A 1153433-nucleotide genomic window follows, 5' to 3' on the forward strand; every position below is an offset into this window, starting at 1 on the left:
GGGAAAGTGAGTGTCCACACTGAGGGTGGATGGGCGAAGCAGGTAGGAAGCCCCCTTATGGGTACTAGACCCATGAGACAGTAACTCCTTTGTGGACAACAGCTGACCCTGTGGCAAAGGTTATTCCATTTACAAAAGGGGGAAATTGATATAGAAGGGTTAATGGTTTGCCTTTAAATGCCTTTAATTATTCAATTGCCTTTTGCCTTTAATTGCTAGAATTTATTCTTATGACACAGCAGTTTTGCCTGTCTCCTCTTCAAGGAAAATATGCTTCTTATCATATATGTTCTCAATAGTCAGCCACAACATGTTCTGGGTACATGGTAAACAAGGTATGACCCCGGGTAAACGGTGGGGACCACATGAGCGCCATAGAATTACATATTATTGTAAATGGTATAAAAGATTGCCTTGTGTTTCATTACGTCAGATAAAGTGACTTGCTCACAATTCAGTGTGCAGATTTCTATTTCTCCAAGCGCTTGTAAATTAAGGGTGTAAACTCCTAATTTGGCCTCACTGGTGATCTAGCATATCTGACTCAGGGTCAGAACGAAAACAGCTACAACAAACCTGTGACCCTGAACACGCTCAGGAGCCCTTCGCCGTGACCGATCCCAGTGTACCTAGTCCCCCTGAGTGGACTTTGTCACTGTCGCAGCCCCTGACTTCCTTAGCCTAAGCAATTGAGTCCCTTCAGGATCCCTCCAGGGGTAGGGGCATTAGTCTGACTGTTTGTGGTTCTGAAGAAAGATGGAACAGTGAGGCCCATCCTGGACCTAAAGTTCCTAAACAAATTTATCAAGGTCCAGCACTTCAGGAAGGAGTCCCTCCGTTCTGTCATCTCCTTAATGGAGAAGGGGGAATTCTTAGCTTCCATCGACATCTGGATTGCTTACCTTCATATCCCAATTTTTCCTCCTCACCAGAGGTTCCTACACTTCATTATTCATGAGGAATATTTCCAGTTCACATCCTTGCCCTGTGGCCTGGCTACCACCCCCTGGGTAATCACAAAGGTCATGGCAGCTATCATGTCCATTCTTCACTCTCGGTGCATGATAGTTTTGCCTTACCTAGACGACCTCCTGATCAAAGGATCATCCTTCCAGGCCTGCACGGAGTGCGTCCGCATTACGTTGGATACACTTTCTCGCCTGGGCTGGCTAATAAACTTGAACAAGTTTTCCCCTGTCCCAGCTCAGCAGATTTTCTTCATAGGGATGACCCTGGACACCTCCCAAGAGTTGGTGATTCTCCCCTGAGACAAGGTCTTAGCCCTTCTACAGGGAACCCGGGCAATTTGTTGCCCATTTCCTCATTCCATTCGATTCGGCATGGGGGTCCTGGGAAAAATGGTGTCAGCGATGGAAGCTGTTCCCTTTGCCCAGCTACACCTCCGTCCTCTACAGCATGCACTTTTAGAAGCCTGAGAAAAGAGCCCGTTCTCCCTTGACTGACTGTGCCATTTGTCCCCACGGATCAAGCAGACGCTCAGGTGGTGGACGTTCTTGTCTTCCCTCCTTCATGGGAAATCCTTTCTCCCAGTCCATTGGCTGGTGGTTACTACCGATGCCAACCTACTCGGCTGGGGAGCTGTATTTCGTCACTACACTGCTCAGGGGCATTGGTCACCCCGGGAGTCACGCCTTCCATTCAATGCCCCTTAGATTCGGGTGTTTCAGTTGTACCTACGATGGTTCCATCATCTCCTGGCGGGTCGTCCCATCCGCATTCAATCAGACAATGCCACGGCCTTGCATATATCAATCATCAGGAGGGCACCCGCAGCAGGGCGGCAATGTGCGAGGTGGAACACATCCCCCGCTGGGTCGAGAGGAACCACTCAGTCATCTCATAGACTGTAAGCTTGCGAGCAGGGCCCTCATTCCTCTTGGTATCTGTTATGATCTATGTGTTTATTGTTATGCTGCAATGTCTATTGTCTGTACAAATCCCTCTGAAATCTAAAGTGCTGCGGAATATGTCAGCGCTATAGAAATAAAATTTATTATTATTATTATTATCTCGGCTGTTCACATCCCGGGCATGGAGAACTGGGCTGCAGACTTCCTCAGCCGTCAAGGTCTTGTATCGGGAGAGTGGTCTCTCCATCCAGAGGTCTTCCACCATCGCTGGGGGACACTGGACGTGGACCTGATGGCGTCAAGGTTAAACGCCAAGGTGCCCGAAGTTATAGCCATCGGGGTGGACGCATTGGTTCTTCCTTGGACTCAGTTTCATCTTCTGTACGTGTATCCCCCATTGCGCTGCTTCCGAGGGTTATCAAGAAGGAAGGAGTCCCAGTGATCCTGGTCACTCTGAACTGGCCACGCCGGGCGTGCTACGCAAAGTTAGTGCAACTAGTCGGCGATGTCTCCTGGCGACAACTGGATCGACCGGACTTGCTCTCCGAGGGTCCGATTTGCCACCAGAACTCAGGGGCCCTGTGTTTAACGGCCTTTCCATTGAATTCTGGGTTTTAACCCAGGCTGTTTTCTCCAAAGAGGTGATTACCACAATGATTAATGCTCAGAAGCCTGTATCGGTACGCATCTATCACGGCACCTGGAAAGCCTTCTTTGCTTGGTGCAGAGACCGTGGTCGTCCTCCACTGGTCTTTTCCATTCCCACCATTTTGGAATTCTTTCAATCCAGCCTGGACTTGGGCCTAACGTTGAGCTCCCTCAAGGGTCAGATATCCGCCTTGTCCATGTTTCAGCGCAGGATCGCTTCCAAGCCGCAGGTGAGAACTTTCATTTAGAGGGTCTCGCTATAGAGCGCCTTTGGACGCCTGGGACCTGAACCTTGTCCTAGGTATTCTACAGGAGTCTCCCTTTGAACTGCTACAGGATGTCTTGCGAACGCACCTTTCATGGAAGGTCACCCTTCCCATCACGGTAACGTCAATCAGGTTGTTTTTGGAGTTGGCTGCTCTATCCTGCTGGCTCCTTTTCTAATTTTTCACCGGGACAAGGTGGTTCTCAGGCCGTCACTGCCCTTCTTGCCAATAGTCATTTCCTCCTTTCACCTTAATGAGGAAATTGTCCTATCCTCATTTTGCCCGGCACCAGTACACCATGTGGAGAAGGCTCTTCACACTCTGGATCTCATGAGAGCTCTCAGAAGGTATGTCTTTTCGTCAGACAGATGCATTGTTCGTGCTCCCCAAGTGCCACAGGAAGGAAATAACCGCTTTAAAGTCAACAATAGCCATGTGGATTCGCTCGGCTATTCAGGAATCTTACCGTGTCAGAGGCAAGCGTATCCCAGTGGGGATCAAGGCACACTCCACTTGATCAGTTTCTTGGGCCATTCGGCACCAGGTGTTGGCAGAACAGGTTTGCAAAGCTGCAACCTGGTCCAGCCTGCACACATTCTCTAAGCACTACAATGTCTACACTCAGGCCTCAGCAGATACGGGTCTGGGCAGGCGGATTCTGCAGACAATGCTAGTGCATCTTTAGACAGTTGGAATGTGGGGTTTAATCTGTTGTGTCCTTTTTTTCCCACCCAGGGACTGCTTTAGGAAGTCCCATTGTCCTGTGTCCCCCCATGAGGCGAAGGAGAAACAGGGATTTTTGTGTACTCACCGTAAAATCCTTTTCTCTGGGCCACTCATTGGGGGACAAAGCTCCCACCCTGTTGGCCTGATGGCTATGCTTTTTCTTTGGTTTGACATGTTGTACCTGTATTTGATGGTTATAATCTCCTACTGCTTTGTCACTGAACTAGTTAAGGCTGGAGCCAGTGGTAGGTGTATACTGCAGAGTAGAAGCTAACTTTTTTTTGTATTCACTTAGTGTCAGCCTCCTAGTGGCAGCAGCATACACCCATGGTCCTGTGTCCCCCAATGAGTGACTCGGAGAAAAGGATTTTACAGTGAGTACACAAAAATCCCTGAATTTTTTGTGATCGCTGTTATACCATTAATAACGACGATCGCAACACTGGGGTCGGTAAAAACCGACCCGAATCATGTTTTCGGGGGTCTCGGCTAACCCCGGTAGCCGAGGCCCCAGAGAAATTCTGACTCTGGGGGCGCTATCCACTTATTCTTCAGTGCCGTTAAAAAGCTTATTGGCGGTCGTTAAGGGGTTAAATGTGCTCATCTGTTTTGTTGTTTTTTCCTTTGTGGGCAAAGTTTAGCAGTTCCAGTAGTTTTTGCCTGATTGATCAATTGCGACTTTTTAAAAAGTCACAAAATGTGGTGCAACCTCACTCGATTTTCCCACACACCCAGTTTATTTTTGAGTAGGTAAGTATTTTGGAACAGTTTTTGCAACAAAAACTCATGAAAACACAAACACTTCAAGACAGAAAAAGATAATAGTACTTTGTTTTGAAGAATTTGACACCAAAAACATCAAGTAATAACACAAGGCTAAAAAAAGGACTTAAAAAAATCCACATTGATGTATCGGTGCCATTCTTGTGGAAACTGATACTAGAAAGATATAGGAGAAACAGCGACTAGCACATGAATAAATAGTCAGTGTGAATAAATCGAGGAAAGCTATAATCAAGACTAGAGTTGAGCGAATTTGTTCAGGTCTCTGCTTATTCGGCAAGCTATAGCGCTTACCGAATAAGCTACAGCGGGAACCTGGATACATGGAGCGCTCTGGTTGATCAGCTGTTCGGTGCCGCAGCTGCACGTGTCACGGCTGTGTGAGTCACAGCACATGCATGGAGAGTCTGTGTGTTGGCCTCTCCATGCATGTACTGTGACACAACCGCAACACAAGCAGCTGTGGCGACGATCACCTGATCAGCCGGCACACTCCATGTATCCAGGTTCCCGCTGTAGCTTATTCGGTATGCACTATAGCTTGCTGAATAAGCAGGGCCCCAAACAAATTCGCTCAGCTCTAATCACGATGTCATAAGCAAATGGTAAAGCTAGATACACCAAAATTCCTCATATACATAAGCCCAATGTGTGTTTCGCCATTGCTTCATCAGGTAGCAGATACCATGTACGAGGGTGTTTGTAAGTAACTGATTAGCCAATGAGAATACTGTTACACATGACTGGCATAGAAGGGCTTCTGGATCCAGGAGAGGCACGTTCAAAGTCCAAAGACCCAGTTGGACATCATAGAATCCAAAATAATGAAGAGGAACAGCATCTCATCTGGGTGAAAAAACACGTAGAAATTTATTTAGCCATGACAAAAATGCGACGTTTTGACCATCACATGCTTGAAAAAGACCATGTGTTGGTCGAAACGTCGCATTTTTGTCATGGCTAAATAAATTTCTACGTGTTTTTTCACCCGGATGAGATGCTGTTCCTCTTCATTATTTTGAACACATGACTGGCATGTCTGGACACGTGTGGAGCAGGGATAACATCTATCACTTGTGACCAGAGTTCTGACCAGATTTCCTGCCACAGGTCCTTGAAATGCTGCATAACTGTGGTTGCAAAATCAGTAGCACCAGCATGATATCAGAATACATGTGACTCTGGCAATGCAGGGAAAAAATTATAATTATAGCTATTTATGGACCGCATTGGATGATAATAGAGACTCAATAAAATCAGCACTATGACATGTATATGATGTGGTGTGACTGGTGGTCTCGTGGTTAATGGGAGGTAAATGTCACAGGGATGGATGCTCCCTGTGATGCAACCCGGAGTATTTTGTCTCTAGTGCACATGAGCACTAATATGTGGGTTGCTGGTAGCTATGAGAGATGGGAGGTTATGGCTAGCCATATTACCACACCTCTGGGTGAAGGTGCTGACTGTACCCCTTTTTCTCTGTGTGTGTTCTTGAGTTTCAGGAAATGCAGTGAGGTCATGACCATGTGACCAGCCCATGTGATCCATACCTCACCTGTGGGTGTGGTTACAGGCTATGTAATCGAGGTGTGTTTAGCACATGGGAGTGAGTGTTTGGGAGTCTGCCAGTGTGGACAGACTTCCATGTGTCCAGGCTGGACATTACAGAGTGGTCTGTGTCTTGAGAGGGAGAAGCCTTCCTGTGTCTGTGGCTCCAGACAGAGCCTGAGTGCTGGACATTGCACAGCCTGTGTACCCACAGGCCTGAGAGAGCAGAGCTCTGCTATGGACATTGATGGTGTGTCTGTGTAGTGACCAGCAGATTCTCAGGATGCAGTGACGAGACACGAGACAGGGTATAACTTGTATAATCAACTTTTATAAATTGGAGCCCCTAGGGCTATGCTGAACAGGCAGAAAGGGGTAAACACAAATCTATCCTCGCAGGGACTCAATAAAATAAACAATACTTTGCTAAGGAAACTGGGAGTACGCCACCTAGTCCGGGTGTAGAAAGCCGGAACGTGGCCAAACTATAGTACTTATGGCTATAGTGCACTTATCCTTCCTTTGTTCACTCGGGATCGCAGATGCGGCCGCTAAGAGATCGTTGATGCCGCTGTCTTGACGCCTCGATATCCCAGGAAGATTTGGGCTCGACAGGCCCTGAAGAAACGATGGCGGTGGGGCGCAACAGGCCCTGAAGAAACGATGGCGGTGGGGCTCAACAGGCCCTGAAGAAACGATGACGGTGGGGCGCAACAGGCCCTGAAGGAACGATGCCGGTGGGGCGCTGCAGGCCCTGAAAAAAATGATGTCGGTGGGGTGCAACAGGCCCTGAAGAAACGCTGACGGTGGGGCGCAACAGGCCCTGAAGGAACGATGCCGATGGGGCGCAGCAGGCCCTGAAGAAACGATGTCGGTGGGGCGCAACAGGCCCTGAAGATACTATGTCGGTGGGGCGCGGTAATGACGCAGTTCCCCAAATGACCAGTAGCTGTCCTTTGATAAGGGTCCCTCCACAGCCGGGAAATGGGCCTCTAATGTAGCCTAGGACGAGGCGGTGTCCCCTGAGGCTGGTGATGACAGGGTCACCGCGGTGGGAGAAGGCCCGGGGGGCAGTGTCCAGGCCTCTGTGGCCATTTTATGTCTAGTCACAGCCGCAACCTGAGGTAAGGGATCTGTCTCACAAAGGCGGGGGGCGTCGGACGTGTCTCTCTGCGAACGGGGGCAGGAAGTGGCCTCCGGTAAAAGTCTCTCACATCTCCCTTGTCGGTGAGTGCACAGTATTCTCCTCACAGGCTCCTGTCGTGGCCCTCCAAGTCACCCGGCTTCCTGCCTCCTGTCACACTCTCTCCCAACTGCCACTTCAGCGTGCCCCCTGCTCCTTTTATCCTTGCCCCGCCCCCTGTTTCCCTGACAACTTCAGTCAAGTCTCTCCCTTTACTGTCCTCCCAGTATCGTTCCCTCAGGAACCCTGATGGCGGTCCTCTGGGTACCTGCCCGGTCACTGCCTGGGAGTCCTCCTCCCCACACTCCCCAACCCTGTAAGCTCGCTAGTCCTCGGGCAAGGGCCTTAGTCTATTGAGATCGGTCTGTAGGGGTTTCAATGTTCGTTGCCATATGAATTGATCTTGCTCATATCGTTCAGGGGGTTTGCCGGCTGTTGACCACTCGGAGCATCTAAGTTCAACTGGGGTAGAGTCGTCTGGGGTGGTGGACATTGGTGGGCTGATTGGTGTGAGCGGGCTATTTGTGTCAGATGATTCATTACTGAGTGGAGGGAGACAATCTTCGTCGTCCGGGTCCCAACATACGGAAGACGGTACGGATGTCGACGGGGTAGGCTCCGGTTGCTTCGGGTCGGAGGAAGTACATGGGCGTAACATATTACGATGCACAATACGAGTGGGCAGTGTTTCATCCTCCTCAGGTCGTATTTCGTACACCGGTCCGTCTGTATGGATACGGCGTAAGACCCGATAAGGACTTTCTTCCCAACGCGGCTCCAGTTTGTTCTGGGGGCGTTGATCTAGTACAAGCACCCGGTCCCCGCTTTGGAGGTGAGGAGGTGGGGTTGCATTCTTCCCTGGGTGCTCCCAGTCTCGGAGCTTGGTGTGTACAATTCGGTGAAGAGTGCAGCCGGTGATGATGATTTCGGACTCAATACGACACTCCAGTCCAGGGCTGAGGCTCTTCGGGGTCTAACTCCACCTCCGTGATCCCTTTACCTTCTCGTCCGAACAACAGGGAATAGGGGGTATAGCCAGTCACTCGATGTACCCTATTGTTATAGACCCAAACTAATTCAGAAACATATTCGGGCCAACGGGCCTTCTTGTCACTCTCCAGAGTGCGCAACATCTGAATCAATGTCCGATTAAATTGTTCACAAGCCCCATTCCCTTGCGTGTGATACGGTGTGGTCCGGGATTTGTCATTTCCATAGAGGTGATGTAGTTCTTCCATGACTTTTCCCAAAAAACATGCTGCCTGATCATAATGTATTCGCTGAGGACAGCCGTATACTTGTATAAAGTTTCTACAGATTGTGGAGGCAGCTGACTCTGCGGTCTAATCCTGAGTGGTGGTGACCACAGCGAACTTGGTGAAATGATCTACCAAAGCGAGACAGTGTTCGTATCCCTGAAATGCGGGCCCAATGGTCAGATAATCTACCGTCAGGAGCTCAAGGGGCGCTGAGGTCACAATAGTCTGTGTTGTGGCTCGCCGAGCGGGTTGTTTGGCTAATTCACACAAGTGGTAGGTCCGGCAAATTTCGTCCACAACAGCCGGCAAGCACGGGTGGTAAGCTTTCTGGTGCAGCCATTGCAAATTTTTTTTTGTTCCGAAATGGGCCCCTTTTTCGTGAGCCTTCCGAGCCAGAACTTCAAGTTGGGCTCCTGGCGTAACCACCTGCCAAACTGTCATCGAGGCTGTTTGTGACGTTATTTTGCGATACAATAATCCCTTTCGGATAACCAACCTCTCCCATTGTCGCAGCATAAGCAACAGGTCTTGAGTCAAATTTTGCCGTTGAGAGACAGTGGGTAATTGCCCAGCGGCGACCCATGTCCTGAGAAGGCCAACCTCTTCGTCTTCTTGTTGCTGTTGTATCCACTTATCTCGGGATTGTTCCAATATGCCCCTTGGGGTCTCAGAGGAAGATATTTTTTTATTGTCAGTTGTGAGCACGGCAGCAGTGAGATCGAACGGTATTTCCTCTCCTTCTAATTCTTTGTCTCGATCCTGTCCTGGAGTTGTATGTCGAGTCCTGGAGAGGGCGTCTGCATGGACATTCTCGGCCCCTCTTTTGTAGATAATCTTATAATTGTACTTCGCCATCCGGGCCACCCATCGCTGTTCCAGAGCCCCCAATTTGGCGTTTTCCAAATGAGCCAGCGGGTTGTTGTCAGTTCGCACTACCACCTCGGAGCCCGCTAGGTACTCTGCGAATCTCTCCGTCATAGCCCACACCACTGCGAGGAGCTTGAGCTTAAAGGAGCTGTAATTGTCAGGGTTATGCTCGGAGTCATGGAGTGAGCGACTTCCATATGCGATCACCCTCTCCCGGCCATCCTGAACCTGTGACAACACATCTCCTAGTCCGTGAAGACTCCCGTCAGTGTGCAAGATGAACGGTTGAGAGAAATCCGCATAAGCCAACACTGGGGCATCCAAGAGCGCAGCCTTGAGGTCTCGGAAGGCCTCTTCCTGAGGGTGTTGCCACTGGATTTTTCGCCCATTGGTCCCAGCGGGAGCCCCCTTCAGCAGGTCGTGCAGGGCTCGAGCTCGACATGCAAAATCCTTTACAAAGCGACGGTAATATCTGGCTAACCCCAGAAAAGCCAGCACATCTTTCACCATCTCGGGGGTAGGCCATTCCTGGATAGCAGCAACCTTCTCCCGGGATGGCCTCACACCCTCTGCCGAAACGACATGACCCAGATACTCAATCTGAGAGTGAAATAGGTGGCATTTCTGAGGCTTCACCTTCAACCCGTACTTTTGCAACCGGCTGAGTACCTGACCCAACCGCTTCAGGTGGTCCTCAAAGGTGGTGACATAGACGATGATGTCGTCCAGATAGATCAACGTAGCCTCAAAATTGAGATCTCCCAGACACCGCTCCATCAATCGCTGAAAGGTCCCGGGGGCGTTGGCCAGCCCAAACGGCATCCGATTTAACTCAAACAGTCCCATGGGCAATATGAACGCCGTCTTGGCTCTATCTTCTTCTGACATGGGCACCTGCCAGTACCCACTGGCCAAGTCCAGGGTTGAAAAATATGTAGCTTTTCCCAAGGCGGACAGGGATTCTTCTATGCGGGGCAGTGGATATGAGTCTTTAATAGTGCAAGCATTCAGTTTATGATAATCCACACAGAATCGTAGTGTACCATCTTTCCAACACGATTGGGGCCGCCCAGGGGCTTTGACTTTCCCGTATCACCCCTTTTCGCAGCATTTGGGCCAGCAAAGTTTTCAACTCCTGATAGAGTTGTGGCGGAATCTGTCGATATCGTTCCCGGATAGGTGCCGCTCCTGCTGTGGGGATTTCATGAGTGATGGCGGTGGTACACCCAAAATCGTCCTCATGACTAGCAAATACGTCATGGTACTGTCCAAGCAATGTTTTTATCTCTGAGAGTTGGGCTGCAGTTAATCCAGAAAGCTCGGCCCGCATTGCTCCAAAATATTTCGGCCCTTCTCTTGTGCCGAGACTTCGTGGACCTGTAAGGTTCGTATTGTTACTTCCCAAGGATCCTCAGGGTGTACTCGTAATTGAACCGCAGGAGCTGGCAGCACTTCTTCTAAAGGCCTTACTAGTTTGGCCAGTACAGTCCGTGCTTTCAGAATGGTGTCTCGGTCTTCAAGGTTATCGCAGCGTACCAGGACGGTTCCTTTTTGCACCGTAGCCAGGGAACAGGCCACCAGTATGCCAGGAGGTAAGCACTCTGAGTGACACGGCTCCACCTGCACCTCCACGCCCTCGGGGCTCGTATCGGGGCTCGAATTGGCAGGGCCACCACTGTCTGTCCAGGAGGTAGCACAAGCAGGGGAGCTGCTGACGCGATGACTTTGCCCAGAGCCTCGCCCTCCTGGCAGTCCTGATGCACCCGCGCACCTCACACCAGCTGCTGGAATACCTGTCCCTGAGATGTGCGAGAACCCCACTGCTTCAGAATCTTCTGTGTGGGATCATTTAGTAGCAAGTTGCCGAACTCGCGTAAAATATTCATGCCTAGGGTGACGGGGTGCCGTTGATCAGCTTCTCCTTGAGTAAGCACCACCCCTCTGCGACCAAGGGATTTACCGCACAATGTCACCTGCACCCACACTACGCCAGCAACCGGGACCAGCAATTGGTTGGCGGCTATTAGTCTAATAATGGGCCCCCACTGGGGTCTTGCTGCCTCCGGGAAGTTTTGTTGAAAGTACGTTGCAGGCATGGTGGTTACTTGTGATCCCGTGTCTACCAGACACCGGACGGCCCGGCCCTCCACTTCTGCCCAAACCACCGTACACTTTGCTACCAAATCTTCTGGACTTCTACCACCCCTAGTTGTGGTTTTCGGCTTCGAGCGGCGTCCCCCCAGCCCGGAGCCCTTTAGTTTAATGGCCGCCGGGGGTGGGTATCTCCCACGCCGTGGATGCTCTCGGGTGAAGTAGCCTGGTTCTCCACACTCAAAACACCGGGCCTGTGTAGGCTGACCACCCCGCGGGGAGCGTGATCCCCAAGAGCCGGGATTAAAGCTAGGTTGTCCAGTCCCGGTCTTGGTTCTTCTCTTTACTTCGGCCAACTCGCCCTTTATATTTTTCAGATCTTGCTTCATCTCCCCCACCCACTGAGGCTTCTCGACTGCATTCGCGGAGGCCTCCACACCTCGGACTTTCCCCACGGGGACCGCCATCCCCTGCTCCTGCTCTCGAGCACGTGCCTGACTTCCCACCTCTGAAAAGTCTATTCGGGGATTCTTTCTGATCTGCTTCCGCAGTGCCTGTTTGACTAATGGATCACGCAAACCAGTCACCAGTAGGTCACATAGGGTAATGTCAACAGGTCCTACCCCTACCCCATCCTTTCTTTCTATAGCCGTATGCAATTCCTGGAGGACATTCATATACTCTGTGATCATCTTCCCCTCTACCTGCATCCGACTAAACAAACGGGTTCTGAACTCTCCCACATTAGTAGGGTCCCTATGGGTCTGTTCTACTATCTGTAACACTTTTTCAAAAGTGTTGCGGTGCCCCGGAGGTTTCAACATCACTGACCTCCGTACCTCCCCGTCCAGTGCCATGAGTGCCACCTCGGCTTCCAGATCAGGGGTCATTGGGTGCATCCGAAAGAGCCCCCACATCCGCTCTGTCCATCTCCATAACATAGTATTGGAGCCGGAATATCTAGGCAGGTTGTTCAGCATGGCTCCCAATGAAATGCTGGAGCGGGGACCCTCATTATTTATAGAGTTGACAGCTCCGCCCTGATCGGGGGCACCACTGTCTGCACTCAGAGACTGCATTCTGCCGACTACGCCAAGTGTAGTGACTAACAGATTCTCAGGATGCAGTGACGAGACACGAAACAGGGTATAACTTGTATAATCAACTTTTATAAATTGGAGCCCCTAGGGCTATGCTGAACAGGCAGAAAGTGGTAAACACAAATTTGTCCTCGCAGGGACTCAATAAAATAAACAATACTTTGCTAAGGAAACTGGGAGTACCCCGGCTAGTCCGGGTGTAGAAAGCCGGAACGTGGCCAAACTATAGTACTTATGACTATAGTGCACTTATCCTTCCTTGCGTCACTCGGGATCGCAGATGTGGCCGCTAAGAGATCGTTGATGCGGCTGTCTTGACGCCTCGATATCCCGGGAAGATTTGGGCTCGACAGGCCCTGAAGAAACGATGGCGGTGGGGCGCAACAGGCCCTGAAGAAACGATGCCGGTGGGGCGCAACAGGCCCTGAAGAAACGATGATGGTGGGGCGCAACAGGCCCTGAAGGAACGATGCCGGTGGGGCGCTGCAGGCCCTGAAGAAATGATGTCGGTGGGGTGCAACAGGCCCTGAAGAAACGCTGATGGTGGGGCGCAACAGGCCCTGAAGGATCATGACGGGTATACACATTGATTTTCCTTCCTTGTTCATTGTTGCTTATTTCTATGTGTGGTCATTGATCCCCTTCGATGTTCTGTAGTGCCCTCAAGTCTCTTTTTTCAAACCAGGGAACTTAGATTAGTTGCACCACTTCTGCCCTGAATTAAAAAGTTAAAGAAAATGCAGGAGAGGTGCTCTAAAACATCAGTTATTTATTTGGATCAGTGAAATATATGTGTCTGCCCAATTTGCTGCCAGCATTTATGGCCAAAACCCATTTAGGCTGGCCTCGTTTCAATTTAATTTGACGTATGGCATCCTTATCTTTGATGCCTGTTTATGTGCCAGTTGTAAAGTTTTTGTAGCTGCTTTCAGTTGTATTCGCCTCAGGGCACCTCTCTCCATTGTGATTTATTAAAGCAATTTTTGCTCACGTTTGACCCTACACCAGCCTGATGTACAGCTGTTTTCCTGCATTTTTGCTACCAATGTAGCCTCAGCAATGCCTTTTGCTTCCAATATACACCCTTGTAAAGCCTTTTCTGTATATTGTTAGAATAATTAATGCCTTGTAAAGGAGCATGGTACACTGCACACAACCGTTCAGCTGCCGCCTCATCTGGGTGCAATTCTACTGACGCACAGACTGGATGATAGGGATGCGAACGGATGTTCTTTAGCATTCTGCACCTTAGCAACCTCTCCACATAATATTGTGCCTTATCCATATCCTTCTGAAATGGTAGCGCCTACATCACTAGATGGCATTGTTGTTTAAAAAATTATCTAGATAGAATTGTCTCTATACAAGGTATCTCACTTGGTATCTATGAAGGACGCATTATGTTTTTAATGACCCTTTGAAGTTCTTGGCTGCAGAATAAACAAAATACAAAACCCACTTCATGTTTGAAATCTAGGTCAAAAAAAGAATCATATGATATCCATCTGCTTAATGTTGTGTAGTCCACCTTTAGCAGCTAAACAACTGTCACTGCTTGGACCATGAAGTATATAAAGCTCTCTGAAGGGCCTGTAAAATCTGTCACAATAAAAACTGATTTTTTAAAAGGGTTGACCACTACTTTGATAAACCCTTCATAAATGCTTATAGTCACCTCAAACACATGTACCCTTCTAGCGATGTTGGAGCCAGGTGTCACAGCTTTCGCTTGACATTGTTATATCAGAAGTCACCGTTTTGGCTGCTCATGCAACATAACAATGTTATATAGAGCTGGGACACCTAGCTCCGATATGAGAATAAACTTTTCTTACTTTACCCAGGGAATCTGGACATTTCAGAGGGAGTTGACCCAGTAGTAGATAATCCCTTTAGGTTCTGTAAGTTGCTGGGTAAGATTGTCCTAGATCAAAATTTGCAGAACATTTCACAAGATCTGAAGAATTTGGAGGCCAAGTCAACACCTTGACCTCTTAGTAATACTTTAATTTTTCTTAAGCAATTTTAACAGTATGGCAGGATGCATTATCCTGCTGAAAGAGGCCAGAGGAATACCATTAACATGAAAAATTGTACATGATCTGCAGCAATGTTTATGTAGAGTACATATAAAATGTCTACACAAACTTTAAAATATCAGGTTTATGTCATGCAAAAATATTGTGAAGAACCATTGCAGAACTTTTTCCACTTTAGTGTCACTTATAATTTGTACAATTCCACTGAAAAATACACTGAAATCATTTTGGGTGGAAAAAGAACTACTATAATGTGGTTGCATAAATATGCACACCCTTAACCCCTTCATGACCAAGCCTATTTTGACCTCAATGACCAGGCTGTTTTTTGCAATTCTGACCAGTGTCCCTTTATGAGGTAATAACTCTAGAACGCTTCAACGCATCCTAGCAATTCTGAGATTGTTTTTTCGTGACATATTTGGCTTCATGTTAGTGGTAAATTTAGGTCGATAATTTTTGCATTTATTTGTGAAAAAATCAGAAATTTGGCGAAAATTTTGAAAATTTCACAATTTTCAAATTTTGAATTTTTATTCTGTTAAACCAGAGTTATGTGACACAACATAGTTACTAAATAACATTTCCCACATGTCTACTTTACATCAGCACAATTTTGGAAACAAAATTTTTTTGTTAAGAAGTTATAAGGGTTAAAAGTTGACCAGCGATTTCTCATTTTTACAACAAAATTTACAAAACCATTTTTTTTAGGGACCACCTCACATTTGAAGTCACTTTGAGGGGTCTATATGGCAGAAAATACCCAAAAGTGACACCATTCTAAAAACTGCACCCCTCAAGGTGCTCAAAACTACATTCAAGAAGATTATTAACCCTTCAGGTGCTTCACAGAAACTAAAGCAACGTGGAAGGAAAAAATGGACATTTTAATTTTTCCAAGAAAAATTTTCTTTTATCATCAATTTTTTCATTTTCACATGGGCAACAGGATAAAATGGATTCTAAAATTTGTTGGGCAATTTCTCCTGAGTACACTGATACCTCATATTTGGTCATAAACCACTGTTTGGGTGCACGGCAGGGCTCGGAAGGGAAGGAGCACCATTTGACTTTTTGAATGGAAAATATGCTGGAATATTTAGCAGTTGCCATGTCGCGTTTGGAGAGTCCCTGCGTGCCTAAACATTGGTGCTCCCCCACAAGTGACCCCATTTTGGAAACTAGATCCCCCAAGGAACTTATCTAGATGCAGAATGATCACTTTGAACCCCCGTAAATGGGCAACAAGATAAAGTGGATCCTAAAATCTGCGGGGCAATTTCTCCTGAGTACACCGATACCTCCTATGTGGTCATAAACAACTGTTTGGGTGCATGGCAGGGTCCGGAAGGGAAAGAGCGCCATTTGACTTTTTGAATGGAAAATTAGCTCCAATTGTTATCGGACACCATGTCGCGTTTGGAGAGCCCCTTTGTGCCTAAACAGTGAAAACCCAACACAAGTGACACCATTTTCGAAATTAGACCCCTTAAGGAACTTATCTAGTTGTGTAATGAGCACTTTGAACCTCCAAGTGCTTCACAAAAGTTTATAACGCAAAGCAGTGAAAATAAAAAAATCATTTTTTTCCCTCAAAAATGATTTTTTAGCACGCTATTATTTATTTTCACATAGCTAACATGAGAAATTGGACCACAAAAGTTGTTGTCCAGTTTGCCCTGAGTATGCTGGTACTCCATATGTGGGGAGGAACCACTGTTTGGGCGCACGGCAGGGCTTAGAAGGGAAGGAGCATTATTTGACTTTTTGAAAGGAAAATTAGCTCCAATCGTTAGCGGACACCATGTCGTGTTTGGAGAGCCCCTGTGTGCCTAAACTTTGGATCTCCCCCACAAATGACCCCATTTTGGAAACTAGACCCCCTAAGGAACTTATCTAGATGCATAGTGAGCACTTTGAACCCCCAGGTGCTTCACAGAAGTTTATAAAGCAGAGCCGTGAAAATAAAAAATCATTTTTTTCCTCCAAAAAATGATTTTTAGCTTGCAATTTTTTTTTTCCACAAGGGTAACAGGATAAATTAGACCCCAAATGTTGTTGTCCAGTTTGTCCTGAGTACGCTGGCACCCCATATGTGGGAGAGGACCAGTGTTTGGGCACACATCGAGGCTTGGAAGGTAAGTAGTGAGGTTTTGAAATGCCGACTTGATGGAATGGTCTGCGGGCGTCATGTTGCCTTTGCAGAGCCCCTGATGTGACTCAACTGTGGAAACCCCCCACAAGTGACCCCATTTTGGAAACTAGACCCCCCCAAGGAACTTATCTAGATGTGTGGTGAGCACTTTGAACCCCTAAATGCTTCACAGAAGTTTATAACGCAAAGCTGTGAAAATAAAAAATCTTTTTTTTCTTAAAAAATGATTTTTTAGCTCGCAATTTTTTATTTTCACAAGGGTAAGAGGAGAAATTGGACCCCAAAAGTTGTCCAATTTGCTCTGAGTATGTTAGTACCCTATATGTGGGGGGGAACCATTGTTTGGGCACACGTCAGGGCTCGGAATGGAAGTAGTGACATTTTGAAATGCAGACTTTGATGGAATGGTCTGCGGTCGTCGTTACGTTTGCAGAGCTCCTGATGTGCCTAAACAGTAGAAACCCCCCACAAGTGACCCCATTTTGGAAACTAGACCTTCCAAGGAACTTATCTAGATGTCTGGTGAGCACTTTGAACCCCCAAGTGCTTCACAGAAGTTTATAACGCAGAGACGTGAAAATAAAAAAATCATTTTTTTTCCACAAAAATAATTTTTTAGCCCCCAATGTTTTATTTTTTCAAGGGTAACAGGAGAAATTAGACCCCCAAAGTTGTTGTGCAATTATTCCTGAGTGCACTGACACCCCATATGTTGGGGTAAATCACTGTTTGGGCACACGTCTGGGCTTGGAAGGGAAGGAGCACCGTTTGAATTTTTGAATGCAAAATTGGCTGGAATCAATGGTGGCACCATGTCGCATTTGGAGACCCCCTGATGTGCCTAAACAGTGGAAACCCCTCAATTCTAACCACAACACACCCCTAACCACAACCCTAACTCCAACACACCCCTAACCCTAATCCCAACCCTAACTATAACCCTAACCACAAGCCTAAGCCTAATCTTTACCCTAATTCCAGCTCTAACCCTAATTCTAACCCTAATTCCAACCCTAACCCTAATTCCACACAAACCCTAAATCTAATTCCAACCCTAACCCTAATTCCAACCCTAGCCCTAACCCTAGCCCTAACCCTAGCCCTAACCCTTACCCTAGCCCTAACCCTAGCTCTAACCCTAGCCCTAGCCCTAACCCTAATGGAAAAATAAAAATATTTTCTTTATTTTATTATATGTGCCTACCTATGGGGGTGATAAACGGGTGGCTTATTTACTTTTTATTTCATTTTGATCACTGTGAGAGTGATCAAAATGAATTAATCAAATCTGCAGCCGGCAGATTCGGGCGGGCGCACTGCGCATGCGCCCGCCAGTTTCCAGGATGGCGGCGCCCATGATCCGGGACCGCGGGACACCGGGAGCGACAGCGGCACTCGGTGAGCACCGAGAGGAGGTTGGGGGGTGTCATCGGACTGCGGGGGGGTGGAGGGAAGGCGGGGGGAAGATGATGACAGCGGCATCACATCGCCGCTGTCATTCAGTGGCGGGGGCCGATCACCCCTGCCAGCTGGTGTGTGTGGGGGGGTCAGGTAACTTTCTCCAGCCATGTCCGATGCTACTGCAGCATCGGCCATGGCTGGATTGTAATATTTCATCAATTTTCATTGATGAAATATTACTATCGCTCTGATTGGCTGTTTCACTTTTAACAGCTAATCAGAGCGATCGTAGCCATGTGGGGGCGAAGCCACACCCCCTGTGGTGAAGTATAAAGCACCCTGTATCTGCGGGTCAGGTGACCTTTCAGTGACCCCGGTCACCCGACCCGCAGGGGGGCTTTAAAGTCATGACGCCACATAGGCGTCACTGGTCTTAATGGCACAGGTTTTCATGACGCCTATGTGGCGTCATTGGTCGGGAAGGGGTTAAACTAATACTTTGCTGAAGCACCCTCTGAAATTACGACAGTATTCTGTCTTTTTGGGTAGGAGTCTATCAGCATGGCACATCTATTATTGGCATTCTTTGCTCACTCTTCCTTGCAGTAGCACTTTAATTTTGTCACATTGCAAGCGCATCTCCTGTGTACAACAACATCTTCAGGTCAAACCATAGATTTCAATTGGATTCACGTCTGGGCTCTAGCTGTCTCATTTCAAAACTTCAATCTTCTTCTGGCAATTCTCTTGATGATTCAGTGGTATGCTTAGGGTTGTTATCGTGGTGTAAGGTGAAATTCCTATACATCTTCACATTTTTAGACTGAATGTTTTATTGCAAAATTTACTGATATTTTGAACCAGTAATAATTTCTTCCACCATTACTAATGCCCCAGTTTCATCTCCTGAAAAACAGCCCCAAAGCATAATGCTGCCTCCACCATGCTGACAACTTTATATTCCAAAAGGTAGGGGAGAAAACAAGGGGACCAGCTACCTTGGATCTAATCCTTACAAACAGGGAGGAAATGGTTGAGGAGGCAAGAGTGGCTGGGACCCTAGGAGGTAGCAACCATGCTATTTTAGAATTTTGGATAACTAGAGGGGGAAGACCTGTGAAGACTTAAACTTCAAGGTTAGATTTCAGAAAGGCAGATTTTAAGGGACTCAGAAAGAGAATCGGAGGGATCCAATGGTTGGATAACCTTAAAATGTCCAGGAAGGATGGGAAATGAGATTCTCAAAGCACAATCGTTATCAATTTTGAAAAGAGGGAAGAATAGGAAGTACTTAAGTAAACCAGGATGGATGAACACAGAATTTAAGCACATGCTAAAAAAGAAGAAAGAAATGTTTATCAAATGGAAATAGGGAGGCATATCTAAAGAAGATTAGATTGCAGTTTACAGAACCTGCAGGGCACGAATCAGATTACTAAAGCTGACAATGAATTAAGGCTTGCAAGAGACGTCAAAAGCAATAAAAAAGGATTTTGTGGATATGTAAAAAGTAAAAGAAAAGTCAAAGATGCTATAAGATTTTTTACAAGATGAAAATGATGAAATGGTAAGAAAGGATGTTGAGAAGGCCAAACTTTAAAATTCCTATTTTGCATCTGGTTTCTCTCAGAAAGGAAATGTAACATCAATTGATCTTCATTGTCCTATTAAAGGAATAGAAGAATCCAGGATATGTATAAATAGTAAGATAGTGATGAAACACTTAGCTAACATAAATTAATTCTAGTCTCCAGGTCCAAATGAATTACACCCAAGAGTAGTGAAGGAGATAGCAGAAGAAATGTTTGAACCACTCTCCATAATCTTTGAAAATTCATGGAGAACAGAAGTGCCAGAAGACAGGAGAAGAGCAAATGTTGTATCTATCTTCAAAAAGGTGAAGAAGGTGGACCCAGGGAACTATAGGCCGGTGAGTCTAACTTCTATGCCAGGAAATATCTTTGAACAAATTATTAAACAACATGTATGTAAATACTTGGATAAGAATGGAATGATTACCCAGAGTCAGCATGGATTTGTAACTAATAAGTCATGTCAGAATAACTTAATTTCCTTCTATGACAGAATCACTGACTGGGTAGATCAGGGAAATGCTGTAGATATAGTGTATCTTGACTTCAGCAAAGCATTTGACAAAGTATATCACACAATCCTTATTGAAAAAATGACTAAGTATGGAAAGTATGGAATGAACAAGGCAACTGTTAGGTGGATTCATACCTGGCTTAGTGATTGGACCCAAAGATTGGTCGTAAATGGCTGCACATCCAGTTGGAAGAATGTCTCAAGTGGGGTACCACAGAGCTCTATCCTGGGCCCTGTATTGTCAAACATCTTTATCAATGATTTAGATGAAGGAATTGAGGGTACACTGATTAAATTTGCTGATCACACAAAGCAAGGAGGGATAGCTAATACTAGAGAATTGAGAGAGAGGATTCAAAAAGATATAAATAATCTGGAGAGTGGGCAGCAACTAACAGAATAGTTTTTAGCAGGGAAATATGCAAAGTACTACATCTGGGCAATAAAAATGATAAACAAACGTATACAGAATGGGAGGAATAATGCTAAGAAACAGCACATGTGAAAAAGACTTGGGTATACTAATAGATCACAGACTGAACATGAGTCAACAGTGTGATGCAGCAGCAAAAAAGGCAACTCAATTCTGGGATGTATTAACAGAAGCATACAGTCTAGATCACGTGAAGTCATTATTGCCCTCTACTCCTCTTTTGTCAGACCTCATCTGGAATACTGTGTCCAGTTTTGGGCACCAGATTTTAAAAAATACATCAACAAACTGGAGCAAGTTCAGAGAAGAGTGACCAGAATGGTGACCGATCTACAAAACATGTCCTATAAGGAATGGTTACAGGATTTGAGAATGTTTAGCTTGCAAAAAAGAAGACTGAAAGGAGACTTAATAGCTGTCTACAAATATCTCAAGGGCTGTCACATTGTAGAAGGATCATCTTTATTCTCATTTGCACAAGGAAAGACTAGAAGCAATGGGATGAAACTGAATGGGTGGAGGCACAGATTAGTGATCAATGAGTGGAACAGGCTGCCATGAGAGGTGGTGAGTTTTCCTTCAATGGAAGTCTTCAAGCAGAGGCTGGACAGACATCTGTCTGGGATGATTTAGTGAATCCTGCTTTGAACAGGGGGTTGGACCAGATGACCCAGGAGGTCCCTTACAACTCTACCATTCTATGATTCTGTGCTTCACTGTGGGTACGGTATTCTTCTGGTGATGCGCAGTATTGGTTTTGTGCCAAACATACCTTTTGGAATTATGGTCAGAAAGTGTAACTTATTCTCATCAGACCATAACACATTTTCCCACTTTCCCACTTTCTTTTGGAAGGCTTGATGTAGGTTTTGGCAAAACATAGCCAGTGTTGAAGGTTTTTCTTTATAAGAGAAAGCTTACAACCATACTCTGAAGGCCAAACATATGGAAAATATGGGTGATTGTTGTCACATGCAGTACACAACCAATACTTGCCAGAAATACCTGAAAGACCTAATGTTGTTGTAGGCCTCTTGCTAATATTCTTCTTGTATTTTCATTATTGAGGAACATTCACTTCTAGTTAATGTCACTAGTTAGTGCCAAATTTAAGCCACTTCTTGATGATTGTCTTCTCAGTGTACCCTTTTCCTGACTGATAACTTGCTGTGTTGTAAGCTGTTTAGAGACCATGGCCTTTGCTGTTAAATGCAAATAAGAAAATTTCAGGAAAAGCCTACTAGAACAACTAAACTTTATATGGAATTAATCAGAATCAATGTAAATGATGGCAGCTGTGTACTGACTACCATTTAAAATGAGTCTACACGTGATTGGCTAAGGCTGGTTTCTCACTTGCAGTGGTCAGAGCTGCGGAGGGCTGCGTATTTCCTCCATTAACCCCGCCCGCTGCCCCACCTCTTCCATTCAGCTCCGCCTACGTCTGCCTGCGTACCTATCTTTAACATTGGGTTGGGTACACAGGCCATGCGGGTGTATGCGGATACCTCCGATTGCGTCGTTTTGATGCTGCACCGACCGCAACAAAATACAACATGTTGCGTTCGACGCAGTTTGGTGCAGCGTCAAAACGATGCAATCGGAGCCATCTGCATACACCCGCATGGCATGCGTACCCAGCCCAATGTTAAAGATAGGTACGCAGGACGCAGGCAGACGTAGATGGAGCTGAATGGAAGAGGTGCGGCAGTGGGCGGGTCTTAACGAAGGAAGTACGCCACCCTCTGCAGCTCTGCCCAATGCAAGTGTGAAACCAGCCTAATTCTGAACACAAACACATCCCTAATTATAAGAGAGTGCTCACCCTTATGTAGCCACATTAATTTAGTTTTGTTCTTTTATTTGTCTGACTTCAATTTGTTTTTCAGTAGATTTGTCGTGATTAATTATGGCTATATTAAAGGTTGAGAAATGTTCTTTTTGGTATGATTTTTCTTATTTGACAAAAAACAGACATTAACAGGGTTGTGTAGACTTTGTGTTCTGATGCTATTCTGTCATGCAGTTGTGCTCAAAAGTTTATATACCCTGGTAGAATTTTTGATTTCTTGGCCTTTTTTCAGAGAATATGTATGATAACAGCAAAACTTTTTCTCCACTCATGGTTACTGGTTGGGTGAAGACATTTATTGTCAAACTACTATGTTTTCTCTTTTTAAATCATAATGACAACCCAAAACATCCAAATGACCCTGATCAAAAGTTCGGCGAAATTGAAAAAAATGGTGCTTTGGCATGAGCTATTCCCAGATTGGGAGAAAGCTGAGCTAATTTTTATAGGCTTCAGCAACGTTTTTTTATGTGCCTGAGTTCAGAGGTCAGGGCTGCTGTTCGATTCAGAACTTGGCTTCCGTTATGGTTCATAAAAATGTTACCAGAGAAAAGATTGCCAGAGTTAGAACGTTCATCACCCTTCCATTTCAAAATTTTAGGTTGTCTCATCTAGGTATTGTCCCTAAAAATGATAAAAAGCATCAGTTAAATATGCTTCCTTCACCAAGCAGTAGACTGTATGGGCGAGGTGCCTAAAGCAGATATAAAATCAGCCTTCAGATTGCTTCTAGTCTGACTGTAAAGACCTGTGTGTTGTAAGCAGTGCCTTCCCGCCTCCCACTAATCCCGTAATAACAAAACACCGACAAGCATGGATAGGTTGAACAGGTCGGTCACAGTTTATTAATAAGCAGAGAGAGGCAAGTACAATTCACAACGGACTCAAAGCTCTAAGCCCGCGACCGCTGGGCACGTCAGCTGATGACAGGTTACGAACCTTGACCCCTCTACACTACCGCTGTGACATAATAACTGTTATGGTCGGCGGAACGCACCAGATATAAAATAATAAGAGGTGCGTTCGCCGCCCGGGGTCCACCGTGCGGTAGTTGGTAAGACCGCTGCTGGGTAATGGCAGGTGCACCAGAAGGTGACGTAGTGCGCACGGGTTAACGTCACCCGAACGCTAAGAGCGGCTCTGTTCAGACACAGAGTCGCTTGCCAGAAATATAAGCAAAGGCGCTGGCCCTGTTAACATCACAGGAGTCAGTGTGTGGTGTCGCAGCCGCGAACACCAATAGCTGCTGTTAATGCAGCGCAGCGGTAACTAAAGCCGCAAGCGTCGGCGCCAAGACCGGGCACCGACGGACGCTAGTGTAGGCGAGGGAGCACTGTGGAGTAGCTTGCCACTACCTGGTGCTGACCTAAGAACACACTCTGTCACCAATCGTATTATCCGAGGGAAGGAGTTTCATAGTCAGCCACCAGTCCATGCATCCGTCACCATTCACACACATAGCAAGATAAGTCTACACTAGCGCATCGCCGAGCCGCCCTGCGGGCTTTTTATAGCGATGCGCTTCCGGAACCTTCCATTAGCTTGGGAAGGACCAATCAGATCCGATGCAGGACCTAAGCATGTGACCCCTGCTCTCCAGTGAGAGGTCAAGTTGCGGGCATGCCCAGTAGCACGGCATGAGGACTTAGCCTCAGGAGCGGTTCCCTGCAAAGCAGGTTGCGCTGCATTGCTGCACCAGAGGTGGCAGCAACATCCAGGCTGTCAGAGCAAGTCTGAGCAGCAAGCCTGGCTCGCCGTGTTTGCTGAGCAACACCCGGAACGGTTGAGGAAGAATGGGAGACCGCAGGATGTCTGGCTCTGGATTCCCGCTGTGCAGTGCCAGGAATCTGACGCCTAACATTACCCCCTCACTGCGCTCAAAAGCTGTGATCAGGAGCGGTGCATGAATGTTCCCCACCGGCTCCCAGGTCCGAGCCTTGGGACCATGACCCTTCCAGTCCACCAAATAAAACTTTTTGCCACGGACAAACCTGCGCCCCACGATGGCGTTAACCTCAAACTCGTCAGACGATAAGTCTGATGACCCGGTGGATGGCTCAGAAAACCGGACCATGTTAACTGGTTTGAGGAGGGACACATGAAACACGTCCGATATGGCCAAATGTGGAGGAAGAGCCAGGCGGTAGACCACTGAGCTAAGTCGCTCGAGGACCTTGAACGGTCCAATGTAACGTGGTGCGAATTTGGGAGACTCGACCCGCAGTTTGATATTCCGGGTGGAGAGCCACACCATGTCGCCAGAGGAGAAGCTTGGTGCGGGTCGCCGATGCGTGTCGGCAGACGCCCTCATCCTTTCTTTAGATGCCTGGATAGCATCCTGCGTGCGATCCCAAATGTCCCGGGCCTCCACTGCCCAGTCTGCCACCCTGGAGTCAGTGGAGGACACCGGCATTGGGACACGGACGCGAGGGTGTTGACCATAATTTAGGAGAAAAGGCGTCTGACCAGTGGAATCGGCCACCACATTGTTTAGGGCAAACTCAGCCCAAGGCAGCAAGGATGCCCAGTCATCCTGCCTGGCAGAGACAAAGTGTCGTATATAGGTGACCAATGTCTGATTGGCCCTTTCGACCAAGCCATTCGTCTCGGGATGGTAGGCGGAAGACAGATTTAGCTCGATGCTGAGTAAGCTGCAGAGCTCCCTCCAAAAACGAGACGCAAACTGGGGACCTCGGTCACTTACGATTTTGTCCGGCATACCATGTAAACGGAATACATGCTTAATGAACAGGACGGCAAGACCTCGGGCGGAGGGTAGGCGTGCGAGTGGCACCAGAGGTTCCATTTTGGAAAAATGGTCGGTAACCACTCAGATGACCGTACTGCCACTGGACTTGGGCAGGCCAACTATAAAGTCCATGCCCACCATTTCCCGTGGTCTATCCGCTACTGGCAGGGGAAACAAGAGCCCTGCCGGCCTCTGTCTAGAGGGCCTGTTCCGGGCACACGAGACACATGCTTTTACGTATGCCTTGACATCTCGAGCCATATGTGGCCACCAATATGACCTTGCCAGGAGTTCGGTGGTCCGTTTATTACCAAAATGGCCACCTAGCCTGGAGGCATGTGCCCAGGCAAGAACCTCCGGCCGTAGCCGAGGGGGCACCAAGGTCTTGCCTGGCGGTACCGACTCGAGAGCGATAGGAGCCACGGTCGTAAAACTCTCCGGAGGGAGAATTAACCGAGGCTCCGCTTTTTCCTCCTCCGCTGAGACCACCAAGCGTGAGAGGGCATCTGCTCGGACGTTCTTCTCCCCGGAGAGGTAGTGTAGGGTGAAGCGGAAGCAAGAAAAGAAGAGCGACCACCTGGCCTGACGGGAATTCAGGCTTTGGGCCGTCTGAAGATAGACCAGGTTTTTATGGTCCGTGAAGACCTGAAAGGGGAACCGGGCTCCCTCCAGGAGATGTCTCCACTCGGAAAAAGCCAATTTCATGGCCAGCAGCTCCCTGTCGCCAATGGAGTAATTTTTCTCCGCCGGTGAGAAGGTCTTAGAATAGAAGAAGCAGGGATGCTTCCGACCTTGAGCATCCTTTTGGTAAAGGACTGCTCCTGCACCGACGGAAGAAGCGTCTACCTCAAGGATAAACGGCTTATCCACACCGGGACGGTGTAAAATGGGAGCGCCTGCAAAGTGGGACTTTATGGAGGAAAAGGCCTTAGAAACCTGTTCGGTCCACGCCTTAGGATTAGCTCCTTTTTTTCGTGAGAGCAACCAAAGGAGCCACCAGGGTGGAGAAGTGGGGTATAAACTGGCGGTAATAGTTAACGAACCCTAAAAAGCGCTGCACCGCTTTAAGAGAATGGGGTTCCTGCCAGTCCATAACCGCTTGCAGTTTGGCCGGATCCATAGCCAACCCCTGGGCTGAGATGACGTAGCCCAGAAATGGCAAGGACTCCTGCTCGAACTGACACTTCTCCAGCTTGGCGAACAGGGAATTCGCCCGTAGGCGGTCAAATACCCTGCAGACATCTTTCCGGTGGGTGGGCAAATCTGGTGAAAAGATGAGGATGTCATCCAGATAGACCACCACCGAGGTAGAAAGCATGTCACGGAAGACGTCGTTGACGAAGTCCTGGAAGACAGCGGGCGCATTACAAAGGCCGAAGGGCATGACCAGGTATTCATAATGGCCATCCCGAGTATTAAAAGCTGTCTTCCACTTGTCTCCCTCGCGAATACGGATCAGGTTGTATGCCCCTCGTAGATCTAGCTTAGTAAAGAGTCGCACCCCACGCAACCTGTCGAACAACTCGGAGATCAACGGGAGAGGGTACTTATTCTTTACCGTGATGGCATTGAGACCCCGGTAGTCGATGCAAGGGCGTAACTCTCCGCTCTTCTTCTGAACGAAGAAGAAGCCTGCCCCGGCCAGTGACACCGACTTCCTGATAAAGCCCCGTGCCAGGTTCTCCCGGATGTATTGGGACATTGCCTCCGTCTCCGGAAGAGATAATGGGTAAACACAACCTCGAGGAGGTTCTGTGCCTGGCAGGAGGTCAATCGGGCAGTCATAGGGACGGTGCGGCGGGAGTGTCTCCGCGGACTTCTTAGAGAAGACGTCCGCACATTGATGGTAAGGTTCAGGGAGCGTGGAGAGATCTGTAGGCAGCTCCGTAGACGCTACCTGAAGACTGTCCCTGTGACACCTACCCTCGCAGTCCTTGCTCCAGCTCAATATTCTCCCCGAAGCCCAATCAATGTGAGGGGAGTGACAACGAAGCTAGGAAACCCCAAGGAGTACCTGATCGATGCCATGAGGCATAATAAGCAAGGACAGGGTCTCCCGATGTGAGGGGGACATGGCAAGACCGAGTGGGACCGTCTGATGGGTCACTTGAGACGGCAATGGTGCCCCATCCACCACCCTGATGGTCAGAGGTTGTGGGAGTAATACCAGAGGGATAGTGTGACTCTGGGCAAAACTCGAGGACATAAAGTTCCCCTCGGCCCCGGAATCCAGAGTGACCTCTGCCTCCCAGGTGGAGGAACCGTTATCTAGGGTACCCCGGAATACCGGCTTAGGCGAAAAGGACTCCATCTGGGACTGGCCACCACCTACAACCATGGAACGGGGTCATCCCTTCGGCCGCTGAGGACATGTGCCAGCCGAGTGGCCAAAGTGTTGGCAGTGATAACAGCGCACGGATCCCCGCACCTGACGTGGCTTAGTGCCAGTGCGAGATACCTCCATGGGCTCGGTGGAGGGAGACTCCTGTGCAGAATGGCTCAGCGGTTCGGTAAAGGTGGGAGCCAGGTTAATTTTACGTCTGGATTGAGTCCTCTCCAACCCGCGCTCCGTGAACCGGAGATCAATACGGGTGGAGACGGCGATCAATTCCTCCAGAGTTGTGGGAATATCTCGGGTAGCTAGCGCATCCTTGACGTGCTCAGCTAGGCTTCTCCAGAACACTGGGACTAATACTGTGTCCGGCCACTCCAGTTCGGAAGCCAATGTCCGAAACCGGACAGCATAATGGCTAACCGAGAGTGACCCTTGTGTTAACGACAACAGTTGGAGAGCCGTATCGTGCGTGACCCGTGGTCCTAAGAAGACCTGCTTCAGAGCCGTGAGGAACTGAGCAGGCCCCTGAACCACGGGATCATCAAGTTCCCACAATGGCGTGGCCCACTGCAATGCCCGGCCAGACAATATGGAGACAATGAAGCCCACCTTAGCCAGCTCTGTAGGAAACCGTGCAGCCAGCAACTCCAGGTGAATGGAGCACTGACTGACGAATCCTCTACAGGTGGCGCTTTCACCCGAAAACTTATCGGGGAGCGGGAGGGAAGAGATTGTCGGTGAGGGCAAGCATGTGGGCACACGTGAGACGGCCTCAGCGACAGTCTGGGCAGCAGCTAGCGCAGCATTCGCAGCTGAGTTGGTGCTCTCGATAGCCGCCAACCTGCTCTCCAGCCGCCGAATGTAGCGCTGCAGCACGTCTGCCATTGTCAGCCAGACCCTGGCGCTAGTGTAATGCTATGGTCGGCGGAATGCACCAGATATAAAATAATAAGAGGTGCGTTCGCCGCCCGGGGTCCACCTTGCGGTAGTTGGTAAGACCGCTGCTGGGTAATGGCAGATGCACCAGAAGGTGACGTAGTGCGCACGGGTTAACGTCACCCGAACGCTAGGAGGGGCTCTGTTCAGACACAGAGTCGCTTGCCAGAAATATAAGCAAAGGCACTGGCCTTGTTAACGTCACAGGAGTCAGTGTGTGGCGTCGCAGCCGCGAACACCAATAGCTGCTGTTAATGCAGCGCAGCGGCAACTAAAGCCGCAAGCGTCGGTGCCGAGAACCGGGCACCGACAGACGCTAGTGTAGGCGAGGGAGCACTGTGGCGTAGCTTGCCACTACCTGGTGCTGTCCTAAGAACACACTCTGTCACCAATCGTATTATCCGAGGGAAGGGGTTTCATAATGAGTCAGCCACCAGTCCATGCATCTGTCACCATTCACACACATAGCAAGATAAGTCTACACTAGCGCATCGCCGAGCCGCCCTGTGGGCTTTTTATAGCAATGCACTTCCGGAACCTTCCATTAGTTGGGAAGGACCAATCAGATCCGACGCAGGACCTGAGCATGTGACCCCTGCTCTCCAGTGAGAGGTCAAGTTGCGGGCATGCCCAGTAGCATGGCATGAGGACTTAGCCTCAGGAGCGGTTCCCTGCAAAGCAGGTTGCGCTGCCATTGCTGCATCAGAGGTGGCAGCAACATCCAGGCTGTCAGAGTGAATCTGAGCAGCAAGTCTGGCTTGCCGTGTTTGCTGAGCAAGACCTGGAGCGGTCGAGGAAGAATGGGAGACCGCAGGATGTCTGCCTCTGGGTTCCCGCTGTGCAGTGCCAGGAGTCCGACGCCTAACAAGATAATGTGAATAATACATTTGCACAAAACCAGATATGTATATATATTTTTTTAAAAACAACAGTCACACCGCACTTCTGCTAATCTATAAGGAAGGAAGGGAGGGACAAAGGCTTCTAGGTATCAACCGGGGAGGAAAGAGAAAGACCCCCCACCCCAGCACCTGAATTTAACCCCTGAGGGTGTTGCCGGACGCCCCTTCCTCTCGCTTCCCGTTGGTCAGTGGGGCGTCCTAATTATGGCATCACCTGGGTGGGAGTAGTGGGATGGGGAGGCACTGCACGGAGTTCGCTTATCATCAAATCCATGGGGGCTCTACAGTCAGAGACACGATCCTTAAGCAGTACCATGCCTGCCAGACTGCAGAGACCTGTGTATCGTAAGCAGTGCCTTCCCACCTCCCACCAATCCCGTAATAACAAAACACCGACAAGCATGGATGGGTTGACAGGTCGGTCACAGTTTATTGATAAGCAGAGAGAGGCAAGTACAATTCGCAATGGACTCAAAGCTGTAAGCCCGCAACCGCTGGGCACGTCGGCTGATGAGAGGTTACGAACCTTGCCCCCCTCTACACTACCGCCACAGAGGATCATGTGTATGACCTACACAGGACTCCAACCCCCACACAACATCATTAAGGCCTGTTCAACCCCGTCCTGCAAATTAGTTAACAACATATCTAGGCCGATATCTGTTAGATGAACGCCGTCCGGTCTCAGGAAGAGTGAGATGTCTTTCTCCAGATTGTGGTGGTGCACCACGATGCCGTAGTTCTCTTTGACAAACTTTGCCATCTTCGAGTTTATCTTTCTTCTTGACTTGTCGATGGCCTTAAGGTCTTTAGCTCCATGCCAGACTGCTCGTGATATTATCTCGGACCACACAACCACCATATCTGGTATAAGACATACAGCCCGCTTTATGTCCGTTTTCATTGTCGTGAAGATCTCCGCACCTGTTGTCTTGCACAAATCATTACCACCAGTATGTAACACCAATATCAGAGGCCCTTCTGCCATTTTAGAAATTTTAACCAACTCCGGGAAGATCTGATCTCACTGGAGCCCTCTGATGCCTCTCCAGTTGACCTGTATTTGTGGGAAGTAAAAATTCTTTCCGCCAGGGCGTATCTTGGCTCTTTTGCACGCCCAATAAATAAAAGAGTATCCTAAAACCCATACTGTGAGCTTATGACCTTCTGTAAGAAACAAGATGTGTTATAGCAGGTCTGGTCTTATGTATCTTGCAAAGCATGCCGATTTCCAACGGCCCAATCTCTGTACTTCAGCTTCAGCTACACCGGCCCTAGCTGCTTCAGTGGCCGCACCGATTCTAAAAGAATGCGTCCCGTATTCTTTAGGGTCTACACCGACAGCTTGTATACATTTCTTAAAGATTGTGTAAAATTGATATTTAGTAAGTGGGGACCCGTCGGTGTGAGAGAGAAAAAAATCTATTTTCGTGCCTTATAGCCGCGTGATATCTGACTATTTTGACAGGGCATATGGGGCCGCCAAGGGCCTTGACCAGGACCCACGACCCTCTACCCATCGGGTCACATTTGGATTTCCGCATCCGCACTCTAATGCGCAGAGCGTCGCTGCATATTACTAGATCCTCATTAATTAACCCGCCTACTGATGCTGTTTCAGAATGCGGCACAAGTTCACTAACCCGCAGCACCCCGAAGAATGCAATTTTAAATGCTGCAGATATTAGGGCTGACTCGTATTGTGACTTGCACACCGTTTTAGATATTGTTATAATATCATGCAACAGACTTAAAGAAACGGGGCGACGACATTCCTGACTAGGTTGGAGCCTTTTCCAGCCTTTAACGGCTTACTTTATGAAGAAATATTTAGTTACGTCGGCCCATCCCGTTAGCTGAAAGAAAAAGGCTATTCCTGATAAATTACGCTGCGCTAATGTGCCCGACGTGCCTCTACGCCTGAGCTGAATCAGGAGTTCTACCACCACGTCGCATCTCACCCAATCACACGTCTTGACTGGTCTCCCTTTAATTAGCGAGCACCACTCTTCCCCATGCCTTACCATAAACCTTCCAGGTAGCCGGTGTCACTGAGGCGCGGCTCAAGAGCATCAGTGATTGGCCACGAGGACACAGTAGGCCCGTTGATTCTTCGCTGGGAAGGAAGACTTTGAAGGCCTGCCAATCGGAAGACAACAAAGAGTTAACCATCTTATCATCCACAGTAGACGTCACTCTGGCTCGGCACCAGATGTTGTGTCTAAGGCATAATAGTGCAAAGCGGCGTAACAGCGCAAGAATCCGTGGTGATGAGGATGACATACTGTTTAAGCATTTAGCGCTTCCTGGGTTTTTGATTAGAAATCTGATATTTGCATTTTTCAGTTTATCACCCCATAGTTCGACAGATGCAACTATGACAAATATCTCCAACAAAAACGGGGTTGCGGCCCCAGTTGGCAGAGGTCCATAGGACTGGCCAGCTGCTTTTGCACCATTGGTTGCTGTAGATTGCGACAAAACCATTAGTGAGATCCGCACCCACCAGTAGACCTAGGGCGCTATTTAGCGTTTCCTGAGACATGACACATGTATGCACATTGTAGGATTCCAAGAATGATTTCCAGACGGACAAATCCGCTTTCATTGAGCGATTAATACTGATTCTGTAGCCCGGCTGGGCAATGCCCTTTGTCGCTAATGATAACCTGCGTGAGAAAGCCCTGCCAACCGGCATAACTCGACAAGCAAAGTGACTTTCTTTTCAACGAGGAAACTTTTAACCGTTTGGAGTGTTTTTTCCGATTTATCCGCCGGTAAACGAAAAATCATCTCATTGATGTCTATTTCAAAAGTGAGGAAAGGGAGAACGTTACACGGACCGAGCGTTTTCTCTGGCGATAGTGGGACACCGAAACGCCTGGAAATAAATTTAAACTTAAGAAGAAAAGAACAGAGTTTAGATTCCCTAGGTCCGACGAACAAAAAATCATCGAGGTAGTGGATTGTTGAATTGCTTCCTGTTTCGTGACGTACTACCCAGTCTAAGAAGGTGCTGAAAAGCTCGAAATAGTGACAGGAAATGGAACAGCCCATTAGTAGGCACATGGCGGAATAAAAAAAGCTGGTCCACCTTACAACCCAACAAATGGAAGCATTCAGGGTTTAGGTTTTCTGCCGATGTTGGTGTTCGGTTAAATTTAAAGGGGATGAAAAAAACGTACTTAAACCGTCGTATAATTGCTGAGCAGCTTCTTTATTTGAATAAAGGCTTAGCCAAGGGCCCATTGCGGCTATGCTCACCGGCGTTTTGCCTCGTAGCAGTTCCACTTGCGAGGCGTGTACACCTTGATGCAGGGTGTCCGCCTCCGCAGGCTGAGCAATCGAGTCTATATCTGCATGCCGCCTGGAAGCGACAGTTTCCATCATTGTATAACCAGCAGGCCTCTGGTCTCCGTACGACCACTGAGTTCTGGCCTGTGGCTGCTGAAAAACTAGTGGCCGTCGATGAAAAGGGGGGCCTCGTAAATGCTCCGTTTGCTTTGAGGCTACCTTGATGCAGGAGCTGCGCAATTGATTTTGCTTCAGTAATAGATGTGTCGTTTGACATAGTTTTTTTTTTAAGTAGATGTCTTTCTTAGTATTGATTCATTATCGATTTATCAACATTCACCAATATGTGTCAAAGGAGAAGAGATACCTGAACTGGTGTACTCCGACTCCTGGATCCGTATTTCACTTTTACATGTGAGATACATAGTCCGCCAACTCCGCTCCAGGGACTCTTACACATACTCCGCCGACTCCACTCCAGGGACTCTTACAAATACTTCGCCGACTCCTCTCCAGGGACTCTTACACACTTAATTTAACGTGGGTAAAACCTGTAATCAAATCCATAATTTCTCCGCAGAGCAGCTCGTAAGTGTCTCATTTGCTTGGCGGGTACACCATGATGTAGGGTGTCCGTGTCCACAGGATGAGCATCCATGTTTATATTTACCAGACACATTAAATCAGCAGTATCCTTTGTAAGTGCGCCCCTCCTTAGTAAGTGCGCCCCTGGTCCACGTCCCCTGGTGCGACCGTTGAGTCTTTGAGTAATTAGTGGTCGCGTATGAAAAGGGGGGGGACTGCTTGTGAGTCATCATCAATCATAGCCAAACATCTGTTCCCAGCCTAATTTGGGCTGTAGGGTCAGGCGCCTGCGGAACTGTACATTGTACTACCGCCAGGCGGAAACATCATCATTATTTTGAGTGATTTATAAAACGGAGATCGCTGGGGTGAGATCACTCACTGCTATTTGACTCCGGCCGAGTGACTCCAGGTGATGGAGGTACTCAGGCTCCCGCAGTATCGTAGTTTGAGGTTAGGTGTCTGCTGTGTCCAGAAGCCCATGTGTTGTGAGTTCATTTTCCCCTTCACCATTGAGGTCTGATGAACTCCCTCTTCTGGTGAAGGAAGGTAGTGAGGCTGATTGCCAAGCACCTGGGCAGGATGATGATGACTGGGTGACGGGAATTACTGACTGGATATAAGGCAGCCGACGCCCTTCTGCCTTGCTGGTGATCTCTCTGAGGGATTCTAGGAGACCAGTCTGATTCCTGCTCCTCAAAAGCTAAGTTTTCTGCTCTACTTTTTGCATTTGTGTTTTGGTTTTGTTTTTGCATTGTTTTCCTTGATTTCTGCCATTCCCTGCTGGGGTGAGCTGAATTCCTTTTTGCTCTGTCTTCAGAAAATACCTGAGTACTGATATAGTCTTTTGAAGCCTAGCGTGTTCAGGGCTTTTTTCAGCTGTTGGCTCTTGTTTTGATAGGGTTTTGGCGGATTACAGACAGCAGCTTTTCTATCCTGTCCTATCTAGTTAGCTTGGGCCCCATCATTTGCTCAGCCTATCTTTCTATCTGTGTGAGTGTTTTTGCAGTGGGGTCTGCTCTGGGGCAGTTTAGATTTCCCTTTCTGTCTTTAGGCTATGTAGTTCTCCGGCTGTGATCGAGGGGTCTAGGGCACCGTAGGAACCCCCCACGGCTACTGCTAGTTGTTGTTGATAGGTTCAGGGGTCTGCAATCCGATAGCTGCCAACTTCTCTGGTTTTCTGGACTTAGCTAGCATTTCTGTTTTTACCTCCTACGGTGACTCATTCATAACAGAATCACCAGCCATACCGCAGATCCTAGGGTACTCAATAGCAGGAAAGAATTGTAAAAAAAAAAATAAAAAAGTGTGTATATTTTTTCCTCTATCTCTGAGGCCGTAGGGGGAATTTTTTTTCTCTCAATGGAGATAAAGCACTTGTCTGATCGTGTGGAGCAGCTCGCTGCGGAAGTGCAGGGAATTTCCGCCTACCTTGCTCATTCATATGCTGCTGAACCAAAGATCCCTACTCCTGATGTGTTTTTTGGGGATCGGTCTAAATTTTTGAATTTCAAAAATAATTGTAAATTATTTTTTGCCTTGAAGTCTAACTCGTCAGGGAGCTCCGCGCAGCAGGTTAAAATTGTCATCTCTTTGCTGCGTGGCGATCCCCAGGATTGGGCGTTTTCTTTGAAACCAGATGATCCTATTCTGACTAATGTGAACGCATTTTTTCAAGCCTTGGGGTTGTTGTATGACGAACCTAATGCTATTGATCAGGCTGAAAAGACCCTGTTGGCATTGAGCCAGGGTCGAAATTCTGCAGAATTGTACTGTCAAAAATTCCGAAAGTGGGCGGTCCTTACTACCTGGAATGATAATGCCTTGGCAGGTCTCTTTCGGAAGGGTTTGTCAGAAGCCGTAAAGGATACTATGGTGGGATTTCCTGTTCCCTCTGGTCTTGACGATTCTATGTCATTAGCCATTCAGGTTGATTGGCGTTTACGTGAACGCAGGACTGCACGAGAGGTGTTGCCACCTGTTGAACAAATGTCTGAACCTATGCAATGTGATAGAGTTTTGTCCAGGGAGCAACGTCAGGAGTTCAGAAGGCGTAAAAAGCTGTGTTTTTTTGTGGAGATGCCTCGCATATTATTTCTGTCTGTCCTAAATGAGAGAAACGTTTTGCACACACGTTTTCTGTGGGTGGTGTTCAACCTAAGTTTCTTCTGGCAATTACTCTGATCTGCTCCCTGTCCACATTTTCCGCCAAGGCTTTTGTGGATTCGGGAGCAGCCCTAAACCTAATGGATTTGGATTTTGCTAAACATTGTGGATTTCCTTTGACACCTCTGCGGACGCCTATCCCTTGGAGGGGGATTGATGCTACTCCTTTGGCGAAAAATAAACCTCAGTTTTGGACCCAGGTGGTAATGCGGGTCGCCCCAGACCATCAAGAAAATTGCAGATTTTTGGTGTTGCATAATTTGCATGATACCATTGTTCTGGGGTTTCCCTGGTTGCAAATTCATAATCCAGTTTTGGATTGGAAATCTGTGTCTGTGGTGAGTTGGGGTTGTCGGTGTGCCCTTAGTGAGGCTCCGTTTTTTTCCACCTCTCCTCAGTCGCATGATGTTCCTGACTATTTGGTGGATTTTTATGATGTATTTAGTGAGAATGAGTCTGCGTCTTTGCCTCCTCATAGGAGTTATGACTGTGCAATTGAACTGAGCCCGGGGTGTAAATTTCCCAAGGGTCGGCTCTTCAATTTATCTGTACCTGAGCACGAGGCTATGCGATCCTATATTAAGGAGGCGTTGGAGAAGGGTCATATTAGACCATCCTCTTCACCCTTAGGTGCTGGGTTTTTTTTCGTGGCCAAAAAGGATGGTTCATTAAGGCCTTGTATTGATTATCGTGCCCTCAACAAAATTACTATTAAATATCAGTATCTGTTACCCCTGATTTCGGATCTATTCTCCAGAGTTAAAGGTGTTTGCTGGTTTACCAAGCTTGACCTCAGGGGGGCATATAATCTTATCCGCATTAAGCATGGGGATGAATGGAAGACGGCGTTTAATACTCCAGAGGGACATTTTAAGTACCTGGTGATGCCTTTTGGGCTCACTAATGCCCCTTCTGTCTTCCAGTGCTTCATGAACGATATTTTCCGAGACTTTGTGGATAAATTTTTGATTATCTATCTGGTTGATATTTTGATCTTCTCCAAGGGTTGGGATTCTCATGTGGAACATGTTCGGACTGTGTTCCGGATCTTGAGGAAGAATTCCCTGTATGTCAAAGGATCGAAATGCCTTTTTGGGGTACAGAGGATTTCTTTTTTGGGATTTATTTTGTCTCCGTCAAGTATTGAAATGGACCCGGCCAAGGTACAGGCCATTTATGATTGGGTTCAGCCCACTTCTTTGAAGGCCCTCCAGAAGTTTTTGGGTTTTGCTAATTTTTATCGGAAATTTATAGCAAAATTTTCTAGTATTGCCAAGCCATTGACTGATCTGACTAAGAAGGGTGCTGATGTGTTGAATTGGTCTCCGGGGGCTGTTTCTTCCTTTCAGGAGCTGAAGCGAAGATTCACCTCTGCCCCGGTTTTGCGGCAACCTGATGTCTCACTCCCGTTCCAGATAGAGGTGGACGCTTCTGAGACTGGTGCAGGAGCTGTTTTGTCCCAAAAGGATCCTGTAACATCTAAAATGAATCCCTGTGCTTTCTTTTCCCGAAAGTTCTCTCCATCTGAACATAACTATGATGTGGGGAATTGGGAACTGTTAGCCATGAAATGGGCATTTGAGTGGAGACATTGGTTGGAGGGAGCTAAACATCAAGTCGTGGTCCTCACTGACCACAAGAATTTGATTTACCTGGAGTCGGCCAAATGCTTGAACCCTAGACAGGCTAGGTGGGCCTTGTTTTTTACACGTTTTGATTTTGTGGTCTCTTTTCTTCCTGGCACTAAGAATGTCAAGGCTGACGCTCTCTCTAGGAGCTTCTTTGCTGATTCTCCTGTGGTGACCAAGCCTGCTACCATCTTAGGCGAAGGGGTAGTTCTTTCTGCCATCTCGCCCGATTTGAGACGTGCTCTGGAAGAGTTCCAGGAGGACAAACCTGAGCGTTGTCCCAGTGGAAAGTTGTATGTTCCTGACCAGTGGAAGAAGAGAGTGATGTCTGAAGTTCATTGCTCTGCATTGGCTGGTCATCCAGGTATTTTTGGTACTAGAGATCTGGTGAGTCGGTCTTTTTGGTGGCCCGCCTTGTCTCGTGATGTCAGGAATTTTGTGCAGTCCTGTGGGACTTGCTCCCGGTCTAAACCTTGTTCTCGCTCTAGTGGGTTGTTGATGCCTTTGCAGGTTCCCAGGAGGCCATGGACCCATATTTCAATGGATTTCATCTCTGATATGCCTGTCTCTCAGAGAATGACTTTTATTTGGGTGATTTGTGATAGGTTCTCTAAGATGGTTCATCTTGTACCACTCCCTAAGTTGCCATCTTCCTCTGAGTTGGTGCCCCTGTTTTTGCAACAGGTGGTTCGCTTGCACGGGATTCCTGAGAACATTGTATCTGACAGAGGAGTTCAGTTTGTGTCCAGATTTTGGAGGACTTTCTATTCCAAGCTGGGAATTCAGTTGTCCTTCTCCTCTGCTTTTCACCCACAGACCAATGGGCAGACGGAGAGAGCAAACCAGACCTTGGAGTCGTATTTGAGATGTTTTATTTCCGCTGATCAGATGATTGGGTTTCATTTTTGCCCTTGGCCGAATTTGCTTTAAATAATAGAGCTAGTTCTGCCACTTTGATGTCACAGTGTGTGAGTGTTTTTTTCATCTTGCTTCACCATCATTATATGTTGGGGGCTGCCTATTGCTTTGGGGTCTGCTCTGGGGCAGTTTAGATTTCCCTTTCTGTCTTTAGGCTATGTAGTTCTCCGGCTGTGATCGAGGGGTCTAGGGCACCATAGGAACCCCCCACGGCTACTGCTAGTTGTTGTTGATAGGTTCAGGGGTCTGCAATCCGATAGCTGCCAACTTCTCTGGTTTTCTGGACTTAGCTAGTATTTCTGTTTTTGCCTGCTATGGTGACTCATTCATAACACCCATGGAAGTGTGGGATTGATCCGTGGCGGCTTCTATGTGGTCCGTGTCTGCGGTGTTAGCTTCTATGTCCTTATAAAATCTTCAGAGTTACATGGTGAACTTGACTGATGGAGCGCCGGAAGCGAAATGACCCTGGCCGGAAGTCGCATGTAGCGGTGGGCGGGGCCAGGGTATGACACGCCAGGTAGTGGGCGGTGACAGTCGGGGCTTGGGCCCTGCATGTTAGCCTGTGCCCGCTCAGCCTGGGGAAGGAGAAAAAGGAAGGAGGAAAGTGACATGGTTGTGGGGGTATAAAAGACTTGGGGGTGGGCACAACGTCGTTTCATCTGGCTCCCCCTCCAGAGTCAGCAGCGCTGCGCTCTGCACTCATGCTCAGGGGGAAGTGGGCGGAGCCTCGCGGGGATGTGGCCGGAGCCTCGCGCATCATGACCTGCACCACTATAACTCATAAAAAGGGGGCGGAGGTACCATAGGCAGCATGGAATAGGCCCAAGCCGGGGCCTAAATTTTAAGGCCGGCCGCCCCAGGGAGAAGGGAGATGAACCAACACCGCTGCAGAGCCGGGCCCGCCCGGTGGAGCCACTTCCTAGGGGATGAAAACTGGCCTGCCGTACGGGAGGCCAGCGAAAGTGGGATAAATGGGCAGGGGGCTGGAGAATGTGCTGCAGGAGGGGGAGGAGAGGACAGTGGCCCAGGAATGAGGAAGAAGCTAGGGGTACGGTTAGGGGTACTGAGAGGGCACAGGGAGGAGAGCTCCGAGGCCAGTCATTAGGGATCGTAACCATGGCTCACCTCCCTGTGCTGCTCTATGGAAGGCCTCCATGGTCCAACATGGCTGCAGGAGGCTCCGGGGGTCCTCAGGACACAAAAGCTTCTAGGTATCTGCCGGGGAGGAAAGAGAAAGACCCCCACCCCAGCACCTGAATTTAACCCCTGAGGTTGTGGCCGGACGCCCCTTCCTCTCTCTTCCCTTTGGTCAGTGGGGCGTCCCAATTATGGCATCACCTGGGTGGGAGTAGTGGGAGGGGGAGGCACTGCACGGAGTTCGCTTATCATCAAATCCATGGGGCTCTACAGTCAGAGGCACGATCCTTAAGCAGTACCGTGCCAGCCAATCCTAGTGGATTCAATTCCCTAGGTTTCAAGTTCGACCAAATATAATATTTTGATACAAATTTACCCATGGATTTCTCCTTATCTTGTTACTATTTTGAAGCCTTCTCATATCTCATATTTTCTTCAATGGCTATTAAAGTACGAATCAAAAGACGGAGGGGTAATGCACTACCTCGATGATTTTATTCATAAGCGGGACTGATTCTAACTCATGTGCAATGCTATCGTCTACTTTTATGGATTTGATGGATCTGGTTGGTGTTTCTCTAGCTGAGGAAAATATGGTTCCCCTGCAATAGTCCTGAATTTTTAGGTATTGTTATTGACTCTATTAGAATGGAATGTAGACTCCCAGTTCTGAGGATAAATATACCAAAATTGATGCTGTTAGTCATGTTAGCAAAAGAAAAACTACTTTGAAAGATTTCCAATCTTTGCTGGGTCTCCTAAATTTTGCTTTGTGTATAATCCCAATGGGTAGAGTGTTCTCGAGATGCCTATATGACGCAACTAGTGGAGTTCTCTCGCCTAGAACTCATATTAGACTGAATAGTAACATGAAGGAGGATTTATTCATGTTGCTAAATTTTTTAAATAATTTTAATGGTCGCAGTTGTTGGCAGAATCATCAGATTCTCTGCAAATTTTTACAGATCCTGCTGGAGCTCCGGCTATGGTGCTTTTTGTAATGGTCATTGGTCGGCGGAGTTGTGGCCTGGTCATGGATCAGGAATAATGTAGTTGGAATTATTCCCAGTTCATGGATGCTAAAAATTCGTATTTATTTATTATGTGTTGTTTATATAGCGCCATCATGTTCTGTGTCAAAGGAGTTTTGTGGATATCTCCCTCCCTGCTGATTTATTGAAGACATCAATTCAACACATTTCAAAGTGACAAGCACTACTTCTTCAGGTTGTGCCCTTAATTCATTATTAATATCCACAAATCAACTTTGACACAGATATTATTTACTTATTTTATAACTCGTGGATCTGCAGCATACTACTATGGATAAAGTTAGCACAATGTGATATAAATACCTATAATGTTTTTTGGATAAGACCCTATTTTGTGCTATTTTCTCCCTAGTGTTTTATTATATTACATAGCGCTTTTCAAACATTATTATCACTGTCCCCATTGGGGCTCACAATCTAAATTCCCTATCAGTATGCCTTTGGAGTGTGGGAGGAAAACGGAGAACCCAGAGGAAACCCACACAAACACGGATAGAACATATTAACTCCTTGCAGATGTTTGTCCTTGATGATGTGAACCCAGGACCCCAGCGCTGCAATGCAACAGTGCTAACCACTGAGCCTCCATTTAGTTCTCTGTTGTTTCAGATGAAATATATGCTTGAAAGCTTGATATATAGAAGGAAAGAAGAACTGTATAGCTGATGCTCTTTCTCAACACCAGTGGGAAAAATTCCAAAGTTTAGCTCCAGATGTCGACCTAGAGGGAATGCCATGCTCACAACACCTTTGGGACTTAATTTTGGATTGGTTCCACTCTCTATAAAAAGATCTGTCGCTAGCAGAGCATTGACCGATTTTTCAGCTGCATGGAAAGATTGGACAAATTTTTGCAATTCCATTAATGTAGATTATAAATGGAAGGGGCTTTGCAATTTGTTGAATATACAGTATGTTGGCTATATCCAGGATTTTGGCTGGAGTATATTTCTGTTTGAAACTGACTAAGTAGCATTTTTTCCCATAAAGCAGTTGCTAAAAGGTAATAAGAGGGCTGCTATGAGGGCAGATGACCGATGCCCTATTTCAGTTGTTATTTTGCAAATGCTTTGGTTTATCTTGCCAAATGTATGTTTTTAATGATGCATTTGAAGCATGTTTATTTAGGACAGCCTTTGTCCTTGCATGTTTGCTGCTGTAAGGTTAGGGGAGTGGGTATCAAGAAATAATACTTTGGTTTCTGGTTTATTGTTTGAGGTTGTGTATTTAGAAGACTCATCTGTATTGATCTACATAAAGAGATCCAAGATGATCAGTTGGGTAAGGGCTGCTTCATTAAGCTCCAATCTATGTCAGGTTGGTCAATTTGCCCTGTAGTTAATGTACAAAGTTGAATTAAATTTGTAAGTTTAGAGGAGCCTTAGGAGCGGGGGCGCCAATCTCGCATTTGTCTAGGGTGCCAACCTCCGCTGGTAGGTAGTCATTATCAGGGCCCCAGTGTAGGGCCACAATAGGTGACACAGTTAGTTGTTGGAATTTCTGTGTGATTGTTTCGTTTTTAGATCAATTTCAATAAAGGTTAATTTTATTTAATTCAATGATTGGTATTAGTAAGGCTCCTCCTAAACTTACAAATTGAATTTTTGAGCTTACGCTTCCATTTAATTCTAAAACACAAAGTTGGATTAATATGTGGCCACCGTTTCTGATTCATAATAACAGTTTGCCAGCTATGATTTTTCAATATAATGCAATTTTGAAAAAAATACTTGGTCAAAGTGAACATTAGTGACCTGAAGATTTCTTCGCATTCTTTCAGAATAGGGGCAGCAACTGAAGCAGCTAGATTGGGAGTTACAGACAAAAAAAATTATGAAAATAGGAAGATGTGAGTCTAAGGCTATGTGCACATGGTGCAGATTCTGCTGCGGATCCGCAGTGTTTCAGGCTCTGCGGGTCCGCAGCAGATTTAGGTGCATTGTACAGTACCATTGTTTTCAATGGTAAACTGAAAAACGCTGTGCACATGCTGCGGATTTTTCCGCGCGGATTTGCTGCGGGTTCAGATCCGCAGCATGTCAATTCTTTGTGCGGATTCCGCAGCAGTTTCACACCTTCTCCATTGTAGAGGTGTGAAACCGCAGGGCTAAACCACAGGCTAATCTGCAGGTAAACCACAGGTCTTTCGACCTGAGAATTTACTTGCGGATTTTTCCAAATCTGCGCTGAAAAATCCGCAGGACCAAAATCTACGTGTGCATATAGCCTTAAAGATATAAATTATACGTTAGGCCAGAAATGCTGTTAAAAAATTATATTACTTTCCCAGATCCTCTAGTCATATGGATAGTGGGCCATTCTTTTGTTTATTGGACCTAGAAGAGGGCAGGAAGGAAAAGCTATTCTGAAAATCTGTCCTTCAATCCATCAACCTTAATTTTTTTTTTGTGGTATGGTATCAGGGGTCTTAGATGGTAAAACCTATGCAAAAAGTTAAAAAGGTTTTAATCTGTTTGCTCTAACCCAAATTAGGTTTTGCAGCATGTGACTACCAATGATATAGGAGAAACCAGGACCCTTGATCTTCTCAGGTCAATGTGCAGAGATCTTGCCCTGTTGTTCCCAAATACTTGCTTTGCCATTTCTGAAGTCATACCAAGGCTGGCCAGGAATGATAAAGATTTAACTTTTATGAAAAAGATAAGAAAAAGAGTGAACCATTCATTACAAAAAATTATGGCTATATTGGGTGGTTTTCATACAGGCATACTAATCTTGAGGGTTTCACCCCAGCTATATAAGGGGTGACTTAGTCCATTTGTCAGATATTGGAAATAACATTTTCAATCCTGTTTTACAGAATGTAATTGAAAAATGGCTGTAGTGTTTTGGAGGGGAGGGGGTGCACAACTCTTTCTATTATTCGTATATGGCTATTTATACTGTTGTTTATAGTTTTATGTTTTAACTGGTTTATTTATGGATATTTATTTAATTATGGTAGCTTTTAATAATCACTGTAGTGGGGTAAGCCGAACAGGGGGGTGGTCCCTCATTTACCGCGCACAGACGTCACAGACACAAGATGGAGGTAGATTTCGGGTGCAACAGGTCCAAGTTTATTTAGTCGTCGGCCTGACGCTCAGCAATACACCGCAATTCTTCCACGGCCTTCCGTTTCCAGGCCCGGGTACATACACTGTACTTTTAGCGTAGTGACGTTCCTCCCAGCTCGGTCACTGTGGCCGCCTTAGGCCTGTTCACCAACAGCAATTTACTGGTCAGAGGTCGTCGTCAATTTGGTATATCTCCCCTGGGGCCTCATCTGTTCTGCGGTTCTTCGTTTTGGGGCCACCCCCCTGACTTCCTTTCTCCTCAGTCCCCTAGTTGAGCTCCCCTCACAGCACGTACTCCTTCACTGACTCCTCTCCTCAAAGCTCCTCCCGGGACTGGAACTTTTCTGGAACCCTCCTGTCCTATTTACAACTTTCCCGGTTCCCTGTAACTCCGCCCCCCATGACACCATGACAAACGGTTTCTAAAGCCCTAAGCTGCTGTCAAGTCCTGAACTCACGCTCTCCCCTGCCATCTTGTGGTCAACCCAAGGTACTGCACTCAATCTATACTTTTCCCAGCTGCTTCCCTACTGTCATAACTAACATCTGTCTAAAGTGCACAAACCATCCTTTCTTCTTGCTGACAAGTCCGTCCGTCCGGTCACCTTCCCAACAACACCATAGCCTATTTTTCACCAAATTTAGTAGTCCTAGTGTCTTATTCATTTATGCAAATTTATGGGTCTTGTTCTACCATGACTTTTCAAACCAAGTACAGGTGATCGATGCACCATGGCAGGGCCAAACATTTTAAGTACACCTTACTATCTACTTTTTTGTTTTTTAACCATCACCACGCTTCTCTAGCTCTATGAAGCCAGAGCTGTCAATCAAAGAAGAAGTGAGTTGGAGATTGAGAGTAAACAAGCAGGTGGAAATGTGTATTTAAATGACTGGCCATACCTTTGTGCAGGGCCGGCGTCAGCACCCGGCGCACCCGGGCAAGTGCCGGGGCCCTGGCGAGATGAGAGGGCCCACTCACGCTGTCTGGGATACCCGCCGGCCGCCGCCACGCCCCCCATGTACTGACCCCATCCTGCGCCCTCCGCGAGGGACCCACGCAGTGACGCAGCCCCTACAGCCAGCAATGATCATCACTTCCTTCGGCTGTAATCTTGCGTGCGGTGCCAGCACAGGACCTGTGATGAGGTCACAGGAGGGGAGGAGTCAGGTCACATGATCAGGGTGGCTGCAGGACTCTGCTGTGCTGGTCGCTTGTCATTATGGTGCTGGTCTGGATGGATGAGGTAACGTTTATGTGTGGGACAGTGGGGTCAGGGAGGGGTTTAACAAGGTGGATGTAGCAGAGCCGTGTGTGTACTTGTGTGGGGTCAGGGAGAGGTTTAGCAAGGTGGATGTAGCAGAGCCGTGTGTACTTGTGTGGGGTCAGGGAGGGGTTTATATGGTGGATGTAGCAGAGCCGTGTATGTACTTGTTTGGGCTCAGGGAGGGGTTTAACAAGGTGGATGTAGCAGAGCCGTGTGTGTACTTGTGTGGGGTCAGGAGGGGTTTACAAGGTGGATGTAGCAGAGCCGTGTGTGTACTTGTGTGGGCTCAGGGAGGGGTTTAACAAGGTGGATGTAGCAGAGCCGTGTGTGTACTTGTGTGGGGTCAGGAGGGGTTTACAAGGTGGATGTAGCAGAGCCTTGTGTGCACTTGTGTGGGGTCAGGGAGGGGTTTAACAAGGTGGATGTAGCAGAGCCGTGTGTGTACTTGTGTGGGATCAGGGAGGGGTTTAACAAGGTGGATGTAGCAGAGCCGTGTGTGTACTTGTGTGGGGTCAGGGAGGGGTTTAACAAGGTGGATGTAGCAGAGCCGTGTGTGTACTTTGTGTGGGGTCAGGAGGGGTTTAACAAGGTGGATGTAGCAGAGCCGTGTGTGTACTTGTGTGGGGTCAGGAGGGGTTTACAAGGTGGATGTAGCAGAGCCGTGTGTGTACTTGTGTGGGGTCAGGAGGGGTTTACAAGGTGGATGTAGCAGAGCCGTGTGTGTACTTGTGTGGGGTCAGGGAGGGGTTTAACAAGGTGGATGTAGCAGAGCCGTGTGTGTACTTGTGTGGGGTCAGGGAGGGGTTTAACAAGGTGGATGTAGCAGAGCCATGTGTGTACTTGTGTGGGGTCAGGGAGGGGTTTACAAGGTGGATGTAGCAGAGCCGTGTGTGTACTTGTGTGGGGTCAGGGAGAGGTTTTACAAGGTGGATGTAGCAGAGCCGTGTGTGTACTTGTGTGGGGTCAGGAGGGGTTTACAAGGTGGATGTAGCAGAGCTGTGTGTGTACTTGTGTGGGGTCAGGAGGGGTTTTACAAGGTGGATGTAGCAGAGCCGTGTGTGTACTTGTGTGGGGTCAGGGAGGGGTTTTACAAGGTGGATGTAGCAGAGCCGTGTGTGTACTTGTGTGGGGTCAGGAAGGGGTTTAACAAGGTGGATGTAGCAGAGCCGTGTGTGTTCTTGGGTGGGGTCAGGAGGGGTTTACAAGTTGTACGGAGCAGAGCCGCATGTACGAGGTGTACGGAGCAGAGCCGTGTGTGTACGAGGTGTACGGAGCGAAGCCGTGTGTGTACGAGGTGTATGGAGCAGAGCCGTGTGTGTACGAGATGTACGGAACGGAGCCCTGTGTGTACGGAGCTGAGCTGTGTGTTTATGGAGCGGAGCAGAGCCGGGGGTGTACGGAGTGAAGCTGCATGTGTACAAGGTGTACGGAGCGGAGCCGTGTGTGTACGAGGCATACAAAGCGGAGCCGTGCGTGTACGAGGTGTATGGTGGGGAGCATTTATACCTCCCGAGTCCCAACTGTCCCGGACCCAGCGAGACAGTCCCGATTTTGAGAGAGAGACTGCCCCAGCCGGGAGCTTACTTTCCCCGCGGGACACAGGAGTACACAGCAGAGCCCCAAGGAGCAATTTAAAACTTGCACGTAACGTTCTACCGGAAGTGACGTGCTGGAAGCTGACCAGAAATTAGGTCATTTCAGTAGGAGATTGTGACGGAACCATGGAGGCACTTCAGGGAATGCTTCAGATCCATCACCGTGTCCTCCTCTGACAGCGGACAGCGAGATCGCCTTGGAATCGGGGATGTCGGCCATGTGAGCGGATCATGATATGTCCTGCACCAGGAGGCTCAGGTAGGCACTACAATGGGAGCTGGGCTGCTATAGTATCTTTATAGAATTTTTCTTTCTCTGTTTCTTTCTCTCTCTGTTCTTTCTCTCTAATCTTTTTTTTCTCTCTCTCTGTTCTTTCGCTCTCTGTTCTCTTTCTTTCTTTCTCTGTTCTTTCTCTCTGTCTGTTCTCTCTTTCCTCTCTTTCTTTCTCTCTCTGTTCTTTCTTTCCCCTCTTCCTCTCTGTTCTTTCCCCTCTTTCTTTTTCTCTCTACCTCTCTGTTCTTTCTTTCCCCTCCTTCTTTTTCTCTCTCTCCCTGTTCTTTTTTTCTGTCAACTCTTTTTCTCTCTCCGTTCTTTCTTTCCCCTTTTTTCTCTCCCTCTCTGTTCTTTATTCCCCTCTTTCTTTCTTTCTTTCTTTCTTTCTTTCTTTCTTTCTTTCTCTCTTTTCTTTTTTTCTGTCCACTCTTTCGTTCTCTTTGTTCTTTTTCTTTCTTTCTTCTTTCTCTCTGTTCTTTCTTTCCCCTCTTTCTTTCTTTATCTGTTCTTTCTTTCTTTACCCTCTTTCTTTCTCTTTCTCTCTGTTCTTTTCTTTCTCTCTCTGTTCTTCCTTTCTTTCTCTCTGTTCTTTATTTTCTTTCTTTCTTTCTTTCTTTCTTTCTTTCTTTCTTTCTTTCTTTCTTTCTCTGTTCGTTCTTTCTATGTTCTTTCTTTCTCTCTCTGTATCTTTCTCTGTTCTTCCTTCCATTCTCTCTTTCTTTCTCTGTTCTTTATTTCCCCTCTCTTCTTTTTTTCATGCGTACACTACTAATCAGTAGCCTCCATCACATGAACGTGTTTTGCCACAGAGCGAGTGTCCGTGTGGATCACATGCGTGTCCGTGTGATCGACACAGAGAGAAGTCCGTTTTTGGCCGTCACCACGGATGTCACACAGCATGAGTCGTGGTATGTGTTAAGGGGGGGCCAACTGAGACTTTTTCGCCCGGGGCCCTCAAAAACCTGAAGCCGGCCCTGCCTTTGTGCAATGAGCAGTGGAACTTAGTTAGAATAGTCATTCTGTGCTGACAGAATCCCTTAAAGCACCACTGTTAGAGATTGACAACAGCATTTAAATGGTTAAACAGCAGTGTTCAGAGCTAGGTTTTGTCGCTACTAATAGAGGTATATTACACAGTTGGTACCTTTCTCTTTTTTCTCCTTCTCTTAATCACTGGAGACATCTCTCCAAACCCTTGCCCTCCTTCCACCAGAATATATAACTCTCATCCTGCAGCACTTAGAAACCCTGCCAATCTTATAAACAATCTTTGCTCACCTTCTCATGTCTCTTTTAATTGTGCTTTCTGGAACTCATGGTCAGCATGGAGCAAACTCCTCTAATCCAAGATTTCTTCCTTTTCAATTCCCTTGACCTTCTGGCTCTCACTGAAACTTGGATCCAGCAGTCTGCCACTACCACTTCTCTATTGCATGGTGGGCTACAGTTCTCACATATCCCAAACAAGGTAGAGGTGTTGGTCTGCTCCTTTCAACTCAATGTGCTTTTCAGGTTATTGCCTTGGTGCCCTTACTTACATTTCCTTCTTTTGAAGTCCACACCTCATTGATGATCTGCTCTCCCCATCTGCCACTCATCTTCTTTCTCTATGTTCCACCTTCAGCTTTTCACAGCTGGCTAGCTTTCTTACATATGAAGATGTGAATTTTAAGGACCTGATCTTCCCTTATCTCTGCTCAGTGCATGACTTTACTAACTGCCCTCTTCTGCTTTCTGACCACAACCTTCTTTTCTACTCTGTCAAGAACTGTCTACAAATCCAGGACACCTCTACTTATCACACATGCAGAAATATATGTGCCGTCAATACCCAGCAGCTTATGAACAATATACAGTCATTTTTAGCTCCCATCTCCTGTCCAGACTCAGCATTGTCACATTATAATAATACATTGCATACTGCCCTGGATGAATCAGCAACAGCTACATGCAGAAAGACCCGATACAGACAGCAACAACTCTAGCACATACGGCAAGCACTTTTTCTCCAGCGCTGCTCAAGGTGTGTTGAGAGTCTGTGGAGAAAATCACTTTGAACAGAAAACGTATCCGCTATAAGTTCATGTTCAAAACTTATAATTCTGCTCTCCATCTGAACAAGTCTAGTTTGCCATGCTCATCACATCACTAGCCAACAATCCAAAATGATTCTTCAAAAACTTCCACTCCCTCCTGGCCACTTATTTGCTACAGAAAATCAACCATATCCATCAGGGCATTTTTGCACAATCTTCTCAGAGCCTGGATCCCCTCCCTCCTACATCTCAAGCTCACTTTCCATCTTCAAGCCTGTCACAGAAGAAGAAGTGATTCAAACAGGCCATCATAACGCCATCACCCAAAAGACATCCCTTGACCAGAATTCTGCTGCTAACGATAGACCTGTCTCTAATCTTTTCTTTATCGCTAAAAACTCCTCTAACACTTGGTTGTCTAATCCGCTATCTCTTGGATGACTCTATTCTAGAAACCACTGGAGCCATAGGCGGAGGAGGACATGACTTGGGGATGGGTGGACCTTTACTCCTGCAGCTTTTTTGGTATAGTGGTGTAGATTTTATGCAAGAGTGATGTTGCTTTCAGAGTAAGAAGCACAGTATGTCTGTGCCCGGTGGGTTACTGTGAGGAGAGTGGGGCTTATATAGAGCAGGAAATCTGTCTCTCTCCCTCTTTCTTGCACTGGATGAACAGGAGGAAGCATGTCTGCAGTTTCAGTATAATACTGGGGTTATCACCTCACATTACAGATGATAGGAGCACATTCACCTCAGACATCATGTACTAGTGTAGTATCAGGTCCTACATTATGTATGGGATCAATATTACCTCAGCAATTCATGTAGCTGCCATGTCCCTCATGTGCATGCTACATTTTCCTCACAGACTGTGAGACAACTTCTGGGTGACCTCCCTGCAGACATGTTTGATATACGACTCTGCATTCACCTCAGACATTGTGTAGTGTGTACTAGTGTAGTATCAGCTCCTACATCATATCTGGGATCAAGATTACCTCAGAAATATATTTAGCTGCCATGTTCCCTCACTTATTGCAGAGGCAGCTTTTGTGTGACCTCCCTGCAGACATGTTTGATATACTACTCTGCACTCACCTCAGACATTGTGTAGTGTGTACTAGTGTAGTATATCAGCTCCTACATCATATCTGGGATCAAGATTACCTCAGAAATTCATGTAGCTGCCATGTTCCCTCACTTATTGCAGAGGCAGCTTTTGTGTGACCTTCCTGCAGACATTTCTGATATACCACATTACTGCTGTATTATACAGAGTCTTCATGAGTTCTGGGTTTATGTATGATAGGACAGAGCAGGGACACATACAGTGTCTGCCATTACTATGGTGGAGCTGGGCAGTCACATGTATTAGAGACACTGGTGAGAGGAGCAGTCGGGGGATGGTATATGTATGATGGTGAGAGGAGCAGTCGGGGGGATGGTATGTGTATGATGATGAGAGACTGCATTTCATGTCAGTGCACTGTATACTGACCCTGCAGTGTGCTGATTATACCCCCTTCCCAGGTATGGAGTCTGATGATCTGTATGTGACCTCACCTCTGTTACATACTTTGATGCTGGGTGTACAGATCCAGTGTAACCAGGTTACTCACTATATGTGGTGTATATGTAAAGGCTCTATTCCTGTGCTGTATACTTCACCTGTACCACAGGTCTGTATACATGATATCACTCCTCACTCTGCTATACACGGATCATGCTGGGTATAGACATCCTGTGTCTCCAGGTTATTTTCCTGGCTGTACATATAATCTGGATATGACTTCCAGCTTAGTGCTTTATTTCTGTAGCTATTGCTGCCTTTAGTCCTCTTATGTTACATGCTGTCCTGCCGGATATATCCATCCTGTTTCTGTATACTGTCTCCCTCGTATGTTGCATGATCAGAGTATACCCACCAAGAGCTTATTTTATATTACCTAAGATGGTGGATAGCACAGGCCTGAATGGATTATGTTTTATCATGTGTAAAATAAATAATCGGGGAGTAACTCGGCACATTTGAGTGGGCACTAATAACTCAGCACATGGCGGGCAGTGAGGGGGCAGTAATAACTCAGCACATGGGGGGCAGTGAGTGGGCACTCCTAGTGTGATGCACATTGCTCTGGAGGACACATCATGGGCCCAGTTTTCAGCCCTGTCTCCTGTCTATTGTATGTAGTAGAGTGACTGACTGGGATACAGAACTTGCAGTTTTCTGCACACACACCTATGGCTGCAGGCAGCTTATATTAGACCTACATATTTCTTCCCATTTATGTGCAGCTGGTGATTAGAGTCTGTCTGTAACTGCTGTAGAGGAGCAGGCGGCTTCTCATTTATTGTTACAGCATATATTACAGCAGTGCCCATCTCTGTCTATTTCTGGACCTTACGATGGGATATTTTCCATTATTAACCTGTTGTATAACTTGGTTGTAAACCTGCATGGTTTTCACCCTCACTTATCCCATATCTTGTGCGGTTGGAGGGGTCCTTGAAGTTGGTTAAATATGGTCTTGGGGATCGAATGGGATATGGTTTCCTCCTTTTGGAATTTAATATGGTTCTGGATCTGGTGAAAGGTGGAGGGGAGTTTCAGCAACGGTTTGTTGGATCCCCAGGGAATTCAAGTGAACATTAGAACCTTTGTGGTTATGGTGCTCCCGAGATAGTGGGTTAATGGATGGGAGCAATTGTTGGTACATTTTATGTTCACTTTATGTTTGGTAATCAACAGATTTTGGGAGCTTCAAGGACTCCTACCAGCATGTTAATATTATTTTTTAAAAAAAGGGATCGGTGTATACCCACCAAGTGCTTATTTTATATTACTTAAAATGGCAGATAGCACAGGCCTGAGTGGATTACCTGTAGCCTGGTGGTTGGGGGGGGTCCTTGAAGTTGGTTAGAAATAGGTCTGGGGAATCCATTGGGATATGGATTCATCTTTTTGGAAGTTAATATGGTTCTGGACCTGGTGAAATGTGGAGGGGAGTTTCGGCAAGGGTTTGTCGGATCCCCAGAAAATTCAAGTGAAAATTGGAACCCTTGTGGTTATGGTGCTCCCGAGCTAGTGGGGTAACGGCTGGGAGCAATTGTTGGTACATTTTATGTTCACTTTATGTTTGGTAATCAACAGATTTTGGGAGCTTCAAGGACTCCTGCCAGCATGTTAATATTATTAATGCTTTGATGTTTTATTGTATGTTTGTTTTAATAAAGGCGTGAATAATAATTAAAAGAAAAAAAAAAGGGATCGGTGTATACCCACCAAGTGCTTATTTTATATTACTTAAGATGGCAGATACCACAGGCCTGAGTGGATTACCTGTAGCCTGGTGGTTGGGGGGGTCCTTGAAGTTGGTTAGAAATTGGTCTGGGGCATCCATTGGAATATGGATTCATCTTTTTGGAAGTTAATATGGTTCTGGACCTGGTGAAATGTGGAGGGGAGTTTCGGCAAGGGTTTGTCGGATCCCCAGGAAATTCAAGTGAACATTGGAACCCTTGTGGCTATGGTGATCCCGAGCTAGTGGGGGTAACGGCTGGGAGTAATTGTTGGTACATTTTATGTTTGGTAATCACCAGATTTGGGAGCTTCAAGGACTCCCCCCAGCGTGTTAATGTTATTTATGCTTTGATGTTTATTTTATGTTTATTTTAATAAGAACATGAATTAAAAAATGTGAAAAAACCCCAACAGTTTTGTTTTCCTTTTAGTGTGTCCTTGATGTTATTTATAAATTGGTCAGTAGGGTTAACCATATCAAGTATGGACCTCTGGTTTGGGGGGGTGTTCATCACAGTATGACCCCCCCTGGTTTTGAGGGGTAATCATCTCAGGTATGGCCCCCTGGTGTGGAGGGTGACCATCTCATGTATGACACCCTGGTGTGGAGGGGTAACCATCTCGGGTATGGCCCCCTGGTATGGAGGGGTGACCATCACGGTATGGCCCCCTGGTCTCCAGAAGCATTTATATTTTATAGGACCCTGTTAGGGTAAAGTCCCTGGGGTCATGGCAATCATATTTTGCATGCCTACAGAATAAATTGGCTCCTCTGAGCCAGGAACAGCAGCTGGAGGGGAGAAGAGAACAAGGTAGGCATGCTTTTCAATACAATCTATAGCTTCAAGGATCCTCTCTTTTTTTCATGTGACTTGAGAATGCCGAGGCATGGTTTTTGACTGTTTATATTGACCAAACCATGTTTCTTTCAAGGTTGTCATCTGGACAATGCAGTTATCTAGTGCATGAAACTGAAGAGCAATGTACCTCATCTGTGTGCCCTTGAGTCAGTGGGAGTGACTAAGGGTAAAGTAATCAAGTGCATTAACATGGAGGGCAATATGCCTATTCCTGATGCCCTTGAGCCAATGGAAGCGGCTAAGGGTATAATCAAGTGCATTAACACAAAGGGCAGTATGCCTACTCCCGGTGCCCTTGAGCCAGTGGGAGCGGCTAAGGGTAATGTAATCAAGTGCATTAACATGAAGGGCAATATGCCTATTCCCAACGCCTTTGACCCAGTTGGAGAGGTCAACAGTAAATGTTATCAAGTGCATGAAAAACAATTAACAATGGCGTGGCAGGGTTATTAATAATGTATTTGTAGACTTTTTCTGCTTTAGGCTTATTTAAATTACTACTTCCAGATATTCTGAGCGTTATTTTATGGTCGGTTATAATGTTGATGTTATATTGTGTATAGTTTTTAATTACTCCCTATTTATAATATCTTTCTATTGATATGTTCATCACTTTTCGGGTAGTGATAGTAAGTGGGATTAAGAAATTTTACTGCACAGCTACTGTAAATAATGGTGGTTTCTAGAACTAAAATCTGTGAATTGGTGAATTATTAGAGCTGGCTACAATACATGCGGTATAATAGTTTTTTGAGGCATGGCAGATGTATTCAGATTGTAGCTACGACTTTTTTTATGGTTTACTTTCCACATTCCCCATTATGGGATCCTCATTGCAGGATGTTTAGCAACTGTTATTTTGCTGTAGTTACCGTATTATCGATCATAACTTGGTAGCATGGCATTGATAAAATTAATCTGTCGGAGCTCTGGAATTTTATTTATTTATTTTTTACTTGTGTGCACAGTCTTTCTTTCAGAAATGGTTGATGGCTTTATTAGGCATGGTTGATGGGGGTCGAGTCCATTTAAGGTGTCAAATGGCCTCTCTGTTGGCGGTTTAGGAGTCAGGTGGAAGTTGCAGACAAGTTAAGGTGGACTCATTTTAACTAATAGTTTGCACACATTATCATCACTGTCCCCGATGGGGCTCACAATCTAAATTCCTTATCAGTATGTCTTTGGAATGTAGGACGAAACCGGAGTACCCGGAGGAAACCCACGCAAACACGGGGAGAACATACAAATCATACATCACTGTCCCCGATGGGGCTCACAATCTAAATTCCTTATCAGTATGTCTTTGGAATGTGGGAGGAAACCGGAGAAAACCCACGCAAACACGGGGAGAACATTCAAATCATACATACATACAAATCATACATCACTGTCCCCGATGGAGCTCACAATCTAAATTCCTTATCAGTATGTCTTTGGAATGTGGGAGGAAACCGGAGTACCCGGAGGAAACCCACGCAAACACGGGGAGAACATACAAACTCCTTGCAGATGTTGTCCTTGGTGGGATTCAAACCCAGGACTCCAGGGCTGCAAGGCTGCAGTGCTATTCACTGAGCCACCGTGCTGCCCACAGGAGTGAAGATAATAGAGTCATTGGTGCCCTGAAAGTTTACTGGCTCTGCTTGAATGGCAAGCCAATGCGTGAGGCCCCTTATGGCTGTCTGTCCTGGTTCTGTATGTCAGACAGCTGGGGATATCACAGTACTTGTGAATCCCAATGTACTAGCACTTCACCTGACTCCTACTGTTTTAATCCTGTGATTTAAATAAAGCTATGACCATTTTGACAACCAAAATAATGTGTTGTGTATTTATTCTAGTGCCTAGGTTTACTGTAGTTATGGTGGTTTTAAGATGGAGTAGGGGTCTGTCCCATATCCATAAGTCATGATCCTCTACAATCTGTTTTCCATTCTTCACACGCTACTGATACTGCCCTTACGAAAGTTTCTAATGACCTATTAACAGCAAAATCCAGTGGGCACTACTCCCTGCTGCTTCTCCTGGATCTCTCTGCCACATTGACACTGTGGATCACCAGATACTCCTCACTATGCTCAGCTCTATCAGCCTCATGGATACTGCTCACTTCTGATTCTCCTCCTACCTCTCTGACGACTCTTTCACTGTATCTTATGCTGGCTCTTACTCCTCTCTCTTCCCCTTACGTTCGGAATTCCTCATGAATCAGCCCTAGAGTGTCATTTCTGTCCGCTCGCTTCACCTATTCCTCCACCTTTTGCCAGTCATTACACTGGTTGCCCATCCTCTACAGAATACAATGCAAACTTATCTCTAACACCCACAAAGCTCTTCACAGTTCTGCACCATTGTATATCTAATTCCTCATCTCTACCACCTTACCCATGCCCTCCATTCTGTAATTGACCTAAGACTAACATCCTCCATAATCTGAACCTCGCACCTGCATCTACAAGACTTCTTTCATGCTGTGCCAGTGTTCTGGAATGCACTACCCCTATCAGTCTGACCAATATCTAGCCCCAATGCTTTTATCATGCTTTAAAAACAAATTCTCCTTAGATAAGCCTATAACCTCAACTCACTAACCTAACTTTCCACTGTTCTCTCTTTCTAAAAGTTAGTCATAATCTGCTCCCTCCTATTCATGTATCTCCACATCTTCCATGCACCTAATAACTTCACTTAGACAGATGGCTGATGACCGGATCATGCAGCTTTTTATCAAAACCCTTATGTATGTTCCATTCATCATTATAATAAATAACAGCATGTTCTACCTATTGGGTCCCCCCAATTTCCTTATACTGCAGATTGTAAGCTTACAAAAAGGGTCCTCACTCCTCCTGTAACTGGTGAGCTATGTGTTACTTTGTATTGTATTGGTTATCTGTACATGTCCCTCGCTTAATTTTAAAGTGTTGCGTTATATGTTGGTGCTATAGAAATAAAAGTATTATTATTATTACTACCTGATCTATATGGAGTGAATTCAGCTCCTGATCCTATGCCACACACTTGGACCTGTTCCATGACGGAAATATACTTCTTAGAGCGTGGAATATACACTACTTCTTAGTTCCTTGTGAGCTCATGTCTGCAAGAAGCTTGTTCTGAAATTTGAAGAATGTCATCCTTACACCAGATACTGTGCAACAATCTGAACCTATAAATGTGTGCTATACAACTTTACTAATTATAAAAAAAATTGAAATCTGTGTTCTGATTATAATGAGTTGAAAAAGTTTGGACACTTTTTTGTTCATAAAGCTCAAAAGTGTTTTGCATGGAAAATAATATAAAGCCTTGGGAGAAGCTCTATAAGATATACTAAAGATAATACATTTATCATCTATAAAATGTAGGCACATAGTAATAAAGCGAAGCGCAACAATGATACTGGAGTCTGAAAGCCTCATAAACAGATATGGTAAAAACACCAAAAAAGTTATGAAGATGGAAAGAGCTTCACAGTAAACTCATATCCTGGCAGTGGGAATAGTAAATCATTACAAAGTGCTGTATAAAAATGCTGCCACATAATAATAGTGATAGAGAGATTGTAGTAAAGGGATTACATAATGAAATGAATACCTGTATGAAATATATAAAAGCAATTGCGGGAGGCTATGTTTATTTTGCTTACTTAAAGGATTATTCCTATCTCTACCATTCACGGCTGAGGCGGGAATAACTGTCCTTAGACGTGGCCACCAGAAGTGGGGTTGAAATTATTAGGATTTATGACAACAGTGTAGTTCAATTTTTTATGACACATTCACATGACACATTAATTTTATGTGTTGCTGTCAAACAACCCTGAGACATGCAGCCATGGGGACTCAAACATATTATTCGAGCACGCCCAAAGTCACTTGGGTTAGCACACGAGCGTGCTTGGATCACACCTTATTCCGGAATGTTCGCTCATCACTACTGACTTTACAGTATCCGGTAAGTGGGCTATGAATAGCTGATCAGCAAGGGCTGAACTGATGCAACATCACCAATCAAGAAAGATGCCCAATACCTGCCTGGGCAATGTTATAGCCACTGTACCTCCATCTTATTGTTCTTGGTTATAGCCATTGTACATCTTGAAATTGTTAAACTGCTAGTCCGTATTCAAGTACTATTGTGATCCTATTACTAACACAACTATCAAAAATTTAAAACATATCAATGTCATCAGAGGTAGATCTACGCTTTTTGGTTTGTGGGGCAAAAACTCAGTTTGGCACCCCCCTCTAATACACAGCTTAAGCAGTTTGAGTAGTTGTCATGTGACCGCTGATATATAATTTGCCCACTTACAGTCACGTGCATTTTCATTGAAATACTATGCCCCTGCTTGATTAAGAGAAGAAGGAAGGGAAGCTTCTTGCTAATCAGCATGTGACCGTGAGTATGAAAATTGTCTATGAGTGGTTGTGTGATGACTGCTTGAACAGGCAAGCTGAGCTAAATCCTGACAGTGAGTATATTACATGCTGTTAGGATTGGTTATGCTTAAGTGCTTCATTTTATGATTAAAGGGGTGTCCAGACTGCAGACTTATGAATCCTTACAGCGTGCACACTGCACACTATCAGTATTCTCCTGTGTTGGCGGCAAGAGCGGACAACCATATTCCAAGACTTTGCGGAATCACTCAATTTACACGTATTGAGCGAGAAAGCAAACACCTAGTCGAAATGTGATCAGAAGTATGCAGCGGTGCGCACGCTGTGAGGATTCAGAAGTCTGCAGTAACATAGAGTGATTGCAGATTTTCATCACAAAACTGGAGAACCCCTTTAATTCTCCTTACATAAATACAAATGTAGTAATCGTTAACTTGTCAGACTGCACAATACTTTAACATGGCTGTGTATCACATAATCCGGCAAGTTATGAATTGTTAAATGTGTACAGGATCAAAACCAATAGCAGCACATGAATACATCAACAGAACCACGAACAGTACAGGAATACATCACTAGAACTACCAACCTTACATGAATACATCACCATAATCACCATCAGCACATGAATGCATCATCAAGCTTAGATCAGCGATCAATTGTGATGCCTGGTCAGCCCCATATACAATTGTATCACATGAGCTTACAATTCCAAATATGCCCTTAACAATGGTAAGGAGAAACTAGGAGTTGTTAGTAACCATCGTCAGACTGCGGTCTATATAAGAACCATGGTGCTGATGAGACGCAGGCATCTTATAGGTGACATCTCTGATTGCTGTCATTCTCTTTCTTTTCTCCACCATCTGGTCCAGATGCCATGATGACTTTTCACATCCACAGCTAGTCTCTGCAGACTTCTCTTTTCTCCGATCTTTTGCAACACAATCTGACACGGTCCCCTTAAAAATAACAGCGTGATTATAATGTTGTGAGAGAAAAAAAAGTGATCCAGCTGGAGACGGAGGCGGCTGCAACTTTACAAAGCTTTATTGGACAACTTAAAAATATGTTAGTTCTTTAAAAAAGTCTCCATAGAAAACACCAAGCACACCAGTGAGGAGGATCAACGCGTTTCAACTAAAAAGTCTTAGACAGATAATGACTAAGACTTATTAGTTGAAACGCGTTGATTCTCCTCACTGGTGTGCTTGGTGTTTGCTATGGAGACATTTTTAAAGAACTAACATATTTTTAAGTTGTCCAGTAAAGCTTTGTAAAGTTGCAGCCGCCTCCGTCTCAAGCTGGATCACTTTTTTTTTCTCTTGTTCCTAATTGATGTGGATGCTCACCACAATCCGTGCTGGGCATCGGCAGGCTTGGGGATTTCACTGCAGACCGGTAAGCTGACTACACTTTCTTTACTTATTATAATGCTGTGGAATAAAAGTGTCTATGCATGCTGTTTCACTGAATAAATGATTGCCTCTCACTGTTCTACCTGCACAAAATATGACTCCCACTATATCTGTCTTATGGTACATGACCTCCACACTGTTCCCTTCTTTCCATACTGGGTCCCCTTTTTACAGTCTACTCACATTGTGGCTCCTCTATACTGCACTCAATGTTGGGCTCCCCTCTGCATACTCCTAATGTGTCTGTCTCCAATGCTTCTCCCTTTCTACTCTTCTTCCACAATACCCTTTGTCTATACTATGTCCACTCACATTTTTCTCCCACACACATTTGTCCCTGATACTGTTCCCCCACACTCCTCCCATTGACCCCTCACACACACCTCTCACTCTTTCCATACTGTCTCTTCACACTTTTCTCCACCCTCTCTTCATACTATCTCTTCACACATTTCTCCATCTCCTCACTAGAGGGACCGAATCGCTTGGTGTAAACCCGGTCCTCGTTTCAGGTCAGTGATCTCTGGCCATGGATAGGAGCTTTAGGAAGTTTCTGACCTACCAAGTTCCTCATTAAGGTGTTTGATTTGTCAGCCTGGTGTGACCTCATCTGTGTGCCATGTGGCCCACTGGTAACAATGCATTAGCACAGCAAATGATAAGACAATTCACGCAGCTAATGTCCATGGCCAGAGAGAGCACTGACTTTGGACCGGGTTTACGCAAAATGATCCACTCATCTTTATTGCTCACACATTCCCCTACCGCATCACTTCCCATACTTTCTCATCACACATTCCCCTACCCTCGTGCCTCATAATGTCTTCCCAAACTCCTCCTCACCGTATTCTGTTCACTTACAGGATTCCGTATAACAATAAAACTTCAGTTTCTTCGGCTCCATTAAAGCGCTTACCAAAGTTAACCACCCATGTAGCGCAGGAGCATAGCATAAGCAGCATAATCATATGACCTGATCATGCTGTTGATGTCATCTTGACCCGGAAGTACTGGCGGTCAGGGCTTTAATTGTGCTTTTGTCTGGAAGAAGCGAGTACAATTGAATTCAGGGACCAGCATATTACAACTTCTCTGAGCTTGCTGTTAGTTTGACACTGGGAGACACTAAAGCCCCCGTTACACATAACGATGTCCCAGCGATCCCACCAATGATCCAACATGATGGGATCGCTGGGACATCGTTACGTTGATCGTTGGTGAGCTGTCACATAGACAGCCCCAGCGATCAGGACCAGCAACGCTGGACGCTGGTTTCTAATGTAAACGTTGGGTATCCAGGAGCCGCGGCTCCTGGATACCCGATGTTTACATTAGAAACCAGCGTTGCTGATCGCTGGTCTCTCACTGCTACACACAGCGATGCGCACTGGCCAGCGGGAGACCAGCGATCGAAAAACGGCCCTGGCCACTCGAGCACGATCAGCGATAACCGGCAGGGGGGCCGGTCACTGATCCCCGTCACAGCGATCTCGCTGGCGAGATCGCTGATGTGTCACGAAATCAGCGATCTCGCTAGCGATATCACTGTGTGTGACAGGGCCTTTAGAATGCTACCTGCATCAGTGCAACAACTCCAGCTTGCTGAATCCTAATGGCTTGTGTATTACATTATTTTGCTCTGCTTGCCAGAGCCTCAGTCGTGTCTTGCAATCTTCTATTACAGTCACGTGATGACAGTTGGAATTGGTAAGGAGAGGTAAATGTTTCACACAATTAAGTTGAAATTCTTTTGTCTTTTCCACTTTCAGGGATGTAAATACTTATGTCCCCCCAAAAATTGAGAAAAGTATTCAAGGAGTGATGCCTTTATTGGCTAACCAGAGAAATTATATTTGCAAGCTTTCAGAGCTCAAAAGGCCCCTTCATAAGGATATTTACAAGTGAATTACTGAGAAATGACGGCAACATTTAAATAGGAATTACACAAGGACATGAGGTGATGCTTGCTAGAGATAGGGCTAGATAATAAAATTAAGGTTTTTGTTATACATGCAGATGAGGTCCAAGTGTTCTATTCGAGATCTGAAGACCTTCTTGTGGAGGTGTGAACTGTGTCCATGTAATGAGTCATGAATCCAGGTGTCAAATTGAGTCCTATCATTAAGAGATTGAAACATATTTGTAAACTTAAACTCACAGATTTTTCTTTCTCTGTCACTATTAAAATGACCTTTCAATATTAGGACTTTTAGATCTGCCATACTGTGCCCAGGTCTAGCATTGCACCTTGTACATTGTATCATGTACACGACATTGGAGGATGTACATGAAAAAGAGTCCATGATCTTTTAGACCTGATTTGTGTTGGTTATGGGGACTTTATCTGTGGGTGATACGTGGGTACAGGTCTTGCATTTCTTACTGTTACAGTGGACTATGGCCATCTCTGGTGATGTGAGGACACATCTGACAAGAATATTCCTTAGGTTGGGAGGCTGTTTGTAGGAGCGCAGTGGCAGTTCTGGGAATATTGCTTTCAGTCTGCAGTCTCTATGGAATATGGGTTGGAGGTCAGCGCCAATTTTCCTTAAGATGCTCATGTGAAGGTTATATGTGACCAAAAGCGGCACTCTGTTGTTGTCCCCCTTTCAGGGAAACTTTCTAATTTTACAAAAATAGTATGTGACTTTCTCCTAAGTATTCCATTACTATTTATATTGTTCATTTATACAAAGCTAACCTTTTCTGCAGATCTCTACAGAGTACAATGTTGGCATCACTTACATTGTTTCCTGTTTCATTTCAGAATCAACATTTTTTGTGTGTTACCTGGAATAGTATACTACAAAATACAATTGATTGCAAACTAGATTTGTTATTTTGCACAGCTCAAAAAAGTAATAATCCTAATTAATTCATTCAAGACCAGGTTGCAAAAATGAGTACACCCCAATTAAATTCTTAAGCGCAAAGCTACATTTAGACTACAAAATTCAAATTAACAGGAATTCAACCACAGATAATTCTTATTCTTCATTAAAGAGGTGTCCAACAGACAGTTGACTATAATAGAGCATTACTTAGCAAATAAACTTCTTCCCATTTTACTCTGTCAGCAATGGCACACCATGGAAGAGAAATGTCACAAGACCCCAGGAAAAAAATTATTTCTCTACCCAAAAATGGTTAAGGCTATAAGAAGATCAGCAAAGCTTTATTCATAAGAAAGAACACTGCTGCAAAAGTGATTGAAAAATTTAATAAAGATCCAACTACAACCATTTCACAGAGACATCCATGCCGACCACGGAAGTTAACACGCAAATAGGACCATCTTCTGATGAGAAGGGTTGAAGAAAATCAACATGCAAGTTCACTGCAGCTAGCTAAAGAAGTAGAAAGCCAAATAAGGATGAGTTTTTCCCATGATAAAATATGACGTATACTGCAAAGGAATAGCATGCATGGGTGTAATCTATGAAGGAAGCCTCTCCTAAAGCCAATGCACAAACAACCCATCTACAGTTTGCCAGGGTCCATACTGAAAAATATAATTTTTGGATAGATTCAAAACAGTATGGCATCTCAAAGGTGAAGAGTACAATGAAAAATGCATAGTGCCTGCAGTGAAACATGGTGGTGGCAGTGTCCTTTTGTTTGACTGCATGAATGCTGCTGGTGTAAGGGGGCTACATTTCATTCATGGTATCATGAATGCACAGATGTACTGCTCTATATTGAAAGAGAAGATGCTACCTTCCCTCTGTGCGCTTAGTAGTCATGCACTTTTCTAGAATGATATTGATCCAAAACACAAATCTAAGGCCACTGTTGCATTTCTGGAGAAGAATAGGGTGAAAGTAATTCAGTGCCCAAGTATTTTTCGGACTATAAGATGCACTTTTCCCCTCAAAAAATTGGGATGAAAATGGAGGATGCGTCTTATAGTCCGAACGCAGGCTTACCAGTGGGTTGCGGCAGTGGTGTAGCAGAAGAACTGGCGGTGGCAGAGGTGTGGCGATGCTGTGGTGATGCTGAGGCTCGGTGTCAGTGGTAGGCAGTGCGGAGTGCACTTAAGCAGAGTCCCTTCCTCAGGATGCCGGCAGCAGAAATATGGCGATGCCGCGGACCGGTGTCCACGGCGAGCAGAGCTGAATGCATCACTGGTTTCCCTGGTTTCCCTTGGGCTATCTTCCTGAAGCCGTGGGCCGAGGCGGTGCACACGCAGATTGAGATCTCTGCGGCCCTTGGCTTTAGGAAAATGGCCGCCGGAGGCCGCGCGTACGTAGATTGAGATCTTGGCGGCCATTTTCCTGAGGCCGAGGGAGCCCTAGATCTCAATCTGCACACGCACGGCCTCAGGAAAATGGCCACTGAGACCAGTGTTGCCCTCGGCTCTGCTCGCCATGGACACTGAGCTGTGGTGTCACCACATTTCTGCCGCTGGCATCCTGAGGAAGGGACTCTGTTCCATGCTCTGCCTCACAGCTGACACTGGACCCCCAGCATCACACCCCGGGACTGCAGTATTGCCCCACTTCTGCCGACGCTGGCTTTCTGAGGAAGGGACCATGCCTCCTGCCACCCCGCTCTTCCACCACCGGCCCTCAGGTAAGACACCTTAAATTTGGACAATAAGACGGACCCCATCTTATAAAAAGCTTTTTTTCTGCTATTTTCCAACCAAAAATTTGGGGTGCATCTTATGATCTGGTGCGCCTTATAGTACGAAAAATATGTCTTTTTTTCTGAACCCAGTCAAACACCGGGAAATTCTAAAGAGTCATCACTCTCTATCCAGCATACAGGCTCTAAAAGATGTAATTTTATAGAAATGAAAAAGATTGATGTTGCAATACATCGCCATCTTGTTCACTCCTCGTCAAGAACACTTGGTGCTGTCCTTAAAAACCCGGTGAGGTCATACCAGTTGTTTTTGATATGGGGTGTATTCATTTTTGCATAAAGTAATTTGCGTAAAACTGAAGATTTTGTAATGAAAGTTATTCTATATTTTATTAACCTTTCTTTCATGGTATGGGTAAAAAAATGATCTAAGAAACTTAGTCATGTCACAATATTGGAAATTGTTCTTGTGTTTATTGATATATTGATGATGTAATTCTTATTTTTCATTTCTGCTGAACACTGTGTGTATGTGTATATATCTACAGGTCTGGCAAAAATTAAGAGATCACTGCACCGTTTTATAAAAATCAGCTTCCCTACATGTCTGACAGCCATTCCATTCCAGTGTCAGTTGAATTCCAACCAGAGTACACCTCATTCTACTTAATGAGCTTCTGATTAGGTGATCACCTGAACAAAATCTTATTTAACAAAGGAAAGTATAAAAAACCCTGCTGTGGTGTTCACAATCCTCTTCCGATAGGTCAAGCTGGATGGCAAAACAAGTGCTAGTAATATCCCAAAAGTAATATGAATGAAAAAGTAACTTTTAACCATGTCAAAGGAGTTGAAAAGAAAAGTCTTGAGTGAGGAAAAGAAGGGCTCAATTCTGGCTATACTAGCAGAGGGATACAGTGAGAGTCATGTTGCCTCCATCCTTAAAATTTCTAAGATGGCAGTCCATTACAACAAGGTCAAGCAACAGACATTGGGGACAACAAAACTACAGATCGGCAGAGGGCGAAAACCACTCTCCACTGACCAGGATGACTGTCATCTTATTCGAATGTCACTCAGCAACCGCAGGATGACATCAAGTGACCTACAAAAGGAATGGCAAATGGCAGCTGGGGTGAAGTGCATGGCAAGAAAAGTTCATAACAGGCTCCTAGAGGCAGGGCTCAAGTCATGTAAAGCAAAAAAAAAGCCTTTCATCAATGAGAAACAAAGGAGAGCCAGGCTGAAATTTGCCAAAGACCATAAAGATTGGACCATAGAAGACTGGAGTAAGGTAATCTTCTCTGATGAGTCTAATTTTCAGCTTTGCCCAACACCTGGTCATCTAATGGTTAGACTGAGACCTGGAGAGGTGTACAAGCCACAGTGTCTTGCACCCACTGTGAAATTTGGTGGAGGATCAGTGATGATCTGGGGATGCTTCAGCAAGGCTGGAATTGGGCAGTTTAATCTTTGTGAAGGACATATGAATCAAGCCGCATACAAGGTTATCCTGGAAAAACAGTTGATTCCTTCTGCTCAGGCAATGTTCCCCAACTCTGAGGACTGGTTTTTCCAGCAGGACAATGCGCCATGCCACACAGCTAGGTCAATCAATGTGTGGATGAAGGACCCCCACATCAAATCCCTGTTATGGCCAGCCCAATCTCCAGACCTGAACCTCATTGAAAACCTCTGGAATGTAATCAAGAGGAAGATGGATAGTCACAAGCCATCAAACAAAGAACTGCTTAAATTATTGTACCAGGAGTGGCATAAGGTCACCCAAAAGCAGTATAAAAGACTGGTGGAAAGCATGCCAAGATGCATGAAAGCTGTGATTAAAAATCATGGTTATTCCACAAAATATTGATTTCTGAACTCTTCCTGAGTTAAAACATTAGAATTGTTGTTTCTAAATGATTATGAACTTGTTTTCTTAGCATTATTTGAGGTCTGCAAACACTGCATTTTTTTGTTATTTGACCATTTTTCATTTTGTACAAAATTTAGTGCTTGGAAATTCGAAGACATGTTGTCAGTAGTTTATAGAATAAAACAGTAATCTACATTTTTCTCAAAAAAATACCTATAAGGAGATGAATCAGACAAAATGAAAATTTTGCTGTGGTCTCTTAATTTTTGCCAGAGCTGTAGGCTGTATGTAGCTGTATGGAGACCTCCAGTGTGTGTTGTTAAAGACACTGACCTGGGAAGACCCACGGGGCTATATGGACTATTTTCCTGCAGTTCATTTTCACCTTCAGTGTGTGTTTCTAAAGGCACTGGCACAATATGGACTATTTGTTATCAGTTTGTTTTCACATTGTACCAGAAATAGCTCTGTTTTGTTTTGCCATCCGGAGCGGTTTATGAAGTGAAATAAACTTGCCTGAACTATTGCATGAAAACCGCCTCCTGTGCCTGCCTCAAGAGCAGCTAAGTGAGTACAGACCTCTGCAATCTATATAGTTATATACATGCACACATAGATATAGATACATAGTGGCTGGATGAAAGATGCAAGAGTCTGTCTGGATCCCAGAATCTCACTCAGCTTTTATGCACACACACTGGTTACAGGCAAGGATGTAACCTTTAGTAGCCATTCAAACCCATTTGTGTCAACTTCTGTGCATGTTATTGGGCCAAAATCACCAGGGTATGTGAACTTTTGATCAGGCTCATTTGGATGTTTTGTCATTATGATTTAAAAAGATAAAACACAGTAGTTTGACAATAAATGGCTTCACCCAACCACTAACCATGAGTGAAGAAAAAGTTTTGGTGTTATCATTCATATTCCCTAAAAAAAGGCCAAGAGGGCAAAAATTCTGCTGGGGTATGTAAACTTTTGAGCACAACTGTATATGTAAATATATATAGATATAGATACATAGAAGATATATATATACATATATATATACATACACACACATACAGTATATACATACAGTTAGGTCCATATATATTTGGACAGAGACAACATTTTTCTAATTTTGGTTCTAGACATTACCACAATGAATTTTAAAGAAAACAATTCAGGTGCAGTTGAAGTTCAGACTTTCAGCTTTCATTTGAGGGTATCCACATTAAAATTGGATGAAGGGTTTAGGAGTTTCAGCGCCTTAACATGTGCCACCCTGTTTTTAAAGGGACCAAAAGTAATTGGACAGATAAATAATTGTAAATCAAATGTTAATTTCTAGTACTTGGTTGGAAACCCTTTGTTGGCAATGACTGCCTGAAGTCTTGAACTCATGGACATCACCAGACGCTGTGTTTCCTCCTTTTTGATGCTCTGCCAGGCCTTCACTGTGGTGGTTTTCAGTTGCTGTTTGTTTGTGGGCCTTTCTGTCTGAAGTTTAGTCTTTAACAAGTGAAATGCATGCTCAATTTGGTTGAGATCAGGTGACTGATTTGGCCATTCAAGAATATTCTACTTCTTTGCTTTAATAAACTCCTGGGTTGCTTTGGCTTTATGTTTTGGGTCATTGTCCATCAGTAGTATGAAACGACGACCAATCAGTTTGGCTGCATTTGGCTGGATCTGAGCACACAGTATGGCTCTGAATACCTCAGAATTCATTCGGCTGCTTCTGTCCTGTGTCACATCATCAATAAACACTAGTGACCCAGTGCCACTGACAGCCATGCATGCCCAAGCCATCACACTGCCTCCGCCGTGTTTTACAGATGATGTGGTATGCTTTGGATCATGAGCTGTACCACGCCTTCGCCATACTGGCGTGGTTGATCTTGGTTTTATCTGTCCAAAGAATGTTCTTCCAGATCTGTGCTGGCTTTTTTAGATGTTTTTTAGCAAAGTCCAGTCTAGCCTTTTGATTCTTGATGCTTATGAGTGGCTTGCACCTTGCAGTGAGCCCTCTGTATTTACTTTCATGCAGTCTTCTCTTTATGGTAGATTTGGATATTGATACGCCTACCTCCTGGAGAGTGTTGTTCACTTGGTTGGCTGTTGTGAAGGGGTTTCTCTTCACCATGGAGACTATTCTGCAATCATCCACCACTGTTGTCTTCCGTGGGCGCCCAGGTCTTTTTGCATTGATGAGTTCACCAGTGCTTGCTTTCTTTCTCAGGATGTACCAAACTGTAGATTTTGCCACTCCTAATGTTGTAGCAATTTCTCGGATGTTTTTTTTCTCTTTTTGCAGCGTAAGGATGGCTTGTTTCACCTGCATGGAGAGCTCCTTTGACCGCATGTTTCCTTCACAGCAAAACCTTCCAAATGCAAGCACCACACCTCAAATCAACTGCAGGCCTTTTATCTGCTTAATTGAGAATTACATAGTGAAGGGATTGCCCACACCTGTCCATGAAATAGCCTTGGAGTCAATTGTCCAATTACTTTTGGTCCCTTTAAAAACAGGGTGGCGCATGTTAAGGAGCTGAAACTTCTAAACCCTTCATCCAATTTTAATGTGGATACCCTCAAATGAAAGCTGAACTTCAACTGCATCTGAATTGTTTTGCTTAAAATTCATTGTGGTAATGTCTAGAACCAAAATTAGAAAAATGTTGTCTCTGTCCAAATATATATGGACCTAACTATATAGATATAGCTATATATACATACACATACAGATATTATACACACATATAGATTTATATACTGTACATAGACGATATATATACATATAGATATATGCATACATATATCTATCTGAATTGCAATATGCTGTACAATATGGTAGTATTATATGAATAAAGATCATTACTATCTTGATGTCTCTGGGTAAAACACCCAGCCCATTGCATGCAGCGTGGGATTTCCTTTTACAGTCTGCACTCAGCAAGCTCAGTATAATAAGAGTTGTTAGCTTTGTATTTATATATAGGTGATCTTTGGTGCTTCAGGCATTCATGTGAAATAAAACCATTTTTATAATTTATACAATATTTTATTAACATTTATTGAGATGCTGACAGTAACCAAACACAATTAATGAGTAGTCTTAGAAAAAGTAAAGATCAATTTTACTCAAATTAAATGAAAAGAAAAAGGAACAGGGAACAGGGACCTAGCCTGGAAATTTTAATTCATTGTGCAGTTTAAACTGAAGCTTTGTTCAATTGAGTAAGTTAGATATGACGTTTGGGAAGATGGGTGAACTGGTAGAGGAGACAGTCGTAAAAGTATAAAGAATGTCTAAAAAGGTAGCATAAAATAATAATAAAAGGATGATGTAACACTTACAGAATCAACAGAAAGCATGAAACTTTCAGCTGAATAACAAAATCTGTTTTTGTTTTGGGAACTATTGGAGAAGAAATAATTTAATGTATTTATACTCTTTAATAATATATATTTATATATTATACATATATCGCTCAACATCTTGATTCATTATGGAATAAACAGAACGACAGCAGCCTTGAAATCTATTTTTTTTTTCTTTCATGTTCTTCTTTGCTTGGATTTTCCAGTATGCATGTATGATAAAGCAGTACAAAGGGACTCCCAATAGTCATGGAATGGGCTTATGGATCCACTCTGAAATTGTTCAAAGCAACTTTATAGAAAGAAAGCAGTATATATACAAAGGCCAACAAGTCTTCCACTGTGTAGCCTGTAAATTCACAGATACTGTAATAGATGTGTCTCATATTTCGAGACAAGTTTATGGATGTTTTGTTAGTTTCTTACATTGTCCTCATTTTCTTTTTTTTTGTTTTTTCTTTTTTTGTGCTGCCATACTTTCACGCATGATGAATAAAGTTAATGAGTCCAAGATAGTGAATGGGGCTTTGAGCAAGTTACTGTATGTCTGTCCTGGGTAGCAGGCTTTCTACCTACAATCCTTGGGACCTTGACTATTTTCTTTACTTGAGAAGCCATTCATTCACTATAAGAAAAATAAAACACAAAATATTAAAAAAGTTAAATTATATCAAATTATTCATATACAAGCGCTTTTCACTAAATTAGAATCTCATCAAAAAATTAATTTATTTCAGTTCTTCAATACAAAGAGTGAAACTCATATTATATAGAGTTATTACAAACAGAATGATCTAATTCAAGTGTTATTCCTGTTAATGTTGATGAGTATGGCTTACAGCCAATGAAAACCCCAAAGTCATTATCTCAGTAAATTAGAATACTTTATAACACCAACTTGAAAAATGATGACGCGATCATATGATGTTGATGTGAGGTCATTGTTGCAATCATATCAGTAAAGACGAGAGGCGAGAGTTAATGATGGGGCTACAGTGCTTAGGTACTGCTGAACTTGTTATTTTTATGTAGAAGACATAACTGAATAAGAAAAAATAAACAAGACAATCCCTTAAAAAATTAAAGGGAATCTGTCACCCCATTTTCACCCTATGAGCTGCGGGCACCGCCATCAGGGGCTTATCTACAGCATTCTGTAATGCTGTAGATAAGCCCCCGATGAAACCTGAAAGATAAGAAAAACACGTTAGATTATACTCACCAGGGGCGGAGTCGGGTGCGGTGGGTGTCGCGGTCCTGTCCGGCGCCTCCCATCTTTATACGATGATGTCCTCCTCCTTGCTTCTCCCTTGGCTCCTGCACAGGCATACTTTATCTGCCCTGTTGAAGGCAGAGTAAAGTACTGCAGTGCGGAGGCGCCGAGAAAGGTCAGAGAGGTCCGGCGCCTGCGCACTGCAGCACTCTGCTCTGTCCTCAACAGGGCCGATAAATTATGCCTGCACCAGAGCCGAGGGAGAAGTAAGGAGGAGGACATCATTGTATGAAGATGGGAGGTGCCGGAGAGGACGGCGACATCCATCGGACCAGACCGATCGCCAGGGTGAGTATAATTTAACTCTTTTTTCTTATCATTCAGGTTACATCGGGTGCTTACCTACAGCATTACAGAATGCTGTAGATAAGCCCCTGATGACGGTGCCAGCAGCTGGTAGGGCTAAAATGGGGTGACTGACTCTCTTTAATCTGATCACTTTTCCTACTTAATTACAGAGACTTTATGACATGATAAAATATCATAATGTTACATATTAATATGGTAATAAAGGAAGTTATGTATTTATCCATCTACAAAGATAGATCTATATTTATCTACTTTCTTTTGCCTTTTACGTTATCATTTCATTACATGTCTAAAGTTTGACTCCACTACTCTTACATAAATGTCCTATCCGTAGGATAAGTTATTAATATCAGATCAGTGGAGTTCCGACACCCACACCGATCAACTGTTCTCATTGCTGGCATCAGACATAGCCGTAGAGGAATTGAGCAGCACAGCTCATCACATGTAAAAGCTGCTACTGGACATTAAAAATTCACCTTTATTTATTTGTATAGGAGAGGATCTGCAGTATCCAATGGTTGCCACTAGAGAGCTGATGGAACTGAGCTATTCAGCTTCCCCACTGCTAACATCTGGCCTTCATCGGCAGTGAGAACAGCTGATTGGTGTTCAGGTGTCGAATGCCCACTGATCTGCAGAACAGATATTGATGACCTATCTGTTGTGGCATGTTGTTCTTTTCATACAACTATGTCTTTGGTTCCCTGGTCATACTTGTCACTTTGTGCAGTTTTTTATACTTTCCCATGCTCTTCTTCTCATTTTTTGATTGTCATTATGTTTGTTACTTGTTATAGTCCTTTACCATGATGTTCTTTACCATTGACCACACTGCCTCTTTGGAAGGTTTTATTGGATGTTTTTTTGTCTTAAAGGGGTATTCATATCTCCAAACTTCCAAGTAGAAATAATAATAATAATAATGATATTAGCAAATAGCTCCAATTAGCAATGTAGTATAGTTTTTCTGATTCGCTATGTCTCTTTCTTCATGTGCAGGCATTGCAGGACCTTATCCATGGTTAGGACCACTGATAAAGTGACAGTTAGATAGCTAGTCAGTGGACGTAACCATGGATACCTAAGGTCTTGCAATGCCTGCACATAAAGAGACATAGCGAATCTGAATAACTATACTACATTTCTAATTGGAGGTATTTGCTAATATTATTATTATTACACTTAATACATATTGGCATAGGATTTTGGAGATGGGAATGCCCCTTTAAGTTTTTGAGCATTGTAAATATTATAATTATATTTATGTCCTTCTTTTGGTTATTTTCCACTAGTAAAAGTTTTATTGAGTTGTTTATAGGTTTAAAAAACTTATGACATTGAGGCAATTGTTACCTAAATCTACACTCACTGGCCACTTTATTAGGTACACCTGTCCAACTGTGTGTTAAGACTTAATTTCTAATCAGCCAATCACATGGCGGCAACTCAGTGCATTTAGGCATGTAGACATGGTCAAGACAATCTCCTGCAGTTCAAACCGAGCATCAGTATGGGGAAGAAAGGTGATTTGAGTGCCTTTGAACGTGGCATGATTGTTGGTGCCAGAAGGGCTGGTCTGAGAATTTCAGAAACTGCTGATCTACTGGGATTTTCACGCACAACCATCTCTAGGGTTTACAGAGAATGGTCCGAAAAAGAAAAAAAATCCAGTGAGCGGCAGTTCTGTGGCCGGAAATGCCATGTTGATGCCAGAGGTCAGAGGAGAATGGGCAGACTGGTTCGAGCTGATAGAAAGGCAACAGTGACTCAAATTGCCACCCGTTACAACCAAGGTAGGCAGAAGAGCATCTCTGAACGCACAGTGCGTCGAACTTTGAGGCAGATGGGCTACAGCAGCAGAAGACCACACTGGGTACCACTCCTCTCAGCTAAGAACAGGAAACTGAGGCTACAATTTGCACAAGCTCATCGAAATTGGACAGTAGAAGATTGGAAAAACGTTGCCTGGTCTGATGAGTCTCGATTTCTGCTGCGACATTCGGATGGTAGGGTCAGAATTTGGCGTAAACAACATGAAAGCATGGATCCATCCTGCCTTGTATCAACGGTTCAGGCTGGTGGTGGTGGTGTCATGGTGTGGGGAATTTTTTCTGGGCACTCTTTGGGCCCCTTGGTACCAATTGAGCATCGTTGCAACGCCACAGCCTACCTGAGTATTGTTGCTGACCATGTCCATCCCTTTATGACCACAATGTACCCAACATCTGATGGCTACTTTCAGCAGGATAATGCGCCATGTCATAAAGCTCGAATCATCTCAGATTGGTTTCTTGAACATGACAATGAGTTTACTGTACTCAAATGGCCTCCTCAGTCACCAGATCTCAATCCAATAGAGCATCTTTGGAATGTGGTGGAACGGGAGATTCGCATCAGGGATGTGCAGCCGACAAATCTGCGCCAACTGTGTGATGCCATCATGTCAATATGGTCCAAAATCTCTGAGGAATGCTTCCAGCACCTTGTTGAATCTCTGCCACGAAGAATTGAGGCAGTTCTGAAGGCAAAAGGGGGTCCAACCCCTTACTAGCATGGTGTACCTAATAAAGTGGCCAGTGAGTGTATATAACCAATGAAATATGAATGAGTGATTGTTAACTAATGATACATTGAGATAAGATCTTCAGAACAGATGACATTATTATAGCAGATCATATTGCCTCAAGGCTGGATAAACATTACATGAATCATGTGTTGGTTTTAAATGGGTGATAATTCCATTGACCTCTGTGAAAGAGGCTTTAGCTAAAAAGTTTATTTTTAGTAATGTCTCCTGAGTACAAAAACATGTTGTCTATTTGGAAATATGCCCAATAATGATCATCAATTGTTTTCTATACATATATTGCATCAAGGTGTGTTTGTCAGCTTGTTTTGGGCATCCGCCCACAAGTTCTTTATTCCTATTGCCAGTAGTGATCACTGAATGATGAAAGGAGGAAATGAGTTTTCAATTTATTTATCAGAATGTGGAAATCTCTCACTTTATTTGGGTGTATGCTTTCTTTCAGAACAATGAAATAATGTACTCACATTTCTACCATACTTTTTATGTAATGTTTCTGTGGAAACCAAGATCAGACCTTTTATAATGAAAACTGTCATTTAACAGCATAACCTTATAATGCATAATGCTAGAAACATAAACCCACTTGTATAACAATATTATATAAATTCCCAATAGTTTGGCTTTCATATCTGGAAAATGAGACTATGATACAAAACTATAAATTATGTACCTCCATTATGTTCTATTCGAAAGCCTTTGGGAATTACATTTGCTGAGCCCCCAGTAATATCTGCTGAGAACCTAACACATTATATCAATAGCACTTCGCAATAATAAAAGAAAGCAAAACAGCATAATACAGTAAGAATAGAATACAATCAGACCCATTTGCAACGAAAACCACAACACAAAACAAAATCCCTTAATATTGCACGAATGAAAAGAAATGTGGGTCATCGAGAGTCTTATAATGAATGTCTTCATCATCACTATTGATACAAATGCATTTATTATTCCATTATCTGTAATTTTAAATCCCCTGAAAACTATCAAAGCTATATGGATGTAAGAAACTACACATAACAAAGAGGATTCAGCTGGCTTTTGGATTTGAAGACCACTTGAAATTGTAATACTCTTCCATTTACCGGGTCTTTGTGTAATGTTTTGTAAGTCAGGACCCTGTAATGTGGGAAATTCTAATAGGAAAACTATGCTAAAGAAAAAATATTTAAAGCAGATTTATCATACATAGTTTTCCATAATTTGATTCAGTATTTTCTTGTACAGTATTATTAAAATTCTGCTAGGTTTCATCTGAAAAGTTTATATATGGTGAGATTTTTCCACAGTGGATCTTGAAACAAATTTGAGGCAAATCCAAGATAATTCCTCGGCAAAATTCTGTATATAGTCATGGCAGGAAGTGTTGGTACTTTTGAAGTTGTTTCAGAAAGTGAAGTATTTCTCCCAGAAAATTATTGCAATTACATGTTTTGCTATACATATGTTTATTTCTTTTGTGTGCATTGCAACAGAACAAAAAAAAAAACAGATTAAAAATGGCAAATTGGCCATAATTTCACATAAAACCCCAAAAATGGGCAGGGCAAAATTGTTAGCACCTTTCTAAAATTGTGGGTAAGCAACCTTGTTTCAAGCACGTGATGCAAGTACCGGAGACTAGTGTAGTGAGCACAGGACCTGGCAATAAGCGATCACAGGACCAGATTAAAAATGGCAAATTGGCCATAATTTCACATAAAACCCCAAAAATGGGCAGGGCAAAATTGTTAGCACCTTTCTAAAATTGTGGGTAAGCAACCTTGTTTCAAGCACGTGATGCAAGTACCGGAGACTAGTGTAGTGAGCACAGGACCTGGCAATAAGCGATCACAGGACCAGGGGGTGGAGCCACTGCACGTGAGTGCGGGGGAAAGACACTGAGTATGCAGAACACAGGGCAAAGACAGTAATCGTGGTCAAGGAGAGCCAAGAGTTAGAAGTCAGATGAACGCGTAGTACCTAGGGATGACAAAGAGTAAACGGGGACAAGCCAAGCCATCCTGTCCAGAGTCATGACAATAATCAAGAGATTTACAACCCAAGGCACTGTAGCTAATCTCCCTGAACGTGGATGGCAGAGAAAAGTTGATAAAAGGTTGCAATACAGGATGGTCTAGATGGTGGATAATCACCCCCAATCAAGTTCCAAAGAAATTCAAGCTGTTCTGCAGGCTAAAAGTGCATCATTGTCAGCGTGAACTATCCGACATTTGAACAAAAATGAAACACTATGGCAGGAGACCCAGAATAACCCCCAAGTGACACAGATACATAAAAAACATAGCCTGCAGTTTGCCAAAAATGTAGGTGACTAAGCCAAAATCCTTCTGAGAAAGCATCTTGTGGTCAGATGAGAACCAAGTTAGAGCTTTTTGGTAAAGCACCTCATTCTACTGTTTACCAAAAACAGAATGATGCCTACAAAGAAAAGAACACAGTACCTACAGTCAAATATGGTGGAGGTTCAAAGATATTTTGGGGTTGTTTTGCTGTCTCTGGCATTGAGTACCTTGACTGTGTGCAATGTATCATGAAATCTGAAGATTACCAAAGGATTTGGGGTTGCAATGTAGTGCCCAGTGTCAGATAACTGGGTTTGTGTCCTAGTTCATGGATTTCCAGACGGATAATAACCCAAAACATACTTCATGAAGCACCCAAAAATGAATGGAAACAAAGCGCTGGAGAGTTCTGAAGTGGTCAGCAATGAGTCAGTCTAAATTTCTTTGAACACCTGTGGTGAGATCTTAAAATTGCTGTTGGAAGAAGTCTCCCTTCAAATATGAGAGACCTGAAACAGTTTGCAAGAGAAGAGTGGTCCAAAATTCCAATTGAAAGGTGTAATAAATTTGTTGATGGTTATAGGAACAGGAATTGATTGAGTGCAGTTATTTACTGTATTTCAAAGGGTGTGCAACCAAATATTAAGTTGAGGATGCTAACAATTTTGTCTGTCTCACTTTTTTAGGTTATACGAAATTATGTCCAATCTTCCTTTTTAGTTCTGTTCCAATACACGCAAAGGAAATAAACATGTGTATAACAAAACATGTGTAACTGCAATAATTTTCTGGAAAAATTTCAGAGGTGCCAACACTTTCAGTCATGACTGTGTATATGTTGTATGTAAAGCCTGTTTTACACATCCGTTTTCCTGGTCAGTCTAAATCCGCCAAAATAGCGGAAAACGGATCCGCAGGTGAACTGACAGGAACGTGTGTCATCAGATCAGCGGATGGACGGATCCGGCGAAGGTGAAAATTTAAAGGAACCGCGCCTGGGAAAAAAGAAAAAAAAATACCGGCGATGTAGTGTTCTTCGGGAGCGGGCATGCTGACGTGGGAGCTGTCATCGGGATGTCGCGGGCACGGCGGGAACTCGTGGGAGCAGGAGTGATGTCACGGGCGTGATCTCGCGGGAGCAGGAGTGATGTCGCGGGCGTGATCTCGCGGGAGCAGCTGTCATGTCGCGGGCGTGATCTCGCGGGAGCAGCTGTCATGTCGTCGGCGTGATCTCGCGGGAGCAGCTGTCATGTCGCGGGCGTGATCTCGTGGGAGCAGCTGTCATGTCGCAGGCGGGATCTCGCGGGAGCAGCTATCATGTCGCGGGCGTGATCTCGCGGAAGCAGCTGTCATGTCGCGGGCGTGATCTCGCGGGAGCAGCTGTCATGTCGCAGGCGGGATCTCGCGGGAGCAGCTATCATGTCGCGGGCGGGATCTCGCGGGAGCAGCTGTCATGTCGCGGGCGGGATCTCGCTGGAGCGGTAAGGAGAGATAGAGAGAATGAATTTTCATCCGACTCTTGATTCAGGGTTAAAAGGGGAAAATGCGGATCCGGACAGCAAAAAAAGTTGCATGGTCTGTTCTGTGATATCAGCGGACGCCACAATTTTGGCGGATCCGCACAAATACGGACGCAACAGACAATCATCAGTCAAAATCCGCCGATAATGAAAGTCAATGGGGAAAAAAACAGATCCGCAAATAAAAATGTAAAAATAGCGGATCCGTTTTTTTGGCAAATCGGCGGATCTTGACTGATTGTGAAAAACTGAAGTGTGAAACAGGCCTAAGGGTGGGGAAACAGGATTCCAAGCTTTCACTGTCAAAATTACAAATACTATCTACATTAAAATACTAAACCAAATAACTGAAAATGGCTTAGCTTAGTATTTCCCTCTGTAGTGTATGCTCTTCTTGGATATAACAACATGAAAGAGCCACATACAGGTCTATATAGTGAATGGGGTAATGATTATGAAAAGCCTACATGTGCTTTCAAATACTGTAGAAAAAGCTTGCCATCAACTTTTTTTTATAGGAAATCATCTTCAGCTTCATTTTACAAGTTTCCCTCAGTTCCCAGCATGCATTGCTCCTGGCAGACAGGAGATCAGGAGCAGAGAGAAATAGACACTTGGTGATTTTATATGGGGTAAGACAACATACAGTGGGGAAAAAAAGTATTTAGTCAGTCAGCAATAGTGCAAGTTCCACCACTTAAAAAGATGAGTGGCGTCTGTAGTTTACATCATAGGTAGACCTCAACTATGGGAGACAAACTGAGAAAAAAAAATCCAGAAAATCACATTGTCTGTTTTTTTTTCATTTTATTTGCATATTATGGTGGAAAATAAGTATTTGGTCAGAAACGAGCAATCAAGATTTCTGGCTCTCACAGACCTGTAACTTCTTCTTTAAGAGTCTCCTCTTTCCTCCACTCATTACCTGTAGTAATGGCACCTGTTTAAACTTGTTATCAGTATAAAAAGACACCTGTGCACACCCTCAAACAGTCTGACTCCAAACTCCACTATGGTGAAGACCAAAGAGCTGTCAAAGGACACCAGAAACAAAATTGTAGCCCTGCACCAGGCTGGGAAGACTGAATCTGCAATAGCCAACCAGCTTGGAGTGAAGAAATCAACTGTGGGAGCAATAATTAGAAAATGGAAGACATACAAGACCACTGATAATCTCCCTCGATCTGGTGCTCCACGCAAAATCCCACCCCGTGGGGTCAGAATGATCACAAGAACGGTGAGCAAAAATCCCAGAACCACGCGGGGGGACCTAGTGAATGAACTGCAGAGAGCTGGGACCAATGTAACAAGGCCTACCATAAGTAACACACTACGCCACCATGGACTCAGATCCTGCAGTGCCAGACGTGTCCCACTGCTTAAGCCTGTACATGTCCGGGCCTGTCTGAAGTTTGCTAGAGAGCATTTGGATGATCCAGAGGAGTTTTGGGAGAATGTCCTATGGTCTGATGAAACCAAACTGGAACTGTTTGGTAGAAACACAACTTGTCGTGTTTGGAGGAAAAAGAATACTGAGTTGCATCCATCAAACACCATACCTACTGTAAAGCATGGTGGTGGAAACATCATGCTTTGGGGCTGTTTCTCTGCAAAGGGGCCAGGACGACTGATCCGGGTACATGAAAGAATGAATGGGGCCATGTATCGTGAGATTTTGAGTACAAACCTCCTTCCATCAGCAAGGGCATTGAAGATGAAACGTGGCTGGGTCTTTCAACATGACAATGATCCAAAGCCCACCGCCAGGGCAACAAAGGAGTGGCTTCGTAAGAAGCATTTCAAGGTCCTGGAGTGGCCTAGCCAGTCTCCAGATCTCAACCCTATAGAAAACCTTTGGAGGGAGTTGAAAGTCCGTGTTGCCAAGCGAAAAGCCAAAAACATCACTGCTCTAGAGGAGATCTGCATGGAGGAATGGGCCAACATACCAACAACAGTGTGTGGCAACCTTGTGAAGACTTTCAGAAAACGTTTGACCTCTGTCATTGCCAACAAAGGATATATCACAAAGTATTGAGATGAAATTTTGTTTCTGACCAAATACTTATTTTCCACCATAATATGCAAATAAAATGAAAAAAAAAACAGACAGTGTGATTTTCTGGATTTTTTTTTCTCAGTTTGTCTCCCATAGTTGAGGTCTACCTATGATGTAAATTGCAGACGCCTCTCATCTTTTTAAGTGGTGGAACTTGCACTATTGCTGACTGACTAAATACTTTTTTTCCCCACTGTAATTGTTGAAATAAAGTGATTATTAGATTGTTTATGTAGCTATTTATCTATTGAATAAGATCCAGTTGCATGCAGTTAAAATTACATTTTAGGATCATTCAGGTTTTCATTTTTCTCACTGGGTAAAAAAAAATTAAATTCACTGGTTGAAAGACATTGGTTGGATTATATTAGTTAGAGGTGAGAGATCTTACTGATGTTCAGTACTTACCCATCATCTTGCTGGAAACAGAACAAATAGTGAATAAACCTTGGTTTTTGTGTAATGCTGCTACATGGTTAAATACAATTTGGCAGAAGTAAGAGAAATAACTTGGCTCACCAAATAAATTCAATTTTAGTTGGTTGATCCCATTGACTTTGATAAAATTTACTCTAATCAAAGTGATCTTGATCATCATTCCTGTGATGTCTGTTATATAGAAATACAAGGATCTCACATAACAGGATGGAGTTTTCCTTGTTGACCCTTTGCCTTAACACTAGAGGGATATAATACCTAGTTATGTCCAGTGTCAAAGATCAAATGTCTGTGACTAGCAACAGTCATGTGGTGAGATAAAGCTCCTGAAAATCACAAAATATAGAAAACTAAACTTTATATACCACAAGGATAAACCTTCATGAAGGGCACAACACACAAAGAGACCCATTTATCAAAGATTGCTAGAGACACTGAGATTCGTTCTGTATTTAGTTACTTTCTGTTTTTCAATAAATATCTTACATCTGTAAAATATCATATTTTTCAGGTTATAAGATGCATTTTTTCCCCCAAATTTGGGAGGAAAATGGTGGCGAATCTGATAATCCAAAATTAGCCTACCGAGGGGGGCGGCTGTGGTGGAGTGGGGTCAGAGAAGGCAAGGTCGCTGCTTCAGGAGGTTGGCGGTGGCAGGAGTGAGGCGATGCTGTGGGCCCTGGGCTGGAAGAGGGGGTGTCCCGACAGTGTGAAGCTATGGGCCCTGGGCTCTAAAAAGATGTTGGCGGTGAGAGATGTAGATCTCACTCAATATGCGCATGCGCTGCCTCCAGCGGCCATTTTCCTGGAGCTCACCACAGGGAAATCAATGGGAAGGGGACTTCGCTCACCGCCGACATCTTATGAGAGCCCAGAGCCAGTAGACTTGCACTTCTGGGACACCTCCTCCTTCCAGCCAGGGCCCACAGCATCACCACAACCCTGCCGCTGGCCTCCTGTGACACTGGTCCTCTGCTGCCCCCCTCCCGGTAAGCAGCACCTATCATCTATTTTGGTGAGCTGGCTTTTTTTCTCTTTTTCATTCAATATGCTGGTTGCCCTGCACACTTGAAATAATTTATTTCATCAGGATTTTAAACAATTTTTTGTGACAGGTTTGTTCATTATCCCTGTTTTTGAATTGCGTTAAACATGACCTTGGATTTTACTAAAGAGCACCACAAAAAGGCTGCATATGTTTTCTCAGATTCTTCTGAACAGACTGCTTGTTCGTCTGATATGAATGACATGTTGATTAAATTAGAGAAACTTATGACCCAGGAGACTAAGGTCTGGTGAGATCATACCACCTTGCAAAACTACGTATCTAAGGAAATGATACCTAGGGGTCTTAGATTGAAGAAAAAGCCAACTTTCATATATTCGCCTGAATTTTCACAGGAATGGGACCAAATTCTAAGTACCGAACATGTTCACTCAGTCTCATGCGACTTATTATCAAACATGAAGAGATCAAATTGTCTAAGGGTCCAGTTTCACTTAGCGACGCACCAGCGATCCGACAACGACGCGACATGGCAGGGATTGCTGGTGCGTCGCTAAATGATTGCTAGTAAGCTGCCAAACAGGCAGATCTCTTCAGCGACGCAGCAACGATCCAGCGATCAAACACAGAGATGCGCGCTGGCCAGCGGGACGCCTACGATGAAAAAATGGCCCAGGACATTCCTGCACGATCAGCGATATCCAGCAGGGGGGCCGGTCGCTGCTGCGTGTCACATGTAGCGAGATCGCAGGTGAGATCGCTGTTGCGTCACAAAATCGGTGATGCATTAGCGATTTCGCTAGCGATCTCGCTATGTGAGACGGGGCCTTAACATACCAATAAAATCAATGATGTTAAAATTACTCTGGAACAATTAAAAATGATTCTGGTTTTGAATTAGTGCTGAAAAAAAGCAAGATATCTCAAAATTACAAGATGATATCATGGAAAGAAAAAAGCGTAAGGTTCAGCGAGATCTGCATGATCATACATCTAATAAAGTTTATGATTGGGGTGCATGGGATAATATTCATAGAACCCTTAAATCAATTCTAAAACGTAGTAAAAAAATGAGGAATACAAAACCGCATGTGAATTTTACCTCATCTGATCCTGACTCATCGGACACAAATGTCAGTGTTTCGGATGTACCCTTGACTGACTCGAGTTATTCTATCAAGACACGCTCTTTTCGACCGTCAAAAAACGCAAGAGGCGGGCGGCAGGAAACACAGGAAGCGTTTCAACTCATTACAAGAAGGTACCTGCGGTTTAAATACATCCAATAATGTTTTGAATTTGTCCTCCAGAGAATTTACTCAAGTTCAATTGGATGTTTTATCATATGGTCTTAAATTTTGTTTCAGATCAGGATTTTGATTTATTTTCAACAATTCTTGATGTAAATAAGTTTGTGCGAAATTTGACTATAAATTTTTTTTAGTCATATCAGGAGCAACCAAGCAATATGAATGAAAATTGTGTTTCTAATGAATTTCAACACAAAGATTTCCAAGAACAATTTGCTCTTCTTATGTTACAAGAATTAAACACAACTGATGAAGTCTCTGAGGATTTAATCACTCAATCTCGGACATTACAAGTGAAAAACCCTTTTTTCATCCTGTACATTCAAGATCAAGTTGCATGGATAAATTCCACGAACTGATAGAAAAGGATTTGAAGGCTTTGAAAAATAATAATTCTGTGCATTGTTACAAATCAAATCTGTCACCAAAGAAACGCACTGCCCTACAAGAAATAAAAAATATGTCTGATATAATTGTCAAAATGTTGGACAAAGGAGGAGTAGTGGTTATTATGAATTCCATAGATTATCGTGATAAAATGTTAGAATTATTGTCTGATATAAATACATATGAAAAGCTATCAACCAATCCTACACAGGCATTTCAAGCAGAAATTAATAATTTAATTGCGGATGGTCTTTCCTTGAATGTGTTGACTAAAAACAGGCAGACTTTTTGGAGGTAAAGCATCCTGTCTTACCTATCATGCACGGTTTACCTAAGATTCACAAGCAGGATGTTTTTTCTCCAATGAGACCTATTGTATCTGGCATCGGATCAACTAATGAACACGTGTGAGTGGTTGGATTCACCATTGGAACCCTTGGTACAGAGGGATCCAGGGTATATTAAAGATTTGAGGGTACTATTGCAAGTTTTTTCTCATAAAAAGTGGTCTTCACGCTTCACATGGCTTATTTGTGATGTAATATGACTATACACGTGCATTCCTCATTCTGTGGCCATGGAAGCATTGAATTTTAGTGGATTCTTTCAAGATTTAATTAATTATACATTCCAAGTTACATCATATTTATTGACTCATAAATTTTTTTCCTTTGATCGACAATTTTTTTACAATGGTCAGGTACAATGGTCAGGTGTGGCCATGGGAGCTAAATTTTCACCTTCTTTGGCTAATTTAGTTTTGGCCTTTTGGGAATATAATTTTTTGTATTCAGTTTCAAATGTTTTTATGTCGCAGATCGTCTGTTATGGAAGATACATCGATGACACACTCATTAATTGTAGGGATTTCTTCAAATGTGGGAGGACTGGATGTACAACTTGTAAGCGCAGTAAAAATACTAAAATGTTTAATGATCACAATGATACAAAAACATTTTTTCTCAAAAAATTTATTAACTGTAATTCTGTGAATGTGGTCTATAAAATTGACTGGGTTATGTGCTCACAATCATATATAGGATGCACAACTAGGAAATTAAAACGGCGAGTTTCAGAACATTTGCATGATATATCAGATGCAGCTAATGAGAATCGAAACATTTCTTCTGTAGCCAAACACTTTATAGACTGTCTTGTGTTGTGTCTTTTCGAGTCTATGGAATTGAAAAAATTGATTTCTCACCGCGAGGTGGTGATTTACAACACCGGCTTTTAACACATGAAGACTTTGGACAGTAGCATAGCTACCGGTGGTCAGAGGGCCCCGCGCTCTGCGGGGGCCCACCCAGAGCTACACTACTGTAACTGTATCGGCGTGGGCAGCACGCCCATACAGTTACATTCTGCGGCAGAGCAGGGAGAATTGATCTCCCTGCACTGCCGCCTGGCTGCTATAGGGTCCCTGAGCAGGCATGGAAGCCCGTGCCAGCAGTGGGCCCCCCGCCTGTCATCGGCTACATACCGATACAGCTGACCGCATTGATGAGAGAAGGAGTGAGTGCTCCTTCTCCCATCATCCCCCTCTCAACATCTGATGCAGACACTGACAGCAGGCGCAATGCTGTCACTGCCCGGCGCCCGCTGTCAGGAGATAAGCGGGAGCTCAGAGCAGCACAGGAGCCAGGAGGAAGGGAGGTGAGTATTGGATTTTTTGTTTATGGGGGTGCATTACATTACCATCTGCCTATGGTGGGGTGGTGGTACTGCCTTACATTACAGTCTGTCTATGGGGGACTTACATTACACTCTGCCTATGGGGGGAGCAGCCTTACATTACAGTCTGCCTATGGAGGTGCTGCCTTACATTACAGTCTGCCTATGGAGGGGTGCTGCCTAACATTACAGTCTGCCTATGGGGGGCGCTGCCTTACCTTACAGTCTGCCTATGGGGGTGCTGCCTTACATTACAGTCTGCCTATGGGGGTGCTGTCTTATATTACATTCTGCCTACGGGGGTTGCTGCCTTACTTTACAGTGTGCCTATGGGGAGTGCTGCCTTACATTACAGTCTGCCTATTGGGGGTGCTGCCTTACCTTTCAGTCTGCCTATGGGGGTGCAGCCTTACATTACAGTCTGCCTATGGGGGGTGCTGCCTTACATTACAGTCTGCCTATGGGGGGCTGCCTTATACTATACAGTCTGCCTATGGGGGCTGCCATATATTACAGTCTGCCTATGGGGGATGCCTTATATTACAGTCTTCTTATGGGGGGCTGCATTATACTATATAGAGTCTGCCTATGGGTGGGCTGCATTATACTATATAGAGTCTGCCTATGGGGGCTGCATTATTCTGGTGCATTATACTATATGTAGGCTATGTAGGGGGTCATCATACAGTGGAGATTACAGTGAGGTGGCCATCATACAGTGTTGGAGCCATCAAACAGTTTGGGGGATACTAAGGTGTCAGTATACTGTGTAGATGGTACTATATAGTGAGGAGGCATTATACTGTGTATAGGGGAGCAGTACATGGGGGAGATTCAGGACATTATTCAATGTAAAGTGGGCACTTATTATTATAGGGGATCTTAGGTTACTGTGACTGTCAAAGGGGCACACAGAGGGCATTATTACATTCTAGGGGACAAAATGTGGGCACTGTTTTCTAGGACACTTGCACCCGGCATTACTATACTGTAGAGTGTTGCTTTATTATTTAAAGGGCACAAAGAACCACACAGCGGGTGCAGTAATGGGACACATACGGCAGCAGTGGCTCAGCATTGGGGTATCAGCAGGATGAGGCGTTTGTGCAGGTTGGGGATAGATGGTGATGGGGCTGGAATATGAGAAGTGAAACATGTCTTTTTTGTATTCTCTGCAGCCGAGTCCTGGCTGGAAGAAGTTGTCATGTCGGTCTGGGCCAGATGGAAAAGACGTGAAAAGTGAACGAAAGATCATCAGTAGTAAGTCACCAAGTATAACTGTGCACTAATCACTTATATGTTTTGTAGGACTGGTATTTACCACTGACTATATGGTGGTAATATCCATGTTGGTCTTTATATAGAGATTATTTTCAGTAACCACGCAGTCATCTCCTATATCCAATATTAATGTGCGTCACCAAGTTGTAACCAAGGTCACCTGGTTAGGGGCCCACTAAGAAGTTTCGCCCCCCCGAACCAAAACCCTAGCTATGCGTCTGCTTTTGAATATATTATCTGGGCACAAGGTCTCCTGACGGACTTAACAAACGCAATTAAGTAATGTTTCATTATTAGATTGTGACTGCTTCAATAGAATTTTTGTGTTTTTTTTTTCTTTTGAGGGACTTAATTTATGTATATACTTGTTGTTTACCATCTCATACATGATTTTGTGTTTTAATTGTTATGGTTTCATTTAGAAATGTACTGGTTTAGGACCTTTTCTCAAATCATGTGATCTTATCATTATTCATGATTGGTGGCCATTGATTTAAATAGCTGTGTTAGAGTTGGTGGCACCATGAGCTTTGATCACTGCTGTGATCGAAACGCGTCGCTCTGCTTGCCTGTTATGAAAAATTCCCGGAGAATTTATTTGTTTTTATAATGAATTTTCAATAAAATGAATTTTAAATGATTTTCATCAAAGGAGCTGGAAGAGTTTTTCCTTTTTTTCTCAAAAAAATGTTTTGCCTAATTTCCTCCCCAAAATTTGGGGTGCGCCATATGGTTTTGTGCATCTTATAGTCTGCAAAATATGGTATGTAATTTCCTGGGCATGCTACATGTGAAGTTCTGAGGTTGTGGGTTAGAAAAATCACCTAGGCAGGTTAACAATGCAACTATTTTTATTCCATACATCCATGGCTGTACAACAAATCCATGTAGATGGCCAACATACAATGTCCTCAGTCCACAAGTTCCCAATCTGAGATTGGTAGTTCCACTGGCCCCATGTTAGGAACGGCGGAACGCACTAAAAAAAAAAAATAATAAAGTGCGTTCGCCGCTCGGGGTCCACCGTGCAGTAGGTGATATAACCACTGCAAAGTGGTGGCAGGAGCAATATGGCGGAAATGCGCACCACTGATTCCCAATCTCCAATGAGAGATCGTCCCATGAGCATGCTCAGTAGGAGGACAGAAGGACTTAGCCTCAGGAGAGATTTGCTGCAAGGCAATCTCCTCTGCAATCTCCTCTGCAGCAGATAAACAGCAGGAGACTGCAGAATGTGAGGGTCTGGATCCCTGCGGAGTAAACGCAGAAATCCGACGCCTAACACACCATACCAGACGATACCCACTGTCTCCCAACTTTTAGTTGGCCCACAGCTTTTGGTATCTCCAGCTGGTAAAGTGTGCAGTCACAGCCTATGTTCCTCCAGATGATGGATATCATGACCGTAGCTCATTGATACCCCTCCAGCCAACAATTAAACTCCAAAACTCCATAGATCATCCATCCATCCCAGCTTGGATCCTCTCACATCCACCAACTGCCTGATTCAACCCATGTGTCTTTTTTTCTCCCTCCCCCTTAAACAATTTTCTTTAGCTCACAGAAGAAAGCATATTCTATCACATGGGGCTGTATGCGAGACCCACTGTGGTGCCGGCTCCCCTGGGTCTATTATCTCCATCTACACAATGGGCCTAGGCTGGAAGAACAATGGATTGATAGGATGATTGCTCTACATTTAACGCTTGCACTCTACTGTGTGGCCTTAGGTTTATATACGATCTAGCCAGTTTGTCTTCCTCTGCTTACTGTCACTGAATGGAAACATTGATTCCTGAGGATGAACTGACGAACAAGCAAATCACTAATAAAACAAAGCAAGAAAATATCTAATAAAACGCAACAATATCGACGCAACCCCCATAAAAGTCTCTATCTCGTAGAGCAGTGGACTCCGCCCTCATTTGTCCTATAGTCTTTAGCAAGTGGCCATATCCTCAAACTACAAAACAAAGAACTGGACATTATATATGTTTGTTACCATCACCTATTCTTTTTGTATACAGAATATTGCTAAGACAACACATGAAGGTGAAAGGGTCTTACCTTTATATTGTAGCTTCTGGGCCCTGTTGTTTGGACAGTCTTTCCCTTGTAAACTGAAATTAATATTAGTTCTGATGCAGCGGTTGTTCAGGGGTTGGACTGGTCTGAAGTTATCACTCATGCTTGAAAATATCTGGGATGGCTGGTTTTGGCTTAGTAGTCTTAATGAATGCATCTTAAAGAAAAAAAAATATGATTTTTTTAGTTTTGCATAATGAACTCTTTATTAAATGTGATTTTACCTATTAAAAGTGTAAGATATAAGTGATGGTATAAAAACACTGTAAACAAAGTAAAGTTATTGATTGTATGAAAACATCGTCTATAACGGTCTGTCAAACTAAAGGTTTTATTACACGAACAGATAATGAACGATGCGATCATAACTCACGACTGGCAAATTATGTGAGACAAGTTTTTATATAGGATGAGAATCCTGAATAAATAGTTGAATAGCGATCATTATATTGTAACATTGTGCACTGTGTTCACACAGATAATCTCAAGTGTAAGGCTATGTGCACACGATGCGGATTTGTTGCATTTCAGCAGCGCTTTTTTCCTGCTCTGAAATGCACCAAAAACACAAAGGATTACTAAAGCAAGGTTAGTCAATGAGAATCCTGAATTGTTGTGCACATGATGCGGAAAATTCCGTCCTTATTCACAGCATTTTATTTTCCACAGCATGTCAATTCTTTTTGCGGATCTGCAGCGCTTCTGCACCGACTTACTTCCATTTAGTCACTCAAATCTGTGGCAAAAATGCAGGTGTAAAAAGGTTTGCAAGTTTGCTGCAGATTTTTTGTGGATTTGGTGCCAAAAACGCTGCAGAATTGTCAAAGGAAATGATGTCAGAAGGAGGAAGAGTGTGTGGGCGGAGAATCTAGAATAGAGCCTGTCTTGGTTGAAGCACATCAACAATGGAGTTTGGACTTGAAAATTATATCTTTTTTTTAAATAATATATCTTTATTTAGCTAACAAATTCGCAAACAATTCCACATACAAATCCGCATGTATTGTAAATCCACATCACAAATGCATGAAATCCACATTAAAAAAGTGTGGAATTTCCACTATGTTTTCTGCCAAGAGATGCAGAAACCATGCAGAAATTTCCGCAAGCAAAATCTGCAACGTGTGCACATAGCTTTAGGCTGGTTTCAGACTTGTGTTTGGCAGGGCTGCGGACGGCAGCCCTCTTCCTCTGTTAAGCTCCGCCCACTACCGCACCTCCTCCGTTCAGCTCTGCCTACGTCTGCATGCGTCCTGCGTACCCTATCTTTAACATTGGGTATGCAGGCCATGCGGATGTATGTGGATGCCTCCACATGCGTCTTTATGACGCTGCACTGAACTGCGTCCAACGCAGCATGTTGCATTTTGTTGCGGTCGGCGCAGCGTCAAAACGACACATGTGAAGGCATCCGCATACATCCGCATGGCCTGCATTCCCAATGTTAAAGATAGGGTTCGCAGGACGCATGCAGATGTAGGTGGAGCTTAAGGAAGAGGTGTGGCAGTGGGCGGAGCTTAACGGAGGAAGAGGGCTGCCGTCCGCAACCCTGCCAAACGCTAGTGTGAAACTAGCCTTAGTGTGTTCAACATTCAAATCCCATAAGTGATACTATTTATTTTGTTATATGAATTCATAAACTATTGTACAAACTTTCCCATTGATGTTGTGCAAAGAAAATGTATTAAAAATAGTGATAAAATGTTTGTTTGCAACGCTGCTGATGGAGCCCCTACATGGTGTCCCCTTCCACGTCCATGCAGGGACGCTAGCTTACTCACCATTCCAGCCACATTTGACTTTCTCCCGGCATGTCCCTCCTGCTACTTCCTGCTTTCAGTATGTGCGCGCTACAGTCCAGCGGCATGCCTAGTATGCGCATGCCTATTGCTGAGAGGTATTTAGCATAAGTAGTACAGCTGCCTGATGGCTCACAGCAAATAGCTGGGAGGCATCTTGTATAGAAGACTCCCTCTTTCCTAGGGAGTCACCAAGCAACATTGTGAATCATTAGTTAGTAAGGTGTATTGCTAATGAATTGAGAAGTACCCTGGTTCCAGTGTGGCCAGAGCCTGAACATTATTCCCTGGTCATGGTTTGGCCAGTTGTGTGTCTGTAGTTCCCAGGTCCCGGAGCAGCCAGTGCCTGAACCTCATCCACTGATCCTGGAGCAGCCAGTGCCTCAACCTTGTCCCCTTGGTCATTAGCTTTAAAATCTGACAGATAAATGGCCAATGTAAATGACCCTTAAATTTAGTCCAGTCCTCTACTGGATTGTTCACAGGAGCGTAAGGAAGTATTTAGATGTAATCTGTCAAAGACCTGTGTGCCTCTAACTTTGTATCAGTTCTAAGTCTCGTGAAGGAAAACTTGACTTTCTGACCACATTTTACAACATTTCTCGATTCGGTTCTGTGTAAAAGTGAAAGTATTTTCCAGTCTATCAAAGTTATTGATTGAATGACCATTTCTGATGTGTTGAGGTCAGAACTAGGAAGCGTAGACAAGCAAGGGCAGGGTAAGCATGATAACAGAGGTAGATTAGTAAGAGTCAGTAAAGGCCCCGTCACACATAGCGATCTCGCTAGCGAGATCGCTGCTGAGTCACAAGTTTTGTGACACAACAGCGATCTCACCAGTGAGATCGCTGTATGTGACAGCGATAAGCGACCGGCCCCCCTGCCGGTATCGCTGATCGCTCTGGGAAACCTCTGGACTTTTCTTTGGTCGCTGGTCTTCCACTGGCCAGCACGCATCTGCTGGTAACTAACGTACATATCGGGTATCCAAGGGACGGGCGTCCCTTAGATACCCGATGTGTTCGTTAGTTACCAGCGCGCTGATGCAGGAAGCTGGTAACTAACGTACACATTGGGTATCTAAGGGACGCACGTAACCAGCGAACACAGCGACGCCGCGCGCTCAGTGTCGCTGTGCTGATCGCTGGTGAAGCTGTCTGTTTGACAGCTCACCAGCGATCATGTAGCGACTCACCAGCGATCCTGACACGTTGATATCGTTGTCGGGATCGCTGGTGAGTCGCTATGTGTGACGGGTCCTTAAGAGTCATTTCTTATATTGTTAAGTGGTCTGAGCTCTTTTAAATATAATTTTGTTCTGTTGGAAAACTTCTTTATAGTTTGGGAACAAATACAGTAAATTGAACAGAATAAGGACTTTTTAAATAGGTTGTCCACTTTGGGTAACCCTTATTGTTATAAGTATATTCTGACAAGCTGTCGGCCATGCGGTGTCCCTCTTCTCAAACTCTAAGTTATCATCTGTAATCAGTGGTGGAACCCAGCAGAATGTGTTCCATATCCTAATAGCATAACTCCAAAGGGCAAAAAAAATTATATTATGACCAGTGTAGAAATTTTGGCTTCAAAATTCAGATTCAGTTCTTTCAAAGATATACTCTACCAATTCTACAATAGTAGCTTTGGTTATAACTCCAATATGCAATGGTATCCAAAATGATAAAAAAAATAGGTAGACATACAACATCAAACATATAATATCATACATTAGTTTCATGGGCCATGACACCACACTCCCAGGTGTATAGACAAAATAGTGAAAAATCAAAATAATTAGTACCAAATCAACCCAAAATAAGAAATGCTTTCAGGTAGTATCAATATTAAAGGAGGGGATGACCCATAAATGAAGTACAAACACAGTGGCATCAATAAGACCTCTCCTGTAAAGGATGCACCTCATGAAACGCGTTTCACATCAAACTTATTCTTCCTAATTAGACTTTTAATAAATATTTTGATTTGTTTGCTTTCTGATTACTAATTGTGACTGTAGGGCTTTTTCTGTAGGCAAAGATATAGGCCAGTATGTCTAGCGTTTTAAATCCTCACAGCTCCTCCTGAAACATTACATTCTCATGCACCATATAACACTGAACAGTACATAATGTCCTTGCAGGTAATTACACTAAATCTATAACAACCTACATAACAACAGTTCCCTTGGCAATATCCATGTTTGGTGGATCTAAAAGCAGACATTTATGCTGCTCTGGATGATTACACAGGTAAAGTATATATTGAGGGTTCAGTAGCTTGATAGTCCACTTGTCAGCACTATGGTGCTTTATGTACATATTATGCCTCCATAGAAAGATACATAGCCTTATAAAAGGATTCCAATTTGCAGTTAATTAAATTTTATGTAAGTCAGTTGATGTTTATGGGCCCCAAATGACCAGTTAGGCTCTGTGACAATACTACTCATCCAGCCAGCAATTTCCACAACGTTACCATTCCTCATCGCTTCCCTAAAGATTTTTTTCATTTGCTGGTAAACAATTTTCAGCAGATTCCTTTAAATGTGTCAGCCATTTTGTGATTATTAGTCAAAAATTGGATGACTCAAGTTAGCTTTTCATTAGTAAAAAAACAATACCCTCTTATCTTCAACTGTTATAATTAGTACTTTATTCTTCTTTCTCTGTTAAAATAGGCCTTTCATTGGATTTGTGTAATTTAAATTGAATATTTCCTCCAATTGACGTTGCTCCATTGATTCTGTAAGTGTATTTCTATGTCTTTTGTGCAGCTCCAATTTAAAGGTATGCCCCCTGAAAATAAAGATGAAAATTGACCCTTTGACAAGTGGGCATGTACCACAAAACTTCTCTGTGGGCGTGTGCTTTGCCTCCTCTGATTCTGGCCAATCAATATGCTGCTGCGCCCACAGAGAGGTTCTGTAATACACGTCCAATTGGTGGAAGAATAAATTTGTATTTTATTACCATGGGGTATAACTTTGGAATGGACGAGAACAGAAGAAAAAGACCTTATATACATATAGACATTATATATACAGAGCCTGGTGTGGGCGGGGTTAGCTTTATCAGCCCTGCTGTTTTGCTGAATCTAAAAACGCTTATTGTGTGAGAACTGGCGCACCCAGTAATCTAAGTGATACATCATTGGATTCGGCTTCTCTTTGCCTACAGCATGCTGATAAGGTAGCAAAAACCTGCCTACAAATTCCCTTTAATGTTCTGGGGGAATGTATCTTGCCAGTTATTGTTCTAAAAAAATTTTGTCAATTGGAAACTCACCATTCAGAATATAAATAGCCCATTGATTACCCATATTTTTTTAGCAAATTAGGCTGGTTTCACATTTGCGCTTTTGTGCGCAGCGCACCGTGCGTATGCGCACTGCGCACCTATGTTTAACATGAAGTGCGCATGGTCTTGCGCACACTTGCGTTTTCATGCGCATGCGTTTTTTTGTCTTTCGCGCCAGGCGCGCCAGACGCAGCATGTTGCATTTTTTGGTGCTCCCTGTCTCGGCAAAAAAACGCATGCGCACGCTTGCGCACGGAATGCGCAAAAACAACACACTGAAGTCTATGGGAACGCATGCGTGCGCATGGTCTTGCGCACGCTTGCGTTTTTTTGCGCATGCGTTTTTGAGTTAAACAAGTCTAGAATGTTCTCTAGACAATGGAAAAAATGTCACACCTAAAAAACGCATGTGCATAAAAAACACAAACGCATGCAAAAACGCATGTAAAACGCAAGCAACGCTGCATTTTTTTGACGCATCAGCGTGTGCATGACGTTAAAAAAACGCGCGCTTGTTTTGCGTTTTTCTTTGCGTTTTTTATGCGCCCGATGCGCTGCGCAAAAAAACGCTAATGTGAAACTAGCCTTAGGTGACAGAAACTCTACTAATCAACCATGATTGCTAGGTTATAATGTGAACACATTAAAGGGGCTGTGAAGCGCATACATTGTGTGTGAGAGACTGTAACATGCAGAATCTTAATAGTGTAATGTACTCACTGTTAGGATTTTACTGTTTACACATTCTTGGCAATTGTCACATGACCGTTCATATGTGATTCACATACTTTCAGCCAAGTGCTGACTGCTTTCGCTTCTATCATTAGTCTTAAAGAAATATGTCCGTCAAATTTTTTATCCTCTTAACATATTGCAGTCATCATGTTACATAGCACTGTGTACTTACAGTGGGGAAAAAAAGTATTTAGTCAGTCAGCAATAGTGCAAGTTCCACCACTTAAAAAGATGAGAGGCGTCTGTAATTTACATCATAGGTAGACCTCAACTATGGGAGACAAACTGAGAAAAAAAAATCCAGAAAATCACATTGTCTGTTTTTTTTTTCATTTTATTTGCATATTATGGTGGAAAATAAGTATTTGGTCAGAAACAAAATTTCATCTCAATACTTTGTGATATATCCTTTGTTGGCAATGACAGAGGTCAAACGTTTTCTGTAAGTCTTCACAAGGTTGCCACACACTGTTGTTGGTATGTTGGCCCATTCCTCCATGCAGATCTCCTCTAGAGCAGTGATGTTTTTGGCTTTTCGCTTGGCAACACGGACTTTCAACTCCCTCCAAAGGTTTTCTATAGGGTTGAGATCTGGAGACTGGCTAGGCCACTCCAGGACCTTGAAATGCTTCTTACGAAGCCACTCCTTCGTTGCCCTGGCGGTGTGCTTTGGATCATTGTCATGTTGAAAGACCCAGCCACGTTTCATCTTCAATGCCCTTGCTGATGGAAGGAGGTTTGCACTCAAAATCTCACGATACATGGCCCCATTCATTCTTTCATGTACCCGGATCAGTCGTCCTGGCCCCTTTGCAGAGAAACAGCCCCAAAGCATGATGTTTCCACCACCATGCTTTACAGTAGGTATGATGTTTGATGGATGCAACTCAGTATTCTTTTTCCTCCAAACACGACAAGTTGTGTTTCTACCAAACAGTTCCAGTTTGGTTTCATCAGACCATAGGACATTCTCCCAAAACTCCTCTGGATCATCCAAATGCTCTCTAGCAAACTTCAGAATGGCCCGGACATGTACAGGCTTAAGCAGTGGGACACGTCTGGCACTGCAGGATCTGAGTCCATGGTGGCGTAGTGTGTTACTTATGGTAGGCCTTGTTACATTGGTCCCAGCTCTCTGCAGTTCATTCACTAGGTCCCCCCGCGTGGTTCTGGGATTTTTGCTCACCGTATTTGTGATCATTCTGACCCCACGGGGTGGGATTTTGCGTGGAGCACCAGATCGAGGGAGATTATCAGTGGTCTTGTATGTCTTCCATTTTCTAATTATTGCTCCCACAGTTGATTTCTTCACTCCAAGCTGGTTGGCTATTGCAGATTCAGTCTTCCCAGCCTGGTGCAGGGCTACAATTTTGTTTCTGGTGTCCTTTGACAGCTCTTTGGTCTTCACCATAGTGGAGTTTGGAGTCAGACTGTTTGAGGGTGTGCACAGGTGTTTTTTTATCCTGATAACAAGTTTAAACAGGTGCCATTACTACAGGTAATGAGTGGAGGAAAGAGGAGACTCTTAAAGAAGAAGTTACAGGTCTGTGAGAGCCAGAAATCTTGATTGCTTGTTTCTGACCAAATACTTATTTTCCACCATAATATGCAAATAAAATGAAAAAAAAACAGACAATGTGATTTTCTGGATTTTTTTTTCTCAGTTTGTCTCCCATAGTTGAGGTCTACCTATGATGTAAATTACAGACGCCTCTCATCTTTTTAAGTGGTGGAACTTGCACTATTGCTGACTGACTAAATACTTTTTTTCCCCACTGTACAATTGCTCATTTTGCCTTTCTGCTCTTTCACTTGATGTCTAGTCATTAGGTCTATGACATCACGTGATTAAAAACTGATTAGAAGAATCCTACTAAGCTCCATGTAGAGACTGGAAGTCTGTTTTCCCTGTATGAGTCATGAGTCTCTGCAAAAGTCCCTGGCAGGGGGAGAAAGGAGTTGAAGAGGGAAATGATAAATGCAGGAGAAAAGTGACTTAATGTTTCTACATAGAGAAGAGAAAAGAGAAGAATTAGCTGGGTAGAAAGGCAGAATGAGCAATTGTAAGTTCACAGTGCTATATAATATGACTACAGTATATTAAGGGGATAAACACTTTGATGAGATGAGTGCTTCTTTAAATGAGAGAAGTGGAAGAAAAAGCAATTTGCACCCAATCACAAATGAGCTGTAAAGATATGAGATTATAGAGAGTCTGCTATTATTTTATTTCCTTTGCTCCCTTGAGTATTCCATTTTTTAAATGTTGAATTCCCTATATGGTTCCAGCGATATGAGCCTCACAAAAGTAACAAGCAAGAGCAGCCCAAAGACATACAGTGGGGAAAAAAAAAGTATTTAGTCAGCCACCAACTGTACAAGTTCTCCCACTTAAAAAGATGAGAGAGGCCTGTAATTGACATCATAGGTAGACCACAACTATGAGAGTCAAAATAAGAAAACAAATCCAGAAAATCACCTTGTCTAATTTGGCAAGATTTGTTTTTCAAATTATGGTGGAAAATAAGTATTTGGTCACCTAAAAACATGCAAGATTTCTGGTTCTCACAGACCTGTAACCTCTTCTTTAAAGGAAATCTGTCACCACTTTTTTTTGAATATGAGCTGCCAACACCGCCATTAGGGGCTTATCTACAGCATTCTGTAATGCTGTAGATAAGCCCCCGATGTAACCTGAAAGAGAAGAAAAAGGAGTTAGATTATACTCACCGGGGGGCGGTCCGGTCTTTGTCCAATGGGTGTTGTGGTCCAGCGCCTCCCATCTTGTAGTGCTGACGTCCTCTTCTTTCCTTCCTGTCGTGGCTCTGGCGCAGGTGCACTGCTCTGCCCTGTTGAGGGCAGAGCAGAATACTGCAGTGCGCAGGCGCCGATCCTCTCCCCGGCATGGGATGCCGGGGTGAGTATAATCTAACTCCTTTTTCTTATCTTTCAGGTTACATCGGGGTCTTATCTACAGCATTACAGAATGCTGTAGATAAGCCCCTGATGTCGGTGCCAGCAGCTCATATTGGAAAAAGGGTGACATATTCCCTTTAAGAGGTTCCTCTGTCCTCCACTCATTACCTGTTGTAATGGCACCTGTTTGAACTTGTTATCAGTATAAAAGACACCTGTCCACAACCTCAATCATTCATACTCCAAACTCCACTATGGTGAAGACCAAAGAGCTGTCAAAGAACACCAGAAACAAAATTGTAGCCCTGCACCAGGCTGGGAAGACTAAATCTGTAGAGGCAAGCAGCTTGGTGTGATGAAATTAACTATGGGAGCAATAATAAGAAAATGAAAGACATACAAGACCACTGATAATCTTCCTTGATCTGGGGCTCCATGCAATATCTCTCTCCATGGTGTCAAAATGATCACAAGAATGGTGAGCAAATATCCCAAACCCACACGGGGGGACCTAGTGAATGACCTGCAAAGAGCTGGGACCACCATAACAAAGGCTACCATCAGTAACACACTATGCCGCCAGGGACTCAGATCCTACAGTGTCAGATGTGTCCCTTTGCTTAAGCCAGTACATGTCAGGGCCCATCTGAAGTTTGCTAGAGAGTATTTGGATTATCCAGAAAAGTATTGGGAGAATGTCATATGGTCGGATGAAACCAAAGTAGAACTGTTTGGTAAAAACAAAACTCGCCGTGTTTAGAGGAGACAGAATGCTGAGTTGCATCCAAAGAACACCATACCTACTGTGAAGCATGGGGGCGGCAACATCATGCTTTGGGGCTGTTTCTCTGTAAAGTGACCAGGATGATTGATCTGTGTACATGAAAGAATGAATGGGGCCATGTATCGTGAGATTTTGAGTGCAAATCTCCTTCCATCAGCAAGGTCATTGAAGATGAAACATGGATGGGTCTTTCAGCATGATAATGATCCCAAGTACACTGCCAGGGCAATAAAGGAGTGTCTTCGTAAGAAGCCTATGAAGGTCCTGGAGTAGCCTAGCCAGTCTCCAGATCTCAACCCCATAGAAAACCTTTGGAGGGATTTGAAAGTCCGTGTGGCCCAGCCCCCAGCGACAAGACCAAAACATCACTGCTTTAGAGGATATATGCATGGAGGAATGGGTCAATATACCACCAACAGTGTGTGCCAACCTTGTGAAGAATTACAGAAAATGTTTGACCTCTGTCATTGCCAACAAAGGATATATACCGTATATACTCGTGTATAAGCCGACCCCCCTAATTTTGCCACAAAAAACTGGGAAAACTTATTGACTTGTGTATAAGCCGAGGGTGGAATCCATAGACTATGCCCCCATATGCTGCTCCATAGTTTATGCCCCCATATGCTGCTCCATAGAATATGCTCCCATATGCTGCTCCATAGATTATGCCCCCATATGCTGCTCCATAGAATATGCCCCCATATGCTGCCCCATAGAATATGCCCCCATATGCTGCTCCATAGAATATGCCCCCATATGCTACTCCATAGATTATGTCCCCATATGCTTCTCCATAGTTTATGCCCCCATATGCTGCTCCATAGAATATGCCCCATATGCTGCTCCATAGATTATGTCCCCATATGCTTCTCCATAGTTTATGCCCCCATATGATGCAAAAAAAAGCCATACTCACCTCTCCTGGGTCCATCGCTGCTGTCTGATGCTTCTTGTGTCAGTGACTGTTCAGCCAGCAGAGGGGCTGGCGCGCACTAACCACATCACCGCGCCCCCTGCTGCCTAAACATCACTGACACAGGATGCAGCAGAGACAGCGGTGTGCAGCGATGGACCGGGGGACAGGTGAATATCGCTATATTCACCCATCCTGCCGTGGTCTCTGCAGCCTCGCTTCTCCACTGTCTCCCTTCCTGTCTTCAGCGGTCATGTGATACCGCTCATTTCCCTCATGAATATGCGCATATTCATGTGTAATGAGGGGTACCACGTGACCGCTGAAGACAGGAAGGGAGACAGTGGAGAAGCAAGGCTGCAGAGACCGTGGCAGGACAGGTAAGTATGATCTCTGACACCCCCGCTCCCCCTCCCCCGCCGACCCCCAGGTATATGACCCGTGTATAAGCCGAGAGGGGGATTTTCAGCCCAAAAAAATGAGCTGAAAATTTCAGCTTATACACGAGTATATACGGTAACAAAATATTGAGATTAACTTTTGTTAATGACCAAATACTTATTTTCCACCTTAATTTGAAAAATAAATCTTGCCAAATTAGACAAGGTGATTTTCTGGATTTGTTTTCTTATTTGATTCTCATAGTTGTGGTCTACCTATGATGTAAATTACAGGCCTCTCTCATCTTTTTAAGTGGGAGAACTTGCACAATTGGTGGCTGACTAAATACTATTTTTCCCCACTGTATCCCTAAAGGACCCTGTGATCTACTCCCTCTTTATACTTTATATAGACCATAAAAATTAGCACTAAATAAAAGGCCCATATCTCAGGAACCATATGGTGGATATAACAACAACACAATACTGAAGAAATAAATAATTAAAATTTGCGCTTAACCCCTTAGCGACAGAGCCAGTTTGCAGCTTATTGACCAGGCCAATTTTTGCAATTCTGACCACTGTCCCTTTATGAGGTTATAACTCTGGAACGCTTTAATGGATCCCACTGATTCTGAGATTTTTTTTATCATGACATATTGTACTTCATGACAGTGATAAAATTTCTTCGATAAGTCTTGTGTTTATTTATGAAAAAAATGGAAATATGGCGAAAATTTTGAAAATTTTGCAATTTTAAAACTTTACATTTTTATGCCCTTAAATCAGAGAGATGTGTCACAAAAATTGCTTAATAAATAACATTTCCCACATGTCTACTTTACATCAGCACAATTTTGGAAGCAACATTTTTTTTTGTTAGGAAGTTATAAGGGTTAAAAGTTGACCAGCGATTTCTCATTTTTACAACAAAATTTACAAAACCATTTTTTTAGTGACCACATCCTATTTAAAGTCATTTTGAGGGGTGTACATGACAGAAAATACCCAAAGTGGCACCATTCTAAAAACTAGACCCCTCAAAGTGCTCAAAACCACATTCAAGAAGTTTATTAACCCTTTAAGTACTTCACAGGAACTAAAGCAATGTGGAAGGAAAAAAATTAACATTTAACCTTTTTTTGCAAAAATTTTTCTTCAGAACCAATTTTTTTTATTTTCACAAGGGTTAAAAGAGAAAATCAACCACAAAATTTGTTGTACAATTTCTCCTGAATACGCTGATACCCCATATGTGGGGGTAAACCACTTTTTCAGCACAAGGCAGAGCTCGCAAGGGATGGAGCGCCGTTTGACTTTTTCAACACAGAATTGGCTGGAATTGAGATCGGATGCCATGTTGCGTTCGGAGAGTCCTTAATGTGCCTAAACAGTGGAAAACTCCAACAAGTGACCCCATTTTGGAAACTAGACCCATTAAGGAACTTATCTAGATGTGTGGTGAGCACTTTGAACCTTCAAGTGCTTCACAGAAGTTTATAACGTAGAGCCGTGAAAATAAGAAATCCATTTTTTTTCCACAAAAATGATCTTTTTGCCCCCAAATTTTTATTTTTACAAGGGTAACAGGAGAAATCATACCCCCACAGTTATTGTGCAATTTGTCCTGAGTACGCTGATACCACTAGACCCATTAAGGAACTTATCTAGATGTGTGGTGAGCACTTTGAACCCTACAAGTGCTTCACAGAAGTTTATAACGTAGAGCCGTGAAAATAAAAAGTCTTTTTTATTTCCACAAAAGTGATTTTTTAGACCCCAATGTTTAGACCCCCAAAGTTGGTAAATAGTGGAAACCCCTCAAACTTGCTCCAACCCTAACCCCAACACACCCCTAACCCTAATCCCAACCCTAATCCCTAATCCTAATTCTAACCCCAATCCTAGTTCGCCCTAACCCTAATTCTAACCCTAACCCTAGTCCAACCCTAACCCTAGCCCAACCCTAACCCTAGCCCAACCCTAACCCTAACCCTAGCCCAATCCTAACCCTAGCCCAACCCTAACCCTAGCCCTAGCCCTAACCCTAATGGAAAACTGAAAAATTTTTTTTCTTTATTTCATTATGTTTGCCTATATAAGGGGGTGATAAACGGGGGGGTTATGTACTATTTTTTTTATTTTGATCACTATGATCGCTTATCATAGTGATCAAAATAATGAATGGAATCTGCCAGCCAGAGCCGGCAGATTCCCAGCGGGCGCACTGCGCATGCGCCCGCCATTTTCAAGATGGCGGCGCCCATCGGAGGACGCCGGCGGGACCACCGGGAGGGAAGTGAGGACCACGGAGAGGTACCAAGGGGGGATCGGGGGGATCGGGGACCCTATTTCTCTCTCCTCTGATGTGCGATCACATCAGAGGAAAGAGAAATTTAATGCATAATGGCGCTTTTTTTGCGGTCGCTGTTATAGGGTTAATAACGGCGATCGCAAAAGCGGGGTCGGTAAAAACCGACCGATTCATGTTCTCTGGGGTCTCGGCTACCCCTGGCAGCCGGGACCCCGGAGAAAATCTGACACTGGGGGGCGCTATGTACTTTCTCCACAGCGCCGTGAATTAACGGCGCTGTGGTGTTAGTACACTCAATTACCGCCGTTAAAAGGCGTATCGGCGGTCGTTAAGGGGTTAATAATAAACCCCTTTAGCTTGTAGTGAACTAAAAAATACACACAAATGAATCGGATTGCTCCAAGTTAGGTAGTTGTTACCTTAAGGTGTAATCTGAGTGGATGTCTGGACTTCAGAGGACCAGTAAAGAGTGCTGTATATCTTGATGTGAAGTCAGATTGAATGATATTTGCCAGATAGGGTACCGTTACACCTAGCGACTCACCAGCGATCCCGACCAGCGATATGACGCGGTCAGGATCGCTGGTGAATCGCTGGGTGGTCGCTAGTGAGCTGCCACTCAGGCAGATCTCACCAGTGACATCGCTGGGGACGGGGATCGTTACTTACCTGTCAGATGAGGCGATCCTGCGTCCTCCCGCCCGGCTCCACGCGTCGCTCTTCGTCACAGCAGGAAGCGCCGCAAGAAGCTGACGACCAGAAATGGTCCAGGAGCTTCTCGCGCGATCAGCGATAACCAGCGGGGGAGCGGGTCGGAGGTAAGTATCACATGCAGCGATATCGCTAGCAATATCGCTGTAACGTCACAAAATTGGTGACTTTACAGCGATATTGCTAGCGATATCGCAGTGTGTAACGGGGGCTATAAACGTGGGTTAATACCACGGCTCTTCAGGAGTGCTGTCCCGGCCGGTGACAGACACTCCACGCTCCCCTCTTCCAGTGGCATGCAGTGTGCACGATGTGAAGCTGTGACGTGAGATGAGCCAACAGGACCTTCGTGATGTCACCGGTCACGTGATAGATTACGGGGAGCGCAGTGGACCAATTCCTCTCCGACTAGTTTTGGAAAAAACATGGTTTCCTTCATCAGGGATGGTCCAATGGAGGAATTGGTCACCTTAAATATCTTCTAGTTCAACCCTTAATTGAATCCAAATAATTCAGCCTCACAGTTTAACCCCTTATGTGCAAGACTGTCCATATTAAAAATCCACTGACTCTCTGCTTAATATAGTCTCCTTTTCTCCAACTTTTGCGCACAACTTGGAGACCTGTGATTGTCGCTCCCTTAGGGCATCCCCCATGATATTCGCAATAGTGTTTAGACAAGGGATGTCCTAGGAATTTTTTATTTATATTCCTAAGGTGCTCATTCACCCTTACTAGTAATGGACGTATATATAGTTTAATTTGGGGAATCTAGTGGCACCAACAGTACCTATAGCCAATCCAAGAAAAGTACCCCAATCTGGTCCCTTTGGTCAGAGACCCAGCTATTACCCATGCCACGGTTGCAGAATTTGTAAAACATTAGAAACAGAAAAACAGTTTATCATATCCAACGGAAATGAAATATTTAAAATCTGGGATTTCATTACGTGTAACACAGCAGGGGTTATTGTTATGATTGAGTCACCGTAGGAGGCAAAAACAGAAATGCTAGCTAAGTCCAGAAAACCAGAGAGGTTGGCAGCTATCGGATTGCAGACCCCTGATCCTATCACAACTAACAGTAGCCGTGGGGGGTTCCTACGATGCCCTAGACCCCTCGATCACAGCCGGAGAATTAAATAGGCCTAAAGAAAGAAAGGGGAAATCTAAACTGCCCCAGAGCAGACCCCAAAGCAATAGGCAGCCCCCAACATATAATGACGGTGAAGCAAGATGAAAACACTAACACAGACAGAAAGATAGACTGAGCAAAGACGGGGCCCAAACTACCTAGATAGGAAAGGACAGGAAGGCTGCTGTCTGTAATCCGTGAAAAACCCTATGAAAATAAGAGCCAACAGACTGACAGTGAAAAAGGCCCTGAAGACGCTAGGCTTCAAAAAAGCTATGTCAGTACTCAGGAATATTCTGAAGACAGAGCAACCGGCAAAAGGAGATTCAGCTCATCCCAGCAGGGAATGGCAGAATCCAGAAAAGCAAGGAAAACAAAAACAAAACATAAATGCAAACAGGCAAAGCAGAAAACTTAGCTTTAGGGAAGCAGGAATCAGACTGGTGTCCTAGAAGTCCACAGAGAAATCACCCACAGGGCAGAAGGGCGTCGGCAGCCTTATATCCAGTCAGTGACTCCACTCAGCCAGTCATCCTCATTAGGCTCAGGTGCCTGATAATCAGGCTCATTACCTTCCTTTACCAGAATAGGGAGTTCACCAGACCTCAGTGATGAAGGGGAAAATGAACTCACAACAGTACCTCCCCCTTGAGGAGGGGTCACCGAACCCTCAACCACGCCACCAGGGCGATCAGGGTGAGCCCGATGAAAGGCACGCACCAATCTTTTGGCATGAATATCAGAGGCAGAGACCAAAGAATTATCCTCCTGACCATAACCCTTCCACTTAACCAAATACTGGAGTCTCCGTCTAGCCAGACGGGAATCCAGTATTTTCTCTACCTCATATTCCATGTTACCTTCAACCAATACAGGGTCTGGAGGTGCCACCCCAGGAACAACTGGTTCAACAAACCTCTTCAACAAGGACTTATGGAACACATTATGGATTTTAAATGTGATAGGAAGAGCCAAACGAAAAGAGACCGGATTAATAATCTCCAAAATCTTGTAAGGTCCAATAAATCTAGGCTTAAACTTAGGAGAAGCCACCTTCATAGCAATATTTTTTGATGATAACCACACCATATCACCAATCTTAAACTGGGGACCAATGGTCCTATGTCGATTGGAAAACCGCTGGGCCTTTTCCTGGGAGAGAGATAACTTATCCACCACTTGGTCCCAGATCTGGTGCATTCTCTCCACCACAGTGTCAACACCTGGGCAGGCAGAAGGCTCCACCTGCCCTGAAGAAAATCGAGGATGAAACCCAAAGTTACAAAAAAAAGGTGACATCAAAGTGGCAGAACTAGCTCTATTATTTAAAGCAAATTCAGCCAAGGGCAAAAATGAAACCCAATCATCCTGATCAGCGGAAATAAAACATCTCAAATACGACTCCAAGGTCTGGTTTGTTCTCTCTGTCTGTCCATTGGTCTGAGGGTGAAAAGCAGAGGAGAAGGACAACTGAATTCCCAGCTTGGAACAGAAAGTCCTCCAAAATCTAGACACAAACTGAACTCCTCTGTCAGATACAATGTTCTCAGGAATCCCGTGCAAGCGAACCACCTGTTGCAAAAACAGGGGCACCAACTCAGAGGAAGATGGCAACTTAGGGAGTGGTACAAGATGAACCATCTTAGAGAACCTATCACAAATCACCCAAATAACAGTCATTCTTTGAGAGACCGGCATATCAGAGATGAAATCCATTGAAATATGGGTCCATGGCCTCCTGGGGACCGGCAAAGTGTTATGCGAGGCTTAGGTCGAAGGAGGCTGACAAAACCCGGGCCCCTGCGGAGTCCCTCAAACTAGGGAAAACCCTGTCTGACCCTCAACCCAGGGTTTTTGCTAAAGGTGCAAATGCCTGAGCCTCCAGCCTATCCTTATCTCCTGTTCAGCCCTAAGCTGAACCCTCCACCCTCCACCCAGTGAGTTGTCAAACCACCCAAACCCACACAGTAATGACGGACAGGCAGAACTCAAACCACACCGCGCCGCAAACACACAGGACAATACTATAATGTGAACAGGGCAAAACAAAGCACAAATATAGGAAGGCGAAAAGGTAACAACGGATCATACGACACCAGATATGAATTTCTCTCTCCAGCACCTCCACTCCAGACCGGAACCACTTGGCACAAAACACAAGCTATAATCGGCGACGCCCACAGGCCAGCACGACTATTTAAAGACCGTGGGCGTGACCAAACATGCTACCTGATTTCCAGCTAAATTAACCCCAGATAACCTGAGTAAAATCAAGCCAGCGCCACTGAGGCTATAGTGGACGGAGATGGAACTACCGCTGCCTGCCGGACGCTGTGGTGTGAACAGCGTCCGACATGACAGTACCCCGTCTTCTACGAGGGACCCCAGGGCCCTCAAGACTCATAGGACCCGGCTTGTCCGGATGACGGCGGTGAAAGGAACTGACCAGCCGATCCGCATGTATGTCCGAGGCTGGTACCCAAGACCTCTCCTCCGGACCATACCCCCGCCAGTGCACCAAATACTGAAGAGTACGGCGCAGTACTCGAGAGTCCACCACCTTGGAGACTTCAAACTCTAAATCGCCATCCACCATGACTGGAGGTGGCATCGGCGTCGTGTCCACAGAGCCTACCACCTTTTTCAATAAAGACCTGTGAAACACGTTGTGTATCTTGTATACCGCAGGAAGCTCCAACCGATAAGCCACCGGGTTTATGATGGCAGCAATCTTAAAAGGGCCAATAAACCTTGGACCCAATTTCAATGATGGAATTTTGAGTTTTATGTTTTTAGTAGCTAACCACACCCAATCACCCACACACAGGTCCGGACCTGGCACGCGTCTAGAGTCAGCCACACGTTTGTATCTTGCACTGATGCTCAGCAATCGCTGTTTCACACTCCTCCAGACCGATGATAGTTGAACTCCTAACCGGTCCTCCTCTGGGACGCCCCCAGAGCCCCCCTGACGCAAGGTACAAAATTGAGGATGGTGCCCATAAACACAAAAGAACGGAGACTCTCCCGATGATTCTTGGCGGTGATTATTTAATGCGAACTCGGCCAAGGGAAGGAACGTCGACCACTCCTCTTGGTTGTCAGACACAAAACATCGCAAATACTGCTCCAGATTTTGGTTCATGCGCTCAGTTTGACCATTTGACTGCGGATGAAACGCCGATGAATGAGACAACTTGATCCCCAATCGTGAGCAAAAAGCTTTCCAAAACTTCGCCACAAACTGGGTACCCCTATCAGACACTATGTCCGACGGAACTCCGTGCAGTCTGACCACCTCCTGCACAAAGACCTGAGCCAACGTCTTCACGTTGGGCAAGGAAGGCAACGACACAAAATGCGCCATCTTCGAAAATCGATCAACCACCACCAGGATGACCGTGTTCCCCGCCGAGGCAGGCAAGTCTGTGATAAAGTCCATGGAGATTTCTGTCCATGGCCTACTAGGTATCCCCAGAGGCTGTAGAGTGCCAGCAGGACGGGTTCTGGGCGACTTGGCCCTGGCGCACGTGATGCAAGCTGTCACATAGGAAACCACATCCTGCCGGATTTTTGGCCTCCAGAAGCGGCGCGATACCAGTTCCAAGGTGCCCCTAACCCCTGGATGACCGGCCAGGACCGAGTCGTGGGGTTCCCCCAACACTTTAAGACGAAGATGAAGGGGTACGAACGACTTATTAGCGGGAAGTCCTGGGGGTACCTCCTCCTGGGCCTCGGCAATCTCCGCCTCTACCTCAGTCGTGAGAGCCGAAACCACTACACCTTCCTGGAGGATGGGTACCGGCTCTTCCCGAGGTTCTCCCCCCGGAAAACACCTGGACAAGGCATCCGCCTTGGTGTTTTTCGCCCCAGGACGGTAAGTCACCAGAAAGTTAAAACGTGTAAAAAACAATGCCCAGCGAGCCTGCCTGGGAGACAGACGCTTGGCCGACTCCAGATAGAGCAGGTTTTTATGGTCGGTGATGACTGTGACCTGGTGGGCCGCCCCCTCCAAGAAGTGTCGCCATTCCTCAAAAGCCAATTTGATGGCCAACAACTCCCTGTTGCCGATGTCGTAATTCCGTTCGGCCGGCGACAGCTTCTTGGAGAAGTAGGCGCATGGACGCAAATTGCTCAAGGACGAGCCCTGTGACAGTACTGCCCCCACTCCCACCTCAGACGCATCGACCTCCACCGTAAAAGGTTTAGATACGTCCGGTTGCACCAGAATGGGGGCTGAAGCAAAACGGTTCTTCAGAAGCTCAAATGCACGCACCGCATCCTCAGACCAGATAGCGAGATTGGTACCTTTTTTCGTCATGTCCGTGAGCGGTTTGGCTATAGTAGAGAAATTCTTAATAAACTTCCTATAATAGTTGGCAAACCCAAGGAACCGCTGGAGCGCTTTTAGATTACCAGGCCGTTCCCATCGCAGCACCGCTTGCACCTTCGCGGCATCCATTTTAAACCCTGCGGCGGACACAATATATCCCAAAAAAGGCAACTCTTGAACAAAAAACACGCATTTTTCAAGCTTAGCATAGAGCTTATTCTCACGGAGCAGCTGTAACACCTGCCTGACATGCTCTAAATGAGTGTCCTGGTCGCTCGAATAAATAAGGATATCATCCAGGTACACAATCACAAATTTCCCCAGCACATGAGCAAATACATCATTTATGAAATGTTGGAACACAGCAGGTGCGGTTGTCAACCCAAATGGCATAACTAGGCTTTCAAAATGACCCTCAGGGGTATTAAATGCCGTCTTCCACTCATCTCCCTGACGGACCCTTATGAGGTTATATGCCCCCCTGAGGTCAAGTTTGGAAAACCACTTCGCACCCGCCACCTGGTTGAACAAATCAGGGATCAGAGGCATCGGGTAGGGATCACGGACCGTAATCTGGTTTAACTCCCGGAAATCCAGACACGGGCGTAACCCCCCATCTTTTTTCTTAATGAAGAAAAACCCCGCTGCTACAGGTGAGGATGAAGGCCGGATGTGCCCTTTACTTAAACTCTCCGTAATGTAGTCCTTAAGAGCTTGTCTCTCCGGACCAGAAATACTAAACATCCTCGCCTTTGGCAATTTAGCCCCGGGTTTTAACCTAATTTGACAGTCATAGGCACGATGTGGAGGTAGTTCTGAGCAACCCCTCTCAGAGAATACGTCCGCAAAATCCAGCAATGCCTCCGGAAGGCTGGGCTTCACGGCGGACACACATGTGGCCAAGCAATTTTCCTGGCAGAAACTGCTTCACTGGACTATGTCCTGGGTTCTCCAGTCAATCACCGGGTTGTGCTTATACAACCATGGGAAACCCAGGACTATTCGTGCTGGGAGATTATTGAGTACCTTACATGTAACCCACTCAGAATGTAGGACCCCAATGTGGAGTTTAACCTCAGCTACAAACTCAGTAATCTCCCCCTGTGGGAGGGGAGCGGCATTAATGGTAGGATGAGGGAGTTTTTCGATCTTGAAACCTGCCATGCGTGCAAACTCCTCATCCATGAGATTGGTGGCAGAACCGCTATCCACAAACACTGATATTGGTAGCTCTCTGCCCGCAATAATAACCCTGGCAGGGAGCATACATTGAGATACCATCATGGAGGATATGCATACGCTCAGTTGGGCCTCCTCCATACCCTCTGAGCTTACCAGTTTTCCGCCGGTGCGACTTTCTTTGGTAGCACAGGACAAGCATTTACATAATGATCTCTTTTACCACAGTAAAAACATGCTCCATGCTTCCTGAACCCAGGAACGCGACGCTGCACATGTGATACCCCAGCGATTTGCATAGGTTCCGTGGGCTCATCTGCAGCAACCACACTGGCACCCCTGCTTTCCCCAGGCAGCGTCTCCTGCGCCCCTTGACGCAAACGGCGATCAATACGAATAACCAAACTCATGGCAGATTCTAACGATGCAGGAGTCTCATACATCAGGAGGGCCTGTTTAACTCTTTCTGAGACCCCATGAATAAACTGACTCCGCAGCGCTGGGTCGTTCCACTGTGTGTCTACTGCCCAACGGCGAAATTCTGAACAATAGTCTTCCGCCATACATTCCCCCTGACGGAGGGCGTGGATTTTAGATTCTGCTAAAGCCAATCTGTCGGGGTCATCATAAATGAGCCCGAGTGCTGAAAAAACATTCTCAACTGAATGAAACGTAGCAGAGTCGGCTGGTAAGGAAAACGCCCATGCTTGGGGGTCCCCACTCAGTAATGATAACACCAGACCCACCCGCTGAGCCTCATTACCTGAGGAGACCGGACGCATGCGAAAGTATAACTTGCAGGCCTCCCGAAAGATGACAAATTTGCTGCGTTCCCCAGAAAATCGTTCAGGCAGCGGAATCTTAGGCTCTGCACCTGCACCAGCAGAAGCCGCTTGTACATTAGCTACAACCAGGCCCTGCTGCTGAACTGCCCCCTTCAACTCGGTGACCTGTACGGACAGCGCCGCCAACTGGTGGTTTATGGAAGTCATGGAATCCATGGAAAAATGTTGGGCCGATTATAATGTTATGCGAGGCTTAGGTCGAAGGAGGCTGACAAAACCCGGGCCCCTGCGGAGTCCCTCAAACTAGGGAAAACCCTGTCTGACCCTCAACCCAGGGTTTTTGCTAAAGGTGCAAATGCCTGAGCCTCCAGCCTCTCCTTATCTCCTGTTCAGCCCTAAGTGAGTTGTCAAACCACCCAAACCCACACAGTAATGACGGACAGGGAGAACTCAAACCACACCGCGCCGCAAACACACAGGACAATACTATAATGTGAACAGGGCAAAACAAAGCACAAATATAGGAAGGCGAAAAGGTAACAACGGATCATACGACACCAGATATGAATTTCTCTCTCCAACACCTCCACTCCAGACCGGAACCACTTGGCACAAAACACAAGCTATAATCGGCGACGCCCACAGGCCAGCACGACTATTTAAAGACCGTGGGCGTGACCAAACATGCTACCTGATTTCCAGCTAGATTAACCCCAGATAACCTGAGTAAAATCAAGCCAGCGCCACTGAGGCTATAGTGGACGGAGATGGAACTACCGCTGCCTGCCGGACGCTGTGGTGTGAACAGCGTCCGACATGACACAAAGGCATCAACAACCCACTAGAGCGAGAACAAGATTTAGACCGGGAGCAAGTCCCACAGAACTGCACAAAATTCCTGACATCATGAGACAAGGTGGGCCACCAAAAAGAGCGACTCACCTGATCTCTAGTACCAAAAATACCTGGATGACCAGCCAATGCAGAGCAATGAACTTCAGACATCACTCTCTTCTTCCACTGGTCAGGAACATACAACTTTCCACTGGGACAATGCTCAGGTTTGTCCTCCTGGAACTCTTGCAGAGCAAGTCTCAAATCGGGCGAAATGGCAGAAAGAACTACCCCTTCGCCTAAGATGGTAGCAGGCTTGGTCACCACAGGAGAATCAGCAAAGAAACTCCTAGAGAGGGCATCTGCCTTGACATTCTTAGTTCCAGGAAGAAAAGAGACCACAAAATCAAAACGTGTAAAAAACAAGGCCCACCTAGCCTGTCTAGGGTTCAAGCGTTTAGCCGACTCTAGGTAAATCAAATTCTTGTGGTCAGTGAGGACCACAACTTGATGTTTAGCTCCCTCCAACCAATGTCTCCACTCCTCAAATGCCCATTTCATGGCCAACAGTTCCTGATTCCCCACATCATAGTTACGTTCAGATGGAGAGAACTTTCGGGAAAAGAAAGCACAGGGATTCATTTTAGATGTTACAGGATCCTTTTGGGACAAAACAGCTCCTGCACCAATCTCAGAAGCATCCACCTCTACCTGGAACGGGAGTGAGACATCAGGTTGCCGGTAAATCTTCGCTTCAGCTCCTGAAAGGAAGCAACAGCCTCCGGAGACCAATTCAACACATCAGCACCCTTCTTAGTCATATCAGTCAATGGCTTGGCAATACTAGAAAATTTTGCTATAAATTTCCGATAAAAATTAGCAAAACCCAAAAACTTCTGGAGGGCCTTCAAAGAAGTGGGCTGAACCCAATCATAAATGGCCTGTACCTTGGCCGGGTCCATTTCCAAAGTTGACAGAGACAAAATAAATCCCAAAAATGAAATCCTCTGTACTCCAAAAAGGCATTTCGATCCTTTGACATATAGGGAATTCTCCCTCAAGATCCGGAACACAGTCCGAATATGTTCCACATGAGAATCCCAATCCTTGGAGAAGATCAAAATATCATCCAGATAGATAATCAAAAATTTATCGACAAAGTCTCAGAAAATATCGTTCATGAAGCACTGGAAGACAGAAGGGGCATTAGTGAGCCCAAAAGGCATCACCAGGTACTCAAAATGTCCCTCCGGAGTATTAAACGCCGTCTTCCATTCATCCCCCTGCTTAATGCGGATAAGATTATACGCCCCCCTGAGGTCAAGCTTGGTAAACCAGCAAGCACCTCTAACTCTAGAGAATAGATCCGAAATCAGGGGTAACGGATACTGATATTTAATAGTAATTTTATTGAGGGCACGATAATCAATACAAGGCCTTAAAGAACCATCCTTCTTGGCCCCAAAAAAATACCCGGCACCTAAGGGTGAAGAGGATGGTCTAATATGACCCTTCTCCAACGCCTCCTTAATATAGGACCGCATAGCCTCGTGCTCGGCTCCAGATAAATTGGAGAGCCGACCCTTGGGAAATTTACACCCCGGGCTTAGTTCAATTGCACAGTCATATCTCCTATGAGGAGGCAAGGACGCAGACTCATTCTCACTAAATACATCATAAAAGTCCGCCAAATAGTCAGGAACATCATGCGACTGAGGAGAGGTGGAAAAAAACGGAGCCTCACTAAAGGCACACCGACAACCCCAACTCACCACAGACACAGACTTCCAATCCAAAACTGGATTATGAATTTGCAACCAGGGAAACCCCAGAACAACGGCATCATGCAGACCATGCAACACCAAAAATCTGCAATTTTCTTGATGGTCTGGGGCGACCCACATGACCACCTGGGTCCAAAACTGAGGTTTATTTTTAGCCAAAGGAGTAGCATCAATCCCCCTCAAAGGGATAGGCGTCTGCAGAGGTGTCATCGGAAATCCACAACGTTTAGCAAAATCCAAGTCCATTAGGTTTAGCGCTGCTCCCGAATCCACAAAAGCCTTGGCGGAAAATGTGGACAGGGAGCAGATCAGAGTAATTGCCAGAAGAAACTTAGGTTGAACACCACCAACAGAAAACGTGTGTGCAAAGCGTTTCTCTCGTTTAGGACAAACAGAAATAATATGCGAGGCATCTCCACAGAAAAAACACAGCTTATTACGTCTTCTGAACTCCTGACGTTGCGCCTTAGACAAAACTCTATCACATTGCATAGGTTCAGACGTCTGTTCAACCGGTGGCAACACCTCTCGTGCAATCCTGCGTTCACATAAACGCCGATCAACCTGAATGGCTAATGACATAGAATCGTCCAGACCAGAGGGAACAGGAAATCCCACCATAGTATCTTTTACGGCTTCTGACAAAACCTTCCGAAAGAGAGCAGCCAAGGCATTATCATTCCAGGTAGTAAGGACCGCCCACTTTCGGAACTTTTGACAGTACAACTCTGCAGAATCTCGACCCTGGTTTAATGCCAACAGGGTCTTTTCAGCCTGATCAATAGCATTATGTTCGTCATACAACAACCCCAAAGCTTGAAAGAATGCGTTCACATTAGTCAGAATAGGATCATCTGGTTTCAAAGAAAACGCCCAATCCTGGGGATTGCCACGCAGCAAAGAGATGACAATTTTAACCTGCTGCGCGGAGCTCCCTGACGAGTTAGGCTTCAAGGCAAAAAATAATTTACAATTATTTTTGAAACTCAAAAATTTAGATCGATCCCCAAAAAATACATCAGGTGTAGGGATCTTTGGTTCAACAGCATGCGAACGAGCAAGGTAGGCGGAAATTCCCCGCACTTCCGCAGCGAGCTGCTCCACACGATCAGACAATTGCTTTATCTCCATTGAGAGAAAAAAAAAATTCCCCCTACGGCCTCAGAGATATAGAGGAAAGAATATACACACACTTTTTTTTTTTTTTTTTTAAACACAATTCTTTCCTGCTATTGAGTACCCTAGGATCTGCGGTATGGTGGGTGATTCTGTTATAATTGAGTCACCGTAGGAGGCAAAAACAGAAATGCTAGCTAAGTCCAGAAAACCAGAGAGGTTGGCAGCTATCGGATAGCAGACCCCTGATCCTATCACAACAACTAACAGTAGCCATGGGGGGTTCCTACGATGCCCTAGACCCCTCGATCACAGCCGGAGAATTAAATAGGCCTAAAGAAAGAAAGTGGAAATCTAAACTGCCCCAGAGCAGACCCCAAAGCAATAGGCAGCCCCCAACTTATAATGACGGTGAAGCAAGATGAAAACACTAACACAGACAGAAAGATAGACTGAGCAAAGACGGGGTCCAAACTACCTAGATAGGAAAGGACAGGAAGGCTGCTGTCTGCAATCCGTGAAAAACCCTATGAAAATAAGAGCCAACAGACTGACAGTGAAAAAGGCCCTGAAGACGCTAGGCTTCAAAAAAGCTATGTCAGTACTCAGGAATATTCTGAAGACAGAGCAACCGGCAAAAGGAGATTCAGCTCATCCCAGCAGGGAATGGACAGTCTTGCACCTAAGGGGTTAAACTGTGAGGTTGAATTATTTGGATTCAATTAAGGGTTGTACCAGAAGATATTTAAGGTGACCAATCCCTCTATTGGACCATCCCTGATGAAGGAAACCGTGTTTTTTCTGAAACTAGTCGGAGAGGAATTGGTCCACTGCGCTCCCCGTAATCTACCACGTGACCGGTGACATCACGAAGGTCCTGTTGGCTCATCTCACGGCACAGCTTCACATCGTGCACACTGCACGCCGGCACGCTGCTGGAAGAAGGGAGCGTGGAGAGTCTGTCACCGGCAGGGACAGCATTCCTGAAGAGCCGTGGTATTAACCCCTTCACCCCCAAGGGTGGTTTGCACGTTAATGGTTAATGACCGGGCCAATTTTTACAATTCTGACCACTGTACCTTTATGAGGTCATAACTCTGGAACGCTTCCATGGATCCCGGTGATTCTGACATTGTTTTCTCGTGACATATCGTACTTCATGTTAGTGGTCAAATTTCATTCAAATAACTTGCGTTTATTTGTGAGAAAAACGGAAATTTGGCGAAAATTTTGAAAATTTCGCAATTTTCCAACTTTGAATTTTTATGCCCTTAAATCACAGAGATATGGCACCCAAAAAACTTGATAACTAACATTTCCCACATGTTTACTTTACATCAGCACAATTTTGGAACCAAAATTTTTTTTTGTTAGGAAGTTATAAGGGTTAAAAGTTGACCAGCGATTTCTCATTTTTACAACACCATTTTATTTTTACGGACCACATCACATTTGAAGCCACTTTGAGGGGTCTATATGATAGAAAATACCCAAAAGTGACACCATTCTAAAAACTGCACCCCTTAAGGTGCTCAAAACCACATTCAAGAAGTTTATTAACCCTTTAGGTGCGTCACAGGAATTTTTTTGAATATTTAAAAAAAAATGAACATCTAATTTTTTTTCACAAAAAAAATAATTCAGGTTCAATTTTTTTTATTTTACCAAGGGTAACAGGAGAAATTGGACTGCAAAAGTTATTGTGCAATTTGTCCTGAGTACGCTGATACCTGATATGTGGGGGGGAACGACTGTTTCGGCGCATGGCAGAGCTCAGAATGGAAGGAGCGCCGTTTGACTTTTTCAATGCAAAATTGTCTGGAATTCAGATCGGACGCCATGTCACATTTGGAGAGTCCCTGATGTACCTAAACAGTGGAAACCCCCTACAAGTGACCCCATTTTGGAAACTAGAACCCCCAAGGAACTTATCTTGATATGTGGTGAGATCTTTGAACCCACAAGGGCTTTGCAGAAGTTTATAACGTACAGCGGTACAATTAAAAAATCATATTTTTTCCACAAAAATGATCTTTTCACCCCAATTTTCATTTTCCCAAGGGTAACAGGACCCTAAGAGTTATTGTGAAATTTGTCCTGAGTACGCTGATACCCCACATGTGGGAGTAAACCACTATTTGGGCGCATGGCAGAGCTCGGAAGGGAAGCAGCGCCATTTGACGTTTTGGGCTGGAATTGAGATCGGACACCATGTCGCGATTGGAAAACCCCTGATGTACCAAAACAGTGGAAACCCCCCACAAATGACACCATTTTGGAAACTAGACCCCCTAAGGAACTTATCTAGATGTGTGGTGAGAACTTTGAACCCCCAAGGGCTTCACAGAAGTTTAGAACATAAAGCTGTACAATTAAAAAATCATATTTTTTCCACAAAAATGATCGTTTCACCCTCAATTCTTATTTTTCCAAGCGTAACAGGACCCTAAAAGTTATTGTGCAATTTGTCCTGAGTACGCTGATACCCCACATGTGGGGGTAAACCACTATTTGGGCGCATGGCAGAGCTCAGAAGGGAAGCAGCGCCATTTGACGTTTTTGGCTGGAATTGAGATCGGACACCATGTCGCGATTGGATAACCCTTGATGTACCAAAACAGTGGAAACCCCCCACAAATGACACCATTTTGTAAACTAGACCCCCCAAGGAACTTATCTAGATGTGTGGTGAGCACTTTGAACCCCCCAGTGCTTCACAGAAGTTTATAACGCCCGGGCGTGAAAATAAAAAAATCGTATTTTTTCCACAAACATGATCAATTAGTCCCCAATTTTTTTATTTTCCCAAGGGTAACAGGAGAAATTGAACCCCAAAAGTTGTTGTCCAATTTGTCCTGAGTACGCTGACGCCCCATATGTGGGAGAAAACTACTGTATGGACACACGTCGGGGCTCGGAAGGGAAGTAGTGACGTTTTGGAATGCAGACTTTGAGGGAATGTTCTGCGGGTGTCATGTTGCCTTTGGAGAGCCCCTAATGTACCTAAACAGTGGAAACCCCCCACAAATGACCCCATTTTGGAAACGAGACCCCCTAAGGAACTTATCTAGATGTGTGGTGAGCACTTTGAACCCCCAAGGGCTTCACAGAAGTTTATAATGCCCAGGCATGAAAATAAAAAAATCGTATTTTTTCACAAACATGATCAATTAGTCCCCAATTTTTTCATTTTCCCAAGGGTAACAGGAGAAATTGGACCCCAAAAGTTGTTGTCCAATTTGTCATGAGTACGCTGACACCCCATATGTGGGAGAAAACTACTGTATGGACACACGTCGGGGCTCGGAAGGGAAGCAGTGACGTTTTGGAATGCAGACTTTAATGGAATGGTCTGCGGGTGTCATGTGCGTTTGGAGAGCCCCTGATGTACCTAAACTATTGAAACTTCCCACAAGTGACCCCATTTTGGACACTAGACCCCCCACGGAACTTATCTAGATGTGTGGTGAGCACTTTGAACCCCCAAGTGCTTCACAGAAGTTTATAACGCTCGGACATGAAAATAAAAAAATCATTTTTTTCCACAAAAATGATATTTTTGCCCCCAATTTTTTATTTTCCTAAGGGTAACAGGAGAAATTGGACCCCAAAAATTGTTTTGCAATTTGTCCTGAGTGGTAGTCACCGGAAATGGTCTTCCAACAGTCTTGAAGGAGTTCCCAGAGATGCTTAGCACTTGTTGGCCCTTTTGCCTTCACTCTGCGGTCCAGCTAACCCCAAACCATCTCGATTGGGTTCAGCTCTGGTGACTGTGGAGGCCAGGTCATCTGGCGTAGCACCCCATCACGCTCCTTCTTGGTCAGATAGGACTTACACAACCTGGAGGTGTGTTTGGGGTCATTGTCCTGTTGAAAAATAAATGATGGTCCAACTAAACACAAACCAGATGGAATAGCATGCCGCTGCAAGATGTCGTGGTTGCCATGCTGGATCAGTATGCCTTCAATTTTGAATAAATCCCCAACAGTGTCACCAGCAAAGCACCCCCACACCATCACACCTCCTCCATGCTTCACGGTGGGAACCAGGCATGTAGAGTCCATCCGTTCACCTTTTCTGCGTCGTACAAAGACACGGTGGTTGGAACCAAAGATCTCAAATTTGGACTCATCAGACCAAAGCACAGATTTCCACTGGTCTAATGTCCATTCCTTGTGTTCTTTAGCCCAAACAAGTCTCTTCTGCTTGTTGCCTGTCCTTAGCAGTGGTTTCCTAGCAGCTATTTTACCTTGAAGGCCTGCTGCACAAAGTCTCCTCTTAACAGTTGTTGTAGAGATGTGTCTGCTGCTAGAACTCTATGTGGCATTGACCTGGTCTCTAATCTGAGCTGCTGTTAACCTGCGATTTCTGAGGCTGGTGACTCAGATGAACTTATCCTCCGCAGCAGAGGTGACTCTTGGTCTCCCTTTCCTGGGGCGGTCCTCGTGTGAGCCAGTTTCTTTGTAGCGCTTGATGGTTTTTACCACTGCACTTGGGGACACTTTCACAGTTTTCCCAATTTTTCGGACTGACTGACATTCATTTCTTAAAGTAATGAAGGCCACTCGTTTTTCTTTACTTAGCTGCTTTTTTCTTGCCATAGTACAAATTTTAACAGTCTATTCAGTAGGACTATCAGCTGTATATCCAACAGTCTTCTGCACAACACAACTGATGGTCCCAACCCAATTTATAAGGCAAGAAATCCCACTTATTAAACCTGACAGCGCACACCTGTGAAGTGAAAACCATTTCCGGTGACTACCTCTTGAAGCTCATCAACAGAATGCCAAGAATGTGCAAAGAAGTAATCAAAGCAAAAGGTGGCTACTTTGAAGAACCTAGATTATAAGACATATTTTCAGTTGTTTCACACTTTTTTGTTAATTATATAATTCCACATGTGTTAATTCATAGTTTTGATGCCTTCACAGTGAATCTACAATTTTCATTGTCATGAAAATAATAAAAGTTCTTTGAAAGAGAAGGTGTGTCCAAACTTTTGGTCTGTACTGTACAGTGCTCTTTACTGATCCTCTGGAGTCCAGACATCCACTCAGATTACACCTGAAGGTGATAACTACCTAACTTGGAGCAATCCAATTCATTTGTGTGTATTTTTTAGTTCACTACAAGCTAAAGGGGGTCATTATTAAGCGCAAATTTTAATTATTTATTTATATTTTATTGATCACATTGGTGGTGTGTGTTCCTAAATTGCAGCAAGTGTTCCTCTCTTTTTTCTACAGTTACTAGCGCCACCTACAGTCTATACAATACTGAAGAAAGCATGCAGGAATAAAATAGGAGAAAAATGGCAGCAAATTACCTGCTGACAGGTCCTTTTTACGCGAATTACAGTCTTTCACAAATTTCATACATATCCTGGATAAACCCTGTGCAGGGATAATGTAATATTACATGACTCATTTAAATGACTATCCAAGTTCTCCAGAGCAGAACCTTGTTCCAGAAGCTCTCTCCACCCAGTTTATTTCCATTAAAAAGGTGGTCCGATACCTGAAATGTCCATTATAAATATATTTTTTTACTTCCTACGCATTTTTGTCCTTTGCTTTACTAGAAAATACTGTTCTCTCTATTCTGCTAATTCATATTTGTTGGATTACAATGCATTACAGATGGAATAAAATGGGATTACACTTACATGCATGTACTAGAGTATTTTATAAATATGGGCTAGGGCACCAGTATTGTTTTTACATTTAATAAATCTGTCCTAAAGCACCACGCCAGCATTTTTTTATTGCACATCTGGAGGAGTGGTGCTTTAAATGTAAGTCCCTTGCCCCCTGTCTGATACTCACCTGTCATCCCTTTCATTCTTGTCCAATGTGACCTTTGTCATTCTCTGGTGAAAAGTGACCTGCCAGTGTGCTCCAGTATTTGCTGAAGTGCGTTGGGGGTCACTTTTCAATATATTCTGGCTTCGTTCTTATAGACTTGCATTGAGAGCTGGCTATGTAACTTCTGACTTCCGGACAGTCAGAAGCTACGCTCACAAGATGGTGCCGTGGGAGCGGCGCGGCATCGGTAAAAGGTGAAGCCGCCGGAAGGTGAGTAAAAGAACAAAGGCAGGTGGCTTACATTTAAAACGCCACTCCAGTGGTGAAAAAAAAAATAACAAAACGCTGGAGTGGTGCTTTAAACATTCGGACTTATGACAATTGCAAATAGAAAACACTGAGATTACATTTGAAAGAAGCTGAAGATATAAAGTGTAGATTTTTTGCACAATTTTCTTATCTAGAGTCAAGACCACCTGCTGTTATTTTATAAGCTGTAACGCTCCACTTTTTATGTTTTTTTTTTTTTTTTTTTTACTTCTTTAATGTTATTTTGCCTTCTGATGTTGGTAAAACTAAATGCAGATGTTTACACAGAATTACATTCACACAATAAAGCTGCTAGCAATTATTTCACCCTGACAACATAGACGCCTTTGTGCATAAAATTATGTCTGTACACTGTGTATAGAGCCAGGTGCAATCTAGATGTATTCATCACATCTGATTATTTGCCTTGCTCTAAGTCACTTCTGTTTTAGCTGCCGTTCTCCAGACAGCTGTGTTGAATTCTGCTGCTTTCTGTTGTATATAAATGTTTACGTGGGCAATGGAATATGGATTTCTAATTCCTGTACATCATACAGCCAGGTTGGCTTTAATTAATTTGTCGTACTTTATTAATTGCATTATTTTTCGGCATGATCGAGCCCGCTTAATTGACTTGTTTTTATTTGATTATGCAATTTGTAAAGTTGGCTAATTCTTACTGTTATTATAATTCAGGTTCACTTTAGGAGGGCTGTATAATTTAGTAGAAAACTGAAGCCAAGTTGTATATCGGTTAAAATTTAACGCGTAAGCTCTACTTTATAGCAAATTTTCCGGCTCGAATTTACAACATACAGTAAAAAAGAAAGGTTTGTTCAACAATCTGTTACATCATTTAATCAACTTTAGATTAACAAGCAAACAAAAACTGAAAATTTCTCATTACACAATACTTCCAAAAATTCCAAAATTTACTGTCCTCATTAATGTCACCATGAGCCTGAAGTAAATCTTGCAGCGTATTTTATGATTTCTTTTTTTTTTTAGAAAGTTTTCCTTTTAGTTATAAACTTTAAAAAAGAAATCTATAGATTGGTATATTTTCACTTCCTTATAATTTTACATTATTAATGCGAGCCATGGGCTGGCTTCACAACTTATCGGTGCCCTGCAATCATGTCATAGGTGCGCTGCTGGAAGAGTGGAACGATGTGCCTCCCCCTCCCCCGTCGGCACATTTTAAATGCAGCTGTCAGAGATTGGCAGCGGGAATCAATAGGTTAACAGCACTTGAAGGCTGAATAAATCAGCAGTCATGTGTTGGTAAAGATGTGGGCTCGGTGTGCGAGCCCGCATCAGAGGCAGGGACACGGCATATGACGTAAGTTTAGGTTATACTGTATGTCGTGAAGGGGTTAAATCTGCAGCATGTCAATTCTTTTAACGCTTTTCTGCAGCCTTTTTGCAACATTCGCTCGCTCATAGAAAACAATGAGAAAGAGTGAAAATGCCAGCGAAGAGGTTTTTCGGTGTTTTTTGCAGCATTTTTTATTAAACATTTAGTGCAGAAAAATGACACGTACTCTGCACCAAAAAAAAAACGCATCTGAAAAACGCCACTAAAAAGTAGTAGAAATGCAGCAAAAACATCTTTTGAATGCATTTTTACTACCAAGAGAACAGGCTTTAGCTGCAGCAAAAATGCGTGTGAACATAGCCTATCATAGTAGCGTATGCAACACGCGAAGATAACAATGAAACGGGAAAGATCAAGACAACCTTCTTGTATGCTTTCAGGATTGAACTAGCAGAAAACGATAGAACTTATCGTTCACTTCTACTTCTAAATTTAAAAAAATACTTATTAGATTTTATCACTATAATTTATGTATGTAGAATAATAAAACAGATAAATGTAATAAAAGCGGATGTCCATGTATGAAAGGTGGAAACTCAGAATAATTTCTTCTGTTGGGCACAGGAAGCTTTTAGTCAAATACTGGGTGAATCAGGACCTGAGCCAAAATACTAAGCAGTAATGACATGGATAAAATAGTATGTAAGGGATACCTCGAAACTTAGTGACATGGACACCTTTGTAAGGCTGGTTTCACATTAGCGCTTTTTAAGCGCACGCACGGCCGGGGGTAGCTCCGCCCCCGAGCCGTCTCTCTGCCCGGCGTGCCCGCCCCTTGCTTGTAGCGCCGCCTCCTAGCGCACAGCGGCGCCTGTGATCGGCGCACCCTATCTTTAGCATAGGGTGCGCAGATCGTGCGCAGGCCGTGCGCTAGTTGCGCTTTGACCTGCGCTGCGCACTTTTGACGGTGCGCCGTGCGCGCCAAAATCAAACTTTTCGGATTTTGGCGCTCACGGCGCACCGTCAAAAGTGTGCAGCGCAGGTCAAAGCGCAACTAGCGCACGGCCTGCGCACGATCTGCACACCCTATGCTAAAGATAGGGTGCGCCGATCGCAGGCGCCGCTGTGCGCTAGGAGGAGGCGCTACAAGCAAGGGGCGGGCACGCCGGGCAGAGAGCCGGCTCGGGGGCGGAGCTACCCCCGGCCGTGCGTGCGCTTAAAAAGCGCTAATGTGAAACCACCCTTCGGCCCGTAAACCAACAGTACTTTTCCTGATCTGCCGTCTCTCTTAATACGGTATGCTTTACCTCAGTGCCTCGTCTATACTGCGGTACTTTTGTGTCAGGACCACCCCCCTGACTTTCTCTCTCCTCAGTCCCCCTGGTTTAGTTTTCCTCACAGTGCACAAACTGTCGTAGTCCTCCTGTCACTGGAGCTCCCCCTGGGGACTGGAACTTTCTGGAACCCTCCTGTCAAATTTATATCATTCCCGGTTCCCTGTAACTCCGCCCCCCATGACCAACGGTTTCCTAAGCCCTATGCAGATGTCAAGTCCTTTGCTCACACTCCTCCCTGCCCTCTAATGGTCAACCCAAGGTACTGCACGTCCACTACACTTTCTCAGCTGTTTCCCCACTGTAGTAATTGACACCTGTCTAAACTGTGCAAACCTTCCTTTCTCTATTCTGACAAGTCCTTCCGTCCATCAGGTCACCTTCCCTACACTCCCCCTTCCTTTGTCTATTGTCGTCCTCGACAATCGTAATCCCTGCCTTCGTCGTTCTGAAGCTTCACCTACACTTTGTTGTCGGACCAGTTGTTGGGCCAAACCCACTACCCACGGGGGCCGAACCATACTGGGAGCACCATGCTCTGAGCAGCCTACTGCTACTCACCAGCGCGCATGCCACATGACAACGTCTTTCAAATTGGGCTAGGTACACCCATATTCCCTCTATGGCGTGTACCTTCCCCTAGTCTCCCCTTCTGTCACCTTCCACTGTCCTGTACACCATGATCGAGGCCTCACACCTACCAGATCATTGCCGGCATCCATCTTTCTCCTTCAGGGGTGTCCGTGGTGTCGGGGACCTGACCTTGGACGGCTGTCTTTCTCACGTCTTCCATCTCTTTTACCTTTCTTTCAGTTACATGTCATGGTCGGCGTCTCGGTCTCCCAGACCTCCGCTCATAGACCCCTTTCGGATCTCACACTTCCCTTTGGTCCCTCAGACCTTCTCTTACCCGGACCTGTTGCATTTACTTGTGCATATTATACATCAAAATAACTTTGCAATATCACAAGTACCCCATTTTTTATATTTTTTTTCATTTTCCTTTGCTTTTAAAACCAACATATAACAGCATAACATTGCATATCTCCTTCCCCCCCTTCCTTGGACATGGACACTCCCTCTCTTCTTCACATCCCCGCTCTGTCAGGCAAACATATTTACGAATACTTTCCTTTAAAAGGAACATAAACCAAAAGAAAGAAAGAAAAAGGAAATAGAAACAACAGCTAAACGACAACAACAAAATATATATTTTTTCTTAACCATAACTGTCCATATGACCTGCACAACGGTGCATCGAACTCCCGACAGTCTAACCCACTTTTAGTGGTCAGAAGTGAGGGGCTCCACAGCCATGGAGCTCCTGGGATACCGAGGGTGTCCACACAAGTCCTCTTTACGGGGGTTCACATCCTTCGGGCTCTGCAAGTACGGCCACCGCATAATAACCGCAGGGGCAGTACTCTTTGTAGTACGACACTAAGTCTCCTTGTTCCAAAGCCCGACCGTGACGAGTGGAAGTCACGTTTACATAAACTTTCTGGCCAGTCTCATCCCGAATAAAGCCGTATCCTTTGGCGATGTTGGTATACACCAGCCGTCCCATAGATCTCTTAGCCGCCATACCTGCCTCTCCCTTTTCATGGAGCAGGCTCCATATCTCCTGCTCCCGGGCCTTCTTTTTCTTAATAACCTCTGCGACCCAGACAGAGGGTACAGCACAGGCTCTGGAGTCCGGTGGGCGGGGCTTCACCGAAGAAGAGATCGGGGCAGAGGCGACCGATGATGCGATGATGTCAGCGGCCCAGCAGCCGCTGGGGCCGGGTGGCGGATGGGAGCGGCCGTGTTCTTAGGAGATTGGGCCACAAGGCCTGTCACACAGGCCGCAGTCGATTCCAGTGCCGGCACAGCTGCCGCGGCCGCAGGGTAGGCCGCACCTGCAATTTCATCTGGAGCCGGGGCAGCAGCCGCCTTTGAAGGTGTGGTTGCTAGCGGCAGAGGGGATGCAACAGCGTCTTCTACGGTCAGACTCCGCACCGGCGCCACCGGGCGTGGTGCCACCGGGTGGAGTGGTTCGGGACCAGGAGCAGAGGCCCTGCTCAGTTCTGCGCATATAGTAGGGCCCTCCTTGGCAAGGCTCTTGGGGACACAGGATGCCGCGCGCTGTGGCCGAATGGTAGGCGCCACTTGCGGAGCCACTGTCGGGGCCGGGGGAACTCTCACCTTCTCCGGCGCCCGTGGCCTCCATCTCCTCATCACGCGGCTCCTCCCGCAGTCTCCGCTCTTCATTCCGCCTTCCAGCGGGGCTAGCCTCCAGGCTCAGGGGCTCCGCAGGGAGGCTCTCCGCTGGTAACTTAGGTGGCCGCTCCCGGTGGTTCCACACAGGCTCCGCTCCTTCACTCCACATCCAGCTGCCTGGCCGTGGCCCTGAGGGGAACGTTTCCTGGCGTGACTCGACCACCCGGCGCCACCGCCACTCTAGGCGCCCGATGCCCGGACATCCACAGCGTCTCATATCGTCCGATGGGCAGCATTCGAATGGCGCCAGACAGCCGCAGCCAAACTTTTTCCTTGTGTCACTTCCTCTGCTGGGTGGGGCGATGGCAGACCTTTCCACCCACTTGTCAGGGTCCAGTACATGGGAGCGCCGGCCTCCTGGTACATATCGCTGGCTCCAGGGGTACGTAGGAGGGGGCCCCAGTCCATTGGGAACAACAGCAAACACCTGGAACTCTCCTCTGCGCTGAAGCAGCACCGCCATCTTGCACCAGTCCCGGTACCTTCCCGGATCTTCTGCTGGCAACGCAGATACGCCACAGCGTTCCTAATTTGTAATCCACAGGTGGGTAATTTGTATTCCACAGGTGTTTGTAATCCAAGCAGTGTAGTCCAAGTCTTTCTCCTTTCTTTAGGGCAGGCCTGCCGCAGAAGATGACGTATTAGCGGCGGTGATCCTGCCTACTACGGGAAGTGTAGGGTCAGTGGGCCGGACTGGGGGGTGGTCCCTCTCTTACTGCGCAGAGACGTAACAAAGACACGATGGAGGCAAGTGTCGGGTACAACAGGTTCAAGTTTATTCTCGTGCCGTCCGCCTGACGGCCTCCGAAGTACACCGCACTTCAATTCACTTCACTTATCGGCCCTCCGTTTCCAGGGCCGCTTCACGCACACTGTACTTTACACTCGGGATGTACATATACACACCATCCCCTCTTCACTCTTCGACGCTCCTGTCAGATCCATCACTGTGGCCGCCTTAGGCCCGTAAACCAACAGTACTTTTCCTGATCAGTCGTCTCTCTCAATACAGTATGCTTTACTTCAGTGCCTCGTCTATACTGCGGTACTTTTGTGTCAGGACCCCCCCGACTTTCTCTCTCCTCAGTCCCCCTGGTTTAGTTTTCCTCACAGTGCACAAACTGTCGTAGTCCTCCTGTCACTGGAGCTCTCCCTGGGGACTGGAACTTTGTGGAACCCTCCTGTCAAATTTATATCATTCCCGGTTCCCTGTAACTCCGCCCCCCATGACCAACGGTTTCCTAAGCCCTAAGCAGATGTCAAGTCCTTTGCTCACACTCCTTCCTGCCCTTTAATGGTCAACCCAAGGTACTGCACGTCCACTACACTTTCTCAGCTGTTTCCCCACTGTAGTAACTGACACCTGTCTAAACTGTGCAAACCTTCCTTTCTCTATTCTGACAAGTCCGTCCATCCGTCAGGTCACCTTCCCTACAATAACATCCCAGAATTTCTGTATTAAGGTCTGGTTTGATAGGCAACAATTGTAAAAGTTGTTTCACAAAATCCGAAATCTGCTAAAAGTTGGTTTCTTAATATGTTACATTTTGTACTTAATCCAATTTATGTCACCAGTGTGGGCTATTAAATGTGAGCCAGCAGGAGTTTCTGTATATCTAGATTCAGAACATAATAAAAGACTTACGATAATATCCACTGCCGCAGATTCCGAACAGCTTTTACAGAAATCATTATTAAGCATATTACAATGTAGCTTTTAACCCAAAAAACTTGACACGGCACATCCTTCTATATGGCTCAAATTTCAAACATTTCTTTGATTCAGACCTAAATTAAAGCGTTGGTTTACTTTTTTTTTGCTGAACGCCATTGGAAAGAATGAAAGATTTGAATAAATTATAATCTAAATTTTAATTAAAAGAAGGAATGTCATATTAAAATTTAATTAATACATGACAAAAGAATAACTGGAATGAGAAAATTGATCCAATAGGTTAGAGTCCGTGCAATAGATTATAAAATATAACATTTTATAGTATACCTTGATAGCACAAAGCAATAACATAACAATCCACCAATCCAAATCCAGGATGCAGAAGGCAAATATACAAGAAAAAAAACAAAAGAAGACTTGAGTATAAAAACAGGAAAAGGAAATGAAGACTTATCCATTCAATGATAAATTTACAATATTAAAGTTGTTGTGACAGCTCAGCTGGCGCTGATTGGCCACAGGGATCACATGACATAAGAATGTCATGCAATGCCTGAGAGAGGCAGTCTCAACACCGTTGGAACGCCGCTGGCACCTGAAGTGGGTATAGGTATTATTATTCTACTGAGGGGAAACAGAGATTCAGAAGGGGTTGTCCTCGTAGTGCACAACCCCTTCAAAAACTATAGTGCTTGTGCTCACATGGGTCATTCCAGAGTAACCTATAGATTTTTATAAAAGTGCAGATATATTAAAAACTTTCTTTAAAGAAAACATGTTGTGTCCTTAAAGGGTAAATCCTGCATATATAGGTTTAATGTATAGGTAAATAACATTTACATCTTGCTTAGATGGCTTATTGGAGCAGCAGCTACAGGGAGAACATGAACTTTTATTCTCCCTGCAGCCACTTACTTAAGTCACTAGGATAGTGGAGAGTGAAGATACAGTTATCACTCACTACACAGTGAGTGTGACTGTAATTACTCCCCTGCACTTTGATTGACAGCCTGCTCTGAACATACACTTCTCACACACACTGCAGAGCAGGCTAACAATCAATAAGCTGGGGGAGTGATTACAGCACACTCACTATGCGGTAAATGTAAGAGAAATCTAAGGCAGAGTGAAGTAAAAGCTACAGGCACAAACAGTAATAAATGTAAATACTAACATCTACATATCAATAGTATATGAGAGTGCATATTATGAAACTGCATATAGACACTGGGCCATAATGGGAGAAAGACCACTTGGCTATATATCAGAAAACCAATAACGGAAAAAAACGAAAAAAGGTCAAAAAATTATATGATAATTTTTTTATACTTTATTGAAAAACAATTAGTGTTCAATGGACAGACAACTGGATAAAAGAAGGCACATATAAAATACAAAGTCATAAAATTAAAATGTTGTGTGGCTATGTAACAAAGATATATATGGGGACAGAGCTGCTGGATATCAATGATAAATATGTCCAATAAAATCAGTCATAAATAATATATGATACCATATGTATGACCAATATATAGTGCCAGCTGAATATTCTCAAACCCACAAAGGCAATTGGCTAGATAATAGGATTGATAAGTGCATTTTCTCTGTGGACATACATCAATAGGTTAGGTAATAGTGCTAGTCTAAGAAACAGTCATGTAAGCATATGCCTGATGTGATCAAACAGTTAGGGTGTGTGCACAAGCTACGGATTCTGCTGCGGATCTGCAGCGGTTTTGGTCCCGCGGATCGGCAGCAGAATTAGCTGCGTTGTACAGTACCCTTATAGCCTATAGGAATTGAAAACCGCTGTGCAGACGCTGCGGAATTTTCCGCGCAGATTTGCTGCGGTTTTCAATCCGCAGAAAGAAATGACATGTCAATTCTTTCTGTTGATTCCGCTGCGGTTTATCATCTCCTCCATTGTAGAGGTGATTAACCGCAGGGCAAAACCACAGGCTAATCCGCAGATTTACCTGTGGATTTTGCAAAATCCGCGCGGATCAATCCGTAGCAGAATACGCAGCGTGTGCACGTACCCTTAGTCAATTAATACATCAATTGGGCATGAGGAAAAGTACGGTACATACCTGGCATAACACACAGGCAGCAGATCCCTAGAAATGTGCTCACCCCAATGGACAGCTCTAGTATCATTTCACATTTTGTCTTTTTAGTAGCATTTTATTTTATTTTTTTTGTAATTTGTAATCCATTTCACATTGAAAACTATCTCACATTGATACCCTATACGTTAGAGCAAGACTTCTCAAAAGTTTCATTTTTTTCAACTGAGGCCCCAGTATCATACAGACCAGAGTGATGCCAGAACTCACTCTCTGGAGTTCACTTCCATACTAAAATTAAAAAATTCTCTTATACTTTTTGTCTCCTAAAATCTATATAAAGTAAAGTACAAAATGAGTTATTTATCATGCTGCAGCCCAAAAAAGCACCGTGCAGGCTAAAATCACTTTTGTGAAATTGGCCTCCCCAGCTTCATCTCACCAACAACTCGGGGGCACTCCACTAATGAGTCCAGCTCACAGTTTGAGACACAATGGCAAGTTTTAAAATGTTAAGTTATGTTGTATTATGGCAGGGATGAACAACCTGTATATGAATACAGACTAAAGTAGACCTATTTCCAGGTCTGAAGACATCAATGAAGACCATGACTTGGTTGGTGGACCAACGTTATTAGCTCTAATCTTACACTATGTTAAAATGTTTGGGATATAGTTCACAGAAACAAAGCAAAGCCTAGATCATTTGCTACATTTAGAAATAATGATACCAAATAATTATTCTACTTGTGTATTTTCCCCAGAGCCTTGCATTTTGTCTGGTTGCTTGTGTTTTGTTGAGGCTATATATGTTTATCGGCTTATTATTCACATAATAATAATGTATTGTCCTAGAATAATGAATATAGGATTAAGAAAAAGAAAAAAGAAAAAGGACATAGCTGTAAATAATAGATGATTTGGTAAAACATTTGCAATGTAAATTCTATTCTCAATAACTGATAGACAAGAGCCCTAGGCAAGAGCCTTCAGTGCCAGAAGGAATCTACTCGGCATCTGCAGTATTTATCTAATTTAATTTTTAAACTGTAGTTCATTTTTTTTCAAAGCTAAGATATTTCTGAATATTTCTTCAAATTTCTAAGACAAATTGAACTGTTTCTATAGGAAAAAGTGCCACGTAACATGGTCGTAATGACTATTGCAGCTATAATCAGGGTCCTTCTTTAGCTTTGGCATTGATGCCCAGGGCCGGTTTTAGGCAAAGTGGGGCCCTAGCCAAAAGTTTAAAATGGGGCCCCAAATGCTAACATATTGCACATCACACAGAAGCATTTCTGTTGTATTTACATGCGCTGAGTTCAGGCCACTAAACGAGTGTGGTTGACAATACTGAAGTCGTTCAACACTTGTTTCCCGGCCTCTTTCCACCGGCTGAGGAACAATGATGGGGACAGAACAATCACTAATGGATCAATCTGTCCCCATACAGTATCATGTAATCAGCAGCACTTCTACCAGGGGAAGAGTCTTGAGGAGATCATTTGCATATTCCCAGTGCCTTCTGGGATAAGTGAAGAGTCTCCGCGAGCTCAACGATCACTGGGTTTTGGCCGTTGCAGCTGAAAAGAGGAAATTGGAAAACCAGGGGAAGAGTCTTGAGGAGATCATTTGCATATTCCCAGTGCCTTCTGGGATAAGTGAAGAGTCTCCGCGAGCTCAACGATCACTGGGTTTTGGCCGTTGCAGCTGAAAAGAGGAAATCGGAAAACCAGGGGAAGAGTCTTGAGGAGTGCCTTCTGGGATAAGTGAAGAGTCTCCGCGAGCTCAACGAATTTTGGCTCATCTTTCATCGTTTTTAAGAAATCTCAACATGGAAGAGGCCAGGAGCCATTTGGTGAGCTGCATTTCTTGCTACATGTTCACAGACTTACCAGTGGAAAAGCCAAACTTCACATGCCACAAATGCAAGCTTGTGTCCCTGTTGGAGGAAAAGTTGCAAAATCTCGAAGAGAGGTTAGCTACGTTGAAGATCATTAAGGAAGGTGAAGAGTTCTTGGACAGAGCAGAATTATCTCTTCATGTTACAGAAAGAGAAGAAATTCGAAGTACACCTGAAGAAACAGAGGAATGGAGACATGTGACCCAGAGAAGCAGAAGGATCAGGAGGCAGTCAGCACCCATACTGCTCAGGAACCAGTACCAGGCTCTCACGCAGGAAAACGATGAAGAAATACATCAGGATAAGACTTTGCCAACAAACAGCAACCTTGTACGCCTTCAGAGTCCTCCTGGATGGAGAAAGAAAAATGTTGTGAAGAAGAAACGGAGAGTGGTGGTCATGGGGGATTCCCTGTTGAGAGGAACAGAGGCCGCTATCTGCAGACCGGATATAACTTCAAGAGAAATGTGCTGTCTTCCAGGTGCAAAAATTAAAGATGTGTCTGACAGGATATCAGGACTCTTCAGACCTACAGATGACTACCCATTCCTGCTACTACATGTGGGGACAAATGACACCGCAAGAAATGACCTGGAAACCATCTGCAGAGACTTTGAAGACTTAGGCAAGAAAGTGAAAGAACTGGGAGCGCAGGTGGTCTTCTCTTCCATCCTCCCAGTGGATGGCCATGGAACAAGGAGGTGGAATAAGATTCTGCAGGTGAACAACTGGCTACGTCGATGGTGCCGTCAGCAAAGATTTGGATTTCTGGATCACGGAGTGAATTACTTATACGATGGACTACTTGCTAGAGATGGGGTGCACCTTACGAAGACTGGAAAACATGCATTTGGAAGTCGCCTTGCTACACTTGTAAGGAGAGCTTTAAACTAGAACAACATGGGAAGGGAAGCAAAAGACCAGAAAAAGCCATACACCTGACAAATGCTATTGAGAGCTCTGCTATTAGAAGTGAAAAGGAAGAACAAAGACAAAAGAATCTAATTAATAAAAATATTGGAGAAAGAGAAACCTATCACAAACTAAAATGCTTCTATACTAATGCACAAAGCATGGGCAACAAACAAGGAGAATTGGAACTACTAACACAGGAAAAGAAATATGATGTCATTGGAATCACTGAAACTTGGTGGGACAATACACATGATTGGAATACAAGACTAGAAGGATACAACTTATTTGCAAGAAACAGACTTGATAAGCGAGGAGGAGGTGTCGCATTGTATGTTAGAAACGCGTATATCTGCACAGAGATTGAAGCTTCAGAGACTGGGAGTTCTGTGGAAACTGTTTGGGTAAGAATACAAGGACAGAACAATGGAAAGGACACCATTGTAGGCATTTACTACAGGCCGCCTGTGCAAGCTGAAGATATGGATGAACTCTTTATGCATCAAATGGCCAAGTTCTCCCAAAAATATGACATAGTTGTAATGGGAGATTTCAACTATCCAGACATTTGTTGGGAATCTCTCTCAGGCAAAACTAACAGGTCAAGGAAATTCTTATCCTCTCTTGCTGACAACTTTATCTTCCAGAAGGTAGGGGAGAAAACAAGGGGAACTTCTACCTTGGATCTAATCCTTATAAACAGGGAGGAAATGGTTGAGGAGGTAAAAGTGGCTGGGAGCCTAGGAGGTAGCGACCATGCTATTTTAGAATTTTGGATAACTAGAGGCGGAAGACCTGTGAAGACTCAGACGTCAAGGTTAGATTTCAGAAAGGCAGATTTTAAGGGATTCAGAAAGAGAATTGGAGGGATCAAATGGCTGGATATCCTTAAAGACAAAAATGTCCAGGAAGGATGGGAAATCTTGAAAAATGAAATTCTCAAAGCACAGTTGTTAACAATTCCGAAAAGAGGGAAGAATAGGAAGCATTTAAGGAAACCAGGATGGATGAACACAGAACTTAAGCACATGCTAAAAAGGAAGAAAAATATGTTTATAAAATGGAAAGAGGGAGGCATATCTAAAGAAGAATATAATGCTGTCTGCAGAACCTGCAGGGCACAAATCAGATTATCTAAAGCTGAAAATGAATTGAGGCTTGCAAGAGATATCAAAAGCAATAAAAAAGGATTTTGGGGATATGTCAAAAGTAAAAGAAAAGTCAAAGATGCTATAGGATTTTTACAGGATGAAAATGATGAAATGGTAAGACAGGATGTTGAGAAGGCCGAACTTTTAAATTCCTATTTTGCATCTGTTTTCTCTCAGAAAGGAAATGTAACATCAACTGTTCTTCACTGTCCTATTAAGGGAATAGAAGAATCCAGGATATCTATAAACAGAAAGATAGTGAGGAAACACTTAGCTAACCTAAATGAATTCAAGTCTCCAGGTCCAGATGAATTACACCCCAGAGTACTGAAGGAGATAGCAGAAGAAATTTTTGAACCCCTCTCCATAATCTTTGAAAATTCTTGGAGAACAGGAGAAGTGCCAGAAGACTGGAGAAGAGCAAATGTTGTTCCTAGTCTAGATCACGTGAAGTCATTATTTCCCTCTACTCCTCTTTGGTCAGACCTCATCTGGAATATTGTGTCCAGTTTTGGGCACCACATTTTAAAAAAGACATCAACAAACTGGAGCAAGTTCAGAAAAGAGCGACCAGAATGGTGACCGGTCTGCAAACCCTGTCTTATGAGGAAAGGCTGCAGGATTTGGGAATGTTTAGTTTGCAAAAGAGAAGACTGAGAGGAGACTTAATAGCTGTCTACAAATATCTAAAGGGCTGTCACATTGTAGAAGGATCAACTTTATTCTCATTTGCACAAGGAAAGACTAGAAGCAATGGGATGAAACTGAATGGGAGGAGACACAGATTAGATATTAGAAAAAACTTTTTGACAGTTAGAGTGATCAATGAGTGGAACAGGCTGCCACGAGAAGTGGTGAGTTCTCCTTCAATGGAAGTCTTCAAACAGAGGCTGGACAGACATCTGACTGGGATGATTTAGCGAATCCTGCTTTGAGCAGGGGGTTGGACCAGATGGCCCAGGAGGTCCCTTCCAACTCTACGATTCTATGATTCTATGATTTTACACTGGGCGACGTGCTACTGAGAACAATGATTTTTATTCCAGCATAAACAATGCAATCACTGGATGAATATGCAGCATTTTGCTTGTTTAGTATGAAACTCCATAGTCCTCCATATATTATAATGTGCACCGCAGTCCTCCATATTGTAAAATGCACACCCCATAGTCCTCCATATAATATAATGTGCCCCATAGTCCTCCATATAGTATAATACACTCCCCATAGTCCTCCATATTGTATAGTACACTCCCCATAGTCCTCCATATATTGAAATACACTCCTCAGTCCTCTTTATAGTATACTACACTCCTCATAGTCCTCCATATAGTATAATACACTCATCAGTCCTCCATATAGTATAATACACTCCTCATAATCCTCCATATATTAAAATACACTGCTCAGTACTCAATATACCAGAAGATAAACGCCATAAAGTGAACAAACTTTATTACGACACATCATGAATAAAAACTGTATTAAAAGAAGATACATTCCAATAACCTGGTCTACATGTCCAAAAAATCCAGGGAATAAGGGTTAATGTAGCGTGCATGTGGACATTTCTGTAGACAATGATCCCTGCTAGTCTCCACTTTGGCATAAGTGGGCACCAATATAACAGAAAGTGCAAGCAGTGCAAAAAAGCTAAATAAGAAAAGGACATATGACCTGAATGTGGCAGTGTAGATCCCCAACGCATGTTTCCCAGGGGTTGTATAGAACACTTTTTGTTATATTGGTGCCCATGACTTATGCCATAGTGGAGACTAGCAGGGATTAATGTCTACAGAAATGTGCACATGCAGTTCACATTAACCCTTATTCCCTGCAGTAAACACAGCAACACTGGCTTGGGCATCCATCAGATCTATTATTCATGCATGCTTTTGTTAGGAAATACAAGTTTTGGTATGTTGTTACAATTAGTGCTAGCATTTTTAAACTTAGAGTGATATTCTTCTTAAGCAACTGTGCTTTACAATCTTAGAGTTCTTATCTCATTTTGGGATTTAACCATATATAGGAGGATTCTATATGAAACTATGTCTCTTCATTGTGGATATATATGTTTTCAGCCAGCATATGGAATAGCACATTAGTGTGATGTCCGTCTGCGAGTCTGGGCTTCAGTAAGACAGCACCCCGAGCAACCCCGATACCCATTACCCCTATACATCGATCTGGATTTACAGCAGAGCCCAGGAGGACGGCCGCCAGAAAGGGGTTAAAAAATGGGACCAAAAGCGTAGTCAGGAATCCAAGTCTAAACCTGGCAGGCAGCAGAGGTACAAAAACGGCAGACAGTAGCAGAGTCAAATCCAGGCCAAGGTCAGAGTCATAAACCGGGAGGGAGGCAGAGGTACAAAATTGTCAGGCAGGAGCAGAGTCAAATCCAGGCCAAGGTCAGAGTCATAAACCAGGAGGGAGGCAGAGGTACAAAATCGTCAGGCAGGAGCAGAGTCAGAAATCCAAGCAAAGGTCAGAATCGAAGATAGCAAATAACAAACTAGCACACTGAGGAAACCAAGACTATATCTGGCGGCCTGCAAGCCCAGCCCCAAGGTGTTTGAGGGATCAGATCATCCCTCACAGGTTCACGGTCTGATGACGTCATTAGGACCGCCCCCAGGACCAGGCCAGATGGTGATGCACCAACCTCTTCATGACCAACAGAGGAGCGCAGCCTGCGGCCGCCAGATGCCTGTGGAGGAGGCTCCTCCCTGTTAGCAGTACCCACGGGTTGACCACGGCGCCTCCCAGTGGTCGAAGCAGGAACAGCCATCCCCGAGTTTGACCGTGACATGACAGTCCGGCGTCTCCCAGAGGCCAAGACCGGAATAGCAGAGCTCGGGTCTGACGCCGACGTGCCAGTCTGGTGCCTCCTACTGGCCGAAGCAGGAACAGCAGTCCCTGTATCCGATGACGACGTGACAGTACCCCCTTCTAAGAGGGGCCTCCGGACCCTCAAAACCAGGTTTGTTAGGGTGAAGGAGGTGAAATTTTCTAATCAAACCTTTGGCATGGATGTCACTAGCGGGAACCCAGAACCTCTCCTCCTGGCCGTAGCCCTTCCAGTGCACCAGGTACTGCACGGAACCTCTCACTAAGCGGGAGTCAAGAACACCCTGGACTTCGTATTCCAAGGTGCCCCTGACCAAAACTGGAGTAGGAGGGGACTGGACAGGATGGATTGGGGAGCGGTGCAACTTGAGGAGAGATTTGTGGAAAACATTGGGCAATTTAAAAGACTGAGGGGGTTTTAAACGAAAAGCTACCGGGTTAATCACTTCCATTATTTCATATGGACCAATGAATCTGGGACCCAGTTTGGCAGACGGCACTTTAAGCTTGATATTCTTGGTGGAAAGCCAGACCTTGTCCCCAGCTCACAGGTGCGGTCCCTTGGATCGCCGTCTATTTGCAGCCAAAGCTTGTCTAACCTGGGACCCCTTCAAGTTTGTGTTTACTTCCGACCAGATAGTCTTTAACCGATGTATAGATTTTTCTACCCCCGGGAGCTCCGACAACCTGGCCGAAAATGAACCAAAGCGTGGGTGCAGTCCGTGATTGCAGTAGAAAGGGGTAGTTTCGATGGACTCCTGGTATTGGTTGTTCAGGGCAAACTCAGCTAATGGCAGATGTTCCACCCAATCGGATTGATGCTCCGATACGTAACAGCGGCGATACTGCTCCAGAGCCTGGTTGGTGCGTTCAGTTTGACCATTGGTCTCAGGGTGATAGGCAGAGGAGAAGGACAATTCAACGCCCATGCGTTTGCAGAACGCCCTCCAGAACTTGGAAACGAACTGGGTACCCCTGTCAGATACAATATTCACCGGAGCGACGTGCAATCGTATAACATGAACAATGAAGAGCTTACTCAAAGTTTCAGAATTAAGTATACCAGACAGGGGAACAAGATTACATTGCTTACTGAACCTATCCACCACCACCCAGATACACATCTTGCCTTCTGAGGGTGGCAGGTCAGTAATGAAGTCCATGGAGATGTGGGTCCATGGACTCTCAGGGGTGGGCAAGGACTGGAGCCAACCGGCAGGGCGATTATGGGGGGACTTGGCGCGGGCACAGATTTCACAAGCTAACACATAATCTTTACAATCCTTAACCACCGTCGGCCTCCAAAAATTCCTAGTCACCAGTCTGGTGGTATTACTGACACCAGGATGGCCTGCCAGTACAGAGTTGTGTGACTCCTTCAGAACTTGCAGGCAAAACGTGGCCGGAACGAACAATTTTGGGGGGGGGCGACATGTCAGGGGCTTGTTCTGGGGACCTATGGATCGCCTCCAGAAGGTCCAAAGACACAGCTGAAACAACAATCCCATTGGCCAATATTGGAACTGGTTCAGAGTCCTCGGCTTGTGAGGAGCAAAAACTGCAAGAGAGGGCATCAGCCCTTACGTTTTTAGTACCTGGACAAAAGGTGATTACAAAGTCAAATCTCAAGAAAAACAAGGCCCACCTTGCCTGTCTAGAATTCAGTCTTTTGGCTGACTCCAGGTAGGTCAAGTTCTTGTGATCTGTGATCACTGTAATTTTATGTTTAGCACCTTCGAGGAAGTGACGCCATTCCCCGAAGGCCCATTTTATGGCCAACAATTCCCGATTCCCTATATCATAATTCTCCGTCGGAGAGAACTTTCGGGAAAAGAAAGCACATGGACGAAGTTGCGTAAGGGATGCCGTGCCTAGTGAAAGCACTGCCCCTACTCCAACCTCAGAGGCATCCTCTTCTACCACAAACGGCCGGTCTAGGTCAGGCTGGATTAGTACCGGGTTAGTCAAAAAACACTCCTTTAAAGTAGAAAATGCCTGAAGTGCCTCAGGTTTCCAATTAGCCACGTCTGCCCCCTTCCGGGTCAAATCCGTGAGTGGTTTTGCAATCTCTGAGAAACCCTTGATAAATTTGCGGTAGTAATTGGCAAACCCTAAGAATTGCTGCAGCGCTTTCAGCGATTTGGGTTGTACCCATGCTTTAATGGGTTGGATCTTGGCAGGATCCATGCGGAAACCTTTGCCTGAGACCATGTACCCCAGAAACTGTACCTCCTCAACAAAAAAAACATTTCTCTAGTTTAGCAAATAAAGAATGTTCTCGCAGTCTTTGGAGCACAGAACAGACATGTTGAGCGTGTGTCACAGGGTCAGCAGAGTAAATCAGGATGTCATCCAAATACACGACTACATACACCCCACAAATGTCTCTGAAAATATCATTCACAAAATTTTGAAACACGGCAGGTGCGTTACTGAGTCCGAACGGCATTACGAGGTACTCAAAGTGGCCAAGGGGTTGTTAAATGCAGTTTTCCACTCATCTCCCTCTCTTATGCGGACCAGATTATATGCCCCCGGAGGTCAAGTTTAGTAAACCAACGGGCTCCCATAAGCTGATTAAAAAGATCAGGGATGAGTGGAAGTGGATACTGGTTCTTTACAGTGATTGCGTTTTATTCCCGGTAATCAATGCAAGGTCTGAGACCCCCATCTTTCTTTTCCACAAAGAAGAACCCGGCCCCAACTGGTGAAGTGGACTGTCTAATAAACCCTTTTCGTAAACTGTCTGCAATGTAGTCATTCATGGCCTGACGCTCTGGACTGGAGAGATTAAATATTCTCCCCTTTGGTAGACGGGCATCCGGAATCAAGTCCATAGGGCAATCATATTCTCTATGAGGGGGTAATTTCTCAGATTCCACTTCAGAAAAGACATCCTCATAGTCCCTGAAAGCATAAGGTATGAAGGGGGTTTTAACATTATCCTGGTTCACTGCTAGCGATATGCAGTTATCCTGACACTGTGGACTCCAGCGCACAATATCACCAAGGTGCCAGTCAATGACAGGATTGTGCTTGTGTAACCATGGCATACCCAAAACAACTGCGGCTGATAAATCATCAATCACAAAAAATGACATATGTTCAGTATGTAATGTCCCCACTGACATTGCAATTCCTGGAGTAACAAATTCCACTCCACCCTGGACAATAGATGTGCCATTGATAGCAGTGGTTTTAATAGGGATATTAAGCATCAGTGGCGGTACACCAAGATTCCAGGCAACCAAAGAATCCATGAAATGAAATTTCCCTCAGAGCCACTATCCACATAAGCCTTCAAGCACAGAGATTTCTTACAAAATGAGAGAGAGACGGGTAACAAAACTTTAGCTGCATTTGTGGACAATACCTGAGCCCCCAGGCAGGTTTGACCAGAGCTGCCCAGGGGCCGATGTCCCAGGACTTTGGATCTCTGACGCCTGGCGTTTTCACTGCAGACAGCAGCATACTTGTGTAGGAGGATGGGAGTGCTCCTCCAGGCTGTGCGCTGAAGCAGGTAACAGGTGTTAGGTCAAAGAATCAACTCAGGCAGGAGACGGGAGAAGGAAAAAAAAAAAGTTCAGGGACACTGCTTTTTTATATGTTGTATATATATATAAAAACGTTTTTTTGGGCCAGATATAATGTGACGTCCGTCTGCGAGTCTGGGCTGCAGTAAGACAGCACCCTGAACAACCCCGATACCCTTTACCCCTATACAGGGATCTGGATTTACAGCAGAGCCCAGGAGGTAGCTGTCTGAATAAGAGCAGTGGACCAGAGCAGGACGGTCGCCAGAAAGGGGTTAAAAAACGGGACCTAAAGCGTAGTCAGGAATCCAAGTCTAAACCAGGTGGGCAGCAGAGGCACAAAAACGGCAGACAGTAGCAGAGTCAAATCCAGGCTAAGGTCAGAGTCATAAACCGGGAGGGAGGCAGAGGTACAAAATCGTCAGGCAGGAGCAGAGTCAAATCCAGGCCAAGGTCACAGTCATAAACCGGGAGGGAGGCAGAGGTACAAAATCGTCAGGCAGGAGCAGAGTCAGAAATCCAGGCAAAGGTCAGAATCCAAGATAGCAAATAACATAGCACACTGGGGAAACCAAGACTATATCTGGCGGCCTGCAAGCCCAGCCCCAAGGTATTTGAGGGATCAGATCATCCCTCACAGGTTCATGGTCTGATGACGCCATTAGGACCGCCCCCAGGACCAGGCCAGATGGTGATGCACCAACCCCTTCATGACCGACAGAGGAGCGCAGCCTGCGGCCACCAGATGCCTGCGGAGGAGGCTCCTCCCTGTTAGCAGTACCCATGGGCGGACGACGGCGCCTCCCAATGGCCGAGGCAGGAACAGCCGTCCCCGAGTTTGACTGTGACATGACAGTCCAGCACCTCCCAGAGGCCGAGACCGGAATATCAGAGCTCGGGTCTGACGGCAACGTGCCAGTCTGGTGCCTCCTAGTGGCCGAAGCAAGAACAGCAGTCCCTGTATCCGATGGCGATGTGACAATTAGCATATACTATATTGTATGCTCATATGGGTCATTCTTGTGTTGTACATACCTATTATCTATATAGTCTCAGGCTATATATACCTACTGACTTCATTATGGGCTTAATGTTATTTCCATTTTTGGATACTCATAACCTGGATGTTTTGGACATATAGACCAGGTTGGCAGTTTTCTTTTAATACAGTTTTTATTCATGATGTGTCCTAATAAAGTTTGTTCACTTTATGGCATTTAGATTCCGGTATCTTTTCTGAAGTGTTATCTAATTTTGAAGTGCCATTTTCTTAGGCCTTATATTTTTTGATTTGTCAGTCCTCAATATAGCATAATACACTCCTCATAATCCTCCATATACTCTTCAGTCCTCCATATAGTATAATACACTTCTCATAGTCCTCCATATATTAAAATACGCTGCTCAGTCCTCCATATAATATAATACACTCCTCATAGTCCTCCATATAGTATAATACACTCAGTCCTCCATATAGTGTAATACACTCCTCATAGTCCTCCATATAATAAAACACACTGCTCAGTCCTCAATATAGTATAATACACTCCTCATAGTCCTCCATATAGTATAATACACTCCTCAGTCCTTCATGTAGTATAATACACTCCTCATAGTCCTCCATATATTAAAATTCACTGCTCTTTCCTCCATATAGTATAATACACTCCTCATAGTGCTCCATATAGTTTAATCACCCCCATAGAATACAATAAATATAGTACAGCCCCCATAGAATATAATGTAGCCCCCCCATAGAATATAATACAACCCACCTCCCCATAGAATATATTGTAGCCCTCCAAAGAATATAATAAAGTCCAAAGAATACCTTTAGTGGGACAACCTCAACAAATGATAAGAAAAAAAAATAATTCACAACGAAATGACATTATATTAGCACAGGAGATGGTACAAACATGAAACCCTTGCAAGGTGGAGGGCAACACAGGGGCAGTGAGAAAGACACGGGCAAATGGTGACTAGGGGGGTAGGGGAGAAGGACACAAGGAGCTAGGGGAGACAGGCACAAGGGTGACACAGAGGGGCTAGGGAGCAAGGGAGACAGGCACAAGGGGACACACGGGGGCTAGGAGGCAGGGAGAAGGGCACAAGGGGACACACGGTGACTAGTGGGCAAGGGAGACTGTCACAAGGGAACACACGGGGACTAGAGGGCAAGGGAGACTGACACAAGGGGACACATGGGAGCAAGGGACACAAGCACAAGGGGACTCGTGGGGACTAGGAGGAAGGGGAGAAGGGCACAAGGGAACACAAGGGGACTAGGGGGCAAGGGAGACAGGCACAAGAGGACACAAGGGGACTCCGAGGGCACTGTGAGAAAGGGTCGTAAGGGGACAAGAGAGATGGGGGAAAAAAGGGATGCAGGGGAGACTTGAGAGCAGGGCAGACGGGTCACATGGGAACAAGGGGCAGGGAATGCATGGGGGGGTGCAGAAAGACTCAGGGCATGTGAGATGGGAAGCATCTGGGGGGGACCAGGGGAGGAGGGACAAGGTGCGTACGGAGCCCCGGAGGAGCACAATGACCTGGGGACCTACAAGGACATGGTGCACAGGAGAGAAGGGAGCAAGGGCAGAGCATAGAGGAAACAGAGCTGGTGTCACAGGGGGCCGAGGACACTGAGGGCCGAGGACGGTGACACATAGGCAGCAGACACAACTCACTGGAACAGAACACCAATCATTATGGAAAAGGCAGCTGGAGACAAATGGAGAGTGAATATAGTCACTTTTTAGTTCTAGAGTGGAGGGTCACTTTAAACACAGAATACTAAAATGCAACAGTATTATATAAATTGCCAAAGCAAGCAATAACAATAATTAGTTTACATTTATCAAAGTTACAGTATATGTTGATATTACCAGGCCTCCTTCAAGGACAGCAAAATTTACCTATATGGGGGGCACATTTACAACTGTTACAATCTGTTAAAGCGCATAAATAAAAACGTAAATAATGTCAATTTTAGTATAAAACATACAAACATATCTGTGTGAAGAATTACTAACTCCGATAAAATGGATTTTTCCAGGATTAGGCCCACTTCTTTGTCAAGCATCTTTGAACAAACAGGGTCATGGTATTTATTATCAACTCAATCCATTGCATCAGAGTGAAGAGTCTGATTTCTCCTACAAAAATTAACAACTTGTAACAAAATCAGTTGTATAAGCATAAATGAGGGCTCATTCTCATCTCCTGAATGTGAACACAAGTATTTCTTTTCACTTAGACCACTTAAATAGGTTAACTGTGACACTAGTCACTACTCACGCATAAACCATGAGGCTGGGTAAACAAGAGGTCTGAAGTCAAAAGTCAAGAGAGTAAAGCCCCCGTTACACACTGCGATATCGCTAGCAATATCGCTGTAAAGTCACCGATTTTGTGACGTTGCAGCGATATTGCTAGCGATATTGCTGCATATGATACTTACCTCTGACCGGCTCCCCCGCTGGTTATCGCTGATCGCGCGAGAAGCTCCTGGATCATTTCTCGTCGGTCACTTCCTGCTGGGCTTCCTGTGGCGCCGACGAGCGACGCGTGGAGCCGGGCGGGAGGATGCAGGATCGCCGCGTCTGACAGGTAAGTAGCGATCCCCGTCCCCAGCGATGTCGCTGGTGAGATCTGCCTGTGTGGCAGCTCACTAGCGACCACTTAGCGATGCACCAGCGATCCTGACCGCGTCATATCGCTGGTCGGGATCGCTGGTGCATTGCTAGGTGTAACGGTACCCTAAGTGATAGACATTGGGGTGAGGCAAAGGCTTAATCAGGAAACAGTCTGAGGCCAATATTTCAAGAAGCTAGTGGATTACAATAAAAGGACTAGGCAAACAGATGGTCAAGACAAATCCTAGGTTGAGCAGAAGAGATCAGAATACCAGACAAGGAGCACAGAGCAAGCACACTCATTATCAGCAAAGCTACAACTGGCAGCAATCAAAGGCAGAGAGGTGGTTAAATAGCCATGTAATTACTCTGGGCAAGAGACACATGGATGAAACACCGGCACACCCTGGTCCTGATTGTATGGCTAAACTGTTACTCCAGATACTGACAGCTAAGCATGCCCCAGCATTCAATTGGACAGCTGAGTTGTCCATCACCATACCGGCAGCTCAGCATGCCCCATTCCTAGACTGGACGTCTTGACACTCAGGAGAAATCGAGACATTAACAATTTTAGTCGATTCACTATGATTTACAATTGATCATTGAGATTAATACTAGATGAGTTTATTACTTACCTGCATTCTAGTAATGTAGATGGGTTTGTTCATAATGATCCAACTTGCTGTTTCATAACAGGGTGGGATAGTCATTGACCCATCGTATGTAATAAAACTAGAGGTCTCGGGATAAAGCTCTTCAATGTTTAGCCCCTGTAGTAAATAGGCATCATCTAAGGATATATTGTAAAGAAAACACATTCAGTAAAATAATGTTAGACTGTGAAGGATGAAGCATGAAAGATACAAAACATTTCACTGTTATCTGAATTTACTATTACTACCTTTGATGGCAACTATAATGTGCAAATAAATCTGATTTACCGAGTCATATACACCGGGGGGGGCGGGGGTGTCAGGTCATACTTACCCGTCCTGACACTGTCGCTTGAGCCCCCAGCTTCTCCGCGCTCTCTCTTCCTGCCTTCAGCGGTCACGTGGTACCGCTCATTAAAACTCATGAATATGCGCATATTCATGAGTTTTAATGAGCGGTATCACAAGATCGCTGAATGCAGGAAGAGAGAGCGCGGAGAAGCTGGGGACTCAAGCGACAGCGTCAGGACGGGTAAGTATAGCGATACTCACCTGTCCTGCGTCCATGGCTGCTTGCTGCTGTCTGTCATCGGTCAGTGACTTCAGACAGCAGAGGGCGCGGTGACGTGATTAGTGCGCGCCGCGCCCCCTGCAGTCTGAACGTCACTGACCGATGACGTGGCAGATAGTGGTGAGCAGCCATGGACGCAGGACAGGTGAGTATCTGACACCCAGCGACGGAGAGGTGAGTATGTCATTTTTTTTATTTTTACATGCAGCAGCAGCACATGGGGGAATAATCTAAGGAGCTTCTTATGGGGGCAGTATATGGGGGAACAATCTATGGAGCTTCTTATGGGGGCAGCATATGGGGGAACAATATGGAGCTTCTTATGGGGGCAGAATATGGGAGAACAATATGGAGCTTCTTATGGGGTAGTATATGGGGGAACAATCTATGGAGCTTCTTATGGGGGCAGCATATGGGGGAATAATCTATGGAGCTTCTTATGGGGGCAGTATATGGGGGGAACAATCTATGGAGCTTCTTCTGGGGACACCATATGGGGGAATAATCTCTGGAGCATTTCCCACCCTAGGCTTTTACTCGAGTCAATACGTTTTCCCAGTTTTTTGTGGCAAAATTAGGGGGGTCGGCTTATACTCGGGTCAGCTTATACTCGAGTATATACGGTATATGATATTACGATATCACAATTCTATCCAATTGCAAAATGCATTGTATTAGCATGCCCACGATATAAACTTCACAGCACTCTTCTATAAGAATCTATGTAGAACATCTCTGTGAAGCACTTCCCTACAAAGCTCAGCCATTTCTTCTTCCATATCATTAACAGGTTTTCATTGTCTTGGGTTTTCCGGATACGGTGAAGCAACAATGCGATTATCGGTTATCGCTTGCTAGTGCTACAGTCCTATTATCTCTTACACCAGACTTGTCATTCTATTCCCTTTCCTGATAGAACACTACAAGCTACTACTGCAATCAGCGCAGAGTCTGCTGTAATCACAGGACTCCAATAAGTGGAAGGTTCCTTCTATAGATTCTGAAAGACTTGTAACTCCTTGTTTGGGGGAGAGATGATATTTTATCTGCTATACTGTATGCACAGTATCTCTCCAGTTGTGATCTATACAATTTTAAAGCAGTTATTAAGCTCTCTTCCCATTCTAACTCATTTTATAATGAAAGAAGCATTTAGCCTGCAACTTAATAAACCTTGTTGCCTTCATTTTATAAATTTAGACTGGAAACATTAAATTGAACACACACTTTTTCCATTCACTTTGTGACTTCTGAAAATTATTGCGCATGCATATCCTGATTATATGCCATAAATACAGGGTGGGCCATTTATATGGATACACCTGGCTGCGCCATTTATATGGATACACCTGGGTGGTCCGACTTCAAAATGGCCGCCATGGTCACCGCCCATCTTGAAAAGTTTCCCCCCTGCCAGATACTAATGTGCCACAAATAGGTTGATATCACCAACCATTTCCAGTTTATTTAGGTGTATCCATATAAGTGGCCCACCCAGGTCTAACCTTATAAATGCCCCACCCTGTATCTGAGATGGGAGTACCTGGCTAAAGGGGTCAACCAGAACTTTTGTAAGAATGAAACTGAAAGGGAGGAGACACAGATTAGATATTAGAAAAAACTTTTTGGCAGTGTGGGTGATCAATGAGTGGAACAGGCTGCCAGGAGAGGTGGTGAGTTTAAAACAGAGGCTGGACAGACATCTGTCTGGGATGATTTAGTGAATTCTGCTTTGAGCAGGGGGTTGGACCAGATGACCCAGGAGGTCCCTTCCAACTCTACCATTCTATGATTTATCCTTGAGAAATCATTATTCATCAATGCCAGATCAGTGGACGTCCGACACCTGGCACCCCACCAATCAGATGTCTACAGCTCGTGCTGTGGCGTGATGTGCCGTAACAGTACTGCGCTGTACACTGTGTAGAGCTCATTAACGAGTACTGCAGCTTAGCTCCTATTGAACTAAATGGAAGCCTATCTCCAGTACCTGAGAACTTCTACTACATAGTGTAGAAAGCTATGCTGTTTCTGCTCTGTAAACTGTGTACATTTGGCTGTAATGGGAGCTGACTGGTTAGTGTGGAATTTGTCAGACCAACTATTGATCTGATCAGAGGTGAGCACTAAATGTGTAGGGTCCCTGTGCAGGGAAAAGGCCTCTGTGCGCTAAAAGGGAAGGACCCCTCCATCATACACGCTATACATATGCATACTCGCATTAGGCACATATATTTCTATGAAAAAAAACACACGCATTTACACATTACAGAATAATATACATTACACAAAAATATACATTGGACACACATAAAAATGGCATAAGTACAGGTATCTTCCGACTCTACGATTCTATGATTCTATAAGTATATTTCCTTGTGAACATACAAAGCATATGTGATTATACGCAAAAATAACAAGGCAACTATATGCCCTAACGTTTTCAAAAATGTTTGGCCCCTTGAGACAACTAGAAGAATTTTTGCTTTTCCCCATTCCCAAGTAAACTTCATTATATGAGGTCTTGTTCTTTCAAAAATGAGCTGTTGCTTTTTATTTTAGTTATGTAAGCATTACTTTTAAATTACCTGTTATTGCTGGTTAAATACATAAAAAAGATACAATTGTATTATTTTTAATATACCACTTATCAATCACCATAAATGTATTGTAGAAAAGTATCACAATAGTTAGACAGTCGTGTATTGCTTGGCTATAAAAATAAAACGCTGGTCTGCTAGATACTTACTTTTGTATGTTATTCTGGTTATGGTGTCCCTGTTGAGCATTCGATTAAGGAAAGGATTGGATGAATCTGTTACCTTAAGGATAGAAAGACAAGTTATATTAAAATATATAAAATAAACGTCATTATTGTGTTAATTATTAACGTTGTTTGTATGAGATTCAAAAAAGGGTCTGCTTTGTCTTTGAAACACCATCACACTTGTTTTCAGGTTTATTCTTACTGCAGCTCAGCCTTACGTATTTGTAGGACCAGGAGAAAACGTAAAGGCAAAAATGTGCTGTTTCTGGAAAAATTAAAACTTTTTGTATTTTACAGCTCTTCAAATACTGCATGGCATCATAGATCACTTTAACTATTAGTCATTAATTGGAAAGTTTCATTGTTTGGGCTTAATATTTGCTGCAGTGCGTGTAAATATATACAACATCTGCAATTACTATGATTTTGTTCTTGTTTTCTTGTTCTAGGGTGCTAAGAAAAATGTTGGCCCTAATGGTTGCTATCTAGTGATGGGCGCACCCATGGATGTACAGGTCCGTCAGGTTTGGCCAAACTTTAAAAAAAAGCTTGGCTCGGGTACCAGAATGGTACCTGTTGTGAGCTCATCTCTTCATTCATCTTTTGTGTCCGAGGATCTCCCTCTTCTGGTGAAGGAAGGTAGTGAGGCTGATTTGGATGAAAGAAACCAAACACCTGATCAGGTGAATTGTGACTGGGTAACGGGAACTTCAGACTGGAGTTCCTTCTGAGTCGCTGGTGATTTCTGGTGATTTCTCTGCTGGATTCTTGGAGACCAGTCTGATTCCTGCTTTGCAAAGATAAGTTTTTGCTCTGCTATTGAACTTATTAGTTTTGGTTTTGTTTACCTTGTTTTTGAGTTCAGCCATCCCCGGCCGGGGGTGTGCTGGATTCTTTTTCCTTGATCAGTGTTCTTTTTTGCTTGGCTTCCAGAATATTCTGAGTGCTGATATAGGGTTTGAAGTCTAGTGACTTCAGGGTCCTTTTTGCTTATCAGTTGTGTTGGTAATATTTTTAGCAGGGTTTTCTCGGATTTCAGACAGCAGCTTTTCTGTCCTGTCCTTTATAGTTAGCTTGGGCCCCATCATTTGCTCAACCTATCTTTCTATCTGTGTTAGTGTTTTCATCTTGCTTCACCGTCATTATATGTTGGGGGCTGCCTATTGCTTTGGGGTCTGCTCTGGGGCAGTCAGTTTTTCCCTTTTTGTCTCCTTAGGCTTATTTAGATCTCCGGCTGTGACGAGGTGTCTAGGATCACCGTAGGAACACTCCACGGCTACTGCTAGTTGTGTGATAGGATTAGGGGTCTGCAATCTGCTAGTTTCCAACCTCTCTGATTTTCTGGGCTGAGCTTGTGCTTTGTTTTTTCCTCCTCGGTGACTCAATTATAACAGGTACCTAAACTTGAACCTGGACCCCTTTCAAATGAATTGGGGGTCCACATATCTGGCGTTTCCCATGCTGTCATCTGTGTGATAGTGCGAGAAACGCCAGCTCTTATCGGTGGTAACCTTTCATGTTACCGCCAGTCAAATATTTTTGTTTTTGTTGAATAAATGGGTAAAAGAGGGTTGGGGAGTTTTTATTTCAAATAAAGGACTCTGTGTGTTTATTTCGATTAAAGACATTACTCCTGAGTTTGTCTTTATTACATTTGACTATGGGGTTAGTAATGCGGGCGTCTTATAGACGCCTCTCCATTACTAACCCATGGGCTTTATGTCGACGAACATAAAACAGCTAACATAAACCCCAAAACTTTTACCCTACTAGCCACCACACCAGGACAAGTGGGAAGAGCTGGGCAAAGCACCAAAATTGGTGCATCTATTAGATGTGACTTTTCTGGGGCAGCTACTTTTATGCTGGTGAAGGCAAATATCCATGGCCCCTTTCTACTCTGAGAACACCAATGTGGGACCCCTCTATTTTTGATAACCAGCCATGATAAAGCTAAGAGCTGAGGGCTGCTGCCCACAATTGTCTGTTTTACCTGTGCTGGTTATCAAAAATATCCTTTCAACAAGCTTTGTTCAGGCTGCCAAACCCGATCAATAGGAGTCCTAGGTGTCTGGCATGGACCATGAACTTTACATAGATAATGTCATTAATACTGATGCAGTTTTATATGCACTATATAACAATGCTCTGTTAAAGGGCCCAACTGTATTGCATTTTCTATATATACTGCCCCTTTCCTTCATATGTGAGTGCCAAAGATGAACCGAGTGCAGTGCTTGGCTTTCTCCAGTTGTCCCGCTAAGACTTAAAGGTGTGGCAATGCGCATTATCGACCACTGCTCCATTCACACAAGGCTCTGAAGAGCCCCAGTTCTCAGGATCACAAAGGCAAGACCCCGAGTGATCAGGACGTTATCCCCTATGACATAGATAGGGGGTAACTTTCAAATATGAAAATACCCCCTGTAGCATACTTTCTTCCAGGTACCATGAAGGCAGCTGCCTGGGATTGCGAACATTAGTAAGCGCACCACCATATTTCTATTCCAATAAGATACTCTTTTATATTACTTTTATATTACTTTTTTTAATATTGGTTATTTGAAAATGCTAAAATGCAACACAACAATTTCATCAAACTATTAAACACTTCTCGTCTCAATAAATCACAAAACCTTGTGTTTCTATATATTTAGACATATGCCATTTTGTACAGATGACAAGATACCTTGAAATACATTTTCTTTGCTGGGAACATTTTGATTATGTTTTTCTGCATATCTGACCTTCAGTGAATGAAATTCCAATTATGCTAATGAAAAAGCACAGCGAAGAAATGTACTCACTTTTATAAATATGGATATAACCACTAGACCATTTGGGCTTTTTGCTGCTTCTGTTACATTTGTGTACAGCTCATGGTTGTAGTGTATTAGCTGTACCTGCAAGAAAAAAATACAAAAAACACAATTGATGATTAGATTTTTAAAGACTATGTACACCTTTTGGAAATATTTTTTTAGATTGTCAATTTGCTTCTAAATACAACGTTAAGCAACGTTCTAAATAACAATCATTTAAAACGATCTACCATTTTGCTGCTATAGATGTTTTCAAGTCCTTTTTCTAGCTGAGTTCTTTTGTAAAACGGAGACCTCTCTGATTGCCCTCCCTTCTCTAAGTGTTAGAGATAGCAGCAGGGTAGGGGAGAGCCGATTGTGCACAAATCTGCAGAAATCTGCCACGGACAGGGTTGAAATGATCTAAAACCTTATGGAGAGTAGAGAAAATTGACTGTAGACAAGGAGGAAAGCACATGTAGGGGAAATAGGTGCATTTCTGAAGCTGTGCTGATCCATAAAAGTAAGTGAAGAAAGCAGCACCTTGAATACACACAGATCTCCTATCCAACCTATATTACAGTGAGAGAAACTCTCACAAGAGAAAAATATGAAACATTGATGATGTTGCAAACTGAAAATCAGGGGAGACTGAAAATGGATGATGTCATGTAGATTACAGTAAACTTGATTAACTAAATGTGTCCATTTTACATGCAAAAGTATTTTATTTTTACATAAGGTGTGCACAAAGATAAATTGTTAAAATAGCAAACAAGATGGAAACATACGTATATTATTATATGTGCAAAATATGATAGATGCTGTAGCTTTAAGCTAATTATACTAAACCAGTGGTGGACACAAACAGAAGAGGGCCCTTGTGCAATAACAGTACATAGGGTTAAAGGGGGTCCCATTACACCCTAGGCCCCTGTACACAAATTATACGCCCATCACTGCATTGCACATGAAATTTAGATTGATAATTCTAAATGATCCAATAAGGTGGCAATAAAGGTATAATTGTGCATTAAATAGCATACAGCAGGAGGCAAACAAAGGAAAAGGAAGGCTGCAATCACTCATGGAGTCCACCCTGTAGCCGATAACTGCAGCAGTTTTGAGGCACTGCAATATTTCAACGCACCCCCCAATCACAATCAGTCAATTTTGCAGAGGAACAACAAAATTAATTGAATGCATCAGTATCAGGAGCAATTTAAAAGTTTTCTGCTGCAAAGTGGCAACTGCATGTGAACACAGGCTAAGATATGGTCATACTGGCTACAAGTAGACTACCGTAGGCAGGTGCACACTAGGTCAAACAGCTGCTACTAAAGCAAGCATAACATTCAGGTTTACAGAAAAAAGAGAAATAGAAAATCTGTAAGTCAGACGTAATATTGCATCGATCTATAACTTCCCTGTAAGACTAAGTCCTTTATATCTGTGATCCGATCAGTTTTGAGCTTTAACCTGTTAACAGGATAAATTAGATCTAAGGCTGGTTTCACATTTGCGTTTTTTAGCGCTGGAAAAAAACGCATATGTGCGCATGCGTTTTTTCCCCTATATTTAACATGGGTGCGCATACCTGCGCGCTTGTAAGCGCATGTATGCGATTTTCATGCGCTGCGTTTTTTTGGGGTGTGCGTTTGTATTTTCCAGACGCAGCATGTTGCATTTTTTGGCCCTGCAAAAAAGCGCATGCGCACATATGCGCACGTTTTGCGCTAAAAATGGCCATTATAGCCTATGGATGCGCATATGTGCGCACTGGCATGCTCATGTATGCGTTTTTTTGCATATGCGGTTTTTTTTTTTAACCATGGAATTTAGGGGTTTGGGTTAGAGTTAGGGTTAGTTAAGGGGGTTTAGGGTTAGGGTTAGGGTCAGGGTCAGGGTTAGGGTTGGGGTTTGGGTCAGGGTTAGGGTTAAGTATGGTTTGGTTAAGGGTTAGGGTCAGGGTTAGGGTCAGGATTAGGGTTAAGTATGGTTTGGTTAAGGGTTAGGGTCAGGGTTAGGGTTAGGGTCAGGGTTAGGGTTAGGGTTAGGGTCAGGGTTAGGGTTAAGTATGGTTTTGTTAAGGGTTAGGGTCAGGGTTAGGGTCAGGATTAGGGTTAAGTATGGTTTGGTTAAGGGTTAGGGTCAGGGTTAGGGTTAGGGTTAGGGTCAGGGTTAGGGTTAGGGTTAGGGTCAGGGTTAAGTATGGTTTGGTTAAGGGTTAGGGTCAGGGTTAGGGTTAGGGTTAGGGTTAGGGTCAGGGTTAGGGTTAGGGTCAGGGTTAGGGTTAGGGTTATGGTCAGGGTTAGGGTTAGGGTCAGGGTTAGGGTTAAGTATGGTTTTGTTAAGGGTTAGGGTCAGGGTTAGGGTTAGGGTCAGGGTTAGGGTTATGGTCAGGGTTAGGGTTAGGGTTAGGGTTAAGTATGGTTTTGTTAAGGGTTAGGGTCAGGGTTAGGGTTAGGGTCAGGGTTAGGGTTAGGGTTAGGGTCAGGGTTAGGGTTAGGGTTAGTTAGGGTTTAGGGTTTGGGTTAGGGTTAAGTATGATTTGGTTAAGGGTTAGGGTCAGGGTTAGGGTTAGGGTTAGGGTTAGGGTCAGGGTTAGGGTTAGTAAAGTCATGGTTTGGGTTAGTGTGAGGGGCCACCTAATGTTGGAAAAAAACGCAAATGCGGTAAAAACGCACTAAAAACGCATACAAACGCATAAAAACGCTGCGTTTTTTTCATGCATGCTCATAAAAATGCTTGAAAAAAACGCAGCAGTTGTATGCTTTTGTATGCGTTTTTTCAATGCGTTTTTTTGCGGGAAAAACGTGCTGCAAAAAAAAGCAAGTGTGAAACTAGCCTTAAAAGGGTTCAATGGCACCAACTAGGTTAATGAATGGGATGGAAAGATTCTGGTCAATACGAGACTAGAAATATTAGGCTTATCCCCCTTTGGAAATAGATCAATACAAAGTCAGTACAAGAGAATGGTCTATAATAAAATTATAATCACTGGCAGTCTGATTGCTGGGACCCCCATATACAGTAACTAGAATAAGATTAATGAGTATAAGTGACCATCTTCACTGTCTATGGCAAGGGTGGTCACTACTGCTTGAAAAGAGGATCAAAATGAATGAAATGTTGGTTCTAAATGCATTCTGCTGCTCCATTCTTGTGATTCTTGGGTCCCAGCTGAAAAGGCAGGTGCGAGAAAGATGACCTACAATCCTGGATTAGTTACACCAGTTTTGTCAAGAGGAATGAGCTCAAATTCCGGCCAACTATTGTGAGAAGCTTGTGGAAGGATATCCCAAATGTTTGACCCAAGTCATTCAGTTTAAGGGCAATGGTACCAAAAACTAATGAAATGTATGTAAACTTTGGACTTTGCAGCAAGCAATTAAAATGCTTTAAAACATTCTCTCTCTTAGTATTCTGGAATTTGGCAAATATTAATAATTATGGTAATACTAATTGACCTAAAACGGGAAAGGTTTTGTAACGGGGTCTTCTGTGCTGTAATACCTCTTAGATTACCACCCCGTGTTTCATGAGGTCCACTCTGCTTTTCCTCACTTATGGATAAAGGATGCTGGCTCGAAAGGCTTTGTAACATGGGAACATATAAAAGATCACTGCTTCTCCACGTATTTCCAGTGTGACAACATTTTACTCACCAGTCTCAGAATATATATACATGCAGAGGACAGGACAATCAATATGTGGCAGGCCAGTAGATAACAGGCTCCAATTAAGACGCCAGACGTACATTACAATAGCCGCAGGTGGCCGACGACCCCCGATCATTTACCGTGGGATTTGCAAAGGTGGGGGGAGGTCAGAAGTGGGATATCTCATTTACCTCTGCCCAGGGGTCGCAGCCGGTCGGTTGCTGCATTAGGGGTATGCATCTCACATTGCACCTATCATACATACATCTCCTATTCGGGTTGCTGGGGGGTTCTGTAACACGGCTCCCCCTTTTCAGCGACGCGATCGGCATACACAGTCTGATCCTTAAAGGATCGGCTTGGGGATGACCGAAGTCTATGGGGTTGGTACAAGTTCCGTTTGTTGACTTAGCCCATCGGCGTTACCATTTTGTTTGCCGGGTTTGTAGTGGATGGTGAAGTCTAGAGGTTGTAGGGCTAAACTCCACCGCAGTAATCTGGCGTTGGCTCCAGATACCCGATTAAGCCACACTAGGGGATTATGGTCTGTTAGGAGGGAAAACTGTCATCCATACAAATATGGTTGTAACTTCTTGAGTGCCCATACTACTGCCAGGCACTCCTTCTCGATGGCCGCATAGCTTACTTTGTGGGGCAGTAGTTTCCGACTCAGGTAAGCTACCGGGTGGTCTTGACCATCCGGCCTGACTTGGCTCAGCACTGCCCCCAGTCCAAACATAGAAGCGTCTGTGTGCACAAGGAAACGTTTAGTTGGATCGGGTGCGGCCAATACCGGGGTATTTGTGAGGGCGTCCTTTAGCTGGCGGAAGGCTTCCTCACACTCGGGGGTCCAGGTTACCTGGCGGGGAAGGTTCTTACGGGTCAGATCAGTGAGGGGCTTGGCTATGCTGCTGTAATTGGGGACAAATTTCCTATATTACCCTGCTGTCCCTAGAAACGCCATGACCTGGGTTTTAGTGCGTGGGGTGAGCCATTTGGCTATGGCCTCAATCTTGGCTGGATCTGGTCGCTGTTTCCCACTTCCCACCCAATGTCCTAAATACTGAACCTCTGCTTTGCCCACGTGACACTTGTTGGGGTTCAAGGTGATTCCGGCCTTGTGGATCCTGTCCAATACTGTCTCTAGGTGATTTAGATTCTCATCCCATGTTGCGCTGTAGATGGCGATGTCATCCAGGTAGGCACAAGCATAGTCCTGGAGACCATTCAGAAGCCGGTCAGCCAGCCTCTGGAAGGTCGCAGGGGCATTCTTCATCCCGAATGGCATAACTCGAAACTGGAATAAGCCGAACAGGGTGACAAATGCTGACTTGGAAATAGCGTCAGGACTTAGGGGGATCTGCCAATAGCCTTTGCATAGATCGATGGTGGTCAAATACTTTGCCCCCGCCAGCCGGTCTAGCAACTCATCCACACGCGGCATGGGATACGCATCCGTCACCGTTTTCTCATTTAGCTTGCGATAGTCTGCACAAAACCGGGTAGTCCCATCCTTCTTGGGTACTAACACTACGGGGAATGCCCAGGGACTATCTGACTCTTCAATGACCCCTAAACGCAACATCTCTTGTATCTCTTCTCGGCTTCACTTGATGAAGGGCACACTGCCGCTCAAAGTCCTGCAGAAAGACATCAATGTCTTCCTCTGCCTCCCCCAACTGTCGGAAGACATTATACTGGATTTTTTTGTGGCTTACCTGGGTACCTGGGAGGAGGCCAGAGCTCCCCCTGCTCGCTGACTCTCCTCTCTCCGCTCTGCCATCTCCATCTTGGCTAGCTCTATTTTGGTCCGCTCTGCCATCTCCATCTTGGCTAGCTCTATCCTGGTCTGCGCTGCCATCTTTTCCTTCAGATCAGTACGCACATCAGCCATCACCTCTCGTACGATCTCTACTGCAGGATTTGGGCCATAGAACGCCAGTCTACTCTTTACCTCCCTCTGGAATTCAGTCTCTTCCACGTTCACTTTGGGAGTCACTGCACTGTCGTGTTCCATGATGGCTGCTATCAAATCCGCTTTTGTTTTGTTACTGGCGATTAACCCTCGAGCTTCCACCAGGTCTTTTAATGTATTCCTCTTTAACTTCAGGTAGTTGTTTTCCTTTCAGTCCTTTACTCCTATAGACGGGGTATCATATCCCACTGCTGCCACTAGTGTAACGGGGTCTTCTGTGCTGTAATACCTCTTACATTACAACCCATGTTTCAGGAGGTCCACTCTGCTTTTCCACACTTCTGGATGAAGGACGCTGGCTCGAAATGCTTTGTAACATGGGAACATATAAAAGATCACTGCTTCTACACATATTTCCAGTGTGACAACATTTTACTCACCGGTCTCAGAATATATATACTTACAGAGGGTAAGACAATCAATCTGTGGCAGGCCAGTAGATAACAGGCTCCAATTAAGACGCCAGATGTACATTACAATAGCCGCAAGTGGCCGGCGACCCCTGATCATTTACCGTAGGCTTTACAAAGGTGGGGGGAGGTCAGAAGTGGGATATCTCGCTTACCTCTGCCCAGGGGTCGCAGCCGGTTGGTTGCTGCATTAGGGGTATGCATCTCACATTGCACCTATCATGCATGCATCTTCTATTCGGGGTGCTGGGGGGTTCTGTAACAGGTTTATTCTGATTTCATGTCAGATATTGAGAAAAACATGCTTATGTGTCTTTTTATATAGTGTATGGAAACTTCTGGTTTCAACTGTATCTATTCTGTGGAAAGGTGAAAAAAGTTGAGCAAAGGATATCCCTTTAAATCACATTTTTGTCTTGTTGCTATTAAATATAAAATTCAGTTATGCAGTGAGCTCCCTCTAATGGCAGGTTCAGGAAAACAGAATTTGTTCATTGGCATTTTGAAACACTGAGTTCGGACTTCTATACAAATTTAGTATCTATTTAGATTAAATAAAATTCATATGTGAATACTCCTGCAGCAGTCTAGCCCTTTCGCGTAGACCATAAAATATTATGTTATAGCTTTAAAGGTGTTGTCCACTACTGTACAACCTTAGTTTAATCAATTCAGGACATCATGTAAAAGATAAAATAACTCACCTCCAGCAGCAATGTCATTCCAGTGATGTCAGTACCACTGTGATGACGTGATATTATTGTGTCACGTGATTTCTGCAGCCAGCGAGTGACCGCTAGTCAGCTGCGGTCTATATTATTTCATCAGAACAGCCATCTGTGATGAAGGAATAATGATGACCTGACGCTCATTGGCTGCATCCTGCATGTGACACAATAGTGTCAGGTCACCACTGGGACCAGTTGATTAAATTGGTGTTTTCACGTAATTCCAGAAGACGTTACAGGTGAGATGTTTTGATTTTTCTCTGAAATTTCAGCAGTTGTTGGTAGTAACAGAGGTGCTAAGGCTAAATAGCAATGTGTCGCCGCTGCTTTCTACTTCCTGCTCCCACGTCTCTTTGCGTCTGACGTATGGTCATGTGACTGGAGTTACATATCAGCTGTTTTCTTTTTACATGTGATTGGAGTAGAGATACGATTGGCAAAAAGAGATATATGAACTGTTCTCTGTTGGGATGGCACAACCTCCTGACCAAGTCTTTGGCCAAAATGGCCATTCCATTCTAGCAGTGGAGGACACAATACTGTAAGTATATGTTCTTCTATGTACACTAGTATTTTGTTACTCTAGTTTTTCAGTTTTACTTTATATTACAACCTTGTTTGTCTCTTATTCCACATACTTGTGGGCACTGATAATTTACTTACCATATGACCTCTCATGATGTGCAAGTTGTCTCCTCTACTGAGCCACACGATTTTTAAATAATGTTTTTACATTTTACTAATAAAGGTTATATTTTTAAACTATATATACATATATATATATATATATGGGTCGCCCTCACACGTACTCGGTACCGGGCCGGTGTCAAGGCGGGAATGTGTCACAGCAGCGGTGACCAGGTCCGTGGCCCCGGGCGCCCAATATCAATGGCGGTGATGTTGTTAATGGTGTTAAAGTTTATTAGAATAGTTTGTGATGCCACCCGTGGTGTTTGGCAAGTAAGGCGTTGAGCCAACGCTGCATGCAGATCCGCTGGGACTGATGGTGTGGTGCAGCAAAGATGGTGTAGCTCCCCACAGGTGGAGCTGTAGTCCCAGGGCAGTGTAGGTGCAATGGATGAGGAGAGGCGCAGAATGGTATGGATGCTGGTACTCAGGTGTAACGGTGCGGGAATAACTGGAGGACACCAGAATATGCGGTTCCAAAGCTTTACTCACTGTTTGCAGTTCACACAACTGCCTGCCTCCGTACTGTGTTCTCCAGGTCAGGGCTCCAGCCAACCTCCAGGCAGACTAGGATTCTCCCACACTCCGCCAACATGTACCTTACTGAACGACTCCTCCAATGCGCCTTTAGGTGCGAAGCACTCCAGTACTTAGCTACCCTGGAATGCCTCTCTCTAGGTGTTCCTAGTCTTTACTTGTATGACAGACAGCTGTAGCCTGCTTCGGGGACTCCACTCTGCATCCCGGCTCTCTATTCAGTTGCTGTTGTGTCCCAAGTCTATGATGGGAGCAAGGCGTTAGCGGCTCACTACTCCTCCAGTGTCTGTTGCCGGACATAAAGATCCAATCAACCTCGGGGACCGGGCCCCGGCCTTTGTGCTCTCTGGACTGGAAGAGTTCTCTACAGTCATATGTTAAAGTTTGGGCACCCCTATTAATGTTAACCTTTTTTCTTTATAACAATTTTGGTTTTTGCAACAGCTATTTCAGTTTCATATATCTAATAACTGATGGACTCAGTTATATTTCTGGATTCAAATGAGGTTTATTGTACTAACAGAAAATGTGCAATCTGCATTTTAACAAAATTTGACCGGTGCAAAAGTATGGGCACCTCAACATAAAAGTGACATTAATATTTCGTAGATCCTCCTTTTGCAAAAATAACAGCCTCTAGTCGCTTCCTGTAGCTATTAATGAGTTCCTGGATCCTGGATGAAGGTATTTGTGACCATTCCTGTTTACAAAACAATTCCAGTTCAGTTTAGTTTGATGGTCGCCGAGCATGGACAGCCCGCTTCAAATCATCCCACAGATGTTCAATGATATTCAGGTCTGGGGACTGGGATGGCCTGTCCAGAACATTGTAATTGTTCCTCTGCATGAATGCCTGAGTAGATTTGGAGTGGTGTTTTGGATCATTGTCTTGCTGAAATATCCATCCCATGTGTAACTTCAACTTCGTCACTGATTCTTGCACATTATTGTCAAGAATCTGCTGATACTGAGCTGAATCCATGTGACCCTCAACGTTAACAAGATTCCCGGTGCCGGCATTGGCCACACAGCCCCAAAACATGATGGAACATCCACCAAACTTTACTGTGGGTAGCAAGTGTTTTTCTTGGAATGCTGTGTTTTTTTGCCTCCATGCCTTTTTGTATGACCAAACAACTCAATCTTTGTTTCATCACAGTCCACAGGACCTTCTTCCAAAATGTAACTGGCTTGTCCAAATGTGCTTTTGCATACCTCAGGCGACTCTGTTTGTGGAGTGCTTGTAGAAACGGCTTCTTTCGCATCACTCTCCCATACAGCTTCTCCTTGTGCAAAGTACGCTGTATTGTTGACCGATGCACAGTGACACCATCTGCAGCAAGATGATGCTGCAGGTCTTTGGAGGTGGTCTGTGGATTGTCCTTGACTGTTCTCACCATTCTTCTTCTCTGCCTTTCTGATAATTTCTTGGCCTGCCACTTCTGGGCTTAACAAGAACTGTAGCTGTGTTCTTCCATTTCCTTACTATGTTCCTCACAGTGGAAACTGACAGGTTATATCTCTGAGACAACTTTTTGTATCCTTCCCCTGAAAAGCTATGTTGAATAATCTTTGTTTTCAGATCATTTGAGAGTTGTTTTGAAGAGCCCATGATACCACTCTTCATAGGAGAATCAAGTAAGAGAACTACTTGCAAGTGGCCACCTTAAATACCTTTTCTCATGATTTGATACACCTGGCTATGAAGTTCAAAGCTCAATGAGGTTACAAAACCAATTTAGTGCTTCAGGAAGTCAGTAAAAAGTAGTTAGGAGTGTTCAAATCAAGAAAATGATAAGGGTGCCCATACTTTTGCACCGGTCAAATTTTGTTTAAATGCAGATTGCACATTTTCTGTTAGTACAATAAACCTCATTTGAATCCAGAAATATAACTGAGTCCATCAGTTATTAGATATATGAAACTGAAATAGCTGTTGCAAAAACCAAAATTGTTATAATGAAAAAAGGTTAACATTAATAGGGGTGCCAAACTTTAACATATGACTGTATCTTTCTTCAACCAGCTTCCCACCGTCCTTCTATTCTCCTTCGTTCCGATCTGTTCTCTCTCTCTTATGGAAGGTTAGGTTATCAATCTTATCAGTCTCTTTCTCTGGTCTTTCTCGTGCCAGCAGCCCAGATCACTGGGACCTGCTGCAGCACGTCCCTCAGACACCCATCTTCTCTTCTCTCCTCTCTAACCAACTAACCACTCTCTACTCCCTTAACTTTCACTCTTCCCACTCTTTTATATCATCTCACTCCACCCGCCTCCCAGCACATCTTGTGTTACGAAGCAGGGTTCCACGAGGGGTGCTCTGCTAACCCCCAGCCTGAAGCTGTTAGGTGGTCCCACTGAACTATCCTGTGTGTGGAATGCAGGTGTGGAGCGTGGTCAGGAGTTCCCACCTTACCTGGATGGTGGGGCACTACACCTTATGAGAAGGTGCAGTACCTCTGTGGCGACTGAAGCCTCAGGGGAGCCACATATATATAATGTTTATTTGTTTTTTTTTCAGTGTATTGGAACTGAGTTTGTAGTACTGGGCTGCACCATAGATTACATGGCCTACATATAGGTACTCCTCTAGTATAGCTGCATCAGAGTGTATATCAAAGGCGGAATTTGAGTTTTTATTGACTCCTCTTTGTGAAATTACTCCTGGTAGGTTTTAAATCGAATGTAAAGCAGTGCTTGACGTACCGCATCCTGAGGTCGGGATCACGCATGTGAGAAACTCGGATGAGTCTCTCATCTTAATACCCGGCACTGCCACCGGCACACGGGAGCGGAGCGTGCAGCGGCAGTGCGGGTATTAAGATGCGAGACTCATCCGAGTTTCTCTCATGTGTTATCCCGGCCTTAGGGTGAAGATCTAGAAAAATCATGATGGACATGGCATTTTTAAAATGCAGTGGGAGACAGCCTAGTTATGCATCAGGAGAGAGAATACTTTTTCTCTTAGCCAGTTTTGATACATTAAACCCATTATATCTATCTTGTAACTCCGAGGTCTAGGTAAATTGAAAATTGTGTATGTTGCTCTTGATGTCAAGGTTTTTTTTAAAGTAATAGTCAATCAATCAAGGAACCTGAAAACTCACCTCTTCAAGAAAGTTTACAGCCTGCAATACCTCCTCACCAACACCGGAGCTGCTGCAACCCCCCAACCTACTGTCTCCTTTCCCACCATCCTGTAGAATGTAAGCCCACAAGGACAGGGTCATCTCCCCCCTGTATCAGTCTGTGATTGTTAGTTTGTTTACTGTAAGTGATATCTGTAACTTGTATGTAATCTCTTCTTATGTACAGCACCTTGGCATCAATCCTGCTATATAAGTAAATAATTGCCTTGTAATGTTTTCATTTCCGGTTCTGTCCAGATGTCACCATATCCCAGAATTCCAAGCGGATGAAGTTCACTGACCACCGTATTGGGACACCCAATTTATTGGTGTCTCAATATGGAAACTGCTGCTGGTACCAAACTATGCACGGTACCACCAGCGGAACACCGTCGCACCACACACACACTCTATATACCGTACGCACCACACACACACACTCACACACTCACACTCTCTCACTCACACACTCACATTCACACACTCACATTCACACACTCAGACTCACACTCACTCACACTCATATAGTCACACTCGCACTCACACATACAGGGTGAAAAAGTAGAAACTGCGGACGGCACCGCTATTACCATATATCAGATGATGGTATGCGTCTGGCAGCAAGCTGTCATCCAATGCTCCTGGGTGCTTGACCTCGCAGTGATCAAATCATTGAATCCATGTGTAGGAAAGGTCGCACTCAGCAGGATAAAATATAGCTCCTTTATTGACACATATTTACATGTCAGGTCAGAGTGGAGTGGCAAGAGTGTTCACAAGCTGACAACGGCCGTTTCGCGCTGTTCTAGCGCTTCCATGGGTCAAAGAGCAGGAGGAAATGACGGACTCATATGCTACTCGCCTCATCTCGTCTGCCCTCCTGCTACAGCTGATACATTAGTGATAAGTGAATTAAAACCATGTGCACAATACAATTCACAAAATACACATTTCATTAACCGCTAAGCTGCGGGATAAAAATTCCTCATATAGATAAACAACAAGATTACAATACCGTTACTTTATACTATTTTTTCTATATATACTGGCCTGTAATTTATTATAGTTTCTTATCCTTTTTCTGTGGAACAATCAAACAGAAATTTATGCCCATAGACATTAACAACTATAACACATATACATGAATAAAATTCTGCCCAATAATATTCTCATTAATGCAACTAATCTGCGGGATAAAAGTTCCTCATATAGATAAACAACAAAATTGCAATGCCGTTTCTATATACTATTTTTTCTATATATACTGGACTGTAATTTATTATAATTTCTTGTCCTTCTTTTCTGTGGAACAATTAAGCAGAAATTTATATCTATTGATATCAACAACTGTACCGCATATACCTGAAAAAATTCTGCCCAATAATACTCCCATTGATGCAACTAATCAAACAATGCAAAAAGTCACCAGAATGAATGGCTACAAAATATCAAGTATTTATAACAAACATATATACAACTTTTGATTATCTGAATAAATATTTCAACATACTAATTAATTTGTAATCTCTACTGGCTGTTACATACTAATCATATAAGTGACATTACTATGTATATGTGACTCAGTGAGAATACATATACTCCCCTCACATATATGGCAATAAGATCAGATCTATATATTACTTCTGATCAAAATTATTTACTCAGGGCCCTCTATTTGTGGATATCTATTATCAAAGGAAAATAGCCATATCGACTCTATCATTAAAGACCGCTGGACCCGTTGCTCATGTATTAAGGATCCATTTAGATTCCCTTCTTAATAATAATTTATTAAGATTCCCCCCTTGTGGGGGTAATACTACTTTTTCAATCCCCGCAAAAGAAAGGACACTAGGATCCATTCCATGTACACTCCTAACGTGGTCAAACGCGGAACACCTTTTCCTGTTGTAAACGATTTAAAGTGTTCACGAAATCGAACATATAGGGGCCTTATTGTTTTACCTATATAATAAAAACGGCACGTACAAAAAATTACACAGATTACATGATCCGTCTTACATGTGATAAAATCCATCACACTGTGTTTAACTGGGCCCATCTGTAATGTGCAATCAATACAATGATATTTACAATATGAGCAATGCCCACATTTAAAATTTCCCTTAGGGATACCTCGCTCCAACCAAGTGTCTCGTCTTGTTACAATTCGATTATGGACCAATATATCCCTAATTCTAGTACTGCGTTTACATGAAATTAACGGTCCTCTTGACACTACATCACTTAGTTCTCTATCCTGTTCCAAAATATGCCAATTCTTTCTGATTGCAGATCTAATTTGTTGGTCCATAGGACCATACTGAAAACAGAAAGTAAATCTTTTTTCTTTCTTAGTGGATTTGTGTTGCGAATACATCATACCTCTCTTTTTATCTGCCCATTGTGATTTCACTATTTTAAGTGTAGCATCTAACAAAGTATCAGGATATCCTCATTGTTTTAGTCTGTCGTATAATTCCTTAGATTGCAATTCCGCCCCTTCTGGTGTATTATTTAAACAAAATATACTCAGGAATTGACTATATGGCAAAGAATTAACTGTATGTGGAGGATGAAAACTATCATATCGTTATAGTGAATTAGTTGCTAACGGTTTTCTGAAAACCGAAGTGCAAATATTTTCCTCTTTTATTTCCACCAAAACATCCAAAAATTCCAACTGTGAACCCCCAAAATTGTATGTAAATAACATGTTCATTTGATTCTCCTCATTTAAATATTTAACAAACTCTTCAAAGGTATTCTCAGTACCATCCCAGATTATAAACACGTCATCCACATATCTAAGATATAATCTAATCTGTCCAAAAATGTTTTTTGTATTATAGACATACTTCTCTTCGAATGCCCCCCAAAACAAATTAGCAAACGTACACGATACTGGAGTACCCATCGCAGTTCCCACATTTTGACAATTCCACAACTGATCAAATGTAAAAGCATTATGGGTTAATATGAAGCTCAACGCTTCACATACAAAATTCACAAAATCCCCTCCTTTTTCTGTGGTATCTAATATCTCTCTAATAACTTCTACTCCCAATTTTTGGGGAATTCTTGTATAGAGACTCTCTATGTCTATCGATACTAAATTAAACCCCGGTTGCCAAGCAAAATCATGTATTACTTGATAGAGTCGATATGGCTATTTTCCTTTGATAATAGATATCCACAAATAGAGGGCCCTGAGTAAATAATTTTGATCAGAAGTAATATATAGATCTGATCTTATTTCCATATATGTGAGGGGAGTATATGTATTCTCACTGAGTCACATATACATAGTAATGTCACTTATATGATTAGTATGTAACAGCCAGTAGAGATTACAAATTATTTAGTATGTTGAAATATTCATTCAGATAATCAAAAGTTGTATATATGTTTGTTATAAATACTTGATATTTTGTAGCCATTCATTCTGGTGACTTTTTGCATTGTTTGATTAGTTGCATCAATGGGAGTATTATTGGGCAGAATTTTTTCAGGTACATGTGGTACAGTTGTTGATATCAATAGAGATAAATTTCTGCTTAAATGTTCCACAGAAAAGAAGGACAAGAAATTATAATAAATTACAGTCCAGTATATATAGAAAAAATAGTATATAGAAACGGCATTGCAATTTTGTTGTTTATCTATATGAGGAACTTTTATCCCGCAGATTAGTTGCATTAATGAGAATATTATTGGGCAGAATTTTATTCATGTATATGTGTTATAGTTGTTAATATCTATGGGCATAAATTTCTGTTTAACTGTTCCACAGAAAAAGGATAAGAAACTATAATAAATTACAGGCCAGTATATATAGAAAAAATAGTATAAAGTAACGGTATTGTAATCTTGTTGTTTATCTATATGAGGAATTTTTATCCCGCAGCTTAGCGGTTAATGAAATGTGTATTTCATGGGGTATTTTGTGAATTGTATTGTGCACATGGTTTTAATTCACTTATCACTTATGTATCAGCTGTAGCAGGAGGGCAGACGAGATGAGGCGAGTAGCATATGAGCCCGTCATTTCCTCCTGCTCTTTGACCCGTGGAAGCGCTAGAACAGTGCGAAACGGCCGTTGTCAGCTTGTGAACACTCTTGCCACTCCACTCTGACCTGACATGTAAATATGTGTCAATAAAGGAGCTATATTTTATCCTGCTGAGTGCGACCTTTCCTACACATGGATTCACACATACAGGGTCCCGTTACATTTAGCAATGCACCAGCGATCCCGACAATGATACGACCTGGTCAGGATCGCTGGTGCATCGCTAAAGGGTCGCTAGTGAGCTGCCAAACAGGCAGTTCTCACCAGCGACGCTGCAGCGATAAGCGATCCGCCGGCGGTCGCTCTTACCTGTCACACTGCAGTGATGATGACGACTTCCGCCTGCGTCCATGCATCGGTAGTCGGCGCCAGCGGGACACCAACGATGAAAAAATGGGCCAGGACATTCAAGCACAATCAGTGATATCCAGCGGGGTGCCGGTCGCAGGTACGTGTCACACAAAGCGAGATCGCTAGCGATATCGCTGTTGCGTCACAAAATCGGTGACGCTTTAGAGATATCGCTAGCGATCTTGCTATGTGTAAAAGAACCTTTACACACTAACACACGCGCGCACTCCCACTCACACAATCACTCACACACTCACACACACTCTCAAACTGCCTCTTGTGCGGTACCACCAGCAGAACAATGTCACACTGCGCCTGCACGAATTCCACGCAGCCGCAGTGAATCATTTGGCTGATCCCAGCGGCAGATGCACGACGTGTCTAAAGGCAGAGGAAGCCGGTCACATTAAAGGGGTTTTCCCTCGAACGAAAGTTCATTTTAAAAATTGTCTGTGTCTGACAGTGTACGGAGCATACCACATCTCCTGTGCAGGGAGGAAGCAAAAGAAAATACTGACATTATAGCAGGGGAACACAGAGGATTCATATTGTGAGGCAAAATATTTCACTGATTTCATCTCACAAAATGTATCCTCTGCGATCTCCTGCTGTAATGTCAGTATTGTCTTTTGCTTCCTCCCCTGCCCAGGAGCTGTGGTATGTTCTGTACAGGTCAGACACAGGGGTGAGAGAGACAGAGCACAGGGGGAGACAGCTCAAATGGGACAGCACATGAAGGGAGAACACAGCACAGGAAGGAGAGAGACAAAGGGGCATAGCACATGGGTAGATAGGTCAAAGAAGAGAGCACAGACGGGAGAAGTCAGCACATGGGGAAAGAGAGAGTGGATAGGTGGATGAGCACATGGGAGGAGAGATTCTCAACGCTGAGAATGCGATAGCATCGGGCCTCCATCTAGTAATAAATAATAATCACCAAATGATATCAATAAATATGTACAAAAAAAGAACAAATACAATATATATTTTTTAGCAAAAAATTAGCGGTGAAATTTAATTACATTTATACAAACCCTACACATAATATTTCTCCACCTAAGGTCAGCGTATTCTCCTTTCCCTTCACAGACATTTCATTTTTGTTCTCCCACTTTGGTATTATTGGTTTGATGTTTAATTATGATGACACATTTCATTAGAAATTGTAAAATAGCAGCAAATTCATGGAATACGTGAATAATATATTGTTATTTAATATAATATTTTTTCCTAATTTTTATTTATTATTGGATATTCTAGTAAATCTTTTCCTTCCTTTTCGTATTCATCACTAATCTACTTTTTCACATGCACAATTCATTTACCTACCTTTTGAGTAATAATTTTCCAGTTTCTATTAGAACAAAAAAAGTGGACAGGCAAACTTGTATCACAGCAATCGCAGAAAAACTCTGGGATCTCACCAAGGTCAATACAGTTCATCCCGGCAGGGAACGGAGCCTCAGTGACCAGATGTAACCTCAGCGACGCCACCACCGGTCACTGAGGGCCGCTCAGTCACCAGTCGTCGTCAGCCTGGACGTTCGCATCTTGGCACCGTCCAGGTTTAAAACCGTTTATCCCCCAGACATGGATTACGGCGTGGGACAGAACGATGGACAGGTATGGTATATTGTTGTTTTTTTATTCTTGGTTTATTTACAGGAGATCTAGGGCTTCGCTGGAATTAGGCGAGGTTGTAAGTATGGTTTAATTAAAATTATTAAAGGAGTCTGTGTCTTTCTTTCAATTAAAGGACTTTCTTCTGGGTGTCTGTGTTTTCTTACAATATGACTATGGGATTAGTAATGGATAGGTGTCTTATAGACGCCTCTCCATTACTAATCCGTGGCTTGATGTCACGTGACAATACAAAGGTGATATCAATCCCCCCAACTATCAACCCCACTTGCCACCGCTACAGAGCAAGTGGGAAGAGCCAGGCAAAGCGCCAGAATTGGCGCATTTAATAGATGCACCTTTTCTGGGCAGCTGCGGCCTGCTATTTTTAGACTGGGGAGGCAATATCCATGGCCCCTTACCAGCCTGAGAATACCAGCTCCCAGCTGTGAGCTTCAGCAAGGCTGGTTGTCAAAAATCGGAGGGACCACATGCCGTTTTTTAAATTATTTATTTAAATAATTAAAAAAACAGCATGGGGACCCCTCTGTTCTTGATTATCGGCCTTGGTGAAGCCAAGAGCTGAGGGTTGCAGCCCCCAGCTGTAAGTTTTGCCTGGCTGGTTAGCAAAAATACAGGGGGACACATGGTATTTTTTTTTAAAAATTATTATTTTACTGTGCAGGAGGGCGGCTGATGAATATGTGGCGCCCCTGAGGGTTCAGTCGCCACAGAGGTACTGCACCTCCTCCTGAGGTGTGGTACCGCACCATTCAGGTAAGGTGGAGACTCCTGACCACGCTCCAACACCTGCATCTCACACAACATAGTAGTGTAGCAAAGCACCCTTTGGTGGCTCCCTGCTTGGAACACGAAGCGTGCTGGGAGGCGGGTGGAGTTTAGTCTGCACCAAAAGAGCGGGAAGAGTTTAGGATTTGGTCAGTCTGACAGAGTCAGTGGAAGAGTGAAGATCCCCTGAGTGGGATGGATGAAGGAAGTGCTGCAGCCGACCTCAGTGACCTGGGTCCGCTGGCACAGGAAAGAGACATTGATGGGAAGCTTGACTCTCTCCATAAGAAGGAAGGATTAGTACAGAACGTAAGGAGAGGCGGACTAAGGATCAGGGTTAGAGCAGAACCCTTCCCAAGTTTACAGCGCAAGGCTGGGGTCCGGTCCCCGAGGTTGTATGGATACTAATGGTCCTACAGCAGACACCAGAGGAATAGAAGTTGTCACCACTTTATTCCCACACAAGACTTGGGGGCACAACAGCAACGATAGTGAGCCGGGACTTGGTAGCAAGGAGTCCCTGAAGCAGGCTACAGCTGTCTGCCATACAAGTAGAGTTCATAGGAACATCTGACAGGAGGAACTCCAGTGTAACTCAGTACTGAGAGTACTTCACTATAGGCGCAAAACAGAGACGTTCAGAAAAGGCACTTATGTTGGCGGAGTGTTGGAACGGAGTACTTCATCTTGCCTGGTGGCTGGCTGGGCCCCTGACCCGGAGGACACGGCACGGATGCGGGCACCTGTATGCTCAACAGACTGAGTAAAGCTTTGGAACTACATGCCCTGGTGTCCTCCACTTATTCCTGCACCAACACACTCAGCACTGCTACATCGCTGTGCCTGACACCGCACCATCTACGTCTCCTCCCTATCTCTTCACCTACACTGCCCTGGGACTACAGCCCTACCTGTGGAGGGCTACACCATCATTGCTGCACCACACCATATGTCACAGAGGATCTGTCTGCAGCGTCGGCTAAACATCTTCATTGCCGAACACCACAGGTGGCATCACGAATCATTCACTCATAAACTTTAATCAGCATTTGCACACTCAACATTTCCCCATTTTACAATGGATGCCCAGGGCCACGGACCGGGTTACAGGTACAGTGACAACTCCTACTGAAATCCACCGGGCACGGCTCCGAGTACCCCGCCGACCTGGCAAGACCCTGGGGGCGCTCCAAATACTCCCATCCGCCTCTCCTGCTTTCACTGTTATTAGAGGCAGCAGGTGTTAGATGAAGTGAATAGGGTCCGTGTTCGAGTCCAGGTATTGTTCTGGTACCCAAACTTTTTGTAACTGCAAAACCCTCCGGACCTGAACATCCAGGTGTCCGCTCATCTCTAATCACATATAGCTTGTATCCAGGGGTGTACATACAGTTGTGGCCAAAAGTATTGACACCCCTGCAATTCTGTCAGATAATACTCAGTTTCTTCCTGAAAATGATTGCAAACACAAATTCTTTGGTATTATTATCTTAATTTAATTTGTCTTAAATGAAAAAACACAAAAGAGAATGAAGCAAAAAGCAAAACATTGATCATTTCACACAAAACTCCAAAAATGGGCCAGACAAAAGTATTGGCACCCTCAGCCAAATACTTGGTTGCACAACCTTTAGCCAAAATAACTGCGACCAACCGCTTCCGGTAACCATCAATGAGTTTCTTACAATGCTCTGCTGGAATTTTAGACCATTCTTCTTTGGCAAACTGCTCCAGGTCCCTGATATTTGAAGGGTGCCTTCTCCAACTGCCATTTTTAGATCTCTCCACAGGTGTTCTATGGGATTCAGGGCTGGACTCATTGCTGGCCACCTTAGAAGTCTCCAGTGCTTTCTCTCAAACCATTTTCTAGTGCTTTTTGAAGTGTGTTTTGGGTCATTGTCCTGCTGGAAGACCCATGACCTCTGAGGGAGACCCAGCTTTCTCACACTGGGCCCTACATTATGCTGCAAAATTTGTTGGTAGTCTTCAGACTTCATAATGCCATGCACACGGTCAAGCAGTCCAGTGCCAGAGACAGCAAAGCAACCCCAAAACATCAGGGAACCTCCGCCATGTTTTACTGTAGGGACCATGTTCTTTTCTTTGAATGCCTCTTTTTTCTCCTGTAAACTCTATGTTGATGCCTTTGCCCAAAAAGCTCTACTTTTGTCTCATCTGACCAGAGAATATTCTTCCAAAACGTTTTAGACTTTTTCAGGTAAGTTTTGGCAAACTCCAGCCTTGCTTTTTTATGTCTCGGGGTAAGAAGTGGGGTCTTCCTGGGTCTCCTACCATACAGTCCCTTTTCATTCAGATGCCGACAGATAGTACGGGTTGACACTGTTGTACCCTCGGACTGCAGGGCAGCTTGAACTTGTTTGGATGTTAGTCGAGGTTCTTTATCCAACATCCGCACAATCTTGCGTTGAAATCTCTTGTCAATTTTTCTTTTCCGTCCACATCTAGGGAGGTTAGCCACAGTGCCATGGGCTTTAAACTTCTTGATGACACTGCGCACGGTAGACACAGGAACATTTAGGTCTTTGGAGCTGGACTTGTAGCCTTGAGCTTGCTCATGCTTCCTCACTATTTGGTTTCTCAAGTCCTCAGACAGTTCTTTGGTCTTCTTTCTTTTCTCCATGCTCAATGTGGTACACACAAGGACACAGGACAGAGGTTGAGTCAACTTTAATCCATGTCAACTGGCTGCAAGTGTGATTTATTTATTGCCAACATCTGTTAGGTGCCACAGGTAAGTTACAGGTGCTGTTAATTACACAAATTAGAGAAGCATCACATGATTTTTTGAACAGTGCCAATACTATTGTCCACCCTCTTTTTTATGTTTGGTGTGGAATTATATCCAATTTGGCTTTAAGACAATCCTTTGTGTGTTTTTTCATTTAAGACAAACTAAATGAAGATAATAATAACAAAGAATTTGTGTTTGCAATCATTTTCAGGAAGAAACTGAGTATTATCTGACAGAATTGCAGGGGTGTCAATACTTTTGGCCACAACTGTAGAAATCATTGGGCCCTATATCAGAAGATCTAACTGGGTACCCCATTCCAAAAAAAATTCAACTGGGACACAGAAGAGGATATCTCACAACTTTGCAGTCCTTACAAATAATTTTCCTCCTGCTAAAGCCCTAAATTCCCCTTTTAATGCACCCCATAGTCCTCCATATAGTATAATGCACCCCATAGTCCATCATATAGCATAATGCACTCCCCATAGTCCTCCATATAGTATAATGCACGCCTTATAGTCCTCGATACTGTATAATGGACTACTTAGTCTTCTATACAGTATACAGTCTTCTATACAGTATAATGCATCCCTCAGTCCTCCATAGAGTATAATGCACTTCACAATCATCCATACAGTATAATGCACTCCATAATCATCCATATAGTATAATGCACCCCATAGCCCTCCATACATTATAATGCAGCACATAGTCCTTCCTATAGTACAATACACTCCCCATAGTCCTCCATATAGTATATTGATCCCCATAGTCCTCCATACCATATAATGCACCGCCATAGTGCTCCATATAGTATAGGGCACTGCCCATAGTCCTCCATATAGTTTAATACACTACCCATAGTCCTCTATACAGCATAATACACTTTATAATCCTCCATAGAGTACAATGCTTTCCCCAAAGTCCTCTATACAGTGTAATGCACCCAATAGTCCTACATAAAGTATAATGCACACCCCATAGTCCTCCAATTAGTATAATTCACTCACCATAGCCCTACATACAGAATAATGCACACCATAGTCCTCCATATAGTATGTCATCATTTTGTCCTCCATATGATATAATACACTCCCCATAGTCCTCCATATAGTATATTGAACCCCACAGTCCTCCACACCATATAATGCAAACCTTATAGTTCTCCATATAGTATACTGAACCCCATGGTCCTCCACACAGTATAATGCACCCCCATAGTCCTCCATATAGTATAATTCACTCCCCCAGTCCACCATATAGTATAATGCACCCCATAGTCCTCCATATAATATAATGCACTCCCAATAGTCCTCCATATAGCATAATACACTGCCCATTGTCCTCCATATAGCATAATTCACTCCCCATAGTCCTCCATATAGTATAAAGCACCCCACAGTCCTCCATATAATATAATGCACTTCTCCATTTCATACAATGCACTCCCCATACTCTTCCATACAGTATAATGCACTCCACATAGTCCTCCATATAGTATAGTACACCCCATAGTCATCCAAGCAACACAGAATAATGCAACTCGTAGTCCTCCATACAGTATAATGCTCTCCACAGTCCTTGATATAGTATAACACACCAAATAGTCCTCCATAAAGCATATGGTATGAGTCACTCCCCATAATCCTCCATGTAGTAGAAAACACTCCCCATAATCCTCCATATAGTATAATGTACTCCCCATAGTCCTCCATACAGTATAATGAACTCCCCATAGTATGATCCACTCCCCATAGTCGTCCATACAGTATAATGCATCCCATAATTCTCTATATTGTATATTGCACTTCCCATAGACCTCCATACAGTATAATGCACCACATAGTCCTCCATATAGTATAATACACTCCCTATAGTCCTCCATACAGCATAATGCACTTCCAATAGTCCTCCATATAGTATAATACAGTATTATGGTCAGGACAAAATAGCCACTAAGGTAAAAGAAATAAAATACAACACTCACCTCTCCTCATTCCCCCACTTCTCCGGGTTCTGCAGTGAGTGTTCTGAAGTGCAGCCCTTCTCAGTGCAGCGGGTGACATATAGGGATGTCATCAACCCGCTGAGATGCCAGACTCTGATTGAGAATGATGAAGGAGTAAGCGTCAGCTGACACTCCCTCTTTCATCATTACTTTCAACTGCATCTGCATCCAGGATGCAATGATGGGGGACGCCCAATGCCACTGGGACCCCTTCACATGGGACCCATGGGAACTGCTTGGCCTGCCGCCATTGTATACAGTGGGGCAAAAAAGTATTTAGTCAGTCAGCAATAGTGCAAGTTCCACCACTTAAAAAGATGAGAGGCGTCTGTAATTTACATCATAGGTAGACCTCAACTATGGGAGACAAACTGAGAAAAAAAAATCCAGAAAATCACATTGTCTGTTTTTTTTTCATTTTATTTGCATATTATGGTGGAAAATAAGTATTTGGTCAGAAACAAAATTTCATCTCAATACTTTGTGATACATCCTTTGTTGGCAATGACAGAGGTCAAACGTTTTCTGTAAGTCTTCACAAGGTTGCCACACACTGTTGTTGGTATGTTGGCCCATTCCTCCATGCAGATCTCCTCTAGAGCAGTGATGTTTTTGGCTTTTTGCTTGGCAACACGGACTTTCAACTCCCTCCAAAGGTTTTCTATAGGGTTGAAATCTGGAGACTGGCTAGGCCACTCCAGGACCTTGAAATGCTTCTTACGAAGCCACTCCTTCGTTGCCCTGGCGGTGTGCTTTGGATCATTGTCATGTTGAAAGACCCAGCCACGTTTCATCTTCAATGCCCTTGCTGATGGAAGGAGGTTTTCATTCAAAATCTCACGATACATGGCCCCATTCATTCTTTCATGTACCCGGATCAGTCGTCCTGGCCCCTTTGCAGAGAAACAGCCCCAAAGCATGATGTTTCCACCACCATGCTTTACAGTAGGTATGGTGTTTGATGGATGCAACTCAGTATTCTTTTTCCTTCAAACACGACAAGTTGTGTTTCTACCAAACAGTTCCAGTTTGGTTTCATCAGACCATAGGACATTCTCCCAAAACTCCTCTGGATCATCCAAATGCTCTCTAGCAAACTTCAGACGGGCCCGGACATGTACAGGCTTAAGCAGTGGGACACATCTGGCACTGCAGGATCTGAGTCCATGGTGGCGTAGTGTGTTACTTATGGTAGGCCTTGTTACATTGGTCCCAGCTCTCTGCAGTTCATTCACTAGGTCCCCCCGCGTGGTTCTGGGATTTTTGCTCACCGTTCTTGTGATCATTCTGACCCCACGGGGTGGGATTTTGCGTGGAGCACCAGATCGAGGGAGATTATCAGTGGTCTTGTATGTCTTCCATTTTCTAATTATTGCTCCCACAGTTGATTTCTTCACTCCAAGCTGGTTGGCTATTGCAGATTCAGTCTTCCCAGCCTGGTGCAGGGCTACAATTTTGTTTCTGGTGTCCTTTGACAGCTCTTTGGTCTTCACCATAGTGGAGTTTGGAGTCAGACTGTTTGAGGGTGTGCACAGGTGTCTTTTTATACTGATAACAAGTTTAAACAGGTGCCATTACTACAGGTAATGAGTGGAGGAAAGAGGAGACTCTTAAAGAAGAAGTTACAGATCTGTGAGAGCCAGAAATCTTGATTGCTTGTTTCTGACCAAATACTTATTTTCCACCATAATATGCAAATAAAATGAAAAAAAAACAGACAATGTGATTTTCTGGATTTTTTTTTCTCAGTTTGTCTCCCATAGTTGAGGTCTACCTATGATGTAAATTACAGACGCCTCTCATCTTTTTAAGTGGTGGAACTTGCACTATTGCTGACTGACTAAATACTTTTTTGCCCAACTGTATATCCATGCTCATGGTTTGTTTAACAAAGATAGATCCTTGTTGAAACAAAGCAGGACTGGTGTCCTCTACAGGAAAAGCGACTGTTAAAGAGAAAGAAAAGCTGAGAAGAATGATATATAGGTTTGAGGGAAAAGATTCAGTATAACTTGCAATCGATTCATTACAATTTCTGTTGTTTGTAGCATATGAAGCCATTAGTCAGTTCTACTAGTGATTGACAGCTATCTCATCATGCACAGTGATACAGGAAAGACTATCATTCACTAGTAAGACTGCCCACTGAACTCATATGTGGGTGGTCCTACAATGAATACATTCAATAAATAAAATGCAAGGGTTACTGAAAATTTTCCCACAAATTTTTGCACAAAAATGTAAAACCATATGATCAGCTCCTCCTGCCTACAGATCACATTCCATTTTAAACATGGCAGGTTCCCTTTAATACTGTAATATTCCCTTCAATGGAAGGGCCACTACACAGTAAATGGAGCTCTGCTGTTAAGATCTGTTCACTATTTACATGCGGCTGCTGCCAGAGGCGAAAACAACATGTCGATGGGGTGTCAGACCCCACCAATCTGAAATTGATAATTTATTCTAAGGAAACGACAAATTGAAGTAATCATCAACATTTTATTGTTGGTATTCTATATTGCAGCAATTTTGTTATATACATTTATTCATTTTACTCACTTATAGCACTATTAATTCCACAGCGCTTTACATACATCAGCATCACTTTGCCCATTGGGGCTCACAATCCATATTCCCTACTAGTATATCTTTTGGAGTGTGCAAAAAATGGGAAAGCATATAAACGCCTTAAGATGTTATCCTTGGCAGGACCCAGTAGCCCAGCACTGCAAAACAACAGTGCTACCCACTAAGCCACCATGCAACTCCCAAATACATAGAGCAATCCTAAACTACATAACATTAAAGGCAATGAGAAAGCATAACTGATTTCCGAGGTTTCGTGATTTCTATTATGTATAGGCAGCAAATCAAGGAAGGACCGGACTCTTAAATCTTTTTTTATTTTGGAAAAAATAAAAAGAACGAAGCCTTACCTCCCCAGAAAAAGCTTGCCCATTAAGGAGATGTTCTGAGCCTTGACCATCCTCGCTGCCAAAATGTAACCGAATTTCTTCTAAACGATGACTGTATGTTAGGGGTCCACCAGATATATTTACTAGATGTTCCTTGTCCAGTCGTAGTGATACATGCCTTCCAGTATTGTACATTGTGCCGCTCACCTACAGGAAAAATAAGGCAAGTTTTATACAAACAATATTATCTTATGACATAAGAGACAACATACAATGTTTTATTATAACAAACAAAAATTCTACAATAAAACTACAAAGAAGTAAAAAAAGGGAAATGAGTAGAGTTGAGCGAAACGGGTCGAAAAAATTCAAAAGTCGCCGACTTTTGGCAAAGTCGGGTTTCATGAAACGAAACCCGACCCTAGGATGAGGTCGGCCACGAGGTCGGCGACTTACGCGCCAAAGTCGCGTTTCAAAAGTTTGTTTTGCGCTCTTTTTCAGCCAACCAGGATCCACGGACACTGTGGGCAACGTGATGACCTAGGCACGGGTCACCACCATCTTTCAGAAGGGCATGCAAGTGATTGGCTTGCTTTGGTGGGCGTCACAGGGGGTATAAAAGGGCGTGCACGCCGACTGCCATCTTACTTCTGCCGATCTTAGTATAGGGAGAGGTTGCTGCTGATTCTGTAGGGAGAGCGTTAGGCAGGGAAGAAGACAAAAAAACTGCTTCTGCTGCTAGCGATTTGGCCTGCACAACACACAAGTCACTGTGTGTGCAGTGCAAGGGGAGGCTATATTGTGGTGTATCAGTGGTGTTGGTTGTTGGGCTGCCTTTTAAGGCTTCCTGACACGCTGGCATTGCTGTTTACCCACTGCTCCGCAAACTGCTTTTTTAAAAGCAATCCAATCTCCCTTATCCTCTAGTCACTTTTGTCACAGCTGTGCCATCGAGCGTGTCACATAGCGCTCAGATATCAGTGGGCCTCACACAATCCACAAGTGTCCAGTGTCCAAAAGTGTATGCAGAGATTCAAAATCTCCATTATCCTCTCATCACTTTGGTCACAGGCAGCTGTGCCATCGAGCGTGTCACATAGCGCTCAGATATCAGTGGGCCTCACACAATCCACAAGTGTCCAGTGTCCAAAAGTGTACGCAGAGATTCAAAATCTCCATTATCCTCTCGTCACTTTGGTCACAGGCAGCTGTGCCATCGAGCGTGTCACATAGCGCTCAGATATCAGTGGGCCTAACACAATCCACAAGTGTCCAGTGTCCAAAAGTGTACGCAGAGATTCAAAATCTCCATTATCCTCTCGTCACTTTGGTCACAGGCAGCTGTGCCATCGAGCGTGTCACATAGCGCTCAGATATCAGTGGGTCTCACACAATCCACAAGTGTCCAGTGTCCAAAAGTGTACGCAGAGATTCAAAATCTCCATTATCCTCTCGTCACTTTGGTCACAGGCAGCTGTGCCATCGAGCGTGTCACATAGCGCTCAGATATCAGTGGGCCTCACACAATCTACAAGTGTCCACAGTCCACAAGTGTACGCAGAGATTCAAAATCTCCATTATCCTCTCGTCACTTTGGTCACAGGCAGCTGTGCCATCGAGCGTGTCACATAGCGCTCAGATATCAGTGGGCCTCACACAATCCACAAGTGTCCAGTGTCCAAAAGTGCGCGCAGAGATTCAAAATCTCCATTATCCTCTCGTCACTTTGGTCACAGGCAGCTGTGCCATCGAGCGTGTCACATAGCGCTCAGATATCAGTGGGCCTCACACAATCTACAAGTGTCCAGTGTCCAAAAGTGTACGCAGAGATTCAAAATCTCCATTATCCTCTCGTCACTTTGGTCACAGGCAGCTGTGCCATCGAGCGTGTCACATAGCGCTCAGATATCAGTGGGCCTCACACAATCCACAAGTGTCCAGTGTCCAAAAGTGTACGCAGAGATTCAAAATCTCCATTATCCTCTCGTCACTTTGGTCACAGGCAGCTGTGCCATCGAGCGTGTCACATAGCGCTCAGATATCAGTGGGCCTCACACAATCCACAAGTGTCCAGTGTCCAAAAGTGTACGCAGAGATTCAAAATCTCCATTATCCTCTCGTCACTTTGGTCACAGGCAGCTGTGCCATCGAGCGTGTCACATAGCGCTCAGATATCAGTGGGCCTAACACAATCCACAAGTGTCCAGTGTCCAAAAGTGTACGCAGAGATTCAAAATCTCCATTATCCTCTCGTCACTTTGGTCACAGGCAGCTGTGCCATCGAGCGTGTCACATAACGCTCAGATATCAGTGGGCCTCACACAATCCACAAGTGTCCAGTGTCCAAAAGTGTACGCAGAGATTCAAAATCTCCATTATCCTCTCGTCACTTTGGTCACAGGCAGCTGTGCCATCGAGCGTGTCACATAGCGCTCAGATATCAGTGGGCCTCACACAATCCACAAGTGTCCAGTGTCCAAAAGTGTACGCAGAGATTCAAAATCTCCATTATCCTCTCGTCACTTTGGTCACAGGCAGCTGTGCCATCGAGCGTGTCACATAGCGCTCAGATATCAGTGGGCCTAACACAATCCACAAGTGTCCAGTGTCCAAAAGTGTATGCAGAGATTCAAAATCTCCATTATCCTCTCGTCACTTTGGTCACAGGCAGCTGTGCCATCGAGCGTGTCACATAGCGCTCAGATATCAGTGGGCCTAACACAATCCACAAGTGTCCAGTGTCCAAAAGTGTACGCAGAGATTCAAAATCTCCATTATCCTCTCGTCACTTTGGTCACAGGCAGCTGTGCCATCGAGCGTGTCACATAGCGCTCAGATATCAGTGGGCCTCACACAATCCACAAGTGTGTGCAGAAATTCTAAATCTCCCCTGTCCTATAGACACCTTGTACCTTGTTTTACATTACTATATAGTTTGTTGGACTTTGTCTACATTTCTATCAAAAATGAGGAAGGCTGGTGGAAGAGGCCGTGGAATTGGGCGGGGGTTGGCAGCTGGTAATGATGGTGTTGGTGGTGGATCTGATGGTAGTGGCAAGAGCAAAATAGGACCGAATGCAGGAGGTGCTGACCCTGCGTCATCGTCTGGCTACATAAGGCCTCGAACGCTTAGTTTTCTAGGAGTTGGCAAACCGCTTTTAAAGGCAGAGCATCAGGAAAAAGTTTTGTCTTACATTGCTGACTCAGCCTCCAGCTCTATCGCCTCCTCTTCTTCAGTTGTAAAAAGTAAAAGCACTGAGTCGTCATTGGAGGCTCATGTTCATGAACCACACCTTTCCTTGTGTCCTTCACCCCAACCAAGATTGAAGGATGACGCAGGCCATACTACTGATTACTCCATGGAGCTGTTTTCACATACCATGCCTGGATTATCAAGTCAAATGGTGAATTACCCAGGCCAAGATGAATCTGACATGGAGTGTACTGATGCACAGCCGCTGATGGATGATTCTGCTGGTACATTCACTCAGAGCACTACATTGTCCTCGCAGTGTACAGAGCCAGATTTGACCTTGATGAGACTCAGGTGCCCCTTCCCGCACACTATACCACCATACACGGTGACACAGAGAAAGGTGCACATGACATAGAAGAGGAGGTGATGGATGACCCAGTTGTTGACCCAGATTGGCATCCATTGGGGGAAGAGGGTGCTGCTTCCAATAGCTCAGATGAGGAGCATCCACAGCAGACATCAACATCGCAACAGCTGTTATCTGGCAGGCCCGGAGCACTCCAAAGACAGGTTCCAAACATCAAAAGAGTTGCTGGACAGCTTGTCCAGAGGGTCAAAAGATCACAGCGTGCTAGGCCGCAAAATGTCTGCCAAAGTAGGAAGAGTGCAGTGTGGCACTTTTTTGAACAAAATCCTCATGATCAGGCCAAGGTTATCTGTAAGAAGTGCGCAAAGACCTTTAGCCGAGGGAAAAATCTGAAAAATTTGAATACCAGTTGCATGCTTAGACATTTAACCAGCATGCACTTGCAAGCGTGGACACAACACCAAACCTCAAGTGCCACATGTGCAACTGATCACAACGAAGGTAGTCAGCAACGCTACATTGTTTCCCCCACTGTAAGCCCACCGGTTAGCACAGCAGCAAATGTTGAGGTGTCGTTGCAAGGCCACAGCAGTCAGGGAATCTCACTGTTATATCAACGAAAGACTGATTCTAGGCCATCAGAAAGAACACCAACTCCATCACCATCATCAACTCTCTCTCAGTCCGCCCTGTCCACCGCTACTTCCACCATATGCAGCTCTCAAGTCCAGCTCACCCTCCCAGACACTATGAGTAGGTCAAGAAAGTACTCAGTCTCTCATCCGCGTACACTGGGTTTGAACGCCCACATTGCCAAACTAATCTCGTTTGAGATGATGCCCTTTCGGTTGGTGGAAAGCACAGCTTTCCGCGAACTCATGGCCTATGCAGTACCACGCTATGACCTACCCAGTCGCCACTTCTTCTCTCGCAAAGCCATCCCAGCCCTCCACCATCATGTGAAAGACCGCATTGTCCATGCACTCAAGCAGTCAGTGAGCGGAAAGGTGCACCTCACAACTGATGCATGGTCCAGTCGGCATGGCCAGGGCCGTTACGTGTCCATCACTGCGCACTGGGTTAATGTGGTGGATGCAGGGTCCACAGGGGACAGCGGTGGTGGGACAGTGCTGCCTAGCCCACGGTATAGGAAACAGTTGGCTGTAGGCGTTCGACCCTCCTCCTCCTCCTCCTCCTCCTCCAGAAGCGAAAGCTCGTCCACAGAGCGCAGTCGTACGAGCACTCCATCTGCAGCTGCCACTGTTGCACACGATGTGTCCCCCTATCGAGCAGCTAGTGGAAAGCGTCAGCAGGCTGTGTTGCAGATGATGTGTTTGGGCGACAGACACACCGCCGAGGTGCTGGCCGAGTACTTGAAGCGACAAACTGAGTCATGGCTGGGCAGTGTACATCTTGAGGCAGGCAAGGTAGTTAGTGATAACGGCCGTAATTTTGTGGCAGCCATAGCCCTTTCAAAACTCAGCCACATACCTTGCTTGGCTCACACCTTGAACCTGGTGGTGCAGTGCTTCCTCAAAAATTATCCGGAGTTAACAGCCCTGCTCCAGAAGGTGCGAAGACTGTGCGCGCACATCCGCCGGTCGCCTGTACACTCCGTTCGTATGCAGAAGCTGCAGCGATTGCTCCACCTTCCCAACCACCGCCTCATTATCGACATTGCAACAAGGTGGAACTCCACCCTGCACATGGTGGAGCGGCTGTGCGAGCAGAGGCAGGCCATAATGCATTTGTGGGAGGATACACGGCCAGGCACTTTGAGAGCAGACATGGAGTTGACAGGCGTGCAGTGGTCGAAGCTGAAAGACCTTTGTAAAGTCCTTCAGTGTTTTGAGGAATGCACACGGCTGGTAAGCGCAGACGACGCCATCCTAAGCATGAGCATCCCACTTATGCGTCTGCTCATGCAAACTTTGACGCACCTTAAGGAGCAGGCGTCTGCAGCCAATGTTGATGAGGAGGAAGAAGAGGAGGGAATCCTTGATGACATTCAGCCATTGTCTGCTCAGGGACCTCTCCTGGACGAGGTGGAGGAAGAAGAGGAGGAGGAGGAGGATGATGGGGATGATTACTTAGGGGAGGAGGATGCATCTAGTGGGGCAAGTGAAAATGTTGGCGTGGCAAGGTCTGGTACAGGGTTTGTGCGTGACTGGAGGGATGTGGATTTGCCAGAAAGTGCTCCTCCACCCAGCACTCGCAGTGCATCATTGACACCGGGAACATTGGCCCACATGTCAGATTATGCCTTGCGGATCCTAAAAAGGGACCCCCGCATTGCCAAAATGATGAACGATGACGACTACTGGTTGGCCAGCATCCTGGATCCACGCTATAAAGGCAAATTACAAAACATCATGCCACAGGAGAACCTTGACCTAATATTGGCTAATAAACAAGCAACTCTGGTAAATCGGTTGCTTGAGGCATTCCCAGCACACAGCAGCGGTGATGGTTCTCACACGAGCCGTACGGGCCGGGGGCAGCTTGGCAGAGGTGTTCGTGGTGCACACAGCAGAAGTGGCGTTGGAGACAGGGGTTTCATGACAATGTTGTGGACTGATTTTTCAAATACCGCTCACACAACTGGTAATACTGCATCGATGGAAAGTGACAGGAGACAGCAGTTGTCAACTATGGTTACAAACTACTTTTCCTCCCATATCGATGTTCTCCCACACAGGTCATTCCCCTTTGACTATTGGGCCGCTAAACTGGACACCTGGCCTGAATTGGCACAATATGCCTTACAGGAGCTCGCTTGCCCAGCTGCAAGTGTGCCATCGGAAAGAGTCTTCAGTGCAGCTGGATCAATCCTGACAGAAAAAAGGACCCGTCTGTCAACCCAAAATGTGGATGATCTAACCTTCATTAAAATGAACCAAAAATGGGTTTCCAAGGATTTTGTCCCACCTTCCCCTGATGACACATAGGGTGACAGAAAAATGGCTTGCTTTGGTCCACCTCTTCCTGGTACTTCACCTATTTCGCCTTTTGCATCAGCTGAATGTCCAACATCAACATATGCCACTTTCTAAAACTCCCTAACTGTGCTGCCTCCCCCCCCATGGCCGGGGTAACCACCTAGCGCACGACACCGTGCGAGTGCCGTTGCCCTGGACAGGTGGGTAGGCCGACTCTTGGGCGCGGGCACTGGCACAGGGTCCCTCATAGTGCAATCAAGTGTCTCTGACGGTGGTGGTGCACACCCGCCGTCAGACACACCGCTGTACTATGAGGGGCCCAGTGCCAGTACCGACGCCCAAGAGTGGGCCCCCCTTGCTTGGGCAGGGCCCCAGCATTTGCAATCTTTACCTCTCCCTGCTCCTCCGCTGTGTAATCTGGGCCGTCAAATCCATACTGTGCCTGACACCGTCTGAGCCTGCCTCCTGAGACATATATTTTGAATGTGTACGCTATCCATACATGTTATCCGGGGATACGGTACCCTTTCTAACCTTTGTGCAATGACGTCCAATCCATACTGGGCCTAACAACGTCTGAGCCTGCCTCATGCTGTATAGACATATATTTTGAATGTGTACGCTATCCATACATGTTATCCGGGGATACGGTACCCTTTCTAACCTTTGTGCAATGACGTGCAATCCATACTGGGCCTAACAACGTCTGAGCTTGCCTCATGCTGTATAGACATATATTTTGAATGTGTACGCTATCCATACATGTTATCCGGGGATACGGTACCCTTTCTAACCTTTGTGCAATGACGTGCAATCCATACTGGGCCTAACACCGTCTGAGCCTGCCTCATGCTGTATAGACATATATTTTGAATGTGTACGCTATCCATACATGTTATCCGGGGATACGGTACCCTTTCTAACCTTTGTGCAATGACGTGCAATCCATACTGGGCCTAACACCGTCTGAGCCTGCCTCATGCTGTATAGACATATATTTTGAATGTGTACGCTATCCATACATGTCATCCGGGGATACGGTACCCTTTCTAACCTTTGTGCAATGACGTGCAATCCATACTGGGCCTAACAACGTCTGAGCCTGCCTCATGCTGTATAGACATATATTTTGAATGTGTACGCTATCCATACATGTTATCCGGGGATACGGTACCCTTTCTAACCTTTGTGCAATGACGTGCAATCCATACTGGGCCTAACACCGTCTGAGCCTGCCTCATGCTGTATAGACATATATTTTGAATGTGTACGCTATCCATACATGTTATCCGGGGATACGGTACCCTTTCTAACCTTTGTGCAATTACGTGCAATCCATACTGGGCCTAACAATGTCTGAGCCTGCCTCATGCTGTATAGACATATATTTTGAATGTGTACGCTATCCATACATGTTATCCGGGGATACGGTACCCTTTCTAACCTTTGTGCAATGACGTGCAATCCATACTGGGCCTAACACCGTCTGAGCCTGCCTCATGCTGTATAGACATATATTTTGAATGTGTACGCTATCCATACATGTTATCCGGGGATACGGTACCCTTTCTAACCTTTGTGCAATGACGTGCAATCCATACTGGGCCTAACACCGTCTGAGCCTGCCTCATGCTGTATAGACATATATTTTGAATGTGTACGCTATCCATACATGTTATCCAGGGATACGGTACCCTTTCTAACCTTTGTGCAATGACGTGCAATCCATACTGGGCCTAACACCGTCTGAGCCTGCCTCATGCTGTATAGACATATATTTTGAATGTGTACGCTATCCATACATGTTATCCGGGGATACGGTACCCTTTCTAACCTTTGTGCAATGACGTGCAATCCATACTGGGCCTAACACCGTCTGAGCCTGCCTCATGCTGTATAGACATATATTTTGAATGTGTACGCTATCCATACATGTTATCCGGGGATACGGTACCCTTTCTAACCTTTGTGCAATGACGTGCAATCCATACTGGGCCTAACACCGTCTGAGCCTGCCTCATGCTGTATAGACATATATTTTGAATGTGTACGCTATCCATACATGTTATCCAGGGATACGGTACCCTTTCTAACCTTTGTGCAATGACGTGCAATCCATACTGGGCCTAACACCGTCTGAGCCTGCCTCATGCTGTATAGACATATATTTTGAATGTGTACGCTATCCATACATGTTATCCGGGGATACGGTACCCTTTCTAACCTTTGTGCAATGACGTGCAATCCACACTGGGCCTAACAACGTCTGAGCCTGCCTCATGCTGTATAGACATATATTTTGAATGTGTACGCTATCCATACATGTTATCCGGGGATACGGTACCCTTTCTAACCTTTGTGCAATGACGTGCAATCCATACTGGGCCTAACAACGTCTGAGCCTGCCTCATGCTGTATAGACATATATTTTGAATGTGTACGCTATCCATACATGTTATCCGGGGATACGGTACCCTTTCTAACCTTTGTGCAATGACGTGCAATCCATACTGGGCCTAACACCGTCTGAGCCTGCCTCATGCTGTATAGACATATATTTTGAATGTGTACGCTATCCATACATGTTATCCAGGGATACGGTACCCTTTCTAACCTTTGTGCAATGACGTGCAATCCATACTGGGCCTAACACCGTCTGAGCCTGCCTCATGCTGTATAGACATACATTTTGAATGTGTACGCTATCCATACATGTTATCCGGGGATACGGTACCCTTTCTAACCTTTGTGCAATGACGTGCAATCCATACTGGGCCTAACAACATCTGAGCCTGCCTCATGCTGTATAGACATATATTTTGAATGTGTACGCTATCCATACATGTTATCCGGGGATACGGTACCCTTTCTAACCTTTGTGCAATGACGTGCAATCCATACTGGGCCTAACACCGTCTGAGCCTGCCTCATGCTGTATAGACATATATTTTGAATGTGTACACTATCCATACATGTTATCCAGGGATACGGTACCCTTTCTAACCTTTGTGCAATCACGTGCAATCCATACTGGGCGTGAGAACGGCTGGCGAGCTGTTAAGCAAGCTACAGCACCTGTCCAGACAAGTACAGGGATTCCCTAGCGAGGAGACTTATTTGATTGTTTTCAATGTTGGGACAGCAATTTTTGGGGAGCACTATACTCTGGAGAATGATAGATGGGGCCCACCATACACTGGAACATTCCAAAGGTGGACATCAGACACTGGAGCAGCATTTACAGGGCCCATTATACACTAGAGCATTAGAAATGGGGCCCATTATGTTTGGAGCATTATTTGGGCCCATAAGACAGTGGAGCTTCATCCATGGGGACCAACATATACTGTAGCATTATGTGGAGCTCATCATATACTGTTTCAAACATTATATGGGACCAATGATTCTGTATGGAGAAATAGATGGGCCTCGTCATGAGATGTAAAAAGTGAGGTATTTTTCATTGTACTATACCGCTATTTATCTGCCGTATCGGAGCATGATGAGTTGTGGTATGTGTTAAAGGGGCGCTCTTTCGCCCAGGGCACATGAAAACCTGCAGCCAGCCCTCCCCCCCACAACTTTAGCCAAATAACACCCATTTTTCAGTGCGTAACTAGTATTATGAAGTTAATTAAGGTTGACAAGCTTAAGTAAGAAGAATTGATGCTTTTGGCATTCAAATGGGCACTGTTGGTGTGTTTCCTGTCCTCCTCTCACTGCCGACTTTTATTCCCCATTGACTTACATTGGGTTTCGTGTTTCGGGACGACCCCGACTTTTCCCTATAATCGGACGATCTTGCTCGACCCGACTTTTGGAAAAGTCGGGTTTCACGAAACGAAACGCGACCCTAAAAAACCAAAAGTCGCTCAACTCTAGAAATGAGCCATGAAAGGGACAGTGTGTATGGTAAAAATACCATATTCTGGGATTGCCATAAATTATTAGAAGCTCAAAATTCTATAATAGTATGGGGCATTTTTCAATCCGAGTCATGTAATTTATTTTACTTTGCTTTCTTTCATTCATTAAAATATATTCTAAATCATTCTTTATTTTTCACTTGCTGCATTTTTAATATCTTAATATTTATATATAGATAATAAAATGTATACTTAAAGGACACTAGACTTTAATCCCTCCACGACCTTGAAGTTTTTCTTTTTTGCGTTTCCAATTTTTGCTTCCTGTCTTTCCAGAACGATATTTTTTTATTTTTCATATTTTTCAGTTAATACGGCCACGTGAGGACTTGTTTTCAACGGGTCAACTTGTATTTTTGAACAATTGGTTTTGTCATATAGTATACCGGAAAACGGGAAAAAAATTCAAAGTGTGGTGAAATTGCAAAAATAGAGCAATTCCACAATTTCTTTTTCTACATGTCCACTTAATGCTAAAACTGACCTGCCATTATGATTTACTGAGTCATTATGATTTCATAGACACCAAATATGTCTAGGTTCCTTTTTATTTAAGTAGCGAAACTAAATTCCAAAGTTTGCAAAAAAACCCCCTCAAAAAAGCAAAAAAGGGTGCCATATTCCGAGACTTGCTGCATCTCCATTTTTCAGGATCTGGAGCTGAGCGAGGGCTTATTTTTTCCGCATCGAGCTGATGCTTTCATTGATACAATTTTGGGGTAGATACGAACTTTTGAATGCCTGTTATTGCAATCTTGTGGCTACAAAAAAAAAATGTAATTCTGGAATTTTTACTTTTTTTCTCGTTACGCCATCTGATCACATTCATTCTTTTTATATTTTAATTGGCGATATAAAATATGTGTATTTTTAATTGCTTTATTTTGAATGGGGTAAGAGGGAAGTGATTTGAACTTCTATATTTTTTAACATTTTTAAAAACATTTTTAACTTTTTACTCTATTCAGTAGTCTCTATGGGAAACTAGAAACTGTGATCATCTGATTGCCTGTGCTACACATAGCAGGGTTTCTGCTATGTGTAGCTAAAATGATCATCTGCTATGGGTGCCGGCCACAGGGCGGCACTCATAGCAGATTGGCAATGACAGACACAGGGGTCTCCTGCAGTCCCAGGGTTGTCGTGCCAACCCATTGGCACCCCGCGGTCATGTGACACAGGCGCCGATTGGCGGGATTAGTGACGTACTTCCTGTACGGCCATGTTAAAGATTGACAGCGGACATGTCAGAGATTGACAGCAGCATATAACATGTTTACAGCTGCTGGTGAATCACGATTCCACCCACGACTGGCACTGGTCAGGGATAAAATCAGCTGACGTGTGCTAGAAAACATGCAGGCTCAGCGCCAGAGCCCGCATTGAGTGCAGGGAAACGACCTATGACGTATATATACATCATAGATTGTGAAGCGGTATATCTCCCCATGCACATTAGACTAACTATGGCCGAGCCTGCCAATATTGCCAGGTTTTGCTGAAAGTCTAATGATTGCTGAGCGAGTTTAGCTTCTGGCAGTGTAATGTGTCTGGAGGCCTCAAACAGATGATTGCTGAGGGAGTTTAGGTTCTGGCAGGCTAATGTGTATGGAGGCCCCAAACAGATGATTGCTGAGGGAGTTTAGGTTCTGGCAGGCTAATGTGTATGGAGGCCCCAAACAGCTGATTGCTCAGGGAGTTTAGGTTCTGGCAGGCTAATGTGTATGGAGGCCCCACACAGATGATTGCTGAAGGAGTTTAGGCTCTGGCAGGCTAATGTGTGTGGAGGCCCCAAACAGATGATTGCTGAGGGAGTTTAGGTTCTGGCAGGCTAATGTGTATGGAGGCCCCAAACAGATGACTGCTCAGGCAGATTAGCTTCTGGCAATCTAATGTGTATGGAGGTCCCAAACAGATGATTGCTGAGGGAGTTTAGGTTCTGGCAGGCTAATGTATATGGAAGCCCCAAACAAATGATTGCTGAGGGAGTTTAGGTTCTGGCAGGCTAATGTGTATGGAGGCCCCAAACAGATGATTGCTGAGGGAGTTTAGGTTCTGGCAGGCTAATGTGTATGGAGGCCCCAAACAGATGATTGCTGAGGGAGTTTAGGTTCTGGCAGGCTAATGTGTATGGAGGCTCCAAACAGATGATTGCTCAGGGAGATTAGCTTCTGGCAATCTAATGTGTATGGAAGCCCCAAACAGATGACTGCTATAGGAGTTTAGGTTCTGGCAGTCTAATGTGTATAGAGTCTCCAAACAGATGATTGCTGAGGGAGTTTAGGTTCTGGCAGGCTAATGTGTATGGAGGCCCCAAACAGATGATTGCTCAGGGAGTTTAGGTTCTGACAGGCTAATGTGTATGGAGGCCCCAAACAGATGATTGCTCAGGCAGATTAGCTTCTGGCAATCTAATGTGTATGGAGGCCTCAAACAGATGATTGCTGAAGGAGTTTAGGTTCTGGCAGGCTAATGTGTATGGAGGCCCCAAAAAGATGATTGCTGAGGGAGTTTAGGTTCTGGCAGGCTAATGTCTATGGAGGCCCCAAACAGATGATTGCTGAGGGAGTTTAGGTTCTGGCAGGCTAATGTGTATGGAGGCTCCAAACAGATGATTGCTCAGGGAGATTAGCTTCTGGCAATCTAATGTGTATGGAAGCCCCAAACAGATGATTGCTATGGGAGTATAGGTTCTGGCAGTCTAATGTGTATAGAGTCTCCAAACAGATGATTACTGAGGGAGTTTAGGTTCTGGCAGTCTAATGTGTATGGAGGCCCCAAACAGATGATTGCTTGGGGAGATTAGGTTCTGGCAGGCTAATGTGTATGGAGGCCCCAAACAGATGATTGCTGAGGGAGATTAGGTTCTGGCAGTCTAATGTGTGTGGAGGCCCCAAACAGATGATTGCTGAGGGAGATTATGTTCTGGCAGTCTAATGTGTATGGAGACCCCAGATGATTGCTGAGGGAGATAAGGTTCTGGCAGTCTAATGTGTATGGAGGCCCCAAACAAATGATTGCTGAGGGAGTTTAGGTTCTGGCAGTCAAATGTGTATAGATGTAGGGAAGTGGACTGACCTATGGACCTGTCTGAAGAGGAACAGTAAATCTAAGAGGTGCAGTAAATATACTTGATGTGAATTGGTGCATATGTATGGGGAAAGAGCTGGAATTAGGAACAGATGGTGTAGGACCGGGTTTTGGCCATTAGGGGGAGATAAGGAACAGCAGAAAAAAAGGAGTCAGTGTAGTACTAAGGTTTGGCCACTAGAGGGAGACAGAAGAAGGCAGGAAAAGGACTTAATAGCAGCTAATGCTAAAGAAACTGCAAAATCATGGTGGGCAGAGTTATGGGGGCTAGAGAGGGGAATTCCCAGGCAGGGGAATAAAAAGGGAGAGAGCCCCAGGGAAGCCAGTCCAGGAGGAGGAGTTCAGCGCAGGAGCAGACTGAAGAAGGACGAGCTCCAGAAGGGACTGGAAGGAGAGATAGTCAGGGGGGTGGCCCTGACAGGATAGCTGCAGGACAAAGGACGCCCAGGGTACCAGACGGAAGGACTCAGCCAGGAGAAGTGCTGTGATGGTGGGCCTAAGGCAAACACAGTGAAAGAACCGCGAGGGATGTCGCTTTAAGGGAAAGCAGGAGGTGAAAGGTAGCCAGGCCTGTGCGTAGAAGCTGTCGTGTTGCTGTGGTCATCGGGAGGACGGCCAATAAAGAGCATCCTGTTTGAACACACGTCGGTCTCTGTCTCCAGTCTGTCCGCGGTTGAAAAGGGACCACCTCCAGTCGGCACACGATCCTACATAGAGTCCCCAAACAAATACTGAGGGAGTTTAGGTTCTGGCAGGCTAATGTGTATGGAGGCTCCAAACAGATGATTGCTCAGGCAGATTAGCTTCTGGCAATCTAATGTGTATGGAAACCCCAAACAGATGATTGCTCAGAGAGATTAGGTTCTGGCAGGCTAATGTGTATGGATTACTGAGGGAGTTTACAGTGCTGTGCAAATTAATTGGGACAAAGCATTTCTTAAGTAAAATCTTAAGTTGGTTACCAGTCAGTGATTCAAACCAGTTTTAATTGCTTTGAACAGGCACTCACACCTGTTCAAAGCAGTTAAAACTGGTTTGAATCACTGAGTGGTAACCAACTTAAGATTTTACTTAAGAAATGCTTTGTCCCAATTAATTTGCACAGCACTGTAGGTTCTGGCAATGTAATGTTTATGGAGGCCCCAAACAGATGATTGCTTAGGGAGATTAGTAGTGATGTGTCATTCGCGAACGATCCGACACAAAGAGCCGGCTCCTTGCTGTGAACGATGGGAGCCGGCACCCCAGTGACAGCCACAAAAATCCCTGAATGGCTCTCACTGGGCATAAAATCCCGGTGTTCGGCAGACGTAACTCTGCTCACCCGAACAAAACTCCGCCCACTCAGCAATTTAATTGGCTCATAGAAAGTGAGCGGGGTTTGCGGTAGGTGGGCGGAGTTTCGGACGCCTGAACATGTATGCAATAGGGATCCATTTAGGATCCAAAAAGAGCTGGCTCTTTTTGGTGAGCGGAGCCGTGAGAGCTAGATCACCAAAAAGAGCCGGACTGCCCATCACTAGAGATTAGGTTCTGGCAGGCTAATGTGTATGGAGGCCCCAAGCAGATGATTGCTCAGGGAGATTAGGTTCTGGCAGGCTAATGTGTATGGAGGCCCCAAACAGCTGATTGCTGAGGGAGTTTAGGTTCTGGCAGGCGAATGTGTAGGGAGGCCCCAAACATATGATTGCCCGGGGGAGTTTAGGTTCTGGCATATTTGATTTTGGACTTCTGATCCTTCTGTTCTCACTCATGTAAGCTGCTGCCACAGATGTCTGACAATTGCTCTCTCATAGAGAACATGGGTGCATTCAGCAGAATAAGTACTCCATTATCTCAGCACAGGAACATTTTATTTAAACACATCCAATTGTGGAAATTATTATTATTCCAAGATCTATTGATTAAAATGAACTTTTGTTCGTGGGAAAACCCCTTTAAACACAGTTTACACAAATAAATTAGTTCAATAAATTAATTAGAAAATGTCATACACATTTGCAAAAACAAATCATAGACATGTTAGATAAATTTGACAATAAAGTAAAGCCAAGCTACTTTTGTGAATTTTGCTTAGCAACAACATCGCTAATCATTATAAAAAAAATATGCATTTTATGCATTAATACAATTACTTAGTCTAAACTATAAACCAGCATGGAAAACCAGTAATGGCAGTCATATTGTGGGACTCGCTATTGCTGATTGCTCTTTATGTTCATATAAAAGCCACAGATTGGGAGGCTATATTCCAGTATTAGACATATCCTATGGTACATACACCAGACCCCCATGAAATAAGCAAAGAAATGTATTATGAATCAGACACTAATAGCTTATAAAATGACTGTATAGTTACTCATTAAGACAGGAATAAGTGCATTGAGTGCATTACTGGTGCAATTTCATCATGTCCAGAAACACATTCACCAATGGCTCCATGTAAGTTTCTCTGAAAAAGTTTCATGTTGGTTTATGTAAGATTTCAATCATCATCTCATGGCTAGCAGTTGTAAGTCTAAACCAGCTGGACATTGGCCATTTTGTGTTCTCGAAGGCAAAATAATATCTAAGGGTTCTTTTACACTTTCCGTGTTTTTTGCGGCCCGTTTTTGCTGGCCTTTTTTGCGGGCCGTATTGCCGTGATTTTCATGATCTCCCTCACGGCCATATGGCGCACGGCGCTCCGAAGAATTTTTGCGAGCCGCTTTTGCGGCCCCAAGGAAGACTATTGGGGCCGCAAAAACGGCCCGTAAAAACACGGCAAGTGGAAAAGAACCCTTAGTCTGCACCAATGTTTTTGCCCATAGAAAAACAAAACAACCCCCCCAAAACGTATACAAGGGCACCACTGGTGTCAGTTTGGTCCACTTGAGAAACAAACCTATAGCAACATCATGGCTTTCGTTATAAGCCATGATTCTTGTGCGATCAGTTCCTTCATTAATTCAATTCAAAATGTGAAATGAGTAAGAATAATCATATAATGAGAAGAATCTGCTGAGTATTAGATGTCTCCTACAGTATAATGAAGAAGACTACCGGTCACACAAATGCTGGCTAAACTTATCAGCAGGAAATGTCATACATTGTTTAGGCAAACAAAATAATTAAAACCCAAAGCTGAGAAATTGTATTATAAGATATTGGAATTTTAATAGGATTGTCCATCCCTAAAATATATAAAAAAAATATTAAAAATGCTTAAAAGTTATAAAATAAAAATAAAAGTATACTAATCTCACTATTCCTCTTCCAACACTTCCCTCCATCAGTCTCTGTATTTCCTCCTCTTGCTGGATGGGCATATGAATGCTGCAGCCAATCACTGTCTTTTGTGGTGACCGATGCCTCACCCTTGCGGCCACTGATTGGCTAAGGTGGTCACATGTTAGTCTGGACTGGGCTCAAAAGAAAGTTTACAGCTGGAACAGGAAGTACAAAGACTGGGATGACCACTCTTATTTTTAATAATTCGGGACATTTTGTTTAATTCAAGGGTAGACAGCTACTAGAACATTGCATTAAGGGATTTTTCCCACTAAATACTTTTTCAGCCATTCATAGAATTGGTGAAAAAGTATACTGACTGACAGTGCTTTTGTTAATCCCATAGAGATTAATGGAGTAGTGGTAACGCATGCACACTAACCACACTAACTAGTCATTTGCACAAAGGCCTTTAGAATCCCCATTACAGGATTGGGGTGGTGTCACTGTGGTCATAACTCAGGCAATATGCATTTATCACCTATCCTACATCCTGGTCCTTACAATCTAGAGGTAAAAAGACTTAATAGAAATAGAATGTTAGGCTTCTCATATTGTTGTATCACTCAGTTTCATTTCAATGTGATTTATATAAAGGAATTCGTTAGCAGGTATTTTTCTACATAACATGAGAACAAGTTAAAGAACAAGGGGATATATAACAGCAAATTAATATTAATATAATAATAATAATAAATTTTATTTCTGTAGCGCCGACATATTCCGCAGCACTTTACATTTCAGAGAGGATTTGTACAGACGATAGACATTACAGCATAACAATAATCACATAGATTATAACAGATACCAAGAGGAATGAGGGCCCTGATCGCAAGCTTACAGTCTGTGAGGAAAGAGGTAGACACGAAAGGTGGGTGGTAACAGTTGCCCTGATTGTATGGACCAGCCATAATGTTAAGTGTGTAACAGTACAGACACAGAGGGCTAATAGATGCATAAAGCATGTGGGAACATGTATACAGCAAAGTAATATAATAATCAAAAATAACTGAAAAATATATACACCACTTGAGAAAAATGGATGGCAGGCCATCCGGATAAAATGACCAAGAAAAGCCGGTACGAATGGAAGGAAACACAATTGCAAAGGGCAGAAAAAAATGTAAAAGCACAAAAATATGTAATTAAAGTGCCTTTATTCAATATGGCAAATAGATATACTGTACATGTCATAAAAAATACATATATATGAATAATCACACACAATTAATAAAGGAAAAAAATAAAAATATCAACACAACCGCTAATCATAATGTATAAATAAGGCTCAATAATGTGCCACTAAAGATGCTGTGTAAATACCACCAGCTAACCATAGATATAGCCGATGTGGCACAAATATAAAAATATATGAGTTATATGCAAGATAATAAATAAACCCCACCAGGTAACACCTAAAATTGTAGCTTACAAAAAAAGAAATGAATCCACAATGAGCCTGAATGGGTTAACTATGGCAACTATGGCATGTTAACAATGTGTTAAAATTTGACCTAATATTCAGCTCCGTGCCATAGAAAATAAATCAGGGATAACAATAGATCATAGGGGGAGCTGTACCGCACATAATCTATGGAGTGCAGGACACTAACAGTTAGGTATACCTGGAAGTGGATGGCAGTGTGCATAGAACGCGCCCCGACGCACGTTTCGGAAAAATGATCCTTTGTCTGGGGGTGGAGAAATGATAGAATAATGGGGTATTTATAGTGTGCTCAGTTCAGTGTGAGCGTCGCATGACGTATGCGCAGCCTGATAAGGCAGAAGCAGTCGCGCGGCTGGCATCATGTGACACAGCACATCCGGGTCAAAAGACCCGGCGTGTCGTATCCATAGAGACGCTGCCACGCCACCAACTCCTGGACCGCAAACCGTGCATGCGTACCGGCTTCACGCCAGAATGAATGCATAAAAGAAGTTATTAACCCCTAGCTGTCAACTTAGACCATAATGCCATGCAAGTAGATGGGGAGCGCTAGTAATAGGGGATACCAGAACAATAAATAAATAAATAAATAAATAGGCCAATACACAGTGGATACAAACCATTGATATTGGCACAAAAAAAAATGAATAATAAAGAATAAATAATGAATAGACAATACTACAACAATTACCCAATGTATGTATAAATATAAAGAAACTGTATATGAAAAATATATATCTATAAATATATATATATATATTAATAAATAAATACATAACATAATAAATAGATTAAATAAATAAATATAATCCCATACATGAATAGACAACACCCCAAAATACCTATATATGCTCAAAACAGAAATAAAAATAAAAAATAAATAAATAAAAAATAAAAATATAATAATTGATAATTAGTATGATAATTTATGTACATACGTAAGACACATCTAAAATGTATCTAAAGATGTGTGAAGTGAAAGTGACAAATAGATATAAAATATGAAAAATATATATGTAAACACCATAAAAAATATAGAAAAATTCTATATATGAACAATGATGTGAAGTGCATATGATTAAAGTGAAAAAATAAATATATCTAAGAATATCATATTACATTACCAATAACCGTGATAAAAAGAAAACTTAAATATATATATATATATTATCATACTATGAGCGCATAATTATAATAAATATGGGAGCATATTATACTGTATTGTAATACATGCATGGATATATAAAATATTACATAAAATATAATCAAAAATAAATAATGATGGTAATAATTATAATAAACAAAGATACATAATCTACAATAACAATTACAAAAGTAATGTGTATATTCACAAGAGAAAGTCCATAATAATAAATAAACAAATTAATAATTAATTAATGGCAAGACCAATTTTCCTAGATGTAAACTTCCTGGTGGGGTTAATTTATTATCTTGCATATAGCTCATATGTTTTTATATTTGTGCCACTTCGGCTATATCTATGGTTAGCTGGTGGTATTTACACAGCATCTTTAGTGGCACATTATTGAGCCTTATTTATACATTATGATTAGCGGTTGTGTTGATATTTTTATTTTTTTCTTTTATGAATTGTGTGTGATTATTCAAATATATGTATTTTTTATGACATGTATATCTATTTGCCATATTGAATAAACGCACTTTTAATACACATTTTTGTGCTTTTACATTTTTTTCTGCCCCTTGCAATTGTGTTCCCTCCCATTCCTACCGGCTTTTCTTGCTCATAAAATGAGAACAGCCTGATGTTGTGTCAGAGAGCCTGATTCCAATGATGTTTCACTTACTGGACTGCTTGATACAGTTTTGATAAAATCCCTATTTTCTCTGATGTTGATGTAGCAGTGGTCAAATACTGAACTGTGTATAACCCCGCCCACACCCCTGATTGGTGGCCTTCTCTATAATCTAAAACATTGTGTCAAACAGTGGTAGGGGTGGAGTTTTTCAGATTATCCTGACTGGTCTGCATGTGAGACTTAGTCCTCTAGTGATAATCTCCTGCTGATAAAGTTCTGATTGTATTGAAACTAAAGCACACATCCTAATAAGTGACACACTTGGAAACAGGGGCTCTGGCCCTACATCATGGTACGCCCACATTAAATAGCAAAAACCTGCTGACAGATTCCCTTTAAGAGCACTTTGAAGTTAAGCGGTTACATAATTTCTGTTTGACTTTTGGTTTCACACATTGTTTATATCATTACTAAGAAAAGATCTTGTCTTTTGATTTTACCCTACTCCTACATTCTAAGTGGATTACAGTTATTTGATACAACTTAACTGATCTTAGCCATTCATCTTTCATAAGACTAAAAAGAAAAACAACAAATGATTAAAAAAGATTGGTAGCCGAGAGAATGTTCAATCAGGCCTTTGTTTCGACTGAATTTCTAATCTGATTTTTAGTCTGATTTTATTCTGGGATGGCTGCCCAGTAATTACAGATTTTTACGTGTAAATCAGTTATTTCAGTTGTCTTTTGAAGTTTTATTGTCAACCCTAACTCATACGAAATGAATATAGGAAGTATAAAACAACGTAGCACATTAGATCTATCATTTAGTGTAAATTGCTAGAGATGAGTGAATCGATATGATGTGAATCGAGTTTGTGTTGAATTTTATAAAGTTCGCAGGATCAGACAAATTTCCAAAATTTTCAATTTGATACATGTATGAGTATTATACAATGTAGAAGAGTGCATCAGCCTGAGAAGGCTCACATGCTGCATGACCGGGAGGGTTTCTTATAATGCCTGGCAGCTATAGAATAGCACAGCCATCACACAGTATAGCACATCATCCAGTACAGTCTATTACAGCCTGTATAAAAGCTGATGCAGGGAATTCAGCACAGCAACCATTTTGAAGTCAATATGTATAACGAGACAATGTCACAGCTCACAGCTTAATATTAGAAATAGGTACAAAAAACTTTGAATATACTGCAGGGATAGAGAGTGTGACAAAACAGCAGTGAAGAATGGTTACCATTTCTTTATCCATAGCCATACAGGATGTTTCTAAGGCTGTGATTTCATTATGGAGCTTGGCGGCAGTTGAATACAGTCCTAAGGAGATCTCTGAATGTTGCTAATATTTGGGAAAAATTCACTAAAGTTAGCGAATTGTAAGTGCAAAAGATTTGAGCCTCTCTATAAATTACATACATTCAGTATAACATGTACCATTTCCATGACAACACTATGTCTGCCAGAAATTAGAGGGGAATATGGTTTGATGAGTAGTGCAATCTCAGAATTTGGACCTATCAAATTAAAGAGGTCGCTTGGGACTTTAATATTGATGGCTTATCCATAGGGTAGGTCATCAATGTCTGATTGATGGAGGTGAGGCACCTAGCATCCCGCCAATCAGCTGCTCTCAGAGTTGACCGAAACTGCTCAGTTATGGAGCTGCACAACACAGATCCATCGACTGTATAGTGGCCGCAGCCGAGTACTGCACATCTGCCACCTATTCGAATCAATATGGGGAGGATGCGCCACCTGGTCATGGCTACTATTCAGTCGACAGAGATGTGCTATGCAGCTCTGTAACTGAGCAGTTGTCGCAACTGAACACCAGGAACAGCTGATAACTGGGGTTCTGGGTGTTGCACCCCTGATCAGACATTGATGACCCATCCAAATGATAGGCCATCAATGCTAAAGTCCCAGACAACCCCTTTTAGCAACCATATTTTTATACTGAAATATACAGTGAAATCTTTGAACCACAAAAATCTGATTTTATACTTTAATTGTAATTACCCATATAAAACCCAGTATTCATATTATGAACACTTACTGTATATGGATGTATAATGGTTAATATAGTCATAACCTGAACAACCCCCTCACCCTTCCCCCCATCCATCTGCTCTGCAGCCTATCAAGCCTTCAGAATCGCTCTACATATTCTGTTAGTTCTATTTTTGGAAGACAATGTATTCAGAATAGGATAACACATTTTTAATAAATCCCTTTATTCTTTTTTGCCCCCCCAAAACACCTCCCCAAGACATCTAGAAAGACACCAAATCTTCCATAACTAGGGAAGAATTATTCTCAGCTATACAAATCATAAAAATAAACAGTGCACCAAGCCTGCACGATATATATATATATACATACATACATACACACACAGTGTATATAGATACAGTTAAAACCAGAAGTTTACATACACTATATAAAAAGATGCATATGCATGTTTTTCTCAATATCTGACATGAAATCAGAATCAACCTTTCCCGTTTTAGGTCAATTAGGATTGCCATAATTATTAATATTTGCCAAATGCCAGAATAATGAGAGAGAGAATGTTTTAAGGCATTTTTATTACTTACTGCAAAGTCAAAAGTTTACATACATTTTAATTAGTATTTGGTACCATTGCCCTTTAACTGAATGACTTGGGTCAAACGTTTGGGATATCCTTTCACAAGCTTTTCACAGTAGTTGGTCGGAATTTGGGCCCATTCCTCCAGACAAAACTGGTGTAACTGAACCAGGTTTGTAGGTCGCCTTGCTCGCACCTGCCTTTTCAGCTTTGCCCATAAATTTTGAATAGGATTGAAATCAGAGCTTTTTGATGGCCACTCCAAAACATTGACTTTGTTATCCTTAAACCACTTTGTTACCATTTTGGCAGTATGCTTTGAGTCATTGTCCATTTGGAAATGAGGATGAGTGACCTCGTGGAGATCAAACATCCAACACTGCGGAGACACCATCACATGTTTCTCAACGCAGTGATCTAGAGCAATGCCCCCATCCACTGATGAGGGGCAATACCCCGAAACAGCTGTCTGTGGATGGATACCATGTTTTGGCATAGGTGGTTTCCTTCATTGGAGACTGCCCTTCCCGTGGTTGTTCCTTCCCGGAGAAAGACCTGGCTAGTCATTGCTTGCGTTGAGAAACACGTGATGGTGTCTCCGCTGCTTGTGTTTTGCATGTTTTTGCATATTTCCCATAAGGGATGGGGGCATTGCTCTAGATCACTGCGTTGAGAAACATGTGATGGTGTCTCCGCAGTGTTGGATGTTTGATCTCCACGAGGTCACTCATCCTCATTTTCACAGTCTTTTACTAGGCATTGCTCCTACTAGCCAGTTTCCTACTCCACACTGATGAGGGGCAATACCCCGAAACAGCTGTCTGTGGATGGATACCATGTTTTGGCATAGGTGGTTTCCTTCATTGGAGACTGCCCTTCCCGTGGTTGTTCCTTCCCGGGGAAAGACCTGGCTAGTCATTGCTTGCGTTGAGAAACACGTGATGGTGTCTCCGCGGCTTGTGTTTTGCATTGTCCATTTGGAAGACCCAGTTCTGCCCAAGCTTTAACTTCCTGGCTGATGTCTTGAGATGTTGCTTCAGTTTTGCCACATAATCTTCTTTTCTCATGATGCCATCTATTTTGTGAAGTGCACCAGTCCCTCCTGCAGCAAAACAACCCCATAATATGATGCTACCTCCCCCGTGTTTCACAGTTGGGATGGTGTTCTTAGGCTTCCAAGCTTCTCCCTTTTTACTCCAAACGTAACGATGGTCATTATGCCCAAAAATTTCAATTTTAGTTTCATCAGACCACAGGACATGTCTCCAAAAATTAAGGTCTTTGTTCTTGTGTGCATTTGCAAACATTAATCGGGCTTTTTAATGTTTCTTTTGGAGTAATGGCTTCTTCCTCGCAGAGTGGCCTTTCAGCCCATGTTGATACAGTAGTTTCACTGTGAATATTGACACAATCTTACCAACTTCTGCCATCATCTTCACAAAGTCTTTTGCTTTTGTCCTTGGGATTATATGCAAAAGTTGGACCAAAGCACATTCTTCCCTGGGACACAGAACCTGTCTCCTTCCTGAGTAATATGTAGTAGTTCTTGTTTGAACTTGCATATGATTGTTTATACAGTTAAACAAGGCACCTTCAGATATCTTGAAATTGTGCACAAGGTTGAGCCAGACTTGTGCAAGTCCACAATTCTCTTCCTGATATCTTGGCTGATTTCTTTTAGACTTTCCCATGATGCTTCACAAAGAAGCAGTGTGTTTCAGGTGTGCATTAAAATACATCCACAGGTGTGTCTCTAATTAACTCAGATGTTGCCAAAAAGCAGAAGCTTCCAAACACATGACCTCATCATATGGGCAGTCCAGAATTGTTAAAAGGCATAGTAATTTTAGTGTATATAAACTTTTGACTTTGCAGTAAGTAATAAAAATGCCTTAAACCATTCTCTCTCTCTCAGTATTCTGGCATCTGGCAAATATTAATAATTATAGTAAACCTAATTGACCTAAAACAGGAAAGGTTTATTCTGATTTCATGTCAGATATTGAGAAAAACATGCATATGTGTCTGTTTTCAACTGTATATATATATATATACACACACTGTATATATATATAAATGTATATATCAGTGTGTGAGTGTATATATACACTCACTGGCCACTTTATTAGGTACACCTGTCCAACTGTGTGTTAAGACTTAATTTCTAATCAGCCAATCACATGGCGGCAACTCAGTGCATTTAGGCATGTAGACATGGTCAAGACAATCTCCTGCAGTTCAAACCGAGCATCAGTATGGGGAAGAAAGGTGATTTGAGTGCCTTTGAACGTGGCATGATTGTTGGTGCCAGAAGGGCTGGTCTGAGAATTTCAGAAACTGCTGATCTACTGGGATTTTCACGCACAACCATCTCTAGGGTTTACAGAGAATGGTCCGAAAAAGAAAAAAAATCCAGTGAGCGGCAGTTCTGTGGCCGGAAATGCCATGTTGATGCCAGAGGTCAGAGGAGAATGGGCAGACTGGTTCGAGCTGATAGAAAGGCAACAGTGACTCAAATTGCCACCCGTTACAACCAAGGTAGGCAGAAGAGCATCTCTGAATGCACAGTGCGTCGAACTTTGAGGCAGATGGGCTACAGCAGCAGAAGACCACACTGGGTACCACTCCTCTCAGCTAAGAACAGGAAACTGAGGCTACAATTTGCACAAGCTCATCGAAATTGGACAGTAGAAGATTGGAAAAACGTTGCCTGGTCTGATGAGTCTCGATTTCTGCTGCGACATTCGGATGGTAGGGTCAGAATTTGGCGTAAACAACATGAAAGCATGGATCCATCCTGCCTTGTATCAACGGTTCAGGCTGGTGGTGGTGGTGTCATGGTGTGGGGAATTTTTTCTCGGCACTCTTTGGGCCCCTTGGTACCAATTGAGCATCGTTGCAACGCCACAGCCTACCTGAGTATTGTTGCTGACCATGTCCATCCCTTTATGACCACAATGTACCCAACATCTGATGGCTACTTTCAGCAGGATAATGCGCCATGTCATAAAGCTCGAATCATCTCAGATTGGTTTCTTGAACATGACAATGAGTTTACTGTACTCAAATGGCCTCCTCAGTCACCAGATCTCAATCCAATAGAGCATCTTTGGGATGTGGTGGAACGGGAGATTCGCATCAGGGATGTGCAGCCGACAAATCTGCGCCAACTGTGTGATGCCATCATGTCAATATGGTACAAAATCTCTGAGGAATGCTTCCAGCACCTTGTTGAATCTCTGCCACGAAGAATTGAGGCAGTTCTGAAGGCAAAAGGGGTCCAACCCCTTACTAGCATGGTGTACCTAATAAAGTGGCCAGTGAGTGTATATATATGCTGATATATTCAAATAAATGCAGATCTAATCAGCAGGGCCGGCCCGAACGTATAGGCGAACTAGGCGGCCGCCTAGGGCGCCGACCCAAAGGGGGCGCCAGAGAAAAAATAGAAAAAATTATAAAAAATCTTTTCAAAAGGCAAAAAGTTTTAGGGATGGAAAGAAAAGTGTACATATTTAAGGGCAAATATGACGCAAGAGAGGTTGGTTGGGTTGGCAACAATTTCGATAGAATCTGAAGTTGCTAAACAAATTAATCTCGGTGACTTAGTGTCATCCTTTTAAAAAAAAAAAGGCAAGGAAACAAAAATTTTAATTACCTATGGTCGTTTTTGTTTTGTGTTATTGATTACTTTGTATATATTTGTCCTATACAACTTCTCAGAAGATTAAAGAGTTAGGAGAGAGTTAATTAATCATTGTTGTTGTGGTTTATTTTGCTCCTAAATTTATATCCCAAGTTTTCATCCACTGCCAAGAATAGTAGGGGTGCAACAAAATAGTTTCGCCTAGGGCGCCGTAATCTCTCGGGCCGGCCCTGCTAATCAGTACATGTCTATATACATGACTTTGTGTATATAAAGTTCTGAAAGTGCACAGATATTTATTAATGCAACATAGCAGAGGTGGTAACTTCTGAATTGTTCAGCTCCAGTCACTGTTCATCGTGCAGGGACTGCAGCCTCCTTCATAAAAATAAAAGTCCTGCTCCTACATGACTCATACTGCACCTGTACAGCACATCCTCCTCTTCTGCATTTACACCAGATACCTGCGGTTTCTGGCTTTCTGTAGACTGTATCGGTTCAGTGGAGGAGGGGAGGAGGCAGCAGCAGCACACAAACACTGTGTAGAACAGACCTGTGCAGAGGTCCTCTCTTCTGTGTCCTCACTACTTATCAGCTGACTGCTCATTACACTTCTTACTCCGCTGGTTACAGACCAGGACTAGGAGCTGAGATTCAGACTCTTAGCACCTTACTGGGGTAGATAACAGTCCTTATGGCATATAACTACTTTTCTCGATGCAACGCATCATGGGAGAATGACGCCAGCAGAGCAGAGGAACTTGGGGAACACCTTGGAGGAGATTTCAACTGAAGTCAGCTCATCTGACTCAGAAGCTCCTGCCATGAAGAGTTTCTCAGGTTTGGTATACCATTTGCTTATGAGTAGAGTTGAGCGACTTTTGGTTTTTTAGGGTCGCGTTTCGTTTCGTGAAACCCGACTTTTCCAAAAGTCGGGTCGAGCAAGATCGTCCGATTATAGGGAAAAGTTGGGGTCGTCCCGAAACACGAAACCCAATGTAAGTCAATGGGGAATAAAAGTCGGCAGTGAGAGGAGGACAGGAAACACACCTACAGTGCCCATTTGAATGCCAAAAGCATCAATTCTTCTTACTTAAGCTTGTCAACCTTAATTAACTTCATAATACAAGTTACGCACTGAAAAATGGGGGTTATTTGGCTAAAGTTGTGGGGGGGGAGGGCTGGCTGCAGGTTTTCATGTGCCCTGGGCGAAAGAGCGCCCCTTTAACACATACCACAACTCATCATGCTCCGATACGGCAGAGAAATAGCGGTATAGTACAATGAAAAATACCTCACTTTTTACATCTCATGACGAGGCCCATCTATTTCTCCATACAGAATCATTGGTCCCATATAATGTTTGAAACAGTATATGATGAGCTCCACATAATGCTACAGTATATGTTGGTCCCCATGGATGAAGCTCTACTGTCTTATGGGCCCAAATAATGCTCCAAACATAATGGGCCCCATTTCTAATGCTCTAGTGTATAATGGGCCCTGTAAATGCTGCTCCAGTGTCTGATGTCCACCTTTGGAATGTTCCAGTGTATGGTGGGCCCCATCTATCATTCTCCAGAGTATAGTGCTCCCCAAAAATTGCTGTCCCAACATTGAAAACAATCAAATAAGTCTCCTCGCTAGGGAATCCCTGTACTTGTCTGGACTCCTCGTCGTCCCCATCTTCCATCTCACTGCACAGTATTTCAACTTTGCAAATGCTGTGATCCTGGGCAAGCAGGGGGGGCCCACTCGTTGGCGACGGCACTGGCACAGGGCCCCTGATAGTACGGTGGTGTGTCTGATGGCGGGTGGGCCGAACCTGCACTTTCATCTGCAGCTTCCTCTTTGTCACCGTGTAAGATGGAACTGTATATGGGAAGGGTAACCTGAGTTTCATCAGGGTCAGATTCAGGTCGTGTAGCGTGCGAGGGGAATGTAGTGGTCTGGGTCAATGTACCAGCAGATTCATCGAGCAGTGGCTGGGCATCAGTGCACTTGTGTCGCCCCTAGGAGTACGGTCGCCACAGTGGCATTACCTTCTTCCTAGGGAGTGTGATGTCATGCTTGGGAGCAACGAAGGATCTCTCTAGCAGGTTAACTGATTGGGCGGCGTTATTCCCACGAGTCATGACCCTCCAAACAGCGTTCATGAAGGCAAAGTGTTTGTTTTACGTGGGCAGTATGGTTGCAAAGCTGAACCTTAAAGGAATGTCCAGAAGGGCACCACCAGGAGTGGAGCCTACGGTTAAATTCGACTCCACCTGGAAAACCTCAACCATGCCAGCTACAGAACAGATGCACACATTGCAAGCTTAATTCCGTTAACGAACGAGACTCCGTCATGCCCCGCGGTCCGAGTCCGGCTTACTAGAGGGACACGTGAGGCTCTGGCACATGAGATTGGCCAATAACTGGTGTATCATGCCCTTACATGTCCGTGGCTGCATGTGCGCTACACTGAAAAGGCCAGCGTTTGTCGCTTACAGGTGCAGATAACCCGCTGAACAACGTTAGTGATGGGGATCACTGATTACAATTATTACCCGCGAACAATGATTTCCCAGTAAGTGCAGGTCAACCGCAGTTCTGGAATTAGGCCTAACCGTCATTCCTGAAAAAATGAAAAACTTACGTGTGCAAACCACAGGTGCTGTAGCTTGCTTAACAGCTCGCCAGCCGTTCTCACGCCCAGTATGGATTGCACGTGATTGCACAAAGGTGAGAAAGGGTACCGTATGGATAGCGTACACATTCAAAATATATGTCTATACATCAGGAGGCAGGCTCAGACTGTGTTAGGCCCAGTATGGATTGCACGTGATTGCACAAAGGTTAGAAAGGGTACCGTTTCCCCGGATAACATGTATGGATAGCGTACACATTCAAAATATATGTCTCAGGAGGCAGGCTCAGACGGTGTTAGGCCCAGTATGGATTGCACGTGATTGCACAAAGGTTAGAAAGGGTACCGTTTCCCCGGATAACATGTATGGATAGCGTACACATTCAAAATATATGTCTCAGGAGGCAGGCTCAGACGGTGTTAGGCCCAGTATGGTTTGCACGTGATTGCACAAAGGTTAGAAAGGGTACCGTATCCCCGGATAACATGTATGGATAGCGTACACATTCAAAATATATGTCTATACATCAGGAGGCAGGCTCAGACGGTGTCAGGCACAGTATGGATTTGACGGCCCAGACTACACAGCGGAGGAGCAGGGAGAGGTAAAGATTGCAAATGCTGGGGCCCTGCCCAAGCAAGGGGGGCCCACTCGTGGGCGTCGGTACTGGCACTGGGCCCCTCATAGTACGGCGGTGTGTCTGACGGCGGGTGTGCACCACCACCGTCAGAGACACTTGATTGCACTATGAAGGACCCTGTACCAGTGCCCACGCCCAAGAGTCGGCCTACCCACCTGTCCAGGGCAACGGCACTCGCACGGTGTCGTGCGCTAGGTGGTGACCCCGGCCATGGGGGGGGAGGCAGCACAGTTAGGGAGTTTTAGAAAGTGGCATATGTTGATGTTGGACATTCAGCTGATGCAAAAGGTGAAATAGGTCAAGTCCCAGGAAGAGGTGGACCAAAGCAAGCCATTTTTCTGTCACCCTATGTGTCATCAGAGGAAGGTGGGACAAAATCCTTGGAAACCCATGCGTGGTTCATTTTAATGAAGGTTAGATCATCCACATTTTGGGTTGACAGACGGGTCCTTTTTTCTGTCAGGATTGATCCAGCTGCACTGAAGACTCTTTCCGATAGCACACTTGCAGCTGGGCAAGCGAGCTCCTGTAAGGCATATTGTGCCAATTCAGGCCAGGTGTCCAGTTTAGCGGCCCAATAGTCAAAGGGGAATGACCTGTGTGGGAGAACATCGATATGGGAGGAAAAGTAGTTTGTAACCATAGTTGACAACTGCTGTCTCCTGTCACTTTCCATCGATGCAGTATTACCAGTTGTGTGAGCGGTACTTGAAAAATCAGTCCACAACATTGTCATGAAACCCCTGTCTCCAACGCCACTTCTGCTGTGTGCACCACGAACACCTCTGCCAAGCTGCCCCCGGCCCGTACGGCTCGTGTGAGAACCATCACCGCTGCTGTGTGCTGGGAATGCCTCAAGCAACCGATTTACCAGAGTTGCTTGTTTATTAGCCAATATTATGTCAAGGTTCTCCTGTGGCATGATGTTTTGTAATTTGCCTTTATAGCGTGGATCCAGGATGCTGGCCAACCAGTAGTCGTCATCGTTCATCATTTTGGCAATGCGTGGGTCCCTTTTTAGGATCTGCAAGGCATAATCTGACATGTGGGCCAATGTTCCCGGTGTCAATGATGCACTGCGAGTGCTTGTTGGAGGAGCACTTTCTGGCAAATCCACATCCCTCCAGTCACGCACAAACCCTGTACCAGACCTTGCCACGCCAACATTTTCACTTGCCCCACGAGATGCATCCTCCTCCCCTAAGTAATCATCCCCATCATCCTCCTCCTCCTCCTCTTCTTCCTCCACCTCGTCCAGGAGAGGTCCCTGAGCAGACAATGGCTGAATGTCATCAAGGATTCCCTCCTCCTCTTCCTCCTCATCAACATTGGCTGCAGACGCCTGCTCCTTAAGGTGCGTCAAAGTTTGCATGAGCAGACGCATAAGTGGGATGCTCATGCTTAGGAAGGCGTCGTCTGCGCTTACCAGCCGTGTGCATTCCTCAAAACACTGAAGGACTTTACAGAGGTCTTTCAGCTTCGACCACTGCACACCTGTCAACTCCATGTCTGCTCTCAAAGTGCCTGGCCGTGTATCCTCCCACAAATGCATTATGGCCTGCCTCTGCTCACACAGCCGCTCCACCATGTGCAGGGTGGAGTTCCACCTTGTTGCAATGTCGATAATGAGGCGGTGGTTGGGAAGGTGGAGCAATCGCTGCAGCTTCTGCATACGAACGGAGTGTACAGGCGACCGGCGGATGTGCGCGCACAGTCTTCGCACCTTCTGGAGCAGGGCTGTTAACTCCGGATAATTTTTGAGGAAGCACTGCACCACCAGGTTCAAGGTGTGAGCCAAGCAAGGTATATGGCTGAGTTTTGAAAGGGCTATGGCTGCCACAAAATTACGGCCGTTATCACTAACTACCTTGCCTGCCTCAAGATGTACACTGCCCAGCCATGACTCAGTTTGTCGCTTCAAGTACTCGGCCAGCACCTCGGCGGTGTGTCTGTTGCCCAAACACATCATCTGCAACACAGCCTGCTGACGCTTTCCACTAGCTGCTCGATAGGGGGACACATCGTGTGCAACAGTGGCAGCTGCAGATGGAGTGCTCGTACGACTGCGCTCTGTGGACGAGCTTTCGCTTCTGGAGGAGGAGGAGGAGGGTCGAACGCCTACAGCCAACTGTTTCCTATACCGTGGGCTAGGCAGCACTGTCCCACCACCGCTGTCCCCTGTGGACCCTGCATCCACCACATTAACCCAGTGCGCAGTGATGGACACGTAACGGCCCTGGCCATGCCGACTGGACCATGCATCAGTTGTGAGGTGCACCTTTCCGCTCACTGACTGCTTGAGTGCATGGACAATGCGGTCTTTCACATGATGGTGGAGGGCTGGGATGGCTTTGCGAGAGAAGAAGTGGCGACTGGGTAGGTCATAGCGTGGTACTGCATAGGCCATGAGTTCGCGGAAAGCTGTGCTTTCCACCAACCGAAAGGGCATCATCTCAAACGAGATTAGTTTGGCAATGTGGGCGTTCAAACCCAGTGTACGCGGATGAGAGACTGAGTACTTTCTTGACCTACTCATAGTGTCTGGGAGGGTGAGCTGGACTTGAGAGCTGCATATGGTGGAAGTAGCGGTGGACAGGGCGGACTGAGAGAGGGTTGATGATGGTGATGGAGTTGGTGTTCTTTCTGCTGCTGCTGTGCTAACCGGTGGGCTTACAGTGGGGGAAACAATGTAGCGTTGCTGACTACCTTCGTTGTGATCAGTTGCACATGTGGCACTTGAGGTTTGGTGTTGTGTCCACGCTTGCAAGTGCATGCTGGTTAAATGTCTAAGCATGCAACTGGTATTCAAATTTTTCAGATTTTTCCCTCGGCTAAAGGTCTTTGCGCACTTCTTACAGATAACCTTGGCCTGATCATGAGGATTTTGGTCAAAAAAGTGCCACACTGCACTCTTCCTACTTTGGCAGACATTTTGCGGCCTAGCACGCAGTGATCTTTTGACCCTCTGGACAAGCTGTCCAGCAACTCTTTTGATGTTTGGAACCTGTCTTTGGAGTGCTCCGGGCCTGCCAGATAACAGCTGTTGCGATGTCGATGTCTGCTGTGGATGCTCCTCATCTGAGCTATTGGAAGCAGCACCCTCTTCCCCCAATGGATGCCAATCTGGGTCAACAACTGGGTCATCCATCACCTCCTCTTCTATGTCATGTGCACCTTCCTCTGTGTCACCGTGTATGGTGGTATAGTGTGCGGGAAGGGGCACCTGAGTCTCATCAGGGTCAGAATCTGGCTCTGTACACTGCGAGGACAATGTAGTGCTCTTAGTGAATGTACCAGCAGAATCATCCATCAGTGGCTGTGCATCAGTGCACTCCATGTCAGATTCATCTTGGCCTGGGTAATTCACCATTTCACTTGATAATCCAGGCATGGTATGTGAAAACAGCTCCATGGAGTAATCAGTAGTATGGCCTGCGTCATCCTTCAATCTTGGTTGGGGTGAAGGACACAAGGAAAGGTGTGGTTCATGAACTTGAGCCTCCAATGACGACTCAGTGTTTTTACTTTTTACAACTGAAGAAGAGGAGGCGATAGAGCTGGAGGCTGTCAGCAATGTAAGACAAAACTTTTTCCTGATGCTCTGGCTTTAAAAGCGGTTTGCCAACTCCTAGAAAACTAAGCGTTCGAGGCCTTATGTAGCCAGACGATGACGCAGGCTCAACACCTCCTGCATTCGGTCCTATTTTGCTCTTGCCACTACCATCAGATCCACCATCAACACCATCATTACCAGCTGCCAACCCCCGCCCAATTCCACGGCCTCTTCCACCAGCCTTCCTCATTTTTGGAAGAAATGTAGACAAAATCCAACAAACTATATAGTAATGTAAAACAAGGTACAAGGTGTCTATAGGACAGGGGAGATTTTGAATTTCTGCAGACACTTGTGGACACTGGACACTTTTGTATTGTGTGAGGCCCAATGAATATCTGAGCGCTATGTGACAGGCTCGATGGCACAGCTGTGACCAAAGTGACTAGAGGATAAGGGAGATTTTGAATCTCTGCACACACTTTTGGACACTGGACACTTTTGGATTGTGTGAGGCCCAATGAATATCTGAGCGCTATGTGACAGGCTCAATGGCACAGCTGTGACCAAAGTGACTAGAGGATAAGGGAGATTTTGAATCTCTGCACACACTTTTGGACACTGGACACTTTTGGATTGTGTGAGGCCCACTGATATCTGAGCGCTATGTCACAGGCTCGATGGCACAGCTGTGACAAAAGTGACTAGAGGATAAGGGAGATTGGATTGCTTTTAAAAAAGCAGTTTGCAGAGCAGTGGGTAAACAGCAATGCCAGCCTGTCAGGAAGCCTTAAAAGGCAGCCCAACAACCAACACCACTGATACACCACAATATAGCCTCCCCTTGCACTGCACACACAGTGACTGGTGTGTTGTGCAGGCCAAATTGCTAGCAGCAGAAGCAGTTTTTTTTTCTTCTCAGCAGGACAAAAAAAAAAAATTGGGATTGCTTTTAAAAAAGCAGTTTGTGGAGCAGTGGGTAAACAGCAATGCAGGAATGTCAGGAAGCCTTAGAAGGCAGCCCAACAACCAACACCACTGATACACCACTATATAGCCTCCCCTTGCACTGCACACACAGTGACTGGTGTGTTGTGCAGGCCAAATCGCTAGCAGCAGAAGCAGTTTTTTTGTCTTCTTCCCTGCCTAACGCTCTCCCTACAGAATCAGCAGCAACCTCTCCCTATACTGAGATCGGCAGAAGTAAGATGGCGGTCGGCGTGCACGCCCTTTTATACCCCCTGTGACGCCCACCAAAGCAAGCCAATCACTTGCATGCCCTTCTGAAAGATGGTGGTGACCCCTGCCTATGTCATCACGTTGCCCACAGTGTCCGTGGATCCTGATTGGTGAAAAAGAGCGCAAAACAAACTTTTGAAACGCGACTTTGGCGCGTAAGTCGCCGACCTCGTGGCCGACCTCATCCTAGGGTCGGGTTTCGTTTCATGAAACCCGACTTTGCCAAAAGTCGGCGACTTTGCCAAAAGTCGGCGACTTTTGAAATTTTTCGACCCGTTTCGCTCAACTCTACTTATGAGGTTTTTGTGAAATCATTAATATTACACCTGCTTTTAATATTAATAATTTTAGTGCTAGGTTCTCTTTAAATTTATTCTTAACTGTTTTTTTTTTTTGTATACAAACTTGCGTGCTTTGAGTCGTCTCTTTCTCTTGAGATTGAACACATGGAAAGATATCCTGACATTTTCCTATGGAAATTGCTGCTATAATTCAGAATTCACTGTTCCATCAAAGATGGCAAGCTATCATCATTATTTTTCACAGATTTTACTAACTGAATCCAAAAAGCTCTATCTTAGGCTGGTTTCACATTAGCGAATCTGTGCGCAGCATATGATCCACATAGATCCGCATGCATCATGCGTACATATCTTCAACATGCTATACGCAGGGACATGCATTCACATGCGGATGCGTACGCATGCGTCACTTCGTGGTGTGCGGCGAACACAGCATGTTGCATTTTTTGAGGCGTCAAGTGTGCATAGCCATGCGCATGTGGATGATTGCGGATTGAGTGCGTTAAAACAACGCATTACTGTCTATGGGAGCGCATTGTTACGCAAGGACATGCATACGCATGCGTTCGGTACGCATGTGTATTTCATACAGAACATGTCCAGAAACTGGTTTCAGCCACTCCTGAAACAAAGGGGTATAAAAGGGAGTGAGGACACAGAAAGTTCATTACTCTCAAGACTATGGATACAAGCACAAGACTTTGGATGTAAGTATAGAAGCTTTAACAATGTCTGTCTTTGTAGTCTGTGCTCTGTACTAATTTTTTTTTCTGTTCCTTGTGGACTGTTTGGTGCTCTGGTCCCGGACTGCCGTCCTGGTGCTGCCTTCCTGGTGCTGCCTTCCTGGTGCTGCCTTCCTGGTGCTGTCGTCCTGGTGCTGTCGTCCTGGTGCTGTCGTCCTGGTGCTGCCGTCTTGGTGCTGCCTTCCTGTTGCTGCCTTCCTCATGCTGCCATCCTGGTGTTGCTTTCTTGGTGCTGCCGTCCTGGTGCTGCTTTCCTGGTGCTGTCTTCCTGGTGCTGTGCTGCTGTCCCTGCTCTGTGCTACCTGACTGCTGTGCTGTTGGACTACTGTCTGTAATGTAAGTATTGGTGTCCATTGTGGTTTTCTTGGCTTCATTGTGTTTGGCTCTTAACAAGATTAATTTTTCTTCTCTGTCCTTTTCTCTATACTATACATGTGGTAAATCATGTATTTCTTTACAGGTACCTTCCAGTTTGGAACAGGAAAGACAAGGTATAAATAGTCTTTTTATTATCAGAGTTGTAATTGAATTTGTTTTCAGCTTAACTTACCAATTCTTTTTTTCAATTAGATCTATAGGTTCCACAACATGAGGAATGCAAACCAGAGATTGAATGAGTTGGTCATTATCAATCTGTGCAAGAGCAAGCAGCATTGTGGGAACCCCGGGATCGTAATCATTCTGACTCAGCAGTGATTTGACAACTCTGGGAAGAAGTGGCAAGATCGCTGCTGGCTGACTGGGACCGTGCCATGCCACATGCCAGAAAGGAATTTTGTAAGTATTGCAGTGTGGTCTGACAGGGCAGTGAACCTGTTAATGTTGGTGCATTGTTTTACAATTATTTTCTTTTCCTTTTTTTCTCCCTTCACAGTGAAGAGAATAAAAGTCCATTGGCGTTCGATGAAGGATCTCTTCAATAAGGACATGAGAGAGGAGATTCGGGATCAAAGTGGTTTTGCGCCAACAATCTGAAAATATAAGTACCATCGTCAGCTTTCGTTTCTAGGGCCTGTTGTTGCTCAGCGAACGTGAGTATCTTTTATGTTGTCTTACTATTGTTTAAACTTTTTATTTTTTTTCTAATGTTTTTCATTTATTATCCACACAGAACCTGGAGCAGCACCACACAACCTGGATCGTCCCCTGTTAGAGTGGCCCCTCATCGACCAGCCAACGAACAGGCCCAGGCCCAATCCCAATCATCCACCAGTGATGAAGCAAGCAGGCAGGCTTCACAGACTGGGGAACATGCAGCCAGTCCATCTGGTTTTCCCCTCTCCCAGTCCTCTGCCACTACTTTACTTGGGTCTGCTCACCAGCGGCAGAGGGCCTGAGAGAGGGCAGTCATGCCCGAGTTTGTTCACTTAGGCTTGATCTTCTATCCTGTAGAAAGACTGAATAGTGGGTTCACTGAACACACTTTTCCAGGAAGTCCACAGATGCCTTGACTGCCTGAAAGCCAACCTTAATAGACCGGCGCATCATTATTTTTATATATTTTATTTTCAGAACAGGGTGTGTCGGAAAACCTTAGTCCTGAACTCCAGCTGTATGTGATGAAGGCCTGTCAGGCTGCTTACACCGAGGCCATGCAGCGGTCCCGATATCAGCAGTAGGCACAAACTTTTTTCCCTACAGGTCAACAAGCTCCAGCACAGCATCAATGGCAGAATCCACCATCGCCTTTCCAAACATCGCAAGGACTTGTATACCTATCCACCACTACCATCAACGCTGGACATTAGGAATGTTCCTACAATACCCAGCTACACCATGCAGTCGAGTTTAGCAGCACAGCCTTCAACTTCCACCATGCAGCTGAGTTCAGCAGCCCAATCTTCAACTTACACCATGCATCTGAGTGCAGTAGCCCAGCCTTCAACTTACACCATGCATCTGAGTGCAGCAGCCCAGCCTTCAACTTCCACCATGCAGCCGAGTTCAGCAGCCCAACCTTCAACTTACAACATGCATCTCAGTGTGGCAGCCCAGCTTTCAACTTCCACCACACAGCCGAGTTCAGCAGCCCAGCCTTCAACTTACACCACACATCTGAGTGTAGCAGCCCAGCCTTCAACTTCCACCACGCAGCGGAGTTCAGCACCCCAGGAACAGGAAAAAAAATGCAGAGGAACCAGCAAAATGAAGGTCAGGAAAAGAAAAGTAGCGAAGAAACATTAACCATCCCCTCCACCCTCACCTCCGAATGTGTCTTCCTTTCCAAATCTCTCGTCACCTTCCCTTGGTTCTCTCCTATTCAATGTGTCAATCCCTTCCAACTTGTATTCCACTCCTAATGTGTCCTCTTCCCCAATGTGTCCTCTGCCAATGTTTCTGACCCAATCTTTCAATTGACTGCCACTTCCCCTGTAACAACTTCCCCAACCACTCCTAGCCTTCCATCACAGCCTGACACCCCCCATGTCCACAATGTAACTCCCTCCCAAAGACGCCAAAATTAAATCCCATTATTTTTCTTTGTTTTTTTATTTATTTGTTAAATTTCAAGTTGTTTTTATTTTTGTTATTAAAAATTCTTCTGTTTCACAATACCTGTCTCCTTGTGTTTTCTTTATCTCTTTATTTAAACCTGTGTGTATTGCTGAGTGAAGTATTAACGGGTGTTACAGTCAAGGTGTTTATTATTAAAGTTACAGTCAAGGTGTTAGTATTAAAGTCAGCAAACAGTACAGGTATATAACAATACAGGTACAGTTTACTTAGCGGCTTAAACCATTTTGTCTTGCCATGCCACACGTCCAATATCCAAAACAAAGTAGGCAGCAAATTTATCCCTCATTTGGGCAAATTCCACTGTAGTCCTCAGAGAGTGATCTTGGTAATCCTACAATGTAATATTAACAGGCTCCTCATGTTCTAAGTTGGGTCACTCTTTTGCCAGGATGTAATTGTGCAGAACAACACATGCTTTCACAACCTCATCAATTGTCTCATTTTTAAGATTGATAGCTGTACCCAAAATGCACCATTTAGATACCAGCAATCCAAAGGCACACTCCACAGTTATTCGTGCCCTTGTCAGTCGCTAGTTGTACATCCTTTTGGTGTGATTTAAGTCCCGACTTGAGTACGGTTTTATGAGGTTGGCACACATTTGAAACGCCTCATCCCCAACCACAACAAACGGCATTGGCGGTCCTTCAGTGTTTGGAAGAGGTCGTGGCTGTGGAAAATTGAAATCATTACCATACAAACGTTGGCCCATGACTGAGTTTTTGAAAGTCTGGGAGTCATTTCCACGTCCAAATGAACCAACATCCACAGAGACAAATTGACAGTCAGCATCTGCAATCGCCATGAGAACAATCAAAAAGTATTTTTTGTAATTGAAATACTTGGATCCTCTTCCAGCTGGTTTCATAATCCGAATGTGTTTGCTGTCCACAGCCCCCAAACAGTTTGGAATATTGCTAATGTCCAGTAATTTTGCAGCATTTTCCAGCCAGAGTTCAGTTGTGGGTTGGGGGAGGAGTTCTTCATGCAGATCATCACATAAAGCACGGCAGGTATCTCCAACAATCCCAGAAAGGGGTAAAACTCCAATCCGGATTTGAAAATGTAGAGATGATAAGGTCTCTCCGGTAGCCAGGAATCTGTGGAACAGAAAATGGGGGATCAAACAATAATGTTAGTGACATGTGTTTGTTTTTCACAATTACGTACATCAGGGTCACCAACAGATGTTCCTCTGCAGGAATTGCTCAACGTAGTTGTGTTAACTGCCTGGTGATGGATCCTCAGACACATTGCAGCAAGTCATCGAAGCTCTGTTCCGACATCCTCGTGTAGTCGAAAAAATTTTGCAGGTTTTTACGCAGCTCTGTGTACAACGAGTGGTAGGCTCCACGGCTCTCTTGGACTTCAACAATGGGGTGTTGCCAATAGCGACAATGTCTTCTCCATCTTTCTCTTCTTCTTTCTTCTTCACAAGCCACAGCAAAGGCAACAGCCAATTTCAAATCAAGATTAATAATGAAGCTCTCCATGCTAAGATCCATCTTGCAGCTGGATACAGCAGCAAAAGAAAAGGATTTAATCAGTGCAGTGTGTCTATATATAGAAATCCCGTGTCAAGGAAACTCTACTGGAAAAGCATGGGAAATATCGAACTCATGCGCAGAAACAATGCAAAAATGCATACAAAGCAGCGTTTTTTTGCGTCATGCGTAAGATGATGCATATAAAAACGCCACGTAAACATGTGATTGCATGCGTTTTTGCATGCGTTTGCGCATGCAGATGATACGATGTGCACAGAAATGCTAATGTGAACCTAGCCTGAGTCGTATCTGAAACAGAACATTGTTTCTTTTCCAATAATTTTTATTGAACTTTCAAAATTTTTAAAAGGTTGGAAGGGGAAGGGAAGGGGAAACATGGGGAATCGGGGAGAAGGGAAGGAGGAAAGAGAGAAAAAGGAATAAGGAGGAAAAATAGGGATAGACAGGCAAACATACATTTCAGAAATACACATATTTAAGAGTAGCTTATTATTTCAGCACCTAAATTCAAAACAGGTATTAATAATCATACAAAGATTATGAGATGAAAAATTTACATAAATACAGAGTATTATGAAATATATGAGTAATATACATATATCACGTAATGTATGAAGAAACATGAGAGCTTGTCGCGTCTGGAAACACCTTAAAGTGATCCTAAGACTAGTTGGAGGGAAAAGTCTGGTTCTTTTAGTATTATAGTAAGTGGAATAAAGATCCTTTCAAGTGGGAGACAAGTTTGATGAAAACAGAGAGGAGAGTCCAGGAGAGGCCGTAGAAGATGTTATTCCTGTTCTTTTCAGAAAGTCAATTTCTTCCTCCGAAGACGAGAGAGTGAACAATTTTGACGTGAATTTCACTTGTAGATTGGAAGTCCTAGTCCATTGGTAAGATATCCCAGCGTGTAAGAGTTCTCGTGTGGTCTGAGAATGATTTCCGTTTTTGTAGGGTATCTCTAGACAAGCCCTTGAAAAAAGATAAATTGTTGTATGGAGATGGAAGAAGTGTTGAGTCTCTTGTCAGCATATGGAGATCGTTCTTTACTCCAATAGCCCGGATCACCGTGTCTGCAAATTGAGATTCTGATTTGGCTTTTATCCTAAGTCATATTACAAGACTCGTTAAAGGGTTGATTGTGACTTGTACAGTAGGATCGCTACTACCAACAGATGGCGCTATAGAGTTCAAGTCCTCTTTCTCTCTGAAGAGGCAATTTGCATATTAAATTTCCCAGAGAAGCATTGCACGGCGAATAAGCCTCTTACCTTGACTAGCCAGAGCTGGTATGTCAGTCTCCACAAGGAGAAACCTTACCCCTTAGACCTCCTATATAACAGAAATTTATGTGCCACCTAGTGGTTCAGTAGTAAAAATATAATATTAGATCAATGATAATTTCACAGGCAGTATAAATAATCCAGGACATCATCCATGGTGGTGGGAGCAATACAGCTGCCTAAGGTGTCTAGTAAACAAAATGAAATAACCTATATAGGTAGGTAGGGTTTCCGTAGGGCTCACCAAAGCAAAAAAAGAAAATAAAGTGATACTGTGTTATACAACATTAATATACCTGTCAAATATGGATGTCAATCAGAAGATTGCTAATCAATAGCTTAATAGAAGCCAGATAATAGCTCCTTAGAACTGATACAGTAAACTAAACTAAACTTTTGATTAAGCTTGATGCGAAACGTACATCAAGGGGAGCTGGATAACACATTTCCATGGTGAGTCTGTTTGCTGGGGTTCGATATACTCTCTATTGAGTATCTCTTTCATAGATGTTTGCTTTATTATTACTTTTGTCAGATACAAGTTATTTCTGTGACCATTGTGGGTTTTTCTGTCATTAAACAAGGGGTACCAGCAATTTTGACCACGTGTGTATGTGAAAGAGTTAGTTACGCAAACTAAATAGCAGCAAATTGGAATTTTTTTTTGTTAAATAATCTTGTTTTTCATTTAGAAGTCTAAAAATCAATGGGGGATAATAACAGAATTTGGATTGGCAGCAGCTTCTTTCTAATGTTTTTTCCTGATTTTTATTTTTTATCTGATCTTCCTTGTAACTAGAATTGGTATATTAACCCTAAAGTAAAAATAGATTCAGAGCTCCAAAGTAGATGCAAGGAATAAAGGAATATTTTATTAATACAGGTTCCTCCACTGTAAAAAATTGATGTTTCGGATGATCACATGGCCTTCATATCCCCTGCACGGCAGTGCATTACAACAGTGCTATGAGACAGTTCTTCTAATACGGTCCCACTGTTCTGATGAAGGCCATGTGATCGTCCGAAACGTCAATTTTTTTTTTACAGCGGATCAACCTGTACTAATTAAATATTCTTTTATTCCTTGCATCTACCTTGGAGTGCCGAATCTATTTTTACATTATTGTCGAGTGGAATAATATTCATGCACCTGCCTACAGAGCACTACTGCGCAGCCCTTTTTCTGGGTATATTAACCCTAGTTACAAGAAACATTCAGCCTTCTGGCTACATAGCAGAACTGCCCGGATTTTCTTGGACCCAGCAGCTTCTGCTCCCTCCCTACACCCAGTGATCACATGATCGCTGGGTCCGGAGGAGGAAACGTAGTTAGTTATTACTGTATATACAGAGCTTGTTCAGCAATATGTATACAGCAATCATGAAGGCAGAGTTATTAATCTGTCTCTGCCTTCTCTATGAGGATCCTGGCAGTGTCTGAGAGCTGGCTCCTCGCTCCTACAGACATCTGATTGTTTATGCGGTGACATTTTAGAGCATTTCTACAGAAATGCGGACCAACTGGATGGTTATCATCTATGGGCAGTCCAGACGTAGTTAATGGCGGAGCATTGGCATTTGAACCAGGCAAAATATTGTACATTGTGCCAGTGTAATGTTAAATTAAACAATAGTAATAGAATACAATGAACAGTATTGCTCAGGGCAACAATGTACCTAAAGCCCACACTGCATTGAGTTTTTATTATTGGTCACCTTCACTCCTAAAAAAATCAAAGCGAAGCCGGAAAAATGGCACAGTCTTCCCCAGAATAGTGCAACTCCGTTGTTCCTTGCTCAGGGACCCCCCACTGACAATGCATCTCAATGACACATCTGAAGACTTGCATGTAACCTTTAACGCATAATATATTCTTACTTCCTTTTCATTTCAATGTAGTATAAGAACAAGTAAAGCACAAATTAGGTCTTGTTGGTTCCACGACTTAAATGAACAAAGTCCTTCGTTTCTTTTTGATGCCGTTTGGAAAAGCCACAGAGGACGCCTGTTCGGGTCAGATCATTTCTAAAAGGCTTCTCGCCCACTCCTTATCGGAGAGCTGACGCCTTGTATCTTTCATTACTGCTCTTATAATTGAGGCCGAGAAAAACATGCTTATAAAAAGTCACAAAGCTGTTTGTAATCAGAGGAATGGCTGGAGACAGCACACAGGAGGGTTCTTTCAATATCATTCAATATATTTTCTCACGCTGTCACTCAGAGCTGCTATAGATCATTTAAATCCTACACACAGCCGCCACCTCTGATTTACAGCTTCATAATGTAGGCACAAACAAAATGACAATTTAACTCTTCAGTCATTCTTTTATTAGACCTGCTTTGTTTCTTTACACAGAAATGAAAATATAATGAAGATCATTCACCTTTTTGACATTTCCTATACTGTAACAGCTGGAAACAAGAAGTTCACCATCCTGTAGGATGTGCAGGAAGCTCATTGTGCTATTTGTAATTTTATTTGTAATGTGCTCTTTGTATTATTTATGCCAAAAATCCTTTTTCATGGATTTGTTTTAATTTTTTTTGCAAAGTTATCACATCAATTGCAATTTGTCTTGTTCTCGAGCATCTTCATATTTCCATCACCAAAGTATCCGAATTGTACACACCTTAGTAACAGCGTAATGGAGAAATTTATACACAACATCTCTTAGTTTGCAATCACACATGCAGTTTTTGATGCAATTTTATGAGTCAAACACAAAAATGGATATAAAAAGGAAAAATATTCAGATATGACTCTGCATAGCGATGGAAATAGTCCCCTGTTCTCCCTTATGGACATCAGTGCTATCTATAATGTAAAGTATAGTGTGTATAATGTCATGAAGTTATTGTGATGGTGATATGCAATGTGAATTGTGAAGTGGTGTATTGTAATGGTGTATTGTAATGTGCAGCAATGAACAGTGAGAAAGCTGAGTTCTGCCCAGTAACAGACAATAAGTAGAGTAACATAGAGTTAATGTCATGGAGTTACATAACAGAGAGGAGCCAGAAGACTGCAGCTTCTGATTGCTCCTACTCATACGCTGAGAAGAAGCACTTGTCCTTTTTAATGGTGTTTATTTTTTTTGGCAGAACAAGGGGTAATCGGCCATGTTGGAAACTCTAAGCTCTCAGCTAAGCTCAGTTAGCCACTCCAATCCCCTTTATAATCTGGGCCCTAGTGCAAACCCACGTCAGAGCTAGCATTTGCTGCATGGCTTAGGAGGAGAGGTGTTCAAATGAGAAGGATTGTTGGAGATGTTGTCTGTGACTGTTGCGTGGTTTGTAAGTGTTGCAATTCCCTTCCCTCTTCAACTTTTGTCTATTTCCCATCCTCCACTCCCTACTGCATTCCTCTGTTACATGTGAGTGAATATTTGCACGCCTATTGTTTTCAATTTACCCTTGTTTGTGTAGCCTTGTTTGCTGGGCTGGTGTACTGTGGAACAACAGTAGCACCCTTCTTCCTTGGGTGGGGGAAGAAAACAGACAGAAGGCTAACTCAGGAGATAAGGCAAGGGTGGAGGCCGTGGCATCTTAACCTTCAGAAGTATTCCAGGGAATAGAGCAAGCTAGGGCGCCCCCTAGTGTAGGGACAGGGTAGGAGCCCCCGGTCCCAGGTCTCCCGACAGCTGAGTCGTGACAGTTAAGTGTTGGGACTAGCTCATAGTGGGAGGTATTAAGGTCTAGGGACAGAGGCAGTTTTCTTCTATAAGATCAGACAGGGCCTAGCTTGCAGCTAGAGCAAGCGTTTGTTCTGAGTGCTCAGCAAGGCCGCATGTTGTGGATGTTTCATGGCAAGAAATAAGAGGGATCAGGACAGAGATAGCATGATCCTAAGGAACTGACCGTGATAGAGAGAGTTACAGAGACACAGAGAGAAGGACAGTACCAGCTCTCACGACTGACCAGTGAGCAGAGTGAGCAAGTGAGAAGGGTCCAGAGAAAGTACACCTAGCAGCACGGCCCTGATTACCTAACAGCTCTTAAACGTAGCGGGCCAGAATGGAATAGAACATGACGTGAAGTGAGTGCCCCAGGTGGGAGTTCGCTAAGCATCAGAGAGCTTGAAGCTGATTCCTGATATACTGTCAAACTCTCTTCTCTATGAGGAGGATCAAGCACAGAACTGCAGGAAGATTAAATGATGTTCACAGACTGCACTGTGGTGCTTAGCTGGGTGGTAGTAAAAGAAATAAGACAAGTGGAGGCATGAATTTGTGAGACTGAGGAAGTAACAAGACTGTGTATTGTGATGCTCTCAGTTAATGAAGAAACATGGGAGAAGTTGTGTACTCGCTATCCCGTGTACATAGTTGCCACGCAATGGCTGTTTAGTAAAGCATCATTTGTTAACAACTGGTGGTCTTGTGGCGCCCCCAGGAGTATGGTCGCCACAGTGGCATTACCTTCCTTCTAGGGAGTGTGATGTCATGCTTGGAGGCAATAAAGGGTCTCTCTATCAGTTAAACACAACACACAGCACAGTTCCCACTCCAGGCCAGCAGAGGGAGCTCTGAACCAAAACTGGGGGAAGAGCTGCTCTCTGGGGGCCAGGAAGGGGAAATTAGTTAGATCATGTGAGGAAGGATACGTGTGTGGACGTGAGGAGAGGAGCTGGAAGATTGAGAAGAGTTCAGGCTCACTTCTAGCTGTAGCGCATGGTCTGGAGCCCGGTCTCCAAGGTTGCACAGATACTGATGTTCCTGCAGCAGAAACCGGAGGAATAAGAAGCTGTAAATGCTCTGTTCCCACATAAGACTCAGAGGCACAACAGCAACGTGTGAGCCAGAAGAAGATGGCTACAGCTGTCTGCCATACTAGGGAGTTTTAAAAGAGAACAAGCAAGTGGAACTTCAGTGTAACACAGTACTGCAAGTACCTCAGATAAGCGCTAGAAAGGAGAATACACAACCCATCTGCATAGAGAGATTCCTAAGTTGCTTCCAAGCTGGCCAGCCTCTGTTCCATCTGTAATCTGGACCCCGGATTGCACTTACAAAGCACAGTAAAGGTAACAGAAACTGCACCCTGTTGTGTCATTGCATTCTTCCTGCAAACCCTCCAGCACTGCTACATGTCTGTGCCAGACACTACACCCTCCTCCTCAACACCTATTACCACTGCCCTGGGACCACAGATCTACCTGTGGGGAGCTATAACATCTTGCTGCCTTATGCCATCTGTCCCAGAGGATCTGTCTGCAGTGTCGGCTTAACCCCTACATTGCTGAGCACCACAGGTGGCGTCACGTATCATCCACTTATAAACTTTAACCAGCCACGCTTGACCCCTTTTACATGGACGCCCAGGACCACGGATCGGGTCACCGCTACTGTGACACTTCCCTCTGATATACCGTCCCGGTACCGAGTACCCCACTACCCTGGCGGGCGGTCCAGTCTCCTTTCATGAACTTGTTAAAATCAGGTTCTGGCCAGCCAAAGTGAATGGCATCATGCGACCTGCCAAGGCATATTGTCTTCATGACCACACACCCAGCCAGGACCCCTTCTTTCACGTAGCATGCCGAGGCGTAAGAAATACAGACATCTCCCACGGCTACCACTTGGCACCACTTTACAACTTCATGCTTAATGAGGTTTCCCTAAAATCATAAGTTATCCCATATACTAGGAACACCAAGTATATGGATCTGCAGATCCATATCTTGAATTATGAAGAGTTGAACTCAGCTTTCTGTGGCTGTTCTATGAACTATGAACTGGTAGAATAGTCAAGCATGCGCCTCTCAGCAATATTTAAGATGTAGCTCTGCAGAGGCCTGATTTCAGAATCTTTGGAAGTTACAGATGGTCCTCGAATCTAGAACATCAGATTATATCCATATCTAAACTATTATTCAAGCATGGCAGAGGTATATAATATTCTACCAAAACTACAAGGTCACTATAATAGTCAGCAGTTAGTAACTCTAAATGGAATGGTGGTGAGATTGTATGAGAGGAGTAGGAGAAACAGAAGGATATCAGAGAAACAGATGATAGTGTTTCAAATTAATTTACTATTCAAGCATAAAAAAGTTGCTGTGAGGAGCTGAAAAATCCGTATTTCTGCCCTAGTGCCTCTCCAAATGGAAAGTCTTACAATCACTATCTGTTTTTTATTAGTGATGAACGGAAGTGCTTAGATAACGTCTTATCTGAGCATGCTCGGGTATTACCCTAGTCTCTGGGCATGCTTGTATATTATCTTTGAGTCCCTTGTTTGACAGCCTCAACTCATGTGGGGACTCTCTAACAAATAGGCAATCCCTGCATGTGTGGTATCTGTCTAACAGCCACAAATTATGAAGCCACGGAGACTCAAACATAATATATGAGCATGCTCAAGATACTCGGATAACACCGTAGCATGCTCGGATAAGATGTTATCCAGGCACATTCGCTCATCACTAGTTTTTATTCCCATTCAGTAGGGTGTTGACATTCTATTCAGTATCAAAAAATCGTTAAAATATTCTTGTCCTTGGGGCTCATACACACGACAAATTATATCGGATGAGTGTGATCCATGGTTTTCAAGGACAGCACTTGAACCAATGATATTCTGTGGGACTGTGCACATGTCCGAAATCAGAAATGCTAGTCTATGGGTCTGTGAAAACATTGGATTGCACTTAGATGACAGAATGGAGGGTGTAGAAACTTTTTTTTCTCTCTATCTCTGAGGAATACTGATGTTACTCTTATAAAGCTCTGATCTGAATAATCTGACCCATTTTCTTACGTGAGAGATAATGGTCATGTGCACCTACCCTAAAGGAGTTTTCTGTAAATATTTTACTTTTTTCTATTGGGCTAAGAACTGACAAGCAGGTAGTTGTTAACTACCTGTCTGTTCAGCCTGGTGCTGGCTCTGAGCAATTACAGACCGCCCCTGCCAACGATTCTGCAGCTTCATGTAAAAAGAGCAGCTCTTCCTATCCTGGTCTGTTCTGTTGATAGGACGATTGCCGAGATTTTGTTGACTGACAGCCAGCTTCACGCAGTTATGACATCCCAAGCAGGGAGACCACTAATTGGAGAAGAAGCCAAGAGGCCCACAGTCACTCTGGAGGAACTGCAGGAATCCACAGCTCAGTTGGGAGAATGTGTCCACAGGAAAACTGTTAGTCATATACTCCACAAATGTGGCCTTTAAGGAAGAATGACAAGAAGAAAGCCATAGACATGTTTGGTGTCTAGGAACTCGTAATGACCTGGAGAATCCTAACGGCAGGTCAGTTTTCGCCCTCACATGGCCATTTTGACTGAAAAATAAAAAAGTTATGGCTCTGGGAAGAAGGGGAGCAAAAAAACAAAAATGCAAAAACTGAAGTCGTTAAGGGGTTAATGGAATAATGCTGCCCGAATAACGAGCAGCATGAGACAGAGCCAGGCTGCTTGATGACAACCAAGTATGCCTTGTTCTGTAATGCTGCAACAATGGGGCCATAGGAAAAGATATGTCTAGTCCCCTGCGTGCTAGTCCTTGCCTCGCTCTAGGTGATTGACAGGTCTCTCTCAAATACATGCATGAGAAACACCTGTCAACCTCACGCCAGACTAGTCATGTCTATCCCTATGGTCCCTTGCTGCATTTCAAACATTTTTTTCTATAACACCTGCAGCGGTTTAGAAACAGACATACTTGGCTGCAGTCGCACAGCCAGACCCTGACTCATGCTGCTTGTGGTTTGGGAAGCATGAATCTGACAGATTCCCTTTAAAGTCCTAACTAGAATCCTGTAAGTCTAACTGCAAAATCTGCATCAAAATCCCCATTTAAAATGTCCCATTTATAACACTGATGCTTCTTATATGGAAAAAGTGGTGTTTGGGTGACTTCTCCAGCTTCTTTAACTGTATATCTGGTAAGCATACGGGGATACTGTAGGGTCCATAAAATTTGGTGGTCTCTCACTAGAGGCTGAAGGGAAGCAAACTACTCTAGTAGGCATGAGGATTAAACAATTCTTTCCATCCCATATATTTATCATATATCAACAGGGTGCAGTTCTCTAGATGGATGCAGGTTTCAGAAGCAGATCTTATAGATATGCCATAAATGTAGGAAATGAAGTAACCCCTAATGATTATAATTAATCAAAAGGATTGTCACTTTTCTGAGGATTGTAAAATATTATTTTACTGAAATGTTGACATAGTAATGTATAGATGTCAGTACATTCATCATATGTATGGAGTTCAGTGGCACAGAACATGACATATCTAAAATTGTAATTTAAAAGGAATTGGGCAATGAGCATTGTATGTAATAATGCGCTTTTCCCATTACATTGCCGTCCACTCATAATTGCCCATCTAGACTTATATTGTAGTTTTCTTTGAAATATTCCTTTTAAACGTCTTTGCTTCAAACAACTTTCTTTTTACAAAGTATTTTTTTTATATATCCTGAACATTGATTAAGAAAGACTATTAGAGGCATGTTGTGCTTATTGCTATTATCCGTATAATGCTGAGCAGTCTGCACCAGCGAACATTTTCTGCTCAATGCAAACTGCGTTAATGCACTTTTATGTCTTAAAAATTAATCGTGATTAAACGGAATCGTTTTTGGAATATTATGTTAATCTGTGAAGTGCAATCCTTTCCCTTTCTACTGTGTGACTGTGCAATTTAAAATAATTTATATTCATTACATGGACGGTTATAAATTCAATTTAAAATCCTTTTTAAATGGATTTTAAAATGCTGTATATATTTATGAAAATTTAGTTAAAATAGTTTGCCAAGCAAGTATAGCAAAAAATGTTCTTGGAGATAATAATGTGTAAAAATTACATACTGTATTACCGTATCTATCTATCTATCTATCTATCAATCTCATATCTATCTATCATCTATCTATTTCATATCTATCTATCTATCTATCTATCTATCTATCTATCTATCTATCTATCTATCCCATATCTATCTATCTATCTATCATCTATCTCTCTATCACATAGCTATCTTCATGACCCATTTATTCTTCACACGTGTTTCGCATCAAACTTCATCATGCTCCTTGTCTATGGAGTGTAATTTTTCATCCAGATTATTGTTCTTTCAATTCATAAACCCTGCTTATTTGCTTTTTAGAAGCTTTTAATTTTTTTTGTTTGTATATATCAAATAAAGTTATTTGCTTTTCTATGAAATTTGCTTGAGGTCTTTTTCTTCTTGGATTATTGTATATGTGACCTAACTCATGTTTATGCAATTATAGCTCTACTGACAATGATCATACCTCAACAATTGCTTTTATTAACAGAAGTCTCACCCACATACCTCCCCTCTGGTGACTCATAACAAGGCTGGTCAAGGATGTGGCTAGTTATTTTATAACATTAAGGGATATCCAACTTCCATGATATTTTTGCCCCTGGAGGTCCCAGGCGGAAGATATTATTGTCATGTTTTCTATCATGATTTTATCCTTCTATAGATAGGAGACATGGCATGGATAGCATCATCCATATGTTCCATATTAATTTGGAGGTGTTGCCGCAACTGTCCAGTGATGTAAGACACTGCATTTTGTTTGCCACTTTCATCACAATGTCGAAAATATGTCTTTCATAACTGTAGGACCATTGCTGTTTATAAAAAAAACTAATATTCATAACTGGAATAAAACAATGGAGCCCAAAATAATCTGCATTTCTTTCTGTTCAAGCTGAGGCTAGAGGTTATAAGTTCACTATACTATCTATAAATCTGTGTTGTATCCCAAATTTCTTCTGTCAGCCATGTCTGCTTTCCCATCCATCAGATAATCCTCTTTAAAACCTGTTCATCTGTGTAAATCAGGAGGGTCCCCTTGCTCTGGGGTCATTTGGAGGTTGTAGCTTTACTTCAATATTCACTGTCAACTATGAAATGGCCTCCACCTTCTGGAACAGGGCACTTTTATCCCTGCTCTATATGGAGCTGAGGCAGCAATGTAATTGACTGCTGCAGTCTGATAGAGAGTAAATGGCTCAGTGGTCACGCATGTGCACTGCTGCTCCATTTTGAGCGGGAATATAAATGCCCTTCTTGGGCGATCATCGGGGGACTGTTAGTGGGGGGTACTACCATTGATATAGTAGTTGTCAGTTCTCCTATGCATAGTTATAGGGTATTGTATAAGAACTTGATCGTCCAAGACTTTATCTCAACCTCAATCAAGATTTTCTGGAAAACCAACTGTGAGTCAGCACTATCTGCCATACATCAACCTTTCTAATGTTCTCGTAATTGAATGGTTATGAATCCACACAACAATGTCCATAAAACTACACAGTATTTTTGGATGAAATATTTATCAAGCAGACTGAAGGTGACATTTCACTGGCTTGGCTATGTAGTGTGTGCATATGTAAGTTTGCCCACTGACAAAGACATGAACAGTTTATAATTTTAAGGGTAGGTTAATTTTAACATTGAGAGATAGAATATCAAAAATAAAATCCAGGAAAACACATTATATAAATTATATAAAATTTATTTGCATTTTCCAGTGAGAAATAGGTATTTGATCCCTCTGGCAAACAAGACTAAATAATTGGTGGCAAAACCCTTGTTGACAAGCACAGCAGTCAAATGTTTTTGTAGTTGATGATAAGGTTTGTGCACATGTCAGGAGGAATTTTGGCCTACTCCTCTTTGCAGATCATCTCTAAATCATTAAGATTTTGAGGCTGTCTCTTGGCAACTCAGAGCTTCAACTCCCTCCATAAGTTTTCTATGGGATTAAGGTCTGGAGAATGGCTAGGCCACTCCATGACCTTAATGTGCTTCTTTTTGAGCCACTCCTTTGTTGCCTTGGCTGTATGTTTTGGGTCATTGCTTGCTGGAAGATCCAGCTATGACCCATTTTTAATGTCCTGACAGAGAGAAGGAAGTTGTCACTCCAACCATTATCCCACTGACACGGTGAAGTAGTCCTGTGCCCTTAGCAGAGAAACACCCCAAAACATAATGTTTCCACCTCCATGCTTGACAGTGGTGACAATGTTCTTTGGGTCATAGGCAGCATTTTTCTTCCTCCAAGCACAGCGAATTGAGTTAATGCCAAAGAGATCAATTTTTGTCTTATTTGACCACAGCATCTTCTCCCAATCACTCACAGAATCATCCAGGTGTTCATTGACAAACTACACATAGGTGTTGTGAACACTTTTGACCTGACATCTGAGTTTGGGCTCCCTCTGGTGGTTGCTGCTGGTAATGGAGCTGGTCTGGCTGACAGAAGTCAATCACCTGAGGAGGATGATTGGAGGTCAGGTGTTACAGGCTGGAGAGATTTAAGTGAGCAACCTTCCCTTAGTTGTTGCCCGTGATTTGGTTTTCTTCCTGAGCATTTTGAAAGTCTGCTTGCCTCCTGCTTTGTCCTGCATCATTCTGTTAAGTTATTTGTCTGCTTGAATTTCTTTGTATTTGATCCATTTTTTGCTTTCCTCTGATTTCTGCTTTGCTGGTGTGAGTTCAGCCTTGTCCCCTGCTGGGACCTATACTGGACTCTGTTCCATATGCCACAGCTCATGTCAGTCTGTTCAGTATTTCTAGTCCCCTGTTATATCAGTGGCTTTTGTTTTGCGTCCAGTTCACACCAGAGTTCTGATTTAGTCGGGGAGAGAACGTGTGGTCTCAGTATTTTTGCATATCAGACGTGTTGGATTATTTCTTAGGGTTTTTTGTGTGATTGCAGACAGTATGCTTTCCTGTCCTGTTCTATCTAGACAGTTTGGGTCCCATCATTTGCTTACTCTATTTTCTGCCTGTGTTTTGTGCCTCATCTTGTCTCACCGGCAATATATGTTTGGGGGCTATCTATTCCTTTGGGGTTTTACTCTGGGGCAGTTTAGCTTTCCCTTTTCTCTCTTCAGGCTTAGTTAATTCTTTGGCTGTGCCGAGGCGTCTAGGGCATCGTAGGTACGTCCCACGACTAATTCTAGTTGTGTTGTCAGTTTAGGGGTCTGCAATCCGTTAAGTTACTAATCTCTCTGGTTATCTGGTTGCCTAGTCTATTCCTTTGCTATCCTCCTCGGTTACCTAATTATAACAGATGGGCCTGCAAAGGGGAACCTTGTGGGCACTGCAGGATTTTAAACCTTTACGGCGTAATGTGTGATCAATGGTTTTCTTGGTGACTGTGGTCCCCGCTACCTTGAGATCATTAACAAGTTCCCCCCCATGTAGTTTTAGGCTGATCTCTCACCTTCCTCATGATCAAGGAAAGCCCGCGAGGTGAGATTTTGCATGGTTCCCCAGATTGATGTCGATTGATGGTCATTTTGTATTTCTTCCATTTTCTTAGTATTGCACCAACAGTTGTCTACTTCTCTCCAGCTTCTTACTTATGGTTTTGTAGCCCATTCCAGCTTTGTGCAGGTCTATGATCTTGTCCCTGACATCCTTAGAAAGCTCTTTGGTCTTGCCCATGTTGTAGAGGTTAGAGTCTGACTAATTAATTAAGTCTGGTGACAGGAGTCTTTTATAAAGGTGACCATGTAAGACGGCTGTCATTAATACAGGTAACAAGTTGATTAAGAGCGTCTAACTGGTCTGTAGGAGCCAGAACTCTTAAAGGTTGAGAGTGGATCAAATACTTATTTCTCACTGCAAAATGCAAATAAATGTATATAATTTATATAATGTGATTTTCTGGATTTTATTTTTCATATTTTATCTCTGATTGTTAAAATTAACCTACCCTTAACCCCTTAGTGACAGAAACCAATTTGGTACTTACTGACCAAGCCAATTTTTACAATTCTGACCACTGTCACTTTATCAGGTTATAGCTCTGGAACAATACAATATATCGCACTGATTCTGAAATTGTTTTTTGTGGGACATATTGTACTTCATGTGATCACATCAGAGGAGAGAGAAATTAAATGGCAAATCGGACTTTTTTTTTTGCAGTCGCCGTTATACCATTAACAACAGTGATCACAACCCAGAGGTTGGTAAAAACTGGCCCGAATCATGTTCTCTGGGGTCTCTGTTACCCCCAGCAGCCAAGACCCCAGAGAATTTCCAACTCAGGGGGCGCTATACACTTATTCATCAGCGCCTTAACGGCACTGTGGTTTAAATACCTTTAACTGCCACCGTTAAAAGGCGTATTGGCTGTCATTAAAGGGTTAAAATTATGGACTCTTCATGTCTTTGTCAGTGGGCAAACTTACAAAATCAGCATGGGATCAAATACTTATGTCCCCCACTGTATTACATATATATATATATATATATATAATCTGTTTTTACCAACCTTGTTCCTTGGATACTGTCTAAGCAAGCTTAATATAATATTCTATGTAATGAAACACTTTTAAAATGGCATTATAATTAAAATGATCCTAGAAGTGACCTCACAACACTAAAAACTGCGGTAAGGCTTGTTGTACGAGTATATGGTTTTAAGTAATGCTATTTAAGTAGCAAATTCATGGTAATAAAATATAAAATCCATTTACCATGTCTCAAACATTAAAACAAAGTCCTGAAAGTTTTATAACGAAACTGATTTTCATTAAACTTTATGTATGAGTAAGATTTTATTATTGTATACATGGTTTCTGCTGGAAATTGTATTACTTTATTGCTTAAAATAAAGATAATACTTAAATTCTTCATGCGGCAGCCATTATATTCTTTAAAAACTGGTGTGTTTGCATATTAAATGTTTCACTTGAGAGACTGATTTGGAATATACTTGTGGATAATAACCGTGTGTGAGCTCAGCAGAATGACTGGTGCCTGCAGTGTCCCATGGTAATGCAAACATTAAGAAAACAACATCTTAATAATATAGGTCCAAGAAAGTATTAAAGACGTAGTCACCTCCTTTAGAATTTTTTTTTTTCGTATTTCAATTTCTAAGGCTTTGTTCACACTTGAGAGAAAGAATAATGGAGACAAACATAGAAGAAGACTGATAGCCATGGCAAACACCAAAAATAAGGTCATGTGGTAACTCAGGGGTAAATAGAGGCTGCATACATGGCCTCTGCAACAGGGTCCAACTATTCTGCAGGTGGGCGGAAACAGCGTCGGACTGGAGCACCTTGGGCCCACCCGAAAAAATCATTCTGTAGCTACATAGAAATAAATACAAGACCACCAATTGTGTGGTAAAACACGCTAATACCAGGGTATAACATAAGGTAGTACACATCTTAATTATGTAGCAGGGCTTGGAGTAGCTCCTCTTATAGAATATAAAGTAGCCCCCTCATAGAATATAATGCAGCTCTCATATAGTATAATGCAGCTCCCTAAAAGAAAATAATGTAGCCCCCTCATAGAAAATAACTCAGCCCATCATAGAATATAATGTAGCCCGCCCATAGAATATAATACAGCCTCCCATAGGGTATAATGTAGCCCCCTCAGAGTATAATGCCACCCCCTCATAGGGTATAATGCAGCCCCCCACAGAATATAATGTAGCCCAATTCCGATAGTATAACGCAGCCCCCCCACAGAATATAATGTAGCCCCTTCAGAGTATGCTGCAACCCCCTCATAGGGTATAATGCAGCCCTCCTCATAGGGTATAGTGCAGCCACCTCATATAATATAAAGTAGCCCCGATAGAATATAATGCAGCACTCATATAGTATAAAGCAGCCCCCTCTTAGAATATAACATAGCCCCCTCTTAGGCTAGGTTCACATTGCGTTAGGGGCATCCGTTTAACAAATCCGTTAAACAGATGCTCTAACACAGATGTAATTTTTTACTTCACTTGTGACCTAGCGCTAACGGTATGTGCTAACGTATGGTAGCAGCTCGTTACCATGCACTACCATGCGTTAGCCCATACAGGTCTATGCACAGCGAACGCGTCTGTTCGCTGTGCGCTAGACCAGATGCACCCCCAAACGCTGCAGACCACGTCCGAGGGTGCGTCATGAAGTAACGCATCCTTGTTAACGCATGCCGATTTTGGCATGCGTTAGGATGCGCTACTGTTATTGCGGGCAATGGCGGCGTTAACGCATCCGTTACATAGCATTAGTGCCGCTATGTAATGGATCCCGTCAGCGCATTGCCTGCAACGCAATGTGAACCCAGCCTTAGAAGATAATGTAGCCCCCTCATAGAATATAATGCAGCCCCTCACAGAATACAATGTAGCCCCCCCATAGAATGTAATGCAGCTATCCTCATAGAGTTTAATGCAGCCCCTCATAGGGTATAATGTAGCCCCCTCAGAGTATAATGCAATCCCCTCATATGGTTTAATGCAGCCCCATAGAATATAACTGTGATGGTGATCCTATGACATGCGTGTCAGCACTGACACACGTAGCCATTTTCGATGACATGCGGCCACAAACAGAGAAGTGTGGGGAGGCATGCCGAGAAGGATGTTTCATCCTCAGATCTTGCACGGTCAGGTGCAGTAGCCGAGGATAGAGATGGGCGAATCCAAACAGTGCTTGGCAGCACGACAAACATTACTTCTGATCGGTGGAGAAATCATCCCCACCGGTCAGAGAGCCGCAGCGTGAGCACTCAGCTGTGACTGGAGGTATAAAGTTTACCTCCGGTCACTGGTGTCAGCTGATGGGACTACTGATCCCATCATCCGACACCTGCTGCCGCTAATAACAGTGAGAGCAGGAGCAGCGGATGGGAGTATTCATCAGACACTCCTGCGCTGTAAATAAATAATTTAAAAAGATGGCGTGGGTTCCCCTGTATTTTTGATAACTAGTCAGGCAAAACTCACAGCTCGAGGCTGCAACCCTCAGCTGTCAGCTTCAACAAGGCTGGTTATCAAGAATAAAGGGGTCCCCATGCTGTTTTTTTTTTAATTATTTAAATAAATAATTTTAAAAAATGGCGAGGGGTCCTCTCCATTTTTGACAGTTAGCCTTACTAAAGCAGACAGCTGGGGGCTGGTATTCTCAGGCTCATAGAATATAATGTAGCCCCCCTCCATAGAATATAATGTAGCCCCGCTCATAGAATATAATGTAGCCCACTCATAGGGTATAATGCAGCCAGCTTCATATAATATAATGCAGCCACCCAAAGAATATAATGTAGCTCCCTCAGAATATAATGCAAAGCCCTCATAAGGTATAATGCAGCCCCACCATAGGGTATAATGCAGACCCCCTCATATAGTATAATGTAGCCCCCCGCAGAATATAATGCAGCCCCCTCATAGGGTATCATGCTGCAACCCTCATCGGTTATCACGCTGCCCCCATCATAGGGTATCATGCTGCCCCCTTACAGGGTATCATGCTGCCTCCCTCATAGGGTATCATGCTATATATATATATATATATATATATATATATATATATATATATATATATATATATATATACAGCTCCTGCAAAAATTAAGAGACCACTGCACTGTTTTATAAAAATCAGCTTCTCTACATATCTGACAGCCATTCCATTCCAGTATCAGTTGAATTCCAACCAGAGTACACCTCATTCTACTTAATATGCTTCTGATTAGGTGATAACCTGAACCAAATCTTATTTAACAAAGGAAAGTATAAAAAACCCTGCTATGGTATTCACAATGCTCTTGCAATAGGACAAGCTGGATGGCAAAACAAGTGCTAGTAATATCCCAAAAGTAATAGGAATGAAAAAATAACTTTTAACCATGCCAAAGGAGTTGAAAAGAAAAGTCTTGAGTGAGGAAAATAAGGGATCAATTCTGGCTTTACTAGCAGAGGGATGCAGTGAGCGTCACGTTGCCTTCATCCTTAAAATTTCTAAGACGGCACTCCATTACAACAAAGTCAAGCAACAAACATTGGGGACAACAAAGCTACAGACCGGCAGAGGCTGAAAAGTCTCTCCACTGACCAGGATGACCTTCATCTTATTCGAATGTCACTCAGCAACCACAGTATGACAACAAGTGACCTACAAAAGGAATGGCTAATGGAAGCTGGGGTAACAGGCTCCTAGAGGCAGGCAGGGCTCAAGTCATATAAAGCTAGAAAAAATACCTTTCATCAATGAGAAGCAAAGGAGAGCCAGGCTGATGTTTGCCAAAGACCATAAGGATAGGACCATAGAGGACTGGAGTAAGGTAATCTTTTCTGATGAGTCTAATTTTCAGCTTTTCCCAACACTTGGTCATCTAATGATTAGACTGAGACCCGGAGAGGTGTACAAGGCACAGTGTCTTGCATCCACTGTGAAATTTGGTGAAGGATCGATGATGATCTGGGGATGCTTCAGCAAGGCTGGAATTGGGAAGGTTAATCTTTGTGAAGGACATATGAATCAAGTCGCATACAAGGTTATCGTGGAAAAACAGTTGATTCCTTCTGCTCAGGCAATGTTCCCCAACTCAGAGGACTGGTTTTACCAGCAGGACAATGCGCCATGCCACACAGCTAGGTCAATCAATGTGTGGATGAAGGATCATCACATCAAATACCTGTCATGTACAGCCAAATCTCCAGACCAGAACCCCATTGAAAACCTCTGGAAGGTAATCAAGAGGAAGATGGATAGTCACAAGTCATCAAACAAAGAAGAACTGCTCAAATTTTTCTACCAGAAGTGACATAAGGTCACCCAAAAGCAGTGTGAAAGACTGGTGGAAAGCATGCCAAGACACATGAAAGCTGTGATTAAAAATCATGGTTATTCCGCAAAATATTGATTTCTGAACTCTTCCTGAGTTAAAACATTAATATCGTTGTTTCTAAATGATTATGAATTTGTTTTCTTAGCATTATTTGAGGTCTGCAAGCACTGCATTTTTTTTGTTATTTTGTCCATTTCTCATTTTCTGAAAATAAATTCAAAATTTAATGCTTGGAAATTCGAAGACATGTTGTCAGTAGTTTATAGAATAAAAGAGGAATTTACATTTTACTCAAAAATATACCTATAAAGAGAAAAATCAGACAAACTGAAAACTTTGCAGTGGTGTCTTAATTTTTGCCAGAGCTGTATATATAAAAACAAAACACAAGACTCACCTCTCCTCCTTGTCCCCACGCTGATTCAGGCTCTGCTCCGGTATCAGCAGCTGCACTTATTGTTGTCTGCCCGGCACACAGCGGGTACGCAATGAAGTGACGTCATCGTGTACCTGCTGCATCAGTGTCAGAGGGGAATGATGGGAGAGAGTGTCATCTGACGCTCGCTCCTCCATTATTACTTTCAACTGTATCGGCATCTATGATGCCATTACAGTTGAATGCAGCGTGCACTGGGGGGCTGCGCTGGCGCCGGGCCCCCCTGACTCACGGCCCCAGAGCGGCCGCGTGGGCTGGGGGCCCCTGGGGGAGCCTGCTGCTAATACTGCCCGCTATTAAACTGAAATGAATATTCACCTCTCTCTGGGGACATGGGCAAGGGTAAGGCTAAGTGCACACGTACCGGAACTCTCGCGGAAATTACCGCGAGAATTCCGGAATTCCATTCCGCGGGAAAATCGCATTTTAAATTCCCGCGATTTTCCCGCGGAAAAACTAGCATTTTGCAAGCGTAATTAGCTTGCAAAATGCTAGCGTTCTCCAAGCGATCTGTAGCATCGCCTGGAGAACTGATTGACAGGTTGGTCACACTCGTCAAACACAGTGTTTGACGAGTGTGACCAACTTTTTACTACTGAGGCCGCCTATGCAGCATCAGTAGTAAAAGATAAAATGTAAAAAAAATAAAAAATGGTGTTATTCTTACCTTCCGGCGTCCCGCGAATCCGGTCCCAGTAATCCTTTGCGAAAATGCCCGCGATGACGTCAGTTCTCGCGGGATCGCGACGTCTCGCGGTAATTCGCGATGACGTCGCGTGAATGACCGCGAGACTTCGCGATCCCGCGAGATCGGACGCCATCGCGGGCATTTTCGCAAAGCACTACTGGGACCGGAGCGTGAAGAGAAGCGGAAAGGCTGCGCGGGACGCCGGAGGGTGAGAATAACAATATTTTTTATTTTTAAATTCTTTTTTTTACAGGGATATGGTACCCAAAGCCCGGAGGACAGTCTCCTCTCCTCCGGACCATGGGTACCATCCGCAAATGTTCTGCTTACTTTCCGCATGGTGTGCACAGCCACATGCGGGAAATAAGCGGAACAATGCATTCCTATGGGTGCGGGATCGCCGCGATTCCGCAAATTAATGAGCATGCTGCGGTTTTTACCGCAAAGCGATTCCGCCGCGGTAAAAACCGCAGCATTAGCACAGCATTGCGGAATCCCATAGGAATGCATGGGCTGCTTATTTTTCGCGTTTTCGCGGCAAAATCGCGCGGTTAAAACAGCCGTGGAAACGCGAAAAAAACGCCACGTGTGAACCCTGCCTAAATATTCAGTTGTCTTTAGTAGCGGGGACAGGCTTTAGCTGCAGCAGCCAGCTCCTGCCTCCGGTCACCCACTGCTGCTCCGCTGGCACAGGGGGCCCCCATAGCAGCTGCGTGGTGTGCCGCTATTAGCGATACACCACTGGCTGGGGGTTGCTGGAGCAGCGGGGGCCCTAGGCAGCTGCTGGCCCTGTATGCCAGCAGGTGCCAGTGCCTGGGCCTCCGGTGGGTCAATCTGACCCTGGGCGCAAATGTAGTATTACATGGTAGCCATTCAATTTCACAGCTATAAACAGAAAAGAAATGCAAAAACATTGCTCTCTTATAACTAAACAATTAAAGTCATAATAATGTAACCCTCTATGCTATGATTGACAAAAATAATGACTGGATCAACAATGTAGTTTTAAAATCCATCAAATCATCAAAAGTGATATAATATAGAAGGTCTATTAAAAAGTAGAAGGTCAGAGAAGGCACTAACCGAAGCAGAAGTTATGGCTGCCCTTTTCATTATGACCCACCCACAAGCACATACACATGCCAGTGTAAAGGAACATTAGGCACACATATACACATGTATATATACATTACTCACGCATTTACACACTATGCACATATATACACATTACACACGCATACACATATTAAATGCATATGTCAAACTGGCAAAAAATAGCATGTATGTTCCTGTAATATCTATCAAGAATGGCAAAAACCCATAGAGTATTAGCATAGACTAAACAAAGAGAGAGGCAGCTATGTACCACAAAAATTTTTAATTTAATCTCTCTACTGGTAGAACATTTGATGATGTGCTAGTTCATCAGAGGTTGTGTTTACCTATTATTAAGAACTTCATCTCAGATTTTTTTTAATGTCCTGATATAAAACCATATAACGCCATAGAATTTAAAGAGGAAGTACTCAGTTTTTCTGATAATACATGTTCTTTTAGAATATGGTTGGGGCGAGGGTGAGAGGCTGCAATTGACAGCTCTACAGAAAGTCCAAAAGTCCATGAATAAAGGCCAAAACTAGCTTTTCAGTCCAAGTTGCACAATTGTATGCAAAAACTTACTATATGGGAACTAAATGGATGTTTCTTAACCTAAACATAAACAAAACAGCATTCAAGGGTCAAACTTCTACTGAATATAATGTAGCCCCCTCAGAGTATAGTGCAACCCCCTCATAGGGCATAATGCAGCCCTCCTCAAACTTCTACTTTCTGTAGCTTACCGGACCCTATCACCCCATCTTGCCTGCAGACCTTTTATGGCCAACTAACAAGATTAGTGGCTTTATCTAAGGGCCCCGTTACACGCTTCAATGTTCCAGCGATCCCACTAACGATCTGACGTGGATGGGATCGCTGGGACATAGTTAGCTGATCGCTGGTGAGCTGTCACATAGGCAGACTCACCAGCGATCAGGACCAGCGAGCACACTGGTATCCAGGGTAAACAGCTGGTATCTAAGCGCCGCGCGGCTCTTAGTTACCTGCTGTTTACCCTGGATACCCGATCAGGACCAGCGAGCACGCTGTTATCCAGGGTAAACAGCGGGTATCTAAGCGCCGCGCGGCGCTTAGTTACCCACTGTTTACCCTGGATACCAGTTCCCAGGGTCTGCTGTATGGCGCTGGGAGCTCACTGATCGTTGGTCTCTCGCTGTCACATGCAGCGATGTGTGCTGCCCAGCGGGAGACCAACGATAGATTTATGGACCAGACCATTAGGCAATGATTAATGATCAGCCAACTGATCGTTGATCGTTGCTACGTGTCACACGCAACGATGTCGTTTCGACATCGCTGCAACATCACCAAACTGGTGACGTTGCAACGATATTGTTCACAATATTGTTTTGTGTAATGGGGCCTTTAGAAACTTGTACAAAGCATTAATTAAGGGGAAAACCTTTACTGGAAAGAGAGGCTGCGACAGGTCCTGCTATCCACCTACCCTGCTTTTGACATTTGCTGTAAATTCCGGATTTTATATATACTGTATGTATGTATATATATATATATAATATATATATATACATACACATGTTATATATTTATATCAGAAACCTAGCATCTTTGTGTCATATCACGAGTGCTGGATGAGGGCTGTATTCATGCACAATGTTCACCCCATTCCCTTCTGCTCCTGGCTCTGTGACAGGGACAGAATGAATAACAGTATGTGTGGAGGAAATAGCTCATTGCCAAGTCCAGCTTGATACAGGCATTGCACAAGAAATTACTTCTTTTTTCCAAAATAATAACAACCCAATATTTACTATACCGCTATAGATGTAGCAGAGCTGAGCTCATTAGTTGTTGTAACTCACTGTAGCCTTTCAAGGTCTATTAAAAAGAATCAGTGTATGAAAACTAGATTTGGCTTTGCTACGTTGCTAAAAGTATTATTATATAAATTAAATAGTTTATAAAGAAAAGTAGTATCATGTGTTTATTTCATGCACACAATACTGATCATCACGTTGTACCTTGTATATTAAGCATGGCTTGTTTTCTGAAGCTAATAAAAAAAAAAAGTCATTGCAAGAACAGAAATAGATTCTTACAGATTCCAAAGATTCTAAAGACTAATTGCATGGATGCACCATGTCTCACCTCTTTGTAATGAAAATTAATCTATTACTACTTAGTTTTTGGATAATACAAATTGTCTTATGAAGGCAACCTCTTTTAATATGCACTATTAGAACATACGGATGTCTCAGTTGAGGGTTACCCACCTAAGACCCAATTTCGTGTCAGAGAGGGGAGCCTCCAACATAGAGCAGCCCTCACACTAGCAGACTGGTCTTATATAAATTGCTGTTAATTTCTCGTGGTTCTGAAAGAAGACCTAAAGTATAGAGATCTGATAATTGTTTCACAGGCTTTTATTTCAATTCTTCATTAGTCTGCCCCTTTAAACTTTAAAGGAGCATCAAAAATAAAAACTTAATGCTAAGATCAATCCACAAAATATTACATTGAATCTATCTATTATCTATCTAGCTACGTATCTACCGTATCTCTCTCTACATCTACAGTTAGTACTAGAAATGAACATTTTATTTACAATTATTTAACCTGTCCAATGACTTTTGGTCCCTTTAAAAACAGGGTGGCACATGTTAAGGAGCTGAAACTCCTAAACCCTTCATCCAATTTAATGTGGATACCCTCAAATGAAAGCTGAAAGTCTGAACTTCAACTGCATCTGAATTGTTTTGTTTGAAATTCATTGTGGTAATGTCTAGAACCAAAATTAGAAAAATGTTGTCTCTGTCCAAATATATATGGACCTAACTGTATTTATCTATCATCCATCTATCTATTATCTATCTGTTTATCTCAATCTATCTAGCTATCATTATCTATCTCCCTCTATTTATATCAATCTATCATCTATCATTCTATCTATCTATCTATCTATATCTATCTACCTTTTTATTATCTATCTATCTATTATCTATCTATCTATCATCTATCTCATATCTATCTATCTATCATTTATCTATCATCTATTTATTATCTATCTATCATCTCTCTATTTATTATCTATCTATCTATCTATCATCTATTTATTATCTATCTATCATCTATCTATTTATCTATCTATCTATCATCTATCTATTTATTATCTATCTATATATCTATCTATCTATCTATCTATCTATCTATCTCTCTATCTATGATCCTTTATGACATGATGTAGTAATGACTATTACCAGCAGTCACTCTGATGACTTCTTGACAAGATATCAGACACGATTACCCTGCAGGATGACATATCTGTTAGTTCTTTTTGTGACTTCTTTCACATAGCAGCTTTCCAGTGTAACGTTAGTGCCGGTAGTATGGGCCAATTATTTGTGCTTGCCTCTGGGCCGGACATTGTCAGCCCTCCCTTGCTAAGAGTACAAGCACACAGGCAGACGTCTGCCCATTGAGACTAATGTTGATAAATCCCATTCTAGCCATCTGAAAGAAAATATGGTAAACTGTTCAGAATTTTAATACAGCACAAAGGCAGCAGTAATTTCAAAAACAACATTCCGTAATCTGCTGTGTATAGAAGAGAATGCAATCGTAATGTCTATTAGACGCAAGCGTCTTCATATTAGAAGTCCTACAGTTACCGGAACTTTGAATATCGTCTCCTAGAATGAAGAAGATTGTCATTGCATCTTCTCAGAATAATGTGATTACAAATATAGAAGTCAACCGGCTGCGTGCAAAATCAACAACTATTTTATATTTTTATCCTTTATCTGCAAATCCATCCCTTTCATCTGTAGCTCTTTGTTTTAGAAAACATTAATCTGCACAGATGGCGGAGCATGGTAATCTCGGATATTCTGTTACTATGTTACCAGATACAGAATGGAATTTTTAATGAAATGGCAGTTTTAAAGGATTTATAGAAAACAATGCCTCTTTTATTCTTTTCTGCACTTTGGAGGTTTTTTTCTGTTCTAAACATATAGATTTTCCTTGCTATGTGACTTTGTGCTTTATAAAGGAGTTGTACAAAGCACATTGTTCTGGCAGCAGACAATTGTATTACAATAATCACACGCTACGGCACCGCATAATAGGCCCGCTACAGTGTTCATTTTAGACCGGACTACTATGCGCCTATAAGAGATAAGACTGGCGGCTCGTCAACCCACGCTGAAGAATTGTCTTGTGCCTTCTTTAGCCACATTGTAAAATCTACTTCATTTAATAGGTCCTGTTGCACAAAAAATAGAAAAAGTGTCAATTTTGCTCCCCACTCCTGTGATAGAAATAAGTACCCCGGTAGACAGTTTGTGGTCTGGTACACGGGGTATGCACAGGTCAAATAGCCCTCAATGGTCCAAAAGGGGATATTCTTTCCACCAAAGGAAAGTAGATAAAACTTAGCCTTTAATCATATAGGATTAAGTAATTGGCAGAATGTACGAAGATTAAAAAAACCTATGATTACATGTTTTTCAACCCGAAACGCGTGAGCACTATGGTTTTTTAAATATGTGCACATTCTGCCAATTTTGTTATCCTATATGATTAAAGGCTAAGTTTTAACTACTTTCCTTTGGGAGAACACCCCTTTTTTTAAGCATTGTTAGAACCCATTGCTTTATCGGGGCTTGGGCATACTAGAGAATCATCCCAGCAAAGAGCAAACAGATGAACGGCATACTAGGGCACACAAATCACCACATTACCAGACGGAGCTATTTATCTGAAGTATTGCGGCATATAATTCAGTCAAAAAATGGAGGTGCTTGCATGAAAAAACACGAATATTTCAATGTGAAGCGAAAAAAGAAGAAATATGCAGCACTCACCGATATAGCTGAAAAAACTGTGCGTCTTTATTTCACATAAATTCCATCAAATGTGTAGACATGCAGGACGTTAGAGGAATGCTAGGGAAGGGATCCGTAGAAGCGAGTAATCGCGAAACGGCCGTTGTCCGGCACCTCCCTCCCCTAGCATTCCTCTAACGTCCTGCATGTCCACACATTTGATGGAATTTATGTGAAATAAAGACGCACAGTTTTTTCTTCTTTTTTCGCTTCACATTGAAATACTAGAGAATCAACTGTACGGAGAAGCCTTGAGTATGGTAAAATGGATTCCCACATGGACATTTTTACGCCAAGGATTTGTCCTGTAAAAACAACTGGTACTTCTGTTTTACCCCTTGATGATACAACTTGTTTGGACCTTGAGGACATACAGGTGTTTTTTTATTTTTCATTACTGTTTTTCTGTAGCCTATGCTATTTAAGTTTTAGGAAGGTATAGCCTTATGAGGGTTTGTTTTTTGTAGGATGAGTTGTATTATTAAAAACGGGACTGTCAGCAGGCTGTTGCTATGTAATCCGAGGACAGCATGATATAGCAGCTGAGACACCGAATGTAAGGATGTGTAACTGTTTTTGGCTGTGTGCTGTTATTTACTTACAATAAAGGTTTTATCACTAACAGATAATTGCTGCAGGACTACAGCAGCACATAAGCCCTCATCCAACCACGCTCCGTCCTGTGATAAGCAGCTCACTGTCAATGGACAATGTACATAGAGAGGCTGGTGTGGGCAGGGTTAGCTTACTCAGCGCTGCTTCATACTGCATCTGAAAACTTGATTGTGTCACAAAGACTGCACCCTGTAAAGTAAGTGATACATCGCTGGATTCAGGGTCTCACGTCCTATATTATGTATGCTGCTCTCAGATTAAATAGCAAAAACCTGCTGATGGATTCCCTTTAATAGCACCATTTTGGGTCTACATAAAATGTGTTAGAGAACCCTTATTTTTTCAAGGGGGGGGGCGCTTCCTTGTGTTTTCTTTTTTACTGCATTCACCTTGCTGTTTATTCTACATTTTTTTTTAATATTTTGCTACTTTTGCGCTATGTTTACAAGTTACGTTTTTGCTGCTTTTTTTCCTGCAGGCAAAACCTGCTCTTTTTTGCAATAAAGAAGCTGGTTACAAAAAGTAGGTTTTGGTGCATTTTTGCTGAAAGATTATGTGTCATATGTCAACAGTACATGTTTAATAAAGTTAGTTTTATTCACCAAAAATGCAGAATTGTGTTTCTTCCAGCGACTTGTTTCTTCTCATTGCTTTCTATGGTGATCAAAGTGCTGCAAAACCGCTGAAAGAAGTGACACACTGCAGATTTAAAAAAGCAGCAGTTTTCCAATACAGACACAAATAAAAAAGCAAAATGTGTGCATAAGATTTCTGAAGTCTCATCGCTTTTGTTGGTACTGTAAAAAGCAGCTTTTAATTTGCATAAAAATGCAGCAAAAAAAGCAACGTGTAAACATAGCTTTGCACAATAAAAACCACTTAAAAAATGAAAGAATTAAAAAATCTCTTGCTACTATTATTGTACCATAATATTCTGAGAATCTTGTGCTTCTCCTTCGACAGAGTAAAGGGAACTTGTCAGACATGATATCGATTTTGACCTGCAGATCCAGGGTTGATCTGCAGGTTATTAACGTTATGAAGGTGCCCAGCCTCAGTGCGGCTCCCGGGAGACAATAATTACCTATATTTCTCGCAGCCATGGGCTTTCAGTTTTCCAGGTGTTCCTGGAACAATTACAGTCTCTGCTCACAGCACTGAGAATGGCGGCTGTAAGCACACCCCGGTAATGACTGACAGCCATCTCTATAATGCAGCAGTGCACAGCTGGCTGTCAGTCGGTGTTGGGGCGTGCTTACAGATGCCGCTCCTAGTGCTGTGAGTGGCGACTGACTGCGCTTGCAATGCTAGCGGCTCCCAAGAGTAATCTCATTTTCTCCCGGGTGCTGCATTTTTTAGCAGTGCACCTTCATGGCGCTATCAACCCTATATATGCAGCTTAATAGTCTTATCGAACCCAACAGGTTTAACATTTTTCATTGGTACCATTTTTTTTTTTTAATCCACTTTTTGATAGGTGAATTGAAAAAAAAAAAGCAACCATGGGTCACATAGGTTTAATTACATTATATTTTTATATGTGGGGTCATTACGGATGAGGCAATACCAGATAAGTGTGTTTTTTAAATTGTTTTATTTTCTTACTTAAATGGAACCTGTCAGCAGTTTTATACTATGTATTCGGACAGCAGCATAAAGTACTGTCATAGACTCTGATTTCAGCAATGTATCACTTAATTTACTGGATGCAGCAGTTGTGATAGAATCACAGTTATCTCTGCATCAGATCTAGCAAAGCACAGGTGTTGAGCTGTGTATAACCTCACCCACACCACTAGTTTCTGTGTGCTTTGTATAGTGACCAAGAGCTGCTAATCAGTGCTGGGGGTGTGGTTGAACTATGAGGCACCAGGCAACTAGTCTTGTAGTGATAATCTCCTGCTGATAAAACACTGATTGTATTGAAATTGCAAAACATATTATGGTACTCTTAGATTACATAGCAAAAACCTGCTGACAGATTCCCTATTAATAAAGCAATGGACAATTTTACCCATTATATTATTTTTGTCATAATTGCATACATTTTATTTTTGAGTCTCATTAAAGGACTTGAACTCAAGAAATGGGTAATTTATATATTACACAGCAATACTCCTGTATTGCAGCATATTATGCCTGGCAGCATAACACTGATATACATGCTATTAGTAAGGTTAATAGGGAACTAAGATGAGAGTCTTTGTGCCACGGTTAGATCCTCATATCTCATTATAATAATCCCAACTCCCACCCAAAATCAAGTTAGACAGGTGAGGCCAGAGAAGGCACATTAGGGTGACTACTGGAGCTCCTTGAACTCTGTTTAACCACAAAGATGCCACCATTACTATTGACCTTGGTATTTAATGGTTTAAACTGTGGAAACAAAGTGTTACTGTAAGAGGTTTGAAAACTTGTTGCAAGAGATTGTTATTTAAGATATTGAAACTGTTCGTGTTTCCTATATTGGGCACATTGCTACTTTTAGTCCTTTTATTATAACCGGAGAAAGTTTGCATGCCTAGCGGTGATGTCAGTGAGGTGAACAGAGCTTATTGGCTAAGAACTCCGCTGACCTTATTCACATCACTGTGAGACACTGATGTGCGCTATGACATGCAGTTAAATGTCTCTGTTGGCTGCCAGGCTGAACGCTCGCATCATGCCCACGTTCAACATGGCATCTAGTGTAACAGAGCTACACTCATCGCGGGACAAGTGGATTAGCTTCTCTTGGGACAGGTGAGGAATATAGTTGTTTATTATGTTTGGCATTTTACAGGGGACATGGGCATTGAAGGATTATCTTCACATTGGACAGGTGAGGGATATGGTTGTTTACAATTTTGTGTCTATTACAGGGGACATGGGCATCAATAGATTAGGCATAAAGGTGAGTATGACTTTGCTGTTTTATCTTTATTTCAAATAAAGGATTTTATTCTTGCTGTGTGTTTATTTCAAAACTTACTATGGGGTTAGCAATGGAGGTGTCTTATAGACACCTCTCCATTACTAACCCCTGGGCTTGATATCTGCTGACAATACAAAGCTGACATCAACCCTAACCCTACTAATTTAGTTACCACCCCCACAGGGTAAGTGGCAAGAGCGAGGCTAAGGGTGAGATTTTTTTTATTTATTAACAAGAACAGTAAGGTCACCTGAGTTCTTAGCAGCTGTTTCTCTTAGTTTGCAAGTGCAGTGCGGGACTGATGAATGCCTGCGAGTCAGGCACTCAGCACTCCGGCACTCCATCTGGCACTGGAGCTACCATGAGACCCAGTGGTTTGAACTCAAGTAACCTTCAGATAACCAGAGTTCATAGCCACCAGGTCTCCCTGTAGCTGCAAGGCCCGGAAACCTCATGGGAAACTTTGAGGGACATTTTAAGGTTACTGAAATTTCCAGCTGCTGCAACACCTGGAGGATGTGAAATAAAGTTACCTTGGGTGTGAATTTTACTGTACTTGTTAATAAATAAAAAAATGAAAGAAACGGCTATCCAAATCATCCAGATCTTTGTGGAACAGATATGGATTATAGTCAGACAGATGAGGAATATAGTTGTTTATTACTTTTTGTCTTTTATAGGTGACATGGACATTGGAGCATTATCTACTCTTTAGACAGGTGAGGATTATAGTGTTTAGTTATATTTTATCTTTTATAGGGGACAAGAGCTTCAGTGGATTAGGCGTAAAGGTGAGTATAACTTTGCTTTTTATTTTTATTTCAAATAAAGGTATCAATGTATTTTTTTAAATAAAGGATTTTATTCTGGCTGTGATTTTTTTCTTACAATTTAACTTTGGAGTTAGTAATGTGGGTATTTTATAGACGCCTCTCCATTTCTAACCCCTGGGCTTTGTATCAGCGGCCATAAAACAACTGACATCAACCTCAAACCTATTACCCCACTTGCCACTGCTCCAGTGCAATTGGGAAGAACAGGGAAAAGAGCCAGAATCTAATTGATGCACCTTTTCTGGTGCAACTGTGGGCTGCTATTTTTAGGCTTGGGGGGGCAATTTACATGGCCCCTTACCGGTCTGAGAACACCATTTACTTAGATAATTAAAAAAACAGCATGGGACCCCTCTATTCTTGATAACCAACTAGCCGTGATAAAGCTGACAGCTGAGGGTTGTAGCCTGCAGCTGTCAGTTTTGCCTGTGCTGGCTATCAAAAATAGAAGAGAACCCACATTTTTAATTTTTTTATTTATTTATAGCACAAGCAGTGGCTGATGAATACTCTCCAGTCTAGCCATCTCTTGCTGTTATCAGCAACAGCAGGCATACACTGATAAGAGTAGTACTCTCTCATCAACTGACAACTGTGAATGGCGGTAACCTTTTCACCGCTGGTCATAGCTGCTAGCTCACACGCTGTCATCTGTATGACACTGTGAGAACCGAAGCACTCTGACCAGTGGTAATAATCTAACCACCGATCAGTCTGTGAGGCCATGTGAGGCTTCGGCATAAAAGTATGAGAAGCCAGACAGAGTTTGCGCCCAGGCACCCTACAGAAGAAAGACCAAGGGGGTGGCAGCTCTTTGAGAAAAGAGAAAAGTTGATGAGTGAAAATCTGAGAGACCCAGCGGAGTACATCATTGAGAGACTTGCAGGCTACTGCCACAGAGCATGTAATGTGCAGCGGGAACTGACAGCAAAGTGGAGGAAGTGGACAAATTGTCATTTCCTGTAAAATGTTACAAGACTGCTTTCTGCTGGAATAGGCAACTTGATTAGAACATAGAGTGACTGCAGACTTTCATCTCAAACCTGGACAAGCCCTTTAATTATAAAATGAAGCCCTGTAGCATGCCAGTCCTAGCAGCATGTAATATACTCACTGTCAGGATTCAGCTCTGCTTACAGGCTCCAGCAGTTATCACATGGCCGCATTACTCATACGCGATTTTCATACTTACAGTAATGTGACAATGAGCTTCTCCTTCTTCTCTCAGTTCTTCACTGAACATTAAGAGAATTAGGGAGAGCAGGTCATCAGCACATGACTAAGTGTGCAAATCGCATACATGCTTGGGAGGGGGAGGGAGGGCGCCAATCTCAATTCCTGCCCCGGGTGCCAGAAAACCTAGTACACCTCTGCTCCCACCACTGATATGTTAACAATATTAAAAAAAAAACCCCCATAAAGCTACGCCTATTGGATCAGCCACACCATGCCATGAAAGAGATCAGAAAGAAATAAACCCCACACAGCAGGATTTGCCAGCTAACAAACACTACAGATAGATTTAGCTCCTGTTTACAATAATTATTCATTTATTTTTTATTTGCTAACACATTTTAATAATCCATGTTGCTTGTATGGTACACCGGTATTTAATCGTTGCACTTTTCTGAAACCTTAGCCTTCTAAATTTTAAATGAATTGTATGAAAGATTTGGATACATCAGAAACAGATGCAGGTTCTGCTTAAATGTGCACAATTTGGATTGGAAAAGAGCAGTTCTGAAGGGCTACACATGTCTGTAGAATACACCAACGTTCACCACTTAATACTCACCAATGATTAGTCGTTCCTCTTTTGTAATATTCCTCTTACCTTACACTTAGGAAATATTCACCCGAAGAAGTGAAGGTCTATTCACTATCAACTAACTACATATCCCCTGCCTTTCCTCACACAGCCATGGTGGTCACAATTCTGGCTGCCTGCAGTAACCTCTGTAACCACTGGGGGGAGCAGTGGAGCTTACTGTAAATATGGATTTATTTATTCGCTTCAGTGGGGGTTTATAAATCTTTCTTAGAAAGTTTTATTTAATAGTAAACTGGGGGCTGAAATCATTTTCATGAGGGAGCAGGGGATTTGGGTCTACATCACAAAAACGAATCTTCAACCCCTATCACAACAGAACATGAAATAACATGAAATAAAATATTACATAATTTTGCAACTGAAAATTAAATAAGGATCAATGCTGGGTTTAGGTTTCAATTTTGGATAAAATACATTGAACCATTATTTAGATAATGTGTAAAGAGCTTTGTACAACATTCAAAATATTACGTGCATTTCTATACAATTTGGCACTGAAAAACAAGTTTTTACCTTCCGTCCTCCCGTGTTTATACGTAGTGATGTTAAAAATGGATCAAATATCATATGGCTGGTTTCTATGTTGATAGGCGACTGCCTCTTACCAACTGCACACAGATTCCAGGCTGAATTTACCAATCCCCAAAAAGAAGGCACTGTAACAAAAAAAGAAAAATATTATGAATTACATCAGCATTTCTTCATTTTGTGAACGCTAACAATTTGTTTCTATATCTAGATTATGTAATATAAGTCAGCTTTAAGGTGTGGTCCCAAGCTAACATTTATTTTAATCCTAAAGGCCATCTAATTACTGTCATAATCTAATTTCTTTTGTAATATACTATTGTATCTAACTGTTATATATTTTTACTATTTCCTGTTTGATGACACTCCATTTGACAACCTCAGTGCATGCTGGTATACTCAATGAGCTATCATCAGGTCGCTGCAGCAGCTTCTGCTCCCACCCTCAAATGAAGCATCATCAGTGGCCTCTGTTTCAGGGGCTGCGTTTGTCCCTGCTCTACTAGTATGCATCAGTTGTCAATATGCTCGATAGAATCTTGTCACCGTGCAATATTCTTTTTAATGGACAATGACAATGCGCTCCCTCGCCGCCTCTGATAAGAAGTGACAAGCTGGCAAGAGAGCGCACTGTCAGTGTGCATTCTAAGGAGAAAATCCAGCACGCAGAAAAAGACCAGCCCTACACTCGGCAAGGGAGCGCATTGTCACTGTTCATATTGCTAAGTGATAAGATTCTGCTGAGAATACGTTGGAAATGACAACAGACACTTGCTCAGTAGAGCAGGGACTAGCCCTGCTCCTGTAATGGAGGTCACTGATGATGCTTAATTTCAGGGTGGAGGCAGAGACTCATTTGAATTTCCCAACATGCACTGGGATTCTCAAAAGAAGGGTCCTCGAGCAGGAAGTAGAAAAAAATTACCGTAAGCCGTTAGATAGTGCAGTGAGGGAATGATAAGGACTTTTAATTTAAAGTGTATTAGAAAAGAAATTACATTATTACATTAGATAGATAGGCATGTATGATTAGGGAAAAAGGCAAGCCCATTTGGTACTGAACAGAGAAGCCATTGCTTCGATCAGGAATCAAAGTTTTTCATTCTTTTTTTGGCAGATAGGTTGTATATGAAAAGATGATTTTGAATGTATGTTTTCCCTGTAACCAACATCTGAATGTGATTTTGAATAAAACGATGACAGCGGAGTTACTTACTGTATATAAGCTAGCCTACTCAATGGACATACAGTATATACATATATAGCTGATTATTTTGTGTTGTGGCTAATGGTGTGAATCCAGAAGGGAGAACAGCTCTAAGGGGTGAATTCAAGGTTACATCAGGTCCTGCCCTGTTTAGTTTGCTTGTATGTGAAGTAGCAGATGGTTTGATAAGATTTATTTGTAAGTCGATTATGATTATGGTTATTTTGGAACAAAGTTGTTTAATTACTAGGGGGTTCGGTAATTTTAATGACAAATAGCCAAGGCTAATTTCACACTAGCGTATGGAGGAGCTGCGGAGGGATATGGACTTCCTCCGTGAAGCTTCGCCCACTGCTGCGCCTCCTCCGTTCAGCTCCTCCTCCATCGGCATGCGGACTGCGTACCATATGTTTAGCACTGGGTACGCAGGTTATGGTGTACTCAGTACCGGGACCGTCGAATTCAATGGGGGACGGTGTCATGGCGGCGGTGACCCGGTCCATGGCCCTGGGGCGTCCAGTAAATAAAGTAGGGGAAAGTTGTGTGATGTTGAAGTGTGGTAAAAATGAAAAAAAAGTTTATAGATGAATACGTGATGCCACCTGTGGTATTCTGGTCAGAGGCGACCAGCGCTGCGGCGTTGTTCCCCTGAGACTGTTGGTGTGTCGCAGCTAAAATAGCTCTCCACAGGTAGAGCAATAGTCCCAGGCCAAAGATGTTTGATTAATAGATAAGATGGCGGTGAACGTTGGGGTGCAGAGAAATGAGAGGACATAGAGAGGTGCAGTTTCTTTACCTTTTACTGGCAATTGGTTGCAATCTGGAGTACCACATACAGGTGATGGATTGAGTCCAGCTCGCCTGGAGGCATTCAGGGGATCCACCCTGCCAGGTGGGGGGTTTGGGACCTTCCTTCTGCGCTTTGTGTGCGGGTCTCTGCTGTTTATAACTAAGCTGCAACCCTCTATTTCGTGATGGTTTCTCTAACATGTACGGCTGTCAGCGTGAGCCTATTCCATGGGTACCATCCTTTTCACCGTCAGCCCCGGGCTCCTTATCTGCTGCCGTGCCCCTCAGGTGTTCAATGTCGCTCAGGAACTTACAATCCACTGTACTTTCAGATTCTGTGATCAGGACATACAGCTCCTGACCACCAAGGACTCTGGCGTCCCTTTTCTCTCTATTAGCGCTTCGCCCTGGGGTCTGCTATACGCAGTTTTTAGCTTCCCCAGAGCCTCCCTGTTTCTGCTCTTGTCCCTTTCCCTCTTCACAGATCAGCTCCCCGTCGTCAACTCCTCACAGATCAGCTCCCTGTCCTGAACTGACTGCATCTTCCAGAAAGATCCTTTTACCTCTGGTTTAACTGTCTTGTCATTTGCGCACAGCTGCTCTCGTTTCCATGACAACTCCCGCAGCTCACTTCTAGCTGACTCACCAACCCCTCTGCTGGCCAGAATTTATAAGACAGCTCCCCTTTCTGACCTGCAGCAGGAATTGTGATTTAATCTATGTTACCTGGCATGGGGGCCCCCCTTCTGCCTCCAAGCATGACTTTACCTCTTAGAGAGAGGCAATGTCACTGTGACAACCGGATTCTGGGGTGTCACACATACATCGACATGGCCTGCATACCCAATGCTAAAGACAGGGTATGCAGGATGCATGCCGACGGAGGTGGAGCTGAACGTAGGAAGCACGGCAGTGGGCGGAGCTTCACGTAGGAAGTCTGCATCCCTCCGCAGCTCCTCCATTTGCTAGTGTGAAACTAGCCTACGGGTACACTATTCTTGCCATCAAAAACCTTGACAGATCCCTTTATAGTCAATAGCAGCTTTTGGCAATTGCTGATATTACACTGCGTGCAGAATTATTAGGCAAGTTGTATTTGAGAGGATTCTTTTTATTATTGAACAACAACTATGTTCTCAATCAACACAAAAGACTCATAAATATCAAAGCTTAATATTTTTGGAAGTTGTAGTGGGTTTTTTTAGATTTGGCTATCTTAGGAGGATATCTGTTTTTTCAGGTAACTATTACTGTGCAGAATTATTAGGCAACTTAATAAAAACCAAATACATATACCCATATCACTTGTTTATTTTCACCAGGTAAACCAATATAACAACACAAAATTTAGAAATAAACATTTCTGACATTCAAACACAAAAAAAAAAAAATCAGTGACCAATATTGCAACCTTTCCATACGATGACACACAAAAGTCTTCCATCCATAGATTCTGTCAGTTGTTTAATCTGTTTATGATCAACATTGCATGCAGCAGCCACCACAGCCTCCCAAACAATGTTCCGAGAGGTGAACTGTTTTACCTCCTTGTAGATCTCACATTTTATGAGGACCACAGGTTCTCTATGGGGTTCAGATCAGGTGAACAAGGGGGCCATGTCATTATTTTTTTCTTCTTTTAGACCTTTACTGGCCAGCCACGCTGTGGAGTATTTGGATGCATGTGATAGAGCATTGTCCTGCATGAAAATCATGTTTTTCTTGAACGATACCGACTTCTTCCTGTACCACTGCTTGAAGAAGGTGTTTTCCAGAAACTGGCAGTAGGTCTGGGAGTTGAGCGTCACTCCATCCTCAACCCGAAAAGGTCCCACAAGTTCATCTTTGATGATACCAGCCCATACCAGTACCCCACCTCCACCTTGCTGGCGTCTGAGTCGGAGTGGAGCTCTCTGCCCTTTACTGATCCAGCCTTGGGCCCATCCATCTGGCCCATCAAGAGTCACTCTCATTTCATCAGTCCATAAAACCTTAGAAAAATCAGTCTTAAGATATTTCTTGGCCCAGTCTTGATGTTTTATCTTATGTTTCTTGTTCAAAGGTGGTCATTTTTCAGCCTTCCTTACCTTGGCCATGCCCCTGAGAATGGCACACCTTGTGCTTTTTAATACGCCAGTAATGTTGCAGCTCTGAAATATGGCAACTGTTATGGTTGTACAAGGATGGGTAGATAAATCTAGAACAACCCTGAGTGGACCCTCTGGGTCATGGCTCCAGAGCCCCCACGGACGAGCTGACCAGGTGGAGCCACCCCCTATACAGGGAGTGTTAGGGGCAGGCCCACAAGGGATAAAACCATGACAGCCGGAGCCAAAGGGCCGACTGGGTAAGCACCAGGGAGACTAGGGTAGTGAGTCAGAGAAGCAATAGAGAGGAGGTAACAGTGAACACGGAGCCTGAGAGGGGCAAGGACGTGGAGCAATCGGGACTGGCGGAGACTGGAGGCTGCAAGAGAAGGATAGATGGTAACAATGAAGATAAGGACCTAAGGTAGAACAAAGAGACCAATAGGCAGGAGGCACTCAGACAGGTTACCAGAAACGGTAGCACAGGGGGAGACACCAGAGGGGAGACAGAGACAGGGACACAGCGATAGCGAGGAGGAGGACACAGAAGCTATCAGCGACAGCACAGGCAGAGCAAACAAGGTAGGGATACCAGGCCTGGGAGATGGGTGAACGCTAGCCAAGCGGACAGCGACACCGCAGAGATAGACAGGCATCTTACCTGGGAAGATGCCGGGAAGAAATAGACGGTGGGCGGCGCCATGTTGGGGCGGAGCCACCGCATCACAGGTTCTAGTCAGAGCGTCGGGTGCAGGTGCGCAGGAGCGACGACGAGGAGGCTGGATGTCAGGAGCGGGGACTCGTCGTGGAACGGGGTGCGCCGGGAGGTGCGCAGGTAAATCACGGCGCTGGTGGGGGGCGTGACAGCAACAGTGGTGGCAAATGGCATCTTGGCAGCTTGACGCTTGATTTTCCTCAATTCATGGGCAGTTATTTTGCGCCTTTTTTATCAACATGTTTCTTGCGACCCTGTTGGATATTTGCCATGAAACGCTTGATTGTTCGGTGATCATGCTTCAAAAGTTTGGCAATTTCAAGACTGCTGCATCCCTCTGCAAGACATCTCACAATTTTTGACTTTTCAGAGTCCGTCAAATCTTTCTTCTGACCCATTTTGCCAAAGGAAAGGAAGTTGCCTAATAATTAAGCACACCTTATATAGGGTGTTGATGTCATTAGACCACACCCCTCCTCATTACAGAGATGCAAATCACCTGATTTACATAATTGTCAGTTGGCTTTCAAGCCTATACAGCTTGCAGTAGGACAACATGTATAAAAAGGATGATGTGGTCAAAATACTCATTTGCCTAATAATTCTGCACACAGTGTAGTTTTCCTTGTTTCTAAGTAAACATCGTGTAGTTTGAAACTTATTCCTAATTGTTTTTACGCTTTCCTCTTGTACCTAAACAGGAGCCATCATGGCTTCATTCTAGATGCTATAAACCTATTCCAGTGGTGGACTCATATGTGCTCGACACTGGTTTGTGGGTCAGTATATACATCAGAGGACTGCTTTCACACTGCGATCTCTGCATGTTCAGTGGTCACGTCAGGGCTTATGTATGAACCCTGTGCAAAACGGGTTTCGGGCGTATGCTCCAATAGGGCCATTTACTATAAGGGTGCAGACGGAGTCACCGTGTACTCTGTTGTTTATCATTTTCCGGAGTATCCGTCTACTGAAGGCGGACACTCAGAAGTAGCAGTTCAGACGTAAGCCCCAACTGAACCGCTAAACAAAGAACCCTAATCTCTCTACTGCCACTGAACGTTTGCTAGTGAATAAATTCAAGCAGATATTTTATCAGCCTTGAGGAACTGATGCACAAAATGTACAAGAAAGTTGCATTATTTTTATAGTAGAAACAATAGGCTTCATTTGCTTAATGTGTAACGCTGCTATAATGTTTCCAATTGTAAAGTAATACACCAGGAAAAAAAAAATGCAAGCAACTCACTTGAATGAGGATGACCTAAAATTGGAATGTGGTCATATACATTTTGATCAAAGGCTACTAAGAACTAAATTTCATTTCATATCTAATTTCCACGTTCATTTTCCTCCCTCTTGCTTAGCAGTATTAGCCCACTCTTGGATGCGCCGACCACTCTATTTTTCCTTTGAAGTGTAGCTAATCAGGTTGGATAATCTCATTTTAGGAGAACTTTTTTTTTTGCTACAATGTGATAAATTATTAGCGAAATATCTCATGGTCGGACAGATTGGGGTCAAAGCATGCTTGGAAAGTGATCATCACGTCATTTTAAATTACACAAAATTGACATTTTAAAAATGTGTATGATCAGACAAGTCAAATTTTCTGTAGTCATTACTATTAAAATGACCTTCATCCAATGGACATTATGGTGGGTAACCCACTATAACAACAGTATTATGCTACATCAAAGTGCTATGAAATGCTGATACTTGTACCAAAATGTTTTGTTATTTAATTAATACTGGTGTATATTGGTTCCATAGCCCTCTACAAGTAAAGCCGAGATAACACATTGGGTAGATTCTTCAGATGTCTATAGGTCCAATCTGAAGTGGGCCAATATAGAAGGATAGATTGTTCCTGTCCAACCCTCAGTACTAGTTCGGTAAGGGACCCACTGACCAAGTGTGATTTATTGGATTAATGCCCCACTAATGTGGCAGAGGGACCTTTGGGTCTCTTCAGGCACTAGGGCATGGGTTCAACTACCACCTCCGCAAACTTTACAGCTTCACCTATATCCATACATGAGTAGTAACAGACTTTTTTGACAAATGTTCCATTGAAAAAAATAATAATTTTTGAATTGGAAATGGGTAAATTAATGAGTATTATAGATCAAAAAATGGTTGACTTTTATGCTAGAGCTTTGACCACACTTAGAGCACAGACATCACAAGCATTTCTCACTTTCTGCACAAGGATGTTCCTTTCCTGATTTTAGCTACAACAGCACAGAATAAAGTCAGTTACTTCACCTCTATTTCTCATCTAATCTTGTATTACAAGGAATTTTTCACTCTGTCTGGCAGCTGTTCATTTCAGCTCTCACTTTTTCCTTATTGGCATTCACTCTCAGAGTGATCTGTCTTAGCAGAACAATTGGCGACACATTAATTTAAGAATTTTCAACTCTCTTGCTCATTCTAATAGATTCAATTCCGACTATCCTGATTGAGCTATTATTAAAGAAGAAGCCATGGAGTGGAACTTCTAAACTTCCAAACTCTAAATTATTTAAATCAATTTAAAGTGATAGTAGCTGAGAATTGTTTTTTGATTCCCCAAACCTCTATTCCCACTTACTTCCATTTACCATACAATTTCTTTAAGGTGAAACTCCAAGCAAACTTTCATAGTTTGTACAAAGGATGCACCAATATCCTTACCAGGGCTGACTTATTTCACTCTGGTTCCTCAAGTGTAAGTTTCCCAGTTCTGTGCATGAAAAGGAATCTGCTACCTGATTCATGCTGCCAAACCACATGCAGCTTGAATCAGAAACTGGCTATGTTATTGCAGCTCTACATGTTATTCTCTGAAACGCTGTAGCGAAGAGACTAGGGATGAGTGGACCTGTAGAAGTTCAGGTTCTGGTACCCAACTCAAACTTGAGTCCAAACTTCGGTTCAGGCAACAGAAATGTACCCGAACTTGAACCAGAACCCGAACCCCATTGAAAACAATGAAAACCTGAACTTTTGAGCAGGAAAATATTCTCTTTCTCTCCTGCAGGACTTCCCCCGGAACATTCCGAACATCAAAACTGACTTCCAGGAGAAGTCCATGTTCGGAGTTTAGCATCGGATACTAACTGTCCGCTTCAAACCCTGAACTTTTAAGATTGGGTTGGCTCATCTCTAGTAGAGACCTGTCAGCTGTCAGTGTGGGAATGGGGCGAGAAGATTGTGTGAGGGACTGATTGAATGAAGTAGTCATTCAAGATACATAGTCCCCTCTTTAAATGATGTTTTTATGTTTCAGACATGCACAGCTGCAATAATACAGTCAGTGTCTGATTCCTGCTGTCTGGGGTTCAGGCAGCATGAATCAGATGACGGGTTCCCTTTAATGGTCCCTCACTGCCAAAGAAACAAATTAGCCACCTTATCATTCAAACAGTAGTTTATTCTGCTTGAAATATTACATAATTTCAACTGATTGCAAATTACAACCTGCCATGCTAGAGGTTGTGAGTTTGAATCCTGGAGAAGACCATTTTTCAAATGAAGCAACTAATTAGCTAAGTATGAAGGCACCTACTGAGAATAAAAAGATGCTGGGATCCCTCCTCACCAGCATTCTAATATAGTGGACAATCTGCACAGGTAAATACAGAAGGACTGCAATTGAGATACATTCACTAAACCCTCTGCCCCAATGGATCCCTTTTCAGCTGGTTCAGGGAAACATTTTGTACATCTACCAATTGTTTAGTATGGACTGTTGGGCCAAATTTCTTTAGTGTAAAAGCCTCTTTAAACTGATCAGAAAGGGGTGTCTATATTAACCACTTAACGTCCAATGACGGACACAGTCCATCATTGAACGTCTCCCCAGCTTTGATTAGGGCTCCGATGGTGAGCCCACATCAAAGCCTTTTTATGTCAGCTGTTTTGAACAGTTGACATGTGCCCGCGATAGGCGCAGGTGGAATTGCGATCCACCTTTGCCTATTAACTAGTTAAACTCAACTGTCAAACACTGACAGCGGCATTTAACCAGTGCTTCCAACCACGCGGCCGGAAATGCGTGCATAGCTGACCCCGGTCACATGATCGGGGGCCAGCAATGCTTTGGCATAACAACCAGAGGTCTCCTGGAGACCTCTATGATTGATGCCGGATTGCTATGAGCGCCACCCGATGGTCGCGCTCATAGCAATGCTGTATTTCTGCTACATATAGGCGATCTGAGCATCGCCTATATGTAGCAGAGCTGATTGTGCTATGGCAGCTTCTAGCCTCCCATGGAAGCTATTGAAGCATGCCAAAAGTAAAATAAAAGGTTTAAAAAATATGAAAAAAAACTAAGTTTAAATTACCCCCCTTTCGCCCCATTCAAAATAAAACAATACAAAAAATCACAGATACACATATTAGGTATCACCATGTTCAGAATCACCCGATCTAGCAATAAAAAATGGATTAACCCGATTGCAAAATGGCGTAGCCAAAAAAAAAATCAAAACGGCAGAATTACATTTTTTTGGTCGCTGCGACATTGCATTAAAATGCAATAATGGGCGATCAAAAGAACGTATCTGCACAAAAGTGGTACCATTAAAAACGTCAGCTCGGTGCACAAAAAATAAGCCCTCACTCAACCTGAGATCACGAAAAATGGAGACGCTACAGGTCTCTGAAGATCTTGCAATGTTTTTTTTAACAAAGTTTGGAATTTTTTTTCACCACTTAGATAAAAGAGAACCTAGACATGTTTGGTGTCTATGAACTTGTAATGGCCTGGTGAATCATAATGGCAGGTCATTTTAAGCATTTAGTGAACCCAGCAAAAAAGTCAAACAAAAACAAGTGTAGGATTGCACTTTTTTTGCAATTTCACCGCACTTGGAATTTTTTTCCCATTTTGTGGTACATGACATGGTAAAACCAATGGTGTCGTTCAAAAGTACAACTCATCCCGCAAAAAGCAAGCCCTCACATGGCTATATTGATGGAAAAATAAAAAAGTTATGGCTCTGGGAAGAAGGGGACAGGAAAATGCAAAACCAAAAATACCCCTGTCGTTAAGGGGTTAAAGAACCTGAAAAACACTTGTGAAAATTGCCCTGCATTCCCTCCTTGTTCTGAGTCTGCACAATAGCAAATCCAGTTCCGGAATATATTACTGAACACAGTAAAGTACCAGAGCATGTATATTCATGAAATGATTTTCAATCACATTTGTGGATTCAGCATTTCTTAGACCCTTTTACAAAGGATACATATCTCCTATACAATGTCTGTTCTGGAGAGGCAATAAAAAGTTGAACGTTATCCAGAAACTAATACAGTCTAATATCTGCATCTCTAGTTCTTGGCTTTGATCTCAAAAAACTTCTACATTAATCTTAAATGAGTTTAGCTGTAAACTCGAACTGTGCAAAGTAAAGGGACGCTAACAAAAAGGACAGAACAGAGGAAGAATACGAGTAATGGACAGGTATTACAGAAACAAAGTACTTGAGATAAGTGCTCCTCAAAGTTCACTGTTGGTCAGGTCCATGTGGGGGACAGAAGTGATTATAAGCTGACCAGTCCTTTCTTTAGCTTCAGAAATCTCTGGTTTAGTTACATTATTGACTTATTTTGGACACAGTTAAATGTAAAAAGCATTATTTTAATTTCGTAATACACTTATACCACAGATGGAAAGGCAAAGGCATCACTTTGACTTGTCTTGTTAAGGCCCTAGAAGAAAATATTGGACAAGTCCTGTTTTAGATAACAATCTATGTTTTGGATAATGTTGGACTATTAGGGCCCCGTCACACATAGCGACTCACCAAACAGACAGCTTCACCAGCGATCAGCACCAGTGACGCCGAGCGCGCGGCGTCGCTGTGTACTACCAGCACGCTGATGCAGGGAGCTGGTAACTAAGGTACACATCAGGTTTCTAAGGGACATGCGTCACTTAGAAACCCGATGTGTACCTTAGTTACCAGCTCTCTGCATTAGCGCGCTGGTAACTAAGGTACACATCGGGTTTCTATGCACAGCGCCGTGCTTAGAAACCCTGCGTTTACCTTAGTTACCAGCTGATCGCTGGTCTCCCGCCTGTCACACGCAGCGATGAGTGCTGGCCAGCAGGAGAGCAGCGACCAAAAAAATGTCCAGGGCTTTCCTACAGCGATCAGCGATACCGGCAGGGAGGCCGGTCGCTGATCACTGTCACACACAGCGATCTCTCTGGTGAGATCGCTGTTGCGTCACAAAAATTGTGACTCAGCAGCGATCTCGCTAGCAGGATCGCTATGTGTGATGGGGCCCTTATTCCTATTGTTTCACCGCTCTAGCCAGATGAGGTTAAAAGACCTATCATTGGTGAGAATTTTTTTTTCAGAACATTTTCTGCTATTACGTTAATTTCTTAAAATCCTGTACAATGGCAATCATACCCACTTGTGACTGATACTTTGTAATTAAACATATATGGAGATGTTTGAAGATAAGACAATCTGTCAAATATTATTCACATACAATTGTGAACTCTCTAAAGGTCATAATAGAAGTTAATAGAAGAAGCCAGACATACGGTATCTAGCACTGAAGACACTTTATCAACAATTCAAAGAAAAGAAAAGCAGTAATGTAAAGCTCTGAAAGGCATGCAAGGCCGTATAATTAAATATACATGAATAAAGGATTGTATATGAAAGGACATCATAAAGAATTATTTAGACATAATTAAACATAGATGAGTAATGCCGCCTTTGGAGGAATAGAAGATCGGATAAACAGCCACAGATCAGTAGGAAACAAGAGTGCATATCTATAGCTACAGTAAATGCAGTGCCTTGCAAAAGTATTCGGCTCCCTGGAACTTTTGAACCTTTTCCCACATATCATGCTTCAAACATAAAGATACCAAATGTAAATTTTTGGTGAAGAATCAACAACAAGTGGGACACAATTGTGAAGTTGAACGAAATTTATTGGTTATTTTAAATTTTTGTGGAAATTCAAAAACTGAAAAGTGAGGCGTACAATATTATTCGTCCCCTTTAACTTGATACTTTATTGTGCCACCTTTTGCTGCGATTACAGCTGCAAGTCGCTTGGGGTATGTCTCTATCAGTTTTGTACATCAAGAGACTGAAATTCTTGCCCTTTCTTCGTAAGCAAACAGCTCGAGCTCAGTGAGGTTTGATGGAGATCGTTTGTGAACAGCAGTTTTCAGCTCTTTCCACAGATTCTCGATTGGATTCAAGTCTGAACTTTGATTTGGCCATTCCACGTGGATATGTTTATTTGTGAACCATTCCATTGTAGATTTTGCTTTATGTTTGGGATCATTGTCTTGTTGGAAGACAAATCTCCGTTCCAGTCTCAGGTCTTTTGCAGACTCCAACAGGTTTTCTTCAAGAATGGTCCTGTATTTGGCTCCATCCATCTTCCCATCAATTTTAACCATCTTCTCTGTCCCTGCTGAAGAAAAGCAGGCCCAAACCATGATGCTGCCACCACCATGTTTGACAGTGGGGATGGTGTGTTCAGGGTGATGAGCTGTGTTGCCTTTCCGCCAAGCATATCATTTGGCATTGTTGCCAAAATGTTCGATTTTGGATTTATTTGACCAGAGCACCTTCTTCCACATGTTTGGTGTGTCTCCCAGGTGGCTTGTTGCAAACTTTAAACAACATTTGTATGGATATTTTTGAGAAATTGCTTTCTTCTTGCCACTCTCCCATAAAGGCCAGATTTGTGCAGTGTTCGACTGATTGTTGTCCTATGGACAGACTGTCCCACCTCAGCTGTAGATCTCTGCAGTTCATCCAGAGTGATCATGGGCCTCTTGGCTGCATCTCTGATCAGTCTTCTCCTTGTTTGAGATGAAAGTTTAGAGGGACGGCCGGGTCTTGGTAGATTTGCAGTGGTATGATACTCCTTCCATTTCAATATGATCGCTTGCACAGTGCTCCTTGGGATGTTTAAAGTTTTGGAAACCATTTTGTATCCAAATCTGGCTTTAAACTTCTCCACAATAGTATCACAAACCTGCCTGTTGTGTTCCTTGGTCTTCATGATGCTCTCTGTGCTTCAAACAGAACCCTGAGACTATCACAGAGCAGGTGCATTTATACGGAGACTTGTTTACACACAGGTGGATTATATTTATCATCATTAGTCATTTAGGACAACATTGGATCATTCAGAGATCCACAATGAACTTCTGGAGTCATTTTGCTGCACTGAAAGTAAAGGGGCCGAATAATTTTGCACGCCCCACTTTTCAGTTTTTGAATTTCCACAAAAATTTAAAATAACCAATTAATTTCGTTCAACTTCACAATTGTGTCCCACTTGTTGTTGATTCTTCACCAAAAATTTACATTTGGTATCTTTATGTTTGAAGCATGACAAGTGGGAAAAGGTTGAAAAGTTCCAGGGAGCCGAATACTTTCACTGTATCTATCTATCTATCTATCTATCTATCTATCTATCTATCTATCTATCTATCTATCTCTCCATCTATCTATTATCTTGTCTATTAACTATTTAGCCTTTTTAATGCTCACTGATAATGTATGTTGTACATTTAGTTTTTACATCTTAAAAAAGGTGCCGTTCTGGTGTTGAACCCGTTGGTTATTATTCTTTTTCCAGAACACCAAGGCTCCTTTATTCCTGCAGCGCAGCCCACCTAACATGATACTCTCCATTTTGGCTAAAACTTGTAGAAAAACATAGTCATCCAGTCCTCATACTGCACAGCAAAGTTTAACACTTCTTTTGGGACAAACACCAGTCTAATAAGACCAGGAACTATCAATTTTCACAAGTTCTATAACTTTGAGAGACTACTTTCTTTTAAACAGTATTCTGCCAGCACTATAGATGTTAGAACATCCCTACCAACACTTCAAAACATGCATTGCACCTGACGTAGTCTAATGGCTTGACTGCCCTGAACTGAAACTTTACCTTTCTGTTTCGCCTGTATGTAGTTTGACAGACTAGTGCAGACAGGTCAAGACTGCTGCTAAAGACTTAAGATTACACTTGATCACAGGTAATGCATAGCAGACAGTAGGGAGAAACTTAGTGGATGGTGTTTTGGAGTGATTTTTGAGGTGCAAAACAACATGATTAAAAAATCGTGATTTGTTGATTACTTATTTAGCACATTATCTAACAAATGAGATCAAGTTGTCTTAAAGTACAGGCACCATTGATGTACAAACTTCTACATTGAATTTATATAATAAATTTATTATGCTTACTCAGGGCTCCCATCAGTGCATTGCTGCCTTTACTGTTGTGTGGGACCTAGTGAGCAGAAGCAAAGAGGAGAGGGGGGGCTGGACACTGTTCACTGGGCCCCAGGGTTTAATAATGGAACAGTTGTGCAGCTCCAAGAGACTCCCTCCACTTCTTCCGTAACGCGCTGACTGCGCATAAGCCATGATGTCTTGGTGTATGCGCCGGTATATAAGAGCTACTCTCCAGGAGGACACTAGAAGTGGAGCTGCACCTGCAAGGGATCATGGTAAGAGGCAAGTATGAAAACATTTTTCTTAATAAAATGAATTAAATGGGCTTGGCGAGAGCAAGTGATGATGAATTAAGTTTGGGGGACAATGAATGATGATATATTGAGGATGGGGAGCAAATGATAGCAAATGATCAATTAAGTGTGGGGGATGGTGGACAGCAAATGATTATTTGAGGGTGGGGGTGAGGAACAGCAAATGATGACTTTAGCTTGGGGGCAGGGAGAGCAAATAATGATGAATTGAGGGTGGGGTACAGCAAATAATGAATTAAGGGTGTGGGGAGTAAATTATGAATTGAGAGTGGGGGAGGGCAACTGATAACTGATGGAGGAGGAAGAGCAAATGATAATGAATATAGAGTGGGGAAGAGCAAATGACAAATTGGAACTGGAGATGGGGGAGAGTAAATGATAATGAATTGAGGGTGTGGGTAGAATAGAGAGGACATGATATAATGAATTGGGGCAGAGGGCAGCTTGTAAATATAATGAATTGCAGGAGTGAGAGGGGGACATTAAGGATGCAGGAGTGTGTCTGGAAATGAATTGGGGAAAGAGCACAGGTTCTAATTAATTTATATATTTATAGGGTGGGGAAAGTGGCTATTTGTAGTTAGTGGGAGGGTAGTATTGGATTACAATTTATATTTGGAATGGTGGGTGGCATAATAAGTAATTATATATTAATGGTAGGTGTACTTCAGTATTCAGCTGCATAATGTAGTAGTTGGGAAAAAGTGGGGAATGTGTTCTTGAAGTGGTGCTCTAGATAAATGTGTTATTTTATGCAAAGAAGAATCCTGGGTGAAAGAAGTGATGGCGGTCTGCGCTGAATGAAGAAGAAAAGGAGGATGAAGAAGAAGAGAAAGATGAAGGACTTCAACTAGAGATGTTACTGGTAAGTCAGTGTACTACCTGTACACTTACACTATATACTATATACAGTGCTCCTGTGTATAATGTCACTGGTGATCACTGCATTACCTATATATTGACACTATGTACAGAGCTTCTGTATATAATGTCACTGTTGATCAGTATATTACCTGTACACTATACACTATATACACAGCTCTTGTGTATAATGTCACTAGTGATCACTATATTACCTGTACACTATACACTACATACAGAGTTACTTATATAAGATCACTAGTGATCATTGTATTACCTATACACTATATATAGAGTTCCTGAATATAATCTCACTGGTGATCCCTGTATTACCTGTACACTATACACTATATACAGAGCTCCTCTGTATAAAGTTACTGGTGATCACTGTAATACCTGTGCACTATACACCATATAGAAAACTTCTGTGTATAATGTTATTGTCGATCACTGTATTACCTGTACACTGACAATGCATACAGAGCTCCTGTGTATATTGTCACTGGTGTTCACTGTATTACCTCTACACTGACACTATATACAGAGCACCTGTTTATAATGTCACTGGTGATCACTGTATTACCTGTACACTATACATCATATACAGAGCTCCTGTATATAATGTCACTGTGATTCCTGTATTACCTGTACTGTACACTGTACGCTCTATACAGAGCTCCTGTATATACTGGTGCTTATGTTACTATTAGTGTTGTGGTGTGTTATTAATGATCAGTATTGTAGTATTCGGTCATTATATGGGGGTAATATGTGGTCTAGTCACGATGTGGCTGCATTTGTTCCTTGTGTGTGGTATTATTCGGTCACTATATGGTGGTAATATGTGGTCCGGCCATGGTGTGACAATATTTGTTCCTTGTATGTGGTATTATTGGCCATTTTAAAAAATGTATGTGACACATTTCCTTAAAGAAAAATAAATAACAATGTACCTAAAAAGAGTATTGGATATTTTAAGAAATTATTAACAAGTTAGAGTAGAGTAGGGCCCAGACAAAAGAGTCTATCTTGTTGTGGTAGTGGCTTAAAAAATCTTTTGGCCAAAACAAAAGCTGATGGCTATGTGTGTGACATGGTGTTCGATGGGTACTGATAATGTGTGATTGGTGAGGACGTAGTGCAGAAGGGGACTTTTTCGATGAGTGGGCGATGGGACAGTTCAAGGTTCGAGGGGTGATGGCGAAGCTGGGGTGGAGCCTGGGTGGAGTTTCAAGGGGTTCCGAACATTTTTGCCAGTATGGGATCCTTAAATTCCTGGTAACAGCCCTGTGCTTACTTATTCCCTAGCAGTTTACATGTATTGTTATCGCTCACTGTATAGTTGAATCTAACAATTAAACTCACAATTGAGAGGTCATAAATTTTGAGTTTGGGATGAAACCACCACAAACAAATGGAGAACATACAGATTCCATGCAGATATTGTCCCTGGTATAAAGTGAACCCAGGACCCTGGCGCTGCATGACAACAGTGCTAACCACTGCTGCCAAAATCTTTCATTAAGTTCAACCTTGTTTCACACATTTCAGTAACTACCTTTGCTGTCAGGTATTACTACACAAATATTATTCTAACTAAATTTTCCATTTTATGGCACCATGAAGAGTATTATTTCATTTGTGTTCTTCTATCTTCCAATCCCTGAATGTGAAATTATCTTTTAAGCATGGTGAGAACACAATTGCGAATATTACCTCAAGTGGTGAAAATCCCCCTTGGGTTTCACTTCAGATTATGCTACTGTTGAATTAATTGAAGCTAAGTGAGTCTATAGTATAAATTTGTCTTGTATGTGTTCCTTAATTAGATAGTAGTGCTTAGTTTTTAAGGCTTTATGCTGTTTTGGCAGAATTAGTGGACAGAAAAGTCAATGAGGTCAATTCTTAGATTATATCTTCTCACTAAGTACTTTAGAACTGTGATATGGAACTGACTATTAATCCTGTGTTGATAAATATAATTATTACTATAAAGCCTCCAGTCGCAGATAAACCTCACTAAATTCTAGCGAGTAATATTCCGGATTCCTGCTATAGCCATCCTTGATTAGGTAAATGTGACGTTGACCTTGTGAAGAACATTTTCTGAAGACTCTTCAGCCAATGTAAGGTTATGTGAGCATTAGGATGACATTCCCAGTGAAATTACGTGATGTTCCCATATGGCAGAGATAACAAGCTTTATCTGAGGTCAAAAGTTGAAATAAGATTATGTCCGCAAATAGATTGTTGTTGTCAAATAAAGACAAGTCAAAATATATTTTTCTTTAAATGCAATTTTATAATAATTTACTGTAACTACTTAGTACATTTTTATAACATAGATTTGCAATAATAGAGAGACCATCAAAAACTTAAATTAAGTCAGTCTGGTTTATATATATATATTTTTTTTTTACTTGGTATGCTGTTTCTTCCCTTTGAGTTATTAAAACCTGGCTATGTGAAACATCAGCCTTTATAGCTCTTATAAAAAAAAATCACAGAAATTATCATTGTTATCTAATATATAAAGCTCAAGTGTGTGTATGTGTGTATGTCCGGGATAGGCATCCGCACAGTCGCAGCTACAGCCACAAAATTTGGCACAGTCACACGTCTGGACCCCGAGAGTGTCCTAGGCTATGTTGTGAGGCGAAATTTTAACCCCGCGCGTTCCAATTCACCAAATAATTTTGCCCCTATCTACATAATGGGAAAAAAGTGTGTGTGTATCAAGCCCCGCCCCTCATTATGATGTCATAATGGTTGCCATGGCGACGCTGATGTCATCATAGGTTGCAATCCCCGCCGCTCATTATGATGTCATAATGGTTGACTATGGGATGGAGGATGTGTGATGGGTATATGGGCACTGGACTATGGGATGGAGGATATGTATGATGGGTATATGGGCATGGGACTATGGGATGGCAGATATGTATGATGGGTGTATGGGCACGGGACTATGGGATGGAGGATATGTATGATGGGTATATGGGCATGGGACTATGAGATGAAGGATGTGTGATGGGTATATGGGCACTCGACTATGGGATGGTGAATATGTATGATGGGTATATGGGCATGGGACTATGGGATGGAGGATGTGTGATGGGTATATGGGCATGGGACTATGGGATGGAGGATGTGTGATGGGTATATGGGCACTCGACTATGGGATGGAGGATATGTATGATGGGTATATGGGCACGGGGATATGGGATCGTGGATATGAGTGATGGGTATATGGGCATGGGACTATGGGATGGAGGATAATTATAGCTTGCTATAACTAACCACAGTTAGTTACTATGCCCGGGCAGCGCTGGGCTCTTCAGCTAGTTTATTTATATAGCACTATTGATTCCATGGTGCTGCACATGAGAAAGGGTTACATACAAATTACAGATATCACTTACAGTAAACAAACTAACAATGACAGACTGATACAGATGACCCTGCCCTTGCGGGCTTACATTCTACAGGATGGTGGGGAAGAAGACAGTAGGTTGGGGGGTTTCAGCAGCTGCGGTGTTGGTGAGGTGGTACCTCCGGTAGTGGTGAGGAGGCAGCGGGGCCATTGCAGGCTGTAAGCTTTCCTGAAGAGGTGGGTTTTCAGGTTCCGTCTGAAGGATCTGAATGTGGTTGATAGTCGGATGTGTTGGGGCAAAGAATTCGAGAGGATGGGGGATATTCGGGAGAAATCTTGGAGGCGGTTGAGTGGGGAGAGAATAAGTATGGAGGAGAGAAGGAGGTCTTGGGAGGACCAGAGATTACGTGAGGGAAGATATCGGGAGATTAGTACAGAGACATATGGAGGAGACAGGTTATAGATGGCCTTGTAGGTCAGTATTAGTAATTTGAACTGGGTACGCTGAGGGAATGGGAGCCAGTGAAGAGATTTGCAGAGGAGAGAAGCAGAGGCATAGCGAGGAGAGAGATGAATAGTCGGGCAGCAGAGTTAAGGATGGACTGGAGAGGTGCGAGGGTGTTAGCAGGGAGGCCACAAAAGGATGTTGCAGTAGTCGAGGCGGGAGATGATGAGGGCATGCACAAGCATTTCAGTAGATTGAGGGTTGAGGAAAGGACAGATTCTGGAAATATTTTTGAGCTGGAGGCGACATGAGGTAGAAAGAGCTAGGATATGCGGTTTGAAGGACAGGGCAGAGTCAAGGGTTACTCCGAGGCAGTGGACTTCTGGTACGGGGAAAAGTGTGATGTCGTTAATTATGATAGATAGGTCAGGTAAGGAATATCTGAGAGATGGGGGAAAGATGAGGAGTTCAGATTTGTCCACATTGAGTTTGAGGTAGCGAGAGGAGAAGAAGGAGGATATGGCTGATAGACACTCCAGGATTCTGGACAGCAGAGAAGGTGACCTCTGGGCCAGAGAGGTAGATATGAGTGTCATCAGCATAAAGGTGGTACTGGAATCCATGGGATTTTGAGTTGCCCCAGGCCAAGTGTATAGATTGAGAAGAGTAGGGGTCCTAGAACAGAGCCTTGGGGGACTCCAACAGAAAGAGGGTGGGATGAGGAGGTAGTGTGGGAGTAGGAGACGCAGAATGTGGGGTTGGAAAAGTATGAGGAGATCCAGGATAGGGCGAGGTCTTTGATGCAAAATGAGGAGAGGATCTGTAGTAGTAGAAGGCTGTGGTCAACTGTGTCGAAAGCAGAGGACAGGTCTAGAAGGAGGAATATAGAATATTGTCTGTTAGCTTTGGCTGTAAGTAGGTCATTAGTAATTTTTCTCAGGGCTGTCTCAGTGGAGTGATGGGAGCGGAAACCAGATTGTAGATTGTCAAAGAGCAAGTTAGATGAGAGGTGAGAGGAAAGTTCAGCGTGGACGTGCTGCTCCAGGAGTTTGGAAGCGAATGGGAGCAGCGATATTGGGCGATAGCTGGACATAGCAGTTGGGTCTAGGGTTGGCTTTTTAAAGATAGGTGTGATTGTGGCATGTTTGAAAGCAGAAGGGAAGGTACCAGAAGTTAGTGATAGGTTGAAGATGTGGTTTAGGAATGGGATAAGAGTGGTGGTGAGGTTGGGGAGGAGGTGGGATGGGATCGAGTGCACAGGTTGTGATGTGCGATTTGGAGAGGAGACAATTAAGCTCCCCTTCAGTGAAGTTAGATAGGGAGGTTATGGGGTTTGGGCATTAGTCTGGTATACAAAGGGGTTGTGGTAGTTGAACAATGAAGATTTGCCTTTTTTGGTCGACCTTATTTTTGAAGTGTGCAGCAAAGTCCTCAGCAGAGAAGAGGGAGGTTGGAGGGGGCAATGGTGGGCGGAGGAGGGAGTTAAAAGTTTTGAGTAACTGTTTGGGATTGTAGGAAAGGGAAGATACGAGGGTTGTGAAGTAGGCCTATTTAGCAGAGGTGAGGGCAGATTTGAAAGCGAGTGTTGCCTGTTGGAATACAGTGAAGTCGTCTTGCGAATTTGTTTTCTTCTAATGCCGCTCTGCAATCCTGGACACTTGCCGGAGCTTTTAGTGGTGCTAATGTGCTAGGGTTGTCTGTTGATACGTCGCACTCTGCCATGAACGAGGGGGGCAACCGAGTCAAGAGCTGATGCGAGAGTGGCATTGTAGAAAGCAGTGGCACTGTCTGTGTCATGGAGTGAGGATATTGATGCCAGTGGTAGAATAGAGTCAGAAAGCATGTGGATGTCTAGGTGTGCGAGGTTTCTACGGGGGTGCGCATGTTGCTGGACATGGGTGACAGGAGAGGAGGACAGGGATGGGAAAGTGAGTAGATGGTGGTCGGATAGAGGGAGACGGGAGGTGACTGAAGAGTATCAGTGGGGATGTTGAAGTCACTCATGATGATAGTGGGGATGTCAGTGGAAAGAAAGTAAATAAACCATGTAGAGAATTGGTCAATAAAGGCAGTGGCCGGGCCCAGAGGTCGGTATATGACGGCCACTTGGAGGTTGGAGGGAGAGTAGATGCGGACAGAGTGGACTTTGAAAGAAGGGAGAATTAGGGAGGGAAGAGGTGGATTAAAGATGCAGTTGGAAGAAAGGAGAAGACCCACTCCTCCACCGTGTCTGTTGCCAGGGCGAGGAGTGTGGGTGAAATGGAGGCCGCCATAACACAATGCAGCAGGGTAAACAGTATGAGGGTGTAAGCCATGTTTCTGTCAGGCCAAGGAAGGCAAGAGAGAAGAAGGTCATGAATCATATGAAGCTTATTGCAGATGGAGCGGGCATTCCAGAATGTTCCAGAGAGAGGGAGCAGGGGGGTACGCATGGGTTTTACGTTGGAAAGCTTGCAGTAGGTTTTATTAGATAGGGAGCAGTAGGAAGGGGTAGTAATGGAAGGTATGAGCTGTGGGGGTCCAGGATTGGGAGATATATCGCCAGCAGTGAGAAGTAGCGAAAGGGAGAGCAGGTGGGAGAAGGAGAGTGGGCAGCTTGTTTTATGTTTAATTGGGACAGATTTGAGGTTGAGAAGCAGGTCAGTAGAGGAGGTCAGGTGGGGAGGTAAGAGGGAAGGGGAGATGTTTATTTGGTTAGAGGGTGCTGGGGTTTGGGGATAGCAAAGAAGTGTGAGGTTTAATGGAGCAAACACTGTGAGGGCATATGTAAACATGGTGAAGGAGTAAGAGGGTTAATAGAAAAGCTAGATCCAAGTAATAGGAGGTGCTTACTCAGCAGACATACCCGAAGGAGACAGATTCAGAGTGTGGGATCCTGACTCCTGCCGTGGCTAACTGCCGTTGAAATAACTGCAGCGTCTCTATACTTTAGCTGCAGTAATACTTTTGCTGCAGGGAGACGTGTGCCAGACCCCACACGCGTGCACCCCTTAGGATTCTTCTAAATATATAGGACTGAGTAGAGGATCAGGTGAGAGGGATTGTGGGAACTGGTTTGGGATAAATAAGCAATTGGCTAGCACACCAGGGAGAGGTTAGATGATCAAAGGCACAGGGCCTGTCTATATCCATATGCTGTAACACCTTGCACCAGATAACATCTCTACTGGCCCCAACATGGACATACAGCAGTAAGTATTGAGTTCAATGCAACAAATTAATTTAGTAAACATTCAGCAGGCACTGTAATATACCATTAAAGGGAATGTTGCTGGATGTAAGCATCAGATAACAGCAAGCAGAGATTGTATCATTAAAATAAAGCAGCCACACTTGGAAGCCCAATGATAAAAAGACAGAGGTAGTGCAGGTGCAAAATACTGATAAAGCAACCACCCATTCACCTACCTTTCATGGAGGGGTGGTTGCAAAATATTCTGCACACATGCGGATAAGGCTTGTATAAGATGCTGGTCGCACACAAATATCAACCATTGCCTCATGTATTTTATCATCTTTGGCAGGGTGCAGCCAAGCTCTGCAGTATTGGTGAGTGGAATTGTGGTGTGTGTTCCTATGGGTTGGCCTTTACAGAGTGCTTGACAGCCCGCCAGATGTAATAGTATAGTTAGGATAAATAGGCTGAAAGTCAGACACTGTGCACTACACATATGTGTGACCGGCACCCTATACAAGGCTTATCCATGTGCATTTAGAATATTAAACAATCACCCTCTCAGAATAAGTAGGTTTATGTCTCTTCCATGAGGAGTAGATTTGTGACCCTCCCATGCTTGGTAGGTTTGTGGCCCTCCCAAGACTAGTATATTTGTGACTCTCCCATGATTAGTAGATCTGTGACCTTCCCATGGTTAGTTTTGTGATCCTCCCATTATTAGCAGGTCTGTGACCCTCCCATGATTAATAGGTCTGTAAACCTCCCATGTTTAATAGGTCTGTGAAACTCCCATGGTTAGTTTTGTGACCCTCCCATGATTAGCAGGTTTGTGACCCTCCCATGATTTGTATATTTGTGACCCTCCCCAGATTAGTATGTTTATGACCCTCCCATGATTAGTAGTTTTGTGACTTTCCCATGATTAGTAGGTCTGTGACCCTTCAATGATTAGTAGTTCTGTGACCTACCCATGGTTAATTTTGTGACCCTCCTATGATTAGTATATTTGTGACCATTCCATGATTAGTATATTTGTGACCCTTCCATGATTAGTATGTTTATGACCTTCCCATGATTAGTAGCTTTTTGACCCTCCCATAGTTAGTTTTGTGACTTTCCCATGATTAGTAGGACGGTGACTTTCCCATGATTAGTAGGACTGTTACCCTCCCATGATTAATAGGTCTGAGACCCTTCCATAGTTAGTTTTCTGACCTTCCCATGATTAGCAGTTCGGTGACCCTCCCATGATTAGAAGGTTTGGGATCCTCCTATGATTATTGGGTTAGCTATACTCCCATGATTGTGACCCTCACATGATTAGTATATTTGTAACCCTCCCATGATTAGTATGTTTATGACCATCCCATGATTAGTAGCTTTGTGATCCTCCCATGATTAGCAGGTTTGTGACCCTCCCATGATTAGCAGGTTTGCGATCCTCCAATGATTAGTGGGTTTGTTATAATCCCATGATTAGTAGGTTTGTGAGTGGTTGTTTTATCAGTATTTTACACCAGGTATTGGTAAGTGTAGCTGCTTTTTTCATTTGATATCTTTTTTAGTGAATTGCTTTTGTTTATAGCTCTCGTATAAGAAGTTTATAATCTATTATTCAAAGTGTGAAATCTGCCAAGAAATGCAGATAAAGGGTCAAAGAAATTGCCAAAGCAAACTGGGGCAGACTAATGTTCCCATATATTTTAACCGTTTAGTGATAGAGCCAATTCGGTACTTAATGACCAAGTCAATTTTTACAATTCTGACCACTGACATTTTATGATGCCATAGCTCTGGAATGCTTCAACGAATCCCACTGATTCTGATATTGTTTGTTGTTTGTTCGTGACATATTGTACTTCATGTTAGTGGTAAAATTTCTTCAATATGACTTGCGTTTATTTATGAAAAACAAAAAACAAATTTGGCAAAAATGTTGAAAATTTTGCAATTTTCAAACTTTTAATTTTGGTGCCCTTAAATCAGAGCGTTATCGCACACAAAATAGTTAATAAATAACATTTCCCACATGTCTACATTACATCAGCACAATTTTGGAAACATATTTTTTTGTTAGGAGTCGAACGTTATAAGGGTTAAAAGTTGACCAGCGATTTCTCATTTTTCCAACAAAATTCACAAAACCATTTTTTGTAGGGACCACCTCATATTTGAAGTGAGTTTGGGGGGTCAATATAACAGAAAATACCCAAAAGTGACACCATTCTAAAAACTGCACCCCTCAAGGTGCGCAAAACCACATTCAAGAAGTTTATTAACCCTTCAGGTGCTTCACGAGAACTAGAGCAATATGTTAGGAGAAAATAAACATTTTACTTTTTTTCACAAAAAATTAATTTGGAACCAAACTTTTTTATTTTCACAAGGGTATCAGGAGAAAATGGACCACAACATTTGTTGTGCAATTTCTCCTGAGTACGCCGATACCCCGTATGTGGGGGAAAGCCACTGTTTGGGTGCGTAGCAGGGCTCAGAAGGAAGGGAGCACCTTTTGACTTTTTGAATGCAAAATTGGCTAGAATCAATGGCGGGTGCCATGTCGCGTTTGTAGACCCTCTGATATACCTAGACACTGGAAACCCCCCAATTCTACCTCCAACCCTAAAACAGCCCTAACCGCAACCCTAATCCGAACACACCCCTAACCCTAATCTCAACTCTAACTATAACCCTAACCACAACCCTAACCCAAACACAACCCTAACCCCAACACCACAACCCTAACTCCAACACCACAACCCTAACCCTAGCCCTAAGCCTATCTTCAACCCTAACCCTAGCCCCAACCCTAACCCTAGCCCTAATCCTAGCCCTAATGGAAAAATGGAAAAAATACTTTTGAATTTTATTATTTTTTGTAACTAAGGGGGTGATAAAGGGGGTTTGATTTACTTTTTATTAAAATTTTGATCATTGTGAGAGGGCCTATCACAGTGATCAAAATGAACCAATAGGAGAAATATTCTATCGTTGCTGGGTGCCGACCAGCAGGTCTCGGCAGGTGCACTGCGTATGCCGAGGGCTGGGGGACACAGCCGGAGGGCACAGGGGACACTGGAGGTACGGGGAGCTCAGGGACCCCATTTCTCTCTCCTCTGATCTCTGATGTGCTAGATCATATCAGAGGAGAGAGAAATAGGAAATCACACTTTTTTTTGCGGTCGCCGTTATTCCGTGAATAGTAGCTCTCTTTTCAAATTCAAATAAGCTTTATTGCCAGTACCAAATACACAACAGCATTGCCAAAGCAAATGTAGTGTTGACAACTCTTCACTACTTCCCATCAATCACACTAACTGCAATAGGTAAAGCTGTTAGCTAATCACACTCAGATCTGGTGTTCTTCACAACATGTAATGACTCTGCAGTGAGGAGAGCAGCTTATTTGTCATTATGTCTTACACATAGCATGTTCTAGTGGCTCAGTGGTGAGCACTGCAGCGCTGGGGTCCTGGGATCAAATCCCACCAAGGACAACATCTCCAAGGAGTTTGTATGTTCACCTTGTGTTTACGTGGGTTTCCTCTCGGTTCTCCGGTTTCCTCCCACATTCCAAAGATAGGGAATGTAGACTGTGAGCCCCAATGGGGACAGTGCCGATAATGTATGTAAAGCGCTGTGGAATTAATGGTGCAATATAAGTAAGTAAAGTAAATAAATAAATAGTGGGGTTGTGTCCTTTTTCCTCTTGCATGTGGATGCCTGCTTATGATTTGCAGAGCTTGTACAAGTGTTTGGAATGACACTACCAGAAATGAGAGCTAATAGTTGTCAGAAAATCACACCTAGGTCTGTTATGCTTTAGCACAGCATCACTCTGCAATGAGGAGAGCAGACTGTGTTATTATGTATCACACGGTGCCTATTCTAAGCAATAGAGGGACATGTTCTTTTCTTGTATGTTGGTGCTTCTTTATGAGAGGCAGAGCTGACAAGACTATGACGGGAGAGCTACAAGAAGTGTTTGTAATGTCTGACAGAGATGAGAGATGAAAACTGTCAGTTAATCACATTCAGATCTGCTGTGCATTACCACATGTCATCACTCTGCAGGGAGGAGAGAAACCTGCTTGTCCACACCTGTGTCACAAAGAGTTGGTTGTAAGCTAATTCGGGGGTGTGCACTTCTTTCCCCTGTGTACTGCTGTCTGCTTATGATTAGTCAGCAGTAGAAAGAGGAAGGCTTGCACACCTCCAGTGAAATTTTTCTGGTAATGTCCACTTGGACTTAGTAAGGATTAAAGGAGTATTCCCATCTCCAAGATCTTATCCCAATATGTAGTAGGTGTAATAATAATATCAGCAGTGGCGTAACTACAAAGTTATGGGCCCCGATGCGAACTTTCAAATGGGGCCCCCCATGCCAAAAAACACGCCCATCTCCGCTCCATACACCTCGTACACGTGTGGCTCCGCACACCTTGTACACATGCGGCTAACGCTCCGTACACCTCGTACACGCGCGGCTCCCCTCCGTACACCTCGCATACGCTCCGCTCCATACACCTCGTACACGCGCGGCTCCGCTCCGTACATACACGGCTCCTCTCCGTCCACCTCATACACACACGGCTCCTCTCCGTCCACCTCATACACACACGGCTCCTCTCCGTCCACCTCATACACACACGGCTCCTCTCCGTCCACCTCATACACACACGGCTCCTCTCCGTCCACCTCATACACGTGCGGTTCCGCTCCGTACACTTCGTACACACACGGCTCCGCTTCGTACACTTTGTACGCACGTGGCTTCTCTCCATACACCTTGTACACACACGGCTCCGCTCACCTCATAGACACGGCTCCGCTCACCTCGTACACACACGGCTCCGCTTCATGCACTTCGTACACATGGCTCTGCTCCGTACACCTCGCACACACATGGCGCCGCTCCGCTCACCTTGTACACAGACGGCTGCACTCCATACACTTCGTACACACAGCTCTGCTCCGTACACCTCGTACACACACGGCTCTGCTCCGTACACCTTGTACACATACTGCTCTACTCCGTACACCTCGTCCACACACAGCTCCACTCTGCACACCTCATACACACACAGCTCTGCTCCGTACACCTCGTACACACACGGCGCCGCTCCGCTCACCTCGTACACACACTGCTCCGCTCCGTACACCTCGTACACACACAGCTCTGCTCCGCTCACCTCGTAAACACACGGCTGTGCTCCATACACTTCGTACACACGGCTCTGCTCCATACACCTTGTACACACGGCTCTGCTCCCTACTCCTTGTACACACACGGCTCCACTACATACACTTCGTACACATGGCTCTGCTCCGTACACCTTGTACACACACAGCTCTTCTACATCCACCCTGTAAACCCCTCCTGATCCCACACATACACTTACCCTCATCCAGCAGTGCACCATGACAGCCAGCATAGCAGAGTCCTGCATTCACGGAGGCTCCTGATCATGTGACCCCTGACTCCTCCCCTCCTGTGACCTCATCACAGGTCCTGTGCCACAGAACAGCCATCGCATCAGGCCAATTGCAGCCTGGCAGCCACAGAGCTGCACAGCCAATGAGCGGCTGCAGCTCCACGATCGGGCCCTCAAGGACTCCGGGCCCCATCGCAGCTACAACAGCTGCGACCTTGGTAGTCCCACCCCTGAATATTAGCAAATACCTCCAATTAGAAATGTAGTATAGTTTTTCTGATTCGCTATGTCTCTTTCCTCATGGACAGGCATTGCAGGACCAATTGAAGTAGAAGGAGTAAATAAACACATTGGGTCCCTTATTGCAGACTTTGGTGCTCACTACAACAACTTTGTGCTGTTTTACTTGTGTTGTCTAATTATTGTGGATTTTAATAAGTATTTAAATAAAGAATATTTTTATATGTAAAAATATGTAAACAGAGTAATGTGTCACAGATGGGTGATTTTACTAGATAACAAGTGCTTCTGATGCTACCCTAAAGTGCAGGTCTCTCTGCCAAAAGGCAGGTCCAAATATTTGGCCAATATCTTGCCGCACTTTTGTGGCTAAAAGCAGGACACTGCTGGGAGGAAATGTCTTTAGAAGGCTACTAACTTGCAGATTAACCTAATATCTGAGGGTTAATCGCGTTTGGGGACATGACAGGTTCCCTTACAGGTTATTGGAGGCTTATATTTAGTTGACTCTTTGAATGTTTAAAGAGGACCGGCTTTCACCAAATTTTTCATGTTGAGCTGGACCCATGACGTGATAGTGGTCGCAGAGTGGAATAACATTTGGCACCTGATCAGTAAACTTTAGTTAGGCCATCCTGGTTACACTTTTCACTGGGAGCACTTTTCACTGGGAGCATGCACTTCTCCTTGCATGAGGTGCTATCTTATAACACCCTTTGAATGCAACAAAAGTTAACTCATTAAGTGCAAAATATTAGATTGCCTATAGCTCCACAATCGAAAGATGAAATTGAAAAAAACAAAACAAAACTTTTTATTCTTTTCTATAGTCACGATTACATGGTGTGTCCAGTGCAATAAAAATAAGTGGATGCAGGGGCCTATCTGTCACCTCCTTACTATAGTGTGAATTGTTCATTCAGCCATTCCTTTTGAAAGGAAAATGAGATCTGATAGTGTTACTTTAAAGGTCATAACAGAATGAGTGTTCGATTCCAGCTTCAGTTCTCAGCCATGTAAGCTCTGTAATGACCTTTTCTATCACCTTTCATTATCATGATTACTGTTCTGCTTCCATGGCTCGCTCATGACTCTCTCTTAGTGATAATGATCATATGCACTATAACAAAGTCAACATCATTGACAAAAATATTGACCTACTCAACAAGCCATGGCAGTCGTAGGAAGCTGCAATTAATAATTCTGCTAGAATTGTATCTCTGTATCTATCTAATCTATTTCTGTACAGAGTACAGCGAATCTGATGGTAAGATAAACCCCCCCACAACACACATAGGGGCATGCATCTCTGAGAAAGCTACATATAATGACACCTTTATATCTTCTATCTGTTGTAGCATTCTTGAGAAATCATCATTTTAATTAATATGCAAATTAGGTGTTAAGTTCTCTGGACTTGAAAAAGTGCTTCCACCTCAAGAGGATATTTCCCTGACTAGTACCAGCATTTTTAGTTTGATTGCTAGCTCACTGTCTTATTTCCTCTGGTGCAAAACACCTCACAGACAGTGAGTGTCAATCAAGATAAAGACGCTGGTGCAAAGTGGGGAAAGTAGGCAGAGGCTTGAACTATTCTGTTATACTCACATCACTTAACGCCTTTTTAATATTATAAATATATATATATACTGTATGTCATCTCCTGTGTATATAGTATATACCTGTATGTCATCTCCCCTGCATATAGTATATACCTGTATGTCATCTCCTCCTGTATATAGTATATACCTGTATGTCATCTCTCCTGTATATAGTATATACCTGTATGTCATCTCCTCCTGTATATAGTATATACCTGTGTGTCATCTCCTCCTGTATATAGTGTATACCTGTATGTTATCTTCCCTATGTATATTATATACCTGTATGTCATCTCCCCCTGTTTATAGTATATATCTATGTTATCTCCCCTATATATAGTATATACCTGCATGTTATCTCCCCTGTATATAGTATATACCTGTGTTATATCTCCTGTATATATTATACACCGTAATGTCATCTCCTCGTATATAGCATATATCTGTATGTAATCTTCCCCTGTATGTATTATATACCTGCATGTCATCTCCTCCTGTATATAGTATATACCTGTATGTCATCTCCTCCTGTATATACAGTTAGGTCCATATATATTTGGACAGAGACAACATTTTTCTAATTTTGGTTCTAGACATTACCACAATGAATTTTAAACAAAACAAATCAGATGCAGTTGAAGTTCAGACTTTCAGCTTTCATTTGAGGGTATCCACATTAAAATTGGATGAAGGGTTTAGGAGTTTCAGCTCCTTAACATGTGCCACCCTGTTTTTAAAGGGAACAAAAGTAATTGGACAGATTTAATAATTGTAAATAAAATGTTCATTTCTAGTACTTGTTTGAAAACCCTTTGTTGGCAATGACTGCCTGAAATCTTGAACTTATGGACATCACCAGATGCTGTGTTTCCTCCTTTTTGATGCTCTGCCAGGCCTTCACTGCAGTGGTTTTCAGTTGCTGTTTGTTTGTGTACCTTTCTGTCTGAAGTTTAGTCTTTAACAAGTGAAATTGGGTTGAGATCAGGTGACTGACTTGGCCATTCAAGAATATTCCACTTCTTTGCTTTAATAAACTCCTGGGTTGCTTTGGCTTTATGTTTTGGGTCATTGTCCATCTGTAGTATGAAACGACGACCAATCAGTTTGGCTGCATTTGGCTGGATCTGAGCACACAGTATGGCTCTGAATACCTCAGAATTCATTCGGCTGCTTCTGTCCTGTGTCACATCATCAATAAACACTAGTGACCCAGTGCCACTGGCAGCCATGCATGCCCAAGCCATCACACTGCCTCCGCCGTGCTTTACAGATGATGTGGTATGCTTTGGATCATGAGCTGTACCACGCCTTGGTTTCATCTGCCCAAAGAATGTTCTTCCAGAACTGTGCTGGCTTTTTTAGATGTTTTTTTTAGCAAAGTCTAGTCTAGTCTTCTTATTCTTGATGCTTTTGAGTGGCTTGCACCGTGCAGTGAACCCTCTGTATTTACTTTCATGCAGTCTTCTCTTTATGGTAGATTTGGATATTGATATGCCTACCTCCTGGAGAGTGTTGTTCACTTGGTTGGCTGTTGTGAAGGGGTTTCTCTTCACCATGTAGATTACTCTGCGATCATCCACCACTGTTGTCTTCCGTGGGTGCCCAGATCTTTTTGCATTGATGAGTTCACCAGCGCTTTCTTTCTTTCTCAGGATGTACCAAACTGTAGATTTTGCCACTCCTAATGTTTTAGCAATTTCTCGGATGGGTTTTTTTTGTTTTGCAGCTTAAGGATGGCTTATTTCACCTGCATGGAGAGCTCCATTGACAGCATGTTTCCTTCACAGCAAAACCTTCCAAATGCAAGCACCATACCTCAAATCAACTCCAGGCCTTTTATCTGCTTAACTGAGAATGACATAACGAAGGGATTGCCCACACCTGTCCATGAAATAGCCTTGGAGTCAATTGTCCAATTACTTTTGGTCCCTTTAAAAACAGGGTTGCACTTATAAGGAGCTGAAACTCCTAAACCCTTCATCCAATTTTAATGTGGATAACCTCAAATGAAAGCTGAAAGTCTGAACTTCAACTGCATCTGAATTGTTTTGCTTAAAATTCATTGTGGTAATGTTTAGAACCAAAATTAGAAAAATGTTGTCTCTGTCCAAATATATATGGACCTAACTGTAGTATACAGTGCTGTGCAAATTAATTGGGACAAAGCATTTTTAAGTAAAATCGTAAGTTGGTTACCAGTCAATGATTCAAACCAGTTTTAACTGCTTTGAACAGGCACTCTCACCTGTTCAAAGCAATTAAAACTGGTTTGAATCACTGATTGGTAGCGAACTTATGATTTTACTTAAAAAAATGCTTTGTCCCAATTAATTTGCTCAGAACTGTGTATCTGTATGTCATCTCCTCCTGTATATAGTATATATCTGTATGTCTCAAAGGTTCCCTCCCATCTGTACACGGTGGAGGCGCTGTCTCTGCTGAGACATTTCAGTGGCCCTTGAAGAAACAGCTCTTGCCTCCCTTTCTTCCATTTCTGTACTCATTTCTGTAAGTCTTAGCTCCATTTCTTTCTGTAAGTCTTGCTCATTGAGGCGTAATACAGCTTTTCTCTTAGAGAAAGCAGATTTCAACCTTGTGGGAGTGTAATACCATTTAGTTAGAAATTGTAAAGAAGGACAAGGACTACTGAATATACTTGTGGATAAGCTGAGATTTTCAGTACGTATTTTTGTGCTGAAAATGCCCGCTCGGTTTATACACGAGTCAAACGCCAGAAAGCCAGCAGGGGGTAGGGGTGGGGATGGGGAGCGGAGGAGCAGCTGCAGCCGCTGAAGAGATCATACTCACCCTCCTCCGCTCCATTGCTGGTCTCCATCCCTGTATCTCCGTCTCGGGGCCTGCAGCTTCTTCCTGTGTTGAGCGGTCACGTGGTACCTTTTTGTTGTGAGTTCATTTTCCCCTTCACTACTGAGGCCCGAGGAACTCCCTCTTCTGGTGAAGAAAGGTAGTGAGCCTGATTGTCAAACACCTGGGGCTGATGATGATGACTGGCTGAGTGGAGTTAATAACTGGATATAAGGCTGCCGACGCCCTTCTGGCCTGCGGGTGATTTCTCTGTGGACTTCTAGGAAACCAGTCTGATTCCTGCTCATCTAAAGCTAAGATTTCTGCTTTGCCTTTTTGCATTAGTGTTTTGTTTTCCTTGCTTTTCTGGATTCTGCCATTCCCTGCTGGGGTGAGCGGAATCTCCTTTTGCCTGTTGCTCTGTCTTCAGAATATTCCTGAGTACTGACATAGCTTTTTTGAAGCCTAGCGTCTTCAGGGCCTTTTTACTGTCAGTTTGTTGGCTCTTATTTTCATAGGGTTTTTCACGGATTGCAGACAGCAGCCTTCCTGTCCTTTCCTATCTAAGCTAGCGTGGGCCCCATCTTTGCTCAGTCTATCCTTCTGTCTGTGTTTTGTTCTTTCTTCTTGCTTCACCGTCATTATATGTGGGGGGCTGCCTTTTGCTTTGGGGTCTGCTCTGGGGAAGTTTAGATTTCCCTTTCTGTCTTTAGGCTATGTAGTCCTCCGGCTGTGATCGAGGGGCCTAGGGCATCGTAGGAGCCCCCCACGGCTGCTGCTAGTTGTGTTGATAGGTTCAGGGGTCTGCAATCCGATAGCTGCCAACTTCTCTGGTTTTCTGGACTTAGCTAGCATTTCTGTTTTTGCCTCCTACGGTGACTCAATCATAACAGAATCACCCGCCATACCGCAGATTCTAGGGTACTCAATAGCAGGAAAGAATTGTATAAAAAAAAAAAAAAAAGTGTGTATATTTTTTCTCTATATCTCTGAGGCCGTAGGGGGAATTTTTTTTTTCTCTCAATGGAGATAAAGCAATTGTCTGATCGTGTGGAGCAGCTCGCTGCGGAAGTGCGGGGAATTTCCGCCTACCTTGCTCATTCACATGCTGCTGAACCAAAGATTCTTACACCTGATGTATTTTTTGGGGATAGGTCTAAATTTTTGAATTTCAAAAATAATTGTAAATTACTTTTTGCCTTGAAGCCTAACTCGTCAGGGAGCTCCGCGCAGCAGGTTAAAATTGTCATCTCTTTGCTGCGTGGCGATCCCCAGGATTGGGCGTTTTCTTTGAAACCAGATGATCCTATTCTGACTAATGTGAACGCATTTTTTCAGGCCTTGGGGTTGTTGTATGACGAACCTAATGCCATTGATCAGGCTGAAAAGACCCTGCTGGCATTGAACCAGGGTCGTGATTCTGCAGAATTGTACTGTCAAAAATTCCGAAAGTGGGCAGTACTTACTACCTGGAATGATAATGCCTTGGCTGCTCTCTTTCGGAAGGGGTTGTCAGAAGCCATAAAAGATACTATGGTGGGATTTCCTGTTCCCTCTGGTCTTGACGATTCTATGTCTTTAGCCATTCAGGTTGATCGGCGTTTACGCGAACGCAGAGCTGCACGAGAGGTGTTGCCACCTGTTGAACAGATGTCTGAGCCTATGCAATGTGAGAGAGTTTTTTCCAGAGAGCAGCGTCAGGAGTTCAGAAGGCGTAATAAGTTGTGTTTTTTCTGTGGAGATGCCTCGCATATTATTTCTGTCTGTCCTAAACGCGAGAAACGCTTTGCACACACGTTTTCTGTTGGTGGTGTTCAACCTAAGTTTCTTCTGGCTATTACTCTGATCTGCTCCCTGTCCACATTTTCCGCCAAGGCTTTTGTGGATTCGGGAGCAGCTCTAAACCTAATGGACTTGGATTTTGCTAAACGTTGTGGATTTCCGATGACACCTCTGCAGACGCCTATCCCTTTGAGGGGGATTGATGCTACTCCTTTGGCTAAAAATAAACCTCAGTTTTGGACCCAGGTGGTAATGCGGGTCGCCCCAGACCATCAAGAAAATTGCAGGTTTTTGGTGTTACATAATCTGCATGATACTATTGTTCTGGGGTTTCCCTGGTTACAAATTCATAATCCAGTTTTGGATTGGAAATCTGTGTCTGTGGTGAGTTGGGGTTGTCGGTGTGCCTTTAGTGAGGCTCCGGTGTTTTCCACCTCTCCTCAGTCGCATGATGTTCCTGATTATTTGGCGGACTTTTATGATGTATTTAGTGAGAATGAGTCTGCGTCTCTGCCTCCTCATAGGAGTTATGACTGTGCTATTGAACTGAGCCCGGGGTGTAAATTTCCCAAGGGTCGGCTCTTCAATTTATCTGTACCCGAGCACGAGGCTATGCGATCCTATATTAAGGAGGCGTTGGAGAAGGGTCATATTAGACCATCCTCGTCACCCTTAGGTGCCGGTTTTTTTTTTGTAGCCAAAAAGGATGGATCATTAAGACCTTGTATTGATTATCGTGCTCTCAACAAAATTACTGTTAAATATCAGTATCTGTTACCCCTGATTTCTGATCTATTCTCCAGAGTTAAAGGTGCTTGCTGGTTTACCAAGCTTGACCTCAGGGGGGCGTATAATCTTATTCGCATTAAGCATGGGGATGAATGGAAGACGGCGTTTAATACTCCGGAGGGACATTTTGAGTACCTGGTGATGCCTTTTGGGCTCACTAATGCCCCTTCTGTCTTCCAGTGCTTCATGAACGATATTTTCCGAGATTTTGTCGATAAATTTTTGATTATCTATCTGGATGATATTTTGATCTTCTCCAAGGATTGGGATTCTCATGAGGAACATATTCGGACTGTGTTCCGGATCTTGAGGGAGAATTCCCTGTATGTCAAAGGATCTAAATGCCTTTTTGGAGTACAGAGGATTTCTTTTTTGGGATTTATTTTGTCCCCGTCAACTATTGAAATGGACCCGGCCAAGGTACAGGCCATTTACGATTGGGTTCAGCCCACTTCTTTGAAGGCCCTCCAGAAGTTTTTGGGTTTTGCTAATTTTTATCGGAAATTTATAGCAAAATTTTCTAGTATTGCCAAGCCATTGACTGATTTGACTAAGAAGGGGGCTGATGTGTTAAATTGGTCTCCGGAGGCTGTTTCTTCCTTTCAGGAGCTGAAGCGAAGATTCACCTCCGCCCCAGTTTTGCGGCAACCTGATGTCTCACTTCCGTTCCAGGTAGAGGTGGATGCTTCTGAGATTGGTGCAGGAGCTGTTTTGTCCCAAAAGGATCCTGTAACATCTAAAATGAATCCCTGTGCTTTCTTTTCCCAAAAGTTCTCTCCATCTGAACGTAACTATGATGTGGGGAATCGGGAACTGTTAGTCATGAAATGGGCATTTGAGGAGTGGAGACATTGGTTGGAGGGAGCTAAGCATCAAGTCGTGGTCCTCACTGACCACAAGAATTTGATTTACCTAGAGTCGGCGAAGCGCTTGAACCCTAGACAGGCTAGGTGGGCCTTGTTTTTTACACGTTTTGATTTTGTGGTTTCTTTTCTTCCTGGAACTAAGAATGTCAAGGCTGACGCCCTTTCTAGGAGCTTCTTTGCTGATTCTCCTGTGGTGACCAAGCCTGCTACCATCTTAGGCGAAGGGGTAGTTCTTTCTGCCATCTCGCCCGATTTGAGACGTGCTCTGGAAGAGTTACAGGAGGACAAACCTGAGCGTTGTCCCAGTGGAAAGTTGTATGTTCCTGACCAGTGGAAGAAGAGAGTGATGTCTGAAGTTCATTGCTCTGCTTTGGCTGGTCATCCAGGTATTTTTGGTACTAGAGATCTGGTGAGTCGGTCTTTTTGGTGGCCCTCCTTGTCTCGTGATGTCAGGAATTTTGTGCAGTCCTGTGGGACGTGCTCCCGGTCTAAATCGTGTTCTCGCTCTAGTGGGTTGTTGATGCCTTTGCCTGTCCCCAAGAGGCCATGGACCCATATTTCAATGGATTTCATCTCTGATATGCCTGTCTCTCAAAGGATGACTGTTATTTGGGTGATTTGTGATAGGTTCTCTAAGATGGTTCATCTTGTACCACTCCCTAAGTTGCCGTCTTCCTCTGAATTGGTGCCCCTGTTTTTACAACAGGTGGTTCGCTTGCACGGGATTCCTGAGAACATTGTATCTGACAGAGGAGTCCAGTTTGTGTCTAGATTTTGGAGAACTTTCTGTTCCAAGCTGGGAATTCAGTTGTCCTTCTCCTCTGCTTTTCACCCTCAGACCAATGGGCAGACAGAGAGAACAAACCAGACCTTGGAGTCATATTTGAGATGTTTTATTTCTGCTGATCAGGATGATTGGGTTTCATTTTTGCCCTTGGCCGAATTTGCTTTAAATAATAGAGCTAGTTCTGCCACTTTGATGTCTCCATTTTTTTGTAACTTTGGGTTTCATCCTCGATTTTCTTCAGGGCAGGTGGAGCCCTCTGCCTGCCCAGGGGTTGACACTGTGGTGGAGAGAATGCACCAGATCTGGGACCAAGTGGTGGATAAGTTATCTCTCTCCCAGGAAAAGGCCCAGCGGTTTTCCAACCGACATAGGACCATTGGTCCCCAATTTAAGGTTGGTGATATGGTGTGGTTATCATCAAAAAATATTGCTATGAAGGTGGCTTCTCCTAAGTTTAAGCCTAGATTTATTGGACCTTACAAGATTTTGGAGATTATTAATCCGGTCTCCTTTCGTTTGGCTCTTCCTGTCACATTTTAAATCCATAATGTGTTCCATAAATCTTTGTTGAAGAGGTTTGTTGAACCTGTTGTTCCGGGGGTTGCACCTCCAGACCCTGTATTGGTTGAAGGTAACATGGAATATGAGGTAGAGAAAGTACTGGATTCCCGTCTGGCTAGACGGAGACTCCAGTATTTGGTTAAGTGGAAGGGTTATGGTCAGGAGGATAATTCCTGGGTCTCTGCCTCTGATATTCATGCCAAAAGATTGGTGCGTGCCTTTCATCGGGCTCACCCTGATCGCCCTGGTGGCGTGGTTGAGGGTTCGGTGACCCCTCCTCAAGGGGGAGGTACTGTTGTGAGTTCATTTTCCCCTTCACTACTGAGGCCCGAGGAACTCCCTCTTCTGGTGAAGAAAGGTAGTGAGCCTGATTGTCAAACACCTGGGGCTGATGATGATGACTGGCTGAGTGGAGTTAATGACTGGATATAAGGCTGCCGACTCCCTTCTGGCCTGCGGGTGATTTCTCTGTGGACTTCTAGGAAACCAGTCTGATTCCTGCTCATCTAAAGCTAAGATTTCTGCTTTGCCTTTTTGCATTAGTGTTTTGTTTTCCTTGCTTTTCTGGATTCTGCCATTCCCTGCTGGGGTGAGCTGAATCTCCTTTTGCCTGTTGCTCTGTCTTCAGAATATTCCTGAGTACTGACATAGCTTTTTTGAAGCCTAGCGTCTTCAGGGCCTTTTTACTGTCAGTTTGTTGGCTCTTATTTTCATAGGGTTTTTCACGGATTGCAGACAGCAGCCTTCCTGTCCTTTCCTATCTAAGCTAGCGTGGGCCCCATCTTTGCTCAGTCTATCTTTCTGTCTGTGTTTTGTTCTTTCTTCTTGCTTCACCGTCATTATATGTGGGGGGCTGCCTTTTGCTTTGGGGTCTGCTCTGGGGCAGTTTAGATTTCCCTTTCTGTCTTTAGGCTATGTAGTCCTCCGGCTGTGATCGAGGGGCCTAGGGCATCGTAGGAGCCCCCCACGGCTGCTGCTAGTTGTGTTGATAGGTTCAGGGGTCTGCAATCTGATAGCTGTCAACTTCTCTGGTTTTCTGGACTTAGCTAGCATTTCCGTTTTTGCCTCCTACGGTGACTCAATCATAACACCTTTCATTAAAGTAATGAATATGCACGCGACTCCACTCCCATAGGTGTGGAGCGCATATTCATTACTTTAATGAGCGGTACCATGTGACCGCTCAACACAGGAAGAAGCTGCCGGCTCCGGGACAATGGAGAAGCAGGGAAGTGCAGAGATCGTGCCAGGAGGGCGAGTATGACGGGGGAGGGTGAGCCATGCGATATTCACCTGTCCCCGTTCCACCGCCGGGCTGTGTCTCCCGCATCCTCTCCTGTGACGTTCAGGTCAGAGGGCACGATGATGTGTTTAGTGCACGCCCTTTGCCTGAACAGTCACAGCCAGAGGACCCGGAAGATACAGCGGCACGCTGCGGTGGAATGGGGACAGGTGAATATCGCGAGTGCTGGGGGGCCTGAGCCAGTGGTAACTCCGGCACCTGGCTCCCATAGCGCACCGATGTCCCCACCTGCTCAGGACACCGACACCTTGGCCCCAGCGACAAGAGGTGAGTAGGTCATTTTTTTTAATCGCAGCAGCAGCATATGGGGCATATTATTCTATGGAGCATCTTATGGGGCTATCAAACTTTATGGAGCATTGTATGGGGCACATTATTCTATGGAGCATCTTATGGGGCCAAGAACCTTTATGGAGTATTATATGGGGCATATTATTCTATGGAGCATCTTATGGGGCCATTAAATTTTATGAAGCATTATATGGGCATATTTTAATATGGAGCATCTTATCGGGCATTCATATACCTTTGTGCAGCATTATATGGGACATATTTTAATATGGAGCATCTTATGGGGCCATTATTAACCTTTGTGCAGCATTATATGGGGCATAGTTTTGTATGGAGCATCTTATGGGGCCCATCATGAACTTTATGGAGCATCTTATGGGGCCCATCATGAACTTTATGGAGCATTATATGGGGCGTGTTTTGTATGGAGCATCTTATGGGGCCCATCATGAACTGTATGGAGCATTTTATGGGGCTCCTGATTCAATATGGATATTAAAAAACATTTAACCTACAGATGTTTCAATCAATTTTACTTTTATTGGTATCTATTTTCATTTTTGAAATTTACCAGTAGCTGCTGCATTTCCCACCCTAGGCTTATACTCGAGTCAATAAGTTTTCCCAGTTTTTTGTAGCAAAATTAGGGGCCTCAGCTTATTCTCGGGTCGGCTTATACTCAGGCCAGCCTATACACGAGTACATATGGTAAGTTGGAGCGGAATTAGTTGCAGCTGTATAGATAAGTTTAAAGCAAACCAGGCATTGTCAGGTTGGGGCTGCTACACCGATTAAAATGATACCTGGGTTGGAGAAATCCGTCTTGTGTTTCTTTTTTTAATCTGTGTTTGCTGGAGGAGGCAAGAGTGGCATGCTGCTGCAGGACGCAGGCTGGGATGAGGGGATGTTCCATTGTGCACTGTTGTGGGTGAAAATGGCTGCGGTGCTTTATGGTGCGGGGGGCTCTGCCGGCATTTTGTGAAAGCCCGAAGCCCCTAGCACATCCATTACTGTGATGCGGTGGCTCCGGAAAAATGATGGCGCATGCTCAGATTGGGATCTAGGCAACAAACTTAATCTGAGCATGCGCCACCCCTGGCGGCCAGTTTCCCAGAGGACACCGCATCGCAGTAATGGATATGCGAGGGGCTTCGGGCTTTCACAAAATGCCGCCTAAGCCCCCGCACCACAGAGCATGACAGCCATTTTCACCCATAGTGGCGCACATCGAAACATCCCCTCATGCCAGTCTGCGCCCTGCAGCAATGCGCCACTCTTACCTCCTTCAGCAGTGACCAGGGAACCACTTCACCGCAGCCAACACCCCTGGTAAGCAAGAAGAGGCATGAATTATAAAAGGCACCACCATTTTATTAAAACAAGTTTTTTTTCCTATCTTTCTCCTCAAAATTTGGGGTGTGTCTTATAAACCGGTGTGTCTTATAATCCGCAAAATATGGTGTGTGTGTGTGTATGTATATCTCTATATATAAAACTGAATGTGTGTGTGTCACCAGCCAATCACGAAGCATCTTTCATTTCACCAGCGCTGTTTAAAAGAAGCTGAGCTGTGATTGGTTGGTATGAGTATGGAAGTTAGGGCAATTCCACTAAGCGCTCCGGTTCTGACCCCAGGTCTCTCTTACAGGGATCCCGGGTATGGAATTTAGGACCGTTCCACTCAGCTCTGTGGTTCTGACCCCCCCCAGGGTCTCTTAAAGGGATCATTGGTATTTAAGTTAGGGCAATTCCACTAAGCACTCTGGTTCTGACCTCAGGCCCCTCTTAAAGTGATTCCCAGTACGAAAGTGTGGGCAAATCCTTTCTGCGCTTTGGTACTGACCCAAGGCCTCGCTAAAAGGGATCTCCGGTATGAAAGTTAGGGCAAATCCCTCAGCGCTCTGATTCTGACCCCAGGCCTCTCTTAAAGGGATCATTGGTATGGAAGTCAGGGCAAATCCATGCAGCGCTTTAGTTTTGAGGCCAGGCCTCTCTTAAAGGGATTCCCGGTATGGAAGTTAGGGCAATTCCACTCAGCGTTCTGGTTCTGACCCCAGGCTCTCTTAAAGGGATCCCTGGTATGAAAGTCAAGGCAATTGCCTTCAAATACTCTGTTACTGACCCCAGGCCTCTATTAAAGGGATCATTGGTATGGAAGTCAGGGCAAATCCATACAGCACTTTGGTTTTGACCCCAGGCCTCTCTTAAAGGGATCCCGGAATGGATGTTAGGACCGTTCCACTCAGTGCTGTGGTTCTGACCCCAGTGCCTCTTAAATGGATCATTGGTATGGAAGTTAAGGCCATTCCACTCAGCGCTCTGGTTCTGACCCTCGGTCCCTCTTAAAGGGATCCCCGGGATGGTAGTGAGGGCAAATCCACTCTGCGCTCTGATTTTGACTCCAGGCCCCTCTTAAAGGAATCCCCGGTATGGAAGTGAGGGCAAATCCACTCTGCACTTTGGTACTGACCCCAGGCCTCTCTTAATATTAGGGGTAGTAGTCCAGTGGCTCTGGCTGACGGGATGATGTGGAATATTATAGTAAATGTGGCTTTGTGGAGTGGGCGGGGCTATACACTCAGCTTTATATATATAGATATAATCATTATAATTTGTTATAACTAATCATAGTTCGTTACTATGCCCGGGCTGCGCCGGGCTCTTCAGCTAGTATATATATATATATTAAACCCATTGATTCTATCTGTTGCTGATTCCAAGAATGCAGCAACATATAGAAGACATAAAGGTGTTGATGGATTTATCTTTCAAAGACTTACATGCTCAAATATGTGAGTTTTTGGGGAGGTTGATCTTACTGGCAGATTAACTTTAAGTTTCCTGTATAACAGAATGCTGGGGACTGGCATTACTTTATACACCTAGACAGCTGTTGGTTTCAAGGGAGTTGGTCCATCCCAAAATTCAAATGAAACCACTTGTACATTCATATAGGGGACACCAAAAGTTGCATAATTTTAGCGTAGTCTCCAAATTTACCGTATATGACTTTTCAAAGCTTTTTATGCCAAAATACTGGTTTAAAAGCTTTGATGAATCAGGGCCCATTGTCTACGCATTTTTTTCAAAGAAATGTATAAAACTTATTTTTTAGAGGCCCATATAGTTTGAAAGTGACTTTGAGGGGCATGTATATTGGAAAACTCCTCATACATGACACCATTTTAAAAACATTACCCTTTGAAATGCTTTTAGAAAATTTGTTTCACCACTAGTAAAATGTGGAGAAAAACAGGCCATCATATCTGTAAGACCCTGCAACCATTACTATGGTGCTGATCAGGTTAAGGACAGGACAGTGTTCACACTGATCATAGCAGATGCAGCAGGGTGTCATTTGTATTACACAGCTAGCATCTTCAGCATTTTTGCCCACTAGGGAGGTGCTATTCTTTTATTACTCAGATCAGTAAAAAGGGGGATTAGTTGTCAATAGTTAAATCAGGCTTTTTTTGTTAAATGCATATTTTGAAAAATGTTGCCAATTTTTTTTATCCAAATCACAATCTGTATTAGAAAGAAATATTAGAAATCTTAAAATTTTCACACTTGCCATTGACGATTTTTAAGACTTCATCTTCCTGTTTTAGCTGCAAAGAGCTAATCTACCTAAAAGAACAGGATGTATACCTGTAAAATAGGCTCCAGCGGTCAAGTGAAAATTGCAAGATGACTTTTTGTTTTATAAAAAATATCATCTGAAAATGAAAAACTGGCCAACATTTAAAAAAAAAAAAAAAATATATATATATATATATATATATATCTAACTGAAAAACCTGATTTAAAAGGAATCTGCCACCAGGTTTTTGACAACTAATCTGAGAGCACCATAATATAGTGACAGAAACCCTGATTCCAGTGATGTGTCACTTACTGGACTGCTGACTGTGATATTCATAAAATCTCTACTTTATTAGCCAGAGATTTTCCCTAGCAGACTAGTAAACCTGCTGCCAGGTAGTCTTCCATATTCATGAGCTCTGCATAATCCTACTTTGCTCCTGATTGGCAGCTTTCTGCCTATGCACAGTGTATACAGAAAGCTGCCAATCAGTGGTGTGGGCGGGGTTATGCAGTGCTCAGCATTCAGAAAACTGGTGGATCTGCAGAAGATAAAACTGTGATTTTTATCAAAACCAGTACATGACAACACTGGAATCAGAGTCTGTGCCCCTACATCATGCTGCTTTTAGATGGGGTAGCGAAAACCAAGTGAGTGATTTCTTTTAAAGGTAATTTTCTCATTATAGCTTAATTGTCATTACTTTGTTAAAAACTTTAGTTTAGTATTTATTTAGTGTAAACTGGACCATTCAATTATGTTATTAACATGGCAATTTTAGAGAAGAGATACTTACTTTACAGGAATAAATGAATAATGTAATAGACCTGTTTAAAACCAGCTTTAGAAAACATAATAGAGAACATGAATTGTTATTATATCACTATTCCATGACCTTCATAACAGACATTTGTTCAGTAGGTTTATCTTTATGATCCATTTGTTATACAAGGCTCATAACAAATCCCTAAAGGAGTTTTGATGGTGAAACAAATTAATGTAATAAAATACACAAATTAAAGCATAATATAATATTCTGCAGGAGATAATATAATCCCAATGTAATGGCACACCTCTACAAAAGGGGTAATCAGTTTTGGGCTCCACATTCTAAAAAGGATATTGGAAAGCTAGAGAGGGTTCAATGGCGGGCAACTAGTTTATTAAACAGCATGAAGGGTCTTCAGAGCTGAACTTAAGACCCTTATAAGCATATATAAGACTGTTCAGTTCGAGTTAGGAGACTTGTGGCCAGTCAGTGTACAGAGGTCTGTACTGGGACCATGATATATGATAATGGATTCGGCCTTATAGTGAGTGTTTAGTAAAATTTTGCCTGTTCAGCTTAGAAAAAAGGAGTCATCTGAGGGACCTCATCTACCTTCCAAGGCCCATATAAATGACTGAGAGACATTAATTACTTGTGGGGGAAAGGTGATTTGGGCATCTAAATAGTAAAGGGTTCTTTTCTGTTAGAGCAGTCAGACTGTGGAATGTCTTACCACAAGAGGTAGCGATGCTAGATACTATATCAGCATTTATAAAAGTTTTGATTGCATTCCTAATAACTAATACCATTGCGGGTTATAAATAATGCAGCTATATATAATTGATCGACAAAATTAAAACTTGATGGATCTGTGGATATTTTTTTTACCTATTTGCAACCATAGTTCCAAAATAGTTGGGCCATATGTACAATGTATAGCACACAAGAATGCAATGATTTGGAAATATCTTATAGCCATATTTTATTCACAAAAAAAAAAATAGAACAATAGAGGTTTAAAAATAGACATATTTCCATTTCAATTGAAAAAATAACTAATTTTGTAACTGATGGCATCACATCTCAAAAAAAAGTTGTGGCAGGGATAACAGAAGGCAATAAAAGTAAGTGGTACGATTGAAAAACAGCTGGATGGTCAATTTTAACTAAGTGTCATGACTGTGTATGAAAAGAGCATGTCAGCGAGGAAATCTTTCACAAGCAAGGATGGTCGGAGGTTCACCACTCTGTGACCTACTGTGTCTAGAAATTGTGGAATAACTTCAGAAAAATATTCCTCAAAAGTAAAATTGAATAGAACAAACTCTCATACAGCCACATTGACTGAAAAAAATTAACGGCTATGGCTGCTGAAACACAGTAACCAAAATTGTAAAATTAATGTGCCCACACAAAGCCCAAAATAGTTGTGTTTTAAGGGATTAAATTGTTATTTGCAGAATAGTGTTATTTAAAAAAAATCACAATAAATGCATAATTAGCATCAGCATACAGGCTAAGTACTATAATTCACCTTATTCTTCCGTACCCTTTCTGCTATTTTACAGGGTCCTGCTTGTCCGATTTTATCTTCTGCCATCTATGTCTCCAGTGTGATTTTACATCATTTACTGATTCTAGCTGATCCCAAGCATCCTACACTCCTCCACAATGGCAGTTGTTGTGTTTCTTGCATTCTGCAGACAGATCAGTGATGTTAAAATGGAAATGCTGCTCTGTTGATGCATGTAGCAGAAGATAATCCTCTGTAAAATGCATCAACAGAGCAGCATTTTCAGTTTCACATCACTGAACTCCCATCAACAAACACAGTTTAATTAATTTCAGCCTCTGTATCCAGAACCCATGCTGCAGTATATCCCTCTTCTACGCCCATTGGATACAGCCCCATCCTGCTGTACATCTCTACTTTCTGTCCTCATACATAGGCCCATCTTTCAGTGTAATTTTTTTCTGTCCCCTGTATATAAAGCCTATCCTGCAGTACATCTCCACTTTTCTGTCCCCTGACTATCCTGCAGTATATCTTTCCTTTCAATTCTGTCTCCTCTATATACAACTAATCTTGAAATATATCACTCCTTTATGCCTTTGTAAATTGAGGCATTTAGCACATCTTCCCTTTCTTTCTCCCATACAAGCACACTCCCTGGTATGAGCTATGCACTGTAATGTAGGAGGCTCCGCTTCTTACGGTAAAATTGTCCCTGACTGTCCCGACAGTAAAAATCCTTTCTAGACAAAACACAGCTTTTGGCAGGATTTGGTTATATTGCCGAAAATTAATAAATACTTTATATGTATTCATTGTTATAAGATAACATTGTGATTTGGGGAACTCCTTTTAATGACTGTCTAAACAAAACTTCATAGAGTTCTTCTTTATATCTACAGGTAAAAAACATGACCTCATCTTTTCTAATTTACAAAAGAGCTGGACTTTCTATGATGGAATCCACAGAAGAGGTGAAATCTTGCTGATTGGCAGGAGTAACCAATTCTCTGAACCTGAGAACTGGGCTCTGAAATTCTCCATTAGAATGAAGCAGTGTGTGCACTAAGCGCAGCTACTCTATTCCTTGTTTAGGAGACTAAATAACAGATGATGAGTAGAGCTGTGGTGGGAACTGCAGCCACAGCTTCATTCGAGCAAGGCATTTCATAGCCCTGTTCTTAGGTTGGGTGGGTCTCCCATAGGTTAGACCCCAGAAATTAGCTAATTGTCACCTGATATATACATGAAACGGATGAATTGATTACCTAAACAGCGCCACACCCTTGCACAGCTGTTCTTTAGAGGTCCTGATAGTTAGAACTCTCTAATCTAATACCGCTGATCGCGCGAGAGCGTCCTGGACTGTTTCTCGTCGTCAGCTTCCTGCGGCGCTTCCTGTGGAGAGATGAGCGACGAGCGTGGAGCCGGGCGGGAGGACGCAGGATCGCCTAGTGTGACAGGTAAGTAGCGACCCCCGTCCCCAGCGATGTCGCTGGTGAGATCTGCCTGTGTGGCAGCTCACTAGCGACCACTTAGCGATGTACCAGCGATCCTGACCGCGTCATATCGCTGGTCGGGATCGCTGGTGCATCGCTAAGTGTGACAGTACCTTTATGCTAAGGTTACACTATTAATAAACCCCTGATTATCCTGTTTAATGGAAGGGTGACCAACCACATAACACATTATGTTACCATTCTGCCAAAGTGGGAGTTATTCTTTATAGCAACTCCCCTATCTGGCTCACAAGGCATATGAAAAGGGGATGAAGATTAAACCTTTTTGCCTAGGAAAACTCGTAGGACATACACTAAATCTACGGTATCCTATTAGTCCTATGTATGGAATATAGTATATTTTTGACAAACATTCTGGAGAAATGTGTTATGCCATTTTTTAATGTATATTTGACTAAGCATTTTAATGCAAAGTCATTCGACTTAGAAACATCTATTCCATTGTACATGATTTTTTTATGGGCCTCTATTGGTTACTTAGGTAGCACAGGAGCATAAATTGGGGGTTTACCTTCTGCAGGTTTCCCCGACATATAAGATAAATGTAAACAAGAATTATAGATTTAACCTCCTTACTCCTGAAAAATATCCCACTATTGGCAGAGGCAAAATATTCTGCCCGATTACATTAATTTACCATTTTTCTTCGCCTGGAACACATTGGCTAAAACAAATTTACAGGTTTGAAGATTATTTTTGTTGAGCAGAAGAATAGTAGACAAATGAATCCACCTATTATATGACCTTGAAATGACAGCAGATTAGGATCATCCAAGTTGTGTGCTATATTAGTTGCAGAGAATAACACATACAGCCCTAAAAATACGACCTTTCAGTTAAAGAATGTTAAGGAACATCTAGGAAATCCTTCTGGATCTATAAACAAGAGTCAGTATTTGAACGCTTATAATGAAGCTTCGATGTTTCTTATAAGGTCAAGGACTGTGCTTTCCTACTACTAATATGCAAAGAATGAGAAATTGATATTTCTCATACTTTCTGCTTCACATACTGTATTACCTGTTCCATAATAATTAGAAACATGTATATGCATTACTTTTAAAAGGGAATGCTTAAACTATCAGCATTGTATGACTTGTAGCCTAAATTTTGACTAATTTTCCCCTCTGCAGGCTCTCTCTTAATTTACAATTGACTCTAAGCTGGTGGGCAAAGACTATCTGATCGCTTCTATACACAACAGAGCACACAGAAAGCGCTTCCTGCTCTTCATCACTTTGTGTGGATGAGCATCAAGCTACAGGGTAAGGTAAAAGACTTGTTAAAAAGCTCAGCACAATCTTTTCGTCTCCCTCCGCCTATTTCCTAGCTGTGGTATTCACTCCTGCACCATCCTCCCCTCTCTTTAGAGCATAATATATTGTACTAGATTATGGCCCGATGCTATCGCATCGGGAGGATGCGATAGCATCACACCTCTTGCCATGTTAACCCTCAACACACACACTCCTCAACACACACTCCTCTCACCTTTCACCATCTCCACTCACTCTTTCACTCCACATACGACCCCTTCTCTCACTCCGTCTCTCATACTCACGCCGTCATCGCCGCTGCTCCACGATCCCCGACTTCTTCTTCCGCCGGCGCCATCCTGGATCCAGACGTTGTCCACGCCGGCGACATGTTCTTGCGGCGACGCCATCTTGAGTATCGTGAAATCCCGCGATAGTCAAGATAGCGTCGCCGGAAGAACATGTCGCCAGCGTGGACGACGTCGGGATCCAAAATGGCGTCGGCGAAATCTCGCGAGTTTTCGCCGACGCCATTTTGGATCCCAACGTCGTCCTGGCCGGCGACATGTTCTTGCGGCGACGCCATCTTGACTATCACGGGATTTCACCGATCCAAAATGGCGTCGCCGCAAGAACATGTCGCCGGCGTGGACGACATCGGGATCCAAAATGGCGTCGGCGTAATCTCGCGAGATTTCGCCGACGCCATTTTGGATCCCGACGTCGTCCTGGCCGGCGACATGTTCTTGCGGCGATGCCATCTTGACTATCGCGGGATTTCACCGATCCAAAATGGCGTCGCCGCAAGAACATGTCGCCGGCGTGGACGACATCGGGATCCAAAATGGCGTCGGCGTAATCTCGCGAGATTTCGCCGACGCCATCTTTTTGGATCCCGAGTCGTCCACGCCAGCGACATGTTCTTGCGGTGACGCCATCTTGAATCTCGCGGGATTTCACGAAATCCAAGATGGCGTCGCCGCAAGAACATGTCGGCGGCCTGGAGAACGTCTGGATCCAGGATCGCGGCGGCGGAGGAAGATGTCGGGGCAGCGACGATGACGGTGTGAGTATGAGAAACGGAGTGAGAGAAAGGAACGTATGTGGAGTGAAAGAGTGAGTGGACGTGAGTGGAGGTGAAAGGTGAGAGGAGTGTGTGTTGAAGCGGTGTGGTGTGTTGAGGGTTAACATGTGCGTGTGTGTGGTGACGTCACCGGTTACAACTGGATGGAAGTTGTTACAACCAGAAGCTGCTTAGGGCATTTATTATTATAGGTGATGAGGAAGAAGCCGTCTGTTGTTGGCGGTGATGGCGTGTAGAGGCTTCTTCAGCCAATGTAATAGATTTAGAGTTAGGGGATTCGTGTGTGAGACGACGGCGTTTATAAGCCTTAATCTTGTCAAGTCGATGCTGTTTTTCCTCAGGAGTCTCATTAGCATGGCGTTGTTTTTGACGTAGTGCTAAAGCTGCTTTCCTTTCACTGGCATTGGCATACTTTTTGTTATGACTCATGTTGGCACAGGTAAAGGAGTCTATTTGGCAGTTATCTGGCAGTGAAGAAGGCGTCCTGGAGTATTGTAGAGTAAACAGATACTAACTGACGCTGTAATTGCCCAGCAGTAGTTATGAAGTGGTAGTGGCAAATTGGCCCTGTAGTTAGACACCGGCAGAGGAGCAAGGCAGCAGTAGTTATGGCGGTAGAGGCAAATTGGCCCTGTAATTAGACACCGGCAGAGGAGCAAGGCAGCAGTAGTTATGGCGGTAGAGGCAAATTGGCCCTGTAATTAGACACCGGCAGAGGAGCAAGGCAGCAGTAGTTATGGCGGTAGAGGCAAATTGGCCCTGTAATTAGACACAGGCAGTGAACAGTCAGAGGAGCAAGGCAGCAGTACTTATGGCGGTAGAGGCAAATTGGCCCTGTAATTAGACACCGGCAGAGGAGCAAGGCAGCAGTAGTTATGGCGGTATTGGCAAATTGGCCCTGTAATTAGACACCAGCAGAGGAGCAATGCAGCAGTAGTTATGGCGGTAGAGGCAAATTGATCCTGTAATTAGACACCGGCAGAGGAGCAAGGCAGCAGTAGTTATGGCGGTAGAGGCAAATTGGCCCTGTAAATTAGACACCGGCAGAGGAGCAAGGCAGCAGTAGTTATGGCGGTAGAGGCAAATTGGCCCTGTAATTAGACACCGGCAGAGGAGCAAGGCAGCAGTAGTTATGGCGGTAGAGGCAAATTGGCCCTGTAATTAGACACCGGCAGAGGAGCAAGGCAGCAGTAGTTATGGCGGTAGAGGCAAATTGGCCCTGTAATTAGACACCGGCAGAGGAGCAAGGCAGCAGTAGTTATGGCGGTAGAGGCAAATTGGCCCTGTAATTAGACACAGGCAGTGAACAGTCAGAGGAGCAAGGCAGCAGTACTTATGGCGGTAGAGGCAAATTGGCCCTGTAATTAGACACCGGCAGAGGAGCAAGGCAGCAGTAGTTATGGCGGTATTGGCAAATTGGCCCTGTAATTAGACACCAGCAGAGGAGCAATGCAGCAGTAGTTATGGCGGTAGAGGCAAATTGATCCTGTAATTAGACACCGGCAGAGGAGCAAGGCAGCAGTAGTTATGGCGGTAGAGGCAAATTGGCCCTGTAAATTAGACACCGGCAGAGGAGCAAGGCAGCAGTAGTTATGGCGGTAGAGGCAAATTGGCCCTGTAATTAGACACCGGCAGAGGAGCAAGGCAGCAGTAGTTATGGCGGTAGAGGCAAATTAGCCCTGTAATTAGATACCGGCAGAGGAGCAAGGCAGCAGTAGTTATGGCGGTATAGGCAAATTGGCCCTGTAATTAGACACCGGCAGAGTAGCAATGCAGCAGTAGTTATGGCGGTAGAGGCAAATTAGCCCTGTAATTAGACACCGGCAGAGGAGCAAGGCAGCAGTAGTTATGGCGGTAGAGGTAAATTAGCCCTGTAATTAGACACCGGCAGAGGAGCAAGGCAGCAGTAGTTATGGCGGTAGAGGCAAATTGGCCCTGTAATTAGACACCGGCAGAGGAGCAAGGCAGCAGTAGTTATGGCGGTAGAGGCAAATTGGCCCTGTAATTAGACACTGGCAGAGGAGCAAGGCAGCAGTATTTATGGCGGTAGAGGCAAATTGGCCCTGTAATTAGACACAGGCAGTGAACAGTCAGAGGAGCAAGGCAGCAGTACTTATGGCGGTAGAGGCAAATTAGCCCTGTAATTAGACACCGGCAGAGGAGCAAGGCAGCAGTAGTTATGGCGGTATTGGCAAATTGGCCCTGTAATTAGACACCAGCAGAGGAGCAATGCAGCAGTAGTTATGGCGGTAGAGGCAAATTGATCCTGTAATTAGACACCGGCAGAGGAGCAAGGCAGCAGTAGTTATGGCGGTAGAGGCAAATTGGCCCTGTAAATTAGACACCGGCAGAGGAGCAAGGCAGCAGTAGTTATGGCGGTAGAGGCAAATTAGCCCTGTAATTAGACACCGGCAGAGGAGCAAGGCAGCAGTAGTTATGGCGGTAGAGGCAAATTAGCCCTGTAATTAGACACCGGCAGAGGAGCAAGGCAGCAGTAGTTATGGCGATAGAGGCAAATTGGCCCTGTAATTAGACACTGGCAGAGGAGCAATGCAGCAGTAGTTATGGCGGTAGAGGCAAATTAGCCCTGTAATTAGACACCGGCAGAGGAGCAAGGCAGCAGTAGTTATGGCGGTAGAGGCAAATTAGCCCTGTAATTAGACACCGGCAGAGGAGCAAGGCAGCAGTAGTTATGGCGGTAGAGGCAAATTGGCCCTGTAATTAGACACCGGCAGAGGAGCAAGGCAGCAGTAGTTATGGCGGTATTGGCAAATTGGCCCTGTAATTAGACACCGGCAGAGGAGCAAGGCAGCAGTAGTTATGGCGGTAGAGGCAAATTGGCCCTGTAATTAGACACCGGCAGAGGAGCAAGGCAGCAGTAGTTATGGCGGTAGAGGCAAATTGGCCCTGTAATTAGACACTGGCAGAGGAGCAAGGCAGCAGTATTTATGGCGGTAGAGGCAAATTGGCCCTGTAATTAGACACAGGCAGTGAACAGTCAGAGGAGCAAGGCAGCAGTACTTATGGCGGTAGAGGCAAATTAGCCCTGTAATTAGACACCGGCAGAGGAGCAAGGCAGCAGTAGTTATGGCGGTATTGGCAAATTGGCCCTGTAATTAGACACCAGCAGAGGAGCAATGCAGCAGTAGTTATGGCGGTAGAGGCAAATTGATCCTGTAATTAGACACCGGCAGAGGAGCAAGGCAGCAGTAGTTATGGCGGTAGAGGCAAATTGGCCCTGTAAATTAGACACCGGCAGAGGAGCAAGGCAGCAGTAGTTATGGCGGTAGAGGCAAATTAGCCCTGTAATTAGACACCGGCAGAGGAGCAAGGCAGCAGTAGTTATGGCGGTAGAGGCAAATTAGCCCTGTAATTAGACACCGGCAGAGGAGCAAGGCAGCAGTAGTTATGGCGATAGAGGCAAATTGGCCCTGTAATTAGACACTGGCAGAGGAGCAATGCAGCAGTAGTTATGGCGGTAGAGGCAAATTAGCCCTGTAATTAGACACCGGCAGAGGAGCAAGGCAGCAGTAGTTATGGCGGTAGAGGCAAATTAGCCCTGTAATTAGACACCGGCAGAGGAGCAAGGCAGCAGTAGTTATGGCGGTAGAGGCAAATTGGCCCTGTAATTAGACACCGGCAGAGGAGCAAGGCAGCAGTAGTTATGGCGGTATTGGCAAATTGGCCCTGTAATTAGACACCGGCAGAGGAGCAATGCAGCAGTAGTTATGGCGGTAGAGGCAAATTGATCCTGTAATTAGACACCGGCAGAGGAGCAAAGCAGCAGTAGTTATGGCGGTAGAGGCAAATTGGCCCTGTAAATTAGACACCGGCAGAGGAGCAAGGCAGCAGTAGTTATGGCGGTAGAGGCAAATTAGCCCTGTAATTAGACACCGGCAGAGGAGCAAGGCAGCAGTAGTTATGGCGGTAGAGGCAAATTAGCCCTGTAATTAGACACCGGCAGAGGAGCAAGGCAGCAGTAGTTATAGCGGTAGAGGCAAATTAGCCCTGTAATTAGACACCGGCAGAGGAGCAAGGCAGCAGTAGTTATGGCGGTAGAGGCAAATTGGCCCTGTAATTAGACACCGGCAGAGGAGCAAGGCAGCAGTAGTTATGGCGATAGAGGCAAATTGGCCCTGTAATTAGACACTGGCAGAGGACAAAGGCAGCAGTAGTTATGGCGGTATAGGCAAATTGGCCCTGTAATTAGACACCGGCAGAGGAGCAAGGCAGCAGTAGTTATGGCGGTAGAGGCAAATTAGCCCTGTAATTAGACACCGGCAGAGTAGCAAGGTAGCAATAGTTATGGCAGTACAGGCAAATTGGTCCAGTAATTAGACACCGGCAGTAAACAGGCATAGGACCAAGGCAGCAGTAGTCATGGTGGTACAGGCAATGCCAAGCGTCCGCACAGCAAGTCGGCGTGAGGTAAATGACGCAATTTCACGAATGCAAGATGATTTCGCCGACGCCGTTAACACCTCTTGCCATCTTGTAACAACTTCCGTCCAGTTGTAACCGGTGACGTCACCACACACACACGCACGTTAACCCTCAACACACCACACCGCCTCAACACACACTCCTCTCACCTTTCACCTCCACTCATGTCCACTCACTCTTTCACTCCACGTACGTTCCTTTCTCTCACTCCGTTTCTCATACTCACACCGTCATCGTCGCTGCCCCGACATCTTCCTCCGCCGCCGCGATCCAGGATCCAGACGTTCTCCAGGCCGCCGACATGTTCTTGCGGGACGCCATCTTGGATTTCGTGAAGTCCCGCGATATTCAAGATGGCGTCGCCGCAACAACATGTCGCTGGCATGGGCGACATCGGGATCCAAAATGGCGTCGGCGTAATCTCGCGAGATTTCGCCGACGCCATCTTTTTGGATCCCGATGTCGTCCACGCCAGCGACATGTTGTTGCGGCGACGCTATCTTAAATATCGAGGGATTTCACGAAATCCAAGATGGCGTCCCGCAAGAACATGTCGGCGGCCTGGAGAACGTCTGGATCCTGGATCGCGGCGGCGGAGGAAGATGTCGGGGCAGCGACGATGACGGTGTGAGTATGAGAAACGGAGTGAGAGAAAGGAACGTATGTGGAGTGAAAGAGTGAGTGGACATGAGTGGAGGTGAAAGGTGAGAGGAGTGTGTGTTGAGGCGGTGTGGTGTGTTGAGGGTTAACGTGCGTGTGTGTGTGGTGACGTCACCGGTTACAACTGGACGGAAGTTGTTACAACCGGAAGCTGGTTAGGGCATTTATTATTATAGATAACCTGATACCACAGATAGGAACCTGGCAGTCTATCTTTTCTGGGCAAGACTAAGTTGCGCTGTCTTTTTCAGAGTGTATAAGTACTGGGAGGGGAAATGGCTTACACATGGGGAAGGAAACAGATTTCTCTAATAAGATATATTACAAAGTTTCATATATTTTTTTTGTAATATTGAGTTATGCAACATTATATGAAAGTACTGTTCCCTTTCAACCTCAAGCACAACTTCTAATCCTAATCTCTCACTAGTTCTACATGAGTTCAATACATTAGTTTTTGAAGAGCAGATGTATGATATAGAAAGAAGCCAGCTGGCCTGGAATGTTATGTCATCAGCTGGTCTCTTGTAATAGAGTAGAACTGGACATTTAGGAGAATGACAATGACAATTACCATTGCTACTAACAAAGTGTGGCCTTTTATAATTTTAAAATTGATTATTACAGATCTGAAACATCTGTGTCTTTTGGAACCAATAACTTTTGAAATGACTGTTCTGTCTATGTAAGCATAGGTAGTCCAAAAACCACCACATTAACAGCTTACAGAAACAAAAATATAGATATGCACATGTTAATAAAAGTAAAACATCAAAAATATTTTTTTATTAATACCTCTTTGCTAAATTGACACATCCGTTGTACTATTTTTTTCTTGCACAGCATACTGACTCTTAAAGTAGAATGGATGTATTCACATATCCATTAACCCCTTTCTGACATCTGACATAATAATCCGTCCATGTGCCTTCGGGGTATTTGACCAGTGACTGATTATTACGTCACTTTGATCGCCTGCGCACATGGGTTGTGCGCGGGCAATCGCCGTGGGGTTTCAGCTGATTCTGACAGCTGACACCCGGCACCAAGTTCTAGGAATTATCACTCACCACTCCAGGCATTTCAATCCCAGAAATGCTGCGACTGAACGTGATCGCAGCATTCTGGGAGCCGGCAGAGGGCTGACAGCGCTTCTGTCTTTGGATCGGAGACCCCGCACAATGATGCGGGGTCCCTATCGTTGCCATGGAGACTCAATGTCGTCAGGATGACATATGGGTCACCAGAGCTAGGAAACTTGCTGATCATGCGCAGTGCATGATCAGCAACCCACTCTATGAGTGCAGAACTGACTGTTTATACAGCATGGGGATGCTGCTTGATTTTTTAAAAAAATCAAAAGATATTGTATCATATTTGTTTGTAAAAAATTGAAAAAACCCCATAAACAATAAAAGTACACATATCTGATATTGTCGCGTCCGCAACAATCTGACCTATAAAACAATCCCTCTAGTTAAAAAAAAGGAATAAAAAAGCCAGCGAGTAGATCGCAGACTAACTAAAATATAACCTTTAATCCATTAGGTTAAAACATGAATGGGACATGATTGCCGGGCATATAGAAAAACACTTCAGAAACAGATGACGTGTTTCGACATAACAGTCTTCATCAAGATCTGTGTTGTGGTTACAAAGCATGTGAACATATGCTAGGAAGTCAGACATAATTGGTCAGACCATTAACATCATTTAAATAATGAATAATGAGTGTACCATGGTAATTAAAACCAAAGAAAAAAAAAAAAACAGAATTTTTTTTTTAAAAAACACTTAAGGAAAACAGTATATATACATGAAAAAATTCTTTATCATCATACCACCAAACAAATTGTGGAATAATAAGCAATCAAAAAGACGGATATACAGAGGGTACAGAAAGTATTCAGACCCCTTTAAATGTGGCCAGGTACAGAGATATCCTGGATGAAAACCTCTTCCAGAGTGAAGAATGGCAGAGGATCCCCAAATCCAGGTGTGAAAAACTTGTTGCATCATTCCCAAGAAGTCTCATGACTGTACTAGCTCAAAAGGGTGCGCCTATTCAATACAGAGCAAAGGGTCTGAATACTTATGACCATATGATATTTCAGTTTTTCTTTTTTAATCAATTTGTAAAAATATCTACATTTCTGTTTTTTTTCAATCAAGATGGGATGCAGAGTGTACATTAATGAGAAAAAAGTGAACTTTTTTGAATTTACCAAATGGCTGCAATGAAACAAAGAGTGAAAAATTTAAAGGAGTCTGAATACTTTCCGTACCTACTGTAAATATACATGGTACCGCTGAAAACGTCATCTTGTCCCACAAAAAACAAGCCATTATACAGCTCCATCAAATGGAAACATAAAAAGTTATAGCTCTCAGAATAAAGTGATGCAAAAATAATTACTTTTTCTAGAAAGGTTTTTCATTGTGTAAAAGCGCCAAAACATTTAAAAACGGTATGAATGAGGTATCGCTGTAATCATACTGACCTGAAGAATAAAACTGCCTTATCAATTTTACCACACAAGAAATGACATAAATCCCCCCTTCCAAAATCCCGAATTGCTGGGTTTGTTCATTCTGCCTCCCAAAAATCAGAATAGAAAGTGATCAAAAAATGTCATGTGCCCGAAAAAGGTATCAATAAAAACATCAACTCGTCCTTCAAAAGAACAAGATCTCACATGACTTTGTTGGGCGAAATATGGAAAAAATATAGCTCTCAAAAAATGGGGATGGAAAAACTATTTTTTCAAATAAAAAGCGTCTTTTAATGTGTGACAGCAACCAAACATAAAATCTCAATATAAATCTGGTATCGCTGTAATCGCACCGACCCGAAGAATAAAATCACTTATACTGCATGATGAACGGCATGAAAAATAAATAAAACCATTTCTTCACCTGCTGGTGATTTTTTTCATTCTGCCTCCCAAAGATCACAGTAAGGGTCCTGTTTCACAGAGTGACGCACCAGCGATCCTGACAACAATACGACCTGGTAAGGATCGCTGTTGCATCGCTACATGATCGTTTGTAAGCTGCCAAACAGGCAGATCTCTTCAATGATGCAGCAATCCGACGGCGATCCATATAACGACCTCGTTGGTCGTTGGTACCTTGTCACACAGCAGCTTTTCTGATGACTCCCGCCTGCGTCCCTGAGTTCTGTGTCGCCAACGAGGTCGCTCGTCGGTGTTAAACACAGCGATGCGCGCTGGCCAGCGGGATGCCGATGATGAAAAAATGGCCCAGGACATTCCAGCACGATCAACGATATCCAGCGGGGGGGGGGGGGCGGTCGCTGCTATGTGTCACACGTAGCTAGATCGTTGGCGAGATCGCTGTTGCGTCACAAAATCGGTGACGCTTCAGCGATCTCGCTATGTGAGACGCCCCATCTTAAGGCTCGGTGCACATTTATCCTGCACTCTGCTGAGTGCTTGCACTGGGGTTTCCATGTAAATCTCTGTAATACGTGATTCAGATAGAATCTATGATGGAAGATTCCCTATAATGAGGCAGATGGAGGCACTGTGGACGCTGTGTGACCTGTGATCCGTTGGTGTCCGTCTTTTTTTTGCAGTTGGCCACAGTTTTGTGCACTCCTGAAAAGAAGGACGACACTGAACAGAGGCCAGATGGAGTCCAGAGTAACTCTGCTACCTCATTAAAGTGAATGGATCCCTTAAGGGATTCAGCTGATTCACACTCAGAGATTTAGATGGAAACCCCAAAGTAAGAGGTCAGCGTAGGCACCAGATACATGTGATCCCAAACAATATGTAAAATGTTCCCAATAAAAGCTTCAACACAATCCCCCAAAAAAGCAAACCCTCACTCAGGTCTGTCATCTGTTAATGAAAATATAGGGGTCTTCCATGTTACTGAAAGCACAAAGGCTCTGGAAAAGCGAAATGGCTCCTCACCCGCCAACAGACAATCAGCATATTTTCCGCTCTTAAATCCAAATGCTCCTTCACTTCTGAGCCCCAGTGTAACTAAACCACATATTGCATCAACGTTTGGAATTTCTGAAGTGATGAGAGCCCTCCTAACTTACAGGTGAATGTCTCCAGAAGCACGGGCTGGGCATAACGTACTGGTGACTACAGCATACTGGTCAAAACAACATCAGTTTGCAATTTTCACTCGGCAACATTCATTGCTGCTTGTTTCTGGAAAATACCCATGGAGTCAAAATTGTCACTACACCTGTAGATACATTCCCCAAGAGGTATAGTTTCCAAAATGGGGTCACTTGAGGGGGGATTCTGCTATTCTAGCAATTAGGGGCTATGTATATGGAGTCTGCAAACTATTTTAAGAAAATCTGCACTCCAGAAGGCAAATAGTGCTTCGTTCCTCTCAAGCCTCTCCGAATGGCTAAGTAGTACTGTACAGCCACATATGGGGTATTGCCACATTCAGTACAAATTTTGATGCCACTTTTACCCACTTCTTGTGTGAAAATGTAAAATCTGGGGGTAAAACAAAAATTTGTTGGTAAAAATGTAGTTATTTTTTCTTCAATGCCCAATGGTATAAAATTCTGTGACAAATTCGTAGTGTCAATATGATGACTGCACCCCAAGATAAATTCATTGAGAGGTGTAGTTTGCAAATTGGGGTCACTTATGGGGGGTTCTGCTGTTTTGGAAGTGGGTCATGGCACCTGTAAACCATAACAGTAAAATCTGGCGCTCCTTGCCTTCTGAACTTTGCACTGTGCCTGAAAAATATTTCCTGATTACATGTATGGTATTGGCGTACTCAGGAAAAAAATGAACCTCAGTTTGTTGCAAAAAAAATCCTATTAGCCCTTAGAAAAATTAAATACTTTGGGGTTAAACCTCATTTTAGTGTTAAAAATGTAATTTATTCTTTCTTCACTACTCAATGGTATAAAATTCTGTGAGGCAATATGTGTCAATATGATCTCTGCATCCCTAGATTAATTAATTGGGGATTGTGTAGTTTGTAAAATGAGTTAACATATAGGGGGTTTCTGTTGCTCTGGCACCTCAGGAGCTCTGCCAATGTGACATGGCACCCTCAAACCATTCCAGCAAAATCTGAACTCCAATATGGCGCCTTTTCCCTTCTGAGCTTTGCTCTGTGCCTCAAAAGTAGTATTTCCCCACATATAGGGTAACGTGTACTCAGGAGAAATTGAACAACAAATTGTATGGTACAATGTTTCCTGTTACCCTTATGAAAATGCAAAATTTGGGGCCAAAATAACATTTTTGTGGGGAAATTGTGATTTTTTTTATTTTCATGGATCAATGTTATAAACTTCTATGAAGCACCTGGAGGTTCAAGGTGCTCACCACGCATCCAAATACTTTCCTTGAGGGGTCTAGTCTCCAAAATGCAGTCACTTGTGGGGGGTTTCCACTGTTTAGGCACATCAGGGACTCTCCAAATGGGACATGACATCCGCTATTGATTCCAGGGAATTTTACATTCTAAAAGTCAAATGATGCTCCTTCCATTCTGAGCCATGCCGTGCGTCCAAACAGTAGTTTTCTCCCTCATATGTGGTATCAGCGTACTCAGGAGAAATTGCAGTACAAATTGTATGGTGCAATTTCTTCTGATACCTTTATGAAAATGCAATATTTTGTGCTAAATACATATTTGTGTGGAAAATTTGATTCTTTTTTTATTTTTATGGCTCAACGTTAACTTACTATGAAAAAACCCTATTTAAAATATAACTTTTAATAAGAGTATTCCTAAAATGCAATAATACAGATATCCCCTATATCTAGTAACTCCAATCCAAAGTGGGCCACTGAAATTGCTGGGAAAACATGATTCCTCAAAAAATCTACCAGCCAATCTCAACTGCCAGTATAATTATCTGGCCACAAGAACACCTCTGCCTGAACAGAATCAGTAGATACTGCAGAGATCCGCTCAGAAAAACCTCATAAAAAAGAAGGGAAAAAAGTAAAGAAGAAAAAAAGGGATAACAATGTATTACTAAAAAGTGATAAAATGGTGCTAAACACTAGTATCAGTTACACTCAGCCGATGTATGGAAAAGAGTGACCTGACCCTACATAAATTCCTGTCTTGGCACCTACCTAAGTACGGAGGTTGGCATCCTAAGAAAAACGAGAATGGCGCGCCTGCTTGTCCGACAGCTGTCCTTTCTCTCCTATTACACCCTATAAGACATATAGTTAGAAAAAGAGAGCCAGATGTCTTGTATCCACTTGTTAAATAGGTACTTGAGTCTTCATGGGTGCAGAAAGATATGTCCACAGAATCAATATATAGATGTGAGACAGGTAGATCAGACACGCTAGATTACTCCAAATCACTCTCATTCAGATAGATATAAACCACTAATGTTTAAATATCAATATGGCACCATATCTACATTTGTCTAATTATCCCTAAGAAAATAATTTCCTCTGAAAACATAAGAAATTTACATATGAATTTTCACAACATGATGTACTGCATGCCGATGCACCATATAAGTTACAGCAAATAATACATGAAAACCGACTTGTCATGCTAGTGAATCCAATACCTATCTGCATACAATTGGTGCTACACCTATGTTACTGAAAGCCCAGATGATTCATTTTCTTACATGAGCGCTAAAGACCCTCATACGATAATATTGATATTACAACAGACTGCACACTAGCGCACCAAATGAATCGTAGCAGATGTTTTCACATGACACCTGAATATTAATTGGTCATGCTAGTAAATAAATCCAGTACTTAGCTGTATACAAATGGTACTGCATAAAGGTGGCTAGAAAACCAGAATTGATATAAATGCACATATGAGAGCTACAAACCCTCATAAGATGATATAAACATTATAAAAAACTGCACACCATTGCACCAGATGAAATGTAAATGCGTCGAGAGTGTGTGGACCCCATGTGAGAAATCATACCATTGTGGGTTTTCGGTTATTTCCATGCAGCACCATATATATACAGATAAGTACTAAGTTCACTAGCATGACCAGTTGATGTACATGTGAAAATAGCTGTGTTGTTTCCATAATTGTGCTGATGTAAAGCAGCCATGTGGGAAATGTTATTTATTAAGTATTTTGTGTGACATATCTCTGTGATTTTAGGACATGAAAATTCAAAGTTTGAAAATTGCAAAACTTTCAAAATTTTTGCCAAATTTCCATTTTTTCACAAATAAACGCAATTTATATCAAAGAACTTTTACCACTATCATGAAGTTCAATACGTCATGATAAAACTGTCATGATCCAGGTTGGATAATGACAGTTAAAAGCACATGTAACCTTTTTTTTTCCTTATGCTGTGTGCTTAAGTTTGGTTTTGCCCCCGGTGGCCATTAGGATTATTACACAGTGGTGTCTTTTGTTCTAGCATGCCCACGGTGGTGATTAGCGTTATTACATTGGAATCACTAACAGGTGTGATTCCTCTGGCTTAACTATAAAGGTGTGTCATGTGCTATCAGTGGTGTTGGTGATAGTGTTCATTTCAACCATCCCTGGTGGAGGAAGGAGCTAGAGAGAGTTCCTTGCAGCACAGTCAGAGTCCTGGTGTGGAAGGAGTCACCGAGGGGATTTCTTTGCAGCTCTGACAGAGCTTGGTGGCAGCTATTCAGGAGGAAAGCTGCATTCTGGTGGTGGACGCTGTTGCTGGGAGCAAGAGCAACAGAGCAAAGCTAAGTGGTGTTACCCCTGTTTTGTGACTTTCCTTTTGTGTGTTTCAGTGCAGTGGTGGGATTGGTTTCTGCACCGTGCATTTCACTAGTGAGGTATAGGTGCAGGGCGAGCTAGGGTTCTTAGGTATCCTGATTGGCGCCCGGTGCAGAACCGGCCTAGGGATCGTTAGGAGTGTAGACACTGACTCAGGGGAGTGCAGGAGGTCTCCACGTCCCCGTTCCCTATCGCAGGGCCCACCATTGTAATTGTTTCCCTGGTGTTTCCCCTTATTATTTAAAGTCGCCCTGCTGGAGGCGGTGTATCCAGTTTCATGTGTATTTCTGAAATTTGCCTGCTGGAGGCGGTGTATCTGGCTGCATGTCTTATTATTTAAATTCGCCCTACTGGAGGCGGAGTATCCAGGGTCACGTGTGTCATATAAACTCGCCCTGCTGGAGGTGGTGTGTCCAGTCACACGTTGACCATTACAAAAACATTCTCAGAATCACCAGGATGTGTTGAAGCATTCCAGAGTTTTTACCTCATAAAGTGACAGTGGTCAGAATTGTAAAAATTGGCCTGGCCGTTAATGTGCAAACCACCTTCGGGAGCGAAGGGGTTAAAATCACAGATCCGAGAGTGAGATCTGTGTGACTTAGAGCCTGTCTTATTCTGATCTAATTTGTGGATCAGATTTTGTCATTCAAGTCTGCCGGCATCTGTGAGACATAGATACAAATTGGAAGTTTTTCATCCATGTTTCAGGAATCGGTTCCTTAGTAATAAACTTAATGATAGCATGCCAAGGCATATAAGTTATAGAGGTTATTAATGGTTGGCTGACAAATGCTGTGCTATGCAGAAAGCACTTGGGTATACAAATCAACATGATCCGCTTTTGGCAGTTCCGTCTGTGATTGATGATCAATTATATCCCAAACGTGCTTATTTGAAGACAAGACCAGAGATGCTGCAGCCCATGATAACACTTTAGATTATGCAAGTTGCTTAGATTACCACCTGCAATATGCATTCTGGCATTGTTGACACACTTTGGAGAAATGGCCGTACCACTGACTCCATGACTAAATCAATGTAACGCTGAGCTGTTAATGTGCCGGGAAGGAAGGCTACAGGACTCTCGCTTCTGTACATTGTTACCCCACACAATAAACCCAGGAGTAGAACTGGTGTGATGTTGCCTTTGTGAAAGCATCTTCATGGTGTTGCCCAATAGTGTCATCAGATTCTAAGAATGGCGTGCAGTAATCCATTCTGTACTGCAAGTGAAAATAGACATCTCATATCAAGTCAAAGGCATCAAACACAGTCTACACAAACCATCTGAAGATATTTTATATGACATTGGGCTAAGAAGAAGTCCATCCACAGGTAGTTTGTTGAACTCATGCCTCTTCTCTCAAAGACTATCATGGTATATAGCAAGATAACATTGGAGGATGGAATGGAGGTCTATTCTCTTGAGCAATGAGTTCCATTTTTATATTGGATGCAATGATAGCTTTTTTTTCTATGATAGCCTGTGATTAGTCTAGAGACCTCATAAACAACCCCATATAGAGGCCTTCAGGAAAGTTTTCCATGATCCATTTTTCAATATGGTGTCACCATGTTGCTTCTCTGAGCAGGCTGCATAACCTAAGCATGCTTTCATTGCCTGCTGTGTTTCTGGACTTGTATTCCATTGAGCACATCTGGGACATCAATGTTCGGCTATTGAAAATTGAGCTGTCAAGAAAAAAAATCTTGATTGGCTAAGGCAGTGCTTCAGCTTGTGACTGATACAGTCATTTCGGAGATGGAGGCTGAAGAGGAGGAGTTGCAGGAGCTGTAGACTGTGGGGGCAATCCTGATTGACGTAGGGCCCACAGTCCTCTGGGTTGTGAGGACATGTTCCATCCAAAGGTCTGACTGGGTCCCGACTTCCACTATGTTATCCCAGTGAACTATCAGCGAGATGTACCGTCCCTGCCCACATGCACTTGTCCACGTGTCTGTGGTTAGGTGGACTTTCCCAGTAACAGCATTGTTGAGGGCACAGCTAATATTGTTGGACACGTGATTGTGTAATGCAAGCATGGCACAGCGGGAGAAATAGTGGCGGCTGGGGACCAAGTACCGAGGGACGGCCACCGCCACCAGGTTGCAGAAAGCTTCTGTCTCCATGAGCCTAAAAGGCAACATTTCGAGCACAAGCAGATGAGAAGTATGTGAATAGTGTGGCCTGTAGAGCGTTGGCAGCATATTTCCGCTTGCATTCCAAGGACTGGAGTATGGTCAACTGAACGCTCCACTTGGACAAGGATGTGGACGTGCTTGATTATGGTGCTAGTTGAGGGTGTTTAACTGCAGGTGCAGGGCAGGAGACATCTTCGCAGGCACCATGGACAGGGTGTCATGATCCATGCAGGATTGTAACAGAGAAAAGCACTTGTAACCTTTTTTTTTCTTTAAGCTGGTTGCTTAAAGTTAGTTTTGCCCCCGGTGGCCGTTAGGGTCACTACATAGTGGTGCCTTTTGTTCTAGTTTGCTCCCGGTGGCGGTTAGCGTTATTGCACGGAAATCACTAACAGGTGTGATTCCTCTGGCTTAACTATAAAGGTGTGTCATGTGCTCTCACTCACTGTTGGTGATATTGGTCATTTCAACCATCCTTGGTGGAGGAAGGATCTAGAGAGAGTTCCTGGCAGCTCAGAGTCCTGGTGTGGAAGGATTCACAGAGAGGAGTTCCTTGGAGCTCTGACAAAGCTTGGTGAATACCTCCTGAATAGCTGCTACTTCTCCAAGCTTTGTCAGAGCTGCAAGGAACTGTTATGAGTGGCGGAAGGCACTAAAAAATAAATAAATAATTAAAGTGCCTTCGCCACTCGGGGTCCACCGTGCGGCAGATGGCAAAACCCCTGCTAAAGGAGGCAGAGCACTACAGCGGTAGTGTGCACAGGGTTGAACTGCACCTAGTGCACTAAACAAACTCTGTTAGGACTCACAGAGCTGCACAAATAACATAAATACAAAAACGCTGAGTCTGAGTAACCTCCTCAGATACTCAGCGGCACACGTACGGTAGTCAATAATCGGAGTAGTTAAAAGACGTCACTACACCCGAGTGGACTTACCGTTGTAGGACGTGTGCATGGCGTCGCAACTGTGAACGCCAAAATGACTGCAGGCGCAAATGCAGGACGCTGACTGCTGCAACAGGTGATGCTTGAGCGCACTGGCGCTAGCGCAATACTGGCTGTACCCAATCACTCACACAAACGTAATATCAGAGGGAAGGGGTTTCATAATAAGTCATTCACCAGACCAAGCATCCATCACCAAGCACACAGCAGCAAGTATAGAAAATACTAGCGCATGGCACAGCGGCCATACGCACTTTTTATAGCGTACGAGACCTGCCAGAAATCTCCAGAGCCCTGAGCTGAACCAATGGAATCAGGAGCAGGACCTGAGCACCTGACTCCTGAACTCCAATGGGAGCTCATTCAGAAGCTGGCTGAAAGGACTTAGCCTCTGGAGACAAATGTGAGGATCTGGATCTCTGCATATGTATGGCAGGACACAGATTCCTAACAGGAACACCTCTCTAATTCCTTCCTTCACCAGACTTTACACCAGAGCTCTCCTGAGCTGCAAGGAACTCCTCTCTTCCTTCCTTCACCAGTCTTGGTTGGAAATGAGCAATATCACCAACAGTGATTGCAACACCTGACACTCTTTTATAGGTCAGAGCCAGAGCAATCACACCTGCTTTATAATCATGTGCACTAAACTAAAGTAAGCAGAGTGCAATGACCCTAACGGTTACTGGGGGCAAAACTAGAACTGAAACCACCACAGTGCAATGACCCTAATGACCACCGGGGGCAAAACTAACCTTAAGCACACAGCTTAAGGAAAAAAAAAGGTTACTTGTGCATTTATCTGTCATGATCCAGCATGGATCATAACACCACACTGCTTCTTCCTGCCTGTTGGGTTGCTAAGTCTCCCTCCCCCTGTGTGCTGCTGTCCTTGCTCTGCATGTCCTCCTGCCAGGCTGGGTCAGTTACTATATCATCCACCACCTCCTCTTCAGCTTTTGCACCCTGGTCCCCCTCCTGACTTTCTGGCAATTGTGGCTCATCAACAACCATCTCTTGTGACATGTTCCCACCGTCACCTTCTTGTGAACGTGGCTGCTCAAATATTTGGGCATCGCTACATGCAATCTCATCTTGCCCCGCTTCAAGTGGACCGGGAGAGAGGCTTGAATCTCTAAATGGAAAACTGAACAGCTCTTTGGAGTGGCCAAGTGTTGGACAGTTGTCTCCGGGCGCTCTGCATGGTGCGAGGAAGGAGGATCAGGGTGAGGTATATGTGTTCCAGACTTACGGCCACTGAGACTTGACCGTGTGGAAGACAGGGTGGTGATGGTGGTGGCGGCAAAGTTACTGGAAGCATTATCGCTATCCAACCAACCACCTTTTGACACTGCTCTTGGTTCAATAATGGTGTGCTGCTGCGGTCCCCTAGTAATCGTGACAGGAAGATCATGCGAGAAGATGTCGGTGTTTGTTGTGGCCCAATTTGAGCATGCATACATCCTCGGCCTCACCCTCTGCATGCACCATCACCATCACATCCACTTCCCCGTCCCTTGGCACATGCTTTGCCCATTTTAAATGGACTACAATATTTTGCACGTTCACTAAAAATGACTGACTTTGTAGCAAACTTATATGTGATCAGTGTGTGGGAAAACCACAGTTTAAAATATCTGTTCTGTAGGTAACACCATTTTTTTAAGCAAACTGGTGTCAATAACTAGACTAAAGTAAAATGAAAACCTGGCAATCAACTAATGTTCACTCGCGTCCAGGAGGACCAGGCTGCGCTTATACTGCCCACTGTTAAGATCATTCTGCATTAAAACAGCATTCTGACTATCTGATTATCGGCTTCACCTTTGAGAATCATAAAAAGCGCCCTCCTCTAAACTGCATTCAAACATGCTAGCATGTAACTGATGAAGGTCTATACTGACAGAAACATTTTCTGGTCCTACAATAAATTGTCTCAGTAAGCATTAAGTTGAGTGCCAGGTTTTCATTTTACTATATATGGTTTGGGAACCTAACTTGGCACCATTACAGTAGTGCACACGGTGTTTTCTCCTAGACAATAACTAGACTAAAGGCCCCATCACACACAGCGAGATCGCTGGCGAGATTGCTGATTTTGTGATGCATCAGCGATCTCACCAACGATCTCGCTGTGTGTGGCACGCATCAGTGACCGGCCCCCCCGCCGGGTATCGCTAATCGTGCAGGAATGTCCTGGGCCATTTTTTGATTGCTGGTATCCCCCTGGCCAGCACGCATAGCGCGTGTGGCAGCGGGAGACCAACGATCAGCGAGCTCACAGCGCTGTAAGCAGACGTTGATACCTGCGTGCTCGTGCTGGGAGCTGGTATCCAAGGTACACAGCGGGTAACTAAGTGACGCGCGCGCTTAGTTAGCCAATATTTACCTTGGATACCAGTTCCCAGCGCGAGCACGCAGGTATCCAAGGTACACAGCGGGTAACTAAGCGATGCGCTTGCTTAGTTACCGGATATTTACCTTTGATACCAACGTCCTCGCTGGTCCTGATCGCTGGTGAAATCTGCCTGTTTGACAGCTCACCGGCGATCATGTAGCGAGGCACCAGCGATCCTGACAAGGTCATATCGTTGTCGGGATCGCTGGTGCATCGTTTAGTGTGACGGGACCCTAAGACACAGCAAAAACAGTTCAATTGTGCCAAAAAATGCCCCAATTTTTAGCCCACAAATAGGTGGTGCCTGTGATGGAGATCCCCCACTTTTCATTATCTGTCCTGTTTTTTTTGTGAACAGCAAAAGAGTGTGAATAACTAAGCTAAGACACAGCAACAACAGTTCACTGGAGCCCAAAAAATGCCCCAATTTTTAGCCTATAGATAGGTGAGGCCTGTGACCAAGATCTCCCGCTTTAAATTATCTGGCCTGTATTTTTTTTAAAAAAGCAGCAAAATAGTGTGAATTACTAGGCTAAGACACAACAAAAAAACGTTCAATGGAGCACAAAAAATGCCCCAATTTTTAACACAGATAGGAGAGGTGTGTGAGGGAGATACAAGACTTTAAATTATCGGGCCTTTATTTTTTTTTTGAGCGCAATGAGCAATTTTGAGTACAATGATAGGCGATCCGTGTGGTGGACAAAATCCAGTGTAAAATTATCTGCCCTGTAGGTAAAGAATTTTTTTAAGCAAACTGGTGTCTAGAACTTGTATAAGACATTCCAAAAAAATTTTACAGTACCATAAAAATGGCAGAATTTTATGCGCACTGTGATCGCTGTGACAGCCAAACCCCTGTTTAAAATAGCTGTATTTTAACTCTGTACTACGGAAAGGATCTGGGTGTATTCTGCAGTGACAACAAGCAAATGCAGAAAAAAAAATGTGTGCTCTGGATTGCTTTTAAAAAAAAAAAATCAGGATTAAGATGTAAAAAAAACCATTCCTGGTCTGGGGCTATGTATATACGGTCAATATCTGTAATAGGCAGCAGCAGCAGACAGTAATGATATGGATCCTCTTGCTGTATGCAATAAGGTATGCCACATACACTGCTTGCCTACCTATCACTGATATCTATATACCCCGCCATAATTAGTCCTTAGAAGTACTGTTGGTTTAGCTGGATGTGGATTTAACAATGGTATACCCACACTGATACTACACCTATGCTGTCCCTATTGCTGCAGCAACTCTCCCTACACTGGTGATTCCGGAGCTGACTGGGACGAGCAGGGTGGAGCTAGGTCTGATATAGACCTGATGACGCTGCGCGGCCAGCCAATCACTGAAATGCCACAACAAACAAAGAGCGCCAAACATGCAGGGCGAGGACCCGCCGAGCAAACCCGGAAGTACTCTCCAAGCATCACGAGCACAGCGATGGTCGGGCAAGCACCGAGCATTACCGAGCATGCTCGCTTATCACTAATTTTTAGGAAGCAAAAGGAGTAGTTGCTAGAAGTTTAAGGTGTTAGGCTGCTGCATGTTAAAGAGAAGAGTTTGCTCTAGAAAGAGTGTCTTTGCCAGAACAACATACGGGTGTGTGTGTTAATCAGGCAATTTGGATAAAAAAGTAGCAGGCCAGCAAATGAATTAAAGAAGGGGCATAAAGATCTGGAAATAGCATGCAAGCTGGGGTGCCTTGTGTGTAAGGAAGATCTAGTAGAGTATGGAGATCAGCTTCTCGAATAGAGACCTGGAAATCTAAAGGAGTTGATGGGAGTACTGAGATGGCACAGTGGAGTAAAGGGACTGAGCCTGGCATGTAGATCAGACCTGGAGCATTAGTGAAAAGGTACTGCGCTTCCCAAAATGTGGCACGTGTACTGCAAAGGGAGTGAGCTAAGGAAGACACTATGGAGGCCCCCTTTGACCTACTGAAGATGGAGTGTTCCGTAAAAGTGTGTTGTGTTACTGTAAAAGCATTCACAAGATATGTTCTCCCACCTGCAGCCGTGAAAAATTGAACCTCAACCACAAAGACTGATCCTTTTGTATTGTAGAGAAGATGAAAAGTCAATTGTAATTCCTGCTACTTTCTGTCCTTATGTTATACCTGTTCCATGAGTACACAACAGTTATGAGGTTACTGGGTCCTGGTTTGCTACATCATCCACCATACAAGGTCTTGAAGTGAACATTATCACTAGAGATGAGCGACTTCGCCTTTTTTCGGGTCGAGTCGGGTTTCATGAAACCCGACTTTCTAAAAAGTCGGGTTGAACGAAATCGGCCGACTATAGGGAAAAGTCGGGGTCCGACTGAAACACGAAATCCAATGCAAGTGAATGGGGAAGCAAAGTCGGCAGGGAGTGGAGGACAGTAAACACACCTACAGTGCCCATTTCAATACCAACGACATCAATTCTTATTACTTAAGCTTGGCAACCTTAATTTACTTTATAATAATAGTTTACGCATTGAAAACTGGCGGTTATTTGGCTAAAGTTGTGGGGGGTAGGACTGGCGCCAGGTTTTCGTGTGCCCTGGGCCAAAGAGTGTTAGTGCGCCCTTTTAACACATACCACAATTCATAATGCTCCGATACGGCACAGATATATAGGTATAGTGCAATGAAAAATACTTCACTGCTTACATGACATGACTGATATTATCTATTTTAAATTCTACAATAGCTCAAAAAACGGACAGTATATTACTCCATACAGTATTATGGCCACCAACTAGTGCGCCATACAGAATAATGAGCCCCATATATTTCTCCATACAGAATAATTGGTCCCATATAATGTTCCATACAGTATATGATGAGCTCCACATAATGCTAAAGTATATGTTGGTCCCCATGGATGATGCTCCACTATCTTATGGGCCCAAATAATGCTCCATAGAGTCCATATTTAATGGGCCCCATTTCTAATGCTCCAGTGTATAATGTGCCCCGTAAATGCTGCTCCAGTGTCTGATGTCCCCCATTTGGAATGCTCCAGTATATGTTGGTCCCCATGGACGATGCTCCAGTGTGTTATGGGCCCAAATTATGCTCCATATATAATGGGCCCCATTTCTAATGCTCCAGTGTATAATGTGCCCCATAAATGCTGCTCCAGTGTCTGATGTCCCCCATTTGGAATGCTACAGTATATGTTGGTCCCCATGGACGAAGCTCCAGTGTGTTATGGGCCCAAATTATGTTCCATGTATAATGGGCCCCATTTCTAATCATCCAGTGTATAATGTGCCCCGTAAATGCTGCTCCAGTGTCTGATGTCCCCCATTTGGAATGCTCCAGTATATGATGGGCCAAATGGATGATGCTCCAGTGTATGATGGGACCCATATATCATTCTCCAGTGTATATTGCTCCCCAAAAAATGCTCCCAACATTTTAAAAAAGTTAAATACCTCTCCTCGCTGGGCACTGCTCTACTCTGGACTCCTCAGCATTGCCATTTTAATGCTCTCTGCACTTGTACTGTTTCGGTAGAGGGCATACAGACGTGATGTCATCGCGCTCTGTAACCTGAATGTCACTGTCAGGAAAGGTGGAAGACATCACGGTGGTGGAGCAGGGAGAGGTAAGTATTGCAAGTGCTGTGGCACTGAGCAAGCATGGGGGGCCCACTTGTGGGCGACGGCATTGGCACAGGGCCCCTCAGAGTACAACGGTATGTCTGACGGCGAGTGGGCCCTCCCACCGGCAGAGACACTTTTGCGTACTATGAGGGGCCCTGTGCCACTGCTGTCGCCCACAAGTAGGACCCCCCACCTGCTCAGGGAACCGGCACTTTCATCTGCACCTTCCTCTCTGTCACCGTGTAAGGTGGTGGTATAGTATGCGGGAAGGGGCACCTGAGTTTCATCAGTGTCACATTCTGGCTCTATAGTGTGCGAGAGGAATGTAGTTATTTGACAGCTACGGGCCTGCCGGATAACCGCTGCTGTGATGACGATGCCTGCTGTGGATCCTTCTCCTGTTCTGACCTATTATCACCAGCACCCTCTTCCCCAAAGGATGCCAATCCGGGTCAACAACTGGGTCATCCATGACCTCGTCTTCAATGTCATCTGCACCTTCCTCTGTACCTTCCTCTGTGTCACCATGTAAGGTGGTATAGTATGCGGGAAGGGGCACCTGAGTTTCATCAGGGTCTGCTTCGGGCTCAGTAGACTGCGAGGGCAATGTAGTGCTGTGGATGAATGTACCAGCGGAATCATCTAGCAGTGGCTGTGCATCAGTGCACTCAATCTCCGAATCATGTTGGACTGGAGAATTCTGAATTTCACTTGATAACACAGGCATGGCCTGTGAAAAGAGCTCCATGGAGTAATCTGAAGTGTGGGCTGCCGCATCCTTCAATTTTAGTGGGGGTGAAGGAGACAAGGAAAGGGGTGGTTCCTGACCAGAAGCCTGCACTGACGACTCTGTGCTTGCAGTTTTTGTAACTTCAGAAGAGGAGGCAATAGAGCTGGAGGCTGTTTCGGCAATATAAGCCAAAACCTGTTCCGGATGCTCCGGCTTTAAAAGCAGTTTACCTAATCCCAGAAAAGGGAGCCTTAAAGACCTTCTTGTGCCAGTTGATGACGCAGGCTCTACACCTGCTGCCTTAGCTGCTATTGTGCTTTTGGCAATACCAGCAGATGCACCACCACCACCATCAGTACTAGCTGGCCCCCCCACACCCACGTCCGCGGCCTCTTCCACCATACGTAATAATTTTTGTGAAAATGGGCTAAAAGTACCAGCAGATATATGGTACTGTTTCAGAAGCGGACAGCTCTATACAGTCTAGGGATAATTGCAAATCTCCATATATATTTAATGAGTCAGACACAGATGGTCACACTCTCAGTATGGATTAGACAATCATCTAAAAATTTGCAAAAGGGTACAGTATCACTAGATACAAGGTATATATAGTATAGTTTAAACATACTGAATCTCCGTATACATTTCAGAAGGCAAACACAGACACTCTCAGGCCCAGTATGGATCCGACAACAATATCGAAAGTTGAGAAAGGGTACTATGGCGCCCCTGAGGGTACGGTCGCCACAGAGGTACTGCACCTCATCCAAAGGTGTGGTATCCCACCCTCAGGTAAGGAGAGATCACCACTCAGGACTCCTAACCCTGCACTCAACACACACACTAGTTAGTCAGTGCTTTCTGGGTGTACCCGGCGAGAGGATGGCCTTATCCCAGACTGACTAGGAAAGGGTGTGGGGGTTAGTGTGGAAGGTAGGTACAGTGGGAGGAGCTTAGGTAGTGGAGTGATTGTGGGCATCCAATCAGAGAGAGCAAGTTGACAGTTGATGGGTGTAGCTAGTCTGAGGTAAATGGATCTTTCTAGAGAGTTGTCAGTCGGGGACAGGACAGAGTAAGAGCAGGATTGCTGTGAGAGGGCTGAGGGTCAGAGAAGAGAGAAAAATCTTATCCCAGCTCATAGACTGGAAGGAAGGGGTCCTTGGGGCACTGGAAGTGCAATAAGCCACCTATGAAGCCCGTTTCTGGAGAAGGAAGGACCAGGCCTCGTTGGGGAAGGTGGCTCCTGAAGGTAGTGGAGAAATACAGGGCTCAGCTAAAAAGATGGAGGCTGAGGTAACTTTAAGTGCCTCAGTCGCAGCCGCATTCAATACTCAAAAAGGCAGCTGTTGGAATAAAGGACCCCGGAGCTTGATCCACGTTGCCCGGTGTGATCCATGGCTGCTGGCTTGGGACTCTGTTTGTGAAGGCGCACAGCAGGAAGGAAGGGAGATGTCAGCGCAGAGACACGGCCTAGAAAGGATACACAAGAAGGAAGCTTGAACAGGTGTTCCTGATCTAGCTTGGAGTTTGCCGGACCCCTCCCTCGGATGACACAGTACCAATCGGGTCATCTTGTGCACAAAACTTTAGAGGAAAAACTCAGAAACTGCATCCAACTGTGTCCTTGGTGGCTTTTACAACTCGCCTGCTACACACGCTACACTCACCATCAATGGCTCACAAACACCATCTCAACTGCCCTGCGATACAGCTCTGCCCATGGAGAGCTTCATCATCTTGGCTGCTTTAACACTGGCCCAGAGGATCTGCATTGCAGCGTCGGCTACCCTAGCCGATTACCACGGGTGGCATCACGATCCCCCTTTTCCAAATTAATTATCATACCATCTTCCACCTCATCTGAACTGTCATCTTCTTTATTGGACACACAGGGCCACGGACCGGGTCCAAATCACCACCGTGACATACTTCCCCCTTAAAAGAGCCTGAAAGGCCCGGTACTGATTAACCCCTGGCCCTGCGTGGTGTTCCATTTTAACACCAGATAACAGGGATATATTGTATAGTTTCCACATTATAAATCTACGTATATATTTGAGGTGGCAGACACAGACGCTGTCATGGCCAGTATGGATTCGACAACAATCTAAAAAGTCAAAAAAGGGTACAGTATCACCAGATCCAAGGTATATATAGTATAGTTTCAACATTCAAAATCTCCGTATTTATTTCAGGAGGCAGACACAGACGCTCTGAGGCCCAGTATGGATTACACAACTACATAAAAAGCAGTAAAAGGGGAATGGATCCCAAGCGTACTGCTGTATACAGTGTTGGAGTCATTTGGCGCTCTACATATATATTTCAAGAGTAACACACAGCCTCTCACAGGCTCAGTATGGATTACACAAGAATATAAAAACTTGAAAAAGGACAATGTTTTACAATAGTTCAGCTGCATACAGTGTTGGTGTCATTTTAAATCTGCTTATATTTTACCAGATCACGAAACAATCACTGACCTCAGGGAGACCAGTCAAAGAAAACACTGCGGCAGCCAGCAAAGGCACTCAATCAGTGAAATCCTAGGTGCAATGCTCCCTGGGAAATACGAATATGCAAATAAAGTCAGTGGAGCCTCATTTAAGAGTCTCAAAAACGGGACTAGCCAGATTTTCCTCCAGGGAAGGACCCAGCCAAGGGGTGGCTCCTTTCGGAAACCACCATTACAACCATATTAAGTAGCCCTTTAAGTCGATATCCAGCTCTTTACGAGTTTACAGATATGACAAGGGAAATACCAAGGCCAGGTTTCCATCCACAGACAGCTGTTTCGGGGTGTTGCCCCTCATCAGTGTGGAGTAGGATTCTGGCTAGGTGGGAGCAATGCCTAGTAGACCAACATCACGAAACAATCACTGACCTGAGGGAGACCAGTCAAAGAAAACACTGCGGTAGCCGGCAAAGGCTCTCAATCAGTGAAATCCTAGGTGCAATGCTCCCTGGGAAATACAAATATGCAAATAAAGTCCGTGGAGCCTCATTTAAGAGTCTCAAACATGAGATTAGCCAGATTTTCCTCCAGGGAAGGACCCAGCCAAGGGGTAGCTCCTTTCAGAAGCCACCAATACCACCATATTAAGTGGCCCTTTAAGTCAATATCCAGCTCTTTATGAGTTTACAGATATGACAAGGGAAATACCAAGGCCAGGTATCCATCCACAGACAGCTGTTTCGGGAATATTGCATATTCGTATTTCCCAGGGAGCATTGCACCTAGGATTTCACTGATTGAGCGCCTTTGCCGGCTGCCGCAGTGTTTTCTTTGACTGGTCTCCCTGACGTCAGTGATTGTTTCGTGATGTTGGTCTACTAGGCATTACTCCGACCTAGCCAGAATCCTACTCCACACTGATGAGGGTCAACACCCTGAAACAGCTGTCTGTGGATGGATACCTGGCCTTGGTATTTCCCTTGTCATATCTGTAAACTCATAAAGAGCTGGATATTGACTTAAACTGCCACTTTATATGGTGGTAATGGTGGTTTCCGAAAGGAGCCACCCCTTGGCTGGGTCCTTCCCTGCAGGGAAATCTGACTAGTCTCATGTTTGAGACTCTTAAATGAGGCTCCATGGACTTTATTTGCATATTTATATTTTACCAGAGTAAGACACAAACTCTCACAGGCTCAGTATGGATTACACCAGAATATAAAAATGAGAAAAAGGGAAATGTATTGTACACGTACACCAGTAGACAGTGTTGGAGTGCTTTGAAATCTTTGTTTATATATCAGTGTCAGTTTGCCAGTCCAGACTCTCCGCTAGAGGAAGATAGATGGATAAAAGTACAGACATAAAGTCGAGTGATTTTAGGTGTTTTTTGAATTATTAATCACGGGAAAACCTCCTGGGAGAATTCACAGAAGCGATGCTGACCCTCAGTAACTTTAACCGTGGATACAGCTAAAACGCAAATTAGTGAACAAAGGGTTGCTGTATCGCAGTAGCGTTGATCCCATCACAGTAACTCGTCTCCATCAAATTGTGATCACAGGGAGAGCTGTAGACATGCTCCTCACTGCCTATCATGATCTGTCTGGTCACTTTGGAGTGCAAAACACACAAGACACAGGCCGCAGGGGATTCTATGGGATTGCCATGAGAAGAGACATTGAAAAATGGTGGCAGGGATGTCACACGTCTGTGACTACAGTATGAAAAATGTGAAAGGTGATCATAAAGCACCACTGCATCCGATTGGGAGTTGACGTCCATTACAAATGGTAGCCATTGGTAATCTGAAGGTAGAGGCCAGCAGCACAGGACATAGCTACACCTTAACCATCATCAATCAGTACACCAACTTTGTAGTGGCCGTCCCTGTGATGGATTTAACTGGTCAGACTACACAGCGGTGGAGCATGGAGAGGTAAGTATTGCAAGTGTTGTGTCCCTGAGGAAGCAGAGGGGACCCACTCGTGGGCGCCGATACTGGCACAGGGACCCTCATAGGGCCCCCTCACCGTCAGAGACACTTTATTGTACTATGAGAAGCCCTGTGCCTGTCCCGTCGCCCAGAGGTAGGGCCACACACCTGTTCAGGGCAACAGCACTTGCCCGGGTGCGGCATGTGTTGACCCTGGGCCTGGGGTGGGGGGGGCAGCCCATTTCGGGTGGTTTAAAAAATGGCATATGTTGATGTGTAGGCTGGACTTTCAGCTGCTGCAAATGGAGGAATTGGAGAAGTCAGAGGAAGAGGAGGACAAAAGCAAGCCTTTTTTCTGCCAACCTATGTGCTATCAGGGGAAGGTGGGACAATATCTTTTGAAACCCATGCATGGTTCATTTTAATGAAGGTTAGATCATCAACATTTTGGGTCGACAGACGGGTCCTTTTTTCTGTCAGGATTGATCCAGCAGCACTGAAGACTCTTTCAGATAGCACACTACCAGCAGGGCAAGCGAGCTCCTGTAAGGCATATTTTGCCAATTCAGGTCATGTGTCCAGTTTTGAGGCCCAATAATCAAAGGGGAATGACCTGTGAGGGAGAACCCCGGTATGGGAGGCGAAGTAGTTTGTAACCATAGTTGACAACTGCTGTCTCCTGTCACTTGCAATCGATTCTGTATTAGCTGTCGTGTGCGCGGGACTTGAGAAATCAGACCACAACATGGTCAGGAAACCCCTGTCTCCAACGCCAGTTCGGCTGTGTGCACCACGAACACCTCTTCCATTTTGCCCACTACGGCTTGTGGGAGAACCAGCTCCGCTGCTGTGTGCTGGGAATGCCTCAAACAACCTGTTTACCAGAGTTGCTTGTCTGTTAGCCAATATTAGCTCTAGGTTCTCCTGTGGCATGATGTTGTGTAATTTGCCTTTAAAGCATGGATCGAGGATGCTGGCCAACCAGTAGTCGTCATCCCTCATCATTTTGGCAATGTGGGGGTCCCTTTTTAGGATCCACAAGGCATAGTCACACATGTGGGCCAATGTTCCAGGTGTCAATGCTGCACTGCCAGTGGTGGGTGGAGGAGCACTTTCTGGCAAATCCACATCCCTCCAGTCACGCACAAACCCTGTACCTGACCTTGGCATGCCCACATGTTCTCTTGCCCCCTGAGAAGCATCCTCCTCCCCAATATAATCATCCCCCTCATCCTCCTTCTCATCTTCCTCTTCTTTCTCCATCTCGTCAACGCCAGTTCCCTGACCAGACAATGGCTGACTGTCATCAATGCTTCCCTCCTCCTCCTCCTCCTCTTGTTGCTCCTCAGCTGCAGACGCCTGATCCTTGATGTACATCAATGTTTGCATGAGTAGAAGCATAAGTGATATGCTCATGCTTATGATGGCGTCGTCTGCGCTTACCAGCCGTGTGCATTCCTCAAAACACTGAAGGACTTTACAGAGGTCTTTCAGCTTTGACCACTGCACACTTGACAATTCCATGTCTTCCCTCAAACTGCCTGCCCGTGTATCCTCCCACAAATGCATTACAGCCTGCCTCTGTTCGCACAGCCTCTCAACCATGTGCATGGTGGAGTTCCATCTTGTAGCAACGTCTATGATTAGGCAGTGCTTGGGGAGGTTGAGTGATCGCTGCAGCTTCTGCATATGACTGGAGTGGATGTTTGAGGAACGGATGTGCGAGCACAGTCTTCACACCTTATGGAGCAGGGCACAAAATTCCGCCCATTATCACTGACTACCTTACCTGGCTCAAGATGTAGACTGACCAGCCATGACTCAGTTTGTCGCTGCAAGTAGTTGGCCAGTACCTCAGAGGTGTGTCCACTGTCACCCAAAGACATAATTTTTAAAGCAGCCAGCTGCCGCTTACCACTAGCTGTTCGATAGTGGGACACCTCGTGTGCAACACTGACAGATGTGGATGGAGTGCTCATGCGACTGCGCTCTGTTGGCGAGCTTTTGCTTCTGGAGGAGGAGGGTCAAACACCTACAGCCAACTATTTCCTATACCGTGGGCTAGGCAGCACTGTTCCACCGCTGCTTTCCCCTGTGGAGCCTGCATCCACCACATTAACCCAGTGCGCAGTAATGGACACGTAACGACCCTGGCCATGCCTACTGGTCCATGCATCTGTTGTGAGTTGCACCTTTCCACTCACTGATTGTTTTAGTGCATGGACAATGTGGTCTTTCACATGCCAGTGAAGGGCAGGGATGGCTTTTCAAGAAAAGAAGTGACGACTGGGTAGGTCATAGCGTGGGACAGCCATGAGTTCTCGGAAAGCTTCACTTTCTACCAAACGGAAGAGCATCATCTCTAATGGGATCAGTTTGGCAATGTAGGTGTTCAAAGCCAGTGTACGCGGATGAGAGGATGAGTACTTTCTTGTCCTACTCAGAGTGTCTGGTAGGGTGAGCTGGACTTGAGAGCTGCATATGGGGGAACTAGCATTGGACATGACAGACTGAGAAGGGGTTGGTGATGGTGAGGGTGTTGATGGCCTCGATTCAGTGTTTCCTCGCGAAAATATTGTGATTGCCTGACTGGTTTGACCTAGCGATGACACCTCCACATTTCTTGATGGTGGTGAGCTTAGCGGTGGCCTTACAGTGGGGGAAGCGATGGAGCGTTGCTGGCTAACTTCAGTCGGAGCAGGTGCACATGTGGTACGTGAGGCTTGGTAGTCCGTCCACGCTTGCAAGTGCATGTTGGTTAAATGTCTAAGCATGCAACTGGTATTCAAGTTTCTTAGATTTTTCCCTCTGCTAAAGGTCCTTTGGCACTTCTTACAGATAACCTTTTGTTCAAAAAAGTGCCACACTGCACTCTTCCTACTATGGTGCAAATTTTCAGGGCTTGCACGCTGCGCTAATTTGACCGTCTGGCCAAGCTGTCCTGCAACTCTTTTAGTTTTCTTGCCAAGTTTTTTGACAGCTACGGGCCTGCCGGATAACCACTGCTGCGATGACGATGCCTGCTGCGGATCCTTCTCCTGTTCTGACCTATTATCACAAGCACCCTCTTTCCCCAATGGATGCCAATCCGGGTCAACAACTGGGTCATCCATGACCTCGTCTTCAATGTCATCTGCACCTTCCTCTGTGTCACCGTGTAAGGTGGTATAGTATGCGGGAAGGGGAACCTGAGTTTCATCAGGGTCTGCTTTGGGCTCAGTAGACTGCGAGGGCAATGTAGTGCTGTGGGTGAATGTACCAGCAGATTCATCTAGCATTGGCTGTGCATCAGTGCACTCCATGTCAGATTCATCTTGGACTGGGGAATTCAGGATTTGACTTGATAACCCAGGAATGGTACATGAAAAGAGCTCCATGGAGTAATCTGAAGTGTGTGCTGCAGCATCCTTCACTTTTGGTGTGGGTGAAGGATACAACAAAAGGTGTTATTCCTGACCAGAGGCCTTCACTGACGACTCTGTGCTTGCAGTTTTTGTAACTTCAGAAGAGGAGGCAGTAGAGCTGGAGGTTGTTTCGGCAATGTAAGCCAAAACCTGTTCCTGATGCTCCGGCTTTAAAAGCGGAATACCTACTCCCAGAAAAGGGAACCTTAAAGGCCTTCTTGTGCCAGACGATGACACAGGCTCAACACCTCCTGCCTTAGCTGCTATTGTGCTTTTGCCAGAACCAGCCGATGCACCACCACCATCAGTACCAGCTGCGCCCCCCTGCCCACGTCCGTGGCCTCTTCCACCATACTTCCTCATGTTTGGGAAAATGTACCAAAAATACCAGCAGAGAGATGGTACTGTATGAGGAGCGTACAGCTGTGTAAGGTGTATTAAAAAAATTAAATCTCCGTATATATTTTGTTAGTCACAGACCCTCTGACAGTATGTATTGGACCGTAATTCAACAAGCAGATATACGGTACTGTATCAGAAGTGTACAGCTGTATAAGTTTTTAGTGAAACTAACAATCTCTGTATATGTATTTACGGAGTGCCACACACACGCTGACTCTGTATAGATGTGACTGTAAGGCGAACAGCAGATATACAATACTGTTTGCGAATCGGACAGCTCAATACAGTGTATGGAGAAATGGAAATGTCCACGGAGTGTCATGCACACACACGCTGACTCTGTATAGATGTGACTGTAATGCGAACAACAGATATACAATACTGTTTGCGAATCAGACCGCTCAATACGGTGTATGGAGAAATGGAAATGTCCGCATATGTATTTAGGGAGTGTCACACACACACACGCTGACTGTTTAGATGTGACCGTAATGCGAATGGCAGATATACAATACTGTTTGAGAATCGGACAGCTCTATACGGTGTCTGTATGGAAATTGTAAATCTCTGTCTATTTTTATACGGAGTGACACATACTGTCTCTGTATAGATTTGACCGTCATCAAACAGCAGATATACGATACTGTTTGAAAAGCGGACAGCTCTATACGGTGTAGGTCTGGAAAATTGGAAAATCTCCTCGGTTTGTTTTTCCAGAGTCACACACAGATAGCTTCACTGTTTGAAAAGCGAACAGCTCTATACGGTGTAGGTCTGGAAAAATGGAAAATCTCCTCAGATTGTTTTTCCAGAGTCACACACAGATTGCTTCACTGTTTGAAAAGCGGGCAGCTCTATACGGTGTAGGTCTGGAAAAATGAAAAATCTCCTCGGTTTGTTATTCCAGAGTCACACACAGATAGCTTCAGTGTTTGAAAAGCAGACAGCTCTATACGGTGTAGGTCTGGAAAAATGGAAAATCTCCTCGGTTTGTTTTTCCAGAGTCACACACAGATAGCTTCAGTGTTTGAAAAGCAGACAGCTCTATATGGTGTAGGTCTGGAAAAATGGAAAATTTCCTTGGTTTGTTTTTCCAGAGTCACACACAGATAGCTTGTATTTATCCGTGATACCAGCCGGTACAAGGTAATGTGTGAGGAGCATACGCCGCTATACGGTGTGTGAAAAAATGAACGCTCGGTAACTGAGCCGAGCAAAATAATAAAAGTTGGAGTGCTTTGAAAAAAGCAGTTTGAACAGCAGTGTGCACACACCAATGCAGCTATCAGGTAGCCTTAAAAGGCAGCCTAATCACCACCAGCACTGCTGCACACAACAAAAATTCTCCCCTTTCACTGCACACTAACTGTACAGTGAAAAGCGCTAGCAGCAGAAGCTATTTTTTTTATTCTTCCCTGCCTAACGCTCTCCCTATTCAGAATCAGCAGCAGCACCTCTCCCTATTCTAAGATCGGCACAAGTTAGATGGCGGTTGGTGGTCACAGCCTTTTATAGGCATTACAACACGCTACACAAAGCCAGCCAATCACTTCAATGCCCTTCTCTAACATGGTGGGGGCCGCTGCCGACATAATCGCATTGCCCACACTAAGCGTCCTTGTTGATTGGCAGAGAAAAGGCGCTGCAAGCATTATTTGAAACGCGACTTTGGCGCTCAAGTCGGCGACCTCATGGCCGACCTCACGCTATGGTCGGGTTTCGATCGGCAAAACCAGACTTTAGCAAAAGTCGGCGGATTCTGAATTTGGCCGACCTGTTTCGCTCAACTCTAATTATCACACACCCAAGGACCTCTTCACTGGTGTTAAGGTCCGAATATACATTGTACAGTTGTGGCCAAAAGTATTGACACCCCTGCATTTCTGTCAGATAATACTCAGTTTCTTCCTGAAAATGATTGCAAACACAAATTCTTTGGTATTATTATCTTCATTTAATTTGTCTTAAATGAAAAAACACAAAAAGAATTGTCCCAAAGCCAAATTGGATATAATTCCACACCAAACATAAAAAAGAGGGTGGACAAAAGTATTGGCACTGTTCGAAAAATCATGTGATGCTTCTCTAATTTGTGTAATGAACAGCACCTGTAACTTACCTGTGGCACCTAACAGGTGTTGGCAATAACTAAATCACACTTGCAGCCAGTTGACATGGATTAAAGTTGACTCAACCTCTGTCCTGTGTCCTTGTGTGTACCACATTGAGCATGGAGAAAAGAAAGAAGACCAAAGAACTGTCTGAGGACTTGAGAAACCAAATTGTGAGGAAGCATGAGCAATCTCAAGGCTACAAGTCCATCTCCAAAGACCTGAATGTTCCTGTGTCTACCGTGCGCAGTGTCATCAAGAAGTTTAAAGCTCATGGCACTGTGGCTAACCTCCCTAGATGTGGACGGAAAAGAAAAATTGACAAGAGATTTCAACGCAAAATTGTGCGGATGTTGGATAAAGAACCTCGACTAACATCCAAACAAGTTCAAGCTGCCCTGCAGTCCGAGGGTACAACAGTGTCAACCCGTACTATCCGTCGGCGTCTGAATGAAAAGGGACTGTATGGTAGAAGACCCAGGAAGACCCCACTTCTTACCCCGAGACATAAAAAAGCCAGGCTCTAGTTTGCCAAAACTTACCTGAAAAACCTAAAACATTTTGGAAGAATGTTCTCTGGTCAGATGAGACAAAAGTAGAGCTTTTTGGGCAAAGGCATCAACATAGAGTTTACAGGAGAAAAAAAGAGGCATTCAAAGAAAAGAACATGGTCCCTATAGTCAAACATGGCGGAGGTTCCCTGATGTTTTGGGGTTGCTTTGCTGCCTCTGGCACTGGACTGCTTGACCGTGTGTATGGCTTATGAAGTCTGAAGTTTTGCAGCATAATGTAGGGCCCAGTGTGAGAAAGCTGGGTCTCCCTCAGAGGTCATGGGTCTTCCAGCAGGACAATGACCCAAAACACACTTCAAAAAGCGCTAGAAAATGGTTTGAGAGAAAGCACTGGAGACTTCTAAGGTGGCCAGCAATGAGTCCAGACCTGAATCCCATAGAACACCTGTGGTCAGATCTAAAAATGGCAGTTTGGAGAAGGCACCCTTCAAATATCAGGGACCTGGAGCAGTTTGCCAAAGAAGAATGGTCTAAAATTCCAGCAGAGCATTGTAAGAAACTCATTGATGGTTACCGGAAGCGGTTGGTCGCAGTTATTTTGGCTAAAGGTTGTGCAACCAAGTATTAGGCTGAGGGTGCCAATACTTTTCTCTGGCCCATTTTTGGAGTTTTGTGTGAAATGATCAATGTTTTGCTTTTTGCTTCATTCTTTTTTGTGTTTCTTCATTTATGATAAATTAAATAAAGATAATAATACCAAAGAATTTGTGTTTGCAATCATTTTCAGGAAGAAACTGAGTATTATCTGACAGAATTGCATGGGGTGTCAATACTTTTGGCCACAACTGTATGTATAAATATATGTACATGTTTTAAGTTATCTTACCTGGAACAAAACTGCCTTGGACAACCTCTTTATAAGCCCACCAACCTTCATGGATTTTTGGTGAATTCTGTTGTGCTGCAAAAAAAACAAAAAAAACACAAATATTTTTATTTAACAGAAAAACTCTTATGTTTTACAAAGCATAATAAATCTTAAAAGAATAATTAAAAAGAGCATTTTCATGTATGACATTGTTTTTATTGTGATTTAGTCCATTTAAGAATCAGTTATGTAAACATAGTCATTGCAAGATTGCTAATTATTCTATTATAAAGAACATTTATAGGATTAGTCTCAATATAATATGTTATCCCAATGCACAGATAGGGAATGATTTACTGAGCATTGAGAATCCTACCTCTGAGACCCCAGCAATCCCAAGAATGGGGGTCTGAATCTTGAGAACTGGGCTTTGTAGCGCCTCATTTTAAGGAGAACTTGTCAATAATGCTGCATGAACCATGGGCAGCATGAATCAGAGCTTGGCTGCACAATTTCAGCCAGGTAATTTAGTGATAAGCGAGTGTGCTTGGATATAGGGTTATCCAAGCATGTTCGAGGGTTATCCGAATATCACGGGGGCTCGAGTAATATGTTCTAGTCCCTGTGGCTGCACGATTTGTGTCTGACAGCTGCAATACATACAGGGATTGCTTATTTGTTAGGCAATCCCCACATGTGTTGCAGCTGTCTAATAGCACCAATCATGCAGCCACAGAAACTCAAACATATTACTCGAGCCTCTGCGATATTTGGATAACACCCGAGCATGCTATGATGACTCTATTTTCGAGCACGCTCGCTCATCACTACCAGGTATATCTTTATTTCAAAACTATGGCATTTCAGAAGAAAACATAAAAGAAAGACATGAGTAGTCCATAGCAGCCGGACGGCTTTTCCTTACCCTGCTCAAGGTGACTGACAGGTCCCTCAATATGTACACACATGGCAGACACCTGCCAACCATCAGGAGCGAGGAGAGGAGAAGTCAACTGGGGGCCGCACCTTACTAGTCACATCTCTACATATGGCTGTTGAAACTAGATTTATGCTGCTCCAACCACAGGTTCCGATACATGCTGCCTGTGGTTGGGGCAGCATAAATCTAGTGACAGCTTCCCTTTGAATGAAGCTGATTTTTATATAAATTACCCAACCACTCTGTCCTTTGCCTACAGTCCTGCCGGATATAACCAAGCTCTGTCCTGACATAACCCTACATATGCATGCATGGTACGACTGAGTTCTTGTTTTTTTATAATTGAAGGGGAGAAAGCCATTGCCAGAACACACACACACACACACACACATATATTATATATATATATATATATATATATATATATATATATACACACACACATATACTTGTCATTAGTAGACATTGAATATGTATTATGTGAATGTGGTATTATACTTTGCTGCTCTACAGTGAATGACTACGCAGGACTTAATATCGTAACACACATCAAAAGAATGGTCACTTTGCAATCCTAATTATTTATTCACATTTCTCTTATCCCAAATACTTTTTTAATTACTTCTCTACCTCTTTTTTGATTAGATATGAATCACTAATTAATTAATTAAATAAAATAAATGGCTTAGAGGCTGCACCATGACATGGACACCTGCAAGTGCAAGAAAAAAATCGGGGTTAATGTGCTTTTATTTCAAGTTGAAATCAAAGCAATGCTAAATATGAAATGATCAAAGGAAAAGTCTATTTTAACTTGTAAAATTAATCAGTTGGGATATTTAGCAATTATAACAAATTCATATATTTTATCAAAGTACTTAAATGGAATTTGTCGAAAGGATCTATCTATATGGACATGTAAGTCATAGAAAGTTGCATAAAATGATATCTTGATATCTGCCTATCTCCAATCAGTGCTGCTTAAACATTTAAATATTTCCTAATAAAGTGTTAAAAAACATCAAAAATATAAACAAGATTACAAAAAAAGTCTTCATTATAATTATCAATAATTTCCAACACAAAATAAACATGTAGCATATTAGGACATAATTAAAAACCATTGAGGCAGGTAACAGAAAAAAATATAATAAATTCTCATTGATATACAGAGAAAAGCCATATGACTATGTTTTAGGTAAATTAAAATATCAAAAGCCAGCTAAATTATAATAAGTACAAAGATAAGATAAGCACTATGAAATGGCCATTATTATTAACCAATTTTATGCGAGAAAAAAAAGTCTCAGAGTATATGTGCTGTAATTACTAAATGAAGAAATAACTAAATTAAACAAATACAAATACAATTAGGCTAATGAGAAGAAAATGATACCCCACTTCCAAGCAATAACATAAATGGTGGCAATAAGTAGGCAAAACAAAACACCTTTGCTCCCTCCCGCCCACTACAAGACACGTTTCGCTGTTGCTTCCTCAGGGAGTGTAAAACCGATTAGCAATTTAAATGCTGTCTCCAGTCTCTGACTGTGGCATTTAAATGATTCAGTGAGTCTATGGAACCTCTCAATTATTTCCATTTACTATGGCAGCCAGAGGCCTATTGAAGGCACCCCATCACCACCATATTTTTACTCCCACGAGGCCCAGGCCTTTTAGGAAATTGTCATTTTTTTCTGTATACTGCAATACTGAAGTAGAATTTATCATAGGTTCAAATCCCCTATGACAACTAAATAAATGCCAAAAAACTTTTTGAAGATATAAAAATAAAGGATGTAAATAAAAGTTTGATTTACCACCCTTTGCCCAATCTAAAAAAAGAAAGAAAAAATATATATTAGGCATCTGTAAAAGTTAATTACCTATTCCTTTAAATGACAACAAGAAATAAAACACAATCCTTGAATTGACTTTTGCATCCCCCCAAAATTGTAATAAAAAGCAATAAAAACTTCACATATACCCCAAAATGGTAACAATATAAATTAGAGCTAAACATCCAAAAATAAAGTTCCCATATAGCTCCAATGATGGAAAGATAAAAAAGTTTATGATTCCGAGAAAACATTGACATAAAATCACAAATATTTTTTTTTTAAAGTTTGTAACCCTCAACATAGGTCATATTGCTACATCCACATAGCAGATGTCAGCTGTGTTACACTCTGTTAACTCCTTATACACTGCTCTCAGACTTTGACAGGGACATTTAAAGCATGCGGTCCGTGGGCTCACTGTTTCATGTGCCCTCAGGTCGCTGCATCGCTCTCAAAAATCCAATAAAAAATTATCAATACTTTATATGTACTACAAAACGTAGGTTTGCCATGTGCAAAACAAACCTTCACACAGCTCCATTGGTAGAAAAGTGATAGCATATCAGGTATCAGAAAATGGCCACAAATATTATTATTTATTCCTTTCTTTTTTTTTTTTTTTTTTTTTTACAAATTTCTGATTTTTAGCATTCAAATAAAAATTTAAAACTTGCCAAGTTTGGTGTATTCCTAATTGTACTGACCTGGAGAATGATGTTGCCAGGTCAATTTTGCTCCATAATAAACATCACAAAAATAAAATAAAAAAAACAGTAGTGGAATTGCATTTTTTTCACATTTTCACTGCACTTTTTTGTTAGCAAAATTTTGTTAGGTAAATTTGATTTAAAACTACACACAAAAAACTTAAGTTATCATATGGCTATCTTGAAAGAAAAAAGTTATGGCTCCTAGCAAAGGTAGAAGAAAACATGAACAGGCAAAAATGGAAAATTTCCAAGTCATTCAAAGGCTAAAACCTCACGAAGCTACACTAAATAAGTTTAGTATTGCTGTTATCATACTGACCTGAAGAATTATGTTGATAGGTAATTTTTCCTGCAGATTGAACACTGTAAAATGAAACCTAAAAAAACAATGACGGAGCTGCATTTTTTCAGCATTTCACCCCACTTTCCTGCTTTTCATTACATTTTATGTTAAAAAGAATGGTGTTATGATTAATATTACAACTTTATTATGTGCCGCCATTATGATACAAAGGACCACACTGCTCAGTATCTCAACGTGTGTTTCGTGTGCTGCTTTGTCAAGGGGTGGAAAAGGCGAAAGAGCAAAGATAATTCACCCGATAATTAGGGGTTTAATTAAAAAAAAAGAACTGCCTTCACCGTCTTATCTGTTATACAGTTTACCTTGATGTTGCTGTGTGTCTGGTTATTATTAGCTTGTATGTCACCTTAAGGCCTGAACATATGCTTAGTTATTCACCATGTTTTTAATTAGTTGGTTCTTTCACACCACTTCATAAATAAGTTCCAAGAGGTGTGAAATGTATAAGCGTAGGTGGACAGTGTGACCTTATATACTGCAACATGCTTATTGCATACTGAAATAAATACTGGATTCTGTTTAGATTGGGACGAATCATTTTCCTTTTGCTGTATTGTAACTTGAAAACCTACAAGAGTCAGGGCGACAAATGGTCTTGGTGAATTAAAGAATAAATACCTAATCCACAGCTAAATGCAAAAATAATATTGAGGACAAAATATTTTGGAGGAGAAATTGCAGGCTCCCTGGTAATGAGGTACCTGAAGCTGTAAGGCGTAGAAAGATTGAAAAGGCCACATCAGGGATCCGAGTAAATGAATGGTGACCATGCGTAACAACTTAGTAACATCCACATCTCATTCAGAAGTATCCAATTGAGTGGGAAGTTGAAGTACTGGTAGTGACTAAGGCTGGTTTCACATTTGTGGATGTCAGAGCTGCATAGGGCTGCGTAGATCCTCTGTGAAGCTCCGCCCACTGCCACACCTCCTCCATTCAGCTCTGCCTATGTCTGCATGCGGCCTGTGTACCTATCTTTAACATTAGGTATGCTGCATGCGGATGCGTCCGTATGTGTCGCTTTGATGCTGCGGCAACCTGCATTGAACGCAACATGTTGCATTTTGTTGCAGTCGAGAACACAATGGGGTAAACGGGCACCATCTCAAATAATATCGTATGTGGGATCTCCCAATGCATATAAGATTATATAGAAACAAACCAAGAAAAAGTATATGCTACAACTATAGGGATGACCACCAATATTTATAATACAAAAATATTTTTTATTTAATTTCAGCAAACACTAAATACAAACACATAGTTAAAAACAATTTAAAAAGTCTGTACAAAAGCAGACATTAGAAAATGAACAAAGAAAATTGGGTCATAATCACATACAATTCGATATTTAAGGTTCCAAAACCCCAGACAAAATATAAAAGTGAAAATGCTCATTAATTAATGAAGTCCCACTACATAGAGATATATATTACTATATCTCAAATTATCGAATTGCATGTGATTATGACCCGATTTTCTTTGTTCATTTTCTAATGTCTGCTTTTGTACAGACTTTTTTAATTGTTTTTAACTATGTGTTTGTATGTAGTGTTTGCTGAAATTAAATAAAAAATATTTTTGTATTATAAATATTAGTGGTGATCCCTATAGTTGTTGCATATACTTTTTCTTGGTTTGTTTCTATTTTGTTGCAGTCGCATCAAAATGACGCATGCGTACATATCCGCATACATCCGCATGTCCTGCATACCCAATATTAAAGATAAGTACGCAGGCCGCATGCAGATGTAGGCGGAGCTGAATGGAGGAGGTGCGGCTGTGGGCTGAGCTGCACGGAGGAACTATGCAGCCCTCCGCAGCTGTGACATCTGCAAATGTGAAACTAGCCTAAATCGGAACAATGAGCAGACCACAAAATTTATAGAGCAAATTTCCAACGGAGTAGCTCATCAGCCTAGAAACAAGAAATCACATCTGTCTTAGAAACAGATGACTTTCACGTTTCATTATTTTTGCCAATTTCCACATACACAGACTCAGGGGTAGATCTTAAATAATAACTAATGTTGATCGAGCACTGAAATGCAGTACTCGAATCGAGCCGGTCGGACACTCATACGGGCTCAACTCGAGTACTGAGTATAATTAAAGTCAATGGGAAACTCAAGCATTTTTCCAGAGGACCCTAACTACAGGGCTGCGAAGGCAGGAAAATTGCTGAATAAGATGTAAACATATTCAAATGGAATAGGAACAGCATGGGGAAGAATCATGGATGCCTCTCTGACTCCCAGGTCGCTACTGGTAGCAATATTGTCAGAGTATTACACAATGTTTACGGACTGACAAAAAAAACATACAAAAGATAAAATGGATTTTACATCAAAAAATGTTAGGAAATATTATTTCCTGTATTATGACATGTATATAAGACAAAACTAAAAAGAGAAAAAAAACCCACCTCCTTCACCCCTTAATAGCCAGGCCATCTCTCACCGTAGTTTCCCGTTGCCTATGACTACAGTAGATGACATTGTAGAGGGGGAAATAAAATTACACCCTCCAGTAGTCACCAGTATATATACTGCTCAAAAAAATAAAGGGAACACATCCTAGCACAATGTGTTGGTTAAGTGTTCCCTTTATTTTTTTGAGCAGTATATAATTTTAACATTTTACTAACTTATCTGGGCATGTGGTGTGTGACATGGTAAGACACATCCTGATTAATTTTGAAGTAGGGACTCCTAAACTCACAAAGCCTATAAAGCTGGTGTGGGTAATACCGTCTAGACTGCAGGCAGCCATTTCCTGTTCCTCCTGCACAGTCTCCTCATAATCACCCAATGCACCCTGATGCTGAGCTGGGTAGCATCACCCTGTGTACTTTCTTCCTCCTTCTCTACCTGGTCCACATGCAAAGTATTCCCATTAAATGTGAGCAGAGAGCATTTTAACAGACACAGAAGCAGGATGGGTATGCTGATTCTGGCATTATCACAGCTCACCATCTTGATTGATTCCTCAAAATTTTGCAGAATCTCACAAGGAATGGGGCAAAGAATTGGATGTGGTTAATGAAGGTGCTTATGAATGTGCAATAAGCAGTGCATGGTGTGAGGCATCCACACCTGCTTTCTGGATAGAGGATTTGCAAGCACATAGCACAGGGAAAGAGGCAGTGGTGTCATCTGGAGATTGTAGACCTAGATGTTCAGTCCATCTAGTTTTGTGCTTGGATGACATGTAACTGAGCATGATGGTGGTGGACAGGCTCGTAGTGGTCAGACCCTTGCTGATCTTGCTATTGCACAGGTTGAAAATGACTGTTCTTTTATCATCTGCACTTTCTTTAAAAAGCCCCACCTAAACCATGGCCTGGGAATTTGCCGCATGTGAGTGCTCTGGGGAACAGTTGCCAGCCTTCTCCCTCTGGCCACTCCACTGCCTCTTCAATTCTGTTGCGGTGCTGTGGATCCCTCCCCTTCTGCGCTGTTGGTCTCGCTCTGCATGGACCTTCCCAGACTGGGTCACTGACTTCATTGTGCACCACGTTGTCTTCCACTTTCGCACTCTGGTCCTCCTGACATTGTTCACTTAACAATATCAATTGTTGGCAACTATCTCATCATCATCTACCTCTTGAGACACTAAATGCCGTTCCCCACCATTGTCTTCTTCTGATTGTGGCTGATCAAATATTTGGGCACCATTACACATGATCTCCTAAAGTCCCTCTTGAAATGTGCAGGGCAAAAGGCCAGAATCAATAAATGAAAATGTAAAAAGATCCTCGGAGTGTCCAAGTGTGGGATCACTTGTCTCCTGGGGTTTGCCATTGTGGGAGCAAGGACAATCCGGGTGAGAACTATATGGTCCAGACTTTTGGCTAGTGAGATTGGACCGTGTGGAAGACAGGGTGGTGCTGGAAAACATACTGGAAGCATTATCTGTCATCCAACCAACCACCTATATGCAATGTACTGGCTTCAAAAGTGGTGCCTCGTGCCCCCTGCAAAGTGGGACAGGAAGCTAGGTCTCGTAGATGAGTGTGTTTGCTTTGTTTCGGCAGCAGGCACAGTTTCACCTGGCCCACGGCCTTGGCCTCTACATGCACCATCAGTGGTTTTACTGAAGAAAGGACAATATGTAACCCTGAAAAGGACTTTTATTTTAATGATGCAGCAGCGGTATGCAAGTACTGCAATAGCAATTAAACACTGCCTACATGCCTGCTTTTTTCTAAGCTCACCCTTCTAGATCAACTCTAGCTGAACTGCTTCCACATGAGAATGTGCCGAGCATCGTGTCATCGGGTTTTATACAAGACCCGATGTGGCGAAGTGGCTCGACAATCACAGTAACCAATATGGCTACAGAATTAACGTGTATGGCATGCAATCCCCGCATGTTTATTATCTGTTTAACAGCTGTGAAACATGCAGGGCAGGGACTTGGGCTTAGCGCTCGAGCACATGCAATACTCGATCGGATGACAAGCCTCCCTGAAGACCATGATGCTCAATCATCATCAGTATGAGCAGCGGCGAGCATGCTTGCTCATCATTGTAATGACCTTTGTCCTGGACAATTCTTACTAAGTACTTATCAGATATCACTGCACAGGGGCTAAAGGGAACTCCATTCCTTTTTTTATATGTGCCATCCAGGAAGTCAAGGGGATGTATTATACATCTTTGGACCAATTCATCAACACTGGAGTAGCACAAGATTTCACTACACCAGTCTTATCAGAGTAAATGGTGCCAAATTCATTAAGAGGCCTATGTCACTAAGTGAATTCAGGAGTGGGGACCTTTTGGCACCAGAAATGCTACTCCAGTCAATGAGATTAGCATTTTTGGCATAGAAAATGTCAGGAGATTTGATGAATTTGATGAGGGACATAGCCAAACCCCAACTCCCATTTCGGTGGTGATGATCCAAAATGGTGTGAAAAAGGCCAAAATTTCTAAATTTTTGCCACTTTTCAAATCTTTAAAACCACTTTTGTGGCGTAAAAGCATTAATGAATCATCCCCATTGTCTCCCTCTTCACATTGAAAGACTGGCAAATAATTTAAAATTGTAACAAATTAATCATCTTAGTCTGAAAATCATTAAACACTATCAAAGAGAAAAGTTAAAAAAGGACTTGCTACCTAATTGAAAAAATAGTGCCACACGTGTCCATAAGTAGCAATGAGTCAAAGCCGAAGGACAAACGTGCCACTGTATCCAGAACAAAGGAAATAAGCAAGGAAAGTTCAACTTGATGGACCTATGTTTTTTTTAAAAACTTTTTCAATTATGTAAAGTGTCCATGTTTGTATTCATGCAATCTGTTTAAGAGATAAAAATAGTATGGTCCTCAAGAAGTGGATAAGGGAAAGGAGCTGAAGTTCTCACATCACTTTATTGTAGATATTCTGATACATGAGCCACATATTTCTTGTATTAGTTTAGAAGTAAAGAGCTGTGTCACAACAAGTAAGCCAAAACATGTACGAAAGACTCCAACAGAACATTACAGAGACAAATGTAGCCCCTTGGATTTAAGAAATACAAGAACATTTCCAGTCCAAGTTAGGGACGTTGTAAATAAGTCTTTTAGTACTAAGAAGTGATTTATTTTCTAGGTGTTCAGCTTTCAAATACTGAAGAAAGTAGATTACAAAAATATGCCTGAAACAAACCATTGATATTGTGCATGTTTGGGGAGTTGAAGGCAGGTCCTTAGAGGCATCTTTCTTTCAGCAGATGAAATATTTCCACCTTGGGAATTAGTTCTCAGAGGCTGATGAAAGGCAATGAGCTTATGCTGAGAGGAACACTTAAATACCCTTTTTAATCTGCAATCATAAACAGCTCACTTAAAGAAAGTCTTCTGTCTTGGTAAGATTATATAAGCCTTTCCAAATCTCCCACTAAGTTTCCAAACTACTCATTTTCTTTGCAATTAGAACAGAATATTCAAGTTGTTATTACAAGTTTAGTCCATTTTAATTTGGTTTATGAAATTGGGTCCCAAATGATGAATAAAATGTTCCCATTAATTCACTTTTGCTATTATTAACTGTACTTTTTCTAAAATGTTATTTAGAAACACATAACTTGCAGTGTTCCAGTATTAAAGGGTTTATCAATTTCAAGCAAGATAATTTACAAACTACATTCATTATGACTTTTGTGTATTCTATGCACTTATTTTGAAAGATTTGCATTATTTCTACATTTGTGCATGAGGATAGAGTTTCATGGTGTGTTCAATATAAAGGCCTAGAAAAAAAGTTTGTATTAGTTCTGTTGGCTACTTTTTCAGAATGACTTTCACGAAAACTTTTTCAAACAAATGATACATTTATCACCTATTTTACTCTTGAATTTATTTTTTCCCACATTCCAAGAACCACAACTTTTTTTTTCTAGTAGGATAAGGAATTGATATTTGCAAGAAAAGTTGTAAAATAAAATTCTTATGTGATGAAATTGAAAAAAAACTAATTTTGTTTGTGCAACATTCGCTTTGTGATGAAAATGGCAACATCTTTTTTCTGCATTTTAGTATCGTTAAGGAAACACCGATATTTTTGTCATATTTTTTTTCCCAATTTTTAACTGCTAGATCATTTGTACAATATATTGCAATAGAGTATTGTCAATTCACTCCTGTTATTGGGCCTCATAGGAGTATGAGTATGGTAGACACAGGGGCTTCCAGTAGGCACTATCTGCCCTGACAAGTCAGTACCCTGTGGTCATGTCAGGCTGGATGATCCCAAACAAATGTGCTCCACTTCTAATTACTGAGACACCATTATTACAACTGACAGCCGCTGTATATACTGTAGACTGGTCACAGCTCCCGAGCTTGCTCCATAGAGGGCTCGCATCAAGTCCTCTCTCTTCTGATCACTGGGACCCAGCGACAGGATTCTGCCAGTGCAGGAACTAAACCTGTATCCGAGACGCAGGATCAGTTAAAATCTATTGCCGTGCGTGCCCACATGCAATAGTTAAAAGCCTCCAGCCAATCGGAGGCTGGCAGCTGATGTCAGCACACAAATCACTGTATAACGTCATTGTCATTCGCCGGCGAGTCGGCACTTGAAATGGATGGAGGGGACATCACCGATGGACCACAGCCAGGCAAGCCGCAATAACTTTGGACTGCAGGATGGAGACACATGGACCATATGTCTCCATTCTGCCCCATCTATCTCCATCCTGCCCTATGATCCTGCCCCATGATCATGTAACAGATGGGGCAGATCATGGGACAGATGGGGCAGGATCATAGGACAGATGGGGCAGTATGGAGACAGATGGTTCAGGATCATGGAACAGAAGGGCAGTATCATAGGACAGATGTGGAAGGATGGGGAGATCATATGGGGCAGGATGGGACATCACATGGGGCAAAATGGATAATCATGAGTGCATGATGGGAGAACATATGGCTGGAGCCAGGAATGAGACACAAGGAGGCCAGGATGGGGTGTATTATTACTGTAGGGGCTAATTAAGGGATATTATTACTGCAGTGATGTATTTTATTTTTTGAGGATACATTATGTCATCTGTTGTAGTGTAGAAGTTCTCTAGATAACTGTGTTATTTCCTGCAGAGACGAGAACTGGCTGGAAGAAGTAATGGCGGTCTGTGCTGGATGAAGATGAAAAGTGAAGATGAAGGACTTCCTCTAGAGACGTCACTGGTAAGTCAGTGCATTACATGTACATGCACACTATACACTGTATATTATATACAGATCTTCTGTGTACAGTATCCCCAGTGATCACTGTATTACCTGTACACTGACACTGTATACAGAGCTCCTGTGTATAATGTCACTGGTAATCACTGTATTACCTGTACACTATATACATCGCCCATGTCTATAATGTCACTGGTGATCACTGTATTATCTTTACACTATAAACTATATACAGAGCTCCTGTGCATAATGTCACCGGTGATCCCTGTATTACCTGTACACTGGCACTATATATCTAATATATAAAGCTCAAGTGTGTGTATGTATGTATATATCTAATATATAAAGCTCAAGTGTGTGTATGTATGTATGTATGTACAGTATGTATGTGTGTATGTCAGGGATTGGCATGCACATCGTCGCAGCTACAGCCACAAAATTTGGCACAGTCACACGTCTGGACCCCGAGAGTGTCCTAGGCTATGTTGTGAGGTGAAATTTTAACCCCGCGTGTTCCAATTCACCAAACAATTTTGCCCCTATCTACATAATGTGGAAAAAGAGTGTGTGTGCATCAAGCCCCGCCCCTCATTATGATGTCATAATGGTTGCCATGGCGATGCTGATGTCATCATAGGTTGCAAGCCCCGCCGCTCATTATGATGTCATAATGGTAGACTATGGGATGGAGGATGTGTGATGGGTATATGGGCACTGGACTATAGGATGGAGGATATGTATGATGGGTATATGGGCACAGGACTATGGGATGGAGGATGTGTGATGGGTATATGGGCACTGGAGTATGGGATGGAGGATATGTATGACGGGTATATGGACACGGTATTATGGGATGGAGGATATGTATGATGGGTATATGGGCATGGGACTATGGGATGGAGGATGTGTGATGGGTATATGGGCATGGGACTATGAGATAAAGGATGTGTGATGGGTATATGGGCACTCGACTATGGGATAGCGAATATGTATGATGGGTATATGGGCATTGGACTATGGGATGGAGGATGTGTGATGGGTATATGGGCATGGGACTATGGGATGGAGGATGTGTGATGGGTATATGGGCACTCGACTATGGGATGGAGGATATGTATGATGGGTATATGGGCACGGGACTATGGGATGGAGGATAAATATAATTTGCTATAACTAACCACAGTTAGTTACTATGCTCGGGCAGCGCTGGGCTCTTCAGCTAGTATTATATACATATCTCCTGTGCACAGTGTCCCCAGTGATCACTGTATTACCTGTACACTGACACTATATACAGAAGTCCTGTGTGTAATGTCACTGGTGATCACTATATGCAATATAAAGAGCTCCTGTATATAATGTCACTGGTGATCACTGTATCACCTGTTCACTGACACTATACACTATATGCAATATAAAGAGCTCCTGTATATAATGTCACTGGTGATCACTGTATTACCTGTACATGGACACTGTGTACTAAGTGCAGAGCTCCTGTATATTATGGCACTTCTGGTAATATTAGTATTATGCTTTTTTAATTAATAATCAGTATTGTTGTATTCAGTCACCATGTGGTGGTAATATGTGATCTGGTCATGGTATGGCGGTACTTGTTCCTTGTATGTGCAATTATTTGGTCAATGTGGTAGTAATATGTGGTCTGGACATGATGTGGTTGTATTTGTTCCTTGTATGTGGTATTATAGGTCTCTATGTGGTGGTAATATGTGATCTGGTCATGGTGCGTTGGTATTTTTCCCTTGTATGTGATATTATTGGGCATTTTAAAAATTGAAAAATAAATAAAAATATACCTAAATTATATTTCATATTTTGACACATTTTTTATAAGTTACAGTAGAAAAGGGCCCAGCCAAAAGAGTCTACCTTGTAGTGGTGGCGGAATAAATATCTTTTGGCCAAAACAAAAGCTGCTGGCTATGTATGTGATCTGGTGATAGAAACTGTTACTGTGTTATTGGTGTGGAGTTTTTCCAAGAGAGGGCGGTGGGACTGTGGATGGTTAGACAGGTGGAGCCTGGGCGGAGTCTCAAGGGCGCCCTGAAAATTTTGCCAGTATGGTAGCAGCCCTGGATGTCACTAGATGGTTAAGGTTGTTTTTCATGTTTTATAGCTGTATTATGTTTAAAATCATTAATTCAACGTTCAGTTTAAATACAATCATTGAAATATCTTGTTTGTTTTATGTGCAGAATAACTAAATACAAGTCTCTGTTTTCGGTTTAATTCAATTATATTGCACATAATAAAACTGACCATCATGCACAGTTTTTAAAGCTTTTAACCTGCTTATGTGAAACATTTCAAACTGTGAAACAATTGGTCAGAATATTGTAATCTTTGCTTAATCTTTTTAAAATTGTTTTCATGTAGCGTGCAGTCATTAAAAATCTCAAGAAAAAAAAAACATTAGCAGCAAATTATATATGTCCCTATGGCATAGACAATACAGCTCCAAAGAGCCACCTACATAAGGAAATCAAAATTAATCTGCTAGAGATTAGTTGGAAATCACAACAGATGTGCTAGATTGCACAACTGTTTCCTGTCTTCTTGATCCGTGCTTTTTTATTATTCTTCCATGTTCCAAAGAGATACAGAAGCTTATGTGGCGAGCTGAGAAATAAATGCTAACGCTAACAAGCCAACATTTTTGAGAATGTGAAATCAATAGTAATAGGTTTTATAAGAACAGTCTTAAAGTCAGTTCACTTTTCAACATCATTTTCTTTAAAGGCTTATTCTCAAAATAATGACTCATCCCCTATCCATAGGAGAGAAATTTCACTATAGACCTCAATTTTCTTTTATTTTTGCAAGGCTAACAGGAAAAAATGGACCCCAAAATTTGTTGTGCAATTTCTCCTGAGCATGCCAATACACCATATGTAGGGAAAACCACTGTTTAATCAGATGACAGAGCTCGGAAGGGAATGAGCGCCAGTTGATCATGGGCGTTGCTGCATCATGTCAACACTCATGTAGAGCTGATATCCACGTGAGCCTGATCAATCATGATGCCGTATATATACTTCTATATATACTTCTCTTTGTGGAAACGCAGCACCTGCTGATCAGTATATATACAGCGCATGTCGGGAAGGGGAAAAGGAACAAAAAAACAAATAGGAAAGAAAGAGGATGTGCACACAGACAAATCTCCAAGCAACAATCTCCTTGACAGTCTCCAAATGCCAACTCCAACCATGAACTACACCTCTAACTCCAGAAATCGGGCAGTAAGAACTGTCGGTTAAGGCTTCTATTGTACTAGCACCAGAAAGATGCAAGTGCAGTTGAAAGCTGGGAGCTGGTGTGCAACATGTTTTAAGAGTCCACTGTCAGATTGACAGCTTTCATGTTATAGACATAATACAGAGAGAGAGGACCTCACTGACTATAAAAGCTTTCAGTGGTCAGAAAAGGTAGCAAGAGCACTTTGCCAGCTATAACAGCTTACACTCTATAAAAGAGACAGACTTGCCCAGACTTCTCCATTTGCCGGAACCTGCACCTTTCTGGGCATATTACAGCTGATCTACATAGCTGACATGTGCCCACAACAACCACGAGTGGAATTGCGATAAACTCGCGGCTGCTAACTAGTGAAATGACGCTTTCAATCTCTGACAGTGACATTTAACTCGCGCAGAGAGGAAACAGGAAATGCCAGAATTATGTTTTTTTGGTTGCCGCTACATTGCACTAAAATGTAATAACTGTCGATCAAAAGATCATATCTACACCAATATGGTATCAATAAAAACATCAGCATGGTGCGCAAAAAATAAGCCCTCACCTTATGGAGATGCTACGGATCTCAGAATATGGTGCCATTTTTTTCGCTACCCAAATAAAAAAGAACCTAGACATGTTTGGTGTCTATGAACTCATAGTGACCTGGAGAACCACAATGGCAGGTCAGTTTTAGCACTCAGTGAACATGGTAAAAAAAACAACTGTGGAATTGAACTTATTTGTGTTATTTCACGGCATTTTGCATTTTTCCCCATTTTACAGTACATGATATGGTAAATTCAATGATTCCATTCCAAAGTACAACTTGTCCCGCAAAAAACAAGTCCTCACATAGCCATATTGACTGAAAAATAATAAAGTTATGGCTCTTGGAAGAAGGGGAGCAAAAAACGGAAATTCAAAAACTGAAATACACCTGGTTGTTAAGGGGTTAATAAAATAGGGGAATAGTGATGCATGAAGAGTAGAGACAGAGCCATGCAACAAGCGGAAGGTGTGCTCTACAGCTCCAATAACACAACAAATACGGTAAGCTACATGGTTCTCTTTCTCCAGGCAGTGAAGTGTTAAAGTTCTGTCCTACATGTTTCACTCATAAGATTGTTTTTTCTACCGTAAAATTGTACACAAGGGGTCTTTTGGGATCCAAAGATTAAATATAAATGAGCTGTGAATGGATGAACTCTGGTCACCTTGCACCTTCCTCCCCTAGCTCATACCCATACACAATGTGGTGGCAGTAGAGGCAGGCAGTCTAAATTAATATTTATATTTCTTCAATCGGTTTTAATCTAAAGGCTATTCATCTTTTCATCTTCTTCCCAAGCACAGTGTAACCAGAAAGCATGGAAGTCTGAATGCGTGGGCAGTAGTATTGTCATTCATACAGTGGCAGGGAATAGTTAGGACACCCCTGGTCAAAATGACCGTTACTGTGAACAATTTAGCTAGTTGAAGATGAATGATATCTAAAAGGGTTTGCTTAACTGTTCACTATAACAGTAATTTTGACAAGGCATGACCAAACTTTTACATGCCACTGTAGGTGCTTGTGGGCTGGCTGGATAATTTGCAGTGCTGCTACCCAGCACTTCTCACTTCCCTGTGCATTAGGCCTCTTTCACACTTCAGTTTTTTGCATCAGTTGAAATCCGCCAAAAAGTCAGACAAGGGGATCCGTTCTCTACTGATGTGAACGGATGGCATAGGATCCGTTTTCAGACGGATCCTGAAAATGAGGAAATTTAAAGGAAACGCTGGCCGGGGAAGGATAGAGAGAGAGAGAGAGAGAGAGAGATTTTTTTTGTCCGGCACCCAGAAAGAATTTCGGGTTAAATTAGTGTCTGGAGGATCCGCCAGAGAAAAAAACGTTGCAAGCTCAGTTTTGAAATCTTTGAGGATGGTGACGGACAGGAACTTTTGTCGGATCCTCAAAAAAAACGGATGCAACGGACGGCAATCCGTCACAATCCGCCATTAATGGAAGTCAATGGGGAAAAAAAACGGATCCTCAAAAGAAAATTGAGGATCCGTTTTTTTCAAAACCTGGCGGATTGTGACTGATTGTAAAAAACTGAAGTGTGAAAGAGGCCTTACATTCTGTCTACATGGGTTTTGATGCACATCTATAGCAGTTGTATATACAGTAAATATAATAAAAATCTTAACAAAATAGCATGTACTCCCTAATTTTTGCGACCCTACGCACCAGGGTGGCAAATTACAGGCCTGCATAAACAATAAAGTCTTTTCATTTGTACCACACATTAAACAGTGAAGAAAAAAATTTAGCATTTCCCATTAATAAAAATAAATAATAACTACACTATTATTTACCATGTTACAACTGAAAAACACAACACATACACTGATGGAAAGCTCTTGAAAGGCAACAAGGAAAATGATAAAACAGCCCCTAAAGTCTAAACCAGATGAACCCAAGTGGTTAATACTGGAAATAATTAATATATTTAACATATTATTAGAACTTTATATTATACTAGCTGAAGAGCCTGGCGTTGCACGGGCATAGTAACTAACGACAGCTATAAAAAATTACAATGATTATATCTATATATACTAGCTGTATAGCCCGGCATTGCCTGGGCATAGCAACCAACTGTGGTTAGTTATAACAAATTATAATAATTATATTGCACATAAAAACCGTGCATCTAATCCTATCCTGTGTGATACTGACTGCTGAGCCGAGTATCTAATCCTATTCTGTGTGATACTGTCTGCTGAGCCGTGTATCTAATACTATTCCGTGGGATACTGTCTGCTGAGCCATGTATCTAATCCTCTCCTGTGTGATACTGACTGCTGAGCTGTGTATCTATTCCTATCCTGTGTGATACTGACTGCTGAGCCGTGTATCTAATCCTATCCTGTGTGATACTGGCTGCTGAGCCATGTGTCTAATCCTCTCCTGTGTGATACTGACTGCTGAGCTGTGTATCTAATCCTATCCTGTGTGATACTGACTGCTGAGCTGTGTATCTAATCCTATCCTGTGTGATACTGACTGCTGAGCCGTGTATCTAATCCTATTCTGTGTGATACTGTCTGCTGAGCTGTGTATCTAATACTATTCTGTGGGATACTGTCTGCTGAGCCGTGTATCTAATCCTCTCCTGTGTGATACTGACTGCTGAGCTGTGTATCTAATCCTATCCTGTGTGATACTGGGCTCCCCCTGCAGTCTGTGTCAGAAGGTGGTCTGTGTTGGCACGGTAATAAATTGTGTTATTTCCAGCTTTGCAGAAGTACGATAACACCATAGAAATGATAAGAATAATAGGCCTCAGTTACCACAACTGTCTACAAAGAAAACTGTTGCTGATAGTAACCAATCACAGCTCATTTTTCATCTTTTAAACAGCTCTGGGACAGTGTAGCGAGTTTTGAGTGGCGACTTTTGTGTTTCGACTTTTATGTGGCGAGGTTGGTGTATGTGTGGTGCATTTTGTGTGTGTGTTCATATCACCGTGTGTGGTGATTATTCCATGTCAGGGCCCCACCTTAGCAACTGTATGGTATATTCTTTGGTGCCATCGCTCTCATTCCTTAAGACCCCCTTGTTCACAACTGGCAGCTGTCAATTTGCCTCCAACACTTTTCCTTTCACTTTTTCCCCATTATGTAGATAGGGGCAAAATTGTTTGGTGAATTGGAATGCGCGGGTTCAAATTTCACCTCACAACATAGCCTATGACGCTCTCGGGGTCCAGACGTGTGACTGCAAAATTTTGTGGCTGTAGCTACGACGGTGCAGATGCCAATACATACTTACACTTTTTCCCCATTATGTAGATAGGGGTAAAATTGTTTGGTGAATTGGAATGCGCGGGGTTAAGATTTCGCCTCACAACATAGCCTATGATGCTCACGGGGTCCAGACGTGTGACTGTGCCAAATTTTGTGGCTGTAGCTGCGACGGTGTGGATGCCAATCCTGGACATACATACATACTGTACATACACACCCACATTGAGCTTTACATATTAGATATATATATATACTAGATGGAGGGAGGGCACAGTGCTCTATATGCGGGATTTCCGCTACAAACAGAGAGATATACTCACCTTCCGACGGCCCCTGATCTCCTCTCCACGCTCCCAGCATCTTCCGGACCCAGTAATGCTTAGCGCGAAAGACTGGAGATGACGTCACTCTCGCGAGAGCGCGACGTCATCAGCGGTCTTTCGTGCAAAGCATTACTGGGACCGGAAGATGCTCGGCGTGTGGAGAGAGGAGGGAAAGAGTTCGGGGGCAGTCAGAAGGTGAGTATACCACTATTTTTTATTTTAATTCTATTTTTTACAGATTTATGCAACCCAGGTCCTGGAGGAGAGTCTCCTCTCCTCCGGCCCTTGAGTACCATCTGCACATTGAGCGCTGCGCTGGTCATCTCCCGGCAGCGTCGCCGCTGACCTCCGTGCAACAGGAGATGACCCGCGGCAACTGTTGGGACATCAACGACTAGCTCCGCAGATCTCCCGATGGTAGTGGTGGTGTGCGTTGTTCGAATGCCGCGCCAATTTGCCACTGGACTGCGCCTGTCGCTGATTGGTCGCGGCCGGCTGGGAGCGGCCAATCAGCGATGCGGGATTTCCATTGCAGACAGACAGAATTAGACGATTATATAGTAGATATATAAAGCTGAGTGTATATCTCATCCCACTCCGCATAGCCACATTCACTGTAGTATCCCACATCATCCCATCAGCCAGAGCCACCGAACTACTTCCCCTAACATCTCACATCATACGTCACATCCACCAGACTACTACCACTAAAATCACACATTATCCCATCAGCCAGAGCCACCGGACTACTACCCCTAATATCTCGCATCATCCTGTCAGCCAGAGCTACCAGACTACTACCCCTAATATCCCACATCATCCTGCCAGCCAGAGCCACCAGAATACTACCCCTAATATACCACATCATCCCATCAGCCTGGGGTCAGAACCAGAGCGCTGAGTGGAATGGTCCTAACTTCCATACCGGGGATCCCTTTAGGAGGGACCTGGGGCAGAACCAGAGCGCAGAGTGGATTTGCTCTCACTTCCATACCAATGATCCCTTTAACCCCTTACCTACAATTGACGTAATATTCCGTCCATGTGACCATGGACCTAATTACCATGGACGGAATATTACGTCACCATGATCAGCGGCGCCCACGTGGTGAGCGCCGCTGATCGCGGCCGGGTGTCAGCTAATTATCATAGCTGACACCCGGCAAAATGTGTCAGGGGCGGTCACGGACCGCCCCCGACACGTTAACCCCTTGCACACCGCGATCAAACGCGATCGCGGTGTACCGGGGGTTAAAGGGAAGCATCGGCAGGGAGGGGGCTCCCTCCGTGCTTCCCTGAGCCCCCCACGGCAGCGCAATGTGCAGCGCTGCTGCGGGGGGCTCCTTTCCTCCAGGCCCCCGAATCCAAGATGGCGACGGGGGCCTTCGGGGGCCTGAGGAAGCTGGCTTCCTCAGTGCCTGCAAAGCGCAGGCATGAGGAAGTCTGCAGCAATGCCTGTGACAGATCGCTGATCTGTCACAGTGATCTGTGATGTGACAGATCAGCGATCTGTCACAGGACAGTGATGTACCACCTGGGACAAGGTAATAAAGTAAAAAAAAAAAAAAAGTGTTAAAAATAATTTAAAAAAAATCGCTAAATAAATTAGTAAAAAAAAAAAAAAATATTCCCCAATAAATCCATTTTTTCAAAATAAAAAAAAACAAAAACAATAAAAGTACACATATTTGGTATCGCCGCGTCCGTAATGACCTGCCCTATAAAACTGTCCCATTAGTTAACCCCTTTAGCGAACCCCTTAAAAAATAAAAATAAAAAACGAAGCAAAAAATAATGATTTATTATCATACCAACGAACAAAAAGTGCAATAACGCGCGATCAAAAAGACACATATAAATATCCATGGTACCACTGAAAACATCATCTTGTCCCGCAAAAAACGAGCTGCCATACAGCATCATCCGCAAAAAAATAAAAAAGTTATAGCTCGCAGAATAAAGCGATACAAAAATAATTATTTTTTATATAAAATTGTTTTCATTGCAAAAAACCGACAAAACATAAAAAAACGACCTAAATGAGGTATCGCTGTAAGCGTACTGACCCGAAGAATAAAACCGCTTTATCAATTTTACCGCACGCGGAACGGTGTAAATGCACCCCCCCAAAAGAAATTCATGAAATGCTGGTTTTTGTTCATTCTGCGTCCCAAAAATCGGAATAAAAAGCGATCAAAAAATGTCACGTGCCCGAAAATGGTACCAATAAAAACGTCAACTCGTCCCGCAAAAAATAAGACCTCACATGACTCGGTGGGTCAAAATACGGAAAAATTATAGCTCTCAATATGGTGATGCAAAAACTATTTTTACAATAAAAAGCGTCTTTTAGCGTGCGACAGCTGCCAAACATAAAAACCACCATAAATAGTAAATCAAACCCCCCGTTATCACCCCCTTAGTTAGGGAAAAATAATAAAACTAAAAGAAAATGTATTTATTTCCATTTTCCCGCTAGGGTTAGGGTTAGGGTAGGGTTAGGGTTAGGGCTAGGGTTAGGGTTAGGGCTAGGGTTAGGGCTAGGGCTAGGGTTAGGGCTAGGGCTCAGATTAGGGTTAGGGGTGTGTTGAGGTTAGGGTTGGAGTTATAATTGGGGGGTTTCCACTGTTTGGGCACATCAGGTGCTCTCCAAAGGCAACATGGCGTCTGATCTCAATTCCAGCCAATTCTGCGTTGAAAAAGTCAAATGGTGCTCCTTCCCTTCCAAGCTCTGCCATGCGCCCAAACAGTGTTTTACCCCCACATGTAGGGTATCAGCCTACTCAGGACAAATTACAAAACAACTTTTGGGGTCCAATTTCTCCTGTTACCCTTAGGAAAATAAAAAATTGGGGGCAAAAATATAATTTTGCGGAAAAAAATGTTTTTTTTATTTTCACGCCCAGGCGTTATAAACTTCTGTGAAGCACTTGGGGGTTCAAAGTGCTCTCCACACATCTAGATAAGCTCCGTGGGGGGTCTAGTTTCCAAAATGGGGTCACTTGTGGGGAGTTTCAATAGTTTAGGTACATCAGGGGCTCTCCGAACGCACATGACACCCGCAGACCAATCCATCAAAGTCTGCATTCCAAAACGTCACTACTTCCCTTCCGAGCCCCGACGTGCGCCCATACAGTAGTTTTCTCCCACATATGAGGTATCAGCGTACTCAGGCCAAATTGGACAACAACTTTTGGGGTCCAATTTCTCCTGTTACCCTTGGGAAAATAAAAAAATTGGGGACTAAAAGATGATGTTTGTTGAAAAAATACGATATTTTTATTTTCACGCCCGGTCGTTATAAACTTCTGTGAAGCACTGGGGGGTTCAAAGTGCTCACCACACATCTAGATAAGTTCATTAGGGGGTCTAGTTTCCAAAATGGGGTCACTTGTGGGGAGTTTCCACTGTTTAGGTACATCAGGGGCTCTCCAAAAGCAACATGACACCCGCAGACCATGCCATCAAAGTCTGCATTCCAAAACGTCACTACTTCCCTTCCGAGCCCTGACGTGTGTCCATACAGTAGTTTTCTCCCACATATGGGGTGTCAGCGTACTCAGGACAAATTGGACAACAACTTTTGGGGTCCAATTTTTCCTGTTACCCTTGGGAAAATAAAAAAATGAGGACTAAAAGATGATGTTTGTGGAAAAAATACGATTTTTTTATTTTCACGCCCGGACGTTATAAACTTCAGTGAAGCACTGGGGGGTTCAAAGTGCTCACCACACATCTAGATAAGTTCCTTGGGGGGTCTAGTTTCCAAAATGGTGTCATTTGTGGGGGGTTTCTACTGTTTTGGTACATCAGGGGCTTTCCTAACGCGACATGGTGTCCGATCTCAATTCCAGCCAAAAACGTCAAATGGCGCTGCTTCTCTTCCGAGCTCTGCCATGCGCCCAAATAGTGGTTTACACCCACATGTGGGGTATCAGCGTACTCAGGATAAATTGCACAATATCTTTTAGGGTCCTGTTACTTTTGGAAAAATAAGAATTGAGGGTGAAAAGATCATTTTTGTGGAAAAAATATGATTTTTTAATTGTACTGCTGTACGTTATAAACTTCAGTGAAGCACTGGGGGGTTCAAAGTTCTCACCACATATCTAGATAAGTTCCTTGGGGGGTCTAGTTTCTAAAATGGGGTCACTTGGGGGGTTTCCACTGTTTAGGTACATCAGGGGCTCTCCAAACCCGGCATGGCGTCCGATCTGAATTCCAGCCAATTTTGCATTGAAAAAGTCAAACGGCGCTCCTTCCCTACTGAGGTCTGCCATGCGCCGAAACAGTGGTTCCCCCCCACATATCAGGTATCAGCATACTCAGGACAAATTGCACAATAACTTTTGCAGTCCAATTTCTCCTGTTACCCTTGGTAAAATAAAGAAAATTGAACCTGAAGTATTTTTTTTGTGAAAAAAAGTTAAATGTTCATTTTTTTTTTAATATTCAAAAAATTCCTGTGACGCACCTAAAGGGTTAATAAACTTCTTGAATGTGGTTTTAAGCACCTTAAGGGGTGCATTTTTTAGAATGGTGTCACTTTTGGGTATTTTCTATCATATAGACCCCTCAAAGTGGCTTCAAATGTGAAGTGGTCCCTAAAAATAAAATGGTGTTGCAAAAATGAGAAATCACTGGTCAATTTTTAACCCTTATAACTTCCTAACAAAAAAAAATTTTGGTTCCAAAATTGTGCTCATGTAAAGTAAACATGTGGGAAATGTTATGTATTAAGTTTTTTGTGTGCCGTATCGCTGTGATTTAAGGGCATAAAAATTCAAAGTTGGAAAATTGCGAAATTTTCAAAATTTTCGCCAAATTTCCATTTTTTTCACAAATAAACGCAAGTTATTTGAATGCAATTTTACCACTAACATGAAGTACAATATGTCACGAGAAAACAATGTCAGAATCACCGGGATCCATGGAAGCGTTCCAGAGTTATGACCTCATAAAGGGACAGTGGTCAGAATTGTAAAAATTGGCCCGGTAGTTAACGTGCAAACCACCCTTGGTAGTGAAGGGGTTAATAGAAGCCTGGAGTCAGAATCAGAGCGCTGAGGGATTTACCCTAACATCCATACTGAAGATCACTTTAAGAGAGGCCTGGAGTCAGAACCAGAGAATTGAGTGATTTGCACTGACTTCCATACCAATGATCACATTAAGAGGGAAGGTGTGCCTATGGGACTATGGGATGGAGGATGTGTGATTGGTATATGGGCAGGGAGGGGGGATTCATTTCTGTCATGTGCTCTCTGCTCCCTTCTGGGGGGGCAGACAATTTCTCCCACCCGGTCAGTGTTTGCTGAGGTGTTGTGGAGCGGGAAAACTGTTGCTCATAGCAACAAATCACAGCTCAGCTTCTTTTAAACTGCTCTGGTGAAATTAAAGATGCTTAGTGATTGGGTGGGGCAATGTGGAGTGGGCGTGGCCGATACACACATACATACACACATACATACACACATACATTCATTTTTATATCTATAGATAGAATTTAGAGATGATTGAATATTTTGAAATTTAGCTTTGACAGTTTTTTCAAATGTTATTCAATTGCACTGAAAAAATTTATCTAACCCCTTTCAATCTCTTTGATATTACCACAGCCTTAGTAATGTCAAAGTGAGCTCACCATAGAAATGAATGGTAATTGGTGTTCATGATCAGTCCATTTAATAACACAGTGCACTGAAAGACTGGTCATGTTTTTAAAATGAAAAACAATCCAAAAATGATTCCTCTTAGACATTTTTGACCAGGTAAACTGCTCAGTGCTGAACAATTACTTAAGCTAATGGCTTAACATCATCCCGCTGTGACTGAGACCAGCCATGTGCCATATATTCCAAAATGGCCTCCATTTTCTAATACGCTTGCCAGAGGTTTTCAATGCCAATTATTACACCAATTTGGTAGTAACATTACCTGACCAGCTGGTGCCAGAGTTGGTGGTAGTGAGGTTTATGCTGCTGCTAGTGGCTCCCACATATTTAGCTGTAGTATGTTTTTTATGCCACCTTGTCCATTGCCACTTAAAATTACCATTCAATTTGTACAAAATTATAACTAACTTTTGACCCCAATTATTGACTGGTTGCCAAAAAGGAGATAAGAAATGCTAGATAGGTAAATACATGTACCGAAAGCAAAATGTGGCATGGGCGGCAGTGTAGGTGTGGTGCTTATGATTGTCAGTTTGACAGCTTTCTCTCTTCTCTTTATAGCTGGCGAGGGAGCACACTGTCAGTAACTAGCCAGCAAGAGAGCGCTCTTGTGCCAGCTTATCACTTCTCTTTAGAGCTGACAAGGTAGTGTAGTGTCATCGAGCAATGAAAGTTACACAGAGGCAAGCAGGGACAGCATATTGAGCATGGATTGGTAATGACCACCAGTGCCTGCCCAGTATAACAGAGAGTAGCCCAGACCCTGAAATGAACATCCCCAATGATGATCCATTTCAGGGTGGGGACAGCAGCTGCTGCAGTGACAACCTACGATTAAATTCATAGGTATTGGCCAATCCCTCTAAACTCCTGGCCTCAACTAAACCTTTCCACACACAGCCGTTTGATGCTTGAATTATTTCTGAAAATAGACAGCAGCCTGGATAATAGCCAGTTATCATCAGTTCATTCCCCCCGCACATCTGACTTACTCATCTCTTGGCACCACCACCAGTTTGATAAGCTTCTGACGACACATTCACTTGAGACTCTCTTACAACTACTTTTTGATTAAGGAACACTCTGTAGTGAAGAATGTTTTCTCACTTGTGCCTGCAATAACTGTTAAAGTCACTAACGTTTGTAACCTTTTATGCTTGACGATAGTAAAAAAGATATTTAAAAGAAAATAAAAAGTTCAGAAACAAAGTTCAGACAAGTGGTGCAATCATGCAGCTAGTCTGAACTGTCAATCTTCTAGTGCACATGGCCCCTGGCAACTAGGAAACCAGGAACCCAGAGGAGCGGTGCTCTCCTGAAGACAAAAAATGGGCATAAGTAAGCAGATAGCCGAAGGAATCTCAAACAACCATGGAGCAATGACCTGACTTGGATCAGAAGACCTGGCCACTGGGTCTCCTGACCTGTGATAACTGCTCCATTTATTCCTGGGAAGCAGTTTACCTAGGTTGGGAGACACAGCAGTCAGACCAGGTCTTCTGATCTGAACTTGGTCAATGGATGAATCTGACACTATGGTAATGTTTTATCTACTATTAGTGTATTCTGAGATAATATTGGGGATCTCTATTCAAGATATATTTAACAAAGTCGTTATAAACAATATGACTGATGGTTAATAATCAATGTACACAGACGAGGTGCATGTTCCAGGAAAACACCTTGTAAACCCTGATAAACATCATAGGCTCAGACCATTTAGGCATTATACGGACAGCTCATTGGTTTCAAAAAGACACTGTGTAAGGTGGCATTGAACCAAAACCCTGAAGACTTGTGACTGATACCTGTAACTGCAATGAAGAAACTCTGCGATCAGCTTATTTGTTTTCTTTTTTTTCAGTTAGTAGTAAACCTTGTGTGTCTCAGTTATATTGACAAATGAAGGTGGCAGTGGGGAAAGGTAGCCAGAAAATTTTGAGTGTCTGCTTAGTTACAGGGGTCTGAGGAAGAACATTTCTCCTTCTGGAGCGTGACATGCCTGGCATGCCAATATAAAGAGACTTATAGGCCATGCAATACTCCTCAGAGAAATTAATTATGCAAATAGCTGACGAGTGGCAACACTCCGAAACGCATATCTGCAAGCTGAGTTTTTGGTTTGGCTTCTTATCCAAAGCCATATGGCAACGGTCGATACTGACTTTTAGGATAGTTACATCCAATAGAGCACATGATGAGCCTTAAAGTGTTTTTATTATTGTGTTTTTATTCTCATATGTCTCTGAACTTTTTCAATTCTCAACTTCAAAAGAAATAAGAAGAACAATAATAGTAAATGAAAATGCCAAGCAGGCGACACAATTCTCCTATTTCAAGCTTTGTGGTTATTTCACATATATTTGAATCCTGACAATTCTTACAGCAAATGAACATTTCAGACGTTACCACCCTGACGGTTGAGTACCGTAAACAACGTTCTCCTTTCCGCACAGCCCTATCCATCACCTACATAAAAGAAAGACATGTATGAAATTTCAAACACATGACAGGTGGTCTTATTTGCTGAAGCCTTAAAATCCATTTAGACAGCAATTTATTGGGAATAAGCACGGATGAGGCAGTAATTCCTGTTATCTCAAAAGAAACCTGTTTTCAGAAATTTTTTTGTAACAATCTGATAATTCTTCATCACCGCTCTGTTTAAAATGCATTCATTTCTAGATAGAAGATATCTGTATGCGAGAGGAATACTGTTTCTGTATTTTGGATTTAAAAAGGATTGGATAAGTAAATATGAAATAGATTATAGATTTTTTTTAACCTCTTCCCAGTTGTCAGTATCCAGCCAATTTGCAGCCGGGTAGCTGCCATTTTGGAAGAATTTACAAAAGTCAAATCCTAAAAAATTAAATTCTGCGGAATTCGAATTCTTATTTGTCTTATCTTTAAGCACGTCCCTTGATTATCCAGGAGTGAATGGTCCCAAAATAGGTGAACAGAGTAAACAAAATAGACAACACTTCCCAGACCAGTGCCACTCTGCCGTACTCGGCGCTGTTTCTTCTGTTTGGAGAATATTTAAGTAATACAGCTGATCATCTGCTGCTAATTGGCTGCAAAGCTCATGTGATGTCCCCATTGCATTATCCAAGCAGATCAGAGGATTCAGCGCTTAGTACAAATGGGTGCCACAAATCAGTAGGTGAATATCAATTTTTTTCACCTCTTTGTGCCAGTTAATATGGGGTTGTCCAATAGTGGCCAACCACTTGAAAGGTAACCTGACAGCTGACTACCTGATGCACAGAAAGCATTTATCCGGCACTGGCTGTATGATTTGAGAAAAACATAGTCTAAAAGCTGCCATGCAGCAGCTTATCCCTTCCTGAAGCCAGTGACTGACAGGTCTCTCTCTGAGTGCACATGTAGAGAAATGAAAACTGCAGTAGTGGTGAAGCGCGCATCGAGGTTCGGTCACAGACCATATACCCCTACATTATGGCCACAGATAATTGATCGCATGATCTACAGATATGTTATGATCTCTATGATCTCATTCTGACTGTGTGTGCTAGTTTATTGTGATCATTTTAACACTGTTACCCGTAATATGAACACTTATTTCAGCAGTAACATATTACTCCTACTTTTTGAACTATATTATTTACTATTTTTTAATATCATATGCTGATATTTAGTGTCATGGTGCTATTTGAGCATTTATTCATCTAGGATATTATGGTCTTATTTTCTAGTATTTCTGTCACTGTTTATATATACCATGTGTGACAGGGAATATAGTACCCCTGTTATTTATTTCATTGTATTTTTCTATTATTATTATTATTAGTATATTTAATAAAATCAATACATTTTATCATTATTGAACGTGCTGCTCTTTCTATTTCGCTATGGGTACATGACATTTAGGTCTCAAGGGATCATTATTTATTTTGTATGAGGATTATTATTGGTTATATATATATATATATATATATATATATATAGAGAGAGAGAGAGAGAGAGCTGTCATTCAAGGGCAATAGTCGGGGGGGAAACATAATCCACACAACTAAGCACATGTTATAATACATTAACTTACAGCCAACACATCCAATAAAAAACAAAAGAAACTGAATGTCTTCAAGAGTAAATAAGAACCTCAAACACAGGGGTAAGAGTAGACAGTTAATGGCTATGCAAGCATGCCATTTGCTTATAAATAATATCTCCTTGTTAGCAATGTCCTTTGTTTCTCATGTCAGGCTTTTAAAGTAATGATGGGTCTCAAATAACATCTTGTATTTTTAAGTGACCATTACCGTGAAGGCAGCGAATGTTAATGGGTCATTGTGATTCTAGACCCGCATGTGTTGTCTGCCTGCGCCTCACTGCTCTACACTATACAGGACCTCCAGTTATTCACCATACACTGGGTGGTAAAACAATATGCACCATATAAAACATAATTGTGTACAAGAAGAGCAATTACACTCTCAAATTCCATTATTACACATCTCCAACGAAAGGATGATTGCATGTAATTACGCTCATTTGATGTACTTTTTATAATCTTTCGTGGAGAATGGGATAAGAGGATATTATTTCAAGAAATTGATCAGTGAAACAATGTCATTATCATCCTCATTTTCTCATTTACAGGCAGATCATGTCTTACCTAAAGGCAAACGTAAACTAGAGAAGCTTATTACTCACGGTTATTGGATTTAAGAATATTCATAATTAAAGAAATTGTTAAACACATCTCTAGGCCATGCATAAAGAATAATAAGTCATTGTGGTGACTATATTATTTCCTAATTAATGTTATTTTTGTGATTTATTTTTTCGAAGATCTTATACTATTGTTCTCTGCTAAACACAGGTCATTAATGTATGTTTGGGGGGGGTTTAATCCTGGTACTGTAATTATGAGCATAAGGATAAAGTGACTGGATTATTATAGAAAACACCGGGATATATAAAAACACTAGTCTTTTAGAACAAAATGTCTTGCCTGCTCAAAACTGTAAATCTCCTTTCTGTTATGCTTGTGTGGTAGACAGAAGAGCAGGAGCAGAAATACTTAGGATCAGCAGAGTCCCAAACATTGGACCACCTTTTACGTATTACTGCTAAAAACATGCATAAAGAGAAACTGACAGAAGGTTTTCACACCCCAAGCTATTTATGTGTGTAGCTGTTTCAAAGTCAAGTCCAGCAACACTTTTACATGGTCAGTGTGTTCCTCTTTTACTAAAAACAGAGTTTCAATTGATAAGCAAATGGCTGTGGTAGATCTGAAACCTCCACCACTCCAGCTCTATTTGTTGCCCAGCTTTACTTCTTCCTGCTTGACTTTGCCTGAAGCCACACAGCATGGAGGCTGTCGGTTAAGCAGGAGCAGGTGGCTTGGAGTGGGGAATGTAAGCTCGAAAAAAAGTAACATTGTAAATAATAATTTCACTAATAGTTGATATTATACTATAGAACTGCCTTCACAGCTATAATATTAACAGTCGAAGCCTGCTGATAGGCACTGACCCAGTTTGACTATGCTCCTATATTCTGCTTGGAATGTTAACATGCCGAACTCTTGTTCCTATAGGATGTAAGCCATTACCAGAAATCTTTGGCAGTTTTGGCAGTGACTCATTCTCCACTAAACACACAAACATTGGCCAATGGATATTATGTATTGCCAGCTCTACAGTGCAAATCACTAAAGCAAGGTCTGTTCAAGCAATACATAAGCAATAAAAGCTGGAAAATTTCAGCTCTAAAGATGGCTAAATTGTGAATTAACTGTACATATTATTTAGATAACTTGTATGTCGGTTTACCTTAAAACAATGCTTAAAGATAAATGGACACTAAAGATGAGAGAATATTTTAAGATTTGAGTTCACCAGCCTCATTGTGTTTTTTAAGGGAAGTGCTTAGCCGCATATCTCAATACTGTAAAGCCTCAATTTCCTGAAAAGATGTGTGTAACACTCTGAGGTCTTTTAAGAATGCATTAAACCCCTTTTTAAAGTCTTTAATGGTAATGTTGAAGTGACCTCAACATACAAAATATAGCTATTCGTAAATGTCAGATGCTAACCTGTCATATGTCTACGATCGAACCCTTGGGCATGTGATTTGTGGTCGGCTTCTTTGTCCGCTGAACCACAGCAAATGCAGCTTTTACCTGGGTGTTTAGTTTCAGTTATCCGTGCTTCAGTGTTTTAAGGGTAAAATAACAGGTATTTTCTGTCATGGTCACGTGTGACTGGACACACTGCCTCCAGCAGGGCGAATTTATATGACACGTGAGACCCTGGATACACCGCCTCCAGCAGGGCGAATTTAAATAATAGAACGTGCAGCCGGATACACCGCCTCCAGCAGGCGAATTTCAGTAGTACACGTATGTCTGGATACACCGCCTCCACCAGGGCGAATTTCAGAAGAAAGGGGAAAACCAGGAAAACAATTACAATGGTGGCCCTGTGATAGGGAACAGGGACGTGGAGACCTCCTGCACTCCCCTGAGTCAGTCTCTACACTCCTAACGATCCCTAGGCTGGTTCTGCACCGGGCGCCGATCAGGATACCTGAAATCTCTAGCTCGCCCTAAACCAATCCCTTACTAGTGACGTGGACGGCGCAGAAACTAATCCCACCACTGCACTAAAACACATTGAGGAAAGTGACAAACAGGGAAACACCACTTAGCTTTGCTCTATTGCTAATGCTCCAAGCAACAGAGTCCGACACCTGAGTGCATCTTTTCCTCCAACTGGATCCAACACTTGAGTGCAGCTTTCCAGCAACAGAGTCCCGCATCTGAGTGCAGCTTTACAGAAACAGAGTCCATCATCCGAGTGCAGCTTTCCAGCAACAAAGTCCAGCATCTGAGTGCAGCTTTCCAGCAACAGAGTCCAGCATCTGAGTGCAGCTCTCTTCCAGCAACAGAGTCCAGCATCTGAGTGCAGCTTTCACCATAGCTGCCACTCTACCAAGCTTTGCAAGAACTCCTCACTGACACCATAGCTGCCACTCCACCAAGCTTTGCAAGAACTCCTCGCTGACACCATAGCTGCCACTCCACCATGCTTTACAAGAACTCCTTGCTGACACCATAGCTGCCACTCCACCAAGCTTTGCAAGAACTCCATCCTGACACCATAGCTGCCACTCCTCCAAGCTTTACAAGAACTCCTCGCTGACACCATAGCTGCCACTCCAGGATTCTGACTGGGCTGCCCGGGACTCTTCTCAAGTTCCTTCCTTCACCAAGGATGGTTGGAAAACACCAATATCACCAGCAGTGAGTGAGAACACCTGACACGCCTTTATAGTTAGGAGCCAGAGTCTCATACCTGTTAGAGATTCCCATGCAATAACGCTCACCAGCACCGGGGCAAACTAGAACAAAAGACACAACTGTGTGATAACCCTAATGGCCACCGGGGGCAAAAACAACTCCAAGCAACCACCTCAAAAGAAAAAATAAGTTACTTATTCAAAACCTGTCATATCCAACTGGATCATGACATTTTCATTCACTTATTCGTCTACCCTATCACCTCTAGGGTGCAGCTTTATATACTTTCCCCTTGCCGATATTTCCTACTGGTGATAAACTCATTTGGATGTTCAGCAATACTGCTGTAGTTTAAGCAAGTCAGTGAAAGATCAGATAGGTTGTTTATCTGTTTATACTATTTACCCTGCACCTATCTTCTGTTTCTTTTTATGAAGTAGGCGGCATATACATACTTAAACCTTTATTTTGTGGTTTGTATTTCTCACTCTGGGATATTTTTCTATTTCAGCACACTTTTGCATCTGTAGGTAATTTGTATTCTGCTCTGCTCTCCAGTCCTTTAGGAGGAACATGAAGGACTCAATGGCCTTTCAGGCAGCATAGCTCTGAGTTGGTATTGTCTAGTGTGTGGTTAGGGTTATCTCAGCTAACGCAGGAATCACTAAGGACTGCGGGGGCAGGATCTATAGTCTGTACAGAAATATATCATTTTAAAATTTTACTATTAAAAATAGTCCAAAAATTATCCCTTTTTAGGGCAGGTGTACAAAGAAGAAGCCATGGATTCTGGGCAAGTGTTGGTCCAAAAATATTTCTGTTTAGGAGTGGCAACAGGTTTATTGTTTGAAGTTATAGATTTTTCTGAAGCCAACCATTAATGGAAGCATCAACAGGTTTACTGTTTTAAAAAAGAAGAAGCAATGGTTTCTTCAAAAGCCATGCAAAAATTATCCTTGTTTGGTAGGTGTTTTGGGGTAATTTATCCTGTGCAGGTTGGGTTTAAAATAGCAGAACTGTGCAGCTATAGAACATAGTGTGTATAGCTATCTATCAGCATTGACAGTGGAAGTGGCAGCAATTACACAGTACCAAAGAAAAGGAGAACCTGAGTCACCATATATTAAAGATATGCCAATTTTATTGATACAAAATGTATCCAATAAATATCAATTGCAAAAACATTATAAAATTCTTAACATGTATAGAAAATAATATGCCCAGTGTCATGCAGCTGCCTCCAAAGCAAAAAGGGTCATGGGTAGTGTTGAGCATTCCGATACCGCAAGTATCGGGTATCGGCCGATACTTGCTGTATCGGAATTCCGATACCGACTTCCGATATTTTTTCAATATCGGAATTCGGCATCGGAATCGGAAGTTCAAAGTTGATTGACAGCCTGACGTCATCATGATGCGCGGTGTGTGCGCATCATGATGCACCGTCATTTCGGGCCTTCCGGGGGTCTCTGCCGGCCTGCCGGGGGGCTGTGTGGACTGCCCGGGGTCTGTACCGGCCTGCCGGGGGTCTGTGCCGGCCTGCCGGTGGTCTGTGCACCCTGTGGGGGTCTGTACCGGCCTGCCGGGGGGCTGTGCCGGCCTGCCGGTGGTCTGTGCACCCTGTGGGGGTCTGTACCGGCCTGCCGGGGGGCTGTGCCGGCCTGCCGGTGGTCTGTGCACCCTGTGGGGGTCTGTATCGGCCTGCCGGGGGGGCTGTGCCGGCCTGCCGGGGGGCTGTGCTGATGTCCGGGGGTCTGTGCAAGCATCGTCCGATGGGACTACAAGTCCCATCTGGCGATGCCTGCTACCATGACAGTGATTGACACATTAGCCAATGATGGGACAGTAGTAGTCCCATCATCCGGCTAATGTGTTAAATGTTAAAAAAAAAAAAAAAAAATACTACATACATACTACATACATACTACATGCATGCTACATACATACTACATGCATGCTACATACATACTACATGCTACATACATACTACATATATACTACATGCATGCTACATACATACTACATGCTACATACATACTACATATATACTACATGCATGCTACATACATACTACATGCTACATACATACTACATGCTACATACATACTACATATATACTACATACATGCTACATACATGCTACATACATACTGCATGCAACATACATACTACATACATACTACATACATACTACATGCATGCTACATACATACTACATACATACATACTACATGCATGCTACATACATACTACATGCATGCTACATGCATACTACATGCTACATACATACCACATGCTACATACATACATACTACATACATACTACATGCATGCTACATACATACTACATGCATGCTACATGCTACATACATACCACATACATACTACATACATACTACATACATACTACATGCTACATACATACTACATATATACTACATGCATGCTACATACATACTACATGCTACATACATACTACATACATGCTACATGCTACATACATACTACATATATACTACATGCATGCTACATACATACTACATATATACTACATGCATGCTACATACATACTGCATGCTACATGCATGCTACATACATACTACATACATACTACATGCTACATACATACCACATATATACTACATACATACAATACATTCATACAATACATACATAGACATACAGTACATATAACATAGAGTAACATACTTACCAATACTTGTCACATTGTTCCCCGAAGCCATTGTCTTTTCCGGAATAAATATTAACATAACAAACCACAAAAATACTCACCCACGATCCGAAGCAGTCCACGAGTGTGTCCCACGACGATCTTGGGTAGAGAACTGCAGCATCAGATGATGCTGCCGTTCTCTACGGGCTGCAGGAATCCAATGACGGAAGGTAGGTATCCTTCCGCACTGTATTCCTCCGCCACTTAAAAAAAAAAAAGTCCCTAGTCTCACTTTATGCCATTGCTGCGTGGGAAATTCCCACACAGCAATGGCATAAAGTGAGACTAGGGACTTTTTTTTTTTTAAGTGGCGGAGGAATACAGTGCGGAAGGATACCTACCTTCCGTCATTGGATTCCTGCAGCCCGTAGAGAACGGCAGCATCATCTGATGCTGCAGTTCTCTACCCAAGATCGTCGTGGGACACACTCGTGGACTGCTTCGGATCGTGGGTGAGTATTTTTGTGGTTTGTTATGTTAATATTTATTCCGGAAAAGACAATGGCTTCGGGGAACAATGTGACAAGTATTGGTAAGTATGTTACTCTATGTTATATGTACTGTATGTCTATGTATGTATTGTATGAATGTATTGTATGTATGTAGTATATATGTGGTATGTATGTAGCATGTAGTATGTATGTAGTATGTATGTAGCATGCATGTAGCATGTAGTATGTATGTAGCATGCATGTAGCATGCAGTATGTATGTAGCATGCATGTAGTATATATGTAGTATGTATGTAGCATGCATGTAGTATATATGTAGCATGTATGTAGTATGTATGTGGTATGTATGTAGCATGTAGTATGTATGTAGCATGCATGTAGTATATATGTAGTATGTATGTAGAATGTAGTATGTATGTAGTATGTATGTGGTATGTATGTAGCATGTAGTATGTATGTAGCATGCATGTAGCATGCATGTAGTATGTATGTAGCATGCATGTAGTATGTATGTAGTATGTATGTAGCATGCATGTAGCATGCATGTAGTATGTATGTAGTATGTAAGTAGTATGTATGTAGCATGCAGTATGTATGTAGCATGCATGTAACATGCATGTAGTATGTATGTAGTATGTATGTAGCATGCAGTATGTATGTAGCATGCATGTAGTATGTATGTAGTATGTATGTAGCATGTAGTATGTATGTAGCATGCATGTAGTATGTATGTAGCATGTAGTATGTATGTAGCATGCATGTAGTATGTATGTAGTATGTATGTAGTATATATTTTTTTTTTTTTAACATTTAACACATTAGCCGGATGATGGGACTACTACTGTCCCATCATTGGCTAATGTGTCAATCACTGTCATGGTAGCAGGCATCGCCCGATGGGACTTGTAGTCCCATCGGACGATGCCTGCACAGACCCCCGAAGCCTGCACAGACCACCGGCAGGCCGGCACAGCCCCCCGGCAGGCCGGCACAGCCCCCCGGAGCCTGCACAGACCACCGGCAGGCCGGCACAGCCCCCCGTCAGGCCGGCACAGCCCACCGGAGCCTGCACAGACCACCGGCAGGCCGGCACAGCCCCCCGGCAGGCCGGCACAGACCACCGGAGCCTGCACAGACCCCCTGGCAGGCCGGCACAGCCCCCCGAAAGGCCCGTACAGACCCCAGAGAGGCTGTACAAGGCAAAAACAGGGTTTTTCTTATTCCGATACCGGAAGTCCCATAGACTTGAATGGGACTTCCGGTATCGGAATCGGCGATACCGATACTTTTTTTAAAGATCGGCCGATCCATTCCGATCCGATACTTTGAAGTATCGGACGGTATCGCTCAACTCTAGTCATGGGATGCATTAGAAGAGGTCTGGGGACACGAGATGAAAACATAATGTTCCCTCTGTACAAATCACTCGTCAGACCACACTTGGAGTATTGTGTGCAATTTTGGACGCCAGTGCTCAAGAAAGACATTACTGAACTTGAAAGGGTTCAAAGGCGGGCTACTAAAATGATAAATGGAGTTGGTTCACTACAATACCCAGAAAGGTTATCAAAATTAGGTCTATTTACTCTAGAAAAGAGAAGACTTAGGGGAGACCTAATATATATGTACAAGTATATCAGAGGGCAATACAGAGATCTCTCCAATGAACTGTTTGTACCAAGGACTGTGACAAGAACAAGGGGCATTCTCTTCGTTTGGAGGAAAGACAATTTTTGCACCAGCATAGAAGAGGGTTCTTCACGGTAAGAGCAGTGAGGCTCTGGATTTCTCTTCCTGAGGAAGTGGTGATGGCCAACTCACTGAATGAATTTAAGAAAGGAATGGATGCTTTTCTTGTGAGTAACAGTATAGAAGGTTACGAATAACATAATATTATAGGTAGATGGTTGACCCAGCTTAGGGGAAGGAATTTTTTTCCCTATGGAGAGAATTGGCTTCTACTCTGTGGGTTTTTTGCCTTCCCCAGGATCAACAATGCAGAACAGCTGCACTAAAAATAGGCTGAACTAGATAGACATAAGGTCTTCCTTCAGCCTTCAAAACTGTGTTACTTCAAAACTATGTTACAAGAATGACAGAAAGTAAGCAGGAGCAGGAAGCGACCATCACGCTCGCGAATGGGCTTCGGGGATCGTTGCCGCATCTAGGACTAGAAGTTACTTCTCTTATGGGTAATTAACTCTTTATCTTTTCTATTTATTGTTACCGCATACTGTTCAATGACAGCCATATCCGTGACAAACACAAGTCTGTTACAGATACATGGTTTAGCTTAGTTAGATTCATTCACTCACTCACAATTCATGTGGGTGGGTGGTTTGATCCATCCTTTTCCATGTGGCTATATAATATGATAATTGATAGTGGTTGCTGTTTTTTATATGCTTGTCTGGTCCTATGCTTATATATAGATATAATATGATGGACAGGCACTGCAAGAAATGCCAGACTGGGCAGACCTAGGCATTGAAGTCAACAGAACAGTGTAGAACACAGTCGCAAATCAGGCACCACTCAGATAGATTGTACCATTTTTGAAATGTCTGGAATGCATGCATTATCACAAAAGAATGGTTGAATTAGGCCGGCTTCACATTTGCGGATGTCAGAGCTGCGGAGGGCTGCATAGTTCCTCTGTGAAGCTTCACCCACTGCCTCACCACCACCGTTGAGCTCCGCCTACTTCTGCATGCGGCCTGCATACCTATCTTTAACACTGAGTATGCAGGCCATGCGGATCTATGCGGATGTGTCGTTTTGATGTTGCGGCGACCTGCGTCGAATGTAACATGTTAATAATAATAATAATTTTTATTTCTATAGCGCCGACATATTCTGCAGCACTTTACATTTCAGAGGGAACTTGTACAGACGATACTTTGCACTTTGTTGCGGTCACCGCAACGTCAAAACCACGCATGCGGATGCATCTGCATGGCCTGCATACCCAATGTTAAAGATAGGTACGCAGGCCGCATGCAAATGTAGGTGGAGCTGAACAGAGGAGGTGCGGCAGTGGGCGGATCTTCAAAGAGGAACTACGCAGCCCTCTGCAGCTCTGCTGAATGCTAGTGTGAAACTAGCCTTACACAGACATTCTTATGGCTATGGCCACAATCATCTTCAAGTGGGAACAGACATACTGATAGGGAATTTAGATTGTGAGCCCCATTCGGGGACAGTGATGATAATGTGTGCAAAATTGTAAAGCGCTGCGGAATATGTTAGCGCTATATAAAAATAAAGATTATTATTATTTCTTTAATAAATTTTGCAAGATTAAGTCCAGCATGTGGCCTTGCAGAAAGCATGAGTTACTTGTCCCTAGAGTAATGCAGTCATAATGTTCCGGGAATTGTCATTAACGACAGTGATAAATTCAGTGAGAAATTTGCTTCCTCTGACAATGAGTGCTAGCCAGGACCCAGATTATACAGGCGATAGGAGTGGCTAACAGTACACAGTTGAGAACCATAATGGTATATTCCAAAAGTTAGTAAACGTTGCGGGTAAAGATAAATGTCACCCATACAATGTATTATCTGCGGTGATTCCACACAGTTCAATGAACACATGCAGAATCATCTACGTTCAAAAGCCAGCAGTGCTTTGGACGCAGTGGACATGTGATGCATCCATAGTGCTGCCTATTACTGAACTTTAGTGCTTCAAGAGCTGTCAATTGAGCAAATTAACCTCTGCACCCCCAATTTTTTTTTTTGACACCATTTAATATGAAGGTGAAGTTCTTTTAATCAGTGCAGGAGTAGGAGAAATCAGACCTTGTGGCCCTCTGGCTAGCTCTCTGTTGCAGTTAACCCATGATAGTCTCTTGTGTTAATCAGGTGGTTGTGCGCATGTGGGGCCACCATTCAATTCTATAGAACTGACAGTGCGGTGATCCATGTCATTCTCATTGGAGTGAATGGAAATTTGGTTGCAAATTCTCACTACATCAATGTTCACACAGTATACTTTAGAACCCATCTTCAGGATTTGTGGGTGCCTCTGCAGTTGAACCTCCAGTAATTATACATTTATTACCTATTCTGTGAGTAACTTAGAAATGTATTTAGTAAGAAAACTCCTTTATATTTTGCAATTAATTTTGTACTGCATTTGATTAAAATTAAAATAAGCAAATTCAAAAGACTTTCGAACATATTATAACACATTCACCAGCAGTCATGTGTAAAACGACAGATAACACATCCTTGGTGGAGTCATAATGGAAAATGCATAAGATCACAAAGTCTCTAAGGGCAAACTAGTGTAGGCTATAGCAACGCAATAAAAGCGAACGTAAAATTGCAAAAAAGGAAATTAGTGGATTAGTTCAGGTAATGCAAACTCAATTGATTGTTTACACAGTTTTGAGAAGACATAATTTTTCTGTGTAATTTTCAGTGAAATTGAAATTTCACACCTTTATGAAAAGGCACATCGCTTTCATTGCATTTAATTTGTTTTTCCAATGGAAACTGTATAAGGTGTAAAACACAATTATTTCTCAAAGAGTGCAACTTCCTGATAATCCGGCAGAAGTAGGAAATATTAAGCAAGTCTCCTAAGACAGAAATATCATTCAAGGCATTTAAATGACACTAAAAATAAAAAACGTAAAAGACTGATTGATAGCATTCAAATATAGAACCCAAGCCAATATATTGCATCATTATAAAACCATTAATACTTTAAGCACTACATATACTATTTTGATAGAACCTTAAAATTTTACGACACCTAGAAAGCCAAAGGTTGTAGCCCACTGCGCCATAGGTTGATTTAACCTGTAAATTTACACCTCTTGGTCATGGCCTTTAATCCTGCACCATTTTAAATTCACAGAGAGGGATTAAGACTTTTCTAATCTAGAAAGAGCAGGCAGACGTCTCCAGTTGTCAGACACACCCAGGGGCCTGTAGGTTTATTACCCACTTCCGTAATCTCTTTTGCAGTCTATATAGTGCTCAATGAGCTATGTACTGAATAGATGCTTTGGCAATTAATTAATTTAATCTCGTCAGAGATCTCAGGACAAGATCAGAATCTAAGCATGCTCCACCCCCAGACGCCACTTTCCTGGAGGCCACCGCTTTGCAGGAATGGAGCTGCGGGGGCCTCTGGGCTTTGATGAAATGCCGGTGGTGCCCCCCACGCTGCACAAAGAGCCGCCTCTGCTGCTTCCCTCAGCACTGAAAGCCGCACAAAGCACCGCTGCTGCAATGAGGTAATAAGAATACTTCACTTACACCTTCCCAGTGAGGCGCCCCCTCACCTCGTCATTGGGACCACTCCCCCCACCATATGCGGTGACTGCAGATTGCTCCGTACCCACCCTATAAGATGACACCTGGCGTATAAGACGACCCCCGACTTTTAAGAAGATTTTCAGGGGTTAAAAAGTCATCTTATACGCCGGAAAATACTGTACATCAAAATATCACCCAAAAAATTGTACAATTTCTTCAATATACAGTATAACAAGCCCTCATACAGCCACATATATGAAAAACTAAAAAAAAGTTATGACTGCTGAAATGTGAAAAGTTGGCTAACCATTAAGACTCTTTTAGTCCTGTGACCGTATACCGTGTCTGCACACCGCTGAGACCTGTGAAGTCAACAGGCTCGTCATTTATGTTTATACCTTAGGCGTCTCTGTGAGATTAACAGAGCTCGCCAGCGCACATCGGGTGATGTATAACCCGCGTGTGTTAGGGTATGTGCACACGTTGCAGAAAATTTCTGCACAAAAACCTGAATCCCTTCCCAGAAACCGTTTTTTGCGCGGTTTTGATGCGTTTTTGATGCGTTTTTTACCGCAGCGGTTTCTAAAAGCATGGGAGAAGCCTAAACCGCGGAAAAAAACCGCAAAATTAATGTGCATGCTGCGGTTTTTACCGCGATGCGGTTTTTTCGCAGTAAAAAACGCATCAATGTGCACAAAAAGTGCAAAATGCATAGAAATGACTGTGCACCTTATTTTTAGAGGTTTTATAGCGGTTTTATAGTGAAAACCGCGGTAAAAACGGCTAAAAAAACGCTGTGTGTGAACACAGTCTTATACCGCCATCTAGCACGTCTGCCATTATATAGCAGCAGTTTAACACCTCTGCACGGTGGACCCCGGGCGGCGAACGCACTTTCTGTTATTTAATATTTAGTGCATTCCGCCGTCCCTATCAGAAATGTTCACAAAATGTCTTTTGTACAAATTATTTCAAAAAAGGAAAAATTTGGTTAGAGGTAGAAGATTTAGATATTTGTTATTAGAGATGTACAGACACTTGGATGTTCGAGTTCGGATGAACAGTTACAAAAAGTTCTGGCTAGGGTACCAGAACAGTACCCGGACCCGAACTCGGACCCCATTCACTTGAATGGGGGGCCTGATCATCTAGTGCTTGCCACGCTGTCATGTGCATGGCAGCGTGGCAAACACCGCTTCTGATCGGTGGTGAAATCATCCCCGTCATTCAGAAAGCCGCGGTTCCCACACTGTTAAAAGCGTGAGCGCTCAGCTGTGATTGGAGGCATACAGTTTACCTCTGGTCACTGGTGTCAACTGATGGGACTACTGACTCCATCATCCGACACCTGCTGCCACTAATTAGTGAGAGCAGCAGCGAATGATGGGAGTATTCATCAGCTGCTCCTGCGCTGTAAATAAATAATTAAAAAATAAACAGCATGGGCTCCCTCGTATTTTTGCTAACCAGCCAGGCAAAACTCACAGCTGGGGGCTGCAACCCTCAGCTGTTAGCTTCAGCAAGGCTAGTTATCAAGAATAGATTGGTCCCCATGCTGTTTTTTAATTATTTAAATAAATAATTAAAAAAAAAACGACATAGGGTCCCTCCATTTTTGACAACCAGCCTTGCTAAAGCAGACAGCTGGGGCTAGTATTCTCAGGCTGGTAAGGGGCCATGGATATTGGTCCCCCATCCTAAAAATAGCACCCCACAACTGACCCTGAAAAGGCACATCTACTAGATGCACCAATTCTGGCGCGTTGCCCGACTCTTCCCACTTTCCCTGTAGCGGTGACAAGTGGGTTGATAGTTGTGGGGTTGATGTCACCTTTGTATTGTCAGGTGACATCAAGCCCCGAGGTTAGTAATGGGGAGGCGTCAATATGTATATTATTTTGAATTATACTAGAATTCTGTGATGCATTTGGCCATTCATCACCATAACCATCATCACTGTTGTATTATCATCATCATCAACATCACCATCTGTATCATCTGAGTTGTTGCCTCTTGCCACAGGTATGCTTTCAATGTACACAACTTTCCCAGGCACCTGACTGTCCGTGTGAAGTACATACAATCTCTCTCTGGTATGCTTTCAATGTACACAACTCTCCCTGGCATGTGACTTTCTGTGTGAAGTACATGCAATCTCTCTCTGTTATGCTTTTCTTACCTATCATTTCTTTTGCCATGATCTGTTTATTTCCTCTTGATTTAGTATTTTATCATCTTAGAGTAGTCACTCCAACCCCTCCCTCTCTTTTATATTCCGCTGCACTTTACATTTCAGAGGGGACTTTGTACAGATGGTAGACATTACAGCATAACAATAGTCACATAGATCATAACAAATACCAAGAGGAATGAGGGCCCTGCTCGCAAGCTTTCAATCTATGAGGAAAAAGGGAGACACGAAAGGTGGGTGGTAACAATTGCCCTGAATTGTTTGGATCTGGTCTGACCATTCCCACACACCTCCCCATTCACACCTGATTGCCCTCAGTTGAAGATATATTCAGACCCATAAGTCTCATCCAGATGTTTGTCTGATCCATGCATCTTTTAAATGACATCTTTTTAAGTACAATATTTTGAATCAGACTTGAATTGGACTGGAATTGACTATAAGGTAATGGAATAGAAAACCACTACAATATTTCTGATTCTTTTCACTTTCACCCTATACTACTTTATTTCATACGTCTCCTGTAATCCTTCCACCTATTAAGGAACTAGCCATATCTCCCTCCATCTGCCCCAGCCATCTCACCTCCTCCTCAGAACTGTTCCTCACATACAATCCTTTTTCTCCAGACACACATGGCCACATCATGTCCTATCCTGCTCCCACCTTCTGATGCTCTGTTTGCTACTGCTCATTGCTGGCGATGTATCACCAAATCCTGGCCCTCCTCAACACATCCCCACACTCATTTCTAACACCCTGCCACAATCCTCTTCACGTTTTCACAACCATGATAACCTCACACCCATTCATCTTGTATCTCACCCTGTCATGGAACTTCCTGTCTGTCCTGTTATTTAAGTCTGGGTCATGTGTTCCTTCTTGCCTGAGTATTTTGTGCTGTTGACTCTTGAGCTCCTGCCCATTGTGCTGGTTAACTCCCTGCAGCTGCTGCTCTTTACTTGGTGGTCTGCCTCGCCTCGTTCAGCTGCCTTCCATTTTCTGCATGCTCCTGGATCCTGATCGGGGTTGCCTATTGACCAGAATACTTGGGTGCTGCCTCTCGCCTCAGAAGCTGATGTGGTCAGTAAGACGTTTAACTTCATATCTTCTGGACTACATCTGTTGGGCTGTGGTGCGGGACTTGAGCGGAACTTGTCAGCACTTAAAGGTACCTTTAGAGACCTCCCCTGTCTACACTTCTACATATTATTGGACTCCCACAAACAAGTGCTGTACACACGTGTGATCAAGTTATTGCTGGACTCCCTTGTTTACGTACTGTGTGCATTTTCACTACCCCCTTGCTAGATTACCACATTTAAGTACTGTATGCATACCCACTGATAGCTTTAATGGACTTCCTCATTTAAGTGTCTCACACACTCCTGCGTCATATCCTTGCTGGACTGGTTCATATTAGCGGTCGCATCCCGCTATTCAGTTCGCTGTATCGTTATAATTGCAGGAATATCTGTGTTAGTTCTGTTTGCTTTTCAGTTTACTATACTGTGCTGAGCATCTCATTACAATTGTAGGAATATCTGTGTTAGTTCTGTTTTCTTTTCAGTTTGCTGTGATTTACTATATTGTGCTGAGCACCTTGTTACAATTGCAGGAATATCTATATTAGTTCTGTTTGCATTTCTGTTTTGTTTAAACACATCTTTTTGCTGCCGCTTTGTTCTCAGACTGGTTTTATCCCATGCTATCAGATTCCTTAGTACCTACATAATTGTTACAAAATGTAACTTTAAAACTCTCACGCTGCTAGCGGGGATCTCACAGAGGTCACCGCAGTTCAGCCTGGCTGGGAACAGAACCTCAGTTGTAATCTAGATGACATCACCACCGATCACTGAGGCTGCCCTCACAGCCACTCAGTCACCAGTGGTCCTCAGCCTGGACGGTCGCATCTTGGCACCGTCCAGGTTGAAAACTGTTTATCCCCAGACATAGATTACAGCATGGGACAGAACGACGGACAGGTATGGTATATTTTTGTTTTTTATTTTAATTTTATTACAGGAGATCGAGGGCTTCGGTAGAATTAGGTGAGGATGTAAATATGGTTTATTAAGATTATTAAAGGAGTCTGTATCATTCTTTCAATTAAAGGACTTTTTTCGGGGTGTTTGTGTTTTCTTTGTGACTATGGGGTTAGTAATGGGGGTGTCTTGTTGACACCTCTCATAGAATCATAGAATAGAATCATAGAATCGTAGAGTTGGAAGGGACCTCCTGGGCCATCTGGTCCAACCCCCTGCTCAAAGCAGGATTCGCTAAATCATCCCAGTCAGATGTCTGTCCAGCCTCTGTTTGAAGACATCCATTGAAGGAGAACTCACCACTTCTCGTGGCAGCTTGTTCCACTCATTGATCACTCTAACTGTCAAAAAGTTTTTTCTAATATCCAATCTGTGTCTCCTCCCATTCAGTTTCATCCCATTGCTTCTAGTCTTTCCTTGTGCAAATGAGAATAAAGATGATCCTTCTACAATGTGACAGCCCTTGAGATATTTGTAGACAGCTATTAAGTCTCCTCTCAGTCTTCTCTTTTGCAAACTAAACAATCCCAAATCCTGCAACCTTTCCTCATAAGACAGGGTTTGCAGACCGGTCACCATTCTGGTTGCTCTTTTCTGAACTTGCTCCAGTTTGTTGATGTCTTTTTTAAAATGTGGTGCCCAAAACTGGACACAATATTCCAGATGAGGTCTGACCAAAGAGGAGTAGAGGGAAATAATGACTTCACGTGATCTAGACTGTATGCTTCTGTTAATACATCCTAGAATTGCATTTGCTTTTTTTGCTGCTGCATCACACTGTTGACTCATATTCAGTTTGTGATCTATTAGTATACCCAAGTCTTTTTCACATGTGCTGTTGCTTAGGCCTATTCCTCCCATTCTGTATATGCTTTTTTCATTTTTATTGCCCAGATGTAGTACTTTGCATTTGTCCCTGTTAAAAACCATTCTGTTAGTTGCTGCCCACTTCTCCAGTTTATTTATATCTTTTTGAATCCTCTCTCTCTCTTCTCTAGTATTAGCTATCCCTCCTAGCTTTGTGTCATCAGCAAATTTAATCAGTTTACCCTCAATTCCTTCATCTAAATCGTTGATAAAGATGTTGAACAATACAGGGCCCAGGACAGAGCCCTGTGGTACCCCACTTGAGACATTCTTCCAACTGGATGTGCAGCCATTTACGACCACTCTTTGGGTCCGATCACTAAGCCAGTTATGAATCCACCTAACAGTTGCCTTGTCCATTCCATACTTAGTCATTTTTTCAATAAGGATTGTATGAGATACTTTGTCAAATGCTTTGCTGAAGTCAAGATATACTATATCTACAGCATTTCCTTGATCCACCCAATCAGTGATTCCGTCATAGAAGGAAATTAAGTTAGTCTGACATGACTTATTAGTTACAAACCCATGCTGACTCTGTTTAATCACTTCATTCTTATCCAGGTACTGACATACATGTTGTTTAATAATTTGTTCAAAGATCTTTCCTGGTATAGAAGTCAGACTCACCGGCCTATAGTTGCCTGGGTCCACCTTCTTCCCCTTTTTGAAGATAGGAACAATATTTGCTCTTCTCCAGTCTTCTGGGACTTCTCCTGTTCTCCAAGAATTTTCAAATATTATGGAGAGGGGTTCAAAAATTTCTTCTGCTATCTCCTTCAGTACTCTGGGGTGTAATTCATCTGGACCTGGAGACTTGAATTCATTTAGGTTAGCTAAGTGTTTCCTCACTATCTTTCTGTTTATAGATATCCTGGATTCTTCTATAACCTTAATAGGACAGTGAAGAACAGTTGATGTCACATTTCCTTTCTGAGAGAAAACAGATGCAAAATAGGAATTTAAAAGTTCGGCCTTCTCAACATCCTGTCTTACCATTTCATCATTTTCATCCTGTAAAAATCCTATAGCATCTTTGACTTTTCTTTTACTTTTGACATATCCCCAAAATCCTTTATTATTGCTTTTGACAGCTCTTGCAAGCCTCAATTCATTGTCAGCTTTAGATAATCTGATTTGTGCCCTGCAGGTTCTACAGACAGCATTATATTCTTCTTTAGATATGCCTCCCTCTTTCCATTTTATAAACATTTTTTTCTTCCTTTTTAGCATGTGCTTAAGTTCTGTGTTCATCCATCCTGGCTTCCTTAAATGCTTCCTATTCTTCCCTCTTTTCGGAATTGTTAACAATTGTGCTTTGAGAATTTCATTTTTCAAGATTTCCCATCCTTCCTGGACATTTTTGTCTTTAAGGATATCCAGCCATTGGATCCCTCCAATTCTCTTTCTGAATCCCTTAAAATCTGCCTTTCTCCAATACTAACCTCGGGGCTTGATGTCACCTGACAATACAAAGGTGACATCAACCCCCCCAACTATCACCCCACTTGCCACCGCTACATGGCAAGTGGGAAGAGTCAGGCAAAGCGCCAGAATTCATGCATCTAATAGATGTGCCTTTTCTTCAGGCTGCTATTTTTAGGTTGGGGGGCAAATATCCATGGCCCCTTACTAGCCTGAGAATATCAGCCCCCAGCTATCTGCTTTAGCGAGGCTGGTTGTCAAAAATGGGGGGACCACATGCCGTTTTTTAAATTATTTATTTAAATATTTAACAAACAGCATGGTGCCCCTTCTATTCTTGATAATCAACCTCTCTGAAGTAAACAGCTGAGGGTTGAAGCCCCCAGCTGTGAGTTTTGCCTGGCTAGTTCACAAAAATACAGGGGAACCTACACCGTTTTTTTGAAATTACCATATTTTTCAGACAATAAGACGCAGCGGATCATAAGACTCACCCCAAATTTTCAGAAAGAAAATAGGGAAAAAAAGTTAATGTGTCAAATGGGGGTCCATCTTACAGTTCATTCAGCTTACCCATGGGGATCAGCAGCACTGGTGGAGCAGGGATCACACGGGGTGTTCGGTGGTCCAGCAATATGACTGCCATCGCAGGTGCAGTGGCCTCTGGGTAATCCCATCCCAGGCTGGTGTGGCTGGGGCGGCAGGTTTGGCAGTGGTGCTCAGACTGCCATCGCAGCTGCGGTGGCCTCTGGCTAATCCCATCCCAGGCTGGTGTGGCTGGGGCGGCAGGTTTGGCAGTGGTGCTCATGGTTCCTCTGGCATCTTGTGAAAGCATGGAGGCCCCACATATCCATTACTGTGATGTGGTGGCCTCTGGGAAATCTCATCTCAGGCTGGTGCGGTAGGTTCGGCGGTGGTGCTTTGTGGTGTGGGGAGCTCCTCCAGCATCTTGTGAAAGCCCGGAGGCCCAGCATATCCATTGATGAGATCTCAAACTGAGCATGCACCGCCCGCGCCCATTTTCCCGGAGGCCATCGCATCATAGCAGTGGATGGTCAGGGCCGCCGAGCTTTCACAAAATGCCCGTGGAGCCCCCCCACACCACAGGCCACCACCGCAGAACCTGCCGCACCTGCTGCACCAACCGTACCAGCCTGGGAAGGGAATGTGATCATCGCCCGGCAGCGTGAGACTGGGACCACTGCAGAATCGCTCGACTCCTGCTGCCGCCACAGTATTTGTACGTATATTCCGACTATAAGACGCACCCCAATTTTCGCCCATAATTTTTTGTGAAAAAAGTGCATCTTAGAGTCCGAAAAATACAGTATTTAGTTACAGCACAGGAGCGGATAATGAATACTCCCATCTGCTGTTCCTGCTCTCTCTGTAATTAGTACCAGCAGGTGACGGATGACGGAATCAGTAGTCCCATCAGCTGACACCAGTGACCGGAAGCAAACTTTATACCTCCGATCACAGCTGAGTGCTAACGCTGTCTTTTGACAGCGTGGGAACCGTGGCTCTCTGACAAGCGGGGATGATTTCACCGCCATTCAGAAGCGGTGTTTGCCGGGTTGTCATGCACATGACAGTGCAACAAACACCTGGTGTTTGGGCAGCCGAACCCGAACAGTAACAGTAGGTGTTTGGTTTGGACGCCGAACTTTACTGTTCAGGTTCACCTACCTCTATTTGTTTTCCAAATGACAAAATCTCAACAACCAAACTATTCCATCATAACAAGGACTTTGCAAAGTATGAATATTGAATTTTCAGAGAGTTGATCCACAAATGAAGTGGTACACTTCTGAATAGGTCTAATGTTTTTAGACTTCTGAAGTCTAATGTTTTTGGACGTGAAAAAAAAGACCGATTTTCATCAGCGTGCTGGATCATCAGTCTTTGGTCAACATTTTATTATCATGGGTATTTCATCTGTTTTCTTTTAAGTCTTGTAGCAGATTACGTTTCTACTTATTGAAAAAGGACATACAGTACATGCAAAGTATCTTATGGCTATTACTAACTTACTTCTATATGTACAAAAATCGCCTTTTCTCTATCAATGAACAAATGTATACAAGCACTTAAGGGAAGAAGACACCCACATTTATGCGTCCTAACTTTTTTTCATATTATACATGTATATCTCATTATATTAGCTTTGAGTATATCAAAATAAAATTTCATATATGCATATGTGGTTTAAAATGATAGGGTAGAATATAGGACGAAGATATAGATAAAGAAGGTCTCAAAGACACAGACTTTAAATCTGGGCCAGATAAAAATAGTATTAGTTTGATGGGCGATAAAGATCTGTTACCGTTCACAGCTAAACCATAAGCCAGGATTAAAGTGAAAAGACAAAAGATGAACAATTGTACTTTGTAAGATTAATAGTCTGCAACGTGAGATGCAAGAAATTGATACCAAGATGATATATGTGACTTCATCTGTCAAAGGCAGATGTGACGGAATAAGATTAGGTGACTACACCTCTCATTTAATCAGGGTCATTTTTTAAAAAACTGTATGTGTAGCACAAGAAAAGTCATTTCATTCAGTACAGAAATGTTGAAGGATGGTTATTTCATTTTATAATTCAAATATTCATTGTAAGTCTAGTAAAATTCTATTAACGTCTATCCAATAGCGCAAAGATTTCGAAACAACACATCAGAGAACTGTAAGTTAATGCAAAAATTTGAAGACCAAGAGATGACTGAACAGACATAATTATTCCTCTGATTAAACAGAATAAATTGATATTAGAACATTTGATACAACTACTTACTGTTTGCATAAAATATAACTTTTAAGGCCTCATACACACAGCAGAATTATGTGCAGAAGGCTCTAAAACAGAAAATGAAGTCTGTTATGTCCCCATGACACAGCTGCAGTGACTAGGGATGAGCAAACCTAAACTGGAAAGTTCATGTTTCGTACTGTGCTTCTAGTGAGCAGGGGGTTGGACCAGATGGCCCAGGAGGTCCCTTCCAACTCTACGATTCTATGATTCTAGTGTCCCGTATCGGACCCCGAACACGGACTACTTACTGTATATCCATTTTTCTGTTCAGGTCTGAAGTATTTTGAAGCTTTTTGAAAGGCTGTAGCACAGCCAATCAACAAGTTTTAAGCCTGTGGGCACTTCTGGCTTCATGACAGTCATGTCAAGTTATGGCACAACCTGTCAAGTTATAGCACAACCTGACCCAGCATGACAGTAAAAAAAAAAAAAAAATGTAAACAATGTACGGTCCCCTTAATTTTTAAAACCAGCTGAGAGAAAACAGACAGCTATGAGCTGGTATTTTTAGACTGTGTGAAGAATCACAAACAGCGACTTTTAAATTGGCCAATCCAGGTCATTCTGAAAATATGAGTTTATAGTCAGGACTTTAAAAAGCTGGGTGACAAAAAAGAAAGTTGTTCACATTTGGGGGCTGCCAGTGCTGTTTGTGATCCATAATTCATTTTCTTTTTCCCCAAGGAAACAGAATAGCAATAGGTATTTCTGTTAATTCCCCTTTTTATTGTATAACTGTTTTGCATTTGTGTGTCGTTATAGTTATACCTTTTTATACTTTTATCGCAAGCACTGTATATTTTTATATTAAAGATTAAAATCTTTAATACGTTTTATCCATAGCCTTTTAGAGAGTGTGTGACCTTTTGATTGTCAGATAGTAACATATTTCAGGTATTGATCACCCGCTGTGTTTGATGAGTGGTGGTGGCGCGTTATGTAACTGGGGTGTGTGAATTGTACCAAGGTGTGATTTATGCTCACTTTATAGCCTAGAACAGAGGTTGAGTGTTGGATTGAGTGAAAGGAGATAAATTAACCCTAGCAGAAGCATCCCACGTCAAGTGTGTACGTGACAGACTTATTAATATCAGCCACCCAACTGTCTGATCTACCTTAGCTGTTTATTAAAAATAGGGGGGACCCTAAAAAATGATCTGGGGTCATAAAAGTTCTTACAAACAGCGATAACCATACTGATGTCAGAGCTCACAGTGTGAGAAATACACCGCCATCCGCAAATTTATCAACAGTGTGTGGATGTAGGTAATATAGGTAACATGGCGCTATCAGCCTGTATACAATACGCATTTATAGGGCTAGGTTCCCTATATTACCTACCTCCACACACTGTTTATAAATACACAGATGGTGGTGTATCAGTGATATTGACTTACTATTGAGACACATCCAGGGTACTGTTTTATTTTTTATTTTCTACCTGTCCTGCACTTTAAATTTAGGTATGTAATAGGGTCCTGAAGGATAGTTGTCATTGAGCGTGGGCGCCATATCGATTACCTAAGGGTGCCAACCTTCACTGACAGGTAGGGACACGATAGGGTCTATTATGGCATGATAGCCTCCCCTTTTTTTGTATATGGTTATGTATTTTCTCTGTGAATTAATTTTTGACACACCTTACTATAATATTTGTCTTTTGGAGGAATTTTAATTGAAACTTATATTTTAGGGATTTATTTTTTTTTTGGTTTATTATATACACTTATACAAACTAAAGAGCTCCTATGAACAATGTCATTGGTAGAAATATTAGTGTTAGTAACTGAATAATACCACCATACTGTTCATTATCAAAAACCATAATACTGCGTGCTAGCAAAACTTTGTCTGGTTATATCATGTGTAGGCATTCTACTCATTTAGGTGCGACGGGAGACAGTCAGGAGGCAGGTTCCCTTGAAGTTCATGCGGTTTATTACGTCATAAACCAAACAGCATGTCACTAAAATAAACAACCTTCAGTTTAGGTGACAAAATAACATCAAAATGTCCTTTTCTTCAGGCTCAGTCCGCGAGCCTCAGTGCACACAGGAGGCTCCCTGGTTCAAGAGCAGGCCACATTATAAGGGTGTAGCCACACCCATGAAGCCAGCAGCTGACTGGTCACATGACTGTGACCTCACCACAGGTCCTTCAAACAATAATAATACAGCAATATTTGTTATGCCTTACATTATGGAGACAAGCCATTTATGAGACACATATCTCCCATCGATTACACAACCCTCAGCCCCGCCACATACCTCCCCCCTATGCCTAAAGCCGTGGGGCTTGGCACTTTCAACTACCAGTCAAGGGATTCTGGAGAGGGCATCGGCATTCCCATGTAGCTTCCCGGCCCTATGCTCTACATGGAAGCTGAAGTCTTGTAGGGCTAAGAACCAGAGGGTGACCCTAGCATTCTTACCTTTTGTTTCCCTCATCCACCTGAGTGGGGCATGGTCGGATATTAATCTAAACTTCCGTCCCACCAGGTAGTACCATAATGAATCCACTGCCCATTTTATGGCCAAACACTCCTTCTCTACAACTGAGTAATTTCTCTCACAAGAAGTCAACTTCCTACTCAAGTAGAGAAAAGGATGCTCCTCCTCACATACAGTTGTGGCCAAAAGTATTGACACCCCTGCAATTCTGTCAGATAATACTCAGTTTCTTCCTGAAAATGATTGCAAACACAAATTCTTTGTTATTATTATCTTCATTTAATTTGTCTTAAATGAAAAATCACAAAGAATTGTCCTAAAGCAAAATTGGATATAATTCCACACCAAACATAAAAAAGAGGGTGGACAAAAGTATTGGCACTGTTCGAAAAATCATTTGATGCTTCTCTAATTTGTGTAATTAACAGCACCTGTAACTTACCTGTGGCACCTAACAGGTGTTGGCAATAACTAAATCACACTTGCAGTCAGTTGACATGGATTAAAGTTGACTCAACCTCTGTCCTGTGTCCTTGTGTGTACCACATTGAGCATGGAGAAAAGAAAGAAGACCAAAGAACTGTCTGAGGACTTGAGAAACCAAATTGTGAGGAAGCATGAACAATCTCAAGGCTACAAGTCCATCGCCAAAGACTTGAATGTTCCTGTGTCTACCGTGCGCAGTGTCATCAAGAAGTTTAAAGCCCATGGCACTGTGGCTAACATCCCTAGATGTGGACGGAAAAGAAAAATTGACAAGAGATTTCAACGCAAGATTGTGCGGATGTTGGATAAAGAACCTCAACTAACATTCAAACAAGTTCAAGCTGCCCTACAGTCCGAGGGTACAACAGTGTCAACCCGTACTATCCGTACCCGTACCTGAAAAAGTCTAAAACGCTTTGAAAGAATGTTCTCTGGTCAGATGAGACAAAAGTAGAGCTTTTTGGGCAAAGGCATCAACATAGAGTTTACAGGAGGGTGCCAATACTTTTGTCTGGCCCATCAGGGAACTTCCGCCATGTTTGACTGTAGGGACCGTGTTTTTTTCTTTGAATGCCTCTTTTTTCTTCTCCTGTAAAATCTATGTTGATGCCTTTGCCCAAAAAGCTCTACTTTTGTTTCATCTGACCAGAGAACATTCTTCCAAAACGTTTTAGGCTTTTTCAGGTAAGTTTTGGCAAACTCCAGCCTGGCTTTTTTATGTCTCGGGGTAAGAAGTGGGGTCTTCCTGGGTCTCCTACCATACAGTCCCTTTTCATTCAGACGCTGACGGAGAGTACGGGTTGACACTGTTGTACCCTCGGACTGTAGGGCAGCTTGAATTTGTTTGGCTTTAGGCAGAGGGGGGAGGTATGTGGCAGGGCTGAGGGTCGTGTAATCGATAGGAGATATGTGTCTTATAAATGGCTTGTCTCCATAATGTAAGGCATAACAAATATTGCTGTATTATTATTGTTTGAAGGACCTATGGTGAGGTCACAGTCACTGACTGGAAGTGTGATTTAGTTATTGCCAACACCTGTTAGGTGCCACAGGTAAGTTACAGGTGCTGTTAATTACACAAATTAGAGAAGCATCAAATGATTTTTCGAACAGTGCCAATACTTTTGGCCACCCTCTTTTTTATGTTTGGTATGGAATTATATCCAATTTTGCTTTAGGACAATTCTTTTTGTGTTTTTTTCATTTAAGACAAATTAAATGAAGATAATAATAACAAAGAATTTATGTTTGCAATCATTTTCAGGAAGAAACTGAGTATTATCTGACAGAATTGCAGGGGTGTCAATACTTTTGGCCACAACTGTATCTCTTGGGAAAGGACTGCTTCTACCCCGTCATCTGAAGCATCTGTCTGGAGGACAAATTCACGTTTAAAGTCTGGGACCACCAAAACCGGTTGCTTACAAAGAGCTCCCTTCATTTCTTGGAAGGCTGACTCTGCTTCTTCGGACCAGCTGACCATCACTGACTTTGTCCCCTTAAGCAGATCAGTTAGAGGAGCAGCCATTGTGGTGAAGTTTGGAATGAACCTCCTGTAATATCCCACAATCCCCAGGAAGGCTTTAACTTGCTTTTTTGACAGAGGTCTCAGCCATGTTTGAATTGCCTCCACTTTATTGTTTTGGGGTTTGTTCTCGCCACGCCCCACTACATATCCGAGGTACTTGGCTTCCTCCTTACCCAAGGCACACTTTTTCGGGTTTATTGTAAACCCCGCCTCCCTTAGAGCGTCAAACACTGCTTGGACCTTTTCCAGGTGAGACTCCCAGTCCGGGGTAAAGATGACGATATCATCTAGGTACGCGGTAGCGTATAGCTTATGAGGTGCAAGGATTCTATCCATAGCCCTCTGGAAGATTGTCGGAGTTCCCTGCAGGCCAAACGGCATCCGGACATACTGGAAGCACCCGTCTGGTGTGGAGAATGCCGTCTTCTCCTTGGCTTCGTGTGCCATGGGGATCTGCCAGTATCCCTTTTTCAGATCCAAAGTGGTTATATACCTGGCAGGTCCAAGTCTCTCGATGACCTCATCAACGTGTGGCATGGGATAAGCGTCGAACTTGGAGACCTCATTCAGCTTCTGGTAATAGTTGCAGAACCTCCATTCACCATCAGGTTTTGGGACCAGGACAATCGGGCTCGACCAGCCACTATTGGATTCCTCAATGACCCGGAGTTTCAACATACGCTGCACCTCCTTGGAGATTACCTCTCGCTGGGCCTCAGGAATATGATATGGTTTCACCTTCACCCGCACATGTGGCTCAGTCAGAACTTAATGCTTCACCACCTTCGTGCACCCTGGAAACTCTGAGAACAGGTCCCTGTTTTTCTGGAGTAACTCCCGGCACTGCTGTTTCTGGGCCTTTGATAGCGTCTCCGCTATGGTAACCGCTCCAACCTCACCTTCTAGGTTGCCCAGCAAGCACGGAGTTACCGCTGGCTCTCTATCTTGCCACAGCTTGATGAGGTTGACATGGTAAAGCTGGTATGGCTTCATTCTTCCGGGTTGGTGAACCTTGTAGTTTACGTCTCCCAGCTTCTCCACCACCTCATATGGCCCTTGCCACTTGGCCAAGAACTTAATCTCCACCGTCGGGTTTAGCACGAGAACTCGGTCTCCCGGATTGAACTGCCTCACTCTGGCTGACTGGTTGTAGACTCTGGCCTGAGCCTCTTTTGCCTGGCGGAGATGTTCTTTAACAATGGGCATCACCTTCGCAACCCTCTGCTGCATCAGTGCCACATGCTCAATGACACTTCTGTGGGGCGTAACTTCGGCTTCCCAGGTTTCCTTGGCTATATCTAGGAGACCTCACGGATGCCGGCTGTACAGAAGCTTGAAGGGCGAGAACCCCGTGGAGGCCTGGGAAACTTCATGGATAGAAAACAGTAAATATGGTAAGAGGCAATCCCAGTCTCTACCATCTTTCTCTATGACTTTTCTCAGCATGCTCTTCAGTGTCTTGTTAAACCTCTCAACTAGGCCATCTGACTGCAGATGGTACACTGAAGTCCTCAGCTGGGAGATTTGCAAGACTCTGAACAATTCCCTCATCACCTTGCTCATAAAAGGTGTCCCCTTGTCGGTCAGGATCTCCATTAGCAAACCCGTCTGGGAAAACACATGGACCAGCTCGCGGGCTATACTCTTCTTGGAGGAGTTTCTCAGGGGAATGGCCTCAGGATAGCGTGTGGCATAGTCCAGGATGACCAATATATATTGATGGCCCCGAGCTGATTTAACTAAGGGACCGACCAAGTCCATGACAATTCTCTCAAATGGCACCTCAATAATGGGCAGTGGCACAAGAGGGTTCCGAAAATGAGATGTGGGGGCAGTTAACTGACATGTCGGGCAGGACCTGCAATAGTTTGCTATTTCCCGGTGATGACACCCAGGCCAATAGAACCTCTGTACAATCTGTTCCTGCATTTTTTCCACCCCCAGGGGTCCCCCCAAGATGTGTGAATGGGCCATGTCCAACACTTTCCGTCTATAGGGGCCTGGTACTATTAACTGCTCTACCACCTCCTCCCTTATTTTCGTGACCCGGTACAACAATTCCCCACTCAACATAAAATAGGGAAACCTTGTGTCTGCTCCCGACTCTTGTGCAACCCCATTAATGACTGTGACATTGTTAAAGGCTTCCTTCAGCGTGGGGTCTCTATGTTGGGCATTCCCAAAATTCTAGGAAATAACGGATAAAGCCAGCTCACCAGTAAGTAGTAGCACGGAGCTCCGTACAGACCAACGTCGGATAATCAGGAAAAAAAAGGGATGTAGCTCCAGCTGCTTGAAATTCTTCTTTATTGAATGAAATAAAATTGACACATCATAAAACTGTCCATATAGCCACGCCAGGACAGGACGAGATAAGGCTACGCGTTTTGACCTACATGGTCTTTATCAAAGCCATACTCAGCACCCATCGCAAGTCAGATATATATATATGTAATCAACCAATGAAATTACTAGCATAGATCACATGACATACTCGACAGGTCCTTTGCATGAACGAGACATAACATATAAAAATATTATACAACACAGAAATTAAAACTTTTAACAATAGTGCAACATTAAATCATGTCTTTTATTTCGCCCATTCGGATATCTAGTATTTAAACGATAAATCCAAAATGCTTCTCGGGTGAGAAGGCAACGTTTCACGTCTCCTCCCCGAGATGACAGGTTCACACGCTCAATTCCCTGTACCTTAAAGTTTGTTGTATTTCTGGCATGACAATCAATAAAATGCTTGGAAGCTGCTGAAATATTTCTTTCAAAATTATTTGTGTTTACTATATCATGCAAACTCGAATTTTTAATTGTCTAGATGTACACCCGATATAGGACAAATTCCATTAATTACAATTAACTTTATATACTATATTATATGAATTGCAATTAATATAATTTTTAATTTTAAAAACTGAAGTGTGATCACTGTTACTGAACTCCTTGGATACCTGCGCATGTTTGCACGTTTTACATATATTTGCGCCACATTTAAAAAAACCTTTAGTGGTAAGCCAGTTTTCTTTATACTTTTTGTTATTCAATGAAAACATGCTTGGAGATAGTATATTGCCCAAAGAAGGAGCTCTCCTAGATACCACATTTATACCAGATACCAAGATCTGCACTAATTTCTCATCCTCATATAGAAGAGGAAAAAATGTATGGACTATTTTCTTAATACACGAAAATTGTGGACTAAATTGGAAACAAATATATGGTCTATTTCGTATATCCCTATCTTTATTTCTCATTAAAGATGGCTCTATTAATTCCTCTTGTGTCTTTTTTTGCACTATTTGTTGCGATCTAGTAAGAGTCCAATTTGGGTACCTGCGATTCCTCAACTTATTAGTGACATACCCAAACTCCTCCTTCAGAGCCTCATCAGAACTGCAATTTCGTTTAACCCGGGTGTACTTCCCCACTGGATTTGATTTTATTGTATGTTTATTGTGACTGCTCATTGCATGTAAAACTGTGTTCCCACTTAAAGGTTTGTGGTGCGTTTTTGTATGAATAATAGCATGAGCCTCACCCATCAGATCCAAATCCAAGAATGAAATTTTCTCAGAACCATATTTATAAGTAAATTGAATGTTGTATTTGTTAGAATTCAGATATGTAACAAAGTCTGGTATGGCAGATACATCCCCACCCCAAATAATTAAGGTGTCATTGATGTATCTGCCATACCAGACCAATTGCTCCAGAAAAGGATTGGAAACAGAGTATATAAACTCCATCTCCCAAAAGGACATTACCAGGTTGGCAAGGGAAGGTGAGAATTTAGCCCCCATCGCCACTCCTTTTAATTGCAGAAAAAACTCTCCATCGAACATGAAAAAATTATGCGACATTAAAAACGAAACTACTTCCAAAATGTAATTTTGCAGTTTGGCCGAGAAATCGCTGTATTTAGAAAAATGAAACTGCAAAGCTCGTATTGCTACTTCATGAAAAATGCAAGTATATAGAGAAATTACGTCACGTGTTAACCATGTGTAATCTGATGACCAGATTTTTTTTAGAAAAAATACCCAAAACCTGCTTAGAATCCTTGATGTACCCAGGGATTCGTTGAACCAAGGGTTGAAGCAATGAATCAACCCATTGGCACAGGTGTTCATTATTTGACCCAATCCCTGATACTATAGGTCGCATTGGAGGAATGCCATCGGATTTATGTATCTTGGGTACCCCGTGTATTATTGGGAGAACTGGATTTTTTACTTCCAAAAAATCAGCCTGATTAATTGTCAGTACTCCCAAACTGAGACCATCTTTGATTAAAGCACTACTTTTATCTTTGAATTCATATGCAGGATTATGTTTTAATTTTCGATAGGTGGTGTTGTCAGACAATAATTCCATCATTTTTGCATGGTAATCTATGGAATCTAGCACCACTACCACTCCACCTTTGTCAGACATTTTTATAACCAAACTGGGATTATCCTTTAATTCCTTTAATATCATATGCTGATGAATAGTTAAATTTTTATTTGATTTATTTGAAGACCTAGTTTGGTTATTAAGAGTGAGAAAATCCCTCTCTACCATTTCTTGAAATCGCTCCATACAATTAGATTTTGCTTGTACTGGGTAAAAATAGGGTTTTTTTGTGACAAAAGCAAGAGACTGATCACAATCTCCTTCCCTAGGTGACAATTGCGAATCTAAGTCTTGTAAATTAACAAGCGCTAATTGCTCTTTAAAATTCATATCAGCATATTCATTACAAATACCATAACAATAATTGTGTTGTGTTTGAGAAAAATTCTCATCAGAATTTACTATCACTGAAAAAATGCTTTTTAACCGTTAAATTGCGCACAAATTTATTCATATCAAGAATGGTTGAAAAAAGATCAAAATCCTGATCAGGGACAAAATTAAGACCTAACGAAAGGATCTGGATTTGTTCTTCTGTAAGATTAACTGAAGATAAATTGAGAACATTATTACAGTCCTGCATTAACACTGGTGCTTCTTCCTGCGAGTAATTACTCCTTGACCTCCTGCGATGCTTTCTGCCCCCCCGCCTTTGGCGTTTTTTGGGCGCCGAAGATCTTGTTTCGTTGAACCTGGAGTATTATCATTGATGGAAACATCTGAGGCACTTAAAGGATTATCCAAAGAATCCAAATCCGACGAAGTAAATGATACATGCGATTTAAATGTCCTCTTGAGGTTTCTGCATTTACTGTGAGCTTGGCTGTGTTATAAAATTGGTTTGGGAGCTTTAAATTTTGGAAGTAGTTTCGTTTTTAATGTCGCATAATTTTTTCATGTTCGATGGAGAGTTTTTTCTGCAATTAAAAGGAGTGGCGATGGGGGCTAAATTCTCACCTTCCCTTGCCAACCTGGTAATGTCCTTTTGGGAAATGGAGTTTATACTGGGTGTAAATCTCAGTATCTGTATTATTCTGTATATATACACTGCACAGTACCACTTCTCCAGTCCTGTATACTGGGTGTAAATCTCAGTATCTCTATTATTCTGTATATATACACTGCACCATACCACTTCTCCTGGAATGTATACTGTGTGTAATTCTCAGTATCTGTATTATTCTGTATATATATATACACAGCACAGTACCACTTCTCCTATACTGTATCCTGGGTGTAATTCTCAGTATTTGTAGTATTCTGTATATACAAACTGCACAGTGCCACTTCTTCTGTCCTGTATACTGGGTGTAATTCTCAGTATTTGTATTATTATGTATATATACACTGCACAGTACCACTTCTCCTGTCCTGTTTACTGGGTGCAATTCCCAGTACCTGTATTATTCTGTATATACTGCACAGTACCACTTCTCCTGTCCTGTATACTGGGTGTAATTCCCAGTACCTGTATTATTCTGTATATACTGCACAGTACCACTTCTGTCCTGTATACTGGGTGTAATTCTCAGTATCTGTATTATTCTGTATATATACACTGCACAGTACCACTTCTCCTGTTCTGTTTACTGGGTGTAATTCCCAGTACCTGTATTATTCTGTATATACACTGCACAGTACCACTTCTCCTGTCCTGAATACTGGGTGTAATTCTCAGTATCTGTATTATTCTGTATATATACACTGCACAGTACCACTTCTCCTGTCCTGTATACTGGGTGTAATCCTCAGTATCTGTATTATTCTGTTTCTGTATATATACACTGCACAGTACTACTTCTCCTGTCCTGTATAAATGGTGTAATTCTTGGTATCTGTATTATTCTGCATATGCACACTGCACAGTACCACTTCTCCTGTCCTGTATACTGTGTGTAATTCTCAGTATTTGTATTATTTTATGTATATACACTGCACAGCACTACTTCTCCTGGCCTGTATACTGTGTGTAAATCTCAATATTTGTATTATTCTGTATATACACTGCACAATACCACTTCTCCTGTCTTGTTTACTTGGTGTAATTCTCAATGCCGGGTTTTAAGATGTGAGACTCGTCAGAGTTTCTTGCATGTGTGATTCTGGCCTTACACCCAGTATACAGGACAGGAGAAGTGGTACAGTGCAATGCACATATGCGGAATAATGTAGATATTGAACCTTACACGTAGTATACAGGACAGGAGAAGTGGTACAGTGCAATGCACATATGCGGAATAATGTAGATATTGAACCTTACACGTAGTATACTGGACAGGAGAAGTGGTACTGTGCTGTGTATATATACAGAATAATACAGGTACTGAGAATTATACACAGTATACAGGACAGGAAAAGTGTTACTGTGCAGTATATATATATATATATAGAATAATATAGATACCGAGAATTACACCCAGTATACAGTATAGGAGAAGTGGTACTGTGCTGTGTATATATACAGAATAATACAAATACTGAGAATTACACCCAGTATACAGTATAGGAGAAGTGGTACTGTGCTGTGTATATATACAGAATAATACAAATACTGAGAATTACACACAGTATACAGGACAGGAGAAGTGGTACTGTGCAGTGTATATATACAGAATAATACAAATACTGAGAATTACACCCAGTATACAGGACAGGAGAAGTGGTACAGTGCAATGCACATATGCGGAATAATGTAGATATTGAACCTTACACCTAGTATACTGGACAGGAGAAGTGGTACTGTACTGTGTATATATACAGAATAATACAGGTTCTGAGAACTACACCCAGTATAAAGGACAGAAGTGGTAGTGTGCATTGTATATATACAGAATAATACAGGTATTGAGAATTATACACAGTATACAGGACAAGAAAATTGTTACTGTGCAGTGTATATATATACATAGAATAATATAGATACTGAGAATTACACCCAGTATACAGGCAAGGAGAAGTGGTACTGTGCAGTGTATATATACAGGACAGGAGAAGTGGTACTGTGCAGTGTATATATACAGGACAGGAGAAGTGGTACTGTGCAGTGTATATACAGAATAATATAGAAACTGAGAATTACACCCAGTATACAGGACAGGAGAAGTGGTACTATGCAGTGTATATGTACTGTGGTGTAGTGTCCACTGTGTCCACTAGGGGGCGCTGTGTAGGTGTCCCAGGACGGGCATATAGCCATTTTCAGGGTGGTAACAGGAGCAGGGTCCTAAAGGACCGTTATGTAGCTCAAGGTGTATCCCCTTGGGATGAAGGCTTGGTTATGTGTTGATCAGCAGAGCTACAGCTGATGTTCTGTGCCAATGTGTTAGGGAAGCCTTTAGGTGGTTGGTGAGACAGGTGGGACCAATCACCTACAAATCCACCTAGGGGCATGTGTCTAAAACGCCCATAATGAATAGTATGTGTGTGAATGGTTGTTGGACCTGTGATGAGGTCATAGCCATGTGATCCGGTGGGCGTGGCTACGGACCATATAAGGTGACCAGGGTAGGTCACATGAGTGAATGCTTGGACCTGGTTGGTCCGTATGGAAGGTCTTGTCTGGCTGACATGCTGAGGAAGATGTGTCTGCCTTCCTGAGTGTATGTGGGATGCTGTGTATCATGGCTGCACGTGTCTGAGAGTTCCCAGGAGAAGGAATGAATGTCGGGACTGAGGAGCAGCTATGAGGTAACCCGGACAGGGGAAATAACTGTGAGGCTAGAGAGCCTGCATACCGGACATAACAAAGCCTGTGTGACCACAGGATTAACAGAGCTGAGCTCTGTCATGGACGTTATGCTGTTCTGATATGAACTTTCTGTTGCATCTTGCTTTGGTTTATGCTGATAATAAACCGAATGGACTGAGTTATGTTGAGAAACCTGTGCCGGACCTGATTTATCTGCTGCCTAGCGAGTATCCCCTACCTGATTGACAAGCGCTACCTTACAATTGGTGGAGAATGCGAAGGGCTTGTTGTAGCTTTTTTGCTAGGGGCAGCGGACGAGGTCTGCAAAACTTGGTTGTTAAGGGCAACGGTTTCCAAAAGCACATGTTGCAGTGCTGGCAACGCTGAGCCAGGAGGGCGGAAGGTCTTGCAAACCGTGTGATATGCTGACCGGGGTCAGTGGAAGAGATTTTTAGGACACCTCTGTGATAGAGGGGTCCGAGAACCTGCGTGGCCGACAGGTGACGGTCGTGAAAACTGTATGGTATGCTGACCGGGGTCAGAGAAAGAGACTGTGGATTGCTATAGTGTGCCTCTGTGGATAAAAGGTACCCGAGAACCTGTGTGGCTGATATCAACATGTACCAGACAGGCGTCTGTGTTGTACTGACCGGGGTCAGTGAGAAAGACTGTGTACCTGGAGGGTTCAGTGTGCAAGGTCCTGGAGGGTCAGTAAAAGTAGGTTTTGGGAGGAGAATCGGATCCCTGGAGTACGTGCTGTGACCTTGGACCAGGTGAGGTGTGAGTGTTGGATAGTCTCAGGCGGAGACGGATTTCCTGAATAGCACCCGCTGAGCCACTGGACCTGGTGAGGTCGGTGTGCTGGGAACCCCTGGGAGGAGGGTTGGCTCTCTCAATAGCACCCGGTGCGCCCTGTGTGTTGAATGGTCTCAGGAGGAGACGGACATCCTGAATAGCACACAGACAGGACACGTGTTTTTTTGTGTTGTGTGTTTTTTTTTCTTTTCCCTTTCAAGTCAGCTTGCGGTGGCTCAGTGGGGGTCAGAAGGTGACAAGCGGCTTGCTGTAACTCGGCGGGGTTACGAAGGTGACAAGTGGCTTGATGTAACTCGGCGGGGTTACGAAGGTGACACCAGCAGCTGTTTGTGAGTGGCAGCCGGAGGTGTCGGTGATTGGTGACAGCAGGAGCTTTCGCAGTGCCAGCAAGAACTTGTGTGGTATCGTACTTAAAGGGCCAGTACAGGCCCAAGAGACAAACTGTTTTGTGTGAACTGTGGTCTAAGGAGACCTGTAGAAGGGACATGGGGAAATCCCAAAAGGGGGCGGTGACCCAAATCGGGGTGGTAACCCATAAAGGGGTGGAGTCCCAAAAGGGGATAGTCACTCAAAAGGGGGTGGAGTCCTGGGGAATGGAGGCGGAGCATCCTGATGTAAAAAGGCTGGTACAGATGAACTGTTGTCAGGAGCAAATGTCCTATGCCTGTCTTATCTGCCTGGTGAACTACCCAGCCGGCACAATGCTACAGGGGTGTGGCCTCCAGATAAATAATGAAGATATAGTTGGTCTGGTCGACCCTGGAAGCCCGGTGACTCTAGTGCGGGTTGCTCCTGAGATACCCAGCAGAAAGGTGGGGGTCAATTGCAACCAAGAGGGCACTAGGAGTTGCCCAGTCGCCAGGGTAGTCTTTGAGACAGGTTGGGACATCGAGGGACAGGATGTCGCGATAGTCCTGAATCTGTCCTGTCCAGTGGTTATAGGCTGGGATTCTAGACTGTTCTCTGGCTTGTAGGAGAGGGGAGTTCCTCTACAGCAGGGGGATGGAGACGTTTCTACTGCTGTGTTAGCAGACGTTGAGACGGTGACGCTTGCTAAAGTGGACAAGTCAGTTGTAGAAGTGACTGGAAGAAGGGATACATCTGCCCGACTTACGGACCTATAGAAAGAACACTGTGAGCACAACTCAAGATGGTGCTAATGTTAGGTTCCCAAACCGTTAAAGCAAGAAATATGAACCTAGCACTCAACTTAAAGGCATTTGTAAGGCGGTTTATTGTAGAACACGAAAAAAGACGTTTCGGTCAATGTGACCTTCTTCAGTTACTTGTGGTATATAGATTGTGTAGAGCTTATAGTCATCTATCAGAAAGGACGATGGTGCTTTAGGCATTGAGGAGAATGATCTCTCTAAGGTAATGAGCTTGTCAGTATATAGGAGAGGGGCAAACGTGCCTCAAGATGCGGTGTCCACCGGCCATCTCTTTTTCGTGTATTACAATAAACCGCCTTACAAATACCTTTGAGTGCTAGGTTCATATTTGTTGCTTTAACGGTTTGGGAACCTAACCTTAGCACCATCTTGAGTTGTGCTCACAGTGTTCTTTCTATAGGTCCATAAGTGGTTGTAGATAGGAAATGGTTAAGGTAAAGATAAGCCTAGTTGGAGGGCACTAGTGCGGATAAGAAATGGACCACTTCCTGTATAGAAGGAGGTCAGTGTCATGCAGTGAGGTGTGATCAGATTCAGGTGGGGTGGGTTGCTAGGGGAAGCATAAGTCAAACATTCAGGACAGTGGGCATCCAAATAGACATCTCTGACTGACATTACAGCCACATCCCGGCCTACGGCTCATGCCAAGTAGAAATTTGTAGGCTTGTAGGTAGAGATGGTTCTTCTGGTTCCTTTTGAAGATTTCCATGGTAGGCGAGAGTCTGATATGTTGGGGTAGAGAGTTCCAGAGTAGAGGGGATGTATGGGAGAAATCTTGTATGCAATTTTGGGAAGAGGAGATAAGAGGGGAGTAAAGAAGGAGATCTTGTGAGTATCAGAGGTTGCGCGCAGGTAAGTACTGAGAGACTAGGTTACAGATGTAAGGATGAGACAGAGACAGGTTGTGGATGGCTTTGTATGCCATAGTTAGGGTTTTGAACTGGAGGTTATTGGTAATGGGGAGCCAGTGAAGGGATTGACAGAGAAGAGAGGCCAGGGAATAGCAGGGAGATAGGTGGATTACTTGTGCAGCAAAGTTTGGGATTGGAGGGGTGCAAGACTGTTAGAAGGGAGGTCACAAAACAGGAGGTTGCAGTCGTCGAGGCAGGAGATGATAAATGCATAAACTAGGGTTGTTGCAGATACTTGATTAAATAATGTACAGATCCGGAAAATATTTTTGAGTTGTAGTCGGCAGAAAGTGGATAGGGCATGGATATGTGTTTTGAAGGAGAAATCAGAGTCCAGGGTTACCTCGAGGCAGCGAGCTTGTAGGATGCGCTCATCTATGCCTTGTAGATGAGGGCCAGAAAGAGCATGTGCTCCAGTGAATGACAAGTGCAGCATCAAGTGGCCTCTCTTCCTCTTCCTCCTGTGGCAAGGCGACTGGTCATGTGATTGATGGGCAGTATGTATTGCAGAGGTGGGTGGCCCTGTGATAGAAGCTTGGGTGTGTTTTACTCAGCAGATCTACTGCTGAAGGTTTTTGCTATACATTGGGAGGCTTCCAGGTGACTTGGAGAGATGGGTGGGTCCAGTCACCTACATACCCACCCAAGGGGTGTGTGTCTGAATACCCAAGATGAAGCCTGTATGTGATTGTGTGTTTGAGGACTTGCAGTGATGTCATGATCACCTGACTAGCCATGTTATAGGTACCTGGGAGTGGTTAGAGCTATGTAATGGAGGTGTGTTTGGCACATGTGGGCAGTGCTGGCTAGTCTGAGCCAGAGGAAGGAGGCCTGTGAGATACCTCCAGAGTGGACGGTCTGAAAACCGTGAGTGATACTGACTGGGGTCAGTGAGAGACGTTTGTGGGATACCTCTAAGGATAAGAGGCATCCGCGAACCTGTGTGGCCGACACCAACAGGTAATGGACAGGAATCTGTGTTATGTTGACGGGGGTCAGAAAGAGACTGTTTTTCCTATAGAGCTAATTGTTTCATGGATATTGTACTGGCGACTGTATGTTACTAAGTTTCTGAGGAGCGGCTTATGCTGTACTTAATAAACTGAATGGACTTTTTAACCCTAAGTGTCCCGGTATCTACCTCAAATGACCAGCCAAGTGAGTAATCCCCATTCACAGATAGTGTGGGACGTTACACTCCCTATTAACATCACACACAGTCAAGTCCTCAGAGGTGACACCACAATTACCCTTGTTTATCCCCGTGTCACAACTCTCCAAACAGCCAACTGATTGTGGGGAACCACAGATGGGCAAGTCTGCAGAGCTGTTCACACATTCTATTCCATAGGCATCAGAGGTCTGCTCCAAAGATTCATAGACTCAAAAGGAGGAAAGCATCTGCACTGATGTCCAATTTTTTTTCAGTTGGATTCGGGACGAATGAAGTAGGGTCCAAGCAGAATCCTGGCACTCGTCACCAGACCTTAACCCCGGGGGTGATGGTGATCCAAATAAGACTCAGATACCTGAGGTGCATGCGGACTGTGCTGTGCTGTCAGGGCAGAAAGAGGAGGAAGGTTACTCTCAGGGTGAGAAGAGGGAGAACAGAGAGGATGATGATGAAATTGTAGATCACACTTGGTGTGAACCCAGAGGCATGCAGCTGAGTAGCTCAGCAGAGGAGGTGGAGGAGGAGGAAGATGAGGAAATTACATTGTGGCTTCACGCAGACACTGAGTGATGCAACCACAACAAGCACTGCATCCTCAGACAGAACTCTGCCTGTGGCCAGCAACGATCGCGGGTCTGCAGTTCGCATGGGCAGCAAGGGTTGCTTAGCCTTGGCCTTTTTTGAGCCTGAAAAGACTGACCCATCTCACATTATCTGCCAACTTTGTAAAAAAATGACTCCAAATAGGCAAAAATTCCAATAATTTGACTACTACATGCATGAACCGACACATGCACGATCAAGATGCATTAGTCTGGGAATCTCACTATGCTAAAATGCAGCCTAGCAGGCCACTCCAACCACCGGACACCCCATCAATAGCATGTGCTGCTTCTTCCTCCTCTGTAACCATGGCAAGTGTTCTCACACAGATCTCCAGCCACAGAACCTCCACTTGATTACCCGCTACAGTCGGGGTGAGTAAAAGCCCATCATCTGCTATGGAAGAGGACATGATGACACCGAGCACATCACATCTTTTCAATCCAACATAACATCTCCACCTGCACCACATTCACAGTCCAGCGGTTTCCCGTGTTCACCCTACTCCACCCTCTCTCAGCACAACAGACAGCCCTTGGGCCTGCAGTTGTGGTCACGTAAAAGATTGTTTCCTCCTATACATGCCAAAGCTAAGAGCTTGAACTCCACCATCTCCAATCTGTTGACCACGGAAATGCTGCTTTTCCGCTTGGTGTATACAGATGCTTTCCGAAAGCAGATGGTCATCTTAGTCCCCCAGTACCAGTTGCCCAGTCACCATTATTTCTCTAAAAAAGATGTGACTACACTACACCAGCATGTCACAGACAGCATCACCTGTTCCTCAAAAAAATCTATGTCTGCAAGGGTGCATTTAATCACCAAGCATGGCCAGGGGCGTTACATCTCTGTGACTGGGCACTGGGTGACTCTGGTGGCTGTGGGGGAAGACGGGGAAGGGTCTGCTCTACAAGTATTGGAATTCCCAAGGTTTGCAGGGCGCTTGGGGATGGAGACCTACACAGCAAAAGATGGAGAACTAAACTACTATACAACAGAGGTTGGAGCACTAAACCACTACACACCAGGAGATGGAGAACTAAACTATTACACACCAAGGGAAGGTGAACTAAACCACTAGACACCACGGTGTCACTAGACACCAAATATAGAAGTCTACACCTGTCACAAATGCACCTGTTACTGATAAATGTTTACGATAGAAATGCTGGTCCAAGACCTGTCCCATGCATCCATGCTGTGCAATTATACTATTTGTACTCTGAGTCAGTTGGAGACTTGTGACACGGGTGGAAGCAAGGGTAATTGGGGTGTCACCTACTACTAACATAAAAAAATTAAAAAAAATCACACACCATACAGATGCGGCCTTTCCAAAACCCTGTCTGATGAACAAATGCATTACTAGCAGGATGCAGCAGGCCTCCACTAATAAAAGCAAGGCGCAGTACATGTGCCACCTCTAAGGACTGTACTGTGTGTTATGTTAATGTGGAGGAAGAAGAGGAGAGGATACAGCACTTTCCATCCACTGAAGCACATGTTCTTTCTGGCCCTCACCTACAAGGTGTTCCGCTGTGCGGCTGCCAAAGAAAGGGAGTTGAGTAGCTCAACCAGCAACAGAAGTTGTCAGTTTTCTTTGGATAGGGTGTGCTGGTGTTTGTTCAGTAGAGCTTTCAATAACATTACTACCTACCCCATGTATACCTCGAATACGAAGCCTATTCCCCCTTCCATCATGACCTTCCTTTTTCCCCACTCATGTTAGATGTATCCTTCCCCTCTTTTAATCAGCTGTTTCACAACCTGAGGTCCACACCTGTCAGTAACCTGTCAGTAATTAATAATCTGTATTTGCTGAGATGGTGTGGCTGGATCACAGAATTAGCAAAAAGATTTAGATGCTGATATATGGACTGAGGTCTGAACCACACAATAAACACAAAGGATTTAGATGCTGAAATGTGGACTCCTGGATGGACAACACAATTAGTACAAAGGATATAGATGCTGAAATCTATACTGCTGGCTGGGCAACACAACTTGCCCAAAGGATTTAGGTTATGAAATGTGGACTTCTGGCTTGACCACACTATTAGCAGAAAGGATTTACATTTTGAAAAGTGGCCTGGTGTCTGAACCACACTATTAGCAGAAAGGATTTAGATTCAGAAATGTGACCTGGTGTCTGTACCACATTATTAGCAGAAAGGATTTAGATTCAGAAATGTGGCCTGGTGTCTGGACCACACTATTAGCAGAAAGGATTTATATGTGGTCTGGTGTCTGGTGTCTGGAAGACACTATTGGTAGAAAGCATTTAGATTCTGAAATGTGGACTTAAGGCTGGGCTACACTATTAGCTGAAAGGATTTACATTTTGAAAAGTGACCTGGTGTCTGAACCACACTATTAGCAAAAAGGATTTACATTCATAAATGTGGCCTGGTGTCTGGCCCACACTATTAGTAGAAAGGATTAAGATTCTGAAATGTGGACTCTTAAGTGCACCACACTACTAGCACAAATGATTTAGATTCTAAAATGTGGACTCCTGGCTGCACCACAGTATTAACACAAACAATTTAGTTTCTGATATGTGGACTCCTGGCTGTACCACAGTATTAGTACAAACAATATAGATTCTGAAATGTGGACTCCTGACTGCACCACAGTATTAGTACAAACAATATAGATTCTGAAATGTGGACTCCTGACTGCACCACAGTATTAGCTAAAGTGATTTAGATTCTGAAAAGTGAACTCCTGACTGCACCACAGTATTAGTACAAACAATATAGATTCTGAAATGTGGACTCCTGGCTGTACCACAGTATTAGTACAAACAATATAGATTCTGAAATGTGGACTCCTGACTGCACCACAGTATTAGTACAAACAATATAGATTCTGAAATGTGGACTCCTGACTGCACCACAGTATTAGCTAAAATGATTTAGATTCTGAAAAGTGAACTCCTGACTGCACCACAGTATTAGTACAAACAATATAGATTCTGAAATGTGGACTCCTGGCTGTACCACAGTATTAGTACAAACAATATAGATTCTGAAATGTGGACTCCTGACTGCACCACAGTATTAGTACAAACAATATAGATTCTGAAATGTGGACTCCTGGCTGTACCACAGTATTAGTACAAACAATATAGATTCTGAAATGTGGACTCCTGACTGCACCACAGTATTAGTACAAACAATATAGATTCTGAAATGTGGACTCCTGACTGCACCACAGTATTAGTACAAACAATATAGATTCTGAAATGTGGACTCCTGACTGCACCACAGTATTAGTACAAACAATATAGATTCTGAAATGTGGACTCCTGACTGCACCACAGTATTAGCTAAAATGATTTAGATTCTGAAAAGTGAACTCCTGGCTTCACCACAGTATGAGCACAAAAGATTTAGATTTTTAAATGTTGACTCCTGCCTGCACCACAGCATTAGCACACACAATTTAGATTCTGAAACATGGTCTCCTGCATGCACCACACTATTAGCACAAACGATTTATATTCTGGAAGATCAATTTGACCCAGGATCCTTTCTACCTCAACTATCCGACTACTTGCAGCAGGAGCAGCCTCCGAGCCCTATTACACTGACACAATGGTGCAAAAACAACATGTCTGCTCTTAGTCTATGCTCTTAGTCATGTTGTCCATGTAGTCATCCATACTCATGACCTCTGTATATCTACTGTACACCCTACCAATGATTGGCAACTTTCTGCTTGTGGACAGTGTACACAGAAAGTTCTTAAAGAAGCACTCCTCCCATCAAAGTTTTTATCCTTTTAATATATTGCAATCATCATATTATATAGCACTGTGTACTTACAATTGCTCATTTTGTCTTTCTACCCAGCTAATTCTTCTCTTTTCTCTTCTCTATGTAGAAACATGATGTCTCTTGTCCCTGCAATTTTCATTCCCCCTTTTCAACTCCTGACCCAGCTGCTCCCTCCCCCTTCAGCAACTTTTGCAGGAATTCGTGACTCATAAAGGGAAAATTGAAATCCTATTTCTACATAAAGCTTGGAAGGATTCAGTTGGTCAGTTTTAAATCACATGGTGTCATAGACCTAATGGAAAAGAGAAGAATTAGCTGGGTCGAAAGGCAAAATTAGCAATTGTAAGTACGCAGTGCTATATAATATGGTGACTGCAATATAGTAAGAGCATAAAAACTTTGATGGGAGGAGGAGTGCTTCTTTAATCAGTGGTGTGGGCGGGGTTATATAGAGCTTGGCATTCAGAGAACTGGTAGAACTGGCAGAAAAAACAGGGATTTTGTCAAAACTACAGAAAGCAGCTTAGTATGAGATATGTCGCTGAAATCAGGCTTTCTGCGTCTACATTATGCTGCAATCAGATTAGATAGCAAAATACCTGGTAACGGATTCCCTTTAAGTGAGTTCTGATTGGCTACATGCAAGCAGGTGGACAGTCTTTTAAACAGGCCTAACGTCCTTCTATGCACACAAAATAATTGATAACACAATCATTGTATGCACACACACTAGAGAATCATTAATATAGGCAGCTCATCTGTTTACACAGAATGATGCGCGGCTGAGAACGAGGGGCTTAAAACAATTTCACCTGACAAAAGAGCATTTTGCTCATTCATGGGGAGATCGGCAACCGCTTTTGACACAAATGGTATTTTTTATGTCCGTCAATAGTGATGAGCGAGTATACTCATTGCTCGGGTTTTCCCGAGTAGCTCAGGTGTCCTCTGAGTATTTTGGCGTGCTCGGAGATTTAGTTTTCGTCGTCTCATCTGCATGATTTGCGACTGCCTGTTTGTTAGGGAATTCCCACATGTATTCAGCCTGTCTATAAATCGTAAATCATGCAGATGAGATGATGAAAACTAAATCTCCGAGCACGCCAAAATACTCAGAGGACACCCGAGCATACTCGGGAAAACCCGAGCAACGAGTATACTCTCTCATCACTACTGGTCAATAATCAGGAGCAACAATAAGAGAATGATCTCACAAGGTGCTTGTACAGTGAGATTATACTCTACTATTCCTTTAGGGCAAGCGCCAGTAACAATATTCTGTAAGCTGAAACATGAGGGTGAAGCATATGTGGTTAATAGATAAATACAGGTTCAAAGTTAAGAGATACAAAGAATCCAATCTGACAGTTTAAGGTTAGGCATTTAGAGCAAAAGCATTTTCTAAGATTAATAGGCTGAAGTAAGAGATGTAAGGTATTGATACCAAGGTGAAGCACATGACAGAATCTGTCATAGCTGGGTGACAGGATAAGAGCGCATAAAAACCAATTGTCTGGACTCAAACCTGCAAAATGCAAAGTAGAACGCGCTTGCCTTTGAATTAAAGCAATCCCAGCAAAATACGATTAAATTAAAATCCCGCATGCAATATTAGCAAAGGAGCCGGTATGAGACCTTTGCAGAAACTGCTCTCATGAATTAAAGTTTAATATTTCCTGCAAATGGGGAGAGACTAAAAATTGCTACGAGGCTGCTGAAAGGAGAGAAGCAGATAAATGCTAGATGGAGAAAAGAAAATAAGAAAAACAATCGATACGCAAGGTCACCTAAAATTGGTGCAATGATATATGGTACATATATATTACATTGATTCTGAACCACTTAATAAAAAATTCATATATATTGTAAGACATAATGGATGACCCTTGTTAGGGTTAGTCTGTTATCTGCCCTGCAAGAACAATTTATCACCTTACGCATCACTTTCACTCATCCATGCGCCAGTCCAACCTCACTACTAAAAAAGCTAAATTGTATTTTCCTCTCTGGACAGCAATTTACAGTTTATATATAAAATATCTACACAGTAATTTTTTTTTATACTTATATACAACCTACAATAATATCCAGTGCCTCAATCATAATAGATTTCTACCTGAAACAGTCAGCAGTAAGGGTTCTTTTTAACAGGCGGATTTTCACCAATAATAAAAGCTGATAAAAAGCGATAAAAAAGGCACAAAAGAACAAGAAATCTTATGTAAATTTAGACTGTATATTAGCAATATGTACAGTGCTTTGTGAAAAGTAATGCAATTCTGGGAATAAACTTTGAATTTATATAATAAATAGCTGTACACATATACAGTGCCGTGCAAAAGTATTCGCCCCCCTGGAACTTTTCAACTTTTCCCACATATCATGCTTCAAACATAAAGATACAAAATGTAAATTTTTGGTGAAGAATCAACAACAAGTGGAACACAATTGTGAAGCTGAACGAAATTTATTGGTTATTTTAAATTTTTGTGAAAAGTCAAAAACTGAAAAGTAAACCCATGAAAGGAAAGAGTAGATCTAGGAAAAGCAAACTATAAACAAGACCAGCCAGAAAATGTGTATGGAAAATATTCACCCAAACAAAGTGTTTCGCTTTCAGCTTCCTCAGAGGGATCAGCATGTAACAGTAGTCATATATAAAAAAAATATATTAGACACAAAAATTGATTAAATATTTGCCCTTCTTCAGAGTACTATATAAAACATGCAGAATCTAATACATTTCAAGAGAAATGTAATTTGTCTTAGAATTGGTTCATTTGATAAATTCATATTTGAGCAAAAAAAAAAATATTATTGAATGAATTCCTCTTGGGTTTCACTTTTCAATCTATCGATTCGAAAGTTTATACAATGAGATACACTGTGTAACTTCTACTCCATGCGTCTCCTGGCAGACAAAATTGTACATCTGTTGTTCGCTGTTTATGACCAAAACCTTTTCGGAACCAACAGTGTTGCAGATGCTGTCAAGCACACACAGTGGCATGTCACAGTGGTTGACATTACACAAGCGTGCTGGCACATACAGTTCCTGCATATCCAAGTAATGTTTCTGTCAATAACTCCAAACCTGGGAGCCATAAACTATCAGAAAAAAACTCAGGTTTATAAGTAGTCTTCATTTGCTCATTATAGTCAATATATGTGTTAGAAAGGCATTATACGCCCTGACGCGTATTTCTCCGCTAGATTACAGACACTTTGATCTGTGCGGTAAAAGCAGACAAGATATTCTTTATTTTGTAAGTCGCATGGGTTTTTGTGCCGTACATTTTATCTGACTGGTGGTCACAATACTGAGGTTTGTTTAGTTCATTGGTGCTTTGCTTTTACTCAGTTAAGACTCTATGCGGGCACAGTTTTATTCAAAATGGGATGAAAACTTCAAAACTTCAATGTCTCACTGTTTTCTTAGGGTTTTTCATTTTTTTTAATTTTTTTAAGAGAAATTTTGAAGTGGCCATGCAACTTTTGGGATTTTGCACAGACTTAAAAATCGTGCAGTAATAAAAAGAAATATGTGCATTGAAAATGCCACCAACTAAAAAATGAAACACAATTAATGTATTGTTCCAAAATGATGAGTTTTCAACATGAAGGGTTATACTTATGGCATACCGCAACCATAAATGAAACAATAAGGTCACCCAGCACATTGGTAATAAACTCTGACAATGAACACAGCACCATATGCAGTTTATTGAAACCAGTCCTTTCACAGCATAAGCCTGCAGATACTGAATACTCCAACAAACCTTCTCGACAGCAGAGGCTTAGTCCTGTATTCCCAGCCGATTTGTCAGTCTGGAATGTCTTTCTCTCTGCAGAAATGGCTTTGCAAAGTTAAATATCCACAGGCAGGTACTAGTTGGGGGGGCACGTCAAGTCCAAAAATGTCTGCACTTAAAGATTTCCCAGAAAATGGAACTCCACACCAATATGACTGCCTGTTGGCTCAATTTTTTCCATCTGTGTGAGTGACAGACAATGTTGATTGTCACGCATGGATTTCATTTCTTTCTCTACAGCCTTTATCCATTCATTGAATTTTGTTTCTGAGAGCTAAGATATGTCTTTCATAAGTGACCACCCGTCTGCAGGTCTAGCAGTGCTCAAACACTGAGCTCTCTATAACGCCGCCCACACCATTGATTGACATGCTTTCTGTGTACTTTGTACATTGACAGAACGCTGTTAATCAGTGGTGGGGATGTGGATACACAGAGGAGTTGACTAGGAAGCACAAGACACCTAGTTCTGTAGTGATAATCTGCTGATAAAACACTGATTTTATGAAAACAGCAACACACAACCTAGCAAGTGACACATCACTAGAGTCAGGCTCTCAGCCTCTACATCATGCTGCTCTCAGATTACGTAAAAAAAAACCTGCTGACAGATTCCCCTTTATAAGTGACTAGAGATTGGACCTCGTTATTGTGGGCAAAATTGTTATGAGCATCGTATTGCAGTTTTTTAGGCTGCTTTTTGTGTAGTTTTAGACCCAAAGCAGGCATCACATGACTAGAATCACATATTCAGTATTTTATGGAGATTTCTATAAACTGCTTTGAACTAAAATAAGAAGCGAATCTGAAAAGCAGTTAATGTATAAGGCCAGGTTCAGACAAGAATATCCAATTTTCATCAGGAAAAGAAAGGTAATTTTCATTTACAGTGGGGCAAAAAAGTATTTAGTCAGTCAGCAATAGTGCAAGTTCCACCACTTAAAAAGATGAGAGGCGTCTGTAATTTACATCATAGGTAGACCTCAACTATGGGAGACAAACTGAGAAAAAAAAATCCAGAAAATCACATTGTCTGTTTTTTTTTCATTTTATTTGCATATTATGGTGGAAAATAAGTATTTGGTCAGAAACAAAATTTCATCTCAATACTTTGTGATATATCCTTTGTTGGCAATGACAGAGGTCAAACGTTTTCTGTAAGTCTTCACAAGGTTGCCACACACTGTTGTTGGTATGTTGGCCCATTCCTCCATGCAGATCTCCTCTAGAGCAGTGATGTTTTTGGCTTTTCGCTTGGCAACACGGACTTTCAACTCCCTCCAAAGGTTTTCTATAGGGTTGAGATCTGGAGACTGGCTAGGCCACTCCAGGACCTTGAAATGCTTCTTACGAAGCCACTCCTTCGTTGCCCTGGCGGTGTGCTTTGTATCATTGTCATGTTGAAAGACCCAGCCACGTTTCATCTTCAATGCCCTTGCTGATGGAAGGAGGTTTGCACTCAAAATCTCACGATACATGGCCCCATTCATTCTTTCATGTACCCGGATCAGTCGTCCTGGCCCCTTTGCAGAGAAACAGCCCCAAAGCATGATGTTTCCACCACCATGCTTTACAGTAGGTATGGTGTTTGATGGATGCAACTCAGTATTCTTTTTCCTCCAAACACGACAAGTTGTGTTTCTACCAAACAGTTCCAGTTTGGTTTCATCAGACCATAGGACATTCTCCCAAAACTCCTCTGGATCATCCAAATGCTCTCTAGCAAACTTCAGACGGGCCCGGACATGTACAGGCTTAAGCAGTGGGACACGTCTGGCACTGCAGGATCTGAGTCCATGGTGGCGTAGTGTGTTACTTATGGTAGGCCTTGTTACATTGGTCCCAGCTCTCTGCAGTTCATTCACTAGGTCCCCCGCGTGGTTCTGGGATTTTTGCTCACCGTTCTTGTGATCATTCTGACCCCACGGGGTGGGATTTTGCGTGGAGCACCAGATCGAGGGAGATTATCAGTGGTCTTGTATGTCTTCCATTTTCTAATTATTGCTCCCACAGTTGATTTCTTCACTCCAAGCTGGTTGGCTATTGCAGATTCAGTCTTCCCAGCCTGGTGCAGGGCTACAATTTTGTTTCTGGTGTCCTTTGACAGCTCTTTGGTCTTCACCATAGTGGAGTTTGGAGTCAGACTGTTTGAGGGTGTGCACAGGTGTCTTTTTATACTGATAACAAGTTTAAACAGGTGCCATTACTACAGGTAATGAGTGGAGGAAAGAGGAGACTCTTAAAGAAGAAGTTACAGGTCTGTGAGAGCCAGAAATCTTGATTGCTTGTTTCTGACCAAATACTTATTTTCCACCATAATATGGAAATAAAATGAAAAAAAAACAGACAATGTGATTTTCTGGATTTTTTTTTCTCAGTTTGTCTCCCATAGTTGAGGTCTACCTATGATGTAAATTACAGATGCCTCTCATCTTTTTAAGTGGTGGAACTTGCATTATTGCTGACTGACTAAATACTTTTTTGCCCCACTGTATATTGTCATCTGTATTCCATCTATATGCCTTTTGGGATTTACAGTATATGGCTCCAGTTTTTATTCATCAGTTAAAAACAATTATAAGACCAAATACAGTTTCCTATGTTAATAATTGCAATATATCCATAAAAATTGATTGACTAGTATGGTATCTAATTTTTCTTTGTGGTGTCATGGATTTGAATAGTCAAGTCTCATCTTAAGGGACTAGTAAATGCTGTCATTTTTTTCACATGAACACTCGGTTTTTGTGGAAGAATTATCTGAGCAGGCCTATTCAGTAGCATTGATCAGAAAGCAGTATCTGATTTTAACACGTACTGCACATGTGCATATAACACATAGATAATGGAAAGACTGATAATTCTTCTTTCCTCTGTGTCCACTAAAGGTACTGTCACACTTAGCGATGTACCAGCGATCCCGACCAGCGATATGACGCGGTCAGGATCGCTGGTACATTGCTAAGTGGTCGCTAGTGAGCTGCCACACAGGCAGATCTCACCAGCGACATCGCTGGGGACGGGGGTCACTACTTGCCTGTCACACTAGGCAATCCTGCGTCCTCCCGCCCGGCTCCACGCGTCGCTCGTCGTCACAGCAGGAAGCGCCGCAGGAAGCTGACGATGAGAAACAGTCCAGGACGTTCTCGTGCGATCAGCGATAAGCAGCGGGGGAGCCGGTCGTAGGTAAGTATCAGACACAGCGATATCGCTAGCAATATCGCTATAACGTCACAAGTTATAGCGATATTGCTAGCGATATCTCTTAGTGTGACAGGCCCTTTAGCTGAATATGTAATTCTAGACCAGAGGTGGGGAACCTCAGGCCAGAGGACCATTTGCAACCTGTAATGACCTTTTCTCTGGCCCCCCCGGGCTAATTCCCAGGGACCGAAGTGCTCGGACTGGCAGCTGTGTTTTGATGGCTGCTGGCCCTTTAATTTATTCTCACTCTTTTTCTGCTAGTGTGATGTCTATACTGCAGCCCCAGTATATCTTTTGTGATGTATCCAGTAGTCTCAAGTGGGATCTATATGTTCCTACCCCAATGTTTCCTATGTGATGTATATACAGCAGTCTTGTTATCTCCTATGTGATGTATACTACAGATCTCCCACTGCATGAGTTCTATAAATGTAACATGAGCAGTAATGAATTTACAACTGTGAGGTGACATATACTGTAATATAAGTCTGCGTTCAGTACAACTTACTGCTGTGAGATCTTTACAAAATTTATCACCGCATGAGGTCACCTATGCTTCAGACCAATGTAAACCTGGAAAAGCAGTTACGAGTAGCAACATCATCATACAACGCACCAAAGAGAAACAGCTCCAGCCATCACATTAGAAATGAGTTAATTAAATGCTTGACCAAATATAGCAGGGTAATTTTCAAGTTGATAATTTTGTATGGCCCCCGAAGGATGGTATAAATATCCACATGGCACTTGGCAGAAAAAAAGTTCCCCACCGCTGCTCTAGACTAAGGGCCCCGTCACACATAGCAACGCACCAGCGATCCCGACAACGATATGACCTTGTCAAGATCGCTGGTGTGTCGCTACATGATCGCTGGTGAGCTGCCAAACAGGCAGCTTCACAAGCGATCAGCACCAGCGACACGCGGGTAACAAGCGACGCACATCGCTTAGTTACCCACTGTGTACCTTAGTTACCAGCGCACTGGTGCAGGGAGCTAGTAACCAAGGTACACATCGTGTTTCTAAGTGCGCTTAGCGCTTAGAAACCCGATGTGTACCTTAGTTACCAGCACCAGCTCGCTGATTGCTGGTCTCCCGCAGCGATGCGTGCTGGCCAGCGGGAGACCAGCAATCAAAAAAATGTTCAGGGCATTCCAGGACGATCAGCGATACCCGACAGGGGGGCCGGTTGCTGGTGAGATCGCTGTTGCGTCACAAAACTTGTGACTCAGCAGTGATATCGCTAGCGAGATCGTTGTGTGTGACGGGGGCTTAAGACTTATCAAAGAAGTGATTAAATAACTTATAACAATAGTCTTATATTCCAATTAACATGAACTGAGCTTTTTAACTTTAGTGATACTGCAACCAATCTGATTATAAGAATAAAATAAAACAATATTAACCAGCTCAAGACCAGGCCATTTTGACAATTAATATCCGGGCTCTTTTTTTTAAAAAAAAAATTTGTCTTTAATAGCTATAGATATTTTTCTTGTTAAGATATTCAAATAATTGTGCCATCTTTTTCTTGATTTTATTTAATTTTTCCAGATTTTTTTGTCATTATCAGGGGAAAATGTAGAGAAAAAAGGAAACACGTATCTGTTTTTCACATCTTTTTCTACACCACTGGGGATCATTAAAATGCATTTTGAAGTGTGTTTCCTTTTCTCTAACAATTATTATATGTCAGACATATGTTTTTTTTCTTAATGAAGATAGAAGAAACTGATTTGGACTGGCAACAGCTTTTTTTTCCTGTTTTGCTTTTAAATTTATGACTTTGGTGAAGATTCATCAAGACTCGCACGCTCACGCTGCAGCAGTCTTCATGGCGTACAAGAGGCGTCAAATTTATTAAGAGGTGCATGTCACTTGATGGATTTGGTGCTTTCACTGAGTGGTTTGCGCCATACCAGAAATTCTACTAAGAACAGGGACTGGATTGGCATTTCTGGAGGAAAAAAACGCTGGCACTTTTGATGAATTAGGAGGATTGTGGTTGCCACACCCAGTCGCGGCATGGCTCATCCGCCGTTCCACACATTCCAGCGGCGCTTATCCAAAGTGGTGTGAAAACGGCAAAAGTCGCAAAATGTTTGCTCAACTTTGAATCTTATTTGTGTCCACAATGCATTTTAATGTTTAACTAGACCTTTTTTATATGTGATTTTCCCTGTAAGTAAGGCTGGCATTTTTTGCCTCAATTACAAGAGAAATTCTACTTCTTTCTTGAACTGCAGAGCAGAACATCACTGTATATTTAGTGATCAGGAAGGCAGATACGGTAATAAACCATTTCTGCTTCAGCAACTTGGCTTTGTCTAGCAGCCGACTCCGTGCTTTTGCCAATGCGCGAATTTGTGCAATGTCAATCTAAAACATAATTGCAGAATTACATATGGACTGCTTTAAAGTTTAAAGTCATTGGGGATTACTGAAGAGGTTAAGAACACAACAAATATAGAACAATTCCCCAAGTGATGTGGTTTCCAAATTTTAGCTGCCAAGGAAGAGATAAACTGTAGGTGACTGGAAAATCTTGATGAACTTGAAAACATTTATATACAGTATGTGGTGCTGACACAAGACCAAGCTTAGTGACCTAGATCTGTTTCCTTTTGCTGTTTGACACAACAATCTAAGTTAATCTATATGACCAGTCTTCACAGCTGGTTGATACAGTATTGCTTTGTTACAAGGTCAAACTGTTTTTCCTTATCAGGTCTGACTTGGTGAATCTACTGTTGCAAAAATAAAATGAGAAAGGGGCAATTAGTTTGTAACAGGTGAAAATTATAAACGAGGTCTGTGGAAATCTACAAAAAGTCTGCAAATACCAAATCATTCATATACTGTTTTAATATGGAGAATCATTTTATAAAGCTAGAAATAAGCTACAAAAGATAGTGCAGGGATTATTTCTGCAAAAATTGGAAAGTGTGAAAATTTTAGAAAACATAGTGTCTTCAACATAATAGGCATCTATAAAGCTTCCATCGCAATGTTCTTAAATTTTCCACCGGATGTTTCATATATGAAAACTTTCACATGTATTTATGCTAAAATAAAAATCAGCAATCCTAAGATATTTAACCACAAGATTTAATAGAATTATATTGAAGGTACATGAAAATTCAAACAATGATTTATTACTGACTTTCGATAGGAACCATAAATCCTGTAGGCTCTAACATGACAATGAGGCTTATCCCCAATACAGCCCATGAAGAACAAAATATGGCAACCCTATCCGAAGCTTCTTTCTCGCATGGTTGCAACTTATTCTACCTTTTTGTAATACAGTATGTTAATATAGCAAACATACTTTTTTGCTTTTACAGTAGATAACACTATGTAGTGCTCTGCATATAACCTATTAATGACCACAAACACATTTTTTTATTCTACAACTTTGATTTTTTAGAAAATAGTGACAGAAGCTCTGCAACTAATACTCCTTGGTAGGTGAAATAGGTGCTTGGCAGTTCAATGACAGTCATAGACTTCTTCCATTAGTCTCCAATCTCTGCCATTTAACCCCCTAGATGCCCCAAACAATAGTGACCACAACACCTAAATGATTTGCCAAAAAGAATTGCAATTCCATCACAAATACAAAGGTATGCTGAGAGACTGCTGTATACATGGTATATGAGACATCAAGACTGCTATATACATCATATAGGAGACACTGAGGCTGGAGGTGTATATATATCATATAGAAGCTACTGCAACTGCTGTTGGATACTCTGAGACTGCTGTTTACACATCGCATGACAGACACAGACTAATGTATATACATCACGTGGGAGACACTGAGACTGCTATACATACATCAAATAGGAGACACTCAGACTGCTGTATATATATCACAAAGGAGATACTTCTGCTGTATGTACATCACATAAGTTACACCAAAACAGCTGTATGTATCACCTAGAAGACACTGAGGCTTCTGTTGATAAATCACATGGTGAATACATCCCAAAGAGAGGGACAGAAATGCAGAGCACATGAATTCCACTATCAGAAGTACCTGATGCTGGCAATCAACAGCATCAAGATGTTATCCAGGGTTGCATGCACTGCAGCATTCAGTAGTAAACGTTGCATGTGCACACTCCAGGGAATTAAATGGCAGGTAGTCAGAAAAAATGGAGTCAGAGTCCCAAGCACTGCTACCCATCAGGAATCTGAATGAGGGCAGGAGTAAATGATGTTGGGGGCGTAAAAAGCTTGCAGACCAGAGGTTCCTCACCCCTGAACTATGCAATGAGTGTGCTTTGAACACTTTCCCCTGCATCTTGACTGACAGCCTACTCTGTGCACACATGCAACAGAGCAGACTAACAAACAAGGAGCAGGTGTAGTTATAAAAGTGCACTTACCTTAGTGAGTGGTGACTATAACTGCCCCATGCACCACCCCGATGACTGATAGTGAAGGGCTGCAGGGAGAGTAGAACTTAATTTGCAGTTACATTTCCAGCATACCAGTCTAACATGATTTACATGCTATGTACCTGCAGATTAGCACTATATCTGCAGGTAAATAGCTTTTTTTTGCAGGTGACATGTTCACTTTAGAACAAAATAACATTGGCGCTTATATAAATATATAGAATTAGTTTGAATGTGGATCTAGCCTGATTGTAACTATGGTTAATGAAGACAGATTAGCTTATGCCTTCTGATTTATTTTTTACCTTCTTATTCACAAGAATTAATAAAACTCTAAAGTTAACTCATATCCATTCCCTCTTTCTGTATACACCGATCTGAGCCATTATTAATCTTTACAAAAAAGCTGTACAAAAAATAATTATATTCCCTCCCTTAATGGGAACCTGAAACAATGGGCAGCATGAATCAGAAACCAATACTGTTATTGGAGGCGTCTATATTTCACTATCTGAAATTCTTCATTATTTCTGATAAAACATATTTTTAAAAGCCAACTGGGGAGTATGCCACTAAAATGACTACTCCAAGAGACAGGTCCTTGGTGGCTTCTCCCCTCCTCACTCCAGGTCTCTCCATATGACCACAATTAGGGTAAGACCTGTCAATATAGGGGACAGGGTGGAAAGAAGCCAATGGGAACATGTCTTTTCTACTAATAATACGGTGTGTTTTAAAAGCATGTTTGCTCTAAAACAAGACAGCATTGCGGGATAAAACATGCACAACAACTGCAATAAGCCAGTCTCCAATTGACACAGCCCATGGTAAAAACAGCATTAATCAGCTGTCAGATTCCCTTTAACCCTCTTGTACTTGATGAACCATCATCCGTCGCATAAACTCCTATGTAATAATGCTCCCATGTTGTGGAGATTATACTGTATAATGCTACTTGCTACATATTCCAATGGTTATAATAAGTTGTTCTTCACTCAGATGTTTTGCACAGAAAATAAGAGCCCTTATTCTGGTATCAATGTCGATGGACAAGGTATAGATACTTGAGATTGTTCTACAAAAGAGAATAAGATGTGTAACCCCGTGGCTGCTCAGCAATCATATGTCCTTAAAACTGCTGGTATAGTCCCATGTGGTGCAAGGATTTTCTGGAGCCAGACACTAATGCTTGGGTGTGACTATAATCTCTCTATACCCTATAGTGGCTTGTACCCATATCTAAGTGAGAAGATTTAAAAAAAAAAAAAATGTTTTTGAGTTAAATGAGTGGTCCGAATCACAAATTAATTTTCATTCTAAATTCCTATCTAACACCATAATTCATAGAATCATAGAATCGTAGAGTTGGAAGGGACCTCCTGGGCCATCTGGTCCAACCCCCTGCTCAAAGCAGGATTCGCTAAATCATCCCAGTCAGATGTCTGTCCAGCCTCTGTTTGAAGACTTCCATTGAAGGAGAACTCACCACTTCTCGTGGCAGCCTGTTCCACTCATTGATCACTCTAACTGTCAAAAAGGTTTTTCTAATATCTAATCTGTGTCTCCTCCCATTCAGTTTCATCCCATTGCTTCTAGTCTTTCCTTGTGCAAATGAGAATAAAGTTGATTCTTCTACAATGTGACAGCCCTTTAGATATTTGTAGACAGCTATTAAGTCTCCTCTCAGTCTTCTCTTTTGCAAACTAAACATTCCCAAATCCTGCAACCTTTCCTCATAAGACCAGTCACCATTCTGGTCGCTCTTTTCTGAACTTGCTCCAGTTTGTTGATGTCTTTTTCAAAATGTGGTGCCCAAAACTGGACACAATATTCCAGATGAGGTCTGACCAAAGAGGAGTAGAGGGAAATAATGACTTCACGTGATCTAGACTGTATGCTTCTGTTAATACATCCTAGAATTGCATTTGCCTTTTTTGCTGCTGCATCACACTGTTGACTCATATTCAGTCTGTGATCTATTAGTATACCCAAGTCTTTTTCACATGTGCTGTCACTTAGCCCTATTCCTCCCATTCTATATATGCTTTTTTCATTTTTATTGCCCAGATGTAGTACTTTGCATTTCTCCCTGTTAAAAACCATTCTGTTAGTTGCTGCCCACTTCTCCAGTTTATTTAAATCTTTTTGAATCCTCTCTCTCTCTTCTCTAGTATTAGCTATCCCTCCTAGCTTTGTGTCATCAGCAAATTTAATCAGTTTACCCTCAATTCCTTCATCTAAATCGTTGATAAAGATGTTGAACAATACAGGGCCCAGGACAGAGCCCTGTGGTACCCCACTTGAGACATTCTTCCAACTGGATGTGCAGCCATTTACGACCACTCTTTGGGTCCGATCACTAAGCCAGTTATGAATCCACCTAACAGTTGCCTTGTCCATTCCATACTTAGTCATTTTTTCAATAAGGATTGTATGAGAGACTTTGTCAAATGCTTTGCTGAAGTCAAGATATACTATATCTACAGCATTTCCTTGATCCACCCAATCAGTGATACCGTCATAGAAGGAAATTAAGTTAGTCTGACATGACTTATTAGTTACAAACCCATGCTGACTCTGTTTAATCACTTCATTCTTATCCAGGTATTGACATACATGTTGTTTAATAATTTGTTCAAAGATCTTTCCTGTTATAGAAGTCAGACTCACCAGCCTATAGTTGCCTGGGTCCACCTTCTTCCCCTTTTTGAAGAAAGGAACAACATTTGCTCTTCTCCAGTTTTCTGGCACTTCTCCTGTTCTCCAAGAATTTTCAAAGATTATGGAGAGGGGTTCAAAAATTTCTTCTGCTATCTCCTTCAGTACTCTGGGGTGTAATTCATCTGGACCTGGAGACTTGAATTCATTTAGGTTAGCTAAGTGTTTCCTCACTATCTTTCTGTTTATAGATATCCTGGATTCTTCTATTCCCTTAATAGGACAGTGAATAACAGTTGATGTTACATTTCCTTTCTGAGAGAAAACAGATGCAAAATAGGAATTTAAAAGTTCAGCCTTCTCAACATCCTGTCTTACCATTTCATCATTTTCATCCTGTAAAAATCCTATAGCATCTTTGACTTTTCTTTTACTTTTGACATATCCCCAAAATCCTTTATTATTGCTTTTGACATCTCTTGCAAGCCTCAATTCATTTTCAGCTTTAGCTAATCTGATTTGTGCCCTGCAGGTTCTGCAGACAGCATTATATTCTTCTTTAGATATGCCTCCCTCTTTCCATTTTATAAACATTTTTTTCTTCCCTTTTAGCATGTGCTTAAGTTCTGTGTTCATCCATCCTGGTTTCCTTAAATGCTTCCTATTCTTCCCTCTTTTCGGAATTGTTAACAACTGTGCTTTGAGAATTTCATTTTTCAAGATTTCCCATCCTTCCTGGACATTTTTGTCTTTAAGGATATCCAGCCATTGGATCCCTCCAATTCTCTTTCTGATTTTCTAATTATTATTATTATTTATTATAGCGCCATTTATTCCATGGTGCTTTACATGTGAGGAGGGGTATACATAATACATACAAGTACAGTAATCTTAAACAATACAAGTCATGACTAGTACAGGATGTACGAGGACTCTGCCCACGAGAGCGCACAATCTACAAGGGATGGGTGAGAATACAGTAGGCAAGGGTAGAGATGGTCGTGCAGCGGTTTGGTGAATCGATGGTTACTGCAGGTTGTAGGTTTGTTGGAAGAGGTAGGTCTTCAGGTTCTTTTTGAAGGTTTAAATGGTAGACAAGAGTCTGATATGTTGTGGTAGAGAGTTCCAGAGTAGGGGGGATGCGCGGAAGAAGTCTTGTATGCAATTGTGGGAAGAGGAGATAAGAGGGGAGTACAGAAGGAGATCTTGTGAGGATCAGAGGTTTTGTGCAGGTAAGTACTGGGAGACAAGGTCACAGATGTATGGAGGACTCAGGTTGTAGATAGCTTTGTATGTCATGGTTAGGGTTTTGAACTGGAGTCTTAGGGTAATGGGTAGCCAGTGCAGGGATTGACAGAGAGGAGAGGCCGGGGAATAGCGGGGGGACAGGTGGATTAGTCGGAAAGCAGATTAGTCGGGAAGCAGAGTTTAGAGTAGATTGGAGGGGTGCGAGTGTGTTAGAGGGGAGGCCACAGAGCAGGAGGTTGCAGTAGTCAAGGCAGGAGATGATGAGGGCATGGACTAGGGTTTTTGCAGATTCTTGGTTGAGGAACGTACGGATCCGTGAAATTTTTTTGAGTTGAAGTTGGCAGGAAGTGGAAAGGGCTTGGATATGTGGTTTGAAAGAGAGATCAGTGTCAAGGATAACCCCGAGGCAGCAAGCTTGTGGGACTGGAGAGAGTGGGCAGCCATTTACTTTAATGGATAGGTCCATTGGGGGGTCATGTGAGATGGGGGGAAAGATGATTAATTCTGTTTTGTCCATATTAAGTTTTAGAAATCTAGCAGAGAAGAAGGATGAAATAGTAGACAGACATTGAGGGATTCTGTTTAGTAGGGAGGTGATATCTGGTCCAGAGATGTAGATCTGTGTGTCATCAGCATAGCGGTGATACTGAAAGCCATGAGATTCTATGAGCTGCCCATGGCCGAAGGTGTAAATGGAGAAGAGCCGGGGCCCTAGGACTGAACCTTGCGGGACTCCGACGGATAGGGGGCGCAGAGAGGAGGTGGTGTGCGAGTGTGAAATGCTGAATGTCTGGTCTGGTAGGTATGATGCAATCCAAGATAGGTCCAAGTGTGTGATACCAAGAGATGAGAGGGTCCGTAGTAATAGGGAATGGTCCACTGTGTCAAAATCAGAGGATAGGTCTAGGAGGAGGAGGACAGAGTAGTGTTGCTTGGCCTTGGCGGCTAGTAGGTCATTGATGACCTTAGTTAGGGCAGTTTCAGTGAAGTGGTGTGTCCGGAAGCTAGATTGTAATCAAGGAAGTAGCAAGAGGAGAGGTGGGAGGACAGTTCAACATGGACGTGTTGTTCCAGTATTAAGAGGCAGAAGGGAGAAGTGATATAGGGCGATAGCTAAATACAGAGGACGGGTAGAGAGGCCTTTTTGAGGATAGGTGTGTTTGAGGCATGTTTAAAGCTTGAGGGGAAAACACCAGTTGTTAGTGACAGGTTGAAGAGATGGGTTAGGGTTGGGATGAAAACAGTGGTGAGGTTTGGGATGAAGTGGGATGGGATCGGGTCAAGTGCACAGGTAGTGAGATGTGATCTGGAGAGTAAAGTGGAGAGTCGATCTTCTGTAATGGTGGAGAAGTTGGTTTTGGAGGAGGAGGGCAGGGCAGTTAGGAGGAAGGGCACTGGGGGTTGTTGACCAAGACTGTCTCTGATGTTATCAATCTTCTCCTTGAAAAATGAGGCAAAGTCTTCAGCTGAGATGAGTTGGGAGGGAGGAGGTGCTAGTGGCAGAGGAGAGAATTGAAGGTGTTGCATAACTGTTTAGGGTTGTGAGACAGGGAGGATATGAGAGATGAGAAGTAGGTTTGTTTTGCTGCAGCAAGCATGGCCTTGAAAGTAGTGAGGGACTGTTTGAATGCGATAAAGTCCTCATTGGAGTGGGATCTTTTCCATCTCCGCTAAGCAGCCCTGGAAGCCCGCCTTAGTTCTATGGTCAGACTGGTGTGCCAGGGCTGTCTGTTGATTTTGCGGGTTTGGGTATGTTTGAGAGGGGCAACTGATTCCAAAGCTACAATAATCTACAATAATCTAATCTATTTTCTAATATACTTTAATGAAAAAGTCTCTAACCTTCCCCAACTGCACTATCTAACTGCTTTTTTGCATGTTGTAAGATAGGAAAAAGCAGAGATTAGCGCTCACACCGCAAGTGATGACAATTGCAGGGGCAGTGCTGGTCTGTGTAAGTCGGGTATTCATCTTACAATATGCACTGACAGTGCGCTCTGTTGCCGTCTCATAGGATAGTTAGATAAGTGAGGTAAGGCGATAGGCCAATCTAAATGATTGCGCTTTCAGGATTTGAAGGACGTAAGAGTTAAAGAAGAACCTTTGCTCTTGTTGAGTTTGTAATTAAAACTAGCGATATTATCCTAACTAAATATGTCTTCAAGGTTTCTATCAATTAATTTCTTCCTTCAACTATTTTTATTGTTGGAAAAATCACACTGAGAGATCATTCACAATACAAAGGAAGATGGTGCAAAGACCTAATCTTAAACAGAGGAAATAGGAGGAGATAGCCTCAGAACCTCTGATTACATTGGCGACTTCTTGCTGATCTCAGCATTATTCACCAGATGCTTATTATTTCTGAATAATTCAAAGAAATCTAAATTAATGGGATTAAAATTCCCAGCATGTCCATACTTCTATATACCTAGGAGGAAAATTGTAGATGTGTTTAAAAGATTAGCGTGTGAATGGTGCTGATTCAGGGCTGAACAGCTAAGAGGAAACTTGTATGAATTGACTATTTGTAAGAGAAAATGCTAATTTCTAAACTTGTAATACATTACAAAGTAAGTTAATTATCACGCTTATTTGTAAGCAATTAGCCTCCACCAGGTCATTTTCGGATAATTGTATATTAACTGAAAGCAAGCTTATACCTCATGCACTGTTATTTTTCCTTTAAAAATAATAAAATAATATCATTTTAATGTTATTACCAGTTTTGTACATGAAGGTAGAAAGGCCTCAAAAAAATGAATATGTTGACTCTGATTCAAAGACTTGGTAAGTGGAACAAATATTCTGCTATCTAGCTGTCCTTTATATGTGTCCTCTCTCTTCCTCTACCACCCTTTACTAATAATGCTGCAGATCTCGTAGGAGATAGAGGAAATAAAGATCTGATTCTGACTATCCCTACATTTTTCATATCATAATTGGGAAATTAAGAATATCACCAACGTAGCCAGTCATAGCATATATACAGGCTATGCCGTAAATGTCTGATAGATGCAGGTCCCACCTCCTAGACATATGCTTATGGTCAGATCACTGGATGGCGCATCCAGGATGGATGGAAAAGTAGCAGATCTAATTGGGAATTATCTATTAACCATTGATCATTGGGGGTGCCAGATGTTGGACTACAACCAATATGATATTGATAATCTTTCTTTAGGATAAGTCATTAATATCAAATGCCCTTTAAGTTTGGGTCTAGTTTAGGGAACAGCCACTGAAAAGAGGGAGTCCAGACAGTCCATGCAGTATTTAGTAATTCCACCATGGTTGGGAATTTCATTTCCTTCTTTGCAAGAGCTACAACCTAAGCATTATAACCAGAAATTGGTCCATGAAGTTGAAATGGGGTGTGAGTGTCAAAAACACTCGGTATTACTGTCCCAAGGTGGGCATGAACTAACAAGGAATTTTCTATTGCCCATAAGACGTCTCTAATATCTCCACTGTTTCTGCAAAGTAGTATTATAGCGAATATTTCTGGGAGGTGTTCCTTTTTGCAAACCTTATAGGGAACCTGTCAGTTGATTTATGCTACCTAAACCACAGGTAGGATGAATCAGAACCTGGAGGCTTGATTGTCGCCAGTTATGTTTTACTCAGAAACATTGTGTCTGCGCACTGCTCCAGGTGTCTGATAGATCTCTATCATGTATGTATATAGGGATCTGTAAATCAACAGTGACTGTGCATGAAGAAGCCAAGAGTGGTGGCTCCAGACTTGTCTTATCTCTCTCTAATGTCCTTGGCCCTTCAAACTATAACTTCTTTGAAATGCTGGGGCGTTTCAGTGTAATACATACCTGGCTGCAATCATGCATTCAAGCTCTGTTTCATGTTGCTCATGGTTTTGGTATGATGAATCTACTGACAGGTTCTGATTATATAAAGTAAAGTCACTTTTACTATGCGTAATCTTTATTAGTTAGAAAGATACCTTGAAAATAAGCAAAATAGACTGTATCTCAACGATTAATTTCATTCTGTGGGGAAACATGGTAGGGGGCTAAATATCTCTGCTGAAGAACCCAAGAAGGAATGATCTATTACACAATGACCGTTAAGCTGTTGGGCTGTCTGTTTAATACAGAACAGGACAGGTTCTTCATATTAGGAGACATTCTTTGCAACCACTCTACATTCTGGCCCAAAAAAGTCAAGATACAGAACAAAAGATCTCCATCTATTAACATAGAAATACTGGCCAATGTGTATATGATAATGGGCTTTCTAAACTAGGCTAACTCAGAACTCATTGAAATGCTTCCCTCTACATTTCCCTCCACATCTCATTTTGCTTGCATTTGAGTTATTACTATTCATGTGTGAAGCCAAAATGTTGTACAGCGGTTCGGAATTACCTGCCAGTTGCAAACAAAAGAAAGGAAATTGTCACCCTGTACATTTTCTATCCAAGCCATTATTAGATGACATTTGCTGTTTTTGTTTAATGTTTTTTGGCTCAGTCGAGAAGCTTTAACTGCTTTATTTGCCAAGCAAGTAATATATTAATGCACCACAGTGGACACCATCAACTAGGCTTAGAGAACCACTGCCTAATAATGCATAAAAAGAAGGTTGGTATTTATAGGAGGTGCTTGTAAGAAATATCATAAAAAAATTAAAGAAACAGCACTCTCATATGCTTGATATATTTAACTAGATTCAGGATTTTTTTTTAAGTAGATGTATAACTACCGAAAAAAATATAAATTCATTCAAATAGTATACAGTATGTCCGGGAAATTCAAGTATAATCAATTATGACCGTCGTATTTCATCTATGACCATTTCCTCAAATGGAAAAATTCTTGGTATAATCCACTGGATTATTGCAGAAATTCAAACATCAATTGCGACTGCAGCGTATGGACTGTGAGCATTTCATAACTTTTCGGCTCTTCCCGAGCCTTGTCCACATCTAGTCACTAAAATAGAGATTAGCTTCAATCAATGTTAATCTATCAATAAAATATTACACACATATGATGTGTGAGCTGAATATCAGTCTCCATAAATGGGACGTACTTTAGGTACAAACAGATATAGTCTGATAAACGTTGGCTCATGACAAATGTATGAGAAACACTCAAAATTTAAAAGAACAAAATCAAATAAATAGTCTGGGAAAAGGCATGTAAAGGTAAAGGTACGGCAGCTCAGTTCAGTATAGTGGGCTGGTCTACGTGTGGGTAATATATAGTCCACATGGACAAGGGGGAGGAGTTAACTTAGGATATAACTTAGGATATAAAGGTTATAAGAGATGGTGAAACCCAAGATCAAAATAAAAATATTGCCATGGGAACATAAGAACAATTAACTCTCAAAATAATTATGCTTATTATAAATGATAAAAATAGATCTAAATATCCAAAAGTTACCGATCATGTCATAAGGGGACGTGTACCACAGGACGTACTATGATAGATCATACAGGTGAAAGTCACATGACACATAACATGTGACTATCGGGGCAGAGCAGGAGGTCAGATGACCAAGGTTCTGTGTCATTGATGTGAGTGCACATGATCCCATGATTGCATGTGATCGATGGGGCAGAGCAACAGGTCAGATGACCAAGGTACTGTTGCTTTAATGTAAGTCAGCGTATGTGATCACACGATATGTAGCTTGTGACCAAAGGGAGCAACAAATCAGTAGACAACAGTCATGTGACACAAATCGCGTCATACGATATAGGTACGCACAAATACAATAGTAGCCATCACATGATATACATCATGCCATCCAAGGTGTATGGTAATATAATAGTCCTTGAAATACTAAACAAAGGCATATTGGCCCCGCCCAAAAAATAAATATTAAACTACGAACCAAGGATAGAACAAGAATATAAAAACATTAGAAAATAAATGAAAATAAAGAAAGAAAAGATATATAACTGCAAAAAAAAATTAAAAGACAAGGTGATGATTATACTACTTGAGCGAATTTGGATTTCACCACCTCTTATATCCTTTATATCCTAACTTAACCCCCCCTTTGTCCATGTGGACTATAGATAACCTACACTTAGACCAGCTCACTATACCGAACTGACCTGCCATACCTCCTACACAGGTACTCCACCTCAATGTCCTTACACTAGTAGCTTGTGTCATTCCTGGATCTCTTTCTTCCTATGGGTCACTGGTGAGAACCTCTTTACTTTTTACTAGGTCATAGGTTACAGCTCTTGGCACTTAGTGCTGGGTGTCAGCTGTGAGAATCAGCTGACACCAGGCCATGATCTGTTGCCCTCCCCTCGTGAGCGCGTCTGATCGCGTATGACATACTATTCCGTCCATGGTCATAGGGGCCCAGGTCACATGGACGGAATAGTACGTCCAAGGTCAGAAAGCGGTTAAAAAAAGGGATTTTTCTGCAATAAGTCAACCATAAAGGTATCATTTTCTTCAACTTTCTTTGACCTGCATGCCCATATAGATGGCTTAGGAGGATTGATCCTTCTGACAGATCTCTCTTAAATCTGACTTTTGACAATGTTCTGAAGGGTTCTGGCAATTTCAAATCTTTGATGAACCAGTATTTGATATTTGAAAAATAGCAAACGACTTTGACAATAAATAATTTTATTTAATCATAATTTTTCCCCCAAAAAATCTTGGTCATTGGATAAGTAGGGGCCAAACAAGCAGGGAATTATCTAACATCTTGAGACTTGATGAGTCTATTGCCCAACAGTAATCTAACTGTTTTAACATACTGTCTGCTCACATTAACATTCAATAGTAATGTAAAAAAAAAAGTTGAAAACTTTTTCAGACTGCATCATTCTTATTGTAGAACTATTTGAAGCCCTTGAGGTTGGAGCTCAGTCTACATTAGATGAAGCTGCAAAGTGGCCAATCTGTGACTAATCTTTGTTTCCTTCATGTAAACATAAAGAAATATGCTTCTACTTTTAACACATATTTTAGGCTATTTTGTACAGAGATCAGTGTTGAGAGCAAGTGAAGTAACAGTTTACATAAAATTATAGTTGACATACAACGTGATTGTATGGAAAAGAAAATGAAACATTTTCTTCCTTCTCAAAATTAAATTGCCTGTTTATTGAAGGTTATTTTTATTTTTGTGAGCCATTGGACTCACTTTTCAATCAATTTGTGTATACTGAAAATGGCAGCTTTACAATTCAAAGTTGATTTATACCTCCCACAAATTCTGGGGTGAAGTAAAAAGCTGAAAAACACAAACTTGAAATATATTACCTTTCATCCTTATTGTAAATTCAGATTGGATGCTGCTAGCTGTGTGAAATGTAAATCCGCAATTTAAAATATGTGCTAGTGCAGAATACCTTACGTACTAGAGCTATTGCCTTGAAACTATTTCATTTCTTAAATGTTTCCTGAGAAATCAGCTTGATGTTAGCAGATACGGCCAGTTTCAGTGATATCTGTGGATGAGATGTTGTCTGTCAGGGCTGTAAAACCACTGCAGAGAAAAGTTTATATTGATCACAATTTTGGACTTAAAGAGGTTCACCGGTAAAAACAAGTTATCACCTATCCACAGAACCGGTAATAACTTAATGATGGCTATGGGTTCTCACAGATGGTACCGACATCGATCAGCGGAATGGGTCAGTTTTATTCCCATTAGAATGGAGTGTCAGTGCCATGCTTGCACACCATTCCATTTCTTGTGGGTGTGCCAAGTCCTGCACTCATATTTTTCTGGCAGCCCCATAGAGATTGAATGGAAAGGTGATCAGGCATCCAACCTGCCGATCCATTTTGTAACTAGAAAAAAAATGCCCCGTCAGTGGTAATAAATTCATGCTCTGCCAAAGGGTGCAGGTATAAATGGGCCGACTCCAACAATCCTGAGTTACTACTAGTGATGATCGAATAGTTTTGGATTAGAGGTTATCGGAATAGCTATAGCGCTTACCGAATAGCTGCCTTGGTAACCTGAATACCTGGAGTGCTCCCAATAATCAACTGGTTGGCGGCGCAGCGGCATGTGTCACAGCTGTATGACAGTCACAGCTAATGCATGGTTAGGCTGGGTTCATACTGCATTCATGCAGTCCGGATTGCGCTACACTGCGGCATAACGCGATGTAACGCAATCTGTTAATGCTGCCATTTACTCCCATTAACGAGCGCATCACTAACGCATGCCATAATCGGCATGCACTAGCAATATGCCGTCATTCTGTGACAGACCCTCGGACACGGTCTGCAGTGTCTGAGGGTCCGTCACTGCTAGCGCAGATGAAGCACGTTATGCTATAGTGTTAACGCAGACCAACAACGCTATGCATTGAATGGTCTTCATTAATGCAGTATGAACCTGGCCTTAGCCTGTTTGTTGTGGTGCCGGATAGCTGATTATCAGTAATACTTCAGTTATCCAGGTTACCGATCCAGCTATTCGGTAAGCGCTGTAGCTATTCAGATAACCTCTTATCCGAAGCTATTATATCATCTTTAGTTACTACCTATCAACAGATAGGTAGTAACTCATGTTTACCAAATAACTCTGTTTAGGTGGATTACTCTCATAGAAACATAGTAACATAAGTAGTAAGGCCGAAAAAAGACAATTGTCCATCCAGTTTAGCCTATATTCCATCAGAATAATTCCCCAGATCTATGTCCTTCTAAAGAACCTAATAACTGTAGGATACAATATTGTTATGCTCCAGGAAGACATCCAGGCCTCTCTTGAACTCCTCAACTGAGTTCGCCATCACCACCTCCTCAGGCAAGGAATTCCAGATTGGACAAAGATTACTCTTGTGATCGAAACGCGTTGCTTTGTCATCCTGTCTTGCTTGCTGATCTGTCCCAGAACATTGATGTTTTTATGAAGAACATTATTGTCAAATAAAGAATTTCCAATTTTTAAGGAGCTAGAACATTTCCCCTTTTTTTCTACTTGAGGTAATCGTCTGACCAGGACGGAGTTCCCTGCACCTGATCCTCATTGTTGGTGAGCTGGCTGTTTTTCGATTTCCAATTCCAGATTCTCACTGCCCTAACAGTAAAGAATCCTCTTCTACACTGTGTTCCAAATTATTATGCAAAAAATATTTCCTCATATTTTCTCTAAATTACCTATATGAATTGCAGTCATTGTTATTTTCCAGTCATCTAATATTCTAGTATAATTGCAATGTTTTTGAACAAACTGCCTATGAAAACAGTGTATTTTTAAAAATAAGAAACACTCAAAATGCATGTTCCAAATTATTATGCACAGCAGAGTTTTCAACCTTTTTATTTTGAACAAAAAAATGGTCAATTGTGAAATTATAAGCATTATCAGCTTATTACAAAATGAAATCAAACAGTTTTCAAGTCAAAACTTTATTCTAGGTGATGCTACATTTGCACATAGGACCCCTTGTTCGAAAGAAGCTTCTGAACTCTTTCGTCCATTGAATTTGTCAGTTTTTGGATGGTTTGTGCTTCATTTGTTTTGCATGTGGACAGAATACCCTCCCAGAGCTGTTGCTTAGATGTGAACTGCCTCCCGCCATCATAGACACTTCTTTTGATGATGCTCCAGAGGATCTCAATGGGGTTGAGGTCAGGGGAAGATGGTGGCCACACCATAAGTTTGTCCTCCCATAGCAGCCAGAGATGCAGATGTGTTATTTGCAGCATGAGACGGTGCATTATCATGCATGAAAATGATCTTGCGGCGGAAAGCACGGTTCTTCCTCTTGAACCATGGCAGGAAGTGCTGTTTTAGAAACTCCACATAGATTATGGAGTTCATCTTTACCCCTTCAGGGATCCTAAAGGGGCCAAAAATCTCTCTCTCCATGATTCCAGCCAAAACATTGCTCCACCTCCTCCTTGTTGGCACCTTAGCTGTGTTTTCATGGGGTGTCCATCAACCAGCCATCCTCCACTCCATCCATCTGTACCATCGAGCATTGCACTGCACTCATCGGTGAACAAAACAGTTTTGAAGTCAGTCTTCATGTATCGTTTGGCCCACTGCAGCCGTTTCTGCTTGTGTGCAGTGGATAGAAGTGGTCGACAGGATGGCTTACGCACAGCTGCAAACCTCTGAAGGATCCTGCATCTTGTTGTTCGGGGGACGTTGGAGGCACCAGCAGCTTCAAAAACTTGTCTGCTGCTATGACAAGGCATTTTTGCAGCTGCTCTTTTAACCTGACGCAATTGCCTATTGGAAAGTGTCCTCAATTGTTGATTGTAGTCATGCCTTGACCTAAATACTCCACAATTTGTTGCTTCTCAGCAGCCGACACATCCTTTTTCTTTCCCATTTTGGCAAATAATGTAGGCTGCTTAATAATGTGGAACAGCCTTCTTAAGTAGTCTTGCCTTTATTTGGACACACCTGCCAAACTAATTTGCACAGGTATCTGCAATTGCTTTCAGTGATATAAAGAGCCATGAAACACATCACCATCAATGAGCTTAAATAACAAACAAAAAAATTCTAACCTTATCACCCCTAAACTCTTTTTGCATAATAATTTGGAACACAGTTTATGTTTGTGGAAAAACCTTCTCTCCTCACGTGATGAGCGTCAGCGATGCGCTCACTTTCAGCCTGGTGGCTGGAAGCGGTTGTTAAATGCCCGCTGTCGGCGTTTGACAGCGGGATTTAACTAGTTAATAGGCGCTAGCAGATCGTGACTCTGTGCGCGCCTATTGCAGGCACATCGCCCGAGCCCACCTCAAAGCAAGGGACTCTGACCGCTGACGTACTATCCCATCAGCGGTCAGAAAGGGGTTAAACTAATTTGTTAAGACCTTTAAGTCAGCAGTACAACACTGGTGGAGAAAGATTGAACTTGATGGACCTAGGTATTTTTTCATCCTGTATAACTATGTAACATAGAACTTCTTAGAAAAGAAAATAGCAATCCTTCAGATGGAAATACAGGCCAGGGAATGCAACCTATCCTACTTGGATTGCAGTAGTTCTGTGAAGGCAGTATGTAGGTTGGATCCTATTATGTTACACAGATTTGCATTGGTTTTTGTAACAATATATTAACAGCCGCGGACTGATAATAAATCACAGTTAAATGTTCAGCATCCTTTTGTCCAAAATACTTTTGTGAGATCTCTCATTTTGAAATGTGATTACTATTTCAGATTTATGCTCTAGCAACTGAAAAGAGTGGCCCGCTGAAATTATATTGGAAACGGTCCATTACATTGCAGTAAAACGGCCTGAATTATCGTGCAGCAACTAATAAGTCGGTTCTAAATTAATTGAATATCACATTGATGGATCGTCTTGTTTAGTTCGATTCACAATGACGGGCATGGTGTCATGATTAGATGATGGCAAATTAAATTACCCAAAGTGTGAAAAGGCTTTAATGTTACTTGCAGGTGGCAGTGTCATTCAGAGCTTAGATTTGCGATATTAGACTTCCCATGCCATAATCATAAATTGAAACTTTTATTAACAGCACGGCACATGGTGGCTCAGTGGTTAGCACTGCAGCTTTGCAGCGCTGGAATCCTGGGTACAAATTTCACCAAGGACAACATCTGCAAGGAGTCTGTATGTTCTCCCCGTGTTTGCGTAGGTTTCCTCTGGGTACTCCGGTTTCCTCCCACATTCCAAAGACATACTGATAGGGACTTTAGATTGTGAGCCCCATCGGGGACAGTGATGATTTTGTGAGCAAACTGTAAAGCGCTGCGGAATATGTTAGCGCTATATAAAAATAAACATTAATATTATTATTAACAGAAAAATAGTAGAAAAGTAAACGAGGGGAAGTAGGTACTAGAGGACCACCAAGTATATAATTTTGAATACCAAGGTGGAAGTAAATTATGTTGCTTCCTTTTGAAATCTTTTCAACCTGTTAACCCCCTAAAATCATGGCAGTATATTTCTCAAAAGACCAGATTTGCAGTATTCCCAAATAGTTTTGCAGTCATTTGATATATGATATCAAGAAGTGGTAACGAGTAGAGATGAGTGACTTTGCCTTTTTTAGGGTCGAGTCGGGTTTCATGAAACCCGACTTTCGCAAAAGTCGGGTCCAACGCAATCGGCCGATTATCGTGAAAAGTCAAAGGCCGACTAAAACACGAAACTCAATGCAAGTCAATGGGGAAGAAAAGTCGGCAGTGAGTGGAGGACAGGAAACACACCTACAGTGCCCATTTTAATGCCAAAAACATCAATTCTTATTACTTAAGCCTGTCAATCAACCTTAATTTACTTTATAATAATAGTTAGGCATTGAAAACTGGGGGTTATGTGGCTAAAGTTGTGGGGGGGTAGGGCTGGCTCCAGATTTTCGTGGGCCCAGGGCCAAAGAATGTCACTGGGCTCCTTTAACACATGCCACAATTCATGATCCTCTGATACGGCAGAGAAATAGCGGTATAGCACAATGAAAAATACTTCACTTCTTACATCACATGACAGATATCCATTTTAAATTCTCCAATAGCTCCAAAAACGGACAGTATATTACTCCATACAGTATTATGGCCACCGCATAGTGCGCCATACAGAGTAATGAGGCCCATATATTTCTCCATACAGAATCACTGGTCCCATATAATGTTTGATACAGTATATGATGAGCTCCACATAATGCTACAGTATATGCTGGTGCCCATGGATGAAGCTCCACTGTCTTATGGGCCCAAATAATGCTCCATATATAATGGGCCCCATTTCTAATGCTTCAGTGTATAATGGGCCCTGTAAATGCTGCTCCAGTGTCTGATGTCCCCCATTTGGAAAGCTTCAGCATATGATGGGCCTCACAGATGATGCTCTAGTGTACGATTGGTCTAAATAATGCTCCATATATAATCTGCCCCATTTACAATTCTCCAGTATATGATGTGCCCCATGGTTGATGCTCCAGTGTCTTATGGGCCCAAATAATGCTCCATATATAATGGGCCCCATTTCTAATGCTCCAGTGTATAATGGGCCCTGTAAATGCTGCTCCAGTGTCTGATGTCCACCTTTGGAATGCTCCAGTGTATGGTGGGCCCCATATATAATTCTCCAGAGTATAGGGCTCCCCAAAAATTGCTCCCAACCTTTAAAACAATTAAATAAGTCTCCTCGCTAGGGAATCCCTGTGCTCTGGACTCCTCGTCGTCCCCATCTTCCATCTCTCTGCACTTGGACTGTTTAGACAGAGGGCGTGAAGACGTGATGTCATTGTGCTCTCTGACCAGAATGTCGCTGTCAGGAAACGCGGAAGACGTCACGGCGGTGGAGCAGGGAGAGGTAAGTATTTCAACTTGGCAAGTGCTGTGATCCTGAGCAAGCAGGGGGGGCCCACTCGCTGGCGATGGCACTGGCACAGGGCCCCTCATAGTACGGCGGTGTGTCTGACGGCAGGTGGGCCCTCCCACCAGCAGAGACACTTTTGCGTACTATGAGGGGCCCTGTGCCAGTGCCGTCGCCCATGAGTATGCCCCCCCACCTGCTCAAGGAACCTGCACTTTCATCTGCACCTTCCTCTTTGTCACAGTGTAAGGTGGTATAGTATGCGGGAAGGGGAATCTGAGTTTCATCAGGGTCAGATTCTGACTGTGTAGTGTGTGAGGGGAATGTAGTGTTCTGGGTCAATGTACCAGCAGAATCATCTAGCAGTGGCTGGGCATCAGTGCACTTGTGGCGTCCCCAGGAGTACGGTCGCCACAGTGGCATTACCTTCCTCCTAGGGAGTGTGATGTCCTGCTCGGGAGCAACGAAGGATCTCTCTAGCAGTTAAACCAACACACAACACAGTTCCCACTCCAGGCCAGCAGGGAGAGCTCTGAACCTGACTGCTGAGGAGCTGCTCTCTGTGGTCGAGTGGTCGGGAGGAGAGAAGTTAGGGCAGTCTGTGAAGGGAAGGAGACGTGTGTGGACGTGAGAAGGGGAGCTGGAGGATGAGCAGAGTTAAGGCTCACTCCTAGCTGGAGCGCATGGTCCGGATTCTGGTCTCCGAGTTTGTAGGGACACTGACGGTCCTGCAGCAGAAACCGGAGGAAGTAGCAGCTGTAAATGCTCTGTTCCCAACTAAGGCTCGGAGGCCCCAGCAGCGATGTGTGTGAGCCAGAAGGAAAAGGCTACGGCTGCCTGCCATACGAGAAAGTTCCAAAAGAGAGTCAACAGGGGGAACTTCAGTGAACTCAGTACTGCGAGTACCTCAGATAAGCGGTAGAATGGAGGCCACACTACCTATCTGCAGAGAGAGAATTCCTAATTTGCTTCCAGGCTGACCAACTCCTTCTCCATCTGTACTCTGGGTCCTGGACGGCATTTACCAAGTACAGGTAAAGGAACTGCATGACTGTGTCTGTCATCTTTCTCCTGCGCCTGGCGCACGGCTCTGCTACATCCTGTACTGCACACCATCTACCAACTCTTTCATCTGCCCTGCGACTACGGCCCTACCTGTGCAGGGCTTCTACATCTTAGCTGCACCACAACATCTGTCCTAGAGAAGCGACCTTGCCATGCCAACATTTTTTTTACCCCCTGAGAAGCACTTTCTTCCCCTGAATAATCATCCCCATCATCCTCCTCCTGCACCTCCTCTTCCTCTTCTTCCTCCACCTCGTCCAAGAGAGTTCCCTGAGCAGACAATGGCTGACTGTCATCAAGGCTTCGCTCCTCCTCTTCCTCTTCCTCCTCGGCTGCAGATGCCTGCTCCTTAATGTGTGTCAAAGTTTGCATGAGCAGATGCATAAGTGGGATGCTCATGCTTATGATGGCGTTGTCTGCTCTTACCAGCCGTGTGCATTCCTCAAAACACTGAAGGACTTTACAGAGGTCTTTCAGCTTCGACCACTGCACACCTGACAACTCCATGTCTGCCCTCAAACTGCCTGCCCGTGTATCCTCCCACAAATGCATTACAGCCTGCCTCTGTTTACACAGCCTCTCAACCATATGCAGGGTGGAGTTCCACCTTGTTGCAACGTCGATAATTAGGCGGTGCTTGGGAAGGTTAAGCAATCACTGCAGCTTCTGCATACGACTGGAGTGTACGGGCGACCGGTGGATGTGCGAGCACAGTCTTCGCACCTTATGGAGCAGGGCTGTTAACTCTGGATAATTATTGAGGAAGCACTGCACCACTAGGATCAAGGTGTGAGCCAGGCAAGGTATGTGTCTGAGTTTTGAAAGGGCTATGGCTGCCACAAAATTCCAGCCGTTATCACTAACTACCTTGCCTGCCTCAAGATGTAGACTGCCCAACCATGACTCAGTTTGCTGCTGCAAGTAGTCGGCCAGTACCTCCGTGGTGTGTCTGTTGTCGCCCAAACACATCATCTTCAACACAGCCTGCTGACACTTACCACTAGCTGTTCGATAGTGGGACACCTCGTGTGCAACACTGGCAGCTGCGGATGGAGTGCTCATGCGACTGTGCTCTGTGGACGAGCTTTCGCTTCTGGAGGAGGAGGAGGGTCGAACACCTACAGCCAACTGTTTCCTATACCATGGGCTAGGCAGCACTGTCCCACCGCCACTGTCCTCTGTGGACCCTGCATCCACCACATTAACCCAGTGCGCAGTGATGGACACGTAACAGCCCTGGCCATGCCTACTGGGCCATGCATCTGTTGTGAGGTGCACATTTCCACTCACTGATTGCTTGAGTGCATGGACAATGCAGTCTTTCACTTGCAGGTGGAGGGCTGGGATGGCTTTTCGAGAAAAGAAGTGCTGACTGGGTAGGTCGTAGCGTGGTACTGCGTAGGCCATGAGCTTGCGGAAAGCTTCGCTTTCAACTAACCGGTAGGGCATCATCTCTAACGAGATTAGTTTGGCAATGTGGGCGTTCAAACACAGTATACGTGGATGAGAGGATGAGTACTTTCTTGTCCTACTCAGAGTCTCTGGTAGGGTGAGCTGGACTTGAGAGCTTCATATGGTGGAACTAGCGGTGGACATGGCGGACTGAGAGAGGGTTGGTGATGGTGTTTGTGGTCTTGCTGATAGCCTAGATTCAGTCTTTCGTAGCATTAACATTGTGATTCCCTGACTGCTTTGGCCTTGTGACGACGCCTCAACATTTGCTGCTGGTGGTGTGCTAACCAGTGGGCTTACAGTGGGGGAAGTGATGTAGCGTTGCTGACTACTTTCATTTGGAGCAGGTGCACATGTGGTATGTGAGGTTTGGTAGTCCGTCCACGCTTGCAAGTGCATGGTGGTTAAATGTCTAAGCATGCAGCTGGTATTCAAATTTCTCAGATTTTTCCCTCGGCTAAAGGTCTTTGTGCACTTCTTACAGATAACCTTTGCCTGATCATTAGGATTTTGTTCAAAAAAGTGCCACACTGCAATCTTCCTACTATGGAAGACATTTTGAGGCCTTGCACGCTGTGCTAATTTGACCATCTGGCCAAGCTGTCCTGCAACTCTTTTGTTTTTTGTAACCCGTTTTTGGACTGCTACGGGCCTGCCAGATAACAGCTGTTGCGATGTCGATGCCTGCTGTGGATCCTCCTCTTCTGAGCTATTGGCAGCGGCACCCTCTTCCCCAATGGATGCCAATCTGGGTCAACAACTGGGTCATCCATCACCTCCTCTTCAATTTCATGTATGCCTTCCTCTGTGTCACCGTGTAAGGTGGTTTAGTATGCGGGAAGGGGCACCTGAGTTTCATCAGGGTCAGATTCTGGCTCAGTACACTGTGAGGACAATGTAGTGCTCTGAGTGAATGTACCAGCAGAAAAATCTAGCAGTGGCTGTGCATCAGTGCACTCCATGTCAGATTCATCTTGGACTGGGGAATTCACGATTTGACTTGATAACTCAGGCATGGTATGTGAAAAGAGCTCCATGGAGTAATTTGTAGTGTGGCCTGCTGCATCCTTCACTTTTGGTAGGGGTGAAGGAAACAAGGAAAGGTGTTGCTCCTGACCAGGAGCCTCCACTGATGACTCAGTGCTTTTATTTTTTGAAACTTCAGAAGAGGAGGCAATAGAGCTGGAGGCTGTGTCAGCAATGTAAGCCAAAACTTGCTTCTGAAGCTCCGGCTTTAAAAGCGGTTTACCTACTCCCAGAAAAGGGAGTCTTCGAGGCCTTTTGGCGCCAGACGATGACGTAGGCTCAACACCTCGTGCCTTAGGTGCTATTGTGCTTTTGCCACTACCAGCAGATGCACCACCACCACCACCATCAGTACCAGCTGGCAACCCCCACCCACTTTCACGGCCTCTTCCACCATACTGCCTCATTTTTGGGAAAATGTACCCAAAATACCACCAGCTATATGGTACTGTAAAACAAGGTACAAGGTGTATATACTGTAGTATTGGGGAGAATTTGAATCTCCCTAGAGATTTTAGGAGGCTGAACAATTATCTCAGGCCCACTCTAGATTACACCTCAATTTAACAGGCTGAAATAGGTTGGTGTATGACAAGGTACAAGGTGTATGTAGTATTGGGGAGAATTTGAATCTCCCTAGAGATTTTAGGAGGCTGAACTATTATCTCAGGCCCACTATAGATTACACCTCAATATAACAGGCTGAAATTGGCTGGTGTATGACAAGGTACAAGGTGTATATAGTATTGTGGAGAATTTGAATCTCCCTAGAGATTTTAGGAGGCTGAACAATTATCTCAAGCCCACTATAGATTACACCTCAATTTAACAGGCTGAAATAGGCTGGTGTATGACAAGTTATAAGGTGTATATAGTATTGGGGAGAATTTGAATCTCCCTAGAGATTTTAGGAGGCTGAACTATTATCGCAGGCCCACTATACATTACACGTCAATTTATCAGGCTGAAATTGGCTGGTGTATGACAAGGTACAAGGTGTATATAGTATTGGGGAGAATTTGAATCTCCCTAGAGATTTTAGGAGGCTGAACTATTATCTCAGGCCCACTATAGATTACACCTCAATTTAACAGGCTGAAATTGGCTGGTGTATGACAAGGAACAAGGTGTATATAGTATTGGGGAGAATTTGAATCTCCCTAGAGATTTTAGGAGGCTGAACTATTATCTCAGGCCCACTATAGATTACACTTCAATTTAACAGGCTGAAATTGGCTGGTGTATGACAAGGTAGAAGGTGTATATAGTATTGGGGAGAATTTGAATCTCCCTAGAGATTTTAGGAGGCTGAAAATGATGCTCTCAGTCCAAGTATGGCAGCAGGCAGCCTAATAAGCAGGACTGCTGCACACAAAAGTGTGGAAAAATGAACGCTTGGTAACTGTGCAGAAAAGAGGAAGAAAAGTATTTTTGCTTTTAAAAAAGCAGTTTGCACAGCAGTGTGCAAACAGCAATGCAGCTATCAGGGAGCCTTATAAGGCAGCCTAATAACCAACAGAGCTGATGCACAAAAATATATCCTCCCCTGTAACTGCACACAAACTGTTGTGTTGTACAGTGAAAATCGCTACCAGCAGAAGCAGTTTTTTTTTCTTCTTCCCTGCCTAACGCTCTCCCTTATTCAGAATCATCATCAGCAACCTCTCCCTATGCTAAGAAGTAAGATGGCGGTCGGTGTGCACTCCCTTTTATAGCCCCTGTGGCGTCACACAAAGCAAGCCAATCACTTGCATGCCCTTCTCAAAGATGGTGGTGACCGCTGCCTATGTCATCAAGTTGCCCACAGTGTGCGTCCTCCATTATTGGCTGAAAAAGGGCGCTGGAAGCATAATTTGAAACGCGACTTTGACGCTCTTGTCGCAGACCTCATGGCCGACCTCACACTATGGTCGGGTTTCGTTTCATGAAACCCAACTTTAGCGAAAGTCGGCGACTTGTGAATTTGACCGACCCATTTCGCTCAACTCTAGTAACGAGATAAGTGGTGCACTAATGCAAAAATGCTCTGGTGAGTAATTGACCAAAGATATAGACTTTGGCCCTGAGTCACGCCTCTTACTGAAACAGAAGCATATGACAAGTGGTGTACGCCTCCGTGTGCCTCGTCACAAATCTTACATAAGTAAGATAGTAAGGTACTGCCACAGCTCATCATGAATTATATGAGCTGAGGTGTCATATCCCCATTGCGTCCCATCTCCACCCATTTTGGTGACACTGGGTGAAATTAGTAAAAAAGTGCCAAAGTCACAATTAGGAGTTGCGCAAACATTTTGCAACTTTTCAAAGCTATTTATGCAATGGTTCTGGTATAATCATTTTGATAAATCTGGGGCCAATGTGTTCAAAAAATTAGTGAACTTTTGGTTCAACATTTCACATGTTTTAGGCTCTTTTATTCTAAACAAACTGATGGGGGTTTGGGTTTTTTAACTCCCACTCAGAAGACCTCTTAGAAATGCACAGGTTAGGATTACAGAAGCACCCAGCTCTTGCCAGATAATGGATACACAGTGGAGTAGAAATGCACTAAAAGGCAAAGGCATTTCTTCTATATCCGTATGATTCAGGTCCAAAAATGAATCCCCCAAAATACTAAAACTCGTTGCCAAGAATAAAGAATCCAGACCATACTCTAAAAAATAGAATAAACTCTAGAATAAGTACAGATTGAATCAGTAGACAATACACATCAAAACTGTTAGCATAGCCATTTTGGAATAGGCAATTTGGTCCGATTTGACACTTCACAATGGTAATTCTGTAGCGGAGGTGCACACTGGAGGTGATAAACTATATAGTCTGCTTTTAGGTGAGACATAGGCACGAGTTATAAGGAGCCTTTATATGAATATTTACTAAATACTATTTATATATATTTATAATCGGGAACCAAAGGGTACATTAAAATACTTTAGCTACGTAATACTAGAATTTCTCCTTGCGGAGTGACATGTCATGCTTGACATGCGAAGGTGAGGAGACGTTTGAGCCTTGCGATGCTCCTCTGGTAAATATGCAGAATAAGGAGACAATTTGTATATATTTATAAGCCCACACAAAAGTTTACAAAAGACTTTTAGCTTAGGAAAGTTTGTGTGAAAGTTGTGAGTTTACAGAAAAAGTGCAGAGCGAAGACAGCATCAGGCATGTGATGGATTGTAATCTGTTTTTGTGTGCTTGAGCATAGCGGATTTATTTAATTGCAGTGTCCTGCTTTGCGAATTTGTGGTGAATTTATTTCAATCCTCAGTCAATGAGTGATTTGGTGCCTACAATTTCTCAGTGATTCACTTAATTAATGAATTGCTGTGTAAAGGCACAAACTATTTGATGAATGTCTAAGCTTGCAAGTCCTATGAAAACTACAGCTGTTGTGAAGTTAAATTAAATACGGAGTTCTAAGTAAATGATGGAATTTGCTTAATAGAAATCAGTGTGTGGGAAGGCGTTGTGTGTAGTGTGCAATGAGTGGGATGTGCGTGGGAAGTGGAGAAACCGATAAATCATTGAATTAATACAATAACAAAAATAATAAAGAGAATACATTTAAGAGTTAAAAGTAAAGTTGTATAAACATGAAATTGAGCATAATATACTCTCAGAGGTATACCGGCCAAATAAGCAGGGAGGGAGCCAAAGTGATGAGAATGTCCTATCCATTAAGTAGTCTCCAAGTGAAGCTTACGGCAGACAGACTTACTGAGTTTAATGGCTTATTGCTAAAAATCTAAATCATCAGCTATTAAAAAGATAGGGAATAACTTTAATGATTGCTTGCGGTCCACCTTATGGCAGAATGGTGATCTTAGTGAACTGGAGCAAAGAGGTGCGCACAGTCAGTACTTGACCTTTGCTAAGTTTATTGCCTTTAGATTGCCAGAGAAAGGTGAACACAGTGTTCTCTTTTTCGGGCAGTCACATAGACAATGAATAGAGTGGAGGTTGAGTGCATACACCTAAATTCCATGTGTTCTAAAGATCTAGAGCCCAGTTCTCATTATCAATTGGAAATTCAGCCATCACATCCCAGCAATCAGTAAGTTATCCCCTATTCTAAGGATAGCAGCTAACTTATGATTTAAGGAATAACCCTTTATTACGACTTTTAATAATTTTAATCACAAAAATTTCTTATTAGGCGCAGTTTGTGCGTTTATTACTTTGGATTTTCCATTTTGTTAGAATAGTCATTTGATGGTAAATTGACCTCATATTGTGCATCTGCTGGGACCTCTGGCATTTGGATAGAACATGCAGGGGAACCTGACAGCAAATATATAATTCCTCTATAGTGCCGAAAATGTAGAAAAGAAGCATCAGGGTGGAGAAATCATTGGTACAAACTGTGCAGCTGCACAGGAGAGCAAGAGGTAAGGAGGCCTATTCATACCTCTAAAACAGGTTGAGTTGTGCATTATGATGAGCTATTGGACTGCAAAGGGCCTATATACTGTTCTTACACATGGGCCCTTTTCTGCCTGTGGCTGTCAATGAGAAGCATTATGCTGTTCTCACTGAAATCAGGCAATTGAAAGGAGTAGATGGTAAAGCCCTGAACGGGAGATATGTGTCCACATGATGGTTACACTCAGTGATATAAGTCCCGGAAATTAAGGTTCCAGCAAAATTGTAAATAGCTCAGAAATTTTTATTGGGTCAGAGTGTTAGGAGCGACTAGAAGAGCTTGGGTGGGAATGGTCGCTCCCATAACTCCAGTCCGGAGTTTTCAGTTTATATAAAAGGCTGCCAAATTGGCTCAGGTGTGTCTGAGGGAGCGAAACTAGAGTGTGAGCTCTAATGGTGAACATGAACCAGAAAGTAAGACTGTAAATTGTACTGTGCCTACCCTGAAAGGACTGTTTTCATTTGTTTTTGGCTAAAGAAAAGCCCTTTTGTTAGTTTTTGGAGGTTTATGAGATATAATAAAGGAAAGATTGTTTTGCACCAGAACCAAGTGTCTGTGTGTACCCCTTATCACTGCTAGGAAGCTTGAATCCCTACACAATATTCACATTGTGCTTATGGCCTCAGCTTATAGTATAGGTTTGTAAAAGCCCAAAATGTATGCTATTAATGAAGGTGGTGACAGATTCCTAGTAGTAGAATTCATTATCCATGGGGTAGTATGGCATCTATTTGACAGATGTGATGTATGAGAAGTCTGATATACAGATATCATAATATACTCAGTTCATTAATGTCACTGTTCACAATTCGTCACAGGCATTCATCATCTATAGATTATTGGAGCATTTATTTAATCGATACAGCACAAAAATCTATTGAAAAGCTCATTACTGTCTGTTAACTTAATGCCTGTAACAGATGTCAAACAGTGGAATTCATCCACCACAACCTACTATGAATTCTCATTAATGGATGCAGTGTTATTTTACAGGATCGATCCTGTATATGATAAAGAACTGTCCACCACACTTTTCCATACTTTATGTTTTGAGAAGTGCCAACATATACAGTACCCAATGCAAACCAAAAGCACAATTATGTTCGTGTGAATTCACGGTTTTCTTAGCGTAAACATAGAAGTGTAATGTGAATGGGGACTTAGTTGTCCATGTAATGCTGATCCATAAGAACATGAAATGGTTTTGTAGACCTAGAGAATATTCCTCTAATTCCACTGAATTCCTTAATAGGGAATAGGTTTTCTAAACCAGATAATCATATTAGTAACCAGCAAGAGCAACAGCGTCCCCATACAGACACTAATATATGAGATTTTTATTATGCATGCTGTCACAGAAGCTAAGAGAAGACAAAGACGAGATGGAAAAAACACAGCTTCGAAGGATTATTTCCTTTCTCACGTCAGACTTTCTCTTAATTATGATAGGCATACCTTCACATTGGCTTACTGTGCACTTGTTTAATTCAACGCTAAATATGTGTAAATCTTCCTCAGAGTCTAATGTGTAGAAGACGCTAAGGGATTTCTTTGTGTAAAAGAAAACAAATAAAGTAAAGCTAATTAGTTTTACAGACCTTGCTGACAAGAAAAATAGCAACTGATGCAGCTGCTTCTTGGCATGTATTTTTTATGGAAGCTACATGATAAGAAAAGGATATAGCTCTTTAATAGAAAGTGATATGACATAAATTGCTTGTTCCTCCACATCGAATACTGTCACGCTACTTCACGGATCCCAGCTTGCCAACGCTCTACTGTTCCTGTTGTACGTTGGCTTTCCTGCTCTCGTCACCTTCATGCTTCTCTGACTTGGACTTCTGGTGCTCTTTATAGAGTTCTGGTCCTTCTTGTTTTACCATAGGCCAAGAGACCTGGTATACTTAAGGGACCCCCCCACATCAATTTTTCTTGCCTGAGTAATTGGTTGTATTGTATTACTCCATTTTAACATGTTTTCCATTATTCTCTTCCAGTTCTTCACCTGAGTTTTCCCATCCATTTGACTCTTTTCTGCTACCTGTCCTGATCTTCAGCTAGTTGGACTACACTGCTCAGTGTTATGTGTGTCAGAGGCCACAGGTTCAATACGGCTACTTTGTACAAACTGTGCATGAGCCACTCTGTCCGGCAGATTCTAGAGGAACCCCCGACCTTCACCCTTTAACCGCTGAACAGGGATCTAGTCTTATAATGGGGTCCACTGGATTGCTAAAAGAAAACGGCTGCCACCTGGAGGGGCAAACCAAAAAACAAGAGAGGTTGTCACGCAGGGTCAACACCAAGAAGTCAAGTCATGGACAAAATGAGGAAGAAAGCAGGTGGTGAAAATACAGGCTGAGGTCAGACAACTGGATATAAAAAAATAACACTAACACACAGGAGCAAAGTATCAGAGAGCAAAGGTCTAGCTGAAACTAACTAAATGGCTGACAACTAAAGACTGTCTGCTGGGGTTTATAAAGTAAGGAGCCCCACCCATGGTTCTTAGCAGAGAGCTAATTATAAACCAGCTTACTGCAGTGAAACACAGGTGGGTAGGAAAGGAACAGCTTGTCACAGCAATCTAAAAGCTAAATGGTCACACGCTGCTGGAGTCCAGCAGTAACCATAGTATTAGTGCTGCGCCGTCTAGTAACAAGGGCAGGCATTGCAGCAGTATGTTCAGACATGGATATGACACTCATATTTTATTTTTGTCTGCTGCTGCAAACAACTATTTCCCTGTGTTCTGGGAAACCCTGCAGCAAAGTATATATATTTGTGCTCAAAAGTTTACATACCCAGGCAGAATTTTTGCTTTCTTATTCTTTTTTCAGAGAATATGAATCATAACACCAAAACTTTTTCTCCATTCATGGTTAATGGTTGGGTGAAGCCATTTATTGTCAAACTACTGTGCTTTCTCTTTTTAAATCATAATGACAACCCAAAACATCCAAAGGACCCTGATTAAAAGTTTACATACCCCATTTCTTAATACCGTGTATAGCCCCCTCTAACATCAATGACAGCTTGAAGTCTTTCGTGGGAATTTTGGATGAGGTTCTTTGTTTCCTCAGATGGTAAAGATGCCCACTCTTATTGACAAAAAGTCTCCAGTTCCTGTAAATTCGTGGACTGTCTGTTACGGGCTTTCGGAACGCACCAAATAATAAAGATGGAATAATGTGCGTTCACAGCCCGGGGTCCACCGTGCAGAGATGGTAAACTGCTGCTTGGTAATGGCGGAGAACTAAGTGAACACCGGCGGGATATCTGCTGACCCGATGCGCACAGGAGTGAACTCTGTTACCTCACAGAGCCGCTGAAACAAACGCCGGAGCCTGTTAATACTCACAGGGCTCGGCTGGGTGAGCACTAGCTAACGGTCACAGAACTCTGCCCCAGAGACTCAGGGCTAGAGTCCCTCTAGACCACTAGCACTCGGTGCTGCAGCTGCAGTGCCAGCAAGAGAACAGATAAATATAAATTGCACCAAGTGCGCACTGCACCGCTCCGGGAGACACCACTAACCACCCAGAGCAGGGAGGGAAGCACTTAACTAGCGCACAGCGCCGCTGTAAGGAACGCTGCTGCTCGTGCGGTGCAGAGGTGCCTTGTGCTGGATGGCACTATATTGTGCTAACGCTCGTGTGGAGAGTGGGATGCTCTGTGGCACATAGACTATGCCACTACTGGTGTGGACTCTGACTCTGTAACCCCTATACCATACACAACCAAAGGGAGGGGATCATAATGAGTCAGTTACCAGTCTCATGCATCCATCTTCACACACACAACTACCCATAAGAGTCTATACTAGCACATGGCAAAGCAGTGGACCAGTCAGAGCAGGAAAGGGACTCGGGGGCTGGTGTTCACTCGGCCACTGGGAGGTACCTGACTCCTTCGACTGGTGGTGCCGGCGATAGGAGAGCTATGTCCTCATGTGGGTCCGCTCCTTTGACGCATGCCTCTGTCGTTGGGCATCACCGTGGTTCTCCTGTGGGTGATGGTGGTGACAGAGAAGGGGCTCCTGCGCAGGCATCTGGTGGGCGCAGGCTTCGCTCCTCTGTCAGAGGTGAAGGGGTTGGTGCATCGCCATCTGGCCTGGTTATGGGGGAGGTCCAGATGAGGTCATCAGACTGTGAGCCTGTGAGGGATAGCCTTATCCTTCAAATACTTTGGGGCCTGTCCTGCAGGCCGCCAGATATAGTCTTAGTTTCCCCAGTGTGCTAGTGTTTAATTTGCTATTCTTGACTCCAACCTTTGCCTGGATTTCTGACCCCTCTTCAGTCTGCTGATTTTGTACCTCTGCTGCTCTCCCAGTGACTCTGAACTTGGCCTGGATTTTGACTCTGCTTCAGCCTGCTAATTTTGTACCTCTGCTGCTCTCCCAGTGACTCTGACTTTGGCCTGGATTTTGACTCTGCTTCAGCCTGCTGATTTTGTACCTCTGCTGCCCGCCTGGTTTTGACTTGGACTCCTGACTACGATTTCGGTCCTGTTTATTAATCCCTTTCTGGCAACCATCCTGCTCTGGTCCGCTGCTCTTATAGGCAGCTACCTCTTGGGCTCTGCTGTAATTCCAGATCCCTGTATAGGGGTAAAGGGTCTCGGGGTTTCTCGGGGTGCTGTCTTACTTGCAGCTCAGACTCGCACCAGATGGATGTCACAGAAGCTTTGATGCTTGCCTCTGTGCTCTTTTGCATATTGTAGGTGAGATACTTTGTGGCATTTGCGCAGTAATGGCTTTCTTCTGGTGACTCAACCATGCAGTCCATTTTTCTTCAAGTGCTTCCTAATTTTGCATCTTGAAACAGCCACACTGCTAGTTTTCAGAGAGTTCAGTATTTCAGCTGATGTTATTTGTGGGTTTTTCTTTGCATCCCGAGCAATTTTCCTGACAGTCGTGGATGAAATTTTTGTTGGTCTAGCGGACCGTGGTTTTGATTTTACAGAGCAACTTATTTCCCACTTGTTAATCACAGTTTGAATGCTGCTGACTGGCATTATTAATTCCTTGGATATCTTTTTGTATCTCTTTCCTGTTTTATACAAATCATCTACCTTTTCTCAATACTTTTGCTTTCCCCATGACTCAATCCAGAAACGTCAGTGGGTGGATGGAAGATGCAAGAGACTGTCTGGATCCCAGAAACTCACTCACCTTTTATGCACATACTGATTACAAGCAAACAGGTCACAGGTGAGGATATTACCTTTAGTAGCCATTTAAACTCATTTGTGTCAACCTCTGTGTATGTTATCAGGCCAAAATCACCAGGGGTATGTGAACTTTTGATCAGGTTCATTTGGATGTTTGGGTTGTCATTATGATTTAAAAAGAGAAAATACAGTAGTTTGACCATAAATGGCTTCACCCAACCACTAACCATGAGTTGAGAGAATAGTTTTGATGTTATCATTGGTATTCTCAAAAAAAGGCCAAAAAAGCAAAAATTCTGCTGGGGTATGTAAACTTTTGATCACAACTGTTTCAAGAGTGAAAACCAGGAGAGTTTGGGGTTCTTCACCCTTAAGTTTTGTCATACATTTTTCCATGTTTACGCCTGTGCAGCTGTTTTATAAGTCTATAACATAAGATAAATAGATAGATAAATAAATAGATAGAGAGAAAGCATAGATAGAGATGGATAGATATGAGATAGATACGAGATAGATAAATAGATAGAGAGAAAGCATAGAGATAGATAGATAGATAGATAGATAGATAGATATGAGATAGATAGATACGAGATAGATAGATAGATATATAGTTAGATAGATATATGATAGCTAGATAAAATAACCAAAACTCTTGAGCCACTCACCTCCATAAAAATATTTAAATACTTGTATCAATTAGCCTTTTAAAATTGATTTCTTATCCCTAAGATAGGCCATCATTATTAGGGAAGATGAGGTCTAACTGTTGGCGCAACCATAGATCAGCTGCTAACAAAAATTTGCAGATGCATTTTTACTTGTCAGTGCCACACTTTTTAGCAGCAATGAGAGATATTGCAGCATTGTTTCATTGAAAAGATGGAGGCAACAGTGGGATACTTTGTATCATCACTATAAAAAGTACAGCGCTGCAGGAAGGTGCTAGCCTTCACGCCTCCTATAAACAGTAAAGAGGATATGGCTCTAGCAAAAGTTATTGCAGCCTCTTGAAACTGCTGATTGGAGAGGGTGCCGATCGGAGTTTTCTCATAACTTAAATTGATGGAATAGGCCAATAATTTTAAGACTTGATGATCACTTTAATAGATTTTTGTAACATATATCACATTTTTTATCTAAAATTGCTTAAATGATGTACAGTAAACCATATCCATTGATATTAGCAATACAAATTAGCGGATCTTTTGCAAATAGAGTTCAACAGCAAATTCCCCCCCCCCAAAAAAAAATGATTTGCATCAAATAAATTTGCACAAATCTCAAAGCTTGTAATTGCTTGGAAAATACACGTAGGAAAGAGGAGATAGGATCCTGCTAAACAAAAGAACTTACACTCTACAGGTGAGAGATAGGATCCCAATAACCCTAAGAGCTAAACACTATAATAATTTTTATTTCTATAGCGCCAACATATTCTGCAGCACTTTACATCTCAGAGGGGACTTGTACAGACAATAGACATTACAGCATAACAATAATCACATAGATCATAACAGATACCAAGAGGAATGAGGACCCTGCTCACAAGCTTACAATCTATGAGGAAAAAAAAGGTAGACAAGAAAGTTGGGTGGTAACAGCTGCCTTCATTGTTTGGACCAGCCATAATGTTCAGTGTGTAACAGTACAGACACAGAGGGCTAATAGATGCATAAAGCATGTGGGAACATGATGAGGGGAACCTGGTTATGGTAAAACTTTTGACTGTGCCACACAGGGATAGTTAGGTTAATGTGTTGAGGCAGTAGGCCAGTCTGAATAAATGCATTTTTAGGGCATGCTTAAAATGCCCTATTGCCCTATTGTCGTATTGACCTGGGAAGTGCATTCCAAAGAATTGGCGCAGCACGTGTATAGTCTTGAAGACGGGAGTGGGAGGTTCTGGTTATTGAGGGGAAGGGGAGGGGAAGCACGCAGTGTGGGGTGCAGCACGCAAGCATCCCATAAGCAAAGCATCACAGAAGCTAAACATCAAGTAAATGGCAGTTATACATGGCAGTTAGTCAGGGCAGGAGTCAGGTAACCCACACTTTGCTCTCTCTTTTATCCATGTGCTTTATTTCTATCCTCCTGTGTTGTCTTGCCATCCACATTCACCACCCCATCCCCCCCTCCATCACGACTCATACACATCAGCCCCTCTATACTTCCCTCTCCCATGTACAGCTCCCATGCACTCCTCACCTTCCTGAGAAATCTCAGCCCATCTTGCCCAAACACAGAGCAGAAAAAAACTACTTACAATTTCAACAACTATTTGCTCTTTATCTTCCTACTCCTACTGATTTTAGGGGACATCTCCCCCAACCCTGGTCCACCATCCCCCAACCTCAACCCCTAGCCTACCTGATATCAAAACCATAATAATCTTATTACTTGCACTCCCTCATCTCCATCTTTTAATTGTGCCCTCTGGAATCCACGGTCTGATTGTAACAAGCTTCCTTTCCTACACAACTACTTTCTGAACAACTCTCTTAATCTGTTGGCTCTCACTGAAACCTGGATTCAGGATTCTGACACTGTCTCTCCTGCTGCCATTTCCTATGGTGGCTTACAATTCTCTCATTCCCCGAGACCCACAAACAGACATGGTGGTGGAGTCGGCATACTCCTGTCCCCACAATGCACTTTCCAGGTCATCCCCCCAGTTCCATCACTCTCATTCCCTTCTTTTAAGGTCCACACCATAAGGCTCTTCCGTCCCCTCTCCCTAAGAGTAGCAGTCATATACCGGCCCCCAGGCTCACCCACCCACTTCCTTGACCACTTTTCAGCCTGGCTGCTGCACTTCATGTCCTCAGAACTTCCAACCCTTATCCTGGGAGACTTCAGCATCCCCATTAACAGCCCTACTTCCACATCTGCATCCCAGCTTCTGTCACTAACCACCTCTCTAGGACTCTCACAGCTTTCAACCTCTGAGACACACAAGGACGGTAACACCCTTGATTTGGTCTTCATCCGGCTGTGTTCAATCTCCCACCTAAATAACTCACCGCTTCCACTCTCTGACCACAACATTTTCTCCTTCACGCTCACAAATCCTCGCCCACCCCTGCTCACTCCTACCTACCACACATTCAGAAATCTGCAAGCCATTAACCCTCAGACACTTTCAGATTCCCTACACTCATCACTGTTCCCAATCTCCTCTTTTTCCTGTCCTAACGTGGCTGTTCATCACTACAATGACACTCTTAAAAGCACCCTTGACCAAGTAGCTCCCCTCACCCTCAGAACCTCCAAGCACAGAGTAAAATAGCCCTGGCTCACATCGCAAACTCAACTTCTCCAGCGATGCTCTAGGAGTGCTGAACGCCTATGCAGAAAAACCTGCACACCAAAAGACTTCATCCACTTCAAATTTATGTTAAGAACCTATAATGCTGCCCTTCACCTCGCCAAACAGACCTACTTCACCACCCTGATCTCCTCACTAGCCAACAACCCCAAGAAACTTTTTGACACTTTTCACTCCCTCCTCAGGCCAAAAGCACAAGCCCCTATCACAGACATTTATGCTGATGACCTGGCCTCCCACTTTACAGAAAAAATAGATAATATCCGTCAAGAAATCTGCTCCCAACCACCAAGTGCTTTGACTCCCATCCCTTCCTGCATCTCTTCAACCTATCACTAACAACTGGTGTTTTCCCCTCAAGCTTTAAACATGCCTCAATCACACCTATCCTCAAAAAGCCCTCTCTTGACCCATCCTCTGTATCTAGCTATCGCCCTATGTCACTTCTCCCCTATGCCTCAAAACTACTGGAACAACACGTCCATCTTGAACTATCCTCCCACCTCTCTTCTTGCTCCCTCCTTGACCACTTGCAATCTGGCTTCCGGCCACACCACTCCACTGAAACTGCCCTAACTAAGGTCACCAATGACCTACTAGCTGCCAAGGCCAAGCGGTACTACTCTGTCCTCCTCCTCCTGGACCTGTCCTCTGCCTTTGACACAGTGGACCATTCCCTATTACTACAGACCCTCCCATCTCTTGGTATCACAGACTTCGCCCTATCTCGGATTGCGTCATACCTAGCAGACCGGACATTCAGCATCTCCCATTCACACACCACCTCCTCACCACACCCCCTATCCGTCGGAGTAGCGCAAGGTTCAGTCCTAGGGCCCCTGCTCTTCTCCATTTACACCTTTGGCCTCGGAAAGCTCATAGAATCTCATGGCTTTCAGTATCATCTCTATGCTGATGACACACAGATCTACATCTCTGGACCAGATATCACCTCCCTACTAAACAGAATCCCTCAATGTCTGTCTGCTATCTCATCCTTCTTCTCCGCTAGATCTCTAAAACTTAATATGGACAAAACAGAATTAATCATCTTTCGCCCATCTCACGTGACCCCCCCAACGGACCTATCCATTAAAGTAAACGGCTGCCCACTCTCTCCAGTCCCACAAGCTCGCTGTCTTGGGGATATCCTTGACACTAATCTCTCTTTCAAACCACATATCCAAGCCCTTTCCACTTCCTGCTGACTTCAACTCAAAAATATTTTATGGATCCGTACATTCCTCAGCCAAGAATCTGCAAAAACGCTGGTCCATGCCCTCATCATCTCCCGCCTTGACTACTGCAACCTCCTGCTCTGTGACCTCCCCTCTAACACTCTCGCACCCCTCCAATCTATTCTTAACTCTGCTGCCCAACTAATCCACCTGTCCCCCCGCTATTCCCCGGCCTCTCCCCTCTGTCAATCCCTCCACTGGCTCCCCATTACCCAAAGACTCCAGTTCAAAATCCTAACCATGACATACAAAGCCATCCACAACCTGAGTCCTCCGTACATCTGTGACCTAGTCACCCAGTACTTACCTGCACAAAACCTCCGATCCTCTCAAGATCTCCTTCTGTACTCCCCTCTTATCTCCTCTTCCCACAATCGCATACAAGATTTCTCCCGTGCATCTCCCCTACTCTGGAATGCTCTACCACAACATAACAGACTCTCGCCTACCATGGAAACCTTCAAAAAGCACTTGAAGACCTACCTCTTCCGACAAGCCTAAAACTTGCAGTAACCACCGATCCACCAAACCGCTGCACGACCAGCTCTACCCTCGCCTACTGTATCCTCACCCATCCCGTTGTAGATTGTGAGCCCTTGCAGGCAGGGTCCTCTCTCATCCTGTACCAGTCGTGACTTGTATTGTTTAAGATTACTGTACTTGTATGTATTATGTATACCCCTCCTCACATGTAAAGCGCCATGGAATAAATGGCGCTATAATAATAAATAATAATAATAATCTCCCCTGGCTCACTTTCCACATTTGATCCCATCACAGAGGAAGAAGTCTCCAGACTCCTCTCTTCTTCTCGTCTGACTACATGCACTACTGACCCAATTCCCTCACATCTCCTCCAGTCATCACAACCCACCTAACTACAATCTTTAATCTCTCCCTCTCCTCGGGCATTTTTCCAACCTCTTTCAAACACTCCATCGTTACTCCATTACTAAAGAAACACGCTCTCGACCCATCCTACACAGACAACTACAGACCAGTCTCCAATCTCCCCTTCATCTCTAAACTTTTGGAGCGCCTAGTTTACTCCCGCCTTACCCGTTACCTCTCCACTCACTCCCTTCTAGACCCTTCACTGTCCAGCTTCCGCCCCCTACATTCGACTGAAACTGCACTCATCAAAGTGACCAATGACCTTCTGACAGCAAAACGTAATGGTGACCACTCTCTGCTCATTCTTCTTGACCTATCTGCAGCTTTCGATTCAGTTGACCACCATTTCCTACTCTCTAGGCTCCAGTCACTAGGCATTAAGGACACTGCTCTCTCCTGGTTCTCTTCCTATCTCTCTGACCGCTCCTTCACTGTTTTGTTCTCTGGCTCCACGTCATCTCCTCTTCCTCTTGCTGTCGGGGTACCTCAGGGCTCTGTCCTTGGCCCCCTTCTTTCTCTCTGTACACAGCCCCAATTGGACAGACCATAAGCAGATTTGGCTTTCAGTACCATCTTTATGCTGATGACACACAACTATATATGTCTTCCCCCGACCTTACCCCCGCTGTACTACAGAACGCCAGTGACTGTCTGTCCGCAGTCTCCAACATCATGTCCGCTCTCTATCTGAAACTCAACCTCTCCAAAACTGAACTTCTGCTCCCGCCGTCTACTAACCTCCCTAAATCTGACATTTCCCTCTCCGTGGGTGGTACCACAATAACACCCCAGCAGCAGGCGCACTTTCTGGGTGCTATGTTTGACACCAATCTCTCCTTCACATCTCATATACAATCTCTTGCCCGCTCTTGCCGCTTACACCTAAAGAACATCTCTAGAATCCGCCCTTTTCTCACCATGGAAACAAAAACCCTCACTGTAGCATTGACCCACTCCCGCCTGGATTACTGCAGTGCTCTATTAATTGGCCTCCCCGTCACTCGACTATCCCCTTTCCAGTCCATACTTAATGCAGCAGCCAGGGTCATCTATCTGACTAATCGGTACTCGGACGCATCCGCTCTTCGACAGTCCTTACATTGGCTGCCCATTCATTATAGGATCCAATTCAAAGTACTTGTTCTCACCCACAAAGCTCTCCACAGTTCAGCACCCCCCTACATCTCCTCCCTCATTTCTGTCCTTCGGCCTAACCGACCGCTGCGCTCTGCAAACGACTTTCGACTAACCTCTGCAATAATCTGTACCTCCCACTCCAAGACTTCTCCCGTGCTGCTCCTATCCTCTGGAATGCTCTATCCCATGAAATCAGGACTATCTACAATTTGCATAGTTTCAGGTGCTCCCTCAAAACACATTTGTTCAGAGCGGCCTATCACATTCACTAATCAAAGTCATTCTATGTGTAAGTGTGCGTGTGTAGCGCATTCACTATCTCCATCCATCCCTCAATCCCTCAAGATGGCTGTACCTTCATTGTAAATACACCATTGTAAATACACATCTGTACTCTGTATCTCCCCCACCTCTTTGTAGATTGTAAGCTCTCATTAGCAGGGTCGTCTTATTTCATCTTATTTTGCTTTAATTATTGTATTGTTAATGTTGTTACTTATGACTTGTGTTTTGAAACTGTTAAACTGTAAAGCGCTGCGGAATATGTTGGCGCTATATAAATAAACATTATTATTATTATTATTATTATTTTTGAGGATGCTAACAACAGGTCATCAGCAGAGCGGAGGGCATGGGTAGGGTGGTAGACTGAAGCGAGGGAGGAGATGTAGGGTGGTGCTGAGCCGAGGAATGCTTTGTGGGTGAGGGTAATAAGTTTGTACTGGATTCTGGAGTGGATGGGTAACCAGTGTAAGTACTGGCACAAGGTAGAGGCGTTGGTGTAACGATTGGCGAGGAATATGATCCTGGCTGCAGCATTCAAGACAGATTGGAGGGGGGAGAGTTTGGTAAGAGGGAGACCGATTAGAAGAGAGTTACAATAGTCCAGACGAGAATGAATAAGAAAAACAGTAAGAGTTTTGGCGGAGTCAAAAGTAAGAAAAGGTCGAATTCTAGAAATGTTTTTGAGGTACAGATAACAAGAGCGAGCCAGTGATGGGATGTGGGGGGGCTACACTACAGGACAAAGTGAGGACCCTGCTTACTCAAAAAGCTAACACTCTACAGGAAAGAGAATGGACCCTACTGACCACAAGAACTTACATTCTACAGGAGAGAAAGAGAACCCCACTGACTATAAGAGCTTACATACTTCACAAGAAGGATACTTACCCAGTGATTCTAGAGATGGAAACAACTCTGCCATATAAACTGTGCTCCACTGGGAAGTGCTGATCTGTGATGGCCCAGGTGCTGACCACCACTGTTCAAGGTATGATAATCGGAAAGATGTCATAGCTACAAGGCATAGGAAGGTCTACACAGCCACGCAAAAGGGCATTAACCTACTGTCTGCAAATTTCAGGAAATTCGACTCAAACTCGACCCTCCGATGATTGATCCACTCATCTCTAATTAACAGATGTAGTAACCGGAAATATCGAGCTGCTGCCCTACCAGAACCTTACTCCTCAGTACATCATTATAAAAATGCAGTTATGAGAACATGCAGGTATTATTTTGGAGGAGAGCTGATTTGATGCTATTATGGAAGATAAAAAAAGAACTAGAAGACAAATGTCAGTCATTTAGACATAAAGGGAGAAATAAGTGTAAATAAAAATTTTGAGCTATGAGCAGAAAATCCACTTGGACAAAAAAGTAATAACAGAAATGTTATTAAATCCTATTCTGTGCCTTTTATCCTACACAAATAACACCAAGTAATCCGTAAACCATACCCTGCAATATCACATGATCCTCTCAAGCCATTACAAGAGTAAAACTCTGTGTTCTTGCATTATCTCTAGAAGTGGCTCCTTGTGATGAATCACATGTGTCTCTTTACTCACACTATACTGATACACTGTATGGCAAACATTCAGTAATAATACTTTCAATAGTCCAGCAATAGAAGAGTTAAAGTGGATCTGTCATGTAAAAATGCTAATAACTTTGAAATATGGGTTTAATCTGCAGGTTAATAGCGTTCTGAATCTGCCTGGAGACCGCACTGAGAGCCCCGCTGCCAGGTGGAAATTAACTTTTTAGTATGTGTGTCAGAGGGGAATGATTGGAGAGGGAGCGTCATGTGACGCTCTGTCTTCCATTATTGTGACGCGCACTGGGGGGCCACCCTGACCCCGGGTCCCCGTGTCTTTCGGCCCCATAGCGGCCATGTGGGCTGGGGGCCCTGGTCTGCGGGCCCTTATAGCGGGCAGTATTAGCCCCAAACACTGCCCGCTTAATATTCATGTCTCTCCACGCCCATGGGGGCGTGGGGAAGCGTGAATATTAATTTCACTTCAGCAGTGGGAACAGGCTTTGGCTTCCTGTCACCTGCTGATCCTCTGCTGGCATCGGGGGCCCCAGAGCAGCTGCGTGGTGTGCTGCTATTAGCAACACATCACTGGATGGGGCAGCTGGCCCTCCGGTTCTTCGGTGGCCCAGTCCGACCCTGAGTATGTATATATAATATTCATTATGTTAACTAGGAGGCAGGTCACTGAGAGATCAGTGACCTGTCAGGAGTCTGCATTATGAATACATCTATATTGTGCTTTATGTGCCCATTTTTCGCAACCATATTATATACATATGGGGCAAAGTTCTAAAAAAAATACTTTGTCGTGATTTCCCAAGATAATTGCATACTTAAAAGAATTGTCTCAAGTTCTTAAAGGAAATCTGTCTTCAGGTTTTTGCCACCTAATCTGAGAGCAGCATAATGTGAAGGCAGAGAGCCTTATTCCAGTCTCTTGTCACTCACTGGGTTGCTTGCTGTAGTTTTGATAAAATAACAGTTTTCTCAGCAGGAGATTATCACTAGAGAACTAGTAAATCCACTGCCATGTAGTTCTCCATAGTCATGAGCTCTGTATAACCACATCCTCAACAACAATTTGCAGCTTTCTGCCTATGCACAGTGTACAAAAAAGATGCCACTCAGTGATGTGAATGAGGTTATAAATGGCTCAGCATTCAAAGAACTGGTAGATCTGCAGCAGAGAAAACAACTGTGATTTATCAAAACTACAGTTTCTCTGTTTCTATATTATTTCACTCTCAGATGAGCTAACAAAAACCTGGTGACAGATTCCCTTTAAATAGCTAAAATTGCAAAGTTCTTATAAAAACATGCAATTTTTAATTCTATAGTCTACAACTCGTTGCCTAAGTTACCTGCCACTTTGCAGTGACAGAGCGGCCAATTACCTAGGTAACAAAAAAGAGTCGATTGCTGCCGCTACGCTTTAGAGCAATGTTCCCCAACTCCGGTCCTCAAGAGCCACCAGCAGGTCATGTTTTCAAGATTTTCCAATATTAATATTAATGGAATATTTCCCGGGGGATGGAATAATTAATTGTCCAGGGGATGCAATTATCACTTGGGCAATACTAAAGATAACCTGAAACTATGACCTGTTGGTGGCTCTGAAGGACAGAAGTTGGGGAACAATGGTTTAGTGCCTCCTTGCGCCACTCTGAAACTAGTTGAATCACTGGACCTGATCAGCCTCTGATCCCTTTTTCTTCTCCCAGATACAGCTGCGAGCAACATGGGAGAATGCTCAATTTGGTCCAGGAGCTCAACCGTGCTACTGGTGTAAACTGTCAATCTTCAGGAGAGCCTCCCCTCCTACGAAGCAAGAATGAGAGAGTGTGAGACAGTTTACTCCTTAAGAATAGATAAAAACAACCCATTCATGAGTACAAGTATATGTTAGCAGTGTTCAGATCTGGCGAACATATGTGGCCTCTAGGCAGAAGGGCCTTCTTCTCTGACCTAAATATACACTAAATGTTGTATATGGACTGTTCTGATGCAACTATACAACTAAATTAGGTTGATTTAGGAAAATAATTGAGTGAACTTGCTTCACAATATTAGCCATTCACCTCCGAACTGGTAATCATTGGATGGTTTTTGCCTGGTGCACTATTCTCTGTAAGCCCTAGAGACTGCTGTGTGTGGAAATCCCAGGAGATCAGCACTTTCCGAAATACTCAAACCTCTCCATCTGGCACCAACAATCATTCTACAGTCAAAGGCACGCAAATCCCATTTCTTTACAATCTGGTGTCTGGTCTGAGCAATATCAGCAGGTCCCTCAGAGTACTGATTATTATCCGAAATTTGCATTAACACGCCGGTGTACTAGTGTACACTACAAAGTGACCACAACAGACATGGCCACTTGCGACAACGTGGTCTGAAATCAGATGAGAAAGCCAAAACAGTTTCTATGTGTCACAATAGCTAGATTACTGCAGATCACTAGTGGAGGGAGGCAATCTCAAGATTTATTGACAATCCAGTCTTCATTTTTATTTCACAACATTACACTCATTCGAAATGTGTCACTTTTACAGTATTTCCCTTTTGAATTCATTTTATTTATTTCGTATTTTATTCATCAATAAGTTCAACAGAGAGTTGCTAATAACATTCTAATTAAAACGCGGTCTACAACCCATAAAAAGCTAATGCGCTCTAAATCCTAGAAACATACACATTTACATATAAAAATGTACAAATATCAAAGCATAAAAATAAAATGATAGAAAAGCATTAAAGTAATTGCACAAATTCAAGCCTAATCCCCAATAATAATAATCAATTAAGGATTGGGCATTGCATGGTGATTAATGCTGGTTTACCATCATTTAGGTCTCATTACTTAAATAAAATGTCACTGGATGTAGCAAGCGGTAATTGGAAGTCATTTCACGGCTGATTGAGAACGCATTTAGATCAACTGAATGTTTGCTTGCTCCTGTCAGAGATGGTTTTTACACATATATTACACATATAACAGTCGAAAGCTCCACTAGTTATCAAAACGCTGCAAAGGTCAATGACTTCAGTTACACTATTAAATTCTTACCTGTCAGTATAATTGCAATTCCTTGGCATGAAGCATAAGGTTTAAAGGGAATCTATTAATGCCTTTTTAGAAGTGTTGCGTGATCAACTCACAACCAAAGGTGGGGTCGTAAGCTAAAATTTGAAGGGTGTTAAGGTAAATAGACAACAAGGAACTGCGGAACTGCCTGGGACTCGCAATATAATCCCTTATAGGTCTTTTTGAGATATTTTGGAATATTTTTCTCATGATGAATTGAGAGGTCCTAGGTGTCTAACCAAGCTAACTAAAAATAAAAAAGCAGCTATATGAGACAAAAGTGGCAATATTTTTGAAAAATGGGCAAACCATCTTTTTAAAATCGGATTACCATATTGTTCCTTTGTAGCCAGTATTGACATATTCCTGATTCTTGACTACAAAATAAATTGGAGAACTGTATCCCAAAGTAATGAACAATTTCCTACCATAGTCTAAAACCCCTCATACACATTAAACAAATGTTGACAGCGTCAACTGATAATGATGGGTTCAGCTGAGACTGTCGGGTATGTTTCCAGCCGCAGCGGCCAGATGTTACAGCATAGTGGAGGGGATTTTATGAAATCCCATCTCCACTATGCGTTCAAAGACGCAGGTGACAGACCTGCGTATATGCACAAGTGGCGCATCTTTATAGACCGCTGCATGTCTATTTATCTTGCGGAGATGCTCAGTCTCCGCAAGATAAATAGCAAGATAAATGACGCTCAGTCTCCGCAAGATAAATAGCTATGAACCATGCGGAATCACCGTGCGTACAAAAGCCGGCAGCGCTTTGGACGGAGCTGTGTCCAAAGCGCTGCCATTATGGACCATGGAAACATACCCTTAATGTGTATGTGGGCGATAAATAATCTTTATTTTTATATAGCACTAACAAATTCCACAGTGCTTTACAGTTTGCTCACATCACCACCACTGTCCCCGATGGGGCTCACAATCTAAATTCTCTATCACTATGTTTTTGGAATGTGGGTGGAAACCCACGCAAACACTCCTTGCAGATGTTGTCCTTGGTGGGATTTGAACCCAGGACGCCAGTGCTGCCAACTAATTGGATTGTTGATAACTTTGTTCTCCCAGAAATAAGCCACCACCAGTGATGTTTGTTGACAATATTCTCATAGAGGACACAGGAGTGCATGTCGAAATTAGCACTCTGGTGGATGGTAGAGATGGCCGAGACGGCTGACGGCAGAACGATCGGTTGAAGCATCAATCGACTAACATGCCAGCAATCTTATGTGTATGGAGAGGTGGGAGGTGGGGATGGTGTCTTTATTGTAAAAATAATTTCCATTACTAGGAGGTGCTACAATAATACAATACAGGAGGGGGAAATCAAATGTATTATGGGTTCCAACCTCTAGGGAGCTAATATACATGAATACAGCAAAAGTTGAATTTGCCAGATTTAGCAAATTTCCCAGGGAAATCCAATACACAGTGAAGTTATTCTTTAAATTGAATATCCATTATTATGCTCTGTGGTCTCTTCAGACCCAAGAGCTTAATAAATATAAAATGTAGACAATAAAAAAATACTTATACTTATTTCATCACTTACATCACTGGTTCCTGTGCTCCTCACAATCCCCCATCTGGTCCTCATCACATCTTTTGATTATCACCACAAGAGGTAAATCCTCTTCATGCTAGACTGGGATTTTCAACTCTGGTGAGGCCTGGAAAAACCTAAACATGCGCCCATAAGGTCAAGGTGCACGCCATGTAGCACGGATGGGGAGAACTCTCCCTAGCCTCATGAGAGCTGTAGGTCCTAGCCTAGTGTGAAGAGGTCTTAGATTTTAGCGCATGCATAGAAAGTAAGAAAGCAATGAGGACCGGACAGGGGACAATGAGGAACGGTGGGGCTGGAGAGGTGAGTGGTAAAGTTAGTATAAATGTTTTTAACATTTTGATGGCCCTTTACAGTTCAGCAAAATGGTGGCCAGCTGGTTGTCATTTTACCAAATCTGTACGGCCAGGAATTACAAAAAAAATCCACATTCTGGCAAATGTGGATTTTTGTAAAATTTGAGTAGAATTCAATTCCATTAGAGTACATTCTCTTGTCTTTAGGAGTCAATAATATGGAAGATTCATAACGTAAGAAGGAGGAATTTGAGGTTGGTAACCTATTGTCTAAAGTTACCAAATATTGATTTATACCTTAACATGTACATGCCAGCAGAAAATATAACACTTTCTGGCCATCAGAGTAAAAGATTATCCATGGAACATTTGTAGTCAGCACAATTTTATGTATTAATCTTATAAGTAGCAGCGAAAATAATAGAAATGGTGACCAGTGATGCGTGTGTTTAATTGGATGCCATTATTATACAAGTGGATTAGGAAGAAAGGAACCATTATATTTCCCTATTACATTTATATAGGTCTGCTTAACACAGCCTCAAGAGACACAGTTAAAAAGATATTCAATAGGGAAGGAGTCCGGTTATCAGACTGTCTTGCATTTGCTAATGTTGTATTGGTTTAGTCAATTTAAGAGAACTGGAAGGCTTAATGGATTAGTCAAAACAGGTCATTAATCTCTGCATCCTCATTTTTAATCCTGCAATGACCAAAGTGATTGAAAATCATTTTCATCTCATGACCAGCAAAGCTCCTAAGCGGGGTTCTAATTTACAAGGAGCTGGTAATCTACGGTAGCAGTTTGTTTTCACTGTCAACCTTCAATGTTTCTCCAAGAAAAATGGTCTGTTACGCTGTGTCACCTAAAAGAGATACCTAGGGATTGTCTTCACAAATCATGGCACTGTTTTTCCCCTTTACACAGTATATTTTTATTGTAGTTTTTATTGTTTTATTTTACAAGCTCGGGAAGCATTGGAGAAGAATAAGCCATGCTGAAAGGAGAACAAGTAATAAAATAGATAAATCATAGTGATAATCTGCCGGAGATGCATTACTATCTACTGCTCTGTCAAAAAACAAAAGGAGGGTAGTCATGATTTTACCAAAAAAGATAAATAATGATTCTATTGTTTCACTTGTGTTTTACTATCCGTTCTTACAATATAATGAGCCAAGGATCCTGAAGTAATGACACATTTCGACTCTACTTTACAATCTAGAGTACAAAGCTCAACACAAATGTTGACTGGAGAGACTGTCTTGTACTAATATAAAGGTTTCATCTTGCTTCAGACTGTCCATGTTGGCAGAGGATGACATTTCACGTACTGTGTAAACAATTTTAGCAAAAAATATTTGTCCAGTGGAAATTAACAAAATGAACTAGAGAACATATGTGGTTGGTTTTCCTAGAAGAGAATCTGTCAGCATCCTTTCACCCCTCAAACCATTTCTATGTGCATGTAGGTCTTTCAAAGCCAAGTCCAGCAATGCCTTTACATGGCCAGTCCATTCCGACTGAGAAATCAGCGTTAGAAATTATATGCAAATGAGACTGAAGATCTGAAGTCTTTGCCACTCCAGCTCAATCCCCTGCCCACTATTGTCTACTCCTGACTGAAAGCGCCCTTGCCTGAAGTCATACAGCATAGAAGCTGTCAGTCAAGCAGGAGGAGTTGGCACTGGGAGGAAAATAGGGCTGGAGTGACAGAGGATTCAGATCTATGGTCACATTTGCATATCAATTCAAACGCTGATTTCTCAGTAATGGAAGAACAGACTGGCCATCTAAAGATATTACTGGACTTGTCTTTCAAAGACCTATATATGCCTATAAATAGTTTTGGCGTCGGGAGGAAGAGTTGAAGTCCTGCTGACAGATTCCTTTTAAAGGGAATCTGTCACCACTTTTTTGAGATATCATATAATGATATCATTCAATTGTGTGTCACATAAGGATTCTCTTAGTACTTTTGCTTCCCCCTGACCCCGCACCTTTCATGTATAAATACCTTTTTTATATCGGTTCAGATGTATGTAAACTGCCGCGGTTCGGTCCGATGGGCGGGGCTGATTCAACTGCTCCCCCCTCCCTGTCTTGCTCTACACAAGAAGAAATGCGTAGAGCAAGACAGGGAGGGGGGGAGCAGGTGAATAAGCCCCACCCAGCGGACCGGACAGTGGCAGTTTACATACATCTGAACCGATATAAAAAAAGGTATTTATACATGAAAGGTGCGGGGTCAGGGGGAAGCAAAAGTACTAAGAGAATCCTTATGTGACACACAATTGAATGATCTCATTATATGATATCTCAAAAAAGGGGTGACAGATTCCCTTTAAGGTAATCCAATTGCATACTAAGTCTACAAAAGTGTTAAGTATTGCCATAAAAAACATAATCATACATGCTGTTAGTATATTCTTTTTACTGTGGTTAGATTCAGGACCAAAATCTATATCTATGTAGCAAAGGGACAGTGTTTAGTGCCCTAAAGGACCCACTGCTTATACTGTTTGGATTGCCTATTATTGTTAATGAGAGTTATACAAATTTACGATTAGACAAAATGTGCACCCATTATGCTGGTTTGTAACTGGAGTCAGACTGGAGTGTCTGGGAACCACCGGGGGAATAGACTCTAGGGGTCCACCCTACAGCTATGTGTAAATATCTGTAAGCCGTTATCCCCGTTATAGTGGAGCATCGACTGTAAAACACAGGTGGCTCCTGTACATGTACTGTGCACCACCATAACTGGGATGTACAATTCCGATAGTTTACATAAAAGGTTTTTTTTTTGTTAAAACAAGTTATCACCATTCCATGGGCTCTAGAGGATAGGTGATAGCTTAAGTCTGACCATTAGAATCCCCACCTATTGAAAGAATGAGGAAGTTTTATTGTTGATAGGACACTTATCCCCATTTTAAAATCGAGCAGCAGGTGGGATGTCTGACTGCAGCTCCATTCATTCCTTTTGGGGTTTCTAGGAAAAAACAAGTGCAGCCACTGTGGGAATGAATGGATCAGTGGTCAAGTCAAACATGCCACTCCAGTGTAATGGGGATAAGAGCTCCACATCCTGCCGATTGGGCTCAAGCAGTCAGACTCCCAAAACTCAATATGTTTTCACTAATCCTGAGGAGAGGTGATTACTTTTTTTCACAGGAGAACCCCTGTAAGTGCATCTCTGCCACTGTATTCCAAGTATTTAATCTCTAATAGAAATAAAGAATCTTCTAATTAATATCAGAGAGAACAAATGACTGCCATACACAACACAATCCACTATACCAAGACCAATACTACCACATACAGGGAAGAAATACCACCACACCATGAACAAAACACATAGTGACCAAATAATACCACATACAAGGGACAAATACCACCTCACCGTGACAGACCACAAATTACCACCACATAGTGACCGAATACTACAATACTGATCATGAATACAAACCACAATACTAACAACACTGTTATTACCACCAGTCACATATAGTCTATATAGTGTCAGTGTACAGGTAATACAGTGATCGCAGTGAAATTATACACAGGAGCTCTGTATATAGTGTATAGTGTACAGGTAATACAGTGATCACCAGTGACATTATACACAGGAGCTCTGTATATAGTGTATACATAATATAGCGATCCCAAGTGACATTTTACACAGGAGCTCTGTATATAGTGTATAGGGGCGGTGGGGACACATGTTACCAACACAATGCCACTATTTATAAGAGAGTTAAGTTGCATTTTTACAGTATGTTGTTGAACCTCTCTAGTATTTTGTCACTTGTTTGAAGTCATAGACCTTTCACTATGCACTTTATACTTGCTTTGTCTTGAATACTTATATTTTAATTAGGTTTACCTTCAGGCTTTTGGCTTTACTTTTTGCACTATGCACTTTCTTTTGTGACAATATAGTGTATAATGTACAGGTAATAAAGTGATCCCCAGTGACATTTTACACAGGAGCTCTGTATATAGTGTATAGGTAGTACAGTGAGTGTATAGTGTACAGATAATACAGGGATCAGCAGTGACATTATACACAGGAGTGCCCTATATATTGTCAGTGTACAGGTAATACAGTGATCACCAGTGACATTATACAAAGGAGTTCTGTATATTGTGACAGTGTACAGGCAATACAGTGATCACCAGTGACATTATACATAGGAGCTCTGAACATAGTGTCAGTGAACAGGTAAAACAGTAATCACCAGTGAGATTATACACAGAAGCTTGGTACATATAGTGTATAGGTAATGCAGTGATCACCAGAGACATTATACGCAGGAGATCTGTATATAGTGTCAGAGTACAGGTAATACAGTGATCACCAGAGACATTTTACACAGGAGCTCTGTATATAATGTATAGTGTACAGGTAATACAGTGATCCCCAGTGACATTTTACACAGGAGCTCTCCATAAATATGCATCATGGCTTCCCCTATACAGTATATCCATCTTGGTCCCCCATGTATATCCATCCTGGCCCCCCATTTATATATCCATCCTGGTCCCTATATATATCAATCCTAGCCCCCTTATATATGCATCTTGCCCCCCCATATATGCATATACAGTATATGTATACTGGTCCCTTGCCCTGCCCCCCTATATATCCATCCTGGTTCCCCCATATATCCTTCCTGCCTCCCATATCCATACTACCACCCATATATCCACCCTGGCCCCTGCACTATGCCGCATGCACAGAGAGAGAGAAAAAAAAAGATTCCTCTTACCAGCCAGCGCTCCTGGCATCGGGCGGCGTCCTCCTCTGCAGATCCGTTGCACTCATACTAAAATGGCCGCTAACCTAGCAGAGGCTGGCAAGCTGAAAGTGTCCGCTCGGCGCATGACACTGTTGTCATTTGCCAGTGACGACAGGCGCACACTCGTCAGTATTGATCAGGACATTCAGGTAATGAATGCTGCATGCGCGTGTCTGTGCATATACTCAGCCTGCGCTTTTAAAGGCCCGATGCCCCTAAAAACCGCAGTTTTTTTTTTTTTCCTTCTTCCCATTTCCATTTCCCTTGTCGACAGCAAGGGCCCATCAGGGATTTCCCCAATACACCGCCAGGCCAGTCCAACCCTGATTACAGCTGATGCCTCAGGATCCATGTGAACCCTTCTTGTGATCCATTTATTGTCATTGATTCTAATGAAAAGAATTGATAAGAACTTATATTACAGCATTGAAGTCTCTGCTAACATCAATAATGGAAACCACTATGGATCAATTGGGTTTGTCGTGTCATGGATTAGGCACCTAGTAATTTTTGTTTTTCTGCTATGATGGACACAAGGGTAAATATAAAGGTGTATAAATAGCTTTCAGCTCCTAACAATTTTTTAAACCGATCACACTATTCAATTTCCTACCATGCCAGCAGAGAAAATTAGGCAGCATAAATCATTCATTAAAATGAACGGGTCTGGTCTTCCAAGATGAAAGATGTTCTCTGCTCCTGATATAGATCATGATCCTGGACATGGAAACCCCTATGTGAACTCTTAATTCCCTAACAGGCTGTATAGGAAATGGATTTTATAAACCAGACAAGCAGAGGATTTGCTTAAGATGACAAAAACTTAGAAATGAAAAAGGAGGAAATATAGAATTCTAATAGTGAAATATTGGCCTGAATGATTTACTGATAATTAACAATACTTAAAAGTTTGATGAGAAAATACATTTATGATGCTCCTTTATCTCTATTTATAGTGTCAAGATAAAATAATAGAGATAATCCCCAGATAGCTCCCAACCCTATCTCATCCCTCAGCATGGTGCACTGAGACACTGCATAATCCACAATAATCATAGATTTCTGCTTTGTTTCTAATATCATTTTGAATAAGCATTGTAATACTCAAGATAAGTGTTTGAGATCCTCAAATACCCAAGAAAAGTCTATCTATAATAGTAATGGTTTACAAATGATTGCACTTTTGAATGTAACCCAACCAGAGCAGAAGCACGCAAACCCATATAATGTCACTTGTAAAGGACATCATCATTACACCTGATGTGGCATCTGTCTATTGATTTTCTCAAGACTATTATCCAATTATTAAACCAGCCATTATTAAGTGCTAGATTACTAAAATGAAAAACAGATACTCACCTCATATTAGCGCTATTCCAGTCATTTTGGCGAAGGGTCTGCTAACACTCGCATGATATTGGTGTGCCACATAGAGTTGAGCGACTTTGATCGGATCGGGTTTCATGAAACAAAATTTGTTTCAGAAGAAACTGGTCCGACTAGGGCAAAAAAAAGTCGGAGTTTCGTCCGAAACCCGACCCCAATGCAAGTCAATGGGAAATAAAAGTCGGCATTGAGCGGATGACATTCATTCACTCAATGCCAACTTTTAATCCCCATTGATTTGCATTGGGGTCGGGTTTCAGACGAAACTCCGACTATTTTTTGCCCTAGTTGGGCCAGTTTCATCTGAAACAAATTTTGTTTCATGAAACCCGATCCGACTAAAGTCGCTCAACTCTAGTGCCACGTAAACATTGTAGCCACTCAGCAGTTATTGATGGGTTGCAGTGCTCACACCCCTTTTGGACATCTCATCCTAGGAAATTGTGAGCAATGAAGCCCATTAGTGGCCGCAGATTGGCTGCAGCGCTTATGTGGCATAACAAAGTCAAGCAAGGGTCAGCAGACCCGGAGCTGACATTGCTGGAATGCCACCAGTGTGAGAGGTAAGTATTGCACTTTTCTTAAAATTATTTTACATGGGGTGGAAAAATACGTATCTAAGTGCTTGTTCAAGTGGTGGAGAACCCCTTTAAAGGGAATCTGTCACCACTTTTTTGAGATATCATATAATGATATCATTCAATTGTGTGTCACATAAGGATTCTCCTAGTACTTTTGCTTCCCCCTGACCCCGCACCTTTCATGCATAAATACCTTGTTTATATCGGTTCAGATGTATGTAAACTGCCACGGTCCGGTCCAATGGGTGGGGCTTATTCACCTGCTCCGCCCCCTCCCTGTCTTGCTCTACACATTTCTTCTTGTGTGGAGCAAGACAGGGAGGGGGGAGCAGGTGAATAAGCCCCGCCCATCGGACCGGACCGTGGCAGTTTACATACATCTGAACCGAGATAAACAAGGTATTTATGCATGAAAGGTGCGGGGTCAGGGGGAAGCAAAAGTACAGTGGGGCAAAAAAGTATTTAGTCAGTCAGCAATAGTGCAAGTTCCACCACTTAAAAAGATGAGAGGCGTCTGTAATTTACATCATAGGTAGACCTCAACTATGGGAGACAAACTGAGAAAAAAAAATCCAGAAAATCACATTGTCTGTTTTTTTTTCATTTTATTTGCATATTATGGTGGAAAATAAGTATTTGGTCAGAAACAAAATTTCATCTCAATACTTTGTGATATATCCTTTGTTGGCAATGACAGAGGTCAAACGTTTTCTGTAAGTCTTCACAAGGTTGCCACACACTGTTGTTGGTATGTTGGCCCATTCCTCCATGCAGATCTCCTCTAGAGCAGTGATGTTTTTGGCTTTTCGCTTGGCAACATGGACTTTCAACTCCCTCCAAAGGTTTTCTAGGGTTGAGATCTGGAGACTGGCTAGGCCACTCCAGGACCTTGAAATGCTTCTTACGAAGCCACTCCTTCGTTGCCCTGGCGGTGTGCTTTGGATCATTGTCATGTTGAAAGACCCAGCCTCGTTTCATCTGCAGTGCCCTTGCTGATGGAAGGAGGTTTGCACTCAAAATCTCACGATACATGGCCCCATTCATTCTTTCATGTACCCGGATCAGTCGTCTTGGCCCCTTTGCAGAGAAACAGCCCCAAAGCATGATGTTTCCACCACCATGCTTTACAGTAGGTATAGTGTTTGATGGATGCAACTCAGTATTCTTTTTCCTCCAAACACGACAAGTTGTGTTTCTACCAAACAGTTCCAGTTTGGTTTCATCAGACCATAGGACATTCTCCCAAAACTCCTCTGGATCATCCAAATGCTCTCTAGCAAACTTCAGATGGGCCCGGACATGTACAGGCTTAAGCAGTGGGACACGTCTGGCACTGCAGGATCTGAGTCCATGGTGGCGTAGTGTGTTACTTATGGTAGGCCTTGTTACATTGGTCCCAGCTCTCTGCAGTTCATTCACTAGGTCCCCCCGCGTGGTTCTGGGATTTTTGCTCACCGTTCTTGTGATCATTCTGACCCCACGGGGTGGGATTTTGCGTGGAGCACCAGATCGAGGGAGATTATCAGTGGTCTTGTATGTCTTCCATTTTCTAATTATTGCTCCCACAGTTGATTTCTTCACTCCAAGCTGGTTGGCTATTGCAGATTCAGTCTTCCCAGCCTGGTGCAGGGCTACAATTTTGTTTCTGGTGTCCTTTGACAGCTCTTTGGTCTTCACCATAGTGGAGTTTGGAGTCAGACTGTTTGAGGGTGTGCACAGGTGTCTTTTTATACTGATAACAAGTTTAAACAGGTGCCATTACTACAGGTAATGAGTGGAGGAAAGAGGAGACTCTTAAAGAAGAAGTTACAGGTCTGTGAGAGCCAGAAATCTTGATTGCTTGTTTCTGACCAAATACTTATTTTCCACCATAATATGCAAATAAAATGAAAAAAAAACAGACAATGTGATTTTCTGGATTTTTTTTCTCAGTTTGTCTCCCATAGTTGAGGTCTACCTATGATGTAAATTACAGATGCCTCTCATCTTTTTAAGTGGTGGAACTTGCACTATTGCTGACTGACTAAATACTTTTTTGCCCCACTGTACTAGGAGAATCCTTATGTGACACACAATTGAATGATATCATTATATGATATCTCAAAAAAGGGGTGACAGATTCCCTTTAAGGAAATTCTGGTGAATTTAACAGAAATGTATAACATACTTCCTTTAAGTCTCACCAATTAGACCCACTATTTAGCTTACCATAGCCAGCATTGCTAGAATGGCATCAGTTTGGGAGATAAGCATAGTTTTTTTTATTATTATTTTAGATAGGGGGATAAATACATACAGGTGCTTCTCACAAAATTAGAATATCATCCAAAAGTTAATTTATTTCAGTTCTTCAAAGCAAAAAATTAAACTTATATGTAATATAGAGTGATTACAAACAGAGTGATCTATTTCAAGGGTTTATTTCTGTTAAAGGGGTTGTCCGGGCTTTTCACATAATCTCAGTACATATCTGGGCTGCAGAATGGTGACAATAAGTAATTTACCTTCTGTCACCAGTTTGCAGGGTTTTTTAGATATCACTCTCTTGCTTCTGAGCAGAACGTCCAAGGGGGGGTGTTCTGGCATTGAAATGAGAACTGGTCGTTTCCTCCTACTCTACTAAAAACCTGCCCTCTATAGCAACAACCCCACCCTCCATAGCAACAGGCCCTCCCCATCCACATGAACAAGCCCTCCTCACACAGTAACAAATCCTCCCCCTCTAGCAGGCTCAGTGCAGAGAGCAGAACCACCCAGCAGCTCCTCCCCCAGACACACACTGAACAGTGATCTATGGAAAGTGAAACTCTAGTGAGGAGGGAAAATCGTCCTGTATTCTGGGCCACTCCATGATTACAATATATAAGTCACTCATTATCAGTGATTCCTTCCCTCAGTGTCCCAGGCTGCTGGCAGTGATGGGGCTTGGGCTGGCAGTGATGGGGCTCGGCTGCTGGCAGCAGTGAGAACAGACTGTGTGATGGCCAGTGATGGGGGTCTGCAGCTTCTAATCTGCACAGGGGATGGCAGTCACTGATGTAATCTGTTCTGTGACAAAGCCTCTGCTGTGTGAATGAGACAGCTCTGTGTCACTAATACATAGTAACATAGTAACATAGTTATTAAGGTTGAAGGGAGACTTTAAGTTCATCTAGTTCAACCCATATCCTGTCCTAACTTACCCTAACATGTTGATCCAGAGGAAGGCAAAAAAACCCCATGTGGCAAACAGTAAGCTTCACATTGGGGAAAAAAATTCCTTCCCGACTCCACATACGGCAATCAGACTAGCTCCCTGGATCAACGCAATATTAAGGAAACTAGTGTATATACCCTGTAATATTATACTTTTCAAGAAAGGCATCCAGTCCCTTCTTAAATTTTAGTAGGGAATCACTCATTACAACATCATATGGCAGAGAGTTCCATAGTCTCACTGCTCTTACAGTAAAGAATCCGCATCTGTGAGTATGCTTAAACCTTCTTTCCTCCAGACGTAGAGGATGCCCCCTTGTCCCCGTCACAGGTCTAAGAGTAAAAAGATCATTAGAAAGGTCTTGGTTTTGTCCCCGTATATATTTATACATTGTAATAAGATCACCCCTAAGCCTTCGATTCTCCAATCTAAATAACCCCAAGTGTAATAACCTGTCTTGGTATTGCAGACCCTCTAGTTCCCTAATAACCTTGGTCGCTCTTCTCTGCACCCGCTCCAGTTCAGCTATGTCTTTCTTATACACCGGAGACCAGAACTGTACACAGTATTCTAAGTGTGGTCGCACTAGTGACTTATATAGAGGTAAAATTATGTTCTCCTCATGAGCATCTATGCCTCTTTTAATGCATCCCATTATTTTATTTGCCTTTGCAACAGCTGCCTGACACTGGCCACTAAATGTGAGTTTGTCATCCACCCATACACCCAGGTCTTTTTCAGTGAATGTCTTCACACAGCAGCAGATTTGGTGCAGTGTATGTGTGAAGCTCCAGCAAGTGTCCTTTTGGATTGGTTTTGTGCCCTTAGCTATAATTTGTAACTTTTAGACCTCAAATGTCTGTATTTGCATTATTATATACTTATTGGCAAAAAATTCTTTTGGATGTTGATATCTATCAGCACATATAGGGCAAAAAATTTTTCCTCTTCCCACAAAGTTTTGCATTTATTTTTCTCTGTATGTCATCATCCCTTTTTTAACTTGTGTAATGACATTGTTCAAGAAAAATATATTTTTAAAGTATAAAACCTCTTGGAGGGCCTGTTTTCTTATATAGGTTGTTTGAGATTCAAAAGGAGTGGACTGCTGCTGTAGTCATTGCTTCAAGAGCCACCGCACACAGACGTATCCAGGACATGGGCTACAAGTGTTGCGTTCCTTGTGTCAAGCCACTCATGTCCAATAGACAACGCTAGAAGCATCTTACCTGGGCCAAGGAGAAAAAGAACTGGACTGTTGCTCAGTGGTCCAAGGTGTTGCATGGGGTATTGTCAAGAGGAAGATGAGAGACACCAGATCCAACAATGGAGATGAGCTGAAGGCTGCTATCATAGTAACATGGGCTTCCATAACACCTCAGCAGTGCCACAGAATGATGCCTCCATGCCACACCGAATTGATGCAGTAATTGATGCAAAAGGAGTCCTGACCAAGTACTGAGTGCATTTACTGAACATATATTTCATTAGGCCAAAATTTCGGATTTTAATATCATTTTTCAAGCTGGTGTTATAAAGTATTCTAATTTACTGAGATAATGACTTTTGGGTTTTCATTGGCTGTAAGCCATACTCATCAACATTAACAGGAATAATCACATGAAATAGATAACTCTGTGTGTAGTGATTCTATATAATATATGAGTTTCACATTTTGTATTGAAGAACTGAAAGAAATTAACTTTTTGATGATATTCTAATTTTGTGAGAAGCACCTGCAATTTGAGGGTTTGTCCAAGTGTTGGAGAACCCCTTTAAGGAAATTTATGCGAATTTAAAGGAAATGTATAACATATTTTATTATAGTCCTATCATTAATTAGACACACTATTTAGCTTATACAACTGCATATTTTTTTAAGATGAAGATAATTATGATTAAAATATCTCAGGGCTTACAGTTTAGATGCACAAACATATTCCTGTATTGTGTGTGTTGACAATGCAGCAGTAAATATGTGTGGTTTATGGCAGCTGCATTGAATGGGAATTAATGGTGAGAAAAGTGTACATAGAGTAAGAAACTCTCCAGGAAGAGAAGGAGTACAAATAGAGTTTATTTGTATGTACATTATATAATGTTGCCTTCAGTAACACAATAGAGACGTAAGCTGCCATTTAATTGTACTTATAAAATGACTGTCCCATTTTACACAGCAGATCTGAAAACTGAGCTACAGAAAGAAAAGCCTATTGCTAAACTCCAGTTGCCACTGTGAAATGTAGAGAGCATTTGAATATTTTTTTATTCGAATAGTCATATAAAAGTAACAAAAAAACAGCATCAAAATATAAAATAAATGAAAACATTTTTTTTAAATACTGTCATTCCTTTTTTAATAATGGTGGTGTCTTGATGATTGAGTATCACTCCTAAATGAAACAATTCATTTAATCTTAAGGAACTATCATATTTGTCATATCCTAGCATAAATGGACAGGTGATCCAAAGGGGAACCTATGCATAGTCTATCCTATAGCTTGTAGCATGTCCACCAAACCTTTTGAAGAACTGTTTCTTGAAAATGTAAAGTGTGAAGTATGACAGCAAAGTCAAATAGTACTGTCAAGAGTTTACACTATATCAAGAAATATCATTAATCCATTTTTAAGTACAACTAGAAAAAACTAGAAAATGTCAAACCAGCATTTGTATGAAACAATTTCTTCAATTAAATAGGTCTAAAGTACAGAAAGGCTTAAGTATGAAAGACAGTGATATTCTCAAGTATGTTCAAAATTATTCATGGCAAAAATAGCATTTTATATTTCAGATGCCAAAACATAGGCATAAGTTGCACGTGTCAGAGATAAGGCTTCACATTCTACTCTTCACTCTAAAAAAGATGTAGAGTAGACAAAAGAGTAGAACCATAGAGTAGTCACATATTGAGTAGAGTGAAGAGTTGACTCATAGAGTAGTCACATGTAGAGTAGACCGAAGAGGAGAACCATAGAGTAGTCACATGTAGAGTAGAATTATAGAGTAGTCACATGTAGAGTAGACCAAAGAGTAAAACCATAGAGTAGTCACATGTAGAGAAGACCGATGAGTAGAACCATACATTAGTCACACATTGAATAGCGTGAAGAGTAGAATCATAGAGTAGTCACATGTAAACTAGACCAAAGAGCAGTACCATAGAGTAGTCACATGTAGAGAAGACCGACGAGTAGAACCATACAGTAGCCACATATTGAGTAGAGTGAAGAGTAGAATCATAGAATAGCCCTAAATATATTTTACCGTACAATTAAGGCATCAAATGCAATGGCAACACACTGTCGTCAATAGCCCAGTAATCCTGTACATAAAAGGACACTTTTGAGAAATTACTTTAGGACCCCGATTAATCAAGACCGGCAGGTCTTGCCATGCCATATACCACTCAAATTCCAGCCACTTAGGCTGAGCCAGCCAGAACTATTGTAAAAATGACAAAGGTCATAAAAATTTTGTGCGACTTTGAGTTTCACAAAAAAATTGTGACATTTCAAGGTGTTTTACACTACAATTCTGGAGAAAACACCTCAATATATCGAGCCTCTGATCCTATCTTTTCCATTGAAGCATCTCATAAGTTTGTGAAAAGATCTTTGAGAAGGAGCAAGGTGATTCATGACACCACCTATCGAGAATGGATATCAACTGTGTATAGTGTCGTTACTTGTTGTTGAATCCCTGTCTCTGCCGGTAAAGAATCTTGCAGAAAACTTTTTCTTGAAAGGACAAGAAGTAGGAGTCTAAGGCTGTGTGCCCACGATGCGATTTTTAAGCGTTTTTGCCGTGATTTTCGGCGTGAAAATGCTGCAAAAACATTTAAAAATAGTGTACAGAACGCCCCCCGTACATTCCTATGGCATTCCACACATGCTGTGCTAATGCTGCGCTTTTTTCCGCGGCGGAATCGCATCGCGGAAAAAATCGCAGCATGCTCATTCTTTTGTGCGGAATCACAAAGAATTGCCGCGATTCCGCACCCATAGGAATGCATGAGAATCGCTTACTTCCCGCATGTGGCTATGCCCACCATGTGGGAAGTTAAGCGTCTCATGTGTGGTTTTTACCCATGGTGTGGAGGAGAGGAGACTGTCCTCCAGGCCCTGGGTACCATACCCCTGTAAGCCCCCATAGCCTAAAAAAGCTCCAGTGACCAGTGTGAATATTGCAAGATAATAGTTTCCCTTTAAGTGAATTCCATACTTCAAGCACTTTAACAAAGGAACCAAGTAATGTGAGAAGTGGATGCCCCAAAACGTAAAAAAAGCTATTTCTGATATACTGCTACTACTATTACTACTACCAGACCTACCATGACTGAGATTAAGGATACCTTCACATAATAGGGCATATTTTTGCCTTGCAATACATGTTTATCTATTTGATCAAATGATCAGCACTCAGTTTTAGAATCTTTCACACCAAAAATGAAATCATATACCATAGGGAAACACTTGTAGCCCAATTAGTCTAGAAACACAATGGTAGAGCTCAGAACAGATTGACGCTGATGGACATTTGTCTTTTATCGAGCATACAATGTAATTATATTCCTGCGCTGAGAGATACCACAAACACATCGCTCATGTGTAATTAAAACTCATTAACATAGTGTCTGTTCTATTGAAATGAAGACGCAAATATGATGCAGATGGATTGGGAATTTCATTTATGATATACAGTACTTATGCAACAATCCGGTCCAATTGCATGTGCATAGATGAAAAATGTCAATTCACATTGGTAATTCATAACATACTGAAACGACTTGAGAATTTTCTTCTAACCTTATTAAGTTAAGGTGTTTTAAAACACATCATATATGATATGTTCTAAACTATTACAACAAACTCTTTTGTTTTTTATTAAAAACTAAGGGAATAAATAGATATTTATGATGTGAAATAGTCCAGGACTATCCTGAATTAAGCGAATTATAAAGAATCAATCATTTTATTTATATATTAGGAGTTACCTACTTGAAGCATCAAAATCAAGTTTTTAACTCAAACATTTAAAAAAAATGTTGCTTTTCTATACCAGTATCTAAACTCCTCAACATTGAAATGAAGAAGAAAAAGTCTTGTAAATATGGAAATCACAGGATTAATAGACATGTTAATGATAGTGACAACATGAAAATAACAGAAAGAAAACTTTTAAAACATCTTGATTTATTAAGTATCGAGTTAATGGGTCACTTGCAGAAATACACGCACTTATACACCTTGGCTACCATCAATGAGGTTATTAATGATTGTCTAAGGAATGTTTTGCCTTGCTGAATGCACTTGGACACACAAATCATCAGCATCCACTGCTAGCAGCTCTCTTTGCAATTGTGGGCATATGACATACTTGATGTGCTTGATGGGAGACAAGTTTGCAGAAGCTGCAAGCTATGATAACACATTTAGATCACGAAGCCTACTCATAATAGTATGAGCAGCATGTGGCTCTGCTTTGTAGGGACACTTTTGAGAAATGGCCATAACACTGATTCCACAGTCAAACCATTGTAATATCAAGCTATTAGTGCACCTGGAATTAATATTAGAAGGGTCTAAGTACAGTGCATTTTGCCACCTACTCCATAATCATGGGAGAAGGACTGGTATGACATTCCCTCTTGAAGATCCATCTAAAACAAGATTGGAAAGACACAAAGCACAAATAGGGTCTTATTTGGGTAAAATGCCAAAAGGAATTGTCTAATGGTGCACACCTGGTCGGGTTGTGAGCACACAACCATTGATAGCGCTTAAGCTGCTGCAGAACCATGAAAGGATGAAAGTGCAAGTAAAGGAGATGCGAATGGGTGTAATCGGCACTGCCATGTGGAAAAGATGAAGACAAGCAGGAGGGAGATCTGCAGCCTGGGCTCTCTCTGCTAGCTTCACAGTCTAAGTATGCATACTTTGAAACGTGTTGACAAATAAACCACCTACACTCGGATTAGCATCCTTCATCTTTTCCACATAGTAGTGCAGAATTAACCCACTCGCTTCTCCATTACCTGCAATTAACTCTTGAACGCTTCTTCATGTCTTTGCCCATGTAATCTAAAATGAATACTGGAGACTGAAATGGAGCAATGGAGGCTAGAATGGAGGTATATTCTCTTCTTGGATTGGCTTGAAAATACTGTATTTGGGCAATACAACAAAGAGGCTTTTATGAATGAAAGTCACGTTGGTTCTACTCTCGGGATTGTGGTGTGGTGTGCCATAATGTATGGTAACCAGACTGCATTTACATTCCAGGTACACTAACTGCTTGGCATTACGTTGATTTGCTTGTGGAGTCAGAGATATGACCATTTTTCCATAGTGCCTCAGGAGCAGTTTTACAACATGAAAACGTGAGAACAAATATTAGTCATTTCACCCAACCGTGCAAACGGACCTATCAATCAAAGTCAATGGCAGCTCCCTCTGGCCAGTCCGGCAAACTCTCCGTGTCTGAGTAACCCTCAACTCTGCTCTCTCCTTCAAACCAAATATCCAAGCCCTTTTAACCTCTAACTCAAAAATATTTCCTGGATCCGTACATTCCTTAAAGGGAACCTCTCACATTGTCCTATTTAGCTTGTAAACATATGAGTTCTAGTTGGAAGAGTTTTTAGCCTTACCGGGAATCATCGTGATGGGATAATAGGTTGAAATGGATGGATTCATGTCATTTTTTTTACTTCACCATTTTACTAATCAACAACAATACCCAATAGAACGTGCTTTATAACCACTGGTTGACACAGACAGGAATGGGCCCCTGTGGAAGAACAATATAAGGTCCTTTTGCAGCCCAAGAGCTCCTAAAAATGCTAAATTGCTAAATTGCACCTGCTTGGGAGGTAGAAATGCACCGGACTCCCTTACCTCTTGAGCCCCTGTGCGGCTGCACAGGTTGAACCAATGATACGTCCGCCCCTGTTCATAGCATTTCGAGCTGGCAGAATTATCTTTACAACTGTTACATCTTCATTGCATAGAATAAAAAAAGGTGCTGCAAGATTCCATCAAACATATATGGTAGAGAAATATTCACCATTCTAGTCTCTGTTAAGCTGAGAACAGACTGGGAGTGAATTTTGCTTTTGATGTGCAAAGGCAGCGAGTGCCTGAGGAAGCGGCCATCATTAAGGAATATTCACTTTAGTTCTGTTACAGTGAAATGAAAGCATGTGAAGAGAGCACATAGTTCCCTCCCGTCCATTAGATACTGTACCAACCAGCTTACCACTATATAGAACAGAGACTGGGAGAAACTACATGATTTAAAAGGAACTCTCTTTTATCTTTTTCATCCACTTGAATATACTGTGTGCTATATTGATTGTGCTATTAGACTTCATCTAATGAAGACCGTCAATTTTCTACAACTGAAAATTTATTTGCCAATTTTTTATTTTTTTTTTACAAATGTCTATCAAGTCTAGGATTAAGATTGGAAATAACAACATGTTATTGGTAACATAGGAAGGCATAAAAGGATGAAAGTGAATCAAATTCGGTAGTGTTGATCCAGAAAGAGGCAAAACAACCCATGGGGCTGGTAGCAAATTGTATAATATTGGCAGAAAAAATATCTAATTTCTTGCTCCAAATAACAATAAAACCCCAGATCAATGTGTCATGTCAAAGTATTTAGTAACTTTCGCTATGTCTTCTTAGCAAGATTTCTAGACCCCTGTTGAACAGCAATTCATATTTTAGACACTGTTTAGTGAGCATTAGAAAGGTTGTCCACTCACTACTGGGCAACCACATCTTCTTAGTTGCTTAAATGCCTCATATAAAATAAAAAAACATATACTGGTTCTTATCTCCTGCATCGGCACTGCTCATGTGATATTGGCGCTGTGATTTTTTGCAGCAGTTATGCATCATAATGTCTTACGACTGCTGGGAATCACAGTGCCAACACTGTAGAAGTGACACCAGTCAACAGGTAAATACAGTGGGGGAATAAGCATTTGATCCCCTGCTGATTTTGTAAGTTTGCCCACTGACAAAGACAAGAACTGTCTATAATTTTAAAGGTAGGGTAATTTTAACATTAAGAGATAGAATATCAAAAATAAAATTCAGAAAATCACATTGTATAAATTAGATAAATTTATTTGCATTTTGCAGTGAGAAATAAGTATTTGATCCCTTACCGACCATCAAGAGATCTGGCTCCTATAGAAGTGTAAGACGTTCATAATCAACTTGTTACCTGCATTAAAGAAAGCTGTCTTACATAGTCACCTTTATAAAAGACTCCTGTCCACAGACTCAAGTAATCAGTCACACTCTAACCTCTACAACATGGGCAAGACCAAAGAGATTAAGAGCTTTCTAAGGATGTCAGGGACAAGATCATAGACCTGCACAAAGCTGGAATGGGCTACAAAACCATAAGAAAGACGCTGGGTGAGAAGGAAACAACTGTTGGTGCAATAGTAAAAAAATGGAAGAAATACAAAATGACTGTCAATCGACATTGATCTGGGGCACCATGCTAAATCTCACCTTGTGGGCTATCCTTGATCATAAAGAAGGTGAGAGATCAGCCTAAAACTACACGGGGGAACGTGTTAATGATATCAAGGTACTGGGGGCTAGAGTTGAGCGACTTTGGTCGGATCGAGTTTCATGAAACAAAATTTGTTTCAGATGAAACTGGTCCGACTAGGGCAAAAAAAAGTCGGAGTTTCATCCGAAACCCGACCCCAATGCAAGTCAATGGGAAATAAAATTCGGCATTGAGCGGATGACATTCATCCACTCAATGCCGACTTTTATTCCCCATTGACTTGCACTGGGGTCGGGTTTCGGACGAAACTCCGACTTTTTTTGCCCTAGTCAGACCAGTTTCATCTGAAACAAATTTTGTTTCATGAAACCCGATCCTACCAAAGTCGCTCAACTCTACTGGGGACCACAGTCACCAAGAAAACCATTGGTAACACATTATGCCATAAAGGTTTAAAATCCTGCAGTGCCCGCAAGGTCCCCCTACTCAAGATGGCATATGTGCAGGCCCGTCTTAAGTTTGCCAATGAACATCTGGATGATTCTGTGATTGGGAGAAGGTGCTGTGGTCAGATGAGACAAAAAATGAGCTCTTTGGCATTAACTAAACTCACCTTGTTTGGAGGAAGAGAAGTGCTGCCTGTGATCTAAAGAACACCATCCCCACTGTCAAGCATGGAGGTGGAAACATCATGATTTGGGGATGTTTCTCAGCTAAGGGCACAGGACTACTTCACCACATCAATGGGAGAATGGATGGAGCCATGTACCACAAAATCCTGAGTGACAACCTCCTTCCCTCTTCTGAGACATTAAAAATGGGTCGTGGCTGGGTCTTCCAGCAATACAATGGCTCAAAACATACAACTAAGGTAACAAAGGACTAGCTGAAAAAGCACAATAAGGTCATGGAGTGGCCCAGCCAGTCTCCAGACTTTAATCCCATAGAAAACCTATGGAGGGAAATGAAGCTCCGAGTTGCCAAGTGACAGCCTCAAAATCTTAATGATTTGGAGATGATCTGCAAAGAGGAGTGGACCAAAATTCCTCCTGAAATGTCCGCAAAACTCATAATCAACTACAAAACATGTCTGACTGCTGTGCTTTCCAACAAGGGTTTTGCCATCAATAATTAAGTCTTATTTGCCAGAGGGATCAAATACTTATTTCTCACTGCAAAATGCAAGTAAATTTATATAATTTATACAGTGATTTTCTTGATTCTCTTTTTGATATTCTATCTTTCAATGTAAAAATTTACCTACCCTTAAAATTATAGACTGTTCATGTCTTTGTCAGTGGACAAACTTACAAAATCAGCAGGGGATCAAATACTTATGTCCCCCACTGTACTTATTTTTATTTTAACAAATACCTTAATCATAAAACATGTTTTATATCTGTAGGCTGGGAGCATGATAAAGTATAAGCTTCCCAATAGTAATCATGAAAATTGTTATAAGGTAGAATCAATATCACAACCTAAATTTACAACAGAATCATGACAGTATTACATACAAAAATGCATAAAAGAAAGAAAAGAGGAAAACTGCCAGTTAAAAATGAGGTGGGGATGCAGGTCAAAATATAAGATTGAGGGTAAAGGAACATTGGGTGTGCAAGCACGTATATTCAAGTATACAAGTAGTGACTATCCCAGGTTTACTCAACCCAATAATATCATCAAAGAAATTAATGCTTAGCCATTATAAACCTGCAAAGACCTCCCCGCGGCCCCTGACGCGCATTTCACGTGCTTGCTTTATCAAAGGGGGATGGTTATGTGGGACACAAACAATATAAGATATATGATGTTCTAAATATTTTAAAAAATAAATCTGAAAATTGTAATGTGCATTTGTATTCAGCCTCCCTAAGTCAATATTTTGTGGGACCACCTTTTGTTTCAATTACTCTTTCAATTCTTTTGGGTATGTCTCTCAGCTTTGCACGTCTAGAGGCTGAAATGTTTCCCCATTCTTCTTTGCAAACCAGATATATCTCAGTGAGATTGGATGGGGAGAATCTGTGAACAGCAATTTTCAAGTTTACCACAGATTCTCATTGGGATTTAGGTTTGGACTGTGACTGGGCAATTCACACACATGACTATGCTTCGATCTAAAGTATTCTATTGTAGTTCTAGCAGTATGTTTAGGGTTGTTGTCCTGCTGGATGGTGAAGCAGGTTTTCCTCCAGGTTTTCCTCCATGATTGCCTATTATTTACCTCCATCCATCTTCCCATCAACTCTATCCAGCTTTCCTGTTCCTGCTGAAAAAAAGTATGATGCTGCCACCAACGAGTTTGACGGTGGGGATGGTATTTTCACGGTGATATGCAGTTTCAGTTTTCCACCACATGTAGTCCTTTGCATTTAGCCCACAAAGTTCTACTTTGGTATCATATGACCAGAGAACCTTCCTCCACATGCCATGTAGGGGACACAGCTAGCATGTGGAAGAAGGTGCTTTACCTACTAGACTTGCACTGAAGGGTGACATGAACATAGAAATAGCTGCCGCTTCTGAGCCTTTTTATTAAGCTCAAGTGCAGTGTTTGCTGGTGTTTTGGGATTGGCCTCACCCATTGATGCAAATAGCAGATGCATAGTGGTTTTTGTGTAAAGGGCCTGTCACACTAAGCGATATCGCTAGCAATATCGCTATAACTTGTGACGTTTATGACGTTTAACTTGTGACGTATCGTGTGTGATACTTACCTACGACCCGCTCCCCCGCTGGTTATCTCTGATCGCGCGAGAACGTTCAGGACTGTTTCTCGTCGTCAGCTTCCTGTGGCGCTTCCTGTGGAGAGACAAGCGATGCGTGGAGCCGGTCGAGAGGACGCAGGATCGCCTGGTGTGACAGGTAAGTAGCGACCCCTGACCCCAGCGATGTCGCTGGTGAGATCTGCCTATGTGGCAGCTCACTAGCGACCACTTAGCGATGTACCAGTGATTCTGACCGCGTCATATCGCTGGTCGGGATCGCTGGTACATCGCTAAGTGTGACAGTACCTTAAAACTTAACTCTTATTGTTTTAGCCTTTAAAAGTGAAAAACCTCTCTAAAAACTTGTGTCACAAAACAGCAAAGAAATATATATATATATATATATATATATATATACACTAATGAATAAGAGCCCCCAGTCAGGGAAGCTTTGCTTATGAGCAACTTATCATATAAATAAATGAGCAAAGGAACTGTCTCACTATATGACGATGTTCATTCTTATGGGGTCCTTTTCTCCCATAGTAGATTGGAGTAAGGAGTCAGGTCTCTTATTTTAGCCCTCAGATAAGGGTGGCAATGTGGTGATCCTAGAAACTGAACAATATATCACAATGTGTCAGAATATCCTGAATATCCTGAATGATGGGGACAGCTATGCAATTTTACGAGACAATCCCATGACTGTTTTCCATGATCAACTGAGAATGTTATTGGAACATGGTCTTGATAGGAAAGTAATTGATAAGACTAAATTTGAATTCTTGTTACCACAGTACCCAGTGATAGCTACCTTCTATGGTGTGCCAAAGATTCATAAGGGGTTAACCCCTCTTAAGGGCAGACCTAATGTCTCTGGAGTGGGTGGTTTATGTCAGAATCTGGGAATTTATGTTGATCAAATTTTACGTCCATTTGTGTATTCATTAAAATCATATACAAGAGATACAGCAGATCTTCTTTCAAAACTCAATGACATGTCCATCGATACATCTTGCATATTAGCGAGCATTGATGTAGAGGCCATATATTCCTCGATCCCTCATTTGAAGGGCCTGGAAGCTACAAAATACTTCCTACAAAAAAGAGGCCCGCAATGTAGGGAACATAATGAATTCATTTTGAAAGCTTTGAATTTTTGTCTAACCAAAAATTTTTTCACATTTGATCGCAGGCTCTACCATCAGCTCAGGGGCACCGCGATGGGGAGCCCTTGTGCCCCGTCGTATGCAAATCTGCTCCTGGGTTGGTGTGAGGAGACAATGATCTTTTGTGATAGTGGACCCAAAAATCGTGATAAAATTGTCATGTGGACAAGATATCTGGATGATATTTTTGTTATCTGGAGAGGAACTCCAGATGACTTTTCAAACTTTGTCAATGAGATTAATGGAAATTCCATAGGCCTTGCATTCACAAAGGAGATGGATACAATGTGTCTTCCTTTTCTGGATGTCCTGATTAAGAAAACTGATAACGGTACATTAGAAGCAAGAACATACCGTAAACCGACGGCATCCAACTCGTTATTACATTGGGACAGTAACCATCCAGTCCCCATTAAAAAAGGTCTCCCAAGAGGACAATCTCTGCGGATCCGCAGAAATTATTCAAATAATAAAATTTTTAAAGAACAATCTGATGATCTTGAAAGGAGATTCCTTGAAAGAGGATATCCTAAAACTGTCTTACGGAGGGCATTTCAAAGCAGTAGAACTAAAACGAGGGGTGATCTATTAACCCCAAAAAGAAGAATACTGAACAAGAGACAGTACGATTAATCACGACTTTCAATAATGGTGCCACGGATGTTAGAAAAATTATTGAAAAATATTGGCCAATCCTTGAAATGGATGATGATTTGAGGACCTCTCTGGGTGGATACCCCCATATAACATATAAGAGAGGCAGCTCTCTCCATGATAGATTGGTACACAGTCATTTTGTAAGACCGAAACAAGAAACCTGGCTGAAATCTAAAATTAAGGGATGTTTCAGTTGTGGGAAATGCATAGCTTGTCCTCAGAAATCTAAGATCTTTGGGGGTTCTAATATTGATCAGACTTATACTATCAGAGATTTTATCAACTGTCAGACAGAGGGGGTTATTTACAAAGGATTTTGCCACTGTGGACTTGAATATATTGGGAAAACCAAAAGGGAATTGAGACGAAGAATTGGGGAACATTTAGGGGATATCGAGCACAAAAGAGATACCCCTATCTCCAGACATGTGAACGATATGCATGGAGGGAATAAAAATGTTCTGAAATTTGTGGGCCTTGAGAAGGTCAACAAACCTCTAAGGGGTGGTGACTGGGATCGCCTCATTTTGCAAAGAGAGGCGAGATGGATTTTTTTGTTAAATACAGTCGCTCCCAATGGCCTAAATGAACAGCTAACTTTTAGCCGTTTTATTTAAAACTTCCTTTTTTTCCCCCTGTCCTAAATCTGTAGAAAAAATTCCAGCAAAAAATACCACATCTATTTCACCTTGTTATATTTAGATAGGAAAAATCCTGGATCTAAAAAAATCTCTATTTTTGCTTCACTTTAATCTATTTGGTCACTATAATCATATGATTATTTCCACAACATTTTTACACACTATGGAATATCTATTATAGATGTCCATAAAAATCTATTGGGTACTAATGTGATACTTTGATAATTTGTGTCCATTAAGTTATGTGGGAAGTTATATATTTGAGTGTGCCTAGGAAATTATATGCCCTGAATGGAGCGATGATTTGGATTATTACATGCTGGCTGTTTGTATATCCTTGAAGCGATTTATGTTCCTTCTACTAGATATTTTTTTGTTGGATACACCTCTGGTTCCCATGGTGACGCTGTATGTCTAATTGATATAAATGACCATTAAAAGCTGTGGGGTATTATTACGTTCTTTAGATTTTTTATGATTCAAAACGAATATGGGATGTGACGTGACTGAGCGTATCTTTAAATCTATATGCCCCGAGTCTAGTGATGGTCCTGATTGATTGTATATACAGGTTGTCTGAATATGTTTGGAGCGATTTACGCTCCTCCAACTTGATATCATGTGACCTGGTCAGACACGTGATCGAGCACACCCATAGATCTATATGCCCCGAGTGTAGTGATGGTCCTATTTGATTGTTTATGCAGGCTGTCTGAGTGTGTTTGGAGCGATTTAGGCTCCTCCCACTTGCTATCCTGTGATCCGGTCAGACACACCCCTCCGCTTCCATGGTGATGCCTGATATTTAACTATTCAGACGGTGAATATGACTGGAGCATACTTCTGCTCCCCCCATGGGAGGCAACGTACATGTAGGGAGTGTTCTATGGTAGCGAATCTAATATTATTACCAGGGTTACTTTGAGAGAGAAAGTGAAAGTGAATATGTTTGGAGCGATTTAGGCTCCCCCCACTTGATATCATGTGATCTCGTCAGACACACCCCTCCGCCTCCATGGTGATGCCTGATATTTAACTACCTAAGCCTGTTTCACACTTCAGTTTTTGTCCATCAGTCAAGATCCGCCGTTTTGAAAAAAAAACGGATCCGTCATTTTGCTTGGCAGATCCGTTTTTTTCCCATTGAGTTGCATTACCGGCGGATCTTGATGGATGGCCATCCGTTGGATCCTTTTTTTTGCGAATCCGCCAAAATTTTGACGTCCGCCGACATGCCCGAACGGAGCATGTAATGTTTTTTCGGGCGGCAGGATCCGCACTTCACACTGCGCATGCCCGAAAGACTTCACTCAGCCTGAAAATTAACCCTAAAGTCTGTTCTGGCGGCTGGAAAAAAAAATTCTCTCTCTCTCTCTTTAAAATTCTTCATTCATCGGATCCGTAAAAAAAAAACGGTCCGGTGGCATCCGTTCACATCAGTTTAGCAACGGATCCGCTTTCCGCCATTTTGGCGGATTTTAACTGACACAAAAAAACTGAAGTGTGAAACAGGCCTTAGACGCTGAATATGATTCTAGCATACTTTTGCTCCCCATGGGAGGCGACGTGCATGTAGGGAGTGTATCTATGGTAACGGATCTAACATTATTACCAGCGTTACTCTAAGAGAGGAAGTGACGTTTTCCTTTTGAGAGCGTCCTTGGTTACATGCCTATCTTCCAGACAGGAAGTGAAGGGAGAGCTTGGAGCGCACTCATGAGCTTCAGGATGTGATCACAGCGTCCACATGTGAGGCATACTCAAATGATTATAAGGTGAGGCTTAATATGGGGTTTTTTATTACCTAGCTTTCTCAGTTGAGACTATACAATTAACTGAGTTTATGCTAATGAACACCAGTCTGGTGCTGAGAGTATCTAATTATATAAGGAGGGAGGATACCTCCAATTGCGCCATTGCCACCAGTCCTATTGGAAGGACATGCTGCCCATTTTTCCTGATAAGTGCCATATCCCCTGATGAATATTTTTTGAGGAAACGCGTCAGGAGGCACTCAGGGTCAGTCAAGGGCTGGCTAGTAAACCAGGGCTAGCTGTGGACTGCCCTTGTAAGGGCAGCAGTTATTGGGGATCAGGGTCAGCCAAATAATAGGGACTGACAGGGAAAAATAAGAGAACTGACTCCTTACTCCAATCTACTACGGGAGAAAAGGACCCCATAAGAATGAACATCGTCATATGGTGAGACTGTTCCTTTTCTCATTTATTTACAGTGGGGCAAAAAAGTATTTAGTCAGTCAGCAATAGTGCAAGTTCCACCACTTAAAAAGATGAGAGGCGTCTGTAATTTACATCATAGGTAGACCTCAACTATGGGAGACAAACTGAGAAAAAAAAATCCAGAAAATCACATTGTCTGTTTTTTTTCATTTTATTTGCATATTATGGTGGAAAATAAGTATTTGGTCAGAAACAAAATTTCATCTCAATACTTTGTGATATATCCTTTGTTGGCAATGACAGAGGTCAAACGTTTTCTGTAAGTCTTCACAAGGTTGCCACACACTGTTGTTGGTATGTTGGCCCATTCCTCCATGCAGATCTCCTCTAGAGCAGTGATGTTTTTGGCTTTTCTTTTCGCTTGGCAACACGGACTTTCAACTCCCTCCAAAGGTTTTCTATAGGGTTGAGATCTGGAGACTGGCTAGGCCACTCCAGGACCTTGAAATGCTTCTTACGAAGCCACTCCTTCGTTGCCCTGGCGGTGTGCTTTGGATCATTGTCATGTTGAAAGACCCAGCCACGTTTCATCATCAATGCCCTTGCTGATGGAAGGAGGTTTGCACTCAAAATCTCACGATACATGGCCCCATTCATTCTTTCATGTACCCGGATCAGTCGTCCTGGCCCCTTTGCAGAGAAACCGCCCCAAAGCATGATGTTTCCACCACCATGCTTTACAGTAGGTATGGTGTTTGATGGATGCAACTCAGTATTCTTTTTCCTCCAAACACGACAAGTTGTGTTTCTACCAAACAGTTCCAGTTTGGTTTCATCAGACCATAGGACATTCTCCCAAAACTCCTCTGGATCATCCAAATGCTCTCTAGCAAACTTCAGACGGGCCCGGACATGTACAGGCTTAAGCAGTGGGACACGTCTGGCACTGCAGGATCTGAGTCCATGGTGGTGTAGTGTGTTACTTATGGTAGGCCTTGTTTCATTGGTCCCAGCTCTCTGCAGTTCATTCACTAGGTCCCCCCACGTGGTTCTGGGATTTTTGCTCACCGTTCTTGTGATCATTCTGACCCCACGGGGTGGGATTTTGCGTGCAGCACCAGATCGAGGGAGATTATCAGTGGTCTTGTATGTCTTCCATTTTCTAATTATTGCTCCCACAGTTGATTTCTTCACTCCAAGCTGGTTGGCTATTGCAGATTCAGTCTTCCCAGCCTGGTGCAGGGCTACAATTTTGTTTCTGGTGTCCTTTGACAGCTCTTTGGTCTTCACCATAGTGGAGTTTGGAGTCAGACTGTTTGAGGGTGTGCACAGGTGTCTTTTTATACTGATAACAAGTTTAAACAGGTGCCATTACTACAGGTAATGAGTGGAGGAAAGAGGAGACTCTTAAAGAAGAAGTTACAGGTCTGTGAGAGCCAGAAATCTTGATTGCTTGTTTCTGACCAAATACTTATTTTCCACCATAATAAGCAAATAAAATGAAAAAAAACAGACAATGTGATTTTCTGGATTTTTTTTTCTCAGTTTGTCTCCCATAGTTGAGGTCTACCTATGATGTAAATTACAGACGCCTCTCATCTTTTTAAGTGGTGGAACTTGCACTATTGCTGACTGACTAAATACTTTTTTGCCCCACTGTATATGATAAGTTGCCTATAAGCAAAGCTACCCTGACTGGGGGCTCTTATTCATTAGTATATATATATATATATATATATATAAATATATATTTCTTTGGTGTTTTGGGACACATGTTGTTAGAGAGATTTTTCTCTTAAAAAGGATAAAACAGTAAAAGTTAAGTTTTATACAAAAGCCACTCATTTGGCTATATACCTTTATCTTGTGGTTATTTGTGGTGATTGAGATTTCTAAGGAACTCTAAGCTAAATTTTTCAAATAGCAGATGCAGCAACACATTGAGTACAATCTTCAGAGTGCATGTTGGTTGGCTTTATGTAGCCATCCAGTCAGGTGACACCGACTCCCTGGATAACCCTACCTAATTTTTTTAAAATTTGAAAGCTTGAAGTGCAGAAGTGCCCCAAGAGTGGTGACCCTGAGGTGCCTGACATCACTGGATGTGGAACCCCAACCGAGTTTTATTGCACATTAGCTAGCACACACACTTCTCTGTCTCACCTTTTAAGTATACACCTATAAGTTTTAACTTTCCCAGTGCAAGGTCTGATCAGTATTTCCACTGCAAAGTCTCTCATTATTTATTATTGTTTTCAGAGTGTCACTTTTTACAAGGACTCTTTAAGGTTCCCTTACAGGGTTCCTTCCAGATTGGTCTGGGGGTTAAGCAATGTGTGGAAATCAGCTTCCCCTGCCCCTGTAAATTGCAGATTCTCCTCCTTCAGGAGGAAAGCCAACTGAATGCTGGGAGTACAACTTGCTCTCTCTAAGCTTTTACGAGAGGAGGAGACTGATCTCTGTCTTTCACTGTGGCCTTCTGGTCTGTAGGGATGGAGAAAGTTTTTTTGGGGGGTGTTTTCCTTTTAAAGTCGACTACAATAGACAGCATCCTTGTACACTGACTCTTTTCTAGTGTGTCACCATTCACACTGTTCTGAGCACAGGGGTAGAGAGCACAATCTCAGGTTTCAAGAAAAAGAATAAAAAAGAATAAAATTCTTCTGCAAAACTTTTTTTAAGGAAAAATTTGATTTGGCTAAATATCCTAAAATAAGTCAACTGGCAAGGGTCATTTAATGAACAATACCAATGGTACCTCCAATTGGTTGCACTAGAGACCCACATAACTTTATCTGAATGGGCAAAGCCCGGTATATACAACTGCAGATGCCAACTTTCCTTAAAGAGAAGCATTCTACATTTATTCTAAAATTTGAATAATATGGTAACATAGACAGCAATATTTTAATTTGTGTTAAGCTATATGTATTTGTAAAATTAGGACCTTAGTAAAGGGTTGATATACAGTATATAGAAACAATATATACTGATTTTTGAACACAATATGCCTAGATGTTGTATAAGTAGGAAAAACATTTGTCCCTTTTAAGGTACATGTGTGCTACTACCATTTACTGAGAGATTACTCTCATGTATTTTCATGCTTTTACTAGGAGTGTGAAAGCTCCTTTTATTCAGCAAAGAAGGGATCATTCATATAGAATATAGATACAGAATACAATAATGTCTTATATCCTGCGGTATATGCCCTTTATGTGGAACTCTTCCTGCTATTTCCAGGAATCGTTCTCTATAATGCATCTTTCTGTCACATCCTATAAATAAGCATCTCCATCTGGGATATATGTATTTTTCTCATGACCCTCTAAAGCAAATATTATCATATATATTTATGAGACATGGAGAACTCCGGTAAGGGAAATGCCAAGTTGCATTTTGAATGCACATGTCCTGTTTGCCGCTGTTTAAGAAAGGACAGATTTTTTTTTATCTCCAGAGAGAAAAGAGGAAACATTATTATACACCACCAGCTGTTCCTAGGAAGGCCAAGGATGGGCTTGTCACTTAAATTTATATAGTGCTTGAACTTTTCTCGGGGATGCCAGGATTTCCCAGGTGGGTGTCACTTATTTTGAAACATGGCAGCTGTTTTGTTTCTTTTAAATTGCTCCTCCCCAGTTATTTTCTGTAATGTGACATAAGGTGGGATGTTCGATCAACCACAGGGCCCTTTCTTAAATTCTAAATAATGCCCAGTTTCAGTAATTATTACAGATCCCAGACTCCCTTAACACAAACCCCGGCCAAACCCTCTACATAAATAGAAATTGTAAACCAGCCTTTCTAAATAAATACAGACCCGAAACCAGACCTTCTAAAAACTGACTACAGCTAGACTCTTTAAAATAAATACAGACCAAGACCAGACCATCTAAATAAATACAGACCCACGACCAGACCATCTAAATAAACACAGACAGAAGACCAGACCACCTAAATAAATACAGATCCCAGACCAAACCCTCTTAAAATTGACCACCAGTAAACTTTTCTAAATACAGACCAAGACCAGATCATCTAAATAAATACAGACCCAAGACTAGACCCTCTAAATAAATACAGACCCAAGACCAGACCCTCTAAATAAATGCAGACCAAGACCAGACCCTCTAAATAAATACAGATCCCAGACCAAACCCTCTTAAACTTGACCACCAGTAAACTTTTCTAAATACAGACCAAGACCAGATCATCTAAATAAATACAGACCCAAGACTAGACCCTCTAGATAAATACAGACCCAAGACCAGACCCTCTAAATAAATGCAGACCAAGACCAGACCCTCTAAATAAATACAGACCCAAGACCAGACCCTCTAAATAAATGCAGACCAAGACTAGACCTTCTAAATAAATGCAGACCAAGACCAGACCATCTAAATTGAGACACAGGACCAGACCCTCTAAATAAATACAGACCACAGACCAGACAGACCGTCTTAAAACAGTCCACTCCACACCTATTTCTGACATACATGTACGGTGGATATTTTGAAGGGGTTAAAACAGACCAAGACTAGACTGTTCTGTATAAACACAGACCCAAGACCAAAACCTCTAAATAAATATAGACCATCATAAAACGCTCCTAAATAAATACACCTCCAAGACCAGACAATCTAAAGAAATGCAGATCCCAATGCAGACTAAACACATACAGATTAAGACCAGACCATCTAGCTAAATATAGACCAATCACCATAAATAAATAGAGACTGCCAGATAAGATGCAGTAAATAAATACAGAATATAGACCAGACCCTCTAAATAAATACAGACCCAGGACCCAACGCCCTGCATGGACATGATCATATATGATCATTGCAATATTTGCCATGGTTAAAAGAAAAAATAATAAAATTGATGGAAATATGACCACAATAAGCCATTTTCTACTTTTTTTCTTAATAAAAATGCCAACCAATGTTTGCTAGGGGGTAAAGGTCACCTACCTACTGGGGATTCACTTTAAAAGTATAGTCAGTACTGATAGTAGATATTTGTTGAGCATAATATATTAACTGTTTATTTCTACAAGAAAACAATGTCATTATGTCTTTCTGAATTCTACGTGATTTAGGTCCCTTCGCATCTGTGTGCATTCATCCCATGCTTCCCCCTAAATAAGAATCTGGGACAAACTGTTCTAAATTACGGCATCTGTTATATGTTCTCATGAATATACTGTATCGGCTGAGAAACCCCCAGAAGAATGTTTCAGATGCTGGAAAAGATACAATATAACAATTGTGTAACTTTTTTCTGGTAACCTAAGAGGGATCATCAGGTGCATTCAATTGTTATTGAAAACTAGGCTCAAGCTTGTTAGCAGATGCATCCTGACAAACTTAGTTTAACTCCCACAATGCAAAAGGACATTTTTTTTAATCATATTCTTGTACAGCAGCTACAAAAATAATAGTAGTTTCCAGAATACAAATCGCTACCTTGATCTCTTAAAGAGAATCTGTCAGCAAATTTTTCCTCCTCCATTTTACACCAGCATGATTTAGGGGCAGAGACTCTATTTCCAGCCATGCATCACTTATTGGGCTGCTTGCTGTCGCTTTGATAAAATCACAGTTTTATCTGCTGCAGATCTACCAGGTCTCTGAATGCTGAGCTCTGTATAACCCCACCCACACCACTGTTTGGCAGCTTTCGCTGTACACTGTGCATAGGCAGAAAGCTACCAATCAGTGGTGGGGGTGGGGTTACACATGAATATAGAAGACCACAAGTTTACTAGTCCTCTAGTAATAATCTGTTGATAAAATAAAGATTTTATCAAAACTACAGCAACCTTCCTAGTAAGTCACACCGCTGGAATCAGAGTCACTCTCTCTGCATTATGCTGCTCTCAAATTAGGAGGCAAAAACTCTGTAAAGTGTTAGGATAGAATTACTTGTTGCACTGACTACAACATACAATATGTCATCAGTACATAAATGCAAAGTCCCTGCAAGAATTATTTATCAGTTATTTTGACTACACCTTTAAGTCAAGGAATTCCATTGAGGTTGGCAACCAGTCCAAAATGGCACTGCATGCATGAGTAATATGTTTTCATTAATGTGCTATCAAAACCGTCCCTTCAATAAATCGACCTGACTGCATCACTTGACATTTATTTAACCCACTTAGGCTTACTAGCCAAATGCCTAGATGTGCATTTATCTACATTAAAATGCATCTGTCTCTAGGTTCCCATTACCAACGATTATCTAAATCCTGCAGAATAATAGTTGCAATTAATTGAATGGACTATATAATGCACATAGCTCCATCAAGCTTCAAAGGACTTTGCCCACATATAAATCATTGATGCAGAAGGTAAACTTATATTCATCATCTGGACATAACATGATCACTTGCTTTACTTCATCTAAAACATCACATTAAAGCAAAGAAATAATAATAATAATAGTAGTAAAGTATAGAGTTGGACAAAATTCAATAACAGTGCAATTATAACCCTGAACAATAAAGAAAGACTGGAGACCAGCTATCTGCTACTTCAGGCTTTGAGAAAGCAGGAAATCTGATGTCAAGACCAGAGAATGCTGAAGCCATTCAATTAATCTTTTCAAATAAATGGCTCTCCATAAGAAATGAGCAGATCAGGAAAAAGTCGAATCTTCCAGCTTGCCTGGATTTTCCTGAATTGAAGTTATTCTTCATGAATTGAATGTCCATTATTATACTCTTGGGTCTCTCCAGACCTCGGAGCCTAATAAATGTAAGGTGTGAAAAGTAAAGAACACACTTACACATTATTTATCTAGACTTATACTGACATAAGGTCATGTGCACTGTGACCTTACGTGCTCATATACGGTATTGTCCTGGGCCTCATCAGAGTTAATAGACCCAACCTAGTCTGAAGAGGGATTCAGCTCTCGTGCCCGTGACAAGAAGATGTGACCGGACTGGTGATGGTGAAGTGCAGATGGGCCGTAGAGGCGAGCTATTAGGAGTTCTTGTTGTTTCACCTTTTGATGGGCGATTTTGACTAGCCACTAATTTGCTGTATCTGAGCAGAAGCAAATTACAAAAAAATATTTTTGGAGCGAATGCATATTTTTGTAATATTGGAGTAGAGTTATTTTCCACTTGAATATATTCACTCATCTCTATCTCCATGTACTATATATACTTGATTCATAGAGCCATTTATTTTGAGCAAGGAAATAATGTCTATATGATTCCATTACATGGTATGACATATAGATAAATGATTTCTCTAATGGGACAGCCCCTTTAATATTATGGTGACCTGACCATTGTGACATGTACCCCACCCCTCTTCCCCTTCTAGATGTTCCCAATTGTGCAAGACCTTCTAAATTTTAATTTAAAGAAGCACTGCCATCAAAACTTTAATCCTTTTCATATATTGAAGACAGGGCTGCCACTAGGAATTTCGGGGCTCCATACTGGCACTAGGAATTTTGGGCCCCCTTCAGACTCCACCCAGGCTCCACACCAGCTCCGCCTACAAACTTCAAACCTTCCACAGTCCCACCACTCACTCTTGGAAAAACTGAACTTCACCACCACGTCTTCACCGATCAAATATTAACAGTTTCTATCAAACACCAGATCACATTTATAACCAGCAGCTTTTGTGCTGGCCAAAAGGATTTTAAAGCTGCCACCACAACACAGTAGACTCTTTTGAACTCGACCGTACTCTACTCTAACCTATTAAACATAAATACATTTCTATGTATTTTTCTTTATTGGAATGAGTAACATACTTTTTTTTTAAAATGACCATTAATACCACATACAAGGGACAAATACTACCACACCATGATGAGACCACATATTACGACCACATAGTGACTGAATACTACAATATTGATCATTAATTTAAAAAATACACAATACTAAGTGCCATTATACACAGGAGCTCTGTATTTACTATCAGTGTACAGGTAATACAGTGATTAGAAGTGACATTATACACGGGAGCTCTGTATACAGTGTCAGTATACAGGTAATACAGTGATCACTAGTGACATTATACACAGGAGCTCTGTATACAGTGTCAGTGTACATGTAATACAGGGATCACCAGTGACATTATACACAGGAGCTCTTTATATAGTGTCAGTGTACAGGTAATACAGTGATCACTAGTGACATTATACACCGGAGCTCTGTATGTAGTGTCAGTGTACAGGTAGTACAGTGATAACCAGTGACATTATACACAGGAGCTCTGTATGTAGTGTCAGTGTACAGGTAATACAGTGATCACCAGTGACATTATACACAGGAGCTCTGTATATAGTGTCAGTGTACAGATAATACAGTGATCATCAGTGACATTATACACAGGAGCTCTGCATTTACTGTCAGTGTACAGGTATTAGTGATCACCAGTGACATTATACACAGGAGCTCTGTATATAGTGTCAGTGTACAGGTAATACAGTGATCAACAGTGACATTATACACAGGAGCTCTGTATACAGTGTCAGTGTACAGGTAATACAGTGATCACTAGTGACATTATACACAGGACCTCTATATATAGTATACAGTGTATAGTGTCAGTATACAGGTAACACACTGACTCACCAGTGATGTTTCTAGGTGAAGTCCTTCCTCTTTGCTTTTCTTTTTAATCCAGCGCAGACCACCATCACTTCATTCACAGAGGACTCCTCTCTGCATAAAATAACAGTTATCTAGAGCACCGCTTCCAGAGCACATTCCCCACTTTTTCCCTTTCTTCTACACTACACATCTGAATACAAACGTGCACCCATAATCAATATATAATTGGTTATTATGCAACACAGCATTCCAAATATAAATTATAATCCGCCACTAGACCCCACTATCTGTACATAGCCCCTTTCCCCATTTAATACATAAATTAATTAGCACCTGTACTCTTTCCCCCAATTCATTACCAGTCACTTTACCCTTAATGCCCCTACTATGTGCCCCCACTATGTACCTCCCACTCTAACCCTTACCCAGATTCATTATAGTTACATGCCCATTCTTCAATTCATTGTCAAGTATTTCTCTCCCATCCTCTATTCATTATCAAATGCTCTTCCCCACATTCAATACATCATTTACTCCCCCACCCTCAAAATTCATCATTTTGCTCTCTCCACTCCCCACCTTCAATTCACCAATTGCTTACCCCACCCCCACCTTCAATTCAATTGCTGTCCCTCACACTCAATTCATCATTTGCAGTCCCCATCACCCCCACTTCATCATTTGAAATCCCCATCACCCCTACTTCATCATTTGCAGTCGCCACCACCCCCTCTTCATCATTTTCAGTCCACCATACTTCATTATTTACAGTCCCCTATTCTCATTCACTTCATCTGCAGTCCCCCTTCATCATGTGCAGTCCCCTATCATTTCATCATGTGTAGTACCCCCTCAAACACACTTCATCATGTGCAGGCCCCTTCCCCCACTTCATCATTTGCAGTCCCCCTTACCCCCACTTCATCATATGCAGTCCCCCTTACCCCCCTCTACATCATATGCAGTCCCCCTTACCCCCCTCTACATCATGTGCAGTCCCCCTTACCCCCCATTTCATCATGTGCAGTCCCTCTTATCCCCACCCACTTCATGTGCAGTCTCACTCTGCCGACTTCTTCATGTGCAGTCTCACTCCCCACACTTCTTCATGTGCAGTCTCACTCCCTCACTTCAACATAAGCATTCTCACTCCCCCCACTTCTTCATGTGCAGTCTCACTCCCCCCACTTCTTCATGTGCAGTCTCACTTCCCCCACTTCTTCATGTGCAGTCTCACTTCCCCCACTTCTTCATGTGCAGTCTCACTTCCCCCACTTCTTCATGTGCAGTCTCACTTCCCACACTTCTTCATGTGCAGTCTCATTCCCCCACTTCTACATATGAAGCCTCACTCCCCCCCACTTCTTCATGTGCAGTCTCACTTCCCCCACTTCTTCATGTGCAGTCTCACTTCCCCCACTTCTTCATATGCAGTCTCATTCCCCCACTTCTACATATGAAGCCTCACTCCCCCCACTTCTTCATGTGCAGTCTCAGTCCCTCCACGTCTTCATGTGCAGTCTCACTCCTCCACCTCACCCATTTAAGAAAACAAAAAAGTTTTTTATACTTACCTCAGTCGTTCCCCAGCAGGAGCAGCTCTGCTTCCAACATCCTGTACATTTCGGTTTATACACGATGACATCATCACGTACATGCCATTACCTGGATGGAAGTACAGAGAAGACAGAGGGAGAAGGGAGCAGGAGCTGTGCAGCCGTCAAGGTTAGACGACCATGCACAGCTCTGAGAAGGCTCCCGGGCCCCAGAACCAATGTGTGCGTCGCAGTGCACAGTATTTTAGTGCATGATGGGGCCCAATGAGCAGAAGCACAAGAGCAGGGTCTCTCTGTGTACTGCTGCTCACCGGGTCCCATACGGCAGTATGGGCAGAAATGTCCTGATGGCAGCCCTGATTGAAGACATCATACTATATAGCACTATATACTTACAAGTGCTCATTTTTCCTTTCTATCTATTCTATTTTCCATTAGGTCTATGACATCATGTGGTTAAAAACTGACTAGCTAAATCCTTCTAAGCTAGGAAGTCTCTTTTCTCTGCATGAGTCATCCAACTCATCCACTCCTAAACTAGCTGCTCCACTCCTCCCCCTGCCAGGGACTTTTGCAGTGATGACTCATGCAGTTAAAAGAGACTTCCTGTTTCTACATGAAGTTTAGAATGATTCACCTAATTTCAGTTATAACTTAAGAACTGGTCCAATGTTTATATTTATGTTTCTCCCTCTCCCATATTGATAGTTCTGCTTCACGTCACTTGTCTTATCTATTGCATTTTTTCTAGGCTGTATTGTGCATAAGTATGTGACTTCAGATTTTGCATTAGTCTAGCCTGATGAAGAGACCTGAGTAGTCTCGAAAGCTTGCAATGTGTTACCATCTTTTCAGTTAGCCATTAAAAGGTATCAACTACTGAGGACTCTCAATCCTGAATATTTTTCTATCTACTGGCTAACACGGTACAAAGATATACATCTTTCCTGTAACTTCAGTTATTAATCACGTGATATCATAGACCTAATGCAAAAGTGAAGAATTAGCTGGGTAGAAAGACAAAATTAGTAATTGTAAGTACACAGTGCCATATAATATGTTGATTGCAATATATTAAGATGATAAAAAATTTGATAGGAGTGTTTATTTAAAATGCATACTAAAGAGTATACATTTTTCTAGCATTTACACAGATATGTAATAATGTTAAACATATGTAGACATTGTTTGCTGCCTTACCAGATATCTTTCTGAAATGTCTCCGTGTTTTTCACGGATCGTGTGTCCATGAAAACACGCTGACATGTGCAGAGACACATTCATTTTAATCTGTCTACGTGTGTCATTGTTTCCAGTACGTGAGAAAACTGTCACTTCACATACCGGAGGCACTGACGTGTGAAACCGGCCTCAGAAAACTTGGTCTCAGTTTCAGGTCATGGGTCTTGCAAAACTAAATAATGACCCAAAACACACAGCTAAAAACTCCCAAGAATGGCTAAGCGGAAAACATTGGACTGTTCTGAAGTGGCCTTCTATGAGCCCTGACCTAATCCCACAGAGCATGTTTAGAAAGAGCTGAAACATGCCGTCTTGAAAAGGCAACCTTCAAACATGAGACAACTGGAGCAGTTTGCTCTTGAGGAGTGGGATAAAATACTTGTTGAGAGGTGCAGAAGTCTCAATAACAGTTACAGAAATTGTTTGATTGCAGTGATTGCCTCAAAATGTTGTGCAACAAAATATTAAGTTAAGGGTACCATCATTTCTGTCCAGGCCTATTCCATGAGTTTTATTTTTTATTCTGTGGAAGCATGGTTGAAAAGCAATGTCTGACTTTCATTTGTTCATTTTCATAGATTTTTTTTATTATTACTTTTGCCAGATTCAAGTTATTCAAGTTATTTCTGTCATCATTGCGGGTTTTTATAATTTCCAAAATGGGGTCACTTGAGGGGGATTCTGCTTTTCTAGCACTTAGGGGCTTTTTATATTAATCCGCAAACTAGTCTAGGAAAATCTGCGCTCCAGGAGACAAATAGCGCTCCATCTCTACCGAGTCACTATGGCAAAGTAGTACTATACAGCCACATATGGGGTATTTCTACATTCAGCAGAAATTGTGGGACAAATTCTGGTGCCATTTTTACCCATTTCCCTTCCCAGTGTTAAAATGAAAAACTTGGGGTTAACACACAATCTTGGTGGTAAAAATGTAAATTATTTTTTCTTCACTGCTCAATGATATAAAAGTTTGTATCACACCTGTAGTGTCAATATAGTCACTGCACCCCTAGATGAATTCATTGAGGTTTAATTGGTAAAATGGGGTCACTTATGGGGGTTCTGCTGTTCTGGCACCTTAGAGGCTCTGTAAATGTAACATGACACCCTTATACAAGTGCAGCAACATCTGCACTGTAATATGGCACTACTTCCCTTCTGAGCTTTGCACTGTCTCAAAAGTAGTTTTTGACAACATATGGGGTATCGATGAACTCAGGAGAAATTGCACAACAAACTTTGGGGTCCATTTTCTCCTTTTGCCCTTGTGAAAATACAAAATTTGCAGCTAAAAAAGATTTTTGAGGGAAAAATTAGATTTTTTTTATTTTCATGGCTTTACGTTATAAACTTTTGTGATGCACCTGGGGGTTCAAGGTGCTCAATACACATATAGATAAGGTCCTAAAGGGGTTTAGTTTCCAAAATGATGTCACTTGTGGGGGGTTTCCACTGTTTAGGCACATCAGGGGCTCTTCAAACGCAACATGGCATTCGCTAATTATTCTATCAAATTTTGCATTCCAAAAGTCAAATGGCGCTCCTTTAGGGATGGGCGAATCTACTCGTTAGGACTCGTTACTCTGCGAGTAGTAGGGGACTCGCAGGAGTCGGTACTCTGCGAGTTTCCAAGCGATTACTCGCACAGTAACGAGTCCAATGCAAATGAATGGCATTCCTAGTTTTTGCAGAGTTTCTTAGCGATTTTGTGTCAGCAGCTGGACACAAAATCGCTAAGAAACTAGGATTGCTTGTATTAAACTGTGAAAAAACTAGCTAGGAGTTCTCTCTCTCTGTTTTGCAGCGATTCCTGTGCTGGGGGATTCCTGTGCTGGGGAGGAGGAGAATGGGGATGCGAGTTTTGCAGCGATTCCTGTGCTGGAGGGGAGAGAGAGAGAGAACTCCTAGCTAGTTTTGTGTGTCCTAGCTGGACACAAAATCGCTAAGAAACTAGGATTGCTTGTATTAAACTGTGAAAAAACTAGCTAGGAGTTCGTTCTCTCTCTCTCTCTCTCTCTCCTCGCATCCCCATTCTCCTCCTCCCCAGCACAGGAATCGCTGCAAAACAGAGAGAGAGAACTCCTAGCTAGTTTTTTAACAGTTTAATACAAGCAATCCTAGTTTCTTAGCGATTTTGTGTCCAGCTGCTGACACAAAATCGCTAAGAAACTCTGCAAAAAAAAAAATCTGCATCCCCATTCTCCTCCTCCCCAGCACAGGAATCGCTGCAAAACTCGCATCCCCATTCATTAACATTGGACTCGCTAGACTTGCAACGAATAGCGAGTTTCCAAGTCGAACTCGTTACAGCCTAGCGATTCCGAATATTTCAGGATTCGCCCATCCCTACGCTCCTTCCATTCCGAGCCCTGCAGTGCACCCAATCAGTACTATTCCCACACATATTGGGTATCGCCATACTCAGGAAAACTTGCACAACAAGTTGTATGGAGCAATTTCTCATGCTACGCTTATGAAAATGCAAAATATGGAGCTTAAAAATATTTATTTGTGAAAAATGTGATTTTTTTATTTCCACCGTTCTATGCTATAAACTTCTGTGAAGCACCTGTGCGTTGAAGGTGCTCAATTCACATCTAGATAAGTTCCATAAGGGGTCTAGTTTCAAAAATGGTGTCAATTGTGGGGGGTTTCCACTGTTTAGGCACATCAGAGGCTCTTCAAACGCGACATGGTGTCCACTAATTATTACATTAGATTTTGCATTCCAAGAGTCAAATGGCACTCCTTCCCTTACAAGCCCTGCCGTGTGCCCAAACAGTGGCATTCCCCCACTTATGGGGTATCAGCGTACTCAGGGGTTTCCACTGTTTAGGCACATCAGGGGCTCTCCAAACATGATATGGTGTCTACTAATTATTCCAAGATATTTTACATTCAAAAAGTCAAATGGCGCTCCATCCCTTTCGAGCCCTGCTGTGTGCACAAACATTAGGTTTCAACCATATATGGGGTATCTAAATGCTCAAAAGAAATTGCACAACAAAATGTATGGTCTATTTTCTCCTGTTACCTCTGCAAAAGTAAAAAAAATTAGGTGCAAATGAAAATTTTTGTGAAAGAAAAGAAAATGTTTATTTTTTCCTTCCACATTCCAAAAATTCCTGTGAAGCACCTGAAGAGTTAATAAACTTCTTGAATGTGATTTTGAGTACCTTGAGGGTTTTTAGAAAGGTGTCATTTTTGGGTATTTTCTGTCATATAGGCCCCTCAAAGTCACTTCAAGTGTGAGGTGATCTCTAAAAAAATGGTTTAGCAAATTTTGTTGCAAAGATGAGAAATCTCTGGTCAACTTTTAACCCTTATAATGTCCTAAAAAAATGTTGCTTTCAAAATTGTGCTGATGTAAAGTAGACATGTGGGAAATGTTATTTATTAACTATTTTGTGCGATATGACTCTGATTTAAGGACGCAAAAATTAAAAGTTTGAAATTTACATAATTTTCAAAATTTTCACCAAATTTTTGTCTTTTTTTCACAAATAAATGCAAGTTATATCAAAGTAATTTTACCACTTTCATAAAGTACAATATGTCATGAGAAAATGTTCTCCGAATCACCAGGATCCATTGAAGCATACCAGAGTTATGACCTCATAAGTTGAGAGTGGTGAGAATTGTAAAAATTGGCCTGGTCATTAAGGTGAAACATTAAAGAACCGGAGAACAATGGGAGTTTAAAGAATAAAACATGGTCTTTATTTCCATATGCAAAAGAATAAAATTATATCACACATACATAGACAATGAATTAAGTGTATACACCAATATCGGAACATGTGATATCGCGCTCACCATAGATAACAACCCCAGTGGGTTAATCACCCTTTACCAATCCCTCATGCCCTGGACTTAAAGCATAAAACCCCATATGAATCTCAGTGGTGCCATAACTGAACCCGGCTATCCATATAGCCTCTAAGGTCCTGCTTCAAATAAGCAGCCACCATGTGCAGATGAATACTCAAAATGGGAAACAATGAGATAAATAGGGCAGGGGGCGACAATGATACTCACATCCAGGAGCGCTACCACCATGACCCGGAAAACCCCGACGCGCGTTTCGCCAACCAGCGTTTAGCTTTCTCGAGGGGAAGTACAATGAATGCAAGTGCAGGGCCTTTTAATGGCGTCATAATTAAGTCACCTGATCATCAGCTGATCATCGGCTGTTTTACAAGCCGAGCGCCGCTGTGTAGGCGGCGCATGCGCAGATCCCCGGCATCCCACAGCTCCGAGCACCCGGCGGTGCCCAGCCGGAAAGCGAGCGGGGACAGAAAGTCCCCAGTCGCAGACAAACATAGGCTGTTCCGGATAGTCAGAGCCGGGGGAAAGCAAGGAAACCACGCAGGCGCACTACAACAGCGCCGGGTACAAATGCACATTGTCATAATGAATTCATATAAAACAAGCACAACAAAATGCAAAAAACAGACAAAAAGAGACAGTCGGATCCTTTCTCATCATGATCCGCTGGATATATCTTCATAGTAATTATCGCCAGCGATTTTCAATCATGAACTTCATTTATGGAGGGATCCGCTCTCTCAGGGGATGTAATAAACTGTCAAGCATCTATTGCAATGTAATTAACTAAAAGAAAAAACACACAATTAAAACCACAAAAGAACCCCACATATTAAAATACAATGGTGGAGGAAATGTACCAACATCAACTATTTATAAAAAAGGGCCAAAATTAAGGGAGTCATTAAGGCCAGCAGGTTTCATTGTTCCTAAAGTCACAATCCACTTTAATTCTCGTTGTGCAAGTAGTTTTTTTATATTGCCACCCCTAATTCCAGTGTGGACTACATCAATTCCCCTTACCATAAAACTAGACGGATCACAGCCATGGACTGCCTTAAAGTGTCGGGGAATTGTTTTGAGGTCAGAAACATTCTCTACTTTTTTTGCTGCTTCAATGTCTCGAACATGTTCCCGTATACGTACACGTAATTCCCTTGATGTTAGGCCCACATAGATGAGGGAACAGCCACAAGTGGCAGAATAAATCACGTTAACACTATTACACGAGATATACTCGTTAATCATATACTTTTTAAGGCCATCAGCAGTGGAAAAAGAATCTGTTCGAAGAACATTGTTGCATGCCATACAATCTCCACATCTGAAACATCCCCTCATCTGCCTAGTATGTCCAAAAAGACTGTCTCTTGGAGGAACATAGTGACTTTTAGTAAGCAAATCCTTTAAATTTCTGGACCTCCGAGGGGTCATTTGTGGGCGGTCAGTCAGAAAAGGTCGCAGAGAGGGCTCCGTACACAAAATAGGCCAATGTTTCTGAAGGATACCTCTCATACTATCCCATTCATGGTTGTAATCGGAAATAAAACGTACAATATCATTATCCTTTTTGGGCACCTTTTTTGAATATAACAACTGATCACGTGTTGTAGCCTTGGCCCTACGGTACCCATACCTAATGTTTCTCCCACTATAGCCCCGTTGCCTGAATCTCTCCCTCATATCCAACGCTTGTGTCTCAAATGTACTCTCCGTAGAGCAGATCCGCCTTATCCTTAAAAACTGTCCAACCGGGACGGCCCTCACCGTGGCTTGGCTGTGTGCAGATCCTGCATGCAACAAAGCGTTAACAGCTGTAGTCTTCCGAAAGACATCAGTCTGGACCAAGGATGCAGCATCCACCTCCAGACTGATGTCCAGGAAATCAATCTTAGTATAATCATATTTATAAGTTAAACGAATATTGAAAGAATTATTATTCAACACAGCCATAAACTCCTCCAACTGCCGCATCGTCCCCCGCCAAAATAACAAAACATCATCAATATAACGCAGCCAATGCAGCACATGGCCAGCGGCCTCCACACCCGCGTCCCCAGGCTTCATCTGAAAGGGGTTTAACCCCTTAGTGACAGAGCCAGTTTGCAGCTTAATGACCGGGCCAATTTTTACAATTCTGACCACTGTCACTTTATGAGGTTATAACTCTGGAGCGCTTTAATGGATCCTGCTGATTCTGAGACTGTTTTTTGTGACATATTGTACTTCATGTTAGTGGTAAAATTTCTTCGATATGTCTTGTGTTTATTTATGAAAAAAACAGAAATATGGTGAAAATTTTTAACATTTTGCAATTTTAAAACTTTACATTTTATGCCTTTAAATCAGACAGATGTATCACACAAATTTCTTAATAAATAACATTTCCCACATGTCTACTTTACATCAGCACAATTTTGAAAACAACATTTTTTTTTGTTAGGAAGTTATAAGGGTTAAAAGTTGACTAGTGATTTCTCATTTTCACAACAAAATTTATAAAACCATTTTTTTAGGGACCACATCATATTTAAAGTCATTTTGAGGGGGTGTACATGACAGAAAATACCCAAAAGTGACACCATTCTAAAAACTAGACCACTCAAGGTGCTCAAAACCACTATCAAGAAGTTTATTAACCCTTTATGTGCTTCACAGGAACTAAAGCAACGTCGAAGGAAAAAATTAACATTTAACTTTTTTAGCAAAAAATTTACTTCAGAACCAATTTTTTTTATTTTCACAAGTGTTAAAAGAGAAAATGAACCACAAAATTTGTTGTGCAACTTCTCCTGAATACGCTGATACTCAATATGTGGGGGTAAACCACTTTTTCAGCGCACGGCAGAGCTCGCAAGGGAGGGAGCGCCGTTTGACTTTTTCAATGCAGAATTGGCTGGAATTGAGATCGGATGCCATATTGCGTTCGGAGAGCCCCTGATGTTCCTAAACAGTGGAAACCCCCAACAAGTGACCCCATTTTGGAAACTAGACCCATTAAGGAACTTTTGTAGATGTGTGGTGAGCACTTTGAACCTTCAAGTGCTTCACAGAAGTTTATAACGTAGAGCCGTGAAAATAAAAAAATCATTTTTTTTCCACAAAAATGATCTTTTTGCCCCCAAATTTTTAATTTTACAACGGTAACAGTAGAAATCATACCCCCACAGTTGTTGTGCGATTTGTCCTGAGTACGCTGATACCCCATATGTGGGGGTAAACCACTGTTGGGGCGCACGGCAGTGCTCAGAAGGGAAGGTGTACCGTTTGACTTTTCAATGCAGAATTGGCTGCAATTGAGATTGGATGCCATGTCACTTTTGGAGAGCCCCTGGCAGGGGTGGACCTACCGCCCATGCAGACCGTTCACTGAGCGGGAGCCCAGGGGAGAGGGGGCCCCTCTAGCCTCCTGCACCACATGGCTAATTATTCAGTTTTCAAATTAGCCATGTGGAGGGCAGGAGGAGAGGAGAGCAGCGTGAAGCGTTGGAGGACCTGTGGTGACGTCATCATCATGTGATCAGGGGAGGAGCTGATCACAGGCCTTCACCATTGATCAGCTACGCACCCTGATCACATGATGATGACATCACCACAGGTCCTTTAGCAAAATCTGAGCTCACACAGGAGCTGCATCTTCCAGCAGGAGCTCGGCCAGGTAACAATTTTTTTATTTATTTAATTATTATATTTCCCCGCAGGATGGAGACACATGGACCATGTGTCTCCATCCTGCCAGGGCAGATTGGAGACAGGGGGAAGCAAAATGGAGATGGGCATGATTGGAGACCAGGGCAGGATTGGAGACACTGGGGTCAGGATGGAGACGGGGCAGGATGGAGATGGGGCAGGATTGGAGGCAGGGGCAGGATGGAGACAGGGGCAGGATTGGAGATGGGGCATGATTGGAGACATTGGGGGCAGGATGGAGATGGGAGCAGGATGGAGATGGGGGCAAGATGGAGATGTGGCAGAATTGGAGACATTGGGAGCAGGAAGGAGACGGGGGCAAGATTGGAGGCATTGGGGGCAAGATGGAGACAGGGCAGGATTGGAGATATAGGGGGCAGGATGGAGACATAGGGGTAGGATTGGGGGGCAGGGTGGAGATGGGGCAGGATTGGATACAGGGGGAAGGATTGGACATACAGGGGGCAGGATTGGACATACAGGGGGCAGGATGGCAGACATTGGGGCAGGATGGCAGACACAATTGGCAGGACTGGAGACACGGGGGGCAGGACTGGAGACACAGGGCATGACTGGAGACACAGAGGGCAGGATTGCAGGTACAGGGGACATGATTGGAGACAAAGGGGCAGGATTAAAGACATGGGGGCAGGATTGCAGGTACAGGGGGCATGATTGCAGACACAGGAGGCATGATTGGAGACAAAGGGGGCAGGATGAAAGACACAAGGGGCATGATTGGAAATGGCAAAATGGAGACAGGGGGCAGGATTGGAGACACAGGGGGCATGATTGGAGACAGATGGGGCAGGATCATGGGGCAGGATGGATATGATGGAGACAGATGGGGACATCATATGGGGCACAATGGATACTCATGAGGGTGGGATGGGAGAACATATGGCTGAAGCCAGGAATGAGACACACGGGGGCTAGGATGGGGGATATTATTACCATAGGGGCTAATTAAAGGATATTATTACTACAGTGATGTATTTATTTTATTTTTTGAGTATACTGTTTTAAATGGGGGGCAGTCCTGTTACTGTGTAGAGTGATACTATGTTGCCTTTTTTTCTTCATGTGATGTAGTGTAAAAGTTTGGAAAAAAATAAGTAATGTGTTCTGCAAGTGGAGCTCTAGATAAATGTGTTATTTCCTGCAGAGACAAGCCCTGGCTGGAAGAAGTGATGGCGATCTGTGCTGGATGAAAGATGAAAAGCAAGGATGAAGGACTTTACCTAGAGACGTCACTGGTGAGTTAGTGTGTTACCTATAAACTGACACCATACACTGTATGCTATATACAGAGGTCCTGTGTATAATGTCACCAGTGATCACTGTATTATCTGTACGTTATAAAAAAAGAGCTCCTGTGTATAATGTCATTAATCACTGTGTTACCAGTACACAGACACTGGATAGTAAGTACCGATCCCCTGTGTATAATGGCACTTATGGCGATAGTATTGTTTTTTTATTACTAATCAGTATTGTAGTATTCAGTCACTATGTGGTGGTAATAGGTGGTCTGGACATGGTGTTGCGGTATTTGTCCCTTGTATGTGGTATTAATTATAGGTCACTATGTGGTGGTAATATTGTGTCTGGTCATGGTGCGGTGGTATTTGTCCATTGTATGTGATATTAATGGTCATTTTAAAAGTTGAAAAATTAATACAAATGTACCTAAATTGTATTGCATATTTTAACAAATATTTATTAGGTTACAGTAGAGTAGAGCTTGGCCAAAGGTGTCTACAGTGTTGTGATGGCGGCTTAAAAAATATTTTGGAGAAAAAAAAATCTGCCGACTATTTGTGTGATCTGGTGATGGGAACTGTTAATGTGTGATTGGTGAGAAGTGGAGTTTTCCAAGAGAGGGCGGTGGGACTGTGGACAGTTTGAAGGGTGGAGGTGGGGCTTGGGTGGAGCCTGGGCGGAGTCTTACGGGGGCCCCGAAAATTTTCCCAGTATGGGGCCCCAAAATTCCTAGTGGCAGCCCTGCCCCTGCCCATATGCTGCAGCAGTTCAGGAATGTGCGGACGGCGGACACTGGACAGTGTGGAATGGATGGATCCTCTTGGTCTGGCCTGCCCTGCCTGCTCCAGGTAAGAGTACTTCCACTGCTGAGCAGGACTGAGGGACTGGGACCGAGGTGCAGGCATGATTTTGGGTGGCTCCTGGGGTGGGGGAGAACTGAACATGGCAGGCATGATTTTGGGGGGCTCCGTCCTGGGGGAGAACTGAAGCATGATGGCCTGGGCTGCTCATGAATGGGGGGCCCCTGACCTGGGGAGAAGGGAAGCATGGCCTTGGCTGCTCATGAATGGGGGCCCCTGAGGAGAAGCATGACTGCTCATGAATGGGGGGGCCCTGGGGGAGATGCTTGGCTGCTCATGAATGGGACGACTCATGGGGGGAGAAGAAACATGAATCGGGCAGCCCACATAGGGGGAGAAGCAGCATAAACTGGGGGGGCACATGGGGAGAAGCAGCATAAACTGGGGGGCCACATAGGGCGAGAAGCACTATGGCAAAAGTAGACCGCATATGGGGAGAGCATTAAGAAACAAAGGGAAACGGGGGTGCCTATATGTATTACCTATCTATATGTTTACATAACTTTGTTTCCCTATGAAGGGCAGGGGGGGCCCGAAAAATTTCTTGCACAGGGGCCCACTACAGTCTGTGTCCGCCCCTGGCCCCTGGTGTGCCTAAACAGTGAAAAAAACCACAAGTGACACCATTTTGGAAACTAGACCCCTTAAGGAACTTAACTAGATGTGTGGTGAGCACTTTGAACCCCCAAGTGCTTCACAGAAGTTTATAACGCAGTGAAAATAAAAAAATCTTTTTTTTCCTCAAAAATGATATTTTAGCCTGCTATGTTTTATTTTCTCAAGGGTAACAGGAGAAATTGGACCACAAAAGTTGTTGTGCAAGTTGTCCTGAGTACGATGATACCCCATATGTGGGGAGAATTACTGTTTGGGTGCATGGGAGAGCTCGAAAGGGAAGGAGAGCCATTTTGGAATGCAGACTTTGATGGAATGGTCTGCGGGCGTCATGGTGCGTTTGCAGAGCCACTGATGTGCCTAAACAGTATAAACCCCCCCAAGTTGACCCCATTTTGAAAACTAGACCCCTGATGGGACTTATCTAGATATGTGGTGAGCACTTTGATCACACAAGTGCTTCACAGAAGTTTATAGACGTAGAGCCGTGAAAATTAAAAATCTTTTTTTTTTTCCTCAAAAATGATTTTTTAGCCCGTTATTTTTTATTTTCCAAATGGTAACAGGAGAAATTGGACCACAAAAGTTGTTGTGCAATTTGTCCTGAGTACGCTGATACCCCATATGTGGGGGGAACCACTGTTTGGGCGGATGGGAGAACTTGTAAGGGAAGGAGTGCCATTTTGGAATGCAGACTTTGATGGAATGGTCTGCAGGCGTCATGTTGCATTTGCAGAGCCCTTGATGTGCCTAAACAGTATAAACCCCCACAAGTGACCCCATCTTGGAAATTAGACCCCCGAAGGAGCTTATCTAGATATGTGGTGAGCACTTTGAACCCCCAAGTGCTTCACAGAAGTTTATAAATGCAGAGCCGTGAAAATAAAAGTCTTTTTGTTTTCCACAAAACTGATTTTTTTTAGCCCCCAATTTTTTTATTTTCCCAAGGGTAACAGGAGAAATTAGACCCCCAAAGTTGGTAAATAGTGGAAACCTCTCAATTCTTGCTCCAACCCTAACCCCAACTCACCCCTAACCCTACTCCCAACCCTAACCCTAATCCCAACCCTAATGAATTAACGGCGCTGTGGTTTAAGTACCCTTAATTACCGCCGCTAAAAGGCGTATCGGCGGTCGTTAAGGGGTTAAAAGCTATTGTTTAATAATACTTTAAACTTCTAAAAAAGCACCTAGATCCATTCAGTGCACAACAAAAAAAGAGAGTTACAAATATTCTCTTTGATCATATCACTAAAGTAGTCTATAAGACCAGACCAAAATTGGACTTGAAAATATGATACATATATACATACAGTACATACTGCCTTCCCATTTGAGGATATATCATTGGTACCATAGTGTGAGACACATAGTGTGAAAATACACAGATAAAGATAATGAATGCTTATGCCAGGTGATAACACATATGGCGTATGTATCCCTGAGATACTGTATCATAGTAATGATTCTGCCTGGCAGTGGAGGTTGTCACCCCAGATAATGTGGTTTTTTGGCACCCGCGATCAACGGTGGCTGTCCCTAGATACCCCTGCACATCCCTGTTATATCAGATATTCCTAAGTGATCCTATACTAGACAAAGTCCAACTGTCTAGTGGGGATAAAAAGGAAGAGCTGGAGCATATCAGATAAGGTAGAATGTTACTTATCGTTATGATGTTAGGGAGTAGAAATAGGTTCAATACCTCTGCCTCAATGCGTTTCCCCCAACACGGTTCATCAGGAGGCCCAAATCATGCGAGTTTCAGATTTTATGATGGTCATAGGTCCATTGTGGTATATGATGCTGTGAGGGATCTCACAGGGGAAGGGGGGTCAACTTCGCTCACCTCGGGCGAAGGGGAGATAAAGACTTAGCAGGGGTCAGCTCTCTGGCACCACCACTGGCCCCAGGTCAGTCAAGGAACTGCACCAAGGACAAATAGTCGCCGGAAAGGCTTCCCTTAAGGCTGCGTTCACATGTGGCGGCTTTCTCGCATTTTCGCGGCAGTGTTAAACATGCAATTTTGCCGCAAAAACACGAAAAATACGCTTCCCATGCAATTCTATGGAATTCCACAATGCTGTGCTAATGCTGCGGGTTTTTCCGTGGCAGAATCGCTTCTCGGTAAAAAACGCAGCATGCTCATTAATTTAGCGGAATTGCGGCGATCCCGCACCCATAGAATGCATTGTTCCGCTTACTTCCCGCATGTGGCTGTGCCCACCATGCAAAAAGTAAGCAGAACATTTGCGGATGGTACCCATGGCCCGGAGGAGAGGAGACTGTCCTCCAGGCTGTGGGTACCATATCCCTGTAAAAAATAGAATTAAAACAAAAAATATTGTTATTCTCACCTTCCGGTGTCCCACGCAGCCTTCCCGCCTCTCTCCATGCTCCCGATCCCAGTAATCCTTTGCGAGAATGACCGCGATTACGTCGAGATCTCGCGTGAGTGCAGCATCTTGCGGTCATTCGCGCAAAGGATTACTGGGACCGGGAGCGTGGAGAGAGGCGGGAAAGCTGCGCGGGACGTCGGAAGGTGAGAATTACAATATTTTTTATTTTTTTATTTTTTTACATTTTATCTTTTACTACTGATGCTGCATAGGCAGCATCAATAGTAAAACGTTGGTCACACTTGTCAAACACTATGTTTGACGAGTGTGACCAACCTGTCAATCAGTTCTCCAAGCGATGCTCCAGATCACTTGGAAAACGCTAGCATTCTGCAAGCTAATTACGCTTGCAAATCGCTAGTTTTTCCGCGGGAAAATCGCGGGAATTTAAAATGCGATTTTCCCGTGGAATGGAATCCGGAATTCTCGTGGTAACTTCCGTGAAAGTTCCGCTACGTGTGAACGTAGCCTAAAGGTATGAGTGTAGGAGGTGCTCCCAGGGGGGATATGTATCACCAGTCCAGGCTGGGGATATATATATATATATACCTCCCGGCCATCACTGCCAGAGTTTCTCACTAGAACAATACGGTATTCTGCCACCAGTTCCTCATTTGAAATAAGCCCCGACCGACAACAGGCTTATATCGGGTCAGGAACCAACCTGGTAGCGTATCATATAACCAGCCGAGCGTGCAGACGTGGGGATTTGTGGATCGAGATAAAAGAGCAGCCCAAGATTAAAATTTTATATTTAATTGCCTAAATGGCGCACTAGAAATATACAAGCATATATTTACAGAACAATATACAAGTATGCAGTCAGGGGTGTAGTACAAGGATAGGGTATAGATAGGTTGCAATTATCATGTTATGTAGCATGTGAACACAGGGAGGCGCTGATGGATCACAGGTCCAAATCTTAGTTACAGGCTTTCCTGGCTCTGTCTTATAATGGGTCCTCCAGCCAGAAGCAAACTGAGCTCCAAGTGAGGAGCTGACCCCTATCTCCTTGTCTGCTCCTCCCACAATCAGCAACCACCCCTGGGCTTGTGCAGCCTCTCTCCTCCCATCTCTGAGAGTATGATTTCCAGTCCAAAACCGTGAATGGCCCACAACTTTCCACCCAAAGCTCTGAATGGAATAGCAGCAGTGCCACTGGATTTGGATGGATTTTATCTGTGCATAAAGTCCAAATATGCCTCCTTTATGTAATTCCAGGTGGCTAATTTTTATAACTCCGTAGTCTAGAGTGCTAGAGGTGGCTAAATAATATGGGGACATGGGGAAAGGAACATCGATTTGGATATTGTGCTCGGCTAGTCTCAGAGATATTGCATTCTGTTATTATAGGTCATTTTCCAGATTCAATACCTTGCAGCCTTGCTCTGATTTGTTGTACAATGAGGCATATCCATGGGTTTCAAGTCGGACAAAAGACTTCAGTTTGCCTGTAGCTTGCAGGGGATTTTGCACCTTTGTGTTATGAGCTTCAAAGGATTTGTTCCTAGCTTTTTAATTAAATGTAAACATTGCATGGCTTTTTATGGCCTTGGGGGATGTCAGGGTGGGGGCACAGTTCAGAAGTGGAATGAGATGTCCTGAACTTAAAATGCAAAATGGATTTCTGCCTTGTCCCTCACAGATGCCAAACTAACACAGCTCATCACCCCAAGAACACCATCCCCACACTGAGACATGGTGGTGGCAGCATCACACTGCTGTTTTTCAGTAGCAGAGAAAGTGGTCTGAGTCAAGGGATAGATGGATGGTGCAAAATACAGGGATATTCTTGAGCAAATCCTGTTTCAGTAAGTCAGCGACTTTAGACTTGGCTGGAGGCTCATCTTACAACAAGACAATGGCCCAAAGCATACTGCTAAAGCAACACTCAAGTGGTTTAAGGGGAAACATGTAAATGTTTTAGAGTGGACTAGTCAAAGCCCAGCCCTTAATCCAACTGAGAATCTGTGGACAGACTTCAAGATTGCTGTTCAGCAGAGGAAACCATCTAACATGTAGGAGCTGGAGAAGTTTTGCCTTGAGGAACGGGCAAAATCCCAATGGCAAGATGCCGAAAGCTCACAGGGATTTATGCCCTTCATCTGTGTTTGCTGGTCAGGCAGTGTGTGGAGGTCAAACCTGAGATGTCTGTGTTCAGACCTGGTTGGCCTTCATCTGCACCTGCTCCATCTGGCTGCACGGGAGTGATGCAGTCATGCTTCAGGTATGGATTGCATTTGATATGGTCTTGCTTTTAAAACATTTAGGAGGCCGCAATGGCACAGTGAATAAATACAAATGTAGAGTAGGACCCCCCATATGAGATTGCCTTGGCGTGGCGGGGTGGCTCAATATATTGATCAATATTTTGCTAAATGTCTCATTTTGAATGCAGTAAGATATGTGCATATGCACCTCATGTTATGCGTTCTGACCACTGGCAGTGCTGGCTCTTTTCTCTTTTTATTGCAAATTGGTTTTGTGGCTGACCACCACTGTTGCCGTGCACGCTGGGTCATGTTCGCCATCTTTTCTGTGTTTATTGTGATTGATCTAGGCTGCTGTGCACACTCACGGCAGCCCCGCCCTGCCCCAGGCTTTATTTATTTTTGCATCCATGTCTGAGCCTGCATTGCCCTTCATCTGTGTTTGCTGGTCAGGCAGTGTGTGGAGGTCAAACCTGAGATGTCTGTGTTCAGACCTGGTTGGCCTTCATCTGCACCTGCTCCATCTGGCCGCACGGGAGTGATGCAGTCATGCTTCAGGTATGGATTGCATTTGATATGGTCTTGCTTTTAAAACATTTAGGAGGCCGCAATGGCACAGTGAATAAATACAAATGTAGAGTAGGACCCCCCATATGAGATTGCCTTGGCGTGGCGGGGTGGCTCAATATATTGATCAATATTTTGCTAAATGTCTCATTTTGAATGCAGTAAGATATGTGCATATGCACCTCATGTTATGCGTTCTGACCACTGGCAGTGCTGGCTCTTTTCTCTTTTTATTTATCCAAAGTGACTTGCAGCTGTAATTCCAGCAAAAGGAGGCTCTACAAAATACTGATTTTAGGGGAGTGAATAGTTATGCACACTGAAGTTTTCAATTATTTTGTCCTATTTGTTGTTTGCTTCACAATAAAAATAAAACCAAATGTTCACCGTTGTAGGCATGTTGTTTACATGATCTGATGCACATCCTCCAAAAAAAGTTGAATTCCTGGTTGTGAGGTAGCAAAACAGGAAAAATGCCAAGGGGGTGAATACTTTTGCAATGCATTGTACATACACTTCATTTTTGAGCTCTTGAAAGTGGCATTAAAAGGAATCTGTCAGTATCAAATCTCATAATCTCTATGGGCATAGTAGTCATAGGAAGTTGAATAAAATGACACCTTAATATCTGAGATGAAATGTCTTAGGCTGGCTTCACACTTGCGTTGTGTAGCACTGCGGATGGCAGCCTACTTCCTCCATTAAGCTCAGCCCACTGCGGCACCTCTTCCTTCAGCTCCGCCTACGTCTGCAAGCATCCTGGGTACCCTATCTTTAACATTGGGTACGCAGCCCATGCGGATGTATGCTGATGCATCCGCATGTGTCGTTTTGATGCTGCACCGACCTGCGCCGAATGCAACGTGCTGCATTTTGGTGGGGTCAGCGGACGCATCAAAACGACACATGCAGATGCACCAGCGTACATCCGCATGGCCTGCGTACCCAATGTTAAAGATAGGGTATGCAGGATGCATGCAGACGTAGGCGGAGCTGAAGGAAGAGGTGTGGCAGTGGGCGCGGCTTAACAGAGGAAGCAGGCTACTATCTGTGACACACTCAAGGATATCAGTAAGGTTGTTCTCAAGTCTATACTATTCTCACTATTCCAAATACATATAGGGAAAATTGGATCATAGAATGCATATTCCTTATTTCAAGGATACTCTCAAAGATACTATATAATGCATAAGTGGACTGTCAGAGAGCCTTAGGGCCCCGTCATACACAGCGACTCACAAGCGATCCCGACAATTATATCAACTTGTCAGGATTGCTGGTGTGTCGCTACATGATGGCTGGTGAGCTGTCAAACAGGTAGCTTCACCAGCGATCAGCACTAGCAACGCTGAGCACGCAGCGTCGCTGTGTACGTTAGTTACCAGCGCGCTGATGCAGGGAGCTGGTAACTAAGGTACACATCGGATTTCTAAGCAGCGCGCATCACTTAGAAACCTGATGTGTACCTTGGTTACCAGTTCCCTGCATCAGCGCGCTGGTAACTAAGGTACACATCGGGTTTCTAAGTGACGCGCTGCACTTAGAAACCCTGTGTTTACCCTAGTTACCAGCGCGCTGATCGCTGGTCTCCTGCCTGTCACACGCAGCGATGTGTGCTGGCCAGCGGGGGACCAGCGATCAAAAAAATGTCCTGGCTATTCCAGGACGATCAGCGATAACCGGCAGGGGGGGTCGGTCGCTGGTCAGTGTCACATACAGAGATCTCGCTGTTGCGTCACAAAAATTGTGACTCAGCAGTGATCTCACTAGCGAGATCGCTATGTGTGACGGGGGCTTTATGTTAGTCCAATTGCCAATAACACCTAAGTCAATATAATTAAAGACAGATGTAAGTAAAAAAACTATGTCTTTATTGAAAATAGTATAAGTACCAAAACACCAAGTAATAAAATGTGTAACACATACAAGAACAGGCGGGCAGCTATATAACCATACAAGCAGAGGTTAACACCATCACGACGGACCAATCTATTGTCGCATTACAATAAAGTAATTAAAGTGCATAGTGCAGTTCAATATAAATAGCAACGGTACTTCAATGAAACATATGTCCGTGTAAACAATGCAGAGAGGACAAAACAAAAGGTCAAAAAAACAGCTCTATGGTAAAGCTAGATAAATACAATGACCCACACTCTATGCCCCTTAGATAATGATCAGGGGATACAGAGTTAACATATAAATGATCACTAGGACAGCCTCATGCAGAGCTTACCCATGGTGGATGTATAACCAGAGCACATGTTTCGCTGTGGGGGCAGTGCACATTGTGTTGACCACGCCATCCTTAAATCCACCAACCAAATTACAGCCATCCAATGAACCGGCAGCCAACGGCCGCATCATGTGGGCATGTATGGTCGAGACAACCCCGATGTGACGTCGTATCTGGCGCCAAAAAGCACGATATAATAAACAAACCCTCCAGTATATCACATCAATGTAAGGAGGTGGGGACGTAAACCCAACGTCACATCCTGTACCATAGGGCCCAGTATGATGGACAAGCTTCGCACTACGTCCTGTGATTGTGTGGAGGCGGGACATCCGGAGCGCAACGTCACATCAGGCGTCAGGAGGCGGTGGGTGGGGAAGTTAGTATTCCATCCATCACACACCGAATCTGCCCCCTACTGACGTCATCAGCGACTCACACTGCAGGACGGCCGTCGACACAAACACCCGCAGTGAGAATAACCTCCTACCACCATCTTACTTATGGGCCAGGCGAAGGGTGCACAGAATAATCAATAATTTTTGCAAAAAATCATACAAATATATGCATATAATTGGAACAATTCATTATTTAAAAGCAATTGCAATTTATTACATCAAAAATATTAAAAGCATAAGACCATGCTTCATCCATAAGGAATATTGATCCAAAAAAGGCCCAGAATTTCATCGAGGAAGGAATCCATAGGTATCAAGAGGACCATATCGTAGCTAAATGCACGCATGCGTTCTTCATCCTTAGAGTTATTAAACCCAGGATCTAGAAATTCATGGGACACAAAATCCATAAATGTCAGGATAGCCATATTGTGTGTGGAGATTCAAAGGGTGCAGGTTAATGCAGTGATAACATAAAGCTCTCTGACAGTCCACTTATGCATTATATATTATCACTATTCCGTAGCTGAACCAAACAATGAATAGGAGAACTTCTCTGGAAATTGCCAATGGTAGGGGGTCAGAGGATTGTGATTTTGCAAGACTGATAACAGCAGCTTTGGACCCGGAGCAAACAGCAGCTAACTACAGTATAGAAATTCAAAGGTTGTAGAAAGGTGACTGGTATCTCAGGAGTTAACTCCTCAGACTGCAATGTAACTATTGCACATATGATAAAGCTCAGGTGGTTGGTTTCATTGGTAACAAGCGGTATAATATTTAAGATAAAGAGTGTCATAGTTGGGGAATGACAGCAGATAGAAAAAGCTAATTAACTGCAAACTTTTTTTTTAATTTTCATGCAAATTATGGCAATTTTATGACATAAAAATATATTTTATGTAAGGAGCCTTTGTCTTTAATAATTTGGAATTCTACCAGAAGAAAAAAAATATTTTTTTAAGGAATTATTTAACTCGTTACTAAAAAATCAGGGGACACAGTCATACAAATTGAGGTAGCAGAGGAAAGCAATTATGTGCATACTCATACATGATTATTTTTTAACAGAAAATAAGAGACTAGATAGTGAATACTCCAAAATATATGTCACAACTGGCTTAATTATATTTTCAAAGTCTTCCAATAATGCTTCGGAACATTTTTTGGTTTCTAATTTTAACACAAATATACTCCAGTTTCCAATGACAGCATCTGTGCGACATTTTAATAAAGAATTTGGTATAAAATGTTATTTTCTTTTTGATTATCTAAGCTTGGATAAATTTTATAATTTGATGTGATTTATTATATTAAAATGGTCATTTCCAATATACGGTAGATAGGGTTTACGATACCTTTATGAACTCTAGTGACTGGCTTCTCTCAGGTAGGTCACTGAATACTTAGGATAAGATCCAATATATATTGTTCACAAACAACTTATACTGAGATATGGCTTGACATGAAGAACAGCCATCAGCAAATATGAGTTTGGTACCACAGTTGATCAGTGGTGGAAACAATACATGTGGTCTACATGTAGACAGGTTGTTACTGTAATTTGCTTCTTTCCCAATTTTTAAGCTACAGCAAGAAGACAGATTTAAAGCCGCTGTGCTTTCATAAACTTGTCATCATAGGTGAAAGGTTCACTCTCAAGTTTCACATAAACTCCTCAGGTTTGACTGCAGCTATTAGCGGATGATGGTCTTACGTACTTTCTGACAGCTAAAATGAGCCTGGTACATAACATGTGAATGGAGACGTTTTACTGTAAAGAAAGCAAAAAATAGTAAGCCCTTTATCAAGTCGGAGCTAATAATATTGATGACCTATCCTAAGAATAGGTCATCGATATCGGATTGGTAGGGGTCTGATACCTGGCACCCCCACTGATCAGTTGGTGTAAAAAGTGAATAAAGCTGAACAACACATCTCTATATAGTGGCTCCTGCCGTGGACTGCAGCTCAGTTTCTATTCTCTTATTCTCCCTGTCTTCATCCATTCACCACAGGAGCTTACAACAACTGATTGGTTGGGTTGCTGGGTGTCAGACCCCACTAACCTGATACTGATAACCTATCTCAAAAATAGGTCATCAATAGAATTAGCCGAGAAATCCCATTCATCCCATTCTCAATAGATCCAACACTTCTTGGAATGAGGAATCAGTGATCATCTCATCTAAATGGCTGATTTTGCAGCGGGATGAATTGCTATCCATTTAATACATGAGTGACTTTATTCTTCCAGAGCAGGAATCACAGACAAGTCAGCTCTATTCTGGCTCATAGAAGTAGGTTGTGAGTAAAGAGTGATAAAACTATGAAATCCACAGACCTTGATAGTATAAATGGATAAAACGTGAATTCAAGAGACAACCTCTTTAAATGTAAATGTCAATTTTTTGATAACACTTTGGGAGTGTTCACATGCCTGTCCTTCTCATGTGCCTTATCATTAGTTTCATCTTGAAATCTCAACTCTGTAATTTACACTGATCAGCTATAATATTTTAATTTTTGACAGATGAAGAGAATACATAACTTTATTACAATTGTAACTGTCAAGGAGTGTGATATAGAAAGCAGCAAGTTATCAATCGATTCTTGGAGCTAATATATTGCAAGCAGAAAAATAAGGATCTGAGTAATGAATGGGTAAAGCAACTCCAAGAATTAAAGGCCCCGTCACACACATCGAGATCGCCAGCGAGATCGCTGATTTTGTGACGCCACAGCGATCTCGCTAGCAACATCGCTGTGTGTGACATGTATCAGCGACCGGCCCCCCTGCCGGGTATCACTGATCGCACTCGAACATCCTGGGCCGTTTTTTGATCGTTGGTCTCCCGCTGGTCAGCACGCATTGCTGCATGTGACAGCGAGAGACCAACGATCAGCGACACTGGGAGCTGGTTTCCAATGTAAACAGTGGGTATCTAAGAGCTTTGCGGAATAGGACAAAGTGTTAGAAGTGTTGACTTGCCTTCTAAATGTTCCAGATCTCAATCCAATAGAGCATCCCTTAATGACTTAAAGGAGTTGTCCAGTTTTTTGATAAAATTCTATAACTGCAGACTTCTGAATCCTGACAGCGTGCCGTGTGCATGCGATCAGGATTCACCGATATTGTCAATGAGAGTAGGTAGACATGTGACTGCAATTATGCGATTTGCATACATGCTGACTAAACGTATACAGGCTTCTCTCAATCCATTGCATTGAGTGAAACAAGGCACATCTAGTCGGAAAGTCGCTGGAAGTCTGTATATCACATATTTTCAGACAAGCGACTGCCAGCTCTCCCCAGGAATACCGGTGAATCTTGACAATGTGCCCACCACATGCTGTCAGGATTCAGAAATCATAATAACAGATGACCCCTTTAAGGATCCAGGAATTTTTTTATGTTTGTGCTTTTGTTTTTTCCTCTCTTTGTTCCAATAGCCACAAAATTTGACTTATCCATCGACATAGCCATATGAAAGCTTGTTTTTTTATGTTGGACAAGTTGGAGTTTAAAATAATTCCAGTCCTTTTATCATACAATGTAGTGGAAAATGGGCAACAATTTCAAGTTTAGTGAAATTAAAAATAAAATAAAATTGAATTCTGCCGTTGATTTTTTGGGTTTTGTTTTCACAGTATTCATTTTGCAATAAAATTGACCTGGCAGCATGATTCTCCAGGTCAGTATGATTACATCCATTTTTTTTTTTTTAAATTTAACGGTGACTTTTTTTTTAAATTTGCAGAAAAATACTTTGTGTTGTCCTTTTCTGAGACTCGCAACATTTTTATTTCATTCATAGAAGTGAGAGTTTTTTTTTTTTTTTGCTTCCTGAGCTGATTGTTTTATTGATACCATTTTGGGTTACACATGTCACTTTGATTGATTTTGATTGTATGTTAATGAGAGGCAAATATGGTGACTAAAAATATACTTTTATATTTTAACCCCTTAACCCCCAAGGGTGGTTTGCACCTTCATGACCGGGCCAATTTTTACAATTCTGACCACTGTCCCTTTATGAGGTAATAACTCTGAAACGCTTCCATGGATCTCGGTGATTCTGACATTGTTTTCTCGTGACATATTGTACTTCATGTTAGTGGTAAAATTTCATTCAAATAACTTGCGTTTATTTGTGAAATAAATGGAAATTTGGTGAAAATTTTTAAAATTTCGCAATTTTCCAACTTTGAATTTTTTTGTTAGGAAGTTATAAGGGTTAAAAGTTGCCCAGCGATTTCTCGTTTTTGCAACACCATTTTATTTTTACGGACCACATCACATTTGAAGTCACTTTGACGGGTCTATATGATAGAAAATAGCCAAAAGTGACACCATTCTAAAAACTGCATCCCTTAAGGTGATCAAAGCCACATTCAAGAAGTTTATTAACCCTTCAGGTGCATCACAGGAATTTTTTGAATATTTAAAAAAATTGAACATTTAACTTTTTTTCACAAAAAAAATACTTCAGGTTCAATTTTTTTATTTTACCAAGGGTAACAGGAGAAATTGGACTGCAAAAGTAATTGTGCAGTTTGTCCTGAGTATGCTGATACCTGATATGTGGGGGGGAACCACTGTTTCGGCGCATGGCAGAGCTCAGAAGGGAAGGAGCGTTGTTTGACTTTTTCAATGCAAAATTGGATGGAATTCAGATCGGACGCCATGTCACGTTTGGAGAGCCCCTGATGTACCTAAACAGTGGAAACCCCCAACAAGTGACCCCATTTTGGAAACTAGACCCCCCCAAGGAACTTATCTAGATATGTGGTGAGAACTTTGATCCCACAAGGGCTTCACAGAAGTTTATAACGTACAGCGGTACAATTAAAAAATCATATTTTTTCCACAAAAATGATCTTTTCACCCCCAATTTTTATTTTTCCAAGGGTAACAGGACCCTAAAAGTTATTGTGCAATTTGTCCTGAGTACGTTGATACCCCATATGTGGGTGTAAATGACTATTTGGGCGCATAGCAGAGCTCAGAAGGGAAGCAGCACCATTTGACTTTTTTGGCTGGAGTTGAGATCGGACACCATGTCGCGATTGGAAAACCCCTGATGTACCAAAACAGTGGAAACCCCCCACAAATGACACCATTTTGGAAACTAGACCCCCCAAGGAACTTATCTAGATGTGTGGTGAGAACTTTGAACCCCCAAGGGCTTCACAGAAGTTTATAACGTACAGCCGTACAATTAAAAAATCATATTTTTTCCACAAAAATGATCTTTTCACCCTCAATTCTTATTTTTCCAAGGGTAACAGGACCTAAAAGTTATTGTGCAATTTGTCCTGAGTATGTTGATACCCCACATGTGGGGGTAAATCACTATTTGGGCACATGGCAGACCTCAGAAGGGAAGCAGCGCCATTTGACATTTTTGGCTGGAATTGAGATCAGACACCATGTCGCATTTGGAAAGCCTCTGACATACCAAAACAGTGAAAACCCCCAACAAATGACACCATTTTGGAAATTAGACCCCTCAAGGAACTTATCTAGACGTGTGGTGAGCACTTTGAACCCCCCCGTGCTTCACAGAAGTTTATAACGCCGGGGCATGAAAATAAAAAAATCGTATTTTTTCCACAAACATGATCTTTTAGTCACCAATTTTTTTATTTTCCCAAGGGTACCAGGAGAAATTGGACCCCAAAAGTTGTTGTACAATTTGTCCTGAGTACGCTGATACCCCATATGTGGGAGAAAACTACTGTATGGGCACACGTCAGGGCTCGGAAGGGAAGTAGTGACGTTTTGGAATGCAGACTTTGATGGAATGGTCTGCGGGTGTCATGTGCATTTGGAGAGCCCCTGATGTACCTAAACTATTGAAACTCCCCACAAGTGACCCCATTTTGGAAACTAGACCCCCCCACGGAACTTATCTAGATGTGTCGTGAGCACTTTGAACCCCCAAGTGCTTCACAGAAGTTTATAACGCCCGAGCGTGAAAATAAAAAAATCATTTTTTTCCACAAAAATGATATTTTTGCCCCCAATTTTTTATATTCCTAAGGGTAACAGGAGAAATTGGACCCCAAAAGTTGTTTTTCAATTTGTCCTGAGTAGGCTGATACCCTACATGTGGGGGTAAAACACTGGGCGCATAGCAGAGCTTGGAAGGGAAGGAGCACCATTTGACTTTTTCAACGCAGAATTGGCTGGAATTGAGATCAGACGCCATGTTGCATTTGGAGAGCACCTGATGTGCCCAAACAGTGGAACCCCCCCAATCATAACTCCAACCCTAACCCCAACACACCCTTAACCCTAATCTCAGCCCTAACCCTAGCCCTAACCCTATTCCTAACCCTAGCCCTAATGGGAAAATGGAAATAAATACATTTTCTTTTAATTTTATTATTTTTCCCAAACTAATGGGGTTATAAAGGGGGGTGTGATTTACTATTTATGGCGGTTTTTATGTTTGGCAGATGTCATACGCTAAAAGACGCTTTTTATTGTAAAAATAGTTTTTGCATCACCACATATTGAGAGCTATAATTTTTCCATATTTTGAACCACCGAGTCATGTGAGGTCTTATTTTTTGCAGGACGAGCTGACGTTTTTATTGGTATCATTTTCGGGCACGTGACATTTTTTGATCGCTTTTTATTCCGATTTTTGGGATACAGAATGAACAAAAGCCAGCGTTTCATGAATTTCTTTTAGGGGGGTGCATTTACACCATTCTGTCTTGCGGTAAAATTGATAAAGCGGTTTTATTCTTTGGGTCAGTATGGTTACAGCGATACCTCATTTATGTTTTTTTTATGTTTTGGCGCTTTTATGCAATGAAAACAATTTTATATAAAAAATAATTATTTTTGCATTGTTTTATTCTGCGAGCTATAACTTTTTTATTTTTTTGCTGATGATGCTGTGTGGTGGCTCGTTTTTTGTGGGACAAGATAACGTTTTTAGCGGTACCATGGATATTTATATGCGTCTTTTTGATCGCGCATTATTGCACTTTTTGTTCGGCAGTATGATAATAAATCATTATTTTTTGCTTCTTTTTTATTTTTTAAGGGGTTCGCTAAAGGGGTTAACTAATTTATTTAGCGATTTTTTTAAAATTATATTTACACTTTTTTTTTTTTTTTTAACTTTATTACATTGTCCCAGGTGGGACATCACTGTCCTGTGACAGATCGCTGATCTGTCACATCACAGATCATTGTGAGAGATCAGCAATCTGTCACAGGCACTACACAGGCTTCCTCCTTGCCTGTGCTTTGCAGGCATGAGGAAGCCAGTTCCCTGCAGGTCCCCGAAGGTCCCCGTCACCATCTTGGATTCGGGGACCTGCAGGGATGGAGCCCCCTGCAGCAGCGCTGCACATTGCGCTGCTGTGGGGGGCTCAGGGAAGCGCGGAGGGAGCCCCCTCCCTGCTGATGCTTCCCTTTAACCCCCGGTACACCGCGATCGTGTTTGATCGCGGTGTGCAAGGGGTTAACGTGTCGGGGGCTGTCTGTGACCGCCCCTGACACACTGCGCCGGGTGTCAGCTGTGATAATCAGCTGACACCCGGCCGCGATCAGCGGCGCTCACCACGTGGGTGCCGCTGATCGCTGTGATGTACTATCCCATCCCTGGGGATTAAGTCCCAGGGCACATGGATGGGATAGTATGTCACATGGCAGTAAGGGGTTAATAGATCAGACCTTTTTTAGGCATGATGGTGCCAAATATGTTTATTTTTAAGTATTTAACACGTCTTTGTCTTGTAAGAATCTATTGTTTATTTTTAACATTTTTTTCTTTTCATTGTTACTTCAATTTTTAGTCCCCCTTAGGCAACTTGAACCTGCGATTGTTTGATTGCTAACATATTGCAATACCAAATTAGTGCAGTAGATAGTGAAATAACAGCTCTTCCTTGAAGTTCAGCCTGTAGTTAAGCTTCACAGGAGAACCAAGATGGAAACTATGGGGGGCCTTTGGCTGACATGGTAACCGATCAAAGATTTTAAGCATTTAAAGGGACTCTGTAGCACAGAATCACTGTTCAATCCAAGTAGAGGCGCTAAGTGAACCATGACCAAACCGCTGCATGACCAGCTCTACCCTCGCCTACTGTATTTTCCCCCATCCCTTGTAGATTGTGAGCCTTCGCGGGCAGGGTCCTCTCTCCTCCTGTACCAGTTATGACTTGTATTGTTCAACATTATTGTACTTGTTTTTATGTATACCCCTCCCTACATGTAAAGCGCCATGGAATAAATGGCGCTATAACAATAAATAATAATAATAATAATAATAATAATAATAATAATGATGTGGCCAAACATTTAAGTGCACCTTGCTACCTGCTTGCCTCCCTTCTGCCTCCACCCTTCCTTCTTTGATTGACAGCTCTGTCTTCATAGAGCCAGATAAGGATGGAGATAGGAGATGGAAACCAAGAAGATAATAAGGCACACTTTAAGGCCCTGTCACACTTAGCGATGTACCAGTGATCCCGACCAGCGATATGACGCGGTCAGGATCGCAGGTACATCGCTAAGTGGTCGCTAGTGAGCTGCCACACAGGCAGATCTCACCAGCGACATCGCTGGGGACGGGGGTCGCTACTTACCTGTCACACCAGGCGATCCTGCGTCCTCCCGCCCGGCTCCACGCATCGCTCGTCGTCACAGCAGGAAGCGCCGCAGGAAGCTGACGACGAAGAAACAGTCCAGGACGTTCTCGCGCGATCAGCGATAACCAGCGGGGGAGCCGGTCGTAGGTAAGTATCAGACACAGCGATATCGCTAGCAATATCGCTATAACGTCACAAGTTATAGCGATATTGCTAGCGATATCGCTTAGTGTGACATGCCCTTAACTGTTTGTCTGCGCCATGATGCACCAAGCACCTGTACTTGGTATGCACAGTCTGTCATTTAAGTGGTTAAACTACAGAAATCGGAGAAAACTTCAGTTATTGTAGTTACAGGTAGATGCCACCGGTTATGTGACCATGCCGGCATTTGCCTTGTATGAAGTTTTATAAAAAAAAATTTCGGGCAGTTTAATTTTTGTTGGTATTCCCTTATTTTATAAAACTCCCATATAAAATGTTCACCTCACATTGTGGTATCTTGTATAAAATAGTCTCAGCTTTGGAGCTAGCTTAATACTTTTCTTAGCAATCTATGATGAAACTATACATCATACAGTTGTGGTCAAAAGTATTGACACCCCTGCAATTCTGTCAGATAATACTCAGTTTCTTCCTGAAAATTATTGCAAACACAAATTCTTTGGTATTATTATCTTCATTTAATTTGTATTAAATGAAAAAACACAAAAAGAATTGTCCTAAAGCCAAATTGGATATAATTCCACACCAAACATAAAAAAAGAGGGTGGACAAAAGTATTGGCACTGTTCGAAAAATTATGTGCTGCTTCTCTAATTTGTGTAATTAACAGCACCTGAAACTTACCTTTGGCACCTAACAGGTGTTGGCAATAACTAAATCACACTTGCAGCCAGTTGACATGGATTAAAGTTTACTCAACCTCTGTCCTGTGTCCTTGTGTGTACCACATTGAGCATGGAGAAAAGAAAGAAGACCAAAGACCTGTCTGAGGACTTGAGAAACCAACTTGTGAGGAAGCATGAGCAATCTCAAGGCTACAAGTCCATCTCCAAAGACCTGAATGTTCCTGTGTCTACCGTGCACAGTGTCATCAAGAAGTTTAAAGCCCACGGCACTTTGGCTAACCTCCCTAGATGTGGACGGAAAAGAAAAATTGACAAGAGATTTCAAAGCAAGATTGTGCGGATATTGGATAAAGAACCTCGACTAACATCCAAACAAGTTCAAGCTGCCCTGCAGTCTGAGGGTACAACAGTGTCAACCCGTACTATCCGTCAGTGTCTGAATGAAAAGGGACTGTATGGTAGGAGACCCAGGAAGACCCCACTTCTTACCCCGAGACATAAAAAAAGCCAGGCTGGAGTTTGTCAAAACTTACCTGAAAAAGCCTAAAACATTTTGGAAGAATGTTCTCTGGTCAGATGAGACAAAAGTAGAGCTTTTTGGACAAAGGCATCAACATAGAGTTTACAGGAGAAAAAAAGAGGCATTCAAAGAAAAGAACACGGTCCCTACAGTCAAACATGGCGGAGGTTCCCTGATGTTTTGGGGTTGCCTTGCTGCCTCTGGCACTGAACTGCTTGACCGTGTCCATGGCATTATGAAGTCTGAAGACTACCAACAAATTTTGCAGCATAATGTAGGGCCCAGTGTGAGAAAGCTGGGTCTCCCTCTGAGGTCATGGGTCTTCCAGCAGGACAATGACCCAAAACACACTTCAAAAAGCACTAGAAAATGGTTTGAGAGAAAGCACTGGAGACTTCTAAGGTGGCCAGCAATGAGTCCAGACCTGAATCCCATAGAACACCTGTGGAGAGATCTAAAAATGGCAGTTTGGAGAAGGCACCCTTCAAATATCAGGGACTTGGAGCAGTTTGCCAAAGAAGAATGGTCTAAAATTCCAGCAGAGCATTGTAAGAAACTCATTGATTGCTACTGGAAGCGGTTGGTCGCAGTTATTTTGGCTAAAGGTTGTGCAACCAAGTATTAGGCTGAGGGTGCCAATACTTTTGTCTGGCCCATTTTTGTAGTTTTGTGTGAAATGATCAATGTTTTGCTTTTTGCTTCATTCTCTTTTGTGTTTTTTCATTTAAGACAAATTAAATGAAGATAATACCAAAGAATTTGTGTTTGCAATCATTTTCAGGAAGAAACTGAGTATTATCTGACAGAATTGCAGGGGTGTCAATACTTTTGGCCACAACTGTATGTCATTAAGGAGTTAACTGTACTGGAAATTAATTGTGCCATCTTGAAAATAATGAATTGGTTACAGATAATATAGGGCACTTTCAGAGGTCTTATGGGGTTCTTGCTTGGTTAAGTCAACGCTGTCGTGACAGCAAAACATGGATCTGTAGAACATTAGGCAGATAGTTTTGACTGTACATGCTTTTATAGGTAAAGAAGGTTGAATTGCCCAATGCTGTCAATCTATCGCCCGTAGTGTAATGAAAGAACATTAATCCCGATGGTACTGGGTGTTATATGGTTACTGATGCACAAATGCTGTATGAAAATTCAAATCACAAAATACAATATACTTTTCTGCGATCCAGGTAATTGTCATTTATGGAAATTGGAATCTGGACATAAATGATCAGACTCAGAGTATGAAGTTGATGTCTATTGTGGGGAATTTTTACAGAAATAGTCAGATTCAACATGTTTTCCTAATTTCCCACCAGAGAAAGGTCTTGATTTATACTACGAAGAATCTGAGTATCCATGTTCCAGGCGATGAAGCGAAGGAAGATGAGATATGTCCAAGCAGCAGCAAAATCAAAGATTGAAAAAATTAGAAAAAAAGGAGGCAGACATAACACGATTGAAAAAGGAAAAAGAATGCTAAGAAATAATAAGGAATTTGATTATTTAGAAAACTTCAATTTCAAGATACATAAGATGGCTCAATGGGACTAAGAAAATGCATTTTTTTAATCGCTATGCCATTTTACAGTATCCAAGCTTTGATCCCATGGACATTGTCTACATCGGATGATGTGTTTGTCTATACAAAGTGAACACAGATACATTTTTATTTTTAAATTTAAGATTTATTTTTTTTATATATAAATGCTTGTTGGGTTATATCCATATATATATAACACACAAACATTGCTGTTCTTATAACTGCAAAACATGCTTCACTCAAAATATTGTATTCATGCAGAAATATACCACAGCTTGAAATACTTGTTTTTTATTTCTCACATGTGATTGGTCTGTCTTGGTTTTATGTACTCTTCTATGACTCTGTGATTTAGACAATAAGGCTATGTGCACACGTAGCGGAACTCTCGCGGAAGTTACCGCGAGAATTCCGGAATTCCATTCCATGGGAAAATCGCATTTTAAATTCCCGCGATTTTCCCGTGGAAAAACTAGCGATTTGCAAGCGTAATTAGCTTGCAGAATGCTAGCGTTTTCCAAGCGATCTGGAGCATCGCTTGGAGAACTGATTGACAGGTTGGTCACACTCATCAAGCATAGTGTTTGACAAGTGTGACCAACTTTTTACTACTGATGCTGCCTATGCAGCACCAGTAGTAAAAGATAGGATGTAAAAAATAATAAAAAAATAAAAAATATTGCTATTCTCACCTTCCGGTGTCCCGCGCAGCGTCCCCTCCTCTCTCCACGCTCCCAGCATCTTCCGGTTCCAGTAATCCTTTGCGCGAATGACCACGAGACGTCGCACTCCCGTGACATCATCGCGAATGACCGCGAGACGTCACGCTCCGGCAAGACCGCTACGTCATCGCGGTCATTCTGCCAAAGGATTACTGGGACCAGAAGATGCCGGGAGCGTGGAGTGAGTATAACAATATTTTTTATTTTAATTCTATTTTTTACAGGGATATGGTACCCACAGCCCGGAGGACAGTTTCCTCTCCTCCGGACCGTGGGTACCATCCGCAAATGTTCTGCTTACTTTTCGCATGGTGGGCACAGCCACATGCGGAAAGTAAGCAGAACAATGCATTCCTATGTGGGCGGAATCGCCGCAATTCTGCTAAATTAATGAGCATGCTGCGTTTTTTACCGCAAAGCGATTTGCTGTATGAATGTAGTATATATGTAGTATGCATGTAGTATATCTGTAGCATGTTTTATGTATGTTGTATGTATGTATCTAGTATGTATGCTGTATGAATGTAGTATATATGTAGTATATAAGTATGCTGTATGAATGTAGTATATATGTAGTATGTATGTAGTATATCTGTAGCATGTTTTATGTATGTTTTATGTATGTTGTATGTATGTATGCAGTATGTATGCTGTATGAATGTAGTATATACGTAGTATGTATGTAGTATATCTGTAGCATGTTTTATGTATGTTGTATGTAGTATGTATGCTGTATGAATGTAGTATATATGAAGTATTTATGTAGTATGTATGTATGCTGTATGAATGTAGTATGTATGTATGTAGTATGTATGTATTTAGTATGTATGTAGTATGTATGTAGTATGCAGTATGTATGTAGGTAGTATGTATGTAGTATGTATGTAGGTAGTTAGTATGTATGTAGGTAGTTAGTATGTATATAGGTAGCTAGTATGTATGTAGGTAGTATGTATGTATGTATGTATGTAGTATGTATGTAGGTAGTTAGTATGTATGTAGGTAGTTAGTATGTATGTAGGTAGTATGTAGGTAGTATGTATGTATGTAGGTAGTATGTAGGTAGGTAGTATGTAGGTAGGTAGTATGTAGGTAGGTAGTATGTAGGTAGGTAGTATGTAGGTAGGTAGTATGCATGTAGGTAGTTAGATGTATGTAGGTAGTTAGTATGTATGTAGGTAGTATGTAGGTTGTATGTAGGTAGGTAGTATGTATGTATGTATGTAGGTAGTATGTTGGTTTTTTTTACATTCAACACATTAGCCAGATGATGGGACTACTACTGTCCCATCATTGGCTAATGTGTCAATCACTGTCATTGTAGCAGGCATCGCCCGATGGGACTTGTAGGAGATCTTGAGAGGATCGAAGGTTGAGTGCGAGTAGGTACCTGGAGACCATGTCACAGATGTATGGAGGAGACAGGTTGTGGATGGCTTTATATGTCATGGTTAGGGATGTCATAGAGTACATACATGGATCATGGGCATTGGCAAAGTATGCTTGAGGGCATAGAGAACAGTATGGACTTTGACATCCTGGAAACCACAGAACCAGGAGGGCAGAGGAAGAGGAAAATAGCAAGTCTGAAGCAGCAAACAGAGGAAGGCAGAAAAACCACACAGGTTTTGCAAAGATGAATGCACACTATGAACCAACTCCAATAACATTTCATGATGCTTACAGCCACCAGTGGACTAACCATTAGGTGGCAAGCGGAGTGTTAACCAGCAGGTCTGAGGATATACAGGAATCACAGGAGTTTTGTAAAGATAAATGTACAATGTGATCGGATGATATAGCATTCCAAACAAAAACTGAACATAAGAGTCTCAATCTTAAGACACAAGCGTGTGTTAAGCTGGGCCTCAAAAGGCCTAACAGCACACCATTTTGCAAGTATCACAGCTTGTAAATGGCTTTTGTAGATAGCCAAGAGTCTTTCAATTCTCATTTGGGTGGACACCTGAATGTTCGAGTCTGGCCAAACATTTAAAAAAGTTTGGGTTCGGGTACCAGAACAGGACATGGACCCCATTCACTTGAATGGGGGGCCCAAACATCCAGTGTTTGCAACGCTGTCATGTGCATAACAACACAGAAAACACCGCTTCTGATCGGCGGTGAAATCATCCCCGCCGGTCAGAGAGCCGCGGTTCCCATGCTGTCAAAGGCAGTGTGAGTGCACAGCTGTGGTCAGAGGTCTAAAGGTTACCTCCAGTCACTGGTGTCAGCTGATGGGACTACAGCTCCCATTATCTGACACCTGCGGCTGCTAAGAACAGTGAACTGTAAAGGCTGAACTGTGGTAACCTCGGTGAGATCCCCCCTAGCACCATGAGCGGGCATCTCACTGAGGTCACCGCAGTTCAGCCCAGCTGGGAACAGAGCCTCAGTGACTGGACGTAACCTCAATAACATCATCACTGATCTATGAGGCTGCGCTGGCAGCAGCTCATTCACCAGTGGTTCTCAGCCGGGACGGTCGCATCTTGGTACCGTCCAGGTTGAAAACTATTTATCCCTCAGACTTGGATTACGGCGTGGGACAGAACATTGGACAGATATGGTATATCGTTGTCTTTCTATTTTTGGTTTATTACAAGAGATCGAGGGCTTAGGTGGAAACCACAAAAACACTAGTGCATGCTCTTATCATCTCCCGCCTCGACTACTGCAACCTCTTACTCTCTGGCCTCCCCTCTAGGACCCTGGCTCCACTCCAGTCCATCCTACACTCTGCTGCCCGACTAATCCACCTGTCTCCCCGCTATTCCCCAGCCTCCCCCCTATGCCAGGCCCTTCACTGGCTTCCTATTGCCCAGAGGCTCCAACTCAAAACCCTAACCATGACATACAAAGCCATCCACAACCTGTCCCCTCCATACATCTGTGACATGGTCTCTAGGTACCTACCCGCACGCAACCTTCGATCATCTCAAGATCTCCTTCTCTACTCCCCCTTATCTCTTCTTCCCACAACCGCATACAAGATGTCACGATCACGTGTGTCTGGACGCAGCGAGTACCGCAAGGTGAACCCATGTGACGCACGTGACCCCGGATACACCGCCTCCAGTGGGGCGAATTTAAATAATCACGTGCAGCTGGATACACTGCCTCCAACTGGCGAATTTAGACATTACACGTATATACAAGTCTGGAAACCCCGCCTCCAGTAAGGCGAATTTAAACAATAAGGGAAACCTGGGAAACATTAACAATGGTGGGCCCTGTGATAGGGAATAGGGAAGTGGAGACCTCCTGAGCTCCCCTGAGCCAGTGTCCCTGCACTCCTAACGTTCCCTATGCCGGTTCCACACCGGGCGCGCAACAGGAACCTAAAAACCCTAGCTCGTCCTGACCTAAACCCTCACTAGGCAATTGGTCGGTGCGGAAACTAATCCCACCACTGCACTAAAACACACATGAGGAAAAATGACAATACAGGGGAAACACCACTTAGCTTTGCTCTATTGCGTACGCTCCTAGCAACAGAGCCCACCACCTGCGTGCATCTTCTCCTCCACCCGGATCCATCACCATAATCAGATCCATCACCATAGTGCAGCCTTGGAGCAGAGTCCACCACCAATTGCAGCAGTCCAGTAACAGAGTCCCAATGATGAGTTCAGCTTCTGCCCAAAAAGTCAAGCATGCTTGAGTCCAGCTCTCAGCAACCAGGTCCAGCATGGTGAGTGCAACTCTCACCATCGTCGCCACTCCACCAAGCCATGCAAACACCTCCTGCCACCACCAAAAACTTACAGACCACCTAGCTGCCACTTGTCCCCTCTGGCTGGGCTATGCAGGACTCATGTTCAGCTTCTTCTTTCCCCAGGCTTACTTGCCAAATGAACACACAATCAATATCACCAAACAGTGATTGAACCCACCTGGCTCCCTTCTATAGAGCCTAACACCTGATTTGTAATTGCGTGCACATTAACCCTAAAACTAAGGTGCGATACCACTCACCACCACCTGGCAACTTAGAATGAAACACCATGTGTAATAATTCTAATGGCCACCATGGGCAATCACATCACTTTTGCACCTAGCCAAAGGAAAAAAAGTACAACTTATCCATTTAAACTGTCAGATCCACGCTGGATCATGACAGTACCCCCTCCTTAATGAGGGGCCTCTGGACCCTCAAGACCACTCCTCATTAGGGAAACACCAACAGCGGGGACGCCCAGATCCTGAGTTTACCCCACCACTACCTGACACTTCAGGTTAATGACAAACGCACCGCTCGTATTGGCAATATGTGTTCTGGAGGCACCACTCATCTCCACAGCGAAGACCTGGGGAACGAGTTTATGTATGTGTATGTTTGCTATGAGCTGATCAGACTCCACAACACACTTCCACAAGATGTTTTTTGGTGGCCACCCATACATGCTCGTTCACACACAGGTCCGGACCTGAACGTTTATTGGACTCATTTGTTTGTCATATATTTGGTGAACTCCTTCTGGACACGACAACAGAGGCGTCCCCCTGCTGTCACCATGCTCACTCTTCTGCCATTCACCAAGGGACACCACCCTCCAACCCTTTCTCCATGAGGTCTGCGCCTCCCAGGGTTGGTTAATGGCGAGAATTGAGATTTGTCCTTACTCCCCCGCAGCGCACCTGCTGCCCACACCTGGAGGAGAAGGGGACAGGAATATGGAGGAAATATACACTCGCTGGTTGCCTTCCTCCAAACGACCAGGAGGGGGCGGCCTCTTCGGTGGTATAGATTTGGCGTGAGCCCCGCGGACTATCACCAGTCTGCTCACTACAGAGACGTACCCCTTCACCTCGGGGAACCCCAGAGAGCACCATGGGGATCACCAACTCCACCCACCTGTCTGGTTACGTCCGCCTGTATGAATAAGTCCCGCTCCACAGCAGCGACTCCAGGGGGCTTTTACCAAAGCCGCAGGGACATGGAGGAGAAATACACTCGCTGGTCGCCTTCCTCCACACGACCAGGAGGGGGCGGCTTCTTCGGTGGTACTGAAGATTTGGCGTGGGCCCCGCGGACTATCACCAGTCTGCTCACTACAGGGACGTACCCCTTCACCTCGTGGAACCCCAGACAGAACCATGGGGATCACCAACTGCACCCACCTGTCTGGTTACATCCACCTGTATGAACAAGTCCCGCTCCCCAGCAGCGACTCAAGGGGCTTTTGCCAGACCCGCAATTTGCCAAAGCCGCCATTTTGATTTCCTGGTTACCTGAGCAGAGGCCCCAGACTCTGATAACTGCTGCTGCAGCGGCTCTAAACACCTTGCCGCTCCCCACTCACCTCAGTGAGGCCTGGCAGCAATTACTCAGCGGTCTCCACATGGCCAAAGCTCACCAGAGAAGAAAAAAATGTAGGGTTGGTGATAATGTCACGCTCACGCGTGTCTGGACGCAGCGAGTACCACAAGGCGAACCCATGTGACGCACGTGACCCTGGATACACCGCCTACAGTGGGGCGAATTTAAATAATAAACACGTGCAGCTGGATACACCACCTCCAACTGGCGAATTTAGACATTACACGTATATACAAGTCTGGAAACCCCGCCTCCAGTAAGGCGAATTTAAACAATAAGGGAAACCTGGGAAACATTAACAATGGTGGGCCCTGCGATAGGGAATAGCGAAGTGGAGACCTCCTGAGCCAGTGTCCCTGCACTCCTAACTTTCGCTATGCCGGTTCCGCATCGGGCGCGCAACAGGAACCTAAACACTCTAGCTCGTCCTGACCTAAACCCTCACTAGGGAATTGGTCGGTGCAGAAACTAATCCCACCACTGCACTAAAACACACATGAGGAAAGATGACAAAACAGGGAAAACACCACTTAGCTTTGTGCCGTTGCGTACGCTCCTAGCAACAGAGCCCAGCACCTGTGTGCATCTTCTCCTCCACCCGGATCCATCACCATAACTGGATCCTTCACCATAGTGCAGCCTTGGAGCAGAGTCCACCACCAGTTGCAGCTGTCCAGTAACAGAGTCCCAAAGATGAGTTCAGCTCCTGCCCAAAAAGTCAAGCATGCTTGAGTCCAGCTCTCAGCAACCAAGTCTCGCATGCTGAATGCAACTCTCTCCATAGTCGTCACTCCACCAAGCCATGCAAGCACTTCCTGCCAACACCATAAACTGTGACTCCACCACGCCATGCCAGCCCTTCTTGCAGACTACATAGCTGCCACTCGTCCCCTCTGGCTGGACTGCACAGGACTCATGTTCAGCTCCTTCCTTCACCCAGGCTTCCTTAAGGATGACAAACTCACAATTAATATCACCAAACAGTGATTGAACCCACCTGGCTCCCTTCTATAGAGCCTAACACCTGATTTGTAATTGCGTGCACATTAACCCTAAAACTAAGGTGCGATACCACTCACCACCACCGGGCAACTTAGAATGAAACACGACATGTAATAATTCTAATGGCCACCGGGGGCAATCACATCACTTTGGCACCTAGCCAAAGGAAAAAAAAGTTCAACTTATCCATTTAAACTGTCAGATCCATGCTGGATCATGACACAAGACTTCTCCCGTGCTTCCCCCATACTCTGGAACTCTCTGCCGCAACACATCAGACTCTCACCATCAACGGAAACCTTCAAGAAGAACCTGAAGACCCACCTGTTCCGACAAGCCTACAGCCTGCAATGATCCTCGGTCTACTGAACCACTGCTCAACCTGCTCTACCCTCTCCTACTGTACCCTCACCCATCCCTGTAGACTGTGAGCCCTCGCGGGCAGGGTCCCCTCTCCTTATGTACTTGTGTGTCCCTTGTCTTAAACATGTTTATTATACTTGTCTATATTTCCCCTTTTCACATGTAAAGTGTCATGGAATAAATGGCGCTATATAAATGCATAATGATAATAATAATAATAATAATTAGGCAAGGTCGTAGGTATGGTTTAATTAAGCTTATTAAAGGAGTCTGTGTCATTCTTTAAATTAAAGGACTTTTTTCTTTGTGTCTGTGTTTTATTACAATTTGACTATGGGATGAGAAATAGATAGGTATCTTATAAACGCCTCTCTATTACTAAGCTATGGGCTTGATATCACCTGACAATACAAAGGTGACATCAACCCCCCAACTATCACCCCACTTGCCACCACTACAGGGCAAGTGGGAGGAATCGGGTAAAGCACCAGAATTGGTGCATATAATAGATGTGCTTTTCTGGACAGCAGCGGGCTGCTATTTTTAGGCTGGGAGGCCAATATCCATGGCACTTTACTAGCTTGAGAATACCAGCCCCCAGCTGTGAGCTTTAGCAAGGCTGCGTGGGGACCCCTCTATTCTCGATAACAAGCCTTATTAAAGCTGACAGCTGAGGGTTGCAGCCTCCATCTGTGAGTTTTGCCTGGCTGGTTATCAAAAACACGAGGGAACTGACACCGTTTTTGTTTTCATTATTTATTTCCAGCACAGGAATGGCTAATGAATACTCTCATCCACAGCTCCTGCTCTCACTGCTATTAGTGGCAGCAGGTGTCGGATGATGGGTTCCGTAGTCCCATCAGCTGACACCAGTGACTAGGGGGAAACATTATCTCCGATCACAGCGGGGCGCTTTCACTGTCTTTTGACAGTGTGGGAACTGCAGCTCTCAGACAAGCAGGGATGATTTCACCACCAATCAGAAGCAATGTTTGCCGCGCTGTCATGCACATGACAGGGCGGCAAACACCCAGTGTTCGGGCAGCCGAACCTGAACAGTAACCCGGACGTCCTGGTGAAGTCCGTGTTCGATGTCTGTGCCCGAACAGTAGGTGTTCGGTACAGATGCCAAACTTTACTGTTCAGGTTCACCCATCTTTAATTTTCATCTATTCTTCCTTCGAAAATAATTCAAGCTCTGTGAGATTCCTGTGTCGTCTTGCATGCACTGCTTTTTTGAGGTTCAGCCACAGATTTTCAGGGACGTTCAGATTAGGGGCCTGTGAGGGCCATTGTAAAACCTTCAGCTTGGACCTTTTCAGGTAGTCTATTGTGGATTTTGACGTGTGTTTAGGATCATTATCCATTTATAGAAGCCACACTCTTTTCAACTTCAGCTTTTCTACAGATGGTGCTATGTTTGCATCAAGAATATGTTGAAATTTCATTGAATCCATTCTGCCCTCTACCAGTGAAATGTTCCCTATGCAATTGGTTGTAACACAACCCCTAAGCATAAATGATCCAGCCCCATGCTTAAAAGTTGGTGAGATGTGCTTTTCCTGAAATTCTGCGCCCTTCTTACTCCAGACATATCTTTGAACATTGTGGCCAAAGAGTTCTATTTTTAACCGCATCAGTCTACAGTACTTGATTCTAAAATGTATCAAGCTTGTTTAGATGTTCTTTTGCATACCTCTGAGACTGAATTTTATAGTGAGAAGGCGTAGGAAACGTTTGATTCTGATGACTCTTTCATGAAGGCCATATTTGTGCAGCTTTCTCTGCACAGTAGAACAATCTACCACAACTCCAGAGTCTGCTACATTTTTCTGAAGGTCTTTTAAGCAGGTGTTTTGATTTGCCTCTCTATCCTAAGGGAAGCTCTCACTGAAATTTTGCTTGGTCTTCCAGACCTTATCTTGACCTCCACTGTTCCTGTTAACTGCCATTTTTTAATTACTTTTGGAACTGAGGATAGGGCAACTTGAAAATGCTTTGCTATCTTCCTATAGCCTTCTTCTGCTTTGTGGGTCGCCATTTTCATTTTCAGAGTGCTAGGCAGCTGCTTAAAAGAGCCCATGGCTGCTGTATTGGGCATAGATGCAAAGATAGAGGTGGCTGGGTTTTTCTAAAGCTGGAAAATTTGCATTACCTGGCCTTATCTAGCGATGATAGTGAACAAGCCATAACCTTAACAAGCTCATTAAGCTTTGAAACCTTGGTAAAAGTTATCGGAGAACACAAATCTACTAGGGGGCCCAAAGTTTGGAATAGGCTCATTTTCCTTTTTAAAATTTTTAAAATGCAAAAGTTAAAAACATACAAAGAAAAAGAATCATCTTTAGGCCTTTTAGAGGTCATTTCATCTTCAACTTGTTTAACTGTTCACAAAAAAAGTAATTTTGACCAGGTGTTCCCAAACTTTTACATGCCACTGTGCTTTATAAATGCCACTTCCGGGTCAAGCAGAGTGCACTGTGACATGGAGACTGTAGAGCAGTGACATCAATAAAAAGAACAGAATGGCACTAGACAGAGAGGTGGATGATTAGTGTATTAATTACAACTCTCAATACACTACATGCACATATATGCAGAACAAAAAAAATTCAATGGAGTGATTCATTAACTGAGGCATATAAATTTTTGATGATTATATCTGTTAGGATAGGCAGAACTTATTAGACTTACATTTAGTCATAGGTGTACAGTATAGAAGACAGGGTAATGTCCCATTTTCTCTTGGTACATGCAATGTAAAAGCTTAGAACTCGTCCTCTAGTAGCCCAGACGGCTTGACACAGCTCGCAATAATCTCACTTTATTTTTAAATATTATTTCAGATTTAGATGGCCTTGTGGTTTACAGAAGATTATTTTTTAGTTTTTTAGGGTGGTTGGGGATTTTCTGGTGACAGGAATGTGTTCATGATAGCTATTTTTAAGTTAAATGGACATGTCTCAAGCAATTTCTATAAGGATGTAGAAAGAACTGTCTGTGAAAAATGCCAAGATGCTAGGTCAATAAGCCTTAGGCAAAGAATTGGATTTCCTGAGACAATCTCTGTATCTGTCATCTTATACAGAAACGCAGTGTCACATAGACTATCGGCTATAGAGAGATCGACAGACAGAACCGAGAATGTTTAACATGCTCTAATTTACAATATAGCTGTGATTGCATATATGGTAAAATCATTAAAAAATTATGACCCAATTGTACAAACCTAAAAAGTCAAATAAAATCTGAAAAATATAATTCAAAATTATTCTGAAATAGTTGTAGGCAGTTATAATAATGGGAATAGCACAGTAAATAGTGGGGTACCAATGAGGCCAGTTAATATACTATGGGGGTCTTAGGCCAAGTTCCATTGTGAACACAGAATTTTTTCCATTGCATTATTTTGTGCAGAAAATCTGCTGGGTTGAACAATTCAAGAAAAATGGATGTGATTTCATGAAATCTCATGCCCAGTGTGCATTTAACCTCTTCACCACCAAGCCTGTTTTTTAAAATTCTGACCAGTGTCAATATATTTGGTAATAACTCTGGAATGCTTAAATGTATCCCAGTGATAGTTAGACTGTTTTTTGTGACATTTTGTACTTTACATAAGTGGTAAATTTTGGTTCATATAGTTTTCATTTATTTATGAAAATATTGAAAATTTTACAAAAATGTGTAAAATATTACAATTTTCAAACTTTGAATTTTTATGCCCTTAAACCAGATAGATATACCACAGAAATAGTTAATAGTATTTACCACATGTATACTTTACATCAGCATCATTTTTTTGTTATGAAGTTAGAAGGCTTAGTCATCAAAGTAATCAAAACCACATTCAAGAAGTTTATTAATCCTTTAGGGGCTTCACAGGAATTAAAGCAATGTGGAAGGATAAAATGAAAATTTTACTTTTTCCCACAAAAATATTGCTTTAGCCCCAAATTTTCTATTTTCAACTGGTAACAGGAGGAAATGGACCATACAACTGTTGTGCAATTTCTCCTGAGTATGCTGATAGCCTATATGTGGTGGAAAACTACAGTTTGTGAGTACAGCAGGGCTTGGAAGGGAAGGCACACCATTTGACTTTTGGAGCACAAAATTGTCTGGAATAGATGGCAGATGTCATGTCACATTTGCAGAGCCCAAACCGTGAAGTCTCCCACAAAAGTGACACCATTTTGGAAACTAGACCCCTCAATGAAATTATCTTGATGTTTGGTAAGCACCTTGAACTTCCAGGTGCTTCACAGAACTTTATAATTTTGAGCCATGAAAAAAAATCACATTTTTAAGACAATTTCTCCTTACTACAACAATACCCAAAATTTGGTGGCAAACTACTATTTGGGCGCAAAATTGATGTGCAAAATTGTCTGGAATAGATAGCGAACGCCACATCATGTTTGCAGAACCCCTAATGTGCCTAAACAGTGGAGACCCCCCACATGTGACCTTATTTTGAAAAATACACCCCTCAAGGAACTCATCTAGAGATGTGTTGAGCACCTTGGACCCATAAGTGCTTCACAGAATGTTATAAAGTTGAGCCATGAAAATGAAAAAATACATTTTTTTCTCACAAACAATTCCTTTTCACAAGGGTAACAGGAGAAATCGACCCCAAAATTTGTTGTGCAATTCCTCCTGTTGTGCTAGTCCCCGAGCCCTTACTACATTTTACAGCACCAAAGTTCAGTCCCCATTGACTATTGTAGTGGATTCAGGTTGAAGTTCGTCAAACCTGAAGAACCGAAACATCCACGGGTCCGTTCATTACTACGCTGTATGAATGAAATAATCCTATATATAGAGTATTGTGTTAATTTAAGGGAATCAATGTATAAAGCTTCAGTCACACAGATGGGATGTGCAAAAATAAATCCATCATAGATTTCAGTGAAATGCAGCAGAAACATTTTTGATTTGCATGCTGACTTGCAAGCATTTTAGCTCATTTGAAGCTAATGAATATGCGTGACTAATGAACATTTTACAAATTATAAAATCTGAATCCAATGTAGCCAAACATATGCAAGGGGAACAACATCAAGCTTCAAAACGTTATATGCAACTTACAAAAAAAAATACATACACATTTACGGATGATGTAAAGCTCCGATGCTGTGCTATGCAGACTTATGAATCCCCCAAGTACATGCACTATGCACTGCAAAGATTTGCCAGGTTCTGACTCAGGACCAAAGGGTATGCGTTATGCATAATCCCAACCATTGGTACACTTGCATGGAGCGAGGTCACGCCCTCTAGTCAGCACGCCCACTGGACGGCCTCGTCACTAGACGGGGCACAACCTTGCTCAATACAAGTGTATGGAGAGAGGCCATATCCACTAGACGGGCCCTGTCCGGGATCATGTATAATGCATAGATATCCTCCGGTCTCATGTCAGAAACCGTGAATCCCTGAAGCACACAGTGCGTACACTGGGGGGATTCATAAGTCTACAGTCACACAGAATGACTGCAGACATCGATTTGGACCAGACAACCCCTTTCAATATCATTAAATATTCTCTATACCTAATCCTAATAGAGAAGCCTGAACACACTAAAATTAGGATGACAATCCGGCCTATGGTAAAAGTGCCAACTAAAACCCAAGTCAAACCCAATGCTAACGAAATTGCAAAACTGAAATCAACAATGTAAAGGAGAACTTACAAGATGACAAATCACTAAATCAGCACTACCAGCCCCCTCTTTTGCAGGATCGGTGAGGATCCCTGATGTGAGACTAATAAAATGAGAATATTCCATTCAAGCTGAACTAATTAACATGTACAAATAAAAAACTAACTAATGATCTTTTCATATCAAAGCCTGAAAGGGTGTATGCACTACATCTAGGAAAACAGGGTTTCAGCATCAACATAGAAAGGGAGTTTTACAACACAAACGCTACAGCGCTACAAGATGTTTTAATGTTTGATTTCTTAAGGCCATGTTCATACATTGTGGAAAATTTAGTCAGAAATCCGCAAGAATTTCAGTCAGAATCCGTATTTGTTAGTTGCGGTTTTTTATTGCGGATTTGGCGGCTGATTTCACCCTTTTCCATTAACATGGAATATGGGAAAATCCACAATGAAAATCCAGTCAAGAACAAGAATACCGCTCATTTGAAATCCATACCATGCTTTTAAGTTTGTACAGATATTTTTCTGCAATAATTTTTTTTGTAAATTGTAAATTCACCATGTAGAATCCACACTGGAAAACCACAGCAAATCTTAAACGTGAGAACTTAAATTATCTTCTACAAGTGGTCTAAAATGTTTTTTTTTCTAAAAGATCCTTATAATACGGTATATGTTATCTGATATAGAGGGTTTGAGATCTGCACGGTCTAGAGATTTATAATACTTTCTGCACCTGAAAGGATTCATTATTCCATATACAGTGCCTTGGGAAATAACTCACCCCCATTGGCTTTTTACTTACTTTCTTACATTACAACCTGTGTTAAAATATTTTTGTAATCTGATTTGTGTATGACGCATCTGCACTAAATCGTCTAAGTTGGTGAAGTGAAGTAAGAAAAATCTAAGCATAAATTAAATTTATGGGATCAAATAACTAAAAATTGGCATGTGCTTATGTATTCACCCCTTTTGCTTTGAAGCCCCTAAAAATTTCTTGTGCAAGTGTAAGGAGAGAAACCGGGCTGGGGTGCCTTTCTTGTGCCAGGTCCGGAACTGTCAGGGCTGTCTCCTGTGTTGTCTGGTGGAAAGTTTAGGCAACTGAACCAATCTTTAGACTTGCTGACAGGAGGCATGGCTAAGCGTTACCAGGGGCAGTGCAGCATGCAAGCACAGACAGAATTGGTGGGAAGGCGCAGCACGCAGCTGAGGAGAGTAAGTATTCCTGCTTCAGAGACCATTAGTGACGCAGATTCGCACCCGGCCATGGCAGGAATTTACGAGGACTTGGACCAGAAGCCCGCCGGGTGTAGGCTGACTCTGACATATCATGGTGGAAATCGCTATGCTACAGTCAAGGGTGCTTCCATGACACCTGATAGAGACTGTGACTTTTACCGGGGATGGTTTCTTGAACCCTCGGTGAAGAATCGACGAGCCTTGCTTAATTCTGTCAGCACAGTGGCCCATATACACAGGAGTCTCCGTATTGAGGACTGTACAGAACACTTCAAAGACTTAATGTTGCCGACCAGGCACGGACCCTCGTCTCCTTCCGGACCACACCGAATCCACATGGTGCTGACGGCTGTTGGCGCCATCACCTACTCCGGGAACTTTTCTGTCAGGAAGACGTTTGATTGATAAGTGACTTCATTGAGAACAACTTTATTTGTTATTTCTGTGTTGATTATTCCTTATTACACCCCCTGTATTCCCTACATTGCCTGCATTTTACCTCACGTTTTCCCTATCTCCCTGCATGGAGTAATACCCTGTTAAGTAAAAACCTGTTAACCCTTAGTTTGCCTCCTGACTGTCACTGCTTCTGCCAACATGCTCACACAAGCAATGATGTTCATAGGTAACATGCTTAGTGAAAGGAAGTCCACCTGTGTGCAATCTGTCTGTCCATATATACACATCTTTTCTGGAAGACCACACAGAGACTGCAACTCTAAAATGCAAGAGGCGCCACTAACCAAACACCATGAAGCCAAGGTGATCTACAAACAAGTCAGGGACAAAGTTGTTCAGAAGTTGGATTATAACAAAATATCCCAATCTCTGATGATCCCATAAGCGCCATCCAAACCATTATTATCAAATGGAAAGAACATGGTGCCACAACAAACCTGCCAAGAGAGGGTCGCCCACCAAAACTCTCAGCCCGGGCAAGGAGGGCATTAATCAGAGAGGCAGCACAGATACCACAGGTAACCCTGAAGGAGCTGCAGAGCTCTCAAGCAGAGACTGGAGTATCTGTCAATACAAACACAATAAGCTGTACACTCCACAGAGGTGGCCTCTATGGAAGAGTGAGCAGAAACTTACACACAAAAATTGAAAGGGTCATTTTGAGTTTGCCAAAAGACATGTGGGAGACTCCCCAAATGTATGGAGGAAAGTGCTGTGGTCAGATAAGACCAAAATTGAACTTTTTGGCCACCAAGGTAAATGCTATGTCTGGCACCAAACCAACACAGCCCACCAACCCAAGAACACCATCCCCACAGTGAAACATGGTGGTAGCAGCATCATGCTGTAGCTATGTTTTTCGGCAGCAGGAAAAGGGAAAATGGTCAAGTCAAGGGGAAGATGAATGATGCAAAATACAATGATAATCTTAAGCAAAACCTTTTTCAGTTTGTCAGTGATTTGAGACTGGGACAAAGGTTCACCTTCCAACAAGATAATGACCCAAGGTACTGCTAAAGCAACACTTGAGTGGTTTAACCCCATAATGACAGCCAATACGTCTTTTTACTGACCTGAGATATAAGAGAATAGCATCCCCATACAGGTGACAATCCAGCAGCTGATAGCTGTACACTATAGCTGACAACTTACTGTATCACAATTGATTAGTGTTGGCACCATCCAGATCTGTTAAACCCCTTAGTTGCTGCTGTCAAAAGTGACTACATCTAATAAATGGTTAATAGATTGTGGGAGCTTCTGCTTTAATCTAATTAACACACCGAGATCATGATTGTGTGGTCCTGATGCTTGCCATAGCAGTTCTTGGCCAAATAGCGGCCTTAGAGTCTCACGGCTATAGCGGTCAGTTCAGAAGTCAGTGACATTTAGGTGGTAAAAAAACACTTTTTCATTCCTGCTATACCACTTTGCATTAATTCCTGAAAATCACCTGAAGGGTTAATAAACTATTTGACAGCAGTTTTCAATATGTCGAGGGGTGCTGCTTTTAAAATGGTATCACATTTGTGGTCTTCTAATATACAGGACCCCCAAAGTCACTTCAAACCTGGATAGGTCCCTCAAAAAAATAAATTTTGTAAATTTCCTTGAAAAAATGAAAAATTGCTTCTATATTATTAAACCTCCTAAAAGGCTAATAAAATAAATTAGCATTTTAAAAACTGGTTCTGATGTAAAGCAGACATGTGGGAAATGTTATTTATTAATGTTTTTGTGTGATATCATATGACTATCTGGATTAAAGGGATAATCATTCAACTTTTGAAAATTGCAATTTTTTTACATTTTTTGCCAAATTTCCGAAACTTTTTATAAATAAACACAAAACTTATCGACCTAAATTTACCATTATCATAAATTATAATGTGCCACGAAAAAACAATCTCAAAATCAATGGGATTTGTTGAAGCATTGCAGAGTTATCACCACATAAAGTGACGTTGGTCAGAATTTAAAAAATTGGCTCCATCACTAAGGGGTTAAGGGTAAAAATGTAAATATTTTGTCATGGCCTAGTCAATGCCCAGACCTTAGTCCAATTGAGAATCTGTGAGCAGAATTGAAGATTGCTGTTTACCAGAGGAAACCATCTAACCTGAAGGAGCTTGAGCAGTTTTGCCTTGAGGAATGTGCAAAAATCCCAGTGGCAAGATGTGAAAAGCTCAGAGACTTATCCAAAGCGACTTGTAGCTGTAATCGTCACAAAAGGAGGCTCTACAAAGTAGACTTGGGGGGGGGGTGAATTATGTACACTGAAGTTTTCAGTTATTTTGTCCTATTTGTTGTTTGCTTCACAAAAGAAGGAAAACCAAATGTTCACAGTTGTAGACATGTTCTTTACATAAACTGATGCAAACCCTCAAAAAAAAAAGTGAAATTCCAGGTTGTGAGCTAGTAAAACACAAAAACAGAAAACGGGGTGAATATTTTTGCAAGCCACTGTATATGTGGCATATTCTGAGGGTATGCCATAAACATCTGATGGAGGTCCCAATCCTAGGAACATGGCTCTGTCACCGCATTCCACTGGGAATGGCCTTATTAAAATTTTATTGGTAAGCAATGTGGTTGCCATTGTTGTATATTCACATCTATGGCTTTATGTCACCACTTACTAATATAGATATAATATGGCCATATAGTAAGCAATGTGGTCACCATAGTGGTTTCTCCACAGATTTATGGCTTTATGTCACTACTTACTACATAGCCGTGTTATATTTGTATTAGTAAGTAATGCGGTTGCCATTGTGGTCTCTCCACATCCATGACTTTATGTTACCACTTACTTTATGGCCGCATTATGTCGATATTAGTAGGAATGTGGTCACAATTGGGGTATCTCAACAGATTTGTGGCTTTATGTCACCACTTACTAAAATAGGTATAACAGAGCCATGTACTAAGTATGGGATTGACAAGGTTTCAGTTAGGTGGATTCATAACTGGCTCAGTGATCGTGCTCAAAGAGTGGTAATAAATGGTTGCACATCCATTTGGAAGATTGTTTCCAGTGGAGTACCACTAGTACTAGATAAGGGAACTGAAAGTAAATTAATCACATTTGCAGATAATGCAAAGCTAGGAGGGATAGCTAACACTAGAGGAGACAGAGAAAGGATTCAGAAGGATCTAGATAAACTTGAAAAATGGGCAGCGACTAATAGAATGCTTTATAACAAGGAAAAATGCAATATTCTACATCTAGGCAAGAAAAATGAAAATTACATCTACAGAATGGGAGGAATAGAACTAAGCAACAGCACGTGTGACAAAGACTTGGGTATACTAATAGATCACAGACTGCACATGAGTCAACAGTGTCATACAGCAGCAAAAAGGCAAACACAGTTCTAGGATGTATTAAGAGAAGCATAGCATCTAGATCATGAGAAGTAATTATCCCCCTCAACTCCTTCTTGGTCAGGCCACATCTGGTATACTGTGTCCAGTTCTGGGCCCACATTTAAAAAAAAACATAAAAAAACTGGAGCAAACTCAGAGAAGAGCTACCAGGATGATGAACGGACTGCAAACTATGTGCTACGAAGAACGATTAAAGAATCTGACTATTTAGCGTGCGAAAAGGATAAGAAGAGGCTTACTAGCTGTCTACAAATATCTGAAGGGATGTCACAGTGTAGAGGGATCATCCTTATTCTCATCTGCACATGGAAACACAAGAAGCAATGGAATGAAATCAAAAGGAATATGATACATATTAGAAAAAAACTTTTTGCCAGTGAGGGTGATCAATGAGTGGAACAGGCTGCCATAAGAGGTGTTGAGTTCTCCTTCAATGGAAGTCTTCAAACAGAGGCTGGACGGACATCTGTCGGAGATGGTTTAGTGATTCCTGCATTGAGCAGGGGTTTGGACACAGAAGGGACCTCAGGTTCATCAACTTTAACATTCTATGATTCTACGAATGGAGTGGTCGCTGCACATCTTCAGCATTCTCCATTTTTTGGGGAATTCCAAAAATTTCCAAGAAAATCTTTCCTATTAGATAATAATTAGGAATGACACTAACATCCTAAGAGACGTTGCCCAGCCTTTCTCTGGATTACTACTGCAAGATAATAGATTGAACTCAATAGACTTGTGTCTGTTTTAAACCTTAGTATGTTACTATAGATTAATTAGATTCCTATGCTTGGAGATACATTGGCAGATGGCTAATTTTGAGCTAATTAAGTATGCTAGATAGAAGTCATCTTTTTAAAGCTTTTAGATACAGTATACTATGCTGTACTGTTTCCATGACAAATAGTACAAAAGGAAATATGATCAGTAATAAGTGCATATTTTTACAGCAAACTGTATATACCATAGACACTATGACCCATGGACATTTTAGCTCAAATTTACCCAAGTCAACGACCAAGCACCACATTGTTTCCAGATAAAAGATAGTGACCGCAAGGGACACATCACCCTTTTTTCTGGAAATATTAGGAAGAAAGAAAAACAGAACACTTGGCGAGCCTTTCTCTTGAGGGAAGGGGGATGTAGTGCATTAATCCAGCAATCCTTCTGCACTATGTTCTTCCCTGTAGTCCAGGCATCCACTTAGTAAGAGATATAGAGACACTGTAAAAATAGTTGCATTGCTTCTCATCCTTGTTACAAATTCCAGCTTTCTTTACCTCTAAATTTTTATGGCTAGCTATCAGAAAATGGATAGAGACGAAATGGCGGAATACGACTTCATAAAGCCCTCTCCTTATCGCTGCATGTTATTTCCAAATTTACCATAACATATGAATAAGAAGTGATTTATTTCTTATTTCTGCAAAGCTCTTGATGCTTCATAGCAATCTGAGTGCTGTCTGATGAGCAATCGCTGAACAGTGAGGTTATGACGTGTGCATAAATTAGGTCTGAATAAGAATCTATATAAAATGTACATCTCTTTATTTTATCTTTATTCTCCAGAAAAATATTCTTTACAATGTTCAATAAGCACTGTCATCTGTGATGAAAAGACATATCCAACTGCAAAGGAATTACCTGTATGGGAAATAGAAGAGATGCTTGTCTGTCAAAAAAAGCTATTGCAATAATTCTAGCGCAAAAATACGTATCACACCCAAACCCAATGTATAATCAGGTGATGCAGAAGACTATGGAACAATCGGCTCAATATAGGAGCCCGTTTATTAAAGGGAAAATAGAGTGCGACTATAGTAACATCTGGTTGTACTTTGTTTCTCGGAATATTAGGAGAAAATGAGCTACAGTGTATTCTGTGCATAAAGTAATTTGTGAGGTGCGCTGTTCTCTCCATATGGCGCATTAAAAGAGTTAATCCGATAGGGGGACATTAATTGTAGCCATTGATGCAGAATGTATACAGTCAAATACTTTTCTAATTACTTTACTGAAACTTCTAGATTCATATTGATGAAAAGTGGTCAGATATATAAAGTACCTTTATGCATAGGCTCATGGAACGTGGTGACATGGAGGTTCTGCATAGTATAATACTGATTATGGGGTTCCTCGTGGCAGAATAAAAAAATAAGTTCTTCATCCAATTTCCAAATTCCACCTTCATGACTACTTTCTTCATCCTATTCCTTTCCAATCTTATTCTGAATATTTCATAATTCTTCCACGGTTAAATTAATTTTTCAGTCTCTTCTGGAATTGGTTCTCCCACATCCATATAGCGTATAATAGTCTCCATACTTAAAAAAAATACTTCCCAGATCCTTCAATCTTCTCTAGTTACTACTCAACTTTCATATTCTCTTCCAAACATCCTAAATATTAATTTACTCTAAATTCTATAATTGTTCCTTTTCTCGCTTGCCCATCTATAGTCCAGATTCCACCTGAACTATTCTAGAGAAAATGCCCAAACTAAGGGCTTGTACAGATGATAGTGTAAGGTTCAGCCAGGACCGTAGTCGTGGCCGAGGACTCTGGGGCAACGGAGCCCTGGCCTCCCCTCACATAGTCATGACAGTTTTCTGTCAGCATACCTGTCGCTTTCTCCAGCTCCCCCTCAGGGCTTTCTGTTATGTGCTGCACATTCTCCTCAGACAATGTGGAACAAACAGAGTCACAGTCCTGTTGATCAACTTTACTGTTTCCTTCACACAGCGCATACATATTCACTCCAGCATCAGCATCAGGGTTAGCAATGCACATTTTCTCCTCTGTCCCTGTCTTTCCCACTCTCCCACTAAGCTTGCTTCCGGGACGGACCATGGTCTTTCAGCATCAACTCTGCCCGAGTCTTATTCCAGTAGAGGACGCTCTTAACCATTTAGCCCCAGCCTCAAGAATATCCACAGTTGAAATAAGCCGCCACATTTTGAGTGACCTGCCCGTACTGCTTAATCTTCTTCTGGCAACTGCAGACCCACTAATTCTGCACTGTCAGCACTTCTCCTGGTATTACTCCCTGATGAGATATTAGCCTGAACTCTGTATGACTGGCCTCTTGACTTTAACGTTACGGAGCCAACAGCCCTGTCAGGGCGCTCCTGCCCAACTGATTCAAATTCCAGATGCTCCCTGGCTTAACAGCTGTTAGCCTCTCCTACTTTAACTGTTTACAAGTTGAGCATCTCTAACCTCATCTAGTGGGCAAACTAGGGTACAACACTTTCCCTATCTATATAACAGTGTCCAATGTTAAATACATATAACAGATACAATAAATAGATATTTACATGGCATGTACAATAAATACGAATAACGTTACAGGGAAAGGGTGCATAACATCAGACATTAAATATATATATATACACGTATATATCTGTACACTTACGGACACTCCTTTGTGTCCCTTACAATAGTATAGCTCAAACGAGTGGTTTTGATGGATAGCACTCATCACCATTTTATTCTATGAGGATGTGCATATGTCCGACTTTTTTCTTGGACCAAGCCGGTCTGCACGAAAATCGCAACATGCAAGATTTGCCTCTGATGGCACTCGCCCCTTCAACTCTATGGCTTTGTGGCAAACATTGAATTGCACTCAGATGACATGCGCGTATGGCACGATTTTCATGGACAGACCAAATAGAGAAACTAGAGAAACTTGTATTTTTCATTCTCAACTTCTGAGAAAATCTGACCACACTGATCACAGTGAGTTTAGCATAATGAGACCAATTTACTTGGATGGAGAACATATGGTCATGTGACCGTAGCCTAATGAACACAAGATCCTCTAACCTTAGTATCTTATGTCTGTCGTAAATTTTACCCCTCTTCTTAAGTATTTATTTTACTTTGATAGCACCATCATATTTCACAGCTCTTTACAGACATTATCATCGTTGTGCTCATTAGGGCTCACATTCTAAATTTCCTATTAATATATATGTCAAGTGTAGGAAGAAACCCAAACAAAAACTGGTAGAACTCTTTATAGATGTGGTCCTTGGTGGTTCTTGAACCTAGGACCACAACACACCATGTCAAGAGTGCTAATCACTGAGCCACCATGTTGCCTCTCCACCAACCTTGCAAAGTGTGAAATTCACTGTGAAAATCCACTGGCATGCTGTGAATGATAAATGTGTAGTGCTGGTCAATTTCTGTTGTAGCTTTTCCACAGCAAAATGTGCATGAAATCTCAGATGATAAGCTCCCTGTTGGCATACCCTTTTGTGTATGTTCTTTTTATATTATCTAAGGTATATCAAGGATTTGTCGCTTTGGATTCATTTCCTACTTGATTTATCAGTTTGGTTTTGATCTGATTTCAGGTGTGATTTTCTTTTTGCCCACTCCTATTACTTGCCACAGGTGAGTTTGAACGAGCATCACATGCTTAAAACAAAGTTGTTTAGCTACAATTTTGGAAAGGTGCCAACATTTTGTCTGGCTCATTTTTGGGGTTTTGTGTGAAGTTATGTTCAATTTGCCTTTTTCCTGTTTTTTTTTAATTTTTCTAATGCACACAAAGGAAATAAACGTGTATAACAAAACATGTGTAATTGCAATATTCATCTGGGAGAAAAATTTCATTTTCTGGACCAATTTCAAGGGTGCCAACACTTTTGGCCATGACTGTATGTATCTAACAATGCACCTCACTTGAAAAAAATGGAAAGGTTGCACAAATTGCACAAAAATACGGGAGCAAAACATTCAGCCTGTCGAGTCTAAGCACTGTCTGAATATTGCACAAGGTTAGTGAATCGGACACTTTATTCACAGATAAGTTGGTAACGCTTCACACAACCTCTTGTTTTTATGATTAATGAGTGTTCTATCTCTAATTGTTTGCTGCACCTTCTACTTGTGTAATGTTATTGTGGTTATTGTGGCCGTGATTGTACTTCCATTGTGTTTTACCTCTATGCTGCACTGGACTAGGATATTCAGCACAATATGATGTAATATCATTCAGACTGATTAATAAGAAAAAGCACAAAATCATATTGACTAAAGCATAATCTTCATAAATATAAAATGTATTATTAAACGCTTTCCAGTTACTTTGACCATTTTATTGCATGTAGAAATATCATATGAGGAATATGAATTCTCTCTTGATGTAGTGAAGCCATCTTTATCTCAACCTGAACGAATGCCATGTTACTACAAGAATCAATTCCCTAGTAATTAATTAAACCATTCCCAGTTGGGTTTACAATGAAACATCTTCATTTATCATATGACTGCTTCCCCCATCAATGCAAGGAAGCATCTCCGTTTATCTTCCAAGGAACTATTCCCATTCATTGTAGGGACTTAGATCTAATGTTTACAGAAGTCAAAACCTAAAAGATATAGAGACACCGTCATGTACATTATTAATGGCTATACCTCAGTAGTAGCGGCTTTATACAGTTCTGGCCAAAAGTATTGACACCCCTGCAATTCTGTCAGATAGTACTCAGTTTCTTCCTGAAAATGACTGCAATCACAAATTCTTTGGTATTATTATCTTCATTTGTCTTAAATGAAAAAACACAAAAGAGAATGAAGTAAAAAGCAAAACATTGATCGTTTCACACAAAACTCCAAAAATGGGCCAGACAAAAGTATTGGCACCCTCAGGCTAATACATGGTTGCACAACCTTTAGCCAAAATAACTGCGACCAACTGCTTCCGGTAACCATCAATGAGTTTCTTACAATGCTCTGCTGGAATTTTAGACCATTCTTCTTTGGCAAACTACTCCAGGTCCCTGATATTTGAAGGGTGCCTTCTCCAAACTGCCATTTTTAGATCTCTCCACAGGTGTTCTATGGGATTCAGGTCTGGACTCATTGCTGGCCACCTTAGAAGTCTCCAGTGCTTTCTCTCAAACCATTTTCTAGTGCTTTTTGAAGTGTGTTTTGGGTCATTGTCCTGCTGGAAGACCGATGACCTCTGAGGGAGACCCAGCTTTCTCACACTGGGCCCTACATTATGCTGCAAAATTTGTTGGTAGTCTTCAGACTTCATAATGCCATGCACACGGTCAAGCAGTCCAGTGCCAAAGACAGCAAAGCAACCCCAAAACATCAGGGAACCTCCGCCATGTTTGACTGTAGGGACCATGTTTTTTTCTTTGAATGCCTCTTTTTTTCTCCTGTAAACTTTATGTTGATGTCTTTGCCCAAGAAGCTCTACTTTTGTCTCATCTGACCAGAGAACATTCTTCCAAAAGCTTTTTTATGTCTCGGGGTAAGAAGTGGGGTCTTCCTGGGTCTCCTACCATACAGTCCCTTTTCATTGAGACGCCGATGGATAGTATGGGTTGACACTGTTGTACCCTCGGACTGCAGGGCAGCTTGAACTTGTTTGGATGTTAGTCAGGGTTCTTTAGCCAACATCCGCACAATCTTGCGTTGAAATCTCTTGTCAATTTTTCTTTTCCGTCCACATCTAGGGAGGTTAGCCACAGTGCCTTGGGCTTTAAACTTCTTGATGACACTGCGCACGGTAGACACAGGAACATTCAGGTCTTTGGAGATGGACTTGTAGCCTTGAGATTGCTCATGCTTCCTCACAATTTGGTTTCTCAAGTCCTCAGACAGTTCTTTGGTCTTCTTTCTTTTCTCCATGCTCAATGTGGTACACACAAGGACACAGGACAGAGGTTGAGTCAACTTTAATCCATGTCAACTGGCTGCAAGTGTGATTCAGCTATTGCCAACACCTGTTAGGTGCCACAGGTAAGTTACAGGTGCTGTTAATTACACAAATTAGAGAAGCATCACATGATTTTTCAAACAGTGCCAATACTTTTGTCCACCCTCTTTTTTATGTTTGGTGTGAAATTATATCCAATTTGGCTTTAGGACAATTCTTTTTGTGTTTTTTCATTTAAGACAAATTAAATGAAGATAATAATAACAAAGAATTTGTGTTTGCAATCATTTTCAGGAAGATACTGAGTAATATCTGACAGAATTGCAGGGGTGTTAATACTTTTGGCCACAACTGTATCAGCATCAATCAGCTTGGTATTCCCTTATTTTTTAACAGGTGATTTGTAGGCTACATAAAAGACACCAAGCTACATAACAGGTATTTTCATGCTAAAAAGCAGCGACCCTAATTGGGACTGCTGATGAATCTTAGGCTTAAGGGGCCGTAGTGATGATATACTGATAGTCAATGGCTCTAAGATACCTGAGATAACTGATGATAGAAAGAAAAAAGAAATAAAAGACCATATAAAAAAATCTACATCTGGAGTCTTGGCTACTTGGTCCTCCTTAAACAATAAAATATGTTTCAATATATATTAGAGATGAGCGCATCAGTCAAAACTTGAATTTACATATTCTCACAGATTTTCATGGAAAATTAGGATTACAGAGAAGTTATTCTTCATGAAATAAATCTACCATATTATTCTCTAGGTTGTTGAGACACTATTGCATTATAAGTGTGAGATGTGAAAAACCCATCGTCAACCCATCTCGTCAACCGTCCGGCCCTCACCTCATCTTCTTATTTTCACAAGTACTGAATTCCTGGGCTTGCTCGTGCTAGGCCGTGACTTCAAGCGTTGATGAAGCCCAAGAAGGTTCTACACAGCTGGGCAAAAGGTCACCACGTCACAAGACGTGCGCATGTGCAGAACTATCCCACACCCGGTTCAGTGTAAAAGGTCCAATGATTTCAGTGCTTGAGGCAGTGATAAGATGACATGATGAGGACTGGACAGGTGACAATGAAGAGTGGAGGGGTTCACATGGAATTTTGGCATATGTGGATTTTTATAATTTTCGAGTAGAATCAAATTCCATTCGAATATATTTGATAATATCTACTATTTATCAATTATATTTAGAAAAACATCTAAGGAGTTCATTGGCTAAGCTAGATATCCATGTGGTGGTGTCATGTAGACTCTTCAGAGTCAGTTTCATTGACTCTTTTGGCCCAATTCATCAAAGCTTTTATGCCAGAATTCCAGCATAAAAGTTTTGAAAAGTCACATTTAGACAGCTGCGCTTAAATTTTGCGACTTCTGGCATCTTCACCCCAGTTTCTCCCAGCTCTGCCGAATTAATGACAAACAGCGACATTTGCTATGCCACAAATCTTACTCTAGCATCCGGTAATTTTCTTCCTGAGTCAGGAGTGTCTTACTCCAGCACGCCCACTCATCAAGACCTCCGTGTATAAGCTTTACAAGCCAGAAATAAACACTGTAAACCCAATGTTTTGTGGAGCTGGAGCAGTGGCTGAATCAGGAATTTTCCCCAATATATTATGCTAGACTAGTAGAAAACATACTAGGTGCGCTAGTCTGCACCAATTTTTTTATTTTCCGATAGACCCTAGACAGAAATTTGTAGATTTCCTTTTATGGCGATACTTCACATTTAGTAAATTGTTACTGATATTTAGGTCTCATTCCAAAGTCATGGATTTTTCTTGTATGCAAAGAACTGACCAATTTCATCTGATCTGATCCGACACCAGTATTTGGTCAGTGTCAGTTTTTAACATTAGCGTTTCATCACTGATTTTTTCTGCAAAAAAAATAAAATTGCTTCTCGTACCCCTTACAATGTTATAAAGAGACAGAATACAGATAGCATTTATGTGCTGCCTGTGATTTACATGGACCAATAGTCTTGAATGGGTGATTTTGATCCATGACTGGGATAAAAAAATGGACGTCTCTATGATCTTTTTATTGACTACTGAAAACGTGGATGGAACACACAGGTGCTTTGAGGACATCAGGATGAGGCACTACTTCTTCAGACCTAGTAGTAGATATTTTTGAGCCTACCTTGTCCTTTTTACTAGGTTGTCTCCCCAAGCTGGATACTGATGGGTGCAGACAATATAACTGAGGCAACGTGGGAATATTTATTGCGGACACTTTTTATTTGCATGTACTTTCAGAAAATGCTATTTTTTTTAAATATTCACCTATAAAAACAAATATTTTTTGATATATTGAGCTTAAAGGAAGAAGATAAACATAAAAATTGTACAAATTGAGTAAGCTTTTTAGTCTCTATTTTCTTCTTTGTTGGCATTTCTGCACCATTTTTCATAGGTGGAAATAGATCTACAAGGGCAGATGTTACATGACCCTAAAACATGACTATGATTAGGGAACAAATTATCAAAACTTCAAGGAATATATAGAAGCAGGAATGGCTATTCTTTACAAAAGTGAAGTCAATTTCTGGATTTCTGTTTTTTTTTTATATCTACTTCTCCTTAAATGAAAATATTTTATCAGATGAAGTATTTAAAAGCAATAGGAGGCTACAGCGCTCAATAGTGGTATCATTTATAGCAATGGTGAACCATAGGGACTCTTTGAGATTATAAAGGCTGAAAAAGCAGTTTTATTTTTGTCTTTGGAAGCCCCAGTTATGTACACAGTACAAATATACAAAAAAATCTATAGCTATAAATACAAATACATTTACAGTCTTTCAACCTGATAAGAGGTCTAACAGTGAAAGTACAATAGCTGTAGTTGATCCAGAACAAGTAAGAAAAATTGAAACAAGAAATTATCCACTAAAGTAGCTCCATATTTATTTAGCTTTCAAAGAAAGTCAATTTACCTTTTAGCAAGTATTTTTTTCAAAATGTAATTGTTTCAGGTGAGCTTGTTTGTCTCTAGCTCCACCCTACTCCTCTCCATAGACTTTTATAAACAGCAGTTGTCATCTGATACCTCAGTGAAGTGAAAATCCGTCTTCACCGAAGACAAATTTTATCCATGAATTCATGAATTTGGGAGTAAAAAAATCAGTACAGGAGACAGATTTCTCTACTATATTAAAATGTTTCTGATCTTCACTGGTACTATTGATTTGTGGGTGGTGGGGGGGATATAAAGACAGTTAATGTAGAAGTCAGAGCCTGACCATCCAATGCAAATGTCTGCACTGGTCCATCGTCTAATGCCAGATCAGAAAATGTTGCATGTAGAATTTTCTGTTCCAACTCGAAAACCAATCAGACTCAACAACCGATGTGCCGGATGAATGTGGCCTCCCATGTTGAGGAGAAGAGTTGGCGGTGTGTCACAAGGATATTTTGGCCAAATTGAAGGGGGTGGGGATGTGACAGCAATTTTGGGTTTGTTGATTTCTTGGGAAGCAGGAAAGAAGAACTGGTAGGAGGTTTTGGAAAAAAAAAAGACCTTATCGGAGTTTAAAAGGAATTTTTCCCATTATTCACAATTATAGCATTTTATCTCCCACATACTGCAATAGACTTCAATGGCTGCATATTTCTTTCCTGGAAAAAGGGAAATTGGCTCATTGATCAAATATTTTTATGTTTTTTTTTGTCATATCTAAAAACCTGTCAAACATTTATACAAGAGTAATTCTTTGCTTTTATTTAGAAATAGGATACAAAGTGATTCCTGTTATTTTGATTCAGAAATGAGACAAACGTCTACAGCAGAAACGGAAAAATTTCCCTTGTGAACATACCCTTACACAGACAGAGAGGATAGAGGGAACATGTAAGGGTCAGAGAATTCTGGTTAATAATCCCTGTGGGCAATTTAATGGATGCCATTAGTGGGTGATACATCTGGAACGCAAGCACCTGTTAGGTTAATAAGAAAATACTCAATATATAAAATTATATATATATATATATATATATATATATATATATATATAAACATTTAAAAATGTAATTCAATATAAAAAGTTAAAATATAAAAATAAATTGCATTTGAAAAGTAATGATGCTTGCTAGTGCTATTTCAATGACACTATGCTGCGAGATTCCATATTGGATGCACAGATGGGCCATAATCATAGCAGTGCTTTGCTTAACATACGTGTCCACTGACCCTGAAAGCTGAAGCCAGTGTTTTTACATAGGGTGCACTAAGCAGGTCTTTCCCCTTTGTCGTGACAGTGTGTCAGTGAGTGAATGATAGACTGTATCAGTGATTAGGCAACTGTCAGAGGAGAAGTGATTGAAAGCTACATTACAATCCGTACGCTATATACTGCATTAGCTATGCTCGGGAAGCAGGCAGTTCCAGTTATGATGTTACAGATGGTGATTAGTGCATTAAAAAAAGGGTAACATAAAAAGCCAAGTGCATGAAACCATACGTGAATAAATAAAAATAGATATATTTTTTTCTGACTTCTGAGCACGTACAAGTTATCGGAATTTCGCAGAATTACTGCACAATGCCAGCCATATCAGGGAAAGTTCTCCTAATCCACTCCCTTTATGAAAGCACTCCATGTACAACTCAGTGCAGCTAGGTCCCCTTTGGCAATGAAGCTCGGTAGAAATAACTAAAAACTCTAATACCATTCATCCTAAATCTTGGAACAAATCCAACTATCTGGTTTTTAAGCACAACTACCCCCTACCACACCACCTCCACTTCTATGATTCCTGGGAGCTGTAGACTAATTTCTACCATGGAGACCCTACAATTGTGGGCATCTCCTGGGGGGAAAAGCTGGATAAATCAATCATTCATATCATCCATTGCATACCTGAAACTCCTCTATGGGTAAATGAATAAGACAAAAATTTCAAATGAATATTAGAGACCTTTAACAAAAGCAAATCTACAAATATATGTTTCACACAAGTGATTGTATAACCATACAGATATGTACGGACTGTAGATCTCTAGCTTTCCAGAACTTATGTAATCCACAGAGATCTCGTTAGCTCTCTCTATAGACTTGGAAAAGGGTTAATTCTTGCTGTCTAGATTTTTCCACATATTCACAACTAAATACCCTAATAGCACAAGGCACAGTATATTTTGGCTGCCCAGAATATGTACTTTGGCAATTCCCCGAATCCTGAGGCTCGGAATCTGATCAGATCCTGTTCTCACCCATTTGACAAGTGGAAGGGGCTGTAGAAAATTGGTATCGGTAACAGACCATATAGAAATGAGCGTGCCCATACCTGACATGCAAACGATGAAATTTGCTTGAAGGAAAAAAAACACCTCCCAAACAATTTCCATTCTATGATTTTCATACCACCTGCATCACTCAGAGGAACGATCAATACAACACTTCCCAATGGATCAGCGACGGTCCCTCTGTGCCTGAAGGGGTTTTCCAAATATGTTTACACATGTCCCAAAAAAAAAAAAAAGAAGAAAAATCCAGCCAAGGATCTTAACTTGAATCCGTTCTCCCCATGAAAGCGGAAAGGAAAGAAATGGTAATAAGAAGAAACAACACACAAGACAGTAAAAAAAGAAGGAAAAGCCAATAAAGGTAATCTCCGGAGCCTTCCCAGCTAGGAGGTAAAACACAGCGCAATGGCTAGTGGACCAGCGAGCTCATTATCCATGGAGTCATTAGTAGTTTATCCATACAGTGGAGTTCCCATACACATCCTGGAATAGTTTTATTCTTCCTGCAGTAAAAAGAGAAATAATATGGATGGAACAGAAAGGCAAATAGTGGCGGAATATCCCGGGAGCAGCAGAGTGATGCTATGTGACTGACTGCTGCACAGTATTGAATGCTTTCTCATTTCTGAAGCCTGCCTCTCCGCGCTCGGGCGGCAGGGGGCGCTCCAACACCACTTACTGCCCTGACACAGGCGGCGCGCACGGCTCGCGCTCCATCCTACCGACTCTGCTGCATGTCCGCCCCGCGCTATATACCACAGCAGAGCACTCCTCGGATAATAATGGCTGCAAGACACTGAGCACAGACAGCCACGGGACTAGCTACGGCAGGGGCTGCACAGTGTGAAGGAAGGTCCTGCCTGTAATGCCAGCTCGTCTGCTGTATGCAATGAAAGGAACAGAACTTACCCGAGGTGCTGCCTCCCTCCTATGCCCACACTGGCAGGGTCCTCATGGAAGGGCAGTGTGCTCCACATTCCCGCTCAGCAGGGAGACTCGCCGCTCATGCTGTCACCACATTCAGAGGGTGCACTATGCTCTGCTGCCGCTAGGGGGCGCCGTCGGTCACTACTGCAGGTTTAGTTAGAGCACCCCCAAAGCTCTGTCTAGTGCTGTGCTGAGGAGAGGAGCGGAGCAGCCTTCACGGCGAGCAACTAGTCAGGTCTGATGGCAGTCTGCAACGGGACGGGCGTCTGGCTCTGCAGCTCGGTATCAAGCTCTGCTGCTCGGTAACGGGCTCTGCTGCTCGGTAACGGGCTCTGCTGCTCGGTAACGGGCTCTGCTGCTTGGTAAGAGGCTCTGCTGCTCGGTAAGAGGCTCTGCTGCTCGGTAACGGGCTCTGCTGCTCGGTTAGGGGCTCTGCTGCTCGGTAACGGGCTCTGCTGCTCGGTAAGAGGCTCTGCTGCTCGGTAAGGGGCTCTGCTGCTCGGTAAGGGGCTCTGCTGCTCGGTAAGGGGCTCTGCTGCTCGGTAAGAGGCTCTGCTGCTCGGTAAGAGGCTCTGCTGCTCGGTAAGAGGCTCTGCTGCTCGGTAAGGGGCTCTGCTGCTCGGTAAGGGGCTCTGCTGCTCGGTAAGGGGCTCTGCTGCTCGGTAAGAGGCTCTGCTGCTCGGTAAGAGGCTCTGCTGCTCGGTAAGAGGCTCTGCTGCTCGGTAAGGGGCTCTGCTGCTCGGTAAGGGGCTCTGCTGCTCGGTAAGGGGCTCTGCTGCTCGGTAAGAGGCTCTGCTGCTCGGTAAGAGGCTCTGCTGCTCGGTAAGGGGCTCTGCTGCTCGGTAAGGGGCTCTGCTGCTCGGTAAGGGGCTCTGCTGCTCGGTAAGGGGCTCTGCTGCTCGGTAAGAGGCTCTGCTGCTCGGTAAGAGGCTCTGCTGCTCGGTAAGAGGCTCTGCTGCTCGGTAAGGGGCTCTGCTGCTCGGTAAGGGGCTCTGCTGCTCGGTAAGGGGCTCTGCTGCTCGGTAAGGGGCTCTGCTGCTCGGTAAGGGGCTCTGCTGCTCGGTAAGGGGCTCTGCTGCTCGGCAAGGGGCTCTGCGGCTCGGCAACGGGCTCTGCTGCTCGGCAACGGGCTCTGCTGCTCGGCAACGGGCTCTGCTACTCGGCAACGGGCTCTGCTGCTCGGCAACGGGCTCTGCTGCTCGGCAACGGGCTCTGCGGCTCGGCAACAGGCTCTCTTATGCCATGTAGCTACTGCTGCCAAGATCAATGCTCACATGCTACGGACTCATCTGCTGCTGCTAAAATGCTCTGCACTGTACTTTATGTCTATATCCTGTAACTCATATACTGCTGCTAAAATGCTCGACAGCTATGCTGAGATACACTGTAGGACATGTGCTGTTGCTAAATGCTCTGCGCTGTACTTATGTTGAGAAAAGCTGACATTTTCTGTTCTTTTGCTGAAATATTCCACATTGTACTCTACCATATCTGTGCTGCTATACGCTGCTGCACTTCTTCTATGGTACAGCTGTGCACGGTTCTGCATCTGCAGCTTAAATAGTCTGCACTCCTGGCTGCGCGTGCAGCTCTACACTACAACAAGGCTGCTCACTATTCATTAACATCTCCTGTGCCAGACCAGCATGTGAGCTGTTTGTCATTCACAGAAATGTCCTGCAGTGCTCTGCACCTAGATGGCTATACACTGCACTTCATCTCCAGGGAGCAAAATGCTCTGCACTTATATTTTGTTCTGTTATATACTTCATCTGTGCTGCTCTGTGGTTACTTTAATGATTTACACTTTATCTTTGCCGCTCTGCGCTAAACATTGTCTACTCTGCTGTGTATTTACTACATCTGTGGATTATGTAACACATAAAGGCATTGAGAGTCATATGCTCTGCACGCACCTATTCCAGAGTCTACTCATGAGCACAACGTACACTGCACGTCATGTATGAAGCTCTAGGCTGTGCTTCATGTGTGTTATTCTCCAGTCACTAACATGCTCCACACTGTACGTAATCTACAGTGCTCTCTCCAGTCACTAAAATGCTCCATACTGTACGTAATCTACACTGCTCCCCAGTCACTAACATGCTCTGCTCTGTACGTCATCTACACTGCTCTGTCCAGTCACTAACATGCTCTGTGCTGTACGTCATCTACACTGCTCTGTCCAGTCACTAACATGCTCTGTGCTGTACGTCATCTACACTGCTCCACAGTCACCAACATGCTCTGCGCTGTATGTCATCTACACTGCTCTCTCCAGTCACTAATATGCTCCGCGCTGTATGTCATCTACACTGCTCTCTCCAGTCACTAATATGCTCCGCATTGTACTTCTCTTTTGAACTGCTAATCCCTGTCTGAAGGCACATCAAGCATGAGAAAATTCTCCTGCTCGTGGTGCCGTCTAACAGGTCCTGCGAGTTTATGGGCAATGAACTCTCTTCACCTTTCTGACATCAGCACGAGCACTGTGGGAAAAATTTTCTAAAATTTCCCACAGCGCTCGTGCTGACGTCACACAGGTGAACTGAGTTCATTGGCCGTCAACTCCTGGGACTCTTGCAATGCCCTCAGACAGGGAATTCAGTTTACAGAGAGACACTAAGCACATCATGGTCACACCATGCAGCATGCTATCTAGATGTAGCAGAGCTAGACCTGTCATGGGACTAATGGATTAAAAATATCTCTGTGGAAAGGTGAGGAATTTTGTTGTTTTTTACCTCTTGTAGATGACGAGAGCATCGGTGGAATTAGGCGTGGTCGTAAGTATGGTCTGTGTCTTTCTTTCAATTAAAGGACTTTTTTCTGGGTGTCTGTGCTACATTGTGACTATGGGGTTAGTAATGGGGGCATCTTATTGACACCTCTCCATTACTAACCTCGGGACTTGATGTCACAAAGGTCATATCAACCCCCCCAACTGTTACCCTGCTTGCCACCGCTACAGGGCAAGTGGGAAGAGCGAGGCTATGTGCCAGATTTGGTGCATCTTAGAGATGTGCCTTTTCTGGGCCGGCTGAGAGCTGATGTTTTTAGCTTGGAGGGGGCAGTATCCATGGCCCCTTCCTAGGCTATTATTATCATCCCGCAGCTGTCTGCATAGCCTTTGCTGGTTATTAATTATAAGGGGACATCACGTCTTTTTTTTTTTTGGTCTCCCATTTTAATAGCCAGTAAAGTCTGAGTATACAGTTGTGAGCTGAAATTAATAGCCTGGGCAGCTCCATGGGTATTACCCCCTTCCCAGGCTATAAACATGGGCCCCCAGCTGTTGGCTTTCCCTCTGCTGGTTACAAAAATTGCGCCGGAGCCCACGCCATTTTTTTTGCCAAAAATAATCTTTTATTAAATACATGTACAGTAATTTGAACACACACTGTACTAATTGTATTTGTCACAGACATTTATATATCTACCTATGCTATTTGTATTTACTGCATGTAATCCATCTCTTCTGTCGGTTCCTGCAGTGATTTTGCTGAACACGGCAGATAAATTACCTGCTTTTCTTCTATGCAGTATACATATATATGTGTGTGTCACTGGCATCTACAGCTCTGTCAAAAATTAAGAGACCACTTCACAGTTTTATAAAAGTCAGCTTCTCTATATGACTGACAGCCATTCCAATCCAGTGTCAGTTGAATTCCTACTAGATGACACCTCATTCTACTTAATGTGCTTCTGATTAGGTGATCACCTGAACCAAATCTTATTTAACGAAGGAAAGTATAAAAAATCCTGCTGTGGTGTTCACAATCCTCTTTCAATAGGACAAGCTGGATGGCAAACAAATGCTAGTAATATCCCAATAGGAATAAAAAAAACTTTTAACCATGACAATGGAGTTGAAAAGAAAAGTCTTGAGTGAGGAAAAGAAGGGCTCAATTCTGGCTTTACTAGCAGAGGGATACAGTGAGCGTTCTGTTGCCTCTATCCTTAAAATTTTGAATACGGCAGTCCATTACAACAAGGTCAAGCAGCAGACATTGGGGAAAACAAAGCTACAGACTGGTATAGGCCAAAAACGACTCTCCACTAACCGGGATGACTGTCATCTTATTTGAATGTCACTCGGCAACTGCAGGATGACATCAAGTGACCTACAAAAGGAACGGCAAAAGGCAACGGAGGTGAAGTGCATGGCAAGAACAGTTCGCAACAGGCTCCTAGAGGCAAGGCTCAAGTCATGTACAGCTAGAAAAAAGCCTTTCGTCAATGAAAAGCAAAGGAGAGCCAGGCTAAAGTTTGCCAAATACCATAAGGATTGGACTATAGAGGACTCGAGTAAGGTAATCTTCTCTGATAAGTCTAATTTTCAGCCTTTGACCAACACCTGGTCGTCTAATCGCTAGACGGAGACCTGGAGAGGCGTACAAGCCACAGTGTCTGGCAGCCACTGGGAAATTTGGTGGAGGATCGGTGATGATCTGGGGATGCTTCAGCAAGGCTGGAATTGGGCAGGTAAATCTTTGCGAAGGATGTATGAATCAAGCCGCATACAAGGTTGTCCTGGAAAAACAGTTGAGTCCTTCTGCTCAGGCAATGTTCCCCAACTCTGAGGACTGTTTTTTTCCAGCAGAACAGTGCACCATGCCACACAGCTAGGTTAATCAATGTGTGGATGAAGGGCCACCACATCAAATCCCCATCATGGCCAGCCCAATCTCCAGACCTGAACCCCATTGAAAACCTCTGGAATGTAATCAAGAGGAAGATGGATAGTCACAAGCCATCAAACAAAGAACTGCTTACATTTTTCCACCAGGAGTGGCATAAGGTCACTCAAAAGCAGTGTGAAAGACTGGTGGAAAGCATGCCAAGATGCATGAAAGCTGTGATTAAATATCATGGTTATTCCACAAAATATTGATTTCTGAACTCTTCCGGAGTTAAAACATTAGTATTGTTGTTTCTAAATGATTATGAACTTGTTTTCTTAGCATTATTTGAGGTCTGCAAGCACTGCATTTTTTTTGTTATTTTGAGCATTTCTCATTTTCTGAAAATACATACGAATTTAGTACTTGGAAATTCGAAGACATGTTGACAGTAGTTTATAGAATAAAGGAGCAATTTACATTTTACTCAAAAATATAACTATAAGGCCGGGGTCACACTAGTGATTAAAACGGTCGAATGCAATGCGATAAAAAATCGCATTGCATTCGAACCCATGTTATTCTATGGGGCAGCTAACATCATGCGATTTTTTTTTTTTTTTTTTTTTTTTTTTTTTTTTATCGCATCCGATCCTCATGCTGCGATTGTCACCGATTTTCGGATCGGATTCCCCAATGCAAGTCTATGGATGCGATAAAAAAACGCATGGAAAACGCACCACACGTGTGACTTGCGATTAAATCGCACAACTTCTCCAGGTCTACAGGATAGGGCATCAGGCATTGGCATTGGATGTCAATTTGATGCTTAGATGCGATTAAAATTGGTTCCTTGCCGGAAAATGGGATGACAGACGGATATCTGGCCAAGAATTCTTTGTGCGATTTCGTACCGTTAAAATGGGACCGATTTTTTTTTTTTTTTTTTTTTTTTAATGGTTGTGTGTGACTCCAGCCTAAAGAGAAAAATCAGACAAACTGAAAATTTTGCAGTGGTCTCTTAATTTTTTTTGCAGAGCTGTATATATCTATGTATTCTATGTGTATATATCTATTATATGTATTCTATTCTAAGCTGTCAGTGTGATTTTACTGTACGCAGCATATGAATTGCTGGCTTTTCAAACGAAAGCGGTATGTAAAAATCGGACAGCACTCACATGGTCCGAGTGCTGTGATTTTTTTTTTTTTTGCACCCATAGGCTTGCATTGGTGAGTCTTGGCCGAGTTTCGGCGACAATGCCAGCATGCTGCGATTTTACACGCACGCTGAATACGCCTGAGAAAGTAAACGGTTATGTGAGCTGCCATATAGATTAACACTGGACCTAGTGCTATGTGATGTTTTCTCGCATTGCACTCAGCCGTATTCTACGGTAGTGTGAATAAGGCCTAAATTACAATCTCTAACACGCTCTTGCACATCATTATTTACTTTTCAGTCTATTTTTATGCTTTGCTTATACAGCGCCATATTTCGTAGTGCTTTAAAAACATTATCATCACTGTCCCCACTAGGGCTCACAATCTAAATTCCCTATCAGTATGTCTTTGGAATGTGGGAGGAAACCCACGTAAACACGGAGAACATGAAAAGTCTTGCAGATGTCCTTGGTGGGATTTTAAACCTGGAAGACCAGCGTTACAAAGCAACAGTGATAACCACTGAGATAACATGCTGCCCAGTTTGTTATCTGCTATGCACTGCATGTCATTATCAAGTCTCTAACCTGCTCTGCACTGCATGTCATTCTCCAGTCTCTATCGTGCTATGCACTGCCTGTCATTCTCTACTCTCCTGTCTCTACCTGCTCTGTACTGCAAGTCATTATTCTCTCTATAGTCTCCAACCTGCTCTGCACTGCATTTCATTCTCCAGTCTCTAACCTCTACACTGCGTCATTATCCACTCTCGAGTTTGCATCTTGCTCTGCACTGTATGTCATTCTCCAGTCTGTAACCTGCTCTGCACTGCATGTCGTTATCCACTCTCTAGTCACTAACCTGCTCTGCACTCCATTTTATTCTCCAGTCTCTACACTCAGCACTGCCTGTCATTCTCTACTCTTCTGTCTCTGACCTGCTCTGCACTGCATGTCATTATCCACTCTCTAGTCTCCAACCTGCTCTGCTCTGCATGTCATTCTCCAGTCTCTACCTGTTCTGCACTGCAAGTCATTATTCTCTCTATTCTCTAACCTTCTCTGCACTGCATGTCATTATCCACTCTCTAGTCTCCAACCTGCTCTGCTCTGCATGTCATTCTCCAGTCTCTACCTGTTCTGCACTGCAAGTCATTATTCTCTCTATTCTCTAACCTTCTCTGCACTGCATGTCATTCTCCACTCTCTAAGGCTGGTTTCACATTTGCATTGGGCAGAGCTGTGGAGGGCTGCGTACTTCCTCCGTTAAGCCCCACCTACTGCCGCACCTCTTCCATTCAGCTCCACCTATGCCTGTATGCGTCCTGCGTACCTATCTTTAACATTGGGTACACAGGCCATGCGGATGTATGTGGATGCGTCTACATGCGTTGTTTTGACGCTGTGTCGAACGCAAAATGTTGCATTTTGTTGCTGTCGGACGCGTCAAAACGACGCATGTGGACGCATCCGCATACATCCACATGGCCTGCTACTCAATGTTAAAGATAGGTACGCAGGACGCATGCAGGCATAGGCGGAGCTGAATGGAAGAGTTGCAGCTGTAGGCAGGGCTTAACGGAGGAAGTACGCAGCCCTCTGCAGCTCTGCCAAAGCATGTGTGAAATCAGCCTAACCTGCTCTGCACTGTATGTCATCCACTCTCTAGTCTCTAACATGCTCTGCAGTGCATGTCATTCTCCTTTCTACAGTCTATAACCTGCTGTGCACTGCATGCCATTTTCCTCTCCAGTCTGCTGTGCACTGTATGTCATGCTCTACTCTCCAGTCTCTAACCTGCTCTGCACTGTATGTCATTATCCACTCTCTAGTCTCTAACATGCTCTGCACTGCATGTTATTCTCCAGTCTCTAACCTGCTGTGCACTGCATGTAATTATCCACTCTCCAGTTTCTAACTTGCACTTCACTGCATGTCATTATACACTTGCCACACTCTATCCTTCTCTGTACTGCATGTCATTATCCTCTCTCCAGTCTCTAACCTGCTCTGCACTGCATGTCATTCGCCAGTCTGTAACCTGTTCTGCACTGCATGTCATTCTCCACTCTCTATCCTGCTCTGCACTGCATGTTATTCCCTACTTTCCAGTCTCTAACCTGTTCTGCACTGCATGTAATTCTCCAGTCTCTAACCTTCTCTGCACTGCATGCCATTCTCCACTCTCTAGTCTCCAGCCTGCTCTGCACTGCATGTCATTCGCCACTCTCTAACCTGTTCTACACTGAATGTCATTCTCCACTCTCTAACCTGCTCTGCACTGCATGTTATTCTCTACTTTCCAGTCTCTAACCTTCTCTGCACTGCATGTCATTCTCCACTCTCCAGTCTCTAGCCTGCTCTGCACTGCATGTTATTCCCTACTTTCCAGTCTCTAACCTGTTCTGCACTGCATGTAATTCTCCAGTCTCTAACCTTCTCTGCACTGCATGCCATTCTCCACTCTCCAGTCTCTAGTCTGCTCTGCGCTGCATGTCATTCTCCACTCTCTAACCTGTTCTACACTGAATGTCGTTCTCCACTCTCTAACCTGCGCTGCACTGCATGTTATTCTCTACTTTCCAGTCTCTAGCCTGCTCTGCGCTGCATGTCATTCTCCACTCTCTAACCTGTTCTACACTGAATGTCGTTCTCCACTCTCTAACCTGCTCTGCACTGCATGTTATTCTCTACTTTCCAGTCTCTAACCTGCTCTGCGCTACATGTCATTCTCCACTCTCTAACCTGTTCTACACTGAATGTCGTTCTCCACTCTCTAACCTGCTCTGCACTGCATGTTATTCTCTACTTTCCAGTCTCTAACCTGCTCTGCGCTACATGTCATTCTCCACTCTCTAACCTGTTCTACACTGAATGTCGTTCTCCACTCTCTAACCTGCGCTGCACTGCATGTTATTCTCTACTTTCCAGTCTCTAGCCTGCTCTGCGCTGCATGTCATTCTCCACTCTCTAACCTGTTCTACACTGAATGTCGTTGTCCACTCTCTAACCTGCTCTGCACTGCATGTTATTCTCTACTTTCCAGTCTCTAACCTGCTCTGCGCTACATGTCATTCTCCACTCTCTAACCTGTTCTACACTGAATGTCATTCTCCACTCTCTAACCTTCGCTGCACTGCATGTTATTCTCTACTTTCCAGTCTCTAACCTGCTCTGCGCTGCATGTCATTCTCCACTCTCTAACCTGTTCTACACTGAATGTCATTCTCCACTCTCTAACCTGCGCTGCACTGCATGTTATTCTCTACTTTCCAGTCTCTAACCTGCTCTGCGCTACATGTCATTCTCCACTCTCTAACCTGTTCTACACTGAATGTCATTCTCCACTCTCTAACCTGCTCTGCACTGCATGTTATTCTCTACTTTCCAGTCTCTAACCTGCTCTGCGCTGCATGTCATTCTCCACTCTCTAACCTGTTCTACACTGAATGTCATTCTCCACTCTCTAACCTGCTCTGCACTGCATGTTATTCTCTACTTTCCAGTCTCTAACCTGCTCTGCGCTACATGTCATTCTCCACTCTCTAACCTGTTCTACACTGAATGTCATTCTCCACTCTCTAACCTTCGCTGCACTGCATGTTATTCTCTACTTTCCAGTCTCTAACCTGCTCTGCGCTGCATGTCATTCTCCACTCTCTAACCTGTTCTACACTGAATGTCATTCTCCACTCTCTAACCTGCGCTGCACTGCATGTTATTCTCTACTTTCCAGTCTCTAACCTGCTCTGCGCTACATGTCATTCTCCACTCTCTAACCTGTTCTACACTGAATGTTGTTCTCCACTCTCTAACCTGCTCTGCACTGCATGTTGTTCTCTACTTTCCAGTCTCTAACCTGCTCTGCGCTACATGTCATTCTCCACTCTCTAACCTGTTCTACACTGAATGTCATTCTCCACTCTCTAACCTGCGCTGCACTGCATGTTATTCTCTACTTTCCAGTCTCTAACCTGCTCTGCGCTGCATGTCATTCTCCACTCTCTAACCTGTTCTACACTGAATGTCATTCTCCACTCTCTAACCTGCGCTGCACTGCATGTTATTCTCTACTTTCCAGTCTCTAACCTGCTCTGCGCTGCATGTCATTCTCCACTCTCTAACCTGTTCTACACTGAATGTCGTTCTCCACTCTCTAACCTGCGCTGCACTGCATGTTATTCTCTACTTTCCAGTCTCTAACCTGCTCTGCGCTACATGTCATTCTCCACTCTCTAACCTGTTCTACACTGAATGTCATTCTCCACTCTCTAACCTGCGCTGCACTGCATGTTATTCTCTACTTTCCAGTCTCTAACCTGTTCTGCACCGCATGTCATTCTCCAGTCTCTAACCTTCTCTGCACTGCATGCCATTCTCCACTGTCCAGTCTAGCCTGCTCTGCACTGCATGTCTTTCTCTACTCTCCAGTCTCTAACTTGTGCTACACTGCATGTCATTCTCCAGTCTCTAACCTGCTCTGCACTGTATGTCATTATCCATTCTACAGTGTCTAAGTAACGCTCCAGTTTTTCGCTCCAATGGGTGATTTCAGGTTAAGCTTTCCAGGCACGAGCCACCTGTCTTAGCGCCTTGGGGGTCACTGTACCTAAACTTGTAGCCCTTAGAATTGCCTTTCAGAAGACTTCCCAGGGCACAGGCGAGACGTTGGCGTGAGAAGAGCATCACTCCACAGGGCACAATGGAGCACATTAATCCAATGTTCCACTTCAGTGGTTCCCCTGTACGAGGATGTATCCCACAATGACTGGAAATAAAGCATAAGCCCCTGGCCGCGGATGCGCCTTGTTTACTGCTATTTACCTTTCTGTGTGAAATGGTGACATTATTCCTGATACCTCAGTGCTGCGCAGCTTGCTGCCCCCAGGCTAATCATTTACTTCTACCACATTAACCTATTTAGTTGCAGGTTCTTCAGACACTGATATAATCACACAAATACTCCTGGAAGAAAGCACAAGTAAGTAAACATTGCATTCTGTAACTCTCCGGGGAAATAACAGTTTTCTTAATGTCTTACAGCATAGCCAGTGAGGTGGTATTATTACACCCATGCCTCTGCATTCTGGGCCTCGCTGACCAAAGCAAAGTAAGCAAGTTTGCTATGCCTTTATTTAACAGGTCATACCTTTTGCAGAAGCTGGAGGTGTACCCATGAATCTGATTTTTTTTCAGAATAAACAGGACTTTGAGATACATATTTAACTCACTAGATCAAAACCTTGTTTATTCTGAAAAACAAAGAAACAGAAAAACAACAACAATAAATTAATGGGAATGAATAAAGGCTATATTAAATTTGCTAACTTTGCTTTGGTCAGTAAGGCACTGAATGCGGGGAAAAGGGTATATAATAAAATAATAAAACTTGCCATTCTAAAAAACATTAAGAAAATTGAAATTTCCTCAGTGAATCAAAAAATCCAGACAATGGCAATTGGCAGAGGCGTTGTCATGCAGCCCCACATAGGGACATTGCCACCATCATGTTGCACTGTAGGCACAATACATTTAGAAATGTGAGGCTGCATGAGCACTGCTGGTACGGGCAGCTACAGTACATTGATGATACCATCATGTACTGCTCTGTATTGAAAGAGAAGATGCTACCATCACTCTGTGCCCTTGGTAGACGTGTACTTTTCCAACATAACAATGATCCAAAACACACCTGTTGCATTTCTGACAAATAGGATGAAACGGATTCGGAGGACGAATATATTATGGGATATAAATATGTTGTATGAAACTGAGTCCTCTCAAATTTTTGGAAATTGTTCTTGTGTTCAGTGAGATATTGATTAAAATCTTACTTATCAAAAGGGGTGTACTCACTTATGTTGAGCATTATGTATATGATTAACATATCATAGGTATTTTCTTTGTGTTTGCTTTCATCTTACAAAAGCCAAAACATGGACCACAAATTATGAATAATACACATTTTTACTTTTGTATGCCTGTAGATTTATTTTTTCATTTTGATCATTTGAATACCACATTTGCTGGTGTATGCTATTTTTGTAGACTGGCACATGTACATTTTCATATTTAAAATGTAAGAAGGAAGCTATATTCTTGAGAAATTGAGTACTACCTGACATTACTATGTACTGTATTTTGAGAACCACAAGATAGGATTTTTTTTTTAAATAAAATTGTGGTGCATCTTATAGTCTGATTTTATGATAGCTTACCAAGGGGAAGGGCGGCAGCTGTGATGGAGCGGGATCACAGGAGGCAGGGTTGCTGCTGCAGGAGGCCGGTGGCGGCAAGAGTGGGGCAATGCTGTGGTTCCCATGCTGGGAAGTGGTGGTGTCACAATGGAAAAAGTCTGCGGGCCCTGGGCTTTCATAAAATGTTGGCAATGAGCAGAGTCCTTTTTGATTTTCCTGCAGTGGGCTTTTGGAAAATGGCTGCTGGAGGTGGCCCATGCACAGATTGAGATCTTGGGAGCAGCCGACATTTTATGAAAGCCGGCAGCCTCGCATCTCCAGGACACCTCCTCCCAACCCCGAGGCCTACAGCATCACTCTGCTCCTGCCAATATCGCTGCCGGCCTCCTGTAGCAGCGACCCTGCCTCTTGTGACACCGATGCACTGCAACCGATACGCTACATTCGGACTATAAGACGCACCCCCATTTTCCTCCCAAATTTGGGGGAAAAAAGTGCATTTTATAATCTCAAAAATACAGTTGACCATTACATAATTGCAGAGGAATTAACTTTTCTAAGGCTGTGCTCAAATGATGTGTTCGTCTCTTTGTTGTAACGTCCTTGATTTTCACAAACGCAAAATAACTACAAGTTTGATCTGTGTTTTTCATCCAATTTTCATCAGTATTTAGTCAGTGTCAGTTTTTACCAGCAGTGTTTCATCTGTGATTTTTACGTTTAGAGAAATAAATGACCAATGTTCTCCTATTACTGCAATGTTGATCACAGACAGATCATGTACTGCACCTTGATGCCATTCGTGTATGGTCCATGTTTCTATGGACCAATGGATTTGTGTGGGTAATTTTCATCCATGACACTGATGCAAAAAAAATTGACAAGTGAGGAGCACCGTATCTGAATGAGGCCTTAAAGGGAATCTGTCACCCCATTTTAGCCCTATCGGCTGCCGGCACCGCCATCAGGGGCTTATCTACAGCATTCTGTAATGTTGTAGATAAGCCCGCGATGTAATTGAAAGATAAGAAAAAAGTTAGATTATACTCACCCCGGCGTTCTGTCCGGACCGATGGGTGTCACCGTCCCGTCCGGCATCTCCCATCTTCATACGATGATGTCCTCCTCCTTACTTCTCCCTCTGCTCCTGTGCAGACGCACTGCTCTGCCCTATTGAGGGCAGAGCAGAGTACTGCAGTGCACAGGCGTCGGACCTCTGACCTTTCCTGGTGCCTGCGCACTGCAGTATTTTACTCTGCCCTCAACAGGGCAGATAAAGTACGCCTGCGCAGGAGCCGAGGGAGAAGCAAGGAGGAGGACATCATCGTATGAAGATGGGAGGGACCGGACCGTGACACCCACCGCACCCGCACCCACCCCCCGGTGAGTATAATCTAATGTGTTTTTCTTTCAGGTTTCATTGGGGGCTTATCTACAGCATTACAGAATGCTGTAGATAAGCCCGCGATGGCAGCAGCTCAAACAGCAAAAATAGGGTGACAGATTCCCTTTAAGCACATATTTTTGTTGAATAGTTAATCAAGGGCATTTGTTTTTTAGCATCTGGTGGCTACTTACCCTCTTAATCTCTTTTAAGTAAAATAGGTTACTTAAATTTTGTAGAAAATATGCAACATAAAAACTCAACAAAAACGCATCGTGGGAAAGTAGCCTAAGGGTGACTTCATTTTTTTTACACACTTCTGCATTTTGCCCTCCTTCTCGTGCCCTCCCTGCATCCCAGCCAGTTTGTCTACAGGTACATAATAATTGATAGCATTACTCTTCATCTTATCATCATCATCATGCATCATGTAGTGCTCACATTCATTCAGTCTCATTAGACTGCATTGTATATCGTAAATTAATAATGTAGATTTTAGCATTTTTTCTGTTTTACTTGTTATAATACCTACCTCTATTGGATACTCTTGTAATCTTTGACTTTGTAATACTCCTACTGAGCAAATTTGATTATATAGGTGCATGAGCATGCTGTGAATAATATTCTATGGTAACTGTGTAGTCATTCAGATAATACAACTATAATAATATGTTGGTGGGTTGTATGGATGGCAATATTTTCTATGTACTTAGTGTAAAGGTCTATTTGACCATATTAGTCCACCCGTATTGTATTTTATGTAATTTGTGGTGTATTTAACAGTAATAAAATAACCTAATTTTTGTCTTGTATACGATAATGGAGCCTTGGTGTGGACCAATTTCAATTTCCAACATGAATTCTTAAATTAGTTTATTTATTACCTGGGAAAAGAGGGTGATTCTAATTTTTATATTTGTAAAAAAATGTTTTTAAATATTATTTCTCAAATGTTTTAAGCCTATTAAATTTTGAATGCTTTTTCTATATACTGCAATACTACATTATTGCATTATAATGGTCTCTTATGAAGCCCAGTTTGCGGCTGGGCTTCTCAAGAGTATAAAGATGGCAGTGATTGGTGACACACCACTATCACTCCATTTAAATGCCACTGTCAGTTATTGACAGCAGCATCTGAATAGTTAAAGAGCAGAGATCAGAGCTTGGTTAATTGCTGCTGATTCATTTATGACCAGCTGACATCTGCCACCCAGACTTAGCTAAGCTGTGCAAACTTCACACATGCAGACTCAAGCACAGATGTTACAAACACTTAGGGTGAGTGCACACAGTGCGGAATCATCTGCGGATTTTTCAGCGCGGATTTGCAGGTAAAACCGGCGGTAAAGTGACCTGCGGTTTACCTGCAGATTTTCCTGCGGTTTTCCCCTGCGGTTTGACACCTGGACAATGGAACAGGTGTCAAACCGCTGCGGAATCTGCAGAAAGAATTCACATGGTACGGATTTAAAATCGCAACAAATCAGCGCGGAAAAGTCTGCAGCATGTGCACTGCGGTTTTTAAATCCCATTGATTTGCATTTTACTGTACAGTGTCTGCGGATCTGAAGCGGTTCTACAGAGGCAAATCCACTGCGGATCCGCAGCTAAATCTGCACCGTGTGCACATACCCTTATTATTCAACATAAGATGGGCCAGACATTGAGAGATGGTTTACTAACGGTGTGTAAGTTTTAGACAGAAAAGGTATCAAATCCATCAGAGTGGCTCAGACTTTCTCCACAAATTTAGCACAACTTCAGACTGTTTCATTGAATTTTACACCACCTATTTGGCTTACCTTGGTCCTATAACTTATGCCAAATTTTGGCAAGTAATTTTGGATTTAGACCATGCCCTCTTTATAGAAAAATCACAACCTTTTTCCAGTGGCTCACATACCAAATTGGGCATTTTTAGGAAATGTGTCTGAAACATCATAATGTGGTGTAAGGCATGTAACACAGACTTTTGGTGGCAACAAATTACACCAGAATTCTGGTGCATATGGACTATAGAATGCATACTCTGTCTGCAACAAACTGTTGTATATCCATAACCTCTTTATCACCAACAAACTCTCCTTGGCATCACTGAAACCTGACTCAGCCTCTCCAGCTGCACTTTCTTATGGCGGTATCAATCTCTCTCACGCCTTTTGCCCCAGCAATAAATGTGGAGGACTTGGTTTGCTCCTGTCTGATACCTGCTCCCAGGGTTGGTCTGGCCTGGCGGGGTTCCGGGGAAAAACCCGGTGGGCCCTTGCAGAAGAGCAGGAGAGGGGAGAAAATTTGTTTAAAAAAAAAAGTCACGGCCCTTTAAAAGCATGTAACAGTGACTGTGGGGCCATTCTTGGGGGGGGGAGAGTTTCGGGCTGTGCGGTATACCATGGGGCAGTGCTGTATATCATTTGGTGCTGTATACCATGGGGCTGTGATGTATACCATGGGCTGTGCTGTATACCATGGGGCAGTGCTGTATATCATTTGGAACTGCATACCATGGGGCTGTGCTTTATACCATGGGGCAGTGCTGTATACCATTTGGTGCTGTATACCATGGGGCAGTGCTGTATACCATGTAGGGCTGTATACCATTTGGTGCTGTATACCATTAGGTGCTAAAAAGGAAGAAAGAAATGTTTATAAAATGGAAAGAGGGAGGCATATCTAAAGAAGAATATAATGCTATCTGCAGAACTTGCAGGGCACAAGTCAGATTATCTAAAGCTGACAATGAATTGAGGCTAGCAAGAGACGTCAAAAGCAATAATAAAGGATTTTGGGGATATGTCAAAAGTAAAAGAAAAGTCAAAGATGCTATGGGATTCTTACAGGATGAAAATGATGAAATGGTAAGACAGGATGTTGAGAAGGCCGAACTTTTAATTTCCGATTTTGCATCTGTTTTCTCTCAGAAAGGAAATGTAATATCAACTGTTCTTCACTGTCCTATTAAGGGAATAGATGAATCCAGGATATGTATAAATAGAGAGATAGTGAGGAAACACTTAGCTACCCTAAATGAATTCAAGTCTCCAGGTCCAGATGAATTACACCCCAGAGTACTGAAGGAGATAGCAGAAGAAATTTTTGAACCCCTCTCCATAATCTTTGAAAATTCTTGGAGAATAGGAGAAGTCCCAGAAGACTGGAGAAGAGCAAATGTTGTTCCTATCTTCAAAAAGGGGAAGAAGGTGGACCCAGGCAACTATAGGCCAGTGAGTCTGACTTCTATACCAGGAAAGATCTTTGATCAAACTATTAACCAACATGTATGTAAGTACCTGGATAAAGATGAAGTGCTTAAACCGAGTCAGCATGGGTTTGTAACTAATAAGTCATGTCAGACTAACTTAATTTCCTTCTATGACAGAATCACTGATTGGGTGGATCAGGGGAATGCTGTAGATATAGTATATCTTGACTTCAGCAAAGCATTTGACAAAGTATCTCACACAATCCTTATTGGAAAAATGGCTAAGTATGGAATGGACAAGGTGACTGTTAGGTGGATTCATAACTGGCTTAGTGATTGGACCCGAAGAGTGGTCGTAAATGGCTGCACATCCAGTTGGAAGAATGTCTCAAGTGGGATACCACAGGGCTCTGTCCTGGGCCCTGTATTGTTCAACATCTTTATCAACAATTTAGATGAAGGAATTGAGGGTAAACTGATTAAATTTGCTGATGACACAAAGCTAGGAGGGATAGCTAATACTAGAGAAGAGAGAGGATTCAAAGATATAAATAAACTGGAGCAGTAGGCAGCAACTAACAGAATGGTTTTTAACAGGGAAAAATGCATACTACTACATCTTGGCAATAAAAATGAAAAAAGCATATGGGAGGAATAGGGCTAAGCAACAGCACATGTGAAAAAGACTTGAGTATTCTAATAGATCACAGACTGAATATGAGTCAACAGTGTGATGCAGCAGCAAAAAAGGCAAATGCTATTCTAGGATGTATTAATAGAAGCATACAGTCTAGATCACATGAAGTCATTATTGCCCTCTACTCCTTTTTGGTCAGACCTCATCTGGAATACTGTGTCCAGTTTTGGGCACCACATTTTAAAAAAGACATCAACAAACTGGAGCAAGTTCAGAAAAGAGCGACCAGAATGGTGACCAGTCTGCAAACCCTGTCTTATGAGGAAAGGTTGCAGGATTTGGGAATGTTTAGCTTGCAGAAGAGAAGACTGAGAGGAGACAATAGTGGTAAACAAATATCTCAAGGACTGTCACATTGTAGAAGGATCATCTTTATTCTCATTTGCACGAGGAAAGACTAGAAGCAATGGGATGAAACTGAATGGGAGGAGACAAAGATTAGATATTAGAAAAAACTTTTTGACAGAGTGATCAATGAGTGGAACAGGCTGCCAGGAGAAGTGGTGAGTTCTTCAATAGAAGCCTTCAAACAGAGGCTGGACAGATATCTGTCTGGAATGATTTAGCGAATCCTGCTTTGAGCAGGGGGTTGGACCAGATGGCCCAGGAGGTCCCTTCCAACTCTACGATTCTATGGGAGGTTACATTATATTCTGTGGGGTGGCTGCATTATCCTATAAGAGGGGGGCTGCATTATATTCCATGGGGGATAAATTATATTGTGTGGCGGGGCTGCATTATACTCTGTGGGGTGTCTGCATTATACTATATGTGGGCTGCATTATACTGTATCAAGGACTATGGGGAATACATTATACTATATGAAGAACTATGGGGTTCATTATACTATGGGAAGTGAAATGTACTACATGGATGACTGGCGGTGTGTTATACTATATGGAGCACTATGAGGAGTGTATTATACTATATGGAGGACTGAGCAGTGTATTTTAATATATGGAGGAGTGTATTATATGGAGAACTGAGTGTATTTTAATATATGGAGGGCTATGAGGATTGCTTGGTTTGAACAGCCATTCTGTGCTGACAGAGAGCCTTTAAAGAAGTGTCTAATACACTTGAAGGATTTCACTCTGACTCATAACATTGTTTATAATGTACCCATTATTATATATCAGTATAATGTCAGCATGATCCTCCTCGAGAGCGAGTCCACTGTGGGATGCAAGCAGCGGGCATCCCGCAGTGGACTTGCTAGTGAGAAGCTACTCTAAAGGTGGTATCCAAGGATTCTGTTACAGTGTCCTAACTAAGAGTAACAAACTAGTGACAGATCCGCATAGCAGAATGCTGGGTCACTCAGTTGTACCAAAATTTTGTATTGGAAGCTCCAGCACATAAATGAGTACTGAATATTCATGAGTTCCTGACTTTGTCCACCCCCGCTGCTAATTCAGTTAAACAAAAAAAGAAGAAGCTGTAAATCAGGGGCCTGGTGTAGAGAAAGCTGAGAGCTCACGAACATCCGCACTCATCATTTTCTGCTGCTATGAGATATGCAAATATGTTTAACATCCCTGTCCTTATATGATCTAAAACATGTTTATGGAAGCTGTAGAGTGGGCCCCTAGAGTTAATTCCCCAGTCTGACCCTGCCTGCTCCTTTACCCCAATTCCACTACCACCCTCCTCTTCTGTTCCCTCGATTGAGATGCACTCTATCCGAATCTACTCCCCCTCCAACCTCCAGCTCGCAGTCATCTACTGCCCCCCAGAACTTGCCATCTCTATTTTTCTCGACCACCTCACCATCTGGCTACTTTTTGTTTCTGCTGACATCCCCACTATCATCATGGGTGACCTCAACATCCCCATTAATACTTCCAACTCAGCTGCCTCTAAACTTTTATCACTGACTGCCTCCTTCGACCTCACTCAATGGTCCTTTGCGGCCACTCACAAAGATGGCCACACGCTGGACCTTATCTTCACCCGCCTCTGTTCCCTTACTAATTTCACTAACTCACCCCTCCCCCTGTCTAACCACAACCTACTGACATTCTCTTCCCTCTCCTAGTGCGCAACCCCAACTCCACAAACACACCCTCGCAGAAATCTCAAACACCTCAATTTACATTCACTCTCTTAGTCCCTTCTCCCTCTTGCAGACATAGCTTCCTTACATGACACAGATACTGTAGCCACCTTATATAACACCACAATAGCAGCAACACTCGATTCGGCCTCCCCCTCACACACAGCAAAACTCGTACAATCAACAGGCATACCTGGCTTACCAGCCTGACCAAAGAGCTGAGACGGGCTTCCAGGGCTGCTGAGTGGCGATGGAAGAGATCCCGTTCTGCTGAGCAATTTATCGCATGCAAGCAGTCCCTCACGAGCTTTAAGTCCACGCTCACTGCCGCAAAACAAACTTCTCATCTTTCATATCTTCCGTTTCACAATCCTAAACAGCTTTTCAACACTTTCAATTCTCAATCCTCTACTCCGTCCCCCAGCACCTCCCTCGACTCATCCTCTGTGTCTACCTATTGCCTGATATCGCTTCTCCCTTATGCCTCCAAACTACTGGAACAGCATGTCCATCATCTTGAACTGTCCTCCCACCTCTCCGACTGCTCCCTCTTTGACCGGTTACAATGCGGCTTCCGCCTGCATCACTCAACTCAAACTGCCCTAACTAAAGTCACCAATGACCTACTAACCACCAAGAGCAAGCGACACTACTCTGTCCTCCTGGACTTGTCTTCTGCCTTTGATACTGTGGACCATTTCCTCTTGTTACAGATTCTCTCATCTCTTGGCATCACAGATTTGGCCATTTCCTGGATCTTGTCATATCTAACAGACCGGACATTCAGTGTCTCCCTCTCTCACACCACCTTCTCACCTCACCCCCTGTCTGTCAGTGTTCCCCAAGGCTCAGTTCTAGGACCCCTACTCTTCTACATCTACACCTTCGGCCTGGGACAGCTCATAGAATCCCATGGTTTGCAGTATCATCTCTACGCCGATGACACGCAGATCTAACTATCTGGTCCTGACATCACCTACTCACTAGCCAAAATCCCACAGTGTCTATCCCCTATTTCATCTTTCTTTTCTGCTCACTTTCTAAAACAACATGGAAAAAACAGAATTCATCATCTTTCCCCCATCTCACTCTACCCCTCCACCAGACCTATCCATCAGTGTCAGTGGCTGCTCACTTTCCCCAGTCCCGCATGCTCGGTGCCTCGGGGTGATCCTCAACTCTGCCCTCTCTTTCAAGCCACATATCCAAGCCCTTGCCCCCTCCTGCCGACTCCAACTCAAATATCTCTCCCAAATCCGTTCACTCCTTGACCAAGAAACTGCAAAAATGATAGTGGACGCTCTCATCATCTCCCACCTCGACTATTGCAACCTCCTACTCTCTGGCCTCCCCTCTAGCACTCTTGCACCACTTCAATCTATCCTAAATTCTGCTGCCCAACTAATCCACCTGTCTCCCTGTTTTTCCCCAGCCTCTCCTCTGCCAAGCCTTTCACTGGCTTCCCATTTTCCAGGGGATCCAGTTCACAACCCTAAATATGACATACAAAGCCATCCACAACCTGTCTCCTCAATACATCCGTGACATGGTCTCCCGGTACTTACCTACATGCAACCTTCGATCCTCTCAAGATCTCCTTCTCTGCTCCCCTCTTCTTCCCAGAACTGCATACAAGACTTCTCCCGTGCTTCCCATATACTCTGCAACTCTCTACCCAACACAGACTTTTGCCTACCACTGAAACCTTCAAAAGGAACCTGAAGACCCGCCTCTTCCGACAAGCCTACAACCTGCAGTGATTCTCAGTCTACTGAACCACTGCATGAATAGTTCTACCCTCTCCTAGTGTATCCTCACCCATCCCCTGTAGACTGTGAGCCCTCGCGGGCAGGGTCCTCTCCTCTTCTGTACTTGTTTGTGCCTTGTATTGCAAATGTTTATTGTACTTGTCTATGTATGCCCCTTTTGCACATGTAAAGCGCCATGGAATAAATGGCACTATAAAAATGAATAATAATAATATAGCTTAGTACATGTAGTGTACTGCACAATTTGAGTTCACAAATGCTTTTATTATAGGCAGTTGAGTTTTAGAGAATACTACTTTTGAACATTGCCAAACTTCTTTCAAGCTTTGTACAGAAGAGCTGGTCATGAGGCATCTGATGCTGTGTCCTCCCACAGTAATGTCACCATTTGTGCCCCCACACTTCAATTTTATGCTAATTTGATCCATATGTGATAAGATACAGTTCTTGCTCTTCAATGTAACTAATATTTTAATTCTGTCTGTATTTAGTACCCACTGGCAATTCTGCTTATTAACACATAAATGTCCTGTAGAGGTATTAGATAATCAAATTTAAGTGAGTTTCACGAATTCCCATTTTAATAGGTCAGTGCATTTGATTCCATATAGCAAGTTCTGAAGCCTGAAAACAGAAAATTAAAGCTGAGAAATAGAAGCAACAAACCGGTGACTACAGAGGTAAACACATACCAGTACTCCTATACAAATTTGACAAAAAAGTGGCCTGCTTGATTAAGAACTGCCTTCTGGGAAGTTCAGAGGGCCAACACATACCATTTTTTGCAGGCCATACCCATGTACACTTCAATTATTTATGGCAGTGCTTTTGACACCTAGGCAGTACACAAGAAAAGAAAGAACAATTTTGTGTTGACACGTCAAATTAAATGAACTAGTGGGGTGGATAGGCTTTCTTGCAACTAGGATTGCTACTTCCAATAGGTGGCACTAGAGTTCTATTCCTCTTCGAAGAGACAATTTGCATAATTTCCCATAGGAGCATTGCGGCTTTAAATCCCCTCATCTCGACATGCTTAGGCCTCTTTCACACTTCCGTTTTTGACAATCAGTCACAATCCGCCAGGTTTTGAAAAAAACGGATCCGCAATTTTTTTTTGAGGATCCGTTTTTTTCCCCATAGACTTCCATTACTGGTGGATTGTGACGGATTGCCGTCCGTTGCATCCGTTTTTTTTGCGGATCCGCCAAAAGTTCCTGTCCGTTAACATCCTTAAAGATTTCACAACGGAGCTTGCAACGTTTTTTTCTGTGGCGGATCCTCCAGACACTCATTTAACCCGAATTTCTTTCTGGGTGCCGGACAGAGGAAAAAATAACATGTAACAAGGATCGTTAAAGCGTCGACATTGACTTTTAGGATTGCTACTTCCAATAGGTGGCACTAGAATTCTAGTCCTCTTCCTCTCTGAAGAGACAATTTGCATAATTTGCAACCAATCCAAAAATTAAGGCTAGGACCTGATTAAGCAGCCATGTCACGGCCCTGATGTGGACGTGATGCAGCCAAAAACTGCAATGGCAGTAGCGGTAGCTTTCTAATTGATTGTTGCCTCAATCAATCACTTGATTTTTCAAGGGAATGGCTGCATTATATACTACAAAACTGCATAATTAATACACATCTCTCCTCAAAAAGTGCACCTTTAACCCCTTCCTGACATCAGGCGTACTATCCCATTCATGGGACCCGGGCCCCTATGCCCATGGACGGGATAGTACGTCTACCACGATTAGTGGCGCCCACTTGGAGAGCGCCGCTGATCGCGGCCAGGTGTCAGCTGATTATGAGCCCCCCATGGCAGCGCAATGTGCAGCGCTGCTGCGGGGGTCTCTTTCCTTACAGGCCCCCGAATCCAAGATGGCGATGGGGGCCTGTAGGGAGCTGACTTCCTCAGTGCCTGCAAAGCGCAGGCATGAGGAAGCCTGCACTGCCTGTGACAGATTGCTGATCTGTCACAGTGATCTGTGATGTGACAGATCAGCGATCTGTCACAGGACAGTGATGTCCCACCTGGGACTATGTAATAAAGTTAAAAAAAAAAAAAGTGTTAAAATAATTTAAAAAAAAATCGCCAAATAAATTAGAAAAAAAAAAAATATTCCCCCAATAAATCCAGTTTTTGGAAATAAAAAAAAAAACAATAAAAGTACACATATTAGGTATCGCCGCATCCGTAACAACCTGCCCTATAAAACTATCCCAATAGTTAACCCCTTTAGCGAATCCCTTAAAAAATAAAAATAAAAAACGAAGCAAAAAATAATGATTTATTATCATACCGCCAAACAAAAAGTGCAATAACGCGCGATCAAAAATACGCATATAAATATCCATGGTACTGCTGAAAACGTCATCTTGTCCCGCAAAAAACGAGCCACCATACAGCATCGTCGGTGAAAAAATAAAAAAGTTATAGCTCACAGAATAAAGCGATACAAAAATAACTATTTTTTATATAAAATAGTTTTCATTGTATAAAACCGACAAAACATAAAAAAAACCTAAATGAGGTATCGCTGTAACTGTACTGACCCGAAGAATAAAACCGCTTTATCAATTTTACCGCACGCGGGACGGTGTAAACGCATCCCCCCAAAAGATATTCATGAAATGCTGGATTTTGTTCATTCTGCGTCCCAAAAATCGGAATAAAAAGCGATCAAAAAATGTCACGTTCCCGAAAATGGTACCAATAAAAACGTCAACTCGTCCCGCAAAAAATAAGACCTCATATGACTCAGTGAGTCAAAATACGGAAAAATTATAGCTCTCAATATGTGGTGATGCAAAAACTATTTTTACAATAAAAAGCGTCTTTTAGCGTGCGACAGCCGCCAAAAATAAATACCGCCATAAATAGTAAATCAAACCCCCCGTTATCACCCCCTTAGTAAGGGAAAAATAATAAAATTAAAAGAAATTGTATTTATTTCCATTTTCCCATTAGGGTTAGGGCTAGGGTTAGGGCTAGGTTTAGGGCCAGGGCTCGGGTTAGGGCTAGGGTTAGGGCTGAGATTAGGGTTAGGGGTGTGTTGGCATTAGGTTTGGAGTTAGAATTGGGGGTTTCCACTGTTTGGGCACATCAGGTGCTCTCCAAATGCAACATGGCGTCTGATCTCAATTCCAGCCAATTCTGAGTTGAAAAAGTCAAATGGTGCTCCTTCCCTTCCAAGCTCTGCCATGTGCCCAAACAGTGTTTTACCCCCACATGTAGGGTATCAGCCTACTCAGGACAAATTGCAAAACAACTTTTGGGGTCCAATTTCTCCTGTTACTGTTAGGAAAATAAAAAATTGGGGGCAAAAATATCATTTTTGTGGAAAAAAATGATTTTTTTTATTTTCACGCCCGGGCGTTATAAACTTCTGTGAAGCACTTGGGGGTTCAAAGTGCTCACCACACATCTGGATAAGTTCCGTGGGGGGTCTAGTGTCCAAAATGGGGTCACTTGTGGGGAGATTCAATAGTTTAGGTACACCCGCAGACCATTCCATCAAAGTCTGCATTCCAAAACGTCACTACTTCCATTCCGAGCCCCGACGTGTGCCCATACAGTAATTTTCTCCCACAAATCGGGTGTCAGCGTACTCACGACAAATTAGACAACAACTTTTGGGGATCAATTTCTCCTGTTACCCTTGGGAAAATAAAAAAATTGGGGACTAATTGATCATGTTTGTGGAAAAAATGATTTTTTTATTTTCTTGCCCGGGCATTATAAACTTCTGTGAAGCCCTTGGGGGTTCAAAGTGCTAACCACACATCTAAATAAGTTCCTTAGGGGGTCTAGTTTCCAAAATGGGGTCATTTGTGGGGGGTTTCCACTGTTTAGGTACATTAGGGGCTCTCCAAAGACAACATGACACCCGCAGACCATTCCATCAAAGTCTGCATTCCAAAACGTCACTACTTCCCTTCCGTGCCCCGACATGTGCCCATACAGTAGTTTTCTCCCACATATGGGGTATCAGCATACTCAGGACAAATTGGACAACAACTTTTGGGGTCCAATTTCTCCTGGTACCCTTGGGAAATTAAAAAAATTGGTGACTAAAAGATCATGTTTGTGGAAAAAAAATTTTATTTTCACGCCCGGGCGTTATAAACTTCTGTGAAGCACTGGAGGGGTCAAAGTACTCACCACACATCTAGATAAGTTCCTTGGGGGTCTAGTTTCCAAAATGGTGTCATTTGTGGGGGGTTTCCACTGTTTTGGTACATCAGGGGCTTTCCAAACGCGACATGGTGTCCGATCTCAATTCCAGCCAAAAACGTCAAATGGCGCTGCTTTCCTTCCGAGCTCTGCCATGCGCCCAAATAGTGGTTTTCCCCCACATGTGGGGTATCAGCGTACTCAAGACAAATTGCACAATAACTTTTAGGGTCCTGTTACCCTTGGGAAAATAAAAATTGGGGGTGAAAAGATCATTTTTGTGGAAAAAATATGATTTTTTAATTGTACCGCTGTACGTTATAAACTTCTGTGAAGCCCTTGTGGGTTCCAAGTTCTCACCACATATCTAGATAAGTTCCTTGGGGGGTCTAGTTTCTTAAATGGGGTCACTTGTGGGGGGTTTCCACTGTTTAGGTACATCAGGGGCTCTCCAAACGTGACATGGCGTCCGATCTGAATTCCAGCCAATTTTGCATTGAAAAAGTCAAACGGCGCTCCTTCCCTTCTGAGCTCTGCAATGCGCCGAAACAGTGGTTCCCCCCAACATATCAGGTATCAGCGTACTCAGGACAAATTGCACAATAACTTTTGCAGTCCAATTTGTCCTGTTACCCTTGGTAAAATAAAAAAAATTGAACCTGAAGTATTTTTTTTGTGAAAAAAAGTTAGATATTCATTTTTTTTTTTTAAATATTCAAAAAATTCCTGTGACGCACCTAAAGGGTTAATAAACTTCTTGAATGTGGTTTTGAGCACCTTAAGGGGTGCAGTTTTTAGAATCGTGTCACTTGGGTATTTTTTATCATATAGACCCCCCAAAGTGGCTTCAAATGTGATGTGGTCCGTAAAAATAAAATGGTGTTGCAAAAATGAGAAATCGCTGGTCAATTTTTAACCCTTATAACTTCCTAACAAAAAAAATTTTGGTTCCAAAATTGTGCTGATGTAAAGTAAACATGTGGGAAATGTTACTTATCAAGTTTTTTGTGTGCCGTATCTCTGTGATTTAAGGGCATAAAAATTCAAAGTTGGAAAATTGCGAAATTTTCGTCAAATTTCCGTTTTTTTCACAAATAAACGCAAGTTATTTGAATGAAATTTTACCACTATCATGAAGTACAATATGTCACGAGAAATCACTGTCAGAATCACCGGGATCCATAGAAGCGTTCCAGAGTTATGACCTCATAAAGGGACAGTGGTCAGAATTGTAAGAATTGGCCCGGTCATGAACGTGCAAACCACCCTTTGGGGTGAAGTGGTTAAAGGACAACCACATTTCAGTTTGCATGTTTGCTCCATTGCACCGCAGCTCTCACTTCTTCTTGATTACTTATACGTCCAAAGGTGGGGATGGTGACTTAGCACTAATTGGGCACAGGTCTCACTTGACAAAACCTCATATCAGCCCTATAAGTGCTGACATTGGTAAAATTGTGCCTGCATGAGAAGTGAGTCTGTGTGTGTGTTTTTATATTAAAGGGCAAACATTCAGATTGAAAAGGGGTTGTCCAAGTAGTGGACAACACTTTTAAGTTGACAACCAATGAGAAAAATCGTAGCTGCTGTAGTTTTTGGCCGCAACATGAGTTGCTTTGTCTGTTATATCATGACTGCTGTGCTCCTCTCCTAGTTGCTTCTACAGTGCACAAAAAGTGGAGATACATTTGCAAGGCCCTATGGCAAGCAGTCCAAAAATTGCAAAACTATTTGGGTAAGGAAGCAGGAGAGGAAACAAACCTTATCAAAGACTTCATGGGGGCAAGTGAGATACAGCACAAGTTAGGGGCTTTGATAAGGAGTTAGGGTAAAGAGGAAAAGCATAGGGGTGAATCATCAAAGCTTGTATGCAAAATTGTGCAAACATTTAGCAACTTTTGGAATTTGAAGTAGTATGGTCAAAATAAGGCTAGTTTCACACTAGCGTTTATGAGCGCAGCGACGGCCTGCGCACGGCCGCCGCTAAGCCCCGCCCCATGCCGCACCCCCGCCGGTAGCTCCTCCCACCGGCGCATGACGCTGCATGCGCCCTGCGTCCCCTATCTTTATCACAGGGGGCGCAGGCCGTGCGCAGTATGCGTTTGGCGGCGCATGCGCCTTTTTGACGGTGCGCCGACGCAACCAAACTGCAGCAGGTTGCGTTTGGCGCAGGTAGTGGATGAGCAGACACAATCACTTTCCAAAGAAATTCAAGCTGTCCTGCAGGCTCAGAGTGTATCAGAGGACCCCACTGCAGAAACAGAGCCATAAGAAAGCTAGACTCCAGTTTGCCAAATGTGCGTAAGCCAAAATCCTTCTGGGAATGCATCTTGTGGACAGATGAGAACAAGATATAGCTTTTTGGTAAAACACACCATTCTAATGATCACTAAAAATGGAATGATGTCTACAAAGAAAAGAAAGCAGTACATACAGTCACATATAGTGGAGGTTAAAGATGGTTTGGGGTTGTTTTGCTGTGTGCAAAGAATCATGAAATCTGAAGATTAACAATGGAATTTGGGTTGCAATGTAGTGCTCAGCATCAGAAAGCTGAGTTTGCACACAAGGTCATAGGTCTTTCAGTACCACAGTGACCCCAAACATACCTCAAGAAGCACCCAGAAAAAGATGGAAACGATGCACTGGAGAGTTCTGAAGTGGCCAGAAATGAGTCTGGATCTAAATCCCGCTGATCTTAAAATTACTGTTGGGAGAAAGCATCCTTCAAATATTAGAGATCTGGAGCAGTTTGCAAAAGGAGAGTGGTCTAAAATTCCAGTTGAGAGTTGTACAAAGCCTGTTGATGGTTATTAAAAGTGATTGATTTCAGTTATTTATTCCAAAGGGTGTGCAACCAAATATTAAGTTGAAGGTACCAACAATTTTGTCCAGCCTGTTTTTAGGGTTTTGTGTGAAATGATATCCAGTTTGCCTTTTTCTCTCATTTTTTTGTGCTGTTCCACAAATACTTAATTTTCTGGAACAATTTGAAGGGTTCCAACACTTTTGGCCACAACTGTATTAGGAGGTGCTCAGAACCTTGTCCTATGTACTTCTTCAAATGCTGTTTTCAGTATACAATATAGAGCAGAGTTGCTTTACTGTGATGCTAACAGCAGAAGGTTTGTACATTGACTGTACTCGGAGAGGCTGCACAAAATCTTTTTAGCCTATTTACTGGTAATGGTTATTTGCAAAATAATGACTCAACCCCTGTCTGCAGGATAGGACCCACCACAGATCCTGAGAACAAGGCAATGCCTGTAGCTCTTGATCAAACTCTGTTCCATTCATTGTCTCTGGGACTGGCAAGAGACAACAACTACAGCTCTCTGCTTGATAAAGATATGACAGAAAGTGCTTCCTACCTAGGGAATGTTCCTCCCCATATCTCCTGAAGTCCAATTTTCCCATAAGTCGGAAGTTCTGGAAGAGTCAGCAAGAGAAGATTCCCATCGGTTATTTATTGTGCGTGCTGTGACTGTGTCTCGATAGAAGACAAATACTCTTGTTAATCTGATAATCAAAGGGCTTCAAATTCTTATAGCCTCCATATTATACATTCATGAATTGTCAATCAATGTTTAGCAACAATTTGTTAAACTGGAGAGGAGACAACATAAGAAAACCATTGTAAATATTGGCATTATTGATCCTGGTGCTGGCACGCTTATGCTGTCCAGGCAATCAGTACTGGGACCTGGATGTCACTCACAGGCATGCTAATGGACTTGCTATTCTGGTATTTGTTTGTGACCTGTGGCTTCTTCTGTCTTAATAACAAAGTCATGCAGATCTAATGGTCAATTTCTAAGATTCATGCAGTATATGCGCAGATGTATGTTCCTATTGCACACTGAAACTATCATTCTAATATCCCTTTATATAAATCTACATGGTATTCATTCAATACCATTGACATTTTAAATATTTTATGTTGAGTACCCTGACATACAGAATTACTTGCATTTAATTATATGTACTAATCTTTAATTATAACCTGTGCTATAGTCTACTTGCAGTTGTAATTCTGTAAGCTTCGAAGATGAAATCTTCAAGCTCTCAGAATTCCCTATACATACGATATCATCTACACACATCACTCAGTTTTTTAGGCTATGTCAAGGCATGGTCAATAATTAGTGACTACAGTTCCATATTACAAAGGTTACTACTATTATTCCAGTAGCAGCAATAATGGTTACAGTGTCATATATAGTACCCTCAAATCATTCACAGTGTACCCATTGTTAACATAGCGCCTCCCAAGTCATCCACAGTTCACTAGTTCTTTCCACAATTTTATACTATTGACTGGAATAAATTATCCACAGGACTAATTACATACTACAAAATATTTAGCTCTATAATGGCTTAATTGTTAAAGGGAATTTGTCACCAGGTTTTAATGCCTAATCCAATGATGTATCGCTTAGTTTACTGTATACAGTGCTTCTGACACAGAGTTTTTAGAATTAGGCTACAGCAGAGCTGAGCAAGTTAATCCTGCCCACACCAAGCTCTGCATTTACATTGTCTATAAATAGTGAGCTGCTTATCACAGGGGGGCAGTGTCAGACAAGTGTCAGCTAGTGACAGGAATGATAATGTCCTCGTGATAAAACCTTCACTGTAAGTAAACATCAGCATAAAGCTAGATAAGTGACATATCGTTGAAAACTGTATTTTAACTCCTACCTCGTGCTGTCCTCAGATTACGTTGCAAAACCTGCTGACAAATTCCCTTTAATCACATTTTTGATGATAATACAAATCCATCTTTCTCTTAGGCTGCATTCACATGTAGCGTTTTTTCGTGGCATTTTTAAACACGCAATTTTGCAGCGAAAATGCAAAAAAAAAGCATCTCATGCAATCCTATGGGATTCTGCAATGCTGTGCTAATGCTGCGGATTTTTCCGTGGCGGTATCGCATAGCGGAAAAATACGCAGCACGTTCGTTAATTTTGCGGAATTGCGGCGATTCCGCCCACATAGGAATGCATTGTTCTGCTTACTTTCTGCATGTGGCTGTGCCCACCATGTGAAAAGTAAGCAGAACATTTGTGGATGGTCCCCACAGTGTGGAGGAGAGGAGACTGTCCTCCGGGCTGTGGGTACCATATCCCTGTAAAAAATAGAATTAAAATAAAAAAAATCATCATATTCTCACCTTCCGATGTCCCTCACAGCGTCCCCAGGCTTCAGCAATGCTCCGGCTTGTCTGGTTCCCAGTGATGCCTTGCAAAATGACCTTTGATGACGTCGTGGTCTCGTGATACCGCAATGTCATCAAAGGTCATTTCGCAAGGCATCACTGGGAACGGGACCTGCCGGAGCATCGGGATGATCGGGAGCGCTGCGCAGGACATCAGAAGGTGAAAAAAACACGATTTTTTATTTATTTTATTTTTTTTAACAGATCTTTTTACTACTGATGCTGCATAGGCAGCCTCAATAGTAAAAAGTTGGTCACACTCCTCAAACACTATGTTTGACGAGTGTGACCAACTTGTCAATCAGTTCTCCAAGCGATGCTACAGATCGCTTGGAAAACGCTAGCATTCTGCAAGCTAATTACGCTTGCAAATCGCTAGTTTTTCTGCGGGAAATAGGGGGAAATTAAAATGCGATTTCCTCGCATATTTCCCGCAGAATGGAATTCAGGAATTCCCGCGGAAATCTCCGCAGGAATTCCGCAACGTGTGCACAGAGCCTTAAAGTATATGACTGATAATGAGTAAACACATTTGTTTTAGTAAATGTATATTTCACTATTCAATAGCCTTTAAACTATGTGCATTTATCTCCTGTATTATTTCTATTACATCACCTGTTGTCTAATTATACTGAGATCACTCCGCTGACTCTGACCCAAGTACACAACAAAGTTGAAAAGTACCCAGATGAAAAATGGAAATATCAGATATTGTGTTAGCTTCAATTGTCAGTGTGAAAATTGAAGCATTTCAGTACTTTTTTCAATGGATAGGGGTAAATAACAGAAAATTGTCACTTTCTGATACTTTTCTTCAATGTATAAGTGATATCTTATTGATATCTTATAGCTATACACAGATTGTTAAGCCCGACCCCTTACCGTGAATCTTCAATGTGAGCAGGAACTTGTCATCTGATTCATGCTACCTAAACTGCGTGAAGCATGAATCAGATTTTGGTTGCATGATTTCAGCCAGGTATTTTTTTTCTGTGTTTCTAAGATAGCAACCTTTTACAGATCCAAGAACCATAGCCAGGTAAAAAACTAGTCTGATGCTGCCCCTGGCTGGCTCTTCCCAGGGTTGCTGTAAAGTAACAGATTTCTCCCACATGTGCATAAATAGGGAGAGCCCTGTCAATCACCCCCAACAGCACTGGAACAAGCTGTAATAGAGGCAGATCCCAATATTTAAAGTTGATTTTTAGTTTATTGCATAATAATAATGCATCCAGGCTCTTATTCATGCTCTCAGCGGTTCGTGCAGCATAAATCAGATGACTGCAAACTGGTGATCATTTGAGAGACTCGGTTTCAGATGTGCACTGGACAAGTTATAGTAGATCATTCAGTGCACATAAGCTGCCATTTTTCTTAGCTGTACCTGTCCTGTTTTCACAGGAGGGCAATGCACTGCTAGGAACGATGGGTGATCTTTTATCGTGAGCAAACCATTTTCCATAGTAGTAGTATAGGGTAAAAAGCAGTAGTTATATAGGTTCAATGCAGTATGTTGTACGTATCTCCAAATCTTGAGATACAATTTCTTAAGGTCCATTTAGGCTATGTACATACTCCGTTTGTGACCACTTTCAGGATAGGTAACGAGGCACCCATCCTCCATGGAGACCCATTGTAGAAAAACATATCGAACATGCTATTTGTCTCTTTGCAGTAGCCCTCTGTATAGGAAAGCGCTTTTATATACAGCTAAAGGGAACCTGTCACCAGGTATAACGCTGTTAACCTGCCGATATGGGGTTAATCTGCAGGTTAACAGTGTTATGATGCTGTCCGGTGCCTGCATCTACTGCATCTAGGTAGGAGAAAATGATCTTTATTCTCCCCACCAGCATTCTGTCATAGGGGCGGGGACGCAGCCGATTCAGTCACGCTCTGAGTATACAGAACCACATTCCTGGCCCTGACTGACACTGGCTCTACATTGCTGTCAGTCAGAGCTAGGGGTGTAGTTACAGCGGCTGCTCTGTACACTCAGAGCATGACTGAACCAGTGCTGCCTACACCCCTAGGACTTAATACTGAATGCTAGCAGGGAGAATAAAGATTATTTTCTCCCCGATGCATTCTGCTGCATACAGGCGCCGGACAGCATCATAGCGCTGTTAACCTGCAGATTAACCCTATATCTGCAGGTTAACAGCATTATTCCTGGTGACAGGTTCCCTTTAAACAAAAATTGAGAGAATGATCCAGCTTCCTAAAGCTGGCTAGCTTCTTTCTTTTCCTTTAAACAAACTGTACAACTTTGGCCTTCATCTGCTCAATGAGAGCCTATGGCAACGTTACAGTATATGGTAGGGAAATGCTCATGACATTTACTGTAGACTACATGCACCGATGCAGTGCTCACCTAGCATCACATGGTCCTATAATTGGGAAACAAACATTTAAAGAAATGTTTGTTCCCAATTATTTTCCCTTGTAAACAGTCCGGCAATTACCCAATGAGCAACCAAAATGCTCGTTCGTTGGGGGCAAAGATTTTTAAGCATGCTTAAAAATCCTAATTCTCAGCAGCACATCATCCTGTGTAAACAAGTGATGTGCTGCTGAAAACATGATATTTCATCACCTAGAATGATCATATTATTAATTCTATGCGCTTAGATCATTTTTCGCCCTGTGTAAACAGTCAATTAATCAACTGCCAATCACCTTGCATGTAGAAAATTGGCGGTCAATTAACGCTCTTGCCTTGTAAACCCAGCCTTGGGCTTCATTCTTTGGGCAATTTCATCGTGCTTGTTTCTTTTCCATTTTACAGTACATTAAATGGAAAAAGTAATGGTGTCATTCAAAACTTCAACTTGTCACGCAAAAAATCAGCACTTATACAGATGTAAAATGTTGATGGAAGAAAAAAAAAAGTTATGGCTCTTTTTCATATCTCGATCTATATTAAAAAAAAACAAACTAGTAGATAACTTGCAGTTTTCACACTGGCCATTGGGGCTAGTTTTCTCTCATACTTCCTGTTATTTTTGGAAATTCACATGTATATTACTAACGATCCACTGGCTTCATTGTATTGATGTAATGAGCCTGTGTAATGGCACAGTCCGGCGACCATGTAAATCTGACCGAGATCACACCGCAAGGCACACACTGGCTGGAGAGTCTCCCGACCCAAGCTTGACGGCTTCATAAAAAGCTATTAAGCTGCCATGTTTCAGTAGACCCACGACCAGTCCGTGCCTTGGACTGATTTGCACAGACGTCTCTGAATGCACACTAAAGGTCATAGTGAAGAGTGGCGGAGCAAAGGGAAACTATGACAATACCTCCTTTTGTCACGTATTAATAACTGTACAGTATATATAAATACATCTGAAAAGTCTCTTACTAAGAAAAGGAGATATGTGTCTAGGACACGTTTGGACATGTCAGTCACCAGTTGGAAAATTACAAATTTAATTTTTGCTAAATGGTACAGTATGAAAAATATAAGAAAAATCCAAAGCTAAAAAAACAACAGAAAAACTTGATTTCAACAATAGGTTGTTTTCCGATGTCACCTACCCTGTAACCAGTGCATTCATTTCACTGACGGACATCTAAATAATTTATCTATTGGGGTCATATTGAAAGTTCATTGGACAAAAAAGCTGTGCCATGCAATCCGATTGGTCAGAATTACAGATACATTTCTCCTTCCAAACAATACATTGCCATGGCATACTGTAGTGTTCTGGGTTAATATTGCTTCCCTGCTGTAAATCCTACTGTAATTTATTTGATTGGTGATTGCAGCCAGAACAGTCTGGTAAATATATAACAGGCTTTGATCAATCGCTCCCAATGATTGAAACTAGGAGTCGTAAATTTAAAGTTAAATATTGCATTGGCACTGTAAAAAAGCAATAGTATGTTTTCACAGGCAATATCCCCTCCAATGGCGCCTATTTAGCAGATGTTTTGACTGTTTCTCATCTCGCAGGTAATGAACCCCATCTGTGATCGTTGTACTTCCCACATTACTGCCACTGAGTGGAAACTAATGAGAGCTGCCGTGTGTGACAACCGCACCTAATGCTAGAAGATAAGGTCCTTTCACTTATGTGTGGCTTGGCGGAATTTGTTATTTTAGTAAATGGCATGCATTTAGCAGGCTGACATCGGTTTATTAATTTAGGTTACTGCTTTAAATAAGGGCACGACTGAAAAATCTTTACTTTGGAAAAAATTATTGTTTCATATGGCTTTTACAGCTCAGTGAAACAAGGATATTACCTTGGCGGAGAAATGCTAAGAGGAATTCTACTATTATGATTAATGTAGAGCCGTAAATCCCAATTTACACCATTGGTTAGAGCAAGCAGAACGATCAAGGTGATACAATGTATAAGGGCCTTGATCTGTCACTCCTAATGAAACAGTGACTATTATGACAGACAGCTATAGATTGCCTCTTATAAGTGACCATCGGAGGGTACCCTGGTTTTGGGATTATGTGATGTTGAAAGAAACTTGTCATGTAAAGTAATGCTGTTAAACCTTCAGATATGGGGTTAACCTGTTGATTAATAGTGTTCTGATACCGTGCGCCTGTCATAAAGCCTTGCTCCTTGCTTTAGGAGGAAATGAACTTTATTCTCCACTACAGCCTTGTTCTCTGTCATACAGTGGGGGAAATAAGTAATTGATACACTACCAATTTTGCACGTTTTCCTACTGTGAGGGGGATCATATGCAACAGTTGATATGTGTCATCCAGGATGCGGACGGAGTCTTATTAAACCCACTGGAGTGCCTTGTGTTCACAGAGAAACACCTGTGAGTCACAAGGCAAAATAAAAGAAAGAGTGGATTGGGTCCAAGTAGTCAGATTTTTAGGAAAACCTGTTAAGGGCTTTTATTTTTAGAGGAATTTGCAGGTTCAGTAGTGGGGCGAATCCCTCTATCCAGCCCTGGTGTTGGAAGTGGCTCTATGGCTATGATTCCATTTAATTCTGTCAGTTTTTGCCATGGTTGTGTCAGTCTGGAGTTTGCAAGTTGCTGAGCTGGAGGCTCTGTGCAACTTAGGACTGTGTGTAGCTAACACAGAGCCAGGGACTTCAAGGTGGCTGATGCACCCAAAAGACATGGCGGTGCGTTTGTCTACAGCAACGGGTTCTGAGTTCTGGACTGTGTTTACGGAAACTTGGCTGCAATCCGGAGGACACTCCTATGTGTGTGTTTTGTTCGGACATTAAATACATTTGCTTTGAACTTTCCTGTAGTCCCTGAATACCTGTCACACTACACCTCCTACAAAGAATGGCAAGGTCTGTAATTTTTATCGTAGGTACACTTCAACTGAGAGACAGACTCTAAAAATAAAAAAAAACAGAAAATCACATTGTATGATTTTTAAATAATTAAATTGCATTTTATTGCATGAAATAAATATTTGATCACCTACCTGCATTTTACCTGCGGACTAGCCTGCGGTTTTCCCCTGCGGTTTGACACCTGGACAATGCAGTAGGTGTAAAACCGCTGCGGAATCTGCACAAAGAATTGACATGCTGCGGATTTAAAACCGCAGCAAATCCACGTGGAAAAATCTTCAGTGTGTGCACTGCGTTTCTCATTTTCCATTGACTATAGTGGTACTGTACACCACAGCAGAAACTGCTGTGGATCCGCAGGGCCAAAAACGCTGCGGATCCGCAGCAGAATCCACAACGTGTGCACGTAGCCTAAGGAGTGGCTCCGCAAGAAGCATTTGAACGTCATGGAGTTCCCGTCCCAGTCTCCACACCTGAACTCAATAGAAAATTTTTGAGGGAGCTGAAACTCAATGTTGCCCTGAAACCTGAAAGATCTGGATAAGATTTGTATAGAGGAGTGGGCCAAAATCCCTACTGCAGTGTGTGCAAACTTGGTCAAGAACTACAGGAAACGTCTGACCTCTGTAATTGCAAACACTGGTTTCTGTACCAAATATTAAGTTCTTTTTTTCTATTGTATCAAACACTTATTTCATGCAATAAAATGCAAATTATGAAAAAAATCATACAATGTGATTTTCTGGATTTATTTTAAGATTCTGCCTAGCACAGTTGAACTGTACCTATGATAAAAACTACAGGCCTCTCCATTCTTGGTGGGTGGGAAAACTTGCAAAATTGACAGTGTATCAAATACTTATTTTCTCCACTTACTGTTTGTTTGGTGCTGGAAGGGTTCAGACACCTCTCAGTGCATAGAGAGAGGCATCTGTAACCGCACCCCCAGCACTGACTGACAGCCATCTTAGTGTTAAAGTCGGCTGTCAGTCAGTGCTGGGGCTGCGGTTACAGCCTATGCTCTCTATACATTTAGTGGTGAGTGAAACCATGCCAGTGCCACCCCTATGACTGAGAGAACAAGGCTGCAGAGTGGAATAAAGTTCATTTTCTCCCTGCAGTGGGCTTCTCAGTGCTGCGGGTGCACGATGTCAGAGTGCTAAGAACCTACAGATTAGGCTGGAGTCACACTAACCTGCGCAAAATACGGTCAGTATTTTACATGCGTAATACGGATGAATGGCCCCTAAACAGTGCTCCGTATGTCATCCGTAATCAAGGTGTGGTCGCGTATTTTGCGCATGTCTGCATCCGTATGTAATCCGTATGGCATCCGCATGGCGAGATTTTCTCGCAGGCTTGCAAAATGGACATATAAACCCTGCCATAGGGCTCAATTATAACAGAAACCAAAGAATAGATATAGACACATAGAATGCATGTATATATATATATATATATATATATATGTGTGTATTCTATGTGTATATATCTATTCTTTCGTTTCTTTATTAAACCTGTCAGTGTGAGTTTACTGTATAGCGCACTGAATTGCCGGCTTTGCTAAAAGACACCTGGTGCGTATTTCTCGCAAGTCACATGTGTGGTCCGTGTGTAATCCGTATTTTTTGCGCACCCATAGACTTGCATTGGCATATTACGGGCGTAGTACACTGACAATCGCAACATGCTGCGATTGGCACGGAGCCTAGAATACGGATGAGAAATATACGGCTGGTGTGAGGGACCCCATAGAGAATCAGTGGTCCGTGTGTAATGCGTGCTTTTAGCGCCTCTCACTCAGCCGTATTCCTCGCCAGTGTGACCCCGGCCTTAATCTCATATCTGCAGGATAATAGCGTTTTTTTTTACGTGACAGGTTTAATTAAGTATAGGATCACATAAGGCAAATGGTGTGTGCCTACTTATCACTTATCATATTCTATTTGCTCCAAGATATTCAGCTGTTGCATTAAATGAATTTTCCAGGCACACACAAAAAATTACCTTACTATACCTGACTCTCACTATAATGAGTCCCAAACCCTGTCTGCTATGTTTATATTTTGTTTTGGCTTGTATTCTAGCTATCTCCCAACCCCAGCAGCCATCATTTTTAGGTCTGTATGTATTTACCTCCTGAAATTCCTGCCAGCTCTCCCTCTGTGTGCCTCTTGGGAAAAGTAGTCTAGAGGCAGACCCACAGGTCCCACACTCTCTCGCTCAGTGCTTGCCTACTCCATCTACAAGCACCATCCTGAGACTCCTATACACTGTGTTCCAAATTATTATGCAAATTGGATTTAAGTGTCCTAAAGATGTAATTTTTTGTTTATCAAATAAACTCATAGATGGTATTGTGTATCAGGGCTCTTTGGATCACTGAAATCAATCTCAAATGCCTGTGATAATTAGTTTACAAGATGAGCTCAATTAAAGGAAAACTACTTAAGAATGATGTTCCACATTATTAAGCAGGGCACAGGTTTCAAGGAATTTAGGAAATAAAAAGGATCTCTCTGCTGCTGAAAAGCCTCAAATAGTGCAAGGGGTGAAGAGATGAAAACATTAGATATTTCCCAAAAACTTAAACATGATCATCGTACTGTTAAGAGATTTGTGGTTGATTCTGAGCACAGACAAGTTGTGCTGATAAAGGCAGAATGAGAAAGGTTTCTGTCAGGCAGGTTCATCGGATTAAGAGAGCAGCTGCTATAAAGCCATTACAAACCAGCAAACAGATATTTAAAGCTGCTGGTGCCTCTGGAGTCCCTCGAGCCTCAAGGTGTAGGATCCTTCAAAGGCTTGCTGTGGTGCATAAATCTACTATTCGGCCACCCCTAAACAGTGTTCACAAGCAGAAATGGTAGCAGTGGGCCCAGACATACAAGAAGACTAATTTTCAAACAGTCTTGTTTACTGATGAGTGTCGAGCAACCCTGGATGGTCCAGATGGATGCACTAGTGGATGGTTGGTGGATGGCCACTATGCCCCAACAAGGCTGCGACGTTAGTAAGGAAGTGGAGGAGTCATGTTTTGGGCCGGAATCATGGGGAAACAGCTGGTAGGGCTCTTTAAGGTTCCTGAAGGTGTGAAAATGACCTCTGCAAAGTATATAGAGTTTCTGACTGACAACTGTCTTCCATGGTATAAAAAGCAGAACCGTGCCTTCAGGAGCAAAATCATTTTCATGCATGACAATGCACCATCTCATGCTGCAAAGAATACCTCTGATCATTGGCTGCTATGGGCATAAAAGGAGATAAACTCATGGTGTGGCCACCATCTTCCCCTGACCTCAACCCTATAGAGAACCTTTGGAGTATCATCAAGCAAAACATCTATGAGGGTGGGAGGCAGTTCACATCAAGACAGCAGCTCTGGGAGGCTATTCTGACTTCATGCAAAGAAATACAAGCAGAAACTCTCCAAAAACTCACAATTTCAATGGATGCAAGAATTGTGAAGGTGATATCAAAGCAGAGTTCCTATGTTAACATGTAACTTGGCCTGTTAGGATGTTTTGGAGTTAAATATCTTTTTTGTTCAGTGAATGTGACCTCCTAATGCTGCAAATTCCACAAACGAGCATTTTCAGTTCTTTAAAACATATCAAATGTTTAGAAATTCTAGTGTGCCTAATAATTTGGAACAGTGCAATTTGACTTTTTATTCATTTTGGAGATTATACTGTTATCATTGAGAGGTTTCTTCAATAAAATTTGATGTATACTCTAACCGGTGATGACCTTTATTAGACTGACTGTCATTTGTACCGACTATTTAGGAAAATCAGAGAAAAATATCATTTGCTTAATAATTTGGAACACAGTGTACATCCCAACATACACAATTTCTCCTTCCTAACACTTCTTCGCACTCCACTGTCTAAAGACGGTTAGTACTGTTACAATTAGTAATGCCACACAAAATAATGTTCCAGGTGCTGACAGTGGTACCACACAAGCTCAGTGTACTGTAGGGGAGCAATGAGTCACAAACAATATTAATTTGTTGTAACTTAATCTTGCCCTTGGGAAAACCAATACCATCCCTTCTGTCTAAAGTCACAAATTGTTAAGATTACATGTTTTGCGGGGAGCCTCCAATGTCTTAGTGCTCTCTGTGTCTGCACACATTACCAGTCACTGTAAACTTGCTGAGATTCCTAGTCCACACCCCATGGACATCACTGACCTGAGCACACTGCAGGACTGCTGGCTGAGCCATTCAAAGCACAGACAGGAAATCTCTGCTCTCTGTGCTTTGAATGGACTGTAAGAGAAATCACAAGCTGGAGGTCACATGCCACATGTAACGGCTCAGGAACAAAGTAGAATTTAAACTAGTACTGTAAATGATGTACAATACAAAATAATATTGTGGTACCGTGTTAGCCAGAAAAATTGATGTAAATACTTGGTCCCAAAAAATGAGAAAGGTATTCAAGGAGTGATACCTTTATTAGCTAACCAGAAAAATTATATTTGCAAGCTTTCAGGGCTTAGAAGGCCCCTTCATCAGGCTAAATTACAAGTGACTTGTAATGCAACCTGATGAAGGGGCTTTCTGAGCCCTGAAAGCTTGCAAATATAATTTTTCTGGTTAGCCAATAAAGGTATCACTCCTTGAATACCTTTCTCATTTTTTGGGACCTAAGTATTTACTGTAAATGATGAAATTTCTTCATTTCTGATGGGGACAACAATGCTTTAATAATTTGTGTCCAAAATTTTTTTTTTTTAAGTACAATTACATTTACTTTCAGACTTGTTTTGGATTATGTGACCTCCTGTAACCTGTACTACACTTTATGGACAAGGTGCCACCAAGGCTATGTCCATTTATAAACGTTAGTGGACACCTATCTTTTTGATCTATGGGCTATTAAGTATATGTTCATATAAGCTTATCAAAGTGTGCTTCATTAGTTTGTGCTGCCCTATCACGGGTCACACACTACGCGGTCTACTACCTCGTACTTCTACATTATATGCTCCATAATAACTTGCCGACATGCTACACAGTGACACTAGTGGACAACCCCTTTAAAGTCAATCAGTAGAGAATATGATTGCATGGGCAAGTAGTTGTAGAGCACAGTAATTCTTAGCATGCCATAATAATGAAACTACTTTGCTACATTTGGCAAGTGTTTATGAGGTCTGCACAATGCTGTAATGTATTCTCAGTGTTTTAGGAACTCCACATTTCTACTTTCCTTATCCATGTTTTATACATTTTTCATAGTAAGTGCTCTGCTCAGGGACCCATGACAGAAATAAGCCAGGTGAACGAGACCTCAACAATAAATTTGCCTTCCCGTAAGTGAATCTTTGCTCAGCTGAATTGACAGTGCTCTGTAAATGTGCATCCAACGTCAAAACACTCCAGTGTTCCTCGACGTGAATATTATTTATTTATTTCTCACAGTCGATACCGTGTTGAATCAGAAAAGTAGCTGTTTGGTTTTGGTTTAAGTCTATTTGTTCAAGGAAAATTAAAACAGGATTTTTTTCGTTCAGACGAGTGACTGAAAGTCAAACACAAAGCAAACAAGAAATAGATAAAAGTGTTACAAAGTATATTAAGTAACAAATGTAAACTAAAGTAGAGCAAATTATATAATGCTGGTGTATAAAACATTTAGGCTATGTTCCTGAGTGTTTGGTGTGTTGCATAATGTCCGCATCTATTAGATAAATTAGATTTCTTGAATTTTTTTCATTGCATTTTTCGGTGCCTTTTTTACATGTGCATAAGAAACATACTAAGAAAAACCCCTGTGCCTTTTTTACCTGTTGATTTTCCTCATTTAATGCAATTCTACAGGGAATATTTGCAAATACAGTTCAGCGTTTACACAAGAGAAACTGACGTTGTAGATTTGAAACCCGCACCGCAGCTCAGTTTACTACCTTTTTTTATCGTTTTTAATTTCATCTATAGATGACATGATTTACATTCTGAAAGCTCATGAAAAGCCTTACCAATATATGCAGGTAGTAATAATACACACAGAAAAAGTGTGTTTTTATTATGAACATAATCTTGCAAAAGAAAATATTTCTTATTTTATTTCTTAATGTGATTTTCTGTTTATTGCTTTTCAGTCCAGTGAGGTATGGTTTATAAAGGCTGGGGCAGCAATGCAACAGAGTTTGACTGCCTTATTTTTCTATTAGGGATGACTAATCGCACTATTCTCACTATTTCGAGTTTTTGGTGTTTTTCACATGCACATCAAGCTTGGTCTAGATATGTATTTCTTGTGCTGTTTTCCAATGATCTTCTTTAACCCCCTAGTGACTGAGCAAATTTTAACCTTAATGACCAAGCCAAATTTTACAATTCTGACCACTGTCACTTTATTTGGTAATAACTTTTGAACGCTTCAACAGATTCTGAGATTTTTTTTATGACATATTGTACTTCATGATATTGGTAAAATTTCTTTGCTTTGACTTTTTATGACATTTATTTCTGAAAAAAATGCAAATTTGGCAAAAATTTTGAAAATTTTGCAGTTTCAAACGTTTATTATTTTGTGCCCTTAAATTAGACAGTTATGTCACACTAAATATTTGATAAATAACCTTTCCCACACATCGAGTTTACTTCAGCACAATTTTATTTAAACATCATTTTTTGTTAGGACTTTATAAGGGTTAAAAGTTGACCAGCGATTTCTCATTTTTCCAACAAAATTTACAAAACCAATTTTTTTACAAAACCAAATTTCCAAACCAGTTTGAAGTGACTTAGAGGGGTCTATATGACAGAAAATACCCCAAAATTTACACTATTCTAAAAACTGCCCTCCTTGAGGAGTTTAAAACCACATTCAAGAAGTTTATTAATCCTTCAGTTGCTTCACGAGAACTGAAGCAATGTGGAATGAAGAAAAATTAACATTTATCTTTTTTCACAAAAAATCTACTTTAGACCCAAACTTTTTTATTTTCACAAGGGTATCAGGAGAAAATAGATCTGTTTGGGCACATAATGTTGGCATCCACCATTCACTTTCTGGAAATCTAAACTTCATGACAACCTGGAGAATTAAAAAAAAAACAAACACAAAATTGTGGCTTCATCGTAACTCCTTACCATCCCAGATTCAATGAGACAATCCCGCCACATCAGAACTTTGTCATGGTTTCAGATACATACCAGAGATGAGCATCTTGCGTCTTGAAGATGGTGGAGAGAGGTTAGTAATAGTGATGAGCGAATGTGCTCGAATAACCTCTTATCCGAGCATCTGGCTGTGCTCATATATTATGTTTGAGCCTCTGTGGCTACATGATTTGTGGCTGTATGGGTACGTTTCCACGTACCGTAATAGCAGCATTTTGGAAGGAGCGGAAACCCCGCTCAGCCCACAGCCCCGCCCCCTTCTGTCCACACGGTGATTCCGAATGTGCTCAGTGAACACATCCGGAATGGCCGCAGGGTACCCATAGAGTAGGCAGTTTATCTTGTGGAGACTGAGCGTCTCCACAAGGTAATCCAACATGCTGCGGTCTAAAAAGATGCGTCGCATGTCTGATTATGCGGGTGTGTCACCCACGTAATCGGACACATAGTGAAGACGGGAATTCATAAAATCCCCTCCACTATGCAAGAACATCTGGCCGCTGCGGATTAAACGCTGCGGTAGGACGCAGTGTTCAATCCGCAGCAAATACTGAATATTTCCTGACCGTGGAAACATGCCCTTAGACAGCCTCGACACACGTGGAGATTGCCTGTTTGTTACGCAATCCCTACATGTGTTGAGGCTGTCTCAGTGCATAAATTAAATTTATTTTGTTTAACATTTCCCATCTGCAGATCAGGACTCTTAACCCCTTGGTAACGGAGCCAATTTGTAACTTAATGACCAGGCCAATTTTTACAATTCTGATCACTGTTAATTTATAAGGTTATAACTCTGGAACGCTTTAACAGATCCCGCTGATTCTGAGGCTGTTTTTTTGTGACATATTTTACTTCATGTTAGTGGTAAAATTTCTTTGCTATGACTTGCGTTTATTTATGAAAAAAATGGAAATATCGCAAACATTTTTAAAATTTTGCAGTGTTCAAACTTTTAATTTTTATGCCCTTAAATCAGAGAAATATGTCACAAAAAATAGTTAATAAATAACATTTCCCACATGTCTACTTTACATCAGCACATTTTTGGAACCAAAATTTTTTTTTGTTAGGAAGTTATAAGGGTTAAAAGTTGACCAGCAATTTCTCAATTTTACAACAAAATATGCAAAACCATTTTTTTAGGGACCACATCACATTTGAAGTCACTTTGAGAGGTCAGTATGACAGAGAATACCCAAAAGTGACACCATTCTAAAAACTGCACCCCTCCAGGTGCTCAAAACCATTCAAGAAATTTATTAATCCTTTACGTGCTTTATAGGTACTGAAGCAATGTGAAAGGAAAAAATTAACATTTAACTTTTTTTGCAAATATTTTACTTTAGAACCAATTTTTTTTATTTTTGCAAGTGTAAAAAGAGAAAATGAACCACAAAATTTGTTGTGCAATTTCTCCTGAATACGCCGATACCCCATATGTGGGGGTAAACCACTGATTGGGCGCACGACAGGGCTTGGAATGGAAGGAGCGCCGTTTGACTTTTTCAATGCAGAATTGGCTGGAATTGAGATCGGACGCCATGTTGCATTTGGAGAGCCCCTGATGTGCCTAAACAGTGGAAATGCCCAACAAGTAACCCCATTTTGGAAACTAGACCCCTTAAGGAAGTTATCTGGATGTGTGGTGAGCACTTTGAACCTCCAAATGCTTCACAGAAGTTGTAACGTAGAGCCGTGAAAATAAAAAAATCATTTTTTTTCACAAAAATGATATTTTCACCCCCAAAATTTATTTTTACAAGGGTAACAGGAGAAATTAAACCCCGAAAGTTGTTGTGCAATTTCTCCTGAATACGCTGATACCCCATATGTCGGGGTAAACCACTGTTTGGGCGCATGGCAGGGCTTGGAATGGAATGAGCGCCGTTTGACTTTTTCAATGCAGAATTGGCTGGAATTGAGATCGGACGCCATGTTGTGTTTGGAGAGCCCCTGATGTGCCTAAACAGTGAAAATCCACAACAAGTGATCCCATTTTGGAAACTAGACCCCTTAAGGAACTTATCTAGATGTGTGGTGAGCACTATGAACCTCCAAATGCTTCACAGAAGTTTGTAACGTAGAGCCGTGAAAATAAAAAATCATTTTTTTCCACAAAAAATGATATTTTCAACCCCAATTTGTCCTGAGTACGCTGATGCCCCACATGATGGGGCAAACCACTGTTTGGGCACACGTCTGGGCTCGGAAGGGAGGGAGCACCATTTATCTTTTTGAACGCAGAATTGGCTGGAGTCAATGGTGGCGCCATGTTGCATTTGGAGACCCCCTGATGTGCCTAAATAGTGGAAACCCCTCAATTCTAGCTCCAACCCTAACCCCAACACACCCCTAACCCCTACCCTAATCCTAATGCCAATCCTAACCCTAATCCTAATCCCTAATCCTAACCCTAATCCCAACCCTAATCCTAACCCTAATTCCAACCCTAACCCTAACCTCAATGGAAAAATGAAAATAAATATATTTTCCTTTTTTCATTATATTTCCCTAACTAAGGGGGTAATAAAGGGAGGGATATTTACTATTTTTTTATTTTGATCACTGTGATAGGGTTTATCATAGTGATCAAAATGTACTTTGAATGAATGAATGAAATCTGCCGGCCGGCAGATTTGGTGGACTTACTGCGCCCGCCATTTTCTAACCGGAAGAAGATGGTGGCACCCACTGGAGGATGCAGGAGGGCCTGAGGGGGGATCGAGAACCCTATTTCTCTTCTCCTCTGATGTGTGATCACATCAGAGGAGAAAGTAAATTGAAAATCGCGGCTTTTTCTTTGCGGTCACCGTTATACGGTTAATAACGGCGATCGCAAAAGCAGGGTTGGTAAAAACCGACCAGAATCATGTTCTCTGGGGTCTCGGCTACCCCCTGCAGCCAAGACCCCAGAGAAAATCCGATTCTGTGGGGTGTTATACACTTTTTCGATAGCGCCGTTAATTAGCACTGTGGTTTAAGTACCCTTAACTACCGCCTTTAAAAGGCGTATCGGCGATCGTAAAGGGGTTAAGGACTCAAACTAGCAACTGCATGTTCATAAGCAGCAGCTCTATCTAGGAGCCACAGCCCACAATAATATACCCAGGGAAGTTTGGAAATTATGACCTATATTGCAGGCGGTGAACCCAGAACCAGATTATACATGTCCATAGAAATACATTTTTTATATTTCTATGTTCCATCTATAGTGAGGTAAACAAAAATAATTTTTTGTCCTTATAAAAATTAATAAAATGCAATTACAAAAATGTCATTTTTCTTTTTTGTGAGAGTCTCCCTGGTACTTCTAACCACAACTTTAAAATTACAGACAGGAGCTAAAGCTGCTGAGCCATAGGCTTCAGTGACGTAATGAGGAAAATTTTGTGTACTTGATCTGTATTGCATGCTCTGACTTCACAGTCAGATTGTACTGATAGAAATACACTAGTATGCATTTGTATTCTAGAGGGAGAATAATATTTTTTTTTACATCTAATAACATTACTAAAAAGAATGACAATGAAAAACACTTGATAATTAAACATTTTTTATTTTTAATACTTTTTTTAAATAATAAATATCACAAATCAGCAAATAGCATGGACAAATTTGGTGACTCTTTAATTATGTCAACCCGCACATTACAGCGGTCAAATTATTTATACGGATTGGTAAATGGGTTAAAAAAAAATGTCGTGATTGATATTTTTTTCTCTATAAAACCCATAAATAATATAATAAAACTAATACTGAGGCTGTGTTCACACATAGAGTAAATGCTGCCTTCATTTGACTGCTTTTTTCTGCAGGTGTCATCACACAACGCAATAACAATCTTCTCTGATTATTGTGTGCTTGCTGCATTCTTTTTATGCGTTTTCCCCCTTATTTCATGTGATTTTTAGCGCAGATATGAAGCAGAGTTTTAAACACTTTTTTGAATAGTGCAGAAAAATTTTGATTCTGCGCTTAAAAAATCAATGTTTTTTTTCCATCCTTTTTTCAGAAGAAGTCTAAAGATAAAATATGCACCAAAACCGCAGAGTTCAGCAGCTTTATTAGACGCACTGAGAGCAGAGATTTCATGGAATCACATCCACTTTGCTTTGAAATGTAGACCTTGTTCACATGTAGAAGAAATTCTGCAAAATTTCAACTGCTTTTTTTTTTTCGCACAAAAATTATGCTCTGTTTAACTGTTTAAGCAAAGTAGATATGATTTAATGAGAACTGTGCCCCCTGTGGTCTAAAGATGGTGCTGAACTGTGCGGTTTTGGGGCTTTTTATCTCTGGAGGCTTCTTTGTGGAGCCTAAATATGACGCATGTAGAAATCTGCAGACAGTTTTTTAAGTGCAGAATCAAAGCTTTTCTGTACTATAAAAAACACATTCAAAACATGGCTTCACATCTGCACAAAAAAAAGGCATCAAATAAGGGGGAGAAGATTGTTATTGTGTGGTTTAGTGCAGATTCTGCAGAAAACTAAAAGACACTATTTCTGCAACATGTGAATACAGCCTTACATACACTAAAAAGCCAGATGTCATATTGTGAAGCTAAATAATGATGAGAAAATTCTGGCTGCTCCGACTGTGAGTGAATGAACAAAAAATAATCCTCCAACTAGAGATGAACAGGACCCACAGATGATGTCGCACCAGCCATGGAGAGTCAAAAGCTGTGACGGGGATGCCAGAAGTTTAGAGATTTGCGACCTACCATCTAGTTTCCAGGTACCCCTTAGGCTAGTTTTACACTAGCGTTTATTCGACGCAGCACACGGCGCCGCTAAGCCCCGCCCCCTGCCGGCTCCCTGCCCGCCCCATCCGGTCTTCGCCGCCTACTATCACACATGGACGCTTGCGATCTGCGCACCCTATCTTTAGTGTAGGGTGCGCAGATTGTGCGCTGGCCGTGAGCTAGTAGGATTTTGGCATGCGCTGCGCACTTTTGAAGGTGCGCCCGTGCGCCGAACGCAGCCGAATAAATGCTAGTGTGAAACTAGTCTTACCTGCCAGGATAGAAAGAAATGGCAAATGGGCCTGGATTGGGGTGTGAACAGAGTCATGGCCAAGCAATTCCACTGCTCGCTACACACGCCGCATGATCTGTCACTCATTCTGTTCTTCAAAAGTTTGGAGGTATGCTTTATTACTACCCTGCATGGTTTTGTCATATGATTTTTGCACACAGCTTTGCAGATACTTTAAAAAATTTAGCTATAAAAAAGATTGACAGACAAAAACAGATTTACAATATTACATTACTGCCGTTTCTATTTCTCTATTCCCTGTTATAAACATAAACTCTCAGGCAACTTAAAATAGTGTATATGATTTTGAAGTGTGAGAGGAAACCAACTTACAAGAACATAGCATTTTGTTGTTGTAGATGAACCTAGGTGACCAGTACTTCAAGACAACAGCACTGATCATTAAAGGGAATTGTGCACATTAACCTACAGACAGTGTCAGGTCAGCACCGTTATACTGAATAAAATGATTCCTGGGTTGATGAAATCCATCTTGTGGTTGTTTAATCTTTATTTTCAGTTTTGTGTTTATGAGATTATCATGCCTTAAGGTGGGGCTGGGGTATGTGGTGTTCTGATTAGGTATTCATAATGCAGACTGCTGACAGGTCACTGATCCCTCACTGACCTGCCCCCTAGTTTGCATTATGATTATCTGTATATACTAAAAAAGAAACCCTGCTGCAGGCAAGTGCTAACCGTGGCACCTGCTCTGCAGCAAAATCACATGTTTTGTGTGCCAACAATACATTTTTTAGAGGAAAAGCAAAAAAATTTTGAAAATGGCGACCGCCATGCCTGCGCAGTAGCTGCTATTGGTGTCTGCTGCTGTGATACGATAGCTGATACTGCGCATGCTCCGGCGGCGCCATCTTACTGGAGAAGTAGAAAAAACCTCCTCCAAAATGGTGCTGCCTGTGCAGTAGCAGCTCTCGGCTATCTCCGAAAGATGCTTGCGTGCATGCACCAGCGGCGCCATCTTGGAGGAGGAATTTTTTTCTTCTCCAGTAAGATGGCACCGCTGGCGCATGCGCAGTATCAGCTATCGTATCACAGATACACTGATAGCAGCTACAGCACAGGCGTGGCGGGTGCCATTTTCAAATTGAGCTTTTTTTTCTTTCCTCTAGCTGAATAACTTGAATAAAACATATTATTGGCACATAAAACATGTGATTTTGCTGCAGAAGGTTTTTTTGTTATGTATGTACAGATATTCATTATGCAAACTAGGGGCAGGTCAGTGAGGGATCAGTGACCTGTCAGCAGTCTACATTATGAGTATCTAATCAGAGCACCACATACCCCAGCCCTGCCTTAGGCCTCTTTCACACTTTCGTTTTTGACAATCAGTCAAGATCCGCCAATTTTGAAAAAAAACGGATCTGCCATTTTTCTTTGCGGATCCGTTTTTTTCCCATTGACTTTCATTATTGGCAGATCCTGACTGATTGCCGTCCGTTGCATCCGTTTTTTTGAGGATCCGCCAGAATCTTAGTGTCCATCAACATCCTCAAAGATTTCCAAACGGAGCTTGTAACGTTTTTTTGCCGGCGGATCCTCCAGACACTGAATTAACCCTAAAATCTGTCTGGGTGCCGGACAAAAAAAAAATTCTCTCTCTCTCTCGCTCTCTCTCTCTTCCTCAAAAAAAAATATTGACAAGGCAACAACGCGAAAAGAAGAAAAAGAAATGAGAGAAGAAAAGAGAAAAAAAACAAGAAAACATCCAAGAAAAGACATATGTCAGTATTGTCTCATTTGTTCATTTCCAAATCAGGCATTTGATGATTTTAAAATGTGAGGAATTTCGGGTTATAGCGTGTCCATCTCACTCAGCCTTCACCATGTTGCCTCTTCTCTCAGTAACATTATATTTTGCTGGACTATAAACAGCTGAGATTTTGTTGGTTGATCTTTGATGCACAACAACGACATCACCTCTTTTAATGGCACTTGGCTGTGCCCTTCGCCTTCTGTCTGCATAATGTTTCATGGCTTGCTTGTTAGAGATATCTGTTGAGCGCACTGAAGAGTCATTTAGTAGTGGATGGCTGGTGACATCAGGGATCTGTATACGAAGAGTTCTGCTGAACATTAGATGCAATCGAGCAGCATTATTTGGGGAGTGTGGCGTTTTGTGGTAAATGCGCAATAGTTTGTATAGTGACTGTTTCAGTGGGGTGTGCTCCAGACTAGCTGCCTTGATTCGTTTCCCCATAGTGCGCATGAAACGTTCTACAATTCCATTGGCTTGCGGCCATCAAGGTATGATTTTCCTGTGGCTGAACCCTAAGTATTCAGAAAACTGTGTAAATATATGTCCATTGAATGGAGGTCCATTGTCTGTTTTAACCACTCTTGGAATGCCATATGCAGAGAATATGTTGTTCTGGTATGACACTATTAGTAGATGTTGAAGAGATGAACGAAATAACAGGGTATCTAGGATATTCATCAATTGTTACTAGAATGTATTGGCCATTTGGTAATGGTCCATATATGTCGATGGCAACTTCCTCCCAGACAGCAGTGGGTAATGGAGACATTTGTAGTGGCTCTAAATTTGATGATGGAGTAATTAATTGACAAGTGGAGCAGTGTCTAATCTTCTCTTCCACCAATTGATCCATATTTGGGAACCACACTTTTTCTCTGAGTAACTTTTTTGTACCAACAATTCCTAGATGACCTTTGTGTGCTATCTGTATGACTAAGTTGCACAAGGCCTTAGGTACAACCAGTTTGATACCTCGAAGGATGAGGTGCTCTTCAGTGACTGACAATTCCTCTCGTACATTTGAAAATAGTTTTAATTCCATCAGATCAATCCGAGAATCAGGAAATTTTTCCTTTTGAATTTCATGCCACCTTCAATTTTGGATGATGTGCATTAAGGCACAGAGTGTCTTGTCGCTTGTTGTATTCACAAACTGATCAACAGAAAGTGCTTTTGGCATGGCGTGAGCTGCAACAAATTGTATGTATTCTTCCATGGAAGAATGCCCAGGTATATCATCATTCACAGGATGTCTTGAGAGCTAATCAGCCGGATAGCTATATTTTCCAGGTTTGTGAACAATTTTGTAATTGTAGTCCTGTAGACATAGACCCCATTGTTTGATCCGTGCGGGCATTTTAGCTCGGGGATTTCCAAAAATTGTAAGGAGAGCTTGATGATCCGTGTCAATGGTGAAGAGAGCTCCATAGAGAAATAAGTGAAAGTGTTCACATCCCCAGACAACTGCAAAGCGTTCTTTTTCAGATTGTGAATATTTTCTTTCAGTGCTTGTTAGGCTTTTGCTTGCATAAGAAATGATGAAGGGACTTTGATTGTCATCCTTGTATTGCGCTAAAATAGCACCCATTCCCACAGGACTGGTATACACAATCAGTTCAGTTAAAAGAGATGGATCAAAGTAGGCCATGGTGGTTGTTAAGCAGAGTTCATTTTTAATTGTTTCAAAAGAGGACTGACAGTCCTGAGACCATTGAAAGACACAACTTTGTTTTACAAGTTCCCTTAATTGAGTGCTAATTGTTGAAAAATTTGGAATGTATCTAGCACAGTAGCTGGCCATCCCAAGAAAAAAGTGCACTTCACTGGCATTCTGTGGACTTGAGGCTGCTCTGATAGATTCACTTCCTTGGTATCAGGTCGTACTCCTTCCGCCGAGAAGATGTGACCATAGAACTCCACTGAACTTTTATCAAATTCACATTTCTCTTTGTTTAAAGTAAGTCCAGCAGAGAGCAGGCATTTTAAGATAGCATATAGAGCATGATTGTGTTCAGCTTGAGTTTTCCCAAAAACCAGTATGTCATCATTATAATTAAAGGCATTTGGAATGTATTGAATGACGCTCCTTATCGTGTCTTGAAAAATTTCTGCTGCTGAGCAGACCCCAAAAGTCAATCTTTTGTATCTTCTAAGACCCACATGTGTGGAAAATGTTGTCAAGTATCGGGATTCAGGAATCAATTCTAATTGATGATAGCCCTTATAGAGGTCAAGCTTTGAAAAAACGGTTGCTACATTTAATAAATGAATGATGTCATCAATTGTAGGTGAGATATGTCTTTCTCTCTGAATAGCGGTGTTGGGCAGGTGCATGTCAACACATAGTCTCACCTGCTCTGGAGTCTTTTGTTTTGGAACTACCACAAGTGGAGAGACCCACGGAGTGGGACCAGTAACAGTTTCAATAATGTCCTCATCCATGAGCAATTGGAGTTCCTCTTCTACCGTCTTTATCAGGTGAAATGGAATATGCCTGTGAGCCTGAGCTACTGGACAAACACTGTCATCTACATGAAGATGCACTTGAGTGTTCTTTAGTTTTCCCAAACCACTAAATAAGGAGGGAAAGCTGTTCACCATGGCCTGTACATCCAGATCTGCTGGGTTGGTTATAGTATGAATAATCTGGATGAGTCCTAGCTTCAGGGCAGTGTGATAGCTGAGAAGACAGTCTCCTGATCCTTGGAATGTGTGAAAAGTGGTTTTCTGCCTATTTTCTTTATAGCTAAGTTCAATTGTCAAATTGTCCCATTGTAATTAGAGGTGTTTTAGATCCATATGGAAAGATTTTAGTATGCACTTGCTGTAAGACTGGCTTTGTTTTCAATTGTTCATATGCATTGCTGTATATGATATCCACTGAAGCTCCCGTATCTATTGTAAAGGTGATATCCGTGTCGTAGCTGGTGAGCGTGATACAGGGAGACTGCACTGAGCCAGTGACAGAGGTAGTGAACACATAGTTCTCAGGAACAGACATTTCTTCTGTATCCTGATTTACCATTTTTATGTTTCCGGGCTTTGTCATAGACAGAGGAGACTTGTTGTGTGCTGATTTGCAGACAGCTGCAAAATGGTTCCTTTTTCCACATTTACTGCATGTTTGTCTTATAGCTGGACATTTGTTCAGGTGGTGAGGGAAATCTTGTCCACATCTGTAGCATTTCTTCTGTGTCGGGGCTTTCTTGTCTTGTGCACTTTTATGTTTGAGATTATGCACAAGTAAATAATCCCCATTCTCCATTGCAGTGGCCTGATGATCTGCTATCTCTATTGCATGGGCCATCTTGAGTAAATCATGCAGAGAGAGATCCTGCTGGAGAGCTTTCGCCTTATTTTACTAGACGAGCAGGTGACAATTACTTGAGTTAGAATTTCATCATCTACATCCGTAAATGCACATCCATGTGCTAGCTCTATTAACCTTGTGACATAGGCGTCTATGGATTCTTCTGGAAGCTGCTTGGCAATCCTGAACTTGTATCTTTCATATCTAATTTTCAATTTGGGGTTGAAGTAGTCAGTGAGAGCTTTGGTGCCATTGCTGTACGTGTCTGTCTCTGCTGCAGGTAACGGGCTGTATATGTCCTATACATGTCCTATACTCTTGTGCCCGCGCAATGTAAGAACACGGCTCTTTTTCTTTTCTCCTCTTTTATGTCCATAGCTTCCAGGAAATTATCAAACTGGTTTAGCCATTTTCTCCAGTTATGAGAGAGAGCAATGACATCAGTCATATCAAACTGTGGGAACGTGTGCAAGTAGTCAGCCATGATGGAGTCTCTCAGTGGCGCTGGCGTGTGAAGCGGTAAAGCAGGGGTTAGTACTCACAGCAGCAGGTGATTGGATCCCATGCTCATCGCCAATTGTAATGTCCACATGGTATAAGGAATTCAAGAGAGAACGCTTTAACTATATTTTATTCATCTCCTTCTTCCTCCAGCACACGGCATAACATTTCTCTCCTCTGGCTAAACTGAAACCGAACCTCTCCCCACCCACTTCCTGTCTATAACCTTCTAGTCACAAGATTTCCTTTCTTAAAGAGACAGGTCAAATCATTATACATTACAGACGTGACTGAACACCAGGCAGGTATGGATATTGTTGCTTTATTATTTTAAACTTTTTTACAGGCGATCGATAGCATCGCAAAGGATTTAGCAGTGTAATAAAGATTTAAACAATGTGTGTTGTATTCTTTCATTAAAATACTTTATTCTTATTGTGTGTGTGTTTATTCAAACTTTTATTTACTATAGGATTAGTAATGGAGAAGTGTCTTATTGACACCTCTCCATTACTAATCCGGGCTTAATGTCACCTTACAATAGAAAGGTGGCATTAACCCTTTATTACCCAACTTGCCACCTCTACAGGGAAAATGGGAAGAATTGGGCAAAGCTCCAGAATAGGCGCATCTAATAAATGTGCCTTTTCTGGGCAGCTGGGGGCTGCTGTTTTTAGGCTGTGGGGGCCAAGATCAATGGCCCCTTACCAGCCTGAGAATATCAGCCCTCAGCTGTCAGCTTTAGTCAGGTTGGTTGTCAAAAATAGGGGGGACCCCATGCCATTTTTTAAAATTATTTAAATAATTAAAAAAACAGCAAGGGGTCCCCTCTATTCGTGAGAACCAACCTTGCTGAAGCTGACAGCTGAGGGCTGCAGCCCCCAGCTGTAAGTTTTGTCTGGTTGGTTCATAAACTGAGGGGGACCCCACGTCGGGTTTTCATTCATTCTGCTCGCTGTTGCCGGCAGAGCAGGAGAGCAGAATGTCAGCCGCGGTCAGCACCAGCCGCTCAGAACAGCGCTTACTGTAGCGCTTCTTCCCGGCGGCCATCCGTGAGCACGGAGGACAGTGTAAACTGTTCTCCGTGTGAACGTGTGCAGCATGTGTTACGCGCAGTGTGTCCATGTTGAAATGGACATGTCTCTGTGTTTTGCACATGGACAATGGTCCGTGAAATCACGCCTACATGTGCATAGACCCATTCATTTGAATGGGTCTACGTGTGTCAGTGTCTCTGGTACGTGAAAAAACTGCCACTACATGTACCGGAGACACTGACGTGTGAAAGAGGCCTGACAGCGTGAAATGATCTGGAATCGAAGAATCAGCAATTTTTGATACTGGCAGTTTAGGTCATTGGCCCCATCGTTGGATCGGGACTTGTAGCTGTCATATGGGTGCAGAAATGCTCCTGTAATGCACTCACATGAAACTGGCCTCTTTTTTCCAAATATTGTGCTATTAAAACCCTGAAATGTAGAAAAGACTTTATATAGCAGCATTATTGAAGAAATATAATACAAAGATAAAACACTCAGAAAGTGAGGAAAAAAATGAGAAATTTACAGTGTCCTGAGGGACCAACTTCTTTTAAAAAAATTTCTATTTACCATATTTTTTGGATTTAAATATGCACCCCAAATTTAGAGGAGGAAAACAGGAATTTTTTTTTTTTTTAAAGTAAAAATGAGGGGCCATCACATAGTAAGAATATACCTTACTGTGGGGTGACAGCAGAGCGTGGTCACAGGAGGCAAGAGCGCTGCAGCAGGAAACAGACAGCGGGAATGGGGTGTTCCTGCGATATAAGGCAGGACACATGAATCTCCTGGTGGAGCGATTCAGCAAAATGGCACTGAAGGTGGCACATGATGAGATTGAGATCTCAGCTCCTCATTGAGCCAAGATCTAAATCTGGGCATGCACTGACAAGGCGCAATTTTCCTGAAGTCCACTGCTTCGAGCTCAATGACTCCTGCCTCGCACCACCGGGACACCCCTTCCTCCCAGCCCAGGGCCCAAAGCATCATCTCACTCCTGTTGCTGCTGGTTTACAGCAGTGATAACCTTGACTCCTGTGAAACTGCCCTGTTTTATTTCATTAAAAGACTTTATTCTGGCTGTGTGCTTTTTTTAACCACTTAACAACTCTAGGATTAGTAATGGAGAGGTGTCTTATTGACACCTCTCCATTACTAAGCCAGGCTTGATGTCACCTTACAATAGAAAGGTCGCATCAACCCCCAACTATTACCCCATATGCCACCCACTACAGGGCAGTGGTAAGAGAGAGGCTAAGTGCTGGGGTGGCTGGGGGCAGATGTTTGTAGCCTGGGGGGGCAATAACCATGGTCCCTTCGTAGGCTATGAATATCTGCCCAAGTCGCTGGCTTTCCCTCTCTAGAGCAGAAAATTGTGTGGGAGCCACATCATTTTTTTCCCCAAAAAGATTCTTTTATTAAATACACACATGTCCTATTATTTGCACACACTATACTAATTATATTGGTCACTAACATCTATATATCAAACTATTATACATGTGTTTACTGTATGCAAACCATGTCTCCTATCCTGGCAGCTTCTGCATCGATTTTACAGAAGCCGACAAATGAATTATTGGCTAATCTTCTATCTATATCTCTATGCAATTTTTATATATATATATATATATATATATATATATATATATATATATCTCACTGACATATATATATATATACCTACACTATGTGTATATATCTATTCTATTATAACCTATTCTATTTTATGCTGTACCCGGCAGATCATTTGCCGGCTTTTATCTATCTAAAATATATACATATATATAATTTGAAGAATATTTCGTTTTTGATCAATGTGTAAATGACTTATAACATTTCTCTATGTAAAATCTCATAGCGATCGCACTGCATTCGGATGTAAATTGGATGCTAGGTTTGAAAAATCGGATTGTGTTCGCATAAGAACCGCATGACATGCACATGACACTTGCATTTCACTCATTCGACTCTCCTGCATCAAAATCAGACTGATTTTTAGATCGCTAATGTGTCTCCAGCCTTAGGCCATGTGCACACATTGAGTATTTGGTGAGTTTTTTACCTCAGTATTTGTAAGCCAAAACCAGGAGTGGGTGAAAAATGCAGAAGTGGTGCAAATGTTTCTATTATGCTTTTCCTCTGACCTTTCCACTCCTGGTGTTGGCTTACAAATACTGGGGTAAAAAACTCACCAAATACTCAATGTGTGCATGTGGCCTTAGAGAGAGATTGTGTGAAGGGATCGTGTAGGACAGAATAGAGTGAATTGCGCATCCTTTATGCTGCAGCCTGCAACTCACACCAAAACCCCTTCTCAGGGCTAATAATATAGTTTTTGCTCTTAATCCTGCAAATTGTTCTGAGCAGGGAAAAATTATACACCATTTTTACTGTGGTAGTTTTGCATCAAAAGCATACAGCCAGGCTTGGTTGTATCTCAGCATTAGTATATTGCTCCTGCAGTGTAGCCAGTCCATCTGAGGTGAGTTGAACCTCAAAACACACACACACAAAAAATATTTGTTTACAAATTGCATTGCTATATTGATACTGCAGTCTTATACATACATCTGAAGTGGGCAAATTTTGTTGGCATTGTACAATGTTTTTCAGCAGTGAAATTGTATATGGCATTTATCGTGCTAGAGTTGGGGCTCAAAACACCAAAAAAGGTTTTGTTACAAATAGCATTGCTATATTAATACTGCAATTTCATACATCCATCTGAAGTGGGCAAATTTTGCTTGCATTGTAATACTACAACTTTTTTCAGCAGTGACATTTTATTTACCCTATGGACCAAACTTTGTTTTAACTTTTTTCTTTGAGGTAAACAAAAAAAGCAAAACATACAGTATAAAACAATAAGTGTAACTTTAAAAAAAATACAAAAGACATCTAAGAATACAAATAACCAGACTAAAGTTTATTTCAATCATGTATGTTGCAGGGACATTATATTTTAAAAGGTACAGATATAGTAAAATAATTGTACCCCTGCATGTTTTGTCTGCCAGAAATGTGCCATAGGTTACACACTAGTATTGTACCCCTCATTCATTTCAGGAAAAAGTATATAGACAAGTTACGATCTTGAGAGCACTTCTCCGAAAACCTTTGCTAGATTAACTATCATAGAAATTTTGCATTATATTGAAAATCCCTCAAGAAATGTCTAGAGACATTTTTTTCATCAGACAAAATCATAAACTACAGAGCGATGATCAATCTTTTTGACATTCAGTGTCTAGAGCCTACATACAAGCATGCATCACAATTAAATGTGTGGAACAAAAGGATTCTCTGATACATTCCACTTCAAATAGGACTACAGCACAGCTGCAGCTTCTAAGCTGACCACATACGTACCTGTCTAAAGTTAAAACAAAAATAAGTTTTATCTGGAACGTGATGTACCCTGGAAGGACAAGGCATGCATAAATAAAGACAACTTATATTGAAAGTAACACAAGGAAGATGTCACAAAGAAATACTACAGAAGACTGTGTTGGGTAAATAAATATGAATTTCTAGAAGAAAATAAAGTAACTTATTAAATTTTCAGGTGATTCATAAGAGTCAAAGATTAAATATTCTACAGATAAGAGAATAAATATTAACATTTTCTAACGTATTCACAATCATAGCACAAAAAAATAATATTCCTACCCAGGCCGCAGCATTGTAGTATTTACTAGTGCTAGTAAAATAAAAAAACACTCTAGCAAAACACACTGTGTAAGGGCTGTCTTACACAAGTGTATAACATGGCCGAGTGCTAACCGATGTTTTATTGGATAGCACTCGGCCCAATGTTATACTATGCCGATTCAGCATGAGAAAACAATGGCAGCGAGAATCGGATCACACTCACTTATTCAAGTCTATGGGTGTGTGTGGCTTATCGGACTGCACTCACATGTCATAAAAGTGCAGTTCGATTACAACAGATGCCGCAAATTAAGGAGATGGAGAAATTACTTTCTCCGTCTCCTCCGCAACTGTGCTGGAATTCTCTCGTGATAGAATCGAAACACAGTGCTCTGACACTCTGCTCAAACTCTAACAGAGTTTGAGCAGATTGTCATTTGCATATTCAGCCCCAATTGACGGCTGCATGAACTTGTCCTAAGGTCACATGTCTGTATAAAATCGGTACCAGAAAAAACAATACCGGCATCATCAGTGTGCCTCCAATGTGCCATTAGTGCATCATCAGTGTGCCTCCAAAGTGCCATTAGTGCGTCATCAGTGTGCCTCCAATTTGCCATTAGTGTGTCATCAGTGTGCCACCAATGTGCCATTAGTATGTCATCAGTATGCCATCAGTGTGTCACCAATGTGCTATTAGTGTGTCATCAGTGTGCCATCAGTGTGTCACCAATTTGCCATTACTGTGTCATCAGTGGGTCATCATTGTGTAACCAATGTGCCATTAGTGTGTGATCAGTGTGTCACCAATGTGCCATTAGTGTGTCATCAGTATGCCATCAGTGTGTCACCAATGTGCCATTAGTGTGTCACCAATGTGCCATTAGTGTGTCATCAGTGTGCCATCAGTGTGTTACCAATGTGCCATTAGTGTGTCATCAGTATGCCATCACTGTGTCACCAATGTGCCATTAGTGTGTTATCAGTATGCCATCACTGTGTCACCAATGTGCCATTAGTGTGTCATCAGTGTGCCATCAGTGTGTTACCAATGTGCCATTAGTGTGTCATCAGTATGCCATCACTGTGTCACCAATGTGCCATTAGTGTGTTATCAGTATGCCATCACTGTGTCACCAATGTGCCATTAGTGTTTCATCAGTGTGTCACCAATGTGCGATTAGTATGTCATCAGTGTGTCACCAATGTGCCATTAGTGTGTCATCAGTGAGTCACCAATGTGCCATTAGTGTGTCACAAGTGTGTCACCAATGTGCCATTAGTGTGCCATCAGTGTGTCACCAATGTGCCATTAGTGTGTCCTCAGTGCGTCATCAGTGTGTCACCAATGTGCCATTAGTGTGCCATCAGTGTGTCACCAATGTGCCATTAGTGTGTCATCAGTATGCCATCAGTGTGTCACCAATGTGCCATTAGTGTGTCATCAGTGTGTCACCAAAGTGCCATTAGTGTGCCATCAGAGTGTCACCAATGTGCCATTAGTGTGTCATCAGTGTGCCATCAGTGTGTCACCAATGTGCCATTAGTGTATCATCAGTGTGTCATCAGTGTGTCACCAATGTGCCATTAGTGTGTCATCAGTGTGCCATCAGTGTGTCACCAATGTGCCATTAGTGTGCTATCAGTGTGTCACCAATGTGCCATTAGTGAGTCATCAGTGTGCCATTAGTGTGTCACCAATGTGCCATTAGTGTGCCATCAGTGTGTCACCAATGTGCCATTAGTGTGTCATCAGTGTGCCATCAGTGTATCATCAGTGTGTCACCAATGTGCCATTAGTGTGTCATCAGTATGCGATCAATGTGTCACCAATGTGCCATTAGTGTGTCATCAGTGTGTCACCAATGTGCCATCAGTGTGGCACCAATGTGCCATAAGTGTGTCATCAGTATGCCATCAATGTGTCACCAATGTGCCATTAGTGTGTCACCAATGTGCCATTAGTGTGTCATCAGTGTGCCATCAGTGTGTCAACAATGTGCCATTAGTGTGTCATCAGTATGCCATCAGTGTGTTACCAATGTGCCATTAGTGTGTCATCAGTATGCCATCAGTGTGTCACCAATGTGCCATTAGTGTTCCATCAGTGTGTCACCAATGTGCCATTAGTGTGTCATCAGTATACCATCAGTGTGTCACCAATGTGCCACTAGTGTGTCATCAGTGTGCCATCAGTGTGTCACCAATGTGTCATCAGTGTGCCATCAGTGTGTCACCAATGTGCCATTAGTGTGTCATCAGTGAGTCACCAATGTGCCATTAGTGTGTCATCAGTGTGTCACCAATGTGCCATTAGTGTGCCATCAGTGTGTCACCAATGTGCCTTTAGTGTGTCATCAGTATGCCATCAGTGTGTCACCAATGTGCCTTTACTGTGTCATCATGTGCCATCAGTGTGGCACCAATGTGCCATTAGTGTGTCATCAGTGTGTCACCAATGTGCCATTAGTGTATCATCAGTGTGTCACCAATGTGCCATCAGTGTGTCACCAATGTGCCATTAGTGTGTCATCAGCGTGCCATTAGTGTGTCACCAATGTGCCATTAGTGTGTCATCAGTGTGCCATCAGTGTGTCACCAATGTGCCATTAGTGTGTCACCAATGTGCCATCAGTGTGTCATCAGTATGCCATCAGTGTGTCACCAATGTGCCATTAGTGTGTCATCAGGGTGCCATCAGTGTGTCACCAATGTGCCATTAGTGTGCCATCAGTGTGTCACCAATGTGCCATTAGTGTGTCATCAGTATGCCATCAGTGTCACCAATGTGCCATTAGTGTGTCATCAGTGTGCCATCAGTGTGTCATGAGTGTGTCACCAATGTGCCATTAGTGTGTAATCAGTGTGTCACCAATGTGCCATTTGTGTGTCACCAGTATGCCATCAGTGTGTCACCAATGTGCCGTTACTGTTTCAACAGTGTACCATCAGTGTGTCACCAATGTGCCATTAGTGTGTCATCAGTGTGTCATCAGCGTGCCATCAGTGTCACCAATGTGCCATCAGTGTGTCACTAATGTGCCATTAGTGTGCCATCAGTGTGTCAGTAATGTGCCATTAGTGTGTCACCAATGTGCCATTAGTGTGTCATCAGTATGCCATCAGTGTGTCACCAATGTGCCATTAGTGCATCATCAGTGTGTCACCAATGTGCCATTAGTGTGTCATCAGTGTGCCATCAATGTGTCACCAATGTGCCATTAGTGTGCCATCAGTGTGTCACCAAAGTTCCGTTAGTGTGGCATCAGTGTGTCACCAATGTGCCATTAGTGTGCCATCAGTGTGTCACCAATGTGCCAATAGTGTGTAATTAGTGTGTCACGAATGTGCCATTAGTGTGCCATCAGTGTGTCACCAATGTGCCATTGGTGTGCCTTCAGTGCGTCACCAATGTGCCATTAGTGTGTCATCAGTGTGCCATCAGTGTGTCACCAGTGTGCCATTAGTGTGTCGTCAGTGTGTCACCAATGTGCCATTAGTGTGTAATTAGTGTGTCACCAATGTGCCATTAGTATGCCATCAGTGTGTCACCAATGTGCCATTAGTGTGTCTTCAGTGTGCCATCAGTGTGTCACCAATGTGCCATTAGTGTGCCATCAGTGTGTCACCAATGTGCCATTAGTGTGCCATCAGTGTGCCATCAGTGTGTTACCAATGTGCCATTAGTGTGTCATCTGTGTGCCATAAGTGTGTCACCAATGTGCCATTAGTGCATCATAAGTGTGTCACCAATGTGCCATTAGTGTGCCATCAGTGTGTCACCAATGTGCCATTAGTGTGTCATCAGTGTGCCATCAGTGTGTCACCAATGTGCCATTAGTGTGTCATCAGTGTGCCATCAGTGTGTCACCAATGTGCCATTAATGTGTCATCAGTATGCCATCAGTGTGTCAATGTTCCATTAGTGTGTCATCAGTGTGCCTTCAGTGTGTCACCAATGTGCCATTAGTGTGTAATCAGTGTGTCACCAATGTGCCTTTAGTGTGCCATCAGTGTGTCACCAATGTGCCATTAGTGTGTCATCAGTATGCCATCAGTGTGTCACCAATGTGCCATTACTGTGTCAGCAGTGTACCATCAGTGTGTCACCAATGTGCCATTAGTGTGTCATCAGTGTGTCATCAGTGTGCCATCAGTGTCACCAATGTGCCATTAGTGTGTCATCAGTGTGTCACTAATGTGCCATTAGTGTGCCACCAGTGTGTCACCAATGTGCCATTAGTGTGTCACCAATGTGCCATTAGTGTGTCATCAGTATGCCATCAGTGTGTCACCATTGTGCCATTACTGTGTCATCAGTGTGCAATCAGTGTGTCACCAATGTGCCATCAGTGTGTCACCAATGTGCCATCAGTGCATCATCAGTGTGTCACCAATGTGCCACTAGTGTGTCATCAGTGTGCCATCATTGTGTCACCAATGTGCCATTAGTGTGCCATCAGTGTGTCACCAATGTGCCGTTAGTGTGTCATCAATGTGTCACCAATGTGCCATTAGTGTTCCATCAGTGTGTCACCAATGTGCCATTAGTGTGCAATCTGTGTGTCACCAATGTGCCATTAGTGTGTCATCAATGTGTCACCAATGTGCCATTAGTGTTCCATCAGTGTGTCACCAATGTGCCATTAGTGTGCAATCTGTGTGTCACCAATGTGCCATTAGTGTGTCATCTGTGTGCCATCAGTGTGTCACCAATGTGCCATTAGTGTGTCATCAGTTTGTCACCAATGTGCCATTAGTGTGTAATTAGTGTGTCACCAATGTGCCATTAGTGTGCCATCAGTGTGTCACCAATGTGCCATTAGTGTGTCATCAGTGTGCCATCAGTGTGTCACCAATGTGCCATTAGTGTGTAATCAGTGTGTCACCAATGTGCCATTAGTGTGCCATCAGTGTGTCACCAATGTGCAATTACTGTCATCAGTGTGTCACCAATGTGCCATTAGTGTGTCATCAGCGTGCCATCAGTGTGTCATCAGTGTGTCACCAGTGTGCCATTAGTGTTCCATGAGTGTGTCACCAATGTGTCATTAGTGTGTCATCAGTGTGTCACCAATGTGCCATTAGTGTGCCATCACTGTGTTACCAATGTGCCATTAGTGTGTCATCAGTGTGCCATCAGTGTGTCACCAATGTGCCATCAGTGTGTCACTAATGTGCCATTAGTGCATCATCAGTGTGTCACCAATGTGCCATTAGTGTGCCATCAGTGTGTCACCAATGTGCCATTAGTGTGTCATCAGTGTGTCATCAATGTGCCATTAGTGTGCCATCAGTGTGTCACCAATGTGCCGTTAGTGTGTCATCAGTGTGTCACCAATGTGCCATTGGTGTGCCATCAGTCTGTCACCAATGTGCCATTAGTGTGTAATTAGTGTGTCACAAATGTGCCATCAGTGTGTCATCAATGTGCCATTAGTGTGCCATCAGTGTGTCACCAATGTGCCATCAGTGTGTCATAAGTGTGCCATCAGTGTGTCACCAATGTGCCATTAGTGTGTCATCAGTGTGTTACCAATGTGCCATTAGTGTGTAATTAGTGTGTCACCAATGTGCCATTAGTGTGCCATCACTGTGTCACCAATGTGCCATTAGTGTGCCATCAGTGTGTCACCAATGTGCCATTAGTGTGTAATCAGTGTGTCACCAATGTGCCATTAGTGTGCCATCAGTGTGTCACCAATGTGCCATTACTGTGTCATTAGTGTGTCACAAATGTGTCATTAGTGTGTCACCAATGTGCCATTAGTGTGTCATCAGCGTGCCATCAGTGTGCCATCAGTGTGTCACCAATGTGCCATTAGTGTGTCACCAATGTGCCATCAGTGTGTCACCAATGTGCCATTAGTGTGTTACCAATGTGCCATTAGTGTGTCATCAGTGTGCCATCAGTGTGTCACCAATGTGCCATTAGTGTTTAATCAGTGTGCCATCAGTGTATCACCAATGTGCCATTAGTGTGTCATCAGTGTGTCATCAATGTGCCATTAGTGTGCCATCAGTGTGTCACCAATGTACCGTTAGTGTGTCATCAGTGTGTCACCAATGTGCCATTGGTGTGCCATCAGTCTGTCACCAATGTGCCATTAGTGTGTAATTAGTGTGTCACAAATGTGCCATCAGTGTGTCACCAATGTGCCATTAGTGTGCCATCAGTGTGTCACCAATGTGCCATTAGTGTCATCAGTGTGCCATCAGTGTGTCACCAATGTGCCATTAGTGTGTAATTAGTGTGTCACCAATGTGCCATTAGTGTGCCATCACTGTGTCACCAATGTGCCATTAGTGTGCCATCAGTGTGTCACCAATGTGCCATTAGTGTGTAATCAGTGTGTCACCAATGTGCCATTAGTGTGCCATCAGTGTGTCACCAATGTGCCATTACTGTGTCATTAGTGTGTCACAAATGTGTCATTAGTGTGTCACCAATGTGCCATTAGTGTGTCATCAGCGTACCATCAGTGTGCCATCAGTGTGTCACCAATGTGCCATTAGTGTGTCACCAATGTGCCATTAGTGTGCCATCAGTGTGTCACCAATGTGCCATTAGTGTGTCACCAATGTGCCATTAGTGTGCCATCAGTGTGTTACCAATGTGCCATTAGTGTGTCATCAGTGTGCCATCAGTGTGTCACCAATGTGCCATTAGTGTTTAATCAGTGTGCCATCAGTGTATCACCAATGTGCCATTAGTGTTTAATCAGTGTGCCATTAGTGTGTCACCAATGTGCCATTAGTGTGTCACCAATGTGCCATTAGTGTGCCATCAGTGTGTCACTAATGTGCCATTAGTGTTTAATCAGTGTGCCATCAGTGTGTCACCAATGTGCCATTAGTGTGCCATCAGTGTGTCACCAATGTGCCATTAGTGTGCCATCAGTGTGTCACCAATGTGCCATTAGTGTGTCATCAGTGTGCCATCAGTGTGTCACCAATGTGCTATTAGTGTGTCATCAGTGTGTCACCAATGTGCCATTAGTGTGTCATCAGTGTGCCATCAGTGTGTCACCAATGTGCTATTAGTGTGTCATCAGTGTGTCACCAATGTGCCATTAGTGTGTCATCAGTGTGCCATCAGTGTGTTACCAATGTGCCATTAGTGTGCCATTAGTGTGTAATCAGTGTGTCACCAATGTGCCATTAGTGTGCCATCAGTGTGTCACCAATGTGCCATTAGTGTGCCATCAGTGTGTCACCAATGTGCCATTAGTGTGTCATCAGTGTGCCATCAGTGTGTCACCAATGTGCTATTAGTGCATCATCAGTGTGTCACCAATGTGCCATTAGTGTGTCATCAGTGTGCCATCAGTGTGTCACCAATGTGCTATTAGTGTGTAATCAGTGTGTCACCAATGTGCCATTAGTGTGCCATCAGTGTGTCACCAATGTGCCATTAGTGTGCCATCAGTGTGTCACCAATGTGCCATTAGTGTGTCATCAGTGTGCCATCAGTGTGTCACCAATGTGCTATTAGTGCATCATCAGTGTGTCACCAATGTGCCATTAGTGTGTCATCAGTGTGCCATCAGTGTGTCACCAATGTGCTATTAGTGTGCCATCAGTGTGTTACCAATGTGCCATTAGTGTGCCATTAGTGTGTAATCAGTGTGTCACCAATGTGCCATTAGTCTGTCATCAGTATGCCATCAGTGTGTCACCAATGTGTCATCAGTGTGCCATCAGTGTGTCACCAATGTGTCATCAGTGTGCCATCAGTGTGTCACCAATGTGTCTTCAGTGTTCCATCAGGGTTTTTCCAGTTTGGCTAAAGAAAAAGAAATGTCAAAGCTTCTCCTATACTTTGCAATTCTAATCCCTTAGTGACAGAGCCAAATTTTAAAAATCTGACCAGTGTCACTTTATGTGGTAATAACTCTGGAAAGCTTTGATAAAGTCCAGTGATTTTGAGATTCTTTTTTCTTGACACATTATACTTTATGATAATGGCAAATTTAGGTTGATATGTTTTGTTTTTATTTATAAAAAATATCAGAAATTTGACACAAAATGTAAAAAAATAGCAATTTTCAAACTCTGAATGATTATCCCTTTAATTCAGATAGTCATACCATAACAAAACATTAATAAATAATATTTCCCTCATGTCGGGTTTATATCAGCACCATTTGTAAAATGTTATTTTATTTTGTTAGCCTTTTAGGAGGTTTAAAAATGGAGCAGTAATTTTTAATTTTTTCATGGAAATTTACAAAATTATTTTTTTATGGACCTATCCATGTTTGATGTGACTTTAGGAGTCTTATTTATTAGAAACCCCCCAAAACTGACACCATTTTAAAAACCACACCCCCTGACATACTGAAAACTGATAGTTTATTAACCCTTCAGGTGCTTTTCAGGAATTAATAGAGAGTGGCATGATAGGAATGAAAAAGTTGATTTTTACCAACTAAATGTCGCTGACTTTTTAACAGGCCAGTGTAGCTGGCAGACTCAAAGGCCGCTGTTTGGTCTTGAATTGCCATGGCAAACATCAAGACCACACAATCTTGATCACAGGGTGCCGATGGCGATAAAGAGGGAGAAGCCACACTCTTAAACATTTGCATGATGTAGTCATTATTGACAGCAACATCCAAGGGGTTAAACAGATACAGACAGTGACAACACTGATCGTAGCTGATGCAGCAAGTTGTCAGCTGTAGGGTACAGCCGACAGCTGCTGGATTGTCACCTGTATGCTATTCTCTTATATCTCAGGTCAGCTGAAAGACGTATCGGCGGTCATAGAGGGGTTAAACGTCCGTGTGCTGTATGTGTTTTACATGAACCCATAGACTTGTATTAGCCCTTGCCATCCGTGCTGCTGGTAAAAAAATGTCATGTGCACAGCAGTATAGGTTATAATGGGTACGTGTAGCATCTGTGAAAAAATGAATGCCACACGTACTACCAACACGGACATATGAAGGGGACCTAAATTTTATGTCTTGTGAGGGGCTTGGAAGGGTAGAGCATGAAATAAAAATAAAAAACCAAGAAGATATTCCTATCAAATGTATGCTAGTAGGAGAAGCGAAAACGAGCTAATGTCTGACATCAGGCTTACTCTACAGTGTGTTTTTGTAGATATATATGTCAGATTTCAGTTGAAATTGGGTGCACAAAATTTTAGGATGTTTGTAAATGCAACTTTATTTAATGTATTCTGACTCTTTCAATCTAGGTAAAGGTATTTGCACACAGAATTTTTTGAATTTTTTGAGCAGAAACTCTTGAAATCTTCCTCAAAAACTTTGAAGTTCTACTCAGTTTCTGCTCTGAAAACTCAGCAAAAAAAGTCTCTGTGTGCACATAGGCTTAGGCTAAAGGCCCCATCTCACATAGTGAGATCACTAGCGAGATCGCTGATGCGTCACCGATTTTGTGACGCAACAGCAATCTCGCCAGCGATCTCGTTTTGTGTGACACGCAGCAGTGACCGGCCCCCCCGCTGGATATCGCTGATCGTGCTCAAATGTCCTGGGCCATTTTTTCATCATCTGTGTTCTGCTGGCCAGCATGCATCGCTGTGTTTGACGCCGACGAGCGACCTCGTTGGTGGCGCAGAACTCAGGGACACAGGCTGGAATCGTTTAGAATAGCTACTGTTTGACAATGCACCAGTGATCCTTACCAGGTCTTATCGTTGTCGGGATCGCTGGTGCGTCGTTGAAGAGATCTGCCTGTTTGGCAGCTTACTGGCGACTATGTAGCGATGTATCAGCGATTCCTACCAAGTCGTATCGTTGTCGGGATCGCTGGTGCGTTGCTATGTGAAACGGAACCCTAAGTTCACACTAGGTGTTTTTGCAGTGTTTTTTTCCTGTGGCAGAACCTGATTTCTTGGCAGGAAAGAAGCTGCGGCAAAAATGCATGTTTTGGTGCATTTTATTCTTGCATTTTTGGGCAAACTTGTGTCGCTTTGTGCATGCTAATAAAGATGAGTGACCCAGAAGAAAAAAAATCTACTTCCTGAAGAACCATACCTCTAGATCAGTGTTCCCCAGCTCTAGTCCTCAAGACCCACCAACAGGTCATGTTTTCAGGATTTCCTTTGTATTGCACAGGTGATGCCATTATCACCTTGGCAATACTAAGGAAATCCTGAAAACATGACCTGTTGGTGGGCCTTGAGGACTGGAGTTGGGGAACACTGCTCTAGATCACGATTGGACTGGAGAAAAAATCATACAGCACTCAGACCATGCGAGGGATGTCTGATTTTGACATACCAATGTCCTTTGAAAAGCCGGCAATTCAGCAGCCATGTACAGTAAAACTACAGCAGGACCTGACAGGAAAAAATACATAGGCTACATACAGTATATACGCATAGAATAGATAAAAATACAGATGTCAGTGAATATATATACTGTATATATATAATAGATAAATGGATAGATAGATGAAAAGCCGGCAATTCTTCTGCCACATACAGTAAAATCACAGCAGAAGCCGACAGGATAGAATGGATGGATTACATATAGTATATACACATAGAATAGATATATAGATGTCAGTGACATATAAAATTAGTACAGTGCGTGTGCAGCTTAACGTACGGTATTTAATTATTAAAAGATTATTTTTCTGAAAAAAATGTCGTGGGCTTCAGTGTAATTTTATTAACCAGCAGAGGGAAAGCTGATGGCTGGGGGCTGTTGTTTGTAGCCTGGGAAAAAGGTATTGCTCCTGGAGCTTCTCAAGCTACTAATATCAGCTCACAGCTGTATATGTAGCCTTTGTTGGCTATTAAAATGGGAGACCCCGAAAAATATAATTAATAACCAGCAAATGCTACGCAGACCGCTGTGGGCTCATATTAACTCCTTTCTCACCTTTGACATACTATTCTATCCATGTGCCCTGGGCCTTAATGACCATGGACGGAATAGCAGAACGGAATTTTTACAATTCTGACCACTGTCCCTTTATGAGGTAATATCTCTGGAACGCTTCCAAGAATCCGGTGATTCTGACACTGTTTTCTCATGACATATTGTACTTCATAATAGTGGTAACATTTCTTTGATATGATTTGCGTTTATATGTGAAAAAAAATGGAAATTTGGCGAAAATGTTGAAAATTTTGCAATTTTCCAACTTTGGATTTCCATGCCCTTAAAACAGAGAAATATGTCACACAAAATAGTTAATAAATAACATTTCCCACATGTCTACTTTACATTAGCACCATTTTGGAAACAATTTCTTTTGTTAGGAAATTATAAGGCTGTGTGCACACGCTGCGGAAAAGGTGCGGATTCATCCGCGCGGATTTTGTACAATCCGCAGGTGAAACCGCAGGTCAAAAGACCTGCGGTTTTACCTGCGGATTGCTCTGCGGTTTTGCCCTGCGGTTTTTCATCTCCTCAATGGAGGAGATGGCAAACCGCAGGAGAATCCGCAGAAAGAATTGACATGTCAATTCTTTCTGCGGATTGAAAACCGCAGATAATCCGCGCGGAAAATTCCGCACCGTCTGCACTGCGGTTTTTGATTCCCATAGGGAATCATTGTACTGTACACCGCAGCAGAAACTGCTGCGGGTCCGCAGCGGCCAAAACCGCTGCGGAACCGCAGCAAAATCCGCAGCGTGTGCACACAGCCTAAGGGTTAACGTTTGACAAGCAAATTTCACATTTTTGCAACATCATTTTTTTTTTAGGGACCACTTCACATTTGAAGTCACTTTGAGGGGTCTATATGATAACAAATACCCAAAAGTGACACCATTCAAAAAACTGCACCTCTGAAGGTGCTCAAAACCACATTTATTAACCCTTCAGGTGCTTCACAGGAATTTTTGGAATGTTTAAAAAAATGAACATTTAACTTTTTTTCACAAAAAAATTACTTCAGATCCAATTTGTTTTATTTTACCAAGGGTAACAGGAGAAATTGGACCACAAAAGTTGTTGTGCAATTTGTCCTGAGTATGCTGATACCCCATATATGCAGGTAAACCACTGTTTGGGCGCATGGCGGAGCTCGGAAGGGAAGGAGCGCAGTTTGACGTTTCAACGCAAAATTGGCTGGAATTGAGATTGGACGCCATGTCGCGTTTGGAGAGCCCCTGATGTCCCTAAACAGTGGAAACCCCTCAATTCTAACTCCAATTCTAACCCCAACACACCTCTAACCCTAATCCCAACCCTATCCATAACCCTAACCACAAACCTAACACTAACACACTCCTAACCCTAATCCCCACCCTAACTTTAGCCCCAACCATAACCCTAACTTTAGCCCCAACCATAACCCTAACTTTAGTTCCAACCCTAACCCTAACTTTAGCCCCAACCCTAACCCTAAGCTTAACCCTAACCCTAATGGGCAAATGGAAATAAATACTTTTATTTTGTTATTTTCCCTAACAGGGGTTGATAAAGGGAGTTTGAGTTACTATTTATAGCAGGTTTTTATAGCGGGTTTTTATGTTTGGCAGCTGTCACACACTAAAAGATGCTTTATATTGCAAAAAGAAGTTTTTGCATCACCACATTTTTCCATATTTTGGCCCACAGAGTCAATTGTGGTCTTGTTTTTTGCAGGACGAGCTGACGTTTTTATTGGTACCATTTTTGGGCATATGACTTTTTTGATCGCTTTTTATTCTGATTTTTGGGAGGTAGAATGAACAAAAACCAGCAATTCATAAATTTCTTTTGGGGGTGGGCTTTTATACAGTTTCACATGTGGTAAAATTGATAAAGCAGTTTTATTCTTTGGATCAGTACAATGACAGTGATACCTCATTTGTATATTTTTTATGTTTTGGCGCTTTTATACAATAAAAACTATTTTATAGAAAAAATAATTATTTTTGCATCGCTTTATTCTGAGAGCTATAACTTTTTTATTTCTCCAGTATTGGAGCTATATGGTGGCTTGTTTTTTGGAGACAAGATGACATTTTCAGTGGTACCTCGTTAATTTATATCCGTCTCTTTGATTGCATGTTATTCCACTTTTTGTTCGGTGGTATGATTATAAAGCATTGTTTTTTTGACTTTTTTTTAATGGTGCTCACTAGAGTTGAGCAAAACGGGTCGAAAAATTTCAAAAGTCGCCGACTTTTGGCAAAGTCGGGTTTCATGAAACGAAACCCGACCCTAGGATGAGGTCGGCCACGAGGTCGGCGACTTACGCGCCAAAGTCGCGTTTCAAAAGTTTGTTTTGCGCTTTTTCAGCCAATCAGGATCCACGGACACTGTGGGCAACGTGATGACATAGGCAGGGGTCACCACCATCTTTCAGAAGGGCATGCAAGTGATTGGCTTGCTTTGGTGGGTGTCACAGGGGTTATAAAAGGGCATGCACGCCGACCGCCATCTTACTTCTGCCGATCTTAGCATAGGGAGAGGTTGCTGCTGCTGATTCTGTAGGGAGAGCGTTAGGCAGGGAAGAAGAAAAAACAACTGCTTCTGCTTCTAGCGATTTTGCCTGTACAACACACCAGTCACTGTGTGTGCAGTGCAAGGGGAGGCTATATTGTGGTGGATCAGCGGTGTTGGTTGTTAGGCTGCCTTCTAAGGCTTCCTGACAGCTGCATTGCTGTTTACCCACTGTTCTGCAAACTGCTTTTTTAAAAGCAATCCCAATTTTTTTTTTTGTCCTGCTGAGGTACTGAGCGTGCATTTTTTCACACCATACAGCGGTGTACGCTCCTCACACAGTACCGTGTAACGGCTGTTATCACAGCCACAGTGAAGCTATCTGTGTGTCACTCTGTGAGAATAAGTCGAGGACATGTTCCGTTCTTACAGACCTGCACCTACTAGTTTTGTCTAGCTTTCAAATAGTTAAATATATTTGCTGTTTAATCACATTCAAAACTATAGAGAGACAGCGTGTGTCAGTCCGTAAACTTAAAAAACACGGAGTTTGACAATTTTACGTACACCGGACAGCCGTGTACGTGCACGCTCCTCTCAGTACCGTGTAACGGCTGTTATCACGGCCACAGTGAAGCTATCTGTGTGTCACTCTGTGAGAATAAGTCGAGGACATGTTCCGTTCTTACAGACCTGCACCTACTAGTTTTGTCTAGCTTTCAAACAGTTAAATATATTTGCTGTTTGATCACATTCAAAACTATAGAGAGACAGCGTGTGTCAGTCCGTATACTTAAAAAACACGGAGCTTGACAATTTTACGTACACCGGACAGCCGTGTACGTGCACGCTCCTCTCAGTACCGTGTAACGGCTGTTATCACGGCCACAGTGAAGCTATCTGTGTGTCACTGTGGAAGGATAAGTGGAGGACTTGTTCCGTTCTTACAGACCTACACTCTAGGGAGATTCCTTTTCTGCCCAATTCTACATACACCTTGTAGATTTTGATACACTAGCCAATTTCTGCCTGTGACATAGCGCTCTGATATTCAGTGGGCCTCACACAATCCAAAAGTGTCCAGTGTCCACAAGTGTGTGCAGAAATTCAAAATCTCTGTGATCCTGTAGTCACTTTTTTCACACCTGTGCCATCGAGCCTGTGACATAGCGCTCTGATATTCAGTGGGCCTCACACAATCCATAAGTGTCCAGTGTCCACAAGGGTGTGCAGAAATTCAAAATCTCCCCTGTCCTATAGACACCTTGTACCTTGTTTTACATTACTATATAGTTTGTTGGATTTTGTCTACATTTCTACAAAAAATTAGGAAGGCTGGTGGAAGAGGCCGTGGAATTGGGCGGGGGTTGGCAGCTGGTAATGATGGTGTTGGTGGTGGATCTGATGGTAGTGGCAAGAGCAAAATAGGACCGAATGCAGGAGGTGTTGAGCCTGTGTCATCGTCTGGCTCCATAAGGCTTTGAAGGCCAAGTTTTCTAGGAGTTGGCAAACCGCTTTTAAAGCCAGAGCATCAGGAAAAAGTTTTGTCTTAGATTGCTGACTCAGCCTCCAGCTCTATCGCCTCCTCTTCTGAAGCTGTAAAAAGTAAAAGCACTGAGTCGTCATTGGAGGCTCATGTTCATGAACCACACCTTTCCTTGTGTCCTTCACCCCAACCAAGATTGAAGGATGACGCAGGCCATACTACTGATTACTCCATGGAGCTGTTTTCACATACCATGCCTGGATTATCAAGTGAAATGGTGAATTACCCAGGCCAAGATGAATCTGACATGGAGTGCACTGATGCACAGCCGCTGATAGATGATTCTGCTGGTACATTCACTCAGAGCACTACATTGTCCTAGCAGTGTACAGAGCCAGATTCTGACCCTGATGAGACTCAGGTGCCCCTTCCCGCACACTATACCACCATACACGGTGACACAGAGGAAGGTGCACATGACATTGAAGAGGAGGTGATGGATGACCCAGTTGTTGACCCAGATTGGCATCCATTGGGGGAAGAGGGTGCTGCTTCCAATAGCTCAGATGAGGAGCATCCACAGCAGACATTGACATCGCAACAGCTGTTATCTGGCAGGCCCGGAGCACTCCAAAGACAGGTTCCAAAAATCAAAAGAGTTGCTGGACAGCTTGTCCAGAGGGTCAAAAGATCACAGCGTGCTAGGTCGCAAAATGTCTGCCAAAGTAGGAAGAGTGCAGTGTGGCACTTTTTTGAACAAAATCCTCATGATCAGGCCAAGGTTATCTGTAAGAACTGCGCAAAGACCTTTAGCCGAGGGAAAAATCTGAAAAATTTGAATACCAGTTGCATGCTTAGACATTTAACCACCATGCACTTGCAAGCGTGGACACAACACCAAACCTCAAGTGCCACATGTGCAACTGATCACAAAGAAGGTAGTCAGCCACGCTACATTGTTTCCCCCACTGTAAGCCCACCGGTTAGCACAGCAGCAAATGTTGAGGTGTCGTTGCAAGGCCACAGCAGTCAGGGAATCCCACTGTTATATCAACGAAATACTGAATCTAGGCCATCAGAAAGAACACCAACTCCATCACCATCATCAACCCTCTCTCAGTCCGCCCTGTCCACCGCTACTTCCACCATATGCAGCTCTCAAGTCCAGCTCACCCTCCCAGACACTATGAGTAGGTCAAGAAAGTACTCAGTCTCTCATCCGCGTACACTGGGTTTGAACGCCCACATTGCCAAACTAATCTCGTTTGAGATGATGCCCTATCGGTTGGTGGAAAGCGCAGCTTTCTGCGAACTCATGGCCTATGCAGTACCACGCTATGACCTACCCAGTCGCCACTTCTTCTCTTGCAAAGCCATCCCAGCCCTCCACCATCATGTAAAAGACCGCATTGTCCATGCACTCAAGCAGTCAGTGAGTGGAAAGGTGCAACTCACAACTGATGCATGGTCCAGTCGGCATGGCCAGGGCCGTTACGTGTCCATCACTGCACACTGGGTTAATGTGGTGGATGCAGGGTCCACAGGGGACAGCGGTGGTGGGACAGTGCTGCCTAGCCCACGGTATAGGAAACAGTTGGCTGTAGGCGTTCGACCCTCCTCCTCCTCCTCCAGAAGCGAAAGCTCGTCCACAGAGCGCAGTCGTACGAGCACTCCATCTGCAGCTGCCACTGTTGCACACGAGGTGTCCCCCTATCGAGCAGCTAGTGGAAAGCGTCAGCAGGCTGTGTTGCAGATGATGTGTTTGGGTGACAGACACACCGCCGAGGTGCTGGCCGAGTACTTGAAGCGACAAACTGAGTCATGGCTGGGCAGTGTACATCTTGAGGCAAGCAAGGTAGTTAGTGATAACGGCCGTAATTTTGTGGCAGCCATAGCCCTTTCAAAACTCAGCCACATACCTTGCTTGGCTCACACCTTGAACCTGGTGGTGCATTGCTTCCTCAAAAATTATCCGGAGTTAACAGCCCTGCTCCAGAAGGTGCGAAGACTGTGCGCGCACATCCGCCGGTCGCCTGTACACTCCGTTCGTATGCAGAAGCTGCAGCGATTGCTCCACCTTCCCAACCACCGCCTCATTATCGACATTGCAACAAGGTGGAACTCCACCCTGCCCCTGGTGGAGCGGCTGTGCGAGCAGAGGCAGGCCATAATGCATTTGTCGGAGGATACACGGCCTGGCACTTTGAGAGCAGACATGGAGTTGACAGGTGTGCAGTGGTCGAAGCTGAAAGACCTCTGTAAAGTCCTTCAGTGTTTTGAGGAATGCACACGGCTGGTAAGCGCAGACGACGCCATCCTAAGCATGAGCATCCCACTTATGCGTCTGCTCATGCAAACTTTGACGCACCTTAAGGAGCAGGCGTCTGCAGCCAATATTGACGAGGAGGGAATCCTTGATGACATTCAGCCATTGTCTGCTCAGGGACCTCTCCTGGATGAGGTGGAGGAAGAAGAGGAGGAGGAGGATGATGATGGGGATGATTACTTAGGGGAGGAGGATGCATCTCGTGGGGCAAGTGAAAATGTTGGCGTGGCAAGGTCTGGTACAGGGTTTATGCGTGAATGGAGGGATTTGGATTTGCCAGAAAGTGCTCCTCCAACCAGCACTCGCAGTGCATCATTGACACCGGGAACATTGGCCCACATGTCAGATTATGCCTTGCAGATCCTAAAAAGGGACCCCCGCATTGCCAAAATGATGAACGATGACGACTACTGGTTGGCCAGCATCCTGGATCCACGCTATAAAGGCAAATTACAAAACATCATGCCACAGGAGAACCTTGACCTAATATTGGCTAATAAACAAGCAACTCTGGTAAATCGGTTGCTTGAGGCATTCCCAGCACACAGCAGCGGTGATGGTTCTCACACGAGCCGTACGGGTCGGGGGCAGCTTGGCAGAGGTGTTCATGGTGCACACAGCAGAAGTGGCGTTGGAGACAGGGGTTTCATGACAATGTTGTGGACTAATTTTTCAAGTACCGCTCACACAACTGGTAATGCTGCATCAATGGAAAGTGACAGGAGACAGCAGTTGTCAACTCTGGTTACAAACTAATTTTCCTCCCATATCGATGTTCTCCCACACAGGTCATTCCCCTTTGACTATTGGGCCGCTAAACTGGACACCTGGCCTGAATTGGCACAATATGCCTTACAGGAGCTCGCTTGCCCAGCTGCAAGTGTGCTATCGGAAAGAGTCTTCAGTGCAGCTGGATCAATCCTGACAGAAAAAAGGACCCGTCTGTCAACCCAAAATGTGGATGATCTAACCTTCATTAAAATGAACCATGCATGGGTTTCCAAGGATTTTGTCCCACCTTCCCCTGATGACACATAGGGTGACAGAAAAATGGCTTGCTTTGGTCCACCTCTTCCTGGGACTTGACCTATTTCGCCTTTTGCATCAGCTGAATGTCCAACATCAACATATGACACTTTCTAAAACTCCCTAACTGTGCTGCCTCCCCCCCCATGGCCGGGGTCACCACCTAGCGCACGACACCGTGCGAGTGCCTTTGCCCTGGACAGGTGGGTAGGCCAACTCTTGGGAGCGGGCACTGGCACAGGGTCCCTCATAGTGCAATCAAGTGTCTCTGACGGTGGTGGTGCACACCCACCGTCAGACACACCGCCGTACTATGAGGGGCCCAGTGCCAGTACCGACGCCCACGAGTGGGCCCCCCTTGCTTGGGCAGGGCCCCAGCATTTGCAATCTTTACCTCTCCCTGCTCCTCCACTGTGTAGTCTGGGCCGTCAAATCCATACTGTGCTTTACACCGTCTGAGCCTGCCTCCTGATGTATAGACATATATTTTGAATGTGTACGCTATCCATACATGTTATCCGGGGATACGGTACCCTTTCTCACCTTTGTGCAATCACGTGCAATCCATACTGGGCCTAACACCGTCTGAGCCTGCCTCCTGATGTATAGACATATATTTTGAATGTGTACGCTATCCATACATGTTATCCGGGGATACGATACCCTTTCTCACCTTTGTGCAATCACGTGTAATCCATACTGGGCGTGAGAACGGCTGGCGAGCTGTTAAGCAAGCTACAGCACCTGTGGTTTGCACACGTAAGTTTTTCATTTTTTCAGGAATGACGGTTAGGCCTAATTCCGGAACTGCGGTTGACCTGCACTTACTGGGAAATCATCGTTCGCGGGTAATAATTGTAATCAGTGATCCCCATCACTAACGTTGTTCAGCGGGTTATCTGCACCTGTAAGCGACAAACGCTGGCCTTTTCAGTGTAGCGCACATGCAGCCACGGACATGTAAGGGCATGACACACCAGTTATTGGCCAATCTCATGTGCCAGAGCCTCACGTGTCCCTCTAGTAAGCCGGACTAGGACCGCGGGGCATGACGGAGTCTCGTTCGTTAACGGAATTAAGCTTGCAATGTGTGCATCTTTTCTGTAGCTGGCATGGTTGAGGTTTCCCAGGTGGAGTCGAATTTAACCGTAGGCTCCACTCCTGGTGGTGCCCTTCTGGACATTCCTTTAAGGTTCAGCTTTGCAACCATACTGCCCACGTAAAACAAACACTTTGCCTTCATGAACGCTGTTTGGAGGGTCATGACTCGTGGGAATAACGCCGCCCAATCAGTTAACCTGCTAGAGAGATCGTTCGTTGCTCCCAAGCATGACATCACACTCCCTAGGAGGAAGGTAATGCCACTGTGGCGACCGTACTCCTGGGGGCGACACAAGTGCACTGATGCCCAGCCACTGCTCGATGAATCTGCTGGTACATTGACCCAGACCACTACATTCCCCTCGCACGCTACACGGCCTGAATCTGACCCTGATGAAACTCAGGTTACCCTTCCCATATACAGTTCCATCTTACACGGTGACAAAGAGGAAGCTGCAGATGAAAGTGCAGGTTCGGCCCACCCGCCATCAGACACACCACCGTACTATCAGGGGCCCTGTGCCAGTGCCGTCGCCAACGAGTGGGCTCCCTCTGCTTGCTCAGGATCACAGCACTTGCAAGGTTGAAATACTGTGCAGTGAGATGGAAGATGGGGACGACGAGGAGTCCAGACTAGTACAGGGATTCCCTAGCGAGGAGACTTATTTGATTGTTTTCAATGTTGGGACAGCAATTTTTGGGGAGCACTATACTCTGGAGAATGATAGATGGGGCCCACCATACACAGGAACATTCCAAAGGTGGACATCAGACACTGGAGCAGCATTTACAGGGCCCATTATACACTAGAGCATTAGAAATGGGGCCAATTATGTTTGGAGCATTATTTGGGCCCATAAGACAGTGGAGCTTCATCCATGGGGACCAACATATACTGTAGCATTATGTGGAGCTCATCATATACTGTTTCAAACATTATATGGGACCAATGATTCTGTATGGAGAAATAGATGGGCCTCGTCATGAGATGTAAAAAGTGAAGTATTTTTCATTGTACTATACCTCTATTTCTCTGCCGTATCGGAGCATGATGAGTTGTGATATGTGTTAAAGGGGCGCTCTTTCGCCCAGGGCACATGAAAACCTGGAGCCAGCCCTACCCCCCACAACTTTAGCAAAATAACCCCCTTTTTTCAGTGCGTAACTTGTCTTATGAAGTTAATTAAGGTTGACAAGCTTAAGTAAGAAGAATTGATGCTTTTGGCATTCAAATGGGCATTGTAGGTGTGTTTCCTGTCCTCCTCTCACTGCCGACTTTTATTCCCCATTGACTTACATTGGGTTTCGTGTTTCGGGACGACCCCGACTTTTCCCTATAATCGGCCGATCTTGCTCGACCCGACTTTTGGAAAAGTTGGGTTTCACGAAACGAAACTCGACCCTAAAAAACCAAAAGTCGCTCAACTCTAGTGCTCACTAAAGGGGTTAAAGGGAATCTGTCACCTCTTTTTTCGAATATGAGCTTCCGGTACCGATATCAGGGGCTTATTTACAGCATTCTGTATTGCTGTAGATAAGCCCCCGATGTAGCCTGAAATAGAAGAAAAAAGAGTTTTATTATAATCACCGGGGGGGCGGTCCGGTCCGATGGGTGTCGTGGTTCGGTCCGGCACCTCCCATCTTCATACGATGCCATCCTCTTCTTTCCTTCCTGTCGTGGCTCCGGCGCAGGCACACTGCTCTGCCCTGTTGAGGGCAGAGAAGAGTCCTGCATTGCGCAGGTGGCGGAAGAGGTCCAAGGAGGGAAGAGAGAAGTAGGGGAAAAGCACGCATGTGCATTAAGCAGCTGGGCAAGCCACGAGATACAACAAAAAGCTTAGTAAAATGTATGCATTAATCCAAAACAGAGAGGGAGGGCTAAGTTTATGAAAGAGCCGTATGCGTTAGTATTTATGAATAAAGGTGGATGCAATGAGAAGAAATATAAAGAAAAAAGGGAAATGAAAAGGAGAAAAAAGCGAAGGCAGGCACAAATAAAGGGGATAAAGAAGACATTTACCCAGATCATTATGTGATCTGCAAAGAATAAAAAGAGGGAAAAAAAATCATCATTAGAGAAAATGTAATTTCAGAATCATATGGCTATACAAATAAGTAATCAATAAGATACTTTGTATTCACTGTTCATACCCCATGGTTCTAAAGTCTGCAATGTAAAAATCCAATATGATTCCCTAGATTTGAGTTTTTTGATTCTGTCACCCCCTCTCCTGGGTAGTGGAATACTTTCAATGACTTGATATTTTAATTGGGATACTTGGGATACATTATGACCTGCAGCTGCAAAGTGTGCGGGAATTGGTAATAATATTCTTTTACACCGAATAGTTGACTTATGTTGCGATATGTGGTCCCGGATATGCTGGGTGGTCTCACCAACATATCCGAGACTGCTTGAACATTGCAGGCAATGAAGGCATGGGAAAGTACCCCTTTTTTGTGTTAAAAGAGTCCACCGTGTACACAGAGGCTTATTAAAACCGATGTCTGACCTGACTAAGAGATTCCTGAGATTTGGAGGTTTCTTATAGCACATGATCGGCAAATCCTTATATTCTGGTATATCTGGGTAGGATTTACCCAGGAGGTGCCAGTGTCGAAAAATGCAATTCTTAATAATGTACATAAATGGGTGGTATGAGCTAATGAAGGGTAATCTGTGTGAGTGTCTTTCCTTGACTTGGGGAGTCAGAGTAGAAGTGATGGTTATGAGGCCCGAAATCTTGGGAGGATACCCCCGTTGCATAAATTTATCAGACATTTCATCATGTCTTATTTGCCTTTTAGTTGCATTGGACACAATACGTGTCACCTGGTGGTGTTGTGACCTTGGTAAAGATTTCTTGATATGCAGGGGATGGCAGCTTTTGTAGTGCAAAAGACTATTTTTATCGATTGGTTTAGTATGTGTGTCAGAGGGGAATGATTGGAGAGGGAGCGTCATGTGACGCTCTGTCTTCCATTATTGCGACGCGCACTAGGGGGCCACCCTGCCCCGGGTCCCCCTGTCTTTCGGCCCCATAGCGGCCATGTGGGCTGGGGGCCCTGGTCTGCGGGCCCTTATAGCGGGCAGTATTAGCCGCAGCTTGCGGCAAACACTGCCCGCTTAATATTCATGCCTCTCCACGCCCATGGGGGTGTGGGGAAGCGTGAATATTCATTTAACTTCAGCAGTGGGAACAGGCTTTGGCTTCCTGTCACCTGCTGATCCTCTGCTGGCATCGGGGGCCCCAGAGCAGCTGAGTGGTGTGCTGCTATTAGCAACACATCACTGGATGGGGCAGCTGGCCCTCCGGTTCTTCGGTGCCCCAGTCCAACCCTGAGTATGTATATATAATATTCATTATGTTAACTAGTGGGCAGTTCTCTGAGAGATCTGTGACCTGTCAGGAGTCTGCATTATGAATACCTAATCAGAGCACCACATGAAGATCCCCTCACAGGCCGCCTCGGGACACAAGCATATCATTAACTCAATGCAGAAAATAAAGATTAAACAACAACCACAAGACGGATTTCATCACCCAGGTATTATTTTAAACAGTATAAAGCTGCCAACCTGACACTGTCTGTAGGTCACAGTGCACAATCCTGCTGACAGGTTCACTTTCAAGAGTCCCTAGTCACGTGTATTGATAAGTGATAAATACATTTCCTGATATTTAGCTTAATTGGATTTTTTTCTAATAAATGTTTGGGGAAACCTATTAAAGGTTATCATCTCAATAATATCGGAAGCAAGAGGAAAATTTTGGAGCACTTCTTATTTGTGCAAACAAAAATATATATTATCTGCTGTTATAATGATTTTGGACGTTGAGTTGGAGGGGCATAGCAGCACAACAGATTTAATAAAATGTATCTCTGAAATTGGTGTGATCCATTCCAAATATGTCCAAAATGTGTACTGAAAGGGAATTTAGATTGTGAGCCGCATAGGAGACTGCGATGATAATGTATGTAAAGCGCTGTGGAATATGATGGTTCTTTATACTCAAAGCATGATAATAATAATATTAATCTATAGCTGACAAATGGAAAAAAGATGTACCAAATTTATTAAGAGTTTTAGATTTTACTCTACACCTAAAAAAATAAGCTTATGTCACTCCAGGGCACTTTTGATTCCAATTGGCTAAAAAACATACCTAATATTTTTTATAATTTTCACAAAACACTAGGGGGGCTTATGTCATTGTTGAGCCCTGACAGGTAAGGAATTGAGCTTGAGCTTTGACAGGAGGGAGCTCCAACAAGCCTTCATTGTTGTTTCGATATAACGACTAATGTTCTGTGTTTTTCCTCTTTATGTCGTGTTTTTCATGAAACTACAGTGCTTATCTGTTAATGGATTCTAACTCCAACTATATTTTTTACAGAATATTTTCAACCAATATACAAACATGGGGAGTCAGGCTTACTAGTCCCATGCTTTTTTTGGACGTGCAATATTCTGATAGATTTCTATTGATCGTTTTCATTGCCTGACTATTTAACTATACTTCCTTTACCACGAAATATATGTTTCTTGTCCAATATAGATTTAATCATTTATACTGGAAGGTTTATCACAGAGGGGTCATCATGTCTATGTTTTATCATTTGGTATTGTCAATGGCTAATCCTGCTCTTATGTATTGTTGTACTAATTATTTCATCAGTTTGTCAGTTATAATATCAAAGGTCTTCACTTAGCGGCCCAACCTGTCAAGGTAATGGCTAATAATTTCTCTGCACTTTTAGCCTTACAGTAATATTTCTGGCCTAAGCAGAGCATATCAAATGCATTTCAGTTCTAGACAATATATTGCAGCTTGAATAATTAAAAGGTCTCCTCTTACTGCATTTATAAAAAGAAAATACGAGGAAGTTCAGGAAACATGAAACTAGCTGTCCCACATATTCTTTTTTTTTACATTAGACATTGTGATGCTAAAAAGTACTTTAAATTATAAGAATAAAATATTTGCCCTTTCCCTAATTCATGTCATCAATATCAGATAGTTGATGATACGATATTTAGCATCCCCACCAATCAGCTGTTACTAGGTCCTGAAATTATACAATGTATTGAAGACGGAACACCAAAAGTTTGTATATAGTATGTATTGATGACCTATCCTAAGAACAACTCCTTGAACAACAGTTCTTAACCTCTTTATGCATCAGCAATTTTCAGTCTTATTTCATTTTTGTATTTTCCTTACCTTATTTCAAAAGCCATTACTTGTTTATATTAATGTCAATATTGCCATAAGAGGGCTTGTTTTTACGGATTAGCAAACCTTAAGTTCGGGGCTAAATGCCAGACACCTAGTAGCCACTACCAAACCTAGAACATGCACTTCTTACCAGACGTCCAGTTTACTGTTAGGGTTCGGATGCGAATAAAGTTTGTTGAAAAGCTGCAGCACAGCCATTCAACAAGCTTTTAGGCTGGGTGCAGTTCCGGAGACATCACAGCCATGACAAGTACTGGCACCACATGACCCGGCCTATATAAACACTGGAGAAGGTAACATAATTACATCCGACACTGGAGCGGGATTGCAAAATGCATGAATACAAGCACGTGCTGGTAGAGGCACTTCTGATTGCATTCCTACCTGACAGCAGGTGCTCAGTAGAGGAACAAGGCAGAGGAGGAGGAATTCGCCAATGCAGCTGGGGCACTACCTCCACCTTGGAAGGCGGGGTTAGCATGTCTGAAATGTTAAAAACTTTTTCAGCACATCACAACATCCGGCACCACTCTCTGATATGGTCTGTATTAGCGGGAAGCAGCGTTACAATGACATGGTGGAAGCGTACATGTCCACGTCTCCATGAACTAACTGATGGGTCTGCCCCATATAACTTCTTGGTCTCCAAATTGGACACATGGCCTGAGATTGCCATTTATGCCTTGGAGGTACTGGCCTGTCTGCAGCACGCGTACTATTGGAACATGTGTTTAGCATAGCAGGGGGTGGGATCACAGACAGGCGCATCCACCTGTCCACAGCCAAAGGGGTGAAACTAACATTCTTTAAAATGAATCAAGCATGGATCCCACAGGACTTGTCCATACTCCATACCTTTAGCTGACTAGACAACTATAACAGGCACACTATGCCATTGTTCAACTCTTTTTGCCATTCATTTAATTTTGGGGCCTCCCGAAATAAAAAAAACCAAAAAATGGTGTTGCTATCTCCTCCTCCATCTCTTCCATATGCACCCCCAAGTCCACCTCCTTCAACTACTCTCTCTCCTCCTCAACTTGGTCCTCTGCCTCTTGGCTCCAGATTGTTTTTTTTTTTTAAATTCTTTGATCTTTTATGTCAGTATCCTTAAAAAAACGGACAAAAAAAACACAAAAACTGTGTTAGATTCTTTCTCTTTTGTCTCTTTCACCTACACTGTCATGTCCAGCTCCACCTACTCAACTTCCTCCTCCACTTGGACCTCTGCCTCATGGTTCTAGATTGCTATTTTTTATTCTATGTTCCCTTAAGTCAGTTCCCTAAAAAATACAAAAAATATATAAAAGCAGTGTTGGATTCCTCCTCACTTGCCTTTTCCACCTACACTGCCATGTCCACATCCACCTATTCCATCCCCTCCTCCACTTGGACCTCCGCCTCCTAGTTCTATATTGTTATTAATTTTATTATTTTTTTTAAATTCTATGTTCTTTTAAGTCAGTTCCCTAAAATAAACAATCCCCAAAAAAACAGAAAAACAATGTTGAATTTCTACTCACTTGCTTCTTCCACCTGCAGCGCTACATGCACCTCAAGTTCCTCCACATCCTCCTCCTATTGGATCTCCTCCTCTTGATTTTTTCTTCATTTTGTTTTTTAAGCTAGATTCCTAACCACCACAAAAAAAGAGAAAGTGACAAAAAAACTCACAGAAACAGTCCACCTCTACATCCTCGGTTCCACTTGGACCTCCGCCTCCTGGTTCTAGGATGTTATGTTTTTTTTCTTTATTTCTATGCTCTTTTAAATCAGTTCCATAAAAAAAGCAACAACACAAAAACAGTGTTGGATTCCTCCTCTACTTCCTCTTCCACCTACACAGTCATGTCCACCTTCCACTCTTCCACCTATTACTCCACTTGGACCTCTGCCTCTTTGTTCAAGATCATACTTTTTAAAATTCTATGTTCTTTTAAATCATTTCCCTATCCACATATGTTTGCAGGGCAATTGTCCTTCTCATAGCCCCATTTTGCTTCATTTTGCCACCCCCAGCCCTTACTTATAACCATTTGACAGCTACTTCAAAGCTCACATCTTTATTGATTTCAGGGTTTGGGGTCAAGTTTGGATTCCAAATCGATCTTTGAACTACAGTTCTTCAGAATCCGACAAACCCGAACATCCTCAGGTTCACACATCTTTGCTTGTTTTTTTGCGGAACGAGTTGCACTTTTGAATCATATTATTGATTTTACCATATAGTGTACTGTAAAATGGGAAAAAGTGTGGTGAAATTGCAAAAAAAAGTGCAATTCCACTATTGATTTTTTTTTTACCACACTCATTATATGGTAAAACTGACCTGGCTATTTGATTCCCCAGGTCAGTTGACACACCTTTGGCCAACGTGTTACATTCCACTGTCAGACATTGGGCTCCCTCGCTGATTCCAGTGACCACTGTCCACCTATGTTATCCTCAGGACCTCATCTCTACAACCACATGGCAGTGTCTTCACTCTAGAACAAGACTTCGATCATGACCTGGCCTTGGAGCTCACAATACATTGTGTCCTCTGAGCCTTGGTGTATTCTCTCTAGAATAGTACTTTTGGCTGTTACCAGGCCCCACAGTTTCCAACTCATCATGATGTTGTTACGTTACAATGCACCATGACCTCCAAACCATAGGTGTGGTAGTAAGTACTGCTCTGTGGTGAAGACACCAGAGGACCTGTGCAAAAAAACGAGACTCTAAGGACCAAATGGGTGGCACTGGAGGCAATAAGAGGGCTGGAATAGGTGAGTGGGGATGTTATATAGATATATTTTTTTAAACATTTTGTTAGCCTTCTACAGTTCAGCAAAATAGAGTTCACAGCTGGCCACCATTTTGCTGAATTTGAGCAAATAATACAGATTATTGTAACATTTGATTAGAATGCAATTCCACTCGAATAAATTTCTCCATCTCTTCTGGATTTCTTAATTTAGAAGACCCTCTGAAGATTGTTGGTTTTGTGCTCACCTCTACTACAGCATTTATCACAATGTATCCAGAACATCTTCAAAGGGCGACGATGCAATAAGCTGATGACATCCTCTTCCATGAGGAACAATTGACTCTGAAGGGAATGAGTGCAGCCCCAGCTTCCTGGGATGTCCTGTTTGAGACTCCTCCCAAGCAAACATCACAGGAAGCGCAGTAAAGAAACACATTTAGGCTACTTTCACACTTGCGTTTTTTTGCGCTGCATTTTTTGCGCATACAAATGCATTAAAAAAATGCATACAAATGCTGCTTTTTTTTCCAGCATTTTTTGTGTGCATGAAGAAAATAAATGCAGCGTTTGTATGCGTTTTCTGTGCGTTTTCAATGCATTTGCGTTTTTTTGGACATTGTTTGTCTTTCCACAAAAAGAAATCTAGATAACAATCTTGCAACACACACCACCAATGGGACATCAGTGACAGTGTGGTATGGTAATATATAGACCATGTCTACAGCCGTATTCTTCACATTTGCTTGATTTTTCTCGTGTCAACATGGATCTGCGCTGGAAGAGTTTTCAATTCAACTTGGATTTGGACATCGCGATAGCTAGGGCATATGCAGTTGCTTGCCATGAACAAAGGAAGAGAAAGAGACAGCGAAGATGGCAGCGGCGGCGTTTTTGGATACATCTGATTGTTGAACTCCAGGAGAGCCGTGGGGCGTACCACAGCCTCTACAGCGAGCTACAGGCAAACCCGGAGAAATTTACAGATTATATCCGGATGTCCCAAGAAAGTTTCAGGCATTTGCTTGCTTGCGTCCAAGAATCCATCCAGAGACAGGACACACATCATCTTCGTGCGATTCCTCCTGAGGAACGGCTCCCGGTGACATTACGGTACGTAATATTTAAAAACCAAGGGGGGTGTCTGCATTTTTTTGTGACATTTATTATTCTAAACCTGGCCTAATTATTTTTCGTCAATGTACTAATTTTTTTTTATTGTTTTAAAAAACCATATACAGAAATATTAATTTTACTTCTCTGTTTCGCAGATTCCTGGTGACTGGAGAGACCCTATCTTCACTACACTTCCAGTACCGTATTGGAATCTCCACCTTGTCTGGAATTGTTGCGGACATCTGCCGGGCTCTCTGGAACGTTCTTTGTCCAGAATTTATGCCCCTGCCTACTGCTGAAAAGTGGATGGAAATTGCTGACAAATTCTGGACAGTATGCAATTTCTCCAACTGTTTGGGAGCGGTGGATGGGAAACACATACGGATCATCAAACCCAAAAGAACTGGATCGGAGTATTATAATTACAAAAAGTACTTTTCAACAGTACTCATGGCCATTGAGGATGCCAGATGTATGTTTGTAGCAGTGGACATTGGAGCATTTGGCCGTGGTAATGACTCTCAGGCTTTTAAAAACTCAGGCATGGGCCGGAGGTTGTATGGCAACCAATTTAATTTCCCTATGCCACGGCCTCTTCCCCACACAGAAGCTCCACCACTGCCCTTTGTAATGGTTGGGGATGAGGCTTTTCAAATGTGCACAAACCTACTGAAACCCTACTCCAGCCGTGACTTGGACCACACCAAAAAAATATTTAATTACAGACTGACCAGGGCCAGAAGAACTGTAGAGTGTGCTTTTGGGATTCTTGTCTCCAGATGGCGAATTCTCGGCACAGCCATTAATCTTAAACTTGAAACAGTGGATGAGGTGGTGAAGGCGTGTGTGGTTTTACATAATTTTGTGATAGCTAAAGAGCACCCGACCTTTGAACTCGATGATGCTGCTCCTAAACCATTGCCTGAATTCACTCAGCACCCTCTCTGGTCATCCGTTGAAGTTGGCCAAATGAGGGACCAATTTGCAGCCTACTTTTTCTCTGATGTAGGACGGGTGCACTGGCAAGATGAAATGGTGTAAAAATGTTTTCGTGTGTGTATGTTAATAAAAAACCTGTTTTGATACCTGTACCGAGTACACTATGTCTTTTTACACTCCATTAAAATAAACAACTTCCCATGTATACCTGTGAATGAATGATGTTCTCACACCTGGGCAGGTACCTACACATACGAGTTAAACTGCAGCATCGCTAGTTTTAGTGAAATATATTGGTACGAAGCGACGCTGCAGGTTAAAAATCATATGTGCATTAACCTGCCCATGACTGATAAATAGTTATGATACTAGGCCTGGGTATTGGCCATAGGCCTGGGTATTGGCCATATGACATGTATTTTACCCATCAGTTGATTGAACACACACTTAATAAGAGTATGTTGTTAATTACAAGGTATATCTATCATCCCCCTGGCCTAGTATAACAATAAGTGAAATGAGGATGGTAAAAACAGCTCATCCTCAAAACACTTAATGACACCTTGCAAAGTTGAAGGCGCATTGTGTGTACGGCGCAGTGTGTGTAGGCGGCGCAAAAATATTAATCAAACTTTGCTATGGTAAACCAGAAATTCAAATTTATTTTTAAACAAAAAAATTATAAAAATCTTTATTTTATTCGGAGTTTGGTGGCAGATGGTTGCAAGTTGGGGGTATGCAGTGAAGATGAACAGCTTATAGTGGATGAAGGTGTTCTAGGGAAAGGTGCAACAAAACTTGTGGGTGAAGGGAGGCCAGTGATGGGAATGGAACTAGACACACTAGGAGGAGAGGACAGAGGTTCAGCGACAGTGGTCCTAAGTGTTTTTGTCTCCTTAAACTGGCCTGCCTGGACCTCCTTGGGCCCAATGCCCGCCTTGATTGTTGGACCCGCCTGGAACTTGTGGCTAATAGGGAATGTAGGTCCCCCATCTGCTGCTGTGGCTGCTGATGCTGTGCCTGCTACTGTGGCTGCTGCTGATGCTCTGTGGTGGCAGTGGCAGTGCTTGTCCTTGCAGGAGGACTGGTGGCGGCAGTGATGGTCCATGTTTGCGAAGTGGTGGTGGCAGGGCTAGTACATGTTATAGCGCTGGTGGCAGGGCTGTTCCACATTTGAGGAGTGGTCACGGTGGCTGTGCTCCAAGCATGCATGGGGGTGGCGGTGATGCTCCAGACAGGAGCAGCGCTTGCCATGGTGGTGTTGGTGAAGTGACCAGCAGCACTCAGACTTGTGGTGGTGTAATGGTGTGTGTCCTGGCTTTGAATAGAGGTGTCCGTGCAGTGCTATGCAGCACAAGTCGGTAGTGAGGTGAAGCGAGTCAATGGTGGCACAGTTGGAAATGACACCACTGACTGCTGCCCGTACTGATTATGCTGCATAGCCTGCAAGAAAGCATGGTTGCAGGCCTGCAGCACACTCAGCTGTTGCTCAGGACTAAGGTGTTCCGCCATGCCCTTTTCAATTTTACTAAAAAAATGGTGCGCCGGTCTGTTGAGGTCGGCCTCCAGACAGCCAAGGTACTGTTCGACAGAGTGGAAGCGGTGTTCCATGTGGTTAAAACCACGTTCCATTAGTGAAAAACCGCTTTCCACTCTGTCTGACAGTGACTTGAGGCTGGCATTAAAGGCCTCACTTAAGTGCATAAACTTGGGCAACACATTCCTGTCCAAGGCCCTCTGCCGCTGGCAGGTAGTGCCTGCATAACCAGTGGCAGTGACCTGGGACAGGGAAACACATGATTGACCAGCTTCCTGGTCAGCAGCTGTCCGTGTTGCAGACGTGCAAGGTGCTTCCTGGCTGTCAGATGGCTGAGACAGGTCCGAGGTCGTCAGATGAAGGACCGCTTCAGGGCCAGGTTGCAGGGTGCTGCTCCAGGTGCTGTTGAAGAAAGGAAAAACATTACTATCATGCATTTACAAGAAGCATCAGCTGTAGAATAGAAAAACACAGATTAATAAAAATAAAAGCCCAAAAATTATAATACTTACGCTCTGGTGGCAAGGACCGGTCTTAGGAACTGCAAAGCTTGATAGTACCGGTATTTTGTTCTGGTCCTTGCCGCTGAACCACTGCGAACCTGCCCCTCAGCACGAACATCAGTGTTGAAGCGGTCCTTGATCGAGCGCCAACGTGTTCGGACTTTGTTCACTGTTGGAAAAACAAACAAACAACATTTAACAATTGTGTATGATGCACGATATATGCTATCACTAAACCCAACAGTGCCATCGCGAACAAGAGTCAATGCGGCACAATACAGCAATACAATACCCAAAGCAGTCACTGTTGAGCCAGATGACACTGTTGGGTTTCCAGCTAGAATATATCTAGCTCAAAACCCAACAGTGCCATCACGAACAAGAGTCAATGCGGCACAATACAGCAATACAATACCCAAAGCAGTCACTGTTGAGCCAGATGACACTGTTGGGTTTCCTGCTAGAATATATCTAGCACGAAACACAACAGTGCCATCAAGGACAATAGTCACTGCGGCATAACAGAGCAGGGAAATACTTACTAAACGCCTTTTTGGAGGTTGCAGTGGCGCTGTCCCAGCCATCCATCAATGCTGCGGCCACCTCATTCATAGCCGACAGGTCACCACATTGTCCTTGTGCAACCGGTCATGCCTGTCCCACAACGGGGCACACTCCTGGACCAGGCGGATAAGGTGTTCATTATCCAGGTAGACGTCTTCATCCCGTTGTGGAACCTAGACAAAAAACATTCATTAGAATATTCGAATTTTGTGTGAATAAAAAGTTAAAAAAGATCCAGAAAAGAGGAAAGATAGAAGATAAAAAATAAAGGACATTACAAATCATTTGATACTTACAATCCGTATCACCACCGGGACTTGGCTTGGCTGCTCATGCTGTTCGCCCTCACTAGTCGCGTCCGCTGAAGATGACGATGTCTGAAAAAAAAACATCAAACGTTAGAGATTTTGAGAAGCAGCAGATATACTTACCAAGCGCATGGAAATAATCACCTCACGGTCTGCTTGCGCCAGTTCCTGCCGGGATGGTGAATATTCAGATTCCAAAGACATACTGCATATAAAAATAATACAAAGCATTAGTACATATCCAATTTAAAAGGACAGGAATACATTTTTAGATGTAATAATACTCACATTCTTGCTGCTGAAGCTGGAATTGAAAATGGTGTCTTCTTTTGCAGTCTGTCTGCTCTCCAGGCTGTCTCTGTAGTTGTGGTACAGTTCTGGCAGACACCTACTTTTATACAGACATGAAGTTTTTGTAGTTGGTGTTTTTATAACTTGTCTAACCAATGGACACCTAAAAAACGAATGCGCAAAAAAACGCATACTTGCGCATACCAATGCGCACGTATGCACACCCATAGACAATAATGTTAATTTTTGGCGCAAAACATGTGCATGCGTTTTTTTTAAGCGGTTGGGAGGACCAAAAAATCCAAATGTAGCGTCTGGAAATTATGGACGCACATCTTAAAAAAACGCAGCTCTCGAAAAACGCATACGTGCGCATGCCAATGCGCATGTATGCGCACCCATGTTAAATATAGGTAAAAAACGCATGCGCACGTATGCGCAAAAACGCAGCACAAAAAAACGCAAATGTGAAACCAGGCTTAGTGATTAATGGAACAGAAAGAAGTTAGGGTATTTTACAATAAAGCAAACTATAAAAGTGATCATGGTGTAATGATAAATATTTAGAGAGTAAATTTTAAATTTTGGACAAACCTTTTAAGGATGGATCTTATAGTTTTTAAGATGGAAGTAATATTACTTTCAGGCCCTATGGAGGATTGGAAGCGGATTTGATTTCTCAAACCGATCCCAAAATCCACTAATTTGACAAGATGTTCTGCAATTGGACTAAGCATCTTGAGATTCTGCTTCCAACATTTCTGGTGGCTACGGTTTTGATTGAGCAGAATGTTCCTACCTCTTCCCTCTTTTGGACAACTGGAGCATCCCATTTTTCATTTCCCACTGTACTGAGAAGGTTGGATTCCTTGGTTGACAAAAGGAAGTTCCCTTCCTAGAGATTTTTGGCTCAGCTAGAGATTGCTTCCTGTCTGAAGTAAATGGTTTAAGGATGGACTAAACATATACTCACCCTCAAAGTGGATAATGCAAAGCTTAGATTTGGAAACTATATCTCCATTCCTCATCTTTAGCTACAATGTGTATCTTGTATTTAGACAGCACTGAAGATCTAGATTTTAATCTGACAGATTCTACCAAGGCACCTGCTAAGAGTGACATTATTTTGCAGTGAAGAGGAAAAGTTGCATAAAAATCTTTACTAGGAGTACCCATTCTAGATGATCTTCCAGCTGGTTTAGCCAGCAAAACATCAATCAAGTGACGCAGGTAGAAGCAACATTTGTTTTTGTAATGCTATAGAGGTCTGTATATATAATTTAGATATATAATTTAGATTTTATTTTTAGACTTTGGTGTAGAATCCCAGTTCCTTTAAAAAGGAAAGAGGGAGAAGGAGTAAATACTGACTGAGGCCACACCAAGAGGAAAAAATACCAGGAGAAATATTTAGTGGAAATAGATTAGGGCAGCATTCTGCAGTTGTGGAAAAATATGCACCCTCATTCTTAGTCACATTAGATAGAATAATAAGTCAGTCCTACATTAATTAGGTGTCTTTCATCAGGGTCTCTTAAAAAAGTGACCAGGATTAAGTGCAGCATATCCAATTACAGTATAAGGTAAATTTCCCTTATTAACCCACAATCGTCCTGCAAGACAGATGGGTCAGGTGAGGCTGTAAGATAACAAGCAGGAACGCGGGATGCAGTGACGGTACGCAGGCACAGAGCAAGGGTTAACAGGATTTATTTACAGCGGAAATACTCTATGCAGGGAGATGTAGAGTTAAACAATATTAAAGGTAGGGTACAATATAACTGTTCAAATATTAGCAAACAAATAAGGAAATCCTGCCTCTTCATCTTCTGCTGTGTACTCAATAGTGCTGACAATGGCGGGTGCTACGCCTCCTCCTGGAGGTCGCTGTAGGCGTTGGTCCATCTTCTGGTGACAGTGGTCGGTCTCCGGCACCTTCCTCTGTCCCTTGTCCATATATCAACGTGACTAATTAAAGGCACGGGCCACAGTCCTATATGAGCCCAACTTGGCTCCTCAACTATTTCCACTAGTAACGTCCGGTCAAAAATGTCAGGGAAACTATCTACTGACCCAGTCAGGGCGCAAGTGTCAGTCTGGTATACAGTCTCTCTTGTGCAGCACGTGCGTGGTACTCACGGTCACATAGGGCACAGCAGCTGGCTCTCTGGTAGTCACTGGACACATACTGTACGTCCCGCTCTCCCTGGTCCCCACTTTTGGTGGCGGGCGATGGCGGAAGCTGGTCTGCGTGGCATTGCTCTGTGTGCATGACTCTGCACTGATCCATATGGCTCTGCTCTCTCTGGCTTGGCTCCACACGGCTATGCACTCTTGGGCTCGGTGGCACCTGGTTCTGCACTCTGTGGCTCGGTTGCACACAGCTCCGCACTCTCTGGCTCGGTGGCACACGGCTGTGCACTCTCTGGCTTAGTGGCACATGGCTCTGCACCTTCTGGCTCGGTGGCACACAGCTACTCTCAGCACAGAGGTCCCGATCTCTCTCTTCAGGTGCAACACTGCCTGTCACTGCCCTGGTAAGCTCTGGTGAGGAAAGGGGGATCCATGCACACTGCTCATCAGTCTCCTGAGTGCTGCTCTCTGCGCTGTTCCTCGCTGGCACCAGACTGCAGTCCATCACGCGCTTTTTCCTTTTATCCCCCTGCTGCTGCGCACCCTTTCCTGGCTCTCCCCGCCCCCTCCTGTCAGCAGGAAGCTCTGTCTCCCTAGAGCTTCCCCCAGGCTTCATGGGAAGGTCCACCCCTCTCAGACTTCCCCCCCGGGAACCGAACATGCAGCCCCTTCAGTTTCGGACCCGGCACGCAGGTACCCGCGGTCCGGTCTATCTCCTTACAAGGCTACAGGCAGCATTTGAATCTGGCACTATCAGTTTCATCTTACTGCAAAATAGAAGAACTACCCTACATGTTGTGGCATCTGATCCATGCCAGCCAAGTCTCAGTGCCAAAAAACCCTCAGCAATCAGGCAGAGAACGGAACACTGTAGGAAAAGAGACAAACTGGGGAGATCTGGGAGGACTGCAGCCAGAAATCATCAACTCTGAATTAAAAAAGGCGCAGGAGAAATGCTAGAAGTCTTGAAAGCAGGGGAAACAAGAGTAGCTCACATGACAAGGAAGGCAAGACAGACAACCTCAGCTTCACAATGAGATTGACAGCAGAAGGGTCAGCCACAGAACCTTTTCGTAGGTGCAGGAAAAACACAGGGGAATACTAGGTGGGGAGAGGCTATATAACCTGTTTCCTTTCCAGATTAATCAGTGGAGTCAACCTGCTTTCTGCACTGAACAAGGTGGAAGATATTGCGAAGGAACTGGAGCCACTCTTAGCTATCCAATCTAACACATTTTTAGCGTCTTGTGGCCTCACCATTTGTCAGCGGTTTTCAAGCCTACGAAAGGACGCATAATGTTGTGACGCTTGCGTGCACCAGAGAAAGGTGGTGAAATTGTGCAAGTAGCAGGTACAGAACAACCTTGTCCTTTCCCTGCATCAGGTATACCACCATCACCAGCAGCAACTCCACCAGCTCCGCCACGGCTCCACGGCCACATTCATGTCCCTTATTTGATGCTCTCCTCATTTTTGGAAGTTGATTTTGTAAACACTACTCACAAAGAGATGACGGAAGAGTAGATTTATTTATTTTCAATAGTATTAGAAAAAGTACAGCAGCCCTGAAAACTTATGTCTTGGGCCTAAAAATGACAAATAGACAGTTGTTGCCAATTATTTATTTCAAAGACTTATAATAACCACACACCAGCCCTGAAAAATTTGTTTTGGAGCCTAGAAATGGCAACGCCATGGCTGATGCAATATATTGATTTGAAAAAGTACTAAAAAACAGACACCAGGCTTGAAAAAGTATTTTAGGGCCTAGAAATGGCAGCGAGAAGGCTGATGAGATATATTGATTTGCAAAACGAATAGAAAACAGATACCAGATCTGAACAAGTATTTTTGGGACTAAAAATGGCAACAACACGGCTGCTGCAATATATTGACTTGCAAAAGTACTAGAAACCACATATCAGGCCTGAAAAAGTGTTTTTGCGTCCTACAAAGACCAACAAGACAGCTGATATTTTGATTTTAAAAACTAACTTAATGTACGCAACTGGCCTGAAAAATTATTTTTTGTTGCCTACTAATATCTTGGAGATGACTGATGCCAATTATTTATTTCTCAGACTAATAGAAAACACATAGCTACTTCAAAAACAGTGCTCCCACCAGCGGGGGGAGTGCAGAGTACACACAGCAGCTTTAAGGACAGTAGTCCCACAGGCAGGGGGTGCATGCTACACACAGTGGCTACAAGGACAGTACTCTAACAGGCGCGGGGTGCAGAGTACACACAGTGGTTTAAAGGACAGTACTCTCACAGGCAGGGGGTGCAGTGTACACACAGCGACTTCAAGGACAGTACTCCCACAGCTGGGGGGGTTCAGAGTACACGCAGCAGCTTAAAAAACAGTATTTCCGCAGGTGGGGGGGTGCAGAGTACACACAGCAGCTTCAAGGACAGTACTCCTACAGGCAGAGGTTGCAGAGTACATTCAGCGTTTTGTTTGCAGAGTACGCAGTCAGAATCTGTCTCTCACTCCAGATGTGCCCTATACCTACACTAACAAGAGCATAATGGCGGCGACACTTGTGATTCATCCTTTATACAGGCTGGGTTGTGTGTTGCACCAGCCCATCACAGCCATGTCAATACTTGGCATGGCTGTGATGGCTCTGGAAGTGCGCACAGTCTAAAACAGGGATTGGGAATCTTTTTTCTACCAAGGGCCATTTGGATATTTATACCATCCTTCGGTGGCCGTGCAAACTACGCCCACAAAGTTTATCTTGACTCTGGCACTTGTGTCAGGACATAGTCTTTCATTGCATGCCCTTCAGTGTTCAATAGTGAACACTGCGTGTGTGTGCTAACAGAGCAAGAAGAAATTAATGAGCTGGTGGCAATCACAATACAGCTCCCTGCCCAAGAATGCAGTCCCTGAGAATCTGCCAAGGGGCCTGATAAAAGGTCTTTCAGGGCCTTTAATGGCCCAGGGGCCTGAGGTTCCCCACCCTTGGTCTAAAAGCTTGTTGATTGGCTGCGCTGCACTAGGTGTCCAGTACGAACCACAAACTTTCTGGTTCGGGTTCACTCATTCATCCCTACTCATCTCTAATAAGTACGTGTCTGGTCAATACAAAGAATTGACACATGGTTTATTCCTTCCAAACACCTTATAGCAGTTCATAGTTCATGAACTTTTCAGGGGAATTTTTTACTCCCCAGCCTGGCCTGACAACATGTACTGTTAATGGTCTTTCTTTTAGTATGAATTCCTTATTGCTAAGGTTGTTGGACAAGGCTGTCTCCCATAATCTAGCTACTTTACACCATGCCCTTTTTTTGATAACCTTTAATATAATGTTTAACCATTGATTTGTAGATAAGGACCTCTTGACATTTTGAATCATGACAATTTCAGCACAATTCAAAATCCATAATTTATGTCAGAGAAAACTAAAATAAATGCCGAGTTTAAAAATAATTGTGCCAGATTAATAACTACAAGATTACAATTATCTTAAAAGTTCAATTACTATTCCCAGAATATCTTATTCCCGGAAAAAAGCTGAACAGTTGAGTGAAGATTTTTTTTTATAAATAAACTATGATTTTGTATAGTCTTTATTTGTTAAATGCCAGAAAAATCAAAAGTCAAGAGGTTCATACCAGAATAAATTAAATTCTAGATTTTACAGATGCACAATGAAACAACTGAGATGAACATTTTTAAGTTGCATTTGATGATAAACTTTCTATTTATAAGTATTTTTTATAGAAAAAAATATTTTATATTACAAGTGACTTTGGTTGAACTTTCCAATAATGTTACTAAAAATGTACAGTATTTAATTTCTTAAAGCATCACTCCAGTGTTTTTTTTTTTTTTCATTTCAGCGTCCGTGTATATGGGCATGTAGGTCATAGGAAGCTGAATAAATTGGTACCCTGATATCCATGACCTGATGTCTTATTCCAGAGAAATCCATTTTTCCAGGACGTCCTATCCTGACAGCACCATGGGGTTGTCCTTCCTTCATCACAGGGACAGAAAATGCACGAGAGGTTAAAAGGTCCCCTCCCACTCTCAGACTCCTGTTTTTCCTGTCCCTGTAAGGACAGACACGAGAGCGCCGCGGAGGAAGATAGCTGCGGCATCCAAGAGAAGCTTACCAACGGGCCAGGGGGATCAGGGTCCAGACACCAGCTCTCCCCGTCAGATGGTCCGAGATGTCACCCACCTAAGGGGGTTCTCCGCCAGGCATCCCGTGGAGCGCTGCTCCGGGACTCGGAGCCGCTTCCCCTCAGCGGGGCTCTCGGCTCCCGCCGTCACATGCCGCATCATCCCCAGGGCCGCATCACATCCGGGCGCCAGATGACAGCTTCCGATGGTGTCCCAGCGTGGGAATGGAGCAGCGACGCGGCTGGAGCAGCGATGTGGCTAGGGCAGCGACGGCTGAAGCGGCAGACGGCAGAAGGCTCAATCGACCCACTCAAGAAAAGGTAGGACGATGGGGTGGGTCAGCTGCATGGGACACCGCCATGGAAGGCGCTGTGGAAACCCAGTGATCACCCTGAACCGCCAGTGTCTGTAAGTAGTGGACAGGATGGACATACTTAAGACAGGAGCTTTAACCAAAAAGCTCCTGTACTTTATGATAACAAAAGACAGCACTGACTCCTGCAGCTTCAACCTCCAGGAAACCAGGCAGATCTAATACCTGTCCGTGCCAGCAGGACTGCATTTGTCAAGACGCCTAGCATTAGCCAGACAAATCACCTGGACTGACGTCTCTGCTGGGCAGGAACCTCTGCCGCTGCAAAGGATGGGAGACTGCAGAGGACAGGGCTTGAGATTCCCCCTGTGCAGTAGGGGAAACTTGACGCCTAATACATCTATTCCACGTGCAATCGCAGGTCGCACGGAGCTGAGATGCGCATAGGGGTCAGATAGGAGGTCCACACTTCCGTCCCAGGACGGCTACCTTCTCAGTCTTCCACCCCACACTAAGAGGTGTTAGGCTGAGCAGCCGGCGCTAGTCAGGTGTCAGCTGCTAGGCGGCCAGGATGAGAGTCCAGTCGATCATCAGACGAGTATAAATCATTCTAGAGGAATGGAAGGATGCTGAGAAGCGGCTCATTGTCTCCTGAGACTTCAGGCTCTTCTGCTGTCAACCAGGTTAACACTTGGGATGGAGTTCCTAGGATCGACAACCCAGGGGGTGTCAAGGAACACTTCAATTCCCTTCAAAGATTCCTCTAGCCCCAAAAGACCGAGGGACAAGAGGCCGACAGGCTCCTAAAGAGGGCTTGGGTCTGCAGTAGCAGATAGGGCACATCGGTCGCCAGATCCACGTATCTAGGATCAACCAGTTGGAGCACCAAGTTACAGGGGAAACCCCTAGAAGTGATTTTTTAGCGGACCTTTCCCTGGGAGAGTTGCAGCTAGATTCCTGTTGGCCGGCCATTCTAGGCCGAGCTTGATTGCATTTGTCAGGTGGCGACCGCTAAGCAACCTGAGCCTGGGCCGGGACCCGAATGGGAGACCAGCCCGAAATGCTTCGGCAGTACCGGTGTGTTTTGCGACTAGGAATGATTCTTTACCCAAAACGGCTCGCCAGGCCTTATGGATGAAGATCTGGTCAGGGGTTTACCAGTTGAAAAATAAGTTAGGTGCCATACCTTTTCAGACAGAAAGGTAGTTGGACCGGTCTTAGATGCAACACGGAAGAATGCCACTGACATTAAAAAACGGTCCCGTGGGAAAGCAAAGGTTTTCCCTTCAGAGGTCCCATCCTTTCCAAAGGCAGGAATATAGAAAGAGGGTAAATCGACTCGCTGGTATCACCAGAAGGGGGGAAGAGTAGGATCCCCCTTCTCGCTCAGGACAAAGTTCCTCAACAGGCAGTGACACCATACTGGTTGGGGGGCACCTCAAAACACTTCCCAGAACCAAGGGCTCATCCCCCAGAACCAGCGGATCCTGAATACAGGTTCCCAGTGCTATACCCGTGAATTTATATCCCCCCCAGCAAGGTTTGTAGTTACAAATCCCAGCCCAGAACCCTTATAGACCCTATATGGACAGACGTAATAGATCTACTAAGATCAGAAGTAATGGTCCCGGTTCTAGGAACACCTCCGGTGGAGAGTCGGACCATTATAAATTTAGAACCACTAAACCAAAATTTCGAATGGAGTCCCGAAAACCACCATTTCTCGAATAGATCAGATCGCCACAACAGGCACAATAGATCCAGAAGCGCACACTATCACGTTCCCATCCACCCTCACCTTCAGAGGTTCCTGCAGTTCGCACTGGAAATGGGAAGCGGATACTACCATTTTAGTTTCAGGCTCTGCCTTTCGACCTAGCTTCAGCACCCGGGGTTTACTAAGCCGATCGCCAAGATCAGGGCACACTTAAGAGGCAGCATAACCATCGTGCCACACCTGTAGGACTTTCTCAGCATCAGAGCTAAGAAAACAACTTGACGGGGTAATCGCCATGCCCGGAAACCTAGGATTGGATCGTGAACAATGCAGCCCGGTACTCGGGAAAAATTCCTGAGAGTCTCGTTAGATTCCAAAACAAGAATCTCATTTATTGGAAGAAGGAAAGGAGGCCATCAGGAACAGGGTTCGTCAGCTATGGCGAGATCAAATTTCCAAAAGGTCCTAGAGACCCTGACAGCAGGCATACCCTGCGTAAAGTGGAACCAGGCTCACACAGGGGTCTACAAGGAAATTCAGTCGAATAGGACAGACAGCAGACCGCTCTGGACAAAGAGACTTGACCATCCCCAGCCCTAAAATCATCTCCGAGACAGGGAACCGGTCACAAGATCCATCAGCCCAGGGGGACCTCGGATCCTATCACCATACAAGACTATCATCACGGACGCCAGCAGAAAAGGGGGGCCCATCTGGAAGGTACCTTCATGGACATGGCCGGGAAGCATCAGTTCACAGTCCTCAAACTACAGAGAGCTACGAGCAGTTGGGAGACACTAAAACGAAGCCGGTCGAGTCCACAGAGCCAAAATAGGAAAGCCAGGTCAAACTGTAACCACAGTATCTTTCCTACGCCACCAGAGGGAAAGCTTCAGGACCTGGCAGCCCTCATCTTCACCTGGGCAGAGAACAGGGTTCTCTCCATATCAGTGATACATCTGCAGGGCCCAGGAACAACATAGCCGACTATTTGAACAGACAAGAAGTCTGAGCCACCGAGTGGGAAGTGAATAAGGAGACATTCATAGGCTTACGCCATCGGTGGGGAAACCCTCAGCTAAACCTCTTCGCGACAAGGAAGAACACCAAGCTACAGAGATTCTTCTCCCTCGGTCCAGCAGACCATCCAAAAAAGGGGTCGACTCCTTGAATCGGAGATGGAGTGGGAGACTGCTATATGGTGTCCTCCTATTCCTATAATACCGAGAGGCCTCAGAAAGATCCAGGGAAAGGCGAGTGACGCTAGTAATACTCTTTGGGCCCAGGCGAAGTTGGTTCCACCTCCGGAAGAAGATGGCTCAGGAAGGACCGCTCCATCTACCAACGCCAGAAGATCTACTTTCCCAAGGCCCAGTTCGGCACCCAAATCTGGGGAATCTACAGTCGGCAGCATGGATCCTGAGAGGGATCTTAAGATCCAGAGGTCTCTCCGACAAAGTGATCTCAACGGTGCAGACCAGCTGTAAGCCCGTTATGAGGGCAATATATCATAAATCTGGGAGAAGTTTTGCTCAGAAGGTGGTAGTATCCCCATAGAGCCATCTCGCCCAGATATCTCTCAAATCCTTGACTATCCCCAGGCAGGATTTAGTAAAGGTCTGAGTCCAAAGCACATTGGAAGTTCAGAGAGCAGCTTGGAGTACTTCAATTCACCTTGGCCTCTCATCCAGGGATGGCTCGTTTTACAAAGGCCATACAGAGATTAACACCCACAGTGCTCTGGGGGACCTAAATCTGGTACTTACTGCTCTACACAGACCCCCATACGAGCCAATATCAGAGATAAATGTCACAAAACTTACACAAAAAAATGTCCTTTTGGTAGAGATCTCCTCAGCCAAGCGGCTGGGTAAAAGCCAGGCCCTGTCAGTCCAGAACTCCTACATTCAACTATTCAACGATTGCATAATACTAAAACGGAACCCAGGATTCCCCTAAGGTAGTATCTCCCCAGAATTTAAGCTAGGAGATAGTCCTACCCTTATTCTGCCATCCACGGAAAATGGAGTAAGATTCTTTCACTCATTTGTCGTCAGACGAGCGGTCACATGCTACTTGGAGGCCACTCAGGAGTGGCGAAAGGACGCAGAATTGTTTATCCAATACAATGGTAGAATAAGATAAAGATGCATCTACGCACACCCTGGCAGGGTGGATAAGTCAATTATCTCCTCAGCATACGACACTGAGGGATTACCTACCAGGGAGCTTAGAGCTTATACCACTAGGGCGATAGCAACGTCTTGGGCAGAGAAAGCGGGAGCCTCAGTAGAGCAAATATACTGGGCCGCCACTTAGTCTACACTAGACACTTTCTGTAGACACTACAAATTGAACACACTAGCAGCTAGCCAGACGACCTTCGGTCGATCGTAAGATGCTAAAAGCAGTAGTCCCACCCTAAGCAAATTCCTACTTTGGTATTCCCCATGGTGCTGTCAGGATAGGACGTCCTGGAAAACAGAGATTAGACCTACCGGTAATGTTATTTCCAGGAGTCCATGCTGACAGCACTGGTAGTTCCCACCCGATGATTTGTCTTGGTAATAATATGCTTGTACTAAATCTAAATAAATAATAATTGCATCCATACTGGTGTGGTACTTGGAAAATCACTGGAGTCTGAGAGTGGGAGGGGACCTTTTAACCTCTCGTGCATTTCCTGTCCCTCTGATGAAGGAAGGTCAACCCCATGGTGCTGTCAGGATGGACTCCTGGAAATAACATTACCGGTAGGTCTAATCTCTGTTTTTACTTACATCTAAATCAGCTGTTCACGACTATGGGCCAGAAACAGATCTGCATGAGATTCTGACTCCAGAGCTTTTTTTTAAAGGGAAGTTAGCAGTGTGAGACATGTAGAACAGTAGAACTAAACTTTGTCTTCTCGCACACACATTTGCTGCAGTTCTCACAGCTCTGTTGTATTGCAGCAATATTGCAGCCCTGTCTGCCTGTGAGATGGAATCTGAGAGGAACCTGAAGATGTGTTAGGTATAATCTCCTCAGTGTGAAAATTCATAACAGTTGACTGTGCCTGTGTGCTTTATTTTTTCAACTGGCTAACACGGTACCAAACCCCTTATTTATTTTAGCTATAATCACGACACAGCTCTGCAGTGAGTTCAGGAGAGCAGAGAGTAGCCATCACATATCACACTGGTAACTCACCCTTTATATTTAAAATAAGCTCTGGAGGCAGAGTCTCAGGGAGATCAGCATCCGGACCATAGTCCTGAACGGCTTATTTCCATATAAGAAAATGTGGATTTCTCTGAAATAAAGCATCGGAGTACAGATATCAAGGAACAATTTTATTCAGCTTCCATTATCCTACATGCCTATGTAGAGGACTTAGGAGGGTTGATCCTATTGACACATTCCTTTTAATTGTATAGCCGACTTCTATGTTCTTTTATAGTTTTTTTTTAATGATTATTAAATAATTAAAACCTACCTCCACTTTAGCGAAAAATGATTACACTGAAGAGCTCTGCAGTACAATCATTTAATCATTTTTCTAAATGATGATATTAAACATTTGTGTTGATAACCTGCAGCATGGACCTCCCAAAGTCTTGCACTATCCACAATATATAGATTAGGGCAGGGGAGGAGAACGTTTTTTCTGCCAAGAGCCACTTGGATATTTATACCATCATTTGTGAGCCATACAAACTTAAACATTATCCAGCTATATTTGGTTAAGTAGTAATAATAATAATAATCTTTATTTATATAAATGGTCAATATTTAATTAGCTCACCAGTAATGGGCTGTCAGTGCTTCTCTTTGGTGTGGCTTGTAATTATAGTTGGTATTGATGATGTTTCTACTTGCAAATTTTTTTCCAAATTTGCATGGGTAAAGAACTCTCAGTGGTAAGTTATTCTAAACACAGATGTATATTACACTGCAGATATCCTCAAAGTGATAAACTTGTCACTGCTCACGTAACACATCATGTTTACAGTCTGTGGGCCAAAGGATCTCCACCACTGGGTTGAGGGATAACTCCGAGTGTGACCAAAGGGATCCCAACCAAAGCCAAGAACTGGGTGTGAATGGAGCAGTGGAATGATGGCCCATTAAATCTAAATATGTTTGCCAGAGATAGATAAGCACTGCACTTGGCTGGTCTATTTCCATAAGAATGGATGTGAGATAATGGATAACATTCAAAATTGAGAATGCCCCTTTAACATAATGACCCGATGCATGTTGGTTACTTTAAGGGCATATTTAGACGTCAGTTTCTCTTGTATAAGTTCTATAAATGTTTTTTCACAGACAAAACACATACCTATTATGTCCATGGAGCTGCATGAATTTTGTATTTGGCATGGTGGGCTGGCAGGTGCTTCACAAAATTTTATATTGTTGAGCCTAGAAAATGAAAAAAAACACATTTTTCCCCTCATAAGTGTTGATTTAGTCCCACATTTTTCATTTTTACAAGGGTAACAGGTGAAAATGAAGAGTACAATTAGTTGTGCAATTTCTCCTAAGTACACCGATGCCCCACATGTGGTGTAAAACTATTTTTTGAATGCATGACAGGGCTTGGAGGGGAAGGAACACCATTTGAATTTTGTAATGCAAAATTGGCTGGAATAGATATCGGATGCCATGTTTTGTTTGCACACCAGTGGAAACCTCCACAAGTGACCCCATTTTGGAATTTCCACCGCTTGAGGAATTCATCTAGGGGTGAGGTGAGCATTTTCAACACATAGGCAATTCACAGAATTGTATAACATTGGGCTGAGTAAATGCAACCATTTTTTTTCACTAAAATGTTGCTTTGCCCCAAGTTTTTAGTTTTCAAAATGGAAAATAGAAGAAAATTAATTTGCAGTTTGTAATGCATTTTCTCCTGAGTACGCCGATACCCCATTTGTGGTCGGAAACTACTTTTGAGGCATTCTACAAAGCTCAGAATGGAAGTAGCACCATATTGGAGTTCAACTTTTGCAGGAGTTTTGCCACCAAGTATCAAGTCTTGTTTGTAAGAGGGATCAAATACTTATTTCTCACTGCAAAATGCAAATACATTTATATAATTTATACAATGTGATTTTCTGGATTTTATTTTTGATATTCTATCTCTCAATGTTAAAATTAACCTACCCTTATAATTATAGACTGTTCATGTCTTTGTCGGTGGGCAAACTTACAAAATCAGCAAGGGATCAAATACTTACAGTATTTCCCCCACTGTAAATTTTGTTGGAAAAATGGATATCGCTAGTCAAATTTTAACCCTCATAACATCCTAAGAAAAAAATTATGTTTCCAAAATTGTGCTGATGTAAAGTTGACATGTGGCAAATGTTCTTTATTAACTATTTTATGTGGCGCGACTTTCTGATTTAAGGGCACAAAAATTAAAATTTTGAAAAGTGCAAAATTTCTTAAATTTTTGCCAAATTTCCATTTTTCCTAAATAAACACAAGTCATATTGAAGAAATTTTATGAATAACATTAAATACAATATGTCACAAAAAAATGATCTCAAAATCAGTGTGATTCGTTTAAGCGTTCCAGAGCTATAACCTCATAAAGTGACAATGGTCAGAATTGAAAAAATTGGCCCGGCCATTAAGGTTAAATATGACTTGTTACTAAGGGGTTAAATAACCTTCAATATATAAATAGCCTAGTGCATGAAAATAATATACCGTATTTAGTTAACTTTTTTTGATCAAAAAAATGCGAAAGCAATCCTGCCTTGTCACGGCAACCATAATAGGTATAGAAAGAACACCGTGAGCACAACTCAAGATGGTGCTAAGGTTATGTTCCCAAACCGTTAAAGCAACAAATATGAACCTAGCACTCAACTTAAAGGTATTTGTAAGGCGGTTTATTGTAGTACACGAAAAAAGACGTTTCGGTCAATGTGACCTTCTTCAGTTACGTGTGGTATATAGATTGTGTAGAGCTTATAGGCATCTATCAGAGAGGACGATGGTGTCCACCGCATCTGGAGGCACGTTTGCCCCTCTCCTATATACTGACAAGCTCATTTCCTTAGAGAGATCATTCTCCTCAATGCCTAAAGCACCATCGTCCTCTCTGATAGATGCCTATAAGCTCTACACAATCTATATACCACACGTAACTGAAGAAGGTCACATTGACCGAAACGTCTTTTTTCGTGTACTACAATAAACCGCCTTACAAATACCTTTAAGTTGAGTGCTAGGTTCATATTTGTTGCGGCAACCATAATAGGGACAGTCCTAGCTGTAATATTAAAAACCTTACCGTTTGTAAAGTGACATGCATGTGGATAAGGTCTGAGACGGACTGAAGCCAACTAGTGGACAAAGACAAAGGAGACCACATCAATAACGTCCAGCTCATAATAAAGGCAGGCCACACCCTTATATGCACATGACAGAAAAAACCCAAAAGTATGAACTGGGATATAAATTGATGTGCATGCAGCATGTAAGCACATGTTCACACTAATCACTAAACAGAAAAAATCAAAGACAGAAACATAATGATTAAATACCTGCAATAAATAAATAAAAGAGTGCATGAAAATAATAAACGATATTTAGTTAACATGTTTTTTGATTAAAAAAAATGCGAAAGCCATCTGGCCTCATCACAGCAGCCATAATTGGGACAGTACTAATTCTAATATTAAAAACCTTATCGTTTGTCAAGTGACATGCATATAGATAAGGGCTGATATGGACTTAGCCCAACTAGTGGACACACAGATAAAGGAAGCAAAACCAAAGGAAAAAACAATATGTGTATATACCCTAATGAAAATAAATAAGTAAAAAGCAAGTGCATTAAATAATTAACATAGGGTACTTGGTAAACACTGTTTTGATCAAAAAAAGTATAAAGCTATCCCACTACGGCAAGGTGTACCCATTTGAGGCAGTAACTACACTAACAGTAAAACCATCCTAGTGTGAATAGTGGCTGAGAGTCTCCGAGTACCAAACGGACACCTAGCTTTTTGAACAAAGCAGTGTTTACCAAGTACCCTATGTTAATTATTTAATGCACTTGCTTTTTAACTTATTTATTTTCATTAGGGTATGTGCCCACATTTTTTTTCCTTTGGTTTTGCTTGCTTTTATGGCCAGTGTGAACATGCTTCTACATCATGCAAGTCACTCAAGTCTACTCCAGTTCAGACTTTGTGTTTTTCTTCAGTATTTTTGTATTCAGTACAAATAGGGTGTGGCCTCCTTTCTACTGAACTGTGTAGTTCATTTATAGTCTCTCTTAAGCTGGGTGTCCATTTGGGACCCAGAGACTCTGCTACTATTCACACTTGGTAGGTTAGCGTAGTTACTGTCTCAAATGGGCACACCTAGCCGTGGTGGGACAGCTTTATACTTTTGTGAGCAAAATATTGTTTACCAAGTACCCTATGTTAATTATTTAATGCACTTGCTTTTTTACTTATTTATTTTCATTAGGGTATACACTCATATGTTAAAGTTTGGGCACTCCTATTAATGTTAACCTTTTTTCTTTATAACAATTTTGGTTTTTGCAACAGCTTCATTTCAGTTTCATATATCTAATAACTGATGGACTCAGTTATATTTCTCGATTCAAATGAAGTTTATTGTACTAACAGAAAATGTGCAATCTGCATTTTAACAAAATTTGGCCGGTGCAAAAGTATGGGCACCTCAACATAAAAGTGACATTAATATTTCGTAGATCCTCCTTTTGCAAAAATAACAGCCTCTAGTCACTTCCTGTAGCTATTAATGAGTTCCTGGATCCTGGATGAAGGTATTTGTGACCATTCCTGTTTACAAAACAATTCCAGTTCAGTTAAGTTTGATGGTCGCCGAGCATGGACAGCCCGCTTCAAATCATCCCACAGATGTTCAATGATATTCAGGTCTGGGGACTGGGATGGCCATTCCAGAACATTGTAATTGTTCCTCTGCATGAATGCCTGAGTAGATTTGGAGCGGTGTTTTGGATCATTGTCTTGCTGAAATATCCATCCCCTGCGTAACTTCAACTTTGTCACTGATTCTTGCACATTATTGTCAAGAATCTGCTGATACTGAGTTGAATCCATGCGACCCTCAACTTTAACAAGATTCCCGGTGCCGGCATTGGCCACACAGCCCCAAAGCATGATGGAACCTCCACCAAATTTTACTGTGGGTAGCAAGTGTTTTTCTTGGAATGCTGTGTTTTTTAGCCTCCATGCATAACGCCTTTTTGTATGACCAAACAACTCAATCTTTGTTTCATCAATCCACAGGACCTTCTTCCAAAATGTAACTGGCTTGTCCAAATGTGCTTTTACATACCTCAGGCGACTCTGTTTGTGGCGTGCTTGCAGAAATGGCTTCTTTCGCATCACTCTCCCATACAGCTTCACCTTGTGCAAAGTGCGCTGTATTGTTGACCGATGCACAGTGACACCATCTGCAGCAAGATGATGCTGCAGGTCTTTGGAGGTGGTCTGTGGATTGTCCTTGACTGTTCTCACCATTCTTCTTCTCTGCCTTTCTGTTATTTTTCTTGGCCTGCCACTTCTGGACTTAACAAGAACTGTACCTGTGTTCTTCCATTTCCTTACTATGTTCCTCACAGTGGAAACTGACAGGTTAAATCTCTGAGACAACTTTTTGCATCCTTCCCCTGAAAAGTTATGTTGAATAATCTTTGTTTTCAGATCATTTGAGAGTTGTTTTGAGGAGCCCATGATGCCACTCTTCATAGGAGAATCAAATAGGAGAACTACTTGCAAGTGGCCACTTTAAATACCTTGTCTCATGATTTGATACACATAGCTATGAAGTTCAAAGCTCAATGAGGTTACCAAACCAATTTAGTGCTTCAGGAAGTCAGTAAAAAGTAGTTATGAGTGTTCAAATCAAGAAAATGATAAGGGTGCCCATACTTTTGCACCGGTCAAATTTTGTTTAAATGCAGATTGCACATTTTCTGTTAGTACAATAAACCTCATTTGAATCCAGAAATATAACTGAGTCCATCAGTTATTAGATATATGAAACTGAAATAGCTGTTGCAAAAACCAAAATTGTTATAAAGAAAAAAGGTTAACATTAATAGGGGTGCCCAAACTTTAACATATGACTGTATACACATATTGCTTTTTCCTTTGGTTTTGCTTGCTTTTATGGCCAGTGTGAACAAGCTTCTACATCATGCATGTCACCCAAGTCTACTTCAGTTCAGTCTTTTTGTTTTTCTTTACACAGATAAAGGAGACCACATCAATAATGCTCAGCTCATAAGAAAGGCAAGCCACACCGTTATATGCACTTTATGCAAGCAGACAGAAAAAATAACGTTAACATCATGCACACTACAATCCTTGAAGGTGGTATTCCAATCACCCTTGTTTCCCCTGCATCAAAAATTTCCAAACTCCCAACCAACTGTGAGGAACCTCAGATGGGCCATTCTGAAGAGCTGTACATACATTGTATTCCAGGAATATCAGAGGTCTGTTCCGAAGAATCACAGAATCCAGAGGAGGAAAGCATGCCCAAAATTTTTCATGTTGGATCAAGGGCCAGATGAAGTAGCATCTGAGCAGAATCCAGATCCTTGTGACCAGATGTTAACCACCAAGGGTGGAGGTAATCCTGATAAAAGTCAGATACCAGAGTCTCACACAGACTGTACTGTGGTGTCAGGGCAGGAAGAGGAGAAGGGTGACTCTCATGGTGAGTTGTGTGAGAACAGAGAAGATGACGATGAGGTTGTAGATCCCACTTGGTGTGAACCCAGAGGTATGCAGCTGATTAGCTCAGCAGAGGAGGTGTAGGAGGTGGAAGATGAGGAGGTTATGTTGCGGCTTCCCACACCGACATGATGTGATGCAACCACAACAAGCACTGAATCATCAGCCTTAACTCTGGCAGTGGCCAGCACTGATCATGAGTGTGAAGTTTGCAGAGGCAGCAAGGGTTGCTAACCTAGGAGTTTTTTGATGACCCAACACATGTTATCAGTCAAATTTGCAAAAAAAACTCAATAGGGGCAAAAATTGCATGAACCGGCACATGCGCGATCAACATCCTGTTAGGAACGGCGGAACGCACTAAATAAAATAATAATAAAGTGCGTTCGCCGCTTGGGGTCCACCGTGCAGTAGGTGGTATAACTGCTGCTAAGTGGTGGCAGACAAGCAGTTTGGCGGTATGATGCACACGGGTTAAACTTCACCCGGAGTGCGCAGAGCGGCCTCTGTTACACACAGAGGTGCCGCAACAAAAAACACACAAAACGCTGAACCTGTTAGTGACACAGGCTTCAGGTAGATGCACACACTGTATCTGTAAGACAGAGGAGCTGCATCCCTCAAGACCTACCGTGTGTGCGACGTCACTGCTGCGAACGCCTAGAAGGGCTGCAACTGCAGTGCGGCATAGGACACTGCCGCTCGACGACAAAGCCAGATAGTAAGCGCGATGTCGGACGCTAGCATAGCGGTGCGGTGAGCACAGTGGCTAAAGGCTTGCCACTGACTGGCGCTGACTACTAAACTAATTCCCTATCACCATGCGTAATATCAGAGGGAAGGGGTTTCAAATGAGTCAGTCACCAGAGTCATACATCTGTCACCATTCACACATAGCTAGTATAGTCTATACTAGCGCATGGCGGAACAGCCATGCACGCCTTTTATAACAGCTGGGACCTTCTGCACGCTTCCAGATCTCTGAGATGGACCAATGAGAACTGGAGCGGGACCTGAGCACATGACTCCCGATCTCCAATGGGAGATCATCCCATGAGCATGTCCAGTAAGAGGACAGAAGAACTTAGCCTCAGGAGAGATTTGCTGAAAGGCAATCTCCTCTGCAATCTCCTCTGCAGTGGAAAAATAGGAGGAGAGTGCAGAATGTGAGGATCTGGATCCCTGCTGAGTAAACGCAGAAATCTGACTCCTAACACATCCCTTACTGTATTGTGGGAATCTCACTGAGCTAAAATGCAGACTACTGGGCCTTGCCATCCACCAGCCATCCCATCAACCCCATCGGGTGTTTCTTCCTCATCTGTCACCATTCCAAGTGTTCACATGTAAGGAGGTGGCGGAGACCCTTATGTACCTTCTCTCTTCTTAATGCTGTTCATCTGTGTCACATGCGGCACCCTGATGTTTTATGAATGTTTTACTATTGTGTGTACTGTAATATAAATGTGTGTACCATGTGTTGTGCATAAGGCTTAGGGATAGATTAGGAAGTAGTACAGGACTGTAGGGGAATAGAAGGGGCACAGTAGAGATAGAGCATAGGATAGATATAAGAGTAGTAAGGTATAGGCAGCATAGGGGTTAAGTAGATGGGAGGAGTTAGAACAGAGCAGCGCAGAGCAAGGGATGTATAGGACAGATACCTCCTGGTTCTGTCAGATTCCCGGGCAGCCTGCCCAAGGGCAGAACCTGTGAGTAGAGAGAGAACAAACGACAATAGCTGTGGGGATAAGTCTGTGGATTGCAGTAAGGGGCCCCAGGCTGGAGAACAGTGTAAACGGGCACCAGCTCAACAGAATCATCCCCAGGAAGGATTCAGAGTCTAGGACCAGGGTTGGAGCTTCTGAAATGGTGTTCCTGGCACCTTTCCCAATTGGAACTGGAAAAGGGGCTGACCGGGAGCTGGTGCTGTGTAATGTACAGATGGGACATGGATTGTCCAAAGAGGACACTCTTCATAGGAGAATCAAATAGGAGAACTACTTTCAAGTGGCCACTTTAAATACCTTTTCTCATGATTTGATACACCAGGCTATGAAGTTCAAAGCTCAATGAGGTTACCAAACCAATTTAGTGCTTCAGGAAGTCAGTTGGAGCTTCTGAAATGGTGTTCCTGGCACCTTTCCCAATTGGAACTGGAAAAGGGGCTGACCGGGAGCTGGTGCTGTGTAATGTACAGATGAGACATGGATTGTCCAAAGAGGCTGCCCGGAAGGCAGGTACAAGTGAGAAATGGGCTGGACATAGATTGTCCAAAGAGACAGCAGGGATTGCCAGGAGCAAAGAAAGAAAGATTATAGAGAATGGAGTCTGCCCGGAAGTCAGGGAAAGTACAGGAAACGCTGCCCTGTGTGAACTGTCCTGCTGATGTGATGGATGTCCTGCTGTTTAGTAAAGTTCAACTGTTGGAAAGTAACTGTGACTTTGTGGTGTTTCATGGAACTGAGCAGCCAGAGGCCAGAATGACAGAGACTTAAGGGATTCCAGCAACAGAAGTGACTACCTGGCCGCACCCACCACACACAAAGCAAAAAGGACATGGGATTTCATCTGTAAGGTGCCAGGCTGAGGGAACAGTAAAGCCTGATGCCACGAATACCACCTTGGCTGCCTTACACACACACTGGTCTCCGACCACAGAAACCACAATTGTTTACCCATCACAGTCAGAGTGAGTGAGAGCCGGTAAGCTCTTATGGAAGTAGACATGACTGTTGCTTTTGTGTCACCTAGCCCAACACATCTTTATCAAACCACCATAACATCTCTGCTTGCACCACACTCACAGTCCAGCAGTTTGTCTTGTTCTCCGTACTCCGCCCTCTCTCAGCACAGCAGCCAGCTCTCATTCCTGCAGTTGTGGTCATGTAAAAGAATGACATGGCAAAGTTAAGATCTTGAACTCCACCATCTCAAATCTGTTGGCCATGGAAATACTGCCTTTCTGCCTGGTGGATACAGACGGTTTCTGAAAGTTGATGGCCAGTGCAGTCCCCCAGTACCAGTTGCCCAGATGCCAATACTTCTCAAAGAAAGCAGTGCCTGCGCTACACCAGCATGTCCCCGACAACATCACCCATTACCTGAAGAAATCTATGTTTGCCAGGGTGACACCTGGACGAGCAAACATGTACACACTTTATTGGACGTTTTGTTTCCTTTTTTAATTAGCAAGATTAAGTAACTTATACTGTTGGGAGTAAATTAAGTAGAAATGAAAATTACCGCTCAATCTATATTTGTTCTTGAGCTTCTTAGCTTTGTATAATATTAAAAGTGAAGCAATTTTGTTACCAAACCAGAGATTTTTTTAAACCAAAAACAGTGTGAATATGTATACCTCAGCTGTGCCTCATCATCATTTACCTCTTGAGACAAATTACTATTCCTCACCATGGTATTCTTCTGACCATGGCTACCCAAATATTTGGGCATCTCTACATCCGGGCTCCCCATGTCCTCCTTGGAATGTGTAGGTGAAAAGGCCAGAATCAATAAATGGAAATGTGAACAGCTCCACAGAGTGTCTAAGGTGGGATGACTTGTCTCCTGGGAGTCACCATGGTAGGAGGAGGGAGGATCAGGGTGAAGATTATGTGGTCTGGAGTTTAGGCTTGGGAGACTGAACTGTGTTAAAGACAGGGTGGTGCTGGTAAACATACTGGAAGCATTATCTGACATCCATTTGACCACCTGTTCACACTGTACTGTTAGAGTTCTGTCCCGCACCCCCCCTGCAAAGATTGCTCTGCTCCCACAGCAGGCATAATTTCACATTGCCCACAGCCTCTCCCTCTGCATGTAACATCAGCAGCACATCCGCTTCACCGTCCCTTACCAAACACCTTGCACATTTTAAATTAGGCATATATGCCTGCAAACTTTCCAGTATTAATAGGGAAAAATAAATATTTATCCCTGACAAGGACTGTTGTCTTTAGTGGTACAGCAGCAGCGTTGAATACAGGTACTGCAATAGCAATATTAAACCCTGATTAGATGCTTCTACTCACAATATTTCCTTCCACTGAATTCAGGTAACAGCAGTTTACTATAGAAAGGAAAATATTTAGCCCTAACAAGAACTGTTGTTTTATCGTTGCAGTATCAGCGGTGGTATACAAGTACTGAAATAGTAATATTGAATCCTGCCAAGATGCCTCTAATCCTAAACTTTCCCTCCACTGAATGCAAGTAACAGTGGTTTTACTACAGAAAGGAAAATATTTAGTCCTGTAAAGGACTGTCACTTTAATGCTGCAGCACCAGTATGAATGTACTACAATATTATTAAAGTATAACTATACCCCTGCTCTAAACTACGTTCTCTCTCCTATAAGAACTCTCCCTGAACTGATTCCTAAGCATACTGTGTCGAGCAATGCATCACCGAGTCTAATATAAGATCCTATGACGTGATATGACCAGACAAGCACAGTAATGCCATTAGCCAGCATGGCTATGACATTATTATGCATGGCTGGAAATCCCCGCATCCTTATTGGCTATCTAACAGATGCCAAACATTCCGGGTGGGGGCTTGAGCATAGTGATCGAGCATCCGCGATGCTCGATCAAGCATCGAGCAGTGACAAGCACGCTCGCTCAGCACTAGTCATTAAACATCTAGTAAAAGAACAGATCCTAATGGGACAATCTCTTTTAGTTGTATACTATTATAGCGCTGTCTTCAATTGAGGTACAGTAAATATATATTTCATTTTATTCTACATTTTTTATGTAAAGCAATCTGCAGTCCATTTGGAATACTTTAATTGAAAATAACAGAAAACGCTCTACTAAATCTATCTTTATTGAACCTGAGCTGAATTAAACCTGACAAGAGCCATATATTTTAATGAGTCATCATGCTTAGCTTTGCTCAATCTCATTGAGATTTTATTGATATCAGTAACTGCATATTGTTTTTCATACACTTCAGTTTCTTTACTTTTTTAGTTTTTGTCTTGGAATGGAAGTCTGCCAAGAACTAAACTTTTTAAGATTTTTACCAAACACATATAAACTTTCAAGATGCACCTCTCATTTCTGTACCCAAATACGTGTTCTCTGCAGCCACAATTTTTAACACTCTCCCTCTATAACAGAAATTCTTCAGTAAAAGCGTTCTAAATAGATTGGCGCTGTGGCAATTTTCAGAAAAGTGTCTTCCTACTGCAGAGTTCTTTATTCTGTTCAATCTAAAAGTTTCTTATTCTACTTTTGTTTCTTTTTTTATATTTAATTGATTTTGATCTTTTCCAAATACCATGAATTGGCACATTTGAGAAATTGCTTTCTGCTAAAATTTGCAGCATAGAAATCTACCAGGTTTAAGTAAAATTTAGACCACATCAACCCAACAACATGCTATTAAAGTTAATAAGTCCTTCTTTGATCTTATTCACATTGAGGTTGGTTGACACATGGTAAGGTTTTAATACTAGAGACAGGACCATTCCCACTGGGTACGCCTTGTTGCAGTGAGATTGCTTGTTTTGATCAAAATAGTGATAGGTACCCTATGTTATTTACATGTACAATTACCATTTACTTATGCACTTACTATAGGGTATATGCTCGTTTTGTTTTCTTCTTTGTTTTTTTTGTGTGAAATTGCCAGTGTAAACATGCTCTTATACTTTGCATGTATACCAGCTTATGCTCTGGCTGATTTCTTTGGTTTTGTTTTAGTTTTAAACTTTGTACAAACAGGGCTGTGGCACCCCCTTTCTGAGTTAGGCATTTCATATACATAGCTTCCTATGGAAACGTGTCTGAACTAGTCAGGCTCCAGTCTAGCACATCAGAGGAGAGAGAAATAGGATGCCCCGATCACCCCCTCGGTAACTTTGTTGTCCCGAGAAGTCCCCCGGGCGGCCGGCATCTTCTTCTGGGAGAAAATGGAGGGCACATGCGCAGTGCACCTGCTGAAAGCTGCCCGCCGGCAACAATATGACATTTTTCCTATTGATTCATTTTGACCCTATAGACACTATCACAGTGATCAAAATAAAAAATAGTAAATCAAACCCCCCTTTATCACCTCCTTAGTTAGGTAAAAATAATAAAATAAAAAATGTATTTAATTCCATTTTCCCATTAGGAGTTGGGCTAAAGTGAGTTGGGCTAAAGTTACAGTTAGAGTTGGGGCTAAAGTTAGGGTTAGGGTTGGGGCTAATGTTAGGGTTAGGGTTGGGGCTAGGGTTAAGATTAGGGTTGGGGCTAGGGTTGAGATTATGGTTATGGTTAGGTTGGGATTAGGGTTAGAGGTGTGTTAGGGGTAGGTTTGTGGATAGGGTTATGGTTAGGATTAGGATTAGGGTTAGGGGTGTGTTGGGGATAGGGTTGTGGTTAGGGTTATGGTTAGGGTTGGGATTAGGGTTAGGAGTGTGTTGGGGTTAGGGTTGGAGTTAGAATTGGGGGTTTCCACTGTTTAGGTACATCAGGGGGTCTCCAAATGCGACATGGCGCCACCATTGATTCCAGCCAATTTTACTCTCAAAAAGTCAAAAGGTGCTCCCTCCCTTCTGAACCCTGCCATGCACCCAAACAGTGGCTTTTCCCCATATATGAGGTATCAGCGTACTCTGGAGAAATTGCACAACAAATTTTGTGGTCCATTTTCTCCTGATACACTTGTTAAAATAAAAAAAATTGTTCCAAAGTACATTTTTTGTGAAAGAAGTAAAATGATCGTTTTTTCCTTCCTCATTGCTTTAGTTCTCATGAAGCAGCTGAAGAGTTAATAAACTTCTAGAATGTGGTTTTGCAGGGATGCAGTTTTCAGAATGGTGTCACTTTTGGGTATTTTCTATAATATTGACTCCCCCAAACTCACTTCAAATGTGAGGTGGTCCCTAAAAAAATGTTTTTTTAAATTTTGTTGGAAAAATAAGAAATAGCTGGTCAACTTTTAACTCTTATAATGTCCTAACAGAAAAAAAATATGTTTCCAAAATTGTGCTGATGTAAAGTTGACATGTGGGAAATGTTATTTATTAACTATTTTGTGTGACACCACTCTCTGATTTAAGTGTACAAAAATTAAAAGTTTGAAAATTGGAAAATCTTCAACATTTTTGCTAAAATTTCAATTTTTTCATAAATAAACGCAAGTTATAGCAAATATATTTTACCACTAACATGAAGTGCAATATGTCACAAAAAAACAGTCTCAGAATCAGTGGGATCCGTTGAAGCGTTCCAGAGTTATAACCTCAAAGTGACAGTGGTTATAATTGTAAAAATTGGCCTGGTTATTAAGTATAAAATTGGCTCTGTCACTAAATGGTTAAAATAGTGATAGCTAAGTATTATTTACTTACTATATGGTATATGCTAATTTTGTTTTCTTCTTTGATTTTTTTTCTCGGAAATGGTCAAAGTGTGAACATGATTTTGCACTTTTCTCGTATACCAACTTATGCTTTGATTAATTTCTTATTTTTGTAAAAGTTAAAAGTGTCAAAGTGTATTTCACTTAGTGAAGGCTGAAGAGCAGATATGTTCATATACCCTTCCATCACCTGCCATTTGCAAAAAAGGAATGCTGTACAGTCTGTGAGGAAGGCTGCTTTAACAAGAAGGAGATCCACAAAGAAAGTCATCCAGTAGTGCCATCATGTCTCCAACACATTTGCTAAAATACAGAAAACATGCCCAATCCCTTTAGACTATGTTCACATCATGTTTTAGTCCTACGTTACTATCAGGGCTTCCATCCTGAAAATTGAGATTTAGGCATATCGCTGACAGACAAGGCCATTGACTGTAATGAATCAGACAGAGTCACTTTGTGCTCTGCCTAAGGCCTGTTTCACACTTCCGGTTTTGACCATCAGTCAAAATCCGCCGTTTTTGTAAAAAAACGGATCTGCCATTTTTTTCGGATCCATTTTTTCCCCATTGATTTGCATTACCGGCGGATCTTGATGGATGGCCATCCGTTGGATCCGGTTTTTTGCGGATCCGTCAATTTTTTGCATCCACCGAGATGCCTGGACGGACCATGTAACGTTTTTGTGCTGAAGGATCCCATGCCCGGAGGAATGAAGTCAGGCGGAAATTTAACCCTGAAATCATTTCTGGCAGACAGAAAAAAATTCTCTCTCTCTCTCTCCTTCCCGGGCAGCAGTTCCTTTAAAATTTTTCATTCGGCGGATCCGTCAAAAAAACGGTCCGGTCGCATCCGTTCACATCAGTTAACAATGGATCCGCTTTCCGCCATTTTGGCGGATTTTAATTGACACAAAAAAACTGATGTGTGAAACAGGCCTAAGCTAATTTTTGGCAGAATCCACCTTTTTCAAGTGGACCCAAAAACAGTGAAGCACATTTTTGTGCATTCCTGAAAAATGCAGGTAAAACATAGCACAATGTGACTTGTGTTATAGTCAAGTGAGAAAAGGAATATTTTTTGTAAATTTTATTTTATTTTAATTATCCACATAAAAAATTGAACAAGCATCCTAAAGTAAAGAAAAGTCATATTAAAATCCTGATTTAAATGCTGTGTCATTTTCTGATTATAGATTTTAGCACCTATAGTAATTGTTTTACACTTTACTTTGATTAGATGAATTTATAATTAGCTGCTAATTGGTCTCAGTTATCTTGCTGCTTTAGCTCTAGAAACAATTGTCAGAAATTCTATACATAATGAAAGCTTTTTTTAAAATACATTTTTATATCCATACTTACAAAGACATCAAAATACAATAACCTAATTTCCTTTTTCAGTCAAGGAACTCTAATGGGAGTGGTAGAACCAATGTACTGTGATCTGAGGGGAGCCTGTAGGGGCATAAGTAGGTGAACACCTGACTCTTCACTAGAGCCCCTGATATTGGGTTTAAATTTCACTCCAGACGGATACCAGGTGCTACATCGGGATGGACCTCGGGTGCTTTAAATTTGACACTTGGCAATGTGCTTAGTGTTGTAATGTGGGCATCCAGATGCTCAACTATGGATAATACCCATGCCATTAACAAGGGCAGCACTTTGTATGTGCTAAGATGTATGAAAACTTTGAAGATATAATATTTGAACTGCATTACTGCTATATAGAATATGAGGTTGTGAATACATCCTTTTCCAACTATGCACTCCTCTCATCAGCCCTAAAATGTTTTTAATTAGTGCTGGATCTTATCAGCACATTAAATTTGTAGGCTTATAGCCTGGGAGAGGCATGTTTGATAAACATTAGGTTTAGGTTCTCATCAAAGAAAGGTCACCTTGCCATGGTTGGTGGGCACACATGAATTGGCCAATGTATGTGCTAAGGGCCTTCATTTTTGTAAGTATATTTATATTCTAAATAGCAATAATGTACTTGAAATGTTATATTTTCAATGTTTGCATACATCATAGAGCTTACAGAGGCTGTTGTTTGTATATTGTGCAGTCTTGGCAGCTTACACCTGTTCAGACTATCTTTTCTATGTATGCAAATGCTGGTCAGTTTTTTTTTACCCAATCTATGAAGCTCCCAGGGCATAGTTTTTATGCTGATGCTAATGCCAGAGCTTTGAAGTTTTTGAATCAGCAAAAGTTGGCGACTTTTACAAACTAAGGGTTTGATGCATTAAGACTTGGGCGTGGAGGACTAAAATGCTCCTAATTCATTAAAAGGCATATGCCACTTAGTTAATGAGGCACATATTTTTACTTCAGTGTGCCTTGCAAGAAATGATACTCACCTTTATGGTTGTTGTACATAGTGGCACAACGTGTGAAGAATTTACCAGGTGGGCTTTGCTACACCTGATCCTGCCCATGTACCACCCATTTTAGTGGATCTGGCGGCATGGTGGCTCAGTGGTTAGCACTGCAGCCTTGCAGCGCTGGGGTCCTGGGTTCAAAACCCACCAAGGACAATATCTGCAAGGGGTTTGTATGTTCTCCCCGTGTTTGCGTGGATTTCCTCCGTGCACTCCGGTTTCCTGCCACACTCCAAAGACATACTGATAGGGAATTTAGATTGAGAGCCCCATCGGGGACAGTGCAAATAATGTCTGGAAAGCGCTGTGGAATTAATAGCGCTTTATAAATGAGTAAAATCTCTATATATAAAAATGAATGTGTGTATCACCAACCAATCACGAAGCATCTTTCATTTCACCAGAGCTGTTCAAAAGAAGCTGAGCTGTGATTGGGTGCTATGATCAACAGTTTTCCTTGCAAACAATTAATAAGAATCTCTCATTTCACCAGAGCTGGTTAAAAGTAGCTGAGCTGTGATTGGTTGCTATGACCAACAGTTTTCTCACTGCATGACAACACCTCAGCAGACACTGACATGGTAGGAGAAATCTAGCATTCCCAGGAACACAAGCTCCCAGCCAGTTCAGAAGTCAGGGCAAATCCCTCAGTGCTCTGATTCTGACCCCAGGGTTCTATTAAAAGGATCATTGGTATACAAGTTAGGGCAAATCCACTCAGCGCTCTGGTTCTGACCCCAGGCTTTCTTAAAGGAATCCCCGGTATGGAAGTTAGGACCGTTCCACTCAGCGCTCTGGTTCTGACCCCAGGCTAACGGGATGATGTGGGATATTAGGGATAGTAGTCTGGTGGCTCTGGCTGACGGGATGATATGGGATTATTATGGGTAGTAGTCCGGTGGCTCTGACAGGAATGTGGGATATTAGGAGTAGTAGTCCGGCGGCTGTGACGGGATGATGTGGGATATTAGTGGTAGTCTTCCGTGGCTCTGGCTTACAGGATGATGTGGGATATTAGGGGTAGTAGTCTGGCGGATGTGACGGGATGATGTGGGATATTAGTGGTAGTTGTCCGGTGGCTCTGGCTGACGGGATGATGTGGGATATTAGAGGTAATAGTCCGGTGGCTTTAACGGGATGATGTGGGATATTAGTAGTCCGGTGGCTCTGGCTGATGGGACAATGTGGGATATTAGGGGTAGTAGTCCGGTAGCACTGGCTGACGGGATGATGTGGGATATTATAGTGAATGTGGCTATGCGGAGTGGGTGGGGCTATGCACTCATCTTTATATATATACATATATAATCATTATAATTTGTTATAACTAACTTTAGTTAGTTACTATGCCCAGGAAGTGCTGGGCTCTTCAGCTAGTAGATAAATAAAAAAAAAATCTGGACAGAAATGATGTGATAATACCAAAAGTGCCAACATTTTTGTACAAGTCAGAATTTTGGGAAAAAGGTCTATGAGCCTTAGCATTCAGTGAACCTGCTCTGTAACTACATTTTCTGACACTTTTAGGCTGAGCTTCTGTGGTTTTTAAGTGATTCTATTTTAGAATGTTACCAATCAAGTTGATCAAGGAATATTTAGGAGGGAAGACATTTCATGAAATGTAGTTTCTCAGGTGCAAATCATTAAAGAACCACAGAGTCGTGTCCCCTTGGCGGTTTAAAAGAAATGTAAAAATTTTTAAAAAAATCATTTTTAACCCCTTATCATAAATGTATGGCACAAGTCTATAGCGGGAGTATGGAGCAGGCTCATGGGGTAAACCCGACTCATTCCCGGCAAATAATAATTAAATGTTAAGGTTAGGACCTGCATTTAACAGTATTGTACTCCAGTTACACCAAGAGCTGCAGTCACTTTTCTGCTGTTACCTAATGTATTGTACTCAAGTTACACCCAGAGCTGCAGTCACTGTTCTGCTCTTACCTAATGTATTGCATGCAAGTTACACCCAGAGCTGTAGTCACTGTTCTGCTGTTACCTAATGTACTCCTGTTACACCCAGAGCTGCAGTCACTGTTCAGCTGTTACCTAATGTACTCCTGTTACACCCAGAGCTACAGTCACTGTTCTGCTGTTACCTAATGTATTGTACTCCAGTTACACCCAGAGCTGCTTTCACTGTTCTGCTCTTACCTAATGTATTATACTCCTGTTACAGCCAGAGCAGCTGTCACTGTTCAGATCTTACCTAATGTATTGTACTCCAGTTACACCCAGAGCTGCAGTCACTTTTCTGCTGTTACTTAATGTATTGTACTCCAGTTACACCCAGAGCTGCAGTCACTGTTCTGCTCTTACTTAATGTATTATACTCCTGTTACAGCCATAGCTGCAGTCACTGTTCAGATCTTACCTAATGTATTGTACTCCAGTTACACCCAGAGGTGCATTCACTTTTCTGCTGTCACCTAATGTATTGTACACAAGTTACACCAAGAGCTGCAGTCACTGTTCTACTGTTACCTAATTACCTAATGCATTGTACTCCAGAATATGTACAGGACTGTGCCAGTGTAATGAGCAGCGCAGCAGTGATGCCTTTAACGGCTGTAATGTGCCTGTACAATAAGCAATGCATCCATGTTGCCACGGCGACTAAGCAACTGTCGCTGATTGGTCACGGCAGTTAGGCCGCGACCAATCAGCGAGGCAACATTTCCATTAGAGACAGACAGACAGAATTAGACAATTATATAGTAGATATATATATATATATATATATACATGTATATATATATAGTAAATTTTTTAATTGTAAAAATTATAAAAAGGAAAATGAGCCTATGCAAATGTTTGGGCACTCTTGGAGATTGGGGTGCTCAGATAACTTTGACCAAGCTTTCAGACCTTAATTAACCTGTTAGAGTTAAGTCCCTTTCACTATCAAGCCAGGTGAGCTTTAAGGTACAAATTTTCCAGCTTTATAAAAATCCATTTTCCTTTAGCCTTGTCCCAAAAAGCAGCCGCCTTGAGTTCGTCTAAGCAGCTGGCTAGCACTCTGAAAATAATAATGGTAGACGCCCATAAAGCAGGAGAAGATTATAAGAAGATAGCAAAGCATTTTCAAGTTGCTCTTTCCTCAGATTGAAATGTAATTAAGAAATGGCAGTTAACAGGATTAGAGGAGGCCAAGATAGAGTCTGGAAGACCAAACTAAATTTCTGTGAGAACTGCTCGTAGGATCACTAGAAAGGCAAATTAGAACCCCTGCTTGACTTCAACAGACCTTCAGAAAGATTCAGCAGACTTTGGAGTTGTGGTACATTGTTCTACTGTTTAACCCCTTTCTGCCATATGATGTACTATCCCGTCCATGTGCCCTGGGACTTAATTCCCAAGGATGGGATAGTACGTCATATCGATCAGCAGCGCTCAAGGGGGGGCACCACTGATCGGGGCCGGGTGTCAGCTGATTATCACAGCTGACACCGGGCACTATGTGTCAGGGGCGGTCACGGACCGCCCCCGACATGTTAACCCCTCACACACTGCGATCAAACACGATCGCAGTGTACCGGGGGTTAAAGGAAGCATCGGCAGGGAGGAGGCTCCCTCCGTGCTTCCCTGAGACCCCACAGCAGCGCAATGTGCTGCGCTGCTGCGGGGGCCTCCTTCCTTGCAGGTTTCCGGATCCAAGATGGTGGAGGGGACCTTCGGGGGGCCTGCAGAGAGCTGGCTTTCTCAGTGCCTGCAAAGCGCAGGCATGAGGAAGCTTGCACAGCGATCTGTGATTGACAGATCAGTGATCTGTCACATGACAGTGATGTCCCCCCTGGGACAACACAATAAAGTTGGGTCCACTGCACCCTGGATTAGTGCAGATGCATTTGGGCCTGTCTGGTTTGTAACTGAATTTTTTGGAGGATTTTTTTTTTCCTCTTTTTGAGGTTTTCATGTTAGAGTAAAGTTAAAAAAAGTGTAAAATTAATTTAAAAAAAATCGCAAAATAAATTACAAAAAAAAAATATTCCCTAATAAATTCATTTTTTGGAAATAAAACAAACAAACAATAAAAGTACACACATTTGGCATCGCCGCATCCGTAACGACCCACCCTATAAATCTGTCTCATTAGATAACCCCTTTAGTGAACCCCTTAAAAAATAAAAATAAAAAACAAAGCAAAAAATAATGATTTATCATCATATCGCCAAACAAAAAGTGCATTAACGTGCGATCAAAAAGACGCGTATAAATATCCATGGTACCGCTGAAAACGTCATCTTGTCCCGCAAAAAACAAGCCATGATACTCCATTATCAGAGAAAAAATAAAATAGTTATAGCTCGCAGAATAAAGCGATGCAAAAATAATTATTTTTTATATAAAATTGTTTTCATTGCATAAAAGCGCCAAAACATAGAAAAAGACATAAATGAGATATCGCTGTAACCATACTGACCCGAAGAATAAAAGCACTTTATCAATTTTACCGCATGCGGAACGGTGTAAACGCACCCCCCCTTAAGAAATTCATGAAACGCTGTTTTTTGTTCATTCTGTGTCCCAAAAATCGGAATAAAAAGCGATCAAAAAATGTCACATGCCCGAAAATGGTATCAATAAAAACGTCAACTTGTCCTGCAAAAAATAAGACCTCATATGACTCTGTGGGTCAAAATATGGAAAAATTATAGCTCTCAATATGTGGTGATACAAAAACTATTTTTACAATAAAAAGCGTCTTTTAGCGTATGACAGTTGCCAAACATAAAAACCCGCCATAAATAATAAATCAAACCCCCTTTATCACCCCCTTAGTTAGGGAAAAATAATAAAATTAAAAAAATATATTTATTTCCATTTTCCCATTAGGGTTAGGGTTAGGGCTAGGGTTAGGGCTAGGGCTAGGGCTAGGGTTAGGGCTAAGGCTAGGGCTAGGGTTAGGGCTAGGGTTAGGGCTGAGATTAGGGTTAGGGGTGTGTTGGGGTTAGGGTTGGAGTTAGAATTGGGGGGTTTCCACTGTTTGGGCACATCAGGTGGTCTCCAAACGCAACATGGCATCTGATCGCAATTCCAGCCAATTCTGCACTGAAAAAGTCAAATGGTGCTCCTTCTCTTCCAAGCTCTGCCATGCGCCCAAACAGTGTTTTACCCCCACATATGGGTTATAAGCCTATTCAGGACAAATTGTTAAAACAACTGTTGGGGTCCAATTTCTCCTGGTACCCTTGGGAAAATAAAAAAATTGGGGACTAAAAGATCATGTTTGTGGAAAAAATTGTCATGGTATCTGGAATTTTGGTCTGAAAAGCGAAGGGTTAATATCATGGTATCTGGAATTTTGGTCTGACAAGTGAAGGGTTAATGGTTGGAGCCTCTCTTTGGTCTCAGGGAGGGTATTTATGGCCACAGGCGAGCAACCTTCCCTGTCGTTTATACTTCATACTTGAGTGTGTCCGACTCTGCCTTTGCTAAGTTCCTCTCGCCTGTTTCCGTGTTTGTGGTGTGTATGACCTGGTCTTGATTTTGTTTTTTGTCTCTTGGCTTCCTGATTTGGTACCGTCCTGCTTGACCTGTGTTCTGACCTTTGGCTCCCCTAGACTAGTCTCTGACTTTCTGATTTTGTACCGTGCAGCCCGACCCGTGCCTGACCTCCTGCTTCCCTGATCATTCTTGCTCTGCCTGACTCTGTACCGCATTGATTCTCCTGTGTATGACTTCTGGATTGCCCGACTATTGCTACTGTATAAACCCTGGCTCTCTGAGCCCTCTGCCTGTCACTTCAGCGTCCCTGTGATTATCTCCACCCCCTCTGACATCACAGGTCACATGGTGCTAGGTCCTGCAGCCTCTGAGTGCTTCTGCAAGCACTCCGCCCCTTCCACAGGTCCTGCGACCTCCCAAGCTGTGCTCCTGCACTGGTCCCTCTGACAGCCCCGTGGTCTGAGTTCCTTCCCCAATGCCGGGACCGCTGACTGGTCACACTACACTCCTGCAGATAAGGGTAAGCGTGATAAAAATATGATTTTTTTATTTTCACGCCCGGGCGTTATAAACTTCTGTGAAGCACTGGGGGGTACAAAGTGCTCACCACACATCTAGATAAGTTCCGGGGGGGTCTAGTTTCCAAAATGGGGTCAATTGTGGGGGGGTTTCCACTGTTTAGGTACATCAGGGGCTCTCCAAAGGCAACATGACACCCGCAGACCATTCCATCAAAGTCTGCATTCCAAAACATCACTACTTCCCTTCTGAGCCCTGACGTGTACCCATAAAGTAGTTTTCTCACACATATGGGGTATCAGCGTACTCAGGACAAATTGGACAACAAATTTTGGGGTCCAATTTCTCCTGGTACCCTTGGGAAAATAAAAAAATTGGGGACTAAAAGATCATGCTTGTGTAAAAAATATGATTTTTTTTATTTTCACGCCCGGGCATTATAAAGTTCTGTGAAGACCTTGGGGGTTCAAAGTGCTCACCACACATCTAGATAAGTTCCTTGGGGAGTCAAGTTTCCAAAATAGTGTCATTTGTGGGGGGTTTACACTGTTTTGGTACATCAAGGGCTTTCCAAACGTGACATGGTGTCCGATCTCAATTCCAGCCAAAAAAGTCAAATGGCACTGCTTCCCTTCCGAGCTCTGCCGTGCGCCCAAATACATACTGAACCACAAGGAAAAACCCCGAATTTTAGGTCAATAATACGAATATTTAAAAAAATAAAAAATAAAAGAATTTTTGAAATAATAATGAAATTTAATATACCTTTATTATATAATAGTGGTACATATATATATATATATATAAAAAAGCAATGTGTGCTCAAATTACATTAAAATATATACCTGTATAGGTTTAATAAACAACATACACAACGGTCCACATATGTTAGATAATGTAATTACACCTTTTTAAGAAAAAACTGGTCCTGTAGAAAGGTGACAAAAAATATATATATATATATATATATATATATATATATAAAGAGCCAAACAAAATATGTCTAGGCTCAAAAAGGGTGTCAGTATATTCAAAGCAAAGCTGCAAGAGTGCAATATAAACCAACAATAGTGAAATGTTCATCCAAATGGTGCAACTAAAGTGCTGAGTACAAAAAAATAGAAATGGAAGTGCACAAAGGACAAATGAGGGTGTATACCTTTAAGGACCGCTGGTAAGCGAGCAACACAGCCCCGACGCGCATTTCGGAATGAATCCTTCGTCAGATTTTGTTTGGCTCTTTATATATATATATATATATATATATATATATATATATATTTTTTTTTTTGTCACCTTTCTACAGGACCAGTTTTTTTTAAAAAGGTGTAATTACATTATCTCACATATGTGGACCGTTGTGTATGTTGTTTATTAAACCTATACAGGTATATATTTTAATGTAATTTGAGCACACATTGCTTTTTTATATATATGTACCACTATTATATAATAAAGGTATTTTAAATTTCATTATTGTTTCAAAAATTCTTTTATTTTTTATTTTTTTAAATATTCGTATTATTGACCATAAAGTTCGGGTTTTTTCCTTGTGGTTCGGTATGTAAGTTTCTCTCGAATGGTCTACCATTCCCCCATGAACATCCACTTTTAAACATTGGGAATAGGAATCCTATATAATTCTTTTTAATTTTCTACGTTTCTTTGTGGCATTGCTGGTAATCAGGTCAATTAGTTTCATGCGCCCCAATAGTCGTTTACACCCATATATGGGGTATCAGCGTACTCAGGACAAATTGCATAATAACTTTTAGGGTCCTATTACCCTTGGAAAGACAAGAATTGAGGGTGAAAAGATCATTTTTGTGGAAAAAATATGATTTTTTAATTGTATAGCTGTAAGTTATAAACTTCTGTGAAGCCCTTGTGGGTTCAAAGTTCTCACCACATATCTAGATAAGTTCCTTGGGGGGTCTAGTTTCCAAAATGGGGTCACTTGTGGGGGGTTTCCACTGTTTAGGCACATCAGGGGCTCTCCAAACGTGACATGGCATCCGATCTGAATTCCAGCCAATTTTGCATTGAAAAAGTTAAATGGCGCTCCTTCCCTTCTGAGCTCTGCCATGTGCTGAAACAGTGGTTCCCCCCACATATGAGGTATCAGCATACTCAGGACAAATTGCACAATAACTTTTGCAGTCCAATTTCTCCTTTTACTCTTGGTAAAATAAAAAAAATTGGACCTGAAGTATTTTTTTTGTGAAAAAAAGTTAAATGTTCATTTTTTTGAATATTAAAAAAATTCCTGTGAAGCACCTGAAGGGTTAATAAACTTCTTGAATGTGGTTTTGAGCACCTTAAGGGGTGCAGTTTTTAGAATGGTGTCACTTTTGGGTATTTTCTATCATATAGAAACCTCAAAGTGGCTTCAAATGTGATGTGGTCCGTAAAAATAAAATGGTGTTGCAAAAATGAGAAATCGCTGGTCAACGTTTAACCCTTATAACTTCCTAACAAATAAAAATTGTGGTTCCAAAATTGTGCTTATGTAAAGTAAACTTATGTGAAATGTTACTTATTAAGTTTTTTGTGTGCCGTATCTCTGTGATTTAAGGGCATAAAAATTCAAAGTTGGAAAATTGCAACATTTTCAAAATTTTCGCCAAATTTCCATTTTTTTAACAAATAAACACGTTACTTGAATGAAATTTTACCACTAACATGAAGTACAATATGTCATGAGAAAACAGTGTCAGAATCAACAGGATCCATGAAACCATTCCAGAGTTACTACCTCATAGAGGGACAGTGGTCAGAATTGTAAAAATTCGCCCGGTCTTGAACGTGCAAACCACCCTTGGGGGTTAAGGGGTTAAAGACACCTGCACAAATATGACCTTGATGGATGAGTCACTAGAAGAATACCTCTCCTTTGTCCTCATTATATAATTCAGCACCAGGAGTATGCAAAAGAACATCTAAACAAGCCTGATGCATTTTGGAAATAAGTCCTGTGGACCGATGATAATAGGTATGTGTGGAAACAAAAAACAAAATTTCAGGAAAAGAATATCTCACCAACCATTAAGCATGAGGGTGGCTCAAACATGCTTTGGGGTTATGTTGCAGACAATGGCACGGCGAACATTTCACGGATAGAAGAAAGAATGGATTCAGTGAAATGTCAACAAATTATTGATTTATTGATACAAACATAAAATCATCTGTTAAAAAGCTGAAGTTGAAAAGAGGATGGCTTCTACAAATGGATAATAAATGATACTTAACACATGTCAAAATCTAAAATAGACTATCTCAAAAGGTGCAAGCTAAAGGTTTTACAGTGGCTCTCAGTCACTTGATCTGAACATCATTGAAAATCTGTGGCTAGACCTCAAAATAGGAGTGCATTCAAGAAGGCCCAGGAATCTCACAGATTTGAAGACTTTTCGAAGGAAGAATGGATGAAAATCCTTCATACAAGAATTGAAAGAAACTTGGCTGTCTCTGAAAGCATTTGAAAGCTGTGATACTTGCAAAACGGGGTGCTTTCTTTTCTGTAATTTTTAAAATGTAAAAAATAAAAGTATATTTTTTTTGTCTAAAATACAAAGGAAATGTGTCATCTTTAACTTTAGGCCTTTTTATAGATCATTTCATTTTCAGCTTGCTTAATTGCTCACAATAACAGTAATTTTTACAAGGAGTGCTCAATGGTTTACATGCCACTGTATATAAACATAATGTTCAGCTCTAACAAAAGGAGGGCCTCACCCTTATTTGCACAGAGTGCAAAATAACTAAAGCAGAAACTGAAATAAATGAACTTGAATATAAATTGGTATGCATTCAACGTGTATGCGCATGTTCACATCGGCAACTAAACAGACAAACCAAAGGTAAAAAAATGAGCAAATACCCTGCAATAAGTAAATAAATAGTAATATTACAATTTATTTGCTATATTAGGTGTGGCCTCCTTTTTCTTTGAGCTGGATATTACGTTTGTAGAAATCCCCATGGCTGGGTGTTTAGTAGGGGTTTGGTCCTTCACATTTATGTCATTTGACATATGGTAAGGTTTTAATAATAGAGTTTAGGACCATTTTGAGTAGGGTCACCTTGACGTGGTGGAAAGGCTTTTATGTTTTTTTAATGAAAACAAAGTAAACTATGTACACTATGTTATATTCTTTTGCTATTGCTTTTTATTTACTTAACTGATGGTATCTGCTGATTTTGTTTTTATCTTAGGTTTTATCCTGGAAAATGTGACTAATAGGAAGCCTTCGCATTTTTAACCCCTTCCTGACATCAGACGTATTATCCCGTCCATGGGACCCGGGCCCCTATGCCCATGGACGGGATAGTACGTCTAGCGCGATCAGCGGCGCCCACGTGGTGAGCGCCGCTGATCACGGCCGGGTGTCAGCTGATTATCACAGCTGACACCCGGCACTGTGTCAGGGGCGGTCACGGACCGCCCCCGACACGTTAACCCCTTGCACACCATGATCAAACATGATCGCGGTGTACCGGGAGTTAAAGGGAAGCATCGGCAGGGAGGGGACTCCCTCCGTGCTTCCCTGAGCCCCCCACGGCAGCGCAATGTGCAGCGCTGCTGCGGGGGACTCCTTTCCTCCAGGCCCCCGTATCCAAGATGGCGACGGGGGCCTTCGGGGGCCTGGAGGAAGCTGGCTTCCTCAGTGCCTGCAAAGCGCAGGCATGAGGAAGCCTTGTGCACTGCCTGTGACAGATTGCTGATCTGTCACAGTGATCTGTGATGTGACAGATCAGCGATCTGTCACAGGACAGTGATGTCCCACCTGGGACTATGTAATAAAGTAAAAAAAAATAAAAAAAAGTGTAAAAATAATTTTAAAAAAATCGCCAAATAAATTAGTAAAAAAAAAAAAAATATTCCCCAATAAATTCATTTTTTGAAAATAAAAAAAACCCAAAACAATAAAAGTACACATACTAGGTATCGCCGCGTCCGTAACGACCCGCCCTATAAAACTGTCCCATTAGTTAACCCCTTTAGCGAACCCCTTAAAAAATAAAAATAAAAAACGAAGCAAAAAATAATGATTTATTATCATACTGCCAAACAAAAAGTGCAATAACGCGCGATCAAAAAGACGCATCTAAATATACATGGTACCACTGAAAACATCATCTTGTCCCGCAAAAAACGAGCTGCCATACAGCATCATCAGCAAAAAAATAAAAAAGTTATAGCTCACAGAATAAAGCGATGCAAAAATAATTATTTTTTATATAAAATAGTTTTCATTGCATAAAACCGACAAAACATAAAAAAAGACCTAAATGAGGTATCGCTGTAACCGTACTGACCCGAAGAATAAAACTGCTTTATCAATTTTACCGCACGCGGAACGGTGTAAGCGCACTCCCCCTAAAGAAATTCATGAAACGCTGGTTTTTGTTCATTCTGCGTCCCAAAAATCGGAATAAAAAGCGATTAAAAGATGTCACGTGCCCGAAAATGGTACCAATAAAAACGTCAACTCGTCCCGCAAAAAATAAGACCTCACATGACTCAGTGGGTCAAAATACGGAAAAATTATAGCTCTCAATATGTGGTGATGCAAAAACTATTTTTACAAAAAAAAGCGTCTTTTAGCGTGCGACAGCTGCCAAAAATAAAAACCGCCATAAATAGTAAATCAAACCCCCCGTTATCACCCCCTTAGTTAGGGAAAAATAATAAAATTAAAAAAATGTATTTATTTCCATTTTTCCATTAGGGCTAGGGTTAGGGCTAGGGTTAGGGTTAGGGTTAGGGCTAGGGCTAGGCTTAGGGTTAGGGTTAGGGCTAGGGTTAGGGCTTGGGTTAGGGCTGAGATTAGGGTTAGGGGTGTGTTGGGGTTCGGGTTGGAGTTAGAATTGGGGGTTTCCACTGTTTGGGCACATCAGGGGCTCTCCAAATGCAACATTGCGTCTGATCTCAATTCCAGCCAATTCTGAGTTGAAAAAGTCATATGGTGCTCCTTCCCTTCCAAGCTCTGCCATGCGCCCAAACAGTGTTTTACCCCCACATGTAGGGTATCAGCCTACTCAGGACAAATTGCAAAACAATTTTTGGGGTCCAATTTCTCCTGTTACCCTTAGGAAAATAAAAAATTGGGGGCAAAAATGTCATTTTTGTGGAAAAAAATGATTTTTTTATTTTCACGTCCGAGCGTTATACACTTCTGTGAAGCACTTGGGGGTTCAAAGTGCTCACCACACATCTAGATAAGTTCCATGGGGGGGTCTAGTGTCCAAAATGGGGTCACCTGTTGGGAGTTTCAATAGTTTAGGTACATCAGGGGCTCTCCAAACGCACATGACACCCACAGACCATTCCATCAAAGTCTGCATTCCAAAATGGCACTGCTTCCCTTCCGAGCCCCGACGTGTGTCCATACAGTAGTTTTCTCCCACATATGGGGTGTCAGCGTACTCAGGACAAATTGGACAACAACTTTTGTGGTCCAATTTCTCCTGTTACCCTTGGGAAAATGAAAAAATTGGGGACTAATTGATCATGTTTGTGGAAAAAATACGATTTTTTTATTTTCATGCCCGGGCATTATAAACTTCTGTGAAGCCCTTGGGGGTTCAAAGTGCTCACCACACATCTAGATAAGTTCCTTAGGGGTTCTGGTTTCCAAAATGGGGTCATTTTTGGGTGTTTCCACTGTTTAGGTACATTAGGGGCTCTCCAAAGGCAACATGACACCCGCAGACCATTCCATCAAAGTCTGCATTCCAAAACGTCACTACTTCCCTTCCGAGCCCTGACGTGTGTCCATACAGTAGTTTTCTCCCACATATGGGGTGTCAGCGTACTCAGGACAAATTGGACAACAACTTTTGGGGTTCAATTTCTCCTGTTACCCTTGGGAAAATAAAAAAATTGTGGACTAATTGATCATGTTTGTGGAAAAAATACGATTTTTTTATTTTCATGCCCTGGCATTATAAACTTCTGTGAAGCCCTTGGGGGTTCAAAGTGCTCACCTCACATCTAGATAAGTTCCTTAGGGGGTCTAGTTTTCAAAATGGGGTCATTTGTGGGGGGTTTCCACTGTTTAGGTACATTAGGGGCTCTCCAAAGGCAACATGACACCCGCAGACCATTCCATCAATGTCTGCATTCCAAAACGTCACTACTTCCCTTCCGAGCCCTAACGTGTGTCCATACAGTAGTTTTCTCCCACATATGGGGTGTCAGCTTACTCAGGACAAATTGGACAACAACTTTTGGGGTTCAATTTCTCCTATTACCCTTGGGAAAATAAAAAAATTGGGGAATAATTGATCATGTTTGTGGAAAAAATACGATTTTTTTTATTTTCATGCCCTGGCATTATAAACTTCTGTGAAGCCCTTGGGGGTTCAAAGTGCTCACCTCACATCTAGATAAGTTCCTTAGGGGGTCTAGTTTTCAAAATGGGGTCATTTGTGGGGAGTTTCCACTGTTTAGGTACATTAGGGGCTCTCCAAAGGCAACATGACACCCGCAGACCATTCCATCAATGTCTGCATTCCAAAACGTCACTACTTCCCTTCCGATCCCCGACGTGTTCCCATACAGTAGTTTTCTCCCACATATGGGGTATCAGCGTACTCAGGACAAATTGGACAACAACTTTTGGGGTCCAATTTCTCCTGTTACCCTTGGAAAAATAAAAAAAATGGTGACTAAAAGATCATGTTTGTGGAAAAAATACGAATTTTTTATTTTCACGCCTGGGCGTTATAAACTTCTTTGAAGCACTGGGGGGTTCAAAGTGCTCACCACACATCTTGATAAGTTCCTTGGGGGGTCTAGTTTCCAAAATGGTGTCATTTGTGGGGGTTTCCACTGTTTAGGTACATCAGGGGTTTTCCAATCGCGACATGGTGTCCGATCTCAATTCCAGCCAAAAACGTCAAATGGCGCTGCTTCCCTTCCGAGCTCTGCCATGCGCCCAAATAGTGGTTTACCCCCACATGTGGGGTATCAGCGTACTCAGGACAAATTGCACAATAACTTTTAGGGTGCTGTTACCCTTGGAAAAATAAGAATTGAGGGTGAAAAGATCATTTTTGTGGAAAAAATATGATTTTTTAATTGTACGGCTTTATGTTATAAACTTCTGTGAAGCCCTTGGGGGTTCAAAGTTCTCACCACACATCTAGATAAGTTCCTTAGGGGGTCTAGTTTCCAAAATGGTGTCATTTGTGGGGGGTTTCCACTGTTTTGGTACATCAGGGGTTTTCCAATCGCGACATGATGTCCGATCTCAATTCCAGCCAAAAACGTCAAATGGCGCTGCTTCCCTTCCGAGCTCTGCCATGCGCCCAAATAGTGGTTTACCCCCACATGTGGGGTATCAGCATACTCAGGACAAATTGCACAATAACTTTTAGGGTCCTGTTACCCTTGGGAAAATAAAAATTGGGGTGAAAAGATCATTTTTGTGGAAAAAATATGATTTTTTAATTGTACCGCTGTACGTTCTAAACTTCTGTAAAGCCCTTGTGGGTTCAAAGTTCTCACCACGTATCTAGATAAGTTCCTTGGGGGGTCTAGTTTCCAAAATGGGGTCACTTGTAGGGGGTTTCCACTGTTTAGGTACATCAGGGACTCTCCAAACGTGACATGGCGTCCGATCTGAATTCCAGCCAATTTTGCATTGAAAAAGTCAAACGGCGCTCCTTCCATTCTGAGCTCTGCCATGCGCCGAAACAGTCGTTCCCCCCCACAAATCAGGTATCAGCATACTCAGGACAAATTGCACAATAAGTTTTGCAGTCCAATTTCTCCTGTTACCCTTGGTAAAATAAAAAAAATTGAACCTGAAGTTTTTTTTTGTGAAAAAAAGTTAGATGTTCATTTTTTTTAAATATTCAAAAAAATTCCTGTGACGCACCTAAAGGGTTAATAAACTTCTTGAATGTGGTTTTGAGCACCTTAAGGGGTGCAGTTTTTAGAATGGTGTCACTTTTGGGTATTTTCTATCATATAGACCCCTCAAAGTGGCTTCAAATGTGATGTGGTCCTAAAAATAAAATGGTGTTGTAAAAATGAGAAATCGCTGGTCAACTTTTAACCCTTATAACTTCCTAACAAAAAAAAATTTTGGTTCCAAAATTGTGCTGATGTAAAGTAAACATGTGGGAAATGTTAGTTATCAAGTTTTTTGTGTGCCGTATCTCTGTGATTTAAGGGCATAAAAATTCAAAGTTGGAAAATTGCGAAATTTTCAAAATTTTTGCCAAATTTGTTTTTTTTCACAAATAAACGCAAGTTATTTGAATGAAATTTTACCACTAACATGAAGTACAATATGTCACGAGAAAACAATGTCAGAATCACCTGGATCCATAGAAGTGTTCCAGAGTTATGACCTCATAAATGTACAGTGGTCAGAATTGTAAAAATTGGCCCGGTCATGAACGTGCAAACCACCCTTGGGGGTGAAGGGGTTAAGCATGCTTTAAAAACACATCTCTTTAGACAATCCTGTCACCTCATTTCACTAATATAACTTTTCCCTATTACCCCTTCTAATTTGTCCTCAAAATCTAATCTCTCCTATTCATATGTCCTCTACATCCTGCATGCACCCAACAGCACTTTGCAATGGTAAGGACATTACTAAGTAAGTACATATTTAGTTGTAAAGTGCTGTGGAATATATTGGCACTATATAAATAAAATCATTATTATAAGTGCGTCTGTGTTCTTTCAAGTGCTGGTGCTGTCAGATGGCATCATTGCTGCGGTGCTGTGCCTTAGAATAAGCATGGCTCAGAACAAAGGGTTTTTCGTCTGGCAGTGAGGGGGGTACTATTAAGTTTCCTTAGCAGAAGATCAATGTATAATATTTGGCTGTGCGGGCCCATGTGTCTTTTCTATAATCATCCTGGGTAAAGCTTCCTAACAATAATTTGGGCTAAGGCTGACATCTACATTTTGCAATGTGGTTAAAATAAATGACAACTGCTGTTCGTGAATACACATATTGGTATTATAGTAAAAAGTTAATTTATTGTTATGTAAGCTGGATTTGTGTTCCTGAGTAGTAAGTACCTATGGTTACAAAGTGTTATTGTAAAATTTATAGTTGTAAAAAATTTGCATATATTACCTGAAAATCTTCATTCACGGTTTAATAGCACCCATTCCCCAGATGTCACCTCATAAAGCTTCCCATTTATATTTCTAAAGTACAAAGTCTGACATTTAGATTGGTGTTGGAAAGTAAAGTTCCATATGTTTTTCTTCTGTTTGTTTTAGTTTTATTTTTACAGCCAATTCATATCACAGTATGAAAGATATATAACTCAAAGCCCGCTTGGGTAATTTAATCAGAATGAAGACAACAAAATCTTAACCTCTTCCCGACCGCCCACAGTAGATAAACGTTGGCGCTTGCTGGGCTTTGTGCAGCGCCGACGTTTATCTACTGTTGGCGGTTTTGTGCCCCCCGGGACCCCCACATACCTTACAACGTGGGGATCCCGGTGCACAATGCATGCTGGGACCCCCGACGTCATCGAGACCTGATTGTTTCAGGTCCTGATGATGTCAGCGTCACAGCAGCCAATGGGAGCGATCGCTGGGAAAGCTGCTTGTTTCCCGGTGATCTCACTCATTGTAACGCGGCTTCTCCTCTGATCTAACACTGACAGATGATCAGAGGTGAAGCAGCGTTACTGTGTGACTAGATTGCTGCCTGGCACAGCTAATCGCTGCCTGGCACAGCTGTGCCAGGCAGTGATCTTGTCACACAGTAACACTGCTTCTCCTCTGATCATCTGTCATTGTGAGATCAGAGGAGAAGTCGCGTTATTATGTGCCAGGCAGCGATCTTGTCACACAGTAAGCTGCTTCTCCTCTGATCATCTGTCATTGTGAGATCAGAGGAGAAGTCGCGTTATTATGTGCCAGGCAGCGATCTTGTCACACAGTAACGCTGCTTCTCCTCTGATCATCTGTCAGTGTGAGATCAGAGGAGAAGTGGCGTTACTATGAGTCAGATTGCAGGGCAGCGATCTTGTCACAAAAATAAAAGTAAAGAAAAAAAAAGCAGGTACACAGGTTAGGGCTAGGGCTAGGGCTGGGATTAAGGTTATGGGTGTGTTGGTGTTAGGTTTTTGGTTAGGGCTGAGATTAGGGTTAGGGGTGTGTTGGGGTTAGGGTTGGAATTAGAATTGGGGGTTTCCACTGTTTAGGTACATCAGGGGCTCTGTAAATGCAATATGACGCCCGCAGACCATTCCATCAAAGTTTGCATTCCAGAACGTCACTACTTCCCTTCCGAGCCCCACCGTGTGCCCAAACAGTAGTTTTCTCCCACATATGGGGTACCAACGTACTCAGGACAAATTGGACAACAACTTTTGGGATCCAATTTCTCCTGTTACCCTTAGGAAAATAAAAATTGGAGGCTAAAAGATCATTTTTGTGGAAAAAAAATGATTTTTTTTATTTTCACGGCTCTACATTATAAACTTTAGTGAAACACTTGGGGGTTCAAAGTGCTCACCACACATCTAGATAAGTCCCTTGGGGGGGTCTAATTTCCAAAATCGGGTCACTTTTGGGGGGTTTCCACTGTTTAGGTACATCAGGGGCTCTCCAAATGCGACATGGCATCCGATCTCAATTCCAGCCAATTCTGCATTGAAAAAGTCAAACGGCACTCCTTCGTTCTGAGCTCTGCCGTGTGCTCAAACAGTGGTTTAGCCCCACATATGGGGTATTGGCGTATTCAGGAGAAATTGCACAAAAAATTTTGTGGTTCATTTTCTCTTTTTACACTTGTGAAAATAGAAAAAAATGGTTTTGAAGTAAAATGTTTGTGAAAAAAAGTTAAGTTTATTTTTTCCTTCCATATTCCATTCATTCATGTGAAGCACCTGAAGGGTTAATAAACTTCTTGAATGTGGTTTTGAGTATATGGAGAGGTGCAGTTTTTAGAATGGTGTCACTTTTGGGTATTTTCTGTCATATTGACCCCCCAAACTCACTTCAAATGTGAGGTGGTCCCTAAAAAAAATGGTGTTGCAAATTTTGTTGTAAAAATGAGAAATCGCTGGTCAACTTTTAACCCTTATAACTTCCTAAAAAAAAAAAAATTATGTTTCCAAAATTGTGCAGATGTAAAGTAGACATGTGGGAAATGTTATTTATTAACTATTTTGTGCGATATCACTCTCTGATTTAAGGGCATAAGAATTAACAGTTTGAAAATTGCAAAATTTTCTAAATTTTCGCCAAATTTTGATTTTTTTAACAAATAAGCTCAAATCATATCTAAAAATTTTTACCACCATCATGAAGTACAATATGTCATGAGAAAACAATGTCAGAATCAGTAGGATCCGTTGAGGCATTCTAGAGTTATGACCTCATAAAGTGACACTGGTCAGAATTGAAAAAATTGGCCCGGTCACGAAGGCAAAAACAGGCTCGGGTGTGAAGGGGTTAAAACTCATAATATTAGTGTGCGCTTGGAACACTCATAAAGAAGAGGGAAATCTAACTTAGGTGGTTATAGAAAAAAAAAAAAACCTCTTATAAGTGCTCTTTATGTAGCTGGATAATAGCGAGAAAATAGCAATTAGAAATAGACAATTGTAAGACCTCAGAAGAAGTGCTTATGGGAAAATATATATATATATAGATGCTGGTGGCAATCTTAGTTCTAACCTGAACAATCATTAAAAACTAAAAAGGCATGAGTGAGGGTAAAAACCTGAAATCACTGAACAGGTTCTATACTGCAGGGTAATTCTCCCTGATAGCAGCTAAAAAAAGAAAGTCAAAGTCAAATTGCAACCACCAGCAAGTGAAACCGACGTGGTCATGTGCTGACTCACATCACAAAGGTCCTGTATACCTGGAGCAGCTCACAGATGCCGGGAGCATGAGAGGCCGCTCACGTCTGCTCCACAGCTGGAGGTACACTGACAGGAGGCTGCCACCGGCCGGGGCAGGCCCTGTAACTCGTCTATACCCCAGTGTACAAGCCCCCCCTCTTTTTCCAAGCGCTGGAGCAAAAAGCGCTATTTTAACCTGCACCGCTTACTGGAGTGAGGACTTCGCATCGCATTATCTTTACAGGTACCGCTCTCTGACTTGTGCATTTACTATTGCGGCTACTCTGCACAGCCGTTCACAGGCTGCAATTTGACTTTGACTTTCTTTTTTTAGCTGCTATCAGGGAGAATTACCCTGCAGTATATAACCTGTTCAGTGATTTCAGGTTTTTACCCTCACTCATGCCTTTTTAGTTTTTAATGATTGTTCAGGTTGGAACTAAGCCATCTATGTATATATATTTTTTCCCTTAAGCACTTCTTCTGAGGTCTTACAATTGTCTATTTCTAATTGCTATTTTCTCGCCATTATCCAGCTACATAAAGAGCACTTATAAGAGGTTTTTTTTTCTATAACCACCTAATTTAGATTTCCCTCTTCTTTATGAGTGTTCCAAGCGCACACTAATATTATGAGTTATTTTACCTTATTTCTTTGACACCCTTGTGACACCTGTGTTTTACAAAAGGTCTTTAGTCTCAAAGTGCTGGTTGAGAGTTTCACCTAGATTTGCAATTTCCTTTTCATCTTGTTGAGACATGATCACATCGTCTACATATAGGAGAACATACATCCACTCCTTCGCTTCATTTTTCATATACACACATGATTCAGCTTGAGATCTTTTAAATCCTTCATCCATCAAAACTTTGCTCATTTTCGAGTTCCAAGCTCTTGTCGACTGCTTAAATAAAAGGGCTAGGAACAGGAGAACACCAATGTGGCTAAATAAGGATGTAAAAAGGGCAATAAATAACAAGAACAAGGCATTTAATAAGCTAAAACAAGAAGGCAATGGAGAAGCATTAAAAAGTTATAGAGAAAAAAATAAAATGTGTAAAAAGCAAATACATTTAGCAAAAGTGGAAACTGAGAGACTCATTGCTGAGGAAAGTAAAACAAACCCCAAACTACTTTTTAATTATATAAACAGTAAAAAGATTAAAATTGATGGTGTCGGCCCTTTAAAGAACAATGAGGGTGAAATCATAGAGAGCGGTGTGGGAAAAGCAAATGTTTTAAATACTTTTTTCTCAACAGTGTTCACACAGGAAAAGGATTTGCCAGGGGAAATGCAGAGTGATAATGTAAACTCCCCATTAAGTATTACCTGCCTAACCCAGGAAGAAGTGGAGAACCGTCTTAGTAAGATTAAAATTGACAAATCACCTGGCCCTGAAGGCATTCACCCTCGGGTATTAAGGGAGTTAAGTAATGTGATAGACAGGCCTCTATTCCTTATATTTAAAGACTCTATAGAAACAGGGTCTGTTCCTTTTGATTGGCGGCAAGCAAATGTGGTACCAATATTCAAAAAGGGGTGTAAAAGGGAACCTGGAAACTAACCTCTGTTGTGGGTAAAATTTTTGAAGGGTTTCTAAGGGATACCATTATGGAATATCTCAATGTTAATAAATGTTTAACTCCATATCAACATGGATTTATGAAGGATCGCTCCTGTCAAACTAACCTGATCAGCTTCTATGAGGATGTAAGCTCTCAAATGGACCAAGGAGAATCATTGGATGTCATTTATCTTGACTTCTCTAAAGCATTTGACACTGTCCCACATAAAAGATTGGTAAGTAAGATGAGAAACATTGGGTTAGGGGAAAATGTGTGTAGATGGGTAGGTAGCTGGCTTAGTGATAGAAAACAAAGAGTGGTTATTAATGGTGCATACTCAGATTGGGCCAGGGTTACTAGTGGGGTACCACAGGGTTCTGTATTGGGCCCCCTACTATTTAATATATTTATTAATGATCTAGTGGATGGCTTACACAGTAAAATATCTGTATTTGCAGATGATACAAAACTAAGTAAGGTAGTTAACACAAAGGAGGACAGTTTGCAACTACAGACAGATTTGAGTAAATTGGAGAATTGGGCTGAAAAATGGCAAATGAGGTTTAACACTGATAAGTGTAAGGTTATGCACATGGGAAGGAGAAACAGATGCTACAATTACTTACTAAATGGGAAACTGCTGGGGAAATCAGACATGGAAAAAGACTTAGGCATCTTAGTCAATAAGAAGCTAAATTGGAGTGCCCAGTGTCAGACAGCTGCCACAAAAGCAAATAGGGTCATGTGATGCATTAGAAGAGGTCTGGGGAGACGAGATGAAAACATAATTATCCCTCTGTACAAATCACTCGTCAGACCACACTTGGAGTATTGTGTGCAATTTTGGACGCCGGTGCTCAAGAAAGACATTACTGAACTTGAAAGGGTTCAAAGGCGGGCTACTAAAATGATAAATGGAGTTGGTTCACTACAATACCGAGAAAGGTTATCAAAATTAGTTCTATTTACTCTAGAAAAGAGAAGACTTAGGGGAGACCTAATATATATGTACAAGTATATCAGAGGGCAATACAGAGATCTCTCCAATGAACTGTTTGTACCAAGGACTGTGACAAGAACAAGGGGGCATTCTCTTCGTTTGGAGGAAAGACAATTTCTGCACCAGCATAGAAGAGGGTTCTTCACGGTAAGAGCAGTGAGGCTCTGGAATTCTCTTCCTGAGGAAGAGGTGATGGCCAACTCACTGAATGAATTTAAGAAAAGAATGGATGCTTTTCTTGTGAGTAACAGTATAGAAGGTTACGAATAACATAATTTTATAGGTAGATGGTTGACCCAGCTTAGGGAAGGTTATTTTTTACTTATGGAGAAAATTGGTCTCTACTCTGAGGATTTTTTGCCTTCCCCAGGATCAAAAATGTAGAACAGCTGCACTAAAAATAGGCTGAACTAGATGGACATAAGGTCTTCCTTCAGCCTTCAAAACTTTGTTACTATGTTACTATATTATGCTTAAGTCCATAGAGAGATTTTTGCATTTTACAAACAAGGTGCTCCTCACCCTTTTTAATATGAGTATATTCCTCATGTTGGCTCATGTACAACTCTTCTTCAATGTCACCATGTAGGAAGGCGGTTTCGATGTCAAAATGTCTCACTGTCATCTATTGAACTGCAGCTATGGATATTAAAGATCTGAATGTGGTTTGCTTCGCAACTGGAGAAAATGTAGCATCATAATCTTCACCATACTTTTGCGAGTACCCTTTTGCAACAAATCTTGCCTTAAACCAGTGAACTTTACCTTCTGAGTCATATTTTTTTTTAATCCAATAGCTCTTTCTCCTTGTGCTAGCTCAATAAGCTCCCATTTCTGGAGTTGGTGAATGGACTCCATCTCTTCATTGCCGGCATTTATCCACTTCTGCTTCTCATGGACATGGACAGGCAGTTTCTGCATCTCTTGCCATAAATGTGGCTCTAGTTCAGGAAGTGTTCTGACCATATTAAAAAAAAAGGAGTCTAGCTGGGATGCCTTTGTTTGGCCTTTCTGATCTCCTGACTGGAGGTTGACTTGGTTTTTCTGTGTCTTCCTTGGTGGCTTCAGAGCTTATCCACACTTCAGTATTTTCCTTTTCAGCATCTGGGTTTGGTGTTTCTTGTTCTTGCTTCTTAGGTGGAATAACTGGTGTAACTTCATGGAATTTGAGCGATACAGAGTTTTCATCAATCACTCACTATATCTCTGCTGATTGTTACTGTGTTGGTCTCTGGGTGTAGGATTCTGTATCCCTTTTGAGTTTCACTATAGCCCACCAGGACTTCTTGCCACTTGGAACGTTTTTCTTTGGGAAGGTACACAAATGTTTTGCTTCCAAATATCCTGAGATGCTTCAGGTTAGGCTTCTCATAGTTCCATAGCTCATATGGAGTTTTATTTGTGGCTATACCTGGCACTCTGTTTAGAAGATACCATGATGGCTTCTCCTCAATATGCTGTAGCTAGATTCGCATCAAATAACATACAGTTGTGGCCAAAAGTATTGACACCCCTGCAAATTTGTCAGGTAATACTCAGTTTCTTCCTGAAAATGATTGCAAAAACAAATTCTTTGGTATTATTATCTTCATTTAATTTGTCTTAAATGAAAAAAAACACAAAAAGAATTATCCTAAAGCCAAATTGGATATAATTCCACACCAAACATAAAAAAGAGGGTGGACAAAAGTATTTGCACTGTTCGAAAAATCATGTGATGCTTCTCTAATTTGTGTAATTAACAGCACCTGTAACTTACCTGTGGCACCTAACAGGTGTTGGCAATAACTAAATCACACTTGCAGCCAGTTGACATGGATTAAAGTTGACTCAACCTCTGTCCTGTGTCCTTGTGTGTACCACATTGAGCATGGAGAAAAGAAAGAAGACTAAAGAACTGTCTGAGGACTTGAGAAACCAAATTGTGAGGAAGCATGAGCAATCTCAAGGCTACAAGTCCATCTCCAAAGACCTGAATGTTCCTGTGTCTACCGTGCGCAGTGTCATCAAGAAGTTTAAAGCCCATGGCACTGTGGCTAACCTCCCTAGATGTGGACGGAAAAGAAAAATTGACAAGAGATTTCAATGCAAGATTGTGCGGATGTTGGATAAAGAACCTCGACTAACATCCAAACAAGTTCAAGCTGCCCTGCAGTCCGAGGGTACAACAGTGTCAACCTGTACTATCTGAATGAAAAGGGTCTGTATGGTAGGAGACCCAGGAAGACCCCACTTCTTACCTCGAGACATAAAAAAGCCAGGCTGGAGTTTGCCAAAACTTACCTGAAAAAGCTTAAAACGTTTTGGAAGAATGTTCTCTGGTCAGATGTGACAAAAGTAGAGCTTTTTGGGCAAAGGCATCAACATAGAGTTTACAGGAGAAAAAAAAGAGGCATTCAAAGAAAAGAACACGGTCCCTACAGTCAAACGTGGCGGAGGTTCCCTGATGTTTTGGGGTTGCTTTGCAGCCTCTGGCACTGGACTGCTTGACCATGTGCATGGCATTGTGAAGTCTGAAGACTACCAAAAAATTTTGCAGCATAATGTAGGGCCAGTGTGAGAAAGCTGGGTCTCCCTCAGAGGTCATGGGTCTTCCAACAGGACAATGACCCAAAACACACTTCAAAAACCACTAGAAAATGGTTTGAGAGAAAGCACTGGAGACTTCTAAGGTGGCCAGCAATGAGTCCAGACCTGAATCCCATAGAACACCTGTGTCGAGATCTAAAAATGGCAGTTTGGAGAAGGCACCCTTCTAATATCAGGGACCTTGAGCAGTTTGCCAAAGAAGAATGGTCTAAAATTCCAGCAGAGCATTGTAAGAAACTCATTGATGGTTACCGGAAGCGGTTGGTCGCAGTTATTTTGGCTAAAGGTTGTGCAACCAAGTATTAGGCTGAGGGTGCCAATACTTTTGTCTGGCCCATTTTTGGAGTTTTGTGTGAAATGATCAATGTTTTGCTTCATTCTCTGTTGTGTTTTTTCATTTAAGACAAATTAAATGAAGATAATATTACCAAAGAATTTGTGTTTGCAATCATTTTCAGGAAGAAACTGAGTATTATCTGACAGAATTGCAGGGGTGTCAATACTTTTGGCCACAACTGTACTTCTTCCACTTTCACAGAAAGTACAGTTCTTTCTCTCTGCAATGCCATTTTGTCCTGGGTTGTATGGAATGGTAGTTTGGAACACAATTCTATCCTTTTTCAAAATGGTTTGCTCCTTACCACTTGTATGTTCGGTTCCATTATCTGCATGCAGGGCTTTTGGCATTCTTACAAATTTGTTAAAAATTACAGCAAGATATTCTTCAGGTTTCTGTGGAACTTCATCCTTATCGTGAAGCAGGTAGGCAACTGTATATCTGGATTAGTCATCAATAAATGTGAGAAAATATCTCTTCTTTCTAGGAGTTTGAACACTCATTGGACTGCATCTGTATGTATCAGATCCAGAGGCTGTGCAGATCTAGTGGTGCTTCTTTTAGGAAAGGATTTTATGGACATTTTCCCCTTAAAGGGAAGGTGTCATCCAAAAAAAATTTTTTCAGCAATTGAAAAAATGTGAAGAATTAATGTTTACATTTTCTTAAAAAATATTATTGTTTGTTTTTAAATTTGTAAAATATGAAAAATAATTTTAAAAAGTTTGGCATTTCCACTTGTTAACACTAGGGGGAGCAGCTACTGAAATTTGGCACAAAAACCTAGTGTACAACAAGCTACATTACTGCCCTGCAGTAATTATGGGCGGAGTCTGCTGACATGGGTGTGGTGTCACTCCTCTCCTCCCCTTCTGGGTGTTTGCTAAGGGAAAAGAGAGAATGACATCTAGGAACACAGTGAGCTGCCATTTTGATGGGGTCTGCAAAGTTACTGACTGTCTTTGCATGTAAAGTCTGGATCAGAACAGGCCATCAATCAGCAGACATGTTTCCTGGATTTCTGTGGAGCAGACAAGCAGATGGTCCATCCATGTGTATAAAACACAGCTCTCTATGTACAATCCCTGGCACCGAACAGGGCGCCCCCCATAGACCAGCACACTGCTCTCCTGAAACACTCTGTGCTGCTGTCACTCTGCCCCTTCCACCATATATCAGGCCCCTGTCGCCTCGCTTTCACACATCGCCAGGACAGGATCGGAGGAGAGGAATGGGGTCTTCGGTCACCGAGGATGGCAGGCAGCAAGGATTCTGGGAGCAGGGTGACAGCAGCACAGAGTATTTCAGGAGAGCAGTGTGCTGGTCTATGGGGGGCACAGAGAGATATATGGTGGAGGGAGCAGGGTGACAGCAGCACAGAGTATTTCAGGAGAGCAGTATCACACGGGATAGGATTAGATACACTGCTCAGCAGTCAGCATCATACAGGATAGGATTAGATACACGGCTCTGCAGTCAGTATCACAGGATAGGATTAGATACATGGCTCAGCAGTCAGTAACACACAGGATAGGATTAGATACACAGCTCAGCAGTCAGTATCACACAGGGGAGGATTAGATACACGGTTCAGCAGTCAGTATCACACAGGATAGGATTAGATACACGGCTCAGCAGACAGTATCACACAGGATAGGATTAGATACACAGCTCAGCAGACAGTAACACACAGGATAGGATTAGATACATAGCTCAGCAGACAGTAACACACAGGATAGGATTAGATACATAGCTCAGCAGTCAGTATCACACAGGATAGGATTAGATACACAGCTCAGCAGTCAGTATCACACAGGAGAGGATTAGATACACGGCTCAGCAGACTGTTTCACAGGAGACAGTATTACAGATATGCCCACACTGGTGAAACTTCCAGCCCCTCCCCCCATACACTAAACTATGGGCTGTATAAGTCACTGTCCTCCTCAGACAGCCATAAAAGCTGTCATAAAAGGGAAGGTGTCAGATTACCGGAGATCACTGGGGCTGTGAGTGAGGAGGCGGAGACAGAGCAGGAGGACACAGTAGAGCAGGAAGCACAGGGCCGAGCCTGGAGTAAGCAGGACAGAGGAGCATAGAGGAAAGTCACCCGCACTCACCACTCTCCATCCTCCGGCTCCAGTGAGCGGTTCTCTCCTCTGCTGACCACCTTCTCCATATCTTCAGCCTCTCCTCACAACACAGGACCTGTTATGCCACAAGTGGTCCTGTGATAGAGTGTAAGTGGAGCTCAGCAGATAGCACTGGGCTACAGTAAAATGGCGCCCAGCCACATCTACAGCAGTGAATGGTACAGCCCACAGGGGCGTGCCCAGTTCACTGCTAATGAGGCTGCAATGTTAAGAGATAGGAAGAACAATAGGTAGCAAGATGTGCTGGAAAAATTAGTCAACCGCATGTTTATAATGATTGTACTGGGGACCACCATCAAGATTCCAGCACATCATAGGACAGTGCAGGACACACTGTATGTATAACTATATCAACACCAGAAAGAACCAGTGTAACAAGTCCAATATAAACATAAAAATCACAATCTTTATTATAAACAGATGAGGCACAATGCAGCTAAAAAGTGACACTAAAAAATGGCAATGTATAGTGGGCCACAAATGTATAAATGGTATGTATATAGGTACAGCAATACATAGATATTATAAACACCAATAGTGAAAAGGCAAAGGTACTATATAGGAGGCCATCAAAATAAAGGGAAAAATCCCTGGCTAGCCATTCAAGAGTGAAAATATTGCTTAAACATAGGTGGTGGAGTCACATACCTATAGAGAAGTGCGGCACAGTATGCACCGCCGTGTTAAGAGATAGGGTCGGGAACCGACTACTGTCTTCTATGTCCAGGGACGGCCATATTTGCAGACTGTATGAGTCCTCCACAGATCTGCAAATCAAGATGGCAGCGCCCAGTGGCTACATTAACACATTATTACAAACAAACCATAAATCCTAGTTAGTACAACATTTGCTGAAAAAACATGTTTTGTTACTTACTGCTTCTCTGTGCCCAAGACATCTGTGCCATACATGGATACAGTTCTTATGTAGATCTTGTCTAGCACTGTACACTCAATATTTGGATTTTAGCTGATAAATTTCATCTTGGATTTTTCCTTCTGCAAGAGTGTGACCCTTATTTGAGATGATGCAGCTGTTATCTTTAAAAGTAACTACATTCCCCTTTTGCATGAGCTTCTTTACTTACAGAAGATTGCTTTCAAGGCTGGGAACATAGAGAACATCCTTTATTGGGATCTTTCTGCTTTGTGCTGAGGAAACTGGAGGGTGGTAGCTGCATCATACTCCTTCTAAAGTCATATAGTGACCATTAGCTAAGATGACCTTTTCTGACTTGCTTTCATTAAGGTCAGTGAGGAAATCCTTGTTATTTGTCATATGACTGCTTGCACCAGAATCTATACACCATATATGCTTTGCAGATGGGTCTGTACTGGCATTAAATGCAGTTTCAACACATGCAGAATCTTCCTTTACAGCTGTTTTAACCCTTTGATGACTGTTCTGCTTTTTAAACTGATTCATTCTTGCTTTCCAAATTCTGCAGTCTGCTTTAAGGTGGCCGGGCTTTTTACAGACAAAACATTCAAGAGTTTCTCTTAGATTGCTCTTATATTTCGGGAAATCCTGTGTCCTTAATGCTGTTTCTGCTCTGGATTCATTACTGCAGCTTACATGCTGCGTTTTTCTCTTGAATTCGTCCTCAAGTTTGCTTTTAACATACTCTGTTGTCAGCTCATCATCTGGCCATGCATCTAGTGCAGTCACGTGTGTGTCATAACTTTTTGGAAAACCACTAAATAGAAGTGCAGCAATTTGAAAATCTTTAATTTCTTCTCCAATACCCCTGAGATGCTCCACAATCTCTAGGGTGTTTCTTATATAGTCCTGGATATTCTGTCCATCACTTAGCTTAGACTGATACAGCTTTCTCATGAGATAAAGCTTATTGTTGAGATTTGATCTTTCATACACTTTCTGTAATTCATCCCACATCTCCTTTGCAGTTGCACACTTGCATATATGCACAATTTGATTATGACCTACACTGAAGGAGATAGTGCTTTGTGCTTTCTGATCCTTCTCTAGCCAATATCTGGTAATGGATGAGGTACTTGTTTTGTAGTATATTTCCATGTACCTTCTCTTATGAGCAGTATCTTTACCTTGAATTTCCAGGACTGGTAGTTCTGGTTAGTGAGGCTTGGCACTGAGAACGTGACAGGATTGCTGCTACTGCACATCTTCTCTGTTGCTCTGTGCTGCTTTTGCTCTGGGATTCTGTTGCTGTGTTACTCTGGGGTTCTGTGTCACTCTGGGCCCATAACCTGTTGGCAGCGTATCATTCAGGATACTCTCCAAGCATGTGACAACAGAGCTTCTTTAATCAGGAACAAACAGGAACAATATATGATAAGCTTAATAGGTCAGGAATAAATCATTTGTATGTCTCTATCTGAACAACATCTACACCAGGCTGCTTCTCTCATACACAGACACAGGAAAAACAGGAAATACAGTCACATGCTCTCCCTGTGTGAGCTTCTGGGAGTTATTTTTTGTTCTAACTTTATGAACAGCATACAAATCTAGCAACTAAACACTCATAGACAGGAATGGAGTTATTGCACCAAACATATTCCAAAATGAAATAAAATGTATTATTGCCTGGGAGTCGCACTTTCAGTACTGCAACTTGCAGCTTTAGAATGCTGTTAACCAACAGCTTAAACCCATACCTGAAGATTAATAACATGATTGGACAAAACAGTTTTGAGTTAATCAACGATTTCTAGAGTTAGTTTTCCTAGCCATATTTTTCATGTTTTTTTCATAAATCAGTAGTGATATGTAAAACCTTTTAACATATTTGTTTCAACATCTAGCAGCCATTAGTTTCCTTTCAATGAGGGATCGCTTTAAATGTTCAAAAATTTCTCGCTTCATAAAAATATCCCCCAAAGTAATACTTTTAATTTTAATTGGAAAAGACATAGCGTGCAGCAACAGTTTCAAAATCTACAACAAAAATCCACTATGCTTAAAAATAATCATGATTTATAGAAATGTCCAATGAGGTAACAATTTAATAATGACTTTACAGAGTTAGTATCAATGTTGTGGTTTTCCCATAACTTTTGCCAATGACAGTCTGAAGTGCAGAGAAGTGACAATTGTTAAAGGGAATAGTAAAATGAATATTTTTTGTTTCCATATATGATGAAGGAAATGAGCTCACCTGTTTTGTTGGATATACCTGTAATCATTATTTTATTAATGTTTGTTCTCAAGCACCATCGAAATGCTATTCCCCCAGCTATCCAAAAAACAGGACTCCGTAACAGTGGAACTGGGCTCTCTGTCAACGTGTCTTGAGAGGAACGGTCTACAATAATTTCTGTGGGACGCACAGTAGAAAGCAATATCATAGATAATAAATGGAGCTAAGGGCAAGCATGGACATATCTGCTCCATACAAAAAAGGGACTTGGAAAACTCTGGTGTACCAAGTCTCGTTCTCGGGATTGCTGAGGGTCCAATCATTGAAACACCTGGAATAGGACCCTGGAAACAAAATCGGGTTCATGAAAAAGATACATTTCTATTTGAAAATAACCCCTTTTCTTCACCTTATTCCAAGAGTCATATCTTTTTTATTTTTCTGTCAAAATAGCTGTGTGAGGGCTTGTTTGTTTGGGGACAAGTTGTACTTTTGAATGAAACTGACCATTTTATTGTATGCTGTACTGGAAAGCAGGAAAAAAAAATCCAAGTGTGTCAAAAGAGCACTTATTTTATGGTAAAAATGACTTGACGATATGATTCTCCAGGTCAGCATAATTGCATAGATACCAAACATGCAGAGTTTTTGTTTTATTTAAATGGTGAAAATTTATTTCAGAAATTTGTAAAAAAAAAAAATTGCTTGTTACACAATTTTCCAAGAATCAGTTTCAATTTTTGGGATATAGGGTTGTGTGATACCGTGATATTTGTACTCAGAGCCTATAATTTTATTGATATAATTTTGGTGACCATTAGAGATGAGCGACTTTGCCTTTTTTCTGGTCAAGTCGGGTTTCATGAAACCCGACTTTCGCAAAAGCCGGGTCGAACGAAATCGGCCGATTATCGTGAAAAGTCGAAGGCAGACTGAAACACGAAACCCAATGCAAGTCAATGGGGAAGCAAAGTTGGCAGGGAGTGGAGGACAGGAAACACACCTACAGTGCCCTTTTGAATGCCAAAAACATCAATTCTGATTACTGAAGCTTGTCAACCTTAATTTACTTCATAATACTAGTTATGCACTGAAAAATGGGGGTTATTTGGCTAAATTTGTGGGGGGGTAGGGCTGGCTCCAGGTTTTCATGTGCCCTGGGCCAAAGAGCGCCCCTTTAACACATACCACAACTCATGATGCTCCGATACCGCAGAGAAATAGCGGCATAGTACAATGAAAAATACTTCACTTTTTACATCTCATGACTGATATCCATTTTTAATAGCTCCAAAAACGGACAGTATATTACTCCATACATTATTATGGCCACCGCATAGTGCGCTACACAGAGTAATGAGGCCCATATATTTCTCCATACTGAATCATTGGTCCCATATAATGTTTGAAACAGTATATGATGAGCTCCACATAATGCTACAGTATATGTTGGTTCCCATGGATGAAGCTCCACTGTTTTATGGGCCCAAATAATGCTCCATACATAATGGGCCCCATTTCTAATGCTCTAGTGTATAATGTGCCCTGTAAATGCTGCTCCAGTGTCTGATGTCCACCTTTGGAATGCTCCAGTGTATGGTGGGCCCCATATATCATTCTCCAGAGTATAGTGCTCCCCAAAAATTGATGTCCCAACATTGAAAACAATTAAATAAGTCTCCTCGCTATGGAATCCCTGTACTAGTCTGGACTCCTCGTCGTCCCCATCGTCCATCTCACTACACTTGGCTGTTTAGGCAGAGGGCGTACAGACGTGATGTCATTGCGCTCTCTGTTCAGACTATCACTGTCAGGAAATGCGGAAGACGTCATGGTGGTGGAACAGGGACAGGTAAGTATTTCAACTTTGCAAGTGCTGTGATCCTGAGCAAGCAGGGGGGGCCCACTCGTTGGCGATGGCACTGGCACAGGGCTCCTCGAATAGTACGGTGGTGTGTGGCGGTGTCTGACGGCGGGTGGGGGGTGGCAGAGACACTTTTGCGTACTATGAGGGGCCCTGTGCAAGTGTCGTCGCCCATGAGTATGCCCCCCCACCAGCTCAAGCAACCTGCACTTTCATCTGCACCTTCCTCTTTGTCACCGTGTAAGGTGGTATAGTATGCGGGAAGGGGAACCTGAGTTTCCTCTGGGTCAGATTCTGGCTGTGTAGAGTGTGAGGGGAATGTTGTGGTCTGGGTCAATGTACCAGCAGAATCATCTAGCAGTGGCTGGGCATCAGTGCACTTGTGGCGTCCCCAGGAGTACGGTCGACACAGTGGCATTACCTTCCTCCTAGGGAGCGTGGTGTCATGCTTGGGAGCAACGAAGGATCTCTCTAGCAGTTAAACCAACACACAACACATTTCCCACTCCACGCCAGCAGGGAGACGTCTGAACATCACTGCTGAGGAGCTGCTCTCTGTGGTCGGGAGGAGGTAAGTTAGGCCATTCTGTGCAGGGAAGGGGAAGTGTGTGGACGTGAGAAGGGGAGCTGGAGGATGAGCAGAGTTAAGGCTCACTCCTAGCTGGAGCGCATGGTCCAGATTCCGGTCTCCGAGTTTGTAGGGACACTGACGTTCCTGCAGCAGAATCCGGAGGAAGTAGCAGCTGTAAATGCAATGTACCCAACTGAGGCTCAGAGGCCCCAGCATCGACGTGTGTGAGCCATAAGGAAAAGGCTACGGCTGCCAGCCATACGAGAAAGTTCCAAAAGAGAGTCAACAGGGGGAACTTCATTGAACTCAGCACTGCGAGTACCTCAGATAAGCGCTAGAACGGAGGCCACACTACCTATCTGCAGAGAGAGAAATCCAAAATGGCTTCCAGGCTGACCAACTCCTTCTCCATCTGTACTCTGGGTCCTGGACAGCACCTACCAAGTACAGGTAAAGGAACTTCATGACTGTGTCTGTCATCTTTCTCCTGCGCCTGGAGCACGGCTCAGCTACATCCTGCACTGCACACCATCTACCAACTCTTTCATCTGCCCTGCGACTACAGCCCTACCTGTGCAGGTCTTCTACATCTTAGCTGCACCACAACATCTGTCCCACAGAAGTGACACTGCAGCGCTGGTCAATCTAATCAGAAACCAGAGGTGGCGTCACATATCATTCACCTATAAACGTAATTCACCCCTTTGCATGGACGCCCAGGGCCACGGAACGGGTCACCACCACCATGACACATCCTGTGAGACACCGGCCCGATACCGATTAACCCCACTGCCCAGGCTGGCCACCCACACTCCATGTCAGATTCATCTTGGACTGGGGAATTCACGATTTGACTTGATAACCCAGGTATGGTATGATAGAAAGAGCTACATGGACTAATGTGAAGTGTGGCCTGCTGCCTCATTCAGTTTGGGTGGGGGTGCAGGACACAAGGAAAAGGGTTCTTCCTGACCAGGAGCCAGCACTTGACCACTCAGTGCTTGCATTTTTTGAAACTTCAGAAGAGGCGGGCATATTTGATGGAGTCTGTTTCGGCAATGTAAGCCAAAACCAGTTCCTCATGCTCCGCCTTTTAAAGCGGTTAACCTACTCCCAGAAAAAGTATCAATCCAGGCGTTCCGGAGCCAGACCATGACGCAAGCTCAACACCTCCTGCCTTAGCTGCTATTGTGCTTTTGCCACTACCAGCAGATGCACCACCACCATCATCACCAGCTGGCCCCCCCGTGCCAACGTCCACGGCCAAACTTCAAAATTTTGCCCAAAATAGACACAAAATAACATCAGATATATGGCACTGTATCAGAAATGTACAGCTCTATTCAGTCAAAGGATGATTGTCAATCTCCATCTATATTCCATCAGTCACACAGAGACACTCACAGTCTCAGTATGGATTAGACAAGAATATAAAAAGTTGACAAAGTGTACAGTATCATCAGATACCAGGTATATATAGCATAGTTTAAACATTAACAATGTACATCTATATCAGGAGTAGTGTTGAGCCACCACGCTAGTGTTTTGGTTCGTCACAGAGGAGGCAAATTCGTCGAATGTTCGTCGAACCCCATTGAAAACAATGGCAGGCAAACACAAACACATAGAAAACAATTACAAAACACCTTGAAAGGTGTCCCAAAGCAGAGAACATGCTCAGAAGACAAAAATTACATATGGAAAAGGGCAACTACATTTAGAAAAGAGGTGGAGGAGTAAAAGGAGGAGGTGGAGGAGACACAGATATAGGCTTGTCATTCCCTTATGAAGTCAAGAAAGGCTGGAATAAAAATGTAAAATGCCAACCAAAAAAAAAAAATTCTGAAATCGAATGTGATCATATACCGTTGGACTTCCCACCAATAAATTATGCCAACTGGCGATCGGGTGGCGTTATTCGCACGAACCTCCAAACAGTGTCCATGAAGGCAAAGTGTTTGCTTTCCGGGGGCAGTATGATTGCAAAGCTGAACCTTAAAGGAATGTCCAAAAGGGCAACACCAGGAGTGGAGCCTGCAGCTTAATTGGACCCCTCCCGGGAATCCACAACCATGCCGCCTCAAGAAAAGATGCACATATTGAAAGCTTTGTCGATTGTGTGTGTGGTGTGGTATGTCCGTTTGTAGTTGTGCTAGCAATTTGTCAGCTTTATTCCGTTAACGAATGAGACTCCGGCATGCCCCCGCGGTACGCGTCAAGCTTACTAGAGGGATACGCGAGGCTCTGGCACTATCATGGTCTATCATGGCGTTACATGTCCGGGGCTGCATGCGCACTATACTGAAAGGACCAGCGCTTACAGGTGCAGATAACCAGCAGAACACCGTTAGTGATGGGGATCTGTGATTCCAATTATTCCCCGCGAACGATGATTTCCCAGTAAGTGCAGGTCAACCGCAATTCCTCAATTAGGCCTTACCGGCATTCCTGAAAAAATGCAAAAAATTACGTGTCCAAACCACAGTTGCTGTAGCTTGCTTAACGGCTTGGCAGCCGTTCTCAGGCCCAGTATGGATTCGACAAGATTCTAGAAAGTTGATAAAGTGTACAGTTTCACCGGGTAACACGTATATATGTAGCATAGTTTACACATTAAAAACCTATGTCTATATATCAGGAGGCAGGCTCAGACGGTCTCAGGCCCTGTATGGATTAGACGTGATTGGACAAAGGTGAGAAAGGGTACCATATCACAGGATAACAGGTATGTATAGCATAGTTTACACATTAAAAACGTAGGTCTATATATCAGGAGGCAGGCTCAGACGGTCTCAGGCCCAGTATAGATTAGATGTGATTGGACAAAGGTGAGAAAGGGTACCATATCACAGGATAACAGGTATGTATAGCATAGTTTACACATTAAAAACCTATGTCTATAGATCAGGAGGCAGGCTCAGACGGTCTCAGGCCCAGTATGGATTTGACCAGCTTGTACAAAGTTGAGAAAGGGTACATTATCACTGGATAGCAGTTATTTATAGCATAGTTTAAATATTTAAAATCTCCATGTTCTCAGTATGGATTAGACAACAATCTAAAAAGTAGAAAAAAGGAAATGTATTTGAAGCGTACACCAGTATACACTTTTGGTGGTATTTTTAAATCTTCATATATATTTCTGTCTCAGTAAGACAGTCCAGACTCTCCACAATAGGAAATGAGATGCATACAATTACTGACATAAATTCTAGTGATTGCAGAAATCTAGGAATTCCTATTCACGGGATAAACTTCCGTCACAATTCTCAGAGGTGATGCAGACCCTCAATTAATCAGTGTGTGGAGACAGCGAAAACCTTTCTTTGTGAAGAAAGTGTTGCTGTATCGCAGTACCGTTGATCCCATCGCCATTACTCATATCCATATAATTTTGATCACAGGGAGAGATGTAAACATGGTGCTCACTGCCTATCATGTTCTGTCACGTAACTTTGGAGTGGAAAAGACAGAAGCCACAGGCCGTAGGCGATTCATTTGGATTGGCATGAGAGGGCACATTTAAAAATGTGCGCTGGAATGTCACACATCTGTGGGTAGGAATACTGTGAAAGCTGATGAGAAACCAGCACTGCATCTCATTGTGAGTCGACGTCCATAAGAAATGGAAGCCATTGATCATCTGAAGCTATATCCCGGCCAGCGGGACAGGGCATAGCTACGTCTTAACCATCAACGTCTATCAGTTCACCAAATTTGTAGTGGCAGTCCCAGTGAAGGATTTGACAGCCCAGACTACACAGCGGAGGAGCAGGGACAGGTAAACATTGCAAATGCTGGGGCCCTGCCCAAGCAAGGGGGGCCCACTCGTGGGCGTCGGTACTGGCACTGGGCCCCTCATAGTATGGCGGTGTGTCTGACGGCAGGTGTGCACCCCCACCATCAGAGACACTTGATTGCACTATGAGGGACCCTGTGCTAGTGTCCACGCCCAAGAGTTGGCCCACCCACCTGTCCAGGGCAACAGCACTCGCATGGTTGCGTGCGCTAGGTGGTGACCCCGGCCATGGGGGGAGAAGGCAGCCCAGTTAGGGAGGTTTACAAAATGGCATATGTTGATGTGGGACATTCACCTGCTGCTAAAGGCGAAATTGGTCAAGTCCCAGGAAGAGGCGGACCAAAGAAAGCCATTTTTCTGTCAACCCATGTGTCATCAGGGTAAGGTGTGACAAAATCCTTGGAAACCCATGCATGGTTCATTTTAATGAAGGTTAGATCATCCACATTTTGGGTCGATAGACGGGTCCTTTTTTCTGTCAGGATTGATCCAGCAGCACTGAAGACTCTTTCCGATAGCACACTTGCAGCTGGGCAAGCGAGCTCCTGTAAGGCATATTGTGCCAATTCAGGCCAGGTGTCCAGTTTAGCTGCCCAATAGTCAAATGGGAATGACCTGTGAGGGAGAACATCGATATGGGAGGAAAAGTAGTTTGTAACCATAGTTGACAAGTGCTGTATCCTGTCACTTTCAATTGATGCAGTATTACCAGTCGTGTGAGCGGGACTTGAAAAATCAGTCCACAACATGGTCATGAAACCCCTGTCTCCAACGCCACTTCTGATGTGTGCACCACCAACACCCCTTCCAAGTGGCCCCCGGCCCCTATGGCTCGTGTGACAACCATCACCGCTGCTGTGTGCTGGGAATGCCTCAACCAACCGGTTTACCAGAGTTGCTTGTTTGTTAGCCAATATTAGGTCAAGGTTCTCCTGTGGCATGATGTTTTGGAAATTGCCTTTATAGCGTGGATCCAGGATGCTGGCCAACCAGTAGTCATCATCGTTCATCATTTTGGCAATGCGAGGGTCCCTTTTTAGGATCTGCAAGGCATAATCTGACATGTGGGCCAATTTTCCCGGTGTCAATGATGCACTGCGAGTGATGGGTGGAAGAGCACTTTCAGGCAAATCCACATCCCTCCAGCCACGCACAAACCCAGTACCAGACCTTGCCATGCCAACATTTTCTCTTGCCCCATGAGAAGCATCCTCCTCCCCTAAATAATCATCCCCATCATCATCCTCCTCCTCCTCTTCTTCCTCCACCTCGTCCACGACAGTTCCCTGAACAGACAATGGCTAACTGTCATCAAGACTTCCCTCCTCCTCTTCCTCATCATCCTCGGCTGCAGACGCCTGCTCCTTGATGTGCGTCAAAGTTTGCATGAGCAGACGCATAAGTGGGATGCTCATGCTTAAGATGGCATCGTCTGCGCTTACCAGCCGTGTGCATTCCTCAAAACATTGAAGGACTTTACAGAGGTCTTTCAGCTTCGACCACTGCACACTTCTCAACTCCATGTCTGCCCTCAAAGTGCCTGCCCGTGTATCCTCCCACAAATGCATTACGGCCCGCCTCTGTTCACACAGCCGCTCAGCCATGTGCAGGGTGGAGTTCCACCTTGTTGCAATGTCGATAATTAGGCGGTGGGAAGGTGGAGCAATCGCTGCAGCTTCTGCATACGACTGGAGTGTACCAGCGACCGGCGGATGTGCGAGCACAGTCTTCGTACCTTATAGAGCAGGCCTGTTAACTCCGGATAATTAGTGAGGAAGCACTGCACCACCAGGTTCAAGGTGTGAGCCAAGCAAGGTATGTGTTTTGAAAGGGCTATGGCTGCCACAAAATTCCGGCCGTTATCACTGACTACCTTGCCTGCCTCAAGATGTAGACTGCCCAGGCATGACTCAGTTTGTCGCTGAAAGTAGTCGGCCAGTACCTCCGCCGTGTGTCTGTCACCCAAACACATCATCTGCAACACAGCCTGCTGACGCTTTCCACTAGCTGATCGATAGTGGGACACATCGTGTGCAACACTGGCAGCTGCGGATGCAGTGCTCGTGCGACTGCGCTCTGTGGACGAGCTTTCGATTCTGGAGGAGGAGGGTTGAACGCCTACAGCCAACTGTTTCCTATACCGTGGACTAGGCAGCACTGTGACATCACAGCTGTCCCCTGTGGACCCTGCATCCACCACATTAACCCAGTGCGCAGTGATGGACATGTAACGGCCCTGGCCATGCCTACTGGACCATGCATTAGTTGTGAGGTGCACCTTTCCACTCACTGATTGCTTGAGTGCATGGACAATGAGGTCTTTCACATGAAGGTGGAGGGCTGGGATGGCTTTGCGAGAAAAGAAGTGGCAACTGGGTAGGTCATAGCGTGGTACTGCGTAGGCCATGAGTTCGCGGAAAGCTGCGCTTTCAACCCACCGATAGGGCATCATCTCTAACGAGATTAGTTTGGCAATGTGGGCGTTCAAACCCAGTGTACGCGGATGAGAGGATGAGTACTTTCTTGTCCTACTCATAGTCTCTGGTAGGGTGAGCTGGACTTGAGAGCTGCATATGGTGGAACTAGCGGTGGACACGGCGGACTGAGAGAGGGTTGATGATGGTGATGGAGTTGGTGCTCTTTCTGATGGCCTAGATTCAGTCTTTCATTGCAATAACAGTGTGATTCCCTGACTGATTTGCCCTTGCGACGACAACACAACATTTGCTCCTGGTGGTGTGCTAACCGGTGGACGTACAGTGGGGGAAACAATGTAGCATTGCTGACTACCTTTTTTGGGAGCAGTAGCACATGTGGTACGTGAGTTTTGGTAGTCCGTCCACGCTTGCAAGTGCATGGATGGTGGTTAAATGTCTAAGCATGCAACTGGCATTCAAATTTCTCAGATTTTTCCCTCGGCTAAAGGTCTTTGCACACTACAGATAACCTTTGCCTGATCATTAGGATTTTGCTCAAAAAAGTGCCACACTGCACTCTTCCTAATATGGAAGACATTTTGAGGCCTTGCACGCTGTGCTATATTGACCATCTGGCCAAGCTGTCCTGCAATCTTTTGGTTTTTGTAACCCGTTTTTCGACTGCTCCAGGCCTGCCAGATAACAGCTGTTGCTATGTCGATGCCCGCTGCGGATGCTCCTCCTCCTCTTCTGAGCTATTGGCAGCGGCACCCTCTACCCCCAATGGATGCCAATCTGGGTCAACAACTGGGTCATCCATCACCTCCTCTTCAATGTCATGTGCACCTTCCTCTGTGTCACCGTGTATGGTGGTATGGTATGCGGGAAGGGGCTCCTGAGTTTCATCTGGGTCAGATTCTGGCTCAGTACACTGCGAGGACAATGTAGTGCTCTGAGTGAATGTACCAGCAGAATCATCTATCAGTGGCTGTGCATCAGTACACTCCATGTCAAATTCATCTTTGCCTGGGTAATTCACAATTTGACTTGGTAACCCAGGCATGGTATGTGAAAAAAGCTCCATGGAGTAATCTGTAGTGTGGCCTGCCGCATCCTTCAATTTTGGTTGGGGTGAAGGACACAAGGAAAGGTGTGGTTCATGAACATGAGCCTCCAATGATGACTCAGTGCTTTTATTTTTTAAAACTTCAGAAGAGGAGGCGATAGAGCTGGAGGCTGAGTCAGCAATGTAAGCCAAAACTTGTTCTTGAAGCTCCGGCTTTAAAAGCGGTTTACCTACTCTCAGAAAAGGGAGCCTTCAAGGCCTTGTGGAGCCAGACGATGACGCAGGCTCAACACCTCCTGCATTAGGTGCTATTTTGCGTTTGCCACTACCAGCAGATCCAACACCAACACCATCATTACCAGCTGCCATCCCTCACCCACTTCCACGGACTCTTCCACCACACTTCCTCATTTTTGGGGAAAATGTACCCAAAAAACCACCAGCTATATGGTACTGTAAAACAAGGTACAAGGTGTATATAGTAGTGGGGAGAATTGGAATCTCTGTAGACTTCAGGACACAGTTGGATTCTGTCAGGCCCTGTTTATTTTACACTGCAATGTGACAGGCAGATTCTGGATGGTGTAATAAAGGTGGATAGAGGACTGTGGAGAATTGTAATCTCTGTAGACTTCAGGACACAGTTGGATTCTGTCAGGCCCTGTTTATTTTACACCGCAATGTGACAGGCAGATTCTGGATGTTGTAAGAAAGGTGGATAGAGGACTGTGGAGAATTGGAATCTCTCTACACTTCAGGACACAGTTGGATTCTGTCAGGCCCTGTGTCTATAACACCGCAATGTGACCGGCAGAAATTGCCTAGTGTTTGACAAACTACAAGGTGTATATAGAATTGGTCAGAATTGGAATCTCCCTAGAGTGTAGGTCTGTAAGAACGGACAAACTCCTTGGCTTTTCCTTACAGAGTCACACACTTAGATAGCTTCAATTTGGCCGTGATAACAGCCATTACACGGTACTGAGAGAGGAGCGTGCATGTACACCACTGTACGGTGTATGTAAAATTGTCAAGCTCCGTGTTTTTGTATAGGGACTGACACACACTGTCTCTCTCTAGTTTTGAATGTAATCAAGCAGCAAATATACTAAACTGTTTGAAAAACGGACAAAACTATAAGGTGTAGGTCTGTAAGAACGGACAAACTCCTCGACTTTTCCTTGCAGAGTCACACACGTAGATAGCTTCAATTTGGCCGTGATAACAGCCGTTACACGGTACTGAGAGAGGAACGTGCACTTACACCACTGTACGGTGTATGTAAAATTGTCAAGTTCCGTTTTTTTGTATATGGACTGACACACGCTGTCTCTCTCTAGTTTTGAATGTAATCAAACAGCAAATATACTAAACTGTTTGAAAAATGGACAAAACTATAAGGTGTAGGTCTGTAAGAACAGACAAACTCCTTGGCTTTCCTTACAGAGTCACACCTGTAGATAGCTTTAATTTGGCCGTGATAACAGCCGTTACACGGTACTGAGAGAGGAGCGTGCACGTACACCGCTGTACAGTGTATGTAAAATTGTCAAGCTCCATGTTTTTGTATAGGGACTAATATAATGAAACTAGGAAACAAAAGAGCGCAATAGGGTCTTATCTGGTGATAAATGGAATAGATATGAAAAAAGTCTACTCACCCTTTCCAGGAGAGGTATAAGCATATAAACTCGCCGTCAGCTTGCTGCACGCCCGAAGGTCCACTGCGTGACCTCCAATGCAAATCCTTAAGGATATAAAGTTATTCTCGGGCTTACTGTGCGCTGCTTGACTGGAATGAAATCACCACAATATGAGAAATTTGACCATTTAATTCCCTACGTGTTTCAAAGTGTGAACCACTTCTTCTTCAGGGGTTGACATCCCCTGAAGAAGAAGTGGTTCACACTTTGAAACGCGTAGGGAATTAAATGGTCAAATTTCTCATATTGTGGTGATTTCATTCCAGTCAAGCAGCGCACAGTAAGCCCGAGAATAACTTTATATCCTTAAGGATTTTTATAGGGACTGACACACGCTGTCTCTCTCTAGTTTTGAATGTAATCAAACAGCAAATATACTAAACTGTTTGAAAAATGGACAAAACTATATGGTGTAGGTCTGTAAGAATGGACAAACTCCTCGGCTTTTCCTTACTGAGTCACACACTTAGATAACTTCAATTTGGCCGTGATAACAGCCGTTAAACGGTACTGTGTGAGGAGCGTACACTGCTGTACGGTGTGTGAAAAAATGAACGCTCACTACCTCACCAGGACAAAACAATACATTTTGGATTGCTTTTAAAAAAGCAGTTTGAACACCAGTGTGCACACAGCAATGCAGCTAGCCTAGCGCTGCTGCACAAAAGCAAAAATCTTCATCTTTCACTGCACAGTAACTACAGTGAAAAGCGCTAGCAACAGAAGCAGTTTTTTTTTCTTTTTGCCTTCCTAATGCTCTCCCTACAGAATCAGCAGCACTCCCTATTCTGAGATCAGAATGAGTAACATGCCGGTCGGCGTCCCCGCCCTTTTATACCCCCAGTGACGCCACACAAAGCAAGCCAATCACTTGCATGCCCTTCTCCAAGATGGTGGTGACCGCTGTCTATGTCATCACGTTGCCCACAGTGTCCGTTCTTCCTGATTGGCTGAAAAAGGGCGCTAAAGCATCTTTTGAAATGCGACTTTGGCGCTAATGTTGCCGACCTCACGCTAAGGTCGGGTTTCGTTTCATGAAACCCGACTTTGGCGAAAGTTGGCGACTTTTGAATTTTTTTGACCCGTTTCGCTCAACTCTAGTGACCATGCAATGTGTTCACCGCTTATTTAATTATAATTGTGTTGTTGCGGCGGCCGAACACCCCCCACTATTCTAGAGTTTTAATTTTCTCCTTATGAATGCAGCAATATCAAATATGTGTATGTTATTTTATTTCTTAATTTTTAATGTGTAAAAAAGGTGGTGATTTGAACTTTTATATTTTTTTTAAAACTTTTTTACATTTCACTTTATTTCTTAGTCCCCTTAAGGGACTTGATCCTGCGATCATTTGATCGCTTGTGCTATACACAGCAATATCATAGCATTGCAATGTATAGCAAAAATCATGGTCTCCTATTAAGGCCAACAATGGGATAGCTTTCACAGGAGTACTGTCATGACAGGCAAGGGGTCATCAGCAGACCCATTGCATTCATGCCAATCCATCGACACCCTGAAATCTGGTCGCAGCCTCTTCAATGGGTGTATAGAACAGTTTGACCCCATGCCGATGCCCTGTAAATGTCAATGAAACAGACAGCGGCATTTGATAGTCTAAGGGTGTGTGCACACGTTTTGGATGTTTTCTGCATAAAAATCCACACCGCTTGGCAGAAACACATGGAGAGAGAGAGAATGGAAACTGTTGCGGATCCGCAAGACCAAAACCGCTGCGGATCCGCAGCAAAAACCGCAACATGTGCACACCCTAAAAGCTGTGGACAGAGCTCATGAGCCCGCCTCAAAGACAATTTGTCATTAAGGGTATGTGCACACGCTGCGGATTCTGCAGCGGATCTGCAGCGGTTTTGGCCCTGTGGATCCGCAGCAGTTTCTGCTGCGTTGTACAGTACCATTATAATCAATGCAAAACAAAAAACGCTGTGCACATGCTGCAGATTTTTCTGCGCAGATTTGCTGCGGTTTCAAAACCGCAGCATGTCAATTCTTTGTGCAGATTCCGCAGCAGTTTTACACCTGCTCCATTGTACAGGTGTCAAACCGCAGGCTTATCCGCAGATAAACTGCAGGTCTTTTGACCTGCGTATTTACTTGCGGATTTTGCTAATTCCACTCGGAAAAATCCGCAGACCAATCCGCAGCATGTGCACATAGTGGGTCGCCCTCCCAGGGCCATGGGGTACTCGGTACGGGGCCGGTATCAGCCGGACGTGTTACAGTGGCGGTGACCTGGACCGTGGCCCTGGGCGCCCAAGTAATAGGAAGATGTGAATGGTGGAATGTAGTTAAATGAATAGTTCATGACGCCACCTGTGGTGTTCGGCAAGGGAGGTATTAAGTCAAAGCTGCAGACAGATCCTCCGGGACAGATGGTGTTGTGCAGCAATGATGTTATAGCCCTCCACAGGCAGGGCTGTTGTCCCAGGGCAGTGTAGATGTGGAGACACTTAGATGGTGTAGTGTTTGGGGCAGGGGATGTAGCAGTGCCAGGCGGACGGACACAGGAAGGAATGGAGGACACCAGGGCATGTAGTTCCAAAGCTTTACTCACAGTCTGTAGTGCCCGCTTCTGTGCCGTGTCCTTTGGGTCAGGGACTCAGTCAACCTCCAGGCAAGATGGAATGCTCCCTTCCACACTCCACCAATTTATGTGCCTTTTCTGAACATCTCCTCTATAGCGCCTTTAAGTGTGAAGATCTCCTAGTACTGAGTTACACTGGAGTTCCTCCTGACAGATGTTCCCAAGAACTCTACTTGTAAGGCAGACAGCTGTAGCCTGCTTCGGGGACTCTCTACTCCTAAGTCCCAGCTCTCTATCCGTGTTGCTGTTGTGCCCTCAAGTCTTAGATGGGAGTAGTGCATTTACAGCCCACTACTCCACCGGTGTCTGCTGCAGAACCATTAGTGTCCATACAACCTCGGGGACCGGGCCTTGCGCTTAGAACTTCTAGGCAGGGTTCTTCCTCTAACCCACGTCTTCTGTGTTCCCTTTTACTCCGTCATTCCGTACTTGTCTTTCTCTCCTATGGAAGCTCAGGCTTCAGTTCAATGTCTTTCTCCTTCTCTCCTTTCCCGTGCCAGCTGACTCAGGTCACTGAGGCAGCTGCAGCACTCCTTCCTCCATCCCTCTTCCAGGGATCCCCACTCCTCTCCGAGTGGCTTCCTCTCTCAGACTCTGACCTGTAATCCTAAACCATCCCACTCTTTTATGTATTCTCAACTCCACCCACCTCCCAGCACGTCTAGTGTTCCAAGCAGGGAACCACCAAAGGTGCTCTGCTTCTCTCTAAGCAAGGAGCCGCAATGTGGTTTTGCTGAACTACCCTATTGTGTGGGGTGCGAGTGTTGGAGCGTGGTCAGGAGCCTCCAACTTACCTGGATGGTGGGGCACCACACCTTAGGAGAAGGTGCAGTACCTCTGTGGTGACTGAGCCTCAGGGGCGCCACAATAGCCTAAGGGGTTAATTCCAGGGTGAAGTACATGTGTGTGTGCGTTTATACATAAAAAAATACAAAGAAAGTATAACAGTTACAGGCTGGTATAGCGGGGAAGAGGGTGCATTTGTACACATGGAAGCTGAAGAACATAAAATAAACCTCAATATTTGTGAAAAATTCTAATTCATATTGTATTACAAAATCGCTCATTCAATGAAATGTTTAGTGATTGTGCACAGGATTAAAATAGTGTTAGACTGCTTTTATGATTTTTATGCAGTTTAATGAGGTGTAAATAATTGGCTGACTGTCTGTGCTCATTCATTATTTTTCATTTACAGTTAATAAATCCTTTCTATTATTAGTCACAGTTCTAAAGAACGTATCTTCACAAATGTGTATAGATAATCCTTATTAGGAAAGATCCTGTAAAAATTAGCAATATGTAGGGGAAGTACAATACATACAGTAGTTTTTAAAATGATACAATAATTTTGAGCATTTTTAGCTTATTATAAAGGGAACTAGTCACCTCCAAAAATTCTATTTACCTGCAAATATAAGACCGGTTTAACACGTCAGTGGCTCCAGTACGTGTAGTGGCATTTTTTTCACGTACCGGAGACACTGACACATGTAGACCCATTCAAATGAATGGGTCTATGCACATGTCAGCATGTTTTCATGGACCGTGTGTCCATGTGCAAAACACGGAGACATGTCAGTGTTTGTGGGAGTGCTAAGCCCGCAAAACGTGCTGCATACGTGCACACGGATGGCCGCCAGGGAAGAAGCGCTGCTGTAAGCCAATGTTCCCCAGTGGCTGGAGCTGAACGCGGCTGTCATTCTTCTCTCCTGCTCTGCCAGCAACAGCAAGCAAGAAAGAATGAGTGAATCAAAACCCGACGTGGGGTCCCCCTCTGTTTGTGAACCAACCCTGCAAAACTCAGGCTGGTAAGGGGCCATTGATCTTGGCCCCCAGCCTAAAAACAGCAGCCCGCAGCTGCCCAGAAAAGGCATATCTAATGGATGCTCCTATTCTGGAGCTTTGTTGAGTTCTTCCCACTTGCCCTGTAGTGGTGGCAAGTGGGGTTAATAAGGGGTTAGTGTCACCTAGCTATTGTAAGGTGACATTAAACCCAGCTTAGTAATGGAGAGGTGTCAATAAGACACCTTTGCATTAGTAATCCTAGAGTTATTCAAGGGTTAAATAAACACACACACAATAAGAACAAAGTATTTTAATGAAAGAATAGACTACACAGTTTTAAAATCTTTGTTATACTCCTAATCCCATATCAAAGTCATTGGTCTCCTGTAAAAAGTAAAATAATAAACCAACAATATAGCATATCTGTTCGGTGTACAGTCAGTCCCACGGCATAAATCCATTTCGGGGGTTAATCAGTTTACAACCGGAAAACTGCTAATGCGACCGCTTTGACTGTAAACTACTGGGGAATGAATGGAAGCAGAGTATTTTTGCCCATTTGCATGAATGGAAGCAGCGCGCAGGCTCTGTGATGAGCGGTGACATCACAGAGCCTGTGCGCTGCTTCCATTCATTCCCCAGTAGTTTACAGTTAGAGTGGTCGCATTAGCAGCACTCAGGCAGAGACCCGCAGGCTTGCTCTATCTCTTGCCTGTGGCAGATAGGCCCTGGGAGATGGTCAGGATGGACTTTATAGTGGACCTGCCTAAGTCCCATAATGATAGGGTCATTTGGGTCATCACCAATCATTTTTCCAAAATGGTACACCTTGTTCCTCTTCCTTGTATACCATCCGCACAGGCTCTGGCGGTATTGTTTATTGGTTATCAAGCACGTATTCGGCCTTCATGGGATGTCTGACAAGATTGTCAGTGACTGGGGTCCTCAGTTTGCATCTCATTTCTGGAGGGAGCTTTGTCACCTTCTCAGTATAGACCCCAATTTGTCTTCCGCAAATCATCCCGAGACGAATGGGTTGGAGGAGAGGACCAATCAGACATTGGTTACTTATGTACTGCATTTTGTGTCCGCCAGACATGACAACTGGTCGTCCCTGCTGCTGTGGGCAGAGTTTGCCTTAAACAATGCCATCTTCGATTCCACAGGACAGACTCCTATTATTTTAAATTACGGTCAGCATCCACGTGTCCCTGTGCCCATGCCCATCTCATCTTCTGATAGTGGACTGGGCAGTGGAGGCTCATGACATCTGGGACCGCATGCAGGATGCAACTAAAATGTCAAAGGAGAAAATTAGGGCTTTCATCGACACAGGTCGTCGTCCCGCTCCAGTCTTTGCCACAGGAGATTTACTGTGGCTGTCAGCTAGTAACATCAAGCTGCATGTAGAGTCCACTAAATTTGCTTCCCATTACTTAGGTCCTTTCAAGGTTCTTGAGCAGGTGAATCCTGTAGTTTATTGCCTCAGTCTTCCACCGCACTTGAATATCACCGACACTTTTCATGTGTCTCTTTATTGAGCACATTTGTGCCCCCTCAGCTTATTGTGGCCTTCGAGCATGGTGAACATCGCGGGAGGATGCTAGCGGGGGGTAATGTTAGCCGTCAGGATTCTCCCGCACAGTGGGATAGATCCCAAGCATTATCTGATACTGTGGTCTTTCACTCAGGTCTGGCCGCTGTGGGTGCTGCGGGTGCTGCTCAGCACAGACATCGGTCCCAGCATCTTGCTGAGGCTCGTGGTATATGAGCTGCAGCTTTGGAATCGGTTGCCCCTCTCACACATACCAAAGATTGCAAAATCAACAGACAGCCCTGGCACACCAGCCTGACCAAAGAACTGAGATGGTCTTCCAGGGTTGCTGAGCAGAGATGGAAAAGATCCGACTCCAATGAGGACTTCATCGCATTCAAACTGTTCCTCACTAGTTTTAAGACCACACTCGCCACAGCTAAACAAACCTACTTCTCATCTCTCATATCTTCCCTGTCTCACAACCCTAAACAGCTATTCAACACCTTCAATTCTCTCCTCCATCCTCCAGCACCTCCTCTTTCTTCACTTATCTCAGCTGAAGACTTTGCCTCATTCCTCAAACAGAAGATTGATAACATCAGAGACAGTTTTGGCCAACAGCACCCAGAGCCCTTCCTCCTAACTGTCCAGCCCTCCTCATCCAAAACCAACTTCTCTACCATTACAGAAGATTGACTCTCCACTCTACTCTTAAGATCACATCTCACCACCTGTGCACTTGACCTGATCCCATCCCACTTCATCCCAAACCTCACCACAGTCTTCATCCAAACCCTAACTCATCTCTTCAACCTATCACTAACAACTGGTGTTTTCCCCTCAAGCTTCAAACATGCCTCAATCACACTTATCCTCAAACAGCCCTCTCTTGACCCATCCTCTGTATCTAGCTTTTGCCCTATATCACTTCTCCCCTATGCCTCAAAACTACTGTAACAACACATTTATCATGAACAATCTGGCTTCCGGCCGCACCACTCCACTGAAACTGCCCTAACTAAGGTCACCAATAAACTATTAACCACAAAGGCCAAGCAACACTACTCTGTCCTCCTCCTACCGGACCTGTCCTCTGCCTTTGACACAGTGGACCATACCCTATTACTCCAAACCCTCTCATCTCTTGGCATCACAGATTTGACCCTATCTTGGATCTCATCATACCTAACTGACTGGACATTCAGCATCTCCCACTCGCACACCATCTCCTCACCTCACCCGCCCATCTGTCGGAATTCTGTGAGGTTCAGTACTAGGGCCCCTGCTCTTCTCTATTTACACTTTCGGCCTGGGACCGCTCATAGAATCTCATGGCTTTCAGTATCCTCTATGGTGATGACACACTGATCTACATCTCTGGACCAAATATCACCTCCCTACTAACCAGAATCCCACATTGTTTGTCTGCTATTTCATCCTTCTCTGCTATATTTCTAAAACTTAATATGGACAAAACAGAATTCATCATCTTTCCCCCATCTTACTTGACTCACCAAATGCATCTATCCATTAAAGTAAATGGCTGCTCACTCTCCTCTGTCCCACAAGCTTGCTGCCTCGTGGTAATCCTTGACACTGATCTCTCTTTCAAGCCACATATCCAATCCCTTTCCACTTCCTGCTGACTTCAACTCAAAAATATTTCACCGATCCGTACATTCCTCAACCAAGTATCTGAATAAAATCCTAGTCCATGCCCTCACCATTTCCCGCCTTGACTACTGCAACCTCCTGCTCTGTGACCTCCCACTCTCGCACCCCTCCAATCTATTCTAAACTCTGCTGCCCGACTAATCCACCTGGCCCCCCCCGCTATTCCCCGGCCTCTCCCCTCTGTCAATCCCTACACTGGCACCCAATTACCCAAAGACTCCAGTTCAAAAACCTAAACATGACATACCAAGCCATCCACAACCTGTGTCCTCCATACGTCTGTGACCTCGTCTCCTGGTACTTACCTGCACGCAACCTCCAATCCTCACAAGATCTCCTTCTCTGCTCCCCTCTTATCTCCTCTTTCCACAATAGCATACAAGATTTCTCTGGCGCATCACCCCTAATCTGGAACTCTCTAAATAACATATCAGACTCTCACCTACCATGGAAACTTTCAAAAAGAATCTGGAGACCTACCTCTTCCGACAAGCCTACAACCTGCAGTAACCACCGATCGACCAAGCCACTGCAATACCAGTTCTGCCCTTGCACTGTATCCTCACCCAACCCTTTAAATTGTAAGCCTTCTTGGGCAGGGTCCTCTCTCCTCTCAAAGTCTATTGTTTAAGATTACTGTACTTATTTTTATTATGTATACCCCTCCTCACATGTAAAGCGCCATGGAATACATGGCGCTATAATAATAAATAATAATAATACGTTTGGTTACTGCTGGCTCTCCAGCCAAGTTTATGGTAACCAGTGATATACAGGTGCAGCCTTGCGCTCCGGAGTCTAAGACCAGAGATCACCTTACTGAGCATGTCCATGATGTGGCATCTTCTTATTAGTGGTTGGACATCAGCTGCTCTGGTAATGTGGCAGCTCCGGATTGACACGCGGAGGATGTCTCGACCAACTCGGTGTAAGTGTTTAGGGTGGAGCCTAGCATATAAAAGGTTCTCAGCGGCGCACGCAAGCGTGCTAGTGTCATTTATGTTTGATGTGTGTGTGTGGATACTCTACCACTCTGTCTGCAAGTTTGTGTATGTCTGTCTATGCTCAAAGACTGTACACGTTGGCAGGCAAGTAGCACACCTATGCAGTTTTGGACCCATGGCTCAACGCCTGAGTCTTTAGCCTGCTACATGATTAGGGTGCCGGTCAGGCACAAGTTCAGTAGTGTCAGGATCAGCACTGAGGTAGCTAGCCGCTTGGCTTAGCACCTGTTTCGTTCTTTTGTGTGGTTAGCACAGTTCAGTTACAGAGCAAGCTCAACCCTTATGTTTTACTTATCTATGAGGGCAACAGGATATTGTACCTAGTGTCATAAGAGTTCTTTCCTTTGGCTCAGCATCTGCTTCATTCATGTGTGTGGTTAGCACAGTTTAGTTACAGAGCAAGCTCAACCCTTATGTTTTACTTCTCTATGAGGGCAACAGAATATTGTGCCTAGCGTCATAAGAGTTCTTTCCTTCGGCTCAGCATCTGCTTCATTCATGTGTGTGGTTAGCACAGTTTAGTTGCAGAGCTAGCTCAATCCACGTGCCAACATCCTTGTGACATTAACAGGGTATAGTACTTACCATTCTTAGGGCAGTACATCTCAGTAGCTGAGCTTGGTACTCTGTGTTCTGTTCACACTGTGTGACGTTAACACAGTGTGCTTAAGGTAATGCTCGCTGTTTTGTCCCGTCATTATTCTCACTAGCAGCAGGTTACATCTTTGCATGGTGAACCCGGGTTGCGATTGCACTTTTTTACAATTTTATTTAGTGCAATGTGCCAACCCTTACAGAGTGAGATCTTTTCCTGCATACAATCTATAAGGCATTATGCAATGACTGAGAAGTATCTGTGTGTAATTGTAGATTATAGAATGAATTGTTACATGCGGAGCCGATCGGACACTATAAATTATTATTATTATTATTTTACATTTATATAGCACCATTTATTCCATGGCACTTTACATGTGAAAAGGGGAAATATAGACAAGTACAATAAACATAATCAATACAAGACACACAAGTACTGAAGGAGAGAGAGGACCCTGCCTGCAAGGACTCATAGTTTACAGGGATGGGTGAGGATACACTAGGAGAGGGTAGAGTAGGTTGTGCGGTGGTTCAGTAGACCGAGGATCATTGCAGGCTGTAGGCTTGTTGGAACAGATGGGTCTTCAGGTCAGGTTCTTCTTGAAGGTTTCTGTTGTTGGTGAGAGTCTGATGTGTTACGGCAGAGAGTTCCAGAGTATGGGGGAAACGGGAGAAGTCTTGTATGCGGTTGTGGGAAGAAGACATGAGGGGGGAGTAGAGAAGGAGATCTTGAGAGGATCGAAGGTTGCGTGCGGGTAGGTACCGGGAGACCATATCACAGATGTATGGAGGAGACAGGTTGTGTATGGCTTTGTATGTCATGGTTAAGGTTTTGAACTGGAGCCTCTGGACAATAGGAAGCCAGTGAAGGGCCTGGCATAGGGGGGAGGCTGGGGAATAGCGGGGAGACAGGTGGATTAGTCGGGCAGCAGAGTGTAGGATGGACTGGAGTGGTGCCAGATTGCACTATAAATCCAGCAGAATTGCAAGGAGGGTCATGAATATTAAAGCAACAACAGCATTGGGCAAAGGCCAAACCCACATGTGTACACATACCTTTTTTGTGAACTTAAGATTGGAAAGTAAACAAACTTTAATCCAGTATATTTGATTTTACAAGTACTCCATCACCCCTTCACATTGCCCGTTATTCATGGTTGCACCAACATCAATGTCTTCTGTGCATGCTCTTTTCCACTGATATTAAACTTCAAATACTAGGGGCAGCACGGTGGCTCAGTGGTTAGCACTGCAGCCTTGCAGCGCTGGAGTCTTGGGTTCAAATCCCATCAAGGACATCTGCAAGGTGTTTGTATGTTCTCGCCGTGTTTGCGTGGGTTTCCTGCGGGTTCTCCAGTTTCCTCCCACATTCCAAAGACATACTGATAGGGAATTTAGATTATGAGCCCCATCGGGGACAGTGATGATAATGTGTGCAAACTGTAAAGCAGTGCAGATTATGTTAGCGCTATACAAAAATAAAGATTACAGTATTATTATTATAAGGCAATCATCTGAGTATTGGGTATTCTGATTACAAATAAGCTAAGCAGCCATGCTCAATGTCATGTAGCTGCTGCAAAAGCAAATAAGATATTAGGGTATATAAAGAAAAGTAAAAAGAAAGATGAGAAGATCGAACTTGATGGACTATTTTTTTCAAGATGTAAGGTAATGAACATGTAGCTATTGCAACATAGTCAGTGAATTAAAAAAGACTCTTTGGAAGAGTGATTCACAACCACTTTAACATGGGGGAAATCCTATTTGTAATGAATCCTCAAAAGAGTTTTCTAGGTACTGTGTTAATAAACATGGTTTTTGACTTTGAAGAATGAGTGTGAAACGTTGGATTGCTGTATTTAGTCGAAATGATAATAAATAGATATTACTCACACGAATAGCAGTAATAACATTATTTTCCTTTTATATTCCTTAGAGGTTACTGGCTCACCATGATACTCCAAGTGTTTGACGATCTATATAATATGTGACGGTACAATAAGATTTAAGGGTCATTCCCTCTGTGTAAATGATTCAATTGATATTCTACCTGTGTTGCGATTGTTAAGTTTTGTGTTTTTTTTCTTAACAATCTTTATTTCTGTGAACCACAGTGTGACTCAATTCCCGCATGATTTATGAAGCAATTTGCACAATCTGTTATTAAAATCTTGGGTTTTACAGCTTTTAAACTAAAAGTTTAAATTTGTGGTTGCTTTCAGCTATCTTACTCTCTTATGGGAGTTTTGTGATGGCATGTTAACTCCAAGAAATATCAAAAAAAGTTATTGAAAATCTTTGCTATAACCCTCACTTTCTTTGAAGATTTGTTGTATACTGTATATTAAAAAATGGATAAACTCAGTGATGAAGCAGTGATCATGAGAGAAGACATTTTTGTAAACTTGACAAACAGTGTAGTCAGTCTTTGCAGTATAAAATGGTTTCCCAGCAATTGGCAAAAAATATTAAAACATTTTTTTCAGAATCAAATTTTTTTTGTTTTTAAACCCTTCCCATTATGGCCAATTTTCATTTTTGCTCATTCTTCTTTGGCTACTTTTCTTCCAAAAGTCTTATCAAATGTGTCGAAATTATCTGAAACTTGTAACTTTTCTTTATTTTTATTTTATTATTGATGAAGGTGTATGAGAACCCTATGTGTGTGGTAAACTGTAATTGTTTTTTGGACACTTTTCAAGCTTACCAGATGTTTTGATTTTTTTTTTGCATTTTTTGGGGTAGATGTGGCAACCAAGACAAAATAATTCTTCTGTTTCAATTTACCATACAAGTTAAATAATTTCATATTTTGAACGATTGAACATTTTGTAGACATGGCAATACAATTTTTTTCTTTTTTTGGGGGAAAAGCAGATGATTCAAACTTTTATGTTTTTTATTATTTTTGTTTTCAAATAATTTTATTGTTTTTTTTAGAAATAAACAGGTTAGGAAAAGGAAGGTAGGAAGGGAGGGAAGGGAGTGGGGAATAAACAACCTTGTACAGGTACGGAAAAAAATTTAAAAACTAGAGAACCCACAAATAGGCATAGAATAACATATATCGAATAACAACATAAAAGAAAAAAAATCGACAATCCTTATTATGGGGTAACATTCTTGGAAGGAGATACAGCATCCCAGTACTAAAGCGCCCAGGTTTAAACTTCAAAATATAGTGCCTCTTGTTAAGTCTATTTGATATAAAATTTGTTGTTCCAGGTCTTCCATTTTTTCGAGTATTTGTGAATGTGATTGTTGTTAATCGCAAATCTGCGTTCTAAATCGCTGTGTTGGCCTATCTTGTCAAGTATGTCTGAAAACTTGGGAACCTCTGCTTTCTTCCACCATTGTGCTAACATGGTCTTGGTCACTAAGAGGATGTGTATGATAATGTGTCTTACCGAATCATCAAATTGTTCCATGTCTAAAGAAAGAAGTGCTCTTTCGGGTGTAATTGTGAAGTCCTTAGCAATGAGGTTAATGTGCTGTGTGACTTGAAGCCAGAGGTTTTTGATTTTTGAACAACCCCAGAAAATATGGTAGAGGTTCCCTTGGTGTCCACAATCTCTCCAGCACAAAGAAGATAGCTCTGTGTTAAAATGCGATAACCTCGTCGGGGTATAGTACCACCTATTTAACAATTTTAAATAACTCTCATGAAGACCCATTGATATGTTGGAATTGTAAGTATTTTTGATGGCATCATTCCAGTTCTTGAGACGGATATCAACACCAAAATCGGACTCCCATCTCTTCATGTATATGTTTTTGTGGCTCGTTAGGTCTTTGACAACAGATCTATACAAATTACGCAGACTAAAGAGGTTTTTATTTTTAAGGTTGCACAATAGTGAAGATAGCAATTCATAATTCAAAGTCTTCCCTTTTATGAATTTCCAAATTCTGTCTTTCAACATGGTGTAAAAGACTAGCTCAGATGACGGTAAATTATATTTAACCCTGATCTCACCGAATTTCAGGAACTCCACTCCACTAAAAACATCCCCACCCTTTTAATTCCAGACTTCCCCCAAACCATCGGTATCGGGAGATCATCCATCAGTGCCAATGAAGATAGAGGCAACTTTAAGATTTGCTCTGCTTTTTTGATATTTTTAGTCGGCTTAATGAGATCCCTGCAGGCTGAGATTATCAGCCGGAATATAGGATGAGATGAGTTTGCACTGGGCTTTTGCAGAAGGAAGTGAAAGAAAAGCTTTTGCATGGAACCTCTATCACTAGCATCTCTTTCCAAGCCATACCAAGTTGGATGCGTCATGTTTTCAGTAAACCAGTGCCAGCTCTGTTTGATGAGCGAGGCCTGATAATAAGCATATATGTTGGGCAGTCCTGCGCCCCCATGTTTCTTATTTTTGTACATCAAGTCTGCAGATATTCTTGCTTTTTTACCTTTCCAAATAAATAGTCGGATAAGCTCTTGAGCTTTAGCAATGGTTTGGCGTGGAAAGATAACTGGTAAAGTCCTAAATATGTATAACATTTTGGGAAGGATAAATGTTTTGACTGCCAGAATCTTCCCAAAGATGGAAGTCTCTAGCTGAGCCAAAAAGAATAGATCACCTGTAGTAGTCTTTATAATACTGTCTAAATTGGCCCTAACTGTGGCTTGGATTGATCCAGCTATTCTAATCCCTAGATAGACAATCTCTTTCTCCTCCCAAATGAACTTGGTTTGGGCCTTTATTTCATTAATTTCAGATTGTTTCATGTTTAGAGTTATAAATTTTGATTTGTTTGGGTTTATCTTAAAATAAGATGCTCTAGAGAATTTTTATAGTTCAACTGAAATGGCTTTAATGGAGTTTGCAGGATCCAGTAGCGTGAGAAATAGATCATCTGCGACTAATCCAATTTTAAAATTTCGTGATGGCAGTTCAAAGCCTTTAATATCATTGTTTATTCTTATTTTTTCAGCTAGGGGCTCTATGGCAAGCACAAATAGAAGGGGGGACAGGGGGCACCCCTGTCTTGTGCCATTGGTAATGTCGAACGGGTCGGAGAGGAAATTGTTTGCATAAATCCTGGCACTAGGACCCGAGTACAAGACTGTTGATAGAAACTTCTCGTCAAAGCCAAATCTAGCAAGAGTTGCTTTTAAGTAAAGCCAGTTTAGTCTATCAAATGCCTTCTCAGCGTCCAGTGCCAGAAAAACAGTTTGGGTTCTCAGGTTGTTCGCTAAATTTATCAGATTCAACACCCTTCTAGTTCCGTCTGAGGCCTGGCGGCCCTCTGTAAAGCTTATTTGATCATCCGCCAACAGACGTGGAAGGATGTTTTTTAATCGGTTTACAATGATCTTTGAGTAGATTTTAATATCGCTATTTATGAGCGATATTGGCCTATAGCTCTGTATCCTCTCGGGGTCCCCCCCTCCTTTGGAATCATAATTGTTGCCTCTAACATCTCCTTTGGGATGGAACCTCTCCTGGAGGACTCCAAACTGGTTGGTGTCTTACCTTAGATCGGGGGAAAAACGAGAAAAAAATTAAGTGGCAAGTTCCCACAGTGACAACGATAAACTGTAATTACGGGTACTAATATTCATGTTCAGGAAAAGGAAATAATAGTGACCCCCAAATAAATTCAAACATAAGACAAAGATCAATCCTAATCCCTATCTCTAAAGGATGGCTCATCATTTAAGAAACTTTTGACCCTCGTGTGGAGTATAGATGGGGTAGTGTTTATCTTTATACCAGACTAAAAGCTTGGTAGGGAAACCCCATCTATATGACACCCTAAGTTCCCTCAGTTTAGAGGTCAGATCTCTGAAGGAGCTTCTTGCGTCCATAGTCTCTTTGGAAAAGTCTTGGAAAATCTTAAGATCCTTATAAGGCTCAGGAGGTGAAACTCTCTCTAGCAAAGATTTTAAAACCTTCTCCTTGGTTTCAAATAAATGGACCCTGAGGATAGTTTCCCTGGGCTTTTCCTGTGGGACCCCTTTGGGACGTGGGAGGCGGTGTATACAATCGATATTGACTTCTAATTCTGTCAATTTTGGCGATAATTTTTTAAACAACTTTTTGGTGTAATCAGAGAGATCTGCCTGGGAGACCGACTCAGGGATACCTCGTATCTTTAAGTTATTTCTCCTGCTTCGGTCTTCCAGATCCGTCAATTTGTTTTTAAGGGAAATAACCTCCTTTTTGAGGAGTGAATTCTCCTTTGAGAGGTAAACTATATCCCTCTCCGCCTGTACCATCTTTACCTCATATTTCTCAACCTTTTGGCTAAGATTTCTGCAAGTTTCCTGTAGGGTCTTGGCCTGAGTCTCAAACCCTATTTTTAGGGCATCACTGAAGGACTGGAAGAGATCCGCCATGAATCCTTCAGTGGCTTGTTTGTTGGACCCCTTGTATTCCCCCAGGTTAATGGATGGAGGAGGAACCTCAAACGAAGTGAATGGACCTCCATTATCCCTCCTAGGCTTCTGTCTTTCAGGGCTTGTGTTTGGAGTATAGTCAGCTGAGACACTGTCAGAGTCCTCAGATGAGAGACTCCCAGTGTTTTCCTGATCGCCTGGTCCCTTCCTTTTGTTTGATTTGGAAGTGTCCATTTCCTCTGTAAGAGTTTCAATTGGAGGGGGGGTTTAATGTTGCTCCCTAAATTTTTATTTTTTTGAGGCATTTCAGGTTGTGTTTTAGATAGTGTTTTGGTCAATGAGCTATTAGTACCTGATCCCCCTTTTGCAACTTTGACAGATGCAGGGTTCTGAGATTTTTTTTAGATAAGGCGTTTTTGGCTTGTCTCCTTTCAGGGGTGACCTAGATTTTATTGGGCTTAACAAATTAGAGATATCATTGTATGATTTAGAGTATGCCCCAAAATTGTGCCTCGTGACCCTGTGTGGGCTATTGGAAGCTCTGCCCCTACCTGACTGCATCTTGGTTTGCCACAAACCCTTCCCAGACATCAGATCTATGACCCCTTTAAATTATTCAATCAAACAAGTTAAGAAAAATGGTCAAAAAGCAAGTTTCCCAAAGGAGTTAACTGAGAGACCCTCAGTGAGAGCGAGTAAAGTCACACAATTCTGCAGTATCAATATCAGCAGCCCTCTGTATCTCTGATCCTCAGTTGAAATAAAGGTAATCTTCTGTTATAATTCACTGGTCAGATGGATACCAGGCACCAGGACCTCCAGTCATGAACTGCAGACTCTGTTATATTGTATGCCTGCGCCGCTGATATGCTGAAAGCAGCCAGTGAACAATCCCTTGGGACACTATATGGGGATAAATAGTGCCTCCCAGATGCCTGTGTCCTTTCTCCAGTACCCCTGTGGTTAAGTCTCTGCTGTGTTGTACAGTTCGTGGGAGTATCTGTGCCTGTCACAGGGGAGACCGCTGACTGAACGCTGCAGGGCCTGTGACGTCAGGTCTGCTCAGTGCTGACAGGCTGGAAGCTGGGAGCGGTCGGATCTACTTCCCATTGAAGTCTATTGCGGCTGTGAGCACTAATCAGCAGCCGGATCTAGTGGCCTAAACTCGGATGTGCCTCACCTCTGCTGTCTTCAGAGGCTCCCCCTGTGCTTGTCGCCCCCTGTCCGGTCCTCAATGTGGCTGTGGAACGCTGTTCTTAGCCGTTCTGATGTCTGTTCAATGGGTCCAGTGGTAACCCTCCACCTCTCTGCTCTGTGACAAGAAAGTAGTCCCCGCCGGTGTCCTCTGCTTATATCCTCGGTGTGTTAGTCCAGAAAGGGTCCAGATCAGCTCCTCTGCCCCCACTCTCTTCTCCCTGGCCGTGGAACTTACTGATTTCAGCAGCACTCAGTCAGAAGTCCAGAGGGGAGATTGTGCATAGTTCCGTATCCCTCCGCCGCAGTCGTGCCATTATCCTCTACACCCCGCAGGCAAAAAACATTGCAGTCAGTTAGAATCAAGTTGTGCCTTACCGGGAGGATTCCAAATAAAGTCCTTATTGTCCTTATTACTGGCGATGAGCCTCCAGATCAGTCCTGGCTTATATACAGCCCACAGTAACACTCCAGTCACATCCAGGAAGGCAAATGGTGGGAGGGTGATGTCCCTCTGTTTCTCCTAGACCACTACTGTCCCAAACTTTTAAAAGTTCATATCTTCGGTCTCCTTTGGACCAGGGTCCTAGTTTTAGGCTCAGAATGTGCACCAGAGTTTCAGGAATAGAATAGGGTCCAGTATGGGTTTTTTTGTTAACCCTTTGCACACTTTTTTTGTTGCTTTAGTGTGTGACTGTGGGAGCTTAGAGCTCTTGCCTACTACATGCTCAGAACCCAAGCCACGCCCCCCATTTTTTTATTATTTTTAACTTATTTTTAAAATCTCAATATGGGACTTGAATCTGCAATGGTTTCTTCAGTATTGCAGTAATAAAAGTTACCATCTCCTATAAATGTCCAACCATGGGTTGGGCTTCATGAAACTACAAAGACAACGGTAAGGGAGCCCTGCAGTAGACCCCTGCTGCCATGGCAACCTATTAGCACCCCATGATCGCATTGCATGTAGCTGATAAGCGAATGGAAGCAAAATATTTTAATGTTTTCTTGGGTTCTAGATGTTGGTGTCACTTTTTCACATGATATTTACTAAAAGCTTCCAAATCTCTAGGAAACTGCTTGCACAAGATAAAGGAAACACACCATAAAAATGCTTGCTATTTTAATAAGCATTTTAAAACACTAAAAAAATAATATTATGTAACCGAAAAAAACAATTTGCACAACTATCACATAGAGATGAGCAAAAATAATCACAAGACTCTGGACCAGTGGCCTTGTTAGTAGTCAGGCGCTGCAGGACTAGAGTCCTGCTAACCTTGACCTACTTACGGCATGCACTATCTAGGCCCCTGCAATGTCATGCGTGCGTCACACCAGAACATAATGATGCTGCAGGAGCTTACTGATCAGGAGAGGGAATGTGGTTGCCACAGATATTAGGATGTTCACAGGGCTCTGGTCCAATCCCTACAGTCTACCAACATGGCCGCTGGACCAGGATGCTACATATCTTTTTACTCAAGTCAAGTATACACTGGAAAACAGAGAAGGTAGAAAGTATGAAAAATTCATATAATGTATACCATAAGAGATGGCGAACCCGAACAGTAAAGTTCGGTGTCCGTACCGAACACCTACTGTTCGGGCATGGACACCAAACATGGTCTTCAGCAGGAAGTCCGTGTTGCTGTTTGGGTTCGGCTGCCTGAACACCCAGTGTTTGTCAGTTGCGCTGTCATGTGCATGACAGTGTGGTAAACACCGCTTCTGATCAGCGGTGAATTCATCCCCACCAGTCAGAGAGCCATGTTCCCACACTGTCAAAAGACAGCGTGAGAGCTCTGCTGTGATTGGCGGTATAAAGCTCCCCTCCGGTCACTGGTGTCAGCTGATGGGACTCCTGATCCCATCATCCGACACCTGCTTCTGGTAATAACAGCGAGCGCAGGAGCGGCAGATGGGTGTATTCAATAGCCGGCTCCTGTGCTGTAAATAAATAATCTAAAAAAAAAATGGCATGGGTTCCCTAGTATTTTTCAGAACCAGCCAGGTAAAACTCACAGCTGGGGCTACAACCCTCAGCTGTCAGCTTCAACAAGGTTGGTTATCAAGAATAGATGTACCTTTTCTGGGCAGCTGTGGGCTGCTATTTTTCGGCTGAGGGGCCAATATCCATGGCGCCTTACCAGCCTGAGAATACCAGCCCCCAGTTGTCTGCTTTACAAAGGCTGATTGTCAAAAATGAAGTGACTCCATGCCTTTTTTAAAATTATTTAATTAAATAATAATATAAAAAAAGCATGGGGACCCTGCTATTCTTGATAACCAGACTTGTTGACGCTGACAGCTGAGGGCTGCAGCACCCAGCTGTGACTTTTGCCTGGCTGGTTATCAAAAATACAGGGGAACCCACGCTGTTTTTTTTTTAAATTATTTACTTACCGCACAGGAGTCAGCTAATGAATACACCCATCAGCCGCTCCTGTTCTCGCTGTAATTAGGGGCAGCAGGTGTCGGACGATGGAAGCTGTAGTCCCAATCACTGACACTAGTGACTGCAGGTAAACTTTATACCTTCAATCACAGCTGAGCGCTCATGCTGTTTTTGACAGTGTGGGAACCATGGCTCTCTGACCAGCGGAGAGGTTTTCACTGCCAATCAGAAGTGGTAATTGCCTCACAGTCATGCACATGACAGCACAGCAAACACTGGATGTTCGGCCCCCCATTCCAGTCAATGGGGTTCAGGTTCGGGTTTGGGTCCGGGTACTGTTCTGGTACCCGAACCCGAACTTTTTATTAACTGTTCGGCCAAACCCACTTGGCCAGAGCATCCAGGTGTCTGCCCATCTCTATATACAAAATAGCAATCTAAAGTTTCAAAACAAATGCTTTTATATCTGATAAAAATAATACTTTATAGTAAGTACCTGAGATACATTCCCATATCTTTAACCCCTTAACCCCCAAGGGTGGTTTGCATGTTAATGACCGGGCCAATTTTTACAATTCTGACCACTGTCCCTCTATGAGGTAATATCTCAGGAATGCTTCCATGAATCCTGGTGATTCTGACATTGTTTTCTCGTGATACATTGTACTTCATGATAGTGGTAGCATTTCTTTGATATTACTTGGGTTTGTGAAAAAACAGAAATTTGGTGAAAATGTAAAAACTTTTGCAATTTTCCAAAGTTGAATTTTCATGTCCTTAAATCACAGAGATATGTCACACAAAAAAACTTAATAAGTAACATTTACCACATGTCTACTTTACATCAGCACAATTTTGGAACCAACATTTTTTTGGCAAGCGATTTCTCATTTATACAACAGCATTTTTTTAGGGACCATATCACATTTGAGGGGTCTATATGATAGTAACTATCCAAAAGTGATGCCATTCTAAAAACTGCACCTCTCAAAGTGCTCAAAACAATATTCAAGAAGTTTATTAGCCTTTCAGGTGCTTCACAGGAATTTTTGAAAAATTAAAAAACAAAAACAAAAACAAATGAACATTTAACTTTTTTCACAAAAAAATTAATTCAGATCCAATTTGTTTCATTTTACCAAGGGTAACAGGAGGAAATGGACCACAAAAGTTGTTGTACAATTTGTCCTGAGTATGCTGGTACCCCATATATGCAGGTAAATCACTCTTTGGGTGCATGGCAGAGCTCGGAAGGGAAGGAGCACCGTTTGACTTTTCAATGCAAATTTGGCTGGAATTGAGATTGGACGCCATGTTGCGTTTGGAGAGCCCCTGATGTGCCTAAACAGTGGAAACCCCCACTAGTGACACCATTTTCCCCAAATACAAATTTTTGGTGATTTAATTCATATAAATCCAGCTAAAAAACACTTTGTTGGATTAAAATAAAGGCAGGAAGATGTTTAAAACAATAACACTCACTCATATCTCCCTATCCTTCATTCACATTGTTTGTGCAACTCCTCATCTGGTTGCTCTATTTCAGTCTTCATTTCCAAGTGGAGGAGGACCAGATAGCCTAGAGTTAAATCCTAGCACTACAGGTTCTGATTAGGTGCACCTATCAAGCTCTGCATATAACCAGGGAAGGTCTTACCCTTGGTCAGTCAGGTGTGCGAAGCTGAGCAGAGTGGATTGGGTTGGAGCTGGAGAGAGAGAAAAGCCAGAATCTTCCTCTGAGAAGAAACTGCGCAGGCCATTTAGTAGCCAGGGTCTATTTTGTTTAGTTAACGCCTGGACAAAGCTATAGATTTTGTGTTTATGGTTTTATTTTCAATGATGTACAACCTGGGCGGCACGGTGGCTCAGTGGTTTGAATCCCACCAAGGACAACATCTGCAAGGAGTTTGTATGTTCTCCCCGTGTTTGCATGGTTTTCCTCCAGGCACTCCGGTTTCCTCCCACATTCTAAAGACATACTATTAGGGAAGTTAGACTGTGAGCCCCATCGGGGACAGTGATGATGATGTGTGCAAACTGTAAAGCGCTGCGGAATATGTTAGCGCTATATAAAAATAAAGAATATTATTAACCTGTGAAAATAAAAGTCACATTCTTTTGACACAAGAATCCAGTTACTGTTTGAACGCTGTCTACTGTTGAGAGTGAAGAAACACAGTCTATTGGTCTTCTTCTTTACATGAATTCCATCAGTTCTCTGTGGTTTCTGGTGCTTACAAAGCCTTATATCATCAGGATGTTGTGGCCAATGCCTGTTATGTTATGTCGTGTAAGTCAAAGACTGGCACATAAGGCCTGGTGGGCACCAGAGGCACTAAATTTACCCATCATGGCCCACTATTTTAAGAAGGCTGATGGCTTGTGAATTCTCACCAGAAAAGAAGGAAAAAGCAAGTGGCTATTTATACAATGGAGTCTTATGTAATGAGCCAAAATAAAATGTATTTATATAAAATATATTTATAAATATATTATTCTCAAGCTATTTTTTTTTGCCTCAACAGCCATAATAGTTGTACTTTATTCCCAAGTAACGTCAGCATTGGAAAAACACCTGCTGCACCTCGGCAGCACAGAACATCCATGAAAACTAACTCTACAGAACGGTAATAAAAAAATGTTAGCTGCCTGTTCTAGGTCAATTAATGTTAAATTGCATGTACACACCAAATATGGCCTAATTATAATTAATCTGCAAATTATTATATTGTTATAACTATTATTAACTTTAATAAACAATTCTATGGCTTCTTTTTGCTATTTTATTTCTTAATTAGAAATGCTAAGAAAAGCTCAATTTAAGTAACAATCGTGCACGCACTTATGTATGCAAGTGTTGTAATGAGAGTTTTCTTAATCCAATGCAAACCTTTAAGTAGTTCCAGTATGAAACAAAAAGCCTTTGCTTTGTCTTTTCTAGCAAATTATTTTAACTGTGCGGCGTGGCATTCTTCATTCAGAAGTAGATCCACTGGCAATCTGAACAGCATATTTAAATGCTGGAGAGTCCAGAGGGAAATTATCTTTTAAATTACTTAGGAAAAAGGCAGCACTGCTTGACACCCAGGATTAACTGCTACTACACAAGTTAATTTGTTTTAAAGGATGTTATACTTTCTTGATATAGATTTGGATGGTTTAACTTTACAACCAAAGTACTATCAGCAACTTTGGCTAGCATTAGTCAAATAATTTTTTTTTTCCCAGAAAGAATATTTAATACTGACTAGGAATTAAAATATGTAATAAAATTATTATTAAGAGGCTATACATTACCCAGAGTAATAAGGTTCTTCCAATTACAGTTCTCATTTTCCAAGGTGTATTGCTGTTTTGTATTCAGGCAGGGTAAGTAATATCATTTAAGATTCCTCCGCAGAAACAAATGTCTCTTACCAATAGATGAGCTGTGTTCATATGGCATCAAGTGTGTTGTGGAGACTTATTAACATGCTTGTCATACAGATCAATATATTTGATGCACTGAACAAAGTTGTGCATTTCCCCTCACTGGTTACTAGGTGGAAGTGCTAACCTATTTTACATATTAATTAATTTGCTGACTTTTAAATTGATTGTTTTCCTGTAGTTGATCATGAATACAGATAAGCTTCACAGGTAGAATACAATCTACCTGTTCAAGCTTTATATGGGATATTTTAATTTTTTCATCTTTTGGGAAGTTAAGCAAATAAATGGTGAAACCACAAATTTGGCATATATTTTATACAAACATACCAAAAGAAAAAAAAATGAAGAACAACATAAAAAGTTTTTCTTTCATTATGTTTTTTGGAATTCCTTCTTCTGTACTCATTTGATTCCAGAAAAACACAAATAAACAATGCAAACGGAATGGAAATGGAAATGGAAAATTTCCACCATTTTATTAAAGTCTTTACTTTGTATATTTACAACCCTTTGTTGTAAAATCATAAAATGGCACTGCTTGGCCAGCCCCCATCTTTTAGACTATGTGATGTGATAACTGCAAGCATTAATGGAAAGCCCTAACTAGCCATGGCTGACGTCATTAGCCCACTCTGTGACTCTTGCAATGTGTCAAATGTCGCCATAATTTTTTTGCTGATTCACATGAACCAAATCACAAATTGAATTTATGGGGACCTGCAAATTTCAGGAAATTCAACTCGAATTCGATTCCACGGTGGGTCAATCCAATCATCTCTATTTCTAGGAATTTCTAAGAATATTTTCTAGAGCCACTAACTGGTTCTCTGCTACCACAAGATGAAAGTGAAAATGTACAGACATATTGGATTGTATCCATTTGGATATCATTTTCCATTGGGTGTAAAATAATGCAACTGTGAAATGAAACAAATATGCAGTTCTCATTTATATTCACATCCAAAGCGTTACCTTTCATCAGGTATAATTGTTTCTGCAATTAGGCGTTCATTAAAATGGCTGTACAGATGCTTAAGAAGAAGAATTCTCATTATAGAATCCACAGCCAGTCATTGCACAGGAGATGATGTGTTTTTGATGGGTTTTGCAATTAAATGTGTTTTCACTATCAAACCAAAGTACTTTACAATATTTAAGTAACTTCTGGTAGCTGAGACAACCACCACTCCTCACAGGAGGTTTCTCTATAATGAATGGTGTTGCTTCCACCAACGTATACATATTATTGCATATATAAATTCATGTGGTCGCATCCAAATTTTTCCTACAGCAGTTTGTAAATATACTGTATTCATATGTAATAATCCCATGGGCTGGAAGAAGATGTAGAAGAATTGGAGCATTTTATATGATTGTTTATTCATCACTAATATTTGTGTAGAACCAAAGTAATCTGTGCACGGATTGTAATAGCTTATGCTACTATCTGTTCCCAGAAAGGGTTCATTCTCTGATTCCCACACTTCTTATCTTCGAAGAATTGATATCCAATTCTAGTCTATACTAGAAGATCAAAAGATTCCAGAATCTCTTAATTTTTTCATGATCATTCAGTTGTCCCCATTTGTTTTTTCTTCTCCTTCTTACAAGAGCTATTTATATATATTTCCATTCAAACATATTCTCTATTCTTTAAATAAAATGTTTTAATCTCTTTGAATCGCATTGTTTAGTGCATTTGCGGAAACCAAAAAGTTCCAATGTTGGGGTTTCATTTTTTTCTGTTTGACTTATAGTATGCTATTAATACTATAATATTAATTGTTTTTATATTTTGATATAAATTTAATATAAACCAGTTCTATCATTTTTTAAAGATAATTTTATTTTGTAAGGATGTTAGAAGTGTTAAAAGGTGAGCAGCAATTTCTAATTTTTTCAAGACATTTACAAAACCTATTTGTTTGTGGACCTATTCAGATTTAAATGGACTTTAATTTGGAAACTCCCCAAAAGTGATACCATCTTAAAAACTGAACCCCTCAAGTACTTCAAAACTTTTGTCATTACATTTTAATGCAATGTGGAATGAAAAAAAATAGTAATTTTTTCATCTAAAATATTGCTTTAGGCTTAACTTTTTCACTTTTACAAGAAATAGCACAAGAAAATGACCCCTAGTTTTTTACACAGTTTCTTTTGAGCACATTGATTACCCACATATGGTCAAAAATCTCTATTTGGACAAATGGCAGAGTTCAGAAAGGAAGGAGCAGTATTTGAACATTTGGAAGACATATTTGGTTGATATCGATAGAGAGCGCCAAGTCACATTTGCAGGGCCCCTTAGGCAGCATTCATATTGTGTTACGGGGGCTGCGTTTAACATGTCCATTACACAGCTGCACTAACGCTATGTAACAGATACGTTAATGCCCCCATAGATGGCAATAATGTAGCGCATTGCTAATGCATGTCATAATTGGTATGCGTTAGTGATGTGCCGTCATTCTGCGATGGACACTCAGACATGGTCTGCAGCGTTCAAGGGTCCGTCACTGCTAGCGCAGATGGAGCATCTGCTCTAGCGTGATTGCATAATGTGATTAGAAAATAGAGTAGCGTTAACCCTTTCCGATAGTGGGCACAATAGTACCCCCACGTCAGAATCCTTCCCTTTGCTGTGGGCGCCGGCGCTGAGCCCACATCTTTCCTGGCACATGCCAGCTGTTTTGACATCATAATCCACCCGTGGCTGTTAACCTGTTAAATGCCGCTGTCAATCTGACAGCGGCATTTAACTCGTGCTTACTGGAAGCATGCCAGAAACCTCGCCCATCGGTGACCATGTCACATGATCGCGGGTCACTCATGGGTTGGCATGACAACCAGAGGTCTCCAGCATACCTCTATGGTTGTCATAGCTGGATTGCTATGAGCGCCGCACGGTGGCAATCGGACAACTGCAGCTTCTATTCTCCAATGGAGACTATTGAAGCATGTAAAAAGTTAAAAATGTTTTCAAAAATATTAAAAAAAGTTCAAATCACTATCCTTTTGCCCCATTCAAAATAAAACAATAAACAAATCAGATATACATATATTTGGTATCGCCACATTCAGAATGGCCCAATCTATCAATATAACAAAAAAATTAACCTGATCACTAAATGATGTAACGAGAAAAAAAATGCAAAACGTCAGAATTATGTTTTTTTAATTGACTCTACATTGCAATAGAATGCAATAACAGGGGATCAAAAGATCGTATCTACACCAAAACTGTATAATTAAAAATGTAAGCTCGGTGTGCAAAAAATAAGCCCTCATCAAGCCCCAGATCATGAAAAATAGAGATGCTGCAGGTCTTGGAATATGGCACCATTTTTATTTTTTTACCAAAGTTTGGATTTTTTTCACCACTTAAATAAAAAAGAACCTAAACATGTTTGGTGTGTATGAACTCATAATGATCTGGGAATCATAATGGCAGGTCAGTTTTAGCATTTGGTGAACATGGTAAAAAAAAAAATTAAAACACTATTGCAGAATTGTACTTTTTGCAATTTCACCGCACTTGGATTTTGCTTCCCATTTTCAAGTACACAATATGTTAAAACCAATGGTGTTGTTCAAAAGTACAACTTGTTTCACAAAAGACAAGCCCTCACATGGCCATTTTGACCAAAAAATAAAAAAGCTATGGCTCTGGGAAGAAGGGGAGCAAAAAACGTAAACGCAAAAATGAAAAAATGTCTGATTATTAAGGGGTTAATTGTGAATTTTGGTATGATTTATGTTTATGGAAATATCAAAAATGTGAAAAATAAATTTGAAAATTTTGCAATGTTCAAAAGAATAGCAAGTGAGCATTTCTGCTACATACAGGCGATCTTATCATCGCCTGTGTGTAGCAGAGGTGATTGGGTTATCGCAGCTTCTAATTTCCCAAGGAGACTATTGAAGCATGCAAAAAGTAAAAAAAGTTTTAAAAAATTTTAAAAAAATAAAACAATATAAGAGTTCAAATCATCGCCCATATAATATACACATATTTGGTATCGCCATTTTCAGAATTGCCCAGTCTATAAAGCTATGAAAATAATTAATCAAATCTGCAAATGGTGTAGCGATAAAAACAGTCAAAACATCAGAATTATGTTTTTTTGGTCTCTGCATCTTTTCAATAAAATGCAATAACGGGAGATCAAAAGATCGCATCCACACCAAAATGGTATCATTAAAAATGTTAGTTCGGCACACAAAAAATAAGCCCTCCAGATCTCGATGGAGACACTTCAGGTCTCGGAAAATGACATATTTTTTGTAACAAACTTTTTATTTTTTTTACCATTTAATTAAAAAACAACCTATACATGTTTGGTATCTGCAAACTCTTTACGACCTGGAGAATAATAATGGCAGGTCAGTTTTAGCATTTGATGAACATGGTAAAAAAAAAATTCCAAAAAACAGTTGTGTAATTGTACTTTTTTACAAATTCATCGCACTTGAATATTTTTTCCCATGTTCGAGCACACGATATGGTAAAACCAATGGTGTCGTTCAAAAGTACAACTCATCCCACAAAAAAAAACCCTCACATGACCATATTTACAGTAAAGTAAAAAAGTTATGGCTCTGGGAAGAAGGGGAGCAAAAAACAGTAACACAAAAACTAAAAAGGGCTCCGGCGTGAAGGGGTTAAATAAGATAGCTCAACCACAAAAAATAGTTAATAATAACATTTGTTAAACATCTACCTTATATCAGCATATTTATTTAAATATAATTTACTTTTGCTAGGAAGTTGGAAGGATTAAAAGTTTATCAGCAATTTCTCATTTTTTCCCTCCAAAATTTGAAATGACTTTGAGGGGCCTATCTGACAGAAAGTACCCAAAAGCGATGCCATTTTAAGAACGTTACCCCCTCAAACTCCTCAAAAGCACATTCAAGGAGTTTTTGAACCCTTGGAAGGAAGTGGAAGGAAAAAGTGAAAATTTTACTTTTTCTCACAAAAAAATTACTTTATCCCCAAATTTTACATTTTCAAAAGAATAACAGGTGAAAATGGACCATACAACTTGTTGTGCAATTTCTCCTGAATACTCCAATACCCCATATGTGATGGAAAACTATAGTTTGGGCACATGACAGGGCTCATAATAGAAGGAGTGCCAATTGAATTCTTGAGCTCAATTTTGGCTGGAATAGATTGCAGATGCCATGTCACATTTGAAGAGCCCCTGACATGCCAAATCAGCAGAAACCCCCACAAGTGACCTTATTTTGGAAGCTCCATTTCTTGTGGAATTCATCTAGGGGTGTAGTGAGCATTTTTAACTTCAGGTGATTCATAGAATTGTATAACATTAGGCTGAGTTAATGGAAAATTACCATTTTTCCCACTAAAATATTGCAGCCCCATGTTTTCAATTTTCAAAAGGGATAATAAAAGAAAATAGATTGTACAATTTGTTACACAATTTCTCCTGAGTATGACAATTCCCCATATGTGGTCAACAACTACATTTGAAACACCATGCAAAGCTCAGAATGGAACGAGCACTAAATTGGGGTTCAGATCTTGCTGGAAAGGTTTGAGAGTGCCAAGTCACACTGGCAGAGCCCTGAGGTACCAAAACAGCAGAACCCCTCTATAAGTGACCCCAATGAATCGTGGAGACTGTTTCTGAGTGCGGTGATACCCCACATGTACTGTTTGGAACGTAAATATGGCTGGAATAGATTGCAGACACCATTTCTCATTTGCAGCACCCTTGAAGTAATAAATAGCAGAAACCCCCACAAGTGACTGCATTTTGGAAACTATACCCATCAAGGAAATTATTTAGGGCTGTGTTGAGCATATTGAACTGCTGTTTGGGCAGAAGGAAGGGCTCTGAAAGTTATGGGCGCTATTTGATTTTTAGACCGTAAATTTGTCTGGAATAGATTGTGGATGCCATGTTATATTTACAAAGCCCTTGACATGCCAAAACAGCAGAAATCCTACACAAGTGACCCTATTTTGGAAACTATACCCATGAAGGAAATTATCTAGGGGTGCACTTAGCATTTTTAACCTATAGGTGATTCACAAAATATTTCTAACAGTTAAATATGAAAACAGAAAATTGCATTGTTTCCACTTAAATACTGTTTTAGCATAAAATTTATAATTTACACCATGAGTAATAGGAAAAAATGGACCTGATTATTTGTTATGCAATTTTTACAGAAACATGGCAGTAGTCATATGTGCTTGTATACTACTTTTTGAGCACACAGCAGGGATCGGATGGGAAAGTGTGCTAATTGACTTTTAAAACACTGATTCCATTAGAACAGATTGTGGGCTTTATTAGCCGAGCCCCTGATGTGCCAAAGCAACAGAAACACCCCCGATTGACCCCACTTTGGAAACTAGACCTTTCAAGGAATTTATCTAAAGGTGTAATGAGCATTTTGGCTTTTGGAGCATAGATTTTATTAGAATAGTTTGTGGGTGATATTCGCTTCCAGTATAAGGCTAGGATCTCATTCTTGTGTTCTACACTGAGCACATACTTCAGAGTTTCTCTGTAAATCCCACAAAAATGCGATTCAGACTCCTGATGAAACCACCCACTATTATGAGGCTGATGGAGTCACTTTGGAGTCCATTTGGCGTCTGTTCCGGTGGTAGCGATCTATTAAGGCATGCACAGAACTGTGTGGCTCCACTGGAATAGATATCAGACGGAGTACAAAGTGACTCCATCTACAGTACGTATTATTATTATAAATATACTATTTGATAAGTCTTTCACTCAGCTAGTGTAGTGTTTATATTATACTGCTCTATTTATTGTGGGGTCCCCTCAGCAATTTTTTTCCTCCAAAATGTGGAGGAAAATGGGTGATGTATCTTATAGTCTGGATATACCTGTTGTTGCTGTGGTGGGGAGGTGGGGGAGCGGCATTGGCGGAACAGCGGCTTGCAGCAGGCAGCAGCCGTTAACTCCTGTGCCTGCTGTTGAAGAGAAATGAATTTTCACTGCATTCCATGCCCATGTGAATATCAATTTCTCTTTAATAGCAGACACTCTGTTAGCCGCATGAGCCGACTTGCTGCAGCTAACGGGCTTTTGCATGTGCCCGCTAGTTAAGGCAATTAATACTCACTGGTCTACACTCCCATAGGCATGGAATGCAGTGAATATTCATTCTCTTTAGTAGTGGGCACATGTGAACGCCCAGCAGCTGCGGGAAGCCGGAAGCTGTGGCTAACACTGTGCCCACTATTAAAGAGAAATGAATATTCACTGCTCTCTACGCGCATAGTCCTGGCGTGGGGAGCAATGAGTATTCTGGCAGTTATCCTCGACTTGTAAGCAGCGCATGCAGTCACTGCCATGAGCTGCTTACAAACATAAATCAGCTGCTGGCATCAGAACAGGATGCTGCGAGGGAACGCAGGGAAGGTAAGTAGAGTAGTTTATAGCTTTTTTTTGTCTTCTGATGGGGGCCATACATACCAAGATGGGAATGAGGGACAATCACACCAGGATAAGGATGGGGCCATTCATACCAGAATGGAGATGGGGTCCTGTGGGTCGCCCTCCCAGGGCCGTGGGGTACTCGGTACCGGGCCGGTATCAGTGTGACACGTCACAGCGGCGGTGACCCGAACCGTGGCCCTGGGCACCCAAGTAATAGGAAGATGTTGAATGGTGGAATGTAGTTAAATGAATAGTTCGTGACGCCACCTGTGGTGTTCGGCAAGGGAGGTATTAAGCCGACGCTGCAAACAGATCCTCCGGGACAGATGGTGTGGTGCAGCAAAGATGTTATAGCCCTTCACAGGCAGGGCTGTTGTCCCCAGGGTAGTGTAGATGTGGAGACACTTAGATGGTGTAGTGTTTGGCGCAGGGGATGTAGCAGTGCCAGGCGGACGGATGCAGGAAGGAATGGAGGACACCAGGGCATGTAGTTCCAAAGCTTTACTCACAGTCTGTAGTGCCCGCTTCTGTGCCATGTCCTCTGGGTCAGGGACTCAGTAGACCTCCAGGCAAGATGGAATGCTCCCTTCCACACTCCGCCAACTTATGTGCCTTTTCTGAACGTCTCCTCTATAGCGCCTTTAAGTGTGAAGATCTCCTAGTACTGAATTACACTGGAGTTCCTCCTGACAGATGTTCCCAAGAAATCTACTTGCACGGCAGACACCTGTAGCCTGCTTCGGGGACTCTCTACTCCTAAGTCCCAGCTCTCTATCCGTGTTGCTGTTGTGCCCTCAAGTCTTAGATGGGAGTAGTGCATTTACAGCCCACTACTCCACCGGTGTCTGCTGCAGAACCATTAGTGTCCATTCAACCTCGGGGACCGGGCCCTGGCTTTGCGCTTAGAACTCCTAGGTAGGGTTCTTCCTCTAACCCACGTCCTCTATGTTCCCTTTTACTCCTACATTCCGTACTTGTCCTTTTCCCTTCTATGGAAGCTCAGGCTTCGGTTCAATGTCCTTCTCCTTTCCTTTCCCGTGCCAGCTGGCTCAGATCACTGAGGCAGCTGCAGCACTCCTTCCTCCATCCCTCTTCCAGGGATCCCCACTCCTCCCGAGTGGCTTCCTCTCTCCTACTCCACCTCTGAACTCAACTGAACCTCAATCCTGGAACCGTCCCGCTCTTTTATATGTATTTTAAACTCCACCCACCTCCCAGCACGTCTAGTGTTCCAAGCAGGGAACCACCAAAGGTGCTCTGCCTCTCTCTAAGCAAGGAGTTGCAATGTGGTTTGCTGAGCTACTCTATTGTGTGGGGTGCGAGTGTTGGAGCGTGGTTAGGAGCCTCCAACTTACCTAGGAGAAGGTGCAGTACCTCTGTGGCGACTGAGCCTCAGGGGCGCCACACCTGCATACCTGGATAGGGATAAGGGAATCATGCCTACCAGGATAGGGAATCATGGGGCCTTGCCTACCAGGATAGGGATGAGGGGGTCATGCATGCCAGCATGGGGATGAGGGGACCATATATACCAGGATAAGGGATATTAGTACAGAATTGACCATATTTTTTGCTTAAATTTTTGTTCTAATTTCCCTCTCTAAAACCTAGGTGCATCTTATGGTCTATTGTGTTTTATGGTCCACAAAATATAAAGTATTTCTGTGTCTGTACTTTGGATTTTATGGATACTTTTTACTATTCAATAAAGTATATATTGTCATGATCCAGGACAGGGTTTCGCTTTGGCCCATCCTGGTCACACTGGGGGTTAATTGATCTGCCTCTCTCTGGCAGAGGGCGGCTATTTAATGTTCACTGGACCTAGGTCCGGTGTCAGTTATACTCCTGCCCTCAGCTGAGTTAGTTGACCTCTTGTATATGTGTGCCTTGTGCCTGATAACTTGTTGCTTCCTTGGTTGTGATCCAGTTCTGTCCCTGTTACGAGTTCTGCCTGCCCCTCTTGTACCGCACCGCCCTCTCGTGTATGACTCTCTGCTTGTGACTCGACTGCTCTCTGCTCGTCCCTTTGGTACCGCACCGCCCTCTTGTGTATGACCTTTGGCTTTGTCTGACCTCCCGTCTGTTTACCCCTCCTATACCTCGTTTGCTCGTACTGTGTATGACCTCCGTTTTGCCCAATTCTGAGTTTTCTACCTTCTCTGAAAGCAGGACGCTAAGCCCCACTCCCTTGCAGTGACATGACCATAGGTCCTTTGCCGGCTTGCTAAACTTCAGCATTCAGGTCCTGTGCATCTGACTATCTGGCTGTTCTTGTCCCCAGGGGTCCCTACAGTGCTGGTGAGTCCCTGCTCAGCGGAGGCTGTTCGCCGGCGCTGTCAGGATCCTGATATATATCAATTTAAATTTACTCAGATGACTTTAGTCCTGTGACTTTTTTATTTTGTTGTTGAAGGATCAATATGAGGGCTTGATTTTTGCATTAAGGTTTGGTAGTTTCAGCTATACCTTTACTTTTTTTTACATATGACGTTTTAATCCATTTTAACCCCTTCACTACCAAGGGTGGTGTGCACGTTAACTCCCGGTCCAATTTTTACAATTCTGACCACTGTCCCTTTATGAGGTAATAACTCTGAAACTCTTCCATGGATCCTGGTGATTCTGACATTGTTTTCTTGCGACATATTGTACTTCATGTTAGTGGTAAAATTTCATTCAAATAACTTGCGTTTATTTGTGAAAAAAACGGAAATTTGGCAAAAATTTTTAAAATTTCGCAATATTTCAAATTTGAATTTTTATGCCCTTAAATCACAGAGATACGGCACACAAAAAACTTGATAAATAACATTTCCCACATGTTTATTTACATCAGCACAATTTTGGAACAAAAATTTTTTTTTGATAGGAAGTTATAAGGGTTAAAAGTTGACCAGCGATTTCTCATTTTTGCAGCACCATTTTATTTTTACGGACCACATCACATTTGAAGCCACTTTGCGGGGTCTATATGATAGAAAATACCCAAAAGTGACACCATTCTAAAAACTGCACCCCTTAAGGTGCTCAAAACCACATACAAGAAGTTTATTAACCCATTAGGTGCGTCACAGGAATTTTTTGAATATTTAAAAAAAAATTAACATTTAACTTTTTTTCACAAAAAAAATACTTCAGGTTCAATTTTTTTTATTTTACCAAGGGTAACAGGAGTAATTGGACTGCAAAAGTTATTGTGCAATTTGTCTTGAGTACGCTGATACCCGATATGTAGGGGGAATCACTGTTTCGGCGCATGGCAGAGCTCAGAAGGGAAGGAGTGCCGTTTGACTTTTTCAATGCAAAAGCGGCTGGAATTCAGATCGGACGCCATGTCGCATTTGGAGAGCCCCTGATGTGCCTAAACAGTGGAAACCCCCCACAAGTGACCCCATTTTGGAAACTAGACCCCCCAAGGAACTTATCTAGATATGTGGTGAGAACTTTGAACCCACAAGGGCTTCACAGAAGTTTATAACGTACAGCGGTACAATTAAAAAATCATATTTTTTCCACAAAAATGATCTTTTCACCCCCAATTTTCATTTTACCAAGGGTAACAGGACCCTAAAAGTTATTGTGCAATTTGTCCTGAGTACGCTGATACCCCACATGTTGGGGTAAACCACTATTTGGGTGCAAGGCAGAGCTCGGTAGGGAAGGAGCGCCATTTGACGTTTTTGGCTGGAATTGTGATCGGACACCATGTCGTGATTGGAAAACCCCTGATGTACCAAAACAGTGGAAACCCCCACAAATGACTCTATTTTGGAAACTAGACCCCCCAAGGAATTTATCTAGATGTGTGGTGAGAACTTTGAACCCACAAGGGCTTCACAGAAGTTTATAACGTACAGCGGTACAATTAAAAAATCATATTTTTTCCACAAAAATGATCTTTTCACCCCCAATTTTCATTTTACCCAGGGTAACAGGACCCTAAAAGTTATTGTGCAATTTGTCCTGAGTACGCTGATACCCCACATGTGGGGGTAAACCACTATTTGGGCGCATGGCAGAGCTCGGAAGGGAAGCAGCGCCATTTGACGTTTTTGGCTGGAATTGAGATCGGACACCATGTCGCGTTTGGAAAGCCCCTGATGTACCAAAACAGTGGAAACCCCCCACAAATGACACCATTTTGGAAACTAGACCCCCTAAGGAATTTATCTAGATGTGTGGTGAGAATTTTGAACCCCCCAGTGCTTCACAGAAGTTTATAATGCCTGGGCGTGAAAATAAAAAAATCGTATTTTTTCCACAAACATGATCTTTTAGTCACCAACTTTTTTATTTTCCCAATGGTACCAGGAGAAATTGGACCCCAAAAGTTGTTGTCCAATTTGTCCTGAGTACGCTGACACCCCATATGTGGGAGAAAACTACTGTATGGGCACATGTCGGGGATCGGAAGAGAAGTAGTGACGTTTTGGAATGCAGACTTTGATGGAATGGTCTGCGGGTGTCATGTTGCTTTTGGAGAGCCCCTGATGTACCTAAACAGTGGAAACTCCCCACAAGTGACCCCATTTTGCAAACTAGACCCCCTAAGGAACTTATCTAGATGTGTGGTGAGCACTTTGAACCCCCAAGGGCTTCACAGAAGTTTATAATGCCCGGGCATGAAAATAAAAAAATCATATTTTTTCCACAAACATGATCAATTAGTCCCCAATTTTTTTATTTTTCCAAGGGTACCAGGAGAAATTGGACCCCAAAAGTTGTTGTCCAATTTGTCCTGAGTACGCTGATACCCCATATGTGGGAGAAAACTACTGTATGGGCACACATCAGGGCTCGGAAGGGAAGTAGTGACGTTTTGGAATGCAGACTTTGATGGAATGGTCTGCGGGTGTCGTGTGCGTTTGGAGAGCCCCTGATGTACCTAAACTATTGAAACTCCCCACAAGTGACCCCATTTTGGAAACTAGACCCCCCATGGAACTTATCTAGATGTGTGGTGAGCACTTTGAACCCCCAAGTGCTTCACAGAAGTTTATAACGCCTGGCGTGAAAATAAAAAAATCATTTTTTTCCACAAAAATGATATTTTTGCCCCCAATTTTTTATTTTCCTAAGGGTAACAGGAGAAATTGGACCCCAAAAGTTGTTTTGCAATTTGTCCTGAGTAGGCTGATACCCCATATGTGGGGGTAAAACACTGTTTGGGCGCATGGCAGAGTTTGGAAGGAGCACCATTTGACTTTTTCAACGCAGAATTGGCCGGAATTGAGATCAGACGCCATGTTGCATTTGGAGAGCACCTGATGTGCCCAAACAGTGGAAACCCCTAATTCTAACTCCAACCCTAACCCCAACACACCCCTAACCCTAATCTGAGCCCTAACCCTAACCCTAATCCTAATCCTAGCCCTAGCCCTAGCCCTAGCCCTAACCCTAGCCCTAACCCTAGCCCTACCCCTAATGGGAAAATGAAAATAAATACATTTTCTTTTAATTTTATTATTTCTCCCTAACTAAGGGGGTGATAACGGGGGGTTTGATTTACTATTTATGGCGGTTTTTATGTTTGGCAGCTGTCACATGCTAAAAGACACTTTTTATTGTAAAAATAGTTTTTGCATCACCACATATTGAGAGCTATAATTTTTCCATATTTTGCCCCACTGAGTCATGTGAGGTCTTATTTTTTGCGGGACGAGTTGACTTTTTTATTGATACAATTTTCGAGCACGTGACATTTTTTGATCGCTTTTTATTTTGTTTTTTGGGACGCAGAATTTACAAAAACCAGCGTTTCATGAGTTTCTTTTGGGTGGTGCGTTTACGCCGTTCCGGGTGTGGTAAAATTTATAAGGCGGTTTTATTCTTCGGGTCAGTACGGTTACAGCAATACCTCATTTAGGTCTTTTTTTATGTTTTGGCGCTTTTATGCAATGAAAACAATTTTATATAAAAAATAATTATTTTTGCATCACTTTATTCTGCGAGCTATAACTTTTTTATTTTTTCGCTGATGATGCTGTGTGGTGGCTTGTTTTTTGTGGGACAAGATGACGTTTTCAGCGGTACCATGGATATTTATATGGGTCTTTTTGATCGCGCGTTATTGCACTTTTTGTTCGGCGGTATGATAATAAATCATTATTTTTTGCTTCGTTTTTTATTTTTATTTTTTAAGGGGTTCGCTTAAGGGGTTAACTATTGGGACAGTTTTATAGGGCGGGTCGTTACGGACGCGACGATACCAAATATGTGTACTTTTATTTATTTATTTTTTTTTATTTCCAAAAAATGAATTTATTGGGGAATGTTTTTTTTTTTTTTAATGTATTTAGCGATTTTTTTTAAATTATTTTTACACTTTTTTTTTTTACTTTATTACAATGTCCCAGGGGGGACATAACTGTCCTGTGACAGATTACTGATCTGTCACATCACAGATCACTGTGACAGATCAGCGATCTGTCACAGGCAGTTCAGAAGGCTTCCTCATGCCTGCGCTTTGCAGGCACTGAGGAAGCCAGCTTCCTGCAGGCCCCCGGAGGTCCCCGCCACCATATTGGATCCGGGGACCTGCCGGAAAGGAGCCCCCCCGCAGCAGCGCTGCACATTGCGCTGCCGTGGGGGGCTCAAGGAAGTACGGAGGGAGCCCCCTCCCTGCCGATGCTTCCCTTTAACCCTCGGTACACCGCGATCATGTTTGATCGTGGTGTGCAAGGGGTTAATGTGTCGGGGGCGGTCCGTGACCGCCCCTGACACATTGTGCCGGGTGTCAGTTGTGATAATCAGCTGACACCCGGCCGTGATCAGCGGCGCTCACCACGTGGGCGCCGCTGATCGCTGTGACGTAATATTCCGTCCATGGAAATTAGGTCCAGGGTCACATGGATGGAATATTGCGTCCATTGTAGGTAAGGGGTTAATTAAAATTTTTTGTGTCAGTATGATGAAAAAGCGACATTTTTGGTGTGCTTTTTATTATTATTTTTTAGTATTTATAAATACCACAACAGTTTTATAGATCTGGTCGTTCTGGATTTTGCGATACCAAACATGTATACTTTTTTGTTTATTTTATCATAAAAGCTGCGTTTTTAGTATTAAAAAGAGTTTTTTGTGATTTTAGTGTCCCTATTTTGTGTTTTTTTAACTTTTTCACATATTTATTTTACTTTAAGGCTGGAGTCACACTAACCAGCGCAAAATACTGTCCGTAGTTTATATGCGTAATACGGATGAATGACCCCTAAATAGTGCTCCGTAGGTCATCCGTAAGCCAGGTGCAGTCGCGTATTTTGCGCATGTCAGCATCCGTATGTAATCCGTATGGCATCCGTATGCAATCCGTATGGCGAGATTTTCTTGCAGCCTTGCAAAATGGACATTTAACGGTTTTGAGGCCTACTAACTATTTAAAACATTAGGCTGCACTGTATTTATTCGCTCAGGAACAGGTGACAGCCTCCATTGTCCATTTGTCACCTTGCCTTCGCTAGGTGTGTTGCTGTGGTATAATAATAATAATAATAATTTTTATTTATATAGCGCCAACATATTCCGCAGCACTTTACAATTAAGCGGGGACATGTACAGACAATAAATTCAATACAAGTTAAGACAATTCAAACAGTGACATTAGGAGTGAGGTCCCTGCTCGCAAGCTTACAATCTACAAGGAAATGGGGGGACACAGTAGGTGAGAAATGCTTGTTAATTCAGGTCTGGCAATTATAATAGGGATTTTCATATAAAGCTGCATGATCCGGTCATCAGCCCGTGTGTTTAAGTGCAATAGACAAGTATCAAGTGCAGTTATCATGTGCATGAAGGGTGTGGAGACAGATGAATAGTAGGGTGCAGTTTCAGAATAATATTTGGAAGGAGGGAACAGGGCAAAGTTAGCTTGCTGAGTAGTTGATGTGTTAGGCTTGTTTGAAGAGATGGGTTTTCAAAGCGCGCTTGAATAGGTCAGGGCTAGGTATCAGTCTGATCGTCTGGGGAAGTGCATTCCAGAGAGCTGGAGCAGCACGAGAGAAGTCTTGGAGACGGAGGTGCGAGGTTCGGATTACGGGGGATGTTAGTCTTAGGTCATTTGTAGAACAGCATGTGCAGCATGTCAGACAGTCTGACTTTCACCACAACTGAGCAGGTTCTTTTCAACTGGCTTTTGTCATGGTGCTTTGGCCAACCATACCCAGTGATAGTGGATCCGCGGAGGAGGAGACGCATGTGGGTACATCCACTTTTGAGGCAACGAATCACAAGAGGTAATTTTCACCGCCTCTATTATTCTCTGTGGGAGCATTCTGTAAAATTCTACCAATACTGTCGCATGAGCCTTGCAACATTTGCTACACTCTTGGAGACACTGCGCCCTTGGATAAACTTTCAGGATACAAGGATGCGCAAAGCTATATCTGCAGAGGAGCGACTTGTACTCACAATACGGTATGTACTACACAACCACATTCTCTATGTTCATGATGTGTTGGGCAAAGTTTGAATTTTTGCCTTCATGGAGTAAGTTTTAGGCCCTCATCTTAGTACACATATGTTTCAACTTACAGACACGAATGTTGGGTGGAATATGGACTGAATATCACTTACTCATTGTGCAAAGCAAGATGTGTGTGTTCTGGCATAGTCAGGTCAATATGTATTGAAATATGGACAAGACTATATCAAGTCGTCATGCCCGAGGTCAGGATGGAAGACTGGTTGAGGATATCAAGGGACTTTGAGGAAGAATGCCAGTTTCCAAATGGTATTGGGGCCCTTGATGGCAAACATATCCGGGGGCGTAATCCGCCGAACTCTGGCTCCCAATTCTTCAATTATAAACAATACTTTTCTGTAGTATTGTTGGCTCTGGCCGACCCTCAATACAAGTTTATAATTGTTGACATTGGGGCCTATGGAAGGACGGGAGACTCTAGAGTCTTCAATACTTCCATTATGGCTCGGCGGCTACGCACCAACCATTTTGATCTACCACCACCACGACAGCTACCAGGCTCCACTCAAGTATCTGTCCCTTATGTTCTTATGGCAGATGATGCCTTTCAGTTAACGCGCAATGTCATGAGGCCATATCCCCGGCGCAACCTTCACCACAGGCGCAGGATATGTTACTTGCGCCTATCACGTGCTTGGCAACTGGTGGAGTGTTCCTTTGGCATTCTTTGTGCCAAATGGCGGCTACTCCATTCTGCCATTCAGCTGAGTGAACCAAATGTTAATGAAGTAGTGAAAGCCTGTGTGGTACTTCATAACTTCACCAGGATACATGATTGTTCCTCCTCTGCTGGTGTTGTGCGTAGGCCGGACAATGTGTGTCGGGTGAGACCACCTATCAACCATCAACATAGACCGATCTCTGGCCTCAATGTGCGTGATCATTTCACGAATTACTTTATGGCACCTCAGTGTCATGGTATCTGGAATTTTGGTCTGACAAGCGAAGGGTTAATATCATGGTATCTGGAATTTTGGTCTGACAAGTGAAGGGTTAATGGTTGGAGCCTCTCTTTGGTCTCAGGGAGGGTATTTATGGCCACAGGCGAGCAACCTTCCCTATCGTTTATACTTCATACTTGAGTGTGTCTGACCCTGCCTTTGCTAAGTGCCTCTCGCCTGTTTCCGTGTTTGTGGTGTGTATGACCTGGTCTGGATTTTGGTTTTTGGCTCTTGGCTTCCTGATTTGGTACCGTCCTGCTCAACCCGTGTTCTGACCTTTGGCTCCCCTAGACTACTCTCTCACTTTCTGATTTTGTACTGTGCAGCCTGACCCGTGTCTGACCTCCTGCTTCCCTGACCATTCTTGCTCTGCCTGACTCTGTACCGCATTGATTCTCCTGTGTATGACTTCTGGATTGCCTGACTATCGCTACTGTATAAACCCCTGGCTCTCTGAGCCCTCTGCCTGTCACTTCAGCGTCCCTGCGATAAGCTCCGCCCCCTCTAACATCACAGGTCACGTGGTGCTAGGTCCTGCAGCCTCTGAGTGCTTCTGCAAGCGCTCTGCCCCCTCCACAGGTCCTGCAACCTCCCAAGCTGTGCTCCTGCACTGGTTCCTCTGACAGCCCCGTGGTCTGAGTTCCTTCCCCAATGCTGGGACCGCTGACCAGTCACGCTACACTCCTGCAGATAAGGGTAAGCGTGATACTCAGGGGGAACCTTCTTGGCAAGAGCATGCTGGATCTATGTTGGCAATGTTGCTTTGATGTGTGTCAAAATATATATATTTCTACCCCTTGTGAATCTCTGACTGTTGCTTTGATTTGGTACGCGTATTTTGATATGGGTTTGGACAATTAAGACAGAGACGTAAAGTGTAGTTGGCCAATTTTTACTTTTGCCTTTTTTGTGTTTTTTTTTAAGTTTGTAAGGCAAACATATTCTTGCCCTATGAAAAACTTGGGCAATGGCCCAAATTGGGCTTTTGGCATATTTCAACATTGTTGTTCAAACAAAATTACTAACATATCCTACAACATACATAGTGCAATAACAACATTACAACTGTACACATTTGGAATACAAAGCAAAAAAGAGAAGTTATCCATCATCAAAATGAGCTACACAAGATAATACTAACATTTATTATGAATGTTTTCAAACCATATTAATAAGCCACCATGACAGGCAAGGCTACCTTACGCGTTTCTGACACATATTACATGTCTGTAATTAACACAATATTTCACCGCACTATACTGGGAAAGTCAAAGGATCAAAATAGAAGACTGACTTGATAATACATAGAGAGAGCGTGATGGTCTTGAGGCTGTTTGCCTTGATTTTGGAATATAGTTAGCTGGCCTAAATTTTGCTAAGTGAATATGGACAGCACGCCTTTTCTATGCATTTTCAAGTGAGTACTCTATTTTGATCCTTTGACTTTGCCAGTATAGCCCCGTGAAATATTGTATTTTTGACAGACATGTAATATGTATCAGAAACACATAAGGTAGCCTTGCCTGTCATGGTGTCTTAATCATATGAATTGAAAACAGTCATAAGAAATGTTATTAGTATCTGTTTTAGCTCATGTTGCTGCTGGCTAAAACCTCTTTTGGACTTTGCCTTGGGATTTTAAACACCAGTTCAAACACACTGGACATCTCCTCCCATCAAAACAATTAACAACAGTCATATACAGTATGGGTTTACTAAGTCACGTATAAATTGTGGAATGTTGGGGAAGGAGAAGGCGGAGGAGCAGCCTGTGCTTGCTGCTGACTACTTTGAGCAACATCGCCCTGTGTGGGTGCATACTATTGCCCATGCTGTTGGTAGTGACCTTCCTCCTGTGATTGTTGGGGGTAACTGCTGAGGGGCATCTTGTTGGGGCGGGTAGGCCCGTGGCTCATACTCATCAATATAGCCATGTCGGCCCCAACCAGGTTGGGACCAGCCTCCAACACTGGGTGGGAATAAGTGGCCATATTGGTGGGGTTGGCTAGAGCCAGAAATCTGTTGCTGGTGTTGGGAAGGTTGGGTAGGGGGTGGAAGGGGGTGAGGTGTAGGTCCACGTATTAGAGGATGTTCAGACCCTGCTTGAGCAAGCATCTGTGTGGATGGTCTCATGCGCATTAGATTTCTGGGGGAAAGCTGCCACCTCTCCAGATATTCGAAAAGCTCATATGGGGTATTGGGGGGGTGCTTGCATCAAGCAGGATCTGAAAACATCCCCTAATACAGAGCCTGACCTCACGGGTAAGGGCACAGAGATAAAGGGTCAGGCTACGTGAGTAGGCCTCCTCCCCATCATCTGTAGTTACTCTAGATAAATAATTTAGCACCCCTGTGTCCACATTGGTCCTGCTCTCTTGAACAGTGACCTGGCGCCTTCTTCGTGTTCGCCGGGATGTAACAGTAGCCTGTGGGGATCCCCTGATATGGCCAGTTGGGCTGCTGCTCAAGTTGCCCGGCTCTTCCAGGATGGGTGATGGGGCAGCAGCAGACCGTCCTGGTGGTGTTGCGCGTTGGGCAGCCAATGGGTTCTCCTGTGATGACTCATCTTCTGCCATCCTTCTTGTAGGGGGAGAAGATGGGCCAGCCACCTCATCCCCTACAGGATCAATTATGGGCTCTGTCTCTGAGGCCGTTCCTTGATCCGTAAGGTTGGATTGAGTTCTGTTATGAAATAGAACAGAGGCAAAAATACATCAATATTTTTGGCCCTGTAAAGTATTTGTGTAATGTGGTGTGAGGTATCTACTTACGGTCTCAGATCCAGAATTGGGGCGAGGAAGGAGAGACGGTCGTAATAGATATATTTCCTTTTGACGTATCCCGCATTCCCACTCCTGGACCGCTGCTGGCGTTCCCGGCGGTATTGGTCCCGGATGCTTCACCAGCGTTTCATCACATCTTCCACTGCAATGTGACAGGAAATATTGTCAAATTCACATATTTGATAGGTCACATTTGCTACCAGTAGTCTAGCCATGGGGCCTTCTGGGGTGTGCTTTCTACCCATGGTGGCATATCAAATTGGGCAGATACACAGGGTCTCTTTAGCTACACTTAATAATTGGTTTGTCTAGGAGGATGAGGAGCTTGTGGCCTAAACCCAAATTATGGCTGTGTGAATCCACGTGTCACATCCAAATCTAACGGCCTCATGAAGCAAAAAGTACATGCACAGGAAGGGGGGTGCTGATTCTATATTCCTTTTTTGTTGTGTGCTAAGGTTACTCATGTTTTGCCTTGTACTTACGAATTTTATGCTGCTCCTCACGTGGTCGGTCACCAAAGTCATGGTACATCTGGCGACAGATGCGCCTCCATGACGCCTCCTTTCTTGCCCGGTTTGCATAATTGGCATTGCGTTGGTCCCAGATTTCGGGACGCTCCTGCACCAGGACAATGAGCATCTCCACATTTATGTAAGTGGACACCATGCTGCTGCTGTACTCCGTGGAGGCGTACTTCCGGGATGTCTGGAGCGCTTTTTGAGCTCATTTGCATGTCTAGGCTTCCTGATGATGGATTGGCCCATTTCCTGTCACCAGCCAAAAGATCTGCGTATTGCTCGCAGGTCACACGTCTGGTCCGTGTGTAATCTGTATTTTTTGCGCACCCATAGACTTGCATTGGCATACTACGGGCGTAGTATGCTGACAATCGCAGCATGCTGCGATTGGCACAGAGCGTATAATACGAATGAGAAATATACGCCTGGTGCGAGTGACCCCATAGAGAATCATTTGTCCGTGTCTAATGTGTGCTTTTAGCGCCTCTCACTCGGCCGTATTCCTCGCCAGTGTGACCCCGGCCTTACACTTAGTCTCTCTGTGGGACATAAGCAAACAGTTCAACATAAGTACCAAGGTCATAATCAGATAATATATATAGATGTAACAAGTCCCAATATATTTGGTACAAAAATCATGGACCAAAATATGGACTGATCGCAATGTGGAACACAAAAACAGACAAAAAAATACGATCCTTGAGTCCAAATTTAGTATGAAAAATTTATAAAAAATCCTTTATTTATATGAAAGCATACAGGTAAAGTTAAAACACCACATAGTGAAAACAGCAAAGAAAGCTGATGATGCTGGCAAATCACACTGAAACCTCATACATATAATATAATATAGCTTGTCATAAATAATCACCCCTGTGTTAAGCTCAATATCATAGATCATGCTAGTAGCCTGAGTTACTTCCCAATATCAGATACCAAAAGATTAATTAGAGTCCGTATCTACCAGCACATGGATAATCACCTGCACCAGAGGACACCAACATGGCAATAGCAACTCAGATAGAGAAACCGTCCTACCCAATTGGGCGACCAACACCAGGGGGCAAGAGGCATCAGCGTTCAGTGTCCAAGCGTTTCCCTGACGCACGTTTCGGAGCACCTGCTCCTTCTTCACACACCTCTCCGAACAGTGTCAGTGAGGCTGTGGTGGCTGAGAAACGCAATGTTGATTGTAAACTGATCAAGCAACTGACAGAATCTATGGATAGAAGCCTTTTGAGTGTCATCGTATAGAAAGGTGGCAATATTGGTCACTGATTTTTTTTGTTTTGTTTTTGAATGTCAGAAATGTTTATTTCTAAATTCTGGTGAAAATAAACAAGAGAGATGGGTATATATTTGGTTTTTATTAAGTTGCCTAAAAATTATGCACAGTAATAGTTACCTGCACAAACAGATATCCTCCTAAGGCCAAATCTAAGAAAAACCCACTCCAACTTCCAAAAATATTAAGCTTTGATATCTATGAGTCTTTTGGGTTGTTTGAGAACACAGTTGTTATTCAATAACTAAAAGAATCCTCTCAAATACAACTTGCCTAATAATTCTGCACACAGTGTATGTGAGTGTATCCACAGGACCCTTCCAGGTGTAGCAAACCCTGAAATCTTAGCATAGTGAGCGAGTAAATAGGATTTAAGCGTGGCCGAAGCAAAGACATGACGAGTACAAGATGAATGGCAATGAGGATCGTAGGGGTCGGAGAGGTGATTATTAGGATTTTTTTCTTTTGACATTTTGATGGCCTTTTATGGTTCATAAAAATGGTTGACAGTGGCTACCATTTTGCTGAAATTAAAACGAACGGAAACAAATTCAAAACAAACTGCATTTTGGCCAGTGCAAAGTTTTGTAAAATTCGAGTAGAACTCAATTCCATTCAAATTTATTCACTTATCTCTACTCAGAGTTCTGTCAAACAATCTTTCCAAGGCAAATGGAGGCTTGGCAGAACAGTACTTTGGATTCCCAGCAAATCGAAGAATTGCAAATCAATTTTATTGGAAAAATGTAGTGCGGTTGGCAAAATTGAATTTGAAAAGTTTGGATTGTCTCTTGTAAATATGAAAGTATAATTAAATGAACTACAATATAAAACTAACTATATAAAATGTAAGATAAAATGTTATTTTTTGAAAAGGGATTACTTTCATTAAACAGAAAAAAATCCATGGGATGATATCTGTATATCTACAGTATGTTTCTATAGAGCAATGTGTATGTTTTATCTTAATGTAATCAGTTCCTTCTAAGCCTCATATGGTCTGAATTAATTATATCAATGCTTTTCTTCCATTTAACTTGGGAGCATAGGAAGAATATTGAAATGTACGTGCTGATTCATCTGCTTGTGGAAATCTCTGTCTTATTTTTGATGCCTGGGGCACAGATAGATGAAGACTTTCTAAAGGTCAAATGAGAATTGATTTAGGGATTAGAGTGGGTTCTGTGTGTTTAGGTTTTTTGCTTCTTAGAGGATATATCATACAACTAATATATAACATTGGCCATGTTTCAAGCTATTGCTTTGTCACTTCTAGTAGTATGTCAATGCTGAAGCTCAGCATATGTTACAAATAATATTACTCAGCATGTGGGGTTCTGTTACTGATTGTACTTCATAATATTAAAATATTAGTTTTTCATCTGGGCAACAAGTGCAGAAGTTTTGTTTGGGAACTATAAAAATGGTACACCTATCATATAGGGTTCACTTCTAGAGATCAGATTGTGATTTCTTTCAACCGCATAAAATAAGATAAAAAGTTCTTAACTTCTTACTGAAACTGCAAAGTATTAAACAACAATATGTGATGTAGCGATCACTTAGCAGGTTGGGGTACACTCACTTGGCGGTGATATTTGAATAGCAAACAGTTTCTTCATTAACATCAGTCTATTTCTGGTTTATTATACAACCATAAACCACGGTAGGCCATGTAAACATCCCATAACCGACATACAGTCCATTCTCTTTAGTAGTTACATCTGCTCACTGTTCAGAAGCGTATCTAATCTATTCAGCCATTTCAACTGTGGTTGTGCCCACACAGGTCAATAACTGACACCCGTCAGTTCATGCAATTCTCCATGCTCTGGGTGACTTGCTTACCAGCTTTGCAGGCTTCACAGATTGGCTTTATTTTGGTCCTGTCACTTGTCCAGACCCTCATTAGCTCCCTGAACTTTCAGGGCTTCAGCCAGCTCCAGACTGACACTTGGCCTTTTTCCCCCACGTGGTGCAACTAGGAAACATATAGGACCTTTATGACATCACAGGAACACACCGCCTGGGAGGTATGTGGTTATCCAGCCCCACTCATTACTTTCTGGGTAACCCTTTAATCCAGCCCTAATCAAATATACAGGCTTATGGGACCACAAGAATCAGCAAACTGTCCAGGACCTCTGTCTGTGCGATACTAACCTTTCTCACACAATGCAACTAGTTGGTACATAACAAATGTTACAAATTGGAGCAAACGAACTTTGTGCAGAAAAGAAATTCAGAAAAACATGTTTTGCTATATAAGTCATGCATTCAAACTGCTGTGAGATCACATAGAACTTTGTGATATATGGATTGTAACATCGGCAGCCGTGCCCGCCCTCGCGTCCTCTCCGGCAGTACCAGCTGCCACCACCCCTTACCGGCATCCTCGCCACAGCGCGCACTCTCACCCAGCCTCCTGCCCTGCGACGTCCCTGCGCTCCTTCCTTAGGCCGCGGGCGCGCGCCAGCGCTCCCTCTTCTGCCGGCGGTGGGCGGCGCTGAGGGCGGTGCATACTTCCCACTTCCGGATCCTAAGGTATTTCAGGCATTCTCTCTGTAGAGAGGACGCCTGAGGATTGTGTGTGCTATTCCACGCTTTGTTCTGGCCTCTATAGTTTTGCTATAGGTTCCTCGTTTAATTCCTCTCACCTTCTCCCTGTCAGTCTCCATCTTGTCCTGCCCTTTCCTCGCCTCGCTCTCCTGGTTCCCTGGGTAACTTCCCTTCTGCATATCCGCCCCTGTACCCCCTCCTGGGTTTTCCTCATCTGCACTCCCTCCGCCCCTGTGGCTACTCCTATTGCTCCTACTAGTAGCTGCTGCCTGGCTTCCTGCTCATCCTATAACCCTGCTTGGGTTCTCTAATTCTCTGTCTAGTGTTCTTGCCCCCGCTGGTGCTCCGTGTCCTTGAGCCGTCCCTCTTGGTACTGGCTGTCGCGGTTCTGTCCTCTGCGGTTTTGCCCCTAACGATCCCTTTATAGGGGTCCACTCTCGGACGTTGTCCATTCCCTGAACGTCACTGTTGTGAGTTCATTTTCCACTTCACCGTTGATGTCTGATGAACTCCCTCTGCTGGTGAAGAGAGGTAGTGAAATTGATTGGGTTGGGAAGAACCTGTCATCTGAACAGGTGGAGCCTGATTGGACACCAGGAATCACTGAGTGGATGTAAGGCAGCCGACGCCCTACAGGGGTACTGGTGATCCTTTCTGCTCTGAGCTCTTGCAAACCAGTTCAGTACCTGTCTTCTGAAAGCTAAGTATTTGCTCTCTTATTTTTCCATGAGATATTGTCTGTTTACTTAGTGTTTGTGTTCTGCCTGCCCTTGTTGGTACAGGCTGAGCTCCATTTTTGTCTCTGGTCAAGTTGATCTTTTGCTCAGTCTTCAGAATATACCTGAGTGCTGATATAGTGTTTTTGAAGTCTAGTGACTTCAGGGCCTTTTTTCTATCAGACGTGTTGGACATTATTTTGGCAGTATTTTTGCAGATTGCAGCCAGCATCTTTTCTGTCCTTTCCTATTTAGTTAGTTGGGCCCCATTGTTTGCTCAACCTGTCTTTCTGTCTGTGTTTGTGTTTTCATCTGCTTTTCACCGACAATACATGTTGGGGGCTGTCTATTGCTTTGGGGTCTGCTCTGGGGCAGTTTAGATTTCCCCTTTCTTTCTTTAGGCTTATTTAGTTCTCCGGCTGTGAACTAGGGGTCTAGGGCACCGTAGGAACCCCCAACTGAAACTGTTAGTTGTGTGAATAGGATCAGGGGTCTGCAATCCGATAGCTACCAACCTCTCCGGTTTTCTGGACTTAGCTTGTATTTTTGTTTTTTCCTCCTTCGGTGACTCATTCATAACACGTCACAGTATCCTCAGGCCATGGACCCCGCCGGTGCCGCGGCCGCCACGCATAAGGAACTGCTGTTCCTGCATGAGAATCAGACCCAGATAATGTCCTTCATGAGTCCACGGACACCCGGTTGTCCGCTCTGCAAACCTCTGACCCAGGGCATGCTCCCCTCCTAGTCAGCCTTCATCAGGAGCTCGCGCAGCAGCTTGATGCCCAGTCCGACATTTTGGGTTATATAGCGTCCGTTGACGATCGACTACTTGCCTTGCAGTCCGCTGCAGCCGCCTCTACCCCACCCAGGGACACAGTTTCGTCTCCGCCCCCCCGCCTGGCTAAGCCTCCCCAGCATAGCGGAGACCCTAAGCTATGTCGGGGTTTTTTAAATCAGTGCAGACTGCACTTTGAGCTTTTGCCCCAACAATACCCCACTGATCGCGCCAAGGTGGCGTTCATTGTATCCCATCTTGAGGGAGAAGCCCTGGCCTGGGTGAATCCTTTGTGGGAGAGGGATGATCCCGTCGTGTCTAGTATCCAGAACTTTCTGGAGACGTTCCGCAAAGTGTTTGACGAACCCGGACGCTTAGCGTCTGCCACAGAGGCCCTCTTTAACCTCCGCCAGGGGTCCCTTACTGTGGGACAGTACGCCATCTGCTTTCGGACATTGTCGTCGGAACTTGGATGGAATAATGAGGCACTTGTGGGTGCTTTCTGGAGAGGCCTCTCAGGTAAAATTAAGGATGAGCTTGCCGGACGAGATACCCCAACCACTCTGGAGGATCTCATATCCCTGGCTACGCGCATAGACCTGCGGTTTTTGGAGTGCGCTCGAGAATCGGTTAGGGAGCGCAGACCCTTCAGACTGTATCAAGCGCCCATTCTGCGCTCCTCAGCTCCCTCTACTAGCGTCGCTCCCGAGTCCATGCAGGTAGATCGGATCAGGTTGACCGAGCAGCGACGCAGGGAGAGAATGACGAACGGGCTCTGCCTGTACTGTGGTGGAGCCAATCACTTTGTGCGCACCTGTCCTGAGAGACCGGGAAACGCCTCCACCTAGGTCAGGTAAGAGAGGTCTCCCTAGGTGATCATAATTCCTCTCTGCTCCTTACCCTTTCAGCTTTAATTATTTCAGGTCGGGAGCGCAAATCTGTGGAGGCGTATGTGGACTCGGGTGCGGCTGGTAATTTCATCCGACAAGAAGAGGTGGATAAACTCCAGATTCCTGTGGTCATCTTAAAAGACCCGCGTGCTATCACCTCCATCGATGGAAAACCTCTTCCCGAGCCCGTCACCATGGTTACGGCCAAAGTAGACCTACAAATTGGAGCGCTTAATCTAGAAAGAATAAAATAAAATCATCTAGAAAGAATAGCCTTCTACGTCCTGCCTAAATTGTCCCATGCTGTCCTCCTAGGATTACCCCGGCTTCGGCTGCACGAGCCAGTTGTCGACTGGCGCTCAGGGGAGATCCTAGGCTGGGGTCATTCCCGCCACGCACGTTGTTTGCAGTCAATCCTCCGTCCTCGTTCCCTGCCTATGCCAGCCAATCTTCCGGGCCTTCCCACATCGTACTACGCATACGCCGATGTTTTTAGTAAAAAAGAAGCGTATTCCCTGCCTCCGCATTGGGCCTTTGACTGTCCTATCGACCTGATTCCCGGAGCCACCCCTCCCAGAGGGAGAACGTATCCCTTATCCCCAGCAGAGACCACGGCCATGACTGAATACATACAGGAGAACTTGGCAAAGGGTTTCATTTGGAAATCCTCATCCCAAGCAGGTGCAGGCTTTTTCTTTGTTCGTAAGAAAGATGGATCACTTCAACCATGTATCGACTACCGGGGCCTGAACAATATCACGGTTAAGAATCGATACCCGCTTCCGCTGATCCCGGAACTCTTCGACCGGCTGAGAGGGGCTCGGATCTTCACAAAGCTGGATCTGCGGGGAGCCTACAATTTGATCCGGATCCACGCAGGGGACGAGTGGAAGACAGCCTTCAATACCCGTGACGGTCATTATGAGTATTTAGTCATGCCGTTTGGTCTCTGTAATGCTCCAGCTGTATTCCAGGAGTTCGTTAACGAGGTGTTTCGGGATCTTCTGTACTCGTGTGTAGTAGTGTACTTAGATGATGTTCTCATCTTTTCGCCAGACCTATCATCTCATCGGAGAAGCGTACGCATGGTCCTGCACTGTCTCCGGGAGAATCACCTCTACGCCAAAATTGAAAAGTGTCTCTTTGAGCAGACCACGCTGCCCTTCTTGGGTTATATAATCACAGATTCCAGCCTGAAGATGGATCCCGAGAAACTCTCTGCGGTACTCAAGTGGTCCCATCCTGTTGGTATAAAAACCATCCAGCGTTTCCTCGGATTCGCGAATTACTACCGACAGTTCGTGCCGCATTTTTCCACGGTGGCCAAACCCATCACGGCCCTGACCTGTAAAGGAACTAAGCCAAACAGCTGGTCCCCCGAGGCTGAAGACGCCTTTCTGGCACTGAAACGCTCCTTCGCATCAGCGCCGGTCTTGCATCGGCCGGTGGTCAGTAGGCCATTTGTTCTAGAAGTAGACACCTCTTCCCCTGGAGCTGGGGCGGTCCTCTCCCAGCAGGTCCCCTCAGGACGACTGGTTCCCTGCGGGTTCTTTTCCAAATCCTTTTCGCCTGCAGAGTGCCATTACTCCATTGGAGACCGGGAGTTGCTGGCCATTAAGATGGCTCTAAAAGAATGGCGGTACTTGCTTGAAGGGGCTGTGCATCCCTTTACTATCTTCACGGACCACAAGAATTTGGCCTATCTGCAGTCCGCTCAGAGGCTCAATTCCAGACAAGCCAGATGGGCCTTGTATTTTTCTCGGTTTGATTTCAAGCTTCACTTCCGGCCCGGCGATAAGAACATCAAAGCAGATGCACTCTCCAGGTCTTTACAATCGCCTGAAGAGGATGAGGGTCCATCATATATTATTGAGCCTGCTAAAGTGATCACCGTGGCCCCTGTGAACTTTTCTACTTCTCCACCAGGCAAGACCTTCGTTCCTCAGAATAAACGTCCAGAGGTGTTGCGCTGGGGGCACTCCTCCAAGGTTGCTGGGCACGTTGGGACCAAGAAGACCCTCTCGCTTCTCTCCCGTTATTACTGGTGGGCCACCCTTCGCCAAGACGTGGTGGATTATGTTGCCACTTGCACAACCTGTGCTCAGAACAAGGTCTCAAGGACCCTGCCCTCCGGTCTTCTCCACCCGTTGCCTGTTCAGGAGGCTCCTTGGCAGAAAATTGCTATGGATTTCGTAACCAACTTGCCCCGCTCAGCTGGTTGCACCACCATCTTAGTCGTAGCGGACCGCTTCTCTAAGATGGCTCATTTTATCCCCTTGCCCAGACTGCCGTCAGCTCCGAAGTTGACCGAGATCTTCATCCACCAGATTTTCAGGTTACATGGTCTCCCTCTACGGATTGTGTCTGATCGTGGGGTCCAATTTACTTCTCGCTTTTGGAGGGCCCTCTGTCGGCTCATGGGTACATCCCTCGACTTTTCCTCTGCTTATCATCCACAGACCAACGGGCAAGAGGAACGGATTAATCAGGGTCTGACAACCTACCTGTGTCACTTTTCCAACGCCCATCAGGACAATTGGGTCTCACTTCTACCTTGGGCAGAATTCACCCATAATAACCATCCCAGCGAGTCGACCACCAAATCACCGTTCTTTGTGGTCTCTGGTCGCAATCCGGGTGTTCCGCTGCCCTTTATTGCGTCATCAGGAGTTCCCGCAGCAGATGCTCTTGCCATAGAATTTTCAGAGATATGGAAGGAGACCAGAGAGGCCCTCGTGAATGCCAGTGCCCGAATCAAGAAACATGCGGACAAGAGACGGAGGGACCTTCCTCCGTACCATCCTGGCGACAAGGTCTGGCTCTCGACCAAGCACATCCGCTTGAAAGTTCCTTCCTATAAGTTGATTCCTCGTTACATCGGTCCCTTCGAAGTGCTGAAACGCATCAATGAGGTGGCTTATAAACTGAGATTGCCGGCTTCACTCCGGGTCCCTAACGCCTTTCATGTCTCGCTCCTGAAACCTGTAGTTCTGAATTGGTTCCAACCTGTCTACACTGCCCCTCCTTCACCTATTGGGTCAGATGACATCTTTGAAATAAAGGACATTTTAGCCATGAAAAGGGTCAGGGGGAGGACTCTCTTTCTTATTGATTGGAAGGGGTTTGGCCCTGAGGAGAGGTCCTGGGAGCCTCGAGAAAGTATCAATGCCCCCCTAATACTGAAAAGATTTCTGGCCAATCTCAGAAAGGGGGGATGTAAAGGGGGGGTACTGTAACATCGGCGGCCGTGCCAGCCCTCGCGTCCTCTCTGGCGGTACCAGCTGCCACCACCCCTTACCGGCATCCTCGCCGCAGCGCACACTCTCACCCAGCCTCCTGCCCTGCGACGTCCCTGCGCTCCTTCCTTAGGCCGCGGGCGCGCGCCAGCGCTCCCTCTTCTGCCGGCGGTGGGTGGCGCTGAGGGCGGTGCATACTTCCCACTTCCGGATCCTAAGGTATTTCAGGCATTCTCTCTGTAGAGAGGACGCCTGAGGATTGTGTGTGCTATTCCACGCTTTGTTCTGGCCTCTATAGTGTTGCTATAGGTTCCTCGTTTAATTCCTCTCACCTTCTCCCTGTCAGTCTCCATCTTGTCCTGCCCTTTCCTCGCCTCGCTCTCCTGGTTCCCTGGGTCACTTCCCTTCTGCATATCCACCCCTGTACCCCCTTCTGGGTTTTCCTCGCCTGCACTCCCTCCGCCCATGTGGCTACTCCTATTGCTCCTACTAGTAGCTTCTGCCTGGCTTCCTGCTCATCCTATAACCCTGCTCGGGTTCTCTAATTCTCTGTCCAGTGTTCTTTCCCCCGCTGGTGCTCCGTGTCCTTGAGCCGTCCCTCCTGGTACCGGCTGTCGCGGTTCTGTCCTCTGCGGTTTTGCCCCTAACGATCCCTGTATAGGGGTCGGTCATCACCTGGCACGCTCCAGATCCGCAACCCAGGGGGTCCACTCTCGGACGTTGTCCATTCCCTGAACGTCACATGGATTATACAGAGTACAGAGTACTGAAGGAGATAGCAGAAGAAATTTTTGAACCCCTCTCCATAATCTTTGAAAATTCTTGGAGAACAGGAGAAGTGCCAGAAGACTGGAGAAGAGCAAATGTTGTTCCTATCTTCAAAAAGGGGAAGAAGGTGGACCCAGGCAACTATAGGCCGGTGAGTCTGACTTCTATAACAGGAAAGATCTTTGAACAAATTATTAAACAACATGTATGTCAATACCTGGATAAGAATGAAGTGATTAAACAGAGTCAGCATGGGTTTGTAACTAATAAGTCATGTCAGACTAACTTAATTTCCTTCTATGATGGTATCACTGATTGGGTGGATCAAGGAAATGCTGTAGATATAGTATATCTTGACTTCAGCAAAGCATTTGACAAAGTCTCTCATACAATCCTTATTGAAAAAATGACTAAGTATGGAATGGACAAGGCAACTGTTAGGTGGATTCATAACTGGCTTAGTGATCGGACCCAAAGAGTGGTCGTAAATGGCTGCACATCCAGTTGGAAGAATGTCTCAAGTGGGGTACCACAGGGCTCTGTCCTGGGCCCTGTATTGTTCAACATCTTTATCAACGATTTAGATGAAGGAATTGAGGGTAAACTGATTAAATTTGCTGATGACACAAAGCTAGGAGGGATAGCTAATACTAGAGAAGAGAGAGGGAGGATTCAAAAAGATTTAAATAAACTGGAGAAGTGGGCAGCAACTAACAGAATGGTTTTTAACAGGGAGAAATGCAAAGTACTACATCTGGGCAATAAAAATGAAAAATGCATATACAGAATGGGAGGAATAGGGCTTAGTGACAGCACATGTGAAAAAGACTTGGGTATACTAATAGATCACAGACTGAATATGAGTCAACAATGTGATGCAGCAGCAAAAAAGGCAAATGCAATTCTAGGATGTATTAACAGAAGCATACAGTCTAGATCACGTGAAGTCATTATTTCCCTCTACTCCTCTTTGGTCAGACCTCATCTGGAATATTGTGTCCAGTTTTGAGCACCACATTTTAAAAAAGACATCAACAAACTGGAGCAAGTTCAGAAAAGAGCGACCAGAATGGTGACCGGTCTGCAAACCCTGTCTTATGAGGAAAGGTTGCAGGATTTGGGATTGTTTAGTTTGCATAAGAGAAGACTGAGAGGAGACTTAGTAGCTGTCTACAAGTATCTAAAGGGCTGTCACATTGTGGAAGGATCAACTTTATTCTCATTTGCACAAGGAACGACTAGAAGCAATGGGATGAAACTGAATGGGAGGAGACACAGATTAGATATTAGAAAAAACTTTTTGACAGAGTGATCAATGAGTGGAACAGGCTGCCACGAGAAGTGGTGAGTTCTCCTTCAATGGAAGTCTTCAAACAGAGGCTTGACAGTCATCTGACTGGGATGATTTAGCGAATCCTGCTTTGAGCAGGGGGTTGGACCAGATGGCCCAGGAGGTCCCTTCCGATTCTATGATTCTATGATTCTATGATTCTATGATACTTTGGTGATAAAAAAATGACGAAAAATAAAAAGTAGAATAATCCTCTTTCCTAAACTTTGATGTATACTGAAAATATATGAAATAGGTCTAAATTTCAACAGCAAAAAAGAAGCAAAGGATGGTATCCAGCAATGACGATGGTTGATGATGCAAAGCATCAATTTTTCAGGCATCTCTGGGATGAAACAAAATGCATCAGTGATGGTTCAGCCAAAGAAATTTGAGTAATGTTGGAAAAATCAACAACTGATGGAAAGTACTGCTGTGACGTGGATTTGATTCTTAGATTCTACACTAAACTTTCTGTTATGCATTGCTATTGTTCAGCGCCTTATTCCCACTACTGAGCTTAGTGAAGCACTTAAATTTCCATCACTTGGTGTTTAAATCACACTTTAATATTTGTTCAATGCTTCCCTAATGGAAAAAATATCTGCAATGTCAGATTTATGTGCCATTTGCAAACCAGGAATTTATGCTTTGTAATGAAACTGAAAAAAGAAAACAAAAGATACTTTGTCAATCGAGTTCATCAGCAAAAATAACTGAAAATCTAACTCTGAGAATATAAGAAAAGCTACATATATACTGTATGTTCAGCGTAAGTCACAAAGCAATATACATTATACATTGTGGTCTCTTGTTTTTATGAACATATCGTTGTATTTTATTAATATTGAATCTTATTAATATTGAATTTAGATGGTTTGTACAGGATTTACAAAAAAAATCTCATTTTTGTCCTAGAAACATTGTCATGTTTTTGAGCTGTTTCTGGTATTAATGCTCACCAGAATTTATGCTAATGATGCAGTACCCAACATTGACAAGCTTGGCACTGTTTCAAAAACTGTGAATATCAATTCTTTCATCTTGGAAACCCTTTTCTTTAAAGAGGCCTTGTGACTATTTCCAATTGTAGGTCTTACCGTATATACTCATGTATAAGCCAAGTTTTTCAGCAAATTTTTTTTGTAATGAAAATGCCCCCCCACAGCTTATACATAAGTTAATTGTCCCAGAGGGCCATAGGGGAATCGGCGGAGCAGCGGGTCACAGGAGGCAGGAGCCGGCGGCTGTAGCGTGCAAAGTGACACCCGCAGCTGCCGGCTTCCAGAACACATCCCACTCACCTTTCTGCATGCCCTCGCTGCATCTCGTTGGTTCTGGCACCAGCAGCTCTTCCTGCAGAGCGATTACGTGGACCCGCTCATTGAGGTAATGAATATGCACGCCTCGCCACTCCCATAGGCGTGAAGTGAATATTCATTAACTTAATGAGTTGGGACACGTGATCGCTTGGCAGGAAGAGCTGCTGGCACCGGAATGAGATGCATTGAGGGTACGCAGGCAAGGGGAGTGGGATGTCTGTTTTTAATAGGAAACATGCATACAAGGATAGGGGATAAGGAGCTATGCATACAAGGACAGGGATGTGGAGCCATGCATGCTAGGACAGCGATGGGGGAGCCATGCATACAAGGATAGGGGATAAGAAGATATGCATACATGGACAGGGACCGGGGAGCCATGCATACAAGGACAGGGATGGGGGAGCCATGCATAGAAGGACAGGGACTGGGGAGCCATGCATACAAGGAAAGGGATGGGGGAGCCATGCATACTAGGAGAGGGACAGGGAGCCATGCATACCAGGACAGCGATGGGGAGACATGCATAAGTAAGGAGGAGAACCGGGCTGTGGGTACCTGTCCTATGCCGGGTCCGAAACTGTCAGGGCTGTCTCCTCTGATGTCCGGGTGAAGGAGTAAGAGACCGGACAGACCTTTGCTCTCGGAAACAGGGGGTGTGGCTAAGCGGCAGGAGACAGGTGCTTTCTTATTTAGGGCCTAGTTTTATGGTCTTTACACAGGTGCAGTGTTCACAGAGTAGTTATTTAGAGCAACTACTTCAAGATGTTGGGGGAATTAATTCTCGACAAGACTTCAGGAATACATTTAGGAAATCAACAGATCTCTAGTGTTTGTGAGAGTTTAAATCCATTAGGATCAGGTCTTATTGAATATTATATGATGATTTATTAAAAAACAAAACATTTTTTGTTATGAAGGAACTAAGTTTCTAAGCTTGAAGGGCAACTTGCTTCAGAGATTTTCATTTCTGTTTTATTCCTGTTTTTTTAATATAATTTTTAAGTAATTTTGATTTGCAGCCTCTATATATTTTTTTTACTGCTTTCGTGGTTTTTTTGGTTTACCTAGTTTTAAACTTTTTCAAGAAGATAATATTGTAAGTCTTCACATTAGAACTTAAAGAAGTGTCTGCATTATTCTAATAGTCTTTGAAATAAAAGTATGCAGCATGGTGTCATCCTCCTTAAAACCTTCCCTATTCAGTCAATTTTCCTCTTCACACTTTTTTTGCCTCTCTTCTTCTTCCAAGAACCAAAACTAATTTTGTTTTTCTGTCCACGAAGCTGTATGATGGCTTGATTTTTTTGCAGGATGAGATGGAGTTTTAAATGATGCCATTCATTTTACCATTCAGCGTACTAAAAAAAATGGAAAAAAAATGTGTAGTAAAATTAGGAAAAAATAATTCTGCCTTTTATTTTTGTGTTTTATGTTTATGGCATACATTCTTTGGTAAAAGTTGAATCATGATTTTCCAGGTCAGTATGCTTACGGGAATACCAATTTTTTATAGATTTTTTGTTTTTAAAAAGTGGACCAAAAAATCAGATATTTGTAAATTTGTAAAAAAAATGCTTTTGGTTTGTATAATAAATGACCCATAAAGTGAATGACTCTCCTTATCATGGATATAACCTACAAAGAATAGGAGTATTCTGCCAATATATTTACAATATTTGTGTCCTAGAAATTAAAAATTACTCTTTGATCCTGCTGTTCTTTTCGCATTTACTATACACTTGTACTGTTTTGGGTCAATATGACCCCACCTATTAAAATGTTGATTTTAGCTAGTCTAACTGTTTTATTTGAATACCTATTTCATTATTATCTTGTATGTGAAAATTGTTGATCATAAACAGATGAAAAATGAAATTAAAACTTAATTTTTATTTATTTTTTTCAGAAAAAGGTTACATGGGCTATTTGCAATTATGTTCGCTTTATAGCATTCTTCACAAAAATAGCATAAATGCTTTAGATTTCTATTACTACAACATGAAATCCAACTAAATATTACTTTGTGTTAACATATTTTATATATAAAGCTGAGTGTATGTGTGTGTATCAATCCCCGCCCCTCATTCTGATGTCATAATGGTTGCCATGGCGATTCTCATGTCATAATAGGTTGCAATGGCGAAGATAATGTCATAATGGTTGCCATGGCGACGATGATGTCATAATAGATTGCAATGGTGATGGTTATGTCATAATGGTTGCCATGGTGATGATGATGTCATGGGTATATGGGCATGGGACTATGGGATGGAGGATGTGTGGTGGGTATATGGGCACTGGACTATGGGATGGTGGATATGTATGATGGGTATATGGGCACGGGACTATGGGATGGAGTATGCGTGATGGGTATATGGACACATGACTATGGGATGGAGCATGTATGATGGGTATATAGGCACAGGACTATGGGATGGAGTATGTGTGATGGGTATATGGGCACTGGACTATGGGAAGGAAAATATGTATGATGGTTATATAAGCACTGGACTATGGGATGGAGGATATGTATGATGGGTATATGGGCACGGGACTCTGGGATGGAGGATAATCTTAGAAATTTGTTATAACTAAGCACAGTTAGTTACTATTGAATCCATATGAAGAAAAAGGTGGAAGCGCTAGAGCAGCGAGCGCGAAACGGCCGTTGTCAGCTTGTGAACACTCTTGCCACTCTACTCTGACCTGACATGTAACTACGTGTCAATAAAGGAGCTATATTTTATCCTGTCGAGTGCGACCTTTTTCTTCATATGGATTCAAATATTTGATCACTGCGAGGTCAAGCACCCAGGAGCATTGGATGACAGCTTGCTGCCAGACGCATACCATCAGCTGATATATGGTAATAGCGGTGCCATCCGCGACTTCTATTTTTTAACAGTTAGTTACTATGCCCGGGCAAGGCCAGGCTCTTCAGCTAGTATTTTATAAACCAGCAAATGAAAAATAATGAGAACTTCAGTTTTCCTTTTTTTCTCTAAAAAGGTTGAACAGGTCCATGCATTTTTACATTGAACAAAATAATAAAACACATGTCCTTTACATAAATGTTTTGCACACCCTGAACATGTCAGATTTGTTTTATTGTCACAAGAAGATGGACAGAATCTACATCTCATCTTTTTTTTGGCTGGTAGCTGTGCTGGTGGAGGCAGTGGAGTCTCTTTCTTGAGCATGCTACTGGACACTCTTCACAATGCCTGCTGCTCCTTCACATCTGGGGTTTACTTTTTTGGTTTCAATATATGGCCTAAATAGGGATTTTCCTAATTCTGCAATAAAAATTCTTCTTTTATGCACCTTATTTCTGTTCCAATTGGGGTGGATTTCTCTTCATAAGGCTTCTTTTACACTTGCTGTGTTTTTGCAGCCTTATGGCCGTGAGTGCTGTATTTACGGCCCTGAAAAAATATCGAGCCTGCTCGATATTTTTCATGGCTTACGGACACGGCCCCCTTTGAAAATGAATGGGGCCGCAAAAACAATGGAAGCTTGCCCAGTGTGTTCATTTTGCGGTACACCGTGAAGACTTTATTTGTGGAACACCGTATTTTTCCTAGAACTCTTCCATGTACTTCCTGTTTATCACTATGAAGTTTATCACTCCATGCCTGCAGAGAGACAAGAAACAAGATGGATCTTGAGAGAATCATCGTTCTCGTTCAGGTATGTAGGGGTTCTGAAAAGCCCCCCCAACCCCCCTTATTTGTAGAGGAGTGTAGGAGGGGCTGCAGTTATGGGGGGACCATGGATACTGTTGTTTTTGCTGTGATGAGGCCATACAGAGAAGGAAGGGGGGGTGTTAAAAGATAGAGGGGTTGCATAGAGTGTAAATGAAGGGTTGGCAGAGTGTGCAAAAGAGGGGTTGCAGAGTGCAAAAGAGTGGTTGCATAGAGTACAAATGAAGGGTGACCACTGCAGCGCAAAATGGCTATTGTCCATTCCACTCCTGCTTTCATCCTCCCGACGCCGATGTTTTAAAGTATTGGAATAAAGAAGTTTTTTTAACTGGTGAGTGCCATCTGTTTCTTTCAATTTTTGCATTTATTGTGGCTATTTTCTTTGGAGTGGCACCCCGGCTTACAGAGCACTCACGACTGTATATATGCCTGCAGCATTAGTTCATGCAACACCTGTGAATTGAGTGGGCTTCCCCACTGTGCGGATTTATACTTTTTTAGAGCAAATGAAGCGTTGGCTGAGTGTGCAAAAGAGGGGTTGCAGAGTGCAAAAGAAGGGTTGCATACAGTGCAAATGCAGGGTTGGCTGAGTGTGCAAAAGAGGGGTTGCAGAGTGCAAAAGCGGGGTTGCATACAATGCAAATGAAAAGTCAGCAGAGTGTGAAAAAGAGGGGTTGCAGAGTGCAAAAGAGGGGTTACATACAGTGCAAAAGAGGGGTTTGGCAGAGTGTGGAAAAGAGGGGTGGTGGATTAGTCATGTTATTTAAGTGCTGTTTTCTTTCCCAAAATATGCTATTACTGATCACCCCCCTTTTTTTGCTTCAGGATCATCCCTACATTTGGGATTCCAGGTGTGAAAGCTATCACGACCGGGACATGAAAGAGCGGGTCTGGGAGGATGTGGCCCAATCCCTCATCCCTAACCGCTGGAAGCATGCAGATGTCAAGTAGCAAGACTTTATATGTAAGTACTCAGCACATGAAATGATATACTTGTTGTTTACTATTTAAACTGTGCAAAATTGACTTAAATCTTTTCTTCCACTACAGTGAAATTCATTAAGACCAATTGGGGATCTGCCAGGGACCAATTAAAAAGAATTAAAGGCCAAAGCTGAGGGAGAGGTCTGGAGAGGCTGATGGTAAAGTAAAGAAGACTTACAGCTGAATGATCATTGCAGGCTGTAAGCTTTCCTGAAAATATGTGTTTTCAAGTTCCGTTTGAAGGATCCGAGGGTGGTGGATTATTGGACATGTTGAAGCATGGAGTTCCAGAGGATGGGGGATATTCAGGAGAGTTCTTGGAGGTGGTTGTGTGAGGAATGAATAAGTGCGGAGGAGAGTAGGAGGTCTTGGGGGGATCAAAGATTACATGAGGGAAGATATTGGGAGATTGGTTCAGAGATATAGGGAGGGGATAGGTTGTGGATGGCTTTGTAGGTCAGTGTTAGTAGTTTGAACTGGATTCGTTGGTGAATTGGGAGCCAGTGGAGGGATTTGCAGGTTGAAGAGATGGGTTAGGGCTGGAATGATCATGTTAGTGAGGTTGGGGAGAAGGTGGGAAGGGATGGGGTCGGAAAGGAGATGAGTAAGCTATTCTTCAGTTATCCTTCATGTTGGAAAGGGAAGTTGTTAGGGAAGGGCAGAGGTCTGGTATGTGGAGTGGTTGGGGCGGTGCCATCCGATTGATTTGGAGGAGGCTATTGATGGGCTTAAGAAGTCAACGAGGCGTAGAGTACGCGATTCTTTCATGTAGCATCAGGCTACTGCAACTCTGCCACAGTCTTCCGGGGCACAGTCTTCCAGGGGCACATTGCAGTTTCAGGGCTTATCTAGTCTTTTTAGCATTCCTCAAACTTCTGAGCACTCCCAGATGGCTATGCTTGACCACGACATCCCCAATTTCCTTAATATGTGAATTTGGAATTGCAACATGACCAGTTGTAATAACAAATGCCAATTTTTTTTTTTTTTAAAGGCCTTGTGGGAAATGTATGTTTTTTTGCATTTCAAAATTATTTCTGTGCAAAATATTTAAAAAAAATTGTTAAATAAAATTTAGCAAAGTAACTTTGTGAGAATGTTTTTTGATTGGGATCAGTAAGGGTCCCGTTTCACATAGCGACGCACCAGCGATCACGACACTGATACAACCTGGTAAGGATCGCTGGTGCGTCACTATATGGTGCTAGTAAGCTGCCAAACAAGCAGATCTCTTCAATGACTCAACCATCCAGCTATCCGTATAACGACCTCGGCGGTCGTTGGTACCTTGTCACACAGCAGCTTTTCTCAAGATTCCTGCCTGCGTCCCTGAGTTCTGTGTCGCTAACGAGGTCGCTCGTCGGCATCAAACACAACGATGCATGCTGGCCAGCGGGACGCCGACAATGAAAAAATGGCCCAGGATATTAGAGCACAATCAGCGATATCCAGCGGGGGGCTGGTTGCCGCTGCGTGTCACATGTAGGGAGATCGCTGGTGAGGTCATTGTTGCGTCACAAAATCGGTGACGCTTCAGCTATCTCGCTAGCGATCTCGCTATGTGAGACGGGGGCTTATGTCCAGGGTAATCAGCTGCCACAATCCACACTTTGGGTCTTAATAATTATTTGATGAAATGGCCACCTGCTGCCAGGAGCAAAAACCTCTCGAATTGCAATTGCAGCTGCAGCAGGGTGACCAAAATTAACTTGCTGATCCGAGGTGTTGATTGTGTTGTCCGATGGAGTTTCCACAGAAAGCAAATGTTCTTGGTTAACTTCATGTCGTCGAACAAAATTGTGTAACACCACACACGCCTTAACAATATTTGTTGCACTCTCTGGTCCTACTTCCATGTTGCTCATGAGTACACGCCACTTCCCCGACAGGATCCCAAAGGCACACTCAACGTACCTTTGTGCTCTAGTAAGTCTATAATTAAAGATCCTCTTCCGAGAATCTAAAGATTGTCGGGAAAATGGCCGCATTTGGGGAGAGTACAAAACCCTCATCAGCAACCAGGACATATGGAAATTGGTGGTTAGAGTAGTCCGGTAATGCAGCAGGTTCCAGGTCATTTAATTGGTTGCTCCTCAAATGGTACTCAATTCGAGAGCTACTCCAGATCCTTGCATCAGATGTGCTCCCATAAGCCCCAATGCTGACCATTATAAAATTGTAACTGCTGTCAGCAATAGCCATTAGTACAATAGAAAAATAATGTTTATAATTGAAAAATTTGGAGCCAGAGAAGGCTGTTTTTTTGATCAGGATATGCTTCCCATCCAGCGCACCGATACAGTGTGGAAACTGTGCGTTTGTTTAGAAGTCCACTTCTATAGCTTGCCAGTCTTCCTGCTTTCGTGGAGCTAAAACTATTTCCTTTAGACACTCCCACAATACCAAACAGGTATGTCAACTATCTTGAACACTGTAGTAATCCCTAACAGGAACTCAAAATGAAGTGCGGAAAAAGAGTTGCCTGTTGCAAGGAATCTGTAATTTTAAAAAAGGAGGAGGTAGACATTAGTAATCTATAATGAAACATTAAAATCCTAAATTAGTTATTTAAAATAAGGTTGTCATTACCTCAATGTCACAATAAGCCGCTGTTCCGGAGATATTCAGAGGCGCATTCTGGTATCCTTGAATGTAATCCAGGGCCGTGCCTCTGACAACAGCAAATCAAAAGTTGCCACTGACATACGGCAGTATGTGAAGAATTTCTCCGGGTGCTGTTGCAGGTCACTGTATAGCTTATGGAAATGACCCTTTTAACAAACGCTGCAACAGAATTGGGTGCACCCACAGGCTCCTTGGTGCAAGTGCAGCTGCTGCTGCTGCTCTCTGCTCATGCTGTAAATGCTGGTTAAGTAACCAATACAGAATCACATCATCTTCAAAACGCCTCGACATGTTCAGAAAAGTGAAATCCAAAGTTTGCCACAAGCAAAGGACACAGAGCTCTACACACTGTGATGACCAGATGAAAATGGCACTGGAAAAAGGGCAGATTCTTTTTTGGAGGTTTTTTTTTATTGTTTCTTGACAATTTCCTGTGTTTTTTTTCAATTTTATTGACAACTTCCTTTTTTTCCCCGACTTTTCAAAAGCTCTTCCAAACCAGAAAAACAATTTTTGTCCAAGCTATAGGTAAAACAAGAGCGCAATAGGGTCTTATCCGGGTGACTTACAGGGTTTAATAAAGAAATATACTCACCCTTTTCCAGGAGAGAGCAAAGCATGTAGTATTAGTTTCTCAGCCTGCTGCACATCCAACGGTCCGCCAGTGAGCGACATATAAAACTCTTAAAACATATGTCATCCCCTGAGGAAGAAGTATGGATTTCGAAACTCGTTGGGAATAAAGAGATTAATTCATCTACATGATTGGAATCTGAATATTTGTCTGGCAGTGCACTTAAATCCAAAGATTTTATTCCTAAGAGTTTTAAACCAGAAAAACGGTGATCCGAGAAGATTTTTGGGCCCGTTTTTACTGAATACCGTGAAATTTACGGCAATATGGCCTGCAAAAAATACCCTCAAAAACCGGCCGCAAAAAACACGGCAAGTGTAAAAGAAGCCTAAAACAAATGCGTTGTATGCCGAAACATCCAGAATGTTGTAAAATATTATCATTGGCTAAGGATTAGTTTTGCATTTGCATGTGTATGTTGATATTGCTTGATCCAGTGTATCAACTGCCCCTTTTGCGGCATTATAATCTAATATCATGTCCATCTTTCTGTCATCTCGATTACTAATTGCATTGTCATGGTGCATTGTGCTCATTAGAATTACGTGTTTATTTTTTTGGGAACGTAAGACACAACTGTTGTATCTCCAGTAAAGTAAAAAGTAGAACTATACACATCTCTTTTACTAAGGATACCTTGCGGCAGTTCTGGCTTGTTTTTCCTAATAGTACCCAGCATGGTAAGTTGTCTTTTTCGCAACATCTGGCCCAGTTGGCAGGATTTGAAAAAGTTGTCACATGTGACATTTTTTCCTTTTAGCCCATGAGTCAAATCGAGAACAACTCGCATACTGTATAACCAGTTTCACAACAAAAAGAGCTTATATACTACAGTAAGGGCCCCATCGCTCTCCCAGCGATGAAGAAAGTGCAGTGTGACCACTACCCTTGCAATGCTGGAGCCTTGCGTTTGTGACGTTGCAGCATCGCAATCGCAGGGTGCATCTGTATGTGTGTGATGGGGTCCTAAAACAGACCCTGTTCAAATCTGTATTTAATGCTCATCCATGCAATCAATATATCACAGCAGTGAGAATACACCCCCTCCTAGACAAACATTCAGTCTACACAAGCCTAAGGGTACCTTTAGATGGACACACATTAGCTTACATCATGACACAGTAATCAAAAAATGGCTTTACAGTATGCAATCTAAAGAACAGAATTGAATAATTTGAGAAGAAAAGCATAGCTTATATGCTACATACCTGTAATTATGTGTATTCACAGCTCAGTGTCCTATCTCACAGAATTGAAAGAGAAATGATTGGATGATTGCTCACTGATGATAAGAACAGTGAAACCTCCACCTTTTTGACTAATGACATGAAGTACACAGGAAAACAAATTAATTTTGCAGGCAGAAATAATTAGTGACCTGTTGAACAGTATAAAATGTTATCGGGTCATATTAACCCAAACAGTACAAGTGTAACAATCAGCGTGTAGCAAAAAGTAAACAGGGAAGTTAGCACCTGAATTGAGCTAGCTCTGCAACTAAACTGTGCTAACCGCACGAATGAAGCAGATGCTGAGCCGAAAGAAAGAACTCTTATGGCACTAGGTACAATACCATGTTGCCTTCATAGTGAAGTATAACATAAGGGTTGAGCTTGCTCTGTAGCTGAACTGTGCTAACCGCACACAAGAACAAAACAGATGCTAAGCCAAGCGGCAAGTTACCCCAGTGCTGATACTACTGAACCTGAACCTGACCGGTACCTTACGCATGTAGCAGACTAAGACTCAGGCGATGAGCCATGGGTACGGAGCCGCATTAGCATTTTTTAGCGCTGCACTTCGTGCGCAATAGAAACGCATGCAAAAAACGCATCATGCGTTTGCTTTTTTAGACGCATGCGTTACTAGCCATGTTAACTCTTAAAACGCATGCAATTTTAAATGCAGGCATGTGCATGTCCATGCGCACACCTGCGTTCCCATAGACTGTAATGTGTTATTTTGGCACATTCCGTGCGCATGCGTTTTTTTTGACACAGGTTGGATGGACCAAAAATGCAACAGGTTGCATCCGGCGCGCCTAAGAGCACACTACGGAAAGCCGCATGTGCACAAAAACGCATACAAATGCGTGCAAATGCTAGACCATGCGCCCCCATGCTAAACATAGGGGCGCATGGCGCATGCGCATGGACGCGCACGATGCGCTGCGCTAAAAGTGCTAATGTGAAACCAGCCTAAGTGTGCAACCTGCATGCCTACATGTACACACATTGAGCATAAAAGGACACACGCAACAGTGGTAGAGTATCCACCCACACACACCAAACATAAATGACACTAATACACCCACATGCACCGCTGAGAGCCTTTTATACTCTAGGTTCCACCCAAACACTCATTCCCAGTCGGTTGAGGCATCGCCCGCGGGCCAATCCGGACCTGCCACATCACCAGACCAGTTAACATCCGACCACCAATAAGATGGAGCACATCATGGACATGCTCAGAAAAGTGATATCTGGACTTAGACTCCAGAGCGCAAGGCTGCACCTTTATAACACTGGTTACCATAGACTTGGCTGGAGAGCCAGCAGTAAACAAACATATACCACGAGCCTGAGCAAGCCGTTGGGACTGACGTCTGTGCTGAGCAGCAACCGCAGTGGTTGGGCCTGAATGAGAGACTGCAATACCAGACAATGCTTGGGATCTTTCCTGCTCAGCAGAAGAATCCTAACACCCTCCTTTTGCCCCATTCAAAATTAAACAATAAAAAAAACAAATATACACATATTTGGTATCGCAGTGTTTAGAATCGCCTGATCTAGCAATACAAAATAAAAATATTAACCCAATTGTTAATTGGTGTAATGAGAAAAATGGCAGAGTTAAGTTTTTGGTCACTAAAACATTGCATTAAAATGCAATAACTGGCGATCAAAAGATCGAATGGTATGGTATCAACACCAGCTTGGCACACAAGAAATAAGCCCTCACCCAACCCCAGATCATGAAAAATGGAGACGCTATGGTTATTGGAAAATGGCACAATTTTTTTTTAACTATCTTTGGAATTTTTTGTCACTGCTTAGATAAAAAATAACCTAGACATGTTTGGTGTCTATGAACTCATAATGACCTGGAGAATCATAATGGCAGGTCAGTGTTAGCATTTGGTGAACATGGTCAAAAACTGTGGGAGTGCGCTTTTTCTGCAATTTCACATTTGGAATTTTATTTTCAGTTTTATAGTACACAATATGTTAAAACCAATGGTGTCATTCAAAAATACAACTTGTCCCACAAAAAAACAAGCCCTCACATGGCCATTTTGACCAAAAATAAAAAAGTTATGGCTCTGGGAAGAAGGGGAGCAAAAAACAAAGATGCAAAAACAAAAATACTTCTGGTCGTTAAGGGGATAAAAATGGGTGGCCTTTACTGCATATATACCATTTTTTGCTCATGTATATTTAAATTCTTCTTATTATTTTTTCCAAATCTTAGTCTTTGGTCCAACTTGTGTTTGTGCTTGTGAATTTATACAGGAACATGCTGAAAAATATTCACTTCTTAGGCTACTTTCACACTTGCGTTTTTTTGTGCTGCGCTGCTTGCGCAGTGCAAATGCGCATAAAAAATGCATCATGCGTTTTTAATGCGTTTTCTTGTTTTTTTTGTTCATGGTTTTTACCTAAAACCGCATGCACTTTTAAACGCTAACGTGCGCATGACCATGCGCACGTCAGCGGTCCCATAAACTTTAATGTGTTTTTGGGTGAATTCCGTGCGCATTGCGTGCGCATGCGTTTTTTTGAGACAGGTCGGACGCACAAAAAATGCAACAGGTTGCATTTTGTGTGCCTGGGAGCACACTACAAAAGAACGCATGCGCATACAAACGCATGACAATGCACACCCATGTTAAATATAGAGAAAAAACACATGCGCATGTTTGCGCAAAAAGCAGCACAAAAAAACGCAAGTGTGAAACCAGCATTACATTTTCTTTTTACAGAAAAATGTACTCTGCATGCTATTCTAGCAAGTAAAAGAAACGACATCTGACAAATGTCACTAAAGTCAACAGGGTGTATTAAGATCTACAAGCCATCCATTAGAAATGGAAGCCTTGATGCTATTGTGAACCAAGCCTTACATAGGTCATATCATATACATTACTTAAAGTAATGTTAAAAGCTACACTCAGACAGAAAAATGGTGAGGTGGGAAGGCTGGAAAAATGCTGTATAATTCATATGTCATTTATTCTATCTACTACAAAGCTTGAAATGTGCATTGACACTATTATTACTTTCTAGTTGTTCTTTAAATTTTTATAACATGCATTGCTCTCCTCAGACCCTGTAATAAGTATAACATGGTGCACTAGTTTCGCCAGGAGTATTTCTTTAAAGAAGTACCAAAGGTGATGCCTGGTAAAGACTGAACAACAGAGGGAAGAGGCAGATCCAAAATGTTATGGAAAAAATCAGGCAACAAGGATGAATAAATCAATCTTAGCTTTTTTCCTTCAAGAGCGATAAATCTGTGAAATAGTTACTCTCGAATCTGGTTACAGCATAGAAAAGTGGATGCCTTCAAGAGTAAATGCTACCTATCAAACCCACTATGGTTTATCAGTTTATTTGCTATTTGGTGTCTGATGAATCCTAAATAGCCCTATGTATATACATATGCTATCTCACCCTATTCCTCTCTTAGAATGTAGCCAGCAAATTAATCTTCATGATATATTTGAATACGTTGGTGACACAATGGGGTTGAAATCATTATTGTATCATTGCTAACATTAAATTTCCCATGGAGTCTGTGTTGCTGTGTTCGGCAGCAATTTCCTCTTCTTTGTGCACACTCCTGCACTGGTCCTCTGAACACAATATGTGACGGATGCCTAGATCGAGAGAATTGCTTGTCAATAGGTGATACTGTGCATGCGCCACCGCCGACGCTATTTTGTTGGAGTAAAAGAAAAATGTTGTCTGCAGCAAAATAGTGCCGCAGTAGCATCTATAGACAAGAGACAGAGGTGAATGTGCAGGCACCCCTGCCAGAGCCATTTTCATGAAGGTAATTTTTTTTTACCCGGCAATACTATAGGCATAATGCGTTATATGCTAGTCCACCATTTTTATCAATGTAAATTTATTATGTCAAAACACATCATAGTATATGCAGTATGTCAAATAGGGGGCAGGTTACTGATCCTTCAGTCATAAGTCCATACTGATGAATATCTAAGCAAAGCACCACATAAATCCCCACCCACAGTGCCGAAATGGCGCACAAGAATGTCATTAACTGAAAGCTACAAATAAAGATTAAACAACAACCACAAGACGGATTTCATCATTGTAATCAGTATAATGGCACAAACCAAGTTACTGAGCACAATCCTGCTGACAGGTTGCCTTTAGCTAAATGTATATAATTAGAATTCTCAGTGATATTGCAGTCTAATCAGCATTCAGATCAGAGATGGATTTTTTGCTTTCAGGGCAGATTGGCTCATGCCTTCATCTTCCTTCACCTGGATCAATATGAGGAATGAACGTTCTGATATTTAACTCTACTGTTTGCCTTTATCGACTCTTTCTCTTCTTTTCTCTGGCTCTTCTTGTTGAACTTATGCTTTTTTCCCCCATTGTTTTATTTAGCTATAATAAAAAGACTCAAAAATCAGAAGTCCACGCATAACCATAGAAATCTACACTTTCACATACCTGGGGCCTTTTAGGCCTGTGTGCAAATAACATGGAATAACTCAAATAAAAATACCTTTCAAACTTTATTTGAAAATTGCAAAGTAAGGATGCATTTCCACTAGCGCTGGGGTCTGCCAAGTAGGGATCCATAATGGATCTGACCTCTTGGTGACCCCAGCTAAGGCTGGCGGAATCCCGACATTCTGCAGCCTTAACTGGAGTTACCAGGAGGTCAGATCCAATACGGATCCCCTCCTGGCGGACCCCAGCGCCAGTGGGAACGCAGCCTAAGATGTGAACATTTCAAAACATTATAATTATGTGCAAAAAACAACAAAAAAGTAAGTACACGGGCTTAAAATGATCAATATATGCATTCTATAAAATTCTTTACAATAGCGATTTTTTGTCTAAACGTCTTTTATATAAAAGTTGCAGTAAACATGGTGCAGGAATATTTCTTTTCAAACTTTCCTTTTCAACTTTACTGATGACCCCAACAATTTTCACATGTTATCTGTTCGGAACAATGTTCCTTGCAGACATTTTGTCCACAAGTAGTACAGATATGCTCAGATTTCCTTTCCTTCTTTGCTGGACAAATATAACAACGCTTTCATTTTTTTTCTCTTGGCTCTGGATGTTCCTGAAAATGTATACCACATCGGATCATAGCTTCCGTAGTTTGCCTTGGCAAGCATTCTGTGTTGCTTCGCTCCATCATGGCAGGCATTAAAAGTTAATAGCAAAGTTCCGTCAAGAATAGACATCTTTTGTCCTTCCTGTTGGCATGGAATTCTAGATGAGTTTCACTATAAACCGTAAAGTTATTGAGGGCTGACACATCAAGCATATTAGAAAAAATGACTACAGGCCAACGTTTTGTCTGCCTCTCGCACGAATACTCTCCAATCATTTCATCCATCTTGTCTCCACCTCCTTTAGTTTTATTATAATGCAGGATGATTTCTGGTTTCTGTTTCCTGTCATTGGTGTCAATACTTCCATCATGATGCATGGTACTCAGTTATATCATGGATTTTTCTTTCTTCGCTTTATAAGACACCATTGTCGCTTGATTGCAGAAACCAAAGACTCTCTCATAAAGTGTTCGCTGTAGATTGTGCTTCAAAAAGACTCCAACTCTACGATTCTATGATTCTATGATTGGAGGAATTTCTCGGCGGTTTGGCTTCATAGTACCAACAAGTGTAAGTTGTTTCTGAGGCAAAATTAGCCCAGTTCCAGAATGTTAAAGTAGTTGACTATTGTTATATTTTTTCCAGAATTGAAAATTGGTATAGCAAGTGTTTTTACTATGTCAAAACATAGGTCTTTCTGGACTGGAGCTTCAACTTCTTTGCCACAGTAAATCAGACCATTCATCCTATAATAGCTTGCAGAATCACACATCCAGAAAATTTTTTGGCTGGTTTACTAGGCATATACTGAATGAATCTAAAAGACTGAGAGAGAGAGTCATAAAGACAGAGTCATAAAGACAAAGTCTTCCCCAGCAACAGTAAAGACAAAAAGACTGAGGATCACATGTAAACCAAGTACAGGCCTAAAAGGCCCCAGGTATGTGAATATGGGTTATTCTCAAAAAAGAGTTGTTATACCGAAATGCCTGTAACATAAAAATATATGAACAACTGGAAATTGCTAACAACTATATACCTGAGGAATACCTAGAGTTTCAGAATTCTAACTAAAGCAAACTTGCAGAAAATAGAAAACAATTAACCTAGCAGGCCTGCGAGGCCCCAGGTGTGCGTTCTAGGGTTAATGGTATACAATACCAAGGAGGTAGTCTATGTGGCTGATATGGCGCCACCAAATAGAGATTTAAAGTTGATCTCATCCTCTTTGGCTGTGCTATTATTGTAACAGATCTTTGACACTAAGAACATTCTTTAAGGTCCCGTCACACATAGCGACTCACCAGCGATCCCGACAACAATATCAACTTGTCAGGATTGCTGGTGAGTCGCTACACGATTGCTGGTGAGCTGTCAAACAGACAGCTTCACCAGCGATCAGCACCAGCGACGCCGAGCGCGCGGCTTCGCTGTGTACTTTAGTTACCAGCACGCTGATGCAGGGAGCTGGTAACTAAGGTACACATCTGGTTTCTAAGGGGCGTGCGTCACTTAGAAACCGGATGTATACCTTGGTTACCAGCTCCCTGCATCAGCGCGCTGGTAACTAAGGTACACATCGGGTTTCTAAACACCGCCCGGTGCTTAGAAACACTGCGTTTACCTTAGTTACCAGCGCGCTGATCGCTGGTCTCCCGCCTGTCACATGCAGCGATGTGTGCTGGCCAGCAGGAGACCAGCGATCAAAAAAATGTCCTGGCTATTCCAGGACGATCAGCGATAACCGGTAGGGGGGCCGGTCACTGGTCAGTGTCACACACAACGATCTCGCTGGTGAGATCGGTGTTGCGTCACAAAACTGCGTCACTTGTGTGACGGGGGCTTAAAGGGGGTTTTACACATAGCGATATCGCTAACAATATCGCTAAATCATCACCGATTTGGTGACGCAGCAGCGATATCGCTATGTGTGATACTTACCTCCGACCGGCTCCCCTCTGTCCATCGCTGATCGCGCAGCTCCATTTCTCGTCGGGCGCTTCCTGCTTGGCTTCCTGCTGGCGCCGACGAGCGATGCGTGGACGCAGACGGAGGACGTCAGGATTGCCGCGTCTGAAAGGTAAGGATCGTCCGCTGTATCGCTGCTGCATCGCTGTGAGATCTTACTGTGTGGAAGCTCACTAGCGATCATTTAGCCATGCACCAGCAATCCTGACTGGGTCGTATCGCTGGTGCATCGCTAAATGTAAAGGGGCCTTTAGTCTCTAGAGATTGTTTACCTTTCAATATGATTACAAGGCTGAGCAATCACAACTATGGTCTATAGTGGATTCTCTAGCAACCATTAAGACTAATTACCCATCAGTCACAAGCACATAAGCATATCATGGTACTGCTCATTAGAATATGTCCACCACTTACCCTGCACTAAAGAATCACTGGAATCACTGAAACTTGGTAGGACAATACACATGATTGGAATACAAGCCTAGAAGGATACAACTTATTTACAAGAAAAAGACTTGATAAACGAGGAGGAGGTGTCGCATTGTATGTTAGAAACGCGTATATCTGCACAGAGATTGAAGCTTCAGAGACTGGGAGTTCTGCGGAAACTGTTTGGGTAAGAATACAAGGACAGAACAATGGAAAGGACACCATTGTAGGCATTTACTACAGGCCGCCTGTGCAAGCTGAACTCTTTATGCATCAAATGGTCAAGTTCTCCAAAAAAAATGACATAGTTGTCATGGGAGATTTCAACTATCCTGACATTTGTTGGGAATTTCTCTCAGGCAAAACTAACAGGTCAAGGAAATTCTTATCCTCTCTTGCTGACAACTTTATCTTCCAAAAGGTAAGGGAGAAAACAAGGGGAACTGCTACCTTGGATCTAATCCTTATAAACAGGGAGGAAATGGTTGAGGAGGCAAAAGTGGCTGGGACCCTAGGAGGTAGCGACCATGCTATTTTAGAATTTTGGATAACTAGAGGAGGATGAGTGAAGACTCAGACGTCAAGGTTAGATTTCAGAAAGGCAGATTTTAAGGGATTCAGAAAGAGAATTGGAGGGATCCAATGGCTGGATATCCTTAAAGACAAAAATGTCCAGGAGGGATGGGAAATCTTGAAAAATGAAATTCTCAAAGCACAATTGTTAACAATTCCGAAAAGAGGGAAGAATAGGAAGCATTTAAGGAAACCAGGATGGATGAACACAGAACTTAAGCACATGCTAAAAAGGAAGAAAAAATGTTTATAAAATGGAAAGAGGGAGGCATATCTAAAGAAGAATATAATGCTGTCTGCAGAACCTGCAGGGCACAAATCTGATTATTAAAGCTGACAATGAATTGAGGCTTGCAAGAGATGTCAAAAGCAATAATAAAGGATTTTGGGGATATGTCAAAAGTAAAAGAAAAGTCAAAGATGCTATAGGATTTTTACAGGATGAAAATGATGAAATGGTAAGACAGGATGTTGAGAAGGCCGAACTTTTAAATTCCTATTTTGCATCTGTTTTCTCTCAGAAAGGAAATGTAACATCAACTGTTCTTCACTGTCCTATTAAGGGAATAGAAGAATCCAGGATATCTATAAACAGAAAGATAGTGAGGAAACACTTAGCTAACCTAAATGAATTCAAGTCTAAAGGTCCAGATGAATTACACCCCAGAGTACTGAAGGAGATAGCAGAAGAAATTTTTGAACCCTTCTCCATAATCTTTGAAAATTCTTGGAGAACAGGAGAAGTCCCAGAAGACTGGAGAAGAGCAAATGTTGTTCCTATCTTCAAAAAGGGGAAGAAGGTGGACCCAGGCAACTATAGGCCTGTGAGTCTGACTTCTATACCAGGAAAGATTTTTGAACAAATTATTAAACAACATGTATGACAGTACCTGGATAAGAATGAAGTGATTAAACAGAGTCAGCATGGGTTTGTAACTAATAAGTCATGTCAGACTAACTTAATTTCCTTCTATGACGGAATCACTGATTGGGTGGATCAAGGAAATGCTGTAGATATAGTATATCTTGACTTCAGCAAAGCATTTGACAAAGTATCTCATACAATCCTTTTTGAAAAAATGACTAAGTATGGAATGGACAAGGCAACTGTTAGGTGGATTCGTAACTGGCTTAGTGATCGGACCCAAAGAGTGGTTGTAAATGGCTGCACATCCAGTTGGAAGAATGTCTCAAGTGGGGTACCACAGGGCTCTGTCCTGGGCCCTATATTGTTCAACATCTTTATCAACAATTTAGATGAAGGAATTGAGGGTAAACTGATTAAATTTGCTGATGACACAAAGCTAGGAGGGATAGCATAGCTAATACTAGAGAAGAGAGAGAGAGGATTCAAAAAGATATAAATAAACTGGAGAAGTGGGCAGCAACTACCAGAATGGTTTTTAACAGGGAAAATGCAAAGTACTACATCTGAGCAATAAAAATGAAAAAAGCATATACAGAATGGGAGGAATAGGGCTAAGCAACAGCACATGTGAAAAAGACTTGGGTATACTAATAGATCACAGACTGAATATGAGTCAACAGTGTGATGCAGCAGCAAAAAAGGCAAATGCAATTCTAGGATGTATTAACAGAAGCATACAGTCTAGATCACGTGACATCATTATTTCCCTCTACTCCTCTTTGGTCAGACCTCATCAGGAATATTGTGTGCAGTTTTGGGCACCACATTTTAAAAAAGACATCAACAAACTGGAGCAAGTTCAGAAAAGAGCGACCATAATGGTGACCGGTCTGCAAACCCTGTCTTATGAGGAAAGGTTGCAGGATTTGGGAATGTTTAGTTTGCAAAAGAGAAGACTGAGAGGAGACTTAATAGCTGTCTACAAATATCTAAAGGGCTGTCACATTGTAGAAGGATCAACTTTATTCTCATTTGCACAAGGAAAGACTAGAAGCAATGGGATGAAACTGAATGGGAAGAGACACAGATTAGATATTAGAAAAAACTTTTTGACAGTTAGAGTGATCAATGAGTGGAACAGGCTGCCACGAGAAGTGGCGAGTTCTCCTTCAATGGAAGTCTTCAAACAGAGGCTGGACAGACATCTGACTGGGATGATTTAGCGAATCCTGCTTTGAGCAGGGGGTTGGACCAGATGGCCCAGGAGGTCCCTTCCAACTCTACGATACTGTGATTCTATGATTCTATGATTCTATGATTCAAAGTCGCTCATCAGAGTGGATTCCATGTAAGATGGTCAGTGAGTGGCTCTATTAAGGATCTGGTAATTAATATGTATTCAGGACCCTATACTTAATGGTTCTAATTTTTTTGCATTTGATTTTATATATGTTTTGACTTTATTTCCTACCTGTGATATATGAAATATATAAAATATATATAGTAGAGGGGATGTTAGGACAGGCAGATCTCACTAGCGATGCAGCAGCGCTTGGCGGTCGCTCTTACCTTTCAGACGCAGTGAGGGTGTTCGTCTTCCACCTGCGTCCATGGCTTGCTCGTCGGCGCCAGCAGAAAGCTGATGACGAGAAATGGACCAGGCCGATCTTGCGCGATCAGCGATAGCCAGCAGGAGAGCCGGTCGGAAGTAAGTATCATATGTAGCGATATCGCTAGCAATATCACTGCTGCGTCACAAAATCGGTGACGCTTTAGCGATATTGCTAGCAATATTGCTATGTGTAAAGCCCCCTTTACACTAATAAGGAAAATAAAGACAGTCTATTTGGGGGTGGGGGAGGGGAGTGTTATTTATGTCTGTATTTTGTATCTTCACCCACCATGCTACTATAAATTAATTTGCTTTCTATCGGAGCCGAGTTTTGAAAATTTTCTAGATTTAAATTAAAACAACATAAGAGTTAAAGGTTAACCCTTATGGTCCAGTGATATCTTGGTGCCCTCATCATTTTATTAGATGGTTACAGGGGCGCAATTTCACACGTGTTGCAATGTATATATTACACAAGGAAGAGGAAAAATACACTTCAGTAATAAAAATGTTATTTTTTGCATCTGAACCTCCTAATACAAGTTTTACAAAAAGTGATGATGAAAAATATAGCACAACAGGCCCTCATTTTTATATTTGAGTTGAGTTTCCAAGCATATTAACCTAAACACTAGTGTTGAGCGATACCATCCGATACCCCAAAATATCGGATCGGATGGTATCGGCCCGATACGAAAAAAGTATCGGGTATCGCCGATTCCGATACCGGAAGTCATATTCAAGTCTATGGGACTTCCGGTATCGGAATAAGAAAAACCCTTTTCTGTCCTTGTACAGCCACTCGGGGGGGTGTATGGACCTTCCGGTGGTCTGTACCGACTGTCCGGGGGTCTGTGCAGGCTGCGGGGTTCTGTGCCGGCCTGCCGGGGGGCTGTGCCGGCCTGCCAGTGGTCTGTACCGACTGTCCGGGGGTCTGTGCAGGCTGCAGGGGTCTGTGCAGGATCGTCCGATGGGACTACAAGTCCCATCGGGCGATGCCTGCTACCATGACGGTGATTGACACATTAGCCAATGATGGGACAGTAGTAGTCCCATCATCTGGCTAATGTGTTGAATGTAAGAAAAAAAACATGCTACATACATACTACATACATGCAACATACATACTACATACATGCTACATACATACTACATGCATGCAACATACATACTACATATATACCACATATATACTACATGCATACTACATATATACCACATGCATGCAACATACATATATACAACTTATATACTACATGCAACATACATACTACATATATACTACATGCATGCAACATACATATATACTACATATATACTACATGCAACATATATACTACATATATACTACATGCATACTACATATACACCACATGCATGCAACATACATACATACAACATATATACTACATGCATGCAACATGCATACTACATATATACCACATATATACCACATGCATGCAACATACATATATACTACATATATACTACATGCAACATGCATACTACATATATATATATACTACATGCATACTACATATATACCACATGCATGCAACATACATACATACAACATATATACTACATGCATGCAACATGCATACTACCTATATACCACATATATACTACATGCATGCAACATACATATATACTACATATATACTACAAGCAACATGCATAATACATATATACTACATGCATGCAACATACATACTACATATATACCACATGCATGCAACATACATACAACATATATACCACATGCATGCAACATACATACATACAACATATATACTACATGCATGCAACATGCTTACTACATATATACTACATGCATGCAACATGCATACTACATATATACCACATATATACTACATGCATGCAACATACATACATACAACATATATACTACATGCATGCAACATGCATACTACATATATACAACATATATACTACATGCAACATACATATATATATATATATATACTACATGCATGCAACATACATACTACACATATACCACATGCATGCAACATACATACAACATATATACTACATGCATGCAACATGCATACTACATATATACAACATATATACTACATGCATGCTACATATATGCCACATGCATGCAAGATACATATATACTACATATATACTACATGCATACTACATATATACCACATGCATGCAACATACATATATACTACATATATACTACATGCAACACACATACTACATGCAACATACATACTACATATATACTACATGCATGCAACATACATACTACATACATACTACATATATACTACATGCATACTACATATATACCACATGCATGCAACATACATACATACAACATATATACTACATGCATGCAACATGCATACTACATATATACCACATATATACTACATGCATGCAAAATACATATATACTACATGCATGCAACATGCATACTACATATATACCACATATATACTACATGCATGCAACATACATTTATACTACATATATACTACATGCAACATGCATACTACATATATACTACATGCATGCAACATACATACTACATATATACCACATGCATGCAACATACATACTACATATAAACCACATGCATGCAACATACATACATACAACATATATACTACATGCATGCAACATACATACTACATATATACCACATATATACTACATGCATACTACATATATACCACATGCATGCAACATACATATATACTACATATATACTACATGCATACTACATATATACCACATAAATACTACATGCATGCAACATACATATATACTACATAAATACTACATGCATGGGACATGCATACTACATATATACAACATATATACTACATGCATGCAACATACATACTACATATATACCACATATATACTACATGCATACTACATATATACCATATGCATGCAACATGCATACTACATATATACCACATATATACTACATGCATGCAACATACATACAACATATATACTACATGCATGCAACATGCATACTACATATATGCCACATATATACTACATGCATGCAACATGCATACTACATATATACTACATGCATGCAACATACATATATACTACATGCAACATGCATACTACATATATACTTCATGCATGCAACATACATACTACATATATACCACATGCATGCAACATACATACTACATATATACCACATGCATGCAACATACATACATACATACAACATATATACTACATGCATGCAACATGCATACTACATATACAACATATATACTACATGCATGCAACATACATATATACAACATATATACTACATGCAACATACATACTACATATATACTACATGCATGCAACATACATATATACTACATATATACTACATGCAACATACATACTACATATATACTACATGCATGCAACATACATACATACTACATGCATACTACATATATACTACATGCATACTACATATATACCACATGCATGCAACATACATATATACAACATGTATACTACATGCATGCAACATGCATACTACATATATACCACATATATACTACATGCATGCAACATACATATATGCTACATATATACCACATGCAACATACATACTACATATATACTACATATATACTACATGCATGCAACATGCATACTACATATATACTACATGCATGCAACATACATACATACTACATATATACCACATATATACTACATAGAATCATAGAATCATAGAATCGTAGAGTTGGAAGGGACCTCCTGGGCCATCTGGTCCAACCCCCTGCTCAAAGCAGGATTTGCTAAAACATCCCAGTCCAGCCTCTGCTTGAAGACTTCCATTGAAGGAGAACTCAACACTTCTCGTGGCAGCTTGTTCCACTCATTGATCACTCTAACTGTCAGAAAGTTTTTTCTAATATCTAATCTGTGTCTCCTCCCATTCAGTTTCATCCCATTGCTTCAAGTCTTTCCTTGTGCAAATGAGAATAAAGTTGATCCTTCTACAATGTGACAGCCCTTTAGATATTTGTAGACATCTATTAAGTCTCCTCTCAGTCTTCTCTTTTGCAAACTAAACAATCCCAAATCCTGCAACCTTTCCTCATAAAACAGGGTTTTCAGACCGGTCACCATTCTGGTCGCTCTTTTCTGAACTTGCTCCAGTTTGTTGATGTCTTTTTTAAAATGTGGTGCCCAAAACTGGACTCAATATTCCAGATGAGGTCTGACCAAAGAGGAGTAGAGGGAAATAATGACTTCACGTGATCTAGACTGTATGCTTCTGTTAATACATCCTAGAATTGCATTTGCCTTTTTTGCTGCTGCATCACATTGTTGACTCATATTCAGACTGTGATCTATTAGTATACCCAAGTCTTTTTCACATGTGCTGTTGCTTAGCCCTATTCCTCCCATTCTGTATATGCTTTTTTCATTTTTATTGCTCAGATGTAGTACTTTGCATTTTTCCCTGTTAAAAACCATTCTGTTAGTTGCTGCCCACTTCTCCAGTTTATTTATATCTTTTTGAATCCTCTCTCTCTCTTCTCTAGTATTAGCTATCCCTCCTAGCTTTGTGTCATCAGCAAATTTAATCAGTTTACCCTCAATTCCTTCATCTAAATCGTTGATAAAGATGTTGAACAATGCAGGGCCCAGGACAGAGCCCTGTGGTACCCCACTTGAGACATTCTTCCAACTGGATGTGCAGCCATTTACGACCACTCTTTGGGTCCGATCACTAAGCCAGTTATGAATCCACCTAACAGTTGCCTTGTCCATTCCATACTTAGTCATTTTTTCAATTAAGATTGTATGAGATACTTTGTCAAATACTTTGCTGAAGTCAAGATATACTATATCTACAGCATTTCCTTGATCCACCCAATCAGTGATTCCATCATAGAAGGAAATTAAGTTAGTCTGACATGACTTATTAGTTACAAACCCATGCTGACTCGGTTTAATCACTTCATTCTTATCCAGGTACTGACATACATGTTGTTTAATAATTTGTTCAAAGATCTTTCCTGGTATAGAAGTCAGACTCACCGGCCTATAGTTGCCTGGGTCCACCTTCTTCCCCTTTTTGAAGATAGGAACAACATTTGCTCTTCTCCAGTCTTCTGGGACTTCTCCTGTTCTCCAAGAATTTTCAAAGATTATGGAGAGGGGTTCAATAATTTCTTCTGCTATCTCCTTCAGTACTCTGGGGTGTAATTCATCTTGACCTGGAGACTTGAATTCATTTAGGTTAGTTAACTGTTTCCTCACTATCTTTCTGCTTATAGATATCCTGGATTCTTCTATTCCCTTAATAGGACAGTGAAGAACAGTTGATGTTACATTTCCTTTCTGAGAGAAAACAGATGCAAAATAGGAATTTAAAAGTTCGGCCTTCTCAACATCCTGTCTTACCATTTCATCATCTTCATCCTGTAAAAATCCTATAGCATCTTTGACTTTTCTTTTACTTTTGACATATCCCCAAAATCCTTTATTATTGCTTTTGACATCTCTTGCAAGCCTCAATTCATTGTCAGCTTTAGATAATCAGATTTGTGCCCTGCAGGTTCTGCAGACAGCATTATATTCTTCTTTAGATATGCCTCCTTCTTTCCATTTTATAAACATTTTTTTCTTCCTTTTTAGCATGTGCTTAAGTTCTGTGTTCATCCATCCTGGCTTCCTTAAATGCTTCCTATTCTTCCCTCTTTTCGGAATTGTTAATAATTGTGCTTTGAGAATTTCATTTTTCAAGATTTCCCATCCTTCCTGGACATTTTTGTCTTTAAGGATATCCAGCCATTGGATCCCACCAATTCTCTTTCTGAATCCCTTAGAGTCTTCACAGGTCTTCCTCCTCTAGTTATCCAAAATTCTAAAATAGCATGGTTGCTACCTCCTAGGGTCCCAGCCACTTTTACCTCCTCAACCATTTCCTCCCTGTTTATAATGCATACTATATATATACCACATGCATGCAACATGCATATATACAACATATATACTACATGCATGCAACATACATATATACTACATATATACTACATGCAACATACATACTACATATATACCACATGCATGCAACATGCATACTACATAAATACTACATATACACTACATGCATGCAATATACATATATACTACATGCATGCAACATACATACTACATATATACCACATGCATGCAACATGCATACTACATATATACTACATGCATGCAACATACATATATACTACATACAATACATTCATACAATACATACATATTGACATACAGTACATATAACATAGAGTACATACTCACCATCACTTGTCACTTTGATCCCCGAAGCCATTGTCATCTGTGGAATAAATATTAAAAAAGCAAACCACCAATATACTTACTGTGAGGAACTGAAATACTTTCCCAGCACAGATGACTAGTTACCTCAATTTATGTTGTATTTACATGCAATGACCTTATCTGGTGGGGGAATATGTGCCTTTCTTTCTCTCGGCAGGGGGGCCACTTGGGTTCACACCACTCCAGACTGGCTGGAGACTTCACTCTCTGTGAATTCAATGTACATTGGTTAGGGGGTTGGGAGTAGAGTTGAGAGACTTGATGGGGGAGTGCAGTTGTGTCTGGGGATCTGAAGCGAAAGGAGCAGAGTTAAGGCCGCTCCTGGAACCCATGAATGGACTATCGAACTTGGAACTAAGTTTTCTCGGGCTTCGGTCGTGAGATCTATATTCCCCTAGGAATTATCCCATGGACTATTTTTACTGACTTGTTGCTGATCCTGTGGACTGGGGCATTACATTGGGGTCATCTACCTGGACTTACTGAAATGCTTGTATGGATACAAATAAAACTTGTTGCATCGTTAACCTGCCTAGGTGATTACTAACACCCACAACTCTAGATCTTCACAAGTGGTGGCAGCAGTGGGATCACCTATCTCTGAACAGCGTAGCAGAGAAAGTTACTGATGGTGACTTGGCAGAAGAGATGGCAGACTCCATCTACAAGAGACACAAGTAGGAGCAGCTGAGAGCCCTGTGGTCTGGGAGAGAGCTGGAGTTGTCGATGGAGGACAACCGGATGGCCTTAATACAACGCTTAGACGAGTGGGATCGAGAACACCCACAGGAGGAGATCAGTCCAGATGTTGAAGAGAACAGCCCAGTGGACGGACAACAGCCGCGGGCAATCATTCCAATGGCAGAGGATCGATTGACCGAGTTGGGGCGGGTGCTGGCTGCCCTAGGAGAGCGGGCCACAGAAAGAGAATGGGCGGCAGTGATAAGCAAATATCTTGGTGTCCATGTAGCCGTAACCCCACCACCCGCTGCGCAGATGACAGTGGATAACGGGAGAGAGGGACCCGCATCTTTGAGGTACCGGGACATACCACAGTTTAATGAAGACACCACGGGTATTGATGACCATCTTTGATTATTTGAGAACCTCTGCCTGCTTCATGAGGTGTCCATTGAGGACTGGCCGAGATTTTTGAGTGTTGGCCTGACCGGAAAAGCCAGAGAAGCTTTTAATAACTTGTCTTCTGGGGATCAGAGGTGTTACGCTACCATTCGCAGCGCATTACTGGAGAGGTATGCCGTCACACCTGAAACTTACCGGAGGAAGTTTCGGGAGACTGAAAAGCCCAATGCACATACGCACCGGGAGTTTGCCAACACATTACGTACAGCATGTGCTCGGTGGATTGAAGGACTGGGAGCTCGGGAAGCTGAACATGTCTTGGATATATTCATGCGGGAGCAATTTATGTCCATGCTCCCACGTGACATAAAGGAATGGGTGGCGGATAGAAAACCACGGAGTCTGGAGGAGGCTGCAAGATTGGCTGATGATTGGTCTGCCAATCGTCCAGGGTGGTGTGGGAGAACAGCTTCGGCAAGTCTGGAACAGGGGCTTCCCGAGAGGCCAGCAAGACCCATGGTCCAGCAAGAGGAGGAACTGTGAGGATTTCGTACTCTACAAAGAGGAGGAGGTCTTCAAAAACCTCAAGTACGGCCAGCATCAGGGCGAGGGGGATTAAGCTGCCATAGCTGTGGACGCATGGGACACTTCGCCAGGGAATGCTGGGCCCATTTGGGTCCACGTCATCCGCATTTCCAACCTGTGAACAGTGTACTGCAATGGGGCTGGAATGCTGGGGGCGAGAAAAGAGGGGGAGGTCCCCCAAAACCCCAAGTATGGCCCACATCAGGGCGAGGTGGATTAAGCTGCCATAACTGCGGACGCAGGGGACACTTCGCCAGGGAATGCTGGGCACATTGGAGTCCACGTAGCTGGAGGAGAATCTCTGAACATTCGGACAGCCCGACTACATTTAGACTGGGGACACAGCAAGGGAATGGTGGATGTGGGGGTAGTGCGACACCTACCTGTGGATGTGTTGCTGTGCAACAACTTAGGAGCAGGGTTGGTGTGCCACTGGACCAGTGTCGCAACCCGAAGCCAAGGACTCATTCCTGCTGCATCAGAAGACCTAGACATGCCAAATAACCTCCCACCAGTGTGGGAGAGACCACGGCAATGCTGATGGACTATCGAGACAGACTGAGGAAGCCACGAACTCTGGTAATTGTCGTCAGAAGAAGGATAGTCAATTTCATGAATTGGAGCCCAATGCTTGCCGTGCTGGAAAAGTGGGGGAGGAATGTGAGGAACTGAAATACTTTCCCAGCACAGATGACTAGTTACCTCAATTTATGTTGTATTTACATGCAATGACCTTATCTGGTGGGGGAATATGTGCCTTTCTTTCTCTCGGCAGGGGGGCCACTTGGGTTCACACCACTCCAGACTGGCTGGAGACTTCACTCTCTGTGAATTCAATGTACATTGGTTAGGGGGTTGGGAGTAGAGTTGAGAGACTTGATGGGGGAGTGCAGTTGTGTCTGGGGATCTGAAGCGAAAGGAGCAGAGTTAAGGCCGCTCCTGGAACCCATGAATGGACTATCGAACTTGGAACTAAGTTTTCTCGGGCTTCGGTCGTGAGATCTATATTCCCCTAGGAATTATCCCATGGACTATTTTTACTGACTTGTTGCTGATCCTGTGGACTGGGGCATTACATTGGGGTCATCTACCTGGACTTACTGAAATGCTTGTATGGATACAAATAAAACTTGTTGCATCGTTAACCTGCCTAGGTGATTACTAACACCCACAACTCTAGATCTTCACACTTACCCCTGATCCGCAGAAGTCCACGAGTGTCCCACGACGATCTTGCGTGGAGAACAGCAGCATCAGCTGATGCTACCGTTCTCTTTGGGCTCCAGGAAACCAATGATGGGAGGTAGGTATTCTTCCACACTGTATTCCTCCGCCACTGTAAAAAAAAAGTCCCTAGTCTCATTTTATGGCATTGCAGTGTGAGAAATTTCCCACGCAGCTTTTGCCATAAAGTGAGACTAGGGACTTTTTTTTTACAGTGGCGGAGGAATACAGTGCGGAAGGATACCTACCTCCCGTCATTGGATTCCTGGAGCCCGTAGAGAATGGTAGCATCAGCTGATGCTGCTGTTCTCCACGCAAGATCATTGTGGGACACTTGTGGACTTCTGCGGATCAGGGGTAAGCATATTGGTGGCTTGTTATTTTAATATTTATTCCACAGATGACAATGGCTTCGGGGATCAAAGTGACAAGTGATGGTGAGTATGTACTCTATGTTATATGTACTGTATGTCTATATGTATGTATTGTATGACTGTATTGTATGGAGTATATATGTATGTTGCATGCATGTAGTATATATGTAGTATGCATGTTGCATGCATGTGGTATATATGTAGTATGTATGTTGCATGTAGTATATATGTAGTATATATGTAAGTTGCATGCATGTAGTATATATGTGGTATATATGTAGTATGCATGTTGCATGCATGTGGTATATATGTAGTATGTATGTTGCATGCATGTAGCATATATGTAGTATGCATGTTGCATGTAGTATATATGTATGTTGCCTATGTAGTCTATATGTGGTATATATGTAGTATGCATGTGGTATATGCATGCATGTAGTATATACGTAGTATGCATGTTGCATGCATGTAGTATATATGTAGTATGTATGTATGTTGCATACATGTAATATATATGTAGTATGCATGTTGCATGCATGTGGTATATATGTAGTATGTATGTAGTATGTATGTTGCATGTAGTATATATGTATGTTGCATGCATGCAGTATATATGTAGTATGTATGTTGCATGTAGTATATATGTAGTATATATGTATGTTGCATGCATGTGGTATATATGTAGTATGCATGTAGTATATATGTGGTATATATGTAGTATGTATGTTGCATGCATGTAGTATATGTAGTATGCATGTTGCATGCATGTGGTATATATGTAGTATGCATGTAGTATATATGTGGTATATATGTAGTATGTATGTTGCATGCATTAGTATATGTAGTATGCATGTTGCATGCATGTGGTATATATGTAGTATGCATGTTGCATGTAGTATATATGTTTGTTGCATGCATGTAGTATATATGTTGTATGTATGTATGTTGCATGCATGTAGTATATATGTGGTATATATGTTGTATGCATGTTGCATGTAGTATATATGTAGTATATGTTGCATGCATGTAGTATATATGTGGTATATATGTAGTATGAATGTTGCATGCATGTGGTATATATGTAGTATGTATGTATTATGTATGTTGCATGTAGTATATATGTTGTATATATGTAGTATGCATGTTGCATGCATGTAGTATATATGTTGTATGTATGCTGCATGCATGTAGTATATATGTGGTATATATGTAGTATGCATGTTTCATGCATGTAGTATATATGTTGTATATATGTATGTTTCATGCAAGTGGTATATATGTAGTATGGATATAGTATATATGTATGTAGTATGTATGTTGCATGCATGTAGTATATATGTAGTATGTATGTTGCATGTAGTATATATGTATGTTGCATGCATGTAGTATATATGTAGTATGTATGTTGCATGTAGTATATATGTTGTATATATGTATGTTGCATGCATGTGGTACATATGTAGTATGCATGTAGTATAAATATGGTATATACACTCACTGGCCACTTTATTAGGTACACCATGCTAGTAACAGGTTGGACCCCCTTTTGCCTTCAGAACTGCCTCAATTCTTCGTGGCAGAGATTCAACAAGGTGCTGGAAGCATTCCTCAGAGATTTTGGACCATATTGACATGATGGCATCACACAGTTGGCGCAGATTTGTCGGCTGCACATCCCTGATGCGAATCTCCCGTTCCACCACATCCCAAAGATGCTCTATTGGATTGAGATCTGGTGACTGAGGAGGCCATTTGAGTACAGTGAACTCATTGTCATGTTCAAGAAACCAATCTGAGATGATTCGAGCTTTATGACATGGCGCATTATCCTGCTGAAAGTAGCCATCAGATGCCTGTTCTTAGCTGAGAGGAGTGGTACCCAGTGTGGTCTTCTGCTGCTGTAGCCCATCTGCCTCAAAGTTCGACGCACTGTGCGTTCAGAGATGCTCTTCTGCCTACCTTGGTTGTAACGGGTGGCAATTTGAGTCACTGTTGCCTTTCTATCAGCTCGAACCAGTATGCCCATTCTCCTCTGACCTCTGGCATCAACAAGGCATTTCCGGCCACAGAACTGCCGCTCACTGGATTTTTTTTCTTTTTCGGACCATTCTCTGTAAACCCTAGAGATGGTTGTGCGTGAAAATCCCAGTAGATCAGCAGTTTCTGAAATACTCAGACCAGCCCTTCTGGCACCAACAATCATGCCACGTTCAAAGGCACTCAAATCACCTTTCTTCCCCATACTGATGCTCGGTTTGAACTGCAGGAGATTGTCTTGACCATGTCTACATGCCTAAATGCACTGAGTTGCCGCCATGTGATTGGCTGATTAGAAATTAAGTCTTAACACACAGTTGGACAGGTGTACCTAATAAAGTGGCCAGTGAGTGTATGTAGTATGTATGTTGCATGCATGTAGTATATATGTAGTATGCATGTTGCATGCATGTGGTATATATGTAGTATGCACGTTGCATGTAGTATATATGTATGTTGCATGCATGTAGTATATATGTGGTATATATGTAGTATGCATGTTGCATGTAGTATATATGTGGTATATATGTTGCATGCATGTAGTATATATGTGGTATATATGTATTATGCATGTTGCATGCATGTAGTATATAAGTTGTATGTATATATGTTGCATGCATGCAGTATATATGAGGTATATATGTAGTATGCATGTTGCATGCATGTAGTATATATGTTGTATATATGTATGTTGCATGCATGTGGTATATATGTAGTATGAATGTAGTATATATGTAGTATGTATGTAGTATGTATGTTGCATGTAGTATATATTGTTGTGAGTTCATTTTCCCCTTCACTACTGAGGCCCGAGGAACTCCCTCTTCTGGTGAAGAAAGGTAGTGAGCCTGATTGTCAAACACCTGGGGCTGATGATGATGACTGGCTGAGTGGAGTTAATGACTGGATATAAGGCTGCCGACGCCCTTCTGGCCTGTGGGTGATTTCTCTGTGGACTTCTAGGAAACCAGTCTGATTCCTGCTCATCTAAAGCTAAGATTTCTGCTTTGCCTTTTTGCATTAGTGTTTTGTTTTCCTTGCTTTTCTGGATTCTGCCATTCCCTGCTGGGGTGAGCTGAATCTCCTTTTGCCTGTTGCTTTGTCTTCAGAACATTCCTGAGTACTGACATAGCCTTTTTTGAAGCCTAGCGTCTTCAGGGCCTTTTTTACTGTCAGTTTGTTGGCTCTTATTTTCATAGGATTTTTCACGGATTGCAGACAGCAGCCTTCCTGTCCTTTCCTATCTAAGCTAGCTTGGGCCCCATCTTTGCTCAGTCTATCTTTCTGTCTGTGTTTTGTTCTTTCTTCTTGCTTCACCGTCATTATATGTGGGGGGCTGCCTTTTGCTTTGGGGTCTGCTCTGGGGCAGTTTAGATTTCCCTTTCTGTCTTTAGGCTATGTAGTCCTCCAGCTGTGATCGAGGGGCCTAAGGCATCGTAGGAGCCCCCCACGGCTACTGCTAGTTGTGTTGATAGGTTCAAGGGTCTGCAATCCGTTAGCTGCCAACTTCTCTGGTTTTCTGGACTTAGCTAGCATTTCTATTTTTGCCTCCTACGGTGACTCAATCATAACAATATATGTTATATGTATATATGTTGCATGCATGTAGTATATATGTAGTATATATGTAGTATGCATGTTGCATGCATGTAGTATATATGTAGTATATATGTAGCATGTATGTTGCATGTGGTATATATGTAGTATATATGTATGTTGCATGCATGTAGTATATATGTGGTATATATGTAGTATGCATGTTGCATGCATGTAGTATATGTGTAGTATATATGTAGTATGCATGTTGCATGTAGTATATATGTAGTATATATATGTTGCATGCATGTAGTATATATGTGGTATATATGTATGTTGCATGCATGTAGTATATATGTAGTATACAGCCCGCCGGCAGGCCGGTACAGACCCCCAGCAGTCCGCACAGACCCCTGGGCAGTCGGAACAGACCCCCGGACAGTCGGCACAGCCCCCCGGCAGGCCAGCACAGCCCCCCGGCAGGCCGGTACAGACCCCCGGGCAGTCAGCACAGACCCCCGGCAGGCCGGTACAGACCCCCGGGCAGTCGGCACAGACCCCCCGGAAGGCCCGAACTGACGGCGCATCATGATGCGCACAGACCACGCATCATGATGACGTCATTTCGGCAGCCAATTAGAGCCACAACAGTGGCTCATTGCATTATGGGAACTTCCGATTCTGATATCCGATATTGAAAAAATATCGGTACTCGGTATCGGAATTCCGATACAGCGAATATCGGCCGATACCCGATATTTGCAGTATCGGAATGCTCAACACTACTAAATACACAAAAAGATAGAAAGATAGCTAGATAAAACAAATTTAAAAAGTAAAAGCAGCACTAGCAATGACAGGTCGGGTTCAAAGCCCCCCCATGTTCACCACCAAACCTTAAGTAGATATTCAAAGATTGGAGGCAGAGTGAAAAAAAAAGACTTCTTTTTAATGGCTCAACATGGCGAATAGTGTGCTGCCGCCAATCTCTGAACATTTACTTAAGGTTTGGTGGTTAATGTGGGGGGGGCTTTGAACCCGACCCATGATTGCTAGTGCTGCTCTTCCCTTTTCAATGTGTTACATAGCACCTTGAGAAGCATGCACAGTAAGTTTTTTCTTTACTTTTTACAGTGTCAGAACTGCCCAATGCTTTTTGCTATAATCTGGAGGATCATGAAGGATCCTTAAAGGCATAGAGGAAAATGCAATGTTTTTAAGCACATCATCTCTCATGGACTTAAAGCATATGGTTTTGATACTAAAAGGTTGATTACTAGTGTTGAGCGATACCTTCCGATATCGGGAAATATCGGATTGGATTGGACCGATACCCCAAAAATATCGGGTATCGCCTATTCCGATACCGGAAACCAATGCAAGTCAATGGGACACAAATATCGGAATGAAAATAAACCCTTTCTTTCCTTGCACATCCAGTTCAGTTCAGGGGTAGAGTGTGGGCGAAGACTGTGCGTGTCTGTGTGTGCGGGCGGGGTCTGTGCGGGCCTGCCGGGGGTCTGTGCGGGCCTGTCGGGGGTCTGTGCGGGCCTGCCGGGGATCTGTGCGGGCTGCCGGGGGTCTGTGCGGGCTGCCGGGGGTCTGTGCGGGCCTGCCGGGGTCTGTGCGGGCTGCCGGGGGTCTATGCGGGCCTGCCGGGGGTCTGTGCGGGCTGCCGGGGGTCTGTGCAGGCCTCTAGGGGGTCTTTGTGTCTGTGTGCAGGCATGTTCCGAAGAGAATGAAGCAAAAAGCAAAATATTGATCATTTCACACAAAACTCCAAGAATGGGCCAGACAAAAATATTGGCACCCTCAGCCTAATACTTGGTTGCACAACCTTTAGCCAAAATAACTGCAACCAACCGCTTCCAGTAACCATCAATGAGTTTCTTACAATGCTCTGCTGGAATTTTAGACCATTCTTCTTTGGCAAACTGCTCCAGGTCCCTGATATCTGAAGGGTGCCTTCTCCAAACTGCCATTTTTAGATCTCTCCACAGGTGTTCTATGGGATTCAGGTCTGGACTCATTGCTGGCCACCTTAGAAGTCTCCAGTGCTTTCTCTCAAACCATTGTCTAGTGCTTTTTGAAGTGTGTTTTGCGTCATTGTCCTGCTGGAAGACCCATGACCTCTGAGGGAGACCCAGCTTTCTCACACTGGGCCCTACATAATGCTGCAAAATTTGTTGGTAGTCTGGTATAGAGGGGGAGATGACATACAGGTATATACTATATACAGGGGAGATGACATACAGGTATATACTATATACAGGGGAGATGACATAAAGGTATATACTACATACAGGGGGAGATTACATACAGGTATATACTATATACAGCAGAGATGACATACAGGTATACACTATATACAGGAGGAGATGATACACAGGTATACACTATATACAGGAGGAGTGGATACACAGGTATATACTATATACAGGAGGAGATGACACACAGGTATACATTATATACAGTAGAAGATGACACACAGCGACAATATATGTGCATATAATCATTATAATTTGTTATAACTAACCACAGTTAGCTACCATGCCCGGGCAACGCTGGGCTTTTCAGCTAGTAATAAATAAACAAGAAATCACATGTGAATTTTCACGATTTTTTTCTCTTAAATTTAAGGTTATTTTTTTTATTTTTAACCACAATCAAAAGAACCCCTCTAAAAGTCAATGTAGTTACTTCATGTGATGAAAATGTCTCCAGATAAAACTTTACTTCTAGCTAAAAAAGTGGTTTGGAAACATTACCAACATTTTTAACATGTAAACGCTAAAGCATAATTTTTATAGCTTATTAAATATATATCGGTACAACTGTGAAGGTGTTAATTTGGGATTAAAAGAAACGGCACCTACTGAGCATTCCAAGGGAATCAGACCTTATAAAAGCATACAAGGTTTCTTCTAAAGATGTATAAATATATGATAGACCAGAGAATAAAATGTGAGCTTAAAACACGTTCTACTGCTCTCGAGATCCTTAGATACACAGCAGGATGTTTGTCCTAGTGATGCATGTTTCTCCATTAAAAATAATGACTGAATGCTTACAAATAGGACTCTAGGGATGAAGGAAGGTTTAGGTCTTAAGCTAATTATTGCTTTCAATTGGTCAAAATAATGTCATTAATATAATGATTTCTCACATATGGGTGGCAAATCAATTGAGATTACGTAAAACAGAGTGAATCTCTTTTTATAGACATTGCACAGAGTGAAAAATAAGTGTGCACTATACTAATGCCAAATTGATAGGTAAAGACAAGGAATATGAGTCCTAAAGCTTTATGGGGGCCAAAAGTTCCTCACTCCTGTAGACTAATATTATAAATGTCATCGGGTTTTGCGTTGGGTTTAAAAGCTTTAACCCCTTAGTGACCAGGCCAAGTTTTTCAAAGCTGGCCAGTATCACATTATGTGGCAATAACTCTGGAATGTTTTTTCGTCACACATTATACTTTATTATAACTGTAAATTTAGGTTGATACGTTTTGTGCTTATTTAGAAAAATATTAGAAATTTGACAAAAATGTAAAAAAAAATCATCAATTTTCAAAATTTGAATGCTATCCGCCTTTGTAGCATTTTTAGCGAAAAAATGCTGGAAAAGCAGGATGTGAAACTAGGGGTGAGTGAGTGCTAAAATGCTCAGATGATTGTTATGGGAATCGAGCAAATCCTAACACTCAGATGTTTGTTTCAAGTAACAATTATAATGGGAGTCAATGGGAAATCCAAGCATTTTTCCGGCAGATTCTACAAGGAGGTCTGGGGGGCAGTGTAAATGTTCAAATGGATGGAAAAAAGTGATGAATGGTATGATAACAGCATAGGGAAGACTCCTGAAAGCATCTCTGACTCCCAGATTTTAGCTGACAACAATGGTGTAACACTTTTATTGTCAGTCCTTAAAGTGGAGTAAAACATTCAAAATCGATGAGAAATTGGAGTTTACAGGAAAAAAAATGTTAAGAAACATTTTTTCCTGTGTAATGTCTTGTATATAAGGCAAAATCTAATTTGGATTAAGAAAATAACAAGTAAACCAAAATTGAAATTTTTATTACATTGGAAATCTCAGTGTAATTTATGAAGGAAGCAAGAACTGCCAAAAATTTGATGGAAGGACCCAGAAACACCCTGTATTAGATATAAAGGAGGGCCTCATGCACATTCTGTTCAAACTGTCATCTAATGGTAATCCTAGGCTCATATAAGCTATGCAAAGCCAGCCAAAAAATACAAGCATAGTTATGCATATACATGTGATGTTACCAACTGCAATACCTCATTTAAATATTGTGAACAATTGCAGCTTTGATACTCCAACACTCATAAAAGCTCTGCAAACAGTGCAAAACTTTCCAAAAATTGCAAGTAGGGTCATCCATTTACTCTTCAAGGCACCAACTGTAGGGTCATATTCAAATATTACAAAATTGTAGTTGTGGTAGTCCAACGCTCATAAAGGCTTTTCACACAGTACAAAGGGACAAAAAATGATAGGAAGGGTCATCCATGCACCCTTGAATGCAACAAGTGGAGAGCCTCATAAAAAATTAACCAAGTGCAGTTGATTTACACTTATAGTAAAATGTGTTTTATTTACAGTAAAAATGACTTTGCATTATGATTCTCCATGTCAGTACAATTTCGGAGAGGCCAAGCTTTTGTCATTATTGACACTTACTTAAGTGGTGAAAAAAAATCACAAAATTGTAAAAAAAATTGCTTGTGGTGCCATTTTCCGAGAGCAGTAACTTTTTAAATTTTCAAGATATGAGGCTGTGTGAGTGCTTGTCTTTTGAACACAGCCATTGTTTGCATTGATATCATTTTTGGGGTATATACGATGGTTTGATCGCTGCTTATTGCATTTTTTTCTGTTTTGTGCATGGTCAAAAAAGGGCAATTCTGATGTTTTGATTTTTTTTCTTTATGCTGTTTAGATTTTATATTTTGATTATAGTATACTATGAGTAGCAAAAATCATGTTCACCTACGAATGCCAGAAGCAGGTTGGCTTTTACAGAAGTACCATCATGACAAGAACAGGGGTCTTCAGCAGACCACTGGCCATCATGGTAACCCATCGGTGCTCCCAAGGTCGGTGTTGAACTGTAAATGACAGAAGCATATGACAAGTTAACAGTTGCGAGTGGAGACAGGACTACGGCCGTTTCGCGTTGAACACGCTTCCATGGGTCCAGATGTAACAATTACTATGTCATTTTCTTTTATGCACCTCATTGTGAATACATTTGCATATAATGAATATACAAACGAAATAAAAAAAGTGCAATTAAAAAATGACAAACATTCTTACATATAACAAAATCCATTGATTGCAATTCAGATAGAAATGATAATAAAGCACATTATTACAAGAAGCAGGAGTAATCTAATCTTTCATTCAGTCCTGAGGGACCTTGTGCATTTGCTTTGATGATCCATTTTGCCTCCCACTCTTAGCAGGAGTTTGTTATGATCACCTCCGCATGGTGGAAATTTAAATACTTCCAATCCTGCAAAATGCAGGCATTGAGGATTCGACCCATGTTTCTCTTGGATATGCTTTATAAATCTTAGTGATCCCTTTCCTGTAGAAATAGAATGAAAATGTTCACGAAATCTTACAAACATTGATCTTTTTGTTTTTCCTATATAGTAAAAAGAACCTGGACAGAAAATGATATCAACAACATATTTAGTTTTGCAAGTGATTAGATCATTAACCCCTTTCTGTCATGTGATGTACTATCCCGTCCATGTGCCCTGGGACTTAATTCCCAGGGACGGGATAGTACGTCACAGGGATCAGTGGCGCCCACGTGGTGAGCGCCGCTGATCGCAGCCGGGTGTCAGCTGATTATCACAGCTGACACCCGGCACAATCTGTCAGGGGTGGTCACGGACCACCCCCGACACGTTAACCCCTTGCACACCGCGATCAAACACGATCGCGGTGTACCGGGGGTTAAAAGGAAGCATCGGCAGGGAGGGAGCTCCCTCCGTGCTTCCCTGAGCCCCCCACAGCAGCACAATGTGCAGTGTTGCTGCGGGGGCTCCATCCCTGCAGGTACCCGAATCCAAGATGGCGACGGGGATCTTCGGGGGCCTGCAGGGAGCTGGCTTCCTTAGTGCCTGCAAAGCGCAGGCAAGGAGGAAGCCTTGTGCAGTGCCTGTGACAGATCGCTGATCTGTCACAGTGATCTGTGATGTGACAGATCAGCGATCTGTCACATGACAGGTATGTCCCCCCTGGGACAATGTAATAAAGCAAAAAAAAAAAAAGTGTAAAAATAATTAAAAAAAAAATCTCTAAATAAATAAAAAAAAAATATTCCCTAATAAATTCATTTTTTGGAAATAAAAAAAAAAACAATAAAAGTACACATATTTGGTATCGCCGCGTCCATATCGACCCGCCCTATAAAACTGTCCCACTAGTTAACCCCTTTAGCGAACCCCTTAAAAAATAAAAATAAAAAACTAAGCAAAAATAATGATTTATTATCATACCGCCAAACAAAAAGTGCAATAATGCGCGATCAAAAAGATGCATATAAATATCCATGGTAACGCTGAAAATGTCATCTTGTCCAGCAAAAAACGAGCCACCATACAGCATCATCAACAAAAGAATAAAAAAGTTATAGCTCGCAGAATAAAGTGATGCAAAAAGAATTATTTTTCATATAAAATTGTTTTCATTGCATAAAAGCGACAAAACATAAAAAAAAGACCTAAATGAGGTATCGCTGTAACCGTACTGACCCGAAGAATAAAAGGGCTTTATCAATTTTACCGCAGGCGGAACGGTGTAAACGCACCCCCCCAAAAGAAATTCATGAAACGCTGGTTTTTGATCATTCTGCGTCCCAAAAATCGGAATAAAAAGCGATCAAAAGATGTCACGTGCCCGAAAATAAAACCAATTAAAACGTCAACTCGTCCAACAAAAAATATGACCTCACATAACTCGGTGGGTCAAAATATGGAAAAATTATAGCTCTCAAAATGTGGTGATGCAAAAACTATTTTTACAATAAAAAGCATCTTTCAGCGTGTGACAGCTGCCAAAAAAAACCCCGCTATAAATAGTAAATCAAACCCCCGTTATCACCCCCTTAGTTAGGTAAAAATAATAAAATTAAAAGAAAATGTATAATTTCCATTTTCCCATTAGGGTTAGGGCTAGGGCTAGGGTTAGGGTTAGGGTTAGGGCTAGAGTTAGGGCTGAGATTAGGGTTAGGGGTGTGTTGCGGTTAGGGTTGGAGTTAAAATTGGGGGGGTTTCCACTGTTTGGGCACATCAGAGGCTCTCCAAACGCAACATGGCATCTGATCTCAATTCCAGCCAATTCTCCGTTGAAAAAGTGAAACGGCGCTCCTTCCCTTCCAAGCTCTGCCATGCACACAAACAGTGTTTTACCCCCACATATGGGGTATCAGCCTACTCAGGACAAATTGCAAAACAACTTTTGGGGTCCAATTTCTCCTGTTACCCTTAAGAAAATAAAAAATTGGGGGCAAAAATATCATTTTTGTGGAAAAAAATGATTTTTTTATTTTCACGCCCGGGCGTTATAAACTTCTGTGAAGCACTTGGGGGTTCAAAGTGCTCACCACACATCTAGATAAGTTCCGTGGGGGTCTAGTTTCCAAAATGGGGTCACTTGTGGGGAGTTTCAATAGTTTAGGTGCATCAGCGGCTCTCCAAACGCACATGACACCCGCAGAGCATTCCATCAAAGTCTGCATTCCAAAACGTCACTACTTCCCTTTCGAGCCCCGACGTGTGCCCATACAGTAATTTTCTCCCACATATGGGGTATCAGCGTACTCAGGACAAATTGGACAACAACTTTTGGGGTCCAATTTCTCCTGGTACCCTTTGGAAAATAAAAGAATTGGTGACTAAATGATCATATTTGTGGAAAAAATACGATTTTTTTATTTTCACGCCCGGGCGTTATAAACTTTTGTAAAGCACGGGGGGGTTCAAAGTGCTCACCACACATCTACATAAGTTCCTTGGGCGGTCTAGTTTCCAAAATGGTGTCATTTGTTGGGGGTTTTCACTGTTTTGGTACATCAGGGGCTTTCCAAACGCGACATGGTGTCCGATCTCAATTCCAGCCCAAAACGTCAAATGGCGCTGCTTCCCTTCCGAGTTCTGCCATGCGCCCAAATAGTGGATTACCCCAAAACATGTGGGGTATCAGCGTACTCAGGACAAATTGCACAATAACTTTTAGGGTCCTGTTACCCTTGGAAAAATAAGACTTGAGGGTGAAAAAATAATTTTTGTGGAAAAAATATGATTTTTTAATTGTACGGCTGTATGTTATAAACTTCTGTGAAGCCCTTGGGGGTTCAAAGTTCTCACCACACATGTAGATAAGTTCCTTGGGAGGTCTAGTTTCCAAAATGGTGTCATTTGTGGGGGGTTTCCACTGTTTTGGTACATCAGGGGTTTTCCAATCGCGACATGGTGTCCGATCTCAATTCCAGCCAAAAAAGTCAAATGGCGCTGCTTCCCTTCTGAGCTCTGCCATGCGCCCAAATAGTCATTTACACACACTGAGGACAAATTGCACAATAACTTTTAGGGTCCTGTTACCCTTGGAAAAATAAAAATTGGGGGTGAAAAGATCATTTTTGTGGAAAAAATATGATTTTTTAATTGTACCGCTGTACGTTATAAACTTCTGTGAAGCCCTTGTGGGTTCAAAGTTCTCGCCACATATCTAGACAAGTTCCTTGGGGGGTCTAGTTTCCAAAATGGGGTCACTTGTGGGGGGTTTCCACTGTTTAGGTACATCAGGGGCTCTCCAAACGTGACATGGCGTCCAATCTGAAATCCAGCCAATTTTGCATTGAAAAAGTCAAACGGCGCTCCGTCCCTTCTGAGCTCTGCCAAGCGCCGAAACAGTGGTTCCCCCCACATATCAGGTATCAGCATACTCAGGACAAACTACACAATAACTTTTGCAGTCCAATTTATCCTGTTACCCTTGGTAAATAAAAAAAATTGAATCTGAAATATTTTTTTGTGAAAAAAAGTTAAATGTTCATTTTTTTTTTAAATATTCAAAAAATTCCTGTGACGCACCTGAAGGGTTAATAAACTTCTTGAATGTGGTTTTGAGCACCTTAAGGGGTGCAGTTTTTAGAATGGTGTCACTTTTCGGTAATTTCTATCCTATAGACCCCTCAAAGTGGCTTCAAATGTCATGTGGTCCGTAAAAATAAAATGGTGTTGCAAAAATGAGAAATCGCTGGTCAACTTTTAACCCTTATAACTTCCTAACAAAAAAAAATTTTGGTTCCAAAATTGTGCTGATGTAAAGTAAACGTGGGAAATTTTACTTATTAAGTTTTTTGGGAGCCGTATCTCTGTGATTTAAGGGCATAAAAATTCAAATTTGGAAAATTGCGAAATTTTAAAAATTTTCACCAAATTTCCATCCATTTTTTTCACAAATAAACGCAAGTTATTTGAATGAAATTTTACCACTAACATGAAGTACACTATGTCATGAGAAAACAATGTCAGAATCACCAGGATCCATGGAAGCATTTCAGAGTTATGACCTCATAAAGGGACAGTGGTCAGAATTGTAAAAATTGGCCTGGTCATGAACGTGCAAACCACCCTTGGGGGTTAAGGGGTTAACCCTATGCTGGATATGGCCAATCTGCAGTAAGTTCCCTGTTAAATGAAACTGACAAAAATTGCAATCCCCACATTTAGAATTCCCTTTCGGGGTATTGCTAGTTAACCAATTATCATGTGGTTGTGAAACACGGTTATGCACCAATAAATCTGTCAAGTTATTAGTTCTTTTATAAGCAAACCGAGGTTTAATTTACCACATTTGTTCAGATCATTGTCAGACTCCAAAATGTGCCAATTCCTATGAATTGATGCATAAATGGTTTTATCAAGCGGGATGTGTTTGAAACAAAAATTAAAAATCTTCTCCTGTGCTGACAAAGGGGAATGTTTCTTAAAATGGTTTTAGTAGCAGAAATAAACACATGAAATACATCACTCTGTAATGACTCTATATAATATATGAGTTTCACTTTTTGTACTGAAGAACTGAAATAAATAAACCTTTTGAAGATATTTTAATTTTGTGAGAAACACCTGTACAAGCGAGCGGCATGTCCCCTACCAAGGAATAAAGGACTACATTTTTAAAGGAATGGTGAGTGCTGCATTTTTCAATTTGTTCTGATTATTGCTGAGCACCACGACAACCTTCATAACTCTAATAATTTACAAATGGGTGATATTTCTCTTTATTACAGTTGGTATGGTGACACAGATACTGCAACATATCATATTAAAGATGCTTTATACAGATTTATTTTTTTCTAGTTTCACTAGTTTTTAGATGATGAGAGATGGTTGATGTAACCGTTAAGAAATAATACAATAAATAAAAATGCATAGTTATCAGTATGTCTTGGAATTGAATAAAAATAAAACAAAGGTCTTATCTAATAAAACATTTAAATGACACAATAGGTAACTATGTGCTCAATTATAAAGCAGTTTATACTGCGTTAAATGCAATATATCTTATGTAGTATAACCTAATGAAGGTTAAAAGGAAAACCTTCTATATTTGCACTGATTCAGAGAATGACCTATATTTGTTTGGTATTTTAAAAGCCTAGCAAGCATTTCAGCTGGTAACCAGAGTGCCATCTGTTGTGCATTACATCTTAATCTTTAAAACGTCGATGCATTCCATGTGTCCCTTTCATCACTACTCAGAATAAATAGCAACAAGCACATTGCAGTCAAAACTGAAACTGGGCAAATATTGAAAATATTTCATGTTAAACATTTCAGCATTAAATCTTATGGTTGTAAGTAAGAAGATACAGACCATTACATAATTAGAATATTATCAGAATAATGAATAGAATATCTATAGTTTCTCAAGACATAAGGACTCATTTAGGCGACCATGTTTTTGGTTCATGTATTTTTCACATTGGCAATGGACTACACATCAACAACACACAAACCAATTGTAACCAATGTGCACATGGGCAACTTTCCACCCCGACCAATGGTTTGCATGGAAAATAAATACAGAATACACTGTTTTGCTTCCTTTGTCTGGTAGTGACAGGATAGGGAAACTAATTGTGGACACTTCACGCTAGACATCAAGAAGCTTAGATTGTGGCCTCTCCACTCTTCCCCCAGACTCTGATGCCTTGATTTCCAAATGAAATGCAAAATTTACTCTCATCTGAAAACAACAACTTGGACCACTGAGGAACAGTCCAGTTCTTTTTCTTTTTGGCCCAGGAAGACGCTTCTAGCGTTGTCTACTGGTCATGAGTGACTTGACACAAGGAATGTGACAGTTGTAGCTCATGTCCTGGATACATTTGTATGCGCTGGCTCTTGAAGCAATGAACTCAACAGCAGGCCACTCCTTGTGAATCTCCCCCAAATTTTTGAATGGCTGCGGCTATCCTGGTTGCTTCTGCACCTTTTTCTACCACACTTTTTCCTTCCACTCAACTTTCCATTAATATGCTTGGATACAGCACTCTGTGAACAGCCAGCATTTTTAGCAATGACCTTTAGTGTCTTACCTTCCTTGTGAATTGTGTCAATGACTGCCTTCTGGATATCTGTCAAATCAACATTCTTCCCCATGATTGTGGCGCCTACTGAAACAAACTAAAGAACCTTTTTAAATGCTTATGAAGTATTTGCAGATTTTTTTGTTAATTATTCTAATTTACTGAGATAAGGCCTAGTGTGAAGTTTTCACAATCCGTGATGGTTTGGGGAGCCATGTCATCTGCAGATGTAGGTCCACTGTGTTTTATCAAGACCAAAGTCAGTGCAGCCATTTACCAGGAAATTTTAAAGCACTTCCCGCTGTTGATAAGCTTTTTGGAGATGGAAATTTCATTCTCCAGCAGGACTTGGCACCTGTCCACACTGCCAAAAGTACCAATACCTGATCTAAAAACAACAGTATCACTGTGCTTGACTGGCAGCAAGCTCACCTAACCTTAATCCCATAGAGAATCTATGGGGTATTGTCAAGAGGAAGATGAGAGACACCATACACAACAATGCAGATGAGCTGAAGGCTGCTATCAAAGCAACCTGGGCTTCCATAACACCTCAGCAGTGCCACAGGCTGATCGCCTCCATGCCACACCACATTGATGCAGTAATTGATGCAAAAGGCGCCCTGACCAAGTATTGAGTGCATTTACTGAACATACATTTCAGTAGACCAACATTTCAGATTTTAAAATAATTTTTCAAGCTGGTATTATAAAGTATTCTAATTTACTGAGATAAAGACTTTTGGGTTCTTATTTGCTGTAAGCCATAATCATCAACATTAACAGAAATAAACACTTGAAACAGATCACTCTGTTTGTAATGGCTCTATATAATATATATAAATGCCTTATCGAGTCTGTCACCGAAATCGCGGGCCGCTGATTGGTCACGGCCGCCAGGCCCCCGCCAGGCCACAACCAATCAGCGACAGGCGCAGCTATTTGTCATGGTAAGCTGCGCCTGCTGCTGATTGTTCGCGGCCTGGTGGCTGCGACCAATCAGCGGCAGGTGCAGGCCTTAATCTGTAAAAAAGAGAATTAAAATAAAAAAAGTTATTCTCACCTTCCGACGGCCATCTGTCTTCTTTCCACATGCCCAGCCTCGCGTTCCCAGTAATGCTTTGCGGCTTAGACCGCCGATGACGTCACTCTCGCAAGAGCGAGAAAGAAGACCAACGTCATCAGCGGTCAAAGCCGCAAAGCATTACTGGGAACGCGAAGTCGGGCGCGTGGAAAGAAGACAGGAAGCCGTCGGAAGGTGAGAATACCTTTTTTTTCATTTTTTAATATTATTTTTGAACAGAGCCGCGGCAGTGATTGGTCGCGGCTACAAGGTCGCGTTGCTGATTGATTGCGGACAGAGGGCCGCGACGCTGATTGGTCGCGGCTACACGAAAAGGGGGGTGAGGGGATCATGCATACCAGGAAAGGGGGGTGAGTGAACCATGCATACCAGGATTAGGGGGTGAGGGGACCATGCATACCAGGATTGGGGGGTGAGGGGACCATGCATACCAGGATTGGGGGGTGAGGGGACCATGCATACCAGGATTGGGGGGGTGAGGGGTCCATGCATACCAGGATTGGGGGGTGAGGGGACCATGCATACCCCAAAAGGAGGGTAAGAGGACCATGCATACCAGGAATGGGGGGTGAGAGGACCATGCATATCAGGAAAGGGGGGTGAGGGGACCATGCATACCAGGATTGGGGGGTGAGGGGACCATGCACACCAGGATTGGGGGGTGAGGGGACCATGCATACCCCAAAAGGAGGGTAAGAGGACCATGCATACCAGGATTGGGGGTGAGGGGACCATGCATACCAGGAAAGGGGGGTGAGGGGACCATGCATACCAGGATAGGGGGATGAGGGGACCATGCATATCAGAAAAGGGGGGTGAGGGGACCATGCATACCAGGAAAGGGGGGTGAGGGGACCATGCATATCAGGATTGGGGGTGAGGGGACCATGCATACCAGGATTGGGGGGGTGAGAGGACCATGCATACCAGGACTGGAGGGTGAAGGGACCATGCATTCCCCAAAAGGGGAATAAGAGGACCATGCATACCCGGATTGGGGGGTGAGGGGACCATGCATACCAGGAAAGGGGGTGAGGATACCATGCATAAAAGGATTGGGGGGTGAGGGGACCATACATACCAGGAAAGGGGGGTGACGGTGAGCATACATACCAGGATTGGGGTGAGAGAGGACCATGCATACCAAGAAAGGGGGGTGAGGGGACCATGCATACCAGGGTAGGGGGTGAGGGGACCATGCATACCAGGATTGGGGGGTGAGAGGACCATGCATACCAGGACTGGGGGGTGAGGGGACCATGCATACCCCAAAAGGAGGGTAAGAGGAACATGCATACCAGGATTGGGGGATGAGGGGACCATGCATATCAGGAAAGGTGGGTGAGGGGACCATGCATACCAGGATAGGGGGGTGAGGGGACCATGCATACCAGGAAAGGGGGGTGAGGATACCATGCATACCAGGATTGGGGGGTGAGGGGACCATACATACCAGGAAAGGGGGGTGACGGTGAGCATACATACCAGGATTGGGGTGTGAGAGGAACATGCATACCAGCAAAGGGGGTGAGGGGACCATGCATACCAAGAAAGGGGGGTGAGGGGACCATGCATACCAGGATAGAGGGGTGAGGGGACCATGCATACCAGGATTGGGGGTGAGAGGACCATGCATACCAGCAAAGGGGGGTGAGGGGACCATGCTTACCCTGAAAGGGGGGTGAGAGGACCATGCATACCAGGATTGGGGGGTGAGAGGACCATGCATTCCAGGATTGTGGGGTGAGTGGACCATACATACCCCGAAAGGGGAGTAAGAAGACCATGCATACCAGGAAAGAGAGGTGAGAGGACCATGCATACCAGGATTGGGGGGTGAGAGGAACATGCATTCCAGGATTGGGGGGGTCAGGGGACCATGCATACCAGGATAGCGGGTTGAGGGGTAGCATGCATATCAGGATTGGGGGTGAGAGAACCATACATATCAGGATTGGGGGTGAGAGAACCATACATATCAGGATTGGGGGGTGCATTATTGCATTATTATTAAATCTTCAAAAATAAACTGCATATATATTCTAGAATACCCGATGCGTTAGAATCGGGCCACCATCTAGCATAATATATGAGTTTAACATTTTGTATTGAATGACTGAAATAAATTTACTTTTTGATGATATTCTAATTTTGTAAGAAGTATCTGTACATTTTCTTCTCCTATTACCATTTGTTCTCGCAGAGACCACTGTGTTCTCTTAGAGAATACCCAGTGCTCATTTTTTGATATACTGTCCCAGAGACAAATAAAATAAGGATACTTAGTGTATCCATTCTGCTATCTCCAGAACATATTCACCATCTTTAGATCCACACAGATTGACCCTGGTGATGGTTGTATGATATTTTCCATAAGGAACATAGCAATTGTATGATGCTCTTCATTCATCTTAGTTGAGTGACCAATTGGAATTAATTAATATTTGTTTCCATTGTTAAAACCACACATTTTAAGCTTCAGTAAGGGCCCCGTCACACAATATCAACTTGTCAGGATCGCTGGTGTGTCGCTACATGATTGCTGGTGAGCTGTCAAACAGGCAGCTTCACCAGCGATCAGCACCAGCGACGCCGAGCGTGCGGTGTCACTGTGTACCTTAGTTACCAGCGCGCTGATGCAGGGAGCTGGTAACTAAGGTACACATCAGGTTTCTAAGCAGCGTGCATCACTTAGAAGCCCGATGTGTACCTTGGTTACCAGCTCCCTGCATCAGCGCGCTAGTAACTAAGGTACACATCGGGTTTCTAAGCACCGCATGGTGCTTGGAAACCCTGCGTTTACCTTAGTTACCAGCGCGCTGATGCAGGGAGCTGGTAACCAAGGTACACATCGGGCTTCTAAGTGATGCACGCTGCTTAGAAACCCGATGTGTACCTTAGTTACCAGCGCGCTGATCGCTGGTCTCCCACCTGTCACATGCAGCAATGCGTGCTGGCCAGCAGGAGACCAGCGATAAAAAAAATGTCCTGACTATTCCAGGAAGATCAGCGATAACCAGCAGGGGGGCCGGTCGCTGGTCAGTGTCACACACAGAGATCTCCCTGCTGAGATCGCTGCTGCGTCACAAAACTTGTGACTCAGCAGCGATCTCGCTAGCGCGATCGCTATATGTGATGGGGGCTTTAGGGCTGCTTATGAACAGCTGCCATTCACTTGATTGATATTGTGTTATGGCCATTTTCATCAGCAAGCCTTGACCATAATTGCAATAAACAAAATCACTGTCCTTCAAGAAAAATGGCAGTAAATTCTTTTCTCTGTTGCAATATTATGTGATTTTGGTTTCCTGATATAATAAATTCCTCTCTGCTAGACTAGATACCAAGAATTCTGCTGATTTCTTTGGGAGATTTAAAGCCGTCTTGCACAGCGTGTCCACATCGGACATTACCTTTCTAAATCCTGCTCACATAGGTACTGTTCACATGGTCAGGTTTTAAATACATTGGTTAGGGACTGCTCTGATGGGTATACCTTGATATTTGGTAGAGCAGCTTAGTATACATTTTTTTGCAAAAAAAGTATCAACTAAATACCCAGTTTTGCTATCATCTTTTTACTAGCACTTGTTGTTTACTGTTATATATATATATATATATATATATATATATATATATTTTTACAACAGAGTATTTTTACACGTTTGTTATACTGTGCTTCTCTGTGCTTAAGCTTTACAGACAATGTGTGGAGCCCATGTCTTATCATTGTCTCCTAGTTGTATTTTCCAATAGCTTATGTGTGCCCTTTCAGAAAATCAGATTGGATTTTCTTTGTTTCTTCAATGTATTCTCTCCTGAAAACTAGCAAAGCAATCAGGATGATTAAAACACTGTCCTCATGAGCAGAGCATGTTATCATCTACAAGGGTGAAAAATATAACATTTAGACAAAATCAAAAATACATTTAACAATAGTCTTCTGCTGAATCAATGGGCTCCACACCTTTGAATTATAAAATATTCTAGAAAGGAAGATACAGTACATCGTCTAGTTAATACCAACCTTTCATTCTCAAAGTCAGGAGCACACTGACTCAGCTTGACGTGAAAAGGTGTCAACAAGGTTACCAAATACTCTATTGCATTCCCACACTTTGACTCTATAATTAATACCCATGTCGAGGAAAAAAATCCAAATTCATGTGTGGGCAACTTTACATTATCTTAAAAAGTAGAGCTGTTACAAAAAAAATGAATGGTATTTTCTTATTCAGAGTACTGAATATACCTAAAATCAAGCATAATGCCTGAAGCACCAACATTTTTTTTTTCATTTGTTCCCTATGAGGATTGCATGAGTTTAGGTGAGAAAGGAAGCTAATTTTGATTTCTGACTGATGTACAAACTTTCCTGAACCTTTAGAGTCCTATTAGCACATTCTAAAAAAAAGTGTAAGCACAATATAAATGAAGTAGGGTAAAGTGTCATCATTAGCATATTTAGAAGCAAAGAGTAAGTTCCTTCCAAATAAGTAATGATATGCACACTGCCTACTATCTCAGCATTGTATCTGGCCAGTACATATTGTTCTACTGCATAGAATCCCTGTAGGTTTGCAGAAGAACATAAAACATCTAAAAGTTTATAGCACTATAATAAAATAAACTTTTTATCTTTCCTTCATCAATTAATAAAATTAGCCTTTCATTAGTTCCTTCTAGAATTTAAAGAGGATATTTCACGAATTTAACATGTTAAACTGGCCAGTACCTCATACAATAGTGGCTGCAGAGCTGAACAGAACTAAAAAAAATAACATTTATTATTATTTATAAAAAATAAACATAAAAATATATTTTCATTTTGCAATATCTCCTCTCCATTGTATAGCTATTACCTAGTAAAGTTTTGGTGTTACCAAAGATTTTTCTCTTGGCGTGTGTAAGTCCACACCTGTATGTTGTTAACCATTCATAAACATTAGGTGTCATGCAGGGGAAAAAAGAAAATGCCCCTCTATTGTTTACGGCAGGATTTTTCCTGTGTGGGACATGTAATGACAGACAGTTTATTGTTCTCATTGGTTTAACTGCAGAACAGTGTGTGATATGAAAGTGTTGGGAGCAGAGCAGAAATGAGTGTGATTACATACACATTACAAAATTCATCTCAGGGCAGTCAGTGTAGGGGGAGGGGAGTAAAGCTTTATATCATCACAAACACTTCTAGCAGCTCTCCTTTCACAGTACTGTCATCTCAGTTTTACTGCCCCTCCCTCCACACTGACTGCTGTAAGATGAAATTTGAAAGGTGTTATTAATCAGAATCAGGTCTGCTCTGCTTCCAGCACTTTGTAATAACACACAGTTCTGGAGTAAAATCAGTAAGAGCAGACAGTCTGTCATTACATGTCTCACAGGAGAAAGTCTACACTAAGCAATTTTGGGGCCATGTTGCTTTTTCCCCTTGCATGACACCTGCTACTTAAGATTGATCAACATCATACTGAGAAAGAAGTATACACCCCCAGAGAAAAATCTATGGACAAGGAGGAGCTGAGTAGATTATAATAATAATAATAATAATAAATTTTATTTCTATAGCGCCGACATATTCCTCAGCACTTTACATTTCGGAGGGGATTTGTACAGACAATAGACATTGCAGCATAACAATAATCACATAGATTATAACAAATAACAAGAGGAATGAGGGCCCTGTTCGCAAGCTTATAGTCTATGAGGAAAGAGGTAGACACGAAAGGTGGGTTGTAACAGTTGCCCTGATTGTATGGACCAGCCATAATATTAAGTGTGTAACAGTACAGACACAGAGGGCTAATGAATGCATAAAGCATATGGGAACATGATGCGGGGAACCTGGTTATGGTAAAAGTTTTGGCTGTGCCACACAGGGATAGATTAAGTTAATGTGTTCAGGCAATAGGCCATTCTGAATAAATGCGTTTTCAGGGCACGCTTAAAATTGTGGGGATTGGGGACTAATCATATTGACCTGGGAAGTGCATTCCAAAGAATTGGCACAGCACGTGTAAAGTCTTGGAGACGGGAGTCGGAGGTTCTGATTATTGAGGATGCTAACCTCAGGTCATCAGCAGAACGGAGGGCACGGGTAGGGTGGTATACTGAAACAAGGGAGGAGATGTAGGGTGGTGCTGAGCCATGGAGGGCTTTGTGGGTGAGGGTAATAAGTTTATACTGAATTCTTGAGTGGATGGATAGCCAGTGTAATGACTGGCACAAGGTAGAGACATCGGTGTAACAATTGGTGAGGAATATGATCCTGGCTGCAGAATTCAAGACAGATTGGAGAGGGGAGAGTTTGGTAAGAGGGAGACCGATTAGAAGAGAGTTACAATAGTCGAGACAAGAATGAATAAGAGAAACAGTAAGAGTTTTTGCAGAAAAGAAAAGGTCGAATTCTAGAAATGTTTTTGAGCTGCAGATGACAAGAGCGAGCCAGTGATCGAATGTGGGGGGCAAAGGAAAGCTCGGAATCAAGTATGACCCCAAGACAGCGGGCATGTTGCTGCGGAGTAATAGTGGAGCCACACACAGAAATGTCAATGTCGGGTATAGGTACATTAGTAGAGGGAGGAAGCACAAGGAGTTCAGTCTTTGACAGGTTCAGTTTCAGATAAAGTGAGGACATGATGTTAGACACAGCGTTTAGACAATCGCCGGTGTTTTCTAGAAAGGCTGGCGTGATGTCAGGAGAAGAAGCGTATAATTGGGTGTCATCAGCATAGAGATGGTACTGGAAACCAAATCTACTGATTGTTTGACCAATAGGGGCAGTGTACAAGGAGAAGAGGAGGGGGCCTAGAACCAATCCTTGAGGAACCCCAACAGTAAGGGGAAGGTGAGAGGAGGAGGAACCGGCAAAAGATACACTAAAGGAGCGGTCAGAGAGATAGGAGGAGAACCAGGAGAGAACGGTGTCCTTGAGGCCAATGGAACAGAGCATACTGAGGAGGAGCTGATGATCCACAATGCTGCAGAGAGATCCAAGAGAATTAGCATGGAGTAATGACTAGAGTTGAGCGACTTTAGTCGGATCGGGTTTCATGAAACAAAATTTGTTTCAGATGAAACTGGTCCGACTAGGGCAAAAAAAGTCGGAGTTTCGTCCGAAACCCGACCCCAATGCAAGTCAATGGGGAATAAAAGTCGGCATTGAGTGGATGAATTTCATCCACTCAATGCCGACTTTTATTCCCCATTGACTTGCATTGGGGTCGGGTTTCGGACGAAACTCCGACTTTTTTTGCCCTAGTCGGACCAGTTTCATCTGAAACAAATTTTGTTTCATGAAACCCGATCCGACTAAAGTCGCTCAACTCTAGTAATGACCATTTGATTTAGCTGTTAGTAGATCTTTAGTGAGGGCAGTTTCAGTAGAGTGTAAGGAGCGGAAACCAGATTGGAGAGGGTCGAGAAGAGAGTTATCAGAGAGGTAGCGGATAAGACAGGAGAGGACCAGGTGTTCCAGGAGTTTAGAGATGAAGGGAAGATTAGAGACAGGTCTATAGTTAGCGGCACAGTTTTTGTCGAGGGATGGTTTTTTAAGTAGTGGATGTATGATGGCATGCTTAAATGAGGAGGCAAAGATACCAGAAGAGAGAGAGGTTAAATATTTTAGTTAGGTGAGGGGTGACAGCAGGGGAAAGAGACTGGAGGAGATGTGATGGAAATGGGTCACTGATGCAAGTGGTTGGGTGAGAAGATGCAAGGAGCCTGCTTACTTCTTCTTCTGTGACTGGTTCAAAATCAGAGAGTGAGCTAGATGCAGTGGGGGAGGGAGGACAGTGCATGGTATGAGGTGATTGGGAGATAATTTCCTGTCGGATCTGGTCAATTTTTTCTTTGAAGTAATTGGCCAGATCGTCAGCTCGGAGCTCTGTGGTTGGGGCCTGTACTCTTGGGTTGAGTAGAGAATGAAAAGTGTCAAAGAGATGTTTGGAGTTATTGGACAGTGAGGTGATGAGGGTGTTGAAATAGGTTTGTTTGGAGAGGTGAAGGGCAGTGTTGTATGTTCTAAACATAACTTAAAATGGATGAAATCTTCGTGTAGATTGGATTTTCTTCACAGATGTTTGGCGCACCTGGAGCACCGCTGCAGGAAACGTGTTTGCAGGGTGTGCCAGGGTTGTCGCCGTCTGTGTTGTGGTGTTCTATTTATAGCGGGTGCAAATTCATCCAGGGCACTTTGAAGTGTTTCATTGTAATGCTTCAGTGCAGAATCAGGGCATGAGAGGGAGGAGATAGAGGCCAATGAAGACTGCAAGTTCTTCATAAGTTTCTGGGTGTTAATGGCCTGTATGTTTCTATAAGTATGGACAGTGGGGGTGACCTGAGCAGCCTGGCAGTTCTTGATAGAGAATGAAAGAAGATTGTGGTCAGAGAGCGGAAGAGGGGAGTTTGCAAAATCATCCACTGCACAATGCCGAGAGAAGGCCAAGTCGAGGGAGTTTCCGTCTTCATGCGTTAGAGAATTAGTAAGCTGCAAAAGGCCAAATGAGGAGGTTAGAAATTAAAGGTGAGTAGCAGATGGGGAGAGGGGAAGAGCAATGGGGATGTTGAAATCTTCCATGATGAAAGTAGGGATGTCACAGGAGAGAAAATGTGGAAGCCAAGTGGCAAAACGATCCAGGAACAGATGGGAGGGGCCGGGAGGACAACACACCACCGCCACTCGCATGGAGAAGGGGGTGTAAAGTCTGACGGCATGGACCTCAAAAGAAGGGAAGACTAGTGAGGGTAGTTGAGGTATAACCTGAAAGGTAAATTTTGGTGATAGAAGCAGACCAACGCCTCCACCTGCTCTATTGTCTGATCTTGGGGTATGAGAGAAGTGTAGACCCCCGTATGAAAGAGCAGCAGCAGCGGTAGTGTCTGACTGCTGGATCCAGGTTTCAGTAAGAGACAGGAGGTTAAGAGAATTAGAAAGGAAAAAGTCATGAATGAAGGAGAGTTTGTTACACACTGATCGAGAATTCTAAAGTGCACAATTAAGAGAGACAGATGGCAGGCAGGGAATATTAATAAGATTAGAGGGGTTTCTGAGTGTAGCAGTCGGGGGGTTTGACTTTCTATAACATAAAGGACCAGGGTTGGAAGCAATGTCTCATACGACTAGGAGAAGGAGGATAGAAAGAGTGAGCAGATGGTTAAGTGATTTGTGAGAGCGTCTCTTATGTTTAATGGTGGGACTGACTGGATCTGTGCAATTTAACAATGTGAAAAGAGCGTGAGTGCTATACATAGGAGAGGAAAGAAGCGAGGGGCCGATATGGATGGAGTGTAGAGAGTTAATGCCAGGGCAGTGGATGTGTGTGAATGCAGCAGCTAGGATATAAATTACACAAATGTATATGATATATATTTGTTGTACTCCAAATGTACAGGGAGTAGATGTATATAAATGTTTTACCTGTCTCCTGCCCTGTCTAACTGCCATGTTATAACTGCCAGTACTTTGATACATGTACTTTGATTACATGTGCATAAATGCCCCCTGCATAAATGCCTTCCCCAAGCTATGTCTGAATATATAGGATGCTAAGGATTGTTTTTTTTCTCTCTCTCTTCTCGTTAATCAATCAAGCTAAATTGAGACAGCAGGAGCCAATAAAATGTTGTGATCAGATAAACAGATGTCCAGCACTACATGGATCATAAAGCACTTTGAAAAGTTTCTTGACCTCACAACAAAAGGGGACAAGCAGAGTAAGTTGAAATAACTATATACCAGATATAAGCTTGCATAGTTGAAAACACATATATAGCATTCAGGATTAACTGCTTACTGACATTGAATGGAGTGGAGAAACAGGAGTTGATTCAGAGCAGAGATTGAAAGAGCTGGTTACCTGTATGAAGAGAATAGAGATGCGTGTCACATTCATCCATGTTATAACTGGCAGTACTTTGATACATGTACTTCGATTACATGTGTATAAATGCCCCCTGCATAAATAGATTGATAAAGTTTTAATGGAAAAGTTTCAAAGTAATTGTATTGGTATAAATTCATTTTCATTATGGTCTTTTGAGTCTGTTTGATGTCCAACTTAGTAATCAACAGCTACACTTGCTCACGCATAGAAAGCTATCCATCATTGAGATGCTCTTTATCCACAAAACTAGCAATCTGATTATCATTTTCTGTTCTTTAACAATCTGCACACAGATAGACATATTCAACTAGTAAAAAAAAAACATTAAAAAAGTTACAATTTAATTTACCCTTACTGATTGCAACCATCTACAACTGAATTACAGTTTCTGGAGGCACTTGGTAAAGCATTGTGTTGGAGTCTGCTAGGGAGAACTAGGGAGAAGCAGACTAGAAACAGTATAAGCAAATTTTGGGTCAAATGGCAGAAGAATGCAAAGCCATGATAACAGAAAGCACATTACTGAGTTAAAATCTAAGATATAAACCATCCTCCTGAGAAATGTGGTGGATGGTGGAAGCTCGTAAGCCTTTGCCCCTTTCTGCTCCATTAGAAGACTCAGCAGGTAATACCTGTAGAACCAATGTCGGAAGCCAACAGCTATCTTGTAAAATGAGATGGCTTTCTAAAAAATACTTTTCAAGATATCTTACTTATTTAAAAATAACTCACATTTCAGTATTCCACTACACTGATCACTGATGACAGTAAAATAGTCTAGGTAAAAAGTAGAAAAAACTGCTGCCAGCCAATACATTATTAAAACGATGCAAAATTAAAGACTTTGTATAAAGTGCGCTCTATTTTTTTCACTCTTCATTCCAAACCTTCACAGAGAAAACGCAATTACCTGACAAGCATTAATAGCTCATACAAATTAACTAGCAGTATCAATGTTGTCTTTAGATTTATTAGAGAATCATCACAAAAAATGAGAACATATCCAAGTTGGCAGCAGTGTAAATTATCATCCTTGCTAATGTGCTAACTCTAAAATGTAATTAAGATGTGTGGGTGGAACACGGTAAATAATATTAAACTGTTGGTACACATGTATACATTGAGATTCAAGTGTAATTAATTTGAGGCCTTGTTATTAATTACTAGAAAATGTATCAGAAAATATACTTTGAGCAGAAAACCTGGCGTGAATAATTTCTGCTTAAATTTACATGGGCACGTGGAAATAATTTCCTAACAAACCTCCTCTAAATGGACGAAATTTGTTAATTAAACAAATCAAATGTACACAGATAATTGGCTATTTACTTTGCCATCTACTGTTTGGCAGCGTTTTCACTGAAGGATAGAAAATCTCAAAGGAAAGAAGACTGCATTGACCACTGCTGGTAGCTGCCAATATGCTGTGAACTTCCATGTTACAATGTAAAGTTATTCTACATGGCGGTTCCAAGTTATTTAAGCCAGATTGGAAATCTTGTTTATGGCACAGGCGAGTGATTGCAGCAAGTACAAACAATTGCATCAACATTTGGCAAAAATGTTAGAAAGGAGATCTAAAAAGTTACTATTTTGTAAAAAAAATACAAATATAATTCATAAGGAGGTTCTAATGCAATTGTGATGCAGTGCTTAAAGGGGTTTTCCCAAGAGCAAAGTATATTTTAATCAACAGATCTTGAAATAATAATACGCTCCATAATTGGATGTGTTTTAAAAAAATGCTCCTGCATTGAGATAATCTTATTAATGTGCCCTTGATATGTACTGTGTAATAGTTGTGTCTCACCATACAGGGACATTGTCTGATCATACATCAGCTCCTGGGCGGGGGGGAAGCAAAAGAGAGTATACAGACATTGCAGCATGGGATTACGGATGATTCTTTTTTGGAGGTAAAATGTTGTTTAAAAACAGGCAGGTAAATGTTTTACCTCACAAAAAGAATAAGCTCTGATTGCCGGCTGTTATGTCTGTATACTGCTGCCACCAGCCCACGCCTGCTGCCGCTAATAACAATGAGAGCAGGATCGCTTGATGGGAGTATTCATCAGCTGGCTCCTGCGCTGTAAATAAATAAATAAATAATTTAAAAAAACCTGTGTTAGTGCCCCCCCGTATTTTTGGTAACTGGCCAGGCAAAACTCATGGCTGGGAGCTGCAATCCTCAGTTGTCAGCTTCAGTAAGGCATGAGGACCCCTCATTTTTGACACCAGCCAAGCTAAAGCAGACAGCTGAAGGCTGGTAAGGGTCCATGAATATTGATCCCCCAGTCTAAAAATAGCAGCCCACAGACACCCACAGAAGGCACATCTATTAGATGAGCCAATTCTGGTACTTTGCCCTGCTCTTCCCACAACCTGTAGTGGTGGCAAGTGGGTCTGAAAACTTAAAGGGGTCTGAATACTTTCCGTACCCACTGTATACAGCTGTGAGCTAATATTATTAGCCTGGTTAGTTCCAGGAGTATTACCACTTTTCCAGGCTATAAAAATCATACCCCATCAGCTTTCTCTCTACTGTATAAGAAAATTATGTGGGAGCCCAGGCCATTTTTTCAGAAAAATAATCTTTTAATAATTAATCCCTTCATGACATGCGCCGTATATGTACTGCCCATGTCATGTTTCTCCCTTTGATATGGGATCTGGTGCTGAGCCCACATCTTTCCATGCACATGTCAACTGTTTTGAACAGCTGACATGTGCTCCTAACAGCCGCGGGTGAAACCGTGATCCTTCCGCGGCTGCTTCCATGTTATATGCTGCTGTCATTCTCTGACAACGGCATTTAATGTGATCGTGCCGGAAGAGTGTCACTAATCCCATGGTCGCCGATGGGTTGGCATGACAACTTGAGGTCTGCAGCAGACTCCTGTGGTTGTCATTGCCAGAATGCTATGAGCGCCACCCATCTGTCGTCACTTATAGCAAATGAGCATTTCTGCTAAAGACAGGCAATCTGATCATCGCCTGTGTGTAGCAGAGGCGATCGGATTATCGCAGCTTCTAGTCTCCCGTGGAGACTATTGAACAAGTGAAAAATAAAAAAATGGTTTTAAAAATATTAAAAAATGAAAAATATAAAAGTTCAAATCACCCCCATTCGCCCCATTCAAAATAAAACAATTAAATAAATGCACATTTTTGATATTGCCGTGTTCATAATCACCCGCTCTATCAAGATATATAAAAAATTAATCTGATCGGTAACGTAGCAAAATAAAAAAGTCAAAATGCCATTATTACGTTTTTTTTTCGCCGCCACAGCATTGCATTAAAATGCAATAATGGGCAATCAAAAGATCGTATCCACACCAACATGGTATCATAATCATCAGCTCGGCACACAAAAAAATAAGCCCTCACCTAGCCCTAGACGCTACACGTAGACGATACACGTATTGGAAAATGACACCATTTTTTTTTAACAAACTTTGGATTTTTTTTCACCACTTAAATAAAAAAGTAAGTATACAAGTTTGGTGTCTATAAACTCGTAATGACCTGGAGAATCATAATGGCAGGTCAGTTTCAGCATTTGGTGAGCATTTTTTTCCTGTTTTATAGTATACGATTTGGTAGAACCAATGGTGTCCTCACATGGCCATATTGATGGAAAAATAGAAAAGTTTTGGCTCTGGGAAGAAGAGGAGCAAAAAACAAAAATGCTAGAAATTAGGTTTTGCTGCAGAAAAAAAGCATAAAAAATGCCTAGTGTGAACTTACTCTAAAAAGTCTGATACTACAGAATGATGTTAAAGCAAACATGACAGCTGATACATGCTACCCAGTCAAAGTATACTTTAGGCCGGGGTCACATTTGAGAGTGTGATGCGAGAAACTCACGCGAGTCTCTCGCATCAATACCCCTAAAACCTTTTTTTAGACACCATATCTGCACATCGTAGAGTTTTGTAGTAATTTTGCCGCAGTATTCTGCGAATCATTTCTCAAAAATATAAAAAGGTAAAAAATATATTTTTAGTTTACATGTTCAATATAATTAAAATAAAGTATGTGAAATCTCAAATATTTTCTTTTATTATACTAATTGGATACTTTTTGGAATTAGTGACATTTTACTTGTTTTAAGAAAATGTAAACCATCTGATATATTTTTATATGGTCTAATTACTGCAATAAAGAAAATGATCGCTAATATTTTTCTATATTATGTAGAGGTTAATTATACTGTTTGAGCAAGTTACTTTCATGGTTGGGGATTTTTGTAGAACATTTTAATATGTTAACATTTATTCATGCATCTTTTAATAGAATAAAGATATTTACTATTATTTTAATTAACTCGGGGATTTTTGTTATTAAAGAATTATTTAATGGATTAGCGGCTGCATTTAAAAAGAACATGAACTTGATAAATATCATTGCATAAGATGCACAGTAAATGATGTGAAGTTTATTAATGTTTCTAAATTGCTTTCAAATATATGTAAATGATCCTCAACTTCTTTCTGTGAGAACATTACATAAAAATGTGATTTTCATTCCACTGTTATTTACTATCAATCAAATCCTTGAAGTTCCTTGATCATGTAGTGGTTGGGAGAAACACAGTTCTATGTGCGGCGGTAATTAGTGAACAGACTTTAGAGCTGAATGCATTTTCCGTGTAGTATGATAGATGAAAACAAAGATGAATGCAAGCAAAAATGATTCATCTTGAATTTAAAACTGCAGCAATATTCTAAGAAGAAAGCCAAACAGTTTATCAAATGCAGGAGAAATTAAAAAGAAAATGTAAAATGCATGTGAATAGACGGAATTTCAAAATGAAGCACATACCATCCATTGCCACCTCAAGTATTAAAAAATCTATAATAATAAATGCCCTAAGCAGCTTCCGGTTGTAACAACTTCCGTCTAGTTGTAACCGGTGATGTCACCACACACACGCACATGTTAACCCTCAACACACCACACCGCCTCAACACACACTCCTCTCACCTTTCACCTCCACTCACGTCCACTCACTCTTTCACTCCACATACGTTCCTTTCTCTCACTCCGTTTCTCATACTCACACCATCATCGTCGCTGCCCCGACATCTTCCTCCGCCGCCGCGATCCTGGATCCAGACGTTCTCCAGGCCGCCGACATGTTCTTGCGGCGACGCCATCTTGGATTTCGTGAAATCCCGCGATATTCAAGATGGAGTCACCGCAAGAACATGTCGCTGGCGTGGACGACTCGGGATCCAAAAAGATGGCGTCGGTGAAATCTCGCGAGATTACGCCGACGCCATTTTGGATCCCGATGTCGTCCACGCCGGCGACATGTTCTTGCGGCGACGCCATTTTGGATCGGCGAAATCCCGCGATAGTCAAGATGGCGTCGCCGCAAGAACATGTCGCCGGCGAGGACGACGTCGGGATCCAAAATGGCGTCTGCGAAAACTCGCGAGATTTCGCCGACGCCATTTTGGATCCCGACGTCGTCCACGCTGGCGACATGTTCTTCCGGCGACGCCATCTTGACTATTGCGGGATTTCACGATACTCAAGATGGCGTCGCCGCAAGAACATGTCGCCGGCGTGGACAACGTCTGGATCCAGGATGGCGCCGGCGGAAGAAGATGTCGGGGATCGTGGAGCAGCGGCGATGACGGCGTGAGTATGAGAGACGGAGTGAGAGAAGGGGTCGTATGTGGAGTGAAAGAGTGAGTGGAGATGGTGAAAGGTGAGAGGAGTGTGTGTTGAGGAGTGTGTGTGGTGAGGGTTAACATGGCAAGAGGTGTGATGCTATCGCATCCTCCCGATGCGATAGCATCGGGCCATAATCTAGTGTTTTTATATTCAGCTAAGCTTATACCTTCATAAGGTTTCTATGCCCATTCATATGGTCATCCATGTTCCCCGAGTTTTCCTTTTTTTAAATTGTAAACATATTTTGATAGGCCAACATGAGCTGTAATAACATAACATTATTTAACCGTACACTATAAATTGACAAGTTTAGGACTATATTCGCAATCTGAATAGATTTCATATCGGCCACATATTGGATTTGCTACAGTTAAAGTGTGGATAGAAATCTAGTGATGTTTGGCTTTACTAAATAAACATTCGCATTATATGTTTCTACTTCTGTGACATGCATAAGTCTAGTAGAGTCTTAATTCAATAGGTTTTCCAACAAAGTATATTTTAATTAATAGATCTTAAATAATACTCTTAAGTTCCATAATTGGATGCGTTCAAAAAATGATAATATTGCAAATGTGGCCCTGCTATTATTATTATTCTTATTTATTATTATAGCACCATTTATTCTATGGCGCTTTACATGTGAAAAGGGGTGTACATAATAACAAGCAAGTACAATAATCTTTAACAAAACAAGCCACCGACTGGTACAGGATGAGCGAGGACCCTGCCCACGAGGGCTCACAGTATATAAGGGATAGGTGAGGATACAGTAGGCGAGGGGAGAGCTGGTCATGCAGCGGTTTGGTGGATCGGTGGTTACTGCAGGTTGTAGGTTTGTTGGAAGAGTTAGGTCTTCAGGTTCCTTTTGAAGGTTTCCACAGTGGGTAAGAGTCTGACATGTTGGGGTAGAGACTTCCAGAGTAGGGGGGATGCACAGGAAAATGGGTAAAGTCTTGTATACGATAGTGGGAAGAGGAGATAAGAGGAGAGTAAAAAAGGAGATCATGTGATGATCAGAGGTTGCATGCAAGTAAGTACTGGGAGACTAGATCACAGACATATATAGACGAGACAGATTGTGTATGGTTTTGTATGCCATGGATAGGGTTTTGAACTGGAGTCTATCAACAATGGAGAGCCAGTGAAGGAATTGACAGAGAGGAGAGGCTGGGGAGTAGCTATATACATATGCTATGCACTGTTATTTGCTATGCCTTACCATGAAGAGCTGATCCAGGTCATGGTCGGCACATACCACAGTTCCTAGCCAGAGGCCAAAGCATTACTCACTTATGATAACTGAACACTCAGTAGGGACTCACAGCTGTTTGTATGTATGACGGAGCACATTTTCATGTCTGCCTGTTTTATCACAGAAGTTTGTTTTTTTACTTCCACCTCCAGTTTTATGTTTATATTACTTAACAGCCTTTGGCTCGATCTCGAGTCATGAGTTGATGGATGAATGATCTCTTGGAAGATCGATCTTATGCAAGCCTAGATCGGTCTACCAGGGTGAACTTATCATAAATCATGCCAGTGACATGTAAGTTAATCAGTGGCTACATTTATACTAATAGGTGGGGTCTTAGCAAACAGATGTGCATGTCATAAATGTAATTTCTTAAAAAAGCATAGTTACAGTGGGTACGGAAAGTATTCAGACCCCTTTAAATTTTTCACTTTTGTTTCATTGCAGCCATTTGGTAAATTCAAAAAATATTCATTTTTTTCTCATTAATGTACACTCTGCACCCCATCTTGACTGGAAAAAAGCAGAAATGTAGACATTTTTGCAAATTTATTAAAAATATAAAACTGAAATATCAAATGTTAATAAACATTCAGACCCTTTGCTCAGTATTGAGTAGAAGCACCCTTTTTAGGTAGTACAGCCATGAGTCTTCTTGGGAATGATGCCACAAGTTTTTCATACCTGGATTTGGGGATCCTCTGCCATTCTTCTTTGCAGATCCTCTCCAGTTCTGTCAGGTTGGATGGTGAACATTGGTGGACAGCCATTTTCAGGTCTCTCCAGAGATGCTCAATTGGGTTTAGGTCAGGGCTCTGACTGGGCCAGTCAAGAATGGTCACAGAGTTGTTCTGAAGCCACTCCTTTGTTATTTTAGCTGTGTGCTTAGGGTCATTGTCTTGTTGGAAGGTGAAACTTCAGCAAAGTCTGAGGTCTAGAGCATTCTGTAAGAGATTTTCATCCAGGATAGCTCTTTACTTGGCCACATTCATGTTTCCTTCAATGGCAACCAGTTGTCCAGTCCCCGCAGCTGAAAAACACCCCCATAACATGATGCTGCCATCATCATGTTTCACTGTTGGGATTGTATTGGGCAGGTGTGTATTGGGCAGGTGTTGAGCAGTGCCTGGTTTTCTCAACACAAACCCCTTATAATTATCACCGAAAAGGTCTATCTTCATCTATCAGACCAAGAATCTTATTTCTCATAGTCTGTATTTTTCAGCAAACTCTCTGCGGGCTTTCATATGTTTTGCACTGAGGAGAGGCTTCAGTCAGGCCACTCTGCTATAAAGGCCCGACTGGTGGAGGGCTGCAGTGATAGTTGACTTTGTGAAACTTTCTCCCTTCTCCCTACTGCATCTGTGGAGCTCAGCCACAGTGATCTTGGGGTTCTTCAGTTTGGCTGGACGGCCAGGTCTAGGAAGACTTCTGTTGGTCCCAAACTTCTTCCATTTAAGGATTGTGGAGACCACTGTGCTCTTAGGAACCTTGAGTACTGCAGAAATTCTTTTGTAATCTTGGCCAGATCTGTGCCTTGCCGCAATTCTGTCTCTGAGCTCCTTGGCCAGTTCCTTTGACCTCATGATTCTCATTTGGTCTGACATGCACTGTGAGCTGTGAGGTCTTATATAGACAGGTGTGTGCCTTTACAAATCCAGTCCTATCAGTTTGATTACACACAGCTGGACTCCAATAAAGGAGTAGAACCATCTCAAGGAGGATCACAAGTAAATGGACAGCATGTGACTTAAATATGAGTGTCTGAGCAAAGGGTCTGATTACTTATAACCAGGTGATATTTTGTTTTTCCTTTTTTAATAAATGTGCAAAAATGTATACATTTCTGTTTTTTCAGTCAAGATGGGGTGCAGAGTGTACATTAATAAGAGAAAAATGAACTTTCTTGAATTTACCAAACGGTCGCAATGAAACAAAGAGTGAAAAATTTAAAGGGGTCTGAATACTTTCTGTACCCACTGTACATAGTTACTATAGTTGAAAAAAGACACATGTCCATCAACTTCAACCTAGGTATGAAAAAGGATATGTGGAAAGGGTAGAGGTACAACTGGATCAATGAATTAATCTGCCATGAAATAGCAGATTTTTCACTCCTGATTCTAAGCCTCAATTGCTTAGATCAACATTTACAACAATAATTTAATGCATTAGTATTTGTATTTTTATTTAAAAAAATAATTCACAAGTTTTAGCTTTAAGGATGAGAGAAGAAACAATTCCATAGACCTGTAATCAAACATGCAAACAACTACTGGACTAACTTTTAATGGCACTCCCAAAATTCAATACAAACCTACAAACAATAGGGAGCAAATGCCATATACTTAAAAATTGCTATGAATCTTTATCTATAATAATAAATGCCCTAACCAGCTTCCGGTTGTAACAACTTCCGTCCAGTTGTAACCGGTGACGTCACCACACACACACGCATGTTAACCCTCAACACACCACACCGCCTCAACACACACTCCTCTCACCTTTCACCTCCACTCATGTCCACTCACTCTTTCACTCCACATACGTTCCTTTCTCTCACTCCGTTTCTCATACTCACACCGTCATCGTCGCTGCCCCGACATCTTCCTCCGCCGTCGCGATCCAGGATCCAGACGTTCTCCAGGCCGCCGACATGTTCTTGCGGGACGCCATCTTGGATTTCGTGAAATCCCGCGATATTTAAGATGGCGTCGCCGCAACAACATGTCGCTGGCGTGGACGACATCGGGATCCAAAAAGATGGCGTCGGCGAAATGTCGCGAGATTACGCCGACGCCATTTTGGATCCCGATGTCGCCCATGCCAGCCACATGTTGTTGCGGCGACGCCATCTTGAATATCGCGGGACTTCACAAAATCCAAGATGGCGTCCCGCAAGAACATGTCGCTGGCGTGGGCGACATCAGGATCCAAAATGGCGTCGGCGTAATCTCGCGAGATTTCGCCGACGCCATCTTTTTGGATCCCGATGTCGTCCACGCCAGCGACATGTTGTTGCGGCGACGCCATCTTAAATATCGCGGGATTTCACGAAATCCAAGATGGCGTCCCGCAAGAACATGTCGGCGGCCTGGAGAACGTCTGGATCCTGGATCGCGGCGGCGGAGGAAGATGTCGGGGCAGCGACGATGACGGTGTGAGTATGAGAAACGGAGTGAGAGAAAGAAACGTATGTGGAGTGAAAGAGTGAGTGGACATGAGTGGAGGTGAAAGGTGAGAGGAGTGTGTGTTGAGGCGGTGTGGTGTGTTGAGTGTTAACATGGCAAGAGGTGTTAACGACGTCGGCGAAATCTCGCGAGATTTCGCCGACGCCATCTTGCATTCGTGAAATTGCGTCATTTACCTCACGCCGACTTGCTGTGCGGACGCTTGGCATTGCCTGTACCACCATGACTACTGCTGCCTTGGTCATATGCCTGTTTACTGCCGGTGTCTAATTACTGGACCAATTTGCCTGTACTGCCATAACTATTGCTACCTTGCTACTCTGCCGGTGTCTAATTACAGGGCTAATTTGCCTCTACCGCCATAACTACTGCTGCCTTGCTCCTCTGCCGGTGTCTAATTACAGGGCCAATTTGCCTATACCGCCATAACTACTGCCTTTGTCCTCTGCCGGTGTCTAATTACAGGGCCAATTTGCCTATACTGCCATAACTACTGCTGCCTTTGTCCTCTGCCAGTGTCTAATTACAGGGCCAATTTGCCTCTATCGCCATAACTACTGCTGCTTTGGTCATCTGCCTGTTTACTGCCGGTATCTAAATACAAGGCCAATTTGCCTCTACCGCCATAACTACTGCTGCCTTGCTCCTCTGCCGGTGTCTAATTACAGGGCTAATTTGCCTCTACCGCCATAACTACTGCTGCCTTGCTCCTCTGCCGGTGTCTAATTACAGGGCTAATTTGCCTCTACCACCATAACTACTGCTGCCTTGCTCCTCTGCCGGTGTCTAATTACAGGGCTAATTTGCCTCTACCACCATAACTACTGCTGCCTTGCTCCTCTGCCGGTGTCTAATTTACAGGGCCAATTTGCCTCTACCGCCATAACTACTGCTGCCTTGCTCCTCTGCCGGTGTCTAATTACAGGATCAATTTGCCTCTACCGCCATAACTACTGCTGCATTGCTCCTCTGCTGGTGTCTAATTACAGGGCCAATTTGCCAATACCGCCATAACTACTGCTGCCTTGCTCCTCTGCCGGTGTCTAATTACAGGGCCAATTTGCCTCTACCGCCATAAGTACTGCTGCCTTGCTCCTCTGACTGTTCACTGCCTGTGTCTAATTACAGGGCCAATTTGCCTCTACCGCCATAACTACTGCTGCCTTGCTCCTCTGCCGGTGTCTAATTACAGGGCCAATTTGCCTCTACCGCCATAACTACTGCTGCCTTGCTCCTCTGCCGGTGTCTAATTACAGGGCCAATTTGCCTCTACCGCCATAACTACTGCTGCCTTGCTCCTCTGCCGGTGTCTAACTACAGGGCCAATTTGCCACTACCACTTCATAACTACTGCTGGGCAATTGCAGGGTCAATTAGTATCTGTTTACTCTACAATACTCCAGGACGCCTTCTTCACTGCCAGATAACTGCCAAATAGACTCCTTTACCTGTGCCAACATGAGTCATAACAAAAAGTATGCCAATGCCAGTGAAAGGAAAGCAGCTTTAGCACTACGACAAAAACAACGCCGTTCTAATGAGACTCCTGAGGAAAAACACCATCGCCTTGAGAAGATTAAGGCTTATAAACGCCGTCGCCTCACACACGAATCCCCTAACTCTAAATCCATAAGATTGGCTGAAGTAGAGTTGAGCGACTTTTGGTTTTTTAGGGTCGCGTTTCGTTCCGTGAAACCCGACTTTTCCAAAAGTCGGGTCGAGCAAGATCGTCCGATTATAGGGAAAAGTCTGGGTCGTCCCGAAACACGAAACCCAATGTAAGTCAATGGGGAATAAAAGTCGGCAGTGAGAGGAGGACAGGAAACACACCTACAGTGCCCATTTGAATGCCAAAAGCATCAATTCTTCTTACTTAAGCTTGTCAACCTTAATTAACTTCATAATACAAGTTACGCACTGAAAAATGGGGGTTATTTGGCTAAAGTTGTGGCGGGGGGAGGGCTGGCTGCAGGTTTTCATGTGCCCTGGGCGAAAGAGCGCCGCTTTAACACATACCACAACTCATCATGCTCCGATACGGCAGATAAATAGCGGTATAGTCCAATGAAAAATACCTCACTTTTTACATCTCATGACGAGGCCCATCTATTTCTCCATACAGAATCATTGGTCCCATATAATGTTTGAAACAGTATATGATGAGCTCCACATAATGCTACAGTATATGTTGGTCCCCATGGATGAAGCTCCACTGTCTTATGGGCCCAAATAATGCTCCAAACATAATGGGCCCCATTTCTAATGCTCTAGTGTATAATGGGCCCTGTAAATGCTGCTCCAGTGTCTGATGTCCACCTTTGGAATGTTCCAGTGTATGGTGGGCCCCATCTATCATTCTCCAGAGTATAGTGCTCCCCAAAAATTGCTGTCCCAACATTGAAAACAATCAAATAAGTCTCCTCGCTAGGGAATCCCTGTACTTGTCTGGACAGGTGCTGTAGCTTGCTTAACAGCTCGCCAGCCGTTCTCACGCCCAGTATGGATTGCACGTGATTGCACAAAGGTTAGAAAGGGTACCGTATCCCTGGATAACATGTATGGATAGCGTACACATTCAAAATATATGTCTCAGGAGGCAGGCTCAGACGGTGTCAGGCACAGTATGGATTGCACGTGATTGCACAAAGGTTAGAAAGGGTACCGTATCCCTGGATAACATGTATGGATAGCGTACACATTCAAAATATATGTCTCAGAAGGCAGGCTCAGACGGTGTCAGGCACAGTATGGATTGCACGTGATTGCACAAAGGTTAGAAAGGGTACCGTATCCCCGGATAACATGTATGGATAGCGTACACATTCAAAATATGTCTCAGGAGGCAGGCTCAGACGGTGTTAGGCCCAGTATGGATTGCACGTGATTGCACAAAGGTTAGAAAGGGTACCGTATCCCTGGATAACATGTATGGATAGCGTACACATTCAAAATATATGTCTATACAGCATGAGGCAGGCTCAGACGGTGTTAGGCCCAGTATGGATTGCACGTGATTGCACAAAGGTTAGAAAGGGTACCGTATCCCTGGATAACATGTATGGATAGCGTACACATTCAAAATATATGTCTCAGGAGGCAGGCTCAGACGGTGTTAGGCCCAGTATGGATCGCACGTGATTGCACAAAGGTTAGAAAGGGTACCGTATCCCCGGATAACATGTATGGATAGCATACACATTCAAAATATATGTCTCAGGAGACAGACTCAGACGGTGTTAGGCCCAGTATGGATTGCACGTGATTGCACAAAGGTTAGAAAGGGTACCGTATCCCCAGATAACATGTATGGATAGCGTACACATTCAAAATATATGTCTCAGGAGGCAGGCTCAGACGGTGTTAGGCCCAGTATGGATTGCACGTGATTGCACAAAGGTTAGAAAGGGTACCGTATCCCCGGATAACATGTATGGATAGCGTACACATTCAAAATATATGTCTATACAGCATGAGGCAGGCTCAGACGGTGTTAGGTCCAGTATGGATTGCACGTGATTGCACAAAGGTTAGAAAGGGTACCGTATCCCTGGATAACATGTATGGATAGCGTACACATTCAAAATATATGTCTATACAGCATGACGCAGGCTCAGACGGTGTTAGGCCCAGTATGGATTGCACGTGATTGCACAAAGGTTAGAAAGGGTACCATATCCCTGGATAACATGTATGGATAGCGTACACATTCAAAATATATGTCTCAGGAGGCAGGCTCAGACGGTGTTAGGCCCAGTATGGATTGCACGTGATTGCACAAAGGTTAGAAAGGGTACCGTATCCCTGGATAACATGTATGGATAGCGTACACATTCAAAATATATGTCTCAGGAGGCAGGCTCAGACGGTGTCAGGCACAGTATGGATTGCACGTGATTGCACAAAGGTTAGAAAGGGTACCGTATCCCCGGATAACATGTATGAATAGCGTACACATTCAAAATATATGTCTATACAGCATGAGGCAGGCTCAGACGGTGTTAGGCCCAGTATGGATTGCACGTGATTGCACAAAGGTTAGAAAGGGTACCATATCCCTGGATAACATGTATGGATAGCGTACACATTCAAAATATATGTCTATACAGCATGAGGCAGGCTCAGACGGTGTTAGGCCCAGTATGGATTGCACGTGATTGCACAAAGGTTAGAAAGGGTACCGTATCCCTGGATAACATGTATGGATAGCGTACACATTCAAAATATATGTCTCAGGAGGCAGGCTCAGACGGTGTTAGGCCCAGTATGGATCGCACGTGATTGCACAAAGGTTAGAAAGGGTACCGTATCCCCGGATAACATGTATGGATAGCGTACACATTCAAAATATATGTCTCAGGAGGCAGGCTCAGACGGTGTTAGGCCCAGTATGGATTGCACGTGTTTGCACAAAGGTTAGAAAGGGTACCGTATCCCCGGATAACATGTATGGATAGCATACACATTCAAAATATATGTCTATACAGCATGAGGCAGGCTCAGATGGTGTTAGGCCCAGTATGGATTGCACGTGATTGCACAAAGGTTAGAAAGGGTACTGTATCCCTGGATAACATGTATGGATAGCGTACACATTCAAAATATATGTCTATACAGCATGAGGCAGGCTCAGACGGTGTTAGGCCCAGTATGGATTGCACGTGATTGCACAAAGTTTAGAAAGGGTACCGTATCCCCGGATAACATGTATGGATAGCGTACACATTCAAAATATATGTCTCAGGAGGCAGGCTCAGACGGTGTTAGGCCCAGTATGGATTGCACGTGATTGCACAAAGGTTAGAAAGGGTACCGTATCCCCGGATAACATGTATGGATAGCGTACACATTCAAAATATATGTCTATACAGCATGAGGCAGGCTCAGACGGTGTTAGGCCCAGTATGGATTGCACGTGATTGCACAAAGGTTAGAAAGGGTACCGTATCCCTGGATAACATGTATGGATAGCGTACACATTCAAAATATATGTCTATACAGCATGAGGCAGGCTCAGACGGTGTTAGGCCCAGTATGGATTGCACGGGATTGCACAAAGGTTAGAAAGGGTACCGTATCCCTGGATAACATGTATGGATAGCGTACACATTCAAAATATATGTCTATACAGCATGAGGCAGGCTCAGATGGTGTTAGGCCCAGTATGGATTGCATGTGATTGCACAAAGGTTAGAAAGGGTACCGTATCCCTGGATAACATGTATGGATAGCGTACACATTCAAAATATATGTCTCAGGAGGCAGGCTCAGATGGTCTTAGGCCCAGTATGGATTGCACGTGATTGCACAAAGGTTAGAAAGGGTACCGTATCCCCATATAACATGTATGGATAGCGTACACATTCAAAATATATGTCTATACAGCATGAGGCAGGCTCAGACGGTGTTAGGCCCAGTATGGATTGCACGTGATTGCACAAAGGTTAGAAAGGGTACCGTATTCCTGGATAACATGTATGGATAGCGTACACATTCAAAATATATGTCTATACAGCATGAGGCAGGCTCAGACGGTGTTAGGCCCAGTATGGATTGCACGTGATTGCACAAAGGTTAGAAAGGGTACCGTATCTCTGGATAACATGTATGTATAGCGTACACATTCAAAATATATGTCTCAGGAGGCAGGCTCAGACGGTGTTAGGCCCAGTATGGATCGCACGTGATTGCACAAAGGTTAGAAAGGGTACCGTATCCCCGGATAACATGTATGGATAGCGTACACATTCAAAATATATGTCTCAGGAGACAGACTCAGACGGTGTTAGGCCCAGTATGGATTGCACGTGATTGCACAAAGGTTAGAAAGGGTACCGTATCCCCAGATAACATGTATGGATAGCGTACACATTCAAAATATATGTCTCAGGAGGCAGGCTCAGACGGTGTTAGGCCCAGTATGGATTGCACGTGATTGCACAAAGGTTAGAAAGGGTACCGTATCCCCGGATAACATGTATGGATAGCGTACACATTCAAAATATATGTCTATACAGCATGAGGCAGGCTCAGACGGTGTTAGGCCCAGTATGGATTGCACGGGATTGCACAAAGGTTAGAAAGGGTACCGTATCCCTGGATAACATGTATGGATAGCGTACACATTCAAAATATATGTCTCAGGAGGCAGGCTCAGACGGTGTTAGGCCCAGTATGGATTGCACGTGATTGCACAAAGGTTAGAAAGGGTACCGTATCCCCGGATAACATGTATGGATAGCGTACACATTCAAAATATATGTCTATACAGCATGAGGCAGGCTCAGACGGTTTTAGGCCCAGTATGGATTGCACGTGATTGCACAAAGGTTAGAAAGGGTACCGTATCCCTGGATAACATGTATGGATAGCGTACACATTCAAAATATATGTCTATACAGCATGAGGCAGGCTCAGATGGTGTTAGGCCCAGTATGGATTGCACGTGATTGCACAAAGGTTAGAAAGGGTACCGTATCCCTGGATAACATGTATGGATAGCGTACACATTCAAAATATATGTCTCAGGAGGCAGGCTCAGATGGTGTTAGGCCCAGTATGGATTGCACGTGATTGCACAAAGGTTAGAAAGGGTACCGTACACATTCAAAATATATGTCTATACAGCATGAGGCAGGCTCAGATGGTGTTAGGCCCAGTATGGATTGCACGTGATTGCACAAAGGTTAGAAAGGGTACCGTATCCCCGGATAACATGTATGGATAGCGTACACATTCAAAATATATGTCTATACAGCATGAGGCAGGCTCAGACGGTGTTAGGCCCAGTATGGATTGCACGTGATTGCACAAAGGTTAGAAAGGGTACCGTATCCCTGGATAACATGTATGGATAGCGTACACATTCAAAATATATGTCTATACAGCATGAGGCAGGCTCAGATGGTGTTAGGCCCAGTATGGATTGCACGTGATTGCACAAAGGTTAGAAAGGGTACCGTATCCCTGGATAACATGTATGGATAGCGTACACATTCAAAATATATGTCTCAGGAGGCAGGCTCAGACGGTGTTAGGCCCAGTATGGATCGCACGTGATTGCACAAAGGTTAGAAAGGGTACCGTATCCCCGGATAACATGTATGGATAGCGTACACATTCAAAATATATGTCTATACAGCATGAGGCAGGCTCAGACGGTGTTAGGCCCAGTATGGATTGCACGTGATTGCACAAAGGTTAGAAAGGGTACCGTATCCCTGGATAACATGTATGGATAGCGTACACATTCAAAATATATGTCTATACAGCATGACGCAGGCTCAGACGGTGTTAGGCCCAGTATGGATTGCACGTGATTGCACAAAGGTTAGAAAGGGTACCGTATCCCTGGATAACATGTATGGATAGCGTACACATTCAAAATATATGTCTCAGGAGGCAGGCTCAGACGGTGTTAGGCCCAGTATGGATTGCACGTGATTGCACAAAGGTTAGAAAGGGTACCGTATCCCTGGATAACATGTATGGATAGCGTACACATTCAAAATATATGTCTCAGGAGGCAGGCTCAGACAGTGTCAGGCACAGTATGGATTGCACGTGATTGCACAAAGGTTAGAAAGGGTACCGTATCCCCGGATAACATGTATGGATAGCGTACACATTCAAAAAATTTGTCTATACAGCATGAGGCAGGCTCAGACGGTGTTAGGCCCAGTATGGATTGCACGTGATTGCACAAAGGTTAGAAAGGGTACCATATCCCTGGATAACATGTATGGATAGCGTACACATTCAAAATATATGTCTATACAGCATTAGGCAGGCTCAGACGGTGTTAGGCCCAGTATGGATTGCACGTGATTGCACAAAGGTTAGAAAGGGTACCGTATCCCTGGATAACATGTATGGATAGCGTACACATTCAAAATATATGTCTCAGGAGGCAGGCTCAGACGGTGTTAGGCCCAGTATGGATCGCACGTGATTGCACAAAGGTTAGAAAGGGTACCGTATCCCCGGATAACATGTATGGATAGCGTACACATTCAAAATATATGTCTATGCAGCATGAGGCAGGCTCAGACGGTGTTAGGACCAGTATGGATTGCACGTGATTGCACAAAGGTTAGAAAGGGTACCGTATCCCTGGATAACATGTATGGATAGCGTACACATTCAAAATATATGTCTATACAGCATGAGGCAGGCTCAGACGGTGTTAGGCCCAGTATGGATCGCACGTGATTGCACAAAGGTTAGAAAGGGTACCGTATCCCCGGATAACATGTATGGATAGCATACACATTCAAAATATATGTCTCAGGAGGCAGGCTCAGACGGTGTTAGCCCCAGTATGGATCGCACGTGATTGCACAAAGGTTAGAAAGGGTACCGTATCCCCGGATAACATGTATGGATAGCGTACACATTCAAAATATATGTCTCAGGAGGCAGGCTCAGACGGTGTTAGGCCCAGTATGGATTGCACGTGATTGCACAAAGGTTAGAAAGGGTACCGTATCCCCGGATAACATGTATGGATAGCGTACACATTCAAAATATATGTCTCAGGAGGCAGGCTCAGACGGTGTCAGGCACAGTATGGATTTGACGGCCCAGATTACACAGCGGAGGAGCAGGGAGAGGTAAAGATTGCAAATGCTGGGGCCCTGCCCAAGCAAGGGGGGCCCACTCGTGGGCATCGGTACTGGCACTGGGCCCCTCATAGTACAGCGGTGTGTCTGACGGCGGGTGTGCACCACCACCGTCAGAGACACTTGATTGCACTATGAGGGACCCTGTGCCAGTGCCCGCGCCCAAGAGTCGGCCTACCCACCTGTCCAGGGCAACGGCACTCGCACGGTGTCGTGCGGTAGGTGGTGACCCCGGCCATGGGGGGGAGGCAGCACAGTTAGGGAGTTTTAGAAAGTGGCATATGTTGATGTTGGACATTCAGCTGATGCAAAAGGCGAAATAGGTGAAGTACCAGGAAGAGGTGGACCAAAGCAAGCCATTTTTCTGTCACCCTATGTGTCATCAGGGGAAGGTGGGACTAAATCCTTGGAAACCCATGCGTGGTTCATTTTAATGAAGGTTAGATCATCCACATTTTGGGTTGACAGACGGGTCCTTTTTTCTGTCAGGATTGATCCAGCTGCACTGAAGACTCTTTCCGATAGCACACTTGCAGCTGGGCAAGCGAGCTCCTGTAAGGCATATTGGGCCAATTCAGGCCAGGTGTCCAGTTTAGCGGCCCAATAGTCAAAGGGGAATGACCTGTGTGGGAGAACATCGATATGGGAGGAAAAGTAGTTTGTAACCATAGTTGACAACTGCTGTCTCCTGTCACTTTCCATCGATGCAGTATTACCAGTTGTGTGAGCGGTATTTGAAAAATCAGTCCACAACATTGTCATGAAACCCCTGTCTCCAACGCCACTTCTGCTGTGTGCACCACGAACACCTCTGCCAAGCTGCCCCCGGCCCGTACGGCTCGTGTGAGAACCATCACCGCTGCTGTGTGCTGGGAATGCCTCAAGCAACCGATTTACCAGAGTTGCTTGCTTATTAGCCAATATTAGGTCAAGGTTCTCCTGTGGCATGATGTTTTGTAATTTGCCTTTATAGCGTGGATCCAGGATGCTGGCCAACCAGTAGTCGTCATCGTTCATCATTTTGGCAATGCGGGGGTCCCTTTTTAGGATCCGCAAGGCATAATCTGACATGTGGGCCAATGTTCCCGGTGTCAATGATGCACTGCGAGTGCTGGTTGGAGGAGCACTTTCTGGCAAATCCACATCCCTCCAGTCACGCACAAACCCTGTACCAGACCTTGCCACGCCAACATTTTCACTTGCCCCACGAGATGCATCCTCCTCCCCTAAGTAATCATCCCCATCATCCTCCTCCTCCTCCTCTTCTTCCTCCACCTCGTCCAGGAGAGGTCCCTGAGCAGACAATGGCTGAATGTCATCAAGGATTCCCTCCTCCTCTTCCTCCTCATCAACATTGGCTGCAGACGCCTGCTCCTTAAGGTGCGTCAAAGTTTGCATGAGCAGACGCATAAGTGGGATGCTCATGCTTAGGATGGCGTCGTCTGCGCTTACCAGCCGTGTGCATTCCTCAAAACACTGAAGGACTTTACAAAGGTCTTTCAGCTTCGACCACTGCACGCCTGTCAACTCCATGTCTGCTCTCAAAGTGCCTGGCCGTGTATCCTCCCACAAATGCATTATGGCCTGCCTCTGCTCGCACAGCCGCTCCACCATGTGCAGGGTGGAGTTCCACCTTGTTGCAATGTCGATAATGAGGCGGTGGTTGGGAAGGTGGAGCAATCGCTGCAGCTTCTGCATATGAACGGAGTGTACAGGCGACCGGCGGATGTGCGCGCACAGTCTTCGCACCTTCTGGAGCAGGGCTGTTAACTCCGGATAATTTTTGAGGAAGCACTGCACCACCAGGTTCAAGGTGTGAGCCAAGCAAGGTATGTGGCTGAGTTTTGAAAGGGCTATGGCTGCCACAAAATTACGGCCGTTATCACTAACTACCTTGCCTGCCTCAAGATGTACACTGCCCAGCCATGACTCAGTTTGTCGCTTCAAGTACTCGGCCAGCACCTCGGCGGTGTGTCTGTCGCCCAAACACATCATCTGCAACACAGCCTGCTGACGCTTTCCACTAGCTGCTCGATAGGGGGACACATCGTGTGCAACAGTGGCAGCTGCAGATGGAGTGCTCGTACGACTGCGCTCTGTGGACGAGCTTTCGCTTCTGGAGGAGGAGGAGGAGGAGGAGGAGGGTGGAACGCCTACAGCCAACTGTTTCCTATACCGTGGGCTAGGCAGCACTGTCCCACCACCGCTGTCCCCTGTGGACCCTGCATCCACCACATTAACCCAGTGCGCAGTGATGGACACGTAACGGCCCTGGCCATGCCGACTGGACCATGCATCAGTTGTGAGGTGCACCTTTCCGCTCACTGACTGCTTGAGTGCATGGACAATGCGGTCTTTCACATGATGGTGGAGGGCTGGGATGGCTTTGCGAGAGAAGAAGTGGCGACTGGGTAGGTCATAGCGTGGTACTGCATAGGCCATGAGTTCGCGGAAAGCTGTGCTTTCCACCAACCGAAAGGGCATCATCTCAAACGAGATTAGTTTGGCAATGTGGGCGTTCAAACCCAGTGTACGCGGATGAGAGACTGAGTACTTTCTTGACCTACTCATAGTGTCTGGGAGGGTGAGCTGGACTTGAGAGCTGCATATGGTGGAAGTAGCGGTGGACAGGGCGGACTGAGAGAGGGTTGATGATGGTGATGGAGTTGGTGTTCTTTCTGATGGCCTAGAATCAGTCTTTCGTTGATATAACAGTGGGATTCCCTGACTGCTGTGGTCTTGCAACGACACCTCAACATTTGCTGCTGTGCTAACCGGTGGGCTTACAGTGGGGGAAACAATGTAGCATTGCTGACTACCTTCGTTGTGATCAGTTGCACATGTGGCACTTGAGGTTTGGTGTTGTGTCCACGCTTGCAAGTGCATGCTGGTTAAATGTCTAAGCATGCAACTGGTATTCAAATTTTTCAGATTTTTCCCTCGGCTAAAGGTCTTTGCGCACTTCTTACAGATAACCTTGGCCTGATCATGAGGATTTTGTTCAAAAAAGTGCCACACTGCACTCTTCCTACGTTGGCAGACATTTTGCGGCCTAGCACGCTGTGATCTTTTGACCCTCTGGACAAGCTGTCCAGCAACTCTTTTGATGTTTGGAACCTGTCTTTGGAGTGCTCCGGGCCTGCCAGATAACAGCTGTTGCGATGTCGATGTCTGCTGTGGATGCTCCTCATCTGAGCTATTGGAAGCAGCACCCTCTTCCCCCAATGGATGCCAATCTGGGTCAACAACTGGGTCATCCATCACCTCCTCTTCTATGTCATGTGCACCTTTCTCTGTGTCACCATGTATGGTGGTATAGTGTGCGGGAAGGGGCACCTGAGTCTCATCAGGGTCAAAATCTGGCTCTGTACACTGCGAGGACAATGTAGTGCTCTGAGTGAATGTACCAGCAGAATCATCCATCAGCGGCTGTGCATCAGTGCACTCCATGTCAGATTCATCTTGGCCTGGGTAATTCACCATTTCACTTGATAATCCAGGCATGGTATGTGAAAACAGCTCCATGGAGTAATCAGTAGTATGGCATGCGTCATCCTTCAATCTTGGTTGGGGTGAAGGACACAAGGAAAGGTGTGGTTCATGAACATGAGCCTCCAATGACGACTCAGTGCTTTTACTTTTTACAACTGAAGAAGAGGAGGCGATAGAGCTGGAGGCTGAGTCAGCAATGTAAGACAAAACTTTTTCCTGATGCTCTGCCTTTAAAAGCGGTTTGCCAACTCCTAGAAAACTAAGCGTTCGAGTCCTTATGTAGCCAGACGATGACGCAGGGTCAGCACCTCCTGCATTCGGTCCTATTTTGTTCTTGCCACTACCATCAGATCCACCACCAACACCATCATTACCAGCTGCCAACCCCCGCCCAATTCCACGGCCTCTTCCACCAGCCTTCCTCATTTTTGGTAGAAATGTAGACAAAATCCAACAAACTATATAGTAATGTAAAACAAGGTACAAGGTGTCTATAGGACAGGGGAGATTTAGAATTTCTGCACACACTTGTGGACAGTGGACACTTTTGGATTGTGTGAGGCCCACTGATATCTGAGCGCTATGTGACACGCTCGATGGCACAGCTGCCTGTGACCAAAGTGACGAGATGATAATGGAGATTTTGAATCTCTGCGCACACTTTTGGACTCTGGACACTTGTGGATTGTGTGAGGCCCACTGATATCTGAGCGCTATGTGACACGCTCGATGGCACAGCTGCCTGTGACCAAAGTGACGAGAGGATAATGGAGATTTTGAATCTCTGCGCACACTTTTGGACACTGGACACTTGTGGATTGTGTGAGGCCCACTGATATCTGAGCGCTATGTGACACGCTCGATGGCACAGCTGCCTGTGACCAAAGTGACGAGAGGATAATGGAGATTTTGAATCTCTGCGCACACTTTTGGACACTGGACACTTGTGGATTGTGTGAGGCCCACTGATATCTGAGCGCTATGTGACACGCTCGATGGCACAGCTGCCTGTGACCAAAGTGACGAGAGGATAATGGAGATTTTGAATCTCTGCGCACACTTTTGGACACTGGACACTTGTGGATTGTGTGAGGCCCACTGATATCTGAGCGCTATGTGACAGGCTCGATGGCACAGCTGCCTGTGACCAAAGTGACGAGAGGATAATGGAGATTTTGAATCTCTGCGCACACTTTTGGACACTGGACACTTGTGGATTGTGTGAGGCCCACTGATGTCTGAGCGCTATGTGACAGGCTCGATGGCACAGCTGCCTGTGACCAAAGTGACGAGAGGATAATGGAGATTTTGAATCTCTGCGCACACTTTTGGACACTGGACACTTGTGGATTGTGTGAGGCCCACTGATATCTGAGCGCTATGTGACAGGCTCGATGGCACAGCTGCCTGTGACCAAAGTGACGAGAGGATAATAGAGATTTTGAATCTCTGCGCACACTTTTGGACACTGGACACTTGTGGATTGTGTGAGGCCCACTGATATCTGAGCGCTATGTGACACGCTCGATGGCACAGCTGCCTGTGACCAAAGTGACGAGAGGATAATGGAGATTTTGAATCTCTGCGCACACTTTTGGACACTGGACACTTGTGGATTGTGTGAGGCCCACTGATATCTGAGCGCTATGTGACACGCTCGATGGCACAGCTGCCTGTGACCAAAGTGACGAGAGGATAATGGAGATTTTGAATCTCTGCGCACACTTTTGGACACTGGACACTTGTGGATTGTGTGAGGCCCACTGATATCTGAGCGCTATGTGACAGGCTCGATGGCACAGCTGCCTGTGACCAAAGTGACGAGAGGATAATGGAGATTTTGAATCTCTGCGCACACTTTTGGACACTGGACACTTGTGGATTGTGTGAGGCCCACTGATATCTGAGCGCTATGTGACAGGCTCGATGGCACAGCTGCCTGTGACCAAAGTGACGAGAGGATAATGGAGATTTTGAATCTCTGCGCACACTTTTGGACACTGGACACTTGTGGATTGTGTGAGGCCCACTGATATCTGAGCGCTATGTGACACGCTCGATGGCACAGCTGCCTGTGACCAAAGTGACGAGAGGATAATGGAGATTTTGAATCTCTGCCCACACTTTTGGACACTGGACACTTGTGGATTGTGTGAGGCCCACTGATATCTGAGCGCTATGTGACACGCTCGATGGCACAGCTGCCTGTGACCAAAGTGACGAGAGGATAATGGAGATTTTGAATCTCTGCGCACACTTTTGGACACTGGACACTTGTGGATTGTGTGAGGCCCACTGATATCTGAGCACTATGTGACAGGCTCGATGGCACAGCTGCCTGTGACCAAAGTGACGAGAGGATAATGGAGATTTTGAATCTCTGCGCACACTTTTGGACACTGGACACTTGTGGATTGTGTGAGGCCCACTGATATCTGAGCACTATGTGACAGGCTCGATGGCACAGCTGCCTGTGACCAAAGTGACGAGAGGATAATGGAGATTTTGAATCTCTGCGCACACTTTTGGACACTGGACACTTGTGGATTGTGTGAGGCCCACTGATATCTGAGCGCTATGTGACAGGCTCGATGGCACAGCTGCCTGTGACCAAAGTGACGAGAGGATAATGGAGATTTTGAATCTCTGCGCACACTTTTGGACACTGGACACTTGTGGATTGTGTGAGGCCCACTGATATCTGAGCGCTATGTGACACGCTCGATGGCACAGCTGCCTGTGACCAAAGTGACGAGAGGATAATGGAGATTTTGAATCTCTGCGCACACTTTTGGACACTGGACACTTGTGGATTGTGTGAGGCCCACTGGTATCTGAGCGCTATGTGACAGGCTCGATGGCACAGCTGTGACAAAAGTGACTAGAGGATAAGGGAGATTGGATTGCTTTTAAAAAAGCAGTTTGCAGAGCAGTGGGTAAACAGCAATGCCAGCGTGTCAGGAAGCCTTAAAAGGCAGCCCAACAACCAACACCACTGATACACCACAATATAGCCTCCCCTTGCACTGCACACACAGTGACTTGTGTGTTGTGCAGGCCAAATCGCTAGCAGCAGAAGCAGTTTTTTTGTTTTCTTCCCTGCCTAACGCTCTCCCTACAGAATCAGCAGCAACCTCTCCCTATACTAAGATCGGCAGAAGTAAGATGGCGGTCGGCGTGCACGCCCTTTTATACCCCCTGTGACGCCCACCAAAGCAAGCCAATCACTTGCATGCCCTTCTGAAAGATGGTGGTGACCCGTGCCTAGGTCATCACGTTGCCCACAGTGTCCGTGGATCCTGATTGGCTGAAAAAGAGCGCAAAACAAACTTTTGAAACGCGACTTTGGCGCTTAAGTCGCCGACCTCGTGGCCGACCTCATCCTAGGGTCAGGTTTCGTTTCATAAAACCCGACTTTGCCAAAAGTCGGCGACTTTTGAATTTTTTCGACCCGTTTCGCTCAACTCTAGGCTGAAGAAGCCTCTGCACGCCGTCACCGCCGACAACAAACGGCCTCTTCCTCATCATTATTATTAGACTCACAACAGGATGCTTCCACATCAGCATGTGGAACAATTTACTGCTACACTTCATCCCATATGCCGTTCACTGACATAACTAATCAGCAATCTGTTTCTGCCCTATCAATACCACCATTCAATACCGATGCACAGTATGCCAATGCCAGTGAAAGGAAAGCAGCTTTAGCACTACGACAAAAACAACGCCGTGCTAATGAGACTCCTGAGGAAAAACAGCATCGACTTGACAAGATTAAGGCTTATAAACGCCGTCGTCTCACACACGAATCCCCTAACTCTAAATCTATTACATTGGCTGAAGAAGCCTCTACACGCCATCACCGCCAACAACAGACGGCTTCTTCCTCATCATTATTAGTAGACTCACAACAGGATGCTTCCACATCAGCATGTGGAACAAGTTACTACCACACTTAATCCTATATGCCGTTCACTGACATAACTAATCAGCAATCTGTTTCTGCCCTATCAATACCACCATTAGTCAATACCAACGCACAGTTTCTTCACATACAAGCTGCAGTTAGCCCGCAGAAAGTGCAACCAAGACAAATATACGTTGGTCTCAAAACTAGGCGCACCCCATCGGTTGGACATGCACTTCTACTACAACCTCACATTTTCACTAATGATGAAAATAGTATTACCGAACACAGCTGTGGTGACATGATCCATGTATGTGAGCATTGCGAAGCTTTGCATTTTGTAGCAGAGATACCTTCTGATAACAACTTTACGCTCTGCTGTCAGAAGGGTAAAGTCCATGTACCCATACTACAATATCCTGATGTCTTTACACGTTTGCTGAAAGGGCAAAGTGAATTTAGCAAAAATTTCATGGATAATATTCGAAGTATTAACAGTCCCTTTGCTTTTGCCTCCATGGGTGCAAATATTTCACCACCTCCTGGATATGGCCCATACTGTTTCCGCATACATGGCCAGATATATCATAGAACTGGAACACTACATCCCTCAGATGACCAGCAACGCGCATTTGCCCAACTTTACATTCTCGATACCACTACCGCAAACGAACAACACTTACGATGTAAAGAAAATCAAAAATGTCATCCTACATTGATGAACATTATTGCCCTTCAAATCCAAACTATTAATCCTTTTGTGGAAGCTTATCAAATGTTACGTGATGTGGAAGAACAAGAAAAAATTAAATCTCTACAAAACGGAACTGTCATGCCAAACATGACTATGGCTATTAAACAAGATCGTACTCAAGACCCTCGACGCTACAATAATCCCACTGTCAGTGAAGTAGCAGTCGTGTTTCAAAATGACAATGGTGAGCCACCTTTCAATAGAGACATATTAATTCATTTAAAACCTGATCCCCATAACCCTTTAGCTCCAAAAACACAACAAATTAGTATTCTCCATAGCAATTTGGATGCCCTCCTCTATCCAATATTTTTCCCTTATGGAGACCAAGGATGGCATGATGGACTCAAACAACAAGGCAAAAGTTTGAAGAGGATCACTCAACTCCAATACTATTGCTATATGTTATCTGTCAGAAATTACTTTAATCCACTCCTCAATGGTTGTAAGCTAACACAGCAATATTTAGTAGATGCTTATGTCAAAATCGAAGCTAATCGCCTACATTACATCCGCAAACACCAAAAAGATTTAAAAGTGGAGGATTACTGCCTCCTTCAAGAACATCTACTCAAAAAATCGGTTCAAAAGGGCATCCCTATTGGGAAAACCGTCATTTTACCATCTTCTTTTGAAGGCAGTCCAAGAAACATGCAGCAGCGCTACCAGGATGCTATGGCTATTGTTACGAAGTATGGTCGACGAGATCTATTTATCACCATGACATGTAATCCTAAGTGGAATGAGATTACTACACATTTAGAACCGTGGCAGCGTGTTGAACACAGACCAGACTTGGTTGCACGTGTCTTTAAAATTAAACTGGAATCCCTCTTAAAAGACATTAGCAGTGGATTATTTGGAAACGTCACTGCAATGGTCCATGTCATTGAATTTCAGAAGCGTGGTCTCCCACACGCTCATATTTTAATTATTCTTGACAGCCTGTCTAAATTACGGACTGAGGCGGACATAGACAATATAGTCTGGGCTGAAATACCTGATGAAACAATCTACCCTCAGCTCCATAACATTGTTCTTCAACACATGATTCATGGTCCCTGTGGAGAACACAATCCTAATTCTCCCTGTATGGATCTTGGGAAGTGTAGCAAAGGTTTCCCAAAACAAAACCAACCATATACCATCAAAGAAAAGGATGGCTATCCCACTTACCGCAGACCCATTGGCAAAACATATGAACACCATTCTAAGACGATTGACAATTCATGTGGTAGTTCCATATAACCCATTTTTACTCACCAAATACAAGTGCCATATTAATGTAGAAATATGTGCTTCCATTCAAAGTGTAAAATATTTATTTAAATACGTTTACAAAGGACATGACAAAGCCAACCTTGAAATTTCCCAAAATAACATCCAACATGATGAAACACACCAATTTACGGATACCAGATATGTTAGTGCACCTGAGGCTGCATGGCGGATATTTGCTTTTCCTATGCATAAACAATCTCATGCCATCATTCGCCTAGCCGTACATCTGCCTAATTCTCAACCACTCTATTTTCATGAGAATGACTCTGCAGACAACATCCATCAAAAGCTCAATTCCAATTCTATACTTATGGCGTATTTCAACCTTAATAAGATCGACCACAATGCACATAACTATTTCTACCGCGAAATTCCAGAACACTACGTTTGGAAACAAGGCACATGGGAACAAAGAAAACGAGGGGGTCTCACAGTTATTGGAAGAATGTACACTGTTAGTGTGAAAGACCAAGAACGCTATTATTTACGTTTGTTGTTACTGCATGTAAAAGCTGCTACCAGTTTTGACAGCAATAAAACCGTCAATGGAGTTATGCATGAAACCTTTAAGGATGCTGCGTTAGCACTTGGATTATTATTCGATGATAGCATCTGGAGACATACTTTAACAGATGCTTGCATTCTTAACATGCCTTCCCAACTTAGAGACATGTTTGCTTATATCTGTATTTTTGGCCCCCCCCGTAATCCACTTGAATTGTGGAATGAATTTAAGGACCATTTTTTACAAGACTATTGTCATACATACCACAGCAACACTGAAGAGTGTATCGATTGTGAAGGATATGCTATGAAAGATGTCCAAGATGTCCTCATAGTCCATGGAAAAACTTTTGCTGATTATAATTTACCACGCCCAGCAAAAAATATTAAACAACTCCTTAAACAATATGATAAGGATTATGAGTTAAAAAAAGCTGCAGAGATGAAAGAAACTCTTAATCAGGAGCAACTTTTTGCCTATGATGTCATTACTGAAGCTTTACAAAATAGCAGTTTAATACCAAAGTGCTTTTTTCTCGATGGACCTGGTGGCAGTGGAAAGACCTACCTATACCATCTACTTACACATCATTTAAGAGGACAAGGAGAAATTGTGTCACCTGCAGCAACTACAGGAATAGCATCTAACTTGATACAAGGAGGCTGAACAATCCACTCTCTGTATGACATACCTATTCCGATCAACGAAACATCTGTTTCCAGGCTTAAAAACGATACAAATGCAGGAAAACATTTACAGAGTACAAAACTTTTTATTATTGATGAGTGCACTATGGTCCAAAAACATGCATTGAATGTGATAGATAGACTTCTACGTGACATCATGACAACAAATGTTGCTGAAAAAAATAAAACACCATTTGGAGGTAAAGTTATTGTTCTTGGAGGAGACTTCAGACAATGTCTTCCCGTAATCGCTCATGGAACAAGAATAGACATTGTAGATTCCTGCATTAAATATTCAGAACATTGGCAACATTTTACCAGACTACCGCTAATCAACAACATGCGCTCCACTGATCCTGAATACAGCACTTGGTTGCTTAAACTTGGAAATGGTGAGCTGTCTAATGAACATAACCTTGGAGAGGATGTCATTGAAATTCCTCCAGACATGCTTTGCACTGGCTCTATAGTAACCGAGATCTTTGGAGACCATATTTGCATTGATGTTAATGACCAACAAAGCCTCAACACTGCTGCATCACATGCTATACTATGTCCGAAAAATGATGACGTCGATTTTCTGAACTGTAAAGTAATGGATCGCATTAGTGGTGATTATACTGTATATACAAGTGATGATTCTGTCGATGCTGATGAGGCAGAGGAATGTGAAAACTACCCAGTTGAATTTTTAAACTCTCTGACACCATCAGGAATGCCATCACATCTCTTAAAACTTAAAATTGGCACCATTGTGATGCTATTAAGAAACCTAAACACCAAGAAAGGTCTCTGCAATGGCACTCGCCTCATTGTCATTGCCTTACTCCGCAACATCATACAGGCTAAAGTGATTACTGGCTCAGCTGAAGGAGACATTGTGTTTATTCCACGCATCGATTTGTGTCCTTCAGAAACTGGGTTACCTTTTAAATTAAAACGTCAACAGTTTCCTCTAAAACCTGCTTTTGCTATGACTATTAACAAATCCCAAGGACAGACCCTCAATCGAGTTGGAATTTTTTTGCCCGAACCTGTATTTGCCCATGGACAATTGTATGTTGCATTCTCCCGAGTAAAGCAACGCAGCAACGTTAGGGTCAAAGTGGTGGATACACCACTTCAAGGACAATTGCTACCTAATAGCCCAAAAATCTTCACTAGAAATGTCGTTTACAAAAATGTCTTACTTTAAACTATTTAAGTTGGTCCTAGAATTGATAGATATATAGATATATAAATAATAGTTACATTCTAAATAGATATAGATAATAGACTTCTAAGACTTCTATACATAGCTTGATATATGTTATATATATAAATATTTTAAGCAGATAGATATATCTTACACTAATTATCTCTTTCACATATATGTCATAGACATATTTAAATACATAAAAATATACATAGGTATAGGTATATATAGATTAAAAAAAAAAAGGCAAAAACAAAAAAAATTTAGGCAAACATACGTAGATTTCAACTACATAGCTAACACATACCTACATAACTTAGGTAATAATAATTAATTTTTTATTTATTAATAGAGTACTATTTTTTCAATAGCACTTTACATACATCAGTAATACTGTCCTTCTTGAGGCTCACTATGTAAATATCTTATCCACATAAAAACATAGGTGTGATACATCTATCTACTATAATAAATGCGCTAAGCAGCTTCCGGGTTGTAACAACTTCCGTCCAGTTGTAACTGGTGATGTCACAGCACACCTCTTGCCATGTTAACCCTCAACACACCACTCCTCCTCAACACACACTCCTGTCACCTTTCACTATCTCCACTAACGTCCAGTCGCAGGATTTTAGAATACTCAAGATGGCGTGGCCGCAAGAACATGTCGCCGGCGTGGACAATGTCGGGATTTAGGATGGCGCCGGTGGAAGAAGATGTCTGGGATCGTGGAGCAGCGACGATGACGGTGTGAGTATGAGAGACGGAGTGAGAGAAAGGGTCGTATGTGGAGTGAAAGAGTGAGTGGACGTGAGTGGAGATGGTGAAAGGTGAGAGGAGTGTGTGTTGAGGCGGTGTGATGTGTTCAGGAGGAGTGTGTGTTGAGGGTTCACATGGCAAGAGATGTGTCACTATCCTCCCGATGCGATAGCATCGGGCCTTAATCTACTATAATAAATGCGCTAAGCAGCTTCCGGATTGTAACAACTTCCATCCAGTTGTAACTGGTGACGTCACAGCACACCTCTTGCCATGTTAACCCTCAACACACCACTCCTCAACACACACTCCTCTCACCTTTCACTATCTCCACTAATGTCCACTCGCAGGATTTCAGAATACTCAAGATGGCATGGCCGCAAGAACATGTCGCCGGCGTGGACAACGTCGGGATCCAGGATGGCGCCGGCGGAAGATGTCGGGGATCATGGAGCAGCGACGATGACGGTGTGAGTATGAGAGATGGAGTGAGAGAAAGGGTCGTATGTGGAGTGAAAGAGTGAGTGGACGTGAGTGGAGATGGTGAAAGGTGAGAGGAGTGTGTGTTGAGGCGGTGTGGTGTGTTGAGGAGGACTGTGTGTTGAGGGTTCACATGGCAAGAGGTGTGTCACTATCCTCCTGATGCGATAGCATCGGGCCTTAATCTACTATAATAAATGCGCTAAGCAGCTTCAGGGTTGTAACAACTTCCGTCCAGTTGTAACCGGTGACGTCACAGTACACCTCTTGCCATGTTAACCCTCAACACACCACTCCTCAACACACACTCCTCTCACCTTTCACTATCTCCACTAATGTCCACTCGCAGGATTTCAGAATACTCAAGATGGCATGGCCGCAAGAACATGTCGCCGGCGTGGACAACGTCAGGATCCAGGATGGCGCCGGCGGAAGATGTCGGGGATCATGGAGCAGCGACGATGACAGTGTGAGTATGAGAGACGGAGTGAGAGAAAGGGTCGTATGTGGAGTGAAAGAGTGAGTGGATGTGAGTGGAGATGGTGAAAGGTGAGAGGAGTGTGTGTTGAGGAGTTGTGTGTGTATTGAGGGTTAACATGGCAAGAGGTGTGTCACTATCCTCTGGATGCGATAGCATCGGGCCTTAATCTAGTTAAACAAATAAATACATACAATTAAAAATTCAAAGGGAAACACAAGTACAAAAGGGATATGCAAGCACAGGGATAAGTTTTCCTCCAATGGGAGTGATTTTAAATAATACTGTATGGTATTAAGGATAAGCAGATAGAAAAACTGGTCAAAAGAGGAGCTTAATTTAAATAGACTATTCCCATACACATTATATCAAAAAAGTTAAACTATCCCAAAGCATGGTATAGTGCTTATAGAAGTCAATGTACAAAAAGGATTATTTTAAAAAAAAAACTTTCTAACACTTGATAATCTAAATGACTCTTGATCACATTAATTATTCAGGCAACACATTTTATAAGCCTAGTTGCAATCATTAAAAGTCCAAAGTGCTATATGTTAGGCATTGTTTTATATCAGTCCAATTGGACAAAGTTTGAGTACCGTACATTGAATCTACGGGAAAGTAAAAAAAAAAGATGTCTAAATGAATCCAGGGAGGTTAAATGGGTAATTAACTCTAGAATTTTTTTTTTTTTTAAATGTTCATATCACAGTTAGTGCTCATAGAGTTTAATGTATAGATCAATTCCTTACCGTAAATAATGCACAAGAGCTTTGTCCATGCAGTAAACTACATATACAGTTCGGTGCAAATTATAATGCTCAAGAGTTCCAAGTGGAGGTATTAGATAATATCTGGAATAGATCCCATGGTACCAGAAGTATACATAGTGCTGAATTATAGCACAAAAGTGTATTTAGTTTTATTTTAAATAAAGAACTTTATTTATGAATTAATAGTGCATTATAATTTTATTTTGAGCAATAGTTTTACCCAGTGCTTTGTTGTTTAACTGTAAATTTTATATTTACAACTAAACACTCATAGACAGGAATGAAGTTGTTGACCAAACATATTTCAACACCCCCACTCCACAACTACTTAACTATTCATCCTGCTAGTCCCATTATGATTCTGAAGTCCAAAAACTTGGCTCTTGATAATGGCTTTGTCATACCATCAGCTATCACCTTGTCAGACTCACAATACATAAACTCGAGTACACCACTTCCACTAAGTTACGTAAGTGGTGATATTTTACATCAATGTGCTTCGTCCTTGCACTAATCTTCTCACTGCTGGCAAGGTTAATGCATCATTGGTTGCCCTTATACATAACTGTTGGTTGAGCTAATGGCTTGCCGAAATCTTCCAAAAGTTGTTTCAGCCAAATTACTTCTTGACTTGCATAAGCAGCGACATATATTCTGCTTCTGTAGAAAATAATGCGACTGACACTTGTTTTCTGCTGGATCAATAAATTAAATTTTCTCCTAACTTGAACAAGTAACCACTTGTTGATTTCCGATCACTTGAATCTCCAGCCCAATCCGCATCCACATAACTTCTAAGGGTACCGTTACACTTAGCGATGCACCAGCGATCCCGACAACGATATGGATCGCTGGTGCATCGCTAAGTGGTCACTAATGAGCTGCCAAACAGGCAGATCTCACCAGCGACATAGCAGCGGTCGGGGGTCGCTACTTACCTGTCAGACGCGGCGATCCTGACGTCCTCCCGCCCGCGTTCACGCATCGCTCGTCGGCGCCACAGGAGCCCCAGAAGGAAGCGCCCGGCGAGAAATGGTCCAGGACGTTCTCGCATGATCAGCGATAATCAGCGGTGGAACCGGTCGGAGGTAAGTATCACATGTAGCGATATCGCTAGCAATATCGCTTCTACGTCACAAAACCAGTGACGTTACAGCGATATTGCTAGCGATATCGCTATGTGTAACAGGCCCTTAAGAGTGAGATCTGCTGATGCAGATATCTTAAGATTAGCCTTTGAATTTCTTTAAGATATTGAAGAATTCTCTTAATTGCATTCCAGTCTATTTGATGTGGCTTGCTTACACGTCGGCAAAGAATTCCGACTGTGGCTGTGATATCTGGATGAGTTGTGGTTGCTATGTACAGAAGCGCCCCCACTGCTTGTCTGTAACTCTTATTGCTGGGTAGCAGATCTTCTCCTAGCAACGTTAAGTATGACAGATCCATTGGTGTTGACGCACCTTTGGATTCTGACATTCCAAACTGGTTTAATTTTGCGGAAATTTTAGAACTTTGGTTGAGAAGAAAACTCTCATCTTCCTCTCTCTGGTTTTTGATTCCCAAATAATATGTCACATTTCCAAGGTCCTTAGTCTCAAAGTGCTTGTTGAGAATTTCACCTAGATGTGCAATTTCTTTTTCATCGTGATGAGACATGATTACATCATTTACATATAGGAGAACATACATCCACTCCTTCGCTACATTTTTTGTATACAAACATGGACCAACTTGAGATCTTTTAAATCCTTGATCCATCAAAACTTTGTTCGTTTTCGAGTTCCAAGCTCTTGCCAACTGCTTATGTCCATAGAGAAATTTTTGCATTTTACAAACAAGGTGCTCTTCACTCTTTTTAATATATCCCTCGGGTTGGCTCATGTACAACTCTTCTTCATTGGCACCTGGGAGGAAGGCTGTTTTGATGTCAAAATATCTCACTGTCACCTGTTGAACTGCAGCTATGGACATTAAAGTTCTGAATATGGTTTGCTTCCAACTAGTGAAAATGTAGCATCATAATCTTCACCATACTTTTGCGAGTACCCCTTTGCGACCAATCATGCCTTAAACCGGTGAACTTTACCTTCTGAGTAATATTTGTTTTTGAAGACCCACTTACATCCAATAGCTCTTTTTCCTTGTGGTAGCTCAGTAAACTCCCATGTCTGGAGTTGGTGAAGAGACTCCATCTCTTCATTAGCAGCATTTATCCACTTCTGCTTTTCCAGGACAGGAAGTTTTTTCATCTCTTGCCATGACTGTGGCTCTGGTTCAGGAAGTGTTCTGACCATATAAGAAAGTTGTCTGGTTGGGATACCTTTGTTTGGGCTTTCTGATCTCCTGACTGGAGATTGACTTGGTTCTTCTGTGTCTTCCTTGGTGGCTTCAGAGCTTATCCACACTTCAGTGTTTTCTTTTTCGGTATCTGGGCTTGGTAATTGAGATTCTTGTTCTTGCTTCTTAGATTGAATAACTGGTGTAACTTCATGGAATTTGTGCAATACAAAGTTTTCATCAATCACTACATCTCTGCTGTTTGTTACTATGTTAGTCTCTGGGTGCAGAATGCTGTATCCCTTTTGAGTTTTGCTATAGCCCACCAGGACTCCTTGCTTTGCATGTGATTCCCAAATGGAACGTTTTTCTTTGGGATCATACATAAATGTTTTGATTCCAAATATCCTGAGGTGCTTTAGGTTAGACTTCTTGCAGTTCCATAGCTCATATAGAGTTTTATTTGTGGCTTTACTTGGCACTCTGATTTGAAGATAGCAAGCTGTCATGATGGCTTCTCCCCAATACATTGTAGGTAGATTCGCATCAAGCGACATACTACTTCCACTTTCACAGAGAGTACAGTTCTTTCTCTCTGCAATGCCATTTTGTTCTGGGTTGTATGGAATGGTAGTCTGGAACACGACTCCATCCTTTTTCAAAATGGTTTGCACCTTACCACTTGTATATTCAATTCCATTATCTGCAAGCAGGGCTTTTGGCATTTTTCCAAATTTGTTAAACACTACAGCAAGATATTCTTCAAGTTTCTGTGGAACTTCATCCTCACTGTGAAGCAGGTAGACAACTGTATATCTGGAGTAGTCATCAACAAATGCAAGAAAAAATCTCTTCTTGCTAGGAATTTGAACACTCATTGGACCACATACATCTGTATGTATCAGATCCAGTCTCTGTACAGATCTAGTGGTGCTTATTTTAGGAAACTATTTTCTGGACATTTTCCCTTTAAAGGGATTCTGTCACCCCATTTTCAGCCTATAAGCTGCGGCCACCGCCATCAGGGGCCTATCTACAGCATTCTGTAATGCTGTAGATAAGCCCCCGATGAAACCTGAAAGATAAGAAAAACACATTAGATTATACTCTCCGGCGCCTCCCATCTTCATACAATGACGTCCTCCTTAAAGCTTCACCCTCGGCTCCTGCGCAGACATCTGTCCTGTTGAGGGCAGAGTAAATTACTGCAGTGCACAGGCGCTGGGAAAGGTCAGAGAGCTTCGGCGCATGCACACTGCAGTACTCTGCTCTGCCCTCAATAGGGCAGAGAAAGTACGCCTGCACAGGAGCCGAGGCAGAAGCAAGGAGGAGGACATCATCATATGAAGATGGGAGGTGCCGGATCGGACGGCGACACCCATTGGACCAGACCGAATGCCAGGGTGAGTATAATCTAACTCTTTTTTCTTATCTTTCAGGTTACATCGGAGGCTTATCTACAGCATTACAGAATGCTGTAGATAAGCCCCTGATGGCGGCTCCAGCAGCTGATAGGTGAAAAATGGGGAGACAGATTCCCTTTAAGACAACTACAGCACTTCATTATTTGAGTACACTGGTTGATTTCAATACCATTTGCAAGGAGCTAGCTTCCTTACTGCTTCTGGGTCTCTGTGCCCAAGACGTCTTTGCTATACATGGATACAGGTCTTATGTAGATCTTGTCTAGCACTGTACATTCTTTCATTGGATTTTTGCTGATAAAGTTCATCTTGGATTTTTCAAGAGTGTGACCCTTCTTTGAGATGGTGCAGCTGTTATCTCTAAAAGTAACTAGATTCCCCTTTTGCGTGAGCTTCTTTACTGACAGAAGATTTCTTTCAAGGCTGGGAACATAGAGAACATCCTTTATTGGGATCTTTCTGCTTTGTGCTGAGGAAACTGGACATTGGAGGTAGAAATCTCCTTCTCCTTCTCCTTCTGAAGTAATATAGTGACCATTAGCTAAAATGACCTTTTCTGACTATCTTTCATTAAGGTCAGTGAAGAAGTCCTTGTTATTTGTCATATGGCTGCTTGCACCAGAATCTATACACCATATATGCTTTGCAGATGGGCCTGTACTAGCATTAACCCCTTCACGACCTATGATGCCTACATAGGCGTCATGAAAAGCAGTGTCCAAACGACCTATGACGCCTACGTAGGCGTCATGCTATAAATAGCCCCCCTGCGGGTCGGGTGACAGGGGTCACTGAAAGGTCACCTGACCCGCACACAAAGGACCCTTCAGAGTTAACACCTGGGGGTGTGGCTTAGCCCCACGTGCCTACGATCGCTCTGATTGGCTGTTAAAAGTGAAACTGCCAATCAGAGCGATTGTAATATTTCACCAATGAAAATTGGTGAAATATTACAATCCAGCCATGGCCGATGCTGAAATAGCATCTGACATGGCTGGACACCGAGACCCGACCCCCCGCCATACCGACTGACGACACTGATCGGCTGCCGCCACCGTCTGATGGCACCGATCGGCAGCCGCCGTCATAATCTGCCCCCCGCCTTCCCTCCGCCCCCCCAGCCCTCCGATCACCCCTCCGATCACCCACTCTCACCCTCCTTTGTGCCTCCGACCTCCCGCTATCCATCCCGGTGTCCCGGCGTCCAGTGTCATGGGCGCCGCCATCTTGCAAGATGGCGGGCACATGCGCAGTGCGCCGAATCGAATCTGCAACGCTGCAGATTAATTCATTTATTTTGATCACTATGATAAACTTTCATAGTGATCAAAATAAAAAAAAGTAAATCACCGCCCCCCTTATCACCCCCATAGGTAGGGACAAATAAAATAAAAAAAAAATTTTTCCATTAGGGTTAGGTCCAGGGCTAGGGTTAGGGCTAGGGTTAGGGCTAGGGATAGGGCTAGGGCTAGAGTTAGAAATAGGGTTAGGGTTGGACTAAGGGTTAGGGTTGGACTAAGGGTTAGGGTTGAACTTAGGGTTAGGGTTGAACTTAGGGTTAGGGTTGGACTTAGGGTTAGGGTTCGACTTAGGGTTAGGGTTGGACTTAGGGTTAGGGTTGGAATCGGGATTAGGGTTGAGGATGGGATTACGGTTAGGCTTGTGGTTAGGGTTAGAGTTGGGATTTCATTAGGAGTGTGTTGGGATTAGGGTTGTGGTAAGGGTTATGATTAGGGTTGGGATTAGGGTTAGGGGTGTGTTGGGGTTAGGGTTGGAGATAGAATTGAGGGGTTTCCACTGTTTAGGCATGTCAGGGGGTCTCCAAACGCGACATGGAGCCACCATTTATTCCAGCCAATTTTGCATTCAAAAAGTCAAACGGTGCTCCCTCCATTTTGAGCCCCGACGTGTGCCCAAACAGTGGTGTACCCCCACTTATGGGGTATCAGGGTACTCAGGAAAAATTGCACAACAACATTGGGGGTCTAATTTCTCCTGCTACCCTTGGGAAAATAAAAAAATGGGGGCTAAAATAATTATTTTTGTGGAAAAAAAAGATTTTTTATTTTCACGGTTCTGCGTTATAAACTTCTGTGAAGCACTTGGGGGTTCAACGTGCTCACCACACATCTAGATAAGTTCCTTGGGGGGTCTAGTTTCCAAAATGGGGTCACATGTGGGGGGTTTCCACTGTTTAGGTACATCAGGGGCTCTGCAAACGTAACATGACGCCCACAGACCATTCCATCAAGTCGGCATTTCAAAACGTCACTACTTCCATTCCGAGCCCCAACGAGTCCCCGAACAGTGGTCCCCCCCATATATGGGGTACCAGCGTACTCAGGACAAACTGGACAACAACTTTTGGGGTCCAATTTATCCTGTTACCCTTGTGAAAATAAAAAATAGTGGGCTAAAAATCACTTTTTGAGGAAAAAAAAATATTTTTTTATTTTCACAGCTCTGCGTTATAAACGTCTGTGAAGCACTTGGGGGTTCAAAGTGCTGACCTCACATCTAGATTAGTTCCTTAGGTGATATAGTTTCCAAAATGGGGTCATTTGTGGGGGGTTTCCACTGTTTAGGTACATCAGGGGCTCTGCAAATGTAACATGACGCCCACAGACCATTCCATCAAGTCTTCATTTCAAAGCGTCACTACTTCCCTTCCGAGCCCCAACGTGTGCCCAAACAGTGGTCCCCCCCCACTTATGGGGTACCAGCATACTCAGGACACACTGGACAACAACTTTTGGGGTCCAATTTATCCTGTTACCCTTGTGAAAATAAAAAATAGTGGACTAAAAATCATTTTTTGAGGAAAAAAAAATATTTTTTTATTTTCACGGCTCTGCGTTATAAACTTCTGTGAAGCACTTGAGGGTTCAAAGTGCTCACCACACATCTATATTAGTTCCTTGGGTGATCTAGTTTCCAAAATGGGGTCATTTGTGGGGGGTTTGCACTGTTTAGGTACATCAGGGGCTCTGCAAACATAACATGACGCCCACAGACCATTCCATCAAGTCGGCATTTCAAAACGTCACTACTTCCCTTCTGAGCCCCAACGTGTGCCCAAACAGTGGTCCCCCCCACATATGTGGTACCAGCGTACTCAGGGCAAGCTGGACAACAACTTTTGGGGACCAATTTATCCTGTTACCTTTGTGAAAATAAAAAATAGCAGGCTAAAATTTATTTTTTGAGGGAAAAAAAATATTTTTATTTTAACGGCTCTGCGTTATAAACTTCTGTGTAGCACCTGGGGGTTCAAAGTGCTCACTATGCATCTAGATAAGTTCCTTAGGGGGTCTAGTTTCCAAAATGGGGTCATTTGTGGGGGAGCTCCAAAGTTTACGCACACAGGGGCTCTGCAAACACAACATGGTGTCCGCTAACGATTGGAGCTAATTTTCCATTCAAAAAGTCAAATGACGCTCCTTCCCTTCTGAGCCATGCCGTGCGCTCAAACAGTGGTTTCCCCCCACATATGGGGTACCAGTGTACTCAGGACAAACTGGACAACAACTTTTGGGGTCCAATTTATCCTGTTACCCTTGGGAAAATAAAAAATAGCGGGCTAAAAAATCATTTTTGAGGAAAAAAAAATATTTTTTTATTTTCATGGCTCTGCATTTATAAACTTCTGTGAAGCACTTGGGGATTCAGAGTGCTCACTACACATCTAGATAAGCTCCTTAGGGGGTCTAGTTTCCAAAATGGGGTCACTTGTGGGGGGTTTCCACTGTTTAGACACACAGGGGCTCTGCAAATGCAACATGACGTCCACAGAACATTCCATCAAAGTCTGCACTCCAAAATGGCGCTCCTTGCCTTCTGAGCTCTCACGTGCTCCCAAACAGTGGTTCCCCCCACATATGGGGTATCAGTGTACTCAGGATAAATTGCACAACAACTTTTGTGGTTCAATTTCTCCTGTTAGCCTTGTGAAAATAAAAAATAGCGGGCTAAAAAATCATTTTTGAGCAAAAAAAAATTATTTTTTATTTTCACTGCTCTGCATTATAAACTTCTGTGAAGCATTTGGGGGTTCAAAGTGCTCACCACACATCTAGATAAGTTCCTTCGGGGGTCTAGTTTCCATAATGGGGTCACTTGTGGGGGAGCTCCAATGTTTAGGCACACAGGGGCTCTCCAAATGCGACATGGTGTCCGCTAACGATTGGAGCTAATTTTCCAATCAAAAAGTCACATGGCGCTCCTTCCCTTCCGGGCCCTGCGGTGCGCCCAAACAGTGGTTTATGACCACATATGAGATATTGATGTACTCAGGAGAAATTGCCCAACAAATTTTAGGATCCATTTTATCCTGTTGCCCATGTGAAAATGAAAAAACTGAGGCTAAATAAAATTTTTGTGAAAAAAAAGTCCTTTTTTTTTTACAGATCAATTTGTGAAGCACCTGGGGGTTCAAAGTGCATACTATGCATCTAGATAAGTTCCTTGGAGGGTCTAGTTTCCAAAATGGGGTCACGTGTGGGGAAGCTCCAATGTTTAGGCACACAGGTACTCTTAAAACAAGACATGGCAACCGCTAAATATTCAAGCATATTTTATATTCAAAAAGTAAAATGGCGCTCCTTGCCTTCTGAGCCCTGCCGTGCGCCCAAACAGTGGTTTATGACCACATATGAGGTATCGGTGTACTCAGGAGAAATTGCCCAACAAATTTTAGGATACATTTTATCCTGTTAGCCATGTGAAAATGAAAAAACTGATGCTAAAATAAAATTTTGGTTGGAAAAATTAAAATGTCCATTTTTTCATTCCATGTTGCTTTAGTTCCTGTGAAGCACCTGAAGGGTTAATAGTCTTCTTGAATGTAGTTTTGAGTAGCTTGAGGGGTGCAGTTTTTAGAATGGTGACACTTTTGGGTATTTTCTGCCATATAGACCCCTCAAAGTGACTTCAAATGTGAGGTGGTCCCTAAAAAAAATGGTTTTGTAAATTTTGTTGTAAAAATGAGAAATTGCTGGTCAACTTTTAACCCTTATAACTTCCTAACGAAAAAAAATGTTGTTTCCAAAATTGTGCTGATGTAAAGTAGACATGTGGGAAATGTTATTTATTAACTATTTTGTGTCACATAACTCTCTGGTTTAACAGAATAAAAATTCAAAATTTGAAAATTGCAAAATTTTCAAAATTTTCGCCAAATTTCCATTTTTTTCACAAATAAACGCAAAAATTATCGACCTAAATTTACCACTATCATGAAGCCCAATATGTCACGAAAAAACAATCTCGGAATCACTAGGATGCGTTGAAGCGTTCCAGAGTTATTACCTCATAAAGGGACACTGGTCAGAATTGCAAAAAATGGCCAGGTCATTAAGGTCAAAATAGGCTGGGTCATGAAGGGGTTAAATGTAGCATCAACACATGCAGAATCATCCTTTACAGCTGTTTTAACCCTTTGATGACTGTTTTGCTTTTTAAGCTGACTCATTCTTGCTTTCCAAATTCTGCAGTCTGGCAGTCTGCTTTAAGGTGGTGGGGCTTTTTACAAACAAAGCATTCAGGAGTTTCTCAGATTGCTGTTATATTTTTGGAAATCCTGTGTCTTTAATGCTGTTTTTGCTCTAGATTCTTTACTGATGCTTACATGCTGTGTTTTCTTTTGAATTCATCCATAAGTTTCCCTTTAACATACTCTAGTGTCAGCTCATCATCTGGCTGTGCATCTAGTGCAGTTACGGGTGTGTCATAACTTTCTGGAAGACCACTTAATAGAAGTGCAGCAACATGAAAATCTTTAATTTCTTCTCCAATACCCCTGAAACGCTGCACAATCTCAAACGTGTTTCTTATATAGTCCTGCATATTCTGTCCATCACTTAGCTTAGACTGATACAGCTTTCTCATGAGATAAAGCTTATTGCTGAGATTTAATCTTTAATGTACTTTCTGTAACTCATACCACATTTTCTTTGCAGTTGCACACTTGCATATATGCACAATCTGATTTTCATCTACACTTAGGGAGATCATGCTTTGTGCACTCTGATCCTTCTCTAGGCAATTATCTGGTAATGGATGAGGCACTTGTTCCTGAGTATATTTCCACGTACCTTCTCTTATGAGCAGAATTTTCACCTTGAATTCCCAGGGCTGGTAGTTTGGTTAGTGAGGCTTGGCACTGAGAACTTGACAGGATTGCTGCTAGTAGACATCATCTCTGTTGCTCTGTTCTGCGTTTGCTTTGGGCTTCTGTTGCTGTGCTACTTTTGGGTTCTGTGTCACTCTGGGCCCATAACCTGTTTGGCAGCGGATTATTCGAGATATTCTCCAAGTGTGTGACAACAGAACTTCATTATTCAGGAACAAACAGGAACAATATATGATAAGCTTAATAGATCATGAATAAATCATTTGTGTGTCTGTTAGGTAATCGAATTCCCACCACTGCACAGGGGGAATCTCAAGCCATGTCCTCAATTGTCTCCCATTCGTCTTCAGCCGCAGAGGTTCCTGCTCAGCAGAGAAGTCAGTCTCAGCATCTTGCTCAGGCTGATGCTATGCGTCTGGTTGCTGCTGCCACCCCAGGTTCAGCTATAGCATCCAGCATTAGTCAGTGGCAAGCAGACGCTCCTGGGACTAAGTCCTGCTTTTTCCCATCTGAACATGCCCATGAGATGATCGCTGTTTGGTAATTGGAGGTCACATGCTCAGGTCCTCAAGCAGCTCGGATTGGGCCATCAGCATGGTCCTGGAAGGCTTCGGCTATAAAAGGATCACAAAGCCACACTGCCGTGCACTAGTATAGTCCATGTGGAGTGAGTGTTGTATGCACGTATGAATGTCTCTGGTGAATGACTCCTTTTGAAACCCCTACCCTTGGTATGCATGTGTTGTTCAGCCTTGCCAGTTAGTGGCTAGGCTGATAGTGCATGTAAGAGGCAGAGTCAGGGACTAGCTTCAGCGCCAAGGAGTGGCTTTGCCTGTACGCCACTGTGCACTTGGTCTGCACTCCACAGTATCCAGCATCTATTAGTGGCATTCGCAGGTGCGAAGCCATGCAATTATTGGGTCTAGAAAGGAACTTACTCCGCGTCCTTGGGGCAGAGTCATCTGTTCGTACACTAGCACTGATTCAGCTGTTCCCTGTGACAGTAAAAAGGGTACAGCATCTGTGTTCTGTGGTTCCGTGGCTCTGTAAAGCAACAGAGCCCATTGCTACTACACACTGGGTGGCGTTTAACCCACATATGTCCAGTGCGATACTGCCATTTTGTGTCAGCCATTACCGAGCAGCAGTTAACATCTCTGTGCGGTGGAACCCAGGCTGCGAATGCAACTTACTACCACCTTCTTATGATTTGGTGCATTCTGCCAGCCCCTAACAGTGTCTCTATCTGTGCAGCATCAACAGCAGGCTGCTTCTCTCATACACAGACACAGGAAAAATGGGAAATACAGTCACATGCTATCTCTGTGTGAGCCTCTGGGAGTTTTTTTGTTCTAACTTTATGAACAGCATACAAATTTAGCAAATAAACACTCATAGACAGGAATGGAGTTGTTGCACCTAACATAATCCAACAGATTATCATCAGCAGGAAATGCCAGCAGGGAGAAAGTATGTAAAACTACAACCAAAAGGTTATAGGGCAGACAAATGAGTAAATGAAATCACCTTTTACCCCAAAAATACTGAAGCATTGATAACAAAAAGCAAAACACCCAATGAACAGTTGAATCTGCTGTGTTCAGCGAATAAAGAAGCCCATCACAAAGCATGGGCTCAAGGGTTTGAACTCAGAGGCATGACACCGCTTTTGAGCTGTCACTCTCTGATTTCACTCAAACGAATGTTGGACAAGGAGAAAAAGTGAGAATGCAGCAGCCAAACAGTGACTATTGATTGCCTGCAAGCCTAACATGGTATATCAATGCCACACAAACTCCAGCAGACTTGCTGTCGATATTGCTGGAATTTTTTTTTTTACAAGTGAGACTATTTAATTTATTTTTGCACTACAGAAACAACCTTTTTAATTTTTTTTTTACATGGAAGCATCTCTATTAAACATCATTCAGATGTCTGTTTTTCACAAACTTGTTTTATTTGTGTTTTCACATATTTTTTACCTGTATTTTTGCAGACCAAGTGTCCAATTTTGAAATTAAAATTAAATAAAATGTACATATTTGACCAAAGCAAAGGATTAAAATCAAAGGAACTGTGAAAAATGGAAAACATTGATAAGCTACCAACATCATCTCAGAACTTGAGTGTTATCCGATTTTACTGTTTAAATGATAAAAGTTTGGAAATTTGATTTTTTTGCATATGACAAAAATGATTGCCATACTTATGGTAAAAATGGACACATTCTATGACTGGAAGAAAATCAGATGAAAACACTGGTCCAAATCAATCTGTCTTGTACACAAAAAAGAAGGAGGCTCTCGCTATATATCAATTATTAGATAATTCTCTATAGACCTATTGATACTGTAACATTTTGCAAATAAATATAGAAACATATGCTTTCTTGACACAAGCAGTTGCTTGAAAACTAACTGGAATGGTAAATTTCGGCTTCTATTATCTCCATCTGTTCCTCTTCACAGGATTGGACTATGATGGTAATAAGGCATTTAATTGCCAGTCATAAGAAAGGTCTGGTACATTGACTATTATGAAGAGGTGAAAAAAGGAAAGTATCACAACAATTAAACATTCACTAATATGACCTGGACCATTGACTTTTTCATTGCTAAAGGTATGGGATGTCATTATAATGTGCTTTGAAAAATGTTTCCTTGCTAATGGGTTAGTTATGAATATGAAGTAATTTCACTATGGTAAGAGATAGTATTTACATATCCACATATTCTACCATTAGTGTACTGTGCAAAAGTTTAGACAGGGCTGTTAACTATGCTTCAAATTAAGAGTGCTTTCAAAATAGAAGTATTAATTTTTTTATTTCTATCAAAACCAAAATGCAAATCTTCTTTTAAATATTTTGAAAATGAAGCAAAAAATGTAGACATACTTTGAATCAGAAGCTAAATCTTTTCCTTTTTTAAGAACTGGTCTGGCTTCTTTAGATGTAATTTGGCAAAGTCTTATATGGCCTTTCTATTTTTTAAGGCTGATTAATGGTTTGTACATAGTTGTGAACCCTCTGTATTTCCTCTCATGAAGTTGTCTCCTTATCACAGACTTATATACTGAAACACCTGCTTCCTATAGAGTGTTCTTTGGGTGAATGTTGTGAAAGGATTTTTCTTCATCATGGAAATGATTTTACACCAATGTTGTCTTCTGTCGATGTCCTGGACTTTTTGAGTTCCAAGCTCGCCAGTGCACTCTCTTTTATTTTTTTTTGCAAAATGTACAAAACTGTTGATTTAGCCACTCCTAACATTTTTGCCATCACCCTTATAAGTTTCTTAATCTTTTTCAGCCTAATAATGATCTGTTTCACTTCCACTGCAAGCTCCTTAGACTGCATGTTGCAGGCTCACAGCAACAGCTTCGAAATGTAAATGCGACAATAAGAATAAGCGCCAGACCTTTAACCTGCTTAATTAATCAATGATTAACAAAGGAAGAGCCCATACAGCCAGTTAAAGTGCTTTTGAGTTTATTGTCCAATTACCTTTGGTCCCTTAAAAAAAAGGCATCTACATATTAAAAAGCTGTAATTCCTTAACCCTTACTCTAATTAGTAAAAGTGAATACCTACAAATTAAAGCTGAGAGTCTGCACTTTAAGCCCATGATGATTATATAACTGTATCTTGAATACAGTGGTATGTAAAAGTTTTTGCACCCTTGTCAAAATTACTGCTATTGTGAAGCAAGTTGAAGATGAAATTCTCTCTAAAAGGCCTAAAATTAAAGACACATTTTCTCTGTATTTTAGGCCAAAATATATATTTTTATCTTTAACATTTTGAAAATTGCAAAAAGGAAAATGACGAAGACAAAAGTTTGAGGACCCTGTATGGGTAAGTACCCAGTAGCATCCCCTTTTGCAAGTATCACAGCTTGCAAACTCTTTTTGTAGCCTTACAGATTCTTTCAATTTTTTTGAGGGATTCTTACTAGGAAAATTCTTCCAGTTCTGTGAGATTCCGGGGTCATCTTGCATATGCTCCTGTAAGGAGATAGACCAGACCACGGGTACCTGCATGCCGGGTCCCGAACTGAAAGGGCTGCATTCTCTGTTCCCGGGGGGGGAAGCCTGAAAGGGGCAGACCTTCTCCTGAAGCCTGGGGGAAGCCCCAGTGTGACAGGGCTTCCTGCTGACAGGAGGAAGTGGGTAGAGCCAGAAAAGGGCATGTGTTGTGAGCTCTCTTGATCCGACTTTTGAGGCAAGGCTCCCTCTGGTGGATACTGTTGGTAGTGGTGCTGGTCAACATGATGTTAACCCAACAGCTGCAGAAGGTAATTGGAGGAGTGGTGGTAGTGACTGGGACTGCATAAGCGAGCAGGCTTCTCTCAGTGACTGCCGGTGATACTCCTTTCTTTGCTTACTGAAGATTTCTGTCTGCTGCCTGATCCTGCATTTTTTCAGCTAAGTGTCATTTGCTAAACCCTTTGCATCTGTTTTTGCCTTGCTGTCAGGTGTCAGCTTGCTCCCCCTGGGGCTGCTGGCTCCTGCCCTGTATTTTGTGTTTGTTTGCTCAGTCCCCTGCTGTATTAGCCTGTTGCTAGCCACCAGTTCACACCTGAGTGCTGATATATTGGGGGCGAGGTTGTTCAAACCTCAGTATTTTTGTACATCAGTCGTGTTGGAATTATTAGGGTTTTTCGCGTGATTGCAAACAGTGCCTTTTCTGTCCTGTCCTATCTAGTTAGTGTTGACCCCATCATTTGCTCAGTCTATTTTCTGTCTGTGTTTGTGCTTTATCTTGTCTCACCGACAATATATGTTTGGGGGCTGTCTATTCCTTTGGGGATCTGCTCTGGGGCAGTTTAGATTTCTCCTTTCTGTCTTAAGGCTTAGTTAGTCCTCTGGCTGTGATGAGGTGTCTAGGGCTCCACGGCTACTGCTAGTTGTGTTGTTAAGATCAGGGGTCTGCCATCCGCTGAGTGACCAACCTCTCTGGTGTTCTGGTGGCATAGCCTATTGCGCTCTCCTCCTCGGTGACCCATTCATAACAGAATCACCGGCCACACTGTAGATTCTAGGGTACTCAAAAGAAGGAAAGAATTGCAAAAAAAAAAAAAGGTGTCAGAATTTTTTATATATTTTTTTCCTCTTTTTTCTCTGGGGCCGTAGGAGGATTTTTTCCTTAATAGAGACTAGGCAATTGTCCGATCGTGTTGAGCAGCTCACTGCTGAAGTGTGGAGAATTTCTGCTTATCTCACCCAATCATCTGCTGTAGAACCAAAAGTCCCTACTCCTGATGTGTTTTCTGGGGATCAGTCTAAATTTCTGAACTTTAAGAATAATTGTATACTATTTCTTGCTTTGAAGCCTAACTCCTCGGGGAGCTCGGTACAGCAGGTTCAAATTGTCATTTCCCTGCTGCGCAGCGATCCCCAAGACTGGGCCTTTTCTCTGACACCTGGAGATCCTATTCTGGCTAATGTAGATGCGTTTTTTCAAGCCCTGGGGTTATTGTATGATGAGCCTAATGCTGTTGATCAAGCTGAGAAAACCTTATTGGCATTAAAACAGGGTCAAGATGATGCTCAGTTATATTGTCAAAAATTCCAAAAGTGGGCGGTCCTTACATAGATCACTCAACGGGGTTAACGTCTGTTGAAGAGAGTTTGGTTTATGCTTCCAACAAAACTTTGTCCAGCCATAGATATAAGTCAGAAAACATTGGGCCATCAGTGCTGATGATTTCCTGCTCTTTTCTCTTTGAAACTTTCAAGCAGACTTTAAATACCAATGGGATAGAATGTGTGAACAGCTCTGCAGAATGGCCCATCAGTAGTGTTGAGCGATACCTTCTGATATCGGGAAATATCGGATCGGATTGGATTGGACCGATACCCCAAAAATATCAGATATCGCTGATTCTGATACCGGAAACCAACGCAAGTCAATGGGACATAAATATCGGCATGAAAATAAACCCTTTCTTTCCTTGTAGGTTAATTCTACATGAAGGAAAACAACTAAGAATAATGTAGAATGTATTGGGGGAGGTGGAGGAGACATTAAAGGCATAGAGGTTTAGCCCAATCAAATGGAATAGCAGGAATTAATTTTTTTTTAAGACGTTCGGGTTACAAAGATATTGACTATGTTAAGCTTTTTTATATTTTGTCAGATATTTATGTTTCACTACTTCCATGCTCTTCACCTTCTTTTTTACTTCTCCCACACTATCTCCTTCAACATCCTCAGCAGCAGCATCTTTTTCATCAACTTCTTCTTCACCTTATTCATCTTCTTCTTCACCTTCTTCCTATTATTCTTTTTTTTTACATTATTCATATTCTTCTTATTCAACTATTATTCTTCTTAATATTCTACTACTTCATCTTCTTCATACTCTTCTTCTTCATCATATTCTTATTTGTGACAGGCATTCCTGTAGTTGTTATCTATAAAAGTTTGAAGATTACACCTTCCGTTCTGCCTGTCACAAAAGATTTACAACAGGATTTGTCCACGTTCAGTTTTGCCTGCAGCAGCAGGTATTTTCCAGGGGCACCATGAGGAGGAACGGACTCACTCCCATACACTGCTTAGTCTTCTTCTGCTTATAATTTAGATAATATCTTTTGCTCTGATTTTTAGTCTTATGCTTAATGTTCTTCTGCTTTTTGTTCGGCAGCTTCTTGTTCTTCTGCTTCTTGGTCTTCTGTCTCTTGTTCTTCTGTATGTTGGTGGTTGTCTTCTTGTTCTTTGTCCTCTTGGTCACTTCTTCAGTGTCATCTTCTTGGTCTTCTTCTGGGTGGTCTTCAGGGTCGTCATCTTTAGGGTCATCGTCAGGGAGATCCAGAGTGATTACCAAAAACCATTTCAAAAAGCTTGAACTTGGAAATGTAGCAGAAGGTTCAAGAAGACTGAGGAACTGCTGAGAACCAGCTGACGGTACTGGAATCTGGATGGGTAGCCGAAGGTACAAGAGCCAATGGAACTACCGAGGACCAGCTGATGGTACTGGAACCCGGTTACTAATCAGGAGGTACCTGTGCCAGAAAGCACTACCAAGGACCAGCAGACGTTGGTGGAACTCGGATACCGAGAAGGAGGCACCTAAGCCAAAGGCTTTGCCTGGAACCAGCTGACGTTACTGGAACCCAGGGGGACATATTCAAAATTGACTTCCAAAGAACCAGCTAATGGTACTGGAACTCAGATAGGCAGCAGAAGGTACACATGAAAAAAAAAGTTGCAAGGCCGCGAGCCGGCCGGAGTTACCGAAACCCACAGTCCTACAGGGGGAGCTTGTCCTATTGGCACTAAGGAACCAGCCTTCATTGCCAGATCCCGCAGTCCACATAGGAAGCACCAAAACTGCAGGCACCATAGAGTCTGCTATCCCGAAACAGCTGGCGTGCTGGAACCAGGCTGGGCAGGAGGGAGTACCCGTGCCAAAGACACTTCTGAGCAGCAACTGGCGGAGTTGGAGCCCAGGGATTACAGTAGAAACAAAGTGTAGCCAGAGGCCTAATTGGAGCAAGTTTAATATCTGTAGTAGTGTGAATGTGGACAGAGCAGGCAAAATTGCCAGACACAGCAGGGGATCAGCTGACGTTTCTGAACCCCAATAACACAGGAGCAAGTGTTGACTGTGCAGACGGCACTTCTGAGCAGCAGCTGGCGGTGTTGGAGCCCAGGGATTACAGTTCAGGTGGTAGAAACATGAACACAACAGGAGACCTGGATACTGTTGCCAATCAATTATTTAATCTGGAAGAGGACTGGCAAATTCCTGTGAGATCTAGGCCTTGTTCATTTTCAGAAAAGTAAGCCGATCAACGTTATCGGAGTATAGTCGCATGGGACGGTCTGTTAGTACACCTGCGGCACTAAAGACGCGTTCCGATAATACACTAGCAGCAGGGCAAGTCAGCACCTCTAATGCTTACTGGCTAAGCTCTGGCCATGTATCCAGCTTAGAGACCAAAAACTTGAAGGTGGGAAGAGCCATGTGGGAGAACACTGAGAGGGCAAGACATGTAGTCTGTCACCATCTGATGGAAACGTTGCCTCCTGCTGACTGGAGCCATCGGTGATGGTGTAGACATTTGTGGCGGGGACACAAAACTTTACCACATTTGGGCCATACTTGTCTTGCCTTGTGCTGAGGCGCTGCTTCTGCTCCCTCTTTGTGCAGAGCTTCCTCCACTGCCTCGACGCACTGAGCTGCTTTGTAAAGCACTAGCAGCACTGCTCTCAGGTGGAATGGAGAACATGATGGAATGCACCAGTGTGTCTTGTACTCCCGCATTTTACGCTCCCGGTTCAACGGTGTTATGAGGTTTTGTAAGTTGTCCCAGTAGCAAGGATCTAGGAGGGTGTACACCCAATAATCAGCCGTGTTGAGAATGTGGGCGATGCGGCGGTCGTTTCTCAGGCACTGCAGCATGAAATCAACCATGTGCTGCAGACTGCCAACTGGCCAAGAAACGCTGTCCCCTGCTTGAGGCATCATCTCTGCCTGCTCTGCATCACCCCACCCTCGCTCTACATACTGACTACTAGAGCATTGTGTACCTCCCTCCTCTGGACAGATGTTTTCCTCCTCCATTGACTCCTCCTCAACCTCCTCACAAAGTGTCCCCTGCCTAGGCCTTTGTGAGGAACCACGTTGCGCAGACTGTTCAGAAGCAAATGGCATTTGTGACTCCTCATCCTCCACCTCTTCCACAACCTCCTCCCTTAGTGCTTGCAGTGTTTTTTCAAGCAGGCAGATAAGGGGGATAGTCATGTTGACTAGTACATCATCTGCACTCGCCATCCGCGTGGAATCATCGAAGGCACGTAAAACATGGCAGATGTCCTTCATAGAGGCCCACTCAGTGGGGGTGCAGTGTGAACGGCGTGCAGTGAGACTTGTTTGCGCCTAATGCAGCTGGTACTCTACTACTGCTGCCTGCTGATCACACAACCTCTCCAACATATGTAATGTTGAATTCCACCTGGTGGGTAGGTCACCTATGATGCGATTTTCCGGAAGGCGGAATCAGCCCTGCAGAGCTGCAATGCGCGATCTTGCCATGCTGGAATGCAGCAAGTGAGCGCACTCTATGCGGACCTTGTGCAGCAGTGCATCAAGATCCGGATAGTCCCTCAAAAAACTCTGCACGACCAAGTTGAGCACATGTGCCAGACATGGGATGTGAGTGAGGTTGCCTAGGCCCAGAGCTGCCACCAGATTTCGGCCATTGTCACACACTACCATGCCTGGCTGGAGATTCACTGAAACAAACCACACGTCGCTCTCCTGCTTGATGGCATTCCAGAGCTCCTGTGTGGCTTCGATTCCCCAAAGAAATTAATTTCAGTATGGCCTGTTGACGTTTGGCCACGGCTGTGCTCATATTGGTCATAACAGGCTCCTGCAGCACTGATTCTGAGGAACTGGAGTATGAGGAGGAGTCAATGTGTACAGACTGGATTCCTGCAATCCTTGGAGTAGGCAGAACACGTACAGCGCCACTCTCAAGATCTGTACCCGGCTCCACAACATTTACCCAATGGGCAGTGAGGGAAAGATATCGTCCCTGTCCATGGTTACTGGTCCACGCATCGGTGGTCAGGTGGGCCTTGCTACTGACGGCGTTTAGTAGCGCATGTTTCATTTTTCCCTCCACATGCTTTTGCAGGGCAGGGACGGCTTGCCTGCTGAAATAAAAGCATCTGGGCACGTTGTATTGTGGGACTGCCAATGCCATGAAGTTACGGAAGGTGTCAGTCTCCACCAGCCTGAATGAGAGCATTTCAAGGGATAGGAGTTTTGCAATGCCAGCATTCAGAGCCTGTGCTCGGGGGTGGTTTGCCGAGTATGGGCGCCTTTTCTCCCATGCCTGTGCTACTGATGGCTGTAGACTGGCCTGGGAGTGTGAGGATGACAGGGAACGTGGTGCTGTGGGTGGAATGACACTGTGTCTATGTACAACAGTGCCAGAGGTTCTTCCATGGCGATCCTGTGAGGAAGCCGAACCAGCTGTGTGTGAGCTGGAGTAAGAGGCTACAACATGAGCTGAAGAGGTGGTAGGTGGTGCTGTAGGTTGGTCTAGGTCTTCAGTGTGTCTTTGTAACTCCACCACGTGCTTGGTCCGCACATGTTTCCACATATTTGTGGTATTGAGATTGCTGACACTTTTCCCTCTTTTCACTTTCTGATTACACAGCTTGCATTTGACAAAGCAAATGTCATCTGCAACTGTGTCAAAAAAGGACCAGGCACTGCAAGTCTTGGGAGCGCCCGTTTTGGGTTTTGGAGACATGCTCCTAATTGGTGCCGAAGTGGAGGCTACAGGCAACCAAGGCTGCCCCCTCCCTCTCCCTCCTTTTTTGGCCGTTCGTGTAATCTCTTCCTCAGAGCTGCTCCCACCACCTTCCTGTACCTCACGCCATGATGGGTCAAGGACCTCATCATCTACACTACCCTCTTCAAACGACTGCTTCTCCTGGGTAGTCTCGACAGCACAGTACGCACCAGAAACTGGCACCTGAGTCTCATCATCAGATGCGTACTGAGGTGTGCTGACCATAGGCACTGGCCTACCCGCCTCTTCAGATTCAGAGAGACAAAGCTGTTGCATGTCATTGCATACTACCTCTTCTTCAAATTCTCGAATGCTGCTTTGCTGGCCACCTCTTTCCAAGCCAACAAATTCAGAGAACAGAAGTAGAGATGGCTCCTGTCCAGGGCTCTCTGACTGCCTGGGCAATTTGGCAGGTGGTGAAGAGACAGATGGATGCTCTTCAGTGCTCTGAACCTGAAAGGATCTGGAATTAATTGAAGTCGATGCGTTAGCAGCCATCCATCCAACAACGGCTTCAATTTGTTCGTCCCGCAGCAGTGGGGTACGGCGAGCTCCTGCAAAGCTGCGCATAAAGGACTGTTCCCTGGTAAAACAGGGGGATGCTGAGTCACTGGTGCCAGCAGCAGGCACAGAATCCCCACGTCCTCTCCCTGCAGAAAATGCACGCCCACGACCACGTGCCTTACTCCCTGCCTTCTTCATCTTGGTAGACTGATAAAGATAGGCAGAAAAGTACTAAGGGCTTTGTGTGCTTATTCCTGAACAGCTGCTAACAGGTATAAGAAACACTAATTTTATAAAGTGTGGACTAGACTTTAATATGAGCTAATGTGGCCTACACAACTGTAAAGTGGAGTGTTTGGTGAACTTTATTAACTTTTTTTTTTTTTTCACAAAAAGACGCTGGATGTGCCCAAAGATGTAAAACCGATAGTATCACAAACTTTTTGTAGCTATTACAATGCAGGAAGGTAACCTACAATGCAATAGATGAGGCTCCAAAAAATAGGCTAATACTAATCTGGCTAGGGCTGCAGGGCACAAGCCAGCAGAAAGGCTCCTCTATCTACTCCTATATAGTGTTTGCAAATATTCTAGCTGGATACGGATGGAACCACACTAATAGGAGAAATCAGGAAAAATGAGCTGCAATAATGCAAAAAAGGAAAATGTATGAGGCAGTGACGCATGCTGAGCGGACTACAACCGGAGGTGGCTGCAGAACACACTACAGCGTGAGCTGCACTCACACACAGAGACCTCGCAGACAGCCGTGAACAGCGCTGCAAGGCAAAAGAAAGCTTCTCACACAACGGTTGCTCAAGTAGCCTGGGTAAAGCACAATAAAGCTAATCGCTAGCTCAAACTGTCCCTCAGAGTCAGAACAGCAGCATCCTGTCCCTAAGTAAATTCACAGCAGAGTGAACCCAAAATGGCGGCGGCGGCTTTTATAGTGCATCATGACATCATTTCAGCAGCCAATCACAGCCGTGCCATTAGTTAACATGCCTAACATGCATAACAGGATGTGCCCACACTTCTTAGGATTCCTCATTAGCTGAATAAAATCAAACTGGCTCATTGCAAAATGGGAACTTCCGATTCCGGTATTCGATATTCTAAAAGTATCGGAACTCAGCATCGGAACGCCGATACCGCGAATATCGGCCGATGCCCGATATTGCAGTATCGGAATGCTCAACACTACCCATCAGTGGTTCCCCACAGTCAGTTGGGTGCTTGTAGTGTTGTGATGTGGGGGAAAAAAGGTTAGTTGGGGTGCCACCACTGAGTACTGTACTGTGTATGATGTTAAGGTGGAGAAAGAGGAGCAGAGGCCACTTGATGCAGCGCTTGCCATCTACTGGAACACATGATCTTTCTGTCCCTCATCTACAAAGCATACCATTGTACAGTTGCCAAAAAAGGGAGCAGAGTTGCCCATCCAGTAACAGAAGAAACAGAAGTTGCCCATCCAGTAAATGCTAGGCAAATTCTGACTGTAGAAAAAAAAAATGACGTCTCATCCCTCATATCATACCTGTCTCACAACGCTAAACAGCTATTCAGTACTTTCAATTCTTTCCTGCATCCAACAGTTCCTCATCCCTCTCCTCTCATCTCAGCTGAATACTTTGCCTCACCACCTGTGAAATTGACACAATAACATCAAACCTCATTCCAAACTTTACCACAGTCTTCATCACAAGCATAACCCACCTTTTCAACCTGTCACTAACAACTGGTGTCTTCCATACTGATTGAAACATACCTTGATCATATCCATCCTCAAAACCCCCACCCTTTACCCATCCTCTGTGTCTACCTATTGACCCATATCATTTCTCCCCTATGCCACCAAACTACTGGAACAACATGTCCATTTTGAACTGTCCTCCCACCTCTCCTCTTGCTCCCTCTTTGACTAAAATCACCAACCACCAAATGAAAGTGACATGAGTTTGTCCTCCTCCTTCTCCTGGACCTGGCATCTGTGTTTGACACAGTGGACCATTCACTCTTACTACAGACTTTCTGATCTGTTGACATTACAGACTTTGCCCTTTGTTGGATCTCCTTGTACCTAACAGACAGGACATTCATTGTCTCCCACTCATACACCACCTTTTCATCTCGCCCCCTATGTGTTGGTGTCCACCAAGGTTCAGTTGTAGGACTGGGAACTATGCTTAGAGGGCACACTCGTGCGCTCCTTCCCTCTTAAAGGGACCACCCACATCAACCTAAGGTATTCCCAACCTATAGTTGGGCAACACCTTCTATTTAAGGCTTCTCCTCCAATATGGAGGTGCCTGAGCTACATTGTTAATTTGCCTTGCATGCTTGCAAGTTATCATGTTCCCCAGGTCCATCTTTCTGCTTGTCTACCCTGTACCCATCTGCTCTTACCTATCTGTGCCCATCTGCTCATACCTGTCTGCACTCTTCTGTCCAGCATCTGGTCCAGATTGCACCTGCCAGCACCCATCTGTCTAGCACTCAGTCCAGCTCCCTCATGCCAGTGCTTTTCTGTTTCTCAGATGGTACCATCTGCACCCATGGTTCCAGAGTCCGTAAAGTGCCTGCCTGTATTTTTCATTGCTCCTTTGGGTATTAGCAGCTTACTCGATGTAGGGGGTCAGCTGCCACATTCTGAAAGTCAGCCATGGAGTAGTACCTGGTGCCACCTCTTTGTACCTACTAGGGTTCCAGTTTTCACCTGCTGCCACTTGTCCAAGAAGGAATTTGGTAGGCCACCTAGTTATGCCCCTTCCAGGCAGTCAGTGGGATACGGTACAATGATTCCACCACCTTGCCCGTTACAGTCTCCATCTGCGGGGTTGGCTGTATTGGAAGAGGTGTCGGTCCCTGCTATACTAATTCTACTTTATTGCAAGTGATGACACTAATTTTTGTAAATGTGCAGACTCCTGGTTGGGTCTCATTCATGTGTGTTGCCTCTAGCAGTAGGCCTCCGAGACTGTCAGGCGACCACTTCCTGGGACTCAACTACTCGTGTTACTATTCTTAAATTTTTCTGGCAATGGTAGTCTAGAAAACTGATATTTGTGCCACCTGAGTATGTCTCAGCATGAAAGCAGGTAGAGGTGTAGTATGTGGTATCAGGGCTCCCGGCATCGATCCTACATCGATCCCTAACCCACCTCATCTTACTGTGACGTTCAATGGAAAGCTGTAAATGCTGTCCCAGACTCCAATACCTCATGCCTGGGTGATTGCTACAGTTCCATGCTGCAATTTGTACTGTGCCTGAATTGAGGCCACTTTCTTGATTTGATGTGTTTTGTCAGTATTTGGGGCTGTTCTAAGGTGTTGTGCATGCATTTGTTTTTGCCTCCCATAGAGGTGAATGGCTTTCGGTTATATTCAACAAATATTTGATGAATTAATTGGCGAATATTGCAAATTCAGCGAACGTAATCCGAACCGAACATTGAAATATTCGCTCATCTACTATATAATCGTCTTATTCGGTCTGTAGTGGAAATCCCACGGCGCTGATTTGTCACTCCCGGCCGGCCGCGACCAATCAACGCATTCGAACAATGCACGCCTCTGTCGGGAGATCTGCAGCGTGGAGAGAGAGAGAGTACCCGATGTGTTATAATCGGCCACCATCTAGTCTCTAATAAGCATACAAGCCACCATCATGGATGAAACAAGGAGTATACATTAATACATCAGAAAAATGGTACCAAAAGATGAGATGCTGAGAGAAAGCCTATAACACCAACAACAACAGATCTGGAAGGAAGAACAGAAACTTGAAACGCCATGTCAAGACAAGCTGCTGCATTGGATGTAGCTTCGACAGATAATGTAGTTGGCTGACATGGAGAAATCCTACCAATAGATAAAGAAAGCTGGATTCCGAGACAGCACAGTGGCACTAATCATAGCAGCACGAGAGCAAGCACTAAGTATCAGATTTATAGAAGCAGGAATATACTACACAAGACAAGATCAAGGTGCAGGCTATGCAAAGAAACCTCAAAAACAGCCCAAAACATAGTGGCAGGATGCAAAACACAAGCAGGAACAGCATTTACCGAACATCACAACCAAGTAGAGGGAATTGTACACAGGAACATCTGCAGACCCCCTAAGTCCAGGTGAGAGATTGAAAGGGCTAAAATCCTGTGGAACTTCAAGATTCAAGATCCAGACGGATAAGCAGGTGTTGGCTAACCAACCAAACATTGTGATAGTAGACAAGGATCAGAAGCCATCAATGATAATCGATGTGGCAGTGCCAAGTGACAGCAACATCAGATAGAAGGAATATGAGAAGCTGGAGAAATACCATTGCCTCAAAGGAGAACTGGAAAAGATGTGGAAAATGAAGGCAACAGTGATTCCAGTGGTGATAGGAGCAGTGCATTTTTTCACCGGTACTCCGTACTGGAAATCTGAAAGTGCTGCTGCACACCTTAAAATAATAATGCATTCATTCTTACCCTCCGTCACTCTGTCACCGCTGCCGTCCTCCAGTCCCTGCTTCTTCCTGCTTGTACCCGGCTATGACCGGCGCAGCAGCAATGACGTCATCGCTGCTGTGCCTGTCACATGACGCCAGCAAAAGCAGGAAGAAGCAGGGACTGGCAGCGGTGGCAGAGGGTAAGAATGAATGGTTCATTATTTTAAGGTGTGCAGCAGCATGGGGGACTGTAACCTGTGATGGGGGGCTATATACCACTGATGGGGGGCTGGTCTGTTTTGGTTTGATTTGTTTAAATCGTTGTTTATATTAGTGTTTTATGAAATTTTGTACGAGTTCATTGAGTTTTGTTTCGTGAAACTTGTCTTAGATGGATAAAATAATGCACTATTTCCCGGGTGGTGCGGCTCTGGCACGCAAAAGACCCCGAACAGACGTGGAGACAGAAACAAATCAGATGATAGAGCAGAACGTGGCCACCGGTTCTTCAACTATCGAACCTGCATCAGCTAGTGTTAATGATCCTGATGACGTAAAGCTGCTGTCGTCTGGCGATTCAAAGGCTCCCGACTGGCCAACATGCTGGACTCTAGACCAGAAGAATAATTACTGCAGTAAGTACAATTGGCTGTACGTTTGTGAACAAAAGCTCGGTTGTTCGTTGTGCAAGAAAGTTGGATATCTGGGTGTGGAGTCAAACATTGGGTTGAAAATTTCAAAGGCTTGGGCCAACTGTAACATAACATTCTTCGGTGAAAGTCGGCAACAGCAGCTAACATCTCTGCGAAAGAAAATATTTGATCACAAAGACACCGCCAGCCGCAAAGCTGCAGTTAGGCTGCTTGCAGAGGCGGACAGAGAATCACTCCAGACGGTGATTTTGCGTGCGCAAACTCAAGAAAAAGAAACAACAGCTAAAGTTTTCCGTACAGCATATAAAGTAGCAAAAGAAAATCAAAGTTTTCATAATTTCGAAACTGAAATTGATTTGCAAGAACTTAATGGTGTTGACATGGGTCGCATTCTTCACTCAACTAACGCGTGCATCAACATTATAATTCATATCAGCGACGAAATGAGAAAAAATTTGGTTAAGGAAATCGTACATTCAAATCGTAAACTGTCATTAATAATTGACGAGTCCACTACTACAAGCAATATTTCTGCGCTGATAGTTTATGTTCGTACATGTGTCACTGACGACATTGCAATGAACTCTGCAGTTAACTTGTTTTTAGACTTAATTGAACTTCCTTTAGTGAATGCAACAGGAATTCTTGATTCTTTGTTGGGTTGTCTTCATTCACACGGCATGACAGATGAATATTTGAGGAGTAAACTCCTTTGTGTTTCATGTGATGGTGCTGCTGTCATGATAGGGCGCAACAGCGGTTTGAAGAAGCTACAATTAGACAGGTTTCCGTCCATAATTTTTTGGCAATGCGCCATCCACCGACTTGAGCTAGCTGTTGGTGACACCGTCAAAGAAGTATCCGGAATCAACAGATTTAAGGCTTTCCTCGATAAGTTATATGTATTGTATCACGCGTCACCGAAGAACAGCAGAGAGCTACAACAGTGTGCAAAATTATTAGACGTTCAGCTGCTTAAGATTGGCCGAATACTCAGCACCAGATGGGTGGCATCGAGTTTCTGTTCCGTTTCCGCAGTATGGGAAAATTTTGATGCGTTGGTTGAACATTTTCAACAAGCGAAACTATGTCTGTCGAGGGACCAAAAAGAAAAATGCACTTGTGAGGGTTTGTGGCAAAAGATAACCTCCACAGAATTCTGTTGTGAGTTCATTTTCCCCTTCGTCACTGGGGTCTGGTGGACTCCCTATTCTGGTGAAGGAAGGTAGTGAGCCTGATTATCAGGCACCTGAGTCTAATGAGGATGACTGGCTGAGTGGAGTCACTGACTGGATGTAAGGCTGCCGACGCCCTTCTGCCGTGCAGGTGATTTCTCTGTGGACTTCTAGGACACCAGTCTGATTCCTGCTTCCCTAAAGCTAAGTTTTCTGCTTTGCCTGTTTTCATTTATGTTTTGTTTTTGCTTGCCTTGCTTTTCTGGATTCTGCCATTCCCTGCTGGGATGAGCTGAATCTCCTTTTGCCGGTTGCTCTGTCTTCAGAATATTCCTGTGTACTGACATAGCTTTTTTGAAGCCTAGCGTCTTCAGGGCCTTTTTCACTGTCAGTCTGTTGGCTCTTATTTTCATAGGGTTTTTCACGGATTGCAGACAGCAGCCTTCCTGTCCTTTCCTATCTAGGTAGTTTGGGCCCCGTCTTTGCTTAGTCTGTCTTTCTGTCTGTGTTAGTGTTTTCATCTTGCTTCACCGTCATTATATGTTGGGGGCTGCCTTTTGCTTTGGGGTCTGCTCTGGGGCAGTTTAGATCTCCCCTTTCTTTCTTTAGGCCTATTTAATTCTCCGGCTGTGATCGAGGGGTCTAGGGCATCGTAGGAACCCCCCACGGCTACTGTTAGTTGTGATAGGATCAGGGGTCTGCAATCCGATAGCTGCCAACCTCTCTGGTTTTCTGGACTTAGCTAGCATTTCTGTTTTTGCCTCCTACGGTGACTCAATCATAACAGAATCATCCGCCATACCGCAGATCCTAGGGTACTCAATAGCAGGAAAGAATTGTGTTTAAAAAAAAAAAAGTGTGTGTATATTCTTTCCTCTATATCTCTGAGGCCGTAGGGGGAATTTTTTTTTCTCTCAATGGAGATAAAGCAATTGTCTGATCGTGTGGAGCAGCTCGCTGCGGAAGTGCGGGGAATTTCCGCCTACCTTGCTCGTTCGCATGCTGTTGAACCAAAGATCCCTACACCTGATGTATTTTTTGGGGATCGATCTAAATTTTTGAGTTTCAAAAATAATTGTAAATTATTTTTTGCCTTGAAGCCTAACTCGTCAGGGAGCTCCGCGCAGCAGGTTAAAATTGTCATCTCTTTGCTGCGTGGCGATCCCCAGGATTGGGCGTTTTCTTTGAAACCAGATGATCCTATTCTGACTAATGTGAACGCATTCTTTCAAGCTTTGGGGTTGTTGTATGACGAACCTAATGCTATTGATCAGGCTGAAAAGACCCTGTTGGCATTAAACCAGGGTCGAGATTCTGCAGAGTTGTACTGTCAAAAGTTCCAAAAGTGGGCGGTCCTTACTACCTGGAATGCTAATGCCTTGGCTGCTCTCTTTCGGAAGGGTTTGTCAGAAGCCGTAAAAGATACTATGGTGGGATTTCCTGTTCCCTCTGGTCTGGACGATTCTATGTCATTAGCCATTCAGGTTGATCGGCGTTTACGTGAACGCAGGATTGCACGAGAGGTGTTGCCACCGGTTGAACAGACGTCTGAACCTATGCAATGTGGTAGAGTTTTGTCTAAGGCGCAACGTCAGGAGTTCAGAAGGCGTAATAAGCTGTGTTTTTTCTGTGGAGATGCCTCGCATATTATTTCTGTTTGTCCTAAACGAGAGAAACGCTTTGCACACACGTTTTCTGTTGGTGGTGTTCAACCTAAGTTTATTCTGGCAATTACTCTGATCTGCTCCCTGTCCACATTTTCCGCCAAGGCTTTTGTGGATTCGGGAGCAGCGCTAAACCTAATGGACTTGGATTTTGCTAAACGTTGTGGATTTCCGATGACACCTCTGCAGACGCCTATCCATTTGAGGGGGATTGATGCTACTCCTTTGGCTAAAAATAAACCTCAGTTTTGGACCCAGGTGGTCATGCGGGTCGCCCCAGACCATCAAGAAAATTGCAGATTTTTGGTGTTGCATGGTCTGCATGATGCCGTTGTTCTGGGGTTTCCCTGGTTGCAAATTCATAATCCAGTTTTGGATTGGAAGTCTGTGTCTGTGGTGAGTTGGGGTTGTCGGTGTGCCTTTAGGGAGGCTCCGGTTTTTTCCACCTCTCCTCAGTCGCATGATGTTCCTGATTATTTGGCGGACTTTTATGATGTATTTAGTGAGAATGAGTCTGCGTCCTTGCCTCCTCATAGGAGTTATGACTGTGCAATTGAACTAAGCCCGGGTTGTAAATTTCCCAAGGGTCGGCTCTTCAATTTATCTGTACCCGAGCACGAGGCTATGCGGTTCTATATTAAGGTGGCGTTGGAGAAGGGTCATATTAGACCATCCTCTTCACCCTTAGGTGCCGGGTTTTTTTTTGTGGCCAAAAAGGATGGTTCTTTAAGGCCTTGTATTGATTATCGTGCCCTCAATAAAATTACTATTAAATATCAGTATCCGTTACCCCTGATTTCGGATCTATTCTCTAGAGTTAGAGGTGCTTGCTGGTTTACCAAGCTTGACCTCAGGGGGGCGTATAATCTTATCCGCATTAAGCAGGGGGATGAATGGAAGACGGCGTTTAATACTCCGGAGGGACATTTTGAGTACCTGGTGATGCCTTTTGGGCTCACTAATGCCCCTTCTGTCTTCCAGTACTTCATGAACGATATTTTCCGAGATTTTGTCGATAAATTTTTGATTATCTATCTGGATGATATTTTGATCTTCTCCAAGGATTGGGATTCTCATGTGGAACATATTCGGACTGTGTTCCGGATCTTGAGGGAGAATTCCCTGTATGTCAAAGGATCGAAATGCCTTTTTGGAGTACAGAGGATTTCATTTTTGGGATTTATTTTGTCTCCGTCAACTATTGAAATGGACCCGGCCAAGGTACAGGCCATTTATGATTGTGTCCAGCCCACTTCTTTGAAGGCCCTCCAGAAGTTTTTGGGTTTTGCTAATTTTTATCGGAAATTTATAGCAAAATTTTCTAGTATTGCCAAGCCATTGACTGATCTGACTAAGAAGGGTGCTGATGTGTTGAATTGGTCTCCGGAGGCTGTTGCTTCCTTTCAGGAGCTGAAGCGAAGATTTACCTCCGCCCCGGTTTTGCGGCAACCTGATGTCTCACTCCCGTTCCAGGTAGAGGTGGATGCTTCTGAGATTGGTGCAGGAGCTGTTTTGTCCCAAAAGTATCCTGTAACATCTAAAATGAATCCCTGTGCTTTCTTTTCCCGAAAGTTCTCTCCATCTGAACGTAGCTATGATGTGGGGAATCGGGAACTGTTGGCCATGAAATGGGCATTTGAGGAGTGGAGACATTGGTTGGAGGGAGCTAAACATCAAGTTGTGGTCCTCACTGACCACAAGAATTTGATTTACCTAGAGTCGGCTAAACACTTGAACCCTAGACAGGCTAGGTGGGCCTTGTTTTTTACACATTTTGATTTTGTGGTCTCTTTTCTTCCTGGAACTAAGAATGTCAAGCAGACGCCCTCTCTAGGAGTTTCTTTGCTGATTCTCCTGTGGTGACCAAGCCGGCTACCATCTTAGGCGAAGGGGTAGTTCTTTCTGCCATCTCGCCCGATTTGAGACTTGCTCTGCAAGAGTTCCAGGAGGACAAACCTGAGCGTTGTCCCAGTGGAAAGTTCATTGCTCTGCATTGGCTGGTCATCCAGGTATTTTTGGTACTAGAGATCTGGTGAGTCGCTCTTTTTGGTGGCCCACCTTGTCTCATGATGTCAGGAATTTTGTGCAGTCCTGTGGGACTTGCTCCCGGTCTAAATCTTGTTCTCGCTCTAGTGGGTTGTTGATGCCTTTGCCGGTCCCCAGGAGGCCATGGACCCATATTTCAATGGATTTCATCTCTGATATTCCGGTCTCTCAAAAAATGACTGTTATTTGGGTGATTTGTGATAGGTTCTCTAAGATGGTTCATCTTGTACCACTCCCTAAGTTGCCATCTTCCTCTGAGTTGGTGCCCCTGTTTTTGCAACAGGTGGTTCGCTTGCACAGGATTCCTGAGAACATTGTATCTGACAGAGGAGTTCAGTTTGTGTCTAGATTTTGGAGGACTTTCTGTTCCAAGCTGGGAATTCAGTTGTCCTTCTCCTCTGCTTTTCACCCTCAGACCAATGGGCAGACAGAGAGAACAAACCAGACCTTGGAGTCGTATTTGAGATGTTTTATTTCCGCTGATCAGGATGATTGGGTTTCATTTTTGCCCTTGGCCGAATTTGCTTTAAATAATAGAGCTAGTTCTGCCACTTTGATGTCACCTTTTTTCGATTTTCTTCAGGGCAGGTGGAGACTTCTGCCTGCCCAGGTGTTGACACTGTGGTGGAGAGAATGCACCAGATCTGGGACCAAGTGGTGGATAAGTTATCTCTCTCCCAGGAAAAGGCCCAGCGGTTTTCCAATCGACATAGGACCATTGGTCCCCAGTTTAAGATTGGTGATATGGTGTGGTTATCATCAAAAAATATTGCTATGAAGGTGGCTTCTCCTAAGTTTAAGCCTAGATTTATTGGACCTTACAAGATTTTGGAGATTATTAATCCAGTCTCTTTTCATTTGGCTCTTCCTGTCACATTTAAAATCCATAATGTGTTCCATAAGTCCTTGTTGAAGAGGTTTTTTGAACCAGTTGTTCCTGGGGTGGCACCTCCAGACCCTGTATTGGTTGAAGGTAACATGGAATATGAGGTAGAGAAAATACTGGATTCCCGTCTGGCTAGACGGAGACTCCAGTATTTGGTTAAGTGGAAGGGTTATGGTCAGGAGGATAATTCCTGGGTCTCTGCCTCTGATATTCATGCCAAAAGATTGGTGCGTGCCTTTCATCGGTCTCACCCTGATCGCCCTGGTGGCATGGTTGAGGGTTCGGTGACCCCTCCTCAAGGGGGAGGTACTGTTGTGAGTTCATTTTCCCCTTCGTCACTGGGGTCTGGTGGACTCCCTATTCTGGTGAAGGAAGGTAGTGAGCCTGATTATCAGGCACCTGAGTCTAATGAGGATGACTGGCTGAGTGGAGTCACTGACTGGATGTAAGGCTGCCGACGCCCTTCTGCCCTGCGGGTGATTTCTCTGTGGACTTCTAGGACACCAGTCTGATTCCTGCTTCCCTAAAGCTAAGTTTTCTGCTTTGCCTGTTTGCATTTATGTTTTGTTTTTGTTTGCCTTGCTTTTCTGGATTCTGCCATTCCCTGCTGGGATGAGTTGAATCTCCTTTTGCCGGTTGCTCTGTCTTCAGAATATTCCTGAGTACTGACATAGCTTTTTTGAAGCCTAGCGTCTTCAGGGCCTTTTTCACAGTCAGTCTGTTGGCTCTTATTTTCATAGGGTTTTTCACGGATTGCAGACAGCAGCCTTCCTGTCCTTTCCTATCTAGGTAGTTTGGGCCCCGTCTTTGCTCAGTCTATCTTTCTGTCTGTGTTAGTGTTTTCATCTTGCTTCACCGTCATTACATGTTGGGGGCTGCCTTTTGCTTTGGGGTCTGCTCTAGGGCAGTTTAGATTTCCCCTTTCTTTCTTTAGGCCTATTTAATTCTCCGGCTGTGATCGAGGGGTCTAGGGCATCGTAGGAACCCCCCACGGCTACTGTTAGTTGTTGTGATAGGATCAGGGGTCTGCAATCCGATAGCTGCCAACCTCTCTGGTTTTCTGGACTTAGCTAGCATTTCTGTTTTTGCCTCTTACGGTGACTCAATCATAACAGAATTCGTTCTGGATTTCGCTTTGATGTGCGACGCACTGCAGGAATTATCAGAATTAAGTCTGGATCTTCAAGATCGTAAGCTGGACTTGTACACTGCCAACCAAAAGATGAAAACAACTGTTCTGGTATTTAAAGAAAGGCAAACGAGACCAGGTTCATATTATGAAATGGCCGAGAAAGCTGTTGAGAATTTGTGGTTTGAGAACACTGTCCTCCACCAGAAAGGGTGTGCAACTGATCCTCCAATTAATCCATCAGTGTTTTACACGAAGCTTCACGAATCGATGGAAAATCATCTGCTTGATTGCGAGGATGCAAATTTGGCACAATGGGCAAGTGTGCTTGACCAGACACAGTGGCCAGATGATGTCCAGAAACAATTAAAATTCGGCGAGCAGGAAGTTAGAAACTTGTGTAGAAAATTTCAGCTTGCAGAAAGAGATGTCATTCGTGGATTTCGTGAATACCTGATCGAGAGAAGGTGCACTGAGAAAATGGTGCCACTGCAACACGCACTCTGTACCATTCCTATTTCCTCAAGCGAATGGGGATTTTCGCAAATGAACCTGCTCGCGACATCATTCCGTGCATCGTTGCTGACAAAGACTATTTCTTATTTCTTCCCTGCTTTTTGTCAGGCTAGTTGGGCCACCTTTGAAGCTGTTTGATCCAACAAAGTACATTGACTCTTGGATACTTCGAGGTTGGCGATCAGCCATTGACAGAAACAGTAAAGAACGAACTTTAGACGTCGTGGCTGATGAAAATTTGGTTGAAATTTGGCGTTTCTTATCGAATACAGCCTAGGTAAATTGGTTAAGGAATACGAAGACCATATTTTGCAAGTGAAAAAAAAACGTTTATACAGTATTAGTCATTTTTTATTTTTCTTTTGCAATCTGAATTACATAGTTTTTTTTAAAATTAGCATACAGACTACAGTACTGAATAATGAGAAATTAATCAGAAATGCCTACCGGAAAATATTTTTTTTACAAAGAAAGCCCTGGATAGGAGCATTTGGAGCAGTGACCCATAAGTTGGGAAAATGCCTACAACAGATCCCAAGAGCAACAACTGAACTCTCTGTCCAGAAAAGCGCAATCCTGGGAACAACTAAGATCCTGCGCAGAACACTTACGCTCTCAGGCTTCCCGTAGAGGACTCGAGAATGAGAAAGGACAAAAAAGAGAACCCCCTTGGGGGGTGAGAAGGAAGTTTATATATATATATATATATATATATATATATATATATAGTAGTGTGGCAAATGGTCATGTAATCAATGGGAGGTATGTGTCACAGATATGACTTGTCTCTTTGATGTAACGTGGAGTATTTTCTCTACTGCATGAAAGCACTAAGAGTTTTGTTTGTTGCATCTGGGACCGGGTTACTGGTAGCTATGAGAGATGGGCGGCTCTAGCTACCCACATACCTCACCTCTGGGTGTGGTTAACAGCCTATATATTGGAGGCTTTTGCTTGGCACATGATCTGTATGTTGGGAGGGAGAAGGCCTCCTGTGTGCTTGGCTCCAGACCGAGCCTGAATACTGGACTTTACCCCAGCCTGTGTGCCCACAGGCCTAGGGAAGCAAAGCCCTGCTATGGACATTTGTATTCTGTTTGCCTGATCTGAAGGCTGTTTACTTTATGACGCAATAAACCCACATGAACTTTTAATGGAACAAACGTCCTGTCTTCCTTCAGATGAACCCAAATGAGCACAACCCCTACAACTGGTGTTGGACGTGTGGGCAATATTCCCAGGCTGTTGTTACAGCAGATTCAGCAGAGCTAGCATGAACAACGGCAGCAGATGCAGCTTCTGGCAACTGCCATCCAGGGCAGGACGAGCGCCCCAACCTCAAGTCTGGAAGGCAGTAAGATGGGCTTTGCAGAAAATGAACCACAGGGGTGGCATTGAGGCCTTCCTGACGGTATTTGAAAGGGTTGCCAAGAGGGAGAAACTCCTGCCAAGGCAGTGAGCAGAGGTTCTGGCGTCATACTTGATGAGAGAACTGCAGAAGGCGTACTATGATTAAGTTTTGCAGGACGCCAAAGAGTATGACAAGCTAAAACTGAGATTGTTGAACACTTGGGGGTGACAATGACTATCAAGACATAGCAGGTTCACTTCTGGGCGTATCACTGGGACAAACCATCTCGCTGTTAGGCATCGGGTTCCAGTCGCTGCACAGCAGGAATCCAGAGTCTTGCCTTCGGCAGTCTCCCATTCCTCTCCGGCCACAGAGAAGGCTGCTCAGCAGACTCATCGATCCCGGTGCTCTGCTCAGACTAGCACTGTGGGTTTGGTTGCTGCTGCCACCTCTGGTCCAGCTATAGCAATGCATGCTGATCAGCAGCGAGCTTCTCCAGGGACTAAGTCCTTCTCCAGCTTGGATTGGACCATCAGGAAGGTCCCGGAAGGACGCTGCTATAAAAGGTTTGCATGACCGCTCAGCCATGTGCCAGTATAGACAATTATTGTAACTTGTATGTGTGATGATGGATGTATGGAACTGGTGATTGACTCATTATGAAACCCCTTCCTTTGATACACATGATGTAGGGTATCTTAGTCTGAGTCAGCGCCTTGTAGTGGCTAAGTCTAGCGCCACAGTGCTTCCTATCCGCAGCACTTCTCTTAGTGCCATATTGTGCCATCCAGCACAAGGCTCCTAAGTAGCTGCATCCGCCAGCGCCGCGCCGTGTGCAGGTAGTGCTTTCCTTACCCAGTCAGGGTGGTTAGTGGCATTGGTCAGAGCGGTCCAGTGCACACTTAGGGTGTTAAATATATTCTGTTCCTCTCTTGCAGGCAATGCTGCTGCAACGCCGAGCGCTAGTGGACTAGAGGTATTCCCACCCCATGTCCTTGGGGCAGAGGCCTGTGTCCATATCCTAGCGCTCATTCAGCCAAGCCCTGTGAGCTTAACAGGCTTCGGTATTTATTTTGTGCGGCACCGCAGTTCTGTGAAGGAACAGAGCTTGCTCCTGTACACACCGGGTGAAACTAACCCACATTTGTTCACTTATTATTTGTGGTACAGCCTCCGCCATTGCTCAGGAGCGGTGTTTCATCTCTGCATGGTGGACCCGGGGCTGCGAATGCACCTTATACCATCTTCATTATTTGGTGCGTTCCGTCAGCCCCTAACACTCGCTCCCAAATGTTTGACCTGTTGTACCTGGTCCAGAAGTGGCTGCAGCCGGAATCCTCTATGCCTGCGCAGATGGTAGAATGGATGGTGATGGACTGGTTTGTACACTTCCTGCCGAGGCCCATACAGACTTAGGTTGCCAAGGGTGAACCCCGGAATGCTGATGAACTGGTTAAGAGATACCAGGGGGATGAAGGATCCTTGGGAAGGCATACTGGGGGTCTCAACAGGGGGCAGAGGTCTAAAAGGGGGTGGGGCATCCAAGGTCCAAAAAGGTGAGGTTGGTGGTGCCCAAGGTCCCTCCTATGGGTGATGTTGTTTGCTAGCGATGCCGTGGCCCAGACCAAATAGCCACCCGTTGTACCCTGACCCCTGAGCAGAAGGACTGCAGCATAGGACGCTGTTGTTCATATTATGAGTATCCATCCTGTAGTGTGAACTGTCCCCCCAGTGAGGGGCCTCAAGCATATCCCGTGAAGGTGAACTGACAGGAGGAGGTAACGGCACTGCTAGACTCCGGAAGTTTAATGACCATAGTGAAGGCCACCCTTTCTCTCCAACTGATCCCGGGAAAAAAAGTCAGCATTTGGTGCATACATGGTGATGCTAAGGACTACCCAATGGCCAGAGTGGACATTGAAATGGCCATGAGGTCGGGACTTGTTGCACCATATTATTATAGGCCAGGACTTTTGTTTATTTTGGGATCTGTGGGGGAAGGGTTCTGAGTTTGCTGGGATGAATAGTGAACCAGTGAACCATGGTAAGGTATCACCACACCCAAAAATCAGAAGGATTTATCTTTTTGTGAACTTGTGGGGGATGAGGAGAAAGTGTCCCCTGAGTCTGACATTCCGGAATTAGGGGAGACCAGTGAGAATTTTGGGTCTGCCCAACATAGGGACCTTAGTTTGAAGGAAACCTTTAATAATGTAACTGTCATAAATGGGGGTGCACAGGAGTCGGGGACTGACTTAAGGTTTCCCTATTTTATGATGAATGGAGAGTTGTTGTATCAGGTCACGAAAGTGAGGGAGGAGCTAGTGGAACAGTTGATAGTGCCTGGCTGCTATAGATGGAACGGGTTGAACATGGCCCAATCCCACCTCTTGGGGGGACAATGGGAAGTGGCAAAAATGCAGGAACGGATAATGCAGAGGTACTATTGGCCCGGGTGTCACCGGGAAATATTAAATTATTGCAGGTCTTGCCCTATGTGTCAGTTAATCGCCCACACCTCTCACTTTCGGAGTCCCCTCGTGCCATTGCCCATTATTGAAGTAACGATTGAGAGAATTGCTATGGACTTGGTGGGTCCCCTGGTTAAATCTGCTCATGGGTATCAATACAAATTGGTCATCCTGGACTATGCCACACACTTTCCTGAAGCAATTACCCTGGGAAACTCTTCTGCAAAGAGTACTGACAGAGTCACATGTGTGCGTAAACATGAAGTCTTATCAAAATCTGGAGGCCTGTCGAGAGGTGTTCTCCAAGGAGGTGAAGCTTATGTTGAAACTCAGGGTCATTGAGGTTGGTCAAGCCCGATTGTCCAGGTTCCAAAGCCTGATGGTGAATGGAGGTTCTGCAACAACTATCGGAAGTTGAATGAGGTCTCCAAGTTCGATGCATATCCTGTTATGAATGGGCACCGAGGAGGAGAGCAGGCCCAAGTTAAGCCATAGAAAACCAGAGAGGTTCGTAACTAAGCAGATGCCGACCCCTGATCCTGTCCACACAACTAGCAGTAGCCATGGAGCATGCCTACGATGATATTAGATGCCTCGGTGCTGTCGGAGAGCTAACTAAGCCTAAAGCAAGAAAGGGGAAATCTAAACTGCCCCGGAGCAGACCCCAAAGGAATAGATAGCCCCCAAAAATATATTGTCGGTGAGACAAGATTAAAACACAAACGCAGGCAGAAAAATAGACTGAGCAAATGATGGGGCCCACACTGACTAGACAGGACAGGAAAAAGAAAAACACTGTCTGCAATCACGCAAAAAACCCTGCAAAAAGTCTAACACGTCTGATGCACAAAAATACTGAAGTCGCACGACTTCGCCCCCACTATATCAGCACTCTGGTATATTCTGAAAGCAAAGCAAAAAGAGACCAATATAACGGGACAAAACAAACTGGCACATGCAGTATCATATGGGCGGTGATTCAGCACAGCCCCAGCCGGAGCTGGCTGACCCACACAAAGCAGAGATAAACAAAACCAGATCAAATGCAAACAGTATAACAAATGAACCACTTAGCTGAACATGCAGGGAAAGAGCAGGAGAAATAAGACCTCAGAAGGAACTGGAATAAAATCACCAGCAGGGTTAGAGGGAGTCAGCTGTCTTAAATCCCAATCAGAAACCCCAGATCTCCAATCGTCTTCCTCATTATCAGGTGGCAAGCCTCTGTCAATCAGATCAGCTCCACTACCTCCAGTAACCACCAAAGGGAGTCCAGAAAGAGAACTAGCAACCCCTCTGTCAATCTGACCAGCTCCACTACTTTCAGTAATCACCAGAGGGAAGCCGGAGAGAAAAATCACAACAATATCCCATGCCACGCGTCAATGAGCTGATCGAGAAACTTGGTCCTGCAAGGTACATAACCACCTTTGATTTGACAAAGAGACATTGGCAGATCCCCATGGCACAGGGAGCCAAGGAGAAGACTATGTTTTCTACGCCAGACAGATGCTTCAGTATGTCCATATGCCTTGTAGACTGCAGGGTGCCCCGGTGACCTAGCAGATGACTATGGATAGAATCATGGCACACCATAAGCAATACGCCGTGGCATACCTGGATGACATTGTTATCTTCAGCCCAGACTTGGCGAGTCATCTGGAAAAGGTCCAGGCGGTGCTTGATGCTCTAAGGAAGGTGGGGTTTTCCATACATCTGAAGAAATGAAGAAGCCAAATACCTGGGAAATGTAGTGAGTAGAGGTGAGATCAAACCCCAAATCAGTAAAGTGGACGCAATCCAAACATAGTGGAGATGGCTGTCAAAAAAGCAAGTTAGAGCCTTCCTGGGGACCGTGGGATACTACAGGAGTTTCAACTCGAACTTCACCATGATGGCCGTGTTCTGTATCCGACATAACTCACAACCTTTGACTGTCTACTTGACTATTTTGATAACATACAATGATTGCTGTATGTATAGAATGTCCAGGTTTCTATATAGTTTAATGTTTTCTGTATCTTTGGCTCCATCTACTGACCAAAGTCATAACTGCAGTGTTATTCTATTTACTTTCATTTTCGCTTCTATATTTTCCCTCCAATCCACAATGTATTCTGGGTAAGTTTGCAAAGCATCATGGTCTATTCCAGCCCCATTTTCCTCTCCAGTCTGCCATTTTCTATCAAGCCTGCATTTTGGGAACATCTCATTCCTCTACTCCCCTTGTGTCAGCATCGGTGGCATGTAAACATGCTCCCTGTATATAATTTATGTCTCATATTAGCCAGCTTAGTTACCTCCCCCTGCTAAGCTAGTAGTGCAGATTGTGTATGCTATGTATATTGTGTATTTCCATGAGCCCAGTACTGATTCTATGTATCTGTTTCTGTTTGTTGTTTCACCACCCCAATATACCCTACATTCAATAAAATACAGATTCAACTACAGTCTCCCTTATTGGACCCCGGTATAGCGGTTTAGCTGCTTGCTAAGCTACATGAATCCCGGTTCATTTATTGAGGACATGACAGGCCGCGCCCTTGACTGACCTCCTAAAGGGGACAAAATCGGTAATGGTCAAATGGTCTGAAGAGGCAGAGGCAGTCTTTCAAAAAATGACTTTAAGATCTAGTTTATACTCCAAACACATGCTACAGATGTCAGTTTAGGAGCAGTCCTTTCCCAGTAGCTAGCTGCTATTTCTCAGGCACGGGCACGCCATCTTGGAGGAAGAAATCCTTTTTTTCTTCTCCAGCAAGATGGCGCCTCCAGTGCCTGTGCAATAACAGCTATCAGATCTCTATACACACCAATAGCTGCTACTGCGAAGGCGTGGTGGGCGCCATTTTCAAATTGACTTTTTTCCTCCAAGCCGAATAACATGAATAAAATGTATTCTTGTCACAGTAAACATGCGATTATGCTGCAGAGCAGAAGCGTATTTCCTTTTTTTTTTTTTTTAAGTATATACAGATATTCATTATGCAAACTAGGGGGAAGGTCAGTGAGGGATCAGTAACCTGTCAGCAGTCTGCATTATGAATACCTAATCAAAGCACCACATAAACCAACTCCGCCTTATAGCACGATAATCTCATTAACATTTAGCTGAAACTAAAGATTAAGAAGCAACCACAAGACGGATTTCATCAACCAAGGTATTATTTTATTCAATATAACGGCGCCGACCTGACACTGTCTGTAGGTTAGTGTGCAAAATCCTGCTGACAGATTCCCTTTAACTTTTCCATATCGATGTTTATTTTTGCAGTGAGGGTTCTTATACAATTTTGGGGTTTAAAGAAATATTCACTGGTTGATCATTTTTATTTCTTGTGGGGTGAGAGGGGTGAGGGAAGGAAAAAACCAAAAAGTCCCTCATCATGTGCCTTGTAATAATAAATATATTTTCACTATTCTATTAGTAGGTTCAGTTGAGCGTGGACTATAAATCTATATATTTTGTTTTGTTTATTTACTACTTTTAAATGTATTAATGCCTGCTTCTATCATGTGGATTCATTGGGCAATACCTGTGAGATTCCAGCAACGGAAATAGCTATTGCTTAGTGGATTGAACACCTGCCAGCCGTACACATATACAGTTGTTAAGTGGTTAAGCTGTGCTTTCTTTGAAAACCTTTTATTGCACCCTAGTGATTTTTTGGAGTATAAGAATTTATAGTAATAATCAATCACTATAATTTGCAGTAAATTTTAAGTTGCAAAGTCTCTGTAGAATTCAGCCTATATTAGATATATTGTATTTGCCTACATTAAGACAATATATTGTTTTATACACCTATTAGTTTTATATTGTACGCAAAAAGAATTGGAATAAAGAATTTTTTTTTACTTCCAAAATAAGCATACAGTGGAACTCATTTTTTTAGCCTAATTTCGTGCCGAGGAGAGGATTAATAAAGTGTTCACCCTATATATCCAGCTATTTTTAACTAAGCTGTATAGACAATATACTATATTTATACCAGATCAAGACATCTACTTTTCAGACATCTACTGCAGAAGTGTTTTTTTCCCTTTATTCAGTATGTCATTATGCAAACTAGGGGGCCGGTCAGTGATGGAGCAGTGACCTGTCAGCAGGATACATTATGAATATATAATCAGAACACCAAATACCTGAACCCCCGCCTTAGGACACGAGCATATTATTAACATAAAACTGAAAATAAAGATTTAGAAACAGCCACAAGACGGATTTCATCACCAAGGTATCATTTTATTCAGTATAACGGTGCAGACCTGACAAAAACAAAGTCATAAATGCACTTTGTGTACTCTGGTTATACTAAGCCTTAAAAATAATACCAAGATAGGTCTATGAGTTTCTACTGCAACTTGATATTTTTCTACTCTCATGTCAAGTGCTTCTTCTGTCAGATTCATGTACAAGCTAAATGGAAAAAGATGTAAGATTCAGAATTATGGAGTTAATTTTCAAAAGAATATTTCTCTAACACAGCACATAGTTCCAAAGGGATTAAAAAAGAACAACTTCCTTCTCACCCCTCAATTTAGGGTGGTCTTTTGTTGTTCTTTCTCATTCTTGGGTCCTCTACCAGAGGCAGTAGCGTAGCAACCGGGGGGCAGAGGCGGCGGTGGCCCCAGGCCCCGCGCTCTGAGGGGGCCCACCCGGAGCTACGCTACTGTGACTGTATGGGCATGCGCAGCAACTTATATGTTTTGTAGGACTGGTATTTACCACTAACCATATGGTGGTAATATCCATGTTGGTCTTTATATAGAGATTATTTTCAGTAACAGCGCAGTCATCTGCTACATCCACTATTAGGGTGCATCACTGAGTTGTAATCAAAGTTACCTGGTTAGGGGCCCACTCAGAAGTTTCACCCCCCGGAACCAAAAACCCTAGCTACGCCTCTGACCAGAGGCCTGGGAATTTGAGGGTTCTGCACAGGATCTTAGTTGCTCCCAGTATTGCGCTTTTCTGGGCAGAGAGCTCAGATTTTGCTCCTTGGATCTGTTGTAGCCATTCTTCCAACTTAGGGGTCACTGCTCCAAGTGCTCCTATCACCATTTGAATCACTGTTTCCTTCACCTTCCACATCTTTGAGGCCCTGGTATTTCTCCAGCTTCTCATATTCCTTCTTTCTGATGTTGCTGTCACTTGGCACTGCCACATCTATTATCATTGCTGTCTTTTGATCCTTGTGTAGGGAAGTGGACTGACCTATGGGCCTGTCTGAAGCAGAAAAATGAATGTAAGAAGTGCAGTAAATATACTTGACTTGAACTGGTTTATACAAGTGCGGAGACAGCTAGAAATAGTGACAGATGGTGAAGTACTGGGTTTTGGCCACTAGGGGGAGACAAAGAACAGCAGGAGAAGGAGACGGTGCAGTACTAAGGTTTGGCCACTAGAGGGAGACAGAAGAAAGCTGGAAAAGATCTTAACAGCAGCTAATGCTAAAGAAACCGCAAAGTCATGGTGGGCAGAGTTACAGGGACTCACAAGAGGAATTCCCAGGAAGGGAAATAAAAAGGGAGAGAGAGTTCCAGAAGGGAGCCAGTCCAGGAGGAGGAGTTCAGCAGAGGGGAATACTGAAGGAGGAAGAGAATGAAAGAGGAAGAGCTCCGGAAGGGACTGGAGGGAGAGTTGGGGGGTGGCCCTGATAGGAGAGCCAAAGGACAGAGGAAGCCCGGGGGTACCAGATGGACTGACTCGGACAGGCAAAGCACTGTGGTGGTAGGCCTAGGGCAGCCACAGCGATCGAACCACGAGGGATGTCTGTTAGGCTGGTGGAACGCACCAAATAATAAAATGATAATGAGGTGTGTTCGCAGCCTGGGGTCAACCGTGCAGAGTTGGAATACTGCATCTAAGTAATGGCAGATTCTATATGGCAGTATAATAAGTGAACACACGCGGGTTAACGTCACTCGGTGTGTATGAGGCGAACTCTGTTGCCTCACAGAGCTGCACTACTGCCAAATATAAATGCTGAAGCCTGTTAAGCTCACAGAGCTCGGCCAAGTGAGCGCTGGTGTAACATCACAGGACCCTGCCCCAAGACACAGGGTCGGAATCCCTCTAGACTCACCAGCACACGGCGCTGCAGTAGATGCGGTACTTATGTGCTTTCGCTGGATGGCACAATATGGCTCTACGTGAGGTGCTGACCTGGAAGCATTGTGGCCTAAAGCCTAGCCAATAATAATATAATAATACATTTTATTTCTATAGTGCCGACATATTCCGCAGCACTTTACATTTCGGAGGGGATTTGTACAGACAATAGACATTACAGCATAACAATAATCACATAGATTATAACAAATACCAAGAGGAATGAGGACCCTGCTCGCAAGCTTACAATCTATGAGGAAAAAAAATGGAGACGCGAACGGTGGGTGGTAACAGTTGTCCTGATTGTATGGACCAGCCATAATGTTAAGTGTGTATCAGTACAGACACAGAGGGCTAATGGATGCATAAAGCATGTGGAAACATGATGCGGGGAACCTGGTTATGGTAAAACTTTTAGCTGTGCCACACAGGGATAGATTAGGTTAATATGTTGAGGCGATAGGCCAGTCTGAATAAATGCGTTTTCAGGGCATGCTTAAAATTGTGGGGAATGGGGACTAATCGTATTGACCTGGGAAGTGCATTCCAAAGAATTGGAGCAGCACATGTAAAGTCTTGGAGACGGGTGTGGGAGGTTCTGATTATTGAGGATGTTAACCTCAGGTCATCAGCAGAACGGAGGGCGCTGGTAGGGTGGTATACTGAAACAAGGGAGATGTAGGGTGGTGCTGAGCCATGGAGGGCTTTGTGGGTGAGGGTAATAAGTTTATACTGAATTCTGGAGTGGATGGGTAGCCAGTGTAATGACTGGCACAAGGTAGAGGCATCGGTGTAACGATTGGTGAGGAATATGATCCTGGCTGCAGCATTCAAGACAGATTGGAGAGGGGAGAGTTTGGTAAGAGGGAGACCGATTAGAAGAGAGTTACAATAGTCGAGACGAGAATGAATAAGAGAAACAGTAAGAGTTTTTGCAGACTCAAAAGTAAGAAAAGGTCGAATTCTAGAAATGTTTTTGAGCTGCAGATGACAAGAGCAAGCCAGTGATCGAATGTGGGGGGGCAAAGGAAAGTTCGGAATCAAGTATGACCCCAAGACAGCAGGCATGTTGCTGGGGAGTAATAGTGGAGCCACACACAGAAATGGTAATGTCGGATATAGGTACATTAGAAGAGGGAAGAAACACAAGGAGTTCAGTCTTTGACAGGTTCAGTTTCAGATATAGTGAGGACATGATGTTAGACACAGCGTTTAGACAATCGCCGGTGTTTTCTAGAAAGGCTGGCGTGATGTCAGGAGAAGAAGCGTATAATTGAGTGTCATCAGCATAGAGATGGTACTGGAAACCAAATCTACTGATTGTTTGACCAATAGGGGCAGTGTACAAGGAGAAGAGAAGGTGGCCTAGGACTGATCCTTGAGGAACCCCAACAGTAAGGGGAAGGTGAGAGGAGGAGGAACCGGCAAAAGATGCAGTAAAGGAGTGGTCAGAGAAATAGGAGAACCAGGAGAGAATGGTGTCCTTGAGGCCAATGGAATGGAGCTTAGTGAGGGGGAGCTGATGATCCACAGTGTCGAATGTTGCAGAGAGATCCAAGAGAATTAGCATGGAGTAATGACCATTAGATTTAGCTGTTAGTAGATCATTAGAGACTTTAGTGAGGGCAGTTTCAGAGTGTAAGGAGCGGAAGCCGGATTGGAGAGGGTTGAGAAGTGAGTTATCAGAGAGATAGCGGATAGGACGGGAGTGGACCAGGCGTTCCAGGAGTTTAGAGATGAAGGGAAGATTAGAGACAGTTCTATAGTTAGCGGCACATGTTTTTAAGTAGTGGATGTATGATGGCATGCTTAATTGAGGAGGGAAAGATACCAGTAGAGAGAGAGAGGTTAAATATTTTAGTTAGGTGAGTGGTGACAGCAGGGGAAAGGGACTGAAGGAGATGTGACGGAAATGGGTCACTGATTTAAGTGGTTGGGCGAGAAGATGCAAGGAGCCTGCTTACTTCTTCTGTGACTGGTTCAAAATCAGATAGTGAGCTAGATGCAGTGGGGGAGGGAGGACAGTGCATGGTATGAGGTGATTGGGAGATTATTTCCTGTCGGATCTGGTCAATTTTTTCTTTGAAGTAATTGGCCAGATCGTCAGCTCGGAGCTCCATGGTTGGGGCCTGTACTCTTGGGTTGAGTAGAGAATGAAAAGTGTCAGAGATGTTTCGGGTTATTGGACAGTGAGGTGATGAGGGTGTTGAAATAGGTTTGTTTGGAGAGGTGAAGGGCAGTGTTGTATGTTCTAAGCATGAACTTATAATGGATGAAATCTTCATGTAGAATGGATTTTCTCCACAGACGTTCGGCGCACCTGGAGCACCGCTGCAGGAAACGTGTTTGCAGGGTGTGCCAGGGTTGTCGCCGTCTGTGTTGTGGTGTTCTATTTATAGCGGGTGCAAATTCATCCAGGGCACTTTGAAGTGTTTCATTGTAATGCTTCAGTGCAGAATCAGGACATGAGAGGGACGAGATAGGGGCCAATGAAGACTGCAAGTTCTTCATAAGTTTCTGGGTGTTAATGGCCTGTCTGTTTCTATAAATTTGGACAGTGGGGGTGACCTGAGCAGCCTGGCAGTTCTTGACAGAGAATGAAAGAAGATTGTGGTCAGAGCGCGGGACAGGGGAGTTTGCGAAATCATCCACTGCACACTTTAAGCATAAGAGTCTGTACTAGCGCATGGCCGAGTGGCCATGTGACTCTTTTATAGTGGCGTGCTTCCAGGACCTTCCCAGTAGTGGACCAATCGGATCAGGAACAGGACCTGCGCATATGACTTGCGACCTCCAATGAGAGGTCGTCCTACGGGCATGCTCAGTAGGCAAAATACAGGCCTTAGTCCCTGGAGTGTCTGCTTGCTGCTGACTCAAGCATGGTGTTACAGCAGAGCCTGAAGGAGCAACCAGACACCTAGCATTAGCTTGGGCAAGATTCCTGGACCGACGTCTCTGCTGAGCAGGAATCTCTGTGGCTGCAGAGGAATGGGAGACCGCAGAGGACATGGCTTGAGATTCCCCCTGTGTAGTAAGGGAAACTTAACGCCTATCATTACCCCCCCCAGGCCCCCCTCCCCTCTGAGCCTCGCTATGCTGAAAGGCCACAATGAGTAGTGGAGCATGGATGTTCTCCACTGGCTCCCAGGTCCGATCCTCTGGGCCATGACCCCTCCAATCCACCAGATAATACTCTTTTCTACATACTACCTTGCAGCCCACAATGGTGTTCACCTCAAACTCATCCAAGGACAAGCTTGATGTCCCGGCAGATGACTCGGAGTACCGGGACATGTGAACGGGCTTAAGGAGAGAAACGTGGAAGATATCAGTGTTACCCAGGCGTGGGGGAATGGCCAGCCGGTAGACTACAGGATTGACCTGTTCAATGACCTTGAAAGGACCAATGTAGCAAGGTGCAAACTTAGTGGACTTGACTCTCAGCCTGATGTTACGGGCGGAGAGCCACACTAAGCCACCAGGGGAGAAGGATGGAGCGGGGCGCCGGTGTGCATCGGCGGAGGCCCTTATTCTCTCTTTGGAGGCCCAGATGGCATCCTGAGTGCGATCCCAAACATCACGTGCCTCCACTGCCCAGTCTGCCACCCTAGAATCAGTGGCAGACATGGGCATGGGAGCAGGGCGCGAGGATGCTGGCAGTAATTGAGGAGGAATGGGGTCTGACCGGTGGAATCGGCCACAGCGTTGTTCAATGCAAACTCCGCCCATGGTAGCCTGGATGCCCAGTCATCCTGCCTTGCCGAGACGAAGTGTCGTAGGTATGTGACCAGGGTCTGGTTGGGCCTCTCTTCCAACCCGTTCCTCTCGGGATGATAGGCCGAGGAGAGATTCAGCTCAATGCTGAGGAGACTACAGAGTTCTCTCCAGAACCGAGATGCAAACTGAGGGCCCCTGTCACTAATTACCTTGTCCGGCATACCATGAAGGTGAAAGATATATGTAATAAACAGCTCTGCCAGACCCCGTGCAGAAGGTAACCTCGCAAGAGGCACCATTTTGAAGAAATGGTCGGTGACAACCCAAATAACCGTGCTGCCCCTGGACTTGGGCAGACCCACCACAAAGTCCATGCTGACCATCTCCCACGGCCTGTCCGCCACCGGCAGGGGGTGAAGTAACCCAGTGGGCAAATGGCGAGGGGACGTATTCTGGGTGCAGGAGACACATGCCTGAATATAGTCCCTGACGTCACGGGCCATATACGGCCACCAGTATGTCCTCGCCAGAAGCTCAGAGGTCTGTTTTGTCTCAAAATGTCCACCTACCCTGGACGAGTGAGCCCAAGAGAGGACCTCTGGTCGCAGATCAGCAGGGGCAAATGTCTTGCCCGGAGGTACCGACTCAAGAGCAACCGGAGCCACGGTCCTCAGGCTCTCAGAAGGGACAATCAGCCGAGGCTCCTTCTCCTCCGATGACACCACGGATTGGGAGAGAGCAACGGCTCAGACGTTCTTCTCCCCGGAGAGAAAATGTAGGGTAAAGTAGAACCGGGAGAAGAACAGGGACCATCTGGCCTGGCGAGAGTTCAGCCGCTGGGCCGTCTGCAAATATGCCAAGTTCTTATGGTCAGTGAACACCTGGAAAGGTTGTCGAGCCCCCTCCAGGAGGTGTCTCCACTCTGAAAAGGCCAACTTCATCGCTAGCCACTCCCTGTCCCCGATGGAATAATTCCTCTCCGCCGGTGTGAAGGTCTTGCAGAAAAAGAAGCATGGGTGCTTCTGACCTTGCGTGTCCTTCTGGAACAGGACCGCTCCAGCACCGACGGAAAAGGCATCCACCTCCAGAATGAAGGGGCGATGTAGAGTGGGAGCTCTAGCAAAATGGGACTTAATGGAGGAGAAGGCCTTGGAGACAGGTTCTGACCATAACTTGGGATTCGCTCCCTTCTTGGTGAGGGCCACCAAGGGAGCTACCAAAGTCGAGAAGTGGGGGATAAATTGTCGATAGTAATTTATGAACCCCATAAAGCACTGCACCGCTTTAAGAGAATGGGGCTCCTGCCAATCCATCACCGCCTGTAGTTTGGCAGGATCCATGGCCAATCCCTGGGTGGAGATGATATAGCCCAAGAAAGGCAAGGACTCCTGCTCAAACACACGCTTCTCTAACTTTGCATAGAGGGAGTTTGCCCGCAGGAGGTCGAAGACTTTGCAAATATCTCTCCGGTGGGAGTCAATATCTGGAGAGTAGATGATTATATCATCCAGATAGACTACTACCGAGGTAGTAAGCATATCCAGGAAGATATCTTTCATAAAGTCTTGGAAGATGGCCGGGGCATTGCATAGCCCGAAGGGCATCACCAGGTATTCATAGTGCCATCCCTGGTGTTAAATGCAGTCTTCCATTCGTCCCCCTCACGGATGCGTATCAGGTTATAGGCCCCCCACATATCTAATTTGGTGAAAACTCTCGCTCCCCGTAATCTATTGAACAGTTCCGATATCAGGGGCAGACGATATTTGTTCTTAACGGTGATGGCGTTAAGACCCCTGTAATCGATCCAGGGACGCAATTCTCCATTCTTCTTTTGGACGAAGAAGAATCCCGCCCCCGCTGGTGATGTTGACTTCCTAATGAATCCTCTTGCCAGAGTCTTCCTGATGTACTGAGACATGGTCTCTGTCTCCGGGAAAGACAAGGGGTAGTCTCGACCCCGGGGAGGCTCAGCTCCCGGCAAGAGATCAATAGGACAGTCATAGGGGCGATGCGGTGGAAGGGTCTCTGCCGCCTTTTTGGAGAACACGTCTGCATACTGACAATAGTGTTTGGGGAGCGAAGAGAGATCTGCGGGGACCTCGGTGGAGGCAACCTGCATGCACTCACTCATACATCTTCCCTGACATGATTTACTCCACCCAAGAATCCTTCCTGAGGACCACTCTATATGGAGAGAGTGATACCGCAACCAGGGGACTCCTAGAAGAACCTGGTCGATACCCTCAGGCATGACGAGGAGGGTTATTGTCTCCTGATGAGATGGAGACACCGAGAGTAACAAGGGGCAGTCTGGTAGGTAATCTGTGAGTGTAGAGGTGCACCGTTCACAACTCTGCCAGTGACTGGTTTAGATATCATAACCAGGGGTATTGTGTGCCGTTGAGCGAAGGCAGATGACATAAAATTGCCCTCCACTCTTGAATCCACACAAACCTCCACCGCCAAAGTGGAAGAACCAAACTCACGTGTCCCCTTAAAGGACAGCTTGGAGGAAAACGCCACTGATTCTAGAAAGCCGCCTCCTATGGCCACTAGGCGCGAGCATTTTCCCAACCGCTGAGGGCACCGGTTGGCAAGGTGACCGGACTGCCGGCAAGCATGACAGATCACAGGAGCTTGAGCAGACCGGGGCCTGGATCCCTCATGGGAAGCTCCCGACACTCGGATGCCTGATCGGGAGATTCCAGAGGTTTAGCAAAACTGGGTGTCAACCTAAACCTCTGCCTACACTGGGACCGCTCCAACCTTTGCTCGGCAAAGCGAATATCAATACGGGTGGAGACAGTGATAAGCTCCTCCAGTGTGGCGGGAATCTCCCTGGTGGCCAGGGCGTCCTTCACATGTTCAGCCAAACCTCTCCAGAATACCGGAATTAGGACCTTATCTGGCCACTCCAACTCAGAGGGCAGCGTCCGGAACTAGATGGCAAAGTGGCTGACCATGGACTAGCCCTGTGACAATGCCAGCAGCCGGAGCGCGGTGTCATGTGTGACTCGCTGTGCCAGGAAGACCTGCTCCAGAGTGCCCAAGAACTGCGAGGCACTGTGTACCACATGATTACCACGCTCCCACAGCGATGTGGCCCACTCCAAGGCCCTGCCTGACAAGAGGGAAATAATAAATCCCACCTTAGCCCGCTCGGAGGGGAATCGTGCAGCCAGCAGCTCCAGCTGTATAGTGCACTGGCTCACGAAAATCCTACAAGAGGCACTATTGCCCGAGAACTTTTCGGAGAGCGGGAGGCGGGATGAAGTCGGGGCAGGAATGGCAGTGGGCACAAGGGAGATAGCCTCCGTGGCTGCCTGAACAGCGACCGCGGTAGGATCTACAGCTGAGGTTGAGTGCTCATGAGTCGCCAACCTGCCCTCCAGCTGCTGGATGTACCTGTGGAATTGCTGCTCGTCCGCCATTACTAGCTAGACCCTGGCGCTAGTATACTGTTAGGCTGGCGGAACGCACCAAATAATAAAATGATAATGAGGTGACTGGAGTCCACCATGCAGAGATGGAATACTGCAGCTAAGTAATGGCAGATATTATATGGCGGTATAATAAGTGAACGCATGTGGGTTAACGTCACCCGGTGTGTACGAGGCAAACTCTGTTGACTCACAGAGCCGCACTACCACTCTGAAGATCATGAAAAAAATATGATTTTACAAAATGGGGTCACTTGTGGGGAGTTTCCACTGTTTAGGCACATCAGGGGCCCTCCAAACGTGACATGGCGCCTGATCTCAATTCCAGCCAATTTTGCGTTGAAAACGTCAAATGGCACTCGTTCCCTTCCGAGCTCTGCCATGCGCCGAAACAGTGGTCCCCCCACATATCAGGTATCAGCGTACTCAGGACAAATTGCACAATAACTTTTGCAGCCCAATATCTCCTGTTACCCTTGGTAAAATAAAAAAAAATGGACCTGAAGTAACATTTTGTGAAAAAAAGTTAAATGTTCATTTTTTTTTTTTAAACATTCAAAAAATTCCTGTGAAGCACCTGAAGGGTTAATAAACTTCTTGAATGTGGTTTTGAGCACCTTGAGGGGTGCAGCTTTTAGAATGGTGTCACTTTTGGGCATTTTCTATCATATAGACCCCTCGTAGTGACTTCGAATGTGATGTAGTCCCTAAAAATAAAATGGTGTTGTAAAAATGAGAAATCGCTGGTCAACTTTTAACCATTATAACTTCCTAACAAAAAAAAAATGTTGGTTCCAAAATTGTGCTGATGTAAAGTAAACATGTGGGAATTGTTTCTTATCATTTTGGAGCAAAAAAGGCAGCACAAAAAATGCAGCATCCAAGCAAAACGTGATTTCATGAAAACCCTGCCCACTGTCTAAAGACGCTGTTGTATTGTTTTCTCTATAAGCTTCCAAGAAATGTACAAAAAAATGCCTTTGCATTTGTAAATGTAGAATCAAAGCTTTTCTGTACTATTGTATACAGCTCTGTGCTCATGATCATTTTTTGCTGAGATGTTGACACTGCCTATTTTTGCTGCATCAAAAATTCAACATCTTACAGTTCCAGCAAAGCATAGGATTCATGCTCACTGTGCTTTTTTTTACTCAGCATAAACTGATCTGCGGTGTGTGTTTAAAATCTGCAATATGTCAATGTCTCTTGTGGGTACGTTGAGTTTTATACAAGGTTTTAACCCACAGTCTCGCATTAGGTGTAAAATCGCCAGGGAAAAATTGCGCATGCATTTGAGGCTCTACTTACCATTACGTACCTTTGTTCCATTGTAGGAATCTGCTGATGAAAACGTTCCCCATGCTGGTCACTGGCAGCACCTGAGTAGAAGTCCACTTGGGAGTCCAGTTAATGAAGTTTTAAGGACATGTTGCATCCCATAGCTTTGTATGATTTCATAAGATCACTTACGATATCAAGGTCATTTTCTGCTTTACGATTTTTGAGAAAAGAAGAGAAGGCATTTTTGAGAGGCAGCCAGACTATTTTTTGCAATGGATTTAACAGTTCCTGAAATTGTTCATTGTACATCACCGATCCTATTTGTGGTCCAGAAAAATGCCTTCTTTCAGTTTCGTATCACTAACTCTGGGAAATTTAGATTTTCAAATGTATAAATATGTAAGAAGAAAATGGGGCACTCACCACTGCGTATTAAAATAAGATTTATTTGTGGTTCCAAAGACTGTGGAGACATTGTAGCTGACAGCTGTTTTGCGTGTAAAGGGCCTGTCACACTAAGAGATATCGCTAGCAATATCGCTATAACTTGTGCCGTTATAGCGATATTGCTAGCGATATCGCTGTGTCTGATACTTACCTACGACCCGCTTCCCCGCTGGTTATCGCTGATCGCGTGAGAACAGGCTGGACTGTTTCTCATCGCCAGCTTCCTGCAGCGCTTCCTGCTGTAACGACGAGCGAGAGGATGCAGGATCGCCTAGTGTGACAGGTAAGTAGCGACCCCGACCCCAGCGATGTCGCTGGTGAGATCTGCCTGTGTGGCAGCTCACTAGCGACCACTTAGCGATGCACCAGCGATCCTGACCGCGTCATATCGCTGGTCGGGATCGCTGGTGCATCGCTAAGTGTGACAGTACCTTTAGTTACACTTCCTCTGAGTCTTAACAGCATACATCACTATCTTATGCAAAATGTTAGTAAAGCTAATATTACTTTTTTTACCTTTGCAGAAAAGAGCTAAGATCATTCCGATCATCTAATCCACCTGGACCAAGTACCTCAGTATTAGTATTAGTTGAGCTTCTCGCTGTAAGAATAAGTTATGCCTGTGCCCTCCCCACATGGTACTGGAATCTGACACAGGGCAGGAAACGGCAAGCAATGTGAATTGTTATCTTGACATTCCTGCATATGCTGTATTAATCTAGGTGAATCCTTTCAAGTTTCTAAGGATTTAACATGTTTTTTAAACCACGGTTGCATGAGGCGTATAGTTTTACCTATGTAAACACATATAACAGTATACACCATAAAGTGTAATCTTCATGTAAATATTTGATCTGTCCAAAAAGAGTAGCCACTCAGCATGATCTGCTTTACCTTGTTCAGATACGGTGAGGAAAAAGGTATTTAGTCAGCCACCAATTGTGCAAGTTCTCCCACTTAAAAAGATGAGAGAAGCCTGTAATTGACATCATAGGTAGATCACAACTATGAGAGTCAAAATGAGAAAACAAATCCAGAAAATCACCTTGTCTGATTTGGCAAGATTTATTTTGCAAATTATGGTGGGAAAAAAGTATTTGGTCATCTAAAAACAAGAAAGATTTCTGGCTCTCACAGACCTGTAACTTCTTTAAGAGACTCCTCTGTCCTCCACTCATTACCTGTAGAAATGGCACCTGTTTGAACTTGTTATTAGTATAAAAGACACCTGTCCACATCCTCAGACAGTCACATTCCAAATTCCACTATGGTGAAAACCAAAGAGCTGTCTGTTAGGCGTCAGGATTCTCCCTCTGCACAGAAGGAATCCCAAGCCATGTCTTCTCCTGCAGTCTACCATTGAGTGCAAACTGCAGCGGATCCTGCTCAGCAGAGACGTTGGTCTCAGTGAAATGCTCAGACCCGTGCTGTGCGATTGATTGCTGCTGCCTCTCCAGGTTCAGCTATAGCAATCAACAGCAAACAGCAGCGAGCAGTCGTTCCTGAGACTAAGACCAGGTTTCACTCTACTGAGTATGCTCGTGAGGTGGCAACCTCTCATTGTTGGTCAGCGGTCAGCTGCTCAGGTCCTCAATCGAGCCCAGATTGCTCCACTAGCAAGATCCTGGCAGACTTGGATCTATAAAAGGATCTCATAGCCGCACAGGCATGCGCTAGTATAGACCATGTGGTGTGTGTGTTGTATGCACTTATGAATGTCTGGTGACTGACTCATTATGAAACCCCTACCCTTGGTATGCATGTGTTGATCAGCCTTGCCAGGTAGTGCCTAGTGCAGGTAGGAGGCAGAGTCAGTGCCTAGCGTCAGCACCAAGTAGTGGCATCGCCTGGGCGATACCGTGCATATAGTGGGTCCAGTCAGACTCTAGCCCCAGCATTATAGCATATAGTGGGTCCAGTCAGACTCTAGCCCCAGCGTTATAGGGGTTGAGCCTAGAGACCTCACTCGTGCCATATCTGCTGTGTCCTGTGACGTTCAACAGGAAACAGCTATCTTTTAAATTGTTGCTGCAGCTCTGTGGAGCAACAGAGTTTGCCACTGTTCACACCTGGTGACATTTAACCCGCGTGTTTTCAGTGCTAAACCGCCATCTTGTTCCACCATTACTTAGCAGCATGTTCCATCTCTGCACGGTGGACCCTGGGTTGCAAATGCACCTTATTATTATACTTTTTTTGGTGTATTCTGCCAACCCTAACATTATACTAGCACCAGGGTCTGACTAGTAATGGCAGACGAGCAGCATCTGCAGCGGTACATCCAGCAGCTGGATGGCAGGTTGTCCCCTCTCGAGTGCATGACCTCCGCTGTGGATGTTCCTGCAGTGGCGGCTCAGGCAGCTAGTAAAGCTGCATCTCTTATGTCCGCTGTCACCTCTGTCCTGACTTTATCCCGTCTTCCGCTGCCTGATAAATTTTCAGGTGATAGCAAGTCATGTAAGGGATTCGTGAACCATCTAGAGCTGTTGGCTGCACATTTCCCCTCAGAGCGGGCTAGAGTGGGGTTCGTGATCTCACTCTTGTCGGACAGGGTGTTGGAGTGGGCTATGCCACTGTGGGAGCGCAATGATCCAGTGGTGCAGAGTGTCTCGCGGTTCCTGAGTGCTCTGAAGCAGGTCTTTGTAGGACCTCGGGTCACCCACGATACTGTCCTCCAGCTGCTGGCATTGATTCAGGGCTCTTCTATGGTCAGCCACTTTGCCGTCCACTTCCAGACTCTTGCCTCTGAGCTGGAGTAGCCAAATAAAGTCCTCATCCCTGTCTTTTGGAGGGGATTGACTGATCATGTGAAGGACGCTCTGGCCACTAGGGAGATTCCGGCCACACTGGAGGAGCTAATATCAGTCTCCACTCCACTGAGTGTACCATTTATCATTAAATTGGAATGAATTATGCAAAAATATGAAATTTAAAGTAAATAAAGTCAATAATTCCTACATCTGTATCAATATAGCCAAGCTGATGCCACACAGCTTGCACACCAGTATTCTAGAGAATGCGGGTGTACAAGCTCTCAATGTCAATCGATGCCAACACATGTCTCTCATACCATTCAAAACCATCAATGATCTGTAAAAATTCCTTTGTGTCACGTATATATGGGGGTGTTTCTGACTAAAGGTCTCAATAGCCAATCAATATACTCGGAAAGAGGTTCTGTCACACTGCCTAAGCCAGCTATAATAAGGTGTCCAGGAGCATTAGCCATTTATTTATGGATTTTTGGGATACAGTATCGTAGTTATTTGGAAACTCAACAGGCAAATTTTGAACCAAACTGAATGGCAACACCACTTGTTCCACATCACATCTTAATAATGACCGTAGTTTTTCTTTCCTTTTAAAATTTAGGAATAGTTCTTAAGGAAGCACAGACATTGGTGTCATTCAATTTTCGCAGAGCCTCCTGCATATTATATTGTTTGATATAACATTTACATTGCCTCCCTTGTCACCAGGTTTCACCACTAGATAATTATTATCCCTTAACCATTTGAGTGCTTTGCTTTCACCACTTCTCAAATTGTTAACGAAGGTCAAATTAAGAAAGCATGCAGTTTATTGTCCTGTGTCAGATCCCAGTACCATGTGATGGAGAGAACAGGCATAACCTACTCTTTGCAGAGAGAAGCTCAACTAGTACTTTGGACTAAAGGTACTGTCACACTTAGTGATGCACCAGCGATCCCGACCAGCGATATGACGCGGTCAGGATCGCTGGTGCATCGCTAAGTGGTCGCTAGTGAGCTGCCACACAGGCAGATCTCACCAGCGACATAGCAGCGGTCGGGGGTCGCTACTTACCTGTCACACTAGGTGATCCTGATGTCCTCCCGCCCGCGTCCACGCTCGTCGCTCGCCTCTCCACAGGAAGCCCAGCAGGAAGCTGACGACGAGAAACAGTCCAGGACGTTCTCGCGCGATCAGCGATAACCAGCGGGGGAGCGGTCGGAGGGTAAGTATCAGACACAGCGATATCGCTAGCAATATCGCTATAACGTCACAAAAACCAGTGATGTTATAGCGATATTGCTAGCGATATCGCTTAGTGTGACAGGCCCTTAAGACACTGGTTCCATGTGGATTAAATGATCGGAATGATCTTAGACCTTTTCTGCCTAGGTAAAAAAAAAAATTAGCTGTTTTCCTGTGATTAATGAATAAAGTACTGTAACAGCGTTTTGCTATCATTTTGCGCAATGGATGCTTTTATGTGTTTGCACGTGTGATGTTTTGTACGTAAGGAGATAGTGATGTATGCTGTTGTGGCTCAGAAGAGGAATGACTTAAGGCCCCTTCTCACATAGCGAGATCGCTAGCGAGATAGCTAATGCGTCACCGATTTTGTGATGCAACAGCGATCTCGCTACATGTGACACGCAGCAGCGACCGGCCCCCCTGCTGGATATTGCTGATATTGCAGGAATGTCCTGGGCCATTATTTTGTCGTCGGCGTCCTGCTGGCCAGCGCGCATTGCTGTGTTTGATTGCTGGATCGTTGCTGCGTCGCTGAAGAGATCTGCCTGCTTGGCAGCTTACTAGCGATCATTTAGCGATGCACCAGCGATCCCTACCAGGTCGTATCGCTGTCGGGATCGCTGGTGTGTCGCTAAGTGAAACAGGACCCTTACACGCAAAATGGCTGTCAGTCATGCCATCTCCACAATATGTGTTTGGAACCGCAAATAAAGCTTGTTTTAGTGAGCAGTGTTGAGTGCCCCATTGTTATCTTACGTGACTATTTGGATTATTTCCTGGTGAGAACCATTGAAACATTTAATCAGCTGCTGAATCTAAATTTTTTTTTAATTGCTGTTTTAACGCACTCATTGTGATTTAAATAAGTGCTGGATCCCTGCTTTTCTACAATTAATCATATGTATGAATGCAGCAAAATTTTATCATGTGCTTTTACAAATTCTTTCATTAATACTAGTTGAATATGCAGTTGAGGTTAAATTACTTTTTCAGAATTCACTAAAGGTATATTTGACACATTTTTTTTGTCCAGGAAAAAGAAATACACGTTTAGGCTATTGTTTTCGAATATAGTGAGACTTCCTATCCCTGCTGTCCAATTCCCATAAGAAACAGCAGAATTTAGAGTTGCAGTCCAAGCAATATAGCAATCACCTTCATATCTCCACATATATTCCAATTATATTTTTAATACTCGATTTTTTCTAAAAGCAGTTTTATATTTTCATAAAAGAACAAACATTATTGCAAAATATTACTCCTTTTCTTCAGAGAAATAATTTTTGAAATCACTCTCTTGGCTACAATAGCTGTATATTTCATGTTTTCATTGAGTAGATTCCATCTTTTGAGCCTGGAATTTAGAAACTCTTTGTTTAGACAAGTCTACATCCCAGAATAGATCATTCAGATTTTCTTGAGATGAGAAGTGAGGTTCTGATGAACAACACATTTCGAAAGTAGGATCACTTCTCACATTGCTGTACGTTTCCTTTTCAGTGCGAGTAAGGTTAGAGTCAGAGCTGTCAGTTATGGTAATAAAATCTTGACTTTTGGATATGGGACAGACCCCCACTCCATCTTACAACCACCATAACTACAGTAAACCTAGGCACAAGAATAAATACACAAAACACATTATTTTGGTTGTCAAAATGGCCACAGCTTTATTTTAAATCACAGGATTAAAACAATCACAGTAGGAGTCAGGTGAAGTGCTAGTACATTGGGATTCACAAGTACTGTGATATCCCCAGCTGTCTGACATACAGAACCAGGACAGACAGCCATAAGGGGCGGCACGCACTGGCTTGCCATTCAAGCAGAACCAGTAAACTTTCAGGGCACCAATGACCCTAATGTACTCACTCCTGTGCATAACCACTGTGCCCGCCCTGATTGATGCTACCATTACAACGTCCTTGAGGCTGGCCACCAAAGCTGAACCTTTGTTAGTTAAAATGACTCCCCCTTAATTTGTCTGCAACTTCCACCTTACTACTAAACTGCCACCAAGAGGCCATTTGACACCTTAAATGATCTTGACCACCATCAACCACGCCTAATAAAGCCATTAACCCTTTCTACAAGCTATGGAAAGACTGTGCATACAAGTTACCACATTCCAGAGATCCAACAGCATAATTTTATCAATGCAACTCTACCAAACTTTGATTGCTAATATTTTAACTAAGGCAAAATAACAGTCGCTTAACATTCTGCAATGAGGGTTCCCTAATGGGGGATTTGAAAAGTAAACCATAATAAAGGTAGTAGTTACAGTCTGAATTCCTGTATTATGACATCTGTCATGCCTCAAAAACTATAACACTGCATGTATTGTAGCCCGGTCTACTCGTTCACCAATTCCCAGTTTTTGGTTCTAGAAACCCCAATATGTACAGTAGCTGTGCTGTGTTGTGCAGTAATAATTTATTAAACCCACTTACTCCTACTACTGGAAAAAAGTGATGGGTATATATAAAGAGGAAGATCTTATAAATAAAGATTAATTAAAAGCTATACCCAGTATAACATCAACATTATAACCGACCATTAAATAACCTTCATAATATTTGGACATAGTAATTGAAATAAACCTATGTTACTTGTTTTTCATGCACTTGATGACATTCACTGTTAACCGTCCCCACTGGGCCCAAGTCATCGGGGATAGGCATATTGCCCTTCATGTTGATGTATTTAATTACATTACCCTTAGCAGCTCCCCCTGGCTCAAGGGCACTGGGAATAGGCATATTGCCCTTTGTGTTAATGCACTTGATTTTTTACCCTAAACCTCTTCCACCAGCTCAAGGGCACAAGGGAATAGGCATACTGCCCTTTGTGTTAATGCACATGATTTCACTCTTAGCCGCTCCCACCGTCTCACAGGCATCGGGAATAAGTATATTGCCCTTCGGGTTAATGCAGTTGATCACTTAATCCTTAGTCACTTCCACTGACTCAAGATCAACCCGATTAGGTAGACTGCTCTTCAGTTTAATGCACTGGATTACTGCTTTCTCCAGAAGACAACCTTAAAGAAACAAGAGTTGGTCAATATAACAGGGCAAAATCTGCCCCAGCATTCCCAAATCACATGAACAACAAGAGGGGGTCCTTGAAGCTACGTATTGTATTGAAAAAACCTATCTACTTTTTTTCTCCACTCCAGCTACTGTCCCTAGCTCAGAGGAGCCCAATTTATTCTGTATGCATGCAACATATGATTACCCTGACCCCAGGGACTTTTTCCTCACAGGGTCTTATAAGCTATAAATGCTTCTGGAGACCAGGTGGCCATACCTTGATGGTCACCCCTTCACACCAGTGGGCCATACCTGAGATGGTTACCTCTCCATACCAAGGGGGCCATACCCAGGATAGTTGCCCCTCCACACCAAGGGGCCATGCCCGAGATGGGTACCCCTCCAAACCAGGGGACCATATTTTGCTGACCAAATTCAAGGACCCACTAAAAAGGAAAACAAAATAACTGCTTTTTTTTAATACATTTCAGTTCCTCAAATGTATAAGATGTGGGATCAGGGATAATTGGCCACAGTGGCCATTTCTTAACAAACAAAGATAACCAATGACAGAACTTGGGGGGAGGTCCTTGGGGGTTCCAAAATCCGGCACATGTATAACAATGTGTTTTAATAGAATTATTCTACCCTCAGCCGTAACCCCAAGCTTGAGGGCACCGCACCACAATCAGTGGTAAAAAGAGCACCATCACTGGCTCCCAGGGGATATACCCCCATCCAGAGTCCCACTAAGTGCTGGATCAGTGGAACATTAATTTCATCCTGACGGGAAACATCTCTGTAAATTCCACCCCATAATAAATTCCACAAACCCTAAGGACCCCCCACCGCAAGTGAAGATGAAGCACAATGTATCTACATATAAGTTAGAGTTTACAACCAAGGTATACAGCAGGTTGAAACTGGAAAATCTACTATCATAAGGTTAGATATAGTCAGTGATGGGCAATGCTGTTATATGCTGTAACAATGAATGATAAGAAGCCGCCTGCTCCTCTACAGCAGTTACAGACAGGCACGACTCTCAAATCACCAGCTGCACATAAATAGTGCGAAATATAATATGTAGTTTTAGTATAAGCTGCCTGCAGCCATAGGTGTATGTATAGCAGACTGCAAGTTCTGTATCCCAATCAGTCACGCTACATATATACAATAGATGAGAAATAGGGCTGAAAAGCTGGACCTATGATGCCTCCTCCGGAGCAAGGTGCAGCATCACACTAAGAGTGCACACTCCCTGCCCCGCCATGTGCTGAGCTATTAGTGCCCACCCACTGCCCTGCCATGTGCTGAGTTATTAGAGCCCACTCACAGCCCTGCCATGTGCTGTTATTAGAGCCCTCTCACAGCCCTGCCATGTGCAGAGTTATTATAGCCTACTCACCGCACCGCCATGTGCTGAATTATTAGTGCCCACTCACCAGCAGTGCCATGTGCTGAGTTACTCCCCAAATATTTATTTTTTATATGACGAAAAACATATATGCTAAGGCTCCCGGTAATCCACTCAGGCCTGTGCAATCCCCTATCTTAGGTAATAGAAATTAAGCACTTGATGGGTATACACCGATCCTGCCACATCAGAGGGGGACAATATACAGAACAGGATGGATATATCAGGCAGGACAGCATGTAACATAGGAGGACTAAAGGCTGCCATAGCTTCCGAAATAAAGCACTGAGCTGTAAGTCATGTACAGATTATATGTACAGCAAGGAAAAAAAACCTGGATACACTGGATCTTTACACACAGCACAATCCGCATATAGCAGAGTGAGGAGTGATAACACGTACCACAGGTCCATGATAAGTATGCAGCACATTTTGGACGGAGCCTATTCTCAGAAACCACATATATAGTGAGAGTAACCTGAATGCATTGTATCTGTACACACAGGCTGATCAGTACATAGCAAAGATGATGCCACATACAGTTACAAGACTCCATAAACGGGAAGGGGAGAGGGAATACTCAGCACACAGCAATTGCAGTATACACAGCATCGACACAAAGTGCAGCCCAGTGGCGTAACTACAAAGTTATGGGCCCCGGTGCAAACTTTCAAATGGAGCCCCCCCATGACAAAATACACGCACATCTCCACTCCGTACACCTCGTACACGCGTGGCTCTTCTCCGTACACCTCGTACACGCGCGGCTCCACTCCGTACACCTTGTACACGCGCAGCTACGCTCAGTACACCTCATACACACGCGGCTCCACTCCATACACCTCGTACACACCCGGCTCCACTCCATACACCTCATACACGCGTGGCTCTGCTCGGTACACCTCATACACACACGTCTCTGCTTCGTACACCTCGTACACATATGGCTCCGCTCCGTCCAAAATTGTACACCCGCTCCGTCCAAAATTGTACACACACAGCTCTGCTACATCCACCCTGTAAACTCCTCCTGACCCCACACAGAAACTTTACCTCATCCAGCACCTTGACAACCAGCACAGCAGAGTCCTGGAGACATCAAGGCCTCTGATCATGTGACCCCTGGCTCCTCCCCCCTGTGACCTAATCACAGGTCCTGTGCACACAGAAAAGAACATCCTAGGTTTTCATTGCAGTCTCTAGTACATGTGACTGCCCAGCTTCGCTCTAGTAATGGCAGACACTGTATGTGTCCATGCTTTGTCCTATCATACATATACCATCCCCCAACTGCTCTCTTCTCACCAATCTCTAGAAACATGTGATTGTGACATGGTCAATATCTGGCCCTTGTTTCCCATATTATACAGTCAGTAGCACCCAAAGCTCATGAAGACTGTATAATACAGCAGTAATGTAATATATCAGCCATGTCTGCAGGGAAGTCACAGAGGAGCTGTCTCTGCAGTGTGTGAGGGAAACCTGGTGACTACATGAATTTCTGAGGTAATATTAATCCCATCTATGATGTAAGAGCTGATACTACACTAGTACATGATGTCTGAGGTGAATGTGCTCCTATCAGCTCTAATATGACGTGATATTATTAAACTTCCCCGCATCTGCCATGATGTTTTGATGTTTCCTCAAGTTCATCTGATGAGAGAAAGAGGGATAGAGTCAAATTTACCTACCTTACATAAGCTCCGACCCTCCTCACAGAGAGAGCCAAGCCCCCACCCTCCCCACAGATAGAGACCAAGTTAGGCCTCTTTCACACTTCAGTCTTTTGACATCAGTCAAAATCTGCCCTTTTTTGAAAAAAACAGATCCGTCTTTTTTTTTGGTGGAATCCGTTTTTTTCTCATAGACTTGCATTAGTGACGGATTGCAATGGATGGTCATCCATTGCATCCGTTATTTATCGGATCCATTGTGATTTCAGCATCCGTTGTCTAGAACAGACGGACATAATAACGTTTTTTGTTTGTGGCGGACCCGCTTTTTTCGACAGAGCTTGCCCGGAAGAATTTACACTCATGTAATTTAATCCTAAAAGCCGTTCTGGTGCCGAAAAATTCTCTTTCTCTCCTTTTCCAGAGTTCTGTTCCTTTAAATTTCATACACTGGCTGCTACAACGGATCCGTCCAAAAAATGGATCCGGTGCATCAGTTTTTTGCAAATCTGCAACGGATCCATTTTTTCACACTTTTGGAACTGACGTCAAAAGACTGAAGTGTGAAAGAGGTCTTACCTTCCATATATAAGCCCCACCCTCCTCATAGTAACACACCAGGCACCGGCATACTATACTATGAGCCTTCATCTTAAATTAACATCACTCTTGATTAGAATCTACACCGCTATACAAACAAAACTGCAGGAGTTAAAGGTCCACCCCTCCCAAAGACATGCCCTCCTCCGTTTATTGCTCTGGTGGTTTCTGGACACTTGGTCACAGGAAGCTCTTTGCTATGTTAGACAGTCTGCATTGGCATTGCAGAGGGCAAATTGGGGTAATTTGAGTTCAAGGGTTGTTTCTGATTGTAAATGCAAGTAGGGCCCCTGTGTTTTGAGATCCATAATTTTTTTTAAAGAGAAATCTTTAAAATCTTGAAACATAAACTCAAGTGCTTGCCTACCAAAGTGTGCGCATTGTTTAAAATAATATTTTGAGCCAACTTGATTTCTCCAATAGTCTGATATTAAACTAGTACACAGGTACGGACTGGGGCTGAAATTCAGCCCTGGCATTTGAAATCACACAGGCCCATGCTGTTCCCGTCCCCAAGCACCAGATGGGATATATTACTAATATTACACTGGATGAAAGAAAGCAAAATTTACTACAAGACCAATATTTCTAATGATACCCGTGGCCTGCTGGGGTAAGTGACAGAGTCAGCGACTTTGTGCTCTGTCACAACTGTTAACAGTATGGGTGTCTTGAGAACACCAATTCTGTTAACAACGTAGCAGACAAGGCAGCCCAAGACCAGACAGGCCATTCTGACAATCTGTCAGAATTGCCAGATGGCCAGTCCGGCCCTGCCATTACACACTCTACCTGAATACAGCAGTTGCATGTGCTTGCTTGTGGGAAGATATTCTATCTTCATTTTCTCGTCCTAACCTATCTTGTTAAAGCTTGTGGCCTTTTAATTGTCTTCAACTTTGTTTTGAAAACGTTTTAAAATTTTCTTCTCTACATACCATACATCGGTATTTTTTCCACATTTCCCTTTTTATTTTGGTTGAATTACAAAAATTTAAATGTAACAAAAAAATCAACAAAAATTAAAAATTGTGCAACTACTTGACTAGTTGCATTTAGCAAAACTGCTGTTTGTTGCCGCCAATTACTATCCATGCATGTACATATGTAGCAATCTCTTTGATTAGGGTTAAAAATTTGATAAGTTTAGAAACAAATTAAACATTATACTTTTGTTCACAAATAGTGATGGGTGAACCCAAACAGTAAAGTTTAGGGTCTGTACTGAATACCTAATTCCAATTTGTGTTTCTGGCTCTGAGAGTGGAGTTTGTAGTTTGCAGGAACCCGGCATTATTTGCGGAGGGCCACTGACTGGGCAACTATCTGAGCTGGTGGTCTTTTCCTCCTCATTCCTGCCCGGGGCGAATAGGAAGGGTTAAGATTTTTCCTTACCTGATAAGGAAGTTGTTATACATTGGTTCTTGATGCTGCTTCCGGTTCTGGTGGGCTGGCCCAGCGGTGGTATAAATTGGGGAGCCGGATGTACCTCAGCCTCTTTGACCCGGGATTCAATATCGGTCAGGAGCAGAGGTGCCACGCTTAAGCGGTGAGGTGTTCAGGAATAGCGACAATGGAAGCGGAGATCCAAAAAAGGATAGGCAGGGAAGGTTTAGGGTGGATCGCAGCTTTGATGCAGAGCCCTGAAAAGGTTGCAATGCAGAAAAAAGCAGCCCCGGGCGGCCGGTGGTCGGGGCGTGGGACACGCCCCCTGGAGAGGTGGACCCTGCTTCTTTCCAATAGGGGCTGTGAGCGCCGCTTAGCCGCGCCTGGCGGCTCGATAAGAACAAATGGGGAAGGGATGGGAGGTTTGCCCATGACTCCGCCCCCTATGTATGAGGGAAGAAAAAAGGGTGGGAAAGAAAGAAAGCGCGGCCGCCCTGTATCTAGGAGTCTGAGGGGAGGTGTGAGCACACAACAGCCCACTGAAGTTAGTGGGAATAGTGTGGGGAAGGCCGTAGAAGGAAAACAAGCCACAGCACAGGGAAGTGACATTATAGCAGAAAGAATGGGTGGCAGTCACAGTGGCAATTCCTCTACGGGGGACGAAGGGAGACATATGAGGGAGAAGGAGATGCAGAACAGTAGTGCTCAGCAAAAAGCTGGAGAACATGTATCAGAAAATGTGGGAGTTAGAAACCAAGTGAGAAATAACCAGCAGTTAGTTCCTGTGTCGCCCTTGTTGGACGCTATAGCTGTGCAGACTACTCAGCCACAAGTGCTATTAAATGTGCAGCCGCAATCTTTGCCCAATATGGGTATTTCATCACAGGCCATCATCCTCCAGCCAGCAATGGTGGCACCTTCAGTAGTGGCAGGTCCTAGTGGTATTTCACAAACAGCCGGAATGAGTTTATCTCCATCTCAAAACCAGTCACATATGGGGATAACAGCTGTTAATTCGGCTTTTGTCAGTAATTTGGGAACATGGGGGCTCCCACAGCAGCAGGGTGTAGGGTGCACATCCTCTGTGGGCTTTGTTCCAGCAGGTATTTCTGCTGGGGAAATTGTAGGTGAAAGATTGAGCCGAAGGGATGGGTGGAGAAAAAGATATAGGAGGTCTTCGTCCTCTTCTTCTGACTCAGAAAAAGGGTCATGCAGGAGTCATGGCAGGCACAGACATGGTAGGAGAAGGAGATCCAGATCCAGGTGCAGTCGCAGGTCGAGAGCCTCACGTCGTCATTCATCATCGTCATCCAGTTCGAGAGGACGGAGTAGGGCATCAACGCGGCAATCAGAGCGGAGGCGGCAGGAGCAGCAGAGGATGAAAGAAGTAGAAGAAGTGTCAGGCCAATCGTCGATTCCGGTTCCAGATGTGGCTAGTGGTGAGTGTTCATATGCGGGAGCCTGGGGGGGAACGGAGGATAGATTTGTAACGATGGAAAATCTCAGGAGCATTTCAGAAGGAAAGAAGTTGGTTTTGAATCCGAAAGTTTTGTCAGAAAGCAAGATAGTTAAGCAGCCCGCTCCATCTTTGAGAGCAGATGTGCATAAGGATGTATTTTACTGTGGAGTAGCTCATTAGGTTCCCATTTGGAACAAGAGACTGTGAAAAAAATTTGGGCTAATGAATATATATATATAGATATTTGGCTATTGTTATCTCCAGAACGGAATACAGTTGATCGTGAGCGTCGTCAGGCAGACAAGCCATATGAGAGGCGACCAAAAGTTGCTAAAACAATTAATAATTGGCTTCAAGCATTTTTTGTATTGGGATGTGTTATGGGTAGGAAGCATCCTGAGCGTTGCTCGGAGTTGTCTTTATATATGGATACGATTTATATTCATATAGGACGCACGGTGGGTCAGCATGGTGGAGGTATGATGAAGAATTTAGGCGCCTTTTATCCATTAACCCGCAGCTGGGTTGGGGGGTTAAGGCCACCGATTCTTGGTTGAGGCTCATGTTGTTTCAAAAAAGCAGTCAGCCCTTTCATTCCGGGACCTCTAGCCAACAGCAGGGCTCGGGGCCAACCGGCATCCGTAGGCCGGGGACATGTTGGTTGTTCAATGATGGTCACTGCAGATTTTATGGATTATGCAAGTATAAGCATGAATGCTCTTCATGCGGTGGATCACATGCAGCCACAAAGTGCCAGCGAGGTAGCACAAAAGGTGTTCCTGCCAGAACAGCAACTCAGCAAGATAGCAAAGACGCCGGTCAAAATCAACGTGATGGAGTCGTGGTTAAGCAGGTACCCCATTGAAGGGGCCGCGGCGCCGTTCGAGAGGGGGTTTCAAGTATGGGTTTTTTATACCAATCAAGTTTTCGAAATTTCCAACGTTTTCGTCAAATTTAAAATCTGCCAGGGAGCTTCCGAAGGTATTGGCAAGTAAGATAGATAAAGAAGTGGCATTAGGTCGTATGATGGGGCCGTTTGCGTCTCCGCCTTTCGCATATTTAAGGGTCTCCCCATTGGGAATTGTGCCCAAAAAAGAGCCTGGAGAATTTAGGCTTATTCATCATTTATCTCACCCGAAAGGTTCATCTGTAAATGATGGAATTAGCGCTGAAGAGTCTTCAGTGGTGTATGCTTCATTTGATCTAGCGGTAGGGTTTATACGTAAGGCGGGGCGTGGGGCTCTATTGGCTAAGTCGGACATTGCGTCTGCCTTTCGTTTGCTTCCTGTTCATCCAGATTGTCATCATTTATTAGGTTGTGTGGTAGATGGTGCCTATTATTATTAAGCTTGTCTTCCTATGGGATGTGCCATTTCATGCAGATATTTTGAGCTTTTTAGCAGTTTTTTGGAATGGGTTACAAAGGTTGAATCTGGGTCGAGCTGGATAACACATTATTTAGATGATTTTTTGTTTGTAGGTTCAGGAAAGACGGATGATTGCGGCAGAATTTTGGCTAAGTTTAGGGAACTCATGAGCTTGTTTGGAGTTCCGTTAAGTGAGGAAAAAACTGTCGGCCCAGTCGCCTGCTTATGTTTTTTAGGGATTGAGATTGACACAGCGGAAATGGTTTTTCGTTTACCGATTGATAAGATTAAGAAATTATTGAATCTGAATGATGGTTTTTTGTCTCAAAAAATTGATTAGCTGTGTATTTGTAAGGTATTTTAACATGGACTTGAGTTCTCTAGTTTTTATTCCCTTCTCTTTCCTTTCCAATCCCTTTCCCTTAGTGTTAATTCCCTTCCTCTCCCCTCCCTTTCAACCCTATATTATTACTAAAACTCAATAAAAATGTTTGAAAAGAAAAAAAAAAAGGGGGACTTAGGTTCAATTGCAATCGCTTTTGGGTTTGTTGGTTTTTGCATGCAGGGTTATGCCTATGGGCAGAATTTTTTCTCAGCGTTTGGCTATTGTTACTCGGGGGGTAAAACTGCCTCATCATAGGGTCAGGCTGGGTCTTCCTTTGTCAGAAGATTTAAGGGTTTGGAGGAGTTTTTTGTTGAAATATAATGGGTTCACCTGTTTTCAAGAAGATGAAAAGACAGGTCAGGAGATATCATTGCTCTCTGATGCGGCTGGTTCTGTAGGTTTCGGGGTCATGCTTCGCAGCCAGTGGTGCGCGGAAAGATGGCCAATAAGATGGGTTAAAAATGAGTGGCTAAAAAACCTCACTCTGTTTGAGCTTTTTCCATTGGATGTGGCTCTGGAGTTATGGGGTGAGCAGTTGCGGAATTCTCGTATCTGTTTTTGGACGGACAATGAAAGTGTGGTTCATGCTGTGAATCATTTGTTGTCATCTTCCATCCCGGTTATAAAGCTAATTCGGTTCCTGGTACTAAAATGCTTACATTGGAATATCTGGTTCCGATCTCGTCATGTTCCAGGGATTGAGAACGCCATGGCTGATTCTTTGTCATGTTTTGATTTTCAGAGGTTTCGGGAGCTCGCTCCATTCGCCGAGAAGACAGGAATGCGGTGCCCAGGACACCATTGGAAAATTCCAGAAACCTCCTAATGCCATTGGTATGAGCGTCAGTAGCTCCGTCAATGTGGAATTCTTATGGTAAGGCATGGCATGAGTGAAGGGAGTTCATGGTGAATCTTCCGGTGGGTGTTTGCAGTGAAGCTAGGCTGGAGGCAACTTTGGGTTATATGCAGGACTTGCATGCTAAGGGCCTTTCGGCGGCAGTCGCTAGAAATAGGTTGTCAGGTTTGTCTTTTCATTTTAAGCTGTGGGGTTGGGAGGATGTTACGAAGTGTTTTATTTTACGTCAAGCTTTAAAGGGTTGGAAGAAATCGTACATTTCAAAGCCCGCTAGGCGGCCTATTTCTTTTTCGCTGTTAGCCAGAATTATTGACGCTATGAATGTAGTGTGCAGCTCTTTATTTGAATCTATTCTTTTTTCAACGGCTTTTGGCGTTGCTTTTTTCGGGGCATTGCGTGTTAGTGAATTGGTGTCTCTGTCTTCTCGAGTTTTGGGTGGTTTACAACACAATGATGTATCATTGTGCAAAGGAGGAGTGCGCATTCGCATTCGTCGCTCAAAAACTGATCCAATGGGTAGTGGATTATGGTTTTCATTGTTTTCCATTCTTGGTCCGTTATGCCCTATTGCTTTGGTTTAAGATACTTGGAGGTCAGGCCCAATAGTTCTTTGTTTTTTGCGCATGCTGATGGTTCTCCTTTAACTAGATTCCAGTTTTCGTCATTAATGCGGTGGATTTTAGTATTTTTGGGCCCTCCTCCTGGCGAATTCGGCATGCATTCATTTAGAATAGGTGCAGCAACTGAAGAAGCTTGTGTGGGTTTTAGATATTAAGAAATAATGAGGCTAGGAAGGTGGCGTTTCACGTGTTTTTTCCGGTATATTAGGCCTGAGCTCTTAACTATATAGTTAAATATGTGTATTTAATGCTAACCAATTTTCGTTTCAGGTCATACCAGGCCATGCGTTTGGATACTGGGACATTCATATGTCTTTTGGGCAGAGCAGAGAGCGGAGTTGCGTCCTGGTGGGAGGTCTCTGGGGTTTCGCAATGTGGAAGTAAATTGGAGAGGTATCCGGGGTTTGATGTGGTTTCAAGTACTTCGGGAAGTGGTTAAAATATTGAGACAAGTGACATCGCCAATCATTTTAGTTGTGCATGTGGGAGGAAATGATTTGGGGTCAATACAAATGACAGATCTGCTAACGTTAATGCAGGCGGATATAGACAAGTTTTCTGTTTTTTTTGCACAGCTGGTCATGGTTTGGTCTGAAATATTCCCTAGATTGGTTTGGCGAGGGGCGAGAGATTGGGCCGGGATCGAGAAGACACGGAGAGCTGTTAATCAGCAAATATTGCGTTTTGTGCACTTTAAGGGTGGTATTGTGGTAAGGCACATGCAGTTGGAGGGAAATAATTCCAGGCTACTTTGGCCGGATGGGGTGCATTTAGCTGACGCGGGACTGGATATTTTCTTGTCAGGTTTGCATGAGGGTATTGAAGAGGCTATGTTTGTTTTGGGTGGGGGGTCGTAGCGCCTTGAAGAAGTAGCTACTCCGTGGTGGAAGAGCAAGACTGGGTAACATGTGCCGGGAGTCCGGTGACATATCCCCACAATCTTCCGATGGTTAATGTGAGAGCTGCGACCATACCCCTCCAACAATGGGTGTTATTTAAAAGATGAGAGTTGTTGTTTAAATAAGGTTACTCTCCAATAAAAGATGTTTCTTTTGGATTGTTCTGAAAGTGTGTTTTCTTCGTGCCGGGTAAGAATGAAAGGAGGAGGTCTTTTAAGGTTTGGACAGTCTGCAGGAACCCGGCATTATTTGCGGGGGGCCACTGACTGGGCAACTATCTGAGCTGGTGGTCTTTTCCTCCTCATTCCTGCCCGGGGAGAATAGGAAGGGTTAAGATTTTTCCTTACCTGATAAGGAAATTGTTATACATTGGCTCTTGATGCTGCTTCCGGTTCTGGTGGGCTGGCCCAGCGGGGGTATAAATTGGGGAGCCAGATGTACCTCAGCCTCTTTGACCCGGGATTCAAGAGCGGCCCTCCCTCCCGCCCCTTTTCAGTTGGATTTTTTGATGGATCTGTTTTGTTTCATTTTCCAATTTCAGTAAAAGATGATAGTCGCAGCGTTGGCGGAAGAGCAAGACTGGGTAACGTGCTGGGAGTCCGGTGACATATCTCCACAATCTTCCGATGGTTAATGTGAGAGCTGCGACCATACCCCTCGAACAATGGGTGTTATTTAAAAGATGAGAGTTGTTGTTTAAATAAGGTTACTCTACAATAAAAGATGTTTCTTTTGGATTGTTCTGAAAGTGTGTTTTCTTCGCGCCGGGTAAGAATGAGAGGAGGAGGTGTTATAAGGTTTGGACAGTCACATTGTCCATGATAGTAGCACGCCGAGCCAGGGCACACCTCAGAATCAGCTGTGGGGTGAGGGGAGAGGGTCATGGAGCATTGGCCATTCCACACAAAGAGGCACCTGTCAGCTGAATCATGGATAATGATGAATATGAGCGTGATATTTTGGTGCATGACAAAACCTGGGAATTAGAGGTGATGAGGAGTTGAGGAAGAGATTGCTGGCATTTTGCATCAAAACCATCCTCATCCACCCAATAGAGATCATAGTTTCTAAAAAGACAAGCTCAATTTGTTACTTAGCGCCCCAATGTATCACTGTTTACTGTTTGATCTCATTTACTAAAGTGTATTCCCTGTTAAAGTACAGGCAGAACTTTGTCACCCCTGTTTCTCTCCCCTAATATTCATATTGGAATACAGTGAGTTTTTTATTGCCGAACTCCCAACACTAATTGAATCATCTCAACTCCTTTCTCCCATCCATTTTATAGGCACATCAGAAGGTTTATAACATATCTATCTACACAATAATCATTCAGCACAGGAGCTCTCACTCCCGGGTACGTCACGAGCTGCGATCAGTGACACGTACGCTAAACATATATAGAGAAACCCACATCCCCTTCCCGCTGACACACATTCACTCCAGCTAGTCTTCGACTGTCTCTCTCCGGATGCCATCATGTCAGATGGGTAGCGGCGTTAACCTTGATACCAGACTCTACACAAAAACGTTGATAAAAGTTAACCGCTCATAGCTCAATACATTGAAATGTCATTGACATTGGTTATTTCTTTATCATTACCATTGTTTTGTGACAATTCTCAACACAAGAATAATATCGGTAATTAACTTTACAGACACCGAGAGTCTGCATTATAGAAACATGACTTATAGCAATTAATATTTGAATCTCATCTAATGGATGATAAAATAATAAATCAGATATTGATACTTTTTATATATAGAGTGCTCAGCATAAATGAGTACACCCATTTAAAAGTACAATTTTAATAAATATCTCTCTGAACACAAGAACAATTTCCTAAATCTTGACAAGTGTTTCATTGAACATTAAACCCATTACATGAAAGCAAAGTTAATTCTAAAACTTTCATTATAAAATCTTCAGTTTTAGTCAATTTAGTTGAGGCAGAAATGAGTACACTCCACCTAAAGGCACAAGTTGGCGATATATTGCAACATCAATCTTTTTCAATTTTTTGAGAATGGCCTTTTTAGAGACATGATGCTGGATGGAGAGTGATACTCAACTTGTCTCTTTAGAATTTCCCATTGGTGTTTGTGATCAGGTCAGGAAACATAATTGGACACCTGATAATTTTCACTCTCTTCTTCTTCAGAAATTGAACAATGGCCTTAGATGTCTGTTTTGGATCATATTCAAAAAGTGCATGTCTCTTAAGGGCACAGAGTGATAGTTGCATCATCTTTTTTTAATAAACAGCAGTATATCTTTGAATTAATGAGTAATAGCTTCCCGACACCATCAGCACTCATGCACCACAAATAAGTACACTGCCATCACCATGTTACCCTATAGGCATCATGCATTTCTTTGTATTCCTCACCCTTGTGAGTTGAAGCTAACAGTTCCAAAAACATTAATCTTGGTTTTATCACTCCAGAGTATAGAGTCCCAGTAATCTTTATATATTTTCAACATGGTCCCCGGCAAATTGTAAGAGGGCTTTGTTGTACATGAACTTTTGGAAAGGCTTTCTTCATGGACAACAAATATGCAGGCCATTCCTCTGCAGTGTTCACCATTCCTCTGCAGTGGTATCATGAGAATGAGAAACACTCACCCCAGTTTGTTTTTTTACTTCTTTAATTAACTACAGTAAACTTGAATGTCAATTTTCTTCAACCTTTATTATCAGAAGACATTCTTGTTTAGGTTTAAACTTCCATGGTTGGCCTGGATGTTTCTTTGAGATGGTCACAGTTCCACCTTCGTTACAATTTTGTATTACTTTTGCTATAGTATTCTGACTGGTAAGTAAAGCTTTGGTGGTGAGAATTAGTGATGAGCGAGTATACTCGTTGCTTGGGTTTTTTCGAGCAAGCTCGGGTGGTCTCAGAGTATTTTGGCGTGCTCTGAGATTTAGATTTCGTTGTCTCAGCTGCATGATTTGTGGCTGCTAGACAGCTTGAATACATGTGTGGAATGGCTGTTTGTTAGGGAATTCCCACATGTATTCAGCCTGTCTACAAATCGCAAATCATGCAGATGAGACCACGAAAACTAAATCTCCGAGCATGCCAAAATACTCTGAGACCACCCGAACATACTAGGGAAAACCCGAACAATGAGTATACTCGCTCATCACTAGTGAGCACCTTGTATCCAACTTCTTATGTAAAGAAATCATTTATGATCTTGTGACATGTCTCTTCCATGTAGTACCATTGCTGTACATCATGACATTATGAAATTGGAAAGGGTTTTTTATAGTCAACTGCCTGCTGTCTGATTAATGAATAACTAAACACACCTGTAGCTGAATTCTTGTTAATTAGACATTTGTAGTCTAAACTTTCGCTTTGCTCCTATGACTTTTTGGGGAGATGTAATGACTTATGCAACATGGCCTTGAATGAAATTGATAGGCAAAATCACTTTTTTTTGGTAAGCCGTATGTAGATTCTGAAAGTAAACTATAGGCTTTCTGAAAAAATCTGTTGGGTTGTACACATTTATGCTGAGCACGTTATCTATCTATCTATCTATCTAGTGATCAGTCCATCTGTAAATAATAAATACATATACTTGATTCATTTAAAACTAAATTGTGCTTAGCTATGTATAAGACTAGCTTGAAATTCGGATGTGACGCCTCACTAATTATCGTAATTAATTGCACTATCGTTAATACACTGGATTTAAAGGGCCTGTCACACTAAGCGATATCGCTAGTAATATCGCTATAACGTCACTGGTTTTTGTGACGTTATAGCGATATCTGATACTTACCTCCGACCGCTCCCCCGCTGGTTATCGCTGATCGCGCGAGAACGCCCTGGACCGTTTCTCGTCGTCAGCTTCCTGCTGGACGCGGGCGGGAGGACGTCAGGATCACCTCGTCTGACAGGTAAGTAGCGACCCCGACCCCTGCGATGTCGCTGGTGAGATCTGCCTGTATGGCAGCTCACTAGCGACCACTTAGCGATGTAACAGCGATCCTGACCGCGTCATATCGCTGGTCGGGATCGCTGGTACATCGCTAAGTGTGACAGCACCTTAAGATACAAGAAAAAAAATGTGTGTCTTGACTTCATCAATCTGGTAGTTAAAACCGAAGCAGGCAGAATAAAATATAATGGATTAAGAGAAAGTGAATCTTCTCACACAGGTAAATGAGACAACGTGATCATAGTTCCCTGTGGCTATAGCCTGTTTGGCAATGAATAGAATAATTTTTACTGCCTAAAAAATGATTAATCACTGTTTTTGGAAATGAATGTCTTTTCTCCAATTGCAATTTAATTCAACACAAAATTAAATGAATTATCTCTTAAATAGAACTTAAGTAGAGGTCTACAGTATATTTAACGTTCAAAAGATGTGAGCATGAGAAACCACTTCTAAATATATTACCAATTTACCATATTTAAAAATATTATTAGCAGTGGTAAATGCATGCATTACCAGTTTTATCTTCATTAGGTTAAGTTCCCATAATGACTTTAAAGTGCGTTTTTGATGCTGCGGTATTTTTGCAATGAAAAAATGTTGTTTCTTAAAGGTCCAGTACAGTGTATAGGATTTATAGAAATCTCATGCACACTGTGTTTTTATTCTATGCTGTTTAAACCAACCTGTGGCGTGTGTTTAAAATCTGCAACATATCAATTTCTCTAGTAGGTAAACTGAGTTTTATGTGCAGATTTTCCCCATAGAATGGCATTAGATTATTATTATTATTATTTATTGTTATAGCGCCATTTATTCCATGGCGCTTTACATGTGAGGAGGGGTATACATAAAAACAAGTACAATAATCTTAAACAATACAAGTCATAACTGGTACAGGAGGAGAAAGGACCCTGCCCACGAGGGCTCACAATCTTCAAGGGATGGGTGATAATACAGTAGGCGAGGGTAGAGCTGGTCGTGCAGCGGTTTGGTCGATCGGTGGTTACTGCAGGTTATAGGCTTGTCGGAAGAGGTGGGTCTTCAGGCTCTTTTTGAAGGTTTCGATGGTAGGTGAGAGTCTGATATGTTGTGGTAGAGAGTTCCAGAGTAGGGGTGATGCGCGAGAGAAATCTTGTATGCGATTGTGGGAAGAGGAGATAAGAGGGGAGTAGAGAAGGAGATCTTGTGAGGATCGGAGGTTGCGTGCAGGAAAGTACCGGGAGACGAGGTCACAGATGTATGGAGGAGACAAGTTGTGGATGGCTTTGTATGTCATGGTTAGGGTTTTGTAATGGAGTCTCTGGGCAATTGGGAGCCAGTGAAGGGATTGACAGAGGGGAGAAGCTGGGGAATAGCGGGGGGACAGGTGGATTAGTCGGGCAGCAGAGTTTAGAATAGATTGGAGGGGTGCGAGAGTGTTTGAGGGGAGGCCGCAGAGCATGAGGTTGCAGTAGTCAAGGCGAGAGATGATGAGGGCATGGACTAGGGTTTTTGCAGATTCTTGGGTGAGGAATGAACGGATGCGTGAAATATTTTTGAGTTGAAGTCGGCAGGAAGTGGAAAGGGTTTGGATATGTGGTTTGAAGGAGAGATCAGCGTCAAGGATTACTCCGAGGCAGCGAGCTTGTGGGACTGGGGAGAGTGGGCAGTCATTTACTGTAATTGATAGGTTCGTAGGGGGGGTCACGTGAGATGGGGGAAAGATGATGAATTCTGTTTTGTCCATGTTGAGTTTCAGATATCTAGTGGAGAAGAAGGATGAAATAGTGGACAGACATTGAGGGATTCTGGTTAGTAGGGAGGTGATATCTGGTCCAGAGATGTAGATCTGTGTGTCATCAGCATAAAGATGATACTGAAAGCCATGAGATTCTATGAGCTGTCCCAGGCCAAAGGTGTAAATAGAGAACAGCAGGGGCCCTAGGACTGAACCTTGTGGGACTCCGACAGATAGGGGGCGAGGTGAGGAGGTAGTGTGTGAGTGGGAGACGCTGAATGTCCGGTCTGTTAGGTATGATGAGATCCAGGAGAGGGCCAAGTCTGTGATGCCGAGGGATGAGAGGGTCTGTAATAATAGGGAATGGTCCACTGTGTCAAAGGCAGCCGACAGGTCCAGGAGGAGGAGGACAGAGTAGTGTCGCTTGCTCTTGGCAGTTAAGAGGTCATTGGTGACCTTAGTAAGGGCAGTTTCAGTGGAGTGGTGTGACCGGAAGCCAGATTGTAAGCGGTCGAAGAGGGAGCAAGAAGAGAGATGGGAGGACAGTTCAAGGTAGACGTGTTGTTCCAGTAGCTTGGAGGCGTATGGGAGAAGTGATATAGGGCGATAGCTAGATACAGAGGATGGGTCAAGAGAGGGCTTTTTGAGGATAGGTGTGATGGAGGCATGTTTAAAGCTTGAGGGGAAAACACCAGTTGTTAGTGATAGGTTGAAGAGATGGGTTAGGGTTGGGATGAAGACTGTGGTGAGGTTTGGGATGAAGTGGGATGGGATCGGGTCGAGTGCACAGGTGGTGAGATGTGATCTTGAGAGTAGAGTGGAGAGTCGATCTTCTGTAATGGTGGAGAAGTTGGTTTTGAAGGTGGAGGGCTGGGAAGTCGGGAGGAAGGGCTCTGGGGGTTGTTGACCAAAACTGTCCCTGATGTTATCAATTTTCTGCTTGAAAAATGAGGCAAAGTCTTCAGCTGAGATGAGTGGGGAGGGAGGAGGTGCTGGGGGGCGGAGGAGAGAATTGAAGGTGTTGAATAACTGTTTAGGGTTGTGAGACAGGGAGGATATGAGAGATGAGAAGTAGGTTTGTTTAGCTGTGGCGAGTGTGGTCTTGAAAGTAGTGAGGGACTGTTTGAATGCGATGAAATGCTCGTTGGAGTGGGATCTTTTCCATCTGCGCTCAGCAGCCCTGGAAGCTCGCCTCAGCTCTTTGGTCAGGCTGGTGTGCCAGGGCTGTCTGTTGATTTTGCGAGTTTTGGTATGTGTAAGTGGGGCAGCGGATTCCAAAGCTACAGCTATTGTGGTGTTATATAGAGCGGCAGCGTCATCCGCATTGTGTAAGGAACTTATATCTGTAAGAGGGAGGAGGGATTCGGAGAATGAGTGTAGGTCAAGGTGTTTAAGATTCCTGCGAGGGTGTGAAAGTTTGTGGGGTGGGGATTGTAGACATGGAGTGAAGAGGGAAGAGAATGTGAGCAGGTTGTGGTCAGAGAGAGGAAGAGGTGAGTTAGAGAGGTTAGATAGGGAGCAGAGGCGGGTGAAGATGAGGTCCAGTGTGTGGCCATCTTTGTGGGTGGCTGTAGAAGACCATTGAGTGCTGTCGAAGGAGGAAGTGAGAGATAGAAGTTTAGTGGCAGCTGAGAGGGAAGTGTCAATGGGGATGTTGAAGTCGCCCATGATGATAGTAGGGATGTCCGCGGAAAGGAAATGAAGTAACCAGGTGGTGGCTGGCCCTGGGGGGCGGTAGATGACAGCCAGTTGGAGGTTGGAGGGGGAGTAGATGCGCACAGAGTGCACCTCAAAGGAAGGGAGGGTAACAGAGGGTGGCAGTGGGATTGGGGTGAAGGAGCAGGTATCTGACAGGAGAAAACCAACTCCTCCACCATGTTTGCTGCTGGGGCGGGGGGGGGGGGGTGAGAAAGGTGGAAGCCGCCATATGAAAGTGCAGCAGGAGAGGCTGTGTCAGAAGGGGTGAGCCAGGTTTCGGTGATGGCGAGGAAGGAGAGTTTGGTAGTAACAAAAAGATCATGGATGTAGGAAAGCTTGTTGCAGACAGAGCGAGCGTTCCACAGAGCTCCTGTTAGTGGGACTGGGGAAGCGGGGGCTGGGTGAATGGGTATAAGGTTGGAGAGGTTACGGAAGGTTGTGATAGAGTGTGGATGGGAGGTAGAAATGACTGTGGGAATGTGGTGAGGAGGACCAGGATTTGGAGAGATATCACCAGCAGTGAGAAGGAGCAGAGAAAGTGTTACCAGGTGGGAGCAGGAGAGGGCATGAGGGGGCTGTCTGTGTTTGGAGACAGAGGATTGTATGTTAAGGAACAGTTTTGAGGCGGAGGTGAGGTGGATGGGGAGGATTGAAGAAGAGATGAACAGTTCCTTACTAGGAGTAGGGATTAGGGGAATTAGCAGAAAGTGAAGGATTATTGGGGTGAAAGTGAAAACAAACAGAAACATTGTTTACAGTGTTTGTGTCCAGTTACCTTCAGTTCCCTTCTGGTTCAATTCTGGTTTTAATTCTTAAATTAATCTTCACACTTCTAGCACACACTTATAGCAATCACAATGCAGACTTGTGCTCTGCAATATATGTACAACTAAGTGCAGTCAGGTGTGAAGCAGAGAGGAGTGGTCTCTGCTCATCTTGGCCAGACAATTAAGAGTGGACCAGATGTATATGATCAAGCCAGAGTAAACAAGGTCATAAATAACACTGGGGTAAGCTGGGGTTAGCTGAAAGGCATACCATGTGAATGCTAGGTGCAGAGGCAAGTCTATGTGCAAAGCTGGGTGATGCACTGTGTGTCCTTCATAGACAGACAGCAGGAGAGCAGGAGAGCTGGGTGGATGGACATACCTGTCGGAAGAATAGAGATGCTTGTTAGAGTGCGATGGTGGCAGGTAGCAGGGCACAGTCTGTATACATCCTTCTGGTTTTAATTCTTAAATTAATCTTCACACTTCTAGCACACACTTATAGCAATCACAATGCAGACTGAAGTCTATGCAGACTTGTGCTCTGCAATATATGTACAACTAAGTGCAGTCAGGTGTGAAGCAGAGAGGAGTGGTCTCTGCTCATCTTGGCCAGACAATTAAGAGTGGACCAGATGTATATGATCAAGCCAGAGTAAACAAGGTCATAAATAACACTGGGGTAAGCTGGGGTTAGCTGAAAGGCATACCATGTGAATGCTAGGTGCAGAGGCAAGTCTATGTGCAAAGCTGGGTGATGCACTGTGTGTCCTTCATAGACAGACAGCAGGAGAGCAGGAGAGCTGGGTGGATGGACATACCATGTGAATGCTAGGTGCAGAGGCAAGTCTATGTGAAAAGCTGGGTGATGCACTGTGTGTCCTTCATAGACAGACAGCAGGAGAGCAGGAGAGCTGGGTGGATGGACATACCTGTCGGAAGAATAGAGATGCTTGTTAGAGTGCGATGGTGGCAGGTAGCAGGGCACAGTCTGTATACATCCTTCTGGTTTTAATTCTTAAATTAATCTTCACACTTCTAGCACACACTTATAGCAATCACAATGCAGACTGAAGTCTATGCAGACTTGTGCTCTGCAATATATGTACAACTAAGTGCAGTCAGGTGTGAAGCAGAGAGGAGTGGTCTCTGCTCATCTTGGCCAGACAATTAAGAGTGGACCAGATGTATATGATCAAGCCAGAGTAAACAAGGTCATAAATAACACTGGGGTAAGCTGGGGTTAGCTGAAAGGCATACCATGTGAATGCTAGGTGCAGAGGCAAGTCTATGTGCAAAGCTGGGTGATGCACTGTGTGTCCTTCATAGACAGACAGCAGGAGAGCAGCAGAGCTGGGTGGATGGACATACCATGTGAATGCTAGGTGCAGAGGCAAGTCTATGTGCAAAGCTGGGTGATGCACTGTGTGTCCTTCATAGACAGACAGCAGGAGAGCAGGAGAGCTGGGTGGATGGACATACCTGTCGGAAGAATAGAGATGCTTGTTAGAGTGCGATGGTGGCAGGTAGCAGGGCACAGTCTGTATACATCCTTCTGGTTTTAATTCTTAAATTAATCTTCACACTTCTAGCACACACTTATAGCAATCACAATGCAGACTGAAGTCTATGCAGACTTGTGCTCTGCAATATATGTACAACTAAGTGCAGTCAGGTGTGAAGCAGAGAGGAGTGGTCTCTGCTCATCTTGGCCAGACAATTAAGAGTGGATCAGATGTATATGATCAAGCCAGAGTAAACAAGGTCATAAATAACACTGGGGTAAGCTGGGGTTAGCTGAAAGGCATACCATGTGAATGCTAGGTGCAGAGGCAAGTCTATGTGCAAAGCTGGGTGATGCACTGTGTGTCCTTCATAGACAGACAGCAGGAGAGCAGGAGAGCTGGGTGGATGGACATACCATGTGAATGCTAGGTGCAGAGGCAAGTCTATGTGCAAAGCTGGGTGATGCACTGTGTGTCCTTCATAGACAGACAGCAGGAGAGCAGGAGAGCTGGGTGGATGGACATACCTGTCGGAAGAATAGAGATGCTTGTTAGAGTGCGATGGTGGCAGGTAGCAGGGCACAGTCTGTATACATCCTTCTGGTTTTAATTCTTAAATTAATCTTCACACTTCTAGCACACACTTATAGCAATCACAATGCAGACTGAAGTCTATGCAGACTTGTGCTCTGCAATATATGTACAACTAAGTGCAGTCAGGTGTGAAGCAGAGAGGAGTGGTCTCTGCTCATCTTGGCCAGACAATTAAGAGTGGACCAGATGTATATGATCAAGCCAGAGTAAACAAGGTCATAAATAACACTGGGGTAAGCTGGGGTTAGCTGAAAGGCATACCATGTGAATGCTAGGTGCAGAGGCAAGTCTATGTGCAAAGCTGGGTGATGCACTGTGTGTCCTTCATAGACAGACAGCAGGAGAGCAGGAGAGCTGGGTGGATGGACATACCATGTGAATGCTAGGTGCAGAGTCAAGTCTATGTGCAAAGCTGGGTGATGCACTGTGTGTCCTTCATAGACAGACAGCAGGAGAGCAGGAGAGCTGGGTGGATGGACATACCTGTCGGAAGAATAGAGATGCTTGTTAGAGTGCGATGGTGGCAGGTAGCAGGGCACAGTCTGTATACATCCTTCTGGTTTTAATTCTTAAATTAATCTTCACACTTCTAGCACGCACTTATAGCAATCACAATGCAGACTGAAGTCTATGCAGACTTGTGCTCTGCAATATATGTACAACTAAGTGCAGTCAGGTGTGAAGCAGAGAGGAGTGGTCTCTGCTCATCTTGGCCAGACAATTAAGAGAGGACCAGATGTATATGATCAAGCCAGAGTAAACAAGGTCATAAATAACACTGGGGTAAGCTGGGGTTAGCTGAAAGGCATACCATGTGAATGCTAGGTGCAGAGGCAAGTCTATGTGCAAAGCTGGGTGATGCACTGTGTGTCCTTCATAGACAGACAGCAGGAGAGCAGGAGAGCTGGGTGGATGGACATACCATGTGAATGCTAGGTGCAGAGGCAAGTCTATGTGCAAAGCTGGGTGATGCACTGTGTGTCCTTCATAGACAGACAGCAGGAGAGCAGGAGAGCTGGGTGGATGGACATACCTGTCGGAAGAATAGAGATGCTTGTTAGAGTGCGATGGTGGCAGGTAGCAGGGCACAGTCTGTATACATCCTTCTGGTTTTAATTCTTAAATTAATCTTCACACTTCTAGCACACACTTATAGCAATCACAATGCAGACTGAAGTCTATGCAGACTTGTGCTCTGCAATATATGTACAACTAAGTGCAGTCAGGTGTGAAGCAGAGAGGAGTGGTCTCTGCTCATCTTGGCCAGACAATTAAGAGTGGACCAGATGTATATGATCAAGCCAGAGTAAACAAGGTCATAAATAACACTGGGGTAAGCTGGGGTTAGCTGAAAGGCATACCATGTGAATGCTAGGTGCAGAGGCAAGTCTATGTGCAAAGCTGGGTGATGCACTGTGTGTCCTTCATAGACAGACAGCAGGAGAGCAGGAGAGCTGGGTGGATGGACATACCTGTCGGAAGAATAGACATGCTTGTTAGAGTGCGATGGTGGCAGGTAGCAGGGCACAGTCTGTATACATCCTTCTGGTTTTAATTCTTAAATTAATCTTCACACTTCTAGCACACACTTATAGCAATCACAATGCAGACTTGTGCTCTGCAATATATGTACAACTAAGTGCAGTCAGGTGTGAAGCAGAGAGGAGTGGTCTCTGCTCATCTTGGCCAGACAATTAAGAGTGGACCAGATGTATATGATCAAGCCAGAGTAAACAAGGTCATAAATAACACTGGGGTAAGCTGGGGTTAGCTGAAAGGCATACCATGTGAATGCTAGGTGCAGAGGCAAGTCTATGTGCAAAGCTGGGTGATGCACTGTGTGTCCTTCATAGACAGACAGCAGGAGAGCAGGAGAGCTGGGTGGATGGACATACCATGTGAATGCTAGGTGCAGAGGCAAGTCTATGTGCAAAGCTGGGTGATGCACTGTGTGTCCTTCATAGACAGACAGCAGGAGAGCAGGAGAGCTGGGTGGATGGACATACCTGTCGGAAGAATAGAGATGTTTGTTAGAGTGCGATGGTGGCAGGTAGCAGGGCACAGTCTGTATACATCCTTCTGGTTTTAATTCTTAAATTAATCTTCACACTTCTAGCACACACTTATAGCAATCACAATGCAGACTGAAGTCTATGCAGACTTGTGCTCTGCAATATATGTACAACTAAGTGCAGTCAGGTGTGAAGCAGAGAGGAGTGGTCTCTGCTCATCTTGGCCAGACAATTAAGAGTGGACCAGATGTATATGATCAAGCCAGAGTAAACAAGGTCATAAATAACACTGGGGTAAGCTGGGGTTAGCTGAAAGGCATACCATGTGAATGCTAGGTGCAGAGGCAAGTCTATGTGCAAAGCTGGGTGATGCACTGTGTGTCCTTCATAGACAGACAGCAGGAGAGCAGGAGAGCTGGGTGGATGGACATACCATGTGAATGCTAGGTGCAGAGGCAAGTCTATGTGCAAAGCTGGGTGATGCACTGTGTGTCCTTCATAGACAGACAGCAGGAGAGCAGGAGAGCTGGGTGGATGGACATACCTGTCGGAAGAATAGAGATGCTTGTTAGAGTGCGATGGTGGCAGGTAGCAGGGCACAGTCTGTATACATCCTTCTGGTTTTAATTCTTAAATTAATCTTCACACTTCTAGCACACACTTATAGCAATCACAATGCAGACTTGTGCTCTGCAATATATGTACAACTAAGTGCAGTCAGGTGTGAAGCAGAGAGGAGTGGTCTCTGCTCATCTTGGCCAGACAATTAAGAGTGGACCAGATGTATATGATCAAGCCAGAGTAAACAAGGTCATAAATAACACTGGGGTAAGCTGGGGTTAGCTGAAAGGCATACCATGTGAATGCTAGGTGCAGAGGCAAGTCTATGTGCAAAGCTGGGTGATGCACTGTGTGTCCTTCATAGACAGACAGCAGGAGAGCAGGAGAGCTGGGTGGATGGACATACCTGTCGGAAGAATAGAGATGCTTGTTAGAGTGCGATGGTGGCAGGTAGCAGGGCACAGTCTGTATACATCCTTCTGGTTTTAATTCTTAAATTAATCTTCACACTTCTAGCACACACTTATAGCAATCACAATGCAGACTGAAGTCTATGCAGACTTGTGCTCTGCAATATATGTACAACTAAGTGCAGTCAGGTGTGAAGCAGAGAGGAGTGGTCTCTGCTCATCTTGGCCAGACAATTAAGAGTGGACCAGATGTATATGATCAAGCCAGAGTAAACAAGGTCATAAATAACACTGGGGTAAGCTGGGGTTAGCTGAAAGGCATACCATGTGAATGCTAGGTGCAGAGGCAAGTCTATGTGCAAAGCTGGGTGATGCACTGTGTGTCCTTCATAGACAGACAGCAGGAGAGCAGGAGAGCTGGGTGGATGGACATACCATGTCGGAAGAATAGAGATGCTTGTTAGAGTGCGATGGTGGCAGGTAGCAGGGCACAGTCTGTATACATCCTTCTGGTTTTAATTCTTAAATTAATCTTCACACTTCTAGCACACACTTATAGCAATCACAATGCAGACTGAAGTCTATGCAGACTTGTGCTCTGCAATATATGTACAACTAAGTGCAGTCAGGTGTGAAGCAGAGAGGAGTGGTCTCTGCTCATCTTGGCCAGACAATTAAGAGTGGACCAGATGTATATGATCAAGCCAGAGTAAACAAGGTCATAAATAACACTGGGGTAAGCTGGGGTTAGCTGAAAGGCATACCATGTGAATGCTAGGTGCAGAGGCAAGTCTATGTGCAAAGCTGGGTGATGCACTGTGTGTCCTTCATAGACAGACAGCAGGAGAGCAGGAGAGCTGGGTGGATGGACATACCTGTCGGAAGAATAGAGATGCTTGTTAGAGTGCGATGGTGGCAGGTAGCAGGGCACAGTCTGTATACATCCTTCTGGTTTTAATTCTTAAATTAATCTTCACACTTCTAGCACACACTTATAGCAATCACAATGCAGACTGAAGTCTATGCAGACTTGTGCTCTGCAATATATGTACAACTAAGTGCAGTCAGGTGTGAAGCAGAGAGGAGTGGTCTCTGCTCATCTTGGCCAGACAATTAAGAGTGGACCAGATGTATATGATCAAGCCAGAGTAAACAAGGTCATAAATAACACTGGGGTAAGCTGGGGTTAGCTGAAAGGCATACCATGTGAATGCTAGGTGCAGAGGCAAGTCTATGTGCAAAGCTGGGTGATGCACTGTGTGTCCTTCATAGACAGACAGCAGGAGAGCAGGAGAGCTGGGTGGATGGACATACCTGTCGGAAGAATAGAGATGCTTGTTAGAGTGCGATGGTGGCAGGTAGCAGGGCACAGTCTGTATACATCCTTCTGGTTTTAATTCTTAAATTAATCTTCACACTTCTAGCACACACTTATAGCAATCACAATGCAGACTGAAGTCTATGCAGACTTGTGCTCTGCAATATATGTACAACTAAGTGCAGTCAGGTGTGAAGCAGAGAGGAGTGGTCTCTGCTCATCTTGGCCAGACAATTAAGAGTGGACCAGATGTATATGATCAAGCCAGAGTAAACAAGGTCATAAATAACACTGGGGTAAGCTGGGGTTAGCTGAAAGGCATACCATGTGAATGCTAGGTGCAGAGGCAAGTCTATGTGCAAAGCTGGGTGATGCACTGTGTGTCCTTCATAGACAGACAGCAGGAGAGCAGGAGAGCTGGGTGGATGGACATACCTGTCGGAAGAATAGAGATGCTTGTTAGAGTGCGATGGTGGCAGGTAGCAGGGCACAGTCTGTATACATCCTTCTGGTTTTAATTCTTAAATTAATCTTCACACTTCTAGCACACACTTATAGCAATCACAATGCAGACTGAAGTCTATGCAGACTTGTACTCTGCAATATATGTACAACTAAGTGCAGTCAGGTGTGAAGCAGAGAGGAGTGGTCTCTGCTCATCTTGGCCAGACAATTAAGAGTGGACCAGATGTATATGATCAAGCCAGAGTAAACAAGGTCATAAATAACACTGGGGTAAGCTGGGGTTAGCTGAAAGGCATACCATGTGAATGCTAGGTGCAGAGGCAAGTCTATGTGCAAAGCTGGGTGATGCACTGTGTGTCCTTCATAGACAGACAGCAGGAGAGCAGGAGAGCTGGGTGGATGGACATACCTGTCGGAAGAATAGAGATGCTTGTTAGAGTGCGATGGTGGCAGGTAGCAGGGCACAGTCTGTATACATCCTTCTGGTTTTAATTCTTAAATTAATCTTCACACTTCTAGCACACACTTATAGCAATCACAATGCAGACTTGTGCTCTGCAATATATGTACAACTAAGTGCAGTCAGGTGTGAAGCAGAGAGGAGTGGTCTCTGCTCATCTTGGCCAGACAATTAAGAGTGGACCAGATGTATATGATCAAGCCAGAGTAAACAAGGTCATAAATAACACTGGGGTAAGCTGGGGTTAGCTGAAAGGCATACCATGTGAATGCTAGGTGCAGAGGCAAGTCTATGTGCAAAGCTGGGTGATGCACTGTGTGTCCTTCATAGACAGACAGCAGGAGAGCAGGAGAGCTGGGTGGATGGACATACCATGTGAATGCTAGGTGCAGAGGCAAGTCTATGTGCAAAGCTGGGTGATGCACTGTGTGTCCTTCATAGACAGACAGCAGGAGAGCAGGAGAGCTGGGTGGATGGACATACCTGTCGGAAGAATAGAGATGTTTGTTAGAGTGCGATGGTGGCAGGTAGCAGGGCACAGTCTGTATACATCCTTCTGGTTTTAATTCTTAAATTAATCTTCACACTTCTAGCACACACTTATAGCAATCACAATGCAGACTGAAGTCTATGCAGACTTGTGCTCTGCAATATATGTACAACTAAGTGCAGTCAGGTGTGAAGCAGAGAGGAGTGGTCTCTGCTCATCTTGGCCAGACAATTAAGAGTGGACCAGATGTATATGATCAAGCCAGAGTAAACAAGGTCATAAATAACACTGGGGTAAGCTGGGGTTAGCTGAAAGGCATACCATGTGAATGCTAGGTGCAGAGGCAAGTCTATGTGCAAAGCTGGGTGATGCACTGTGTGTCCTTCATAGACAGACAGCAGGAGAGCAGGAGAGCTGGGTGGATGGACATACCATGTGAATGCTAGGTGCAGAGGCAAGTCTATGTGCAAAGCTGGGTGATGCACTGTGTGTCCTTCATAGACAGACAGCAGGAGAGCAGGAGAGCTGGGTGGATGGACATACCTGTCGGAAGAATAGAGATGCTTGTTAGAGTGCGATGGTGGCAGGTAGCAGGGCACAGTCTGTATACATCCTTCTGGTTTTAATTCTTAAATTAATCTTCACACTTCTAGCACACACTTATAGCAATCACAATGCAGACTTGTGCTCTGCAATATATGTACAACTAAGTGCAGTCAGGTGTGAAGCAGAGAGGAGTGGTCTCTGCTCATCTTGGCCAGACAATTAAGAGTGGACCAGATGTATATGATCAAGCCAGAGTAAACAAGGTCATAAATAACACTGGGGTAAGCTGGGGTTAGCTGAAAGGCATACCATGTGAATGCTAGGTGCAGAGGCAAGTCTATGTGCAAAGCTGGGTGATGCACTGTGTGTCCTTCATAGACAGACAGCAGGAGAGCAGGAGAGCTGGGTGGATGGACATACCTGTCGGAAGAATAGAGATGCTTGTTAGAGTGCGATGGTGGCAGGTAGCAGGGCACAGTCTGTATACATCCTTCTGGTTTTAATTCTTAAATTAATCTTCACACTTCTAGCACACACTTATAGCAATCACAATGCAGACTGAAGTCTATGCAGACTTGTGCTCTGCAATATATGTACAACTAAGTGCAGTCAGGTGTGAAGCAGAGAGGAGTGGTCTCTGCTCATCTTGGCCAGACAATTAAGAGTGGACCAGATGTATATGATCAAGCCAGAGTAAACAAGGTCATAAATAACACTGGGGTAAGCTGGGGTTAGCTGAAAGGCATACCATGTGAATGCTAGGTGCAGAGGCAAGTCTATGTGCAAAGCTGGGTGATGCACTGTGTGTCCTTCATAGACAGACAGCAGGAGAGCAGGAGAGCTGGGTGGATGGACATACCATGTGAATGCTAGGTGCAGAGTCAAGTCTATGTGCAAAGCTGGGTGATGCACTGTGTGTCCTTCATAGACAGACAGCAGGAGAGCAGGAGAGCTGGGTGGATGGACATACCTGTCGGAAGAATAGAGATGCTTGTTAGAGTGCGATGGTGGCAGGTAGCAGGGCACAGTCTGTATACATCCTTCTGGTTTTAATTCTTAAATTAATCTTCACACTTCTAGCACACACTTATAGCAATCACAATGCAGACTGAAGTCTATGCAGACTTGTACTCTGCAATATATGTACAACTAAGTGCAGTCAGGTGTGAAGCAGAGAGGAGTGGTCTCTGCTCATCTTGGCCAGACAATTAAGAGTGGACCAGATGTATATGATCAAGCCAGAGTAAACAAGGTCATAAATAACACTGGGGTAAGCTGGGGTTAGCTGAAAGGCATACCATGTGAATGCTAGGTGCAGAGGCAAGTCTATGTGCAAAGCTGGGTGATGCACTGTGTGTCCTTCATAGACAGACAGCAGGAGAGCAGGAGAGCTGGGTGGATGGACATACCATGTGAATGCTAGGTGCAGAGGCAAGTCTATGTGCAAAGCTGGGTGATGCACTGTGTGTCCTTCATAGACAGACAGCAGGAGAGCAGGAGAGCTGGGTGGATGGACATACCTGTCGGAAGAATAGAGATGCTTGTTAGAGTGCGATGGTGGCAGGTAGCAGGGCACAGTCTGTATACATCCTTCTGGTTTTAATTCTTAAATTAATCTTCACACTTCTAGCACACACTTATAGCAATCACAATGCAGACTGAAGTCTATGCAGACTTGTACTCTGCAATATATGTACAACTAAGTGCAGTCAGGTGTGAAGCAGAGAGGAGTGGTCTCTGCTCATCTTGGCCAGACAATTAAGAGTGGACCAGATGTATATGATCAAGCCAGAGTAAACAAGGTCATAAATAACACTGGGGTAAGCTGGGGTTAGCTGAAAGGCATACCATGTGAATGCTAGGTGCAGAGGCAAGTCTATGTGCAAAGCTGGGTGATGCACTGTGTGTCCTTCATAGACAGACAGCAGGAGAGCAGGAGAGCTGGGTGGATGGACATACCATGTGAATGCTAGGTGCAGAGGCAAGTCTATGTGCAAAGCTGGGTGATGCACTGTGTGTCCTTCATAGACAGACAGCAGGAGAGCAGGAGAGCTGGGTGGATGGACATACCTGTCGGAAGAATAGAGATGCTTGTTAGAGTGCGATGGTGGCAGGTAGCAGGGCACAGTCTGTATACATCCTTCTGGTTTTAATTCTTAAATTAATCTTCACACTTCTAGCACACACTTATAGCAATCACAATGCAGACTGAAGTCTATGCAGACTTGTACTCTGCAATATATGTACAACTAAGTGCAGTCAGGTGTGAAGCAGAGAGGAGTGGTCTCTGCTCATCTTGGCCAGACAATTAAGAGTGGACCAGATGTATATGATCAAGCCAGAGTAAACAAGGTCATAAATAACACTGGGGTAAGCTGAGATTAGATGTAGATAATCTGCCGGTAAATAAATAAAAAACAGAACAAAAGTAGCTTTACTTCAAATATTAAGAGAGAAAAATACCAGGTTCAAAAATGCAGTAAAAATGCATGCAAAAAATGCACTCAAAAACCCAATGAAAAAATCATAAGGAACCTAATTTAGCTAATAGAGTGCTGTGCAAATTAATTGGGACAAAGCATTTTTTTAAGTAATATTGTAAATTGGTTACCAGTCAGTGATTCAAACTGACTGCTTTGAACAGGTGTGAGTGCCTGTTGAAAGCAGTTAAAACTGGTTTGAATCACTTACGATTTTACTTAAAAAAATGCTTTGTCCCAATTAATTTGCACAGCACTGTAGTTGCAGAAATACTGCAGCAAATCTGTAACATCAAGAACTCAACTGAGACAAGTCATATGATAATCATGGCAACAATTTCTTAATGCATCATATAAAATAAACTCTCACTGCAACATCCAATGAAAAATAGGAAAACATTTAACTGTAGCAATAGCGAGCTATCTTGTATATAGAAAAGTCTGGCAAAATAGTTGTTTGCTTAATGATTTGCCTAACCAGACTTTGGTTGACTGTCATTAATCAAATACTTGTTTTGATTAAATACTGTATATGGCCTTGTTTAGATTGTTGTTTTTTGTATTATTTTTTGTAACAAAGGACAGCATACTAACCTTATAATGATTTGTTGTCAAATCTGACCAATTTAAGATTACTTTAGAATCAGAAACCCTATAAGTACATGAATACATCACTAACATCAACATCAGTATATAAATGCAACATCAGAAACACTATCAATACATGAAAGTATCACTAGAACCTATATTATTAAATTCTTACAGTACTAGAACCATTGTCAGTGTATGAATACAGCACTTGAATCATCATAAGTACATGACTATGTAAGGAGGAGGACCGGGCTGCGAGTACCTGTATTGAGCAGGGTCCACAACTGTCGAGACTGCGTTCCATGTTGCCTGGAGGAAAGAATAGGGGACTGTACATGCCCCATGACCCAGGAAGAGGGGGCGTGTTTAAACCGGAAACATAGCCGAAAGCGCGCGAAGCAGCTGTCAGTTTCTTGCTGTAGGAAGAGAGCAGGAGGGTGAGCAGCACGCTCCGCACCCCGAGCATCGGTGCCGCAACATACTGTCGCCGACATCTTCGGGACACTCGGGCAGGACTGTGAGAGTGGAAAGCGCTGTGCACCCGGCTAAACGTAAGAAGGCACATGCGCAGGGAAACGTGGGACAGCTGCAGTACATTGAGTTGCTGTCCCCTCTGTCAGCCAGAGCGCAACAACCCACGCTTGACACCGGGATTTCGGCAGCTCTCTTTGCTTTAGCTGGCAGTCAGGCCCGGGTCGCTGTATACTCAGTGTTAATGACTGAACTGCACCACCCCTGACCCTATGGCTGCTCTGCCCAGCGAGAGCAGGCATATGCTGATGAGAGAAGTACTTTTATCAGGGACGCCTGTGACCGGTGGTAACTGTGCTTGATTATTACATTCCATTACGGGGTCCTTTGGCTACCTTTTTGCTGCATTATTTCATATTGCCCACTTGTATTTTATTTTTCACCAGTGTGGACTCGCATTTTCTCTGTTTTACTTTCATGGTTTATTGCACTAGTCTATTGCACTTCAATGGTTTATTGCACTATATTTGTACTACGTTTTCTAGTTTCTTCTGTTTCTAACCAGGCTTGGTATGCTTGACTTCATTATATAAATCCTCCAAAAAATTCAGATACAAACCAGACAGGCCTAAATGCATCTGCACTAATACAGGGTGCAGCGGACCCAAGTAAAATGGCAGCTGCACAGGTGCATAAATACCAAATGAAACAGCCAGCCTACAATCAGGGATTGGTTACCAGTCAGTGATTCAAACCAGTAGCCCTGCATTACCTGTGTGAACACTGCCACATGCGGATTATTTCTTCTGCACTGGTGTGCCACACGGCCAATCCAGATGAAGAAGAAGAAGAATAGGAAGAAGATGAAGAAGTAGAAAATGAAGAATAATAATAGTTGAATAAGAAGAATATGAAGAATGTAAAAAAAAGAATAATAGGAAGAAGGTGAAGAAGAAGAAGAAGAAGAAGAAGATGAATAAGGTGAAGAAGAAGTTGATGAAAAAGATGCTGCTGAGGATGATGAAGGAGAAAGTGTGGGAGAAGTAAAAATGAAGGTGAAGAGCATGGAAGACATACATATCAGACAAAATATAAAAGAGGTTAACATAGTCAATATCTTTGTAACTCCAAACGTCTTTAAAATAAAAAAATATTCCTGCTATTCCATTTGATTGGGCTAAACCTCTTTGGCCTTAATGTCTCCTACACCTCCCACAATACATTCTACATTATTATTAGTTGTTTTTCTTCACGTAGAATTAACCTACAAGGAAAGAAAGGGTTTTTTTCAATTCCGATATTTCTGTTCCATTGACTTGAATGGGACTTCCGGGATCGGAATCGGCGATACCCGATATTTTTTTTAGATCGGCCGATCCAATCCGATCCCATATTTTTCAATATCTGGTGGTATCGCTCAACACTACTGGGGAGCCATGCATACCAGGAGAGGAATGAGGGGACAACGCATACCAAACTTATACTTGAGTCAATAGGCTTACCCAGTTTTCCGTGGCAAACTTAGGTGCCTCGGCTTATACTCGGGTTGGCTTATACTCGAGTACATATGGTACATAGTAAGATGGCCGCCGGATGAGTCCTGGAAGGGAGATATGTGTTATTGCAGCTATTAGCTGTGGTGATGTGAGCTTGGAAGTATGCTCCATCACTTATTGTGCTGAGAGAGTTATTTGGCCATTCCAGAGCCGAGTTTTAAGAGTGGTCATAAGAGAGAAGTTGGAATGACCCCTCACATATCCAACTCCAGTGTGGTTTGGATAATAAAATGGAGGCCAAATGCCTCATTCATTGTCTGTGGCTGGAGGAGTGGAGACCTGCATTGTGTGTGCTAATGATTGAGTGGGTGGACCCACAGTACTATATGGACTGTTTATTTTTGTATTTGTTACTTTATGCCGGAAATGGCTGTTCATTTGTTTTCCCATCCAGAGCAGTTTTATGCCATTTTAATAAACTTGTTTGGACATTTCAGCAATACTGCTTCCTGTGCCTACCTCAACCGCATCCGAGTGAGTACGGATCACTAGAATATATATATATAAAATATATATTACATTTTCATAAAATATTTAAACATTGTTTTGTCCATATTTTTTTTGTTATGCCCTTGGTAATTGCCTTTTACAATAAGAAGTGGATAAATGAAAGTCATTTAAAGTTGCATAGTTGAAGCAAAAATACTGTACAGCCAAAATAGTCACTCTACTATATCTCTGTTAAGCAATATTCCTGCGATAGAGCAAATGAGAACAAGTTTTAATATATTCTGCAGTACATTGCCCATAAGAGACAAATGTCTTCATAATAAGAGTCTAATGTAACAAACTATTGCTAACTGATAACTGTGAAATTCCATAGTTTAGATGACAATGACGTAAAGAGAAAATAATGACAACAAATTTGTGAACTTCGAGAAAGAGAAGAACCGACCCTGTGATCAGAGTAATATAGGATGAGAAGATGTATGCAAATAAAAATACCTTTATTAACAAATTGGTAAGAAGTAGCATGGCATACAAGAGGTGTTCGCACCGTACCGAATAAGAAAATGGTAATGTTAGGATTGGTGGAACGCATCAAATAAGAAATAATAATAAGGTGCGCTCGCAACCCGGGGTCCACCATGCGGTGATGGAGAAACCACAGCTAGCACAATGGCGGTGCAAGACTGCGAGAAAACAATTTAAGTACACTGAGTTAAATGTCACCCAGTGTGCACAGAGTGCAAAGCACCAAGCTATGTTACACCACAGAGCGGTACTATGAAGCAACGTACACAGGACTATGCCCTGAGGACCTTTTATACATACAGCTAAAGTCCACACAGACAGGACCTTGCCTGTGCACCAATCAGAAGCTGCCACATAACCAGAGCAGGTGATGTCTGAGCACCAATGAGAAGGGGCCATATGGACATGCTCAGTAGGATGAAATCTGGACTTAGGCTCTAGAGTTTAACACTGCATGTGTAAACCAGTAGTCACCAGAGACTTAGCTGGAGTGCCAGCAGCAACTACATGTGCAGTATGAGCCTGGGCAAGGCACTGGGGCCGGAGTCTGTGCTGAGCAGTCATCGAAGCGGCCGATCCTGATTAGTAATGGGAATGTGGATAGAGCAGGAGACATTGCCGGACACACATCAGGGGATCCACTGATGGGACAGAGCCCCTGTAACCCAGGAACAAGTGTGGATTGTGCAGACGCCACTTCAGAGCAGCAACTGGCGGGGATGGAGGCCAGGGAAATACTAGAGACGTGGAGCCAGAGGCATAAGTGGAGCATGGTTAAAAATCAGTAGTGGTGTGACTGTCTAGGCAGCAGGAGACTTTGCCATCCACACAGCAGGGGAGCAGCTGGCTTTACTGAACCCCACTTACACAGGAGCGAGTGTTTCTATCTGTGCGGACGGCACTTCCAAGCAACAACTGACTGTGTTGAAGCCCAGGATCAATCACGGAGCTGGCTGAGGCCTACTTGGAGCAAGTAGAAAATAAGATGTAGTGTGATTTGGGAGGCAGCAGGAGACTTTGCCATCCACACAGCAGGGGAGCAGCTGGCGTTACTGAACCCCACTGACACAGTAGTGAATGTTTCTATCTGTGCGGATGGCACTTCCAAGCAACAACTGGCTGTGTTGAAGCCCAGGATAAAACACGGAGCTGGCTGAGGCCTACTTGAAGCAAGTTTTACATTGGTTGTACACTACAACTGATTGTAACCGTGCTCCACTTATGCCTCTGGCTCTGCTGTCTACAGTATTTCCCCTGGCCTCCAACCCCGCCAGTTGCTGCTCTGAAGTGGCGTCTGCACAATCCACACTTGTTCCTGGGTTACAGGGGCTCTGTCACGTCAGTGGATCCCCTGATGTGTGTCCGGCAAGGTCTCCTGCTCTGTCCACATTCCCACTACTAGTAATGGGAATGTGGACAGAGCAGGAGACATTGCCTGACACACATCAGGGGATCCATTGACGTGACAGAGCCCCTGTAACCCAGGAACAAGTGTGGATTGTGCAGCTGCCACTTCAGAGCAGCAGCTGGCAGGGCTGGAGGCTAGGGGAAATACTAGAGACAGTGGAGCCAGAGGCATAAGTGGAGCATGGTTAAAAATCAGTAGTAGTGTGACTGTGTAGGCAGCAGGAGATTTTGCCATCCACACAGCAGAGGAGCAGCTGGCGTTACTCAACCCCACTGACACAGGAGATAGTGTGTTTCTCTCTGTTAAGACGGCACTTCTGAACACCAACTGGCGCTGCTGGAGCACAGAATGAAGCATGGAGCAAGCTGAGGCCTGATGTTTTTGGCATGTGGAGGCAGCAGGAGACATTGCCGTCTACACAGCAGGGGAACAGCAGACATTACTGAACCCCACTGACACAGGAGCTAGTGTGTTTTTCTCTGTGAAGACGGCACTTCTGAACACCAACTGGCATTGTTGGAGCCCAGGATGAAGCATGGAGCAGGCTGAGGCCTGATGTTTTTGGCATGTGGAGACAGCAGGAGACATTGCCGTCTACACAGCAGGGGAACAGCAGACATTACTGAACCCCACTAAGACAGGAGCTAGTGTGTTTATCTCTGTGAAGACGGCACTTCTGAACACCAACTTGCGTTGTTGGAGCTCAGTATGAAGCATGGAGCAGGCTGAGGCCTGATGTTTTTGGCATGTGGAGGCAGCAGGAGACATTGCCGTCTACACAGCAGGGACAGCAGACATTACTGAACCCCACTAACACAGGAGCTAGTGTGTTTTTCTCTGTGAAGACGGCACTTCTGAACAACAAATGGCATTGTTGGAGCCCAGGATGAAGCATGGAGCAGGCTGAGGCCTGATGTTTTTGGCCTGTGAAGGCAGCAGGAGACATTGCCGTCTACACAGCAGGGGAACAGCAGACATTACTGAACCCCACTAAGACAGGGGCTAGTGTGTTTTTCTTTGAAGACGGCACTTCTGAACACCAACTGGCATTGTTGGAGCCCAGGATGAAGCATGGAGCAGGCTGAGGCCTGATGTTTTTGGCCTGTGGAGACAGCAGGAGACATTGCCGTCTACACAGCAGGGGAACAGCAGACATTACTGAACCCCACTAAGACAGGAGCTAGTGTGTTTTTCTCTGTGAAGACGGCACTTCTGAACACCAACTTGCGTTGTTGGAGCCCAGTATGAAGCATGGAGCAGGCTGAGGCCTGATGTTTTTGGCATGTGGAGGCAGCAGGAGACATTGCCGTCTACACAGCAGGGACAGCAGACATTACTGAACCCCACTAACACAGGAGCTAGTGTGTTTTTCTCTGTGAAGACGGCACTTCTGAACACCAACTGGCGTTGTTGGAGCCCAGGATGAAGCATGGAGCAGGCTGAGGCCTGATGTTTTTGGCCTGTGGAGGCAGCAGGAGACATTGCCGTCTACACAGCAGGGGAACAGCAGACATTACTGAACCCCACTAAGACAGGAGCTAGTGTGTTTTTCTCTGTGAAGACGGCACTTCTGAACACCAACTGGCATTGTTGGAGCCCAGGATGAAGCATGGATCAGGCTGAGGCCTGATGTTTTTGGCATGTGGAGGCAGCAGGAGACATTGCCGTCTACACAGCAGGGGAACAGCAGACATTACTGAACCCCACTGACACAGGAGCTAGTGTTTTTTTCTCTGTGAAGACGGCACTTCTGAAAACCAACTGGCGTTGTTGGAGCCCAGGATGAAGCATGGAGCAGGCTAAGGCCTGATGTTTTTGGCATGTGGAGGCAGCAGGAGACATTGCCGTCTACACAGCAGGGGAACAGCAGACATTACTGAACCCCACTGACACAGGAGCTAGTGTGTTTTTCTCTGTGAAGACGGCACTTCTGAAGACCAACTGGCGTTGTTGGAGCCCAGGATGAAGCATGGAGCAGGCTGAGGCCTGATGTTTTTGGCATGTGGAGGCAGCAGGAGACATTGCCGTCTACACAGCAGGGGAACAGCAGACATTACTGAACCCCACTAACACAGGAGCTAGTGTGTTTTTCTCTGTGAAGACGGCACTTCTGAAAACCAACTGGCATTGTTGGAGCCCAGGATGAAGCATGGAGCAGGCTGAGGCCTGATGTTTTTGGCATGTGGAGACAGCAGGAGACATTGCCGTCTACACAGCAGGGGAACAGCAGACATTACTGAACCCCACTAATACAGGAGCTAGTGTGTTTTTCTCTGTGAAGACGGCACTTCTGAACACCAACTGGCGTTGTTGGAGCCCAGGATGAAGCATGGAGCAGGCTGAGGCCTGATGTTTTTGGCATGTGGAGACAGCAGGAGACATTGCCGTCTACACAGCAGGGGAACAGCAGACATTACTGAACCCCACTAACACAGGAGCTAGTGTGTTTTTCTCTGTGAAGACGGCACTTCGGAAAACCAACTGGCGTTGTTGGTGCCCAGGATGAAACATGGAGCAGGCTGAGGCCTGTTGTTTTTGGCATGTGGAGGCAGCAGGAGACATTGCCGTCTACACAGCAGGGGAACAGCAGACATTACTGAACCCCACTGACACAGGAGCTAGTGTGTTTTTCTCTGTGAAGACGGCACTTCTGAAAACCAACTGGCATTGGTGGAATCCAGGTTGAAGCATGGAGCAGGCTGAGGCCTGATGTTTTTGGCATGTGGAGACAGCAGGAGACATTGCCGTCTACACAGCAGGGGAACAGCAGACATTAATGAACCCCACTAACACAGGAGCTAGTGTGTTTTTCTCTGTGAAGACGGCACTTCTGAACACCAACTGGCGTTGTTGGAGCCCAGGATGTAGCATGGAGCAGGCTGAGGCCTGATGATTTTAGCATGTGGAGACAGCAGGAGACATTGCCGTCTACACAGCAGGGGAACAGCAGACATTACTGAACCCCACTAACACAGGAGCTAGTGTGTTTTTCTCTGTGAAGACGGCACTTCTGAACACCAACTGGCGTTGTTGGAGCCCAGGATGAAGCATGGAGCAGGCTGAGGCCTGATGTTTTTGGCATGTGGAGGCAGCAGGAGACATTGCCGTCTACACAGCAGGGACAGCAGACATTACTGAACCCCACTAACATAAAAGCTAGTGTGTTTTTCTCTGTGAAAATGGCACTTCTGAACACCAACTGGCGTTGTTGGAGCACAGGACGAAGCATGGAGCAGGCTGAGGCCTGATGTTTTTGGCATGTGGAGGCAGCAGGAGACATTGCCGTCTACAAAGAAGGGGAACAGCAGACATTACTGAACCCCACTAACACAGGAGCTAGTGTGTTTTTCTCTGAGAAGACGGCACTTCTGAAAACCAACTGGCGTTGTTGGAGCCCAGGATGAAGCATGGAGCAGGCTGAGGCCTGATGTTTTTGGCATGTGGAGACAGCAGGAGACATTGCCGTCTACACAGCAGGGGAACAGCAGACATTACTGAACCCCACTAACACAGGAGCTAGTGTGTTTTTCTCTGTGAAGACGGCACTTCTGAAAGCCAGCTGGCGTTGTTGGAGCCCAGGATGAAGCATGGAGCAGGCTGAGGCCTGATGTTTTTGGCATGTGGAGGCAGCAGGAGACATTGCCGTCTACACAGCAGGGGAACAGCAGACATTACTGAACCCCACTGACACAGGAGCTAATGTGTTTTTCTCTGTGAAGACGGCACTTCTGAACACCAACTGGCTTTGTTGGAGCCCAGGATGAAGCATGGAGCAGGCAGAGGCCTGATGTTTTTGGCTTGTGGAGGCTGCAGGAGACATTGCCGTCTACACAGCAGGGACAGCAGACATTACTGAACCCCACTAACATAGGAGCTAGTGTGTTTTTCTCTGTGAAGACGGCACTTCTGAACACCAACTGGCGTTGTTGGAGCCCAGGATGAAGCATGGAGCAGGCCGAGGCCTGATGTTTTTGGCATGTGGAGGCAGCAGGAGACATTGCCGTCTACACAGCAGGGACAGCAGACATTACTGAACCCCACTAACATAGAAGCTAGTGTGTTTTTCTCTGTGAAAACGGCACTTCTGAACACCATCTGGCGTTGTTGGAGCATAGGATGAAGCATGGAGCAGGCTGAGGCCTGATGTTTTTGGCATGTGGAGGCAGCAGGAGACATTGCCGTCTACACAGCAGGGGAACAGCAGACATTACTGAACCCCACTAACATAGAAGCTAGTGAGTTTTTCTCTGTGAAAACGGCACTTCTGAACACCATCTGGCGTTGTTGGAGCATAGGATGAAGCATGGAGCAGGCTGAAGCCTGATGTTTTTGGCATGTGGAGGCAGCAGGAGACATTGCCGTCTACAAAGAAGGGGAACAGCAGACATTACTGAACCCCACTAACACAGGAGCTAGTGTGTTTTTCTCTGAGAAGACGGCACTTCTGAAAACCAACTGGCGTTGTTGGAGCCCAGGATGAAGCATGGAGCAGGCTGAGGCCTGATGTTTTTGGCATGTGGAGGCAGCAGAAGACATTGCCATCTACACATCAGGGGACAAGCAGACATTACTGAACCCCACTGACACAGGAGCTAGTGTGTTTTTTTCTGTGAAGACGGCACTTCTGAACTCCAACTGGCGTTGTTGGAGCCCAGGATGAAGCATGGAGCAGGCTGAGGCCTGATGTTTTTGGCATGTGGAGACAGCAGGAGACATTGCCGTCTACACAGCAGGGGAACAGCAGACATTACTGAACCCCACTAACACAGGAGCTAGTGTGTTTTTCTCTGTGAAGACGGCACTTCTGAAAGCCAGCTGGCGTTGTTGGAGCCCAGGATGAAGCATGGAGCAGGCTGAGGCCTGATGTTTTTGGCATGTGGAGGCAGCAGGAGACATTGCCGTCTACACAGCAGGGGAACAGCAGACATTACTGAACCCCACTGACACAGGAGCTAGTGTGTTTTTCTCTGTGAAGACGGCACTTCTGAACACCAACTGGCTTTGTTGGAGCCCAGGATGAAGCATGGAGCAGGCTGAGGCCTGATGTTTTTGGCTTGTGGAGGCTGCAGGAGACATTGCCGTCTACACAGCAGGGACAGCAGACATTACTGAACCCCACTAACATAGGAGCTAGTGTGTTTTTCTCTGTGAAGATGGCACTTCTGAACACCAACTGGCGTTGTTGGAGCCCAGGATGAAGCATGGAGCAGGCCGAGGCCTGATGTTTTTGGCATGTGGAGGCAGCAGGAGACATTGCCGTCTACACAGCAGGGACAGCAGACATTACTGAACCCCACTAACATAGAAGCTAGTGTGTTTTTCTCTGTGAAAACGGCACTTCTGAACACCATCTGGCGTTGTTGGAGCATAGGATGAAGCATGGAGCAGGCTGAGGCCTGATGTTTTTGGCATGTGGAGGCAGCAGGAGACATTGCCGTCTACACAGCAGGGGAACAGCAGACATTACTGAACCCCACTAACACAGGAGCTAGTGTATTTTTCTCTGAGAAGACGGCACTTCTGAAAACCAACTGGCGTTGTTGGAGCCCAGGATGAAGCATGGAGCAGGCTGAGGCCTGATGTTTTTGGCATGTGGAGGCAGCAGAAGACATTGCCATCTACACATCAGGGGAACAGCAGACATTACTGAACCCCACTGACACAGGAGCTAGGGTGTTTTTTTCTGTGAAGACGGCACTTCTGAACACCAACTGGCATTGTTGGAGCCCAGGATGAAGCATGGAGCAGGCTGAGGCCTGATGTTTTTGGCATGTGGAGACAGCAGGAGACATTGCCGTCTACACAGCAGGGGAACAGCAGACATTACTGAACCCCACTAAAACAGGAGCTAGTGTGTTTTTCTCTGTGAAGACGGCACTTCTGAACACCAACTGGCAATGTTGGAGCCAAGGAAGAAGCATGGAGCAGGCTGAGGCCTGATGATTTTAGCATGTGGAGACAGCAGGAGACATTGCCGTCTACACAGCAGGGGAACAGCAGACATTACTGAACCCCACTGACACAGGAGCTAGTGTGTTTTTCTCTGTGAAGACGGCACTTCTGAACACCAACTGGCGTTGTTGGAGCCCAGGATGAAGCATGGAGCAGGCTGAGGCCTGATGTTTTTGGCATGTGGAGGCAGCAGGAGACATTGCCGTCTACACAGCAGGGACAGCAGACATTACTGAACCCCACTAACATAAAAGCTAGTGTGTTTTTCTCTGTGAAAATGGCACTTCTGAACACCAACTGGCGTTGTTGGAGCACAGGACGAAGCATGGAGCAGGCTGAGGCCTGATGTTTTTGGCATGTGGAGGCAGCAGGAGACATTGCCGTCTAAAAGAAGGGGAACAGCAGACATTACTAAACCCCACTAACACAGGAGCTAGTGTGTTTTTCTCTGAGAAGACGGCACTTCTGAAAACCAACTGGCGTTGTTGGAGCCCAGGATGAAGCATGGAGCAGGCTGAGGCCTGATGTTTTTGGCATGTGGAGACAGCAGGAGACATTGCCGTCTACACAGCAGGGGAACAGCAGACATTACTGAACCCCACTAACACAGGAGCTAGTGTGTTTTTCTCTGTGAAGACGGCACTTCTGAAAGCCAGCTGGCGTTGTTGGAGCCCAGGATGAAGCATGGAGCAGGCTGAGGCCTGATGTTTTTGGCATGTGGAGGCAGCAGGAGACATTGCCGTCTACACAGCAGGGGAACAGCAGACATTACTGAACCCCACTGACACAGGAGCTAATGTGTTTTTCTCTGTGAAGACGGCACTTCTGAACACCAACTGGCTTTGTTGGAGCCCAGGATGAAGCATGGAGCAGGCAGAGGCCTGATGTTTTTGGCTTGTGAAGGCTGCAGGAGACATTGCCGTCTACACAGCAGGGACAGCAGACATTACTGAACCCCACTAACATAGGAGCTAGTGTGTTTTTCTCTGTGAAGACGGCACTTCTGAACACCAACTGGCGTTGTTGGAGCCCAGGATGAAGCATGGAGCAGGCCGAGGCCTGATGTTTTTGGCATGTGGAGGCAGCAGGAGACATTGCCGTCTACACAGCAGGGACAGCAGACATTACTGAACCCTACTAACATAGAAGCTAGTGTGTTTTTCTCTGTGAAAACGGCACTTCTGAACACCATCTGGCGTTGTTGGAGCATAGGATGAAGCATCGAGCAGGCTGAGGCCTGATGTTTTTGGCATGTGGAGGCAGCAGGAGACATTGCCGTCTATACAGCAGGGGAACAGCAGACATTACTGAACCCCACTAACATAGAAGCTAGTGAGTTTTTCTCTGTGAAAACGGCACTCCTGAACACCATCTGGCGTTGTTGGAGCATAGGATGAAGCATGGAGCAGGCTGAAGCCTGATGTTTTTGGCATGTGGAGGCAGCAGGAGACATTGCCGTCTACACAGCAGGGGAACAGCAGACATTACTGAACCCCACTAACACAGGAGCTAGTGTGTTTTTCTCTGAGAAGACGGCACTTCTGAAAGCCAGCTGGCGTTGTTGGAGCCCAGGATGAAGCATGGAGCAGGCTGAGGCCTGATGTTTTTGGCATGTGGAGGCAGCAGGAGACATTGCCGTCTACACAGCAGGGGAACAGCAGACATTACTGAACCCCACTGACACAGGAGCTAGTGTGTTTTTCTCTGTGAAGACGGCACTTCTGAACACCAACTGGCTTTGTTGGAGCCCAGGATGAAGCATGGAGCAGGCTGAGGCCTGATGTTTTTGGCTTGTGGAGGCTGCAGGAGACATTGCCGTCTACACAGCAGGGACAGCAGACATTACTAAACCCCACTAACATAGGAGCTAGTGTGTTTTTCTCTGTGAAGATGGCACTTCTGAACACCAACTGGCGTTGTTGGAGCCCAGGATGAAGCATGGAGCAGGCCGAGGCCTGATGTTTTTGGCATGTGGAGGCAGCAGGAGACATTGCCGTCTACACAGCAGGGACAGCAGACATTACTGAACCCCACTAACATAGAAGCTAGTGTGTTTTTCTCTGTGAAAACGGCACTTCTGAACACCATCTGGCGTTGTTGGAGCATAGGATGAAGCATGGAGCAGGCTGAGGCCTGATGTTTTTGGCATGTGGAGGCAGCAGGAGACATTGCCGTCTACACAGCAGGGGAACAGCAGACATTACTGAACCCCACTAACACTGGAGCTAGTGTATTTTTCTCTGAGAAGACTGCACTTCTGAAAACCAACTGGCGTTGTTGGAGCCCAGGATGAAGCATGTAGCAGGCTGAGGCCTGATGTTTTTGGCATGTGGAGGCAGCAGAAGACATTGCCATCTACACATCAGGGGAACAGCAGACATTACTGAACCCCACTGACACAGGAGCTAGTGTGTTTTTTTCTGTGAAGACGGCACTTCTGAACACCAACTGGCATTGTTGGAGCCCAGGATGAAGCATGGAGAAGGCTGAGGCCTGATGTTTTTGGCATGTGGAGACAGCAGGAGACATTGCCGTCTACATAGCAGGGGAACAGCAGACATTACTGAACCCACTAACACAGGAGCTAGTGTGTTTTTCTCTGTGAAGACGGCAATTCTGAAAACCAACTGGCGATGTTGGAGCCTAGGAAGAAGCATGGAGCAGGCTGAGGCCTGATGTTTTTGGCATGTGGAGGCAGCAGGAGACATTGCCGTCTACAAAGTAGGGGAACAGCAGACATGACTGAACCCCACTGACACAGGAGCTAGTGTGTTTTTCTCTGTGAAGACGGCACATCTGAACTTCAACTGGCATTGTTGGAGCCCAGGATGAAGCATGGAGCAGGCTGAGGCCTGATGTTTTTGGCATGTGGAGGCAGCAGGAGACATTGCGTCCACACAGCAGGGGAACAGCAGAGATTACTGAACCCCACTAACACTGGAGCTAGTGTGTTTTTCTCTGTGAAGACGGCACTTCTGATAACCAACTGGCGTTGTTGGAGCCCAGGATGAAGCATGGAGCAGGCTGAGGCCTGATGTTTTTGGCATGTGGAGGCAGCAGGAGACATTGCCGTCTACACAGCAGGGGAACAGCAGACATTACTGAACCCCACTAACACAGGAGCTAGTGTGTTTTTCTCTGTGATGACGGCACTTCTGAAAACCAACTGGCGTTGTTGGAGCCCAGGATGAAGCATGGAGCAGGCTGAGGCCTGATGTTTTTGGCACGTGGAGGCAGCAGGAGAAATTGCCGTCTACACAGCAGGGGAACAGCAGACATTACTGAACCCCACTGACACAGGAGCTAGAGTGTTTTTCTCTGTGAAGACGGCTCTTCTGAACACACACTGGCATTGCTGGAGCCCAGGTTGAAGCATGGAGCAGGCTGAGGCCTGATGTTTTTGCATTGTGGAGACAGCAATAGACATTACCGTCTACACAGCAGGGGAACAGCAGACATTACTGAACCCCACTAAGACAGGAGTTAGTGTGTTTTTCTCTGTGAAGACGGCACTTCTGAACACCAACTGGCGTTGTTGGAGCCCAGGATGAAGCATGGAGCAGGCTGAGGCCTGATGTTTTTGGCATGTGGAGACAGCAGGAGACATTGCCGTCTACACAGCAGGGGAACAGTAGACATTACTAAACCCCACTAAGACAGGAGCTAGTGTGTTTTTCTCTGTGAAGGCGGCACTTCTGAACACCAACTGGCATTGTTGGAGCCCAGGATGAAGTATGGAGCGGGCTGAGGCCTGATGTTTTTGGCATGTGGAGGCAGCAGGAAACATTGCCGTCTACACAGCAGGTGAACAGCAGACATTACTGAACCCCACTAATACAGGAGCTAGTGTGTTTTTCTCTGTGAAGACGGCACTTCTGAAAACCAACTGGCGTTGTTGGAGCCCAGGATGAAGCATGGAGCAGGCTGAGGCCTGATGTTTTTGGCATGTGGAGACAGCAGGAGACATTGCCGTCTACACAGCAGGGGAACAGCAGACATTACTGAACCCCACTAATACAGGAGCTAGTGTGTTTTTCTCTGTGAAGACGGCACTTCTGAACACCAACTGGCGATGTTGGAGCCCAGGAAGAAGCATGGAGCAGGCTGAGGCCTGATGTTTTTGGCATGTGGAGACAGCAGGAGACATTGCCGTCTACACAGCAGGGGAACAGCAGACATTACTGAACCCCACTAACACAGGAGCTAGTGTGTTTTTCTCTGTGAAGACGGCACTTCTGAAAACAAACTGGCGTTGTTGGAGCCTAGGAAGAATCATGGAGCAGGCTGAGGCCTGATGTTTTTGGCATGTGGAGGCAGCAGGAGACATTGCCGTCTACAAAGCAGGGGAACAGCAGACATTACTGAACCCCACTGACACAGGAGCTAGTGTGTTTTTCTCTGTGAAGACGGCACATCTGAACATCAACTGGCATTGTTGGAGCCCAGGATGAAGCATGGAGCAGGCTGAGGCCTGATGTTTTTGGCATGTGGAGGCAGCAGGAGACATTGCCGTCTACACAGCAGGGACAGCAGACATTACTGAACCCCACTAACATAGGAGCTAGTGTGTTTTTCTCTGTGAAGACGGCACTTCTGAACACCAACTGGCGTTGTTGGAGCCCAGGATGAAGCGTGGAGCAGGCTGAGGCCTGATGTTTTTGGCATGTGGAGGCAGCAGGAGACATTGCGTCTACACAGCAGGGGAACAGCAGAGATTACTGAACCCCACTAACACAGGAGCTAGTGTGTTTTTCTCTGTGAAGACGGCACTTCTGAAAACCAACTGGCGTTGTTGGAGCCCAGGATGAAGCATGGAGCAGGCTGAGGCCTGATGTTTTTGGCATGTGGAGGCAGCAGGAGACATTGCCGTCTACACAGCAGGGGAACAGCAGACATTACTGAACCCCACTAACACAGGAGCTAGTGTGTTTTTCTCTGTGATGACGGCACTTCTGAAAACCAACTGGCGTTGTTGGAGCCCAGGATGAAGCATGGATCAGGCTGAGGCCTGATGTTTTTGGCATGTGGAGGCAGCAGGAGACATTGCCGTTTACACAGCAGGGGAACAGCAGACATTACTGAACCCCACTGACACAGGAGCTAGAGTGTTTTTCTCTGTGAAGACGGCTCTTCTGAACACCAACTGGCATTGCTGGAGCCCAGGATGAAGCATGGAGCAGGCTGAGGCCTGATGTTTTTGCATTGTGGAGACAGCAATAGACATTACCATCTACACAGCAGGGGAACAGCAGACATTACTGAACCCCACTAAGACAGGAGTTAGTGTGTTTTTCTCTGTGAAGACGGCACTTCTGAACACCAACTGGCGTTGTTGGAGCCCAGGATGAAGCATGGAGCAGGCTGAGGCCTGATGCTTTTGGCATGTGGAGGCAGCAGGAGACATTGCCGTCTACACAGCAGGGGAACAGCAGACATTACTGAACCCCACTAACACAGGAGCTACTGTGTTTTTCTCTGTGATGACGGCACTTCTGAAAACCAACTGGCGTTGTTGGAGCCCAGGATGAAGCATGGAGCAGTCTGAGGCCTGATGTTTTTGGCATGTGGAGGCAGCAGGAGAAATTGCCGTCTACACAGCAGGGGAACAGCAGACATTACTGAACCCCACTGACACAGGAGCTAGAGTGTTTTTCTCTGTGAAGACGGCTCTTCTGAACACACACTGGCATTGCTGGAGCCCAGGTTGAAGCATGGAGCAGGCTGAGGCCTGATGTTTTTGCATTGTGGAGACAGCAATAGACATTACCGTCTACACAGCAGGGGAACAGCAGACATTACTGAACCCCACTAAGACAGGAGTTAGTGTGTTTTTCTCTGTGAAGACGGCACTTCTGAACACCAACTGGCGTTGTTGGAGCCCAGGAAGAAGCATGGAGCAGGCTGAGGCCTGATGTTTTTGGCATGTGGAGACAGCAGGAGACATTGCCGCCTACACAGCAGGGGAACAGTAGACATTACTGAACCCCACTAAGACAGGAGCTAGTGTGTTTTTCTCTGTGAAGGCGGCACTTCTGAACACCAACTGGCATTGTTGGAGCCCAGGATGAAGTATGGAGCAGGCTGAGGCCTGATGTTTTTGGCATGTGGAGGCAGCAGGAAACATTGCCGTCTACACAGCAGGGGAACAGCAGACATTACTGAACCCCACTAACACAGGAGCTAGTGTGTTTTTCTCTGTGAAGACGGCACTTCTGAAAACCAACTGGCGTTGTTGGAGCCCAGGATGAAGCATGGAGCAGGCTGAGGCCTGATGTTTTTGGCATGTGGAGGCAGCAGAAGACATTGCCATCTACACATCAGGGGAACAGCAGACATGACTGAACCCCACTGACACAGGAGCTATTGTGTTTTTCTCTGTGAAGACGGCACTTCTGAACACCAACTGGCATTGTTGGAGCCCAGGATGAAGCATGGAGCAGGCTGAGGCCTGATGTTTTTGGCATGTGGAGACAGCAGGAGACATTGCCGTCTACACAGCAGGGGAACAGCAGACATTACTGAACCCCACTAATACAGGAGCTAGTGTGTTTTTCTTTGTGAAGACGGCACTTCTGAACACCAACTGGCGATGTTGGAGCCCAGGAAGAAGCATGGAGCAGGCTGAGGCCTGATGTTTTTGGCATGTGGAGGCAGCAGGAGACATTGCCGTCTACACAGCAGGGGAACAGCAGACATTACTGAACCCCACTAACACAGGAGCTAGTGTGTTTTTCTCTGTGAAGACGGCACTTCTGAAAACCAACTGGCGTTGTTGGAGCCTAGGAAGAAGCATGGAGCAGGCTGAGGCCTGATGTTTTTGGCATGTGGAGGCAGCAGGAGACATTGCCGTCTACAAAGCAGGGGAACAGCAGACATTACTGAACCCCACTGACACAGGAGCTAGTGTGTTTTTCTCTGTGAAGACGGCACATCTGAACATCAACTGGCATTGTTGGAGCCCAGGATGAAGCATGGAGCAGGCTGAGGCCTGATGTTTTTGGCTTTTGGAGGCAGCAGGAGACATTGCCGTCTACACAGCAGGGACAGCAGACATTACTGAACCCCACTAACATAGGAGCTAGTGTGTTTTTCTCTGTGAAGACGGCACTTCTGAACACCAACTGGCGTTGTTGGAGCCCAGGATGAGGCGTGGAGCAGGCTGAGGCCTGATGTTTTTGCATTGTGGAGACAGCAATAGACATTACCATCTACACAGCAGGGGAACAGCAGACATTACTGAACCCCAATAAGAGAGGAGTTAGTGTGTTTTTCTCTGTGAAGACGGCACTTCTGAACACCAACTGGCGTTGTTGGAGCCCAGGATGAAGCATGGAGCAGGCTGAGGCCTGATGTTTTTGGCATGTGGAGACAGCAGGAGACATTGCCGTCTACACAGCAGGGGAACAGTAGACATTGCTGAACCCCACTGACACAGGAGCTAGTGTGTTGTTCTCTGTGAAGACGGCACTTCTGAACACCAACTGGCATTGTTGGAGCCCAGGATGAAGCATGGAGCAGGCTGACACCTGATGTTTTTGGCATGTGGAGACAGCAGGAGACATTGCCGTCTACACAGCAGGGGAACAGCAGACATTACTGAACCCCACTAATACAGGAGCTAGTGTGTTTTTCTCTGTGAAGACGGCACTTCTGAACACCAACTGGCATTGTTGGAGCCCAGGATGAAGCATGGAGCAGGCTGAGGCCTGATGTTTTTGGCTTGTGGAGGCAGCAGGAGACATTGCCGTCTACAAAGCAGGGACAGCAGACATTACTGAACCCCACTAACATAGGAGCTAGTGTGTTTTTCTCTGTGAAGATGGCACTTCTGAACACCAACTGGCATTGTTGGAGCCCAGGATGAAGCATGGAGCAGGCTGAGGCCTGATATTTTTGGCATGTGGAGACAGCAATAGACATTACCGTCTACACAGCAGGGGAACAGCAGACATTACTGAACAACACTAAGACAGTAGTTAGTGTGTTTTTCTCTGTGAAGACGGCACTTCTGAACACCAACTGGCGTTGTTGGAGCCCAGGATGAAGCATGGAGCAGGCTGAGGCCTGATGTTTTTGGCATGTGGAGACAGCAGGAGACATTGCCGTCTACACAGCAGGGGAACAGTAGACATTACTGAACCCCTCTAAGACAGGAGCTAGTGTGTTTTTCTATGTGAAGGCGGCACTTCTGAACACCAACTGGCATTGTTGGAGCCCAGGATGAAGCATGGAGTAGGCCGAGGCCTGATGTTTTTGGCATGTGGAGGCAGCAGGAGACATTGCGTCTACACAGCAGGGGAACAGCAGACATTACTGAACCCCACTAACACAGGAGCTAGTGTGTTTTTCTCTGAGAAGATGGCACTTCTGAAAACCAACTGGCGTTGTTGGAGCCCAGTATGAAGCATGGAGCAGGCTGAGGCCTGATGTTTTTGGCATGTGGAGGCAGCAGGAAACATTGCCGTCTACACAGCAGGGGAACAGCAGACATTACTGAACCCCACTAACACAGGAGCTAGTGTGTTTTTCTCTGTGAAGACGGCACTTCTGAAAACCAACTGGCGTTGTTGGAGCCCAGGATGAAGCATGGAGCAGGCTGAGGCCTGATGTTTTTGGCATGTGGAGGCAGCAGAAGACATTGCCATCTACACATCAGGGGAACAGCAGACATGACTGAACCCCACTGACACAGGAGCTAGTGTGTTTTTCTCTGTGAAGACGGCACTTCTGAACACCAACTGGCATTGTTGGAGCCCAGGATGAAGCATGGAGCAGGCTGAGGCATTATGTTTTTGGCATGTGGAGACAGCAGGAGACATTGCCGTCTACACAGCAGGGGAACAGCAGACATTATTGAACCCCACTAATACAGAAGCTAGTGTGTTTTTCTCTGTGAAGACGGCACTTCTGAACACCAACTGGCGATGTTGGAGCCCAGGATGAAGCATGGAGCAGGCTGAGGCCTGATGTTTTTGGCATGTGGAGGCAGCAGGAGACATTGCCGTCTACACAGCAGGGGAACAGCAGACATTACTGAACCCCACTGACACAGGAGCTAGTGTGTTTTTCTCTGTGAAGACGGCACTTCTGAACACCAACTGGCATTGTTGGAGCCCAGGATGAAGCATGGAGCAGGCTGAGGCATTATGTTTTTGGCATGTGGAGACAGCAGGAGACATTGCCGTCTACACAGCAGGGGAACAGCAGACATTATTGAACCCCACTAATACAGAAGCTAGTGTGTTTTTCTCTGTGAAGACGGCACTTCTGAACACCAACTGGCGATGTTGGAGCCCAGGATGAAGCATGGAGCAGGCTGAGGCCTGATGTTTTTGGCATGTGGAGGCAGCAGGAGACATTGCCGTCTACACAGCAGGGGAACAGCAGACATTACTGAACCCCACTGACACAGGAGCTAGTGTGTTTTTCTCTGTGAAGACGGCACTTCTGAACACCAACTGGCATTGTTGGAGCCCAGGATGAAGCATGGAGCAGGCTGAGGCCTGATGTTTTTGGCTTGTGGAGGCAGCAGGAGACATTGCCGTCTACACAGCAGGGACAGCAGACATTACTGAACCCCACTAACATAGGAGCTAGTGTGTTTTTCTCTGTGAAGACGGCACTTCTGAACACCAACTGGCGTTGATGGAGCGCAGGATGAAGCATGGAGCAGGCTGAGGCCTGATGTTTTTGGCATGTGGAGGCAGCAGGAGACATTGCCGTCTACACAGCAGGGGAACAGCAGACATTTCTGAACCCCACTAACACAGGAGATAGTGTGTTTTTCTCTGTGAAGACGGCACTTCTGAAAACCAACTGGCGTTGTTGGAGGCCAGGATGAAGCATGGAGCAGGCTGAGGCCTGATGTTTTTGGCATGTGGAGGCAGCAGGAGACATTGCGGTCTACACAGCAGAGGAACAGCAGACATTACTGAACCCCACTAACACAGGAGCTAGTGTGTTTTTCTCTGTGAAGACGGCACTTTTGAAAACCAATTGGCGTTGTTGGAGCCCAGGATGAAGCATGGAGCAGGCTGAGGCCTGATGTTTTTGGCATGTGGAGGCAGCAGAAGACATTGCCATCTACACATCAGGGGAACAGCAGACATGACTGAACCCCACTGACACAGGAACTAGTGTGTTTTTCTCTGTGATGACGGCACTTCTGAACACCAACTGGCATTGTTGGAGCCCAGGATGAAGCATGGAGCAGGCTGAGGCCTGATGTTTTTGGCATGTGGAGACAGCAGGAGACATTGCCGACTACACAGCAGGGGAACAGCAGACATTACTGAACCCCACTAATACAGAAGCTAGTGTGTTTTTCTCTGTGAAGACGGCACTTCTGAACACCAACTGGCGATGTTGGAGCCCAGGATGAAGCATGGAGCAGGCTGAGGCCTGATGTTTTTGGCATGTGGAGGCAGCAGGAGACATTGCCGTCTTCACAGCAGGGGAACAGCAGACATTACTGAACCCCACTAACACAGGAGCTAGTGTGTTTTTCTCTGTGAAGACGGCACTTCTGAAAACCAACTGGCGTTGTTGGAGCCCAGGAAGAAGCATGGAGCCGGCTGAGGCCTGATGTTTTTGGCATGTGGAGGCAGCAGGAGACATTGCCGTCTACACAGCAGGGGAACAGCAGAAATTACTGAACCCCACTGACACAGGAGCTAGTGTGTTTTTCTCTGTGAAGACGGCACTTCTGAACACCAACTGGCATTGTTGGAGCCCAGGATGAAGCATGGAGCAGGCTGAGGCCTGATGTTTTTGGCTTGTGGAGGCAGCAGGAGACATTGCCGTCTACACAGCAGGGACAGCAGACATTACTGAACCCCAATAACATAGGAGCTAGTGTGTTTTTCTCTGTGAAGACGGCACTTCTGAACACCAACTGGCGTTGATGGAGCGCAGGATGAAGCATGAAGCAGGCTGAGGCCTGATGTTTTTGGCATGTGGAGGCAGCAGGAGACATTGCCGTCTACACAGCAGGGGAACAGCAGACATTACTGAACACCACTAACACAGGAAATAGTGTGTTTTTCTCTGTAAAGACGGCACTTCTGAAAACCAACTGGCATTGTTGGAGCCCAGGATGCAGCATGACGCAGGCTGAGGCCTGATGTTTTTGGCATGTGGAGGCAGCAGGAGACATTGCCGTCTACACAGCAGAGGAACAGCAGACATTACTGAACCCCACTAACACAGGAGCTAGTGTGTTTTTCTCTGTGAAGACAGCACTTCTGAAAACCAACTGGTGTTGTTGGAGCCCAGGATGAAGCATGGAGCAGGCTGAGGCCTGATGTTTTTGGCATGTGGAGGCAGCAGGAGACATTGCCGTCTACACAGCAGGGGAACAGCAGACATTACTGAACCCCACTGACACAGGAGCTAGTGTGTTTTTCTCTGTGAAGACGGCACTTCTGAACACCAACTGGCATTGTTGGAGCCCAGGATGAAGCATGGAGGAGGCTGAGGCCTGATGTTTTTGGCATGTGAAGACAGCAGGAGACACTGCCGTCTACACAGCAGGGTAACAGCAGACATTACTGAACCCCACTGACACAGGAGCTAGTGTGTTTTTCTCTGTGAAGACGGCACTTCTGAACACCAACTGGCATTGTTGGAGCCCAGGATGAAGCATGGAGCAGGCTGAGGCCTGATGTTTTTGGCTTGTGGAGGCAGCAGGAGACATTGCCGTCTACACAGCAGGGACAGCAGACATTACTGAACCCCAATAACATAGGAGCTAGTGTGTTTTTCTCTGTGAAGACGGCACTTCTGAACACCAACTGGCGTTGTTGGAGCCCAGGATGAAGCATGGAGCAGGCTGAGGCCTGATGTTTTTGGCATGTGGAGGCAGCAGGAGACATTGCCGTCTACACAGCAGGGGAACAGCAGACATTACTGAACACCACTAACACAGGAGATAGTGTGTTTTTCTCTGTGAAGACGGCACTTCTGAAAACCAACTGGCGTTGTTGGAGCCCAGGATGAAGCATGGAGCAGGCTGAGGCCTGATGTTTTTGGCATGTGGAGGCAGCAGGAGACATTGCCGTCTACACAGCAGAGGAACAGCAGACATTACTGAACCCCACTAACACAGGAGCTAGTGTGTTTTTCTCTGTGAAGACGGCACTTCTGAAAACCAACTGGTGTTGTTGGAGCCCAGGATGAAGCATGGAGCAGGCTGAGGCCTGATGTTTTTGGCATGTGGAGGCAGCAGGAGACATTGCCGTCTACACAGCAGGGGAACAGCAGACATTACTGAACCCCACTGACACAGGAGCTAGTGTGTTTTTCTCTGTGAAGACGGCACTTCTGAACACCAACTGGCATTGTTGGAGCCCAGGATGAAGCATGGAGCAGGCTGAGGCCTGATGTTTTTGGCATGTGAAGACAGCAGGAGACACTGCCGTCTACACAGCAGGGGAACAGCAGACATTACTGAACCCCACTAATACAGGAGCTAGTGTGTTTTTCTCTGTGAAGACAGCACTTCTGAACACCAACTGGCGTTTTTGGAGCCCAGGATGAAGCATGGAGCAGGCTGAGGCCTGATGTTTTTGGCATGTGGAGGCAGCAGGAGACATTGCGTCTACACAGCAGGGGAACAACAGACAATACTCAACCCCACTAACACAGGAGCTAATGTGTTTTTCTCTGTGAAGACGGCACTTCTGAAAACCAACTGACGTTGTTGGAGCCCAGGATGAAGCATGGAGCAGGCTGAGGCCTGATGTTTTTGGCATGTGGAGGCAGCAGAAGACATTGCCGTCTACACAGCAGGGAAACAGCAGACATTACTGAACCCCACTAACACAGGAGCTAGTGTGTTTTTCTCTGTGAAGACGGCACTTCTGAAAACCAACTGGCGTTGTTGGAGCCCAGGATGAAGCATGGAGCAGGCTGAGGCCTGATGTTTTTGGCATGTGGAGGCAGCAGAAGACATTGCCGTCTACACAGCAGGGGAACAGCAGACATTACTGAACCCCACTAACACAGGAGCTAGTGTGTTTTTCTCTGTGAAGACGGCACTTCTGAAAACCAACTGGCGTTGTTGGAGCCCAGGATGAAGCATGGAGCAGGCTGAGGCCTGATGTTTTTGGCATGTGGAGGCAGCAGGAGACATTGCCGTCTACACAGCAGGGGAACAGCAGACATTACTGAACCCCACTGACACAGGAGCTAGTGTGTTTTTCTCTGTGAAGACGGCTCTTCTGAACACCAACTGGCATTGCTGGAGCCCAGGTTGAAGAATGGAGCAGGCTGAGGCCTGATGTTTTTGCATTGTGGAGACAGCAATAGACATTACCGTCTACACAACAGGGGAATAGCAGACTTTACTGAACCCCACTAAGACAGGAGCTAGTGTGTTTTTCTCTGTGAAGACGGCACTTCTGAACACCAACTGGCGTTGTTGGAGCCCAGTATGAAGCTTGGAGCAGGCTGAGGCCTGATGTTTTTGGCATGTGGAGACAGCAGGAGACATTGCCGTCTACACAGCAGGGGAACAGTAGACATTACTGAACCCCACTAAGACAGGAGCTAGTGTGTTTTTCTCTGTGAAGGCGGCACTTCTGAACACCAACTGGCATTGTTGGAGCCCAGGATGAAGCATTGAGCAGGCTGCGGCCTGATGTTTTTGGCATGTGGAAGCAGCAGGAGACATTGCCATCTACACAGCAGACATTACTGAACCCCACTGACACAGGAGCTAGTGTGTTTTTCTCTGTGAAGACGGCACTTCTGATCACCAACTGGCATTGTTGGAGCCCAGGATGAAGCATGGAGCAGGCTGAGGCCTGATGTTTTTGGCATGTGAAGACAGCAGGAGACACTGCCGTCTACACAGCAGGGGAACAGCAGACATTACTGAACCCCACTAATACAGGAGCTAGTGTATTTTTCTCTGTGAAGACGGCACTTCTGAACACCAACTGGCATTGTTGGATCCCAGGATGAAGCATGGAGCAGGCTGAGGCCTGATGTTTTTGGCATGTGGAGACACCAGAAGACATTGCCGTCTACACAGCAGGGACAGCAGACATTACTGAACCCCACTAAAACAGGAGCTAGTGTGTTTTTCTCTGTGAAGACGGCACTTCTGAACACCAACTGGCGTTGTTGGAGCCCAGGATGAAGCATGGAGCAGGCTGAGGCCTGATGTTTTTGGCATGTGGAGGCAGCAGGAGACATTGCCATCTACACAGCAGGGACAGCAGACATTACTGAACCCCACTAACACAGGAGCTAGTGTGTTTTTTTCTGTGAAGACGGCACTTCTGAAAACCAACTGGCGTTGTTGGAGCCCAGGATGAAGCATGGAGCAGGCTGAGGCCTGATGTTTTTGGCATGTGGAGGTAGCAGGAGACATTGCCGTCTACACAGCAGGGGAACAGCAGACATTACTGAACCCCACTAACACAGGAGCTAGTGTGTTTTTCTCTGTGAAGACGGCACTTCTGAACACCAACTGGCATTGTTGGAGCCCATAATGAAGCATGGAGCAGGCTGAGGCCTGATGTTTTTGGCATGTGGAGGCAGCAGGAGACATTGCCGTCTACACAGCAGGGGAACAGCAGACATTACTGAACCCCACTGACACAGGAGCTAGTGTGTTTTTCTCTGTGAAGATGGCACTTCTGAACACCAACTGGCATTGTTGGAGCCCAGAATGAAGCATGGAGCAGGCTGAGGCCTGATGTTTTTGGCATGTGGAGACAGCAGGAGACATTGCCGTCTAAACAGCAGGGGAACAGCAGACATTACTGAACCCCACTAAGACAGGAGCTAGTGTGTTTTTCTCTGTGAAGACGGCACTTCTGAACACCAACTGGCGTTGTTGGAGCCCAGGATGAAGCATGGAGCAGGCTGAGGCCTGATGTTTATGGCATGTGGAGGCTGCAGGAGACACTGCCGTCTGCACAGCAGGGACAGCAGACATTACTGAACCCCACTAACACAGGAGCTAGTGTATTTTTCTCTGTGAAGATGGCAATTCTGAACACCAACTGGCGTTGTTGGAGCCCAGGATGAAGCATGGAGCAGGCTGAGGCCTGATGTTTTTGGCATGTGGAGGCAGCAGGAGACATTGCCGTCTACACAGCAGGGGAACAGCAGACATTACTGAACCACACTAACACAGGAGCTAGTGTGTTTTTCTCTGTGAAGACGGCACTTCTGAAAACCAACTGACATTGTTGGAGCCCAGGATGAAGCATGGAGCAGGCTGAGGCCTGATGTTTTTGGCATGTGGAGGCAGCAGGAGACATTGTCGTCCACACAGCAGGGGAACAGCAGACGTTACTGAACCCCACTAACACAGGAGCTAGTGTGTTTTTCTCTGTGAAGACGGCACTTCCGAACACCAACAGGCGTTGTTGGAGCACAGGACCAATCATGCAGCAAGCGGAGGCGAACTTGCAGCAGGTTTTATATAGGTTGTAGACTACTACTGATTGTAACCGTGCTCCACTATGGCCTCTGGCTCCTCTGTCTCTAGTATTTCCCCTGGCCTCCAACCCCGCCAGTTACAGCTCTGAAGTGGCATCTGCACAATCCACACTTGTTCCTGTGTAACTGGGGCTCAGTCATGTCAGTTGATCCCCTGATGTGTGTCCGGCAAGGTCTCTTGCTCTGTCCTCATTCACACTACTAGTAATGGGAATGTGGACAGAGCAGGAGACATTGCCGGACACACATCAGAGGATCAACTGACGTGACTGAGCCCCAGTAACACAGGAACAAGTGTGGATTGTGCAGACGCCACTTCTGAGCAGCAACTGGCGGCGTTGGAGGCCAGGGGAAAAACTAGAGACAGTGAAGCCACAGGCCTAAGTGGAGCACGGTTAAAAATCAGTAGTAGTTTGAATGTGGATGGAGCAGGAGACTTTGCCATCCACACAGCAGGGGAGCAGCTGGCGTTACTGAACCCCACTAATACAGGAGCTAGTGTTTTTCTCTGTGCAGATGACGCTTCTGAGCGACAACTGGCTGTGTTGAAGCCCAGGGATTAAAGTTCAGGTGGTAGAAACATGAACACAACAGGAGACCTGGATACTGTTGCCAACCAATTATTTATTCGGGAAGAGGACTGGCAAATTCTGGCGAGGTCCAGGCCTTGTTCATTTTCAGAAAAGTAAGCCGGTCAACGTTATCGGAAGATAGTCGCGTGCGACGGTCTGTTAGTACACCACCTGCGGCACTAAAGACACGTTCCGATAATACACTGGCAGCAGGGCAAGCCAGCACCTCCAATGCATACTGGCTAAGCTATGGCCATGTATCCAGCTTAGAGACCCAAACCTTGAAGGGGGAAGAGCCATCTGGGAGTACACTGACAGGGCAAGACATGTAGTCTGTCACCATCTGACGGAAACTTTGCCTCCTGCTGACTGGAGCCGTCTGTGATGGTGTAGACAATTGTGGCGGACACACAGAACTTTGCCACATTTGGGCCATAGTGGTCTTGCCTTGTGCTGAGGCGCTGCCTCTGCTCCCTCTTTGTGCCGAGTTTCCTCCACTGCCTCGACGCACAGAGCTGCTTTGTAACGCACTATCACCACTGCTGTCGGGTGGAATGTAAAACATGATAGACTGCACCAGTGTGTCTGGGTACTCCCGCAGTTTACGCTCCCTGGTCAACGGTGGTATGAGGCTTTGTAAGTTGTCCCGGTAGCGAGGATCTAGCAGGGTGTACACCCAATAATCAGTCATGTTGAGAATGTGGGCGATGCGGCGGTCGTATCTAGGCACTGCAGCATGAAATCAACCATGTACTGCAGACTCCCAACTGCCAAAGAAACGCTGTCCCCTGCTTGATGCGTCATCTCTGCCTGCTCTGCATCACCCCACCCTCGCTGTACATACTGACTAGAGGATTGTGTACTTCCCTCCTCTGGAGAGATGTCTTCCTCCTCCATCGACTCCTCCCCATCCTCCTCACAAAGTGTCCCCTGCCTAGGCCTTTGTGAGGAATCACGTAGCGCAGACTGTCCAGAAGCAGATGGCATTTGTGACTCCTCATCTTCCACCTCTTCCAAAACCTCCTCCCTTAGTGCTTGCAGTGTTTTTTGATGCAGGCAGATAAGGGGGACAGTCATGCTGACTAGTGCATCATCTGCACTCGCCATCCGCGTGGAATCATCGAAGGCACGCAAAACAAGGCAGATGTCCTTCATAGAGGCCCACTCAGTGGTGCTGCAGTGTGACCGGCACACAGCGCGACTTGTTTGCGCCTGATGCAGCTGGTACGCCATGACTGCTGCCTGCTGCTCACACAACCGCTCCAACATATGTAACGTTGAATTCCACCTGGTGGGTAGGTCACATATGATGCGATGTTCCGGAAGGCATAATCGGCGCTGCAGAGCAGCAGGCGTGATCTTGCCGTGCTGAAACGCCGCAAGTGAGTGCACTCTATGCGGACCTTGTGCAGCAGTGCATCAAGATCCGGATAGTCCCTCAGAAAGCTCTGCACGACCAAGTTCAGCACATGTGCCAGACATGGGATGTGAGTGAGGTTGCCTAGGCCAAGAGCTGCCACCAGATTTCGGCCATTGTCACACACTACCAAGCCCGGCTGGAGATTCGCTGGCAGAAACCACACGTCGCTCTCCTGCTTGATGGCATTCCAGAGCTCCTGCGCTGTGTGGCTTCGATTCCCCAAAGAAATTAATTTGAGTACGGCCTGTTGACGTTTGGCCACGGCTGTGCTCATATTGGTCGTAACAGGCTCCTGCTGCGCTGTTTCTGAGGAACTTGAGTAGGAGGAGGAGTCAATGTGTACAGACTGGATTCCTGCAATCCGTGGAGTTGGCAGAACACGTACAGCGCCACTCTCCAGATCTGTACCCGGCTCCACAACATTGACCCAATGGGCAGTGAGGGAAAGGTATCGTCCCTGTCCATGGTTACTGTTCCACGCATCGGTGGTCAGGTGGACCTTGCTACTGACGGCATTTAGTAGCGCATGTTGTATTTTTCCCTCCACATGTTTTTGCAGGGCAGGGACGGCTCGCCTGCTGAAATAAAAGCGGCTCGGCACGGTGTATTGTGGGACTGTCAATGCCATGAAGTCCCGGAAGGTGTCAGTCTCCACCAGCCTGAATGAGAGCATTTCAAGTGCCAGTAGTTTGGCAATGCCAGCATTCAGAGCCTGTGATTTGGGATGGTTTGCCGAGTATGGCCGCCTTTTATCCCATGTCTGTGCTACCGATGGCTGTAGAGTGGCCTGGGAGTGTGAGGAGGACTGGGAACGTGGTGCTGTGGGTGGAAGTTCACTGGGTCTCTGGACAACAGTGCCAGAGGTTCTTCCTTGGCGATCCTGTGAGGAAGCCGAACCAGCTGTGTGTGAGCTGGAGGAAGAGGCCCCAACACGAGCTGAAGAGGTGGTAGGTGGTGCTGTACGTTGGCCTTCGTCTTCAGTGGGTCTGTGTAACTCCACCTCGTGCTTGATCCGCACATGTTTCCACATATTTGTGGTATTGAGGTTACTGACATTTTTCCCTCTTTTGACTTTCTGATGACACAGCTTGCATTTGACAAAGCAAATGTCATCTGCAACTGTGTCAAAAAAGGACCACACACTGCAAGTCTTGGGAGTGCCCATTTTGCCTTTTGAAAGAGGAATGCTCCTACCGGGTGCCGTAGTGGAGGCTACAGGCAACCAAGTCTGCCCCCTCCCTCTACCTCCTGTTTTGGCTGTTCGGGGAATCTCTTCCTCAGAGCTGCTCCCACCACCTTCCTGTTCCTCATGCCATGATGGGTCAAGGACCTCATCATCTACACTACCCTCTTCAAACACCTGCTTCCCCTGGGTTGTCTCGCCAGCACCGTACGCACCAGAAAGTGGTAACTGAGTCTCGTCATCATCTGATGCGTACTGAGGTGTGCTGACCATAGGCACTGGCCCACTCGCCGCTTCAGATTCCGAGGGACAAAGAAGTTGCGCATCACTGCATACTCCCTCTTCTTCACATTCTTGAATGCTGCTTGGCTGGCCCCCTCATTCCAAGCCAACAGATTCAGAGAACAGAAGTAGAGACTGTGATTGCTCCTGTCCAGGGCTCTCTGACTGCCTAGGCATTTTGGCAGGTGGTGAAGAGACAGATGGTTGCTCTTTGGTGCTCTGGCCCTGAGAGGACATGGAAGTCATTGAAGTCGATGCGTTAGCTGCCATCCATCCGACAACAGCTTCAATTTGTTCCTCCTGCTGCAGTGGGGTACGGCGAGGTCCTACAAAGCTGCGCATAAAGGACTGTTGCCTGCTAAAACTGGGGGATGCTGACTCACTGGTGCCCGCAGCAGGCACAGAATCCCCACATCCTCTCCCTGCAGAATCCCCATGTCCTCTCCCTGCTGAAACTCCACGCCCACGCCCACATGCCTTACTCCCTGCCTTCTTCATCTTGCTAGACTGATAAAGATAGGCAGAAAAGTACAAAGGGGGGCTTAGTGTGCTTATTCCTGAACAGCTGGTAACAGGTATAAGAAACACTAATTTTATGAAGTGTGTGTGTGGACTACACTTTAATAGGAGCTAATGTGGCCTACACAACTGTCAAATGTAGTGTTTGGTGAACTTTATTTTGTTTTGTTTTTTGAAAAAAAACTAAAAGGATGTGACCAAAGATTTGAAAGTGATAGTATCACAAACTTTTTGGAGCTATTACAATGCAGGCAGGTAACCTACAATGCAAAAGATGAGGCTCCAAAAAAATTGGGTAATACTAATCTGGCTGCAGCTGAAGGGCACAAGCCAGAAAAAAGGCTCCTCTATCTACTCCTATATAGTGTTTGCAACCAACTAATGTAGATGGATACACACTAATAGGAGAAAAAAAAGGAGCTGCAATAAAAGAAAAATGTGTGAGGCAGTGATGCACGCTGAGCGGCCTACAACCAGACGTAGCTGCAGGACACACTACTCAGCATGAGCTGCACTCACACACAGTCAGAGACCTCTCAGACAGCCATGAACAGTGCAGAGAAGTGGGCACTAGCACTGAAAGGCTGCAGAAAGGCTCCGCTGTCTACTACTAGTGTTTGCAACCAACATATATGGATACGGATGGAAGCACACTAGATAGAATTTATGAAAAATAAGCAGCTAGAAAAGAAAAATATGTATGAGGCAGCAGTGACACACGCTGGGTGGCCTACAACCAGACGTGGCTGAAGGACCCACTACACAGCGTGAGCTGCACTCACACAGCCCTTGCATTCAGCTGTGAACACTGCTGCTAGGCAAAAGAAAGCTACAGTGGTGGTTTATGTAGCCTGGGTAAAGCACAATATTTTTTCGAGAATCGCTATTTCTAACTGTCCCTCACAGTCTTCAACAGCAGCCTGTCCCTAACTGAATTCACAGCAGAGTTAACAGAAATGTCGGCGGCGGCTTTTATAGTGCATCATGACATCATTTCAGCAGCCAATCACAGCCATGCCAATAGTTAACATGCCTACATGCCTAACAGGATGTGCCCACACTTCTGAGGATTCCCATTGGCTGAATCAAATCGAGCGGGCTCATAGCATTATGGGAACTTCCAATTCCGGTATTCGATATGAAAAAAGTATCGGAACTAAGTATCGGAATTCCGATACAGCGAATATCGGCCGATACCCGATACTGTTGTGTTATGCATGGCTCCCCCATCCGGTCCTGGTATGCATGGCTCCCCCATCCTGTCCTGGTATGTATGGCTCCCACATCTTTTTCTGGTATGCATGGCTCCCCCATCGATGTCCTGGTGTGCATGGCTCCTTATCCCCTATCCTTGTATGAATGGTTCCTATTAAAAAAAAATGTCCTACTCACCCTCTGAATGCCCTCGCAGCATCTTGTTGGTCCCGGCGCCATCACAGCATCTCGTTGGTCCCGCGCCGGCAGCTCTTCCTGTGCCGAGCGATCACGTGGCCCCGCTCATTAAGTTAATGAATATTCTCTCCATGCCTATGGGAGTGGAGAGGCGTGCATATTCATTACCTTAATGAGCAGGGCCACATGGTTGCTCGGCACAGGAAGAGCTGCCGACACCAGGACCAACGAGATGCTGCAAGGGAGCACAGGAGGGTGAATAGGATGTCTTTTGGAAGCCAGCGGCTGCGAGTGTCACTGTGTGCGCTATAAGAGAAATGAATATTAATTTCTCTTTAGCAGCAGCACAGGCTTTAGCCACAGCTGCCGGTTCCTGCCTCTGTCACCCGCCGCTCCCCCTCCCCTACGACTTTCTGGGACAATTGACTCGTGTATAAGACAAGGGGGCATTTTCAGCACAAAAAATTGTGCTGAAAAACTTGGCTTATACACGAGTATGTACTGTGTGTATATATATATATATATATATACACTCACTGGCCACTTTATTAGGTACACCATGCTAGTAACGGGTTGGACCCCCTTTTGCCTTCAGAACTGCCTCAATTCTTCGTGGCAGAGATTCAACAAGGTGCTGGAAGCATTCCTCAGAGATTTTGGACCATATTGACATGATGGCATCACACAGTTGGCGCAGATTTGTCGGCTGCACATCCCTGATGCGAATCTCCCGTTCCACCACATCCCAAAGATGCTCTATTGGATTGAGATCTGGTGACTGAGGAGGCCATTTGAGTACAGTGAACTCATTGTCATGTTCAAGAAACCAATCTGAGATGATTCGAGCTTTATGACATGGCGCATTATCCTGCTGAAAGTAGCCATCAGATGTTGGGTACATTGTGGTCATAAAGGGATGGACATGGTCAGCAACAATACTCAGGTAGGCTGTGGCGTTGCAACGATGCTCAATTGGTACCAAGGGGCCCAAAGAGTGCCAAGAAAAAATTCCCCACACCATGACACCACCACCACCAGCCTGAACCGTTGATACAAGGCAGGATGGATCCATGCTTTCATGTTGTTTACGCCAAATTCTGACCCTACCATCCGAATGTCGCAGCAGAAATCGAGACTCATCAGACCAGGCAACGTTTTTCCAATCTTCTGCTGTCCAATTTCGATGAGCTTGTGCAAATTGTAGCCTCAGTTTCCTGTTCTTAGCTGAGAGGAGTGGTACCCGGTGTGGTCTTCTGCTGCTGTAGCCCATCTGCCTCAAAGTTCGACACACTGTGCGTTCAGAGATGCTCTTCTGCCTACCTTGGTTGTAACGGGTGGCAATTTGAGTCACTGTTGCCTTTCTATCAGCTCGAACCAGTCTGCCCATTCTCCTCTGACCTCTGGCATCAACAAGGCATTTCCGGCCACAGAACTGCCGCTCACTGGATTTTTTTTCTTTTTCGGACCATTCTCTGTAAACCCTAGAGATGGTTGTGCGTGAAAATCCCAGTAGATCAGCAGTTTCTGAAATACTCAGACCAGCCCTTCTGGCACCAACAATCATGCCACGTTCAAAGGCACTCAAATCACCTTTCTTCCCCATACTGATGCTCGGTTTGAACTGCAGGAGATTGTCTTGACCATGTCTACATGCCTAAATGCACTGAGTTGCCGCCATGTGATTGGCTGATTAGAAATTAAGTCTTAACACACAGTTGGACAGGTGTACCTAATAAAGTGGCCAGTGAGTGTATATATATATACACCTTGTATATATACAGTGGGGCAAAAAAGTATTTAGTCAGTCAGCAATAGTGCAAGTTCCACCACTTAAAAAGATGAGAGGCGTCTGTAATTTACATCATAGGTAGACCTCAACTATGGGAGACAAACAGAGAAAAAAAAATCCAGAAAATCACATTGTCTGTTTTTTTTTCCTTTTATTTGCATATTATGGTGGAAAATAAGTATTTGGTCAGAAACAAAATTCCATCTCAATACTTTGTGATATATCCTTTGTTGGCAATGACAGAGGTCAAACGTTTTCTGTAAGTCTTCACAAGGTTGCCACACACTGTTGTTGGTATGTTGGCCCATTCCTCCATGCAGATCTCCTCTAGAGCAGTGATGTTTTTGGCTTTTCGCTTGGCAACACGGACTTTCAACTCCCTCCAAAGGTTTTCTATAGGGTTGAGATCTGGAGACTGGCTAGGCCACTCCAGGACCTTGAAATGCTTCTTACGAAGCCACTCCTTCGTTGCCCTGGCAGTGTGCTTTGGATCATTGTCATGTTGAAAGACCCAGCCACGTTTCATCATCAATGCCTTTGCTGATGGAAGGAGGTTTGCACTCAAAATCTCACGATACATGGCCCCATTCATTCTTTCATGTACCCGGATCAGTCGTCCTGGCCCCTTTGCAGAGAAACAGCCCCAAAGCATGATGTTTCCACCACCATGCTTTACAGTAGGTATGGTGTTTGATGGATGCAACTCAGTATTCTTTTTCCTCCAAACACGACAAGTTGTGTTTCTACCAAACAGTTCCAGTTTGGTTTCATCAGACCATAGGACATTCTCCCAAAACTCCTCTGGATCATCCAAATGCTCTCTAGCAAACTTCAGACGGGCCCGGACATGTACAGGCTTAAGCAGTGGGACACGTCTGGCACTGTAGGATCTGAGTCCATGGTGGCGTAGTGTGTTACTTATGGTAGGCCTTGTTACATTGGTCCCAGCTCTCTGCAGTTCATTCACTAGGTCCCCCCGCGTGGTTCTGGGATTTTTGCTCACCGTTCTTGTGATCATTCTGACCCCACGGGGTGGGATTTTGCGTGGAGCACCAGATCGAGGGAGATTATCAGTGGTCTTGTATGTCTTCCATTTTCTAATTATTGCTCCCACAGTTGATTTCTTCACTCCAAGCTGGTTGGCTATTGCAGATTCAGTCTCCCAGCCTGGTGCAGGGCTACAATTTTGTTTCTGGTGTCCTTTGACAGCTCTTTGGTCTTCACCATAGTGGAGTTTGGAGTCAGACTGTTTGAGGGTGTGCACAGGTGTCTTTTTATACTGATAACAAGTTTAAACAGGTGCCATTACTACAGGTAATGAGTGGAGGAAAGAGGAGACTCTTAAAGAAGAAGTTACAGGTCTGTGAGAGCCAGAAATCTTGATTGCTTGTTTCTGACCAAATACTTATTTTCCACCATAATATAAAAGGATAAAAAAACAGACAATGTGATTTTCTGGATTTTTTTTTCTCAGTTTGTCTCCCATAGTTGAGGTCTACCTATGATGTAAATTACAGACGCCTCTCATCTTTTTAAGAGGTGGAACTTGCACTATTGCTGACTGACTAAATACTTTTTTGCCCCACTGTATATTTACACTGCTCAAAAAAAAAAGAGAACACTTAAACAACAGAATATAACTCCAAGTAAATCAAACTTCTGTGAAAACAAACTGTCCACTTAGGAAGCAGCACTGATTGACAATCAATTTCACATGCTGTTCTGCAAATGGAATAAACTACAGATGGAAATTATTGGCAATTATCAAGACATCCTCAATAAAGGAGTGGTTCTGCAGGTGGGAACCACAGACCACGTCTCAGTACCAATGCTTTCTGGCTGATGTTTTGGTCACTTTTGAATGTTGGTTGTGCTTTCACACTCGTGGTAACATGAGACGGACTCTACAACCCACACAAGTGGCTCAGGTAGTGCAGCTCATCCAGGATAGCATATCAATTCGAGCTGTGGCAAGAAGGTTTGCTGTGTCTGTCAGTGTAGTGTCCAGAGGCTGGTGGCGCTACCAGGAGGCAGGCCAGTGCACCAGGAGGCGTGGAGGGGGCCATTGTAGGGCAACAATCCAGCAGCAGGACCGGTACCTCGGCCTTTGTGCAAGGAGGAACAGGAGGAGCACAGCCAAAGCCCTGCAAAATGACCTCCAGCAGGCCACAAATGTGCATGTGTCTGCACAAATGATTAGAAACCGACTCCATGAGGAACACCGTGCAGGACGCTTGGCATTTGCCACAGAACACTAGGATTGTCAAAATCGCCACTGATTCCCTGTACTCTTCACAGATGAAATCAGGTTCACACTGAGCACATGTGCCAAACATGACAGAGTCTGGACACGCCATGGATAGCGATCTGCTGCCTGCAACATCCTTCAGTATGACTGGTTTGGCAGTGGGACAGTAATGGTGTGGGGTGTCATTTCTTTGGAGGGCCGCACAGACCTCCATATGCTTGCCAGAGGTAGCCTGACTTCCATTAGGTACCGAGATGAGATCCTCAGACCCCTTGTGAGACCACACGCTGGTGCGGTTGGCCCTGGGTTCCTCCTAATGCAGGATAATGCCAGACCTCATGTGGCTGGAGTATGTCAACAGTTCCTGCAATATGTAGGCATTGAAGCTATGGACTAGCCCGCCCGTTCCCCAGACCTGAATCTGATTGAGCACCTCTGGGACATCTTGTCTCGCTCCATCCACCACAGACTGTCCAAGAGTTGGAAGATGCTTTAGTCCAGGTCTGGGAGGAGATCCCTCAGAAGACCATCCACCGCCTCATCAGGAGCATGCCCAGGCTTTGTACAGTAGGGAGGTCATACAGGCACGTGGAGGCCACACACAATACTGAACATCTTTTCCTTGTCATAAGGCATTTCCACTGAAGTTGGATCAGCCTGTAATTTGATTTTCCACTTTGATTTTGAGTATCATTCCAAATCCAGACCTCCAGGGGAAAATCATTTTGATTTACATTGATAATTGTTATGTTTTATTGTTCAAAACCCATTTCCTCTATGCAATGAATACAAATTTGCAACTGGAATATTTCATTCAGACATATCTAGGATGTGGTATTTTAGTGTTCCCTTTATTTTTTTGAGCAGTGTATACAGTTGTGGCGAAAAGTATTGACACCCCTGCAATTCTGTCAGATAATACTCAGTTTCTTCCTGAAAATGATTGCAATCACAAATTCTTTGGTATTATTATTTTCATTTAATTTGTCTTAAATGAAAATCACATGATTTTTCGAACAGTGCCAATACTTTTGTCCACCCTCTTTTTATGTTTGGTGTGGAATTATATCCAATTTGGCTTTAGGACAATTCTTTTTGTGTTTTTTCATTTAAGACAAATTAAATGAAGATAATAATAACAAAGAATTTGTGTTTGCAATCATTTTCAGGAAGAAACAGTATTATCTGACAGAATTGCAGGGGTGTCAATACTTTTGGCCACAACTGTATTATACTAGCTGAAGAGCCCGGCGTTGCCTGGGCATAGTAACCAACTGTGGTTAGTAATAACAAATTATAATGATTATATTGCACATAAAAACCATGAATCTAATCCTATCCTGTGTGATACTGACTGCTGAGCTGTATATCTAATCCTATTCTGTGTGATACTGTCTGCTGAGCCATGTATCTAATACTATTCTGTGTGACACTGTGTGCTGAGCTGCGTATCTAATCCTATCCTGTGTGATACTGACTGCTGAGCCATGTGTCTAATCCTCTCTTGTGTGATACTGACTGCTGAGCTGTGTATCTAATCCTATCCTGTGTGATACTGACTGCTGAGCCGTGTATCTAATCCTATCCTGTGTGATACTGGGCGCCCCCTGCAGTCTGTGTCAGAGGGTGGTCTGTGTTGGTACAGTAATAAATTGTAATAAATAAATTGTAATAAATTCTTTACAGAAGGACGATAACACCTTAGAAATGATAAGAATACATTAATAGGTCTCAGTTACCACAACTGTCTACAAAGAAAACTGTTGCTGATAGCAACCAATCACAGCTCATTTTTCATCTTTTAAGCAGATCTGGGACAGCGTGGCGAGTTTTGAGTGGCGACTTTTGTGTTTCGACCTTTATGTGGTGAGGTTGGTGTATGTGTGGTGAAATGTGTGCTGAGGGTGGTATATGTGTTGAAGCACGTGGTAGTGGGTGGCGCATTTTGTGTGTGTGTTCATATCCCCATGTGTGGTGAGTATCCCATGTCAGGGCCCCACCTTAGCAACTGTACGGTATATACTGTTTGGCGCTATCGCTCTCATTCTTTAAGTCGCCCTTGTTCACATCTGGCAGCTGTCAATTTGCCTCCAACACTTTTCCTTTCACTTTTTCCCCATTATGTAGATAGGGGCAAAATTGCTTGGTGAATTGGAATGCGCGGGGTTAAAATTTCACCTCACAACATAGCCTGTGACGCTCTCGGGGTCCAGATGTGTGACTTTGCAAAATTTTGTGGTTGTAGCTACGATGTTGCAGATGCCAAAGCATACACTTTTCCCCATTATGTAGATAGGGGCAAAATTGTTAGGTGAATTGGAACGTGTGGGGTTAAAATTTTGCCTCACGACATAGCCTATAACGCTTTCGGGGTCCAGACGTATGACTGCGCCAAATTTTGTGGCTGTAGCTGCGACGGTGCGGATGCCAATCCTGGACATACATACTGTTAGGCGTCGGGTTCCTGCAGCTGCACAGCGGGAATCCAGAGCCTTGCATCCAGCGGTCTCCCATTCTCCACCAACTGCTCAGGAGCCTGCACAGCAATCTCGGTGTCCCAGATTCTCTGCTAAGACCAGCTCAGTAGGTTGTTGCTGCCACCTCTGGGTCAGCAATAGCAGCGCAGGCTGTCCTGCAGCAAGCCACTCCAGAGGCAAAGTCCTCTCATCGCGCTACTGGGCATGCTCACGAGACAATCTCCCATTGGAGATAAGGAGTCACATGCTCAGGTCCTTCCGATGATCTGATTGGTCCATCTCAGAGATCTGGAAGGTTCCAGAAGCGCACGGCTATAAAAGGACTGCATGGCCACTCGACCATGCGCTAGTATAGACTCTAATTGCTACTGTGTGAATGGTGATGGATGTATGGACTGCAAATGACTCATTAAGATTCCCCTCCCTCTGATATTATGCGTGCGTTTAGGGATCTAGTTACAGAGTCAGTGCCAGTCAGTGGCAAGTTACTGGCCACACGGCACATCCTCCACTGTACTAGCGTCCGATAGTGCGCCCCTCTTGGGCATTGTAACATTGCAGCTGGCTCAGTCGCCACGCTGCTGTAGCAGCACTAGTTGTCGTCCATGGTAGCAACACTGCACGCACGGTAGGTCTAGACGGACTTCGCCCTGAGTCTTGGGTTAGTCCTGTGACCACATACCGTGCGTGCACTTCGCTGAGTCCTGTGAGGTCAACAGGCTCGGCATTTATGTTCATGCCTTTAGCGACTCTGTGAATCAACAGAGTACGCCCAGCGCACATCGGGTGACGTTATAACCCGCGTGTGCTATACCGCCATATAGCGCGTCTGCCATTGTCTAGCAGCGGTTTTAACACCTACTGCACGGTGGACTCCGGGCGGCGTACACACTTTCTATTACTTAATATTTAGGGCGTTCCGCCGTCCCTAACACATACATACATACATACACACCCACATTGAGCTTTATATATTAGATATACATATATATATATATATATACACATATATTCTTTGGTGTTATCTTATTTGCTCAGCTCAAATAGAATAAAAGAATAAAACACTTTTATCAAATAATTGCGCTCGCCAATGGCATGGCAAGCATTTCTGACTAATTAGTGAACAATGCTTACATTGGATCTGAAAGTTGTTAAAGAGTTTCAAAGTAGAAACGGGATCCTATTTTTAAAAAAAATAGCATCTGGTCTGTGTTCATTAGCAATTCATTCTCCCTAAAGCTAAATATTGACACCACAGTAACATATTCATAAAATATTCCTAATATATTTTTTCTTCCAAAATAATAAATCCATTCTGCATTTATAAATATTTCATCTGATCAAAACTTGGATATGCAGCACAGGTAGTCTATGTTAATATCTGTCAGTGGGGGGGGTAAAAAAAACCTTTAATAATATTAATGTCTGTACTATCACACACTTAATATTATGGCTGGTCCATACAATCAGGGCAACTGTTACCACCCACCTTTCGTGTCTACCTCTTTCCTCATAGACTGTAAGCTTGCGAGCAGGGCCCTCATTCCTCTTGGTATCTATTATGATCTATGTGATTATTGTTATGCTGTAATGTCTATCGTCTGTACAAATCCCCTCTGAAATGTAAAGTGCTGCGGAATATGTCGGCGCTATAGAAATAAAATGTATTATTATTATAATGGATTAATATTAATCCAGTGGACAGGTTTTTGGTGATACATATGGAAGCAGCTTATTTCTAAGTGTAAAAAGGTTCACAGGAACACTGATGATTTGATAGGTAAATAGCAATTTCATTATGCCAATGAATTATCCCAATTTCTGATTTTTGCACTGTCATTGATAACTCTCTGTACCTAGTCCCTTTATTCCCAGGGTGACTCTGCATCTTTTTTGTTCAACTCGTTTTTTAGCTATTTTATGTATATCATCAATTTATGCATAATTAATAAAGTATAGACATTGTTATACTCATAAAGTCAGCACTCCGATTTCATTCATGTTTTTCTTTCTAAGTGTAATCTGGTCAGTTCAGGACATACTAGTAGCACAGTTTTCATATGTTCAGAAGAAGCTCCAAATTACTTACCCACCTAGAGCCATTGCAGCGAACTTACTAAATGCCTACACATGAAATTGCAATTAACGTTCCATTGGACATTTATATCACTAATGGGGATTACCAGTGGGGAGATCTTCACTAAGGAACTTCTCACAGAAGCAAGGATCATCTATCTGGGACATTGTAATAAAAGCAGTAGACTAGGCTAGAAATGACTCGATCTTCAGAGATTTGGCAAATGTGTGGAATTTATCATGAGAGTTTAATTTAATTTACATCAAATCTTCAATGAAATTAAAGTAAATTAATGATAGCCTATGGAAATTAAATGTTATATATTATGCTCTCCGGACCCCATAGTATCATAAGTAAAGGAAGTAAGAAAAAGTAATAATCAACTCACCGCTAACCTAATTGGCTCCACAGCATCCTGTCTGGTCTTTTGCACCTGTTCTATTTTTTCATTTTCTATTGAGTGCATCCTCTTCTGCCTGCTTCACTCAGGATTGTAGCTTCTGGAATGGTAAGGACTCTGAAGTCAGTTGCTGACTAGGTCTCAGGCACACACAAAGTAACATAGTGACGTAACAACATGCGGCACAGCGTACCGGAATACCAGACACCTAATTGTAAAAGTAGGCATAGCTCAGAGTGAAGCAGGCTGAGGAAGGTAGAGATAAGAGAGATGACTGCAGAGGTGAGTGGCGTAGTAAGTATTCATTTTATCGGTTTTTAACCATCTGCCGACCTATGGTTCAATAAAATGGGGGCCAGCTTTTTGATATTTTGCTGAATTCATTTGGAGGGAATTGTAAAAATCGGTATTCTGGAGAATGTGAATTTATCATGAGTAAGGCTTATATGCCAAAACGTGCTTGTTATGTTCACATTAGAGAAACCACCAAGATTTTATGACACAATTTAAGTGAAATTTTATCTACGACTACGTGCTGTTGCGCTGGAGGATCATTTTTTCCTGTCAGATTGTTGCACCTGGACCCAGTTTGCTCCGTGCGAGAGCTCCAACCATGAATCCTGCTGCAGCTTGACCGGTGAGCTGATTCTCCTTTCCCCCTCCCTTTGGTTTTAATGTGAATTTATGTAGAATTGATGGAGAATTCAATTTCATTTTAATTAATTCAGCTCTACTGTTGACTGCATAGTAGCATTAGCTTTGATGATGGTTTCCATACTAATCAATTCCATTTATAAATTCAGAATTCAGGGATTAAGTGGAATCTACTATAAGTTAATGTTTTTCTATATTCAATTTGGAAGAAGTTGCTTTCCCCACTGGCAGATAATGCAATCCTCAACATTGAAATTGCAACAACAAGAAGATAAAGTCATAAAATTATGGACATCTCAGAATCAGTAGACATGTCATTGATGAAAAATGAAAACAGCATTTTCAAAACATCTAATTGTATTCAATGTAAAGTATGAGAACCACATGCAGACATACACACACTTACATGATTTGGCATGCTATAAATGAGGTTTTTAATTGTTGTCTGAGTATTTTTCTGCAATACTGAATGCACTGGATAAATCTTCAAGATCTGCTGCTGGCAGCTACCTTTACAATTGCCGGAAAAGAATCAATTGACACAGAGGTCAGTGGGTCCTCTCATCCTCTGGCTAGACTGTCTTTAGAAAGACCGTATGGATTTTTCTGTGGTCAGAACACTACTCACACAATACTAGGTGAGAGTAAAACACTGTGGCAATAATTTATTGTACGAACAACAAACAACATATAGAACAATCCCAGCAAAAGACCCAAGATGGTACAAATTGTAGAGTCTTACCCTTCCGCTGACATTCCGAGATTTGAGCAGATGTAACTTAGGTTCTTCCAGGGCTGACTACACCCACCAGTGGCACCTTGCTTTTGGCGGGCACCCACATAGAGGAGGTGACGACAAGCTTAGAAAACTGACCGAGAGCACAGAGGTGTGTGGCCAGGTGACCTGATTGTCACAACAGGGATTCTTCAAGATGTTTCTGATGGTTCAGCGATGGTCAATAGAGCAGATCTGTGTTTCTCCATATGGGGCCAAGGATCCCTAAGCTGATATCCTGTAGAATGTTCCTGGCTGTAGTTTTGTAAAGTCTCTCTGATTCTCCTTGCAGAACGATACAAATCCTTTTTATTCGGACTCCCATGACAGCACCACGAGAGAGGGGATCCGCCCTATAGGAACAGGAAACCTACAGATACAAAAGGGCGGCACCTCTCCCACGCATCAGTTGGTTTCCTGTTCCTGAGGGGACGGGATCCTACAGAAGATTTGGATCCCAGGCCGGCCAGCTGACACCGGTAGCGAGGGGGTCTCCTACCTCGGCCTGGTTCGGATTTCCTGGAAGACGCCACGGTGGCCCAGGATGGGTGTCACGGCGGTGGCGTGGACAGCAGGGAGCGGCGTCCGGAGGATGTCCGTCTCCAGGAATTTAGCCGCCGCCGGTAAGTATACCCCCCCCGGGGATTTCCGGCTCCGGCGGCGCACAGGGGTTGGCAGCGCTGTGCAGGGGGCTGCGACCGGCGCTGCTCCGAAGCTCCCGGGCGTCCCGCGGGGCTTCCGGCGTTTCCGGGGTAGCGGTGACGTCAGGGGGCGGGCGGAGGAGGCGCTTCCGGGTCAGCGTGCCACTGCGCATGCGCGGCGATTCCAAGATGGCGGCGCCCATCGGAAACACCGATGGCGCGAGTTCGGGCGCCAGCTGGGGTAGGGAACTCCATTAAGGGGGGGAGGGGCGCGGCATGGATACTGCTGACCGGAGGAGGGGGTATTTAGGCGGGACCCGGGCAGGGTTCCTTGCCTTGGCCACATTACTACATGCAGCAGTGTGCAGCAGCAGCAGTGGTAATGGAAAGCGATCAAGAGCAGCAGCAGCAGCGGCAGAAGCAAGGGCAGCAGCGGCAAACATCACTGCCGCCCCTGGATGACCTTCGGCAGGTCAAACAGAAAAAGAAAGGGTCCCGTGACAGTAATGCGGGACGAAGTGACCAGTCCACTCGTAAGAGCTCCTCCAGGCAGACAGGAGCATCGACCGAAAGAAATCCCCCTCGTTCTCCGGTACTTGATTGTGGCACTGGTAAGTGATCTTCGTGAAAGTTCACTCAGTGACGGGACCCCCCTTCTGTGTTTTTTCTTTTCTAGGGAAAGAAAGCTACAACTAAAAATAAGCATAGGGAATGCGCACTCTGTGCATGCCCATTACCGGATGCGTGCCTCAAAAGATTGTGCCCCCCTTGTATTCAGCAGACGGTGGCAGATGAGTCGCCTGCAGTAGCGGCGAGTTTGAGAGACATTGTCAGGGTAGAAATGAGGGAAACCCTAAAGTCCTTGTCTCAGCCGCAAAGTCTAAGGGGCGAGGTCCCGGCGGAATCTGATTCCTCGGTAGAGTGGAGAAAAAGCAGAGACTCCCAGGCTTCATCTCCCTCGTCCTCCTCAGGAGAAGAGGACTCGGGGCGATTTTGTCTGCCTCTTGACCGGGTAGACAAGCTGGTCAAAGCAGTCAGAGGGACAATGGAGGTAGAGGAGCCTAAGCCCCATTTATCCATGCAGGATGTCATGTTCGGTGGGCTGGAACAGAGGAAGCGGAGAGTCTTTCCGTTGAATCAAAAAATACAGGATCTGATCCACAGAGAATGGAAAAAAACGGACAAAAGAGGGTCGTTACCACCCGCCCTCAAAAGGAGATACCCCTTCGACGATCCGGCAGTAAGTTCTTGGGACAGAGCCCCCAAATTAGACGCTGCCATTGCGAAGGCATCAAAAAAATCCTCGCTCCCCTTTGAGGACATGGGAGCCCTTAAAGATCCCTTAGATAGGAAAGCTGATACTTTCCTAAAAAACACCTGGGAGATGGCGGCCGGGTCCTTAAGACCAGCAGTGGCTTCAACGTGCACAGCCAGGTCCATGATGGTCTGGTTGAACCAGTTGGAGTCACAACTAAAGCAGGGTACATCAAGACAGACAATTCTTGGGGCCCTACCGACCATCCAAGAGGGAGCAGCCTTCCTGGCAGACGCCTCAGCGGATGCAGTGAGAATGGCCGCCAGAGCAGCAGGTCTTTCTAACGCAGCTCGCAGAGCCCTGTGGCTAAAGTGCTGGCAGGGAGACATCCAGTCCAGAGCAAAGCTCTGTGCGATTCCATGTGAGGGCGAATATTTGTTTGGGACTGTCCTAGACGAGCTGCTTGACAAGGCGGGGGACGACAAGAAAAAGTTCCCAAACCTTTCATCAGCATCCTACCGTCGCCCATTTGGTAGAAGGAGATTTGGCCAGGGGAGAAGGCGCAACTCTTCGCCTGTTAGAGATCGACCCAGATGGGAAGACAGAAGGAGACGAGGTACGGGCTATATGTTTACACGCTCGTCGAGAGATCAAAAGAAACCAAACCAATGACTAGCGGTTCCCGTAGGGGGTAGACTGTCATCCTTCTTCCCGGCATGGTCACAGATTACGAATAGTGACTGGGCGCGTAAGGTAATATCCACCGGGCTTAGGTTGGAGTTTACCCAGATCCCGCGGAACACCTTTAAACTGACCCCCTTAAGATCTTCTCATCTCGAACAAGCGGCTTTAGAAGCGGAAGTCTTGAGCCTATGTCAGAAAAATGTTCTGGTAGAGGTTCCAGAGGCTGAAAGAGGAAGAGGGTTTTACTCTCCCCTGTTTCTAATCCAGAAGCCTGATAACACATTCAGAACGATTATAAACCTTCGTTCCCTTAACGAGTTTTTGATTAATCATAAATTCAAAATGGAGTCCATTAATACAACAATAAAAATATTGTTTAAAGGTTGTTTTATGGCAGTCATAGATTTGAAAGACGCGTACTATCATGTACCTATCCATACAGACTTCCAGCAGTTCCTGAGGGTGGCAGTTTCAGTAGAGGGCACAGTACGTCATTTTCAGTATAGAGCCCTTCCCTTTGGTCTCTCAGCAGCACTCAGGGTTTTTACAAAGTTAGTGGCCGAAGTTATGGCTCACTTACGGGAGGTGGACGTCTTAATCATTCCATATTTAGACGATTTCTTGATTGTAGGAAAATCGGTGGGTCATTGTAAATCCCAGATAGAAAAAGCTAAATCCAGGTTAGAAAACCTGGGATGGATTTTAAACTACGAAAAATCCCGACTCCAACCCTTAAAAATACAGAAATTTTTAGGGTTGATACTAAATTCAGACACTCAGCGGTGCCTGCTACCACTAGATAAAATACAAAAGATACAGGAGCAGGTTCTTCGGGCAATGGATAATCCATCTATGACCCTCAGACAGACCATGTCCCTGTTAGGTTCTCTAACTTCATGCATCCCAGCAGTAAGGTGGGCACAATTCCATACCAGAACCCTTCAAAACGACGTCTTGTTTAATAGCAGGGCCCTTGGAGGCTCCTTACAAGGTCGAATGTGTCTAAGCCCCTCAACTGTTACATCACTGAGATGGTGGCTTGAGAGCGAGAACCTAGCGTCAGGGGTGCCCTGGATAACACAGATAACCCGTATTATAACCACAGACGCAAGTTCCTTCGGTTGGGGAGCCCATATGGGGGACATAGTGGTACAGGGCCAGTGGGATTCTAATTCTGAAATCTCATCCAACCAGAGAGAACTATTGGCGATAGAGCGGGCAGTCAAGAAACTCATTATCTACCTGCAGGGCCATCATGTGAGGATACACTCGGACAACCAGGTAGCGGTAGCATATGTCAACCACCAAGGTGGAACCCGCTCCAGCTCTCTGATGCAGATAACAGAACGGCTCCTCCAGATAGCAGAGGAAAATTGTCTATCTTTGACCGCGCTCCACATCAGCGGAAAAGACAATGTAAGAGCAGACTTTTTAAGCCGCAAGGCTCTAAGACAAGGAGAATGGGCCTTGAACAAAAATATTTACCGCCAGATTGTCCGCAGATGGGGCCAGCCAGAGGTAGACCTCTTTGCCACCAGGAAAAACAGAAAAGAAAGATTGTTCTGCTCTCTGAACCCCAGGGAAAATCCCCTGGCGGTGGATGCCCTACTGATAAGATGGGATTTTTCTCTGGCATACGCCTTCCCACCATTGAATCTTCTTCCTCTGGTAGTCAGGAAGATCAGAGAGGATCAGGCAAGAGTCATACTGATTGCCCCCTTTTGGCCCAGGAGGACCTGGTTCGCGTGGTTGAGGACCATGTCGGTAGGCGATCCCTGGGTATTGCCGAACCTTCCGGATCTCCTCTACCAGGGGCCAGTCAGCCACCCACAAGTAGCGGGACTTCATTTGACGGTGTGGTATTTGAAAGGTCACTGTTAAAAAATAGAGGGTTCTCCAAGAACTTAATTGACACCCTCCTAAGAAGCAGAAAATTAACCACCACTAATATCTATGCTAGGACCTGGAAACGCTTCCTGTCCACCTTTCACTTTGACATCAGCGATGGAATTCCCACGAAACAGATTCTGGAATTTCTCCAGAAAGGTTTCGAATTGGGTCTCTCCACAAGCACGCTAAAAGTACAAGTTTCAGCCTTAGGGGCCCTGTTTGCAGCTGATATTGCAAAAGATTATTGGGTAGCAAGGTTCATCAGAGCAGCGGCCAGATCGAGACCTATACACAAAGACAGATGCGTACCGTGGGACTTAAACTTAGTCCTTAGAGCCATGACAGAAAGTCCGTTTGAACCTTTAGATTCCGCCTCACTAAAGATTATATCCCTTAAAACAGCATTTCTGGTAGCAATAACATCCGCACGTAGGGTGAGCGACATACAGGCACTCTCCAGATTGCCTCCTTACACAGAGTTCTTACAGGATAGAGTGATCCTAAGGCCAGATCCAGCATACCTTCCCAAGGTAGCAACACAATTCCACAGGACACAGGAGATAGTTCTGCCTTCCTTCCTCCCTAACCCAACCAACCCTAAAGAGCAGAAACTCCAGACGTTAGATATTAGAAGATGCTTACTGACATATTTAGCAGCCACGGATCCTTGGAAGAAGGAGAACGCATTATTCCTATCCTTCCAAGGTTCCAGGAAAGGATACAGAGTATCAAAACGCACATTAGCAAGGTGGATTAGGGAGGCTATCTCTCTTGCCTACACAGCAGGTGGCGGTCCGGCTCCACAGAACCTGAGGGCACATTCCACTCGGGCCATGGCATCATCCTGGGCGGAGAGATCTGGGGTATCAATTGATCAAATATGTAAGGCGGCCACCTGGTCATCTCCTTCCACCTTTTTTAACCACTATCGGTTAGACATGGGTGCCTCCTCAGACCTCACCTTCGGGCTAAGGGTGCTGCAGGCTGTAGTCCCTCCCTAAGTTAGTTTACATCTCTGTAATTCTCTCGTGGTGCTGTCATGGGAGTCCGAATAAAGTATTAAGTTACGTACCGGTAACGGTATTTTTCGGAAGCCCATGACAGCACCATTAGTTCCCTCCCTTGTTCACGTATAGAGGTGCACTCCTTTAGAAGATTGTTCATAGAATCACCATAGGTGGGAGATGGTATGAAATAATTCGGTTAAATAGGGTAGATAGGTTGTATATATCATATGTTGTGTACTAACCATGGTAGCCTCTCAAGCTCTGTAATCCAACTGATGCGTGGGAGAGGTGCCGCCCTTTTGTATCTGTAGGTTTCCTGTTCCTATAGGGCGGATCCCCTCTCTCGTGGTGCTGTCATGGGCTTCCGAAAAATACCGTTACCGGTACGTAACTTAATACTTTCATACCTGCATCTGTGGCTTAGATCATCACCCACAGGTCATTGTTTGAGTATTTAATCAATCTACCTAGTTTGTCCTCCTCTATTTTGCAGGTCAACAAATTTGCTGTCCTGGTACAATGTGTAATGAACATATTAACAAATATCTATTGTTCAATTACCCTGTGTCCCTGTCATCCAAGATTACAACACAACATGCTGCAACAAACATCAACTCAAGAATCAACATTAAAGGCTGATATGAACAATAGTCTGTGTTTTTTGACCAACAAAAGAAAACCACATACATTCAAAAGTCAGCATAAAGATAATAGTCTACGTCTCCTGACCTCCTTAATTTTACATCTGGCATAATTAAGAAGAAATGCTTGTTGTGCTATAATTTATACCACTTTCTACAGTTATTTATAGTGAATTTACGGCCCAGCCCACTTTTCAGAAAAATATCTAAACAGGTATAAAACTGCAAAAATATGATTTCCTTGCGCAACTAGTTGTGACTTTAATATGCCATTTTTCTGTCATAAACTGTTTAATAAATTCATTGTTTTCTGAGTGTTCCTTTAATACATCTATGTTCTGAAATTTGTAACTACAATTTCTTAAACTTAATTGAAATCTAATCTAACTAAAATGTTTTGATATGTTGATTAAAAACCCTGTTAATCAATTGTGATCAACATCCTGAATCCCAATCAATACAGTGGGTACGGAAAGTATTCAGACCCCTTTAAATTTTTCACTCTTTGTTTCATTGCAGCCATTTGGTAAATTCAAAAAAGTTAATTTTTTTCTCATTAATGTACACTCTGCACTCCATCTTGACTGAAAAAAAAGCAGAAATGTAGAAATTTTTGCAATTTTATTAAAAGAGAAAAACTGAAATATCACATGGTTATAAGTATTCAGACCCTTTGCATAGTATTGAGTAGAATCACCCTTTTGAGCTATTACAGCCATGAGTCTTCTTGAGAATCATGCAACAAGTATTTCACACCTGGATATGGGAATACTCTGCCATTCTTCCTTGCATATCCTCTCTAGTTCCATCAGGTTGGATGGTGAACGTTGGTAGACAGCCATTTTCAGGTCTCTCCAGAGATGATCAGTTGGGTTCACGGCTCTGGCTGGGCCAGTCAAGAATGGTCACAGATTTGTTCTGAAGCTACTCCTTTGTTCTTTTAGTTGTGTGCTTAGGGTCAAGTCGAAGGTTCAGAGCACTCTGGAAGAGGTTTTCATCCCAGATATTTCTGTGTTTGGCCGCATTCATGTTTACTTCAATGGCAACCAGTTGTACTGTCCCTGCAGCTGAAAACACCCCATAGCATGATGCTGCCATCACCATGTTTCACTGTTGGGATGGTATTGGGCAGTTGATGAGCAGTGCATGGTTTTCTCCTCACATATCGCTTAGAATTATCACGAAAAAGGTCTATCTTCGTCTCATCAGACCAGAGAATCTTATTTCTCATAGTCTGGGAGTCCTTCATGTGTATTTTAACAATTTCTATGTGAGTTTTCATACAGTATGTATTGCACTGAGGTGAGGCTTCCACCTGGCCACTCTGCCATAAATGTCCGACTAGTTGAGGGCTGCAGTGATAGTTGACTTTGTGGAACTTTCCCCCATCTCCCCACTGCATCTGTAGATCTCAGCCACAGTGATCTTGGGGTTCTTCTTTACTTCTCTCACAAAGGCTCTTCTCCCTCGATTGCTCAGTTTGGCTGGATGGCTAGGTCTAGGAAGACTTCTGGTGGTCCCAAACATCTTCCATTTAAGGATTTTTGGAGACCATTAGGAACCTTGAGTACTGCAGAAATTCTTTTGTAACCTTGGCCAGATCTGTGCCTTGCCACAATTCTGTCTCTGAGCTCCTTGGCCAGTTCCATTGACCTCATGATTCTCATTTGGTCTGACATGCACTGTGAGGTGTGAGGTCTTAAATAGACAGGTGTGTGCCTTTACAAATCAAGTCATATCAGTTTAATCAAACACAGCTGGACTCCAAAGAAGGAGTAGAACCATCTCTCAGGAGGATCACAAGGAAATGGACAGCATGTGACATAAATATGAGTGTCTGAGCAAAGAGTCTGAATACTTATGACCATGTGATATTTTGGTTTCTCTTTTTTAACCCCTTCATGACCAATGATGCCACATAGGCGTCATGAAAACTGGTGCCAATTTGACCAGTGATGCCTATGTGGCGTCATGACTTTAAAGCCCCCCCTGCAGGTCAGGTGACCTAGGTCACTGAAAGGTCACCTGACCCACTGATACAGGGGGCTTTGTACTTCACCATGGGGGCTGTGGCTTCATCCCCACATGGCTACGATCGCTCTGATTGGCTGTTAAAAGTGAAACAGCCAATCACAGCGATAGTAATATTCCATCAATGAAAATTGATAAAATATTACAATCCAGCCATGTCCGACGCTGCTGTAGCATCGGACATGGCTGGTGACACGGATCTGACCCCCCCACGATCAATGGGGGCAATCTGCCCCCCGCCACTGAATGACCGCGGCGATGTGCCGCCGCTGTCATCATCTGCCCCCCGCCTTCCCTCCGCTCCCCCGCCTCCCGATCACCCCCCTCCCACCCCCCGGTTCTCACTGAGTGCCACTATGGCTCCCAGTGTCCCATGGTCCCGGACCATGGGCACCGCCATATTGGAAAATGGCGGGCGCCTGCGGCTGCAATTTCCATTCATTCATTTTGATCACTGTGATAAACTCTCACAGTGATCAAAATAGAGTGAAAAGTAAATTAACCCCCCCGTTATCACCCCCATAGGCAGGAACAAACAATAAAATAAAGAAATTTTTATTTTTTTTTTCCATTAGGGTTAGGGTTGGAAAGAGGGTTAGGGTTGGAAAGAGGGTTAGGGTTGGAAATAGGGCTAGGGTGGAATTAGGGTTAGGGTTGGAATTAGGGTTAGGGTTAGGGTTAGGGTGGAATAAGGGTTAGGGTTGGAATTAAGGTTAGGGTTAGAATTAGCATTAGGGTTGGAATTAGGGTTAGGGTTGGAATAAGGGTTAGGCTTGTGGTTAGGTTTATGGTTAGGGTTGGGATTAGGGTTAGGGGTGTGTTGGGGTTAGGGTTATGGTTAGGGTTGGGATTAGGGTTAGGGATGTATTGGGGTTAGGGCTGTGGTTAGGGGTGTGTTGGGGTTAGGGTTGAAGTTAGAATTGAGGGGTTTCCACTGTTTAGGCACATCAGGGGGTCTCCAAACGCGACATGGTGCAACCACTGATTTCAGCTAATTTTGCGTTCAAAAAGTCAAATGGTGCTCCCTCCCTTCCAAGCCCCGACGTATGCCCAAACAGTGGTTTACCCCCACATATGGGGTATCAGCGTACTCAGGAAAAATTGCACAACAACTTTGGGGGTCTAATTTCTTCTGTTACCCTTGGTAAAATAAAAAATTGGGGGCTAAAAAATTATTTTTGTGGGAAAATTTTTTATTTTTATTTTCACGTCTCTGCGTTATAAACTTCTGTGAAGCTCTTGGGGGTTGAAAGTGCTCACCAGGCATCTAGATAAGTTTCATGGGGTGTCTAGTTTCCAAAATGGGGTCACTTTTGAGGGGTTTCTATTGTTTAGGCACATCAGAGGCTCTGCAAACGTAACGATGATCGCAGACCATTCCATCAAAGTCTGCATTTCAAAACATCACTAATTCCATTTCGAGCCCTTACGTGTGCCCAAACAATGGCTCCCCCCATATATGGGATACCAGCGTACTCAGGACAAACTGGACAACAACTTTTGGGGTCCAATTTATCCTGCTACCTTTGTGAAAAAAAAAATTGCTGGCTAAAAATAATTTTTTTTTAGGAAAAAAAATTATTTTTTATTTTCACGGCTCTGCGTTATAAACTTCTGTGAAGCACTTGGGGGTTCAAGGTGCTCACCACACATCTAGATAAGTTCCTTGGGGGTCTAATTTTCAAAATGTGGTCACTTGTGGGGGGTTCCACAGTTTAGGTACATCAGGGGCTCTCCAAATGCGACATGGCTTCCGATCTCAATTCCAGCCAAAAAAGTCAAATGGCACTCATTCCCTTCCGAGCTCTGCCATGCACCCAAATAGTAATTTACCCCCACATATGGGGTATCAGCGTACTCAGGACAAATTGCACAATAACTTTTGGGGTCCTCTTTCCTTTGAGAAAATAAAAATTGGGGGTGAAAAGATCATTTTTGTGGAAAAAATATGATTTTTTTTATTTTTACAGCTCTACGTAAAATGTAACATGATGCCCGCAGACCATTCAATCAAAGCCAGCATTTCAAAATGTCATTACTTCCTTTCTGAGCCCCAACGTGTGCCCAAACAGTGGTCCTCCCCCACATATGGGGTACCAGCGTACTCTGGACAACAACTTTTGGGGTCCAATTTATCCTGATACCCTTGTGAAAATAAAAAATTGCCCACTAAAAAATAATTTTTTGAGGAAAAAAATATTTTTTTATTTTCACGGCTCTGCGTTATAAACTTTTGTGAAGCACTTGGGGGTTCAAAGTACTCACTATGCATCTAGATAAGTTCCTTTGGGGGTCTAGTTTCCAAAATGGGGTCATTTGTGGGGGAGATCCAATGTTTAGGCACACAGGGGCTCTCCAAACATGACAAGGTGTACGCTAACGATTAGAAGTAATTTGCATTTCAAAAAGTCAAATGGCGCTCCTTCCCTTCTGATCCCTGCCGTGCCCCCAAACAGTGGTTCCCCCCACATATGGGGTACCAGCGTACTCAGGACAAACTGGACAACAACTTTTGTTGTCCAATTTCTCCTGTTAGCCTTGTGAAAATTAAAAATAGCATGCTAAAAAATAATTTTTGAGGAAAACAAATTATTTTTTATTTTCACTGCTCTGTTATAAATGTTTGTGAAGCACTTGGGGGTTCAAAGTGCTCACTACACATCTAGATAAGTTCCATAAGGGGTCTATTTTCCAAAATGGGGTCACTTGTGTGGGAGCTCCAATGTTTAGGCACACAGGGGCTCTCCAAACGCGACATGGTGTCCGATAACGATTGGAGCTAATTTTCCATTCAAAAAGTCAAATGGCGCTCCTTCCCTTCTGAGCCCTGCCGTGGGCCCAAACAGTGGTTTATGACCACATATGAGGTATCGGTGTACTCAAGAGAAATTGCCCAACAAATTTTAGGATCCATTTTATCCTGTTGCCCGTGTTAAAATGAAAAAATCGATGCAAAAAGAAAATTTTTTCTTTCCACATTGCTTTAATTCCTGTGAAATACCTGAAGGGTTAATAATCTTCTTGAATGTAGTTTTGAGTAGCTTGAGGGGTGCAGTTTTTAGAATGGTGTCACTTTTGGGTATTTTCTGCCATATAGACCCCATATAGACCCCTCAAAGTGACTTCAAATGTGAGGTGGTCCCTAAAAAAATTGGTTTTGTAAATTTTGTTGTAAAAATGAGAAATCGCTGGTCAACTTTTAACCCTTATAACTTCCTAACAAAAAACATTTTGCTTCCAAAATTGTGCTGATGTAAAGTAGACATGTGGGAAATGTTATTTAGTAACTATTTTGTGTCACATAACTCTCTGGTTTAACAGAATAAAAATTCAAAATTTGAAAATTGCTACATTTTCTAAATTTTTGACAAATTTCTGATTTTTTCAGAAATAAACGCAAAAATTATCGACCTAAATTTACCACTAGCATGAAGCCCAATATGTCACGAAAAAACATTCTCAGAATCGCTAGGATCCGTTGAAGCGTTCCAGAGTTATTGTCTCATAAATGAACACTGGTCAGAATTGCAAAAAACGACCTGGTCATTAAAGGGAAGGTGCCGCAATTTTATATAATTTGCAAAAAAAGAGTAAGTAACAAAACATGTTGTTTCAGCAAATGTTGTACTAACCAGGATTTATGGTTTGTTTGTAATAATGTTTTAATGTAGCCACTGGGCGCTGACATCTTGATTTGCAGATCTGTCGAGGACTCTAAAGGGCCTGTCACACTAAGAGATATCGCTAGCAATATCGCTATAACTTGTGACGTTATAGTGATATTGCTAGCGACATCGCTGTGTGTGATACTTACCTACGACCCGCTCCCCCGCTGGTTATCGCTGATCGAGCGAGAACATCCAGGACTGTTTCTCGTCGTCAGCTTCCTGCGGCGCTTCCTGTGGAGAGACGAGCGACGAGCGTGGAGCCGGGCGGGAGGACGCAGGATCGCCTAGTGTGACAGGTAAGTAGCGACCCCCGTCCCCAGCGATGTCGCTGGTGAGATCTGCCTGTGTGGCAGCTCACTAGCAACCACTTAGCGATGTACCAGTGTTCCTGACCGCGTCATATCGCTGGTCGGGATCGCTGGTACATCGCTAAGTGTGACAGTACCTATACAGTCTGCAAATATGGCCGTCCCTGGACATAGGAGACTGTGGTCGGCTCCCGACCCCACATTGCAGCCTCATTAGCAGTGAACTGGGCACGCCCCTGTGGGCTGCACCATTCACTGCTGTAGGTGTGGCTGGGCGCCATTTTACTGTAGCCCAGTGCTATCTGCTGAGCTCCACTTTCTGCACCGTGCTTCCTGCTCCAGCTCCACTGTCCTCCTGCTCTGTCTCCGCCTCCTCACTCACAGCCCCAGTGATCTCCGGTAATCTGACACCTTTGCTTTTATGAGAGCTTTTATGGCTGTCTGAGGAGGACAGTGACATATACAGCCCATAGTCTAGTGTATAATTGGGGGGGCTGGAAGTTTCACCAGTGTGGGCATATCTGTAATACTGTCTCCTGTGATACTGCCTGCTGAGCCGTGTATCTAATCCTCTCCTGTGTGATACTGACTACTGAGCCGTGTATCTAATCCTCCCCTGTGTGATACTGTCTGCTGAGCTGTGTATCTAATCCTCTCCTGTGTGATACTGTCTGCTGAGCTATGTATCTAATCCTCTCCTGTGTGATACTGTCTGCTGAGCCATGTGTCTAATCCTATCCTGTGTGATACTGCCTGCTGAGCCGTGTATCTAATCCTATCCTGTGTGATACTGCCTGCTGAGCCGTGCATCTAATCCTCTCCTGTGTGATACTGTTTGCTGAGCCGTGCATCTAATCCTCTCCTGTGTGATACTGTCAGTTGAGCCGTGCATCTAATCCTCTCCTGTGTGATACTGACTGCTGAGCTGTGTATCTAATCCTCTCCTGTTTGATACTGACTGCTGAACCATGTATCTAATCCTCTCCTGTGTGATACTGTCAGTTGAGCCGTGCATCTAATCCTCTCCTGTGTGATACTGACTGCTGAGCTGTGTATCTAATCCTCTCCTGTGTGATACTGACTGCTGAACCGTGTATCTAATCCTCTCCTGTGTGATACTGACTGCTGAACCGTGTATCTAATCCTCTCCTGTGTGATACTGACTGCTGAACCGTGTATCTAATTCTATCCTGTGTGATACTGTCTGCTGAGCCGTGTATCTAATCCTCTCCTGTGTGATACTGACTGCTGAACCGTGTATCTAATCCTCTCCTGTGTGATACTGACTGCTGAACCATGTATCTAATCCTCTCCTGTGTGATACTGTCAGTTGAGCCGTGCATCTAATCCTCTCCTGTGTGATACTGACTGCTGAGCTGTGTATCTAATCCTCTCCTGTGTGATACTGACTGCTGAACCGTGTATCTAATCCTCTCCTGTGTGATACTGACTGCTGAACCGTGTATCTAATCCTCTCCTGTGTGATACTGACTGCTGAACCGTGTATCTAATTCTATCCTGTGTGATACTGTCTGCTGAGCCGTGTATCTAATCCTCTCCTGTGTGATACTGACTGCTGAACCGTGTATCTAATCCTCTCCTGTGTGATACTGACTGCTGAACCGTGTATCTAATCCTCTCCTGTGTGATACTGACTGCTGAGCCGTGTATCTAATCCTCTCCTGTGTGATACTGACTGCTGAACCGTGTATCTAATCCTCTCCTGTGTGATACTGACTGCTGAGCCGTGTATCTAATCCTCTCCTGTGTGATACTGACTGCTGGACCGTGTATCTAATCCTCTCCTGTGTGATACTGACTGCTGAACCGTGTATCTAATCCTCTCCTGTGTGATACTGACTGCTGAGCCGTGTATCTAATCCTCTCTTGTGTGATACTGACTGCTGAACCGTGTATCTAATCCTCTCCTGTGTGATACTGTCTGCTGAGCCGTGTATCTAATCCTCTCCTGTGTGATACTGACTGCTGAACCGTGTACCTAATCCTCTCCTGTGTGATACTGACTGCTGAACCGTGTACCTAATCCTCTCCTGTGTGATACTGTCTGCTGAGCTGTGTATATAATCCTATGCTGTGTGATACTGTCTGCTGAGCTGTGTATCTAATCCTATCCTGTGTGATACTGCTCTCCTGAAATACTCTGTGCTGCTGTCACCCTGCTGGTTTTATGTGTGATCTACATGGTGGTATTGTGTATGATCTATATGGCGGCATTGTGTGTGAAGTATATGGCGGTATTATTTGTGATCTGCTAAAAGGGGACCCATTCTAGGGTGGTTCAGGCTGAGCACCTGCACACGGGTCAGGGGTAATAGGTGCAGTCAGGGGAGGGCTGGGGAGGCAGCTGAAGAGAGGGGTCTCATTTTTATCGTTACTGTATGGCTCCATTCCCCCCAGCCTGCTTCCCAGCATTACCCCGGACTGCGCCTGTCGCCTCGCTTTCACACATCACCAGGACAGAATCTGAGGAGGGGAATGGGGTCTTTGCATGCAAAGTCTGGATCAGAACAGGCCATCAATCAGAGCAGAAATGTTTCCTGGATTTCTGTGCTGCTGTCTCCCTGCTCCTTCCCCATATATCTCCCTCTGTGCCCCCCATAGACCAGCGCACTGCTCTCCTGAAATACTCTGTGCTGCTGTCACCCTGCTCCTCCCCCATAGACCAGCGCACTGCTCTCCTGAAATACTGTGTGCTGCTGTCACTCTGCTCCCTCTACCATATATCTCTCTGTGTGCCCCCCATAGACCAGCACACTGCTCTCCTGAAATACTCTGTGCTGCTGTCACCCTGCTCCTCCACCATTTATCTCCCTCTGTGCCCCCCATAGACCAGCACACTGCTCTCCTGAAATACTCTGTGCTGCTGTCACCCTGCTCCCTCCACCATATATCTCTCTCTGTGCCCCCCATAGACCAGCACACTGCTCTCCTGAAATACTCTGTGCTGCTGTCACCCTGCTCCCAGAATCCTTGCTGCCTGCCATCCTCGGTGACCGAAGACCCCATGCCTCTCCTCAGATCCTGTCCTGGCAATGTGTGAAAGCGAGGTGACAGGGGCCTGATATATGGAGGAAGGAGCAGGGTGACAGCAGCACAGAGTATTTCAGGAGAGCAGTGTGCTGGTCTGTGGGGGGCGCCCTGTTCGGTGCCAGGGATTGTACATAGAGCGCTGTGTTTTATACACATGGATGGACCGTCTGCTTGTCTGCTCCACAGAAATCCAGGAAACATTTCTGCTGATTGGTGACCTGTTCTGATCCAGACTTTACATGAAAAGACAGTCAGTAACTTTGCAGGCCCCATCAAAATGGCTGCTCACTGTGTTCCTAGATGTCATCCTCTCTTTTCCCTTAGCAAACACCCAGAAGGGGAGGAGAGGAGTGACACCACACCCATGTCAGCAGATTCCGCCGATACAGTGTCCATTTTAGGGCATGATCATGTATCAAAATCAAACATCATGGACACTGTACGCCCATAATTACTGCAGGACAATAATGTGAGCCAGTTGTACACTAGGATTTTGTGCCAAATTTCAGTATCTGCTCCCCCTAGTGTCAACAAGTGGAAATGACAAACTTTTTAAAATTATTTTTCATATTTTACAAAATTAAAAACAAATGATAATATTTTTTAAGAAAATGTAAACATTAATTCTTTACATTTTTTCAATTGCTGAAAATTTTTTTTTGGGATGGCACCTTCCCTTTAAGGTCAAAATAGGCTTGGTCATGAAGGGGTTAATAAACTTGCAAACATTTCTACCTTTCTGTTTTTTTCTGTCAAGATGGGGTGCAAAGTGTACATTAATGAAAAAAAATTATCTTTTTTGAATTTACCAAATGGCTGCAATAAAACAAAGAGTGAAAAATTTAAAGGGGTCTGAACACTTTCCGTACACACTGTAGCTCAAACCACAAGACAGATGTGATTTACTTTAAGCCAATACGCTGCTTTTAAGGACCTATAAGATATTAAAAAATGATGCTTGGTTGCCTAATGCATATGCGATTGCTGGTGTGCTACTTTCATGCTACATATAGATCTTCCAAATACCTAATAAAAGCAGAATAAACTTAAAAAGTAGAGTACCCCATTAAATAAAATGTATCAGCAACTTCTATTTTTTATGTAGATGTTACATAACCTACAGTAATCACAATGTGTCATCTGACAGAATAAACAGATTTCAGAGCAAACAGGCTTTTTAATTCCCCACTTTGTCATCTTAATGTCAAAATTTTAAGACTCAGCTGAATGCTTTGGTTTTTTCCTTTCATAGTTTATGGTCTGCTTTTGAGATTAGCTATGAAAGCAGAGTAATCAAATACTGTTGGAGAAAAATTACAAACGAATCTCATTGTCATATGCATAAAACTTTGACTCTATGAATGTTCCTAGCCTATATCAATTTATCAGTCAGTGAATTATTTTTTGGGCCAAATCACTAAAAAGCTGTGCCCCTAGAAATTGTATGATGTGTATGTGTGAAGCTTTTTTAGCTAGCTTCTTTTGTAAAATAGTAATAAAGTCAATATAAAGTCTACATGTCCTAAATTTACTATATATGACATTTAGATGCAGTAAAGATTCTTATTCTACTTATCTTTAAACTTTTGTATATCTCCAATACCATTTGAAATTAGGGTGCTACATTGTGCATTGAACAAGTATTATGAAGGTAATTTTCCCCAGAAACGTTGCTTTTTGGTAAGAATATGACTTTAATATACAGTTAGGTCCATATATATTTGGACAGAGACAACATTTTTCTAATTTTGGTTCTAGACATTACCACAATGAATTTTAAACAAAACAATTCAGATGCAGTTGAAGTTCAGACTTTCAGCTTTCATTTGAAGGTATCCACATTAAAATTGGATGAAGGGTTTAGGAGTTTCAGCTCCTTAACATGTGCCACCCTGTTTTTAAAGGGACCAAAAGTAATTGGACAGATTAACTAATTGTAAATAAAATGTTCATTTCTAGTACTTGGTTGAAAACCCTTTGTTGGCAATGACTGCCTGAAGTCTTGAACTCATGGACATCACCAGACGCTGTGTTTCCTCCTTTTTGATGCTCTGCCAGGCCTTCACTGCGGTGGTTTTCAGCTGCTGTTTGTTTGTGGGCCTTTCTATCTGATGTTTAGACTTTAACAAGTGAAATGCATGCTCAATTTGGTTGAGATCAGGTGACTGACTTGGCCATTCAAGAATATTCCACTTCTTTGCTTTAATAAACTCCTGGGTTGCTTTGGCTTTATGTGTTGGGTCATTGTCCATATGTAGTATGAAACGACGACACAGTATGGCTCTGAATACCTCAGAATTCATTTGGCTGCTTCTGTCCTGTGTCACATCATCAATAAACACTAGTGACCCAGTGCCACTGGCAGCCATGCATGCCCAAGCCATCACACTGCCTCCGCTGTGTTTTACAGATGATGTGGTATGCTTTGGATCATGAGCTGTACCACACCTTCACCATACTTTTTTCTTTTCATCATTCTGGTAGAGGTTGATCTTGGTTTCATCTGTCCAAAGAATGTTCTTCCAGAACTGTGCTGGCTTTTTTAGATGTTTTTTTAGCAACGTCAAGTCTAGCCTTTTGATTCTTGATGCTTATGAGTGGCTTGCAACGTGCAGTGAACCCTCTGTATTTACTTTCATGCAGTCTTCTCTTTATGGTAGATTTGGATATTGATACGCCTACCTCCTGGAGAGTGTTGTTCACTTGGTTGGCTGTTGTGAAGGGGTTTCTCTTCACCATGGAGACTATTCTGCGATCATCCACCACTGTTGACTTCCTTGGGCGCCCAGGTCTGTTTGCATTGATGTGTTCACCAGTGCTTGCTTTCTTTCTTTCTTTCTTTCTTTCTTTCTTTCTCAGGATGTACCAAACTGTAGATTTTGCCACTCCTACTGTTGTAGCAATTTCTCGGATGGGTTTTTTCTGCTTTTGCAGCTTAAGGATGGCTTGTTTCACCTGCATGGAGAGCTCCTTTGATCGCATGTTTCCTTCACAGCAAAACCTTCCTAATGCAAGCACCACACCTCAAATCAACTGCAGGCCTTTTATCTGCTTAATTGAGAATAACATAATGAAGGGATTGCCCACACCTGTTCATGAAATAGCCTTGGAGTCAATTGTCCAATTACTTTTGGTCCCTTTAAAATCAGGGTGGCACATGTTAAGGAGCTGAAACTCCTAAACCCTTCATCCAATTTTAATATGGATACCCTGAAATGAAAGCTGAAAGTCTAAACTTCAACTGCATCTGAATTGTTTTGTTTAAAATTCATTGTGGTAATGTCTAGAACCAAGATTAGAAAAATGTTGTCTCTGTCCAAATATATATAGACCTAACTGTATATATATATATATATATATATATATATATATATATATAGTGGCAGGGCTAAGGGTCGTGTAATCGATGGGAGATATTTGCCTCATAAATGGCTTGTCTCTATAATGTAAGGCATAAGTAAAGCATACCAGATATGGTTATTGTTGTTGTTTGAAGGACCTGTGGTGAGGTCACAGTCAGGTGACCAGTCAGCTGCTGGGATCGTGGGTGTGGCTACAGCCTTATAATGTGGCCTGCTCCTTAACCAGGGAGCTGTATGTGGGGAGGACTAAGCCTCCCATGTGTGCTGAGACTCCTGCTCTGAGTCTACAACCACGGACATTTTGTGTTATTTTGCCTGAGCTAAAGGCTACTTTTTGGTGTTACGCTGCCTTGTGCGTTTATGACGTGAATAAACCGCAAGCACTGTTGAAGAACCTGTCTCATATTTGTCTCCCGCTGCACCTAAGCGAGTCACATCCCCACAATTGGTGGTACACCTGTGGGCAGCGGTCCCAGCAGAGACTTGAGACAGTTGCTGCATGTCCTAGGTGAAGTTTGCAGCGGGGCAACAAGCATTGCCTGGAATCATGGAGGACCTCATGAAACACCTGGTCCAGTCCCAGGCACTGCAGCAGGAAACCAACAAGCTGTTGTTACAGCAGATCCAGCAAAGCCAGCAGGAGCAGCGGCAGCAGTTCCAGCAGAGCCAGCAGGAACAACGGCAGCAGATGCAGCTTCTGGCAACCGCCATCCAGGAGGGCAGGACGAGCGCCCCAACCCCATGTCGGGCTGATGCCACCGACGTCGAGAAGGCGGTAAGACGCGCATTACAAAAAATGACCCCTGAGGATGATGTGGAGTCCTTCCTGACGGTGTTTCAGAGGGTGGCTGAGAGGGAAAAACTTCAGCCAGAGCGATGGGCGGAGGTATTGGCCCCATACCTAACGGGGGAGCCCCAGAAGGCATACTTTGACCTGACGGTACAAGATGCCAGAGAGTATCCCAAATTAAAAGCGGAAATTCTCGCACGCTTGGGGGTAACAATGACTACCAGGGCACAGCGAGTTCATCGCTGGGCCTATCACCGGGACAAACCCCCGCGCTCCCAAACGTTTGACCTGTTGCACCTGGTCCAGAAATGGCTGCAGCCAGAGTCGGCTTCCCCTGCACAGATGGTAGAGCGAGTTGTGATGGATCGGTTTGTGCATTCTCTGCCGAGACCTCTACAGACTTGGGTTGCCCAGGGTGATCCCCAAAATGCTGATGAACTGGTTGGGCTGGTTGAGAGATACCAGGGGATGGAAGGTTCCTTGGGGAAGCAGCCCATTCCATATTGGGGGTCCCAGCAGGGGGCGGAGTCCCAAAAAGGGGTGGTGCGTCCAAGGTCAAAAGGGGCGGGGGAGGCGGTGCCCAAGGTCCCCTCGGGTGATACTATTTGCTGGAAGTGTCACAGGCCAGGACATATAGCGGCCCGTTGTCCCCAGACCACCAAGCCGATGGACTGCAGCATGGGACGCCGTAGTTCATACTACGCATATCCAGCTTGCAGTGTGAACTCGCTACCTAACAAGGGGCCACAAGCGTGTCCCGTGAAGGTGAACGGTCGAGTAGTAATGGCACTTCTGGACTCCAGGAGCTTGGTGACCCTTGTGAGGGCCAGTTTTCCTCTCAACATACTCCCGAGTAAAAAGATTGGTGTTCGGTGCATACATGGTGATGCAAAGGACTACCCTATGGCTAGGGTGAATATTGAAACGGCGCATGGCACCGAGTCGCATGAAGTTGGCGTTGTTCGAGACTTGTTGCATCCTATAATTATTGGCCAGGATTTCTGTCTGTTTTGGGATCTGTGGGGGATGGGTTCTGAGGGTGCTAGCAAGAGCAGGGAACCAATCCACTCCACTGAGGTATCGCCACCACCTGAGGCAGATGGGTTTCCTTTATGTGTCCTTGTTGGGGATGAAGAGGAAGGGTCCCCTGTACCTGACATCCCGGAGTTAGGGGTGGCCGGGGAGAATTTTGGGACTGCCCAACATAGGGACCCCACGCTAAGGGAAGCCTTTAACAATGTCACCATCATTAATGGGGTTGCACAAGAGCCGGGAGCAGACACAAGGTTTCCCTATTTTATGTTGAGTGGGGAATTGTTGTACCGGGTCACGAAAATAAGGGAGGAAGGGGTGGAGCAGTTAATAGTACCAGGCCCCTATAGACGGAAAGTGTTGGACATGGCCCATTCACACATCTTGGGGGGACACCTGGGGGTGGAAAAAACGCAGGAACGGATTGAACAGAGGTTCTATTGGCCTGGGTGTCACCGGGAAATAGCAAACTATTGCAGATCCTGCCCGACATGTCAGTTAACTGCCCCTACATCTCATTTTCGGAACCCTCTTGTGCCACTGCCCATTATTGAGGTGCCATTTGAGAGAATTGCCATGGACTTGGTCGGTCCCTTAGTTAAATCATCTCGGGGCCATCAGTATATATTAGTCATCCTGGACTATGCCACACGCTATCCTGAGGCCATTCCCCTGAGAAACTCCTCCGCGAAGAGTATAGCCCGCGAACTGGTCCATGTGTTTTCCCAGACAGGTTTGCCGAAGGAAATCCTGACCGACCAGGGGACACCTTTTATGAGCAAGGTGATGAGAGACCTTTTATGAGCAAGGTGATGAGAGAATTGTGCAGAGTCTTGCAAATTTCCCAGTTAAGGACTTCAGTGTACTATCCGCAGTCAGATGGCCTTGTTGAGAGGTTTAACAAGACACTGAAGAGCATGCTGAGAAAAGTCATAGAGGAAGATGGTAGAGACTGGGATTGTCTCTTACCGTATTTACTGTTTTCTATCCGTGAAGTTCCCCAGGCCTCCACAGGGTTCTCGCCCTTCGAGCTTCTGTACGGCCGGCATCCGCGAGGTCTCCTAGATATAGCCAAGGAAACCTGGGAAGCCGAAGTCACGCCCCACAGAAGCGTCATTGAGCATGTGGCACTGATGCAGCAGAGGGTTGCGAAGGTGATGCCCATTGTTAAAGAACATCTCCACCAGGCACAAGAGGCTCAGGCCAGGGTCTACAACCGGTCAGCCCGAGTGAGGCAGTTCAATCCAGGAGACCGCGTTCTCGTGCTAATCCCGACGGTGGAGAGTAAGTTTTTGGCCAAGTGGCAAGGGCCATATGAGGTGGTGGAGAAGCTGGGAGACGTAAACTACAAGATCCACCAACCCGGAAGACGGAAGCCATACCAGGTTTACGATGTCAACCTCATCAAGCAGTGGCAAGATAGAGAGCCAGCGGTAACTCCGTGCTTGCTGGGCAACCTAGAAGGGGAGGTTGGAGCGGTTACCATAGCAGAGACGGTATCGAAGGCCCAGAAACAGCAGTGCCGGGAGTTACTCCAGAAAAACAGGGACCTGTTCTCAGAGGTGCCGGGGTGCACGAAGGTAGTGGAGCACGAAGTTCTGACCGAGCCACATGTGCGGGTGAACATGAAACCGTATCGTATTCCTGAGGCCCGGCGAGAGGTAATCTCCAAAGAGGTGCAGCGTATGATGCAGGTCGGGGTCATTGAGGAATCCAAGAGCGGCTGGTCGAGCCCAATTGTCCTGGTCCCAAAGCCTGATGGTGAATGGAGGTTCTGCAACGATTACCGGAAGCTGAATGAGGTCTCCAAGTTCGACGCTTATCCCATGCCACACGTTGATGAGCTCATCGAGAGACTTGGACCGGCCAGGTACATAACCACTTTGGATCTGACAAAGGGATATTGGCAGATTCCCATGGCACAGGAAGCCAAGGAGAAGACGGCATTCTCCACACCAGACGGGTGCTTCCAGTATGTCCGGATGCCGTTTGGCCTACAGGGAGCTCCGGCAACCTTCCAGAGGGCGATGGATAGAATCCTTGCGCCTCATAAGCTATATGCTGCCGCATATCTGGATGATATCGTCATCTTTACCCCGGACTGGGAGACTCACCTGGAAAAGGTCCAAGCAGTGTTTGACGCTCAAAGAGAGGCGGGGTTTACAATAAACCCGAAGAAGTGTGCCTTGGGGAGAGAAGAAGCCAAGTACCTCGGATATGTAGTGGGGCGTGGTGAGATCAAACCCCAAATCAATAAAGTGGAGGCAATTCAAACATGGCCGAGACCTCTGTCAAAGAAGCAAGTTAAAGCCTTCCTGGGGATTGTGGGATATTACAGGAGGTTCATCCCAAACTTCGCCACAATGGCTGCACCTCTAACTGATCTGCTAAAGGGGACAAAGTCAGTGATGGTCAGCTGGTCCGAAGAAGCAGAGTCAGCCTTCCAGGAAATGAAGGGAGCTCTTTGTAAGCAACCCGTTTTGGTGGCCCCAGACTTTAAGCGTGAATTTGTCCTCCAGACAGATGCCTCAGATGTCGGGGTAGGAGCAGTCCTCTCCCAAGAGATACATGGGGAGGAGCATCCTGTTCTCTACTTGAGTAGGAAGTTGACTTCTTGTGAGAGAAATTACTCAGTTGTAGAGAAGAAGTGTTTGACCATAAAATGGGCAGTGGACACATTACGGTACTACCTGGTGGGACGGAAATTTAGGTTAATATCTGACCATGCCCCACTCAGGTGGATGAGGGAAACAAAGGGGAAGAATGCTAGGGTCACCCGCTGGTTCTTAGCCCTACAAGACTTCAGCTTCCATGTAGAGCATAGGGCCGGGAAGCTACATGGGAATGCCGATGCCCTCTCCAGAATCCCTTGCCTGGTAGGTGAAAGTGCCAAGCCCTACGGCTTTAGGCAGAGGGGGGAGGTATGTGGCAGGGCTAAGGGTCGTGTAATCGATGGGAGATATGTGCCTCATAAATGGCTTGTCTCTATAATGTAAGGCATAAGTAAAGCATACCAGATATGGTTATTGTTGTTGTTTGAAGGACCTGTGGTGAGGTCACAGTCAGGTGACCAGTCAGCTGCTGGGATCGTGGGTGTGGCTACAGCCTTATAATGTGGCCTGCTCCTGAACCAGGGAGCTGTATGTGGGGAGGACTAAGCCTCCCATGTGTGCTGAGACTCCTGCTCTGAGTCTACAACCACGGACATTTTGTGTTATTTTGCCTGAGCTAAAGGCTACTTTTTGGTGTTACGCTGCCTTGTGCGTTTATGACGTGAATAAACCGCAAGCACTGTTGAAGAACCTGTCTCATATTTGTCTCCCACTGCACCTAAGCGAGTCACATCCCCACAATATGTATATATATATATACATATATATATACAGTTGTGCTCAAAAGTTTACATACCCTGGCAAAATTTTTGCTTTCTTGGCCTTTTTTCAGAGAATATGAATGATAACATCAAACCTTTTTCTCTACTCATGGTTAGTGGTTGGGTGAAGCATGATTAACATGATTAAGACCTGAGGCGTCGAAACGCGTTGTTCTGCAGTCATCCGACTGATATGCTGTACCTGCTGGAATTTTAATATGCATTGGCACAATAAAATGGATTTTTAATTTTCCATTCCTGGCGCTGGAACTTTCTTCCCTTTTTTCTACTATTGATTGACTGCCTAGTCAAATCCGTGCGCAGGATTTGGATCCTACCAGCAAGGCAGTGCGGTGAGCTGGATTATTCTGTTCTTTTACTTCATACACAGAAGTTGACACAAATGGGTATGAATGGCTACTAAAGGTAACATCCTCACCTGTGACCTGTTTGCTTTTAATCAGTGTGTGCATAAAAGCTGAGTAAGTTTCTGGGATTGAGATAGACTCTTGCATCTTTCATCCAGCCACTGAAATTTCTGGATTGTGAGTCATGGGAAAGAAAAAGAATTGTCAACGGATCTATGGGAAAAGGTAGTTGAACTGTGTAAAACAGGAAAGGGATACAAAAAGATATCCAAGGAATTGATAATGCCAGGAATTGATAATGCCAGCAGCATTCAAACTGTGATTAATAAATGGAAAATCAGGGGCTCTGTAAAAACAAAACCATGGTCTGGTAGATCAACAAAAATGTTATCCACAACCACCAGTAAAATTGTTTGGGATGCAATGAAAAACCCACAAATAACATCAGCTGAAATACTGGGCTCGCTGAAAAATAGCGGTGTGGCTGATTTAAGATGCACAATAAGGAGGCACTTGAAGAAAAATGGGCTGCATAGTCGAGTCACCAGAAGAAAGCCATTACTGTGCAAATGCCACAAAGTATCTCACCTACAATACGCAAAACAGCACAGAGACAAGCCTCAAAACTTCTGGAATGAGGTAATTTGGAGTGATGAGACCAAAATTGAACTTTTTGGCCACAGCTATAAATATTACATTTGGAGAGAGGTCAACAAGGCCTATAATGAAAGGAACACCAGTCCTACTGTAAAGCAAGGAGGTGGATCACTGATGCTTTTGGTATGTGTGAGCTATAAAGGCACAAGAAACTTGGTCAAAGTAAAAGGAAAGATGAACGCAGCACATTATCATCAAATACTGGAGGCAAATTTGCAATCATCAGCCTGGAAGTCTTGGAGTCGGGAGTGGGAGGTATGGATTAGGGCAGAGGTTAGTCGAAAGTCATTTGCAGAGCGCAGTGGTCGGTTAGGCCGATAATAGGCCGATGATAGGCGCAAGTTTAAAATCCTGCTCCGGTGGTCAAGGTTTCTGCGTGGGTATGGCCTCATTACATGCCTGGTCAATTGGAAGGCTTCATCCCCCACTAGGACATAAGGCAACGCTTCTTGATTTGAGCCTGGCAGCTGACGTGGTGGTGGTGGTAGGTCCGACTGGATATTGCGCAACCGCTGACCCATAATGGAAGAATTGAAGACTTTAGAGTCTCCAGTTCTTCCATAAGCCCCCATGTCTACAATTATAAACCTGTAGTTACTGTCAACCAGAGCCAACAAAACTACAGAAAAATATTGTTTATAATTATAGAATTGGGACCCTGAGTTTGGCGGCTTACGCACACGGATGTGCTTCCCATCCAGGGCTCAAATACAATTGGGGAATTGGCAGTGTGCCTCAAATCCCCTGGCAATCCTCAACCAGTCTCCCATCTTGGGCTCAGGCATGACCACTTGATGAAGTCTGGTCCAGATTTGTGAACATGTAGCTCGGACTATGCCCAATCAATACTCCAGATGGAGTGCGGCATAAGAAAGCCCCGTTGTGAGGAACCTACAATTAAACAAATGGAGAAAATATATACATTACTACATGCTAAAGGATGCACACATTTCATATAGATCACCAGAACAGTGGGTAACTAAGAAGCTAGGCTTAAACTACATATACACACGTAACACGGCTATGTAATGTGTAATAAAACATCATAGTATTCTTACTTAGATAATAGATTTGGGAAATATTAAGAATGTCACTCAGCAAAACAGGGGTCACTGAGTAAGATAATTCTTTAGAAAACAAATCATCTACATACATTCTGTAGCTGAGGAATACATACCGTAAAGTAAGGAGAAGGCGCTCCTCAGTAGAGATATATTTGCGCATCCTGGTAACATAACATGGTAACATAGTTTTGAAGGCTGTAGGAGGACCTTATGTCCATCTAGTTCAGCCTATTTTTAGTGCAGCTGTTCTGCATTGTTGATAATGGGGAAGGCAAAAAACCCACAGAGTAGAAGCCAATTTTCTCCATAGGGAAAAAAATTAATTCCCCTTAGCTGGGTCAACCATCCACCTATAATATTATGTTATTCATAACCTTCTATACTGTTACTCACAAGAAAAGCATCCATTCCTTTCTTAAATTCATTCAGTGAGTTAGCCATCACCACTTCCTCAGGAAGAGAATTCCAGAGCCTCAAAGCTCTTACCATGAAGAACCCTCTTCTATGCTGGTGCAGAAATTGTCTTTCCTCCAAACGAAGAGAATGCCCCCTTGTTCTTGTCACAGTCCTTGGTACAAACAGTTCATTGGAGAGATCTCTGTATTGCCCTCTGATATACTTGTTCATATATATTAGGTCTCCCCTAAGGCTACTTTCACACTTGCTTTTTTTTGCAGCGCGTTTTTCCCGCAAAAAAAACGCATGGAAAAAACGCATACAAATGCTGCGTTTTTTTTCAAGCATTTTTATGTGCATGCATGAAAAAAACGCAGCGTTTTTATGCATTTGTATGCGTTTTTAGTGTGTTTTTACCGCGTTTGAGTTTTTTTCCAACATTAGTTGGCCTCACCAAAAAAATCAAGATAGGGTTAGGATTAACACTAACCCAAACCATGACTTTACTAACCCTAACCCTTAACCAAACCATACTAACCCTAACCCTTAACCAAACCATACTAACCCTAACCCTAACCCTTAACCAAACCATACTAACCCTAACTCTAACCCTTAACCAAACCCTACTAACCCTAACCCAAACCGTAACCCTAAACCCTAACTAACCCTAAACCCTAACCCTTAACCAAACCATACTAACCCTAACCCAAACCCTAACCCTAACCCTAAACCCCATTAACTAACCCTAACTCTAACCCAAACCCCTAATTTCCATTGTCTAACCAATGGTCAACAAAAAAACGCATGCGCAAAAAAATGCATACATGAGCATGCCAATGCGCACATATGCGCACCCATAGTACATAATACTTACAATGGGTGTCTTGCTGTAAAAAAACGCATTGCGCGCGCATGCGTTTTTTTGAGGCAAGTTGGACGCCCAAAAAATGCAACAGGATGCATTTTGTGCGCCCGAGCGCACACCACAAAAAACGCATGCGCGTAAAAACGCATACAAACACATGTGTATGCGCACATAAGCGCATCCCATACAAAATATAGGAAAAAAAGCGCATGCGGGTTTTTAGCGCTAAAATACAGCGCAAAAAAACGCAAGTGTGAAACCAGTCTTCTCTTTTCTAGAGTAAATAGACCTAATTTTGATAACCTTTCTGGGTATTGTAGTGAACCAACTCCATTTATCATTTTAGTAGCCCGCCTTTTAACCATTTCAAGTTCAGTAATGTCTTTCTTGTGCACCGACGTCCAAAATTGCACACAATACTCCAAGTGTGGTCTGACGAGTGATTTGTACAGAGGGAGAATTATGTTTTCATCTCATGTCCCCAGACCTCTTCTAATGCATCCCATAACCCTATTTGCTTTGGTGGCAGCTCCCTGACACTGGGCACTCCAATTTAGCATCTTATTGACTAAGAGGCCTAAGTCTTTTTCCATGTCTGATTTCCCCAGCAGTTTCCCATTTAGTAAGTAATTGTAGCATCTGTTTCTCCTTCCCATGTGCATAACCTTACACTTATCTGTGTTAAACCTCATTTGCCATTTTTCAGTCCAATTCTCCAATTTACTCAAATCTGTCTGTAGTTGCAAACTGTCCTCCTTTGTGTTAACTACCTTACTTAGTTTTGTATCATCTGCAAATACAGATATTTTACTGTGTAAGCCATCCACTAGGCTACCTTAGGCTGGTTTCACAGTTGCGTTTTCTTGCGCTGTTTTTTAGCGCAAAAAACGCATGCGTTTTTTCCCTATACTTTAACATGGGTGCGCATATGTGCGCATACACATGCGTTTGTATGCACATGCGTTTTTTTGTAGTGTACACTCGGGCGCACAAAATGCATCCTGTTGTATTTTCTGTGCGTCCGACTTGCCCCCCAAAAACGCATGCGCACGCAATGCATTTTTTTTACAGCAAAACACCCATTAAAGTCTATGGGTGCGCACGTATGGGCAAAAAACCGCACCAAAACCCACAAAAAATGCACACAAACGCATGATGCGTTTTTTCATGCGTTTGTGTGTGCAAAAAACGCCCGCGCAGCAAAAAAACGCAAGTGTCAAAGTAGCCTTACATAGTTTTGTATCATCTGCAAATACTGATATTTTACTGTGTAAGCCATCTACTAGATCATTAATAAATATATTAAATAGTAGGGGGCCCAATACAGAACCCTGTGGTACCCCACTAGTAACCCTGGCCCAATCTGAGTATGCCCCATTAATAACCACTCTTTGTTTTCTATCACTAAGCCAGCTACCTACCCATTTACACACATTTACCCCTAGCCCAAGCTTTCTCATCTTACTTACCAATCTTTTATGTGGGACAGTGTCAAATGCTTTAGAGAAGTCGAGATAAATGACATCCAATGATTCTCCTTGGTCCATTTGAAAGCTTACATCCTCATAGAAGCTGATCAGGTTAGTTTGACAGGAGCGATCCTTCATAAATCCATGTTCATATGGAGTTAAACATTTATTAACATTGAGATATTCCATAATGGTATCCCTTAGAAACCCTTCAAAAATTTTACCCACAACAGATGTTAAGCTTACCGGCCTATAGTTTCCAGGTTCCCTTTTACACCCCTTTTTGAATATTGGTACCACAATTGCTTGCCACCAATCAAAAGGAACAGACCCTGTTTCTATAGAGTCTTTAAATATAAGGAATAGAGGCCTGTCTATCACATTACTTAACTCCCTTAATACCCGAGGGTGAATGCCATCAGGGCCTGGTTATTTGTCAATTTTAATCTTACTAAGGCGGTTCTGCACTTCTTCCTGGGTTAGGCAGGTAATACTTAATGGGGAGTTTACATTATCACTCTGCATTTCCCCTGGCAAATCCTTTTCCTGTGTGAACACTGTTGAAAAAAAAGTATTTAAAACATTTGCTTTTCCCACATCGCTCTCTATGATTTCACCCTCATTGTTCTTTAAAGGGCCGACACCATCAATTTTAATCATTTTACTGTTTATATAATTAAAGAATAGTTTGGGGTTTGTTTTACTTTCCTTAGAAATGAGTCTCTCAGTTTACACTTTTGCTAAATGTATTTGTTTTTTACACATTTTATTTTTTTCTCTATAACTTTTTAATGCTTCTTCATTGCCTTCTTGTTTTAGCTTCTTAAATGCCTTGTTCTTGTTATTTATTGCCCTTTTTACATCCTTATTTAGCCACATTGGTGTTCTCCTGTTTCTAGCCCTTTTATTTCTGTATGTATGGCTAGCTCGCAGTGGGTGTGTAAAACTGATTTAAATATTTCCCATTTATTTTCTGTGCTCCTATTTTTGAGGACATTGTCCCAATCAATTCAGCGAAGGTCCTTTGTAACCCCCTTCCAGAGCACCTTACTGAAGGACAAGTTGAATTGTATTATATTGTGGTCACTGTTCCCTAGGTGCCCATCGACTCGTACTTCTGTTATTCTATCTGGCCTGTTGCTTAAAATTAAGTCCAGAAGGGCTGTCCCTCTAGTTGGGCCCTGCACAAGTTGTGACAAATAATTATCCTTGGTCACTGACAGAAATTGGTTTCCTTTCTGAGATACGCAGGTTTCAGTTTCCCAGTCTATGTCGAGGTAGTTGAAGTCCCCCATAATAATCACCTCATTGTGATTTGCTGCTTTGTCTATTTGTTTCAATAATACATTTTCAGTGGTTTCTGTTATATTTGGTGGCTTATAACAAACCCCTATGAGGATTTTATTACTTTTCACTCCTTGTATCTCCACCCATAGAGACTCCACCTTTTCATTTCCCTCTTGTATATCTTCTCTTAGTGTGGGCTTTAAAGTGGACTTTAAATATAGACAGACTCCACCCCCTTTCCTTTTTTTTACGATCCCTGCTAAACAAATCATATCCTTGCAAGTTAGCCGCCCAGTCATAGCTGTCGTCTAACCATGTCTCAGTTATTCCTACTATGTCGTATTTTTCCTCATACATTACCAACTCCAGATCTTCAATCTTATTGGTCAGGTTTCTTGCTTTGGTCAGCATGCAGGAAAGAAGTTTTGCTTCCTTTTTCTTAGCTTCCTTCTGAGTACCCTGTTTTGGGTCCTCTTTACCACATCTAGTATCCTTGATTAGTTTGTCCTTCTGCTGCATGTTCTTGTCTGCTGTTTTTCCTCCCATCCCCTCTTCTTCTAGTTTAAAGCCCTCCTGATGAGTGTGGCAAGTCTTCTGGTGAATGTGTGCTTCCCAGGTTTTGTTAGGTGTATCCCATCTCTTGCGAGAAGTCCATCGTAGAGGTAATTCACGCTATGGTCCAAGAATCCAAATCCTTGCTGCCTGTACCATCGTCGTAGCCAGTTCTTCACCTCTATTATCCTATTACATCTTCTGATGCCATGACCATCGACTGGGAGGATTGATGAGAAAACAATCTGTACGTTCCGTTCCTTTATTTCCTTCCCCAGAATTTCAAAGTCTTCGCAGATAGTTGGTAGGTCATTTCTTGCCATGTCGTTTGTGCCTACATGTATCAGTCGGAAAGGGTAGTCATCCTTGGATTTTAGGATAGTTGGTATCCTGTTGGGCACATCCTTGATTTTTGCTCCTGGGAGGCAGCATGCTTCTCGTGCGGTTATGTCCGGCCTGCAGATAGTTGCCTCCGTGCCTCTTAGTAGTGAGTCGCCCATAACTACCACTCTTCTTTTCTTTCCGGACGCACTGCTTGTTGCTCGTGAGTGTTTTTGAGTGTCATTTGTTTCCTCTTTTGTTGACAGAGTAACTTCTTTTGTTGATAGTGTGTCTTCTCTTGTAGATACGGTATCATCCTGAGCTGTGCCATTTTCGTTCTCCAGCATGAGGGCTTCATATTGGTTGCTAAGCTGTGTGGGTGGTGATGACTGTCTCCAACAAAACATCAAAGGTAGAAATGGTCATCTGATAATAGAGGAAAAACTTGTCGGGATGTGTCCTCAGAGATCTATAAAGTCTGTAAAAATGGCCTTTATTGAGGCGTTGTCTCAAATGAGAATGCACCCACATTCGTCTCCTCCTCCTCCTCAGATCCACAATCACTGGGTATGGCTGGCCAAAGCGGCGGCACAAAACCCAGTTGTACATAACACGGTCAGTTGGTGGGGTGAACTGAAGTGTGTCTGACATGTTTGCAAACAACACAAGCACAGCACCAAAATGTGCAGATTAGAGGCTGGCACCTGGTGTAGAGGCAATAAATAGGGTTGCTGATGATGATATAAAATTATGTGCAGGCCTCAAAACCGTTAAATGTCCATTTTGCAAGGTTGCGAGAAAAAAACGGTATACGGATCACATACGGATTACTTCCGGATGCTTACAAGCGCAAAATAAGCGGCCACACCCTGACTAAGGATGACATACGGATCACCATTTAGGGACCATTTCTGCGTATTACGGCCGTAAAATACGGACCGTATTTTTATACGTTGTGTGACTCCAGCCTAATTGTTAAAATCATACAGCCGCTGCCTCTTTTGTTTAATGATTTGACTGCTTGTTATAGATTTCAAGCGTCTTTTTACACTGCCGCGGCAGTTTGTAATGGTAGTGATGTCTAGTTTTAGGGAGTTGCTTGCCAAGCATTCGGCATTACTTTGAAGTGTGCTGGCAACAGCATTTATAAAGATTCAGAATTAAAATCTTGCAGAGTCTGCTTTGTAGTGAAAATGGGGTCTAAATGGGGTTGCCACCTTCAAGTCTTAACTGTACAAAGTCACCAGGATCAATGTCCCTGATGATTCTATCCAGTAATGCCTGAATACTGTCATGAACAATGTTCACGGCATCGGCAAATGATTGCACACGCTCCAAATTTACAAATCTAAAATGGTCGGTGTGTATGCGCACATTGAAATTGCAGAGGTCCCTTTGATGATGATGGAACTGTTGTAAAAATACTGTATGATCGGAGCCCCCTACATCATCATCACCGACAGCCGCATCATCAGAGGCTTGTGAATTTTGTGTAGGTGTGTGACTAGCATTTTCAGAGTTATCTTGGCTATGTGAGCCGACCATATTTAGTCATAATGGGTTAGCAGCATCGGGTATCTCGGTGTCCACCTGTAGGTCCCGAAGTCCGTATAGCTCGGCCTTATTGGCATGTGTTGTGATTGGTGCTGACAATAATCTTTCAAAAGTATCACAAAAAAACAGTATTTTGGGTGTCCAGATTTTGTACCATAAGTAGAGATCTAACTGTTCCTTAAACACAACACCTCCAGCAGACGCCATCCGATGGCCTCATGGAGCCGTGTTGTAGCTGCCAAAGATACAGAATGCATATCGCTAGCAGGTACTGACACTACAGAATCCGTATCACTAGCAGGTACTGACACCACAGAATGCGTATGGCTAGCAGGTACTGACATCGCAGAATCCGTATCGCTAGCAGGTACTGACACCGCAGAATCCGTATCGCTAGCATATACTTACACCGCAGAATCTGTATCGTTAGCAGTTACTGACACAGCTGCATGAATCCTCAGCTTTTTACACACCTTAACTATAGCTGGTAACGACCTCTTTAACCGGTTCATAACATTAACTGAATTAGATACACCGCCATGAGATGTGCCTGGCAAATTAGAGGCATCTGACAGACTGACACTGGAGGAATTAGCAGACATAGTTAGAGATGCTGGGGATGGTTGTATCGTATGCGCCACCCGCATAATGATCGGTTCTATGGCAGGCTCCTTACCATCAGCGAGCTGATCAATCTCAAGGTCAAGCGCCTGACGAGTCTGTTGGGCTATGGCATTCACGGTGCTGGACATGCTTGCTGTTGGCTCTGAAGTATGCTTTGTTTTTTGCTTGTGCTTTAGTGGTGGTGCTATCACTTCCGGGTATAGTTCTGCTGTATCATTCACAAGGCTGGTTGATGGCTGCACAGCGCTTGAATGGGGTATTTCACGCTGTACCACTGACACATGGCAACCCGCGTGTTGCGTCACACAGAGCGGCAGCTGCGGCTGTGTTCTAACAGGCCCATCAGCAAGCTGTATCGATGGCCACAATGGCGCAGCGTAATTCTCTGAGAGCTGTAGTGGTTGTAGTGGGGCTATAGGTGTTTTTCTCCTGAGTTTACATTTAGCTGTAGGGAAAGATTGTACGTGTGTCAACCTGACTATACATTTAACTTTAAGGAAGATTGTACATGTGTCAGAACGTGGGGAACAACAGCATCATTGGTGAAGCAAGTGTAACATTTGCTGTATTAAGACTATGCAGGTATATCAAAATATACACTTATGGGCCTGCGTTGTGGGCTGTGCAAATGCCGTTGTGGCCTCTGGAACATCTGTGAGGTTCTCCATTAGCACCGGTATATTCTCTTTTGTAAATATAATTCTCCTAGCCTTCAGTTTACAATCTATAAATAAAAATATAGTCATTAGTAGAGGCAACTACAATTTTCTTCAGCCGGTTGTACAAAGCAAGTTAAATTACCATGCGAACCTTTACCTTTCCTGCTCAGGGCCCTTCGCTGCTTTTTAGGGTCTTTAGAAATGGGGCTGTTTCTCGGTGTGTTGGCAGGGTACGGAATCATAGGCATTTCCGCTGTATTGGGCTCCGTTATCATCAATACATCTGTAAAGAATTAATATTTATTTACACATCTAAATTCATGTTCTTAAGATATATATATATATATATATATAAACACACCCACACAGACACACAACGTACCCACGATGTCTTACACTAAATGATCGCCCCCAGTTCCCGCTTCAATAGCGCTACCACACTCCTCATCAGGTAAAATACAGCGCTCGAGATCAGTCACACTCAAGGAGCTTAAAAAATCATCAGACATTTCAAGGCTCCTCATACACGATTCTTAAACAAGAAAGAATAAAACAAAATAAAAATAATATACAAAGCAGCTCTTAATTTGAATGTCATACTAGCATTTGTGTTTATATAAGTCATAAAGCATAGCAATCTCCGAATCCGTAAATACTGTAGGTCTGGAAGATCGTCCCAAAAATTTTGGCCCTCCATCTAAAATAATATTAACTGTGTGAATTTTCTCCGCTATCTATATTAATTCTACACCGCGGGAAAATACGTTTTTTATAGAAAGCGAAGTAAATTTGCGCCTAGTGCATAAATATGTCTATATTAACCAAAAGCATGTGTAATACAGAATAAGTCTTTATACATGAGTAAGCACCACAGGCGTTGAATACGCTAATTAGGGAAGTCTTAACATCTATTAACAATTGTATTTCATAAATTAGAGCATAATAAATATATGGCTACATTATTAAAACAAATATACCTTAACTATGAAAATACTACTAATTAATTAAAACAAATAGCGGCTTTAACTATGCATAGTTAAATATAATTAAGCAATTGTGCATAATGATCAGAAAAAATAGAATATTGCATCGCTCTGTATATACTTATATTTAGATTAGTTCTGAAATGCTGGAAATTGCTTGTCCAGAGGAACTTTCCAGCTGTAAGATGCACTAGCAGGCTGTAAGCCCTAGCAGAAAACTCACCTTCTGTCAACACCCAGAAACACCCAGAAAAAACACTACAGTTCCGCCCCCTCCACAAGCCTTCTATTAACACAATTATTGCGTGTATTAACACAATCATGTTATAGACAGATTAAAATCCAGCATTTTATACGCTTGAATTTCTGATCATCGCCACACATTCATTTATCCAGTCATGGTGACTAAACGCGCTGAAATAATATTAGAGAAACAATATTTCATGCCTGAAGCCACCGCTTCATTCACAGGTATTGAGAGCCTAATCAGAGAAATTAGAAAGCGCAGAATAAAAAAGACTGAAGTGACTGATTGGATGAATAAACAAGATACGTATACGCTGCACAAACCTGTAAGAAAAAGATTTTTGACAAATAAAATGTATGTCTCGGATGTTGATTCGCAGTGGCAAGCGGATTTGGTTAGCTTAAATGAATATTCGGGGAAAAATGATGAAGTGAAATATCTCCTGACTGTGATCAACGTACTCTCCAAAAACGCGTGGAGCATCTGTAGCTTGTTCATTCGAATTAATATTTGAAAATGACCGGCGTGTCCCACAGAAATTACAGATGGATCGGGGCAAAGAATTTATGAAGCGTATTTGTAAAATACATAAAATTCATCATTTTTTTTTACCAACAATACCGTAAAGGCCGCTATAGTGGAGCGATTTAATCATACATTAAAAACCCGTATGTGGCGTTATTTTATGAAGCATAATACCTTTAGGTATATTGATATTTTACCCGGTCTGGTCCACAGTTACAATCATACCTACCACACTATGATTCACAGCTGCCCGTGTGATGTGACGAAGCAAAATTCGTTACAAATATGGAAAAATATTTATAGCGCTAGTATAATTAATAAACATATTAAACCCTCTTTAAAAATTAGTGATCATGTCAGGATATCACGTTTTAAGAACCCATTTACTAAGGGTTATGAGCAGTCATTCGGCGAAGAGATTTTTTTAATTAGCGCTATCTCCAATAAATTTCATTTACCGATTTAGCGGGCGAAGCTGTCAAGGGGTCATTTTATAAGGAAGAGCTGCAAAAAAATACCTTTAGATGAGAATCATATCTACAGAGTAGAGAAGATTTTGAGAAAAAAAAGTGTCAGGGGCGAGACTCATTGCTTTGTGAAATGGGTAGGGTACCCTGAGAAATTCAATAGCTGGATCCCGTCTTCAGAGCTGACAGATATATAGCCATGGAAGCTGGATCATTCTTTATCACCCTCCCTTCCAACGCGTTTGGCGATATGTATCCCGGAAATACAATCGCGGAGTATACCACAAAATTATCTAAGCCCGTTCATCTTTCAGGCCAATACGAAGATGCGCTAATGGAAATTCAATATCCATATACATGGTACATGTTTGAACAGGATGATGGGAATTTCTATATAGGAAAACGCGGCAATGTGCTAAAGGAATATTACGTAAAGTCGGGGTTTTATTCAACAATCACAGACCTCATACGGGCAATTAATAAGAGAATTGATATTTTGAAGATTTCCAGCGACAGCTTTAAGCTGCGTTATGACGATGTGAAGAGGAATGTTACCCTGTCGGATTCCCCTACGATACAGTTTGCTCGGGGTCAAAAATTGGCGCATATTTTAGGACTCCAGCCATACATCGAGTCTTACGATAATAGCCTGCTTGAGCGGAAGAAGATTTATGCGGATATAAAAGCCGGATTTTACAAATTATATGTGTATACAGATATAATTCAACATCAACTTGTGGGGGACAGCTACGTTCAACTTCTGAGAATGGAGCAGATAAGCGGCAAGAACGGAGAGATTATCACTCTTCAATACACACGGCCCAATTACGTGCCCTTATGCAAGCACCATTTTGATTCTGTGGCAATCTCCATCTTATCAGACCAAGGCACGTCTGTTAAATTCAAGTAAGGTAGGAGTATTGTGAAACTGCATTTCCAGAAGAGGCGTAATTAGGACACTAAAATGGAGGCTCAAAGGCCATACGGAGACCCCGCTGTTTATGCCCGCTACTATATTGCCCAGTCGGGGCATGGGTTAGAGGGGTTCAGCGGGACTGAGTATATGTATGGTTGCGGTCTGGCTGGGATATTTAAAGGCTTATTTTGCCATGCAGTACCGCTTTTCAGAAAAGGTTTATAATTAGTAAAATCGCACGTGAAGACGGCTGTCAAAAACATTGCCAAAGATGCTGTCACTACTGTCTCATCAGCCCATATGAATAGGATAAATACACAGCCCCAGCAAAATGGTGCTGGGATAATTTATGTCGCTAAAAAAGCCACAAAAAAAGAAAAAGACGAGCGTTCCCGCCTTTACAACCGATGCTCATGAATAAAAATACAACCAAGAGACGACCACCTCACAGCGAATGAGACGCGCTGAGGAGGACATCTTCTGACGAATATGGCTTTCCTGCATGATGCTTCTGTAGAGTGCACAAAATCTGAATTAGATATTTTTTACATACCCCCGACACGGACAAGTATAGAGAAATCCCTATTTGTAGAAGAACAACCGGTTGCCGCTCTGTCAGACAATGCCCCTTTGGAATTTTTCATATCCAGGAACGACGATTATTATTATGATCTGAACAACACCCTGCTGTACATAAATTGCCACATCGTCAAGCAAGATAATTCGGCTATCGCTGATAACGCTTATGTGGCGCTCATAAACTATCCTCTAACCACTCTTTTTAATCAGGTCGATATTACTCTGGGCGACTGAGTTATCTCACAATCTGACAATCTCTACAGCTATAGAGCGTACATAGAGACCCTTTTAAATTACAGTTCGCAGACGCTGTCTTCGCAATTTACCGCTGGTTTGTTCTATAAAGACACAGCAGGACATCATAATGACCGAAGTTTGGATGAACAAATACAGGTTTTGTTAAAAGAGCCGTTGCAATTTCCCACTCCAAACCTGTGGATCTTTTGGGGCCAATTTTTGCTGATATATTTAATCAGCCAAAGCTAATATTGAACAGACTCGACCTTAAAGTTAAGTTAACGAGAAATAAGGACGATTTCTGCCTCATGTTGGCTGAAGCCGAACCGCTGAAAGTGCAAATCTCGCAAGAGAGAGAGTACAGGTATCTCCAGCAATAGGCCACAGTCAGGTCCTCTTATCCGCAACAGCCAAGTACACTATTGACTGGACATGCCTGAAAGTGTACAGTATAGCCGCAGGAACACGAATCAATAACAGATACCTAAAACGGTTATATTGGGCTTTGTAGATAATGAAGCATTTAGCGGCTTTTATGCTAAAAACCTGCTGCTGTTCCATCACTACAATGTCAGCCACGCTGCGCTCTATCTGGATGGGCAACAGATCCCAGCAAGGCCTTATAATCTTAGTTTTAATGTTGATTTAGCCATCAGAGAGTATATGGCTCTTGACCATATATCCGGTAAGCAAAAGGCTGATTGTTCCATGGCCATAGATCGTGAAGAATTTATGGATGGATTCACCCTGTTTGTGTTTGATTTATTGCCTGATCAAGAACCTGGTGGACATTTCTTGCTCATTAAAACAGGTAACTTGCGTGCCAACGTTCGATTTGCGCTACCTACACCCCAAATATGCTTGTTTTTGCAATGAACCCCGCCATTCTGGAAATTAATACTAGGAGAGAGATCTTGTATGATTTTAATTAATTAATGATGGACAGTCTACAACTTACCGTGGTACTGAGGGGGGATTGCTATACAGAACACCTATTCAGCGGCGTGTTTCTGTGTGATTTGCTACTGACACAATGAGTAAAACAACGACCAGTAGCATACATCGAGAATACAGACCCGTCACGTCAAGCCGGACGCCACTGGATATTGATTGATCTCAGCGATGATAAGAAGGCCATATTTTTTGATAGCTACTAAGTGTGCGGCATCGCACCTGCGGATGCCACTAATTAACACTGGCTACCGTGGAGTGCCGACCAAGTGCACCGTGGCATACAGACCAAGCCACCACTTGGTGTTGATGCCAGTCTCTGACTCTGCCTACTACTTGCACCTCAGCCTGGGTGCTATCAGGCTAGGCTACACAACACATGCGTACCAAGGGTAGGGGTTTCATAATGAGTCATTCACCAGAGACATTCATACATGCATACAACACTCACTCCACATGGTCTATAATCTTTTTCTATTTTAGCGCATGGCTGGGCGGCCATGCAAACCTTATATAGTTGCAGCATTCCGGGTGGTCCAGTTGGAGCAGCAACAGGACCTGAGCATGTGACCTTCGACCTCCAATGAGAGGTCGTCCCACGGTTATGCTCAGTAGGAGAAAAGCAGGACTTAGTCCCAGGAGCGTCTGCTTGCCGCTGATTAATGCATGATGCTATAGTTGAGCCTGGAGCGGCAGCAGCAACCAGATGCATAGCATTAGCCTGGACAAGACGCCGGGACCGATGTCTCTGCTGAGCAGGAACCTCTGTTGTCACAGAAGAATGGGAAATTGCAGAGGACATGGCCCGAGACTCCCCCCCGTGCAATGGGGGAAACTCGATGCCTAACAGTTACTTTGTGTTCTGTTCATACTGTGTGGAGTTAATGCAGTCTGATTAAGGTTAAGGCTCGCTGCCTCATTCCACCATTGTTCACACTGGCAGCAGTTATCCATCTCTGCACAGTGGACCCCGGGTTGCGATTGCAATTTATTATTTATTTTTATTTAGTGCAATCCACCAACCCTAACAGTATACTAGTGCTAGGGTCTGGCTAGTAATGGTGCACGAGCAGCATCTCCAGAGGTACATCCAGCAGCTGGAAGGCAGGTTGTCCATGCTTGAGCGGGTGACTTCTGCTGCGGATCTATCCATGGTAGCAGCACAAGCAGCCAGTGACACCGTCACTAGGGTTTCTGCTCTGACTCCTGTTCATCTTTCTCACATTTCTCGCTGTCCAATAAGATCTCGGAAGACAGCAAGGTTTGCAGGGGATTTCTGAACTAGTGCTCAATTCAGCTGGAGCTACTGGCCTCACGTTTCGCATCTGAGTTGCCACGGTGGAATTTGTCGTGTCACTATTGACGGAAAGAGCGTTGGAGTGGGCTGCACTGCAATGGGAACATATTGACCAGGCGGTCCAGAGCGCCACTTGCTTTCTTAGCGCTCTGAAATAAGTCTTTCTAGGACCTCAGGTTACCCATGACATCGCACTCCAACTTTTGGTGTTATTCTAGGGCTCTTCCATGGCCAGCCAGTTTGCTATTCAATTCTGGAAATTTAGCTTCTGGGTTGGAGTGGTCAGATAAGGTCCTGATTCCCATATTTTGGGAATATCCTTTGCTGCTAATCTCTGAGCTCTTTGATAGGTTGAAGGATGCCAGGATATTGACCAAGTTAAACTTGTGTGGGGCCTATAAACTAATCCATATATGTGAAGGAGACAAATGGAAAACCGCTTTTAATACCTGGGATGGTCACTATGAGTACTTTGGGGGCATTACAGAGACCAAATGGCATTACACAGTCTTTCAGGATTTTGTAAATGACTTCTTTCAGAAGTTGCTGTCCACATCTGTAGTAGTGTATCTGGATGACATACTTATCTATTTTCCAGATCTTGACACTCACCGAAGAGATGTGGTTAGGGTCTTTGAACTCTTACACACCAATTCTCTCTACGCCAAACTGGAGAAGTGCGTGTTTGAGCAGGAATCCCTACCATTTCTTGGGTACATTAATTCGGCCAAGGGTTTTTAGCTATGACCCTGCCAAGCTGGAGTCAGTGAAGAACTGGCAGGATCCTCATTCCCTTAAAGCGGTGCAGCGCTTTATGGGATTTATTAACTATTACCACCAGTTCATCTCCCACTTCTCTACCTTTGCAGCTCCATTGGCAGCCCTCACAAAGAATAGAACTAATCCTAGGCAGTGATCTGAGGAGGTCTCCAAGGCCTTTACCTCCCTGAAGTCCCATTTCGCTAGGGCCCCAGCTCTGCATCGGCCCGATGTGGATAAGCCTTTCATCCTGGAGGTCAATGTCTCCTCCGTTGGTACTGGAGCAGTTTTGTATCAGAAGGGATATACCTGAGCAACAAACTCTGTTAGTCTGTACTTTATTACTGAGTTGCCAAGTCCTGTCCTGTTTTCTGCCTCCCTAGGGGCTGCATTCCCAGGCCCATTTTTGTGCTCTTAGTGTCTTGTTTTCTTCCTCCATGGGGGCTGCATACCCAGGCCTGAATCCATTGAGCTTGTTCCCGCGTCAGTTCTCTTCTGTACTAAGTCCGTTTCTTGTACCTGTTGATGTCCTTGTCTGTTTCCATCACTACTCAGCTGTGTGTAGCCTTGTGTCTACTACTTCTGCTCTGCTCTCCGCTCTGCACCCTGCGACACTGCTCTGCTCTCTGCTCCGCACCCGGCGGATCTGCTCTGCTCTCCGCTCCGCACCCTGCGGCTCTACTCTGCTCTACTCTCTGCACCCTGTGGCTCTGCTCTGCTCCCCACTTCGCACCCTGCAGCTCTCCTCTGCACCTTGCTGTTCTGCTCTGCTCCCATCCCGAGCCCTATGGTTCTTTGTCCTTTTAGTCTGAACTGGTTCCTACCTGACCCCTTATCCTACGCGTACCTGCTTGTGTTTCTATCCTACCTGTAAAGGTTCCGGTTTCTCCAGTCTGATCCGTGCCCGCCTGCCTCCCAGAGTGCCAGCCGTGCCCGCCTGCCTGCCAGAGTGCCAGCCATGCCTGCCTTCCTGCCAGAGTGCCAGCCATGCCCACCTGCCTGCCAGAGAGCCAGCTGTGCCCGCCTGCCAGTGCCAGCCATGCCCACCTGCCTGCCAGAATGCCCCTCTTGCCTGTCTGTACTTGCCCGCACCTGTCATTAGTGTTCTGTCCCAAGTGGGATCAGCTGCTACAGCCAGACACTACCCTGGAGTGGTACCTGGCAGCTACCTGCTGCACAAGCCTGGCCTCACCACTAGAGGCTCCAGTGAACACCAAGGTAGCTGCTTAGTTGCGCCCCTCCAGGGTAGTCTGGTTTGTGGCACAGTGGGGCCACAATCCTCGCTTGCGTCACTCAGTCAGGGCATGAGCGTTACAGGCACACACTTCCCAATTAGGAGATCATTTTGGCATCAAGAGGACCACTAAACTTCTGGTGAGGTCTTAATGGTGGCCTTGGATGGCGCGAGATGTCAAGGCTGTGTCTCATATGCCGGGAATTGGCCTTCCAGGCAGAGACCCACGGACTTGTTTTATCCCCTGCCAATGACAGATAGGCCCTGGGGGATGGTGGGGATGGACTTTATTGTGGACTTGCCTAGGTCCCGTAATGTTACAGATCATTTCTCCAAAATGGCACATCTGGTTCCACTCACGCACATACCATCTGCATGGGCTTTGGTGGTTCTATTCATTAAACACATTTTCCGCTTTCATTGGATGCTGGACAAGATTGTCAGTGACCTGGGTCCGCAGTTCACATCTTGCTTCTGGAGGGAGCTTTGTCACCTGCTCATTATTGATAAGCGAGCACTAAAATGCTCAGGTGCTCATTGCTCGGGTTGAGCAAATTGGAATGCTCGGGTGCTCGACCCAAGCAAAGAGCCCAATGTAAGTCTATGGGGAAACCGAGCATTTTTGCGGCGAAACCCTGAGGGTCCTTTTAGGGTCTAAAAACATCTGAAATCGATGGGAACAGTGCTCAAATGACATGGGAACATCATGGGGGAGACCCCTGGAAGCATTTATGACTCCCAGGTCACAGCTGTGAACATCCTTTCCAGGGTAATGATTTATATGTAAGGCAAAGTAAATAACCCAAAACAAAAATGTTCCTCCACCACTTGGGCTATGTTCACATGCAGCGTTTTTGATGTGCATTTCAACTTTAGCATTGTTTTCAACCAAGAGAAATGCATTCACTGGGAAATGTAATTTGAACATTTTACAACCTTATCTGGCCATGTGGTGTGTTACACATCATCAGACACATCCTGCTTCATTTATGAAAGAGGGACTCTGAAAGTGACAAAGATTTTTTTTATAGGTCGAGCAGTCGGCCCTCAGTATTCTTAGAGAGCCATCAGCCAGCTATGCTTTGTTGTTCCCATTATTAAACAGTGGGTCTCTTAAACTGTTATTGCATATGCAGTGAGTGGCAGGGCTGCCCAAAATTTGGACGCACCCCAACAACCCATTGAACAGACGTCCTAGATGGCCACTTGAAACCAAAGTTCACATTATTCATTTGGTACTCCTATACTGTTTGCTTATGCATTGAATGCAAGGCCTGCCCTACCCAAAGTTACACGCACCCCAATAACCCTTTGAAACAACGTCCTGGATGTCCACATGAAACCAAAGTTCCCATATTCTCTAATGCCCTACACAACAGCACACAGGAGGTTGCCTCCCCATCCTAATTAGGGACAGGAAACAAGAGGTTAAATAACCCACACCTTCCCTCAATCCCCAGTGTTTTCCTGTCCCTAAGAGATGAAGAGGTTTCATTTGTGCCTGAGGATGGGCCAGCGACACTCTTGGGAGCATACCTTTTAAGCCGGGCAGCCTGGGTCGGACCTTCCTTCCTCAGCTGCTCCTGCTGCGGAGAGACCGCACCATCCTCTGGCACTGCTGGTAATGCTGGATGGTGTAAAACATGGCTGGGGACCTCCCGTAGCCCTCTACCCCTTGCGTCCGCATGCGGACAGTGGCAACACAAAAGTTCCCATTAGAAGGAAGTGGGTCTCCCATAGAGTTTGCCTACACATTGAATGCAAGGCCTGCCCTGCCACAAAGTCACATGCACCCCAATGAGCTTTTGAACCCACGAACTGGAAGGCCACAGGTAAACCAAGTTTACATTATTCTTTTGGTACTGCCATACTTTTAGCCTATGCATTGAATGCAAAGCCTGCCCTGCACCAAAGTAACATGCATCAAAATAAGCCTTTCAACAAACGTACTTGAGATCCTCATGACACAAATGTTCCCCTTTGAAGGAAGTGGGTCTCCCATAGTGTTTGCCTATACATTGAATGCAAGGCCTGCCCTGCAACAAAGTAGCTCGCACCACAATAAGCCTTTCAACAGATGTACTTGAGGGCCTCATGACACAAATGTTCCCATTAGAAGGAAGTGGGTCTCCCATAGTGTTTGCCAACACATTGAATGCAAGACCTTCCCTGCCACAAAGTTACATCCACCCCAATAAGCCTTTGAACCCACGTACTGGATGGCCACAGGAAAACCAAGTTCACATTATTCTTTTGGTTCTGCCATACTGTTAGCCTATGCATAAAATGAAAATGCCTGCCAAAAATTAGGAGGCACTCCAATGACCCTTGAAAGAGACATGGGGAAAGCCTCGTAAAAAAATGTTCCCATTATAAAGGAGCAAACACAAATTCTTTGGTATTATTATCTTCATTTAATTTGTCTTAAATGAAAAAACACAAAAAGAATTGTCCTAAAGACAAATTGGATATAATTCCACACCAAACATAAAAAAGAGGGTGGACAAAAGTATTGGCACTGTTCGAAAACTCTTGTGATGCTTCTCTAATTTGTGTAATTAACAGCACCTGTAACTTACCTGTGGCACCTAACAGGTGTTGGCAATAACTAAATCACACTTGCAGCCAGTTGACATGGATTAAAGTTGACTCAACCTCTGTACTGTGTCCTTGTGTGTACCACATTGAGCATGGAGAAAAGAAAGAAGACCAAAGAACTGTCTGAGGACTTGAGAAACCAAATTGTGAGGAAGCATGCGCAATCTCAAGGCTACAAATCCATCTCCAAAGACCTGAATGTTCCTGCGTCTACCGTGCGCAGTGTCATCAAGAAGTTTAAAGCCCATGGCACTGTGGCTAACCTCCCTAGATGTGGACAGAAAAGAAAAATTGACAAGAGATTTCAAAGCAAGATTGTGCGGATGTTGGATAAAGAACCTCGACTAACTTCCAAACAAGTTCAAGCTGCCCTGCAGTCCGAGGGTGCAACAGTGTCAACCCGTACTATCCGTCGGCGTCTGAATGAAAAGGGACTGTATGGTAGGAGACCCATGAAGACCCCGCTTCTTTCCCTGAGACATAAAAAAGCCAGGCTGGAGTTTGCCAAAACTTACCTGAAAAAGCCTAAAACGTTTTGGAAGAATGTTCTCTGGTCAGGTGAGACAAAAGTAGAGCTTTTTGGGCAAAGGCATCAACATAGAGTTTACAGGAGAAAAAAAGAGGCATTCAAAGAAAAGAACACGGTCCCTACAGTCAAACATGGCGGAGGTTCCCTGATGTTTTGGGGTTGCTTTGCTGCCTCTGGCACTGGACTGCTTGACCATGTGCATGGCATTATGAAGTCTGAAGACTACCAACAAATTTTGTAGCATAATGTAGGGCCCAGTGTGAGAAAGCTGGTTCTCCCTCAGAGGTCATGGGTCTTCCAGCAGGACAATGACCCAAAACACACTTCAAAAAGCACTAGAAAATGGTTTGAGAGAAAGCACTGGAGACTTCTAAGGTGGCCAGCAATGAGTCCAGACCTGAATCCCATAGAACACCTGTGGAGAGATCTAAAAATGGCAGTTTGGAGAAGGCACCCTTCAAATATCAGGGACCTGGAGCAGTTTGCCAAAGAAGAATGGTCTAAAATTCCAGCAGAGCATTGTAAAAAACTCATTGATGGTTACCGGAAGCGGTTGGTCGCAGTTATTTTAGCTAAAGGTTGTGCAACCAAGTATTAGGCTGAGGGTGCCAATACTTTTGTCTGGCCCATTTTTGGAGTTTTGTGTGAAATGATCAATGTTTTGCTTTTTGCTTCATTCTCTTTTGTGTTTTTTCATTTAAGACAAATGAAATGAAGATAATAATACCAAAGAATTTGTGTTTGCAATCATTTTCAGAAAGAAACTGAGTATTATCTGACAGAATTGCAGAGGTGTCAATACTTTTGGCCACAACTGTATACTTGGAATGCATTGCACAAATATTTCACCCTGGGGGGTACATATTTTTTTTAAAATTTTTAACGTGTATCATACTGTAAACACCCTTTCAAAAAACAAGAGTGGCTGTAGCATCACGGAAAACGTTCACCCTCGTTTTGTAATGGTGGTGGTTTATGAGGATGAGGAAAAGGAGGAGGATGACACCAAATTGCCAAAATCAGGAATCATATACCCATGTGTGTGTGTGAAGAGTTGTATGGGAATACACCTCCCAAAAAAAGACACCATATTGGAGGTTATGTTTTGCTGTTATCATTCAGTGGTGTAGAGAAGTCTGGCCCAATCCAGCCTTTGTTCATTTTTATGAGTCAGCCTGTCTGTATTTTCAGTTGGCAGGTGAATGCGCTTATCAGTTATAATTCCACCAGCGCCACTAAAAACCCGCTCTGACAAAACGCTAAAGGCAGGGCAGGCCAGGACCTCCAAGGTTTAGAGAGCCAGTTCATGCCACGTGTCCAGCTTACATACCCAAAAATTAAAAGGTACAGAGGAATCACAGAGAATGTTGGTACAGTCAGCAAGGTACTCCCTCAGTATCTTCCAAAACATTCCATTCCTTGTGACATTACCCTGCGCCTCTGGGCCAGGGCGATGGGAGGGTCTGAGAAAACTCTCCCAGAACTTTGCCAGTGTTCCCCTGCCTCTGCTGGATTGGAGATGTGTCTCTCTCGACTCTACTCCATAGTTATCCAACGAACTGTGACGTCTACCGCCAGCCTTTTCAGATGTGAATTATTGAAATAATTCTACAGCAAGGGCCCTCTGGTACTGCACCATTTTAATAGACCTGAATGGAAGAAGAGATTGAAAGTTCTCCATGTAGCGTGGGTCTAGTTGTGTCACCAACCAGTAATGAGTGTCATCATAAATTTTCATAAAACGAGGGTCACGGGAAAGGCAGCACAACATAAATTCAGCCATGCATGCCAGACTGGTAACAGGCAAACCTTCCGTGTCCTCACCAACAGGACAACTGATCATGGTGTCCTCCTCCTCCTTGTTCTCAGGCCAGTTGTGCTTGTAGTACCGTCTATAGCTCCTGTTCATCCTCCTCCTCCTCTTCCCCATTGTCAACCAATCCATGTTGGGATGTCATGAGGCTAGGCTGTGTGCAATTACCCTGTATGCTTCTTTACGCCATGTCCTCGTGCTCCACCTGCAATGCATCCTCATTGTGAGCAAAGAGCTTTTCAGAATGTAGAGAAGCGGGATGGTGAAACCAATTATGGCATCATCTCCGCTCGCCATCTTGGTGGACTCCTCAAAGTTTTGTAGGATGATACATATGTCTGACATCCATGTCCAATCCTGAGGTCTTATGTGTAAAGTCTGACCTGAATAACAATGGCCTTGTTGATGCAGGTAGTCAAAAACTGCCCTCTTCTGCTCACAAATCCTTTCCAACATAAGCAGTGTAGGATGCTTGGCATTTGCCACAGAACACCAGGATTGACAAATTTGCCACTGGCGCCCTGTGCTCTTCACAGATGAAAGCCGGTTCACACTGAGCACATGTGACAGGTGTTACAGTCTGGAGATGCCATAGAGAGCAATCTCCTGCCTGCAACATCTTTCAGCATGACCAGTTTGGCAGTGGGTCAGTAATGATGTGAGACTAGCCTGTCTCTTGGTAGCGACTCCAGCCTCTGGACACTATGCTGACAGACACAGCAAACCTTCTTGCCAGTGCTCGCATTGATGTGCCATCCTGGATGAGCTGCACTACCTGAGCCACGTGTGTGGGTTGTAGAGTCCGTCTCATGCTACCACGAGTGTGAAAGCACAACCAACATTCAAAAGTGACCAAAACATCAGCCAGATAGCATTGGTACTGAGATGTGGACTGTGGTTCCCTCCTGCAGAACCACTCCTTTATTGAGGGTGTCTTGATAATTGCCAATAATTTCCATCTGTTGTCTATTCCATTTGCAAAACAGCATGTGAAAATGATTGTCAAACAGTGTTGCTTCCTAAGTGGACAGTTTTGATTTCACAGAAGTTTGATTTACTTTAAGTTATATTCTGTTTTTTACGTGTTCCCTTTATTTTTTTGAACAGTGTATATGTGATCCATGTGCGGGAAAGCCACAGTTTAAAATATCTGGCTTGTAGGTAATATATCTTTTTCTCAGAAAACTGGCATCAAAAACTAGGCTAAGACACAGGAAAAGCAGTTGAATGGAGGCCTCAGATGCCACAATTTGCAGCCCACAGATAGATGAGGCGTGTGATGGAGATATCACACTGTAAAATATGTGACCTATATTTTTTTAACAGCAAAATAGTGTTAATAATTGGAGTAATGCACAGCAAAAACAATTGAATGGAGGCCTCAAGTGCCACAATTTGTAGCTCACAGATAGATGAGGCGTGTGACGGAGATATGAGACTGTAAAATATATGGCCTGTATTTTTATTTTTTACAACAAAATTGTGTCAAGGACTAGGGTAACACGTAGCAAAAACAGTTTATTGTAGGCCTCAAATGGCACAATTTGTAACCCACAGATAGATGAGGCGTGTGACCCACACTGTTCAATATCGGGACTGTAATTTTGTTTTTTTTACAGCAAAATAGTGTCACTAACTAGGGTAGCACACAGCAAAAACAGTTGAATGGTGACCTGAAATGCCAAAATTTTTAGCCCACAGATAGATGAGACATGCGATGGAGATACCACACTTGCAAATATCTTGCCTGTTTATTGCTTTTTTTGGAGGGGGGCAGTAAAATTGTGTCAATAAGTAGGCTAAGACTCAATAAAAACAATTCTATGGAGGCCTAAAATGGCACAATTTTGACCGCAATGATATGCAATCCGTCTGGCAGATAAAACCCTGTGGAAAATATCTGCCCTGTAGCTAAATATTTTTGGGCAGCTAAATATTTTTTGGCAGCAAAATGGTGTCAAGAAATTGTAATGGACACTCCAATAAAATCTTACAGTACCAAAAAAATGGCAGAATTTTCTGTACAATCAGATATGATCACTGGGATGGGCAAACCCATTTAAACCCATTTAAAATAGCTGTACTATGAAAAGGATCTGGCAGTGTCAACAAGCAAATGGAGAAATAAAACATGTGCTCTGGATTGCTTTTGAATCAAATAATCAGGAATAAGATGCAAAAAAAGTTATTCCTGGCCACTGATACCTGGGGCTATGTATATATGGTCAATATACTGTATGTAATAGTCCGTAATAGTCAGCAGTAGCAGACAGTAATGGAATGGACCCTCTTGATTAGTGTTGAGCATTCCGATACCGCAAGTATCGGGTATCGGCCGATATTAGCTGTATCGGAATTCCGATACTTAGTTACGATACTTTTTTCATATCGAATACCGGAATCGGAAGTTCCCATAATGCTAGGAGCCCGCTCGATTTGATTCAGCCAATGGGGATCCTCAGAAGTGTGGGCACTGTTAGGCATGTAGGCATGTTAACTACTGGCATGGCTGTGATTGGCTGCTGAAATGATGTCATGATGCACTATAAAAACAGCAGCAGCTGCCATTTCGGGTTTACTCTGCTGTGAATTCAGTTAGGGACAGGCTGCTGTTGAAGACTGTGAGGGACAGTTAGAAATAGCGATCATCAAACATATCTATTGCTCTACCCAGGCTACATAATCCACCACTGAAAACAAAAAGCAAAAACACAAATATCCTGAACTAAAAAGTAAAAAATGTATACTGCAAATAATGCATAAAGGTAATAATAATAAGGGTATTTAGTAAACATAATTTTGATCAAAATAATGTACAAGCCATCCCGCCACGTCACGGCAACCCTTGTGGGACAGTCCCTACTCTAGTATTTAAAACCTTCTCACTTGCCAAGTGGCGTGAATGTGAACAAGGGTCGAGCGGCTGAACCACTAGTAACAGTGTAGGCCAGACTGGATGGCTTTCCCAGCTCAGAAAGAGGGCGGTCACACCCATATATGCACTGAATGCACAATGAAATGAATAAAAAACAAATCTAAACTGAGAATAGTAAGTTAATGTGTATGCACAATGTAAGCGCATATCAACACATGACCATTAACCAGAGAAAACAAAAAGCAAAAACACAAATATCCTGAACTAAAAAGTAAAAAATGTATACTGCAAATAATGCATAAAGGTAATAATAATAAGGGTATTTAGTAAACATAATTTTGATCAAAATAATGTACAAGCCATCCCGCCACGTCACGGCAACCCTTGTGGGACAGTCCCTACTCTAGTATTTAAAACCTTCTCACTTGCCAAGTGGCGTGAATGTGAACAAGGGTCGAGCGGCTGAACCACTAGTAACAGTGTAGGCCAGACTGGATGGCTTTCCCAGCTCAGAAAGAGGGCGGTCACACCCATATATGCACTGAATGCACAATGAAATGAATAAAAAACAAATCTGAACTGAGAATAGTAAGTTAATGTGTATGCACAATGTAAGCGCATATCAACACATGACCATTAACCAGAGAAAACAAAAAGCAAAAACACAAATATCCTGAACTAAAAAGTAAAAAATGTATACTGCAAATAATGCATAAAGGTAATAATAATAAGGGTATTTAGTAAACATAATTTTGATCAAAATAATGTACAAGCCATCCCGCCACGTCACGGCAACCCTTGTGGGACAGTCCCTACTCTAGTATTTAAAACCTTCTCACTTGCCAAGTGGCGTGAATGTGAACAAGGGTCGAGCGGCTGAACCACTAGTAACAGTGTAGGCCAGACTGGATGGCTTTCCCAGCTCAGAAAGAGGGCGGTCACACCCATATATGCACTGAATGCACAATGAAATGAATAAAAAACAAATCTGAACTGAGAATAGTAAGTTAATGTGTATGCACAATGTAAGCGCATATCAACACATGACCATTAACCAGAGAAAACAAAAAGCAAAAACACAAATATCCTGAACTAAAAAGTAAAAAATGTATACTGCAAATAATGCATAAAGGTAATAATAATAAGGGTATTTAGTAAACATAATTTTGATCAAAATAATGTACAAGCCATCCCGCCACGTCACGGCAACCCTTGTGGGACAGTCCCTACTCTAGTATTTAAAACCTTCTCACTTGCCAAGTGGCGTGAATGTGAACAAGGGTCGAGCGGCTGAACCACTAGTAACAGTGTAGGCCAGACTGGATGGCTTTCCCAGCTCAGAAAGAGGGCGGTCACACCCATATATGCACTGAATGCAAAAAGCTTTTTGTTTTCTCTGGTTAATGGTCATGTGTTGATATGCGCTTACATTGTGCATACACATTAACTTACTATTCTCAGTTCAGATTTGTTTTTTATTCATTTCATTGTGCATTCAGTGCATATATGGGTGTGACCGCCCTCTTTCTGAGCTGGGAAAGCCATCCAGTCTGGCCTACACTGTTACTAGTGGTTCAGCCGCTCGACCCTTGTTCACATTCACGCCACTTGGCAAGTGAGAAGGTTTTAAATACTAGAGTAGGGACTGTCCCACAAGGGTTGCCGTGACGTGGCGGGATGGCTTGTACATTATTTTGATCAAAATTATGTTTACTAAATACCCTTATTATTATTACCTTTATGCATTATTTGCAGTATACATTTTTTACTTTTTAGTTCAGGATATTTGTGTTTTTGCTTTTTGTTTTCTCTGGTTAATGGTCATGTGTTGATATGCGCTTACATTGTGCATACACATTAACTTACTATTCTCAGTTCAGATTTGTTTTTTATTCATTTCATTGTGCATTCAGTGCATATATGGGTGTGACCGCCCTCTTTCTGAGCTGGGAAAGCCATCCAGTCTGGCCTACACTGTTACTAGTGGTTCAGCCGCTCGACCCTTGTTCACATTCACGCCACTTGGCAAGTGAGAAGGTTTTAAATACTAGAGTAGGGACTGTCCCACAAGGGTTGCCGTGACGTGGCGGGATGGCTTGTACATTATTTTGATCAAAATTATGTTTACTAAATACCCTTATTATTATTACCTTTATGCATTATTTGCAGTATACATTTTTTACTTTTTAGTTCAGGATATTTGTGTTTTTGCTTTTTGTTTTCTCTGGTTAATGGTCATGTGTTGATATGCGCTTACATTGTGCATACACATTAACTTACTATTCTCAGTTCAGATTTGTTTTTTATTCATTTCATTGTGCATTCAGTGCATATATGGGTGTGACCGCCCTCTTTCTGAGCTGGGAAAGCCATCCAGTCTGGCCTACACTGTTACTAGTGGTTCAGCCGCTCGACCCTTGTTCACATTCACGCCACTTGGCAAGTGAGAAGGTTTTAAATACTAGAGTAGGGACTGTCCCACAAGGGTTGCCGTGACGTGGCGGGATGGCTTGTACATTATTTTGATCAAAATTATGTTTACTAAATACCCTTATTATTATTACCTTTATGCATTATTTGCAGTATACATTTTTTACTTTTTAGTTCAGGATATTTGTGTTTTTGCTTTTTGTTTTCTCTGGTTAATGGTCATGTGTTGATATGCGCTTACATTGTGCATACACATTAACTTACTATTCTCAGTTCAGATTTGTTTTTTATTTTTTTATTCATAATCCACCACTGTAGCATTTTTTTAGCTCAGCAGCGCTGTTTTAATATCTGTCTGCAAGGGCTGTGTGAGTGCAGACCCACGCTGTGTAGTGTGTCCTGCAGGCACGTCTGCTTGTAGGCCGCCCAGCGTGTGTCTCTGCCTCATACACATTTTTCTTTTATTGCTGCTTTTTTTTCTCCTGTATAGTGTGCTTCCATACGTATCCATATACGTTGGTTGCAAACGCTAAAGGAGTGGACAGTGGAGCCTTTCAGCAGCCTTTCAGTGCTATAGCCCATTTCTCTGCACTGTTTTTGGCTGTCTGATAGGTCTCTCTGTGTGTGAGTGCAGCTCACGTTGCAGTGTGTTCTACAGCCACCGCTGGTTGTAGTCTGCTCAGCGTGCGTCACTGCCTCATACATAGTCCTTTTTTGCAGCTAATTTGTCCAGATTTTTGCTCCTATATTAGTGTGCTTCCATCCGCATCCATTGTCATTGGTTGGTTGCAAACACTATATAGGATTAGATAGAGGAGCCTTTTTGCTGGCTTGTGCCCTTCAGGGCCAGCCAGACTAGTATCACCCTATTTTTTGGAGCCTCATCAATTGCATTGTAGGTTAGCTTCCTGCATTGTAATCGCTCCAAAAAGTTTGTGATACTATAGCTTTCAAACTTTGGTCACATCCTTTTATTCCCCCCCCCCCCCCCAAAAAAAAAAAGGAAATAAAGTTCACCAAAGACTCCACTTTAGAGTTGTGTAGGCCCCATTAGATCATATTAAAGTGTAGTACACACACTCTTAGCAAAATTAGTGTTTCTTATACTGGTTAGCAGGTGTTCAGGAATAAGAACACTAAGCCCCCCCTTTTTTACTTTTCTGCCTATCTTGATCAGTCTACCAAGATGAAGAAGGCAGGGAGTAAGGCACGTGGTCGTGGCCGTGGAGTTTCAGCAGGGAGAGGATGTGGGGATTCGGTGTCTGCTGTGGCCACCAGTGACCCGGCATCCCCCACTTTTACCAGGCAACAGTCCTTCATGCGCAGCTTTGTAGGACCTCGCCGTACCCCACTGCTGCGTGACAAACAATTTGAAGCCGTTGTCGGATGGATGGCAGCTAACGCATCCACTTCAATGACTTCCGCATCCTCTCAGGGCCAGAGCACTGAAGAGCAACCATCTGTCTCTTCACCACCTGCCAAATTGCCCAGGCAGTCTGAGAGCCCTGTACAGGAGCCATCTCAATCTTTACTTCTGTTCTCAGAATCTGTTGGCTTGGAAAGAGGTGGCCAGCCAAGCAGCATTCTAGAGCGTGAAGAAGAGGGAGTATGCAGTGATGCGCAACTGCTTTGTCCCTCTGAATCTGAAGAGGCGGGTGGGCCAGTGCCTATTGTCAGCACACCTCAGTACTCATCTGATGATGATGAGACTCAGTTGCCAATTTCTGGTGCGTACGGTGCTGGCGAGACAACCCAGGACCAGCCGGTGCTTGAAGAGGGGAGTGCAGATGATGAGGTCCTTGACCCATCATGGCGTCAGCCACAGGAAGGTGGTGGGAGCAGCTCTGAGGAAGAGATTCCCCGAACGGCCAAAAGAGGACGGAGAGGGCGGGGGCAGACTTGGTTGCCTGTAGCCTCCACTTTGGCACCCGTGAGGAGCAATCCTCTTCCAAAACACAAAACGGGCGCTCCCAGGACTTGCAGTGCGTGGTCTTTTTTTGACACAGTTGCAGATGACATTTGTTTTGTCAAATGCAAGCTGTGTCATCAGAAAGTTAAACGAGGGAAAAATTTGAGCAACCTCAATACCACAAATATGTGGAAACATGTGCGTACCAAGCACGAGGTGGAGTTACACAGACACACTGAAGATGTAGGCCAACCTTCAGCAGCACCTACCACCTCTTCAGCTCGTGTTGGGGCCTCTTCCTCCAGCTCACACACAGCTGGTTCGGCTTCCTCACTGGAACGCCATGGAAGAACCTCTGCCACTGTTGTCCAGAGACCCAGTGAAATTCCACCCACTGAACCACGTTCTCAGTCATCAGCACACTCCCAGGCCACTCACCAGCAATCGGTAGCACAGGCATGGGAGAAAAAGCGGCCATACTCGGCAAACCATCCCCAAGCACTGGCTCTGAATGCCGGCATTGCCAAACTACTGGCCCTTGAGATGCTGTCATTCAGGCTGGTGGAGACTGACACCTTCCGGAACTTGATGTCATTGGCAGTTCCACAATACAATGTGCCCAGCCGCTTTTATTTCAGCAGGCAAGCCGTCCCTGCCCTGCAAAAGCATGTGGAGGGAAAAATTAAAAATGGGCTACTAAACGCCGTCAGTAGCAAGGTCCACCTGACCACTGATGCGTGGACCAGTAGCCATGGACAGGGACGATACCTTTCCCTCACTGCCCATTGGGTCAATGTTGTGGAGCCGGGTACAGATCTGTAGAGTGGCTCTGTACGTATTCTGCCAACTCCAAGGATTGCAGGAATGCAGTCTGTACATATTGAGTCCTCCTCCTACTCTAGTTCCTCGGAATCAGCACTGCATGAGCCTGTTAGGCCAGATGTGAGCACAGGTGTGGTCAAACGTCAACAGGCTGTCCTTAAATTAATTTCTTTGGGGAATCGGAGCCACACAGTACAGGAGCTCTGGAATGCCATCAAGCAGGAGAGCGATGTGTGGTTTTTGCCAGCGAATCTCCAGCCAGGTTTGGTAGTGAGTGACAATGGCCGAAATCTAGTTGCAGCTCTGGGCCTAGGCAACCTCACTCACATACCATGTCTGGCACACGTGCTCAATTTGGTCGCGCAGAGCTTTCTGAGGGACTATCCGGATCTTGATGCACTGCTTGCACAAGGTTCGCCTAGAGTGTGCTCACTTGCGGCGTTCCAGCATGGCAAGATCGCGCATTGCATCTCTGCAATGCCGATTCCGCCTGCCAGAACATCGCATCATATGTGACCTCCCCACCAGGTGGAATTCAACGTTACATATGTTGGAGCGGTTGTGTGAGCAGCAGGCAGCAGTAATGGAGTACCAGCTGCATCAGGCGCAAACAAGTCGCACTGTGCGCCGGACACACTTCACCACCACTGAGTGGGCCACTATGAGGGACATCTGCCAAGTTTTGCGTGCCTTCGATGACTCCACGCGGATGGCCAGTGCAGATGATGCACTAGTCAGCATGACTGTCCCCCTTATCTGTCTGCTTCAAAAAACCTTACAAGCACTAAGTGAGGAGGTTTTTAAAGAGGTCGAGGATGAGAAGTCAGAAATGCCATCTGCTTCTGGCAAGTCTGCGCAACGTGCTTCCACACAAAGGCCCAGGCAGGGCACACTTAGTGAGGAGGATGACGAGGAGTCAATGGAGATGGAGGAGGAACACATCTCTCCAGAGGAGGGAGGTACACAAGGCTCTAGTAGTCAGTGTGTACAGCGAGGGTGGGGTGATGCTGAGCAGGCTGAGATGCTGCCTCAAGCTGGGGACAGCGTTTTCGGGCCAGTTGACAGTCTGCAGCACATGGTTGATTTCATGCTGCAGTGCTTGTTAAATGACCGCTGCATCGCCAACGTTCTCCACACGGCTGATTATTGGGTGTACACCCTCCTAGAACCTCGCTACCGGGACAACTTACAAAGCCTCATACCACAGTTGAATCGGGAGCGTAAAATGCGGGAGTACCAAGAAACACTTGTGCAGGCCATCATGTTCTCCATTCCCCCCGCAAGTGTTGCTGGTAGTGCTTTTCAAAGCAGCCATGTGGGTAGAGGCAGTGGAGGAAGCTCTGCACAAAGAGGTAGCAGAGGCAGTGCCGCAGGACAAGGCAAGGCCAGTATGGCCCAAATGTGGAAAAGTTTTGTGGGACCGCCACAAACGGCTACACCATCACAGACGGCTCCAGTCAGCAAGAGGCAACGTTTCTGTCAAATGGTGACAGACTACTTGTCTTGCCCTGTTAGTGTACTCCCAGACGGCTCTTCCCCGTTCAAGTTTTGGGTCTCTAAGCTGGATACATGGCCAGAGCTTAGCCAGTATGCATTGGAGGTGCTGGCTTGCCTTGCTGCCAGTGTATTATCGGGACGTGTCTTTAGTGCTGCAGGTGGTGTGGTAACAGACCATCGCACGCGACTATCCGCCGATAATGTTGACCGGCTTACTTTTGTGAAAATGAACAAGGCCTGGATCTCACCTGAATTTGCCAGTCCTCTTCCAGAATAAATAATTGCCTGGCAACAGGATCCAGGTCTCCTGTTGTGTTCATGTTTCTATGACCTGAACTTTATTTCCTGGGCTACAGCAACGCCCGTTGTTGCTCAGAAGTGCTGTCCACACAGACAAAACACTCGCTCATGTGTAAGTGGGGTTTGGTAACGTCAGCTGATCCCATGCTGTGTGTATGGCAAAGTGTCCTGCTCCTTCCAAACTCAAAGTACCTCAGATTTACACCTGGCTCCAAGTAGGCCTCGGCCTACTACCTAATTTTCCCTGGGCTCCGACACCGCCAGTTGGTGCTCAGAAGTGCTGTCCACACAGAAAAAACACTTGTTAATGTGTAAGTGGGGTTCGGTAACGTCTGCTGATCCCGTGCTGTGTGTATGGCAAAGTGTCCTGCTCCCTCCAAACTCAAAGTACCTCAGATTTACACCTGGCTCCAAGTAGGCCTCGGCCTACTACCTAATTTTCCCTGGGCTCCGACACCGCCAGTTGGTGCTCAGAAGTGCTGTCCACACAGAAAAAACACTTGTTAATGTGTAAGTGGGGTTCGGTAACGTCTGCTGATCCCGTGCTGTGTGTATGGCAAAGTGTCCTGCTCCCTCCAAACTCAAAGTACCTCAGATTTACACCTGGCTCCAAGTAGGCCTCGGCCTACTACCTGATTTTCCCTGGGCTCCGACACCGCCAGTTGGTGCTCAGAAGTGCTGTACGCACAGACAAAACACTCGCTCATGTGTAAGTGGGGTTTGGTAACATCAGCTGATCCCCTGCTGTGTGTACGGCAAACTCTCCTGCTGCCTACAACTTCTGACTACCTCTGATTTAATATGTTCTCTGATTTGCCCTCTGTCTCCACTCTGTTTTGAGTATTTCCTCCGGCCTACAACACCGCCTGTTTCTGCTCTCAAGTGCCGTCTGCACAATCAACACTTGTTCCTGTGTTACCTGGGTCCTGTAACATCTGCTCATCTCCCGAGGTGAGTCCGGCAATGTCTCCTGCTGTGTCTACATTCCCACTACTTGTAGTGGAAAAGTGGACAGAGCAGGAGACATTGCCTGACTCACCTCTAGGGAGAAGCTGCTGTTACAGAACCCCAGTAACACAGGAACAAGTGTTGGTTGTGCAGATGGCATTTCAGAGCAGCAACTGGCTTGGTTGGAAGCCAGAGGAAATACTCGAAACAGAGTGAAGACAGAGGCCTAATTGGAGTATGTTGACAGTTAGTAGTAGTGTAGAAACAATCTAAAACTGCCACCAAGTAGGCCTCAGCCTACTACCTGATTTTCCCTGGGCTCCGACACCGCCAGTTGGTGCTCAGAAGTGCTCTGTACACACAGACAAAACACTCGCTCATGTGTAAGTGGGGTTTGGTAACGTCAGCTGATCCCCTGCTGTGTGTACGGCAAACTCTCCTGCTGCCTCCAAATTCAAACAACGTCTTATCTTAAACTGCCTCCAAGTAGGCCTCAGCCTACAAAATGACTATCCCTGGGCTCCAACATCGTCAGTTGTTGCTCGGAAGTGCTGTCCACACAGAAAAAAACACTCGTTCATGTGAAAGTGGGGGTCAGTAACATCAGCTGATCCCCTGCTGTGTGGAGGGCAAACTGCTGCTGCCTCCAAATTGGGATATCTTGTTTACCTCTGCCCAGGGGTCGCAGCCGGTCGGTTGCTGCATTAGGGGTATGCATCTCACATTGCACCTATCATACATGCATCTCCTATTATGGGTGCTGGGGGGTTCTGTAACACGGCTCCCCCTTTTCAGCGATGCGATCGGCATACACAGTCTGATCCTTAACGGATTGGCTTGGGGATGACCGAAGTCTATGGGCTTGGTACAAGTTCCGTTTGTCAACTTAGTCCATCGGCGTTACTATTTTGTTTGCCGGGTCTGTAGTGGATGGTGAAGTCTAGAGGTTGTAGGGCTAAACTCCACCGCAGTAATCTGGTGTTGCCTCCAGAGACCCGATTAAGCCACACTAGGGGATTGTGGTCCGTTAGGAGGGAAAACTGTTGTCCATACAAATATGGTTGTAACTTCTTGAGTGCCCATACTACTGCCAGGCACTCCTTCTTGATGGCCACACAGCTTACTTTGCGGGGCAGTAGTTTCCGGCTCAGGTAAGCTACCGGGTGGTCTTGACTGTCCGGCCTGACTTGGCTCAGCACTGCCCCCAGTCCAAACATAGAAGCGTCTGTGTGAACAAGGAATCGTTTAGTTGGATCGGGTGCGGCCAATACCGGTGTTTTTGTGAGGGCGTCCTTTAGCTGGCGGAAGGCTTCCTCACACTCTGGGGTCCAGGTAACCTGGCGGGGGAAGGTCATATGGGTGAGATCAGTGGGGGGTTTGGCTATGTTGCTGTAATTGGGGACAAATTTCCTATAATACCCTGCTGTCCCTAGAAACGCCATGACCTGGATTTTAGTGTGTGGAGTGGGCCACTTGGCTATGGCCTCAATCTTGGCTGGTTCTGGTCGCTGTTTCCCATTTCCAAAACAATGTCCTAAATACTGAACCTCTGCTTTGCCCACGTGACACTTGTTGGGGTTCAAGGTGATTCCGGCCTTGTGGATCCTGTCCAATACTGTCTCTAGGTGATTTAGATGCTCATCCCACATCGCGCTGTAGATGGCGATGTCATCCAGGTAGGCACAAGCATAGTCCTGGAGACCATCCAGAAGCTGGTCAGACAGCCTCTGGAAGGTCGCAGGGGCATTCTTCATCCCGAATGGCATAACTCAAAACTGGAATAAGCCGAACGGGGTGACAAATGCAGACTTGGAAATAGTGTCAGGACTTAGGGGGATCTGCCAATAGCCTTTGCATAGATCGATGGTGGTCAAATACTTTGGCCTCGCCAGCCAGTCTAACAACTCATCCACACGCGGCATGGGATACGCATCCGTCACCGTTTTCTCATTTAGGTTGCGATTAGAGTTGAGCGACTTTTGCTTTTTTAGGGTCGCGTTTCGTTTCGTGAAACCCGACATTTCCAAAAGTCGGGTCGAGCAAGATCGTCCGATTATAGGGAAAAGTCGGGGTCGTCCCGAAACACGAAACCCAATGTAAGTCAATGGGGAATAAAAGTCGGCAGTGAGAGGAGGACAGGAAACACACCTACAGTGCCCATTTGAATGCCAAAAGCATCAATTCTTCTTACTTAAGCTTGTCAACCTTAATTAACTTCATAATACAAGTTACGCACTGAAAAATGGGGGTTATTTGGCTAAATTTGTGGGGGGGGAGGGCTGGCTGCAGGTTTTCATGTGCCCTGGGCGAAAGAGCGCCCCTTTAACACATACCACAACTCATCATGCTCCGATACGGCAGAGAAATAGCGGTATAGTACAATGAAAAATACCTCACTTTTTACATCTCATGACGAGGCCCATCTATTTCTCCATACAAAATCATTGGTCCCATATAATGTTTGAAACAGTATATGATGAGCTCCACATAATGCTACAGTATATGTTGGTCCCCATGGATGAAGCTCCACTGTCTTATGGGCCCAAATAATGCTCCAAACATAATGGGCCCCATTTCTACTGCTCTAGTGTATAATGGGCCCTGTAAATGCTGCTCCAGTGTCTGATGTCCACCTTTGGAATGTTCCAGTGTATGGTGGGCCCCATCTATCATTCTCCAGAGTATAGTGCTCCCCAAAAATTGCTGTCCCAACATAGAAAACAATCAAATAAGTCTCCTCGCTAGGGAATCCCTGTACTTGTCTGGACAGGTGCTGTAGCTTGCTTAACAGCTCGCCAGCCGTTCTCACGCCCAGTATGGATTGCACGTGATTGCACAAAGGTTAGAAAGGGTACCGTATCCCTGGATAACATGTATGGATAGCGTACACATTCAAAATATATGTCTATACAGCATGAGGCAGGCTCAGACGGTGTTAGGCCCAGTATGGATTGTACGTCATTGCACAAAGGTTAGAAGGGGTACCGTATCCCCGGATAACATGTATGGATAGCGTACACATTCAAAATATGTCTATACAGCATGAGGCAGGCTCAGACGGTGTTAGGCCCAGTATGGATTGCACGTCATTGCACAAAGGTTAGAAGGGGTACCGTATCCCCGGATAGCATGTATGGATAGCGTACACATTCAAAATATATGTCTATACAGCATGAGGCAGGCTCAGACGGTGTTAGGCCCAGTATGGATTGCACGTCATTGCACAAAGGTTAGAAGGGGTACCGTATCCCCGGATAACATGTATGGATAGCGTACACATTCAAAATATATGTCTATACAGCATGAGGCAGGCTCAGACGGTGTTAGGCCCAGTATGGATTGCACGTCATTGCACAAAGGTTAGAAGGGGTACCGTATCCCCGGATAACATGTATGGATAGCGTACACATTCAAAATATATGTCTATACAGCATGAGGCAGGCTCAGACGGTGTTAGGCCCAGTATGGATTGCACGTCATTGCACAAAGGTTAGAAGGGGTACCGTATCCCCGGATAACATGTATGGATAGCGTACACATTCAAAATATATGTCTATACAGCATGAGGCAGGCTCAGACGGTGTTAGGCCCAGTATGGATTGCACGTCATTGCACAAAGGTTAGAAAGGGTACCGTATCCCCGGATAACATGTATGGATAGCGTACACATTCAAAATATATGTCTATACATCAGGAGGCAGGTTCAGACGGTGTCAGGCACAGTATGGATTTGACGGCCCAGATTACACAGCGGAGGAGCAGGGAGAGGTAAAGATTGCAAATGCTGGGGCCCTGGCCAAGCAAGGGGGGCCCTCTCGTGGGCGTCGGTACTGGCACTGGGCCCCTCATAGTACAGCGGTGTGTCTGATGGCGGGTGTGCACCACCACCGTCAGAGACACTTGATTGCACTATGAGGGACCCTGTGCCAGTGCCCGCGCCCAAGAGTCGGCCTACCCACCTGTCCAGGGCAACGGCACTCGCACGGTGTCGTGCGCTAGGTGGTGACCCCAGCCATGGGGGGGGGGCAGCACAGTTAGGGAATTTTAGAAAGTGGCATATGTTGATGTTGGACATTCAACTGATGCAAAAGGCGAAATAGGTGAAGTACCAGGAAGAGGTGGACCAAAGCAAGCCATTTTTCTGTCACCCTATGTGTCATCAGGGGAAGGTGGGACAAAATCCTTGGAAACCCATGCGTGGTTCATTTTAATGAAGATTAGATCATCCACATTTTGGGTTGACAGACGGGTCCTTTTTTCTGTCAGGATTGATCCAGCTGCACTGAAGACTCTTTCCGATAGCACACTTGCAGCTGGGCAAGCGAGCTCCTGTAAGGCATATTGGGCCAATTCAGGCCAGGTGTCCAGTTTAGCGGCCCAATAGTCAAAGGGGAATGACCTGTGTGGGAGAACATCGATATGGGAGGAAAAGTAGTTTGTAACCATAGTTGACAACTGCTGTCTCCTGTCACTTTCCATCGATGCAGTATTACCAGTTGTGTGAGCGGTATTTGAAAAATCAGTCCACAACATTGTCATGAAACCCCTGTCTCCAACGCCACTTCTGCTGTGTGCACCACGAACACCTCTGCCAAGCTGCCCCCGGCCCGTACGGCTCGTGTGAGAACCATCACCGCTGCTGTGTGCTGGGAATGCCTCAAGCAACCGATTTACCAGAGTTGCTTGTTTATTAGCCAATATTAGGTCAAGGTTCTCCTGTGGCATGATGTTTTGTAATTTGCCTTTATAGCGTGGATCCAGGATGCTGGCCAACCAGTAGTCGTCATCGTTCATCATTTTGGCAATGCGGGGGTCCCTTTTTAGGATCCGCAAGGCATAATCTGACATGTGGGCCAATGTTCCCGGTGTCAATGATGCACTGCGAGTGCTGGGTGGAGGAGCACTTTGTGGCAAATCCACATCCCTCCAGTCACGCACAAACCCTGTACCAGACCTTGCCACGCCAACATTTTCACTTGCCCCACGAGATGCATCCTCCTCCCCTAAGTAATCATCCCCATCATCATCCTCCTCCTCCTCCTCTTCTTCCTCCACCTCGTCCAGGAGAGGTCCCTGAGCAGACAATGGCTGAATGTCATCAAGTATTCCCTCCTCCTCTTCCTCCTCATCAACATTGGCTGCAGACGCCTGCTCCTTAAGGTGCGTCAAAGTTTGCATGAGCAGACGCATAAGTGGGATGCTCATGCTTAGGATGGCGTCGTCTGCGCTTACCAGCCGTGTGCATTCCTCAAAACACTGAAGGACTTTACAAAGGTCTTTCAGCTTCGACCACTGCACGCCTGTCAACTCCATGTCTGCTCTCAAAGTGCCTGGCCGTGTATCCTCCCACAAATGCATTATGGCCTGCCTCTGCTCGCACAGCCGCTCCACCATGTGCAGGGTGGAGTTCCACCTTGTTGCAATGTCGATAATGAGGCGGTGGTTGGGAAGGTGGAGCAATTGCTGCAGCTTCTGCATACGAACGGAGTGTACAGGCGACCGGCGGATGTGCGCGCACAGTCTTCGCACCTTCTGGAGCAGGGCTGTTAACTCCGGATAATTTTTGAGGAAGCACTGCACCACCAGGTTCAAGGTGTGAGCCAAGCAAGGTATGTGGCTGAGTTTTGAAAGGGCTATGGCTGCCACAAAATTACGGCCGTTATCACTAACTACCTTGCCTGCCTGAAGATGTACACTGCCCAGCCATGACTCAGTTTGTCGCTTCAAGTACTCGGCCAGCACCTCGGCGGTGTGTCTGTCGCCCAAACACATCATCTGCAACACAGCCTGCTGACGCTTTCCACTAGCTGCTCGATAGGGGGACACATCGTGTGCAACAGTGGCAGCTGCAGATGGAGTGCTCGTACGACTGCGCTCTGTGGACGAGCTGTCGCTTCTGGAGGAGGAGGGTCGAACGCCTACAGCCAACTGTTTCCTAGACCGTGGGCTAGGCAGCACTGTCCCACCACCGCTGTCCCCTGTGGACCCTGCATCCACCACATTAACCCAGTGCGCAGTGATGGACACGTAACGGCCCTGGCCATGCCGACTGGACCATGCATCAGTTGTGAGGTGCACCTTTCCGCTCACTGACTGCTTGAGTGCATGGACACTGCGGTCTTTCACATGATGGTGGAGGTCTGGGATGGCTTTGCGAGAGAAGAAGTGGCGACTGGGTAGGTCATAGCGTGGTACTGCATAGGCCATGAGTTCGCGGAAAGCTGTGCTTTCCACCAACCGAAAGGGCATCATCTCAAACGAGATTAGTTTGGCAATGTGGGCGTTCAAATCCAGTGTACGCGGATGAGAGACTGAGTACTTTCTTGACCTACTCATAGTGTCTGGGAGGGTGAGCTGGACTTGAGAGCTGCATATGGTGGAAGTAGCGGTGGACAGGGCGGACTGAGAGAGGGTTGATGATGGTGATGGAGTTGGTGTTCTTTCTGATGGCCTAGAATCAGTCTTTCGTTGATATAACAGTGGGATTCCCTGACTGCTGTGGCCTTGCAACGACACCTCAACATTTGCTGCTGTGCTAACCGGTGGGCTTACAGTGGGGGAAACAATGTAGCGTTGCTGACTACCTTCGTTGTGATCAGTTGCACATGTGGCACTTGAGGTTTGGTGTTGTGTCCACGCTTGCAAGTGCATGCTGGTTAAATGTCTAAGCATGCAACTGGTATTCAAATTTTTCAGATTTTTCCCTCGGCTAAAGGTCTTTGCGCACTTCTTACAGATAACCTTGGCCTGATCATGAGGATTTTGTTCAAAAAAGTGCCACACTGCACTCTTCCTACTTTAGCAGACATTTTGCGGCCTAGCACGCTGTGATCTTTTGACCCTCTGGACAAGCTGTCCAGCAACTCTTTTGATGTTTGGAACCTGTCTTTGGAGTGCTCCGGGCCTGCCAGATAACAGCTGTTGCGATGTCGATGTCTGCTGTGGATGCTCCTCATCTGAGCTATTGGAAGCAGCACCCTCTTCCCCCAATGGATGCCAATCTGGGTCAACAACTGGGTCATCCATCACCTCCTCTTCTATGTCATGTGCACCTTTCTCTGTGTCACCGTGTATGGTGGTATAGTGTGCGGGAAGGGGCACCTGAGTCTCATCAGGGTCAAAATCTGGCTCTGTACACTGCGAGGACAATGTAGTGCTCTGAGTGAATGTACCAGCAGAATCATCCATCAGCGGCTGTGCATCAGTGCACTCCATGTCAGATTCATCTTGGCCTGGGTAATTCACCATTTGACTTGATAATCCAGGCATGGTATGTGAAAACAGCTCCATGGAGTAATCAGTAGTATGGCCTGCGTCATCCTTCAATCTTGGTTGGGGTGAAGGACACAAGGAAAGGTGTGGTTCATGAACATGAGCCTCCAATGACGACTCAGTGCTTTTACTTTTTACAACTGAAGAAGAGGAGGCGATAGAGCTGGAGGCTGAGTCAGCAATGTAAGACAAAACTTTTTCCTGATGCTCTGCCTTTAAAAGCAGTTTGCCAACTCCTAGAAAACTAAGCGTTCGAGGCCTTATGTAGACAGACGATGACGCAGGGTCAGCACCTCCTGCATTTGGTCCTATTTTGCTCTTGCCACTACCATCAGATCCAACACCATCATTACCAGCTGCCAACCCCCGCCCAATTCCACGGCCTCTTCCACCAGCCTTCCTCATTTTTGGTAGAAATGTAGACAAAATCCAACAAACTATATAGTAATGTAAAACAAGGTACAAGGTGTCTATAGGACAGGGGAGTTTTAGAATTTCTGCACACACTTGTGGACAGTGGACACTTGTGGATTGTGTGCGGCCCACTGATATCTGAGCGCTATGTGACACGCTCGATGGCACAGCTGCCTGTGACCAAAGTGACGAGAGGATAATGGAGATTTTGAATCTCTGCGTACACTTTTGGACACTGGACACTTGTGGATTGTGTGCGGCCCACTGATATCTGAGCGCTATGTGACACGCTCGATGGCACAGCTGCCTGTGACCAAAGTGACAAGAGGATAATGGAGATTTTGAATCTCTGCTTACACTTTTGGACACTGGACACTTGTGGATTGTGTGCGGCCCACTGATATCTGAGAGCTATGTGACACGCTCGATGGCACAGCTGCCTGTGACCAAAGTGACGAGAGGATAATGGAGATTTTGAATCTCTGCGTACACTTGTGGACAGTGGACACTTGTGGATTGTGTGCGGCCCACTGATATCTGAGCGCTATGTGACACGCTCGATGGCACAGCTGCCTGTGACCAAAGTGATGAGAGGATAATGGAGATTTTGAATCTCTGCGTACACTTTTGGACACTGGACACTTGTGGATTGTGTGCGGCCCACTGATATCTGAGCGCTATGTGACACGCTCGATGGCACAGCTGCCTGTGACCAAAGTGACGAGAGGATAATGGAGATTTTGAATCTCTGCGTACACTTTTGGACACTGGACACTTGTGGATTGTGTGCGGCCCACTGATATCTGAGCGCTATGTGACTCGCTCGATGGCACAGCTGCCTGTGACCAAAGTGACGAGAGGATAATGGAGATTTTGAATCTCTGCGTACACTTGTGGACAGTGGACACTTGTGGATTGTGTGCGGCCCACTGATATCTGAGCGCTATGTGACACGCTCGATGGCACAGCTGCCTGTGACCAAAGTGATGAGAGGATAATGGAGATTTTGAATCTCTGCGTACACTTTTGGACACTGGACACTTGTGGATTGTGTGCGGCCCACTGATATCTGAGCTCTATGTGACACGCTCGATGGCACAGCTGCCTGTGACCAAAGTGACGAGAGGATAATGGAGATTTTGAATCTCTGCGTACACTTTTGGACACTGGACACTTGTGGATTGTGTGCGGCCCACTGATATCTGAGCGCTATGTGACTCGCTCGATGGCACAGCTGCCTGTGACCAAAGTGACGAGAGGATAATGGAGATTTTGAATCTCTGCGTACACTTGTGGACAGTGGACACTTGTGGATTGTGTGCGGCCCACTGATATCTGAGCGCTATGTGACACGCTCGATGGCACAGCTGCCTGTGACCAAAGTGACGAGAGGATAAGGGAGATTGGATTGCTTTTAAAAAAGCAGTTTGCGGAGCAGTGGGTAAACAGCAATGCCAGCGTGTCAGGAAGCCTTAGAAGGCAGCCCAACAACCAACACCACTGATACACCACAATATAGCCTCCCCTTGCACTGCACACACAGTGACTTGTGTGTTGTGCAGGCCAAATCCCTAGCAGCAGAAGCAGTTTTTTTGTCTTCTTCCCTGCCTAACGCTCTCCCTACAGAATCAGCAGCAACCTCTCCCTATACTAAGATCGGCAGAAGTAAGATGGCGGTCGGCGTGCACGCCCTTTTATACCCCCTGTGACGCCCACCAAAGCAAGCCAATCACTTGCATGCCCTTCTGAAAGATGGTGGTGACCCGTGCCTATGTCATCACGTTGCCCACAGTGTCCGTGGACCTGATTGGCTGAAAAAGAGCGCAAAACAAACTTTTGAAACGCGACTTTGGCGCGTAAGTCGCCGACCTCGTGGCCGACCTCATCCTAGGGTCGGGTTTCGTTTCATGAAACCCGACTTTGCCAAAAGTCGGCGACTTTTGAATTTTTTTCGACCCGTTTCACTCAACTCTAGATGCGATAGTCTACACAAAACTGGTAGTCCCATCCTTCGTGGCTACTAACACTACGGGGGATGCCAAGGGACTATCTGACTCTTCAATGACCCCTAAACGCAACATCTCTTGTATCTCTTGTCACAACCCTTCTCGTACAGACTCAGGGACGCGGATGGGGGGTTGTCTCAGGTGGGTCTGATCCTGGGTCTCAACCTTGTGTTGTGCCAGGTGGGTGTACCCCGGTCTCTCTGAAAACACCCTCTGTCGCTGCCTCAACAACGCCTCCGCCTGCTGTCTCTCCAGGGGCCCTAGGTTTTCTCCCAAGTGTACCTGGTCCCATGTTTTAGACTGACTCCTCTCCCCTAAGACATCAGGCAAGGGGAGTCCTGCTAAATCTTCTGCTTCGGGTGCACAGATGGCCACTATCTCTTCTGGACGCTCTCGGTAGGGCTTCAGCATATTCACGTGGAACACGAGGATAACCCTGGGGTCGTCGCAACCGGCGACATTGTAGGTGGTGTTGGCTATTTTCCCCACTACCTGGTAGGGCCCCTGCCATGCAGCTTTGAACTTGTTCTGCCTAGTTGGTTCTAACACCAGGAGCTTCTGTCCTATCTCAAAGGTGCGTTCTCTGGCCCTCCGATCGTACCACACACCGATGGGCTGCCTGCATGTTCCCACATACAGCCTGAGTCAGCTCTTGTAGGCGGTCCCAGAATTCCAGCACATAGGGCACAATAGGTATCCCTTCTATGGTTCGCTCCCCTTCCCAGTTTGCTCGCACTAAGTCTAGGGTTCCCCTTACCCGCCTCCCGTATAACAGTTTGAACGGGGAGAACCCTGTGGATTCTTGGGGCACCTCCCGATAGGCAAACAGGAGGTGTGGCAAGAATTTCTCCCAGTCACTGTAGGTCCTGGTAAAAGTCCCAATGAGTTGTTTTAAAGTTCCATTAAAACATTCACACAACCCATTGGTTTGCGGGTGGTACGGGGCACTTCTAATGGACTTTACGCCGCACAGCTTCCACAGTTGGTTGGTCACCTCTGCTGTAAACTGGGTACCCTGGTCCGAGATAACCTCCTGTGGAAATCCAGCCTGTGAGAAAACCTGGAGCAGGGCAGCCGCCACCATCTCTGCTAGTATGGCAGGTAATGAAACCGCCTCTGGATACCTTGTGGCATAATCTACCACTGTCAATATATACTTTTTCCCTGATGGACTGGGTTCGGCTAACTGCCCTATCAGATCGAGCGCTACTCAGCTGAATGGCTCCTCCACAATGGGGAGGGGATGTAATTTGGCCTTGCAGCGATCTCCCCTCTTGCCAATGCTCTGGCAACTGTCACAGGTCTGGCAGTACTGACGAACATCATAGGTTACCCCCAGCCAAAAGTTTTGTGTCAGACGATGCCTGGTGCGACTGACGCCGAGGTGCCCGGCCAAGGGTATGTCATGAGAGATTCGCAGTAGCTCCTGCCTATACTTCTTGGGCACTACCAGCTGTCATTTTATAGTGGGGCTCGTCCCTGTGTGGCGCTGCTCTGTAACCTGGTAGAGGGGTCTCTGATGCCATACAAACTGTTCCCCTTCCAGTACTCCTTTCCCCTCCTGTGCCTTCCCACGATACCCCTGTAATGAAGGATCCTCAAGTACCTCCCTTTTAAACTCAGCTGGGGTGGCCCAAGAAATTTGTCTGGCTATGGGAATACACGTAGGGCTGGGGTGTCTTATCTGGGCCTCCTGAGTGTGATTCTGCCTCCGCAGCTTGAGCTTGTTTCCGGGTGGTCACAGGATAGGTCTCAGCCAGAGGGGCGACCGAGAAAGCAGACAACATGGGCCCCAAGTCTTTTCCCAGCAAGACGTCCGCAGGCAAATCCTCCATCAGGCCAACCTCAACAAGGCCATCCCCGACTCCCCAGTTCAGGTGAATCCTGCCAGTGGGCAGTCGATGTATGGCTCCCCCGGCTACACGGACAGCCACTGTCCGGTCTGTCTTCTCTTGGCCCCGGACGAGATGAGGCGTCACAAGGGTCAAAGTTGCTCTGGAATCTCTTAGTCCCTGCATACGTTTCCCATTAACCCACACCGCCTGTCGATGCTGTTGTCGATTATCTGCCTGGGCTGCCTGCACGGGGTCTACTTCATGCAGCACTTCCTCCATCTCTTGCATCCCCGGATTAGTCCTAGCCCCCAATGCCGGGTCAGTTTCGCCTTGGTAGTAGTGTACAGTGGGCCGGTTGACGGTAGCCGTTCCCGCCTTTGGCCACTGGGTGCGCTGAGTCCGGTTGGGACATTGTGTTTGCAGGTGCCCCAGCTGATGGCAGATGTAGCATTGTGCCCCAGGGGGACTCTGGTAGGCGGGGTTTTAGCCGGTCCCCCCGACAATTTTCTGTGGTTAAGGGGCCTCCAGACCCATGGGAGGGCCCGTAGTGACAGTCTTTGATCCTGGCAACTGAGACCTCCTGGCATCATGATGTTCATCGGCCAGACGAGCGGCCTCCTCCAGAGTCATTGGCCGTCTGTCCTGAAGCCATTCTTGTGTCTCGGGTAGTGTTGAGCATTCCGATACTGCAAATATCGGGTATCGGCCGATATTCGCTGTATCGGAATTCCGATACCGAGTACCGATATTTTTTCAATATCGGAATCGGAAGTTCCCATAATGCAAAGAGCCACTGCTGAGGCTCTGATTGGCTGCCGAAATGACATCATCATGATGCGCGGTCTGTGCGCATCATGATGCGCCGTCAGTTCGGGGGGGTCTATGCCGACTGCCCGGGGTTCTGTACCGGCCTCCCGGTGGTCTGTGCCGACTGCCCGGGGGTCTGTGCCGGCCTGCCGGGGGTCTGTGCCGGCCTGCCGGGGGTCTGTGCCGACTGCCCGGGGGTCTGTGCCGACTGCCCGGGGGTCTGTGCGGACTGCCGTGGGTCTGTACTGGCCTGCCGGTGGTCTGTGCCGACTGCCCGGTGGTCTGTACCGACTGTCTGGGGGTCTGTACCGGCCTGCCGGTGGTCTGTACCGGCCTGCCGGGGGGCTGTGCCGACTGTCCGGGGGTCTGTACAGGCTGCGGGGGTCTGTGCAGGATCATCCGATGGGACTACAAGTCCCATCGGGCGATGCCTGCTACCATGACGGTGATTGACACATTAGCCAATGATGGGACAGTAGTAGTCCCATCATCCGGCCTATGTGTTGAATGTACAAAAAAAAAATACATGCTACATACATACTACATACTACACAAATGCTACATACATACTACATGCTACATACATACTACATACATGCTACATACATGCAACATACATACATACTACATACATACTACATGCTACATACATACTACATACATGCTACATACATACTACATGCATGCAACATACATACATACTACATATATACCACATGCATGCAACATGTATACTACATATATACCACATATATACTACATGCATGCAACATGCATACTACATATATACCACATATACCGGGGGTCTGTGCCGACTGCCCGGGGGTCTGTACCGGCCTGCCGGTGGTCTGTACCGACTGTCCGGGCATCTGTGCAGGCTACGGGGGTCTGTACCGGCCTGCCGGTGGTCTGTACCTACTGTCCGGGGGTCTGTGCAGGCTGCGGGGGTCTGTACCGGCCTGCCGGGGGGCTGTGCCGGCCTGCCGGTGGTCTGTACCGACTGTCCGAGGGTCTGAGCGGACTGCCGGGGGTCTGTACCGGCCTGCCGAGGGGCTGTGCCGACTGTCCGGGGGTCTGTGCCGACTGCACGGGGGTCTGTGCGGACTGCCGGGGGGCTGTGCTGGCCTGCCAGGGGGCTGTGCCGACTGTCCGGGGGTCTGTGCAGGCTGCGGGGGTCTGAGCAGGCATCGTCCGATGGGACTACAAGTCCCATCGGTCGATGCCTGCTACCATGACGGTGATTGACACATTAGCCAATGATGGGACAGTAGTAGTCCCATCATCCGGCCTATGTGTTGAATGCAAGAAAAAAAAAAATACATACTACATACAAACTACATGCTACATACATACTACATACATGCTACATACATGCAACATATATACTACATGCATGCAACATACATACTGCCTATATATACCACATGCATGCATCATGCATACTACATATATACCACATATATACTACATGCATGCAACATGCATACTACATATATACCACATATACCGGGGGGCTGTGCCGACTGCTCGGGGGTCTGTACCGGCCTGCCGGGGGCTGTGCCAGCCTGCCGGTGGTCTGTACCGACTGTCCGGGGGTCTGTGCAGGCTGCGGGGATCTGTACCAGCCTGCCGGGGGGCTGTGCCGGCCTGCCGGTGGTCTGTACCGACTGTCCGGGGGTCTGAGCGGACTGCCGGTGGTCTGTACCGGCCTGCCGGTGGTCTGTACCGACTGTCCGGGGGTCTGAGCGGACTGCCGGGTGTCTGTACCGGCCTGCCAGGGGGCTGTGCCGGCCTGCCGGTGGTCTGTACCGACTGTCCGGGGGTCTGAGTGACCTGCCGGAGGTCTGTACCGGCCTGCCGGGGGTCTGTACCGTCCTGCCGGGGGGCTGTGCTGGCCTGCTGGGGGGCTGTGCCGACTGCCCGGGGGTCTGTACCGGCCTTCCGGGGGGCTGTGCCGGCCTGCCGGTGGTCTGTGCCGACTGCCCGGGGGTTTGTGCCGAGTGCCGTGGGTCTGTACCGGACTGCCGGGGGGCTGTGCCGGCCTGCCGGTGGTCTGTACCGACTGTCCGGGGGACTGAGCGGCCTGCCAGGGGTCTGTACCGGCCTGCCGGTGGTCTGTACCGAGGGCTGTGCCGACTGTCCGGGGGTCTGTGCAGGTTGCGGGGGTCTATGCAGGCATCGTCCGATGGGACTACAAGTCCCATCGGGTGATGCCTGCTACCATGACGGTGATTGACACATTAGCCAATGATGGGACAGTAGTAGTCCCATCATCCGGCCTATGTGTTGAATGTAAGAAAAAAAATACATACTACATACATACTACATGCTACATACATACTACATACATACTACAAGCTACATACATGCTACATACATGCAACATACATACATACTACATACATGCATACTACATATATACCACATATATACTACATGCATGCAACATGTATACTACATATATACCACATATATACTACATGCATGCAACATGCATACTACATATATACCACATATACCAGGGGGCTGTGCCGACTGCCCGGGGGTCTGTACCGGCCTGCCGGTGGTCTGTACCGACTGTCCGGGGGTCTGTGCAGGCTGCGTGGGTCTGTACCGGCCTGCCGGGGGGCTGTGCCGGCCTGCCGGTGGTCTGTACCAACTGTCCGGGGGTCTGAGCGGACTCCCGGTGGTCTGTACCGGCCTGCCGGTGGTCTGTACCGACTGTCCGGGGGTCTGTGCAGGCTGTGGGGGTCTGTACCGGCCTGCCGGGGGGCTGTGCCGACTGTCCGGGGGTCTGTGCCAATTGACCGGGGGTCTGTGCGGACTGCCAGGGTTCTGTACCGGCCTGCCGGGCGGCTGTGTTGGCCTGCCGGGGGGCTGTGCCGACTGTCCGGGGGTCTGTGCAGGCTGCGGGGGTCTGTGCAGGCATCGTCCGATGGGACTGCAAGTCCCATCGGGCGATGCCTGCTACCATGTTGGTGATTGACACATTAGCCAATGATGGGACAGTAGTAGTCCCATCATCCGGCCCATGTGTTGAAAGCAAAAAAAAAATACATAAAACATACATACTACATGCTACATACATACATACTACATACATGCTTCATACATACTACATGCATGCAACATACATGCATACTACATATATACCACATGCATACTACATATATACCACATATATACTACATGCATACAATATACATATATACTACATGCAACATACATACTACATATATACTACATGCATGCAACATACATATATACTACATGCAACATGCATACTACATGCATGCAACATACATACATATATACCACATGCATGCAACATGCAAACTACATATATACCACATATATACTACATGCATACTACATATATACCACATGCATGCAACATACATATATACTACATGCAACATACATACTACATATATACTACATGCATGCAACATACATACTACATGCATACTACATATATACCACATGCATGCAACATACATATATATATACTACATATATACTACATACATACTACATGCAACATGCATACTACATATATACTACATGCATGCAACATACATATATACTATATATATATACTACATGCATGCAACATGCATACTACATATATACCACATATATACTACATGCATGCAACATACATACAACATATATACTACATGCATACTACATATATACCACATATACACTACATGCATGCAACATACATATATACTACATGCAACATGCATACTACATATATACTACATGCATGCAACATACATACTACATATATACTACATGCATGCAACATACATACTACATATATACCACATATATATTACATGCATGCAACATACATATATACTACATATATACTACATGCATGCAACATATAGGTAATACATATATACTACATGCAACATACATACTACATATACCACATGCATGCAACATGCATACTACATATATACTACATGCATGCAACATACATACAGTGGGGAAAAAAAGTATTTAGTCAGTCAGCAATAGTGCAAGTTCCACCACTTAAAAAGATGAGAGGCGTCTGTAATTTACATCATAGGTAGACCTCAACTATGGGAGACAAACTGAGAAAAAAAAATCCAGAAAATCACATTGTCTGTTTTTTTTTCATTTTATTTGCATATTATGGTGGAAAATAAGTATTTGGTCAGAAACAAAATTTCAATACTTTGTGATATATTCTTTGTTGGCAATGACAGAGGTCAAACGTTTTCTGTAAGTCTTCACAAGGTTGCCACACACTGTTGTTGGTATGTTGGCCCATTCCTCCATGCAGATCTCCTCTAGAGCAGTGATGTTTTTGGCTTTTCGCTTGGCAACACGGACTTTCAACTCCCTCCAAAGGTTTTCTATAGGGTTGAGATCTGGAGACTGGCTAGGCCACTCCAGGACCTTGAAATGCTTCTTACGAAGCCACTCCTTCGTTGCCCTGGCGGTGTGCTTTGGATCATTGTCATGTTGAAAGACCCAGCCACGTTTCGTCTTCAATGCCCTTGCTGATGGAAGGAGGTTTGCACTCAAAATCTCACGATACATGGCCCCATTCATTCTTTCATGTACCCGGATCAGTCGTCCTGGCCCCTTTGCAGAGAAACAGCCCCAAAGCATGATGTTTCCACCACCATGCTTTACAGTAGGTATGATGTTTGATGGATGCAACTCAGTATTCTTTTTCCTCCAAACACGACAAGTTGTGTTTCTACCAAACAGTTCCAGTTTGGTTTCATCAGACCATAGGACATTCTCCCAAAACTCCTCTGGATCATCCAAATGCTCTCTAGCAAACTTCAGACGGGCCCGGACATGTACAGGCTTAAGCAGTGGGACACGTCTGGCACTGCAGGATCTGAGTCCATGGTGGCGTAGTGTGTTACTTATGGTAGGCCTTGTTACATTGGTCCCAGCTCTCTGCAGTTCATTCACTAGGTCCCCCCACGTGGTTCTGGGATTTTTGCTCACCGTTCTTGTGATCATTCTGACCCCACGGAGTGGGATTTTGCGTGGAGCACCAGATCGAGGGAGATTATCAGTGGTCTTGTATGTCTTCCATTTTCTAATTATTGCTCCCACAGTTGATTTCTTCACTCCAAGCTGGTTGGCTATTGCAGATTCAATCTTCCCAGCCTGGTGCAGGGCTACAATTTTGTTTCTGGTGTCCTTTGACAGCTCTTTGGTCTTCACCATAGTGGAGTTTGGAGTCAGACTGTTTGAGGGTGTGCACAGGTGTCTTTTCATACTGATAACAAGTTTAAACAGGTGCCATTACTACAGGTAATGAGTGGAGGAAAGAGGAGACTCTTAAAGAAGAAGTTACAGGTCTGTGAGAGCCAGAAATCTTGATTGCTTCTTTCTGACCAAATACTTATTTTCCACCATAATATGCAAATAAAATGAAAAAAAAACAGACAATGTGATTTTCTGGATTTTTTTTCTCAGTTTGTCTCCCATAGTTGAGGTCTACCTATGATGTAAATTACAGACGCCTCTCATCTTTTTAAGTGGTGGAACTTGCACTATTGCTGACTGACTAAATACTTTTTTTCCCCACTGTATATACTACATGCATGCAAAATACATACTACATATATACCACATGCAACATGCATACTACATATATACTACATGCATGCAACATACATATATACTACATACAATACATTCATACAATACATACATATAGACATACAGTACATATAACATAGAGTACATACTCACCATCACTTGTCACTTTGATCCCCGAAGCCATTGTCATTTTTGGAATAAATATTAAAATAACAAACAAACAATATACTCCCTGATCCACAGAAATCCACGAGAGCCCCACGACGATCTTGCGTGGAGAACTGCAGCATCAGCTGATGCTACCGTTCTCTACGGGCCCCAGGAAACCATTGTTGGGAGGTAGGTATCCTTCCGCCCTGTATTCCTCCGCCACTGTAAAGAAAAGTCCCTAGTCTCACTTGATGGCAAAAGCTGCATGGGAAATTTCTCACACAGCAATGCCATAAAATGAGACTAGGGACTTTTTTTTTTCTTTACAGTGGCGGAGGAATACAGGGCGGAAGGATACCTACCTCCCGACAGTGGTTTCCTGGAGCCCTTAGAGAACGGTAGCATCAGCTGATGCTGCTGTTCTCCACGCAAGATCGTTGTGGGACACCCGTGGACTTCTGCGGATCAGGGGTGAGTATATTGGTGCTTTGTTATTTTAATATTAATTCCATAGACGACAATGGCTTCGGGGATCAAAGTGACAAGTGATGGTGAGTATGTACTCTGTTATATGTACTGTATGTCTATATGTATGTATTGTATGAATGTATTGTATGTAGTATATATGTATGTTGCATGCATGTAGTATATATATAGTATATATGTATGTTGCATGCATGTAGTATATATGTAGTATATATGTATGTTGCATGCATGTAGTATATATGTAGTATGCATGTTGCATGTAGTATATATGTAGTATATATGTATGTTGCATGCATGTAGTATGCATGTTGCATGTAGTATATATGTATGTTGCATGCATGTAGTATATATGTAGTATTTATGTTGCATGTAGTATATATGTAGTATATATGTATGTTGCATGCATGTAGTATATATGTGGTATATATGTAGTATGCATGTTGCATGCATGTGGTATATATGTAGTATGCATGTTGCATGCATGTAGTGTATATGTGGTATATATGTAGTATGCATGTTGCATGCATGTGGTATATATGCAGTATGTATGTATGTTGCATGCATGTAGTATATATGTTGCATGTATGTAGCATGTACACTCACTGGCCACTTTATTAGGTACACCTGTCCAACTGTGTGTTAAGACTTAATTTCTAATCAGCCAATCACATGGCGGCAACTCAGTGCATTTAGGCATGTAGACATGGTCAAGACAATCTCCTGCAGTTCAAACCGAGCATCAGTATGGGGAAGAAAGGTGATTTGAGTGCCTTTGAACGTGGCATGATTGTTGGTGCCAGAAGGGCTGGTCTGAGAATTTCAGAAACTGCTGATCTACTGGGATTTTCACGCACAACCATCTCTAGGGTTTACAGAGAATGGTCCGAAAAAGAAAAAAAATCCAGTGAGCGGCAGTTCTGTGGCCGGAAATGCCATGTTGATGCCAGAGGTCAGAGGAGAATGGGCAGACTGGTTCGAGCTGATAGAAAGGCAACAGTGACTCAAATTGCCACCCGTTACAACCAAGGTAGGCAGAAGAGCATCTCTGAACGCACAGTGCGTCGAACTTTGAGGCAGATGGGCTACAGCAGCAGAAGACCACACTGGGTACCACTCCTCTCAGCTAAGAACAGGAAACTGAGGCTACAATTTGCACAAGCTCATCGAAATTGGACAGTAGAAGATTGGAAAAACGTTGCCTGGTCTGATGAGTCTCGATTTCTGCTGCGACATTCGGATGGTAGGGTCAGAATTTGGCGTAAACAACATGAAAGCATGGATCCATCCTGCCTTGTATCAACGGTTCAGGCTGGTGGTGGTGGTGTCATGGTGTGGGGAATTTTTTCTGGGCACTCTTTGGGCCCCTTGGTACCAATTGAGCATCGTTGCAACGCCACAGCCTACCTGAGTATTGTTGCTGACCATGTCCATCCCTTTATGACCACAATGTACCCAACATCTGATGGCTACTTTCAGCAGGATAATGCGCCATGTCATAAAGCTCGAATCATCTCAGATTGGTTTCTTGAACATGACAATGAGTTTACTGTACTCAAATGGCCTCCTCAGTCACCAGATCTCAATCCAATAGAGCATCTTTGGGATGTGGTGGAACGGGAGATTCGCATCAGGGATGTGCAGCCGACAAATCTGCGCCAACTGTGTGATGCCATCATGTCAATATGGTCCAAAATCTCTGAGGAATGCTTCCAGCACCTTGTTGAATCTCTGCCACGAAGAATTGAGGCAGTTCTGAAGGCAAAAGGGGGTCCAACCCCTTACTAGCATGGTGTACCTAATAAAGTGGCCAGTGAGTGTATGTAGCATGTAGTATGTATTTTTTTTTCTTACATTCAACACATAGGCCGGATGATGGGACTACTACTGTCCCATCATTGGCTAATGTGTCAATCACCGTCATGGTAGCAGGCATCGCCCTATGGGACTTGTAGTCCCATCGGACGATGCCTGCACAGACCCCCGGACAGTCGGCACAGCCCCCCCGGAAGGCCAGCACAGCCCCCCCGGAAGGCCGGCACAGACCCCCGGGCAGTCGGCACAGACCCCCGGGCAGTCGGCACAGACTCCCGGACAGTCGGCACATCACCCCGGCAGGCCGGTACAGACCCCCGGCAGTCCGCTCAGACCCCCGTACAGTCGGTACAGACCACCGGCAGGCCGGCACAGCCCCCCGGCAGGCCGGTACAAACCCCCGCAGCCTGCACAGACCCCCGGACAGTCGGTACAGACCACCGGCAGGCTGGCACAGCCCCCCGGCAGGCCGGTACAGACCCCCGCAGCCTGCACAGACCCCCGGACAGTGGGTACAGACCACCGGCTGGCACAGCCCCCCGGCAGGCCGGTACAGACCCCCGGCAGTCCGCTCAGTCCCCCGGACAGTCGGTACAGCCCCCCGGCAGGCCAGCACAGCCCCCCGGCAGGCCGGTACAGACCCCCGGCAGTCCGCTCAGACCCCCGGACAGTCGGTACAGACCAACGGCAGGCCGGCACAGCCCCCCAGCAGGCCGGTACAGACCCCCGCAGCCTGCACAGACCCCCGGACAGTCGGAACAGACCACCGGCAGGCCGGTACAGACCCCCGGGCAGTCGGCACAGACCCCCGGACAGTCGGCACAGCCCCCCGGTATATGTGGTATATATGTAGTATGCATGTTGCATGCATGTAGTATATATGTGGTATATATGTAGTATGCATGTTGCATGCATGTAGTATATATGTGGTATATATGTAGTATGCATGTTGCATGCATGTGGTATATATGCAGTATGTATGTATGTTGCATGCATGTAGTATATAGGTTGCATGTATGTAGCATGTATGTAGTATGTATGTATGTAGTATGTATGTATTTTTTTTTTTGTACATTCAACACATAGGCCGGATGATGGGACTACTACTGTCCCATTATTGGCTAATGTGTCAATCACCGTCATGGTAGCAGGCATCGCCCGATGGGACTTGTAGTCCCATCGGACGATGCCTGCACAGACCCCCGCAGCCTGCACAGACCCCCGGACAGTTGGCACAGCCCCCCCGGCAGGCCGGTACAGACCCCCGGGCAATCGGTACAGACCACCGGCAGGCCGGCACAGCCCCCCGCAGCCTGCACAGACACCCGGACAGTTGGTACAGACCACCGGCAGGCCGGCACAGCCCCTCGGCAGGCCGGTACAGACCCCCGCAGTCTGCACAGACCCCCGGACAGTCGGTACAGACCACCAGCAGGCCGGCATAGCCCCCTGGCAGGCCGGTACAGACCCCTGGGCAGTCAGCACAGACCCCCGGACAGTCGGCACAGACCCCCAGTATATGTGGTATATATGTAGTATGCATGTTGCATGCATGTAGTATATATGTTGTATATATGTAGTATGCATGTTGCATGCATGTAGTATATATGTGGTATATATGTAGTATGCATGTTGCATGCATGTGGTATATATGCAGTATGTATGTATGTTGCATGCATGTAGTATATATGTTGCATGTATGTAGCATGTATGTAGTATGTATGTATTTTTTTTTTTTTTTTGTACATTCAACACATAGGCCGGATGATGGGACTACTACTGTCCCATCATTGGCTAATGTGTCAATCACCGTCATGGTAGCAGGCATCGCCCGATGGGACTTGTAGTCCCATCGGACGATCCTGCACAGACCCCCGCAGCCTGCTCAGACCCCCGGACAGTTGGCACAGCCCCCCGGCAGGTCGGCACAGATCCCCAGGCAGTCGGTACAGACCACCGGCAGGCCGGCACAGCCCCCCGCAGCCTGCATAGACACCCGGACAGTCGGTACAGACCACCGGCAGGCCGGCACAGCCCCCCGGCAGTCCGCACAGACCCCCGGGCAGTCGGTACAGACCACCGGCAGGCCGGTACAGACCCCCGCAGCCTTCACAGACCCCCGCACAGTCGGTACAGACCACCGGCAGGCCAGCACAGCCCCCCGGCAGGCCGGTACAGACCCCCGGCGGTCCGCTTAGACCCCCGGACAGTCGGTACAGACCACCAGCAGGCCGGCAAAGCCTCCCAGCAGGCCGGTACAGACCCCCGGCAGTCCGCTCAGACCCCAAGACAGTCGGCACAGACCACCGGCAGGCCGGCACAGCCCCCCGGCAGGCCGGTACAGATCCCTGGGCAGTCGGCACAGACCCCCGGACAGTCGGCACAGCCCCCCAGTATATGTGGTATATATGTAGTATGCATGTTGCATGCATGTATTATATATGTGGTATATATGTAGTATGCATGTTGCATGCATGTAGTATATATGTGGTATATATGTAGTATGCATGTTGCATGCATGTGGTATATATGCAGTATGTATGTATGTTGCATGCATGTAGTATATAGGTTGCATGTATGTAGCATGTATGTAGTATGTATGTATTTTTTTTTTTTGTACGTTCAACACATAGGCCGGATGATGGGACTACTACTGTCCCATTATTGGCTAATGTGTCAATCACCGTCATGGTAGCAGGCATCGCCCGATGGGACTTGTAGTCCCATCGGACGATGCCTGCACAGACCCCCGCAGCCTGCACAGACCCCCGGACAGTTGGCACAGCCCCCCCGGCAGGCCGGTACAGACCACCGGCAGGCCGGCACAGCCCCCCGCAGCCTGCACAGACACCCGGACAGTCGGTACAGACCACCGGCAGGCCGGCACAGCCCCCCGGCAGGCCGGCACAGCCCCCCGGCAGGCCGGTACAGACCCCCGCAGTCTGCACAGACCCCCGGACAGTCGGTACAGACCACCAGCAGGCCGGCATAGCCCCCTGGCAGGCCGGTACAGACCCCTGGGCAGTCAGCACAGACCCCCGGACAGTCGGCACAGCCCCCCAGTATATGTGGTATATATGTAGTATGCATGTTGCATGCATGTAGTATATATGTTGTATATATGTAGTATGCATGTTGCATGCATGTAGTATATATTTTGTATATATGTAGTATGCATGTTGCATGCATGTAGTATATATGTGGTATACAGTGGGGAAAAAAAGTATTTAGTCAGTCAGCAATAGTGCAAGTTCCACCACTTAAAAAGATGAGAGGTGTCTGTAATTTACATCATAGGTAGACCTCAACTATGGGAGACAAACTGAGAAAAAAAAATCCAGAAAATCACATTGTCTGGTTTTTTTTTCATTTTATTTGCATATTATGGTGGAAAATAAGTATTTGGTCAGAAACAAAATTTCATCTCAATACTTTGTGATATATCCTTTGTTGGCAATGACAGAGGTCAAACGTTTTCTGTAAGTCTTCACAAGGTTGCCACACACTGTTGTTGGTATGTTGGCCCATTCCTCCATGCAGATCTCCTCTAGAGCAGTGATGTTTTTGGCTTTTCGCTTGGCAACACGGACTTTCAACTCCCTCCAAAGGTTTTCTATAGGGTTGAGATCTGGAGACTGGCTAGGCCACTCCAGGACCTTGAAATGCTTCTTACGAAGCCACTCCTTCGTTGCCCTGGCGGTGTGCTTTGGATCATTGTCATGTTGAAAGACCCAGCCACGTTTCATCTTCAATGCCCTTGCTGATGGAAGGAGGTTTGCACTCAAAATCTCACGATACATGGCCCCATTCATTCTTTCATGTACCCGGATCAGTCGTCCTGGCCCCTTTGCAGAGAAACAGCCCCAAAGCATGATGTTTCCACCACCATGCTTTACAGTAGGTATGGTGTTTGATGGATGCAACTCAGTATTCTTTTTCCTCCAAACACGACAAGTTTTGTTTCTACCAAACAGTTCCAGTTTGGTTTCATCAGACCATAGGACATTCTCCCAAAACTCCTCTGGATCATCCAAATGCTCTCTAGCAAACTTCAGACGGGCCCGGACATGTACAGGCTTAAGCAGTGGGACACGTCTGGCACTGCAGGATCTGAGTCCATGGTGGCGTAGTGTGTTACTTATGGTAAGCCTTGTTACATTGGTCCCAGCTCTCTGCAGTTCATTCACTAGGTCCCCCCGCGTGGTTCTGGGATTTTTGCTCACCGTTCTTGTGATCATTCTGACCCCACGGGGTGGGATTTTGCGTGGAGCACCAGATCGAGGGAGATTATCAGTGGTCTTGTATGTCTTCCATTTTCTAATTATTGCTCCCACAGTTGATTTCTTCACTCCAAGCTGGTTGGCTATTGCAGATTCAGTCTTCCCAACCTGGTGCAGGGCTACAATTTTGTTTCTGGTGTCCTTTGACAGCTCTTTGGTCTTCACCATAGTGGAGTTTGGAGTCAGAATGTTTGAGGGTGTGCACAGGTGTCTTTTTATACTGATAACAAGTTTAAACAGGTGCCATTACTACAGGTAATGAGTGGAGGAAAGAGGAGACTCTTAAAGAAGAAGTTACAGGTCTGTGAGAGTCAGAAATCTTGATTGCTTGTTTCTGACCAAATACTTATTTTCCACCATAATATGCAAATAAAATGAAAAAAAAACAGACAATGTGATTTTCTGGATTTTTTTTTCTCAGTTTGTCTCCCATAGTTGAGGTCTACCTATGATGTAAATTACAGACGCCTCTCATCTTTTTAAGTGGTGGAACTTGCACTATTGCTGACTGACTAAATACTTTTTTTCCCCACTGTATATGTAGTATGCATGTTGCATGCATGTGGTATATATGCAGTATGTATGTTGCATGCATGTAGTATATATGTTGCATGTATGTAGCATGTATGTAGTATGTATGTATTTTTTTTTTTTTGTACATTCAACACATAGGCCGGATGATGGGACTACTACTGTCCCATCATTGGCTAATGTGTCAATCACCGTCATGGTAGCAGTCATCGCCCGATGGGACTTGTAGTCCCATCTGACGATCCCGCACAGACCCCCGCAGCCTGCTCAGACCCCCGGACAGTTGGCACAGCCCCCCCGGCAGGCCGGCACAGACCCCCGGGCAGTCGGTACAGACCACCGGCAGGCCGGTACAGCCCCCCGCAGCCTGCATAGACACCCGGACAGTCGGTACAGACCACCGGCAGGCCGGCACGGCCCCCCGGCAGTCCGCACAGACCCCCGGGCAGTCGGTACAGACCACCGGCAGGCCGGCACAGCCCCCCGGCAGGCCGGTACAGACCCCCGCAGCCTTCACAGACCCCCGCACAGTCGGTACAGACCCCCGGCAGGCCGGTACAGACCCCCGGCAGTCCGCTTAGACCCCCGGACAGTCGGTACAGACCACCGGCAGGCCGGCACAGCCCCCCGGCAGGCCGGTACAGATCCCTGGGCAGTCGGCACAGACCCCCGGACAGTCGGCACAGCCCCCCAGTATATGTGGTATATATGTAGTATGCATGTTGCATGCATGTAGTATATATGTGGTATATATGTAGTATGCATGTTGCATGCATGTAGTATATATGGTATATATGTAGTATGCATGTTGCATGCATGTGGTATATATGCAGTATGTATGTATGTTGCATGCATGTAGTATATAGGTTGCATGTATGTAGCATGTATGTAGCATGTATGTAGTATGTATGTATTTTTTTTTTGTACATTCAACACATAGGCCGGATGATGGGACTACTACTGTCCCATTATTGGCTAATGTGTCAATCACCGTCATGGTAGCAGGCATCGCCCGATGGGACTTGTAGTCCCATCGGACGATGCCTACACAGACCCCCGCAGCCTGCACAGACCCCCGAACAGTTGGCACAGCCCCCCCGGCAGACCGGTACAGACCCCTGGGCAGTCGGTACAGACCACCGGCAGGCCGGCACAGTCCCCCGCAGCCTGCACAGACACCCGGACAGTCGGTACAGACCACCGGCAGGCCGGCACAGCCCCCCGGCAGGCCGGTACAGACCCCCGCAGTCTGCACAGACCCCCGGACAGTTGGTACAGACCACCAGCAGGCCGGCATAGCCCCCCGGCAGGCCGGTACAGACCCCTGCAGCCTGCTCAGACTCCCGGACAGTTGGCACAGCCCCCCGGCAGGCCGGACAGACCCCCGGGTAGTCGGCACAGACCCCCGGAAGGTCCGTACATCCCCCCGAGAGGCTGTACAGGGACATAAAAGGATTTTTCTTATTCCGATACCGGAAGTCCCATAGACTTGAATGGGACTTCCGGTATTGGAATCGGCGATACCCGATTCTTTTTTCGTATCGGGCCGATACCATCCGATCCAATATTTTAGGGTATCGGATGGTATCGCTCAACACTAGTTCTTTAACCTGCTCATAGTCCATACAGTTCTCATCAGGTACCATGCGATAGGCGTCCGCTGCCCGGCCTGTCAGCTTGCTGGCCAGAACCTGAACCCAATCCTCCGGCTTCACTTAATGAAGGGCACACTGCTGCTCAAAGTCCTGCAGAAAGCCATCAATGTCTTCCTCTGCCTCCCCAAATGTTGGAAGGCATTATACTGGATTTTTTTGTGGCTTACTGCTGACGGTACCTGGGCGGAGGCCAGAGTTCCCCCTACTCGCTGACTCTCCTCTCTCCGCTCTGCCAACTTTTCCTTCAGATCAATACTCACGTCAGCCATCACCTCTCGTACGATCTCTACTGCAGGGTCTGCTCTTTGTCTCCCTCTGGAATTCAGTCTCTTTCACGTTCACATTGGGAGGATCTGCACTGTTGTGTTCCATGATGGCTGCCATCAAATCCGCTTTTGTTTTGTTGCTGGCGATTAATCCTTGGGCTTCCACCATGACTTTTAATGTATTCCTCTTTAACTTCTGGTAGTTGTTTTCCATTCAGTCCTTTACTCCTATAGACGGGGTATCATATCCCAGTGCTGCCACCAGTGTAACGGGGTCTTCTGTGCTGTAATACCTCTTACATTATCACCCTTGTGTTTTAGGAGGTCCACTCTGCTTCTCCTCACTTCTGGATGAAGGACGCTGGCTCAAAAGGCTTTGTAACATGGGAACATATAAAAGATCACTGCTTCTCCACGTATTTCCAGTGTGACAACATTTTACTCACCAGTCTCAGAATATATCTCAGAGGACAGGACAATCAATACGTGGCAGGCCAGTAGATAACAGGCTCCAATTAAGACGCCAGATGTACATTACAATAGCCGCAGGTGACCGGCGACCCCCGATCATTTACTGTGGGATTTACAATGGTGGGGGGAGGTCAGATGTGGGATATCTTGTTTACCTCTGCCCAGGGGTCACAGCCGGTCGGTTGCTGCATTAGGGGTATGCATCTCACATTGCACCTATCATACATGCATCTCCTATTCGGGGTGCTGGGGGGTTCTGTAACGCCCACATATCATGCTTCAAGCATAAAGATACCAAATGTAAATTTTTGGTGAAGAATCAACAATAAGTGGAACACAATTGTGAAGTTGAATGAAATTTGTTGGTTATTTTAAATTTTTGTGAAAATTCAAAAACTGAAAAGTGGGGCGTGCAATATTATTCAGTTCCTTTACTTTCAGTGTGGCAAAGTCACTACAGAAGTTCATTGTGGATCTCTGAATGATCTAATGTTGTCCTAAATGACTAGTGATGATAAATATAATCCACCTGTGTGTAATCAAGTCTCCATAAAAATGCACCTGCTCTGTGATAGTCTCAGGGTTCTGTTTGAAGCACAGAGAGCATCATGAAGACCAAGGAACACAACAGGCAGGTCCATGATACTGTTGTGGAGAAGTTTAAAGCAAGATTTGGATACAAAATGATTTCCAAAACTTTAAACATCCCAAGGAGCACTGTGCAAGCAGGGAAGATGGTTAAAATTGATGGGAAGATGGATGGAGCCAAATACAGGACCATCCTTGAAGAAAACCTGTTGGAGTCTGCCTGAGACTGGGACGGAGATTTTTCTTCCAACAAGACAATGATCCCAAACATAAAGCAAAATCTACAATGGAATGGTTCACAAATAAACATATCCAGGTGTTAGAATGGCCAAGTCAAAGTGCAGACCTGAATCCAATCGAGAATCTATGGAAAGAGCTGAAAACAGCTGTTCACAAACGATCTCCATCATACCTCACTGAGCTTGAGCTGTTTGCCAAGGAAGAATGGGCAAGAATTTCAGTCTCTCGATGTACAAAACTGATAGAGACATACCACAATCGACCCATCTATAAGACGACCCCCCTAATTTTGCAACAAAAAACTGGGAAAACTTATTGACTCGCGTATAAGCCTAGAGTGAAAAATGCAGCAGCTACTGGTAAATTTCAAAAATAAAAAAAGATACCAATAAAAGTAAAATTAATTGAGATATCAGTAGGCTAAATGTTTTTGAATATCCATATGAATCAGGAGCCCCATATAATACTTCATACAGTTCATGATGGGCCCATAACATGCTCCATACAAAATACACCCCATAAAATGCTGAACAAAGGTTAATAATGACCCCATAACTTGCTCCTTAGAATAATATGCCCATATGCTGCTCCATAAAGGTTATGTCCCCATAAGATGCTCCATAGATCATGTCCCCATATGCTGCTCCATAGATTATGTCCCCTTATGCTTCTCCATAGATTATGCCCCCATGTGCTTCCCCATAAGATGACCCATAGTTTATGCCCCCATATGCTGCCCCATAGTGTATGCCCCCATATGCTGCTCCATAGGTTATGCCCTCATATGCTGCCCCATATGGTGCTCCATAGCATACCCCCCATTTGCTGCCCCATAAGGTGCTCCATAGTATACCCCCATATGCTTCCCTATAAGGTGCTCCATAGAATGCCCCCATATGCTGCCCCATAAGGTGCTCCATAGAATACCCACCATATGCTGCCCCATAAGGTGCTCCATAGAATCCCCCATATTCTGCCCCATAAGGTGCTCCATAGAATCCCCCCATATGCTGCCCCATAAGGTGCTCCATAGAATCCCCCATATGCTGCCCCATAAGGTGCTCCATAGTATACCCCCATATGCTGCCCCCATAAGATGCTCCATACTATACCCCCATATGCTGCCCCATAAGGTGCTCCATAGTATACCCTCCTTATGCTGCCCCCATAAAATGCTCAATAGTATACCCCCCATATGCTGCCCCCACAAGATGCTCCATAGTGTACCTGGTGACTCAGTGGATAGCACTGCAGCCTTGCAGCGCTGGAGTCCTGGGTTTGAATCCCACCCATGACAACATCTGCAAGGAGTTTGTATGTTCTCCCCGTGTTTGCGTGGGTTTTCTCCTGGTACTCAGGTTTCCTCCCACATTCCAAAAGACATACAGTTAGGGAATTTAGATTGTGAGCCCCATCGGGGACAGTGATGATAATGTGTGCAAACTGTAAAGCGCTGTGGAATATGTTAGCACTGTATAAAAATAAAGAATACTATTATTATTTATATGCTGCTGCTGCTGCTGCTGCCACCACAAATAGAAAAAAAAGAAATACTTACCTTTCCATCATGAGGGGCCAGGTGCCGGGGTCACCGCTGGCTCAGGCCCCCGCACTGGCGATACTTACCGATCCTCCGCTCATCGCTGCGCTCCCCTATGTCTGCCGGGTCCATCTGTCAGTGACATGCAGGCAGAGGGCATGTACTGACTACATCATCACCCCGTCTGCTTGAACATCACAGACAGAGGATGGAAGACAGCAGAGCAGCGCGCAGTGATGGAGCGAGGACAGGTGAATATAGCGTATACTTACCCCCTCCTGCCCGGTCTCAGGCTCCTTCCGGCAGCGGTCACGTGGTATGTGCATATTCATGACTTTAATGAGCGTTACCATGCTGCAGGAAGGAGCCTGAGTCTCGAGAAAAGTGGGGGGCTGCAGAAACCACGCCAGGAGGGGGTAAGTATGATCGGACACCCCCGCTGCCCATCCCCCACGACCCCTGTCTGTATATGACTCACGTATAAGCCTAGAGGGGGATTTTCAGCCCATAGAAATGGGCTGAAAATCTCGGCTTATTCGCAAGTGTATATGGTAAGTTAAAGGGGCCGAATAATATTGCATGCCCCACTTTTCAGTTTTTGAATTTCCAAAAAAATCCAAAATAACCAAGAAATTTTGTTCAACTTCACAATTGTGTACCACTTTTTGTTGATTCTTCACCAAAAATTTACATTTGGTATCTTTATGTTTGAAGCATGATATGTGGGAAAAGGTTGAAAAGTTCCAGGGAGCCAAATACTTTCGCAAGGCACTGCATATACCCACATATACTCCCTGCCTACCTATCACTGCAATCTATATACCCCGTAATTAGTCCTTAGAAAGACTGTTGTTTTATCTGGATTTGTGTATTCAATGATGATATACCCACAGTAACTGTATACCCCACCTATTCTGTCCCTATCACTGCAGCAACTCTCCCTATACTGGTGATTCTGGAGCTGACTGGGACAAGTAGAGTCCTTTTCTCCTAAACTATGGTCAGCATCTGCATATCCCCGTGCTCATACCTGTCTCGTCCTCTGACCTGAGGGTGGTGGACTTGGCAGTGGAGGCTCGTGACATCTGGGATCGCATGCAGGATGCAATTAAATTTCTAAGGAGAGCATGAGGTCCTCCGCCAACATGCATCGTCATCCCAGTCCAGTCTTTGCTCCTGAAGATTAGTGTGGCTGTCAGCCCGTAACATCAGGCTGCATGTAGAGTCCACTAAGTTTGCTCCTCGTAACTAGGTCCTTTCAAGGTCCTGGAACAGGTGAATCCTTTAGTCTATCGCCTCAGCCTTCCACCGCATTTAAACATCACCGACACTTTTCATGTGTATCTGTTAAGGCTGGTTTCACATTTGCGTTTTTTAGCGCTGGAAAAAAACGCACACCTGCGCATGCGTTTTTTCCCCTATATTTAACATGGGTGCGCATACCTGCGCACTGGTCAGCGCATGTATGCGATTTTCATGCGCTGCGTTTTTTTGGGGTGTGCGATTGGATTTTCCAGACGCAGCATGTTGCATTTTTTGGCCCTGCAAAAAAGCGCATGCGCACATATGCGCACGTTTTGCGCTAAAAATGGCCATTATAGCCTATGGATGCGCATATGTGCGCACTGGCATGCTCATGTATGCGTTTTTTTGCATATGCGTTTTTTTTTTTAAACCATGGAATTTAGGGGTTTGGGTTAGAGTTAGGGTTAGTTAAGGGGGTTTAGGGTTAGGGTTATGGTCAGGGTCAGGGTTAGGGTTAGGGTTAGGGTCAGGGTTAGGGTTAAGTATGGTTTTGTTAAGGATTAGGGTCATGGTTAGGGTCAGGATTAGGGTTAAGTATGGTTTTGTTAAGGGTTAGGGTCAGGGTTAGGGTCAGGGTTAGGGTTAGGGTTAGGGTCAGGGTTAGGGTCAGGATTAGGGTTAAGTATGGTTTTGTTAAGGATTAGGGTCAGGGTTAGGGTCAGGATTAGGGTTAAGTATGGTTTTGTTAAGGGTTAGGGTCAGGGTTAGGGTTAGGGTTAGGGTCAGGGTCAGGGTCAGGGTCAGGGTTAGGGTTAGGGTTAGGGTCAGGGTTAGGGTCAGGATTAGGGTTAAGTATGGTTTTGTTAAGGATTAGGGTCAGGGTTAGGGTCAGGATTAGGGTTAAGTATGGTTTTGTTAAGGGTTAGGGTCAGGGTTAGGGTTAGGGTTAGGGTCAGGGTTAGGGTCAGGATTAGGGTTAGGGTTAGGGTCAGGGTTAGGGTTAAGTATGGTTTTGTTAAGGGTTAGGGTTAGGGTCAGGGTTAGGGTTAGGGTCAGGGTTAGGGTTAGGGTCAGGGTTAGGGTTAGGGTTAGTTAGGGTTTAGGGTTTGGGTTAGGGTTAAGTATGATTTGGTTAAGGGTTAGGGTCAGGGTTAGGGTTAGGGTTAGGGTTAGGGTCAGGGTTAGGGTCAGTAAAGTCATGGTTTGGGTAGTGTGAGGGGCCACCTAAAAATGTTGGAAAAAAACGCAAACGCGGTAAAAACGCGCTAAAAACGCATACAAACGCATAAAAACGCTGCGTTTTTTTCATGCATGCTCATAAAAATGCTTGAAAAAAACGCAGCAGTTGTATGCTTATGTATGCGTTTTTTCAATGCGTTTTTTTGCGGGAAAAACGCGCTGCAAAAAAAAGCAAGTGTGAAACTAGCCTAAAACCCGTGTTTATGATCCGGTCTTCCAGGACTCCTGCGCCAAGTCCAGATACGTCCTTGAACGATTTTGAGGTCAACGCCATTTTCAGGTCCAAGGTGGTGTGTGGCAAAAACTTTTTTGGGTTGACTGGAAGGGTCATCGACCAGAGAATAGGACCTGGGAACCTATTGAGCATAATCCTGCCCCCCAGCTAACTGCAGCTTTCGAGCGTATTGAACATAGCCGGCGGGTTGGTCCTTAATGAGGGGGTAATTTTAGGCATTGGGATTCTCCCGCAGCACTTGATGGATCCCAGGCATTGCCTGGTGCTGTGGTCTCCCATACTGGTCCGGTCACTGCGAGTGCCGTTCAGCACAGACATTGGTCCCAGTGTCTTGCCCCTGGCTCATAATACTCGCTTGGTTACTGCTGGCTCTCCAGTCAAGTCTATGGTAACCAGCGATATGCAGGTGCAGCCTGACGCTTGGGAATCTAAGTCCAGAGAACACCCGACTGAGCATGTTTGTGATGTGGCGTCTGCTCATTGGTGGTTGAACGTTTGCTGATCTCGCGAGGTGGCAGCTCCACATTGGCCCACGGATGATGTCTCTGCTGACTGGGCGTGAGTGTTTGGGGTGGAGCCGAATGTATAAAAGGTTTTCAGCACTTGGGCACGCTAGTATCACTTATGTGTGGTGTACGTAAGTAGATACTCTACCACTCTGCACGTGTTGCTTTATAATAGAAGAGTCCTGGCGTAGGCAGGTTGGGTTAGGACGAGGTATCTACCCCTTAGCTTAGCATCTGTTGCCTTCATGTGTGTGGTTAGCCAGGGGTGGATTAAGGGTAGCCAGGGCCCCGGGCTGTTCAGACTCTGTGGGCCCCCGGTCATGTGACGGGGTCGGGAAGTAACTAGTTTTCATGACGTATACGGTGCGTCAAGGGGTGGGAAGGGGTTAAATGCTGAGGTAAAAAAACTCTGCAAATATGCAACGTGTGCACGAGGCCTCACAAATACTGAGGTAAAAAGCACCAAATGCTCAGCGTGTGCACAAGGCCTTATAAATGCTGAGGTAAAACCTCACCAAATACTCAGCATGTGCATGAGGCCTTACAAATACTGGAAGGCTTCCACCCAACATCTAGTCCTGACTCACCTGTACCTAACATCGAAACCAGCTAATAGTCTGCAATCACATGCTGACCTGGACCCATGACCTGTCAAACAAGTTACTTCACATGATTCACACAGAGGCTTCTGCTTCATGAACTTCCTCAAATAGAAGCTGCCTCCGATGTGCAGCCTGTGGCCGGATACACAGGAAGGGACGCTCCTTGTCACAGGCTGTGCCCAACATGTCAGCAGAGGGGTTAACGCCACAGACAAGTCACCGTCTCCTCACACACTGGACACGACACTGTATCTCGCGATGAACAAGCGCACATTGCTCAATGTTAGTCATGTCCCAGATGTTCAAAATGTGGAGGACCAAGGGGAGACCAAAAAAGACCCCAGGATTGGAACAGGAGCATGGGAAAGTGGACGGCGGTCGGAGGGGCAGGGTTTATATAAGGGGTCGAAGTAAGTAAATATATATTTGCGGGCAGCGCACACATGCACCATCCTCATCTTGTATAACTTTTCAACTGGTCAAAACATTTCTCTCAGTAGGCTAAGAAATATATGTGGCAGGAATAAAGTACACCTCATAGTAGGTGACAAGACCCGCCATCTCGTGCCCACCTTACTAGAGGTGCCCACTGCCCACATATAACAAAGTTGATGGAAACAGATGACTTCCACTATGATGATTGGTTACCGGCCGCCCGACCACACCCATTTCACAACTAGTCACGCCCATGTCCATGCCCCAACCACACCCATTTAGCACTGCTGATCACACTGACTGGTACTGAGGGCACAGTGGCTGGTACTGTGGGCACACTGACTGGTACTGAGGAAAAGAAAGAAAGAACAGAGAGAGAGAGAAAAAAGAAAAAAGAGAGAGAAAGAAAGGAGAGAGAAAGAAAGAACAGAGAGAAAGAAAGAAGAAAGAAAGAGAAAAACAGAGAGAAAGGAAAAAAGAACAGAGAGAAAGAAAGAGGGGACAGAAAAAAAGAACAGAGAGAGAGAAAAAAGAATGAGGGGAAAGAAAGAAAGAACAGAGAGGGAGAGGGAAAGAAAGAACAGAGAAAGAAAGAAAGAGGGGAAAGAAAGAACAGAGAGAGAAAAAAAGAAAGAAAGAACAGAGAGGGGGAGAGAAAGAAAGAGGGGAAAGAAAGAAAGAAAGAAAGAACAGAGAGAGAAAGAAAGAAAGAACAAGGAAAGAGGGGAAAGAAAGATTCTATAAAGATACTATAGCAGCCCGGCTCACATTGTAGTGCCCACCTGAGCATCCTGGTGCAGGACATATCATGATCCACTCACATGGCCGACATCCCCGAGTCCAAGGCAATCCCTTGTTGGAGGAGGACATAGTACATGGTGATGATCTGAAGCATTCCCTGAAGTGCCTCCAAGGTTCCGTCACAATCTCCTCCTGTCAGCTTCCAGCATGTCACTTCCGATGGAATGTCACATGCGAGTTTTCAAGTGCTCCTCGGGGCTCCGCCGTATACTCCTGTGTCTGCGGGAAAAGTAAGCTCCTGGTCAGAGCAATACGGCAGACTCTCAAAATCTGGGACGGTTGGGAGGTATGTATGCTCCCCATCACACACCTTGTACACGCATGGCTCCGCACACCTCATACACACACGGTTCCGCTTTGTATGCCTCGTACACATGGCTTCACTCCGTACACCTCGCACACACACGGCTAAACTCAGTACACATGGCTCCACTCCGTAAACCTCGTACACATGCGGCTCTGCTCCGTACACCTTATACACACGCGTGCACGCTCTGTACACGTCGTACACACGCGGCTCCACTCCATAAGCACATGGCTCAGCTCTGTACACTTTGTACACACATGGCTCTGCTCCATACACCTCTTACACGCGCGGCTCCGCTCCGTACACCTATTACACGCGCAGCTCCGCTCTGTACACCTCGAACACACACGGCTCCGCTCCGTAAACACACGGCTCAGCTCTGTACACACAGGGCTCTGCTCCGTACACCTCTAACACACGCGGCTCCGCTCCGTACACCTCGTACACACACACGGCTTCGCTCCGTACACACTGGCGGCTTCGCTCTGTACACCTCGTACACATATGCGGCTTCGCTCCGTACTCCTCGTACACACACGCAGCTTCACTCCATACACCTCATACACACACGCGGCTTCGCTCAGTACACCTCGTACACACACGCGGCTTCGCTCCGTAAACACATACGTTTTCGCTCCGAACACCTCGTACTCACACGCAGCTTCGCTCCGCACACCTCATACACACACGCAGCTCTGCTCCGTACACGTGTGGCTGCGCTCTGTACACCTCGCACACACGCGGCTCCACTCCATACACCTCGCACTCGCACAGCTCCACTCCGTACACCTCGCACGTGCGCAGCTCTGCTCCTTACACCTCGCACATTCGCTGCTCTGCTCCGTACACCTCGCAGATGTGCAGCTTCGCTCGTACACCTCGCACATTCGCGGCTCTGCTCTGTACACCTCGCACATTCCCGACTCTGCTCCGTACACCTCGCACACACTTGACTTTGCTCTGTACACCTCGCACACACATGCAGCTACATCCACCCTGTAAACCCCTCCTGACCCCACACATAATTCCCTCATCCAGCACCATGACAACCAGCACAGCAGTCCCACATACAATACATTGAGGGCTGTGTGCACAGGACCTGTGATGAGGTCACAGGAGGGGAGGAGTAAGGTGTCACATGATCAGGGGCCTCCACTGAAGCCCCTGATCATGTAATCCCTGACTCCTCCCCTTCCTGTGACCTCATCACAGGTCCTGTGTGCATAGAGCAGGGATTTATCAGTGAGGGGCTGGTGCTGCGGTGGCCGGTGCGTCTGGAAGGGGGAGAAAGGGGTCGGTACATGGGGGGGCGTGGCGCTATGGTGGCAGATTATAATGGGACAATTTTCCTTGGGCTGGTGGGCCCCCCCCACCACTGGGCCCTGGGCTGCCGCCCAGATTGACCTCATTATAATTCGTCATTGAGTTGAGTTACAGAGTAAGTCCAACCCTCAGGCTGCATCTTTCAGGGAGAGCATCAGAGCTTTGCACCTTGTGTCATATAAGTACCTTTCCTTTGGCTCAGCATCTGCTTCATTCTTGTGTGAGGATAGCACACTTTAGTTGCAGAGCGAGCGCAAGCCACATGCTATGATTCCTGTGACGTTTAATGGGGTATAGTACTCAGCTTACTGAGTGCAGATATCAGGATCCTGACAGCGCCGGCGTACAGCCTCCGCTGAGCAGGGACTTACCCGCACTGTAGGGACCTCTGGGGATCAGGACAGCCAGAAAGTATAGGTGCACAGGACCTGAGTGATGAAGTTTAGCAAGCCGGCACGAGACCTACGGTCACGTGACTGCAAGGGGGCGGGGCTTAGCGTCCTGCTTTCAGAGAAGACAGAAAACTCAGAGTCAGGCAAAACGGAGTTCATACACAGTATGGACAGCTAGGTACAGGAGGGATAAACAGACGGGAGGTCAGACAAAGCCAAAGGTCATACACAAGAGGGCAATGTGGTACCAAGGGGACGAGCAGAGAGAAGTCGGGTCACAAGCAGAGAGTCATACACGAGAGGTAGCGCAGTACAAGAGGGACAGGCAGAACTCGCAACAGGGACATAACCGGATCAAAACCAAGCAAGAGATCAGGCACAAGGCACATGTACGCACAAGGTCAACTAACTCAGCCAAGTGCAGGAGTATAACTGACACCGGACCTAGGTCCAGTGAGCATTAAATAGCCGCCCTCTGCCAGGGAGAGGCGGAACAATTAACCCCCAGTCAGACCACGACGGGCCAAAGTGAAATCCCGTCCTGGATCATGACAGCAGTACCTCTCAGTGAAGTAACTGAGTTTGCTTCTTTGCGTTCTGTTCATACTGTGTAGAGTTAACGCAGTCTGATTAAGGTTAACGCTTGCTGCCTCATTCCACCATTATTCACACTGGCAGCAGTTATCCATCTCTGCGCGTTGGACCCCGGGTTGCAATTGCACTTTGTTATTTATTTTTATTTAGTGCAATCCACCAACCCTAACACTGGCCCCCCCTGGCTAAAAACATCAGCTCTCAACTGCCCTAGAAAAGGCACATCACTAAGATGCGCCAATTCTGGCACTTAGAATCACTCTTCCCACTTTCCCTGTAGCAGTGAACTCACTTCACCTATGTGAAGTTGGCGTGAACGAATTTGCCATGGCGCGAGTGCCAACATCACATAATTGAAGTGAGTTTATTGGTCGTGAACTCGCAGGACCTGTTTGACGGCACCGCAAGCAGGAGAAATTTCTCACACTCGCGGTGCCCTCAGACAGGGAACAGCAGTTCACAGGCAGACACTGAGCACAGAGATATTGTTGTTTTTTTATTTTAGCTTTATTACAGGAGAACAATGGCTTTGATGGAATTAAGTGTTACGTGAGTATAGCTGTCTTTGTTATTTTTAAATAAAAAAGGAAAACTGTGTATAGTCTTATTTCTAATAAAGGACTTTATTCTGGCTATGTCTTTATATACCATGTAACTATAGGATTGGTAATGGATCGGTGTCTTATAGATGCCTCTCCATTTGTAATCTGTGGGCTTGATGTCACCGGACAATATAAAGGTGACATCAACCCCACAAATATGAACCCAACTTGCCACCGTTACAGGGCAAGTTTGAAGAACTGGGCAAAGTGCCAGAATTGGCACATATACTATATGCTAATTTTAGGCTAGGGTGCCTATATCCATGGCCTCTTACCAGCCTGAGAATACCAGCCCCCAGCTGTCTGCTTTAGCAAGGCTGGTTGTCAAAAATAGGGGTGACCCATCACGTTTTTTCAAATTATTTATTTAAATAATTAAAAATAAGGTGTCGGGACTCCTCTATTTTTAAGAACCAGCCTTGGTGAAGCTGACAGCTGAGGGTTGCAGCCCTCAGCTGTGATTTTTGTCTGGCTCGTTGTCAAAAATACAAGGGAACCCATGCAGTTTTTTTTTTTACAGTGCAGGAGCATCTGATGAATACTCCTATCTGCTGCTCCTGCTTTCACTGTTATTAGCGGCAGCAGGTGGCAGCTGATGAGGACTGTAGTCCAATCAGCTGACACCAATGACTGGAGGTAAACGTCATACAGTTGTGCTTAAAAGTTTACATACCCCGGCAGAATTTTTGCTTTCTTGACCTTTTTTCAGAGAATATCAATGATAACGCTAAAACTTTATCTCCACTAATGGTTAGTGGTTAGGTGAAGCCTAGGGATGAGCCAGTACTGAAGTATTCGGACTCGCTATACTCGTACCGAGTATACCCTACTACTCGGGCATTCGGTACGAATAGCGAGTCCAATGAAAGTCAATGGAAAATGCGAGTAATTGTCTGCTGGACCCTACAAAGCGGTTTGGGGGCTGAGGAAAAGGTTAAAAAATGTGTAAATGTTAAAAAATGTATGCTGTAAACAAATGTATATAACATGTTTTGCTTTTTGCTTCATTCTCTTTTGTGTTTTTTCATTTAAGACAAATTAAATGAAGATAATAATGCTAAAGAATTTTGTTTGCAATCATTTTCAGGAAGAAACTGAGTATTATCTGACAAAATTGCAGGGGTATCAATACTTTTGGCCACAACTGTAGTTGAACTGTATAAAACTGGAAAGGGATACAAAAAGATATCCAAGGAATTGATAATGCCAGTCAGCAGCGTTCAAATTGTTATTAACAAATGGAAAATCAGGGGCTATATAAAAACAAAACCAAGGTCAGGTTGACCAACAAAGATGTCATCCACAACTGCTAGGAAAATCCACAAATAACATCAGCTGAAATACTGGTCTCTCTGAAAACTAGTGGTGTGGCTGTTTCAAGATGCACAATAAGAAGGCACTTGAAGAAAAATAGGCTGCATTGCGAGTTGCCATAAGAAAGCCATTACTGTACAAATGCCACAACGTATCTCGCCTACAATATGCAAAACAAGACCAAAATTGAACTTTTTGGCCACAACCATAAACGTTACATTTGGAGAGAGGTCAACAAAGCCTATGATGAAAGGAACACTACTGTAAAGCATGGAGCTGGATCGCTGATGTTTTGGGGATGTGTGAGCTACAGTACAAAGGCACAGGAAACTTGATCAAAGTTGAAGGAAAGATGAATGCAGCACGTTATCAGCAAATACTGGAAGCAAATTTGCAATCATCAGCCCGGAAGCTGCACATGGGACGTACTTTGACGGTCCAACATGACAACGATCCCCAAAACACAAGGCCCAGTCAACCTATTATTTGCTACAGCAGAACAAAGTCAAAGGTCAAAGTCAAAGTCAGGTTCTGGAGTGGCCATCTCAGTCTCCTGACTTCAATATCATTGAGGCACTTTTGGGGAGATCTCAAGCGCGCAGTTCATGCTAGTCAGCCCAGAAATTTAAAGGAACTGTAGGCTTTTGCCAAGAAGAGTGGGCAGCTTTACCATTTAAGAAAATAAAAAACCTCATCCACATCTACCAAAAAAGAGTTCAAGCTGTCATTTACGTTAGAGGGGGCAATACAAGGTATTAAGAAATGGGGTATGTGAACTTCTGATCAGGGTCATTTGGATGTTTTGGGTTGTCATTATGATTTAAAAAGAGAAAACACATTAGTTTGCCAATAAATGGCTTCACACAACAACTATCCATGAGTTAAGAAAAAGTTTTGGTGTTATCATTCATATTCTCTGAAGAAAGGCCAAGAAAGCAAAAATTTGGCCGGGGTATGTAAACTTCTGATCACAACTGTACCTCTGATCACAGTTGAGCACTCACGCTGTCTTTTGACAGTGAGGCAATCGCGGCTCACTGACCGGCAGGAATGATTTCACCGCCGATAAGAAGCACAGCGCTACTGTTTCCCACGCTGTCACACAACGTGGGAAACACCGGCTTTTGTACTGTGTATGTTCGGCTATATTTGGTGATTAAATCGGCGAATATGGCAAATTCAGCGATCATGAGCCGAACCGAATATTGAAATATTCGCTCATCTCTAATCTCAACATTTAACAAACCAAAATTAAAACGTTTAAATATCCTAAGATTCATAGCTTAGATTGCTAAGCTATAAAGGAATATACTCCAAGGCACAAAAATTTGATTTTACACACAGGACTTCTAAGTACTGTTAATATTGCAAATGAGAAACTAGTTTTGAATAGAAATACATGATGTGAGCAACTTGACTCACTTAATTCAACTTAATTGTCCATGACTTTTCAGATGAAACCTATTAAGATCCTTCATTTTCCTGCCAAGACATTCAGAACATTGTATGCTGTGAGCAAAATTACTGTAGCTCAAAAAAAGCTTGAAGTAGCCAGAAAGTTTCTCCCAATAAAGCATTTGAAATGGGGCATTAATAATGCAAACAAAGGAAATGGCTCTTTCTTCATAGCCCTTTATTTAATTCTAAAAAGAATAGGAAATACAACTAATAAAAAATGGAAGCAAAAACGGAAAGTTGGATTAAAACAACAAGGATATTTGCATATATAACATCTAAACTGTTTTTGCAGTTCTCTAATTAGTAACTATGTGCCATATGCATATTCAATGACCAGGATGTTCTTAATGGAGGCAATTTGTTTGGTATACCATATAAGAAAAACTATGATAAAGCAATGTAACATTTTAGAAGAGATGAGCTGGTTTCTTGAAGAGTTATAGATGACTAGATGTGGGCCTGATGCTATCGCATCGGGAGGGCAGTGGCATCAGGATGAGGGCAGCTCTGTGGTGCTGGGGGTGGTGGCTGTCCACCCCTCCCCCACGTGTGTACGAGTACGTGTGTGAGAGTACGTGTGTGTGTACATGTGTGTGAGTACATGTGTGTGAGTACGTGTGTGTGTGTGAGTATGTGTCTGTGTGTGAGTACGTGTCTGTGTGAGTACATGTGTGCGTGTGAGTACGTGTGTGTGTATGTGTTTGCGTGTGTGAGTACGTGTGTGTGAGTACGTGTGTGTGCGCACGTGCGTGTGAGTACATGTGTGTGAGTATGTGTGTGTGAGTACGTGTGTGTGAGTGCGTGTGTGTGTGTACATGTGTGTGAGTATGTTTGTGTGTGAGTACGTGTGTGTGTGTGAGTATGTGTGTGTGAGTACGTATGTGTGTGAGTACGTTTGTGTGAGTACATGTGTATGTGTGAGTACATGTGTGTGAGTACATGTGTGTGTGAGTACGTGTGTGTGTGAGTACATTTGTGTGAGTACATGTGTGTGAGTATGTGGGTGTGTGAGTACGTGTGTGAGTACGAGTGTGTGTGTGTGAGTACGTGTGTGAGTACATGTGTGTGAGTACATGTGTGTGAGTACATGTATGAGTACATGTGTGTGTGAGTATATGTGTGTAAGTGTGTGTGTGAGTATGTGTGTGTGAGTATGTGTGTGTGTGAGTATGTGTGTGTGTGAGTATGTGTGTGTGTGTATGTGTGTTAGTATGTGTGTGAGTACGTGTGTGTGTGTGAGTGCATGTGTGTGAGTATGTGTGTGTGTGAGTATGTGTGTGAGTACATGTGTGTGTTTGTGTGAGAGTACGTGTGTGTGACTATGTGCGTGTGTACTTGTGTGTGTACGTGTATGTGAGAATACATGTGTGAGTACATGTGTGTGTATATGTACGTGTATGTGTACGTGTGTGTGTCCCGCAGCTGCCTGCCCACCTCCGTGCAGTCCCAGCCGGCAAGAAAGACCGCGGCTTGCAGCCTTTGCTGGAGATGGGATGCGGCGCCTCCATCTCCAGCACAGGACGCAAGCCGCGGTCATTCCTGTTGACTGGGACTGCACGGAGGTGGGTGGGCAGACAGCTGCAGGATGTGGTGGGTGTCCTGGCGGCGGGAGGTCCCAATGGCAGGGGTCCCGCGATGGGGGTCCCGGTGCGGGGGGTCCGGTGGTGGGGGGTTCGGTGGTGGTACTGAGCAAGGGCCTGGTACCACCAGCAGGTGCCATATTGGAATACCCATCACTTAGGTTTTCCAATATGGCGGTCGGCGTACTTCCGGTCGGCGCGGTGAATTATAGGGTTCGAGGACATCCAGACGGAAGTGGATGACGGACAATTTAAGGCAATTATATATACAGATAAGGTTAATCCATTGCTCACATTAGTTTTTGAAGGTTTTCATTTAAAATGTATTTATTTTTACAGACAGTAACTATATATAGACATATACACACACACAGGTGCTTCTCACAAAATTAGAATATCTTCAAAAAGTTAATTCATTTCAGTTCTTCAATACAAACAGTGAAACTCATATATTATATAAAGTCATTACAGATTGATCTATTTCAAGGGTTTATTTCTGTTAATGCTGAATATTATGGCTTACAGCCAATGAAAACCCAAAAGTCATTATCTCAGTAAATTAGAATAATTAACAAAAAACATCTGCAAAGGTTTCCTAAGCATTTAAAAAGGACCATTAGTCTGTTTCTGTAGGCTTCACAATCATTGGAAAGACTGCTGACTTAACAGATGTCCAGAAGGTAGGCATTGACACTAGTGATGTGCGATCATTAAAATGCTCGAGTGCTCATTGCTCGGGTCGCGCAAATTGGAATGCTCGGGTGCTTGACCCGAACAACGAGCCCAATGTGAGTCTATGGGAAAACTGAGCATTTTTGCCATGATCCCCCTGGGGATCCTTTCAGGGTCTAAAAACGTCTGAAATCGATGGGAACAGCGCTGAAATGAAATGGGAACATAATGGCGAATAGCTCTGGAAGCATTTCTGACTACCAGATCACAGCTGTGAACAATGTTGTCAGAGTGCTACTCCACTTTTACAGGCGCACACTAAAACATACAAAAATGAAACCAAAATGGATTTTCCTGCAAAATATGTTACCACTTGGGCTATGCACACACGTAGCGTTTTTGATGCGTTTTTCAACTTTACCATTGCTTTCAACCAAGACAATGCATTCACTGGGAAATGTCATTTTAACGGTTTACAACCTTATGTGGCCATGTGGTGTGTGACACATCAGACACATCCTGTTTCATTTATGATTCTGAAAGTCACAAAGTATGTTTATAGGGCCAGCAGTCGGCTCTCACTTTTCTTAGAGACCATAAGCCGGCTATGCATTGTTGTTCCCAGTATTAAACAGTGGGTCACTTACATTGTTATTGTGCATGAAGTAAGTGGCAGGGCGGACCAAAATTTGGACACACCCTAACAACGCATTAAACAGATGTCATGGATGACCACATGCAATCAAAGTTCACATTATTCGTTTGGTACTCCCAAACTGTTTGCTTATGCATTGAATGCAAGGCCTGCCCTGCACCAAAGTTATACACACCCCAATAAGCCTTTAAACCTACATACTGGATGGCCACAGGAAAACCAAGTTCACATTATTAATTTGGTACTCCCATACTGCTTGCTTATTCACTGAGTGCAAGGCCTGCCCTGCACTAAAGTTACATGCATCCAGTAAGCCTTTGAACCCATGTACTGGATGGCCACAGGAAAACCAAGTTCACATTTTTCATTTTGTACTCCAATACTGTTTGCTTATGCATTGAATGCAAGGCCTGTCCTGCCCCAAAGTTACACCCACTCCAATAAGCCTTTGAACCCACGTACTGGATGGCCACAGGAAAACCAAGTTCACATTATTAATTTGGTACTCCCATACCCAGGGGTGGATTAACAGTAGCCAGGACCCCGGGCTGTTCAGACTCTGTGGGCCCCCCGGTCATGTGACGGGGTCATGTGATGAGGTCATGCGACGGGGTCATCATTATAATTATTATTATTATGGAGCCTCCACTCCGCTACCTACATAGGAATTACAAGGCAGAGAGTACTTAGATGTGTACTTCAACCCCAAGGACTAGTGAGCAGCACCTGTGCTCTGCTGACTCTCCCCTGGCACTTACTGATGGTTTATCCCAAGTCCTAACGAAAGCAAAAGTGAGTTTTCTGATCTCTCCCGCATTCCATCACAGGCAGCGCTCATGTGACACACTCGTGCCCTTGACCAGAGTGGGTGTGGCAAGAGTAAAAAGTTGTAACTTTACAAGAGCCAATCAGGAACACCCCTCACTCTGGTCTCCAAGGTAGAGAGAGGGTGCTGCGGCTGAGGACAGCAGACCAACAGGTAGCCCCACCCTCTGCGTGACATCACATGAAAACTAGTTGGCTGGAGAGGAGTGTTTTGGCTTCAGTCGGCGGGCAGAGCTTGGCCTGCTTGCTACACTTACGGGGAGGGGTCTGTTCTTTGATGTCTGTCAACTCCATGGAGCTACGGAGCCCCGGTCTATCAATGGAAGCAAGGGAGGGAGTTCCCGCCTTGCCAGGCGAAGGTGACGAATACGAGAGCTTACCGGAGGGAGTCTCTCTGCTGACACACATGACGGCGGGGGCTGTGGCTGGGATTCTGGAGCACACAGTCATGTATCCGGTGGATTCTGTCAAGGTGAGAGCCCGGCAGGGGGCGGGGCCGGGTGACAGGTGTCATGGAGCTGTGCATGGAGCATGGCTGTGACAGGACGACAGTGATGCACCATCACCTACTGTGTGTGCTCTCAGGGGCCCCCACAGGGTGACCAGTAACAGCAAGAGTCTCACAGTGATAACTCGGAGCTCAGAGCAGACTTTACACAGCAACAAGACAACTCTGCAGTGAAGCAGAAAGTTGAAACAAGGCTAAAACCAGCCATTCTGAGACAGGAGAAGTGGCAGCTTCCTCCCTGCGCAGTTACCGGCACATCCAGCACTGCAGTCACTCAGGTGCCAAAAGACTCAAACAAATATTAAATCCCCTGCTGCGCTGTCCTCCTGCCAAACCCTATGCAAACAAAGCTAACCCGGCCACCAGAGCACACAGGACGACTGGAAAGGTAGTTTTGCTTCCTGGTCTGTTCATGCAACCGCAGCACTGACACAGAAGGGAGAGACTACAGCTCCCATCAGCCCTTTCGGACAGTACGTTGACTGTTTATTTCAAAAACTATAACTCATCTCCCCAAAGACAAGCGCGCATGTTACAGTATGTCAAATTACCGCTCTTGGAAGAAAGATAAATTAACATATAAAACTTTAAGTTGGTTGTGACCATAAAGTTAAATGAAAACCTCATACCACAAAAAAAAACAAAAGTAGAAAATGAGTGCATCCACAAGGCTGATGACAGTTAGGCTATGTGCACACGTAGTCAGGAGAGCTGCGGATTTGTCCCCGTGGATTTGCAAAAATCCGCAGGTAAATCTGCAGGTCAAAAGTCCTGCAGTTTACCTGTGGATTAGCCTGCGGTTTAGCCCTGCGGTTTCACACCTCTACAAAGGATAAGGTGTGAAACCGCAGCGGAATTCGCACAAAGAACTGACGCACGGAAAAATCAGCAGCATGTGATCAGCATTTTTGGTTTGACCATTGCAAATAATGGTACTGTACAACGCAGCAGAAACTGATGCGGACCCACTGGGCCAGAAACACTGCGGATCCGCAGCAGAATCCGCGCCGTGTGCACATAGCCTTAAGCTTCCCTTGTTAGTACAGGTCGGCTGCATTGGAGGAATTTAGCACGGGCTGTGCCATCGTAGAGCAGCCCAAAGTGTAATGGAGCTGCCACAGGACAGGCACGGGGTGAGGTAATGTTGGGGGCTCTGAGCTCAGAAGCCCCAGGACTGAGGCAGGACAGGCACGGCGTGAGGTAATGTTGGGGGCTCCGAGCTCAGCAGCCCCGGGACTGAGGCAGGACAGGCACAGTGTGAGGTAATGTCAGTGGCTCCAAGCTCAACTACCCCGGGACTGAGGCAGGATAAGCACAGTGTGAGGTACGCTGGCAGTACATAACAGGACCCTGATGAGACCCGCACTCCTAGCACCGCAGCTGTGTATGGCAGCCACTCTCTCGCGCACCGACCACAACTACCTGCGCCGACATCCCCGGTCACACCGAGCGTAATGCAGTCACCACTCCCGGCGGCTCCCACACTCCTATGGGACCTACCTGACCTGCGGAGCTCTACCAGGTGCTCCCCTGAGCGCCCCCCGGTGGGGTGCCATGGTGCCCGGGTTCACTGTCTATGGTACCGGTGCTGTCAGCAGTGTCGGGAGATCTCAGGGTCATTGGCAGTTACAGGGGCTACGCCGGGGTCCATGTCACCGCATCCTCATCCCGGTGCTGCGGCGGCTGGAAGGTCGGGGTCTGCGGCAGATTATTTCCTGGAAAGCAGATGAGCAGCTATCACCCCCCAATATATACACACACACGTTTCTAGTCATTACATATGCAACCATGTCGCTGACACCCGAGTCACGGTCCTCGCTGCTTCCTGTTATGATTGAGTCACCATAGGAGGCAGACACAAAAATAGAAGCTACGTCCAGAAAACCAGAGAAGGCAACTATCAGATTGCAGACCCCTGAACCTATCAACACAACTAGCAGTAGCCGTGGGGGGTTCCTACGATGCCCTAGACCCCTCGATCACAGCCGGAGCGCTAAATAGCCTAAAGACAGAAAAGGAAATCTAAACTGCCCCAGAGCAGACCCCAAAGTAAAAGGCAGCCCCCAACATATAATGACGGTGAAGCAAGATGAAAAAACACACAGAAAGATAGGCTGAGCAAACGATGGGGCCCAAGCTAACTAAACAGAAAAGGAAAGGAAGGTTGCTGTCTGCAATCTGCCAAAACCCTATCAAAGACATAAACCAACAAGCTGATATGAAAAAGACCCTGAAGCAGCTAGGCTTCAAAAACTAAATCAGCACTCAGGTATTTTCAGAAGACAGAGCTAAAGGAATTCAGCACACCCCTGCAGGGAATGGCAGAAATCCAGAAAAGCAAAGCAAAACAAAGTCAAAGCACGAATGCAAAAAGCCGAGCAGAAAACTTAGCTTTAGAGGAGCAGGAATTCAGACTGGTCTCCAAGGATCCCACAGAGAAATCACCCGCAGGGCAGAAGGGCGTCGGCAGCCTTATATCCAGTCAGTAACTCCACTCAGCCAGTCATCATCATCAGACTCAGGTGTTTGATAATCAGGCTCACTACCTTTCTTTACCAGAAGAGGGAGTTCCTCAGGCCTCAGTAGTGAAGGGGAAAATGAACTCACAACAGCTTCCTGTACCAGACTCCGATAAGCCCCCACTACTAGCAAATGCTATGTCTCCCCAGACGCATCACTGGTGATCGGAAGGTGAGGATCCGCGCAGACCCGACTATACACTCCCGGGCAGGTGCTTGGCAGCACACCCGCAGCTCCTGCTTGCGACTTGTACCCGCATTCTTATAGGAGATTGCAGCAGTATGGAACTAGATCGTGCATGTGACTTCCCATATAGTTGTTTTTTTAACATTAACAACTTTATGTGCATGTCACAGATGATCGCCTGGGCATCTGCGATTCCTGTCAGTGGCTTCCCATATGTAATGGGATTAATAATGACATCGCATAAGTATGTACAGTTCCTGAATTTCTCCAATATGTAACAATCGTATCGGTTATACACCAGGCTTGCATGCCTCACAGGTAATGGACTAATATCGCATGTCACAGACAAGCAGCAGATCGCATCGGCACATGCAGTTTGTGCATGCAACCTTCCATATACCTAGTGTCGGAGGGCTCGCAGGCTCCTCGCCCAGCGCGGCCACCTAGCAGCTGGCAGGACAGAGCAGCATCCCTGGCTATCTAAGAATAGACATGCAGCCTGCGTACCTAACACAACCCCTGCCCTATACAGCAGAGGGCTCATACGTACACGCAGAGCACCTCCTCGCTCAGTGCCCAGGCTCCATGGCTCCTTGCAGCAGTAACATGGCTTTGTTTGTGTGCGCATAGTGATTTCACCTCGTGACATCCCCATTCCCAGTGATGTGCGGAGCTGCTGCTGCCGCCTCCCTCCCCCGTCTGTGATCTCCTCCGCTGTCTCTCCCTCCCATATCTGGTAAACAGTGGCGGATTATAATGAGGTCAATTCACAGGGCTGGTGGGCCCCCCCACACCACTGGGCCCTGGGCTACCACCCAGATTGACCTCATTATAATCCGCCACTGCCCATACCATACAGTTTGTGTGACGACCGTCTGTGAATCTGGGCTGCAGTAGGAACAGTGCCCCGAGAAACTTCGAGACCCTTAACCCCTATACAGGGATCTGGAATTGTAGCAAGGCCCAGGGGGTAGCTGTCTAGAGGAGCAGTGGACCAAAGCAGGACGACTGCCAAGGGGTTAAAACTAAACATAGTTAAATGCATCCCAATAAGTCTTTGAACCCAGGTACTGGATGGCCACAGGAAAAACAAGTTCACATTATTCATTTGGTACTCCCATACTGATTGCGTATGCATTTAATGCAAGGCACGCCCTACACCAAAGTTACACCCACTCCAAAAAGCCTTTGAACCCACATACTGGAAGGCCACAGGAAAAACAAGTTCACAATATTCATTTGGTACTCCCATACTGTTTGATTATGCATTGAATGCAAGGCCTGCCCTGCACCAAAGTTACACGCACCCCAGTAAGCCTTTGAACCCATGTACTGGATGGCCACAGGAAAACAAAGTTCAGATTATTCATTTGGTACTCCAATACTGTTTGCTTATGCATTGAATACAAGGCCTGCCCTGCAACATAGTTACACGCACCCCAATATGTCTTTGAACCCACGTACTGGAAGGCTACAGGAAAAGCAAGTTCACATTATTCATTTGGTACTCCCATACTGTTTGCTTATGCATTGAATGCAAGGCCTGCCCTGCACCAAAGTTACAAGCACCACAATAAGCCTTTGAACTAACGTAATGGATGGCCACAGGAAAACCAAGTACACTTTATTCATTTGGTACTCCCATACTGTTTGCTTATGGGTTGAATTCAAGACCTACCCTGCACCATGTCACAAGCACCCCAATAAGCCTTTGAATCCACGTACAGGAAAACCAAGTTCACATAATTCATTTGGTACTCCCATTCTGTTTGCTTATGCTTTGAATGCAAGGCCTGCCCTGCACCAAAGTTACACGTCCCCCAAAAAGCCTTTGAACCCACGTACTGGATGGCCACAGGAAAACCAAGTTCACACTATTCATTTGGCACTCCCATACTGTTTGCTTATGACTTGAATGAAAGGCCTGCCCTGCTCCAAAGTTACACACACCCCACTAAGCCTTTAAACCCTTGTACTGTTTGGCCACAGGAAAACCAAGTTAACATTATTCATTTTGTACTCCCATACAGTGTGCTTATGCATTGAATACAAGGCCTGCGCTGCAACATAGTTATACGCACCCCAATAAGTCTTTAAACCCACGTACTGAATGGCCACAGGAAAACAAAGTTCCCATTATTCATTTGGCACTCCCATACTGTTTGCTTATGCATTGAGTGCAAGGCCTGCCCTGCACTAAAGTTAGACGCACCCCAGTAAGCCTTTGAACCCATATACTGGATGGCCACAGAAAAACCAAGTTCACATTATTCATTTGGTACTCCCATACTGTTTGCTTATGTATTGAATACAAGGCCTGCCCTGCAACATAGTTACATGCACCCCAGTAAGCCTTTGAACCTATATACTGGATGGCCACAGGAAAATCAAGTTCACATTATTCATTTGGTGCTCCAATTCTGTTTGCTTATGCATTTAATGCAAGGCGTGCTGTGCACCAAAGTTACACGCACCCCAATAAGCCTTTGAACCCACGTACTGGATGGCCACAGGAAAACAAAGTTCCCAATATTCTGATTTTTTAAGCCACCTAAACTTTGGCCTTGAAGTGAATACAAGGTCTGCCCAAAATTTGAACGCACTCCAATCCCCCAGGGAAGAAATATAGAGGATGGTCTCCGAAAAAAAAAGTGTTTTCCCAGTTTAAAGGAGCTGATCTCCTATACTTGTAATGCCCATACACTAAGTGTATGGGTTTAAAAAACTTTTCCCCTGGGGGGGTACACCTCAACATACTGTGTAAACATTTGTGGAATGGGTATCTTAAACACCCTTGAAAAAAATTACTTGGTTTTTGCACCATGTAACACGTTCAACCTGGAGATCTGGTTGTATCGGAAGAAACGTAGATAATGGCCTCTGAAATTGTTTTTCCCAGCTTAAAGGAGCTGGTCTTCTATACTTGTAATGCCCATACACTAAGTGTATGGGCTGAAAAACAATTTCTCCTGGGGGGTACACATCAACATACTGTGTTAACATTTTTTTTAAAGGGCATCAAATCAACCGTTTTACACAATAAGTTAGCTGTTTAATCACGGACAATGGTCACTATGGTGATCTAGTGGTGGTGGATGAAGAGGATGAGGAGAGGGAGGAGGATAACACCAAATAGCTAAAATCAGGAAGCGTATACCCATATGTGGGTGTGAAGAGGTGCATGGTAATACACCTCCCAAAAAAAGACACTGGATTTGAGTTTATGTTTCGCTGTTATTATTCGGTGGGTGTAGGGAAGTCTGGCCCAATCCAGCCCTTGTTCATTTTTATAAAAGTCAGCCTGTCAGCATTTTCAGTTGACAGGTGGATCCGCTTAACAGTTATAATTCCACCAGTGGTGCTAAAAACTCACTCTGACATAACGCTAGGGGCTTTTACTATTTTACCTGGGTTGTGCTGTGCACAGATGAGGCATGATTTTACAAGTTTCGCGGCTGCATAACTGAAACCAGGAGTGATCCAGAAGGTATCTACCGTGGCACACATGTGACTTTTTGAGGCGTGAGTGGGGCCATGTGTTGCTTGCGCCATGATTGGGAACAGGGACTTTGGTATGAACAATTTATCCTTATTCTCCCATACTCCATTTGAGTTCAGCTCAGCTCCCAGTCTCCCCCAGTGTACCTTCTCTGTTTGGGCAGCCTGTTGCTGGAGGGATTTTCGGACATCTAGGCTCAGTGTGGCTGGAATATGCTGACTCCCCGCCACCGTCCACTGTTCCCTAGGCCGCCTTGCTGCTACTTTAGCAGCCTCGTCGGCCCTTCTGTTGCCCGCTACCTTCACGGAGTCACATTTTGTGTGTGCTTTTACCTTGACAATGCCAACCTGGACTGGTAACATCAATGCCTCCATCAAATGTTTCACCAGCTCTGCATTTTTAATGGGATTACCGGCTGATGTAAGAAACACTCTGCTTCTCGAGATAGGGCCATAATCATGGGCTATTCCCCATGCATAATTCGAATCTGTGTAAATATTAGCGACTTTACCTGCAGCGGCTCTACACGCCTCAGTGAGTGCCTTCAACTCTGCCTCCTGTGCTAACATGTGAGGAGGGAGTGGTTCAGCTTGGATTACCTCATGTGAGGATGCTACTGCATATCCAGTATAGAATCGTCCATCCTGGTGGGATCTGGAGCCATCTACAAAAAACTCAAAATCTGCATTAGGAAGATTTTCTGAATCCACAGGAAGGAGAGTGGCGGGATTCAGAACATTACACCTCTTGAGGGTGACATACTCAGGAATTAGTAGAACGCATTCAAGTCAGAGCTGTCTGGCTATTGATAGATGTTTTGGTTGAACTTGTACGAGTATGGAATGGATGTCATGTGGGGAATAAATTGTCAAAGGAAACGTCAGTGTGATCTAGCCTTTCCTAGTAGTAGTGCAGCTGCTCCTACCGCACGGACACACGTAGGTGATCACTGAGTCTAATTGTGCTGAGTAGTAAGCTATTGGTCTCTGTTTCCATCCATGTTGTTGTGTCAGTACTGCGGTAGCATGTCCTCCCTGCTCTGTGCAAAACAAGAAAAATGGCTGGTCATAGTTTGGAATGCCTAAGGCCGGGGCTTACACATTGAGCAGTTTGAGAGAATGGAAGGGATCAATTGCTTCTTGAGTGAGATCATAGGGATCTGTTGACAAGCAGTCATAAAGTGGTTGCATCATTTGTGAAGCAGACCTTATCCAAGGCCTACAGTAGATCACCAAGCCTAGGAAAGTACGTAGATGCTGATGTGACCTGGGTAGAGGGAAATTTTGAATTGCCTGTTTTCTGTCTTCAGTCTGGTGTCTCGTATCTTCAGCAATACAATGTCCCAAAAATGTCACCTTTTGTTTGCAGCACTGTAATTTGTCATGTGAGACCTTGCAGCCCTTTTCTGCTAAAAAACATAGCAAGGAAACTGTAGCTTCCTTGCAGGACATCTGGTCTGGGCAGCAGAGCAAAAGGTCATCCACGCACTGTAAAAGTACTACCTGTGGATGAGGTGGTTGCCATTGCTCAAGGACCCCTGCCATTGCTGTTAAATAGATGGTAGGGGAGTTCTTTCCCCCTTGTGGGAGGACTGTCCAACAATATTGTTTACCTTCATGAGTAAAGGAAAAAAGATACTGACAGTCAGGGTTCAGGGGTACAGAGAAAAATGCATTTGCCAAATCAATGACTGTGAAACATGTTGACGTTGCTGGGATCTGTGACAGAATTGTGTGTCGGTTAGGGACAATTGAGGGCACACTTTTTGTAACATCATTAATAGCCCATAAGTCATGAACCATTCTATAAGTGTCAGGGTAGCCCTTCAGTCCTTTTTTCTTAATGGGATACAAAGGGGTGTTGCAGGGGGAAGATCTTTGCACCAGAACTCCTGTCTTAACATATTCTTTAATATCTCTGCTCAGGGCCATTGATTTGGCTAGGCTCAAGGGGTATTGCTTTAAACAAGGAGGAGTGGTTCCTTTTTTCAATTTAATCATGACAGGGGGAATGGGCAGTCGACCCACATCAGTTTTTCCCCTTGCCCAAACAGTGTCTGGCACCTGTCCCATTTCCTCATCCTCAGGCATTTTGGTGTCAGGTGTTAGTTTCACTGCTTTTGTCATATACACCATTGCTGCAATCTTACACAAATGTTTATCTGAGAGGGGACTTGTGACTGTAATACCCTCAGGAGAGTACTGTATGGTGACCTGGATCGCACTCAGCACATCTGCTCCCAGTAAATTCATAGGGGTATTGTCGCTAACAATAAGTTTTGTAAGCACCTCTTGGCTATCTCATAATTTTAGTCTTATTTGTTTAGTCATAGGGGCTTCTGTCACTTGCCCTTCTACGCCCACACATTCCACAATCTCATTAGTAATCATGACTGACATTATCAAATCTTTGTGTACCACAGTCCCGGCTGCCCCAGTGTCAATCAAAAATTCTGCCTATTTCCCTCCCAGCATTGTTATGGTGGTCATCAAGGCAGGACCAGGTCCATAGGGGACAAGAACATGGCACACATTTGTCACTGGGTTGCCAGTTTCTTAGTCTGTATGTGGAGGAGGTGGAAGATTGGTCTGCTTACTCTCCTTAGGGCTTTTGCAATGGTTGGTGAAGTGCCCATTCTCACCACAATTCCAGCACCTCACTGTTTCTATGTCCCTAGGTCCCTTGCTACATCTCCACTGTTTTCCTTGTGTTCGAGCATACATGACAGGTCGTCTTATTGTCCTTGTCTATTCAACTCCTTTCGCAACCTTCAGGAGATCTTTTGGATCTATATTTCTCCATTCAGGTTTGGCTGTCTGTACTGCGTCCCGTAAGCCTTTGCTCATACCATCAATTAATGCATTTACCAGTATTTTAACATCGAGTGGGTTTATGGGACTGTACCCCATGTCTGCCCATTTCAGCTGTAACCGTCCAAAGTACATCTCTACACTCTCTCCTTTTTGCTGTGTCACATCAGTCAGGAGTACAGACTGCTCCGATTGTTTCACTATAGCCCATTGTTTTAGAGATTCACAGTATGTCTCCCCAGACAGTGCAGATTTATCATCCATGCCCCGAGCTTGATCCTTTGCCATATCTGTATATGCCCTAGTTATGTGTCCTAGTACGTCACCTGCCTTTGAACTCACCAAGCTCTCTACGTCTGCCCAGGTACACTTATATGCCCGCTGTATTTCCTTTATTTGCCTATAAAATGGGAAAGGTTGGTTTTCCGGGCTAGGCAACTGTTTTAGCATAGCCAGCTGGTCAGAGGAGCTCCAGGGATAATACTCCTGTATCTGCCTTATTCTAGTCACCCTTCTCTGTCTCGATGTGGATGTTTCTCTGGTCATGGGTCTGGTCGTGGAGGTGACTGGATGATCGGTGGGGGTGACATGCTGTTCCACAGCTTCCTCTTCCTCACGACCACTGCTAGCTTCTACCCCAAAGGTCAATGCTCCCACTAATGAGTCAGCTTCCTCTGTCACTACATGTGATCTTGTCCGGACAGGATTTAGAGCAATTTGCTTAGGTCGGGTTGCAGCACAGGTCATACAAGTGTTTCTCCAATCTAAGTTTGGCTGACCACAGTGTTTACAAGTCCAACTGTCTTGTCTCTGTCTCTGATTATTCAGAGGTGGGACGCTAACAGTCAATAGACTTTTGTGCATCAAAACAGTCATAATACAACTTACGTCCCACTGTAGTCTCTTTACTTCCATACTGTTGTATTTCCTCTGCCACACGACACCATTTATTCTTTTATCCAACCCCTATTCTCCTCTCTGAAACTGTGCCATTTCTGTACATCCAAACATCCACACTCTGGCATTTTTGCCTTTTTCAATATTGGTCCCTCTTCTTTCACTGCTTACTTTCCTTCTCTGTCTTTTACAAGCTGCATAGCTGTCTTGGATCCCATTGGGGGCACTGACTGTACACAGAAAAAGTTGCCCATGGCTTCAACTTTTTTCTTGACAGCTGACCTTTATTCTGAAATGCCCCTCTAGTGTGCCTGGACCTTGACTTACAGGCCACATGTAGCAAGTCAGAGCGAGCCTGCCAAGGTGTAGCGGGAAGGCTCCTTGCCTCTCACCTGGTAGACTTACAGGATGTAACGAGAATGCTCTCTGCCTCTCACCTGTTAGATCAGCTGGATAGAATAGGAATAGGTCTTTTTCCTTCCAGCCCAGCTCCATGGAACATGGGAAGGCTGCTTCAACTTAGACAGCTCATCTCTGTTCTGAAATGCTCTTCTAGTGTGCCTGGACCTTGTCTTACAGGCCACACATAGCAAGTCAGAGTGAGCCTGCCAAGGTGTAGCCAGAAGGCTCCTTGCCCTCACCTCTCACCCACAACAAAAAACCCGCTGACTAAAGCAAGAAGGCCCAGGTGTGATAGGCCTCTAACCTACTTTATCAGTCAGACAGTCGGCTACCTGCTTTGTTGATCCACAATTAGCTACATATCAATTACTCAACTTGAAGCAGGTGAATCTTTTACCAATCTTTCAATCACACTGAAGATCAAACAATCTTTCACAAATTTCCTTAACCCCTTAACTACCAAGCCATTTTGTAGGTTAAAGACCAGGCCTTAATTTTGAAATCGGACCACTGTCACTTTATATGGTTATAACTCTGGAACGCTTCAATGGATCTCGCTGATTCTAACATTGTTTTTTCATGACATATTGTACTTTATGTTAGTGGTAAAATTTCCTTGATATGACTTGCGTTTATTTATGAAAAAAATGGAAATATGGCGAACATTTTTTAAATTTTGCAATTTTCAAACTTTTAATTTTTATGCCATTAAATCAGAGACATATGTCACAAAAAATAGTTAATACATAACATTTTCCACATGTCTACTTTACATCAGCACAATTTTGGAACCAAAATTTTTTTTTCTTAGGAAGTTATAAGGGTTGGAAATTGACCAGCAATTTCTCATTTTTCCAACAAAATTTACAAAACCATTTTTTTAAGGGACCACCTCACATTTGAAGTGAGTTTGGGGGGTCAATATAACAGAAAATACCTAAAAGTGACACCATTCTAAAAACTGCACCGCTCAAGGTGTTCAAAACCACATTCAAGAAGTTTATTAACTTTTATTAACCATTTGCTTCAGCAAAGCATTTGACAAAGTATCTCATACAATCCTTATTGAAAAAATGACTAAGTATGCAATGGACAAGGCAACTGTTTGGTGGATTCATAACTGGCTTAATGATCGGACCCAGAGATTGGTCGTAAATGGCTGCAAATCCAGTTGGAAGAATGTCTCAAGTGGGGTACCACAGGGCTCTGTCCTGGGCCCTGTATTGTTCAACATGTTTATCAATGATTTAAATGAAGGAATTGAGGGTAAACTGATTAAATTTGCTGATGACACAAAGCTAGGAGGGATAGCTAATGCTAGAGAAGAGAGAGAGGATTCAAAAAGATATAAATAAACTGGAGAAGTGGGCAGCAACTAACAGAATGGTTTTTAACAGGGAAAAATGCAAAGTACTACATCTGGGCAATAAAAATGAAGAAAGCATATACAGAATGGGAGGAATAGGGCTAAGCAACAGCACATGTGAAAAAGACTTGGGTATACTAATAGATCACAGACTGAATATGAGTCAACAGTGTGATGCAGCAGCAAAAAATGCAAATGCAATTCTAGGATGCATTAACAGAAGCATACAGTCTAGATCACGTGAAGTCATTATTTCCCTCTACTCCTATTTGGTCAGACCTCATCTGGAATATTGTGTCCAGTTTTGGGCACCACATTTTAAAAAAGACATCAACAAACAGGAGCAAGTTCAGAAAAGAGCGACCAGAATGGTGACCGGTCTGCAAACCCTGTCTTATGAGGAAAGGTTGCAGGATTTGGGAATGTTTAGTTTGCAAAATAGAAGACTGAGAGGAGACTTAATAGCTGTCTACAAATATCTAAAGGGCTGTCACATTGTAGAAGGATCATCTTTATTCTCAATTGCACAAGGAAAGACTAGAAGCAATGGGATGAAACTGAATGGGAGGAGACACAGATTAGATATTAGAAAAAACTTTTTGACAGTTAGAGTGATCAATGAGTGAAACAGGCTGCCACGAGAAGTGGTGAGTTCTCCTTCAATGGAAGTCTTCAAACAGAGGCTGGACAGACATCTGACTGGGATGATTTAGCGAATCCTGCTTTGAGCAGGGGGTTGGACCAGATGGCCCAGGAGGTCCCTTCCAACTCTACGATTCTATGATTCTATGTGTGTTGAGCACTTTGAACCCCCAAGTGCTTCACAGAAGTTTATAACGTAGAGCCGTGAAAATAAAAAAATATTTTTTTTCCACAAAAATGATTTTTTTTGCCCCCAAATAGGAAATAGGACCCCAACAGTTGTGGTGCAATTTGTCCTGAGTACGATGATACCCCATATGTGGGGTGGATCCACTGTTTGGGCGCATGGCTGAGCTCAGAAGGGAAGGAGCACCGTTTTGGAATGCAAACTTTGATGGAATGTTCTACGGGCGTCATGTTGCGTTTGCAGAACCCCTGATGTGCCAAAACAGTAGAAACCCCCCACAAGTGACCCCATTTTGGAAACTATACCCCCCATGGAGCTTAGGCTACTTTCACACATCAGGTTTTCGGCATCAGGCGCGATCCGGCGTCGTGCCGGAATGCCGGATCCGGCAAATGTTTTGTAAAACCTGATGTGCCGGATCCGGTTTTCTGCTGGATCCGTCTTGTTCTTGACAGACAAAACCGGATCCGTCTCATCCAGTTCATCCGTTTTTCTATCCGTTTTTCGACAGATTACGCCGGATCTGGTTTTTAAAATTGACCCTTGTGGCCTTCCGAACGGGATTGGCTACTGGAAAATTATATATAGCATGTTCCTACAGCCCTTCTTTGACAGGTTGTAGAGGAGAAAGTGCAGGTTGGAGAGAAGAGCAAGTTACTGGCGAAGATGGATGTTGTCATTGGAAATATTACCACTAGAAGTTCTGTGACGGTTTCAGTAATGAGGGACAATTTTGCCCTATACTTTATGTCACCTCAAGGCAGAGTACACTGGCAGGATGACAGAGTGTGAAAGATTTGTGCCCTAACCAAACTTGTGTACCTTCTGGACCAACAGTATATACCTTTGCCAACCAAAGTTGGCTATCTTGTCATGGTCTTACTATTTTTAGCTTTAGGCCACAGGTGTGTACCTGGTTGTGTTTTATGCAAAGTATTTCACCTTTTAACAAAAGTTGTGTACATTGTTAGGAAATCACCAACAATAAACACAACTTTTCAGGTGAAATACTTTGCTTCAAACACAACCAGGAACACAACTGTGGCAAAAAGCTAAAATTTACCCACAGTTATATACCTGGTTTTGAATACCTTTTTACCTTTTAAATACCCTGTATTTAACCTTTTTTTTAAACATATTTCGCCGCAGAAAGAAATGACAGACAACCAGTGTAAACAATAATTTAACTTTTATTTAAAATTTTTTTTTTGTGTAAACTGTTTTTAAAGTTAAAAAAACTTTTTTAATAAAGGTTTGAAACCAACCAAATGGGCATTTTTATTACAAAAAAAACATTATAACTCGGTGTAGTGTGGGGTGGAAATACTGCTGGAGGGGCTGCGGGACACTTCGACAATGGGAGGGTGGAGAGAGGACTGGGATCGTGGTGGGGAAGGAACAGTTAGAGGTGATGGTGTGGAAAAAGCTACAGAATGGGTGGACATGTGGGAGGCAGAAGAGGTGGTGGGCGGTGGAGTGGAGGGTTGGGCAGGGACTGTAGGAGCAGACGATGTTGATGGAAAGTTGTATGGGGAAGGAGTTTGGTACGGGGAAGGAGTTTGGTACGGGGAAGGAGTTTGGTACGGGGCAGGTTGCTGGAAGTGGGGAGATGTCTGGTACTGGGGAGGTTGCTGGTACTGGGAAGGTTGCTGGTACTGGTGAGGTTGCTGGTATGTAATAGGAGGGGGAGGATGGAAAGTGGCTGGAGGGGGTGCAGATGTAATAGGAGGGGGAGGATGGAAAGTGGCTGGAGGGGGTGCAGATGTAATAGGAGGGGGAGGATGGAAAGTGGCTGGAGGGGGTGCAGGTGGAGGAACTACAGTGGTGGGAGGTGGAGGTTGGGAGGTAACCTGCTGTAGAGCACCGTGGCACGAATGCATTACATGCATCTGCTGGGTAGGAGATAGTGTTGCCATGCGCTCCACAACAGACCTGAAAAAGGTGTGGTTTGGCGAAGATCTTGCTTCTGAATGCATGGTTTGCAGAAGTGTCTTCACCTCCAGAATGCTGGAGTTGATCTGCTGAAAGCCTGCGGAGATTTGCTCTGACAAGACTTTTAGACAGTTCTGGAAAGATGCATTCAGATGCAAGAACTGTGGCGCATAACTCTTTTCCTGACCCCTCTGCTGCTGCCGCCCAGTACCCGCAGGTGTACTAGAGGTGGCAGGGGCAGAAGGGTGGGGTAAAGGGAAAGCGATCTCCTCACCAGCAGCTTCATGTAATGTAGGCGGCCACGATGCTCCTGTGCTGGTGGATGGGACAGATGGGTTGAATGTGTGGGAAGGCTGGGAAGGTGCAGATGTACCGGGGCGGTCGAAGTGTCCCTCGGTGCCGGTCTCCTCAGGGATCGCCTCCGAAGGGTCCAATCGTGCAGGCTCCCGAGTGCTGCTCACCGTGCTGTGGAATAAAGAGAAAAAAAAAACAATTAAAATACTGACATGGTATGGCCCTGGCTGAAAAAAAAAAGTTACATCTAACATTTTTTTTCACATGTGGTGTGTAATATTTACCTTCTAGTGACCATTGTTTCCAGGAGGAACGACAGGGCTTGTGCGTACTTGTACTTGCTCCTGCGTCCTCCAGATCCACTCGGGGCCCGCATCTCTTTATTGAACTCCTTCTTGAAACGATCCCTCACAGACCGCCACCGATTCACAATTCTGTTCCCTGAAACGAGAAAGGACAAAGTGGTTAGTATAAAACATCAGTGTTTCCCAAACTCCAGTCCTCATGGTCCCCAGGGGTCATGTTTTCAGGATTTCCATAGTAAATAGAAATCCTGAACACATGATCCGTGGGGACCACGAGGACTGGAGTTCGGGAAACACTGGTTTACATCAAGCAACCGGTACTGTATATACTTACGCTCTTTAATCTGGGCCCGAACATCGAGGTCCTCCCAGCGGCCCACAAGGAGCGAACAGATTTCCTCCCAGAGTCGTCGGGTAACGATAAGGTCAGCATGGCGGCGGTCAGCCATATTCCAGAGCGGCTCCCTTTCTCTGACGAGATCGATGAGGTGGTCCACATCGAGTCCTCCATCCTCACCGTCAGAGTCGGGAGCACGCTGTGAAGGCTGTTAAAGAAAAAGACAAAAATAACATAATTAGCCTCCACAAAAGAAATGAAATAAAAAGTGCAAAAAAAACAAAGCAAAAATATTTATACTTACACGCTGGTGACCGCCGCGTTGCTGTCGCCGACGACCCTGGGAGGCACTGCGAGGACCTCTTGGCCGAGCACCAGATTGGGAAGACTAGAGAAGAAAACAAAAAATGTTATGTCTTTGGATGTAGGCATTTGTTTGCTGTGTGTGGTCTGCAGAACATTGTTTTCTATGTGTTGTGTGTAGTGTTGAGCATTCCGATACCGCAAGTATCGGGTATCGACTGATACTTGCTGTATCGGAATTCCGATACCGACTTCCGATATTTTTTCAATATCGGAAGTCGGCATCGGAATCGGAAGTTCAAAGTTGATTGACAGCCGAAATGACGTCATCATGATGCGCGGTGTGTGCGCATCATGATGCGCCGTCATTTCGGGCCTTCCGGGGGTCTCTGCCGGCCTGCCGGGGGGCTGTGTGGACTGCCCGGGGTCTGTACCGGCCTGCCGGGGGGCTGTGCCGGCCTGCCGGTGGTCTGTGCACCCTGTGGGGGTCTGTACCGGCCTGCCGGGGGGCTGTGCCGGCCTGCCGGTGGTCTGTGCACCCTGTGGGGGTCTGTACCGGCCTGCCGGGGGGCTGTGCCGGCCTGCCGGGGGGCTGTGCTGATGTCCGGGGGTCTGTGCAAGCATCGTCCGATGGGACTATAAGTCCCATCTGGCGATGCCTGCTACCATGACAGTGATTGACACATTAGCCAATGATGGGACAGTAGTAGTCCCATCATCCGGCTAATGTGTTAAATGTTAAAAAAAAAAAAAATACTACATACATACTACATACATACTACATGCATGCTACATACATACTACATGCTACATACATACTACATATATACTACATGCATGCTACATACATACTACATGCTACATACATACTACATATATACTACATGCATGCTACATACATACTGCATGCTACATACATACTACATACATACTACATACATACCACTTATATACTACATACATACTACATGCATGCTACATACATACCACATACATACTACATACATACTACATACATACCACATATATACTACATACATACTACATGCATGCTACATACATACTACATACATACTACATGCATACTACATGCATAACACATATATACTACATGCATGCTACATACATACTACATGCTACATACATACTACATATATACTACATACATACTACATGCATGCTACATGCATGCTACATGCTACATACATACTACATATATACTACATGCATGCTACATACATACTACATGCTACATACATACTACATATATACTACATACATACTACATACATACTACATACATGCTACATACATACTGCATGCTACATACATACTACATACATACTACATACATACTACATACATACCACATATATACTACATACATACTACATGCATGCTACATACATACCACATACATACTACATACATACTACATGCATGCTACATACATAACACATATATACTACATGCATGCTACATACATACTACATGCTACATACATACCACATACATACTACATACATACTACATACATACTACATGCATGCTACATACATACTACATGCTACATACATACTACATATATACTACATGCATGCTACATACATACTACATGCTACATACATACTACATATATACTACATACATACTACATACATACTACATGCATGCTACATACATACTGCATGCTACATGCATGCTCCATACATACTACATACATACTACATGCTACATACATACCACATATATACTACATACATACTACATACAATACATTCATACAATACATACATAGACATACAGTACATATAACATAGAGTAACATACTTACCAATACTTGTCACATTGTTCCCCGAAGCCATTGTCTTTTACGGAATAAATATTAACATAACAAACCACAAAAATACTCACCCACGATCCGAAGCAGTCCACGAGTGTGTCCCACGACGATCTTGGGTAGAGAACTGCAGCATCAGCTGATGCTGCCGTTCTCTACGGGCTGCAGGAATCCAATGACGGAAGGTAGGTATCCTTCCGCACTGTATTCCTCCGCCACTTAAAAAAAAAAAGTCCCTAGTCTCACTTTATGCCATTGCTGTGTGGGAATTTCCCATTTCGTCGTGGGACACACTCGTGGACTGCTTCGGATCGTGGGTGAGTATTTTTGTGGTTTGTTATGTTAATATTTATTCCATAAAAGACAATGGCTTCGGGGAACAATGTGACAAGTATTGGTAAGTATGTTACTCTATGTTATATGTACTGTATGTCTATGTATGTATTGTATGAATGTATTGTATGTAGTATGTATGTAGTATATATGTGGTATGTATGTAGCATGTAGTATGTATGTAGTATGTATGTAGCATGCATGTAGCATGCAGTATGTATGTAGCATGCATGTAGTATATATGTAGTATGTATGTGGTATGTATGTAGCATGTAGTATGTATGTAGCATGCATGTAGTATGTATGTAGCATGCATGTAGTATATATGTAGTATGTATGTAGCATGTAGTATGTATGTAGCATGCATGTAGTATATATGTAGTATGTATGTAGCATATATGTAGTATGTATGTAGCATGTAGTATGTATGTAGCATGCAGTATGTATGTAGCATGCATGTAGTATATATGTAGTATTTATGTAGCATATATGTAGTATGTATGTAGCATGTAGTATATATGTAGTATGCATGTTGCATGCATGTAGTATATGTGTAGTATGTATGTTGCATGTAGTATATATGTAGTATGCATGTTGCATGCATGTAGTATATATGTAGTATGTATGTTGCATGTAGTATATATGTAGTATGTATGTTGCATGTAGTATATACACTCACTGGCCACTTTATTAGGTACACCATGCTAGTAAGGGGTTGGACCCCCTTTTGCCTTCAGAACTGCCTCAATTCTTCGTGGCAGAGATTCAACAAGGTGCTGGAAGCATTCCTCAGAGATTTTGGACCATATTGACATGATGGCATCACACAGTTGGCGCAGATTTGTCGGCTGCACATCCCTGATGCGAATCTCCCGTTCCACCACATCCCAAAGATGCTCTATTGGATTGAGATCTGGTGACTGAGGAGGCCATTTGAGTACAGTGAACTCATTGTCATGTTCAAGAAACCAATCTGAGATGATTCGAGCTTTATGACATGGCGCATTATCCTGCTGAAAGTAGCCATCAGATGTTGGGTACATTGTGGTCATAAAGGGATGGACATGGTCAGCAACAATACTCAGGTAGGCTGTGGCGTTGCAACGATGCTCAATTGGTACCAAGGGGCCCAAAGAGTGCCCAGAAAAAATTCCCCACACCATGACACCACCACCACCAGCCTGAACCGTTGATACAAGGCAGGATGGATCCATGCTTTCATGTTGTTTACGCCAAATTCTGACCCTACCATCCGAATGTCGCAGCAGAAATCGAGACTCATCAGACCAGGCAACGTTTTTCCAATCTTCTACTGTCCAATTTCGATGAGCTTGTGCAAATTGTAGCCTCAGTTTCCTGTTCTTAGCTGAGAGGAGTGGTACCCAGTGTGGTCTTCTGCTGCTGTAGCCCATCTGCCTCAAAGTTCGACGCACTGTGCGTTTAGAGATGCTCTTCTGCCTACCTTGGTTGTAACGGGTGGCAATTTGAGTCACTGTTGCCTTTCTATCAGCTCGAACCAGTCTGCCCATTCTCCTCTGACCTCTGGCATCAACATGGCATTTCCGGCCACAGAACTGCCGCTCACTGGATTTTTTTTCTTTTTCGGACCATTCTCTGTAAACCCTAGAGATGGTTGTGCGTGAAAATCCCAGTAGATCAGCAGTTTCTGAAATTCTCAGACCAGCCCTTCTGGCACCAACAATCATGCCACGTTCAAAGGCACTCAAATCACCTTTCTTCCCCATACTGATGCTCGGTTTGAACTGCAGGAGATTGTCTTGACCATGTCTACATGCCTAAATGCACTGAGTTGCTGCCATGTGATTGGCTGATTAGAAATTAAGTCTTAACACACAGTTGGACAGGTGTACCTAATAAAGTGGCCAGTGAGTGTATGTAGTATGAATGTAGCATGTATGTAGTATGTAGTATGAATGTAGCATGTATGTAGTATGCATGTTGTATGTATGTAGCATGTATGTAGCATGTAATTTTTTTTTTTTTTACATTCAACACATTAGCCGGATGATGGGACTACTACTGTCCCATCATTGGCTAATGTGTCAATCACTGTCATGGTAGCAGGCATCGCCCGATGGGACTTGTAGTCCCATCGGACGATGCCTGCACAGACCCCCGAAGCCTGCACAGACCACCGGCAGGCCGGCACAGCCCCCCGGCAGGCCGGCACAGCCCACCGGAGCCTGCACAGACCACCGGCAGGCCGGCACAGCCCCCCGGCAGGCCGGCACAGCCCACCGGAGCCTGCACAGACCACCGGCAGGCCGGCACAGCCCCCCGGCAGGCCGGCACAGCCCACCGGAGCCTGCACAGACCACCGGCATGCCGGCACAGCCCCCCGGCAGGCCGGCACAGACCACCGGAGCCTGCACAGACCCCCTGGCAGGCCGGCACAGCCCCCCGAAAGGCCCGTACAGACCCCAGAGAGGCTGTACAAGGCAAAAACAGGGGACTTGAATGGGACTTCCGGTATCGGAATCGGCGATACCGATACTTTTTTTTAAGATCGGCCGATCCATTCCGATCCGATACTTTGAAGTATCGGACGGTATCGCTCAACTCTAGTTGTGTGTAATGTGATGTTGTGTTTCTGCGTTTGATGCAAAAAACTTACCAATTGTGAGCCCACTCCAAGTGTCTGTCCACCCCTTCCTTCTTCTTCTGGGAGCTCCTCTTCATCTTGTGAATCCTGTTTTGAAATAAAAGGCAATGAATAGACATATATTACAGAGATGATGGATTTTGGAAATAAAAACTTACCGTCAAACGCTGACGATGCGAGGGAGGTCTCCCAGAAGATGATGTGCTGTCTTCCTGGTGGCCACACTCCATGCCTGTGGGTGGTGTTCCACCTGCTGCCATTGCTGCTGCTGCTGCATCTATTGGGCGGCTGTTGAATAAAGAGAAACAAAGGGCCAATGAATATCTTGATATTCAATAGCCCTAGTTTGGAGGAATGGGGGATTTGATAATTACCATCTCTCATCTGCTGCTGGCCTCCCCTCCTCAGCATGTTCCATTTGCTGCTCCATTTGGGGTGGTGGTGGTGCTGATGGTGCTGCAGTGGTCTCCTGCCTTCTCCTGCTGCGCTTGGTTGCTTTCTTGGGTGGCATGTTGGGTGTGGCTGTGGGTCCCACTGTCTTGCTTTTATATATGTCTTGTGGGCAGAGCTACTGAGCATGCTCAGACCCAAAAAACCGGATCCGGCGCATTGCGGCGCTCATAGGCTTTCATTGTGTGAAAAAGCCGGACGCGACGGATCCGGAGTGTCCGGCTTTTTCGCCGGAGACAAAAAACGTTACAGTCTCCGTTTTTTCCAGACGCCGGATCGCGACACATTGCCGGATCCGGCGAAAACCGGATGAAACGCATGGCCATCCGGCGCGATCCGGCGCAAATGCAAGTCAATGGGGGGGAAACCGGATCCGGCATTGCATTTCGCCGGATCCGGTTTCTGTCAAAAGAGGCCTTATCTAGATGTGTGGTGAGCACTTTGAACCCCCAAGTGCTTCACAGAAGTTTATAACGCAGAGCTGTGAAAATTCATATTTTTTTCCACAAAAATGATCTTTAATGAGCTATAATTTTTCCATATTTTGGCCGACAGAGTCATATGCAGGCTTGATTTTTGCGGGAAGAGCTGACGTTTTTATTGGTACTATTTTTGGGCACATAACGTTTTTTGATCGCTTTCTATTCTGATTTTTCTGTTCATTTTTTGAATGAACAAAAACCAGCAATTTAGGAATGCTTTTTTTCCCCTCTCCGTTCCGCATGTGGTAAAATTAGTAAGGCAGCTTTATGCTTTCGGGTCACTACGATTACAGCGATACCTCATTTATATAGTTTTTTTATGTTTTTTACACCATAAAAACTTTTATAGAAAAAATATTTTTGCATCACTTTATTCTATGAGCTATAACTTTTTTATTTTTTCGCTGATGATGCTGTATGGCAGCTCGTTTTTTGCGGGACAAGATGACGTTTTCAGCGTTACCATGTTTATTTATATCCTTTTTTTGATCGTGTGTTATTGTACTTTTTCCAAGTGGTATGATGATACCACGCTACTTGTTGTGTTTTTTTTTCGGCGTTCACTGCAGGGATTCACTAGGGTGACACTTTTATAGATGGGATTTTTACGGACGTGGCAATACCAAACATGTGTATGTTTTTGTTTATTTTATTTTTTTTACATAAAAATGTGTAATTTTTAGGGGATTTTTTAGGGAATTTTTTAAATTATTTTTTAATAATTTTTTTACAATTTTTTTTAAAATTTTTTTTTTTTTTTTATCTTGTCCCTTTATGGGACTTTCTCTTTTGCTTTGCCTTTAGGTATAATACATTGCAATGTAATGCATTATACCAATGCTGAAAGCTGGTGACACCTTGCTGTGAGCATGGTCTCACCCGCTTTCAGTAGGTAAATGACCAGGAGGTTGTCATGACACCTCTGAGTCATCATGGCACAGGTCGGGCCCCGCGATTACATCGCGGGGATGCCGACCTGAGGCAGAGGGAGCCCCCTACCCTCTGCCTCCCCCTCTGAACGCTGCGATAACGCTCAATCACAGCAGTGAGGGGGTTAACAGCCAGGGGCAGTGGGGGCTCAGCTTCTAGCTGTCAGTGCAGGATGCTCAGCCACTGCAGCGCTGAGCTCCTACACTGATATAGGGCAGGAGAGGGTCAAATTTCAGCTGTCGGCACTGAACTGAAACTGCGTGTTTACACGCAGTGACAGTTCCTTGGCAGGACATGCAGAGCCTGTCATGGTGCAGGAAGTTACCTCCTGCCATGACGAACTCTGCACGTCCATAAACATTAAGGGGTTAAAATAGGCACAGTTCCTTTTCTCCCCTTTTTTCTTTGTACAGTACTGTTGCTTTAAACAAACCACAGATCTCTCAGCGTGTACCTCAGGAAGAACAGAAATACAGAGACTTTTGAGCGCAGCTCCATGCCACCTCCCATTAGACACTCAGCATAGATAGGAGAGGAGAATCACACAAGCCATCCATTGCGCAGCAGCTTACTTTACCCTTCCCATCATAATTTTAGAAATGTAGTGTCCTTCACACAGTAACAGAATGCAGCAGTTCTATAGACTTATTCAAAATCAATCTCTGCAAAACCCTCATCAATCTTTGGTTACCACTGGACTTCACTGTAGGGGCAAATAACTATAATGTGAGTAACCACGCCTTGCCCTTTTCTGGCCAAATACTTCCAGAAAACTCTCCAATGTCATAACACATGTAACACGAGCTATATCACAACTCAATTCATTCGGATGTAGATTGAAATATCTGTAACGTACCCATCCTGGACCTTCCACAAGAACTGGAAAGGTAACAATATTAGGAGTCCATGAAAAAAATCTGTAGGGCTCTGCCCCTTGACTCAGTACCCCTAGAACTCCTCTGCAATCTTCACAGAATGGTGATGATTCATTCATGCGTGCTCATTCAGGGATTTTTTTTCTTTCACTTTTCAGTGGTCAGTTGATTTTACAAAAAGAAGAGAGCAAAAATCCCTTATCTCAATCACTCCACCTAATTCAGCGCAAAGTGAGTTGAATAATGTCCTCTGTCACATACAGAGGACCACACCTAATGGAACCCCTCATCGATCAAGGATTTATTTATATCCCTTATACTCAATTACTCATCTCTCATCTCATTCGGGGGTTGTCATAGACATACATACAAGGATTCACACAGCCTGCCTATTTTGCACTTTAAAATTAACACCTTATGAAACTACAGCAGTGGCCACTGATACTCTGAGAACACCAAAGCCAACTTCTTAAACAACAAGATCAGCAAAACCACAAAAACCAAAAACCACAGCCCTATACAATTTTCAGCCTCATATGATTTACTGCCAATTTAAAATCAACACTGCATGGAGTATATCCCAGGCTCTGTGCTACACAGTACACCAGTACACAACCAGTTTGTATATTAGTATATTGCCAGAACAGATTGACAGATAATACAGATGACAATTATTATCTTATTACTCTATTATTCAACTCTCATACGGACATACTCACTGCCCACTGGTGATGTAGGTTCTTTTGAACCATGTTGTACAGCCTTACCCAGAGATATGTAGAGAGATCCAGAGAGAGATTGCAAATGCAAAATCAATTTAAGAATAAAATTTTCTCACCTGCTGCAGCTGCTGGATTTTGCAGTTCCAATCTCCCAGGAAACTCCCACATACGGATTCCGAATAGGCTGGTTTCCACGGCCCCACGTTGGGCGCCAAAACTGTTGGAGCTGTTTTCGTTCTGACCAAGAGTCAGATATGCTAGATCACAAGTGAGGCCAAATTAGGAGTTTACGCCCTTAATTTACAAGCGCTTGGCAATTGAAGAATTAAAGGCAGTTAAAGGGATATAAAGGCAAACCATTAACCCTTGTATATCACTGACGATCTGGGCGCGACTGCTAATATGAACCACTCCAACAGTAATATGATGCAGTTGTGCACGAGGCACTAGACCTGGGAATCCAGCAGAAGTATGAGGGTTAGCACACCGTGTTTAATAAGCAAGTCCAGCTATATTATGAATGAGCACGCACACAGCACTAAAGTGTAGAAGTCCAGCAATCATATGGGTGGAAATGCACGAGGCACTTAAACGTAGAAGACCAGCATTATATGGGAGTGGCCTTAACAGGAGAAGGTCACTATCTGTTCCTTTTTGGGCTGAAAGTCCCGCACAAGTCCAGGACCACAGCACTTGTAAGAGGTTACTGCAGCTATGCAGCACACCAAATACATAATGTATAGTTCACAAGAAAGCAGATATATACTGCTAAGTAAAGTGCTAAGTACAGAGAGAAAAGTGCTACAGCGCTAATGCTTACCCATGTGGGACATAAATGTGCTGCATACCGAGTCCCTAGCTACTGTAGCACTTTTATCTCTGCACTTGGCACTTTACTTTGCAGTATATATCTGCTTTCTTGTGAACTATACATTATGTATTTGGTGTGCTGCATAACTGCAGTAACCTCTTACAAGTTTGTTTAGACCCTGGATACTTTCTAATCGGTTTATGTGTAATTCAGGTGCACAAAACTAAAATTTGGTATAGATATATATACTGCACAATGATGGGAAAATGTGGCTATTTTTCTGCTAATATAGAATACTTTATGATGCTGCTATCTGTGTCCGTTGTGTCATCACTATCTACCGATCAATTATACTGAATTTTTTATACATGCTTCATCTTATTATGTCTATGCATTGATTAATAATGTTTATATGAATTTTTTCACTACAAATGGCATTTTGGTATATGTTTGGGCATTATACTCTGCTTTTTCTCTGTAGGATTTATTTAGTATGGGAGTTGTCCTGCTTCCGTGTTGTGATTTGGCATCTTTTCCTGATAGGGATTGAATAGATGTTTTCAAATATGTTGGATTGTGGGAAGCTAAGAAACCAAAGTAGGGACTGGAACCATTGATTGGCGCATGCATCCCTCCCATTTGCGTTTCTCCTCCATAGTTCATTACGGGACCACCTACCTCACTGTTGTCCATTTCAAATGCCACGCTCACTTTCACGTTTAACCACAGATTTGGGATGGTTTTGAGTTGTCTCGACCTTGTTCATTTTGGGTTTAGTAACCCCGCATCTCATCCTGTCACCTAAGTACACACCTTGGGGCCTCTGGTACCATTTCCTCCATACCCTTACCCATGTCTCGGTGACTACATCATGCTGAAACACAGCGGTCTGCCCCGGCAACTCTTTATTATGTCGCATCCGAACCTGAGCCTCCCGACACTGCTGTCTAGCGAGCGCTCTGTTTATTTTACCCTGACCCCCGGCCACAATCTTGGCCAGTGCCAGAGGGTTCCTCATGTGCAGGTTCCCAGTCACCTCCACGACCATGCACTCCCGATTCTTCTCGGCGTTCTTTTTAAACCTGCAGTTTTTACACCAGTTTCTCTGCATGATCCCCTGGAATTGAGCTGTCCCGAACTTACCAGGAGACATTTTCAGCTCTGGGTTCTGTGGTGTCTCCACGACCTCTACTGCCACAAGCTCTCGTGGCAGCCTATCGGGCTTACACCGTCCCTAAGTTGGCGACCCCTGTGGCAGATATCTCTGAATTGACATCTTCGGTGTCTATGCCTGAAACAACATTTTTATCCTTCCCTAACAATACCTATAGTTGGAGCCTATCAGGATTACACTCTGTCCCTAGGTTGGTGACTCCTATGGCAGGTATCTAACCATCTTCGGGTTCTATGCCTGGCACAACCTTTACCATGAGATGATTGGCCCTGGTCTCCCACAGGGACCAAAACAGGGGCAAATCTCTCCCCAACACAGTCCCATATGGAAGGGTCTTTACCACTCCCACCACTCAGTGTGGAAAAAGTAACCTCCACGGTCGGGTACTCCCAAATTTCCCCGTGGATACCCATCACCTCCACTTTCGGCCCTTTGGGGTTGTCACCGGCAACAAGGGACCCATCGACCAAAGTCACTATGCTCTCCGAGTCCAGGAGAGCCTCCGTTTGGTACCCATTCACAAGTACCTGGCACAGCTGGGGTTTGCTGTCGGCGGTGCCTGTAGTGGTGGTACCGACTGGCTGGGCATACATAGACATACGGCGACCATACCCACAGTTTATGGGTTCAGATACCATCGGGCAGTTGGCAGCCACATGGCCGGCTCTTGGCACCGCGAACACCTGATCACTGCAACACAACTATAACTTGGGGCCATTTTAGGGAAAACAGGATTTTGTCACCTTCACTTCTGGTTGCCCCCTCATCCCGGACTCAGTCCTGGTTAGCCACAACAGAGGTCTCTGGACTTTTCCTTGGTCCCAGGGTTGGCGGAGCCTTACATGACAGCCGAAGTGAAGCAGTGTCCCTTATAAAGTACTGAGTGGCTGTATGCTGCTGTACCAGTCCAACCACCTGGTCCAGAGTGCCTAGGTCTCCTTGCCCCACCCAACGCTGTATGGCTGCTGGCAGGGCCCTCACCAGCCGGTCGACCCCCACCCTCTCTACCATTTGGAATGGGGTTAAAATCTCAGGCAGGAGGCATTTTTTAACCAGTTGCAGTAAGTCACAGGCCTGAGACTGGGCAGGGCGAGACTCAGAAAAAGACCACTGGAACACCCTTTGGGCCTGCACATATGTATTAACCCTCAGTCTGGCAAGGATCTCACCTCTCATAGTCCAGGGCATCATCCCGACTGAGGTCCAGGCAAGCAAAGAAAAGGAGACACAAAAGCGCAATAAGGTCTTATCCACGTTACAAGGAGAAGAAATTACACCAAGAAATTTGCTCACCTGGTTAGGAAGAAAAAAAGGGCATAAAGGCTGGCGGCTGCTGCAGATCCACAGGTCCTCAACGACCAGAAGCAATCATGTATTCAGGGGAATTTGTAGTTATATTCCGCGCTGCCGCAAAAAAGCACTCCAGGAGAAAGATGTCAAAGATTCACAGTGGTTTATTCAATGCGTTTCGGGGGTCTCATGCCCCCTTCGTCAGGAAATACCACCAGTCTCTACTCACAGAAATACCCAGTTCTCGATATCCTCCGGGTCACAGCCGGGCACCATATCCACCTGGCTGCAGCCTTTAAACACGCTAGTCCTTTATTCGGACACAGGATATCTCCCTCCAGTTCCAGTCACCATAGATGGCTGCACCACTCTGTATGCTGTGGGTGCCAGGCCTATTGGCTCCGCTCTGTCCTGTGCTCTGCATGCCAACTGCTCTCCACAGCAACAAGCACCAACTCACTCGTGCCCTGACACACCTGAGACTCCTCAGACTTACTCAGCACTCACTAACCCTTTCCTGCAGGGCTTTTATCACAGAAACTTGTGGCTTTCAGCCACTTGGAAAACCTGGGTCTGGAACTGAACAGACTGCACAAACTACTATCCTGCAGTCTGCTTCAAACACAACATCCAGAGCAGGTTTTCCATATCTCTGTCTTGGACACTAACATGTCCAAGACAAACACTTACTTTTATTATCCATCTGCATTGTAGTCACAGCTACGCCTGTGACTGCTAATCACACCTATGGCCTTCCTACTCCTCCATGCACATCCTAGTGAGAACACACAGCACCACCGAGCTGTAAGAGTGGTCAATGCCTCACAAAGGGCAAGCAGGCACAAAGGAAAGGCCAGAATCATTACATTACTTCCACCTCAGAAGTGGCCTCAGTATGATCCAGGACCAGGTTTTTCAGGATATTCCTGGTGGAAGAGAGTAATTTTTGAAGGAGAACAGATATAACTCACTGGCTCCCATGAGTTCTCCTCAGAAGAATATCCTTGCCATTTGATGAGATACTGCAGCTGATTCCTGCGGATCCTGGAGTTCAGAATCTGCTCAATGACAAATTGTTCTTGTCTGTCCACCAGCACAGGTAATATGACCCTGAAAAGTATTTGGAGACAATGGTTTTAATAGGGAGACATGAAATACAGGATGTACCTTCAAGGTCCTTGGTAACTTCAGACGACAGACAATGGAACTCACAATCCCAGAGATCTTGAACGGGCTGGTGAATTTTTGTCCCTATTTCTGTGATGGGACTTTCAGTCTCAAGTTTTTTGTGGAGAACCACACCAAGTCCCCTACCTTGAGCATAGGTGCAGGCCTCCGAAACCTAATGGCAGATCTTTTATATCTCTCCTGAGCAGTAGATAGCGACTCCTTCAGGGTTTCCAGATTCTGTCTCATTGTTGCCAACCTCTCGTGTACTGCAGGCACCGGTGCATCAATCAGGGATCTGGAAAGAATACTGGGATGATAACCCAGGTTGTCAAAGAAGGGTGTTACCTTAGTAGATAAACTCTGAGAGTTGTTGTAACAAAATTCTGCTAGTGGAAGCAACTCCAACCAATCATCTTGCGAATGGCTGATATAGCATCAAAGATGCTGTTTCAGAGTCTGATTAGTCTGCTCCGTCTGCCCTTTAGTCTGAGGATGATATGCAGAATACAGACAAACATTAACACCAAGCGCAGAACAGAATCCCTTCCAGAACCTGGACATAAACTGCACTCCCCAATCCGAGAAGATTTCCTCCGGAACTCCATGCAGCCAGAACAGATTCTGGATGACCAAATCTACCATCTCCTTGGCTGAGGGATGACCAGTACAAGGGATGAAGTGGGCAACCTTAGTAAGGTGAACTATTACCACCAGAATAGAATTCCTTCCCTCATAGATGGGCAGTTCTACTATAAAGTCCATAAAAATGGACCCCCAAGGGTGAGAAGGGACGGGTAGTGTTTGTAATATAGTAGGTGATACACGAGGAGTCTTAAAGTGTGCAACAACCTCAAAAGAGAGAATGGAGCTCTTCACATCTTTCAGACAGGTAGGCCACCAAAGGAAATGGCTCAGGAACTCCTGTGTCTTCTGTGCCCCCCGATGACCAGCCAACTTGGAGTCATGGACAAACTTCAGGACCTGCAGCTTTACGGCCTCCAGAACGTATAATCGTTGATCCCGGGCCCACATATCATTTTTGTGAACTAAGTTGGGTTGACGAGAAATGGGTCTGCATCATAAGCCTCCTTAATGGTCTTGCATAAGTCCTTATTCTGAATGACTCTGACAAAGTTGGCATCAGACAAGATGGTTTTAGATGGCCTCCCAGGTACGGAATCCATGGCATGGATTCAGGACAAACATCCGCATTCCCATTATATGAACCTGGGCAGTACGAAATTACAACATTTAATTAGTTCAAAAATAGACTCCAACGAGCCTGCCATGGAGAAAGACATCTAGCAGATCTAAGAAATTCCAGATTGCAATGATCCGTGAGCACAATTACTTGTTGTGCTGCCACCTGCAGATGGTGTGCCTCCATTCCTTAAATGCAGCGATAATGGCTAGAATCTCTTTATCTCCCACATCATAGTTCTTCTTTGCAGCGTAAAGTCTGAGAGAAAAAAAGCACATGGATGTAACAGACCCTTCTCTCCTGTTCTCTGTGAAAGGATGGCCCCCAGTGCACAGTCCAAAGCATCCACTTCCAAGATGAAAGGATGTGCTGGGTTAGGGTGAATCAGTGAAGGCGCAGAAGTAAACTGAGACTTACAGTAAGATAATCAAAAGCTTCCTGAGCCTCTGAGGACCACAAGAAAGTCTTTTCCTTCTTAAATAGCTGTGTAATAGGTCGAACCATTTCAGAGACATTACAAATAAATCGTCTATAAAAGTTTGCGAATCCGATGAATCGCTGTACCTCCTTGACATTTTTAGGTGCGGGCCAATCAAGAGTAGCCTAGGTCTTACTTGCCAGCATGTTAAGCCCCTGTGGCAAGATGACACACCCCAGAAATTGAATCTATCTGCCATGGAACTCACATTTCTCAGGCTTAATATAGAGATGATTCTCTTTCCGATGTCTCAGGACGGTTTTAACATGCTCCTGATGTTCCTGCAATGAATCAGAAAAAATCAAAATATCATCCAGATAGATCACAGCAAAATGATCTAACAGATCTCTAAAAATATCATTAGCCAGGTGTTGGAAGGTTGTCGGAGCATTGCAGAGACCAAAAGGCATCATATTCGAAATGCCCATACCGACATCTAAATGCAGTTTTCCATTCATCTCCAGAGCGGATCTGAATCAAAATATACGCTCCTCAAAGATCCAACTTAGAGAATATCTTAGCATGGTGTACTCTTTATAGCAGTTCGAGAATCAACGGTAAAGGGTAGCGATTCCAGATGGTTACCTTATTGAGTTGCCGATAATCAATACAAGGTCTAAGAGTTCCATCCTTCTTTTTTGCAAAAAAGATGGGTACTCCAGCCAGTGATGAGGAGGGACGAATGAAACCCTTAGCCAAATTCTCATCAATGTTTTCATTCAAAGCCTGCAGCTCCGGAGCTGACAGTGGGTAGACATTCTTGAATGGAATAGCTGCCCCTGGAAGCATTTCAATGGGACAATCATAAGGTCTGTGAGGAGGAAGCTGGTCTGCCATCTTTTAACAAATGTCAGAGAATTCATTATAAATAGATGGTAACATTCCGTATCCCGAGAACTTGCCTGGCTTGTCACTGGTGTTTCCATTGATGGCAAAGTGATTTCCTAGGTCTTCCACTTGATAATAGGATTCTGCAACTGCAACCATGGAATTCCTAAAATTAAAGGGAAATGTGGAGAGGAAATCAACACAAAGGATAACATTTCCTGATGGTCGGGCTCAATGAAAACTTCCAGAGGTACAGTTTGCTCATCTACTGATCCAGAAACTAGAGGGGAACCATCCACCGTTTCCATAGTTACCAGAGTGGCTCTCTTCTGAGTCTGTATGTCATGTTCCTTGGCAAAGGTTAAAACCTCCTGCCCCTGAATCCACGATGGCTGCACAGGGAATCCATTGTCCCGACAACCGGATCTTAATGGGAAGGGAGCAATGTGTTTCTTTATTCCTTTGTGTTTTAGGAGAAGCAGTAACAGACTGAGAATGAAAGATGGCATTCACAGAAAAACTAGACTCAGATGTAACAGATTCAGCATCCTGATTCTCAAATTCCCCTACCGTGGCCAGTACCTTGTGAGGCCGCTTGGGACAGTTGATAAGGAAGTGATCTGACTGACCACAGTAAAAACACAGATTTTCCCAAAAACAATGCTCCCTGCGCTCGTTACTCTCATGCTGCTGTAAAACATCCACCTGCATGGGCACTGGTTCAGCCTCCCAAGAGGGTTTGCCTGTAGGTTCTTTAGAAGAAAGGGAAGAGTTAGTGACATGATTAGAGGCTGCAAATCTCTCCTGTCTCCTGGCTATCCACGCTGAACAAACGGTATGAAAATATAGCGCATGAAAGAAGCTCCTGTTCTTCCTCCTCCTCCTCTTTCTCATTGTCAACCAATCCACGTTAGGATGAGATGAGGCTGGGCTGTGTGTAATCACCCTGTATGATTCCTTGCTCCATTTCATCGTGTTCCTCCTGAAATGCATCATCTTTGATTGTGAGCAGAGAGCGTTTCAGAACACAGAAAAGCAGGATGGTGACACTATTTATGGCATCATTGCCGCTCACCATCTTGATGGAGTCCTCAAAGTTTTGGAGGATGGTACATATGTGTGACATCCATGTCCACTCCTGAGGTCTTATGTGTGGAGTCTGAACTGAATACTGACAGCCTTGTTGATGCTGGTAGTCAACAACTGCCCTCTTCTGCTCACAAATCCTTCCCAACATCTGCAGTGTAGAGTTCCAATGCGTGGGGACTAGTGTTGAGCATTCCGATACTGCAAATATCGGGTATCGGCCGATGTTCGCTGTATCGGAGTTCTGATACCGAGTACCGATATTTTTACAATATCGAATACCGGAATCGGAAGTTCCCATAATGCAATGAGCCAGTTGTGTTAGCCATGTTAACTAATGGCATGGCTGTGATTGGCTGCTGAAATGATGTCATCTTTATGCGCGGTCTGTGCGGGCCTGCCGGGGGTCTGTGCGGGCTTGCCGGGGGTCTATACGGGCCTGCCGGGGGCCTGTGCGGGCTGCCAGGGGTCTGTGCGGGCCTGCCGGGGGTCTGTGCGGGCCTGCCGGGGGTCTGTACGGGCCTGTCAGGGGTCTGTGCGGGCTGCCGGGGGTCTGTGCGGGCCTGCGAAGGGTCTGTGTGGGCCTGCCGGGGGTCTGTGCGGGCTTGCCGGGGGTCTGTATGGGCCTGCCGGGGGTCTGTATGGGCCTGCCGGGGGTCTGTGCGGGCCAGCCGGGGGTTGTGTGTGTGTGCAGGCATTGTCCGATGGGACTACAATGACAGTGATTGACACATTAGCCAATGATGGGACAGTAGTAGTCCCATCATCCGGCTAATGTGTTGAATGTAAAAAAAATCAAAAAAGAAACATACATACTACATACATACTACATATATACAACATTCATACAACATACATACATACTACACATATACTGCATTCATACAACATACATACATACATACTACATACTACATACATACTACATATATACTACATTCATACAGCATACATACTACATAATACATACATACTACATATATACTACATTCATAAAACATGCATACATACATACTACATACTACATGCATACTACATATATACTACATTCATACAACATACATACATACTACATACATACTACATATATACTACATTCATACAACATGCATACATACTACATAATACATACATTCTACATATATACTACATTCATACAACATACATACATACATACTACATACTATATACTACATACATACTGCATATATACTACATTCATACAACATACATACATACTACATACATACTACATATATACTACATTCATACAACATACATACATACATACTACATACTACATACTTACTACATACATACAACATACATACAACATGCTACATACATACAACATACATACTACATACATACTACATACAATACATTCATACATTCATACAATACATACATATAGACATACAGTACATATAATATAGAGTACATACTCACCATCACTTGTCACTTTCATCCCCGAAGCCAGTGTCATCTCACTGTAAAAATATTAAAATAACAAACAACCAATATACTCCCTGATCTGCAGAAATCCATGAGTGTCCCACGAAGATCTTCTGCAGTGCATCACTGAAAGGTTACTATAGTTCACTGGTCTCACTTTATGGCAAAAGCTGCGTGGGAACTTTCTCACACAGCAATGCCAAAAGTGAGACTAGGGACTATTTTTTTACAGTGGCAGAGGAATACAGTGCGGAAGGATACCTACCTCCCGACATTGTATTCCTGGTGCCCCTAGAGAACGGTCGCATCAGCTGATGCTGCTGTTCTCCACAGGAGATCGTCGTGGGACACTCGTGGATTTCTGCGGATCAGGGAGTATATTGGTTGTTTGTTATTTTAATATTTTTTACAGATGACACTGGCTTCGGGGATCAAAGTGACATTGATGGTAAGTATGTACTCTATGTTATATGTACCGTATGTCTATATGTATGTATTGTATGAATGTATGAATGTATTGTATGTAGTATGTAGTATGTATGTAGTATGAATGTTGTATGTCTGTAGCACGTTTTATGTATGTTGTATGTCTGTAGTATGTATGTAGTATGTACTATGTATGTATGCATGTTGTATGAATGTAGTATATATGAAATATGTATGTAGTAGGTATGTATGTAGTATATACAGTACAGACCAAAAGTTTGGACACACCTTCTCATTCAAAGAGTTTTCTTTATTTTCATGACTATGAAAATTGTAGATTCACTCTGAAGGCATCAAAACTATGAATTAACACATGTGGAATTATATAATTAACAAAAAAGTGTGAAACAACTGAAAATATGTCTTATATTCTAGGTTCTTCAAAGTAGCCACCTTTTGCTTTGATTACTGCTTTGCACACTCTTGGCATTCTCTTGATGAGCTTCAAGAGGTAAGTATGTAGTATGTATGTTGTATGAATGTAGTATATATGTAGCATGTATGTAGTATGTAGTATGTATGTATGTATGTTGTATGAATGTAGTAATGTAGTATATATCTAGTATGTATGTAGTATGTATGTATGTTGTTTGAATGTAGTATATATGAAGTATGTATTTAGTATGTAGTATGTAGTATGTATGTATGTTATATAAGTATATATATATATATATATATATATGTAGTATGTATGTTGTATGAATGTAGTATATATGTAGCATGTATGTAGTATGTAGTATGTATGTATGTATGTTGTATGAATGTAGTAATGTAGTATATATCTAGTATGTATGTAGTATGTATGTATGTTGTATGAATGTAGTATATATGAAGTATGTATTTAGTATGTAGTATGTATGTATGGATGTATGTTGTATGAATGTAGTATATATGTAGTATGTATGTAGTATGTATGTTGTATGAATGTAGTATATATGTAGTATTTATGTAGTATGTATGTTGTATGAATGTAGTATATATGTAGTATGTATGTATTATGTAGTATGTATGTATGTTGTATGAATGAAGTATATATGTAGTATGTATGTAGTATGTATGTATGTTGTATGTATGTTGTATGTATGTAGTATATATGCTTTTTTCTTTTTACATTCAACACATTAGCCGGATGATAGGACTACTACTGTCCCATCATTGGCTAATGTGTCAATCACTGTCATTGTAGCAGGCATAGCCCGATGGGACTTGTAGTTCCATCGGACGATGCCTGCACACACACACAACCCCCGGCAGGCCCGCACAGACCCCCGGCAGGCCCATACAGACCCCAGCAGGCCCGCACAGACCCCCGGCAGCCTGCACAGACCCCCAGCAGGCCCGCACAGACCCCCGGCAACGTGCACAGACCCCCGGCAAGCCCGCACAGACCCCCAGCAGCCCGCACAGACCCCCGGCAGGCCCGCACAGATCCCCGGCAGCCCGCACAGACCCCCGGCAGGCCCGCACAGACCCCCGGCAGGCCCGCACAGACCACCGAGAGGCCAGTACAGACCCCGCCCACACACACAGACACGCACAGTCTCCGCCCACGCACCGCCCACACTCTTCCCCCCTCCTGAACTGGATGTGCAAGTAAAGAAAGGGTTTATTTTCATTCTGATATTTGTGCCCCATTGACTTGCATGGGTTTCCAGTATCGGAATCGGCGATACCCGATATTTTTGGGGTATTGGTCTGATCCAGTCCAATCCGATATTTCCCGATATCGGAAGGTATCTCTCAACACTAGTGGGGACATCACACACGAGTTGGTGTGCCGGAAGCTGCAAACACTGCTGAAGCACGGCAAAGGCGGCTGAAGCTGTAGCTGACTTTCTAAAATGGGCACATAGGTGGCATATTTTGACAAGCAGATCCGGCAGCTTTGGGTAAGTTTTCAAAAACCACGAAATCAAGAGGTTAACTACATGGGCCAGGCATGGTATGTGTGTGAGCTCGCCTCATCTCAGAGCCGCCACCAGGTTCTGCCCATTGTCACACATGACTATGCCTGGCTGTATGCTCAGCAGTGTCAGCCACAGATCTGCCTGCTCTGTTTCAGAGCTACCACAACTCTTCAGTATTGTGCAGTTTGTCACCTAAGCATATAAGCTTCAGCACAGCCTGTTGCTGCTTTGCTGAGGCAGTGCTGCAGTGCTTCCAGCTTGTGACTGATGTGGTCATTTTGAAGTTGGATGCTGAAGAGGAGGAGCAGGATTAGGTGCAGGAGCTGCAGACTGTTGGGGCCACCCTGATTGACCTAGGGCCCGCAAGTCTCGGCATCGGAAGGACATGTCCCATCCCAAGGTCTGACAGGTCCCAGCTGGGTCCCAGTGTGCCATCAGCGATATGTACCATCCCTGCCCACAAGCACTTTTCCACGTGTTGGTGGTTAAGTGGGCTTTTCCAGTAACTGCATTGTTGAGGGCATGGCTAATGTGGTACACGTGCTTGTGTAATGCGAGGACGGCACACCAGGAGAAAGTAGCTGCTGGGGACCGATTACCGAGGGATGGCCGCCACCATTAGATTGTGGAAAGCTTCCATCTCCAAGGGCCTAAAAGGCAAAATTTCGAGCGCAAGCAGTCACGAAATGTGGGAATTTAGTAGTGTGGCATGTGGGGCATTGGCTGCATATTTGCACTTGCATTCCAAGGATTGGGGTATGGACAACTGAACACTGCGCTGGGACAAGGACGTGGACGTGCTTGATGATGGTGCGACTTGAGTGTGTGCAATGACAGGTGCAGGGCAGGAGGCATCTTCGCATGCATCATGGACAGGTGATTGGCTTGCACGCACAACAGTGGAAGAAGCAGTGGTGTCACCTGCAGACAATGTTCCTAGACCCTGGGGTTTGGCCCACAAAGTGGGGTGCTTTGCTGCCATGTGCCTGATCATCCTGGTGGTGGTCAGGCTGGTAGTTTTGCTACCCCTGCTGATGCTGGCCTGGTAGGTGGTGCAAATGACCTTTTTGGGGTTATCGGCAGGGTCTTTAAAAAACAACCAGACTCGGGAAGGCCTTACAGTTGTGCTTGCAATTTCCGTCGTGTTGGTGTTACAGAGAACGGTTGCCCTCCTTCTGTCTACGGCCACCACACTGCTTCTTCCTGCCTGTTGGGGTGCTATGCCTCCCTCCCCCTGTGTGCTGCTGTCCTTGTTAGGCATGTCCTCCTGGCAGGTTGTGTCAGTTACTATATCATCTTTGGATTGTCCAAGTGTGGGATCACTTGTCTCCGGGCACTCGGCATGGTGGGAGGAAGGAGGATCAGGGTGAGGAATATGCGGTCCAGAATCACGGCTACTCAAACTTCACCATGTGGAAGACAGGGTGGTGGTGGTGGCAAAGTTACTGCAGGCATTATTCACTATCCAACCAACAACCTTTTGACACTGCTCTGGGTTCAATAATGCTGCTGTCCCCTAGTAATTGGGACAGGAAAGTCGGGCGAGAAGATGTGGGTGTTTGTTGTGGGACAATTTCAGCTTGCCAACGGCCTCAGCTTCGGCCTCTGCATGCACCATCACGATCACGTCCAGTTCCCCGTCCCTTGCCACGCGCCTTGCCCATTTTAAATGGAGGACAATATTTTCCACGTTCACTACAAATGGCTGAATTTATATGTGATCCATGTGACGGAAAACCACAGTTTTAAATAGCTGACCTGTAGGTAACTATTTTTAACAGCAAACTGATTTTCATAACTTTGCTAACACACTACAACAAAATTTAAATGGAGGCCAGAAATGGCAGAATTTTGGGCGCACTTACATGTGATCCCTGTGACGGAAAAACCACAGTTTTAAATAGCTGGCCTGTAGGTAACTCTTTTTAACAGCAAACTGATTTTCATAACTTTGCTAACACACTGCAACAAAATTTAAATGGAGGCCAGAAATGGCAGAATTTTGAGCGCACTTAAATGTGACCCGTGTGACGGACAAACCACAGTTTTAAATAAGTAAATAGAGAAAGGCACCGCGCTCACAGGACAATTCAAAGATAATAACGTAAAAGTGAAAGTGAAAGTCCTGCCTTTCACACATAAGCCCCATAGTCAAAGCGTGTAGGAGATGAAAATCTGCCACAGCAAGATACACTGATGAATGGTAAAGGACTTGTACAAACTTACCCTAGCTCTGCTGAATGAAGGTGCTGTGCTGATCACAGTGAATGATCCACAGAAATGCTGGAAAACCAGGTGAGAAGCTGGGAGGATGAAGTGAATGAACTAGCTGACTGGGGTGCAAGTGCAGGACAGTGTCAGCCCCCCTCAGCTGTGCATCCAGGACGCTACCGGCCGGAGCTATCCTGGCTCTGCCCAGCTCTCTTCATTACTTGCACCCCAGTTCATCAGTGTATCTTGCTGTGGCAGATTTTCATCTCCTCCACGCTTTGACTATCGGGCTTATGTGTGAAAGGCAGGACTTTCACATTCACTTTTACGTTATTATCTTTGAATCGTCCTCTGAGCGCGGTGCCTTTCTCTATTTACTTATTTAACCCTTTTTGGCAGAACAAGCACAGCTTCTGTCTAGGCACCAGCAGCCCTCCTTTTCTATTGGTAGCGCCGGTGTATATCTGTACACAGTTTTAAATAGCTGGCCTGTAGGTAACTGTTATGAGTTCATTTTCCCCTTCACCATTGAGGTCTGATGAACTCCCTCTTCTGGTGAAGGAAGGTAGTGAGGCTGATTACCAAGCACCTGAGCTGGGAGAGGATGCCTGGGCGACGGGGATCTCTGACTGGATATAAGGCAGCCGACGCCCTTCCTCCTTGCTGGTGATTTCTCTGTGGAATTCTAGGAGACCAGTCTGATTCCTGCTCCTCAAAAGCTAAGTTTTCTGCTTTGCCTTTTTGCATTTGTGTTTTGGTTTTGTTTTGCCTTGCTTTTCTGGATTCTGCCATTCCCTGCTGGGGTGAGCTGAATTCCTTTTTTGTCAGTTGCTCTGTCTTCAGAAAATACCTGAGTACTGACATAGTCTTTTTGAAGCCTAGCGTCTTCAGGGCCTTTTTCCCTGTCAGTCTGTTGGCTCTTATTTTCATAGGGTTTTTCGTGGATTGCAGACAGCAGCTTTCCTATCCTGTCCTATCTAGTTAGCTTGGGCCCCATCATTTGCTCAGTCTATCTTTCTATCTGTGTTAGTGTTTTTTCTTCTTGCTTCACCGTCATTATATGTTGGGGGCTGCCTATTGCTTTGGGGTCTGCTATGGGGCAGATTAGATTTCCCTTTCTGTCTTTAGGCTAGGCAGTTCTCCGGCTGTGATCGAGGGGTCTAGGGCATCGTAGGAACCCCCCACGGCTACTGCTAGTTGTTGTTGATAGGTTCAGGGGTCTGTAATCCGATAGCTGCCAACTTCTCTGGTTTTCTGGACTTAGCTAGCATTTCTGTTTTTGCCTCCTACGGTGACTCATTCATAACAGAATCACCAGCCATACCGCAGATCCTAGGGTACTCAATAGCAGGAAAGAATTTAAAAAAAAATGGTGTGTATATTTTTTCCTCTATATCTCTGAGGCCGTAGGGGGAATTTTTTTTTCTCTCAATGGAGATAAAGCAATTGTCTGATTGTGTGGAGCAGCTCGCTGCGGAAGTGCGGGGAATTTCCGCCTACCTTGCTCATTCACATGCTGCTGAACCAAAGATGTGTTTTTTGGGGATCGGTCTAAATTTTTGAATATCAAAAATAATTGTAAATTATTTTTTGCCTTGAAGCCTAACTCATCAGGGAGCTCCGCGCAGCAGGTTAAAATTGTCATCTCTTTGCTGCGTGGCGATCCCCAGGATTGGGGGTTTTCTTTGAAACCTGATGATCCTAGTCTGACTAATGTGAATGCATTTTTTCAAGCCCTGGGGTTGTTGTATGACGAATCTAATGCTATTGATCAGGCTGAAAAGACCCAGTTGGCATTGAGCCAGGGTCGAGATTCTGCAGAATTGTACTGTCAAAAATTCCGAAAGTGGGCGGTCCTTACTGCCTGGAATGATAATGCCTTGGCAGCTCTCTTTCGGAAGGGTTTGTCAGAAGCCATAAAAGATACTATGGTGGGATTTCCTGTTCCCTCTGGTCTGGACGAATCTATGTCATTAGCCATTCAGGTTGATCAGCGTTTACGTGAACGCAGGACTGCACGAGAGGTGTTGCCACCTGTTGAACAAGTGTCTGAACCTATGCAATGTGCTAGAGTGTTGTCCAGGGAGCAACGTCAGGAGTTCAGAAAGCGTAATAAGCTATGTTTTTTTGTGTAGATGCCTCGCATATTATTTCTGTCTGTCCTAAACGAGAGAAACGTTTTGCACACATGTTTTCTGTGGGTGATGTTCAACCTAAGTTTCTTCTGGCAATTACTCTGATCTGCTCCCTGTCCACATTTTCCGCCAAGGCTTTTGTGGATTCGGGAGCAGCCCTGAACCTAATGGACTTGGATTTTGCTAAACGTTGTGGATTTCCTATGACACCTCTGCGGACGCCTATCCCTTTGAGGGGGATTGATGCTACTCCTTTGGCGAAAAATAAACCTCAGTTTTGGACCCAGGTGGTAATGCGGGTCGCCCCAAACCATCAAGAAAATTGCAGATTTTTGGTGTTGCATAATTTGCATGATACCATTGTTCTGGGGTTTCCCTGGTTGCAAAGTCATAATCCAGTTTTGGACTGGAAATCTGTGTCTGTGGTGAGTTGGGGTTGTCGGTGTGCCCTTAGTGAGGCTCCATTTTTTTCCACCTCTCCTCAGTCGCATGATGTTCCTGACTATTTGGCGGATTTTTATGATGTATTTAGTGAGAATGAGTCTGCGTCTTTGCCTCCTCATAGGAGTTATGACTGTGCAATTGAACTGAGCCCCGGGGTGTAAATTTCCCAAGGGTCGGCTCTTCAATTTATCTGTACCCGAGCACGAGGCTATGCGATCCTATATTAAGGAGGCGTTGGAGAAGGGTCATATTAGACCATCCTCTTCACCATTAGGTGCTGATTTTTTTTTCGTGGCCAAAAAGGATGGTTCATTAAGGCCTTGTATTGATTATCATGCCCTCAACAAAATTACTATTAAATATCAGTATCCGTTACCCCTGATTTCGGATCTATTCTCCAGAGTTAAAGGTGCTTGCTGGTTTACCAAGCTTGACCTCAGGGGGGCGTATAATCTTATCCGCATTAAGCATGGGGATGAATGGAAGACGGCGTTTAATACTCCAGAGGGACATTTTGAGTACCTGGTGATGCCTTTTGGGCTCACTAATGCCCCTTCTGTCTTCCAGTGCTTCATGAACGACATTTTCCGAGACTGTGGATACATTTTTGATTATCTATCTGGATGATATTTTGATCTTCTCGGTTGGGATTCTCATGTGGAACATGTTCGGACGGTGTTCCGGATCTTGAGGGAGAATTCCCTGTATGTCAAGGGATCGAAATGCCTTTTTGGGGTACAGAGGATTTCATTTTTGGGATTTATTTTGTCTCCGTCAACTATTGAAATGGATCCGGCCAAGGTACAGGCCATTTATGATTGGGTTCAGCCCACTTCTTTGAAGGCCCTTCAGAAGTTTTTGGGTTTTGCTAATTTTTATCGGAAATTTATAGCAAAATTTTCTAGTATTGCCAAGCCATTGACTGATGTGACTAAGAAGGGTGCTGATGTGTTGAATTGGTCTCCGGAGGCTGTTTCTTCCTTTCAGGAGCTGAAGCGAAGATTCACTTCTGCCTCGGTTTTGCGGCAACCTGATGTCTCACTCCCGTTCCAGGTAGAGGTGGACGCTTCTGAGATTGGTGCAGGAGCTGTTTTGTCCCAAAAGGATCCTGTAACATCTAAAATTAATCCCTGTGCTTTCTTTTCCTGAAAGTTCTCCCCATCTGAACGTAACTATGATGTGGGGAATCGGGAACTGTTGGCCATGAAATGGGCATTTGAGGAGTGGAGACATTGGTTGGAGGGAGCTAAACATCAAGTCGTGGTCTTCACTGACCACAAGAATTTTATTTACCTGGAGTCGGCCAAACGCTTGAACCCTAGACAGGCTAGATGGGCCTTGTTTTTTACACGTTTTGATTTTGTGGTCTCTTTTCTTCCTGGCACTAAGAATGTCAAGGCTGACGCTCTTTCTAGGAGCTTCTTTGCTGATTCACCTGTGGTGACCAAGCTTGCTACCATCTTAGGCGAAGGGGTAGTTCTTTCTGCCATCTTGCCCGATTTGAGACGTGCTCTGGAAGAGTTCCAGGAGGACAAACCTGAGCGTTGTCCCAGTGGAAAGTTGTATGTTCCTGACCAGTGGAAGAAGAGAGTGATGTCTGAAGTTCATTGCTCTGCCTTGGCTGGTCATCCAGGTATTTTTGGTACTAGAGATCTGGTGAGTCGGTCTTTTTGGTGGCCTGCCTTGTCTCGTGATGTCAGGAATTTTGTGCAGTCCTGTGGGACTTGCTCCCGGTCTAAACCTTGTTCTCGCTCTAGTGGGTTGTTGATGCCTTTTCCGGTCCCCAGGAGGCCATGGACCCATATTTCAATGGATTTCATCTCTGATATGCCTGTCTCTCAGAGAATGACTGTTATTTGGGTGATTTGTGATAGGTTCTCTAAGATGGTTCATCTTGTACCACTCCCTAAGTTGCCATCTTCTTCTGAGTTTGTGCCCCTGTTTTTGCAACAGGTGGTTCGCTTGCACGGGATTCCTGAGAACATTGTATCTGACAGAGGAGTTCAGTTTGTGTCTAGATTTTGGAGGACGTTCTGTTCCAAGCTGGGAATTCAGTTGTCCTTCTCCTCTGCGTTTCACCCTCAGACCAATGGGCAGACGGAGAGAACAAACCAGACCTTGGAGTCGTATTTGAGATGTTTTATTTCCGCTAATCAGGATGATTGGGTTTCATTTTTGCCCTTGGCCGAATTTGCTTTAAATAATAGAGCTAGTTCTGCCACTTTGATGTCACCTTTTTTTTGTAACTTTGGGATTCATCCTCGATTTTCTTCAGGGCAGGTGGAGCCTTCTGCCTGCCCAGGTGTTGACACTGTGGTGGAGAGAATGCTCCAGATCTGGGACCAAGTGGTGGATAAGTTATCTCTCTCCCAGGAAAAGGCCCAGCGGTTTTCCAACTGACATAGGACCGTTGGTCCCCAGTTTAAGGTGGGTGAAATGGTTTGGTTATCATCAAAAAATATCGCTATGAAGGTAGCTTCTCCTAAGTTTAAGCCTAGATTTATTGGGCCTTACAAGATTTTGGAGATCATTAATCCGGTCTCTTTTCGGTTGGCTCTTCCTGTCACATTTAAAATCCATAATGTGTTTCATAAGTCCTTGTTGAAGAGGTTTGTTGAACCAGTAGTTCCTGGGGTGGCACCTCCGGACCCTGTATTGGTTGAAGGTAACATGGAATATGAGGTAGAGAAGATACTGGAGTCCCGTCTGGCTAGACGGAGACTCCAGTATTTGGTTAAGTTGAAGGGTTATGGTCAGGAGGATAATTCCTGGGTCTCTGCCTCTGATATTCATACCAAAAGATTGGTGCGTGCCTTTCATCGGGCTCACCCTGATCGCCCAGGTGGCGTGGATGAGGGTTCGGTGACCCCTCCTCAAGGGGGGAGTACTGTTATGAGTTCATTTTCCCCTTCACCATTGAGGTCTGATGAACTCCCTCTTCTGGTGAAGGAAGGTAGTGAGGCTGATTACCAAGCACCTGAGCTGGGAGAGGATGACTGGGCGACGGGATCTCTGACTGGATATAAGGCAGCCGACGCCCTTCCTCCTCGCTGGTGATTTCTCTGTGGAATTCTAGGAGACCAGTCTGATTCCTGCTCCTCAAAAGCTTAGTTTTCTGCTTTGCCTTTTTGCATTTGTGTTTTGGTTTTGTTTTGCCTTGCTTTTCTGGATTCTGCCATTCCCTGCTGGGGTAAGCTGAATTCCTTTTTTGTCGGTTGCTCTGTCTTCAGAAAATACCTGAGTACTGACATAGTCTTTTTGAAGCCTAGCGTCTTCAGGGCCTTTTTCCCTGTCAGTCTGTTGGCTCTTATTTTCATAGGGTTTTTCGTGGATTGCAGACAGCAGCTTTCCTATCCTGTCCTATCTAGTTAGCTTGGGCCCCATCATTTGCTCAGTCTATCTTTCTATCTGTGTTAGTGCTTTTTCTTCTTGCTTCACCGTCATTATATGTTGGGGGCTGCCTATTGCTTTGGGGTCTGCTATGGGGCAGTTTAGATTTCCCTTTCTGTCTTTAGGCTAGGCAGTTCTCCGGCTGTGATCGAGGGGTCTAGGGCATCGTAGGAACCCCCCACGGCTACTGCTAGTTGTTGTTGATAGGTTCAGGGGTCTGCAATCCGATAGCTGCCAACTTCTCTGGTTTTCTGGACTTAGCTAGCATTTCTGTTTTTGCCTCCTACGGTGACTCATTCATAACAGGTAACTATTTTTAACAGCAAACTGGTGTCATTAACTTCGCTAACACACTGCAAGAAAAATTAAATGGAGGCCAGAAATGGCAAATTTTTGAGCACACTTATATGTGTTCCATGTGACAGACAAACCACAGTTTTAAATAGCTGGCCTGTATGTAAGTATTTTTAACAGCAAACTGGTACCAATAACTTTGCTAACACACTGCAACAAATTTTAAATTCAGCCCAGAAATGGCAGAATTTTGAGCGCACTTACAGTATTCTTCAGACAATAAGATGCACCGGATCAGAAGACGCACCCCAAATTTTCAGAAGAAAAATAGAGAAAAAAAATTAATGCATCAAATGAGAGTCCGTCTTACAGTCCAAATTATTCAGCTTACCAGGAGTAGGGTGTGATCGGGAGAGCTGGTGGAGCAGGGTCAAAGGTTGGGTTTGGTGGTCTGGCAATAATCTGACTCATCCCAGGCTGGTGCGGCAGGTTCGGCATTGCCTGGACTCCGCCATTTTGTGAATGCCCCCACACATCAATCTCAAGCAGGTGCACTGCAGTTTTGGAGATGATCAGTGGTACAGGGGCTCTGCTGACATTTTGTCAAAACCTGGAGCCCCCACACTTCCATTGCTATAATGCTGTGGTCTCCAGGAAAATGGCCACTGGAGGTGGCGCATGCACAGAATGAGATCTCATATATTTTAATATAGATACTAATACAAGCTAAGTTTTATGGTTTACAAGAGAGGGGTTCTGCCCACTGTGTTAATATTTAATATATTCTTCCTAAGCCATGTTTATTCCCCTCTTTTTTGGTTTGGTTTTAGAACAGCATGAGGAAGACTCCTGGAAGCATCTTAGACTTCCAAATCGCTTCTAAGAACAATGATGTCACACTTTTACTCCACCTTAATGACTGACAATAAAACATTCAAAATCAATGTGAAATTGGAGTTTACAGGAAATAAATGTTAAGAAACATTCTTTCCTGCATAATGAATTGTATATAAGGCAAAATGTAAAAGGATTTTAAAATATATATATAATTTAATTAAACCAAAATTGAATTTATTTAAAGATTTGAAATTGAATTAATGAAGGAAGCAGGAAGTGCTAAAAATTAGGGACAAAGATGCACCCTGTATTAGACATTAAGCAGGGCCTCATACACATTCTGTTCAAATTGTTATGTACTGGTACTTCTAGATTCATAAAGGTGGTGTATTAAGTGTAAATTCTGCCCTAAATTAGAAGCAGCATTCTCCATACAGCCTTGAAGGTGTCAACTGTAGTGCCTAATAAAAAAATTAGGAAAGTGTAGTTGCGGTGCTTCTACACTTGTACAAAGCCAAGAAAAAAGTATAAACAGGGTCATCGAGTTATCCATAGACCCTAGAAGTTAACAACTGGCAGGCCTCATTTAAATATTAACCCCTTAATGACCGCCGATACGCCTTTTAACGGCGGTAATTGAGTGTACTAAAACCACAGCACCGTTAATTAACGGCGCTGTGGAGAAAGTGAATAGCGCCCCCAGTGTCGGATTTTCTCCTGGTTCTCGGCTGTCGGGGGTAGCCGTGACCCCAGAGAACATGAATCGGTCGGTTTTTACCGACCCCACTTTTGCGATCGCCATTATTAACCCTATAACGGCTACCGCAAAAAAAAACAGCCGCGACTATGCATTAAATTTCTCTTTCCTCTGATGTGATTGCACATCAGAGGAGAGAGAAATAGGGTCCCTGATCCCCCCGATCCCCCCCGGTACCTCTCCTTGGTCCTCCGTCCCCTCCCGGTGGTCCCGTGTCCCGCCGGCGTCCTCCAATGGGCGCCGCCATCTTGAAAATGGCGGGCGCATGCACAGTGCGCCCGCTGGGAATCTGCCGCTCCGGCTGGCAGATTCCATTCATTATTTTGATCACTATGATAAATGATAATAGTGATCAAAATAAAAAAATAGTACATAACCCCCCTCCCATTTATCACCCCCTTATATAGGCAAACATAATGAAATAAAGAAAATATTTTTTTTTTTTCAGTTTTCCATTAGGGTTAGGGTTAGGGCTAGGGTTAGGGTTTGGCTAGGGTTAGGGTTGTGCTAGGGTTAGGGCTAGGGCTAGGGTTGGGCTAGGGTTAGGGCTAGGGTTAGGGTTGGGCTAGGGTTACGGTTACGGTTGGGCTAGGGTTAGGGTTGGGCTAGGGCTAGGGTTAGGGTTGGGCTAGGGTTAGGGTTAGGGTTGGGCTAGGGTTAGGGCTAGGGTTAGGGTTGGGCTAGGGTTAGGGCTAGGGTTAGGGCTAGGGCTAGGGTTAGGGCTCGGGTTAGGGCTAGGGTTAGAATTAGGGTTAGGGCAAACTAGGATTAGGGTTAGAATTAGGATTAGGGATAAGGGTTGGAATTAGGGTTAGGGTTGGGATTAGGGTTAGGGGTGTGTTGGGGTTAGGGTTGGAGCAAGAATTGAGGGGTTTCCACTATTTACCAACTCTGGGGGTCTAAAAATTGGGGTCTAAAAAATCAGTTTTGTGGAAATAAAAAAGACTTTTTATTTTCACGGCTCTGCGTTTATAAACTTCTGTGAAGCACTTGAAGGTCCAAAGTGCTCACCACACATCTAGATAAGTTCCTTAATGGGTCTAGTTTCCAAAATGGGGTCACTTGTGGGGGGTTTCACTGTTTAGGCCCATCAGGGGCTCTGCAAATGCAACATGATGCCCGCAGACCATTCCATCAAAGACTGCATTCCAAAATGGCACTCCTTCTCTTCCAAGCTCTCCCATGTGCCCAAACAGTGGTTCCCCCCCACATATGGGGTATCAGCGTACTCAGGACAAATCGCACAATAACTGTGGGGGTATGATTTCTCCTGTTACCCTTGTAAAAATAAAAATTTGGGGGCGAAAAGATCATTTTTGTGGAAAAAAAATGGATTTCTTATTTTCACGGCTCTACATTATAAACTTCTGTGAAGTACTTGAAGGTTCAAAGTGCTCACCACACATCTAGATAAGTTCCTTAATGGGTCTAGTTTCCAAAATGGGGTCACTTGTTGGAGTTTTCCACTGTTTAGGCACATTAAGGGCTCTCCGAACGCAACATGGCATCTGATCTCAATTCCAGCCAATTCTGCGCTGAAAAAGTCAAATGGAGCTCCATCCCTTGCGAGCTCTGCCATGTGCTGAAAAAGTGGTTTACCCCCATATATGGGGTATCAGCGTATTCAGGAGAAATTGTACAACAAATTTTGTGGTGGATTTTCTCTTTTAACACTTGTGAAAATAAAAAAAATCGGTTCTGAAATAAATTTTTTGCAAAAAAAAGTTAAATGTTAATTTTTTCCTTCCACATTGTTTTAGTTCCTGTGAAGCACTTAAGGGGTTAATAAACTTCTTGAATGTGGTTTTGAGCACCTTGAAGGGTCTAGTTTTTAGAATGGTGCCGCTTTTTTGTATTTTCTGTCATGTACACCCCTCAAAATGACTTTAAAATATGATGTGGTCCCTAAAAAAAATGGTTTTGTAAATTTTGTTGTAAAAATGAGAAATCGCTGGTCAACTTTTAACCCTTATATCTTCCTAACAAAAAAAATTTTGCTTCCAAAATTGTGCTGATGTAAAGTAGGCATGTGGGAAATGTTATTTATTAAGAAATTTGTGTGACACATCTCTCTGATTTAAGGGTATAAAAATTTAAATTTTTAAAATTGCAAAATTTTCAAAATTTTCACCATATTTCTGTTTTTTTCATAAATAAGCACAAGACTTATTGAAGAAATTTTACCACTAACATGAAGTACAATATGTCACGAAAAAAGAAATCTCAGAATCAGCAGGATCCATTAAAGTGTTCCAGAGTTATAACCTCATAAAGGGACAGTGGTCAGCAGGGCTGTGGAGTCGGAGTCGGAGTCGTGGAGTCGGAGTCGGAGTCGGAGCTCATTTTGGTGGAGTCGGAGTCGGAGTTGGAGTCGGTATAAAATGGACCGACTCCGACTCCTAAAATATATAATAAATTGGGCACAGTAGTTCAATGCAGGATGTGCTGAATATTTTTTCATAGGAGTTTGGGAAAGTTATGAAATGTCCTATAAATGGCTGTTCTATTCCTGATCTAAGGCTACATTCACACACAGCGTTTTTCCTGTGTTTTTTGAGGATACGTTTTTCAGCTGCAAAAGTTGATCATCTTTTTAAAAAACTGCATCACCTGAAAGGTTTTTGAGCTCATAGATAATGTTTTCAATAGCAAAAACAGATTAGAAATCTGCTTTATCTATCCATTTATCCATATCTGTCTATCCATATCGTATCTGTACCAAAAAGAATGAAAACTGGGTAGTACACCAATATATATTCTGTTCTATCTAAATATCTTGATTACTGGATCATAAAAATGATTAAATGTCTGAGGTTCACATTGTACTACAATAAATTTTTCACTTAAATATAAGCAATATGTGTGGGAGTCGGAGTCGGAGTCGTGGAGTCGGAGTTGGAGTCGGAGTCGGTGTAAGGGAAATTGAGGAGTCGGAGTCGGAGTCGGAGTCGCAGGTTTGACTTACCGACTCCACAGCCTGGTGGTCAGAATTGTAAAACTTGGCCTGTCATTAAGCTGCAAACTGGCTCTGTCGCTAAGGGGTTAAACATTAAAAACGCTTTATGTGCACTGCTGACGCCATCTGGTGATGCGGAAAAGTCGAGTCTAATCCAGGCTTTGCTCATTTTTATCTGAGTGAGCCTGTCAGCATTTTCTATTGACAGACAAAAGCACATCTCTGTTATGACCTCCCCGTTCAGGCAAGACGCTATCAGCAGGTTTTAGACCCTATAACAGAAGGTCATAGAGAGACTAAGTAGTATGCTGCTTTTGTTGGCCAGGTATTGGTTACCATCTTTAAAAACTTTTTCCTCCTTGTTAAAAATACCCGGTCATCAGGGCTTAGACACTGGGTGGGTGTCAAGAAGTTGGCCCAGACCTTCGACAGTGTACCCCTGCCTCTGATTTGTGTCTCCCTCACCTCTCCTCCTTCGTTGGGCAAGGAAGCTTACCCCCTGCCGTTAGTGTTGTCTGATGGGATTTTTTTCAAAATATTTTTTTCAATGGCCTTCTGGGATAGCACCATTTTAGAAAACGTCTCTGCCTCAGGAAGAAGAAATGCAAAGTTCTACTTGCAGTGTGGGTCTAGCAGGGTGAACATCTTGTATTCCTTTTTGTACATAAAGTCTGTCATGTGCCAAGGTCCCTGTCTCCACCATGATGACTACTTTGCATCTCTTCCTCCTCATTCCCTTTCTTAGCTCATCCATGTAGGAGAGACGGGACAAAACTTGTGTAATAGCTTCTTTTGTGCTATCAGCTTGCTTCTGTTCCTCCTCCTCTTCCTCAACCTCCACCATCTCATTGTTACCCAATCCATGCTGGGCATTTGAGATGAGGCTGGGCTGGGTAGTATCTCCCTGTCTCATGTCTTCCTCCGTCTCCACCTGGTCTGCATGCAAAGCTTCATATTTCATTGTCAGCAGTAGCTGTTTTAGTAAGCACAGAAATGCAATTGTTGCACTGATGATGGCATCATTGCTGCTCACCATCTTTGTGGAGTCACAGAGTCTTGGAGAACTGCACAAATGTCAGACATCCATGCCCACTCTTCAGTTGTTTTGTGTGTATTCTGAACAAAATATTAACGGGCATGTTGGAGCTAGTATTCCACAACTGGCCTCTGCTACTCACAAAGCCATAGAAAAGAGGGGAGGACGAGTCCAAAAAGCAACCAAAGGTCATAGTGAAAAATATATTTTGTTATGTGGTAATGCAAGGAACAAATAGCTATAAAAACATGCAAGTGCTAGTTGGTCATTAATAAAACATGATCAGGACCAGGGGCACCGTATTGCCAATAATATACAAATATTGCCATATATGACATAAAAACGTCATTTCATCAGGATGAAAGCAGCAGAAGTAGATAGAATCTCCTGTAGGTATATGCTGCTTTTTAAATACTTATAAAGTTGTCCCTCAGTACGGGCAGATATTATGTAAAAAAAAAATCGCAATCACACCAGTATATTATAGATTACCTGAAAAATAGCCAGTGCAGGCAAACCAGGGTCCCCGGGCCCGCCCCAACGCGCGTTTCGGAAACACCTTCTTCAGGGAACGCACTGTTAGCATGCACGCTTAGTTTAAAAAGGCCCAAACCGGTAAGGAATGCTGGATTCAAAAACGGAAGTCGTCATCCGTTGTTATGACAACATCCACGCTGTAAACCCCCGCGATTGCGCAAAAAGTGTGGGCGGGTAAAGTAAACCGTTGCCTGGGAGATGACCAGGCACTCGCAGCACAGCAGATGGGGAGGTGTGACGCTGGGATCACGTGGGGTCCCACGTGACCAGACGCCCATAGCTCCACGGTGCTGGCGCGAGATGCCTGAATGCCGTGCAGGCGCAGGAAGTAAAAAGAAGAACAGCCCGGCATTTTGTTAATGGGCAGCCGAGTGAATATCTGGGAGGCTGCAATAGCAGCAAAAAAAAAAAAAAAAAAATATATATATATATATATATATATATGTATATACGCACACTCGGCATCCGTGCATATATAGATACCCGCAGAGGACACACAAAAAAATACAAAGTAGAAGGAGGGGGGAAAAAATAAAAAATAAAAATCGATCACAAAGCTATTTAGCTAAAGTGAAACAATCACAAATGGCAGAGAACATATGACAATTGGTAATGGAGAACTAAACGAATTATCACGATAATGTTATGCTAACAGTAGTATATGCACAAACCGCAGACATTACGGATAATAATAAGTTGCCACAGCATCAGTAATCATACGAAATATATTATAAATCACCACAATGACTAGACGTAAATTATACGGATCTGATACAAAGGAACCAAAATTCATAGACAAGACCAGTGTCATAAATGGCAAGCAAAGTGCACACGAAAAAATATATATACATGCAGAACATTATTGCAGTAATCATCTTGAACACATATAGGACAAATCCTAAATATATGTACATATTTAGTCCTCCACATAAATGATATGAAAAGAAGGTATTGTGTGACCTCCGCTTCATCTGTATAGCCGCATGTCCATCAAAAGGGTCATACGTAGAAATATCTCCACATCTTCTACCATCCAGCAGATCAATCGGTAGGCCCAGAGAGAATATAAAGATATCTAAAAAAATTATTTAAATAAAAGAAAGATTAAAAACAAAGGATGACACCAGACTGCATGTGGAACTCCAAGTAACAATCATTAGAGGAAAGGGGCAAATGAAAGATTCTCATTTATCCCATAAGGATGCACATTTTTCAATGTCCAGATCCATCTGGATTCAAGACGTGCGAGTCTTGTGGATAGTTTCCCTCCCCTTATTTTGATGTCAATAGTGTCAATACCCTTAAAACGTATCAAGTTACTATCACTGCCATGGCAAAGCTTGAAATGACATGGGATAGTCTTCAGTGTGGATGCATCCTCATGGCCAACAGACGCCTCAATACCCAAAACATGTTCACGCACACGCACCTTCAATTGACGTGATGTCAGACCTATATAGATAAGATTACATGGACATGTAGCGTGGTAAATCACATAACGTGTGTCACAGGAAATAAACTTCTTGATCTTGTATATCTTACCATTAGAGTCAAAGAAGGTGGTTGCGCAATCCATGTTAGGGCAAGCGCCGCAGCGGCCACACCGAGGGGTTGCATCATTAAGAAATGTGGTCCTGGGCTCTCCAACATAAAGACTACGTGTCAGATGATCTTTTAAATTTCTGGCACGTCTGAATGTCATGGAAGGTCTCTCGGGCAATATTTTGGACAATATGGGGTCAATACGCAGAATAGACCAAGACTTCCTAAGAGTCTCTCGAATCTTGGTAGCATGGGAGTTATAATTGGTCACAAATCTAATCTGGTGATCCTTAGAGGCAGATGCTCTCCGCGTATTATCATAAAGAAGGGATGAATGGGAGCTAAACCTTGCCCTATTATACGCCTTTTTCACCGAGCGACGATGTTACAGAACCACTCAGCACCCAGAATATGTTGTGCAGTTATATGTATATATAATAGGTTCCATGTGATGTGAGATGCATGTCCCTAATGTATGAGCAGTGTCCGCCCGCCCCAACCTTTGTAATTCCCACAGTAAACATCCGCAGGCTCCGGCCACCTGCGGCTTTTGTAATGCATGTCTGGCCTGACGCTTGTCTATTGGCCGGCCCTCTGTATCTGTGTGATATATTCTGTGTCCTGTGAGTAAAGTGTTGTCAGACTGGAAATACATGGAGAAGCAGTGATCTTTTATATGCGCCCATGCACTCAGAGGGATTCCAGCCAGCGTCATTCATTCAGACTCCAGCCAACGCAGAGCAGACCTCCGAAAACACGGGGTGGTGCTGAAAGAGGTACCCCAGCTTGGTAGACCCCGTTACACTGGTGGCAGACAGTGGGATTTGATACCCCTTCTACAGGAGGAAAGGAATGAATGAAAAATAACTACCAGAAGTTAAAGAGGACTACATTAAAAGATCTGGTGGAAGCCCGAGGATTGATTGCCAGCAGCAAAACAAAAGCGGATTTGATAGCAGCCATCATGAAACACGACAGTGCAGCGCCCCCCAATGTGAACGTGGAGGAGCCCGAATTCCAGAGGGAGGTAAAGAACAGACTGGCGTTCTATGGCCCAAACCCTGCAGTAGAGATCATACGAGAGGTGATGGCTGATGTGCGTACTGATCAGAAGGAAAAGATGGCCGAGTGGACCAGGATAGAGCTAGCCAAGATGGAGATGGCAGAGCGGACCAAAGTGGAGCTGGCCAAGATGGAGATGGCAGAGCGGTGAGAGGAGAGTCAGCGAGCAGGGGGAGCTCTGGCCTTCGACCAGGTACCTTCAACAGTAAGCCACAAAAAGATCCAGTACAATGCCTTCCAACAGTTGGGGGAGGCAGAGGAAGACATTGATGGCTTTCTGCAGGACTTTGAGAGGCAGTGTGCCCTTCATCAAGTAAAGCCGGAGGAACGGGTTCAGATTCTGGCCAGCAAGCTGACAGGCCGGGCAGCGGATGCCTATCGCACGGTACCTGATGAGGACTGTATGGACTATGAGTGGATCAAAGAAGTGATCTTGGCCCGGTATGCACTGACACCAGAGGCCTATCGCCAAAAGTTCCGCGGACTTATAAAACGCGTAACCGATACCTACGCTGAATGGGCCTGTAAATTACGGCGGTCACTGCTACAGTGGGTACAAGGGAGCCAAGTAACCACTAAGGAGGACGTCCTCCAGCTCTTCCTGTTAGAACGATTCTTTAATGGACTAAACCCCGAGACACAGGAATGGCTTCGGGACAGGCGGCCAACGACTCTTGAGGAAGCCGCTCGTCTGGCCGATGAACATCATGATGCCAGGAGGCCGCAGTTCTCCTGATCAAAGGTGGTCACTAGGGGCCCGCCCATGGACCTGGAGGGCCCCAATCCACTGAAGATTGTAGGGGGATCAGCTAGAAACCCGGCCTACCACAGTCCCCCTGGGGCGCGATGCCACACCTGCCATCAGCTGGGCCACCTGCAAAGACAATGCCCCAACCGGACTCAGCATACCCAGTGGCCAAAGGCGGGAACAGCTACCTTCAGCCGGGCTGCTGTACACTGCTACCAAGGCGAAGCTGACCCGGCATTGGGGGCTACGACTAACCAAGGGGTGAAAGAGATGGAGGAAGTGCTGCATGAAGTAGACCCCGTGCAGGCAGCCTGGGCAGATAATAGACAACAGCATCGACAGGTCGTGTGGGTTAATGGGAAACGCATGCAGGGACTAAGAGATTCCAGAGCAACTTTGACCCTTGTGAAGCCTCATCTCGTCCGGGACCAAGAGAAGACGGACCGGACAGTGGCAGTCCGTGTAGCAGGGGGAGCTATACATCGACTACCCACTGCCAGGATTCACCTGAACTGGGGAGTCGGTGATGGCCTTGTTGAGGTCGGCTTGATGGAGGATTTGCCTGCAGACGTCTTGCTGGGAAATGACTTGGGGCCCATGTTGTATGCATTCTCGGTGGCCCCTCTGGCTGAGACCTATCCTGTGACCACCCGGAGACAAGCTCGAGCTGCTGAGGCGGAATCACACTCAGAGGAGGCCCAGGTAAGACATCCCAGCCCTGCACGTATTCCCATAGCCAGGCACATTTCTTGGGCCACCCCAGATGAATTTAAGAGGGAGTTACTTGAGGATCCTTCATTGGAGGGATATCGTGGGAAGGCACAGGAGGGGAGAGGGGTACTAGAAGGGGAACAGTTTCTATGGAAGCAGGGACTCCTCTACCGGATCACAGAGCAGCACCACACAGGGACGAGCCCCACTATAAAACAACAGATGGTAGTTCCCAAGAACTATAGGCAGGAGCTACTGCGAATCTCTCATGATATACCCTTGGCCGGGCACTTCGGTATCAGTCGCACCAGGCATCGTCTGACACAAAACTTCTTTTGGCCAGGGGTAACCTATGATGTTCGTCAGTACTAACAGACCTGTGACAGTTGTCAGCGCATTGGCACGAGGGGGGATCGATGCAAGGCCAAATTACGCCCCCTCCCCATTGTGGAGGAACCATTTAGCCAAGTAGCGGTCGATTTGATAGGGCCGTTAGCCAAACCCAGTCCGTCCGGGAAAAAGTATATATTGACCGTGGTAGATTATGCCACACGATATCCAGAGGTGGTTGCGTTACCTAACATACTGGCAGAGACAGTGGCGGCCGCCCTGCTCCAGGTTTTCTCACGGGTTGGATTTCCCCTGGAGACCAGGGTACCCAGTTTACAGAAGAGGTGACCAACCAACTGTGGAAGCTGTGCGGTGTAAAGTCCATTAGAAACGCCCCGTACCACCCGCAAACCAATGGGTTGTGTGAACGCTTTAACGGGACATTAAAACAGCTCATTGGGACTTTTACCAGGACCTACAGGGACTGGGAGAAATTCTTGCCACACCTCCTGTTTGCCTATCGGGAGGTGCCCCAAGAATCCACGGGGTTCTCCCCGTTCAAGCTGGTATACGGGAGACGGGTAAGGGGACCCCTAGACTTAGTGCTGGAACACTGGTAATGGGAGGGCCTCATAGAAGGGGTACCTATTGTACCCTATGTGCTGGAATTCCGGGACCGCCTACAGGAGCTGACTCAGGCTGTACGTGAGAACATGCAGGCGACCCAGCAGCGCCAGCGCATATGGTTCGATTGTATGGCCAGAGAGCGCACTTTGGAAATAGGACAGAAGGTCCTGGTGTTAGAGCCCACTAAGCAGAATAAGTTTCAAGCTGCATGGCAGGGGCTCTACCAAGTAGTGGGGAAAATATCCGACACAACCTATAATGTTGTCGCTGATTGTGACGACCCCAGGTGTTGTGAGTTCATTTTTCCCTTCACCATTGAGGTCTGATGAACTCCCTCCTCTGGTGAAGGAAGGTAGTGAGGCTGATTACCAAACACCTGGGCAGCTAGATGATGACTGGGTGGCTGGAATTGAGGACTGGATATAAGGCTGCCGACGCCCTTCTTCCTGGCTGGTGATTTTCCGGCTGGATTCTTGGAGAACAGGCTGATTCCTGCATCTCAAAGCTAAGTTTTTCTGCTCTTCTTTGTACTCTTCAGTTTTGTTTTTGTTTTGCCTTGTTTTTTGGGAGTTCTGCCATCCCCGGCCGGGGGTGAGATGAACTCCATTTTTGTCTCTGATCTGTTGATATTTTGCTCTGTCTTCAGAATATACCTGAGTGCTGATATAGTCTTTTGAAGCCTAGCGACTTCAGGGCCTGTTTTTCCTATCAGTCGGTTGGCTCATTTTGATAGGGTTTTTGCGGATGGCAGACAGCAGCTTTCCTATCCTGTCCTATGTAGTTAGCTTGGGCCCCATCATTTACTCAACCTATCTTTCTATCTGTGTTAGTGCTTTCATCTTGCTTCACCGTCATTATATGTTGGGGGCTGCCTATTGCTTTGGGGTCTGCTCTGGGGCAGTTTAGTTTTTCCCCTTTCTGTCTTTAGGCTATATAGTTCTCCGGCTGTGATCGAGGGGTCTAGGGCACCGTAGGAACCCCCAACGGCTACTGCTAGTTGTTGTGGATATGTTCAGGGGTCTGCAATCCGATAGCTGCCAACCTCTCTGGTTTTTCTGGACTTAGCTGGTATTTTGTTATTTCCTCCTTCGGTGACTCATCATAACAGAATCACCAGCCATACCGCAGATCCTAGGGTACTCAATAGCAGGAGAGAATTGTTAAAAAAAAAAAAAAAAGTGTCAGAATTTTTTTTTTTTGTGTGCATATTTTTTCCTCTATATCTCTGAGGCCGTAGGGGGAATTTTTCTCTCAATGGAGATGAAGCAATTATCTGATCATGTGGAGCAACTCGCTGCTGAAGTGCGGAGAATTTCCGCCTATCTTGCTCATTCACATGCTGCTGAACCAAAGATTCCTACTCCTGATGTATTTTTGGGGGATCTGTCTAAATTCTTGAATTTCAAGAATAATTGTAAATTATTTTTTGCCTTGAAGCCTAACTCGTCGTGGAACTCCGCGCAGCAGGTTAAAATTGTCATCTCTTTGCTGCGCGGCGATCCCCAGGATTGGGCGTTTTCTTTGAAACCTGATGATCCTATTCTGAATAATGTGAACGCATCTTTTCAAGCCTTGGGGTTGTTGTATGATGAACCTAATGCTATTGATCAGGCTGAAAAGACCCTGTTGGCATTAAGCCAGGGTCGGGATTCGGCAGAGTTGTACTGTCAAAAATTCCAAAAGTGGGCGGTCCTTACTACCTGGAATGATGGTGCCTTGGCAGCCCTCTTTCGGAAGGGTTTGTCAGAAACTGTAAAAGATACTATGGTGGGATTTCCTGTTCCCTCTGGACTTGACGATTCTATGTCATTAGCCATTCAGGTGGATCGGCGTTTACGTGAACGCAAAACTACACGAGAGATGTTGCCACCTGTTGAACAAATGTCTGAACCTATGCAATGTGATAGAGTTTTGTCTAGGGCGCAACGTCAGGAGTTCAGAAGGCGTAATAAGCTGTGTTTCTTTTGTGGAGATGTCTCGCATATTATTTCTGTCTGCCCTAAACGAGAGAAACGTTGTGCACACACGTTTTCTGTGGGTGGTGTTCAACCTAAGTTTCTTCTAGCAATTACTCTGATCTGCTCCCTGTCCACATTTTCCGCCAAGGCTTTTGTGGATTCAGGAGCAGCTCTGAACCTGATGGACTTGGATTTTGCTAAACGTTGTGGATTTCCTATGACACCTCTGCGGACGCCTATCCCTTTGAGGGGTATTGATGCTACTCCTTTGGCGAAGAATAAACCTCAGTTTTGGACCCAGGTGGTAATGCGAGTCGCCCCAGACCATCAAGAAAATTGCAGATTTTTGGTGTTGCATAATTTGCATGATACCATTGTTCTGGGGTTTCCCTGGTTGCAAATCCATAATCCAGTTCTGAATTGGAAATCTTTGTCTGTGGTGAGTTGGGGTTGTCGGTGTGCCCTTAGTGATGCTCCTGTTTTCTCCACCTCTCCCCAGTCGCATGATGTTCCTGACTATTTGGCTGACTTTTATGATGTATTTAGTGAGAATGAGTCTGCGCCTTTGCCTCCTCATAGGAGTTATGACTGTGCTATTGAACTGAACCCGGGGTGTAAATTCCCCAAGGGTCGGCTTTTCAATTTATCTGTACCCGAGCATGAGGCTATGCGATCCTATATTAAGGAGGCATTGGAGAAGGGTCATATTAGACCATCCTCTTCACCCTTAGGTGCTGGGTTTTTTTTCGTGGCTAAAAAGGATGGTTCATTAAGGCCTTGTATTGACTATCGTGCCCTCAACACAATTACTGTTAAATATCAGTATCCGTTACCCCTGATTTCTGATCTATTCTCCAGAGTTAAAGGTGCTTGCTGGTTTACCAAGCTTGACCTCAGGGGGCGTATAATCTTATTCGCATTAAGCATGGGGATGAATGGAAGACGGCGTTTAATACTCCGGAGGGACATTTTGAGTACCTGGTGATGCCTTTTGGGCTCAGTAATGCCCCTTCTGTCTTCCAGTGCTTCATGAACGATATATTCCGAAACTTTGTGGATAAATTTTTGATTATCTATCTGGATGATATTTTGTTCTTCTCCAAGGATTGGGACTCTCATGTGGAACATTTTCGGACTGTGTTCCGGATTTTGAGGGCGAATTCCCTGTATGTCAAGGGATCGAAATGCCTTTTTGGAGTACAGAGGATTTCATTTTTGGGATTTATTTTGTCTCCGTCAACTATTGAAATGGACCCGGCCAAGGTACAGGCCATTTATGATTGGGTTCAGCCCACTTCTTTGAAGGCCCTCCAGAAGTTTTTGGGTTTTGCTAATTTTTATCGGAAATTTATAGCTAATTTTTCTGGTATTGCCAAGCCATTGATGGATTTGACTAGGAAGGGTGCTGATGTGCTGAATTGGTTTCCAGAGGCTGTTTCTTCCTTTCAGGAGCTGAAGCGAAGTTTCACTTCTGCTCCGGTTTTGCGGCAACCTGATGTCTCACTCCCGTTTCAGGTGGAGGTGGGCGCTTCTGAGATTGGTGCAGGAGCGGTGTTGTCCCAAAAAGATCCTGTGACATCTAAAATGAATCCTTGTGCTTTCTTTTCCCGAAAGTTCTCCCCATCCGAACGTAACTATGATGTGGGGAATCGGGAACTGTTGGCCATGAAATGGGCATTTGAGGAATGGAGACATTGGCTGGAGGGAGCCAAACACCAAGTCGTGGTCCTTACTGACCACAAGAATTTTATTTACCTGGAGTCGGCCAAGCGCTTGAATCCTAGACAGGCTAGGTGGGCCTTGTTTTTCACACGTTTTGATTTTGTGGTCTCATTTCTTCCGGGCACTAAGAATGTCAAGGCAGACGCCCTCTCTAGGAGTTTCCTTGCTGATTCTCCTGTTGTGACTAAGCCTGCTACCATCTTAGGCGAGGGGGTAGTTCTTTCTGCCATCTCGCCCGATTTGAGACGTGCTCTGGAAGAGTTTCAGGAGGACAAACCTGAGCGTTGTCCCAGTGGAAAGTTGTATGTTCCTGACCAGTGGAGGAAGAGAGTGATGTCTGAAGTTCATTGCTCTGCATTGGCTGGTCATCCAGGTATTTTTGGTACTAGAGATCTGGTGAGTCGGTCTTTTTGGTGGCCCGCCTTGTCTCATAATGTCAGGAATTTTGTGCAGTCCTGTGGGACTTGCTCCCGCTCTAAACCTTGTTCTCGCTCTAGTGGCTTGTTGATGCCTTTGCCGGTGCCCAGGAGGCCATGGACCCATATTTCAATGGATTTTATCTCTGATATGCCTGTCTCTCAGAGAATGACTGTTAATTGGGTGATTTGTGATAGATTCTCTAAGATGGTCCATCTTGTACCACTCCCAAGTTGCCATCTTCCTCTGAGTTGGTGCCCTTGTTTTTGCAACAGGTGGTTCGCTTGCACGGGATTCCTGAGAACATTTTATCTGACAGATGAGTTCAGTTTGTGTCTAGATTTTGGAGGACTTTCTGTTCCAAGCTGGGAATTCAGTTGTCCTTCTCCTCTGCATTTCACCCTCAGACCAATGGACAGACGGAGAGAACAAACCAGACTTTGGAGTCGTATTTGAGATGTTTTATTTCTGCCGATCAGGATGATTGGGTTTCATTTTTGCCCTTGGCCGAATTTGCTTTAAATAATAGAGCTAGTTCTGCCACTTTGATGTCACCTTTTTTTTGTAACTTTGGTTTTCACCCTCGATTTTCTTCAGGGCAGGTGGAGCCTTCTGCCTGCCCAGGTGTTGACACTGTGGTGGAGAGAATGCACCAGATCTGGGACCAAGTAGTGGATAAGTTGTCTCTCTCCCAGGAAAAGGCCCAGCGGTTTTCCAACCGGCGTAGGACCGTTGGTCCCCAGTTTAAGGTGGGTGATATGGCTTGGTTGTAATAAAAAAATATCGCTATGAAGGTGGCTTCTCCTAAGTTTAAGCCTAGATTTATTGGACCTTACAAGATTTTGGAGATTATTATTCTGGTCTCTTTTCGGTTGGCTCTTCCTGTCACATTTAAAATTCATAATGTGTTTCATAAGTCCTTGTTGAAGAGGTTTGTTGAACCAGTAGTTCCTGTGGTGGCACCTCCTGACCCTATATTGGTTGAAGGTAACATGGAATAGCTGGTATACGGGAGACGGGTAAGGGGACCCCTAGACTTAGTGCTGGAACACTGGTAATGGGAGGGCCTCATAGAAGGGGTACCTATTGTACCCTATGTGCTGGAATTCCGGGACCGCCTACAGGAGCTGACTCAGGCTGCACGTGAGAACATGCAGGCGACCCAGCAGCGCCAGCGCATATGGTTCGATTGTATGGCCAGAGAGCGCACTTTGGAAATAGGACAGAAGGTCCTGGTGTTAGAGCCCACTAAGCAGAATAAGTTTCAAGCTGCATGGCAGGGGCTCTACCAAGTAGTGGGGAAAATATCCGACACAACCTATAATGTTGTCGCTGATTGTGACGACCCCAGGTGTTGTGAGTTCATTTTTCCCTTCACCATTGAGGTCTGATGAACTCCCTCCTCTGGTGAAGGAAGGTAGTGAGGCTGATTACCAAACACCTGGGCAGCTAGATGATGACTGGGTGGCTGGAATTGAGGACTGGATATAAGGCTGCCGACGCCCTTCTTCCTGGCTGGTGATTTTCCGGCTGGATTCTTGGAGAACAGGCTGATTCCTGCATCTCAAAGCTAAGTTTTTCTGCTCTTCTTTGTACTCTTCAGTTTTGTTTTTGTTTTGCCTTGTTTTTTGGGAGTTCTGCCATCCCCGGCCGGGGGTGAGCTGAACTCCATTTTTGTCTCTGATCTGTTGATATTTTGCTCTGTCTTCAGAATATACCTGAGTGCTGATATAGTCTTTTGAAGCCTGGCGACATCAGGGCCTGTTTTTCCTATCAGTCGGTTGGCTCATTTTGATAGGGTTTTTGCGGATGGCAGACAGCAGCTTTCCTATCCTGTCCTATGTAGTTAGCTTGGGCCCCATCATTTACTCAACCTATCTTTCTATCTGTGTTAGTGTTTTCATCTTGCTTCACCGTCATTATATGTTGGGGGCTGCCTATTGCTTTGGGGTCTGCTCTGGGGCAGTTTAGTTTTTCCCCTTTCTGTCTTTAGGCTATATAGTTCTCCGGCTGTGATCGAGGGGTCTAGGGCACCGTAGGAACCCCCCACGGCTACTGCTAGTTGTTGTGGATAGGTTCAGGGGTCTGCAATCCGATAGCTGCCAACCTCTCTGGTTTTTCTGGACTTAGCTGGTATTTTGTTTTTTCCTCCTTCGGTGACTCATCATAACACCCAGGGTTATCCGCATGTTCCACGTGAATATGCTGAAGCCCTACCGGGAGCGCCCTGAAGAGGTATTGGCCATCTGTGCACATGAAGCAGAGGATTTAGCCGGACTTCCCTTGCCGGATGTCTTAGGGGAAAGGACTCAGTCTAAAACATGGGATCAGGTACACTTGGGTGAAGACCTAGGCCCCCCCGGAGAGACAGCAGGCAGAGGCGTTTTTTGAGGCAGCAACAGAGGATGTTTTCAGAGAGACCGGGGTACACTCGCCTGGCACAACACAAGGTTGAGACCCAGGATCAGGCCCCCCTGCGGCAAAACCCCTTCCGCGTCCCTGAGTCTGTACGAGAGGGGATGCGACAAGAGATACAAGAGATGTTGCGTTTAGGGGTCATTGAAGAGTCAGATAGTCCCTGGGCATCCCCCGTAGTGTTAGTGCCCAAGAAGGATGGGACTACACGGTTTTGTGTAGAGTATCGTAAGCTCAAAGAGAAAACAGTGACGGTTGCATACCCCATGCCGCGTGTGGATGAGTTGTTAGACCAGCTGGCGGGGGCAAAGTATTTGACCACCATCGATCTATGCAAAGGCTACTGGCAGATTCCCCTTAGTCATGACGCTATTCCCAAGTCGGCATTTGTCACCCCGCTCGGCTTATTCCAGTTTCGAGTTATGCCATTCGGGATGAAGAATGCCTCGGCGACCTTCCAAAGGCTGGCTGACCGGATTCTGGATGGTCTCCAGGACTATGCTTGTGCCTACCTGGACGACATCGCCATCTACAGTGCGACATGGGAAGAGCATCTAAATCACCTAGACGCAGTATTGGACAGGATCCACCAGGCCGGAATCACCCTGAACCCAAACAAGTGTCACGTGGGCAAAGCAGGGGTTCAGTATTTAGGGCATTGGGTGGGAAGTGGGAAACAGCGACCAGAACCAGCCAAGATTGAGGCCATAACCAAATGGCCCATGCCACGCACTAAAACCCAGGTCATGGCGTTTCTAGGGACAGCGGGGTATTACAGGAAATTCGTTCCCAATTACAGCAGCGTAGCCAAGCCCCTCACTGATTTGACCCTTAAGAACCAACCCCGCCAGGTAACCTGGACCTCAGAGTGTGAGGAAGCCTTCCGCCAACTAAAGGACGCCCTCACCAATAGCCCTGTATTGGCCACACCCGATCCAACTAAACGTTTCCTTGTTCATACAGACGCTTCTATGTTTGGATTGGGGGCAGTACTGAGCCAAGTCGGGCCGGACGGCCAAGAACACCCAGTAGCTTACCTGAGTCGGAAACTACTGCCCCGTGAAGTAAGCTATGCGGCCATCGAGAAGGAGTGCCTGGCGGTAGTATGGGCACTCAAGAAGTTGCAACCATATTTGTATGGACAACAGTTTTCCCTCCTAACGGACCATAATCCCCTAGTCTGGCTTAATCTTGTCTCTGGAGACAACGCCAGATTGCTGCGGTGGAGTTTAGCCCTACAACCTCTGGACTTCACCATCCACTACAGACCCGGCAAACAAAATGGTAACGCCGATGGACTAAGTCGACAAACGGAACTTGTACCAACCCCATAAACTTCGGTCATCCCCAGGCCGATCCGTTGAGGATCAAACTGTGTATGCCAATCGCGTCGCTGAAAAGGGGAGCCGTGTTACAGAACCACTCAGCACCCAGAATATGTTGTGCAGTTATATGTATATATAATAGGTTCAATGTGAGATGCATGTCCCTAATGTATCAGCAGTGTCCGCCCTCCCCCCACCGTTGTAATTCCCACAGTAAACATCCGCAGGCTCCGGCCTCCTGCGGCTTTTGTAATGCATGTCTGGCCTGACGCTTGTCTATTGGCCGGCCCTCTGTATCTGTGTGATATATTCTGTGTCCTGTGAGTAAAGTGTTGTCAGACTGGAAATACATGGAGAAGCAGTGATCTTTTATATGCGCCCATGCACTCAGAGGGATTCCAGCCAGCGTCATTCATTCAGACTCCAGCCAACGCAGAGCGGACCTCCGAAAACACGGGGTGGTACTGAAAGAGGTACCCCAGCTTGGTAGACCCCGTTACAGATGACTGTAGCGCCGATCCAAGAAACAATTTTTAATATCCTCTGCCTGTTTTTCAAAATCTGAATCTGTGGAACAGATCGGCCGCAATCGGAGAAACTGTCCCACAGGAACCGCCCTAATGCTGTGTGTAGGGTGGCAAGAGGACGCATGCAACAGTGAATTCGTGGCGGTGAGCTTACGGAAAATATCCGTTTGTACCATACCAGTAACATCTTTCTTGACTATTGTGTCAAGAAACTCCACTTTTTCACTGCTGCATACATATGTCAACTGAATATTCAGATCGATATTGTTCAGATCAATCAAAAAAGAAACTAAATCACTGTGGGGGCCCTGCCAGATCAAGAGGATATCATCAATGTACCGAGTCCAAAGCAGGACCCGGTCCATTGATGCTTGTTGATCCGACAGGAAGAGGTCCCTCTCCCACAGCCCCAGGAGCAGATTAGCGTAGGAAGGCGCAAAAGCTGCCCCCATTCCTGTCCCCTGGAGCTGCAGGTTGAAGGACCCCTTAAAAGTGAAAAAATTGTGAGTTAATGCAAACTCAAGTAAATCAAGAATGAGTTCCCCAAAATGCGGTGAGGTTCCAGATTGTTCAAGAAAAAAGCACACTGCCCTAAGGCCAACCTGATGCCTTATACTTGTGTATAATGATTCAACATCAGCTGTTGCTAGGATCGTATCTCCATCCAAATTAAGGCAGTCCACTTTTTTGAGAAGCTCTCCGGTATCTTTAAGGAAGGAAGGCAAGTCTTCCACTAATGGTTGAAGATGAAAATCGATCCAACACTTTCCAGGAAGTTCCCATTCCCTGAAATGAAAGGTTGCCCAGGTGGCACATTGATGTTTTTGTGGATTTTTGGAAGGAGATAAAAGGTCGAGACAGCAGGCTCATGGACTATCAAGGCATCAGCCAACTCTTTAGTTATCACATTCTCCTCCACAGCGAGTTTAAGGATGTTATTCAATTTCAAACTGAAAACGGACAAGGGGTTGTATGTAAGTTTCTTATAACAAACAGCATTATTAAGCTGATGAAAAGCTTCCTTTTCGTACATGGCCTTGGGCCATATAACTACATTACCCCCCTTGTCCGCTGGTTTCAGTACAACATCCTGGAGGTTTTTA

The 1153433-nt window shown here is 43.7% G+C and overlaps 1 protein-coding gene across 1 annotated transcript; it reads right to left on the reverse strand.

Annotated features, from left to right (window-relative positions):
- Positions 1 to 67761: 67761 nt before the first annotated feature.
- On the reverse strand, positions 67762 to 550794 carry CA10 (carbonic anhydrase 10). Its single transcript, XM_073588164.1, has 9 exons — positions 550215 to 550794; positions 327383 to 327457; positions 244609 to 244751; positions 172552 to 172737; positions 146897 to 146992; positions 144072 to 144144; positions 140734 to 140888; positions 86306 to 86480; positions 67762 to 68728 (listed from the first exon to the last, which is right to left on the reverse strand). Exons 1-9 carry the CDS (start codon positions 550273 to 550275, stop codon positions 68706 to 68708), a joined length of 987 nt encoding a protein of 328 aa, XP_073444265.1. The 5' UTR covers positions 550276 to 550794; the 3' UTR covers positions 67762 to 68705.
- Positions 550795 to 1153433: the final 602639 nt, after the last annotated feature.

This window comes from Dendrobates tinctorius, unplaced genomic scaffold (assembly GCF_039654945.1).
Source record: "Dendrobates tinctorius isolate UK_male_01 unplaced genomic scaffold, ASM3965494v1 ptg000103l, whole genome shotgun sequence".
Classification (NCBI taxonomy): domain Eukaryota; kingdom Metazoa; phylum Chordata; class Amphibia; order Anura; family Dendrobatidae; genus Dendrobates; species Dendrobates tinctorius.

Excerpts from the sequence above, each read along its gene's own strand:
- CA10 (XM_073588164.1), bottom strand. The coding sequence starts at position 550,275 with ATGGAAATTGTTTGGGAGGTGTTTTTTTTCCTTCAAGCAAATTTCATC. Across the intron at positions 327,458-550,214 it reads TTTCATCGTTTGCATGTCAG|CACAACAGAATTCACCAAAA; the intron begins GTATGGGCACGC and ends TTTTTTTTGCAG. Across the intron at positions 140,889-144,071 it reads AACCAGAATAACATACAAAA|ATGATGCCTATTTACTACAG; the intron begins GTAAGTATCTAG and ends ATATATCCTTAG.